Source organism: Ilyonectria robusta (assembly GCF_021365365.1).
Source record: "Ilyonectria robusta strain PMI_751 chromosome Unknown BGZ61scaffold_19, whole genome shotgun sequence".
Taxonomy (NCBI): domain Eukaryota; kingdom Fungi; phylum Ascomycota; class Sordariomycetes; order Hypocreales; family Nectriaceae; genus Ilyonectria; species Ilyonectria robusta.
The window spans coordinates 1-1,021,982 of record NW_025764453.1 but is presented as its reverse complement, the minus strand read 5'-3'; the positions used below and the strand labels follow the sequence as shown (position 1 = coordinate 1,021,982).

Sequence of the window (1,021,982 nt, the reverse complement as noted above, 5' to 3'; positions counted from 1 at the left end):
CGCGCTGGTGGCCAGCCCAAGTAGAAGAGCCAGCGACTGCTCTGGAACCTGCATCGTGGATCTGCCTTTGGTGAAAGGGCGGCCAAAAGCCCAAGTCGGCACCCATGCCTGAATCTCGTCACAACCAACTTCGAAAGGCGTCATCTCGAACCACTGGTACCAGGCATCGGGTGGCTCTACCTGAACACCCGCTGCCTGCTGGGGCTCTTCAAAGGGACGGTCTTTTCGCGCCCATGTTTCGCCTGGTCGCTCATGACGGATTGCTGTCATGATTGGCATCGGCTCTTGGCCCTCGTCAATGTGCTCACGCAAGCTAGACAACTTGTCCCAGGTGCGATGACCTTGGCCAAGAATTCTCTTGTACGGGCTGGGGATCGGGTGCTGCACCAGGTCACCCTGGAAGAATATCCAACCGGTGGTAAACACTGAATAGTAATCCATCATGGCAATGTCCAGGCCAGTCTCGCGCTTCTGAATTAGCGGACCTAGTGTGACTTTTGGTCCGCTGGGAGCACTCAGCATGACACGAATGGCCTCACCGGACAGCGGGTGATATGGTGAAAGCCTTGTCTTGCAATGATCGATGACTGCTTCCATGCTGCATTGTCCGAGCTTATAGTAAGCCGTGAGTGCCCAACACGAGCCAGAAACTCCGGCGACATATGATATGCAGTCCCAGAGGCCGCACGTCTTCATCTCTGCGCCATAGCCCAGGCAGCCGATCATGGCGCGGAAACCACCGCCGCTACCTCCGAACGCGATGGTAGGCACATCATCCGGGTGGACTTCGTCCGGGTTGAGATTGAGATATTTGACGAAGGCCGCCTTTGCCACGGCTTTCCGCTTCGTGATGAATGCCAGCTCCTCGGGGCTTAGATCTAATCCGCGACGCACCTTGGCGACCTCTTCGATCTCGGGATGAACCAGCGGATTCTTAGTCTCCAGTGTGACCAGCGCCTTGAGTGCAGACATGCCGTACATTATCTTGATGTCCTGGATAGCCTCCGGGAATGCAGCCTTGATGACGTTTTGCCAAAAGCTCTTTAGAGTCCTCATGAAGAAACCTCTCCTCTCGGGCTTGTCATGTTCGAGACCTGAAGGGTCCTTAACAAAGCTGCGTCCATGTTCATCTAAGGCTCCTCCCCTGAGGCCCCGAGGACCAGCAAGCCACTTTTGATCATGCTGTTGTTGCTCAAGTGTGTCTTGTCCCCCTCCCTGCAAATGAAGGGCCTCGACGTTCTCGGTGTCGTTCTCACTACTGGCTCGTTAACAAATGGCACATGTTGAGGGCGGGCGTGACTTACAGTGTTGTATGCATATTGAGAGTTTCTATTGACCTTTTCGCGGTGCAGTCTCATAAAAAAGGCCTCCGCCGCGTCGTGTCCTGAAGCCCATGGATTCGAAAAAAAGGAGGTGCACGATGAGCGAGCAATGGTTGGTATTGGGTGAGTAACATGTGCTCTGACGGCGACATCGAATTGGTGGAATCCGTCGACTGATAACTGTCGTTTTCTTATTCAGCATCGGCTTAGTTGCCGACGAAATGCATGCTGACACATACTACTAGCGATCTTGAAGGTAATTAGTGTGCCACCTCTCAAGAGCTCAGGGTTGTAACAGGAATCGCTTCAATAAGGTCTCACCTTAAAACCGAGACTTGAGCAAATATAAAGTATTTAAATGTTAATCACCAGGCTTGGAATCGTCGGAAACCGCATACTTGCCGCAAAAATTAACGTTGTTGAAAGCCACACCCCCGGATTAGGATACTAAGAGCTGGAGAATAGAATAATACATATATGGTCGACCATACTGCTACAATAACGAGTATGTTGATATCGGATAAGATAGGGTACATCCACTGCGCTAATGGCAGGGTAGACTAGAGAGTAAGTTGTTCTCTTGTCAAGCAGTGAGTGTCTAAGGAAGATTGTGGAGGTTAGAGGACTTGGCCGTATGTAGTGACAAGGTTTAGCCCTCACTCCCAATGACTTTATTTTGAGGTCCAATAAAGTGTAAAGACTATTCAATGTCCCTGTTGCTTCTTTTTATCTGTAGGGTTTGGTGCAAGGTACGAGGCGACGGGCCTCTTAGATATAAATAGAGTGATGGTGGTCACGATTTATGCTGCACTGGCCTTGCTGTTACTACGTAGCTCGAAGCAAATACGCCAGTAAAGGCGCCCAAAGTAACATCCAGGGATTCAAAGCATTCATTTCCGAGTCGCCCTCACTAATAAAACAAGATACTAAGAATCTACGAGTCACATGTTGAGTAAAATCGAGATATTGCAATACGACTAGCAACAGGTATTAGCCTCTCCTGAAATTCGCCCACTATTCTCTTGCGCCTTCTGTACTGGTTATTGTCTACCCCAGCGTCTGTAATTATGCAAGTTTACTACTATACCGTGGATACTAAAAATACGAAGTCGTACAGTTGCCACCTCGTATGCACAAGCCATGCTGGACGGGTTATCCTTGTCCGGCAGTAACATCCCAAGCTCCCGGAATGACATTGCCCCACCAGCACAGCTCGTATTCTACGTAGTAAGAGAAATGATCGTCGTTATGATGAAGTAATATATATAAAGGGCCGAGCCATCTTATCCAGACCCATCATGGACCTTTTGGAATTTATCTACCTGCAGTCTAGTCGTCCAGGAGTAAAGCCATCGACAAGTCACCATCAGGATGCCTCCAGTTACTCATTTGTTTTTCGCCGCTGTGTCCGCGTCGTGCTTCACTATAGCGGCGGCCGCTTCACTTGACTTGCCTATTATTGTGGACAACGGCTACGTGAGTAAAACACTGACGGAATGGAAGTGATTATGCTCAAATTGATTTGCCTGGTAGAAAACCGTCGAGTTCGCCATCGGCACGCCTTCCAAGACCTACCGCCTTCTTTTTGACACTGGAAGCGCGTCATCATGGGCAGTCGATGGCACTTGTACGGATACATGCCCCAATGGGAGCGGGTGCGTTCAGGTAATTGAACTTCACATTGCAACATGCCGCTGACAGCTCACTAGATACGATCGTGTTGGTTACAACATCAACGGTTCAACTACAGGTCACTACACTGGCGGCTATGCGGACATCCCCTATTTAGGAGGCAGAACTGCCGGCCCCGCAGTGTCTGAAGTGTGGAAGACCGACGGCCGGGTTTGGAACCAGACTTTTATTGCAGCCAACGAGAGCAACTGGGCGGCGCTGGCCGCCGACGGCTTCATGGGTCTCGCTTTTAGCTCCATCATCGATGGCGGCGCCAACACAGTGGTCGAGACGCTCATGGCAGAAGGCCATCTTGATGCGGCGAAGTTCGGTATTTACTACGGTACTGAGTTCAACGACACTAAAGGCCAGCCGGGCGATGGAGTATTGACCATTGGCGCATCTAAGGAGAGTGAGTACGTCGAGGGTGAGCTAGTCACGATCCCCATCACTCGTGTTGATGGAGGATATGATGTCTGGCGCAGCACGATACTAGCCGTTAATGGAACGAAGAGAGTCAACGGCATTGAGATTCAGACCAAGACGGACTTCGACATTGGCAACGTCGTTTTCGATACGGGCGCTGGGTCTATTACCCTACCCGACGAAGAAAACCTCAAGGTCTACGAGTCGATAGGCATGAACTACACAGCGATTCTGAACGGCGAGCATATACCCCTTTGCAGCGAGTTCAATTCGTCGTGGTCACTCTCGTTTAGCTTCGGTGACTACCGCGATCCCCAAGTGGTCACTCTAAGGGGAGACCAACTACGCCGTCCGGGATTTGCATACAGAGATGATGCATGCTGGCCGCCTTTCGACGGTGGCGCCTCACCCGGATTCACCCTGATTGGCACCCCTTTCCTGCGAAACTTTTATACGGTGTGGGATTACGGGGTGAGCCCAACAGAGACAGACATCTCGAAGTTTGACCCGCAGTTGTCTTTTGGAGAACTCAAGTTAAAAACAAACTGAAAGATATGTCGGAGTGTAGATAGTACATTAGCGAGCCTAAGCAGAGACTAGATGCCAGTTCTTTTACTAGAATATTGCTAGTAGATGTGTAGTAAAATAACTCAGACTGATATTAGATAGGTAGCATCTCATCTCGCCGCCTTCTCATCACTCCCTTAAAGAGATATTCTCCGAGTGTCGTCTGTAAAGCGTGACTGATTCTGGACAGGATAGTTAGGCCGTAAGTAGTCCTTGAATTAAACGATTCCTGCTTGGTAATAGGTGGGGACGAACGCTAAGAAGGGAAAGGTCCCTGGCCCGCTATCTGATTTCATGCAAGTTTGCTATTCTCACCACGGCGTTTCGAGGGGCCTTTTAGTTTCCGTTTGCCTAGGACATGCTCTCTATCCATTTATTTGCGCCCCACAACAGAGCAAACAACAGGGGCCTTGGAGTTCGGTATAACCCGAGGTCTCATTGCAATGAATGGTCAAAGTAAGAACTTGGTTATTGAAAGGATATATACCTATTTTCTTCTTAAACCAGAGCTGCTTCGCCTAATTTGTAGTTAAAAAAGCCACGACCACTCTTGATACCTAAATACCCCTTTGAGAGGTATTGCTCCAAGTACAGTCTTGGTTCATGCGGGATATCCCCACGAGCCGTGGCATAATGATTCTCAATGTCTAATACAACATCAAGACCTACAACGTCCATCAGCTCGAATGGGCCTTTGGGTGTCTTGAGCACTCCTTTGAAAATAGCGTCAATCTCTTCAGGAGATGCGGCTCCCTCGGCTGCAGCAAGCAGAGCCTCTCTTTTGATTGCTGCCCAGATCCTATACGAGCAAGGCCTGTTAGTCTAGTTTCTTAGGGCAGAGGCTTAGCAAGCTGTCACGAACCTATTATATATGTACCCCATGGATTGCGTCTTGACGTGAAAGGGAGAAAACCCGTGTGCTTCACACCGCCTCATCATTAATGCAACATAGGACGGCTCTGTCATCTCATGGCCCATGATTTCAATCTCTAGCGTACTTCTCATCAGGGGAAGGTCTCAACCATCAGACAGGGCGGGCATACCACAAGTTTCAGGAGGCCAGTCTAGATATTTCGCAGTTAGTCTCTAGAATACATCTCGGCTGGGCAGCGGTGGATTGATGACGTGGAGACTTACAAGAATGGGCACTGAGGATGCGTCGGTTGTTTTTCAAAGCTAACCCGTCCAATATTTCCGAGCAGGAGTAGCTGCTTGAGTTGGAGGCTATAATGGTATCATCTGCTGCAAGCGCATCGAGTTCGGAGATGATACGTCTCTTCAAGGGCAGCTGCTCGGGTACGCACTTTACGGCGCAACGTCAGTGATGATGCTAGAATTCATCCCGGCACTCTCATACCTCTATAACGAGCCATGCATTCTGAAGTGCTGCACCTAGAGTTTCGGGCGAGTGTGTCATAATTTGGCCCCACCTAACATCACCTTTTTGTGATGCCGCGGAGCGAAAGTCGTCGATAGCTTTGATGCTGGCTTGCAGCTGACTGGGTTGGGCATCAACCAAGTGAACATCGCTCCCCTGACTGGACCACTAGTTAGAGAAACGTTAGCATTGTCTATTGAGATCCCGTGTTCAACAAGAGGTTACGGGAGCACTATGAAAACCATACCATGAATGCCAAACGCCTGCCCTGGGTACCTGCTCCGATGAGGGCGACGGAAGTCTTTGTAGCGACTGAGAGGTTCATGTTGCGAACCGAGTGATAGTCGAAGATAGTGAGGTTTTTAAAGAATATCTTTGCGTTATTGACACAAGAATAAAATTATGCTCGAAGTAGAAAATGACATAGAACCATACATTGCGCATACTTGATCATAATATAGGGAGGTGAAACTCGGATCCGATTCTTTGTGTTCCACCAGACTCCACTTGAGTCGCTCGCGGTGCCACCAGGTAGCACTTAGTGAGTGTGGCAATTTCTCCACCAGGATTTGGACGCTATCGGATCCGATGGTCTTGTTTAAGCCTTGATCAGCAATCTCGCACTTGGCGTCGTCGGTGGCTGCAGCCGTCTTCCATTTCTTGATAAATTCTAGGGTAGAGCCGTGTATGACCAATACCTTCGTTTTCATCATGGAGGCTGAGACCTATGAGTAACAGAATCTCGTTCTTCATTTTGTGTTAATATTAAGAATGCTAGCCCTATCACGTTGACGGCCTGATATTTGTTTCGTCGGCTCTTTCTCTTTGAACTTCTTGCGGCACATCCTCATTCAGCTGCGCCATAATACCATACAACATTATGGTTCTGGCCCTCTCTAATTATCTCGTCTGGTATGGAGGTGGAAAATTTGGCTCTTGCCGCTTGAACAGACTTGGAGCTCTGCGGGAGGAGCCCAAGGGTGCGCTCTAAGGTCAAAAATAAGCTGTTATAAGATTCCTTAGCGATTTTCCCACTGGCCAGGTCCCTATCAATAGCCTTGCGCATCAGCTGCACCCCGGCAACAACATGGTGTGGATAAGGGTCAATGGATATGAGCGGGACGGTTAGGGCTACGTCGTTTGTTATCCCGACTCTAGAAGAAGAATTTCCGGAGTTGCAATGGGAAACCCGCCTCAAGACCATGGTGTTATGTAGGCCAAATGCCAAAGCATTCATGACTGTGTTCTCTGCCTCGGTACTGGCGTCCTTGAGGTCTACCAGCAAGTCGGGGCGATCTGTGACCTCGATGATATCGAGGAGCATTAGGATGCTGAGATGGTAGTGAAACATGAGGGAAACTGGCAGAAAATTAGCTTATGAGCCGATAAATAAACCGGAGAACACCACTTACACCAGCGGAGTTTGGTTCGTTGGCCGAGGAACTGGATCCGTTTGTGGCACTCCTCGAGATGTGGACGGAAAGTGATGTTGAATTGCTTGATGGAATCGATAACAGCTGTGAGTGCCTTCTGAACCTCGGCCTCATCATGGCCATCCCGGATAGCCTCTTTAAAGATGGCAGCCAGTTTCCAGCCCAGCAACTTCCACGAAGCAGCGGCAGCGATAATCTGGTTTGCCCTTTCGTCTGACATTTCGGAGCTCCCCTGGCGCCAATGCTTGGCAGCCTCGTCAAACATTTTAGAGCAGGTTCTGACCAGGCGCCAGTGCATTTCATACTCGAAGCCGAAAAGACCCGACGAGAGCAGCGGTCTGCAGTTGAGTGTCAAGGACGCTGATGTGTCGAATGTGAGAGCTGCCCAGTAGGCTATGCTTTCCGCATTGATGAAACCGGAAGGGTCGGCTGACTCCGGGGTGCTGTATATGGCCTGCGGTGGCTTTTGGGATGGAGATACTTTGGAGCCGCTGAATTGCAAATTCCGTTGCCTGGCCCGAAGTGTCTGGATTTGTTGTAGGGCCGCATGGACACAGGCTTGCCCCGAGATTCCATCGGCCTCTTCATCCTCGGAGATGCCGACGGGAATTGGAGTTAGGGCAAAGAGAAAGAGGGACAGCATCGATCGGTATGACGGCCGATTTATGATTCTGAGCATGTCCCTCCGAGCATCTCGCCAGAGGACCTGGACTGCACGGCAGTTGTCGAGGTCAAGAGAGAGGTCGTGGAAGGGAACCGGAGAGGAGGCGATGGGCAACCATCTCGCTGAAAAGGCAGTAATGGTATTGCGGAGAGACTGTTCGATAAGGCCATCTCTTTCACTTTCTTGTAGGCTGGTAGCATCTCGAGCTTGAGCTCGGTCTTGGCCACCAGTTGCGGCATCTGCCATACACCGGTCGAGGTGGCAGCACAGGTCGGATATACTCACATACTTTTCGACAAGACCATCTGGCTCGAATCTAGAGATGTCCATGATGAGCATTCAGCGCGCTGATTTGAGGCATATACAACGTTTAGGCGGTGCACATACAAGAAAGGGCAACTGTATCTCCCCATCCAGGAGCCGAAAACGGCCTCGAACCCTTCTCTATAGAGATCTTGAAGCCATTTTGAATCGAGGTCGCTTATGATATCCGATGTGAAATCTGCAAAGCTGGGATGAGGAAGCGGTGGAGCCTCGAATGGGAAAGACGTAGGCCGCGTAGATGGTACAGACTCGGCCAAGTTATGCCAGAGATCGGCGGGCGGGGGGCTATTGCTGGCGCTGTGTAGGTCTATGGCTGCTCTACGTCTCGTTGGCGTGTCTTCTGGAGCGATAATCAATGGAGCTGCTATTGAATCATTGGATGAATGAGATGCTCTCAATCGGCGGCGGCGGCCCCTTCGCTTTGGGGGAGATTCTGTATTCAAGGCGGCTGTTTTGGCACCCTGGATCCACTGTATCAAGCACCGGGAAGCAGCATCGGAGTCAGCCCAACGTGGTATCTATGGGCGATTGAGGGGTGGAATTATTAAACATACATTAAACGTACATGATCGGCTCCGGTTGAGGCAGCGAGTGCAGGGAGCAGATGGATCACCGACTGTGTTGCGGCGGCTGTGGGCATCGCAGGCAACGCGCGATCTGCGGCACTCGTCACAGCTGGAGAACTGGGTGCGGCGGGCTACGAGGGGCTCCGGCATGATGGTGGAAGAGGACCAATCGGCCAGACTGGCCAGATGCAATTGGAGTCAATGGATCGGATCCGGGCGACGTGGTGGTGGTGGTGGATATGTGGATGTTGTGGTTTTGCAGGAAATATGTTGGGATCCAGCTCGGAACCGTTTTTCCCTCTTCCCTTTCCCCTTTTGCATCTGCCAGTAGCTGAACAGACAGACAAACCCCGGAACTTGGAAGCTAAGGTGCGGGGTAATTAGGGATCCGGCGCCGATCATTATTGACCTGGGGTAGTACTGTAGATCCCCGGTGCGACTAGCTGGCGAGCATCATTCTGGCCTATTAATTACCATGTTGGTCTCCAGGTAGCGGGCGCTGGGGAGTCCCGTGTGGCAATCTCAGCCGGTTTGTTTCCGCCTTCATTTTCGAGTGTCGGAAACATGCCGCAGCTAAAATGGCAACACTACGAGGTTGCTCAATGTAACCAAGGTCCAGCAACCAATATCGGATCCGACACCACACACACACACACCCCCCTCTCTCTCTCTCTCTCTCCTGTCAGTGTCCAGTCTCGAGTTCCATTCAACAGCCCCGGCCAATCGCGCCTTTGCCCATCAGCAGGGTTCATCGGATCCGACAACTTCAGCCACACATTAACTCATGACGCAGTGTACAATCATCCTACACCACCTTCTTTACACACTAAACCAAACGCTTTTTTCTCAGCCACGCCGTCATTCTTTATTCCCATCAGCGCGCCATCTAGCTTCTCCACCGCTTCCACGCATCATTTGGGTCTCTAGATAGTTCCTGGAACGTCATTTTCGGATCCGTCAGCCGCCCCTGTCGAAATCTTGCCCCCCCCCCATGACAGACAGTTCCTTGTTCAAGATAAGCGCCCAAACAAAGTGCGGGGGAAAAGCCGCCATGTTACCGTTTCCCCAGATTTTCTCGCCCTCGAACTATGCTCCCACTCCAGCCTTTCCATGCTGATTTGCCCAGCTGCATCCTGGTGGACCCTCCGTTCCATCAAGCCTCTTGTATAGTACCATGGCGGCCGACGAAGCTTAGACCGAGGTGGACCTTTGGCCTTCACCCCGCCAAAAGACATGATGGGAAAGGCATATTTAAACCCCTGATCCTCCATGCATTTTGTTTACCAGAGACGAAGTGAACAAGCAAGCCTGAGGGTCCATTCTGATCTTTGCCTCCGTCTCGGCTTTTTTTTTTCTTCTCATCTCGCAGTCTCTTACAGGATTTGTCTTTCCCACCCTCTCCCTGAGAAATACAGCCCCATACATACTCGCCCCTCATTACGGCGTTTCAACATGTCGTCCTACGCACCTCCGGTCGAGAAGGCCGACGTGGTCGAGGCCGAAATGGGCCATGCCTCTGATCGAAGTGGAAAGACGTCAGGAACAACCCTGGAGTCTTTTGCCCACCTGGACGAGAAGAAGATTCTTCGCAAGGTTGGCTTCCATCCGCAATAGAGCTGGAGAAGACGAACATTTTGCTAATTTCTCCGTGTAGATGGACATTCGCTTGATCCCTATGCTTGCGCTCCTATACCTCCTCTCCTTCCTGGACCGTAAGTTGACCCAAGACATCCCCTTATGTCTGAAGAATTACTAACGCAGCTTTCTCAACCTAGGAGGCAACATCGGCAACGCAAAGATTGAAGGTCTCCAAGAAGATCTCAAGATGGAACCCGACCAGTACAACTGGTGCCTGACCGTTTTCTTCTTCACCTACGCAGCTTTCGAAGTTCCCTCCAACCTGCTTCTTAAGAGGCTCCGCCCTAGTGTCTGGCTTCCTACCATCATGGTCGCATGGGGCACGGTGATGACTCTGATGGGTATCGTACGAAGCTATCATGGCCTCCTCGTCGCCCGCATTTTTCTAGGCGTCACAGAAGCGGGTCTCTTCCCCGGAGTGGCGGTAAATTTCTCCTTCTATCCAAATTAGTAATTCCCCGTGCTGACCTTGACTCCCAGTACTACCTGACGATGTGGTACTGCCGTCATGAAATCCAATTCCGCCAGGCATTGTTCTTCTCAGCGGCTTCGATTGCCGGCGCTTTCAGCGGCCTCCTCGCTTTCGGAATCGCCAAGATGGACGGGGTGGGCGGACTTGAAGGCTGGCGCTGGATCTTTATTCTCGAAGGAATAGTTACCGTCTTGGTCGCCATTTTGGCTTTCTTCGTCCTATATGACTTTCCTGAGACGGCCAGCTTCCTCACCGATGATGAGAGGGCATTTGTTGTCTTTCGCCTCAAGTACCAGGGCCAAGCTCATGGCCCCGGCCGTGATCAAATCCAAGTTGCTGAAGCCGATGAGTTCAAGTGGGAGTATGTCTGGAGCGCATTCAAGGACTGGCAGATTTGGGTCAACATCTTCGTCTACTGGGGTGTAAGTCATACTTTCGTCCATTTTTCCTTCGCTTTTGTGAGGTCATTGGTAGATACTAACGAGGTATTTAGATTGTATGCCCTCTGTATGGCATCAGTCTATTCCTCCCGACGATCATTCGCAGTCTCGGACACACGTCTAGCACATCCCAGCTCATGACGGTTCCTATTTACATTACGGCTGCCATCCTCGCCGTTGTCGTTGCGTACATCTCGGATCGCGTCGGAAAGCGAAGTCCCTTCATTATTTCGTTCCTCTGCGTCATGATTGTTGGTTTCACAATGTGAGTCGTCTAATCCCTGTTTGGAAAAACACAAATGTTTTGAACAGAGCTCACCAGTCGTGTTCCATACAGGTGCATCACGTCCAGCAATCCCAAGGTGGTCTATGGTGGCGTCTTTATCGCAGCTTGTGCCATCTACCCAGCATTCCCTGGTGTCATCACATGGCTTGCCAACAACTTAGCAGGCAGCTATAAGCGAGGCACGGGTATGGCCCTGCAGATTGGAATGGGAAACTTGGGTGGTGTGAGTACCAATGATTCCTCGAGACCATATACCCTTCTAATAAATCTCGCAGGCTATGGCATCAAATTTTTATCGACAGGCCGATGGGCCTCGATTTATTCTTGGGCACGGGCTCGAACTCGGATTTATCTGCGCTGGTATCGTTGCCGCGCTCATCTTAGTCCTTGGGTACACTCAAATCAACAAGAAGCGAGAAATCAGGGCCGGCGAGGGTGAGGTCAGCCGATATACGGCCCAGGAGCTGTCTGCCAAGGGAGACAAGGCATTGACTTGGAGGTATATGCTGTGAGATGTGGAACAATTATCGTCCTGTGGAACAATGCCTGGGACAAAGTCTCAACTATGCAAATTCAAATTCCAAACAATTGAAATAAAGCCAAGGTTTCACTGAAAGATCCTCTGATGCACATGATGAAGTTTGATATCGCTTGGGCTGCCGGATGCCACATGGATGAACACGGCTGGCGGGAATGCTTAGTTGACATCCGAGGCCATGGGCTCTCCGCCGCGCATGAGGGCTATGATGGATGTCCTCTCTTCGTTGCATAGTCGATGGCCGTTGGTTTGATGGCCTTGAGCATGGGGGCATTGTTTATGTCGAAGAGGACTTGGTGGCAAGATACCAGCAAACGGACCATGTGCAACTCTTATTAGAGCTGGTCTAGCAACCCTTGCATCCTGGGTTGGAGTCATGGGCAACTTGGCTGCGTTTTTGTCCGCAGCGTGCGATACCCGAAGCCTTAATTTTATCTTGTGAGTCAGTGTTGTATGATTGTTGGCCCTAGGCAGCAATATCACCTCAGCGACACAACCACCAACAGCAAACGATCTATGTTGAATCCCATCTCGCTCAACAAAGCAATCTTTCGCAATAGCTTATGTCTGTTTAGTAACACATCATGTGGGTTTCGAGAAGATATACATTTATCCATAGCTGCGAATCTTGCATCGCCACACATGCGATGCTCAGATGTTGATATTTATGGTACAATCCCGATATAGCCCATCTCAACCCAGCAGGCTAGGCAAGGGGCAGTAGTCAGGAGACGGGCAAAACAGTTCCTAGATAATAATCCTGTGCAGTTTGTCATACTGGCCCACATGAGGACCTCCCTGCGTGTCGAATAACCCAGGACCTTGTGAATGACCCGGCAAACCTTGGACTGATTTCATTTACTCTTTACATATGTACCCAAACAACGATGCAACAGCCAGTCAGCAAGTCTCCACGCCTAGCAAATCGACGAGAGCGCATGCTTGATCTCAGAAAGCCGGGGCTCGTCTTGGAAAAAAAGGACGCCAAGGGATGAGCATGGTCTGTTCTCTCAGTTGTCCTTCACGTTTTTAGGCTCTGTCGCATCTTGATGTGCGGGGAGCCCAGGTGAGCTTATACTCGTCCGTTGGCAATGTTTACTTGATCTTTCAACACATCTGCGAGTGGGATCAAGTCACCTTGCTCAGCATCCTGCGCGGAGTCGTTCATAGCATCCTCCGGCAAACCGTCGCCGTCCTTCTCCATCATGGCAGCCAAGCGTGCGGCGCGACCTTCTTTCTTGCGTGGAACCGGAGCTGAATCGAGTTAGTGATGATATCCAGTAGGTTTGGGGAGACTAAGCATCGGAAACATACCTCGTCCGTTTTCTTGCACGTAGAATCGCCGCAGCAAAGCCACTGCCTCATCGCGACCCCAGCCGCCTTCGATCTCGTATCCAGCCTCAATATTTCCACCATCTCCGCCGCCAGGAGGAAACGATACTCCCAACGTGCCACTTCCATCAGGAAGTTGACTAGGCCTCGGGGTAGGGTGGGCGCTTGCGGTCTGCCCGTCATCCCTAACGGGCAAAGAGTTTGCATGGATGCTGAAGACACCGCCAGTCCCGCCGAATTTGTCATTTACGGCACCAAAATAGACTTTCTTGATACCAAGTTGTCGAAGGAGCGAAGCACACATAACGCAGGGTTCGACAGTGACGTAGAGGATGCTTTCTCGGATGATGGAACGATCAACTCGCGGGTCCGGATGCCACTTTTGGCCATATGGATAGAGGTGTCCCTTGCTACCATCTTCGTTGCCCTCATCCGGGGCCTGTGAATCGTTCGATGAGGCATCCGAAGTCTCGAGGGAAGTAGGGCTTTCCACTTTTGGTTTGAGACAAGTGGTCCTGGGGCCAGTCTTGCCGGGCAAGGAGAGAAGAGCTGAAATAGCCATGAACTCGGCATGGCGGGTTCCATTTCGAGTGACGTTGGTAGCATTCATGCCTCTAGCAATGACCTTTCCATTGTGTACAATGACACAACCGACTGGAGTCTCATTGGTTCTGAGTGCAAGGCGTGCCTGTTGAAGTCGTGGTTAGCGATGCCACGAGCAAAGGCGATGTTTTCACTTGATCGCACTCACCATATCGAGTGCCTCCTCGGTAAAGCGCATGTGCATAGCTCGTTCAGCTATCACGGAAGGGTTCAGGAGGCTCGGCGCTGGGGGCACGATGGTCTTCACCACTGGGACGGAATCACCTCCATCGAGACTCAAGCGGCCGAGCACATCGGTGAGCGTTTCTGGAGCCGGCGGGATATTCTCTTTGCCGACATGGTGTCCTTTGACCAGCTGCTGTGAATTGGGCGCCATGGGATCGGTTTTGGCCTCTATCTCGGCCTCACTCGTGGTGGTTGCGGATTTGGTGTCAAGCTCGGTTGATGTCTTCCTCACGCCGGAATATAAAGGAGTGGGGAAAGAGGTATTCTGCCGAGTGTCGGGTTTGTGCTTGTGCTCTTGATTGCTCTTGTCGGTATTGTTGGTGTTGTCGGTGTCGGTGTTGTTGGCGTTGTCATGCCCTTGTTTGGGGTCGTGGTGGTTTGTGTTTTGGCTAGCACTGAGGCTGGCAGTGCTGCCAGCTGCCGTATCGCTGTCACCAGCTGGCGGCGCATGGCCAAAGAGCCGGCGGAGGGCTCTTGATGTGGCCGAGCTTGCCTTCTTTAGGATTCCCATGACTGTGACTGGCCCGCGATTGCTCTTGCCCGCCTCAACTGCCAGCTGCAAACTGCGAACTGCGAACTGCCAACTGCCACCTGCCAACTGCCAACTACCAACCGCCTGCCACCAGGTGGGCTTCTGTCGCTTGACCCGGACCCCAAAGGCAGGTTGCTTTCTTGTACGTCACCTGATTTCCCTTGAGATAATAACGTGATGGCGTCTTTCTTCACTCCTTGCTCCCCGTACCTTGTTGTCCGCCTGCCTGCCCCTCCGGGTACTTGGTCACCGTGTCTCCCAGACCCTTTGGTCTCGTTGCAATCACTACAGCTAGGCCAATTAACTCAACTTAGTGAACGAACGCCCGTGTTTAATAAGTAAGACGTGGCTAGTGAGTCATCAAACGTCGCCGACATTCGCAGTCAAGACTTGGAGGATGGTCCTTCACACACGCACACGTGGATCGACGAACACTGGGCGTAGCCCGGCAAGAAGGGTTCCTATCCAACGCCTCCAATCAAACTTCCGTTCAGAGAAGAGCTGCCCGAATGCCTGGGGGATGTTGACTGATTGAGCCCAGCCAACAGTCTTGCGTCACAGGATGTGAGTGAGCAAACACAACAAAGTGCCCCGACTTGCTGGCTTCACTGAGGCGTACAAAAGAAACGCATCAAATAGCACGCCGGTATCTGAGCGTTATCGCGGGTCCAAATGTCTGGAATCGAGACAAGGGTTGCTGGCTTGATCAATGGCCCTCCAACACATTCACAGTCAAAAGATGACCCTTGTCCTACTGGAGGCGTAAAAGTTTGGTCGCCTACGATCCTGGAGCCATTTGCGCCAAGGCCCGTACCCCACTATTTGCCTTTATTGTCCCACTGCCAAAGTCACATGACGTCGCGAAAAGGGCACCCAAATGTCCTCCTTCACCAGTCTCGCAGAATCGCAGGGAATTCACTTGTCAGGAGTGGTGGTAAAAGTCTTCATGACAAGAATCACAGTGGGAATGATACATCCAGATGTAATAATTGTACACGGCCGTTAAAGGCCAGTCAATTGCTCTAAGATTCGATGCTTGCTCTATGGGTTCTACCCCTCCTGTCCAGACCGGCGTTGTTGACACGGTCTACCAAATGCTACTGTACACTACAAAACAAGAAAAGAGTCTTTGGTCTCGTCCCCGAGGACCATGGGGTATCTTGAGCCTCGTGCTCCTTATCCACCTCCGCTATCTGCTTGCGGCGCGATGAGATCTCCAGGTTCTACACCGCAATCAAGCATCCGCTTCGTGATACCACACGGCTGACTGACATCTTGCCGTTTGATGCTTGGCTCTGGAGAGCCTCGAGTCTGTCCCGAACGGTTGCAGCAAAGCCAGTGGCAATCCCACTGAGCTTTGTCTTTCCAGACAGAGAACTTGACGGTTGTCCATAGGAGTTCCTACGTGACGGGTGGGACTGATGGAACCAGCCAGCAATTGCGAAAAGCAAGAGCACGACTGACATCATTGTTGTCAGGTATTGCTCAGCCGATGACTTGGCTGAGCCAGATGCCAGGACCACTAGGGCACTGGTCATCAGCGGCATCAAGGAGATACCTCCACCGACCGCTGATGTGAAAGGTGCATAGTAAGTCTGGGCTTGTGCCTCAACACGAGGTACATCGACCGATGATAACGACTGAGCTTGGTCAGGCGACGCTTGCGACAACACGCCACTCACGCCTTGATCAACACGAGAAGTGTACGTCAGCGGTTGAGTGTTCGCCATGTCGGCGGTGTTGGTAGCTGCGATGCTGTGATGTTCAGACAGAGACTGTGCCGATACATCGGAGTTCGCATCCACGGTTGCATATGCGACTGTGCTACACTCGACTGATGAGTGCTGCAGGCCGGAGTTCGCAATGATTGCTGCACCTCCAACTGTACGACGACTAACTGGCGACTGTCGCGCGCCAGAGTTGGCAGTCATCGTTGCCGCTGCAATTATACCACGACTAATTGACGACGGCTCCATACCGGAGCTGACAGTGCCAGCGTTGACAGGGCGTGACTCAGTGAGTGATGAGCCACTTGTTGTTACCTGCAGGCCATCTGAAGACTCGGAGTCATTGGCAACAACTGTTCGGCCGATGGCCGACGTAGTGGCAGGAGCAACAGAAGCCAAGTTCGCAATCGCGGTTAGTTCAACCGTGGAGTGTATACCGGTGGTATCAACTGGGGATTCAGATCCACCACGAGTAACAGCTCGTAAGGAATGCGCGACATTGTTGGGTACAACCTGGCGGGGAGTCAGCAATGATTCCATCAAAACGAGGCCATGGAAGCATACGCGATCGACCAATGTGTTGAGGCCATCATGAGTCACAGTTGTCGCGGTTGTCGAATCATCAAGTCCGCTAGGTTGACGAAGGGCTGCCAATGTTGAGACCTTCCACAAAGTTAGTCGCCGCCAGATGATAAATGAGGATGCCAAACGTACGCGTTCAACGATTGATGCTGCTGAGTCAACGTCTGTGTTGCAGACAATCACCTTTTGCGAAGTTAGTCGGTGCTCAATCATCAAGACCGTCGAAAATGAACGTACGTTGTCTCCATCAGATTGACAAATGTCCAAGCTGTTGGTCGACATGGACGTCGGCTCCTCAATCCAGCTCATAGGGTAACTGAAGACATCATAGCTGAGGCTGGAGGACGACGGACTGTAGTCCTGCTGTGCATCAAGTCCAGGATCGCGATACGGGTCATGTCGGGTCCTCTCCTCATCACCAGATAGATAGGAGGATGCGGCATCCGAGACGTTGCCAATCAGACCACCATCACCGCCCGACCCTCCAGGGGATTGATCTGATTGGAGCAGGCTGGATTGGAGTGATTGTGACTGGCTGGCGACTTGTCTTGACATCTCTATCGGGACCATGTGATCATCTTCTGAGAAGCATGACTGAGGAGAGAAGAGGTTAAAGTCGACATAGTCGTGAATGGAGTCGGTCTGGTTGAATGGGAGTTGTGGCGATGGCATAGAAGCCTCGCCAGTAGACTGGTTGGAGTAACCCGACAGGTCTTGTTGCGAGTTGGGAGTGACTGGTTTGGTGGAGAATGCCGACAGAGAAGAGGAAGACTCGGGGGAGAGGTAGCCCTCAGGATCGTAGAAGAAGTCGTAGTCGGCCGAGAGTTCAGCAGTAGGATACTGGACAAACTCTTCCCAAGGCTCGAGCGCAGGTAACGCAGGAGTCAGCATCTCCAGGTCCACCTGAGCGAAAGACTGGTCAATTGCGAATGAAGAATCCGAGACAGAGAAGTCCGTTTGAGGAACTATTGCAGGAGCAGCAACCCGTGCTTCTTGTGCAACGGTCCTGACCTTCTTGGTGGCCCTTGCCGCGGGCTGAGACTGAGAAGCCTGAGACACGCCACGCTTCTTGTGGCTGGGGTCGCAGCGGATCTTCTTCCGTTTGCAGCTATCGCAAGCCTTGATAATGCGCATCAAGTGGGCGTGGTCACGCTGCTCCTTGGTTTTAGATCCTCGAGAAGCCGAGTTGGTGACGTCCAGACCATCTTTGGTCATGATCTTCATCCCGGGGATATGGGAGAAGTCGGCCTGATGACGCGAAGAACCAGACTTAGGGGATGTGCGGGCTTGTTGGGACGTAGGAGAACGCGATGAGGTGGAGGCCTGACTCCAATCCCACGTGGACATGACAGGGCTAACGGTAGCGGGAGACTCAACGGGGGTGGCCATGGAGTAGACAGCGTAGAACTTGAAGCTCTGGCCGGTCAGGTGAGAATACTCCAGGAAGTCGAGCGACACCGAGGCTCGCTTCTCCTGGGCCGAGGCGGGGCCGGGGATGTAAGTGTTGAGCAGCTCGTCCAACTCAGGGGTTCCGACGGCAGGCAAGAACTGGAGCTGGGCACCGAGAGCAGGCTGGTAGACAGAGAAGCCCTGGGGGAGAGTAGACGAGGTGGTTCGGGAAGACATGATTGGCAGTTGTTCCGGGATGCGGTTACGGTACGAGAGCGGGAGTCGGGAATCCAGGGTCAACCACAGCAAAGCGGAGCGCCGAACGTAGGGTGAGAGGATCTTCTTTCGAAGGGTCCTTTGCCGCTACTGAGAACTGAATCGGCTCCAAGGCTGCGACTTCCGGGAGGTCGCGGTGAGTTGGATTGGGGGTTTACTTCTTTATTGATTGCTCTGGGTTGCTTACTCCAACTAGCAGTGTAAGCAAGCGAGTGTGGGTGAGAGGCACGGCTGCGCCAGGATCTGGGTGGGTGTGGGCGCGGAACGCGGGCGGTCGAAGCGGAAGGTGGATGGGCCAGCTTCGGCGGACGCCTGCTGACTGTGGGACGCGGGGGAAGACGGGGGAAGAGAGGGGAGGAGAGGGGGAGGGGGAGTGGTGATCAAAAGACACACACTCGGGCACTGGCGATGGGGTTGTATATGGGGATGGCGTCAGGAATTGTATCGAAGGGGAGGAGAGGAGAGGAAATCGCCTAAGGCCGCTGGAGGGCTGGTGGATGGTATTTCACTTGAAGCCAACGGAGGCCTAGGAACATGGCGCAGCAGTCGACGAGATTGAGTCTTTCGGCGTGCTCGATCAGGAATAGCGTCACAAGGCAGCTCGGCCCACCTTGGCCAATAGCGACTGCATCCGCTCCTGGGATCTGCCTTATCCAGAGCTCCCATTGGCTGTCTCACTCCACCGCCTGCCCCGCCGGTGCTCTGACTTCGGCGAGGAAAATGCCTTGTGGTTGGCCAATCCGTCCCTCCTTTTCCTGCGACGATGACTCAACTTCCAAGTTCCACCCCCATACCGGCCGAACCATACCATTGTACCCCAGCTTTTGCCAGCATTGCGTGGTCGTTCGACCGGCCTTTTGTCCGCCGCAAGACGCAAGACGCGAGACCTGAAGGATGAGCACATTTCGTGTATGCACCATTACGGTACGCGTCTCGTAACTAACTTTACCGGCTTGGGAGTCCTTGTCCACACGTCCAAGGTTGTTCGATCCCAAGGTTCTCACTCACTCACTCTGTGCTCTCTGCTCTCTGCTCTCTGCTCTCAGCCAGTGGAGGGGAACGGGTGAACGACTCTTTTTCACCCATTTCAACTGCAAATCGTACAAAGACCAAAGATCGTGTAACCCTCCTCACAACGGATGTTCGGAGAAGATCATTCCGTTGTAACGTAGTACTCATCGCTGTCGAATAAGGTCAGATTGCGCCAGATACCGACACCACCATTCATGGACTCGGCTCAGCGCTCAGCGCGCACGTGCACGCAACTTGATGTTGAGCGGCCGTCACCACACAGCCAATCCACCGGGGGGAGCCGCCCTTCTTATAGCCCACCTTGAAGTCGCCCCAGCTGCCCAACTGATGTACACCCACACGCCAAGGCAACCAGCATCAGGTATTTTCAAGACGACCAACCGTCTAATATGTCTATTCTAGGCCAAGTCCTGTGTTCCTGTCTCCACATCGCTGCCCAGCATATACTCCGTTTCAACCTCTCCCAACTCCCAACACAAGATACTCCCTGAGCTGCATCTCCTCTGCAAATGGCAATAGACGTGGGGGCATCCAAATTCACTTCAGCCAGCAACCCACCACGAACATCCTCAGCCTTCTTCCAGTCTCCCTCCAGGTTCAGCACCCAGCCTTGTCCCCCCACAACTTCATCACCCCCAGGAGCCAAGACAACGCTACTCGATCGATCCTCGATCATTCTCCATAACCAGCCTGTCCATCACTAATCCCTGTCTTCAATAATATTCACAGCCCTGGGCCAGCAACGCGGGGCCGACACGCACAGCGTACCCATGTATCCATTGTTCCTGGCTTCCACTATCCACAGTTCCGCACTGTTGACAGTATTGGTAGTCATTACTCCCCCGCCCGCACAGTCTACACTTGTACCAAATTGGCTGGTCGGGCAGCTCAATGGGATGATGGACCGTTGAGAAGTGGTCGATTATTTCGTCTGGTGTTGCAAATCGCTCTAGACAAGTAGATGCGGAACCTCGTGAGGCCCAATCGTCTTTCGGGTGAAATTGGCATTGCCAGCAGCCGACATTGTTGCTGGCTGTGGCTGCTTGGTTCCCAATCGCAATCAGCAGCTCATTCCTCATCAGTTGAAACCTGCCCAAATGTTCATCTTCGGTCGTGGGAAAGCCCCAGCCAATATAGGACTCTGCAGACATGAACAGAGGGCTGGGAGGTGCCATAGGGGTGAGGGGGCTGACGGGGCTGATGGGGGATGATGGTGGGAGGGCCGCAAGGTCCATGCCCATTTGGAACTGCGGTATTAGTGCAAGTGGGCTGTGGTGTTGCTCCAGGCCCAAAAGATCATCTCCGAGAAGCAGAGGGCTGAGCTCGTCGACTTCATTTAAGTGTATTTCATCGCCATGCTTTGACGACTGATAGCACTCTTCAAACTCTGTAAGATCCCAATGCGTGCACTATTCGGGGTTTAGTTGAGCGCACTTGGCCAATGGATTGCTGAAATGACCTACCCCAACTTTCCTTGTTCGGCAGGATACACACGCTCCGAGCCTGCGAATGAAGGCCGTCTTCTCCCTCTTCGGTTTCGTAAGAGGGCCCCGGCGTCGAGGTTTCTTGTCCTGCTCTTCAAATTCCGAATCATCGGGTGCCGACGAAGCTGAATGAATAGATGAACTAGACCCGCCGCTTCGTTGTGATAGAGAGCGTCGCATGGACGGTACTTGCAGCATCGCCTCATCCTGGTTGAGCTGTAGGAAGCTCTCGAAGGTCTGGCATTCCACCGAATCTCGCCATCGGTCATACAGACGTTGCAGCTCTGGCGTTCTTTGGGGCCGAATGCGACCGTTGCCCCGATCGTACGGCAGGGCTTTCTGCGTCCCGTCTTGTACTAACATGGGCAGTTGGAATGAACAGCAACCAACAGTTTCGTTATTTTCGAACGTGTGATGCGCCGCGCGTCAAGTACTCAATATCTGCGCTAGTGCACGATCCAGAGATGTGTCGGTGTTGAAACAATATTCCTGAGGCAGATAGGAGGCGAGACTCCCGGATCTCACTTTGTAAGAGGACATGGAAGAAGAATTGGAAAATGGAAGCCCGGGGGGGCTTCGCAATAAGTTTTAGGCATCGAAGCCAGCCTGGCCCAATTCCAATTCGAGGCGTCGCTGGAGCGCGTGAGCATGCTTGGCTGCGTTTTGCTGTGCCTTAAGGCTGCCGGAGCCTCATCCTCAACAACGGCAGTGTCAGTCAATATGGCGGTTCGCGACCCATTTCTGTGATTTTTTATTACTCCAGCGGGGTCGAGCCTAAAACTCCGTGTACCGGTAACATGGACGCTGCTTTGGGGGCGGAGCTCGTCGCCTAAAAGCCCAATGCCGGACAAAAGCCCAAGTCAAAATATGGGCCAATACTGTCGAGATAAATTCGAGAATCTGTCAAAAGCTCAATTGCCAAAGCAAGGGATCACAGCCTGAATCACCGTCGAGACGCCTTGTCTGCCGGTCTGGTCATGCCAAGTAGGTCCTCAGCATGTCTGCTCCAAGCACCACCGTTCGCCTTGGAAAAGCCGGGTAGCCCCGATGACTTTGCAGAGGGCGGTGGTTTAGGGGCCCCAACACGGGTAGATAGAACGGGATCAAGTTGAATCATAGTTTGAGGCAAATGCCCAGCCGCATCCTCCCTTTTGGCTGCCTTTTTGCCTCGAGTTGCCGGATTGCTAAGTCGCGGTGTAGGTTTCGCTGTTGACTTGTCATCTGAGCTTGTTGACGCACACTGCGCCACTGCAGTGATACAGTCTAATTGGACTTGTGGTGGCTTTGGCGTCGCATCCAAGTGTGACTCGGATTCCGCCTCACTACCAATGTTTCCAACCGGCGAGCGCCCAACTTTGTTACTGGCTACCAGTGTCGGAGCCGCAACTCTGTGGGCTGTCATAGTGGGTCCATCGCTTGGGATCACGAAGCCGATAATTTCCCTACTCTTTACGCTTTTTCGAGCCATCTTCGTAATGCGAGGTCCGCTAGAGCTTGAATTGGTGACTCGAGAAGCTTGTATTCGGTCACTGGCGTTGCGCACCGGGGATAGTGCTATGGCCACCGGCTCTTCGTCACTTGTGCTATGTCGTGCAACTTCCTTTCGGGATCCGCGATCACGCAAATGGCGGGCTGTCTTGGTCAGTGACGAAGCTTGATCCCTAGCGGCATCATCCTGTTGTTGAGTTTCGCTAGTTTGAGGGGACTCGAGTTCGACCTCGGGGCTTGAATCCAGTATCACTTGAGGCGCACTATCATTCGGGGTGTCATCTTTGAGGCCGTGGGAGCCTACCTCGATGACGTTTGTGGCAGCCTCGTTTTGTCGCTTATTCGTCTCGATTGGTGCATTTTTCGATCGAGATTGGCCGGTTGTACAGGTAGGCTCTTCAACATTCCGCATCCCGTTGCCTTGTCCGACATGACCTGATTCTAGGCTGGAATGTGACTCAACACCCTTGTCGACAGTAGTTCCGAGGTGCTTCCCAGCTTTCTGGTCTCGACCATGCTTCTCGGATATCACAAGCAGTCCTCGACGTTGTCTTGATCTGATTCGAAGCTCGGTTCTTGGCTCGTTGATCGAGCGGACGGGGTCCTGCTCATTGGGCAGTGGTTTCGTAGCGTCTTTCAGCTTCTGAGCAGTACTTGGGTTCGATGATGTTGAGCCATTGCCTCGTTCGTCCCCGCTGACGATGGATTCATGGCGTCTCGTTTGTTCCTTGGTCGCGCGGAGAGGAGGTGGAGCGCCAGGGCGCATCTTGGGCTGAAATTTGGTCCCAGTACTCAGAGGGGCTAGTGTGCTCTGGGAAGCTGGAGTGATCGGAATAGAAGTTGGGTTTTCCGAAGTGTCCAAGTTGCTGTCATCTGAATGGAGGCAGTAGCTCGATTCCTTGGGTTTGACCGTCGAATCGCTCACATCTTTTGACCGCTTTTTGTTGGCTTCCGGAGAACGGCGTGGCTCGGCCATGGGGGATATAGGGGAGCTCTGTATCTCGACAGGTTGCTGAAGCGAGGGTTCTGGTTGACTGGAGATGGGAGTCTGTGGTTTTTGGTGGGGATTCCTCGCACTTAGCAATGGGGCCTTCGTTTTGGTATTGGTCTTGTCTCGTAGGACTTGGCTCTGTGCTGTAGGGCTGCTCGTCACGAAGGGCGAAAGAGTTAAAGCTGCTCCAAACAAGCTACGAGCATGGTAAGATTTGCTTGGGGGAGACCGTTCTTGTTTTCTTCTTTTCGGGGGTGGAGGTTCGTCAGATGGCTCCAGCTGCTCAGCCTTTTGGGCCAACTGACGTGCCTCATATGGGGAGTGAGGGGAAATGGCTGCCCTCCCTATCCTTGGGGACGCTCCAACGAGCGAGGCCAGTGGACGATGGCGAAGTTGAAAGTGGGAAGATTGGTCTTGCGCCGGTGTTGAAACTGCACTGGTACTAGACCTAGGGGTCCGAGAAATGGCATTGGCGCGGCGCTTTTCGACATCCCTAGCTCGTTTGTCGAGTAGCTCTGTCAAATCTTGTTCCCGCTGGCCAGTGCAGTCAGATACCTGGACAATGGCCGAGCCACGGTCCAGCTCAAATTCGTCCCCAGTCTCTAGATGAGCTTCTGCCTGCCAGTGGGCATCACCAATGAAGTGACCACGGTCGTCGGAGACCATGATGCGCTTGTTGAAGGTGTGGTACTTGAGAACGCCATCCTGCCATCGTTTCTGTTTTCGCTTCAGGTCGTGAGTGAATAGGCAAATGAAGTCGAGGACTGTCGCGGTCGCCGGCACTGTGGCGGTGCCATGTCTTGATGGGCCAGCCATTTCTGGGGCAGGGGCCTGGGGTAACTATTCTGCATTGCGGTGGCCGCCAGAGGCGGTTGACTTGTCAATCAACCACGGCGATTGCCAGACTGTTCAGACGTCACAAATGGGCGAAGATGCCTGCTGGTGCTGGTGGAGACGATGGCGCCGTGAGACGTGGGACAGAGCGCGTTGAGCTGAAGGTGGGATGAGACGACCGGCGTTGAGAACGAACGCGACGCCAAGTCACGTGAACTCTTTGCCCTTTAGGAGCTACGAGCTGCGTAGTCGAAAGAACTGCCTCCATTTGACTTGACGTGAGAGAAGGTAACTTATTTACTTTTGGCAAACTAACCATTTCCGATATAATACCGATAAATATATTATAATCGTTTCCTAAATGCTAACAATGTATAGTTCGAGGACCACCCGCGAGTCATTGTTTATAGCGTCGCATATAGTTAGCAACGCAACCATGCCTACGAGGGTGCTGAGAGCTTGTCACGGAAACTCGAGCTCCTTCAATCACACTTTCCCTTCTCCAACGTTTCACACAGCGACATATGTGGGAATACACTTACATCGTAGTCTTGTCCAAGTTTCCCAATGTTGCCGTTATTCGGCCACATCGCTACCTACCCTGTACCTAGCCGTCGTTCACGTTGTTGGAGTGGGGCTACCACAACTACCTGTTGTGCGTGGTGGTACGTAATCTAGGCCGAGTTTTGGACGTGGCTGCTTCATTAGCCCGCCAGGGTGGCACAGGGGTCTGTTTCGTATACCAGTCCTCATGGAAGCAACAATCTGTGCTTCTTCAAATTTGAACATTGGAAAACTGCGTAAGATGAACGGCGATGCCTCGGCGTCAACATCAGCCTGAGCCTTGGTAGGCCTGGAGAGCAACAGCCCAGTCAGCCTTATGGATGAAACCACCGGTGTCCCAAGTCGCACTGTTGGCCCTACCAACATATCTAGGCATCCATAGCCATGCCGACCAATTGTTGTCCATTACTGGCATGCAGCCCCCAATTGCTCGCTGTGTTTCGTTTCTGGCTTCCACCCCTCAAGGATTGGGAGGTGCGTATCCTCTGTACATCCTGCCAAGGCAACACCTGCAAGAGCCACCAACATCGGTTAGGATTGCCGGCCTGGATCAACTAGTTCGTTTGCCGAAGCACTTGCCCCTTTCCACTGAGTCCACCATTATACGAAGTACAGCAAATACGTACAGGTAAGCAAGGTAAGCAAGGTACGAAGGCAGGTACGAATGTACATGCTGCTGCGGATATGTACATACCTTCCTACGGAGTACATACAATGAAGTAATTCTCTCTGGCGTGAGTGGAGTCGGTGCTACCTCAGTAGACCTGGCTCATCCTCTCCCCTGCCCAAGCTACGGAGTACGCCTCTGTACATTTCGATCCATCCCATCGAGCTGGTCGTCACTTTGATCGCTCAATCTCACAATTCACCCAGTCGCATCATCGTGGCGTTGGCGCTGTCGTGTCGCTGGCCAAGCCACACAGTGCACGGCGACTACTAGGACCTGGTCTTGCGACGTTTCCTCTCACACAAGTGGACCCTTGAGCCGACCCAACGACCACCCAACACTCTCTCTTGATCAGCAGATCGTAGTCCTTCCATACGGACCATTCCGCCGGCTCTCCTCTAATCTCTCAGCCAGCCATGTCGAACTGGCGGAGTAAGACGACCGACTCAATGCAGTCGGTCCAGACCAGGTTCGGGAAGCTCGTTGGGAAGGCTCCTGCTGACGACCACAATGTCACGGGCCTGATCAAAGACTACGAGGCCGGCGACATTGCTATTTCCAAGGTGAGCTTCCTCGTCAGCTGACGAAGCCCGCCGTTGACACGAGCCCGCAGATCATCAATGACGCCAAGAGTCTTCAGACTGCCTGGCACGAGATGGCCTTCACCCAACTTGGCATCGCTGGCGCCTTCCATGACCTCTATGGTCCCATTGATGCTTCTATCGCTGCAGATGAAGAAGAAGAAGAGGAGCGGCGTGTCATTCACACCGCTACTCCTCGCGCAATGCTGGAGCGCACGGCCGGCATGAAGCAGGCTTACTCAGGTCTCCACGAGGAAATGAGAGACGAGATTACTGCCATGGAAACGCTGTTGCTCCGGCCCGCCACCGACGCAAAGGACATGATTCAGCCCATCAAAAAGACCATTAAGAAGCGGGAAAAGATGCGAGTCGACTTTGAGAACGCCCAGGCCAAAGCAACAAAGTTGCAAAGAAAGCCTGGAAAATCTGTCAAGGAGGAGACCCAGCTAGCGAAAGCGCAGGGAGAATTGTCGGTCCTGTCAGATGTTCGTGCAACCCCTCCAATGCCACTCATGCCACTGGCGCTTTGTGCCTTGGTTGCTTACATTTGTCGTCTACTTACATTCACGTCAGGCTTTCGAGACCGCAGATTCTCATCTGCGAGAGACTCTCCCTCCCTTGGTGTTGGCGGTCTCTAGCCTGATCCCACCCTTGCTCGCTAGTTTAATCTTGATCCAAAATCGTCTGCTGGGTCTCTGTTACACCGTCGTTCACGAGTACTGCCAGGAGCATGGGTTCCCATCCCCATCCCCCCCAATGGACAACGTGGTTGCGGATTGGGAGCACGCCTTTGCGCCCGTTGTGTCAGAAGTTGAATGCTTCTCTTCCGTTCGAAAGCACCTGGGGATGAACAGGAAGGCGGAGGCCGAGCGTCCAGACAGGGGCCGAACCGTGTCCTTCCAAAGGATGAAGGCTCCTCTAAGCCGGATTTCTTCAGCCTCATCTCAGCGCCAGCCATCTCCCGCCAGAAGTCCAGACCCCCCCAGTGAACCGTCACCTGCCGCACACAGAATCCCATCACAATCTACTACACCCAGTGGCTTGGGTGTCCCGACTGATTTTACAACAGCAACGGTCTTGCGTGGAAAGCCCAGCGCATCATCCCTCCACTCTCGTCAAGGCGACTACTTTGGGCAAGCCGCGATAGCTAAGAAAAAGCCCCCACCCCCACCACCGGGACCGAAGCCCAAGAAACTGGCCGAGTTTGTGGAAGCCTTGTACGACTTTCAAGGGCAAGGAGCGGATGATCTATCCTTCAGGGCAGGTGACAGGATTCGAATCATCCACAAAACAGACACTGACCAAGACTGGTGGCGAGGAGAGCTTGATGGGTTTCAGGGAAGCTTTCCAGCTAACTATTGCAAGTCGACGACCTCAAGCTAATTACCTGGGAGAGTAATTGCTCGTTCTTCGAAACGGGTGGGCATCACCTTTCTAGACGAGGTGGCAATTTCGGTTATTTAGATCAAAGGTGGCCAAGAGTCTAGACTCCAAATCAAGAATGCTTCCATAAATCTTCGCCTTCGTATCTAAGGGTATCTATCATGTCTTCAAAGTAGGTGTGATTGCGTCCGTGACACTACCGACGATATGCACACGAATGTTCTGAACCTGTCCAAGCCTGGAGACAATCATGCTGCCGCCCACAAGCCAAATCCAATCAACGCCGGAAATGAAACGCAAAAGTACATGCTCAAAGGTGGCCTCCGTGTGCATGGCCGCCTTGTTTCGAAAGCCATGTGCGGACTTTTTGTCAAGGTGTTAAGTGTGTTTAGACATGAGTAACAAATCATAAACCTCCTGTAGCACCACAATTTTCCTCTCGTGCACCCTCCACTCTCTTGATGCTCAGGTAACACCCACCTGACTCAAGGGTCATTGGTGTCACCGGTCCCGGACTACCTAGAGGGAGAAGCTTGGGCGACATGGGCTTGAGGGGAACCGGGGCAGTGAAGCGTGCCTCTCGAATGCGCATGCTGCCGAAGGACCTGCCGGTTCCCAGCTTTGCTTCAGAGCTGGTGGAGCTACCGATGAGTTCGTTGGCAGCCATGCTGGCCTGTGCAACCATGTCCCGCTGATACTGCTGTAATTTGCGTTGAATCTCTGATTCGGGGGTGGCGATGTGGGATCGGTCGGGTTGACGAAGAGTCCCGTCAGAGTCGGAGGTAGAGTTTGAGGCCAGAGAACCCGAGAATGATTGGCGCAAACTTGTCTGGCTGGCGTTTCGCTGTTCGTAGTTGGAGGGGTAGTACTTGCCCATCGGTAGGGGACTGTCGTGGAATCCAGCGGGGAGGTAGGAGGCGACGGGGGTGTTGGACTGTGCCATGGACAAACCCGGGGCGGGGTGTGACGTCGGGCGATCGGCGTACGCAGCCCTCGGGTCGGCGACAAGGCCCATGGACTGATGCCTGGCCATCCTGGCGTCGTGATGGGCTTGGAACGGATGAGGGCGGTGGACACGAGAGTTGGGGTCTTCGTGGAGGGGAAAGTAGCCTCTGTGGGATGGACTCCAGGTTAGTGGTTGTTACGGCGCGATGACAAGCACAAGACGCATGATCTTACCCGGGGAGATCTCCTCTTGCCGACAGGGGCTCTGGAGGAGTACGGGTGGGAGCGGCACTGAAGCGTCGGTGCTGAGGTAGCTCGATTGTTATGGGACGGCTGCCGTTATTGCTGTGGCTTCGTGGTGTACCGGGACGAGAGGATGCAGCAGAACCAGTGTCATAGTCGTCTACTAAGAGGTAACATGTCAGCCATTGGCATTGGCTAGAAGGAATAAGGCAAAGCGAGATTGGATGCTGAGAAGGCGAATGGGCAAGATAGAGGTGGGGAGTATGAGACTTATAAAGGAGAGGGAGAGCGACATGGGAGCGGCACTGGCGGCGTCACTAACGGCCGGGCCGGGGAGATGGGGCCGCTACCCCGCCATTGATGACACTGATGTGTGGGGAAAAACGATGGAATGATGGCCGCAGAGCCCGGACCAGGTGACGGGCAGACAGTTGGAGAGACGGGCCGCGGAGGGACACGGCGAGAAACGGATCGAAGGGAATGGGAATGGGAATGGGAATTGGGAGCCGCTAGAGGGACCATTGGAAGCATGGGAACCCACCCCGCACCCGCGGCATGCGCCGTAAGTGTGACGTGCTATTGGTTGTGGGAACCCACAGGCCTCGTCGACTTGTCGTGAGCTGCTTGGTGGCGGCTCCTAGCCTGCGTGCCCCTTGATCTGATGTGCAGCTCAGCGGCTGGAGGGGGTGGTGCGTGCTCCATGCTCCATGCTGTATGCTCCGTCTCAGTGAGTGGGTGGTGCGTGGATGTGCATGTGGATGTGGCGTTCCGGAGAAGGGGGATTGGGGAGTGCCATTGCATCTTGGGGTGGCATTTGTTGAAGTCGATGCGATGCTACTCGACCAGCGTCCCAACGAGGTTGTCACCGCCTTTGCTGTCGAGGCTTTGCTGTCGAGGCTTTGCTGTCGAGGACGTGGCGGCCATGTGAGTTGATGTTGATGGATCGCAGCATTCCTCAGGAGCAGAAGGAGAGGAGGGGTCACAGAACATGGCTGACAAGGACTAGGACAATGGAATGCTGTGCGCAGAAAGAAAAAAACTCTCTCACCTCGAATATGGGCGCCCGGAAACCCGGCGTCTTCTGAATCCCAGAACCCGTCCCGACCTGGGACTCGTCTGGTCGGCAGCGTCGGCGTGTTTCGTCCGGAGCTGGCCACGTCGGCAAAGTCCTCAGAGAGCGGGCTGTTGGTGGACATGTCGGAGGAGCTGGAGACGGTTCGGCCGGGCATAGAAGGTCGCAGCCGGGGCGAGAGGTACGGCGACTTGAGAGAGCGGGCGAAGTTGGCCATGGTGCCGTCGTAGTTATTGTTATCGTCTTTGGTGGAGCTGGAGACGAATTCTCGGAGGGGAGGTTGCGTGGCCCGTTTGGTCAGAACGTTTGGTGTTGCGTTATCAGGCGCCAGCGCCGTTGCATTAACAAAGATTGGACCGATGTAATCAGTCACAGCAGGGAGCGGAGAAGGAGGGTGAATCAGGCGTTTCGAAGCCTCCTGAACCTGGTTTGACTGATGCGGCTGCCTCGTGTTGCTGTTGGCAGCTCTGCGAGGGGAGAATGAGGATCGAAGGATGTAGCGGCGAGCAGCGGCGAGCTGTAAAACGGTCCAAGATCCGAGAGCAAAGGAGACGTCTAGAATCGTGGCTGAGGAGGGAGGGTGATTGCGTGTTCCTGTCCAAATGTGATGGAGGTGGGACGAGGTGGAATGGCAGATACGAGAAGAGAGGGAGGAGAGGTCGAAGAAGTCAAGGTATTCGTGAGTGTGAATGAAGTTCAGGAAGGACAAGGCTCAAGATCCAGGGATGTTGTCAAGAAGGGTTGAGAGGGGGACTAATCAGCCAGAGATGATCCGACCCGACGGATGTTTTGGATGACAACCTAAATCCTTGCCTCTCTGAAGAATTCCCCGGTCGTTCCATGGATAACCTAATAATTTAGTGGATGCAGCGGCCCCATGGAAGGGAACCAGGGCCCGCTGAAAGCTGAACTGTTATCCCAGCTTCGTCATGAGCCAAGGCACGCAGAGGTAGCCGCCCTCACAGCGCCCCCCCTGCAACAATGATCTGAGGCTCGCTCGCGCAGCCGTCGGTCAGTGGCCACTTCGTTGGGTTTCGTTGGGGATATCGCAACCATCCATCCATGCAGGCACATCATTGAAGTGGTGGGTCGTACGGCGCCTCGTCTTGTAAAACACGATACGACGTAAAATGGTGCAACGCAACCTCTTTAGTCTCCGAGTTTGTCTTCGTCCCTCTTGCGTTGTTCTTTCGGCGTAGCAAAATGATTGCCTGTCTTTCGTTGTCGATGCCTGTCAGACTGCTTACCAACGCAAATTGGCCCTCATAACCGGGCACGCATTCTTGCTCCGAGACTCCCACGCCTCTCCATCTTTACCAACGGCTGACCCATGGCTGATGGATTGATCCTCCCCGCTCTTGCTAGTCCCCAATGACGCCGCCGAGTGCCGGTCGAGTCTCCGGCTCCGCGCGAGTTTGCCTCATTGCGTGCCACGCACCAAGCTAGCACCTAACACTTCTCAGCCAAGGCAATGTACGGTGTATCAGCGGCAAACGCCAACTTGCTTCGCCGAGTGTAAAATTGGTGACAGTGATGGGTAGCAAGATCGCCCGTACCAACCCTGTCACCTCTCGTTGCACAGTCATCTCCCTGCTGCCTGTCTCGTCGATCCTCGACCGAACACCTCACCGGCCTTGACAAAGGCGAGGATCCCTACCATGCGTGACGGAACATACATAAAACCGCCCGCTGTCTCGTCTCTCTGACTGATGAGCGCTTTGCTGGCAAACCTGTGAATCTAATTTCTCTCGTCTCACAGACTTTTCCCGACCGTGCTGCGGCGAGAAGAGGGTCCACCGTCCACGATCGCCCTCTAAACAAACACCCATGTCCACGTCGTCTCGTAGCCTACTACGTAGTAACTCTCGTCTGGCCCTACGGGATCGGGTTCATGCCCCGCAGGTGAATCAGCACAGACCTCGAGGGCGTAACCGGATGAACTAGAAGCTCAGCTTGGGTCTTGGGCGTCAATTCTCGCTTCACGTCTGGAATGAACGTGGCGTCAAAGTCGAAAACCCACAGGGCATTAATTAGGGCCCTTCCGGCGACGTCATTGTTATGGCGCCAAACCCACATGGCCCACATAAGCGCCAGGGCCCTCTCTGGCTTTTGGGATAAGAGGCATTCTGAATTTCTGGATCCTTACCCAAAGACTTATCGTCATCGTCATCGTCAGGGTAGAAATGGACCCTGGTTTCGCGCTTGTTTCCCACCTCATTTTGCGGTAGGAGACCGTTAGTTTCTCCGTCTCATTCCCGCCGCTGATCGTCGGACCCTTTTGGTTTGGCGTTGACCGTTGTGGTCCCATACCGACGTCGATGTGCATCCGTCTCCCTCTCTAGCTTCACCCTTGCTCGTGATGTTGTCTCGGGCCCGGGAGCGCCCTAGGCGACTAATATTTCTTTCGTCTGTGGTTACGTTGTGTGGGTAGTCCGTCCGACAACCTCGGGCATCTTGACACCCAACCCTAGATGTAACGGATGAAAAGAGTCAGCTGGTGCAGTGCAATCAAGATCGACCACACCTCGCTCCTCATTCGTAAACTCCGAGATGCTACAGTCGCACAAGAGACCATCCACCCGGTCACAAAGCAAGACCTAAGTATCTGCAAATGACTAGATTAAGCAACTAAAATATGGGTATATGGGTGTGCTGGGTTGCTTGGTTGGCTAGCAAAGGGCTCGTTCATCCGCGCCCAGCATGGGAGAATATTAGGGTCCACGACGAATGGACAGGAGCAATTTGAACAAACAAAGCCAAAACAGTCTAAGCAAAAGAGTATGACCAAAAAAACAACCCGACCAGCGGGTTACCCCCTCGTTCCAGGACTGGTTACCTCCCTTGATATCATGCCTCATAGACGTACCCAGACCGATAGGCCTGGGAAGTCTTGCTCACCATGTGTGTCTTCCATGGCTGCCTTAGCAGCAGCCCCGACCCTCAATGAACACGCTGTTCTTGTCCTCTAGACGTGCGCGCGGCCGGTGAAGCGCGAGCGCGTGTCGCGGTGCTTCCACCAGTATCCAGCGGACGCCAATGCGGCGATCAGCCACAGGAGAGCGCTGGTCAGGTCAACCCACACTGCGTTCTTCATGCGCATGACGCCATGGTCACCCTCGGCATCCTCATTGATGTACATCTGCAGGGGTGTGTCAGTTGAGTCAGTGATCCATTCATCCCCGAGGTAGGTTTCCGTCTCGCGAGCATAGAAGTGCATACCTTGCCGAAAATGCCGAAAAGAGTGATCCAAAGGATGAAGAGAATCAGGTCCCAGATTACGGCCACTACCCCAGCCACTCGCAGGACGAAGGGGATGAAGTAGAGGACACAAGTGAAAGCCGACAGGCTACCTACGACTACGGCGTAGACCTATTGCACATCCAGTCGTCAGCACACGCACCACGCATTTTTATTCAGTTATTGTTTCGGCACTGACCCATTTCGAGTCGGCGTACTTGCCGTGCTGATGTGCTCGGTTTAGATCAACACCGTAGAGACCACATGTCGTGAGGGCAAGGGCGAAGCAGCACAGGTGCAAGGCGGAGAACAGCAGGTAGCTGACGGTGAAGCTAACGACTCCCATTGCTGCCAAATTTCGCCTCGGCGACGAGAGTGTATGCTACGCGAATGGGAAGAGTGGGTGTTGAGCGGGGAGGGAGGGTTCGTGTTGCGATGGTTATTGGCGGTGTGGTTGCGCTGCGCGGTTGGAGTATCTGACGAGTACGCAGGTTAGCAGGTAAGCTTGGCCGATGATACTCCGTTCTACTCTGCTCGGCACGGTTCCTGGTCAGAAGGCAACGGTGAAAAAATACCAATAAAGAATGGGCGGCAAGGAGGGCTCCCAGGCTGAGTTGAAAAGCCTCCCTCTTGAAGCGTAACAAAGCCCTCGGCGAGTCATCTCATATGACGACGATCCGCATCGTCAGACAAATACAAACACCGAGATGACTCGTTTACTCTCCCGAAATCGGACAAACCAGGCAGAAACGACCGGGTATGCTTACCTTGCAGATATTTGTGACTTGGCCTTCTTTTCCACCGACAAATATGTTGATGAGACTTGAGAGCGCGCGCGAGAGTTGAAATGGACCTGAATCTAGTGAGGTTCCTAGTGAAGTCATGACGTAGTGATTCAAGATTGGATGGCTTGAGCCTTGATCCCTGATTCCTCGATTCCCGAAAAAAGACCCACTGCAGAATGGTGGCGTGTGATTGGCCACAGGGGCAAACTGTGCAGCGCCCTGCTCACATGAACCGCGCTCCATGCCCCCTCAGTGAACCTTCTTTGCAGCAGAGGCCGTTGCCACTATGTCATTGGACATGCTCGGTGAGCGCAAGGTGAAGCAAAGGCATCATCGCGGCGTGAGCTAAGAAGTCGTTAGCTGAGGCTTAACTGTGGCTCATCTGGATCCGCAATGGCAGCCTGGCAGCCTGGCAGCCTCAGTGTGCCTCTTTTTCCCTCGTGTCTCACTCCGTGACTCGGTGGTTGATGGAGTCTTTTGCCTTCAGAACCGGCAACTTTGCAGCAGTCGGCCCGTGCGAGCCTCATCCCGGGCTCTGCCCCCCATTGCGTCTTACCGCGTCTTACAACGCCAGGCAGCTCCGGGTTCTGACCGCCCCAACTCACACCCAGGGACCGGCCAGGGAGTCTGAAACAATGGACCGGCCGTCCAAGATGGAGGGATTCCAGGTGGCGGAGTTCTGACTGTGAGGAAGCCTTGGTGGAAGTTGAAACTTCAGTCTGTTGTGCTCTCCTGGCCCCGCTGGCCGCCTTACAGCTAGCGAGCTGGGGCTTCGTCTGCTCCACACGCCACGCCCACCTGGCACTCCCGCTCAACACCTAACTTGGTGTTGGCATGAATGCCCGGTCTCTGAGAGGTCTGTCAATCGCCTTCAAGGTTATTTTCAAACTGCGCACGCCGAACGGGCACTGCCCATAGTCGTCCAAGGCGGAATGATAGTAGTTGAAAGGCCCAGAGGGCCGTGGTAGAGAGTCTTCCCGTAACCAACAATAAAAAGGCACTCCCTCTCTTCCCTTTGAAAGTGAAATATATCATTACAGTTGTCACCAACAGCCAAACCAAATAGCCCATCACCACATTCACATTCATACACTTCAAGAATCTCTCCATCATCATGGCCGGCTCGCACTCGTCAGTCTACCATCTTCCCCACTTGCCTAGTAACCACTGACCCGGAGCAGCCACAAGAACCACACCATCCGCCGCGAGGTGCAGCTTTTGAACTCACGAAGTGCCAAGTTATGGCAATGCGTAAGTGAAGCTAGCTCCTGGCTTTCCAAATGCCATCTTTTACTAACATGTCATAGTGCAACTGCCTCGATGGCTGGTTCTCTACCAAGTTGAACTCCGCGTGCCCCACCTGTCACAACTACCGCTGCGACCAATGCAAATACGCCGCTAGCTAGACGGCTCGCTCGGGGCCCTAGTACACCGGGGCCGTCAATACCATCAAGGAGAATGCAGGGGTTTCACTTCTCACCATTGTTTCTCTACATTGTATCTTCTTTCTCTCGTTTCCTTTGTTGAGTTTCATTTTCGCTTTGTCTCGAACAGCCAACTGGGTGCAGGAAGATGTGGCCGGTAGCTTTGTGCCAATACTGTTTTCTTCATCACGGTTTAGACATAGAATAGAACTCCCTACTGGAGGACACTTCACCAGACAGATTGCATAGATTTCCTTGCCTAGAATGATACATTATAAAATATGGTTGCTTTCATTTCAGTCTATATAGAGGTGACTAGAAAAAAGCGACCATCCTTGTTAGTTGGTCCATGTGCAGTGCACAACCAACTGGCTGACCACTGACATGTCAAGAATCCGGCTCGTCCGCACAATCCAGCCACCCAGCTCCCTCGATTGAATCCTGTCGCTGGCCGGACCATTTCCCTTCTCCGTGCCCGCCGTAAATCGACTAATCGGGGAATCTATATCACCCGGCCATAAAATGCTACGTCGCACACTCACCGAATGCGATCGTCTGCCGAGGTCCGGAGACGACATCCCCACTCTCCCCCTCCGAACAATGAATGGACAGATCCGAGAAAGGCGGAGGGATACTGATGCAGCACCATCAGCGAACACCACCTTTGCGAAGCTGAGACGGTCGCAAACTTTACCGGATTGTTCCCATTGTACGCGGCATATTTACGGCTCTCCAACTTGGTAGCAATGGCGGACCTCGGCCCCCCTTTCATCCACATTCCCGGCCTGCCCAACTTCCGCGATATCGGCAATACGCCCATCGCCGCCCGGCCCGGCCACTCCATCAAGCCCGGCGTCGTCTTCCGCGCCGCCGAACCCTCTCGCGTCACCGATGCCGGCGTCACCGCGCTGCAGGCCCTGCGCATCTCCCACGTCTATGACCTCCGCTCTGCCGTAGAGATTCAGCGCCACTCCGCCGGGGTCCGGGAGTGGGACGGCGCAAGCCGTGTTTTCGTCCCCGTCTTCCAGGACGAGGACTATGGCCCCGAGGCTATCGCCCTGCGTTTCGTACAGTACTCGCAGAAGGGCACCGATGGCTTTGTTGACACCTATCGGTCCATCTGGGAGGCCGGCACTGGACCCGTGGCTACCGTGCTCAACCACCTCGCAACGCCTGATGCCTCCCCGCTCCTCGTCCACTGCACCGCGGGCAAGGATCGAACAGGTGTCGTCTGCGCCATCATCCTGTCTCTGTGCGGAGTAGATGACGAGACCATCGCCCAGGAGTACAGCCTCACCGAGGTTGGACTGGCCGAGCGAAAGGAAGAAATCAAGGCCCATTTGATGAAGAACCCAGCCATGACGGACGACCCTGAAGGCGCGGACCGCATGCTTGGAGCCAGGTAGGCCGCCATCCCGCCCAAATCCCTTTGAGTAAGACCATTAACAACGAAATAGACCCGAGAACATGCTCGCCGCTCTCCAGGCAATGCGTCTCGAGCACGGCTCCCCAGAGCAATACGTTCTGACCAAGTGTGGCGTGTCACAGGATGCCATTGAGCAACTTCGTAAGAACTTGATTGTGGCCAACGCGACCAACTAGATTGATGCGGTAGAGTAGATGGTACATGTTTAGAATATTGCATCTCTTTCATACATGACTTTGGTATTGGTATTGTACAGTTGCGCCGCTGGTCGAGTGAAGCGATCCGGCTTCCCCCGACTCCCAACTCCCGCACTGGGAGACATGACATACATAATCATACATTTCAAGGAACCGAAGTGGGAATCTTGACCAATCCACGCTTGCGATCCTCAAACGGCGCACCATACCGCCAGCCAGTGCCATTCCTTGACCGTCCGTCCCGGCCCGCGTCATCGACATTGATCGCCTTGAACCGGAACTGAACTCGGGTCTGTCCCTTCTTGAACACTCTCCTTGTCTGCCTCCGCTCCCAAAGCCGTTGCTTTTCGAGCTTCTCGGCCACCGCTTCTTCTTCTTCCTGAGTAGCCTCTTTGAACTTCTGCAGGCTCTCCGCAGGGGAGCTGCCCTGGAGAATATCCCGCTCCATGGTGATGAGCTGCGGTTGGGGCGACCGCACATCAGCCGACAGCACCTTGTCGTGGAATGCAGTAGCAGCGTCTTCTCGTGTAAAATGTCGGGATTCCGACACTGGGACGAACAGTTGTTGCATCGTTAGGTTGTGTACCTGCACCTCGTTGACAGGCTCGTGAGGCTCATTCACCTCGCCCTCGCGGTAAGAAGTCTTGGGCAACATCTTCATCACGGCCTTGGCATAAGGGGTAGCGAGTTTCTTGCCCTATCCAGTTTGTCAGCGCTTGTTCAAGATACGAAAATCGAAGGTACGAGCGTGAAGTGGAGTGATTTGCAATCAGAATAAATAAACAAGGTTTTAACCATGTAGGTGTCTTCAAGACTAATCGAAATTTTTGAATAGTCTCATCATAGCAAGGGAATTGAATGTCAAGGTGCAATGGGGGATAATACTCACATCCATTACCCACTGCTTTTCCACCTCCTTCAACCGTACGACGGCCGCGACTCTTCTCACGTCGACACCCATCTCGGCCGAAACAGCCTTGATCGAGTCTCCGCGAACAGTCACCTTTTCCCAGATGAGGTCTCGTGTCGAATTGTCCAGGACAGGCTGGCTGCGGAACAACGGGTTGAGCGGAAAGGGCTGGTCTTGGAACGGACCCAAGTAGTTGGGAGAGTTGGGTGCCTCGGCCAGGCTGGAGCCGCTCTGAGACTTGAGCCACTCGTACATGCGCTGGCGGCTCTTGCTCATCTTTTCGCGGCATGGCGTTGTCGAAAACGCTTGGGCAAACGGTGCTGTCTTGGAGAGCGAGCTGGCGGCATCGAGGCCAGCCAGCGGCACCGACGGGACGCGCACTCGGGGGGGCATGATCAAAGCAGCTCCGGTCGAACCTTGTGCTGCATTACATGCAACCCAGGGCCAATTGAGCGGAATTGGCTTGGCTCAGCGCGACGTCGAGTCAAAATGTTGGGTGCTTGGTTGGAGATGAGCTGTTGCTTGTTCAAGTAGTCGCAATTTTTCAGCGGTGCACGGGAAAATTAATCACCCGGATCCCGACAAGCTTCTGGCCCCACAACTTGAGCTTCAGACAAGCCGATTTTTTAATATATTACACGACAGCTTCGTTCATGGAATGCTTGCAGCAAAATAAAGCAAAACGCGGCTGTGTATATGCCGGATATTTGGATAAAAATTCTCCTATGAGGCGATTATGTAAATGCTTGAGATAGATCATTCAACATGCCCAGGTGGTATTCTTCTGCACCGGCATCACTCCTCATCTTCCCAGCCGTCATCCACCGCATGTACCAGTTCTACATGTGAACCACATCATACATAAATCCTAAGCTTCATTACACCTGTAGATAGTACGTGTTCTTCGAACACCCAACCTGAACACCCAACCGATACTCCTCTGATAATTCATTAAAGTGTGAAGGGACGGGCTGATTGACCGAGGTTGTCATCCCAGACCCCAAGTGATGAACGCCAAATGAACGCTTCCAGCTCGAGGATTATAATGAATCTGAACCGGAATGGCATATGCATGGGATAGTCGGAACCCAGATTTGCCGTTGACGAACTGAGGAACTAGATGGTTCCTCAACAATGGTTGACGTGTTAGCTATTATGCCGCAACGGATAATGACTTGTTTTTCTTGGACTTGTTCTTAGCAGCAGCAGCAGCAGCAGCCTTAGCAGCCTTCTTGGCCGCCTCGTTTTCCTCTGCCTCCTGAGAAATAACCTTCCATTTCCGCCAGCCGTCGAAATCGATCAAAGCTTGCATGCAACCCCATTCCATGACTTTTCGCTCGAGCCAAACAAAGTTAACGGGCTAAGAATTTCGTTAGTCCCCTATCCATGCATCATCCGTTGTGGCAACAGGTTGATTCGGTACTTACCTTGGTTAAGAAGTCGTTGCAACCAGCGGCTAGAGCTTCATGTCTATCGCTTTGGAGGGAGCTGGCGGTCAGGGCCACGATAATAACTGGGCTCTTGAACAAGGAGGGGGTATCGAGCCGGTCCTGGTCCTTTAGTTCATCGGGGTTCTCCTCCTCGGGTAGGCCGCTGCTTGGCGTAGACGAGAAGACGCCGATAGAGTTGACCCTCTCCAATCTCCGAATCTCCCTCGTGGCGTCGAGACCATTCATAATTGGTAGCTGAATATCCATCAACACCAGGTGGAAGCCACCAGTCCTCCACTTCTTGACAGCGTCCCGCCCATTCATGGCACTCTGCCACCGCACCTTTAGCCTCTTCACGAAAGCTTCTAGGAGCTTCAAGTTGATTGGGTTATCTTCGACTATGAGGACGTTGATTGGGGGAACACCACCGTTAAGCATACCCGGTGGTAGGTTTGGATGCTCGGGGTTCCTCTTGACCTTCTTTATCCGACTAGCAGCGGGTCGAGGTGACGAGATTCTGGCCGGGGGTGTCGCAACTTGAGCAACCTGGGAGGATTCGGGTGCGGGAGGGGTCGGAAGAGTAGGAGGAGGAGGAGGAGGAGGCATCCCGGCTTCTGAGGAATTTGAGTGAGTTCGAACATGAGGTAGCCTAGGATTGAAGTGCTGCGTACCGTGGTTGGTGGCAGTGGCAACTGGGCCGTTGGCTAGAATCGTGGGCGACGACGTATGGGTTCGACCGAGCCGGGGGCGTTCAGGACGTTCACGGTAGGTGCGTGACGCCCTGCCACCAGGGGATGGGATGGGAGGGATTTGGCCTGTGCCGAGGACCGCGATGGAGTGCGGGGCTTGCGAATTACTATGTACCGGAACTGCGACTGGAAGATGTGGCGAAGCTCTGACTTCAACGGGAGGAAAGTAGCCCTCTCCAGCTTCAGATGGTCGCGGGTCATCGGCAGAGTAGACGTTGGCAGCGTGCCCAACCGGGCGGGGAGAGGCCTTGGGGGCTCGGCGGGGGGTATCAATGATGAGAGCCTCGTCGACGGTTTGGCCACCGGGGAAGTAGGCATCCAAGGTGCGACCCATGGGCTCCTCAGGGCCTAGGAGGCGGTCTTTGTGCTGGTCACGGGGGAAGATGCGGATGTTGAGGTCGGGGGAATCGAAAGTGCGGCCGAGGGAGTTGGCATACTTGCGTAGGATCATATCTCGAACATCGTCGACTAGGTCGTCCTCGTTGATGGTGACGAGGGTGGGGGAAGCATGTGGGCGCTTGACCCAGATCTTGCGGGTCACCATGTTGGCGTCGATGGGGAGTAGCAGCGTTGCTTCCGCGCCAGGTTCAGCTGGAAGCGGACTGTGGAGGAGAGTGTTGATCAGGGTCGATTGGCGGTTGGAAAGAAGACTTTGGCGGCGGGGCGGGCCGGACGGCCGTGGGGATGATGACGAGGAGGATGGAAGTGTTAACGTGGGCGCAAAGCCAGGGGATGAAGGAATCGTGACTGTCGTCGTCGCGATAGCAGCATGTGCTGGTGATGGGGTAGAGGGAGCGAAGCCGGGACTCAACGGGTCGTCATGGTCGCGCGCCTCCGTCTCAACATCCACGTCGGCGTCGGCGTCGGAGTGCGGCAGCGGGGACGACGAGGAGTCGGCAGAGCTGTCCTCGTGGATGCGACTGAGGTTCGAGTTTGATGGGCGTGTTCGCGGTCGCGTCGGCGTCGAGTTGGGGGATAGCTCGGGTGATTGAGTTGATGAAGGGCGAGAGTTGGGATGCAGATGAGGTTGAGCTTGTGGTGGGACATGCCAGGAACTGTGCAGATCGTTGCCCAGGTCGTCGTTAGGGGCAAAGCCACGGCGGCTCTGCCGGGGGGCAGGCGGTTTTAGCGGGCTCTTTGGGTCATCCGTCGCTGTATCAGGCGCTGTGAGAACATCCGGAGTGGGTGGGACTGCCTGGGTGGCAGTGGGAACGGCTGCGGATGAAACGGGTGTTGACTTGGGGGGCATTGCTTCTGATGTCGGCGATAGGGCTCGGATCGGCGCCGTCTCCTTCTTAGTGCCAACACCAGTCGTGTTGTCAACGCCTTCGTGGCGGTGTTGCCGACGCGTGCCAGGAGACGGAGGATCCGTGGATTCCTTGCTGACGTTTAGATCCGGCTGGTTGCTGTCGAAGCTTGAGCTTCCCGGTGTCGCCCGCGTCTGGCTGGCAGCTCTACGAGATGGCGAATGATCTCGATCTTTGTCGTCATGGCCTTGGTTGTGATTTTGGTCGCGTCCTCGATGCCAATCCCAGCGATGGCGGCTCCCAAGAGACGACGTATCTGCGACGCTCTGTATTGACGAAGCTAGGGATGCCGCTGCCGAGTGTCGCCGCTTCGAGAACTTTGCTCTCAGGCGCGAGGCCAGGTCGCTGGTGCCCATTAGGACGACATGGGGCCTGGACTCGGTCGAGCCCGACGATGAGCTGGCGATGGGGCTGATGGTCCTGTCAAGATCGGATGTCGAGCTTCAAGGAACCAAACCAGAGAGCTACGACGAGAGGGCAACAGCAGCTAGGACGCGGCGACAGCTGGCGGTGGGGAGGGGAGCTCTCCTCTCAACGATTGGCAGCTGAGACAGACGGATCTCCAGGATTTGGGATAGCTTAAGGAGGGAGGGATGGAGCTGACGCAGCGAAGCCGTTAGTGAACAGAGCGTGTATCGATGGCCACGATGGTGGACAAGGCGATGGAGGTACGGAAGAAAAGGTGAGAGGTGAGAGGTGCAAGATGCAAGATGCAAGACGGAGGATGATGGTAAGCTAGACCGAGATGCACCTACGGATACATACATCGTCAATGCTCTCTCCCCATTTCCCCATGCGGGCTGTCACCGTTGATGCGAGTCGAGCTGCAAGCTGCTTGGTCTTGTAATTTTACAGCCGAGGGAGCCCAGCGCGCCCAAAGATGCACCTGGGGCCGCTCTGAGCTCCCAGCTCCCAGCGAGATGCATGCACAGCTCATCGCGCCCATCCAACTTCTTTTAGGTGTCGCATCGACAGGGGTGACCCTAGACTACCTAGACTACCTAGACTACCCAGATGGGCCTACCGGGCCTAACGGACCTCGCAATTCAAGCCTCACCGAAGGGGGAAAAAAGAAAAGGTCATATCATCATTGCCGCCCTACGGACCATTCTGCCTCGTTCTAACAATCCATTCACGGGTCCCGGCCTTGATCGGTATGGAGTACGAGGGGCCAGGAACCCCAGAAACACCCGCCAAATATCCACACCGTGGACCGGCACATGATTATACTGCGGCATTCCGGATACCAAGCCCCCCCGTTCATGACTCCAGCCAGCCAGATGGGCTCCCTACCGCCTCTTTCTCCGCCCTCTTTTGACGTATCGCATTTGACGGCATTCGCCGTGTCCAACCCGCGTTCCTTATACAGGGCCCTGCACGATCAGGGAAATAGATTCTTATTGTGCCCATGTATATCCCTTTTCCCACCAACCTTCGCCGTACGTGCACGCATCCATGGCGCCCTATGGCCGATCCGTCGGTCTCCCGCACGTGCCCATATTCGAGCCAGCCCGGTTCGATGGTGCGTGGAATCTCATGCCATTCTCATTAGTTGGTCCGCTGCACCTCTGATTGCTCTCCTGATTTCTTCCTCGTTAATCATTGCTCAGCAAGCCTGTGGGGAAGATGGATGTGCCGGAACGGTGAGAACCATGCCAGGGAGAGACAAACCCGCCAAACATGGGACCAACCGAGAGTGGTCATCATCGACCACGTTTCCCTGTTCCTTCAACCCCCCCAGAACCACAGTAATTACAAGACATCGTTGCCGTGGATCTACAAATCCTGGTCATTGCCACAAGGTTACCACACTAGCTGAGTGCAAGCACATGTGTTTGCATCCCCCATCTGGCATCATCTCGGTTAAGTTGTTGGTAAGCCACCGATGTCTTGAGAGTCACATTGGACGAAATATGAAAGTAGTGTTGCAAATACACTCTGAAATGCCTTCTCTGTGTTTGTTCTCTCTCATACAACGCTTGTTCTCCGTCTTGCTCGTGTAAAGTACATCTCCTGTCAACAAAGTGTTGGTGTTCGATTTTTAACGACCAGCCATGTGATGAAGTATCTCAAGATTTTAGGGTAAAACTTGTTACAGAAAGTTCGTTTGACTGAACCGCGAAAGGTGGCCTACCTACATAGTAGGCAGCTCCTGGTAGAAGCTTCAGTCACATTCTCGAGGGGCCGTGCTGTAAATACCGTGTGCACTGTGCTGCCAAAGCATCGGTCAGCAAAGTTGGCGCCTTCGTCCGAAACTATTTGGAACGATGCAAACTCACAAAACTCTTCTCGCACAGGTGGAAAACGCGGCATATCATTAACACATAAGATATTTCGACATGTCGGAAATTCCCAGCCTACCCACCAATGAGCTTGAGCGGCCAATTCCAAGGGAACCCAATCCGCCAGGTCGAGCAGCTCGGATCCAGACCCAGAACCGTCGTCACGAATATCTCGCACGAAACATAACATACTTTGACAGCGTTGAACACGAGCTCGCTGGTAGGTTGAGATGGGCTATTCACCTCGTGACTGTATGCTCATTGACTTCTAGATCCTGTCTTGTACGAACGTCTTGTGAAGAGGTTTCAAACACCGGCAGAACGAGAAGCAGAAGGCAAAGCCAAGGGCTACGGTCGGACGTTGGAAGCGGCTTTGGAGCGAGGGGAATCCAAAGTCTCTGGTTTACCCACATCCAATGGAGCGAGTGAGCCGGGGGCCAACGGGACAAATACGACGGACGCCACCCTTGACAATTCCTGGACGCACCCGGCAACGAACAGAGAGCATGGCCAACAGCTCTGGCGCGACTTCCTCGAGAACCGGTTTGTCCATGGCCATGACGAAGAGTTTGACTACAGCATTGTTGACAACAATGATGAATTTGACTCTATGGTTAGGAAAGATGCCGAAGACGCCTGGTATGACGACGAGGAGCCTAGTTGGATCGAAGACGGTGCGGCATCCGATGTGGGAAACAATGCGGAAAAGAGGGACGGAGAGACTGGCGTTCAGGATTACTAAACATTTTCCATCAACATCTATTCTATCCTGCCTGGTTTGACTCTGAATCTCATGCAGGGCCTGGGCGTGAGTTGCACCTGGCTGCGCGATTGCGGCGCGGCCCGCCCCAGAATGCATCATGCGAATGAGTTTATTTTGCAGCAAACCATATCTTGAGAAGCTGGCGCCCTTATCTCACGAGTTTCCCGTCAATTCTTGATCTCGGCCTGGGTGGTTCTTGCGTTGGAATATTACGTCGAGTACTGTGGCTCATCGACGGCTGGGTCGGGCACCAACCCTGGTGGCTCTCCCGCTCATTGCCATCGGATCACTCAACCGGAGAGATCAGCCGCCATCCCGCAACATCAAGCCACCTGATGGGGCCCCAAGAAATGCTCCGGTGCAGATCCTACCCGGTCGGCTTTCCTACTGCGACATCGTCTCCTGCCCCAAATGGCCGGGGCAGCCGGGTAAATTGGTTGGTGCATTTCTGGATAAATTGGTTATTGAGCTCAATAATAGGCAAGACGTCGACTAGCATCTATATCATGACATCGCGGGGCTATAGTCGGCTCACGCATATATAAGTTTAGCCATCACCGCAGTTCTCAACTCTTGAGACCCAAGGCACTCGCTCGAGACATACCCGAATCTACTTTTCAAGATGGCCCCCCTCATCACTCATATTTACACTGCCGACCCCTCAGCGCATGTCTTTAACGGCAAGGTCTACGTCTATCCTTCCCATGACCGTGAGACAGATATCAAGTTCAACGACAATGGCGACCAGTATGACATGGCAGACTACCACGTATTCAGCACAGATAGCCTGAGCCCTCCTGGAGAGGTCACAGATCACGGCGTGGTGTTGAAGGCAGAAGACGTCCCATGGGTGTCCAAGCAACTTTGGGCGCCTGATGCCGCCGAGAAGGACGGCAAATACTATCTCTACTTTCCAGCCCGCGACAAGGAGGGCATCTTCCGTATCGGTGTCGCCGTGGGGGACAAGCCCGAGGGCCCGTTCACCCCGGATCCGGAACCGATCAAGGGCAGCTACAGCATCGACCCGGCCTGTTTCGTCGACGACGATGGCGAGGCGTACCTCTACTTTGGCGGCCTGTGGGGCGGCCAGCTCCAGTGCTACCAAAAGGGCAACGACGTCTTCGATCCATCGTGGCAGGGCGCCAAGGAAGTCAACGGCGAGGGTGTCAGTGCCCAGGGACCGCGGGTTGGCAGGCTCAGCGCCGATATGCACCAGTTTGCAGATGAGGTGCAGGAGCTCATCATTCTGGCCCCTGAGACTGGCAAGCCTATCCAAGGTGACGACCACGACCGACGCTTCTTTGAGGCTGCGTGGTTGCACAAGCGCGGAGACACCTACTACTTCTCGTACTCGACGGGGGATACGCACTTTTTGTGCTATGCCACCGGCACGAGTCCTCTTGGGCCGTTTGTCTATGGCGGCCGCATCTTGGAGCCCGTTCTTGGATGGACGACCCATCACTCTATTGTCGAGTTCCAGGGCAAGACATATCTTTTCTTCCACGACTGTGAGTTAAGCAAGGGTGTCGACCACCTTAGGTCGGTCAAGGCAAAGGAAATTTTCTATGATGATGACGGCAAGATCATCACCACGACGGCGGACTGAACTGCGTGTACGTGTAAAAGAACGAAATGTGAAATTAAATGAAAGTAGGTAGTCTATACCAATGTATCATGGTGTGGTATCAAGGTTTCCAATTTCCCAAACGCTTTTGTGATGCCTGTATATCCAACCCTTACTCTTTCTTCCCTCTATATCATTCTGTCGTAAAGGACAAAAGAAATCATTAGGTATAAAGTCATCAAAAATGTTAATCAACAACACCGAGGCGAAGCTTGTCCAAAGCCTCTTCGTACCTTGCGGGGCTGTGGTCCATCAACATACTCGTCCCAAATCTCAACTCCTTAAACCGTGCTTCCACGTCTTTGACATACTTCAACACAATTCTTTGCGCCGGCCGCCCAAGGTGGTCTTCTTCTAGAAGAAGGAATGCGTCCCGCCTCAGTACTCTCTGAGTCTCAACGGTAAAGACCTCCCCGGGTGGCATCAGTTTCTGGCTTGTCATAGTGGCTCTCAGATTTTGCAGTAATGGGAGTCCCCATTCTGATTTCTCTTCCCTACGGACAGCAGATGAGCTACCGTACCACTTTTGAGTTATTCCACTCTGCAGGGCTTGCCAGATCCGCTGACGAATCTCCCCCTTTGCCTGATGTTGATCGTCCTTGAATGCTAAAGCGACGGCTTGAGAATCGTGAAGGGTCCCCAATGACAAATAAGGAACCACATCATTTCCATGCACGATACTAGTGATGAGGCCCCGTGTGCGTTTACGGAGTGATGTCGACATTGTACCAGGTGGCCCGTAAGCATAGACGTGAATTGGACGCCTAGAAGGCAGACATAGATGGTCTGATCGAAGACTCTCTTGGGTTGGGGAATCATTTGATCCTCTGTGCGGCTCAGTGGCAGTGACAAACCCTGTGCCAGTCGGGTTTGGTTCCGACAGCATCACACCCAGGAGAGCCGTCACGGCACCCCCCAGTGAGTGACCGCACAAAACAAGTCCGTAGTCTGGAAACTCGAGCAATGCCTCCCTGATTGTCACCAAGACACGCCCGTCTCCGCCGTAAAGTAGCCTTCGGGCGGATGCATGGACGCCCTTGTGTACCTTGTATCCACGGCCACGCCAGGTCAGAACGTCGTAATCACATGTTAAGTCGGCCAAGACGTCTTCGAATCCCAGGGTCCCCCGGCAAGCCAGCACTACTGTCCTTGCATCATGGTCTAATGAGATATAGTGTACCAGCGGTACACCCGTCCCGGTTAAGCCACTTGAGTCAGCCCCCCCTTCAGGGTCAACAAATGAGGCAAGCAGGACGCTGTGCGTGTCAGATTCGGTGTGATGGACAAAGTGCCTCACATCGGCATGAATCCCGTCCCAGGCTCGCACGATAGGCATCTCCTTCGATATACCCATGACTTTGAGAAAATGCGATCCATAAGAAGCCGATGAGAACCGCATGTACCTCGTAATGTTGCGGAGTACATGAGCCCTAGGAAATATGCCGTCAACTTCGCCATCGCGTCGAAGGATGCTCAACGCATCAGCTGCAGTGTATGCGCTTTTTTGATGGTAAGACGCCAGCACAAGGGATGACTGTGAGTCATTGGATGCTAGGCTGTAGATGCTTGGAACGTTGGATATACCACGACGATGTCCCACAGCAGATTTCGGTCGGACGGGACTAACGGAGTTTCTGTCATTCCAAGACTTGGTCCAAGACGGATCTGTAGCAGCATCGGTCCTAGTGAGACTGGGAGAATTTGGCCGTGGCCCGAGAGTAGAGTGGATAGAGTAGGTATCGGTCTGAGAGACAATCGAGTCACGGCGGTACTCGTGGATGGAGACGTAACTTGCTCGAGAGGAGCTTCGTTGGATTAACTCTGGATTGTCAAAGTCATGATCGGCTGATGAAGTAGAGGGTGGGGCGTATGTCTCTTGGGTTGAAGCAGGCAGCTCGGGGTTGCTTGAGGAGATATATGGCGTCTTGTTTTCCCGTTCTTTCATTCTTGGCGGTTGTTTGCTATCCGCAGATGCGGTGTCTTTGTGCCACATGTTCGAGAAAGAATTACTGCCTTCTCGAAGTACTTGTTTTAGTGTCCCCCTTTTCTCCGGGTGTTTGCCAGTAATGGATGGGTCAGTCTTTCTCTTGGGCAGCACCTTTCGCATTCTAGCAGAGCTCTCGTGAGGAGTATCGGTTTTCGTTCGAGAAGCAACTGGGCTTGGGGGTACTCGGAGCCGTTTTTGGTTGGCCTCACGTTCTGGCTTCTGCTGGAGTGTTGGTACCGCTGGTGGTGAGGAAGGGTATGATATTTTTGGCTTCCTACTTGCTGCGACTTGGCCAGAGTTACTCGGAGGCTTTGAAGATTCCCGCATTGGAATTCGGTATTGCTGGCCGTTGTCATTCTTTGTAGCAATCGCACGATTGCCCGGTGGGGACTTAGGGCCAGTCTGCACTGCTTTCTTTGGTAATCTGGATGGCTCCTGAGCCGGTACGTTTCGAGTCGGCTTTTCAGTATTCGATAACTCAATGATTGGGGGCTTCAGTGATTCGTTACGATTCTGAAACGTGGTGGTCCCAACTTTAGACCTCTGAAGTTTGTACACAACTCGATAGGATGGTTCTCCTGAGTTGCTCAGTCGCCTTCCAGACCGGACACCTTGCGGAGACCGTGTGACCTTAGTTTCCACAACTTCTGCCCCTGGTAGAGTAGGGAGAGAAAGAGGCCGAGGACCATCGATATCGATCGTGATTGTCTGTGTGGTGGAGATGGAGTTTGAGATGGATATGGTAGTTTCCGAGGGCAGAGAATCGACAATCTGGTCTTTGAGCCTGCGTAAAGCAGCCTCTTCTTCATCGTCGGCTAGACTTTGGTGACTTTCCTGTGATAAGTCAAGGTGTTTGCCACCAGAGTTACCCATCTGGCGTTGTGGGATCTTGGATTGCGGGTTTGTGGAGACCTGAGGCTTCTGTTCCTGAACATCCACTCTCTCACCATCATTGAGAACCACAACATCCCATATGATCTCTTCGTACTCATGGCGACGGAGCTCTTCATCTGGGAGCTTCCAACACCATTGTTGCAGATAAGCCAAGGCACATAGACCAAGCGTGAGATCGACAACGCCAACGGGCTTGCCTTGAGCACCTGTGGCGGGGTCCCGGAACTCTCGGCGAATCAAGGTGACGATGCTAGCAATTGCTCGCGATGAATCGGTGGAGCCTAGGAGTTGATCAAGGGATGATAGAAGTAGCTGCGAGACCTCTGATGCCATGGAGATGGTTGTGTTCGTGATGTGGAAGCCAGCAGTTGTCCAGAAAACCACCTGGGTCATGGCATGATGGAGATGCTCGAGACTTCGTTCAATGACAGACTCGGCATCGACGGTGGCCAGGTCGCTTTGGGACCGAGATAGTGTTTCTCTACCAGCACGGCTCAGGACAGATTCAACCACGCTCCGAGCCAGCTCCAGGCTAGACAGAGTGGTGAATCTTGCAGCGCCAAGTCCATAAGAGCCAGCAGCGGAGCCAAGGCGTATGGCTAGGGAAGTAGAGCGCGTCGCGAGACTAACGGCTTGTGCCACAGGCGCCGGCAGAAGCGTGGGACTTGGATGGGGAGGCGTCGCATCGGAAGCGGGTGGGACATTACGATTATCCATAATCATGGTGTGGGCGGTAACATCGCCAGTATCGTCGATGGCCGTCTCGTGTGAGCTTCTGATGAGAAAGGGGAAAGGAGGTGCACAGGTTCCTGGAGAGGGCCACACTATGGACGGGAACAGGAACACGCCAATGACATGGCAGCACCTTGATAACGGAGTGGCAAAGGGTGGATGGCATGCGGTTGGGATTATGGAAAATGGTTGGGTCACCGTTGGCGCGAAGTGGGATGGTAAATCAAGGGTAGGTAGGCCGTGATGATGCACACCAAGTTGAAACATTTGCATGTGATTATGAGACTGAGGGAAGCCACGACACAATGCATTCATGCGTTACCGACTTACGTCCGCACCTCCGTACCTGCCGAGCAGTCACGACCCCCACCTACTTCCTCCCTCAGGCAGGTACCGTTCATTTCTCTGCCATCAAACTTCTCGTCGGACTTTGGCTTCTTTGATCCCTTTTTCAGAAGTGGCTCTGTGACAACTATTTACGATGGCCTCACCAGGGTCAAAGCCTCCTCGACTGCCGAATGCCGGATCTACCAATGCGGTCATCTCTTGTCCCTGAAAGGGCCATGAGATCATCATCCCGGGTTCGATGGTCATGCAAACCAGCCGGTCGTTGTCGGGCCTAAACCAAGAGAATCGGATCCAGAGACGATCGTCGGTCGGCATGTTGACACTGGCAGCGGGAAGAATATTCCACGACGGGTGCCATTGATGCCTTTTCCCAGCTGACACTAATAAGCCTTCCACATCGCCGGGTGCCTGAGCCTCACCGACCTACCCGTTGGTCAATTTAAGGGGGGCCAACGGGTACCAGCAGCCATGATCGGAGTGGCCTTGAGGCGCAGCATGATTGGGTGAGCGGGTTTCCCCTATCCTGTCGCTCTGGCCGCAGCACCGTGGGGTCATTTGGCAGTGAGCGCCCCGCCCGCTGAGACTACAGTACTGTACCGTCCACTGTTGCCCTGGAGTGAGCTCCCCGGCCTAATAATAGACCAATCCAGCAGATCCAGCTACGGGGCGATCTGACCGGAAGCGTCCTCGACTCCAGCCCCAAATCATCCTTATTCAACTTGCCTTCCTCGACATTGCGCGCTCCTCGTCCACGACAATTGAACTCCGAGTCCCCTCCTCACGCTCTGAAATCTCTGTCTCCTCGACTCCCACCTCACGAACGAATCCTCCCCCGAACGCGACCCCGCGACCCCGCCAAACCGACACCGCCATGGCTCAAGAAGGCATCTTCGCTTCCAGCCTCCTCTCCCCCGAGGTCTCTGCTGCCCTGCCTGAGGGTTACACCCTCCGCGCCCTGCGCAAGTCCGACTACGATAGCGGATTCCTCGATTGCCTACGTGTTCTCACTACTGTTGGCGACATCAGCAGGGCCGATTTTGAGCAGCAGTACGACCACATGGCCAGTGCCGCCAGCTACTACGTTATCATCATTGAGGACACCACCAAGACTGAGCGCCCCGTAGTTGGTACGGGTGCTTTAATTGTCGAGCGCAAGTTGTAAGTCGACTAGGGTCCCCTCGGAGTCTTGGAAATAATTCACGCTGACCAACCCTCCCTATACAGCATTCACAGTCTTGGCGCCGTCGGCCACATTGAGGATATCGCCGTCGCAAAGGACCAGCAGGGCAAGAAACTCGGCCTCCGAATCATCCAGGCCCTCGACTTTGTTGCCGAGCAGACTGGCTGTTACAAGAGCATTCTCGACTGCAGCGAGGCTAACGAAGGTTTTTACGTTAAGTGCGGCTTTCGACGAGCCGGTCTCCAGATGGCCCATTACTACGAGGAAACCAAGGGTAAATCCCACTAATTTCTTTCCACAAGCTGCCTTCTTGCATGCCATTGGCGGTCTTGATGGCCTCTGACATGATCCTCTCCTTTCTCTTTTGTCGACACCATCTCCGTGCATCGCACCGAGGCTGATGTGGGTTCGTATGGCGCAGGAAGCAAAATCTAGGCCTAGAAGGTTTACAAACCTGGTGACGGGAGAATATAGATCTTTTAAAGTCGTAATTCTTTGTGTTTTTACCATGTTCCCTCCTCGTCTCTTTCAAGCGGGGTCTCCGCTCCCTTTCCAGCCCTACCGACTGCCACCTGGTCAAGATGACGTGGGATTCTAGACACTCGGGAGATGGACTTCGTACTCGGATGTAGGCACAGAGACGGCGGACATATCAGACCCCGAGAAGGTGGTCGCCTTACCTGCAGTATGACAGCATTACACTCAGCCTCGAGGCGTTGGGCCGTGCAGCCAAACATCCTCGAAAGCGCCGCGCTCAGTCACATGAAGGCCGGATCTCATCCGCACTCATTCGGAGATGCTTCCACAGCGATAGCGAATGAGAGCCTCTGGTCGGAGTATATGTGCGACAACATGATGACGATCGTAAGCATGTGGCCTCGGCTTCCGAGTCATCATGGAGGAAGTTCAGCGACGTATAAGAATTCCCGACAGCCCATGGCCGTGAGATTTCACCCTCCGAATCCCGCATACGATCTGAAGGCGGAGACTTTCCTGATATTATCTCGACTAAGAGAGTTCGTCAAGTTCAATACTTTTGTACTTCAGTCAAGAAACAGGCAAACTCTTCCAAAATGTTTGACGAACTAAACGGTTCATTCGCTCGGGTGCGCATTGCCGCCTTGCAATCTACGTAAGCCAGATGCTTCCCTTCCTCTTCCCAGTCTGAATCACCCACAGCAGCTCACGCCGCCTTTTATGGACGTCTAGCATCCTCGCTCGAGCTTCTGAGTCGGATCGCCATGTGGTCCGGCATCAGCGCAACAAGGTCACAGTCGTCGCTGGCCCAAGGGGCATCCATCGCTTAGAGAAGAAGAGACTGGTTCGGGCGAGGCGTGAGTGATAACTCGTCTCCAGTCCTACAATTTCAGTTGCTTTATGGGGGTCCGTCGATGATTTAAGAAAGGCGAGGAAGCGAATCGCATACCAAATGGGGAAGCCGGCGCGGGTGTTTTCAATGACATTTTATTCTTTTTTCCGTCTATGATTATTATTCTTTCTGTCTGTTTTCTGCCATGATGCACGCAACACACAATCATCGTCCCATCCAGCCACCGTCGACAACCAAGATGTGACCACTCACGTAGCCACTGGCCTTGCTAGCGAGGTAGACGGCGGTACCCTTGAAGTCGTCTGGCGAGCCCCAGACCCCAGCAGGAATACGAGCGGTAATGCTGGCGAGGCGCTCGGGGTTAGCAAGCAGGGCCTCGTTCATATCTGTGGCGATGTAACCAGGGGCGATAGCGTTGACGGTAATGCCCTTAGCGGTCCATTCGTTGGCGAAGCTCTTGGTCAGCTGGCCAACGGCGCCCTTGGAGGCAGCGTAGGCAGGCACGGTGAAGCCGCCCTGGAAGGTCAGCAACGAGGCAAAGTTGATGATGCTGCCGCGACGGCCGGTGACGGGGGAGGGTTCGAGACCGAGCATGTGGGCGCCGACATCGCGGCAGAGGGTAAAGACGGCGTTCAGGTTAACTTGGATGACCTGCGATATCGGTGTTAGTGGGGGATTCAGAAGAGCCAGAAAAGTTGACTGACATCGTTGAAGTCCTGGTCGGGGAACTCCTCGCAGGGGTGTCGTCGCTGGATACCGGCGCAGTTGATGAGGATGCGAATCTTGTGGCCGTCGGCGAGGATCTTGGGGACGAGAGTGCCGACGGACGCGGGTGAGGAGAGGTCGGCGGTGTAAACCGAAGCCTTGCGGCCGAGCTTCTCAATGGCCTCCTTGGTGTCGGTAGCGGTGGTGTCTCGCTGAAGGAACAGAGTCAGTGTCAGGGATTGCTCTTGGTGGAAGCCAAAAGGACGCATCGTCAGTGAATGGCATGACGCACCTGGACCAAGATGATGTCGGCACCAGCTTCGGCGAGGCCAATGGCAACGGCCTGGCCAATGCCACGGGTGCCGCCGGTGATGACGGCCGTGTGGCCTTCGAGGGAGAAGAATGAAGAGGCCATCGGAAATGAATTGAGTCTGGTGGAGGGTTGGGTACGGAAGTGCAGTCCCGAATGTCAAGGAGATGCAGCTGGGAGCGTGAGTGCTTTTACTTCCCAGGCGGTGGTTTACAATTTCCAGAGCAGATAACGCGTAGCGAGGGGCAGCGGGCGGGCAGACGCGGGGGGAGTGGGCGTGCTGGGCGGGATGAGGGGGGCGATGATGAAGTGGGCGGCGGGGTGTAAGTCTATGTAAGTTGTAGTGACGCTTCACTTTTGCGGCTTCACAAGCGTCTGGCCTTCTTTCCATGCATCTGCCACTCGGCGTCGTTCGACCTTCATACGCCGAGCGTAGACTAATTACATCCCATGTCCCGCCTGACCTGAAGAATGTTCACCCAATGCCGACTGTGGGGATTACCGTCGCGCGGCGCACCACAGGTCGGATGGGCTTCGGAGACCATGCCGAGTTGGAGGCGGGCATGATGCCGTTTTACGTGGGAGCTGGGTCCCCGCTAGAGCAGCCAGCAGGACGGATCCAATGGAATGTACTGGTACATAGACCGCTGATTGCGATTCACGGGACACTCGCTATTTCGTTGAGTCTGCTACTTGATACATTCATTACGGTGTCGTCCAGCTTAGTGACGAGAAGACTCATCATGAGAAGTCTATAGCCGCCCATCTGCGGGGAACGGAAACACTTTCCCACTTGCGGCTCATCCCTTAGAAACTAGGTACCTCTCAGCCCCAAAGAAACGGGGAACATTGCCCATTTAACCCAATTCTTCAGAGCCCGCCTTCAGCAACAAGCCCCGTAGCCGTTTTCAATAGCCGATCTCAATAGCCGGCCTCAAAGGCCGATTCAAATCGCCACGCCCTATGACAAGCCGTCGCACTACTATGCTACCAGTACATGGCCCAACCCGCCATGAACAATATTATTTACTCTCGACGGGCGCTGTCGGGGAAAAAGAGAGGGTCCCGCCGCGGGGGAGGGGTAAATGTTCCTGGCATGTGTCTTCCTAGCTCCAGGGTAGCCTCACGCCAGCCAACCACGGCCCTGCCAAATCGTCATTCTGCCACCCCCCGTCGCCCTTCACGATGTACATGTACTGTACCTCCGAGCGCGCCCCAGAGCAACGCGGGCGAAGGATGGATTTTTTTTTTCTCCTTCTGCTTCGACTTGTCATGGGGCGAGGCGTCATGGGGCACATCGTGGGGCCGCGACTCGGCTCTCTCCCCGCGCAATGGGCCATCGACTGGTGTTTGTATTCGATATCGGAGCCGGGGTTAACTGCTTCATCCCACCTTCGGCGGTGTCCCCTCTCTCAATTCCGTCCCCCTTCTCGTCCAACAAATTCCGTTGATTTGCTTTTCTCTTGATCATCCCAGCCTTGTTCTCCTTTCTCATCCAAGGATTGGCACTCTACAACACGCATCAAGGTCCCCAATTGACCCGGTCTGCATCGTCCACTCACCATCACCATCCCCCAGACGCCCATTACCTCACCTCACCATAATGTCGACTCAGAGTGTCACAGCTTCCGTCCTGCACGGCGAGAAGGATCTCCGCCTGGTAAGCCTTACCTTCTTCACTTCTTACCTTCTCACCCTCTGTCTTCCGCCTCGACATTTCCGGTTCCATCGGCTAACAACTCTCACAGCAAGAGCGAGAGCTTCCCGCGCCCGCCAGCGATGAGGTCCAAGTCGCCGTCCAGTCCACCGGCCTCTGTGGCTCCGACCTGCACTACTTCAACCACTTCCGCAACGGCGACATCATCGTCCGCGAGCCCTTGACCCTGGGCCACGAGTCCAGTGGCACCGTCGTCGCAGTCGGTTCTGCCGTCACCGACTTCGTTGCTGGTGACCGCGTCGCCCTCGAGGTCGGCCTCTCCTGCGAGGACTGCGAGTACTGCGCTGAGGGCCGTTACAACATCTGCCGCGGCATGAAGTTCCGTAGCTCCGCCAAGGCAAACCCCCATGCCCAGGGAACGCTGCAAGAGAAGATCAACCACCCTGCCCGGTGGTGCCACAAGTGAGTCCTCGTCGCCCTCGCCTTGAGCGTACGTACAACAGAACATACTCACTTACACCTCCAAGGCTCCCCGATAACGTCTCCCTCGACCTGGGTGCCCTCGCCGAGCCTCTCTCCGTCGCCTGGCACGCCCGTGATCGTGCTGCCCTCCCCGCTGGCTCCACCGTACTGGTCCTCGGTGCTGGTGCCGTTGGCCTGCTCGCCGCCGCTGTCAGCAAGGCCGACGGTGCCAAGACGGTCATCATTGCCGATATTCTCAAGGACCGCATTGACTTTGCCGTGGCCAACGGCTTCGCCGACGCCAGTGTCTTGGTCCCCATGGAGCGCCCCCAGACCATCGAGGACAAGCTCGCCTACGCCCAGAAGGTGGCTGCCACCGTCCGCGAGACTGTGGTCCGAGGTGAAGCTGTCGGCGAAGTTACTGCCGTCTACGAGTGCACTGGTGTCGAGACATGTGTGCAAACCGCCATCTACGTAAGTTTGAATCTCAAAATGCTCGGTCATGAGACATCCTTTCCACAGAGATCTAACGCCGCGTACATAGGCCACCAAGCCTGGAGGCAAGGTTCTCATCATCGGCATGGGCACACCCGTCCTCACCCTCCCCATCTCCGCCGCCGCCCTGCGCGAGGTCGACCTCGTCGGCGTCTTCCGCTACGCAAACACATACCGCAAGGTCCTTGACCTGCTAGCCGATCGTCCCAAGGCCATGCCTGATCTGAGCACGCTAGTGACACAGCGCTTCAAGGGCATGGATCGCATCGAGGATGCCTTCAAGCTGGCCGGCAAGATCAAGGATGAACAGGGCAACCTGGTCATTAAGGTAGTCGTCGACATGTCGGGCAAGTCTCGAACTAGTGTATTGTAGATGTACCTGATGATGAGCATTTCTTTACGGCACTTTATTTAGAAAAATGGCACGGGTGGGCGGGTTTGTGAAATGAATGATGAGTCTAGGTAGTCTTGGGTAGCAACATGATTTTGGATTACAAGCTTCATTGTCCGTTCACTGCATTGCGTGCCCAACACGGGAGTCATACTCATTTCAACGATTTTGTCTGTAATTCACCAACAGCACTTTTTTTTTTTTTAAAGCTCTCCTTTCACATGACAGTGCACATCCCGCTCCGTTGTGATGTCATGAGAGATCTGTCGTTGCATTGAGCCAACCCATCATCTTCGACCCCCACGCGGAAAAAGTCGCGGAAAAGACCCCGAACGGAAAAGTAGTCCGAAAACGGAAATCCCCAAACAAGCAAGTCACCAATTGGGGGCTACAGCATTGCTGCGATTGAGATTGGGGTTCAATGTTTATTCATGTCTTGGCCCAACCAGAGGCTCTAATCTATTATAACATCTTATTCACTTTAATCTTTTTGTTCTTTCATCTCATTGTCTCATCCAATACCCGGGTGAGTGTCTATTGCTTGTCGGGGAAACCAAAGTTGATGCCGAAGGGAGGGTAGACGTATCGCTTAAGCTCGCCCTTGCTGGCGAGGTCATCGGAGTAGTCATTGAGGATCTTCATGTCATCGGCGTCCAGCACGACAATCTTCTTGTTGGCGGAGATGCGCTCGGGGGTAACGGACTTGGCCAGGACGGTGGCGCCTCGTGCAACTAGATGGGTTTGTCAGTATGCGTCAACGGATATTTTGGAGCGAGGAGTCTTACCGTGGTAGCTGAGGAGGACGGTGGAGGGAGAGACGCCCTTCTTCTCGGCAACCTTGACGACGGGCTCAGAGGACATCATGGGGCCACCAGTGCTACCCAGGGGGCTGTAGGCAACAATGTGGATACCCTTCTCCTTGCAGTAGTCGACAATCTCCTGCTGGGGCAGGCTGGGGTGGTTCTCAATCTGGTTGATGGCGGGAACGATGGTGGCGTGGGGCAGAAGCTCCTCGAGGTACTTGACGCTGTACTACAGAGGTGTGTTAGTTTGTGCCGTGATTTACTGGCTAGGGGGGCAGCTTACGTTGCAGACACCGACGGCCTTGGTCTTGCCGGTGGCGACAAGCTTCTCCATCTGCTTCCAGGTGTCGACGTGGTTGTGGGTGCGGATGATGTCTCGCGAGCCATCGGGGTTGGTGGGGAACTTGTCATGGTTACCTAGGCGAGGTTAGTTGATGGTTTGAAAACGAGAAATTGCGGTTTGTGAATCTTACCCTCGGGGTTGAGAAGGAGAGGCCAGTGCTAGAAACACATAGTTAGCACGCCGAGGTTCTCGGTTTTGTTGTAGCAGCAGCTGCAGGGGAACACTCACAACCAGGAAGAGGTCAACGTGGTCGAGACCAAGGCTCTTCAAGCTCTTGTCGAGGGCAAGCTCGCAGCGGGTGTTGTATGTAGCCCAGACCTTGGTCATGACAAAGACGTCCTCGCGCTTGACGCCGGAGTCGAAGGCGGCCTTGAGGCCCTCGCCAACCTCGTCCTCGTTTCCGTAGCAGTAGGCGCCATCAACGAGCGTGTAGCCGTCCTTGAGGGCGTATTCGACGGCAGTCTGGACCTTGCCGGGCTCGGCCTGCCAGGTGCCGAAGCCAACGGCGGGGATGTCCTGGCCGGTGTTGAGCTTGAAGGAGGTGGCGGCCATTGTGAGAGATTGGGAGGTTGAATTGAGAGGGTGGATGAGTGGGAGAGAGGGAGGGAGTAGATGGTCAGGTAGTTATTTACAGAGGGGAGAAGAGAGAGAGGGGGAGAGATCGGTGTCCATCGCGCGAGAGCGGGAGTCCAGGCCGTTATAACCACGGCAATCTTCCCACATCAACACCCGCCAGCACGGCCAACTGTTCTAAACAACAAGCGTCTCCGTCACTCGCCTCGTCTTTCCGTACATAGCCCGTCTCCCCCTCCCCCTCCCCCTCCCCCAATGTTTTCACTGCGAGCCGGCTCATGGTCGCTCATCGGCGGGGTCAAGGCCGAAACCCGCCAGATAAACCCCACTACACCCCTCCTTGTGCCTGATTTCGTCGCTGCCAAGGGGTCGCGCAGGGGAGCGGGGGAAGTTTCCAGGGTGCCAGGTTGGGGGGCGTGTGTGGGAGCGCAGCAATTGTACCGGTACCGTCTGCAGTGCCGTCAGTATCAACAGCGAGTTGCCGAAAAGACGGCGCGGGAGTGGACGCCTGTAGGGCGCAACGGGGCTCGTCCCGCCTGTTTCTCGGGGTGGGGTTGGTCCGAGAAGCTGCTCTTGTGTGGGCCTGGTCGGCGAGAACCCCGGTCAATAGTCTGCCCCCAATGTTCACCATGCCATGTACAGTACGAAGGGTGTACAGCCAATGGATGGCACACCACGGTGACAGACCACAGAGATCAGAGTGACACCGGTCGAGTCGACGGCTTGGCCTCTTTCCTTGGTCGTTGTTGGTCCTCTCTTCTCTTTGCCTTCTCTTTGGGATGAGCCCTCTCCATACCGTACGCCCAAAGCAACGCCTCTCGGAGTTGCAACCACGGACAATCTCACTTCAGTCAATTCACATACCTCACAGACGAACCCAGCCCCCGGATGAGTGCGTAAAGAAGTCGGTAAATATAATAGTATCCCCCGACGAGGGACATCTTCCCATCTACAAAGCATACTGCTTGCCATGTTCTCTACACATTTCCCCCCACGATCATGTCGTGTCGGACCCATTGCCAAGCCCGGATCGCATCAGACAGGGTCGGACCTGACCAAACCAAACCAAATCAACCCAACCCAACAAAGGCGCCCCCATGTCTCCTTCATTATCCTTTTCAAGGCCCTTCTATGTCGCATAGACTCTAAGGGAGGGGAACAAATGAAACTATACATACATGCAAAAGAAAGAAAGAGAAGAGCACTGTTAGTGATATCCATTACAACGAATAGTGCCATAAAACTCGCCCTTCCCCTCCCCACTTCCTCGACACTTCCTCTACTTATTTCCCTCGACTCGACTTGTCTTGTCTATAAGTTCATCAAGTCTACCCCGAGACCAAGACCCAGAGTCTGCGGTAACACGTCAGTATCAATCGGAATAATAAGAGGGAGCCAAGGCTTCGCGAGGGCCGCATAAGACGGACACCATAGCGAGGACCAGACCCAAGACGGGAAGACTCACAGGAAGAAAATCATCAGGACACCAAACATCTTGGCTATCAACCACCGGTTGCTTGAAACCCGAGACCAGTATTTGAGTAGTTCTCGTTGCGCGCCCTCAACGTTGTCCACCACGTCTTCCGTGTTGGCATCGATTCGCTGGATCATCTCGCTCTGTTCCGAAACCATCGTTGCCAGCTGGCCAAAGATACTGCCTAGCTCGCCGATCGTCTTCTCAATCGCCTCGATGGCCTCACCTCGTTGCTGGATGTAGGTGTTGTTCGGCTGCGCCTCCTCCATCATCATCAACTGCTGGTCGCCCACTGGGTTGAGCGACAGAGTGTCGGCCCCCGGGGCTGGAGAGTTACGAGCGGGGGTTCCGTAGAGTGGTGATGCGGACTGTTGGAGGGATGGTTGCGTGTGCTGGGATACGCTCGAGATGAAGTTCTCTGTCCTCGACCTCGATGCTTGAATGTTCTTCGTCCTCGCCTCCAAAACATCCTTGAAGTTGACTGATACATCTGTCAACTTGCCTTGCAGCAGATAGACGACGTTCTTGTTGTGTTCGCCCTCCTGGTCAGCCTTGGGGTGCTGTTGCCTGGATAGCGCCTGAAGGGCACCAATCTGATGGTTGATAGACGATAGATCTTGCTTGATGACAAAGGTGAGCTCGTTGATTTCGACCGGTCGATCATCGAAGAGGGTGCGTCGCTTTGCCACTACCCGCGGGGTTAGTCTCTTTCTCAAGGGAATCACAAGGCCGGACGTAGAGGCCGCGTCATGGGCCACTGAGAGGGTGCGAGAACTCACGTTGTGCTAACTTCTCCAGCTTTCCCATTGTTGCCGAGATGCCTCGTCCAATCTCGGCTGCCTGCCTGGCAAAGTCGGATCTCCTGGGTCGGCCATCGCCGTTGGCGGCTGACTTCTGGGCATCGGACAGGAGGGACCTTCGCTGCGAGCCAACTTTGGACGAGGCCTGGCGGCGCTGCGCCTGTACGAGCACCGATTTGAACTCGGAGGTCCGATCTTGGATGGATGCGACAGCCATAATGGTAACTGATTAGGGATTGCGTCGAGGACCGACTGCGGCCAGCGCGGCTTCGATTCTCGAGGGTGTAACGGTAGAGGAAAGGATGGCAGATGACAGATGACGGGTCTGCCAAGGCGCCTTGAGTTCGTGGTTATTGTCGGAGTCGGGATCGATTGTTCAACGTCGATACCTCGGTATGGATGTGCGCGAATGAAGTACGAATACGACGCGAGGCGCGATGGGTGCAATATCGAGGGGGCGCAGGGCGGACGTGGGTTCGGTGATGAGATTAAGACAGATTACTCAAAAGTGCGCAATGAGACACGAGGATGTAGATGCAGAAGAAAAAAAAGGGAAATGAGATGTCAGCGAGTCAAGGGTTGGGCGGGGGGAGGAAAAGCTTCGCAGCGTGGGAATGTCAGAGACAAATGAGGCTTGGCCACTGCGCCTGAAAGGGGATCTGGATGGCGGTTTGTCTCACAGTCCAGGGTAGCCTACCACTCCCGCCACGTTGGCCCGTTCGCACATCCGAGGTAATCCCGCTCCGTGGCTTGTCAGACCCGTATTTGATAACTTCTGTGGCCGTGCAAGGGCACCCGCCACAATAAGCATGTCCGAGTCAGCGCTGCAGCTGTGAAGTCCGGCATTAACAATGCAGGTACATCATCCGCATTATGCTACGTTACGCACACCGGGGAAGTCTTAATTAGTGACCCAGACGTAAAATGGGTTAGTCGAACATGGGACTTCGGGTGTGGCTTGGAATTAGGGGTTCAATCTCAGCAGCTATTCGATGTTGACATCAGATGAACATCACCGAGGTGGCTCAATTTCTTCTCACCGCATGATAGTAGAAGAGAACACTGACATTGCGACATGTTCATTAACCATGTCGTAGCTAACAAGTCGCAAGAAATTAGGTGACTTGTCTGCTCGACGTGGTGGCTTGTTGAGAGGCTGTCACTCAAACCCCCCCATCTTCTGTGGTCCTCGATTACTAGGGGTCAATTGCAAATCTGTAGGAGAGGTCCGACTTCAGACGCCTACCAAATAAGCATACTCATCCGTCTGTAATTGATACAGTGAAGCTCATATGCCAGCATAAAGCCCCATTTTTACTGCCATCCGGGTTTCTCCCTCAACATTATCTCCAGTGGACACAGGCAACACCAGCACCAGTTCGCTGGGACCCAAGAATTCGTAGCGCCAGAGTTTGGTGGAGAAAGGCAATTGGATGTGACCCGGGACGCTGCAGCAGAGTGGAGCCGAGGGTTTAGAGCAAGGTGACGGCATGGTATCATTCTCTTCCCTCCGTATCCGTGACTGGCGAAGCTGGGTTCCTATGTTTGGTGCCCACGTATCTGCCCGTACGCACCGCAGCAGGGGAGCAAGGATGGAGGCATGGCACGGTTTTCCCAATCATCGCATCACCCGACGTCACCGGCTCCAGGCGATTGCGTGTGTGAAGAGGCTGGGCAATGCTGCTGTGGGTGCTTTCCCCACGAAGAATGCTATTTCTGCCGTGGTGCGCGGTAGCGGTAGTGGGCGCTTGCATGCGTACGCAACGATGCGGGCTGTGCCGTATCCCTCCCGTTGCTGTGGATTGATTCCCCGCAGAACGAGGTTTGAGGAATGCGATTTTGCGACATGGCGAATGGTGAATGCTAAAACCCAGTACCAGCCCATCTCTGCAGCAGCCGCTGCCAGTCACGGCGCTTTGCGAGAGACAAGACGTTCTAGGTGTCGCTGCCTCTTGAGGGAGTCCATGAACACCTGCAGGGGACGCTTTGGTAGGCCCCCGTTGATCCTCGCCCCGTATCCGCAGCCCACTCACTACCTGGTACGTGCGACGTCGTATTCAAGCAAAGGGAGGGGGGGCACGAAAGCATAGTTTCTTGCGGTAGGCGCCTATCCCCCAACATCTTCATGAGCAAGGCCCATGATCGAGAATAGAAATGGAATCAGAAGGAATGGTCTCTTATGCCGCACGTAATGGCTAATTGAAGAGGTGGTCCTTGTACTACTAGTTGTGGCTGTGGTGGTGGCGGTCGTGACGTCGTCGAGTCGTCCGTGCCGCCCTTGGTGTCGCGTTGTGGTGGGTATCGGAGCACTAACATAGCACACGAGCCAGCTGATCTGGTCGTCCGGGAGGTGCTGTGTTGTTGCTAGTGCACCGCGGCCTCTGTAATGCGCTGGCTGGGCCCGCTGACAATTTCCATAGCACCCGTCCCATACCATCCATCCACGGGTTCCCGCAGCCCGCTATCCCTCGTCTCTCGTCCCCCTGGGCTGCCACATCAAACGTTTAGTTCCGCTAGCTACAGCGGAGGTGGTCGCCTCTCTTTCCACTGCAGCTTGTCGGCCCCTCGCTAGGCGGCTAGGCCCCGTCCTGCAACCAGCCCGCTGCCACCGCGCCGCCGCCGACGCCTCCCCCCCTCCCAAATTGTCCCATCATCTCCAACAAAAGTGCCTGACCGCACCATCAACATCATCACCGCCCTGGCCCTTCTCCCTCCTCATCCATCGCCCTGTCTCGTCCTCACGGCCGTATCTTGTTCCCGCGCGTCGCCGCACGCATCTTCTTCGTGTATCACCACTTTGCCGCGCTCTCGTTTGTATTGATCATCGTTCTTGTCCTCTTTCCCTTGTATCCATAGCTCCCTTGTCACGCACGCACCTCTCCCCCTCCGACTCTCCATCACCGTCAAGCCGAACGAGGCTATCGGATTTGACATCTGCGGACCGTCAACCCTCAGCGAACCATCACAATCGCCCTCGAACCCTCGATATACCTACCAAGCCTTTCTCTTGGAGAATAATGTTCCTGTAATTGAGCGAATAGTTCCGGACGCCATGGACGGGACCTACAACAATCCTTTTGCGCAAGGGCAGTCGCCCATGTAAGAACCCCCTCCTCGACACCCGCGATTTATCGCTCGCTCCTAACACGATACCTCCCTGCTAGGACACCGGACACTCCCACGGGCGGAAGCTATCAGGTTAACATCAACCGCAAGAAGACGAGGAAATGGGTTGAAGCGAAGGTTCAGAATTATGATGGTGACGATTGGGGCGACGATGATTTCGACGACGAGCCCGAGCCCGTTCCTCCTCCTGTCTCGCGTGTCACCAGTGGCCTTCGCCCTATCGGCCAGCGCCTCCCGTCCGAAACACATAGGCCTTCTCCGAGGTTGGCTGCCGTCGCCTCTAGCTCTCGAAGCTCCAGCGGCCCCCCTTCACTCCATCTCCATACCGAGCAGCCCTCCACGACCGAGGCTGAAAACACGGCGCCCCCAATTCATACTGTTCCAGCCCATGTTCAGGATTCGGCTCGAAATAGCCCCTCTCCTCTCTCCGGGCGAAATGCGTCACCAGCCCCCCTCCCATCTCAAGCGCCTTCCTCGGTGGCAGGTTTCCAAGTCGAAACTCGCTCTTCTACTCCTCATAGCGCCGCAAGCTCTACGCCTGCGCGACCCGACCCTCAAGCTCGACCCTCGGAGATGTACCGGCGCATGGAGGAGAACCGCAAGTCCTCAGGCTCGCCACAGTCGACCGCAGATAAGGCCGCTCCGCAGCCCAGTGAACGATCGACGCCGCCTTTGGATGAGTCCAATCGCCTGGTGACCAACGCACCAGCGCCACCTCCGGCGAACGAGAAAGGAGAACTGGTTGCCGATCCCTATCAGGATATAGATCGCGCACGATCAGTTAGCCCGAAGTTACCTGATGTTAACCGCATTTCCGTGTTTGGGTCCGATTTCTTTGTCACTCCGATGGAGGAGCCGCAAGATCCTATGAAGCAAGATCAACCCAAGGCTCCGGAACCACCGGCAACGGAAGCATTCTCCAGCAAGAGTGTTGCCGCTGAACAACCCGAGAACGCGACAACGCTGCCAGCTAATGCACCAAGCATTTTCCAAGACTCCGTGGAATCCCAGTCGCAACAGGGTGAACAGTCTTCTCTTTCCGCACGTTCCCTCGATGACAGCAAGCCTTCTGTCAACCTAGTAAGCCAGGCACCTATCCTGTCTCCTGTGCCGGATCCTCGATCCATCCCGCCTCTACGTACCCCAAGCCCTCATTCCAAGGGAATCGCTCCTCCGGAAATTCATAATGCGGCGACGCTTCAAGTGGCTGGTACTCCTCCCCCGTCGATGACCCCCGACATCACCCCCACAGAGCCTTTGCAGCCTCGTCGTCCGGACTATTCCCCCTCGGACTTCCAGCCTCCGCCGGTTCAACGAGAGCCTACCTTGAGCACCGCCACATCGTCACCTGTTAAGGAGAATGATATGTTGAGTGATGAAATCATGAGGACTCTCAGTCCTATCGCAACCGCTCCTACTCCAAGTCCCCTTGGAGAAAACGTCACTTCGCTCGCGCCTGGTAACAGGGGGGACACCCGTAACAGTAGCTATACCCTTAGTGATTACGACAGCTATTGGGACGATGCCACAGGGAAGCCAGGATCTGAGGAGAAGAAGGATGAGGAACCAGCTGCTGCAGCCGTACAATCGGGTGTGCCAGTGTCTCAAGCACCGATTCCACCGGCTGGCATTCCCTCATCTAACGTACCGGCTTTGGCTCCTTCGAGTGGACCGAATGAGGCACCCAGCCAAGCCCAGCCAGACCTCCGACGGCGGTTCTCTTGGGAAGCAGGATTTAATCCTGCACCGCTTGCACCACCAGCGGATGAACCCGCAAAGGAGGGTATTCCTGGCATTAACACTCCGTCATCGCTTGGGCAATCTGACATTCAGTCCTCGAAGGATGTCGTGTCCGATATTACCAGCCCATTGGTTGAGACTCCGAGGATCGTGATACCCCCTTCTTCTGGAGGAATCTCCCAACAGGTTTCGATGTCTAGCATGGCACCGCCTTCGCAGCTGCCGTCAATGCTCGAGCCTCCTTCTCCTGTTTCAACTCGGACAGATGAGAGCACCACGCATGCTCCCGAAAACCGGCGTCCGTCTCTTTTGGATGACAAGATGCTAACGGAGATTGCTTCACACCCTGTGTCGATGACTCCCCCTCCTCCTCCAGATGAGCGCCCAACAACGTCAACTTCTGCAGCTCCTTCTGGTCAGCTGCCACAGGTGATGGGAGTCAAGGAAATTATGGGACTGCCCACTCCAGCTCAGAGGATCGCCAAGTACGAAGAGTCGCGGATAGCCTTCGCTGTAGCCGAATCAGGCTTGGAGAATTGGCTTCTATCCATGAAGAACCAGCACCCGGAGTATGCTAATGCAACATCATCATTCAGCGGAGCAAGCCATCAAACTTTCAGTCAAGGAGCCCCTCCTACAAGTTCGAGCGGGCCCAATCCCACAACGCAGCAACCGTATTACCAACAATACCTGAACGCCAGCACGCCTACATCCAGCGCACCCAGCTCCAGTCGCTCGAGACTTGGCGGGTTGCCAATTTCGACACAAGCCGCCAGCAGCGCTTTTGGAAACTCTAGCAACCAGATTGGCACGAAGAGCAAGGAGTTTATGCACTCAGCCGGAAAGATTACCGGAAAGTTTAGCAAGGGATTATTGAGCAAGGGGAAGAGCAAATTGCGCGGAACCGGGGACAAGGTATTTCACTGACACTTCTTTTTCTAGGGCCCGACCGATGCAAACGGGCCTCTTCCTTTCACTTTGGGCGGGGTAATTGTTGGATTTAAATCTTTCTTCATCTTACGCTTCGACTCTTGTGTTTCACTCTTGGCATATGACGAGACGGGTGTACGAGATAGGAATGCTACGACGCTTTTTTCCCTTTTCACACATCATGCCGTTGCCCATCCATATCCATCTAATGAACGTGACGAGAAGAGGTTGTTAATGTTTCTGGTTGACAGGACGAACCCATCCCTCCCCGCGTGGTGCATCCCAAGGTCAAGAATGAGAGGCGTTCTTCATGGGGTTTGAGCATTGGTGCAAGATCCCGCGCAGGGCCCGCGGACAAAGAAAGGAGGACGGTTAGTGCGGCGGGCCTCCCGTACCAAGCTCCCCCATCGTCCCACTCGACTCGTATGCATCTTTTCCGCCCTGCGTCTCAAGTCAGCGAATCAGGTAGGCGGCATTTCTCGGTTGAGATCCAAGGTTCCAGGCCGATGTATGATGAGCAAGGACCGCCGGGCTCTAACAGTAAAGACCGCGAAGATGTGACCAAATGGGAGATTCCTTCGCCGATCAGCCATGACAGCACGCCCTGGAATCCCTTCAAAGACGCAGGCATGGCCACGGACTTGACCAGGGATGATGTGTCCGAGCACTCGGGTGTCCAATTGGACGCCCAAAGCCAGCCCTTGCCATCTAAACCCGTGGCGCAGGGCGAGTCTAAGGTTCAGGCTTCTGATGAGTGGGTGGTGGCATCCCCGCAAACTGCGGCCTCGATCCGCTTGGTGCCGGACAACCCGGCCGCGGCTGCTGCGGCTAAGGCGCTTCCCGAGGCGCGCCCCCAGACGCAGCCTCAGGCGCTACCCCAAGCGCTCCATGAGACACCGTATGCTAAGGAAACCCGAATTGCCGGTCCTCGCACCCAGCCTCCGCAGTCTGTGCCTCAGATGGAGGCAGAAACCCCTAAGCGTAACTCGTCCTTCATCGGGCTGCCCCCGATCAGGCGGGGCTCTACCTTTGGCTTGTCCTCCAAAGCCGCGCGTCCAGCCGCCGAGCGCTTTTCGCTTGACGATTCTGACGAGCATGACGTGACGCCAACCCGTTTCCCGGGGAATAGCACGGCCGACACTGGAGCGGTACTCCCCATAACAGAACCCGTCGGTACCCATTCTGCAACATCACGTCAACAAATCGCCCTACAGAGCCAGAAGGCGCCTGCAAGGATGTCGTTTGATCCCGATGAGCAGCCGCCTGTGGCTCCGCAAGAACAGTCGGATCCAGCCGCCCCAATGCATCCACACGCTCCCAGTCACTCGGAACAGCACCAGCAGAACCCGTCGTATGGCGCGTCACCTATGATACCACCCAATATGGTGGACAACCCAATCCAGAAGCTGCCCCCTTCAGGACCCTGGAAACTCGAGGAGAGTCACCTGCAGGCGCCTCTCCATCATGTCGCCAGAAATCGCGCAGGGACCGGCGACTCACAACAACGACCTTTTTTTGGTCACGACAAAGAGATGGGTATGGGCGTGCCTCTTCCCATGTCCCCAGTCTCCCCGACGTCGCAGTCGAAGTCAAGGCAGAGGCCGTCCGATGTACCGCCGTCGGCCGCGTGGCGACACCCGGAGCTGTTCAACCGCGGCGGCCCGCGGTCTCGAAGCAACTCGCAGACCAATCCACTTTCGGGCCCGCAATTCCCGGGCCGTCTCTCCCAAGAAATGGCCATCGCCCGCGCGGCAACGGGCGATCCAGAAATGAGTGGCCCGGCCATGAGCGGTCCCCCATTGAGCAACCCCCCAATGAACAATCCTCCAATGGGTGGTCCTCCAATGGGTGGTCCTCCTCCAATGGAGGCCAGCGGAGACGACCGGGGCCGCAGGAAGAGCTCCGGCATCTTCAAAGACTTCGGCAGCCGTTTCGCGCGGCCCTCATCGGAACGTCGAGGCTCGACCATTGAGCCTAGGGCGCAACAGCAGCCAACCGAGCATGTTGGCGACGACGCGTCTGTGTCCAGCACCGGCCTCGAGGAGTTGCAAGAACGAAAAAAGGCATCCAGGGGAAGTTTCCTGTTCAGTCTCCGAGGTCGTCCCTCGATGGACCATCCGTCGCAAAGCAGAGACATGGCCGCGTCTCCAGTCCCGAGTCAGGCTTCGCTTCCATCTCACCTCCACCCGGATCAGGTTAGACCGGATTCTCCTCAGTCCGAACGTAAGCCGTCTCGATTCGGTACTGGGCTGGGAGCTGTTGCCGGCGCGCAATTTAAGAGTAAACACGGTGGTCCTCCACGCTCGGCCACCTCCAGCATGGTGAACGAGCCTGGAAGCACCGCGAACAGCATGGCACCGCCGAAGAAGCGCTTCTCGGGAGCCCGGTCTGCCGTTGGGGGCATCTTCCATCGTTCTTCCAATGCGGACGTAGCCCAGAACCCAGCGACGTCTCACGCTGTGCGACCCTCCACGGGTACTGAGCCGCCTGGATCGCCTGGACCACATGGACCACCAGGTTCCATGGGTCCGCCACCACCCGTTGGATTCATACGGAGCAGTACCGCACCGCAAGATCCGCCGGTCATATCTGGAGGATCCGGAACACCGGTGCCCGACAGCCCCGAGCGTCGCAAAAGACGAGGTTCTGCTGCGGGTTTGATATCCGGAATATTGGGACATGGGAAGAATCGATCTCAGGATGGCGAGGTTGGTCCGCCCCCAGGACAATCTCCTCCGGAACAAGCACCTCCTCCAGTACAACCGCCTCAGTTACAACTACGACCGTCACAGAATCCTCTTGGACAAAATCCTCCAGGAAAGTCTCCGTTGGGGCGGTCTCCTCTTGGACAGCCTCCCCTAAGACAGCCCTCCCTTGCGCAGTCCCATCAAGGACAACCACCTCCAGGCCAACTTCAGGGACAGTTTTCCCAAGACAACCAGAGACAGACACCTGCAGAACAACTTTCTCCTGTGTCTCCTGGTCAGTCTCCCCCTGGTCAGTTTCCTCCTGGTCAGTTTCCTTCTGGTCAGTTTCCTCCTGGTCAATTTCCTTCTGGTCAGTTTCCTCCTGGTCAATTTCCTTCTGGTCAGTTTCCTCCTGGCCAATTCCTGGGCCAAACTCCTCAGGGCCAGGGACGTCCTCATCCAGGTCAATTTCCCCCAGGTCAATTTCCTCAGGGCAATCAAGGACAACCTCCTCCTGGCCAGTTCCCTCCTGACCAGATTCCCCCAGGCCAGTCTACTCGTGAGGGTCATGGGCAGCTCTCTCCGGCACAGTCTCCTATCCAGCAATTTCCTTCTGGTCAGTTCCCTCCGGCGCAATTTTCTCAGAGGAATCAGGGACAGCCTCATATAGGACAGAGTCCTCCGGCGCAATCTCCTCAAGCGCAATCTCCTCAAGCATGGCTGCCTCCAGTACGACTTTCTCCTGTGCAACTTTCTCCAGGGTACAAATCCCCAGCGCAATCATCCCCAGTACAATCACCCATCGAGCAGCATCGTCAGGCACAGCTGCCCCCGGTTCAGATTCCTCAAGGACGGGTTTCTCCTGGACACGTTCCCCAAACACAACTACCCCCGGCGCAATTTTCCCTTGGTCAGATTCCAACAGGACAGATTGCTCCGGGGCAATCGCCTGTTGGACAGCCTCCTCAAAGACGTCAATCTCAAGGACAACCTCCTCTCGGGCAGCCTCTTCAAGGACAGCATCCTCAAGGACAATTGCCGCCTATTCAGGCTCTCCAAGAGCAGGTTTCTCCTGGACACAGTCCCCAAAGTCAACTACCTCTTATGCAGCTTCCTCCAGGACAATCGTCTCCAGTGCCTCAATCTCCAACACAGCCACCAATGTTGCGACGGATGACGGGAACTTCTTCGCTAGACTCTCAGGCCCACGCATCGCCTGAACGACCTTCGTCGAGTGATGCCACCTTTGTGGAACCTGGCCGAGGTTTTGAAAGTGCTCAAATGAACCAGTCCCAGGCGTCTCTTCGTCAACCCAAGCCTTCGCCGCTGCCACAAGAGTCACGCATGACACCAAGGGAGCCCCATATAGTGCTAGGCCAACAGGAGTCATCAGAGCCATCAGTTAATATCGGACCGCCTCCGTCAGATGATGGCTTCAGGCTGCGATCTGGCTCTCGCGGGGTGTCTCCAGCGCCATCAGTCCCGATTTCTCATGCCTCCCGTCACCTTTCAAAGCAGTCTTTAGATACGGCAATGCAGGGAGGTGTCGCGGCCACAGAGCCACAACGACCTATGGGTTCGCCCAGTTTGTCGTGGACCGATGTCAGGAACGGCCATGCACACAAGGAGAGCAGCGTCCGAGACTCCCTGCCCCAGTCTCCAGTTTCCCAAGTGTCAAGAACGGGACCTCCATCCATCGCCTCTTCTAACATAGGCCAAAGCCCTCCCCTTACATCGGCAGCACCAACTTTTAGTACGCGGGAATCTCAACCCAGCACCCCTTCACTGCCCATGGCGTCTACCACGCCAACAATGCAGCAGCAAGAGCTCGGAACACGCATGGCACCGCCACAGCAGCAGGGCCCTCCTTCATTCCAGCAGCAGCAGCAGTATCAACAGCAACAGCAGTACCATCAGCAACAGATGCAATTGCAGCAGCAGCGAATGAACTCGCAACAAGGAGGTGTCCCGGTACAAGCTAGCCAACAAAACCCCAACTTACGGGGCCCTCCCAGCGCTCAGACTATGCCAAGTCCGTCATCGCAGGTTTCTGTGCCTATCACACGACCGTCAATGCAAATGCAGGGTCCTCTGGGACCTCAAGTCCCGCTGAAGGATAACATGACCCCCCCGCCGATGATGAATGTTCCGGTTCGTCAAGACAGTCCCGCATCTAAGTGGAAGGGCCTAAGAAGTCGAATGTCTGGCCAAATGGCACCCAAGCCACCTGCAACTCAAGGGAAACCGGAGACAGCAGAAAAGAGAACAAGCAAGCTCCTCGGTGCGTTCAAACGAAACTCCAAGACGCCTCAGCCGGGACAAGCTCCTCAGCCGGGACAAGTTCCTCCTCCGAGATTCATGCAGCTTCCCCAGGGACTTCCCCAGCAGGGAGTTACCCAACAAGGAATTCCTCCACAGGGTATTCACCCGCAGGGAATCCCTCCTCAACGCATGCAACAACAGATGCCCCCTAGACAACAACAGCCGCAGCCACAGCAGCCACAGCAATTCACGGGGCAGTCTCCCCATCCACAAAGCTATTCTCGTCGGCAGTCGTCGCAGTTTGGCAGTCCTCCGATGGGACAGCAACAGTTCCCGCCCGTGACGGCCGCCAGCCCGCCCATGGGACAGCAGCAGTTCTCGCCAATGGCAACTCCCAGTCCACCCATGAGACAGCAGCAGTTCCCACCAATGGCATCTGCTATGGGACAGCAGGCACACCCAGCGGCACCGTCCGCGGGCCATTCTATGGGGCCGCCTGGGACAGCACAGAGACAACCTGGACCTCCTGGCCAGCCAGTTATGAATCCTCGTCAAGCTCCTCCTCAGGCCTTCCAGGGGCCAGCCCGACCCCAGCCACAGCAACCAGCACCGAGGTCTAACGAGCTTCAATACGACCCAGTACCCATCCCGCGTGGATATACTGCTGTTCATGGCGAAGGAATGGTTGCCCCTTCGCCGTACAATGTGGGCCGGCATATGAACCCAGCACATTTTCCCCAAGCCCAGCAGGTTCATACCGCGCAGCAGGTCTATCCGCAGCAGCAGCCACCCCCTCCGATGACTTCCCCGCCGCTTTTACAGGGACAGCCTCCCGCCGAGCAGATGTCGGTGCCCCAGCCGGTGCCCCAGCCAATGTCCCAGCCAGCTCCCCAACCCATGTCCCAGCCTACCTCCCCTCTTGGTGATCACCGCGTCAGCGTTGACCCTAGGTCGCAGACACCTCAGGGAGGACAGCTTAGACATACACCAACAGCGCCTGTTGGAAACTCCTTTGATGCCACTCAGCAACCACGCCCAGATTTATCACGCTTGACAAGCGATGACAGTGATAGTAGCGGGAGCAGAAGCGGGAACAGAAGCGGGAGCGGGAGTGGGAGTGGAAGCGGGAGTGGAAGTGGGAGCGGAAGGAGCAGCGGAAGGAGCAGCGGAAGGAGCAACGCCAGCCCAAGAGTGGTTTCTTACTCGCCGCCGAATATGACTGCTACCAGTGTGAGAAGCAATGGAACGCCGCCAACTTATCAGGGGCAGCATCAACCGCAGTCGAGTGAGAATGGGTCAGTCAAACCTCAGAGCCCTGTCAATGCCGCCACCTCGCCTAATCTTGGCGTTGGAATTATGACGCCGGCGATGCAACAGGGACCACCTGAGGACGACAGAGCCCGTGATCTAAAAGGAGCCGAGGCGCGGACTATCTCGCTGAGCCCTCCGATAGGGACTGACGGCAAGGTTAGTCCGTCACACTCACACACATACTCAACATCCGGAGTGAGTGATGTGGCGAGTGTGGATATGAATACGACCAAGGACAAGACTGGAGCTAGCACTGAAGAGGTTGTTGGCGAATCGACACATGGGGTGAAGAAGGATATTAATGAAGGAAGCCACATCGGTTTCGAACGTGTAAAATCACAGAAGCCGGGCAACGGAGTACCTATGAGGAGCCGTACAGTAAATCGCAATGCGCCTGCGGAGCTGGATGACACAGAAGAGGCTCACAGACGAAAGGTGCGGCTGGATTCTCAAGAGGAGAAGATTCACTACAACCCCGACGAGGACTCGGACGGGGAGGTGCCGGCTCAGATGAGCGCGACAAGCTACCCAGGACAGGAATGGAATCCGTACGGGATGCCCGAGTACGGAGAGTGGAACGAATAAGGGGGACGATGGTTGACAAGATTGCTCAACTGCAATTTTTTTTTTCTTTATATAAGCCTTTGGCTTTTGTCTCGTTACGGGAAATTGGCGAAAGAGACGTTAAAACATTTCCTTTGCGTTAGATACCTTGACTGGTTTTCATTGTTGTATTCAGCCTAGCGTCAGAGACAAGGTTCTACCCCTTGCGAGAGAAAGAGATAGTGGATGGATGTAATATACACAGAGGTAGAGATGGCATTTTGGTGTCTCATATACTACAACTACATAGCCACGTGTGCATGCCACGTACTGTGTGTGTCTGTGTGTGTTTCATATTTTGTTTGAACTAAGCCGGTGCGCTCTTGGTTGACTGACGAGGTTGTATTCTCGATAGTGAGGTACGGAGGGCTCTTTCGAAAGTCATGTCCAAGCACTACCTGGTAACGCCACATCTATTGATTCATGTCGGTTACCTGAGATACATAAGGCTGTGACAGTCTCGTTAAGCTATCTGCTGCGGCCGCTGTAACTTCAGGGGTAGTAGGCACTTCTGACCAGGATCTAGCAGTCGCTGGTATGCTGTACCTGGGATCTTATAGGGGTTATAAAAATCAGTAAGTGCTTAGTGTACTTACCCTCGTAATGATTGGTTGACTCACTAGCGTTACTTTTCTTCTGGACAAGACTATTGAAAGGCCCTCTGTCAGGTATGTGATGTGTTGTTGATTGGGCTTGGGCCTTGAGACTGGCCTTGCTGACAGCCGGGGACATGGACGGGGGACATGATAGGCAGGGAGACAAAGTCCCTAGCGTCAGGTACCAGAGCTCGCTGCCACGTTGCCCGGATTGAAGCGTGGGAAGGCTGAGGACGGATTATTTGGGGGAGGTGCCGCAAGGTTCAGCCACCGGGACGCTATCGCAGCCAGGTTGGCTAATTGCGATGGAGGTGGAGGATGTGGTTGAGGTGGTTGAGGTGGTGCAGCACAGCACACTCAAGGCGCACTGTCACCATGATTTAATGAATGACTAGCGACAAGGTTGTGCCCGTCGCGGGAGCAGTGGTCCGTCCGGTGATGACGGCGCTTTCCCCTGCATAAGATTCCCAGGTTAAAAGTGAAGCTATTGGCAACATCCATCCATCGGCTTGGCTCTTCCATACTAGGTATGTAGTACACGGTACACAGCCATATTGCTCTGACTGAGAGATGCAGTGAAGGAGGCAGACAATTACGAGCAATTGAGTTTGCGCAGTGTCTTCCCGTCTTACATCCCGTCGTCGCCAGCATCTACCCTACACCATGGTGAAGTCATGCCGCATTTGGATTATCTCGTGGCCCGAGCTCGGCATGTCAAGATTTGTCCCGTCTGACTGAGTCTCGGCGTCATTGCACCGGATGGCTGATCTTGGCTTGGGAAGCGGGTACACCGACGGACCGTGGACGTTGCCGTCTCGGGCAGACCCTGGATCTGTGCGCAAAGCGTGCATCCGATTTATCGTGTACCTACCAAAGTGCAGCAGCTGCAGCTTATTGATACCCGAGGCGCCAGCCAAGGGAAAAGAAAGAAAGAGAGCAAGCGTTGGGGTGCGCGGGCGCGACACGACAGGACACGACAGGACACGACCATGGATGAGCGTCCATCCCCTTGCCTGTCATCTCATCTCATCTCTCTGGGTAATTTATCTCGGACACGCACCGTAGAAAAATTTCAAAAATCATTCAACTATCGACGGCTGAAGGAAAAAAAAAAGCCATCGCCACAGCTGGACAGGGACGTGGCCTCGACCGGGCCTGGAGCTTGACGGCTTGCCGATCGTTGACTCTGTCGGAGTCCGAGTTCTCACACATTCCGTGGCGAGAGCCAAGTCTCGAGCCCTTAAGCGGCAATCCATCCATCAGCCCCTGGTTAGTGCTAATCGTGTAGATGTCCCGTGCTTCAGGGATCTGGAGGGGCTTTAAGAGCTCTAAACGCTCTAGACTCGGGCTTGTCAGCTGGGAATGAAGTACACGTACACGGAGTACGGAGTGGCCAGCTGGGGGGCGCGCGCCAGTGATGGTCTCGGTCCCTGCCGTTCTGGCTCGTGTCGGCGAGATAGCGAGGGACTTAGGAGTAGGGAGAGACGGGAGGTACATTGTGGCAAGGTACCCGGCCGCAAATCCCAATGTAGCAAAGGCGAGCAGTGCCCCGTCCACTGTGTGCCATACCAATCAAGGACTAGCGCGTCAGGTAAGCGCCGGGGTCATGATGTGGTGGCGCCAGGAAGCGACTCGTGGCGGGGACTGGGATTGGGCTGGGTGACTTGGGCCTCGACTCGTTCCTGCCCCGGTGCCGTTTTGTTGGTCGCCGTTTTGGGGGGAGAGCGTGGAGCGATGGCCGTTTTCCTAGCGAGCACGAGGAAGGGGCGTGTTGCAGGATACGACGTTGGGTACTGTACAGCGCAGAGTGCACTCTACCTGTAGGTACCGTGAGCGTGCTGCCATGAGTCGAGCACGTACCTACCCGATACCTATGCAGGGAGGTACCTACTACGTAGCACCTCGTGGGTAGCAGGCGGCTCGCCCTCCTGCAGCTGCAGGTAACCGACTGGTGGCGATGAGGGCAGATGGATGGAGATGGGGAAGGAGCCGAAGAGCACAGCACAGCACAGCACATCCCGCAGCACATCCCGCGGCACACTGCAGTACCTACCTACTGCAGTACTGCACAACACACTGAGATCAAACAGGCTTTATTGGGCCGGCGCAGTGCCTTGCTTCTTGCTTCTTTCCTTCCCGTTCTCCTCGGTTTCCTCTTCTACTCTACTTAGGTACCTCTTTGGCTCTTCCCCTCAAAACCTAGAATTTTTCCATCCCCAATTCCATCTTCATTCCCATTCCGCCTCGTCCTTGCTGAGCGGTTCTCTTCTTCGCCACATCCCTCTTTCCCGGGTTTCAATTCTCTTGTCCTCTTGTTGTTCCAGCTCCCACTACATCATCGGCCGCTCTCCAACCTACCCCTGCAAGTTCAGATCTGGCCGTCGGCTCAGCAGCAGCGACACGAACAAGAGGCCTCGTACTACCTCGTTTTGCTCGCACCCAGCCACAGCGTTTCTCCGCTCAACCCCCGGTCTGCCCGTGGGTCGCCCGTCCTCGCGCAGTAGCCGCTCTCTACTGGTCTGGCTTGGTCTGCCAGGTTTGGTCCCCTTCGGTCGTTGGCTTCTCTTGGCTCTTGGCTCTTCGGTCCGTTGACCTCGACTCGTCACTCGTCACTTGTCGCTCACCACTCACCACTCACCATTCGTCATTCACCCCGTCGCCGGAGGATCCGCACCCGCTTCCCATCCATCTATCCACCTCTATCTCGCTATCCCGTCCCCCATTTCATCTTCCCATCCCCCTCCCCTACCACCGATTCCGACTTCCGATTTTCCGTGTGTCGGCTGCCAATTCAATCTGTCACGTCACGTCACGTCTCTCTGGGCCGAGAGCACAAGACGTTTACGACTGACATCCAGACCACGCGCCCGCCCCGATGGACTCGTATGTTTCTCGCCTCGTTCCTCTTGCTCCTGTCTCGGATTCCTTGACTCAGGACGCCACCCCCCTCCTCCAACATTCCTAACCGCCTCGGCTTTGCTGACAATCGCCCTCTTCCAAGCAATAGATTCATCGCCATGTCCGCCGCTGGCTGGTCACAGCCTCTTGGAGGCGCATCTTCAAAACCCAACCGCCGTTCTCTGGGTCACTTTCGCTCGCTCTCCTCCATCGCCGTCACCTCCAACCACAGACCCCGAGCTCCCTCTCTCGCCTCCAACCACGTCCTGTCAAAATCCTCCTCTTCCTCACACTTGGCTATCGTTTCTTCCGCTTCTCAATCCGATTTCGACGATGAGATGAGCACCTTGCCAGATCCTCGGAGTCGGGCTATGAGCCCGGCTGATGACGCCGGCGCCCCGAGCCCCAGTCGCCACCCCGATCTCAACGATGAGGTAGCCACCCTTAGCACCAAGCTCATCAATGCTATCAACCACCAGACGATCCTCGACGACTCCCTATCAACCGCTCGTCATGAGCTTGAAGCTGCCCGTGAGCAAATTCGCTCCCTCGAGGCCCAGAATGCCTCACAGCGCGATATGCTCGCCGGTGATGTCTGGATCCGAAAACATACCGTGGAGGCTGAGAAGAAGGTTCTGCACATGAGGATCTCTGAGGAGCGACAAAAACGTCTTGAGATGGAAAGGGAGAAGAAGAAGATCGAACAGGAATTGGAGAACCTGACTGCCGCCCTCTTCGAGGAGGCTAACAAGATGGTAATAGGCGCAAAAGAGGAGGCCAAGGCAGATCACGAAGTCTTGCAACGGAAAAACGATCAGCTCAAAGCTCAACTCGCCGACTCGGAGAGTCTTCTCAAGTCCCAACAGGAGCAACTCTTCGAGCTTAAACACGTCATGGAACATATGGCCGCCGAACAGGAAGATCAAACCAACGCCACTGCCCCCTCTTCACCCGGTATCGGCAAACTCGAATCCCGAGACGATGATCGACCCTCAACCGATGAGCCCGCGCCCTCACCCTGGGGTGCCTCTGTCGAGCCATCACCTCCGACTGCCTTCCCTCACCTCGTCCAACCAGTCCTGCGCACCGACCTCTCGTCCTACGATGACTTCACTAGCCTCGCCCGCCTGTCCCGCAACCGTGCCAGTAGCCGAGTTTCATCAGGCTCCATTAGCGCCCTCAATGCTCTGACGTCGCTGGGCCTCGGTGGATCGACCTCGAGTGCCCATCCCTCAAACGCTTCCACCACCTCTTTGAATACCTCCGCCCCGACAAGTGGTAGCGCTCCCCAATCACCCAACACCCCCGCTTCCACTATTAGCGCCAACTCGAACGCCTCGATGCCCCCTCTACCCAGTCTCAAGGACACGAGGTTCTACAAGCGTGTTCTTGCTGAGGATATCGAGCCTACTCTCCGCCTTGACATCGCCCCTGGCCTTTCATGGTTGGCTCGCCGAACCGTTGTCAACTCCATGATGGAAGGGTCGTTGGTCGTTGAGCCCGTCCCTGCTGGTACCACATCATTCCTTGCCTTGACAAAACCCCAGTTTTATCCGTGTTCTCTCTGCGGCGAATCTCGTTCCGACCCGATGTACCTACGCAACCACCGGTTCCGAACGAGCGAGGCTGATTCAGCTCAACGACACCCCCTCTGCAAGTATTGCCTCACTCGCGTCCGTTCCACTTGCGACTTTCTGGGCTTCTTGCGCATGGTTAAGGATGGTCACTGGCGGGCCGATGACGACGACCATGAAAAGGCTGCCTGGGAAGAGAGTGTCAGGTTGAGAGACCAAATGTTCTGGGCGAGGATTGGTGGTGGTGTTGTTCCCGCGACTCAGTTGGGGCTATCGGTGGAACTCGAAAAGAGCCCACGTAATAGCCACGAGGACCGTACCTCTTCCAATCCTGACTCGATGGACAAAACCATTCTTATCGTGAGGGAAACGTCTCCAGTGGACCTTGACAGAATAAGGGATATCCCCAAGAAGGTGCCTATCGAGGCACCGCGTACTCCCCCGAACCAGACCGAAGGAGCCAGAAGCGTTCGTAGCTCCGTTCGGTCTCTGGAGGTCAAGAGCACCGCCAGTTCCGAGGACACGAAGCGCTTGTCTCTTACGATTCCTTCTACGGAATCTTGAGCAATCACGCACCCTCCCGAGGCCCAGATCACTTGACCTCGCGTTTGTGGCGCATTGTATTAATTCTTTTTTTTGTATATTAGCTTTGGGTCTGCACAGGATTGCATGCATGGGTTTGGCTTTTGTTTGGACTGCCTACTTGGTCTCGGCCCCCCTTGGTCCAGAGGAGAAACAAGGGCGATTATTAGCGGGAGATTGGTGGGATTTCAACATACATCGGATGACAGTTATGGGCCTGGTTGGGAACAGGATGGATGATTTGAGACTATTGGTCGTTACACGGGCGTTTCTGGATCGCGCGCATCTTCATTGCTGGCGTATTACGGCTGGGTTGGGTCTTGCTCTGGGACCAGATGTCCCTTTTTGTCTTCATTGCTGAGCGTCACGATTGGATTACACATACAGTCACTAGATCCGCTGTCGTCATGACATGGACGGTGCCAATAGTCGTAGTAGTAATAGAAATGATACCAGAGTTATTTCTGCATTTTTCTTTGTTAATTTTGGTCGATCACTCAGCGTGTCAGTTGGTTCTGCAGTGACATTTGGTCCGGTATTTAGCTTCATCAAATTTCACTTTTGCGAGTTTGCTGTTGTGAACATGAAACATTTTTAATTAGATGGGAATAGTGCATCATACATTGAAGCCCACCGCAAAATGACATGACATGCCTCAACTAGGTCGGTACAAATGAGAATACGCCTTGGCCCGGCGATCTAGGTTCGGTATCAACTCGTCTCTCCCCCTTTTTTGGTCTTCTGGGTTTTCTTCACAGTGGTGTTTCTTATTCCCACAACCTCCCCAATAAAAAACCGCTGTTTGAAATATCTTTTCCCATCTCTCTCAATTCGTCATCAGATGATATGAGTACATGATGTTACACAGGTTGTAGCGGTGGCAGCGGGCCCGGGAAAAGGAGCCGCCTTTATCAGCCACGCTGACATAGAGACATCGTGAAGTCAACAAATGCCCAGTGGAGTTGGCATTTACAGCTCCTCGTGAGCGGGGGCCTCCTTCTCCTCGCCGGCAGGCTCAGACTTGGACTCCTCCGTCTCCTGGTTCTCGACGACAGGCACGGACTCTTCGGCGACGGGCTTGGACTCCTCAACCACAGGCTCAGCCTCTTCGACAATGGACTTAGCCTCCTCGACAATGGGCTTAGCCTCCTCGATGATAGACTTGGACTCCTCGACGATAGGCTTGGACTCCTCAACGACCTCGGCCTCCTTCTCGCTGTCTTGGCTGGCAGTGGCGTCCTTCTGTTCGCTGGCAGGCTTTGGCTTAGACTCTTCGGCCTCCTTCTCACCATCTTGGCTTGCCTGGTAGTTCTGAAGAGGAACGGCCTCCTCATCCTTACCCTTGACAGTCTCGCTGTTGACGCCCTCAACGTCGGGGTGAGGAGGGGCGACACCAACCAGATCCTCAGGCCAACCGCCCTCAGGGGCGTTGAGCTCGTTGCCAGCCTCATCGACAACACGGGTCTGAGTCTCGTACTTGGTTTTGAACTCAACCTTGCCCTCCAAGGCCTTGACCTGCTCAGGGTCCAAGAGATTGCCGTCCTGGTCTCGGTACTCGACCTTCTCTTCCTTGGCAATGACTCGGTGCTGCTCCATGGCAGGGGCTCCGGAGATGCCGGCCTCCTGTTGGGCCTTGACCTCGGGGGCCTTCTCAACAGGAGGGGCGGGCTGGTTAGGCTCGACCTTCTTCACCTCCGTGGTGGGCACCGCGCCGTCACTGACAGTGGGAACCTCAGTAAGAGTGTACTTGTCATACTGCATCAGGCATGTTAGCTTTAAGCTGCCCAAATAGTTGTCTGTGAGTGCATACACCAAACGACAGATACAAGCATGGCATGGAGGGAGGCCATGTCGAACATGTCGCTCAGTCACCCGCGGCGATGCGGGAGTTTTCTTTGTGGGATTTCCTCAGAATTACTTACGCTATCGAAGAAAGTGTTGCAGTCGAAGTCCCAGGTAGTGAAGAGCTTGACTCGCTTGCACTCGGCCTTGGTCCAGGGGCTGCCGTAGGCCAGGGGAGCGAACAGGGTGAAGACGGCCGTGGTGAGAACGAGGAAGGAGACGGCGGTGATCCTGTTGATGATGGGGTTCTCGCGGACGCCGATGCCGGGAACGCGAGCAGTGAGGTAGTCAAATACTTGGCACAGGGCGATGATGCCAAAGTAGAGAGCCGGGAAGTAGTGATGGAGGAAGAGTTGACGCTTCATCAGATAGAAGGGAAAGTAGTGCAGGGCCCAACCAAGAACATAGGTACCGATCTCGTAGTCGAAACGCTTGAAAGTGGTATGGCGGTAATCGTTGCAGTTACGCTGCCATCGCAGAACGGCAACACCCTTGAACAGCATCCAGAGAGCAACGGCCAAGGTGGTGGACCACCAGATGATAGGATTGCCAATGAGGTAGACCTGGGTGTGGTGCTTGCCCCAGAAGTTGATACCACGGCGAAGGATGGGCCAAGACTCAGGGCGCGAGTCCCAAGCGTGGGAGTCGGTTAGACCAGCGTTGGTGGCCCACATGACCTTGTTGAGCTCCCAGAACTTGCCAAAGAAGCCAGGCTTACGGTAGTTGACCTTCTCAACGCCGTCCACGAGCTGAGGGTGCTCGTTGAACTCGACATACCACAAGCTGTTGGGAAGGGTGCCACCACGAGCACAGGTGACCTCCTGCTGCTCGGAAGCCCAGTCAGGGAGCTTGACCTTGTGGGAGAAGAGGACACAGCCAGTCATGACGTGGACAAGGCGGAATTTGGTCTCAATGACGCGGACACGCTCCTTGGCGATGGCACCGTGAGATCGCTGCTTGACAATCTCCACGCGGAAGTAGTCGTTGGCATCACCCTCAAAACCCTCGTAGCCGTAGGCAGACACCTCGTTCTGCCAGTCAGCCTCGGTGATCGGGGGTCGGACATCGTGGGAGTGGAGGCGGCGGTTGGTAGGGCGATGGAAGAGGCGGAGGACGCTGCCATGCTTGATGTACTCGGGCTCGGGAAGGGCGTCCCAGGCCGTGGTGCCGTTGATGGGCTGGCCATCAATGCCAAGGGGTTGGGTCTGGTTCTCGAGCAGCCAGATGTTGTTGTCGTCCTTGTGAGGGTAGAGAGTGATCTGCTGCTGCTTGCTGCCCGTGGGGTACATGAGGGGGTGGGAGTGGAGGTAGCCACCTCGGGTGTTGACATGTCGAATGCTCACGCGGCTGCCCATGATGACATCGGCAGGGACATCCTGCATGCCCTTGCTGTTCAGAGTGGCCTGAAATTCGGAGCTCATGAAACCGTCACCGTCACCGGGGTTCTTGAGAATGGCGAAGTGGATGGCGAACATGGCCATGTAGAAGGTGACAGGGATGACAATGAGGGAGAAGATACGGGCCACGAAGTGCTTGGACCAAAGTCGCTTCGAGGAGTTAGCAGATCAGAAGTAGGACAAGGGGGATGGGATTACGAACCATGGAGACGTTCTTGCTGTCACCGAGGAGAACCCAGAGTTGAACTAGAGTGAGGGATCCAACCCAAGCAATGGTGAACAAGCCGACCCACTTGATGCTAGCAGTGATGCCGAGACCAAGACCAGTGAGTACGAGCCAGAACCACCAGCTTAGCGAGAAGGCCTTCTCAGGGCCTAGCTCGTGCTGGTTGGTGAAGCAGGAAAAGGCAAGAGCTGTGAAAGCAGTGGCGGCAACCAGAGGCGAATCGAGGAGGATCAGGCGGGCCTGGGTCAGAAGACCGTTCTCTGCAACGGGACGATGTCAGTAAGCGACCTCGAGGGGGTGCATTTAGGTCTCGGCGAGGGCGCGCGCGAGGACTAGGAGGAATCGCACCGAAGATAATGAGGCCAGCACCCAAGGTAGCTGTCATGGTACGGCAACCGACAGCCTTGAGGGTGAGGAACATGCAGGGGGCGAGCAAGACACCGCAGATGGCGGGGAACATGCGCATGGCGACGTAGGGGACACCGGGCTCGAGGTAGTCCTTGCCAATCTCCTTGAAGTCGAACTTGCCGTCGAAGCCGGCAATCCATCCGGTCAGAGCGATGAGCATCTTGGCCAGGGGCGGGTGGACGTCCATAAAGAACTTGCCCTTGATGTACTTGGAAGCGAAACCGCCGAAGCTGTTCGGGGAGACATCATGGTCAGCGGGAAAGTTCATCTCGCGGACAGGGCCGGGAAAGGGGATGCGCATGGGAGCATTGTGACTTACTGGACCTCATCGAAAACGACGCTGGTGGGCTGGAAGATCTTGAAGACACGGACAATCGTGGCAAGAATGGTAACGGAGAGGACCATCCAGTAGTCGGAGACGGGGAGCAAGAAGACATCGTTGTCCTCGACGCCCTCAGACTGGTACGAGGTGATCTTCTTCTTGCCTGACTTGGACTTGGACTTAGCAACAGGCTTAGCAACAGGCTCCGACTGCCGCTGGGGCTGCTGTGGCAGTTGCTGCACCGGCGGCGGCTGCAGTTGCTGTGCCTTGACAGGAGGCTGAGGACTTCTACCGCGTTGTCCCTTGGCCGGCGGTTGAGGACTCTTGCCTCGTTGTCCCTTGGCCGGCGGCTGGGGACTTTTGCCCCGCGTGGAACGAGCCATGGCAGACGAGGACAGCTAGGGAACTCGGCTCGGATGGGCTCGACTCGCAAGGAGTTGTAGAGGAACGAGGTCGTGTCTCGTAGTCGCAGGCGCCTGAGGTGCGGTGCGTGAAGCGATCGATCGATGGTTGGTGATGGGTGGGGGCAGTCAAAAGAGAGTAAAGGAAGAGATTAAAGAATCCTCATCAGTGGCTGATGCAGGAAAAAGGAAATAGAAGAGGACAAGAAGACAACAAACACCCGGCAAACGGTCAATCGCAGCAGGCCTTCCGGGATGGGTGGGAGAGGCGATGGCGAGAGGCGATCGAGGATGAAAAAGGAGGAGGGATAAGCAGAGTCCCGACTTGGACACGAAGAATCAGGGGATGCAACGCGCGTGCGACCGGCCGACTGGCGATGGGATCCTCTCAACCCACGCGTCCAAGTGCCAGAAATTGTAGCTACAGTGGCCTTTTCGGCTCGTTCCCAGAGTCCCCGCTAAGCCCACCCGGGGCTCGTCCCAGCTGTCCCAGCATATCCCAGCATGTCCCAGGCTCCCTTTCCCCCCAAACCCACCCCCGTCTGCCCTATAAAAAGCCCCGGGGGCCCGCTAATACTGGTCCTAGCCTTCCTGGAGCACTTACGGGCCACTGCGGCGGTCAAACCCCTGCAAAGGATCTGACGGCAACTTATCAAGGGACGCCTCGTTGAAACAAGGAGCTCAGAGACACCGTTTCTCCCTTTGTTTCTTTACGAGTTGCGTGCCTCCATTAACGGCCATCTCGTCCCACCGCCCCAGCTGAAAATGGAATCCCACGTATTTCAATTGCTGCGCGCTCTGGAAACGGCGTTGGTCGTACATGATACGTTGCAAGAGACCAGGGGGGACGCCACTGCAGGTACTTACATCCCTAGTGTTACTTCAGCCGCAACAGGGGTAACTGCGCTGTAAGGTGGCTTTTTTACAGGCAGCTCAACCGGCGCCGTCTGACATGTGGACTGCAGCACTTCCAAGCTGACCGACAGAAACGAAGCCCCTATTCCGTCAATTCTACTTCGTACGGCCTGCCAATGGTTTGGCCCCAAACATGAACATGCCCAGGGTGGAGTTGGACTTGATCCAGACGCGTCTCCTGGTAGACTTGCGACTTAATTATGAATAGACTAGAAGACTACTGAAGCACTATTGACTGCCCCCTGGAGCTATCCTAGAACCAGACATGAGCAGGATGCAGATATGGAGCTGGCTGTTAACGTTAGGTAAGCAGCCATGACCGCCGTTGGAACCTCCACAGCACAACATGGATTGCATCATACCTTAGAATTTACTCAAGGAAGCCAACCAAGGGCTGCGTACTCCGTACACTGTCCCGATCTCGTGTGTACCAATCAACACCGTGCAATGTCTCACTGTCAGTCCATTCACATGCCGTCCCAATTGCCCTCATCCTAGGTGGCTGGTGCTGGCTGAAGATGGCGGAGGATGGCGCTCTTCAGCTCTGACACCCTGTGCCGGATCAACTATTTATCCGACAAAGCTTCGCGTTAGCCATACGCATCTCGAAATTTCCTAGCTGGGTCCAAGGCACGTTTCGCCAAACCCTTCGCGACGACATCAGAAGAGACAGACGTGTCAACCATGGCAGCTGTCGCAACAAACGGCGATTCCACCGTCCTCGACGACATCAAGCCCCCGGCCGGCGTCGTCCTCCCCCCTCGCGAGATCCGCAATGTCCTCGAGAAGACGGCCGGCTACGTCGCGCGCAACGGTAGCGTCTTCGAGGATCGCATCCGCGACAAGGAGCGCCAGAACCCAAAGTTCAGCTTCCTTAACCCCACCGATGCCTATCACCCCTTCTATCAATGGCGCCTCAACGAGGTCAAGGCCGGTCGAGGGACTGCCATTGCGGCTGGTCGCGCTGAGGACGCGGGCTCCGCGCCCGAGAAGCCGCAGGGCCCGCCTAAGCCTCCGGACTTCCAGTTCTCTGCGCGCATGCCCAGGATCAACCAGAAGGATCTAGACGTCATTCGCCTAGCAGCGCTTTTTGTCGCCAAGAACGGCCGCCAGTTCATGACCCAGCTGGCCCAGCGCGAGGCTGGCAACCCTCAGTTCCAGTTCCTCATCCCCAACCACACCTTTCACAACTTCTTCCAGCACATCATCGACCAGTATACCACACTCTTGAGGGCGAGCGGACTTGGTGGCGAGGGTGGAAAGCTGCAGGAGGAGCGCATGAAGGGTCTAGAGACCAATATCGAAGACAAGTTCCTTGTCCTCAACCGCGCCAAGCAGCGAGCCGAGTATATCAAGTTCCAGGAGTCCGAGCGGCAGAAGAAGGAAGAGGAGGAAGAGAAGGAGAAGGCGGATTTCGCCCAGATCGACTGGGGAGATTTCGTCGTCGTGGAAACAATCACATTCAACGACGCAGACGAGCAGACCAACCTACCACCTCCGACCAACCTATCCGAGCTCCAGTACGCCTCCCTTGAAGAACGAAACAACGCCTCCATTAGCTCCAATCTGCGCATTGAAGAGGCCATGCCCGGCGAGGACACCGCCTACAACGCATCCCCTGCTGTCGCGCAACCCTATGCCCTCCCCGTCCACCCCGGATTCGCCCCTCAGCAGCCAGTCTACCAGCCCCAGATGCCTCCACCCTCACAACTCTACCCCTCAGGGCCGCAACAACCGCACCGATCTGCCCAAGAGGAGGAAGAGGAGCGCCGGATCCAGGAGCGCGCAGAGGCGCAGGCCAGGAAGCAGCAGGCACATACCGAGGCTCGTGGTGGTGGTGCTCCGATGAAGATCAAAGAGAACTACGTGCCGCGCGCAGCGCAGAAGGCTGCCAACAGGCAGGGTGCCCAGATGGCCTTGTGTCCCAACTGCAAACAGCAGATCCCCATGAACGAGCTCGAAGCCCACATGCGAAGTAAGTCCCGATATACCCTTCGTTAGAATGAACAGACGCTAATAATCCACTTAGTCGAGCTCCTGGACCCGAGCTGGAAGGAACAAAAGGCCAAGGCCGACTCTCGCTACTCCGCTTCGACTCTATCCCACGTCGATGTGGCCAACAACCTCAAGCGCCTCGCCAGCCAGCGAAGCGATGTCTTCGACCCCGTCACCGGACAGGCTCTTTCCGAGGATGAGCTTGCCCGTAGGAAGAAGGCCGCCATCCACAGTTTCGATGGCAACCCAGACGTCAAGGCACAGGCACAACTCGGTCATATGCAGAATGTCAACGTCGAGGAACAGATTCGCGCCATCCACCAGAAGTTTGCCGACAAGAAGTGAACCATCATCCGACCTGGCGACGGTGTCAATCCACCCAAATGACGGTCCAATGAGGGAAAGTCTAGTGCAAGAAACCCCCGATCCTTATCTGCGCTGGGACCTGCCACCACGGTGGCCTTCGGGGGATGAATGTCTCAAAGCCCCTTCTCAGCATCAAAAGCCCTGGGTACACGAGAGATTGTTTGGCGTTGGTAGTCATGGCCCAAGGTGAGGCACATCTGGCGTTTGAATTTCGTGATTTCGGGGACTCATATGTCTTGTTTCAGCTCCAATCCTCCCTGGAGAGGCCGACCTGCAAGCGATGGGAAGGAGAAGGGAATAGTTTGCCTTGCGTGGGGAGGTTGAGATCATCGCAGTATTGTCATCAAGACCGAGGAGGGGATACATATCGAGGCTGTGGACGCGATGTCTGCCGACGCCAATTCTGAGTAACCAGACACGCCCCTCGCCGGATGAGACGAGTAGAGTGTGAATCATGTACCAATGTACTGTACATTACCTATAATACATAGTTGCATACCCGCCCCCTCGCTCAGATAGATGCAGGACGCTTGTCGTCCAGGGAGTAGATCTGATAATCGCAACCGCGAGACGAAGACCAGAGTATGAACAGACATGGCTGAAATATTACATCCTCCGTTCCACCAGTGAGATAGCAATGGCAAGATACGCCAGCTCAGCTAGGCCTCGTTCCCGACACGAAGATGTCGTTAAAGCCAACGATAATCCAGCACCTGTGGATGAAAGACAATTGATATATATGTGGTGTGGGCAATACCAAGCACTCACCAGAAGCTATATCCCGGATGCGGATTCATTAAAAGAGGTCAATAAGGAAGGTCTTAGCCCAGTTCTTGATATCCCTACCCAAAAACGGCTGAACCCATTGGCCAACTTGGGAGCAAGTGCCAAGCCCACCTTCAATGTCCCCGCCTTCCTAAGCTCCTCGCAGAGAGACACAGCCCCCCACCAAAGCCGCCCGCCTCCGTCTGATCTGCTCTGTCATCGGCGAACCTCTCCATCTGATCCCGTCCTCGTTCGCTTTGCAGCCGCGACAAAACCCACCACCAACCACCACTCCCACCACCACCCAACACCGCGAATCCCCTCGCTCTCAACGCCATACCACCGGCGCAACCTGCTTTCTCCCCTCTGCCGGTGATCCCCGGCTATTGAACCCCCAAACACCGCCAAACTGGCGCCCGATCAGGATCCCGGCCACAGCGCCGGCACCGACCCCGAGTCGCCCAAGGGACTGCATCGCCCGATCCTCCAGTCCATGCCCGATACTCGCCAGCAGAGCTTCGACGAGATCTACGGCCCCCCCGAGAACTTTCTCGAGATTGAGGTGAGCTTCCCCGCCTACCGTGCTGCTCCCGTGTCCCCTCGGCTTCGCCCCCGCGACCTCGCGAAATAGTGTCGCAAGACCATCTCCAGATCGCGCCAAGTCGACAAGACCTCACCAACAGTTCACTAACCCACGTCGCCTGCGATCTAGGTTCGCAACCCCCGAACCCACGGCATGGGGCGCAACATGTACACCGACTACGAGATCATGTGTCGCACCAACATCCCCGCCTTCAAGCTGCGCCAGAGCAGCGTCCGCCGCCGCTACTCCGATTTTGAGTACTTTCGCGACATTCTCGAGCGCGAAAGCGCTCGCGTCACCATCCCGCCGCTCCCCGGCAAGGTCTTCACCAACCGCTTCAGTGACGACGTCATCGAGGGTCGCCGTGCGGGGCTCGAGAAGTTCCTCAAGATTGTCGTCGGCCACCCGCTGTTGCAGACCGGCAGCAAGGTCCTGGCTGCCTTTGTCCAGGGTAAGCGCCCCTCCCTGCTGATATCGCGCGAATTTGGCATGACGGCATCAATGTGACGCACTGGACGTGGATACGGACCGTAAACTCACTGACTGACCTTGACAGACCCCAACTGGGACCGTAATGCTTGGTGACCCCGTCGCCTTATATGGTCCTTGATCACCATATCCTCTTATTCCACTTCTGCTTCCTCTTCCGCCCCCCGAACTCCCCGGAAGCTCCGCAAGCGACAACAACCCACACGCCAACGAGATACCCCCCTTGAGTATCTCTCGCACCACTAGATGATCACCCTCCAAGAGAATGCCGCAGAGAGGGGGTGGACTCAAAGGTGGGCGACAAGGGGAGAGAGGACATGTTAAAAGGACCATTCTCCCCCTTAGTCTTTACCTCCAACCCGTATATAGCCTTCTGTCTGTCCCGCTTATCCCGCTCGTGGGAATACCAGGTCGGTCCTTTGCTTCAGTTTAGCCCTCGTTGGTCATCCACGATTCCCGTCTTCTTGTCTTTTTTCTTGGTTGTACCACATTTTGGCAGTACCACGGCTGCTGCTTCAATTTGGAGGGAGGGGGGGCGTTGGGATACCATTTTTTCCTGTATCTTGCTGCACTTCTCGTCAATCCTGACGAAACATTGCCATTCACTTGAAGAGAAAAAAGCAAGGCACCCCCGAACCAAAGCGGAATGTTTGCACGTGTTCATATCCAGCGTCAGATTGCTATCCCCTAAACAAAACGCCCAGCGGAAGTTGGAAATGTTATATGTCCTATGCGTACATCATGGTGGTGGTACATGGTAAATAAGCGTTGAATGTCCATGCGGAGCAGGGCATACGCAAAATTGCGCCCCTAATTGTACATGTAATGTGAGAGTGTGTTTTTTGGTCTCCTCGTCTACAAGGCTGCCCCGAGCCTGCCAGCCAAACGCCACAATATCGAGACGCCTAAAAATGCTTGTCCTTCCCCTTTCTGTGTCGTGATTTTTGGTGGCTCCGGTTCCTCTAGAACCGGGAAAGTACTAATATTATACATGGTGGTCGTGGCGCCATATCCAGAGATGAGGGGACCCAAGAGCGGAATGTCTTCTCTCCCCTTCCAGCTGCGGTGAATTTCGTTTTCCAGTGATGTTACAATGTGACGAGCCAAGAACAGAGGAGTCTGTGGTGGCTTATATTTTCGTCAAAAACCCTTCTTGTCGGTGTCGTCACTTCAGCCCTTTCGTCGTGTCTTGCCTCTAGGCAGGCGTGTGGAAGAGGCGAAGGATACCCTCGTACATGCCGAACATGATGGCTGCGCTGGGCACGGTGCGCATGAGATGGGGCGTCAAGCCGCCATAGAGACCCATCAGGCCCTCCTCGATCCAGACGAGCTTGAAGCACTGCATCAGGCCGGTGTACTTGGGGAGGCCGTTGTCCATGGGCGCCTGTCGTAGTCGTGTTCGCGCAACCTATTCATCGAGTCAGTATGTCTGCAATCGGCAGAAACGGGAGGGGATATCAAGAAAAGCGCACCTCGTGAGGATAGGCGATGACGGCAGCCACCAGCTTCGCACCGCCAGCAGCGCCGGCATTGCCCGTCCATTCCAGCGTCTTGTCCCACCATGTCTTGTCCCTCCCAGTGCGCACGATCTCAGCTTCCCGGCGGGCGAGGGCGACCTTCATCTGCTCGTACAGCATCCACTGCATGGTCGACTCGACGACACCGAGGTAGCTGGCGCTCATACCGCGGTAGAGGCTCCCGAGGCCCTCGTCCCGCAGGATCTGGCGCACGCAGTCGTAGCTGTTGCGGTACTGGCGCATTGTGGAACCCCCACTGCGCTCCGAGACGTTCTTGTCCAGCTGCAGGCGGGTTTTCACCATCCAGATGGGATTCGTAATGGTCGAGGTGACGACACCGGCGGCGACACCGGCCGTGAGGTGAACCCAAGGGGCCTCCTGGCCTTGGTTGCCATACTGGGAGATGAGGCGCTTGCCGTTGCCGTAGACGTAGAAATTGATGCTGCGGGCGGGGATGACGCCGACGAGATTGGGGCCGAGGCCCTTGAACAGGGCCCGCCACCCCTCAGTCTTGTATACGGAGCCGAGAATCTGGAGGGTGTCGTTGAGATGGTAGAGGGCGGCGCGGGCGGGATTGACGGAGCCAAGAGCTTGCATCTGGGCCTGGCGAGTGACGCGGATCTGGGCCTGGTAGAAGTCGGACTGCAGTCGTGTCTTGAGGACGTCGAGGGGAGCTGTGAGGGTTGCGGCCGTCATGCCACCGGCTCTAGAGATTGGGCATGTCTGTCAGCTTTCTGTCTCCAGTTGTACAGTTGCAGAGCGCAAAGAGTTGGACGTACGCGCCGGCTACCATGTGCACCCATGACTTAGCAAAAGGCAAAGCCTTGACATTGCCCTGCACAATGGTGTCGTCGGGAAGGACATCGCCGGTCTCTCTCGACTGTATGAGGGCGGCGTGATCTCGGGGAGTTTTGGTGTGGTGGAAGGCCCGCTCATCGTGGGCGGCGACCAAGGTCGTAGATTGGGGGATTGTCATTTGGGAAGCAGCCGTCATGGCTCTGTTTGGATCGGTTTCGTCTCAATTCGCTGTCGTCTCGAGTGTTGCAGTATTTGGAGGTGACTTTGCGCCCGGGACGGTCGGTGACAAGACGGAGACGCAGTGCGGGATTCGATTATTCAGGACAAAGGCAACCACTCTCTACTTTTGCTGGCCCATAGCATCAAAGGGTCGTTTGAATCGTCGTGAGGAGAGAGAGTGCGTGTGGTGATGAGAAAAGGAAAAAAAAATCAAGATGATTATTTCAGCACTCATGCAGGAGCAGAGCAGCTGGCATGGCCACTTTGGGCCGCCTCGAAGACTAGATCCAACTTTTTTTCTCTGCGGATTGCGACTGGACGACTCACGAGCCACACGCGCCGCCTCGTCCCGCGTGGCATGGGCCAGGCCATCCCGGGTGGGTCCGGGGCTCCGGGTCCGGCCAGGACAGAATTATTGCCCTTCATACTACGTATTCTCGCAATAAATTGGCACAGCTAAGCGCCGATGTAGATGACATGCTGATAGCTGAGCTTGCTGAAGTAGTGCAGTCTGATGGTCTATCACTTGTTGAAAAGCCGATATATAGAGATACAATAAAAGCTGATGCAGTAAGTTTAACAACTTCTTGAAGTCATGACATGCATTAGTTAAAGCTCCGCCGCTATTGCTCATCTTCGGTAGTTGATCGGTCGCGGATCATACTGTATGGGGGGCTGTCTAGATACTATTGAAGGTGTCAAACTTCCTGCGCCAGCCTTTGTAGAGTGTGCCAATTCATTGGGAGAATATGTAGTACGTGCTACACTACATGGCACCGGCATACACTGTACGGTACGTCATGCATGCACTTACCAAAGGGCCATAGTTGTAGGGGTCATGGACATGCAGGCAATCACGTCCAACTGAAACAACTTGACTTGATCATGGACAAACGTTTCTTCGTAGCTAGCTGTCTGTGCCTCCTTATCTAACAACATCCTCTCTTGAAGCACAGACACATGGCCTAGCTGGGTGACGCATTCAACGAGACATCGCTACTTCGAGGCGCATTAGTCGTTGTTGTGGTGCTCGCCGTTGCGACAACAGGCAGGCCGTGACCTGGCTGGGGCAATTCAGATGTCCGATCAGCGGCCTCCCCAACAGACGATCCCACGCCCAGACTCAGCCGATGTCTCTCGGCACTCAGGTCAAACCTGGTCATTGGTATAGAAGTAGGTGGCTCCAATGTTGTTAGGCGGCCCCCTTCTCGACTTGGTGGCTGCGAGCCACCGTCCTTTGCTATCGACCCGGCTGTGCCTGGTGTCACCTCGCCCGACATCTGACCCGCTTCCTGTCTGTCTCCGAGACGATCCGCCCGGACATCCCTCACCTCAGAGGCGTCGGATCCGCCATCTTCTTCCACGTCCACATATCCACAATCCTTCATGGTCATTTCATGCCTGAGTCGTTCCATCTCTTCCTCCGTGACCGTCTTCCAACTGCACTTGGCATGCTTCTTCGTGCATCCCACACATGCTGTCAAATGCTTGACACATTGCACTTTGAGTCGTCGACATCGGTCACATGGCGGATTGATTACCTCCCCCTTGCCTAGTTGGTCTGTCCTTTGCGTGATGACTGATCGAAAGACCTCCGCTCGACTGTCCACGACAGGTTGTCCCGTTGTCTCGGTAGTGTTTCCTGTCCCATTTCGGTCACTTGAGCTTGGAGGAGCATAAGCATGGGAAGTGTTGTGAGATGGCGACCGTGGACCGAAGTTGGCCAACGAACCTCCAACCGCAGAAGCTGCCCGGGACGGTGGTGGGGAGGCTGAAGCTGCGATAAACTGCTGGAGAAGATCTGCGTGGAGATCGTAGGCCAGGTTAAAGTTGGCGCCTCGGTGGCTGGGGTTTGCGGACGAGAATCTGGACGACGTTTGTTCTTGGGTGCTACGACATCGATGTATATCCTGTTTTCGGTGACCGAGCCTGTGATTTAGGATGCGTGCCCTTGCTGCCACTTCATCGGCCTTCTTGTAAAGAATTGATGTCCTCTGCTCGAGGATGTCTAGTGTCGCGAGCTCTGCCGCCTCATCTTCTTCGAGGGGCTGATCTAGCGGGAATCGGTCTAAGGCGCCAGACCAGACCAGGCGCCAGTCATCCTCTGTGATCTCGACCTGTACCCCATTGAGGACGAACTGACACCAGCGTGAGCCGTCGGGCTTGTGCGTCAGAGAAAACTCCTTGGGATTGGATCGGGCGTATGTGACAACATCGAGCCAGCTGATAGTGTTGGAGAAGTGCTGGAGAGGGGTGGTCTTGATGGGTCCGTCAAAGAACTTCTCAATCCCCCTGAGCAGGCGTGGGCCCGTCAGTTTGGCCCCGAGGCTTGCAGCGAGACTCTCATGCCGGTCTAAAACATCTATAATCGTCCATCAACTTCCGACAAGATGAGAACAGAGAATTATCGGGTCCCTACTTTCGTACTCGCCGATAAGGCCAATGATGTCAGCAAATGTGTCGCCATCGCCCTGGACAAGGCTCAGATGTGAGGAGTTCGACCTCGGTAGATAGTGAATGTAGCCAGGCACGCCTTGATGTCGAGTTAGCACATCCTCCCAGGTAGGTCATAAGCTTTGCCAATTCGCCAAGGGAGCAAGTCGAAAATGAAGCACGAGGAATGGGCGTCCTGGAGGCGCGACGCAACAGGTTGACCTCGGAGAGGATGGTGGACGATGAATCGTCAACAGATGGACTCCTCGCGCGCCGATGGGTGATACAGGCCGGTAGACAGATGCAGAGACAATGGGCAGGCACACAAATAGTTGATCAAGCGGACGAATCCTGCTTCATACTACAGATGGAGCATGTCTGACGGCGAGGCACGGGACACGAGATGACGGCGAAGCGCTGGCGCATGAAACTTACCTGGCTGGAGTGGATGCGGAGGACGGCCTGGATGGCCACCGGCGTCGTCGACGTCACGCTTTCGTTTTTGAGGCTCCGCGTCCACGACATGGGCCATGTTTGGCCTGGCTGGAGGGATCTCGTGTGTGCGTGCGTGGTGGTGAGGACGAGGTCACCTCAATCACAGTGGTCAAGAATGCGGGGCCTTCTGAGCCGGGCAAATGCCCAAGGGCCAAGGGGGAGGATGTCGCGGTAGACTTTCTTGGCAGAGGTATAAGGTTGTGCGGGTGTGAGTGGGTGTGAATGCTGCAACTAATAAGGCGAGGGAGGGCGAAAGTGAGTGAGAGATTTGCGAGACTAGGGGTATAAGAGAGAGCAGGCGAGTGGCGACAATTCGCGAGAGGGAAGTGGAGAGACCAAAGAGGAGAACAGGATGAGGATAATGGGATTGACAAGGAGAGAATGGGGAGATGGTGAGGGGTCCGAGGAAGAGGGAGGTAAAGGGGCCACAGCAATGGCTATTGGAGATGCATGGCGAAGTTGTAGAAGAGTCTTTTTTGTCTGAGTCTGGAGATGCGCGCTGACGACGAGGATGATGCAAGGGCGGTCCACAACCCAACGGTCGCGATTTAGTTGGCCCTCGGGAATAAATTGCACATCGACTCGAACTCAAACGTGGCTGTTACCGCAAGTGTAAGACGGCGTGGTGAGAAAGCAAGTTTTCAAAAGGGTGAAGGAAAAAGTCAATAAATAGGTAGATGGATGACAGGCAAGAGACAAGAAAGTGCCGAGCCGATGTGGGGGGAGAATCCAGGACGACAGGCAGGAACAACCTAAGGTACCTGTAGCCAAGATATGGAGTCCGGACAGTGGGCGAAAGGTACTTTGTATTTCGTACCGACGTTCGGGCCTGTTTGTTCTTAAACGAATGGACGGGGAAACGGATTGACGGCAGAGCTACGGAGGGCTCTTTCAAAAGTCTTATCCAGAAGAAAAAATAACGCTAGTAAGTCAACCAATCATTAGGTAAGATATGAGGGAAGAGAGTAGCTCCCGCTTGTCTTCGAGACCGCAATGTTCGCGACGGACGCACATTGAAGATCGCTCCCGTGAACGGCATCATCGTAAGTGGATGGAGAGTGGCGCGGGAGGGAGGCAGCCTGGCCCGCAACCGCGCAGTTTATTGCCTCTATTTTACGTACAAAGAGATGGACGCGGCAATATTCACTTGGAGGTGGAGCAACATGTGAAGCAGCTGTGTTGTCCACATGTCAATTAAGCAAGCATCTTGCCTTGGCTGGGTTCTTGTTCTTGTGTCACCCCAGAGGAGGCTGTGCTGCATCACCTTTACATGGCCGGCATCCGGTCCGGATGGAAGGATGGGCATGGGAAACGTGCGACGCTGGAATTTGCATGGACTGCGTCTAGACCAGGAAGGAATTCGACCAAACAAGCTTAGCTTGCCACTGCAAGAAGCTCGGGACTGCATTAACAGGATGCAGGAATCACCACTTCTCTCCGCTCAGCGGGAGTCGTCCGCCATGGTTGATGCCGCGCGCTTGGAGCTTGTTGGGTGCTGGTGGCTGTATACTTGTTGGAGGATTGCCGCCAGAATACTACCCTACCTCTCCAGATCCTGACACGAAAATCTACCCACGCGACCCTTTTAATCTGCAAACGAGGGATCGAAATATGTATTCTGAGTTGGAAATCTAGTGAGAATTTTCATCGAATAATCTTAGTCTTGTGAATATTATAGAATTACTTGATGGGCCGGTGCTGAGGCGTCGACCATTGCTTGCCACTCCTCCAAACTCGCCCAAACTCGCCCAAACAGGCATTTAGCCAAATACGCACCCTCGCCACTCCAAATTCCCACGCGCCACCCACCTAAACCCCTCCAAAACCGACACCCCCCACTAGCCACAACCTCGTTCCCTCCCACCAACCCCACTAAACCCGCCATCACCACCGAACGCTCAAACCCAAGCTCTCGCTCGTCTAAACTCGCGACAAAACCACAGCCGCAACACCCACCGTACACCACACATGCGCCATGTCCGATAGACCCAATCACCGAGGCGGCCGCGGAGGAGGCGGTGGCCATGGAGGAAACTTCCGCGGCGGTAGAGGCGGCGGTCGCGGTGGAGGAGGCGCCGGCGGAGGCAACCAGTCTGGCGAGCGCGAGCGGCCCAAGAAGGAGAATATTCTCGACCTGGCCAAGTACATGGACAAGCAGATCAACGTCAAGTTCAATGGCGGCCGTGAAGGTATGCGGAGCGCCATACCGCCCGAAACTATTCCATTGCTACAGATGCTGACAACTCCGTCTTCGCAGTCAAGGGCACGCTGAAAGGTTACGACGCCCTCATGAACCTCGTCCTCGATGATGTCCACGAAGTAGTCCGAGGTGAGTCGCACACCGCCCCTCTCCCGCATAGCTACACAAGTGCGCGCACATCTCGGGACCACATCCCACTAACAGGTGCGCTCTGGAATAGATGACGAAGGAAACGAATCCACCCGCTCCCTTGGCCTTGTCGTCGTCCGAGGCACCCTCCTTGTCCTTGTCAGCCCCGTCGACGGCAGCGAGGAGATTGCCAACCCTTTCGTCCAGGCCGATGACGATTGAAGAAGGACGTCATTTTGATTTCGTGGAAATCTGAGGAGGAGCATGGCAAATCCACCAACGAGTCGGCCGTTGCGGGAGCTGCGTGTGCGGCAGGCCGACCCTGGGCTATGTGCTATGCCCAGGCTTCTTCTCGTCAAGACCCCCATCTATTGTCGCGATATCGTCAGCTATATGTGGAATAAGAGGCCGTGTGGCCCTCTCCACTTCGTAACCGATCTTCTCCCCGCGGCTTCACTGACACATGGCACATTCCTAGGGCAGGTAGCCTGCCACATAACGTCACATAGAGTATTGTCCTGTCGACTGTTGAATCAAGGCAAATAACATAAAGCCAAAGTACTATCATCTCGCTGCTTCGCATCTCGCCCAGTCCTCGCCTAGACATAACTCTCGGACACATACGAGATCCCAAAGGACCAACATCAACGCTGGCCCAACGCCTGACCCTGTCTTCCCACCCCTGTGACAAGAAGCACGCAGAGACACCCTTCTGAGGGTTGGTTGCGCCGCCATCAGCCAGATAGAAAGACCCCATCAGATCCTAGATAATCAAAATCCGTGTCCTCTAGCCAAGTTGTCGACAATGCTGTCTTCAAGGAATCTACAGTGTCCTCATTCAGCGCCTCAAGTCCCCTTGCATAGCTCTGGGCGTCCGCCCGATTGTAGCCATCCAGCCCATTTCCTAAAAGCTCCTTCCAGACTTGTTGCCTTTGACGAGCTCGCCAAACGCGTTGCCCAGCTGCTTCTTTAGCTCCTTATAACTGACGAGGAAGCTAGTCTGTTCGTCTCGACTCGTCAAGCAAATTCTCTCGTCCGTCCCGGCATCCAGCTTGTTTAGACACCGTATCATGTGCCCCATGTCCAGACCCGGGTTTCCGTTGCTGTCCACTTGGTGGAAGACGTAGTCTCGGAATAGTTTGAGCATATATCGCTCGCCATTTTCTGACCATGCACGATCGCCATCGAATTCCTGCCGTTCGTTGACAGCACCTAGCTTCATCATTAATCTGGCGATTCTGCCATTCTCCAACTCGCGGTATAGGTCCGAATTCAGTTTGTCAGTGGCATGTAGGCTCTGGTCCATAGTGGCGACAATGCGCCCAGCGATCCCTCTGATGAACTCATCAATCCCCTTCTGCGCTGGTGGTGGTTGTGGCGTGAGGAGCCAAAGGATCGTATCCCTTAGCTCCACCGAGTAACTCCGACTCATCTGTTCCATCGATATCTTGATATTGGAGAGGTGGATCGGCAATGTGTTGGTGGTTAAACATAGTAGGAGTCGACCGAATTGTACGAAATCCTCTTGTTGCAGCTCTTGGATGGGCCGTCGTGAATCGAACTGCACTACGTCTAGAATCGAGCATGCGCTGAGTCGAATCCGGTTCTTATCCGTTAGGATGATCTTGCTCGCGTCGATACACCGTGCTGCCAGGTTGATAGAATGGATGGCCTTCAGTGCGTTGGCAATCTGGGTAATGTATCCCCATAGCACGGCCTCCGAAAGAGGTGTTTTTTGGTGATACCGGCTGCCATGGGCAGGGTTTGGCGGCAGATGGAGCTCAGCAAGCGTCTTGGATAGCGGGTGGTAGTCCTGGACGAAAATGAGAGAGCTGTCTCCGAAAGCCCGAGTGGTAAAGGCATCCAGGATCGTCACCACGCTCCCATTGTCGATGCGGCGCCATTCCTTGACCAATCTGATGGCGTGTTCATTGGTCAGGCGATATCCCTCAAGCCGTCGCAGGCAGTACAAATTCCCCGTCTTGGTCGATGTAGCCTTGTATACCCAACTAGGGTATCCAAAGACGTTGGCATTCTTCCTATGTGTCGTGTCCAATGCAACGAGGGAATGGTAATTGTCCAGCTGTGGTAGTTGGGAATTGGGCATGACTTGCAGTGATGCTTCTGCCTTCTTTTGATACTCTTCTCGGAGCTTCTCAGCCAAGAAGAAATCATGAGTCATGCGATGATACGGCATCAAGTCCTCTCGATAGGGTCCCACAGGGGCATATAGGTGATGTTGGAGAGGCTGGAGAGATGTGGGAAAGGCACCTTGCGCCTGGAAGTAATTGGATCCATGGCCACCCAGTCCGCCATGGTCATCGGCGTAAGGATTGAATTGAGGAGTGGAGAGGCCCTGGCTCACAGTGGACATGGAAAAGGGGTCGAAGGAGACAGCGCCATCTTGGGCGGAGCCGTTTGTCGTTGTCTGTATTCATTAGCAAGATGGTTTGAAGACGGGCGCGCCGTGGCATACCGAGGCATTGAGGTCAAAGGTAGGGGTGAATTCGCGGATGGCGGCAGGGTTAAAGGCAACAGTGTCGTTTTCTGGGGATATAGTTGGGGTTCCGGCTATTCATTCACGTCAGCCAAGAGCACAGAACACATACACTGACAAGACACATACTGCTCAAGCCGCGTGGAGTGAAAGCTGGGGCGCTAGCGGCCTGGGAAGAGAATGTGGGCTTCTTCCCTCCAGCTTGGATATTTGCGGGGGTAAATGAAGGTGATTCGACGTTCAATGCCTTCTTTGATCTAAATATGCCGGTCTTATTAGCCATGGCACATGCTGAGGGTGTGGTCATGTTTGCAGGGATACGCCTCCGATGCCGCTTCTCAACGGAAGAATTGCGACTTTGGTCTGCGGGGAGCAACACCACGTCCTGACTTTGGATGTGAGAGAAGAACTCATGAGTGCCTTGCGAATAGTTGACTTCCGACGAATCCGGGGGTTTTGCGCACTTGTTGAACGTGTCCACCTCGGCGCGGCGAGAGGTGGCGCATCCCTCTCAGGAGGGGGAAACGTCGGCCCATGCACAACCACGTCAGGCGACACCAAGCACCCCTCAAACTTGTCATGACGCTCTTGCAGGTGCCGGTATTTCCGCCCGATTTAAGGATCGAACCAAGTCGTTAAGAGCGGTCCTTTTCCAGGCGGAGACAAAGTTCTCACTGGGTGTGGAACTTGCTTGGGCAAGAACGGCGATGGTTGGTCGGGCCATTCGTGGAGGGGCCAAGTCGACGAAAGGATCTCTCCTCCGGACGATACCAGGTAGACACAGTTCCAGACAGACGAACAGAAAGAAGCATGACCTACATTTCTTGGTTGGAGTTTGTTTTGTTTTGATCATGGCTGAATGCGCAACCCTGATCTTCGTATCGGCAGTGGCCATAGATGAGGACGTTTCGGCAGAGAGTATCTTTGTTTTCTTGGGGCCGGAGTCAGCTCGACGGCAAGAGTTGTCCGAGGGCATGTATATATGCATATTGGTTCACGTACCGCGTCCCTTGGGCCTCGGAGACCCAATCTGGCGGCGAAGATCGGCCGGTGGATATCGCGACGTCGCCATGGTCAGTATGATATGTTGAGGATGTAGCCGCCCCCTTGGCCGAATTTACGACGTCTGCCATCATTGTTAGCGGGTCCGCGGGAGAACGAAGCCGGCAAGCGGCGCGCAGGTGAAGGAATCGAGGTGGACCGCGAGGGTTGGGAGCGGCGGGATGGGGGGAGCGGCACGTACTTGACTCTGGCAAGCATTTCCCATGGCTCAATTGATCGAGGCGACCGGCCGCCCATGGATTACGAAGAGAAGCGGGGGATATTAGTGGGCTGGTCGAAGCAGCCGGGGAGCGCGGAGGAGGGAGAGGCGGCGGCCGAGTCCAAAAGGCAAAAGCGAAGGCGGAGGCGAAGGCGTCGCCCTCAACAAGCGACCTAGTAGCCGGTGCGAGGATGTAGGTATGTAGGTATGTCGGTGGGGGAGGGAGTCGCGGAGGGTTGGGCGGGCGAGACTCAAAGTCGCGAGGGAAAACGGGGGGCCGCTGGGCGACCAAGAAACACTACGCGCCAAGTGTCTGCGCAGGTACCCCACCAACTGGTTTGTGCGGGAGGGTACCTGGGGGGTACTTGGTGGCCGTCTCTCCCCCCGCCAGCGTCCAATGACGCCAACAAGCGTTGCACCCATGCATTGAGGTCCCCTTCCCTTAATTGCATCACCCATTGTCTCATTGTCGCACGACTTGCAGGATCGGGCAAGCTTCTCTGAAGCAGGTTTTACCATCGCACCGCCTGGGAATTACAGGGCAACTGCCCGGACGACAGGGACCATGTTTCATTTATCCGACCTTCTTCCACCAGCGTGATTTGCGATGCCATGAGATTCGCCCCCGCGTTCCAACCCCCCACTCTCCCGTGTCTCGCTCACCTACACACATACACGAGCGGCAACCTGACCTGGATAGACGAATACTCCGGGGTTATCCACTAAGCAGAGTTCCTCTGACAAGCGCCGACAGCTCCTTGACACGCGCAGCGGTGATCCACCCAACGCCAATCGTCATTGTCACCGGACCTCCGAGGCAACCTTCCGCAGGAACCACGGCACTACTCACGGGTAGAGACAGATAGTTCAACTCAACTCAACGAGCACCCGCCCTGATTTTCTTGTCATACTTTGCACTCTCACATCACCTTGATCCACCCACCCGTTGGGCCCAAACGGACAGATAGTGCATATACTTTCTTCGGACGGCGCACAAGGTGCATGCCCCGGCTTTAAAGGTTGCACCATTCCCTCGCGAGACCAGACTTTGAATCATATCCTCCCAACTACCGCCTGGACGACTACACAACGCAAGCACCCGGCCGAAAACTATTCCGCGACCGCCACTTCCCGCCCTAAGACCCGGGGGCCGCAGGTTTCGAGTCCGGAATCATGGCCGAAGACGAGTTCGACTTGGGACAGCTGTCCACAAGCCAACAAGATGCTCTGAACCAATACACCCAAGTCACAAACCAGGAGCTCAACGAGGCTATCCCGTTGTTACGACGGTCAGAATGGAATGTTCAGGTATGGCTTGGATGTCCCCTTTCCTGACATTGGTGCCTTGCGCTTCCTGCTGGCGGCTGCTGACAATGACAATCCAGATCGCAATCGCCAAGTTCTTCGACGGCGAAGCTCCCGACCCGCTCGCCGAGTCACTTGCTACACAAGATATTCCTCGATCATCCGCACGACATGAAAACCTTCAAGAAAGCTTGTTATCTGCCGCCGCGCGACCGCACCGAGGATCGCAAAGACAACGCACCGACCCCGCCCCCAGAATCGTGCCCCAGAGCCCAGTGACGGGGCGATCGCCGTGGCTCATTGGACTTCTCCTCGCACCATTCGGATGGGGTTGGAAGGCGGCATCGACCCTGTTCCGCACGCTCATCTATGCACTGTCGTTTTTACCGGCATCAGTCCGTCCGCGCGCAGTCACCAGCCGAATCTCGACCGGCTTCAGGGGCACCAACGGCCGACGGCCACTTATGCCCCGAGACACAGCAGCAAGGTTTAAACGCGAATTCGAGGAAGAGTACGGAGAAAACGAACTACCATTCTTCGAGGGTGGGGTAGCGCAGGCGCATGACCTGGCCAAAAAGGAGCTCAAGTTCATGTTGGTCGTCCTCATGTCCCCCGAGCACGACGACACCGAGTCATTTGTCAAGGAAACCCTTCTTTCTAAGGAAGTGACAGACTTTATCAAGGACCCTACCAACAATATCGTGTTATGGGGCGGCAATGTGCTGGATTCAGAAGCCTATCAGGTTGCCACCGAATACAACTGCACCAAGTTTCCCTTTTCGGCCGTGGTATGCCTTACTCCAAAGGAGGGCAGCACCCGAATGGGAATTGTGAAGCGGCTCGTCGGACCTTTGCCCCCCGCCACTTACCTTTCGGAGATAAGAGCCGCCATTGAGAAGTACGGGTCTGACCTGGACGGAGTTCGGGCAGAACGAACGGTGCAAGAGGTCACGAGAAACCTTAGGACAGAGCAAGATTCGGCGTATGAGCGATCATTGGCCATTGACCGAGAACGTGCGCGCCAAAAGCGGGAGGCCGTGGCTGAGGCCGCGGCAGCGGAGAAGAGGGCCCTAGAAGAGGCCGAGGCGGCGGTGAGGTTGGAAGAGAAGCGACAGGAGTGGCGAGCATGGAGAGCCACGACGATCCTTCCTGAACCTACGGCTAGCGATAAGAGCGTCGTCCGGGTCGCGTTAAAGATGCCCGAGGAGTCCGGCATCGGCCGAATTGTCAGACGGTTCCCGCAGGATGCGCCCTTGGAGGAGCTCTACGCATTTGTGGAGTGCTATGAGATTCTGCAACAGGAGGGCGAAGATGTGAGCGGTGACAAGCCTGAGGACTACGATCATGAGTTCAAGTTCCGGATCGCATCGATCCTCCCGCGAATGGTTTACGAGCCCAGCGCGACAGTGACGATGGGACAAAAGATTGGCAGGTCTGGAAACCTGATTGTGGAGGACATCACCCCGGAATCGGAAGACGAAGACGACGATGATGACGAGGACGATGAGGCTGAGGATGAGGACTAAGGGACTAGCAGAAAAGTGATAGACTGGTGGTGTGACGCCCGTGTACGTTTGAAGATATTTTGCATAGCGGTCACTTCTTCACAATGTTTTGCTGTTGATCAATGATTGGTGGCTGAGGACTGGCAGGCAGCGCAGAGGTCTCACGAGGACTCTCTCGGCGGTTCTAGGGTCTTTCAACGGCTGAGCACGTTGGGCAGGGTGGTATCCATGCTAATGCGCGTGGCCAGCCCCGTATTGGTGTCGACGGATAGAAGTACCGAGACAGATTCTTGGCAATGAATGTGATGTGCTTTTTGGTATTTGTGGTTGCACATATTAGACAGGAGGGCCACTTTAATCTCATCATCTGCAGACACAGCACAGACAAAGGGCAGAGTGAGCCTGTTGCGATATATCGTGGTGGACGACACGGAAGTCGTGCAAATTGGCTCATGGGGATCCATGCATGGATGACTCGAGGGTCCTCATGCCTAGCTCAAAGACACGCGTTTCTCTCTCTTCTTTTCACGGCGGCCTCCAAAATGCAGGCTCCAATCGTCATGTGGCACGCCCACACGACAAACGTCACCCTCTTTCGTCCAAAGCTTTTGTCAGAGATACCAAGACTTGGGAGAGGGGTTGATTGCGTAGGGCTGTGAGGCTGTGCAACGGCACTATGTACATAGTACACTCTCCGTGAGGCGGGCCGCTCCTCTCATACAGCAGGTACAATACTAAAGTCCCTGGCCCTTGCAAATTGGTTGGGCGTCAGCATTTGGCAAGAGACAAACAAGCCGGCGTCTGCTGCAACTCGCATTGTACTGACATTTGATTGCATCTGATGCGCTTGCCTGCACCTGCCTGCATTGCACGCACCAGTCCGCCTGCCTCGAACACTTACCCCGGATCTTCCGCCTAATTTGCTTACATAGGGGTCTATCTCCTTTATTTTCCGCAACCCTTCTACCCTTTGTTGGCCGCCGACCGTTTCGATAGTATCGTCATCCCCTGTTACGCGCGCAGTACCCTGATTCGCTTGCAACCCGGTAGGCAACACGAGCTTCGGACTGAACTGACCTGGACGACGCCTTGGTGACGGTGACAGTGACGCACGGGGCTTGGTCCGAACGCGCATTCACGCCTCGCGCTCTGGCGACTCCTCCACCACTCCGCCTCCCGCGGAACGAAACTGTGACTACAGAGACGTAACTGTGGAGGAAGAAAAACCCACTGCCAGGGATTCAACAGTTGTTGGTCGAATCCTTCAGCTTTGCGCCCAGGTCTTGCACCGTTGCTCTGCTCCTACCCGACTCCTTCTCATCACCAGGGATCCGTAAGACCCTTGCCAACTGCTTATCCCAGACAACCGGCGCTCCAATCAGTCAACCGTCACCGCTGGAAAAGCATCTGGGCCGTCCCAACCAACAAAGCCTCCCAAAACCGAGGGAACGCTTCGGTTCACAAACACATCATCGCCATTTTCCTCCTCTCTTCACCTCGCCTCGCCTCTCGAGTCTCTCATCTCTCTTCCCATTGCCGAACCTCCGCGACCCTCTTCCGCCCTCCTTTCCCCCCACCCGACCATCCCGCGCCGAGCCTGCTGTAGGTGGCGCGAGTGCTGAAGCAGCAGCCATGAAGTCCATGAAGGGGCTCAGCGTGAATAAAGTCTTCGGCAGCATTAGGAAGAAGGCCAGCAATGTGTCAGCTCGTACGCGCGACCCCCAAACTCCCCACAACACCGACGCCTCTGTCGCCGTTGTCAACGGTCGAGACAGCCACTGACGACAGATGTTACAGGCAGTTCCGACGGTGTCAGCGGCACCACGCCCGCCTCGACCCCCGAAATCACGGCTCACAACAGTGTGGTATGTGTTCATCCGTTGCCTACGCCCGCCAACGTCGCCAGTGTCTTGGTTTCTTCCCGCCCGCCGCTAACATCAGCCTCAGAAAGCCTTTTGCGAGTCTGGAGGAAAAGCACAGGTGAGCAATCATCAACAACCTAGGCCGGTCAAGCCGCCGTCCCAACCCCGTCGGCGTATGCTAATCAGCGCGTACCTATTATAGAGCGATGAAGTCCTCTTCCTCCCCCCAATCGTCGATGCCGCCGAGTGTTCTCCGAGCGCCGCCGCCGAGTGCGCGCGCATCATCCGCAAGTACATGTCCCGAGACTACACCTCGCGGCCATCATGGCAGTACAACGCCATCATGCTCTTGCGCATATTGGCCGACAACCCGGGTGCAACCTTTACGAGAAACTTCGACCAAAAGTTCGTCGATACCACTCGCCAGCTTCTGAAGGGTGCGCGCGATCCCAGCGTGCGCCAGATCCTCATGGAGACGCTCGATGACATGGAGCACACAAAGATGGATGACGAGAACCTGGCCCTGATTATATCCATGTGGAAGAAAGAGAAGGAGAAGGCATACAAGGACCACCCGGTACGCCCACTTGCTCGTCGTAGTACCTTCGTCCAGACCATATCCCCGTTTACTAACACATACACTCCTCCTAGGTTCGAGGACAACCATCGATGCCCCAACCGCCTCCCCCTGGCCAAGCTCCGTATAACCCCCATTCACAAAACTACTTCGCTCGGAGCCACTCCAACAAGCGACTACCCGACCCCGTAGAACTGGCTAGCCGCCTCGAAGAGGCTCGCATATCAGCCAAACTTCTCGAGCAGGTGGTCATGAACACCCCTCCGACCGAGATGCTCGACAATGACTTGATCAAGGAGTTTGCCGATCGCTGCCAAAGCGCTTCCCGTAGCATCCAAGGGTACATGACGTCGGAGAACCCCACTCCAGACAACGAGACCATGGAGAGCCTCATCGACACAAACGAGCAGCTGCAGACGGCCCTCAACCAGCATAAGCGTGCTGTCCTCAACTCTCGCAAACACCTCGGCCTCGGTCAGCGCACCGAATCCAGCACGCCCGTGAGTATGCCCCAGTCCAACGGGTCTGGAGTCGAAAGGCGCGACGAGCATCGATCCTCGTCGGACTCTCGCAACCCTCCGTTGCCAGACCGTCTCAGCCCGACCGGTAACGGTAAGGGCAAAGAGACGGACGACTATGCCCCACCTCCCGGTCCGCCTCCGGGCGTAGGGTCCTCTAGTTCCGGCTTCAGGCCGCTCCCAGACCAGGCCTCTAGTGAACCCTTTGAGGACCCCTTCCGAGACCCTCAACCCGGCGGCTCGGCCACCCACGCGGGTCCCAGCTCCAACGGCGACTTCGACAACCGCCTGGCCTATGAGCCCTTCCACCCCGGCTTCGGTACGACCGAGAGCTACCTGAACCGTCAGGACAGTGCCGCTGGCAAGGTGGCCATGCACGGTGCCGCGACTTCCGAGACAGTTGACCCGCGGACGCGACGACTAGCTACCGACGAAGTGTCAGATGACGATGACCTCTATGATGCGCCATCTAGGACCAAAGAGGCCCCACACAAGTACTAGAGGATCGAGCAGTACGATAGGGAGTAGGATTGGCAGTCCAAGAGGCCAATCGAGTTGGTCGAATGAGCTAAAAGGCGTTTGACGTTGAAACGCATTGGGCACCAACTTGCTCTTGACTTAGCTTGGCGAAAAGGTGTTGAATACCTGTTGGGGAGAGGATTGGATAGTCTTTGGATGGAAAGCATCCCACAGAATAGCATAGGGCGGGTGGCTGGCATGGCGAAAGGACGGATCCCCATAGCGTTCTTCTTTCACATGTATTGTATTGCAACCGCGTTCTGGGAATGGAGAAGCAGATACCACCCTCTAGCTCCCCTAGCTCCCCTAGCATCTCAACCACTCGCAAGTGATACCGTAGCAAGCCCATGCACCAGATTGATTGGATTAGCCTCCTGCATCTGCGCCAGTAGCATGCAGTGCCCCTCGGCGTACAGGTACGACCTGGGGAAGGGCTCGCTGCCCATCTGCCCCAAAGTGGTAGCATGCTCCCCTGTCTCCCGATCCCTGGATGCATCCTCCGAGGATGTAGGCAGATAGGCACAGTGGTAATTGCGACGAATCAAGAACACGGCAGGGCGTCAGCAGTGGTACAATCGCACCTCGCCGAGACAGGGTGCAAAGCCCGGCGTTTCCAGTGCGATTTGTGATGGCCACAGGTGTGGCTCATGATCCGGCGGGCTGGGCTTGGGATTGATCGTCACCCACCAGCATCATGAGTAGGCACTCGATGGTAGTGGCTTGGCTCATGTACTGGTAACTATGTAGTACAAAAATTCACGAAGCAATGTCAAGGCCACAGAGAACTCAGGTTTCACGAGGAGCGGGAGATTGACCTATTTCTACGATTCTGTTTGTTTGTCTGAGCAGCACCAGATGTGTCAGCTTCTCAGACAAATCCCAACGGACCGAAACGAAACGAAACAAAGAAAAAGCAAGTAGTACGGGAGCTACTAGAATCAGTATGCAGCTCCGGGAAAAGGAACAAAAATGGGGACATTGACCGACGTGGTGCCAGAGTGTCGGGGTCGTCGGTTGTCGCTGCGACAAGGGCCCAGGGGCAGTTCAGAAATGAATGTGACTAACCGAGGATGAAGAGCACGTTTCGTAGTCGATAAACCTGGCCTTCGAGTGTGCAACTGGAAATTGCCCGTGATTAGCAAGGCCTTCAAGGGCATTTATACGAGTGCGCTCGAATCCTTCTGGTTTTCTTCCCGGCAACTTGATATGTATATAGCTAGCTGCATTACAAGGTCACATCCTGTGCATTCGTCCACAGACTGACGACACCAGAGAGGAAGGGTCCATTGAGCCGTGTGGATCCCAAGTTTGCGATGAGCACGGTATGTTCATGACGCTGTGTTGCATGGGCGAGTAGCACGAGAGCGGCGGGACCTGGAACAGATGAAGCTGGTAGCCTGTCGCCTGCCTGGGCGGGAGTACATCCAAGAGAGCGGAGGGCATCTAGAACCTTTTAGAGCTGTGGCTTTGTCTCCGCCATGAATCGAGGGATGCGAAGTAGCTTAGCAGCTAATGAGTAGTGATAGTAATCAGTAATCTATTGGTTACAAACACGTAGATCGATTAGGTAAAGCAGGAGTTGGATTAGCCTACGGACCGGTGAAGCCAATCTCAATACAAACCACACCGGGGAAGAATCTTGGCGGGTCGATGTGGACAGGTAAGGGCGAACCACGGCTAAGATTCATACAAGGTAGCAATTCTAGAGGGAGTGGCGCTTATGAGGACGGTGGTTCAGGTGTGATTTTGGTGTTAGTGATTAGTATGGTGTTGGCTGATGCGGTGGTGCGGTGGTGGTGAAGTTGGAGAGGCGCGTGTTAGTCGCTGGCGATGGGAGTTGGGGAGGCACCTTGCCGAAGACAGTATATCTTAATATCGGAGGTGATGTTAGCTTCGCTAGTTCCATGGCAAAGCGAGTCGCGATCCAGCGACTAGGCAGGTACCACATAGGTAGGCAAGGCAGGTGCCAACCCACTGACCTTCCAAAAGCAGGCTGCCAACATGAAGGAAGGTCAACGGTATGGTCCTGCACTTTCCCAACTCCACCGGGGACGGGGACTTGGAAACTCCGAGTGGTAAGTGGAAGTGGAAGTGGCGGTGGCGGCGTCAATTATCCAACCCAGCCCAACCCAGAGCTGGTCAGAATCGCGAAGCCAGTCCACAAGCTGGTCACAATTGCGAAGCCAGTCCACAATTGTGCAGCTTTACTTTCAACCGAACTCAGTCGAGACGCAGCCCAGAAATGATGACAGCATCATCAGCGACATAGGCAGAGCGACATGGGCAGAGCGACAGAGCAAAGGTCAACCAACCCCTCTGTCGGCAAACAGGGAAACGCAGTCATCTTTAAGAACATCGGTACCGAGCAAGCGAGCAAACTAACACATCCTAGTAGCCCCCAGCACGACGAAGCGACTGCGAATTGCACTGGCTCCCAGCAGGGCGGTCTGGCGAGTGCAGACGCGGGCAGAGTCGCCCCAAGTTCCAGACTCGTCCTCAACGCAGCGTCAATGGCATAAGCGACATGGATATGACATGCAAATGCATTAGGAAAGACATGGATGGACGGCGGGGATGCGGCAGGCACGCGGCGGACATGCGACGACGGGATGGGGACCTGCTTTGCATCAAGCCGCCCCAGTTTCGCGGCCCCGTCTCGTGCGTCTCGTTGCGTCTCGAGCGGGCGATTGGTTCCCGCTGCCACGCCATGAGCCAAGGGAGCCGAGGAGGGGCGACCGTTCCGCCGAACGTGGCTGGACCCAGTTGCCTATTTCGGGACATTCTTGCGAACATATCAGATTCGCGGTGGGAGATGAGGCATGCCTCATGTCGAGACTCGACGGACGCTTCAAGGTGTGACTGCTGTTGGTGACTTGGTGTGGGAGCCATGGCCATCTGCAGCGCGTACCACGACACCCGCCGCTGGCTGGCTCTCGCTCTGGTTCTGGTTCTGGTTGTGGTTTCTGGTTCGTACACGTTTTGCGTCGGTGGTATGCTTTTGGTGTATGTCTTGGCCGGCAACACGCACAGCAAGACGGATTCAAAACGCAGAAAGGCAGACGAGACGGTCGGACACGAGTACACAGACAAACGCATGGCACATTCCCTTTCGATTTGTGCGCTCCGTCGATCCGCGAGCAACCCGCTCAGTCTCACGCTCGCTCACATCGGATCAGACGCGAGAAATAATCCTCGTCTTGTTATTTCTTTTTCCTGCCCCCCGCCAATGGACCCGTCTTGGAAAGTGGGCACCCTGCATCTTCAACGACAGGCCAATCCATCGTCAATCCCATCGATGCATCCATCCCGTCGTCTCTCGTCATTGATATTGGTCTGAGGGTCCACCCTTTGAACAAGTCTCTCTCCTTGTTTTGCTTCCGTTCTTTTACACAGACACACACACATTTTCAAGGGGGTGTACTCTCTTGATGTCGTTTTACCCACCATGTCTCTGCCCCCGTCTCTCCATTCGTCCACACTCATGTCGTCTTCACCATCCTAACATGGCGGAGCTGAATCTTGTCCTGGCCTTTTCTTGCTTCCCACAAGCCAAACCCTGGCATTTTCATCATCCACAATCTGTCGCTCTACATTAGTTCCTCCACACATACGACGACAACACACGCCTGCCGCCCGATTTGCCTCTCTTAGGCGGCTCGTTTATCTCCACATGGCTTACAAAGTTGGCCCTCTCGCTCGGCCTGTCCCTTCTCCACCATTGCCGCACTCTATCCTCCCCCGTCCAGGCTCCTCATGACGGCCCAGACCCTGTCCATCCGCTAGCATTGCTCCCTCTCCCTGAGTCTCCTTGAGGTCGCTCTGTGGTCCGTTCGCGCTCTGGCTTGCGCACCATCTCCTGTCTCGTCCTCTAACACCTCTCTGCCAGCCGCCATGGCCATCCACCACGTCTCCGATCTGATGACAGCGGCTGAGCCTACTCAACCCCTGCTCCCTCCTCCATTCACATATGCAACCTGCTACGTAGCCGTGCCGTCAGGCTTGATAAAGACACATATATACCTGCTCGGCAGTCCCAGCCGCCTGCATGGCCCCAAGCAAGTGGCTCCCTCGCTGACCAAACGCCATTCTTCTCCATCTCCATCCCTGGCTAACGCCCCTGCTACCGTTCCGCCTCCTCGGATCTGCGTCCACCCTAGGGCCACCATTCCTCCCGCCTCCAATTCAACCGTCCGATGTCCTTTCGTTACTTTCACCCCAACCAGCCTAGTGTCATCTGTCAGAACCTGGCCAGACTTCCGGATTCTTCTCCCCGCAGACTTACACCCTCGCATACATACTCAGCCCACTACCACTCTCCTCTCTTACCGATTCAACAACTCGCATGGTCCCGTTTTATTCTCCCCTCATTATTCCTCGTCAACTATGCGGCCATCCATGGATCTCCTTCTCCCATCCCCCTCCATTTCCCTCTCCTCAGTTCTTTCCTCGGCTTCTCCCTCTCTCTACTCCTCACACCCTCTCGTCCCTTCTCGCCGCATGGCCTCCCCTCTGAAACCAACCCCTGTGTTGAACATATCATTTGAGCATCTCAGCTCGGAACTCTTGGCTCTCATATTCGAACAAGTGAGTTTCCATCTGCCCCCCATGTCACTCATGATCGTCTGCCCAAACACAGCACTAATCATGATTCCCCAGCTTCGAGATGTGGACTCGTCCTCGCTAGAGTCTGTGCGCCTAGCCTCAAGGAGGTTCGATGCCATAGCGACGCCAATTGCCTATAGGTTCTTGACCTTGAATGAGCGTCTTGTTGCACCCGATGCCGAGCAACGTTATCCCAACGCCTTTCGTCACATCTCCATTCACACAAACCATGTCGACGTGTCTAGTAATCTGGACCCAGAGGGTATTACCCGTATTATTCTTGGGATCCAGAGGCTTGCCTCAATAAGGTATACTGCATCACTCCGCCGTAATCAACACCTTACTAACATGCCGGGGCGGTAGATGGCGATACGTTATTGGGGCTTTCAACGCTGCTAGCATATGGTTACCTTCAGATGTCCTGAATTCTAGCCACAAGCGTTTTAGTAAGACCAAGCTTCATGTCGAAAACCTCCCGCTCTGTGAATTCGACAACCATCTCCGCGACTGTTACACCCAAGCCATCCCTCCGCACCTATTAACGTCACTCAAACTAACGAGTGCCTCACCAACCCTTTCCACTCGACTTGGACCCTTGAAGAGCCTTCTTCTAAAATCCCCCCAACTCCGGACTTTGCACTACGAGGACCGCGGCCAAGGTACCAGCTTCGAATTCCAGCCTGGCGAGCGATTGCCCCCCTTCGCCCAACTACTTTTACGGTCTTACGATTGGAACCACTCTCCCGAGGACGTCCGAAAGCATTGGGACTTTTCACACATTGAGTCTTTGGAGTTGGTATCGGTGCCCGTGTTCAACTTCCTATCGTCAATCTTTTTCGGGGATCTCTCGGGCCTCCATACATTACAAGTGGAGGACTACAGCCATCTACCTGATAGGAGACAGGAAGCGACTGGTGGTCTCTACTTGCTAATCAAGAACCATATCCGGGCACTCGAAGTTCTCGATATAACATGCCATACTGAAATATTTCCCTTGGATGCAATTCTAACCCATCGACGATCGCTTAAAGTTCTGCGATTCCGAGACCACGTCGGCTTCGTGGACGATGATGGGAAGTGTCCGACATTGTGGGATGGCCACGTCAGGCAGCTCTCTCAACATCTGGCATTGGTCCATACGCTGGAGTTAGATATGGACGTCGGCTTGTGTGACACGCCCGAGTTCCTCCGCGCCGTGTGTGCCTTTCCATCCCTACACACCGTGACTTTGCACGTACAAACCCTCGTCCACCCTTTCGACGAGACCCCCGCCGTCGAGGACCGCGATTTTAATGCAGCTATGCAAACATTCCGGTTTCTTGTCCAGGGCAAGCAGCAGGGTACCTCAACGTCGTGGAGGCGAATCACCATCAATGTCGGGGGCTGGAAGCGCGTCATGGTCCGGCGACTAGGTAGTGCGTGGCATCGGCAGAACGAGATGGGTATTTATGCGGAAAGATGTTTCGTCCTGGAGAGAGATGCTTGGGATCGGTTGGCAGTGCGAGAGGAGATGTGCCTGGAAAACTCGAGTCGGCGAGCCAGCCCGGCCCCTTAAGTCATGGCGAACCGAACTATTCAACTTGGCCATCCTTGGAAATAAATCTGTCGAAGCTGGATACGACTGGAAGCAGTCGGGCTTGATGTCAATTGGTGGAGGGATATCGATTGGCCTGATTCAAGCGATGGCTTGGGTATCCCAATACTTGGGTGTTTAATTTAATACACGGATGAACACGAATTTACGAAGACACGACCATAGACAATAGTCAACCTGAAGAGAAGAAAGGTTGCAAGATCACGGTTCATGTTATTTCCTTGAAAGACGACTTAGTGGATGTCATATTGCGTCTTGGTAGTATATTGGTCAAATGCGCCCTGGAAGTTGGTCTTCTACTTGGGTGCTTGCTTCTGGGCTTGCAGCATGCTTGGTCTTTTCGAGATCTGAGATTTGACAGTAGGGTCTACGGAGGTATATCCATAGGTGAAGAGAGGTGGCATGGTCGGGAGTAGGGAGGAGAGTATAAGTGATGATATGGGTACGGTATGACAGGGAGCCACACGACAGCTCGACCACCGGTTGCTGGGCTCACGCACAACGCCTGCGAAGAGTATATGTTGGTGATTTGATCCAGAGCCCAAATTCTAAGCTAAACCAAGAAGACGCGGTGCGGAAGACGACGTTCAGAAGCCAGCTCCATGCCGTCCATGACTCCATAGACCTAAATAACACGAGCCCTAACAGCGCTGATCCTCCAACATGATGCCAGTTGCCAACACGCCGTACGACTCTTCCCAATGGATCCTCCGTGACGAGAACAGCCTCCACGCCCCTTCTCTTGAGTATATACGTCGTATGGCCTCTCCCGAAGTGTCCCAGGCCATCCAACTGCCCCTCAAGCATACCGGGAGCACCTCGTCCACCATGGCCTTTGTTTGATTCTTCTGCCCCGCCTCCCGCGCTTCTCAGGCTCGAGTACAGCCCAGCTAGGCCGTCCTCGCAGGTTCGACGCGGCGACACGGCAGCCAGGCGGCGGCTCAGCGGCGTGGGCTCTCGCAGCGCCGTCTGGCCTACGGCAACATGGCCGACTGTTTGTTTTCGATCGGCGGCGGTTCCCACTTTGTCTCGCACGGTCGCGGCTCGCGCTGGCTTGCGACCCCTTGCAATCCGCTTAAAGAGGACTAATGCGGAGCAGCGGTGTCCGGGCCGGGATCCGGGATCGCTCCACACGACGGCGAGCGGGACGGAGGAGGATTTTATCACGGTGAGAGGTCATGGAGAGGTCATGGGGGAGTCATGGCGAGGAGAGGAGGGCGAGGATCCGCGGGCTGGATGGGCTCGAGCGGGAAGCTATTCGGACGCTCGGGAGGGGCGGGAGTGGCCATGGACTTGTTGGTTGTGTTGGTTCTCGAACTGGGCTGAGCTTTGGGTGGGTTGGTTTTAGATTGAGCAGGGGTGGCCTCGGTCCGTTAGGCCGTGGTTCGTGCTATTACGATGGATGTAACGTATAGATTCTGGCATCTAAATGATTGAGTAGGGCGTACGTTAAATGGCAGTCAGTGCATTTTGTTCGTTAGTCGTCGTGCCGTGCAAATTAGCACACCAAGTATCAATATCACGGTCCAACTATACTCCAGGGGCAATGCCTCAAGGGTCATCCCTCCACACGAACGACGAACCACAAACCACACAACGTAGCAGTCGCTGCCTCCTTCACGGGCCATCCCGCCGGTAAAGGCTCCCCCGTGAAACAATGTAACTCCAGGGCCCGGCGCGCCATGCCTGAAGCCGGAAGTTGGACGCGAGCGGTGACGCTGTCTCTACGACATGACGCTACGACATGACACCGAACCTGCCGCGATTTTTGCCCGAATCCAAGCTGCCGGTCGCGTGTTGAGTGTTCCAGAGCATCGATGAGCGGTGTCACATAAACACGCCCGTGTGTGTATGTTGAAGCCCTAGGGAATACCGCAATGGCATTGTCGACGTAACCCTACGAGGCAAACCCTGCTTTGTGTAAGCGGCCGGACCATGCCATGCAAACCATGGGTCCGTCCTGTACATATTCCGAGACTCGGCCAAGGTCGAGTGTATCCCTGCTACGATTGTGCATGTCGATGCTACCGTCTTTTCCAGGGCAAGGGTTGTTGATGCTCGCAGCACTTACTACGATTGCATCTTAATCGCTGGGCTCGACGCTACAGCTGGTACTGGAAGAACAGGGCTGTTGACTGTACACATCTGGTGTACGAGAAGCTATGAACAGATAGGGGTACGGCAACTTTGTCGTAACAGCATCAATTCAACGCTGTCGTAGACTGTATTGACACCCACGACATGGAAACCGGGCATAGCATCCCATAGTCCAGATGCGCAACCGCTTGGTTCCTCAACGGGCCTTCCTTCTGCCATTGTATTCCCTCTTTTTTGAATTTCATAATCGATAATTCAACCACATGCCCATTTATAGATTTCGAGGGATCGTTCGTTGGCAACGCTCTCGAAGAGGTTCCGCGTGTCTTTTAGTATCGAAACGTCGAGGAAGATTGGCACAAATAGTAGTATGTTTTGCCTCTTCCAATCGTAGAGGGATTCGAGGTTGGCGACGATAGAATGAAGAAGACTGTCGTCAAGTCCATCTACTGTTGCTTCCACTTCAACGGTTAATGGGAGCGGTGGGACGACAGAGTCTCCTATTGGTTTGGTAGCGAGGAGGAATCAGCGGACAGAATACCTGTACGGAGTGTCCGAGTGATCGAACTGAGTTCCAATCCCCTTTGGCATTGGGAGAGACAAACGGTGAGGTTCTCAAGGCCAGTCCACCATATCACAGCCTTCAAACCTTGGTCATCCAGAGTCGTCTGGTTACCAGGTTTTCAAAGAATCATTATCAATAGTCGATAACAAAAAGGGGACTCGGATCGAGCACAAGAGCCATGGTAGCAAAGCCTTTTTGCGCAGGTGTCGCCCGGATCTCTACCAAGGAAGGACAAACTCCCTCCGGCGCGTCAAGCGTGCTCCGATAACGTTAGGCTACGAATATCAGCAACGTAGGCGCACACTTACTCCTTACTCGTACACCACCACGACACACACACACACACACGCAAGATGGGTTCCATCGGAGAGCGTCCGAGACTCGTCATCACGGCCGGGACCGAAGACGGAACCAAGAAAAGAAAAGACATAATTCTAAGCCTCCTCTCGACCTCGCCACCGTCCCCTTCTCCCCTTCGGCCGGCCCACGCCCATTGTCTCCAGCCCGCCACAAGCCTCCGACCCGGCATCACGGGCAAAGCCAAAGCCAGTGGCGTCAAAGTATCCGTCCGAAACCGACCGCCTCCCCGTCCGAATACAAACTCTGCTCCAACGGGGCATTTGTCAGGGGGGGAGGCAAAAGGGGGGGTGTGCGTGTGTGGCCCGCGGGCAGATTCCTCAAGGGCAGATTCATCACGGGCAAAACCTGCGCACGCGTCCGGCTGGGAGATGGGTGAGGGATTCGCGTCTTCTCGTAAAGTCGCCGGAATGGGATGGATACCGGCGAGCCATCCATGCGTGCTGGGCTCGTGGAGACGGACCCGAGGCGCTGGCTGAGCCCCAAGCCTCGATATCACGGACTGGGCCGTAAGGGGGAAAGCCGCAGTGATCTGGAAGAAACGGCGTTGGCGAGACGTCAGGAGGACGCCGAGAGAGGAGGGTTCCTGCGTCAGTCCGACGAGCGTCGATCATGGCGCACAAGTTGGCCGGCTCGTTGCGTGGCCATCCCGTGATTCCCGCTCCCGGAAACAGCATGGGACAAGCCTCTTGTCTGCCTCCTCTTCGTTCTTCGCCCAGTCATCCTTCGTCTACTCCATGTTAAGCATCTCCTAGCTCCTGAGAGGCGGCTCAGCCGACCCGTACGCTCGTCATTGTCCCTGGTGACTCTCCGGCCTCGTCTCGTCCTGTCCACGGCCTCCCCGAGAAGCGCCCTCTATTCGCTCTACCTCGCCGACCTCCAAACTCTGCCCTCAGCGCCATCGATCCGCCCCCGATTCCGCCTGTCTGGCGCCCTTGGGCCTCGTCCTCCGCCCTCACCGTCCCGCGAGCGAAACCAAAACAAGCGAAACATCCACATTCCAGTCGCGAGAACGTTTGCGGTCGGGAACCACCTTCGGCCGGCACTGTCGCCCTCGGGAAAGGGAGTGCAAAGGTTACCCAGATGGGCGTGGGCGAATTTAGAAATTTTGTCCAGCTGGGATACACTGGGGACAGCAGACGGGCACGGCGTTTCTTGGTTGAAACCCTCTTCGTCAAGGTGTTCTGTTCCCACACGCCCTCAGCAAGTCCCGTGGGCTCCCGCGTTCTGGAGCGTCCCGGTACCACGGCAAGCGAACAAGCCATCGCTTGGAAGCCGTCCAGGGCGAGTGTAGATCTATCCCGTGGGCCTAGAGAAGCCTAATAGGGGGTGAGATTGGGAGGAAGCGGAACATGGCGAGCAGGTACAATGATGGATGCTGTGCTTCCTCATAGACTCCAGACCAGAGTTGGACCAAAGAGCAAAAGCGTCTACTCTAACGGCTGGTTTTGGCTGGGCAACTGACATGGCAAAAATGATACGGTTCCTGGTGTTGAGGGAATGGCGGCGGCCAAAACACCAAGCCGTCGGGTCACGACAACACGAGACACAGCCGAGTCGGGAATTCTCCCAATCTCTCCCATGCCACGTATGTCTCGCCCAAAGGCAAGACACACTTCTGAGATATCGGCCCGCAAACTCTTGAAATGCCTCCCCGTCACCGTCCCTCTTCCGCCCATCCCTTCCCCATACCCGCATTCCAGCGCTCCAGCGTCCCGGTAACCCATTGCAACTCCAGACTCGTCCCCTCTCCACCGCCACATGTTCTGTAGCCCGCCTCGTTCCTGACGGGGCCCGCGTCCTCCCTTGCTCCGTCCTGTATCGGACACTCTCTCTCCCGCGCGTGAGGCGGCGATCGGGAGACTTAATTGAACTTGCCTCTGGTTTCGGCCTCCCACGCCCACACCCCTTTTTTGGTATTGGGTGACTGTTCCTTTGCACGGCACGGGGGAATTGAGTCGGCTGGAGTCTAGAGACATTTCCTTTGGCTTTGTGAAGTTTGAAAAATCAAACAAGAGTCGAAAAGGAAACATCGAGTGCAAACCTCGTACGAGGTTAAACCATGGCCAACTGGGCCTACCGTCAAACTTCCTCACCAGCATCGCATCGTATTGCACGACATGACACTTGGGGTTTACTATCCACGAAGTGTGCGACACGACTAACCCTCTCTTGCACTCTCGCCCACACACTCCTCACACACGCATCCTCCTGTGTCAGTGTCATGCTCGCTCTCCATACCGCATGCAAAGTGGAATAAACACCCCCCCCCCATCACGACTCCGGGCCTATTCCTCGCAAAACCCTGGCAAGGCTATTGATCGATCCATTTAAGTCCGTTCCCACACAGAGGAGATAGGCAGCCGTACACACCCACCGTAGACACGCCCCCTATTGACCTTTTTTTCGTTGCTTCGTCTCTCTCTACCGCACGGTGAGTTCGGTCAAAACAAGCAGCGCGCAATCAGGGTACCGCACCCTTGAGGCTGCGTCGTCGGCGACGGCCAGACGACTGCTTGGCTTGGCTGATGATGGAGGTACACACTGTACTGAAGTCTTGGCTTTTTTTTACAAGTGTCTCCGCCTGGTGCGTGTCTCGACTGCATCCTCCGAAGGGAGGCCAATGGTCAGGATGTCCTGTACTCGTGGCAGACGCGCAGCTGTGTGGTTTGTGATTTGCGTGCTCTGGGTGTCGACGGTTGCAGCAATTGTCGATTGATCTTCAATGATATTGGCTAGCAGCAGAACAGCAGAACAGCAGAACAGCAGAATAGCTGTAGACGCCGGTATAATAAATCCATGTCCTTGTCTGCTCTCTTTGGCACTCCGGCTGTCTCTGCCTATTCCCTCTTTTCTCCACAAACAATCACACGTTGACCCCTCTCTCTCCGTCCATTCATCATCCATCCATCCACAATCCGTGGCCATACCGTCTTCGTACAATCCTACATATAAACCTAAAGACATACATACATACTACCGAGGACACTCGCCTAGGATTCGTCACCGCTTTCGCTTACACTGTACATACTGCAAAGTACCCTGTCGAGGTCTCCTCTTTTCCTGTCGTTGGTCCCGTCTTCTAAACTCCGTGATGCGTGATGCGTGATCTGTGGCTGGCTGGTTGGTGCTCTCACTCTGTCCCTTTCTCTGTCTCTCTCTCTCTCTCTCTCTCTGTCTGTCTGTCTGTCTGTCTCTTCTCTCCCTCTCGCGATGGCTACTCTCTCTGGCTACTCTGTCTTTCTCTCTCTTCTCCATATTATTATACACGCCCCCCCCTCCCCCCTCCCACCCATCCATCTTCCCCATCCATCCCAGACTGCATCTGCACAGCAACCCAATAAGCCTCGTCATACGCCCATTACAAAGTATTTACTACTTTTTCAAGTCCAAAAAAAAGCCAGCCCAGCGCCGCGCCATCTCATCCGCATTTTCATCCCCATCCCAAACCTTGCCGCCTCAACACGCCCCCTCCTTTCTCCTCTTCGTCTCCTCTTCTTCGTCTCCTCTCCGTCTCCTCTTCGTCTCCGCTTCGTCTCCCCTCATTCGCGCCGCCTCCGTCGCCGCCGCCGTCGCCGCCGCCCCGCCCGCGCACCGTCCAACAGACCGTCGGTCCTTGGTGTACCGGTTTTCCTAATCTTTTTTCTCACGCCTTTCTGGCGCCCTTTTTGTTGGAGTCCCCCGGGCGGGCGCCCGCTGCCGGCCGTGATCCGTCGTTCGCGTTAAAAGTTCGGCCAAGACGTACCGTCACTTCCCTTCCCTACCCTTCCCTTCCTTTGTACGCCATCGCGGACTCGGCCTCTTCTTACGCGAGGTCAGCCGGTGAGACGGGGGGGGGGGGGGGGGGGGGGTGAGGGGTGAAAGGCCCTTGGGTGGGATGGGATGGGATGGATGGTACGGCTAGGTAAGGTACACCAAATAATAATAATAAGAGGATCTCATTAATCAGCTAATTGGTAGTTGGGCTGTCCTGTGAGGTTTTTGCCCTAACAAGGCAGCCAGATGGGAGCAGCCAGCAGAGGAGAGAGGAGAGCCATCCATCCATCTTATTGACAAGCGTTTTCCCCTCTCTCGTAGGGCTACACCCCCGCCGGGATGTGAATACCGTAGTGTAATGCTCACGTAGTCATAAAAGCTGTTGAAGCATTGAGAGGGGCAAACATGGTCATCGTCATTTCGGGCGTTGGTGTTGGTGTTGGTGATTTGCATAATCAACCGTGGGCGTCAAAATCAACACTCTTGACCACATCTTCTTTCCTTCGTCGTCGTCGTCGTCGTCGTCGTCGTTGTCTGACCCCCTGATGAAGCCGCTGCTATTGTTACCTGATGCGGATGCCCCCAGCGCCAGTCCCAGCTCCGTATGGTGTGTGTAGTGAGTGTTGTGTAGCGTGTGTAGCGTGTGTAGCGTGTCTCTCGCGTCTAGCTCCTCCTCTCCGGGGACCAATTTCACTCCCTCGCGCGCCTAATCTACCGTTAATTAGTCGGCGAACAAGTACGCATGTGGCACGTAGCACGTTTACTACGTGCCGATGCCACCGCTACAACTGGCAGTGGCTGGAAGGCAATCTGCCAAAAAGTGTCAGGTCGTCCTAGCCTCACGGATGGATCACGGGATGGACCACATATGGGCGTACTACGTAGTAGTCGTCAAAAAAGAAGCCAGGTGTGCTTACTCGTCGCAGGGTGTAGAGTACCGTAGTGTAGTAGAGTGGAATACCCGCAAAGGGGGTGAGGGGCGTGCCGCATCTTGCGACAACTAATCTTTGCTATGTATTGCAAGTACTGTGCGTGTGTGAATATGAGTGTTGGGATGAGGAGGAAGTACTGTACTTCGTGCTTTTGCATGTCGGTGGTTCTCGCTGGCATGCCTTAGCTCTGTGTCGACATTGCTTTGTTTTATTCCGACTTTGGCTACTTGTTTGTTTGCTTGCTTGCTTGCTTTGCTTTGCTTTAACTTACTTTGATAGTCCTTGCTTCCGTCTTTGTTGCTCTCCGTTTCTGCCGCTGCCACTGCCCCCGCTCGTTGGTGCTGTTGTCTCTCCCCGTCTCGTATCATGGGCCATTGTCGTTCAGCTATCCACCAACTCGGGACGCCTCTAGACCCGCGATTCAGCCCCATCGGTCTAAGGCAGTCAGCCCATCGAATGCTACTACCGTACTCTGGGCAGAGTACGGGGTACTTACTTACGCACCAAGTAGTATATACCGAGTACCCATTGATTCTTCCATTGTGTTCATTCATCCGTTTGGTACTCGGTTCAATCGTTCAGCCAGCCTCCGTCAGCACGGATCCAAGCAACTAAGCCCAACAGCCAGCCAGCCATGCATCCATCCAGCCATCTAGCAATCAAGCCCAGCCTAACAGCCTAACAGCCCACTCACTCACTCCAATTACCCGTTTTCCACTCACACAGATACCATACATAGGTACGTACGTATACCTACACAACACAACACACGCACACAAACTACGCAGTACTCTCTCGGCTACTCGCCGCCGCCGCCGCCGCCTCCACCACCACCACCACCCAATATTCCCCATTCTCTCTCTCTCTCTCAGCCCAGTCCCACCACTCCCACTCCTCAATTCCCAATTCACAACACCCCAATTGTCAATTGTCCGTGTCCTCCCTCCCCCTCTCCCTTCTCCCTACTCCCTACTCCATACGTGCCCTGTGCGTCTGCGTCGGCGCTGCGTCATGTGCATCGACCGTCCTGCGGCCGTCCCCGTGCAGCATATCCACATCGCCCACGGAGAACGTCGCATCGACACCAAATCTACAACACCCCGGTCGCCCAGTTCTCCGCTTGACAGGGACCAGCCCCCGGGTCGATATCCCTCCCTTTTGCCCACGTCTCTCGCCTCCCTCGCCTCCTCCACTCACAATGCCCATCTCGCCGGACGCCAGAGAGGCCCCTGGCTCCGTCCAAGGGTCAAAGGTCCTCCCAGCGGCCCAGTTCGTAGCCCAGCAGTGGCCCAGTTCATAGCCCAGTGGCCCAGTGGCTGGCGCAATGGACGATACAATGATACATCCCATCATGATCCATGCCCGGCCTACCTGCCAGTCCCGCCATGTCGCCATGTGGATTCGCCCTCTTCCCTCCTAGTCCGCAGTAGTCCATAGTAGTCCCTCCTCTTTGTTCGTCTCCGTAGCCATTGCCGTAGCCTCCCCTCGCTCCCGAGCCTCTGCCCCCCCTCCCCCTTCTCCTCTCCATGATCCATGACCCCATCAAATGGCCCGCGTCCCTTGCTAGCCCTTACTCGCCCCGTCCCCCGTCCCCCGTTGCCCGCTGCAGCGTGGTGACGGGACGAGACGAGCCAGGCGAACAAGGCGGGCCAGACGAGGCAAACGAGACACCCGCCAGCTCCCCAGCTCTCTCTGCCCGACTCTCATCCCAGCTCCCAATCCCTTGTCTTGCTGCCGTGAGCTCTCTCTACTACGTACTCTCCCTGCCTCCCTCCCAATCCTGTCAGCCTCCGCCACTGGAAATTTTCAATTGGCCCTGTCCTCACTCGCCTTTTGTACAGAGACGCCGGGAGTCTTCGGGTGACACATGACACCCTTCTTGCGTGCGCCTCCACACCCACCTCCTCTAAATCCCTTGATCCCTGGATGCCTTGTTTTCCCTACTTCCCTGCCCACTATCAACAAAAGCACGTCCGTGTTTTCAGTGGTAGTGTTGGCTGTGCTTCCCAACCTCGACCCATTCATTCATTGGGTACAATTCACCAAAGTCAGACACCCAAGACTAGAATGAGGGTGGAAAAGAGTGGGAAAGAGTGGAAAATTATGCGCTTCAACAAATGCTCCAATTCGCTATTGAGGGCAATAGTGGGATATGGAAGTCGGGCGTGGAAACAATTGATTACAACGAACAAAAACAGCAAACGTCAAGCGTCAAACTGCCCCAGCCAGATCCCCTTTCTTTCCCTTTGCCTAAAGCCTTGCCTTCCATCCCGGCCCAGCCCAACCAAGTCCAACCCATGATCATCCCGTCCTTGCCGTTCCCTTCCCGCCCTGCTTCATCAACGTATGCCCACAGAGGGGCATCCTTTTCGTTTCGCTTGCGCGAATCGTCATCCTAGTAGACAAGACAAAAATCTTCGCGAGAAACCAAACGCACCACTCCAACCAGCCCATCCCCAAATCATAACTCTGTAGTAGTCGCAAATAAAACACAATGAACCAAACAAACCGAGGGCATTGAAAACGGGAAACAAAAAACCATTTGGTGCCGTGAGGCGTATCCGTCTTTCCTGGAAACAAAAGTGACCGACCGATTAGAAGAGTGCAACGGCCTGTAGCTGCTGCTTTTTTTCAGGCAAATTCTCAAAAGGAGAAAGCAGAAAAAGAAAAACGGGAACGAGGACAAGCCGCGACCAACACAAAATCAGACAACAGCAACCGAAAAAAAAAAAGACATGATACCTGAAGGATGTTTGTTGCCAAACTGCGTCTTTCTCTAGACCATGCCCTGCTGTCCTGTATCGCCCACGAGAGTCCCTCCTCCCATTTTTGTTTTGGTTGTACTCCAGCCGCTTCCTCCCTCTCTGTCGAGATATAAAAAAAGCATGAAAAGGAATCGAAAACTCGTCATCTCGTCGGTGGCCAGCCATCGGAATCCGAGAGGCCCATAAATTAAACCATAGAGCCTCGACTCGTCGCTTTAACCTGTCCGGCAGGGTCAATTCGTCCTCGGGTTTCGTTAACGGCTTGCGTCTCTTCGCCCGTTCTGATTGGGGCTGGGTCCTGGGCGATTCAGTCGGTCGATCATCGTCTTATCGATGTCGTTCTTCTCCACCAGGTTGCTGAGGCTCATAACCGACGAGTTCCCTTGCTGTGGCTGTTGGCTGGAGCTCTGCCCCTGTCGAGCCGGTGTCGACGCTCCGCTGGAGCCGTTTTGTGCCGTTGGGGAGCGACCACCCGGAGCAGAAGTCGCATAGCTTGCTCCTGGCGTCGACTGTGGCAGCGCGCTTCCGCCAGGGTTGCGTGGGCTCTGTCTCGCCCCTGCGTATGGCGGGTAACCGATTCCCCCAGGGCTGCTATGGTTTGAAAATTCAGCTGGAGACCTTCTCCGAGGGTCTTCCTCGACAGCAGCTCTCGGCGGGGGTAGCCTGTACCCTTCGTCCTGTTCCTCCGAAGTCCTGCGGCGGCGTCTTCCTGCGACTTGGCTACCATCGTCGGTCCTCCCATCTCCGTAGGATGAGAACGACTCGGTAGGCGACTGAACTGGCGGGTAATAGCCTGGCGGTGGTGCGCCAGGATGCTGCTGGTAAGGGCCCCCTGGATGAGGGGCTGGTACCGAACTTGGAGCCAGGGGTTGACCGTATGCACCGAAAAGCTGAGTGCCTGGCGGAACGCCGCCGGGGACAGCAGACACTGGGATGAATGCCGTGGAGCTTGAGGATGAGACAGGTTGGAAGATGCATTCCTGGTTCATCCGGGCACAGTTTTGGCACTTGCCTCCCGGAGCGCTCTGGTAGCCACTGCATCGAATCTATGACGGTTAGCAAATATGGAACAAACGGACCTACGGAGATCTTCACATACCTTTCGCTTCCGGCAATATCTGCAGGCAATGGACGTACGCTGCCTTGGAGCTGCCTGTGTTAACTGAGGAGCGGCACCGGGTCCCCCAGGAGGGTACTCGTAGACGCCGCTGGCGAGGTGGGCGCGGTAGTCACGGAAGCCGTTAGGAGGCGGGGGACCTTGAGGCGGCTGTCCCCGGTAGGCGTAGTAGGGATCCGATGAGTACGGCTCTTGACCATAGCCGCCAGGGCCAGGAGGCCGGCGGTCATCGTAGTAGCCACCCCGCTGATCCGGCGGTGGATAGGCAGGAGATCGGGGGTCAGACTGAGGCTGGAGCGGCGGAAGATACGGAGGCTGCTGCTGCTGGGGTGGAGGCGGGGCCTGGTGGCCTGGTGGCGGATAGCCGTTGACGGCATTTGGCGAAGCATACCGCGGGTCGGGAGGGTATCCACGTCCTGGGGCAGTAGGAGGCGGGCCATAACTGCGGGCGTCGTGAATGGAGGGGAGGGAGACAGAGGCGGCCATGCTTGCTTGATGGTCCTCAGAAGGCCTCTGAGAGTTGTCCTGGGGAGGTGGAGGGTAGTGCGACTGAGGTCGGGAATGGTTCTCCTCGGGGCGACTGTGCTGAGGATACTCCTTTCGATAGCTGTCGTCGGCCATGCTACGTTGATGCGCAAGGGGCCGCTGACGGGCAGATTCAGGTGAGCAGGTTAAATCCAGAAGCTCGTGATGCGAAGTGGGTGATGATGTTGATGGGAAGACTGCGAATGAGCATTTGGGGGTGGGGACGACCACGGTAAGAGTAGTAGCAGATGTCGTCGGCTGTCTTGTTGTGTCGTCGGAGTGGCCGAGGGTACCGAGTCAAGAATGGATGTCTCGGTGGGAGATGACTGCGGATTCCAGAAGTGCGGATTCCAGAAGACCAGAGGGGTAGACCCTGGTGTTTGGACCGATGGGCGGAAGTTGTGTCTCTGACGCAGGCGGGAGGAGTGCGACGGGACAAGCCGAATATATAGCGAGGGATGGGAGAGAGGGGACGATCTGATCCAGGGCGGGAGGGGCCAGGAACAGCCAACAAGCAGGCACGAACGTAGACACTCGAGGTGCAGCGCAGTGCAGTGCAATGCAGCGTGCAAGTGCAAGTGCAAGCGTAGTGTGTGTGCAAGTGCGTGTGCAAGTGCAAGTACAATGCGGTGCAGGTGGGATTGAGGTCTGGGTCTGGGTCTGGGTCTGCGTATTGGCCGTGGTCTTGGTCTGGGGATTAAAAGGGAGGGGTGGATTTGGGAACAGGTGGTGGAAGAAGAAACCTGGTTCCCAGATCCGGGGCGGAGAGGAGAGAAGTAGGAGAGAAGAGTGTAAGAGCCTGAGAGGTGCGCAGGACAGACAGACCCTGGTGGTTTATGGTTTCGAGCCCAGAGAGGTCCGTCGTGCACTTGGGTAGCCTCGAATGTCTCCAAAGGTGAGAGAGACCAGAGGACCAGAGGGTAAGTAAGTAGAGGTAGAAGGCGGAGAGTGTGTCGAGAGAGCGAGGGTCGAGAGGGCAAAGAGGGTTAAGAGAGGCGGAGGGGGGGTGTGCAAGGGAAGAGGGGATGTGCGAGGGAGGTGCAGAAAGGATGGAAGGTTAGAGTGGGCGAGTGGCGGGGACAGAGGCGGGAATGTAATGGGACGGATGGCCCGGTGTGTCGAGCCGTTCCCAGGGAGCCGGCCCAGCTAGCACCTAGCACCTAGCACGAGTACCAAAACCCGCCGAAAAAAAAAAGCGGCAACGGCCTAGAGGGGTAGGCAAGGCCAGGGCCAGGGCGTTTTGGCGTCAAGTCAAGGGCCAGAGACGGGACGGCACAGAAGCGAACGGGGCCTGGGGGGGGGTGTGAACGACCGCTGGGGTGCTGGGGGCGCCTGGTACCGTCGAGGGGAGGAGGCTTGGGGCCTTTGAGGACCTCGGTGGGAGGGGGTCTGTGGCTCTTTGGCTCTTTGGCTTCGTGGTTCTGTAGCTCTTTGAGGATGGACGATGGGATGGCGCTTGGGCTCGGGATTCTCGTGGAGAGCCGTGAAGGCGGCGACGACGGCGGCCGCGCAGGAGGCTGTCGCCCCTTCTTTTCGCCTGGACGATTCACCCGACCTGGCTGGTGGCTCTAGCACTCTGTGCTCCAGGCGCGCGCGCGTTGCCGTGTGCGCAGTCTCAACAAAGGCAGAGACGATAAACAAAACGAGGCGATGCAAGGCGACGGCGCAATGCTTGCCAAGCGAGGGAAACTGCCTGTACAAGAACCGTGTTAGACTTTTCTGCTAGCTGGAATGTCTGTCGACCACAACTCAACGAGAACGGCGCCTCCCTCGCGTCTGTCTGTCAGGGCTGTCTTCTTTCCCTCTTGTCTCGAACCGCCCATGGCCTGTCGCTATTAGCCGATCACTGATCGCTAGCTGGCGACTCGGTCCGGGGCTCAAAGGGCATGACGACGACATTGTTGGTTGTTGGTCGTTGGTTGTTGGTTCACTCATTCACATTCCCTCTCGCACAGGAAGCCGACACGCTTCGAGGTCTTGGAGCCGAGAAGCGACAGCAAGCCCGCCCTGTCGAGACAGGGTATGACAAACTCAGCAGGGTCGGCCGGACTGGTGGACAAATGGGTGGACAAACGGGTGGACAAACGGGTAGACAGACAGTCAGGTAGCCAGACAGAGAGACAAGCAGGCAGGTAGTCGGACAGGCAGACAGACAGACAGACGGACAGACGAACAAGTAGACGTAGAGACAGGACACAAAATCTGGCATATACAGCAACAGTTTTTTTTGGTTTTGGTGGGCATTGAAGGACAAAGTGCGGTAGGTTTGCCCACCGTCCACGGTCCCCCACCCACCGGCCGTTCGCCGTTCGCCGTTCGCCGTCGTCTTCAGCACGCGCTTGGCAAGGCCCAATCGTCGACATCTAGGCGTTGTTTGGGGCATCAAGAGGCATCAATAAAGAGCAAAACGTACCTGGGCAGCAGGAGGACTGGGTTGGCCTTCAGAGGGGAGGAGGGGAGGAAGAGAAGGAGAGAGAGAGAGAGAGAGAGAGAGAGAGGCAGGCGAAGGCAGCGGAACGTGAGAGGGGAGGGGTGTGTGTGAGAGAGTGTGAGTGCGGGCAGTAGTAAGTGTGTGACTGTTGTTGGTTGTGTCGAGGTTTGTCGTGCGTCGGTCCCAGTAGAATGGGAGAGGTATGCCAAGGTCAGGTCAGGTCAGGCCGGGGGTGCGCCAGGTGCTGGGCCAGGCTGTCGGTTGTGGGTTGAGGCAGATGTCGCGCCCAGCAGGATTGATGTGGCACCGGGGCGTAGCGGCGGCGCTGTAGCGGGTGTGGTTAATGTAAAGAGTACCTAGAAGAGTACCTGGAAGAGTACCCAGCAGAGTACCTAGCCCAAGTGCAGCTGCAGTCATGTACGAACCAGGCACTGGAGCGGGCGCCGGCGGTGGGCGGCGCCTTTGAGACGGTGGAGTCGAGTGTCGCTGGGGGACGCAAGACGGTACCTACCTACCGACCTACTGTACTGGATGATGCAGTACGGGACAGTACCTAGGTAGAGGACGGGACAGTACAGTACAGGACAGGTCCGAAGAAAAACCTGGGCGGCAAGGCTGCTGGGCCGTCGACAGGGATGGGAGAGGGGCAGATGGTGAGTGACGTAGGTGACGGAGGGAAAGGACGAGACAACAAGAGAGAGAGCCGAGAATGAGAGAAAGAGGGAACAGATACCGACACTGACCGACCGAGGCCAGCTGGAGATGGATGGACGTGCTTGGGATTGTGTCGGTGCGTCGAGGGTCGAGGGGGATAGCCCTCTAAAACACGCGCCGGGCCCGCTAAACGAGGGAGGGTGAGTGAAGTGAAGGCGATTGGAGGGGGTGTTCGACCGGGTACAGTGCGACCGCGTTGCCAAAGCGTGCGGTGCGTGTGCGGTGCGTGTGCGGTGCGTGTGCGGGTGAGCATGTGCTGAAAGCGTGAGGGATTGATGGGATGGAGGGAGGGGAGGGATGGGATGGGATGGATGGGATGGGATGGATGGGCGAATAGATGGATGAATGGAGGGGATGGATGGCAACAAGAAACGCAGCCGCCTGTCCACCAGCCGGGCTGGGGCTCATGCTCGAGGTATCGAGGTGTCGAGGTGTCCACACAGGCGCACAGGCAAAGATTCTCATGTTGGGTTAGAGTCGAGGCTGGGCGTGTCACGATGTTGGCACCCTTTGAAGGTCCGCAATATGAGGTAGCTCCGGCACGCGTCTTCTTGGAGCCAGAAGCCAGTAACCAGTAACAAAGCCATTGGTACCTCCCACGCAGGTAGCTGCCTCACTAAAAAGTGAAATTGATTGGGGACCGAGCGTGCATCCCGTCAAGGTGGTAATAGGGCAGCAGTCGGTACACGGTGGCCTCCTCGTCCTTCTTTTCCTTTGGTTTGCTTTAGAACCGCGGGGCAGCGCAGAGAGGTTGAAGCACATGCACACGCACACAGAAGCACAAGCAGAGGCAAAGGCAAAGGCAAAAAGGCAAATGGATGGATGGATGAGAATAAGCCATCGACTTGCAAGTGGGGATTTGCCAATCAGCACCTGGTCGGGCGCTGCTGGGGCGCTGCTGGGGCCATCATGCTGGGGCGCTCTTCTGCTGGGGTTCCTCACTGCTGGGGCCTCTTCAACTTGGTGCCAGTCCCGGTTGGCCGTCGTGGGTCTTGGGGTCTTGGGGACCTGGGTCTCCTCTTTCTGGGTCTCCAAGGGGTGGGTGGCCTGGAGGGCTCGCTCGGTCGACGCTGCGTGGTCTGGGGTCCCGCGCTTGTTCCCGACGGCGGGTTGCAGAGGCGGCCGCAGGATGCACGACCATTGTGTGGATGGGTGTGGGCGGGTGTGGGCGTGGGTGTGCCACGCTTGCAAGGGTGTCTCTTTGCGTGGGAGTGCCCGGGTGTGTGGGTGTGGCTCTGCGCCATCCCTGGGAGTGTCCCTATACACGCTCGTCACACAGTCTGCGTGTCTGGCGTCTGGGTTGGGTGTTGAAAGAGGCGGCGGCGAACCAGCTGGGCGTGCATCTCGCCGTGGACCGCTGGACCTACGGAGTCGGCGCGGTGGAGTTTTTGACAAGACGGAACCAGCTAGCGCATCGCTCGCCGGTCTGCGCTGCTGTCATTCATGCAGCTGGTTCTCGACCGCCCCCCGGCCGCTTCTCTGCCACCTTTTCGACACTCCTCCGCCTGGGTGGTCTTCGATCTTGGGTCTTGGATCTTGAGTCTTGAGTCTTGGATCTGGGAGTTGACCTGGTATGATTAGTCCAATGGCGGCGGATACTGGGTCCTTTGTGCTTTGTCGCTGAGATTACCGCAGCAGTCAATGCCAGTGTCCATGTCGGAGTCATGCCAGCCTGCCCTCGCGACTCCGTTCAATCCCAAATCCAAATAGGCATGCAGCACAATCCACGTCCTCTTATCTCATGTTTTCAACCCAGAGCTTCCTCTTCTGCGCAAGGGATTGCTGTCTGCAGTAGCGGTACCAGTTGCAGCTGCAGTTGGTTTCTCGACGTGTAAAACTCAGTTACACTGACCAAACAAGAAATGTGCTTCACGTCTCAATTCCAGGTTTTACATCCACCCCAGTCGAGTTGAGACAGCTTCCTGGTCCCGAGATCAATCCTAGGACATCCACACACGGTCTGGGTTTCTACCCAGTCCGTGGGCTGTCGCAATTGTTTGCTTTGGTGGGGGCTCGACCTGGTTGAGCAAAAAACAAACCAGGTGGATGGGGATGCTAGGTGGTGGCTGTACATTGACCGGGTTTTCAATTGTCAATGCTCTTATCCGGGGGAGAGGGGATAACAGTGTGTGTTATACATCGGTGAGCGGTTCAATTGCCTCTGGAACACACCGACATCAACACCGCCATTGACTAGATCCTGCATGCGCTAGAGCGCCAACAATCGACTTATTTTCAAGGCTCACCCATTCAGAGTGCCAAAAAAAAAAAAAAAAATTGCAATGATTCGATAGCAATCACAGTGATGTCGTTCAAAAGGGCTCGGTCGGCTCGAAATCCCCTCGATCGGGACACCGGGGCTTTAGAATGGTTCAATGGCCTTGGCCTGGCCGCTTGTACGGTGCTGGCAACCAGGAACGGACCGGTACATGAGCTGGGGCCCGTCTGTGACGCCTCTCTCCAGGAGGTGCCAGCATTGGAGGCGACCGGAGCCACTGCCGTCCTGCGACTGAGCCATGGGAGCCGCTAGAGTCCGCTACTGCTGCCCTTGCCAGCGGGTACGGTACCTCAGTAGTACCTTACGGCCGAGTGCTTGGGACTGACGGGAAATCGTTGGAGTTGCGGATTCTGCAGTTGAGTAAGCGGTGACGTGCAATGCCTTTCAGACTCAACGCTGGTACAAGTCGAGTACAGTACGTACCCCAAAGCACCCTAACGAGACGGGACCCCGCGACCAAGTGACGTGCCGCCCTCGTACAGTAGTGCGTGGCAGCAGCGCGCGCGCACGGCAGGAAGCAGGCATACAAGGCAACGCCGTACAGGATGTCCAAGAGTTTTGAGCCAAGGCACTGACGCAGTTGGTGAGGTCCGTGAGGCACAGCCGGGTCGGCATGTCGGGCAATCGAAGGATGAGGCATGCTCGGGCAGAGGCGGTAGGGGGCCGTTGCAAGTCGTCTGCTTGCTCACCGCCCGCGAAAGGGGGGAAAGGCATCACCGTTTACCAGGAGGATGGCCGGAATGGCTTGGGATAGGCTCGAAAGTGCGGGAGTACGCGTTGGTCGATGTTGGATGGGTATCGACTTGCTTCGTCCTGCCGCTGCGTTGTATCGGTTTCGTTGTGGGTGGTGAAGCTACACGCCTTTTCATCCCGTCCATCCATCTCCAAATCACACGTCTTCCTCTTTGTCGACATCATCATGCTCCTCTGTTTTGCGCTATCCCATGTCACCCATGCGCTGTTGCAGTTGCTCGCTCCCTCCCTCGCGGTGCACTCCCTCCGCCTATCACACGGCCTCCCCAATTCACTCCCAGCGGTCAAAGACCGAGGCTGTGGCCAGAAAGACACAGGGGAAGCATTGCCCCCGTACGAGTCATTGATCAAAGCCTCTCGGCCAAATCAATTCCAACTTGCCCGTTCGTAGTTGTTGCGAATGATGCCCACCGCCCACCTCTCTGATAACCTGGATGCACCCACACCCGCCAGTTCCGGCGCCACATCCCTCTTCAAGGCCCAGGACGCCCATTTGCGGAAGGCCATCTGCTTGCCAGTCATGTCTCGTTCCCATGGCTCGCCTCCGCTAGGATCATGCTGCGGATTTCGGGAATCTGACAGGTCAGCCGTCCCTCGTGGGTTGGTCACCGTCTGTGGGGCTTCCATCCGTGTTCTCCCCTTGCCTTACTTCCGTGCTCGGAATGGGGTGTCTTCTGCTTGGCCCTCTTTTGCCCCTACCCGCGCATCACTTGCATCCCGTGCAGTACCGTGCCAGCCAGTACCTCATTGATGAAATTTGTGTAGCATCATCGCCGTCGACCACTTTTACCCTTCGATCGCGGCTTGAAGGTTGCATGGAAAAGTGAAGCGCGAACCCCAACTTTGACCCTTCTGCCCCATCACATCTCAGTTATCCCCCTCCGCCTTCCACAGACCCAGTTGCAGCCCTTTGAGACAAGGATCATGGGCCACGACCCGAGCTTTCGGTGTACCGACCGGCCCTAGTCGATATTGCATTTTGTTGTCCCGGCGTTCTGTTTCATGTTGTCAGTCAGACTACATGAAAAGCGACATATGAGATACTCGAACGTAATGTTGAGAGGCCTTCTGCGAAGGCCCGCGCTAGTTCAGAGCGAACTTAATATTGAATTATAAATTTGTTTATCCATGGAGAAGTGAGTGGATCTGCAATATGTTCATCTTGGTATCGTCATTGCTAAAATCGACTCGTTGCATCGAAACCTCACGTTCTGTTCCTACCCTGCACCACCAGCTGGGCTGCGGTGGCAATATACCCAGTCTTCGTCTGCATGCCTAGGCCGATGATGATGCGGTAGATTGCAGAAACCCTGGCCGCTGCGGTCTGATGGCCAGTATTTTGTGAGTACAATGATCTGTCAACATAAATACTCTCCCCTGGTCAATGGGGGAGTGCCTGCACTTTTCCCTGTGAAGCGTAAGGCAGCACAAATGCGGCATGCAGGCTCAGGCAACAACATTCTTACTGACCTCATGTTGTGCCATGCAGGCTCGTCTGCATTAACAAGCTGCTTGATGCGAGCAACGTATGACTGGGCGAGCATGGCGTATCAAGTTGTCGTGAGGATGGTAATGAGGAATGAGATGACAGACCCCAGCTGGAATGAGCCCCCACAGGCCAGGCCCCCCATGGTGGCATCTCCCGTATGCATTGCGGTTCAACCCGCAACTCTCGAGATAGCGCCGGGTCTGATGGCCAAACTCGACTGTGAACCCCCGTCTGCCCCCGCCACCCACGAGGTACAGAGCATGAAGTACTGGCCCAGGTACCAGCCCACTCCGTCATTGCCACATTGAACCTCTTGCACCATGGGGTTGCTTGCACCTTCAGCTGGCGTCACCCTTGGGGCAAGGTCCAAATGAAAGAGCGCCCACACAAGCCATGAACCGTGTGTACTTCGGATTCAATTCCGTCATTCGCCCCCGATGCTTGGTTGGCCTAGGTTCGTAGGCTTGTGATGACCGGCCAGTCACCAGCTCCCTTGGCCACAGTACTTCGTACTCGTCCGGGTTAACCCAACAGAACGGGTGCGCCGCGCTTTAGATCGGGCTATTTTTTTCCCAGGCCCATCATCCATGGCACCCTCGTGGAGGTCGGTGCTTGGGGCGTCCGATGACTGATCTGCCCGCCCACCATCTTTTCACCCCTCTGGGACTGGCTGATTGAAGGTAAGTCCTCCAATCCCCATCACGATGCAACCCCTCCCCCATGACCGAGTTTCCTCACCAGAGAACGAGGGACAGTATAGAAGCACTTGATTGGCTTGTTGGTTCGTCCTCGTTTCTCTCAAGGTCTTGGGGACAGCCGGGGGGTCGGCGATTCCTCTTTCCCATCAGATCTCTTTGCGCGCTTGAATTGTGCCCCGCATGGAATGTCGGGCGCTATCGCGACGCAGCCCACCGTCACTGATCGATTCGAGACCGGGTGTGGGTGTCAGCATCAGGCTATTCTAGATGACCACGAAGCGGGATGGCGCTGCGTCGTCTTGACGAGAGCCTGGTGATCGACATGAGATGCGTCGATGTACCGGTATTGGATAGTGAGGCTGTAATCCGCAGCGAGCTGCGGGCCTCACACAGCCCTAATATTTCCTTCAAAGAACCACCGTCGTAGCATTTTACCCACACCGTCTTGACAGCCTCCGCGGCGGCGCCCACCATCGCGTCATCGTCACGAGATGACGATTGGCCGTCTTGGCCTGCATCCCGATCGCGGAGCTGACCGAGCTGCCAGTTAATGCTATAGGATTTAATACTGTGCTCGTCAGCAAACAGTGGACCAGTTGGTCACGTCCACTGCGGTGTCCGGGGTTGGCCGTGGTCAAATGGTCATGCACCAACCTAATGGATGCCGGATCGTTGTGCGTGCCGTAACCCGTTGTGTGTCATGAACCTTCATGTGGAGCGTAGCTCCCGATTCTCTGGGAAGCGAAAAAAAAACTTGGCCGCTACCACCACTGGGCCCTGGCCCAGCGACTATCGACTGCCAATCACCTGTCAGATGTGCTTCTCTCATCCCTAGTCAAGTCGGTGGTGCGGGAGGGGCTGCCTTTGGTGTGCTCGGCGGTGTTGAGCAATGAGAGATGGTTCCAGGGGGGGGTGTCTGAGACCTGGCGGAGCCCCAACGACCGCTAGCCAGCTGAAAGAGGTGGATGGTCACCGCTCATCTTCCACGAGACATGAGGAGAGGCAGTGCGCGGAGTTGGTCCAAAAAAAAAGGGAATGTGTTTGCTTCTTTACTTTCTTTTGTCACCGACCCACCATAGTGTGCTGTGAGATACCGGTACCCAGTACTCCGCGCAGTCGACGGATCTGATTGCGTCAGAACGGTCACCAACTTTGGTCCAGGCCCCAATGACTTGGCTAGACTCAACCGGGATGATCTTTGTGGGACAAGGGTGCGAGCACACCTGGACCACCCGCAATAAGGCTCCTCCCGTCCCTACCGCGTACTTCCACGGCGCATATCCGCGCCTCCATGCCGCCCTGGTGACCCATTTGAGCAGTGCCAACAGTCCATGCAGATGTAGACGCTTTTCTTGAATATGCAGCATCAAGCTGGCAAGCTTGTATCTATGTCCAATGGCGACAGCTTCATCAATGTGGTGCGGTGCTCTCCTTGGGGGCTGGAGACGCGACATCAGCATCCCTTCCTGTTGTCCACCTGCGAACTGCACATCGCGTGAATGGGAGCAGGCCCGAGTGCCGGTAGCCCTTTCCGTGCCTCCATATGCATGTGTGCATGTCGGCATCTTGACTGGTGGCCTTGGCTGCAATTGCAAACAACGAAGTGGGACAAGCCGAGTCCAATGCGACTGTGAAACATGATGCGTCGCCGTGATTCGTACCGGGTAAAGACTACTGCAATACCATCTTGTTGGGAGGCTGTGATTCTGTGTCTAGCCCGCTACAACTCAGGTGTGGACCTAGGCGGTTGATTGATTGAGAGGGATCGATGTTTGGTTCATTGACCTGCAGTGCGCCTGATTTCTGCGCCTTGACGAATTGGTGATGCATCCAAAGTAAGGCTCGCTTACGTCCAAGCCTCATCGAGGGGAAACCAAGAGCACACTGCATGGAAGAGCCGGGCCTGATCCTTGTTGGAGATTGAAAACCATGCACCCTTTCTGGCCAGACGTCGTTTTGGTGGCGGCCTGGGTCTGATGGGACCCGCCACTTTGAGATGCGCATCGGGCCGCAAGTGCTGATCCGTCCGAGCACTGGGGAAAGGGTTTAAACCGTTCGAACGGGATCCTTCGGGCGACCGCGTCATGCCCACTTCACGTGGGAGGGAGCCTGACTACTCAGGGTGTTGCTGAGTGATTGCATATTAGCTCTGGTTGGTTGCAGCCCTTCATCCACGTAGACAAGGATCAACAGCTGCACGCTATCGGCCCCCCATCCCCCCATGTCGTGGAGAAAGGAAGATACTCTGACCGGAGCTCGCATCTTGTGCTAAAGCCTTTATTCCGTCTCTGTGCGGCCTTTCCTGGGTTGCTTGCGGCCCCAGAGGGTTTGAGACGGTACAGCTCATCTGCAGTAACCTTGGTAAGGCTGGGCGGAGATTGGCTACAGGCGCGGCCCAGCTCTCAATGAGAAAGCCCCATGATCATTGTCCTGCAGCCTCATTTCTAGTCGGGGTAAAAGCCGCAGAAGCGGGATGTCACCCATAGAGGCTGCAGATCCGTACCGATATCAAAGGTACCTGAACCTGTCTCAGCGTTGTTGACCGGAGTTGGCCGCAGATTGTGGCTCACACTTGCAGCAAAGGATGCAGAAGCGGGCCGTTTAGTAGTGTCTCTCACCAGCTGGGCTGAGTGTTGCTTTTTGATCGTCTCTGAAGGTGGAGTCGGTCGGTAATTATATTTGCTTTTGTGTAAGCCGAGGCTCGTCGTGAACAATGTTATGTAGGCCCATGGAGAAGTGAGGAGTGATCCCCGACACTAGAGCGGGACGACTCCTCGATTACCGTAGCCGGACGTCGGCTTTGGAGACGATGGGTAAATATTGAAAACGACATGAGCGTGCATACGTTTAAGTGGAAATGCTAGTCATGAGATATGAGATATGAGAGACGAGAGACGAGAGAAGTGGCATTGGGCGGATGGAGATGCAAAACCGCGGGAGCGATCGTTTCACCCGACACGTCCAAAATCAATCCGGGAGCAAGAAACTCTTAGAAAGAGTATTAAAAAGCTTTGGATGCGTGAGGCAAAGTTGGATACCGAAAAGTTGCAGTAGCTCTGCTTGCAGTATCCGCACACGCACGCACACACAAGGGTGAGGGCCCAACTGCTGTCAAATAAAGTGGTTAATTACTGGGTCTAACAGGCTTGATGGCGGCGGCCAAGGGAACAGACCAACTTATCAGGGTGGACATAGCTGGTGGGGGAGAAAAGAGACGACGCCGCTTGTGTAGAGTATCGATATTGAACACCAGGGACCCCGGACGGCATCCTGGCATATTCGAGGTGGCAGTTGAGCTGGTGGCATACTCCCAACCGATGACCCGGTGGCCTGGGCGAACCAACAAATATTGAATAATGGTTTCAATAGATCTGGTCGATGCCTGATCTCGATCGCTGGGATCAGAGGCTACATGTCTCCAGTCCTCTACAGCTGAACGTCAGCGACCAGCGTGTCTTTGATCTATCAAGGGACCATTCTGCCGCAAACCGTCACCAGAAACACAGGAGAGATCCAGAAGGAAACCACGAGTGTAGACGAGTTGGTGCAATCCCCATGTTGAGACAGGCCAGTGGGTATCGGGGATGGTCATTTACCTTGGAACGCCACCCGGGCGGTCGAATTGGCATTCCAACAGCGGATTCACATGACCTTTGGCACCTGCAGGGGAAGGGCCGAGACGGCTCGGGAGACGGAGAACCTAGCAATGTGGACGAGACCGGGACCAAGGCGGGCCTGTTCAGGCGTGAGCCGTCGTTGTCGACGGCGAGGCGCGCGGCGGGACGAGTATTATTGGCATGGGTGTGACTGGGTGGTTGGAAGTAGGGCGGAGATTTCATCACCGTTTGGATGCTTGGATGGCAGGGAAGCTTCCTCTGTGCCTTCCAGATGGGAGACTAATGACGACGGATCGGTGGGGAGTTGGCAGGCACGGCACACCATACCGGCGCGATCAGTAGCGGTAATTGGTCTGGAGCCATGGAGGAGCTACGGAAGTGTTCCTGCCTGGCCAGTGGCGATCGGGGCGCGGCCGGGGTAGCCAGTGCGCATTGCACCTACCCGACCTTTGGAGACCGCTTTGATTTTCATCCCTCAAACTGCCACCTTGTCGCTTGCCCAAGCTATGCACTAGAATCGCTCCTGCACCAATGCACCTCTCCGCTGAGCCATGGACGCCTCAGGCCCACGCATCTGTCCTTTCCACCCTTCCACCACTACCTCCAGATACGAACAATCCACCCTAGACACCAACTCCGAAACGCACTCTGGTGGTGTCGCTGGTTGTTTAAACCCGGTTCCATCCCATCCTCGTCAATGGCGTTGGCTTCTTTGCCCTTTTTCCATCCTTCTTTTTTGCACTCCCCATGCAATTTAAAATCGGCCGACCATCAGCGATCGCCGGGGGCTAGTCCATACCCCCATGCTGCGGCTTGGAACGAGAGATTTGAAAACGGCCCGGCCCATGGAATTCCGCCCAATCCCTGCTAATTATGAGAGAGACACCACTAGCCACGACCCGCACCTCGTCCCCAGGGATTGCGGATGGAACCTGAGATTCCATCACTCGCCGCCCGAGACATTGCGCTCTGACACAGGGTTGGGTTTGGCGGGGGGTGGATCAAGAGGAACGGATAAACGAGCGGCCATTGCAAGCCTCCAGGTCCAACAGAATTAGAAACACGACCCAGGATGTGCTGTGTGGCAAAAGCAACGGGTGCTGTGTACGCCAAAGACACCCATGCTCTCTGGCGCAAGGAGGGAAGGTGGCTGCGGACGACGACCAACACATCCTTGGCGTCAGAAACGACAAACATGCCAGCAGCTAGCAGTCACTAACGGAGGCCCTGAGAAGATTGAAAGACATTCAACGCGCTGGCAGGGTTGCTTCCGACACGACCATCTCAACCAACATAGTTGGGCTCGGTGCTAGGCTTGGGCACATTTGCCAATCGACCGCCACATACGATATCGTGGGACAAGGCAGAGGGGCTCTGCAGACTGGGTACTGGGTACGCAGCCTCAGCTCACACCGACACTTTTTGCCTCCGCCAAGTTGGACGCTATGCCGACCCGAGACCTCGGGGCTGGCTCCAGAGTTGGCGCCATGCTGAACCAAACCGGCCACGCTTCATTGTGACAGTCTCGACCAGACGCCCTTGATTGGGCTGCCCCAGACAAGGCCCGGTCCGCCAATCGCACACGTCCGCTTTCGATCACGTGAACAGACTCTCATGCGGAAGATCCATGCAAGTCGGGTAGGCTGCATCTGTCCCGCGACGGGCCCGATTTTCTCGGGTGCCATGGGCTTTTGGACAGGCCGTCATCCCCAATGAGCCACGGGACGCCATCACGGACCTCCTGTACTTGGCGACTCCCAAGCCCAGCTCAGCCCTCTCGTACCGGGCCGGGGATCGATGGACACCGAGACAGTAACAAGAGAGGACAAGATAGCCCCCTGGGCCCGGTCTCAGTCGTCTCATTCCCGTTGTGATGTCGAGTATCGGAACAATATAGACTTGGAGTCTTCGGGAAAGGAAACATGAAAAGGGGCAATGCTTGCAGGACAAGAAACGCCCTGGCTTTGAAGGGGGCCTGCCACGTCGCAATTTCACGGGGTGGCGCGGCCGTCCCCTTCGCGCCATCCCCGGCTGCATGTCATCCTGGGCCGCAAACCATGTACGACCGGAGTGACTTCCCGGTACAGTGTGAGCAATCAAACGCGCACCCCATGTTTGCCGTCCGGACGAGCAACTCTCTCTGAGATCAGCCGCCCGCTTCATGTAGCTGACACCTCACATTGGCGGGGGTTGCAGAGCATCCGAACAGGCCTCCCCGCTTTCATGTTCAGCCTATGCCGGTGCGGCTCCCTGCGGCCCAACAACAAAGGGCAGCGTGGTCAGCAAAGCGTCGAGGAACCAATTGCTTCGATGGCCCCCAAAGCCCTTCAACCCAATTTCCAACGACTGCAGGGAGGGAGAGCAAAGGTTGGCACATCGAAGGGAGGACGACACTGATGCAATCTTAGTACCACGAGACCTAGTGTGCATGCACGGCGGCCTGCAGGCTGAGTAGTGCGGCGCGGTCCTGGCGTGTTGTCAATGTTGACGACTGGGGTCCCTGTAACAATTGGCACTCATTGTCACTCTGGGGCCGCGCGCGCGCGCGCAACCATGCCTACTACGTGGTAGGCTAGTGATCCCTCTTGCACTCGGCCTAGCGACCGCCACTCCGTGAGATGCTGGCTGAGCTCCGGCTGCACCATGTCGCCCTAGAGGCTCTCCTCCCATACTCCGCGTTGCGGGTCTCTGCCGAGGTGCAAGGGTTTCCGCAATAGCGACAAAATCCCACGCCGGCGCTCGGCCTGAGAACGGCATTTCTGGAGAGAATTCGGCGTCGCCACGGCCGTCCTCGGGCTGGTGATGGACCTCGTCCGGGGGAATCACTCTGCCGTCGTCTCCGGGCATGGTGGCGGAGGCTGGACGAAAGGATGGCATCGTCTTGCTACTGCACGAAGCAATCAGCGGTGAGCGGGGGCGACCATTTGCTCGTCTGCATCCCGCTTGTAGCCCTTCTCGCACACAGACATTGCCTTTTCCACTGGGTTGCGTCTCGGCCGCTGATATGCTCCCTTTGGGGTAGAAGACGCCCCTGCCGTTGTGCGACGGGGTCGCAAGAGTGCAACTCCCCCTTGGCCATGGGGACGCTGGGACACTGGGACATTGGGACGCTGGGACGCTGGGACGCTGGGACGCTGGAACGCTGGAACGCCAGGACGCTGCATACTTGGACACAGCCCAGCTTCAGCAAACACGATCCCAACCAATGTTTCTTTCAGCAATGAGCTCGGCATGGCCCTTGGGGGTTGGCGCAGAGAGTCCCGCTACGAGCTTGGGCATTCCCCTGCTTCGGGGGTACTTCTGGAGTGTTGGTGTGCAGGTTTTTTCCTTTGTGTTATTCCTCGCTCCCTTGCAGGCGAGGAGATCAGCACCGTGTGTGGGTGGTGATCCCCACCCTTCACTTCTGGCTTCGTGCATGTATGTCACAGACAGGATGGCATCTCGTACCACTGCCGTTGGGCGCTTGCATGGGCCACGGGCTCGGGCTCGGGCAGGGCCACTGGGCTGCCATGCACAACTCGCGGCTTGCGGACCGGTGCGCTCGTGCAGGCGCAGGATCACCCGTGATCGGCCCCTGTGCTCGGTTACGGTGACGGAGGTACGTGCGCATCAGGTCGACTCGCCCATGTCACCATGTCACCGAGCGCACACCTGAGGGCGTTGTGCGTATCGAAGCTGGCCACGTCTGCCCTCACGGCTGCAACCGCTTCCTGCAAAGCTGCTGCACCCATGCCCGTCAATCACTCTTTCAACTGCGATGCCACCGCCACGCGCAGCTGCCGGTGGGCGGTCTGCCCGTGCTGTGGTTGAGTGCTGTGGTTGACGTAGTATGTCTGTGTTGGATGTATGGAGTACATCTCGTGGTGTACAGCCTGTTCTTGGGGGTTCCCAGTGCCATGCGAGTCCAGACGCCTCTCGGCGTTTACACTTTGGGGCTTTGGTGCTGTTTTGTCATGTTTCCGATGCGTGCTTTCTCAACCGCGATGTTTCCGATCCTTGAAGTTTCCGATGTCCTATGTGTCCGATGGGCTATACCGACCAGACGACATCAGAAAGTCTCCGTCGCCATGTTTATAACAGGTCCGAGATCCTGTAGACGGACAAAACTTTCATCAGCCACATGGACTTGACTGGAATACTATTTGTTCTCATTGTAGTGCTGTGCAGCCAGATATTTCAGACCTTTCGACTATCTCGATTGCCCATCATGACGGACATCCTATCCAAGAATCAGGCGCATTTCAAGTGAGTCTCGATTGGCTGGCACGCCACATCTGCACCGCACGAGCTTGGCCATTCCGTTTTCAGTCACTGGGATGGTCTCTCCGTGGCGGTCGACGGGATCAGCAGGATCCGACACGTCACACCAGCCACGTCTCCCGCACTGCTTTCTGGGGTTACCGGACTGACATTGTGCAATCACAGTGAAATCGCCGGCAAGTACGACCAACAGAATGCCGCTGCGATTGTGCAGCTCGAGCGCCTTATTCAAGCCAAGTTGGACTTTATTGGTGTGAAGCAAGACTCCCGATTCCTTGATTATGCGTGTGGCACGGGGATGCTTTCGAGAGTCAGTCATCTGGGAACGAGCAAGTTTGATGAAAAGTGTAGATTGCTAATGTTTGGGTCTGTAGGTGCTGGCCAAGACTGTGTCGGAAAGCATTGGGATTGATATAACTGAGAACATGGTTCAGGCGTACAATGCCCGAGCACGGAGCGAGGTTAGACCTCCACACCTTCATTGGCGCCTCGATGCGTTTTGGTATGAACTACCAGGTGTCTAACATGCTCATCGTAGGGTATTTCTGCCGCTAGGTCGGCTTTCGTGGGCAATCTCGCCGACCCATCTGACGCTGCCCCCTTAGCTTTCTCCGACGCCAAGTTTTTCGATTTCGACATCGCAGGCGTAGGCCTAGGCTGGCATCACTTTGACGATTGCAATTTGGCTGCCAAGCGGTTGGTCAGCCGCCTGAAGTCGGGCGGTGTCCTTTTCATCGTCGACTTCTCCGCGCATGAGATGAATGCGGAATTTGCCTCGCACCATGGCGTCACACACCATGGGTTCACCAAGGATCAGATTAAGACCATGTTCGAGGAAGCAGGAGCTGGGGGTGAGTTTGCTTTCGAGGAGTTTGCGGAGCCGATAGATTTTAAGACCATCCATGGCGAAGGGGAAGGGCATGGCCACACTCACAGTCACGGTCATGACGACCAGCATGGTGGACAGGGGCAAAGTCATAGCCATGGCCAAGGAAATGCGCATAGCAAGAAGGTCTTCATAGCTAGGGGATCTAAACTCTAGCTTAATTACTTCATAGGAGGAGAGGTAGATCTTGGGACATCATCCAGGAGCAACCTCTCATTGAACAGCATATCCAAGCATAGACAAATTGACGTTGGCAGGAAACCACCGTTAAACTCAACCCCCCCTGGCGCTGTTGAATGTCCAGAGAAACATCTCCGGTGAGAGTATACGTAGTAGCTAGATTATGGTACTCGAGGATTGACAGCCAATCTCTGGGCTCTCGATTGCGTACCTATTGAAGGGTCGACGTAGATCAGGAAAAGGGATAATCCAACACAACATCGGGAGAGCCAATACATGGCAATGATCGAGCTCGTCAAAGACGCCCACTGCTAGTGAGTTGACACGTCAGAATTCGCGATCAACATCGCGTTACTGACCGCGTTGGCCGCTTCTTTGTTCGTCTGTCACATGTCAGGGCCGTGCGAGTATAGGGTAAGTTGCACGACCAACCAACAGCGAACGAGATTGCGACAAGCAGCAAATCATTCCGGTCGGTCGGGGTGGGAATGGCGTATCCTGACTTACTATTGAGATATATGGGAATTGTTGATTTGGTTGGACACGGGTCAAATGGCGACGTCAGTATCTCCTTCCCCTGGCCACATCCCCTGGCGGTAGCCTTCTGCGGGCGACAACAATATGAATCGTGGGGAATGAACTGGCGGTAACGAAGAGGAAAGATGCCACACTGTGTTCCATTCGTATCTCGCAAACTGGCGAATCAAGGGATGCACATAAATCGAGATAATATCAACCTCCCCGTGCCATTAGACGCCCGAGATGCAGCCGCACGGAGCAGGTCTCGCTACACCATTTGATTACTCCGAGGTTAGATGGCTCCTCGTCTCAAGCCCTCCAAGCCTTCTTTTCTTCTTTGAGAGCCACTAAGAAATCATTGAGTGTGGCCGGTGGACTGCAGGCTCGGTAGGCATCACTTGAACAAAGAAGGGTCTAAACTAAGACGACACGCAATGTCCACAACCATCCAACGTGCAAGACCACAGTCGGTACGCCCCGTGCCAGCCAAACTCTTAGAACTGCCTGGACTTCTACTATGCATAGGCTTAGTCAAAATCGACGACGAAAGCACCACCGAGAAGAAGAGCTGGCTCCTCGATGCTATGATGCTCGTAGCTGTATTGCGATTAGAACTAGCATCCGTAAAGTCAGTAACGAATGGTCTCACCTGAGAGTCCCCACACCACCAGCCTCCATCAAGAAAGTAGGGCCGTTTTGAAGGGCGTATCGCGCCCATCTCATGGCAAAAGCGCGGAGGATGTGACCGTGGGCGACAATGACAACGTCGCCGTTGGCGGCACCGTCGGCAGGCTTGCCAATGACGGGCTTGTGCCACTTGTCTCGGATCTCCTGGATCAGTCTGTCTAAGCGCTCGGTGACATCTTCGGGGCTCCTGAATTCAAGTTAGTTTGTAAACGCAAGGGGGATCGAGCATATTGAAACCCATTGGTGCCGGGTACACTCGTCGGTAGGAAGACTGACTCTCCTCCTGGGCAACCATCTCTCCAGATATCCCAAGTTCCCTCGTACCCTTGCTCAGCTCTTATCTTACGAATTTCGGGACTGGTGACACCTTCGTAGTCACCGTAGTCCCATTCCCGAATGTCTTCAGTGATCTCGATCTTGGCCTGGCAAGGTAGTCCGTCGCCTTCCGTCTCGCCGTGGGGCTTCCATGGGAGAGGATCTTCAAGACCGAGATTAAGCAACTCAAAGGTACGTTGGGCACGCTTGCGCGGGGAGACATAGCTGGTATGATGTTAGCTTTGGGTCACATAAGCTGTTGACACAGGGCGGGGGACGAGCGATATATGAGGATGGTGACCGAATGGATGAATGAGGATGGTGTGAAGCAATGGCAGCTAATTCCATATTCAAGAAAGGGCTTGTCGTTTTCAGTGCGCAATTCTCATTTGGAAATCCCAAAGGAGACATTATCTTCCCCATGCAAGCACAATGAAAGCAAACTCGACTCCATCGATCGACTTACATGTGTGCAATTTTCTTCGGTGCAATGAGTCGGTCGTTGCCGACAAGAGCCTTGCCGGTTGCCTTCACGCGCTTCTCTCCATTGGCAGTAAGGGGAATATCGGTGCGACCGGTGTGTCGACCGCTGAGAGACCACTCCGTCTCGCCGTGGCGGATGATGAAGACGCGAGGAGTCGACATGGCTGTGACGGGTGAGGAGGGTGAGATGATTATCGGTGGTCTGATTGACTCGGAGGGGCGAGAGATCAGGGAGCCGGTTGATATAAACCCCGCCTCGGAAGATCGGTGAGCCAATTAAGCAGGCGCCTATAAACGAGTTAGAAGCCGGTTTTAGATGAGATGAGATAAACCTGCGAGTGGCTGAGTCGAGCGAGGAGCAGCGTCTCTGGAGGAACAGGAGATGTTTGGAAATGGAAAGACGGGGATGGCATGGGATAATTCAATTCAATCAAACGACAAGAGATGTCACTCACCGTAGCCAAGAAATCGCAAGTATCACACAGAGGTCAACGTCAAAATTTCGGAGATGAAGCAGGTAGAGGGTGAGAGATTTACTTGTACGTCGAGCGAGCAATTAAGGACTATTATCTCGTGGTGTTGCGGAGACCACCATCTACGTACTTGGGAATGCCGCCTGTTCGAGCGGCAAAAGGCGCGAGAGCGGGGAAGGCGCTATCCACATGCCGAGTAATACTTAGAAAGCGCTCTGTAATGAATTCCGCTAAGGAGTACCTGCCTTAGTTATCACTGATGCACTGGCTCACTGGCTCACTGGCTCGCTGGTTCGCTTGCTCGCTGGCTCCGGCGTTCCTTCCACACTCTGTTGCTCAGGCCTGCCCCGCTCGCTCCCCGCCTCCGGCCTGACCGAGGGGCATACCTTCCTCCCTACTTACCTACCGGAATCATCTCACCTACATACACTTCAGACACTTGACTTGCTGAAAATAAAAGGAAATATGTGCAAGGATCCCAGGATAGATCACTGTGTTCAATGCAGGGCCGAGATATGTGTAATTGGAATTTAGTGCCCAGGTAGGTAGGTAGAAAATTAACATGGGACTCGATAGCGTTTAATGGCTGGCAACTGCAACACTTTGGAAGAGCTGCCCACCAGTTGTGACGTTGATAGAACTGGCCATCTACTTGAGCTTCTCTACCTAGCTCATGGTACATCACTAAAAGATCAACATCGACACACTCCCACAAAACAAATTGCATATGCCATCCCAATCGAAGCTCCCCCTCCTTCACATCTACCTCCTCTCCTGCCCCTCATTCTGGACAATGACGCAGTTTGGCCGCTGACTAATCCTACAAAATATGGCCGCTCCAGCAAACCCACCTCGCCGTTGGCGCCGGCCCGTAGCGCCAAACCCAGGATCCTCTTGTTCGACGAGGTCAAGTCCGATCTCGAAATTGACCTCCGACTCGCCTCCGACTCCGAATCCACCTGAGGTCCAGTCCCTACCCCGGTAACCGATATCCAAAGGGCCTCATCGGTTGCGCCCTCCCCTCGTCCTCGCCGGCCGTCGTTTCTCGACTCGACCTGAAGAACCCCCGGCCCCAGCTCCAGTACTGGCTCCGGCACCCCGGGTCATGACGCCCGAGGAGCGTCGCAAGCCCGAAACTCTAGCCCGGCGGGACTCCTAGCATATTAAGCACTGCACCGATACACACATACCTTACCGGTTCCGCCTGCCGCCACCGCAATGGCTCACCAGTGGACCAAGCAGCAAAAGATCCAGAGGGGCATCTGGGCCGTCGCCTTTTCCGCCTGCATCTTCGTTGGCACCATCACTGGCGCCCAGCTGAAGACAGACAAGGAAAAGGAAGAGGCAAGTTCATTTCTCATCCTGGTCTACATCTTTTAGCGTTATACATATGCTGACTTGCTCAACCTAGGCCATCACCCAGTTCCGCGCCACGACACCAGCCGATCAGATCGCCGCTCTCGAGGACCAGAAGCACGTATTGCTAGGACAAAGGGCTACATTACAACGGAAACTAGATGCTTTCCACGAGACTGTCAAGGAGCGAGAAAGAGAAAAGGCCAAGTGGGCGGAAAGAGCAGAAAGGGCAGAGAGGGCAGAAAGGAACAAGTGACAAGAGTGTAGGGGATATCTCCCGAAACACCACGTCCATTGCACACCTCCTACCGCCTCGAATACTGTTTCCAACTGGAAGACATTTATGTTATAATGGAGGCGAATGACACCGACGTCAGGATTGAGCGGACATGGGAATAATACCTCGAGAGACGGCGAAAAGGAACATCTGTATACCCAATAGACATGTATCATAGTGTAAGAAAAAGGCAAACAACCGTGTACCTGTATTCATCCATTCCGTCACTGCCTACGCCTGCTTTACAATGTGTAAAATCATTTCTTTACATCCATGTTCATCTAGAACCTGCCTGTCCAGACTATCACCAACGCCCAGAGGTCATTTTCGTTTCCGTTCCACCTGAAGAAACCCCATGCTTATATGAACGTCTATTCCATCGTTCCATCAGCGGTGGGGAGAGGGATGGCCTTGTACAGGAGGATCAGGGCCGAGTGTGACTCGCCACCGCCAGCCAGCGTCTGAATCTTGTCCGCCTCCACCTCCGTCACCTTGTCGTCGTTGAACCACCACCACTTGCCGTCCTCTTCGCCCTTCTTACCCGTCTTGGGGTCGACGGGCGCTGTCTTCTTGACGTACGAAGTGTAGTGGCCGCTGTCGGCGCTGGCGCCTTGGTGCGTCACCACGCCTCGGAGCTCGTAGAGACCCGACTGGTTGGCGCCGTCGTCGTCACGAAGCTCGGGGTTAATCAAAGCGTTGAGCTCCTTCTTGGCAACCAACAAGGCGGCATCCCGCTCAGCTTCGACCTCGGCGTCCGTCTTGTATGTCTCGCCCATGACTGTGTCACCATCTGCCGATGGTTCCGGCTTCTTCTCACCCTTTCTTTCGGCAACCTCTGTAGCCTTCTTCTCTGCGTCCTTCTTCTCTTTCTCGCTGGGGAGGCCGGCACCGCCGGCAACGTCGGCCATGGCTTGGTCGTGGGTCCGCTTCTGGCGCTTGCGGGCTCGCTCAATATCCTCCTCATCCTTGCGAATTTCCCGGACCTTGTCACGGACAGGGATGAGAGCCTTCTTCAAATCATCCGAGCAAAACTCAACGATGTCTAATTCCTGCGGGAAAGTCACCTTTCGCATGATCTTGGCCTTCTTCTGAGTCTCCCGCTTCCAGAAGAATCGAACAAATTGAACAGTCAGATACTTGGGCGCCCGCGAGATCTTGGAGGTCTTGGTGTAGACAGCGTTACGGCCGAGGACCTCCGAGTTCTTCTCAAGCTTCTCAGTCAAGCTGGCGAGGATACCGTCCCGCAGGTGGTTGGTTGAGCTCTCGATGTGACATTTGAGCTTCGTGGAGTTATCCTTAGTGGTGATGGCCTTTTCGCCGGCGTTGCGGGCCTCCTCCTCGTCGCACTCCATCACAGATGTGAACTCTCCCGTCATGTACTTGTCCACAAAAGAAACCTCGGGGCTATCTTCAGAACTCTTGACACGGAGCTTCTGGTTCAGCTGCTGGACAATCTGCGACCAAGCCTCTTCGGCATCCTGCTGGGCATAGCCGTGACCCGACTTGGACTTTTCGGCAAACTGGGGGAACACCACGCGCAGGGCGTTGAGGAAGTTCATGGGCGGGAAGGAGTCCTGAGTTTCGCCCATCTTCTTGTAGAGGGTGGAAAGCTGGCCAGCCAGGTCCATGGAAGAGCCGCTCATGAGGAGGCTGGCGGGTGCGGCATCGGGGCTGTACTTTTTCAAGGCGTCCTGGAGCTCGGGGATCAGCCGGAGGGTCTGGAGAGTCGAGTTGAGGTAGCAGGTGTTGCCCAGGTTGACGAGGCCAGCTGGGGTTGCGCCGACTTGCTGGGCTTGTTCGGCCTCGGTCATGTCTTCGACGAACTTGACCAAGTCTTTGGGGCGGACAAGATCACCGCCGCCGGATCCCGGAGTACCCATCATCATAATGGTCTGGCCAGCCTTGAGGCCGAGCTTGGTCATGTCGGCATCATCCTTGAGCTGGCCGCCCTTGATGAGGATCTTCTGTCGTTCAGGCTCGACATTGGTGAGGCTGAACATCTGGAGCTTAAAGTCCTCTCCGGTCGAGCTCGCGTCGATGTCGACATTGTACTTTTTGCCCTGGTGCTTGACGGTGACTGCGCGACGAAGGCGGTTAGAAATGCATGGCGGGTGGAGGGATGAATGGATGGATGGAGGGGTAACGGACCTGATAGGGACGCCATGGTTGCACGAGATGGTAGCTCTGAGAGCGCAAGGTCGAGAGCAAGCTGGAGGGAGAAAGGAAAGTAGCAGGGAAGAGGAAGACGGCGGAAGCTAAGCTTGCAGAGCCCCTTGCAGATTGATGCGATGCGATGTGGGCGTGGGATGGCGAGGATTTTGTTGGACAAGGAAACCAGCAAGCAAGCTATTGGGACAGCGTCATCATGCTGGTACCTGGCTGAGGCGAAGGGTCGTGGTGGGGAAAGCGGTGTAGAGGCCGCTAGGGACTCAAGTGGCATCGCTGAGAAGGCCTTAGGACGAGGTACCTCTTCCGGGCGCTTCCACTGTGACAGGTACCTGGGCCTGCCCGGAAGAGGTATCGGTACGAAGTACCTAAGTTGCATCCCCTGCTGGGCAACCACGGCTGTGGCTGAGCTGGGGAGCACCTTCACCGTACACTGCGCCAGCCCACGTGACGTGGCTTGATGCTTCCCCAGCGCGCACTCGTCATGGCCCCCCACATGACAGCTCCGACTATGTGCCTGATGTCTCTATCCCAGACCCCGCTGGGATATCACCAGCCTTCTTGACTCCAAGCATCGCCGCCGACAAACGCCCTGGGCTCAGCATAAGCAGGAGCCGCAGCCATGGTATGTACCGCTTGAATGTCTGCCCCCTCCCGACCCCAAACGCCCCCGCTAACTGTGGCCTCTCGTCGCCCAGTCTCAATCCCTACGGCCGTACCTGCAATGTGTACGGAGCAGCTTGACAGCTGCCCTCACCCTCTCCAACTTCGCCTCCCAGACCGCCGAACGACACAATGTTCCCGAGATTGAGGCCCAATCGTCGCCCGAGGTCCTCCTCACCCCGCTCACCATTGCGCGCAACGAAAACGAGCGGGTCCTGATCGAGCCAAGCATCAACTCGGTCCGCATTAGCATTAAGATCAAGCAGGCCGACGAGATTGAGCACATTCTGGTACACAAGTTCACTCGATTCTTGACGCAGCGCGCCGAGTCCTTCTTTATCCTGCGGAGGAAACCCATCAAGGTCCGTTCCATCCGGCGAAGCCCCTTGCTGACGTGCTGCCCCTGACTGACACCGCCGCGCTTTTAGGGATACGACATTACCTTCTTAATAACCAACTTCCACACTGAGGAAATGCTCAAGCACAAGCTTGTCGACTTTATCATCCAGTTTATGGAGGAGGTTGACAAGGAAATTTCCGAGATGAAGCTCTTCGTGAGTCCACCATTACCGCCCGACTTGAGACCCACTCTAACCATGACGTGTAGTTGAACGCAAGAGCTCGATTCGTGGCCGAGTCTTTCCTGACACCGGTAAGAAGAAATGGCACATAATTTTTGCGCTCGTGTGCTAACTACTCCTGAGTTTGACTAAAAGAACCACCTCACCAGGGTTGAGGTGCGGAGTTTCGACGAAGGGGCTCTGACTGTCGCGAAGGTTCTTGTGATCTGGGACGAGGTTATTGACCACAAAGCATCCATCCAAACAGGATTTAGACGAAGCAAAACCTCGACCTACCACGAGTGGACGTGTTGGGATGACGATATTTAGACACGAAGCTTTGCCGACTGTATCGAGCAGAAATACATACATCGATGTTGAAATGCATGCAGTCCTCCTGTTTGCAACCGCCGGGACATGTGGACTTATTAAACCCTCGCAGATTGTGACATGTGTCAAAGTGGAACGAATTGGCCTCCGGGCTTCATGTGGTGGCCACTTCTTTGGCGTCGGTGTTGCTGTGGTTGGGCCGAGCTGTATGAATAAAACTCATTTGAACTAGATGACGGAGGACATATGATGCCTGGGCTTGATTAGGTATCCAATCAAGCGCTGGAAAACCCGCCAAGTGATGCAACATGTGATGAGAACGCTCACGAGCTTCAACATGTGGCGCTTGGTTTGGTTCGTGAATCAACCTCGACTCACCTCCAACAACTTCAATAAGACTTGGCGCCAACATGCAAACCCAAAACAGTCTAGAGATTCCTAATGGTTCAGGCACACACCAGAAATGACGCCCTTTTGGTGGTGTCGCCGAGCGGTGTACGGAGAACTGTTGAATGATTCACGCGTCCTTGACCGGTGAAGTATTCACCTCGGCGCCTAACTCAGCTTCTTCTGGCCAGTTCGCCCCCTTTATGTAGTCACCTCCCTCTCCCACTGGCACCATTTCTGTCCTCATCTCTTGGAAGTGGATGCTCTGACACATTCGCTGTGCCGCTGACCTTCTGCCTTGTGACCTTTCTCTCTTGCACTATCCCACATTCTCCCTGTTTGCACTCTCCTCCCTTGACCTATCCTGACGCGTTCACTTCCCTCTGAGTCGACGACACTTTCCTCGTTGCGCCGCTTTATCTATTTTGACCATTCACCTGTCGGCTCCACTCTGGTCTTGTGAGTATCTCTTGCAGCTGGCAGCCAGGTGGCCAGGCCGCCACCAAAACCAAAGCAGGAGTATCTCTGCTTATTGCCCTACCTAGGTACCTAGGTAGGCAGGTGGAGAGCACAATACGGATTTCGGCCGCGCGGAGTGCCTTTTGTTTTTCTCCTTCCTTCACCCTCACTTCCACACCTCTCCCATTCTTGGTGACTCTCTCTCTTCTTGACCGGGTTGCGCACCAGAACGCCGCTTCACAACTCGATAACATCAGGAGAAGAGTGATCAATCTATTCCTCGCCTTTTTTTTTCGGCTGCTTTACTTGCAACAACCCACTGTTTTTGGGCACTTGTTCAAAACTGAACGGCAAAGTGACCCCGCCTTTTGTTTCCTCTCTGCCTATTCATCACCCCTGCCTACCTATTGTTCTCTTCTCGTTCACCACACTCGCACTCACCACCCTCAATACCGCAGCTCCTTAGCTCTCCGCTTTCGAGGCGTTGGAAAGAGGCTGTTGGAGTATAAGATCAACGAAGCTGGTGCCGATCACACAACTTTCTCCCTTCCCAACTCCTCACGTTCTTCACAAACATCGTCGAAGAACAAGGTGCACGATCAGCCTCGGGACGACGAGCAAACAAAGCTTGCAAGTGCAAAAACACCTCTACCTTTCACCGGGCGTCCTGAACCCGGTAGAGAAGTACTGTCCTATACTATCCTTGGTGGTAAGTTCTGTTGCGCGTGGTACCCCGACCGGCACCCGGTCGCAGGGCTTTCTTTCCTCCCGTTTTTATCGTTTGCCATCCACCCAAATTCTACCCAACGCTTGATCTTGGTCAATATGGGATAATAGCTGAACTGTGTTTTAGGATCAGTTCACGATGTCGTCTAACACGGGCTACTTTCGAGGTGCGTCCGGGCGGGCCGACACCTTTACCGGTAACGAAGATCCCTTTTACTCGGATAACGGCCAGGCTTCTCAAAGCTTTCATCCTGGAGTTATCACGTCCGGCAGTGCTACTTCCAACGGAGTTTTGCATACGAATAACCGGGATTTTGTACCTATGGCCCCTCGAACTGAGAATGGGTTATCTATCGCAACCTCTTTGAACCCGGCCACGGAGTCCTGGGTTCCCTCGGCTCATCAGGCCCTGACCAACGCTCTCCAGGTAAGTGTACAGAGCCTCTATCTAGCATTATTATAACTGATATTTTTGGTAGGCTAGCCAGTTCAGCCCTGCAAACGGGCAGAGGAATAGTGCAGCTATGCCCTTGGTCACCTTCAACTCCAACGTCCCCTCGGTCGAGTCGATCAACTTGGAAGCGGCGATGACTTTTAAATGGGCTACTCCTCCCCGATACTCCACCACGGCTGACAGAATTCCGACTACGGTCCCTTAGATGGGTGGCCAAGTCAATAACGTCCCCAACAACGCCAATGGGATTGGTCGGGCCTCCCACAGTCATCCGCACAGAGCCTATACTTCTACCAACGAGAGTATCGCGCAGTCTCAGACGGGCATTGGCTCTACTAACGGAGCCCCCAGTGTTACTCGTGGATCGATTGGTGCTTCTCAGGGATGGACTGGTCAAGCTCAGGGAGCCGTCCAGCCGTCCAGCCCTACTCCCGCGTTGATCGAAGCCCTTGCTCGCATGCCAATCCCAGAGCATTTCCCCCGTGACCCGATTGTTCCCCCAGCCCCTCCAAGTTCGCCAGTGGCCACTATTGTTCAGTCTAATTCGAGTCTGAACTCTGTGATTCACTCTGGCAACCACAGACAGGTTGGTTCCTACCAGGCCCAAGGTGGCCTTCCACAGAGTCATTCTTACCAGGCCATGTCGACCTATCAGCACTTGCTGAGCCCTGGCCCAACTCCTCAGCATCTCGGCGGAGCCTATGGTCACACCCTTTTTGCAAGCCCTGAAACATCTGGTCGACTCACCGAGCCACGCAACTATGCCCCCCGAACTTCGGGACAGCCTATTGTCAACGCGCCTCCCCCCAAGTTTGGTCTTGATCTGACACACAGTTCGCCTAGCAGCTCTGTTTATGACCCATTTACTTCGTCCCCAGCTAACAGGGCCATTGTTCCTTACTTCACTGGCGGTGGCATCCCATCCAGCATCTCGCAGGGAAGCGTGGTTCAAGGCCAAGCCCTTTCCATCGAGGCTCAGAGATCCAGTCAGCTCAACGAGCTCACTAACACTCCTTCTGGATATCCCTCCATCAATGTGGCCATGGACCCGGCGAACTTTCCATTCGTGGATGGGCCACGACAGGGGAAGTCACAGAACTTTGGAGTGGTGAAGCTCAAGAACGTGAGATTTCTCATTTCTCTCCCCGGCGTACATCCTAAACTCTGACTCGCATCTTAGATTCCGTTCGCTACCAAACGCTCCGAGATTGTGGCATTCCTCGGCCGCAACAGCAAGATCCTCAACGATTCTGAAGAGCCCATTCACATCATTATGGAGCGCGCCACGAGCAAGACGATGGATGCCTACGTTGAGTTTCACACCCTTGGTGACGCAATGAAAGCTGCCGAGAGACACCACCAGAATTCTTCTCACGGCCGAATCAGCCGTCTGGGAGACCGACCCGTTGATGTAGAGCTGTCCAGTCAGGCCAGTCTCATGAAGGACTTGTTCCCCATTGCTCGTGGCGTTTTCTGGAATGGGCCACAGCCCACATTCAAGCCCAAGAACAAGGCTGAGCCTTGGGATAACTTCAAGGGCTTCATCTCCACTGAAGAAATGACGATGCTTGTCAAGCATGTTGAAGTTCCCCACCGTGTTGGTACACCCAACCTTTTTGAGGTTCTACTAGCTAATATCCTACAGTCTCCTTTCTCCAAGGAGTGCCCTCAGCGCCCTTACGAATGCCTCATCAGCACTCTTCGAAAGTTTCCTTGGTACATGACCGATCACATCACGATCTACCAGCGCACGGCGATTTTTGATGCCACTTGTGAACTCGTTCGTCTTCTTCATCGCGCGGTTGAGAAGGAAGATGACATTGTCAACCTGAGCTCGCAGTTATTCAAGCGAGTCATAGCAGCTGCCATGTCCTGCAAGGGTTTCACCGTAGTCATGAAGGATGATATCGCTTGGATGGGTGGTTTGAAGGATGCCCATACTCGTTTCTATGGACAGCCCCGACTTGCCGATTCTTGGACTCACCAGTATGCTCTTGTCCCCAAGGCGGGTATTCCACTTGATGTCATTGAGGCAAGTACACCCAACGTTTTATTTTCAGTCACCGACAACTAACATCATCCTAGTGGTACATTGCCGTCATTCGTGAACAGACCCACCGCGACGTCTTCGCGCTTCCTTTGTCTGACAGAACTCTTCTCCATGAACAGGCCGAGCATACTGACATGTACTGGGGCTACTTTTGGGACGAAGTTGGCTACGTTCAGGGCCCCGAGTTCGACAACATGACTCTCGCCCAGTGCGCTCATGCCGAACTCTCGGCTGTCGAGCGAATTCTTTCCCGTGCTCTCCCACGCAACTAATTGACCAAAGCAAATGTTTTGGAGTGGGCTCATACACATGGGCGATTGGTATGACTTGGGCGGTAGTTTTTGCAACTGTTTTCGACCTTTTCTTCGATTTTCGATGGATCTTGTTCTTCGGGTTTTCCTTCTACACCACAGGCACATGTGCCAACCACCCACCCCAAGGACTAGGGCTTCGCGGGCAATCCATGGCGTTGTACTTTTTGGTCACTCGCTGACACCAGATGCACACACACGTGAGAGAAGGGATGGATTGTGGTGGATGCAAATGGGACTCTGGGATGGCTTGCTTCCGGAAATTGCTCTGTTTCGCTCGGTTTGTTTTGTTTTGATGATTTTTCCAGGGAAGTAGCTGCGGATTGATGACCTTGGGGATAACAACCTCCTGAAGCGAGATCCGACGGCTTAGCTTTCAACATTTGAGCATGAACTGCATGAACTACATGGCAACGGAATGACTGTTATTTGGAAGGGCATGTCTCTAATAATAAAACACTTTGCTTCACATGAAGATTCTTGGGATTTGTGAAGTGTCTTGGTAGTGATCATGATGAAGTTGGGATTGTCATAGCGCATTCAAGGGGATGGGCCCTGACGCGCCATCACGTGATAAATCAGTTTACCTATCTTTGGAAGGGATCCTCATCGACATGAAGATACCCACAGCAAGGGTCTCACATTGTAGGCCTTCGGATGGCGACGGCGTATCTCGCGTCGACTTGCCGAGTCGGGAGGCGGTGATGATAGAGTTGTAGCGTTGGCCGGCTACTGCACCGAGACGCTGAGACAACGAGCGGTCAGAACGTTCCTGCGTGCCAGGTTGACGGGCCAGGTCTAGATCACTGGCAGGCTGGCAGGCTAGCAGGGCAATTCCCCCTGGCATCAGATATGCAAGCATGTGGCGGCCTCGACCGCCGGTTTACAGGAGCAGGTCTGGAATTCGTTGAATCCATTGCCGATTCCGATCAATCGGGTTCATGCCGCACTGATGCGACGCATAACGGACCCGTAGACGCTGGGTTAATTACACGACAGCTGTGTGTCGGAACCGTACACATGGTATCATTGGTATGTACCTACGGTGCACTACTACTACTGTCTGTACCTGGCGACAATGCAGGGCGACAATGCAGGCCCCAGGGCGACGCTACCTATAAGCCGACGCATCGAACGCATTGCAGTGCCGTCCAACAAGGCCCAACGGGGGGGGCGGGGGCAGCAGGGGCCACGGGCTGCCCAGTGCGGGCGGGACGGCCTCGAGGCCCTGAAATGCACTGATGCATCCGCTGCAATAGTGGATGATAGTGGAGGGGGCCCGCCCGGGGAACTGTTCTGAGATTGCGGGCTGGCCTATCACAGCGCACACCCGTTGCCAAGCTCCAACCCACGCGTTGCCCGGCTTGGATCCGTGGATGCAAACAAAAGATTCCCCTGCCGTCGACTTGCAAGCAGCATCCACCCGACTCCTATCCCGCTTGCACTCAATTGCATTGCGACCAAACGCCCGACAGCCATCATCCCGGTCTTCGACTGTTTTACATTTCGATCTTCGTCTCGTCTCGAGTCAAACGCAAACGCGTTGGGAGAGTTTGAAAAAGTCAGTCTGCCGCGTCTTGTCTGCGACTACTTCAAGCTGCCTGCTTCCCCTTTCGAGCTCACAGCATCCCCCATCAGTCGATTTTCTGGTCTCTCGCCGTCATCGGAACCAGCCACCTACACCACTTCTTCATCATCATCGCCCTTCCAAATCTCATCCACTTAGTCCGTCATCATCACAATGGCCACTGAACAGGACAAGACCATTGCCGCTGTCCCTGCGGAGACTGCTGCACCTCCCGCGGAGACTCCTGCGGCCCCCGCGGTTGCCGCTGCCGAGACGCCGGTGGACAAGCCTGCGGAACAGAATTCCGAGAAACCTGAGGAGAAGGCTGAGGAGAAGCCCGCTGACCCTGCCCCGGCACCCCTTGAGAGTCCTGTGGCGAAGCTCAATGCTCGTCTCGCCGACATCACCGCCGCGGCTGGCCACAGTGAGATGTGGGGAGTCCAGCTGTCCGACATCGAGCATATCCCCACCATGGTCGTCCTGCAGAAGTTCCTGCGCGCCAACAACAACGATGTCGCCGCCGCCGAGAAGCAGCTCACGTCGGCTCTGGAGTGGCGCAAGAAGATGCAGCCTGGCTCTCTCGTGACCCAGTCCTTCGAGAAGAAGAAGTTCGAGGACCTTGGTTTCGTCACCATCCACAAGGCCGATGATGGTAAGGAGACCATCATCACCTGGAACATCTACGGTGCTGTCAAGGACAACAAGGCCACCTTTGGCAATGTTGAGGAGTGAGTTCCCTTGTTTATTTGACAAGTGAAGCCCAACTAACACCATCCCCAGGTTCATCAAGTGGCGCGCTGCCATTATGGAGCTGAGCGTCCAGAAGCTCAACCTGGCTGCTGTCACTGAGCCTATTCCTGAGGGCGGCGAGGACCCTTACCAGATGATCCAGGTTCACGACTACCTGAGCGTCAGCTTCTTCCGCATGGACCCAGCCGTCAAGGCCGCCAGCAAGGAGACCATTGCCGTCTTCTCCATGGCCTACCCGGAGCTGCTTGCCCACAAGTACTTTGTCAACGTCCCCGTCATCATGGGCTGGATGTTCGGCGCCATGAAGCTCTTCCTGGCCCCCGCCACCCTCCGCAAGTTCCACCCCATGAGCTCGGGTACCACGCTTGCCACCGAGCTCAAGAGCATCGTCTCCTCGCTGCCCAAGGAGTATGGTGGTCAGGGACCTAGCGTCAAGGAGGGCCTCACCATTGCCCTGGCTGACGTTGAGGAGAAGCCCGTCGAGGAGGCTGACGAGACCCCTGTGGAGGAGAGCAAGCCTGTTGAAGAGACGACGCTTGCCGACCGAACCAAGCCTGCAGAGGAGTCCAAGCCTGTCGAGGAGTCCAAGCCTGCCGAGGAGACTAAGCCCGCCGAAGAGGTGAAGCCTGCCGAGGAGGTGAAGCCCGCAACTGAGGAGGCCAAGACCGAGGTCAAGTCCACTTAAGCATGCAATTGAGGAGAGTTTGGGGATTGAGATGGGTAATTAGATGTGGACCAGATGGATGATACTCGATGCCTTAATCCGTCTGCGGCATGTTGGTGGAGAAGGCCGCAGGTAGTCCGGCCAGGGTGGTCTCGACTGGGTTTGCTAGTGGAACCATGACCTGACCTGGAGCCTGGAGGCGACGTACGAATCGGCAATGAGCGTGTGCGTGTGTGTTTACACTGCAAAAACAATACCCCCTTGATTTCGCGTGCGCGCCCGCCGAGAAACAGGGCAGTATGAATCCCCGCTGCGGACGCATTATTGTCCTAGTTAGGTAGATATGATGGAATAGATACTTTTTCTCGAGCGCCATGTTTCCGGCTCTTAATCAAAGACGGTGTGATGTGATGTTTGTGTGTCTTGAGCATGCAGTGATGACATTGAGCCCGCAAGCGAGTCACCTGGATAAATGCCTGGTTCCTCAGCAGCTGGGCGCTTCCCGTGGGCCGACCAAGGAGCAGTTTCATGCGAATCCTTCAGATCAGTACCGACCAGGCCAACAGTACACTACAAGTGTGACAATGCAAAGCGCTCAATAATCTCCATGCGGTGATGGAGCTATAATTGTATGACTATTCTCACTCTCTCGAGTTCACAGAACGAGTGAGTCGTGCCCGTTTTTGGCGGAGTGGCTGAGGTGAGATGGTCGATCAGATGCAAACTGGGTGATGACGGACATCACTTCCCACTGCCACCGTCTCATTTAGTTTGGGGAGATGCGACTTGACGCCCACATGGCGAGTGAGTCTTTTCCTACTCGCGGAGCCTAACGCCCGGCGGTTGCTGAGTGAGTGTCTTGAGTACCTTGGGAGTCTACCCGGTTGTCCGTCCTTCAACTTGGACAGATCCGAATAGACTCGCCCCTCATTCTATGTTACTTGGCAGATATCTACATGTGCGAACTTATACCGGCTATAGACGCCGTCTCAAATGCCACGGACGGCGGTGCTTATCGCTCAAGGCTGGAGAGCCAAGTGATGGGGGCTGCTCACTGCGGGCGATGAGACACGGCGCGGCTTGGGGTTGTAGATAGCCGGGGTGTGTTTATGTGGAGGTCGCGGGCGGTGGTCAGAGGTGGTCAAAAAGGAAGATGGGGGGCGGTTCTAGAACCGGGACAAAATGGCCCACGGATCGCCATGTAAACCTGCGGCACCGCGAGGCAAGGCGAATAACAGATAACAGGGACCGTGTGATTCTCCCTCGGATTACATGCGAGTTGGAGCGGCACGGCCTGGCTGGCACCTTTTGTCTAGGAGTGTTTGGCTCCCGAGGTCCTGAATCAGGAAGCGTTGCAGCGATTCCCGGGCCATGGGTGATTTAGATATGCCACGGCACACAGACAAGCAGGCGATGTGATGATGTGAATACGGGACCGTTGAGACGGCGGGCGCGCGAACGTCGAGGTGCGTGATAACGTGGTGTGAGAGTGTTTGTGCGTGTGTGTGTCTTGTCCATCCTGTTTAGGAGCGTACCGTACCAGAGGTTGTTCAGCCATGAAAACGAAAGGACCCAGCCTTTTCTCTTTTAAAAACCAACGGCGGCCCATCAATCCGCTGGCGCCGGCTACTTTTTCCTTTCTACACATACCCGCACTCCAAAGGGTACGCAACGCTGCCTCACCCGTGTGCTTTTGCGTGTGAGTGTGCTATTATTCCCTCTGCTACTGCACACACACACGCTCTTGGGCGCTCCACCAAAGCCCGGCGCCTTTGTCCAGCTCGCCCCCTTTGTTCCTCTTCCTTCAGTTTCTTTGTCTCCCGGATCATCATCCCCCGCGGCTGCTCGTGAGGCACGCGCCCTTTGTGCCGTTTCGCTGCTCTCACCGGGGCCTCGCGTGTCGCCCTGACCTATTAAGCTTGGGCAACACGGCCAACGATATACGGCAACTGCGTTGTGCAAAAACACAGAAAAACGAGCCTCTTCTGTTTTGTTCGACCACGAAACCCCCGTTTGCGTTATATGCGGAGTTTCCGGCTCTGTCTTATCCTATTTCCCCCCCCCCTTTTTTTTTTTTTACCCGCCGCGTTGTTGTTATTTCCAATAATTGCCGTGCTTTGAGGGCGCGCGCTCTGGGGAGAAAAGCACAGGACAGACACACCTGGACGAATCCTCCCGCTCTGCGCTGTGACCCCGGCTCTCTCTAAGGTACCTACCTAAGTCTCTACCTGGCTCACGCGGCGCGTTTGCTAGTCCACACCCACGCTCACGCTCACGCTACCTGCGCTCGCACCAACTCAACTCAACTCAACTCTCTCCCGTGCTATAATACCTCGACCACTCACGACCGCTGCTTTGGCTCTGACGCCGCTCTGGACGATCTCTCGTCTCTAATCTACGCGTCCACTTTTGCCTCGCTCTTTTTTGCTCGTCCCGGAAGGCCTTACACCCGCCATGGCTCTCGTCCTGTCCGCCGAGGGCAGCTTCGAGGTCGGCGTCACGGACGACTCGTCCAATCTCGCGTCCACCAGCTCGACGCCGCCCACCACCGTCGCCGACACGGCCAGCTTGCACTCCGACTCTCCCAAGCGCGATGTCGTCCACGTTGCTGTCGATGACGAGCCTGTGCCCGCTCCCGTCGAACCCGCGGCTTCTGAGCCTGATGCGCCCGCCGTCGCCAATGTCGCCGCCGTCGATCCGCCCTCGGCTGCCCGCCCTCGCCGCGCTCGCGTGAGCGCCCCCGTCTACAACATGGCTCAATTGAGCGGCACTGCCGGCCACGGTAAGCGCCGCGCCAAGGGCGACATTGTTGCCGACCGCAGACGGACTATTTCTGGCGATACCCTCGTTTCCCGCTCCGCCGGCGCGAGTCCCCGGGCCACAAGGACTGTACGCGATGGCATCGACGCGTTGGATCTTCAGTGGTCGCTGGGCCGCCTTGACTCGCCACGTACCCGCCGCCAGCGCCTCCAAGACTCTCCCGCCTCGAGGCGCTCATCGACGCGTCTTTCGGGCCCTGTCCCCGTCTCGGCTCTGACTAACAAGCTGTCCGCCCTCAGCAAACGAAGTCGCAAGGCCGTCGACAAGGGCATGTCCAACATGTCGCGTGAGCTTCGCCGTCTGCAGGACACCAAGGAGTTTGCCCACATTGACGACAAGCCCGTTGTCCACACCGTCTGGGCCAACGGCAAATTTATCGACCCCAATGCTCCCAAACCCCCTGCGCGAAGGAAGTCTCAGCCCGAGCCAGCCCCCGAGGAGCCCGAGGAGGCGGAGCCCGAGCCTGTCACCAACAAGAGGAAGCGCCGTGTGAAGAAGTACCTTGACAAGGGCCTCTATTCCGGCCAAGACGCTCCCATGGATATGGCGAAGGGCCTGACTATGGCCGAAAAGAAGAGTCTAGCCCAGCTCCCCGAGCTGATCCCCAGCGGCCGCGTCAACAAGACGATGCCTTCGCCCATCTTCACGGGTCTGCGCTTGCTTATTGCTGGACGTGACTTTAAGCTGCCCTACAATGTGTGCAACCCTCTCCCACCGGGCCAGCCTAAGCCCGATGAGTGGAAAAAGATGACCAAGAGTACGAGCCCTTGTTTCTACTATTTATCATTGACATCATTTGCTGACCTTGCTCAGATCGCTTCATTGGAGAGTCCAAGGACTACTGGCGAAAGTCGCCGCACTTCCACGATTATTCGTCCAAGTGCGTGTGCAAGCCTGAGGATGGATGTGGCGAGAGCTGCCAGAACCGGATTATGTTGTATGAGTGCGACGAGCTGAACTGCAACGTCGGCAAGCAATACTGCGCGAACCGCGCGTTTGCAACCCTGACCGCCCGCAGGGCCAAGGGCGGCAAGTATCGCGTTGGTGTCGAGGTCATCAAGACCTCAGACCGTGGATACGGAGTCCGCAGCAACCGCGGCTTCAAGCCAAACCAGATCATCATGGAGTATGCCGGCGAGATTATCACAGAGGATGAGTGCGAACGCCGCATGACTGAGGTCTACAAGGACAATGAGGTACGTCTCCTTTGTGCTGCTGTCACAGGTGCAGCCTCCTGAGCAGATCTGGAAATTTGCTGACTCAGCACCCAGTGTTACTATCTCATGAGCTTCGACCAGAACATGATTATCGACGCAACCACGGGCAGCATTGCCCGGTTCGTAAATCACAGCTGTAACCCTAACTGCAGAATGATTAAGTGGATCGTCTCGGGGCAACCTCGCATGGCCCTCTTCGCCGGCGACAAGCCCATCATGACGGGTGACGAGCTGACATACGACTACAACTTTGACCCGTTCTCGGCCAAGAACGTCCAAAAGTGCCTCTGCGAAGAGCCCAACTGCCGAGGCGTCCTGGGCCCCAAGCCCCGCGAGGTGAAGCCTCCCAAGGCGGATCTGAAGAACGCCGTCAAGGCCAAGGTCAAGGCCGGCAAGCGCAAGCTTAAGGAGCTGATCGGAGATGAGGCCGACGCAACCGGCACCAAGACCAAGAAGCGCAAGATCCAGCCCGCTACGGGCGTGAAGCGATCTTTGTCCAGTGCCAGTTCCAAGGTGGCAAAGTCGGCGGCCACAGCTCTCAAGAAGGGCATGTCGACCGTCACAACCAAGAAGACTGGCTCAGGGGCCAAGTCCCCCGCTAAGCGACGCGCCTCAACCGGCGGTCTGCTCAAGAAGGCGTCAACAGCGCAGCGCATTATTAAGACTTACGGCAAGTCGTCGTCCTCGCCTAAGCAGCGAAGCTCGTCCGGCGGCTCAAGCGTCACCCTTGTCGCCGCGATTACAAAGGGAGTCAAGGGCGCCAAGGCCTCCCCAGCTGCTAAGAAGGCTGCGATGAAGAAGACGACTCCTGTCAAGAAGTCACCCGCCGCGAAGAAGGCCTCAGTCACGAAGGTCGCCGAGACCATTGCTAAACTGGCGTCCCCCCGGAAGGGCGTGGAGATCTCGCGGGACGCCCAGATCCGCGTGGTTCAGCCGGAGTGAAGAGGAGGCATATGAAGAGCGAATTGTGTGTTAATGAGGACATGGAAGGGTCTGAACCGAAAGGGTTGAGTCGGAGGGGCCAGCTTGAAGGAGGCAATGGTTTTGATATTCGGATTTTGCAAGGGGGTTGGTTCAACACTATCTTTTTGCGTTTTCGACTTTTTTGCTTTTCATGTTTTCCAAGGCGTTAAGGCGAAAACCGGCTGGCATTGTACATTACAAAGGGTGGCTGGCAGGTTTGTTGAAGGCATCTGTTATTTTTTTTGTATTTCTGTTTCGCGTTAGCAAATATGATGAGCCGCGTCCTTTTGGTTAAACCCTGTGACTCTCATGCGATGCGGGCTATGCACCGTCATAATGACATAGCTGGCGAGTGGCTGTGATGATACCATGTTCTTGCCCTGAATCATCGTCTGGTTTCCTGGTTCATGGATTGGAGTTGAATTTTTCAAGTGTCGGTGAGGTGGTATTCTCGGTGTAAGAGGAGCCACCACACTAACTACGCCTCCACCACGAGACATTGAAACGTCATGACACACCCCTCCAGCATAGACTTCTGACTCTCCGCCATGTTACCAGGTACCTGGAGCCTGGCTACAAATGTCGTAATCTTGGACCGGCCTGGACTTCACCGCTTTCTCTGGGCTGGTGGCCCGCCTCATTAGCTCCGTTGCCTCGTTGGTCGCCTTGTGCAAAATGGCCGTTTTGGGCTTCTTATTTGTTCGTCCCCTCTCAGCCCGGGAAACAGCCTCGGCTATGACCGTGCCATCGCCAATCAATGCCATGGCGGGAATTGAAGTCTGCCCGATTCGGGACTGCCGCTTTCAACTCAGCGTGACTCGTGGTGGAGTGAACTGTGGTTGCCCGCCGTGGAGTGCCGAATCCTAATTATCACGAGCTTCTAGCTCAGTGTAACTAGCTCTGGCAGAAAACATATGGCACTAGGGTCAATGTCTAGAGTTGATCCTGGCGGTTTACACGGACAGACGCGGGCTTTGAGTTTTGAGGCGGTGCTTGGGAGCTGGACGAGCAATAGGAGGAGAAGTTGTGCGCGATCGAGAGACTTCCAGGGATTACAAATCATATTGGATTGGTATTGAAGGGAAAAGACAAAAACTACTTCGTAGTAAACATAGGGACTAGCTAAGTGGGAGTTGAGCAAGAGAGTGAGCCAAATGTCATTTGGTTGGCGAGGCTGTGGGCCGAGGTTGGCCCAGCGTTACAGACGGTCAGCTTCTGGGGGAGACAGCAACCAGCCGAAGCCGGAGACATGTGCTCGAGCTGACAGAATTACGCAAGTAGGTGCCTAGGAATTGAGGACCAGTCTTTTGACCCGGTGCGGGCTGAGCCTGAGGCGGAGCCGTCCCGACCGTCTGGTTCAGTGCAGTTACGGTGACGTATCGGGCGGCTTCGACATGGAATTTCCCACGCCGGTCGCTGGAGACTAAATGCTTACCGTGGAGTCATTTCAACGCTTGCGGTACCGTTTACCAGTCATTGCGGGAGAACGTGATGGTCTAAGTGCTGGTGAGTTTGAGCTGGTTTAGTCTATGGCTGAGCCACTTGCGCCGAGTAGGCAAACTACAAGGGAGCATGACACAGAGAGTTATAGACTAGACAAATTACACAAAAAAGGATCAACCACAGTTGAGAAGGGAGATGTAGATACCCACACCATAACCATCGCGTACGCCGGTGACGGCCGGGGATGTCTACTACCCGGCCCCGGACCTCGGACTGCCCTGATGTCACCGTGGAACAGGTGTGACCATTGCTTTCGCGACGGTTACACTCCTAAGGGGAATTCACCCCTTGTGGACATGTGTGATATCACCATCCCTTTCGTGCAAGGGAGCCAAATAGCACGAGGCGGAACGAGACGTCGGACAGTCTGGTCAATGCCGAAACGAGTAGTGTATTGAAACAAAGCAAGTCTATATGCGAAAAGAAGGACAAGGGGAAAAACTAAACTAAAGACAAATACTGAAGAAAAGAAAATATCTGGGCGTTGTTCTGGGCACCATCCCGACTAGCCTTTCCTGAGGATAATGAGACGAATCAAATCCCCCTGAAAGACAACCCCCGGAATTCCCAACGAAGCAGGGAAAAGAGTTGGACCCCAGCCACAAAACCAGAAACCCACAAAGTGAACTCCATCGCGAATCATGACTTGCGTCTTTAACTGTACAGCTTTCGAACTCTCCAGGTCGTCGTCGTCTCCGATTGCCGGATTTATGACCGCTCCCGGCTTGTCATCATCATCCGAGTTGCCTAGCAGGGGCATTTGAGAGACGGAGGATGATTGATGTTTGTGGCGGGAGTAGACGGGTCTCGAATAAGTCACTTATCCTCCCGAGCAACGATAAGGGTAACGGTGCAAATGCCGCACTTAGAGTGCTGGCAGTTATGGCACGACGGAGTGGTGCTCTCACACCACTCGTATGAACAATTGTGACATGTCCACATACGGGTGGTAGGGCGGCTCGAAGTATTGCGAGGCATCTTAGCGATCGAGAGGGGATTGTTGAGGTTAAAAGGAAGTCAGGGGACTTCTCTGCTGATCGAGATGAGTGCGTTGCTGCTGGAGTTGAGATGTCTGGAGAAGGCGATTTGCTTGGGGATAATGAAGCATCCAAGAGGGCAATTTGCTTGGGATTAGTGAAATATCCAAGAGGACGAAATGGCGAGGATTATATAGCTGGAGAGAATTACAATGGGCAACTGGAAATTCAGCTGTTTCGTCATTTACACAACCCCCGATGCCTCGCCTCAGACACACGATACGATACCATTGGCATTGGCTTGGGGGTGGAGAGCCTTCGCCGAAGGCATTTTGCAAACCTTTCAACCTGTGATTATCCCAATCTTGTCTTTTCCAACCGGGTCGTCTTCGCCGAGTGGTCTTTGCCGAGTGGAGCGTGTTGCTTCGGAGCAAAGGGAAGGCTCCTGTTCGTGGGCTTCGTTCGCACCGCCCGTTGCTCCATTGCTCGATTGGTTAGGAGCTGAGGAGTTGACCGAATGCCTTGGTTAGGGGATGGCAATGCCACAGAAGACTGGTCCACGGGACCAAATTCTTGTACCATTGGAACGACATCGCCTGGCAAGGGGACGAAGCGGAGGGAGGTCCGAGAGCGTCTGGGCTGTGCCACGTTGAATCTGAGGCGCTGGTGCCCGCAGTGATATAAACAAATAGGAGACATGCGGGCCTTTGTGGGTTTGCTTGATCAAGACTAATGTGTTGGTCGTGGTCTGTGATCTGGGGAATGTAAGGTCGGACAGCGACAGCACGTGTGAGCAAGTTCCATGCATAAGCCTGGACGCACACTCCGGACCAGGGCTGGAAGTTCCTGGAAGGTGGCCGTCGAAAAATAGTACACTTCTGCATTTCCGCATTGGTTAATTATTCCCGCCAGGCTGTAATCCCAGCGTACACAAAACCAGTCGCTTTCGAGACAGAACCGGCGTAATCGGGCACCATGCGCGTGTGACGGAGGCTCTGCTGAGCCGCAACGCAACAGCGCCCGCCCCACAAGCGTTTGTTTAGGGCGGTTTCCTCGGGTTGGAGCCTTGAAAAGATCTCGCCTAGGCATACTTCTTTCCTCAGAACACGTCCCCACGACCGGCGAGGGGCTTAGTTCGGCCGGGCGGACCGTCGTAGACCAGAGAGGCGGCATCTTTGGTGCGAACAAGCGGCGAGGGTGAACGAGGGAATCGGAGGGCGGCGGTGGCCGGGTTCTCAGGCTGTTGAGCACGGCTAAATGTAGAAGGGAAGTCAGTTGAAATAAACCATATTCGTCTCGTAGGGCTTGGGGCGATGAACTGCTATGACGCAGCATGGAGCGCGCAGACGGTAACGTGCAATGTTCCGTATGCATCTCATGTCGCCCTGAGAATGATGGTGGGAGGAGAAGAGCCAATGGCAGGCTGGACAGCCTGGGCCCTGACAGGCGCCACCACTCCCTCCACCCCGCGATCGAGATAAGAGTTGGCATCGGGATAAAGATGATTCCGGAGAAGAGGAAGAGAATAAGTAAGAAGAACGATGTTAACCATTTTAGAAAGATAGTCGGAGTTTGGGGTTTGGTGGGGCCGCTGAGTGACCTGGGAAGGAAGGGTCGCAGGGTCGAAGCTCGCAGGTACGAAGCGAAACCACTCACAGATGTATTCACGTAAGCCAGCGTCTGGATGCCCTTTCTGCACGCCATGAGTTGCACGACTCTGATTCATCCTTGAGAAAATAGAGTAACGCATATTTGATTATGTTGGAATTTTTACTTGCATTTCTCTCGTATTCCGAGACCCTGTCTTATGTGTAGGCATGTAATTCGTCTGTCGTCTTCGATCGGTCGCCCCTGGCCTTCAACTAGGGGTAGTGTCTGGAGGTGACAGGCCGGCCCTGTAGGGCGGATGACCTAATAACCTTGACAATAGACACCTAGCATGATGCGTACAAGCAAGATTCTCGTAGTATATGGTGAGTGTAAAGGTCGCATCGAAGTCGTCGTATTCTTAGAAGTGCAACGAGTATTTGAATCCCAGGCTGAGCTGTCAAGGACGCAGCAGACCCGACAGAGTCGAGAAGGGAAGAAATAAAAGGACAGACGCGTATCAAACCCGCCCGATGGGCCCTTGGCTCCTTATTTATGGAAGGAAGAGTATTGCGGCTCTAGGAAACGCGAAAAGTGCAAGCCACAGAGCCTGATCACCCATAGCGCGATGTGTACAAATTGAAGCTTGAATTGTAATCAGTAGTGCGCCCAGGACACCTGAGGCTCTGCCCACTGCGCTTGTTTTGCTGGGAGCTGGGCGAAGGATCCGTTGTGCGGCTGGGTCATCATGCTGGCATGCCTAACAATTCATCATGTGCGGAGCGTGGATTCACATCGGGCACTATTATAGCAAGATGCGACCCAGTACGCGCCCGCAGCACTTGGAACAACACAAGGCAGCCCAAGAGAGTAGATGATTAACTGCCTATTATATTTGTGTCAAGTAGGATACATGATGTCGGTGTTGACCCAACTTCCCCCACGAAAGGCGAGGCATCTTGGCGTGGGAGTGGTTGTCAGGCAGAAACCACTCATCTGTGAGGGGACACAGGCTCATCAGATGGAGAGTCTAGACTTCAAGAAGCTCAGGAGCCACGCCCAGGTTCTCCTTACCTCCAAAAGCTTGGACCCCCTGAACAGAAATCGGCGGAATTTGAGAAAAGAGCCAAGAGCATAGGTTGAAAGATTAGCAGACAAAGGAGAGGGCCCCTCCAGATATGCTCCTGAGCCACTCTCTGCTTACAGCGATGTGAGGCGATACTTGACAGGTCAAATGAACATGGAACGAGAGGGGGGGGGGGGGTGCGTAATGACAAGTCAGAACGGACAGAAAAGGGGGGGGGGAGGGAAAGGGATTTGCCCGTGCTGAAACCTCGATACAACGGTGGCCATGAAGAAGGATTGCGCATAAACGACCGCCAATTGGTGAGCTGCATCTGCTTAAAGCAATGTGGCCAGTCGAATCGACCATGATTGAAGATGGCTGAGCCCTCGTTGGTGGGTCGCTAGGAAGACGCGTCTTTGAAATGAGCAGGCGAGGAGTGTTCATATCCACTCTCAAAAGATGAAATATCTCCGAAGAAAGACCAAAATTCCATCGGGATAACACCAATAAGTCTGTAAGGACTTATTGGAATTACATCTGTTGTCTGCTGATGTTTCGATCGTGATGTGTTGTTCATGGTGTTGGTCGCAGCCCTGTGTAAGGTACGTGCCCAGTACTCCGTACTGTCCAGACCGCGCACTGTACTCGTAAGCACGGCAAGCCTGGGACCACCAGGCGCACGGACCTCCACTAACAGTTGCCATCCGTGGCCAACCAAGACAATGTCGATTCGTCCAGAACAACACCACCAGAGGTCGCATCATCGCCGCAACACTCCGTCCCGTCCGACCTCACCTCCCGCCCCATCGTCGACGGGGGCGCAATGCCGCCATGCCACGCCCGGTCACAAGCAACCGCGCCGAGACCCGGTGGACGGTGCGCATCATCCCCTTCTTCATAGCGGCTGCATTTGGATTCGCCACCTTCGTTGTCGTCCCGCATCTCTGTAGTATGTAACCTTGACCCTCTTGACGGCCCCGTCGGAGCCCGCTGACCAATATCCTGTGCGCAGTCAACTACTTGTATCGGCAGGAACATAAGACGGGTATCGCGATAACACTCATTGTGTTGTGGTTTGTCTTCTTCATCCTCACCATCGCGGCGTACCTCCGAACCTTCTTCACGGTCCAATTTAACCCGGGTCTCGTCCCACTCTCTGCCGAACGACAAGCGATCGAAAAGGGGCGCAAGAACAAACGATATCGAGGAGGAGACATCGAAACGCACCCATGGGTTCCGCCAGACTCAAACCCCGACAGCCCTGGGCTCGAGGCTTTCTATAGCAAGGATGTGTTCGTTTGCGAACTCGATGGCCGACCGAAATGGTGCTCCGACTGCCAAACATGGAAACCGGATCGTGCTCACCATTCAAGTGAGATTGATCGTTGCATCCGAAAGATGGATCATTTGTGCCCATGGGTTGGCGGTGTCGTATCCGAGACCTGTGAGTCGCCTGCTCTGGGCTTGGCTGATCTCAACGAATCGATGCTAACACCTGTCAGCGTTCAACTTCTTCGCGCAGTTTACCTTTTATTGTAGTATATGTTGTATCATATGCATTGCAACAGCTGCATATTCGTTGCGATTGCAGCAAAACGAAGATCGGCCCTTGGATGGTCGAATTGTCGCTGGCATTGCTCTCGGATCGTTGTTTGCGCTCTTCACGATTGCCATGACTCTCACCTCAGCTCGTTTCATCGCCACTAATATCACGAACATCGACATGCTGAAGAAGAGCCAGTCTTTCCGATTGGCCGTACGCGTGCCCCAGAACAGCCCGTCGACACAACGATACCAGACCATCACTTACCCGCTCGCAAGTCCTGCTTGGGGACAGAGTGGTGTCCCGATGAATCATATTCCTCGTATTTCGATGGGCACCATGAGCCCAGCGTCGCCTAGGGATGAGCAGGCTAAAAGGACGTTCGCCATCCTCGCGACAGAGCCCGGAGAGAACCCATGGGACACTGGAGTTTGGAAGAATTGCAAGTCCGTCATGGGCAATTCCATATTGGAGTGGCTACTCCCTATCTGGCATTCACCTTGTTGCAACCACGACAGCATGGAGAGCGACTATGAATTTGGGCCCGTTGTAGAGAAGTTGAAGAAACGCTATGGCATCCCCGATAGTGGAACCCCGGCGGCGGATGGAATTGAAATGCGCAGTGCTGGAGCATCGAGGCACTAGGCCCCGATATTGATACCCCCTTGAGTTGGCTGGTCCTGGCGTAAGGTAAACACGGAAGAAACATCGCGTGCATAGCGTATTGGATGTGCAATATATGGGTTGTTGAGCTTAATGGCGGGCTTGTAAATAGGAAAGCTTGTAATGTGTGGGATTGTGTGGACTGTAGAAGAGAATGCTAAGGCGCCTTGAATTTGTCATTATGGATTGGTGTAATATTATTCCTGGGACACGATGTGCAGACTCCGCGATGCAAGTGTGAAAAAGGAGCCATTGTATTGGTGAGGTTACTTGAGAATGAGGCCTGTTTGGATGAGTCCGACTTCGAGTCCTCGCAGTCTCAGCATTAGCGATCCATGTTGGTCTTTTGAGTGTCTTCGAACCTCGCGAGAATGGATGGTAGAGCCAGCCCCAAAGAGAGATGATCCGATCTACCGAGTTTCGCCACAGTGGTAAGCGTAGGATAGAGTGATTTGTTGGATTCGACTTGTTCAAAACGGCCCGGCGGAAGGCCCCGCAGAGGCCCGAGCCGGAGCACCTGGTGGAGAAGTCCGGAGCACAAACCTCAGCCGCACGTGATTGGTCCCATAGTTGATGATCCAGAAGGGGCACGGGAGTGGGGATAGCACGGTCTGTGGGAAAATAAACAAGGCCAAGGATGGAACGCGAACAAGAAATGAGAAAACGGGATGGAGTTTTGAAGTGAGCGCCCAAGGAGCCGGCTGCAGTCAAACACCAGCTGGGCCGAATGCATGAACCGTTTGCCCGAGACTCGCCATATTGCAATGAACTACCAGGGAATCCGAGCGTAAACCAATGCACCCTCAGCCTTCGGCCAAAAGCACTAGAGGCAGAGCGAATGGATCCCGCATCCTCTTAGCCGTCCCGTTTACACCACAAATTGAAGCCCGGTCAAATTTCCAGCGAGATTTACAAGCCCGGTGGGTCCTTCGTCGGTGGCGTTCCTTCCTGCAGGTGCAGTGCTAGTGGAGCCTCGGATCTTAGGCTTCTCTGTCCACCAGTAACAAATCGGGGCTCCTCTCACCTTCTCAGTCTTATCCTCCACAACAACCAACTCCATGCCGCGCAGAGTCACCTTCAAGAATCAATTCGATCAGATGGACCAGGTTCGCTTTCAGCTGAACTGAGTCAAGACTCGCCCCTGTTCTGTCTTACTGGCCTAGAAAATCGGCTGATCGGAGCTATCGGCTGCGACTCGCGACCAACCGAACTGTCCCGCGCGAATCACAATGCTTTTTGTTTGGCATCCCACGTCACCACCACCACCAAGATGCCATCTACGCCGCCCAACCGCCATGGTGCTTCCTCTCCGCTACATGGGGGCGGTCTTCGACGGTCTCAGTTTACGTACCGCCAACTCTCGCAGCTAGCCTCGTCTAGCACGTCGAATCCCCTGCGTGTAGTCGCGCACGTCGACTTGGATGGTTTCTACGCCCAGTGCGAGATGGTACGGCTCGGAGTTCCCAAGGACAAACCGCTTGCCGTTCAGCAATGGTGAGTTAATTGTGGATGTGAACGACGTCGTCAGTGGTGGCTCGGAGACTGGTCACATTTCTTGCAGCTCCGCCATGTGGTGTGGCGGGTTTTGTCTCCATCCGGTGCAGCCCCCGGTCATCCTTGCTTTAGTGGTCTGTGATGCAGCAAAATGTCTTCAATTTCTTGTCAGGTCTTCTTTTCTAGTTGTGTTATTGCCCCACCCATTACTATTCGCTTGTTCTTGCGTTGACAGCAGTCATCCACCTTTTCTCAACCTTTTAGTTTTGGAGGAGATTCTCTCCCATCATCTATTCTCATTATTTTCTTTCACCGCTTTTATTTCCTGTCGCCTCTAATCGGCTTTTTCGCTGGTGTTCTCCCCTCTGAGTTACCAAGTTTGCTTCAGTTAGCGCAAGACGTGGCTCATTACTGTCCTTACTGCTCAGCTTGCTAACATTCTACAAGGCAGGCCCTGATTGCCGTCAACTATCCCGCTCGCGAATGGGGCATTGGGCGCCATTGTACCATTACAGAGGCAACGAAATTATGCCCCGATCTCATTGCCCCTCATGTTGCAACATGGAGAGAAGGCGACGACAAGTGGGCCTACCGAGACGATGCCGATGCGAACATTTCCACCGACAAGGTTTCTCTTGACCCTTATCGGCTAGAATCACGAAAGATTTTGGCTTTGGTAAAGGATTCTCTGCCGGCCGACCTGCAGAGGGTGGAGAAAGCAGGAATAGACGAGGTCTTCCTGGAATTATCCAGCCAAGTTCACTCCATCCTACTTGAACGATATCCCGAACTGAAGAACCCGCCGCCGTATGATGACCCAACCGAGAGGCTTCCACTCCCGCCCGTCTCCGCACTGGATTGGCAGGCAGATGCTCTGATTGACTTAAATGAGGAGCAAGAGACCATCGACCCCGACTGGGATGATGTGGCCATACTCATTGGATCCGAGATCGTTCGCGACGTTCGAGCAAGGGTTTGGAAGGAGTTGGATTACACTTGCTCCGCAGGGATAGCAAGTAACAAGCTTCTGAGCAAGCTGGGCTCCGCATTCAAGAAGCCCAACCAGCAGACAGTTGTACGCAACCGAGCTGTGCACTCGTTCATGAGTGGATTCAAAATCACCAAACTACGGAACCTGGGCGGCAAGCTCGGCGATCAGGTAGTCACTACGTTTGAGACGCAGAATGTCAAGGACCTGCTTGAGGTTCCCTTGGACACGATAAAAGCGAAACTTGGCAATGACACTGGCCTGTGGGTCTACAATACCATCAGAGGTATCGACAATAGCGAAGTCAACTCTCGGACTCAAATCAAATCCATGTTGTCTGCAAAATCTTTCAGGCCCACGATCAGCACCCCAGACCAGGCCATCCGGTGGCTCAGAATCTTTGTAGCTGACATATATGCTCGATTGGTTGAGGAAGGCGTCCTGGAGAACAAGCGGCGGCCCCGAACCATCAATCTGCACCATCGCCATGGAGGCCAGACGCGATCCCGACAGGGACCTATCCCACAGGGAAAGTCTTTGGACGAGCAGACCCTTTTGGATCTTGCCAAGGACCTGCTCGCCCAAATCATAAGCGAAGGAAGAGTTTGGCCTTGTGCAAACCTCAGTCTCAGTGTCGGGGGTTTCGAGGATGGAGTCAAGGGAAACATGGGCATCGATGGGTTCCTTGTCAAAGGTGAGGAAGCCGAGGCTCTCCGGGCGACGACGGGGGGGAGCCGTCCAGCGTCTACTGAACCCGACCGACCAGTCAAGAAACGCCGAGTGGGGGACGGGGGAATACACCGGTTCTTTGCGAAAAAGAACTCCGCTGATGGAAGCCCGGTCGATGCAGCTGAGTCTAGTGCCGGCGGTGAGACTGACCTCCCCTCTCGTCCGCTCGGGATACCGAACTTGGGTCCAACCGTCGGTCAACCGAGTACGAGCGATTCTGCAACCGCCCAGACTGAGCACGGTCTGTACTCCGCAGACCTCCTTGCCTGTTCTCGCTGCAAGGCCGGCTTTATTGACCCAGACGCGCTGCAGAGCCATGAGGACTGGCATCTAGCCAAAGATATCCAAGACGCAGAACGTGTCAAGCCTGTATTCGCTGAACGGCCACCAACCCCACGCAACTCGTCGCATAAGGGGCAGGGTGCATCGTCGAAACGCGGCAGAGGCGGGAAGCTAGAGCAAGGACAAAGCCGTCTCCGGTTTGGATAATCCTATCTGAACCTAGCGATAGACCATGGCAGAGAGTTCGAACGAACATAACACAGATACGATCAGACCCATCATAAACCCCAGACCGGATGCGAGAGTTTCATTTCCTATCGGCTACAGAAGCAATCTGTCTCTTGAACTACTGGAGATGGCCCGGGGTAGGTCGAACCAATAACTGCAGCTACTTGGGAAGTGTACGTGGTCGCCATCGAGAAGAGTTGATTGCTTACGCCAAGTCAAGAGCCGAGAATGTACTCCAAAGTACACGTACCTAGGAGCTTCAGGTCACCTTGTGCAAAACCTCCTTTTGCCAGATGACGAGATGGGTTACGTGAAGCCATTCTCACTCGCACACGTGGTACGTACCAGACGACGGCCTTTGAAACGGTCTCTGGGAAAAGCCATGGGTGCCTGACGGATGCCAGAACCGGGGATTTGCGTCCGCGTGGCGACGCAGTTCATGTCGAACGTCTCCCAGGTGCCATGACAGAACATACTTCGTATGAGGCAATGCAACTAGACGTGCATCAGGGGACGACGCAGATTTGGATATGCTGGAGAGAATTGACTGGCTAGGTGTCCCATGACCGACGAAACGGGGGATGGGACCAGCGGCAAGGAGGTGAATGGAGCCAAGGCACTTCCTGAATCAGGCAGACGACCTGGTTGTCATCTGTTGCCATGCAGGATTCATTTTCGTGGTGCCTTTCACTTTCATCGACTTGCACAGCGGTGATTGGCTAGTTTCGTCTTGGGCATCGAACAGATGGAGCGCGACGGGTAGCGCTGCATTGGGCGGCAATTTGGTCTAGGCATTGCTACCCAACCCAACCACGAAAGTGCAGTCAACCAACCCAGACTGGTCGAACTCTATCAGTCGCTCGGTTGCAGCTGAGGTCATCCCGGAATTTAGCAGCACATGACAGAGCGGCATTGTTGGAACACGTCGCCTGTCAATTGTGGGTCCAATGGCTGGCAGCGCTTCCTTCGACGATACACGTTGGACGTGATGGAGAAGGATGCCCAACTCCCCACGACAGCAGCTGGGCATAAGATGGTGCAACCGGAAGGAAACACGGAAGCGGTGGCCGTATGAGAACAGGCGTCTAGCAGACAAGGATTGCGATGGAGTCGAGTATGGAGTGCGTCTATAGATGGCGAGGCTCGGACCCCCATCAACAGACGTGTCGCTTGGAGATGTGATTCGGTGTGAAGGCAAGTCAAGCTGGGAGTCTCGGATACCTGGGATTAGATATAAAGCGCCAACACGTGGTGGTTCCGGAGGGTTAGAGATCATTCTAGGCGCCACGATCTATTCCTTATTCCTCTCCCCCGAGTAGGTAAGGTACTCAAATTTGCCTACGCGAAATACGGTATCTTCGAGACTTCGACGCTTTCCCAGACACCGGCAACCTTTTGCCAAGCTCGGCATCACCTTTGCCTATCGTTCCAGGGACGAAGCTTGAAAGTATCGCCACCATTGCCAGCCATCTAGATTGTTGATCTGTCAAAATTCTCAGCGAGAGTGGCCCACGCACTCCGTACAATGCAACTACATCCCAGCCAGCGGTCGATCGTAACTTCAAGTGTGCTGGAGAAACAACGGCACACGTGTTGCCTAGCCTCTTGAAATCCAGAAAGAGGCGCGTACCCGCCATCATCATCCACCAGAAACAAGTAAGAAGCGAGGCCAAGTTTTGGGCATCGCCAGTACAGGGAACAGCCTTGTCGCGACGAGACAGCGCCAACTTAAGCCAGGTTTCTGAAGCTTTAGCCATCACATCCACAGTGGATGAGCAGGTTTGACCTAGCACAGACATTACAGTGATCTGAACTGCTCGGCGGTTCTGGTCCGGTGGTCTCGATCTCTAATAAACGCCCCGTTGAGCCGTTTGCGATCAACTATCTATACATTGTATCTCGTACTTATACCACTCATTTTGAGACCCAAGCAAGGGACCACGTCACAGCAGAATACCCCAATGAGACAGACTAGAGATAGTTGCATTTGCGTCCGTCACACCACCCGGCACAACCAACCGCACAGCGCAGCCAGCAGTTACCGGCAGAGCCCGGCAAAGCCCGTGAGAACCGGGCGCCTTGTACGAGACGTCTCTCGCTCCCCAGGCTGACCGGCCACCACCGTCATCATCATTGCCTTTCAGGGTCGCAACAGGCTGTGCAGTGACTTGCCAACTACGGCCGGACCAGCGCAGCCAAAGCCAACGCCACAAGCATTCGCAGCCGCAGCCGCAACCACGACGACGGCATCGGAAACGGAGGGCGATTCGGCAGCAGCGACGGCAGCAAAAGCAAGGTTTCGATTAGCAGAAGAAGCCGCGGAGGGGGCTTCGCTGCCCGTTCCAATCACGACGATCTGGTTGAAGGGCGGCGGGAGTGGTGAAGGCCCATCTCGTCTAGACGCAATCCCCGGCCACGTCAAAGCCCAACAAGCCCAAGCTAGAAGCAGCGAAACGGGCAGAAGAAGCCCAGCCCAAGTAGCAGCCCAAGCCTGTCAGAGTGCCGGGCGACCAAGCCCGCGACCCAGCCCACGACCAAGCCAACGACCCAGCCCAGGTCCAGGGCCCGCCACGTCCACGTCGGGGTTGTGCGGACCAGGATCTGAGGCCATCCGCATCGCAAGCCCAGTCCAACGGTCCACCATCATAGGTCGCCACGCGCAGGGTCAGGGTCAGGGCCTCCACCGGCGGGGGGACCACGGCCACCCCCCAACGCAGATCCCGCATGCGGTCGTTGGGCTCGGTCTAGGAGAGGGACAAGCTGCGGCACCAGCCCAGCCATCTTCATCAGCAGTGAACACATCATTGTGTCAGTCCGGCCAGTCCAGCCAGTCCGGCCGGTCCAGCCCAATCGTCACGGCCGTCCCTGTCGCCCGTTCCGCAGGCCGCGGTCACGCCCGCACCCAATCTTACGGCAACACAACTCAGGGTGAATCAGGACGACAGCAGCAGCAGACGCAGACGCAGGCTCAGACGCATACGCAGGCTCAGACGCAGGCTCAGACGCACGTCGAGCAGCACCAGCCGTTGTACCAGTACCAGGAAGGGAATCCGGAGTACCAGTTCCAGGTCGACTTCCAGCCGCAGCGGTTTTTCAGTCGTCCGACAGAAGCATCAGGACCAGTAGGACCAGCAGGAGGACCAGCAGCTACGACGATTACAGGACAGCAGCATCAACAGCAGGACCACCACCAACACCAGCACCAGCAATCACCGTTGTCCTCGCCACCTCCTCCACCTCCACCACAACCACCAAGACGACGCTCTCAGCCAACGGCGTGCCGCCGTCAGGCCCTGTCCCACTGTCGCTCCAGGCGTCTTGCCCCTCGTCAGCGCCTAGACCCACCCACCTCCCACCGCCGACAATCGCCTTTTCTTCCTCGACCTCCGCCTCTTCCTACTCCTCCCTCACTTGCTGCCTGCTCTTCTGACCTCTCCCTCTCTCTCCCACTCCCACCCTCACCCTCTCCGTCGCCCGCTCCTCTTTCTTCTCCCGTCCACTTTCAGACTCCTCCTCCCTCCTCCCATCGACACTCCCTCTCGTGTCCCTCTCCTCTCTCGGTCGCCGCTCTCCATCCTCCACGCTCCCCTCCTCAGACCATGTCGAGATCATCCCGAAACCCGCCCCCCACCGGCGCCGGCGCCACGCGACAGAACGAATACTTCGTGCCTCGCGATGGCATCGACCGCGAGGTCATCTCCGCCGACATCTGTCGCTACCTGGGCAACGATGCCTTGGTGCGTCCCGGCCACTACGAGGTAAGTTGCCCTCAACATGGACGGCTGGCCGCCTGGTGCTGTGGGCTTCGACTCACGCCGTCACTCATACCACCCCACCGTCCCACCTTGTCCACACCGGAATCAAATGGCTCACAGTTGCATTCAACAGAACCCGCAAACCGGCCAAGTTGTCCAAGGCTACTACATCACCGCCTACAGGAACCTAACAACAGTAAGCCCTCTTCTGCTCAGCCGCCCACGCACCATCTTTTTTTCACCCGTGCGTTTCGCACCATTGTCTCCGTACTAACAATGGCCCCACTTCGCAGGCCATGATTGAGGATCTCAAGGCAGACTCCGCACGATGGGACAGCGAGAGACGAGCGCAGACTTCGCGCAATACCACTGGAGGTATTCATGCCTCGAGAAATGCCAGTGGCGTTCCCGCGAGACACTCATCTAACTCACCTGTAGTACAATACCGCTACTCCGAGACGCACCAATCTCGTCAACACCACGGCCCTACCGAAGCTTCCTACCAGCAGGATCCCTATGCTCGTGACTCCGGCTTTGACGGCCCCAGATACCCAGGCACAGGCGCTCCCGGATACACTGGTGCCGCTGGCTCATCATACCAGCAACAGGCCTATGCCGCCACAAGTGGTGGTGCGTATGGGAGCTACCCGCAGCCCCAACAGTCTCCTCCCCCCACGGATCCCAGATACGGCTCTACTCCCCAGTCCGGCTCCGTGTTGAACCAGGCCTTCCAGGCAGCCCAGGACCCCTACACCGCCATGGGAACAAACTTGAACCGAAACCCCAGAGGATACGCCGCCAATGACCCGTATGCTAACCCGGCCGCTTCAGCCGCCCCGTCTCAGCAGGCCGCCTATGCCACCTCCGGCGCATCACAACCAGGATACCCGGCCACCACTTCTCCCTTCCAGTACTCTAGCCAGGTTCCTCCCCCAGCTGCTCAGTCCTATGCTACGATGCAGCCCCAGGACCCCTTCTACGGTCGCGGTGCGTATAATGCCGCCATATCGCCCACGTTGGGAACAGGATCTGATTCTTTAGCGTCTCCAGCAGGCCAGTCCACTCAACAACAGCAGGGTTATGCAACCCAGGCACAGCAGCAACAACAACAGCAGCAGCCACAGTATGATGAAACCCCCCGCACTCGCACTTCAGCGACACCATCAAATGCTCAAACAAATCCCAGTGGTACGAGTAGCCGCCGTAGTGAACGTGAGAGCGACAGGCATTCTTCCGACCGACACCACAGGGCCCCTCGTCGATAAGCGTCCTTGGAGAACCGAGACAGATCCCCCCCCTTTGAACTTGACGAGGCTACCCACCGCCCTCGCGAGTGTGTGATGATTTCTGCATAATGACCGGGTCAAATGGAGTACGGCTTTTTCCCTTGGATCGACGTCTTTCGTCCCGTCTTTTTTGTTCCACGGATAAGGTCCCAGGTTTTCTTTCTCTGGCTGGTGCCACCCAGAGTTGCAAGTTTGCATCTCGCAGGAGTTTCCCGCTGGAGGTATCCTCTTTTTGGTGTCCCGTCGTCATCCATTACTGGACCCTTGATACGAATAACCCGGATTTTCAACTGCTGCCAATTTTACTACGGATGATACCTGGAACCGGAGCTGGACCTTTGACGCATACCTTTTGAGGATTTTATTTTTTTAACGACCTTGCATTATGGATGGGCCCCCGCCCCCTGGATGAGGATCCTGTCGACTACCTTTATTTACCACGGATGAGATATGCTGCATACGTTTTACATTGGGTCAAGGCGCTGGGCGGGAAAAGAAGGGTGCGCCGACCGGTGCACCCGCGGTGGTTTTCGTTGTCATCAGATAAGACCTTGCTGTCCGGATCCGCCATCGGGGAGAGTTTGTTTTCGTATCCTGGATCTGGTGCTTTCTTCCTCCCCATGTTTGGCAAACGGGATTCGACGGTTCCGTCGTCGACATGTCTCATAATATATTGGCACGGCCGGCACCCGGACAGCAAGGTGAGTCCCAAGAGCTTGTATATATTAGCCAACTCTCTCAAAGGATCTTTCCCCGTTCCACTTTTCATCTCCCCTCATGGACTCTTCGCCGCGGACGTTGTTGAACTCTCTCACGGCAGAAATTGACTGAGCAGTATTCACTCATGGCAGCTAGGCGCGAACACATCTTCCACTACCCATGGCACTTGTTCTGGTCTGCTTTCGTGTTCCCTCTTGCGGACTCCCGGGCTTCCCTGCCGTCGTTAGGATTCAGACTCCCAACTCCCGAGGATTGAAATGTCCCTTCCGGGTACGACGTTAACTTGGGGTTCCCATCCAACCTTTGGATTGCCGTTGCTTCATGCAAACCACTGGTAAGAGGCTACCTGTCCTCGCAGCATTCAACTTTTGTTGAGCCGCAGCTTTGGAAATAAAATCATTGTCAACGAAAGGGTGCAGCACGGCTTGCCCCGGTAAGACCTCCTCAACACAGCTGGACGCTCTCTTCGCCTATATCCATGGGAACAATTGGTCTGCCTTCCTGGCCGTTCTTGGTGTTACCGGTGTCTGTCCAGTTTAGTTGTTTGTCGCCACCATTCGCCTCTGTCTTCCGCGGTTTTGGTTCTCGGCTACCCTTCCTGGAATGTCTGTTTTCGAGCATGATTTTCAACTACGGACACCCAAGGATTTGATTGGTTGAGATGAGCCCAAGGACTCTTCGCCTGGATTCCACTGCGATCCTGCCCAAAGGCCAACTCCTTTCCGTTGCCACATGTCTTGGTTGTTTCAGCACTCATGTCCCGGGACCTTATCTTGTTCCGACCACTACTCTGGGAGATTCCTATGTCGAGAGACTTTTTTGTATTGCGCATATCAATGATTGGATTTGAGTGGATAGATGTTTGGTTGGTTGGTTGGTTTGTTTGTTTGACTCCTCGGTCTGGATTTACGTGGGATTATTGCGGTTTGGATTTGTTATATCCCTCCGGCATGGAATGTTTGTGATTTTCGTGGAGGCATTTTCTTTCTCAGTACCATGGCAATTCATTGGATCATGTTATTAAAATACAAGCGATCTGGCACTGTTTAGTGCACCCCACAATCCGCCTTGCCTCTTTGTTGTTGTCCTCTCTTATGTCTAGCCAAGCCTAGTGCTACCGTTAATACTCTTAATCAGGTGTGATCATCGTTCCTGGACCGTTGCTGCTGGGTTTAACAGAGAGTTGGCGAGTAACTGCTGGCGGCCACGTCTTCGATACGGATGATGGCAGTGGAGTCGTTGATGAATGCAATGATGCGTATGATGGTGTCTCGGGCGGTGGTGAGAGTGGGAGTCGTCATGCAACGGCGGCGGCTTTAGGATGCCGTCACTAACCAATACGTGGACCAACTCGTGGAGCCAGACACGACTGCGCCTGAGATTTTCCTCCTCGCCTTCCTCTTCAGTGGGGCCCTTCTCCGGTGGCGGGTTCTCGCGGCAAGCTGCGCGGAGGCGATCAAAGTCCCCAGGGGCGACGGAGCCGAGGTGCTGAATGTTGAGGGCAGCCGCGAGAGGATCTGCAGTGTCTGCGACGTCCTCGACAAAGGTCATTGCCGGCTGCGAGGTGTCTGCGGTATGGATGACGTGAGCAAAGAAGCTACGAACAATGTCGGAGCTGGTCTGGATGAAGAGTTTGTGGTGGTTCTGAGGCGATTCGACACGAAAGACTTGGTGGCTGGCTGGTTCGGCATCGTGGGCGGAGAGGGAGGAGGGAGTGGTGCTAAATGTAGAGGATGATTGCATGGTCATTGAAGGGTTGAAACTGGTAGATATGTTTTTTTTTGTATGGGTAGACAACGCCTCCTATCTGTCATTCGAGCTCGGGTGGTGTTGGGCTTCATATATGGTGAACAGCGGCGGTGTTCCACCAAGACCACCGCGAGCTTCAGACGACCAAAGATCTCTGGCTATCCCCTCCTCGAATGACTGCATGACTGCGTGAACACCATGCCACACCTCTCACATTGGACAAGGGATGCCGTACACTTATGGTTTCGTCAATGTAGTTTCCCGGAGGCTTGATGTACGTAGCCGTAAGCTGTAGACATCCTTGTCAGCAGCACAGTTGAGGAACACCAGTACTCAAGAAGCATGATATGGGATGAAGGGGCGATGAGGTAGCTCTCACAAGAGTCATTTGAGTGCTAGTTGAGGCTTTCCTATCTTCGTGGGAGTGAGGGTAGGAAGAATGGATTGCTGATATCCTCATCGTTCTCGCGGTCCATTTTTCCGGACAGCCCTAAGAAACAGCCCCTTCGTTCCTAATACTGCGGCCTCTTCTTCAGAGTACTCTCTCGTCTTACCCAACCCTCTACCTCGGTTCATCCACCCCTTGATCCCCCAAGCCGGTGCCTTTCACCGAGACGCCACCGCTTCCGCACACGGTTACACGCAGACCGGTCAAGTAGAGCATGACCACGGCTAAAATGACTCTGTCGGAACGAAGAGAGGGATACGGACTAGTGCCAAAAGACGCAGAGAGATTATACACGTGCTGCGTTGCCGAAGCGCATCTGGCCCTCACGAGGGCCGCCCGTGTAACCTCCCATCGGGGGCAGACGAAGCCGGTCGCCTGAAATGGAGCGGGATGCTGCGTCCGCAAGGAGATGGGATGGGTAAATTCATTCGGTCTGTTGAGTCGTGCGGTCGGTGAGGAGCTGGTCAAGGGCTAGATGATGACTTTCACCCCAACATGGACAGGCAGTTGCTGTGATGGTAAGACACACTATCGATGTTGGACTTAACCAGGCTGTGGCTACCCGTTTTCCAGTTGCCTTGTCATTGGTAATCCCGAGATTAGAGAAATCATGCTTTTGGAATACAGTAACTGCCACCCTGAGCTTTACTAAGTCTCTGCCGATATTTTGACTTGAATCTTATCCTCCCGTTTAGCATCCACTCAGGTGATAAATCTCCTCGAATATCGACCCCCATATTACATGCGATGGAGGGAGCAATGCACAAGAGGAACCGAGAACAGGGTAATCAATGGGTCAAAGCCTCGTTAGGAACCAAGCCAGGTTTGTGACATATTCCGCATATCTCAGCCGAGCAAGTGAGGTAAACCCACGCTTGGGAGCATCTCGACCGCATGCAGACATCGCAACCCCATTCTTCTTGCATCGTGCCTCTGAATCTCTCCCAGGTATGATAGCATTCCATAAGAGGGTCGACAGAAGCGGCTTGGGTAGAGGGTGTGACTTCAGGAGAGGAGGCAGCCAGAGCCGGAGCTGTGACGGGAGCTTGAAACGGCAGAGGGACCTCAGCCGGAGCAGGGCGTCTTCTATGAATAAACGTCAGCAGCACAAACATGATGCAGGGGAGGTCTAACTCACGCAATCGTGTCACCCGAGCTGGTCGTGGCCGCATCCAAGGACAAAGAGCAAGGCACCGGGAGGAGGTGGTCAGAGGCACCACAAGAGGGACAAGTAAAATTTGAGCAGTCCGGATTCGCGCAGGTTCCATCAGGCATAGAGAAGAAGTGGCACGTCTGTTGACCGCTGCAAGGATGCTCCTCTCTCCATTCAACTGTGGTTGTCCCAATTCTGTCGGCACAAAGTTGTGTGTCGGCGGGAAGGTTTCTGTACGTCCATAACTGGTCGTCGCAGTCCTCATGGAAAGCGCGGAATGGCCTCACAAGGAGCATATGCTTATTTTTAATGACACAAGCGTGGCAAATATGATGTCCATGATGGCTTGGACACTGGGCTTGCTGACGCACGGAAACCGCCCTGCGTGAATAGGGCAGATGGGAAATCGGCGACCTAGCAGCTGGTGAGAATCAAGGTCAGCTCCTGACCAGCCTCAACGCTAGAAAGTAGACTGCATGCATCACTTACATACTTCACATCCTCCAGCTCTCGACGATCCTATTCGTCTAGGACAGGGGACTGGGACGAAGGTGAGAAAGCGGTCGAGTCTAGCGGTTCGTGGAGGTGAACGCACCTTATCGTCCAGCGCGATGGATATCGCCTTCCCGGCGTCTGCAACGTGCTCCATACCGAGGATAGCGGGAGTCCCAGAGCGGGGAGAGAGGGTGGTGTGTGTATGCGTAATAGACAAAAATGGTGGAGTGACAGGATGTTGAAAAGTGTCAGGGAGATAGAGATGGAGTGTGTGTGGCCGAGAGTGGAGTAAGGATGAGGATGAGAGTGAGTGAGCGTGAAAGTGAGAATGATGTAGGAGGATTAAAGGCGAATCAAAGTGAGGTGAAGGTTTTCAGGTACCGCCCTCGGAGCCACCTCAACAAGCGAAATAAGTACCGAGTTTCAGCTCGATGGATGATGAGAGAAGTTGTGCACACTGGGGGATTTGTGAAGAAGAAGAAGAAGACCTCATTGGGGAGGGGTGGGAGATTTTGGGGAAATTAACCCGTGATTAGATGCCAACTCATGGGCTTTTCGCTTGAGGTTTTTCTATTCGTCTACAATACTTCAGAAATTATTCTACAACCGCCGAAAGGACATCCGGTACTGGCCAAAGTATGTCGTGTTCTTGGAGTAGTTTGTTCGATGCTTCACACCTCGTTACTCCACGCCTCATTGCTTCAGGCGAGCCGCCGGGTTATTGGTTCAAGCAAGTTTAGCCGTGCGGATGAATTGTTGTAAAGTGACCCTACTATCGAACCGTCAAGTGCATGTGCAATTCTAACTCGCCATGTATGTGATAGTGTAGGCTCGCTGCCAATAAGAGTCTAAGGGGCTGCGGAAGGCAGACTGCATGCTCCGGGGCGGTACCAATAGGGCTGGCACGAAGAAAGCCGGGGACTTGTGGTGATCAGGGCATGATTTAGGCTCGACGATCTGTTTTGGAAGAGGTTGCATGTATCCCATCACCAAAACCCACGCAAGCAGACCGAGGCTACAATTCGGGTGCTCGAGTTGCCTTGGTGTGACCTCACGGCACACCAGACGTCGCAACGCATCCCAGGGGCACAGAACTTGATACCGAGTAATACGGTATACCCCACGGCTAGACAATTATTCCCCGGCCAGGTTGGTCCCTGGTCAGCCACGTGAGGCGAGGAGCTGCAGGCATGCTAGATTGTTAGATCGATCATGTACCCGACTGTGCTCTGGATCCCCTGGGGCTCAATCATTCACAGGACGGGGCTGCTGAGCTACGTCGGTTCTGCCGCGTTACGTCTGTGGAACTGCGTCCAGCGAGGACGTGGAGTCGAGACACAAGGCCTGGGGGGAGCATGGCGCCGTGTGAATCTGGGCATAGGCAACAGCAGCGTGAAAAAAGGGCAGAAAGGATCAGGGGGGCTAGGGTCTGAGACATTGTGATTCGAGACAAGAGAGCATAACTTATGGCTTTGGTGGTGTGTCCGTGGTTGATAATAGGTCCGGGGGATATGGCAATGGCTGCGGCTCTAGGCTGTACGGCAAATGACGGGATGGAATGTGCCTTTTTTTCGTGTCTGATAGCGCAGCCTCATGAGGTGTGCACAAATTACAATTGCAACGACGCAGCATGGCTTGCCAGCCACTGTGGTGAGGACGTGGGGGGTTGGACCCTTGGAGTGGTGGTGGTGATGATTCCAGGCCCGGCCAAGGCGGGTGGGTGGGTTGCTGGAGGTACGAGGCCGGCATTGTTTACTTTGTGATAGCTTTCAACCCTAGGAAGTGAAAGTATGAACTCGTGGATTAATCCATGGATTAATTCATGGATTAACTGGTGGGTTTCCCTCCGCCTCATGCAACTCTTACCTCTTGCTTTACTAAACAAAGCGGTTTTACCTCTGAAAACCCACCCCTGCCCATACGGTCTGGCCATGCACCCATAATCCATGCAACATGCATCATCGTCTCTCATGCTCGATTTTCCCGCCAGCCACTTGGAGCTAAGAAGTCAGGGTTATCCTTCAGGTGCTCCCCCTCCGTCTCCCCCTCCCCCTCCACGACCCAAGGCACCCAAGCCCTCGAGTGGCCAAGGCGGTGAGCGCGCATGGTGGAGACGCTTGGCCGCGGGACCCTGCGATATGCGATTTCACTGGGTTTCGCGGGCGGCACAATTTTTTTATTTTTTTTTCCCCCTCCGCCGCTGGACTTTTTTCTTGTCACTGCGTCTAGGATGGGTCCCATCCTCCCTTAGTTGCGACCTGACATGAGAGCGGATTCTCTTCCGGCTATTACCCGATCGTGCCGCCATTCGGGCAGGGTGGCAAACAGTTTCGTAGGGTTATTTTTTCGGTCGTGTGTGTGTGTGGGCCACGGGAGGTGAGTGACTGAGCGACGCTTTGAGGTGGGATTATTTCTGGGGAACCCAAGCCCAAGGGCCCCTCAAAGGGTCGGAGGTGTTCATGTTCCACGGGCTTGTTAGGGGCCCTACTATGTCATAGGGCGCCGCTCGGGTCCCCTAGAGGGCCCTGGAGAGATCGGCGGCGGCTGTCGCGAGCCACTGTACGAAGGCAGACGTGCGATGCTGTCGTGCTGTCGTACAATGTAGGGATGATGCTGCTAGACGACGCTGGGTCTGCCGTATCATCCATCCACCACGGCCATTGCAGGGAGATCTACAGTGTAAACGCTCGGCAACAATCAGATTGCTTTGTCCCCCATATGAGGGCCTCTGTTTCCTCAAAGCCAGACCAACGCCTTCCACCAGCAAAGGGGACACACAGACAGACAACAGAACAGTCCCTGCCGTCGAGTCCCAAACTGTGTTCCACAGTGCAGTGTGCAGTGCAGTGCAGCGCAGTGCAGTGTGTACCGCCCATCTGTCCCACACAAACCCGCCGCCAGCCCTATTCGGTCCCAATCACAATCGACATACTTAGCAAAATCCAATCCCCATCGACGTATTCCGTTTGCTGCTTGCAGGCTGCTGCTGCCCTTTGCTGGCCGGGGTCTTTGCCCAGATACTGCTAGTTAGGTAGTTACTTGCTGACTCTCAGTGGTGCTGCTGCTTGGGCGACGCCGGACAAACACTTGGACAGACACTTGGACCTCTGGCTCGCGCCCTAACAAGGCTCCTAGCACTATCGCACTAATAACACACTTGGCTGCACTTGGTACCGAACACTGACACCGGCCCTGCCCTGGCTTTGGCACTTGTTGGTGGTCCCTGCTGCGTCGAGTCTTCTGAGTCCCAGACCGAGTCGTTTGTTTGTGAGAGCGAGAGCGAGAGAGAGAGCTTGTGTGCTTGTGTGCTGCTCCTGCTAAGTTTACTTTGGTACTGCTACTGCAACCCGCCAACCCGCCAACCCGCCCGCTGCTGGATGCCCCGCCATCCGCATCCGCCGCCCGCTCCCAACCTGACTTGACAGATCCTGCCTCTCCCACCTCCCACCTTCGTCGTCGTCGCCCTCGACCTCGAATACACATCCGCCCCCCATATCGCCATGGATCCCGCCGCCGTGAGGTCCTTGCTAGCTGCCAGCTTGGATCCCGATGCCGACAACAGACGGCGCGCCGAGCTGCAGCTAAAACAGGTGCGTGTTGCCCTCCCGATGCCAACCCGATGCCATCCCGCCTGTCCATCCCGCCTCTCTATCCCGCCTCTCCCTCCCGTCGTCCGCTCCTCGTTCAGCCCGTCGAGCCTCCCGCCGTCTATCCTCTATCTCTATCGTCGTAGCCTCGACGGTATAGAGGCCGTGGCTTGTCGGTCTGCTCGTCGTTGCCTGCCCGTTGACCCTCCTCCCCGACTGTTTACCACCAACGTCAACTCCCCGCCCCTTGCGCCGCCTTCACGCTTCCCAGTCTCCAATACTGACAAAGCACTTGCTCTCGTCTAGATCGAGGAGCACCCCGGTTTTCTCGATTGTCTGCTCGACATCCTCCAGGCCGAGCAGGATGCCAGCGTCCGCCTCTCCAGTATGTCTCCATCCTCCCTCTTTCACCCCTCCAACGCGACCCCCGCTGCCGCCATCCCAGCCAGCGCCTCTAACCCTGCTTTCCTAGCCGTCATCTACGTAAAGAACCGTGTCAATCGCTCCTGGTACAACGCGGACTCGTACACGGCCGAGAACCCCACCACCCTCATCGCCGAAGACGAAAAGGCGCGCGTCCGAGACCGCCTCCTGCCCATCCTCGCCGCCTCCGAGGGCCTGGTCCGCCAGCAGCTCATCCCCGTCCTCCAGCGCATTCTTCAATATGACTTCCCCGCCCGATGGCCGCGGTTTATGGACTTCACCCTCGAGCTCCTCAACACAAACACCCCCAGCTCGGTCCTCGCCGGTCTGCAATGTCTGCTCGCCATCTGCCGCGCTTTCCGCTACAAGTCGAATGACAGCGATGACCGCGGACATTTCGACAACATTGTCGAGGCCAGCTTCCCCCGCCTGCTGGCCATCTGCAATGAGCTGGTGAACCAGGAGAGCGATGAGGCCGGTGAGATGCTGCACCTGGCCCTCAAGGCCTACAAGCACGCAACCTGGGTGCGATATCTCCATTCCCATCTTGTCCAAATCCGCTGGGTTTACTAATCGAACCTCGTACAGTTGGAGCTCGCTCCCTTCCTGCGACAGCACGACGTCACCATCGCCTGGTGCACCGTCTTCCTCCAGACCGTCTCCAAGACTTGCCCCGCCAATGCCATGCAGGGTGACAATTATGATCGCGAGAAGCACCACTGGTGGAAGGCCAAGAAGTGGGCTTACTTCAACCTGAACCGCCTCTTTATTCGGTACGATTGCGCTTGGTACATGTTCAAATGCCATCAACACAACTAACTCTGCTTTCTCCAGACACGGTAACCCCGCGAGCCCCGGCAAGGGCGACGAAGCCCTCCAATTTGCCAAGGACTTCACCTCCAAGATCGCTCCCGAGATTCTCAAGCACTACCTGCAAGAGATTGAGAAGTGGGTGGCCAAGACGTCCTGGCTCAGTCGCCCCTGCTTGTCTTATACCCTCGTCTTCCTCGACGAGTCGGTGCGGCCCAAGGAGATGTGGGTGCATCTGAAGCCGCATCTGACCAACCTGGTCACTCACTTCGTCTTCCCCGTCCTCTGCCTGACTGAGGAGGATATCGAGAAGTTCGAGGACGAGCCCGACGAGTACCTCCACCGAAAGCTTAACTACTTCGAGGAGGCATCCGCTCCTGACGTTGCCGCCACCAACTTCCTGGTCAACCTGACCAAGAACCGCCGCAAGGAGACCTTTGAGATTCTCACATTCGTCAACGCCGTTGTCAATGAATACGAGCAGGCCTCGGATGACAAGAAGAACCACATTGCCAAGGAGGGTGCTCTGAGAATGATCGCCACCCTTGCCCCCGTCATCCTCGGGAAGAAGAGCCCCATCGCCGACCAGGTCGAGTACTTCCTCGTCCGCTACGTCTTCCCCGACTTCACCAGCTCACAGGGCTATCTCCGAGCCCGTGCCTGCGACACTATTGAGAAGTTTGAGCAGCTCAACTTCCAGGACCAGAACAACCTCCTCACCATCTACCGTCACATCCTGGACTGTATGGCTGACCCGGCGCTCCCCGTCCGTGTCACCGCCGCCCTTGCTCTGCAGCCCCTCATTCGCCACGATGTCATTCGCACCAGCATGCAGCAGAACATCCCGACCATTATGCAGCAGCTGCTTAAGCTGGCGAACGAGGCCGATATCGATGCCCTGGCCAATGTTATGGAGGACTTTGTCGAGGTCTTTGCCACTGAATTGACCCCCTTCGCCGTGGCCCTGAGCGAGCAGCTTCGCGACACTTACATGCGAATTGTCCGTGAGCTTCTCGAGAAGGAGAGCAAGGTTGGCGATGATGGCGAAGTCTACAACGAGTACGACGATAAGAGCATCACCGCCCTTGGTGTTCTGCAGACCATCGGCACTCTGATTCTTACCCTCGAGAGCACCCCCGATGTCCTACTTCACATCGAGGCTGTTCTCATGCCCGTCATCAAGGTTACCCTAGAAAACAAGCTCTATGGTAAGTTTCGTTTCCTCTTTCGACTTTGAATGTGCTCACTAACTTTTATGCGCAGATCTCTACAACGAGGTTTTCGAGATTATCGATAGCTGCACTTTCGCTGCCAAGGCCATTTCCCCCACCATGTGGCAGGCCTTTGAGCTCATCCACACCACCTTCAAGGCCGGCGCCGAGTACTACCTGGAGGATATGCTTCCTGCACTTGATAACTTTGTCCAGTTTGGTGCTCCTCAGCTGGCCCAGAAGCCCGAGTACACCCAGGCTCTCTACTCGATGGTCGCTGATATGTTCACGGATAGCATCCAGGGAGGCGTCGAGAGGATATGTGCTTGCAAGCTGGCTGAGGCCATGATGCTCAGCCTGCGTGGCCAGATCGACAGCTGTGTCGAGGGCTTCATCAACATGGCCATGAACATTCTGGCCAGCCAGGACGTCAAGATCAAGAGCTACCGCATTCACTTGATGGAGATGGTCATTAACTCCATCCACTACAACCCCCTTCTCACCCTCCAGGTCCTTGAGACCAAGGGTTGGACCAACCGCTTCTTCAGCCTGTGGTTCGGCAGCATGACCTCCTTTACTCGCGTCCACGACAAGAAGCTCTGTATCGTGTCCATCTCTGCTCTGCTCAACCTCAACCACGAGCAGGTTCCCGCCAGTGTCTCGGTTGGTTGGCCGCGATTACTCCAAGGCATCACCGAGCTGTTCCGAACTCTCCCCAATGCCATGAAGAGTGAGTCTCTCATTCCCCTACTACGCAGCACATGCTAATGTTTTTAAGACCGCGAGGAGGCTCTCCGAGATGATTTCCACCTCGAGTCCACCTACGACTATGGTGAAGAGGACGAGTGGGATGACGATGAGGCCAACTGGAACGCAGAAGAGGAGTCTGCCGAGGGCGAGACCGGCGAGTCCAAGGACGAAAGCACCGCTTACCTGGAATTCCTGAATGAGGAGGTGAGCATCACTCAGCGCTTCACACTATCAGACCTTGTACTAACTTGAACTGTCTTCAGGCCCAGAAGTTCAGCCGTGCGATTGATGATGTTGAGGAAGATGATCTCGGCGAGGACAGCGTCCTCCTCGAGTCTCCCCTTGACAAGATTGAGCCTTATCAGCTCTTCCGCGCTACCCTGTTGAGTATGTTCATCCCAATTCTTATTAATATTTGAACCATTCTGACGCGGTTTTCCCACAGAAATGCAACAGGAGCAGCCCCAGTTCTATGCCACCCTGGCTGGTCACCTTTCTGCCGATGATCAGACTGTGATCCAGGGCGTCATGGTCAAGGCTGATGAGGTCGCTGCCCAGCAGGCTCAGGCCCTCGCTGCTCAGCAGGCTGGTCTTACTGGCGCCCCTGGTGCCGTTAATGGCGGTGCCAGTTAAGTTAGTTATCAGCGATCAACGACAGGAGAATGAGTGGCAGGATTCGTTTACCCCTTTTTATATCCCCTTCCTCTTTTCACATCAGGGCAGAGCCAAGATTCCCCGGGGACGAAGAGACGAGTGATGAGATGCCCGATCAAAAAGAAAGAACTTTTAGAACGTGCAAACAAATGATGACCCCATCTACTGGAGATCCCCCCGAGAACGTGCCGCGGGCGTGATATCGTCGGTTGGTAGTTGCTGTGTCGATGTCGTCACGCAAGCATGGCGGAAAAGAAGGGCTGGGAATGAGCGAGGGCCATCGTTCTAGGCAAACTTGATAAACGATGGCGAAAACTCTGGGTTGGATGTAAGATGAGGGTTGTTTGTGGCACGCTTTATGTTGGGGGTGTAGGGTGAGTGGGATGAAGGGAAAAGGGTTGGCAGTGGACATGTCGATGAGGAACAAAGTAGTCATTAAATATCAACAATACATATCGTCCAAATTCACAGAACAGTTTAAAGTATGGGTTTCCTGAACCATGTATCTTGACTTTGTCTGCTGGGCTTCGGTTTGTCTCTGATACTCCAAGAGATTATATAGGTGAGCAATGACCGTACAAATGCACACTATCGAAGTTAACAATTATCGCCAAAAGCAAGCAAGTAGATTTATTCTTGTGTTTCTATTCTCTAGTTTATTGCGTGTTTTATTACTTTTACATTTACCCCTTGCCATTTCATCGTCAACAAACCGTCCATATACATTCATTATCTGGAACCGGCTCGAACTTGTCAGTCACATCTCCAACTCTCTTCCGCCACGACACATCAGCCAGGGACAGCCTTGTTACGCTGGCGCCCTTGGTCAAATTTAGCGCGTCGACATCGTACCAGAAATTCATGGGACTCGTTGCGCTCTCGTAAAAGACAATCTTGTCTAGCGTGTCGGTGAACATGCGCCACAGCGTCGGCCACACCTCTGGGGCGCTGGCATCTTCATCTTCATCTTCATCTTCATTATCATCTTCTTCTAGGTCTTGGTCTTTTATGGGTGTGCTGACGGCACGGATCATTCCCGCGGTGTTGGATATGGCGATTTCGAGGTCGACGGCTGGGGGGATGATGCGGTTGTAGTGCGATAGACGGGCAAAGCGGTCTGTGACGGTAGGTTAGCAATGTATTTTGGCCCAGTTCCCAAGTAAGGGGAGACAAACCTGCGGGTGTGGAAGTGCCTGGGAGAGTGTAGTTGGAGAGAGGTTTCCAGTACGCGTCAATGGCAAGCTGCTGGGCGAAAGACGGCTCGTTGGTTACCACAGTGTAGTTGGGTGAGTGGTGGCACTTGAGCTTCCCCTCGACGAACTCCAGGATGAGATTGTCTCCCTTTGTATCCGAGATTGAGAGGTGCACACCGGCGGAGAATTCTCGCCTCAGAGAGGTTTCTACTACTTGAAACTTCTGCTCGCCACCCTCGCTGGGGCAGGAGTCCTTGGCGGCTTCGGCGACAGTGGCATACATGTCGAGGAAGTACTGCATCCACACGCCGACAAACATTCCCGGTACCCTCCCGATGCGCGCACCGTAGTCGATCTGGTCGAGGTACATGGCGCTCCCCGTGAGGCCCTCGGAGTTGACACCCTCGGTGTACACCTCGTCGAGCGCCACGGCCGTGACGGAGCCGTAGCGAGACCTCCACGTGAAGGGGTTGCCCGAGACGCCGCCGAAGCGCCGCAGGCCCGCGGGGAAGGCCCAGATGGTGGTGTTTGTGTCGACGACAAAGTCCAGGGACCGGCCGATGGTGATGCGGTTGCTCGCGCCGCCGGCCTTGTAGGCTACGCGCGAGCAGGCCATGGCGCTGGCGATGAGGCCGGCTGCGGCTGCGAGGGACGAGTTGTGCATGTTTCTAATAAGACAATTGGCACTGGGGAGAAGGAAGCGGTGCTAGTCACTGAGACATGTCGATCCGAGTACCTGGTGCTGGTATCATGGGATTGTCGCCATATATCCACATCCTGGACTTTGCGGTCGAGTCAAGGAAGCCAAAGAGCCAAGAACCTAAAGAGCCAAGAACCCAAAGAGTCAAGGAAACCCAGGCTTGCGTATTGGAAATTCCCATATCCGCAAACACGCAACGCCCGTTCATGGATCCATCTGACATCAGACCATTTCACGACGTGTAAGTTTCCCTCGCAACGAACAGACTGGCCTGGCCTCTCGTGGAGGAAAGCATGGCAACGCCGCCACACCACGCGACAATGACAGCAACGCAGCTTGGCTCATTCCAACGGGTTCTCGTCCACGTGGCGGCCGCCCTGGGAGCAGCGTTTTGCCATGCGGGGGCGTGGGACCAAATAGTTTGCGGTGCATTCCCCGACGTGAGGGTTGCAAGAGTCGACGGGCGGCCGCTTGGCAGGCTTGCTTTGGGAATTGGCGTAGAATGTGATTGTGGGTTCAGACGGTCCAGACTGTGGTGGAATCCAATTGTGCGTGAGGGAGGGTATTTGATGGGATTTAAGAACTGAGACCTGGTTCTATGCTGCCAGTTCCCATGCTCACTCAATAGTCGATATCCTAAGTCATAACTAGACTGAACTGGACTGGACTGTCTGCTTCCTTGTGACGTAATGTGAAGTATTATCCATGCCAGCTCAAGAGCGTGCTCCCCCGTTAGGATCCTCATTCAACCAAACTGTAACGATTCATACCGTTTGAAGCCATTTCCAGGATTGAGTTTCTTCGAACTATACTGGTGAATCCTGGCAGCCAAGACTAACTAGCTAATTCCCAAGTCCCCCGTCTTGGATATCAACGACTTGCTGCTAACTAACAAATTGCCTGCCGCCCCGTTGCCTGTGGAGTAGTACCAACCGGAGCCTCGGCCGTGTCCCCGGTGCCATCTAGACCCACCTCCACGGCGCCAGCCGCGTGATGCAACCCGCCACCGGAGGGATCACCCCGAATTCTGAGTGCGTTGGGCTTAGTCTGCCACGAGTTCGAACATCTGGAATGGTTGGGGATTAGGAGCGTTAGGGTAACTTGCTCGCACGCGGGCCCTTCCGTTAGCACAGGCGTTATCACAGTCCAGAACTAGAAGGAATCCAGTCGGGGGGAAGCTTCTGTTATGGCTTCTGGAAGCCTCTGTCGAAAGGATAACGATGGTTCCGTGTGGGCGGTCCAGCTGTGCCGCCGTTTTCTTCTTTCGCTTTCTTCTCCGAATTCCAAATGGAATTAGTTGGGTCCAGTTCGGCCTGGCCGCCATTGGCAAACGAATGGCGGCCATCCCACTCCATACCGAACTTACTCACGATTGAAACTACATGCGTGCGCCGTTATCCCAGTGGTAGTGCGCGTGTGTACCATCTTATCTAGAAAGCGTATCCATGAATGGACGCCCAAGAGGCTGGAAGTCCAGAACAGATGCTACGGTTCAGACGGTAGTCTATTCCATCAGGTTCCAAGGAACGGCACAGCGATGAGCCCATTACTGGCCTCTATGATGGAGAAGGACTCATGCGTATCGACAAGAGAACCCCTCCAGGTTGCAAGTGGAAAAATCCCCCTGTATCCGAGGCTTGGGCTTGTCAAGGATCAAATCTCTGGTCTCGTGGGGTCTGATTTACGAGGCGACGCCCACTTTCCCATCCGCAAGTGCAACGACCACAGGGATGATATGTCCCATCTCGGACAGCTGGACGTTAAAACAAGATCGCGGTAATCGAATTCATATCCAAAAGCTTGTCTACGTCCGGATGGATGAAATAAAAAAATAGTCGCCTGGACCTGCTGCAAAATTCGCCTTGGGCCGTGGGTTATTCTGGTCCCCTGCACCATGCTCCACCACTCAGCATCAGGCGGTTGCCACCTTGATTGTTCTAGACAATAATTGCCGCCGTAGCCTCTCACTCAAACCGGTCAGAATTGTACCTGAAAGAAAACAAAGCCTCCTGATTAAACCACCGTCGAGGAGAGGAGACGTGCTGTGAGAATATACCGTGAACCTTGACCCCAGCAACACAATATAATCCAGTGTGATCGTCACCGACCATCCTCTGTCACACGAACGCTACTCACTACTACTTCTCGAAAATATATTTCTTACATTCACGATGCATTGCCTGCTTGGGCTTGCCATGTCCCTCCTACTCTGCGCTAGTGTCCACGGCGAGACCCGCTTCCGTCCTCCTCCAGATCCCAGGCTGAACCGGGACAACCACGACCACTCAACATGCGAGATCGGCCAGGAGCTGGATATTCAGTGAGATATGTGCTTCGACGATGCCAAGATAGAGATGGAACAATATGATGTCGTCAATAATTTGCCAGAGGGAATGTCGACTGAGGTGGTTTGTAAGTTGAAGGAGGAAGTTGACGATTGAACGAGGGCTAACTGGCCTTAACATAGTTAGCACAAACTCGGCAAAACATACATGGAAAATTACTCTAGACCGTTTCTCTACGTATTTCGATAAGACAAGGAGTAATGTATACTACTTCGGACTTGAGGATGCCTCCGGAACAGCAGGGGGACTACCTTTCACTTCTTCAACATTACCGACCCGGCGAACTGGACAATGACAGCCACGGCACCAACGACAACCTCCACCGCTTCTAGAAGCAGGATCCAGACCAGCGCCACAGCGTCATAGACGACACAGGCTTCAGATGACGACGATGAGGATGAGGGGCTTTCTAAGGGGCCCTAGTTGGCGTGTCCGTCGGCGCCACGCTGGGTGGGCTGGCAGTGCTAGCAGGAGTGGGCTTCTTTCTCTGTCGGTATCTTCGTTCTAGCCGGGAACATCTATTGTCGCTAGAACGGCCGAAGTCCGAAACCGCACTGGGGAGCATGGCAACCACCCTTGTGACGCCACCTAACCCGCAGTACTATCAACCAGTGCCGCAACTACAATACCATCCTGAGCAGATACAGGAATTGCATCACCAGCTACTGTATGAGGCTCCTAAACATTGACCGAGTAAACACGACATTATGAAATTCATACATGGATGAGTTCATGCACTAGGATGCTCACGAATACCGGTCCTCATTAAGCTCGTTATTATAGGGGCGTTTGGCGACAATGATACTTTGGGTGATACTTTTATGTACGGGGCTCAAGAAATTATAGCCAGATAAACCGCAGTGGCTTTTTATTGCTTCAATCCGCTCTCCATACCTTTCAAAAACTCAAACATGGCCCACGCTCCAGGGTCTGGTAGTTCTTGTTCCTTGTCCTCTCCCACGTATGTTGCTCGTCCAAACCGCGGCTTTAGGAATCTCGTTGCCTCGGCCTTATCAGCAGCGATCTTTACGGCGCCTGAAAAGTCATTTGACTTGGCAAATGCGTCGGCGAACGGTAGGAGGACATCCATGACCGTCCGGTCACCCTCTCGGGCGGCAGTGTAGTGCTTGAGGGACTCGGCAGCCGCAGCCAGCGCGGTGGAGTAGAGCGCGGGGGAAAGGCCGTCGCGTGAGGAAGCTTTTTGAAGCTCGGAAGCAAAGGCACTGAGGAGGATGCCGAGGATGGCACCCAGGGTACCGCCCATATCGTCCACGGCCTGGAGGATGGCGAAGAGGGCAGTGAAGATGGATCCGTCAGCGGCGATGCTGGATGAACCATCGAGGAGCGCAATAATAGCCTCGCTGACTCCTTTGACGGCCTCACCACAATCACCATCACCCATAACCATGTCCCATTCTGTTAGCTTTGGCTCGGCAGCAATTGCAGCTTCGCATCCACGGCGGAGGACCGCGTTGAGGAGGGCAGAATCGACTAAGTCAACTGTGAGCGGGTTTCAATCCAGAATACTTGGAATAAATAATCACTCTTAATATCAGTCTTAGGAGAAATTGAAGGCTGTAGGTCTAGTTCTTTGGCGTTGACAGCAGATCGCTTTGACACGTCGATGGGCGAAGGGGGAGAGTTGGGCCATGCCGGAGCAGCCGTGGGCGCACCGAGTAGTTCGAGGAGTTCAGGAACCTCGACATTCACTTGGCGAGCGGCCTGGGTGACATTGCTCAGGGAGATAGAGAAACCAGGCCCGTTGAGAGAAGTCTCAAACGTGCCGCAGTAAATCTTGACGGGGCTGATTTTCCAACTCGATTCTAATGGCTTGTCAGCTCTGTCGCGGTGAGGTGTAGGGTAGCACCATACCCAGCTGGATGAGGACCTCATCGGTAAGGGCACCAAGCTCTAGGTTGGACAGTCCACCATAGTTATTGATGAGAAGAATGGTCTGGTCATCTTTGTTTTCGAATGAAACAAACGCTCGCTCTTTATCATTGGGATCACACAATCGTTTCAAGCAGTGGTCAATGAGAGACTCGACGGAGGGGAATGGTGAGATGTGCTCGGCGCCCTATTTGTGAGCCTTTGTTAGTTTGCGCAATTGAGAGTAGATCTTATGAAAAGGACTTACAGGCTCATTGTGAATACCAGCACCAACGACGCAAACGTCCTTCGCAATTGTTTCGTGGGCTTGCCGGCCTGGAACGTGGCAGTGGTCGAGAGCCGATCCGATGGTCACCAGGCTATCATTAACCGCTTTTCCGATATCAACGCAGCGCTCAAATGAGAGGTTGGCTTGCGCGGCAGCACCCACAGCCTTGAGAGCTTTTAACCATATTAGCCTAATACAGGGGACGAAAGCTGGCAGGTTTCCCCATACTAAGGACATGGCCCGCGAGGCCCCGGCGCCCCACGCGGATCCTGCTTCTGGGGATGGAGACATCGTCTGTTGCGGGCAAGACGACAACCTTGGGAGACAGGCCGGACGCCTTTGCGCGCTCAGCGGCGAGGCCAAAGTGAAGACGATCGCCCGTGTAGTTGGTGATCATCAGGATAGTGCCCTCGGAGGAGGGCGTGGCGGCCATTGCAGCGAGGACCTGCTTCGTGCTGGGGCTGGCAAAGATATCGCCGCAAGCAGCGCCCGACAGCATTCCATCGCCAACATAGCCGGCCCACGCGGGCTCGTGGCCAGATCCTCCGCCGCTGATGACTGCTACGCGGGCTGGGTCGTGCTGGTTGTTGTAGACGACTCGCTCGGAGTCGATCAGCGACAGCTGCGGTGTTCCGCGGACGAGAGCTCGCAGCGCCCGGGGGACGAGCTGGTTCGCAGCAGTTTCGGGGAAGTAGTGCTTGTCTGACATGATTACGACGGATTCAGGTCACAAAGAGGGCAGAATGGCATGGTCAATGGCAGCCTGGGTCAGGGACGATGTCCGCATTCTAATATGATGGACTTGCACGGGTCTCAATGTGCTCGCAGAGTCGCAGAGGGGCGTCGAGGCGAGGACGGCCACAATTCAGCCCCATTCTGCTTTCAGCTGCCGCTGCAGCTTCAATTGGGACCTGCTGCCGACAATGGAAGCTCCAGCGAAGTCTTGAGTTGGATCACAGAAGTCTGGTGTCGCGCGCGGCACGGGGACGTTTTCGATGGCGGTTAGTCGCCTTGTTACGAGGTGTGTGAAGAAAGGCCTCGACACGGGGCTACCGTGCTCTCGCCGTGTGTGGCTGCTCCTAACCGCACTACTAAACAACACCGCTAATATTTGCTGCGCGCAGCACTGTTACTAACCTGTGGGCGGGGATTCCAGTTGGCCAGTATGGAATGACAGTGCCAGTGTGGAATAACAGTGCACGTACAGCAAGCTATTGCGGAAGAGTAGAGACAATATTGAGTAAATTGAGCGATATCAACGATATTATGTTAGTGACGAGAGCTAATTAGAAAATTTGAAGCTTTTATCGAGAATTCTCTTGGAAATTGATTCCGTCGCGTGCCAGTTTGTTCGTGACCACAGAGTGAGTGCCATTTACCGAACGCGCACTGGGGAAGTGCTAGTGTTCCCGACACGCGGCGCTGTTCTCGAGGCGCTGGATTTCTCGCTTCTCACTCACGCTGCACTCCTCGAGTCCCCGTCTCGCCCAACACCACCAAGGGTTTCACTGCGGACGCCTGCAGCATCCCAGCAAGAGCGCCCTCGAACCGAATTTTGACGCTCCCCGTTTCGCGGCGTCGCCAGGAAAACACTGGAACAGACAGAACCGAGACATCACTGGATAATGTTGGCCCGGGACCATGCGAGCAGCGATCCCGATGCAAAGGCACCGGCGAGGAAGAAGGCGCGGAAGAGCCGAAGTCGCGGCTTGAGAACAAAGACGGGATGGTGAGCTGAACAGAGTCAATGCAGAATTTGCACGCGACAATTGCTGACTGACTTCCAGCTTGACATGCCGCCAGCGACACAAGAAGTGTGACGAACAAGGCACGGAGCCGTAGCGACTACAGCTGCAACCTCACTGAAGCAACGAACCATCCTGCTGACTGCTTATAACCAGTCCCCGTCTGTGGATCTTGTACCCTCGCAGGCAAGACATGCGTCTACGGCCCTGACCGGCCAAATCCCGAGGCATCCTTCGCAGTGCCCTCGACGACGGCAACCCTGAGTCAGCGTCCCCTGCCCGCTGTAACAGTCACCCCGGATGGACCCAACTTGCCACCTATTCCCGGGCCTCCACCGCCTCAGACCCAGAGTCCTTTGGTTGCTTTATCCTATCCGGCCCCACAGCCGACCCGAGTTCCCGGGAGTGGTGGGCCTTCACCCGCCGCGAATCCCGGGGCCATGAGCCACCTCCCGGAGTCGCCGTATCTCGGATACTCCCCGGATACCACCGAGCTACTCACAGCCGGCGGGGCATCCACCCGGTGGCTAGACCTCTTGGCCTCCGACGCTGCCCAGGCTGATGCCGGCTTCTCGCTGGCTCCGAGCCCCACGCAAGAGTCCACCGTCAAGCATCAGGCTGCCGTCAACAGCGGTGGTCTATACCAAAGGCTGTCGGACCTTGCCGCCACAGGTAGCGCGGAATACGGATGGCAGGAGTTTGAGGACATTGTGCTCTTAGATCACGAAGCTGTCTTGTTCCGCAAGTTTGTGGACCACGCAGCCCTATGGGTGAGTAGTCCTTTCCTCGTACACCACTGAGTTGTCCCTCAGTGACTAACTTCGTCATTGTGAAGCTCGATCTGCTGGACCCCGAAAGACATTTCTCAACGTACGCAACACAATTAGCAGTAAGTGATGCACCTCATTGGAACCAACTGCATTACTCCACCACGAGGCCTCAGACCTTACCCTTGCTGACATGAGGGATAGCTCCGTAACGTGGGCCTAATGAAGGCCATCCTGGCTCTTACTGCTCGCCACGACGCCATGAGCAAGAGAGCAACCGACGGGTCCCCAGGTGTGCTCGAATCAACTACGACTCATGCCCAAGCCATCCAGTACTACTACGAGACACTGCACTACGTTCAAACTGCTCTACACTCTCCTACCTATACTAAATCTGAAGAGATCCTGGCCACAGCCGTCATCATTTCCACGTATGAAATGCTGGACGAGTCCGCATCTGGATGGCAACGCCACCTGAAGGGTGTGTTTTGGATACAGCGAAGCCAAGACGTCAATGGCGAAACCGGAGGCCTTCGCCAGGCCGTATGGTGGGCATGGCTCCGGCAAGACATTTGGGCCGCGTTCCGCGAGAAGCGCAAATGCCACAGCTTCTGGGTTCCGACCAAGGACTACGGCAACATGACGCAGCATGAGCTTGCCGATCGAGCGGTGTACCTCCTCAGCAAAGCTGTCAATTACTCCGCTGCGGGGGCCACAAACCCCTTTGGAGACCCTGCCTCCTCCGACCCCGAGGTACTCCGCGCAAGAGCAGTGGCTGGCTCAGAGCTTCTTGGCATGCTGGAGGCGTGGAAACTGTACTTGGGCCAAGGGTTCCGCCCGCTCCCTTCCCCAAAGCGCGAGTTGGATGCGGAGAAGTGCCCTTTCCAAGCGATATGGATACACCCCCCGAGCTTCGCTGTTGCTACAATGGTGTACAACTTTGCAAAGATACTGATATCGCTACATCGGCCACCAGAGCCTGGATTTGGCCACTATCTCAAAACACAGGTCGGATTGACCCGTCAACTCCTGTCTTGCGAATTGGGCTAACTGAGAGATAGAGAACATTGTCAGATGCAGTAACAGCGATATGCGGCATTGCAATGGCGTTGCAGGACGAAGGATGCCAAATCATAGCGGCTCATTGTCTATATGGAGGTTCGTTCATAACGCCCTTGTATCTCTACTTTTGCAAAAGAACACCCCAGCTAACACTAAACCCAAAGCTGGACTTTGCGTACAAGAATCTTCACAAAGAAACGCTATAATAACCCTCGTCGATGCTTGCGAAGATCGTACTGGTTGGCCAATGTCCACTATTCGCAACGACCTATTGGCAGAGTGGCGCAGGGTGGACCAAGACGGCAATACTTGACCTCGAAAGTCTTGATGCGTCAATTGGAAACCTGCCCTAATGCAGCTGATTCTGATTCTGCCGCCGCAATTAATATTCCCATTCGTCGACAGCCCGCTTACGCGCAGACGCCGTTCATCTTGGTGTCGTAATCGGAGATGACTTGGACCTTTTCGGCTGAAGCGGAGGTCTGTCATAGCCAGGTCAGTGTCAACGATTAAAAGAATGTGAAGACAGTGTGAACCTCGTCAAACTCGTAAGCTAGCCACTCCTTGACCAAGCGCCTGGCCAACTCGATGCCAATAACACGCTGCCCAAGGCACAAGACCTGCGCATTGTTGCTCTTGATCGCACGCTCGACGCTGAAGCTATCATGGGCGGTCACGGCACGCACTCCGGGGACCTTGTTTGCGCTGATTGCGACGCCCAAGCCCGTACCACAGATGAGGATAGCGCGGTCGGCCTCTCCGCGAGCAACCAACTCGGCAGCGGCGATAGCATAGTGAGGGTAAGCCGTCTTGTCGGAAGAGGCTTTGGGGCCGACATCGATAGTAGACTCGACGCGAGGATCGGAGCTCAGGTCCTTGATGAGGGTGGCCTTGTAGTCGAAGCCAGCGTCATCGCCACCGAGAGCAATTCGAAGTCCCATCTTGTACGATGGTGTTGGGGGTATTTTTGCGAAGGAGGAAAAAGATGTGAGACGCAAGGGTTCGTTACAATGAGAAACAAAAGGTGGAATTGGCAAGATAGTCCTATTCTGCTGGCAACTCCACCGCGACCGGTTGTATAAGTGGCCCCATGGAGGTGCATCGCTGTGATGGCAGAGCCCGTCTCGGAACCACGTTCGCGCCACGAAACTGCGGATACGCAGCAAAGCAACAAGCTTGAACCAGCTCTCTCGGCAATTTTGCAGGACCCGTTACCCCAAGATACGAAGTCCGGGGTGCATCCGCGGCACGGTGTCAGGAGGTGGTGTGTGCCTCGAGACGAGGTTGGAGACCGGGGTCACATTCCAGTGCGGAGAAGATGCCTGTCAATTGGCCTCAAACCTCAAATGGCCACACGGGGGAAGTCGTAAATAAGCAGGCGATATGCATCGTGACGTTTTGCCAGGCGGAGCTCGGTATCCTCGATGCGAGACTCGGTCGACTGTTGCGAGAAATCATGCAATCAATTGAGCTGTTGCAACTGTTGTGCATTCTGCACGTGGATTGCAGGGTTTTTGGAGAGGGAAAAAGGGAGACGCTGACTGGGACTATTGCCTCATTCCCTAGCTAGTCGGTCGTCCTAGATCATCCCAGAGCCCGCTCAATGTGCAGTCGCACGATTCCGATTTCCCCCCAATCCCTCACCGTCAGACAGAGCTGCAACCATGAGCTGGAAAGAACAGAACAAGACGTATCAGATCCTCAAAGCCGCCGAGGAGGGCGGCTATGGTGTGATTGCGGCCATTGCGTGAGCTGACCTTGTCCTGAGACTCCTGAGACTCCTGAGCTTCCTTTGCTAATTGAGATTGTCTAAAGCTACAACATCGAGCATGTCATCGCCTTCGTCCGAGCCGCAGAGGCCAAGCGAGCTCCCTTCATCATCCAGGTGTTTCCCTGGGCCATCACCGCCACCGATGGGCTGCTCATCCACGTCGCCGCCCAGGCCGCCAAGAGCGCTTCGGTGCCCATCGCCATCCATCTCGACCACGCCCAAGACGAGAACATGATCCGAAAGGCCGCCGACGAGCTCCCGTTTGACTCCATCATGGTCGACATGTCGCACTATGAGATGGACGAGAACCTGGCCAAGACCAAGGAGCTGGTTGCTTACTGCCACGCGCGCGGCATCACCACCGAGGCTGAGCCTGGCCGCATCGAGGGCGGCGAGGACGGCATCGCTGATACTGCCGATCTCGAGGGTGCGCTGACGACCGAGGAGCAGGTCGAGGACTTCATTGCCACGGGCATCGACTTCCTGGCGCCTGCGTTCGGCAACGTCCACGGCGAGTACGGCAAGCGAGGCCCCGTGCTGGACTATGACCGACTGGAGATGATCAAGAACAAGGTGGACGGGCGGGTACGCATCGTGCTGCACGGCACCAACGGCTTTCCTAACGACATCATGCAGCGATGCATCGGCGGGCGCATCTCCAAGATCAACGTCAACAAGCTGGTGCTGGACGACTACCTGGTGTTCCTCAAGGACAAGGCGCCGGGCATGGCCGTGACGGGGGCGTTTGAGCAGGCCATTGAGGAGACCCGGAGGCTTGTGGAGTGGCAAATCGATGTTAGTGGTTCAGCCGGAAAAGCTTGAGGCAATGCAAATATATATTTACGACTGTCAATGCCAAGACAAAACATATACGTGATTGGAGTTGCGACTCTAACCATCGCGACTGCTACCTAACGATCACACCCGACACCTTGGGGACCGGGGATTATTCATAATCCTTGCAAAACTTACCCCATCCTTGACTCAGTATTTTGATTTCGGAGATTTTCTTGAAGCTTATGTAGACGTTTTGTTCAGTGTAACACTTACGGGAGGATGGAGTTTGAGGACATTGAAGAAATATCAGAACTTGTTCACGTTGGCGATCGCATGTGACTACTCGGACACCAAGCCCAGATCTTGATTTTCAAACAAGAGTATGCATGCATTTCAAGGTGGTCCAATTTCAATTGAATCTTGGGATGCCGGAAGACCATCTCCATTCGCAACCCAACTAAATTAAGAAGATCGCTTATTAAAAATCCACTGTGTCGTGCAAGAGCCGTGTTATGCTTGTCTCGCCTCTAGCTTGTACGTAACCTGCTAGACCCTCTCTCCCGGCCGGCAACAGGGCGGGCGATATTACGAAGCTGGCCGTCCTTCACGATGCTCTCCTATCACTTCGTCGAATGAAGACGGCGATGGCAAAAGTGTTTGAACTTTGGTTTATTTACCATTCATCTATAATACTGATGCAGAATGCTTCTTTGACACATATACAGTTTTCATTCGTCATAACCGGATTCCGTTTTATCATTTCCTCCTCCATTACCAAGCCCCGACAATACCAGCGATGGGGATATCAATACCAGTGGTGTAAGTGGCCGTGTCGCTCAACAGGTAGACGTAGGCGCCGCCGAGCTCCTGGGGAAGGGCCAGTCGAGGCATGCCGCCGTAGTACTTCATCTTGGTGTCCCAGTCGGGGCTGGTCTCGACGTAGTAGGTCAGGGCGGTCTTGACGAAGCCCGGGCTGATGCTGTTGACGCGGATGCCGTACTGAGCCCACTCCATGGCTAGGGTATGCGTCATGTTGCGTACGGCGCCCTTGGTGCCGCCGTAGGGCGCTGAAGGGGCAGCGCGGTTGGGGCGGTAGCTGGTCATGCTCGCGGTGAAGACGATGCTGCCCTTGGTCTTGGTCTTGATGAAGACGCGGGCCGCGGCGGTTGCGCAGTTCCACGCGCCGAAGACGTTGAGCCGGAAGAGCTTCTCGACCTGCTCCATGGTGAAGTCGAGCGCGGGCTGGTGCTTGGTGGCGCCGGCGTTGGCGATCATGCCGTCGAAGCGGCCCTTGGCGGCGAGGATCTGGTCGAGGGCATTCGCGACCGACTCTTCGTTGGTGACGTCGGCCTGGATGTACTCGAGCCGGCCGGGGAACTGCTTGAGGAGGCCGGCGAAGTCGTCACCGGGCGTCGAGATGTCGAGCGAGTAGACGGTGCCGGCGCCGTTGTGGAGGGCGACCTCAGCGAGGCCTAGACCGATGCCCTGGTTTGCGCCAGTGACTGTTTGTGAGACGCAATGATTAGTTTTATGCCATTGAAGTTCAATTGAGATCCCGCTATCAAGACTCACTCGCAATGACCTTGCCGCCCAGGGTGATTTGCCAGTTGTGGCCAGCCTGCGGCATGGTGCTGGGGTAGTTGTCGGCAGCGGGCTGACCGCTGGAGGCACCGTCATTGCTAGGCATATTGGGCGAGGTTTGGACGGCGTAGGATGAAGGGATGATGTGATTGAAGCTGGAGCGCGTTCAAACGACGGTGAGATGGACGGTATAAAATGGGAGCGAAGAAGTGGTAATGATGATGGGAAACCGAGGCCAGACAGCTCAACGTTTAATACTTCGCTCCTTGCCACCGCGTCGGCGACCCCCAGAGCTCTTAAACCATTTGCCGGGTCCAGCAATACGGTTCCGCCTGACATCGCGCCCCTCGTGGGACGAATTGTGCTCATGCGCGGCACCCGAGTCATGGAGGAGCAACATGCGGAAGAGTCGCAGTTCAGCTGCGGAGAGGAGGCGTTGAGTTGGAGGGAGTCCCCGTGCCGGGGGAGTTCCAAAGTAACCCCGAGCCGCTACTCTGTTCCCGTCTCGCGGCACAGCCACTCCGCAACTCAACCTCGTCGTCGGATTCTCCAATGCAACACGCCACGCAAATGCCGCTCCGGCCTGGGTTCGTCTAAGCCATTGCGTCTAGTGTCACCCTGTCACCCCATACCCCAGAAATTGGAGTCGTCGTGTGGAGATGCTCGCCCGGGATCCCCATGTACCCTGAGTCGTTCCCTGCAGCTAGTGTGACTCCAGCATTTGGCTTTTGCCTCCGTGTGCGTCCAATACAGCGCGTCCCATCGCCTAGTCCGGCTCAGCTGAGCGTCACCGTTTCTCTCCCCCAGGTTTCCGCGTCTCCAATTCGCAGTGTATCAATCGATTCTCGCTACACGGGCTGCTCCTTTCCCTCGGGACGACGTCTTGCTCCCAGTGCCCCGGGTGTCGTGGTCCCCAGCCCAGTGCCACTATAAGTATACCCCGTATCATCGGCATCTCGAAGACGGAAAATCCCAGTTGCCACCCCTTGCTCATCATTCCTCGCTCCGGGCGCAATCACTCTACATCTGGCTATATATCCTGACTGGGCCCTCCTCCCTACTTCGCAACTTGCCAGCTTCAACCCACGCATCAACCACAATGGCGACGTTTGCGGCAGAAAAGGACAACATGTCAGAGCACCGCGAGGAGCGTCTCTCCGATGCCGAAGCCCAGAAGCACAAGATGGCTGTTGATCCTGCCCTCGACGAGTACGTGCCGGGAACCGACGAGGAGAAGGCCCTGGTCCGCAAGATCGACCTGTTTCTGCTTCCCACCATCTGGCTCATGTATCTGCTCAGTTACATGGACCGCACAAAGTGAGATTCCCCGGTTGGCGTTGTGTATTTTTCAAACACTGACTGGCGATTCTCTGTAGCATCGGAAATGCCAAGATTGCTGGTATGGCCGACGACCTCGGCATGGACTCCAACATGTACTCCGTCACCCTCGTCGTCTTTTTCATCGGTTACGTGCTTTGCGAAGTTCCCTCCAAGTAAGAGAATCTCACTTGCTTGATACCGCCTTAAAAACCAGTACTAATGTCAACTCAAGCATGATTCTTGCTCGAACTCGACCCAGCAGATTCCTCCCCGCCATCATGTTCGTCTGGGGTCTAGTCACCGTTGGCATGGCCTGGGTTCCTTCATACCACGGTCTTATTGGTTTCCGTGTCGTTGTCGGTGTCCTCGAGGCTGGTTTCGCCCCCGGTGTCCTCCTTCTCCTCTCCTCGTGGTACAAGAAGTCTGAGCAGTCTAAGCGATTCGCCGTCTACATCTCTGCTGCTATCCTCTCCGGTGCCTTCGGCGGTCTCCTCGCCGGTGCTATCACTTCGGGTCTGGACGGTGTTCATGGCCTCGCCGGTTGGCGATGGCTCTTCATTGTCGAGGGTGCTGCCACCTCTGCCTGGTCTATTGTTGCTGCCTTCATCCTGTTGGATTTCCCTGCCAACAGCAAGCGCTTGACCGACGCCGAGCGCCGTCTCGCCATCCTCCGTCTCAAGAGCGAGGCCTTGATTATCCACAGTGAGGACCAGCCTGAGCTTGGCCATTTGGCAGCCCTTAAGGTTGCTCTTGGAAACTGGCGCACCTGGATGTTCGTCGTTGGCTACATGGTAAGACGAAATGGCATATATCCTATTTTTGATTAATTTGCTAACCTTGATTTCAATCAGGCCATCGTCGGTTCCTCCACTCTCTCCTACTTCTACCCGACCCTCGTCAACGGTCTCGGCTATGAAGCCCACATTGCCCAGTACATGACCATCCCCATCTACATCGTTGCATTCGTCTGCACTGCCGTCACTGGAATCCTCATGGATCGCTACCCTAGTAAGCGTGGCTATGTCCTCGGAGCCTGGATGTCCGTTGCCATGATCTGCGCCATCATCATTTGCGCAGTCTACAACTTCAAGGCCCGCTACGCCCTACTGATCATCATGGCCTCATCTTTGTGGGCTTCCAACGGTCTTGCCTTGTCTTACACCTCCTCGACCTTCTCCGAGGCGCCGGCTGAGGTCCGCGCCATTCTCCTGGCCTTTGTCAACGCCATGGGCAACCTGGCTCAGATCTACGGAGCCTACCTCTTCCCCAGCGACGACAAGCCCAAGTATCTCATGGGATTCGGCGTCATCAGCGGTCTTTGCTTCACTGGTGTTGCCGCCTACGTTGGTCTGGCGGTCCTACTCAAGAAGTGGCCCGTCAAAAAGTAAATTAGTTAGTAGAGTATATGAGTATACACCGGTTCCGGGCTTTTTCTGCATAGCTATCAGAAAGGTTTTGGTTTAATTGCAATCCTCCCACCCAATTCTCAACTTCCAATTTTCAATGATGAAAATGCCGTGACTGCAAGACCCCCCTATACACAATGGACCACCGGTCCCTGGTTTGTCGGCCATCCCCCCTCCAGCCTTAATTGGGATATTAAATCTTTGATACAGATTTCACAACAGCTTGGAGTTTTTGGATATGACACAACAAGCCTGCACCTATTGCTCTCTGAATTTGAAATATACATTGCTGAAATGAGGGTGTTGGGCTATCACCTACGGCGTGGTCGATAGCCACCACTTCCCTATTAGGTGAATCCTGATACCGACATGGCGTTAATACAAGTAGTTGCATACATTGGGGTCCTTCCCAATCCCTCAAGTTTCAGAGGGAGAACGTTGTGGTGGAACTGACGAGGGCTTGTGCCTAGTTCAAGTCTTGATCATCAAGCGGTCAACAATGTAGTTGTAATCGCTATATAGACGCCCAGTGTATCAACTCTCATTTTTCGAGAAGATCCATCTAGTTATCATCAGTTAGTAGTCTCTTAGTTATAGGAGAGAGTCGTCAATGACCTCAAGTCACGACGACCGGACTTTTACTGGGTCTATATTTGTCCACCAGCTGCAGAGTGGACAGTAATCAAGATTCGTATTTAGCCGAATATTATTTAACAATTGTAAGATGTTGCTGAGCTTTATCAATGTTGCCTTCATTTCCTACCCTTAAGTCGAATGAAGAAGAGAACCACCGGAGGCCAGAGTATAATGCCCCTAGTTTCATGGCCATGAATAACCGGATGAATTGGATGAGGAGAAAGTAACTCCTTTCACTTTGTAGAGGGAGTCTACTGACGGCTCAAATGGTATTGGATTCCTCCAAAAGGACACTATACTGCAAAGGTGGGAACACGAAGCTCAATGGCGAGTCTCGTCACATGGAGATAATGGCATCATCATAGCTTCTCGGGACCGAGTATTTCTTCATTCTCATTTTAATAATATAAAAGTTTGACATCGTCGCCTATTTTTAATTGATTCACCAGAAAACTTGAGCCCAGAACCGAGGCTATGAGTTTGATCAATGAGCTTAAACCCACAAAAGTTGATTTCAATCGAAAAGTCTTGAGGACCGACTCTGCATCTATTGATGTTTCTCTGCCGCTGCCTGAAGAGCCCGGTGCACGAGATCGTCCAGCTCCGCCTCATCCTCAATTCCCACACTGATGCGAACCAAATGCTCAACTACCCCGTATTGTGCTGCCCACTCAAGCTCCGAGAAGTGGGCAAATAGGGTGTAGGCGCAACATAAGGTGAAGTTTGTTCCCAGACTCGGCCCCTTTGCGACGTTCAAGGCATCGTGGAATGCAATTGCCGCCTCGGGCTGCTCGAATCTGATTGAGAGCAAGTAGCCGTATCCCTTGCCAGGTCTTCTGTACCGGTCGTAAATGTCCTGAGTTGGGTTTCCCTTGGGATAGAATACTTGCGAAACAGCAGGGTGTCGTCGGAGCATTTGAGCTACACGCTCTGCATTTCGGCTGGCGACAACGACCCGTTGCTCAAAGTCGGTGCTGTTCTTCTCCATAACCAACACATCCTCGGGGAAATATGTATCGACGTGTTGCTCAGCAAAGATGTGCCGTAATCGCTCGAATCTCTCCGATTGTGGGTTGAGCACCGCGCTTCCTCCCATGACGTTACAGCTCCCGCTGAACAGCTTTGTTAAGCTGGTGCACACCATGTCGCAAAATGAGAGAAGGTTGACGTTGACCGAGGTCGCAACAGTGTCATCCACAATAAACACGAAGTCGTGCTTCTTGGATAGCTTGTACAGCCGCTCAAGATCAACAGAGCCAAGGAGAGGGTTTCCGGGGAATTCTGTGTAGAGTGCATCAATTTGCCGGCCGCCGTCCAGATCGGCCTCGAGTTGATCTAGATCAGAAGGAGTGGCGTGGCCATAGAGCTTGCAATCGAAGCCGTACACTTTGCTGAGCGCTTTGAACGTGTCGACGTACAGAAATCTGGTCACAAGATGGTGAGCATCTCTAATACTGACTCGCATATTGCTGCTGCCTCATGGAAGACTTACCCAAAGATTGCGACCCGACAGGCCTTAGCCTCACCCCCGCGCATTTTGCTCAAGGCCGTCGCAGAGTGACTGATCGAAGACATGCCAGATGGATACAGATAGACAGCATCTGCGCCTACTTTGTTCACCTCTGTAGATATCAATCCACCGATTCTCTTCCGGAGGACATCGCTTGCATCCTCGGCTTCCCTTAGAGGGAGTTTTGGGGTCAGTCCGTTCGAATTTGCCGTACTTGCGTGTAAGAACGGGGCATTCCCTAACCAAAACTCAGCGCATCGACTGGAAATTCCGAATCCTGTGTGCTGCCAAAACGCCTTGGCTTCCACAGCCAGTTCTCCGGCGTAAACTACCGCGTAGATATCTTCATGAAGACGCGGGGAGCTCGTCGATTGTTTATTGTCGAGTATCTCCAGGGCCCCGGAGAATCTGACATGGAGGACAGTGATGGCGCCCTTTCTTTGGGCTTCCAAGTATCTCCGACAAGATTCAGCATGTCCTTTGCCAGCTGTAAGTAGAGCCAGCTGCCCCGGTGTAGATAGGAGCTTGGTTGACTCCTTGTCAGGCGCCTCGGATGCGGTCTTAGAGGCCGCCCACTGCACCAGACGCTCTGCCAGCTCGCGGACGATGAGAGGAACGAAGAATCTCGGGTAACCGGTTTTCATCAAAGACAATAATTCTGGATCTCGCTCGGCCCAATTCATTGTGTCTCGCCAAGTTGGAAGATACACGCTCACGGCCTTGATGGTAAGCATGGGCTGAAAGAGGAGCTCTGTAGTGCATGCTCACATGTTTGTCTCCGGGAGGGAGAGGACTCCCCAACTTCGCCAACAGCATTGGACTTGACAACAAAGGATTACAAGGTTAATGAAAGGGTTAGTCTATTGGTGGGGGGTTGCCCTGGAGCTCGTGTAAAATCGGATCACGAAGAGAGGTCCGGACAAGATGGCGAGACCTCCAAGCAGGTGTGAAGGATTGACGTGCGAAACACCCGAGGTACAGCTCTAATAATAAATAAATACATCACTCCCCAATGCCAAATTGCTCTCCATTGCTGCCCAGCCGATCCAACAATACCACGGCCCATCCCATGCCGCCCGCTATGACGTGTCAGATGTTTTCGCGCTCAGTGTAAGACACACAGCCAGCCACCAAAATCTGCTAGTCCATAGCGAATTGAGGGAACATGAGAATAAGAACTAGAGGCGCCTGGTCAGTTTTAGTGTCGCAGAGAGTTTGCCTTGGCTGGAACTTGTCCAAGCAGAAGCGGGCAAACCTACTAACTCCAGCCATCAGCAGCCCCATGACACCGGCTGAAGGCGGTGAGATTTACGAGCCAGCGGTCATCTTGTTGGGGTTTCAGTTCAAATACGGACATTTGAGTTTAGATGGCTTGGAAGAATTGAGAAGAACTGAAAAGACGAGGCAATTCCACTCATAGAAAGTACGTCGAGGACTCCCCGCCTTCAGTAACGATGTACACTAAATTGTTCCTGCATGGCCGGCAATGCGGAATGGAATCCTTCCGCTCTGCTTCCACCCAATTATCCAGTTAGCCCACCCGCTTCAATCTGCTCCAATCTGCTTCAATCCACGGCCTCAACGTGGGTGGCCTGGGCCGGGTCCAAAGAATTGCCCCGGAACTCAGTCCCCTGTTAGGTCACTCCAGACGCGCAACATTGAACGTGCGATCGCTGCACCAGAGCGGGTGATCGTCCGTACATCATTTGCCTGTTGATGTAGTTTTACTAAAAGAGAGTCGCAAGAGAAATGTGCCTTGTAGGAACGGTCATTGTTAATATACAAACCTTGGCGGCCAATTTTGAACCCTTCAAACTCGAAATATGGGGTAGATGATGGGAAGAGGGAATGCTCATGTGTATGCGAAATGGGGATGTAACTAAAAGGGACCGGAACTCATGGAATGCCCGTAATGATCTAACGACTTAACGACGAAAATATGTCTACTCTTTCGAAAAGCTAAGACTGGTAGAGAGACCCCATATGTCCCTGGGTGATATAGTGAGAGCAACAGAGAGCACCGTAAATGTATCGGGGAGCGTAACCAGTTGCGTATTCTTACGACTAGGGCGTTTACTCGTCAATCCAACGTTTACTCTCACTTGCCTGCAAGAGTAGAGTTTTTAAGGTAGATTCCTGACCGATCTACCCTGGTTTTGCATGGTGTCGTGTATCCATCTAGTCTAGGTCGAGTCACGCCAAGCTTCCATGGGACGCCATCGATTGACGCAATCGTGTAAAGGATGGCATTTTATCGCTCGTGTTTCACTCGCCGCAACCCAGTAAACTATTTCACCAGCTGAAAAGAAGCAATTCAAGCGGTGTGGAAGCTTGCCGTCCCGTGTGGCAAAGAATGCAGTAGCTTGCAGTAGTCCGCTGTGCATGGTCATCCCGCGATATGCAGGCCGCTTGATTGAGCTAAGGGACCCTCAATGCATATTTCCGGAGATTTCTGTGAAAAATTTCTTGTTTCGATTCCAAGGATCATCTTCCCCCCGTGAACTGCATGTTATTTTCCTCCCGTGGTCCCTGAAAATGTACCTTGAGGGTGATTGCAATACACCAATCCCCAAGATAATACTTCTCACTTTATTAAGGGGCGCAAGGTCACAGACTCATACTTTGTCGAGGTTCATATCACCAGAAATTAGATCTAACCAGGGAAACTCTTGGGTCTCAGGGTGACGAGCTTCAAGATTATCCATGATCACATCATCCCAGGCTGACAAAAAGAATCCGGTGTTCTCATTGTCGAACGAAAGATCCTGGCTGGTAGTGGGTGCGTCCTCGGTGAGTGCTTGTCCTGGCTCACGCATGTCAGATCCATCATGCCGGAAGTCAAGAAGCCGATCGATGTATTCTTTATTCGAGTTTCGTCGCTGCTGGGCAATTTGATCATGACAGTTCTGTATAACGGCAGTCATGTCTTTGAGAATGCCGTAGTATTGCTTGGCGTACGGACTGATGGCTGATTCCTCACGTAGAAACTCCATGGCTAGGTCGAATTCATTCTTTATTGTAAAGCTTGTCCGCGGTGCGATGAACATGGAAAAGCCAAGCACCAATGCAGCTGCGAAGACCCATGCCCTATCGTTGAGAAGAACATTGAGATGTCAGCTTACTAAACGGCCGCTGCTTTGGAGTAGTTCTAGGTACTTACTTGATGAAGCATGTATTGGATAGCAGAGCGCCAGTTTGGCTGGTATCATAAACCGCCTCAATCATGTACACAGCTGAGTCGACACAGACTCTAGACAGCTGGTCAAGACCTGTGGATTGTAGTTCGTCATTTGCTGACGACTTTCCTACCACCGGACCACCGCTCTGATTCCTCAGCTCAGAATTGGAGTTGGACACTAAGAATGGCCGCGAGACTAGCATGACGGCATAGTAATAAAAACACGCCACATTCATGCTTGCGATGGCAATCTCGCGGTCCGACTGCTCGGACAAAGGTTGAATGGGGATGTCGACTGTGCGGCGCAGTTCTGCCGGCAATGAGAGCCTCCAGTCCGTGAGGCGCTTTAGAAAATGATGAGCATTGAGAGTGCCAGCTGCCTTCTCAAGATACATCTTATTTAGTGTCTCCCCGATGATCTTTGCTGCTCTGAATGCTGCCTCGAAAGCGACGGAACATGTGTCAAGGGGGACGTCCAGCCTGGCCACAACCTCTTGATCGCTGGGTTCTGTAATGGCAACCGCCGGCGGTCTCCCAAGGATGGAGCAGACCATAAGATCCAGAACATAAATGCTCTTCCACAACGATAGCCTATAAGTTGTTTCAGTAAGTGATGACAGGGTGGTGGTTTAGAGGCTTAATACCGTCTCGAGGCTTCTCTATCTTCAGTGTCATAAGAGGACTGGTGGTGAAGCCCAAGCGAATGGGCCGCTCTAGCTGCCACACCAATGTACATATATGCTGCGTTTCTCCGGTAAGCAGCAAGCATGTAGAAGGACATCAAGAGCGACACAGTCGTGGAATTGATGCTGGGGACTAAGAGCAGATCTGGTATTGCTCTGTATGCAGCATGGAAGTACGCAGCGGCGTAGCGACTGTCTAGTTCATTGCGTGCTCCACATTGGGCGCCAATAGCAATAATAAGATAGATAGCGGGTGCGCGCTGGCGTAGCTCTGGGGAGCCTGGATTTGCTAGATATTGCACACTTTGAAGAACCTCAGCCTTGGTAAAAAGGTTGAGGATACCACTCGTCTAGGCCGTTGTCAGAGAGGCGGAAATGACGGGCAAGGCTTCATCGCAGATGTGGTAACCAAGGAACAGTATTGAGACAGGTTAGAATATATATACAGCACCAAAGTAATTATGAACATATTCGGTCAATTGTTGCATGTTTGTCAAATCCGTATGATTTTGGTTGGCACGCGGTGTCGACTCAGCTCCATACATAGTCTCGCTTCTGCCGTCTTGTTCACTTTGAGACGCGCCGGCGTGACGGGCGAAGGTGTTGCGCAGAAGCTGTAAAAACGAAAGAGAGGCTGATGGACCGATATACACTTGATTTCAATGTTAACAAGCAGTTCTCGTTTCGAGGACACCCAAACTAACACATTTCGCCTTGCTCCGATCTCAACATTCGGCTTGATGCAGGAGCATAGGCCACTTCCAATTGATCCAAGGCTGTACCGTCGTCGTCGTTGGCTCCCGAGCCAGGAAATAGAAGAGAGGAAGTGCTATTAAAGGGCGATTGCAAGGCATTGGCGTCGTCGTGGGGAGTATCTGACAGTGGCCTTCCCGGTGTGGACTCATGGCCATCATTTGAGCCCTTGAACCAGCATTGGCCAGGGCGGTTAAACGTGATGCATCTTCCACAAGGCTTCCGGGCATCACAGCGTCGCTTTGACGACTTACAGGGCTCACAGGCCTGGACAACCCGACGGCGGGCCTCAGGACGCACCTTCGGTCGGCCTATTGCCCTAGTGCAGATGACGAAGCCGTCGTGGAGGATCACTACTTGTTAATCAGAACAAGAATGTCTGTCTATTAGGAGGAATTCGGAGGCTTATCAGTGCTGGGACGCAAGTGGAGTCCCTAAATGCGGGGGTGATACGGCCTCTAGCGCATCGGCTACGGGCTATGGCACCCGACAAGTCGGATAGATCCAGTCCCTCGGAACACATCGTGTTCACAATGAAGCGCCGAGCAAATATCATAGAACGTAGTTCATCTCTCCAGACTTTAATCATACGATACACTATGCCACATATTGTTCTTTCTTTAATTCTTATGAAATCTACAACCTTTCTGTCTACTTTCCCACGAACAGTCTACCCTGGATCTAGACTCTAGTAAAGCTGCGGATGAAGGCCACTGCTGACATTTACTGAACGCCCCCATCATTTTCTTAGTCGTCTTCTTTTATCTCTTCTCCATCGTCTCCTTGAGCGGGCGAAACTCGCTGCTGGGGAGACTTGACCAGCAATGTGACAAAAGCAGCCACCAAGGCAAGTCCCCCGTTTACAAAAAAACACCAGGTTAGATCGTTCTGCAGCCGCGAGGGCCGAGAAAATGAAGCCGAAAATGGTCACTAAGAAACAAATGTTAATGAGACATTTGACAAACATCTGCGGAACATCTTACTTGTGTAGTACAGTGGCCAGCATCTCGACCATGGCGATTCCTGCCAATGCATCTGTTCGTTCTTCATGTTCACAAAGTGAAACCACAACACCTTTCGCGGCCGGGGCAGACCCTGAAGCCAAGGGCAGCAATGCAGCCGCTATATAGGTGAAACGGTCAGTGTTTGGCGCCGATTGGATACCAGTTAGGGGAAGGAACATGCCTATGTATAAGTGCCATCCTTTCTGGCAGTATGCTGAACCGGCTGTCAAGAATGCATCGGCGAAGAAACTCGCCGTCAGGAACCAGAGATCGAACTGAGTCTTTGCAGGCTTTTTCAGTGGAGAGTTTGCAGACTCTAGCAATGGTGTTGATTCATCTTCTTCGTTAGGTTTGACTATCGCACCATCACTTCGCTGTGCTCTTGGTTTTGGCGAAAACCAGCGTCGGCCAGCGTCAATAATGACGGGGAAGCCCAGAGTGAGGAAGATGCTTCGCACACCGAATGTTAGGGCCATCAAATAACCATTCTGTCACATATTTAGCCTTATTACTGATTGCAATTCGTATGAATGCCTACTTCCTGTGATGTAAATCCGAACATATTGGTGGAATACATTTGTAGCAAGATGGGTATAAACCCTGTGGCTAGCTAGAATGACATTGAGTTAGCTCGGTTGACCATAAAACAATCATGACTCTAACAATACTTACCACGCCGCAAAAAACACCCAAGACAAGAAGTGGACGTTGGTAAGTCTGAGTATCGGAGTTGCCAACGTTTGTTTTAAGCAAAGACCGAAAAGGTTTGGTGATCTTGGCGAGGATGCTCCCCGATTCCGCGCTCGATTCGTTGGTAATGAGTGGAAGCTTTGGCAGGGCAACGATGACGTATAGAATAGAGCCCAGCATCACGGCACAGGCACTTATAAAAGCTGCACCTATGCCTGAATAGTCACTGACAATGCCTCCAGCTTCACGAAGATCAGCATACGGCTCGAGTGACATGATTAGAATACAAAGGACCTACCAAGATATGCCACGGCAGTTCCGAACATGATGGCCCCATGAAGGCGGCCAAATGCCATTGTCTGTTGCGACGAGGAAACCACGCGCGACATAAAAGTCGTCAAGACCAAACTTCGGATACCCGTCGGCTCCTGGAACCATCACACCAGCTGCAGGACACTTACACATAGCCGGTTGAGCCTCCCACCACACCCAAGAGCTGTGAGGCCTGGACAAGCATTATGCCTGTGCCACCGCCGACTCTGACTGCACCTAGGGTCAATATTCACCGCGTATGGGATACAAGGGGTAGTAGAGATGAGATAATTACGAACCTCCGAACAACTGGCAACCAAGACGGATGGTGGGGCCTACCAATTGTTGAACCTAGACTGATTTGAGGCCGAATGTTTTCATGCTCCAATTGGCAAAGAGCAGGTTTAAAACGCCTACATAGATCAGCCGTGAACGAAGGGCAAAGGTGTTTTCAGCCTTACCATTAATTGTGACTGTAGCACCCAGGACAGACACGGCTTTGGCAGTCGAGGCTTCGATCTCACTAATATTGTACATGTCCCCTTCCCCGGTGTATGGCGGGTGATGGTGATAGTATTCATCGCAAATGATTAACCGGAATGAATAGATGATACTGTTCAATGTTATGCTCACTGTTCTCCTCCTCAAACCGCGGGAAGACTCACGGGACGCGGGTAAAGTTGATGCCAACTGATACCAAGAATGCACAGAAGGAAATAACGTAGGTTAGAGACTGTTCTGAGAGTTTGGAGGTAGGATTAGAGGCCATGATTGTGTTGTCGAGTCAAACAGACACGATGAGGCAGGGGATACTTGGGAAGGACGGTGGATGGCGATGAACAATGTACTTGGAATCTAGTGCATTTTGTTGAGTAGACTGGAAATACCACACTACTGGAAACCCGATCAGTCGTATTAAGCGGAATATGCACGATTCAGCTCGTGAAACGAGCGCAATGGATCAATGCCCCATATTGATAACCTGAAGGGCGCATGCGGATCGTGGAGTGCCGCATCCGCACCGAGCGGGAGCCGCACCACAGGTCTTCGGAGTATGCACTGCAGCATGTGGACTCTGCACCCTCGTCTGATGGGAGTTCCGCTGGATTGTGGCGCTTTTCTTACCAATATTAGCCCTGGAATCGGGGTAATTTCCATGAGTTGCGGTATTGACTCGTCTGTCTGTTGCTGGCCAGCCAGTTTTAGATTTCCCTCGTGGGTAAAACTATCGGCTGTTGGCTGCTTCTTTATTTAAGCAAATTGCGTGCCGTGTTTTGTCTTTTGCTGTTCGTTCATCCTTCTACCCAATCAACAAATCTACTGAACTGTTGTTCGTGTTCAAGTCAAATGCACCATCTTCAATCACTTACCATTTGGGCTTCCTGGCTCTCGGAGCGGTTGCAGATGAGCAATACAAATCTAGACCCGACTTGTCACCACCGCGTCTGAACATTACAATTCCAGCGACAGAAGATGTTGGGGCTGGATACATTTTTGTGTGTCCCTACAGTGGCTTCACCAAGGGAAACGGCTTTGACGGCCCCGAACAACCGGCCGGCTACATCTTCCGCAATGATGGCGACCTGGTATGGTCTAGCATGGGCTTCCTCACGGGTTGGGTTGGCAATATGCAGGTATCGACCTGGAAAGGACAGCCCGTCATCTCTGCCTTTCAGGGCAGTTTGGACAGTTTCCATGGCCACGGTTTCGGGCACCCAACTATTCTGAACCAAAACTACGAGAACATTCGCGATCTCCACGGTGGGAACCACAAGATCATCTCGATCCACGAGTTCAATATTCTGGATTCTGGATCCGCCCTGGTTGAGGTCTACCAACCCACTCAAATCGACCTGTCTCCGTACGGTGGTGTTCAGGGCGCAACCTGGATTGTGGATGCCATCTTCCAAGGTGAGAGCGGGCTCCAGCGGGTCGAAGGTTTGGATAACAGTTCGTGCTGATCAAGTCAACAGAAATCGACCTGGAGACGGGAAAACTACTGTTCGAATGGAGCAGTCTACAACACGTCTCGCCTTCTCGTAGGTTCTGCTCTTTTCGCGTTTCTTGATATAGCTAACACTCTTGGGCAGACAGCGCTGTTTCGTTAGCCCTAGGCCACGCTGGTGATGGCCAGAACTCCACCTCAGCCTGGGATTACTTTACTTTCACATCAACAGCGTGGACAAAGACAGCCAAGGGAACTACCTCATCTCTGCACACCACGCTTCTGCCCTGTACAAGGTCAACGGCAAGACAGGCCAGATCATGTCGAAGCTTGGGGGTCAGGATTCCAGCTTCACCTACCCTGAGGATCTGACTTTCGGATTCCAGCATGATGCAAGGTTTGCGAAGAAGTCATCGAGCGGCGGAGACGTCGAGTTTGTCTCGCTATTTGACAATGCAGCGCGAGCAAACGGCCATCGTGGCGGCGGAGTTGAGATTGTCCATTCCAAGTCACGGGCCAAGGTCATTCGCCTTGATACATCCAACTGGACCGCCTCGATCGAACTGTCGCTTGCATCACCAGACAAGCTTCTGGCTCCCTCTCAGGGGAATGTGCAGACTTTGCCCAATGACAATATCTTTGTTAACTGGGGTCAGGGTGGAGCGGTGACCGAGTATCGGGCAAGCGATGGAGAGGCCATCTTCCACGCGTATCTCGATTCTGGCGAGATCGGCGAAGGTGTTCAAAGCTATCGCGGCTTCCGCTTTCCATGGAACGGATTCCCGAAAGAAACCCCCTCAATTGTTTCCCTAGTGGACGCCAGTGGCCTGACTACAATTTACGTTTCGTGGAACGGAGACACTGAGACGACCAAATGGCAATTCTATGCCGTGCCGGCATCGTGTGTATCCCCTCTCAAGTGGTTCTGTAAGCCTCGCCTCTTAGGAGAAGCTAAGCGCGCTGGCTTCGAAACCTCCTTCACTGTAAAGGACCAATCGTTTTCATCAAGATCGCAGCCCCTGCTCATCTACGCCGAGGCGTTTGATGCTCGCGGTCACCATCTTGTTTCCACTGAGCGTGTCTTGGAGCAAGAACCAGGCAAAGCGAAAGATGTGGTCGTGCCAAATCTCGTCGCACAAAGTGAGCTGTAATAGCACACAGTTATATGGAATTGTTGGAATCTGTGTAAATATATACACGAGTTGTACCAATTGTTAAATATCTGAGCATTTCTGGCTTTGCTGTGGATTCGTGCGTTGTCAAAGTGGTTATAGCATGTCTGCTTTTCAAGCCGGTCGCAGGCGATTTCTTGGTGTCTCTAAATGACCTCGACGCTATAAAACCATCTCAATAAGATAAATCACAATCTTTTTTATCGTTTAGGTATTTTGGGTACATAAAATGAGAAATTTGTACATTAAAAGGTATTTATCTACATCTTTCTTTCTATTACGAAGGAGTAGTGCGACGAGAAGTCGAGAACGTCAGCAAATTGGTTACCGTTTGTCTGGCCATACAAGTAGCGTTACATCATTTATAAAATGAAAGGAAAACGGCCTTGATAATTGCAATTTTAACAATCTGAACCATTGAGGTCGCCAAATCTAGACCTAAATTGTTGCGATCCGGATAATTTCGTGATATGACTTCGCGAATGACGATTAGACGGCAACGCTTGACAGCATCGCAGACAGGCCATTATGCCTTCGCACCAGTGTTAATTCTATACCCTGAACTAGTTTTGATATGATAGCTGCAACCACAATCGAACCCTCTTTAATCGCTTACAGAGGCCATTTTCTTAGCTCGGTCTCCCCAAAAGCGGTTATCTGGGTGGCGGATCATGGGTCCTGAGACTAGGTCTGATGGCGTGCGGAAACTGCACCAGATAAGCGATACGCTGCGGATGGTGTACTACACAACTCGGGGAGAAAAGGGTGCGATCCGCATAATCATCCCCGTTCAGCAATGTGTAGATGACGCCTTCGACGATGCAATTCAAGATATCTATGGGATCAACCCCCATCATTCGATTTTTGATCAACCACACATCGGAGATCCACCGATCATAAATATACAGTATAGCTCACCAACTGCTAATCCGCAATGGCTCTTCGAGACATCGAACACGACGTCAAAGACCCAATTGACTCTGTCAACCCCTCCGATGGCGACATGGCTGTCGAAGGTATCAGTGTGGACTGGTCCGTCGCGGAGGAGAACAAAGCCAGACGAAAGTTTGTTGAAGAACTCTCAGTTTCAGCGTCGAAACATTATTTGTGTGCTTGACACTAACCGAAGTTTTCCTCAATAGGATCGACTTCATTCTGATGCCACTACTCATATTAGGTTTCTTTGCACTCCAACTCGACCGGGCCAACATTGGCAGCGCCTTGACTTCCAGCATCACTGAGGATCTGGGAATCACCACCAATGAAATCAACGTGGGAAACCAGCTTTTATCCCTCGACATCTTCGTCCTCGAAATTCCGTCTAATGTCCTACTCATGCGCGTGCGTCTCCCCTCCCAAGTCTACACCTATCAATCTCCCTCTGACGAGTATATCCAGGTTGGACCTCGTGTTTGGCTGTCTTGCCAAATTATCGCCTGGGGTCTGGTGGCTACTTTCCAAGCCTTCATCCGCAACTATCCCGCGTACCTGGCTACCAGACTGCTTCTTGGCTGTATGGAAGCTGGATTTATCCCGGGTATGACATGAACTTTGACCACTTGAAGCACCGCGTACGGAGTTCGACATGTTTTTAACCAATCCACGCAGGCTGCCTGTACTTAATGGGCTCATGGTATAAAGGGAACGAGAGCCGTGTAAGGGTTACCACGTTTTATCTGGGCCAGAACTTCGCGACGGCCACATCTTCACTGCTTGGGGCTGGTCTTCTTAAACTTGATGGTCATCTCGGGTTAGAAGGCTGGCGATGGATATTTCTCGGTTCGATACCCTGCCCTCTTATTGGTGATTTGTTTGATGTCAACTGTACTAATGTGAATAGTGGATGGCTTCATCACCATTGTGATCGGCATTGTTTTCATCCTATTTATCCCACCCTCCGTGGGCGACGGGAAACCACTCATCTGTTTCGGTCGATGGAGTTACTTTACCGAGAAAGAATCGCTAATCCTGGTGAATCGCGTCATTCTGGACGACCCGTCTAAAATGAACGAGAGCAAAGCTCGCCTTGGTGGACAAGACATCCTCGAATTCATGAAGAAGCCAAAGAAGTGGCTTCACGTCCTCATCACAATGAGCTCAGTCTGCGCCGTCCACAGTCTCAGCACCTACGGCCCACGGATGCTCAAATCTTCAGGTTTCAGCACTACTAATGCCAATGCCATGTACTCAGTCTCGGCCTATGGCGCCATGTTTTTTAACTTTACCCTCGCCTACCTTGCGTATGTTCTCTTTTGATCGGCTAAATTTGCCAAGTGACTTGTTAACAGTATGCAGTGATCGGGTTGGACACACAGGACCTTTCACACTGTTTGCGGCAACTTGGAATGTCATTGTGTATTCATGCATGGTAAACTTGGATCAATACTCGAAATGGTCCAGATATGCGGCTTTGGTATTGGCTGGCGTCCCATATTATGCTGTTCAGTAAGTGTGAGCCGGGAAGGGTTTGGTGGAGGCTCTTGGTGCCCTCCCTCTGTATCAACAGAGTCCAGAAAAGAGCAAAGCTAACGAAGATACAAGTGCGTTGAATGTGGGTTGGATGGCAAGCACATACACCAGCGTCCAAGACAGAAGCATTTTCTCAGCGTGAGTCTTTCTTCCAAGCCTGATTCTGGCACTGCCGGAATGGCCTAATATCTGGGCACTTCTTGTAACACAACTTCTAGTTTCATCATCATGGCGTCCAACCTTGCCGGTATACCTGCAGGGCAAATTTTCCGTGCTGATGATGCCCCATTTTATCGACGTGGTGCCACAATACCCTGCGCTCTCGCTGGCCTTTGTTGGGTTTTAGTTGCCATTCTGGGCTTGTGGAATCGTCACGGTCAGAAGAAGGCTAGAAATGCGTAGAGGTAGGAAATACCTATGGTTCATTGCAACGATGGTATTGCCCGAGGTACAGCATAGCGACGTTGGATGTGGATGGATTTCCAGTGAGCCATTGGCAATCAATAACCATTTCTAACAACCACAAAACACAATCATCGATCTAGCCCCATATGTCGTGCATTTATAGTCAGCCACGGTTACTGGTGCCTTGAGCCTTGTAGTGGAATTCATAAACAATCACCTGAGTGGCGGTTTCCTGGCTGCCTGTTGTCTGAGCCCTTTGTTAGCAAAAAGAGATCTACAAATCGTTCCAGTGTGGCTACGACATCTTGGAGGGAAGTAAGAAACTCAAGTCTCACAAGATTCTTTGCCATTACCACAATATCCATACTTATTGCTCACAGCCCGAACTGGGTTCTTCCGCAGATCCTGTTTCCAGGGAATGACGGACCACAAGGGTAGTCACGATACGGTCCGTTATTGCCTGGGTCGCATTGTCCGTTGTCTTGAGTGTCATGGCGCCCCGAGAGGCTTGACTAAAAGCGATCACTTGCCTTCTCCATGAAAAAGTAGTCACAATGCTCATTCAGGTTTATCATGGGGCTTCATAGACTATTTGTCGGGGGGACAAGAGCTTAAATAGGGTACAACGAGGGAGATAATTGATCACACGATCCTGCTAGTGCAGCCAAGGAGCAAAGATTTCTCTCGGGCATTCTCTGTGTTGCTTGGATCAAGGGCATGTAGCCCAGCACAGGAGATACTGGGACTCATGACGTAGCTGCAAATCATGAGCGGGATGACAACATCATTGAAATAAGCTACCCAATTATGAACCAAACGATACTATGTATGTAAATAACACATTATGGGTGACAAGAGATATAATATATATCGATGACCCTCCAATACCTTTGACAATGGCATGCAAATGTTCGACTATCTACAACAGAATGAGTCTCGCAAGAAATGGAGGATAGGAGTCACGTAGAACAAAAACCGCATATCGTCATCCATCACTACCTCGCCTGTCCTGCCATTTGTTATACGACCCTCAACTGAGCGGGTAATTTTTAGCGACTCAACAAAATGTTCTGACATCAAACTTCACAATCAATCTCAACCCCACTCTAGCCATTGTCACCACCAGCGTCTGGCATCCCACACAACCCTACTACCCAGCACGGAATTAGACAAAAAGAAAAAGAAGAGGCAAAAGAAAAACATACAACAGCGAGGATTCCCCGGTCGTCACCGACCCGAGTACTAATTCGCCGCTTCTCAGCTTGACTAAGGGAGAGCGGACGGGATCCCGTATTTTCTAAGAGCTATGGTCGTATGTACCTGGTTCTGCAACAATGCAGTAGATGTGGAATGCATCTCGAGTAGGATGAGAAGAGAGAGTTTCTGGAGATTGAGACTGTCGGAGTGTTGATGCAATAGCTTAGCCTGCCCCTTATTGTTATCTAGGGTAAAAAGTTTTATGGAAAGCTAGTGCGCACAAATCAGTTAGTCCTGTGGTTATGTTTCCCAGATCTGAATTCCACGGCTCATGGTTTCACTTCCCAGACAAAGTCATCCTCCCAAAATCAGTAATATTTGACAAAGCATTTCCCCAATAGTTCCATAGGTTGAGACTTGGGTGTGCACTTCAAATGCTCGCTGAACCGTCATCAGGTACCCATACGTCTATAATATTTTCCCAATTGGAGGTACAGAGAAACCAGGACATAATTGTCCAGTATACCTCGCGTTTTACCACTTTGCCTTCCTCAAGGCTCACAATGGGGGACTTACGGACCGAAAGAAGACCATTATCCACGTCGACATAGCCTTGCACCGCTCGCAGCTTTCTTCGACAACTGGAAATGAGCGTTACCTTGGAGATTGAGGAGTTAATTCGTGGCGATACATAAATGCAGGGGTCTGGCTTACAGGCGCAACCCGAAGATGATGATGGCGGAAGTGTTGAGAGGCACGTAGTAAGGCAATGAATGCACCACACCTCACTGAAACAAAGGGAGTCATCCTTACGGAATTGGCTATCGGCGAGGAAGCAAGTCAAATGCGGCCGGGTGGGTTGGGGTGTTAGGTATTAAATTGAAGGTTGAAGTAGGCTTTGGGGCGACAGCAGGAATCGACTTATTCTTGCTCTGACTCGAAGGTCAGGCCTTTCCTGGTATCACGGTGTGCATTCACTGTTCACCCAGGGCACTGGCAATCCATCTGCCACACTCTCCCCATTTTCGTTGCGTCTCTTAACAACTTGGTCTTACGCAACAGCACGTGGCTTCACAAGTATAGAGGGGACACAAAAACTGGACGAGATCGGGTATAATGCAAAAATTGGATGCTTAGTGTATGTGCGGCAATATTTTATCTACAGTCAATTCCCCGGCGATCACATTGGGGTCCGTTTTGGTTCCTTCACGACAGCTCGTACATGACATGGACTCATTCTATTCAGTACCACCCGCTTCGGTAAACTCAAGAGTAATCATCATCATCTCCCAGGTCTATTGCAATCGCTAAAGACAACCAATCCTCCGTCCCGGAGGCGGAGAGGGGCCTTGCCCAGGGAGCGCCTCGTTCCAGCTGCGGTGTCCGAACCGCGACGCGACCCTTGGCTATCGTCTCTCCGGGCCCAGCATGCACTCTTCCGGGAAGAGTGACGGTACGTTTGCTTCGCCATGTCGCTTTGCGCCGGACCGGAGTGTGGTATGTGCCGACCGATGCTCCTCCTCCTTAGACCTCCGTCGTTTTGCTCATCTGCTAGCGAATCCGCTGCGCCTTTCAATATTTGCTGTTTTATTCTCCAAAGAATTCCTCAACCTCAGTTCGCGAAGATTCTCAGCTTCTGGTCTACACCTCCCGTGGCGATGATGCACCGAATCTGCACCTCAGGGGCAGCCCTCTCGATACCATTCCGCTTTGTTGGGGTCCCAACTTCTCCATTCTCCGGCTCAACGGGACCGCTACTCTTGACAATACCGGGTGCCCATCTTAAGCAAGTGATGAACCGCTCATGGACGTCCGCAAGCACCTTGACACATTTGCCATCTTGGCTAAGATCCCAGCACCTCAACGTCTTGTCGTCTGACACCGAAAGGAGATACTTGCCACTGGGGTGAAATAGGATTGACCGCACCCAGTTGTCGTGGCCAATTAACGTTAGGAGACACGTTCCGCGAGCGTCCCAAATTCGTATCGTCTTATCTCGAGACCCCGAGGCTATGAATTCTGCCGTGCTGCTCGCAGGTGGAGGCTTCTTCATTCCGGCCAGCGGGGCCAAGTATTTGTATGTCGAGGGCGGAGCAATTGTGCAGCATTCGTTGACGTGCTCATGGCCGAACATGATCTGTTTGGCCTCCGGCTCTGGGATGGAGACGTCCCAGAGTCGAACAGACATGTCATCACCGGTAGAGACAAGATAGCGCCCATCAACAGATGGACACACATCTCGGACCCAGCCAGCATGGCCATTGATTGTCTTCACGCAGTACCCAGTGGTAACATCCCATATCCTGAGTGTCTTGTCTCGACTCGCGCTAACGAGCAAGGTTCCGGAAGACGGTGCGCCCGCAGCGCCCGAAGGAATGAAGCGAATAGCGCTGACGCTATGGTCGTGGCCTGGCAGAGTCCGGATGTTCTTGTAATCGTCGGCTGGATCCCACAGCTTGATGGTCAGATCTGAGCTGCAGGACGCCAGTAGATAACCGCCGCGGGGACCACCGTAGTCAACGTCCAGCACAGCCCTTGTATGGCCCTTGATCGTCCTTTCCAGCTCTCCCAATTCCCAGTCCCAGATTTTGATTGTGTAGTCGTCGGACCCAGAGGCGATCGAGGAGAAGATGGGATGGAATGCGACGCAGTTGATGGTCTCTCGGTGAGATTCCAGGACATGGCGGGGAGGGGCCTTGGGTAGCCAGGATGCGGGGTCGTTTCGTTTTGAGAGGGAGCTGGGCGTCGCGCTGTCGAGTTCGGTTTGCAAGGACTCGTTCCGGCTTTCGAGATCCATGATCTGTGGAGATTGTTAGATGTCGGTGTGCGAGAGCGGTGCGGGAGTGGTGTGGGAGCGGGGCAAGCGGAAACGACGAAGCGAAGCTGTCGCGAAACCCGCCAACGTGCCTTTTTCTGTAGCCGCACAATGCTCGTCCATTTCTTCTCTAGCAATGTCTCGTATTTCTTCGCGGTGGCTGCGTCGAAGACGTCCTCGCCGAGGTTGATCTCAGCCCGGAGTGCGGCGGCGGCATTGGGGAGGTTGTTGGCCAAGAGATATGCGATGATGGATTTGTGACTGCGGGCAGCATGTTAACATCTCTCCCTGGCATACGAAATCTTGCCCTCCAAGAGGGCCTGTACGCACAGCTCTTCCGCCTGCCTGGGTGACAGCATAGGCGCCATTGTTGCGACCGTTGGCGATTCGGCACCACACAAGCCGGTACTGGGTGTTCGCCAGACCGACCTTGCAGCGCCCTCCGCTTTTGAGATTCTCTGTCGTAAGGGTGGGGAGATCGGGTGGGATCGCAGGCAGGTGACAGGTCAGTACATGGTCGTAGCCTACATCCAGCTGGATCTTCGCTTTAGCAAGTCGGACGGTCGGGATAGAGAGCAACAAGGTGACGGTTGGGCTTCGCTGTCAAGCACCAGTAGCTCTTGTCGCAGCGCGCGTCAGAAGTGGGCTCGGGGCCGGCGGAATGTTTTCCCTTAGTGGGATGTAGCTTGGTTGAATTTATCAACATTCCATGCACCACGACAAGTAACAACGCATGGTTTGCATAACACGCCTTCGTTGGGGCAGGCACTGGAACAAGAAACGGAGGCATCAATTGTTGGATTTCAGTACGGTCAATGTTTTGTGGCATTTTTCTTTTGTATTTTTTGGTCCGCAAACACTCACGCATGAATGGCCCAAGACACTCGTGACACAAACCGGCTGGCCACAGCATGAAGGAGCTTACGGCAAACTGCTTGGGGTCAAATCACAATTGCAGATACCGGGTGCATGAGCCCATGTCGAATGGGTTGGGGTGCGCTACAAACGGTGGTCGGTGGAAACCACAAGTAGCCACCTTTGTCTTTCAACTTGCGGTCTGGGGGAGAGACAGGAAAGGGGATAGCGGCAAAACATGGCTTCGCTGCTGCGTTCCTGTTGGGTAAGGCCAAGGTTTATCTACGAAAGGAGGCAGATACAGAACATCCAGACCGCATTCTGTGCTTGACACTTAGGTAATGGATGGCTATCTTCCAGATAGACAGTGCCTTATGGAACTGGGGGAGCTAGCACTCGGTTTGTGGATCTGGGACTGGTATGAATCTCGCAAGACGGCCGGGCCCGCCTCGCTCTACAGCTAACTCCTGGAATCATGACTCCTCTGGCCACAGTGTAAGTCGTTGAAAAGGCCACTCAACGCACCCAACAGCCTCATGTGGATTTTGCATCACCGTTTATGACGAGTCTTTATCCACCAATGCAACCAATGCAGGGCGAATATCAGGGGTTCGGTTGGAGTCGCGGCCAATAGCAGCCCGCATCGCCGCCGCCTTGGGGCAATTGGAGAGCTCCATCGGCGTTCCCCGCCCCACGGCGGCTCCCGCATGTCACCCGGACATCTTTGGGCTTTGGCTTCAGTTCCCCTCAGCAGAGTCACTGGACCTTGTCTCAACTTCCTCCCTTCTCTCTCTCTTCCTTTCACTGCTCTCTCACAATATTTCCCCGGCTTAAACTTCAGAACCAAACCTTCAAGTCCCGTTCCCCTCTCCATCTACCGCCTAGCTGTGCTCCAAAACAAGTGCCATCATGACGACCCGTTATCGTGTCGAGTGTAAGCTGCCCTGCTGCCTCCCGAGCGCTAACATCTTTCTCTGCCAAAATGACTGACTCACAATGACCTCCAGATGCCCTCAAGACGCACCGTCGGGACCAATTTATCGGTAGGATGCCTTCCTCCCGCCATTCTGTCGATCGATCTCGCATCCCGGGCGCTCATCATGGCCTCTCTCCCTTGCCCCACTCCGTTATCAGCACTTCAACCTCACCTTCAGCTATCGCCCTCGTGACCACCACAGAATCGCTCCGCTGACATTGAAATGCAGAATGGGTCAAGGGTCTCTTGGCCGTACCTTTCGTCCTCTACTCCCAACCAACTGGTGTCTTTGGAGATGGACCCAGCGTCACCCAGATGGCCGAGGAGGCTCACCGCCGCTATGCCGAGATTATGCGTGATGTCGAGCTCATGATTGACGACCACAGTACGTGAACCTCCGGAACATGTTTTCACCCAGCAATTGACTAATTTATCTCTGCCTAGTCGCTCGCCAGAGCGGTGACAACAACTTGCCCTCTAAGCTGAGGATGCTGGTGCCTACCGCAGGCCCCTTCTTCACCAGACTCCCCCTCGAGGCCGCCTTCAAGTACCAGGACAGAAAACGATACATCTCGTCGAGGAGATTCGTTGCCCCGTCGTTTAACGATGTTCGACAAATTCTCAACTCGGCACAGACCATGGCCGTTACCAACGGAGCGCTGCAGCTAGCTACCTTTGATGGTGATGTGACGTTGTATGATGATGGAGAGAGTCTGCTCCCCACGAGCCCCGTTATCCCCCGCCTCCTTGGTAAGGCTTTCCGCATCCTTTCAAGAACGATACAAGCTAAGAACTCGTAGACCTCCTCCAAAAGAACATTAAAATTGGCATCGTCACAGCCGCCGGCTACACCACGGCTGACCGCTACTATGAGCGCCTCCACGGCCTGCTGGACGCCATCGCAGATTCCCCGGATCTGGACGCCATCCAGAAGCAAAACATTGTCATCATGGGCGGCGAGTCGAACTACCTGTTTGAGTTCTGTGCTTCGTCGCCTCACCGACTAGCGCCCGTCCCCCGCAACAACTGGTTGACACCGGAGATGGCGTCCTGGTCTGAGCAGGACATCGAGAATCTGCTCGACGTAGCCGAGTCCGCCCTTCGTGACTGCATCAAAACCATGAACCTCCCTGCCCTGATCGTTCGCAAGGACCGCGCCGTTGGCATTATCCCGAAGTCACCCGATGTGCGCATCGCCCGCGAGAGCCTCGAGGAGACTGTCCTCGTGGCCCAACGCATCTTGGAGCTGAGCCACCTAGGCTCCTCCCACGACCGCCCCGCCAGCAGGTCACCGCCTTCTGTACCGACCCGCTGCGTGCCGTTCTGCGCCTTCAATGGTGGCCGCGATGTCTTCGTCGACATTGGTGATAAAAGCTGGGGCGTGACAGTCTGTCAGCAGTGGTTCGGCAGCAAGAGCGGCAACGGCACGATCCGCGGCGAGAACACTTTACACGTGGGCGACCAGTTCCTTAGTGCCGGATCCAACGACTTCAAGGCGCGCAGCGTGGGGACGACGGCGTGGATTGCGAGCCCTGCCGAGACGGTTGACCTGTTGGATGAGCTGGCGGACTTGATGCAAAAGAGACTTTCTTGATTCAGCTGAGAGCGAAGTCAAAACTTGACATGGATACGGCAAGGAAGCAATGGACTATACACCACTATACGCCATGAATGATGGGGTCGTCATGGTGAAGACCTCAATCAACAACGAAACGACGGGGCGAGGACAACGATTACAAGCAAGCAGGCACGAGGGACAAATTGGCAGAAATTATTACCGGCAACCCGGTCGAGAGATTCAGAATGAGCTATACCCATTGCGCACGAGGATGACTGGAAGGAGGGCATCGGTTGCATACAGCATTTAGGTTTCGTTGCTATACGCGGTCGAGCAAAAGCAACGCCATCTCTACGAGGGGAGACTTTCGTCAATGTAACTGTACGTTTCGCCCAGGTAGTTTATTTGAGCTATATCCAATTTTGTTTGCTTCAATCGTATAGGTTTGTAAGTACTTTAACATTATCTGCTGCCAAGGTTCGAAAACGAGGGTTATTCGAGTGTCATGATCCAACAGCCAAATGTGGTCCCCATTAACTGGAGTCTTCACTGAAATATATAAAAGCATCCCCTCTGAAGTCTTCTACATTAGTATATTTCCTAGTATTGATGAGATGCAATATCCAATAATAGCAAAGTCAAACAATATGAGTGCTTTGAGCACGCCTTTTTGGAGTGCATCGTGAGCTCCCGCTTCGTACTCGCTTCATGGAAGCGTTCCAAATCGCAGTTTCAGGCTCGAAGGTACAAAGTATGCTTATGACACAGGTGGTTAGGATTACACTCGTTGTAATGGTTTGCAAGACGTGTAGTTCACGATTGTCTTCCCCCTGATCTGCCAGCTGCAACAACTCTACTACACAGGGTTCATCAGTTCTCACAAATACTCATGTTATAGCAGCCTCGACATATAGATCGATCTGTTACGCGGATATTATGGGTATTATGGGTCTAGAGCACCAACTGTCCCATGAAGTCAGGCATCTGAGAAAGATCCGAAACCGTCTCGTGCAAAGATTTTGCGTCCCCCGTCTTCATACGGATCGTTCCGATCGATGAGATGTCACCCCCCACACCAAGGCTTGCGTAATCCTTTCACAGCATATGCACCTCAGCGTTGCATCAGAACCGATCAATCAATTTTCTGCGCCACCCGACGCCCATGATGTATGTAAGACGGGTACCTCGCTTTCGATGCACCTGGTGGCAACAGGCGGCGGTGGCTGTGGTGAACATGGCAAAAAAGTCTCGCTGGCTAGGGCTTGCATTCCTTGGTAGTAACCACGAACTGAAAACACACGACTCACACACGTGAATGTCAATCAATCGCGGCGTGGCGAAACAACGGGTGGCTGAGCCGTCTCAAAGCCCGAACACACTCGACACTTGACACCAAGAGGGAACGAGACAGAGCCTCCCCTCACAACTCCAAGATTCCAAGCGCTAACTAACCGCTGGACCCAAGCCACAAGGAGCGTTGTCGCCCCGCAGGAGCTGGAGGCTTGTCCATGATTCCATCGAGTTGGGTGTGTCGTCAGTCTGCATCTAGCGGGCCGCTCGGGAGTCTGGATTTGCCACGCTTGCGGGTTATCGCCAGCACTGAACGGGGAGCAGCACCGAAGCTGGACGGTCCAGCGCATGACGGAGCTTCAGAAGCGACCCTGTTGCAGCGTAGAGAGCATGGAGGAGGATGAATGACCCATCACGTCTCTGGGGCTTCTGAGGTTTCTGGGGTTTCTGGGGTGCTCTGATACAGACACACGAGACGAGGCGAGGCGAAAAGCTGAACCGACCGATCCACTAGACGGGGCTTGTGGATGAACCAACGGGGCGGACACGATGGAACATGGAATGAGCCCTGGGCTGGATAATAGGGCCTAATAAGCATAGGGCATGGGCATAAGCATAAGGGCCACTTTACAAGGACTGGGCCGAGGATTCCCTTAATCTCAGCCCTGTAATGCCCTCCACTTCATGGTGAGAAATTGAGCGGAAGCTCAGCTCCCCACTGCCTAGGCCCAGGTGGGAATCAAAATGGCCCTTCCACCGCATGTGGTCCGGGATCTTAGGCGGACATCTTTTCTGGGAAAGCTTCGCGAGTCCGTCGCTAAGATGGGTAAATGTATGGGTGTCATGGGTGTCATGACATTTATTGCCAGTTTATTTGCGCCGTCTGGGCTGCTCTGGGGGGTTTCAACGCAAGCTGCATATATGCGGGAATAATGCTGAAGGAATGTCGGCATTCATGGACCCTTTAGCCCTTTTGCCCTTTGGTGTCCCCGTTCGTCTCACCCGGTTGAATCGGCATCATGCTTGCCACTCTTTCCGGGGTGTAGCTGGCGCTGACGCTGACGCCGGGCGAGTGTGTGCTGCTGTGACGCTCCGGTTCGAGGCTCCGCAGTCGTGCTCCGTCACGTTGGCCGTCTCGGAACTTTAGATGCCGACCGCTTCGACGCCAACGCCCGGGGACCGACGCCAATGCAAGCCCTCTTTTGGCCTAAGCCCATCTGTCGCATCGTGTTGTGGATTAGTTTTGTGTGTTATGAGTGGGTTGCTGTGCTTTGCCAAGTTTCAGCAAACCGGTTCTGTGTGAGCCAAGAAGCTGAGCTGGGCGGGCAGCGAACCGAGAACGGAATGAATTATTGATGAATGAATCATACATCATACATTCACAATGACCGACTGACTGCCTGCCTGAATGTCTGCATGGCTGAATACGATGGCTGAACGAATGCCTGTTTGTCTTGTAACCTAACTCACCCTAGCCGCCCATCGAGGCGCAGCGTCAAGGCTGAGCCCGGACCGACCTGTGAATGAACGACAGCCAGCCGCCGAGCAGGGTTTGTTGTAGGGTTGTAGGGTTGTAGGGAATACGTTGCACCACTGATGAGCAGCTGGATGGCCCCCCAAGCAGCAGGGAATCGAGGGAAACCAGGATCAAGGCATGAGAGAGAGAGCGAGAAAGACCTGGAGGATTGTGGATCATGGGGACCAGCGCCAGCGGGACTAGTACCCAGTACTTACACAGCCATGACGCTGCCAAGCTGCGTACCTGCTCGTCGCTGTACTAATTACTCTAGGCCACTGTAAGCCACTGTAAGCCACCTAATTGATCCCATTCTACCATTGGCTCACGCCCGATGGGCTGCTGCGGGCTTGCACTCCCCCCGTAACTATATTATTACCCAACGTCCTCCATGCCCCTGTCCCGACTCCCACCTGGCCCATCTCCATGTTTCCCGCTCTCGTCAACCTTCTCCCGCCGCATCTAGACGCTGGATCTTGCATTTTTGGGGCATAGGGCATAGGGCATAGGGCATAGGGTATCTATTCTTATTCTTATTTTTATTCTTTCTCTTGCATTCTTTGTTCCTCTGGTCTTTGTTTTCTTCGGCTTCTTCAACAAGGGGGTGGATATATCTTGGGTCTAGACCACGCCATCATAGACAACGACGACGAACCGAAACATTTTCCCTTCCCGAGACAAGACAATCCCGTCGTCACCTCTTCTCGACGAGTCGACAGCAAAACCACACCGAATCACACGATGCGCTCTCTCCCGCTCCTCTCCCTCGCCGCCACCTGCGTCTCGGCCGGCACCCTCGCCGTCGACTTCTCCAAGCACAAGCTCGACCTCCCCCTCACCATCACCAAGCGCGACAACACGCTGAACCTCGACGCCATCAACAACATCACCGGCGGAGGCTACTATGCCGAGTTCGACATCGGCACCCCCGGCCAGAAGATTGGCTTCCTGCTCGACACGGGCAGCAGCGACACCTGGGTCAACTCTGTCGACACGGATCTGTGCAACAGCATCTCGCTGCAGGCCACGAATGGCTTCTGCATGACCACTTGTAAGTTGAATTGGGACTGGGCGCATTGCCCCATGTGTCGGGGGGCTTCACAGTGAGTCTATGCGACGTTGATGCTAATACCCGCCTGCAGTCAACCCTAAAGATAGCGACACCTACAAGCTCGTCGACGCCGGCGGCTTCGACATCACCTACCTCGACACGCGCCGAATCCGCGGTGACTACTTCAATGACACCGTCACCATCGGCGGCAAGGCCGTCAAGAACCAGCAGCTCGGCCTCGCCACCAAGTCAGTGCGCCCCACGGGTATCATGGGCTTGGGCTTTGCTGCCAACGTCGCCGCCAACGTCGAGTACCCCACCATTCTCGACAACATGGTGTCTCAAGGCTACATCGACACAAACGCCTTTAGCTTGTACCTGGTACGTCTCCCTGTGTAGCGTCTGACTGCTTGCCATGTGCTCTCAATTTCCCACATTTGCACGGTTGACTGTCGTATCTTGTGCGAGAGAACTTCCACTGACCGATGTACTTGTAGAACGACCTCAGCGCAAGCTCCGGTACCGTCCTCTTCGGCGGCATCGACACCAAGAAGTTCGTCGGCGAGCTCACCACCCTTCCTCTCCAACCCGACTTCCAGTCCCTCGACACCAACGTCACCTCCTTCACCGTCAAGATGGACTCGTTCAAGGTCTCGGGCGCCAAGGATGCCAGCGTCGAGAGCTTCGAGGCCAAGGCCATCCTCGACTCGGGCTCCACCATTTGCCTCCTCCCGCAATCCCAGACCCAGGACCTCTGGAACGCCTTCGATATCCGCACCGTCCAGAGCATTAACGTCCCTTTTGTCGACTGCGCCTACGCCGGCTCCAAAGGTGACGGCATCTCCATCGACTTCACCTTCAGCGGCAAGACCATCAGCGTCCCCCTGAACGAGATGGTTGTCGACTCCTTCGCCGCCATCCAGGACCAGATCATGAGCGACCCCCAGCTCAGCCAGGTTTTCAGTGGCTGGGACAGCGCCTGCATGTTTGGCGTCGCCTCCGCGTCCGACTACGGTGTCGACAACTCCGACTTTGCCCTGCTCGGCGACACATTCCTGCGCTCCGCCTACGTCGTCTACGACCTCGTCAACAAGCAGATCGGCATCGCCGAGTCCAACACCAACACCAACGACAGTGACATTGTCGAGCTTAAGGCCGGAGACACCAACTTCCCCAACGTCACCGGCGTCGCTAGTAAGTCCACGGCTGACCCTACGAGCTCTGCGAGCTCGTCGAGCACCCGTCCCACCGTCACTGTTACGGCCCACCCTGACGATTCCGCAGGCAGCGGGAACGGAAACAACGACAGCGCCGCCGGCAACCTGGCCCCCGCCATGGTGGCCGCCCTCATGATGGTTGTCGGTGCCGTGGCCGTGATGCTATAATCGGGTGTGTACCGGCTTAAGCTCGATGCGCGCGTGTTTTCCCACGTCGGTGTACGTGGATTTGTGTATGTATATGACCATCCCGAGACGACGACGACAAGGAGATGCCGTCGCTGAAAACCTTTGTATATACGATACCCTCATCGGAAATAATTTCTCGTTTGACATAATCCCTCCGCCATATCGGCAATCGGGCACGTTGGATATATATGATGGATGTGCCACCTAAATTTAATTGTTACCTGCGAAACATTGTCTCAAGTTCTCTCCCTCTCAAGTCTTGCATGCTTCCTTGGTTCTCCTTCTATGAGTGTAACCCTTTCTATAAATGCCATCCGAGCCCCATGTAACATAAAAGTACAGGTAAAGATGAGCGCAACCAGCTGCTCACCTCTTAATCGACTAACCCGACAAACCACCTACCCCATCTTGCTGTACCGCTCTCTAGCTTTGTCTTGAACAGTATTCAAGTAGTCGGTATAGCTGTTCTTCGTCTTGCGCTCCGCGAGCTGCGCCGCATCTCCCAAGTTGCCGCCCTCGGCGCCCAGGCCGACACCCTCTTGGTAGGCATTCGTGGCGATGGCCTCGGTGCGACCGTCACCATTTGCGCCGAGACCAGCACCAGCGGACCACCCCATCTTGGCCAGCATGCCAGCTCCCTTGGACTGCGCTGGCTTCGCCGGCTGAGTGCTCTCTTCCTGCTTCGGGGGCTGTTTGGGCTTGTTCGTCTGCCCAGGTGTAGGCTTGGGCTTGGTGGGTTGGTTGTACACCTGCCGCCGTTCTTTGGCTCGATCTCGGTACTGCGAAGCAGTGGCTGCAGCCTCTGAGTTCTCCGGTGTCTGCTTCTGGAGTCTCTTGTCGCGAGCCGCCAGCCTAGGCAAGGCTGCCTTGACTTGCTCTTCGTTCTCAGTGGCATTTTTGTGGTTCCGCGACTTCTCGTGGATATTGACTTCGTCTACCGATTTGTATTTGCGCATGCAGATCAGACACATCAACCGGTCTCGGTCGACGTACGAGACTGTTGTGTTCGAGTCGGACTGTGCTTGCGACTTAGTGTCAGACCCAGCGGTTGGTTCGGGAGTCAAAGACTTTCTCGCGATGGTGTCTTGAGGGGCGCCCAACTTCGTGGCCCCAGAAAGCGATATCTTTATAGGGCCTTGAGGCTTAGCATCTGTTGCGGATCCGTTTCCTGAGAGTGATATTCGCACAGGTGCCCGGTCCTGGTCATCTCCGCCAGCATTCTGCGATCCACTGTCACTTGGACCACGGCCATCGCCTCGGAGCTCACCCCTCTTGCGTTGCCACATAGCCATCTGCCCAGCCATAGGCACGAGCTTCTTGGTTGCAGCTCCAGCAGGCGTTCCTTCAGCCTTCCGCTTCTTCGACTTTTTACCATCGCCAGTCTCATCAGTAGCTAATTTTGCGGCATCATCACCGCCGGGAGGGAGTGGTGTCACAATTTGTTGGCTGGGGTAGACGTGAAGATCCCGATATCGCACACGGAGGCTCGGGTTGAACAGGGGGTTGAAGGACATGCGTTCAATAGCGGGTGTCACCTCTCGCTCCTCCGGCACGAAAACACCCATGTGAATGGTAGAGACTGTGACTGGGCATGCCGCAACCATGAAGGATCGTGACTTTTGGAACTTGGCCACGGCAGCAGCAGCGTCCTCCAGAGTCCAAAACTCGACAAACCCATACTTGAAAGATTCGTCCGAGTTGGTGTCGCGCATTAAAAACACACGATGCAATGAGCCAGGTCGGGCGCCGTATCTCGATGTGTCGCCAGTGGGTGCGGTTGACTTGAGTTTTGGCGCTCCGTTGGAATTGTCCTTGACATTGTCTACTTTCTCCACCTCTAGGCGCTTGATGTCGTTTATAAACATGTCCTCGTTGACAAAGGGAGCCAGGGGGTAAACGACAAGAATCTGAGATGGCACGTTGGCAGCATCAGTCACGCCAGTAAGGTTTTGTTGCCAGTTTGGAACTTAGGCACCACGTCGTTAGCTAGGAATTGGTTGGTTGAGGAGAGGGACTCACCACCCTGAGGGCCACCACAAATCTTGCACTTGATCCTCGTCGAGTAGTTGGAGAAGTCGCACTGCAAACCGTCAGGGGAGTGATAGGTATGGGAGTCGCAGGTACTCACTGTCGGACAGATCCAGTTACTGCCACCGGCCGCTCGGGGGTCTACATCCTCTCGGCTCTCTCGGTTGCGGGCATAGTGTATGTATGCCTCAAACTTCCCGTCTGGCACGTCATCAGTGGAGTGCGCCAACTCAAGACAAAGCTTTGGATAATGCTCTTTCATGAAGATGACAGCGTGGTCGACTTCTTGAAACTGAACAAACGCCCGACAATGCCCTATCGTGTGTTAGACGTGCGTTAAGAGCCACTGGAGAATATCACTTACCTCTAGAAGAGGTGACTCGGACGTCAATGGACGGAAACTCGGCGGCGGCGGAGTGTCTTAGGAGGCTTTCGCGCAGCTGCAGGTTCTTCAATTAGTCATTGCGAACCATCAAAGCGGGCCGTACATCGAGCAGGTCGTGGCGACAGTGTTCGTGGTCCGAGGACAAGCTCCCTGAAGGGAGCGCAACGGCATAGAGGAGATGCGGGTGGACAACTGGCTCCAGGTCGATGACCAAAAGCTTCGTCATCGGTGTTGAAGCAATCGCTCAGATCAGCAGGGTACCAACCTCACTCGACGACACGTTGAATGGCAGGCCCTCGAGGATGACCGTATCGCTAGGCTTCCCAGCTTCCCGTGTCGGACTATGGGAGCCACTCCGGTTGTGGCGGCTGTCAGAACGCGATCGAGATTCTCTGTCATCACCGTCTCGATATCTTGAGCGTTCGCGCTGATAGCTCTCGTCACCATAGCGGTCGCGACCGTAATCACCCTCGCCTTGGTATCCCTCGTCGTACATGCCACCGTAGTCGTGCTCATCCTGGGCATAATGTCTCGAACCCCGCGAGGTGCCGCCCCTTTTCGAATATCTCTCGTCGCCTTGGTCACGGCGGCCGTCGTAGTCCCTCTCGTGGCGCATCTCGTCGCCCTGGTATCGCGAGTCTCTGCCCCTTGAGTCGTCGGGAAAGGCTTGGCGGGGCGGAGACCTAGATTGATCTCGACGTCCCGTGGGGAAGTTAGCCGTCAAGCTCAAATGATCCATGATGGTCCTTCTCGAGTATTCAGTGTCTTTCTGAGGCGCGGGCTGTGGCATTACCCTGCCGCGATCGGTAGGCGTCCTGTCGCTCTTGGAAGTTCTGGTCCTGGGGCCTCCGGTTGTAGTCCCTCCCGCGATCCGAGGATCGCGCACTGTATTCGTCGTGCATAACGGCGTCAGCTCGCACGATCTCGTAGAATGTGGCGATCGGTGATTCGTCGCTTGTCGCTCTATGTGATGTTTCGAAATGATGAGATGGGAGAATGGGGTTCGAGGTGGCATGTCGAGGACAAGAGACAAAGCAAGGCAGCTTGCGATCGGAGCTTAGTCATCCATCCACGTTCGTCATCGGCGCCCTGTGCATGAACCTTGCAAGGACCCAGCGCCATTTCGTGATACTGAACGGGATCTCAAGTTTCACTAAATTTACAAAGCGAGTACGGAAATAAATTCTGCCAAATTGTTCCCGATTCTCCGAAGTCGTAAGGACAGTCTTGACCGTAGTCAGAAACCGGGTTTAAAAGTCTAGTGTACGAAGTGTTGTATGTAAGTGGCTGGCCTCAAAACACCACAACCTAACTTCATTCGAATCACTGGGCTCTCGCTTCCTCTTAGAAAGCGCACCAAGACTGGAATCCAGATTGTCCCACGCACTTAAAATGGCTACATCTCATAAGCCCGAGAAGAGCACGGAGAAATGGGAAACGGCAGAGGACAGCTGCTATGTTGCCCTTACCCATGACTACCTCAACGTCCAAGACACCATGGACCGAGTCCGTGATCCTGGAGCCGGAGCCATCGTCATCTTCGCAGGTAGTTTATACAACTTGAGCGTTGTCCTCTCTTATCCTCCCGCTGACAGAGTCCGCCAGGCACCACGAGGGATTCCTTCGACGGCAAGCCCGTCAAAGAACTCCAGTACTCATCCTACCACCCCCGCGCGCTGCGGTCCATGCTCGCCATCGCCCAGACCATGCGCACCAAGCACGGCCTCAAGGGCATCGCCATGATCCACCGCCTGGGCACCGTGCCCATCGGCGAGGAGAGCATCCTGATCGCCGTGTCCTCGCCGCACCGCCAGGCGGCGTGGCGTGCGGGGGAGGAGGCGTTGGAGGAGTGCAAGGCCGGGGTCGAGGTGTGGAAGCGTGAGGAGTTTGAGGGCGAGGAGGGCGTGTGGAGGGCTAATCGTGATGGAGTTGCGGGACAGCGAGAAGAGGCGTGAAGTAGTGAGTGTGTGTTTGTTTGTGGCTTTGGTGTTGAAGGTGGAGAGCAAAGTAACATTGTTATGGAAATATATACACACAAAGAGAGATTCGCATCTTCTTGGACTTTTGAGAGTCTATCTCTAACTATCGACAAAGACCTGTAATTCACGCGACTGGCCATACATCTCCAGATGGCATGTCCCAGTCCAACTGTCCTCTCGTAGCGTTCTTCGCCACGGCGAGGCCGAGACTCTGTATCCTCTCGAGGGAATGCAGCGATCCCATCCTCCCTGCCTCAATACCCCGCATTCATTATCATTATCATGAGCAATTTTTTATTTATTTCTGGTAAACCGGCGGGGGTTCCTGCAGAAATTCGAACGGGCAACGCGGGGGATGCTTCCCGCCGCAGCATGTAGGGAACATCACTGCCACGCAAACGTCAGCTTCAGGCCTCACTGGGGTAGTCTGTCTAGTGTAGAACATACTTATGTGGCCATAGTAAGCCTCGGTAAATGTCACATCGGTGCCCAGTCCTTGGACCTCGACGTCCTCTGTAAACGCCGATGGGTACACGACGATACCGTACTCGGCGTGGAGAACCCGCCAGAACTCGAGCGGCAGTCTTGAAGGCTACAATCAGTCTCGTATCTTCGAGGCGTGGAGGTGACTGGGAAGAACTTACTTGTATTGGCCATGCTTGATACAGGCGTGCATGAATAGACAGACAGTCTCGAGGACCACACGGCCCTCGTTGACAGCGTTCTCGAGCTGGTCGCACTCGAGTTCGTAGACTCGTTTCAAGCGCTCCTGGGAGTAGTTCATGGCAATGGACCATCCCTTTGAGATCTTTTCTATATCCCTCTCGGGGAGCTCCGATAGAACCGACATTGTGGGATGCGTAGGATGTAAGAGACGCGCAGTATGAACGGGTATGAAGGCCAAAGATGCACCGATAAGTAGGGAGCAGATTGCAGTGCACGGCGCAGTGAACAATGACTGCAATAAAGTTGAGAGAATAACAAGAATGAGGGGAAAATCAACATCCCACCTCAGTCGAGGGCTCACTTGATTCAAGTATTCTGGTGCTCGCTGCGGCGCGGCGCGTGAGAGAGGCCATCAAGGTGCCTCCTAGCTCCCGGCTCCTCCACCCTTCAGTGATCCACGTCCCTGGCTGCAGCCGCGAGCTTGCCAATCACTATCACGTCATGGTCGCATTCTTTGGCAACCCGCATGCGGCTCTTGTCAGTGTGGAGCAGCTATTGCATCACGAGGGAACCTCTTTGGCCTGCATCCCACTACTCATGGCTCATCATGGCTCATCATGGCTCCTCCTCCTCTTACTCTGGCCCATTCGACCGTCCGGCCCCGCTTCCCAAAATAACATGATGTAAAACTCTCATCGGCATCCAGCCCATGAAGTCATGTAGTCGTGGTATAACAGAACAGATAAATAAGTAGTAGATGATTAGGTTGTATACACAGTCGTATGGCCCGGGCTTTCTCGCCCGTCCATGTATATAGTAGGTAGGTATATCATAGGTATCAGCAAAGCATATCGCTCATGGTATCTCGCTCCAGTCATCTCATACAAATACAAGCCTCGTCATCATAACGCCCCCCTATCCTTTTACAAAGCATAATTCTCCGTATGCAAGTAAATCTCCTCCAACTCATCGTCTCCCCAAATCTCCGCCTGCAGCTTGGCCACCGTGTTGGCAACGCCGACTCGCATCGCGGGCGGCCCGCACACATAGACCGCCGTGCGCCGGCCCAGAATGCCCCGTCCATCGGGTCCACCGGTCGCCCACTCCTTAAGCATGTAACCCAGGTCTGGTCGACCATACTCGACACTCCATCCGCCGTCGATCTGGTGCGGCACGGGGAAGGCGAAGCGCATCAGACTCTTTTGGAACTCGGTTGGTGTCTGGGGAAAGCCAAAATCGAAGCCCGATGGTGGGCCGAAAGTTGACGTCGGGCGAGGCTTGCCGCCTTCGGGGTCGGCCTGTCGTCGAAGGTGGGCAAGCTCCGGGGGGTTGACGGGGAAGTTCTCGCCGGTCGGGCTAGACTCAGCATGCGGCCTCCGCGGTGAGGGTGGTGCGTAATTGAAGTGAGGTTGGTTCTCCTTGTGCATGGACGGGAAGTGGAACTCTTGGTCCTGAGCATCCTCCATTGGCATCTTCTTGTCTTCCGGATAACCATGACCCTCAAGTCTCTTCAGCGACTCGTCGGTTGCTGAATACTGGTGGGATGGCGGAGGTCCAGAGGGCGGCGGAGGGAGATGGGGTTGGAGGTATTTTTGTTGCGGCAGGGCGGTAATGCGATCCTCATCTTCAGCGCGCAGCTCGCGTTCGCGGTCAGGATCGCCCTGGGCCTCTGCTTGGATGAGAGCAGAATTTCGCTTGGATGCAATGCCTGCCACAAAACCATCCAGCTTATCATGGAACGCGTGGGTCAGGGCTCGAGGGCCGTTGGGGCCATTGGGACCGTTGGGACCGTTCGGGTCACTAAATGGGCCTGTCATCTGCATTCCACGGTTCCTCACAGCTGAAGTAACGAAGAACTTGCAGGTGACACTCTCCGGCGGAGCAGCTTCTCGGCAAATTCGCAATTCCTCACGGAACCAATCCATAGCCTCTAGTCGCTTCAAGGCCCAAACGACAACTACCTTCTTGGTAATTGCCTTGCCGTCTCTCATCCTCTTGATAAGATCCAGAAGTTGGGACACCAGTGCAGTGACGCCGCTGCCTCCTGCAATTAGGATGCAGGTGTCGAAAGCGGCGAGATCACGTCGCATACCACCATATGGGCCGTCCAGGAACGCACGATAGGTGTGGAACGGTCCCTTCTCAATAGCGGTATCCAAGACCTTGCGCGTAAACCCACCATAGGGTCTGAACACAAGGGTGCAGTCCCGGTACTGCTCGCCATAGTCGGACGGGAAGTCGTCGCTGCAGAGCGACGAGATCGTAAAGGGGTGGTTCTCAAAAACAGAGATGCCTGGCATACGCAGGCAGACGTACTGTCCAGGCTTCCATCGCATCTGAGTCGGGATAGTAATTTTAATAGCATTCTCTGCCATCAAAGTAATGGCGGCCTCGTCGCCAACCATGAATGATAGGCGCCATGGTCTCACCCAGTTGAGCTTGAACAGTCTCATCATGTAGCAGAAGACCCAGATGGCCACAGTGGTCCAGAGATAGCTCCAAGACATGAGAAAGTTCTTGGTGTGCCAAAAAAGGAGTCCAACGTACACCATAGAGACGGGAATATGCAACCAAACGAAAGCTTCATATGCAATTCTCCTGATGAATGGTAGGGAGGCGACACAGAGCCACACCAGAGGGACCAGGCAGGCAATTCCAGTGCCATAGATGACACCACTGCCACCAGGAAAGAGGCGCTGGTAAATCTCCATGCCACCGTCATCCCAAACCGGCTGGATGTAAAATGGGATGGTGTGGACGAGGGAGAGGAACAGGCAGAGATAAGCTGCCCATCGGTGGAAGACGTTGAGTCGCTCAGGGCCAATGCCGATCAGCATGCTCAGCACGTTGGCCTTCATGCTAGTTGCGACAATCCACGGCGTCAGGGCGACGGCAATCATTCCGGATCTGATAGCCAGAGGTGGGGAACCATACTGGATGCTCTGCCAGTAAAGGGGCTGCTGGAGGAAGCAGTAAAGGGTGACAAAGGCGAGCGCAATGAAGACGCAGGTGAGAACTGCCAACGAGGAGAAGGTGAATCGGTGTTTACCCCAGATAAAATCCGGGATAGGACGGTAAAAGATCCATCGAAATAGGGCCAGGGTATCGTTGACGATGTTAACAGACGAAAAGTGCGCCTTGGGCCGGAAGTTCTTCCCATTTAGCATTTCGGGCTCGGGGAAGAACTGCTGGCCAGTTTGGGCAGTGTGGCCGGTCTGCCCGGTTGGAAGGGCAGACATGCCATATTCCTGCTCGAGGGCGTAGGCGTTTCGGTAGTGCTCCTCAACTTCTTGCTTGTAAATGGCCTGTCGAATCTTGTCTTGCCAGAAATGCCATATTCGCACGGCAATAACGGTGCCCATGAGAGCAAGCGCAAAGTACGACCATCCGCGGGCATACTTTCCGGATTTCTCCCAGGGATCGACTGTGTGCGCCTGGACCAGACCGGCGGGACTCGTGGGAGTTAGAGGAATACTGATGCGCTTGACGAGATCGTTGAAAGTCCTAGAGGCCTCAGAGACGGCACCTTGGAAGGCGGGTTGCAGACGAGAAGCCATTTCGACCAGCGATTGAGCTTCCGCACGGGGGGTTTAGAGAGTCGGCGGCGAAGCGCGGGGACGGCCCCGTTCAGTTCGACATGAATGAGGGATCGTATAAGTTTGCCGAGTTCGCGTATCAATTCTACTGTGTGGGGGCGGAAGGCGAAGGGTCGACAAGTTTAAAAAGACTCTTGTCAACTTTGCACGGCGATGGGGTAGAGATTGCGATGTGACGTAAGACAGCGAGGGACAAGCTGACGTGATCCAGGTGAAACCGAGGAATACCAGATTCCGCGATTAATGGGATAGCGCTTTGTTTATTCGGTATTAAACAAACCCAGGGTCGTGAACGAGGGAAAGGGTCTTGAGCGGAGGCGATGGGAATGGGGGCGGGAAACGATGATGGGGCGAGGAAGAGGTTAAAAGCAAGGTCACGGTGGGGTCATGGACGGGCAATGCGGCCGGATATATGACCTTGGACGATCAGATGCTGGCCCTTGAACGGAGCTAGCAATACACAAGGGTTCAATGGCGGGCGGCAGAAGCGAAGAAAGGGCGTCTAGCAGTTGTGATGGCGGCGACTGGCGCGAGGGTTTGGGGGCATATGGTGGAGAGGTGATATGCGAGATTGCCATGTGGACGAGGCCAGTGGAAGACGACTGTGCATGCGGCCGGACAATCACAGCAGGGGATAGCTTGAATGGAATGGGGCGCGATGGGCAGCTCCCCAGGGCCAGCGGCAGACGGAGCGTTGATATTGGCTGGACCTGAAGATGCGGTCTCTCCCCGCCTGTCGAGGGTGGACCGTCACACCAGCGGCCAGCCGGGAGTTGGGCGTGGTGGTGTGGGAAAAAATGGACTCGGCGGCGCTGGTTTCGGTGGGTGACATGCAGCATCAGTTAGCTCGCGCCAGACAAAGCCAGAACCTCGCACAGATGAGAGAGACAAAGAGACGGGCCGTGGCCGTTGCCGGCAGAGAGCTGGGGTGCCCGGGAGAGGTGGACTCTGGGGGCTGGGGGCCGAGCGGAGGAGGCGGGATCGACGGCGATGCTGACTGGGGTGGGAGGCTTATGTTGGTTCTGGTGTTGAAGAGGGAAGAGGCGGATTCACCACGAACGACGGAACAACATGGTGAAATCACCGACAGCAACAAAAGACTTTGATGCTTGAGTCGTCAACGGCACCCCTGGCGATCGATAGTTGCTTGGTTTGCCTTGGCTTGACTTGGCTCGACTTGGCTCGAACTGGCTCGAATTGGTTCTCGAGGACATGCCGGGCGTCCAAAAGTGACGACGACGACAGCGGCATGTTGACTCGAGCCCGCTCTGGGCCGCCGTTGGCTCGAGCAAAAGCCACGAGTGCAGATGAGTGCAGATGAGCGTCTGAGACGGCCGTGGGATTGGCCGCATGGTGCAGCAACCTGTCGACGGTGGGCCACACGAACACAAGGTTCCTGGCATGGCGGGCGATGGCGCCCATGCATGGCCCCACTCTTCTCCTCTCTTCGACGGATATCCCAGAATTCCTGACGGGTGATTGCTTTTTGGGGGCCGCCCGCTGGTGGCTTGTCTCTCGGGTGGTGGATCCGGTGAAGGGTCCGGGGCGTCGAGTGTGTGTGTCGCGGTGAGAAATGCTTGGCCGGCTGGTGTCCGGGACGGAGCATGTGCGGTGGAGCTGCGAGATGCTGTGATGGAATCTGGCGCTGTGATTCGTCCCGAGGCGCCGTGACAACCTTAGCCCAGGCCCTGCGGCGGGCGGCAACAGGGGCTCTGTGATTGGCCTCAAGCAGCTCGAGAATCTATCGCCTGCACCAGTTTGCACCGCTTCTTCGACGACCAATGTGCCTCGTGGGCGCTCTCTCCTCCCTCTTCAGCAAATGCTTATTACTGTGTGGTATGGCCACTGTGCCTGAAAGCGGTTGGTCTTAGCCGAGCGGTGGGCCACGGCGCCTCTTTCGGTGTGCGCCAGTCTGTTGATGCCGAATCTCATCGTTCGACGGCCATGGGAGGACATGCCATTTGTGTGATTCCTGTGGTTTGTCACCGTCCGCGTCTGCATCTGCGTCTCCTATGTACGCCTGCGCCCATGCTTGCGCTGCCCTTGTTAGTGACTTATGACGATGACGGTGGCTGCTGTACGGAGCCTGTGTGTCTCTCCCCGTCTCCAACTCGCAGCGTCACCAGTAATAGCCACCTACCTAAGCTGTCAGGACCTTGGTCTACCTTACACATCCGCCTTAGACATCATTATTTCGGGCGCCGGTTCCTGCTGCATCCCGCTCACCACATGCCCTCTCCGGCATCCGGCGCTACTTGCACTCTGCGCCCTGGTCCGAAGCTGGATGTGGCGGCTTTGTACTCTGTACGGCGTAGAACGACCAGGGTTCTCAGAGACAGAGGCCAGAAGGGGACCGGGAAGAGACCCAAGCTCCCAACGTTGTCGGTCTCTCCCGCGCGGCCGCGCCTCCCGAATTTGCTCTGGTGTTGGTGATGATCTGCGTCCTTGTTAAACTGTCATTGTTCAAGGCAACGCAACGTTGATGGGGACGGGCCAAGGCGGCCGCCAGGCCACCGCATCGCATGCAGACTGTGGGCGTTTGTGCCGCGCCATGGGTTTGCACAAAGCTTGCTCACTGCAGCACAATGTATGCACTCTGGCTCAATTCGTCCACGGGAGTTGAGCCTTTCCCGCCTGTCCCCCGCTTCCAACCAACGACATCGCGGCGTCCGTCTTCATCACATTGCATATTTGAATGTGCAGCCGTGATAAATCCACCAACTTGGGGTCCCAGAAGTCCTACCGCACTCTGGAGCTCAACGGCATCTGCACTGCAGGCATGCGCGTATCGCTGCCAAACCTGCCCACATGAAATGATGCGTGTCATTGACTAACATGATGCCAAACAACTCCTCGTGAGCCCGTGAGCCGTGGGCTCTCAGATGGCCCGATGACGAATGATCGGGATGCACGCAATATACAAGCCCTGCAACATGTCCAAATACAGAGTGCTTTGTTGGCTCTGCTCAGTAAACGGTAGGGATCTCATGTGAGGCCAACCACCGCCCGTCATCATCCTGGACACTCTCAGTGCCGGTCCACCCTTGTACATCCCCGAGTTTCTTGCACCAACAAGGTGGCAGGGAAGGCCTCCTCCATCCGTCACAAGGCAACATCAACGGCCGGCTCACGCCATTTTCCCGTTCCGATGGTACTTTTTTCCTTCCGAGGGCCAGATCTGAGAAGATCATCAGGTGAGGGCGTCAATGGACATCTCGTTTACGGGCGTCTATGAAGTCTGGACCGATCCTTGAACGACCCTTGAACCGCGGCTAGATTGGAGATGCGAAAGTTAGCCAGCGCTTCGGTGGCGTCCAGCTGCCAGTCTCACTTATCAGCCTCGTGCCCCGCAATGTCACCATTGGTTAGTTAGATTCATGCGCCCACCAATGGTAATTGTCAAGCCCCGCAAGGCTATGGCGCTCTACAACTTTTATCCAAACCAAAACTTGAGGCTGTCAGGTTCAGCTGCATCAAAGCGTCACTCTCCCCCCAGTACCCGAAAACACAGAGAAAAGCAAGCTCTTGCCAAATACTGCCAGAATGGCCCCCGCCGCGGGTCTCACCCGCGCAACCTTTGCCAAACTCTCCCCCCATCCCTACCTCCTCGCAAACCTCGAGCCCTCCTCCGACGATGTGCCTCCCGCCCGCAGCAACGGCCGGGCTCCGAACGAAGTCAGACCTCCCACAGTCAACTCCTCCAGCCTCTCACATGCCCATGGCAGTGCCGTAGTGCGAATGGGCGACACCACTGTCATCTGTGGTGTCCGTGGCGAAACCATTCTGACCTCCAACATCCCGAGCTACCGTGCTTCCAACACAGAGACGGAGCTGAGAGAATACGATCTCCTGGTGCCCAACATCGAACTCGCCACTGGCTGTGCTCCCCAATTCCTTCCAGGCGGCCCGCCCACAACGCTGGCCCAGACTCTCAGCACGAGAATATACTCCCTCCTCCACAGCTCAAAGGTCATCAACCCCGACAACCTGCGGATATGGCATACGGGTGCCGCCGAGGACATGACGGCTGATGAGGATCGCATGGAGGACGATGCGCCGGATGCGGTCGAGGGAGACAAGGTGGTGGCAGCATACTGGGTGCTCTACATCGACATTTTCTTCATCTCCTTTGACGGCAATCCCTTCGACGCCGCTTGGGCCGCCACCATGGCCGCCCTACGAGACACAAAGCTTCCACGAGCTTGGTACGATGCAGACAGGGAGATGATCATTTCCTCTCGAAAAGAATCCATCCCTCTCACCATCACCAACATTCCCATCGCTTGCACAGCCGTCGTCTTCACCGGCAAAGAGACGGACCGGCCCGCCACGGACGGCAAGTATTGGATGCTGGTCGACCCAGACCGACTCGAGGAGTCGCTGTGCGACGAGAGCGTGACGATTGTGGTCGACTGCAAGGATGGAGACACGAGAATTCTGTCCATCTCGAAGCACGGTGGGACAGTCCTGACGCCCGGGCTTCTGACGTCGAAGCAGTTTCTGAGCTGGGCGGGCAAGCGATGGGAGGACTTTAATTTGGCGATGGTTCAGCCGTAGATGAATGATACCCTTCATGACCAAGACGAAAAGAAATCAATTCAGTTCAATCCCGTTCACTCCAGTTCATTATCTGGGACAAAACACAGTGCAAGTACGTTCACGCTATTACTACGAGTATCTACGACGTGAGATGTGTCAAACCATTCGAACCACCCTATCAGACCAAAAGTTCCAGGGCAGTAGATACCGGTAGACAAGATTCGCTCTGCCGCTCAGAAAGTAAGTAGTAATGAAACTACTCACGCCACTAACAATGTTCCGTTAAGAATACGAAGACACGACATTTCGGGCTGGGCGGATAAGTAAGAAAGAAAAAGAGAAGAGAAAAAACTTGGCGAGCTCGCTGTGAAATGGAGCTGGCAGACGAGCACGGACCATCCCAGTCCGCTGCCCCACCCGAGGCTGCCAATTTCAAATCCTCACCTCAAGCATTTTTCTTCTTGCTCTTTTCTCCAACTTCCATCTCAACTTCCACTCTCCTCACCATGGAATCCCTCTCAGACACTCAGTGGGATGTAGTGATCAGCGGCACGGGGCTCCAGCAGTCCCTCCTCGCCCTGTAAGCTTTGGATTCCATCGTCGAGACGCCCTGCGATCAGGCTGACCCGGCCTTCGTTTCCAATGAAGAGCCCTCTCGCGTTCAGGCAAGAATATCCTCCACGTCGACCCCAACGACTACTACGGAGGCCCCGAGGCTGCCTTGAGTCTTCCGGAGGCTGATGAATGGGCGGAGAGGCACCGCGCGGACAGTCGAGAGGATGCACTGTTCTCTGGCGCCGAGGTGAAGCAGCAGGCAGATGAGCTGGCATCGCGGCGGGCATACACCTTGGCTCTGGCGCCGCAGCTAATACACTCGCGGTCGAAGCTTGTGTCGCAGCTGGTGGACTCGAAGGCGTTCCGCCACATCGAATTTCTCGCTGTCGGCTCCTTCTTCATCTACCAACCGCCCTCGGACTCCTCAGCTCCGTCGCTCAGTCGGATCCCCTCGACCCGAGAAGATGTTTTTTCCAATACTGCCATCCCCGTTCGGTCCAAGCGATCTTTGATGAAGTTCCTCAAGTTCGTTCTTGACTTCGACTCGGAGCCTCAAACTGATATGTGGCACCCACATGCCGACGAGCCGCTGGATAGCTTTTTAGCCTCCACGTTCAAGCTCGACACCGCGTTGCAGTCCTACATCATCACCCTCACCTTGAGTCATAACGGCAAGATCTCTGTCAAAGACGGTCTCACCACCATCCATCGACACTTGACGTCCATGGGAGCCTTTGGCCCTGGCTTCGCCGCTGTTTATCCTAAATGGGGTGGCCTCTCGGAGGTGGCTCAAGTGGGCTGTCGAGCTGCTGCGGTTGGCGGTGCGGTCTACATGCTAGGTACTGGTATCAAAGATGTGCGGAAAGCGCCCTCTCAGGATGACCAGACTGAAGCCAAGCTTGAGCTCGAGCTCACCAATGACATGGTGGTCAAGACCAAGCGACTCATCCAAGGCTCTGAACAGCCAACGACTGAGGGCTCACGCATTAGCAGGCTGACAGCAATCACAAAAAGTGACTTCTCGTCGCTCTTTGAGCTCCTCGCTGAGGGTGCTCCGGTTCCTGCTGTGGCCGTTGTTGCATTCCCTGTTGGCTCGGTATCTTCTGAAGACGGTAAACCCTCAGAGTACCCAGTCTACGCAATGGTGCATTCGAGCGATACTGGGGAATGCCCTTCTGGACAATGTGAGTACACTATTTTTATCTTTTCTTTTGCTTTGGTGTTAGGATGATTCCCATCAAATACTTATCTACATTGTCTGAATTTCAATGACGATCAATATCTAAAATCTGATCACACCACTCATCTCTTCTTGCTTTCTTGGAAACGGAATTTGAGACATTGTGCTAACCACAATTCATAGATGCCATCTACCTCACGACCGTTCATGATGCCTCGTCGAAATCCACCCTCCAGAAGGCTCTGTCATCCCTTGTTGCCACTGTACAAGGTGGTGATCAAGCATCTCAATCATCTCCGTGCATTTATCAATTGTTCTACAACCAGTGCAGAAGCGCGTCGTCTTTAGTTGTGGACGGCAACACTGCTACATTTCCCCTGCCACCGGTAGATCTCGCATTCAACGATTCGGTGCTGGATCCTGTCCAAGAAGCCTGGAAAATGGTTCTCGGCGGGTCCAACGAAGAGGATGTTGAGTACATGAAGTTTGAGGATCGCGAGGGTGGAGACGAGGATGATGCTTACGACTGATTTCACGAGCAAACCATAATGAACTTAATTGAAACATTCCCATTGAATATCGTGATCTCATTCCCATGTGTGGCGTTCCTTTCCGTGACAATCCCCATTTCCCATAAAACTTCGCAAAATCATGCCAATGCGATGTCCTCCATCTGACGGATAACCCCCATGTCCTTGCAACACCTTGCAATCCCAAACCTATCCCATCTTCCGTTCAAATGATGAAGGGGTAATCATTCCTAGAACGATGTCCCAGTTCGGGTATTGTTGAAACCAAAAACCACCAACGCCAGATTTTCCCGATAATCTCAGTATCCCCTTTAGATGAATTGTGCATTCCTTGTTGCTAACCCGAAGTGAAAATTAATCACCGCCCAAATAAAAAATCATGCACCGTAGAATGTCTGCGAAAATCAGAGAAGTCGCAAATGGTCAGCTGCACCTGTGGAGAATAATTAAGCCAACTCGTCCATCTCGTCGTCCTCCTGCTCGGGCTTGACGCCAATGAGGAGGGTGCCGAATGGCTGCTGGTCCGCAATGCCTTCCTGCTCGACGGCAATTACATTCTTGGTCGCAAGGGAGAGGACGTGCAAGAACGCCTGGGCCGCGATTCGCTTGGTGTGAACAGCAGGGTCGGCGAGCTTCTCGAAGTCGACCCAGCGACGGTCAGGATCGTCGCCAGGACGGGCATGGCCCTCGTATATAGCCTTGCTCTCAGCGTACCCAAAGAACTCCAGGCTCGAGGCGTCAAGGCCCTGGGTTGATCCTTGAGTGTCTGGGTTATCTACGCCACCTTGGGCGTCCAGACCTTCGTGCCCGAGGGAAGAGTCCTGAGAGTGAAGTTGGGGGAACTCATCAGAGCCGTGGGCTGGACCAGGCAGGTCGCTGTATCGCTCAATGGAACCGACAACACTGCCACGGGCGTGGAGTGGGCTTGGTGCTGGATGACCCTTCTGTGCGCTTCCGAAGCCGCGAATAGATGAACCTGGCACGGCAGACTGTGGACGGTTCCATGGTATCATTGAGGAAGAGTGATGGTCGTCGAGGGCTGGAGCGTCTCCCATCCCGATCTCAGGGACAGAGTCGTCGCCAAGAATGAGCGGATCAATATCATCAACTGGGCCTCGTCCAACCTCATTTTTCTCGTCAGTCTTCTGCTTCACACGTCTGTTCTCAACCTCTTCATCCTCAAATGCTTCAGAGGAGCTGCGAATTTGACCTCGCTCGTCATCCTGTTCCGGATGTCTACCCTGGAGCCGAGCCTTGAGTGCCGCGCCAGAGAAGTCCTGAGCGAGGGGATGAACGAAGCCTGGAACACCTTGAAGCATTCCAACATTGGAGATGCCATTGTCGAAAAGTAAGGCGATCGCATTCTTGTGTGCCTGTGCTTTGTTGGCAGGTCGAGGTTTCTTGCGACAGTTCTCCATATTCTCGAGATAGTTGGCTGACCAGTTGCGAAACTCCTCCCGAGAGACATGGTCGGTTCGATCGATCAGTTGAATGGTTTTTCGGAGACGTCCTTTACGGAGAGGTGCTGAGGCTTGCTTGCTGAAGCTTGATTCGGAACTCAGTGAGAGAGTGTTGGGCTTCTTGGCGAGTGGTCGCCTGGGAAAGGCTTCTGCGTCGGGCAGTTCATCCTCGCCCATGATGATCACGTTGTCACCTTCAAACAAATCAACCCCCTTTCCCTGTTGAACTCCAGTCATATGGGTATCCGAGGCAAAAAATTGTGCGTTGTGCGCCTCTGTTCCAGGAAGGAGTGGCAAATCAGGTTCAGGCCCGAGCATCTCAACCAAGTTGCCATCGGCGTCGAAATTGAGGCCAATACCGGCGATAGGATCGAGATCTTCTCCCCCAAATGGATTGAACTCAGGCATTGAATCTTGAGGGTTGAAGGGCTTTGTAAATGGAGAGTTTCGACCCAGGTCGGATGGAAGGCGGTAGCTGCCGCCGGAGTGAGATGACTGTGGGAGATCGAAGCCTAAGAATGGCCGGTTCCCACGCGATGAAATTGTTCCTTGACTCAAAGGAGTCATCTGTGAAACGGATTGTGTTGAATTCTGGCTGGAAAGAAGCACGAGCTCTTTGTTGCTGCTGAAGAGATCGAGCTTCGGGAAGATGCTCGCAAGGTCAAAGCTAGGATCATCCTGCAGAGTGATTTGATGGCGCCTTTATCTATTAGCAGGGGTTTAGGGTCAAAGATAAAAAGCATAAAGAAAACGCACTTTGCTTTGCCAGCCTTTGGGTCGAGTTCACTTGTTTGCATGACCCGAAAGAAAGTCAACATGTCGGACTGTGTCTTCTCGGCGTCTGAAAGAACATAGTGACACTGTTGCGCAAACACACGGGAGACGCCGTAGAGGAGATTTCCCTGAAGTCGAAGGGCCAAAGGAGCGCCGGGATGGATGATCTTTTCGCATGCCTTGGGGACGTTGACTTCCTGGATGGCCTTTCTGGTCACTCTGCGGTTGGTTGTCTTGCCCACGGTGGCCACGAGCCTGACAGGCTGTTAGAGAATCTTTTTGTGTAGACTTGAACTATCATGTATCACTCACCAGATGGTCGAAACTCCATACTGGCTGTTGCTGAGGACTAACGGGCGAGTTAGTGGGTTGAGGTGGTTCGGAGGGGGAACTCGGTCGGCTCACTCTCGTGGCTGTAGAACATGGTGCCGTACCGTCACAACCCGTGGTCAGAGTTGAAACCAAACCCTCCAGAAGATGATATTAAAGATGTATCAGTTGGCGACTGAAGGTTGAGCCTGCTTAGAGAAGTGTTGATGATGCCGCCGTAAGGATGAAGTGCGGATGGGAGGTGCTTCAGCGTGGTTCCTCCCGTGGACGATGCAGGATGAGGCGTGGAAAACGCGAGAAGGGAGCGCGCCACAGATAATCACGCGTTAGGGCACAAACGAGCGAGGCTCATTGGAGCTGGGGTTGACAGCTGTAAAGTGGCTGTGAGCAGCTGGCAACTGAAGACTCAGAGTGTCAGGGACCGCCAACAACTTGCATTCAGGGGGTTAACAAGGGACCTAGTCTACAGGTTGAAAAATGGCCCCCTCAAATTCATGCCACTCATATCAAAATAATTAAATTCCTTTACGTTTTATTTTATTTTTACTGATCCTCCGAGTGGAAGCATCGTGAGAGTCCTGGTGGTTTTGCGCACTCCCAAATCACAGCAAGCGCATTGGTCAGTCAAGCACCCAGACCCTGCAGCTTTGATTCGTCTCAGCCACAAAGACCTTCCAAATTTTGATTCACAACCTAATTATATAGCAAACACCTTACACCCTTCCCGCACAACCATATTCAAATCAACCACGATCTTCACAACACCAGAACCAGAAGTGTGTATAATGTGGAAATCAATTGCCTTCTTCATCAAGCAATCAGCGGTTCCGTGGTCTAGCTGGTTATGGCATCTCGTTAACACCGAGAAGGTCCCCGGTTCGAGCCCGGGCGGAATCACATTTTTGACCCTCGGGGCTTCTTAATTTTTCTTTGCATGTATCAGAAGAGCGGTTTCTTTTTGGTTTGGAGATTAGAGCCAGGGAGCACTGGTTTGGGTGTTAAGAGGAGAATGACCGAGGCATAATGCAACACATCACGGCACTCGAGGTTTTGTTCCTGAAGTATCAATATTCGCAATTTATTCTATTCTACTGCTTTTAAACGCCGTGAAATTTCCTCGAAGCGTCCTAGTTGATAGGACACTGGTTGAGCGTCGAGCTCGATGTTCACGCCTGTGCGTTGACAACTGTACTCCATCGCTCGCTGGATGGCATCCCTCCATTTCTTGTACATAGTACTAAATTGCCCATTCCTGGGCGGCCAGGTCTATTTGTGGGTTGTCCGGAGACCAGTTCCGCTGGCAAGGAGAGCGGCGCATATTCCCAAGCAGGCCACCGCAGTCGAGGCTCCAAAGGCATATCGAAGTCCATCGTAGTACACCAGGCGCGCCTTGAGCTGCACGTTAGGAGGTAGGTGACGGATGACATCCACTGAATGGCGAATCTCGTCAATAATCTAGAATAACACGGATCAGCACCTGAGTCCAGGCTCACTTCAAGCAATAGTTCGCATTCAAGAAGGAATAGGGGCGTACTCTCCATTTATCAGGTACCTCGCTCAGAGCGTCCGGCAAGCGGACGCTGAGCGTAGTTTGCACAATGGCGGAAGTGACTGAGACACCCCAGACGGTACCTAGTGAGCGAATGAGGTAGACAGTTGAGGCCGAGACCGCATGGTCTAGATAACGAAATCATTAGCTGGTCTGAGAGCCTCTGACACGGACAGAGGTTTTGAATATGACTTGCCAGCATGATCGAATGAAGCTAACGAGGTGAAAAGAATTCCTGGGTAGATGATACCCTGTCCCAGATTTGCAGGGAACACATAGACGAAATACTTCCAGGTTGAATCTTCAAACCCCAAAGATGTTACCAGGGCATTTCCAAAGGCCATGAGAATAGCCCCGGTGCGCACGAGGGCAATCAATTTACCCCAGCGAGACATGACAAGACCAGCAATAACGCCTCCAATCGGCGTCGCCAACGAGGGGATCGCGAGGCGAGCGCCAGCTGTCGTCGCTGAGTCTAGAAGAACGACTTGGAAGAACAATGGAAGCATGAATAGGTACTAGAAAATACAATCAGTCCCTCGCGACCCTCAGCAAGAAAGGAATATAAGCACTCACGCCGTAGGCTGCCATTCCAGCACAGATGTTTGTCACTTGCGTAGCGATAGGAAGTCTGCCATGAAGCAGGCGCAGAGGGATGATGGGAATCGCAGTCGTCTTGGACTCAACCAGCATGAACAGAGCAAATAGACCAACACTGCCGACTAGAGATCCAATGACCCACGGGCTTCCCCAGGGCAGCTCATTCCCTCCAAGACTGAGACCGACGAGCTGAACAGAGACGGCTAGAACGAGCACGACGGCGCCAACAAAGTCGACTCGCTTCCAAACAGCCCCGAGCCCGTTGTCGAGAGAGAGTCTGGCTGACTGATTTGATACAACGAGCGCACCAATGGCAAAGGCCATGATGGAGATGGGAACTTGGAGCAGAAAGCACCATCGCCATCCAATGCGGTCGGCAATGGTGCCTCCAAACGACGCCCCGGATACGGCCCCGAATCCGTAGATGCCGTTCTGCAGAGCTTGGTACATGCCGCGCTTGCGGAACGGGATCATGTCTGAGTTGACAATGGTTGCTGTGACTCAGTTAGTTTGACGATCCGCGAGGGAACAGAGGTTTGCCGCAACTGACCCATAGTCATCAAACCGCCTCCACCAAAGCCAGTCAAGGCTCGCATACAATTCAAAAAGACGACGTTGTTTGCAACACCGCACCCAAGACACCCGGCTGCAAAGGTGGTGGTCGAAATAAAAAAGCACAAGCGGCGCCCAAAGATATCCGACACCCGGCCGTACAGAGGCTGGAACGCCGTGCTGGTAACGAGATACGACGTGGTCAACCAAGATGCCGTGTTGGCCGCGCCGAACTCGGAGCTGATGACGGCATAGGTCGAGGCTGTGATGGTGCTGTCGAGTCCGTACAGGAAAACATTGGACATGATGGCTAGCTGGATCCAGACAAACCCGCGCGGAGCCTTCCACGAAACCTCATCAGGAGCACGGAGAAGCGGCTGATCCTCGCACGCTGGCTCCGGCGTGTCGAGTGTGTCGGTAGCTCCTTGGTAGTATTCGGGATCCAGGACCCTGGAATTCGAGATTGATGGAGGATCGCGCATGGTGAAGTGGTGAAAGGACGAAAGTGCGCCTGAAATTGATCTTATCGTCGAGCACGGAGCGGTGCGCCAGAAGTGAAGAAGTCGGTTGTCTGCAAGGGTTAAAGCGAGAGATGACCGGAGGGCATTTATCGGGCCGTCGGCACGGTACAGGGCAGAAACCCCGTGGAAGCCAGGAACAAGGAATCGGGTGGGAATCTCGGTGTGACTCTAATGTCGAAATAGCAGACTAGGATCACGTATTCCGGGTTTAAATGGGAATCTTGGTGGATCTCGATAGAGCAAGTCCCGGCACGTCAAGATCCACAACACGTGCGGGGAAGGGATTGGATCCCCGGATATATTGCAGCATAGTGAAAATGTTTGATGTGAAGGTGAAAGAAACATGTAGCTTAATTGGTCCTAAACGCGGGGATTAATGCCCGGCAGTTGTCATTGTTTAGTAGTTGGTGGCTGCAATAGACAACCGCCTGAAATATAGACACATACAATATCTAGACGGCAAATATGGAAACTTGATTTGTTCAGCATATGCATACGGCTTTTTGGTCTTTATGCGACCTCGCTGGACTCTATAAACGGATCCAAGATCCAGTGGAGCAGCCGAGTGCGGAGAGTAGAGACTCCCGGCTGGACATCTGCCGACACTTCGATTTGACTGCCCAACAATATCACAACGAATCAAAGCAACATTGTTTGATTTCCAATCAACATTCTAGTATTCTGGTCGTTGAATCATCTCCTGTGGTCCCCACTTCGACACGTCACAGAGTTGCAACGACATGTAGACTGACGATCTTCAGCATGACAACATCCATCACGCAATCCAACCGTCCAACTAAATACATCCTCGATGATATTCCCTCACTAGCCACATATTCCCCCGCCCTGGTACTCATTGATTGTCCAATGGATTCTTGAATCATACCGATGGCGTGCTCTCCTTTCCATCGACGTCAGCCTGCGATGTCGCAGCTCCATTATCCATATCAAGGCTGCAACTCGAGGTTCTTGTTTGCCAATCTCAACCACAGAAGAATCTTCCTCCATTACGCTTCTTTCATCTGTTCCAATTAATCATACTCCAGGTTATCAATTGTGGTGGAATCGCTAGGGCTTGTAGACTCACTCAAGGTGAATGTACCTAACTTTGTACAGGATGGAGATCAAGGCCGCTGACGCTGCTAGTACCGCTTGTACGCTTCCTATCCATCATGAAGTCGTTCATCCCGCACCTCGCAGCCGCGTCGTCGGTGCTCGTCCCGCTTGTGGCGGGTGACTGGCAGTACCGCTCTCGCCCCGATCTCGCGCCTCCTCGCCTCAACATCACCATCCCCGCAACGGATGGCGTTGAGCCGGGATACCTCTTCGTCGCCCCCTTTGCGGGCTTCCCAGACACGCCTACGGAGCAGCATGGGCCTCGCCAGGCTGCCCCGTACATTCTTAGAGACAATGGTGATTTGGTCTGGTCCGGCTATGGCATCTATAGCATTTGGTCCACCAACTTCCAAGCCGGGCGTTGGAAAGGCAAGGACATCCTCTTCAGTTTCGAAGGGGATCATAATGCTGGCTATGGTCATGGCCATGGACACATTACCATCATGGACCAGCATTACGAGACCATCCGCGAGCTTCGTGCCGGGAATCACAAATTGGTCGACAAGCATGAGTTTCACATTGTCAGTGAAGAGACTGGTCTTATTCAAGTCTACCAACCTGTGCCGCGCGACCTTACAGAATGGGGTGCCAGTGTCGACCAGCAGTGGATAGTGAATGCCATCATCCAAGGTCAGCCATTGAGTGCAGTCCGCCGCAGTTGTTGAAACAGAGCTGACGAGTATGGTCCAGAGCTTGATATTGAAACTGGGGAACTCCTCTTCGAGTGGGCAAGTTTAGATCATGTCCAGCCCGATGGTTAGTATTCCTGTACTCTTGCTTCAATATTTACATTCTAAACAAACCCCAGAGGCCATACTGCCCATCAACCCTGGCCAAGCTGGCTCTGGTTACAACAGCTCTGATGCATGGGACTACTTCCACATCAACAGCGTCGACAAGGACGCCAACGGCAACTACCTCATCTCCGCCCGCGACGCCTGCGCCGTCCACAAGATCAACGGCTCCGACGGCTCCATCATCTGGCGCCTCAACGGCAAGCGCTCCGACTTTGACATGGCCGATGGCACGCCGTTCTGCTTCCAGCACCACGCACGCTGGCTCGAGCAGTACGACGACGTCGAGGTCATCAGCCTCTACGACAATAGCGCGCACGGCACGGAGCACGGCGGCGGCTCGGAGGTGCACACAGCGCCCACGAGCAGCGGCAAGATCCTGCGGCTCAACACCACCTCGTGGACGGCCGAGTTGGTCGCTGCATATTTCCCTCCCGACGATCTTCTCTCCAAGTCCCAGGGCAGCACGCAGATCCTCCCGAACGGGAATGCGCTCGTCAACTGGGGATCCGAGGGCGCGCTGACCGAGTTCGCTGCGAACGGCACGCCCATCTTCCACGCATATGTCGACTCGGGCTACCTTGGCCTCGGAGCAGAGAACTACCGCGCCTTCAAGTACAACTGGACCGGCATCCCCAACGAAGCCCCAGCGATTGTTGCGCTCGAGGGCGCCAAGGGCACGACGGCCTACGTCTCCTGGAACGGCGACACCGAGACGGCGACCTGGCGCTTCTACGCCGTGACAGACGGCCACGGCTCGCGGGACTTCCTAGGCGAAGTCCGGCGCACCAGCTTCGAGACCAGCCTGCTCATTGCCGGCGCAAAGGTCACCAGCATCGCCGCCGAGGCCATCGACGCCCGCGGCCGGGTACTCGCTTCGACGGCGTCTGTTGGCGTCGAGGCGGAGGTTCTCCCGGCCTCTGCCAAGCTTGACGAGGGAGTTTCCGAGTCAAACGGAAACGAGGCGCAGAAGTCCCTCGACGAGAACAGCAACTGGTACAAGTACGCCGTTCTCAAGGTGATGCGGCTGCGAGGGGACCTGTAATCTCCGATTCCCAACCACTGTCGGAAGGGCACCTATCCGACAGGCGAAAGAAAAGGGAGACCATGTCGTGAAATGACGCACAACATTCATTTTTCGTCCCAATATCGCCTCTGTGGAACTGGAGCAAGGGGGGCGACACCAGTGCATATAGGAGGGGGGATGAGGTTGCTTTTTCACTGTTTCTCGAACGAACCGTTTCTACACTAAACACTCCTTACATTAGCCTTGGCCACACATGGCGGTTTTACCTTCTGTCACCCCTTTAGCTAGCTGTTTCAATACGACTCTGTGTCTTAAACCCTCCAGGGGGCTGGCTTCTTGGCGATGGTCGGCGAGGTTGCAGCCACAGGGGTCTAGTGAGGTTTCATCCTGTCGATCATGATCGCCAATTGTTCACTGCCGCACACATCCCGTGGTAGTACGGACGAAACTTTTAACGGACGTGAAACTATCACGACCAAGGAAAATTCAAACATTAGACGGCGCGAAGGATTCATTCACGATCATAGGCATTCAATATTCAGATCCTTGATGGCTTGCTTCATTAAGCTCTGTCTATAGAACACTAGCACACACATATACAACATCTCACCCACTGGAGATGTAACCCCCTCCTCTGTCGCAAATATTTACATGTCGAAAAAAGTTCCCCCAAAAAAGCCGACTATCGTTTGCTATGATGCAACGGTTACCACGTAAAGCTCTCCTCCACAAAGTCTACCACTGTGTTTCCTTGCACCGATCGGACCGCTCCTCGAACGTCATCTGCCAGGGCGCCAGGGCCACAGACAGTAACGCACATGGCACCCTTCTGCTCTTGCACTTCCTTCTGGAGAAGAAGCGGGACATTTGGCCGTCCAGGGAACATGCGCACCGTCGTGCTGGCACTAACAATGTCACGAGGGTTCTGGGGTCGAGTGATGAAGATCTGAATGCGAAGGACATCTTTGCGGTTCGGGATTCGAAGGATGGTGTCCATGTACGGTCGGACCCATTCGAGCGATTCATACTCGCGAATGATCCAGACGAGCGTGATTCGGCGAGTGGCAACAGTTCCTTCATTGTATCCCTCCAGGAGGTGGCGAATGTAGGAAATCTGATGTGTGATTCCAGTCGAACCGGCAAACAGGACAGTGTGACCATAGGAGTCAAGACTGTGGTGACCAGCGTACGGGCCTTCCATGGCGGCCTTCATACGCAGAGGCCGGCGGGAGTTGGACGCACGCTCGAACAGCTTGCGAGTCATGCCGGTTTGGGCGCCGATGAGGAAAGCAACTGACGTCTTCATTGTCGATTTGTCCATAGTGTGAAGGGGTTCCTTTTCGAGGACAGGTAAGGAGCTATCGGAGGTGTGGTTCACCCAGCAGATGGAGAAGGGATGGTTCTCCCACGCGTTGATACCCCAGAAGCGAAGGTATGCGTGCGTGCCGGGCTCGATGTCCACATATTTGGGGAGGTTGAGGGTGACGCGGGTGACCTCACCGGGCAAGGGCTCACAGATGGCTTCAGTGAAGCCATCGGAAGACCAGTTGGCGTAGAGGATTCGGAACATGCGAGCGAAACGGTCAGCGAACCAAAGGGCCATGATGGCCATGATCCAGGGGAGCTGAGGAAGACCACCAGCAAGCTCGGAGGATGCGCAGTGAACCCAGGTGGCGATGAAGGAGACAAACGCCAGCACGATATGGACGTTGAGGAAGGTCTCGTAGAATGCGTGTCGAAGGGGCGAGACGGAGAGCAGCATGAGAAGCACCATAGCGACAGTACCAACCATGCCAGATCCGATGAAGAGCTTCTGAACGATCTGATTGCCGACACCCTTCCAACCAATATCAGCCACACAAACGATGGCCCATGCGATGGTGTGGATTAGAGCCTCTAGGACCACAATACGGCCCATCCATCGGTGCAGGAGGTTGTAGGTGTCGAAGCTGATCTTCAGGAGGCCGATGAGAGGGTTGTTGCGTCCAGCGAAGATGATCAAGGGTACCATGTTCACCAGGGACAGAGTGCCCGAGCGACCTCGCAGCTCTGCACAAAACTCGTAGCGGTTCTTGTTTTGCCAGTTCAGGACGAACATATAGGCAAAGTTGCTGCCAAGGTAGATGAAGAGAATGATGGAGTGGAGGCGCGAAGGGAGAGTGCCGATGCTGATGGCCGAAGATAGGCGGAATTCTCGGTTGTGACGTTTGTTCCAGAGCGGCGCATAGATGAGGTGCTTCTTCATGCCCGGCATCCAGCTCCACTGCGCAATTCGCCAGTACCCTTGCTTCTCTCCGGCGACGGACATGGCAGACACTTGGCGAAGTCTTGCCCACATGATCTCGAAGATGCGTACCGCGAGAACAAACATGGCAGCGATGCCCAGGGTCCACCACAGAATATCCTTAAATAGCAGGTTCATGGGCTGGTTGACGCCATTGAGTGAGTCGTGGTAAGGGGCGATGGTAGAAGAGGCTTCGGTCTCTGCATGAGCGGCACTTGCGCGCTGGAAGAGTGTCGAGGTCGGAATGGCTGAGTCTGGGCCGGCGATCCGGCGCCGGAGGAAATCTTTGGCGGCGTCCATAGTTGATGTGTTAAAGTGGGAAAATGACGTGAGAGTTGGTGGTTAAGGAAGGGTGGCTTCTTTTGTATGCCAATCGTAAATTTGTTGTTGAAAAAGAGTGAATAGCCGCTGGCGACGAAGAATCGGGGGGCCTAAGACGTTGCGAAGCTTCGAACAAGAGACACCAAAGTGATGCGGTGGTGACGAGACGCGGTGTTCCTCTTGGTGTGTTGAGATTCTCAGAACATGGTTTCGTGATCGGCGGAAGGTGTTCGTAGATGGTCAAAGGTGAAAGAAAGTGCTGTTCAGAGATGAAGGTGTGTGAAGACAATGCTGTGAATCACAGACGGCCACCTATTGACAGTTGGGATAAGAAACGAGATTGCACCAGGCAGATCGACGAGTTGGTAATGGTAGTGCGGTTCGAATTCCAGATTCGCCTTGGTCCTCGTAGACACTGGGCTCGATACTAACGTTGGATACGGTGCAGATATCGCGAGTGACGCAGGCCTGTGCGTGTGAGACGAGGGTGAGGGTGAGGGTGAGAGTGAGGGGTGCCGAGAAGAGAAAGGCGCCTTGAACACAATGCACAAAGGGAGGGAGAATGGGTTTGTTTTGAATGAAATCAAAAGCGAGGCCGAGTGCAAGGACAAACACGAGGGTGTGGGCGTGTTCGGCAGCTGGCGACCAAGTGACGCAGGTGCAAACAGCTGGCAGGCGGGTGAGAGCGAACTGGAACGGGGCGATGCGGTCGATGGAGAGGCACACACGGCTGAGCAAGAAATCCAGGAATGTATAAACCGGGTAATGGTCTCAAGGTCGGACCAACCAGCCCCGGACTGAAATGTCTCGAAGAACGAGAAGAACGAAAAGAAGGGCAGAGCCACGCAAGACACGAGCACGAGGGAGAGAACCGGGCATGACGAGGTGCAACGGGGGGCGGGTGCGAGCGTCGTGATAATAAGTTCGGTGGAGAGCCAAGACGGCAAGCACTCAGCACTCAGCAGGCCAGCAGGCGGGCGGCCAGCGCAGGTACCTACAGCGGGCACAGCGGACCTGCATGCAGCCAAGTACCCTGGCCCAGCTGCTTATACCCCTGGTGACAACCACGACGGCGCTTCTTGGCGGGCCAGGACGGACCTGGGATCTTCGGGATCCTCCCATCACAAGCTCTGCAATGCCTTTACACGCATCTCGTGTAGAACGCTGGGAACGCTGGGAACACTGGGAACCCTAGACCCGCTAGGGGCTGACTCCCGGCGACTCTCCTCTGTAGTACGTCCTCTCGGCGCTGTGACTGGTCCCAACGCCCCAAGCGGGAGGGCGGGGGTGCTGGGTTCGCGTGGCGGTCCCAGGGGCCTCCTTTGGGAATGTCGTTTGGATCCATATCCATGAATCAATCATCCATGGCCCGCCGGGACCCTGGTTGGCTCTGCTACAGCGCCCACGCAACCACCGGAGCGCAATAGACTCGCCTGGTTGCAAACGCGGCGCAGCTGCACGGCAGCACAGCATTAACACGCAGCGAACCACAGCCCTCGAAGCGCTTGCATCTGTTCTTTGGCGGTGCGCCCGGTGCCCGAATGGCGCCGCCCTACCCGGCTTGCGCAGGGGGCCGCGGCGAAAGGCCTCCTGGCGGCTCAACCTATAGGACCAGAGATCTCGCTCTACGATCTCAGTATCGGCGCCGGGCGGAGCGGAACCGCCGCTCAGTGGCCACTCAGCGGCCGTCCTGCAGACGCACTTGGTCTGAAACCCGCCACCTCGCTGGTCCTGGCTCAGGGGGGCTGTGGCCCTGCAGGCTCTGCAGGCCCTGATTCTGTCACTGCCTTCAGGGGGGTCCAGGGGGTCGGTGACGAGCGACTGGTTGAGGTTGGCGAGCCCTACTGAGAAACGGTACCACCTACGCACCTATCCTCTCACTCGCAGTAGCTAGCACCTAAAGACGTAGCAAGTACACTGTTGGCCACCCGAGCGGGCCTGGGTGCTTCTGGGCCACTCGATGCCCCGCGACCCAGCCGCCAGCAGACGCGGACTCGGGCATCACGGCCTGGAGGCATCCAGCAGACCCAATTCGTGAGTGAGACTGTGCTCACCAGCGCCACATCATGACTCCGCTGTTTGTCTCGGCGGCGCGTCCTCTGTCACTGTTCAATGCCTTTGTGCCGTTATCCCGTGCCGCCAAAAATGCCTTCGAGCGCAAACAAAGAATGGCCTGACGCTGTCGTAAGACTGCTCAGAGTGCCGACACAAGGGGACGACGCCCAGTGATGGATGATTGATCAGACCCATGGATCACGGCTAATGGAGAAACATCAGTGGTCAATCGTTCATCCATCCTTGCTCAAATCCATCTGAACTATCTGCCATTGTTTGAATGTTCCAGACCTCCGTCGATCCCAGTCATCCCGTCGCGTATCAGTACCCTTGGGCTGGTTTCCTTCTTGCCAAGACACCAGAGAACAAAAGGACAAGACCAACCGCCAGCACCAGTACTGTAATAATTGGGGTTTGATATGTCATCTCCATCTCGGGGAGGGGTTGAGGCCTAGGAGGGCCCTGTAACAGCCCGTCATCACCCTCCAGGGGCTCCTGGCCCGCTCACCGATCGAATCTCGGCCTGTGGTTGATGGAATTGACTTGCACCTCAGTTAGACGCATTCCGGATTCCGGGCGGCGGATGGCCCCACCTCCACCGCCATACCGGAACACCACTGCTTCTGGCATGGGCCGATGCTTCGCGAAGCTCTGCATCCATTTCGAGAATTTTGCAGAAAAGCCAAGACCAATCTCGAATGACAAGACTTCTAGCACGTAGCAGATAAAATGAACAGGCGCTCGACATACTCGGCTGCCTACCGGGCCTCGACGCCTCAAAGAAGTTGCATATGCCAGGGCCCGTGAACGCCCGCTGACATGTTTCTGAAAGGGGAAACACCGTCGTCAGCCCTCGTGGCTGGATGGTCAAACATTGCGGTCGTGGATGGGGGTTGAGGGTGTGGTGGGCTTGGTTCTGTTTCGTCTTAACCATGCCCCGTTGCCCGTCGTCCTCTGTCACTGGCAGTCGGTTACGCCAATTAGGAACCAATAAACACGGGCTCACGAAGAGAAGACGAAGCCGTCCCTAGGTTTCCCGTCTCACCATTGATTGTTTCCCAAGATATCATCAGCACTTCGTCGTCCTCGGCCCATTTTGTACAGCTTCTCGTCGGGTCGAGTACCGGACCTGCCCGCCATCTGCTCACTTCCATCCACGGCTCATAATACGGGAGTTAAGAAGATTGTTTGTTTCGGATCTACGCGCGTAAAGCCTGCACGGACAGGCAGGATCTAAATTCCAGCAGATCACATCAGATGGCAAGCGAAAATGGTCTGATGACGGTGAGATAGCCTAGCGAGCTGTCAAGCCTCGGTCTGCCCAAGGTGAAGTTCGCAAGGTGAAGGGCGCCACAACCGAGCGCCACTCAGCCACATGTGGCGCTCACCTCGGCCAGACGGGCGCGCAATATTGTAACCTAAGGCAGCCACGGTCGCTGCTCCGTGATGCTCCCGAACAACGCCGGAAATTTCCAGACGGCTATCACGAGCCGCCATTGAACATCTGTTGAACAGCCATTGCGCCCGACACAATGGGTTCCGCCGAGTCGAAACCAGTCTCCGCACATGTGTGGAAGGCGTAGGTTACCCCCGCTCCCCAGAACCTCAATGCTAGCTCGAATGGACCACTGACGGGGTGTCAATAAACAGCTCAGCGCCGAATGGCCTCTCACAAGATCTCGTCGACTCACTCCAGTCGAGCCACGAGGTACCTTCAATCCCATCCTGCCGCATCTCGACGACCTATCCAAGCCATGAGGATTCAAAACTGACTCCCCGGAACCCCCCTAGACCGATGCCTCCCGCGCCAAGATAGTCGAGCACCAAATCCAGGCCCGCGTGGCCGAGGAGCTCAAGAAGCTGCAGCTGCAGGAGGCCGACGCCCTCAAGATCGCCCAGGAAAAGCTCGCCGCCGCCGAGTTCAAGGCCGACGATGGCCCGTCAAACCACACCGTCAGCAAGGAGATTGAGGAGATGCGCAAGAAGCTGGAGGCTCGCAAGCAGGTCCGCGCCCTGCCCGATACCGTCGAAAGCGCACGCAGCGAGGTCATCCGATGTCTGAGAGATAACGACCGACGACCGCTCGACTGCTGGCAAGAGGTGGAGAACTTCAAGGCCGAGGTCAAGAAGCTCGAGAAGGGCTGGGTGGAGAAGGTGCTGGCGTGATTATGAGGAGGTCCACGAGGGGGGAAAGTTGCCCACCCGGTTCGAGCGATTTGGATCTTATAGAGACGACGATGGTTTCGGTAGCGGGATGAGACCGACATTGCGTGTACATTACGGCATCGGCGGCGGTAAAAGCTGCATACAGAAAACATGTACGAAGGGACTCATAGACCCAGGGGCGGCCCTGGTTGCAATTCAGCATCTGACCCCCTAGCTTCACTTTGCGATCCCGTGTCCGTCTCTTTTCCAGCCTGTAGTTCAGCCTTCTTTCTCAATCCCTCGGCGCGTTTCCTCTCTCGCCTCGCCGCTGCATCTTCCCACTCGTTGCCCTCCGGGTTCCGCCTCGGGGCAGAGGCGCTGGTCACGGCATCACGGAACGCAACCTGGAACCGCTCGATGCGTTTCGTGTTCTCGGCGAAGCGCTCGTTGGCAATCCTGATGAGCATGGGGAGGTACTCGGGCGGGACGAGGCGCTGGCGGCGTCCGTCGACCTGTTGCCCGATGAGGGACTCAAAGGCAAGCCCCATGGAACGGATGGCCACCATGGGTGTGGCGGCGTCTTTGCCGTTGGGGAGCAGGTTGATGGCGCCAGACTCGCGGAAGCCAGCTTGGAGACCGCAGCGGAGAAGCAGTTGGGCGTGCTCCGGGGATGCGGTAAGGACATGCAGAATCTACGTGAAATTTCAGCATCATGTCGAGTCTCACATCACGAGAAACTTCATCAGTCTCCAGCTGAGCCGAGACGTTAGCTTGCTTACCATGGCCTCAAACTTGAAATGAATAAGTCTCCTCTCCTTGACCACATCTGCCACATCGTGAGCATCTTCCGACTCTCCCAGTCCCAAAACACCCGCCCAGTCCGCATCACCATCAGCGTCCGGTACTGGGTCATGAGAGACGAACAGCCACGTTCCTCCCGCACCCTTTCCACCCACGCCGGCTATTTGATCATCCTCGGCATCCGCATCAGCTACGCGCCGGCCCTCGAGAAAGACACTGACCCGTCCCGCGCAGCTGCTGGTCGTGACAAACCCGGCAGCCTGGTTGATCTCGTCGATGAGGTCGCGGATGCCCACGTCTACAGAGCCCTTGGGCGACGCATCAGCGTAGTCTGCGCTCGGGACTGCGAGCTGGTCGAGAATCCGCCTCTTCTTGTCGACGAATGCGGGCGCGGCGGCTGCGAGACCCTGCATCGTGAGGGATCCGGGATTGTTAGTGCGGTCACGAGGCTGAGATTTTGGTGCGCGGCGGTGGTCGTTGGAGGGGCGAGAGGAGGAGGGGCGGGCCAAGGGCTCCAGTTAGCCCAGTATCGTGAGCCAGTGGAGAATTTCTCGGAGTCGTGTTAGACACCCAACACACCTTATCAGCGCGGGGTAGCACTACGTACTCCAGCCGCGCACTTGCGGCTCCAACCTCGTGATTCCCCGGTAATCGAAATTCAACCTCCTCCGACCATTGCCAGCCAGACCAGATCACAGAGTCAAGCGCCCAAAGGAGTTGTTTACTGTTCATTGTTCTTGTGTATTCTCTATACTATGATGCAGCTGCTTTCTCGCTTTGCTAACCCGACTGCAATCCTGGCCAGCTGCGATTTACCCAACGCCAAACGATCAAATCTCGATGCTAAGGGGCCCCTTTTGGCCCGATCCGAACTGTCAACTCAACCAGTTTTATCCCAAAACGCCTGATACAATGCCGCATTCATCAAATCATCAAGACATCTGCTCTCCCGTGCAAGTGTACATTACAAGACAGTCTGGGCCTGAGCCTGGACCACCTTCTCAAGGGCGGCAGACAGTTGCTCCTCCTGCTGCTTGCGCTCCATCTCGGCGAGGAACTCAGAGTACCGCGACTTCTTGTTGTGGATTCCGCACTCGGTCTTGGCCTGGCCCTTCCATCGGCCGGCACGCTCATCCTCGCCATCGCCGACGGGGACGGTCGAGTGCCAGTCGCCAACGGACTTGTAGCCCTGGTCAAGCAGGGCGTTGTAAGGCACGTCGTTCTCCTTGATATAGTTGTTGACCTGGGCGAATGACCAAGCGGCCATGGGGTTGATCTTAAAAACACCCCGCTCATCATCGAGCTCGATGATGGGAATAGATCCACGGGCAGCGCCCTGAGATCGACGACGTCCGTTGAGCACGGCAGCGATCTTGAGCTCTTGGTAAGCCCGCTGGAGGGGCTCGACCTTGACAATCCAGTCGTACATCTCGGATGAGTGTGTGTACATCTCCTTGCCATAGGTCTCCTCAAACTGCTCAACACTGTCAATGCCATCGGGCTTGAAGATATGCACAGGCACGTTGGGGTATCGCTCCTTGACTCTATCGATGAGCTGATGGGTCTCATCGAAATGATACAAGGTATCCAGGAAGATGAGGTCGACGGTCGGGGAGTTGGGCTGCTCCGACTGGATCTTGGACAGCATGTCCATCGTGGCGAGGCCGGTCAGGCCGAAGGCGGTCGACTGGTACAGGTTGGGGAACATGACCTTGCAAAACCGGAGGATGTCCATGGGGTGCATAGGTTCCAACATGTCGTTGAGGTGGTTGATGTGGGCCTTGGTGAGGGATACCTGAGGGAGGATGGTCGATGACGAGGGCGAGGCGTACTCTGATGATTGGCCAGAGGCATATCCTGACTCGCACTCCATCTTGATGTCCGCGAAGGATGATTGGGAGGATGACTGAGTGATGGTGGCTGGCATTTTTGACGACTGTTGAAGGGTGGCCACTGGAGAGGTTTGTTGGGTGAGGCTTTTCGAGGGCTGAGACGGGTGAGGAGAGAGTCTCAGGAGAGGGGGTGAGTTATAACAGCCGGGGTCGAGGTGAGAGATGGTCTTTGTGCTTTCGATGACGCAAGCGGTTTGCTGACTTGATACAGAATACAGGACGAAGCACGACAGAGAGAAGGGGAATGGGCGATGATGTGATGACAACAACAGGCACAAGAGCAAGCGAGAGCAGTCGAAATCTTTAAGAGAGCCCCGTTGTGCTGGTGAAGGGGGTGCTTACATGTTAAGCCCGGGCGACCGCCCGCACCCCCCCGTTCCAGGCAGCCTTAGTAATTGGGAAAACACATGCATTGAGCCAACCGGACCCGAAAGCTACGACGGTCCGCCGGTGCCTATGATGCGCTGGGCAAGAGGAAGAGGGGAGAAGCAATTGCGCCATCGCCGCCATGAGAAGTGTCAGTCTCGGGTTGTGTCTGGGTGCGATCACATCATCGACGCTATCCCTTTCGCGATGGTGGGTGCTGCGGCTGATTGGCCTGCGCACCGGGCCTCAACTGGGCGGCTGGTCGCCGGGACATGGCTCGCCGCGCTGTCGGCAGCAACCGTACCACTACAAAGCCGCCGAGCCGGAGGTAGCGAGTACATTTCCTGCTTTCCTACAACCGGGCACCCCCGTTGCCTCTGTTTATTTGGCGGGGACTGAGCGGTGGGCTCTTTTTTTTTTTCCACGGCGGCGTCGGAAGGGTTTTCATGGGAGGGGAGTGGATGAGAGCTAACCTGGGATGGCTCAGGCCTGGATTAGAAATGGGGCATGGTATCGGGCGGCAATTGGAAATGAGATGATCTCATGGAGGAGGGATTGGCAGTGGTCTCGCTTGCAAGAGCCGTGTTGGTTGCCAGATGCTGTGAAAGGCGCATGAAGGCGTGAGCATGCATGGTGGATCGTGGACCCCCAAAGTCTCCTCTCTTTATGAAAGGCAAAGGGGCACGAGGACGACTTCCCCGCGAGCATGCCATCGCAGCCCTGCGTTGCGTCTTCCTCGGCGTCCAGGCTGCAGGTCTGTCTGCCGTAAGGTGGTGTCGCCAGAGAATAGCGCAGTGTCGCCACCGGCTGGGCTTTGTTGGGGGCCCTGTACGCCTGGTCTTGGCCTTGGATCGATGTTCCGTAGTGCTGCAGTTCTGGCCGTCTGCGCTGTCGCCATTCTGTCGCCACGGCTCCGATGGCACGCATATGCGTCCGGGTCTCGACCGTCCGGTAACTGGCAACGGGATGTGATACGTCTGAAGTCGAGGCGCCCATGAAGTCGCTCGCTCGGATACACCGTCCATCGGGCGGCAACCAGCTGGTGAAGTCATTGCGGCATCTCGCGCCTGGGCCGCCGACAGCCCGACCGAGATAGGGCGTCTGCCGATGTGCCGATGCAAGGCACGAGGGTGCATTGGAATCCCCCACTATCCCACCGAGTCCACCGCCGGTCGGACCGTATTTTGTGGGCGAAGCGAAAATGAGGGGATGGATAAACGTTCCTCCGATGCTCGCTGCCCTCTTATTGCTTCCACTCTGTCGCTTCTTTCTCGCCTCATGCCTCGCTCTTCGGATGTCCCGGCCGTCGGTGCCCGGCAGTCCGAGTAACCCTGTACGGAATCTGGATCTTGAAGCATCTTGAAGCATCTGCATCTGCCCGAGCAACTGCCTCAAATCCGTGCTTACCTTAGCACTGCCGGATTTGTCAACAGCGACATCCGCCTGCTTTCCAAGCGGCCTCGATGACGTCCTGATGTCATGAAACACATTTCAAACAAGACTTCACTGAATAATGCGAGACATTCCATCTTCTGACATGTCCAGGTTCGTGTCATCGACATGATTACCAACCCTCGTCCCTCGCAGCATTCCTTATCGACACTGCATGAGCGGACAGGCCAGGCATGCTAGACTCTGCATCCACCTGGTTAATTCTGTAAGCCTGAGCCTACACCGCAATGAGGTCTGAACTCTACATTCAGCACCCAGCATGGCCGTTCACATCATCATCGCGAATAGCCTCATGGAGCCTGCAGACTGCGAGTGTGCGTGACATGACCTCATTCAAAAACCGGATGGATTTGGCCAATCATGTTGCACCAAACAGACGACGCCGCACGAGCCACCGACATCGTCAACGGGTTTAGCGGGGCTGATTGAGGGAAACGTCCGGGACACAATCACTCCTCAACCCGATATTTTGAGATCGACACCGCGGCTCTCAGGTCTCTGTGGCTCCGTCAACCCGTAGTTTCGCGAATCTATCCGCTGCCGTCCCATCGCGCTGCCTGGATACGCAGAGCTCGCTATAGCTTTTTTCCCTGGGCGACCCGGTCAATCTTCCAACGCTCCCGCAAAGAGACAACAGAATTCCAAACCCCCGCTCTCGCCTCGCACAATGGACGAAGCCAACCCCGCCAAAACAAATGCTGCTCGCCCGCAACTGACGAGCTCCATGAGGAGCAGCTCCTACCTGAGCGACCACCAGCAGTATCGGCCTCCCAGGCAACCGGACCAGTTCCAGGGCATCGACACGGTAGTGGAGGATCTGGGCAATGCCAACATCTCCTCGGCCCGGCCCATCCTGCCGTTCAATGGCATCCCATCCGAGGAGAACCCCCCCACCGTCGTCGACAGCGGGCTGAGCCATGCTTACTCCCACCCCAACTGTGCGCCTCGCGCCGGCGACAAGTCGGATCGCCTCATCGCCACGCTGTTCTACAAGGGCAAGGGCGGAAGCAGCTCGCCCGTCAAGTCCAGCTTCACTGACAGCAACGAGGCGCTGCCCGCCAACCTCGCGCCCACCACCGACCCCAAGGAGTTCCCGCTCGAGCTGCCAACCCAGGAGTCCGAGCAGCTAGACCACATTTACGGCTCCTACATCTCATCGCTGTGCATCGCCTCCTTCCTCCATCTTATGTCCACATTTCCCCAGGAGCGAGATGCTGCCGAGCCGTACTCGTCACATCGATGCCTGGACAACCACGAGCACCCGCGCGTCGTCGAGTTGACCCTCTCCCCGGTCCCATCTCCTCAGTACCTCAGCTTAAATGATTTGCGGAAACACGAGATGATTTACCGCTTCGAGCAGGAGTGGAATGTCGACGTCGTTTTGCAGACGGATGCGGTTTGGAGGCGACACCCTCGCTTGGTCGTGTTCGATATGGATAGCACCCTGATCACCCAAGAGGTCATCGACCTTCTTGCCGAGACTCTCAAAGACCCCCCGAATCTGCATCAGCTTGTAGCGGATATCACCCATCGCGCCATGATGGGCGAGTTGGAATTCGAAGCGTCCTTCCGTGAGCGTGTTGCTCTCCTGAAGGGACTCCCTGCCACCATGTTCAAGGATCTTCAGTCCGTTCTTGATGTGACCAAGGGTGTCCCCCAACTGATCAAGGCTTTGAAGCGCCTGGGCGTCAAGACGGCTGTCCTCTCTGGAGGCTTCCAGCCCCTGACTGGTTGGCTTGCCGGCGAGCTGGGCATTGATTACGCGTACGCAAACCAAGTCGTCGTCGAAAACGACAAGCTCACGGGCGAGGTCGAGGGCCTCATTGTGGGCAAGGAGCGCAAGCGTGACTTGCTCTTGGAGATTGCCAAGAAAGAGGGCATTGACTTGTCGCAGGTCGTGGCCGTCGGCGACGGCGCCAACGATCTCCTGATGTTGGACAAAGCCGGACTAGGAGTTGCGTGGAACGCGAAGCCGCGGGTGCAGATGGAGGCGGACGCACGTTTGAACGGAGAGAGCTTGCTGGACCTACTGCATTTGTTTGGTTTCACGGGTGAAGAGATTGAGGCGTTGGCTGCATAGTGGCGTTGAACAAGAGAAGGACCGCAAGGGAAGAGTTTGAAGGTTTGAATGCTTAAAATACATGAGTCAAGCAAGGTGTTGGGCCATTACGATACCAGGCAACAGAAATACGAAATATGAAAATGATCGAGGACATGAACGTTTGGACTTGTCAAGTGTGATACTGATACATCTCTTCTTAAGTCATTGCCCTTTGAGTTAGTGGGTAAGCCTTCATAGCGGCGACATGGACATCGCCCGGTAGTCCGAGCTTTGGGACTACCAACCGAGGATACATGCAATCAACACAGCAATTGGCAACAATGAACTCGGGAATATAGACACAAAGCTAGAAAATCTTGTGGTGCGCCGTGGGTCAGGTCAAACATATGTAATCCAATGCTCGAGCCCAGTACGTCCATCATCTACACAGCGGGAACGAGGACCTAGTCTCTCCAGCTCCTCTCCTCTCAATTCACCAGTCACAGCTGCATGTTTGCGCATACAGTCTCGCCATCCGTCCAGTCTCGCGATTTAAGGGTAGCCCTCCTTGCCCCACTTGTTGTACTTCTCGTGGAGCTCGGCGGGGAGGGTAACGTTGGGGACAACGACGACGTTGAGGGCGCTGGGAGCATCCTTGGGCGCCTGGCTGGCATCACCACCGGGGTGGTACTTGTACTTGCCCAGAGTCTCGGACTCCCAGGGGTGACCGTCCTTGGCGATGTTGACGTGGGTCTCGGAGGTGGCGCCGGTGGGCGATCGGCCTGGTGGTTCGCAGCATGGTCAGCAATTTGCGTGGTGGTTTTCGAGGTCATCGTCAATGGGTCGTCATACCGAAGTAGAAGCCAGCGCCGCTGAGGGCAACAACCATGACACCGCCGAGAATCTGCAATTGAGCCATACACGTTAGCCATTGTTCTCCAAGATGGTACTCCGTCGTTCGATTGAAGCAGGCCACGCCGCGGGCGTTCTCGGGCGGGCCGAGGAATTATGACGCACCAGAGTCTCGGGGTTGCGCTTGGTCTCCTTCTTGAGCTCGGCCTTCTGGGCATCCTGAAGGCGGCGGGCGGTGGTGGAGAGAAAGCGGCGAGTGACTTGGGAGGCCATTGTGACGGGATTTGCGGTTCTGCGGGTGGGAATGCGAGAGTGCGGGAGGGTTTCGTGATGGTGAGGTTTGAAGCTGGAAGTTCTCGTATGATTTCGCCGGAGCATCAGCGACCCAGTTTGCAGAGCACGCGATTGGCCAATCCGATGGGAGCTTAATCACGTGGGATATCACGTTTTCGAAAGTCGGATGACGGTGACGTCTTGGGTGGCATGGACCAGGTGATGCATTAATCATCGGCGCCTGAGGATTCAGGCTTGACAAATTCCGGTGGCCTGGATCGCGCTGGTGCTTGGACCGCCGTCCTTGGTCCGTCCCGTCATGCAGAGCTGCAGAGCGGAGACTTGTCAATGCCATCTCGAGGAATGACCAGCCTCCTATGCAATGACGTCTACCTGTGTTCTTGTGTGCACCGCTATTCGCCAGGCACACGACGCCGTGCTGCAGACGATTCCGTGGCCGCGGGAGCGTGACGTTTCCCAGCATAGCCGTCGATCTGGAGTACATACACAGAGCAGATACCTGGAGACCCTCCAGATCCCTGGTTCCCTGGTACACCCGGCACATTGCACTGTAGCAGTGTGCACTGTCCGGGAGGAGTGCACCAGGAGAGAAGCGCATGCCATTGGCCTGTTAGCGCTAGGACACCCACCCTTTTGTGCAGTCAAAGCAGATTAGGTTGGTTTTTCGACGAGGTCTGGCCCCTGACATGGGCCCTCTTGGGCGGACGGGACGGGTCACTTCAGGCCTCTCGCACCAAAGAGGAGAGGGGACGCGGGTGTGCACGTTATCCCCGATGCAGTAGCCCAGCCTACTAAAGTTCGCAAAAAAAGGAACGAGCATCACATCGTCTCTTGTTCATCTCGAGTCGTCGTGTGTTCTCGCCGTCTCGTTTTCCCTTCGTCCCCCTCATTCCTTTCTTTGTATCCATATCGCTCAAACGAGCCCACTCTGACTCTGACACACTCCTTCCTCTCATTTTCTCCTTCCCTCCCTCCCGTCCCCGCCTCCGATTTCTAAGCCCTTACTTCGCCCACGGCCACTTCCACCTTCCCGTCCGTCCGCCCCTTAGACTTTGTCATCCTGCAGTGCAACACGAGCCCACTGCCGATCCTGCCGACCTCAAGGTTCATCGACGCGCCAACCTCTCTGACGAGCTCATTGCCCACGAAAACCGATCGAAGAGCGATAATCTCATGCGATTTTGAGAATCCATCGAACGCGTACTTGCTTCCCACGCTTCCGGCCGCGACAAGCCATCGCATCTCCGGGCGAACCACCTGCGACGACCACCACGACCACCAACCATCGCCATGGCTACGAAGAAGGAAGACGATGGCTTTCCGACGCCCCAAATCCCCCGTTCCGAGGTTCCCGGCCCTCCCAGCATAATTTCCTCTCGGATGACGGACATTGCCAGTGAAGATGGACACGAGATGGACACGAACCAGCACAGAATGAGTCTGCCAAAGAGCGTAGACGTGGGATCCCGACCTGGTACTGCTCGCACTGGAGCCTCTTCCAGGGGCGCATGGCAAGGTCAATCGCCGCGAAAGAACTACGTCGCTGGTGTCGCAGCCAAGCGTCGAAGTACTGCCAGCACTACCGCTGGATCTACCAGCCAGACCCCGAGTCTTTCCAACCGCAGCCATGTCCCTTCACTGACATCGCACGCCTTCTTCCGCCCTATGAGCTCCCAGAAGCTGCAGGCCCAGCGAGGTGGCCCACCGCGTCCGCCCACCATGAGCCAACAAACGACGACTTTCGACGACAATGCGACCGATCTGGGTGGTAGTGTGGCACGCCATAGCATCAACTCGAACCCGATTGCCCAGGTCCAGCGTACTCTGACAGACGAGGAGAACATGCGACCTCCGCCATCCAGAGGCACCGAGATGACCGAGCAAGAAACCTTGGACCGAATCACAGCAAATACGAGCCCGAGCCATGGTCACTATCCTGCGGGAAGTTTGACGGATAGCGTCCGTCCCCTGCAAGGCAAACTAGATCACAAACAAACCATGCAGCACCGGATCAACGTCGACAAGAGTTACAGAGATATGGGCAATCTACCTAGCCCTATGAAATCCCCCCGATCATTCCGATCTAGCTTCCTCATCCCGACCAAAGGCGACCCAGGACAAAGCCTCCCAAACCGAAGTACCGAGGGCGCCGAGAAGCTCCCATCGTCAGCGTCGTCACCGCAGCTTCGACCAATGGATTCGCAAGGAGAACGACCACAGAGGGCTCCCCAGCCGCAGACTCAACAACCCAATCTCGGCCGCGTGCACCAGTACTTTGATGGAAACACCATATTCTGCCTAGGTGGCCGATGGCAGAACACCAGACAACGGCCTATCAACGTTGCCACCGGCTTCGCCATTGTTATTCCCTGCGCCCTCTTCTTCGCCTTCGAGGCTCCATGGCTATGGAAGAATATTTCACCAGCAATTCCAGTCGTCTTTGCCTACCTCGCCTACATCTGCTTCTCCTCATTTATCCACGCCTCTGTTTCAGATCCAGGAGTGAGTATCACTCTGCAACCAAAATGCATTCCGCAACTGACATTCAATAGATTCTCCCGCGAAATCTTCACCGGTTCCCGCCCTTGGACGAGGAGGATGATCCCCTGCGGCCCGGCCCACCTACTACCGACTGGGCTCTAATCAAATCAGCCGAGTCCAACACGGCGGCCATGGAAGTCCCAGTTAAGCACTGCCGAACTTGCAACATCTGGCGGCCGCCGCGTGCTCACCACTGTCGCCTCTGTGACAACTGCATCGAGACCCACGACCACCACTGTGTGTGGCTCAACAACTGTGTCGGAAAACGAAACTACCGATATTTCTTTACCTTTGTTACCTCTGCCACGATTCTCGCTGCCTACCTCATCGGCACGAGTCTCCTCCAGATGCTCACTTACAAAAATCGCGAGGGCGTTTCATTCACCAAAACCATGCAGCATTTTCCTGTTCCCTTTGCGCTCATCATTCTCGGTTTCATCTTTTTCCTCTATCCTGCCGCGTTGATGGGATATCACATCTTCCTCACGGCCCGTGGCGAGACGACACGGGAGTACATGAACTCCCACAAGTTTATCAAGAAGGAGCGGTTCCGGGCGTTTACTCAGTCCAACATTGTCCGGAACTTCATCGTCGTGATGTGCCGTCCCCGGCAACCAACCTACTACCGGTTCAAGGGCCAATACCAAGACGGTGACCAGCGTCTGGGCATCCGGAGGGACAAGCGCCCTCGAACCGACTCTTTAGAGTTAGGCAGCGTGAAGCCGGCGGCGCCCAGTTTCCAAGGCCCGGTGTCATTGAGGTCCGAAACCCATGGGTAATTACGGCGCATGTAAACGGGACGCTCTTGTTTCTTTCCTTCTTATCTGTTCTTTTCTTGATAGGAAACGGCGTGACTTCTGGGAAGCATGGGCGATTTTTTCTACAACAGTAAGGGGAGAACCCCCTGTAATGTCTTTTTCTATTATACCCTTGACAGTTGACCTCATGTATTTTTTCTTGTATCATGTTTGATGGAATGCAGGCTTTGCCGGCAAAAAGGGCGTTGACGCCACAGGGTGGAGGGAGGGTGGGTGATATGGAGCTACCTAGGTATTGGCTTGGTATGCAGTACGTACTTAGATCGTAATCCAGACAAGCTGGGCTTCATTGTCCCACGTGCTGGTTCATTTATCGGAGTCGCATTGCAGTGAGAGCTTGATGTCTCGTGTGAGATCTCGTCATTGATGATGCAGGGTGGCTTGCATGGTGGGTTTGGGAGAGGATAAGCCAAAGCACGCATGTTCTTGGCACAACTCTCACTCAGCTTATCAGGCACATTACTTTTACAAGCTACTGTAAGACCAACGTGGAGAAGAGTAAATAGATAATAAGAAGAGGAACTCCCAAGAAAACGACAGAGGTGGCTTTACCACGGAGGAAAGATAGAATATCAACAGTACAATCAGATTCTTCCAGTTTTCACATGCGTCTCGGCGAGTGTAGGGTAAGCGGTGGGCTGCCAGTGATGATGGACAAAAAATGCACGTGGAAAGCGATTGGCCAGATCGATCTCGGTGGAGCGTGCCAGGGATCAAACGAGGGGCAAGCGGGGATGCCGGGCGATAAGGCATTGTTCGGCTGGGTTTAACAGGCTGATAAGAAAAAAATTTCAGGCGCTGCCACAATTGCTGACCATTTACTGAGGCAGTGGCGGCAGCCCAACCAAGCGAGTCCCTGTCTGCCACCTCCCACTCCCACTCGCATCTCCTATCTCACGGGCCTCGCTGGTTTTGCTTCCTCCCTCCAGCGTCCCAAGGCATATCCAGACTGATCGAGGCGCTCTCCCATCGACATCGCAATCGACGCTGAATACTGCCGCGATGCCTCACCCCGTCTCGCCGCCGTCGGAGCACCCGACGATGGTCTCCAAGGACGCCCCGCCCCCGCCATCGCAGGAGACGGTTGCCGACTTGCTCAACACCATCTTCACGGCCAAGACGTCTGCCGTCTCCATCGACGCCTGCTACGCGCTGTGCGAGCTCCTGCTGTCGTCGGTCGGCTTCGCGGGGCTCACCCAGTACGGCATCCTCGCCGAGGTCAAGAAGGCCGCTGGCGATAAGAAGTCCGGGCTCCGCCGCGAGTCCAGCCAGAACCTCCTCGGCGCCATCTTTGAGCGCTTTCTCCCTCGCCAGCCCGTCAGCGAGGTTGTTCTCCTGCTCGAGGATGGCGGCATGGTTGCCTGTGCCCTCGACGCCCTCGCCGATAAGGGCGCTGTGGTCCGCGATGCCGCCCAGTACGGCCTGGACGCCATCTTCACCAACCTCAGCTCCGAGGCTCTGGTCGTCGGCCTGCTGCCCGCTCTCACCACCTACCTGTCTAAGAGAACTGGCAAGTGGCAGGGCACCGTCGGAGCCTACAAGCTGATGCAGAAGATGGCCGACAAGGCCAAGCTCACCGCTGGAGGCACCAAGGAGGAGGCTATCGAGAAGGATGTGCTCCGCGAGGCCATGGGAGCCAGGCTTGCCGGCCTTATCCCCATCGTCGAGGGTGGCATGCACGACCTCAAGGCTGATGTCGAGAAGCAGGCCGTCCTGACCATGACTTCTCTCACTACCCTGCTCTCCAACGACGATGTCGCTCCCCGAATCCCTCTTCTCATCGACACCATGCAGCACCCCTCCACCCAGACCCTCCAGAAGGCCATCCACGCCCTTTCCATGACCACCTTTGTCGCCATCGTCACCTCGCCAGTCCTGGGTCTTCTGACTCCTTTCCTCGAGCGATCCCTCAACACCCCCAGCACAGCCCAGGAGGTCCTGCGCCAGACCGTTGTTATCGTCGAGAACTTAACCAAGCTCGTCCACGACCCCATCGAGGCTAGAACTTTCCTCCCCAAGTTGACTCCTGGTGTCAAGGGTGTCTGCGACCGCGCCTCTCTCCCCGAGGTCCGAGAGCTCGCTGAGCGTGCCTTGGCCACCATGGAAAAGGCTATGGGTAACGAGGAGGACATTATTGCCCGCACTTCTGGTGACGATGTCGCCAAGATCCTCGACGAGCAGATCAAGTTGAACAAGGGCCTTTCCGGACACCTTGAGTTCTACAAGGTCGTCCGCCCCTACATTTGCGACATGGTTGCCATCGATGTCAACTACCGCTTTGTTACCCGCATCGCGGCCCGTATCGCTCCCCATCTCAAGAGCCTGATGCAGGATCCCGAGGCTGCCCAAAAGGTTGCCGACGCCGTCCAGAAGCACTACGTTGAAGAGGACGAGAAGCGCTACGGCGTCCCTGAGAAGGAGGACGACGGCGAGGTCGAGATTGTTAACGCCGACTTCTCCCTGGCCTACGGTGGTATGCTGCTCCTCTCTCACACCAACCTGCGACTGCTCAAGGGTCACCGCTACGGTCTCTGCGGCCGCAACGGTGCCGGAAAGTCCACCCTCATGCGAAGCATTGCCAATGGAAAGCTTGAGGGCTTCCCTCCCCAGGATGTTCTGCGAACCTGCTTCGTTGAGCACAACCAGGGCGAGGATGCTGACATCAGCATTCTCGACTTTGTTGCCAAGGATCCTGAGATTGCTACTCAGGGCATGGAGCGCATCTCCGAGGTTCTGACCGAGTTCGGCTTCAGCGCTGGTCCCGAGGGTCGACAGGCCGAGAAGGTTGGCTCCCTCTCTGGTGGTTGGAAGATGAAGCTGGCTCTGGCCCGAGCCATGCTCCAGCGTGCCGACGTTCTCCTCCTGGACGAACCTACTAACCATCTCGATGTCGCCAACATCGCTTGGCTTGAGACCTACCTCAAGACGCACCCTGACATTACCAGTCTGATCGTCTCTCACGACTCTGGCTTCCTGGACAACGTCACCACTGACATCTACCACTACGAGCCTGGCAAGAAGCTGGCCTGCTTCAAGGGCAACCTGGCTGCCTTTGTCGAGATCCGTCCCGAGGCCAAGAGCTACTACACTCTGTCGGCCTCCAATGTTCAGTTCAAGTTCCCTCCTCCGGGTATCTTGACTGGTGTCAAGTCGTCGACTCGCGCCATCATCCGCATGACCAATGTCAACTTCAGCTACCCTGGTGCTCCCAAGCCATCCCTTTCGGATGTCTCTTGCCAGCTTACCCTGTCGTCCCGAGTTGCCATTATCGGCCCCAACGGTGCCGGCAAGTCGACTCTCATCAAGCTACTTACTGGCGAGACCATTCCCTCTACCGGAAAGGTTGAGAAGCACCCCAACCTCCGTATCGGCTACATCAAGCAGCACGCGCTGGAGCACGTTGAGATGCACTTGGAGAAGACTCCCAACCAGTACCTCCAGTGGCGATACGCCCACGGTGATGACCGAGAGGTCCACATGAAGCAGACCCGCATGGTTTCGGAGGCCGACAAGGCCCAGATGGACAAGTGGATTGACCTCAAGGATGGCCGATCTGCCCGACAGATCGAGGCGCTTGTTGGTCGACAGAAGTACAAGAAGACTTTCCAATACGAAGTGTAAGCCACCGTCATACCCCCAATCATAGAAGGCCTTGATGCTAACATAATGCAGTAAATGGCGCGCCCAGCTCCCCAAGTACAACAGCCAGATCTCCCGTGAGACTCTCCTCGAGCTCGGATTCGACAAGCTCGTTCAGGAGTTTGATGATCACGAGGCTTCGCGTGAGGGTCTGGGTTACCGTGAGCTCCAGCCCTCGGTCATCTCCAAGCACTTTGAGGATCTCGGTCTCGACCCCGAGATTGCCAACCACAACGAGATCGGCTCTCTCTCCGGTGGTCAGAAGGTCAAGGTCGTCATTGCCGGTGCCATGTGGAACAACCCCCATTTGCTGGTGCTTGACGAGCCTACTAACTTCTTGGATCGTGACTCTCTTGGTGGCCTCGCTGTCGCCATCCGCGAGTTCAAGGGCGGTGTCATCCTCATCTCCCATAACGAGGAGTTCGTCGGCGCCCTGTGCTCCGAGCAGTGGCTCGTCCGCGATGGCCGTGTCGCCCAGAAGGGCAATACTGCCATCAGCCTCGACCGCTTCGAGGACAGCCGCCCTGGCAGCGGTGCCACCAGCACCGCCGTCAGCAGCGTCGCCAACACTGCTGCCAACTCGGTCGTCAGCAGCGCTTACAACTCCGGCGTCGAGGACAACTCGGAGATGAAGTTCAAGGCCAAGAAGAAGCGCAAGATGACCAAGAAGGAGCTCAAGGAGCGCGAGGTCCGTCGCCGCCTTCGTCACATCGACTGGCTCAACAGCCCCAAGGGCACGCCCCATCCTCCGGATACCGATGACGAGGATAACTAAGGCGCACACCGATTTAAAAGCTAGTCCGATTTTTGTTTTCATTTTCTTTCATGCTTTGCGACTTTCTCGGTCTTGGTTTTCGGGTTCCGTTTCTGGTTCGAATTTGTATGTGACGGATGACTTGTCTTGATGCATCTGCACGGTTTTGTTGCATCATAGACTCGTACGCATCCTGTTGGATGTCTCAACGTGTCGGGGCTGATGCATCATGATCCTGAGACGCTGAGTTTGTTGATAGCATGCACGGTTGTGGATGCGCACGTAGAAGTAGATACACCAGACTACGGCATTTAGACTGCTCGGGCGGGCATAGAGGCGTTATTTGTTATATAGACAGGCTTGAATGAACATCATTCTTACTACATCTTGATCCTCATAGACTTGACATGGTAAATTGTCTCTCGCTCTCTTGTTTCATACATGCCCGTTGGCCTGTACGTCAAGTAAAACCGTTCGACATTGTATGAATTGGACATTGAATCTAATGTTTATAAGTATTATGTATGAGTCGAGTTTGTGACTACTTAATGAATCCTTTGTGGTATTCCACGACAATAATGACAGACATATGGAACCCTTCCGGCCTGTTTTGTGGTAACCTAAAACTCCCACTCCGTCTATAACCGAATGCTGTGTATATGCCCTGTCTACTAAAATGATATGGCAGATGAAACTAAAAAATAAGAGACCGCTGATTTGAATACAACTCATCTCCCTAAGAGGCAAAGGTCATGAGAGCAGGGTTGAGGGCCAAGGGGAGAAGGAAGTGGCTAGCGGAAACAACAGACATGGGTAGGATTGCGGCAAAGTCGGTGATCCGCCAGTCATACGGCACAAATGGTGCGATAGCCATTATGATGATGGCAACTATGAAAAGCAGAGACATAGTCATCGAAAACTTGAACTAGAGTAAACGAGTTAGTAAATATATTCTGGGAAACATGGATGATACTAGGGTAGAACTCACCTTCTTCAATACCTTGGGCACCTCGATAAAGAAATTGGAGAATTCAGCCTCCTTGGATGTAGCGCCCCAGGCCATGTCAATCTCAAACATGTGAGCTAAGAGGGCCTGGCTAATATGGAGCGACAAACCTCCGAAGAAGATAACCAACATAGCAGTCCACTTGAAGTTCTCGAACAGAGATCGAAAGAGGCCCCTCTCACCAGCCCGGGACCGCATCACAGCCAAGGCGATGTTTCCGAGTCCATTGAATACAATGATGATAGAAAGCCAAATCTTCCATGAGTTCAAGTAGTACTTGTCGAGGTAGCCATTGTACCAGCCCATCAAAAAGTAGTTGATAGTGGTTAAAATCCAGGCAGCACCAATGGCGTAGTAGGTACCGACGTAAGAGATGATGGTAATCTTGGAGGTGAGGCGAATGTTGGAGAAGAGGAAACGGCGGAAGAGGGGTGTAAAGGGGCCCCGCCAGAGCCAAGTGCGGATAGGGTTGAATAAAAGCTCGTTGCAACCATAGGCGTACTTCTCCCAGCGGGCCAACTCGTCATACACTGTTAGGGACACTCCTTCCTTGAAACCATCGCCGGCCCAGGCGGCCATGCGAATGATGTAACCATTGCACTGAAGACGAAGAGACATATCGAAATCCTCAGAGACGTGGCTCTCTGACCAGAACTTGTCATAGCCGTCTTCATCTTGGTAGGCAAGCTGCTGAATGGCAGACCAGCGAAGAATAGCGTTGTGGCCGACAAAAGGAGAAACATCGCCGTTGGAGACAGAGTAGCGAATGGCAGAGTAGACCATGTTGGTGAAGAAGCTGATGCCGTTCTCGAAGTAGGTCCACACGACTTGCATGACACTGGAAGAGAACTGCAGGATGCCGACCTCTGGGAATTGGTCCATTTCGGAGACAGCATCGAGGAGGCAGTCGGTGGGAACGCGGGTATCAGAGTCAACCAAGAGAATGTAGTCACCGACACGGATGTTGCCATCAGCCCAGGCACGGCCATCCTCCTCGAGGACTTCCTTGAGCGCTGTCTCATAGGCCAAGGCCTCATCACCCTGGCCCCAGTCTTCATTGCGATCGAGTAGCATCAGTTTGTCCTCGACGAAGCAGGATATCATGAGGCCGTAGTTCATGTTGGAAGCCTTCTTGAATTTTCCCTTGCGTAGGAAGCCGTCTTCGCCGTGCTTTGGACGCGCGACCCAACCAATACTGTTTTCGGCGTAGAAATTTATGCGGGCATCGCGTTCCTCTTCAGAGAGAAGTTGAAGACCGTCATCGTTAATAAACATGTTTACCGAACCACCCTGGAGTTCGTAGGTTGACATGGCCTGCCTGAGAGACTTGACAGTGGGCATGATGACACCGTTCAGACCCTCCCTGTACACAGGGCATTGGATGGTGACATGAGGCAAGGTTGAGCTCTGTAGTCTTGGAGGAGGTCGTGCCGAGAAAAACTTGGAGTTAGTGGTTAATTGGGAAATGGGCCCGAAGATCTGGGCTAGACAACCAATAATGACCTGGCCGAAGAAGAGGGTGAAGAAGATCTGGATGGGGGTAAGGCAAATAAGAGCGAGGCGATTGTAGTTACCGTCGACCGATGCCTCAATGGCCAGCTGCCTCCAACCAGCTCCGAGAGCGGCAGTGACGAGGATGACCGTGGCGGAGACTATGAGAGTGTTTTGAAGATGAACTGGGCGCTTTCCAGGCTTGATCTCGCCACTTTCCTCATCAATCTCGTATTGAACATCATCTTGACCTTCAGCACCGTCTTCCATATTGCCTGAGTTCCACACTAGATCCATGAGTTCATCCTCAATGATCCTGGCTCGAGATATTAGGTTGGTAGCTTCATCGTCCCACACAATGAGCAAACCAGCGTCAGCAATGAAGGCTGCACACTGGTGCTTGCGTGCTCGAGGAAGATCGGTGACACTGGGAAGAACTTGTACATGAAGGCCATTCTTCAGAGGAACATCAACGGTATCTGGAGACCACCGGAGAAAGGTCTTTATGACTCGAGAGTTGACAGTCATGGCACACTAGGAACTGGTAAGCTTGGGATTGATTTGAAGCTCGAGTGTGTGTCTAACCTGGACATCGAGAGCGGCGCAGGCGATGGCAAAAGGCGAGATGCCTAACTGTGGGGGGCAAGCCATGTACTGGCCTCGGGCTTTGCATAGGAGTACACCTTCCAGTTCACCAGTATCGTCGCCCACCCAAAGTTGGGCGCATTGCTGTTGGTAGAGATAGTTGACCATAACCTCATGTTTGAGTTCGTCGACCATCGTTGTGCTACCGTTGAACCACGTCATCACTGAATCGGGCCTAGGAACGAATCCAGGAGGGAATTCCGGTGAAGGAGCTTGAAGATCTGCGACATTGGCGGTGGGAGCGACTCTCTTTTCGTCATCTATCGGGGGCAGTGGCGGCGGCGGGAGCGACATGCGGGACACGCGCGACATGCGTGACAAACGTTTGCTTGCCCTCTTGGCCTCCTCAGCCTCCTGCTCGGCCGCAGTGGGAGCGATAATGTAGTTGCGGATACCCATTTTGAAGGCCGTGAAATACCAAGAAGGTAAGCTGAAGTGACAATTTTGCTTCCGGGGCGGACCAAGTCCAAATCCCTATCTCGACCGGGACGAGAAGTTCGTGTAAGAGCGGAACGAGCGCCTCGAATTCGAAGGTGGAAAACGTCGATAAGTGGTTTAAAGACAGTGAATTTGAGACGCTATCCGAGTCTCAGTATGGAACAACTTTTTGGCGCAAGAGAGAAGGTTGGCGCGGGTGGTGATGGGGTGGATTGGAGTAGAGGGGAGAGCAAAAGACGTTGTACAGATGTGAGTGAGTAATTGGTGCGAGGTGATGAGTATGTCAAAGTTGAAGATGCGACTAAGACTTACAAGGGATGACGAGTCTTGTGAGGAAAGACTGCCCCGTCGAGTTGAGACTTTGCGGCCTGGAGAGTAGGAGAGAAGAGGAGAGCGACGACCAGGTTAGGGAGAGATTAAGAAGTAATGTCAACGAGGGCGGGACGCCACCGCGGCGGACCGAACGAGTACGAGGACGGACAGGGTTACGGAAACCAGCGAGAGGCGGATCGCGAAATGCGTATTAAGCAATTATCGACGGATAGGCCTGGACCCAAGCCTGGCGTAGGTCCCTGATCAGCACCAAGCCGGACCAGCATGGGAATCGATGTGCAAAATCGAGCACAATAGAAAGGGAGGGTGTGAAAATAGACGGATTCGGCAACGCCCTTGGGGTCTCGGTATTTTGGTGTGGGCGAGTGCGGCGCCCGGAAGGATGCATGTGTTGGAGCCAGGACGCATTGAGGATCTGGAGGTGGAGAGGATAGCCAAAAGGAGGAGATGGACGGGTCCAGCCAGAGGTTGAGAATTATGGCGCCGGGGAAACTGTACGCCAGACAAGCCCGGGGCACTTAGAGAACAGAGCCAATCGATGGGAAGTAGAGGCGCTGTGGCGGCGTAGGATCATTTCCTCGCTCAAACGTGGTTGAGTCTGTCTTGATGGTTCTTGGGGGACCCTCGTGGCTGCTGTTTCTCCTTGCAGCCGATCGTTGGCTCTTGTGTGTCTCATCGTGGGGGAACCATGTTGGGACCATTGTACTGGGGACGTCGTACTGTGGCCATCGTACTGGGACCGGCCATAGGGAAGTATCGGGAAAAGGGGAGTGGGAGTGGGAGAGACAGAGGCGACGGGTGGCGCATGGTCCAATGCCCTGATAGTACAGTCGTGATTTCTGTTCCGGGCGGAGGGTGGAGGGCGGATGCCGATGGCTAGAATGGGCAAGATGCAAGTCTGAATGTGGCCTGTTTTTCGCGAGTTGAGACTAGAGCCTCTAGTTTCGACAATGGTGGTGAAGTGGATGCGTGAGGGAGGACTGGTGGTGGCTTCAAAAAAGAGTTGAACCGGGACCGAGCAAGCTGAGAGCCTCCGACTTGGACGGAATCGGGGCAAGTGCCATGGTCTGGACACCTCCTTCCTCCACTTTGACAATGTGGGTGGCGTTGAGTGTGGCCCATGCTTCCGGAAAAGATTGAAAGCGGGACGGAAGTCGCGATGCAGCAAGACGAACAATAAGGCACTGTTCAGCTTTTTTCTTATATTGTTGCTTATCACCTCCCTCTCTCTTGCGACGAGGCAAGCGTAAACACCAGCAAACACGAGATGCCTGCCACTCGTCGAGAACTTGGTGGAAACTGGTTGGTAAATGTCGAAGCTGTTGCTCAAACGAGACATGATTAACTTAATCCAGCCATCCTCCTCCTGCACCACTCGCGACGTCCAATTGCATCAAACCCCACAACCTCGTAAGATCGTAAACCGGCATAGACATGGGTGCTAAAAGTCGCCATCGAAAAGTCCCTTCTCATCTTTGTTGCCCCCATATCAACCTCAACCATCAGGAAGATGCTCTTTCTGGGTCCTCTCATTGTGCGCAGGAAGGTGGCGCATTCCTCGGCCGTCGGCTCCAGCCTCATCCTGGCTAAAGTTGAAACTTTCAAGCCGTCGTCTCCGTCGCCGGGCACCGTCCGACCTGGAAACTCCACTATAAAAGGTCCTCTGAAGAAGGTTTTCTCCTCAATACGGAAAAGCCCAAAACCCTCTTGGAGTGTGTTGGCCGACTGGTGTAAGTGGGCGAGTGGCTGTTGGATTGCTTAAAGCGGCTTGGAATCCAGACCCACACCACTATTCTCCGCTGTACAGGCTCTCCATGCGCTAGCATCGAGAATCTACACCTGTCCGCTGAAAGCAGAGAAACGACAGAACGTGTAAGGGATTAGCGCCTCAAAGTGCACCATCGGGAATCGCCAGCTGCCTCAGTTGGAAAGTCAGAAATGGCGGATCAATTTTCTTACCAATCTGGGTATAGTCTTACTCGTCCATCGGAGGAGATTCCTTTAGCCTTTCGATCCAAGGGTGACTAGGCTGGTCTCGCGACTCTCCGGGCCCACTCCATTTTGTAATCGACTCAGTTCCGGGCCTCCCGCAAACGTTCCAGTGCCCAGCTTCTACATAATCCCGACAGGTAAGACATGTCAGCAGGAGGAGGTCCGGGGACTTAGTATCTCACAGCCTGTTTTCTTAGCCCGGCGGCCTGACTTCGAGCGGCGCCGCAACGCTCGCGGCAAGGTTAGACGGACAATGTGAAGGTTGACTTTAAGTATGGCGACGTGGGCCGAGAGATCTAGATCAACTAAGCTCTATCTAGGATACCGAAATGATGGACCATTAATGAGCTTCTAATTTGGTATCCGACTGATCATAGAATTCTAGCTCCATCCAGGGGTCTTAACTCTCAGGCTGACCAAATGCATATCCGGCTAAACTCCTCGTGCTGTCCATGATACACTAATGACTGAATATAAGACAGTCTCATTCAGGGCAAGAAAATTAGGGAAGCGATTTGGCACACGGATGCCAGAAAATCATGCGCATCATTTGTTTCTGGAAGACAGAAAAATCAGCTCCTCTTTGGCATACGGCGGTATTGAACTTGCTCTGGATCTTCTATTGCTTGACTCATCGATCTTAATGGCTGCCAATGGACATTTTTTAGCCACTAGAGTTGTTTAATTCACCATAATTCTTCAGGGAATCACACTTCTTTTACTCAACGCTCATGCCCGTCTCACAGTACTTCCCTGTTTCACATTGAACACTTCCATTGTTCTAGCTTTCAACCACCGAATTGTACATAACTTCTAGCGTCTCACCTCGATTTTGGTATTTACGGAAACCGCCAAACGGTTGACTCGATAGTCATCTTCCCGGCGTTTCTGCCCATCGTCTAGATTCCCAATATCATGCTTGGGGCACTAGGTCATAAAGTTCAGACAAACGCTACATTAACAAGCGGGAAACGATAAACATTGCGGTGCCGTTTGGGTTCTCTACAAAGGACGACGCCACAGAGTTTCTCCCCGCTTCCGATGATCCCGGAGCGCGGCAGCTGTAGATCCCAGTCATCGGGCTTCGGCACGTCCGCCTCTAAGACGCGGGCGGTTGCGAAGGTAGAGAGCTATCATTTATTTATTTGTTCTTGATCCATATGAACTTCTTTGAAGCTACAAAGTGGCTAAGTGTTCTGGCAAAGGAAGCGTGTACACCAAACCGAGAGCGGTTCGAGGCAGCCGGATAAAACCATCGCCTTCAAGTAGCAGAAAAACAAAAACAAAAAAGAAGATACACATGTCTCTGTGCGGATCTGCCGGCTAGGCACTGACCACAGCTTTGGTTTATGTTTGCCAGTGCGACTCGCCTTGAGCCCTACATTAATTACACATACAATCAACTTAGACGACTTCCAGCACTACCTCTCACCGCCGCCGCTAATAATCTCGAAGAAATCCAAATTAGAGTCAGAAAAGCAGGGGGGGCAATTCACTGAATAATGGCCACCGTCACCAGCCTCCAGTCTTGCCTTGCTGTTGTGGATGTCTTCGATCGATCAGCCCTAGACTCAATCAACACAAGCTCCGCCTCGCCCCCGAGGTTAATGGGTCACCCATATATTCCCACTTTGATCTGGATCAGCACTTCGCCACCGGGCTAGACTTTCTCGCTGTTAGCTAGTAGCCAAGTCATGAGTGACTGCATAAGATCTTTAAAGACCCCCTAAACTGTGCTTTATCCCAGGTGGTGCTACAGACCCGCTGGGTCGAGCTTGTCGGTTTCAGTTGGACTCCATTGACTTTGCAGCAGCGAATTCATACAAGATCGCAATTTGGTGGAGTATGGCGTACGCGATTAAAATATTTGATTGAGAAGAAATGATGTAGCTGCCTATAGTGATAGACATCTCCGGTGAAATCGCTGACAATGAACCCTCGCGCAAAGGTTCCAGCATGAGTCCCTCTTGCCCATAGCTTCTAAATCCCCAAATATTTGCCCCCCTCTGTATTGTGTCTATAATTACTCTTTCAAAATGGTTTGTGCAACAATTAAAATCAACGATTGTAGACTTAGCTTTGAGCTCTCTACAATTCCTCGTCGCCGTCACACTGCTGCAGCATGACGACCCGAGAAACCTCGAGCGTCGGCGACTTCCATGTGGGGTACCACTGATCGCGGGCGTCCCAAAAGTCCTTCTTGGCAGTTGTCGAATTGTCTACCCACGGCTTTCCAGACTTCCCGTCCTCGAACCAGCCATTGGTACCGCCAACAGCAACATTTATGATCAAGTAAAAGGCCTGGTCAAACGGCGCATTCTTATGTCCCGTCTCAGTCCAGGGGTCGGCGAGGTCGTCGGAGAATCCACCGCGTTCCGCCATGGGCTTATTGAAGTTGGTGTATATGACATGGAGGAGACGGCTGTTGACGTAGGTGAAGAGATACTTCTGAGACCACTCTAGGCCAAACGTGTTGAAACCAGCGCTGTAGGTGGTGCGCAAGGCCTTGAGCTTGCCATTGGCCTTGGACCATGCGTCGTTGGCCGAGTTGGGACCCCAGTGCAAGGCAGAGGAGACGATGTTATTTCCTCCCTGGGCGTAGGTGTGGTTGTTTCCGCGAGACTCAGCTATGTCGATTTCTCCAGAACGGGGCCAGCTGCCGTAAAGACTGTCCACAGGCATCATCCAAATGGCGGGCCATAACCAATCTCCTTCTGGAAGTTTTGCAGTCACTTCGACACGTCCGTATGTGATGCTAGCACCCTTCTTGGTGTTTATACGGCCAGACTTGGCTGGGGGCACGACGCTCGAGTTTCCGGCAGTAGAGTTGGTTGCGGCCACACAGTTCTTCCAACTGTTGGAGGTGCAGGTGCCGTCCTTGAGCAAGTTCATGACGTTGTTCTTCTCCATCAAATTGGAATCCTGAAGTGTTGCCTTGATGACCAATCGACCGCCATCTATGTATACATTCTCATCGCCGCCAGTGGTTTCCTGGAATTCACCATTGCTAGAATTAAGCAGTCAGTAACATATATAATAGGCGTGACAGGTGTGTAAGCTTACCCGTAGCCACCGACTTCAACTTCCTTGGTCCAGACTTTGGGATCCAGGCCGGAGGCGAAGTTCTCATCCAGTACAGGGCAGTACCTGTGATGGGCGACGCTTCTCACTCCGTCCCAGATGAGGAATGCGGCGAGCCCGAGACCGACGGCCAGGCCCAGAATAGGCAGAATCGTTAACCATTTCTCCTTAGGGTCCTTTTTGTCCAGCCATGGCTTCTCAATATCGCCTGGTTGAACTCGCCTTGAGTGAAAGAACCGCGCCGCTCTGGTGTCTTGTCGAGCTCCAGGGGTGATCTCTGATGACCTGGTTGATCTGACGCCTGAGGTTGGCCGTGATGAAGCACCAACACTAAATCGATTTACGGCGAGCCTCTCCCCCCGGGAAGACCCCGCACCGTCAGGGAATGAAAGTATAGAGTCTCTCTCTGGCCTATCTGACCTCGCTGCCATCTCTAGCTGGGCTAGAGCCTCAGACACGGGCGACCGAGAACGAACAGGTGTGGTAGTGGGCGAGCAGTCGGAGCCGGAAGGGCGCCGGTCCTTTTCGGATGAAAATGAAGACAACCGTTTCTCCATGGCGAAGGTAGGTATCGCGAGGAGGGGAAATTCTCTGGGCGGGAGAGAACAAGATGGAAGAGGATCGGGAGTTGGGAGCAGCCGAGGTCTGGGTCGTATCCTTGGCCAGAGGGAGCGGACACGGCCAGCAAGTATTGGCTTGCGGTTGGCCTTGGATGGCTTTCTATACGCAGGTAGGTTGACTTCAATTCCAGTATATCAGGTATGGTACGGTGTGGAAAATGATGAAGCAAGTTGAATGAGGTATACCAATGATAAAGCTGGTCTGGAGTGGTGTAGGCCAACGTGGTGTGGGTGGCAAGGACAACAAGAGGACAAACAATGAGAGCAAGTTAGGTTCAAGAACACGAGGGTAGGGCAAAAGAAAGGAAATTCGGCTCGATTTAGTGTGTGTCGATATGAAGCCGGAACAGTTCATAGTCAACTGGTGTCGGTGGTACCGGCCGAGGACGGAAGTGTGGTGCTGGTACAGTGAGACAGCGGATGCATTTACACAGTGCACCATGTCAACCAGAGGGCCCAGCCAACACTGCTTGCGCGCTACGTTGGATCCTCAATAGCGGCCTCAGGGGCTGTAATTACCGTGCCCCGCTTGAACATGCACTGTAGCTACAAGCAGCCAACTTACACGCCCCGTCACTAATGATGCTGCAACCGATTTCTCCATTCCAGTCCATTCCAACAACGTCTTACATCCACGCTACACCCTCGGTCTATTGGAGTCTCGGTCCAGAACATTAGTTAGCGGACAGACTTTGCCTAGTCTCTTCTTCCCTGCTGCGGCCGCTGTCGAGTGTTCCAGCCCATTCCAAACCGCCTCGTCGCCCCCAGCTCGGCCAAGTGTTCCTTAACGTTCTTGTTGATCCAGCCAATCGATGGATCTCAGTGACCTGCCTTGTTTTGATCATTAATCACAAAATGAGGGAAGCCTGGGGAACTCAGCAAGGTTGAGAAGCCTAATCATCCTGGATTTCATCATCGTAATTCCTGGTGTCGACATATAGAGAGATAGTTTGCTCCGATTTGGGATATATAGGTACTTAGATCGCTAACAGTGGTGAAAGATCGACATAGCGTCTAGTCCCTCACATTACTGCTGCTCAAGTAATCCACCTGGCTCTCGATATTAGACGTACATGAGGTGTTCATGACAAAAGCGGCAACAGAAATGGCTGTGACTGGTCTCATGGAGGCCCAAGATACCCTCTCCGCGTATTTAATAATTTGCGGCGTCTTAGTCCCGCAGTTCCCAGTCGTTCTGCTTTTGGCATACACCTTGTGCTTCATATTTCGCATTACATCGACCCCTTGTTCTAAGCCCCTTACTCCGAGGCCAACCCTGCCGGTCAGGTACCTACTCACCATGAGATGAAACGGCTTCATGGCAATCGACAAGATCCCCATGATGCAAACCAAACTGTTTCTGGGCTTCTTGGAAGTCCCCGTCGTCGAGCAATGAAGCACGGTGCCCACAAAGAATGCGAGGCTCTGATATCGCGAGAGCGGCATTGAATAATGTACTCTCTACTATTCATTGCACCCCTTTGCGTTTTAGCATTTTCTGTGTGTCGGTAGAAGCAAGAACGTGCTGGAGTTGACGGTACTGCGTCACATCCGCGACCTGATTCGAGCCTAAGGGGATCGTCTTGGCCATGTGAGTGTGACTATCGCGTGGATGCCATTTGCATTCCTATGTCGCTATGCCATCTAATTTTCAAAACCTCCACGATATTCAGACCACAAGTTGTGGGCTGACGTCCCCCTTTCGACACCCACTCTGACATCGTCGCATCTGGAGGTAACTGTATTAATATTTCTGATGCAGATATCACGTATTATTTTAGAATGACCCACTCGCCAAAGACTAATCGTATTTCCGGACAGGATAGCGATGGTAGCGACCGCGGCATTGCAAAATGGACAGTATGGGCCACCCAGATCACATAGAGCCAGCAATCAAGATTGCTTCCCCTCCTCGAGGTGGGGTCTGGAGATATATATCGACTCAACTTTTTCGTCAAGACCCAGCAATAGGAAGCTCCACGCCCACTCACGAAATTTTACAGTGATGCCTCTAGTAGATATATTCAGCTCGTCTTTACCCTACGATATGTGATGCCATGAAATCGGGGTGGCGGATGGGGTTGACGGCAGCCATCCTCTGACTGCAGCATGACCACTGCGGTATATCTGGCACAGAATGTTCTAGAACCAGTACATCCAAACCACCAGGACTTTTACTTCCTAACGCCCGTCGTGAAGGGAAGGGACTAAAGAGGCTGGAAAACCAGCCCGAGTCACTAACACGAGAGACTTGTCGTCGACGAGCAGCTGCGTGCGGCTCGTGCTCGTTCCCCAATTCGGAGTCATCAACCCTGGTCACACACGATTAGCGATCCAGCTAGCAGGGTTCAGGGGTTTGCGCTTCACCCGATCTACAGATGCAGAGGCGGACGCCAGAGACAGTCGCAATGGGGAGATGGAGGCTTGGCGTTTGCCCTTCGATCTAGCCGGCAGCGCCGGGGCGATAAACGCGCTACTTTGGCTTCGCGGGCTCTAGTTGAGGCTTGGGCAGGAATCTACTGGTTCTTCGGACGGGCCGTCAATAGTTGGCTCGCCAGCCATCCTCCGGGTCACATCCGGGACTCCCGGGAGGCAAACTAAGCGTAGTTCGAGTTGTCAAGGCCGTAAGAGCTTCTCCTGACCTCCCACACCAGTACAATTATTAGCTTAACGAGTCACCAATACAGCTTCTTTATCGGCAGCTTGGTGAGTCTATCTTTCTATGTCCGCATCCGTGGGTTTAACAGCACCATCCATCCCTCCCTGAGCGCTACTCGGCACCGTTCAGTCACTAGCCTTCACTCGCCTCAAACGGTCGTGGCTTCTACATGCCTTTCACGTTTGGTACTATCCTCAATTATATCGTCACGCGGAAGTGGAAAGCAATGTATTCTCTCGCATAGGATGATAGTCGAGAGTACTTTTTAATTACGTTGATGATTGGAGCCCTCCAGCTGGATTTGGACGTTATCTAGTAATAAGAGAGCTTCAACCCTTGTTTCTCCTTCCTTTATATTGTGAACGTAGACATTTTTATGGATTCGAATTTTTGGCACCCGGCGTCCCTTCCTTTTCAAACAATTCTATTCTCTAAGACCCGCATCGGCCTGTATGTATGCTTCCTCGGTTGTGGCCAACGGCTAGGAAAACTAGGCCCTTGAAACTGTCTTGTCCAGTTACAAGACGCTCCTCATTCATACCCAGGCGAACTAGGATTCTCTCAGCACTCTCGTCTACGAAAAGCACTGCTAGTGGGGCCCTTTAGAATTACCCAATATCTTACATGAGTTGCCAAGCCCCGACGGTATCCGGATAGATCTCCTGATTTTTGTCTTCGAGTCGTCACAGTACCCCTTTCTCGTGACTTCACCAACTCTCAAGTTTCCCTGCAAGTTTGGACCATGAAACCATATTTCTATTTCATTCTAGTTCATTCACTCCAAATGCTTATGCCTTGGAGAAATTCTTCTGTTCACTTCACTAGATGATATCTAGGATCCTAAAAACAAGGAGGTCACCATCCTCCTGATCCATTATCACATCCTTCAGGGCACAGTGGACACGGCACTTTCTTCCGAGGTGGATTCCTTATTCGTAACCCTATCCAAAACGCATATCATGCTCGATGTCCAAGACCTCAATAATATCAGCGGCTTTGCTTCCCAGACAGGTTTTCGGATACGTAATTGGCAGCCTCGGGGGACTGCTCCGCCGACGAATTGGTCAAGGTCATGAGCTACCCCATCGTCCCTGGCTAAGTCTTGACCTTGTCAGCCTTCACCAACAACAGCTGGTGACACTCGGCCAGAACTCGGCCGGTCAGCAACGTCGGCTGCGGTCCACTTGGTCATCAACAGCAAGTTCACCAACTCAGTGATTCTGCACCAAAGCGGCATCCTCCTCGCCAACGGTATCATACACACCTTCCCAAACCGTCTCAAGCCGAATGACAGTCCGGGTATACGCAATGACTCTTTTGCAACCCAGCTTCCCGTCTTCCCCGCAAGCAAGGAGGAGCACTTCACCTCGGCAATTTCGGGCAACTCTGCCTGCCCGATCATGACTCGTCCTTCGGCGGCCACTCACTCGTCTCGAGGATGAGCGTGGCAATGGCCCCCAACATAACTACGGGGCGCTTTGGCTAGCTCAAGGCTGGGTATGTACGGATTATATATGGTGGGTCTCGGAGCCGACACGGCTTTGTTGTAAGCCGAGAGGCGCCAGCGGATATGTACTACATCAGCGAACCGATAGATGGCGATTCCCTGAAGAGTCATATTCTTGTGTCAAGACAAGTGTCCATTTGGTTGCAGCCCGTGCACCTGAAAACACCAGATGTCGTTCTGTTCGGAGATGGCGGGCGTTGTCTGTCTCGGAGCGTCGGCCCTCAAACGGAACGGGTCCGAGATTCTCTTCCGATAAGCGGCGTAAGTTGATGCCGCGCCGAGGCTGCCAGCGATGGCATGTCGGAAAACCAAAACCCAGTTCGGATGGAACCTGGCACGGGGCAAGTCTAGCCGGGGAATTACGGATTGCGGTTTAGGGATTAGGGATTACGAATTACGACTTACGGATCGCAGATTGCAGATTATCTACGGGCTGTGGTTTGTGGGAATTTGCATCACTGGCGTCAGCCAACAAAAACTAGAGATGCCGCGATTTAGTGGTGAGTGTCAAAGCGCTGAGGAGTGAGTGAGGGGCGTGGAGAAATGGTGGATGAGAGCTGAGAGATGAGAGATGAGAGCGGCCCTGTCACTAACTCACTAGCTCACTAGCTCACTAACTCACTAACGTACTAGCCGTCACTTACTGTCACTAGTCACTTACTATCACTACCTAGTCACTTACATACCGTCACTAGTCACTTACTGTCACTAGGCCTGCTAGCTAACCGCCGGATGAACCCCATCTTGGGTCTAGGGTAGGAATGGGATTAGTGAGGGGCCGAAGCTTGTGGAGTCACCAACGATGGGATGGAGGGGGGCCGAAGAGAGAGGCGCAGGGCATCTGGGCGTCTGGGCGTCTGGGCGTCTGGGCTGTGGTTTGTGGGGAAGCACAAGGCGAATCCGAGCTGCAAAAGGACCAGATACGCACGAGATATGTGCAAGATAGATCCCCTCGGGGTGGTGAGAGGGTGAGAGGAGTGGGTAGTGGGTATTGGGTAGTATGGGGTTATCAAGCAAGGGTTGATCTAGCAATTGCTGCGGCGCATCCGGGATGTCTTCTCTACAGTAGTGTTGTGGGACGACATCTGGAGATGGAGGCGCTGCGGAGACGCTGTGGAGACGCCCTTCAAGATGCTTGTGTGACGCTCTCGTCAGACGCCCGACACGCCAGAGACATACATGATCATGACATGGATGATGGACATGGCGTGGATATCGGGATGAAGCTCGGCTTGACCAGCTTCGTCTGCTTTCTGGTTATGATTACCCGGGAGTGTATCTTATCTGCTGGACAAGACAAGATCCATCCATCCATCCACCATCCCATCCATCCATTCATTCCTATATCCACCTCTAAATGAGGTCGAGGTGCGAGCCTCGTCCCCCTTCCTCCTTCCCAGAGCCCACCAAGCCCACCCCCCTTGACCCTTGAAGCATGAAGCCGTGGTCCACCACTCCGATATGAGGTGGATTAGTCGAATATCCCAGCCGAGGCCCCCGTAAGAAACGCACGTAACAATGAAGACACAAGAGATAGCCAACATCCAACAAACAACAATAACAAAATACAGCAAAAAAAGATAGACCCAACTCCGACGACAGCCTGCCCTGTCCCATGAGCCCCTCCTCCCCCTCCAAGATACTGCGTAGTACAGCACTTAACTGCCCTGTACCCCAGGCCCAACCCAGCTCATAAAACGCCCGATAATTGGCGCTACAGGGATGCAGCGACGTTCATGCGCCAAGCCTCTTCACTAGCTGCAGCCCATGGCCCGCGGTTGCAGTTGCAGGGCGTGGGCCGGCCCCCGTGGGTCGCTCTCGATGGATCCCGCCCCCACAAGTCCCATCAGCAATTCATCCGCAATCCCCCCAATCACGCAGATCTCGCAATCACGGCCTCGATCCGCGGTCGTATCCCACCCCTCCGTTGGAGGGGCCTGAGGGGGCTGAAGAGGGGAGGGGGGGCTCATCGTCGAACCCTGGCGTGATCGCCCCACGGGAAACAAGGTCATGTCATGGCCTTTGACATGGAAATGGAAATGGAGAATGGGACAAGCAACACTGCGACTCTGCGAGGTGTTGTCGTTGTTTGCCTTTCCACCCCTACCCCTCCCGTCCCCGTCCCCGTCCCCATCCCCCAGCCTCTTAGATCCTGCCCCCCTCCCAGCGACTCAAAGTCTCCGGGTGGGCGGAGTCAGGGGCGTAGTCTTGGGGAGGGTCCTGGTGGCAGGAATAGAGCCCTTGCCGGTCCGGGGAGCTCGAGGCTTGGTACACAAGGCGGCGGCCGATGAGGGTCGGCGCTCAACGGCCACGCAGAACCGTCGAGATGGCCGATGTGATGGCGATGGCGATGCAACGAGAAGGTGTGCGGAGGAGACGGCGGCGGGTTGGGTTGCGGAGGAGGCACGCGGGGTCCTCCTGGGGGCGTAGGCGGAGGGTCTGGATCTCGGGGCTCAAAAACAGACGGATATCGAGGGATGGGCATGGGCATGAGGGAGGGGAGGAGAGCTATCTCTGCAAGCATGGCGAGGTTGACGGAGAAGAAGAGGAGGAGGAGGAGGAGGAGGAGGAGGAGAAGAAGAAGGACAAAGAGCAGATGGGACAAGAAAGGCCAACAACGTCAGGGACGACAGAGTACATAGGGGGACGGAGAAGGAGGGGGAATCAATGCGCATCTAGAGGCTTACACCCGCGCATCATCCGCTGGACTCGAGAATGTGAGGATCCGGGGAGACACGCGCGCCTGCGGGCGCGTGAGGTTATATTCGTCTGCCACCCTCCGTCCCAGGCATCGCAGAGCAGATTCCGGATGCGACGCACTTCCCAATGAGGCTCACATCTCGTCCCTCCGCATCATGGCACGACTCGCAGCTCGACCAGGGATGCCCTCCTTGCCCTTCTCGAGCCCAGCCCGTCCAGCAATTATTCCCCGGCTACCCGTCCTTTCCTCAACGCGGTCAGCCGCGCATGGCTTATAGCCCACGGCCTCCACACACCCGCCCTGCTCGCTCGCTCGCCGTACCCGCCTGCCATACCCGCACCCCGGAACCACGGATCCACGGATGCTGCGCTGTATGGGGGATCCGATTTCTATACCCGAGGGCGTGGTTCAGGATATGCCAACGCCCCGGGGGGGCCCATCATGTGGCCCGGAGAGCCGGCGAGCATGCCAGGCAGAGACAGCGGGCAAGACACCATCTCAGTCGGATGCGCCGACCCGAGCAGCTGGGTGTGACGAGAGGCCCGAGTGCATAGTGGCTTGCGATCATGGTGCTTGAGGCTCACTGGCGTATCCATCCTCCCGGGAGACACCATCCCGCCGTCGGTTTTCAACTGGCCATGTATGTCTATCTGTGACTGAAGCGTGTGGGTGGCGCCTTGGGGCGTCTAGACCGTCCCGCGATGTGCGCCAGCGCAGATATGTGACGTGCGTCTATCCGCACATGCGCCAAGCGTCCTCACGGAGCTGAGGTCGCCCCGTGATGGTGTGGTTCACAGCCAAATAAAGCCCCCCCCCTCCCCCCAAGGCAGTGGGGCTGCCATGGTGGGCTGGGCACCAAGAAGAGCAGCGCTAGGATTCAGTATGAGAATAGACCCCAACCAGCTTCCGACTACGACGTCGAGAGACATCCGCTGCTTGGTTGGGAGATGAATAGAAACACATACTTAATCTTCCCGCCCAAATGCTGGTCCTCACGGCGACCGGACAGCCGAGCCCGCACGAACAATATACGCCACCTTCCTGCTTCGGTCGTACCATGCAGGACTCCTGAAGCGGTAGCACGGGGAAGCGGTTCGGAGAAGCCGAAAATAGACCGGCCCTGCCCGTCAGGCTTGTTCGACCTTTGAAGCTCCATGCAGAGCCCCCGTTGATGCAAATCCCTGGAGGGCTGGAGGAGGGGGAGCTCTGCCTGCAACGCCGGGGAGACAGGGCCACGGGTGCCTCTGCCATACCTGATCCCGGCGGCTGCCATTGGCTACCATGCAGATGGATCACATGCCATGGACGCTGCAGTAGCTTCTGTAGCTGATGCCCGCGACCATGGTTGGCAGAGGAGGTCGTTGCCCGAATCGTAATCGTCTGGGTGATACGTGGTGACGATGTCCTGCTGAAGCCGTCCTGGGAAGTGGCGACTCAAGCATGAGGCCGCGACAACCTCAGCGCATCCTGGCGGCCAGACGCCGTCAGACTCGTTCCCGTGCAATAGTCTATAAGCGCTCCTCCCATCGACCATTGACCATCGACCGCGAGTCTACCGCCGCCGGCCGCCACGGATGTGGAAGCAGCCGCTCGCCGTTGCTTGACCGAGCAGCCAAGGACCGGCGGGGTGATGACGAATCGTCACGGTATGAGTGGCACTCTGCTCGATGGGACTCTGCTCGATGGGACTCTGCTCGATGGCACGGCCCCGTCTCAAAAGGCCCCCCGGCTCAAAGTGGCATCCAAAACTATCGGCCGAGTTGTGGCCCTGGACCTTACCCACAGCACGGGCTCCGTCGCGGGTTCGCGGCTGGGTAGAGGTGACGATATCACTCAGCCCTATAAGCCCAGCCAACGCGGGTGAGCTGAGGTCATGCTGCTCTGCAGGTCGCACGTGGTGCTTGCGTCACGCCGCTTAGTCTTGTCATTGATGCAATATTATCCTTATTCAGGGCGTCGCCAGCCTCTCGCGAGCCGTTACGGCCAGGCGTGAGAGCAGCTTCAGTTCTAGGCCCGCCAAACGTACCACATCTCCACACCACTGTCCGGTGTGGAGAGCCAAATGACAAATAACAAATGAGATCTGGGAATCCTGGAAGGGCCGATACTTGTTCGCATGCTGAGGGCTAATGCGGCTGCGCGGCGCGGAGGAGATGTGACCATGCAGTGCAGAGTGCGGCAGTGGTGGGCTTGGTATCCGATGATCCACGCCAGATAAGATGAGAAACAAGCACTTGCAAGTCCAGGGGAGATATCCATAACGGCGGCTCAAAGTAAAATTCACGCAGACAAGGACATCATTTGATGGAAAGGGGAGGTGATGGGGCGTTAGAGCAACTGAACTGAACATAACAGGAAATAGGTCCGAGCTGAATTAGGAGGGACCAGGGTTCCGGGAACCATCTTGCGGAAAAGCCCCCCCTCGAGACTTGTGCATCATTCTCCATCTGGAAAAGTGTTAGCTAGTCGAGGATGAAGCGTGTCAGCAACCACAAACTTGTTGGTGAGCTAAAATAAATTTCCACAGGACCATCTTCCTTGTCTGGTCGTCCTTGTTTGGTTTGGTCTTCCTTGTTGAACGCCACCCGTAATCCCGTTTTTAAAATACACCTTGGCATAAATCTCTGACCAGTCTCTGACCGGTGCATCTCACCGGTGGCCTCGGCCCCGGCTACGAGATCGGCTTCTGTTTCCGTCGCTGCTGTAGCTGTTTCGGCTCGCACTGCGACGCCTCGTCTCGTGTTCGTCGTGTCGGCCGCCGCCCCGACGTCTTGGCGCCCCCGGCGACCTCGATCTCGACCTCGACCTCGACCGCGACGAGTAGGACCCGTTTGAGTGGCTGCGGTAGCGACTCCCACCCCCGCGCGACGCTGGCGGCCCGCCGGGTGATCTTGAGGGCGAGCGGGATCCCGGCCGGTAAACGTCCGACCTTGGGCCATACCTGTTCCCTGGCGACATACGACGACGGCCACCTCCGCCAGCTACATTCGCGGCGCCTCCAGTACCCGCTCCAAGAAGACCCCCACGTGGCCCCGCGAAGGGGATTCTGGGGTCGATATTGGCGCCACGTCTGGCGGTCGGGGGAGCAGGCGAGAGCTTGCGACGGGGCAACACGATGGAGACGTTGATAGTTGCGCCATCTACCTGCGCCTCGTGCATGTGCGCAATCGCCGCCTCCGCATCGGCCTCGTAGTCGAATAGGATATAAGCCGTGCCGCGGTTGGTTCCAACTGTGACCAATGACGATTAGTTGATGTTCAGGGACCAGGGCGTATGCGATCTGGCTGGGACCAACTCACAGTTTCGGTTGATAGGTAGATCCAGGTCCTTGACACGACCAAACTGGCCAAAAATCTCATACAGGTGTTGCTCGTTGATGTTCTTGGATAAGCGCTCCACCACAATCTGTCGCGACCCCGTCAGTTCACCGGATGTCCACGTTCCAAAGGGGAAGACCTCCTACCTTGGTGCTCTTCGTCTGTGGGGAGTCGCCGCGGTCTCTGCGGTCGCGATCACGGTCGCGGCCTCGGCTCCAGCTGCGAGTGCGGCTCCGGAAGCGGTCGTTGCGGCGGCCCGGTGTAGGCGATCGGGCAGGGGATCGTGAGTCGTCGTAGCGGCGGCGGCGATCGGGCGAACGCGAGGCGTCGGATCGTGGAGTCAGCGAGCGCGTGCGTGTGCGGGAGCGCGAGCGATTACGCCCTCGGGGAGGCGACGGCGATGCCATTGTAGTTGAGCGCGTTGGCGTGGGTGCGACGTGTCGTAGAGGTTGGAGAGAAAGCTGCTAGGCAAGGTAGGTAGGTGCCTGAGTGAGCCTTGACGGGTGGTCACGTGCAATTGTCGTTGGGGGTGAGGTCGCGTTTTGGTCCAGGGTAGCCTGGTTTGACTTCACGCGAATCTGAACCAACTTGGTCTGATGCTTGATGCAACTCTCAGTTCTCGGCCTATCCCGGCAACGTGCTTGACAGCGCCCTGCATGTACTCTATTTAGCCCTAAGACCCTGGAGACACACCCCCAAGGTTCCCCAAGACGCCAATGCATGTCCCCAAAAAGTGTCCGAGGCGGACAAGGTTGTTGTTCTAGTCGGTTGCCCCTTAAGGCAAAGTAGATCCCCCATGCCTCGAGGCAACCCAATGCCCCTGATGATCAAAGCCTGGCCTCCTCCCTGAGCCCTCCTCCCTGAGCCACGTTGGGAGCCTCATTCTCCATGGTCTGATTCCCTGACCATGGGAAAGATGACGACCAAGCCTGACCCGCTATCACGAAGCTCCGTTCCGTTCACGCCAGTCACCAGTGATTGTTTCACGCAGTCTTCCATTTCTGCTTACTCCCCACTCCACCCGTTTACTTGAGCACCGCCTCTGCTAGCTGTTTATCCTCGTGCTCCGGGCTGTGCTGAGAATGGTGGTTGGTGGTTGGGCACGTTGCTGGGCGCGAAGCCCTCCTCCGGCGCTGTACTCACAATCGTTAGGGCCGCCTTTCCGCACTATTTCCGCGTTTCCTCACACACGACTTACCCCCTTTGTCGGTGTCTGACATCTAAAAGTAGCGTCTCGTCTCGGGCTCCCGATCGCCTGGAACCGTCTGCTGGAGTTCCAGCGCCTGGTCTTGCTGCTGAGGCGGATCCTCCGTCCGCCCGGCCCCACCCTCTTCGGCTTGCCGCAACGCATTCTTGACTTTGGCACGCTGAGCACTGAGACGGCAGAAGAAGGTAAAGAGAACGATGATGACAAAGATGGTGACGCCGCCGGCGATGACCCCAATCTCGAGCCCCGTCATGTGATGAGTTCCCAGGCCGCCGTCCGACAGGGGTTCCTCAGCCGTGTTTTCGTCCGCCATGGTGGATTTCTGACACTGAGAGAGGACCGTGTGGGGAACTTGTGATCAAAGAAGACTCCGAGAAAGCGCAAAGTGCTGATAATGTCGAGAATGCTGACAAAAAGAAGAGAGAAAGCAAAGCAGCAAAGAGTGATGAAGCCAGAAAAGGTAAATACAGCAGCAAGCAAGGATTCCGGCACAATAGCTTTTGTCGCATTATTCTTCGCGCCTCTGCCTGTTGATGACTTATTGTTTGACGCTCAGCTACGTACCTCTATGAGTGACCAGAGGAGTGGCAGCTGTTTGGCAGCTGGCAGCCCCTGAACAACAGCCATTGTCACGGGATCGTTATTTGGCCTTGACTCACAAGAGACGGTTTCTTTTTTTTTTGACTACATATTATCCCACAACGACTACACGACCAAGGAAATACGGCTTTGGATCTGCGGGCCAAACGAAACTAAACGGTTTAGGGACTTCGTGAAACCAGGGGACCGATCCTCCGATCCTCCCTCTATTTACCCCCCCTTCCGACACGCCTTTCACTTCCTACTTCCTAACGCACCCACGCTTTAAGCCGCTCGCATCTTCACCCAACACCCCCCGACAATCTTCATCGTCGTACTCACCTCCTGCAACATCGGCCCATCGTCTATAGCCTCAACCTCGTCAAACGTTTGCAGTAGCCTCGTCACGAGATACGACATTTGGGTCAGCGCGAATTGCTGCCCAATACAAATTCGCGGCCCGCCGCTGAAGGGCAGATACTCCCACCTGAACGAAATCGATTCGTTAGCGACAAGAGAGGGACACAATAAAGGATGGTCATCGGGGAGGGAAAACGTACGTTGTTCGAAGCTTTTCCCAGCGTTCAGGTCGAAACTCATCCGCGTCGTCGCCGAAGATGTCTGTCCGTCGGTGCAGGCTGTACAACGACCACCGACATCCTGTGCCTTTGGGGATGAAAAGGGGCGACTTTCCATCTCGACCGCCTCCACGAGGTAGGATGGTATCAGCTGTGGCCGTTCGCATGTTTGTTGACACTGGCGCCCATAGCCTCAACGCTATTGACCCGATCAGCATCACATCGCCGACCTAGTTACCGGGGGCCGCATTCAAACCTTCTTTTAGAACCATGCTCAAGTACTTCAACTCCTTGAGCTCCTCCCAGCTCGGCCTCCTCCCCTCCAACCGTCCAACCTCCTCCCTCATCTTACTCAACACATCAGGCCTCCTTGCCAAGGTCCAGAACAGCGAACTCAGCGTGCTCGCGCTCGTGTCCCGCCCACCCAAGATCATCGCCAGAAGCTGGTCGCGGACGTACTCCTTCGATGCCCCCGTGGCAAGCATCTCGGTCATAAAAACATACGGCCGCTCCTTGGCCCGGTCCTCGCGCAGCGCCTCCTCGACGTACCGGTCGATAAAGCGTTGGCACGTCGCAACGCTCTGATCGAGCTTCTTGTCCGGTACCAGGAAGGCGATCCAGCCGAGCCGTGCGCGGTTAGCCGCAGAGAGGAGTGCATAGTCGAAGGATACGGTAAAGTCAAGGGCTTCTGGTGTTGGGTTTACCAGCGTTTCGGTGGAATATCCGAACCTGAAGCCCGTAGCCTATAAGTGATTGTCTTCGCCATTCACGAGTGACACTTACATGAAATCAGTCGCAACATCCATCGTAAACAGATAGAACAGCTCCTGCAGGTCCACCTTTCCCCCATCGCGGGGTATCCTGTCGAGGAAGTTATCCACATGCCGATCCGTGCACTCCATGTCGGCAATCTGGTTCCGCACAAAGCTTGGCCGAATCATGGCTCTCGCCTCATGCCACTCTCCGCCATTCACTGAGAAGATCCCCTTGGGCCCGACGGCGAGCTGGATGACTTTTTGCCTAACGCCGAGGATCTGCCAAGTATCGAACTGACCCGATAGCAGCGCCTTGACGTTGTCAGGCTCGTTGGTCATGATGATCCAGGCGCCAACGTTCTGCGCCCAGTACGTGCTCCCGACAGTACCGAAGAGTGAATCCCAGACCTGCAGGATTTTGTACGCCCGTACGGCCTTCAGCATGTCGGTGATCCAGTCAGTGCCGAGAATGGGGTCGCGATGAGGGTAGGTAGCTGCGGGCTGGGTGTTGTGAATGCGCATCTTGTAAAGCCAATAGTGCTTCGAGCGGAAGTAGAGAGCTACGGGTGTCATGGGGACAACAGCCCAGAGCGGGAGAGGCGAGGAGACATGGTCGCTGCTTGTAAGCCGTGACACCAAGTGTCCTCCAATAGCCAAGGCTATGGACGTCCCGGAGACGAGGGCAAGGAGGAGATAAGTGAACTCGTTGGCGATGTTGGACATATTTCATCAGCTTAATCGATGAGTTTAATTGAGGTCGATGTTGTCATGCCTGCGCTCGGGCATTGTCTACATTATATGTACTCCGTTACTCCCGGTTAACTCAAACCTTGACCACCTCATCGAAAAAGGCAAGGGCTTCTCCAACCCCCCCATTCTCCCATTCTCCCATTCCCCTATTCCAATTCCTCATCTGGTGACTGATTCTCACTGCGCTGGCTTCCCTGTTATACACTTATAGGTCATCCCCCCGCTATTGCTGCCCGCTTACGTCGCGTAGCGCCGTGTCACCCGTCGAATGAAACCTCGTGCCGGACCGCCTCGGTCTAGATCAATTCTTCCCATTCTTCCCCGCCATGGCGTTGGTGTCCCGTGGGCACCTGTAACGGAGTTTCCCACGTACACAAAGACTCTGGCATGTGAATATCGACATCCCCACACACCTATTTTGGACGTCAGAAACAGCTAGCGCTGTGTTACTATGACTGATGTGAGCAGCTGAAACAGTTTAGAATATGAACTAATATGGCCCCCTTCTCACGCATACTCATCAACTTCGGACTCGATGCTAGCAATATGCCGTCTCTCTTGGACGCATAGGTAAGAGCTAGGAACAGCGGAACAGTAACATGTCCAATGAGATTGATCAGGATGTAAGCCGTCTGTACCTTGACATCATAGTCTATAAAAGTCACATTCACACAAACCGAGAGGTGCGCACAGCAGACGAATAAATAAATGAAAAATAGAATCCATACTCGCGATCACGAACAAGTGGCTGCTACCGGACGCAATTTATATACAACAGTGAATCTGAACCCAGACCTGGGCGTGACTAAGCTTATAATAATCTCAATGAACTCCCATGGACAACCCCATTCTAATCCTTACTCTTGACGCCCTTTACATAGTAGGGATTCCCTCGGGCTCTACGTAGCCTAAAGTAAAGTTGATGAAGACAGGCCTGGGCGTGGCTAAGCTAAAAATAATCCCGATGAACCCCCGTGGATAACCCTATTCTAACCCTTACTCTTGACGCCCTTTCCATGGTAGGGTTTCCCTCGTACTCGGCGTACCCTAAGTGCGGCCCTGGGAGGCACTGAGGGTCTTGCTAGTGGACTGGGCAGCGCTGCGGAGGCGCGCCTCAAGGTCTGAATCACCAAGCATGGTTCGGCCGTGTGCGATGAAGTGCTCGTAGGCAGGGGCCAGGGCGTCGGAGCGGAGGTCGCAGCCGTAGTAGAACAGGACGCTGCCATTCTTATTGAGGCTTCCGTCAGCCTTCTCAAAGAACCATGTCAAATTCTCGTCCTCTTCGCTGACGGTCCAAACGAGGCTAGGGTGGTCCTTCTTGATGGCGTCGAAAACATTCTCGGCAATGTTGCTGAGCCAGCCAGACTTGGTGATATTTAGGGTAGTCAGAGTAGCTATTGGTCTCTCATCACCAGCAGGCAGGACGACGGCTAAGCACTGCATAGCGTCATCGTAGTAGGCATTGAAGGGGTTAGCCTTGAGAAAGTCGACGAAGCGGTCGATGGTAGCCTCGGCATCCATGCCCTCGCGGTCCCGGAGGAGGGTGGCCTTGAACTTCTCGAGGTCCTCAAATTCATCAATGGCAGACGCCTGCTGAACGGAGTCACCCCGTCGAATCAGGGTACCAGCACCAGAGTCGGTGAAGAGCTCCTTTTGCAAGTCACTGGGGTGGATGATAGCAACAGAGGAGGTACGGGGCAAAAACTCGAGGAGCTCCTTAATTTGACAGATCTTTAGTTTCGTTCCATAGCGACACCAGGGCTGACGTATTAAGTCATCGAACTCGGCATCGAGGTTGATGTGAGAGATGTGCTTGCCATCACCGTTGAACAGGCCTCCTTTTTCTGAGAGGTACACAACCTTGAGAGGCTGAAGGGCACGGGCGAGCTCGGCCGCGGCAACATCGGCATTAACGTTGAGAAGGTGGCCGTCCTTGGACTCAGCCATCGAGGTAAGAACCGGAATATAGCCGGCCTCAATGGAGTTCTCGATAGCCTCCTTGTTAACCTTGGTGATCTTTCCGACGTATTGCCACTTGTCCTTGTCGAGGTAGTCGGCCGTAAAGGCACCGCTGATGGATCGAGTGGCAACACCAAGCTCATCGAGGCGGTCGATCAGTCGGAGGTTCTCCTCAAGGAACAGCTTGCGGGCGATACCGAGGGTCTTGGCATCAGTTACACGGATGCCCTCTTCGAAATGAGGCTCGACGCCAGCCGACCTTCAGCTAGTGTTAGCGCTGGAACCATGTAGTCAACATCTAGGCGGTGGTGTGATTACGAACTCAAGAATGTGGTTGAGCTGGGGGCCTGCACCATGGACAATCACCGGGTAGAGGCCCAGTTCATTGAGGAAGAGCAAGCTGCGGCACAGCTCGTCAAGGTACTCAGTGAGGATGGCACCACCGACCTTGATGACGGCGAACTGCTTGGAGGAGACGGAGGTGAAGAGCTTGAGGTACTGCTGACCCTCGCGCTTGCTGCCGATGCTGCTGACAGCCTGGGCCACGATCTCGCGGGTCCTATCGCGAGCGGGGGGCATGGTGAGGGCGCGGGTGGTCGAGAGGGCTCGGTAGTCGTTGAGGCATTGGGTCTGGGCCGACAGAGCTCCAGCGCGGGCGACGGTGCGGGCGACGGTGCGGGGAGCAGCTCGGCGGGCACCAGCCCGAACGGCCACGGCGGTGGCGGACAGCATCTTCCTCGGAGGTTACGGGACCAATTGGCTCGGCGGCGGGCCGGTCTGGTGCGGTGAGAGGCGTCGATGCGGTGGGAGGGTTGATTGAAGGGAGGATGATGTGGGAGGCAGGTTGGCGAGAAATGGCGGGAAGGTCAAGCCTCAAGTAGAACTGTGGGGGAGGGGCAGAAAAAAAAACCGGGCACCCCCGAGACCGCTCTCAGGCTCAGCGGACTCACACTCTGCTAGATGGAGGTACCTTGAGGTCATAGGCGCGGCGGTACCTCGCATTTGCAGCCACGCCGGCGGGCCCAGCAGGTACCGAGGCCTGTGAGGGGACTGCAACGGCCGAAACGATGCCCTCCCGGTTGACTCATGGCGGGCTAATAAACCCGGCCCAGCATATTCCCCTGCTAGCAGTCTTCTTAGGAGCAGCTTGTTGAGGCTTCTACTCGTGCCAGAGGGGAAGCCAGTAAGTTACCTTGTGTCGCCCTATTTCCCACGGACAGGCACCTACGTGGTAGCATGGAACACGCACGCATGTCGCATCCTACCCACACCACATAGATTCCGGCAGGCCGACCAAAAAATTTGCACGCTTTTTTTTTCGATGCGGTGGAGGAGTCTCTGTTGTAGGGGGTGGAGAGCAGCAAACTCTTTGCACCGACATGGATGAATTTGCCAAAACTTTTTCAAGCCGTCCGTGGGGTTTTCTCATCCATCCATCGTCCTAGCCCTGTGCCCGCGGCTCACTAGAGCTGCGTGTAATTCCCAATTCATGATGCCCGGTTCCCGGAACGGCAACTGGATTTCCGTTTCCATGCCTGGGCTGAGACGGAGACCATGTACGGGCTCGGTAGTTGGTGTTTCGTCGCGAACCAACACGACCTCCTCTCGCTCTGTTTCCCGCCCGCCACTGGGGATCCCGTGAACCCATCACATCCGTCCGTCCACCCAGGATCCAAGACCCAAAGTGCCGGGAGTAGTCGGTTATCCCTCCCGAGCTAGGTGCAGATCGGATGAGGCATTATCAATCAACTGGCATTATCAATCTCTGGCACCCTGCAGCCAGTCCGGGGCTACTCAACGCCCGAGTCCACCTAGGAATGACGCCAGTGCAAGAGACCCATGGCCACGACAGGCCACGACGGGCCTTGACGGGGTCACGACGGGCCATGGCGTCTTCTCTTTCGCGTCCTCGAGAGCCGCGAATGCAGAGAAGTCCCACCTTGGCCACGCCTTCGTGGTGGGACGTGGGATTTAGCCGCACTTGCGATCGGTTCTCATGCCTCTTCCGGCCAATGTGTTGTCATGAGGAGCGGCATATATATGGTCTTGTATGTGTCTGGGTACCCAGCTAGCAGTTGCTTTATATTACTGAGCCAGATGCAAGACCCGTGACTGCAAAATGTTCCAGCCTCAAGTCCAACGACACACCAATCACCATGATAGTAAGGCACTGGTGGAACTGCTTTGCACACACGAGACAGACGAGTCAAACGAGGCAAGCAAGCCCCCACTCCACACTGTGTCACCGGTCTAAGGGAATCGCCAGTGAAAGGTATACATCTCAATTAATCGGGGAACGCCTAACCTCAATCATACATGAGGCCCGGTCTGCATCTCCGGGATCAACGCCGAGATGTGTTGTCGGCGCCTCGGCCCTGAGAGCTAAGTGGCCCGCATATCATGACCGGGCCCTACGTGAACAAATTCCACCGTGCTTAAAAACATATTCCCACTGCAATGATGGCCCGTTGCCCAAAGTTCCCATTTCCCATGGTCGTAGCTTTGCGATATTCGATGTCGTCAAGTCCCAGAATGATTCATGGGGACCGAGTTACCCAAGAACGGCGTGAGGAATCAGCGAGTAGCAACAACTATTGCCGATGGTCAGTATTTGCACAAGGGTTCTGAGGATATCAGATTAAGGCGAGGTAACTTACCGGCTGGAACGATAATGATGACGAGCAGAATGATGATGCCGACAATTAGGCACATTCGCATCTTCATATCCTTCCACCACATCTGCTTGCGGACTCTGTTGGCTCCGCGACGGAAGCCCTGTGCGGAGACGGCCAGGTTGTCCGTCTTGTCCTGGAGAGCATCGAGACGTTCGCCACGCTGAGAGACCTTGTTAATGTTATCGCGCATCACACCAACGGTGTCATCGATTTGCTACCAGCATAATGTCAGCACGTGTCACAGAAATCCCATCATGATGCGGTCAACGGGAATGCGAGTGGATTGTGAGGCGTTCAACGGGACAGTGAAAGAAGCGAGGCTGAGCGGAACGTCCACGAGAGAGCCTGGCACAGCAATCAAGCTGATCGTGCTGTATGATTGAGCACCTTGCGGATTGAGCTGTCGCAAAATGGTAGAGCATCGCATGCTCTGGGGAGCTCGGTCAAGGCGACAATGTGCATCGCATCGCTCAGGGAAAGCTGTCTGGGTCGATGCGAGGATGCCGCCGTTCCATCTCGTCCGCAGAAGTCGGTCGGGTGATGGCCAAGTGGCAATTGTGTCGTCATCGTCTCCCGGGTCTCGCAATCCACACAGATCTCCATCGCTCGCGCAGCACTGAAAACATCAAGATCATAACTTACAGCCTGCAGCGCCTGTGTCCTCGCGGTGCCTTGACCCTGCTGTTGCTGGCCCTGCTGGCCACTGGGAATGTAGGGGTCGTAGGGGGCTTCCTGCTCAGGCATTTTGGCGGTGGTTTGGGGTGATCGGGGGAGAAAGACGGCCGGCACGGCAAAAAGAGGTCGATGGGCGAACGATAGACGGCGCGCTGATTGTGTCGAGGTGGTTTGCGGAAGACAGAGGCTGGAAGTGCGAATACGGGTGATGAAGGTGGGAAGTTGATGTGAGACGTTGCGCTGGCCTAGGCGAAACAAGCAGGTCAAAGGGACGAAGGTGGGCTGGCAGTGAGGCGCTGCACGGGGTGACGAGGCACGGAGGCAGCGGGACGGGGGTCCTTGCTGACCATTTACCGGTACCTACAGAGCACTATAAGGCACGGGCTATTGTGCTACGGCAAAGCCTCCTGCTACGTATTTGGGTTTATTTTTGGCCTGATTCCAGGCTTTACTAGCACGCAGGCGCCTGGAGCTGAGCATGCGTCGAGTGGTAATTAGGTGCTATTGATGTGACACGGCCTACGCCTCAGGTGTTGTCGCTGCAATCTGCACAAGACTGCCTTCGAGGGGGTCCGGTAGTCTCTCGAATGCGAGGCTGGTGACGCTGTTCATGCCTCAGGTGATGCCTCAGGAATTGTTCGGCGCCTGGAAGGGCTGGTGGAATGGAATGCGCTGGGGGGCTAGCCTGGTTAGGTACGTAGCGACGGCTCCCCAGCCTCCGTCCACCAATCCGCCCGACCTAGCCCAGCCCAATTAGATGAGCCGGCAAGGTGGCTTGGCTCTCTTGGCAGGTGGGTGGCTGGCTGGCGAGATGATAGCACGTGACTAGCATTTCTAGCTGTCTCTTCTGTCCGCCTCTTCCGCCTGTCTGTCTATACCGGTTTTTGGTAGGTTGCCGTGGTCGCCGTGGTCGCCGTAGCGGATGGTAGCTCATGAGAATGTGGCGGGTGAGCACTGATCCTGGTCTACTCTCCACCTGGTCCTCTTTCGTCATCCTGCTCAGGAAATCCAGCGCAGACATGATCGCAGCATCCCCCAAGCTCGGAACCAGACGAAAAATGGAGATTTACATGTTATGATGACACGGCGGTAGGTTCGTCGTGGAAACTGGTGCCGCCCATGCCACCCCCACCATGGGTTCTAGCAACCTGTAGCACGCCCTGTACTGCTCCTCTGGCGTATCTGGCCTGTGGAGTGGGGGTTAGCACACAGGAGCAGAGCAGTCCGTCCTGTCGGAACTGACGTTTCGGTGGGTGTATGCGCCTCGCCGTGCCGACCGACACCGACAACGGACGGGAGGGGTTGATGGAGGGGTGGAATCGTGGGTTGGGGGGAGGCAGGAGCGATCGAACGAGGGGAAGGAGCCACGGACACGGACGTGGCGAGTCGGTCACCCATCCCAACCGAAACACTTTTGGGTCTGAAAGTTCCCAGTCTTTTTTTCCCTCTCCTCTTCTTTTCCTCCTCCATCCTCCTTCTTACATCTCCATCCATCGCCCATTGCTCCTCTCTCACCTTCGAGAGCTTCGCCGCAAAAACTACCACCATTCCTCCTACCGCAATCATGTCCACCTCTCTGGATCAGCTCAAGGCTACCGGCACCGTATGCAACCCCTCCATTTTGCCCCTCCATCACACAGAGCTACGCCGCGAGATATGCAATCCCAGAGCTTCAAACTCGACGCCCACCGAACGAGCATCACACCTGGTGCAGCTTCTCGGTGTAGCTGATTTCGCTGAGTCTGCTTTTGCCGTCTCCTCGCGCACGCTCACCCCAACAGCTCCGATCATGAGAACCACTTGCTGACTGCTAGCTTTCTTTGCGACTTGTAGGTCGTTGTGTCCGACTCTGGTAATTACCGCACCCCCCTCTCCATTTACCTCGCATTGCTAACCATCATTACACAGGTGACTTTACTTGTCAGTCTGCCCTTCCTCGGCCTCATTGGCGTCATCGTCTCGCGATATCCCGACAGCGCGCCACGAAGCCATTTTGCCTCATACCCCACCTCTCCCCCACCATAACGGCTGTTTTATGAGATGTTTGAATCGGAAGCTTACAATTTACCACAGCCATTGGCAAGTACAAGCCCCAGGATGCCACTACCAACCCCTCCCTCATCCTCGCTGCCTCCAAGAAGCCCGAGTACGCCGTCTTGATCGATGCCGCCGTCGCCGCTGGCAAGAAGGACGGCAGCACCATCGACGAGCAGGTTGACGCTGCTCTCGACCACCTCCTGGTCGAGTTCGGCCGCGAGATCCTCAAGATCATCCCCGGCAAGGTCTCCACTGAGGTCGATGCTCAGTTCTCCTTCGACACTGCTGCTTCCGTCAAGAAGGCTCTCCGCATTATCGAGGTAGGTTTTCTGCTTCCCACTTTTGCAATGCTCAGGCTTGTGAAACGCTCGTTCTGACACACCTCATAGCTCTACAAGGAGCAGGGTATCGAAAAGGACCGCATTCTCATCAAGGTTGCCTCCACCTGGGAGGGTATCAAGGCTGCTGAGATTCTCCAGCGCGACCACGGCATCAACACCAACCTGACCCTCATGTTCTCCCCCGTTCAGGCCATTGCTGCCGCTGAGGCCGGTGCCTACCTCATCTCCCCCTTCGTTGGCCGTATTCTTGATTGGTTCAAGGCCCACACCAAGCAGGAGTACGCCAAGGAGGCTGACCCCGGTGTTTCTTCCGTCAAGGCCATCTACAACTACTACAAGAAGTTCGGCTACAAGACCATCGTCATGGGTGCCTCTTTCCGCAACACTGGTGAGATCACCGAGCTTGCTGGCTGCGACTACCTGACTATCTCCGTAAGTCCCCAACTTGCCTGCACTGACGTGTGACTACCACCAATATGAATGTGTTACTGACCTTGTACAGCCCGGCTTGCTCGAGGACCTCCTCAACTCCACCGAGGCTGTCCCCAAGAAGCTCGACGCCGTCGCGGCCGCTTCTCTGGATCTTGAGAAGAAGACCTACATCAACTCCGAGGCTGCATTCCGATTCGACTTCAACGAGGACCAGATGGCCGTCGAGAAGCTCCGTGAGGGCATCAGCAAGTTCGCTGCCGACGCCGTTACCCTTAAGAACATTATCAAGGAGAAGCTTGCTTAATTTAATTCTCGCGGTTTAATGTCTTACGAATGGGTAATGAAGGAAAAATGAAGTAAAATATGGGCATCACTGATCTTGGAGTCCAATGTGAATTGAAAAGTTTCAAAACGTGACTGGGGTTACTTGGCTTGGGCGGGAAACTGTCAACCGGGTTTGTTCATTCATTGGATTGAGCTTAGATTGAGAAAGGGATACCAGAATTGAGTGCCTTGAATTAGGTGGATCTCGCCATAATCAGCGTGAAGTACCCAGGCCCCGACGGCATGGACGGGGTGGCAGGGAACACAGCATTGGCGTCCACGTAGTAGGGCCGCCTCGGGAGATTCTCCCAGGTTTCATGAATCCGGAACTGCCAGACCGGGCTGCTGCAATTCCTGGGTGGGGAGCTCCGTGGGACACATCTGATGCTTTGCCAGGCGCCGTCAGTTCATGGGTATCGCCATTTTGCGCCACCACGGCTGAGGGAGACCGGAAATGTCGGGGTTCTCTCCGCCGCGGCACCCGGAAAAGCGAGATTCCAGCATTGTTAGCCGCAAGTGAGGGGACTTGGGATACAACGGGGATGCGGCGGGCGGGCCAATTCAACGGTACCACCGGAGAAGGGCCTTTAGGACCACGTGCGGCGAAATGTGGCCGTCAAGGCTATGATGGATGGCTGTTGAGGTGAAGCAGGTTTGGAGAGGGTTACAAGCGCCCCCTCCACCAGAATCCCGGTTCGGAACGGATCTCCCGATTAAGTCATCCAGCATAAGTAAGGCACCTTTCACCACCTCATCCAACATAGCCAACTTGCCAACCCATTCATCATCATATCAGATCAGCCATCCGTCATCCTTCATCAGCAAAAATAATGGCACCAGCACCGTCTAGCGCTGGAGTAGTCAGCTGCCCCCTGTGTGATTTTCAAGCCCAGCCTCTGAATGCGTTTTGATTGGCTTCGTGGGTCTTCGTTGTCCCGTGCTGAGAATCTGGGACAGGAACGAGGGTATTATGCACCAGGGAGACCCAACGCGTGTATCAAATGAGTCGCCAATTCCTTGGTAAACTCAATGTCAACCATAAAGGGCCTGCGGATCAATCCAGGAAGCCTGGTTGAGCCATTAAGTTAACCGGGCGTCTTGGACCCCGAAATCAGGTGACAGCCGACTGGACCAGCCATGCGGTCATCCCCCCTCCCCGCGTCGGTGCACGCTGCGCCGTACTGTTGCACTCACATGCAGTGACGTACAGCGCCTGTACAAATAGAGCTGTCAGTAGTATGGATGTAGCAGGCACAGAACACGAGTACTATTCGTACTCCTTATCTGGTAGCGAGCGGTTTACGAGCAGAGCGATGGTGGTGGTGGTGAGGATCGCGGGAGTGATTGGATAGTGCCGAAAAGAAATGCACACGAAAACACTGAAATCATGTGCCTTTGCCACAGACTTTTGCTTCTCGTCACCGACTGGAACAGACATGGCGTATATGGTTTCTTTCGTGACCAGTTGCATCTCACAACTCAGGAACGAGCCTGTCGTGCCATGTCTCTCGAGAATCTAGTGCAGGGGCAAGGTTTGAGGCAGAGACACGCAGATGCCATAGATGCAATACAAATGCAGCTGGTACCTTTCGTGTTGCTTCCCTACACGAAGCATAGCCTCGTGAAATACGTGGCCATTACGATAAGGGCATGATTGATGATGGTGATGGGAATGCTGATGACGATCCCATCGTTTGTGGGCTCAAACGCAATAAAGTAGCCAGCCCGTTTGCCACAGGACCAACGTCCGTTACCCGTGTTCGGCGTGGATCCGGCGACTGAGGGGACACTGGGCCAAAACAGGCTAAACTCGGATTCCGCTCACAGCGAGTCGGCTCGACTGGGATGTTTGGGATGTCGCCTCGTGCCATGAACGATTTCGGACAACCTTGGCCGGGAGTCTGCTTGTCGCTGTTGGCCAAGTGCTGACTGTGATTTTATTGTGCCTGTCAGCGACTGCGATTATGCGCGGTCCGCCGATCCTGGTTTTGTTTCTTTTCTCTCCTTTTCTCGGGGAGCCATGTCTCTCGACGGGGAATGCCAGGATATTTCCCCATACCCAGAGACAAATGTTTAAAATATGTAGTTTGTGACTGGCATATGGTTCCTGGGTGCAGAGGACTAACAGGTGGATCGAAGGGCTCCACGTTCCACGCGACTCGGGAGTCAGCGCCGAGAATTAAAGACGAGCACAACGGACGGGGGCGGACGGGTGAAAGACAGACATAATTAAACGGTATCGTCGCTACGGAGGGCTCTTTCAAAAGTCTTGTCCAAGCGCTAGTAACATCATATCCATTTATCCCTGCCGGTTACCTGAGATACATAAAGCTGTCACAGTCTCGTTAAACAGCCGCTGTAACTTCAGGAGTAGTACGCTGCTGATCAGGATATAGCGGTTGCTGTATGCTGTAGCCTGCTATCCTTTAGGGCCTATAGAAATCAGAAAGTACTTCGTGCACTTATTATCTAACCTAATAAGTAGGACTTACTTCTTATAGACAAGACTTTTGAAAGGGCCCTCCGTACGTTACAGACGGGTTCAGCTGGGTGACGGAGACGGCAGAAGGCCCAAATTTCGCATGGATGTTTATGGCGGCCACTCAAGTCAGCCCATGTCATCCGGCATCGTCAGCTTGCTCCAGTAGATCCGCACGTCTAAACGGACTCGGGTCTTTGGCCCCGCCACCTTCCTGTGTCGGTCGTGTATGCTTCGCTCTCGTTTCCTCGCCTCGCCTGCTCCCTTGCAGCTTGCAGTCCTGTAACTTAGGCTATTAGCCCTGTCGTGTAGCTTCTGAGTCGGGCTTCGCGCTGGGGACATGGGGGAAGATCATGGCGGCTTAACTAGACCTAGTTAGCAGATGCCCACATTCGCCAGCGAGCTTGGCCCATTCTGGGGTCGCTGGGCAGCCCTGTGGCCCGTATCGGCGCTGGACCGTGGACCGGGCTGGAGAAGCTCGTATTTGGATTCAATCTCGCGGGCCAAGGCCGCCGGGGGCCTGGGGGGAATGATGGGAAGGTGAAGCTGGTGGCTGTCAAGCGCGTATGGGGAGCGGCCACGAAGGTCGTCTTTGGCGCTGTCGTCGGCTTCGCATGCCAGCCGTTGCGAGCAGCTCCACCAGCCTGCCATGTCAACCATGGTCGGCGTGATGAAGCTGCAATTCTGAGACGGTCTGCACGCATGTGGACTGCATTGCACGATGCTTCCGCAGTCGGCTGGTACCTTACTCAGGCACAGGCACAAGTGCCCATACGGACATGGCAAGATCAGCCGCAAAGTCCCAAAGTCTCCCTGCTTCCCCTCTCTGACGTTGGGTGGGCTCGTAAAACGGCCTTGATGGCCCAATAGCTTAATGGGATTGACCCGCTGCCGAGAGTCGTAGCGTTTTTTTCCTTTGGCCTGTCGTCTGGGGACGGTTTGTCTGACGACGTGAGATGGGACAGACGAGGCTCAACAACACGAACCATACCCGATTCCGCCCACACACACTCACAATCACACACCTCCCCATACTCTCGTTCTCTCATCTCTGTGCTCCCTCCCTCCCTTCGTATTCTCCATCGCTCCATCGTGAGATTGTGCCCTAATATCCTTCCGTCCGCCTCTCGGCGCCTGCCACCTCCTCTCCCTCCCTCTCCTTCGCGTCCACCACCTCCGCGGCTCCTCCTATCCGCCACTTCCGCTGTCGCTCGCTTACCTACTCTCCTCGCATCCTGTCACCTCCTATCGACTCCCGTTGCTCTCAGCCTCTCCTCCGCTCGTTTCTCCCCATGTCGCTCAATGCACCTCGCCGTCGCTGAGCTCATCGTCGCCCAGGCCTAACCATCGCCATGCTCCCGACGTGGGGATTGGAGCCAAGGCTCAGCTTTGGCGGGCTCGTTGCAACCCTGCTGCTCTCCCTCAGCAGCTTTGCCAATGCCTACGACTTGAATCCCAACTCGACCCGTTCGTCGCAGCTTTTCCCCGGCCTTGATGAGGATGCATGCTGATTACCTTCCCACGGGCCAGAGTCGGTCACGACAATTGCAAAGACCATGGTCACAGACCTCATGTCCTTCTACAAAGGCGACCAGCCCGGTCACACGCCTGGTCTGCTTCCTGACCCGTACTACTGTATGTCCTTTCTCGGCCCCTTTTTGGTGACTCGGTCACCCTCAGTTTCGTTGCTAATCCTTCTCGTAGGGTGGGAGGCCGGTGCCATGATGGGCACGCTCATTGGTACGTATACGCATTGCATTTGGTCGCCGACGCCGATATTAACCTGACATGTAGAATATTGGCACTACACCAAGGACGATGCATATGTCAACGCCACCAAACAAGCCCTGCTTTTCCAGGTTGGCGAATACGACGACTACATGCCCATTAACCAAACCAGAACCGAAGGAAACGATGACCAGGGCTTCTGGGGTCTCGCCGTCATGTCCGCCGCCGAATACAACTTCCCTCACCCTAAGGAAGACGAACCGCAATGGCTCGCCTTAGCACAGGCCGTTTTCAACACCCAGGCTGCCAGATGGGATAATGAACACTGTGGAGGAGGCCTTCGGTGGCAAATTTTCCAGTGGAACACTGGGTACAATTACAAGAACTCGATTTCCCAGGCGTGCTTCTTCGCCCTCGGCGCCCGGCTCGCCCTCTTCACTGGCAACAAGACCTATGCCGACTGGGCCGACAGGTCGTGGGACTGGATGGAAAAGGTCAAATTCATCAACAAGGACAAGAATTGGGCTGTTTACGACGGCGCACACATCGAAACCGGTTGCACTAACATTGTCCCCTACCAGTTTTCGTACAATGTCGGCGGCTTCATCCTCGGCGCGGCAGCCATGTACAACTACACCGAGAGCGCGGAATGGAAATATCGCCTCGACAGCTTGATTGAGGGTGTCAAAGTCTTCTTCACGGGTCCCGACAAGGACATCATGGCCGAGGTCGCCTGTGAGCCCGTCAAACTTTGCAATCTCGATCAGCAATCCTTCAAGGCCTATTTGAGTCGCTGGCTGGCTGTTACTACCCAGTGGGCCCCCCACACCGCCGATATTATCAGGCCACTATTGAGAACGTCTGCTGTCGCCGCTGCGAAACAGTGTGTTGGAGGTGACAACGGACACATGTGTGGTATGATTTGGACCAACGGCAAATACGATGGATCGACCGGTGTAGGACAGCAGATGGCCGCCTTGGAAATTACACTCTCCTGTATAGTTGGACAACGACCCGCCCCTTTGACAGCCGACACCGGAGGTACCAGTAAAGGTGACGCCGGCGCTGGTTCCGAGGATATTGGACGGACCGAGCCGAACCGGAATTGGAAGAAGATAACCGCGGGCGACAGAGCAGGGGCCGCCATCCTTACCGCGCTCGTCATCGGTTTGCTCCTCTTTGGCATTGGATGGCTAATGGTCGACGAGAGGTCGGAAAAGAGTGCGATGGAGCAATTTAACGGTTCCTACGTTTCGACGATGGCTACCATCGCAGCCTTTGCTGGGCCTGGGGCAGTCGCCGCAGCTCTGCATCGGAAGGACGCAGCAGTAGTCAGAGAGAAAGCTGTTGGATCCGACTCAACCAGCGAACGCAGTGGCGAGAAGGAAATTGCTGATCTCCCCCCTGTTGTGATTGGAAACGTGCGCAACCAGGAGCCGAGTCTACAGCATCGTCGGGTATCAAGCATGCCCATAGGATGGCCACATAACCCATCTATGAGAGGGAGTGTCATGTATGACCCTGATGGCATTTATCCTGCGTCTGGAACTCAGTCTAGAGTCGACCTCGCAAGCCTCTACAAAACGCCGAACTTCTCTCGACCGGATCTGATTTCAACGGAGAGACACAGCCAAATTTCCGAAAATACAAGCCAGATCGAGGAAACAAGGCGCTCTGGAGAGAACTTCCACGACTCTTCTGAAACAAGCGGATCGACTGGAGAAAAGAACCAAGTGGTAGACGGCACCAACAGTTCCACAGAACACGATTCATCTGAAGGAACAACCAGTCGTGATGTAGAGGAAAACGATCGACCGGCAGAAAATAGCGTCCCTTTGGAGGACAAGGGAAAGGGTCATGAAGCTCCTATCGAGGACATTCATCACAAAGAAGAATCCGACTCGCCGCCAAAGGAAAGCGAATCGTCAGGAGAAACACCTATTGTGACGAAATAATCAATTGCCCTATATGTATGGGATCTTATGAAGGTTGATGGGTATTAAATATTGCTTGGGACAACATGGCGTTGGACTGCAGCATTTCTGGGTGGCGTTTGACGGAGGCGGCGCAAATCGATTACAACAACCATTATTGGACCTCAACACGAACATCTTATCAAAGGATGAACACTGGCTAAAGCTTGACAGGCATTTGAAAGGACTAGAAAATGAACCACATACCTGTAATCCGATGGGCTTGTGTGCATGTTACCCCTCACTGGACTTGTGATTGTTCGTGAAGGGCTCGTAGGGCGTATTGGGCGCCTATTGTTTGGCCGAGGGCTTGGCTTCTGCCACTCTCCACATGGGACACTTGGCCCTATGGAATGTGTTGAAACTATGCTCCAGATATGGTATTGAACCCTTGCGTATGCATTTATCATACTAAGTTCGCGAATGTACTAGTCCTTTGTCTGGAAGTCCAGCCTATGACGTCAAATGTTTATCACAAAGCCCAGCTGCGTGGCGAGGCGAGTTAGGCATGATCGACCGTCAGATCCAGGCCCTCCACCTCAGACTAAGTTAACTCAATCAGGAATCTGATTCTCTTTTTAGTCGGGGCGGTTTCAACCACCAATCCCGCATGAGCGTTGTGGCCTCCTTTGGCTTGGGCTGCAGAAACCCGTCAGCGTGGCTTACGGTAGTGTGAAGTCTGAGGTGAGATGGATTCTGATTTGTTATCCCTTGGAGCTGGGGATATGGGGTGTGTCTCTGATGTGGCAGCTATGCGAGAGAAGCCGCCATGGAGCAGGTTAAAAGACGGTAAAGCCCCAGGTTTGGAACAGTGAGCAAGCAGCACAAAGCCCATCGGAACCAGAACTCCACCAGCACATACATACCAACCACACACCTAAACGACCATGATCGTGGACAAGTATACGACCCTGAGAAAGGCATTGGTCAAGGGACGCCTTCTCCTTCCTCATGATGAGGGTTACGAGGAGAGTCTGGAGCGATGGAGTCTCACTTGCGTGAAGCCAGCCGTGAGTCGTTCTGACAAGCACCTACACATTCCCGTATCGAGCTTCAGAAATTAGCGATTGACCTCAAGTCCAGGCAGCTGTAGCCCAGCCGGCAACCGCCGAAGAAGCCAGTGCGACTGTCAAGTTTGCAACCGCCAATGGCATCGCCTTCAATGTGAAGTGCGGCGGGCATAGCACCGCGCCAGTGTCGAGCGCGCCCTCCCCCGAAGGTATGGTCCTTGACCTGTCTCTGATGAGGGACGTCACCGTGGACCCTGACGCGCAGACCGTGTCTTTTGGAGGAGGCTGTCTCTGGAGAGAGGTTGACGAGGCGCTGTGGAAGCATGGTCTCGCGACTGTGGGCGGTACTGTATCGCACACCGGCGTTGGTGGACTCATCCTGCATGGCGGGTACGGGGCCCTGACGGGTCGTCGTGGGTTGGCGCTGGATATTTTGATCTCTTGTGAGGTAGTCCTAGCCGATGGAAGCATTGTAACGGCTTCCGAGACGGAGAATCCAGACCTGTTCTGGGGTCTGCGTGGCGCTGGCAGTAGTTTCGGCGTTGTCACCAAGTTTACCAGCAAGGCGTACCCTCAGGGCGACATCTGGGGCGGCATGTTCGTCCTCCCTTTGGACAACCTCCCTGCCGTTGTTGACTTCATCAATCACTGGGACGAGACCAACGATGGCTATCAATCCTTTGGAGCCTCCTTCACCCATACACCTCTGTTCCCAGGGGCAGACCCTGAAGCGCCGCGTCCTCCCGTGTTGATTCTAAACGTCATGCATACCGGTAGCGACGCGGAGACGGCAGGGCCAGAGTACTTTGCTCCGGTACTGAAGTTGGAAGCCTCGATGAAGCATGTCGGCCCCATGCCGTATCCCGAAATCAACAAAGGGGCCGACGAGATATTTTGTTCGGGCAAAAAATATCTATTTGGCGGATGCAACTTCACCATTCCGCTTGAGCTCTCCACAGCAGAGGCTTGCCGAGACCGATTTATCGGCTTCATCGAAGCCAACCCGGAAGCCAAGGGCAGTGTGTGCATGCTCGAGTGCTTCTCCAAACGCGTGAGCGGGCTGGTCCCGGCCGATGCCACGGCATTCAACAACCGAGGCAACTACTTCAACATTGGAACCTTGTGGACATGGAAACATGACTCCCTCGACCAGGCAATCCGCGACAATAATCGTGCGTTTCAGAAAGATATCCGCGAACTTGGGTACAACGACACGGACCTGAAGGACGGCGTGGGCCGGTATGTGAACTACGACGGCGATACGCTGACGGCTAAGACGGCCTTTGGGTCCAATGCCGAGCGACTGCGGGAGTTGAAGGAGAAGTATGATCCCAAGAATGTATTTGACAAGATGTGGAAACTTGGAGTTCAAACTGAAGGTCAATGATCTCAGGCTTTGGTTGGACGATATCAAAGTATACGCAGAGTTCAGTCAATATATTTGATCATCAAGTAATTGTCTGGAGTAGGATCCACGGAACGATACCTATTTGTCAGAATGCCTCCCCTCCTAAAACAAGCCCCTCAAGCAGAGCTGTTGTAAGTCGCATCCACTGCCTCCTTTTCCCTGACCAGAAATTCCTTGAATGTGCTCATCGGAATTCCCCACTCCTTGACCTCGTGCATGTTCACCAACCGGGACATGTCCCGCATGACAAGCTGCCCTCCGATGAAAATGTTAGTTGCCTTTTGCTCCTCAATCTCCGCATCGGTAAGATACACGGCCTTCAGGTCTCGCCCCGTTGCCTTCGAAAGCTCCTGCAGAAGCGCATCTATGCTCACAAGCTCATCCGCATAGCTGATTTGCTTGCTACTGAACCGCTCGGGCTCCAAAACTGCCGCGCAGGCGAAGAGCCCGATTGTCTTCGTGTCGACCATGGGTAGCACAGTCTCTCGTGTCATGGCTGTGGTCCAAACACCCTGATCGACAAGCCCAGGGTACATTCGCACCAACGGCTGCAGGAAGTTGGCCATGAAGTTTCCGGGGCGGAGAATCGTCCAGTGGTCGTAGCCTGCGCCTCGGACCTCCTGCTCAATGCTCTGCTTGGAGCGCAGGACTGTGGCGACGATGCCTTCCTGGTCCAGGAACTTTAACTTTTCGAGGTTGTCGGAGCTAAAGCTGCTCGAGTAGATGGCGTGCTTGACACCGGCAGCTTTGCCGGCTGCGAGTAGGTTCTTAGCCCAGACCATCTCGGTGGACAGATCTTTGAGGTTGGGCATCAGGTTGATGAAGATGGCATCACAGCCAGCGATAGCGGAGGCCATGGCTTCTTGGTTGTCGTAGTCCCCGTGCCATAGCTTGACACCGAGAGCCTCTATGGCCTTGGCTTTGTCGGAGGTTGGGTCTCGGGCTAGTGCGTGGACCTCGATGTCCTTTGCGCGAAGACAGCGGGTGAGGGAGCCGCCTTGGGTACCCGTGGCACCGCAAACGAAGACTTTAGAGGCAGACATGTTGAGAGTTGCCGTGGTAGATTTAACAATTAAGTGATTTTTGTGTGGTTGGATGCAGTTTTAAGGGCAATTTATGTGTAAGTGTAGGTGTAGGTGTAGATGAAGGTGTGTAGGGTGTGATTTGGTTGTATAGTTTTTGATACCTTTTGAGGGCTGACCATCATAGTTATTATATAGGCAAATTGATGGTAAAGTGATATTAGGCCTCATCGTATCATATCGTTACTGCCTCCCCGGTGAACAGAGAGTGGAAATCTGCGGACACACCTCCACATCTCCGCATGCCGGGGTCTCATCCTCCAGGTATGCGGCAGTCCGCCGGGCGGAACTCCGCCCAGGCCCCACAATTACCGTCCAGCTCCATTCTGGACGTCGTGACTGAACTTCACACATCCTCTTTTACCGCCCACTTCATCGGATTTCCGCCCTCGCATTACTTCTCTTACGAATACAGATCCATTCTATCATTTGAGGGCCATTGGGAACTCGTGTCCTCCATCCAGCATGTCACTCACTGCGCGGGAACGACGAAATCCTCCGCCGCGGCGGAAGTCCTGCGCCGCATGCATCAAGGCTAAGCGGCGCTGCGACATGGCCGTCCCAGCGTGTATGCGATGCTCTCAGCGACGCGTGCATTGTCAGTATCCAAACCGGGGCATCCAAAACCAGAATCCCGTGAGGTCCCAACCAGACCCGATGTCGGGTCTGTTGATCGGGGATGCGATGTGTCTATCGCCATCAACAGTGGGGCAGCTTGAGGGAAGCAACGGCGACTTCAACTCGGTTGCGGCAACTATCGATGCGGCGAACATCGATCCAAGCGTCAGAAACTTGGCGCCTTTTGAACTTCCGATCTATGATGACACCTTGGATCTATTGGATACCCTAGATATTTTACAACAACAACCATCAACGCTAGTTCCTCCATCAACAAGGGTGTTTGATGCGGTTCCAGAGACAATCGCGAATCGGTTGCAGTGGTCCATAGACGAGATCCGCAAGGCACCAAAGAGTATGGTTCTAGAAAACCAGACACCTTGGTGTCATCCAATGGTATACAAGGATGAGATGCCTCGGTCTATGCAAGGCAAGCACCTCATTCCTCGTCTAGACAACGTCAACTGACACTGTATTTAGATGCCCACGCCTGCTGTGCATTGTACCTAGCAAAGAACCGTGTGAATGCACCTATCATATTTCGCTCCATCGAATCCCGGGTCAGCGATCTCCTCCGTTCGCCGGCCCCGAACGCTCCCAAGGAGTGTCTTGCACACACCCAAGCCCTGCTACTCTACCAGATCATCCGTCTCTTAGACGGCGACATTGGTGCTCGGGTCTCCGCCGAGCGTGATCTCATAGCTATTGAGACCTCTGCTATTGCCCTGTTTGCATACGCCCAGTTCGACCTCGACCCAGCCGCAAAAGAGCTGCCGTTGTTTCCCATCACACCCACCAAGACGTTTTGGATCGAGTGGGTCCTACAAGAGTCGATACGCCGCACACTCCTCCTAACATTCTACTTCTTGCAAGCGTATCGAATCATGACGCTCCAAAAGGGGCTGCAGTGCGATGGAAAGTTGGGGCTCTGCCACTCATGGACGGTGTCGTCTTACTTGTGGCAGGCGCGGACGCCAATGGAATTTGCAGAGGCATGGACGAAGAAAAGGCATTTTGTAGTAACGAATGCTAGCTTTACTGAGTTGTTGCAGGAGGCGATGGCGGGTGATATAGATTCGTATGGGAAGATATTTATCACATCATTGATGGGGATTGATGAGGCGGAAGGATGGTTTGCAAGTCGAGGGGGCAGTCTTTGAAAGAGCTGTAAACGATGACTTTCATTAGGGGTATTTACCGATACGAACGCCAATTTGCATCTGCCCGAGTAGTTGAATGAGCAACACGATGGATATAAGATCGAATGCATTACTCGACGGCGTCATGCCCGCCAATTTTCTCAGGCAAGCCCGACGCCAGGCAAGATAGAGGAGCGTTTATTGTAACACGGCGGCATTGATTTGCGTACTTCAGAGTTCCCACTGAGAGCCCCCATTAGCCGGACAGAATGATTTGCATACTTAGCATGACTTGTGAGCTCCCTTCCCAATCAACACGCGGGTTTAGCTCAGTTGGGGTATGTTTACACATTAATCCCTCACTCAGGCAAATCACTAACCTTCACTGGCAGAGAGCGTCAGACTGAAGATCTGAAGGTCATGTGTTCGATCCACATAAACCGCAAGGACTTATTTTTTGCCGTTTTCCACTGCTTTTGCCTGATCTGAGGGACCACACCAGGGTGGCATGCTATGCAATGCAGACATGGGTTTGGTGCGGCCTACTTTTTTGGCGGAGCGCAGGGCAGATGTGGATATTCTCTGGTGGTGTGAGATTAACTTTAAACAAGGAAATACATCCGCTTGGTAACAAGACAATATTATTTATCTCAAACAAAGGGATTTGCGTGGATTCCGTTGATTAATGAGACTGAGGAGCTGGCATGAATCCCCACCAATGTAAATGTCGCCTGTCTCGTCGTGCCATTTTAGAAACATCGGCCGTGTGTCAGACGGCTTCACCGGAGCCCGGTGGATATTTACCCCGGTCTCGTCCTTGTCCGTCCTTGTCCGTATAAGCTTATCGAGTTCAATGTCACCATTGCATCCCCTTTCCAAGCAATCGCGACTTTTGATGCGTGCCATTCCATGTGTCTAAGAGGCTTGTGAGGGCTTTTGAAAATGTCTCTCAATCTTGACACGAATCCGCCCAACGGAGGCAGAGACAACGCCTCTCTCCTGTCCCCTATTGGATACGACGACGATGCAGCATCCCTCCATTCTCGAAGCGACCAAGACACCGATAGCGACGATGACCAGCTCATCTCTCGCGCAAGAAATAGCCGCGAACTCCGCGCCCACGATCGCATTGTATTGATGGAAGAGGAGGAGACGGACAAGCTGGTCACCGACACCCGCAAGAGGCAAGAACGAGAGCGTCGCGGATCTGGACTGGCCGTCCCCAACCCGCTGAAAATGTTTGGCCGGCGCCCTGGCTCTTCCCGGGGTCTAGATCCCAATAGCTCGACTGAAGACCTGGTATCCGAAAAGAGGATCGCCAGGCGCACGAGGAGACAGAAGAAGCGCGAGCGGTTGCTGGACGATGCGCAGCATGGCGAGGACGGAGAGCTGATGTACGAGATGGAGGAGGGAGGTATGAAGGAAGGCAGCTCGACCGGAGAAAGCAGCGAGAGGGACGACAGCGACGAGATGGATAGGCTACATCTCAACATGATGGCCGACGCAAAAGCCCAGCGAAGACGGAGTTGGCGTCGATGGGTGTTCATTCACAGCCTCATCGCCATCGGTTTCGCAATCCTGATCCTGATCGCCTGGAAGCTGTCGAACAACCGAAAGAGAGTACAGCCCAAGATGCAAGCGATGGTGAGCAATGGCACTGCGCTCTTTGCGCCCACCACCATCATCATCAGCCTGGACGGCTTCCGCGCCGACTTCCTCCAGCGCGGCCTCACCCCCAGACTAAACGCCTTTGTCAAAGAGGGCGTCTCGCCAAAGTGGATGCATCCATCATTCCCGTCAGTGACCTTTCCGAACCACTACACGCTCGCGACTGGACTGTATCCTGAGAGTCACGGCATCGTTGGAAACACCTTCTGGGACCCCGAGCTTGGAGCTGAGTTCTACTACACCGACCCTGCGCGAAGCCTCGACCCCAAGTGGTGGGGTGGAGTGCCTTTCTGGGTGACTGCTGAGGAGCAGGGAGTCCGGAGTGCCATTCACATGTGGCCTGGCAGCGAGGCGCATGTTTTGCATACGGAGCCGAGCATAATGGACAAGTTCAGCCGAGAGGACACTCTCGATGGCAAGGTTGCCAGAATCTTCGAATTCTTGGACATGCCAGGCCTGGAGGACAAGTCGGTCGACTTCAAGGATACACGCCCTCAGTTGATTGCGGCCTATGTCCCCCATGTTGATTCCGATGGACACAAATACGGCCCAAACAGCACCGAAATCCGCGAGACTATTACCAAGGTGGACACGATGATGGATCAGATCTTTATGGGCCTAGATGAGCGCAACTTGACCGATATTGTCAATGTCATCGTCGTCTCGGATCATGGCATGGCGACCACGGACATCACCAGGCTGATCCAGCTCGAGGATCTTATCGACACCAGCAAAATTGAGCACATTGATGGCTGGCCGCTGTACGGTCTCCGTCCCAAAAACCTCGAGGATTTGCAAGGTCTGTATGACGAGCTTGTAGAGCATTCAAAGTCAAATACCCACTTCGAAGTTTACCTTCGTGACGTCAACATGCCTGAGCGGTATCACTTCACCAAGGACAATCGTATCGCGCCTCTGTGGATTGTCCCTGAGACGGGATGGGCGATTGTCACCGAGGATGAGTTTAATGTCAAGGAAGGACTAGAGAAGGGACTGATCTACCATCCTGTTGGCCTGCATGGGTATGATCATGAGCACCCGTTGATGCGGGCCATCTTCATTGCTCGGGGCCCTGCGTTCCCCCACCCGGCAAACAGCCAGGTCGATGTCTTCCGTAAGTGCAAGCAACGCGGGGGTGCCGAGAACACGTTGACTAACATTGCACAGAAAATATAGAGGTATACAACCTGCTGTGCGACTCAATCGGCCTCGAGCCACACCCGAACAACGGAACCTTGCGGTTGCCGCTGAAGCCCATCGGACTCCACAACCCCGAGGAGTCGCCCGATGTACCGGCAGATCCCGCGGCTTCAAATAAACCAGAAGAGTCGAAGAAGCTGGAGCAACCAGCGGTCCATGAGGAGCCTACACAGCCGGCGCGGCCGACCTTGCCTGTTGCGCCCTCACAACCAGCTCGCCCGACGGCACCCGAGAAACCAACGGAGCCGGCAAAGCCTACCAAGGTGGCAGAGCCGACCAAACCAGCAGAGCCGACCAAACCGGCAGAGCCTACCAAGCCTGCCGCCAAACCGACATCTGGTAGTGATGATAAAGGTGACGGTGACGACGACGACGACGACGACAAGAACTGGTGGGATTGGCTGACCGACAAGGTGGACAAGGCATGGCACAAGATCACGGGATCAGGCTCTGATTGAGAGCGGACACGTGTCTACTTGTCGCCACCGAGCGTGTGCGACATGAGTTTTGTGTGTGTTTCTTTTCCTCGGCGTTCCGGCGGGTCATGGGTATATGGGCAGTGTTGAGCGGCGTTTGACTCCCTGTGCATAGAATGGTGGCTTCGAGCTTGTATCAAGAGACTCTAATATTGCACATTATTCCGTCCACCCGCAGAGTATCACGATTCTCGCTGCGGGGATAATCCATTTTAGTTTTGCACTTTCTCATGCACAAACCAATAATTCCATGTACATTTGTTGTGGCGGGTGGCCTCATTCAGAACTTGGAGGCGTTGACTGTTCCAGCTGATTCCAGAGGGCCGGGATGTGCGACATGATTCGTTGCCTCGTTTGAGAGGAGTTTGAGCCGTGGCGGGCGATAAGCACATTGTGCATCATGGAATAGGCTGCACTGTCATTAGCACGCAAGCCATTTTCTGGTTCGCCTCACAATCCACTGTTGGGCTTGTTTGCTCTTGCATGCGGGCATCCACCCGTGCAGAGGCGGGCTGATGGCATGTTGTCTGCACACCCTCTGAATGCTGTTGTTCGTTTGCGGAGTGTTTCCCGCTGTTTAGGTAGCTAAGCGCATGTCTACAGGTACCTGCCCGTTTGCTTGGGCCCTTGTTCAGGCCTTTATTTAGGCCCTCCCTCACCGGGCGAGGGCACTAAGGCCCCTAAGACATGGCCTATTCCTTTCCTAGTCGCGGCTGGGGCAAACAGCTGAAAATAACCCGCAGCACCTGCCATTATTACGGGTAGCGTTGCCTTACAGTGACCTTCCTGCCTCTCTAGCCCCGAAGCCCAAGGCTTTCTGCTCCTTCCACTCCCGTCGGCTCGGCATCTAAAACGTTAAGAAACTACAACGCGAACGCGTGACGCGGCTCTTTCTCTCCCACCACTACACTAACAGATTGCCTGAAACGGGAACTTCGGGATACCTCGTCCCCAAGCCTTCCCCAAGCCATCCCACCAAAGGCGCCCTCCCTCATTACAAAGTCACCCTGCAGCACGGGGCCGGTATCACCAACTCAACGCCCCCCATCCACTCATTTGGGCCCGTTCACTCTACCCCCGACCACGCGAGCGGCTCCCTGCCTGTTCGGCGTCCAGCACTGACCGCTGCCGCTGTGCCGCTATTCCTGGTGGGTGCCTGGTGTTCAAGATCAAGATCAAACCTCTTGGTACACTGCTCGCCTCGGCGCACCACCCGCACGCATCATGGACGTCGCCGCGTTGACGGAGGAACTGACCATCCAGAAAGTCATCCTCGACTCGCTGCAAAATGAGACATTCGAGGGCGTCGAGGAGGAGCGGTTCGAGATTCGCCAGGAGATTGATCGCCTAAAGAAGCTCCTGCGCTTCACCAAGCCGCGGGATCATGCTGACGGTAAGGCTGCCTGCTCCGCCTGCTTTGCTTGCTGCACCAGCTCGGATACATGTTGGTGGATGCGAATTGACCAAACTGATAGAGCCAACGCTCCCTCCCGCTCTGCCCACAAGGCCTCGCGCCAACCGGACGCCTGTTGGGCCATCTCCAGGTATGAGCCGTTTGTGTTTCATTTTGTTTCCTCGGTGGCTTGGTGGTTCTGCGCCTCACTCCTTTTTGTTTCCTTGCTTTCTTCTTTCTACCTGGATCTGCGTTTGTCGCACATGACCCTCTTCAACCCGCCTTTTTCAACCTGCCTCTGCCATCGCACATCTGTCTTTCGCTCGTGCTCCTAGGTCTTCGTTCGCCCTTGTACCAGTATCAAAAATACCTGTCCCCCCTCCTTCCTTCATCATCTTTATTCACACCCCGAACGTTTCGACCTGTTCCTCCCTTTGTCCCTGGCTCTCGCCTCATTCACATCGCATAAAAAACCCTCTCCCGATCATCCCTGATGTCTTTCTTCTACGATGATTATCTCATCCAACAAATGGCAGATTTCCCCGAGCTGCCGCTCTCTTACAACCACTTTCTCTCCACAACAGACGGCCTCTCGACTGACCTCATCCCACAAGTGTACGAACCCCCGGAGATGCCAGTAGCCATGTCAACGCCTGTCAAGAATAGCAGCGCATGGAACGACCTGGGGTCGCGTTCGGTGCCCAGTCGTAAGCGGGACTCTGAATCGGCTAGCCTCTTCGCACCCGTCGGACCTAACAAGTCTCGACGTACAACTCCCATCAGAGCTTCCGATCCCTTCTTTCATTCGTCATCTCTCAACGGTAACGGAAGCCACGTCGACGTCATCGACCTTACTGGGTACGTTTCTTCCATCCTTTACCGTAATTTCTGGCATAATTTTCTACGATGCCTGCCCTCGAGCGTACGCTAACACTAGATGACTAGGGACGATGATGATCTCAACTCTTATTTCGTTGCCCAGCAAATCAAAGCCGAGAAAACACGCAAGCAGGAGAGAGAAGACCACGAGTTGGCTCGCTTGCTTTCCAGCCAGGGATCTCCAGTCCCAGGCCCATCCACTTTACCAGCCGAAACCAATGCTTTCACTCGATTGATGGGCAGTCAGCCATCCGGCATCGTTGAAACAGACCTCACGGATGGAGATTCGGAGTCATCGTTCGGAGCTCCTTTCACAACTTCTGTACTCGGACAGTCTACAAACCAAATGCCAGGAGGATATGATCCAACCTGGGATGCGACCGTTCCTCTTCGCCAGGCCTCTCATATGCCCCCGGCAAACTCCATGGCTAGAGGCTATGGGCCCGTCGTGACAACTCCGCAGGCACCTACATTCGGCGCCTATGGGGCCGCTGGCAGTACGGTGCCTTACCCTACCTACCAATCGGGGATCCCGCCGCAGAATATGGGTCAGATCCCAAACCAACTCTCTGGCCCGACTCCTATCCCGGGCTACAAATTTGAGGGTCGACCTGGGCCGACGTTTGGGGGGTCTAGCAACGCATCATGGATTCCCGGCTCTCGTTCGACTCCTATTCTTCCGAGTCAGGGCATGTCAGGAGGTTTGGCTGATATTATCACTAAGACGAATATGTTCGACTACACAAATGGCATGGATGGGGCTGGCAATGCTCTGCCCGAACATTTGACCAACTTTATCCAGGATGCTTACCACGATCCTAGAATGACCGATCAAGACTTGGATAATCTCTTGCAGAACATCCGCCCGGATATGGACATCCCGGAGAGAAACCGAGATGGAACGCCGGCTGGACTAAAGAGGCCGCTGTACCCCCATCAAGAAGTAGCTCTCACCTGGATGAAGAAGATGGAAGAGGGAACGAACAAAGGTGGCATTCTTGCGGATGACATGGGTCTCGGGAAGACCATATCCACCCTTGCACTTCTCCTGTCCCGTCCAGCAACCAGCCGTCCAAAGGTGAGTTCATACCCTCTACCTCATGTTTTCTTGGCGCTAACCTTCACAGACAAACTTAATCGTGGGCCCGGTTGCTCTCATCCGGCAGTGGGAGGAAGAGCTCGCCACGAAGACAAAGCTCTCTCACAGACTATCGGTTTTCCTATACCATAATAAAAAGGCAACGACGGAAGACCTGCTCAAGTATGATGTCGTTTTGACAACGTACGGTACCATCGCTCAAGAGCTGAAACGCCTCGAGAAATATCTCGAGGACAACAAGGATCGCAACATCGACTTCAATGACAAGAGTTTTGCCGTCAAGTGCCCACTGCTTCATCCGAACAAGGCAAAGTTCTATCGTGTCATTCTCGACGAAGCGCAATGCATCAAGAACAAAGATACGAAGACTTCAAAGGCATGCACCAAGTTGAAGTCAACCTACCGATGGTGCTTGACCGGAACCCCAATGATGAATGGTGTCCTGGAACTCTACTCCTTGCTCAATTTTCTTCAGATCAAGCCGTATTCCGCATGGGAACAGTTTCGCCAGGTATGCTACAAGCGCCAATATTTTGCCCAGACTACTAATATTTTTCCAGTCATTCGGTGTTTTGTTTGGCCGAAATGGTGACCCGAAGAGCGTGGCCATGAACCGACTCAGAGCACTACTCAAAGCCATCATGCTTCGACGCAAGAAGAACTCGCAGCTCGATGGCAAGCCAATTCTCAAACTTCCCGAGAAGATTGAGCAGGTTGTTTACGCCGAGTTATCCCCTGAGGAACACGACTTTTACAGTCAGCTGGAGAAGAAGTCCCAAGTGCAGTTCAGCAAGTATCTTCGAGATGGGAGCATCGGCAAGAATTACTCCAGCATCCTGGTTCTTCTACTTCGACTACGCCAGGCATGCTGCCATCCACACCTCAACTTGGACGTCGATGATGTCAGCCCTGTTTCCGACGAAGAAAAGGTGGACTTGGTCAAGGCCCTGGATGTGGCAATCGTGGAGAGAATCAAGGGCATTGAGGCCTTCGAATGTCCCATCTGTTACGATGCGGTACAATGCCCCACATTCTTCGTCCCCTGTGGCCATGACAGTTGTAACGAGTGCCTCTGCCGTCTCACTGAAAACGCTACAGTGCTCAATTTGCAGGAAGGAAACGAGGGCGGCAAGGCTAAGTGTCCTGTCTGCCGTGGCACATTCGATCCTAGCAAATGTTTCAACTACGAAACCTTTCAGAAGATTCACATGCCGGAATGTGTTGAGAAGGCAGAGTCTGGTGGAGAGGCATCAGGTGACGATGATGATGAGGATGACGAGTCTGACTCTGATGATTTTATCTCTGATGATGAAGTCGATAAGCAGGGCAACCTCAAAGGCTTCATCGTAGCGGACGAAGACGACGATGACGAAAAGCCAGACAAGAAGGCGCTTGACAAGGGCAAGAAGAAAAAGAAGAACAAGGGAAAGAAGAAGGCATCAGACATCCGGCCTTCGATGCTCAAGACCCTTCGCAAGGAGGGCTACAAGAATCGAGATGCCTTCAAAAAGTACATGCGATACTTGCGTAAGACGTGGATGCCGGCCGCAAAGGTAACCGAATGCATGAAGCTCCTGACGACGATCGCCGAAACAGGGGAGAAAACGATCATCTTCTCCCAGTGGACCCTGTTGCTTGATCTCCTCGAGGTAGCAATGTGGCATGAGAAGATGGCAAAACCGGAAAGATATGACGGCAGCATGTCAGCCATGCATCGCAACATTGCGGCTCACAATTTCCGAGACCGCAAAGATGTCAAGGTGATGCTGGTTTCCCTTCGAGCGGGTAATGCGGGACTCAACTTGACAGCCGCGTCCCGAGTCATCATCATGGATCCTTTCTGGAACCCATACATTGAGATGCAGGCCGTTGATCGTGCCTATCGTATCGGGCAGCAGAAGGAGGTCAAGGTTTACCGTATCCTAACCAAGGACACGGTCGAGGATCGAATTGTCGCACTACAGGAGAAGAAGAAGTCGATTGTGGAGGCAGCCTTAGATGAGGCTGAGAGCGTCAAGATTGGACGCCTAAGCACGAACGAACTGAAGTTCCTTTTCAACGCGCGCGGTTAGACGAGATCCGATAATGGCGGCAGCTCTAGAGGCAGCATGGCCATTAATGAAACGGCATATGACAGTGATACAGGGATGTTTTGTTTGTTTGCTACCTTCCCAAGACCCGTGGCTTGCTGTGGAAGCAGGATTCGAGGGCAGGGGTGGGGCGGAGTTTATGGGGGATTCCATGATACCGAAAAAGAAGAGTCACACCTCGCGGTGCTGGGTTGACTGACGGACTGGTTGCTATGAAAGGAGATACATTGGTTTTGGTAATGAGATATGGGAATATTTCTCTCTCCCGCGGCGTCTCCGCGGAGGAGAAAAGATTTTGAGAGTAGAATGAGAAATGAGACAAATATTACAGAAGCAAAATGACGTGCAGTTTTAATGATAAATCATTCGCCTAGTCCTGTCCTAATCTTGATGTGAGTTCAACGACCAGAGCATAAACTCGAGAAACAACGGGGATGGTATGTTATTCAGACTCTGCCATTATTATTCAATACTTCGGATTCGGCCGTTCAGTACCATCCACATAACAAAATGAACGCGAAATATATTGCATCTTCCTTAATGTGAAAGTTGTAGCAGTTTCTTCAACTTTCTTAAACGTATTTTCATGATATAGTAAATATGACACACATCCTCAAAAACATTAGACTTAGCAGTCCGAGTTTGAGCAACTTGGCAGTTGTAGGTTGATGGGATGTGCTATATAACGAACGCTCATGCAAAAGTCATGCATCTTGAACGTGGATAGCCATCTTCATAGGGATGGCTAAAGGGGAATCACTTCCGGGTATATATTGCCTGCTATTTTTGCCACTCAACGCCGTAATTCGTCTCCTTGATGTAGAGATCCTCCACATTGTGATTCTAGTTTTCTTTCCTCAAGGGGGAGCAAAAAAGGAAATCAGTCGGTGTTTTTGCAATGATGCTCTCTCTCGAGTCCTCGGGCGTCCCACCCTCCACATCCAAAATCCAGTCACCAATACGGGTGCACGGCTTTAGGTGAATGGTTGCATCGAAATCAACTACGACGGCCGGCCTGTCTCTTTCCTAAGAGAGCGCCTGGTTGACGGCCAGGTCGACGATGTTTTCCACACTGGCGGGTTCGCTCGTCGTGGCAGGGTCGGCGGACCAGATCCATTTACTGCTAGAAGGCCGGCCGTCAACGAGGGAGGTACTTGTGACAAGAAGAGATGGTGCGGTGTTGACGTTGACGACCTCGAAACGAAGTTCGAAGTCCTCCCTTTCGACGTCAACGATGGAGGTGCCGCCGACGCTCTTGACCCATTCAGAGCCAGAGGCAGGGGCAGGAAGCTTGTCAAGGAAGTGCTCGGTCAGGACGCGCGCGATTGCGGTGCGGAGGTAGTCGGCGAGGGCCTTGAGGTCTTGATATCCGTCCTTGTAGGGTGGGCAGATGGACGCGAGGGGCGAGGCGGGCGGGAGGATGACGTAGAAGAAAGTGGCGGCAACGGGGAAGAGGAACGTGCGGCCTCGGATGGTGAAGGTGATATCCGGGAAGAGAGTGAGTTTGGTGTTGAAGTCGGTGGGTTGGAGCACGTTGCGGATGAGTGTCTGGGAGGACGAAGGCTGGTTAGGGCCACGCCCCGTGGTGTAGGTGTCGCTCTGGGATGGCGTGTGGAGGATGAAACGGGCGGGCATTCCGGCCTTTTGCAGAGACTGAACAAGAGCGCCGACGTGTTCGGTGCAAGCGTGGACGTTGCGAATATGCATCAGACGTGCGATGATGGGTCGCAGGAGAGCCGACGTCTGTTGGCCGCGGTTCCGGGTGATATGCGCAGGCATGGGTCGAGTCCTCATAAGTTCGTTGTGCCGGTGAGCATAGCTGAGAAGGATGTGCAGCGCGAGTGATATCGTCTCGGCCATGTTGTTGTCTGGTAACGCATCTGCAGACGGCTGTGAACCCAACGGCACCAACTCCACCGTCACCTTGGTCGTCGAGTCTAGGGCGCAGGTGAGGCTGGACCCGTTCGGTCGCACGTCGTATGCGGCGAGTGTCCGAGCCTCTCGCGTGAGCTCGTGCCACAGCTCTTGCGAGAAGATGGTGTTTCGGGCTTCAAGGACGCGCGCCTCGAGGGGAGCGTCGTCGGTGGTGTGTGCAGGCAGAGCAGAGCGGCCTGTGACCTGGCCGTCCTTTTCGTACGTTACTACGAGGCGCTCAGAGACTCCGCCTAGTCGGCCAAGGTCCAGCTGCACTGCGCCGTCGACACCTCGCCGCATGGGGGCGAGGCCGTTACTCCTGAACTCTGGGGCAGCTATCCACGGCTTGTCAGCATCGGCCTTGTAGAGGGCTGTCTATGGTCGTCACCTTCTGAGAAGCCAAATCGTACACCGAGGCTGTGTCGTTCCTGGGGGACCTTGGAGATGGACCACCCGCTCTTCTGGACCGCCACAATCTCCTCCCAGTACTTGCCCTCGGCGGCGATCTCGCGCTGGAGAAACGAGCTGGCGGCCTCGGCGGCGTCACGCGTCTTGTTGATCTCCATGAGGGTCCAGCCAATGGCCACCTCCTCCTGCTCCTTGACCTTGGCCGGGGTGATGTTGGAGTCGTCGAGCTTGTCGGCTCCCATGGTGCCAATTCCAACCATGTCACGCAGGTTCTGGGACAGCGTGACGCCTGCCTGCGTCGGGTTCTGCTTGGAGAGGAGGAGCGAGAGGAAGTCGAGGGTGAGCAGCGCCGTGTTCCCTGCGATGCTTGAATCTCAGTGTCAGCTTGAAATTGTCGACAGCGGGGTGCGCTCCAGAGTTCAAGCTCAAGCGCAGAGCAAGACATACTCGATATTCTTCAACACCTCCATCCGCGCCTCGTGGGGGTCCCTAGCCGCATCCTCGTCCTCTTCATCACCGCCCTCAGACATGTCGACGTCCTCGTCGGCCGCCTCGCCATTCGCATTGTTCGCCTCGCGCGTGCGGATCTCCTCGCGCAGCTTGTCCTCGGAAACGGCGCGGAAGCCGCCGGGCTGGGCGTTGACGCGGCCAATGAACTCGGCGAGGTTCTTGGGCTTGCGGTCGGCGACGGGGTGCGGCCGCAGGGAGAGCGGCGGGCCGTCGTCGCCGGGCGCCATGGTTTCGAGGGCGCTCTTCGAAGATACTTGAAGCTGCAGTGGGCTGCGAGGAGCGGAGTGGAAGTGAGTTGTCGCGTCGCGGGGTGATGTCTCGTTGTTGCGCCGTCTTGAAGCGTCCGTCGATGTAAGTTGGTTGGAGTTGAATTGAGGTTCAGCCTCGTCGGTGACCCTGTTGAAGTGGCGCGGGCGGGCAGCCAGTGGAGGGGCAAGTTTCGGTGTGGCGTTGCTCCACAAGGTGTGTGTCTGCCGATCTACAACTCAATTTGAACGTAAATCTCAGTGTGGGTGAGGACGGTGAATATTCTCGGAAAAAGCCTATCATGGATTTGCAGAAATAGAAATGTGTTTAAGTTAGGTCAGTAGCACTGGCTGTAAATTACGTGTTCGAGGCCCAGGCGCAAGCGTCCATCCCTGGTCTGGGCATGTTGAACAAAGAACGACCTTACACGGCACCCAGCTGGAGACCAGGTCAAGTATCAAGACGGCAGAGTAAGAATGGCTCGAATAAGAGTAGTTTGATCTAATTATAAAGGTTCTTCTTTATCTTCTCGCTATGCGCTGTTCTCCACAGAAGAAAAAAAATGCAATATGCTAATGGTACGGAAACAACTCCCTTTCGCCGTAATAATGATTTGATGTGTAGCCACTTCCACTTCAGCCTTCTTTGATAACAGGACTGGGACACGCACTGATAACTACGCTCGGAGCACGGCTGTGGCCGGGACGCTCTTCCCCCGCATCAACAACCGATCCCTCTGGCATCGTCGTCTCCCTCTTCAGCAGCCTCCACCGCCGCAGCTTCGACCGGGGGTTGTCACCCAGCATCGTCGGCATCAAGTCGTCCTCCAGGATGGGCACCTCAGAGAGCGGATCCAGCTGGTCGATGACATCGGCAATGTCCGGGGGCGGCGCCGCCCTGAACACGGCCTGGACGTCGCCGTACGGTGAGAAGCTCATGAACTGCCACTTGGACGGCTTCTTGGTCTTGGACGACTGCGCTGCGAAGCGACGACGCTCGAAGAAACTGATGAGCAACAGCGTGAAGAAGTTGAGCGTGCGGATCAGCGCCACGTTGATGATGTGGAACACGCGCGCCGACGCTACTAGCTTCAGTGGGAGGAGGATGACTAGGGCGACAATGTTGAAGGGTGGCGGGTAGGCGAAGATGGAGTCGCTCTTGACGCCCTCAAAGGTCAAAACAGCACGGCGGAACTGGATCTCGGCCGTTTCGTCGGCGATGATCTTGGAGAAGGTGTTTGTGAGCATGGCGATTAGGATGGTCAGGAACAGCGTGTTTCCCAGGAAGGCAAATGAGATCATAAGCGCCGGGCCGAGGATGGTGTGGAAGCGGACCGACTCCTCGATACCCTCGCCGTCCAGGCCGAACCAGATCCAGAGCATCCACTTGCCCACGACGACCCAGCTGAACTCCTCGCGGCCGTCGTTGCCCGCGGCCACGAGCCACTGCAGCGCGAGCAGGAAACCTGTGAAGCACCACGTTGCCAGGAACGTCAGCACAGTGAAGTCCCGCATCATGGCGTGCAGCGAAATGAAGACGATGTTGTTCGGTAGCAGGTTGAAGGCGACGCGGGTCAGCATAATCGGCGCCGCAATGCATAGAATGGGCAAACCCCATCCACTGTGCAGCTGGTCCAGCAGTAGGTCAGACAGGCGGGCGAGGAGGTAGGCGCCGAAGATGGACGTAAAGGTGATGTCGAGGAAGGCCCACAAGTTTTGGGCGTGGACTTCCCAGCCGTGCTCAATGATGGCCGCCACTTTCTCGAGGACCCAGCCGGCCGTGTAGATGATGAATGCGAATTCCCAGGGGTTGAACTCGGAGTGCCGGGAGACCATGGTCATGACGTAGAGGCCGAGAAGAATGGTAAACTGAAGCAGTTCGATGAGATTCCTCGTCCGGGGCACGATCAGCCGGTGATGGTTCAGGAGAGGAGCCTTGCGAGGGTCGTAGAGAGAAATGGGACGGCGCTTGTAGTGATCTGGGAGGATATCCATGAAGGACTGGGGCGTGTAGACGATCTCGCCGTCGTGGACCGCGTCGACGGCACGCTGGCATGCCGAGGAGCTGATGAAGGTCTTGCTCTCAGAGAGGATGGCAAGCTCCAGGGCAGTGACCTTCTTCTCGTTTCCGTTGTTCTCCTGGTCAGACCGTTGGGGCTTGCTCGTGCGACCCCGACCCCGACGCTGGACGGTCTCTGGGGCGCCCTGAAACGGATCGAACCCCTCGACGAGGATGTGAGCAAGCAGGAGAAGGCCCTTGGGCCCTGGGTTGTCCTCATGAAAGCGACGGAGGATCCGGCTTGCGAGCAGCTCACAGAGCGTCGCACGCGCAACGTTGACGCTCTGGTGCACCGTCTTTGACTGGTCTCGCAGGAAGGAGACGCGGTTGGCCATCAAGCAATAGACTGCGGTCCCATGTTAGATGAAGCTCGTGGGAAACATCACGAGTGGCAAACTCACCAACAGAGATATCATCGGGGTTGTAGAGCCTGTCAACCAATGGTCTCACCACAAGAGCGTTCATCTTGGGGTCCCTGAAATGCTCCAAGGTGTAAGGATCATCTGCAGGATTTCATTAGCGGCCATCGACTTTGACACGCAACACGAGGCTACAATTCTCCAGTCGCACGTACCGATACTCGCAAGCACTAGACGCCGGACTCTGCACTCAAGAGGTGTTAGCACGCTGGTTCCCTCGTCATCTCACGACTCAGCGGTAGTCACGCTGCCGCCAAGGTCTGGGGACGCGTCCAAGCTGCGTCGGAGGCGGGCAGAATTACCGGTGAATCGTCATATACACGGGAAGGACGTCGGGCACGAGATTGAGAGTCGACCTATTGCCATCGTCGAGACATCCCTTTGCCTCGGCGTCTTCAGGGCCGGAGAGGAAGGCCTCGTCCTCCTCATCGTCGACGGGCCGCAGCCAGTCGCCGGTGCGCTCAGAACTGGACCGTGTCATGGCGAATTTCAACAATTCTACAGCGAAGCCTCCAAGCCGAGTAGCGGGCCCTAATCAAGCCCTCTGACGATGAAAAGCGCCAGAATTCGATGGAGTTTACGATGCGGGAGAACAGGAAGATGAGACCCCGAATGAATAATTTGAAGCACGTTGGAACCCCTGAAGACGAGACCCCACGGTAGGTGGCCAATCGGCGACGCGCACTGCTTCATGGCCCGCCCCGCCAGTTCCGACAGATTGTCATTCTTGGTCTAGCGGCTGGAATTGCGATAGTGGGCTTCCAAGCATTTGGTACACACGGCCTCTGGCACGGTTTGATATCGTGGTTTTGAATATTGAGTGTTCCTCATTGACGTTGAGAGATGTCGGAGGGGGATCTGAGAACATCTTGTGAACCCAGGCGGCAATGCCAAGAGCCTGAAGTAGGCAGTGGCCAGCGCCTCGAAAAACCCACCGTCAGCACGCTGGATCGAGATTGGCCGCTCATGCCAAAGGTGTACGTATTCTGATCCAAGTAACAGAAGAGCAATAAAGAGTCATCTTATCACTAGAGTGGGTTGGCAACGCGCAGGCAACGCATGTACTGTGTACTGCCGGTAGTCAGTCCGGCCGTCCGGTGCCTTGAGCTTGCAAAGGATTCGGCACTCAGAAACCTTACCGCTAATAAATTCCTAGCGTTGGATCCTTACAAGGATTTGGCGAATGCTCCCATGGACAAGAACGGCCTGCCGCAGGTGCAAGACTGAAGACACCTTCCGCTGCTTGACGGCGATTGTTCTGGATTGTCCACAGCTTTGGTGCTACTTGGGGCGGGAGGCTTATACTTGAGGCCTACTCAAAGGATAACCGTCACCGGGTTCGTCGGCGACTATTGGTGCCTGAGAGGGTGACAACTTGGCGTCGTGGCACTCGTCGAGCTCGAGATAGAGCTGTCGTGTCAGGCCAAGTTTAATGATGGCTTACACTGCCACACAAGCCATCTCGTAGCTTGGTTCTAGCGCGTTACCGGAACCTACCGGGACAAGTAACAGCATGCTGATAACATGTACTCTACAGCGCAGTAATCCACGCTGCTAATTACCACAACATTGATCAGAGACGTGGACGACGTTGTGATGGAAGGGCCTAGACCTAACAGAGCGACAGCCCTATGGATCCGGAGTAGTATCCGCGGTGTCCAGTAGAGTAATTCCACAGACGGAAGCAGCGGCCACTTTGTGTTTTCTCGACCAAGGGAGAGGTGTCAGCATGACAGCCAACACACCCAAGTGGTATTTGAGCTAGGCTTGAGTCACTGAGGGCGGGTCATCCAATTCGACGGCACGTTGGCACTCTAGAGTGAGTACGTAACTGGGGGGGGATTGAAGAAGCATTTTGGCGCAGTGGAAGCTTCTCACCGGTATGGACCTAATTAGAATGCTGAGTAGGTAGCTGGGGAGTAGAGGCATGTACTGGGTAGTATCACAAGAGCCAGGTTGTCTCGAATCGTGCATGTGGCGTTAAACCCACTCATTGGCGGGCCTCCTATCCACGTTCGCGTCTGAACCATGTCGCCAAGTGAGGCTTGGTTGCTTGGGTCTTTGGTTTGGAGCATGGACGAGGGTGAGAGAAAGGGAACATGCTCGGCCACACGTGCTGCTTAGCAGATGCGATGTTGACGACACACGCGAGTGGGCCGATCCAGACCAGGATTCAGACGAGGCGATTGCACCGCATCGAGACAATCATGACGCCGCCGGGGTCCTCGCATCGGAGCGAAGCTGGGGGCGGATGCTCGATTTGGGAGGTTGTTTGCGCCTGCAGAGCCAGGACCAGCACAAGGTTGACGGCGGGTGTCCAAGCGGGCGGGGGATGTGCAAGCAATGCCGAAAATTAGCTGCTTCCGTGCTGATGCAGGCCCGAGACATTTAGCACCCTGTTGATGGGCCACCTGTTTGTTGATGGGTCGCCTGGTTCTGTGGGTGAGATGTGTCGCGGCTTGTCTTTGGACGTGCCAAGGGCCAAGGGCATCATCATCCTGGGGCAGTGCATTTAGAACCTCAAAGGACAGGCTCCCAGAGGACAGCCCCCCCAGAGGACAGCCCCCCAGAGAATAGCATTGTTGAGAAGGGGGCTTGGAGCAGCTGACGACCCGGTGACAACCCCAGGTCTTGGCTACGAATCGACGAATTACTGCGTCGAGATCCAGGAGATCAAGGGCTTGGCTCCGACGGCGTAGCAGGTTACCTACTACGTAGTAAGGTACTCTGCGATAGTGCGCGGTAGCAGGCCATGGATGATGGCGCGTCGCTTGGGGCCGTGACACAGACACATGTTGTTGGCAGTGACATGCAGGCATCGATCGCCTCGGCTGGATGGACGGGACAGCCGCGGAGCGAGGCGACAAGATTGCATCACATTGTGAGATGCTCACGGCTCGCTCACGGCTCGCTCAGAAGCGACCGGAGAGAAACCATCCAACGGCTGCACAGCAAAAGGGATGCGACCAGGGAGAGGCGGGCGCCGGTTGGGAACAAGCCTGTCGACCGATCGACCAGGCCCTCTCCTCCGTCTCCGTGCATCCGTCCCCGGTCTGAAGCTTGGAATAGACGGATGGAGGGGAGGCGGCGGCGGCACAGAAGGCCTCGGCGGCGCTGAAACCAGGAACCAAATCGTACGGTGACGGTGACGGTGACGGGCCCAGGAATTGACGCGTAGTAGAACCGAGTCGGAGGCAGAATCATAAGACGTGCGCTTGGAAATGGCTCCGAGTTCGCAGACTTGCTGCTTAGATCCGAGCAGCAAGGAAAAAGTGTTGGGGGAGAGATACACATACACGCTGATAGTACGGGACTTGCGGCACCGCTGACATGTCACCCTCCCACCATCTCCTCGACCTGGTATTGGACTGTCGCTTTCTGTTGGTGAAGTCAGGGGGCAATGGAGCTAAAAGTAAGTGTGGCGTCCGGTTAGGTATGGAGTACTTTGTATCTTCTGTCATGGGATTTTGTGGTTTTTTGATGGCTGATTCCCTTGGATGCCATTTTCCCGAGGCATCGTGACTTTCCTCTACGGCCTCGCCTCTCAAGCCCTCGACTCTGCTACCTCGCTCCGTACAACCCTACTTCGCGCATGCCGAGTTATCTCTCTTTTAGCTTGTGATTTCACCCACACTCTCGCCTGTGGCTGGTGTCCGCATCTCATCCTCGGCGTCGTGGTCAGCAAGGAGTCTCTGATGGGTCCTCGTGCAGTTAGTTGCATGTCAAACCCTCCTCCTACCAGACTACAGTATATGTAGTATGGGACTGGGGCAAAGTAACCCACAATGACGCGAGGTTCTCTCGGCCTTGGGAGCATCGCGCACCAGCCAGCATCTAACGGACCAACACCAGGGGACGTAAATGGCAAAGGCATTGGCGCTGGCAAGGATTGTGTGGATGGGTGCAACCCTGAAAAAGATCCATCCGCGACCCAATATGGAACCAGACGATGAAATAGATTGCATCAAACCAAACGCGCGAACTAGCTACTGCTACGTACGCTTGCCCACACCAACGAAAAGCCCAGCGGAGATTTCTATCAAGGGCGGCTGCATGACGATCGGCGGGCTGGCTTGTCGACACGGCCACGGCACCACGTACGCACATCACATCTCTCAAGACAAAAACTGGCTGCGAAGTCGCCTCAATTTGCAACCTCAAGTTGGGGTCTCCATCTGTGACGCAATTGAAAACACCTGCAGCGGGGCCAAGCTCCCCCTAGCTCCCCTGCCCGCCGGCTCAAGCAACAGTGGAGGTGCAGCTGGGGCCAGTGGATGCATTGGCGCATTGCGCATTGGCCGTGGCCTAGCCCAGGTGTCGCAGCTGCTAGAGCGTAGGTGCCTCTAGCGCATTGGAGGTGCTGCGTAGTGGGTGAGACCGGGACGTTTACTGTAGGTTCTGACGGCCTGATCTCCATGGCATCCGGCTCCACCAGCTGGCCGACGGCTGTCCACTGGAAGCGCCACGAGGTACCTCGTGTTCTTGGCCAGGTACCTCCCATGCCTTGGCAGGCCGCCCTGGCTCTGGGGGCGACTGGTGCTTCTGCACAGCACCAAGCAAGTTTAAGCACCGAGCTTAAGCCACCTCGCCAGCGCCACGAAACGACGCGTCGTGCCAGCTCAGATGTCGCGGACAACCACAGCCGTGGGCGGGACAACAGCGCAGCCCGTTGCACAAGATGCAGCATTCTCTTGCTTCCCTGCGTCTGGCAATTCCACAGCTCCTCAGCCCTTCTTGGCACGCAAAAGTCTCGGGCACACGCTGGCCTGGTCTCGTGCCGCTGGGGCCTTGCGAGCGGGCACCTGGGCCGCTGTGGCGTCGTCGCCTGGATCCGCTAAAAAGGTCCTGGCTGGGCCACACTCCACAACCCCCAGCAACCCCAGCAACAGGGCCGGCCCCAGGTGGAGATGCAGTACATGCGGTACTCGCGCAGGTAGCGGCCCGCGACTGACTTAGCAGGTACTCCGCGGCCGGTCAGGTTTTCGGAGGGAGGGAGCACCACCCTCAGCCGCTTGCTGTGGAGGGCGGGCCTACCCCAGGCCCCTGCGACCTAGGCCCTGTGGGCGACCATCTGCACTGTAGCATTCGCTGAGATGGGGGGCAGGGGGGTCTCTGACGGCTGGGGAGGATCAAAGATACCTCGCACCCTGCCTGAGGTACTTTGCCCAACCAACCTACCTACCTACAGCACCTTCCCCTGCTTTCCAGGTTGCTTTGCCAGTCTTACCTTCCCTGCCTGCGCAGAAGCCTTTTGCCGGTCTCGCCTCCTCGCTTGCCTTTGTCGTCGTGGTCTCCTCTTCCTAGTTTTATCTGCCTGCTCATCCACTCATCCTCCTCCTCCTCCTCTCCCTCCACAACACCAAAGATACCCCATTCCGCTTCTCATCATCTCCCTCCTCCCCAATTCACTTCTCCTGCGCCCATCCGACTCTCGGGCGCCCTCTTTTCCCCCTCCCCACTTCCGCAATACCCGGCTGCTCTGATCCGAGCATCCCGTCGCTGTCATCATGGACTACACAAAGGGCATCATGCCTTTGGGCCAGGTCCACAAGGCCCCATTCACCATCGAGTCTCCCGGCGCTGAGAAGATCGAAGGCGAGACCATCCCCCGTCGCCACCCCAAGGCCAAGGACGGCCTGCTCAGCAGCCCTGCCGAGGGCGTCCATACCGTCTACGACATCGTCAAGCGCAGCGCCCGACTTTACCCCCAACACACGGCTGTCGGTGCCCGTAAGCTCATCAAGCTACACAAGGAGACCAAGAAGGTCAAGAAGAACATCGATGGCGAGGTCCGGGAAATCGATAAGGAGTGGCAGTTCTTTGAGCTTTCCAAGTTCGAGTACTTGACCCACGGGGAGTATCTAGAGCGTGTTAATCAGATCGGCTCTGGTTTGCGCAACCTGGGGTTAACCAGCGCAGACAAGGTCCATCTCTTTGGAACCACGAGGTATGTTCTGAGAATGTCTTGGCCATAGTCTTTCTGGTCGTGGCCAGCTTGCCCCGAGCCGTAGCGCTAACTAGACTTTGCACAGCGTCGGCTGGATTTCCGTATCCCATGGATGCGCCTCGCAAGCCATTTCCATCGTAACCGCATATGATACTCTTGGCCCCAGCGGCGTCGAGCACTCTCTCGTCCAGACCAACTGCAGCGTCATGTACACCGATCCTCACCTACTCAAGACTGCTTCCGAACCCATCAAGAAGTCTAACGTCAAGACCGTCATCGTTAACGCGGCCTGCGTCTTCACCAAGGGCGGCGAGATTGAAGAGTTCAAGAACAGCAATCCTGATATCAAGGTTATTACCTATGAGGAGCTGCGCAAGCTCGGCGAGGAGACACCTGTGGAGCCCAACCCGCCCAATCCTTCCGACCTCTACTGTGTCATGTACACCTCTGGCTCTACTGGCCTGCCCAAGGGCGTGTGCATCTCCCACGAGGGTCTCGTTGCTGGAGGTACGTCGCCATTGTTACCCAATGCCTTCCAATCTGCTGCTTTCATTCATGTAGCCGAATTTTGAGCTAACCGCTGTCAAATAGTGACCGGTCTCTACACCTGCGTCGAAGAGTGTGTGAGTGACAAAGAGTGCATCTTGGCTTACCTGCCCCTGGCCCACATCTTCGAAATGGCCCTCGAGAATCTCGTCCTTTTCATCGGCGGAACCCTTGGATACGGCAACCCTCGAACACTGGCCGACAGCATGGTCAAGAATTGTTTCGGTGACATGCACGAGTTCCGGCCTACCGTCATGGTTGGTGTGCCTCAGATCTGGGAGACGGTGAAGAAGGGAGTCGTATCAAAGCTGGAGACTGCCAGCCCTGTCCTTCGAGGCTTGTTCTGGACCGCCTTCAACTTTAAGGGGTTCATGACCAGGAACAAGTTGCCAGGTGCGAACATCTTCGACAATATCGTCTTCAGCAAGGTCCGAGAACTTACAGGTGGCCGCCTCCGCTTTACCATGAACGGTGCTAGCGGCATCTCAGACGGCACCAAGAATTTCCTCTCGCTGGTCCTTGCTCCCATGCTGGCTGGATATGGTCTCACTGAGACTTGTGCCAACGGCTCTCTCGGTTGCCCCCTCGAGTATTCACCGAACGCCATCGGTCCTATCCCCTCTAGTTGCGAGGCTAAGCTGGTGTCGATTCCCGACCTCGGCTACTCAGCCGACTCGACCCCGCCTCAGGGCGAGATCTGGCTCAGGGGTCTTCCCATTATGACCAAGTACTGGGACAACCAGGAGGAGACGGAAAAGGCTCTTACCCCCGATGGCTGGTTCAAGACTGGCGACATTGGCGAGTTTGATGCCGACGGACATCTCCGAGTGTTTGATCGTGTGAAGAACCTGGTCAAGATGCAGGGTGGTGAGTATATTGCTCTCGAGAAGCTTGAGGCCGTCTACCGTGGCGCCCAGACCGTGGCCAACGTTATGGTCCACGCCGATCCAGAGTACTCTCGTCCCATTGCTATCATCATGCCCAACGAGAAGGTGCTTGTCGAGAAGGCTAAGGAGCTTGGTGTCCACGAGGATAACATCCACACTATGCACCACAACGCCAAGGTCCGAAGTTTCGTCCTGAAGGATCTCCAGACCGCAGCCAAGCGAGCCGGTCTCGTCAGCATGGAAACCGTGTCGGGTGTCGTCATCACGGATGAGGAGTGGATTCCCGATAGTGTAAGAATTCCTCGCCCAAGTTTTGCAGTACAAACCATGGCTAACAATGATTCCGCAGGGCCTTGTCACCGCCACGCAGAAGCTGAACCGAAAAGTAATCCGCGAGGCCTTCAAGAAGGACATCGACGAGTGCCTCAAGAGCACTGCCTAAGCGACGCCATACGTGACGTGGGTGATGTCGGAAGGGATAGGCGATCGGGACGCAGCGAGAACGGATGGACGGACGGATGGTCGGACGAGACGACGAGGGATACCAGGCGCGAGGGCTCTATGATTTGCGTGCGCCCAGCTTTTCATGTTGGCACTGATGGAGAGTGTGTTGGACTGTATGTACTGTAGCTTGTGCGGCGTTGGCTCCATGCTGTTTTATCGGATTTCATTTCAATGCCTTAAACCAGCCGCCGTCTCGGTTTTATGTGAATGGTTCCATATTTTAAGGACCCTGCTCGCTCTTGGCCCCCCGAATATCCCGGACAACGTGATCTGATGTGATTGCGCTCAGCTCCGTCTTGACATGTGAAAGCCCTCGACCAGGAACATGTCAAGCCTAATTCGTACGGTTGACAACGAAGCGCTGAGTGGGGCGACGAATGAACAGGGACGGCCAAGAGACGTGGATGGGTCTTATTTCTATCTTGCGGCCTCACTCGAACTCGTATCCACACATCCACGTATCCACGTCATGTGTCTCTTCAACACCTTTCAGCTTTGTGGTCTTTTTCTTATCGAGAATGGTCATGGTATGGTATGGTTCATGGTCGTGGTCATTATTTGACGGGGAAATCAGAGCATGCTGGTAAAACAGACTAGTAATCTCTCGCACACCGCCGGAAGAAGCAAAGCTCGATGAAAACGCCCACCCCCTGCACCGTGCCATGCTTGCTTGCCTGTTGCCTGCTTGCTAGATAGGGACAAAGAAGCACAAAGAAGAAAGGAACAAAAGCCAAGAGCTGGATAAATAAAGAAAAAAAGCAGTCAAAACGGATGATGCCGGTGTCGTAGGAAACACATGCATGTGGAAACAGCCGAATATGGGAGTTGATGAGTATTGGTTCTGCCTCGTCAGGGGTCAGGGGAGATGCGCATGACGGTATCCAACGAGGATGGGAGGAAATGAGCCTGATAGACGGGGGGCCTTGGAGGCTCTTCCGGATGTACCGAGGTTAATAATACGAGGGAGTCGTGGCAGTTGACAAGTCGACCGTAGGGGGTCCGGTCTCTCGGAGAGGCTAGGCGTGATAAGGCTAGGAGGAGACGCAAGGGACCGGGACGGGAGAGGCGTTCCGAATGTGCCAATACCTATCAGTCTCACCGCATGCCCTTGCGGCGGAAGAAGATGAGATAGGGGACTTTGTCACGGCGGGTCTTGAAGACGGCCTCCTGGACGTCGTCACGGTCGCCGCTGCCGATACGAACCTTGGTCACGCTCGAATCGTTGCAGTAGAACCAGGCGTAGGGGTCGTGCGAAGACGAATCCCGGACGTACGCCGTGTAGTGGCCGCTGTTGGTGGTGCTGCCCTCGTGGATGATGACGGCATACGTCTCGTAGCGGAACGGCGCCGCAAAGGCCGGGTCCGTGGGGCCCGTGGTCCCGTTGGTCGGGGTCTGGTCGGCAGACGTGAGGAAGTAGCGCGACATGTCAGTGTCGTTGAAATCCCATGTGATGGGCGCCGACGACTTGACTGACTTGCCATAGGCCGGCTGGTACTGGAAGCGACGGAGGCAGACGCAGAGGAGCGAGGGCATGCGGGCGAAGGAGAGGGACTGGAGGGCGCGGGTGGGACGACGGCATTTGTCGCAGGAGAAGTCGCTCAGATGGTTCCCGGCCGTGTGCTCTCCGAGAACCTCGTCGAGCGTCATGCTGAGGCCTCTATTCACGGTGACGGGGATCCATTCAAAGGGCGAAAAGGAGTACGTCTTGGTGTGGCACTCCTCGCACTTGACTGTCGACAGCTCGAGGCCGCGCCAGTACCGGTCGATGATGGACTGGTTGAGGCCGATGTGGTTGTGCCAGTACTCGCCCGCCGCCTGGAGCAGCGACTGGCGCTTGGTGTCGGGCTGTTCGACATGCCCCTTGCGGTCTCGCCGCGTGTTGGTCTCGTCATGGAGGTGAGTGAGAAGAAATGACATGAACTCCTGTGCGTCCTGCTGCTGATCTCCACCAAACGGCTCAAGGCCCTGGGCTTGTTTACAGAGGTGGCGCGAGTAATTCTGTTCGCTAGTTAGCCGAATTCTGGCATGTGTCTGAAAAGGGGCGCATAACTGACCATCAACGTCTGGGCTTTCATGACCTGGAACTTGCCAGAGCTCATCCAGTGAAACAGGTTGGTGATGATTCGAATCATCAGCTGAGGATGTTCAATCTTCTCGTCGTCCTTTTTCGGCGCCTTGTACTTAGATATCCAAGTCGAGTCCGCTAGCTCCCTTCCAAACTCAGGTGAGGCCAGGAGACACTGCAGGGTGCTGTTTGCGTAGCACCAGTTATTGGGGTTATTGAGTCCCGTGTAAAACTTAGTGTTGTCGACCGCTGGCGGTTGCTCTACGGCCTTCACGGGCGCACGGGTTACCTGCCGGTTTGTCGGCGTTCCGTTGGCTTTCCCGTAAAGCTCCCTCTCATCCGCACCCTCCGTCAGACCATTGTAGCTTGGCCGTGGCAGGGCCGGGGCGGGTCTAGTTGGAGGTGAAGGGAGGTCGGTATATAAATCGACTTTATGGGATAGCCCGTATGCTGGCCGGCCCTGCGACTGTTCCTGCGATGACATGGACTCTTGCTCCATAGCCACGGGCGGAAACCTCCTGAGAAACTCCTCCTGGGACCGGAGGAAGTTGGGCGAGGTTGCCGTCTCCATGTCCTCATTCTTCAAAGTCTCTTGCCAAGCCTTGACATCGTCTGGTTTCAAGGCTTTGACAACATACTTCGACTTTGTCCGCTCAATCGTACTGCTTCGGATTCGCTTGGTTGGTTTGGGTGTGATAGTTTGCGTACTTGACTGTAGTGATGCAGGGCCCATTAAATCCACCCAGGCATCAAGACCTCCTTTCAAAATCTTGGGGGGATTCTTGAGGTCTTTCGAATAGTTGTAATCTACCAACGCTCGTCGAAGTGAAACGAGAACCAGGTCGTCAGAACTACGGGGATTCTTGGGGACTTCTTCGGATTCCTGGTCGTAAAAGACAACTAGGTCATACTTGTCTCGCTGCTCAAATAGTGACTCTTCCTGGTTCGGGGACAACACCAGACTCTCGGATATCTGATCCGCGGAAAGATTCTCCCTAAGCAAGACGCTCGGCTCAATGCAGATGGTCGACGAAGACATGATGTGACCTTCATTGAAATCTTCTCGAAGCCGGGTGTCGATGACCAGAATGGAGCCTTTCGCCTTCATGGCCTGGTACAGCTGATCGGATGTTATTGAATCTCCTTCTGGTACTTTCATAGCATTCTCAGGTGGTGTAGGGGGTATTGATATGTTGGAATAGCTCTGGGCTGGCGCAAAGTAATCAGCCTGGGCCTGTGACTGTTGTGTAGGGGTGCCGGGAACAGAGGGGGTCGTAGTGCCGTTTCGATTATACACAGCACGAGTTGTGCCTGGAGGTCTCGGTGTTTCTCCTGAAATGCTTCCGCGGGGGCTGTAGATTGCATCCGGCATCTTGGGTAAACTCGGCATATTGGTATTGATATCAATCTTTGGTGGTCTCGGCGGTGGCGGTGGCATCTCTCGAGGGCCGGCAGGCTTGGGGGGGATGATTTGGTGTGTCTTGATGCGGGGATCCTGGCCTGGGGATGCTTGGGGGCTTGGAGACGCTTGAGGGCCTCTGAGATTGGCGAAGCGAGCGGCAAGCTCCTGGGCGGCAGAGACAGAAAGACTCAAACTCGAACGGGCTGAGCTGATTGCATTCCCGTGGAGAGCTTGGGGCTTCGGTTGGATACTTGGCCTGGCTCTTGCCGGAGACCCGTTCATGCTCGATCGCGGAGACGCAGCAGGTGATCGGTTCACCGAGGATAGTGATGAGCCGACATCTTGCGTCGCCTTGACGGGAGATCTGGACCGAGAGCCAACACCATTCTCCTGGGACGATCCGGGTTTGTGGCTGGTGGGCCGCACGCCGGTCCTCTTGTTGTCTGCGATAATGTCTTGCTTGATCCTCGCAAAGGTGGCATCTTGCTGGCTAATCTTCTTGAGCAGGGAACTGTGTGCTCGTGCCAGGTCATTGTGGTCGCCCTTGAGGGAGGCATAGTCTCGGTGATTACGGATTGTCTGGATCGCAATAACAGACGCTCGAATATAGTCTTTCAAGGCCAGCGCAGGCCTCTTGAAGTCGCGGCTCATCTCCGCCTGTCGCAGCGATGCCTCGGCCGATTCCAACAACCTGCGGATAGACTGGTTTATGTCGATGTCTCTGGGAGCCCCCAGGATATCATCAATGTGCGGGATCGGGGCCCCGCCGGGCCTGGAATCGCCTCCATTGCGGCCTGAGGGCGGCGGAGGATTGAAGGCGCCGCTGGTGGCCATGGGTCGGTTGCGGGTGTCGACCAGGCTGGTCGCTCGCGAATGGCCCAGGGACGTCATCACAATGTTGGATCGGGTGGAACGGTTATCGACGAATCATGTCGCTTCTGATAAAGGCGGTATTCGGAAATCGAGGTCGGGTCAGGTCGTGGGCGCGCGCAGGAACAAGGAGGAGTTGGAGGAGTCGAGCAAGTATCAGGAACAATGGAGGAGCATGAACGGGCTGGATAGCAGATATAGGGACACAAGGGATCAGCGCTCCGTCCACAGGGTAGTCGCTAGAACATGCAGCATTCTCTCAAAGGATTCTTTGACGAAACTCTCACAGGCCCCTTGCAGAAAATCACGATGCGGGCGCGAGTCGATGTTGGAAGTCGGAGACGCTTGGTGGTCATGCCGACGACAAAGGAACCAGCGGACATTGGCGGGCAGGTGAACGACAGCTCTCATGGCCATGTGGTTTCGCGGGGCGGTACATGGAGGTGTGGCGGGGGTACCTCGATCCCCTTTGTGGTGAGTAGGCATCCCAAGTACCTAGTCCTTGCACGCGGGTAGAGTTTCTCGTTTCCCCAGCTTAGCGGCCACGAGCCACGTACGCCACAACACCGTCGTCATCTGCTCGCCGCATGTTTCTGGAGGTTGCTTGCACTGGGAGTTAGCGGGTCGCCCGCCCACTGTGACGCAAGGCAGACACTATTGAGCTACACCCACTGGACGGGCAGCGTCAGTGGATCCCTCAGGCTCAAGGAGCCCCTGTCCGTTAGGCGCTACGGGGGACCTGGATTGCCCGGACAGCTGCCTCAGCAGGGCCCTTACCTAATATCGCTCTGCCAATAGCAGAGGCCACAGCGCTGGGGGCCTGGAGAGGCACCTACGACAGAGTAGCGTAGGCCAAACACATGGAAGCTAACCCATTTTCGTACCTCCTACGTCGTACCTCATCGCCGCCTCCGACTGACTGAGGCTGGGGCGACGACAGCCTGGAACACGCCTGGCGAACCTCGACTCGACATCCACCTTGACACCGTCAACACCATCCATCTCTTTGCTCTGCTGCTTAAGCCGCCGTCCGCGAGCCTCAATACTTCTCCCGGTTTACGCATCATCCGAGCGTCCAGACCCCCTCCCTTCGTTCCGCCACCCCAACCGCCGTCGCCGCCGTCGCCCCCAAGATGATGAGCTGGTGGTCGTCCTCGGCCAACACGGCCTTGGACGAGCAGATCGAGAAGGCCACGAGCAGTAGCCTGTATGCGCACCCCAAACCAGCCCGCGCTTTGTTGTTTCCCCCTCGCTGACTGACCTGATGCCCAGTGAGGATATTGCGCTGAACCTCGAAATCTCCGATGTCATCAGATCCAAGACGGTCGCGCCCAAGGAGGCCATGCGCTCTCTCAAACGGCGCATCGGCAACAAGAACCCCAACTCCCAGCTGAGCGCTCTGAGCGTACGGAATCCCATGGCTACTGTAGGATGTTCTGGGGCTGACCTGATCTAGCTTACCGATACCTGTGTTAAGAATGGCGGATCGCATTTCCTCGCCGAGATCGCCTCTCGCGAGTTCATGGACAATTTAGTGTCGCTTCTCCAGGCCGTTGGAAGCGCCGCCGTCAACGCTGAAGTTAAATCGAAGATTCTCGAGTTGATACAATCGTGGGCGGGAGCTACTGAAGGCCGATACGAACTTGGTTATATTGGTGAGGTGTACAAGACGTTGCAGCGAGAGGGACATCAATTCCCACCCAAGATTTCAGTATCGAGCAGCATGATTGATAGCAGTGCGGTAAGAGAGAACCAGCAGAACACGACATGATGGGTAGCTGACAATGCCGGATTCTAGCCCCCAGAGTGGTCGGACTCGGAAGTCTGTATGCGATGTCGAACCGCCTTTACGTTTACCAACCGAAAGCACCATTGCCGAAACTGTGGAAACTGCTTCGACCAGCAGTGCTCGACTAAGACTGTCGCTCTCCCGCATTTAGGAATCATGACCCCCGTTCGAGTCGACGATGGCTGCTATGCCAAACTCACGAGCAAGGGTTTCAAGGAGCCTAGCCCATCCCTCGATCGATCGCCGACGTACCCCCACAAAACTCGCAGCACCTCGGCCATGCAGCCACGGAACGCCCGTGTGGATGAAGGATTCGACGAGGATCTGAAGAAGGCTTTGGCAATGAGCTTGGAGGAAGTCAAGACTCACACGCGTGCGTATGCTGAGCCTGTTATAAGCGCCCCCAAGACCAATGGGGATGCCTCGGCCGCCAAGCAAGCCGAGGAGGAGGATGAGGACCTAAGGGCAGCAATTGCAGCATCCTTGGCCGATATGGAGGAGCAGAAACAAATGCACGCTGCGGTGCTCAAGGAGCACACGTCGAGTAGCGCCGGAGCCGGCACCACCGCTTTCGTCATGCCCAAGAACGACTATGAGTTGACACCTGTGGAGGCAGAAAACATCAACCTCTTCTCGACACTGGTTGACCGGCTGCAGACACAGCCGCCTGGTACCATCCTCCGGGAGCCCCAAATTCAGGAGCTCTATGACAGCATCGGATCACTACGTCCCAAGCTGGCACGGACCTACGGAGAATCTATGAGCAAGCATGGTATGGTTCATCCCCGCGTTGAATGTTTCGGCAGGACTAACTCATCTTCAGATACCCTCTTGGATCTTCATGCCAAGCTCTCAACCGTGGTCCGGTACTACGACCGCATGCTGGAGGAGAGACTATCCAAGGCCTATCACCAACAAAGCCTGGGTGGATACAACCTCCCTCCTCGCCAACAAGCTGGTCCCTACCCGTCCATGCCTTCGCACATGGCTAGCAACCCTGGGGTAGCGGAGAGCTTTTATACTGGCCAGCAACGAGCGAGCTACCATGCCCCTCCGCAGCACCCTTATCAGCAACAACCACCGCAGGCAACTCCCCAGCCTCAATATGCATCGTACGGCCCCGTCCCAACTCAACCCGGCCAATACGCACCACCCCAACAGCTGCCGCCACAGCAGATGCCGCCACAGCAACTGCAGCGGGCCGAGAGCTGGCGGGATAAGGCACCGTCAGCACCATCTGCGCCGCAGGACCCATACCAGCAGCAGCTTCCCCTCGATGCGACTCAGCCGGCCCAGACACCTCAGCAAGCTACTGCAACGCCATCTATCGACCCCAATGCTTCATATTACCTCCCACCGCAGCAGACTCCTCAAGCAGCTCCCCTTGGGCCGTCAGCCCCCGGGCCGGCCCCTGAAGCCGGACCATCTCCTTATCCGAATCTACAGCAACCCATGCAGTACCCGATAGGGTCAATGCCGGCCCCATCACTGCCAACGCCAATTCAGACTCCTGCTCAGCCGGTCCCGGCTGCTCAGCCTATTCAGCCATCTCAACCGCCTCCAACCGCGCAACTCGCCCAACCCCCTCAGCAACACCAGCAGACCCAGCCACCTCAGCCGTCGCAACCGGTTCAGCAAGCGCCCCCTCCGCAGCAACAACCGTACTGGCAACCATCAATGCCCCAGCAACACCAGGCACCCCCCGCCGCGCCGCAGAACTGGGCATACGCCGGCTATGGCCAAGATCCTTTTCCAGCAGTGCCAACTCACGAGCCTGGTCACCCGCAGCAGCAGCAGCAGCCTGTCAAGGAGGAAGCACTGATTGAGCTTTAATGGGTAAGCGGGGTAGAGCAAGGTACTGTCAGAAGGTGTTTGCTATTGCGTGTGTCGGAGACTGGGTTCCAGTGAACCAACGGCGTTGGGCGGGTATCCGTTTTATTCGGCGACAAGAATGTACTGCAGGGGCATCCGATAGGCTTGGACAACCCAGGCGATTACTACAATACCGCGATTTATGAAGAGCACTCAGTTGCCGGCTTGTGCCACTGGGACCCGTAGTTGATGTTGGCTTGCGTGTCATGTGTCCCACGTCCTGATCCTAAGCGCTTACAGATGCTAGAGGCCCTAGATGCCATCGATCTGAAGAAGTAAACTACCGGCAGGTGAAGTATCCTTACTCCCTGTCCCTATGGTTCCCGCAAGAAGCAAGCCGAGGCGCAAGGCAGCGGGGCTTTCACACCACCACCAACACACGGCCCTCCAACCAGGACGATGACTACAAATGACAGATGACAAGGTCGAGGATGAGAAATCCCGATGCTGTAGGGATAGTCGGTGATGATAAATCTGGTCAACTAGCCAGGGAAAAAAAGCTATTTGCCGCGCCATGTGGGCATTCCCGCCACCTCGGTCCCTCAATCGACGACCCAACAGGCGCGAGAACATGTCAAACAAAACCGACCGCGGTCCGCCCCCCGCCCCTCCGCAGGCCGGACCAATCGGCGGCGCGGGGCGGCCCACGCCCGTCATGGCCCTGCAGGGTAGCTCCGCAGCTGCGGCGCCGGAGCCGGACTTCGGTTGGCCGCCCGGCGGGCAGTGTGGGAGTCATTGTTGGCCAAGATGCGACGCGGTTTTGGAGACGAGAGTCGCTGGCTCGCGGGGGCCGCGGGAGCCCGTCGGATTGGATTGGACGCAGGAGAGGGGGTGCGTGTGATGGGATCGTCGATGCGGGCGCGCGCGGACACGAGGGCTGGAGCGCCGTCGTAGGGTCTTCCCTGGATGAGAGAACTGATAAGGCGTTTTTTTTTTCCTTTTCTTGTTCCTGTTTTCCTATCGTCGTGCTTCTTCCTGTGATCTTGTGATCCCGCTGACGATTGAGCTTGCCGGACTCCCGTTGGCTACCTCGTCTATATCCCTCACATCGTCATCATTCTCGAGTGTTACTCTCCCTCACTCTACTTATTAACACCCCGTCACCCACTCTCTCTCTCTCAACAACAGAAGAGAAACAACAACAACAACTACTACTCCACCATGGCCCCCACAATCCACCTCGTCCGCCACGCCCAGGGCTTCCACAACCTCTCCCGGGCCGCCGAGCAGATCCACGACCCGGATCTGACTCCCCTTGGCGAGCAGCAGTGCGCTGACTTGCGCGCCGCCTTCCCGCATCATGCCAAGGTGACCAAGCTGCTGGCCTCCCCCATGCGTCGTACTGTCTACACTTGCCTCAAGGCATTTGGCAACGACGCCCTGCTACCCATCACCGCGCTGCCCGAGTTCCAGGAGATCTCGCACACGCCTTGTGACATCGGCACGGCCGTCCCCAAGGTCTCGGCCGAGTTCGCCGGCAAGGCTGACTACTCCCACGTTGAGGAGACGTGGATTGAGAAGGGTGTTGACAGCCCGTATGAGCCCACGATGGAGAAGCTGGTGGCTCGCGCCAAGTTGGCCCGCCACACGTTGAGGGATGCTGCCGGCAACGGTGATGAGCACATCCTTGTCGTCACTCACGGCGGATTCTTGCATTTTTTAACCGAGGACTGGCAGGGTGTTGATCCTGACCATGGTATGTGACCACCCTCTACTTCCAACGGGAATAACAGAGAAGAGACCCGACGCCTCCAAGACGATAGTTGTCGCTAACTAGTACACAGCTACTGGCTGGCTGAACTGCGAGTACCGCTCATATCAGTTTGTCGACCCCACAGGCAAGGACGAGGACGCTGCCCTCCGTGAAACCAGCGAGAGCTGGTGCCGTCGACATGGCAACTCGATCCCGCTGACGGTGACGGAGCAACGTGAGTTGCGTCCGCTCATGATTGAGAAGATGGGTGACTACCTCCACTTGATCAATGTAAAGAACTAGATTTGGTAGACCGGTGTGACCTGTTAAGGCACAATAAGAGTGAGCGTTTGAGATTGGATGGATTTTAGGAATGGGTCTTGGATAAACTTGGATTGGGCCTCGAAATGGTCGAGGCAGGGAAAAATATTTGGAATGGGATTGGAAACCGAGCTACATACGATTGATATCGGCAGAAGCTGTAGAGAAGACAACGGTGTCGAGTTCCCCAGTCTCACTTGTGAGCAATAGAGAAGAAACGAAAATAGCACCTCCATGATACACACTTCATCACCCTTCATGCTGGGGGAATTCTCGCATCGTCGAGATCTGTCCTCCCAAGCACATCCATGACACTCCGAATCTCCTTCCAGGTCGTCGGCCGGATAGAAACCACCATGATTGACCAACCTGGATCTGATCGGGTGTCCAGTCGAAGTTTGCACTGACAAAAACACTTGGTACCTGCAACATTGGGCCATAAAAACTCACGGGTGGCGCAATCTAAGGGACCTCCGGCTTCCTAGCCAACAAGGATCCCATTTAGATACGGCGGTGACTCCTTGAACAGGCTTCGAAACTGAAAGTGCTGCTTGCGGTAAAAGTTCTCGCGGCTCGAGTACACTACTCGAGCAAATAGTTCAAAAATAGCGTCTGGTTGGTTTTTGAACATTTCCGCCTTGGCACTCAACATTTCGTGGATGTGGAAGAACGTTTTGTGCGGTTTGAGTAGCATCTCCGTGGCAAATGGGACAGGGGAGCTGGGCTTAATCGCAGCCGAAGACCGTCTCATGGGGGAAAGCGATGTAAGTTGTGTAGATTCACAGCCAATTGATTGTAGTGTTCGCGTGCCTTGTGAACTAGGGGTTGAATTGGCCTTGGGCAGCTGCGCACGCTCATGCACTTGGCCCCAGTCAACATCTTGCTCCAGTGGTGAATCATCCTTGACTAAAATCCCAAGGCCCACGCTACTGGATGGGGAAGAGTGCTGTAAATTTGAATCAAATTCATCGGCGGACCTGGAATCGCAATCATACGCTCGTACGACGCTTGATGGCGGTCTCTGCGTCTCTTTGCAGGATGCACCATTCAAAAGCTCGATCATGGTCTCCTCATCAAAGTCAGTCAAAGAGAACGTTTCTTCGGTGTCGTTTTGGTTGCCCAGGTTCCGAGGTGTAGTTGTTAAAAGACCCTCGCTTATTTTGTCCATAAATTGCTCCAGGTCCGAGTCGTCAAATAAGTCAGGGATACTAGAAGTTTGTGAAAGTCTGTTGGTATTCCCCCAGGGACTGCTGATGGATACGGCAGATGTAGCGTCACCGCACATGTGGGGAGTAGGACCATGTTCCTGGTAACTTTGATCCTCAACCAGCACATCGGAAATCCTAGGAAGACAAGACGAGGGGGTGGGGGTTCGTAGACAAAGCAGCGAGGCTGGCGGAGAAGCTGGTAGTGGCTGGTTTCCGGTACGCAGGCGCTTGTGTTTCGAGTTGTAAGGGCCATCATCCAGGCTGTTGAATGCATGCCGCTTGGTAGTGCGCGAGTCAGGTGGAGTAAATCCCGTTACCAAGTCTCGCTGTTGCGAGGGCCGTGTGAAGCAAACCGTTTGGGATTCAAGGCGGGTGGATTTGCAAGCGCTGATCAAGGCACGTTAGCCCGTTAAAAGCGCAACACCTTGACAATGTTCTGACAAGTCAAGTTCTGTGCTCACCTCGTGTCAGTGGTCTCGGGATTCCCGGCAAGTCGTCTCTGTAATGGTGGAGTCGGCATTGTAGTGGCTTGGATGCGTGTACGAAGTTGCCGTGGGGGTTGACTGCCTGCAAGTTCTTCTGTCACTTACAGTTGTCGAGAGCACATATGACAGTCCGGCTTTTCCAAGCGAAGAGGGCAATGGCTGAGGATCATTCGAATCAAGGAATGAGGAGACTCAGTGTTCGTGCTGGTGAAGCAAATTTTCTTGCCAGGGGGAAGTTGAAGAGTTGGCAGTGACGGACAGTGGCCATCCTGTCAGCAGGAAACACCTTGATTGCACCTTCCTTATGTCTCGCATGCCACATCGGGACCAGACTCGTGACCAGACTCGGCCACCCACATCAACCTCGGAGGCATCGAAAAAGAGGAATAAGTACGCCTAAATGCAGAGAAGCAAGGCAGACACTAATCCGACGGCTGATACTTTTGGGCTCCTATATTTCCAGAGTCGTGGATTCACACGCGTCGGGGAGAGCAAGCCTGACTCTTTAGATCCGTGCGCTCCTCCTCTCAGTACAAGGACGAGGATTGTGTTCTCGCGCCGCACCGGAAACGAGATAAGATGTGGTGAGATGAGACGAGATCCGGTGCCGCTGGGTGTCTTATGCCGAAGCAGGGCCAGGAAATCACCGGAAGCAATATCGGCTTTACGGACGATGACCGGCAGAAGCTCCCTGGCCTCCCCATCAATTTGCCGTCCCCCAATTGTGATAGAGCACAGCATTTCTCAGTATTTGGGGGTTAATTGGGGGCGGGCGAGTCCAACTTCCCCCATTGTCTCTGCAGCCCCACAGATTGTCCACCAACCAGGCCCCCAAATTGATGCCCCGCTGGGGATTTGCCATAGAAGTCCTTCCTCGTCTGGGGACGGCCGGGGCTCCGTAGTGTCGGGCTCCGCCGCGCCTGGGCCACCCCAGTTCCCCGTGTGACCTGCAAGTTGGGGTTGAGATCCACCATGGCAAAAGTCAACTCACCAATATCGAAAACTGCTCTTTGCGCGTGCGCGTGCGCGGCGATCGATCTTCTCCGGCAGCGGCAGTGGACGGCAATCTCCCCCCTCGTGGTACCTGCCCCCTCTCGTTCCCCTCTTGCCCTTTCCGGCCCCCGACGTCGCAAGCACATGTCAGCTGCCACGCTCCTGCCATTGGCGTTGCCACTGCCAATGTCATTGCTAATGCCAGTGCGCCGCACTCTCCCGCGAGTGCGGCTCGGAGTGTCTGGCCCGACCCTCCCCCACTCGCTCTCGGCCAGCCGTCTCCTTACTCATTTATCCCGTCCTCCCTCTCCTCGACCTTCTTGTCCTCTTTTTACTCCCTCCTTCATCTTCACTGCACGCTCGGCTTCTTCTCTGTCCAATATACCTAGAACCGCCCGTTTCCTGCACTTCCAGCGCCCCAGATTGTCACAGCGATCGACATCAGCCTCCACATCCACATCCCTATCCCTATCCTCCTGCTCCCCGCGAACCTTCCACTCCCCCACATTTCTACCTCCACGTTCCTGCTAGGAACGGCCCCCTTGCCACGACACTGTAAAACGTAGACGGTCATTTGCGACCGCGTCGTGCGCAAGGATGGAATTCACAACCGCCACTGCGTCGCCTCAGGCAGTGCCTTACAAGCATGATATCAAGGGACCGAGCAACTCGGACAATGCTCGAGAGGCTAAGCGGCCTCGTACCGCCGACGTCTTGCTAGAGGAGCAACTCCCCAACGGAATTACTGAGACAGACGAACAACTCTCTGACGGAATCGTTGAGACAGAGGAGCAACTCCCCGACGGAATTATTGAGACAGAGGAGGAAAAGCAGAAACATTGGTTTGTCGGCAGCATTGACCAAGGCACAACGTCAACCCGCTTCCTTATCTTCAACGGCCACGGTGAGCCCGTTGCCAGCCATCAGATTGAGTTTGAGAACAAGTACCCCCACTCTGGGTAAGTCTAATTTCCCTTTCTCTTGCAAAATTGTTCTAACGAACTTCGTAGGTGGCATGAACATGACCCTATCGAGCTCCTCGAGTCTGTTGAGGTTTGCATTGACAAAGCGGCCGAGAAGTTCGTGGCACAGGGCCACTCCCTGTCTGAGATTCGATCAATCGGCATCACCAACCAACGAGAGACTACTGTCCTTTGGGACAAGACCACCGGCGAACCCTTGTACAATGCTGTTGTTTGGCCTGATACCCGGACTACTTCGCTCGTCCGAGAGCTGAAGAGTCGGCCAGGGGCCGAGAAGCTTCAGGAGCTTTGCGGTCTCCCCCTATCCACCTATCCTTCCAGTGTCAAACTGCTCTGGGTTCTCCAGAATGTCGACTCTGTGCGTAAGGCGTATGAGGAAGGGCGCTTGTCATTCGGTACAGTCGACTCATGGCTCATCTATCGTCTCAACGGAGGCCATGATAGGGAGGGTGGTCCCATCTACGTCACCGATTCAACCAATGCTAGCCGGACTATGTTCATGAACCTCCATACCCTGGACTATGACGACTCTCTCCTCTCATTCTTTGAGATTGATCGTAACAAGCTTGGTCTGCCCAAGATTGTTCCATCATCCCACGCCACTGCCTTTGGCTCACTGGCTCGTGGATCCCTCAAGGGCACACCCATTGCCGGCTGCTTGGGTGACCAGTCCTCAGCCCTCGTGGGCCAGTGTGGTTTCAGTCCAGGCCAGGCCAAGAATACGTATGGCACAGGCTGTTTCCTCCTCTACAATGTAGGGCATGAACCTGTCATCTCCAAAATGGGCCTGCTTGCCACGGTTGCGTATGACTTTGGTCAGGGGCGGAAACCTGTTTACGCCCTTGAGGGTAGTATCGCTGTAGCTGGGTCCGGGGTGAAATTCCTCCAGAACAACCTCTCCATCATCAAGGCGTCCGCGGAGGTAGACGCTGTCGCCAAAACAGTCCCTGACAATGGTGGTGTTGTCTTCGTCACTGCCTTTAGCGGACTCTTCGCTCCGTACTGGATTGACGATGCCAAGGGCACCCTCTGTACGTTTGGTCTCCCTGTTCCCTGTTGATTATAGCTAACCTAAGGTCTTGTAGTTGGTATCACCCAGCACACAGAAAAGGGCCATGTTGTTCGAGCGACACTCGAGGCAACTTGCCACCAGACAGCAGCAATTCTAGACGCCATGGCCGCCGATTCTGGTCACGCTCTCGAGAAGTTGGCTGTAGATGGTGGAATGTCCAACTCGGACCTGTGTATGCAGACCCAGGCTGACCTTAGCGGTATTCCCGTCGATCGACCCGCGATGCGTGAGACAACGGCACTGGGCGCTGCTATTGCGGCTGGACTGGCTACTGGTGTCTGGAACGAACTCGATGAACTCCACCAAGTCAACAGCAAGGGCCGCAAAGTGTTCAGGCCTCAGCTTGAGGTTAGTCAGCGCAAGCGGATGCGCAAAAGATGGGAGCGGGCAGTAGAAATGAGCAGGGGATGGGTCCAGGACGACGAGGAGGATTAAGAGAGTGGGCAAAGGGGTTTGAGGGCGAGAGGGGGTAATGAAGCTGCCAGTTTGTGTATGATATGTCTAACTTAAAAAGGATCAAGGTAGCATAGCGAATGGTGAAGGGGCAATTATTTGGACAAGGAGAAGCAGTTGATTTAAGCGCCTGCGTCTCAGACTCGACCCTGAATTGAGGCCAGCCAACAGCCAACAGTCAATTGGATTAAACGCGTGGAAGTTTAGATGATGCATATCAAGTGACAGGGTCTATCGGTCTGTTATTAATGCCAGCATTGGGTGTTTTCTAGCATTAGCAACTACCGACAGGTTGGCGCTCAATCAGTCACATGCAGAGATAGGGTAGGACCCCGCATTGGTGCCAGGTAAGGAGGGGTTGTGGTTGTTGATGCCCCACACGTGCCTGTCCACAGATGCTTTATTTAGAGCGCCTCTGCTCTGGACCAGGATCGGCGAGCCTGTGCGCCCCGGCTGGGAAGCTAAAATCGGAGTATTCCCATGGTGAAGGTTTCTTGTATCGGTAAGACAAGGCTATCGAATGTTAGGGGATGGCAACAGACGCTTAGGAATCCACGTGATTCGGAACCAGCGAGAGGTAGCCCAGCCCATGCGAATACTGTCGTAAAGCTGCTTGTGTGAAGAAGGGGGGTCAGAAGTGGGTGGGCGAGATGACAGACAAGCTTCTGTTTGGTTCCCGCTTAGGGTGCGGCTGAGCATCCAAAAATTAACACCCCTGCCGCCAGGTTGGCCCCCCCAGCAACGCCGCGACCTAGGAGCCGTTGATGAGGCACTGCTTCTTGCTCAGCCTCATCGTGGGCAGCGCTTGGGTGGAGCGTTCGAGTTGCGGCCAGAGCGGGACGAGGGACAGCGATGGTGGAAAAGTGGTTTTTCTCGGTAGCTGGCTTTGGGGAGCGAGATGATGGGGAATGAGATTGTGGGTTTCGGGATGCAAATACGCGGAGCTGTACGAGGACGGTGTAGACGGTGTGGGCGGGTGGGATGGACTGGACGGATTGGATGGATTGAGACGGTATGGATGGGAAGATGCAGGAGGGTCTCGGTCGTGCCTCGTGGCATCCGCATCGTTGGGAAAAGGTTCAATAATTCGTAATAATCACGGCGCCTCATGGGCGGGATCGGCGCCGTGCATGAGAGGGCAACAGAGAGCCAAGTCACCCAAGTGAGGAATGGCCTAGTCTGGTCTCGGCTCGTCCAGGGCTTTGTGCTGTACGCCAGGACAGGATGAAAAGACCCAGCGTAGGACCGGGGATGCAGCAGGCCAAGGGACGGGAATGGGAATGGGAATGGGAATGGGGACAAAAGAGAAGCAAGTGGGACGTAGAGACGTAGAGTCGCCGTGATACATATTGACTTTGAGGCACAGCCAGAACATCGATGGCCAAGACATTCTCACAGGGAGCAGATACGAAGCAGAGGACGATACTGTACGTGCGGTAGGTAATTAACAGCCCAACGCAGCGGAAGCGGGCTCACCAGCCAACCACAGGGGCCTGAACCGTCCCCACAGGGCCACAGGCCACGGACCCAGGGGGAGCAAAGTCCTAGACAGAGTCCTGGATCTCCACGGCTCTGCTACGTAGTAGCTCTGGCTCTGGCTCTGGGCTCGTCCAGCATACTGCATTTGTCACCCGAGCTGGTCCTATTCCCGCCAAGGTTCGTGTTCCAGGGCGTCTCAGCCTCACTCGCATACGTCTGCTGGGCATGCTGGGCCTGCTGGGCCCCCACTCTCTCACCAAAAGCGAAAGCGAGCGTGTCGTCGCCGGGGAGAGTTGGTTTGGTTCGTGGGTGAATAGGCGTAGGACAGGCTCAGAAACAGGTACGAATGGGATCATCTGCTAGGCCTGGACCTGGACCTGGACCTTGGTGAGGGAGCCCAGTATCGCATCGAATCGCCGAATCGCATCCCCTGGGGATCCCCCTGTAGTATCCTGCTGTCAAACCCGTCGTCCCCGAACCGGCCCACGCCAACAAAGGGCCTGCGACAACGTCGCTTGGGTTGGGTGGCCGAGCTTGGTGGTTCGTCATCACCTTTGTCTGCGCCCATCAGTTCTCTTCCCCGCCGTCATCGTCACCGTTCCAAAAACCTCATCCTCTTTTTCCCCCCATTGTCCTCCCAGTAGAAGGGAATCCCGGCCCTAGCTTAGCTTCAACGTTCTTGTCTTTCCCCAGGCCACTCCAGATTGCCTCTATCTGCAACCTTCAATCGAACCCTTAACTTATCCCGGGTACCCGATCGCCAAAAGCGCACAAAGAAGGGTAGGTGAGGTTTCAACGTTTGAGTGTACGCGCACGCCCCCCACACCCACGCCCGCACCGGCATCCATGGCCCTATCCACCCACGCCCGTCTTCCATCAGAGGCCGGACCTGACAGCGGACAAGGCAGACTGGTGGCCGCTGTGTCCGTCCTTCCAGGGCATCTCAGAACTCGAAAGCGGCGTAGCGAGGGTTCTACAGAGGGCTTCACTAATTTGCACACTAGCCACAGTTCCCGGAAACAGGAACAAGAGACGGCGGGAATTGCCTCTCGTCAGCCCGATTGCGACCCCCGTCGACCAAATCAGAACCCCACCAAAGCAGACGGCGGGGCGACGGCCAATTGCACCACGCCGCAGCGCACCGTACCGTATCGTACCGTACCCGTACCGTACCGCACCAAAACTCTCAGCCCTCGTCGGCGGGACAGGTTCTCGACCGCAAGTCTTCCCGATAACCAGTCAATCAATACCTTAGCCAGCGGCAATTCACATCACGGTGAAGCAACAACGGTTCCAGAGCCGTGTCCATCTCCATCACGGCGAGGAAGTGCCCGGCCTCAATCCTGACAAGCTGCAACGGACCCCATCCCCGACACGACCTTGCCTCAGCCTTACACTGCCAGACAGACTCTAGCGCCGTCAGCTTGGTGTCCCTTTCGCGCAGCTTTTCCTGCTCCACCCCGCCTCTTCCCAAGTTCACAGCCCAGTCCCCTGGTCACCGAGTCCCCCGGCGGCGGGCCCAAGTCCCTATTCCCAACCTGCAGCGCCCCTCGTCAGCCACCACAGCCCAAACGCCCAAGCCTAAGGCGGAGGCACGAGAAGAGCGAGAGCGAGGCCCAGGGTGAGCCAGAGCCAGCGCCAGTGCCAGGTAGCTGACTGCTTCTTACCCATCGCCTAGACTACTTGTCGTCCCGTCACCAAACGCCTTGAAACGCCGCCGCCACCGCCGCCGCTCATAGGGAGATTGAGTTGAGACCGACAGAGCTCATCCATCCAGTCCAGCCAGTCGATCCACAGCAGCCCGGGATAGGTCGATACACGCACGCACTCACGCAAGCACCACGGAGAGGGCTCACCCACTCACTCACACGGCAAGCTCACACAACGAGAGCTCTGGTTCCCACGATCCCACGCTCCCGCAGTCCCATCATCCCCTCCCGTCTCGCCCAGCACGCGCCGAGCCCACGAGTTCCCGGTCGTCAGCCATACACATCCAGTCCCGCTCGCATCCTTCCAGCAACTCAACTCTTGCTTGGTCCCCCGCCAAAACACCACAAAGCAAGTCCAGCCAGCCCACCTGAAGCCTAGGCCAGCCCAAAGCAGCGCCAACAAGAAGCGCCAGCAGCACCGCCAGTCCAGCAGCAGCAGCCAGCCCTCCATAATAGCGCTACCAACACCAGTCACCCACCACAAAGCTCCTCGCCAAAACACATCGTGGCCAGCCCAAAGCCGCCGCCGCCGCCGCCGCCGCCCCCGGGATCCCAGGATACAGAGGCCCAGGCCCAAGCCCAAAGCCCAAAGCCCAAATCACACAGTCCACACCCCTCCCCTCGCGCTCTCAGCTCGTCATTCTCACTCCCCCCTCCCACCCCCGTGCGTGTGCTAATTTCTGACCCGAGCCCGAGCCTCTCTCCCCCTCCCCCTCCCTCCCACCCAATCCAGCCCCATTCCCCCCCAAGTCCTGACCGTCCTGCCCGTCCTGCCCCGTCCTGCCCCGTCCTGCGGCGCTCCCGTGCCTCTGAAACCTGTCCTACCCTTTTCCCCGTCGCCCTCCCCCGACTTTCTTCTTTCCATATGAGTTCTATGAACTCCCGCTTCAAGAGCTTTGGCTTCGGAAAACGCAAATCCGCCGCAAGCATCCAGACCCCCGAGGGTCTCACCCCGAGTCCGACCCCTCCTCCCGGCCAAATACCTCAGCAGCAACTACTTCACCAACAACGCTTCCCGTCTCAACAACAACCGCAGCAACCGCAGCAGCCTCACCACGCTCCCGCGCCCTCCATCGGTGCCTCCTCTTCGACTACCAGCCTCCCAATGAATCACCCGGGTTCTGGCAACCGCCCGCCCAGCTACTCGGCCAACTTCCCTCCCGGCCAGGCTCCCGTTGGCCGCACCAGCCCTCACGTCAACCAGAACCGCACCCCTCCCAGCCAGATGGTAGGAGGACCACCCCCGATCAACACCGGCGCCCCCGTCGGCTACCCTCCCAACATGAACCCCATGGGTCAGGGACCTCCCCCGATGGGCGGTCCCCCGGGCTTCGGCCAGCAGCAACAACAAGTCCAGGGCTATCCTCCCGCCGGAGGTCCCCCGCCGCCCCAGGGCCCTCCCCTCGGCCAGCAGTTCGGGCGGGGTAACCCGGCGGCTGAGGTCGAGGGCGCCAGCAGGAGTAAGGCACAGCTGATTGTCGGAATCGATTTCGTAAGCTTCCGGAAGAGTTCCTTGGATCATGGAGTGCAGTCGCTAACATTGGATGTCGTAGGGAACCACCTTTTCCGGTGTTGCTTTTGCCTTCGCGACCAACAACGAGGCCAAGGAAGATATCATCACCGAGTGGCCAGGAGCTGGCAACTTGACCAAGCAAAAGGTGCGTCACGGCAGCTATAGCAAATATAGGCTTCTGTAACCGTTGTTCAAAGCTAACCGCGGGTGCCCCAGATCCCGACCGTCCTCTACTACGACCAATATCAGAAGGTGGTAGGATGGGGTCCTGATATCGCCGATGCCCTGGCGCCCACCGGCTACCCCAAGCCTGGTGTGCAAAAGGTCGAGTGGTTCAAGCTGCAGCTGATGCTTAGCGGTAACACCTACATCGACCCCATCAACCTCCCTCCTCTGCCCCCAGGCAAGTCAGAGATTGACGTTGCCGCCGACTACCTCTTCAAGCTCCGCCAGGCTATGCGCACGGCGCTGCAGAAGACCCTTGGTGAGGTGTTCAACCGAGAAGAGCGCAACATCCGATACTACCTTACCGTGCCCGCCATCTGGAACGATGCCGGCAAGGCCGCCACTCGATCCGCAGCCATCCAGGCTGGTTTCCTCCGGGACGAGAACGACAACCGCCTAACCCTGGTCTCTGAACCCGAGGCCGCTGCCCTCTTCTGCTCAAAGACTGGTCTGCTGAACCTCAAGGTCCACGACGCCGTCCTGATTGTCGATTGCGGTGGTGGGACCGTCGATTTGATCGCCTACGAGGTCGAGGAGGAGAACCCCTTCACTGTCGCCGAGTGCACGGCTGGATCTGGTGACTCTTGCGGTTCTACCGCCCTGAACCGCAACTTCAGCAACATCCTGCGCACAAAGATCCGCAAGATGAAGCTCCCCGATGGCTCCAAGACGGCCGGCCGTGTCTACGCCAAGTGCATCATGGACTTTGAGAACCGAATCAAGGCCGACTTCCGGAATAACGGCCAGAAGTGGGCTGTCGATGTCGGTATCGAGGCTGAGTTCCCCGAGGCCGGTATCGAGGAGGGTTACATGACCTTCACCAACGAGGAGATTCTCCAGTGCTTCGAGCCCGTCGTCAACCGCATTCTGGAGCTTGTGCGAAACCAGATCATTGCCATCCAGGCCCAGAACCGCACCCTGCAGAACATTCTGGTCGTCGGTGGTTTCGGTGCCTCCGAGTACCTCTTCCAACAGATCAAGCTGCACGTCCCTCCCCAGTTCCAGTCCAAGGTCGTCCGACCCATGGACTCAGTCGCCGCCATTGTCAAGGGCGCCGTCACCGCCGGTATCACCGAGCGAATCATCACCCACCGTGTCGCCCGTCGCCACTACCTCATGGCCACTCTCCAGCCCTTCAAGGAGGGTTACCATCCCGAGGCGTACCGTGTGCCCTCTCTCGATGGCAAGGACCGATGCAAGTTCACCCGACAGATTTTTGTCCAGAAGGGCCAGAAGGTCAAGAGCGGCGAGCCTGTCAAGGTTTCCTTTTTCCGACAAGTCGCCCCCGGTGCCACTCTCATGTACGAGGATGTCCTGTACGCCTGCGACGACGATGTCTGCCCCGAGTATACTAAGGATCCCCGTAAGTTGCCCCGAAGCTTCACTTCCATTTTTCCAGATGCTAACATGTCCCAACAGGAATCAAGGAGGTCGTCACCCTCACCTCGGATCTGTCACGCAAGAACCTGGAGAAGGACTTCGAGCGCATGGATACCCCTCAAGGCACCTTCTACCGTGTCTACTTTGATATTTACCTGACTTTGGATGGTTCCGAATTCAGCGCCGAGTTAGTCTGCCAAGGCGAGGTTATGGGCCGTTGCCGAGCACGTTTCCGGTAGATGTGAGGCTGGGGAAGGAAGGAGAACGCAAGTGGACGATACATTTCGGGTTTCGCTGAGAAACCATATGATACCTCGGAAAAGACACAAACGAAGACGAGACGACAGGGCTGAGACGTCTCTTCCACGAGCGTCCCGAGTGCGATGACAGACCGCGAGCGAGGAACTCAGGCGAGGCGCACCGTCTTGGGGCAGATCCAAATGAGGCTGTGGCAACCATGTCGAGGAGCGGGGAGGATTTTTATTGTTGGATGATCTTGGCAAGAAGGGGTTAAATAGTTGGGCACGGTAGACAGACTTACACGAGCCTTGGAGTTTGACTTCTAAGTTCCAGATGGGGGAGGGAGTTGCAGCATGAACGATCATGATGATTGCCCGGTATATAGACAATTGAAGCTAGTTGAAGTCAGTCAACAAAACTAAAGCGTGCCTGGGAGTTTCCAACGTGCTGTAAAAATGATACCTAGGGTGTCTAAATTTGTTCTGCTGGGTTTGCAGTTGGCACATTGGCAGAACGGAAGGTAATGCTGCTTCCTATCTCATAATTTCCGTTCCAGCAGCTCTGTACAACACGATTCCACTTTCTCGTCACGCTAGCCCTCCAATCACCAATGAAACTAGTGTTAATAGATGGAAACCAACAGCTTCCTGCAATGTTTCCTTTCTTGAGCGTTATTTTTTGACACCAGCACAGGATATTTGGGTACACCAGTTTATAGTCTTGTTTCTCTGTTAAAGACGGCCCGGTCTGACTCAATCGAGCACAGACAGCTCATCGTGCAACCCAATTCCCATTTGCACGGACGATAAAGGAGCATGCGAGCGGGTCGGGCAAGTCGTTCTACGTTTGAGATAATCAAGTGTCTTTAGCAAGTTATATTGGGCTCGTTTAGGAGGAGAGTGAACTTCATTCCGTGCATAAGTCAGCGGGGATGTACCAGCTGGATGGTAGCAAACTCATCCATTACCTTTGTAAAGACATCAGTGGAACCCCCGTGCGCGAAAATACATACTGGCTCAAGATCCTGCGACACAAGGTCAAGTATGGACTCAACGTGAATACCGCCGACTAAAGGGGAATGTAAGTCGGAAGGCGACTTCATCGAGATTGAGTCCAGCGGAAAGCCTAGGTCCGTCTTGTTCATGTCGCTATCTTAATTCTGAATTCGGATTTTGAGTCCACACCGTTTTTCCGATCCAGTTACCGTTGAACAAGCCTGCAAGGTCTGGGTCGTCACATGCAAAGGAATAACCCTCGACTCCTGGTTTCACTGCTTCAGCCATATCTTCAAAGAAATATTTGTTTTAGCATTTCCTCTGACTTTTACATCTGATAGTATAGATGCTTTCGCTTGGGAAATCGTTGGTTAGAAAGTTCTCTGGCACCCAATAACGGTATGCTGATCCAACTTTGGTGTTTCCATTGGCCAAGCAAGGGAGCTCTCGGGATGAACTTTATCACTCCGCATCTGCGTCTAGAATTATGGTTAAAGGTATCTGATCATCATTACCTCACATTCGTCATATTTGACTTCTTGGAGAACTACCAAAATCTACCATTCGAAAGCCTACTACCCTTATCGCCCTTCCCAATGAATCGGTGCTGTGTTTGATGCCCAGGCTGATGAGTTTGTGGATCATTGCCTCTGAGAGGACTAAGTGATAAAGACATAGTTCTGCTGCACCAGTTATTTTCTTGGGCCAGTAATGGGGGTCCTACGGGAACCTGTGGCGTGTCATTCTATCTTCGTCCCTTTGTTATTTGCTGCTTCACAGGTCAGATCCCTTGCGCTGATGATGGGCGCGAGCTGCATTCAGAAACTAAAATCTTGAAGCCAAAGACGACAGCCTGGCTAGACTAGTAGTTTTGACGTATCCATACTCAGCCTTCTTCTACCTGTAGCAGGAAAGTCACGGAAGTTGTGTCGAGTTAATGAGAGTGGCCAAAAAATACCGTGAGCTCAAATTCTCTTGGGCGAAAAGTCCGCCTTTCAGTCCGCTTCCAGTGACAATGAGAGGATCTTCAGATATGTGACTGACTGGAGATTATCCAGCCACAAGGAGGTCTGGATATATGTTGTGGTTGTGACTTTGTTACAACCTGATTATGAAGGTTGCAGTCTATGCTCGGTGCCTCAAGCACACTTGACAACTACATTCAAGGGTCACTAACCCCATCCATTCATTACCAATCCATTCCTACAATGCCGCACATGAGTTTTCGCTTAGTTTTTAACAGAGTATTCTTATTTGCCCACATACACATTACTAATAGCAATAACCCCAAGACAGCAGCTGGGAGAGGGATGCACAATATCGGAATGGGTAAAGTCACCGGGGCTTTAGGGTAGTTCACTGGAAAGATATTTGCAAGGGTACCGGAATCGTGGAGTGGTTTATCTCGGGTACGAGAGCAAGGGACAGAGAGGAGGCAATGCAGAGACCTGGACATGCAAGTTCCTAGGCACTGAAACCGAGAGTCGAGATGAGACCCTGGGTATGCTGACATGTAACAAAGAGGCGAAGATATCCGAACTTCTAGAAGAGGAGTTCTGGACCCGCACCCAAAGCCGTGAGGTGATGCGGGGAACGTTATCGGAGTCGGTGTGCTACGCTGCGCATTAGCAAATATAGAGTGGAGCGCAGGATTAATAAGGTAGGAAAGTTGCTAGAGAGGGGGTGAAACGGAATATTTGGGACTGCACAGGGACGGGGAGGGAGTAATAATGTCCGATAGCGCCGGGATAATGGGATATGTACTCCGTAGTGAGAGGGAAAGATGGGCAAGTGCGCGTCGAGAGTGGAGATGACACGAGGTTTTGGGGAATGCGAAAACGAAAAACAATACTGGTAATTTAAAAACCGAAGGGTTTCACATTGCAAGATAACATGGGAAGATGAACATGGGGTATATGCACATGGGAGGTGGGAGGGTGACGATGAGACATACCCGAGGTAGTGGGTGTTTGTACTACAGGATGCGATGCCATGTTGGATAGAGGGCAACGGGCAAGGGGGCAGGACGATGAGGAGAATGCGTTTGATTTCCGGCGAGACTCGAGACTTGAGGCTTGAGACGTGAGACCCGGAGACCTGGAGACTTGGGCTTATTAGAAGCCAGGTGTTCTGTCTGGTGTCTAATTAGATGTGGTGATGTGATGGATGCGTTGGTCATGCCGGTGGAACTGCTGGTGGGCGTAGGGCTGGCGCGGGCTGCTGACATGCGTGCGTGTGTGCGTGTGTGCTTCGGCCTCTCCGCCGCCGGCTCGCTCACTGCAGTCAGATGAGCAAAGGTGAAAGCGAGGAGCAGTCAGGACATGTTTCGTAGAAACAACCCGAGACTAGACTGGAGCTGCAATTCAGTCATAGCTGTAGTAGTAGGAGGACGACGACAGAGAGACGAGCTCTGATGCTAGGACTTTGTAGGCTTTGCCGGTTCTAATTAAGCTATGAGGTCACAGTGGAGGACGCCTCCGTCGCCGGAAGGGAGCGGGCGGCGGGCGGCCAGGGGGCTTTCAGGGGGGAGCGGGGACCCATCGCACTTGTATTAACGTATTAATCCTGGCCCAGGCCATTTCTCCAGGGCCCTCTCCGGAGGCTCACGTCGTATCTCCAGAGGTCCCTGTGATTGGATCCGCCGTATGGAAGGGCCCAGCAAGGGTTCTGTCCGTCTTAGGGCTGGTGCTGTCAGTGGTGAGCTTAGGTGCACCTCCTCTTCCCTCTGGTGTGGGCTTTATTCTGGGCCCCGGTCGCGACAGTTGGGTTACAGCGAGGTCGGTACCTACAGTCACTAATGATGACATTGGACGGGATATTCCATGTGAGCAGAGGATTCGAGGATTCGAGGATTCGACGTCTTCAGCATGTCTACTCCGTACGCCGTACTATACAAACAACCTGCGGGCTGCCCGGATTGCGGGATTGCTTGAGGGCTGCTGCGACACACTGACGTACCGTTGCCTGACGGCGAGGCCGCCCAGGCTCTTGGCTTTCACGCGTATCGTAACCAACATACCTAGGTAAGGTATCCAACACGGGATGCCACCCCACCGCTCCGTGTTGCGCTTTTCTGCACCGCCCAGCAGAGGCCCGCCCGCCTAGTAGAGCTATAGGTTATAGTGGACGGGCAATGTTTGACGAGCGGAGCGCACAGCGTCACGACAAGCACGACAGGTGCAGGGTCCCCCAGCTCCGAGTTGTAGCAGCGGCACGTGTCGCCCCCTTGGAGCCCTTTTCCCCCAGGACGTCGTGTCGTCTCCCTCCGCCCAAGCCCCAGAGGCGTCCCGTCATCCATGTGGCTTGGGCTGGCGCTGTCCAGGACTGTACCCAGCAGTACATAACTTACCCCAGTAGCACAGTTAGCGGGCACGGTTTAGCCCCAGCAGCCCCAGCAGCCCAGTAGCAAAGCTAGAGAAGACACCCGCAATTGCCCACACAACTGGGCCGTTTCCAACACACCCACTTCCGCTTGCAATCCCCACCCTAATTAGCCCTGCCAGACAAGACAAGACCGTATTGCAGACAGCTGGACTGGTACAAACCAGACACGGGAACAGCCAGACAAGGCAGAGCCAGAGCCAGAGCCAGCGCCAAACGCAGACACCGACGCACCACGTACAGCATGGGAGCTTCGGAGCCTGATCTTCACTGACGTCTCTCGACTCTGACCTCTTCTCACCTCCTCTCACCTCCCCTCACCTCGCTCTTACGTCTGTCTGTCCCTCTTACCATCGCCTCCGCAGGGAACCAGGTCCAACTCCGCCACTCCCTCGTGTTGCCCGCCCCCATCATTGCTACATTTCTCTTCATCCCCTCCGCCTTCGTCCTCGGGGCCGCCAGTTCCCTCCTACAATCACGCATTCTACTGCTTCCGCCAGCCCTGTCTATCTGTCTGTCTGTCTGTCTGCGAGCTGTACTGTTCAGCTGTGAGAGAGAGGGGGCCCGCAATCGCCCACTCCCACACCCACGCCCACACCCACGCCCACGTCCACGCCGTCGCCCAAACAAATCCACGCCGTTCCTCGTCCATCCTTGCGACTCGGCCACGGTACCGTATCGAGTCCACACCACACACGAGATCCATTTCCCGCCAACCCCAAACGCCAAACCAGACCCCGACCGCCAACCCTCGTCGCCTCGACCCTCGTCCCTCGTCCCTCGTCCCCTCGACCCGCGCGCCACCCGCTGACCGACGACGGCCTCCTCTTTTTTTTTTCTCCCGCTTCGAAATCTTCATTCGAATGCCCCTCAATGCGATCCGCCTGCGCTGCCCTTCGCCTGCCATCTAAGCCGTGGTGAACGCCCGACCCGCCAGGCCGCAGCGGCTCTGACTTGTCTCCCGCGCAGCGCAACCCCCTCCATCTCCGCGCCATCCGCCATCGCTCTTCACAACCACTGCTGTCGCTACCGTCGCCATGTCTTTCCGCGGTGACGATCAACGACGGTACGGCCATGTGCCTCCCGTGCAGTACCCCATCGCCGGCCACAGCCGCGGCCAGGAGTACCAGGATTACCAGCAGCAGCAGCAGCATCAGCAGCAGCAGCTCGATCACCACCAGCAGCCCGCCTACGACCCCGGCCGACGTGCCAGCTTCACTGGCGGGGACGATGCCGCATACTACGAACAACCTCCGCCCGAGCGCGCTCCCGCCTTCAATGCCCCGCCCGCCGGCGAGGATGAGCTCTTCTTAGGGAACCCGGCCGGGTCGCATTCATCGGCCGGCCGACCCTCGTACGGCTCCGGCGCACTGTCGGGCTACCAGCATCAGTTCCAGGATCCCTCCCCTCCTACACCTTCCCACTCATACAACCCCCAGAGCTTCGCCCAGCCCTCAAGCAACTTCCAGCGCTCGCAATCCACGAATACCGTCCCCTACCACCACCAGCCTCCGACTCGCTTTGCCTCCTCTGCCAGCTCTTACAATCCCTCGCCCCAGGCTGCCTTCACCCCACAGGCTTACAATCCTGCCCTGTATGCGGGCACTGCCGCCGTTCCACAGCGACACCCGACACATCATGCAGGCTACAACAACTACGGCCAGGGCTACAACAACAGCGCCTCCTTGGTTTCAGCTTCGCAGAGCTCTGCCGCTTATGGCCAGTCCACCAACTCCACCTACTCGACGAGTACTTATGCGCAGTCCTCCGCCTCCCCCTCTCCGGCCATGTCTCACGGCTTCGAGCAGCCTCTCCATAGCCCACCCCTTCCCGTTTCCCAGTCGCAATCCATGGGGTACGATCAATCATACAGCCAGTATTCGACCACCGCATCGAATGGAGCCGGCTCGTCGGCGCCTTATCCCACCGAGCCCCAGATGCCTGTCGGCCCTTACTACGCTGCCAACGACCACAACTCGCTCTACAACAGGTCATCTCGCTCGAATTCGCAAACCTCTCCTATGACATCTCCTCGGCCACAGGGATCCCCGGGACTGCAGAGGCACCCGACCAACGCACCGCTGCCGAGCCGACCCGGGGTCAACTTGCCTGATGAGTCGCAGTGGAACTCGACTGGCCGCCGCACTCAAGATGACTACAACGACGAGCACGTCACCCAAGAAAGCATAATGCAGGATATTGAGGCGGAGCTGGGCGGTTCCAACCAACGATATCGTCAACTACCCGAGCCCACGTCCAACGGCCAATACGCCGACGATGACCTCCGACAATTACAGCGGTTCGATTCCGGCGCCACGACGATTGCCGCCCCCGCGAGCCGATCAACTTCGGGTCGAACCCGTACCAATTACGAATCGGACGACGACGACGACGACCCCGAGGGGACGGCCGGAGTCTTGGCAATGCAGCAGGCGGAGCTGGAGGACCGACGGTTCAGCAGCAATGCCTTTGGTTACACCGACATGCCAGTCGTCTCGAACCCACTGCCTCCCCCCCCCGAAGAACAGGCCCCCAGTAGCGACAGCGACGGCTTTGGCGGAATGGTGGACCTGGGAATGCTCAGTGGCGGATACGCTGGTAACCTGACATACGGAGACCAGGTCGGATCCCCTCCTGGCTCGTCTGGCCATGAGACTGCTCGCCCGCTGCCCACCCCTGGACAGTTCAACCCCGGCTACCAGCACACTGAGAGTGTTCAGGCCTTCAAGACTGTGGAGATGGATTATGGCGGAACAGGGGGGTTGCAGCCGCCCAATATCCACCGCCTAAGCTACGACGAGGGCGACGAGGGTGCATCGCTACACTCGCAACAAAGTGGCACCGAGTCTCCCAGCAAAGACGACTACGGAGACCTCTTCTACCATCCGGGACTCTCAAACCGACCTCTTCCAGCTCTCCCGCCGGCCCCTGGCTCCGATAGCAGCTCAATGCTCTCAGTCCAAACCAACACCCGTCCAGGATACCACTCGCACTCACGAAGTATGGATTCGCGACCTGGCCAACCCGATACCCCGGAGGCATATTACAGCTCCGCAGCTCCCTCCACCCTACAGCCCGAGCGATCGATATCCTTATCTGGACACTCCCACACTCCCGTTGTGCAAGCGCCCGCACGTTCGAGAACTGACGCTGCAGATGAGCGGAGGAGGATGGGTCGACAAAACCAGCATCTGTCAACCCAGGGCCCCTTGTCCGACTATGACACCGGTAGCAATGCCTCGATAGCAGCCTTTGATGGCATCACCCTGCCCAGTGGTCGGAAGAAGAAGTTCGTGCCCTCCAAGCTGAACGCGGCTGACTTCCGGAGGTGCGCCGAGCCATGGGCTCTCAGCGGCATCGAAGCCTGGGTTCGAGACATGGGAGAGGGTGAATTGGACCTCAAGACCAAGACCATCGAAGAGGCCCTCATCAACCTCTTCATTGGCAAGATTCCCATGATGAATGTGGCAGATGCTGAGGTCCTCAGTAACCGAGTCGTGTCTCTCATGCTCGAGCAGGGCGTTCTCATGCCTGAGGAAGAATGGGTTAAATTTGGAGATGGCCACATCTCCGGAGTGTTATGGCAACTGACCGGCTCAGGATGCTATGCGCCCAAACTACACGAGATCGAGATTTCTGGCCGATGCTACTCGTACCACTGTACCCGAACCGTCAAGAAGGTTGACCTTGAAGACCTGATGCCTCAGGATGCCAAGCCTGCAGATGAATGGCATGTCTTCTACAAGTTGAAGAAGGAAGACTGGGAGGCGAAGCCAAAGAAGGAAGTTGAGCGCCAGAACATTCTCCACGAGATCGTCACTGGTGAAGAGAACTACATCAAGCAGCTTGACATCTTTCGCAGGTACTACCGTGATCAGCTGCGGGTTATGCACCCGCCTGTTCTCAAGCCTGACAAGAGAGACAAGTTCCTGGAGGCCGTTTTTGGAAAGCTCGACACGGTTCAAGATATCAACAAGGACCATCTGCTAGCCCAACTGAAATATCGACAAGGAGAGCAGGGTCCTTGGATCACTGGATTCAGTGACGTGTTCCGAGAGTGGATTCGCAAGGCCAAGTCAATTTACATTGAGTATGCCGCCGCGTACCCACGCGCTGTGTACATGATCCGAAGAGAGGCAGAACGCAATATTCTTTTCAAGCGATTCTTGGAAGAGATGCAAAGGCACAAGGTCACCTCGAAGCAGGACTGGACCCATTACCTGATCACGCCCCTGCAGCGTCTCCAGCGTTATATCCTCCTCCTGGAGAGCGTCGAGCACAAAATGATTGGGGATAGCGAGGAGAAGGTCAACCTTGTCAAGGCCATTGGGGAAATTAAGATTGTTACGCTGGAATGTGATGCCAAGGTGGCAGAGATGAACAAGCGAGTCGAGATGATGGACCTGAACAGAATGCTCGTCTTGAGACCGGGCTTCCACTCGGTCCTGAACCTCGATCATCTGGGCCGAGAGCTGATTTTCCAGGGCGAACTCCAGAGAATGGGCTCCAAGGGTGTACGATGGGTCGATACGCATGCACTGCTCTTCGACCACTACTTCATCCTGGCCAAGGCTGTTATTCCCAAAGACGGCAAGGGCGAGAAGAAGTTTGATGTTTCCAAAGAGGTGTGTGCTCTGGTGTTTTACTAAACAACGTATACTGACTTGCTGTAGCCCATTCCTATGCCTCTGATGTTCCTGGAGAGCATGAATGACGAGGCAATCCAGAAACAGAAGGGTATCACTGCCCCTCTTGGCCGAGCCGCCACCGCCAACACATCAGGCACCCAACTTAACAAGGTGACGAGTAACAACGGTCGACCTGGCTTGGACCATGTTGCAACGAGTTCCTCCATGGGTTCATCACATCTCACGCCGACGAACACTAATGACGCCGAGGGCAAGATCTTGTATCCATTCAAGGTTAAACACCTTGGCCATGAGGTTTACACTCTCTACGCCTCATCGGCGAGGGATCGTGCCGACTGGTGCAACAAGATTATCGAGACCAAGACCAGGCACGCCAAGGCACTCTTCTCCCAGAATGCTGAGCCGTTCCGACTTCGCGTTCTCGCCGATGCCTCGTTCCATTACGATGTTGCGTCTATGTACGCGAGGTCGGCTGGTGTTCCCGTCAAGGGTACGCCGCTTGACCGAGCTATTGGGGAGCTCGAGGCCGTCCTTGGCCCAGCCCAGGGAGTTGCCCCGGTGTGCAGGGCTCAGGTGAACTGTGCCGCTGGCTTCACGGCCTTTGGCAAGTCTGTGATTGCTATCGGCACAGACTACGGCATCTACATCACCGATCCGGGAAATCCCCGAGGATGGCAAAGAGTACGCTCCTACTTCTTAATCCGTTGACCCCAGCTAACACACATTACTCCAGACCGTTCAAGCTAACAGAGTGACGCAAATTGCTGTGCTGGAAGAATTCTCGGTCTGCGTGGTCGTCGCTGACAAGGCTCTCGTCTCATATCCATTGGATGTGGTCGCGCCTGTGTCTGAGTTTGCTGCTCCTCTCAACGATAATCCCCGACGAGCACCTCAGAGACTTGCCAAGGACGTAACGTACTTTGCCACGGCTAAGATGAAGGATCGAATGTTGCTTTTCTACAAGCGCAAGGAGAACTTGCACACCTCGTTCAAGGTGCTCGAGCCGATCTTCCACAAGTCTAACGAGAAGAAGTCACGACTCTTTGGTGGACGACGGCCGGGTGGTGGCAACACAGAGACTTTCCGCGATTTTGACGAGTTCTTCTTCCCCACGGAGTGCTACTCGCTCAGCTTGTTCCAGACCTACATCGCTGTCTCAACAGCCAAGGGAATTGAGATGCTCACTCTGGATAAGAAGCAGCCGATGTCTATCCCGGACCTGAAGGCACCAGCAATCGCCAACATTGCCAGTCGCATTCGAGACCAGAGGCCTCTGGGAATGTTCAGGCTCAACGAAAACGAATTTATTTGCACCTACGAGGACTGCGCCGTGTATGTGGACAAGCACGGAGACGTCAGCCGCACACTCATCATGGAGTACACGGGCAAGCAGAAGAAGGCGCGGGGAGCGACCATGTACGGCCAATATCTGCTGCTCTTCAACGAGGACTATGTGGAGGTCCGAAACGCGGAGAATGGACGTTTGCGACAGATTGTCGCGGGCCGGGATGTACGCGTGCTCGACTACGGCGTCCGAGGTCCCACGGGTGGGAGCTCACTGAACCCACAGCAGCACAGCAACGGTTTCATACAGTCATCGAGCGGCAGTGAGGGTTCCAAGGGGACCGTCAAGATTGCCATGTGCCACCCGGAGATTCCAGGCCGACAGATCATCCTGGAGATGCTTCTGAACGACGGGCACACGGAGAAGTAGACGAGGAAGCACTGGTAATGAGACCAACGAATAAAACGTCAAGGTGCACGGGATGGTGACGAGACATGGCGTGCGGCTGGAAAGGGTAGTGATTGAACGGGATTACGTCTTTGGTGGGACTGACATGATGTTTTTTCTCTTTTTTTTCTTACGCTGTAAGAGCCTGGGAAAGGCTGCTTCAGCACTTGTATATTTGCCTTTGCATTCTTTCTCTTTCTCTTTCTCTTATTCCCATCCCTTAGATCAATGGGGAGCAAAGGAGGAAGGGGTTTCCCTCATCAAGTTGATATCCATGGCGATGTTGGGGAAAACGGACTCGAGGTTTGGATTGTAGCTAGGAGAAGACGGTTTTGTATGCGGCGTTTCGTGGTTGACGAAATGGGAGAGGAGCGGGTGTCATATGGATGGATGCATAATGAAATGATACACATGTGTGGGAGACACAAGCAGGGGAGATGAAGCCGTTTTGAGATGAAATGAAAGATGATCTTGATTACATATATACAAATACTTTCTGGAACTGTATAAGATAAGCTCCCAGTTGCGATGACGTCGATGGGTGTTTGCCGAGGTGGATGTATTTGTTGAGTCAGAGTCGAGCGGGAAGTTGGCATGTTGAGGACTTGGCGTGATACAGATAGACAAGCAAATACACACAAACATGATCACAAGGAAAAAGTCCCGGCTTGACGGACGAAACCAATATATTGTATAGCTCTACCCGTTAAACCTATCCTGTCCAGTTGCGCATAGTCGTCTAAAAAACCGAATAGAAAAGTAACACGCCCAGAGCTCACTCCCACGGATTGTTCCCATTGAGCCTGGGCAGTCCTTAGGCGCCCTGTGAGACGGCCACACATAGACACATGCTCTGCGTTACATGGAACCACTGCCGGAGACTATCAAAGAACAAGACCAAACATCGCACCCGGTTCCTGTGGTAGTTTGCATGGCCTTCAACCCAGCCGAGCAACTCGGCATGGAATGGGATCCAGAGGGGGGAAAGAGGCGTGTAAAGCCGCAAGTGTATCGAGTTTAGGCCTTGACCTCCTTGATGGTCTCCTTGACATCCTGCTTGATATCCGCGACAACACCGGCAGCGGTCTTCTTCTGCTTGGACTCGTAGGCGAGGATTCGGGAGATTTGGACCAGACCGACGATTCCGAGGAAGAAGTTGACGGTGGCGAGACTAACACGAGGACATTAGTGGACGCTCAACGAGATAACAAAAGAGGGCACGGGGACGCACAGGATGTTCTTGGGCTTGATGATGAGACACCAGCGGGTCCAGATAAAGCCGGTGCAGGTCAGGGCGAAGTTCTGGGTGAAGGAGAGGTTCTCGGCGGGCCGCGTGAAGTCGGAGATGCCGGCAATGACGAGAGCCCACTGTGAGATTTCAGGTTAGCACAAATATCCTGTTGTTCTGTTCGGTGCTCCGTGATATTCCAGTTTGGAGGGCCAGAGGGAGGATATAGATGGAATTGAAGCAAGTTTTGTGTGCGCGCGTGAGTTGGGACGGAGGACGACGAACCTTCATCACAGGAGCCCTGGAAACAGAATCCGTTAGCTAGCCGAACTCCAGACAAGGCAGAAGGCCGGGGGAGCTCACCAGAAGTGCACCGTCTTGAAGCCAATCTCGCTCTCCCACATGCGCTTGAACCAGCCCTCTTGCTGCTGCTGGGCGCCGTCGGAGCTCTGCCAGCGGCGGCCGCCCTGCTGGAAGCGCTGCGCGAAGCCCTGGCCCTGCGGGCGGAAGGCCTGGCGAGCCGGCGCGCCAAAGGCGGCCGGGCGGAATGCCGGCCGGGCGGCGCGGAGGACGGTGCTTGCGGCGGAGGAGGCCATTCCGGGATCGATGCGACTTCTCGCTCTGGGAGGATGTGGACAAATGTTAGCGGGCGTTGGCTTGCGACAAACGGGCAGGATCGGATTCCGGAATTGGACGGGGTGACGGGGAAAACAGCGGGTGCAAACGTACGTTCGGTCTAGGAGAGAATTGCAAAGGAGCAGGGCTTTGAGGACGCGAAGTTGTTCGTCTCGTCGTGAGTCGTCTTCGTCTCGGAGAAAGAAGTTGTGTTGGGGGGGAATCCCTCTCGGCAGGTCGGTGACTGAGGTCCGAAATGTGCAGGTACGGGTACCGGGGTACGTACCTTACAGCACTTGTTCAGCGGGCTTTGCAGCGCTGTGGCTCTAGCGTGAACCTGTAAAATACGTAAGAATGGGCAAAAGTTTTGGGGGAAGGAGCGGAAAGCGGAAGACGGGACGCCGGAGTTAAGCCGCCACGGGTGCTCAACACGTCCGAGTACGTACCCCACAAACCCGGCACCGGAGGATGAGTTGGGTAGTGTGCATAACTTGCATAACCGCAACTTTTATGCACGTGCGCCCGTCGATGCGCCGCCCGTCAGTTATTCCGATTAGAGCCTCACTCAATTGCGGGAAAGCTTGCCAACCACAAGCCCGCAATTAGCAACAAACGCTCCCTCGACCTATTCCGCTCTCCTTCGCTCCCCAACGCCCGCCGATCACACACGACGAGAAACACGCCCGCGCCCACCATGTCGAGCAAGTACGCCTTCAGCAAGGGCCTGCGCGAGGTCCGCTTCCTCTTCTGCCAGTCCTCGGAGCAGAGCGCGGCTGTTCGGTACGTTTGGAACCACCCCACGAACTCCCCATGACGACCGACGGACGAACGAACGGACCGATGATTGGGCTGCCAACCATGGCAATACACTCAATTGATTGCTGCAGAAGCCATTGGACCCCGAAGCACCACGCTGACAACCTCGTCTCTCCTCAGATCATTCATCACCAGGGCCTACCCAACCATGAAGCGCAACAACCCCAGCATTCCCATCCTCATCCGCGAGGCCGCTGGCACCCAGCCCAAGATCTACGCCCGATACGGTGCGTAATCCCTTCCTCCTCCTCTCCTTCCGCCCGCGGGAACCCCCATACCACCAAAGCTCCCAGCAGGCCCAATCAACTGACCCTCTCGTCATACAGAGCGCGGAACCGAAAAGTCCCACTCCCTCGAGGGCCTGACTGATAAGCAGATCGAGGATACCGTTACCGGCTTGGTCCAACAATGAGCGTGACATGGGGAAAGAGAAATTGGAATGGAATAGAGTTGCCGGATCGGTTTACGACGGCCATGTATATATGGGGTGAAAAATCAAGCATTGTACCACCACCAAGCATCACGACGCTTCCGTTTCGCTAGCCCAGCTTTACAGCACACAATGCGCCGAGTGAGAATACCAGGGGTATCAATTAGACTGGTCACCATCGATCCCACAGTTTTGGATGGATGCACCTAAGACCCTTTAACGCATGAGAGGCGCACATTTACTCAAAGTCTCGCATGATCCCAGCATCATCATCATCATCAGGTTTTGCAAGAACATCTTACAACAATCAAACACACGACTTTCGTCTTTCGCTACAGATCTATCACCCGCTGCCAACCAGCCTCATCCATCCCCACACCCTTTTTTGTTTTTGGTTTTGTCGTTCCTCCCGCGGATGTCCGACCACTCCCTCCCATCCAAATGTCAGCCACCCCAAACATCATGCCAAGCAAGAACCAATAGCAAACTGTGTTGTTCCATCACCAAGTGGTAGGCCCTGAAAAGAAGGAAGTGAAAAAAAAAGCCAGAAAGTGTCCCTTCCCTAACTTGAACAACCCAAGTGTCGAGTATTGTCAAGGCTCCCCTTATCATCGGCAGTCCTCCTATTAGTATCCCAAGCCAAATTCAAAACCAGTGCGTCATCTTTCATGCGATATCAACCCGTCGAGTATCCTACCTCTTCCATTGTTCAACGCTACTTGTTGACAGGCGAGCCCTGCCCACTGCCACCAGTCTTCTTCGCTCCCCACAACGACGGTGTACTCGATTTGGACGCAGCACGATCACGAGGTGGAGGCAAGGATGGCCAGTCTTCCTTGTCAAGACCAGCTTTCTTCGCCGTCAGAGCTCGATTTGGGGTGTGTGGCTCTGACGCCCCTTTCTCAGCTGGTGTGCCCTTTTCCTCAGTTGGCGCGACTCTGTTCTTGCCTTTGTCGCGCTTTTGGCTCTTAGACGGTTTCTTAGTCCCAGCGGGAGCGGAAGTTCCAGGTGCGAGTTCGTCAGCAAGAAGCTTCTCATCTTTTTCCTCTGTCGTCGCTAACTCCTGTGGGGGCGCCGTCTCGATCTCGTTGTTAGCCTTCTCAAGTCCAGAGGGCGATATCTCCTGAGCATTGTCAGAAGTCACGTTGGCGTCCGCATTGTTGGACTTCTCTTCGTTCGGAAGGCGGGATGGTGACTGGAAGTCCTTTGCCTTTGGGTTCAGTTGGCTTTGTACGGAGAGCACAACAGAGTTCCCTTGATCGGCGTCATCAGACACATTTGTTGTGGCATGATTCTGAGCCATGCTCGAGCATTCAAATGCGAAATCAGATGAAGGAGGTGCTACTTGTGTGTCAAGATGCTGCTCTGCAACAGAGGGCTCTGTCACCAGCGGCCGGGCCTTGCGCGGTTTCTTGATGCGGAGTGAGCCACCTGCACCCGCCCTGTATCCTAGTCGACCGCGTGTCTCTTCCATGGTGTGAGTAGAAGACCGGATAGATTGTGCCGGGTCTTCGTCGCCATCTTGCTTGTTGCGCTTCGGGGAAGTGGAGCGACATTGCTGAATGTTTTCTTCGCGAGGGCGCTTGGCGGGTGAAAGAGAGCCTCGTCGAGGAACTTGGGATGTCATGTTCTGCGGGGATGTCTCTTGGGAGACGGGACTAGCTGGGCGTCGTTGCTGAGGTGCACGTGTGCGTCCCTGGTGAGGCGATGTTTCCTTCGAAGGGCCAGCTTGCGGTGTAGCAGGGGCGCCGGGTGTCGTTGATGTTTGCTGTGATTTCTTCTTCTTGTTCTTACCCTTGTTCTTGTTCTTTCGTGGAGCTTCTCCGGCCTGGTTGCTGTTATTCCCACCTTGGTGAGCGAGGTGCAACTCAGAAGGCTTAGTAGTAACCAGAGGGAGATGGGGGGAGGTCGGTGTGCTAAGGGAAGAATCCGGGCCCGACCGGTCGCTCTGGCGAGAATTTCTTCCTGAAGCACCTCGTCTGTGCTTGGGGTGGTTCCCACTGGGACCCTTGGTTGGTTTGAAAGGAGGAGGCTTCATTGTTGTCTCTTCATATGGCTCTGGTGTATGGCCGGATGATTGAACCGGTGACGATCTTTCCGATACAGAAGTGCTATTCCCAACCTTGCTGTCCATTGAAATTTTTAGGGCACCACTTGCGGTTTCCGCTGTCTCATTTGCATTTGTTGAAACTGCCTTCGTCTTTCGAGGACCGATTGGCATAGAGATTCTAGCCCATGCTTTCTTCCGCTCTTTGATCTCCTCCTCAGTGAATATGCTTGGCACTCGAGAATGACCAGTTTGGCCCTGATCACAAGGTTCAGGAACTGGATCGGCTGCCAGAGTGGGAGATGCCTTCTCGGAGGTGTCATCTACTGGCTCAGCCTGGTCGTCATCACCCTTGCCAGTCTTCGTTGTGTCGTGGTCAACATGGCTTGTTTCTGCTTTATTGGGAGTGACTGAGGCGTCACTTGCGCTTGCCACAGGCTCGGCAGGCCTCACTCCAGCAGAGTCGCCGTCTTTGGCTTGCACGGTCTTGTTGTCATACTTCTTTCTGCCCTTGGACTCATTTGGAACCTCAGTAGCTGCGAGTTTGGGTTGAGGCGCCTCGATTCTCTTCGAGAGAGCAGCCCGAGGTGCAGAAGGAGTTTCACGGTATGAAGAGCCTCTTCGCCGTCCTTGTTGCTGTGCTTGATCGTAGTTGGACGAATGTTGCCCAGCGTAGGGCGTCTGGTTAGGAAAGAATTGCCTGGTGAAACCTGGATGAGCAATGTGTCCAGCAGAGAAGTAGGGCTGGGCTTGAAATCCCGCATGAACAATTTGAGTGTTGGGTAGGTGCATGGGTGCCCCATGGTGCTGCGTGAAATTTGCGACTTGGGGGATACCAGCAGTATTCGGATAGGCCAAGGGAAGCGGTTGGTTGGTCGCAATGGGAGACTCGAGAGGCGAAGATGGGTATGCAGATTGCTGAATCGCCAGTTCTCGGCCTCTGTTTGTAGGTATCACACCTTCCCGAGGTCGATTCATCCATTTCGATCGCATCGAGGGCGAGATAAGCACCGAGATTCCTCTCTCAGGCATGTCTGCACCGCCAGTTGCAAGGGCTTCAACGACGGATTGCTCATGCGAGAATCTATACGTTCCATCTTGTTAGTACCAATTATTGAGCCTTAAGCTGTTTGAAGAAACCTACCGGGCGAGGAAGTTCGTGGGATCCTTTGAGGCAAGAGGAAAAACATCGACAACAATACCGAAACGTTCACCCAGCCCAAACTTGATGCGGGTCTGAATGTCTAGAACCTGCGGATTCACGATGTTTCCTTGAACGGCGACATGAACAGTGCAGTTCCTCTGATTGCAATCCTCGCAGGTGCAGTGGACGTACTCCATGCTGCCGTGGGGCGATCTAGAGTTGCGACAGGTAGGAGGTTTGGCCTGGTGGCCAACACTTTGGCGACGCCATGTATTAACGGCGTATGGTGTCCCATCTCGTTTGTTGTGTGCGGGTCTTTGATCACCTTGACTGGGTTGAGTGTTGTGGATAGTCACGTTTCGTTGGTTATAACCGCCTCGGCGATTGCCCCTAACGCTGCGAGACCCATTTCGATGACTGACACTGCGGTTAGGGGTTGGTGGAACGGCATTGAAGTCCTCATTTCGAGAATAGCCATGGTTGTTGGGCCACCCTGGTCCATTTCGTTCCATTCGGTCAACTTGCGATGTAGCAGAGATACTTCCCGTCCTGCCCATGTGGAGAGGTTGTGATCGGGGTGGCACATGGGCGACCTGTGGTTGACAGTCTAGGTTAATAGTGTTCGGCTGGATAGTGGCAGGTTGGTTATATGCATTCTGAACCATGGACCCGACTAGATGGGGTGCGTAAGCCATGGGATGATCATTCACCGGCTGCGCTCGCACCTGTTCCTCTCCACCGATGTTTGTCGGGGCACTTGGTAGAGGCAATGGGGTTCTCTGGTTATGGGGCAAGGGCTGAGAAGCCATGGGGAACTGAAGTGGGGGCAGCTCGTGAGTTTCCTGGGTGTGATTCGGCACGTCTTGCTGATCATATCCCTTCTGCATCGTAGGTTCGGCAGATAGGCCTTGGGCCTCCTCCGGCGCCATGACCAGCTTCACCGGAGCTGATTCCTATGCAGCTGTTCGGTTAGGCGAGATGGGGAGAGAGAGTCCGGCGGGCACTCTGTTGAGAAGTTGAGAGTCATCACTTGTAGCTCTCGAGTTGATTGCGAGCTCCGAGTAACCCATGATGACTGACGGAGGAAGTGACTTTGTGATCATCATTTGGGAGCCTCCGTCAGGAGATCGTGGATTCTCCTGACTCCCCCTATTAATCTTGGTCGGTGTGAAAGGGCCATACTCTTCAGGTGCGTTGGTAAACCCAGGGCCGACATTGTTGTCTACCCCCAGAGGTGTACTCGCACGTGGCCCGCTCGATGGGGGCCGCGGTGGGAGAGAAAGATTCAACGCAGGAGGAGGCTGTTGCTTTTTCTTCTTACTCTTTTTCTCGGTGTTTCTTGGGACCGTGTTCTGGAGACCATTGGTATTGCCGGTGTGGCCAGAGATGTTGAGCGGCAGAGCTCTACTACTACCGTTTGCAATGACGAATCCAGTTGTGTTCGAGTTGGGAGCGGTTCCACGTGTGTTCAACTTCGGAGGAGCTCCAGCCGCTGCAACAGACTGCTGCAGGGCTCTGACAGCCTCTGTCGGGGCCCGAGCTTGCTGTGGGTGTGGCTGTCTCACAGGTTCCGGGTAGAGAAAGTAGTGGTTCCCATTCTGCACAAGGACAGGGGCGGGCGCATTTTTGGACACCGGGGAACAAGGGTGGGACTCGGCATGCGGAGGAGAAGGCAGGCCATTGTGTTGAAATATCTTTTCTCCAGCTATGGAAATGTTAGTTACTGAAACCAAACTCGTTGTGGTTCAAACATACCTAGCCAGTTCTCAAGGCTGTTATTCTGGCAAGATGACATGAGGTCGTTGGGCTTCTGCTGTTCAACACCGTTGTCGGGTGCAAGAAGCAAGGTTCTCCTGTGTTTGAGAGCACTCGAAATGACTGGGAGAGTGTCATCGTGAACATTCCCAAGGGACTTCCAATCTTCATCGGTCAAAAGAGGGATCACTTGAGATCCGTTCCACTGAGCAAGTTTGATCTTGTTTGCTTCTCTCGCGATCCACGCGTCAGCCCAGTAGCCAACGTGCAGGGCGGTTTCCTTGGCGATGTCTTTGAAAATTATTTTGTTCTCGTCGAAGAGGGTGTTTACCAAGTTCCAGAGATTCATGGCTCCGTAGTGGTAGAGATCCCAGGAATCGAAATATGTCCAGAGATCATCCCAACACTTCGGCTCGCGCATCCCCCTCATGTGTTCCCAGTAGATCGCGCGGATGGAGTTACACACCGACTGGATCTCATCTTTGTTCCAGAGGTGGATTCGACGCTGCGGCAGTAGGTGTTGCACGCTGCGGAACGGGTCCTTCCCATCGATGGTGGAAAAGATGGCACGAGCACCGGCCTTTGGGTTCGTGTAGAATCCGACAGGAAGGTAGTCTTCGAGGTATGTTTCCGCGACACCGCGGGGCCCAGGGGTTTGAAGCATCTTGTAGACCCACGGCAAGCCATTTGGGTAGAATTTGGTGAAGACAGCTTGTTGATTTGGCGGGCAGTCAGTTGCGAAAATCCTGGAGAAGGCAACCGAATGTACCACCGATGGCGGGCCCCCCATCTTAGGTAGGGGCGGAGCCATGGTGATCACTAGCCGCGGTCAGTATTTATTTTGGAGGAAGTGAAGCGCTTGTTTCTTCGAGAAATCTCGTGAGTCGCGTTGCGCTCAGAAGGGGGGCGAAGTCGAAGCACTTGCTAGGAACAATACGAAAGCCACCAGGACCGGGGGACTTCGAATAATCAAGAAAAAGCAAGCTTACCTTCGCAGGAGGTTATTTACCAGGGCGCGCGCTCAGTCGGTCTTTATCAAACAACAACAAGAGTTATGTGATCAGAGGTCGGTTGGGGAGGAGATGTGGTGATGAGGTGGAGGTTGGTGTCCAAGATCCTTGATACAAACAAGAATAAAGAAAGATGAAAACCTGAGAGAATATGTAGAAGAGCGAGAGGCAGTACCTTAGGTATTTAACGAATGGCGGCAGCCTGCAAGCACTGACAGCTGCGCACAAGTGGCTGCTGAACAGGCGTTGCCAGCTGGCCAGCTGGCAGAGGTGACTGAAATCCGTTGCCAGGCGCTTCCGAATGCGCTTCGCCCCGCGTTTGGCTGCCGGGGTACTCACAGAGATTAAGGATGATGCGATGTGAGGAGAGAAAAGGAGAAATCGGGTTGTCAAACGTCGGTGAATGCTGTGGCGAAGTCTGTTCCGTGAACAATGAGCGGAAAGAGCAATCGGTGTGGAGAGGGAAGGGTGCTTGCTGTTGTTTCCCGCCGCCTCCCGTCTTACTCCGTATGAATATGTTTGCGATGCTCTCCGCACACTTCACTTGGGCCTCTTAGCAGTGGGAATTCTCAAGCCACGGGAGTGACAAAATCTTACTACTGCTGCGCCTATCCTACCGACATGCAGTCGGTCACTGAATCTTAGGCTGCCATCACAGTATCGGGCTAGCTGATTCACAACACTGCAGCCTTCCGCCTTGCAACGGCCGTGCGATGGCCGTGCAAAGTTCCGACACAACAAACGGCAATAGCCCACAGGTATTCGTGCAAGCGCCAATTTCGGTGAAGGCGAGATTTTCGTTATACATAAACAGGGGATCTAATAGCTTTTTCGTACATTGAAACAAACAGGGCCCTTACTTCTCGGCATTCAGAAGCTTCAGGATCTCCGACTCGTTATCGCCAGCGATTGCCTTGCCATTGCTCCAATCCACAACCTAAAGTACCCGTTAGTATTATCGTCTACGCCAGATCCACGTAGGAGAAGTGAACGTACCACCGGTTGTATGAAGTTCCCATTGCTCTCCTTGAACTTCCTCAGGGCATCCTTCTCGTCCTTGGCGCCCTTGATGACGCTGGCAATGCCGCTGGGGCCGACGTAGCCAAGGATCGTCTTCACTTGGTCTTCTGTCGGGGGGTCCTCGGTGATGTTCAGGTCGAACTGCTCGCGGGCGGAGGTCGTTTTGGCGCCAGCTGTCGCCCTGGCAGAGGCCTTCTGAAGGACGCCGGCCACTCGCACCGAGGCAGGAGAGCTAGCCTTGTGAAATAGCGTGACAATATCGAGGGTTTTGCGCTGCCTGGGGCGTGAGCAATAGCGGGTTCAAAGCGCCAGCGGCGGGCTGGAGGTACTTACAAAGCCGAACATCTTGGGCGACTGGTGAAGAGCAAAGCTGTTTGTAAGGCAAACTTTGCGGGAAGGGCGATGTACTTAAGGTGGGAGAGATTGACGTCGGATGGCTCCAATTCGGGATAGCTTCGTGAACCTGCGTCACGCCGAGTGATGACTTAATGGCTCGGTATTCCGAGTGGTCCGTGCAGAGCCTGTCCACCCCACCACGACCGAACATCGTAAACTTCACTCACATCGGACGTTCGGTTAGGGTTGCGCAATGTTTACAGAGAAACCAATTGGATAACAACGTCAATAAATATTTTAGCAGCCTCAACTCCTTTCTGATGCTATTCTATATGCACGCGATGCTCCAATTGCATTCACCTTTTTGAGGTCAGGATCAGGCCAAGCCGGCCAAGCACAGCGGTCCCGTTCTATTTCTTAGGCGGGTACTTCTCCTTGATCTGTTCATCCGTGAACTTCCGCGTGAGCTTCTTCAATAGCTCAATTCTTCCCTCCATCGTGAGTTGGATTTGATCGCCCAAGGGGACCATGCACTTGGCCAGCGTCTCATAATCCTTGATCATGAGTCTGAATGTGACCATCAAGTAGTCGATGTTGTGGAACACCAGTGCGCACTCCTTAGCGTAGATGTGCTTCTGCTGCAGGAAAGACACCGGGTGATCTCGCCAATGTCTCAATGGGTTCAAGTGATGAGATGTGTGATAGCCGTCGTTGTAACAGAATCGGTTGCTCTGCATTTACCACGGTTAGTCTTTGTCTCAGCGAGGTCTTAACTTAAAATAACATACCGCGACATCAATAAGCGTAATGCTGGATCGGAAGTCCGAGTCCGGTTGCTCCACGTCAACAAAGGCGTGTTGACCCCAGTTTCCCACCATCAAGCCGAGGCGAAGCAGGAGAAGAGGCATCATGTATGCGAAGATGGTCGCTCGGCCATCAATTCGGCTTGCCACGTAGTAGAAGCCGTATGTCCCAAACTCGGAAGCTGCAGCCTGAGCAGCCATGACCTTTCGGTTCTTGCGCAAGAAGTACAAGGGAAGATCGGCCCAGACGAAGAAAAAGAAGCGACCGACATAGTGAGCGAAATCAATGATATCGTCACGCTGATATCTCATGGTCGATGATAAGTCGTCGGGTCCGTTGCCCTCAATGTGATGATGCTTGACATGGTGGTAGTAGTAGGTATTCCAGGTATGGCCCATCATAGGATCGAGGATGAATGGGAACACTTTGTCGATGAGAGAAAACCTCTTGTGCAGGATGCCTCTCATGTGAATGTGCTGATGCATCATCAACGTGTAAGTGCCCATGTAGTAGAACTGCATCACAACATGGAAAATGGCGTGGACGTATGTGAAGTTGTAGAAGAGGTACAGGATGCTGGGGATTGAGGTGGTGGCATAGAGGATGAGGTGCGTGAGCATCACCACGTCTGTCTCATGACGAACAGCCTTGCGAGCCCATGACACATAGGGCTGGAAGACATATTTCTCAATGGGCAACGGGAGCTTCAGTGAGCTCAAGTCATAGGAACAGAAGACGGTGGGCTCAAAATCGGCGTGGTCGGGATCGTTCTTGGCTTTGAGAGCATCCACACTATCGGTGTCGTCGTGCAGCTGAGGGCGCGCTCGGCTCAGCAGCGTAGCTGTGCCGCCGGCATTTGACAGGTTGACGGAGCCGTTCTCATTTCCAGCAGTATCCGTGCCGGTGCTGGTTCCGCTGGCCTCTTGAGACTTGGTGTACGCTCTCACGTCGTCGGCAAGACAATCCAGGACGACGCGGTCTGCCGGTGTGAGTCCCGCGTCGAATACGAGGTGGCTTTCCATGACGAGGGTGGCTGCAGGATGAGGTGAAGGAACCAGAAAAAGGAACCAGAACCTGCGTTGACGAGAGTACTTTCACAGTTTCTTGTACCAACTAACTAGGCCCCCCTATTATTCAAGACATTGGCAGAGATTGTCGGCTTCCTCCACCAAATCTAAATGCGGAAGCCTGGACAACCGCTAAAGTCGCAAACGCCCCACTGGCGGTGATATCCCAGCCTACCGGGGCTCCAAACAAGGGTCCCGAGCCAGAGGTGCAACGCATGCCTCCAGCACTGGCTGCGGAACGTCCCCCTGTAATAAGCCCGTCTTTACGGCAAATACGGAGAACGGACCCTTGAATTGGGCGAGCCTCGACCAACCGCCACGGTAATGACTTGTTTGCTGGCCACTCCCCATCGCGCTATTCTTTGATGCGTAATGCTGGGACAAAGGGGATAAGAACCCGAATCCGAGAACAACACTCGGGCGTGAGTCCACTACTAATTATGGAGTGTTCATCCCGGTTGTCAGGCATTGTCCAACGCTGGTCCCTCACTTCATGTGCATGGAAACGGTGAAGGCCGCGTCAGGTCCTGCCAAACACTTGCCGCTTGATGTGCAGCAGCTGCAGGGCCGCCTGGCCTGATTCACAACCCATTGATCAATCAGAGACGGCCCCTCTTTGCAAACTTGTAGCGGTGTCTCAATCGATGCAGCTTACGGGTTGGCCCCGGTGGTTGTGTTGCCATGCCCCGCCAAGGACTCAACGGTTTGTTTTCGTGTGGCCATGGTTTGCGGCGTGCAATTGGAATCGACAACGTGGTCAAGAACAGTTGAACGGACGGAACAATATTGTTTATAAGAACCATAACGAGCCAACATCTCCGACTGATGACCAGAAAACCGGCATATTTGTTGTTTAAAGTAATTACTTATCTTTCTTTTCATAACGTACAGTTCAACAAGCTCAACTCGACTTGAAGACATGGTAGCGGTCCTACCCTGTACTAGCCACAGCTTGGATGCAAGGGTCGAAAAGCCGCCGAGGTGGCTGGTCGTATTAATCCCGTCCATGCGGTGGCCCGATGCTCCAAGACTCAGGAATCAGCTCTGGACAAGCAATTAGTGGGCACGGGAGGCATGGGCGTGCGCGCGTCAAATTTCAATGAACATCACGTTGTCGAGTCAGACGGGACACAGTGGTTGAATGAGCATGGAATCGTATTGAATTAAATAGGGAGAGCAACAGGCTCCCGAATATATATACACAGCCTTCACCAGCGACTGATCCCACCCTGCGCGTGTCTGGTCTCCCGACGCCCGATCGCGATGTGTTGCACCATCGATGCGACGCGAAAGGAGCCAAGCCCACGTGTCGGAAGGATGTAGCAATTCTTTCCAACATCACTATCAATCAATGTCAGCTAACTGTGTCGCATGCGCAGAACTAGAAGACATCATGATAAAAGAAGGGAGCTCAGAATATGTAAGAAATTGAATATCAGGTAACCACCGGATATAGCCACTCCGGCGAAAGAGGACCATCCAGTGGAATCAATCGCAAATTACCTCATCATTGTGCTCGCAAACTGTGAAGAAAAGTGATGGCTTACCTTGATGTAGTCGGAATCGCAGAGAGCGGCTGGAAAAGCTTTTGCAGTTAAGCAAGAGATTGTGGCAGTTCAAAGTGAAGATGGCTCTAGAATTTTCTTTTGAAGCTCCAGCCGGCATGAGTGGTCCGTGCAGAGCTAGCGACGCCGAGAACTCGGAAGTCGGCAAAATGTAGTTCCGCGAATTTTAGTTAGGGCACGGGATGATTTTCTGTCCGCACACGCTGATAGCCGAGCCATCAAAAAAGTCTCTGGCGTTTGCAAGGTGTAGGCTCCAGTAACATCAACTAACCGGACAGCATATCGACACTTGGTATGAACCCCCGAATCTCTCGAACGCAGTTGCATTTGAACAATCATTGCACACGACTCTAGATCTCGCGACTGACCAGATCCTGTTAGATCACCGTCACAATGGGCGACGCAGTTATTGAGGGTTCCAACTGGCGCCTCGTTGAGGTTGGCCGTGTCGTCGTTATCAACGGCGACCACCCATTCTCCGGCCGCCTGGCCACGATTGTCGAGATCATCGACCACAAGCGAGTACGTTCCAGCATTCTTTCCAGTTTGGTGGGCGTAGTATGTTGACTCGATATCAGGTTCTCGTTGACGGTCCTTCCTCGAACCCCAAGCTCGCCGTCCCCCGCCAATCCGTTCCCCTCAGCAAGGTTCTCCTGTCCTCTCTCTCCGTCGAGGGCCTGAACCGTGGCTCCCGAACCGGTGCCGTCCGAAAGCTCTGGGAGGAGTCCGAGATCGACGCCAAGTGGGAGGAGACCAACTGGGCCAAGAAGCGCGACCAGATTGAGCGAAGGAAGGGTCTTACCGACTTCGACCGCTTCAAGGTTCTCCGACTCAAGAAGCAGCGACGATTCGAGGAGCGCAAGGCTCTTGCCAAGATCAAGGCCTCCGCATAAATGGGTTCTTAACGTTGGAGTCAAGGAGGTGCTTTGCAGGCCGGGAATAGATCGAGAGGCATGGAACAGGACAAGGAAATGCGTCACGGCGGCATAGAAGCTGCTGGATTCTCTTTTGCTCCAGTTCTGGAAGGCTGTATGTCACATTTCATCGCCCAGATGGACGGGGTCAATACGGGTTTCCTGAGATCAGGTTGAATTCAAAGCATGAGGAGCATCAAAAAACTATGGATCGTTGTGAAGTGTAGCCAAAATACAAACAAATACCCGCCGAAGCTATGAACTTGCTCTATCCAATCCCCGGCGCCCTGCATATGAGTTGCGTCGTTGATCCCCCAGACTCCGGATGTCCAGAAATCTTGATTACCTAATGGAGTTTAGTTTCCATCCCACCAAGCCCTAGAATTTCGCTGTGCGGTTAAGAATCACACAACGACGACGACGACGATTGATACCCGGCAGCAAACAGAGTACGTGGGACCAACAAAAATGTGAGTACGCAGCTGTCATTTTGACCCTCCAGCAATCCCGTGTTCATTTTTGGTGGTGGGGAAGCATTTCGGCCACAAAACCATCCCGACGAAACTGGCCCAGTCACTGACATTTGCGCCCACACCAGCAGCAAAAATGTCGAACCCCAGAGTTGAGGAGCTTCCCGACGAGGAGCCTAAGAAGGTTGTCGTCCATGACCACGAGGATGACAGCAGCGACGATTCCGAGGCCGAGGAGGTCGAGGGCAACCTCCCTGCCGGCTCTACTGCCGTGATCCATAACCGCAACGAGAAGAAGGCTCGCAAGGCCCTCGAGAAGCTGCACCTCACCCGTGTCCCTGGCATCACCCGTGTCACTCTCCGCCGCCCCAAGAACGTGAGTGAAGAGACCCCGCGGCTGCGGCCGTGGTTCTGAGAGAGGGGACGATGCTGAGCCGCGATTTGCAGATCCTCTTCGTCATCAACAACCCCGAGGTTTACAAGTCCCCCAACAGCAACACCTACATGTGAGTAGCGCCGACCCTAGCACCTCGCCTCCCTGTCTGACGTTGTACAGTGTGTTCGGTGAGGCCAAGATCGAGGACGTCAACGCTGCCGCTCAACAAGCCGCCGCTGCCCAGCTCGCCGCCTCCGGTGCCGAGGACCACTCTGGCCACAATCACGGCGAGCCCAGCAAGGCCGTCGAGTCCGGCGAGGCCAAGAAGGACGATGACGATGACGATGATGAGGACGAGGACGACGATGATGATGAGGAGGTCGATGCCGAGGGTCTGGAGGACAAGGATATTGAGCTGGTCATGACCCAAGCCAACGTCAGCCGCAATAAGGCCGTCAAAGCTCTGAAGGAGAACGATAACGACATCGTCAACTCCATCATGGCTTTGAGTATCTAGGCATGAACAAAGGGCTTGATGCGGCCTTCTACATGAGATTGTGCATGGAACACATTCTGGGCTCTGTATTAGTCCCCAGCGAACCGTAGCTGGTCCTCAAAAAGGAGTTGATGCCAATTAATGGAATCAATTGATGGGAAATAACTCCCTCTGTCCGTAAACCTTGGTCCCCCACCTTCAATCACGCTGAATCCCGTGTCTTGACGTGAACATCAATATCCCAGTAAAGGGCATAAATATCTCCCAGCTACTCTGCACATCTAATGAAAACGTATCCGCAATTATTCTGTATGTTTACGATTGCGTTGTTTCCATTCAGCTCCCCCGCTACCATCCTCTGCTTCAATTACCACATTGAGGGGTTCCGAGGGCGCCGTTAACCGGATCCCAGCACTGTCACGTGACCATCTAGCGCCCGGTTGTTTCCCTGGCGAACTTCGGCAAAATCATTCAACGTCCATCAAGATCAACCTCTCCGCTCCCTCCATACCGCAATCCTTCTTCACAATGGCGACTGTAAGTTCAATTCGTCAATTGGCGCGTGGCATTGATGGCAGATTCTCTCAATCGCTGCTCCGGCGCCAGACGCGCAACCGCACGACTCCCGAAGCCATGAGCTAATTTTCTCCCTCCCAACAGCGAAGCGCAGCTCTCAAGCTCGACTGGACCAAGGTCACCAGCTCGCTGGGCCTCCGTGGCCAGACCGTTGCCTCCCTCCAGGCCTTCAAGAAGCGCAACGAGGACGCCCGCCGCAAGCTCCAGGCCCTTTCCGAGCAGCCCACCACCGTCGACTTCTCCGCCTACCGATCCGTCCTCAAGAACCAGGCCGTCATCGAGGAGATCGAGAAGCGATTCACTGCCTTCAAGCCCGTCACCTACGATGTCTCCCGCCAGCTGAAGGCCATCGATGCCTTCGAGGCCGAGGCCGTCAAGAACGCCGAGGCCACCAAGCAGGCCGTCGACCTGGAGCTCAAGGACCTTGCCGCTACCCTGCAGAACATTGAGACCGCCCGACCCTTCGAGGACCTCACTGTCGTACGTCCTACCATGCGCCAATTATTTAACGCGATTCTCACTCTATTTAGGACGAGGTTGCCGCTGCCGAGAAGTCGATCGACGAGAAGACCGCTCAGCTCGTGTCCAAGGGCCGATGGATGGTGCCGGGTTACAAGGTACGTTGCACGACTCCCGCCAATGATGCCGATCCTAACACACACTGTAGGAGAAGTTCGGCGACCTGGCTATGCTCTAATCGATTGGCGACTTCCCTTTACCGGCTTCGCTCTGTGTACTCTAGCATTGTAGATACGAGAACCCGAGGCATAACCCAGGTTTTCCTCATACCCAATCATCATCTACGACTTTCCCTATGTGCTTAATGCTGCCTGGTGCATACGAGATGCCGAGCGTGTTCGAATTATGTGGTCTTGCAAGGAGAGAGAAGCAGGGAGATAAATGCCGAACGCATGGAATGTTGCAGATTGCCTCTTACTAGTGGCAATTGGCCCCAATTTTGCGACCAGAGTGCCTTCTTATCAATAGTCTTGTGTTTTTTTCCAACGCAGTTCTGCGATACCTGGTCTCGATTCATCGAAGGCCGAATTTGGCTGTCTACCTGATCATCGTGTTTGGCCATTTCGACACGTTTCAGGGCCGTAGCAGAGCTCGGGGCAGCGGAACATCCGCCTTACGACGACGACGAACTCCTCGAAATATTCGACATGATCGACACTATTCCCTGGGGCCTTTGGGCGACGATTGCATGGTTTGAGGGCTGCAACTATCATTGGAGATTCATCCGCTCGGCCGAGCTTGTCGATATCCCCGAACGCGATCATCGGGGGTTCCGTCGCCTCCTTTCCTCCGTGTCGGTATCCATAGTGCTTTTGCCATGATCTGTATTCGAAACAATATATTCTCCAGTAGGCTCATATGTAATATGGTAAGCTAGCATAGCATTAGTTGATTCATGAAGATTGATTGAGATTTTGACGACTCAACTACCCTACATTCCCAACACGGCCAAGCCCCCTCTACATATTGAAAGGTTTCGGATCCAGGTAATCAAATACGGTCCAGCCCAAAGGGCCATTTGTGAGAACCCTCGAATCAATTTGAAAAAAAAATCCTTCCCTCACTTATTACTTTCGGGCTTTCTTATACCTGATGATTTAGGAAATCCTAGCCTCATAAAGCATAGCTTTAGTCCATAAAAACATGGCCAACTTATCGAGTCGATACGATATGACGAATACTCCGATCACTAGAGCTAAGCCGGGTTCGTTCCATTCATTCACCGATCTCCCGACGGAGGTGAGAGGGTGATCACGTGTGGAGTTAGTTGTCTTCAGGCTGAAGTTCAATTTCCGCATGATCCCGGATAATTGTCACCTCACTTATAAACTCTAGTTGTCTTGAATTTGAAGTCAAAAAGGGTTCCAGTACCTTTGAAACGATACCTCGAAATTTTCCCCCATGGTGTTCCCTGACCCTGACCTCAAGGCTCTTGCCTTCGAAACGGCACCTCCGTTGGACCCCGCCTGGTTGGAGTGTGAGGAGGAGTTGAAGCGTCGTGGGCCACCCCGAGTGTTCAACTCGGTTCTCGAAAGACAGCCGATTTACGCACAGGAATGCCGTGATTCTCACGCCAAGATGATGGCTGCCGGAGCTCGTGATTACGAGCTGTCCCAAGGCGTGGTGAGGAAGGAGTTTACGATACCGTCTTCGGTTGATGGGTTCGCGATTCCTGTTCTCCAGCTGGATCTGTCCGACCATGAAAGTCAGGAGCCGGATGTGGTTATCATATACTATCATGGCGGCGGGCTACATGTGGGCGAGGCGGATAGCGAGGAATTTTCGTGTCGTCACCTTGTCAAGTCGGACGTGGGCCGAGTTCGCCTTTACTCTATTGGATATCGGCTCATGCCCTCATGGCCGGCGAGCACATGCCTATCTGATTCTTTGGATGGCTTCAATGCACTCCGGAGTGCGACAGCGCAGAACATTGTCGTGGGAAGCTCGAGCGGCGGGCAAATGGCAGCCGCGGTGTCACAAGTCGCACCGAAGGGCACACTCCATGGCGTTTTACTCCGATGCCCCGTCACGGCCGATGGACCGAGTGGCATGGAATACATCCCAGAGAGACTGAGGCCGTATCACACTAGTGTATCGCCATCCTTCGTTTCTTTCTTGATCGGATACTTGCAGAGAGACATCCCGAGGGACGGCCTCGAGAGGCTTCCCCTGGAGGCCACGCAGGAAGAATTACAGGACCTCCCGCGAACTTGGATTCAGATGGCAACCAACGACACGATATACTCGGATGGGCTTTGCTACGGGATGGCCTTGAGGGAGGCAGGGGTGGAGGTCAAAGTGGAATTAGAAAAGGGTTGGCCACACACGTTTTGGTTGAAGGCTCCTCAGTTGGCCCAGTCGCTGGAAGCGGAGAAGAAGATGGTTGATGGGCTGAAATGGGTATTGCAAAGGTGAAACTGAAAGATAGGAAACACCAAAGTTTCTTTGATTGATCTAGCTACCTCGCTGATTGTGTTCGCCTGCTGTCGTAGATGCACCATTCCAGATATGTGAGACTCTGAAGAGTCGACCTGACTACCCGCATACACCGTCCAAGCTGATCTCTATCTCCTAGTTGAGCTCTGGATTTACCATTCGTAGGCACCCGGAACGACTGGGCCATGAGAATGTCCCCGGCATACATGATCAACACCGTCCTCCGTGGAAGCAGGTCCTCTCCAAACACCGAACTGTCTCTTCCCAGATGGCTTTGCAGGTGGTGCCTTGGCAGCACCCCTACGAGAACGAAGTCGAGGCTCTGGGGTGACAGCAGAAACATCGTCGTCAGAGTAGTCGCATCGATCCCAATCAAATGGGCCAACGTCGGGGAGCTTGGATTGATCCTGTCTGCCCTTGGATCCAGACCCCTTCCCCTTCGGTACGGGTGTCTCTGGATCTTCGAACTTCCTCACAGGAGTTTCAACCCACTTGCCGGGCATCATGCTGCCGGACATGGGGTTACCCTCTCCCTTCTCCCACCACTTCGCGATCTTGGAACGAACCTGGCTGCCCGAGAAAGGGTCCCCATCTCTCTGACTCCAAGCGGCATAAGCGCCGGCGATTGTGGTTGGAAGATATGGGTTCTTGACCACATTGCCCCAGCAATCGTACTCCTGCTCGAGGGGCTTCGTTGGCTTCACATTGGCAGTTGGTGGTGTTTCTCGAGCAGAAGGGCGGTCTCTCTCAAAGGTGTCAAGGCGAGTCGAGGGAGCGGAACGACTGTCTGCCCCAGGACCCTTGCTCTTGGCTACCGAAGAGACGAGAGCATTGAACTCTATGATGAGTTTATCGAGTTTACCCTCAAAGGTCATAAGGTCCTTTTGGGAGACCTGATTCTTGAGAGGATCGACCGTGCTCTGGCTGAGGCGAGATCGAGGAGGTGTCGCTGCCTTGGGGACTTGGATGCCCATGGCCTCATGGAACATCTCCGTGTGCTCAATGCGCTTGATGGACTTGGGCGAGTACTGGGACCGACCGCTCTTAATTGGTTCGTTGGCGGCGGAAAGAACTTCGACTTGTTCATGGTGGTTCAGAGCGTTCCATTTGTGATGAGAGATGCGGCAAATGACGTCTCTGATGTTGAGACAGAACTGGTTGATCTTCTCTTGACTGAGGTTCTGCTCAGAAAAGACGTGAGATGGGATGTGAACGGCGATATAACCCTGGATACAGTTAGGACTATATTTGACCAAGCCAAGCCCAAACAAGTCTGGAGTTGGAATTGACCAGAGAAGGGAACGAGTACAAACCTCACCGCCAGGCGCAGCAACAACAAGGCGAGCTTGATCTTCGCCCCAGCCATTATCAATACCCATCTTAAAAGTCAGATGAACTGGATCCTCCGAACTAGGGGCAGATTCCTGGACGGCCCTCAAGACCAAGCCGACCCGGGAGTCGACGTCAGCCCAGCCCTCGAGAGCCTTGTAGAGGGCAGGATTGGCATTTGAAAGATTATCCCAATAGCCAAGCTCAGTTTCAGTCTGAGAGAGAGGCATTTTGAAGGTTGATGAGTCCCTTAGACTGGAAGGGAAAGAAGGAAGTTACCGCGTAGGGGATTCCGTAAAGTTGTCGCACAGGGACAGGTAGGAGGAGATAGGAGTCGAAAAACGACGATTTCCCCAGTGGCAGTGCTTGCGAGGAAGCTTTATAGCGATCAGAGTATAAGGACGAACACTTGTTGACAATCCAAGTGCGGTGGCAACAAAGAAGGAAGTAAAGGAGGAAGACGGGCGACGAGAGAGGCTTAATATAGTTACGGCCTCGAAGGTGAATCACAGCTTCAAGAGTCATCGTTCCTTAGGATTTGCCTCGCTTTAGGGTGATACAATGTCACGGACAAATGTTTTGTCATCTCGTTTCCTCGTCACAGACGGCCACATTGTTTCCTCATCACAGACGGATAGCTGATTGCAATTTGAACAGGTCACGGACAAATGTATTGTCACATTGTATCCTCATCACAGACGGATAGCGGATTGATCAATTCGACCATGCAAGTGTAGCGACGGCAAGGTAGGCAACGTGTCGCAAATAGTTGTGTTGTGTGCTGTATAAACAACGTGTATGCATACTCAAGCAAGAAGCAAATCGGTGCTTGGTGCCACTGGGCGGGTCTATCTGATGTTTGAAACCAGAGCAATCATGTTTGGAGACCGTCGCAGAAACTGGTGGTGACGGGGACCAGGTGGTGACTGGGACCAAACCGATGGACTGAAAGGAGAAACGGACTAATCTTGGTAATCAACAGACTTCCCCTTCAATAAAGCCCCCGAATCTAAGAAAGAACACCTGGGATAGCCTGCAAGTCCTTCAGGGACGAATACTATCTACTCATGCGGAAACAAAATCGGTCCTCAACTCCCGCGGTGATGCTCGTGTCTCATTGCCCCGAGTTCGTTGGACTTGGTTTCTTATTGCGGATTCTTCATTTCTTTATTGCTTAGCATACTTGGCGGTCCATTCCCTGGCAGTCGCAATCGCAGCTTGTTCGTCCTCCTTCCAGCTCTTGGCAACGTCGGCAGCGAGAGGGTCGTCGGGGTTCGGGGCACCGAGGAGGGCCTGGATGGAGAGGAGGATGGTTCGGATCTGGAGAGCGGGTGACCAGTTGTCTAGTATTGTTCATCAGCATCTCGCATTCCAACACTGAGTCATCGTTGTGTAACCCACTCTTCAGGACATCGAGGCAGATGCGGCCCAGCTTGTCGACGTTGGGATGGAAGATCTTGGTGAGGAAACGGATCTTGGGAGGAGTCATGGGGTAGTCGTCGGGGAGGAATAGCTCGAGCTTGAAGACACCGCCTAGGAAGATCAGTCACGAGCCGACAAAGGGCACTCGAGGTGTGGCTACGAACCCTCGTATGGCGACTGGGCGGGGCCATGGATCTCGACGTCGAAGTAGCGCAGGTTCTCCTCGTGGGGGATGGCGCTGATTCCGGGAACACTGCGGAACGAAGCCTGTCAGAGGAGTATCTTGGGTGCGAGGCTCTTGAAGATGACTTACGGCTCGGCCATGAGCCGCTCCGTCTCCTTTATGATGCGCTTTGGCAGAGCCATTTTGACGGCAAACAGGGAGCTGGGTATGATCGACGGATGGCAGCGGAAATGGCGAAGCTGTAGTCTATGCGACAAGATGCGAGGGCTCGTAGTTTACAGAGCGTCGAGTTGAAGCTGGAGAAGGCTGCTCTCCTACAACAAGGCGGGGCAATCTAGACAAGGGCACGCCGCAGAGGGGCAGAGTGCAGCTGGCTGTTTGTTGTGTTTGCGGCGGACGGCGAGCGGGAGCGATGGACGCAGTTTGTACGGGCTGGTACAAAGTCAAGCGAGGCAAGAAAGAGTCAAGTCAAGATGCAGAGAGACGAAGAGACGAAGAGACGGAGAGACGAAAGGGAAGAAGTTGGGCGGTGGGATGGTGGCAGAGGCGGAATTTCCATGTTTCGCCTCGTCACGGTATGCGCCCGATAAGGCCGCGGCAGGTTCCGTGGCCATGATGGCGGGGGAGGTACCGCCCACCCAAATTGGCAGGGGGTGTACTCTGCAGCCATCGCAGGGGCGGTACCTCGACGTCAGCCAGGCGTATCGGCTGACAACCCTGGCACCCGGATGGGAGATTGCAGCTTTAGCTCGAGCTCTCACATCGCGACTTCATCCATGATCCATTCAAGCACAGCCACCAGCATCTTTACTATTCGTACCGAGTACTGCACGGCCGATTGTCGCTGCACTGTCGGAACTGCCTGCAAGCTGCTCTGAGATGACGAGTTAGCTCCGAGTCCTCCCATGGCCGCGTGCCCTCCGCTCTAGCCCCTGAAAAATCTCATCCGCCATCGCATGAGCTTCGACATGACGATTGGCGAGCGTCGCGACAGCTCCTTGTCGCCGTCACCATGCCCTCCTATGACAACCTCTCCGAACTGCCCAGGAGGCTCAAGACCCTCAAGTCGGCTTTAGACAGTGAGAGCTTTGATGCTGATGGCACCATCCATGTTGATGGCATTGTCGGCTCAGCCACAATCGCCCCCTCTGGGCGAGATGTCGCCTTAGCCTCGTCAGTTACACAACCAGGTCTCCGCATCTGAGCCCTCTCTCTTACTGACCTGCCACAGACCCGATGGGCTTGCCATCATCGACTTGGACTCTCCGTACAGTACACCTCGGCGGCTGCGAAGTCATGGCATGCCCTGGCTCGTTGTCGATGTACAGTGGTCCCCTTTTGCTGCTCGAGACTATTGGATCGTGTCGACAGCCAACCATCGCGCTCTCGTTTGGAACTTGAACTCGAGAGAAGAGTCTAGTGCCGGTGCCATTGAACATTCCTTGCAAGGCCACAGCAGAGCCATAACCGACGTCAACTGGTCCGCCCACCATCCCGACTTCTTGGCTACCTGCTCTGTGGATGGCTATGTTCATTCGTGGGATCTTCGAAGACCTCGCCAGCCTGTTTTAACCTTCTGTGATTGGTCCTCCGGAGCTTCTCAAGTTAAGTATAACCGTCAAGCCTCTCACATCCTTGCCTCCGCTCATGACCAGTTCCTGCATATCTGGGATGAGCGGCGGACATCGGAGCCTCTTAAAACCATTAAAGCCCACGACTCCAAGATCTATGGCTTGGACTGGAATCGTACCCGGTCAACCGTGATTGCCTCATGTTCTATTGATAAAACCATCAAGTTTTGGGATTACAGTGATGACGGCGACCAACCGGAACATGTCATCCACACTGGATTCCCAGTGTGGAGAGCGCGACACACTCCCTTTGGAGAGGGCCTTCTTGCTATGCCCCAGAATGAACCAGGTGATCTTTATCTGTACGACGTGAGGAGACCCAATGGATCGTGCATTAGTGCCTCGACTGATCCGGTCGTTGTCTTCCCTGGCCATGGAGACCACAAGGCCAAGGAGTTTCTATGGAGAAGTCGCGGCGGCATCACAGACGCCGGGATCGATGAACGCGAATTCCAACTTGTATCCTGGGGCGCAGACAACGAACTGAGGCTGCAGGGCGCCGATGCTCATGTTCTCTCTGCTGTTGGCCATACTCGAGGCCAGCATGTGACGAACACGATGCCTCTGACTCGCAAGGGTGCTACGTACAAGACCTTCCGTACCGTGGATGACAACTCCAACCGTGAACGGAAAGCTGCGACAATGAGTGACCACCGCCCAGGCGCCCCGAGCAGCAATTATAAACAGAGCGCCCTCACCATTGGGATGCGCTCAGCCGCAAACTCCAGCCATCGTATGGGTGTCGCTTGGCGAGGCCCATCGATGAAGGCGAAGGTTGGCATGGGGGGAGCCACCGATCGAAACCAGTCGCAAATTGGTTGGATGAAGGGCATCACCATGACAAAGAGGAAGTCATCGGCAGATGCATCGAAGCGACACCCACCTAAAGATACCGGAATTTTTGGCCACGCATACCTCGATGATGAATGGGGCGAGCCTGACACCATCCAAGAAGAGCTTCTGCGCATCAGCACCCAGCTTCCCAAAGTCAAGTGGGAGAACATTGATATGGATAGTTTAACATTGAATGCTTCTCTCAATGGTCCGTGGGGCGCCAAAGGGGAGACCATCTTTATCAAGGTCAGAATCGACGTTCCCTCCAGTTACCCAAAGGGCAAGGCGCCGAAATTCCTCATTGAAAAGACATCTTTCATGCCGACAAGGGTGCACAAGAAAATCGAGCGAGAAATCCACCAACTCGCTGATCAATTTGTGCAGAGGAAGCAAAACTGTCTAGAGGTTGCCTTTACGTACCTATTGGGAGAGGTCGATCTTGAAACCAGTACAACCTTCTTCAAAAATGTTCGGGATCTCGATGACGAAATCGATGCCATGGCAGATGAAAGTTCAAGTGAATCGGACGAGGACATCCCAGCAGGTGGCTCGGCTTCGATGTCCCAAGAACTCATACCACACAACGACACAGAGACCGCCCTCGCGCCCCCCAACCGAACCATCATACCACCGCCACCTAGGACATGCGGTGCTCGATTTTCTCACAATGGCAGGCTCATCTGTTTCTTCCCTACGAAAGAAGAAAAGGCGAGAGCTTTGTTCTCGACAACCTTGGATGCATATAGGGAACGTCCCAAGGGAGAACCTTTCTTCGCAGGCTTTGGCAGGATTGCCCATGAACTTGGCCCCAGGCAAAGGTTTATGGTGGGCGATGACGGTTCAGGGTCGGATGGTGAGTCCAATTCGGACGGCTCTCGCTCGTCATCTTCCTCTTCAAGCGACTCAGAGTCAACATCGATGCACAAGATCAGCCTCTGGTACCATCCCAGTCGCCAATTCAGAAAAACGTGGAGCGAGGATCGTTCTATTCGATCAAGTGGTGGGGGAACCGGAGCCGGCACAGGTACGGGCACGGGTACCAGCCGTCGTCGACCTGGACGGCCGAGAAACCTGATATCGATCCATGATCTGCGGGCCCTCCTCCCGTCCAAGGAGGAGTTTGGCCAAGAGTATGCCATCTTTGGTGACGGTGCTGAGGTTTGTGAACACAACGCCAAGGTTGCCGAAAAATATGGTGCCAAGGACCTCGTTCATGTCTGGCGCTACTTGGGTCTTTTGCTCAAGAGGGGAATCCCGCTCGAGTTTCTTGCGCACAACCAGAGGCGCGAGTCTATCCTGATCATAGCCCACGATGTGGTAACCAAGTGCAGTGGAGATAGCTCTCTGTCTGATGTTGTTGAAACAGGTGGCGGCCTCTCAGGCAGAGTCAAATGGGGCGGACACCCTCTCGCCAAGGGATTCATTGTGGATTTGTTTGACTACTTTGAGAAAATTGCCGACATTCAGATGCTGGCTATGCTCTCGTGCATATTCGGCGACTCTTCTGCTGAGGATAGTGTTGCCTACTTCGAATCTCACCTAACACAGCCAGACACACCGCTCCCGTTTAAGGCGCCGTCGTTTTCCCTCGATTACTTCCCGACAGACACCTCAGTCTGGAACATTTACAGCCGAAGCTACACTAATTCCGCTACTACGACCCCTATGACTATGCATACGCCACACTATGCAGGATCTCAAGCTTCTGATGAAGGGCTATGGAACGGAGACCCGGCGTCCAATTCGTATTCTTGCGGAGAGACGCCGCCAAACAAGTTCAAGGGCTATCTCGGAGAGCTTGAGCCACCTCCCAGCGTGTCCACCTCACCCAATACACGCTTTGTCCGGGCAAATTCAGGCTTAGCATCGGCGTTTGCAGCAAACCTCCCTCGGTCCTTTACTACAGGGAGCTCATCATCGCCGCCGGGTCAGGGGAGGAAGAAACCAAGCCCTGCTGAGACTATACTGAGTAGTCTTGCACCGAGCATGGGAAATGTGGGGTGGAGTGTCTCGACGGCGATGGATTCCAGCGGTGGCAGAACGTCCCTGTCTGACGACGAATACCGTAGGGACGAATTTTTGCCTTTGGTTCCGATAAATGTTTCGGTTACGATGGAAGATCAAACCATCTTTGACGATGATGGGTGGCTGAACACGCCCCTCCTTGAGCCAAGTAGAGCCGACATCTATGCGAACTATCGGTACGCGTATGCCGAGATGCTACAGATGTGGAACCAGCCTCTAGCTCGATTGGAGATTATGAAGTTCAACGTTCTTAAGGAGGACACAACTGTCGGGCACATGGATGGCAGCTCCACGACGCTCCACGACGGGGCGAGTGGTAACGTGTCTGGCCATCACCCAAGCTCCTCCCCCATTGCGATGGGAAAACGGGATCAGCTCCAGGCCCTCTTGGCTTCAGGTCGTGGCATCGATGTCACAGGAGTCTGCCGGATCCACGAAACACAGCTCGAGCCGCTGCGTTATACATCTACAAACTCGACTGCTGGCGGAGCTGTGGGAACGTGCGACCGCTGTCACCGCCTGCAGAGCCAGCTTCGGTGCGTTTACTGTCTCGAGCCAGTCGATGCCCTGTTCCCTCCTTGTTTGGCATGCGGATGCGCTAGTCATGAGGCGTGCCTTGCAGAGTGGCACGCGGCTGGAGAAACCCAATGCCCTGCAGGTGACGAGTGTAACTGTGTTGAAGAGGCAGCGGACGGCCAGGTTGAATCATGGGCTGCTCTCCAGGGAGCCATGTTGAAGGGTCACAGACACCTTCCACTGTTGCCCGGACCAGCCCTGGGTAGTGACGATGAGTCAAAAGTGAGTGGCGGTTGGGAGAGAGTCGAACCAAACGTGCCAAGCAGGATGCAAGGGCTATCAGCTGCCAGCATCAGCTTGGGGAGTCGACTGAAGAAGTCGGCAGGAGACTGGTCGCGGGCTTCAAGTTTGCGAAAGCCCGAAAGGAGTCGATTTTGATTTGGCGACAATCTATGCTGTAATCTTAGTGACGGTGTGTTTTGATACAACAAGTGTCTGGTGCATAGGTTGTTGGGTATGGGACAAGGACACCTTTTTGAATACATGAATCTCCTATTTGGGATAGGGCTTGCAGTTCGTCACACGTTCGACTGTTCACACGTTCGACTGTTCACCTGTTCACCTGTTCACCTGTGTCTAAGCCGGAATGCCAATAGGAAGGGAGCGCCAACTCTCATGTCCGGCGACAAACAACAGGTGACTCACTCAATAGCAAATAAATAAGCCAGAGCCGCAGCGTGAATCACAGAATCACCAGCACCACCGGGTGTCTTGCGGTCTGTTGTGGTTGCCACCGCGGTCGTCCTACCTTGGGGGACACATCAGCGCCTCGTCACCTTGAAAATTCCACCTTTCTTCCTCAACATCGGCCCTCCTTCAATTGTTCATTTCTACAAACCCTCCGTCCTGGCATCCTCCGAATTATCCGAACCCTGTTGATGGAGATGCGGTCTTACGATGCCAACCTGGGTATTTCTGTCCCGATAAGTGGATGGTACCAGCCGATCATACTGGCTTTGGGCGCTCTCGGGGGTTTGGCGACCGTGGCAGATGTAGCGTGGAAATTGTACACCAAGTTCTGGAAAACCAGGATACCCAAGGACGAGGATGAAGCGCATGATACGGATATCGAGAAACTGATGCGAGAAATCACAACCCTGTCTTGCCAGTACGTTTCAGTGCTCCGGTTTTGAGGAATGTTTAAACTAATCAAGTGGAAGGTTGTATGAGAGAACCAAAGAAGCCGACGTTGCCCTCGAGGTGGAGTACCTGCTTGAGAATACCAAACTCAATAGGCAACGTCGCTCGCGACTTGAAGAGAAAATCACGCTGCTCGAAATTTGGCAGGAAGAAATCACCCGGCTTCAAACACGGCTCAACTACCACGAGCTAGATCTTCGAGATATAGTAGACCGTTGCAAGGCAGCCGTCGTGGACCTAAACAGAACGATTGAGGCCCATGGATCGAACAGACATGGACTGTACGGCAAGGCTTGAAGATGACAGTTTTGGCTGGCTTGATGGAGGTAATGGAATGACAAGATAGACGAGCGATCTACAATCAATGTTTATCCGGATTGAGTACAGTTTGTCCAGCAGCCAGCTTCTCGAGGTTCTTGAGCAGCAGGTCCGAGAGGTTATCCCAGTACTTGGCCGACTGCCAGGCAATATGCGGCGTGATGAAGATGTTGGGAGCCTTCCACAGCGGGTGGCCCTTGGGAAGCGGCTCCGGGTCCGTGACGTCGACGGCGGCGCCGCGGATGAGGCCCGACTCCAGCGCGTGGACGAGGGCTTCATTGTCGACGATGGCGCCGCGGGCAATGTTGGACAGGAACGTCTTGTTGCGGTTGCGGCTGAGGATCTGGAACTGCTCGGGGCCGAAGAGCCCGCGGGTGTCGTCGTTGAGCGGTAGAGACACGACGAGGAGATCTAGGTCCTGGCCGAGGAAGTCGTTGATGGCGTCCCGCGAGGCGCCCGAGAACCACTTGGCCGGGATCAAGCCGTCCGGGTCGCCGGTGCCGGGCACGCAGTAGGTGTCGTCACGCCGGGATTCGGGCGTGGACCGCTCGCGGCGAGTGTAGGCGTAGACTTCCATGCCGAGAGCCTGGCCGAGACGGGCACATTGTCTTCCGATGCCGCCGTAGCCCAGGATGCCCCTGAGTGAGAGATTGTGAGATAATGGATGAGAGGTGACATGTATATGGGAGCTTACATTCTGCGGCCGGTAGAGACGTTTACTTCCATCTCGAGCCGTGGTCGCCAGAGTTCTTGCTTTTGCTGCTCGGCGTAGACCTGGAAGTGGTGTTCGTGAGACAACCAAGTGCCGATTACCCACTCGGCGATCTGAGGTCTAATCGCAAGTTAATGAGTGGCCAATTGTAGTTTCCGAGACGTATAATATAACACATACGGTTGACAGCCGCTGGCGTTGCTAAAGATGACGTCGGGATCCAGATACTTGGGATGCTTCACCCAGGCGTCGGTGCCAGCCGAAGCGGTCTGGAAGAACCACACATTGGGGATATCTTCTGGCTTGGGCACGTGGTAGATGCACATCATGGTGACGCCGACCCATTGCTCGGCTGTGAGATTTGGCGGCAGAAGCTGGCCGTTCTCAACGGGCGTCTCAACCCATCGGACTTGGAGATGCGGGAACTTGACGCGCACGCCCTCGAGGAACTGCGGCGGCGCCTGGCTGGGCAGGTAGACGAGGAGCACGTCGCCCTTGAAAGCCATTGTTGAGTTGCGAGGCTGTTGATTTGTCTGCGAGATGGCTTCTCCTCCTTGATTCTGGAGTTGCGTTGTTGGTGCGTGAGTTGACAAGAGTTGACGTCGATTAAACGCAGCGGGTACGCCAGCTCGATGAAGTTGGTGGCGGAGACGGGCCGACGTAAAACTAGCTGCGCATCTACGGCTCCCAGCAATAGTTGTAGATGTCTTGATTCCACGCCCTACCAGGAACATGGCAAACGACAAGAAGATGAAGTCTTATACCTGAAAAAAGAGAGAGGGGAACTCTCGAATTAAAGCGTCAATTTGTCGGATCCGTTTCTCCCCCCGCACCGGCCGCTTGAACGAGACGATGGATCGTTGACGCGATCAAGTTAGTGGCAGCAGTGGGACAAGGGCCCACACAAGTTGTACACGATTACGCCCTATTGCGCCCTTTGCGGAGATAAGTGTCAACTTGAGTTTCGGGAACAAGGAACAAGGGACAAGGAGCAAGGGACAAGAAATCCTGTGATCCGCCAAGAGAAATTATAAGACCTATTGCGGCACGTTCGGTCAAGCTGTGAACACTCGGCTTTGTCTTCAACCGGCCTATCGCTTATTGCAGACACACACCAGGTTGTTCACATCGCGAGAAGAGCCATTGCCTTCAGAAGAAGAAGAAAGGAAGAAGAAGAAGAAGAAAAAAAAGGGAATTTGTTATTCATGCTATCTATGATCGTCTCAAAAAGATACAAGTTTCTCCTAGCTCGGTGGTTAGATCCCCAAAACACTATCTTCCTTCACAGGCTCTTAACAGCCAATCTATCTGACATCCCCGCCGCTACTAATCCCCGCGGCGTTTCAGGGTTCGTGCGAACTGTTGGTTATAGTTGAACGTGACCCGCGTCAGCTGCCACAGCGCCCGGATCTTCTGCGTTCTCCTGCCCTCTCCTGCCGAGTACTCCTTGACTCGCTCCCATCCATGATACGACTCGTCGGGCGCCGTCGACTTCTGGCCTGGCCGGATCACCCACACGCGAACCGCCACCTCTGGTAGCACGCCTTGGCTATCCACGCCCATCTCGAGGTGATCCTTCACGTCGTGATATGCCAGCGGAGTAAACTCGACTCGCTTGGTGTCCACAAAGAAGCGGAATCCGGCCCAATGACCTCCGACCGAGGTTGCATTCTTCGAATAGCCCATGAGGCCGATGCGATATATGAACCAGTCCAGCATATGAGAAGGCGAGTGTCCATGCTCTCTGGCGAACTCAGCTGCGAATTGGTCTCTCCGTATAATGGCGAGCCTGTTCGCATACCGGTTCATGTCACCGGGACCGTTCGTCGGCCACTTGACTCCCGTATCTCCTGGGATCCCGTTTTCCTGGAAGTGCTGTTCAGCCTCACCGAGGGCGGCCGGATCCTATCCGATCGCCAATCGGGCCGGGTACGGCGCACTGATTGGCTGGGGATCGTGCATTTGGCACCCGGGGATCCAGAGAATTGGGTATGCTTTCTCGCACAGCATCGTGTACTCATGGAGGTAGGGGTGATTATAGAGCTGGAACCACCCTATTTTACTCCTCATGCGAAAGCGCTCCCAGTGGAAGTTGTAGAGATGCGGCCATTTGAAAGTAGAAACCACTTTTCGAAGCGGCGATCGACGATGCGGGAAAGGGGGGAGCCTGAGGAAGGAGGTGAGAAGGGTGTCGTGAACAGGATCCATCCGAACCCAGCTGAGCAGCGAGTCCCGGAGCCAGAGAGGGTGAGTGGCTAGGGCTATAGCCCGAGCTTCACGGTTGACATGGCTAATGTCGCGGGCATCGCCTCTGAGAGGCTGCTTATTGCCTCCATCGCACATGAGCTGTATAGTCGTTGGTGGCATAGCTTCGAGCCAAATCTGATGGCGGATGTCATAAGGCAGGTCTCTAAATCTGAACCCGGACGAGCCTGCGTCGGGCGATGGGCCTGATTTGTCGTGCTGGTAATCCATTTCGGACGGGAGGTTGTCTTCCTGTATCGGAGATGGGCCTGGATTGTCGTACTGGTAATCCATCTCGGACGGGAGGTTGTCGTCCTGTGTCTGGGAAGGGCCTGGATTGTCGTACTGGTAATCCATTTCGGGTTGGGGGTTGTCTTCCTGCATCGGGGAGCGCGAGCCTCCAGCCCCAGGAGTGGGTTTGGTTATGCCGACTAGCCTTGCTTGTGTTGTTCTGAGTTGCAGATGTAAGTTGATGGTCGTTAGAGGAAGAAGTGAGTTCCAGGAAATCGGCTCCAGGGATAAGTCCCTCGATCCATCGAGTGTTCGGGTGATAACTAGAACACCTTCGGGAGTACAGAATACACTTTAAAAAGAAGAACAAGCGAGGAAGAAGTCAAAACGTCCCGAGCGCGTTCCGTCAATATGTTTGTTCAAGAATGTTGTAAACACCAGGCAGCAGAGCTGGGTCTGAGTAATCATGAACACTAGCCCATACCGGCGCATCCCTCAGTTCTCAGTCCTGATGCAAATAAGAGGTGAGTCTGGAAATGCTACTACGAGTTGGTCAGCATCATGTCAACAAGACCAGTGCCATCTCTGTCGTATAACTCATTCCCATTAATTCCTAATTCCTTAACTCTTAGTAAAAAGGGTCACGCCCATCAGGGGTACAAGCCCGGTTCTGTCCGAACCCGAGCCATTCGTTCCAGAAGGTCTATCCCTTGGTTCGTATAAATCTCAATAGCCGGAAGAGGGCAAACCTGCGTCTCGGCTCTAGAGTCCACACCTTTATAGATGGCAAATTCTCGGCTCTATGAGTTCGGTGTTCTCACTTCGACCTCGAAGCCAATCCAATTTATATAGGCTTTGGTTAAGTGGTCAACCCAGAAGGTTCTCCGTGAGACCCAAATATCCTCGCGGCCCGGTTTCGCATAAGGTTGTCGCAAATAACCAATCACCAGTGCCCTGATTTTTCGCAATGTATTCAGGGCAAGGTGTGGTCTTGGATAGAGCCAAAGCAACCAAATAGTAGCTTTTCCTAAGCGAGGTGTCTCCCTTCGAAAGTCTCGGGTGTCCTGTTGACGTTCAGCACGACCAACCGCCGTCCACTTCGCACTGTCGGTTCACTTTGTTCCCCTTCCATGGCGTCTGATCTCCCATCCAGACTCGCTCCATCCCTCCCACTGTAGGTCGAATGTTAGGATCCTTTCCACCAGCACCCATCGCATTCTGTTCTCGCATGTGCGGTTACCCTTAACCTTCTCCTCGTCGACGTGCCACGGAAGTATTCGCACCCACTCTTTGCCGTCCGTGGGCGCCTCGTACTTTCCATCGATAAAAGTGACCTTGGAAACCATTTTGCTGCGTTCCTTGTTGAGCTCGTGACAATCCATCTTCCCACAACGGCCCTCGTTCAAAACTCCCCTGGCTTCGGGGTCGTCCAGGTCCAGGGTGGACATCTCGATGATGTTCTCGTCGACCCAATACCTGAATTGCTTCGCGAGCTGCTTCAACCGCGCTTCGTATGGAGCAGCCATGTCGACGTGAATCATCCATGCTGGGTCAATTTCTCCGACCTTGACAATCCATAAATCTTCCAGGTTGGGAAACCAAAACCGGTCGAATTCGATCTTGCCAAAATCCCGTTGTCGATAACATGCGGAAAGGTAAACCGAATAATGATAGGGCCCATCTACCCGTCCGTCGTCAGGGAAGCAGTCCCAGTATGCCAGTCTCTTTATCCGGGGTGCTAGGCCCTCGAGGAATGGATCTGGGGCTTGGTCCGAAATCTTGTGGTCGCAGACGAGGATGTCTCTGTCAAAGTCGAAGTATGAGCCAAAGCCGATGGGCTCATACCCTTGCCGGGTCTCTGTTCGGGCCTCTATATTGAGTTGAGTGACGCTAGGCAAGGGGTAGGACCGGTGGTTCTGGACCAGGTCACCGAACAAGACGACCCGGGGTTCGACGGCGCGGGACCATATCTTGAGGCGTAATTCCGTGGGGAGGGAGCCGAAGCTGGCCATTGAAGAGGACCTGTCATCTTCCGGGCCCTCGGTGCCACATGGGAGGGTAGGGTGTATAGGAATCATGCTTCGAGGATGGAGTACAGATGTCAGACGGTGGAGGTAACGAGAGATACTCGAGACGTTTGTTATTGAGCAAAAAGTCCCGGGCAGCGGTTTTAATCACACCTCGGCCAGCAAATTATCGAGCAGGGGTTTTGACAAGGACGGAAATGGTGTCGTACATGTTGGGGGGACGGCCGTTTGCGGCATTCCCGGGGCGGGGAAAATAATGATCCCCTTGAAGCCATCGTGGGACGGTGATGTTGATACTGTGCCACAGCCACCCAAAACCGGGATGGCTCACCGACACCGCTTCTAGCGGTTCGATAGCGGCATCATGCATGGCCGGACTTGTTCCCTCGGTCAGACAACCAATCAGGATGCTCTCCAAGGGAGAGACTGGTGATGAGACCAGGGTGAGGCGCAGATGGTGCAAGACGTCCACTGGACGATCACACGTAGGTATCGGGTATTTCGCGCCTCTTAGCTTGTGTAAAAAGCAACGCCGGCTGACGCCACGACCCGTCCCTTCCAACAAACACCGGGATTTGGAGAGGCTATCAGGTCTCACTGTGAACGTGACGTATCTTGCCCTCGTGACGGTATCCAGTCAATTAAGAGCCGAGTTCGCCGCGATGTGAAACTCTGTCTCCGCTGGACGCTCACCGGTGCGGGATTGCAAAAGACCTCGTCTCAGACAATGGTCTGATGTGATAAAAATGTTGGCAGGCTATCCTAGACGGTGGCTGCATGGGGATACGCGCCTGGCGCCCCAGAGGAGCAAGCTCGGTGGGAGCAGGAGGCGACGTGCTGCCAGGACGGAGAAAGCCAGTATCAGGGCGGAGGTTGGCACGGAGTACTTGACGCAAGCAGACCGGGTGGCGCTGGAGAGCCGGGGTCCACGAGTGCTGGGGAATGGGGGAATGGGGGAATGGCGACTGGGGGATTCCTCACGCGGGAAGGGGTTCCTGTCCGGAATTCCTCACCATCATGTCTGGCTTGTTCCTACCGATGTTGATATCATGATCCGTCGTCAGCCATTTCGACGGTGATACCGAACCAAGGAGACGGGACGACGGGTCAATTGGACACCGCTGGTCCCTCCCTTCCCTTGGTATGTGCGAGGCTTGGGGCCCCTGTGCTCGGTCGGTGGCAATGTAGTGCTCACAAGACCTCTCTGTGGGACGGGTTGGGGTGCCTGTCTCACGTCGAAGTGAGGCGGAAGGGCTTCAAGGGATGCGGGTAGCCCCGCGAGTGGATCTCGTGAGGTTGAGGCGGGAGGGTATGCGATTGGTGCCGCCTGACCGGTTCCGGGACCATCCAAGTAGTTCAAGGACGAACTCCCTGTCCGAGAGGCGTGTGATTGGCAGGCAGATCTGGGATTTGACAGCCTTGGAATTTTTCGAGATCGGGCCAGGCTGAGAAGACGCGGTCAACGTGCGGGAAGTCCGGGACCGCAACAAGATCGCCGCCTCCATGGCCGACGGCTGGGATTGCGGAGGCGGGCTCAGAACTACAAGGCCTTGCCGACCCAGCACCCTCGTCTCCCGTGGTCATTGCCGGTCCCGGGACCAGGTATTTCAAATCTCGAGCTGTTAGGATCCGGGGGAAACAAGGTCGATTGGCTGCAAGGTCAAGGAGGCTGCACAGCTCTGGGCAGGGGTGTGGTGGTATCAGTGTGACAGGTTGACAAGACTGCATTCCTCGATGCTCTGGGCCTCGGATAAGAGGAGGCAGGTGATGGTGATGGCGGTGGCCCTTTCATTGCCAACCATTGCCAAGGCGGACTGGTCAAACAAAGGGGTTAATCACAAAAGTTCCCACGGGCGTGATGACTGGTTCCAGGCTGATGTGTCCTCGGTGTCACCGTATGTCTCCTTCTGCGTCTGTCTGTCACCGTCTCAGATAACCATCGGTAGGCGCAGGCTAGCCACGAGACCAAGCTGCACTGGAAGCCATTGAATGGTGCTTTCGAGGGCACAGACCCCCGAAGCTCAGCTGCTATGGTATGGCGGGCTGGTTGGCTGTGTGGCTGTATGGCGGTATTGATGTCTGACTGGTTGGTTGGCTGGTTGGCTGGTTGGTTGGCTGACTGGCTAGCTGAGAATGTGAAATGTTCCTGTCGTCATCTGGGATGCATGGTTTGCAGAGCCCAGGTCATTGGCGCGGGATGTGATGATATACGTTTAAGGCAAGGCTTCCAGAGCCCTGAGGCGAACCCGAGGCGAACCCATGAGCCACGAGGATGGAGACCGGGCCGGCGTGCCTGCCAGGGTGAGCAGCGGAGTGATCAGTCAAGGGGAGCGCAGGAAGCGCAGGGAGCGCCGGTAGCACATGCGTAGTAGTGGATCGTGGGGGATCGAGCCATGAAGCTTGGCTCGAGTGCTCGGCCGGTGACATTTGAGGTTGAGGATGGTTGAGGTTATGGCTGAGGCAAGGATTGAGGTTAGGGTTGGGATTAGGGTTGAGAGCGGCCGAAGACTGCGTTGAGAGAGGGAAGTAGCGGGTTAACTTAGCCGTCACCCAGCTGGAAGACGCCCAACCAGGATTCCACGCTGTAACTTAAGCCGCCTGCGCCCTTGTTATCTTTTCACCAGTCGTCTGCCCCGTCTAGAGGCGAGAGAATACAGCCAGAAAACAGGTTTCCATCCCTTCCCATCCCTTCCCGCACAGTCATGCAGCCACCCCTACTGCATGGCGTTCGGGAGCCAACGGGAGACGGCAACATGCTGCTGGTTCATGCGTGCGCGGGGGATACAGGACGACTATTCTTCCCGCCCGTTGACTAATAGATGTAGCCATCCTGACCCGCGCAATCCTCACACGAGTCGAGTATAGCGCCTGGACGCTGCGCTGCGAGCTGGGAGACTCTACGACGGGGCTGTTAATGGGCGGAACGCGCCTGAGCAGACGCGCCTAGGCGGCCTACAGGTAGCTAGTGCGATCCGCCGCCCCTCACAGGCGCTGCTTTGCCCTGTGGCAATCGCCACAGGCTGCCCACTAAATCTTCGGTGACCCACCCACTGCAGCTTGACAAACCATCCACGCAGCATCATCCCGAGTCGGCCTGTGTCTCTGCAGACTGCATCAACCAGCTCGACGCTTGTCTCGTCGCCCCCCGACCTCTCCCGCCCGATCGCCGCATCTCACCGCCGCCGCGAACGGCCTGTCGTAGGCCTCCAAGGCCAAAGGCTTGAGCATGCCCTCCCCCACCGACGACGAGACCTCGTTCCCCTCGCTCAATGGCTCCGCATCTCTCCACGCCTTCGGCCGCTCCCACCTCTCGCCCGACGATGCCTTCGTCTCGCCCCCGCGTCCCCTTCGGAGCGAGCGCAGCAGGAGTCGCAGGCGGAAGCGTCCGTGGAAGAAGCTGATGTGGGTGAAGCAGTCGTGTGCGTCTTGCCCATAACCTCCCACTCCTATCTTGGCTCAAGTGACTGACGCTTGTGGGATGCTTATAGACCCTGACAACTACACCGACCAAGCAACTTTTCTCGAAAACCTCCAACTCAACCCCCGACTAAAGCCATACGATTTCTGGCCCCTCGTTGCCGACTCGACGGTTATCCTGCAACATGTCTGCTCCGTCATCATCTTCATCGTTTGCTTCGTCGGCATCTTTCAGTTGCGCGTGTCACCCGTCTCAGTCACCAGCTGGAGCAGTGGTGCCACATTCGTGGGCTGGATTCTATGGGAGCGCTGGCTATCCGAGGCCGACGACCGCGACGAGCTAGGAGGCGTGGGTGGCACTGTGACGGGGAGATCAGGCAGCATGAGGCGACCAGGTCGTGCTGGCAGTATTAGGCGTCCTCCATTGCGGGTTGACTCTGCGCCATCGACTGTCCCTTCAGCTGCAAGTTCGACGACCAACCTGCATCTCGCGGTTCGGCGGCCTCAATCTGGGTCGACGACCTCTCTGGCTTCGCACAATGGCAGCGGCCTCTCGCATACGCCCCGAACGAGCCAAGAACACCTCCCCGAACTTCCGCCTCCTTTTCCAGTGGAAGAGAATCGCTCCCACCAGAGGTTGGAAACCATCAAGTCAGCGCTACTCATCTACTGCACCCTTCTCGGACTCAGCCCCATACTCAAGTCTCTGACGCTGTCCACCTCCAAGGACAGTATCTGGGCCATGTCCTTCTGGCTGCTTGCCATGAACATCTTCTTCTTTGACTACTCAGGAGGCGTGGGTGCCAAGTTTCCTGCTTCTCTATCGACCAATGCTGCGCTCATGGCTTCGACCGTGCTAGCCAGCCGGTTGCCCTCTACGAAGCATGTCTTTAGTCTGACCCTCTTCAGCATTGAGGTTTTTGGTCTGTTCCCAGTCTTTCGGCGCTACGTCCGGCACCGCAGCTGGAAATTCCATGTGCTGTTATCCGTCTTGCTGGTGCTGGGGGCCGGTCTCGGTGTCGGTTTGATCCTGGGCGACACCAAGGGAACAGGTGGATGGCCATGGAAGAGTGGCTTCGTGGGTATGGTCGTGGGAGTATTGATCGCCGTGCTGGCCACGGGAGGGTGCAGTTGGTGGCTCATTGGGCTGCAAAAGTACAAGAATGAGATACGAGGACCATGGGATCCAGCGAGGCCGATAATCATGAGCAGACCCCGCTGGGATGAGGATTCATAGACGTATAGATTACCCTAATGTCTAATTACGCTGCATGCGCTTCTGATGAATGAATTACATTGACCCCCGGTCTCATTGTTTGGTTGATCGTCTCGTATACTGAACCTCGACATGGGATATATCGGGGTCGTTAAAAAAAGGAAACCCGACAAAGGAGAGTCAGGATAGGATATGGGACCGAGACTTGGGACATGGAAAACGGACGAAGGACCGAACATCTTGTCCTAGACACTGGTACTCGAACTATATCTTGCTGATCGGATGCACTTAACCAACCCGAAGGGTTCAGCTGTGTGGAAGAATATGGATTGGATGACACGTCTGTCCATTGACGCGTCATCCTCCCCTGCGTGGCTTAGAAGGTAACACGCCTTTCTGTTCAGCCGACGAAGAAATACAAAGGACTCTCTCTCCAGAACGCTTTGAGAATTCCGCATGGACCTACTGTCTTTGATGCACTGCCACTTACTTGTCTTACCGAAGTGAACACCTCGGATGCCAGTTAACCTATGAACAGGCCATCATCGCTGCAGCGTACATCGCACGGCAGTTGGAACCCAGTCCAGTTCAATCCCGTCCCGCAAGTCCGTTTCATTGCTTTAAGCAGTTCGGGTCGTGATACCGACACAGGCCATCCCCTCCCCTCCACCCCTGTCCTTCTCTCAACCTTGCAAGAGCTTAATTGATGATTTTACGTACCGGTATCCCGCAGCTGCACTGACCTGAATGCGCCCGCCAACAAACGAAACGATCGGCGTAGGAAATTGTAAGGAAACGCGAGTGAACTATAACATGGGGTGTGTCTGAGACAATGAGCCGAGAGAACCGCGGGCTAAGACTGGGCAAACGGCCAAAACACCGGCAGATGATGGCAGAAGCATGGAGGCGGCGGCGTGTTTTGCTGGAAGGAATCGTGGGACATTGATTTTGTCCCAGTACGGCTGATGACTGACGACTGCTTCTTTTGGCGGTGCCTGCTGCTATGTGCATTGATCCAATCCCGTCCTGCACGGCTGCCGCTCGCGCTCGTATTAGAAGGGCTGCAGAGACATGCATGCATGTATGCGTGTCCGTGATACTGATCGGTAGTGCTCTCGTGGCCGGGGAACCCAAAAAGGTGACATTTCACTTTTCACTACGGAGTATGCACCAAGGCTTACGAATCCCAGGGTTGTCATCATGAGACGGGAAGTCGGTGCGAATGTCCAGCTCTGGGATGTACAAGGGGCCGAGCCGAACCAGAGACAGGTCTCTCTCTCTTTCTCTCTCTCTCTCTCTCTCTCTCTCTCTCTCTCTCTCGCAATGACTTGGAACCATCACCAGATTCCCAAATTAGCAACACCAGTTCGGCCCAGCAAATGTCTGGTTCTGCCCAGGGTCCATATGTATCAACGGGACATGTACCGGTACCACAGCCAGCGAACCTAAAACGGCCCTGCTTTTACCCAGTTTTTGCCTTGGGCGTGGTGGTGGTGATAGGATGAGCTGTAAGTAAGCAGGCATCCCATCCATGGCTCAATTTCATCTGGATTCAACCGGTACGGCCACAATTCCCCTCACCTTCTGACTGATCACTGCACCAATTATACATCGTGGATTTATGGGTATCCCCCTTCCGTCGCCCAGCTCTGTAGCTAGTCGACGCAAATAAGCCTCGGGCTACTGAAAGCTGGTCCGTTCAAGCCATCATCCTAGATTCCTAGCGAGATGAGGATGGAGGGTTGTCTGAGTTTGTCTTTCTTTCCCTCTCTCCGAGAAAAGACATGATTCAAGTCTTGTAATTTCATACCGCCGCAGTTGTCGACCGCTATTCACTGTGATTTATCGCCAGGTCTCTCGGTCCGTGGCGTGTTCTACCAACATCGGGTCCCCTGCTGCTGCTGCGAGTGGTCTCTGCACCTTTGCCCCATGATCACCGACCAGGGCATTCCCCCCAGCCAATCCAACCCGCATTCCCTGCCTGCTCTCTCTCTGGCGACGCCTTACAGCCCAGTAGAGTACGGTACATGATGGCCTATCCCGTTCCTGGAACGTGAGATGAGCTTGTCACCAAAAGGCCCCGAATAAAAACCTTGCCACGTCGTAAGGCTTGATTGATCCCTGGGGATGCTTCATCCCAGCGCGTCGTTGCTTTGCCGTTGTCGGGGCACCGCCAGCGCGTCGGCCACCAGCCCGGCCAGCCAGCCAGCTAATAAAGCCAGTCAAAGTCAATTCAGCTCAAAAGCCTCAACGGAAATCGGCACGGGCTTCGTAATAATCGTAAACTAGCCCTAGTCCAGGCCCAACATGACGAGAATGGCACGGCCGCGTTCAGCGAGCGAGTCAAGTTAGGCGAAACGTGAGCCATGGCTCGTTATTAGCAGCATGTACCACATACAAGTCAAGTGAACCCACACCACCACCACCAACTCAATCAACCACGCTACCCCAACCCGTCTCCGTACTATTTGCTCTCTTTGCACCATGACAGGGCGTAGCTTTCAGTGGCGTTGCACTGAGACGCCAAGGAGCAGGTCCGTCCAGGGCACAGGGGCCGCCATGTTCCAAGCTCCGACCAGCCGACATGGGAGCTTAGGAGCTCTTCCGGGATGGCTTCTGCCGCCGGCTGCTCGCTTCGTCGGGTCCAGAATGCCATGGCTTCTGGGGTAGCAAGGACCTGCCGCTGTCTGAATTGACGGCTTCCAGACGCAGTAGTCCCGCAGGCATCCGACATATATAAAAGCCTCTGGCCGACCTAGCTGGTTGGGCGTTCTCCCTCCAACACACCACCAGAACGTACATACTCCCATACATACGCCTACTCGCGCCTCAGCTACAATCGTTTAACCAGTCTCCCACTCGTCGACCAGTCCGTACACACATTCAAAATGAAGGCCGCTTTCTTCGCCCTCGCTGCTGCTGGCCTCGTTGCTGGCCAGAACCTCAGCGGCGTTCCCGAGTGTGCTGTAAGTGCTACCCCAACATAGCATCGCCCTAGCAACCTGCAAACACCTGGCTTCCGCTGTCAACCTCTACAACGCACACAACTGATCATGTCCTCTCTAGGTTAAATGCATCACCGACGGCATCAAGGAGACGAACTGCGATCCCACCGACTCCGGCTGCCTGTGCTCCGCCGAGACCCAATCCAAGCTCGCCGCGGCCGCCGGTCCATGCCTGCAAAAGGCCTGCTCGAGCAGCGACCTCCTCAAGGCCCTGGACGCTGCCGGTGCTCTCTGCGTCGCCTACTCTGCCACTGCTGGCAGCGGTACTGCGGTAGCTACCGCTAGCTCGACCGCTTCGGAGACCGGCACGACGACCAAGGAGACTACCAAGGAGACCACCGCCGCTGCCTTGACCTCCAGCTCCGCGCTGACTCCCACCAAGAACGCTACCAAGAGCAGCGAGGCCACCAAGACTGAGAGCGGTAGCTCCTCCGAGACCACCGGATCTGGCTCCAGCTCCGGCTCCGGATCTGGCGGCTCCTCCACCACCGGGTCGGCTTCCCCCAGCCAGACCAACGCTGCCGCCATTGCTGGCCCTGCCGTTGGCGCCCTGCTCGCCGTCTTCGCCGCCGCCCTTGCTCTGTAAGCACAGAGTTAAGGGTTGTACCCATATACGGGATAGGAGGAAACAGAGATGTGTTGGGAACTTGAACTTCTTGGACTTGGATGCGAATCCTGGACTAATGACGTGTTGTATGAGAACGTGCCACGGGATACGATACTTGTGAAGGCTGATTGAGACGGGGGATTTTGTCTCGTCAACTAGGACTTAATAACATGGCCAAAATTAATGATAGAAATGCATTTGCTTGAACATATCAAGCATCCATCGAATCCCATTACAAGCCTGGAGATGCTGTGATACCGACTGCAGCCATGTTTCCCTATTTATGTATAAATCTAACTATCGATCTGCCACCCTCTTTGTTAGGGTCTAGGCCTAGCAAGTCGCTTCGACCTTCTCCAACTCCACATCAACCAGCCATGGCAGCTGGACCGGCCGATATCGTATGTTCATGATGGCCGCATTCACGAACAACGTCTGCTCACCCGCCGCGAGACGATTCGGGCCTTCTGAAAGGTCTATATAAGCCCCGCGTTGCTGGCTCATCTCAATGAGGCCCTTCGTCTTTGCCTTCAGTGCCTCTTCATCCTGGGTGAATGGATCCGGCATTATATCCGCCATGGTCGTCTGATTTGAATGCTCGGAACTCACGACGGACTGGACCCGGGTAGGGCCGTCGTCGCCATCCTTCCACCGTATCAGTTGTGAGCCCCATGCCTCGTGGATGTGGCCGAAGCAGTGAATTTTGGGCTTGGCACGGTAAATGGCCTCGAGAAGGTCGGGACAGCCGGCCTTGGTGCCCGAGCCTGGCATGCCTGCAAGGTCGAGGATGCCACGCGGTGGACCGTGGGTCATGGCGACGTCCACGCCCGAGGGGATATCGAAGTCGTGCGAGTTCTGGTACTGGAATGCCCAACCCCCATAGATTGGCGTGTATGGGCTCGCGAAGACCTTTAGCAGGGCTCCATTGTCGAGAGCGAAATTGTGGACGCCCTCCATCAAGAACCGCACTCCATCGACTTCCGCAGCCTTGACAATCTCCTGGACCTGGTCTACCGTCTTCTTGGGGCCGTACCACTCGCGATACCAGTAGGGTTCATCGAGCGCCAAGTCATGATTCCCCGCAATGACCAGCTTGAGGGGCGCGTGGATTGCGCGCAGCATATCGAATGTGTTTTTGAACTCGGAGACCTTGGATTGCTTGGTCAGATCGCCGCAGTGGAGAACGACGTCTGCTTCGGGCAGCGGTTCTCGAAATCCGGTGTGCGCCCATCTGATGTCGCCCTGGCTGAGCTCATCTTCGGTTGTGGGATCGGAATCAAGCTTTGGTTTGGGCTTGAATCCGTGCGTGTCGGATATGATGAGGATGCGTGTCTTGATTTTTCGTGTTGAAGCGGGGTGTTCGGACATGGCTGGAATTGGTTCAAGTGAGATAGTTGTGAGAAGCAAGCCTGAAAAGCATCGACAGATTGTGTGCTCGACAGAGAAATAATTAGACAGAATGCCTGGCAGCTTTTCAAGATGTGTAGATGTTGGCTGCTCCACTGAGGCTCAGGTGAGGCAGAAGCGCAAGGGGAGCTAGGCAGGAGCCAGCAGCCTGGGGGTAAGCAGTGACTGGACATACAAGCCAAGGCACCCGTTGCGTAAAAAAGAAAGGAATTCCAGCTCATATCATACACGGCTTTGGTGCAGCAGGCAGAACAGCTGTGCAAGGCATTAAATCAGAGTTGTACTGTAGTGCCAAGTATTGTGGGTGCTCTGTTTATTAGGAGCCTCCGCTGGCAGGTCGTGAAGCTTGTAACAGCTCGGCTCTTTAACCACACGATATCCACTCAACCGATCCAAATGGATGGTGATGTTTTGCCGTAACCATCAAGAGCGAATATTATCATCGTGGATGATCTTTTCTCAAAAAGAACTTGCGCTCGACCGAATTTCGCACATGCTACATGAAGAGTTTGAGTGTTATTTGGCCAAACGTACGATCCTCCAGTCGAATTGACTCCGCGGGTGATCGGGAATCGTGATACTTCCCTGTCGAGTCAGTAAACACACACAGAGAAGGACGACTGGAATCTAAGACCGGCGTGAAACCCTGATGAATACGGCTTCTGCCACAACAGCTTGTCGCAACTAACGTAACCTGAGCCCGGAAACGGTAGGTATCAATGCAACAATTGAATGAGAATGAGCTGGCTTCTACGAATCCTCCTTTGAGTGTTCATTCTACGCTGGGCTCTTCAACTTCTCCTTTCCGAACTGTACCCATCCCAGGCCACAACATGCCGTTGTTCTATTAATGTTACTCGACATACAAATAGACCAATTCCACACGGTATCGGCGCCGGCCCGTAACACCCCACTTTCCCGGTCCCCTGGAGCGCCGAAGCCTCATACTACCCCAACATATCTAATCTGTATACGGGTAATAAGAGATCCGAAGGGAATTAATAATATCTATATTAGAGGCTTGGAATATAAAGGGCCGGTGCTTTAGCGCCAAGCCTTATTTAAATTCCTCAGCCTAAAGCTTATTACTAGTTATAGCTTTTTAATTTTCTTACTCTTATCTATAAGCTGGAGCCGGAGTAATATAAATAGAACCTGAAATTATATATTAAGGCTATTAGAGTTTTAAATTGAAACTAGAGTTATTATTTATTTAGATATTAATTGGGAAATTCTTAGGAAATATATTATTTTTAAAAGATAGAAATTCTTAGAAAATTCTTAGAAAATATTATAGGTAAACTTACTCTAGAATATTTATAAATTTCCAGATAGCTAAGTATAGATAATATATATACTATAAGTAATTTATATATACTACCTGGATATTAATAATAGTATTTAAAATTGGATAATTAAGCTTAAATATAATTTATTCTAACTTTCTATAGATACTAAATAGTTTAGTTAATTAGAAGTCTGTAGCTTTAAAGTTACTAGCCTCAGGCGAATGTCCGTCGGCCAGCTGCTATATTCTAGACGCTCCTGCCAGTTTTATCCCAGACTTAAATCACTACCAGCTCTGGTACTTTGCCCACAAAACCTGGCATATTTCCCCTCCTTTATCATAACCGAACACTGCGCCTCGAGGACGCGATTTCCTGTACCGACAACTGCCGTGTTACTCCTGTATGGGCTTTGTTCGTGCAGTTAGTTTTCTCAATTGTGGGCACGGCTCCGAGGTCGGTTGCCTTTGTCCGTCTGAATCATCGCTTGTTTTCTGTCACCCCATCCTCCTCCTCCTCCTCCTCCTCCTCCTCCTCCTCCTCCTCCTCCTCCTCTTTCGGATTCTTGTTGTGTGTCATGGATTCTTACGGTACGTTCTATACGCCTCCCGAACGTATGTGGGATTTTGTGGTATGGAGCTATGTATAGAAGGTTTCCCACATACAATAAACCACACAAGCAGTACCGTACACAACGTCCACGGAAATAGCAACTAATCCATATATCAATAGCCTCCTCCCGACCGCAACGCGCTGCTGCTGCCAAAGCCTCCGGCAAGATCACTTCCCAGTATAGCAACCCGTTTATTACCGAGTCGAAACCACCACCGTCGCCACCATCACCTCCATCATCAGTACCGCCACCACCACCCAAGCGTCCACGTCGAGCTCAACGCTCCCGTAAGAGCCAGCCTCGCGCCATTGACCATGATGATGAGCCCGTCCCAGAACTGGCACACGATGACAATGTGTTGGTTGCGTTGTCACCCTCTCAGCTCAACGCCCGCACAACTCGCCGTCCGCGTGGTACATTCCCAAGCTACCTTGGAAGTCAGCCTTCCACCACTAACCACGATCAACGCAGTTGCTCCTCTGAATGCTCGGCCCCCTCGCTTGCGAAAGAACATTCCTCCCGCCGACGCCGACGATGACGAGTTCGTTCCAGAACTGGCCGACGACGACCATGAGTTGATTGCATTACTGCCCTCTCAGACCAAGACCCGCATGCCCCTGCGCCCGGGAAAGCCAACCACTCCCCCTGTCGCTGCCCTACTCACGCCGTCCACCCAGTTTTCACGCAAACGCAAGTCTCTCACCGATGTGGATGATGGTGTCCCTTCTCTCCGGACCAAACTCAACGACAGATTTTTGAACCCCAGTTCGGGTGGAGAGCTCGGTCAATATACACTTGACAACGAAGGGCACTGGGAAAAGAGAGTGCGAGAGGCACTTCAGATCCGAAGGGAATTGATGATGTCTATGTTAGAAGCTTGGAATACAGAGGGCCGGTGCTTCGGCGCCGAGCCTTGTCCAAATTCCTCGGCCCGAAGCTTGTCGCCGGTTGTAGCTTTTCGGCTTTCTCAGCCTCACCGGCAAGCCGGGGCCGGAGCGACACGGGCAGAACTTGAAATCGTATATTGAGGTTGTTGGAGTTCCAAACTGGGTCCAGAGTTGTCGTTTGTTTGGATATTAAATGAAGCTATACTCTTCACACCTTCTGCCTGGCTGGCGAGCAGCACTGTACAGTTCTAATTGACCTCACGATTCATTTAAAAGAAAATTCCCAACATGACAGAGACGAATATTAAAACCATCATCGTTGGTGGAGGATTTGCTGGGCTATCAACTGCCATTGAGCTGTCCAGGAAGAATGTGAATGTTGAGATTTTTGAGAGGGTCCAGGATTTGTCGACCGCTGGTTCGTTTCCAGATATAATGCTTCCAATATCTACCCATGTTTATTTGACTAACCGAAACTATTAGGCGATGTGATTTTAATGAGCGCAAACTGTACGAGAGTCATGAGCCGGTGGGATGACGTTCTCGAACAGGCTGTGAAGATATCCGGGCAACCTGAGCGAATGACCATGTGCACCCAGGATGGCCGCAAGATCCTTGATCAGCCTCTCCCGGAATCCTTCGAGGGCGCGCCTAACATTTTTTCCAGTCGCGGCAGAATTCAGCAGCTTATGGTTGAGCATGCTAAGAAGCTTGGAATTCCGATCCACCTAGGACAGCGGGTCGGCGACTACTTTGAAGATGAGGATTCTGCCGGTATTGTGGCGAATGGTGTCCGTCACAGTGCTGACTATGTCATCTGCTGTGACGGAATTCATAGCAAAGGCAGAGTCTATGTTACTGGAAGCGATGGACGTCCTAAGAGCAGTGGTTTTGCCGTCTACCGATCCTGGTTCCCTTTGGAGCGCCTTGCGACCAATCCTCTTACTAAGAAGTTTGTGGATGCCGATTCCGATCATTTCCAAGTGTGGATTGGGGAGAATATCCACGCAATTCTCAACATTAATGCTTCCTTAAAAAGTGCCGTCTGCTTTTGCACTCACGAAGTACGATGCCATATTTCATCTAACCTGGCCACAGAGGCTAACTGGTCACAGGATACTTACACTCTGGAAGAGTCTTGGAGCTTTCCTGGAGAAAAGAGCGAGATGTTGAAGGTGATCGAGGATTGGGATGAGACATTGAAGGCTGTTGTTCAAGCAATCCCCCAAGAGGCTCTCATTGACTGGAAGCTTCTGTGGAGGGATCCTGTCAAGAGATGGATTAGCGATGGGGGCCGCATTGCTCTGGCGGGTGACTCTGCTCACCCTCACCTGGCCACCTCTGGCTCAGGCGCTGCCCAGGCCATCGAAGATGCTGCCACTATCGCCACTGTAATTTCGCGTGGCGGACGGGACAATATCCGAACTAGCCTCAAGATTTATGAGGCTTTGAGGTAGGACAGTTTTATCAAGCGCATACTAAGAGGTATACTAACAAAACAATAGATACAACCGTACGAGCTTGACCCAGCGTATGGGATGGGAGACCCGCCATAGATGGCACCAGACCGATTGGGAGGCTGTCAAAAAAAACCCGGAATTCTTGCGCATGCCCCAACCAGGCTGGCTCTATGGTCATGACGCCGAAAAGTATGCCGAGGAAAAATATGAAGAGGCAGCGTCTCATATTCTCAAGGGGACTCCATTTGTTTCGACTAACCTCCCCGAGGGATATGTGCATGAAGAATGGACAGTGGAGGAGATGATGGCGAAGGAGAATGAGTCTAATGCGTCGTTTTACAAGGTCGACAATAAGTAGAGAATCAAGTAGAATGGGGTGCATTCTGAATGGCTTTTGTCGAACAACTGCACCTCGATAGGTTTCTAGTTAGTGCCAAATTAGGGGTCGCATTTCTTCTGCCAGTACTCTGTCCTTTATTCGCACTTTATCTCTTGATGTAAGATGGCGAGTGATCCCTTCACTCCGTGCACTGCTCTGACAATTACCCCGGTAGAACTTCATTGCGAATTTTACATAACATGCCTAACCTGAATATCCTCAATGGAATCAAACTACAAGAAGGCAATGCATAGAAGCGGATGGCGACAGACTCACCTCAGTGGCGTATTTTATGTTATGTGACTGGATAATAATTGACGAGTTGTCTAACCGTACTTCTCCTCTGGTAGACAAAGTTGAATTGTTTGCTAACTTTAAGGTCCCGCCCCTTTCCCTTTAAACATAAGAAACTCCTGGATGCTGTGTGGCTCTGTCCACTCCCTATCCGTCTTCTTGAGCTCGGCCATTGCATCAATGCATTGGTCAACTGTGCGGACATTTCTAACGTCCTCCACGGTACCCAGGATAGTCCGCCCCATAGAGTAGGCCCCAGAGGTCCATATCTCGCCTGAAATCTTGTTCTTCTCGCTCGCCAGAGCCATGAGGACCGCCACGTTGGATTCTCCTGTATAAGTCGCCTTAAACCACTCCAATTGTGCCTTAGGAAGGTCCTTTGACACATCTGCGACCATGCGCGAGTAAGATGACGGTCCCACTGTGTTCACGAGGATGCCGTGCGAGATGCCTTCAACCGCGAGGGTCCGAGTTACCCCGAGCATTGCTCCCCGTGCCATCACGTAGGCGGAGCTGTTGGGCATGCCGAAAACTGAGTCTGAGGTGAAGTTCACAATACGTCCATATTTCTGTTTCTTCATGTGTGGCCAGGCGTAGTGGCAGAGAGCGTAAGCACCTAACGCGTTGACTTCGAAAATCTCCTTCACGCCGGATAGGCTTTGGTCCTCAACAGGGCCATACTGAATGATTCCCGCATTGTTGATTATGGCATCGATCTGGCCGAAACGAGCAATGGCATCTGCCACGATTTTGTGTGCTTCATTGGCTACATTGTGAGTATCTGCCACTGCCGAAAGCCCCTCGCTGGTTATCTGATCTACCAGCTTCGTGACCGGTGCCACTGAGGAGCCTTTGCCATCGGGGGAGCACCCAAGATCGTTGGCAATCACGTTGGCCCCGGCTCTAGCAAGGGCAATACATAAAGGCTCTCCGATGCTACCGGCGGCCCCGGTTACAATGACGGTGCGATTGGCGAAAGCGTTCTTGTCAGCTGGTTGCGACATACTTGAGTTTGTTTCTATGTGTTTGGTGATGGATGGAAAATATACTCCACCGAGAATTCTAAACAAATGATCCTTTAATGCTTTTCTCCCCCCGGCTTCCGAGTAAATGCTTTACCACAGCGGTCATCGGCTTCAATGGGCGAAGCGGGTTCCGAGTGAGAGCAGGGGTTCTACGAAACTAACTCTATGCGTTTACTGCCGGAAGTACCATAGAAATCTGAGTCCTAGAATAGATCAAAGGTAACAAGAGCCGATAGTACCACGCTATGATGAAAAGCGACCTGAGCACTCGCACTCTGGCCGGGTGGACTTGGTTTCCCGGGCCGAGGCTTTTGGGCGAATCGCTGGCCCCGGCCCGAAATTGCGAGTTCGCCGATACAGCTGCCGAGTCTAAATATTTTGGCCGAAGAACGATGTCTTGATCTTTCTCACACTTCGTAATTGGCTAGAAGATTAATGTGCAACAGAATTCCGCAATTTGTTGAAGATTCGGATATTTGGATGTGCAACTCGTTGCCTGGTTTCAATTGACGCAGCAACGTATCAACGATCAAAATATTAAATTAACAACTCATGGCGGGGTATACTAAGTGAATGTCTGATTAAGCTTATGGTTTTTTTGTTGCCAAAGATATCCCATGAAATGAAGATTCAATGGGATTAGTTATAGACCAAATTTAGTTGAATGATAGGGGTTTCGATTTCCTAGGCTTCTTATTCGCATTCATACTGAACTAATCGGCTATAGCATGCAATCCGTATGATTTCCAATTGCAAAAACTCGCTCGACCTCTCTTTAACCTAAATACAGTCTATAAATTGCAGTCAGATTATTGGCATGCTGCGGCCATGGGTGTTACTTTGTTGGGTGACGATGGCAATCATGCGTTTCATAAATGTTCGCTAAAATGCTTTTCGTAGAACTCCTCGGTGTAATTCTGATCCTTGTCCAGATAAGTGAGGCAATTTTCCCATTCATTGTCTAGCATTGCAGCTCTTTTCTCATCTCGGGCTGTAAAGTTACATCTGCAAAGGACTTGAGCACGACAAGCCTAACCGAAGATTAGAGGGGACTCACAGAAAAGAAACTGGAGAGACAATAAAGCCTGGAGTGACTGCATCTCGACCTATTGGGGCAGGTTGTCCATTTGTATCCAGTGGCTGACTGATTTTGAAAGTCCATAGCAGCCGAGCGATGGTAACGAAGACAGACCTTTCGGCGACGTGCATGCCAGGGCAAATGCGCCTACCAGAACCGAAAGTGAAATGATCTCGCTTTGAGGCATCTCCAAGTGCTGCAGACTCTCCTGTTGCCAGATTGTCGCCCTCGTAACGAGATGGGTCGAAGTCGCGCGGGTTCTTTGCTCTGTTTTCGTCGTTATTGATCCCCCAAACCTATTGTTTCATGGTCAGAACCGCCTTAGTGAATATTATAAACGCATGGAGCTCTTGACTCATAGTCTGGATGGTGTTTACATTTATCATAACCCCGGCATTGGCTGGTATGGTATAGCCATCGTACTGGTCAGTCTTCGATAGTCGATGTGGCATCCCTCCAAGGATTGTAGATGGCATCCCTGTTATATTTTAGTTAAACTGGCGATATAGAAACCGTTAGCGATTTGGAAGACAAACATCGCAGAGTCTCCTTCATGGTACAACGGATGTAGGGCAGGTTATCCCAATCACTCCACCCGGGCATGCGGTTCGATCCTACCACCGCGTCTATTTCTGCTTGAGCCTTGGCTTGTATCTCGGGGTGCAGCATCATGGCCTGAAACTCTAGTCAGCTACGATAGAAGGAGACAAGGAGCACCTTGCCTACCTTTATGAACCCAAGTGTGGTGTTGAGAGTGGTATCTCTGGGAATATGTTAGACGCGGGCTTGGTATTGGGGACATAAAGATCGTAGGTGCTTACGTAGCCCCAGCAAAGGCATGGCCGGCGTTAGCAGCCATTTGTCTATCACTTAAAAAGTCGCCAGATTTGGTTCCATTGTTAAGGATCATATCAGTGGTGAAGCCTGAGGAATGTTAGCAATTTCGCAACTAATTTCGGGGTTACTTTGGTACGTCGCAACTTACTTGCTCTCTGCGATCCATGCTCAATACTGCTCTTGGCTTCGTTGAGCAAGTCCATCCACAAATCTTCTTCGAGATTTTTCAGTCGCTCCATTTCTTTGCTAATTCCAGTGATCCACAAGGGCGCATTTCGAAAGAAACCTCGGAGCTCCGGCCACCAATCCATCAACTGAAGTCGCCCAGCGGCAACAGAATAGCCTTCAATCCACTATATGACGTTAAACCCGAAATTAAATGCACTTTGGAGTTTGGGGATCTCACCTCAAACATGCTCTTTACATGAGGATTGTCAACCGATGTTGTTCTCCAGCCATAGATAATTGTGGAGGCAAGACTAGTCGTAAACCGTTTTGTGTGATGTTCGTAGTCGAGAGGTGAATGCAAGATGTCGTGAAGAAGCTGCGTGACCTCGAATTGCTAATTTCAATATTAGTTAAGGAAGTGGCAACTGTGGTGAAGTGGCTATCTGTGTGCATTACCTGATACGGGACATATTTGTTGGCAACGTTCACGTTCAGCCTAAGATGGTACATTTTTCGCTGCCGTCGCCAAATCTCGTCATTACTATAATCAACATTAATAACTATTCATGTCAGATTCCGGGAAACGCTGGGTGTTATACTCTCTCATGAGAATGTTGAGGTCGTCACCAAACTCCCGGATGAAGACATCCATGCGGCCAGAATATATCGCACTCCGTTTGTCGATGAGATCGCGTACTATCTTGTCCGAGCTAACTACGACCATATCCTGGGTCCCAAGTTTAAGGGAGATAATGGGTCCATCTAAGACAGCGGTTGTTAGTATCAAATATCGAGAAAACATCAGGCAGATGAAAACATACACTGCTTTGTCCACTCTTGAAGTTTGAGATGTAAGTTCGTCATTGGCATTTGATGCAAATTTCCGATGATTGGCAAGGTTGGAGGACCTTTTTGCAGTAAGTATCCGACGCAGAAGAAATGCACCTCCAGGCTGCTTACCAGGAGGGTAACTTTTGGGCCTCATTCCATATCCACGGAAGTAGGCCACCGTCACCGCGCTAATCACAGCACCGAAAAGCAGGTAGATTGCAGAAAGAAACGCCATCCTAAGATAAATCATATGGCCTCTTTAGTGATGTAGATAGGCGAATGAAAGTGAGTTTACTGATATTTAAAATTGAACGACCCCTGACAGTCCTATGCCGGGTCTGGGACCTTCGGTAGTAATTGCCAGGCTTTGTTTCGGCCCGGTAGTTTGCCGCACCCGATTCTAGAGCCCGAGAGCAGCTCGGAACCGGATCTAAGCCATAGCACCAATAAAATTCTCACCTCGTTAATACTTTGGGTTATGTTCTCAAATATTTGAAGACTGTGTTCTCTTCCAGACCTTCTCCTTCTTCCAATCACTGCTTCTCAACCATTTACCATTTCAACACCAATCTAATTACAACCATGGCTCGAAGGCTCGTTCATCAAGAGGTCAAGACCTTAAATCATGGTGTGGACAAAGTGTGGTTCATAATATCCGACTTTTCGGGCGTTGCAACATGGGCACCTACTGTCTCGGAATGTACGGTGGAGGGAGAGGGCCTTGGAGCGGTTCGAACACTATCGGAGTCGGGCGTCAGCTTCCAAGAGAAGCTCGAGGTGTTAGATCAGACCTCTCACACTATTAGCTACCACATCATTGACCCGACGCCTTTTCCGATGACTGGCTTTTATGGAACCCTGCATCTGGAGCCAGAGGCCTCGGGAAAGACCATCTTAACCTGGACGGCAGAGGCCGAGTCTATCGATGATGAAGGCCTCAAGGTTGTCGCCCCGGTCATGAATGGATTCATCAACACGTCCATTGCCGGGCTTTGCGCAGCACTTGACAAGAAGACTGAGTAAAGAACTTCTTTTATTCAGCACGAAACAAGCAACGAGACGACCTTTTGGTGAGGAGCAGGCTGGCGAATCGACTATTTTGAGTCTTGCGGAGGCTCTGAGGTGAAGGAAATACCAAGTATGGTTTCCATAGTTTCTGCAAGGTGTTTGTTGGAGTACGCGCCAGGGTTGGTAGTAACCTAGATGTGCATAAATATGAGGATTTGAAAGACAAACAACCAAATAAATCAGAAGCAATTGGCCCAGAAGCTCAACTACTTATTGCACATCTCCAGTTGCTGACATGTGCTCCGCTCTGGGGATGACCGAAAGAAGGCCCCAACTCAAATCTGTCTCCAGTAGCCCCAAAAGGGGATCTTCGATATCAAATTCCATGACACCAGACTGGTTGACTATCTGGGAGTCACCTTGAAAATCGAGCCCAAGGTCCTGTGCATCATCTCTGGGCGATGTGAGATCGAACTCGAACCTCGCTTCCCTCAGTCCACTTTGAGGTTGGAGTGATGTTCCCCTAAACTCATTTTGGGGTTTAGAATTGGTGACAGTGGTAGAAACGGCGACTAGGCTATTAGATGGCGTCTTCGACGTCCGGGTCCTTGCTACTGCCTCTTGAGCGCACTGAGAAAGTTCACGCACAAAAGGAAACGACACAGAAGCTGCAGTCGCCAGTTCCATGCGGCCAAAGTAGCCAATTACAACATCAAGCAGGGACAGATCCGTCTGAACCGTCGGCCGCGTCGGAAACCGGAGAATATATATGAATATATTCACGACCGCGATGAATGGGTAATAGAATGATAACCTGTCGGCACAGAAGGGATACAGAGTTAATGACGGGAAACTTGAAAACAGCCCTTCACAGACAACGCAATGCTCCAGGAAGTCAACCAAAATTAGAGAAAATAAAAGCAAAAGGAAGTCTTACCACACAGGAGTAGAACAGTCAATTTCAATGAAATGTGTGAGTTTGATGATAGCTCGCGCTGCCTCGACGACCAAGGGTATGCTTTTCTGAACCTGACTCTCGTAGAGAGCATCATTGCCGACAGCCATCGTCTCAGCAAGCCACGGCAATGCAAATGGTGAATTCAACACGACTATGCTTCCATGAAGTGCACAGTGGATGTAAATGATCTGGTTGATATGGAGCTTCGACGTCGTAGTCGCTGCTCTCTTCAGATCCGACCCAGGGCGAAATGGAGTTGGAAGGGATTCGCGCCAACTCGCTAAACGATCATTCAGTTTGCGAAGCTTGTGGATGGAATCATCCAGTGGAATATTTTTACTCCGAAATATGGCGAGCCACTTTGTGATCTCGGATGATAGTCGCGCGTGTTCTACCACTTTTGATACCCACGCTCCTTCAATGCCGTTCTGATCCGAGAATTTCGGCGGGGCGCATGTTATGTCGTCGTCATCTATAGCCTTCAACACAAACAAATCAACTTGATGCCTTTTTCAATTGTAGTCTGGATTAGCACATACCGAAGGCCTCCCAGCGCGGAGAGAAATATGCTTGTCATAAGAATAAATTGTCCAAAAAAGCAGGCTCCGCCGCGAAATCTGTGACGAAGACAGCTTCCAATCTCTAGGGGGCTGTCGGTGGAGTCCTTGAGACTGGGCTAAGCGTGAAGCGCCTGTGCAAAGCATGTATTCCAAACAGGGACTCCCTAGTCCCTCTACGAACATTGCCTATCAGGGAAGAAGCTGTTAGAAATATTAATGCGAAACTCAAGGGTCAAGACTTGCCATTGCAATCAACGCCTGGACACCCATGATCGATACCTCAGCGAAAAGTAACTCCGTATAGACAGACATTGCATTTTCAAAGTAGGGCCAGCACTGTTCCTGGATGTGAGAGAAGGTGTGTTCTTGCGGGTCGTTATTGAGTAACTGACGCTTTCCGGCAGCGTAGATGATATGGCGCAACGCATACCAAGCTGGATCGTCATCTGATTTCTCACCTTGATTAAAAGTCTGTCGAAGACGTGATTCGAAAGAAGGGCGATTGATGACAGGAAACACCGACTCAGCCTGTTGGAAATACGCTAGAAGGTTCGCAGAGTCAGCCATGCCGTATGCTCCGGGTAGATGAAGGCTCAGATTACCTTCATAGTACCTCCATGCTGCTTCAAAGCTCGGTTCTGGCGCTCGCTCTCTGTCAAAGCGTTTATTCAACTTCAGTTGACTGGCAATTGTCGCTGCCATTGACTCGCTAAGGCGAGGGTAGCGTTGATTATGTGTTTGTTGAACAACCCATTCAATTGCAGCCGCTGAGCATATCGCTAGAATGGAGCTGGCACCTTTGAGGAATTAGCACCATTGACCCTATCTTCCATCGGCATGTATTTACCGTGGTACTCGCTTCCAGTCTGTATACAAGATTCGCGTCAGTAATCGTTTGAAAACGAGACAAGAGCTTGTATCCACTGACATTTGGCTCAATGATACTTCCTTCGAGGCTATTGCCACTACCTCCGCTCGAAGACCCTCCAAGTTCCGGAATGTGACGCAAAACCGGGTCAAGGTCCAAACTCGAGGCCAACTCTGAATACTCTGCCGTGCTGTTCGATGTATCGGGTGGCGAAACAACACCTGTCAAGTCAAACAACACGCCGTTGCCATTGTTTCTTCCTGGAGACGCCGCGGACCAATTTCTACGGCCATGAAGGGGTTGTGGAGCGCAGTGAGTCGGCGGAGGATGTGACAGAGCATGGTCATGGTGTTCTAACATAAATAGTTAATCAAGGCAGCAATCACTGAATCGCGACTGATTACCTCCTAGATTTTCCGGGCTTCTGAATGATGTTTGCGCATGGAAGTTGTGACCTGGGCTTCTAGCCACAGGTCTAAATTCGTCGCTAGGACCGTCTGGCGCGGGGTGCAGTCTCCCTGCGTCCAAACATGTCATCATGAGAGGCAGGAATGGTACCAGAGTATTACATACGTTTATCCCTTCGCCGGCTGGCTTTTCTTGGAAAGACACATCCTATTTCTCTGGCCTAGCGCAGATGTTAGGCGAGCTCAATACATCCACGGCCTCTAGGTTCCCGAAGGAAGGCGGAGATACCTACAGCACAATAGCTGCATGGTTGGGACCCATCACCTATGAAAATTATGATTCAGTCAATGAGTGTTGTATGAATAGAGGTACTATTTCTTCACTGTCATCTTACATTTGACCTTCTTCTCTCGACAATGGAGACATGCCACTGGGCGGCGCTTAGGTGGTCGGACCTGTCTCGGACTCGCCATTTCTTGTCAATTCTGGGGCGGGATTGTGGTATTATTATGTTGCGGTAATTAATGACGTAGATTCGAGACGGGCAGTGGAAAACAACTTGGACTTGGAGAAAATCCGGCGTGGTCGGAGAGAAACCAGTTGAAGTCCCGCGGATCCCGGAAAGCGCGCTTCCACGGAACTGAGAATCCCGACTGCCGGGTACTTGGATTATGCGGGGAAAGCGCCATCTGCGACTTACCTAAATTGGCAATCGTGGCATTGGATATTTAAGTAATGCTTGATCATGTTGTTTTTCCTTGCTACTTTAAGTAGGGCCATAGCACTCCGGGGACCGAAGCGGTGTTCTTAATGAAGTCCCCGCCGGAGACTTCTGGATCACGCAACACTTGTCGAACCAAATGTAACATCTTGGAACTCAATTAAGACTTGGGTAGGCATTTATTTGGTTGTATCCGGCCATGTCTGTCTCTTTTCTGAGCTCACAGTAGAAACAACCCCTCGGCAATGATTGGAATTTCACTACTTGGAGACAACTACAACCGATGAACATCAATCGACCACCCAGTGGCAGTTAAGTACTCAATAAGCCTTGCCATCCTTCTCGGCCTGGTCTCGATCCTTGCCAATATACAATGCCACACTGGCCTCCAGACCACAGCTGAAGTCGGCCTTTTGTGTTTTCATATCCACTGGGAATGAGACATGTTCATGGACAAAGCGCCAGCCCCCGTCCTTCTTCTGCAAGATGCCAGTAATGCGAAAGGTGAAATCAAAGTCGACACCATCGGTCGATTTTCCCCAGTACCGCTGGACCATACTGGACCAGCCCGATGTGGGCGATGTGGCATAAACCTCGAGGTCTTTGAATGCGATGTGAGCATTGGCAAAGTAAGGTCCAATTCGGTCGAAGTGCGCGCCGAAGCTACCACGCGTTACGACGCCCATCAAATCGTAGTACAAGACATCATCAAGATCGTAGAAGTTGTGCCCCTGGTCCGGATCAACCTTGAACTTGAAGTTGGCAAAGTAGGCCCAATCCTTGTAGTGTTGCAGGATCTCCTGCTCTTGCTCAGCAAAAGCCGGGTCGTGGTACTAGCGGCTCTGAGGTCAGTAGATGTGGCTCTATTGAGATAAAAGTGGCTGCTCACGCTGCTAGGGGTGTAACTAAGGTCGTTATGCAATGCCTCAACGGTGGTGAGATTGGTCTGCGCAAAGATGATCGTGCGTTAGAATCGCTATCAAATGCTACAGGGTACTGGACCAGGAACTGACCTCGTCTTTCCACTCTCCGACAGCCATATTTGCTTCCAAGTTCCCTTTTAACGCTGATAGTTCAGTGTTGATATTGATTTATTTGTTGTTATCACTGTCAAACTCTATCACGAGGAAGAGAGCTTCGTTAATGAATGGACTTTAAACTAGAGGCGGTAGGAGCTCGTAAATAATTCATCACTTCGAGCTATCTAGTCTATTCCGGCGTACTGCGCAGGGTCACACTCCGGAGCGAATACAGTTGAATAGCCCATTCTGCTGCGGTGAAAACGCCATGATAGGTTGTCGGACCGAACATGATGATCGGAACGAAGGGGTCATGATGCATGCCGAAATCTCCGGAGCCCGGGAGGAAATGCGGGGGTCCGGAGACATCGGTTCCCCGTCTCCGCGAGAAGACAGCCCTCGTATCTCGGAGCGTAGGCTAACGGTTCTACAGTAATCTACCAGGTTTCCCCAGGCAATTGAGATTTGATAACACGAATACGAATCCAAGTTGGGGCGGGTTGGGATATTCAGCAAGCTGGTATAGCCTGACACAACACTTCATTTATAATTAAATCGTCTGAGTAATATTATCTCCGATTATGACCCATGTTAATTCCCATTTACTACTTCCTCAGAATCTGCGGTACGCTTCTTCCGAGATTCAAGCAAATACAGGCTGGATAGGTCCTCTATGGATGCGATGAATCGCTGGGCCATTGCGTGTGCCCTCTCCCTCGTCTGCATAGCCGTGCCCGTAATCACCCAGAAGAAACCGTGAAGCATGTGCTTCGAATAGTCCTCCCACACTTCGTGTCGCTGGAATAAGGGGGCTCCGTTGACATGGAGCGCACATAAGTACGTGTCCAGCAACTCTCGCTCGTGGAGTCGACGATCCTCAGTGCTCAATGACCCGCCGATCCAGTAGGCGACGTCATGCATAGCTGAGCCAATGTATACCGTCTGATAGTCTAGGAGGACTGGGTCTTCATCCTTTTCAAAGTACGTGTTTCCAATGTGTGCATCGCCATGCAAGATGCATCTCAACCGCGTGTCATTCTTCTCCTCCTCCCACATTTGCTTGAAGGCTGCATGCACGCGGGCCCTGTCTCGCAGAAAATCGGGAACATCTGAAGGCGCTTGGCCAGTATTGAAGTGGGAGTCCCAGTATTCCGGTGCGAACATAACGGCGCCGACATCCTGCACTGGGTTATCGGCAAGCCATGGATGGTCCGCAGGATTCGCACCCCATGTTGCAGCATGTAAGGCGGCAAGCTGCTGCAAGACGCGGCCAACGATGGCCGGATTCCAAGGCTCTGTGCATTCGCCGAATTTGCATCCCTTTGCCGACAAGTCCTCCATAATGACGATCCCCTGACCTTGAGTGGGATTCGTTGCGCCGTACCACATGTGCGGAGTGCGTACATGTTCGCTGTTCCCGAACTCGGCAAAGAAGTAAGCCTCTCTCAAGTACGCCGAGGTCATTCCAAGGTCGAAGAGGCTCTGATCGAATCCACCCTTGATGCATATTGCTGTAGGGTGGCTGCTTGACTTGTCTTTGACCCGGGAGCCCACGGGATATACCAAATCCGCCAGCACCTTGGTTGCCGTTCCAGGAATTACATGACGAATATTGATACCCTCGACTTTTAGGCCAAATGATTCCGAGAGCCATTTGGGCGTGATTGACTCAGGACTTGTGGGTAGATCCTTAGTTGTATTGAGATCGTGACGGCTGCTGCGTTGTTGAAGATCGGAAGTCGTCATCATGGCCAATTAATAGATGTGATCAAATCATGTTTCGTATAATTCCTCACTCCATTGATCATTTGATCTGGACCGGAGATCCTAGGCTGCATTATGTACTACTTACCTTACTTCTTACTCCAACTTCCAAACGGAAGGGAGCAAATCAGCCAAGAGTTTCGGCCCGAAATATGCAGGGTCGATGCAATAAGGAGAGCCTTTGTTGCGGAAAAAAAAGCCCCGGCTTCAGCGCATCCCTCGGTATAGAGCCCGTCCTACCTAGGTTATGCGCCGGCCCCTCTCGCCGCAACATACACATTTTCCACCAAACACTTATTATATCACCAGGCAGAGAGGATACCATTTACTTCTGGGTTTCAGAATACTTGGAAAGTCTGATTTTCCTTGAGTGATATTTCTTGAATTAATTTGCCATGGATCCCCTCAACACTTCAGATCCTGACGAAGTCGCAAGTCTGGAAGTTATCCGGCTTTACGAAATAGTGTCTCTGTGCCTTTTCTTCGGTGGACTGGTTTACGTCTGGCGCTCAAGAAACCCCGTCTTCTATGGTGTCTATTTCGCTTCCTCAATCGGCGGGGGCGTAATGGAATGGATATTCGACAGCAAATATTACTTCAGGCTGACGACGGATGAGCGGTTCATCACTGCGTGGACCATTGCGGAAGAAAAGGCAGCACTGGCGATGATTCTATTCTACGCCTTTTTCTTCGGGATCCCGCTCGTCTTGCTCGACTTCTATCGCGCAATCCTGTATAGAAAGTTCGGATATTACACCACCTATTTCCTGGTGGTGATCCTTGGCACCATCGGCACCCCAATGTTCGAATGCACGAACACATCGGTGGCCCACATCTACAAGTACCACCAACGAGACGAATACTTGTTCTACGGCATGCCTTATTCAAATTTTTGGTTTGGGGCGCTGATGATGACCCTGCCTTTCTGGAGCTTAGAGCAAGCGCACATTCTGGTGAAGTTCATATCCCGCACAAGCCTGTCGAGATGGAGGCAGAAGATGCTGGCTTGCGAGGTTGGCTTTGCCAGCGTCATTTCGGCCTTTTTTGTCGCGGCAACAATTAATGGAGTGTGGTATTGCCTTGCCGGGGACGTTTGGACACCGACACCTAGACTGTTTTAAACGGACTGGATTCATATTGTGAGGGTTCTTATAAAGTCTGGTTGACTACAGGAGGTATAAAGGGTTGAAGGGGTGGTTCTCCGATGCCGTGTCATGACTCCGGAGTGGGCTTGTAACACCATCAAAAATAAATACGTGGAGGCCATTAGAGTTGAAAGAGGCTCCCTGCAATTAAATGTCCATCATATATTGCTAAAAGAATGCATTGTACAAGTGTAAGGTAGCCAGACAGTATTCCTACCATAGAAATGTTTATGCCTACAGGGTATTAAATGACGTAGAGTGGGTCTCGGCCCTGGAGGAGCTCTGCCTTTGTGCTTGGCCTCTGCGCGTCAACTACGAATACAGCGACAACGCCTGCTACTTTCGCTGCTCCACAAATTCATCAACACCGACACAAAGCCCATTCTCGAGCGCATCACCTCTCACAACCTCCTCCGCGATGGCAACCGAGGCTTCCCAGGACATTGTGATGGGCTCTCCGCCCCCGGCGCCCGCTGCGACAGACGCTGAGCCCAAGTATGGCGGCTTCTCGCGATTCGAGATCGAGCTCGAGGTTCGTTTGTCGTCCTCTCCTCCCCCTGCGACGATGATGATCCATCGATGAAGCAAACCCTCACTCACACGGTTCCCTTGCTGCGCACAGTTCGTCCAATCCCTCGCCAACCCTTACTACCTCAACCACCTCGCCTCCCAGAAGCTCCTCAGCCAGCCCGCGTTTGTCGCCTACCTCGCCTACCTCCAGTACTGGAACCAGCCGCCGTACCTCAAGTACCTGACGTACCCGGGCCCGACGCTGCGCCACCTCGAGCTGCTGCAGCAGGAGATGTTTCGCCAGCAGATCATGAGCCCAGATGTGGTGCAGCGGCTGGTGGAGGAGGGCATGAAGGCCTCGGTGGAGTGGCACCGGGAGTGATGGCCAAACCATCTTTCACCACGACACTATACGCGACGAGCTACGAACGAAATGGCCCGGGAGACTGGGACTTGAAGTACTACTACGACTTGGCCATGAACCATACCTTCCGAGCGGTATAGGGCAGACACTCAGCCGCATAGAGAAACGCAGAACAACATGGCCACACTGAGTCACCAAGAAACGACACCCTACGATACCGGGGACCGCAAGAGAAATTCCATGATATTCCGAAAACGCAAACCATCAACTCCATTCTCCTCGCACAAACAAGGCTCTCGGCTCGAGAGACGGCTCAAAACCCCACCAATCTTAGTTTTCTCTCCACCGGTTTCCACACGTCATGCACTTGTAGAAACTCGTCATGGGCTCGTCGGCACTGCGGATCTGCACCTGGAAGAAGGCAGCCTCGTCGCCGTCGCAGCCTTCGGCAGGGCACTGCACGCGGCCCTTTTGCGCGTTGTCCCAGGCGCCCGGCCCGCCAAAGACGTCCTCCTTCTCGACCCGCTCGTAGACGCGGCGCGAGAAGACGGGCTCGGTGATCTGGTGCTCGAAGGGGCAGGTGCGGCACTCGAGACGGTTGGTTCGCGTGTTGGTCAGGGACACGGTGAGGATGTTGGCGCAATGGGGGCAGACTGAAGGAGGTGAAGGGTCGCCGTGGTTAGCTTGGGAGGCTTGAGGGAGAGAGGCTTGCGGAGGGTTCCTTACAGAGCAACATGGCTGCGGTTGGTTGGCTCCGTGCGGGAGATGTAGGTACTCAATGTGCTCCGATATTCCGTCGTAGAAGAGCCCAAGCGCTGTTCTGTTTCAAATATGCAGGCGTGGATTCGGTTCGTTTCATGCACTCGTCGTTTGGTGATGGTTAAAGTGTTTCCGCCCGGCTGGTGGGAAAATTTCCGGCCTGGGCCTGGAACCAGCTGGAGCGCTCTCGGCATGGTGGGGTCCCGTGCATGATGCCTAAGAGCCTTTGAGCCTCTGAGCCTCGTGGTCGCTAGCGCCTTTCCCCGCCATTGGGTCAGCCTTCCAGCGCTGTGTCCACTGGGCGCCAGCCCCTTCGTCAGTGCAGAGTCGCAGAGAGCGCTAAGTGACCGCCAGGCGGGCGGCTGTTTGTTCACTGCCACCTCCTGGTGCAACTTTCTCCTACGACGACACACAAGAAGCGCCTCCGTATCTCGTCTCCTCTCTGTAATCCTCCATCCCAAACCCACAGAACCGCCCGCTCCGACTCCCCCGACTCCTCCGACTCCTCCGCCTCCGTCCCGCCGTCGACATCTCGTCCCAGCGCATAACCCAAACTACCCCGCTCCCCGCGAGATCGCCAAGAGCAGATCCTCTAAAGCAACATCTAGAACTTTGCCCAGTCAGACACCATCACGATGGCTGGTGACGAGGTGCACGATGTATGGAAGCCCCCTTCTGTCCGCCAGCTAAGAAGACGACGCTGAAACTCCAGTGCCATCGCAGGGCGCCTCGGTCAAGGAGCTCCTGATCGAGGCCTGTCGCCGCGACAACACCGAACTCCTCACCGAGTGCCTCAAGGACAAGTCCGATGCCGAAATCACAAAGCTGCTGAACCAAACGACCACCATCATGGGCAACCACCTCTATCACGAGGCCGCCTCCCGTGGAAACTGTGCGTCTCCTCCACTGCTCTGCCGTCCATGACTACCCAAAACCTCCGGCCAGACGGCGCAACGCACCCCAGACCTAACTAACCGCCCGCCTCCCAGACGACATCATCGATCTCCTCCTCGACCAACCCGACTTCGAATGCGACCCCGTCAACCGCCTCGAAGGCGACACCCCGCTGCACACCGCCGTCCGCTGGCTCAACTCGGAGCCTCCAGCCCAGCGATCCTTTGGCTTCGCCCTCATCGAGATGATGCTCGAGGCCGGTTCTAACCCTCGCGCTAAGAACAAGGCCCGCCTGACCGCCTTCCAGCTCGTTGACCCTCGCAACTCAGAGCTGCGTGACCTCATCCAGAAACACGAGTTCACCAACCAGAACGCCGGCGACTTTATTCCCGTCGAGCACACTGGGGTGGCTACTACTGGCCGTAATTCACACCCCGTTGCTGACGAAAGCGACGAGGATGCCGAGTTCAGCGGAAGCGATGATGATGAGCGTGCCGAGTGGGAGAGGAGGAGGAAGGAGAAGAAGAGATAGAGGTAGAGCACCCTACAGTTATGGATTGTGCTTATATGCGAGAATGGCCTTGAGACGAGGCCTCGTCACATCTAGCGCGGCGGCGGACCAAAATGGTTGGGTATGGATCATGACATATGAGCAATAGAGCTTGTACAAGGTAGACTTGAATAAGCATTTTCATTTAGGGTTATCAAAAGGGTATACGTGTGCTCGTGCAAGTCTTGGAGCAGGCTCGCTGCCCATCATCTCATCATGACGTGTTATTCTTCTTCTCCCACCGGCGTCGCAGATATGCAAGCTCGGAATGACACTGAGGAACAGGAAACCAGCCTGGACCCTTGAAAAAAGGAAACCCCAATCAAACCATGACTCCCTGCATAAACACGCATTACAGCAATAGCCACAATCCCACCACCAGAGCTGTCGATACCAACGTGGCCATCACTGGCCGAAGACCATTTGCGGCATCCCGTTCAGATTCGATATATGTGACGTTTTTCAACCGCTTGATGGCCAAGTCTGACAGTTTCCCTGAGCTGGCTATCTCGCTCATTTCGTCTCCCAACTGACGCAGAATGTTAGTTGAGCGTCCTTTGGGACACATGGTGATCTCCCAACCGCCTCCCATGGGGATGATGAAAGTCGACGATTGGTCGTCAAAGGCGAAGCTATATGCGTCAGGGCACATGGCCTTGGCAGCTTTGCTGTAATCTGATGGCTTGCAAACGTCGGGGTCATGGTACTTGCCCACGCAACAGTCCTTGTCGTTACCGGACGCGGCGCAGGCGCTCTTGCATGGCGCAAATTCGGGTCGCTGGATCTTGTCATCTGGGTAGGGGTAGATACCGTCCCCAGGCTTAGTGGGCGGAAAGGCAAGATACGGCCAGGGGCACCATCGCCGGGCCATGTCATTGTTAACCTTCGTTTCCAATGGGACGGGATAGGAAGAATTTGTGTAGTAGGTTCCCGTTTCGGCTTCAGCGTAAATCCACCCAGGAGTTGCGATGCACATGCAGTTGGTGAGGTTTGGGGGGATATACGATGTGTTTTTGGCAGGGATGTACTTTAAGCCGATGGGGAGATTGTATCCATCGACGAGAGAGATATCGTAGAATGTCTGCTTGTTATGAACTCCACCGGCCAGGTTGAATTCGGCGAGCGTTGCTGGAGTTGCGCCCTGTCATGAGTCAGATAACGTCAAGTTCATATCTGGGGCAATCCGACTTACACTGAACTCGCAGTCTAACTTCCCTAGACAGTCCCCTGTCTTGCAAGAGCACGAATCTCCCTTGACGGTGCAGTTCGTACGACCCCAGACGCGCCCCTGCCAATCCGGGCTGACCCAAACCCTCCTACTCTTCCCTTTGGAGAGCGCGAAGCCTCCCGTGCCTGGTCCTGTGCCGGCCTGTGTTGCGATTCCGGGCCATATGGTGGAGCCACAGTTGTTGGTGACAATCAGCGGTATCTTTCCATCCCAATTGTCTGAATCGCCCAGGTCCCTCTTAGGAACTCCAATTCGCGGCCCGTGATGTGCAGTATCCGCCCACAAGCTTCGAAGGGCGAGAGAATCGTCCGGAGACACTCCATGGACGAGAAATCCAAATGAGAGCATTGGGATTAGAAGGCGACATATCGAAGAGGCGCATCCAGCGCGTCTGCGATCTGACGAATGTCGCATCGCACGTCCCCAATATCCAATACTACTGGCGATGCTGCAGAAACCTCGAAAGTGACAGCGATATAAGTCCAGGATCCAAACGAAGAAGTTCAAGGGAAGTCCCAGATCCAAAGAGAAAAGTATTCAAGCACGTATTAGCTGGTGCCTTGCATGGCGTATGGTAAGGTGACAAGAAGGGAACAGGCCAATAGAGTAGGTAAATATAGGATGCAACGGTGCCCCAAAGGGTGGGCGCCCGGATTCAGGAACCACGCAGAGAGTGACGTAGATGGAAGGGAGCTAGGGTCTCGATGGCGGTGACTGGATGATTGTTGGTTTCGATGTCGATTTCTTGGTTATCCCTGTCAGGTGGTCTAGATGGGAAGCGATGGGGTGGGTAACGTTCCAGAACGGGAGGATAGGCGCAGGGCGTGTAAATATGCCAAGGGAGAAACGAAAGGCGGGCGACGAAAGAGGTGAAGATTGACAACGATCCAGGATAGTTGGTATTGATGATTGTCGTCGGTCGAAAATGGAGGAAAAGAGAGAAAGCCACGTGCGGGGAGGTGAGAATAAGAGAATGCCACGAAGCCTCGGAGGACCAGCTCCGAGAAGAAAGCACGAAAACACGCGAGTTGAAGTTTGGGGTTGAGGGAAGGAAGCAATCACCCTACCGGTCTTGCAAGTGTTCGCTGTCATTGCTGCTGTTGTTGTTTGGACATGGCAGGTTTGGGCGGTTATGACGTAGGGGGCAGGTGCGACAGGGGTGCGCACTTACACGCAGGCGCTTGTGGTCCATTGAGCCTCTACCGTCAGGGATTCACTGAGCCAAGACCGCGGTATCTGCATCTGCCAACGAGGAAGAAACCTGGCAGGGGCTAAGAATAAATGCCAACCTGAAACACCACAGGACATAAGCGAGAGACAAACGAGGAAAAGGAAGAGTGGTAATCACCCCAATGTCATAATGTCGCTAGCAAACAGTCTGAATTGCCTCATTCAAGGCTGAGGTCTGGCCAAGGGCTACTTATGACGGGTATATACTTTATATTTTAATATCCCAACACTATCATTCGCCTGAAGAGATTATGTCTTTATTTTAAATCTAAATGGTAGATATTAGGTTCAAGAAACTTCAATCTGCTTGGTGTTGTACGATCGGTGCGAGCAGCGCATCTCGCATCTTCTCCACTATCCTGGGCGGGCTAAATCCGCCCCAAGTTTCAAAGGTGGGGGCTTGGGAGTGACATCTCATCCACAATCGAAATCGAAGCTCGTGGCTTGTAGTGAACCTAGATCATCGCAATCTAGCCGCCATTAACTAGGCTACAACCTCGAAACCTTCACTGGAACCTACCTCAATTGCAGGCGTCATGTCCGAAACCCCAACCGACGATCGCAAGATCTGGCAACCCCTCCACCCCGCTATCCGCGATAAGCTCGACCCGCAATACGTCGACTACCACGACAAGTACTTGCAGTATATCGTCCCAGATGAGCTCAAAGCCTGGGACGGGTCCGTACGATCGGCCAAGGGAACACTCCCTCCCGGCGGAACTCAGCCGGTTCCCGTTGGCAGCATCGAGGACTTCGACGTCGGCCGCTTCCGCGTGAGAGTCTACACGCCCACTGGCGAGAGCGATGAGCGCGGCTGGCCCGCTTTGGTCTGGTTCCACGGCGGCGGATGGGCTGTTGGGGGTCTGAATAATGGCAGGGACCTCTGTTCATGGACCTGTGAAGGTATCTATCTATGGAATCTCTAACAAGATGGAGAAAGAAAGCACTAATCGAACTAGGTGCCCGCTGCGTGGTCATAAGCGTGGATTACGGTCTTGCCCCTGAGAATCCATTCCCAATCGCAGTTGAAGATTCAATTGATGCTGTTAGATGGGTGTTTTCTGCGCCTGATGAACTTGCGAAGATTGACACCAGCCGCATCTCCATCGGCGGCACATCTTCCGGAGGCAACTTGGCCGTTGTCGCCGCCCTCGCGGCATTGGACCCCGAGGTACCTCTCCCATCTGCGAAGCCATCTCTTCCATATACCATCACCCACCCTCCCGCCTCAGTTCTACTATTCATCCCGGTGATTGACAACACCGCCACCTCGGAGGATATCTGGAAGTCCAGCGCCGAGACAGCGCCTTGGCTCACCGACAAGCGATTGGAGTGGTATCGGAAGCTTTACTTCGCCCGAGACGAGGATCGCCAGAAGTGGGATGCGAGCCCCAACCACGCCCCCGAGTCCTTGCTGCGACGGCTTCCAAAGGTCTGGATAGCTGTCGCAGAGCTAGATCTCCTTGCTCCAGAAGCGCTAGCTTTCGGAGAGCAGCTAAGAGGCCTAGGCGTTGACGCTGAAACTGTGGTTGTGAAGGGTGGTACGCACTCGATTCTCTCTCTCCATGGACGAATAGATAAAGGTCGGAAGATGATCGAGGATGCTGTCAAACACCTCCAGAGTGTTTATGGGACATGACGATATAACGATACTAGATTAGATGCGGTTTATCAACCTGCAACACCTGGCTGGCCCCATCCGTCTAGAAGGTCGTAGTGAAAGTCTCCCTGCAAAAACGCGGCGAGCTCGGCGTTGAATAATTCGTTCGGCAAAGGGTTCATCTGCATGCTTCCGAATCGTGCGAGGTGACTATTCCCATGAGGCAAAACGTTGATCAGTTCTCCTAGCATGCCTTCGGGGACCGTTGGGCGCTGCTCCATTCCTCGCGGTGTTTGAAAAGCGTCTGGCATGTTGGCTTGGTCTACAAGTTGCACATTCGCCGGATTCAACACCCCGGCCCTGTTGTCCATGGATTGTGTCGGAGTGATTGCAACTCGGTCGTCTGCGGGACTCAGCCCCGTAAGAGGCGTTGCAATCTGCTGTAACCCCTTCTGCCACTTGGAACTTGTAGGCCAGGCGGCGTGTAATTCGCTCAGAACCTCGAGCGAGCGCTGTGCCATTCTCTCCGCCCTCTCCCCTAGCGGAGGGCAGAGCGCAGGGTAACGCCAGAGGAAGGACGATAGAGACCCACACATGTACACGCAGAAGACGAGGATCTGGGGAAAGCCCTCCTCCGAGGACTTCATGCTAAAGTACGCATCGATCTGTTCGTGCAGATCCCACAAATTGTGGAACAGTTCGTTGGAGGCCTGCGCCCAGAATCCCTTGGGAGCAGACCCGTAAGTTTCGCGGGGTGTCGAGGTTGGAGTGGGATGTGGAGTTGTGCTGTGCTCGTTTGCATTTGCCATCGTTGGTGTCGAGGGTTCAAGTGGCTGGTCGAGCGGTTCATTCGTAAGAATTGACAACATGTCGTGGAGATAGACTCGGCGGGTGACAATATTGCTGAGCCGGAGGACCATGGTCACAGATAGATATGCGAGATGAAGTGACTCTGACTTCCACCCCCTGAGGTTCCATACCGAGAAGGCATGTTTTTGCGGGAGGGTCTCTTCCCACTGCCGCAGTTCGATGATGGTCCGTTGGTACTCGCTTGTAGGATCCCACGGGGGTGCCCTGTTGACGGCATAGTCGTTCCTACATGCCCTCCTGGCCACTCTGCCCCAAAGGCCGTGGGCTTGGATGAGCGTGGCGAAGAGACACCGCCTTGGACTGAAGACCAACTGCGGGTTGGCCAACGCTGGCGGAGTGCCTGCTTCAGCAGCTCGCTCAGTCGGGATGGCACCAAAGGCAAAGTCCCCCTCGTCGCATGGCAGCAATGTCGTAATATCCTCGAGGGGAAACGGCGCTGGCGTCTTGTAGCCCGAGTGAAGATTCTCCTGGCTTTGGATCATCCAAAATACTCGACGGGCGCTCTCAGAGCGAACAACTTGATCCACAGGGCAGTTGTTTTCCAGGACGTACGACTCTTCGCAGTGCAGCTTGAGCAGCGCTGCCATCCGTACGGCGACTCCCATGTCCATGCTGGAACGATCTCTATCGCCATTGCCCCATTGTGAGATTGCGAGTAGGAAGAAAGCCTGGATGCGTTCGAGCGACGGATTATACATCTCCGCAGGGACCATGGACCTCGAGACTTCGAGGAAGTAGTCGGTGGCCTTTCGGGCATTGCCGTACCGAGCGACCAAGGATGGAGTGAAGCGCGCCGAGATGGAGAGGATGCAGGCCAGGAGGAACTTGCTGACAGACGACGGGTTGACGCGGAGGTTTTCGAGGAAGACGGCCTTGGGGATGAAGCCGAGCTGGAAGTAGGATGTGACAAAGATGCGACAGCCTTCGACGACCTCGTCTGAGGGCGGCAGCATCTTGTCCTGGTTGATTGACGGGGGATACCCCGGCGCTCGAGACGGACTGGCCCCTACCGTGTTTGGTGACAGTTGACCAGAGCTGCCCGGCGGGCTCGACCAGGCGCCGGCGCCCACACCTCCGCCGCCGGTGATGCTCCCGGGCTGGCCGCCGCCGCCACCGTACTCGGCGCCGGTCTGCACGGGATCCCCAACCGGGACGGGGCGACGGCGGAACTGGCGATCAACGTCCTTCTCGCCACGGCGCGGGAACGCACACTCGGCGGCGGCCTGGGGCCCAGCAAGGCGACAGCCCTCACACGGCGGCGCGTTCTGTTGGTGGATGCACTTGGAGCGCAGCCGGCGGCAGCGCCGGCAGGCTACGGTGCCGCGACGCTTGACGGGGCCGGGCCCGGGACCCGGATCACCGAGGAGGTCTTGGCCGTGGGGCCGGCTCGACGACACTGCCGCTGTGGGCTCCATTTTCTCGTTGCCGGGTCGTTGTACGCAGTAAGACACAAAGACACACACGAAGACGCCCGAGAGGTTGGATCTGGCAATCTGCCTTGCCTGAGGGGCGGCGGGGACGAGAAAGGGGCAGGCAAAAAGGGAGGGTTGGGTTGGGGAGATTGACTCCCAGAACTGGCCGGCTTGTTTTTCTGGCTAATAAGGCATCTCCATCTATCTTTGAACAGGGCGCCCATAGCCCATAGCCTAGAGCCCAGCGCCCGCTCACGCCCGCGCAAGCTTCAGTGTGCGATAATTATTGCGGAAGCCCGATCCGGCACACACCGCGACGCAGCGACGCAGCGATCGGCGACACCCTGGCAATCTCCTCCCAGCGGCGGAAAGTTCCAGCGGTTGATTGAGTTCGCGCTTGTTGCCTTTGCATGCGAACGGTCAAAGCCCAATTTTAGTGGTTTTAGTCGGCAAGGGAGCCTTGACGATATAAGCAACAATGCCAATTATAGATAGGATGGCTGATTTGCCGTATTACGACCTGCCTAATTACTCCAACAATTACTTGCCGAATGCATGATTCAACCCAATTTCCTGAACCTTCCAAACTCACCGCCTCGCTCAGTAACAAACAACCCGAGTATTGACATCAACTCCTGGTAATATCACCCACCAAAGGCTTCGCAGCCGTCTAACTTATTGATTTGCTCATCTTCCTCTGCCAATCAACCCCCCCGCGTTTCCAATTCCAATGACTTAACGTTACACTGCCGGATCCGTGCACCGAGCTGCTCACCGGCCACCGGAAACGGACATTTCATGTTTGTTAGTAGTGTCTCACTTCTCTAGGCTTGCATCCCCCAACAAGGGCAGTCCCGCTGCTTCCAAGTCCAGGTTCACTTCGTCAAGGTGATCGAGGAAAGGCGCTTTGGCATTGTCCCACTGCGTTGGTGAGCTGGGATGCAACGACTTTGCCCCCTCTCCCCGGAGCGCCCATTTCGTGACAAACATCGGTACGCTAATGTGGAACATGAACGCAATTGTATCCTCGCACACGCGCTCCGGCTTCAACTCGCGGCTTGTCGCGTCCTTCCATGTCTCGTAAGTTTCGCCATGGGGCATGTAACTTGCCTCGTAACTGAGGCCCCCCGGCTCTAGAACATGGCTGCTGCCGTTATACTTCCCGTAGATCAGGCCCATGATTTCTGTACTCATGTTTCGATGATAGTAAGGGGGCCGGAATGTGTCTTTCGTCGTAATCCATTTTGGAGTAAAGACAAGGAAGTCTGTCAGCGACACACCTGGTGTTTTAGACTTGGCTGTCAAAACACAGTAGATGGTCGGATCTGCTTGGTCCTTCTCTACATTGGCGAGATTAATAAATTTTTCAATTGCGTACTTGTAAGGCACCAAGTTCCCATGCCAGGCGACAACATCGAACGGCGTATAGTGCTGCGAGCATCGGTGGAGGCTTCCGGCTAGCTTGTAGATGATTTCCCAGGTCGACTTTTCGGTGTCGATATCGAAGCTCGCAACCGGCGACTCAAAATCCCGAGGCAGGGCCATGCCGTTGGAGCCAACCGGGCCAAGATCCGGAAGGTCGTAATGGGTGCCAAATATTTCTTGAATGTAACCTCGGACAGGCCCATCTGGAAGCAGTACGCGAAATCGCAAGCCCGCTTGGATAACAACGAGCTCTCCCGGGCGGACCATGAGCCACCCTAGCTCAGTTTGGATATTCAGCCGTCCATGCTGAGGCAAAATTAAAAAATCCCCATCGTTGTTGCAGAACGCACGTTTGGCCATCGAGATGTTCGCTGCGTAGACATGAATGGCGATGCCCTCGCGGAGGGTTGGGTCTCCTTGCCCTGCGACGGTTCTGATGCCCTGCACGAAATCGGTTCCGCTCTCAGGAACTGACTCGTCTGGCTCTGACAGTAGCGGGATCGGGTCCCAAGCCTCCTGCGCTGCAACAAACTCAACATTTTTGTTAGCTGCTGAGAAGCAGGCCTCAAGCTATATCTTGTTTATTAGTCGTGCAGCTGGCGAAATGGAAACATGGAAACTCACATGGGAATTCACGTCTGAAGCAGCCACCGCGCCATGTGCCACCGACGGTCGTATCCGGTACATCCACACATGTTGAATCTGCTGCCGTGGCGCGATAAAGGACGAGCCATTGAGTTGCTCAGAATACAGGTCGTACCGGACTTTTTGCGGCGCATTAATGCCCCGGGGTAGAACATTGGGCACGGCTTCAGAGGCGAATCTGTTACCGAAGCCCGGCTGGTAGGTATGTGGATCAATGGGGGTTGGCTCAGTCGTAAATGCTGACTTTGCCGTGGCACCCGTCATCTTAGCTCTTGCGAATGAGCTCGAAGTTGAGCAATGGAGTGGCCTCGGCAGAATAACTTGGAGCTCTATGACATGGTAGGTGAAGTAGATGTTACCCAAGATCGAGGGATGAGACTGGCTGTTGCAAGGAAGCAGTCGCGTCAGCTAATATTCCTTTATTCTCGTTGCTCCCCCGCGAATGATTCCACATCCCCATCGCTTGAATGGTCAGAATTCAAGACAATGACGCCCGACATGTTGAGACGGGCAATCGGGCAATTCGCTAGTTGGATGCTGGTTGGGCGGTGCAGGGTGATAGCCGTTGCCGGATTAGCGTCCGGCAATGCACCAGAAACTCACTTCTGTATTACATTCCACTAATGCACTACTTCAGACCTCGATGAAGGCAGTGTTGGACTAACGTGGCCTTAGAGTTTATTGTTGGGCGACGAAGTGGTGTGCTGGCGTGGTAGCTCTGGCAACCTTACTTCCGGATGCTGATGTGTAATCTGAGTGATGCTTTTGGTTGGAAAAGAATGACCTCCGTAAAAGAATGCTCACGCCGTGATCCGGATAAGCAGGGTTCATCTACCCATCTGGTGATACCCCAGCTCCTCTGAGGTGCTTCTGAGACCTGTCTTAGGCAAACCGGCAGCTATTCTATTTCGGAACCTCCTAGATGCATCATAGACACTGGGCCACCCAACCGAGCTCCTTCGCGGAATCTCTTCCCCCATCATCCTTTAAACCAAGATGGCACTTATCAAGATCCTACATACCCCTCAGGGACAAGCATTCGTCGCTCTCGCAGCTCTGGTTACTATCATCAAGTTCGCCTTGTCTCGCCGACGGACACGCTCTTCACCGCTTCCTCCTGGACCCCCCGGAGAGCCCATTCTAGGCCACCTGCGCATCATCCCGACCGACAATCCCGAAAATGCATACATGAAGTGGTCTCGAGAATATGCTTCAGATATCATTTCATTCAACGTGCTCGGGCAGCCCATCGTCGTGCTCAACTCTGTCCATGCGGCGATCGACCTCCTCGACAAGCGGGGAGCCAACTACTGTGACAGACCTCGATTTGTCCTCTTCGAGGTGATGGGGTGGCGCAAAACGCTCACGTTTCTTCGATGGGGCCCGGAATTTCGAAAACATCGCAGCATATTGCAGAGAGCCTTCCAGAGGACTAGCATTGTCCAGCACCGCCCCCTGCAAGAGCGGGAAATGACTGTGATGTTGAAGGGACTCCTCCAGAAACCGGAAGATTGGGAGACGATCATGAGAAGATTTGCTACGGCCGTGGTACTTGGCATTGGCTTCGGCATCAAGATCGACACAGATACTGACCCCTTCATTCAAGTAGCTGCCGATGCCAGCTACGCTCTCGGGCACGGGGGTGCTCCGGCTGGAACGCCGGTAGATTTCTTCCCATTTCTAAAGTCCCTTCCGCGATGGTTTCATGACCGCTCATTAAAGTTTGCAAGCGATTGGAGGTGGGCCATTCGAAACCTCCACGATAAGCCATATGAGGCCGTGATATCGTCGAACGAGAAAGGGCAATCCCTGATTCACACCCTGCTCAGTCAGAGGAATAAACAACTCGGAAATGGCCAAACGCCGGAGCTATCAGTCGAGGATATCAAAGGAGCAGCTGGTGCTGTCTATGCGGCAGGCCAGGATACGACCTGGAGCACGTTGATCGTGTTTGTGCTTAACATGATTCTCCATCCCGAGGTGCAAGAGAAGGGCCAAAAGGCTGTGGATGAGTTTGTGGGTCGAGACAGGCTGCCCACCTTTGAAGACCGGCCGCAACTCCGATACGTTGACTACATCGTCCAGGAGACGCTACGCTGGTGCCCGGTGTCACCAATTGGAGTCCCACATCGCTCGTTGCAAGACGATATATACGAGGGCTACTTGATTCCCGCGGGATCATTCGTCTACGCCAACGCCCGAGCAATGACACACGACGAGCGGACATATCAAAACCCCGACACATTCGATCCTGACCGTTACATTCCCGTAGAGGAAGGCGGACGAGGGGAACCATTTCCCAACGGGCAGTTTGGATTCGGACGAAGGGTATGCGTTGGCCAGCATCTGGCTGAGGCGAGCGTGTGGATCGTGGTTGTGGGGATGCTGAGCACATTGAAGATCCAGAAGGCATTGGATACAGAGGGAAGGGAGGTAACGCCTGTGGTGGAATTGACGAATGGGTTGACGAGTCATCCTACGAGATTTGCTTGTCGGATTGGACCAAGGGATGAGGAGGGAGTAGATGTTATTCTCAATACCCCATTATGATGGATGAGGATGCACATGTCATACGAGTGGCCGATCTTGTGCATCACTGAGATATGCTCCTCCCAGCTCAAATTTCGCGAAGGAAACGCGGGATTCTATGAGTGTCGTCTTTTTGACACATAAGATGGTGAGCTTGACGTCTAGGAAGAGCGTACCAACAACGCATTAACTAGACTCCAATTATACTTGACTCCTACAAGTATCATCCCAGTGAGAGTAGCGAGCTAAGAGCATCAATGGATTTTATCGATGAATCTAAAATCACATCATGGCAACGCGGCCTGGTATTACACTGTTGCAGTGTTGCAACATGGGCATCGGCAGTTGACCCCGCCCCCGCCATAGAGCTTTGTGCGATTTGGCATCGAGATCTAAGAATTCGCACCCGCGCGGGGTAGTTTACGAGCTACAAGCTAGTCAGTTACTCGGAGCAAACGGGAGGGAATAGCGAGAGAGAATGGCCTAATATTATTCAGCGCCATTTTAAGCGTGGTAAGGCACCAGTAACGAGTATCTCGAGATTCCGTCTCATTGGAGGATGTTCCGAGTTCATCACCGCGGAGACGCTCAGATAAAGAACGACTCCGAAGATCGGCTCGGACCCGGCGTCTGAGCCAAGCAAAAGCGGCGATGATGCAATCCATTTGTCAGCACCCACTTTTGGTCAGAATGACGGAAGTGGTCGAAGCGGGTCCAGATTGCTTGTAACCCCGCTAGCTGGGTTCCTTGTGAGAGCTGTAGACGGCCATCGAGATATTGGAAGGGGTGGGATACGGGCGTTCAACGGCCTGGGCCTGGTAACCTCGCCGGGACTTGCCTTTGTGCCAAGGGGGACCAACCAACCAAGGTTCGCAATGGGAGGGAAGCCCAATGAGACTGGTTGACAGAGGGGCAGCTGCGAGCGAGTGAGGGAAGGAGGGAGGAGCAGCAAGGAGGGGCAGTTTGGAAAAGCCGGAAAGCGCGAACAGCGAGACAGGAGAAGCTCCCTCCTCGCCTCGGGACTGGAGGATCTCCGAGCGCGAGGACTGGGGACCTCCGCTTCGGGCTTCTTGTCTCTCCTCCTTCGCTCTTCAAAACTCTGCCGTTCCTCCCCTCTCCACTTGCATCTCAATTCCGACAGCTTCACCTCACCAAACCGTACAACCCCAAAATCAGCCAAAATGGTCAAAGCAGGTACGCATCCCCACGTCCCCGTTTTCCCCCAGACCTGTCGAGGGATCTTCGCCTTCTTTATACATCCATGGCACATGCGGCTCGGGCTCGCGAGGAGGGGGTTCGAGCTGGTTTGAGCGGGTTTCTCCTCGTCCAACGGGATGGACGGACCGCATCGCGCCAGACCTTGATGGCCTCAGCCCTACGCCTGAGAGGGCCATGACATCTCGGAATGAGTCCCTTGATGGCCGTTACAGAGCAGGGTTCAGCTCTGTGGAGGAAATGCAGCTCGCCGTCTCGCCATCTTGCAGTACAGAACATTGGCTAACCCGCCTGGCTGCAGTTGCTGTCCTCCGTGGTGACGCCAAGGTCTCCGGAACCGTCATCTTCGAGCAGGAGTCCGAGTCCGCTCCCACCACCATCACCTACGACATCTCCGGCAACGACCCCAACGCCGAGCGCGGCTTCCACGTCCACACCTTCGGTGACAACACCAACGGCTGCACTTCTGCCGGCCCTCACTGTGAGTCCACTCCGCATGCCTCGGAACACCTTCCGGAAGAGAGTGCTTGTCAAACCTCGATCCCATCGACTGACCCAGGAATGTTTGTAGTCAACCCCTTCGGCAAGACCCACGGTGCTCCCACCGATGAGACCCGCCACGTCGGTGACCTCGGCAACATCAAGACCGATGGCGAGGGCGTTGCCAAGGGCTCCATCACTGACAGCCTTGTCAAGCTGATTGGCCCCCACTCCATCGTTGGCGTAAGGATATTGCTACTCTCTGAGAGCTTCTTGGGCTGACCACTTGTTACTAGCGAACCGTTGTTGTCCACGGTGGCACTGACGACCTCGGCAAGGGTGGCCACGAGCTGTCCCTCACCACCGGCAACGCTGGCTTGAGGCCCGCTTGCGGTATGTACATACCGTCTCTTCATTGCATTCATCATGATACTAATTATCCTCGCAGGTGTCATTGGCATCTCCAGCTAGATTGAAAGCTAGGTTGGCCTGTTCGATCAAAAAGCGAATGTTCGGGACTGCTCAATGCGGGTATAAAATGAGAACTCGCAATCGAAATAGCTGAATACAAAACCAAGCATGAATATCGAAGTAAAATGGCCCCATGTTGAAGGCGACTCTTGCATGGGCTGCCGTCCCTTGCCGTGACGATCCCATGTGGTGTGCCGCGTTCGTGTCTGTATTGACATCATGTAGCCACGTGGAGAGGAGGGGTAACGGGAGATCAGTCCATCCCACTTGTTGCTCACAACAACACAGCAAGGTCCAGTGCCCTAATGAGCCACACACCTAGCTCTATCCAAATGATGGGATCTGTTTTGCCAGTCGATTGATGAGATGTAGCCCAATGGATTCTGTCTGGTCCTGATTCAATGACATAGATCTTCTGAGCTCCAGCTTAGCTCAACTCAGCTCAGGTACCTCCAGCTCAGCTCAGCTCAGCTACAGCTCCAGTGGACTCCCTCTGTAGCCTGCCCCTCAACCCACTGTCCTCGCTGCCCCGCGTTCACGTTCGCGTGCTCTCCCTCTCGCTTAGGCGCACCCACCCGCCCAAAAGGTCCCTGAAGCTCCGTCCCCACATTTTGCCATCTAGCGGCCAATTCACCTTCGGGACACCTTTCCACAAAGCACACGATCTGGTCCTCAACTCCACAAGCTTGAAGCTCTCCCCTTTGCTTCATTTGCTCTCCTTCTCCTGAATCGTCCTTGTTTTGAGCTTCCCCAAGGTTCTCAACAAGGCCTCAAACCATCGCAGTTTTGCCCCTCCCTCACCCAGGTATGTCGATCCTTTTCTAAGCATCTCTCCCATGCTCGGCGCTTCTACACTGCGCTTCTACACTGCGTCCAAGCCCATCTGGCGGTGTCAGGCGACGCTAGTACTTGAGGTGCTGGATGGGGAGCTGCGGGCTGTAGTTCAGCCAGCAGTAACCCCGGGAAGAGTCCCATGATATGCGACGGCATTGCGAATCGAGTACAATGGCTTTGTCAGGCACATTGGCTTTGTTCTCAAGCAATTGGTGCTGGCCCAATTGCGCCATGTTCACTACCCACCGCCCCTCCGCCTCATGACTTACCAACTTCCATCACCATTGGCATGATTGTACTGACATTGGTCCCTCTACTAGATCTCTCCCGTCTCGTTCCTGTGTCGCCTCCATCATGTCTAAAACCTTCGTCGGCAATGTCAAGAGTGTTCTCAGTGGTGACACTCTGATATTGACCAGCCCCAACAACCCGACTGCCGAGCGAACCTTCTCCCTTGCCTATGTCACTGCGCCTCACCTGAAGCGCGAGGGCGACGAGCCCTTCGCCTTCCAGTCTCGCGAGTACCTGCGCAACCTGGTCGTCGGCAAGCCTGTTCAATGCACTGTTCTCTACACCATCCCCACCTCCGGACGAGAGTTTGGCAGCGCCAAGCTCAAGGATGGAACCGACTTGCCCGACGAGCTCGTCAAGGCTGGCTGGCTCAAGGTCCGCGAGGATGCTGGCCGGAAGGAGGAGTCTGAGGATATCCTCGCGAGGCTCGAGAACCTCCGTCAGCTCGAGGCCGCGGCCAAGGCTGACGACAAGGGTCTCTGGGTCGGTGTCGGTGGAATCATTGAGGTGCAGAATGACCTAGGTGGCCCCAATTTCATGAAGGAGTGGAAGGGAAAGACTGTTGACGGTATCGTTGAGCGAATCCTGAGCGGTGACCGACTCCTAGTGCGACTCTTGCTCTCAGACAAGAAGCACGTTCAGCCCATGACTCTGCTTGCTGGTATTCGAACACCCTCCACTGAGAGGACACTGCCTTCCTCTGGCGCCACCCAACCCGCAGAGGAATATGGAAACGAGGCTCGGGCATTCGTTGAGACGAGACTGCTCCAGCGCAAGGTCAAGGTTGAGATTGTCGGCGCCAGCCCCCAGGGCCAGCTTGTCGCAACTGTCCTTCACCCCCGCGGAAATATTGCCGAGTTCTTGTTGCAGGATGGCTTGGCGCGATGCAACGACTTCCACTCCACCATGCTAGGCGACAAGATGGCCGCCCTACGCGCTGCTGAGAAGCAGGCTCAGTCTAAGAAGCTGCGACTCCACAAGCACCACGTCGCTAAGGCCGATGGTGGTAACCAGGATATGGTTGTGTCTAAGATCCTTGGCGCCGACACTATCCTCGTCAAGACCAAGGCTGGAGCCGCGGACAAGCGAATCAGCTTCAGCAGTGTCCGAGGACCGCGTGCTGGCGAGCCCTCCGAGAGCCCCTTCCGAGACGAGGCCAAGGAGTTCCTCCGAAAGCAGTTGATTGGCAAGCAAGTTCGTATCAGCGTCGATGGAACCAAGCCTCCCACCGAGGGCTTCGAGGCCAGGGAGGTTGCTACCGTTACCGAGAAGGGCAAGAACATTGGTCTCCTTCTAATCGAGTCTGGATGGGCCTCTGTTATTCGACACCGAAAGGACGACACCGACCGAGCCCCCAACTATGATGAGATGCTGGCTGCTCAGGAGAAGGCCAAGGAAGAGGGCAAGGGAATGTGGTCTGGCAAGCCCTCGAAGGCGCGACAGTACCTGGACCTCTCTGAGAACACCCAGAAGGCCAAGATTATGTTGGCCACCCTCCAGCGACAGAAGAAGGTTCCCGCCATTGTCGACTTCTGCAAGGCTGGTTCTCGATTCACCATCCTGATCCCCCGCGAGAACGTCAAGCTTACCATGGTCCTGGGCGGAATCCGCGCACCCCGTGCTCCCCGAGCAGACGGTGAGGGCGGCGAGCCTTTTGGAAAGGAGGCTCTTGACCTCGCCAACCGCCGATGCAACCAGCGAGATTGCGAGGTGGACATTCACGACATGGACAAGGTCGGTGGCTTCATTGGTGATCTGTACATCAACCGAGAGAACTTCACCAAGGTGCTGGTAGAGGAGGGTCTCGCCACTGTTCACGCCTACTCTGCCGAGAAATCCGGTAACGCGGCTGAGTTGTTTGCCGCAGAGAAGCGAGCTAAGGAGGGCCGCAAGGGCCTGTTCCACGACTGGGACCCCTCTCAAGATGAGGAAGTTGAGGAGGAGCCTGTCGAGGCTGTTGAGGAGACGGAGCTTAACTTCGAGAAGAAGCCCACCGACTACCGGGACGTCGTCATCACCAACATTGACGGCAATGGCAAGATCAAGATCCAGGAGATTGGCAAGGGAACGGCAGCTCTGGAGGGTCTGATGAGCGACTTCCGCAAGTTCCACTTGGACTCCAAGAACAACAAGCCTCTCAAGGATAGCCCCAAGACGGGCGAGTATGTGTCCGCCAAGTTCTCTGCGGACGGCCAATGGTACCGAGCGCGTGTCCGTGCCAACGACCGCACTGCCAAGGTCGCCGAGGTCATGTACATTGACTACGGCAACAGCGAGAAGATTCCCTGGGCCAACCTGCGATCCCTGGACCAGCCTCAGTTCAGCCCCCAGAAGCTCAAGCCCCAGGCTGTCGATGCCTCCCTATCATTCGTACAGCTCCCCACTGGCGCCGACTACTTTGCTGATGCTATTGGCGTCATCGCTGAACTGACGGAGGGCAAGCAGCTGGTGGGCAGCTTCGACTTTGTCGACAACAAGGAGAATGTGAGCTACATTACGCTTTACGACCCCAAGGACAACAAGTTGCCCGGGCCCAACGACTCCATCAACAAGGAGGTGGTGGCCAGCGGATACGGCATGGTCCCCAAGAAGCTCAAGGCGTGGGAGCGCAGCAAGGCCTTTGAGACTTACTTGAAGCACCTTAAGGAGGTCGAGAGCCAGGCTAAGCAGGATCGTCTGGGCATGTGGGAGTATGGCGACATTACCGAGGACTAAACAGCATAGGTAAGGATGTGAGAATGACATGGGTCATGAGTTGAGTAGGTTATATATATTAACCAAAAAGAACGCACAATTTGGTTACGGCATATGGGGGGCACGGAAGAAAAGCGTCTTTATAGCAACAATCTGCGGTACATCAAATGAAATCTGCAATTTGGTCATATGAATGGAGCGTATAATTTGGACAGCGAGTGAGTGACATGGATAGCCTAGAAAAGGTTGAATGCCAAGGTGGACAAGTATTAAAGATCGGCATTCTAAAAAATAGTGTACCGACACTTAACTTCCTTTCTTGTCATGGCACGGAACACACCGCAACCCTCTATGATGCATTATTTCTCCGCCACGCGAAACCTGGAGCAGTTTAATTGGTGCTTCAGTTCGAGGTAGTTTAATACTAGATTCATTCAGGAGTGAAGCTGACATCGTCACATTATTTCCAGACCCAAGAACCGCCAGTTCCCAATATCAACCCTCGAGCATCATTGACGCCATTTGGGATATCGAATAGTGAATCTGTCCACGCGGATCAAATATGTGTATCCGTGACATCGCCATAATACCATACTATATCTCGATATTACGCAGCGCGGATAGGCAGCATTCTCGGGAACCAAAGTTTACCGAATGAAGCTATTCACGTCAGACGGGACACTAATTCAACCCTCGCTTTAGATTAAGATCGAGAATCAACAGCTATTATCCATCCGTCTATAATTCCCAGCGCCATTTACTCTATTGATCTCCTTCAAGTACATAATGTTGGTAGCACTTGCGGTGAGGACAAGGGGATCGGGTGCAATGAGCCTGGCGAGGAGCTTGGGGGGTGGCTTGATATCCGGTCGAGACAGCAATTCCTAAGAGAACTGTCCAATACTTAGGTCATATGGATCAAATGCACACATTTGTAATGTCACCATAAAATGTAGTAGAGCAAATATACTCGAGGTTCTCAGTAACTTAAGGGAATGCGTGACCCTTTATTTTTTTGGAACATGTCAATTATTGTGATTCAAGTGTTGTTGAAGATTGTAGAAAATTGCGACCCTACAATTGATGCATGATACAGGGTCGCTGCGTTGGAAGGCTACCAGGCTGTAGATTAGCGCGACGAAAGGGAATTAAGCTGCAAAAGAGACCAGAAGAAAGTCCATATTGAATCATTGTGACCTGCGATAAGCCATCTCGTCTGCACCATTTGAGTTGGTTATTCAATGCTTGTACAAGACGGAGCCAGCCCTTGTGTAAGGCAGACCATTATATTGATATAAGGTCAGATTATGCATCATGCAGAACTTAAAGTCAACATGCTCCATGAATTTCCCATTTTCATCAACCAAAACCCATAGTAAACCAAACGCCAGTATTTGCGCCCTTTGCCGCAGAAGGAAGACGATTGTCTCCCTTTCAACCAACTCTCCACCTCATTACGTCTTGACAAGTACACGTGATGCTGCTGTATCATCTATTCTAACATCATTGCCACCAATTGGTGTTAGTCCTCTTAGGCTCTTTGCAGTTGACCTGGACCGTAGTCTGGTTCCAGCCGCCCGATTCCGCTTCAATGATGAGTGCCGTCATGGCATTGCCCTTCACGCAGCCCGAGTCGAGTCCAAACGTGTACGAATCCTCGCGGAAGCCGCGCTTAGCGTCATGGCCGTAGATGATGGACCGGCGTTGAGAACTGGGGATTTTCTTCTGGACATGGTTCCAGATGTTGGCCCAGGGCTCACCAGAACGGCTATCAACAGGAATCCAGATGTCGTGGTCCGGTTGGGATAGCAAGTCCAACTCTAGAGAGGACTCGGGGGCCGCAGATCCTGATATTCCGATATGGGAGTCGGTATGGGATTCAATATGGGAGTCGGCACGAGAGTCAGCATGGGAGTCGGCAGGCGAGTCTGCATGGGAGTCGGCGTGAGCGTCAGTATGAGCGTCGGTGGCGGCAAGAGTTCCAGCTGTGCTCTGGGCCTTTATCGTGAAGGTAGAGGTCGAAGCAGAGGTCGACTTGGTGACCTTGGCTTTCGTAGCGGAGGGGGAGGACTGGGCTGCCTCGGCCGAGTTAGCAGCAGCAGCCAGGAAACCAGCTTCGGCGTTGCGGTCAAAGTCTGCAGAGTCCTTACTGCTCTTCTCCTCGCTGCGCTTGATGACACTCCGTTGCTGGAACTTCTTGCTGTCTTCCTCCTCCTGCTTCTTCTTCTTTTCTTCCTCCTCCTTCTTCTTCTTTTCTTCCTCCTCTTGCTTCTTCTTTTCTTCTTCCTTCTTCTTCTTCTCTTCCGCCTTCCGCCTCTTAGTCTCCTCCTCCTCGCGGAACTCTGCACGAGGGAAGCGCATGGATCTCATATTCATGACGGCCCAAGGATCTTGGTTTGGGAGGGGGACGCCAGGGACGAGACCGGCGTGCACAATGTACAGGGACATTGGCTCGATGGTCAGGATGACAGGGAGGTTCTTTAGCCATTGGATCTGCGTCTCGCTGAGGCTGCGTGCCGTCTGAAGATCCAGGGACTCGCCGCGTTGGGCGGCGGCGAAATCCGAGTCGAGGTATGCTTCGACGCCCTGTTGTTCGGTGAGACCTGCCCACGCCACCAGCACGCGGTCTTCGTGGTTGCCACGGACGGCGCTCGCCCCGAGTTCCATCAGGCGCTGGACGACTTCGGCGGATTTGGGACCCTTGTTGACTGTGTCGCCGACTGAGATGAGGTGGTCGCGGGTGGGGTCGAAGTTGGTCCGCTTTAAAAGCTCGTTGAGAGAGTCCAGCATGCCATGGATGTCGCCGACGACTATCAACCTCCGGCCGTTTTCTCTGGTCGGGATGAGCTCGTCGGGGAACTGAGCCATCAGGTTGATGCCATCATAGCCCGGGCGGGCGAAATTGCCGTAAGACATGGGAAGGTCGGCTTTGGAGAATTCGACGTGGATCTCAGGTTGCTTGGGGTGAACAGTAACGGGCTCAAAGGTCGGGGCCATGAGGCGGGAGATGCAAATGTACAGGCTCGAGACGAAGAAGATGGTCGAGGCGAAGACGAGGAAGCGCCGCTGGGCAGCGCCAATCATGAAAACCATGGTGCCGGCGTCACCGTCGAAAGGCGCGCGGCCTCTCCCAGATGTGGAGCGAGGCGGAAGAAGCGATGAGGTCAAGAGTGTGACCTGTGAAGATGTATTCGTTGCAGTGGCGTCGAGCGAGGGCGATTAAATAGATATAATATAATACGCGGAGACGCGGGACGGCACGGTGGGAGGTGGGAGGTGGGAGGTGATGCGTGAAGAGGCGATACGCGTGAAGAGGCAATACGCGGAGGACGAGAGATAGAGTCGATGCGGGTGTGTGGGGTTTGAAGGTTTAAAGGTTTAAAGGGAGACAGCCCGCCCAACGCAAAAGTCGACCCAGTAATTACAGCGAGAGGGAGGAGGTCACGGCGCACTGAAAAAGACACGGACCAGGCAGATGACGACGACCTGGAGAAGAACAGGGGGGGACTCGAGAGAGAGAGCACCTGAGAGGGCGCCAGCTTTGCGACTAAAATGCGGGTTGCCAAGAGTAAGACCGCCTAGAAGCACCGCACAGAGAGACCGCCGCGTACTCGACACCTACTTGGAGGTGGATGGCACGGGAGCAATTTCCAACTTCGGTCAGCCGTAGGGATTAGCTGTCCATCCGCCACTGGTGCCTCATTTTACAGCGTGTCAGCTGTACATCGCGGCGGCTAGTACGGAGTCTGGCTGCAGGGAATCAGGGGCTCTGGGGTAGTGCCATGGACACCTGAGATCTCGATGAGAAGTTGCGGGAAACTGGAGCAGGAAAATAGGTCGGGAACAAGACAAGTGTTCAATTCATCCCTGATCCCAAGTAACCAGCGGCATCAAATCAAACTGACAGTACATGGTGTACATCCAGACAGGGAGAGTGGGTGTCTCAATGCTTTGCACCATGGCGCTAGACTTTTGACTGGTTCATGGCATGTTAATGAATGCCCTTGTGTATGTAACCTTACTTTTAGGACTGCAATCAGGACGTCTTTAAATTGCGCCATTGAATCGTGATCGCGTGTCTCCTTATTTCGTGACCCTGATGATGTTACACATAAATAGCAGGCTAAGATACAAATGATACTCGTACACCTGTGAAGGAGGGAGGAGAAGGGGTGGTGGGATGCCGCAAATCTTGTCCCGCAGAGGACTAACCTCCCCGGCAATCTGCTGGGCCAAACTGTTTGCCTACAATTCACCCACATGCATAGGAGCCCCAGTATAGAGCCGCCGATGTCAATTGAAGCTCAAGCGTTCAATCTAGGCGTGTGCACGCCATTGTGCGTCATGGGACGACACTCCGAAACCGCGACATAAACGCCGGCCCAATGCTTTCATTTCTTCTGTTCCCGTTGTTGCTGCTCCCGCTGCAGTTGCTGCTGCTTCTCCAGCATGTACTTTTCGTTTTCGACATCCCGCCAATCCTCGGGAATGGGCTCGTTTCCGTCCGTCGTCCTGACGGAGCCCGCAAAGGCCGGCTTGCCCGCGTACAGCTGGTAGCCCTTGCCCTGCTCGGCCGCCTCCATGGTGCGGTATTGCACGGGCATGTTGCCGCGGAACCGCTTGCGCATGTCGACCATGCCGCGCTTGCAGTCGCCGAAGCCCTTCTTGAGCTGGCGGCACTTGAGGGGGAGGTTGTCGACGAGGGGTTCGCGGAGGCAGTCGCCGGCTTTGTTGCGGTCGACCATGACGCAGTCGGATTCCTGGAGGCACTGGGCGAGCGCATCGCCTGCGGGAGCGAGATGTGTTAGCTATGGCGGATTCTCATTGGGGAGCAGGCAATATTCAGGGACCGTACGCAGTTCTTTACACGAGCTGGGCATCTTGGGCGGGCCGGTTCGTCAGAGAGAGCTCAGCTCAGGTGATAAACCAAATCAAAAAGCTGGCGAGGCTTCAACATGGTGCTGATGCGGTCAGCGTGCGATTGGCTGGAGGGGCGACCCGCAATGTGGCGTTGGAGGGCGCGAGCCACACATGTCCAGCCCTCCTATAGTGGATATCGGTGGTGCCCGCTCTGACATAGTCCACGGTGCTCATAGCGTCCAACGCCACGGCCACACCTGCAGCAGTTGATCAACGGACTCCATTGCGCCACACATAAACGCGGGACAGATAACTGCAGCTGTGTAACTGGACTTCGTACCGTCTGCGTGAATGCTTCTGACAGTCCAAATGCGGCTGTTGGGAGGAATTCCAGGACCAATCCGTCAAAGTATCGCCCTTTGTGGAGCCGCCATTCGTCTCCGATCCTTCAAACACGTGTATCATCTGCCATCTGTCGTCGATTGTTGATTGTGCCATGCCGTGGTCCCATTCAATTGGGTCGAATCTCGCCTAACTTTTCTTTAACCTGCTGGGGACTGAGGTCATGACTATGCCCACGCAGCCCCCGAATCGATGGCATGTGACATCACCTCCCCCCATCTTCCCCCAACCATCCATCCATCCACGCCAAATCCCTGGACTGAATCCTGGAACTGGCATTCCTTCCAGCTTCATGCCTGGCCGCAGCGCCGTCTTGGCAGCTCCTCGAACATTGCTTGACCTGTCCCGAGATCTTGTCTAGGTCATATCGCCATGCCCGTCCCTTTTCTCGGGAGGCTGCGTCCGTGAGTTCGGCCCCCAGCCCGTCGCCGCTCCGTCGACTCTCCGCGCCATGTCGCACGCCGATTTATTTGCACCAGTTCGATCCAATCACTGACCCGCGATTGGCACAGCACCGAGTACCTTGCGCTCGTGGGATCTTTTGTTCTCGTTGGCCTCGAGGCCATCATTCGCGTCTTGACCTTGGCTCTGCGTAAGTGCGGCCGTGTCCCCATGAGGCGGTCTGCAATATGAACTGAGCTGACCTCGACACCCCTAGCACCGTTCCTCGTTTCGCTATTCTACCGAGCTTCGCGCCGAATTTTTAATAGATTTACGACACCTGCTCGGAAACGCGCTGAGAATCGGCACAAGTGTCAGTCTTCCGTCATGTCACTGCCGCGCATCTACTAACGTTCGATAATAGCAATATCGGACTCAGTACGAGATGCGGCCGACTTTGTTGAACTATGCCGGATATGGGGTTATGAAGCTGAAGAACACATTGCGCAAACAAAGGACGGATACCTCCTAGGTCTTCACCGACTCCAATGGAGAAAGGGGGAGGAGGGGCGAAAGGTGAATAGTGGACCGTCGAGCCTCAAGAAAAGGGTCGCGTATCTCCACCATGGTCTACTCATGAACTCGGAGGTCTGGGTGGCTCTCACCGATGCGCAGAGATGTCTACCCTTTGAGCTGGTAGAGAGAGGTTTCGACGTTTGGGTGGGTTTTCGTATTCCATCATTAGCGGCGCGCCTTACTGACTGTGTAGTTTGGCAACAACCGCGGAAACAAGTATTCGAAAAAGTCCATCAACTGCTCACCCACATCGGTCAAGTTCTGGGATTTCTCCATCGACGAGTTTGCCTTTCATGACATCCCTGACAGCATCGCCTATATTCTCGACACAACTCAGCAAGAGAGTTTGTCGTATATCGGCTTCTCTCAGGGCACGGCCCAGGCATTCGCCACCCTTGCCATTCACCCTAAGCTTAACAACCAGGTCAATGTCTTCATCGCTCTTGCCCCAGCCATGTCCCCAGCAGGCCTTTCAAATGGAATTGTCGATTCTCTGGTCAAGGCCTCCCCTCAGGTGCTGTTCCTGCTGTTCGGTCGACGGTCCATCCTGAGTTCGGCGACGATGTGGGAGACGCTCTTGTATCCTCCCATCTTCAGCCAGCTCATCGATATGGGTCTTTCTTTCTTGTTCAACTGGCAAACCAAAAACATCTCGGCAAGTCAGAAATTGGCGGCATACCCACATCTATACTCATTCACCAGCACCAAGAGTGTTGTCCACTGGTTCCAGATTATTCGGAATACGTGCTTTCAGATGTATGACGACGATGTCCACCAGCCGATGAGTGTCACTTCAACAAACAAATATTCCAAGGTGGCCAAATACCCGACACGAAACATCAAAACGCCCATCGTCTTGGTGTATGGCGGCAGTGACTCACTGGTAGATATCAAGGCTATGCTCAAAGAGTTGCCGCCGCAAACAGTGGCGACTGAAATCCCACACTACGAGCACCTTGATTTCCTATGGGCTAGGGATGTTGATGCGCAAGTCTTCCAGCACGTCTTTGACGCCCTCGACAGCTTCACCGATGCAGAGCACACCAAGGAGGAATACGACAGGTATTTTATCACTAGACAGGAGAGTCTCATAGGTTCCGGATATCCATACGGATCATCGCAACGAGGCAGTGAGAGCGAAGCATCAACGTTGGCCGCTAGTGAGGCTACCGGTGGTCCGCCTACTCCTCACCGAGCGCGGGAGTCGACGACGACCACCACAGCGATTGCATCAACAATGAACTCGACACGCATGAGGGTCAATTTTGTCACACCTGAAGACGAAGATGCCCGTCCTGTCACGCCGGACTTGGTTCGAATGGGACGAATATCAGAGAATGACTCGGCGGACGGGGGAACAGACAGCCGCGAATCTCCGGGTACGATGAAGACTCGAAACGGCCGACTACGTCGAGGAAGCGCTGGGAGCAACATCAGTGTTGATAGCATGCGAGAGGGGCGAGGCATTAGCATTGGTTCAAGCCGAGCTGTGGGCGGCGTAGTGATGAAGAGTGGTGTCGGCGGTGTGGCCAGTCCTGTGGTAAGCTCAGCAGACGAAATCAAGGCTGTTGCCCTCAAGAAAAAGAGGAAATAGACAGTTGGTTAGAAGGGAGCAGGCGAAGGAGTTGGAATGAAACTAGACAGGTGCATGAGGGTTCCGTGGCAACGCACATATCTTTGACGAATACGAATTTTCATCTGTACACCCCGTTGGTTTCTCTAATCGGGTCAACTTTGCACAAAACTGCGTGGATGATTGGCAATCCAATTCATGTAAGGCCCAGGAAGTGAAGCAAACTAAGGAGTCGGTATGTAAGGCTCTACTCTGTACAAACCCTAGATGAACGGCGCATCTGAAATGCTACGTCGAGCAGTCGTCATCGACTCGCAACACCTCGAGATGGCAACCAGTCGAGTTTCGCTGCAATCGCTGATGCCTGGGCTACATCGTATCCAGGCCGCGTGGCTCGCGGCTCCGCGTGTTGTGGCTTTTCAGCCGCAAAGCTCCAACGGCCCACCTCGACGAACGGTGTGCACCATGTTAAGCTCCCCGTAGATGTGAGCACAGCGGTCTTGAGATTTGCTGCAGAGGGCGGTGTGGTGTTGTGTCTGAGCTAACGATAGACTAGAGAGACGTCTCATGGCGTGGCGCCGGTCAAAAGACACACAGCCTGGGTGAAGGCTGCTTCTGCTTCGGGCGAATGGCGTGAGCCACGTCGTTGCAAGGCATACTAATGACATTCCTCAGTCTTGGTCGACCTACGCTGGATTTGTTCTGAGGACGAAGTTGTTGAATCGACTTCCCAGTGCTGGCAGTCGTTCAATATACCATTCAGCCAGTCTACATCCGGATATCCTTGATATTAATGCTCGGCTAACCTAACCCCCGTCTCATGGAGATGGGGCTCACGGCGGGTAATGACGGGATCTGCCCGGAAATGCAGCACCACCCCTACACAATCCTGCAACTCAATTGTACACAGCCCTATCTTAATCTGAACCCCGATCCAAAACATCGGCCTCAGCTCGGAGTACGGAGAACGGGCGACGGACTCATTGGCCACGGGGGTCGGGCGACGGAGCAACGTGATCCGATTCTCCCACGTTTTTTTTTTCCTTTCCTTTCTATTTCCGCTATTCCGCTCCCGTAGACTAAAGACGATCCAATGTTTATGTGCCTTGCTGGTTGCCTTGGCGCCGCACATTCTCACCCTTGAGTCATGCATGAGCTTACGCGGTGAGGTGAGGCCAGACAGAACGAGTGCCGGGTGACGATGGCGCCTCGTGTTGGGTCTTTCGTTTGTTCGTGTTTGTTCTTTCTTTTTTCCCCTTTCACCGTCGCTCAGTGATTGTTGTGTACATTGCTATTCCGCGTAATTGGCGCCATAAGTACACGAAGTTCCAAAAGGGGAAATAACCGGACAGGGGGTGGCCCACGTTGTTGTACGTGGTTTATTACTTGGTTGGGGAACTCGCTAATCAAATCTCATCTACCATTTGCAACCATACATATGTACTGTATACTGTAACTTCGATGAACAAAAAGAAGCTGCTTATGGGTTCGCGAACTGCCAGCCACGGGCAATGGCAGTGCTGACGCCCGGGCGAGTGACCACGAGGGTGTATTGCTCTAGGGACTCTGCGTCGATGCACATTAGCCCGATGCCGCATCGTATACTCCGTACGTATGAGACACATCGCGGGTCACATTTGCACAGCCCGAATCCTGCTGCACAAGGGGTATTCAGGCACGCCGTTGATGTCAACAAGGTGTACGTCATGGAAAGTAGTCTGTCGTTGTCATGATGCTAAGGTTAAGGAAGATGGGCTAGATTGCTTTGACCAGATTGAGCATCATTCATCTCTCATCTCACTCCCTCAATCCCTCGCACCATGAGCAAACCGCAAGCTTCTAAAACCGGGGGCCGTAATGTTTGATCCTCCCCATCATCGAGCCCATCCCTCCGCGTACTGCGCCCAATCTCGTCCCACAGCCCTTCGCGCGAATAACACCAGGAGCCGTTAGCGCCTGCAAGCTGACGGACCTTAGCTTCGCGTTGCTCGTTGCGGGTCTCATCAGCCCTCTCACGACAGCCCAGAGCCGGTCCCGCGTCACCCCGGTCCTAGACAATGGGACCGGAGACAAGGGGATAACTCGAATCCCCGACTCCGGCGCCGGGAAGAGGTGTTCGGGATCGGCAAGCTATTGGAGGATTGGATTCCGTGGCTTTTTTTCTCTTCAGTAGGGTCCCAGTTATCGACGTGGTTGTCGTATTTCGTACAGCCAAGGCAGGCGTTTTGTATTTTGCTTTGAGTATTCCCCTCCCCCGTCAGCCCCAGACATCTATCTGCCTTTCCCTTTGGCTAGATATTCGTATTAGTATTAATATTGGTCGTATTCTTCTACCTTCTTCCTATTCCTGGAGTGGTTCATCGAGACGCTCCTCAGTCCTGTGTTACCAAAACACCAAAAGTCCCCATCACAGCCGCGACCATGAGCATCCAGTACGACACCTGGGACGCCACCAACGCAACCTGGGTCGAGGACGGCGGCCCCGGCCTGTACTGCTTCCACCACCCCAAAGAATCCCGCTGTGACGATGTCGACAGCTACTATCAGTACCGCGTCGACATGGCGCCCAACGCTGCCTTCCTGGCCATCTTTGGCGCCTCCATGGTCGGCTACATCATCACCTGGATCATCACCCGCCGCGGCACGGCCTTCAACATCGCCCTGCTGCTCGGGCTGACCTGCGAGATTCTCGGATACGCTGGTCGTGTCATGAGTGCTAACAATCCGTGGGACGAGAATGGCTTCCTTATTCAGATTTGCTGTCTTACCATTGGGCCTGCCTTTATGGCCGCCGGCATCTATCTCTGTCTACGACGTATTGTCTCGGCATTTGGACCGGAGAACTCGAGACTTCCTCCAGAGTACTACACTAGAATTGTGAGTTCTATTCATCAACATAATATATTCCTCTCCGAAACCCCTATTAACATTCATCAACAGTTCATCCCCTGCGATGTCATCTCTCTCGTCCTCCAGGCACTCGGTGGCGCCATGGCCTCCGTCTCCTCCCACAACAACGAATCGGCCGACACCGGCTCCAACATCATGATCGCCGGCCTGGCCTTCCAGGTCATCACCATCTTCGGCTTCATCGTCGCCTCTGCCGACTTCGCCTTCCGTACCGTCCGCCGCTACCGCGCCATGGGCGACAACGCGCTCGACCAACGTCCCGAAGTCGCCCGCGTCCGCAACTCACGCCTTTTCAAGGCCTTCCTCGGTGCGCTCAGCCTCGCCACCATTTGCATTCTCTGGCGTAGTGCCTTCCGTGTCGCCGAGTTGTCCGACGGCTGGGAGGGTCCTATCATGGGCGACCAGGGCATGTTTATCGGCTTTGAGGGTGTCCTGATCGTCGTCGCCGTCTGGGCTCTCAACATTTTCCACCCGGCCTTTTGCATGAAGGAGCTTCTCGAGCTCGAGGACGGTGGTCTCAAGGGTCTATGGTGCTTCCGCGGCCGCAAGGAGAAGAAGTCCAAGAGCGAGGGCGAGACCGCCAGCGACAGCCAAAGCTAAACCTTGGGGTTTCAAGCCGTCAATGACGGATAAGACGATGCATTGATTTCATTACAAATACAGAAAGGTTGCATATTCTGGGAAACCAAACTCCCTGGATGGGAAAGACTACATAAATGGACGAGGGAACTCCATGGTTGGTACTATTATACTACGATATGCGAGAGAGATGTAGGCAATGGGAATAAATTGGGCGGCTATGCCGTAGGTTAATAGATCTAGAATTGGTGGGATCTCATTCTTGAACCGGATTTCCTTGATTCAGTCTCCCCCCAACGTCGAAATCTCAGATCCGACGGCAGCGCAGATTGTTGGTCTGGCATAATCCATGAATAAACAGAGTACGCCACCCATTGTGTGTATAAATTAGAACAATAAGCTTCACAGCCCATTACACTTTTGCACGAGGAACAAATTTACACCAATTGAATCCAGATCAAGTATATTCACACACCTATCTACCTCTTACATCAGCTTTGCGCTAGAACCGTCCGGTTCCTTGATGCGTAAAGAAGCAACTCCATCAACAAGTCAGTTGATTTCTTTTTCAAGCAGGAATGGCTCCTCTCTCCTTGCTCTCTCTTTTTTTTCCACTTATTTCCCACCATGCTCCGGCCATGAATCTGCCCTCCACCCACGCCAGGCTACTGCAAGAATGCAAAGAAAGGCCACCAGAAAAGATGACACAAGAGGGTATCGTATGCTGTAAAGGAACTCGCCAAAGGGGGCAGTAAATGCTAGATGAGAGATAAAATGAAGACGCTATGCTCACGAGCCGTGCAACAAACTAATGACCACCAGTCGACCGGGTATGTGCAACGGCCGTGGATGGTATGGATCATACGAGTTATGGACGGGCTGGGATTACGAAAAGGGGGAAAGGCTTCGGTCAAGAGACATGACATCTGCCTGACGGTCAGATGGAGACGCTGCCCAAGGGGAGGATCTTCGTCTTGTCGCCGTGGAATTGGGCTCGATACTCGATGATTCCCTCGCTGATGGCCTGGAAGTCCTTAATCTTCCGATTGCGGAATCCAGTGAGTAAATCTCGAAGCCCAGTAATGTACTTCTGCTTCTGCTCTCCTTCGTAGTTACCATAGGCGCCAAGTTGAAGCAGAATCTGGTCATCTATTGCCCATCGGCACGTTAGCGCTCACCTCAAAGGCGTAATGCCGTTGTCGTTCCTCCGGCTGTGAGCAAAGGTGCACATACCCGGCGCTTTCATGTTTTCAAAGTGCTGGAACTCGCACTGATTGCCTCTCGGGCAAACAGCTCCAGCAAGTTGATCTGGGCATACTTCCCTCTTGACATCGATCTTATTGCTGTAGGTTAACGAACGAAGCCCCCCAGCAATAGAATCTTTGAACTTGGGGTGAAATCGGTATGCGCGGAAGTATTGAAGAGGCGTTTCGTACGGGGCAAACGTGGACTTGGAGGCTCCAGAGTCCGAGACCTCTGTTGCCTGTTCAACCTGCTTCAATGTCAGGGTACGAGTCAACTCTTCGTTGTGGAGTAGGTCTACTTCTCTGCCAGACTCAGACACCGAGGCCGAGCCTCCATCAGCTGCTGAGATTGGTTGAGTAACAGGCGAGGTTGCGGAAACACCCTGTAAGTCAGTATCACTAGTCTCCAGAACGGCATCTTCACCTGGAGGGGGAGGACTCCAGGAGGCCGACTTTGCAGGGGACTGAGCGTTGGGGATCTCAACACCCGCCACGGTTGGCTCGTAGCCATCCAATGACCCTCCGTTATCCTCTTCGCTACTCGAATCGGCATCCTCTTCCATGGCAACGTCGGTCTCCGGGTCCGAGGATATCTCGCCTGATTGGGCATCTTCCCCAGCGGCCGAAGTGCCATCTACAGGGGCCAGGGCATCTTCTGGGGAGGCAGCGGTATAGTCAGCAACACTATCATGTCGCATGTAACCGGTCTCCTCGTCGATTCCTTGGCCGCCTGTGACGTCAACAACTTGATCATGGGTTCTTGCATCGGTCGACACATTGGGGTTCTCCCTGCTGGACGATCCATGGCTCTCCAACTTTTCGTTCGTTGGCAAAACGCGGTTGATCGTTTCTATGGAATGTTCGAGATGGGAGTCCGTGGACTGGGGCCCGATATGTGGCTCAGCTAGACCGGGGATTAGTCTCCTAAATGATTCAAATTCGCTCACAAATTCAAATCCAGGTTCTGGTCGAGTCGAGCGAGTTGGATACCAGGACTCACTTGACAAGTCCTCTAATTCAGAATCATCCTGTGATTCCGCATCTGGCTCTGACTCGATGACTTCTTCTCGCAGCCGCTCTTCTTCTTGCAAACTAGCTTGAATCTCTTTTTCGATTCTAGCGACTTCGGATTGCAAGTGTTTTAGCTGCCGGGTCTGTTCGCTTCGATAAGCTTCAAGAACTGGCAACCGTGCGCTGGCCGCACGAGAGCGCAGAGGAGATTTGGTCTGTCCTTTTTGCCCCCGTACTTTCCCCAACTTCCTTGATTGTTCTGGTGTTGGTTGAGAAGGCAATGGGGTTGACCGCCCGTCCTCTTCAGCGTCTGTCCCTGACGGTGTCATCACTCCAGGTGTCGGCAATGCGATATGTGTTGTATCCACACTTCCCTCCTTGGATTGGACCTGTGATTGAGGGACAGAAGGGGTCCCGTTGCTTGACAGCTTTGCCTTCTTACGGGCTTCGGCTTCCGCGATTTTGCGCTTCATGTCCTCAATTTTCTTGTTCATGCTCTCCAAATCATACATGCTGCTTCCACTACTACCCTGACCAGTCGGCGTGCTCACGGCTTTAGGGCTAGATAACTGCCGATGGGATAAGTTGTCTGAGAGCGCGGGATGGTCGCGAAATGATGCCGTTTTCTCAGTGGGGGTGGTGGGACGGTGAATTGAAGAAGGTCGCAGTTCAGGGGAGTCGATCTCCATTTCAGCATCATCTTCGTCATCGCTGACATCGATAAGAAATGGTCGCGACTCTCTGTTTTGGCCGAACGGACGTTTATGAGCGTTGGAGGCTGAGTTCTCGTTTAAATCAGCAGCGACAGGTCGTTTGCGTTGATTGACGACCGGAGATGCCTGGGGCGTAGATGATAAAAATAGTCCTGGAATCGAAGGAGCACCGTGGGACTCGGACCTTTCCAACGTTGCAGGAGGTTGATCGACCATGATAGCCGAGGCAGAAGGCCCAGGTACATTGTCCAAACCAGGTGCGCTTGATAGCGCTGGAGGTTTCACGACGTTGTTGTCAGTAGCGGGTGTGGCAGAGCCCTCGGTGTGAGCGGTTTTGTTCGCCCGAGACTTCTTTAGAGCTTCCATTTTTTGCTGGATTAATTTCGACTTCTCCGATTGCGTCTTATTCGGCAACATAGCACTGGGGGCCGTAGGTGGAACCCGTACAGTAGTGATTTCGGGGACAGCAACTCCGGGGACGGCGACTTCGGGAATGGCAACGGCGGACTTCGATCCCTTGGCCGCTAACAGCCGTGCAATTCGATCCTTCCGCTCCTCGGACTTGTCCTTTGGCTTTGTAGCCCTGTCCAAGTGCCCATTCGCATGATCGGATTCTTTTCCGTCATCTTGCACATGGGGAATTTCCTTCGGGGGCTCTTTACGCTGTATCGGTGGGGACGTGGTGGGAAGTTCTGCGATAGCTTTCGTTCTGGTTGAATCGAGACCCAATTCCGTAAAGAGGCCGTCGAGGAGTTGCCTGTCAATCCCTTCATCGAGGTAGTTCTGGTACCGAATATTCAGTGGCCAAAGACGGAGAATTGCGTCTTGAGCTCGTCTTTTGGCCTCGTCGATGGATCTGTTGGTTGATTCCTCCATCAAGCCGGGTTGCCGTTCGGTCTGGTCCACGTGCATGGATTTGGTTGACACGGAAATCTCGACTCTGTCCTCATTCATCTGACTTCGTGGGGTATCTGGACGAATGTCAGCGAAAATGACCCGAATCAGGAGAGCATAAGCTTCATCAGAACATACCAATACCATCTGATGGCGAGTTTGCTTGATCGTTAGAGTGAATCTCTCGTGGGGAAAGATACGGGGAATATGAACCAGATCGCTCTCGTGCTGATTGCTCTGGGTCCCAGTATCGTGCAGTCGAGGCTTCCTTCCCAACTGCACGATAAGTTTGTGGCTGTGAAGGAACCTCACCAGGGTGGCGCAGAGAAGAGGCAGTGGGCAGGAGAGGTAGGCCATTTGAAGGAGGGCGACCACTTGCCTGCTCTTCCACTTGGCCAGGTTCGTAAATATCTTCCAACTCTCCTTCACTCAATTCCCCTTCTTCCGCAGTATTGTCGGCGACTCGGTTAGCCGTCAGCCTTGTTTGGATTGCCGGCGGACTTCTCACGACGTGTTCGATGGTCGGGATGCGCTCGGTCGGTCCTGCTTGTGGTCGTTCCGCCTCAGGTTGTGGTGCTCCATTCGCCCAAGCTTGCTGCCAATTCACAGCATTGTTGGAAAAGTTTAAGCCCAAGCCTGGTATCGCCTGACGGTTATACTCATACGATTCCAGAGTAACCCTTCCATGTCCAGGGTGTTGGGTTTGGGCGGTTTCGCTCGACTGATATGGCGGTGCAGTATACGCAGGCGGCGGCGCGTGCGAATAGGCGTCCGGCGGTTGGTAACCCTGGGGAGGGCCAAAACCAGATCCATATTGACTCATTGCAAGGGCGGCAAGGCGCGTAGGCCACCTCACACCGTCTAGTATACACGTTCGACCGACGCGTGTGTCGACGTGCTCCTTACAACATCAAGCTTTGGAAAGCAAGCACTGTATTTCAGCAACCCGGGCAGCGGCTAGGTTGGGGGGGACGATTTGCTCAAAAAGGGTGAATATTCGTCACTGCGACGGGGTTCAAAATTATCGGCTGGGGCAAATTGATGATGTCGTGAAACGCAGGCTCGGGTTCGTACGAGGGTTCCGTGTACATATGCATCAATCAGCTGGAGGTCTGCTGCTAAATGAATCGCGACAGCGGCGTTATCGAGGCAAAATGGGGGATCCTCGTCGGATGCGATGAAGATGCCTGATGTGGTGAACTGTGCGATGGAAATTCGTCTGTTTCTGAAGAGCTGCGTCACCGCCGTCCATGCCATATGCGGGCTAGCGCAAAAAAGCTGCCTTATGTAACATCACGTGTGATGGTTTGTTTACTTTGGCGCTCGACGCCCCCAGCAACCGTGACAGCTGTATCCCTGTCCATGCCGCTACTGCCCGTCCTCGACCACCAGGCCGCATCCCATCTTCAGATTGCATTGCTTGACGACATTCCACATGAAGGTGTGATTGCGACCGGTGCGCGTGTGCATCTCATTGTTTTACCTTCTTCGGGACCATATCACATTATTTCTACCTCGCGCCCACATTGTTTACACGCGAGCGCATCACCACGTGGAGGGGAGCACACGTTTCTACGAACCAGGTGCTGTTGATGCATTTGGCCCGCGATGGCTTTCAACGCCAACATGACGCAACGCCGCAATAACCCCTTTGCGCGGACAACATCTGCCTCGCCGGCTTCGACTGCTTCTACCGCAACCGGACGACCGGTGTCCGCCATCTTCTCCACATCCATGGTCCCCGGATTGTCAACACCGCCTGCCCACAACCGCACACAATCGAATACATCTCTCCCCACGTCACACGGCCTCTCCAACGCCGGACCACGACAACACCGCAGCGAATCGAGGAATTCAACACCGACAGGCACATTCGCCCCCTCATTCATCAAGTCCGAGGAGATGAAACGGAATCATGACACCGTCAAGGGAATCGAGGGGGAAAACGACTTCTCAGGCAAACGATATGTGTGGGTTAAAGATCCGCAGAACGCCTTTGTACGAGGCTGGGTCGTCGAAGAGCTTGAAGACAATCAGCTACTCGTCCAGTGCGACGATGGAACAGTAAGCATGGCAGCGGATAATCTCGGGACGGGGACTAACACCACCACAGCAACGAGAAGTCGACGCCGACAGCGTCGACAAAGTCAACCCCACCAAGTTCGACAAGGTTAACGACATGGCCGAATTGACCCACTTGAACGAAGCCTCCGTCGTTCACAACCTACATATGAGATACCAGGCCGACTTAATCTACACCTATTCCGGTCTCTTCTTGGTCACAGTCAATCCGTACTGTCCGCTACCTATATACAACAATGACTACATCAATATGTACAAAGGCCGAAGCCGTGAGGATACCAAGCCTCACATTTTTGCCATGGCAGATGAAGCGTACCGAAATCTTGTCGACGAAGGAGAAAACCAGAGTATCCTTGTCACCGGTGAATCCGGTGCGGGAAAGACGGAAAACACCAAAAAGGTCATCCAGTACCTCGCGGCCGTCGCTCAATCCGAAGCCTTCACCAAGAACAAGACGCAGCATTCAAACCTATCCCAGCAAATTTTGCGCGCCAATCCGATTCTAGAAGCTTTCGGAAACGCTCAAACTGTCCGAAACAACAATTCCTCTCGTTTCGGCAAGTTCATTCGTATTGAGTTCAGTCGAACGGGTGCAATCTCTGGCGCTTTCATCGATTGGTATCTCCTGGAGAAGTCTAGGGTGGTGCGAATAAACCCCCACGAGCGAAACTACCACATCTTCTATCAACTGTTGAAGGGCGCAAGCTCTCGCTTGAAGAAGGAGTTCCTCCTCGATGGTTTGACTATTGAGGATTTCTCCTATACTCGAGACGGCCATAACACAATTGTCGGGATTTCAGATAACGAAGAATGGGAATCCCTCATGGAGGCATTCGGAGTCATGGGCTTCTCCGACAAAGACCAAGTAGCCATTCTTCGTACAATCGCAGCCGTTTTGCATCTTGGCAACATCAGCGTTGTTAAAGAGAGTCGAGCTGCCGATCAAGCTCGCCTTGCCGCTGACTCAAAGGAGCAGGCTGCCAAGGTTTGCAAACTGCTGGGAGTTCCTTTAGAGCCATTCCTCCAGGGCTTGCTTCATCCCAAGGTCAAAGCCGGTCGGGAATGGGTTGAGAAGGTCCAAACTCCGGAACAGGTCCGCCTCGGTCTGGATGCTCTTTCAAAGGGCATTTACGAGCGAGGCTTCGGTGACCTTGTCAATCGCATTAACCGACAACTTGATCGCACTGGAATGGGCCTAGACGATTCACACTTTATCGGAGTTCTTGATATCGCTGGTTTCGAGATTTTCGACACCAACAGCTTCGAGCAGCTATGTATCAACTACACGAACGAGAAGCTTCAACAGTTCTTCAACCATCACATGTTTGTCCTTGAGCAGGAGGAATATGCAAGGGAACAGATCGAGTGGAAGTTCATTGACTTCGGTCGTGACCTGCAGCCAACCATCGACCTCATTGAGCTGTCTAACCCCATCGGCATCTTCTCATGTCTCGATGAGGATTGCGTTATGCCCAAAGCCACGGACAAGTCCTTCACGGAGAAGTTGAATTCTCTGTGGGACAAGAAGTCAACCAAGTATCGGCCATCACGCCTTGGGCAAGGATTTATCCTAACTCACTATGCTGCCGAGGTTGAATACTCCACCGAAGGATGGCTGGAGAAGAACAAGGACCCGTTGAATGATAACATCACGCGACTTCTTGCTGCCTCGTCTGATAAGCACATTGCCGCCCTGTTCTCCGATTGTGCGGAGACAGATGATGACCTCAGTGGCGGAAGAAGTCGTGTCAAGAAGGGACTATTCCGGACAGTTGCTCAAAGACACAAGGAACAACTCCACAGCTTGATGACGCAGCTGCACTCTACTCATCCTCATTTCGTGCGATGCATTCTTCCAAATCACAAGAAGAAGCCCAAGCAATTCAATAATCTCCTTGTTCTCGACCAACTACGTTGCAATGGTGTTCTCGAAGGAATTCGCATCGCGCGAACTGGTTTCCCCAATCGGCTTTCCTTCACCGAGTTCCGACAACGATACGAAGTTCTGTGTCAAAACATGCCCAAGGGCTATGTTGAGGGACAAGCCGCGGCCACTATCATGCTCGAGAAATTGGGACTTGACAAGGCACTTTACCGTGTTGGTTTGACGAAGGTCTTCTTCAGAGCCGGCGTGCTTGCTGAGCTCGAAGAGCAGCGAGATGCTTTGATCACTGAGATCATGTCACGATTCCAATCTGTCGCCAGAGGTTTCATCAAACGACGGTCAGCGTACAAGAGGCTCTTCCGCACCGAGGCGACCAGGATCATCCAAAGGAATTTCAACGTCTACCTTGATCTCGCTGAAAACCCATGGTGGCAGCTTGTCATGAAAATGAAGCCTCTCTTGGGAGCAACTCGAACTGCCACCGAGGTCAAGAAGCGGGACGCCATGATCAAACAGCTAAACGACAAAATGCGCCTGGAGTCTGAAACCCGCCATAAACTTGAGGACGAGCGTCGCAACTGTCATGCCGAGATGGTGCGAATCCAACAGACACTCGAGAGTGAACGGGCCCTTGCTCTAGACAAAGAGGAGATTTTCAAACGCCTGCAACTTCGAGAAGCTGAACTTGAGGACAAACTAGCCGGTGCTATTGAGGACCAGGAGAGGTTAGAGGATGAGCTGGACGACTTGTTGGAAGCAAAGAACCGAGCGGAACGCGATGTCGAGACATACCGTTCGCAACTCGAACAGGCCGCGACGCTCATTTCAAAGCTGGAGGAAGAGAAGAGTCGGCTAGTAGCAAAGACGACAGAGTTGGAGGGTTCTATCAAAGAGATCTCCCGAAAACAATCAGAGAGGAGTGAGAAGGAGGCAGCTCTTGAGGACGAAGTTCGGGTGCTTCAGAGCCAACTCTCTCTGAAGGATAGGAAGGCCCGAGACTTGGAAAGCAAACTTCTCAAGATCGACCAGGATCTTGAAGTGAAACTCCATACAGCTCAGAAGGAGCTTCAATCCGTCAAACTCCGCGAATCAACGCTGTCTAGGGAGAATCGGGATATCCAACAACAGCTTACCCAGCTTTCGAAAACATCTACCGATTACGAAGATCTTGTCCGCCAGAAGGAGAGCGAGCTTGTTATGCTTCGGAGAGATAACAAGAAATTCGAGAACGAGCGCCAGGCTCTGGAGGACCAGAAGAAGTCTCTCACTGCTGAAAAGGAGAAGACTGCAGCCAAATTCCGTGAGATCCAAGCTGAGTTGGTGGCGATGAATTCGAGGCATTCCCAGCTAGAGAGGGAGGCAGAAGATGCAAAGAATCTGCTAGAGGCCCGTCTGTCTGAGGACGCCCAGGCCGACCAAAACCGCCAGGTGCTTGAATCTCAGATCAAAGATCTCAAGGACGAACTGTACAAGACCCAGATGGATCTCAGCAGAGAGCGTCAATCCCGCGATGATGTTCTACTTCTCGGCGAGCACAAGTACGAGTCTCTGAAAGAGGAATACGACCACCTCAATGAATCCAAAATCATCATCGAGAAGGAGCTCTATGCCCAGCAAGACACTCTGAGGCGGATGATGGAGACTCGGACAACTGCAGAGAAGGAGCGAGACGAGGCTCGAAATGAAATCCGAAGTCTTCGTGTTGCCAAGACCCAGGCTGAGGAAGCACGAGTGCAGGCCGAGAACGCCGGAGAACGCCAAGCAACCAAGGCCGCACGCGAGCGCGAGGACAGCCTTCGTAGAGATCTCGACGCAGCTCAAGAGCGACTTCAGTGGTTCGAAAGCGAGTGTGCCAACCTCAACCACCAGATTGAAGATCTCAACAAGATGATCTTGGAATCTGGTGAGTTTGGTCTCAAGAATGACCAGGCCAAGGAGAGGATGGAGCGCGAGCTCGGTACTGTCAAGAGTCGGCTGATGGCGTCTGAAAATGACAACCGGGCCTTGTTGAACAAACTCCAACAAAAGGGCCTTGAAATTGCCCGTTCAACATCCCGTGCGAGCGAAGCGTCTCGTGGTCAGGTCGTGTCTCTTCAACGGGAAAGGACGAGACTCGAGGAGCAAAACACTAAATTGCACAAGCAATTGGGTGATTCTCAGCTTTCCATTGCTTCTCTCGAGAAGAGAGCTGAGAAACTCCAACTCAACCTTGAGGACCTTAGCCATGAGGTAGCTCGCGAGGTCAAGTCCAGCAGGAACGCCGAGAAGGCCTCTTCCACTTTCACTGCTCAGCTCGCCGAGGCCAATCGAACCATTGAGTCGGAGAAGCAGCTTCGCACCCAGGCTCAGACGACTGCTCGCACTCTTCAATCTGCACTAGACTCTCGAGACCAAGAGATTCACGAGCTTCGGGCGCAGATGTTGAGCATTCTGAGGACTGTTGACCCAGAGGTTCCCATTCCTCCCCAGTCAGATGGAAACGACGAGCAGATTCTCATCAAGAACTTTGACCTCGTGAGGAAGGTTGAGGAGCTCCAGCAGAACCTTCGCGTGCAGACAGCTGCGAGGTCAAACGCAGAGAATCAGCTTTCCGATCTAAGAGCCTCGCGAAATGTCACACCCACTCGCCCTAAGCTGGAGGAAATCCACCTCAATGAGGCGCCTTTCCACGGATCCCCAACCCAAAGGCGGCCTGCCAAGGTCCATGCGCGAAACAACTCGATCACTTCCACCCCCACCCGCCGTTTCCAGGATGTCGACCATCTCCAAGATTCAACACGGTCAGACAGGACTGTTGATACCTTGAGCTTCAATAGTAAGATGGATCTGAAGGCTGAGGTTGAGGAGCTACAGAATCAGCTTCAGATCACTCAGATGCAAAACCGACATTTACAAAGCCAATTGGATCGAACCACGCCTGTCCCGGACATGTACGACGAGCAAAGCCCATCGATACGCCGTATGCAAAAGCTTGAGTTGGTGAACAGCCGTCTCCACGAGATGCTTGATGACTCTAGCAAAAAGGTGTCTGTTTTGGAGCGAGCCATTAGATCTGGCGAGCTCTCACTCCTGGATGTCCAGACCCGGTCGTATGAGGAGATCCTGGAAGTCTTGAACAGCCAGGAGGACTCTCGGCGGTCTCTGATTCACAGCCACAAGGACGCTGTGGCAGAGTTGACCGACGTCAAGGTTCACTTCGATCGACTACGGCACGACCGTGCCAAGGCGGAGGTTGAACTTCGAGACGCCAAGTCTGATCTTCACGAGATGACGCTTGCTCGAGAACATGAGGCCCAAAGCCGCAACCAACTCCTTCAAGAGTTCTCGGACCTCCAGATTCGACTCGATGCGGAGACTTCAAGACTAGTTGACGTTACCTCAAGCCTCGACATGTACAAGAGCCGCGCGGACGAATACTTCAGCAAGTTAGAGCAGGCTGAAATCGCAGTCCTTAAGGCCAACCGCGCCGAGCAGTTTGCCAAGTCACAAGCGAAGGAGGCTGATGATACCTACGCGGAAGTCATGTCAGAACGTCAGAAGATGGATGCCAACCTCGAGGATCTGCAGCGCCAGAACCAGCGACTGGAGGAGAAGGTCGAGGACATCTCGACTGACTTGGAAGCGGCAACTCAGGCTAAGAAGCGACTTCAGCATGAGCTGGAAGACTACCGCAACCAGCGTGCCATGGACATCGAGGACAAGGAGTCAAGCATGGAGCAGACTCGTAAGAAGTATCAGGCCGAGTTTGCCACTCTGACCAACGAGCTCGATCTCGCTCGCGAGGAAAAGCTATTCAAGCAGGCTGAGATCACCCGACTCCGAGAAGAACTTGACGAGCTGAGGTCGAAGTGGGACGATGAGGTTCTGAACAGTTCAACTTGGTCCAAGGAGAAGTCTCGCCTCGAGTCGACCCTGGCTGATGTTGCCTCGTCCCGCGATGAGGCCGTCAACGCCCATAACGATGCCCAGAGCAAGGTTGTATCACTCTTGTCGCAGGTCCGGACTCTCAGGTCTTCCGTCGACGAGATTGCCGCAGAGCGTGACCACTTGCTCCGGGAGAAGCGCAACGTTGAAGCGCGCCTCGAGGAAGCCAAGAGTGGACTTGAGGACCTCGTCAAGGGTGAAAGCCCATCCCTCCGCAACGCCGCCAACATGGACAGGGAGATTCTCGACCTCAAGTCCAACCTCGCCCAGCAGGAGGATATCGCTGCTGCTGCCGTGGAGAAGATGCGCCGGGCCGAGGCCCTTGTAACTGAGGTTCAGAAGGACGTTATGGTTGAGCGGGAGAGCACCGTTCAGTTGCAGCATCAAAAGGCTATACTTGAGAAGAACCTGAATGAGGCCCAGCTGAGGCTAGTTGACCTTGAGACCAAGGGATACTCGAGCGCAAGCCAGGACATCAAGTTCCTCCACAAACGCATTCAAGAGGTAAGCACTCAAACACAGTATTCATCATTTCCGAACTAGCACTAATATGTAACAGCTTGAGTCTCAACTCGAGGATCAAGAGAACGAGCGCAGCAAGTCCCAACGCTCAGTCCGAAACGTAGACCGAATCGTCAAAGATTTGCAGGGCCAGATTGATCGCAAGGACAAGCAGAACTCTCAGCTCTCGGAAGACGTCTCCCGGATGCGCGACAAGGTCGACAAACTCCTAAAGACGATTGAGGAGCTGCAGTCCTCTGAGTCCGCCAACCAGCTGACGGCCCGACGAGCTGAGCGCGAGCTGCGCGAAGAGAAGGAGAAGGCTCTCCGCCTGGGTCGAGAGCTGGAGGGCTGGAAGAACCTGCGGAACGAGAAGGGCTCAGGGAGTGCCATGGGAAGTGTCCGCAGCCGCATGGGCCCCTGGCGGGTTAGCGAGGGCGACGATGTGTCTGTTATCGATGTGCCCAGGAGGAAGAGCAGCCTTAGTCGGGTGCCCAGCCTTACCAAGGGATTTTTGTAAAGAGGACAAGGGGAATGGGTAGGATATATGATTGTGCATGGGGACGGGGCGTTGTCGCGTTGTCGCATTGTTCTGGGTTATGATGACGGAACGGAGGGATGAGTCGGGGCGCGAGGTATTATTGGGTGGACTGTAATTATATTTGGTTGCGTTGTGGAATATGGAATATGGGAATACGTAGCAATAATGAGGAATCGAGCTCCGAAACTCGACCCGTGGTGTGTTGAGTGTCCTGCCTGTCAAATAACGAGGCGTTGCTGTGCTCTAACTAGTGATGATGCAAACCAAAATATCTACCCCAAAGAGCCAAGGAACTTCAAAACTCCGCCGTGTGCCCAATAGCTGCGGCCGATACTCCTGACGAGCTCTAGTGATGGAGCATTGCACTCTAGTCTAATAACTATAATCGGTGGTCGGACAAGGTAAAAAGAAAAAAAGACATGTCAGGAAACCGGGCATGTTGTGATGGTGGTTGACGGAAAGGGTCGTGTCTGATAACCGCTAGGGCCCCGTCGAAGCTATCAAGGTATTTGATGAGGAAAAATCAGGCCATAATGCCCAGAAGATGGTGTTCTCGGTGAGACACGAAGCGACGATCCCCGATGACGGTCCTAAGCGCAAGGTCCCTAGTCTCAGTAGGGGCCCTCGCTTGGATCCGGCGCTTGCGAAGCGAAGGTGTCGAGTGGGTCAAAGGGATTGGTTGAAGCCATGGGAGCTGAAAACTGAAGGGCTTCGGGGGGTTGAAAACCGTAGAGCGACAAGTCTGGTGGCGCTTGTATCAAGGTTCGGTCGAAGGGAGGGTTGAAGGGCTGGTTGAAGGGTTCACCGAATGTCTGAACAGTAGGGAAGCCGCTAGTAGTAGACATCGTCATGGCGTCTCCGACTGATCCTTGGAAAGCGTCTGTCATCCGGACATGACCGCCTCCGGGTGAGTTCTGTTCCGCCGCGACCTGCTCGGCTAGAAGCTGTTGTCTCAGACGTTCCATCTCGGGCGGAATCTCGTCGCGGTCCTCCAACTGCATCCTCGTCCGCACATTCCCCGACACGTCGATGAAGTTGTCGTCTGCGGCCGTCGTCTCCCACAGCGACAACGTCATATCGTCCGGATCGCCGTACGGGCCTGGGAGGAGGGGATTCGTCCGGAGCTTGCAGCACGTGTGGCGCACGCGATCCGTAGCGTAGGCGCATCTCGTCCGGTCGTCGCGCAGGATGCAGTGTCCCTTGTGCTCAGCGCCGCGGGGGCATTCGTCCGTGTCTTCGTCCTGGACGTGGTAGTGCTCCATCCACTGGTAGCCGCCGATGTATGTGGCGACGAGATCCAGCTCGGGGTTGTTGAAGGCCGGACACGGGTTCATATTACAGCAGTTCTCCTGCTGCAGTGGAATAAGTCAGTACCTGTCTCCGGCCTGTAGAACGGCTTCTAAATACCTCTGACGGTCCCATCTTCCAGTGGAGGGCGAGATCCTCGCCTTCGCTGTCGCTGGACGAATCGAAGAGGTCCTCGGGGCCGTCGACAATCTCGTCGCCAAACAGCAGCCCCAGCCTTGCGAGCTTTTTTGTCAGTGCCTGCCAGTGGTTTCTAAATGCTTCCTGCTTTTGGACCTCGCATTCGATTTCGACAAAGGCCTTTATCTCTTTTAGGTCGTTCTTGTCCTTCCTGTTCAGCCAGACGTACGACACCTGGTCCGGCTTGTCAGCCGGCCACCGGAAGTAGATCTGGGTCTTGGCTTTGCGCTTGCCTATGAAGGTGTTGAGGATAGGGCCAACGGCCACGGCGTGTTGTTCTCCGGAGCCGTCCTTCTTGACGAGCTGGGGAACGAAGGAGATGTAGTCGAAGGGAACCTCGAATATGCTGAAGGATTCTAGGTCAACGACTGGGATCTTGTTTCCGTCCTTCTCGATGTTGTGTGTCGGGACCAGGCTGCGGTCGATCCACACCCTATCTCCCCGGCAGTACTCGTGGGTGACGGCCTTTTCGCCCTGCTTGGGGATAGTCCACGCGTGGCCATCGCGGACGAGAACGCCATGGGCGTCGTCCATTAGGGGTTCTGCAGAGGCCTGGCCATGTCTTCTGAAGAACCGCGAGGCCTGTTCTTGTATCCATACCTTGTTCTCGGCGTCCGAGTTCACCTGGCGAAGGACAAGGGTATCGTGCCGTTCGTCTTGGGACTCCTGGGGAGAATTGAGCAAGATGGTCCCGCCGCCGCTGCGCTCGGTGTATGTGTATCTCCAGACGCGGAGCTGGAAGTCGGGTTCTAACTCGGCCATTCCGCAGTAGATGGAGCACAACAAGCCAGTGTTGGCGCTGATTGTGAAGGGTAATCAGACGGCCAGAAGAATGGGAAAGATGCAAATACTATATCCATCGCTGAATGTCCTCGGTATTAATTATATGGATGGATGGGATTCACAGTCGTCCGTCCGAAATGCATCGGGCACACAGCTAACACGCAGCCCTGATGTGTCGGAAGACCGGGGTCGCCGTGCGCTTAGGGACCCAACAGATGGATACAACGACCGTAGCGCCATGACATGTCTCTATCGAGGCAGCTGGCCACGGCCAACTAACCAGGATTGTTTCACGCCTTGACCGAACCTGTCATTCCGTTGGGTTAGACGTCTTGCTGCCTTAAGTTAAGGCATGCGCGAGCATAATCGGAGCGGAGTTCCGAATCCAGCGGTTTTCCGGGTTCCCTTGTCGTCGATCTTGAAAACCAGAGGCTGACAGAGGCATCGCGAGTTGCAGTTAACAGCATATTTCAAAAAAAAAGCCGATGGGTAGCCGCAGGGCTTGGGCTAGACATCGCCCCAGCTGGAAACTCCAGTGAGAGAGGCCCTTGGACGCCCAGAAGAAGAAGACATGTCAAGTGGGCTGCTTTTTTTCTTTTTTTTTTTCTTTTTCTTTTTCTCATGGGCACCTTGCACTTTCTTTGGGACCCTGATCCTTTGGGACCTTGATCCTTTGAGACCCTGACCTCGAGATGGCCGCAACTCTGGATTGCTCTGTCACCTTGGCAGCTGACTGCAACCTTGCCCCCCTGATACTGATACTCGGCCTTTTTCACCAAAGGAGAGCACAATGACGACAATAGCACCGCCTCACATGCCGCAATATGTCCGTGTGCCATGATTAGAGTTGGAATTTCAGCTCGTCCCTGCGAAACGAGGCTGTCGGGGCGGGGTGATCGGCCCAAACTAAGCAATGATTTGAATGTGCAACAAGTCGACTGCGCACCATCCAGGCGCATGTGTTGTTGGCCCGCCATGGTTCGTAGCGGAGACAGCTCCGGCTCCCCGAACGGCTTGCTTGGGAAAAGAAAAGGGGAGGGGTGCCAACACAGGTCATAGACCGGATGCCATTTTTTGAGCCAAGTCCCGATGTCCAGGACCCTGGATTTCCCAGCCGACCGAGTTTGTCTGGAGTGCGAATATCGAAAGTGCCCATCGATACCGTGGCTTGAAGGCTGGGCTTGAAGGCTGAGGCCATGTAAGACCAGGTGGGGACGATTGTGATATCTTATTGATCCCATTTGTTTGCTATTGAATGTCATGTTCGAACCCATGCAGTGTGGTGAGTTTGCTCCGAATTTGCCCCTGGCCGTCACATCGTGCCCTACTGTACATATCCGAACTAAGACTTCGGAGATCGCTGTGGTGTGCGAGACTGTGTCATGTTCTCAATCCTTCTTGGCTCCCTCCTCCTCCTTCCCTGGTGGCGCCGGCTTTTCCATACCCATACGCGACATGAGGTCTTCCATCATATGCTTCATCTCGGATTCATCCTCAGGGTTCACGAACAAAGCCCCCGACCGTCGCGTGACGGCTCGGGTCCTGGTCTGGAGCTCCTCAATCGAACTCAGATCAAAGCTCCAGGCAATGCCCGCAATTAGCATGACCCCAAAGCTCATAACATTGAGCGTTGCCAGGCCCAATGCCTGAGCAGCAAGCGCTGACCGGTCTGCAGAGTCGAAGGCGACTGGGTCTCTGTTAGACGAGTAGAACTTGGGGATGGCATCTAGCCGCCTTCGCATCACCGAGCGTCGTGATATGGCTACTGATGCGGCCATGAATCCGGCCCCGGCAAATAGGAACCCGAACTGCTTGAGTGGGCGCCCCCATGATGATGTAGGCGGTGGTGTGTTTTGAGATGAAGCACTAGTGGTGTTGGTGGTGGTGTTGGTGGTTGTTTGAGGCGCTGGAGTACTGGCGGTTCCAGACATGGCGAAGGCGCCTGCCATTGATGGCCGGGGAGTCGAATTAGGAAAAGAGATGGTAATGCAAGGTTCCACAGTGGCTCCGGTGCGTTATCGATATGCTTTTTGTTGCCGTGCCGTTCCTGAGAGAGCCTTGGATGCTAGGAACTCAACACGCTCGCGAGCTCACTGCAAACACAAAATCAGAACCCCGTTTTATGCATATGTCATTAAATTGATAACTTCTATTCTGTTTACCCGCATGCATGTATAACTTCCTTGACGCCTCTTCTCTTCCCCCTGATCGCTGGGAGAACTACGTTACTCCACGGATCGCTGGTAATTCCCATGTTACATGCAAAAGCAAGACGGCCCAACCTCAAATTGGGCCGCGTTCCGCCGTATCTCTTCATCCTCTTGTAGTTTTCTCACCGATCCTTCAGGGCAACCTGGCCGGGGCCGTCAATGCAGTCATCGCTGCCTCACAGTTGAGGCCCTAACTGCTCACCGACTCATCGCCCGAAAGGTTGCGGGTTGTGGGCGTTGCAACGCCAAGGTGCTGCGGCCTGTTATTTCGGTTTAGATTGATGTACTCCCTCTCAGCTTCTGCAGAATTCTTATGTCAGTCATGCCATGCAACATGCGGAGAAAGGGGGCATTACTCTTGACGCGGTACTGGTTGGTCACAATGGGCGCCCCGCAAGCCATTGGGTTTCGCACAAAGCGAGGGATGCATGCAAGCTCTCCGTATGGAACCCCGCGCCTGGGCATCTTGCCTTGTGGCGGTGTAAGTCGTGCTCGACAGTGGTGTTTCAATTGCAATCGTTCGTATGTCTTCGCGTCATCGACTGAAAGGGTTCGGTCGAATGTCTCATGAACGATCTCGTCTTCGTACTCGGCGACAAAGTCATGCACTTCGTCCGGGTAGAGAAACTGGAACAGAGCCAGCGCGATAAACATGCAACACTGCACCGGCCTTTTCCTTCGCTCGACCAGGAGGCGGGCTTTGTCGTTGATCCGCTTCCTACGTTGATATTCCTGGAAGGCTGGGTCCGACGGGGGAGTTCCCGGCGGAGGCTTTGTTGGAAGAACCCATGTCTGGAGTTCTTTGGTGTGGGTGATTCTTTGGCTTGAGACGATGGCCTTTCGTGTATTCCTCAATATCTTGACGAGGGCCCCGCTTGATATTTCCACCCTGCCCCTCCTCGTCTTCATCTTTATGTCGGAGAAGATGATTGACGAGCCGGACATGACCCGAGCTGTCCTGGCAAAGAGCTTGTCGAGCTCAGGGTCCTCGACGTTGTAATATTGAACTCTCAGACACTCTGCCCAATCCCTACACAGCGATTCGAAACGTTGGATGGTGCGGGTCAGTCGAGGAGTGGACGTGATAGCTACCGTCGGCTTCGGTTTGTCCTGCTCGGGGGTCTCGCCCAAGGCTCTTGCGATGGCTGCCAGAGCAAAACTGACCAACATTGCGGAAAACGAGGCGAAGGTGATAATCGATATGTCGGAACTGAGTGAAGGAGACCGGTCGGAATCTACCCAGCAATTGGCCACCCCTGGATGGGGTTTATATGGGATTGTGGGCAACGGATATAACAGGCACGTTATGCTAATCCTGGGGCCTCGCATTCTCGGATGCATATCCTTCCCCAGGCGCGGGCGTCTGCAGAAGCAATTCTTTACCCGCCACTCCGCACAGCCCTCGAAAAATGAATTGCGCTGTCCAGCTCGGCAGCGTCGTACCGGGCCAAGGAAGGGAGGCAGGCCCAACCACAGCACGTTTTGGGCAAAGTCACTGTACACGGCGAGGAAATGGCTAAAGTTGCGTCTGTACGAAGCTGGAATGGGAAGAAGCCCTTGGTTTGAAACCCACGTCGACCTATGAAAGCCGGGGAGTTGACATCCAGTCGGGAGATTTGTCTTGGACGGGGTGGGTGTTATTGCCAGGCTGCGAATAACACTAGACGCTATAGTGACCCCTAGTGTTGATTTCGGAAAGCGCACAGAATCAAGGCATGGATATGGGGTCGACGCAGGCACAAGACGATTGATTGTTTGAGCTGACGAGGCAAAGATAGCTACTGCACATCTCCGTACTCGCCCAATAGCCGATGCAACCAAGACGCACATGTTGGCTGGGCAGATGCGCGCAGGCACACACTGACACACATAAACCTGCCTCCCTGCGCAAGAATGGCAGAATGTAGACCTACTTAACTACCTAGGTACCAGCTGCGGGCGTTTGTGTTTCCCCACAAAGCAACTCCCAGGTTCTCTCAATCTCTGGCAGGAAATGATGGCGCATCGGCATGACACAGTGACGTTAGCAGACACATCTCGATGCATGCGGCGGGGTTCTGCAAGTCCGCCTACAAGGATGCCGCCGCCATGTCTCTGACCTCTCTGCCGTTCTCCTTGTATTTCAACTGCAAGGACTCTCCCTCGCCAATGGCAATCGCATCGCTCCGAGCAAATCGCATGCTGCTCGCACACGCCGCCTCGTGCGCTCCAGGGACCTACCAGTATCGGGCTGGCACTGTCGATCACCGCTCCGCCCTGCCATTGGAGCACTGCTGCAACCTATTTAAGTAGGTCATCATCCATCGTGATCGCCAGCGCCACTCACACGCTGCGACCCGCCCTGCCACCTCGGCACCTGAGCTCGAACATCACCAACCCAGGTCCCTGGCTTCGGTTCAGCAGCAAGGCCGCCATCCGTACCTACGGATGTCCAAGCCGTCAGCCGTCAGCCGTCTTCTTCGCCACCTTCGGTGCATGGCCAGTGGCCGTCAGCATGGTGCAGACAAAGCCCAGGTTGCCCACCTGCAACCTACCCAACTCGGCTCTCAAAAGCAATTCTGCGCTTCACGACCTCTGTTGGTCCACTCCCGCCAAACCCAATGCTCTGTCTCGTGCATCTAGCGCCTGGGCCAGTCCCAGCGGGAGGAGGGGCCCGACGGGCGCCGGCGGCTCTCACACGATTCAGATACAGGGCCGCGTTCCGTTGATGTTGATGGCGTGCCCACTTGGCTGTGATCCGTGGTCCACTTGTGGCACTTGGTTGAACTACTATCATAGTACTATGCAATGGACCCATAGTACAGCCCATTGACGTGCGGGCCAACTACGGAACTCTTCCTAGTCGCCATTTCGCCTATCTTGGCGCTTGGGTCGTGGAGCGGCATAACCCTCACAGGCCTCCCTGCGCTTGGTTGTTTATTTGTGTACGTACCGGCAGACTGATGCAAGTCCAGATACTCCGTACCGGCACACACCTCGCGTCATTGCTTCTAAAATCAAAATCGCGGTCCGACACTCTCTCCAAGGCACCGCTTCCGAATCGGCGGCCCTCGATCCGATCCCATCGCATCGCCATGCCCAAACCCAAAGGATCCAAGTCCTCCAAGACCCCGGCGCCGACGCCGACGCCCCAACCGCCCCCATCTTGGCCGGCCTTCAAGCCTCCGTTGCCCGTCGTCAACCTGACACTCAACCCACACCCCTTGACCTCCAAGGTGGTGCTTGTCCCCTCCTTCTTTCCCCGCTCCCTCTGCCGAGACTATGTGAGCTTTCTCAAGACATTGCCGCTGCATACGACTCCCGGTCGCCCCAAGCGGGGGGAGGCCGTTCGAGTCAACGACCGGTTCCAAGTCGACAGCCCGGATTTTGCCATTCGCCTCTGGGAAGAGACAGGTCTCAAAGAGGCGCTGTTGGAGGGTGGAGATGCCCAGGGTCGCTGGTGAGTTTGCTTTGTTTTCCAGCTGGACAAGGCTCTGTCACACATTGTCCGTTGGACACCCTGCATCGGAAACACCCATTCACACGCGGTCCCAAAAGCAATATGGTTGCACTGCGTTGGTCTTTGCAGCCGAGATTGCAAACTGACTGATTTGCAGGGGCGGTGAACTCGTCGGGTTGAGCCCAAATATCCGGGTGTACCGCTATTCCCAGGGCCAGTACTTCGATTGCCATTGTACGTACACGTTCCGCGACCGTCTTGGCTACCTACGGGTATCTGTTGTTGGTTGATCCATAACACAACCCACGGCCCTCCCTCCCTCCCTCCAACGGTCTAACAAACACTCCACTCCAACTTCATTCTTCACCACTGCCCTGCCTCGCCTCGTCAACTAACAAACGATGTCTCACACCCTCGGGTGTGCTACCTCTCGTCAGTCTCGGTACTTGTCGCCCGCTCGAGTTTCTCATCGTTCCGGCCTGCCGCATCCGTTGCCCCGGCCTGTGATCCCAACCTGTCATGAACTAGTGTTCCTCTTGTTCGCTCAGCTCGATTATGCACTGACGGCGCCACTCTTGCACTCTCCTACCTGTCAACTGCCTGGCCCTGGTGTTGACATCACAGATCCACATCCTACTTGTAGCTGACTGCCGGTGGCTAAACCTAGATGACGATTCGAACAACCTGACGTTGCCGCTGGATCCCCCGGCCGCCGTCCGCACCACGTGGACGCTTCTCCTCTACCTGACCTCAGCCGCCGAAGGCTGCGTCGGAGGGGAGACGGTCTTCTACCCACGCGACCGCAAGTCTCCGCGAGAGGAAATTGCTGTGCCTCTGGAGACGGGGATGCTCCTCCTGCATAAGCACGGTGACGACTGCCTTCTCGTAAGCCCTACCTTTCCGGGGTGTTTTCTCTTTTCCCCTCAGAATCCAAGATCCGTTGGAGGCTTGAAGCGACTCTCGATGGCTGACGCCGCTAATCAATCTAGCACGAGGGTCGCGAGGTCACAGCGGGCGAAAAATGGGTCCTCCGAACAGATTTGTGTATTAGACGATGATTCGACCATCCCATTGTCAGGCATCTCATGGTTGGGTGCGCCAGAAGCCCTGCAGGATACTGCAAAATGCTTTCTTCTTATGCCCCTTCGGCCCGTTAGATGCTCTCTATTTCTCCGCTTTGTGAAACTCCCAAGAATCTCGAACGGCCCAAGGCCACCTCTAACAGCCATGGAGCCCTGTCTGAACCAACCTGCCCAATCGCTGCTCCCTGACCCCCAGTCTCCGAGTTCTGTCACTCCCCCCCGCAATCAACGAGGCGAGCGAGACGATCCATGGCGCTCTCCTCTTGCGCCGCATCACACCCTGTTTCCCTGGCGGCAGCATTGACCTCCCCGCCACTGCCATCGTCATTGCCACCATTGTGATTCAACCCCGGTTGCTGGCTTTGTCTCATTGAAGCCTTTCCTTCGTCCGTATCGAGAGAAGGAGACCTGAGGGATGCCGCTTCTGGGAGGTCAAAGAGCGTCAGCGGTTGACCACGTTCGATGACAATCCCGTCTGGCAAGTTGACGTGGTCTTTAGATCCAAGATCGGTCCGCGCCGCCTCTCCTGCGCCGGCCTTGTGATCAGCGCGGGCACTATCCGATTTCTTGTCCCCGAGTGGTTGCAAGGGCTGGTGTCTCGCCTGACCATCCGCCACTTGACTCGATTCCTTAGTGCTATCGCTTCCTACGAGCCGGATGAGGACCCAATGAAAGATCCAGGGGAAGCTGATTAGCGGCATCGCTTTCGATTCTAGTTCATCCGGCTGCAGGGCGTCGCTCATGTTGTCGATCGATTCTTGGTTGAGTTCGGATAGTGCAGCTTTAGTCTCCTCCTCGGTAACAATGTACATGGCCACAACAAAGCAGTCGATCAGCCCCGTATGCTTTCCGCCTGCAGCCCCGTAACACATATCACGGAACCGATGCTTTAACGCGTCATACTCTCGCCCTAGCTCTTCTTGGCGCTTGTAGTCGGATCCAATCGGACCCTTGGACATGGCAAACGCCGTCCAAAGCTCAAATTCGGTCTTGAGATCATGCTGGTTGAGAATCCGACGCACAGAGACATCGTATTGTGACTTGATTTGTCTAGCGGCCTCGAGCATGTCGCTTCCAGGTGTGAGTGTCTTGTGCTTGATGATCCGCTGGTCGAACGGGTTACCCCAGATGGGGTTGAACTGGATCGATTTGTTGATGACTTTGTCGTATATGACTCCGAGTGCCTTTCTTGAACGATACGAATTCTGCTTTTCCATGAAATGTGGCCATTGCTTGGTGTGTTGGTCTCGTCTCAAGATAGCCGGCTCCCCAGTCTTGGGGTAGTCGACTGCCTTGGAATGGAGATCTGCCAACTCGAGGCCTAATTCCGGGTGTTAGGATGATGCTGCAAGTGTGACAGAAGAACTTACATTTCTTTGACATTGGCCCATATTTGTCTGCGGTAGCTAGATGCGCAAACGCAATCAGCGGCAACACATCGTTCTTCATATACATGACGAAGAAGTTTCGGAGGTCATTGACATTGACATCTCGGTCCAACTGTTGAGGCTTGGGGCCTGCGTAGTCCATTGGTGGGTAGTTCCAAATCCGCGGCATAAGGCTAGACTCCCACATGACGAAGAAGTCATCGCCGTCAAGGTCGCCGCCAGACAGCATGTTGGGAACCGGACGATCTCCCGTGGCTGGGAAGACCACGACATCCTTGAGATGATGCAACTTCGGCTCGTCCACGGCCTCGACGATGCGGATGTCACCCGGGTGCAGTGACGGGTTGCGGCCAACAAGGCACACGCCCTTGATGACTCGCGTCTTGTTGTAGTCCTTGGAGTTGGTGATCTGGAGAAAGATCTGGGGTAGTTTATTTATGTCCTTGTCCTTGGAGCCCTCGGTGGCGGATGAATGTCCCCTGAGCGTTTTCGTCTCGTCCACACACCCGAGCACAAACGCGCTTTTCTCAACTTGGATCCTCGCCTTCTCTTTGAGCAACTTGAGGGACCACGATCGCCATAGGTTGAGGACGTTGACAACAAACGGCTCCTGGGTCTCGTTGGTCTTGAAGTCTGCTTCGATCATCTCGGCAATGGCAAGCGTTGTCTGGTTCTCGTCGACAAACTTCCTCAGCAGATCAATAGCTCTTTTATTGTCTTTCATAGCCAGCTCGTAGGTGTGTAGTTGATGGTCGAGCAAGTTCTTGAAGGCTGAGATAGGCACGCCGAGGCTCTCGAGAATGGTAATTGTCTGCCTGTTGAGAGTAGCGGTAGCAAACTTGGCGCAGCGAATAATCTCGAGCCCGTTGTATTCCGCCTTGAATTTCTCCTGTGATTCGCGCACGTGAACCTCTGTACCCTTTGCATCTGGCCACACGGTGAGAACGCCTTTGCAGCCGCCCATGCGGAACTGGAATGCCGACGGCTGGTCAAAGACGTCGAGGCCAACGTCCTCTATGACCATTTGAGCAATGAATGGAGAGATCTTGCCGACTCCATCGGTGAAGCAGTATCCGTTTCTCTCGATGTCTTCAATGGGTTGGATAGAAGGAACGGAGATGCCTCTGACCTCTCTGGTGGTCGACAAGCACTGGCCCAGTCGCGCAGAGTACTTGGCAATGATCTTGATGTGATCAAATTGGCCCATCCACTTGCGAATATCGTCACACGAGACGTGGTCTGTTGGGCAGAAGAAGTATGCGCCGCACTGTCTGAGCTGAGAACTGCCAAATGCAAGGAACTCGTACACTCGGTCACCAATCCGAATACCCTGGAAAAGCGTCCGCAACAGCCGTTTCCAAATATCCTCGTTCTGGTCCTTGTTAACCGTGATTCGGCCACTTTCTTGCTCGTCCATAAATTGGATTCTCAAGAAGCGATCGTGGATGTTGTTATATCTGCGCAAGACGCGGTTTGACATCTCCACAGTTGGCGTGTTGAAGCGGATCGTGGTTGGTGTGACTACGGCCTTTCTCATGAGAGCACAGTAGTGGGGGACTTTGACGCTGGGGAAATAAGCAAGCGCATCTGGATTCTTGAAAACACTCATCGGATCTTGGACCGATTCACCCTGGTCGGCCAAGTATTCGAGGATCAGCCTTGCCTTTGTAGCGTCCATGCCGGCCAACTCCTTCAGGAACTCAACCGTAATGCAATGCTCATTGAGGATTCCGCGTGAGATGCAAACCTCAAGCTGATAGCGAACTTCAAAGGGCACCTGCGTCGCAGGACCCGCCGACAGCCCGAGGAGATGCAGAGCATTTCCGTCCTCCACCATTGGAGGGTGCTCAAGATGGCTCCATAGCTCCGGCTTCTCGCCAGGGATCGCCTGGAAATCGCTGCTGGCCTGGCTGACGATGTTGAAATCTTCGAGGGCGCTCGTAAGCTGTCGGTTGACAATGGCGACTTCGTCCGATTTCCCGCCAAGAACAAACCGAACGGCAGTCCAGCGGCCAATGTCGATAAACCCCGGGTCATCGTAAGTTGTGTGCAAGGCAACGGAGTGTTTCAACGGGCTTCCAATTTGCTCAAGAATATCCGTTGCTCTACACCATGCCTCAGATGCCCCCCAACTCGGGACCGCGTCCGATAGCGTTGACCTAGGGTCTGGGTTTTTCCAGTAGTATTTCGGGGCACACTTCAAAGGCAGTATAAGGGCAATACCGGCGTCTTCGGAAGTTTGACGAACCTCTTTCAACGAGGTGAATTCGACGACAAACTTGTATTGCCGAGTTTGCCTGCTACCTCGATATTCAACCTCCATTGGGAAAAAAGCTGTCAGGCATTTACGCCTGAGGTCAAGTTCAATCTTGAGGCTTGTGTCGCCAATGGTGGCGGACAAGGACTTCATGATCTTCATGGTGTCAGGGCCGACTAGGCTTCCAAACTGAATAGCAAGGGGAAGAACAATGATCCTGACAGGATGCTGACGGTCTGGACAAACTGGACTCTGAATCCAACGGTCGGGGACAGCTCTCCACGGCATAACAGCGATGGCGAGACCGTTTGGGTAGCGACGACTGTCCGGATGGGCAACGCAGTAGGTGCGCTGTGTCCAAAAGTCTCGCTTCGGGGGCGGCTCGAACCTGATCTTGGCCGCCATCGTTCCCATCGCATGTCGATTCTCGAAGATGTCCATGTAGACGATTTCGCCCTCTTGGGAAAACCAATCCCAGAGATGTTTCGTGGTCACGCCAATGGGCAGGTTGTCCAAGCGGACGTTGAACTCTGGCCATGTCTGCCACTCTGTGGAAGGTTGTGCAGTAAAGGCATTGGGTGTCTGAGACTGCTCTTGGTTTGGTGTTGGCGGTGTGTTCTGTCTTCTCGTCGGACTTGTTCTATTGAATCTGCCGCCTCGGGGTCGTCCACGAGCATGGTGTTGAGGTGAGCGAGGAGACAGGCGAGGGGATGGTCGCGGGGAGTCCATCTTGAAGTCTAGCAGGCATTGGTTAGCTTAGGTTCTTCCAGGGCGAACAAGAGAAGACTTTACATAAGGTAGGCTCCTTATTCTGTCATGTTAAGATGAAGTAAGAATAAAGAGGGAAGGACGACGAAGGCGAAGGCGCAAGAGCGAGGTGATGTAGTTCGATCTTACCGCCCTTCCGAACAGTGATTCACGGATGTTATAGATAAGGCCCTCGACGCACGGAATCTCGTGTTAGATATTCAGGCATGCAAAGGGAGAGCCGAAGATTTTGGGAGAAATTTGCGAGAGGAAAGATTGTTGACGGCCAATGGAGTGGGTAAGGGACGCGGTCAACCCGTTGCAGGTATCCGATACAAGCAAGCGCTACTGAGTGTGTTTGTCCACAAACCCTCTCAATCTATATTTGCTATTTTCTCAATACCAATCAACGGTCCAGAGAAGAACAGACCGCCATTACGTGGTGGTTGTGAAGTGGAGCCTAGGGGATGTATTACCTTGGCCGCGGCGTTTGCTTGATTGCTCTCACTCTGCAGTGTTTGATTGACAAACTGTCTCAACCCACTTTTGAGTCATCTCCGTTACGCCCGAACATGTTCTCTCTCAATACGGCGGGTGCAGTTAGTTTCGGCCCAAACCGTCGTACCGGTGGATTGTGCGATGTAACTATGGCCATGTGGTTGTGCTTGAGTGGAACCTAGGAAAACAAGAGGGATGGTTGACAACGCCAGGTACAGGATCCCCGAGGATTCGGTTTTAGACAACCCTGTTTTCAAGTACGCGAGCATAGATAAACATACACTGTATCTCACCATACTAACCTTACCGTCACCTGTTTTGCGTTGCTTTGAGAGAATGTTGTGGTTCCTGGTGATGCCGCCTACCCTAGACCAGTGCCCAATACCGAGATGCCAATTTGCTACCATTCCTCCCCAATGACCATGACTGACTCCTACTACATTATGCAAAAGTGAATCTATCCACGATACTTCTAATTGCCCTCCCTCATTATGCCTTCGCCATTGACTACGCCCTGGACCAAACCGTCGCCCCTTTTTTCTTCAACACCACGATGCCCATCACCAACTCACTTGGAGAGTCTCCTCACCGGGGTCACGGCTGTGTCCGACCCCGGATACTGGACGCGCAGCCAGGGCACGTCGACAATCTTGCCCGGGTTCATGACCCAGCGCGGATCCAGCGAGCCCTTCAGCGAGCCCATGACGGCCAACGTCTCCGGGCCGACCTCCCACAGCAGGCTCTCCTTCTTGCCCCAGCCGATGCCGTGCTCGCCCGTGCAGGTGCCCTCCATGTCCAACGCGCGCTTCACCATGTTCTTGACGCACTTCTCGACCTTTTCGCGCTCGCCGGGGATCTCCCTGTTGTACATGATGCTCTCGTGGAAGTTGCCGTCGCCGATGTGGCCCAGGATGCTCGCGAACAGGCCCAGGTCGTCCATCTCCTTCTTGCTCACCTCGATGATGTCGGCAAGACGGCTGAAGGGAACCGCCACGTCGGTGCTCCCTGTTTTATATTAGCGCCAATCCAACCCATTCGACGCAGAATCACTTACAAGTCTCTTCGCCGTGTTTCCTCAGCGAGAGCATCGACCATAACGACTCCTTGCGAGCCGACCACAGCAGCGCCTGCTCGCGCTCGTCACGCGCAAACTCGAAGTTGCCGCCCTTGTTGGCGGCCGTGATCTTCTGCACGCGCGTGACGGCCTCGCGAACGCCTTCCTTGGTGCCCGAGAACTTAAAGAAGAGTGTCGGCGCCTCTTTCCAGACCCGCGGAGCCGTGGCGCCACCCAGGTTGACCACCTTCATCTGCACCTCATCCATGATCTCCATGGCCGCGATAGGCACGCCCGTCTGCATGACACCCGCGGCAGCCGCTGCGGCGTCGCGGATGGAAGGGAAAGTTACGACGGCGACAGAATACTGTTCCGGAACCACGGCTAGTTTAAGGGTAGCTGTTGAAGGTTAGTTCGGATGTCTGACGAACGAAATCCCCATCCCTTTATATCCCTGATTTCGCCTTCACATACCTTCTGTCACCAGGCCTAAGGTGCCCTCAGATCCAACAAACAACGAGTTGAGGTTGTATCCGGCCGACGACTTCCTGGGCCTCCTTCGCGTCTTGATGATGCGTCCGTCCGCAAGAACGACAGTCAAGTTGATGACCCAATCCTTCATCGTGCCATATCTCACAGCGTTGGTTCCAGAGCAGTTTGTTCCGATCATGCCTCCAATCTTGGCGCTTGGGCCTACAACCGTGTTAGTTACCTATTGACGCTGGGGAGGCTTCATCTATCAGACCTACCAGGGTCGATGGGGAAGAAGAGGCCGCTTTCCATCTTGGCCAACTTGACATTGAGGTCCTGCCACCCAATGCTGGGCTGCACGACAATGTCCATGTCCTCCTTGTTGAACTGGATTATCTCGTTCATGTAGGCAAAGTCGACACTAACTCCTCCATAAGGAGCAGAGAAGTTGCCTTCCAAGCTGGAACCGCCCGAATAGGGGATGATGGGCACGCGGTACTGGTGGCAGATGCGCGCAATGGTCGACACCTGCTCCGTATTTCGCGGGTATGCCACTGCCACGGGCAGCGTGTCCAGGTTGACCGAGGACCACTCCGAGAAGCCATGCGCGTGTAGGTCATCTGCGTCGGTGGAGATGATGTCCTCGATGCCAATCTCGGACTCAATCATCCGGATCGCCTTGAATAGTGTCAGACATGAGCTTTTCCCGCAGGCTCACCTCTTGTTGTATGTATGGGATGTGTTCGCAATAAGCTTACCTCTTCCATCTCAGGCAAAGTCGCGTAACGAGATGCAGATTTTCCACTAAAGAAAGCCTTTGCGTCGCCCTGGCCATTTATGCTGGCAAGACCCCAGCCAACGGTGCCAGCGCCGGCGGCCACAGCTAAGACCCTGAGGCCGGACCACCCCGAGGTTTTGTTGGAGTCGACGGGCCGGGACGCGGCGGGATCGGCGCCGGGGCGCCGGGATGTAGTCGCAAAACCATGCCGGACATTAGTCCTCCTAGAACCGCGGCCCAACAAGGCTCGGGCACAGCATCTGGACGACATGATTATGCACGACGAGTTGACTCTTGTGTTCAAATCGAGTTGAAATTGGGCTCCGATGGACGACGTTTGGTTGTGAGTCTTCGGCCCGCAATTGGCAATGGAGTGGGACCCGCAAAGAGATCAGATAACCGAACACACACGGGGCTTCTTGCACGAGGCCACGCCGGCGGTGCTTCGGCTCCGCTTTGAGGCTTTTGCAAACGTCGTCGACTTTTGCACCCCGCGCAGCCCCGTTCTGGAAATGGCGCCCAGAGAAAACTCGTGATCCGTGCTTCAAGTGCACCCGGTCACAAAGATTCGACGATACGATACGACGCAGCAGCAGTGACTTATTCCTGGGACGATGAAAACAGTCCACGCTGGAATACGAATCCCGTGTCGTTTAAAGGAAGGAAATTGAAACACCCTGGGGGGAATGCTAGAGAAATGCCGGAAAGATGACGATGACGGAGACACATGCACCTAATAAAGAAAAAGAAAAGCACCTCCGAGAGCCAAGGGGGAAACGCAGGACCCAGAAACAGAACTCGGAACGGGGTCACGATGGGGGTACATACATATAAGTAATTAATCGCCTACTACTTCCGTCCGCGTCCAGGCCAGACCAGCCCAGCCCAACCCAGCCAAGTCCCATTCCAAGTCCAGCAGTCCGTCGCACGCGGGTCTTTAGGTCTGGGGGTGGAGATGAGGGGGGCTTATTTTTTTTCATCCATCTACGAGAATTAGTCTGGCCGATGCAATGCAAACCGCCATTGTCGGAAAACCCATTCGCCCTTCGCGGAGGTAGATCAGAGAGCATGGGGCTTCCCGGTCATCCCCACGGATGTGGCATGCTCCCCCCCCGCTGGAGATCGAACACGACTGCAAGCAAGAAAGAAGAGGGAAAATTAGCCCCAAAAACAAACCCTCAGCTAATGAGGCTTTCGGCACAGCGGAGTCACAGGCAGCGAATGTGCGTGAGACGCTTTGCAACGCATCGTCCGCTTCTGGGTGCTCGCGTGCATCCATCCGCCTGGCTAACATGGCAACGCCGCCTCGGGCTCGACTCTCAAGGGTCCATGCCCGTGGAAATCGCGGGGGGCGCCGCGGCGGGAACCTATCACGAGGAATTCGGCGTGCGTGTGTGCATGTGCTCTTAGTCAAGAAAACCAGCAAAAGCAAGCCTCGGGGCGTAAGAATAAAACCATGGCCTTTTGTTTTTTTCTTGCTTTTGCCCCCCCTGCAGCTTGGTCCGCTTAACGCAGGAGGCGTGCTGTGAGAGGGGTAAATAGCTCCAAGTCGCCCCGGCCACCGGTTTCTGGCGGATTGGAAACTCGACGCCGAGTTGGAGGTGGGAAACTTGGAAACTTGGGGGCGGGTCGACTTGTTCACAAGCTTGTTTGGTGATCCCTGGCCGAGCTAGGCTCTACATAGTATTTTGAGCGTTTTGAGCCTCGATATCAATGTCCAGCCTGAGTCTCCGTGTCAGTGCCAGCATCACTATCACCAATTCTAATCTCGGACGTGGGGTTCAAACAACCAACACAACCGACTCCTCTCCTCTCCTCTCCTCTCCTCTCCTCTCCTCTCCTCTCCTCTCCTCTCCTCTCCTCTCCTCTCCTCTCCTCTCCTCTCCTCTCCTCTCCTCTCCTCTCCTCTCCTCTCCTCTCCTACGTACGTACAGTACGAAATACACGAAAACGCACTACGCTCCCTTCTTCCTTCTCCATTCTCCTCTGGTCATCTGGCGCTTTTCAGAATGACTAGGGACCCTGCCGCATCCCCCCATCAAATTATCCCGACGCCTCGTTTCCCCCAGATCCAATTCGTCTCTGCCGTCCGCCCAATTGGGAGCGCCGAGCAAGTCGTACGGGGAAGTGATGCACAACTTGCCACACCCATCCAAGCCACGGGTCAACTGACTTGCCCCTTCTCATCAACAAGTTGCAGACCAAGATTTTCGGGCCAATGCTCCGCGGTTTTGGAGACCGGTGACCAGGGCGTCCGTTGTCCCACTGCGGAGCCGGAAGGTATAGGCCGAGGCCAAGGTGGTCGTGGTCATACATAGAACATGCATCCACACGTCAAATCGCCTTGTCCCACCTCAAGACGGTGACATTTTGATCCCATCATTTGTCCTTGGATGCAGTCTAACAACTCCGTTAGTCCAGCCGTATCACCGAAGCCTCACAACACGTCGTAAACCACCAGTCATCTTTCGAAATTCCCTCACGCGGCCTGCCAATTCCGAAGCGTCTCCCTCGGCCGGCGCCCGGCCCTCTGCGCCCCTCTGACCATCCTTGATCCCGGGGCGCAAGACACCCAAACCACAACGTCCCAACACGGCCACATGCAGCCTTGGAGCTTTGGGGGGGGGGGTACTTAAAATTCAGACGCCCACCATCCCCCTCGTACGAAAGAGAGACATCGGTGGCCATGTAGGAACCAGGGGCTCTGACCGACCCTTCCAGGACCTGCGGGATTGATCACTGGCTGCTCCAGAACATCTCACCGACTGGCACACCGAGACCGTATTCTGCTGTCCGTCTGGTACCGAAGGTAAGATGCATACATATGCAGTCATCAGCAATACTCTCGGCCCTCCGTGCCCACCAACGCCGGCTTTGCCATCGTCTAGCATCGGGCTTCCAGATGCAAGCACCCCACCCTGCATGTCCACGTGCCTGTATGAGGTTGCATTCATTCTCGCCGTCAGAAACTCTCCTGGCCGAGTAAGTACTCGAGCCAACTAGAGAGAGAGACGTGGAGGCCGAAGTTGCGAACGAATCCAGCCCTCCTGTGCTTCGAAACTCGCACTCTTAGAAACGAGTGTCCAGCACCATCACCATCACCATCACCATCACCATCAACGCCAAATGCCAGCTTTACTCCCGCACATCCATCAGCCGACCTTTCAAACAAGCACCATTTACGTCCCATTTGCCTGTCCTCTCTGCCGCATTACAAATCTAGCTTAAGACTTACCCCCACGGAAACCCAACAGGCTGACCCCACTCTCACCCCAAGCGAACCGCAAGTATGAAGCCATGGATCCATCAGTTGACGTCGTCTTCCAAGTTCACACAGTCCACAAACGCCCGCTCAACTGTCTTTCAGTCTTCAACCCAACAAGGCCTCCACTATGGCGTGGGTATTTCCTATCTTAGCACTATTAAGCCCTCTCCGTATCAAATCACGCAATCTATTGGCGATCTGAGTGGGATAAACACGCTTCTCCACGGCTTCTCTGCAAGGTAGGCGACTACTAACCCCGTTCCGCTTGATATGCATGTCGAGCCTCAAGCCCGGGCCAGTCATCGTAGCTTGGCCATCGGAACAGGTAGAGTAGGCAAGGACAAGACACACAATAAATACACGAGACACTTACAGCATGTGGGGCCAAGAGAGATTTGAAGCTGGCCTGCATTCCTACAACCGCCGAGACTACGACACTGGTCAAACATGTCCAGGCTACAAGCATTGGCATCAACGTGGCGTATGTCGTTACAGAGTGTGAGAGAACAGGTTAACTCGGAATAGACGTTTGTGCTTGGCTCAAATTCATCTTTTATCGTTAGCCCCATGGGCTGGCTATCTCCAGGGTAGGCCTGTTTAAAGCCGTAAAAGCAAACGTCAAATCCGAGACTCCAGTCCACATGCCATTTTCCTTTCCTGCCGTATTTAGTGAGAGAGAGCACGGCGGCGGTCACGCTCCTCGGCAATAGTGAGCTTGACACCCTTGCCCTTGGGCAGGGAAACCCAGGGCTTGTCCTGGCCAATGACGAAAACGTTGCTCTCACGCGTGGCGAAGCTGTTGTCAATGGCATCCTTGATGTGGACGATGTTGAAGCCACCATCGTGACGCTCACGGTGGGTGATGACACCAACACGGCCCATGTTACGACCACCAGTGACCATGGCGACGGCGCCAGTGTCGAACTTGATGAAGTCGGTGATCTTGCCGCTGGCAAGGTCAATCTTGACAGTGTCGTTGACCTTGATGGAAGGGTCGGGGTAGCGGATGCTGCGAGGAAAATTTCGTCAGTACTGGGGTATAGAGGGAGAACATACAGCCGTCAAATAAAGCTCCAATATCGTCCGGTGTAAATCGAATCGACCAAAGCTTGATCCAACGGCTGAATGATGTCTGACAGAACTCACGTTCGTGCATCGTGCGTGACCAAGAATGGGATTCCACCGCGGCCAAGCTGAACGCGCTTGACCTTGCCCAGCTTGTACTCGGCCTCCTCGGCCTGGATTCGGTGGACGGTGAATCGGCCCTTGGTGTCGTAGACAAGGCGGAAGCTCTCGCCGGTCTTCTCGATGGTGATGACGTCCATGAAGCCGGTGGGGTAGGTCTGGTCGGTGCGGACCTTGCCATCGACCTTGATCAGGCGCTGCATGAGGATGGCGCGGGTCTCACGGTAGTTGAGAGCATACTTGAGGCGGTTTCGGAGGAAGACGACCAGAGGCATGCAATCACGGAGCTTGTGAGGACCGGCAGAGGGCTTGGGAGCGTAGGTGCCGGAGAGTTTGTCGAGCAGCCAGTGCGAAGGCGCGCTGAGGCGCTTCTGGTGCTTCTTGCTATGAGACGGTTAGAGATTGTATTTTCGACGCCAGGGCGGCGGAGGAGAGAAGATCGAGATCGAGATCATTGCGCAATCCGCAGATGGGTTGTACAGTGATTGCTGCCTCTCATGGTATGTTGGTACTCACATTCCGCGGGCCATGGTGTCGGATGGCTGTTTTGTCGGCGGTGATGAGGAAGATGGACGGACGATGGGCCTGCTAGACGAGGAACGAAGTGTGAAATGATGCACCACACTTTTTTTCGTGAGCGCTAGCGGGCGGGGGGTTTCGTGCCCTACACCTGGAGTGAAATGTTGTGGATCACGTGCCTGGTCATCTGACTGCTGTATGGGCCTGGCTCGAATAGGTACCCAATGCAGGACCCCAGCTTTTAGCCTGCGTTGAAGGCTGGCTGCATTTACAGCCACGAATTGGATGAGGCAAGTGAGAAGTACTTGATGTACGTATCATCTAACAGCTGCGCAATGATTACGCCTAATTCCGTTCATCATCATCGGGTGTTTATTGTGGTGTTCTTGACTGTGGGATTCTGTGGTACTCCACACTAAACTACCTCTCACCCATGACCCAGGCCCATTTCATCGTCTCATTGCCGCTCATGCATCTACAGTACCGAGTCCAATACCTTTTTTTTTGCCAGCGAGGCATCCGTGTTTCCTTCCAGTGATTACCGCCTATATATATTCTCAAACCCATTTCAATGACCGACGATCAGCGTGTGCTGTCCTGCTGTGATGTCCCAAATCTACGTGCGCCCAAACGTTGCTTGTACAAGTCGAAATCCCAACTCCTGTTCCAATTCCTGTCCCGAACGGAGCGCTCATAATCCACCCAGCAGCTAATCCCGTAATCGTTGTCAGTCTCTTATTTTACGGTATGTTTTGCCCTCTCTGTGGTTTTTCCAAGGCCTTCCCGGCGCGACTCTGAGAGTGTGGTGCCAGAGGACTCGACGCCCATCCGCGAGATTCCTTGGGAGATCTGGGCGTCATCAAGTAAGAGTCTCGATATGTCCATCTCCCCTCCCATAAATTGAGGAGTTGCCGACTCTCCAAATTCGAATCCTTGGCCGGAATGCGAGCTCTCAAGTGCGTCCACCCGTTGAAGGGGCCATCGAGGCAAGTCCTCCCTTGAAGCTGCGGGGTTCATTTGTAGCTCAAGAGTGGTGTTTGACGGCTGGAAAGAGTTGTTGATCGACATGTTGATCGACGGTTCCATGATGTCGTTACCGCGGCCAGCATCGTTAGCCTGAAAAGTGCCCTTTTCTATACGGTGATAGATGCTAGGGTACTTGTTGCGCACCCGGTCTCTCAGATCGGTTGGTTGTCTGGTGGCAAGATGGAAGCGTGGGTCGCGCTGGATCTTAGTCCATGCAGGTCCATGCTGGTTAAGACCCTCTAAAATCTCTCGGTCATCCTGTTCCGTGAAGGGGCGCCGCTCTCGTCGGTGGGATTTCTTAAACGGCCCATGTATGCCAAGTTCAACAAGATCCTCCATCTTTTTGCGATGCGCCCGGCTCTTCTTCTGTCTTGGGTTTGTCTCAGTGTCATTACCCGTTGATGGTTCCGTGTTCAATGAGGCCTCGCCATCTATCAGGATCTTTTCCAGATGTGTGTCGCCTTTGGTCTTTTGTCTCGAATCTCGCGATTTGCTTGACTGGGAGCCGAACGAGGCCTTGTTTCTGCGAAGCTCATCCGGACAACATGTCCTGAACCTATCCTTCAAATCCCCGGCTGTCCGGTCGTTGAACTTGAAATCAGCGTCTTCCAAAATGCTAGTCCATTTTCCAACTCCATGACGGTTGACGCCCAACAAGAGGTGATTGGTCTCCTCCTCGGACCACTTTCTCCTTGGTTTCGTGGCCCGCTTCCTCGCCTTGTTGTAATTATTAATTTTCTCGGCTTCCGGGGACGTTTGATTGAGTTCGTGCAGTAGCTTCATTTGATTTCCGTCCTTGCCATCGAAGGAGTCGGAGGATATGGGTGGGAACAAGGCGGCATGCGGTGGGGGCTCGTGTAGACCATTGATGATGGGTGGCATGACCGGGGCCGCCTGAGCAGCCTTTTGCTTTTTGAGAGGCTGTGGAAGTTGGACAAAATCATCTTTGACGTGCATGCCGCGGTGGCGTTTCTTGTTGGAGGCGTCGTCTAGAGCGTCCAGGTTGTCGTCTAGAATCTTGTTGAGCGAGTGGGATGATTCCGAAGCCTCAGTCTCTCCCAGCAGCAACCGCAGCGGGAAAGCCGCTGCCGTGCCCGCATGCTTCCCCTCTACGCGAGTGTTGTTCTTCCGGGGATCTAAAGAGCCGTCGTCGACGGTGAGATACAGCAGACCTGCCGGGTTGGACAGCGGTTGGCCATCGGCGCCGTGTCTGTCGGGTCTGTCGCCTCGGTGGCTTGTGTCCGGTTCGAGCGGGGGCAAGGGCCGGTCCGAGGACTTTGGGAGGGGCAGAGAGTGAAGCGGAGGGAGGTCGGTATGCGGAAGCTGGGGCGTCGTCGACTCGTTGAGCAGGTGAATCAAGCGTGGCTCGATCGTGGCCATCGTGGGCTCGCGGGATTGGGGTGGCGCATTGGGTATAAGTGGTTGAGCCAAGGCGCGGCGGGAAGGCGGGAAGTGCAGGAGAGACGCGGAAGGGGGGAGAAGAGGACAGGCGCGCAAACGCAGACGGGGCAGTTGGCGAGAGACAGCAGATCACAGAATCATCTCGGGCCCTGGGCAGCGATTAACAAAGAGGACTGGGTCGTTAACGCCGGTGGTCTCACCTGCTTGTCTCTGTTTGGCAGCACGTGAAATCGCCACATGGTGGGTGAAGCTTGCATCGGCCGCCCATCCGCGCCCATCCACAGCCCATCCGCTTTCCGTCCTGTTAGCGGAGCAGGGGATTTGCCTTGGTCGGCGCTAACGGCCAGATGCGGCCGAGGTGCCTTGTGCCTTGGCCCTTGTGTCCTGGGGCCAAGGAACCAAGGAACCAAAGAACCGTGACTGGATGTACCTCGCTGGCACTGGCTGCTGCCGGCACTTCCCGGTCCCACCGCGACCGAGCTTGCTTGTGAAGTTCTGCGTGCATTGCATTCATTTGTACCGAGCACGGAGCACGGAGCACGGAGCACGGAGTACGACCTTCTACACCGACAACTGCGGGCTACTGCTGGTGGAATTATTTCTAACCCGAGTTACGCAACTCGGCCAGACGCCCGCCCCGTCCATCTTCCGGGCCATTTATTCTCCACCGACATCATTGCACACTACTACGTACGTAGTGTGTCTCGGGGAAACATCTAATCCAATCTCAGGGTCCAATTAGCTTCCGCCCAGCCTTCTCCTCCTCCATCTTTGTCCTCTCTTGTCTTGTCTCGTCTCGTCTCGTCGCCGGGTTCGGTTGCTCGTGTCGTACTTTGCGTGCGTCGTCTCATCCCAATCATGGCATCCTCGCTCCCAACCATCCCGCGCGTGGTCTTTACCATTATCGAACCAATCTCCCTGTAAGCCACGGCACTCTTCCCCCTGTCTATTTCGCCCAGCAACCACTCACCCATCACACCTCAGGGTTGCCGGTTTCCTTGGTGCCATTGCAGACCCCGCTTGGTTCGTTGCCGAGCAAATACCACAGACAGAACCTGTCGTCATCACCGAGAACAGCGTAGTTCTGGCCTTGGAGCTGGGAAACCTGTACCTCTTGTTAGCCTTTATCGGCCTCGCAGTGCTAAACACAACATCCGAGATCAAGGTCGTTCGAGCCTACCTCGTTGCTCTTTGGCTTGGAGACATCGGCCACATCCTATTCAGCAGCTACGGACTTGGTAAGGATATGCTGTTGAATCCTGCAGAATGGAATGCCATGGCCTGGGGAAACGTCGCTATGACTGTAAGTATATCAAAGGCCCCTGCATGGTTTATCTCTAATTGCAACGCGTGCTACGACAGGTCTTCTTGTTGCTGATGCGATCGGCATACTTCTTGGGGCTTTTCGGTCCCGACCGGGTACCTGCAGCGGCTGCTGCAAAGAAGACGACATAAAACAGTCGGACCAGAAGCTCTTAGATCTGGTTTCAACACTATGCTGAAAGAACAAGTCTCATGGATGAATTCTCTAAATAGGAACCCTCAAAATATTACCTTAAGTAACCAACTCAACAAGCTCAAACGTGGAGATTTCGTCATGGCCATCTCGGCCGGAGACGACGAATGACAACCCTGTTAGTTGAACTAGTACCTGTAGGTACCCACCCGCAACACTAACCGTGCACGGGCCTTTTGTATCTGTAGGGTTAGGGTTAGGGTCACGGAATAACCTCCGGAACGCGACAACCCAAAACAAAGCAACACGTCAACAGAGATTCGCGGGGTTGCTCTTTGCCATCTTTGCTCATCGCCGATATCCATTGTAAATCGCTCTCCATATCGCCATGGACACGAGGAATCGAAGAAAACGCGCGGATCTTCCGGCTTCGGCTCCGGATCCACCAAGAACTCGAAGGGCGACTCGCACGCGCCAGACAGCAACCCCCAGCGCAACCAACCCGGAACCAGCTCAGGCCCAAGCCGCCCGCGGCCAGACATCTGTACCGACTCCTGAAGATTCAAAACCAAAGGGCCTTCTTTCAAATCCGGTCCCTCGGCGTGGCGCTCGTGTCGTTGGGCGTGCTGCCAGTGTCGCTAGCATTGTGACCAACCCCCACAGGGGCGTCGACGAGGAATCAGAGCTTGGAGAGAATGATCAGATCTCAGAGCTCGGTACTGAAGACCCAGTGGTAGCCGGTACCATTGAAGAGGAAGAGGAACAGGATGACATCGACCCTGAAGCAGAAGCGACCAGATATAAGATTATGGAGCAGCTCTTCCCCGATTTGATCAACACCACAGAAGAGTTAATGAAACGCTTTGAAAACGCAAATTACGACGATCCGGTCTTCCGTGGCCTGGTCGCTGTTAAGAGGAGCGCATTTGTCGGTGCCCGGCAGGTTTTTGAGGAAAAGAGAACGTCACCATTCATCGACTGGGCGCAAGCTCACGAAATATTCAAGAATGAGGACGTCATTGCGGCAGCGGCAACGGCCATGGTGCGCGCAAACATTGTCACAGCCCTTGACGAAGTCCTGAATCTGGAAGCAGGCCAACAATTGGATCCGTTTCCTCTGCTGAACAAACTCAACTCCTATTTCCCTTCTCTCTTCATCATTTCCAGAGAAATGTTCCAGCATACCCAGCTCACTCTCGACATCCGCACATGGTACTTGATCGAAGTTATCAACAGTCAAGTGGAAAAGCCGGATTTCTTTAAGATTATTGCCGACATCTTCTGTGAACCAGATGACAGCCAAACTTATCTCCAACGCTTTGTCCGTGGCCCCTTCAAGAGCCTTGGAGAAGACAGTGATGAGAATATTGAGGAGCTATGCTCCGACAGAATCACAAAGCTCATTCTTATCATTAAGAAGGACAAGAAAACGTACGGGGCCGGGCAGCTTAAGGAGCTGTTCCCCCTTGTGCGCTTGCTTGATGACCTGAAAACTTGGCTCATAGACATGTATGCCATGTTGGGGGAACAGTACAGCCAAAGTCAGCCAAAGCAAGAATCAGGGCGGGAAGAATTTGTCGATGCGGAGGAAGAAATTGCCGACAGTCAGACTGATGCCGCCTCAGAATCCCAGCCCATCGTTAGAGCAGCAGCGATCAGCCAGGCAGAGTTAGGGCAAGTCGCCTACTACATCCACTTTCATGACAATCACTAACACGCTCCGCAGGCCCAGTTTATTCGTTCCTGATGCCCCATTCAACTATTTAAATCGCCAAGAAAGAACAAATTCCATGGCACCTCCATCAAATCAACAGCAAGTTGCACCTCGGCCGGGAGCCCCCCGAGACTATCGTGAACATACCAACGCCGACCTGCTAGCCTCGCCGCTGCCCGCGTCTTCAGCTCTTGTTCTCGAGAGGGACCAGATAAAATCCTCTGGATCGGCATCCAGACGACCTAAAGCTCGCGACCCTTTTGTTTCTCAAAGTCAGGACGAAGATGAGGAGGAGGATGAGTTCGAAACAGACACTCGCCCGGTGGACAAGGGCAAACGAGCTGCCATCTCTGAGTCGATGCCACCACCAAAACGGCCCCGAGTCGCGCCAACTGAGCCTCCCCCGACTGCTTCAATCGCTTCCCACGTCCGATCCACCCTCCCAAGAGCCCCCCACTCATCTCAGGTCCCACAACCAACCCAAGCGGACCTAGAAACTCTCAAGAGAGCCAAGATTGAGGTCTCCCAAAGGGCCCGTTATCAACTCACCTCATCCGCGAAGCAACGCCACGTTTGGTCCCACCACGACTGCGCGCTCCTCATCCAACTCATCCGCGAGCGCCACGCTGCCTGGGCCACCATGGAGCACAACGACAACGACAAGTTCGAGCACCCGCGCAACCAGCAGGCGTATCGCGACAAGGCCCGCAACATGAAGGTCGACTACCTCATGACCGACGCCATCATGCCCCCGTGCTTCGATCTCGTCGCCCTGGGTAAGAAAGAGATCGACCGCCTCATCAGTCTCGGCAAGAACCCTTACCGCAAGGAATCCGATATTGACGCGGACGGTCAGGCCGTGAATACGGAATATATTGGTTCCCCCTGAGGGTCACGGAATTCTGGCGGATTAAGGACGCCCATCCTCTCCTCGGGGGGAGATACGGGGCTTTTCAGAATATGATAGGATGCGTGCTATGTAGTATATTTCTTGTATGAGCCATCTTGGGCTCATTGGTATCCATGTTTGTGACGAGAACAGGCGTCTTGGAACTTTGATGAATTAGGGCGGTAGATTGCTTTCACGGGGGACCGGAGGGAAGGATAAGACTCGAGACAGATGTTATATAGGGCACACGGTATTCCCATTTTATTGATCAATTTTGACCGTCGCCAGACACTTGGTTAAGACCAGCGCAATACACAACACACACCATCAAAAAGCCGCCAAGAGAACCGAGAAAGTATGTTTAAGAAAAGACGTTAAAAAATCGATTGGGACTTGATAAAAAAAGTCAAGAGAAAAAGAGACGTCGCCCGGACACTAATCTACAGCTGCACCAGCACATATCCTTATACATTCCCTGCATTCTTCTTTTGAAACCCTTGGTAGTTTTATCTTCCTACTTCTCCCCATTTCCGCCGCCTTCCACGTATTTGACCATGGTTGGATCTGTCGAGGTCGAGAGTCGGTCGTAACGATGACCCTCGGCCTGCAAGGAGCCAGTAACACCTGAATTCTCGCGCGGCGTGTATATGTGGGGAGAATGCACAGTAGTAGAAAAGGAGAGCGGACAATATTGTAAGGTGAATGAATAAAGAATCTTTCTTTTGGTTTTGAGGCCGCCGACACAAACGCCAATCCGTCGGGCCCAATGTCGGGGAAAGAGAAGAGGGTGTCGAAAAGGAATATTCGTGAGCCGAACCGAATGAAGCGATCCCCGACGAGGATGCAAACGTGCTATATCCGGTCCAAGTGGGATAGTCTCGGGACCCAGATGCTCGCGTGTCTCACTTATGGTCTCGGCTACGAGAAACACAAGTGGATCCTGCTGCACCTTTGGTCTTTCGCCGGAGCGTCCCGGATCCTCGTCGCGGGCATCAGAATTGGACTGTGACTAAAAAAAAGGGCAAAGACAAAGGGGTATGCTGCAGAGTTTCCGAAACTGTTGGACATGAAAGTTGGTTGAGAGTAAAGAAAATAAAACCGCGATTCGATGCTGCGGTTTCGCGTGTCGTAGAGGGTATCCGTTGAATTCAAGTGGGCGTGAGAGGGCTGGCTAGAAAAGCAAGCATGCTCAACACAAAGGAATATGTTTGCTACCCCTGCATGGGTGGCATCCTCCCTTCATTACATCCGCCTATCGGTGACGGAAAGGGATGTCCCTCTGCTTGAGTCTGCTTGTTCTCCATCCTTCATACCACTGTTCTCTGCTGGCCTCGCGCAATTCGGCGCGCCATTCGCTGAAAACAGCTTCCTTGAGACGCTGGAAGTCACAGTGCTCCTCATTGTATGGGTCAGCAAATCCCCAAGGGAACTGCCGGCCGACGACATCAGGCTCGTACAGGTCAGGGCTGATTATTGAGAGCGGCAAGAATGGCGTCTCTTCCTCCTTGGCCTCCTCCTGAGCCTTGTGTCGTCGGATGGAATTGGTCGACAGCCGCTTCGAATTGGGCGACGCCGCGGGGGATTCACGACTACCCTGGATGGGGAGGTCTTGGCCCTCTGGAGTTTCGGCGCCGGATCGGCTGTATTCAGGTTCGTCTTCATCCTGATCCTCATCGTCCTCTTCAGCGATTCTATCGCTGGAGTCGTCGTCGTCAAGACCCAGTGCCTCCAAGGGGTCCAGGCCGGACTTCTTGAGACTATCCCAGACGCTCTTCTTGAGGACATTCATGTGCTTCGTAGTGATGGTATCGGCCTTGGCGATGACGGGGATGACGGTGGTCTTGCCTTGGAGGGTACGCAGGACCTGCAGATCAAGGTCCTCATCGAGGCTACCCAGAACGCGAGCAACGACGTCGTCGTTGCGATGACCATTTTGACCATTGGCAACCTGTTTCCTAGCCGCCGCCACATTGCGGTCGAGACGAGCGGGATCGAGAACAAGGAAGGTAGCATGGATATGGGTGTCTTGTACGCCGGGAGATCGCACCACCTTCATCTCTTCAGCGAAAGTCTCTTCGAACTTGCTCTCCAAGAACGACGACATCTCCCTAAGCTGAAGGTCGACCACGTTCTTCTCCAGACCTTCCGAATCCCAGAGGGTCAGACCAACTCGCTCGCCATCGATCTCAGTCTCGAGGTAGTGGGGGATGAAGTTTCCAGAAGGAGCTCGTTCCGGGACGAAGTCGTCTTGGGGGTTCTTGGCACGCTTCTTGGCCGGGAGAGCGAGAGCAGTCTTGAGGAACTCAAGGAAAGATGTCTTGCCTGCATTGCGAGTGCCAATGATGAGGATGCTGTAAATGGGGAACAATTGATTAGCAATGTGAGACGAGCACGCGACGATATGCGCAGAATGATCAGAAGAGCGACAGTCGCGCTGGAAGACTCACTTCAACGGGGTGGGATCCTTTCTTCTGCGAACTCGGCGAGGGCTGTTGACAGTGCTGATGGCACTACTGGCATAACTGTAGCGCCCGCGGTGCGTCATGCTCTCGGTCCTCGCATAGGGATCGAAGCCGCCGTTGGGCAGGGGAGGGACTGGGACAGCGCCGTAGTTGCGCTGCTGTTCGATGGAAGGGCGGATTTTGCTGTAGTCGGCGGATCGGCGGACGCTGGCGGGCGATTCGGGGCGCAGGTCGGCACCAAAGGACTTGGACAACTTCTCGGTGTTGTTGGCGAACTCGGGCAACTTGGGAGGGACGCGAGAGGCGGCGGCCAGGCGCTGGCGCTCAAGTTCGGCCTCTCTAAGGGCCTGAGCCTTGCGGCCGCCCTTTCCCAAATCACCGCTCTTACTGCGTCGTAGCAACATTCCGAAGCTGGTGCGACGAGGCTGGGCGCTCATTCTTTGACAAAAGTGTCATGAAAGGAAAGAGTCGCAACGGGGGGGACGCCCAAGGGCATAAGCGGGCGGCGGGTGGATGGGTGGTAGATTGAGGAGAGGGTGGGGACGACCGACGGGGGGGTGTCGACAGATGGGGCAAGAACAAGTCGAGAACGAATGGAGAAGGACGAGCGAAGGCAACAAGCGCGGCGGAGCGCAAAAGATGGGCGAAGACGGGTCGATAAGTCAGTTGGGTGGTTTCACGGGCCAAGGACCATGAGGCGACGGGACAGCGATGGGGTGACAAGCGGCAGCAACAGCGGCAGCAACAGCGGCAGCAACAGCGGCAGCAACAGCAACAGCGACGAAGAGTGAGTGAGCAACACAAACTGCGGAAGTGCGGATCGTCTTGTGGCAAGAAGCTCAGATCAGCCACGGGTCTCGACACGACGATTCAGGAGCACTGGCGCCGCAGCCGGGTTGTGGAGAGGAGTGGCAGCGGTTAGTGAGCGCGGAAAGGGTGTTCGTGTGGTCGTGGTAGTGCTGAAGTGAGCGACGGAGCGTGTCGAAAGCGAGGTGGGGAGGCCCAGGAAAGAAAGGCCGGCCGACTGATGAAAGGGGCGTTGCAGTTGCGGCTCGGTGCGCTGAGTGGCTCAAGGAGGGAAGGATGGACGGCCTTGCTGTTAGGGCGACTCTGCTTGAGACGTCGACGTGTAGCCTGTGGGCGAGTCGAGACACCAGACGGAGACGAGATGGAAATTGATTGATGCGTGGGCGTCGGACCAAGGAAGAGCGGCCGCGTTTGCTGCGTGCAGGGGAAGCCAAGTACAGTGGGTTCGGGGGTTGATTGGCTGGATTTCGACGGACAGCTCAAATGAACTCGAAGTCGGGCGCCCAGCTTGAATCCTTGAATCCTTGAATCCTTGAATTGCAGATGCGAAATGCAAAGAGACGGGATGCGATACGGATTCAATGCAGGGACTTGGCCAGAAAGGGGAGGCGAGAACTCAAAATAAAGCCAAGGTTGGTTGGTGGTGAAAGAATGAATCCGTCAGGCGGTTTGGATAGTGAATCAAGGACACCAACGTCAAGCGTCAGGAACTTGGAGCTTGGGGAAGGGTGACGGGAACAGGTACCGTAACCAAGACGGGAACAGGAGAAGCGGACAGTCAATCAAGGGGGAGGAGGGCAGAGAGTGGTGGCCAGCCAGCAAAGGGTATTGGCGGAGGTGGTGGTGGTGGTAGGAAAAAGACGATGAAGGGGGGGGATGTAACGGCTCACAGAGGCAGTGTGGGAGAACGCGCAGGCACTAAATCAGAAGAGGGCGCGTGTGTGGCAACGAGGGCGAAAAGAGAGTGGGAGACCGGGAGACCGGGAGACCAAGAAACAGAGAGCAATGTGGACATGGGGTGAGAGGGACGAGAAAGCCCCCGAGCCAGCCAGGGGTCGACAATAGTTGATACAGGCTCTCATAATACTACGCGGTGCTACAGGTACAGTACAACACGACGTTGTTTTGGGCTTTTTTTTTTGTGCTGTGCTGGTGTTGGTTGGTGCTGGTGCGTGTTAGTGCCTTGTTTGACAAGGTCAAGTGCCTCGGTTTGGGCTGTAATTAACTGATAACCTAGGTAGGTACCTAAGGTAGTTGCGTAGCTGTAATAAAGTACCCCGAAGCCCACAAAGCATCGCTCATCTCTACCCGTCCTGTTACTTCGCCTATTCGCCTGTCCCGCCGGACGAAGCCCAGCGTGTACCAAACGCAGCCCAATGCAAATCCCGCGCAGCCAACGTGCAAGCGTCGCAATCCTCACGGCCTCCAGCTGGATAGGGCGCGCCCCAGGGGTGCGGGATCGGGTTCTACAGCGGCGGATGAGCAGACGAGAGCTCGATGAAAACGGGACCTGGGACTTGTTGCGATGCGCCATTGGACGGCGCCGGCCGCACTAACAGCGTCCCGCGCTAGGGGAGGGGAGGGGAGGGGGGCGTGGGAAACGGCCCCGTTCGGCGCAGGGTCCAAGTCACAAAGGTACGTACCGCCTAGTGCAACAGCCGTCTCCACCTCTGCATGCATGCACCACTCCACCAGCCAGACGGAATAAAGGGGCAAATGGGAGGGTAACTTTAAATGGCGACTTGGAAGCTGGATGTGCCATCTGCTCTTGCGCTCTTTGTTCCTCGCCATATACGCGCTGGGGAGGGCTATGCTGAGCGGTTAGTTGCATGGTTCAATTCACGACGATAAGAGCCGGTACTGTAACCTCCCGTCTCAATTTGTCGGAACGAGATTCGGAAACCGAGCCGTAACAACGTCTTGGGCAACTGGAGAGAAATCCAGCAGAAGTCGACTGAGACAAAACGCACTAGGCCGGGGTGCTCAGTCCCCAGCCAATTTGAGACCCTACTATGTACGACAAGAACTACCATTGTCCACCAGTCCGGCCACCACTGCTATATACGGAGGCTCTTGGCTTGGAGATGCCGTGGAATGGGGCTATCCTGTCATCAGTGAGTGAGTGCTACGTAGTAAGAGAGCGATCGACCTCCAGGCGATCCAAGTTTTCAGCCCTTCGGCTCCAGCTCTCGATGCTCTCCACCAAACTGGGACACGCTTCTGCAGGTACCGGTATTGCGAGCTCCACAGCATCCGCTCCAACTCCCACATCCCACAATGGGCAGCGCAACACATGGTTGCCCAATCCGCTAATCCGGAACCGGACGGTCAAGCCGTCAACGAACACCGATGGCTGAGGTCGTTTCTGGGAGTTGTTTCTCAGCAGGGCAGTTGCTCGAACTGCAGGGCTACTACGGAGTACGCACCTTAAGTTAGGAACGCCTCACTGCGTAGTACGTAGTACCATCCTCAGAGCACCATCACCACCAAGGTGTCATTCGTTTCCTGCAAGCACCCGAACGCCCGGCAGCCCAGCCTGGCAGGCAGGCCCTGAGAAACATGGCCCATCACGACCTGGCTCTCACTAATGCAGGCGATTTCTTGTTTCTTCTGCCGGCAGTGCAGGCTTCGGGGGATCCCAGGGCCTGGCTTATTCTTATTAGAGGCTGTCCAGGACTCCAGCGCGTCGACAGAGCCCTGGTGCGCTAGCTTCGCCCCTCGGACAATTTCGTCCCCTCCCCCTCCCGCCACCGCGCAGCCGGTGCAGCAGCATCACGCAGCAACACACAGCAATTGGGCTGGGCTGCACGGCTGTAGTTGGGTGCTCATGATGGATCAGGATGGATTCACAGCCTGGACCTGGTCGGATCAGCGCCAGCGCCAGCGCCAGCACCCTCCACGCCAACTCCGCGCATTGATATTGCCTTTGCATTGTTAGCGGCTTGTCACTGCAGCTGACTAGGTACCTATTTTCAACGGCTTCAGCGCTTCCAAGTCCTGGAACAAATTAACAATCGCTCCAACGTTCCCACTGTCTATCTCAGCCACCGCGACATGCATCTCATCCACTCACCACGTGTCTGGCTGTGCTGGATCTTGGATCGCGACATGTCTCGACAGGTCCACTACGTACATGCCACAACTTCGTCGCTAAGCTGTCTGGGCGAGCATCGCCAACTCATTGAACTCAACTCAACCTTGTCCCATGCGACATTACGAGTTCCTCCTATGGAATTCGGCCTGTCCACTAATTAGTCCAAGATACTGACTGCTCTGGCTCGGATGAAATTGAAATTGCAGGTTGGTTCCCCTGTTACCCGTTGACAATCATCCTCTTCCTCCGCCCTCCCCGGCCCCGGTTATAGCTCATCCCCGTTTCAACGGCCATCTCATCCGCGCGCGCTTGCAAATGACGCCGCTGGAGTGAAACGGTCGTCGGGGCCACGGGCGTGACGGCCCTTGACCCGCTTGACTGCCTTGACATGAAGCCTACATAGTAGCAATAACTCAACTTAATCAACCCCCCGCTTCCGCTTGGCGCTGTCTCTCTCGTCCCGCCCCTACGCGAAGCGCCTGGTTGGCTCTGCGGCTCATAACGGCACTGAGGCGAACCCTGCCGTGGCCACTGAGGCGGGATGTTGGATCTGGAGGTGAAACGAAACGACGACCAACCCACAAAGATCGGCATCATTCCCTCCTCCATTCATCGCATGAGGCGTGTCCATTGCCAAGTTGCCTACTTGATTTGTGCTTTTCCTGTTGCCATGCTTGCGTCATGATTTGGCCTCACAACCCCGTTTCGGCCGTATTCATACGAACTCCGGCCTACCCGCCCTTTCAGCGCGCTTCCATCTCGTGCAACTCTACTTGACACAATACATGCTCCGTCCCGTCTGTACAATGTACGCACCCCCTCGTGTTTCAGGGTGGTGCAGCATAAATTTGTCCTCCCTCGTGAAACCCACACGATCGCTGCCAGAAATAGAATCACGACGTGAAGACTAGGGTTCACTTCAGCTCCATCAAGCATGTGCCACGCAGTCCGTTTTAGATGTCTTGTCGCTCACAGTGGGAGCTTCGTCGTATCACGGTTACGCCATGAACATTGGTTGAGTGGTCATGATCAGTGTGGTGTTGTTTGCCATCGCTCATGCGGCTCTATCCCTCAGCTCCTGACGCCATTGCCAAACAAGGTCAGAATACCCAGCCCGTCGTCTATGTAACTTGTACAAGGCCCATTTTTCATGTAGTGGAGCGGTTGGATCTATATTATACACTCAAAGAGAATTCCCTTTGGACGGCTTCACTCAAAGCCAGAGAGTGGGATATCGTCTCATCCCTCAAACACCTCGTGCTGCAACTCAATGCCAAAGTCCTGCGCAACATCCTTCATGCGCTTCTCCATCTCGTCCTCCATGCCGCCGCCAACGCCCAGCCACTGCCGCAGCTTGAAGATGTAAAAGGCAATGTCCGTCACGGTCATGACCGCCTTGAACAGGACGTGGCGCCAGCGGTTCTGCAGTCGCAACCTCCACGGCACATTCGGGTCCTCAAATAGGCTGCGGCTCGCCCACTCGCCCATCTTCTTGATGCGGTTCACGGGCGACCCCAAGTACTGGTTGTTGCCCTGGACGATGCGCATGTTGCGCCCGATGAAGATGAGCTCCTTGGGCCACTTCTCCTCGTCCGTCAGGATCTCGCGGATCCCCTGCTTCATCCGCTGCTGCATCGCGTAGTGTCGCTCCGCCGGCGTCGCGCCCTCGAGCTCCTGCATGAACCTGTCCCGCGTCGACGAGTCGCCGCCCTCGTACGGGCGCATTAGGGTCGCGCTCGCGAACAGGTCCGCCGCCTTGATGCCCCACTCCTCCGTCACCCGTGTGATGGTCTTGTTGTCGAACGTCATGAGCGCCTTCCAGAACGTGCCGTACTCGTGACGGAACTTCTGCGACATGTACACGTACAGGCCGTGGTCGATGAGCACCAGCTCCGAGCGGCCGTTCGGTAACCGCCGGATGAAGATGTTGCCAGGGTGGGGGTCGCAGTGGACGACTCCCCACTTGAAGATCTGCGCCGAGAATAGATCGATCATGGTCGTCATGACTTCGTTGGTCGACAGGCCGAGGCCGCCGCGCCCGCGCCGACCCCGCCACTCCTGGCGCTCCGGCTTGAGCTTCTCTTGGTACGGTCTCGTCCGGAGCTCTCGTCGGGCCTTGGCCATGTCAATTGGGGGCAAGGGGCTTCCGGCACCGGGTGAGCCATTGCCGTGGCCGCCGAACCACCTACCGGTCATTGTCTTCTTATCCCAGAGTCGCACACCCTCGATCCACTCCGTCACCAAGACTCGTTTCGTAGTGAACTCGGGATACACGGTAGGTATGTAGACGCGTCCCTTGAGGCTCTTCTCGCCATTGACGAGGTCCCGCATCGTCTCCGAGTTCTTGGCCTCGTTGAGGAAGTCAGTCTCCAGCTCTAGACGCTCCGTGATGAAGGGTACTAGTGTGTACAGCGGTAGGTCGAACCATCTTGAGTAGATCCATGTCACTGTTCTGCCCCGTGTGTCAGTGTTGAAGGGTTATAGATACGGAGAGGTCCGACTCACTTGAACGCCCACAGATCCCACGAGATCTGCTTCTGAATCTCCCGCTTCTGGATCTTGACTGCCACCTCTCGACCGTCTGGTAACCTCGCCCAATGGACTTGTGCCACACTTGCACTCGCCCGAGCCTGCTTCTCCATCAATCCCATGCCCTCCTTGCCGGTGAAGCTGACACCAAACACCTCTTCGACCGTCTTACCACCAAAGTCCTCGCGGATTACGGCCTCGACGTCCTTCCAGTCGTCCTGCGGCGCATCATCGAACATGCGCCCAAACATCTTTTGGAACTCGGGTGGCAGCACAGCGCTTTGCATGGCAATGGCCTGTCCGATCTTGAGGTATAGGCCACCATTGGCCCGCAGCAGGTGGAACAGCCGCTCGGCATTGCGCATGTGGAGATCCTGGACGGAGCCTCCCGTGAGCGGCTCCGGTCTGAAGTTGAGCTTGTAGTCCAGGGCGACAAACAAGCCGGTGCCAAAGGTGCGCAGCGACCGCATGAAGCCGCCGGCGTAGACCTGCCTATCAGCAAGGTAGACGACGCCGCCCACCACGGAAATGGTTACCAGTCGCCGACCCCACCGCCGACCGCTCCGGTATTGCTTGGCTGCCTTCGGAGCACCGAGCTCGGCGGGCGACGGGGGCCGCATCGGTTTGTAGGGACCGCCGGACTGCATATGGCGGCGCGGGGAAGCGGATGGGAAGGCGGGTCGGAGACGGAGCGCCGGGCCACGGGTCGCCCTGGAGGCGCCCAGCAAGCCTTGACGCAACATGGCTGTCGTCGGTCAGGAGCAGGAGAGTCGCCGTCGATCGAGGGTCATGGGGGTGGTTCGCTGCGAGGGAATTCAATCAAGTCGAGAAAAATAAGGAATTGTATGAAGGGAGAGGAGTCCTGCAGCTGGTGGGATTTGAGAGGCAATGACGTCCGATAACGAAAAAAAAAGCCCGGAGCACCTTATCGCCGGGCTCGGTCGGAGAATTGACTGCGGCACGCGACCATTTCGGGCGGTGCTACGGACCAGAATCACGCCGATCCCCGACTCCGTAGGCGGAGATAACCAACTATCCGCGAGACCCGGAGTATGACTTTAAAGAGGGATTTGTGCCAATGTTGAAATAATTTGCGTGTTCGAAGCATTGTGCTTGGGAGTCATTGTACTCGGTGTTTGCTTATCCCTGTCTGATTGTGATGTAGTCTCTCATCGCCTCTTAATTCTCGTATCGAGTTTCGTCGTTGCGGAGTATGACATAAGAGACCGAAGAGTTGTAAGCAGTGCAGTCGTGGATGAGACACCGAAACCGTGGGTTTACCAATGCACAATATGTCGTCTAATACTGTACTATAACCTTGGAGGAGACCATCTAAACCAATGCATGCCCAGCTGTGATCATCCTTTGCGTCATCGTAGTGCTCCAGGGTAGGTCATGATAATTAGATGCACACACTTGTGCAAGACACGGATAGCAATGCGAATAGCCACTACCGTGATGTTTAATATGGATTCCCCGTCCAGACTTCGAATTCAATAGAGCCTTTTCGCGCGTACAGTGAAGGTGAAGGACAAGAAGTTGATCAATGTTCTTTTTAAACTGTTTGAGTAGGTATCTAGTTTCGCTTTCCCAGACCGCGCGAGCAAGCCAAATAGAGTTTGCTTTGCTCGGCTCGGTTATCTAGCAGGGGGCATTTTATAGACTAATTGATACAGGACTGACCGGCCCTCTCGAGAGCTCGCATCCGTCTAGGTTTAGCAGGTCATGTTAACCCTTGTAGGGTGAGGGGCCGACCATCAGCTCGGGCTTGACGAGGGTGTCAAACTCCTCCTCGGTCAGAGCGTCAAGCTCGAGGGCGCTCTCCTTGAGTGTCAGACCCTTCTTGTGAGCGTTCTTGGCGACCTTGCTAGCCATATCGTAGCCGATCTTGGGGTTGAGGCAGGTGACTAGCATGAGGCTAAAGAATCTTGTTAGCAAATGTGAACCTGTCATGATAAGTTTGTCTTAGGGCCAAGGGTACTTACGACTCCTTCATGATGCTGGCAATCTTATCCTCGTTCGCCTGGAGGCCGACAACCAGGTTCTTCTCAAATGAGGCCATGCCGTCAGTGAGCAGGCGGGAGCTGTGGAGAAGGTTGCGAATGACGAGGGGCTTGTAGACGTTAAGCTCGAACTGGCCATTCATGCCGCCAATAGTGGTGGCGACATTATTACCCATAACCTGGGCGCAGACCATAGTGAGGGCCTCACACTGGGTGGGGTTGACCTTGCCAGGCATAATACTGGAACCGGGCTCGTTCTCAGGTAGGCTGAGCTCACCGAGGCCGCAGCGGGGACCACTGCCAAGGTAGCGGATATCCTGAGCGATCTTGGAAAGAGAGGTAGCGAGGGTGTTAAGGGAGCCGTGGGCCTGGACGATGGCGTCGTGGGCGGCGAGCGCCTCGAACTTGTTGGGGGCAGTCTTGAACTCTGTGCCGGTCATCTTGGTGACCTCCTCGGCAATAGCCTCGGCGAAACCCTCGAAGGTGTTAATACCGGTACCGACAGCGGTGCCGCCCTGGGCGAGCAGGCGTAGGTCGGGCAGGGAGCTCTCAACGCGCTTGATGCTGAAGTCGAGCTGGGCGACGTAGCCGGAGAACTCCTGGGCGAGGGTGAGGGGGGTGGCGTCCTGGAGATGGGTGCGGCCGATCTTGATGATCTTCTTGGCCTCGAAGTCGTCGACCTTGGCCTGGAGGGCGGTGCGGAGCGAGCGCAGCGAGGGGAGGAGCTCGCCCTCGATGTCGAGGACGGCAGCGATGTGCATGACGGTGGGGAAGGTGTCGTTGGACGAGGCACTGCGGTTGACGTGGTCGTTGGGGTGGACGGGCTTCTTGGAGCCCATGGTGCCGCCGAGGATCTCAATGGCGCGGTTAGAGATAACCTCGTTGGCGTTCATGTTGGACTGGGTACCGGAGCCAGTCTGCCACACGACGAGGGGGAAGTGGTCGAGGAGCTTGCCGTCGGCGACCTCCTTGGCAGCCTCCTGGATAGCAGCGCCAATCTTGGGGTCTGCATTGGATTCGAGAGTCAGTTCTGATGTATTTCATTTTCGTAGACTTCTTGATTGCATCGTGAGGCAGTTGCGCTGGCTTCATGTTTGTGGACCGGGCCGGGCTGGAGCCACTCCCGGTCTGTCAACTCGCTGTTCGCAACTGCAACAGAGCAAGAGAAGTTCAAGGACGGCAACAAAGGGGGCGGGACGACCATGTACGTACCGAGGCCATATCGCATGTTCACCGTGGCGGCGGCGCCCTTGAGGATACCAAAAGCCTTGACGATGGGCGGGGGCATGCGGTCTTGCGGCTGGTTGATCTTGAAGTTCTCGAGGGACCGCTCGGTCTGGGCGCCCCAGTAGCGGTCGGCGGCGACCTGGACCTCGCCAAAGGCGTCGCTCTCGGTTCGTGTGGCGGACATTCTGGAGGAAGTGCTGTGGATGGCTCTGGCAAGTCGCAAGCCGCCGGAGGCTTGGAGTCGTAGCTGGAGCTGCTGCTGCGGGGAAGCCGCCTGGCATGTGAGGGCCGAAGCTCTGGTGGCCGCCCGAGGCAGCGCCGCCTTCACAAGGCCCGAGGTCGCAGCGCGTCCCGCGACGGATCGGAGCATGATGGGCTGAGTTGCGGGATTGTGGCTTCGCGCAAAAAAACACGGAGAGAAGGGCGAAATCGGAATGGACCGAAGGGGACGAGGACGAGGATTCCGGGGATGTCCAATTGGCTCAGTTAGTCGGGGACAGAGGTCGGCGGGAGGGAATCGAGGGAACAATCGGCCTGTTCCTTTTGCAGGGCCGTTGCGAATTATTTAAAACGGCGCAAAGCCCTCTCTACCGCTCTCCCGTCACCCTACCGGCCAGCCAGGGCAAAAAAAGACCCAGCGAGGTATCCGCGCCTTCCGGGTATTTTTCGGCTTCCCGACGGGGCAACGGAGCGGGTTCAACGTTGACATCGCCGGTAGTGGGCGTGTCTCCGATCCAACCCGACCGTCGAGGAACCTGAGCCACGGGAATCACGGTGAAGCCGATTAATGGAAGAGAGCATTGTTCTATGATGACAGGGTTTATTCCCTTCAACTCTACCGCCGCAACTCCAACTAGCTTTGCCACAAATTGAAACTTCAAATGCTGCCATCTCGACGGCTCTCGGATTCTCGTGCCCCGGCAATGCCTTCATCCGGGCGCCGAAGTCGGGACGGAACATGTTCCTCGGCGACTCCTTGGGAGTAGCTCACCCGACACCGACTACGGCATTTTGTGTCTGCAGAGCCGGCATTTTTAATACGACATGCAATGTTTATTTCGATAGCAACCATAATTATTACGACTGCAACTACGGACTGTGACGATAAGCCCCATCTCCTCGCACTGGGTGTGTTGACTGTGTGCAGTTAGGGTTTCACAGCCGTATTTGTTTGAGCCACACGAGGTTTTGGGGAGATTTTATGCGACAATATTGAAGAAAGCTTGAACCAAAAAGCTTCCGTGTTGACGCACATTAACATGCCCCACTAACTTTCAATCTGGCCTGCGCGGTTGGGTATGTAACTTGCCGAAATGCTGGAGCTGCAAGGTAGATATTATAGCATCGGATTCTACATTGGCAGAGTTAGGACCAGTAGCGTAATGAGGTGGTTATTAATTCTGGATCTGAATTAAAGTTGGCATTCATCGTCTATGTTAATCCAGACAACGAGGCGTACACCAGTCTGTATCTTGGTGGGTGGATTTTAGCTTGACCGTGATGGTGGGTATGCCGATATTTAATGTAACACCGGCACACGGTGACGTCTTATTAATATATTATCCAAAGTACCCCGTATCTATTCTTCTGCATACCGCGGGAAGTGGAAGTAATCACAAATGAACCAGTGTCGTGATGTGATTCCTTTGTGGTTCGTGGTTCGTCCAGTGGGGGTCACCTTTCACGCGAGTTTGCTGTGCTGCGCCGTACCAACCGGCAGCGCAGCGACATGATCCGACGCGTTAATATCGAGCCTGTCAAATACCAGGGGTTGGTTGCAGTGCTCATTTCCAGATAGAGGAGCGTCCATCCCATGATTAAATGCATGCACCCTAGTGGCCTATCTACTTAGCACTCGGTTCGTCTCGCTGTCAGGCGTCAAGACCGACAGACATGAAACTGAGGATCGCCACAGGGCACAGCCACGTTAGAAGCCCAAACGTGCTTTTTCTTGGATCTTCATGCAAGCCCAGGCCGGCAGATGCCTGTCTCAACCTGGCGGTAAATCGAGTCGCTAGCAAATGCGCGTGGTGCGTGGCATTGGCGGAGGACGCCCACCTAGGAACATCGGCCCGTCACAGATTGATGCACATCCCGGACTTGATCCTGGTAGGGTTCCTTGCTCCACCACCAGATTGGGTCGCTTGGGTTCGGCCGACAAGAGCGAAACCGAAGGCCGAAGAAGACTGGGAGGCAGTGAACCGTCCCGGAACGACTTGAGTATTGAGGAGCAGATGCACCATGATGTGGTCTGCAGATGCAGCTGCGGGTGCATAGGAAGTATATTTGTACTACGCCGTGGCATCGCCCGCCTTGGTTGTTGGTTGAGGTTAAACACGCCTCCACTAGAGACTTGGCTTGCGGGGAGACTCGCTCGCCTGAGCTCTAGGTGCCTCGACAATCGGGCGAGCCTCGTAAAATGCCGTAATTACGGAGTATGATGATGACGGTTTTAGACGAGGCCAGGCTGGGCTTGTGATAAAGTCGGGTCTGTTAGTCTGTTGGCCGCGTGCGCGTGCGCGTCTGTGTTGGCGGCCCAAAGCGACATCCAACTGGGAGAGCCAATTTCCGTTAGACTGAACATGATGGCGATTGGAGAGGAGAGCATCTGGCACGTCCCTGCGAGTATCTGAGGCCCCCGAGCTTTTGTTTTAAACCGAGCTATTTTTTTCGTACTGTATTCGGGGTGGTGTGTTCATTGGCTGTCTGTATTGTCTGTCGATGTCTCGGACAGACCAATAGTCGAGATGAAGACGACAGTGGATGGGTGCTGTCATTTGGATTTCCCACACGATGCTGGGTCGATGAGCTTCTGGTTGCGATCCCTGGACGGCTGCTGCAGAGTAGCAACGGGGGAATTAGACGAAAACGTTGCGACGTAAGTTAGCATGTAGACCAAGACGCAAGAGAACCTGTTCGTACGACGGATGACGCCCACGCCATGCGCGATTGGTGGTCGCCGAGAACTGCGAGCTCTGGGACCTGGCATTATCGTTTGCGGGCCCTGGTCTAGAGCTGGCGTTGGCCATCGTTCCGCTTTACCTTCCATAGCAGGCCAGTTCTCAGACAGGGACCAGCCCTGTAGAGACCCACATGGGCACTGGGGGACGTCACTGGCCCCTCGTCGCGGGCGTTGGATAAGGTGCCTGAATGGAGCTTCTGGCGTGAGATGCGTCCGTGGTGACCAGGAAGCGATAGGAGCGTTCTTGGTTGAGAAGGGAGGGAGGGATTTTGCTAAAGCGCACGCAGACGCAGACGCAGACGCATCCATCCCGTACATAGTACATAGTACACGACAGCACAGTCCACCGACAGAGTTCTCTGGCGGAGCTGTGTTGCGCAGCAGCCCATGGAACCCATGGAGCCCTGAGTTTGAAGAGGCGCCCATTCCCAGTCTCGAGGTGCCTGGTTCAGTGGAGACGACACCCGGCAGAGGTTGCTCAGGCGCTGTGTCGCCAGCGTTCCAGGCTGGACTGCGGGCATTCTCCGCTTCAGGGCGGGCCTGGTAGCCCTGTCCGGGGCCACAACAGCGGACAGTGGGCACCCAGTCACCCACGAATCCACGATTCCCACTTTCGTGCGCCCACACTCTTGTAGTGCCACCATCCGTCCCTGGCCTAGCAGCGCCCCCCAGCGCCCCCAGCACCCCCCAAAAAGCCAAGCTAAGCCACCAAAAGCCAAGTCGCAGGCGTTGCACGTATCCAAGTTCTCCCCCCGGGCCCCCATTGTCCCGCACATCCACCCTTCTGTGCTCCGTACCTACTCTGTGTCGACGCACTCTTCTCGGCCATCGTCATTCATTGCGCCCTGGGAGTGACGACGCAGGACCACGGCGACTTCGCAGACGACATCGACGACCGTCTCGACGACACCGCGCGCTGGCCCCGTTGCGAACTCTTCATCGCCCCGGTGCGATTGCTCGACTTAGTCGCCCGCGACTGCGACTTGCACTACGACGTCAACTGCGACATCCCGCCCGCTAGCCCACCACCAAATCACCACCATCGTCGAGGAAGAGGGAAGGCGTTACGCAGAGAGAAGGATCGATGGATCGATGGGTTGATGGATTAATTTACACCACTTGACGAGCTCTCTACGCCATCCATGTTAGCAACGACAACCGCTACTGCCTCAGACGACTCCTCATCAACCCTGATACATGAGATTTACAAGTGTCACTCCTTTGAACAACACGCCTGCTGAGACGAGCACTTCGCCGAGCCTACGACTCCCCGTCCCCGCGTCTTGACGACGTCGGCTGTCCATCTCACTGCTTACCCTTTGGAACCACCTGGTGCACCGCAGCAATGTTGCGGCCAGCGACGCCTCTGGCGCTGATGATGGGCATTGCCTTCGCGCTTCTCCTGCTCGCCGTGCTTTCAGTTCCCATCATAGAGGCCATCCCACTTGGTGACTTTAACGGCGTCACTTTTGGTGTTTTTGGATTCTGTCAATCAGGTAAAGGTTGTAGCAATGTTGGGATTGGTTACGATACTAGTACGTACTCCGCTCTGATAGGGATTGCTCGACGCCCAAAGACATTACTGACATTTGTATAGGCGATCTATTCGCCGATGCTTCGTCCTTTGACCTACCTTCTGGGGTTCGCACTACCCTATCAGCTATCTTGATTGTGCATCCAGTCGCGGCTCTACTGACCCTCGTCCTGTTTATCATGGCTATTGTCGGCCACATGCACGCGGCAGGACACTCTTCAAGATACTTGCTTGTCGTCTTCATCTTCATCTTCATCGACTTCCTGGTTTGTCTCTTGGCCTTTTTGATCGACGTTCTCTTGTTCGTCCCTCACTTGGCATGGGGCTCCTACATTGTCCTTGCTGCTACTATTCTCGTGGCTCTGAGTGGACTAATTACATGTGCCATGCGCCGTACCTTGATCGGCCGAAAAGACCGTCAGAAACGTATTGCTGAAAATGCCGAGATGAGTGGCGAGAACTACTACAACAGGACTGGCCAGACGAAACCGGCCGAAGAAGTTGCGAGAGAACCAACCGTTCCGTCTGTGAGCGGTGGCAACGGGACCACAGATAACCTCCCCGGTTTTGTAACCTACGACCAACAGGCCAAGAATGACCAAGTTAGTGACGAGAATATCCCCTTGACTCGTCGTACTACTTCCAACCGATCGCCCATCCCGGTAAACGACACCGGCAACGTCGGAGAGGTTGCTGCTTTCAACAACAGCCCGCAGAGGCAAGGGTCCCGGGACCAGTATGGAAATCCCATCAACGGACCCCAAGATGGATATGGGGTCCGAAGAGGCCCTTCGACTGAGCGTATGAGGGGTAGAGACATGGGCCCGCAAGGATCTTATCGTGGTGGACGAGGCGGCTATGGAAGAGACAACTACGGGCCTCCGCCGATGCGAGGGCGAGGATATGGATCTCAGAACCGAGGCGGATATGGACCTCGTGGAGGTCGTGGAGGATATGGACCGCCGCCAAGAGGAGCGTACGGCCCCCCAGGTGGGATGAGAGGTGGTCGTAGCCCACCTCCAGGATATAATATGCAGTACGACCGGAGACCATCTCCCGCCGAAGCATACGGGGCCTACGAGCCCTCAGAGCCGTCAAACGGATACAACTCGACTAACCCTTCCATGCCGAACGTCAACGCTGGATATAATGCTTACCCCGCCCCTTCCACCGTGTCGAGTCTACCTCGGGCTGAATCTCCGCCACCATTGCCCGGCAGCGAGCCTGCTACGTTCGGAGGGCAGGCGATTGAGATGGATGCAGCCCCGGCTGGCCAACGCGACAATAACTACATCCGCGAAAGTGATTCGGATGTGGCTGGCATGATTAATCTGCAGCAGGGCATGATGCCTCCTAACCGCCACGATACCTACATGACCGAAAGCAGCAGGTATAGCAACGACGAGTATGTCCCCTCGCCCTTAATTCGTGAGTACGATGTCTAACCCAAGCAGGCAATACGCGCCACCCCGAGCAGGATGGACTCAGAGTGGGAGGAGCTCGCCTCGAGCCCCATCCCCTTTGGCTCTAAACCGACCAGCCGAGCTCCCTGTAGGGCATACATCACCTCCTCCACCAGCCAATACTGGTGGCACTTACTACGAAGATGTCGACCCTCGGTTCGCCTCTAACACACCCCCTGGCTCCTCAGGCAACCTCAACGTGCCACCCCCAATCGAGCCCATCTACGAGGATGTTCACGTTAATCAGGGCGCTCGCAGCCCTGCTGAGTCGACGTTTACCTCCATTTCTCAACGTGGCGTAAACCCTCGTTGGAACCCGGGTCCGAACAATCCGCCGGTTCCGTATCAGCAAGGTCCCCCGGCTCGACGACCTGTGAACCAACAGCAACAACGGCAGGACATGATTTTGGATAACCCTGACTTTCAACTACCCGGAGCTCGCTCTAAGGGAGGTGGTATGGTCCCGGGTAGCGCATACCCTCCTGGTAGTATGTAAGGAGATACCTGCCATCCCTTGACCAGTCGTACATAATTTCTTTTGCCCGGTGGGCATTTCCGGCTCGATCCTTTGCCGGATATCCGGCTCAACCGCTCATGGTGTTCCCAACGTTTGAATATAATCTATCATTCGACGGCCCTTTCTTCCGGGGCAATTTCTTTTATACTACTATTCGACACGATCCCTCTACTACCTCTTGAACTTTAAAGGGAAACCCCTCTGGATTGTTGCTTACGCTGCCTTGGCTCCTACTTTGTCTGGGTAACTACACTTTTGACCTTGGCTACGAAGTTTCTCGAGCATATAAAATTCTTTCATGTCGCCTTTTCTTGATTTTCTTTCGGTGGTCTGGAACAGCCCGGGGACCTCACCTTTGTGAGGAATCACGACAACATGATGCTGACGGTGCTCGGTGACGCAAACATGAGCGTTCGGCACGTGGTTGTCAGAAGACGGATGGGCGGGATTGAACCCTGCCGCATCGGAGTAAGGGCTGGTTCCTGAAGAACGGGGGAGATGAGATACTGTAATTGGTATTATATTTAGTCTCTGCAAGGTGTTGGTGGAGGGCATGAGATGCGAGAATTGGAGAGTTGGTTTAGCTGAGAGGATGAGGCGGACGGAGGAGGTCAACGAGCAGGATAAACGAGGTAGTGATCAGTTAAAGATGGCTGATGAACGAGGCCTTTAGTCAGCTGATTTCCGTTTGTTTTGTGAGATGAACTCACATGTAGAGGTTTTGAAGGGGCGTTCACAAAACAGCGAGTGCTGAACACCTTGGCCAAAGCTGGCTGTGAGTGCCGCATCGGCTGCCAGCTGTCTGCCAGTTGACGAGACCACGTCGGCTCCCAGTCGTTCATTCACTTGCTTGCTTGCTCGAGCTTTCATATTTATTTGCACACAGCGACGAAATTAATAAACTCGACATTCTTTCCCAACGCACTGCAGGAGTCGCGATCTTTCCGTCTCTCGGTCCTTACATCGTGGGTTGTGATATCTCAAGTCCCCCCGACCTTGAGGACTTCCTTTCCCTCATTTATCCTTCATCCATCCTGATCTACCCTGTGATTCAGACCAAACTCACCAACATCTGAGCGGCGAAGTACAAAGGCGAGGGGCATACGGCGAACTTCAAAGCACCCACTTCCCTTGCGAGACCTCTGAGAGTTTTCGCACCATTTCAAACATCCACCTGGCATCTTTCGCGATCTATTTCCCCTGGCCTGGACCCTTCTGAAAGCCGAGTCTAATTTTACCTTTGCCATCTTTGAATTTTGGGCAGCAATTTTGGATTTTGGTAAGCCTCGCGCGCACCTTCCCGCAACCACGGCTACCTGCCGATTCAGCTTTCGGCTCTGTGCCTTCCTTCCCACCTGCTCCTTCCCTCTTGCACTTTTCCCTGTTCACTTTCCCTCCCGCTCCCAACAAACCCGCATGCTCGTTTTTGGGGAAGGCTACGGCTGCCTGGTCACAAACCATTCCCACGAACCTCACCTCACTCCCTTCTCACTTTCTACGTCTCTCCTCCCCGGCATTTCTCCACCTTCATCGTTCTCTCTTCAACACGACGCTCACTTGTCATTATAACCTTCGCCCTTCAAGAACACTCCGTTCTTCAGAAATGACGACGGATTGAACGGCTTGACGCTCCTTTCGCAGTCTTGGCTGTGCCCTCCTTTGCCTTGCCACCCCCTTCTCTCCTTGAATCACGTCGCCTTCCCACATCAACAGAAACAGCAGTGATGCACGCCGAGCTGCCTCGATGATTTCAAATTGAATCTAACCAGCGCCTTCCCCAGATATTCCACAGCACCTCCAAAGACATCTTTATCTTTGGCAAGCAGGATAATGCCAATCTGAAATCGACCATGGACACCGTGTCTACACTAAGCACCATCACTTCATCCACTGCCACGGCGCCCTCGTCGGCATCTCAGCAGCTTACTTACACCACCGCCGGCACACTTTACAACCCCAGCTCTTCCCAGCCTCTGCAGCCCCCTACTCGCAGAGGTCGCTCCCTCAAGTGGGCGGCCGGGGGCCCTCACGGTAACCTGGCGCTCCTGCCGAAGTCGTTCCTCGCAACGCTGCCGCTCAAGGCCGGTACCTGTCGTACTACCGCGGTTCATCAGTATACTCCTCTGCAGCAGAACTACGATCGTGCCAGCACTCCATTCAACGACCCCGATCACTTTAGCGCCAACATGTCGGCACAGGTCCCTCGTCTGCGCGCTGGTGACACCACATTCACCTCTTTTTTCTCTGAACTCGAGCGAGACAAATACACCGATGGGGATGCGAGCGAAGAGAGCGACGATGAAAGTGACCTGGGAATGGATCCATTGATGAACATGACGGTAAAGTCTCTTCACAACCTGGCTTCGTACCCAAATCCGAACCAGAAGAGGGCTCAGAAGGCCCTTCTTCGCGGAGCAAAGCCAACGCTGAACGGCTTGTCCGAAGTGATTCGCAATCATGCACCACCCTCTCCCCGGAACCGGTCTTTTCAACCTGAGATCCTGAAGAGGGTTTCCGTCTCGCCTACATCCTTGAGACCGGCTCAGTCGGATCCCATTGCCCTCCGAAAGGTTCAGGAAGAGTCTCACCTCAAGCCTGGCTTCAACCGGTCGACAACCTTTCAGCTTGAAAGCTCGCCGTTGAGCGAGATGACTAGCCATGGCAACACTACTCACCCGACATCTACCCCCACATCCACATCCACGTCGACTACCACATCGATGACTCTGGCGTCCGGGCCTGGTGTGCCCCAGCCTTTGACTGCTGGGCCTCCCGGCCAACGCCAGTATCGCCCATCGACATTTGAATCAACATTTAAGGCTCTGCAACCAAACGTCGCGTCGCGAAATGGCGGGAATGATGATGACGACGACGATGAAAACATGTCTGCCTTGACCCGGCACACCTTGGTGCAGGCTGGCATCGATGATTTGGAGTTTGTTTCGGATTCCGCTTCGTCGGTGTACAGAGCTGCTGGATCCTCGAGCCCCGAGGCTCGCCCAATGGCAGTCCTGAAGAAGATGATTTCGTCCACCGACGATGTGTTTGCGGGCACCAATGACCAGCATGCCATGATGGCTTCGTGGAACCAGGAGCATCGATATCACAAGGGAATGTTTCTACCCACCTGGACATGGCCATCCGAGTCCTTTCACACAAATTGGACTCCTCTTTCGGCCAGAATGGCAGGACCGTGGAAGCCTGGGACTGACCGCCTGACAGACGATGTGATTGCAGCTCGAAATGAAAAGATTAACCGGGACTGGCACGCCGGTGCTGATTTCTTGGGCAAGACCATGGAAGACGTTGTAGATGAGGCACGTCATCGAGGGGCAGGGAAGACATTTGGGGCTATTGGAGATGGTCGTCCTCTGAAGACCAAAGACAAGTACGGGCCAATCGATGTTACCGAAGCCAACCGAATGTCAGTGGCGGAACATGCCAAACCATTGTTGAACATGGCATTTGCATCGGTGCTCCGGCATGTGGAGGTGGATTCGTGTAAGAGCGGGTTGCTGCAGACGGAGAAGCGGGCAGAGACATCGGGTGAGCAGGCAGGTGGGCGAGCGAGTGGTCAGGCGGTCGGACAAGGCAACTGGGGTAGCCAGTCGTTGTTTGGAAAGAAGGTCGATGGTGGGCAGTAAGGGATACAAGAAATAGCAGTTCTGGGGATGTGTCTGGGTCTTGCATTTCTTTGATGCTTGGCTGGGGAGGGTTGGATGGTTTTTGGACGGAGTAATGGTATTACAAGGACGGCTTTTGAGGACGAGGGTTGCAGGGGTGTAATTTGATTGTTCGCTATTGATAGTAACTTAGGCTATTACGACAGGTGGACAGATAGCAGACCTCTTTGGAGGCATCAGGAATGGCATCAACGTTGGGAGCGAATTTGGACGGGGCTTGGACTTGTTGGCAACGACGGAATGAGAGGGTGATGTGGCGATGGCGTGGTTGGAGTAGTAGATCAGAAGTAAGGCAGCTCCAACAGCCACCAATGCAGACGCAGATGCGGTTATTGTCATGGGATTGGTATGAGGCCAACCTACTGTATTCGTGGGAATGTGATGGGTAGGAGATGATGATGATTTCATTGGATGGCGACAATGTCATTAATAGGGGGGGTTTTGGTGTCACGCGACAGGTTGCAGAGTCACAATGAGCACATGGAATTGTGTCTGACATTCTAGAGAGGAGCTAAAATGTTGGCGGCCCGTTTGTTAGCGCGAGGTAAAACAAGTTGATTCGCACAAGCCAAGAGGTTCATTACAGAACGGGACGATAAATCAATGAAGGACCAAGTTTAAGTGGATGTGGGTCGCGTGCTGAGCGTGTGAGCGTGTGAGCGTGTGAGCGTGTGAGCGTGTGAGCGTGTCACTTGTGCGCCATGTCCATGACGTCGAGGACAAGACCGGTTTTAATTATTACCCCTGCCCCTTATCTTATCGAGTTATCGGGGGGGTCCTGGTCTTGGTCCTGTGCGCACGCGCATTGCAGGTGTCAAATTTCCCGCCCGAGCAAAAAAAAGAGAACAGCACATCAAAGACGCGACATCACTCCGACCCGTGTGGAAGCAACGGTCTAACGGTCTACCCGGCTGCCCGCGAAATCACCTGCCGACCCACTTTTGCCTTGTTCGACTCTTGTGGCTTTGGCTTTGGCTTTGCCCGAGTTCGTATTGACTTTGTCTCCTTGCAACTGCTCGTGTCTTGTCTTACAAACGACGACATTTCGATTCCATAAACACACTCGGACGAGCCGGAACGATTTCACTGCTGCGCCGCTGCTGTCCTGCGGCTGTGTTTCTCTAGACGACAATTCCCTAGTGTGTGCTGCACGCCAGGCCCTGGAGTTGAGACAAAGCGGAGCTTGAAAAGCGAATCGAACGAGATCCTCCACCGCCAAAGACACCGTTCCAACAAGTCTGCACTCGGCCGACCGGTTCTCCGCTTCCTCCCGAAAACCTCACCGACCGACCGTTTCTCCCATACAAGAGTCAGGAAGACGCAAGACGCTGGACCGCGACAGATACAAGACACTACAGCCAAGATGGTCTACGTACGGCAACGCGAGCTCCCCGCGCTCAGGGAGTACAAGTACGCTGGCGTGGACAATTCGCTGCTGTCCAAGTACGTGCTGAAGCCGTTCTACACAAACGTCGTCATCAAATGCTTTCCTATGAGCATGGCGCCCAATCTCATCACCCTTACCGGATTCTCCTTTGTTGTCGCAAACTTCCTCACCATGCTGTGGTACAACCCCACGCTCGACCAGGATTGCCCCTCGTGGGTCTACTACAGCTGGGCCGTCGGCTTGTTTCTGTACCAGACTTTTGACGCCGTTGATGGAACGCAGGCGTAAGTACATGTCTTTCTTTGCCCCCTCACGCCTCTCTGCGCGTCTTGTTTTTGCATGTGGGAGTAGAGGGGATTTGGTCGAGGGGACTCGGTGGAGGGGACTCGGTGGAGGGTCCTGACTGCATAACCGAAACTGACATCATGGCACAACAGACGACGAACTAGACAGTCCGGCCCTCTCGGTGAGCTTTTCGATCACGGCGTCGACGCCCTCAACACCTCCCTCGAGGTCCTCATCTTCGCCGCCTCCCAGAACATGGGACAAAGCTGGTATACCGTCGCCACGCTGTTCGCATGTAAGTGCCTCTGAGTGAATTCCACCCTCACACCACGGTTTTGCTAACCCGCCACTCGTAGCCCTTGCTACCTTCTACGTTCAGACTTGGGAGACGTACCACACCAAGACGCTCACCCTCGGCGTCGTCAACGGCCCTGTTGAAGGCGTTATCATTATTGTTGGCGTCTACGCCCTCACCGGCTACCTGGGCGGCGCCCACTTCTGGCAGCAGAGCATGCTCCGCACTCTTGGTGTCCCTGAGACTCTTGGCCTCCCCCCCTTCGTCTACGAGCGCTCCTTTTCCGAGTGGTACCTTGTCCAGGGTCTCGTCGTGGTCGCCTTCAACGCCTTTGAGTCCTCCCGAAACGTCATCCGCGTCCGTCGTGCCCGTGGCGACCGCTCTCGTGGCGCCCTCCTCGGCCTCATCCCCTTTGTTTCTATCTGGTCCATGATCGTTGCCTACCTCTACCTGCAGCCCAAGATCCGCGAGTGCCATCTCATCCCCTTTGCCCTCTTCGCCGGCTTCGTCAACGCCTACAGCGTTGGTCAGATCATCACCGCTCACCTCGTCCACCTGCGCTTCCCCTACTGGAACGTCTTGGGCTTGCTCCTCGTCTTTGGGGTTGCCGACTCCGTTGGCCCCATCCTGCAGCGGCACTTTGCCTTTGGGTGGCCTAGCGCTCTTGGTGACAGTGTCTACCAAGTCGCCTTCATGTTTATGATGCTTGGTACCGCCATCGGTGTTTACGGCAGCTTCGTCGTTGATGTCATTGTCACCATCTGTGACTACCTTGACATCTGGTGCCTGACCATCAAGCACCCTTACGTCGAGGAGACTGTCCAGACCAACGGCAAGAAGACTCAGTAAACTTGCTACATGAACTAGCAAAATAGTCATGGACTTCGATCCATGAATGAGGTGGAAGGATCTATTTCGGCCATACTTGTAAAAGAAGCGGAGGATTAGAATTGCATCACCGCCTCCCGTCTTAACCCACGACGGATTTACTCAGACACACGACACACACGACGGGCGGATATCAATCGGCAGGACATGACAGAGAAGACACATTTCCGTCTTTTCAAACAGATAGAGCAAAGCAGGACCCCTTAATATAGAGGAACAGGCCTTGGGAGGAGTTTCATGCATGGTTGCGGCGGCGAGGGTGGCTTTTGGCGCGCCTCATCTACCAAGGCAAGATGAGGACGTGGAGGGAGCCTTGTATTGATATTTTCAGGGAGTTTTGGGTGTGGTTGAAAAAAATATGGGATGCAAATACGCACTTGGCGGTCTACCTTGGATGACGGGTTTCCTCGGCTTGCAGAGGGACGCGCATGTAAAATCTAATGAATGACTGGAGAGATGAGAAGATGGTGTTTGCGAATATGTACTCAATCACGAAGATAAAGAACATCTTTGGTTTTAATATCTCCCTGTTCAACGCATAACTATGGATTTTTCAACTATGGACTAATCAAAGCCCCAGATACAAGAGATTCTGAGACGAAAGCCAATTCATCCACCATCAACTAGTTATTATTTGGTGGATCAGGAGCAGGTTGCGAACACGTCTCACAATACCAGAAAGAGACCGCGTGAGTCCTTTTTTCGGAGGGGCTGACCTCACACTTTTGTCCACGGGCCTTCGCTCCCTCGCACAAGTCAGGGAATGTCCGCATACTGATGACCACGTTGCAAAAGCTGCAGAAATAAAAACAGGTGACTGTGGTGCACATTCTGCGTGTGTCCTTTCAGGACGACCTAAATCAAGGGATTAGCGAGACGGACTTGACTAGTGATGGCTTGCGTATATGTAGATATGTGTATAAATTCACACCCTCAGCGACGGCTATCTTCTAAACAAGAAACCCACCAACAGGAGATTCTGCGACGAATGTCGACTCATCTACTCCTTATGTCTGGCTTTTCACGGGAGGCCTCGTATTCAGCAATAATAGCCGCTCTACACGCCGGACAACACTCGAAAGGTTGCATGCGGACAACATCCTTTGGGGGGGCTTCCGCACACCCTTCTTCGAGACCCCTCGTTGGTGGGCACCGCTCAAGGTGTGTCCTGACCTTGATTATCCCGAGGCATCTGTCGCAGGTGTAACTGCAGGTGATGGTGTCGCACATTTTGCTTGTTTACCTTTGTGATGAGTTAGAGTAAGGCGTGGAAGTGGTTGAGATCAGCGAGATAGGGTAATGGCTTGGGTACTATGTTTTGCACTCTGCTTAGTCGAGAATTGGTTTGAACTGGCTGAGGAGAAGGAGGAGAAGGAGAAGGAGAAGGAGTTCACGTCTTTATTTATAGTGCCTATCTAACTGTGATTCGCAACATGACTCCCAAGAAGCTGTGATATCTACAGCCCATCCCAGTCAACAAATGTGCATGTAGGAGATGCTACCGCGCCATCTGCCTACTTTTTAGTCTTTGCAGCAGCCTCATTCCGCTCTCTTATGTAGCACCACGGACACTGCGATTTATTGACATCCTCGAATCGCATATCAGGAATCTTGGGGTCGCAAGGCTTCTTGGCGCTCGTTGCGTCAGCGCAAGGCTCGTCGAAGTACGAGGTGCGGACAATCTCGGTGCAATCTTCGCAGAGGCAATGTTTAGTAACCTTGTAGCACATTTTGCTTGTTTTACGACGTGGTAGATTGGAAGCGAAGAGTGGTGATGCTGGAGCGGTGGGGGCTGGCTGTTAGGGGACTTTGTTATATGAATGTTGAATTAGCTTGTTTGTTCAAGGGCAGGTTTAGATTGACAGAGAAGTGTGATTTTTGTCAAGATATAGAGATTCGCCAAATGTGATTCACACCCGGACCCTCGATAACCCGAGCTCCTTTGCAGTCCACCACGACATATCTTCTGATAGCCTGTCAACGACGATCCCAGATACCTCGGGACTCCCTCATTCCTTTGCTAGGCACCACGGACATTGGCCCTCCTCTGCCACTTTTTCTCTTGTAGCATTTTTCTTGGTGGTGCAGTATTCGTTAGACTTCTGCGCTTGCCCACATGCCTCCAAGAATTTCTCAGCACGAACGGGGGTGCCGCATTGAGGGCACTTGTATATTTGATCGACGGTGGTACACATTCTCTTTCTTAACTTGGTCTCGTCTCCACGATGTGGTGCTGGGATGCTGTCACGAGTGAGTTGAGATCTTGGACGGTCGACGGTTTTGGTTGGTTGACTTTGCCTGCCCGAGATGGGATTTAGATCCAGGGGTTGATTTCGTTTGGTTGATTTTGCGTTCTTTGACGGGGACTTTATAATGGCCGGAGATGAGGTTGTGTCTTGATTTATAGACGCTCGTGCAAAGATTATTCGCCAACCGAGTCTCAACAAGCTGTGATTCTCACCATGCATCAACGAAAAAAATACGTAAAGCTGTGATACCTCATCAGCTACCCCTGAGTCTCAGGTATAGGAGCGAGGCTACCACGTACTCAATCACCAAGATATCGAATGTCTCTGGTACAAACATGCCCATTTATTCAACAAAATTGTGGTTATTAACAGAATACATAGCTTGTCGCCTCTTAAGAACTGTCTGGTACCTCTCTCAACCCTGTCGGCTAGTTTCGTAGTTGTGATTCGCGAAGAGTCTACATACCACAACTTGGCCCTGCTGTGAAGCTGAAGCAGTGGAATTAATACGCGCTGCATGTCATGGCCTAGGTTTTCTTTCAGGTGAATCGGAGAAATGGACTACTTGGTGAACCTCATCTTGGCCCCTGTGATCTGTCATGCTTATCTACCACACACAATCTACTACACACACTCCCCCCGGAGAGCAGAGACCAGCTTGCAAGTGGATTTGGACCTGCGTCATGACGTGCAGCGCTATCCGAGTAGTCGGTAAGTTGCTCGGGAAGTGACCACTTAAAAAGAGCATCTCTCCTGGGACCTTGCATCCCACGCGAACCTGTTGTGGGGTTCAGACTCCTCCTATTGAATTGACCACTAGTCTCGAACCGTGAGTTGAGTAAGCCGAACACGAGGAAGGGAAATTATCACCCCGGCACCTTCATCTTGACGTTTTGGAATGGGAAGATGGTGGCCGAGACGATCGAGGAGGGGGCCTTGATTGCGTTGTGTCACCTTCGTTTGCCTGCTCAGCCAAATTCTGGAAAAGTGTAATGGGAGGTGGACATGGTCTCAAAGGTAACTATAGCACATACCTGATGTCTTAGCGAGATGGTTCAAGTGGGATTTTTGCTGGTTCATTGAAGGGTAGTAGACTTGAAAGTCTTCATAAATGATGACCGCCACGCAATCAAAACCTAAGCATATGTCGTCCCAAAAAGACGCCCCAATTTTGATTCCGCATAACGCCCCTGCGTACTGGAGCAAGACTAACAGCAGCTCTATCGTTCTCGAGCTAGATCCTCAAGCATTTTCCTCTCCCCTCGAAGCATCTCCTAATTGAGCTTGATCGCTTTCTAACTGGCATCTCTCACACCTAGTCCAAGGGCCTTTCTCCGTCTTGAAGCCGCGACCTTTGACCTGGCAATTCTCGTTGGCCTTGATCGCCTTCTTGCAGCGTTCCACGGTCATCACGAAGTCAACTTCCAAGATGCACTGGTCGCACTGGTAACTAAGCCTGATATCGCGACACATGTTGCGCTCATGTCTCCGTCAGACGTGAGATATTGGTTGTGCAGGAGGTTTGGAACAGTTGACGGTTTTGTTGGCGTTGCTGAGCTGTTGCTTATTGAAGATTGGACTTGGATTGACGGGAGAATGAGAGGTCTTGGGTTCATGTATGTATCTAGGTGTATCCATAGCCCGTTACATACAGTTCGCAGCAAACTGACAATCACTCGATAAACCGTGGGTTCCACAGCCCATCACGCACAACACACCAGAGTTGCGAAGCCTCATCACCTGTTGATACACGACCCGGGCAGGTTATCATTGCCTATGGATAAGAACGTTGCTAATAGCGGGCAGCCAATCTAGAGACAGAATGACCGAAACGAAGGATGAGAACAAAGGCAAATGCGCAACAGCTCTATTGCATCGAGCAATGTGTCTCCTGTATGGTGCTAAGTGTGTTCCCCTATTGTTTGCAAATACTGCATCGCTCGAGTCTATCGACGAGTTGCATGATGCTAGAAATCCCCCGAGTACACGGTCCGGGGGAGAATATCTGCATAGACAATGCAAACTGAATTCGATGAGTGAGGATAGCATGGCAGATTTCATTGCAAGGGTAGATATTGTAATGTCCCTGTGAAATTGTTCATGTAGACCTTTTGCTTGCGACTTGAAAGCTAATAGACAAGAAACCAATGCTAAAACAAATCCCCAGACCCATGTCCCATCGCACATATATTCGGAACAGAACTGAAGTCTATCTCAGATCCATCCTGGCGATACTGCCTCCACTATGAATGCCAATGCGGGGCACGAGACTTGATTTAACTATCTTTGTAGAAGAGCGTCTGTAACTCTGTGTCCAAAGCCTCTCTGGCCGAGATATGAATCGAGAGTCGTAGAGCTCGGGTTTTATACTCTCTTTGATTGTTTCCAAATATATTAATCAAACCCATAAACAGAGAACGCCACTCCATAACCCCGAAGGGCGGGGTATCCAATCCGGTCCCGTAGCCGTGATATACATCAATCATGATAGCACCATGTGCAACTGTGTTTCGTTTTCTTCCTTGTTCTTATCCCATTCAAAGCAGATCGTCAGTTCCACTGGCAACGCTCTGTTCGATGGCCGTGAGGATGGACCGCTCCGAGAAGACGGGTCCCTGACCGTCACAGCGGGCGAGGTGCTTGAGTCGTTCGCTGACATCGCCGACGTCGACGAGGCCCTTCTTAAAGAGCTCATGGGAGATGATGAAGTCCCAAGTGGCTCCGGCAGCCATAAGACGCTCGCCGTCGTCAGCGGTAACGATACGGTGGGACGGGGTCTTGTTGGTATGGTTCTGAAGAACGTTGGAATAGAATTCGGTGGGATTGAAACGCATAGGGCCTGTGGCTGGTTCAGAAGAGATTGAGTTCTTGTGGCTGCCACCCATGTGGGAGGTGGCCCGGAGGATCTCATTCTCAGTGGACATTTTCTGGAGGTCCCGCTTGAGGCGTTCGTTCTCGACCGAGGCCTGTTGCTGGGCAGCCTCTAGGCCGGCAAGCTTGGCCTCGAGGTCCTTAACATGCTTTTCTTTTCTCTCGCGGAAGGCTCGTTGACTGTGAGTGGAGTACGTTAGCTTGCGCTCGGATCTGCCTGGCTGAGACACGGTGGCGGTCGACGGACATCTACACTCTCCACGACAAGGGCCGTTATTGGGTAGATGTAGATGCCAGTCAACGGTCCACAGAGAGACAGGGAATTAACGTACGCAGCACGATTCTGGGCCTTTCTCCGGGACTGAGCAGGTGTCATGGCATCGTCTTCCTCGCTGGTCCCACGGGTCACGTTCATTTCGTCCGACACAGACTCGGCGCCCTGGCCGGACTTCATGCCGTTGGAGACGCTGCCATGTCGCTGCTGGTGCTGGCCAAAGACGTTGTGGCCTGGAGGAGTGGGAGGGCCGGGGAAGCCGCCGGTGGGTTGATGAGGGTTCGAGTTGAAGCCTTGCGAGTAGTCGAATGCGGGAAATTGGTCGTTTGAATTCTGAGGCAGCGACTCATAGTTTTCCTACAACGAAGAACGCAGGTGTCAGTAAAGAGGGGTCATCAGTTATTATAGAGCTGGGATGCAGAACGGGAGGCTGGAGACGGTCGGTCGTGGGTGATAGAGTAATGCTCAGGTAAGTAGCGCTAAGGCAAGGGCTGCACGCTGGGAGTGGGGGAATCTGGGATTTTGGCAGCAACTGACCGGCGGGGAAGTGTTAAAGTCGTCCGAAGCGGCCGAGTGCGAGTGAGAAGGCGTCAGAGGCGGGATGGGCATGAACTGGTGGTAGGGCTGAGCGCCAGGGAAGTTGTACTGGCCGCTGAAATCCATGGCGACGGCGGGAGGAGGGCGGAGGTGGCGGGCGGAGATGGGAATGGAGTTGGCGATGATTGTCGTGATAGGCGAGGCTGGATGAGCAGCGGTGGGCGCGCAATCGATGGCTGGCAGATGGAGGAGGCAAGAGCACTCAAGAAGACGACAGATGCGATGGAATCTGCGTCTCGACAGAGAGTGGGAGGGAGAGCCGGGTGGTGATGGTTCGCCGACGTCGCAAGTCAAGGTGAGCGAGCGAGATGGGCGGGGCGATGAGGATGCGGGAGAGCGAGCGAGCGAGCGAGGCAAGAGGCAACAAAGAGGTGGTGACGGGGAAAGAGCCCAAGGACACTCTTTGGCGGCCGAATAAGGTGCTGAGAGGCAGGTGCGTTGGGGGTACAAAGTCCCAGTCCAGCGTTCAGCAATGAGTAGGCGTGCAGCAGTGGCAGAGAGTCTGTGGCAGGAGAGACTGGAGCTTGAGAGGTGACGGAAGGACGCACGGGGCTAGTGGACGGGGGAGGGGAAAGCGCGGGCGGGCGTACGTGCGTGCGTGTTTGGTAGGGGTAAATGGGGGGGGGGGGGGGCTCTTTTGTTGGCTTGGGGTAAAGTAGTATTTCCCAGCGGCAGGGTCGGGATCAATCTGTTGCAGACAGAAGCAAAGAAGGCGGCAGGAAGGGGGCAATATATGAGCCGCCGCAACTCAAGCATCGTGACGCTACAGATGTTCTCCTTGCCCGTGAACTAGAGGTCATCCGGCAAAGGTCGAAGTGCGAAAAACGTGGGTCGTCCAGTTGGCACAATTGTGAGGAATGGATGGCCGCCCGCTCCAAAGGACCACACCCCCCAAGGAAACCAAGGAACCACGCCTCAACACGCCTCAAAACGCCTAAGAGACGCCCCAAAACAGACGCCCCAAAAGGTCCCAATCCTGGTGATGGGGATTTATTATTAGGGGATCAATGCCAAGGAATAGACAAGGGTCTAGGAGGGTCTAGAGGATCCGAGATCAAGGGCCACCGCCTGCCAAACCAAACCAATCCAGCAAATCAGCAAGACGCATGTGTGCCTTAGCCGAAGGCCGACTCAGTCAGTCAACGGGATGAGATGGGATGGCATGTACGGAGTACGAAGTACCTCTTACAAAGAACAAGGGACAACGGCAACACGGGACGCTTCCATTTCTTCCCTGGTTGTGCAATGCAGAGCGGTGCGGTGCGGTGCAAAGTGGGGGCTGCTACTTGGTGACTTGACTAGGGGATTCCTTGGCTGGGCTGAGGACGAAGGCGGTTGCTTGATTCATGCAACAGTCACCTGAAGAAGATTTGGAACAGACTCTAGGCCGGACACCAGACACCGAAGACATCGGGTCGGGTGCCGCGAGAGACACCACCAACCAGGCGGCCGGATACCAAACCGACACCAGAAGAGCAACATCGAACGCGCTACCAAATAGGGCCCAAGCCAGTTCAGACGCCAAAATATAACTACCAGGTAGGTATCAGACCGACCGACACCAGACACTATAGGCACCAGACCGACACACCACATACTAACAACCACGCGAGGCACTAAGCCTAGACCGAGGGCGTCATGATGATGATATGATGTTGCAGACCTACAAGATGCACTGCAAGATGAGTACGGGATAGCTGCACAGCTGCAGCGGCCCCCTCGTCAGCGGGCAACGAACCCATGGTCAAGATGCTGCTGCATCTGCATCTGCATTTGCATTTGCATTTTGCAAGGGCTTCATCCTCCCCCTGCCCTGACCTGCCCTGACTTGTCCTGACTTGCCCTGACTTGCCGTGCCCTGCCGTGCCCTGCCTCGCCCAGACTTTCGGCACAACAACCCGGAGTATTTGGCCAGATATCAATGGAGATTTCACAAATGGGAATTGACACGGAGATGCGGATGGGGGGGGAATGGGGTGGCTCACGGAGATATCGAAGGGCTGCATTGGCGCCACACTACCTTACCTCCAACGAATTAACTACCACCAAAGCAGGTCCAGACAGGGCTAAGCTCGGCCGAACCCTGGGAACTCTTGGACCCTTTTTTTCCTTCGTCCCGCACCGACTCTTCCGCGCCAACACATGGGCTGGAGTGACATTTGCCCAAAGGATTGGCATACATGTCAGATGGTCGCTGTGGCGGAGGCTCCGACCTGGAGGATAGGCAGAAACCTTAAACTTGATTCCCCAATGACAACTCTAGGACGAGTCGATTAGGCGAGGGCAACCCGAGCGGCTCAAAGGATCCGAGCACGCTTGCAACAATGACAAATCTCCCACTCGTCTAGGTAGATACATGGGATATGGGGTTGAAGAGGAGTAGCTTTGGGGTTTTACCGGCGAACTGGTAAGTAGGTAGCTGTTATTAGCGGGGGACAGCTGGGGACCAGGTAGGTAGTTACGTTGAACCGGTTTGGAGGGAGAAAGGGGAGAACTCAGAAGACGACCAAGAGTTGACGAGTTGCCGGCTCGAAGCCACCAGGGAAGGCTTTTGAGGCAGCCAATCACACGACGCGGAGGAGGCTCCGGAGGTCGAGGCCAGCCGCAACGCAAGTTTCTGACCTTTATTGGCGCGCGACTGTGGTGTGGGATAAACGAGGGTTGGAGACATGGAGACATGGAGACATGGAGACATGGAGATATGGAGACGGGCGGGTCAGGGCGGGTGAGGGCGGGCGAGGCGGGTTTCGCTAGCTGGGGCAATGGGACGGGCTGCAAGGACAATCATTGCGATCTAACCTTCTAACGGCCGGGCGCCCCGCGATCGGTCAACTTTTCTGGGTTCCGTGTCTCTGGGTCCAGGGCAGTTTTCTGGCTCCTGGGGCCTCATGCTGGCTCCTGGTGCTGCTCCTGGCTGCTCGTTACTGCTTCTGGCATCCACCTCCCTCTGCCAGACATGCACATAGGGTCTGCCTGCTCCGTACCGGGTCCGAGATTCGAGGAGCCAGGGGAGATACAGTAGGTCATGTAGAAGGGCGGATTTCTCCGTGCTGGGTACCTACCTAAGGTAGGTATACAGACACTCCTCCCATATTCCATACTCCATGCTCCATAGGTGCTCCATACTCCATGCTCCATGCTCCTCCTCCATCCACGGGCCAGTACGCAATATCTAGACGATTCCTACATGTCAAAAGGAGCTTTTGACCCGCCGTGCATCCCCCCCCCGGCCTATCTTGTTTGCACGGGAATTCCAAATTCCCAACCTGCTGGCTGAGGTTTCCCATTCCCGTCTTTTCCCCGGCCGTATCTCTGCAGCGCATCCATGTCGGCGATGACATTTGCCTTGATTCTTCCACCGGGGGGGCACCACCACGCACATGCACGCCAAGGGTGGGCCGTTGCGCCGTTGTAGGGCAGTAGATGGATCTGGTCGACCCTAGGCAATGGGAGCTCGGCATCATCCGCTTCTTCCCTGAGTGAGGCTTGCCGGATGTTTGTTTTGTCGGTTCTGTCTGCACCTTTTCCGCGCCTTGTGCCACCCGTTTCAAGCCTTCTGCATCCATCTTCCATCTCGGCAACTCGGCGGGCTTGCGTCGCCGCGTTCCCGCAGCCCTTGCCGTGCCGGGGGCCCTTTTGGAAGGCGTGGCTTGTCCCTCCCCAGGGCTCTCTTTGCTTCCACCGGGGATGCGACGCCAGGGCGCTCTCTCACTAATTGGGCGTTTGCGTCACGGGTTTAGGATGGACAGAAGGGAATAATGAATGTCGTCAACGGTCTCCCCCACAGATCGACTTTGCACCCCGGACAACTCTTGACAACTCTGGACAACTCAACTAGGTAATTTAGCCACCGAGTTCAACAGGCCCAGCCCTGGCTTGGCCTCCTGTCGTCGGCCCTCACATACTACCTAGATACTACCTACATACAGGTACCTACATACTACCCACATACATAATAGTCACTATGCAGCAGCACCTTATCGAGAGCTGGCAGCTTCATCGACCGCCTTTCAGCCCCCCCCCCCTGCTCCCATGTTAACTTCCTAAAACAACCTAAGCCAGGCTCAGGCTGCCCCTAAGGCCCTAGGCCCTAAGCCCGGGACCAGATGGCCCCTACGCGCGGGCTGCCCCAGCGCCTTTTGGCCCCCACCGCGCCGTCACGGAAGGCCCCCATTCTTCCCACCCGCGCTTCTGCTCGGTCGGCCGCCGGCTCAGCCCCAGACCCCAAAAACCTCCACCCGCCGGGCCTTGCCCCCCCGCCAGCGCCGCCCCCGTCAGGCAATCCTGCGGCCCTACCGCCCTATAACACGAAACTCGGTGGCTGCTACGCCCAACCGGGCCGGGGCCAAGTCCAAGCCGTGTCGTCACAGCGCATACTACGTAGTACGTTCCCTACCTAGATCCTAGATGCCTTACTGCGTGGTAACGGTAGGTAGCTGCCCTAGGAGTCTAAGACCCTGCGTCTCAACGTCCCCCCTACCTCTCTTAGGTGCCGTAGTCGCGCCGGCCGTGTGCTTGTTCTGTCCCCGCTTCCGCCAAAACCTTCCAGCAACGGCCGTCCACCGACTCACTCCTTCACAGGTTCACTCCTCCAGCCCAGATGCCAAGATCCCAGACCCAAGGGCCATAAGCACCTTGTCTCGTGTCGGCGCGCCATCTCCGGCCATCTCAGGCCATCTCCAGCACCGGCACCGAGCACATGCTTCAGCTCAGCGCCGCCGGGCACAAAAGACAAAAGCACCATCAGTCAGCCAGCACCCATCGCCAGGCACCATCTTGCCGCACGTATCCGGGGCTTACGATAGGCACAGATGGCGAAAACTCGGTGAAATGAGGCAGGACGCAATGCCTCATGACAAGGTCCTTTCGTCGTTCCCTCCATCTCTTCATCCCTCCATCCCTCCATCCCTCCATCCCTCCATCTCGCTCCTTGTTCTCCCGCGCCGAAGCCACCGCCCTCGCCACGATTCTCTTTCGTCGTCCCGGCCGTTGTCGGGTTGGCCCCGACACAAGCCGGCCGCCGTGTCTCCACCGGGCGTCCGGTACTCGTCTCCGGGGCTCGCTTTCATCCCACTCGACTGCCGATGGCTGACGCATGGGAGCTACGCTTCCTCTTACCGCCGTAGCAGGCATCGCTTCTCTGGCGTGCCAAGGATCGCTCTAATGGTTTTCAGGGTCCACGGGGCCTTTGAGTCCCGGTGGGACGCACAGCACAGCAGTGTACATAGCAAAGCAATGCCCACATTCGTCCATAACATCACCCCCCTGACCCTGACAGCGGCTCAGCGCCCGCCTGCCTGCGCCAACCTGCGCCAACCGAGAGCAACGACATTTGAACCATCATAGTACATGCACCCGTCGCCGGGGACATCTGGTCCCCGCCATGAATCACGTAGGCTTTGTTACTCGGTCCCATTGATTCTCTGTAGATCTTTCGTCTCTAATACTAGTCGTGTATAAGCTCAAAATCTTGTCCATCTCGGCGTCCCGGCGTCATATCATCCTAGCCTCTTAGCTTCTTGTCTTTTACATCCTCCACCACGGTCCAATAGTCCACAATCCACAGCTCATAGTCCACCCCATCTCTATCTCAAACCCACTAAGGCAGCAGCCTCTTGGGCGTACGAGGGTAATAGCTCGTTAGGTGAACGCTTGGCAGGTTCAGGTACCAAGCCACCACACGGTCGAGGCCAATACCACCACCACCGTGAGGTGGAACTCCAGCGCTGCGGAAAATGTCGACATACTCCTTGATGCCCTGGCTGGCTGGGTCAATTCCCTTGGTGCGGATCCGTGCCTCCAGCACCTCTGGCACGTGGATACGTTGACCGCCGGAAAGAATCTCTTGGCCTCGCATAAACATGTCATACGCGTTGGTAACCTTGGGGTTCTCAGGGTCCTCAAGAGCATAGAACGGCCGAGCGCCTTCCGGGAACTTGTCCAGCACGTAAAAGTCCGTCTTGTACTTTTCTCGGACCAGCGCGCCAAGCGCCTTCTCCTGGGGAGTTGACATGTCCTCATCGTCGGACACGTTACGGAACTCCTCGGGACCCTCAGCTCGGAGAAGAGCTTGACCCTCCGCAAAGGTCATGCGAACCTCTTTACCGGCCTCGGGAAGCAGGAAATCCTCTGAAGGATAGACGGTACGAATGAGGGCGATCTGCTCGGCGCAACGCTCCTGAAGGCCGCGGAAAATGAACAAAAGCACACCTTCCAGCATGTGAAGCACCTCATGGTAGTGGTCCTCAATCTCCATTTCCAGATCAAGACCGGTGAACTATGAAGGTTAGCAACTTGCCCTGCGTTGTCTTTCATGTCGAAATCATGGGTTAGACATACCTCAGTCATATGTCTGGGAGTGTTGGAGTTTTCAGCTCGGAACACGGGCCCGATGCAATAGACGCGCTTGCGACCACCAGCAATCTCAATCTGCTTATAGAACTGGGGCGACTGCGCTAGATACGCCTGCTTCTCAAAGTAAGGCATACTAAACACGTTGGAGCCACCCTCAGAGGCAGCTCCGATCAAGCACGGGGGCTCGAACTGGACGAAATCCTTGGCGTCGAGGTACTCGGAGAACAGCTTGCGGGTAGTCATGCGAACATCGGAAATAGCTTGCTGGACGGGGGCACGCTTGTGCATGACGGGGTTGTTGAGGTGGGTGGCCATGCTGGCCGACGGGATGTTGTCGAGCGAGAGGTTCTCGACACCTTCCTTGACTTCCTCGACAGGGTTGCCAGCGTCCTCGTCGTCGAAGTTGGCGACGGGCCTATTGGCAACGACGAGACCCATGCCCAAGACCTCGGGGCCCGGAGCAATGCAGTAGCACTTAGTGATGTGCAATTCGTAGTCAGACACGCGGACGCTCTTGACGGGCTCGAGGGGCTTTTCGATCTTGGCCTCAACCAGGACGTAGCTCTCGAGATTCAAAGCACCGATCCACTTGACCATCTGCTTGGAGACGGGCGTGCCCTCGGCGCTGGTAGCAACGACACCCTGGATAGCCCAGTTGCGCTCCTCACGCAGCTCAACGAAGGCCATCTTGGCGCCCTGCATACGGGCGTTTTGGATCCAGGCACGGACCTTGATCGTCTTGCCGAGGAGGTCATCGCCAATGTTCTTGAGCTGGATTCGCTCAGCCTCGACCTTGGTGGAGGGAGTGATGTTGCCGTAATTTTCCTTGGCCAGGTCTTCGGTGTTGCCAGCAGCGGCCTTTGCGGCAGCCTGCTTGGCCTGGTGCTCGGCGGCACGTTTGGCCTTCTCGGCCTCCTTCTTGGCCTTGGCCTCGGCCTTCTTGAGGGCCTTCTTGGAGGGACCGGCCTCGCCACCCTCGCCACCCTCGCCGGCCTCAGCGCCAGCAGTGGGGGCCGTCTCGGCCGGAGGAGGGTTGACCGGAGCCGCAGCGTCGGTGGGAGCGTCGGCCATGGTGAAAGTCGAGAATTGGGGACGTGTAGCGGGGTGTTTTGTCGTGGTCTCGAAGCCTGAGCAACGGTCGGCGGCGACGCGGGCGTTTATAAGTCGAGTCGAGATGAGTGGAATTAACGAAGAGCCAGAGAAGAACGAAACCGGAGGCTCATCAGGAGACGCGGCGTAGATGACTCTTGTCGGCGGGAGTGAGGTGACGCATAAATTTGTGTGAAGAGGTGGTTGCCCAAAAGATGGACCAGCCATATGGCGGGGTTGTGGCCGCACCTGCCCCACCAAAGCAGGCGATTTGCCCACGCTGACAGCGTCATGATGGGGTTACTGAGGTGGAAGGTACCTCGTTCAACGTGTCAAATCCCCGCAACGGCCAGGTACCCACGACCCAAGACACCCAGCCTCCATCACCTCACAGTCCCTGGGGAAGAACGCCTTGGTCTCTACGGAATTTGTCCCCGAGTCACCGCATCGGCCCGGACATCCAAGTCCAGAAAGTGATCGCATATCAAGTAAATCGTACACCATTAAGGTAGGAAGCTTCTCTCCGACGCGCTGCTCTAACATGTAACTCACTGATGAGGTACCTAACCTGAAAAAGTGCCCGTCCTTGTCCTGGACCAAAGTGCCCTCGGATAATGCAAAGTCCCCTAGCTCGCTCTCTCCTCGCCTCGCTTGCCGTGTCCCCTGAACGCCCGTACATCAAAACACGCCGATGATATGATATGCAACCTATACAGCGCACGAATTAGGTCCTTCCGATCTCGCTTCCCTGCACCTTGACTCATTACGCGGGCGCTGTTCATTCCCGATTTCCCCGTCTCGACGGTGTGCATATTAATCGGACACCGTTCTCCATCTATCCAGGTCAGAAGCCAAAAGTACTGCTCCAAGAGCCCTAACCAAGGTGCAATGGCTCCGACTTCTCGCAAGTAAAAAGGTTGATATGGTGGTCGCCCCGTGCAGCGCAACCTAAGATGGGTCGGTGTGGATGGAACGCTGTCGCCGAGATTGGCGAGCTTCTGCTCTGTTGAAGGAAGCTCGAGTACGGCTCGACGGAAGAAAGCTGATTTCCATCCAAATTGAAGACCTTGACCGTGTGGGCTGATGTTCCCCTGTACCGATTCGGTTAGTAATGATCCTCGCTTCTTCAGTTCCGAAACCCGGATGTACTTACACTGCGAATACCGGGAGGTGTTCATGCGTGCTGGCCGTGCGGAGCGTGTCCCGAGTTGTCTGGAACGAGTGCAAGGGTTTGTCCATTCGGATATCCCACACCTTGACCTTGCCATTACGGCTGGCGCTCAGTAGCTCTCGCTGACCACCACGCTGCATGTGCACACTCTTGATCCATTGCCTGTCTGACTCATCCTTCCACTTGCGCACCATCGACTCCTGCGGTCTGTTGCGAGTATCGAATACTCGCACGGCTCCGTCGCCGAAGCCGGCAACAAACATGTTACCCGTCATCTGATCCGACGTCAACGACGTGACACAGGACCCTGACCGTGCCGGAATGTCCATGATACAAGTCTCGTACGCTGCGTACCACACCCGAATCACTCGGACGTCTCCAGCAACAAGGACTCGGCCAGCCACTTGCTGCCAATCAAACACCATGCCCGAATTGACATTGCTTGGGATCATGTGTGTCAGGGCACGCCAGGACGAGGCGAGCTCTAACTCAGCATCGGAATCGTAGTTGCGATATACGCGGATCACTCCGTCTGAGGACCCAGTAAGGAGGAATGCTTGGTCGTCTTCGTTGATGAACTTCATGTCACTGATCCTTGATCCCTCGGGGTTTCCGTTGCTGAATCGGCTCAAGCGGCCCTGCTTTTTCCAATCCCATACGTACACCGTGTTTCCGTCGTCAGCCACGGCTAGATGATCTTCAAACTGATGAAATGTCATCTTGGCAGGCTGAGCGCCGTTGTTGACAATGCCTAGCTGGTTAGTCCACTTATGACTACCGGCTTGCTGCTTCATTGGCTGTGTTTCTCGTAGGATGTTCTCGTTCCGGGCTCTTCGCCAGAGACGCTCGTTGTACTCGGTGCTACCGGGCTCATCGGCCTCGCTCGGCTTCATTTGCGGCTCGCGAAAGTACTCAATGGACCATTCGAGGAACCTGCTCTTCAGAGGCAGGGTGGGGGATTTTGTCAGGTCACGTTGCTTGTAGGCTCCTGACATAGGCTCATGCGCAACGTGGTATTGCGAGAATGGCGTCGACTGGTCGTTCTGCTCAGGGGGAGCAGTCAGTTGGCCCGGTGTCAACTTCATAGAAGGTGACCTGGGAAGTGCCGGGGACGTTGGTGTCGTTGGCCTCGACTTGTCCTCAGCTCCAATGAAGGATTGGAACAAAAGGCTGGCAGTCCTGCGCAGCAACCCAGGGGATGGCAATGGCTGTGTATTGGGTGTGCCCATGAGGCTGTTGCGCTGACTAGCGCTAGGAGCATTCCTATTTGCCATCCGGCTCGCCCGCCTCTGAATCTCGCTCATCACCAATTGCGCTGGAGCTCCGGCGCTTGAGCTGAGGAGCGCGTTGTGCACATAATCAACAACGACAGTGGCCTCACGTTGCACCTCGGGGTGGGGATCCACGCTGAGGACAAGCGCCAGCTTCCACAATGCCATGTAAACAGTATTGTGGGACAGACCATGGGCAGTAGGCTTGATGCTGCCGTCCTTATTTCGGCTGTCCGGTCTCGCGTAGTGCAGTCCCATCTTGTGCTCTTGGCCGTCATCCCTAGGCGGGAAGAGGAGGTATTCCTTCTCCTCCACAAGTTGCTCGTAGGCTGCAACCATAAACTTGTTCTCGAAACGAACAGCAAAGTGCGACAAGAAGACGACGAACTCCTTTCGGACCATAGGGCTTCCATCGTTGCCCATGTCGAGGATTGCCCATGCAATTGACTCTTCGATGCGAGCAACCTCGTCTGTGAGATCAGGAATGCCGAGGAAAGTTGTCATGGCGTGAACCATGGCAGCTCGCACCTCGCAGCACGGGTCCTTGTTCAAGTAGGCAAGTTTCACGTATGCGTTCTCCCGGATCCCGCGCCACTTTGCCTCGGGCAGATCCTGCCACAGCTGGCTGATGCAGAGACATGCCCACTGTCGAAGAAGCGGGTTCTCTTCGTTCTGAAGGTGGGTCAGGCAGTATGACATGATGTCTGTCTGGTTACAAACCATCTGGCCATTCTTGTAGTCCTTGCATAGCATGGCGAGAATGAAGGCACACATGGCCTTGTGCTCATCGCTGTCGACGACGGGCAGTCCCTCAGAGGGCTTGAGGATTTGGGCAAAGTAGCTGTAGCCACTGTCCTTGATAAGATCCTGTTGGCAAGAAATGTCCACGGCGATGAGCCGGGCCCAGATGAAAACCATGACAGGTTTCAACTCTGCCGCTGCGGATTGGAGCAATTTCAAAACGTAGGGGAAGATACCGATGCTGAGAGCAAGTTGAACTGACCACGGGCCGAGATCCAGGAACCTGCCCAGAAGGATAAGCGCGCGTACTCGATGCTGTTGGCTGAGGAGTACTTGGAGCACGACGGGTAGCTGATCTGGGGATTTCTGGGCCATAGCGTCACCTCTGGTGAGATAGACATCGAAAGCCGTGAGCTGCTCAGTGAAGAAGGTCGAGTTCTGGTACTCGTAGTCGAGTCCTTCGTTCTCTTTCTTCTCCAGCATGGGCAACTGGGCCAAAGCCATATCGACAGCCAGATCCCAAGTCTCCCACAAAGGATGCTGGTGAGTATCGGGGAGCGCAGGGTACGACTGAGGATGGCAGCCATAGACAGTCATAACGCGCTGAGCAAGGAGAAAGTTTCGGAACAAGGCCGCCACCATGAGGTCTTGACGGAAGAACTTCCGGAAGAGATCCCGGGGCAGCGTCGTCCATGCGATACTGTCTGTGATGGCTGTAAAGATCCAATTTAGCTCACCCAGCGGCGTGCGTCTTTCCTGAAGGCGACCAGGTAGCTTTTTTGCCCGCTCCGGGCTGACGTTCGTCTTTAACGGATTTTGAAGGACGAAGAACCAAAGTGCCATCTCGATTGGGGTCGTGAGGCAAGCAGTAAAAAGGTCGGCGGGTAGGAGGGGATTAGTTGGGAGATTTTCCTTGACTGCACAAGCAGCTAAGTGGATGTACGGCCTGAAGTTCGTCTTCACGTAGTTGGGGTCGCGCTCCGCCGCTTCCTCCTCTTCCTCCTCGTGCTTCTCGACGAACCGATGATAGTTGTTGAGAATGTTACCCGCCTCCGAGCAGTCCCACACAAAGATCGTGGGAGCTTGTAGCCAATGTTGCAAGTCATACAGTGATACGGGGATATACTGCGTGTAGTTTTTGTTGAAAACCCAAATCTCTCCAGATGCGGTGGGCTTGGGGACTCCGTGACCGTTATAATGCAGCAGAACACGCTCGTCTTTGGCGTTTCGACGCAATGAAATACAGAACTTCTTGGTTTCCTCCACCGATGGGTCCAGGTATTGTTTATAGCGTGCTCTAATCGCCAGCGTTTCGTACTGGGCTTGGAGTGCTTTCCCAATGTTCTCAAGGGCTTTCTGAATGGGTGGTACGGTCGGGTCAGTCCATGCTTCAAGCTTGGCACCTGGGTTCGTCTTGAGTTGATCCGGCGGCTCGACGCCAATGTTTAAGCAGACCGCGAGGGCAGCAGACACAGTCTTGAGTCTGTCTCGCTGGCGCCAGTCTTGAAGCTCGTATTGAAGTGGTTTCGGTTTGCCAGTCGTCTCGTGTCGTTTATCTGTAAAATACATGTACCAATTCTGACAGAGAAGTTAGCTGTAATGATAATTTGAAGATTATTGAATCTAATGGCAAAGACCGAAGTGCGTCCGAAGAGTCGGGCTGAGGAGACACACGACTTAAGCGGGAGCGGAACATGACGTGAGGGCTGGTGACTACTGGACTTGCGAGAAACTCTAGGACCGAGGTGAAGAGGTTTGAGCGCGAAGTGTGCCAGAAAACCACATTCCCATCGTCATCGAGCCGCTGGAGACAGAGATGCATGTACCACATGAAGACGACACCGGCTGCTATGGACGGAGATAGAATAGAACTTGTAACTCACGTTTGCAAGCTGGGAAATGATATCCTCGGACTGATAGTGGTCCTCGAAGCCATGTCGAGCCCCCCATTCGGGAATGTCATCCTCTATCGGCTCCGGGTCCTCCAGAGCTCGATGCGCGTATTCACTCTTGGATCGGAGAAGCAGTGGCTTCATGGGTCGTTGTACTCGTTGCGGTTCCACATCATCTCTGGCATCTAGAATTAGGGCACCGTTCCGTCGTCCTGGCGCACTCGAAGGTCGTGGGTCATCATCACCGTTGACGCTCGCGTCGTGAGATGAACGCCCGTTGGTCATTGGTCGCGCTCTGGAGGCATCTCCATTAACCTCGACTGCGGGCGCGGAAGAGCCGTTGAGCTCCGATCTCAGCGCCATCGTGGTTCCGGTCGCAAGAAGGTCGTTCGCGGTCGTGTGGTGGTGGCGGTCGTGTGTCGGCGGCGGCCTGGAGCTGGCGGAGGAGTTGCGGTTGGGGAGCAGCGGAGGGGGTGACGTTTGTTGTGTCGACACGGCGGTCATGGTCTATGCGGGAGTTTAAGCCAGCATGGTGACAGGCGCACGTGTGCGAGGAGGCAACAAGAGAAGCGCCGAATTGCCTGGTGCGAGGAGCAACAGAAATAGGCGGTTTGGTTGATGAGTTTTGGTGCGAGGAGGAGTTGATGAAGAAGGCCGAGAGTTTGGCGCAGCGGGCGGATGACCAGGACCGACGCAGAAATTAGGAATAGGTACCTAGCTAGGGCCACTACTGGCAAGCACCTCAGTTAGGTGCTGGGGCGCTGGGTGCTTGTTGGGTGCTGGCCAGTGCTGTTTGCGCCATAGAGCCGTCTAAAATGCAAGGCTTGAACCGCGTTGGTTCCTAATTCTGCAGCCTTTCGGGTGGGATTCCTAATTCTGTACAGCTGACTTTTCACAGCCTCTGGCTCGGCGATTGGATCATCCCAGGGATTCATTCCCTGACCGACTCTTCATCGTTGGTGCTGGCACTTGGCCGCCACGTCCTATCAGCCTGCCTCTGTTTGCCTCGCGCTCCAGTGCCTTGCTGCTAGCCTGCAGCCGCAGCCACACGGCCGCCACATGCCTCAGCGCCAAGGAGAATCTTAAGCACTAAGCCAGATCTGGAACGAATGAGCCTGGCGCGTGACCATGCACGTGGTTTTGCTTTGTGCAGATGCATGCACCGTCTATCAATGAGGCTGGCCCAAGCTTCTGCATCGAGATTGGACAACTGCGAGGAACAGCATAAGATGAATATTTGTCATCAATGTAATGTGCTGTGCGAAGTACAAGCGACGGGAGCAGTTGCTCATGCTAGCGACCCGGAAACCGGACGGGCCGCATCGAAATCATTGGCCCAGTATGCATTTCCCCTTGGTCTAACTCCCGAGCCCCAAGACTCGGATCGGGATGCACTCGTAGATCAGCGACATCAGCAGGCTGCGGTATGCACACGAAGCATGCTGGCCGTCCCTGACGAAACATCTCATCACTTGGTTGTCGTCCGGATGACAGATGCCATGCCTTGCTTGCGGGCTGGTGCCAGGCTAAAGCCTGGGCGTCCAAGGCCATCATCCCGATTGGGGAGCATAACAGAGACTCATCCGGTGGCATTTCCACCCAATGACGAGGACATCCTGGGATATATCTTGAGTTATGTGAAAGGGGACCCCGGCCAGGGCACACAAACACAGAAACCGGGGCGGACAGCCGGCGGATTGCTGTATGTCCGTTTACTGACGGCAGCAACCGCACCCGAGGCAACCACTGAGAGGAGCGTTAAACGTCAGAAGATGCTGCTGACACGGATAGTGCTACCAAAGCGCGGTCCATCGCACTCTACTATGGCTGGTATAGCGGGAATCCTGTGGTTGTATCGGCTCGGGGCGCTCCTACTATTGAGATCATTGGTCGTGATGGATTTGTTGGACTGTCACGCCTAGCTCTCGGGACTGACAGGCGCCGTCGAAGGGTTCCTTGAGCCTGTAGGCTGTTGGTAGCACAGTATGAACGAGATTCGAAGCCTGGGCACACCCATCCCCTTTTCTCAGCAGAAAGAAGGTGCAAGCTGGAGTGTGGAGCGCAAAGAAGCATGCATGGTCTGTGCCCCCAACCCGCTCCAATTGGGGCGTCATTAGTGGGAAACATGAAACGAGTAAGGCCAAGGACACGAGTGCTGGGAAGAATGATTTTAATGTCCGGAAGGGCCATGGTCAACGACAGCCTGGTCTGAACCATCTGAACCGAGTACAGCATGGATCGTTGATTACGATGGCCATCCTGGATTCATGGGCCCTGGTCCCTGGGTGGCCGGTGAGTCCTGAGCTTTGAGAAATTGAGCGTGGCTCGCTGGCTCGTTGGCTCGCTGGCTCGTTGGCTCGCTGGCTGTGGTTTGCTTGCCGCTGGCTGCTGGGGGCCGGTACAAATGACGTGCAGACTGTCACAGCTCCGGCAAGGTGTTGGGAGCCATCCCTTTTGTGGCGCCACGGACCGCGAACACCAAGCCGCCGTGGCAAGTCGAGGCCAGCCGACAGGATTCCTCAACCAACACTGTGTGATATTCCTGGTTCCACTGCATCGCTTATTGACATGGTAACAAGATATCAGATTTCCTGCACCAGAGGATTGTTGAGGCGAGAGCGGGACGCCATATGAAATACGGACTACGCCGGCCTAAAATACGGCAAAGCAATACTCTAATCCCGGCTGGGGCACGATGTATCACCGGTACTCGATCCAACAACTCTGGGGACTCTTGGGTGCGAAGGTCTCCGGATGAAACGAAAACCGGTGGCCACGGTGAGCGGCAATAGTCCGAGGGTGGTGAAAAGTGGGTGGCATCTGGGGATTCTCGGCCGACTTGGAGGTTTTGCCTCCGTGAGACACATGCAAGGAAGGTCTGGAGAAGAACAAAGTCGGGGCCGCCGCCCTACATTACCTAGACAGAAACACGAAACCGCGCAACGAAGTACGAGCTCCATCGCCCGGCGTCTCGCTTTGTTTCCAGCCATGCCGGTAAGGCTACTACGTATGCACGAAGTGCGCCAGATGCAGTGAGGCTAGGGACAGTACTTGGGAGCATCGTGCCGTTCGGGAGAGGCAGTTGGGTACTTGTCCCATCAACGTCCAGCCCCTGGATTTCAAAAGGGGGATGGCGCTGTGCGGCCCCCTGCAGAGTACTCCAGCTCGACCTTGGGGACGGCCAGCCGAGCCACTGGCCCACGTGTACCTGGCCCGTACACCAGGGCCCCCCCACAAAGCCCACCGTCCACTGCAGAGCGGCACTGTACCGCTGGTCCTGTGCTGCTGCAACCCCTAAAAAAGATGTCTTGGCTAGGTTAGAATGGCCAGGTCAGGCCCGCGATTGGCCATGGGATGGCTCGACGGCGGGCCAGCAGCGAAGCAGTGCTGCAGTCGGGTGCCACTGTCCAGGAACAGGCCAGTGGAGGCGGAGGTTACAGGAGGCGGCCGTGACGGGGGCCAGCGGACAGACCAGGGCAGTAATTAGGTCAAGCAGGAACAGCAACGGCCAAGGACTTTCTCAACTTCCCGCCAGCATCACCATCACCGTCGCCATTCTCTCCCGTTTCCCATCATCACCACGCCCGACCACCGGCGCTTCCATCCTCCTGCGCCCCCGCCCGAGACTTTGCCCATCTGGCTCCCGACGCCCGCCTCGCCCAGCGACCGCTTGCTAGCCGCCAGCACGAATCAGGACCTGCGCTCCTCGAAGGCGTGCCGAAGCGCATCCGTCCACCCTCGTTTCCAACCCCCTCCCATCCTCCCCAAAAAATCGGGAGGTTGACCTCAAATTCCCCCGACGAGTCCGGCCCTCTGCGCCTCCGTCCGATGCTCGCCCAGCCATCTCGGTACTCAAGTCTGGCTTCCCTCGTACCTGCGTCTGCGGCTGGCATAGTCCCCACGATCGGGCTATCCCCAACGCTTGCCCTGGCCACACTCTCTCCCCCGTGACATTCTCAAACGCGCGACGACTCCTGAAGCCACGACCCATCGCCTATTGCTTCGCATCCACGCGACCTAGAGTGCTGTTTTCTTCAATCCCCCGCCGCCGAGCGGCTGCTTCTTCACCACCATGGCCTTCCTATTCAAGTCGAAAAAGCACCCTGAGCGGAACCTGGCCAGCCGCGACGCCAACTCCAACTCTGGCTCACAGGGCTCGATCCAGAGCGCCACCGCCCGCGTCGCCGAGAAGAACGCATTGCAACACCGCGCTACCCCGACTGGCAGCCTGAATTCGATCGATAACGATGGGAGCACCGGAAGCCCCGACCAAGGCCACACTCGCCGTGCCGGAAGCGCAGATCAGACAGCGCAACAGCCACAAAGTGATTTGCCGGTATGTCGCCCCTGCGATGTTGTAGCCAGAGTCTAGTGCTCTTAAAGCTATCATACCCGCTAACACGTCCTCGACAGTTTCGAAATGGCCCTCAGACGAACGGCTCCAACGCCTCGCTTTATCCTTGGTCTCAGCGACGGTTAACATATACTTCCAACCACCCCAGCCCTTTCCCCCGCTATGGCGCGGCTGTGAACTCCCTCTCCTCAAAAGAGGGCGATATATACTTGATGGGAGGATTAATCAATAGTTCGACCGTCAAGGGTGATTTGTGGATGATCGAGGCTGGCGGCAACATGGCTTGTTACCCTCTCGCTACGACCGCAGAGGGCCCTGGGCCGAGAGTCGGCCATTCTAGTTTGCTGGTCGGCAACGCGTTCATCGTCTACGGTGGTGACACTAAAATTGATGAGGCGGATGTCCTCGATGAGACGCTGTATTTGCTCAACACCTGTATGTCCCATGCGCTACTCCGAACTCACCGGATGCTAATCCAAGATAGCCACAAGACAATGGTCCCGAGCTCTGCCAGCCGGTCCTCGACCGTCCGGTCGCTATGGACACTCGTTAAATATCCTGGGCTCCAAGATTTTCATCTTTGGTGGTCAGGTCGAGGGCTTTTTCATGAACGACCTCTCCGCATTCGACCTCAACCAGCTACAAATGCCCAACAATCGCTGGGAGATTCTTGTCGCAGGCGATACTTCACCGAAGATCCCTGCGGCGCGTACTAACCATTCCATGATTACGTACAACGACAAGATGTACCTGTAAGTTTCATCCGCGGCTCGTGCACGCCCTCCGTCTCCGATGTCTCGCTGACAAAATGATGAGATTTGGTGGAACCAATGGCTTCCAGTGGTTCAACGATGTCTGGTGCTACGACCCGGCCTTGAACACGTGGACGCAACTAGACTGTATCGGTTACATACCCGCGCCTCGCGAAGGCCACGCCGCTGCTCTCGTAGACGACGTGATGTACGTTTTCGGAGGCCGAACAGAGGAGGGAACAGACCTAGGCGATCTCGCAGCATTCAGAATTTCCTCCCGACGATGGTATACCTTCCAGAACATGGGACCTTCTCCTTCGTCCCGGTCTGGGCACAGTATGACAACAGTGGGCAAGTCAATTGTTGTTATTGGTGGAGAACCAAGTACCGCATCTGCTTCTGTGAACGACTTGGGGATACTCTATGTTCTGGACACCTCCAAAATCCGCTACCCCAATGATGCACAACAAGGTGGCGCCCAAAGGGTAACCCAGGGGCAACGACGGCCAAGCGCAGGTGAAGCAGGAGGGCCCGTTGCCCGTCAACCTATGCGTGATGGCTCGAACGGGCCATCCGATGGAAGGAAGATGATCACCGGGGGTGCGTCAGCTCCTCCGAATGGACATAGGTCGCCTCCTCACGGTGTGGAGCACCCTGGCCCCTTGAGTAACGGCCCTCCCGGGAGTTCCAAGCTTCCAAGAGTTGCCACCACTTCTCCGCCCTCCGGGCCTCCTCCTCAGGGCCCTATGCCAGCCAGACCGACTGTCGACACATCTGCCATCGGAAGAGTCCGCGCGCAGTCGAATGACCCGGCCAGCATGTCAGCCTCCCCAAAGAACCAATCACCTGTTGCACGCGAAGTTGTTGCTCAACCCGAGGCCCCGGCCACGAACGGCAGAAGGACACCTACCCAACCGGTTTCAAGAACAGGATCCAAGCAAGACCAGCCAAACGGAGAGGTTGCCAAGAACAAGCCAGTTCGCCCAGTTCGGGCTCCAGGTTCTGTCGACAGCCCAGTGGAACCTACTCTCAAGCCTCCTGCTCCGCGTCCTGCCTCTCCGCCTCAGCCTACCCGACAACCTAGCAATCCCCTTTCCCGACGATCTTCAGCCCGAAACTCGCAAACAGTCGTTCTCCTTAAAGAGCTTGACTCCGCGCGCAACCGGAATGCTTGGTATGCCTCGGAGCTGGAACTTGCCCGGAAGTCTGGTTATGTTCCCAATGCTTCCTTCAGCCCTGTGCTTGATAACAAGGCTACTGAGACCTTTGATGATGAGGACCGACCACTTATCGAAGCATTGTTAGCGATGCGAACGGAGCTCGCTAACGTTCAGAGTGCCGTGGACAAGCAGGCAGTGCTCGCTGCTAGGCAGATTGCTGAGGCAGAGAAACAACGTGATGCAGCGATCCAAGAAGCCGTGTATGCAAAGGCTAAGCTGGCAGCCCACATGGGTGGGAGCGTCGCAAGCACGCCCCAGCTCGATAGTGAGCGCGATGAGTCCGACGCTAGGTCAGGTGAATTCAGTAGAAAGCTCGCTGCTGCCCTACACCTCCAGAAGGATCTCCAAATGCGGCTAGAAGCGACCAAGGCTGAGCTTGATGCTGAGAAGCGAGCACGTCATCTAGCGGATGATACGACAAATGCAGCTCAACGGCGGATGACAGACCTCGAAAGTTACAAGCAACAAACCTCGACGGACGTTGAACGCCTTAAGGCAGAACTACATATGGTCCAACAAGAAGCCCGCGAGCAGTCAATTTCATCTGCCGAGGCTGTTGCGGCTTTGGAGCTGCTGCGCATCGAAAAGAACGACTTGGATGGCAAGTATCATGAGGCTGTGGGGAGCTCGAAAGATCACCATGACACCTTTGAGTCCCTCCGTGCCGCCATGTTGTCATCAGAGGAGGCCAAGGCCCTTCTTGAGTCAAGACTCTCCGAAGAGCGTAACGTGAAAGAGAAGCTAGAGAGCCAGTTCAACAAACTCAAGTTTGAGCACGAGACTCGGACTGCCGAGCTCGTTGCTGCCACCCAACGGCTGCGAGATGCCGAAGAGCTTTCCGAGAAGCACGCAGCTGAAGCACGCACCCATCGTCAAGCCATCCTATCAGGCCTTGACAAACTTTCCGCACGGGATGTTTCTGACACAAGCAAGGCGGATTCTGGCCGCATCGCGGCTCTTCAGTCTCAGATCGCGACATCGAATACTTTGGTGAAGAAGTACCAGCAAGAGGCAGATGCTGCAGCTGATAAGCTTCGTGGTGCTGAGGAACGTATCGCTGGTCTTGAGCAGTACCAAGAACAGTCCAGCCGGGAAGGTGTCGGTATCCGAAGACAACTGCAGTCCACGTTGAGAGAGACCCAGAGCTTACAAGCCGCCAACTCGGACCTGAAGAACCAACTTGCCGCTCAGCAACTCGAGACCAATGCTATGACAGTGCAGCACAACGCGCTCAAAAACATTCTCAGCGAGAGAGGCATCAGCCCGACAGGCGCCATTCGTGCGCGCGGCCTCACGAGTCCTGGGACAAAATCGCCAGACCTGACCCGTGCTCGGGATCTTGAGGCGCAGCTTGCCAGTGCCAATGCCGCCCACGAAGAGACGAAACAAGTCTTTGCGATTCAAGTTCAGGAGTCCGAATCCGCGTATCGTGAGAAGCTCTCACAGCTCGAGAGCGATTATCAATCGGCCGTGCACTACGTCAAGGGAACTGAAAAGATGCTCAAGCAGCTGAAAGACCAGCTCTCTCGCTACAAGGCGGACAATGGGCGCCTAAAGTCGGAGGTTGAAGATCTGGAAGATCGTCTCCAAGCCGATGGTGAGAAATCTGCTGCCTCGGCAGACTGGGAGGCTGAGCGAACCGCCCTCCAGACGAAGATCAGCGCCTTGGAGGCTGACCTCCAGAAGTCAGCAGCTGATATGGAGAGGAACCTGCAAGGTCTGAAAGCAGAGCTTCAAGAGAACCAGAAGCAGCGTGACGATGCTCTGAAGAGCAATGCAAATGCTACGCAGGCACTCAATTCTCACCGCAAGGATCTTGAGCAATTGCAGTCAGAGAACTCGCTTCTCGAGCAGCGAGCTACCGATGCTGAGCAGAAGGTAGCTCTCCTTCTTGACCAGGTCGAGCACTCTGTTGATAATTACCGCCGTCGCAGCCGACAAGTCCCAAGTGTGAACTCTGAGACAGGCACCGGCGCCGTCGTCAACGGGCTTGGCTTGGGTCATGTTCGCGCTGAGAGCTCCGAAGGTGAGAGTGTCTATGGTGGTGCCGGCACCAATGGCCTGGAAGCTAGAAACAGTGCCGCCTTGGACAACCTCGCCGATGAGCTGGAGACTCTCAGGAGTCAGTGGGAGGCCACCAACAAGAACTATCGTCTAAGCACCAACTTCGATTTTGAGACCGCCACGAGCGTCAAGAAGGACGATGATCCCTCCGCCGGCATGGGCCTGAGCGAGAGCCTGGCTGACTGGCGCAAGAGACTCGACACGGAAGAACACCAGAGTGACGGAGAGAAGACTCGACGCGCTTAATCCAGCGCCGTTGCTACATATCGACACGCATTCACGACGCAATATACCCGCCGCCTCATCGAGTTTGCCCAGACGATGGGCCATTTCAACGTCTGTACACCCTGACCTTCGCAAAGGCGAATGGAGTTTCGGTCGTTCCAAGGTCACGCCCTGTTATTTTTGTGCACAGCCTTTTATACCTCTCTGTTTTCAAATCATCGACCCCTTTTCGCCATTTTCGTTCATATTGGCCAGCTCAACTTAAAAACCACAACCCCTTTTCCCACTCCCACTTGCTTGGCACGAGGAGGATGGTGATCCACATGTTTCTTCTGCTTCTTCTGCTTCCTCTTCTACTTCTTTCTTTCTTCGCCCTTGTCTTCAGAACATGTCATGTACTATATGGGGAGATTTTTCCACAAGCCCACCACGAAATAAGAAAAATGGGGAACCGGATGTGGTGCTTGATTTCTTTGATTCCCTTTGATTTCCCACTGGGAGCTGGGCTGGGAGACGAGCTCCAACGAGAGAGTTTTTCGCTTCGACGCGGGAGACGAATGGTTCGCGGGAGGGTCAATGATGAAATGAAGTGTTTCTCTGTTTGACTTGATAATTGATATTTACTATTTGGGCACCTTCCACTGCTTTTCCGTGTTCTGCCTGATGACGGTGATTGTGATAACTTTTATACCCGTGAAAGAAACCTGTTTTATGGCCCTTTGATATCAATGCGAGGACTATACCTCACGGGCGATGGTAATGGGCTCATAAGTCGTGGGCATAGATGATATAGTATGTCCTCCCCCAAATTTAACAGCTCAAACAGACCCGCCTTCGCCATTCACCATGTCAGTCTAAACCAACCCAAAATACGTTCCCAAGGCATGCACACGTAACGAAATATGCATATGCTTGCTGTCCCTTACGCCGCAGCAGTCATCAACCCCTTCTGAATCCTAAGGCACCGCTTGAAGTCGAGCTTGCGGCCCTCGCGGGGCATGTGTTCGCCGCTGGCAATGCAGAGGATGCGCATCTTGGGGTCGTATCGAAGCCCGGTGAGGAGCTTGGGGGTGATGAGGAAGTACTGGCTGGTGTGCTCGCGGCAGGCGATCTCGACCATGCGCTCGTGCACCATGCGTTCGTTGCGGGGGTCCATGCCCTGGTTAATCTCGTCGACGACGCGGAAGGGTGACTGGGCCATGGATTGTAGAGCCATGAGGTAGAAGATGGTGGAGACGGCGCGCTCGCCGCCAGATTGACGGTGGGCGGTGAGTTGCTGGAGTGTCTCATTCTCGCTGGTTACGGCCGTTAGTGATATACTCTTGCGGGATCGTGAGAAAGACGTACCGGAAGCGGACCATGACGTCCAGAGCCCAGGCGTCAAAGTCCTCGGCCTTGTGAACGCGAATCTCGCCGGCGCAGCTGATCTGCTCGAAGTTGTAGGCAAACGCATCGCTGATCTTAGCTACCAGCTCATCCAGCGTGGGCTCCCACTTGGCCATTAGCCCATCGATCTCGCGGGTAAGGGTCTCGAGCTTCTCGCTAGAGCCCTCCATCTTGCGGGCGAGCCTGGCAATTTCTCCCGCCCGTCGCTCGAACTCGCGGACGACGTTAGGGTTTGCTGCGTGAATAAGTTCCAGCTTGGCCTCTTCGCCACCAATTTCCAGCTGCATCTCCTCTGGGTTCTTTCCTTCACAAAGGCTAGAGAGGAGGTCTCTCTTCTCAGGTTCCTCAGCGAGGATGTCCTGGACGGCCTGCGAGAGAACTCGCCCTGCTTCTCTCGTCCGGGTAGCTTCATCTGTGGCCTGCTGCATAGCCTCCTTCTCAGCCTGGAGGCGTTCCATAATATGGGAGTTGCGATCTTTCAGGCCTTGGATATCAGAGGTCGCCTCGATCTTCCGCATCTCTGCGTCCAAGACGGCATGGTGTGCTGCTCGAATACGATCAACGGAATCCTTGAGGCGGAGGACAAGCTCAGCTCTGCGGAGAACCGCGGCATCCCATTCGTATCGCAGGTCAACCATGTTCTTGCGAGCATCACGCATGGCCTGCTCGTGGTTTGTCTTTGCGCGTTCCTCGGATTCTACAAACGTTAGTAGACTTCACCAATTGCTTGGAGAACATGCTCACCGATCTTCTCGGGCAGGGATTGCCATTTCTGGTACTCCTTCTGCAGAGTATTTTTCTCACGCCTTAAACGCTCCTGTGACATAGTTAGCAATGTCCCACAGCTACAGGATAGCTCAACTTACAATGATCTCGGCGGTGTCTGCCTTCTGATCCTCAATAGTCTTCGACTTGGCCTGGGCTTCTCGAAGTTCTTCCTTCAGAGTGTCTCTTTCGGCTCGGAGCTGGGTTACTTTCTTGTTCATGTCGTCCTTTTCCTGGTTATCAATTGGCTGGGAAGTCCAAAACCTGCCGGTTTGGATGTTCTTGGTAATTGTTGTCATCGCTTGGGGTCCGTACTCCTTACGGCGTCGCACTGAATACGACTGCCTCCCAGCGGCCCATTGGTTAACTTTGCCTCCCTTGACCAGCCGATCGTACTGGATATCGTTGTGGTCTGTGAGAGAAACGCCCGACTGATGGAGTCTCTTTTCCGCGCACAGCATTGCCAGGATAGGATCAGGGCCCTCCAGGAAATCAATGGCGAATCCGTCGAGTCCCAATTCCCTTGCCTCGTTTGCTTCCACGGGTGGCCGGAAGGCGCTCAATGGATGAGCGCAAGTTCGGACGACAACTGACAAACTCATCACACGGTAAAGTTGATCCGTCAACTTCTTGTAGTCACTCTTGGTTTGGGCAGTGAAGCAGGTAAAGTCGTCGACTTGAAGGAGAGCCTGAACCTGGTCGGAGTACCGTTCGTCCTTAATCGAACAACTAATCATTGGCGGACCAAAGACTTGCTTCTCAAATTGGTCCTGATTTTCTTGAACCCATTCCCATCCAGCAGCGATTTCGGGGAAGTTTTTCTTCATGAAATTAAGTTGCTGGCCTTGTTGAGTGTCGAAAGATAGAATGTCTGCTTCCACCTGTTTCATCTCTGTAGTAATTGCTCTGCCCTTGGTCTTGATAGCATCGCATTGGTTGGTTATTTCGCGTTGCTCTGTCTCCAGTTCACGCATCTTGTGCTCTTCTCCTCGCTGTGGGGGATCATGTCAGTCCAAAAGTCAACACGTTGTGTTCAACCAATACTTACAATATTGCGGTTGAATTCTCCAGGATTGAACTCTTCTGGCCGGTTCTTCAAATCGCCTTGTAGAGCGGTGAGTCGAGACCTCGACTGGGCGACCTCTTTCTTCTTCGCTTCGTGATCCTTCCTTTCGGCCTCGAGTTTGTTGTCAAATTCTTTGATATTTCCGGTTGCGACCGAGACATCACGGGCCCGTTTCTTTGCCGTTTCTTCGGCATCCTTCAGTGCTTGCCTTCTTCGAGGTATCACGGCCTCAATTTGTCGAGCATATTCCTGTTTATCGTTCACGGCCACCAGAGACGGGCCGCTTTCCTGCTCAAGACGCCTCAGGGACCTTTCGGCAATCTTTTTTCGTTCTTTAGCGCTAGAATGAAGGTCACGGGCCTCTTGGTACCTAGAAAGAACAAGGGCAGACTTGAGGTTTTTCACTTGCTCCAGGATCTCTTCGCGTTCTCGAATCCTATCCACGTCGGCCTGGAGACCCTGCTGTCGACTCTCGAGGTTCTTGAGTGTATCGGAATCGGTGTGAACAGCCTCAGACAAGCCCTTCTTATCTTTGTGAAGATCTTGCAGCTGCCTTTGCCACTCAAGCATCTCTTCTGGTGCGGCAGCGCGAAGAGTCTCGTGCAGGAGATCCACGGGCGTACAGGCAGCAAACTCTACAACCCTGTCTTGGGGCAAAAACTGGCAGAGATTGTCCACCTGGATCTTGAGCTTCCGCATCAACGACTGGATCGTCTTGTGGTTTGTTTCCTTGCCATTCAGCCACCACTTCTGCGAATTTTGCTCCCGTCGGATCTGAACTTTGACGACAAAGTTTCGTCGGTCCTTAGCACGCTTGTAAAGTTCGATCTCGATAGTCGCGGTGTCCTTTCCGTGCTTGACAAACTCCTTGACTGAGCCAGCCCGCCCAAGGTGCTTTGGACTGTAGCCCAGACCCAGACAGATTGCGCAAACCAACGAGCTCTTTCCAGTACCGTTTGGTCCAACAACCATGTTCAGATGTGGCCCAGGGAAGAACTCGGCCTTCTCGTAGGTGACGAAATTCTGGACGCTGACCCGGACAATAGCGCCGGGTTGGAAGCCGTCGGAGCTACTTCCACTGGCCACGCCATTCGTGTGCGTCGGGGGAGGCCCACGGTCGTCTGTCTCATCTTCGCTTTCGGCCTCGTCTAGCCTCGGCCGCTTCGGAGAGTCGGTTGCGTGCGATGGGTCGCCGTAGCGATTCTCGTCGTCGTCGTCTTGGCTCTCAGAGCGCCTGCGACGGCGCGACGAAGGGGGCGCCATGTCGCCTTGACGGACGGAGGATTGTTTTGCGTGTGCGTCGCTCGAATGTGCGCAGTGGGATGGTAGAGGTAACGTGCGATCCAAAGAGTGGCGATGACAGACCAGGTCAAAGGATTGAGTAGTCAAGATACGAAGACGCGTCCAACCGCGCCCGTTGCGTGCGCCTGGCAAATGTGGCGTCGGATTTAAAGTGGTGGGGTTGAGCGGCAGCACAGACCATAGCAACAGGGGGAGACCTTGTCAATTTGGGGGAGTAGCCTTGGCCAGGCAAGCCTTGGGGCGCTGATTGTGGAAGAATGCTGAAAAGAGAAAGCAGATGCGATTAAAAAGACATTTAGCCATTTTCTTTTATCACAATACTAATGGTTTTGGGCGGGTAGGTGCGCATTGCACCAGAGAACTTCGTGTAGGACTTGGCGCGTTGTCTTTCAGGCTCTCCCAATCAGCCTTATCCATCCCCTTATCAGTCCAGACGGCAAATCTTATCACTGAGTCCGGTAGAGTTGATGATTGAAGCCCCTGTGATCTCGAAAACATACTCTGATCCGCGCTGTTTGTTTTAATTGGCGGGCTGTGGTATTTTGTCTACAAAGACCGTCTTTGTCTCACCTGAGGGAGGTCGGTTAGGTTGGCAAGGCGTGCTGTGTAAGTGATGGGTGCTTAGTAATTGCGTTAGTGCAACAAGTTAACAACACCCCTTCCGAGGGGGCATTCAACTTCATCCCTTGGGATCCGAGACCTCGAAATTCTTCATTGTCCGCGGTTCTGGAGGACCCCAGGAATCTCCCCTTCCAGATTCATCGCGGATGGTGAGCTTTTGCTCGAGGTTTTGCGTGCCAAAAACATCATCTCCCCATTTTCTGCTGCAGACAACGATATCAAGAAGGTAACCCACAGCGTCACAAAGGCGGCTCCCAGCAAGGGCTATCAAAGCCCGGCGGTATCAGAAACAAGGCAATTTGTTCGTTAGCTGCAATCACATAGCTCATTAATTCACAATCCACTTTCCGTCACTTCATTTGTGTTAACACTTGATGCAGACAACTCCTCGGCGCACGAGATGGGGCGGCCAGAAGTGCAAGCAAGCTCAAGGCCAGGCCGGATGCTTAAAATCGGGGATATTATCGTGGCTGCCATTTAGAGGAGGTGAGACCACCTGCAACCTCTTTGGGACTCCGGAGATTGAGCGGATGGTGCCTTCTAGCCTTCTACAGCTCTTCTTATACGTCGCTGAACCTCGAATGGGTGGCTGGACGGCTGGACGGCGGCCAGCTTCCCTAACGGAATTGCGCGAGGCCCATACCTGAAGCTGGAATGCATTTCAGTGGCTAGAAGCAAGGATTTGCTGCCCAGTCGTGTGCCAGCTGTGGAGAATATTGGCGCAGCTGGCGGTTGGCAGCTGTCGACGGATGGCAAACACCGGATGCCGGATGCCAGCCAGATGCCAGTTCCCAACTCGTGCTCCAACGGTGGGTTCCTCCCTTCCCCAGCCGCGAAAAACACGTCTCCCACCGTAAACATTGCATTCCTCGTCCAAGGGCTCGCCCCGTTCTCCCCCTCGGCGCCCTTCTCGACTCTGCCAGCCCTTGTCACTCCTTTTTGCCTAGTGCCTTGTCTCTCTGGCCCTCTTTTCTATACTAGGTGCCGCCGCCCCCCTCCTCTTTCCCTCCCAGTGGCCTTCAGGTTTCCCCAGTCACTCTTTCTCTCCTTCTCTCTTTCCGTCTTTCCGTCTTTCCGCCCGTCTGTGGCCTCGTTTCAACTTCGCCTTTCCAGGTGCCTCTCTTTTCCGTTCTCCCACTGCTCCTACGAGCGTCCTTTCGTTCTTTTCCGCTTCAACCCATCACCGAACTGTCGTTTTCTCCGAGTATTATGTGCTGATTCACTGCAACTTCCTCGATCACCATGGCGGATTCGCGCGTTGCCACCTCCGCTCGCTCACCACTTTCTGAGGCCTCGAATCGAATCAACTCAACCTATCCTGTACAGGACAGCCAGCGGCCCAAGTCGCGATACGATCAATCTGTTGCTCAGAATGGCCACGATGTTTCTCGTCCGAACTATGCACACCCCGGTGGTCCCTCTGTTAGCCACGCTCCGGTGCCCAACCCCCGTTCAGGCGTCACTCAACCTCAGGGAGCTGGGGAGCTGAAACCGCCTCAAGAGACGGAAGATCCCAGCCGCCTCTCTCAGGCCTCTTACGACTCATCCGCCAGCAGCCGAAGCAAGAAGAACTACAAAACCCATATTGGCCCATGGCAACTTGGGAAAACACTCGGCAAAGGCTCATCGGCCCGAGTCCGTCTCTGCCGCCACAACATGACGAACCAGCTCGCAGCTGTCAAGATTGTTAACAGACGGATGGCCTATTTGGTGCAGGACAGCAGCTTGGCCGCCCTCAGCAAGTGGGACAACAGTCGTCCGAACCAGATCGATGGCGAGATGCGAGTTCCTATGGCCATCGAGCGCGAAGTGGCCATTCTCAAGCTCATCGAGCATCCAAATATCATGAAGCTCTATGATATATGGGAAAACCGCTCCGAAGTGTAGGTTCCCTCCATAAGCCACTAGATTAATTTGACATTGACATTTGCAGGTACCTCATCCTCGAGTACATCGACCAAGGAGATTTATTCACCTTCATCAACATGAGGGGTCGGCTGAGTGAGGAGGTTTCCATCTACTTCTTTCGTCAGATTATTAGCGCGATCGCATACTGTCACTCTTTCAACATCTGCCATCGCGACCTCAAACCAGAGAACATCTTGATCACGGCTGATCTCCAGATCAAGATTGCCGATTTTGGCATGGCTGCTCTTCATCAGACCGACACTCATCAACTCGCCACCGCTTGCGGAAGCCCCCACTACGCAGCACCAGAACTCCTCAAAAACAGGCAGTATCGTGGTGATAGGGCAGATATCTGGAGTTTAGGTGTCATTCTCTACGCCATGCTGTCTGCAACCCTACCATTTGACGACCCCGATCTACGCGTGATGATGTCGAGAACGAAGAGGGGACAGTATCAAATGCCCGATTTCCTGAGCCCTGAGGCTGAAGACCTCATTCGGCGTATGCTGCAAGTCAACCCTGACCAGCGTGCCACCCTCAAGGAGATTTGGCGACACCCAGTCGTTCAGAAGTACGCCTTTCAAGATAATCTCAACGACATGAATGCACAGCCTCCCGACACGCGAAAGGGTTTCCAATACACGCCTGTGCCCCCTCAAGACGTTGATCCACAACTCCTACGCCAGCTTCGCTCCATGTGGCACATGTTCAGTGAGAGTGACCTCCAACTCAAGCTGACATGCGATCAGTACGTGACTCCAACTTTTGCAGACTTTCACAACTAACATTCTCAGGGCAAACGACCAGAAGGCCTTTTACTGGTTGCTGTTCAACTATCGAGAGAAGCAGTTGGAAGACTTCAAGCCTGAATTGGTTCACTCCATGAGTGACTACCACCACTTGAAACCTGGTGCATGGAAAAAGCGCGTGGCGACCCGCGAGTTTTCTCAACCTCGTCTAAACGGTCACGGTCGTTCCATATCGCGGTTCACCGTCATCTCTAACGCTGCCGGGGCGGATCCAGATGCCACCTATCCACCGCAGCCTAGTAGTCAACAACCCGAGGATGGAGATGCTCAAAAGAGCTACCCCAGAACCAGTGCTCACCGTCACTACCAAACGGCCAGCGGTTCATACACCGTCCAAGCCTCGAGGATTAGAAATGGATCGGGCGCTCGCCGTGGTCGCATGACTGCCGCTCGAACTTCTACCACTGGGCGACTCCACTCATCCAGAGGTTCACTGTCTTCCATCCGCAGTAATCGACTGCCAACTCCGCATTCTCGCAGCCTACGCCACAAGCGAGGAGTTGATTTTTCGCACATTCGAAAACAATCCAGCTCCTTAGGGCATGTTCGCAGTGGTCCAGTCCGCTCATACGTGACTGAGCAAGGATCTACCTATCGAATTGACATGAATCGCTCTCCGACTCCTAAGGTGCCCACCATGCCGAGCGGCGTTCTCCCCAAGCCCGCGGTGCATAGCAACCCACTGAAACATCACCCGGTGTACATACAACCAGGGCCCAACGAGCAAGTACACAACAGACCAACACGAAAGCCAGTTCCCAACGGCGCGATGAACAACAGGCCAACACGAGAGCCAGTTCAGAGGCAAGTCGCAGACGGGAAACATGTTTCGGAGATCTTTGGGGAAGAACTGCGACACTTCAGCAGCAACATTGCCAAAGATTGTGATGATGCTTTCGGTAGCTCTTTGATCGATGATGATTCGATTGCTGGTTCTCTTACAGAAGTGGACAAGAGTCATCGGGAGGCAGCTTCATTCTCCTTAACCATCGATCCGGCGGATGGCCGTCCTGCTGAGGACCCAGCTCCCGACTCAGATACCACCACCCAAAGTCTGAACAGTCGACCACTGCCTCCGCTGCCTCCAGTTGAAGTGGATGACGGCCACTCCTTGGCGCCAACAAACGTTGATTCCCGACCAACCTCTCGAGACGACTACATTGGAGAGCTACGTGCAGACCAGGTCAAGACTGCCTTTCCAGTTGTGCTCACAAAGCATACGGATAGGCGTGTTGTCTCGGCCCCTGCCCAAACCAGAGGACAGAGGAAGCCTACAGGACTCCCTTCCATCAATGAAACCGGCATGTCCAATGATAAGACTCGAATCGTATCGGCACCTCCTCACACACCCACCAAGAGGGGGGCTGAGAGGGTCAATGGTTTGGAATACTTGAGCCAAGTTGAGAACAGTATTCGGGTTGTTGATTCCCCAAGTGGCCAGAGCCCAGTCAAGGTACCTAGGCCGCTAAATGTGAGAAAGAAGGCTGGAGAGGACGAGTCGGGGCGTACTCTGCACCCAAACAGTGCTTACAACTTGGAGCGGCCCAAAGAAGTAGCACCTGCGATTGCCAACATTTCCCACGAACCGCAAGGTCCCGCAAAGAAGAAGAAGTCGTCGTGGTTCAGACGATCGCACAAGCCTGAGTCAGAGGTCGGCAGAGATTCCACGGATTGGCAAGATTGCAGCTCAATTGCAGCATCGAGCGAGGGGAAGCACAGTGACTCTACCTCGATGGGAGTTGCGGCGAAGAGAAAGACTTTTAGCTTCCCATTCTGGAAGAGCAATAAGCCCAGAGATTCTGGCATGTCGCTTGGCAGTAAGTGCCGTCGAAAACATCTACAATTCGAGATGCTAACTGATGCAGAAGCAGGAGAGCCAGAAATGAAAGAGGCATCTTCAGAGGAGCATGTCGTAGGCAAACATGCTGCCCAGGGTAAGGTGGCTGGTATCAGGATGAGCGAGTCTGGGTCTGGCGGCGTTCGCAACATCGAAGTGAAGCAGAGCTGGCTTGCACGCCTCTTCCGAGTCAAGCCCGCGACGAGCCACGTCTGCATGGCCATCTCGCGGCGCCGGGCGCGTCAGGAGATAGCCATCCTCCTACGGGAGTGGCGCAAGTATGGCATTCGGGGTATTCAGGTTGACAAGCAGCGCAACATTGTCTTTGCACGGGTTGCTGCTAAGAACTGTAAGTTGAGTTGGTGCCTCGGGACCGTGAGCGCTTGCTAACCCAGGTCACACAGATCTTGAGCTCAAGGAAGTGTCGTTTGCTGCCGAGGTAATGACAGTGATTGAACATGGTAAGAAGCAACAGCTCAGCATTATTCGGTTCACGCAGGAGCGGGGAGCAGCCAGCAGCTTCCATAGAGTGGTGGATACGATCAAGTTGATGTTTGAGACGCGCGGCCTCGTGGTGGTGGATAAGAACAAGGAGAAGATGATGATGGATACGCTCAACTCGTGAGCGAACGACGTTGTTTGTTCAAGGGCGAGAAGCATCACCGAGCTCAAGTGCGGCGGTGGTGGACGTGCATCAAGACAGTATTAACGTTTAATGCTGTTTGGATGAGGGAAAGCTTACTGCATCGCTTAGATTTTCTGCACAGGGGTGTTGGACTGGAGTTGGATGTAAAACGATGACACGTTGCGATTCGTTTGGTTTGGCTTGGTTTCTTGCTTTCAGAGTTACAGTATCTTGTTGGACGGAGGGACGGTGCTTGAAGGGGACTACAAAGGCTACTCGGATGCATTCATTCATTCTCTTCTCTTGTTATTGATGGATTGGTTCATTCGTTAGCTGGCCTACCAGTCAGTCATCCATCAAGTCTATATCGCGCCACCATCAGATAATAGAGATAGATGGCTTGGTTTCAACAAGTTGCAGATGTGTGCTGCTTTTAATTCAAACCTAGAATCTACAGGGATGGCTTAGTGTGACGGGATAATTATGTGAGAGGTCGTGAGCTGTGCCGAGTCTTTAGGGTGTGGGTAGACATGAGGTGAGAAGGCGGACGTAACTGCAGCCTCGGCTTCTCGGTCGGTAGATCGGATAGACCGCACGGAGGAGTTACCAAGTAACTTAGATGGATGGGGCACCGCAACGCCGGCCGGCCCCCAAAACACTGGGCCAGAAGCTTGCCCCGTGCTGCAAGTCCATCTGCATGCTGCACTCGGCACATGCACGCTGATCTGAAGTAACCCCCATCACGGATATATACGGATATGTACGGTACCAGTTGGCATCGGAATGTATGATTGATGAGTGATGGCCTCTTGTCACTCTGTCACTACTAAATTGATCAGGTGATCTACCCGTAGACTGCAAGGGAGAGCGATGGAATGGGCAATGTCAGAGAGGAATCCGGCCCACATCCAAAACCCGCCAGGCCCAGATCACGGCCCGAGTTCAAACTTGCCCCCGCGGAGCCGCAGACTCAAGACAACGAGCAAGTATCAAGACCCGAGGAAGAGCGATGGTAGAATGGACCACCCTGGGGCACGTTTGTGACTGTGAATATGCCCGTGACTAGCTGCTCTATGTCGTAGAGCCGAGGCGCGCGGAAACACGAAGGACAGGCTATCTCGGTGTATTTCCGAAGTCTAGGTCGCGTCTCGTCGTTCGTCGTCGTCGAAACCACACGTAGTCACAGTCAGATCTTAGGCCCCCGGATTTTTACAGGCAAATTAGTTGGAGTTTGACTGGGATGTGTCTAGGACTGGGGATGGAGTGGTGGGGACTACGCCGGACATGCGACGCCCGCATCCGAAGCTCGGGGGTTCGTCGGGCAGCTTTTCCGCGGTACTTATTTTACTTCCGAAAAAGTACCCACAAGATTGGTGTGACACACGCCAAATAGCACGTACCTAGTCTCGGCCACCTTAGGTACCTAACTCATTGTTCGGTCCTTGGAAGCGATCCTCGCCGGCGGCCACGGCAGTTGCCCGCGTCTGGTGGCAACTCACAGCGCACCGTGAAGGACTAACTAAATTAATTTACCTGGATGTAAGTTAGTTACCTAGGCGAATGTCTCCAGAGCAGGCATGTCTCCTGCAGGGGCAGTCGGTATGTATGTATCGCCCGCAATGAATTGCTATTCTTGGAAACTGGTATAATGCAGTTGGACCCAAGAGACGTGGAAGCTATAAGGGGTTCCTACCATGCGCCTAGGTGATTGGGATGACAGACGTAGCAGCCTGCTGCACTGCAGTTTCCATCATCTGAAGAAGGGCAGAATTCTGACATTCCCGTTGAGCGGCAAAGTAGTGATAAAATTCAGGCGGCTCTGCGTCCCAGAACTAAAGAACTGGATGAGCAAGACGGGACTAGCCACCACACCAAGATACCACAGTATACTTACCACTTTCAAGACATAGGGACTATCCGCTCCGAACCACACCCTCCAGATGTATCCATCGAGTCCTCCATCAATACGAGAGGAGTAAGTCCAGTCAATGGTGGCCGGGTCAAAGGGGCATCGCCGAAGCTGCGGTGTCTCGAAATCCTCGGCAGAATAACCAGGAGGGGCGAGCATGCACGTATCGTCGCGGAATGGGACATTTGAAGCTTCCAACTGCGCTCTGCTGATGACGGGTTTAAGTTCCTGTGCCAGGCGAAGTCGTGATACTATGTCCGCCATGGTTGTGGGACGAAACAGTCTTGTTGCTCGAAATGCGAAGAGGTGGTCGGGGACTTTGTCACGTGTACTACTACAGCAAGTTCCATGACAGCCCGCGTCACCTACTCTTCTTCAACCAGGTCGTCACGACCGCAAGAGGGATACCGCAGCTGGGACTAGTCCCCAAAGGCATAGCTCAAATGTCACAATTGCGTTGGGCAAGATGAACATAATCGAGTACACTCGTATGCTACTAAAATACAACATAATTCTACTGGCTATTTTAATTATGGTTATTCGTCAATTGTGGTTCAATGTATTGTCAGGGTTCCTGCAGTGCTTAAATTTCATGTGAAGAAGAATACAGAAACAAATTAGAAATAAATACAATATCGCAAATGCTAAGATAAATTGTTCACAGCTTATCTCCCTTAAATGATTTATTTTATTCAGCGGAAATGATTAAACCAGAGAGGCGATTTCGCGGCTGAACCGTAGCATAACTTCACTGCCCTGTGCTCCCATCACATCTAAGGTGCCCTTAGCTTAATTTAGCGCCATGGCAACTAGCGCAGTCCAGCAAGCTCTAGACCACCCACCTCCTACAATCTCTCGACTCTTAATTCTTGACCTTTTTTTTCCGGGCGCTTGGTTCCATCCACCCGAGCGAGGCCGATGGCTGCCGACCGGGGCGCACGGACGATGGCCGTGGTTTGTGGGGATGAGTACGTACACGGGACATGGAGCATGTGCCTCTTGGTAGTAGTCTCTCGGTTGGTGACCGCTTGGAGCCAGAGGCAAACGGAGGTACACACGAAGACTGAAAGCATACCTAGGTAGTCTTAGCCGAGGCTCATTACATCATTGGTTCATTGGCCAGGTTGGCTAGGTTGGGTTGGCTGGCTCACCCTGCTGCCCCGCCATCTGCCAGCGTCATCATGAGCGCGTCGCCCGATTGCTGTGTCTCCCTATTGCTTTGTCGGTCCTCAATACTTTCATTCCCGTTCTCTTCTTGGATTCCGGATCAACATTTTGAATTTTCTGGTTATCCATCAAGGCCATTTAGAGCAAGAATCCACTGTAGCTAGAGTCCCCCCCTTGCGGATGCGCATGTGGGTGTAGATGTGGATGTCAATGGTGATTCCCTAGATCCGGGCGGCCGTAACGCGAAACAGTCCTCGGTCACAATCCGAAGCCCGCTGGTGCGCCTCCGTTGTAGCTCTCCTCGGGCCTCCGACGTTGGGACTCTGGCTGTCTACGGAGTAATGAGTTATTATATATAATGGCCTTTGGTTTTGTCCGACTTCAATTTCCATCTCATTTTTCTCACTCACACGTGGATTGCTCCAGTCTAGCTTGAAGCTTACCCCAATTTTCACATCTTCATCTTCGCCGAGCTACTATCACCACTTCCTCTGTCTTGCAACACCACCAAAGGCCAATTCCCACACAGTTAGCCAGTCTCGTCTTATTTCGGACAAACAGTCCGATCCTTGACCGGGGAACGCAGGAAAACCGAGTCTTACCTTTCTCGTCGGTATCACAGTGCCGGGTCGCAGCGTCGCATCTCCACCACCGACACGTGAAAGTCTACATATAAGCGTCCTCCCACTGACGTTCTCCGCTCCTCTCTCCCGTCTTGCCTCTCCCAACCTCCCTCAAGCTTCCCTCTCCTCCACACACAATCAATCACAATGGCTTCCACCGAATCCATCCTCCAAGGCGTCGCCGTCCTCGGCAACATCGACGACGCTCACCGCAAGATCCTCACCCCCGAAGCCCTCGCCTTCCTGGCCCTGCTGCACCGCTCCTTCAACGCCACCCGCAAGAATCTGCTCGAGCGCCGCAAGGCTCGCCAGACCGAACTCGACCGCGGCGTCCTGCCGGACTTCCTTCCCGAGACCAAGCACATCCGAGAGAATGCCACCTGGAGGGGCGCGCCACCGGCGCCCGGCCTGGTCGATCGCCGCGTTGAGATCACTGGCCCCACCGACCGCAAGATGGTCGTCAATGCCCTGAACGCCAATGTCTGGACTTACATGGCCGACTTTGAGGGTGAGTTTTTTCCTTGTTATGCACTGTCATTTCCTGTCCAAATCGCGGCAATTGCTGGTCCTCGGCCGCCGGCGCAATGCGTGTAAGTCGCGACAAAATAGTCGTGGTGGAGTTCGCGATAAGCGGTGGATTCTCCCCCGCCGGCCCGACAATGCAACACCACGATGCAAACCGAAATTTGGATGAATTGGCATCGTCAATTTCTAGCCTGTACTCAATTGTAATGGACATGACTAATATGGGTCCGCCCGCTCCCCAGACTCCAGCGCCCCCACCTGGGACAACATGATCAATGGCCAGGTCAACCTTTACGACGCCAACCGTCGCCAAGTCGACTTCAAGCAGGGCCCTAAGGAATACAAGCTGCGCACCGACCGCAAGCTTCCTACCCTCATTGTACGTCCTCGTGGCTGGCACCTTGAGGAGAAGCACCTCACCGTTGATGGCGAGCCCATCTCCGGCTCCCTCTTCGATTTCGGTCTCTACTTTTTCCACAATGCCTTTGAGACCCAGCGCCGCGGCTTCGGCCCTTACTTCTACCTCCCCAAGATGGAGAGCCACCTCGAGGCTCGCCTCTGGAACGATGCCTTCAACCTGGCCCAGGACTACATCGGCATGCCCCGCGGTACCATCCGAGGCACCGTCCTGATTGAGACCATCCTCGCCGCCTTTGAGATGGATGAGATCATCTACGAGCTCCGCGACCACAGCTCCGGTCTCAACTGCGGCCGCTGGGATTACATCTTCAGCGTTATCAAGAAGTTCCGCAACAACGCCAACTTTGTCCTTCCCGACCGCTCTGCCGTCACCATGACGGTTCCCTTCATGGACGCCTACGTCAAGCTGCTCATCCAGACCTGCCACAAGCGCGGTGTTCACGCCATGGGCGGTATGGCCGCTCAAATTCCCATCAAGAACGACCCCGTGGCCAACGACAAGGCCATGGAGGGCGTCCGCGCCGACAAGCTGCGCGAGGCCCGCGCTGGCCACGACGGCACCTGGGTTGCTCACCCTGCCCTCGCTGGCATTGCTACCGAGATCTTCAACAAGCACATGCCCACCCCCAACCAGCTCTTCGTGCGGAGGGAGGACGTCAGCATTGGCCAGAACGATCTGCTCAACATGAACGTTCCTGGTACCATCACTGAGGCGGGCATCAAGAAGAACCTCAATATCGGACTAGGATACATGGAAGCCTGGGTCCGAGGTGTCGGCTGTGTCCCCATTAACTTCCTCATGTAAGTCTTGTCAGGATGCATATTCGTCCGAGGCACATTGCTAACCCCCAAACTAGGGAAGATGCCGCCACCGCCGAGGTGTCCCGAAGTCAGCTCTGGCAATGGGTTAAGCATGGCGTCACCACTGCCGAGGGCAAGCGTGTCGACAAGGCTTACGCCCTGAAGCTCCTCAAGGAGTGCGCTGACCAACTCTCCGCCAAGGCTCCCAAGGGCAACAAGTTCCACCTCGCTGCCCAGTACTTCTCTGGGCAGGTTACCGGCGAGGACTACGCCGACTTCCTGACCTCGTAAGTCTTTACTCGTTTGAATTTTCAGGACGCAGCTTGCTAACTTAGATGCCAGGCTCCTGTACAATGAGATCACCGCCCAAGGTCCCCCCAGCCCTGCTTCTAAGCTGTAAGGCAGATGAATTGTTAAAATTGGAAGAATGAGAAAGTAAATATGCATTTTGACGCATGGATGTTTGGATGAGGGCTTGCTTGATATTCACGGCCGGGGTAATGATGACTTTTTGCTATATATCACCATAGTTGAACTGCGAAAAAATGGAGTCTTTTGTTTAACATTAACACATGGTCTGTCTCTGCCCGGAGATTATCGATTTCGGTGATGCCGCATAAAATTTTTGTCGATTAGGCTTGCGGTTTACCTAGGTTATCACCCTTTCTGTTAACCCCCAGCTAACAACTATATTTATACTGAGTATTGCAATCATGCTAGCAATTATATATCATCCTAACAAGTTTAGAAAGCTATTTATTTTCATTTATTCCCCAACAACTTTTTATTTTATTTTATCAAGTTTAATTTATTAATCCCCGCCATCCCCTATCTTGAAAGATCGAATGCAAGAATAGAGACGTGCGAACCTGGAGGAGGGTTTCGGTTTGCGGTTTGAAGAAAAATGCAAGTATAGGGTAGGTGATCGGGAAGTGGAGAAGTCAGATTGGGGAATGCGGCAGTCAATAATTAATCCTGGATTGGTGGTCAAGATTAAACTATAGATGTCAACCTAAAAGAATGGTGAAGTGATATCCCGTATACTTATATATCTACTCAGTATCTAAGTTAGGTATGTAGGGTATGATCCGGGTTCGGTTCGGAATGACGGCGGCCAGAGAGCCGATGACACCATCTGGACCCCTGCCACGGCCCCTCCTTCTTCCCTGAGCCGTTCCGTTCACACTGCCGATCAGCCGCTGCTTATCAAGATGGACGGCAGTCTTGGTGCTCATCATTGACAACGTGCATCGCCTCGTCGTTACCAATCAGCGTGCGCAACGGGTCTCGTCCACCAATGGAACATTGTCGCATTCTCGAACCCACTCGGTAGACTATGCGTCAGGACTTAACTGCGCATCTATACATTTTTTTAATTTATTTTAGTCGCGCGTCACTGGCGCACGTTGCCCCTCCCCCTCCCCCTCCTCTCGCGTTCCGACCATGATGGTGTCGATAGATGGACTTCGTCCTATGTCCAGCGGATTCCCGACCCAATACCACACTGCCCAAGACATGGCTTTCGTCGAGTGACGCACCAGCCTCGGAGTTGGTCTAGATAAACTTACGATTGCGGATGGTGTCGTCCCCACTTGCGCCTCGGAGGCTTGGAGACCCGCGAAGTGACTAACGCCCACTTCGGAATCTACTCATCTTCCTCCTCCTCCTCCTCCTCCTCCCCTTCCTCTTTCTTTTTATCCTCCCATACTCCTCCTCCTCCCTCCCCCATGGACCCTCTTGTCGCCGCTGAGCTGGCCAAGCTTGACGACGGCGTTGCTTTTCGCGCCAGGCCGAGCCATGTCCACCACACCTGGGCGCGCACCTTCTCCTCTCTCCCCGAGCTCTACATCCAGCCCGAGTCGCTCGCCGAAGTCGAAAAGGTCGTCAACCTCGCCCGCACATGCCGCCGACGCATCGTGACGGCCGGGTGCGGCCACTCGCCGTCCAACATCACCTGCACGTCGAGTTGGCTCGTCAACCTCGACAACTTCAATCGCATCCTATCTGTCGACAAGGAAACAGGAGTCGCCGTCATGCAGAGCGGCATCAGGTTGTACGCCCTGTGTGAGGAGCTCGAGAAATATGGTCTTGCCATGCCCAACCTGGGCAGCATCAACGAGCAGTCCATCACTGGTGCCATCTCTACGGGCACTCATGGGAGCAGTCTGCGACACGGGCTCATGTCCGAGGACGTACTCGCCTTGAAGATCACCCTCGCCGACGGCACCACAGTATCCTGCTCCCCCGACTCGAGACCTGAGCTTTTCCGCGCTGCGCTGTTGTCCCTCGGCGCACTTGGCATCATCACCGAGGTCACCTTCCGTGCCGTTCCCGCCTTCACCCTTAAATGGGAGCAGATCGTCGACACCGATTACAAGATGTTTGAGGCGTGGCCGCATGAGCTGTGGACGCAGAGCGAGTTTGTCAGGGTCTGGTGGTTCCCTTACACGAGGCGCGCAGTCGTTTGGCAGGCAGAGAAGACGACCGAGGAGGAGCGTGACCCGCCCGTCAGCTACTACGATGGCTCGCTGGGATACTACGTCTACCACAACCTGCTCTACCTGTCGCAATGGGCTCCTCGGATCCTGCCGTGGGTCGAGTGGTTCGTCTTCGGCATGCAGTACGGCTTCGCTGATGGATCCAGGACAAGCGCAATTCAGCCGAGTCGCAAAGCGCTCCTGATGAACTGCCTGTACTCGCAATTCGTCAACGAGTGGGCTATTCCTCTACACAAGGGACCCGAAGCCCTGCGCCGACTTAGCTCGTGGCTCAACCATCTGACTCCCGAGGACCCCGACTACGTGCCTCACAACATCCCCTTCTCCGCAGACGGCCTGTACGTTCACGCTCCCGTCGAAGTCCGCATCAGCGACACCACCCTTACCTCCAACGCTCGCCCGTTTCTCGACCCTACCGATGAAGACGGCCCGACGTTGTATCTCAACGCCACACTCTACCGCCCGTACTGGACCGACCCGCCCTGTCGCGAGCGTTACTATGAGGCGTTTGAGTGGCTCATGAAGGATCTTGGCGGACGGCCTCACTGGGCTAAGAACTTTGATACGTACCGCCCGGAGATTGAGGCTTTCTATGGCAAGAATCTGGAATCGTTCCGAGCGGTTCGAGACGGGGCGGACCCCAAGGGCATATTCGTTGGGCCGTGGCACCGGGACAGGATAATGGCGGAGGGACCGAAGCTTGAGCTCGAAGAGGTGGAAACATCACGGACAAAGAGTCGTACGAAGGGTGTAACGATGTTTGGAAGCATATGACGGCAAGCTAGACGATTTGAATAAATTCTCACGAGCGTATGTTGTTTTGACTTCCAAGCGGTTCCATATCTTAGATTATTATGCGGCAACAACTGGTCTATGTAGAGCTCAACCCGCACCAGCGGAGTTCCCAGCGCGTTTAAACGAAAGCCCGATGTCGAAGATTGCATGTTGTACAAGCCGTGAACACTCATCAGATATCTCTAAACTAAAATCCCCCTTGCAATGGAGCTACAAATCTCCAGTGAAACTATAAAAATCGGTTGGTGTAAATACAGCAAGTACAGCCAGAAAAGAGTGCGCAAGGTTATACTGTGAGGAAGCGAATGAAGATGTAACTCCCACGCGTACCAGTCAATGGCAAACGGCAAGGGAGATGGTGAATGGGTTTCGTTGTTTAGAATGATCGGAAGCCGCTCTTCTCGTCAATGTGGCGGTAGCGCTCGCGCTCCTTGCGCTCCTTGAGAAGGCAGGCGATGCAGAGGACAAAGATGGCGTCGATACCTGAACAGACCCTGAAGTTAGCTTTCGATTTCGAGAGATCTTGGGGGAGGCTGGATAAATGACGTACCGACAATGCCAAAGACGACGGTGAAGATGCTGTCAATGTGGATGTTGGCGTAGCTTGAGATTGCGGTTGCACAACCGCGCATGAGAGCAGCGGCTGCGGGACTGGGACAAGTGCTGTCGGTGACGAAGGCGGGAGAGGTGCTGTTGTTGTAACCACAGCATTCGAACTATTACCGAGTGTTAGTTTCTCTTGGGCCGTCTTGTATTATTTGATATCTGATATAAAAGCGTACCGAATTTTGAATGAGGCTTTGCACGGACGGATCTTGGGCAACGTAAACGGACACGAACTCCCCACGAATGCGCAGCGTCATGACCCAGAGGAAGACACCGACGCACATGGTGAAGATGGCGCAGAAGGTGACCATGTAGCCGCCGACCTTGAGGATGCCGCGGGCGGGCATGAAGAGGCCGGGGAGCGTGGCGACGAAGGTGAGGAGGATGAAGGCGGCGTTGACGATGCCGGCGGCCAGGGGGAAGCGCTGGTAGAGCAGGTTGCGGGTGGCCTCCTCTCCATCGGTGGGTATGTCGTTCATCTGGCTGCGGACGACGAGCGAGAAGACCAGCTCCATGATGCCCGCGGCGAGGAAGAGGCCATCGGCGGCCACGGTGGCGAGGAATACCTTGTTGTTGGCCATGGTGGGCGTATTAACGGCGGATTTCGGTTCGAGTTGAGGCGATGGGCTGCGGCTCGGTATCTAGGTCGTGGTGACGACTATTTGGTGTTGTATTCCGCTTGAGGATCGGTTGATATGGGATTCCGCGTTGGTTGCGTTGGACGACCGGCGTCGGGTTGATGGATAGTATTGAACTGGACTAGCCAGGCCTCGTCAAGAGGTGAAGAGAGGGAGCGATTTGGTGTCGACGACACTGAACTCTCAGTGTACCGAATGACACAAGGTGACTCCGAAGAAGACTTGGAGCGGTGGCGAAAGCGACGAAAAAGGACACAGGAAAAGAGAGACGGTCTTGGACACGGCGCCGAAGCGGATACGAAGATCCAGACAGAGATCGAGACACTAGAGAGGGAAAGACGACTCGCAACCGGACGAGAAGGACAGCAGAGAGAGAAGGATAGAACAGAAAGACAGTGACAGTCACGCACACGGCACAAGGAGACAGACGGAAACACAAAAAGAAACCTTCTCGATGCATGAAACTGACGCCAGACTCGACACTTGAGACTCTCCTCCCGCCGACAACACCTGATGTTCCCAACGGAGCCGTTTCAGGATATGGATCTTGACGCAGATATGCCGACGGGGCACGGGCCACGTCCGAGGCGGTGGCCAATGGGAGGCCGCCGTGGGTGGCGACCGCACCCGTTTGGGACGACAACCGCTGGAGCACGCTGGAGCCCGCTGGAGTTCTAGTGGGACGTGGCTCTTGAAAGGGGGCCCCCCAGCGCACTTGGCACTCCAGGAGTCTTGGGCCACAGGCCAATGGTGCGCCGGAGATGGTGTCGCAGAGCCGCCAGGGACCATCAGAGCCGCCGGGATCAGCTATCTCTGGGCCATCTCCATGTCCTTTTGCTGTGTTGTGCGATCCACTCGTGCGGTTCTGGCGTCCTTCTGTGGCGTGAGACCGTTTCCTGTCTGTCCCAGATTCCCTCGGACAAGATCTGGCACTGGAGTGTTTCTGCGTTCCCTCCCCTTCTGCACCACCTGTCCACCACTTGACGAGACACCGCTGACGAGGCACCACCGACGAGGGAGCACTACCGCTAGGGTTGCGACAGGACAGAGTCAGTCCGTCCGTCCCCCAGCACACAGGGACTCGGAGCCGAGGGACACAAGATATGGTTTTGACAGGTGCGGTGCGGTGAAACTAGACACGATATGGTATAGGGGTTTGGTAGGGGAGAGGGCCCTGTTGGGTCTGGGGGCCTTTTAGGGGAACATCGCTCGCCGTTGTGAAGGCGGTGGGCGCAGACCCTGGGATTATTGCCTGGGTTGGACAAGCTTAATCGACTTGGCTTTGTCGATTGCCATGGAGTTGGTGGCCTCTTTAAGTTAGAGGAGCGAGATGTAATCTTTTTGTCTCTGGCAGGCTCAATCAAGCATGTTTTGCGAATTGAATCGACCGACATCTCCACCGAGATGGAGTTTGCACAACTTGATCCATGTGGTTGAGATGACAACACAGCTCCTGGCAAAGCGATAGATCGGCCGGGTTGATCTCAGAACTTTCGACCTTGCATGCATCCTAGAGCTGAGAAAAGCATCCCTCAAAACCTTCGGCCAGGATGCGCTGCCGATGAGCATTGATTTACCGGAAGAACTGGCCGATCTCTTGCATCGGACCTGGGGCATTACAACCTGGGCATCGATCTCGGGCATCGCCTGAGATGGAAAATCTGGCCGCAACTTTAAACTGCCATGGTGCTATATCAGGCGAGGGCTTTCCTCGACGGCTATATCTGGAACTATGACGCATCCAAACGTTTGTTTGCATCGAAAGAATCAGGCCGGGCGGGAGCGTGGCCAATTCACAATGACACGTCGCAACCCTAGATCCATCTACCGGGAGCCCGAGGCTTGAGACTCGAGGCCAAGATCCGCAAACACCGGGCTGCATTAGCAATGACAAACAACACGGCAGTTGACTGCAACGTGGACCGTAACGGGAGGATGGCCGAGATTCTCACGGGAGGAGCCGCCCCATGAGAAGGCAAGCAAGATGGCAAGCAAGATGGTCATCTCCGCATCTCAGGGCTGCCATCGGGCTTCAGCCCTCAGGATCGGTGATTCATGCCGTGATCTTGCGGCTGGGCCTGCATGCAGCGAGCATGAGTGCGTCACGCCCGTTGAGACAAACATGACAGTAGGGCGCAATGATGCTTTCTGTTCTGTAAGGAGGTCGTGTCGGTGAGTAGTCTGAGGGAACTGATTGGGAGAGAAAGACGGCTTGCTGCTGATGTGCGTCCCTCTACTGCGTAATAAGCGACAAACTGGCAGCTCTGCCTAATGGCTTGCGTTTCCCGTGTTTGCTGCCTGCCTGCCCAGCTGTCCTGCTTTCCTACGGCTTCTCCTGCGGCTCCTCCCCTCCTGCCCACTCGGCCAACTGTGAGTGCAGGAGGGCACCTGATCGTATTTGCTTTGCCCGAGGCTCAGCCTTGATTGACCAGTTAACAGTCCGAGCGCAATCCCCACACGAGCTATGCACGTAACGAGGGGCTAGGGCCCACCGAATTCCCTGCGTATTGCATCGCTCAGGTTCACGGACCACCGCTACGGGCAACCACCACGGGCGCTGGCATGCACGCAACCGCCAAGCTGCGCTAGTCTCATTTGCGCTGTTTCCGAGCTGTTCCATGGCTTACCAGCCGATGGCCCTCCATCTCATTTCTCAATGGCAACGGACGGGACACGGGCAACACAACACGGCTGCCACCAGAAGTCCCCCCCCCCCTCCATTCCCCATTCACCCCATCTCACGCCACCAATACCACGCCTTCATCGACCTCTCGGTGGTCGCCCGTGAAAACCGTGGTTCTGCAGCCTTGATCCACGCCGACACTGTGACGCGCATTCGGACATCTACCTGTTTAGGCTAAGGTGTTCGCACCAGAATCCTCAGGGATCCCTGGCACCCTCCGGTCTTTGAGGCCCTGCGCCTTGGTCTTGGACTCCGGAGACTCGAGGCTATCGACTGCAGAATGGTGTCTCATCGGCCGTTTGCCCGCACTCTCCCCTGATCCACCGCTGTCGACCAGCGAAAACGATGCCGCCTTGGGTCTGGTTCAGTTTCCCCGCTTCGGCGCGTGCAAGCATTTCCGGGCCGACGAGCGCCAAGTTGCCATGTTGGAGTCGAGCACGGCCTGACAGTCCCATCTGAGGCATCTGCTCCCTCTTCATTCGCGAGTCCTGCCAGACGCCATCCCCCCTGCGGAATGAAGCCTTTCTCCTTCGGTCTATTCCTTCAGCCTCGACTGCAAGATGGAGTTGGACGACATCCAACTTCAGATCTGGGGGCCATGAAGCTGCGAAATCATATCCAGTGCCGCCGACCTTCTCTTGGTTTGCTTGAGCAAGTCGCTACCCGCCTCATGTGCCCTGCGGCACGCTCCGGAGCTTGACGCGATTCAACTTACGCCATTTGTTCATGTCAAGGTGCACTTGTTCCGCCCTAAAGTCGCCCCTTCATCACAAACAACGACCCTGGACCTTCCCGCCACCCTCCGACGGAGCCGAGGCCATCGAATCCGCCATCCACAGACGTGGTACATCAGGATCCCCGCCTCTTGGATTTGACTAGCTATCAGTGCAGCAGTCTCCACAGGGTTTGTCGACGTCTCCTCCGTTGGAGGATGGGATGACATGACGGTGTGCTTCCGGTTCGTAGCTCCATTGGCTTCGGCCCCACTATGCTGACCATGATTTCGCGCTTGAGCACGTCCATGGTGCTCGCCGCCTCCGTGTAATTGAAATCGCCGACTCCAGATTGACGGCGCGTTGACAACCTTCCGCCAATCAGGCTCGACCAGGCCTGCGGTATATTCAGCACCGCTCGGGGGAGCATGCCCTTTTGCCAGGGCCTCGATCAGTGTAACCCAAGTGGTCGGTTGGGGAACCGAGGGAACTAGGCCCGCCTACCCCCGATTTCCACTCCGTGGCTATAGTATTATTGCCATGGACATAGCCAGGGCCTTTTGCTCTTGGTCAGGCTCTCGTGCCCCTGCTCGCTGGCGGCCTCGTTTGTCCCCGCGAACGCGCCGCACTAGGGTCAACCACCACCATGATCTCTGCCGGGAGCTGGCATGCGCGACCAGCAAAATGTGATTTGAGGGCGGCGGGCGGCCGAGCGGGCATACAGGCAAACAGACTATCGAGTCAAAGTGAGCCACACCCGGCAGGATCCAACCAGGAGCAGCCCAATCTCCAAGTTCTCATACAAGCAGTATGTCGTACAAGCAGGGATGGCGGGCGCGCTTGTTGAATAGCAATCAGCCATTTTGCTGCGATTCGCCATGTTCTGCGCCCAGCAACGTCCCCCACTTGCCCAAGCAAATGATGCGACACGCGGGTCGAGGCCGTCAAAGAGGCCGAGCTGGTGCAGACACTGACTGGGGGTGAGCACACCATGTGCCAAACGCCATGGGGGCTTGAATTCTTCGTGTTCAGTTCATCCGGTCCCTGTCGCGATGGCTGGCGATGGTGAAGGATACTGTGCGACAGATCTGCGCTAGCTAAGATTTGATTGCTAACGGGCCTAGCAGGGGTGGGGAGGTTTAACAGTGAGCACACGGGGCCTGGGTTTGCCCTACGGCCCGAGCTCGGTGTGTAGACTTGGCCTAAATGCGTTGAGTTTGGTCCAGCTGGCACCGGACTTGGGTAGGTCGATACCAAGGGCTTTGACTGTGAGTGACAGACCCCTAAGGACGGACGAGTTTGACGAGACTTTGCCCATGGATATATTGGTCCAAGGATGGGAATTCAGTGGAAGGACGAGATAGGGTGCGAATGGTTCGTCACGCGGCGGTCTGCATGCGGCACAGAACGACCCACTGCGACAACGGCTCACGAAGAGCGCGGCAGACCAATCCAAGAGGCAGGCGGAACGGATGGCGGGATCACGCATCGAGCGAGGGCCCTGGAAGCTCAGTTGTGTGCCACTGGAGGTGGGCGGTGGGTGGAGGGGCAGACGGGAGGTGTTTGATGGCGGGTGTGGAGTGCTGCTGCTGTCTCTGATGGCCTGAGTCCTCCGTTGGTCGGCTCCGTGTGAGCGGACAGAGGCACAGGGCTCCGAGTGTCAAATGTCACAGGGTAGGGAATAGGAACCCTGCAAAGCTGTGCCCATCACAATCACCCCTGCCTCCTGGGCCCGGAGGAGCAGAGAGTGCATGGAGGCTGGGAGGTGGCACAAGAGCCAAAGATGCAGGGCGTTGGCAAGCCTGAGCGTATGGTATTTGTACAGGGCGTTGTACTAAGTACCTGAACTCCTTGTTCTTCGGGAGGGGACTGCGATATATCCTGCTGTTTGCGTGTGTGCAATGGAACAACAATGGAAGAGACTGGCGGATGAATGGGCATCGAGGACAGTCCGATAAGGCTGGTTGGTTGCAGGCAGTGTTACGCGGGTGCTGACAGAAAGAAGGAATGCAGCGGGCAAGGCACACGGCGAACGGGTCGAATTGACAAGGGAAACCAGGCAAGCCCTTGTTCCGTGGCCATGGCATGGGATGGTCCAGACAGGTTCTTTGTCTGCTGCCATGGGCCAGGTTGGTTTCCGGCTGGTGGCCTTGCGCTCTGCACTTCTGCTGCTGGGCTCGCTCAAATCTGCGCGCGGACGGAACAGGAAGAGGCAGCGGGTTGATTGACCAGCCCGTCCCCCGTCGCTCATCGAGACCCCCCGCTTTCGAGACCCTCTCCGGCCTGGTGGTTTGACCTCTTTCCTGGGTTATCTGTCCATGTCCACTGGAGAGCCCGTGTGCAACGGCTACTACCTCACTATGCTCTTTTCATCCAGCTGGACCTTGACTGTCTTTCCCGTTCCCGCTCCCGTTCCCCAAGGACTGGCTGGACCCTGACAGCTGTAAGGAATCGACGACCAACCGTGGGGACTCTATTCAACTCGAAAAGGCAAACACGAAAAGAAAGCAACCGGGGGAGCAACAGCCGTCAACGACACGCTAAGGCATCAATGGCGTGGGCGGAACAAAGTCATTGAGAGACAAGTCAAGACACCCGACGAGACCAGATCGGCTGGGCGAGACCAGCTTGTTTGTGGTGTGCGTTTGCATGTAAGAGCCAAACAAAGAGCATTCATTCCTTGCGCCCCGGTGCGCCCTGCCGCCAACCAGGCGCATGCCGTCTCTTTCGCTTGAATCAATTACTCCTCCAATCTGTTGCTTGCAGTGCTTCAGTTGACGAGCTGTGTGCGTATCAATTGCTACTATGTACGTACCAGCCTTTTCATGTACCATCCGTCAGTTTCTGCCCGGTCCAAACTGTCCAATTCCCGCTCCCGCTCCTCTTCTCTTCCACCACCACCGCGACCGCTACCAACACCGCTCCTGCAGTCACAACCCTCAGCTCCTTCCATCTCTTCTCTCACCACCCTCATCTCCCCTGGAATCTGCTCGATTTCCCTGTCTCGCTCGAGCCGGAAACATACCACGGCCTTCCCGTCCAGCTCGGCTCAAATTCACCACGCTATATTGCCTCCTTCGGCTGCCTAGGTACCCGGATCTTTGCAGATTCACACGCACTCACGCACCCCCTCAAGCGCCGACCCACCCACCACGCGCAATCCCGGTCGCACCAGCAATCGCGCAGTACGTACTGCTGACTCCCCAACTCAGCAACAGACAGGCGAGACACGCCGTGTGGTTGGGCAGCTCAGGACCTTGCATCCTTCCCATCCCATCCCACCCGCCGCCTCCTCCTGCAGCAACCAGGCCCCCCCGCCACCTTCCATCCCAGCAGGCTTAGCAATCCCCAGCAGCCTGCCTGCTCTCTCATCCCCCCCTCCCCGAGCAGGCTTAGGCTTTCCTCCACTCCCCGGAGCCTGCAGCAGAGCCAAGAAAAGAGGGTCCCCCCGCTCCACGTTCCCTCCTCCCTCCTTGTCGCTCGCCTTTGCGCCTTCCAAGCCCCGGTCAACCCCCCATCGCCCCCTCCCCCTGTGCGGTCAAGCGCCCCGGCAATTGCATGTGCATGCCACAGGTTCCCAGAGTCGCGCAACAGCAATAAGAGCGACCTGCTTAAGCCGAATCCCTCGCCTCGCCTGCCTTGCCTCGCCTTGCCTCGCTTCCTTCCGCCGCGCCACCCACGCCCGCACCCCGACCAGACTCGATCCAGCACAGCGCGCCCAACCAGGTTTCTGCGACAAGAAAGGCAGCGCACCGCAGCTCCCTCCCTCTCTCCGCTCCCACGCCAGATCCAGTATAGATCCATCGGCACCACGCTCAAAGCAGCATCTCCACCACCTTTTTTTTCGTCCTTTGGTCGCAGTAATACAAGACGTTCTCAATCCAAACCCGTTACGCCATGGCCGACATCACCGATCAACACGACCAGACCTCGCCTACCGAGCTTGACGACTCTCACGCCGTCGGCAATGGCAGCGCAGCCCAGGAATCCCGCGGCGTGAAGCGTCAGCGACAGGCCGCCGCCGACGATGAGGACGACGATGATGAGAAGGGCAGCCGCGAGCGTCGCAAGATTGAGATCAAGTTCATCAGCGACAAGTCTCGTCGACACATCACCTTTTCCAAGCGCAAGGCTGGTATCATGAAGAAGGTCCGTTCTCTTGTCCCGCGACTTCACCTTCAGATGTTCCCACCAAAACCCCATCACCACACGCCTCTCCCAGCGTCCTGCGTTTGCCACTCGCGCGCCTCACGAGCCTGCCCAGTGCGCGTGTCGCGTCAAACGCAGTAGCTCTCGATGCACCTTCATCCGATGAGAAATCCCTTTTCCCGAGTTCTATCGCTGACCATGCATCCCATTGACGCAGGCCTACGAACTGTCAGTCCTGACCGGCACCCAAGTACTCCTCTTGGTCGTGTCTGAGACCGGCTTGGTCTACACCTTCACCACGCCCAAGCTGCAGCCGCTTGTCACCAAGGCCGAGGGCAAGAACTTGATTCAGGTACGCAATGCTCCCTTTGAAAGCGGAATCGCATCCTCGGGTTTGCCGACACTGCTCGCATCCCCGCGCGCCCTAGGCGCACTTGCCAATAACATCCTAACGTGTCGTCTAGGCGTGCCTGAACGCTCCCGAGCCCACTCCCGGCAACGAAAACGGCATCGACGGCGGTGATCAGGTTGAATCTCCTGAGGAGCCTGCTAACCAGCACCTCCCCCCTCAAGGCGGCCGACCTGGCATGCCCCAGCAACCACACATGCCCGGCAACTACATGCCCAACATGCCCATGGACCCTCAGCAGGCCCTGGCATATCAGAGCTATGTGCAACAACGGAATCAGGGCTATGGGTCCGGCATGCCTCCGCAACCAGGCATGCCTCCCAGCAACCACCACCAATCGTGAAGACCACAAAGCCAAAGATGAACCTTTGGTCTCTGATACCCGGCGCTCAATGCTCTCCCGAGACGCCGCCTTCCGACCTTGCGCATCCCACTGGACATCAATATAATCTGCGAGGTCCCGGTGATATGGCGTTGATTTGGTGTTGATTTTGCCACCTGCATTTTCCCTTGAATTTCTTCCATTTTTTCCCGGTGCGACAATGGCTTCTAGGCCACACAAACAAGTCTGATCAGTCTCGCGATGGCTTTTAATATCGGCTCTTTGGTCAGCTTGTATCGTTCGGGGCGACGCCACATGTTGTCATTCGCCCCGATCCTTGCAGGACTGGCTTGGCCGCCCGTGTGCTGGGGGAGTGATGCGGATCCAACATTTCGGGACTCGGAGTGTGTTTGGGGCAAGCCTTGCGTGTCTTTCCTTTCTCGCATTCGAGGTCGTTCACAAAGTGTATTCTCTTTATGGGGCATTCGCGCAAGGTCGTTTCTGGGCCTGGACAGACGAGCCCTCGGGTGGGTGGGTGGCGTCAGAGGCGCGTCTGACTCGCGAATTTACCAAAGGGTTTATTGGTGGGATGGGAATGGAGGCAAACGAGAGCATGAATGTTTATGGATGGGAACTCGAAATGGACTTGACGAATCTATCATGGGCCAAAAGACGACGGACTATTTTCTTGAACCCCACAGGATCTGACACCGACCCTTCCCTCTCCTTGACCGCACCACGTTGTTGCATGCACTTTTCGCCATTGACGGCGTCGAGAACCATGAACAGCGCATATGGTTGAGTGTTTGCAAGCCGTTGAAGAAGGGACGAGGACGAGGCGGATGAGGACGAGGTGGAGGAGGCGAAATAGGTGGAGAAGGGCGGGATCGTGTATGATATAACAGCTTCTTCCATTTTATAGAAGAAATTTCCTTGATTCAAGAATTAATGTGAAATGGGGTATTATCCCTCAACTACGGTATGGAGCGCACTTGCAGTGTCTTTGGGTTATTTGCGTGGTGACAAGGATCCAAATCTACTCGAGGTGGAATTCCATGACTGGGCGGAATAGGTCAATAACGACCTTTACCGTCTGTAAGTTTAAAGACTTCCTAATGAGGCAATGAGCTTGGATTGTCAATGCATCGGGATCCTGGTCTTGGGGTGTCAGTTCAGTGCAGAAAAAGGAAAAGTCTAGGGGGGCTTTGCGATTTAGGGAGGGGATCGCGTGGGTGGCGGACTTCAAAGTCGATTTGCCGTTTTCGGGAGGCAGGGCGGGCGTGATTGGAAGAGATGATTAAGAGCTTTCCTTTTTTTGATATTAACGGGGGTGAGGGATTGGCATTCTTGTTTATTTTTGTTTTTATGGGTTTTGAGATGACGTGGATGGGTTCGTTGACGGAAGGGGTTTGGTTTGGAGCGATGTGTGGTTTTTTGGGCTGAATGCGGATAGAGGGACGGCTTTTCCTTGTTGGGTAGGTTGGTGGGGAGGGGTTATTGTTACGGGTTAGCAGAGGGTTGAGGTGAGGGGACATGAGGTGAGAATGAGGAAATTTGCTTATGGGAGATTCTATTTGCAGCAGGATTGCTTTTCGGGAGGGTGTGAGGGCGAGGGCGTGAGGACGGGAGGTGGTGTTGAAAGTTTGGGGATACAAGCCCGTTGTTATGGGTCGAGTTGAGACACTTGGCCTCTTGGGTATTCGCAATCGTTACAAGGATACGGGCGCATGCCCTTGACAAGGATACACAATTGAGAAAGTCATTGACTAACTGGAGTCATCTATCCATGCATTTTGGGGACTGCGGATGCGTGTTGAGCGATAGGTCTTTGAAGGTGTATCCTGCAAGGACCTGGCCGAGTATGCGTTTTTATGAATAAGAGGCGCGGTGCTTGGGATCGTTTACTAGCAATAACATCGTGACTGAATCTAACCAGGACCTTGGTCATGAATCGATCTCTCCTTGTCGTTTATGGGTTGTAGCCGAAGTGGTATGATGCATTGTCTTAACAGTGTCGTTGATCAAAGACATGGATCGACACCCTTGAGGACACCTAGTTGCGAGCCTCGCCATCCTCTCTACTATCTCCCAAGCGATAGATAGGTATCTGCCAATGCCCTATGGACTAGGAACCTATAGACTAGGAACCTATGGACTAGGAAGACCTTTACTGATTAAGGCAGCTCGGCTTCATGGCACGTCGAGCTGGCTGGTCGCTACGATAGGGAGGTTAGCGTCCGAAGCTAAGGCTGCACCAGGCGTTGGCGTGAGCAGGTTTGAGAAGGTTTTCGGTGCCTTGGTCCCGGGCCATGTACCTGTACTCGAGGTACTTACTTGCCAACCGGGACGACTGAGATGAACGGAAGAGAATAAGCACACCAGGCGAGTCCATGATTTGGATATGTTTAATTGAAAGTTCAATTGGTTGATTGATTGTTCTGCCGTATCGCATGACGCATTTGTCTCCCAGGCGACAAAGCCGTGTGTATCCGCCAAAATCTCATAAACGCCTAGAATGCCCGCTCGTTGACAGAGGCCCATTACGCCTGCGCAAAACCTCTTTGTATGTTGTAGATGATGCTGTTGAAAAAAAATCGAAAGGTTATGGCGAGTCGTGGCTCAGTCTCATCTAATGCTCTGTCACTTGCGTGTATCGACCGACTGCCAGGCTGCCGATGAAGACACCGGCCAGCACCGACATGAAGTAGCCCACGTTCATCGTCATGACGGCCAACATGCTGTGTCGCGAGTCAGTTGGGTCCTTTGCACCAGACGTCAAGGGTAGCTTACAGCAGATATCCGATTCCAGCAAGGATCGTATCGAGGAGCGCGCGAATGGGGTCGACGCTGAACCGCCACGGCCGCGACACGCCACGCTTGCGCTCGACGACCATGACGGTCTCCTCGGCGCCGTTGGCCGAGAGGGTCATCTGGCGAGCGTCTGGGTTGACGGAGATCTGCTCGGCGAGGGGGATCTTGCCGTTGACGGTGACGTAGCGGCGGGCAGCTTCGCGGTCGAGCCAGCGGGCCTCCTGGACGGCCTTGAAGGCGAGCACCAGGCGGCCGATGATGGTGAGGACGACGAGGAAGATGCAGGTGCCGGCGTAGGCGCCGGCGCTGGAGGGCGTCCACGAGGACGCGTACAGGGGCGTTTCCCGCTGAGTCTGGAAGATCATGGTCATCATGCTGGCGGTGGAGTGGGAGTCGGAGGACGAGTTGGACGAGCTGGAGTCGGAGTCCATGTCGGTCATGTCGTGGCGGGGGAAGAAGGTCATGTTGAGATGGCTCGGTCTCAAACCAAGTTGAAAGATGCTAATGGTCCCGGTGAGAGAAACGGGATTACTTGTCGATAATGAAGCTGTTGATGATGAAGAGCCGTTGGATCTAGGAAGTCTGTCTCCGTCTCTGTCTCTGGGGGAGCCTCGGGTATTTGACTCTCCGTCTGCACCGCATCTGCCAAACGTCTTTATTAGTAGCAGCTCGCCGATTCTCGGTCTAACACAGGGGAATATTTGCTGGCAACAGGCCCTTTTCTTGCGCAAATAACCTCGTTGCTTTGTCGCATTGCTGATGTGAAGCCGGGAGCGTCCCAGTCCGGCTTGGCCCCGCCGTTCCGCTGCTGGTACCGGTACATGGCCGAGGTACCTGCCATTTTGTGCATCCCACTGTATCTCTCTGCACCCAGTTCATTTCAACTCCCGCAACACACAACAACCTCCAAACAACAACAAAAAGGGAAAAGCCGCCCTCCAGGAATGAGTCGCACATCTGTCTCATCTCTCATCTAATCGCAACCGCGCCCTCAGCCATAAATCTCCAAACATGCTCGTAGCTTGGCGCTGACGACGCTTCCACAGCCCAGCTCCTGATTGATTGCATCGAGTGATGCTACGAGTGATGCTTCGAGTTTCACCACAAGCACTCTCGTCGCGCCATGACACGGCCCGGCATTGGCGCGAGCAAGCTTGAGCGGGCTTGAGCACGTTTTATCGGCCATGAAAGAAGCCGGCCGCTGAAGGAGCTGTCGAAACGACCTTATCCAGGAACTTTATCCTAATGTCAACCTAGCCACTCCATCAAAGGATCAGATCGCCACGTCGCAGAGAATAGCTTCTCAACCATAATTCCGGCTTGATGACCCAATTTCACTCCCGTGGCACACCAAAGGGATCTGCCACCGTCATGTGCGCTTTTCCATCGTCCTACATGGCACCGCGTAGCAGATTCGATGCTGCATTGTCATGTCATGCCTCTCCCAGACTCGACGCTCTGCACACCCCGAGTCTCACCGAAAACCAACTCGTGAATAGTGTCAACTGCCTTCCAACACATCCGAGGATATGAAGAAGTCCGAGTGGACCAATCGTATTTCATGCTGGCGCCGGACAAGCTCTCCTTGCTGATGCACAGCCAACGAGGAGTCTATATTGGCCGCCGGACCTTCCACCGCATTCAACTTCCACACTACGCCCGGTGCGGTTTACTCTAATTCGGGACCAATGTTACTATTCATCTCCAACGTGTAATGTTCTACATCCACGGCGGCCATGAACTAGGCTCGTGAGCCTTCCGTTCAACCACCCCGCTCGCTCATGGTCCCACAAGGATTCGCAGTTTGCTCTACCTGTCAGCAATAGCAACAGTGACAACTTAGTACCGAGACTTTCATACCTGTGGTTCACTAAATTCAAGCCTAAGGAGGCCGGGTGCATTTATATATGCTCGATGTAGTCGCTAGATGTGATACGGGGACGTCGCAAATTTGACTCTCAAAGGACATTTAGTTGGCAGAACAAGATACACCATCGCCTGCGAGAAGCAGCCAGCTTACAAACTTCAGCGCCATCTTTTTCCACCACGAATTGACAATAAGTAACACAACATGAACCTCTCTTCGATCATCGTCATCATCGTCGCCGGACGTCGCCCTGGCTGGCAGCCAAGCAATCAGCGAGCTCTGGCTCAGCTACTTCCCCTGCGTGCTAGCGGCGCTCAAGGATTAGCTGGGCAAGCTAAAGACACTCACAGACTACTTCGAGTAGGACCACACGCAGTGCGTGTGCATTCAAACCGACGCCATATCCACGATAACCTGGAGGCCAAGCGCACAGGTGCCAGCGGCCCTCGGCCCGTCCGCCGACGACTGCTACTTCTTGTTGGACCGCGAGGTGGGGACCCGTGGTTGGATGCTGATGTGAGCACGAAACCTGCATGTTCAGGTGAATCTCTTCTTCTCTCATGCGCTGCTGGGTTGAGTGCTGACATTGGATCAGCGCTGATCCCAACGGCGACCCTTGTTAAAAGCAACGAGCATGGTCTGCTCCTACCCCACACTCATCCTCTCACCCAGAGACTCGAACACGACTGCCGAGTTATTTGATTCAACTACAATGGGCGGGTTTGGCAACATTGATCGTTGGTAATGGACGTGATTATGAGGCTTGAGGATGGTAAGCAACTTGTTCATTCACGAAGACAGTCTCTGACCCGCTGTCTTGGTCCCAGCTTAGGAACATGACCAAGACTCGATGATAATGATAATTGTGATGATGAATTCATTAACGCCATACGAGCACAGGGTCCCGCCAATCCCGATGGTGATGTTAAGTTGCGGTATTGTGGTATAGGTTAGCTGTCAAGCACGAGTTGTGTTCGATAGATATGTTGAGCTGGAAGTTGTTTATTCCGCTAAACCGCGACGGACAGGGAATATGACGGAATGGAAGATATGTATCCAAAGGTGGGTGTCTTGTCCGATCCTCCAGCTATCAAGTAGTGAATGACGCCTCGCGATCAGAAACTATCATGTATCGCTCCAATGTGTCCCCGCTCTTGAACCACACCACCATACACACTTCCGGGCCTCCGATTAATGCACTTACCGACCTAGCAAACGCTATTCACAATAGAAATCCTTGTCTGGCGTGTCTATCACAGAACCCAGCGGAGAAAGTCTCCGCCACATGCATCGAACCACGAATCTGCCATTTACACAGGTTCCATTCTGTACCTACCAAGCCTATATGAACCACTGGAAGCTTATTTCCCGCGCCCAGTCACTAAATCCCTTGATATAATCTATTTGAACCAAGACGGATTACGTGTGTGTCGCCAAATATCTCGTCCAGCCATGTGTCCATTCCCTCAAGTTCCCTTAACTCTCATCATGCATCAGTAGATATCCCAATACCGCACTAAGGAAAGGTCAGATGCAAAATAAAAATCCTGAAATCCTATGTCCAATAAAGCACATGTACCGGTCATATACTAGACAAGCTAATGGACACACACTTAGCCGTATGCCGAGGTATCAACCGCCGGTGCAACGTGTCCTTCACAAAATCCCCCATAAATCTCTCTGCCTTCCGGCTTTGAGTTTTACCAGTAGGAGCATCTGAACCGGGAAAGCTCGCGGGGTTTCATGACCGCAGCCCAGAAGTCGACGTTCTTCTCGGCAAGCTCATCCCCATACCGCTCTCGTCCAATCGCGGCCATGACGCTCCTAAGATGACCCGGCGGCTGCCAATCTTTCACGTCCCAGAGCAACCTCCGCTGCCCTCCGTCCTCACGGTACGCAGGGTCAAGCTGGAACTGCTGTGGGAATACCTCACCCGGAGCAGCATACGAGACCCCCCAAGGCGAACGAGTCGGAACCTGCCGGTTTGCCCCAACCTCCAGCGAGATGTGAATCATGGTCATGAGGGAGGCAACTTTCAGGGACGGCATCTGGGAGCAGACTCGCCCGAAGGCTTCGATCAGGGGCACCAGCGACTCCTCGTCTGGCACCCATCGAAACAAACACATGGAGGCGCCTGACAGTCTCTGGTTCTCAGAGTCAGAATATCGCAGCGCTGCTGCAATGTCTTCTTCCTCGCTGTATCCGTATCCCGGGGGCATCAGGATAGTCGAGCGCGCAGCAAGCGGCGGGTCGATGTTATCGCCCGGCCTGCGCGCGCGAAAGTACCAACCTCCCGACGGCGTCGTCATGTTGAACTGGACATCGAGGCGCTGCAACCTCTGCCAGAACGGCTCAATGAGACAAGGCCCCGAACTAGGACTCGGCCAGAGGAGCGACTCGTCAAGACATCCTGTTACTGTGAGGCTTTTGAGGCTTCCGAGGTCAGCTGTGGCCTCGCGAATTGCGTGGCCAAGAGGATCAGAGGCCTCTTTGCCTACAGTAGTCAAATCAGCTGGAATCCAAGCGTGATTCCAGAGCAAGTCCTGGCTCATGCAGACGTGGAGCGTCTGCAGCGATGCCGCAACCGGCAACACGTCTCGGACAACCTCGGCTAACTGATGCCGACAGGAGCGGCGCATAGCCGGATAACGCTGCTCGGTATCGTCCATGAACCAATTCCCGCTGCGCAAATTTGGCAGCTTGGCCGCGATATCCACCGCCGTTCGATGGGCGAGCGTCCTTTTCATGACGGTCGTATTGAACCCGGCGATGGCTCGCACCACGGGCAGCTCGACCGGGTGAAGCAGCTGGATGTAAGAATACTTGAAACGACGGTCCTGCAAGTCACGACGACGGACTTCCTCTTCGTTTTCCAGCTCGGCCACATCCAGTCGCTCGATGCGACGGGGAGCACCGCGGCTGCCGTTGTGAAAGTCATCTGTGGGGGAGTAAACAGCCTCGATATCGAGCTGGATAGAGTACCCGGTCTCCAGGGCGTCTCTGCCTTCGTCCCAGGACCTGAGGATGCGAAATAGGCCGTTCACAGCGTCGGTAAAGGCCTTATTGTTGGCTTGCCGGTCCGCCTCTCGTTCAAACCGGCCGCGAGCCTCGGCGGGATATCCGGGGAGGACGATGACGAACCGGATGCCGCTGAGGAAGCGTCGGCGGCTGCCCGTGACGGTCTTTTCAAACCGGTCCAAGTCGGTGCTCCTCAGACGAAGCTTCCGAAACGTCTGCTTCTCGATTGCCTGCTGCCACGGACGTGAGATGGTGGCGAGGGCCGGCCGCTCGACGGTTAGAGGGGACGAGAGCACATATCTCGGGTTCTCTTCCTCGTCCGCAAAGCAAGTTCCGATTTCGTTGTAGATTTCCTGAGGGAGGCGATCCATGATTCAGGAATTGGCTCTCGAAGCTACACTGGCAACCCCGCTCGAGGGAACGAGGAAGCAACAGCCATGATGCATCCATCGGCTCATATAGATGGTTGTAAGAGGCCGACTGCTCGGCCCTTGCGGGGACCGAGCCACGTGACGGCGGAGGAGGAAATCCATGCTGCTCGCAATGCTTGCAGCTTCGGTTCGGAAAGAGGAGCAGCAGTTCGGTGAGGTAGACGGTCCGAGGTCGTCTTTTTACGGGTGGTGAAGCGCATTTGAGGCTCCAAGTGTTGTTGTTGCTGCTGCTGATACACCACTCGGACGTCCGAGCAGACGAAGGTTGCGGAATCGTTTCGGCCACGCGCCGCCTCCGACTTACAATCGCCCCAACTCCCAGCCCGGAGTACAGCACCAACAACCTCACATGTTGGGCCCTAACAGCACCGACTCCCTAAAACAGTCCGTCCTCTCTCGCCAAGCAACGAACTTAAGCATATTCTGTTCAGTCGGGTTAGTGCACGCAATTGCCGTCACGACCCGAGTGCCGTGGTGGACCGTGGGAATGGGCTCTCATGAGATGTCACCCATCCTGGTATGTGCCCCAGCCAAGCCCTCCGCAACCGGCGGGGAGGGTGAGCGGCCGTGGAATACGGAGTAAGTCAGGCGGAGATGGGCAATTTGCAAGGATCGTCTGCCATCATGGCAAATTCCGTAAGTCTGTCCCCAAAACTGGATTTCGTAGGGTCAACGGCAAGTCTTCCGGGATCTACCCCCAACGGCCGGCAGGCAGAGACTAGTTGAGGAGATGGGCAGGGATAGTGTGCCTTGATGCCATCCCGACGGCCTTAACTGTGGTCCGCACGACCCAAAGTAGACGTCATTTGAATGGCCATCTCAACAACAGGCATGCTGCTGCAATGCGCTGGGGCCCGTCAGCTCCAGCTCCTCGTCAGCCACCAAGCCCTATAACCAACTCCTGCACCAACCCGCACTCTCCAGACCCAATACCGGTAGTCAACAGCCGCGCCCCGAGGGGCTGGGCTCGACGGCATTAGCGTACCGACGGCCGAGCGAGGACTAGCCCACCCAGCTGAACGACGACAACGACACGGCGATGACGACCTGCGTGACCGGCTGCACAGGAGTCTCTCCCGGGAGACAGGCCTCCCAGCGCCGCGGAGGGGACGGTTGCGGCATGATCAACACCGGTGTGATAGATCTCCTTACCGGGACGAGCCTTGAATCTCCCGGCTGTTGATCCAGCCTTCCGAGCCAAGTCCAGAGACAAGCTGCAACAAACGCTCTCCCTAAGGACCACACGGACGGCTGAGACGCCAAACCTCCCGTTTTCGCCGGGGTTTACCATGGACCGTTTGCATATACTTCGCTTCGTATCCTTCTAGCCACCCGTCCTTCGAGTCCCTTGATTCAAGACGGCTGAACGCAGCCCAGGAGCTGACATGCCTCAACCCGCCCTCCTGCAGTGCTGCAATCCTTCAGCCCAACCCAATCTCGCTCGGCGCACACCAGAGCCCGCCCCTCCAATGATCCGCGTCTGAAAAGCAACGAGCTCAGCCGCTCCGCCACTCCGCCTATAACGGCTCGCTGGGAGGCCGCACTAAAGCTGCGAGCACAAGGAAGCAAATGCACGCACAGGCACAAGGCACACTGTACTTTGTACATGCCTGTTGGCGCGGCGCCCCTAGGGCTTAGGAGTGGTCCCGGCATTTGGGAGGCGGACGGCGTGGGCTTACTCTGTACATACGGCGTGGTACGTACCCCTCAGAGATTGCACGTACTTCGGTAGTGCGCTCCGGGCGCGTGTGGCGCCCGGGCTGTCACTCTACTCGGGTGAGCCTTTGCGTTGCTGGCGTCCAGGATAGACATCCCTGGGTACGGTGACCCTATGTCCGTGCCGTAAGGCTACATGATATGAGAAACTTCAAGCTCCCAATATCAAATGTTTCCCCTCCAGCCAAGACGGCCCGGTGTAAACACACAGGTGCCTCTCGAGCCAATTCGTCTCCAGACAATCTCCCAAGGCAGAGAGATCGAGACCGACGGGGGACAAGCAAGTGAAAGAGGAAGAAAAAAGTAATTCCACGATGGTCCCCAACTGAGACAGGGGATTAGACCATGCATAACCAATCAGAAACAGGTACCCTGGGCATTTCCTTAGACTCTGTGTGCATGTGTTCAAGCTCAGACATTAGGTCGGGCTGACGGTGTGACACGTTTGGTCCCAGCCCTTGAATCCTTGGCCGCTGTGCTCCCCATCCGAAATTTCGTATACTTCGTCGAGGAGTAGAGTTCAATTGAAGGTCGGCCTGGTAGTAGAAGGCTGGCACACACAACGTCTCAACAAAGCGCCTAGGCCCGGTAAGCCTTGTCGATGGGCTTGGGAGAGAGACGCCACCAGGGACGATCGGCGCAGGGATCCTGAGTGCAGATCATCCGCCATTCGAGGGCGTCGATGAGAGCATTTCTCCACCGTGCCAACAGGCCTCATGCTGGCCGGATGTGTGCCCCGTTCTGCAAACCTGATCAAGGGAGTTGCTAGTGAGCCACACAGAGCGGCCGACATCACCTGGCAAAATCAATAAATCCAAACCTCGTTAGGTCCCCGAGAGCTTGTCTCTCCTGGTAGACATCGCCGTCCCTTCGCGGAGGCCCTCCAGCAGGGGTTTGCAGAAGGCGCTGTTAGCGCTCAGCTGTTCTCAAGTCTCAGCAGCCAAGACGCTGCTCCACGTGCTGAACGGTTTCCCCATCCACACTTCGAGAGGTTAGTGAATGAGGCATCACATTTGCCCATGCAGGTCCATCTGCTCTTGCGATGCTAAACGCTTGGGTGGGTAATCTAGCCCCAGTGCCTCTGTGGTGGGAGAAGAAGCAAAAAATGACGAGGCGACTGCAGTTCCCGGCAGTCCACATGTCGTGGTGGAAGTACCGCGCACAGCATTGTAGCCCAATTCAGTCGACTGGTGTGTCGTACATGGGGAACTTGAGAGAGACAGTTGGAGAAACAACACAGCCACCCGCACTGGTCGGTCCCGAGGCTTTGGGTTGCATACATGTCCCTCGTACGGACCTGGCAACTGACCCCCGATGGAATCTCTCTTTGTCTGCGTCCTGTCCCTAGTCGTGTGACGCTTTCACAACAGCTCCGTGTATTGCGATGGCTCCAGGCTCAGCGCGTACGTGCATCGGTGACAGCCCCGTCCCGGTTGCCTGCGCGAGCCGAGGCGGCCGCGGAGACGAATGACCTCAATCGCTATTTCCACTGTGCACCGTTGGAAAGCAGTAATAACGGATGAGGCCTGATTCAGGCCCGGTCTCTTCAAGTTGCCCTTGAGCCGAAGGTCTCCTCCCACACCAACACCTGTGCATGTCGTTAGAGCTTGGCATCAAACACGACTTTGTTCTCTCACCTGCTCGCCAAATCTCGCGTATAGCCTAAGACGGAATCTGGGTGGCACGACTCTCCGGGGGGCCTTGACCCCGGGTAGCCTTGACCCCGGGTAGCCTTGACTGCACTCATGACCGGCCAATTGAGGATTTTCATGATCAAACATCGATAGCCTCGGATGAGGAGGAATCTGCATCCATGCGACGTGGGGCGTTGGATCTGGCACGTCCCGTACTACCGGGATGCAAGAGCAATCCGCCTGCGACGGCCGACCAGGATAGCCTTGGTCGAATGGTCTCGATCTTTGGTCAAGGCCCACGGTGCTCCGCCTTATGGCACGATCCCCGCTCCCTCAATGCTTAGACTCATGTGCTAACGAATGGAGTTTGCATAGGCGTGACGTTTTTTCCCGTTAGCCTTATCGCCTACTGCTCTTCTCTGGGGGGATGGCCCCACCCACGGAGACGCCATCAATCTGGTGGGCCACCAAGTTAGTTTGGCACACGGATGGCTTGCGGTTAGCTTGGAGAGGCCCCTGGCTTTGGGGATCTTGCTCTGGCACATGGCACAGTGTTTCGTCTGGACAGGACAAGATCGCCACAGTTGATTGACTGGATGAGGCCGATTCCCTCCTGCGCGTTGAGGGCAGATTGCACGAAGGGTGCAACCCAGAGCAACCCATGACCCGGCCTTGGTTTACGCGACATCCTGGCGACTCTTGCAATGACAGAAGGAGCTCCGTGCAGAGGCATCTCACGGACGATGGGGTGTTGATTGAGCCTAGGGGCCAGTCGCAGCAACTGTTCCATCGGTCCACAATGGGAGTGGTGTGTCGTTGTCCAGAGTTAAGTCACCGGAGACATTAGCTGTCCCACCTCACCGTCCGTCAACTGGGGTCTCGGAGACGATGAAGCTGGCCTGTCGTCCAGGTCGACCAGGGGGGGGCGCGAGGGTCAATTCCGTTGGTCCTCCGATCGAAGTTGATTGGCGATGAGGCTGTGAGAGGTTACTACGTGCGAAGTACTTTGGTATATTCGTACCTCAGGATTGAGCATTAGCTGAGTGGTAACATCCAATTGCTGGTCCCGGAAAAGTGAAGGGGCGACTAAGCGTTCGCCCATTCCGAAAACGTCGGTGAACGACCGAGCGAAGTAGAGATTCGTTGAGACCGGACGTCGATGATGTTTGGAGAAACCCTGAAGCCCAAGCAGCAAGCTATCGATTTCGGTTGTCTCCCACGGTCAAGCATCCAGCCCGGCTAACCGGGCTTGCCTATGGCGTCCCGACCCCAGAAAGGGGTTCCCGAGGACATCTTGGCTTTGACTGTGGCGGCAGCATTCCGCAGCCTCTTGACAGGGGCTGGTCGAGATCCATGCACCATCTGGGTGTCCGTGTGGAGTGCGGATGGATTGCTGTGTGCACCACAGTGTGGGTTTAGTACAGCGCACGAGCTAAGCACCTTAGTCAGCCTGTGCTCCTTGTGACAGCTGGACAAGCCACTCTTGGTGGATGGGAAGTGCCATCATCGTGAATAAATGTCAACACAGCGAATTAGCACCTTCCTAAAAATGGACTCGTTGGGGAGTTTGGCTGCCTTCTATTGGAACAAGGTGCAAACCCTAGCGGCACATTTATTAACTGATCTGTGGCAGGGCACACCTTCGACCCTCGTGATGCCTAGTGCGTCTAGGCTGTCTTACTGCGGACCTTAGTAGACGGCTCATTGCGCGAGCTTTCACATCTTCAAACGATGACTTCATGTGCGGAGAAGAGCGAGCGCAAGCATGTGACAGTAAACAAACTTGGAATCAACCTGCAAGTCGGCCGACTGGATCGAAACTATCCACAAAATGGGGCCCGAGATCTTCATCAAGCAGAGCGAGGGGCCCCTACATGGTCGTTTGGCAGATGCCGCTGCCGCGCATCTCTACATGGTTGACCAAGCCTGGGTCTGGTGTTTGGCATGGGCCCAAATCGCTGGGCTCCCTCCATACAGGATCCATTATACCAATATTACATTGCCAGGTGGTCGCCCTTGCATGCTCCGTAGTGCTACGTCGAGAGCGCTGGCGGGGCGATGTGCTCCGCAGAACGATGCCTTTGTTCTGGCCCTTCTTCAAGCCATGGCCCCTCCCATCAACGATTTGACCAGGGAACATCAAAACGGTCTTGCTTGAAAGGTTCTTAGTTCTCCGGTAGAATAATCAGAGACATTTCAATGTGGATACCTGCTGGCTCATGTCTAATGAACGCCCGCGATAGGGACGACTAGGGATGATTGACGCCTTTGTGTGGGCAACGATTTCCAACAATGCCAACGTTGTCGCCATGGAGCGGTGGCATGCAGCCCACCATCAGAAGGCGCACCACCCTCGAGCCCATTTGCAAGCCCGGTACCATGGGAAGGGAACCCGGTGGCACAATCCTCCAAAGCGACTGAATGCATGGCGTTGAACAAGGTTGATGACGCAGACGGGTCAGAGAGACATGAATGGGAGGGCCCGCGTGCACACGGCCAGCCAAATGGATGCCACAATGGTTGCCACAATGGCTGTCATCTCGTCCCAAGCTTCGATTGGTGGCTGGGGCGATGTACCCATTGCGGCCCCGATTCAGCGACAATAGCGATGGCCTCATACTAAGCCCAACACCTCTTTTCTGAATGGCAACTCCGAGCCTACAGAACCAACAAGCCTGGGCCCTTGACAAGCCATGGCGGCAATGGTCTATTCAATCTTTCATTCCGGACAATGAATCGACGTTGATCGACGAACGTGGCTGATGGATCCAGCCCGAGCCCCATACCATACCGCAATGGGGCGACCGAGAACCGACTCCCAGTCGCGATACCCCAATGCCTCTCCCGCACGGGCTAGGCGGAAAGGAGATTAAGGTCGAGACAAGACTGCTAGCCTTGCCCGCATCTGGGAATCTTAGACGAGCTTGGCCATGTGACGAGGTCTCACTCCAGTCGCTGCTGGAATTGGAACGGGGAGGGTTGGTGAGTAAGCACCCTTCCCAGCACCACATCCTGGAGGTTCATATCATGAATCCGCGCTTCAATAATCGAAGAATCGACTACGTAATCGGCCAGCTCGCGAGAGATAGAGAGATTACAGGTTCCAATTTTAGGCATAGTGACAGCTCGACACAAATTGTCTCTCCTGTTGACCTTAGTCCTAGTTCCTGCTCGGGACGTGCCCCCGTGCCGTGTAACCGCATCCTATTGCTCTCGGTGGCTCAGTTCCCATTGTCATTCTGACGCCTCGGCGATGGCGCTTGGCCTTTCGGGACATGACGACGAGCGAGCGGATGGGTGCATCGGACGCACAATGATCTGTGGGACAGCCTGTGCGATGGATCGTGGATGGCCACTTGCAGGCCACGGGATCCAATAGCTCAGATCCCCAGACCCAATGGACCGTACGGACTGCATAGTGGTATATTGATGGACCGGCGACAGCTGCTCGCGCTCTCGGTGGCGTCGTTGCGCACAGAGGCCGGAGGAGGAGGCGTCACAGCACGGATGCAGAGACGACGCTGAGCCATTTCCACCTGTCACCCCCTGGTCCATGCACCTCAGCTGAGTCTGGGCCTAAGCTACGGCGATGCAAGTGCAGTGTCGACGCATTGGCACTAACCAATGCGAACCCAAAGACGGCGATGGCAACAAGGGGGAAGGGGGGAGAGGAAGGTTTGGCTTCAATGAGCCTGGCGGGGACCAAGTCGTCACGCCCCCGGCCGGCCACCAGAGATGCCACTGCCAATGTATGGCAGCCTGCTGAGCGCGGACGACGACGCTGTACCTCAGCCGTACACGCTGAGTATTGGATGCAGCACTGTTGTTGTTGGTGGGAGACTCGACGTTGGGACGAGATTGGCTGGCGCACAACAAGGTTGGGGGTCATGCTCGCACGCACCAGCTGGCCCATGCAAGCTTTCAGGTGAGAGTACCCAACTGGGTACGAAGCTGGTACGTACGACGTTTCTCGTCGTCGTGGACCCCGACCCGCCGTGTGCTGCGGCGTGTGTTTGACCCTCGGCACCTCGGAGCATCATGGCAAAACATCAAATCTGGCTGTTGAACTGGCAGTTGGCCAAGACGGCCAGGTCTTCAACCCCAAGCCGCAATCTGGGGGCTACCCCCCCTAGTGGTGTAGTTAAAAACGCCCTCCCGATGCCTGGGCAATCTGTAGTAAAGGATAGTGAAGGATCATCCTGTTCGTCGTCGACGGACCGTTACAGAGGGCTGGATGGCTGGCTGGTTGGCTGCTGGGCTTGCGGGCTGCTTGCCGGGGCGCGCCGACTACGCAACAGGCCGGGGGGTGGAAGGGGCGCGGATGCCACGTCCGGCGTGCCGTGTGTTGGATCTGGTGCTAGCTCGCGGGTGTGTGTGGTGTGAATTGTGAAAGTGCGCTTTCTAATACGTACTTGCCCTCCCTAGTAATTAGTCTACATGTTGCGACGAATGTGTCTTCAATGGTGGTCGATGGTATTTGCAGAAACCAGGCCCGGCTTTGGTCAAGCTGCTCGGTGATCGCCTCGCCCGCGCTAACTCGGTTGCGTAGGTAGGTGCAGCAAGTACCTGCTTTGGATCTACCAACTAGGTACCTAGCGCTTCTTGTTGAGGGAATCCGGATCACGGCTCCCCCCGGACGCCAACAAAGGCAGATAGAGAAGAGGAAAGTCACGTAAAAGTAAAGGATATGTGACCACTGAGCACGGCCGGCAGTTCAAAGGCAACAAACTAAGAGGCCAGCTAGCGCCGTAGCTAATGCAATGGCAGACAGCTTTGGGCCTCGCAACCAACCTCTGACACCGGTCCAAGATCCCTAGCATCAACGGCGGTGCCAAGACCAGGATGAATGACATGGGCAACACATCCATGCCGTACTTGTGGCCACTGCGAGTACGTATTGTCCATGGCGCGGGATATGCGGGCTTCGGGGACCTGAGTCAAAATGTCCAATATCCACCACTAGAGCTAGTAATATCAATGGGTTCACCAAGAGAGAATACGTATTGTTTGTTGCACAGACCCGCCCATCCCGGGACCCGATCGGTACTGGGGTACGGATGTTAATTGAAGGTGTGCTTCGTACTGAGCGCAATCGCAAAGCACGGCAATTGAGAGTAAATTAAGAACGAAAATATGAATTTTGTTCACGAAAAAGAGAGCAGACGAGGGAACACCTGGCGCAGGCGTGCACACACACTCTGGGAAATCTAGGTGGTGCGTGTGTGAGCGTGTGGTGCAGGTGCCAGGGGGTGGTTTTCCATGAGCAGATCATTCCGGGCCGAGTTTATTGGAGCAACGGGGAAGCTGAAGGTGGGCTATGCCAGATCGAGGAGCGTCTGTGCAAGCACCGGAGAGTTATGCTATGGGCTGGTTCTTGGGATTGGCTCTCACTGGATGCAGCCGCATCGCACACCCCCTTGTGCATTGAAGGCGAGAGCTAGAGTGACAGCACTGGACATCTAGGACGGAGTACGAAAAGGATGAACGAATCGTACCTCACTCTGCCGGACGCGCCGACGGGGAGTCCTGCGTACGTATCCATACATAGTACGTACGTGCTTCTTCTCATCGACCGGACTGGACCTGGTGAGGAGACCGTAGACGGGTTACCGGCGGGCGCGCAAGCTGTGCTATGCTGATTCCATCCCACGTCCATTCCAACGAGCTGGTTCCCCCACTGAGGGGGCAAACTTTGGTGGGCTTATGACCCAGTTGGACCTCCGTCGTCTTGCCCGCTTGGGGCGGCGGGGCGGCGAGGCGGCGACAATAGCAGAGGGTTGCAAGGGGGGCGGGCGCCAGGGTGGGTGGTTGTCACGCCAGAGAGAACCGCCTCTTTTTGCGACGGCGGACGTGCGACCTGCGTCAAGGACGGGAGTCGAGCGCCTCATTTTCGATGTGTTCCCAAGAGCTGGGTCGGCATGGCTGAGCCTATCCGTCGATGGCGGCGGAATGGCTCAACAGAGAAGCAGCCAAGGGCAAAAAGTGTGCCCCCCCGGTCCCCTAGCTGTGGTCCGTGGTTTCTGTGGAGGGGGCGTGCGCCTCACAGTTGTTCGACGCTGGAGGATGCAGGATGGATCATGGAGGATGGAGGATGGACGTGGATATAGGAGCAGGGGGACCGGGACCGGGACTGCGACTGCGACTGGGACAACTGGGACGACCGGGGGACGTGGTTGGTGATCAGGACGGCGGGCAGGGGCAGCGGCGGAGGCGAGAGAGACAAGATAATTAGGACACGCAGGATCATGGATGCGAGTCGCAGCAGCATGATGCTGTGCGGTGTCATGGTCAACGAAGTCTTGACGTTCTGGGAACTAGGCCCGTCCGGGATCCAGGCAGACTGAGAAACCAGGACTGCGAGACAGACCAGTGGAGGAGACATGCAGCACGGCAACGCCTGATCCACGATCTGTGATCGCCCTCTGATTCTCTGATCCCGATCGCCAGTTGGGCGGGTCCTCGGAGAATGCGTGCCTCAACAACCAGGGCCGCAAGGGAAAGACTGAAAACTCAGACTCAATTCGCGAAATCCAACCCCAAATCGTGACGCGCCCGCTCTGACATCTGGGGAATGCTCAAGGGGCCCCATCGCTCCCACCCCTGGCACCCTACAGGCACCCACGTCCCTGTGGTTGCGTTGCAGCGCACCACCACAGCGCAGCCCGCAGCTGGGCCTGGGAGCTCAGCGCTCCAGGGGGGGGGGGCTGCTAGGTAGGCGCACCGTAGCATCATGGCACAGGACAAATCGATATTTTCAGGGCCCTCCTCGATTGAGCAAGCAAATTCTTCACCCCAGTCTCCAGTTATGAATTTTCCTTCCTCCTTCTTTTTCTCTTGCTACCTTTCGCCCCTCGTCACTGGCTAGCTCAACACCCCCCTTCGCGTCCCCTGCCCTGGCTCGTCTCAATCTTGTTTGCTCGTATCTCACCTTTTCATCGGGCTCGGCAACATCCAGAAAATCTGACCCAACTTCCCGATGCAGCCCCCTTCCCACTTCCCACGAGTACAGAGAGCATGGGTCCCTTGACGGCCGAGCACGGGCGGGCTTTTGAGCATGAGACAGAGAAGAAGAAAAATTAGCCCAAATATTGGCTCCTGGTCTGAGAGAAACCTATAGCCTGGCGTTGTATTACACATGTTGGTGATCGCTAATTCATTCCCACGGGCGATCCCACGTACATGGGGGGCAGTGAACCGGGAAAGGGCCAGTCCGGAGAGTGATAATTAAACGAATCCCTAAAAAAAGACTCAAGCATCCAGGGCCTCGGGTCTTGTGGAGGAGTAGGATTAAGGCACGGGCGGTATTTGGAATGGCCTCGACCTGTTCTCGACCTTTTCGTCTTGTCGCATCCCACGTCATGCCAAGTCTGTCTCTGCTGGAGGCATCTGGCTGTCTTGTGTTAGGTCTGATGAGTTTGCATTTGCATCTCGTGTTGGCCAAAGGAGGCTGCGAACAACTCCAGCAGATCACCAGTCAGGTCTCCGCGTGAGTCCAGCTGTGCTTATTTTAGGACTTCAATCTGAGGGTCATGTCGGACGAGAAGGCCCCAAGCTGTCATGTCTGTCATCCAGCTGAACCTGCTGAGTGAGGCTCGGTTCGTTGTCTGTCTCTCTGCTCCTGGTCGTCCTCCTTCTCGTCCTCTGTCCAATATGACACACCCTCGCCCCCGTCTTACCCTTCTTACCCAGTCGGCACTTCGGTTTCAGCGGCGTGCCCTAGTTATCTCGCCCACCCCCGGCTTGCCCGTTGTGCGTCTGTCGTGCGTCTCGCCCTGTCCATTGGACCGTCATTCTCTGTTGCAAGACAAGACAAGGTCCCCTATAATCCCACGTCAACGACAAAAACGCACATAGCACGGCCGTCAGGCGTGCTCCAGGATGCCACAGCCGGTTTGACTCTATGAGGCCTGGGCCTGGGTGACCCTGTCGTCTCCGAGTTTGGTTGTCTGCTGCCATGGGACTGTGCGAGCATATCGATCCGTCTGAGACGGGTCCATCTCTGGAACCGGCGACGAGAATTCCCCAGCTCGGATACCGGAAGCAAAAAAAGACGGGGTCTAGTCATAATTGGCAAGCTTATGCCCATGGCGTTTTCCCCAGGTCCTGGCGTGCGTATGGACGAATATGACTTTGAGTCGTTTTAGGGGGGCACGCAACACACACTCAGCTCCCGCTTGCGCTTGCGCTTCAGACACCTCCATCATCATCATCGCTACCACCACCACCATTGCAGTTCTTGTCGTCCAACTCGCGGGCGCCTTCTGACGCCGCCGCCCCCCGTTGCACGGTTGCACGCCGCCTCCAGGGGAGAGGAGAAACATAGTCCAGCCGGTTCGCGCCACGGGGTAGACAGACAGGCGGACAGCCTCATCCAGCAAGCCCAAGCAAGCCCACTGAGCTGGTGGCTGGGATACATGCTGTTCGACTCAGACTGCTTTTGCTTCTTCATACGTAGAGCGCACGTTCAAAGGCAGGCCTGGCGCCCCCCCCCCCCCAGCCTGTCAGCCCGCCAGCCCAGGCCTGTTGATGACCCATGACACACACCATACCGGCTCTGGCACCACCGCCACAGACACCGACGCAGACGCAGACTCAAAGGCATCGGCCACTGAGGTGATCCAGTTGGACCCAGACCAGATCCAGACCCAAGGGACGACGAGAAAAAAGAAACGAGGCGTGGGAGTGATTTGCGTGCCGTAGGCCGTAGGGCGTCTTGGGGCGTCCTGGGCATCCAACCTCCCACACGCCCCGTTCCCGATCTGGGCCAGCCACGCAGCAGCAGCGCAGGGACTGAGGAGATGGATGATGGATGGGGATGGGGATAGGGATGAGGCTTGTTGCTCCCGCGTGCCCCAGTCAAATTGGACAGGGAAAAGGATGAGCGCGCGAGATGGGCGACGGCGACTGAGACCGTCCAGATCCTTGTTGTCGTCCACATCCGGTCGATGGTGCGCACGCACGCACACTACACAGGCTCGCTCTCATTCATGTCAGTTGCTATTGTACTCAGTCGCTCTCAGTCACTTGCGGCGTGTGGCATCTGCAGCTGGAATCCTAAGGTCCATTACTTTGCGGCAACATTTCTGGTGGGTTACGTCTGCTTCGTCGTCTTCAGTCAGGGCCTCGTCGCTGTTCCCGTTTAACCCTCGTGTTGCTCTCCCCTTTGCTATTCTTGTTGTCTCTTGGAGCTGTACTGCATAGAGACACGCCCCTCCGGAGCTGAATCCACGTCCCGTCACTTTGCGCTCGCTCGCCCATCCGTCCATCCATCCATCCATCCCATCCATTCACCCATTCATTTATTGTGCGTAGTGCGTAGTGCGTAGTGCAAGCAGCCAGTGGCCTTGTCACCCATCCATCCATCCCCCCCTTCTTCATCGCCTCTCCGGGTCCAGCTCCGGGCGCTGGAGGGTGGGAGTGGAGAGGAAATAGTCGCGGTGGCTGCTGCTGGGTGCTGCATTTGCTTCCGCTGGGCTCGCCGCTTGTCTCCGTCTCTCCACACACATAACGCATTCATACAGTCACTCACGCACACTCACGCACACTCACACACCCTCTCTCTCTGTGCGTGTGTGTCTCTCGACTTGAATGCTTGCCGCCTCTGGTCTCTCACTGGCGTCCTTTCCCTTGTGCTTTGTGCCATTTGTGCCATGACCTGGAGCTTTCCAGGCCTGGTCCAGCTGCTGGGTCCCGATCCTTCAGCCCTCCCGAGCTAGTCGCTATTGCGTCTGGCGTCTGGTCTAGAGATCCCGTCTCAGCAGACCCACGACGTCGGCGCTAACTCAAAAAGACGCCAAGAGGGAGCTACCCCCCGGGCGTCGGCTGGTGGGTGTGGGCCTCCCAGGTGCCAACAGGGGGGGAGGCGTGCGTGATTTGGAGACAGTGGGGTGGGCGCCGCAGCTGGACTAGGGCTAGCAGCAGTGGGAGTGCAGCGAGCAGTGGGAGTGCGCTGCGAGCGTAGTGGGAGTGTAGTGAAGGAGAGCCCTGGACGAAAGCCCTGGAGAGCCCCGAAAGATATACATATTGCGCCAAAAACGCCAAAGGGCGCCACCTGGGACAGAAACCTTATTGAGTCTCTGGCTCTCCATTGACGACACCCCAAAACCACAGAAGCCCCCATTCAATCCCCATTCATCCCGCGACCCAAGAGCATCTTGACTCTCAACCTTTGCCTCTCGACCCTCGTCTCCTCTCCTCCTCTCTACATCCCTTTATCCCTCCCCGAGACCTTCTTTTGAGTTTGAGCTTGCCCCTTCCAGACCCTGGGGACCCTGGAGACGAACGCTGCATAACCTTGCAGACGATCCAGCATCGACGACAGCCCCCCCCCCTCGCGTGTATAATAGAAGAAGCTTTGCGGTCCCCAGCCCGGGTGTGGTTGATCTCAACCCCTCTCGACGACCTCAGCACTCCCCAGGAACGCCTTTCCCGGAAGCCATTACAGCCATTACAGCCATCACATCACAGCCATATACGCCTGGCACACGGGGCCACCACCACCTCCACCACCGCCGCCGCCAGCTTTCGCCTCACAACTCCCACCTTGAGGAACGCCTTGGACCTCGTCCATACTACCAATCACGCCGTGCTTTTGCACCTCTGAACGTCACGGCCGTGTAGGAACACGAAGCCCCTGAGCTTCCTGCTCCAGAAGCCTCGCCGGGCGTCATTCCCTTCAGTCTCGCCTCACCACGAGCTCAGGCAGGCAGCACCTTTCACCATCAAAACCTCAGTCCTTCCCTCGCGCCCACATCTCGACGACAAGCCAACCCGCAGTTGTTGCAACAAGCAACAGGACCACCCGCAGCGGTTGTCGCAAGTAACACCATCATCACCACAGCATCCCGGTGCGCATAGCCATGGAGGCGGCCACCAGTTTCTCGTCGCGTCGCCCTGCGGCAGGCGCTTTGCCTGCATTCTCTCTGCCTCCTCCCACCGCAGATGTTCCAAGTATGGCAAAATACCCCTTGTACCCTCCCCTCCCGGCCGGCTCCCACGAGCACTACCACAACTCACTCGAATCCGCTCCGGCTGGGTATCCCTATCCGCCATCATATCTTCCCCTCCCCGGCCCCCTCCCCGATCGTCGCCGTTCCTCTTCCCCCAGTGTTCTGACCCCTTCGCCAGGAGCCAGCGACGGTCTGAGCCCAAGCCTCTCCAGCGTCAACACGGGCAGCTCCCAGGGCTCTCAGGCACCCGCCGGCATGCACTACTCGTACGGCCATGGATCGTGGCCCACGCCCAACAACTCTTCGTATACCGTCAGCTCTGCCGCTCCTCCGCAACCCGCCATGGGCCACCAGCACTTTGGCGGTCGCCCCTCGATGTACAGCCAGCAGCCCTCGACTATGCAATTCAACCATCCCCGAACCTCCCAGTCGCCGCACCACGGAGGTGAGGGCCTCCCTCCCCCTCCCTACGGCGAGGTCCAGCACCCCTTTCAGACATCCCTCTCCAGCGGAGGCAACGGCGGGCAGACGACTCCTGGCCACCAAGCACCCCAGAGTGCAATCCTGAGCTCCCAGAACCCAGTTTCGACGCAGCCTCCCACTACTTCCAGTGCGCCGGCTCACGTTGACTCTTATACGCACACGCGACCTCCCAGCAACTCCAATTACTACACAACCTCCTCCACGCCTCAGCAGTCCAACTTTACTTCTTATGCCCCTCAGCCCTCGCCAACCCAGCACTCGCCTTCGAGTGCTGGCCCCGTTCCGAGAGGTCTAGGCTCGATCTCGGGTCCACAACAGGGAGGACCGTCCATGGCCCCCCCTGCTCCGTATAGACCATACCCTCCTTACCAGTCCCTACCGACCATGGGCGGGTCCGTCATGTCGAATATTCACCAGCCCGGAGGTCAGATGTCGATGATTCCCGGCATGGGCGTTCCCCAATACGGCCACCCGATGATGTACGGGCACGGACAACCCGCCCCTCAGTCTGAACGACCTTTCAAGTGCGATCAGTGTGTGCAGTCCTTTAGCAGAAATCACGACTTGAAACGACATAAGCGAATTCACTTGGCTGTCAAGCCATTCCCTTGCACCTTCTGCAGCAAGAGTTTCTCACGAAAGGACGCCCTGAAGGTAGGAACACCCTCATATCCATTGATTACTGATGCCATTAAGGCGAGAGGGGCAACCCGATCATGTCTTGATGTCACTCTATTATGGGTTACATACTGACTCTTTTCACAGAGACATCGACTCGTCAAGGGTTGCGAAGGCAAGACCGGCGACGGCATCAACAGCACTGAAGGCAACGGAGCAGATCGAAGTGTGGATGGCGACGACAGCACAGATGCGAAGAAAGAGTCGTGAACGCACATTGGGGACGAGGGGTGACGACGACTACCCGGCTTTCGAACAAGACCCGCTCATTTTGGGGTGTGAAGGCAAACGAGGGATTATTTCCATTGTGAGAGCAAGCAGCGAGCTGAGGCCGCGGCTGCGAACGAGGAACAGCGATACCTGATGCGAGACATATCACCACCCACCACATCCATTGCAAGCAACAACGACTACGATGTGTAAAAAGGCGCAAGGGCGCAATTAGGAAAGGGGAGACTGGATTATTGGCGTCAAGGGAGCTCGTTGGACATGAAGCAGTGGAAGCCCAACGGTGGGCTGAAGCTCTTTTTTGTTTTTATTTCGTGAATCTATTATATCACACGGACCGGGACAAATCAAAGGGGCAGGATTCGGCAAAGTGGATCTGCGAGGTATGGAATCGGAAGCGCATTTGGACAAGAGGAAACTGGTTTCGTTACCAAGGACACAGAAAGGGCTTCGGACAAACGAGGCAAACGGACTGGACAGGACGGGACAGGATAAGGGTGGGACGGAACGATAGGCGACGACCAGGCTGGAAACTAGGATGGCTCCAACAGAGAGGATTGTGGGATTAATTGTGGATTTCATTTTTCGGCATGGCTAGACGGGCATTGGGGACTATCCAAACCAGGTTTTATATTGGGATTGTTTTCTTGGTCACCACGTCCCCTTCAACGATGTATTCTTTATCGGTAGCCATTATCAGGGGGCGCAACAAAGTGAGGGAAACGTCTGGACACAACGAGATACGAGGGTCACGGTGACTGTGCTACCAATGGACAAGGCGAACTCGTGGCCATGAGGCGCTCGGCTCGGCTCAAACTGCCAAAGCATCGCGTGAGTCGCGAGGGCGCGCGAAGTGGGCTGGGACTTTGGCGGGCACGCCCTTGGACAGGCCATGATGCATGGGATGGGGATGGGGATAAGCACGAGCCAGTTGCAGAGATGGACGCGGGAAGTCTACGAGAGGGATCTGGCATGGGAAAAGCGAGCTACTCCGTACGTAGCTAATTGATGAGAGGGTCGCCTTGGATCCTATTGGAGGCAATCCGCGTGAAGCATCCAATCGGTCAAAGTCTCCTGATAGCCCCTAGATTTTGATTTCCACGAGACACAACGACATGACATGGCACAGACGGGTGATCTACAGTGCTATGGACGGTAATTAGCACAGACAACAAAGGATAGCGTTCGCGCATCGGCATGTGGAGACGCAAGGGAAGCCGAGATAATGGCTAGAGAGAAAGGAGGCTAAAGCTAGAGGCTAGAGGATAGAGGCTAGAGGAGCAACAGAGCTAGAGAGGATGCGTTTTTGACGTGGGGGGGAGAGTGGCCGGCCCGGATTGGGCATGTTCGGGCCGAGAATGGACGAGGGCGAGATCGGGAGAGCCTCAGCGATGAAGGACGAGACAGCCGCCGTGAGCAAGACAGAGATAGTGAGATCAGATCCCTGGACTCCATACGGGGGACTGGTTGGTATCAGGGGAAGGCTCCTCCTGGGAGAAAAGGACTACCGGCAGAGACTCTGCAGTGGAAGAGGATGGGTAGGCAAGGGGGGTGTGCAGTTGCAGCGGTGGTATTGAATTGCTGTTCCATCCAGTTCATTGACGTGGTTCATTCGAATATTGGCGCGAGAGCCGACCCACGACGGATTCTGCCTCGGCCCCCACCCTGGTTATTCATTGGGTGACGCTTACTTATTGCTCGTTTTGTTATGGACAAGGAGACGTGCATAGTATATTGCATTTTAACCTCATCGCCCGAGCCTGTGTGAGGCGGGCGGCCGGGTTTATTCCCCATAGGTGGCACGGCAGTTGGAGTTTGACTGGGGGGGTCGCATCGCCAGGTGGGCTGAGCTGGGGACAGGGGGGAACCTAGTGACGATCCAGCTGGGCGTTGTGGGGACCTCTGAGAAGGGCAAATAAAAGACGACTCAGATTTAGGTGGGCTTTGAATCGAGATTGGTTTTTTTTATGGGGTCGAATTAATGAATGGGCGCTGGCTTTGGGGGGGCGTGCGAGGCAATGGGCGCGTCTGTCTGCAGGAGGAAAACTAGAGGGGGGAGTAATTTACGTCGACTCCATAATTAGTCCCTGAATGGATGAGCAAGTGGGAATGAAAATGCAAATGGGGAATGGATATGGGTATGGATGGAGACGGCGCGCAGCATGCGGGGGATACGTCGCATGCGATGGGGCATAAGGCGCGTAGATATGAATCAATAATTGCTTGGCTACGCGTCCACGGTGAGACCTGTTCCAACTCACGTCGTACAGGCGCTTCACGAGGGGGACAAAGGGATGTGAAATTGTGAATTCATCTGACGCACACACACACACCACAAGCGGATTCGCCGTGGCCTTGGCTTTCGCCTTCGCCGTCGCCGTCGCCATCCTTGATAAAGCCATCACTGCATTCCGTCCTTGCATCTGTATGGAGCAGAGGTCCCCGAGGTCCCCGATACGAGAGCCTATCTATCTCTGGCCCTACCGGGTTTTGTCGGCTCTGGGTGATAGTTTCCGCAATCCGTCGTCGCGCGGGAGCCCCCTCCGAAGCGTGAAGAAGCTCCTCAGTTGCGGTGGTATCACGATCATGGCGGGCCTGTGCTGTAGCGCCGGTGTGCTAGCTCCAGATGGCCGCTACACACCGGGAGGCAATAGCGAGGTGATCCAAGGGGATCCAAGGGGATCTTGGCCGTACTCGGAAGGCTGAGACGAGTGCAAGCGAGCCATGGATCGAGGGGCTGAGAACAAGGACATGGGTGGCCCTGGGGCTGTGATGGCGGCTACGTATTAGCGCCTGGTCTATCGTGGTCTGAAGACGTTCTAGATGGTGAGCACATCAGGCCAGATGCGCGAGCTACGATGGCATACTATGTAGTAGTCCAGCGGCGCAAGGAAGCCTTAAACCGATACGCCATGTGGTGGTGGTGATGTGGCGACGGGGGAGATCAGAATCATGACAATCTCAACGTAGCCAACGAAGTTTATGAAGGCGCACGTCTGTGTGTCCCCCCCCCCCCCCTGCCTGGTCTCTCCTAGGGATGAATGAGGGGAGTGTGCGCTGGAGGGCCCGCCACGCTGAAGGAAAAAATGTCCGAAGAATCGATAGTTGATGCGGGAATCTGTATCTGTAGGTGGACATGATACGACCACGGACAACATGACGGGTGCCTGACGATTCAAGGGCGTTCCGACGGTCTGGATCGTGGACAGGGGCTTCGGGATGGCGTTGAGGGCGGCGAGTCGTCCGCATGGTTTGAGATGCTCCTAGAGAGCGGAAGAAGGTGCCGAACAACGCGAGGCTTTTTTTTTCTTCTGCACGTTCGTGATGATGTATGCCCGTCCGCATGGCATGGCGAGGGAGAAGCAAAAGGATGGGGGGGGGGCCTCGTCTCCACGTGGTGATCCACGATGCGCCATGAAGGTGTACTTGCCCGGGGGACTGGTTAGACTATGACCATGGTGCTGTTGGCTTGATGTGTTTGTTAACAGCTTACATCTATCTATGTACACGCAGCGAGACACGCCAGACACACCCAACTCCAGAACTGGCGAGGATGAAGCAGAGGGTGACATTGAAAGTTGCTTTTTTTCCCACGCTGTTTCCTCTTTCCTCCTCCTCTCTTGCTTCTGGCTTATCGTCAACAGCCGAAGTGACATCCATGAACTCACCTCAACTTGAATTAGTGCGACTCCAGAGTCCAGCTCATCTCTATGCCAGACATTAACAGCATTCGAATTCCACATTCCACTTCCTCCCCCTCGTCTCCTTCCTCGTCCTTCCATCTCCTGCTAACCTCCTCGTGATGGGTGCCACACCCATCCCTGATGCCCTCCCCCCCATTCACCATCCACGCCCCTCTAACCTCTACTGCTCACCCGATGCCCCAGCCGTACTGCTTCTGGGCAGCAAGGCGTGCGACCCTCCTCGTCCTCGTCCTCGTCTTCCCCCCATCAGTCCTATCCGATTGGGCCACGAATCCCCTTTCTCCTTGCCCCCCTTTCAAAGACATGAGGGGTGGGTTCGCTTGATGACATTGCATCTGTGATTCGTGTTATCACGGATACCGACGCTTGCTTTGTTTCACTTGCTGGCGGTTGTGAATGGCCCGAATGTGGGTTTGGGCTTGGGGCTGAGGATTTTCCCCTTCAGCCTGCCTGCCGCTTACTGCTTCTTGCATTTTCGCTGGTTGCGCGAGGCTGAGCGGATGATTGGGCTGAAGCGCGAAGTAATCAAGGCGACAGAAATAGCGGCTGAGCTGAGCTGAAGGCAAGTCCTGACGAGCTAAATAAATATCATGCAGGTCAAGACGCAGCTTTGCTTACCTCGTTCCCGTATTCAGCATGTGTTTGATATGCATGTCTCTTCACGCATGCAACTCTAGCCTCCACCATCCCACATATGTACTTCGGTGTCTGTGACCACCATGCTTTGTATTGATCGAAAATTCCATCATCGCCACCGTCTCGAATCTTTCGTCGCCTCAAGTCTCTCCGGCACTTGCCGTGCCAGCCGTGCTTCCTGTCTGGATGAACACGGGTACACGCAGCTGTCGGAATGGTACATTGCCCTTCCCTTCCCGCCTGACACACGGGTGCGACCACGAATGCGAACCGTCCCGTTGTCGTCATCGCCCCGCGTCGAGTTGCCGGTGGAAGGGTGATTCCGATAATTGAGAGACGAACCATTGGGGGCCGAGTCTTGACGGCGGGTAGTTGTGCAACGTGAAGAAACGGCACGGGACAGCCATGGGCAGGATGGGGTGGGGTGTAGATATCATGAATAGCAAATATCGAATGCCAAGGAGGACATGATTGTCCGTTAAAGACATGATCTTAATCGAGCACGAGAATGTGTTGTCCCAGAGAGCGTCCCTCAAATAGTGAGTTGCAGGTGTGGTTGTGGATGTCTCAACCCCAGAACGCCAGACCAGGCTGTGGCGTTGGGTAGCCCTGCAAGCCAACACAACCAACCAACAACTCTCTGAAACCGTACAAAGATGCTAGAAACGCGCAGTAATTCGTCTTTTATCGTCGCTTTCATTTAAAATTTCCATTTTGAAGGAAAGGGAATTGCAAAATTTTCAAAGGCGTCTGAATCGATTTTGCACTTATTATCCCGACCGCTTGCTACCAGACGAAGTTCTGGCCTTGCTCTGATACAGGCAGACACTTTGACAACCGCGATAACAGCCAATGCACTCTGACTCAATAATTGAGCTTAGAGGCAACAACGGCATGGGCTTGATTCATGTATGCGACGATCGAAGATTGAAAATCTGATGATGGGCTGGGGAACAAGACGCTCAGTTCAAGCGACTTATTATGATACATGGGGACCTTCAATCAAGCATTTACATGGGCATCCATACGTGCCATAGCCGAGGGATTCCGTCCTATATTATCCCGCCGAGTACTCGTCAAGGGTTAATGCCGCAGTCAGATAAACCCATATTGCCACACCCTTGGACCGTTCGTTGTCAGAGTGTTTGGTTGTCGCTTTTCTGAAGTACAAAGTCTAAAGGTGATGGGTGTGATTCGCGGGACACCATGTGACAATTAAGAGACGGACGGATAACTCAGCAATTATACCTCTGTCAAAGTCCTCATGACGTAACTCCTGTTAAGCAGTCTTGAAATTACGTAGGCTCTTGAAGCGTTTGCAATCGATGGGCTACGCAATTCTCCAAAGCTCTGAGTTCAGCATGGCTGCCTACCCTATATTATGACAATGGAACACAATATCGGGTCGCTTGCACTATACAATGATTATTCTTCTGTCCTTGAACGCCATCACATTAGTCGGTACTGTTACCAATACGTGAGAAGAAACTCCATAGAGGTAACTGTCTCGCCAAATCACCATTAACTCGGACCAAGGCCTCTCCAGTGCATCTGCCATGCTAGACAAGGACTGGCTACTAGACTGACGTAACGGAGGGTATCATGGCTGCATGGTGTCGCTACCATCACCCCAATGCGGCCAACAATGGTGATTGAATAACCTTCAGTGCGGGGCGCAAATGCGTTATATAAGGAGACTCCAGGTGAGAGTACATTAATGCATGTATTTCACCGTTTATGGGCAAGTCCGTCTTATCTACCTTCGGCGTCTACGGCGTGTAAATGACATCTACTCATGAATCGGCGTGGGTCTACCCCGCACCGCAATCCGCGGAAGTGCGAATATCGTGGGGCCTCATTACGATGGCACGATATAAAAGGGCTCGAGACGGCTTTATCGATTTCTTATCAATGTTCTTGACTATTTCATGTTGAAATCCTAAATGTCAATTCACTCGAGCTTTTATTTTACATGATGCGGTCCGAAACCGCCCCCGCCACCGTTCTCTTTACCAATGGCCGCATTCTATCGAAGGCCGATGTTGGCCTGAACGCCCAGCCTACGTTCGCGGAAAGCATGCTTGTAAAGGATGGCATAATTTCTGATATCGGCTCTGCTGTTAATCTCACAGCGAAATATCAGCACGACAATGGCATCTCAGTCCGAGACCTGGAAGGGAAGACGGTCCTCCCGGGATTTATTGATGGCCACATGCATCTGCTTCTTCTAGGGCAGTCCCTGCGAAAGGTCGTGTTGGACGAATGCAAGTCACTGGAAGAAATTCGAGACACGCTCCGGTCGTATGCCAAAGAAAACCCTCAGTTACCAAGAATCCTCGCCAGGGGTTGGATGCTGGACTTGACGCCAGATGGTGTCAATACAGCGATGCTGGACGACATCGATCCTCGCCCTATTTTCATTGATAGCATGGACTTGCATTCAGTCTGGTGCAACTCACCAGCGTTAGATGCGCTTGGAGTTGCCGACATGCCAGACCCGATGGGGGGGACAATAGGGCGCGATGAGAATGGTAAACCGACTGGCCTTCTCAGTGAGGGCGCTGCAGTGGGCATTGCCTGGCCATACCTTAGCCAAGCGATGACGAAGACTGAGAAGATGGAGACTATTATGTCTGCTTTAAAGATTTACACCGCCTCTGGATATACTGGGCTTATAGAGATGGCAATGGATGAGGTGGTTTGGGATGCTCTTCTTACTCTCCGCGCTGAGCAACCAGAGCTCGCTATGAGAATAACTGCTTACTGGCTCATCTTACCAGACTCTGAAGCTGCCTGCCGGAAGCAGGTAGAGCGAGTTGTCGAACTAAAGGAGAAGTACAACAGGGCCAACTCACCAGACCTGTGTATCACGGGCATCAAGCTTATTTGCGATGGGACCATTGACGCCTGCACGGCACATGTCTCGAAGCCGTACTCCAACGGGCTATCGCCAGATCCTCTCTGGACCAAGGATGGACTGGAGGCGGTTGTCAAGCAAGCCGTGGCTTCAGGACTGCAAATCGCTTTCCATGCTATCGGAGACGGTGCCATCCGAATGGCGGTGGACGCAATTGAGGCACATGCCGCTCCCAACAGCCGACATCGCATCGAACACTTGGAATTCTCAGCCCCAGAGGAGGCCAAGAGACTGGGTGAGCTCGGCATCACGGCGTCGATTCAACCAGTGCACTGCGACCCGGTTCTCCTCCGCGACTGGCCTCGCCTCATCGGTTCACACCGTTGCGAGCGAGCATTTGCGTACCGCGAATTCGCAGACAACGGCGCACTCCTCGCCATCGGGAGCGACAGCCCCACGGCACCTTATAACCCGCTGCACAACCTCTACACAGCAACAACGCGACGCTCAGCAAGGGAACCCGAGTCCACGAACACGGTGAACGAGCACTTTCGTCTAGGAGTTTGCGAGGCCATCTCAGCAGCTACACTTGGTGCGGCGAAGAGCGTATTTGCCGAGGATCGAGTGGGCAGCTTAGACGTGGGCAAAGCGGCGGACTTTGTGGTGGTCGGCATGGAGTGGGACGCCAAAAGCTTGCTCAAAGCGGAGGTTAAAGAGACTTGGTTTGACGGGAAGGGAGTCTGGAGCATATAGAACAGCTAAAGTGAAGTATCAAATGAAAGTCACCTTGAAATCCAAGCATTCTTCTCTCATTGGTGCAGGGTAGGAAATCGCATTGCCCAACGTTCCTCGTCTGATGTTTATGCTATGGCCTGAGGACTTAGACCTAAAGAATAACACTAAGCGGGATAAATACCTAAAGGGTTAACTTATTCTTTAGGTGCCTGGTAGGTAGGTACCGAGGTACGCGCTTTATTGTTTCCGAAGACCTCCTGCCTAAGAATCCCGAAATTGAAGAAGCAAAAGCAACTCCGCACATGTCAGCATTTCGAGCGGCTCGGGACTCCTGCCTTGTGTATCAACTGGAAGGAAGGAGCAACTTCCTTCTGCAATGCCGACATAGGGTCCGGGGTTGCTACTGTTCTCTCCTTTCCTCTTCTCCTCTCCTCTACAACCACCACTCGGCCTGTTTGGTACGCACACTCCGCTCCTTTCTACCATTTCCCATCACCTATCACATCAAATTACTGACTGCGCCAGCACCAGCAACAACAGTAAGAGCCCCCATTTGCACCTTTTGCGGATCTTGCCTAATGTGCGACCATCAGCGCCCGCCGACATGTCAACACCACCAACAACGACGACAGCAACAACAACGGCAACAACAGCAACAGCAACAGCAACAGCAGTAGTGTAAGTCATTCTCTACAGTTTTCTCAGAAATTAAAATAACGAGTAAGCCAATAAAAGAATGCCCGCCCAACGTGTTGTCTTGTGGAAGGTGAGTTCTCTTCTCTTTTTCTTCTCAAGCATTACCAAAACTAGAATTTGAGAATTTGAGAAGCTAATAGCACTCAGGCAATTCCACCCCAGTGGCGTCCGGATGCCGGAGGGTGAGCTGTCTGCCCACCCCCTGCGAGAGACTGGGCCATAATCCCAGACGGCCTGCCGGCCCTCTTCCGCGCCCGGCTGCGCCCGGCATCTGTGCCGGTCCCTCTCCTGGGCCCGACGGGCGGCGGCCCGCCAAATCAGGCTCCGTGCCCTCCGCCACAGTCGCAGGGTTGCGGCGGCCGACGAGGACGAGGAAGACGAGGAAGACGAGGAAGACGACAACGGCCACGGCCCCGGGCCCGGACCCGTCCAACCCGAATATCGGGACATCGTTGACGAGATGCGGCGGGCCGGCGACGCTCTTGCCAACGCTCCGACCCCCCTCTGGCTCGCTCTGCAGGCGGCTTTCCGCTAGATTGGGCTCCGTGTCCTCCGCCGCGTCCGCCGAGGACGACGGCGACGACAACGACGAAGACGACGGCCCCGTCCCCCAATTACCATCTTTTGTAAGTCCTGCTATGTTTTAGGATATAATTAAAGCTGACGGTGTGTGTCCAGGAAATCCCCCCATTACGGCGGGTGGTCTTGTCTGTTTTGAGGGTATTTGGGCTTCTTACAAGCTCGGCTAGGCACAGACTTGGAATGATACCGTATCAGAGTTGCGATCTGCATTGAATAAAGAATCATGTACAAGCTGTGCGAGTCGAAAGGTCAAAGTGAAGCAAGTTGAAGGACCATAATTTTGGCCCAGATTCTACCATGGAGGTCTGGAGTTTCCCACCAATGACCCACCCTGACCTACTCAAGCATGATGCAGTTCGCTCATGGGGTTGAAATCCACAGGAGCCAGCAGATGAGCGCCGGCGGCCAAAGAAATGCCCAGACTTTTAGACTTTTAACTCAGCAATGCAGCATGCTGACGCGCCGGCCCAATCCGGAATGCCCGCAAATGCCAAGCGCCGTGGAGATATGAGGATCAAAGAATGAGGTGAAGGGAAAATCTAAACAATTGCTCTGACGTTATCAGCCCAGCTGGCCTATGGATGCCAATGTTCCCACGGATGGGGTTTATCGACGCCAACTCTTCCTGCTCTCAGGTCAAAGCAGGAAACGTAAAGATAAGGATGCGTCGATGCCAAGCGCCAAGCGCTGAGTGCCAAGCGCCAAGAGCGATATTCGGGGAAGGATTGCTTGTGTTATTATATATCGGTGTTTGTAACACGCAGCAAACCCGCCAGTGACTGATCTGCAACCGAGCCCTTGATCAACATCTTTCATTCGTCCGCCTTCTCATAAGATGGTGTCTTTATCTAAAACTATTTGGTTAGTGAATGTAAGTATTCTCTTCTCTTCTGCCGCTAGCCTATGCAGCGGTTCTCACCAGGGCAATATTTTGCTCTGGCTAGCTTCAGATGTTTCTCTATAGATTCGCGAGTCCGAGAATCGACAGGGCTGACACCTCCGGTGAGCACCCACCACTCGGCGGTCTTGGTGGTTATTTGACCCCGGCGGCGATGCCTTCACTATCTCCGTCTACCGCCGCTAGCTTCTCGTCAAGCGGCAGCCCTTGTGGGGGGTTCCTGCACCCGAGGCTTGGCCCCGGTATCAAGCTTCTTGAGGGCCCAAGCGCATTACTCCGATCTCAACGTCACCCCAATCTCCCCTTTCTCCTAGCGTTAAGGGTAGAAGCAAGATTCTGGGGCTCTAGCTTGGATTTCCTTCTCCGGCCAGATCCCAGTACCCCCGCCGGCGCCCCAGACACCGGCCCGGCGGGGCCATAATGAAGCCATCTGAGAACCCATGGCACTGCATATTGGTAAACTTCTCTTCTTATCGGACAGAAGTCATGTTCCTACTACTGTCGGCGAATCAGAGGTTGGAGATGCTAAAAATCTTCTACTTGCCAAGACGTCCTTCTGCGGCAGGTTTGGATGCTGCTGTCATATCAAGATATTGTATATATATGACCGGTATTCCAGGACTCCGGATGATCATCTGCACCACCGACAGAACCTAGTCTCCTCGATAAATTTGACTGCCAACTTCAAACAGGTCCAGCAATCTTCATCATGGCAGGCTCAGGGACCCCGGCTCTAAGCCAGGGAGTAGGCTATGGCATCGTCTTGGGTGTTGGCATTGCCTTTGCAATCTTCATGGTTAGTTCTTCCACTCCCAAAAAGAATTCTCATTAAACGACGAACTAACATGAATCGTAGATCTCTCTCACGCATATCCTCAAGCGCTTCAATGGCGAGGTTCAAACTTCCGAAATGTTCACCACGGCTGGCCGCTCTGTGAAGTCGGGCCTCGTCGCAGCCGCCGTCGTCTCCTCCTGGACCTGGGCAGCCACTCTCCTCCAGAGTTCTGGCGTTTGTTACCGATACGGCGTTTCTGGCCCATTCTGGTATGCCTCTGGTGCGACTGTGCAAATCTTGCTGTTTGCTACACTCGCTATCATGCTCAAGAAGCGCGCCCCTAATGCCCACACCTTCCTAGAGGTCATCAAGGCTCGCTATGGAAGCGGGGCTCACTTCACATTCATCGTCTTTGGCCTTGTTACCAATGTGCTCGTGTCTCTGATGCTCATTTCTGGTGGCGCTGCCACCATCAATGCGCTGACCGGCATGCACACCATCGCGGCCATCTTCCTACTTCCCGTAGGAGTTGTGGCCTATACCTTTATTGGCGGATTGAAAGCCACATTTATTACGGACTTTATCCATGGAGCCGTGGTCCTCATTATCATCATTATATTTGCGCTGACGGCCTACGCGACCTCAGATGTCCTCGGCAGCCCCGGTGCTGTATATGACCTCCTGGTCGAGGCCAGTAAAGCGCACCCCGTTGAGGGAAATGAAGAAGGTAGCTATCTGACAATGCGCTCCCAAGGCGGCGTGATCTTCTTCATCATCAACATTGTCGGCAACTTTGGTACTGTCTTCCTCGACAACGGCTACTACAACAAGGCCATTGCCGCTCACCCAGTCCATGCTCTTCCGGGATACATTATGGGAGGACTTGCATGGTTCGCCATTCCCTGGCTGACGGCTACCGCTCTTGGTCTTTCTGCCTTGGCCCTCGAGTCGAACCCTCGGTTCCCCACGTATCCTGACCGCATGACTGAGGCCGATATCTCCGCTGGCCTCGTCTTGCCATATGCGTCGGTGGCCCTTCTTGGAAAGGGAGGTGCTATTGCCACCCTACTCGTGGTCTTCCTGGCCGTGACGTCGTCCTTCAACTCAGAGTTGGTTGCGACATCCTCTATCTTTACTTACGACATCTACCGCACCTACTTCCGACCTAACGCCAGCGGTAAGAGCCTCATTTGGATGTCTCATGCCTGCATGGTCGTATACGCCCTCGTTATTTGCTGCATCTCTGTTGGCCTATGGCACAACGGCATTTCTATGGGCTACCTCTACCTCCTTATGGGTGTCCTCATCTCTGCGGCTGTGCTCCCGGCCACTCTGACACTCATTTGGAATGGCCAGAACCGATGGGCTGCAACTATTTCGCCCATTCTAGGCACATCTTGCGCCATCATTGCCTGGCTGGTGACGGCGAGCAAGTCGTGTGGCAAGCTCGATGTGGTCTGTACCGGGTCCAATAACCCCATGTTGGCTGGCAACATCACTGCTTTGCTATCTCCTGTCGTTTTTATTCCTGTCCTTTGTCTCATATTTGGGGTTGACAAGTATGACTGGCAATCAATGATGGATATCCGCCAGGCAGATGACCACGAAATGGTTAAGGAAGCCGGTGTGGATGAGGAAGCTCAGCACCGGGTTGAGGCGCCCCAGCAAGTCGACTTTGAAGAAGAGCAAATAAAGCTTGCTCGGGCATTCAAGATTGCCAGTAGCATTACCATTGTTATGTATGTATTCCCCCATCACTTGCTCCTCTTGTTACTGACTCGATTTAATATAGGACTGTGTCCCTCTTGGTGCTGTGGCCGATGCCCATGTTCGCCTCACGGTACATCTTCTCTAAGTCCTTCTTCACGGGTTGGGTTTCGGTGGGTATGATCTGGATTTTCTGTTCCTTCCTCGCTGTTGGCATCTACCCTCTTTGGGAGAGCCGTGCCACTATCGCGCGTGTTTGTACCTCGATGGTCAAGGGCAAACGGCCAAATGCTATAATGCAAGGTGAGCCAGCTCTGACGGATGGACCTAGTGGAACGGTGACGCCGGAGAAGAAGGGACTTAGGGCCAGTGTGGAATAGGATGATAAACCCTCTTCAGTTCATGTATCAGGGACTAGGTTCCAGCGACTCGGATTTAAAATGTCAGGGCATAGACTCCGCTGGACTCTCCCTAGGCCGTTAGAGAGTCGATGTGGAGTTAATAAATGGAGTGGTTTTGGACAATTCTCTCTCTCGCATCTTCGTTTGGGATGGCATCAATGATGTTATTACGTTTAGGTCAACACAAATAGCACCTCGAGCATCCGAGTACCTTTAAGCTGATTTCCAGCACATGGGAGCAAAAGGAACTGGGATATGAGTTCCATTCCCGTAACAGGAGTCTCACCCCCTCATTACTCCACGATATATCGTGAGCAGGCGCAAAAAGGAAAGACACCAAGCTGAACTGCCCCGTACTGGAATCGAACCAGTGATCTTGTCATTACTAGTGACACGCTATACCACTTAGCCAACGGGGCTTGTCATTGCTTGATGAAAGACGGTGAAGAAATGAGGGCTATACGATCATGACACTTGGCGTCTCCATTTGTGGGGGTTTGGCCGTTTGCCAACCGAGAACTGTGGGCCCTATGGAGAGCTCGCAGTCCACTAAATTGTGAATACCCAGCTAATAATGCCCCGCGTTATTAGCGGTCCAGCACGCACACTGCATTATATGTGGCAATGGTTCTGGTGAACGTCCAGGGTTTAATTAAAAGGAGGCTAATTTGTCGATTCAGCTGCTACTTAGAGTGGTAACACACCTTATTGGAGGGAGTATGGTTTTCCTTTGAAGTCGCTAGCAATAGTCTTGACAATATGATGGGCCTAGTCCGCATTGCCAATAAAACATGATAAAATTTCCCTTCATCAAGGTGAAGCATTGCCACGACCTCTTCCACACCAAGTCGCACTAATATGACATGCCTTATTTTAAGCTACTGCTCTTTGCCAAACGGGAGTCTTGTGTTTTCTAGCTGTTGGCTCACGAGTAGCCTTGGTTAGTAGCCAATGTGTTGATTATGAGCTCTAGGGTGGGATATCAGCGAAGAGGCTGGGAGTTTGCTGCAGATCAAAGGGCAACTGGCGTTGTCTTGAAGAAACACCGCACATCTAGCAATTGTGCCATGTTGACCGCATGAGTCTGAGGCCTCTTGAGAGTAAGCTTGGCGAGAGGAGGAGGAGCAGGTTTTTTACTGTAGTTATTTATTGTATCTTCCAAAACTCCTGGCCCAGAGACCCTTGGACCCTCCCAAACCTGTTCTGTTTCCCATTTCCCGAAATTTACTTTCCTGTTTGTTACTGTTCCATGCTGGAAGCTCCCAAAAGCTAGTTGGAACCCACCAGCTAGCAGATACGCTATATTTATCACCTGGCTGCATAACAGAAGTGAACCTTTCACATAATACAATGATGTCACAACACCTTACAGTCGACCGCTATTCGTACCGTACGGTGATCGCATCATGCGTCACCCCTACACCAGTGTGTTAGATGGGTCAGATGAGAATGTAATATTTGCTTACCTCCAAGTTTCAGTGTGTATGTGATGTTGGCTGATCCATATCTGGCCTCGATAGCTCCGCTCAAACAGTAATATCGATGCCAGCCCATTCGCCTCTTCTTCGCCTTTTGCTTCACTGACTTCGGTATCTTACTCAAGTTGAGTGAGAGCGTCCCCACGTAAAGTGTGGTGGAATTGAGATGAACTGGCGCCTTTTCATCGTCGTCGTTGCTGTAGATGTCGATCTCGGTCTGAGGCGAATGGCCGAGCATCACGGGGACGTCACACTGGTACTCGATGCTCGACGGCTTTCCCTCTAGATATGACTCGCCCTGTTTTGCGTGAGCGATTGGCCGAGTGCATATGTAGGGCACTTACCTTTCGGATAAACCAACACATCTCGGTTACCACCATCTCTTGTTCCTTCTCGGACCAGAACCTGCGCCTCTGTTAGCTCGGACGGATCGGGGGAATCACTGCAACTTACGCCTCCTTAGGACTGTGTCTCATCATGTCATATTTGGCCAACAAGCACGTTCCATACGATTTCCTTGCAATGCGAGACGCGACCTCAACTTGGGTCAAGGCGGGCTGGTACTGACCCAGGCCATAAATGGCGGCACCTTTTACCACAGCGGTCCAGCCATTCTCTGGTTGAAGGACTTCCGTACTGGAGCTGATGGCCTCGCGTACTTGGGACTTGAGGTATCGGCTTTGCCCAAAGCCGCCGACGAGAATCACAGCCGAGACCTTGTCACCAGCCATCGATATTTGCTCCTTGATGAGACAAACCACATCCTTCATGATGGGCTCGAAGATTTTGGTCTTCATGTCTTCCTGTGACATGGTGTATCGGTTGCGTCTCAACCCAAGGCTTGGGTCGACTTTGATGCTGAGAGGCTCGCCTTTGGGATTGAAGGTCTTCTTGAACTATATCACGATAAGCTGACGTTCCGCGGCCAAGGTTGCATATTTGCGTACCGCCTCAAAGTCGTTCAGAGCAGTCACGAGTCTGGTGTCAGTCCAGTACTTGTCCCCGTGGGCTTGTTTTAGGTGCCGTCGAAATCGCATGTTCAGCATGGACGAGCCGCATTTCCCGCCTGTGCCTTCTGTCACCTCTTTCACTTCTAGCTTGCCGACTTGTGACACTTCATAGGATATTAGGTCGACGGTTCCACCGCCCGCGTCGCACACGACGAATTTGCGACCGACTTTTAGAGTGCCAGGACTGAGGTTCTTCAGCGTGTACAGAGCTGCTGCTTCCTGCAGATTGGTTAATAAAATGGCATTCTGGGAGTCGTTTCTCGACATACCGGTTCTGTTATGAGCTGTATCCTTTGGTTCCCGCAGAACCCAGCCATTGCGGCAGCCCTCTCGGTTGCTTGCTTAGCAGCATGCGACCAAATTGCGGGAACCGTCACGACGAAGTCCATGGGGGTCGATCGCACTATGCTTGGCGACAGCCTCTTCTCGAGGACACTGATGAAATGCGTGTGAAGACATGTTAGGTAAATCTTGGTCAAGTCTACGGCCGACTCGCCGTCCCTCGTCGTGGTGTCTGCGTCGTCCAGTTTTCTACACAGGTTTTATGATTAGATTGAGGCGGCCTAACACACTAGACTGGCACACCGACAGTTTGAAGAATCTACTTCTCTTTGCAGATTCCGGGATCTGGAAGCCCCACTGCCACCCTGAAGCGACTTTGCGAAGCTCGGTGGGAACCTTGGGACTGCTCTTGAAAGAGCCGACGCCAGGCCAATTCGACAGGACGTGTTGAATCTCGGGCTGTACGGCCTTAGCACCGGCCTTCTGCGAAAGGCAATGGCATCACTTACCCGGGTGGTGTCTGCCCAGGCGACGCCTGAGTAGGTGGTCCCGAAATCAATGGAAACGACAATTCTCCGCTCAATCATGGCCACGGCTGAAATGGTTGACTGTTGCGGTGTGGCTGTCTCATCACCGAGGTATATCAATGTGGTGGTGTACCGCGAAGTCAAGTATGGCAGCCCGATGCTGACACGAGGTGTCACAGATGTCACGGATTACACAGGCCTCAGACGTCTGAACTGCCGGTTTAGCAATCAGCAAGAGAAGATCTAGCGATAATGCCTCTCTGTCTACTCCTCGGCTGGGACGGCGGAGAGCATTAACCCCCGGATTATTTGTCATCAGTACCCGATGGCCTGGTCTCGGAGGCATCAGGCTGGGCCACGACTCCATAGCCCAAGGCGAGCACCGCCGAGTGCCTGAAGCACTGGACGAGACGGTGACCAGCTCATCGGTCTTCTGACTGTGTGGATTGTCGTCGTATCTGGAGCACCCTGCATTTGGCCCTGCATGCAGACGGGCACTAATATGCGAAGCCACTCGAGAGGCGGCAGTGGAGCAGGGATGGATCATGGATGTGACGAGACCGACATTTCGGCATTCGCATGGCTGGGGAGGGATTGGGAAGGATTGGGTTGCCGTGAACTGGCGCCTAATGCTAACGCACTCGCGTCCAACCGGATCACGAGGCTGGAGGTTTGGGCCTGTATCGGGCGACCACGACTCCTGGGAGATAGGCCAATACAGCCAAGCCTCACACCGCGGCAGGCTCAGGACGGAGTGTGGATTCCCTCGGATGCCATGTTGACGACTCGTTGGACTCGTTGGTCTCGTTGGACTCGTTGGATTCGCTCAACTCGTTGGATTCGCGCCCACCCCCGACATCGCGATTGAGACCGACATCACACGACCCAGACGCACGCAACAGGACGGGTTAGACCATCATCATGGACCCAGCGGCCGAATCCTCACCCCACGGCCATGATGCCATGAAAATCAAGAAGCTCTCCTCCGAAAACGCCCACCTCGAGACCAAGCTCGCCAACGAAATGAACCTGCGCCGCTTCACCGAGACCGTCCTGGACTCGCGCCAGGAGGAGCTCGAGTCGCAGGAATCCCTCCTCAAGACCCAGCTCGCCGACGCGCAGCGCCAGCTCGCCGAAGCCCGCAGCCAGACCAAGGCCAAGTCCAAGCAGTTGCAAGACGCCAGGGACCAGATCTTCCGCCTCCAGCCGCCGCGGAACGACATCACCGAGGCAGAGGCGCGCGAGGCCTACAAGAGCCTGTGCGGCAACGTCCAGCGATGGGCCGAGAATCGCCTCAAGGGCGCCTTGGAGGATTTGGATCTCGGCCGCTTGAAGACGCGCCCGCCGCCTCCGCAGGCTGCGCGGTTCGTGGGTCTCATCCGGGAACCGTCTCGGCGGTGCCTCAGCGTCGACCAATCCGATGAGTATCACGTCGTGGGAGTCATCATGAACTACCTCTGGCTCGTGTTGTTTTCCAAGTCTTTTTATTGCCCGCTGGACGATTCCAACGCCGATGGCACTGTAAGGTGGATTGATGAGCTCGAGAGCACAATGTCCCGGCTACCAAGAGGTACGGCTTTCTTTTCGATTCGTTGGCCAGACATATCTTGGCAGACTAACTGATCTTTCTAGACGTTGCTCACTGCCGCGAATGGAGGAGTGAAACGCTCACTGCATTGACAAACCAACCTGCTTTCAAAACCCGGCGAGCGCGGCACCTGAATCTAGTTACCGATGACTTGGCATCCCTTCTATCAGTCTTTACTCCCAGGCTCTCTCCTACAGAGCTCCATGCCTCTGTCCGCCACAACATCATCGACCCTGCAGCGGACCTTGTCCACCGGCTCCACCTTGCCTCCAACTTCTTCTCGTTAAAATGGCCTGCTCGCACAGCGTCGTCGAGACTGGAGGTTTACGAATGCCTCAACCTCGCGAGCGGGGGTTTGATCCTCGACCTTGCGGGCACCAACAAAGATTCCTCATCGCGCGCCGATGTTTCCTATCTTTTTGATGTCTGCCCCGGCCTCTTTGTCGAACGGGTCGAGGGCGGCAAGAAGCTCGCCCTCAAGGCCGTCTCAAAACCAACCGTCCTCGTCAACAAAGGCGACGGAGCACTCCCCCAGAAACCAACACTGGTCAAGTGGCTGTGCGACAGCGCAGGATCCGGACCAATTTCTGGAAGAGGGCCAGCGAGAACAGCAGGCCCGAAGAGTAAGCCCGGATATCCCGGTTACCAGTCCAAGCTCTGATCTTGTGCCTAGGGTCCCATGGATCCGGACTGTCGACATCCGGAAGAGCCAGATGAATTTACGATCTTGTGGAGTTGTACTGTTTGAATGAAGGGAGTTATACGTCAGCAAAGGCCAGCAACAAGGAACCACCAATAGACACGGGGACACACCAGTATGATTTAGATTTCGGGGTTCGCGCGATTACTACGGCGTTGGGGATGTTGGGGATAGCTATCCAGATAGTCGACATCTTGTTTTTATCTTAATCGGGCCAGAACATAACGGTCATCGACCACAATCACGGGAATGCTTTGCATGCGACGAGTCGGCCGCGGTGGCAACGGAGGCGGGCATCCAACCTCTGACTGAGCCCGCCTCCTCTCGTTAGGAACAGCGAGCCGGTGGCCAGGAGGCATGCGTTGCGGAGACGGGTTGGCCGGCCGAGGGACGGCCTGAGTTCTCCGGGCTGGCGATGGCGTGCCGGTCCTGTGAGCCGGCGCCGGAGTCCTCCCGGTTGGATTCGGTGTCGTGGACCGTTGGGGAGGTGCTTGGGACTTCCGAGATGGAGATGGATCACCAGACCTCTGAGGAGCTCCGCGCTTGACCCCCTGAGTAGGTTGGTTTCCTTTCTCATTCATTGGACTCGCGTCTCTTCTGGAAGGACCTGATCCTCTCGTTTCGCCTGATCCCCCTGTTTTTCCTGTCCCTCCTCCTGTTCCACCACCACCACCACCTCCTCCTCCTCCCCCTCCTGTTCCACCTGCTCCCCCACCTGTTCCTCCTCCTCCTCCTCCTCCCGTATTTGCTGATCTATTTGCTCTGGCTTGAGGTTTCCTCTGGTTTGGCGGAATGAAAGGTCGGATGCAATTGCTGACGTAGTCGTCCCCAACGCCAAGCGCTTTGGCATCGTTGACGCCAAAGTTAATGCGCTTGATATACTCATCCTTGGGCTTGCTGTCCACGACATAGTTGAGGCTGATATAGACCAGCACGTTCTGCTCCCAGTGTTGCGGGTGCTCGGACTCCTTTTGGCCGTCGTTTTGTGCCAGCAGACGGACCTTTGCAGGGCCGCCCTTGTCGACTATCCAAGCTGTGGGTCGGCGATACAGGGGAGAATGGGCTCGGTTGAGGAGAACCGTCATGTATCGCTTGGTGTATGCGTTTTTGGAGACGCCCTCGTTGATGTCCAGCCGGGCCTCGTCTTCCTCGTCAATCTCGTAGACAAGCCCGTCGACCCAGTGGCCTTCGGCCTCGACGACATTGGCATAGCCGCGCTCGTTGATCTGCCAGCGATAGTGCGAGAGTCTCGCACAGCCGATGAACTTGCTTCCGGGACAGCGCCGCTTCATCTGGCGGAGATGAAGATTGCTTCCGTAGGCGAAATAGTATTTGGTAGGCCGGGAGTCGGCGGCCGGGGTTCCGATCGCCTCGGAGGCCATCTTGAACAGCCCTCGGAGGCACGAACCTCCGGACATCCGGTTGTTGGGGGTTGAACTCAAGGACTGAAACACTCAAATGAGCGATAAATGGTGTGTGTGTGTGTGTAAGCTAAAAAGGAAGTAATTGTGAGTGGATTTAGCGTGCGCCATGAAAGAGAAAAAGTCCTCTCCTCATGAGTTTCATTGCGCTGGATGAGGCCGCCTCTGAGTAATCGAGCATTGACTGAATGTTGACGTCGATGAGGCGGAAGTGGATGCGGCCCCCTGCATGCATGGCTTGGGCAGCAAACGAGCCCCTTGACAACGCCTGCACGCCGCCAGACGCGGCCAATTGGTGTCCACCACGTCTGGAACAAGCGGTCGGGCTGCCAAAGAGTCATCTGCCAGCGTAAAAAAAAAAAACCCCGAGGCGTTACACCGACGCCTGAGCGAGCTTCACGCGTTGGGCGGCCATGTACCTGGCGTGGGCCCCGTCTCCACCAGCCCGGGGATCGCCTCCGGGGCCGCAGAATCGAGACCACGGCGGCCCGCATGGATACTATGTAATGGCAAGTATCTCGCCTCAAATGCCTGCGAGGGCCGGCTTGTCTCTGGCTCAGACACGTTGGGACTTACAGGTCATGAGGACAGCTGACTCTCCTTGAACCGCAACGAATCGAAACTCGCAGGGCAAGCAGGGCAAGCAAAGTCAGCATACGACATGATACGTCTCTCCGAGGTGAAGCCCTTTACTTATTACAGTAGAGCTCACATGAGTGCTTCTCAAGACACCCACCATTGCATTTACTCCTTTCCCTCTGCCTCTTCCTCCTCTTCCAGCCTCGTGGACAGAGACCCCCCGCAGACGCCATGGTTAGACACTACAACTTCGGCGTGGAGATCGAGGCGGTTGCGAGACCGTATGGTGGCGGTGAGAGCTTCACCAACGCTGATTGGTATCGCCAGCTTGCCGAGAAGCTAAGGAACCGTGGCATTGACGCGGTGCACGACGACAATTCTCGGTACAGCAAGCACCCCGAGTACTACGGCGGAAAGTGGTTCGTCACTCGGGATGGGTCGCTGAAGCGGCCTCGTCCTTTTGGTATGTCTTGAGTTCTGCAATAGTCTACTTGCATCTGCATCCACCGCTTCGCTTCACTGGGCCCTTGACTGCGCCATTGGAATGCAGCAACAAGGTCATGTACTAACTCATCATTGCAGTCTGCATGGAAGTCGTCTCTCCCCGTCTCGACACCACCCAGCACGTCAGCCGCATCCTCGGCGACTTCTGGGAGGCCATGCGCGTGCATTTCAACCCGCAAAAGGACACCTCATGCGGCGGCCACGTCCACGTCACTCCCGTGAGCCTCAACAACAAGTTCTCGCTGCGCACGCTGAAGAAGATCGCCTTCGCCACCATCGTGTACGAGGAGTTCATCGCCACCGTGCTGCCGCCCGTCCGCCGCGAGAACCAGTACTGCAAGATGAACAGCAAGAGCGAGGAGTCTGGGCTGCACAGCTCGCTCGCCTGGGGGAAGAGCACCGCCGCCTTGGCCCAGGTGGCGGCCGAGATCCTGTCCAAGCCGAACGAGATGGAGCTGTACTTTTACATGCAGGGGAACCGCTACGTGCTGTGGAACTTCCAGAACATCTTCCCGAATCCCAAGACCGGGAGGTGTACGGGCACCGTTGAGTTCCGTGGAGGCAATCAGTTCCTCAACACCAAGGGGACGCTGGCGTGGGTGGCCTTTGTGCTGGGGTTCATCACCCTTGCGACGCAGGAGGTAAGCCGTGATATACATGCCTGACCCCTTAAACAGCCATGCTAACATTCACGCAGGACCTGATTAACAAGCCTCCAGCTTACGTTCCCAAGACCGATCCCAAATACGAGCCACGCCTCGAGAGCTGGTGGAAGCGAGTCCGCAAGGCGGCCAAGAAGTCCAAGATTGGCCGCTACCTGCCGGAGGAATACCAGAAAATGCAAACGAGGTAGTGGACAGGGTTCACTATGGCGTTTTATTATTATTTCCATGATTGCATTTGTTCGGGGTTAGATCATGGAGGGCATTACCGGGCGTTTATTCTCAACACGGGACAGTGGAATACAGGAAAGACACGCAATCTAGATAGCGTGGAGACTACACAACAGCAGGGAGACCTTGGCTCCCAAGTAGAGCATCATTGTTGTCTTGAGACACCAGTCACATTCACTTCGATACATATTATTTACATGCATTCCCATTTCTTCCGACGAGACAGTGCTCAAACATTCTATGACTCCTCTTGGGCCTCGCCCTCTTCAAACAAAACGAGAATGGTTCCGGCTTTGCAAATGTCCTAAACCCCAGTCAGAATAACCACTTCGGGAAATTTTGTGAGTTTGGTACTTACTCCTTCTTTGTGTGCTAGCTTCTTGATTACGCCGTCCTGCGGCGATCGGATGACCGTCTCCATTTTCATCGACTCAATACTAGGCCTCATTAGCACATATACCCTTGCATCTGGGTATTGAAACTTACACAACAAGAGGTGCTCCCTTTTGCACGGTTTGTCCCTCCACCACCTCGTTCCTGAGGATCTTGCACGGCATCGGCGCCGCGACGGAGGCGGATATCTCCTTCAATCCTAGCGCCTTCTCGTACCACGTGGGTGGTAGAAGAGCGAGATCCGTCTTGATACCATGCTGAAAGATGGTGATTTTTGTGTCATTGTCTGTGGGCTGTGGTACAACAGAGGACTCGATCCGCTCCAGTGGGAAGTAGGACTCCAGCTTCATGACTTCGCCAGCAGCCTCTGGCTGACAAGCGATGTTATTGAAGACTTCTGGGATCTCATCGCCCTTGCGAGACACCACAACGGTGTACAGATTGTGTCCTGTCTGCGTGACGCTGGCCTCTACAATCTCACCATCTTTCTCGCTATAGCCATCCAGCACCTTGAAGGCGAGCTTTCGCTCACCGATGGCATTGGCCTCGCCGAAGCCCAATGTCTGACCGTGAGGCGGCGAGTTTTGGATCTCAAAGCTGACCATCCCGAGCGCGGCCTGGGCAAAAACCTCGTTTCGGATATGCCTGGGCTTGAATAACTCATCTCTCCACTTGTCAATGAAGCCGGTTTCTACATCACCAGCGATGAAGGCATCGCTCTGGCAGAGGCGCTTGAGGAACTCCACGTTGGTGCTGACACCCACAATCTCGTATTTTCGTAAAACGCTCTCCATCTTGGCAATGGCCCGTTCTCGGGTCTCGCCTCGCACGATGAGCTTGGCGATCATGCCGTCGTATGCCTCAGAGATGGTGGCCCCTGACCGGAAGCCCCAGTCTAGACGGACATCCTCGCTAATAAGGTCAGGAGGCAGGTATGCGTGAACAAGCTTGCCCGAGTCTGGGAGAAAGCCCTTTTCGGGGTTCTCGGCGTAGATTCGCGCCTCGACAGCGGCTCCCCTCTGGTTCATCTGTATTTCGACCTCCTCTTGTGTCAGAGGCAACTTCTCACCAGCAGCGACTCGGAACTGCCACTCGACAAGATCCAGGCCGGTGACCATCTCCGTGACGGGATGCTCAACTTGCAGTCGAGTGTTCATCTCCATAAAGTAAAACTTGTTGGTATCCTTGTCGAGAATGAACTCTACAGTGCCGGCGCCGACGTAGCCAACAGCTGAAGCAGCTTTCCTGGCCTTGTCCCAGAGGTCTTGCCGAGTAGCTTCATCCAGATCAGGAGCTGGTGACTCCTCCAAGATCTTCTGGTGTCTTCGTTGGATACTGCAGTCTCGCTCGCCCAAGGCGACAGTATTTCCCCACTTATCGGCAAAGACCTGTACCTCGACGTGTCTGGGACGGATGATGTACTTCTCCACGAGCATGACTTCTCCGCCTTCGCCAAAGGAAGCCTTCGCCTCAGCTCTGGCACTCTTGAGCTGCATCAGAAACTCGTCCTCAGTTAAGACGATACGCATACCCTTGCCGCCGCCACCTCTCACACTCTTGAGGAGAACGGGGAAGGTGACGTTCTTTGCATGCGCCAGCAACTCTTGCTCCCCTTGCTCGGTGCCGTGATACCCCGGAACACAGGGAACATTGGCAGCCGTCATGATCTCCTTGCTCCTCGCCTTGTGGCCCATGTCGGCCATGGCTGTGGCGGGCGGGCCAACAAAGACAATACCCTCCTCCTCGCAGCGCTCGGCAAACTTGAAGTTCTCGGACAGGAAGCCGTAGCCGGGGTGTAGCGCCTGGATGCCATTCTGCTTAGCCAGGGCTATGATCTTCTCGCCATCGAGGTAGGCGTTTGCGGGGCCGAGGGCCAGCGATTGGAAGCCGGACGAGGCATGCCAGCTGCCGGCGTCAACATCTGTGTAGACGGTTGTGGCGCGGATGCCGAGACGCTCGGCTGTGCGATTGATCCGGATCGCAATCTCACCGCGATTGGCGATGAGGACAGAGCTTATGGGGGTCTGCTTAGGAGCAGCAGAGGAGGGAGAGGCAGCGTGGGTAGCGGCAGTGGTAGAGAGAAGCCGAGGGAGCGGCTTCAAGGGAAGTCGACGGTTTGCGCGGAGGGAACGCATGGCAGGCGGATGGAGAGAGGGCGGCCAATGCATAGAGTATAGCTTTAGAGCAGCCTCAAGAGCTCGGGTGAGAGAGAGCAGCGAGCGAGCGGGTGAGGCATCAAATAGAAGAAGAAAAGACTTTCTCTCTCGTCGCAATCGTTATGCCGCGTGCTTCCTATGCCGTCCCGTCGGTTGATCCAAGCCGTCCAAGGGCGAGCGTGACCGCGGGGAACCGAGTGTAGCCGGGTCCGGGCGACTCTTCCCCAGATCTTAGAGGAAGAGCCCCGCTACGTCACTGCCCATGACAGTGGATCAGCCCGCTGAGGTCCGCCAGAACTCCAGCGCTATCATCCGCTGTGGTCCCCACTGTTCGGCGCGCTCCAGCTCTCGGTTCAGGTGACTAAGCCGCTGGGGGCGACCTCAACGGAGCCCCGCCACTGCTGCAAGCTCAGCAACTTATGTCATCATCATCCCACGAGTCCCGCGCACGACACCTATCGCGAGAACTTATCTCAGCAAACAGCTCTCACATCGCACTTGCACGACACGACATCTCGCCATGGAGCAACAAATACCACTAAACTCCGAGGCCTCCGAGGGTGACACCCACAAGCAGACAACCACCACCCTGCCCCCGGACGTCGTTCAATGCCTCGAAAATGCCCGTTTCGTACGTCGCCGACCCCTCCCCCGCACTCTCCCACCGACCGCCCGAAACAGCAGATCGAAGCAAGACAAGAAGACTTGGCGATATGGAATTTGGAAAGAAGAAAAATGATTCGCTAACTCGATTGCTTGGTTCATCACTATAGCTTCATCTTGCGACTTGCACCGATAACGTGCCCCATGTCTCACTCATGAACTACACCTACCTCCCCTCGTCGCCGTACTCCTCGGCCCCCGTCATCGTCATGACTACCAACCCGGCCTCTCGCAAGATGACAAACCTTGTCACTAACCCCAACGTCTCCCTCCTCGTCCACGACTGTGAGCCTCCTCTCCTTCTGCGAACCCAAGGTTCAGCCATCACACGCATAGCGCAGGTAGCTAATCTTCAACGGAACCACAGGGGTCTCCCACCGCCCACCGACCCAAGGCCGCCGACCCTCTGGCGGCTCTCCCGGACCCGAGCACCGCTCCAGCTTGGCCTCGATGCTCATCAACCTCAACACGTCGGCACTGTCTAGCATCAGCGCGACCATTGGCGGCGCCGCACGTCTCGTCCCCAGTGGCTCCGAGGAGGAGAAGTACTACCGCGACCAGCACCTCGAGAACAACACCTTTGACGATTCCAACGCCCAGCCGTTTACCCGCGACACTGGCCCTGTTGAGGATGGCGGTCGCGAGTGCTTCATCGCTGGCGAGGAGGTCAGAGTTGTGCTTGTAGATATCAAGGACGTGAGAATCAGCGACTGGAAAGGCACTGTGAGAGATTGGGCTCTAGTGCCGGAGAGTGAGAACCTTGTTAATGGATCTCGGTAGTGCCGGGACGGATCCAAAGCACCTTATTTCAGCTCAGTGAATAATAAATAGTATGATTATTTAATCCAAGTAGGGACTAGAGGCAGAACATGTCATGGATTTCCATCCTGAAGGAGTAGCAGAGCCGTTATTTGCTCGATATCTTCCTAACTGTCTAAAATACAAACAAGGGCAGCCAGTCTAACGCTCAAACTCCCGCTTTGTCCGTAGAGTTCCAAAGACCCAAAGCCCTCTAATAATCCCCGTGTATTCAAAAGTGAGTCCGACAGAGCTGTGCTGAACAGCTCGAGGTGGCTCCGGCCCCACTATTTGACCCCACCGATATCCGAAGAACCTCTAACCAACCAACGCCTAAAGAGACAGCCTCAAAGGGACCGTCGAAATAGCAAAAGCCTCGGGGGTTGATCTTCCGACATGCGCGGAGACACATTGGTTCGCGCATGATATTTTGGAGCTCCCCAAAGCCCGATTTTATTACCTGGCCCACTCGACGACCTCGAGGGCCATCATCACAAGGACAAGAGTAGAGGGAAGAATCCTGCAACATGGGTTAGCGAATTCGGCATACATGACACCGAGAAAGGGGTTTCGTGACTTACCAAATGACATAACTCTGGAATAGAATTCTGCCCATGGTCTTCTCGAAAATGCTGTTGATCTGGCAGATCTGCGCCAGCTGAAGAGCGCTGGGCGCGCCAGTGAGCAAGAAACAGACAATGACAAAGATAGGATCGTCAAGGATGCTGATTGGCAGGTACTTTGCAATCAAAGCAAGAATTGGAGCCATGACGACGGTTGGTAGCACCATCCGGCAGAGCAGCGAAGCAACAAGAAGTTTGTTACCGACACGTTCTTCCTCGGGATCATAGGCTTCGTCATGGCCCGTGGTGTTGCGTGCTAGGTTGGCACCCAAAACTACCAGAATCAGTGGCACAGCGACGTTACCGCTGGAACGGATGGCACTGGTCACACTGTTCTGAACAAACGACCCCTCCTCGAAGAAGAGCCTTTGCAGGGTAGGGATGGACGCAACCAAGATGGCGCACAGCATAGCCCACAGCGGGGGGTTCATGAACTCCCAGATGAAGCTGTTGAACTTGGCTCCAACTGTCTTCATGAAACCGAAGAAAGCGAGGACGGGACCTGGCAGGTTTTCATACCGACGGCTGAGCGCTTCCGAAACAGTACACTTCCATAGCCCGAACTTAGCCTTGACCAGGGAAAAGAACCCCTTGGACTCATCGTCATCGTCCACGGATCGAATCCGAGGGAAAGTAAGCAAGTCGTCGTCGCGTTCGCTATCATTGACGGGAGTGACACTTCCAGCAGTCGCACGCTTCTTCAACTGGGTTTTCTTAAGGTCATCGTTAGAACCGGCCAGGGAGACTCTTGAGGCGCTCGCAATAGGAGTGCGACCAGCGGGGTCATAGCTTTGCGAGTCCATGCTGCAGGTGTCGTCGTCGTCGAGACCGCTGATGAGAGGCTGCGTCTCCTCCTCATTGCCATCGGCATTGCGGCGCTGACCCTCTTCAGCAATCTCCTGCTGGTACTCAGGGTAGCTCTCCTTGGGGGCCAGCAACACGTGGTATCCCCAGCTCCAGCGAACGAGTTGACCAAGCTGCTGAAAGATGAGCAGGTACAGAATACCTCGAGCACCGACTTCATCGTCGTTGTCTCCCGGAATTCTGTCCCAATGCAGACCCTTGATGGTCTGAGACAGCGAGAGGACCAGAGACATGGGAAGCGAGTTGGAGTTGCCGAAAACACCCATGGCAGTCACAAAGTTGGCGGCTCGTCTGTTGAAGCCGAAAAGTTTGCCAACGACGACCGAGACAGCCCAGGATACGAGAGTTTGGATGACGAAAATGGCGGGGATGATGGCCAGGTCGGAAAGCTTCTCAGCATTGAGCTGAGAGGCTAGTTTCGTGAAGACTGGAAACAAGACAGTTAGAGGTGTCTGAACAAGTGGTTAGGGAGAAGAACTTACTCAGGCATGGCGTAAAGAGCATCACATTCAAGTTCGCCAAAAACTTCTGCTTATCGGCATCGAAGTGGCCGAGCCTTGAGATGATGTAGCCCGGAAGACTGACGCAGACGACCTCCAGAACGGCCTCGAAGACGAGGAGACATAGATGCGGCAGCGACGGGTGAGTTTCGGGAGTGTTGAGAGCCTGGAAAGGCAATTCGTATGAATTCTGAGCGACTTGCGTCATCTGCATCAGTCGGTACGACGCCGGCGCTGGAAAGGAGCTCGTCGAATCCATCAAGATACTATGATGTGATGTGATGTTGTTGTAGAAGAGGTTCGGGGGAAACGCTTTATCGGAGGGCGAAGGTGGCTGATAAGGCACCGACGGGCGGAAAACGGGAACGCGCAGCGTGCAGCGTGCAGGCGCTGGTGGCAAAGGTGGATCGGGTGCGATAAGCTTATCTGCTGGCAGAACAAGCAGCGCTTGGCGGGAGATGACTGTCCGAGAAAGGGGAGCAGCACCTCTATCGCGCGACAATGGATGGTGAGTGGGAGGAAGAGCGCGACGAAGTGCGAAAATGGGCAGATGAAGATTAAAAATGGCAGAGCCACCCAACAGCCATCAGTGTGGGTTCTCGATGGGGCGAGGGCGGCGGTGCCGGAGTGGCATCTTGGAGGTACTTGTAGGCAGGGCTGCTAGGCGAGAGGTCACTACGTGGGTAGCACCAGTAGCACCAAGTAGTCTAAGGGATCGTGGAAATAAAACGCACGCTCCTCCTAATCAAGAAACGAGGCGCAATGCGATGCCTGCTTGCGACAGCGTTTGTTACTGGATGGTTACCCCCAATGTCACGGAGCTACAGCGTGTCGTCCACCGCGAGACAGCCTGGTGGTTCCACCGGCCATTGTAAGGCCATGCGGGATAGCCTGCTACCGAAGCTGCCAGAGGATCCCAAGTGGAGGTGCCGGTGGGTGGTTTCCACGGGCGCCTGTGAAACCGGTCTTGGCACCGCTAGCAGACTTTGACCATGTAGTCAGGAGGTCGTCCAGATGAGGATTCGCCGCGCCGCCCTGGGGAAAAGGTACTTGGCTGGTACCAATTGCCATCTCACTTGCTGCGCGATGACACGTCGACGCGCGCCAAGCCATTTAATCAATCGGGTGCTCTCCCTGAAGCTCGCCGTCGTCGTCCAGGTACGTTGCGATGAGGCAGAGGTTGGCTGGTTGGCTGGCAGCAGAGGCAGTTATGCGAGATGGTTAAACTCTCCCGTCATCAAAGGGTGTGCGCGTCCCTCCTACGTGGACTGACATGTTCGGAAATGCGCCTAGCAATGTGTGCCTAGAAATGGTCTAGATTCGTCAGTGTCCCTGCCTTGCGCGACCAGCGACTCGCCGTGCTGCGCCGAGCAAATAAAGGTGACAACGACACCGATACGTACTAGGCAACGCGATCGAATTCTCAACAGGGATTGCGCCAACCACTTGGGATGGGGGCGCCACCGGGTCAGACCGATCCTGGATGGAAACGGGGGTGGCGCCCGCCAGGATTGTCGTCATGGACGGCTCGAGGCACGTTGTCCGGCTCTCAACGCTAAGAGGTCGGCGCGTGCCTCGCCTCCAACGCAACCAACCATCCAACAGGTGCGGGCAATTGCATCACGATGAGGATAGCGTACGATGCTCCGAATCTTGATGGAGAGGTCCACGGTGTGAATGGGGAGTATTCGAGGGCGAGAGAACTGTCACGAGACCTTTTTCTGTATGTAGTCGGCACTGTGAGTCGCTTCATGGTGAAAAAGGCTCTTGATATTTGTTATCTCTAAACCATGAATCAGTTGTCACGACCGTCGATAGCCTCGACTAGTTTCGACCAAGTTCGTTAGTCCGGGTGGCGATAATGGGGGTTTTCAATCACGGCGCAAATTAGGCGTGCCACCTCAAAGTCTCAGACCACTTCATCGCACAAACTGGGCAGCAGCCAGAAACTACATTTTGATGATAAGCATCCATGTCGAGCTGTAAGTTAGTCGTTCTCGGTTTCGTTTCTTCTGGGTTGTGGCGCCAGCTGAAGCTGGTGGTCGAGAACGGCGCAGCGACACTTACCCAGCCACGTCGGTAGAGTGTGCCAGGCATATCTCTTGATAAGGCGCGCTTAACATCCGGTTTTTGACGACATATCTTGCTGTTTTACGCAATGGCTTTACGAGTAATGAGCAACGAGGGACATGCAGTCACTGTACCTGCCATGTTCTCGACATGCGAAAATCTTTGCCCTGTGCTACATCTGAAACTGCATAGCGTTTACTTACCAGACGCATCAGCACCCAAGCGGGTGATATTCTCCACCTCCAAGTGTGACGGGAAGCGATGATCCCCCGCAGTCGGTTGGATGTTTAGGACAATGCGCCGAGCGGCGATTTGCCATGTCACACTCTCACACAAATCGTGAAACAGAGGATGCTGGAGGCCGCTGCAGGTTTCAACTTTCAACGCCGGACGTGCACTCCTTGTGTAACGGCGAAACCTGTTACGCTCGGTAAGCAAAACTTGTTTGAGCAGATTAGACACTTCTCAGTATTAAAATAGTTCATAGGCGTTGACTTTGGTATGTCCGATAGAAAGGACCGATGATGTTTTCAGGGTAGAATCAGGATCAAATGGGAATCTGTGCGATGACACAAACTCCTCCATCGTCAGCATCATCCTTGACCGGGGGACGATGACATTCAGGTTTCAACATCTTGAAAGCAGTCTCTGAGAACGCTCAAGCCACGCATGCGCCACCTATTAGTCTAAGGATCAGATATCCGGGGAAGAGCTCCGATACAAATCCTGTTGGTTCGTTTGGTGTCGCATTGGGCTATGCCGTCCGTGTCTTGTTTTTTTTTTAACCCGCGATGCAATGGCGTTTGATGGCAATCCTTGCCTAATCCATGCCAAACGCCAAATGTCAACGTCACTATCCAGAGAAAACCAGAGATGTGGGCGGAGCGGGTGGACGACATGGCAGCAGTGGGGCATGCTAATTTACCACTTAACGCCCAAGCCAAGGCCCAAGACCCATTGTCAAGCCACACATGACATACTGGGTCTATGACAACGTCATCGCGGGCTACTTTCAATCCATGTGAAGTCGCAAACGAGCCTGCTAGCTCGGCCAGCAAAGCAAGAGTTTTTGGACTCCAGTCGTATACAGCGGATGTCTAGAGCGAGGGTCCTCTGAGTCACGGAACAAACGAGAATCAAGGTGGCTGTCCTTGCCCACGAGCAATGGATGGCGACGCGTCTTGTGGCTCGTTACATCGCCACATCTGGCTGCATGCGACAAAGCTTAGGGGTGACTTCTCCCAGACGTATGACTCTATCGAAGGCTAGTTACTGCTGTGCACAGAACGAACTACGCACTAGTATTTACACTGGAAACCTACCTTGAAGAATTATCCTGGTCCGGCGCCTCGGGAGTCGTTCTGCAGCCCAGCGGCCTGTTGCTACCAGAGCGTCCCCTGTACAGTTCAGTGCTCGTGCTGTCGGCGTCCCCTGTAGCCTCCACTATAAAGCTCCCCATAGCCAGTAGCGGGCTCCCGCGGGTGCTACGGTGCCGCCGGAACCGTGGCAGTGCAGCGCCGAGCAGCCTACGGAGGAGAGCCCCCGGAGTGCCAGCCCAACAGGGGACCTCACCAACTTCTTTGCCGGCCTGGCCCTGCCGACGGCGCCTGTGTGTGTGTCGTGCCTTGTTTGTGCCTTGATTTTGGTTTGGCTTGCCAGCTGCCATGAGCTGCTGAGTCGACAAACCGTCAACCTCCGCCATTATACTCTGGCACACCTAAACCAGTGCCGCCTCTCAACCTCATCCACATCCGAGCTTCACCAAAGCTGCCCTGCGCGCCCTCTCCTCGACTGTCGCCTGCGTCGACGCCGTCTGCAGCTGTATCCAACTCATTGGCCCCTCCTCTCGCTCGCTCGCCCGCCCGGGCTGCCCGCCGCGACCCCGCACCCGCATCCAGCTCGCTGCCACTCACCACCCTCGCTACCTACTACGGACGTACGTCGCCTGGCCGCAGCGCCGCATCGCAGCACAGCATCGCAGCACCGTACCACCGCAGAGGCGCACATCGCATCGATACCCAGGTCAATTGCCTCGTGCGGCTTTCTGCAGCTCGTCCTGGGACCCCTGAGGTACGAATCAACGGTGTCGCCTGCATCAACTGCATCAAGCACATCAAGCACATCAAGCACCCACGCCGATGAGAATTGCTCCGTCCAGTACCTAACCATCCTGTCCTAGTTACACCTCGACCGCACAACTAAAGTACAGGACACTCCCCCGCCGAATACGCCGCCTGAGTCCCGCGAGCCAAACTCGACGTCTCCTTCGCGCCCTCTCCCTCCTCTTGCGACCGTTCTTGGATGGCCATGTGGTTGAGCTTCACTTCGCAACCTCGGTAGGAAGAAAAAGCCCACACCCAAGTCCACTCAACACGTATCCTCGCCGTTTCAGGCCATCCGCCCGATATCAGAGTATCAGAACAGCGATCCGTGGCCTTCATTCCCCAACGGCCCTGGTCGCCGGCCACAGTCTAGACCGCCCGCTGCGAGAGTCCATTTTAGCTCCAAAAATCGCACCATCCCCTTCATCGCTCTTCTGGTGCGCATCGAATCGATCGCGGCCCGTCTACCGATCGACATCCCGGGTTGACCTTGTTCCCTCCCTCTCCTGATTTTACACACATCCACCTCGCCGAGTCTGCCATATTTCATGGTCTTTGCTTCTCCGAAAACTCTACCCACCCCGCAGTCGCTTTCGACCTTCCATCCGACCCTCCCCTCGCCATGAGCTCCGACAACGTTCCGGCCACGCCGGACGAGGCGTCCGAACACCGGGATTTGTCCACGCCTGCGTCTCCAGGCTCTGACGGATCGTCCGAACCTAGCACGCCGCTCGAAGCCCCGGACAGCCCTGACAACTTTCCCAAGCGAGTCCCCTCGTTGCGATCCGTTTCCGATCCCCGCAACATGAACCCCAACTCTACCGCCCTTGGGCTGCTGGGTATGGCCAGAAACCCTGTGCAACACTCGTCTAGCTTCGCGGGCAGTGCCGGCGCCACCATGGATAACAGCATTATGGCCAAGGCACGAGCACTGCACCAGCAGCGACTACAGAAGGGCATGTCTCCCGTGAGCCCTCCCTCGCCCGGGGGACAGTCCCCGGCAGGAGGCATGGCTAACGGCTTCCCGCCGAATGTGCGCATCCCCCAAAATATGCAACGGCCCAACCCCATGCACCCGAAATCCGCCCCCGCGGTACCAAAGTCGTCACTGAGTGAGAGGAGGGCGAAGATGGGCGGCATGGGCGGTATGGGCGGCATGGGTGGGATGGGCATGAAGCTGTCAGATATGGGAGGCAGCACCCCTTCTCCTACCGGAATGCGACGACCAGGCGGTCTCAAGCTCTCAGACATGGGAGGAGACAAGCCCGAACAGAAAAATCCAAACGGATCCGGCCATGGTTCGAAGATGGATGACTTCAAAAAGTACATTGACACGGACAAGGGCTGGGTCACATTCGACGGCGCGGCCACCATTACCAGGACAGGAGTCAACTTCGCCAACGGCCAGACGTTCAGCATCTCCCTCGACGAAGTGGAAGTGCTATGCGAGCTAGGAAAGGGCAACTATGGAACAGTCTACAAAGTCAAGCACGCAAAGCGGAGAGCCCCCCGGTTTGGTCAAGGCCTGGGGGGAAAGCCCATGCCGATCCAGCAAAGCCGATCCGATCCCTCTCCAGTTAGGCCTACGGAGGACTCGACGGAGAGCTCGACCGGAAATGAGGACGGCACTTCGGGTGTAATCATGGCCATGAAGGAGATGCGCTTGGAGCTTGACGATGCCAAGTTCACAACCATTCTCAAGGAGCTAGTCATCTTGCACGAGTGTGTATCACCCTATATCATCGACTTCTATGGTGCCTTTTTCCAGGAAGGCGCCGTCTACATCTGCATCGAACACATGGACGGCGGTTCTATCGACAAGCTATACAGTGGCGGCATCCCGGAAAATGTGTTGCGAAAGATTACATACTCGACAGTCATGGGGCTCAAGTCACTCAAGGAGGAGCATAGCATTATCCACCGCGATGTCAAGCCAACAAACATTCTGATCAACACCCGCGGCCAGATCAAGATCTGTGACTTTGGTGTCAGCGGCAACCTCGTTGCCAGCAAAGCCAGGACAAACATTGGATGCCAGAGCTACATGGCACCTGAGAGAATCTCGGGTGGTGGATTCGCACCAGCCGGCAACAGTGATGGGTCGTACAGCGTTCAAAGCGACGTATGGAGCCTGGGGCTTACAATTATCGAATGTGCTAAGGGCGCATACCCCTATCCTCCCGAGGTGTCCTCCACCATCTTCAGTCAATTGAGCGTACGTCTGAACCCTATTCTCATATGCGATTCGTGGTGATAGCTAACTCTGTGGTACAGGCAATTGTCGAAGGAGACGCACCCTCCATGCCCGACAAAGGCTACTCAGATGCCTCCAAAGACTTCGTCAAGGCGTGCCTGCACAAAATCCCCATGAAGCGACCAACATACGCCATGCTCCTGAAGCACCCCTGGCTTATCGAGTTCACCAAGCCTCAGACCATCACCGAGGAGGTCGAAGAGGGCGAGGAAGCCGAAAAGGTCGCTGAGGCTGTCGGCAAGATGGATCTGGGCTCAACCACTGAGGATCCCGAGGTGGCTGAGTGGGTCAATGCTGTGCTGAAGCGCAAGGAAGACGGCCTTGATAAGAGCGGCCCATCCCAGCCAGCATTGCACGCCGCACCGCTCGATAGCGTCAGCCCCATCGGGAGCCCGCTCGTCGGGGCGGGGCCGATAACATTTTAAGGACGTCCGGCAAAAGAGCAAACATCTCACTGTCATGCGAGTTCTGCATCTCTACCACGCTTCCCCCTCTCACTTGCGCTCTCCCCTGATGCAGATAACATTACACGACCGGATAGGAATGCCCTTGGACAAAGCCAACAGAGCGGGCATCTAGTTGGCATAAAAAGATCGATATTTTCTCTACTCCTCACCAGCATCGCACAGCATTGGATAGTAACGATTGGCGGCTTCTTTGTTTCAGCTCCCCCCCCCATCCATCATCAATCACATCAAGCGTCAAGGTTGGATCATCTTGCCGGTATTCCACCTTGTCCCCCACCTACACGTTTTCTTTTTGTTGGGTATTCATCCTCGTGTTCTTCCCTTTTTTTTCTTGCACAAATGGCCCCTGTACACGCATTGGGACGGCTCTTTTAGACGGGAACTCCTCCAGGTGAACAAACAAGATGGGAGAATGTTTTTTTTTTACTTATGCTTTACGGAATTGGAAACTGGGATGGGAATGGAGGGGGAATCGTCACTTTTTTGAGTATTTTCGGAGTATGTACATATGATGATGATGGGAAAGAGGCGAAGAGAGGCTTTGAGGGCAACTTCGGCTTCCGTTTTGGTACTGCATTGGATGAGGCATGCGTGAGTTTGTTGTGCGGGTAGAAGAGGAGGTGGAGTGTTTTGATCACGGTGTTTCACATAGGTACCTATCATACTTAAAGTGAAGATTCCTTGATCAGTAGCGCAGAAAAAGAAGCCAATTCCATGGACACAAATTACGGTGCACGAAATCACGATTTATCAATCTCCTTCGATCATGACAAGCAACATGTCTCACTTAACACACGACCACGATAACGAGAAGGTTTATTAAAATCATACAATTCGTAATTTAGACTATTAGGCAGTAGGTGACTCTAACCAGAGACACGGGCCGCGACGGCACGGATCCCACCTGCTCCGACAGCATAGCATGTACAAAGTCAGAATTAGGGGTGACGGGTGGATAACCGCTTTCATCTTCTTCCACCTCCAGGACCGTTTACCACTGCTGCGGATGTGCTGATGGTGGCATTGCTGTCGTGGTCGCTCTGGCTCGTTGACTCCAGGCTCCGGCCATCAAGAGACCTTTCCTCACTAGAAGCATCTCGCAATTCAATTGCGCTATTCTCGATTACGCTGCTCTCCGCATCCTCGTTATCGTCAGCGGCACCATCCACGACAGGCACCCGTGGTGGTGCCTGCGTACACCGTGGGCTGGCAGACTCAGTGGCCAAGGACGATGTCCCACGCTAGGAGTAATCGTCTTTGACCCGGCGGCCATCGTAGGTGTGGCTGCGAACACTACGGCTGCGACGGCCCCACGAACGACCACCAGAAGAAGACTGTTTGTCACCACCACGCAGACCAACGCAGAAAAGCATCGTAGCGAGGAAGAGAGCTGCCCATGAGCCCCAGGCAAAGCCGAAGGCGTAGGCGCCGACCTTGGCAGAGCGGTTGTCCGAGTGGAAGGCGTTGCGAGCAAGGACGAATGTGGCACTAGAAAAGTTAGTGATGGTACCAGTGGCATTGGGGGTGTGACATACGTCATCAGAGACATTGCCAGCGAGGAGAAGAAAAGAGCGACGAAGGAGACGAGGCCAGAGATGGCAGCGCCCAGGCGGCCACAACAGGCAAGGAAGCCGGAGAAGAAGGCCAAGACCTCAAAGAAGAGGGTGATGAGAATAAAGACCCAGGAGAACCGCCACATGTAGAAGAACTTGGACGACGTGGTGTGGCCGCCATGGCTGCCGACAAGCTCCGAAGGCGCATTTTCGGGGCGCGAGTCCCAGGCACGACCAAAGGCAGGTGCAGGATGGGCGCTGCCACAGTCCTTGTTGTTGGGTCCGCAGAAGTAGAAATATGTCCACTGAGTGGTGGCGCGCGCACCAGAGATGCCCTGGGTATCGGCGCGCAGGAAGTAGGTCTTTCTGAGGGGCGCCGTGTCGGAGACGCCGGGAAGAATGATGAAGAATAGGAGGACGATGGAGGCAGCTGTTAGGATGAGGCCAGCCAGGCCGAGAGGGGCGTCTAATGAGGTTGTATGTCAGCAACGGTGACGATGCCAGCGGATTATATTGGGCGGTGATGCGATGGTGTTATGATTAGTTGGGAACCTACTCTTTGCCATGACAGTGCTGGATCTTGATTGATGATGGATGGTTATATCATTCAATCAACAGTCAATCCACCGCCGACGAGTTGCTTTGGCGACTCTCGACTTGTCCTGTCGGTTTGCTCGTAGTCCGTGGTTAGATGGAGGAAGCAAGCGAGCGAGCGAGTCGCGGTTGAGCAGTCGATGGATGGGTACCCCAGCCAAGTATTTATGTCACTCGACGGCGTGTTCCCTTGTCGTCACGCCAGGATGAGCTCGGGCTGAGAAACCCGCCTTTTGTATGCTCGGCCCAGTGTTCCAGGGAAGAAAGAGGATGGTGAATGTGGCGAAGAGGAGAGGGGCTTGGAGTGACGAGCGGAGGAGGAACGGGCGATTCCTTGCTTTTTAGCCTTTTGGCGGAAGCCCGTTTATATGGGATGCGCCGTGGGCTCTGGTGGGTTCACGTAGTACCTACGTATTCGTAGCACGCAGGAGCTCACCTGCCGACCTGCCGCTAGTGCAGGTTTTAGGTGCCTGGGCCACACTTGGAGGTCCTAGTCAGCGGGGCAGGAGCGAGAAGCCGCGAGTGTCTCAGCCAGGTGCGATCGGGTTGGGCAAGACCTGGGCGAGGCTTGGGGTGGAAAGTGGGGCCCTCGGGTGATGTGAGCTGTGTGTCTCTCACTGATCTTAGTCGGAGGCGCGTGCTGCGAATGTGAGGAGGTGGACGGCCGAAGAAGAGGAAAATTTTGAAACAAGCAGGGGTGATGAGAACCGGTTCGTAAACTTGGCCGGGCCTGTGTCAGATGCATCGAAAAGGGTCTGATCGTGGGCTTCTGCCGGCAAATGCTGCAACCTCATGGGGAGGATTATTGGAATATTGTCCTGGTGGTGGCCGACAGTATTACGTATGCACTGTACGTCCTACAGGATGCAGAGTGCAGCACGTACGTCCTACCACTCCGTGACAGCTGAAAGAACACCCGAGCGTGCTGCAATGGAGGCTCCATCGACACAGTCCCCCAGTGAACAACAGCCAGGTGAGATGTGAGTGGGGAGACAACATCCGGTGTAGGAATGAATGCTGGGTGATGACGACACGGACCCCGACGGAGCTGGCCTAGCCCGCAAACCATGAAATAAACACCGAAGATCATGACAATGTTCCGCCGTTCATCGCTCAGGAGTGTGCCGCAATGAGGATTAGCGCCGAAGCCTTTTGGATCCATGACACCCATGGCTTGGTTTATTGGGTGCTGATGTCATGCCATGGACCTCCGTTGTACAAGCAAGCCGCGACGCTCTTGGGGCTCAGGCCCTGCCTGGGGTTTGCGTTGTCCAGATGTCTGGCAAGATCGTGGCTCGGTACAGTACATAGCATTTTTCGTATATCGAATTCGTCTGTTTTTCCATTCCCAGCCGGAGAAAAGGGCGGTTGCTCAGTTCAACGCCATGGAGATTCCCTGTTTCTGCTACAATGTCTCTCCTGACGGGCCCTCGCCATATGTTTCGAAGCCAAGCTTCCACTGAAACCAGCATCTCTCCCTCTCCTTCTCCCTAGCTGAAATGCAATTGATTAAATGCTCCACGATCTAATATCGGAACTTTCTCCAGATGGCCCAGCCCATATCGCACCACCCACTTCGGTCGTCAGCGTCCTCGTTTGACAGCTGCAGCCCCACGATCCACAGTGCACGATCGCGATGCGAGAGCCCACCAGACCGTCGCTGCGCCACTCTCAAACTGCGTAATTGTTGTACAGCACGTAAAGTATCGCCGACTACACCAGAGTCTGGGCAGATGAAGCGTCAAACGAATGAATGATGCAGTCCAACGGTAGCGTTGTCCATCATCATCCGCTGCTGGCCCGCCATCGAACTCTTCTGGGCTCGGCGCTTCTCCCCCCGGTGCCCGACGTCACCACTCCCACTAAGCCGTGAATCTTCCCGGCACCGCAAATCCGCCCCATAGGATCCACGCTTGACCAAGTGACCAAGTTACCTCACCTCACGCGCCTGTCGATCCTTGCCGTTCTGCCGCGACCGTCCTTTTCTGGGCCGATCCAGCGTCTGGCCTTTTCTCTGAACCTTGTCTACGTTACTCCGTTGACGCAATTCTTACACCCCTCAGAGCCAATTGACGATGCCGCCACGATTACGGCCCCCGCGCCGGCTCTGCTCCGTCCCGCCCCCTCCCGCAGCCGTCCTCCCTCCGGCGTCACGGTCCGGGGCTCCAGTCCGAAACGGGGCACATCTTCGGGGGAGCTGCGACAACGCCCTCCGATGGTCCAGCTCATTCACGCCGCGTCGTGAGCCGCTGCCTCCGCTCACGCTGCTCGCCCACCAGCACCTGACCAGCACTGGCCACGGCGCCTTCGTCCCGTACGATGTCGCCCAAGCCGCCCAGGAGGACCTCCGGGCTCGCCTCCTCGCCTGGAAGAGCCTCCCCGATGATGATCGCCCTGAACCCCCGCGGCCTCACCTCCTCACCTTTGAAGCCACCCCGACCATAACCCTCGGCCGTCGCCAGTCCGCCCTCACACCCGTTCAGGCCTCCCGACTCCAGGCGCCACTGCGCGTTGCCCTCCCCTACCGATCTACCCCCGTCCCAGAAGCATCTTTTACCCCAGATGTACGTCAGACGGCCCGCGGGGGTTTAACGACATACCATGGGCCTGGACAGCTTGTCTTCTGGCCAGTCCTCGACATGCACTCGCCGCTATACGCCCGCTATTCCGTGCTCTCCTACGCAGCTCATCTCGAAGCCACCACCCGCCGCCTGCTCGCTGGCCTTTTCGGTCTGGAGTCGTACACCACCCGTGACGAGCCGGGCGTCTGGGTGCCCACGTCCGCGGGCCAGCCGGAGCGTAAAATCGCCGCCTTGGGCGTGCATCACCGGCGGCACGTCACCTCACTAGGCATCGCCCTGAATATCGACATCCCCATAGCGGGGCCTGAAGATGTGAACCCTTGGGCGCGCTTCGTACCCTGCGGGCTCGATGGCAAACTCGTAACGTCTGTAGCGGCGGAGCTGCGGGGGCGGGATGATGGGGAGCATAGCGTCGGCGAGCTTGTGGGATGGGATATGGCTAGTTTGGCGGCGCAGTGGGCGAGATTGTTTGAGGAGGGGTTGAGAGATGAAACAAAGAGGGTGGTAGATGGCGAGGCGATGCGAGCTTTCGCTAAGTGAAAGAGCATGTTGTCCAATGATGAAGCTCATGGCCGATCTGCAACCCTATACCTTCAACCTCTGTTGTTTTAGATACCCCGTCTCTTCAATTACTCTAGACATTGAGTAGATAGTTTCCTGAGATGATAACTCGTGTAATTCTCCCTCCATTCCCTCTTAAGGAATCATGCCAGGGCTGTACTTGGTCAGCTAAGGACACTACTCCTAACATTCATGTGCAATATACTATTGTGAAGGAAATTTCTCTCAAGATAACATTGCATGTTAAAGAACCTCAAACTGGCTTGACAACGGTCGAGTCGAAGCTTAGATCTTCGCTAATGTTACAAGTGCGATCCAGACATTCATGTGACCTTCAATTTGACCACGCTGGAACCATGGTTCATGGTAGAGTGGTTCCTATACGTTGCAGTCTTGTGCCTTTTGGCCAATGTTGGGGTGCCCTTGTTCGGTGTCTGTGCCCGGGCTCGCCGTCTGGTTAAATGGACGACTATGCAGTCCCTGTCTGAGCCCTCTCTCCTGAGGGTTCATGTGAATGTTTCTACTGGCTGGATAGGGGAACATCTCCCGCCAGTTAGACCCAGACACAGCGTATTCGTTTTATCGAAGACCTAAGGGAAGTTCAAGTACTGGTCAAGGCGGACGAACAAAGAGTCGCCGTGCCCACCCACGGGACGATTCGTAGAATTTGAGTAGCTAAGGTCACCTTGTAGAAAGACCAAATAAACACCCCACATCATATAATTCAATAAAGCGTTCACAAAAAGACCTATAAGTCACCCGTACAAGTATTATTGTGGCATCAACGCATGAGAACTTCAATAATGAAACCAAGCTCAGATATCAATCCTCGCATCATACATTGTGACCCAAATCGTACTCTCAAATACCCTCCTCCCCGCTCCTAACGTCGGCGTTTCGGGCGCCGGCCACGGCGAGCTCTCACAGGACCTTGAGTAGGATGCTTCCTCACAACATTCTTCCTCACAACGCCACCCACGGCAAGGTCGATGACGTCAACGGGCAACTCTGCGATCCGCCATTCAACGTATCCCTGATTATGTTCTCTTGCCACGTATTCCCAATCCTTCTTGCAAGCCTCGTCTAATCTGAAAGGATGGCTGCACTTGACGCTGATCCGAACGCCTTCGTTCACCACTTCATAGCAAAAAATTGCTCCTCTGTAGTTATCCAGACTGTAAATGATGAGGAATCTAATGCTGAGCATGCGTAGAGCTTCGTGGGCCGCACTCCTAATGAGCATATTCGTTGTGTTGGGTAGTTCGTCTAGGATATCTTGAATGGACCACAAAATCAATCTTTCAAGAGAACCCCATTGCAAGACATTTGCCGAAAAGAACCCCTGCGCATCGATGCTATAAGGGACGTAAAAGTGTTCTAGCTGCTGAGAGAATTGGGCCAGCCTCTGCCCAAGCGGTGTAAGAAACGGGCTTTGTGAAATAGACCGATTTCTTTCGCCGGGTATGTGGTGAAGGCGGACTGTCTTTAGCGACGAGGGCCAGCTATCCAGCGCCTTTACCCAGTTCTGGGCTGTGACCCGACTGGTTTTCTGCTCATAGCTAACCCGCATGTGCAGGTCAAATTCTTTAATCGAGGGAAACGACTGTAGAAGCATTGCAACTGCCCTGGGCTCGAAGTTGCGAGTTGCTCCTGCTCCGATGGAGAACCTGGATATGACTGCAACCCTTGGCAGTGTTGAAGAATCGAAATCAAGGGAGAAATGAAAATTATGCGCGGCAGCATATATACACCGTGCCCACGTGTACGACGTAATTGAAGCAGGTTTTGGTAACGCCCACCCTGAAGCCACTTTTTCCAAGATCGCTCTCAGCATCTTTTTTGAATAGCTTGGGGAATATGTCGTAATCTCGAGAGAGATGCCGCCGCAAGTTTCGTTTCGGTCCCAAAGGCTCAGGTGACTGAGAAAGGCCCAAAGCGTTTTGGTGAACCTGATGTTGTCCTTCATCTGCTCACGTTCTAGTACAGGCAGCAGAGGGGATGCGTCAATTCCATTGTTGGCGATTGCCAACAAATTCTCTGTCGCGATATTCTTTGTAGGGGGGGCTTGGTGTTTGGCGAACTCGAGCTTTAACTTGATATACTGCACATATTTGCGACGCCGGGTTCGAAAGAGCTTCTGAAACATCTTGATTTCGGATGTCTTGACGTATATCTCTTGGAATGTAAGCTCTTCGAATACAGGTCTCCAAGACTTGCACACTGTTGAATAGCTAACTAGGGATGCTCTGTCGTCGTATTCGGCCTGAGCAAGATGTCTCAAGATGATGAGTTGGATCTCTGGAGGCAAATGGCCCCAGACATATCGGGCCATTTTGATCGGTGCAAGAAGGTGTTTGTCTCAGCAATGCCCTGTGCCATATTTCTTCTGTTAAATGTGTTTTTTTCAAGGCGTGTCGACGTTGAGTGGGTTTGGGTTGGACTGGTAAAATTATTTGGTACGAATGAAAGGAAACAAGTAAAAGTTTGTCATGGACAACCGGGTTCGCGAGCCGAAGAAACCGGGCCAAAAAAAAAAAGCAGGGAAAGCAATCTGGATGCGCGTCAAACTTTGTTTTCGACTTTGGCTCTGCTGTCTCTCCTGATCGAGGCCCTGGAGTGACCCCAGAGAGGTCATGGCCCAGGTATTCGGTAGCCATTTCAAGCCCCTTTAATGGTATAAAACGTGAGGGCATTCATCGCTCCAGGTATTGGCAGGCACGTACACTGTTTCTTTTCAAATCAACTAAGATGACGCCGCCCACTGCTGGAGATATCAAGTACCCAGTTCAACAAGCCCAATGTAATTGCTGCGAATTTTATCCTTCAACGAGAAGCAGTGAAGGTCGTGTATCCCAGTTCTCTAACTCTCCAGGGACAGCCTTCCGCCAAGTCAAAGTAACGCAGTGACTGTGCGGTCCATAAAAAGACAATCCGACGTAACATCCCAGACTGTGCGGTCCATAAAAAGACAATCCGACGTAACATCCCAGACTAATCCACCGCCCGTTAAGAGACCATACTTAACGCAGACAGACGCACAAACCGGTGAGCACTCTGTCATATCTGCAAAGATAGGTTAAACGTGCTGACGTATCAAGTATAGGACCCCCGAGGCATAGTGCGAGGTTTCACGTACGACAACTCTCCACAGATGAATACACAACATTCTGGCGTTGGCTAGGAGGAGACATCGCGGGCCGCCAAGGTAGGACGAACGTTAGCTCCGCGCAAGTCAACTACTAATGGCTCATGTAGACTGGACGGCAGCCAAAGCCTCTCGAACGTCCGTCAACCTCGCTCTCCGAGCCCAAGGTCGAGTGGTCCTAACTGCCCCTTTCCGTTTATCAAGGCGACGATGGCTACCAAGTCATCGACCAGGAGTCCGCTCATCAGACCACACCATCCAAGCCCGAGCATGGCAAGACGTCGTCCTTGCGGTCCTTGCATTTGACTGCGTCCTTAGTGTCGTTGGCTGTGAACATTGTAAGCGGCAGCGGCCACAAAACGCAAGGGCCGCATCCCGCTCACGCAGCTTCTGAGTCGACAAAGCCACGCCAAAGGTCTTCGCCCAGTTTATCCTCAAGTTCAAGACACGGCCTAAAGATGAAACTTATGTGCCTATTAAAGGGGATATGGTTGGTGGACAAGCAACATGAGATATATGCCCTTAATAACTGACGAGCGGTAGGTAGGTGCCTAGAACAAGTAGGTACCTACCTAAGAAAGTGGGACGTTGCACCGTGAATAGTTGTTGCAGTGAGGAGTGAATCTCGACAGACTAGCCCTATATAATGCACCACCTCCTCACGATTCCACCACATTCCCACCACGTACATCCCTACAATTTGCAACAGTCTAGTATCCGTTCGTGAAGTCGCCACCCAATTGGATTCCCACCTCAAGCGTCCGAGGTAGTCATGAATGCCGCTTCAGGCACCACCGCTGTCGGTAGCGATTCCTGGATCGGAGCCGACGCCACCCAGTCAGACGATGCATTCCATCAACGAGCTGCATGGTTTGTTGCTGTGGTCAAATGGGATGCTCTCCTCTCCCTTTCGTCACATATTCGCAGTGGAATTCCATGCAAAGTCAGCCATGAATTCTCCGTCGGTCACTTCAACATGGTACGGCGCATCGTCTTCGACGACCAAGTCAGCTGGGCCGTCAGGCTCAGAATGCCACCCATCGCCGACGTGCCTGCTGACAGAGAGGCTGCGAGCGTTGCGAGAATCATGCAAGTGGAGGTAGCGGGCATGAAGTTTCTCAAGTAAGTGTCATGTCGGTCTCATGACTCTCGCTTGTCCAGGATCTAAATTCATGTCAGGGCCAAGACCGACATTCCCGTACCCGAGGTTCACTCCTACAACACCGAGCAGGACAATATTGTGGGCGCTCCATATATTTTGATGGATTACATACACGGCAACGTGGCGTCCGAGATGCGGCTGGCAAAAGACTGTGCCCTCGGCCTCTACGGCACTCCGGAACAAGACCGGAGCTTCAGGCGGGAAATGGCCATGATCCAAGCCGTCCTCGCGACCTTCACGTTCGACCAAATCGGAAGCCTGTACCAAGGCCCCGCCACGGAGGAATTCTTCGTTGGCCCGGATATCGAGACGGATAAGGGCCCTTGGTCAAACTCGTCGGATTACTATGCCGACGTGGCCCAACACTCGCTTCAAGTATGCGTCAACAACGCAGCGCCGGAAGTCCTGACTAGTGCGTCCTTCACGCTCCCAGTCATCTTCACCGACTTGATGGAGTTCTGCGGCGGCAGCGACGGCAATTCCAGTAACGGTCCTGCCGCCCCTTTCTGTCTCACAAACAGAGACCTTGGCCCTCACAACCTTCTTGTTGATGAAGAGTTTCATATCGTTGGGGTCATCGACTTGGACGGCATCATGGCTGCCCCGTACGAGGTTGCGGCTCAGTTTCCTTTGTTTGCGGGACTGGACCCAGAGCCGCCTGGCCATTTTGAAACCAAGCCGATGGCCCTTGAACGCATCAAGAGGACGGAACCCTTGATCAGGGAGTACAACGGCATGGTCAAGGAAATCGAGGAAGGCGCCAACTCACCAGGGCAAAAAATCTGGAATATCATGCTCTCGAATGGTGCTCGAGTTGTTCAGGGCCTGAGCCAATACAAAGGGCATCAGAAGTTTGTCAATGACAAATGGATGGATGCATATGCTCGGCTTCTTACTGAGCATTTCAATTCCACTGCTCGCACCTCTTCCGCAAACTAAGAACAGGGGTTAGGGAGTGAGCTAGATGTATTTTTAGATTAAAAATAGCTAGAAAGGTTTCTACACAGCAAGTCCAGTCGAATGAGATGCGGTAGGAATACCTAGATAAGTTAAGCTTAACGAATGGGCGCAGGCCGACAGTGCGGGAGCTAGTACGCAGCTAGAAATTAGCGGAACGCAAGACAGGGGCGAGGCATGCCCGACACCCCGGTTTTGCGGCTCATCGATGATCTACGATCTACATCCTACTATATCCACCATGCTCCGCAGTTATTGAGATATCTCCACCAACACCCACGCAGCAGCTCGCTCACATGCGGCCTCGATAGACAACGGGGCGGACGCAAGTAGACGGCTGGGGAATGGCCAAATCCCTAATTTCTGTAGCTTTGCACACCACCTTTTTCGCCCCGCAATCCGGATCTTCATTCCATCACACTAAATTTGCCGTGTAAGTCAGGGAGTCACGAATAATGAGCGAATTCAACAGTTATCTACACGGCCCATTAGCCCTCAAGCCCGGCCATATCTAAATCATTCAAAAAATACATCTCCGTAGGGAGTTTCCTTGAAAAGCTCGTAAGTTCAGGCTCAGCCAGCCCGTTATTCCAGCGGCTGTGCGGCCCCGGTTGCCAACCTGGGATGGCTTCTCCTACGGCTGAAAACGGCCGCGCCGTTGACGGCAGGCTCTAGGTAAACACGATCAAAAAGCTGTCACTGCAACTACTCGAAAAGCGGGAATTGTACGCTAGTAGAACTCAACTGGATATTTACCCAGATATACTCCACCTACTATCATTTCAGTACCGGCCTTTCATTCTAGTAACTACCTGTCATTCGCCTTTCACATGCCAGCGAATCTTGATCCCGCTCAGCCTGTGCCCGAGTCATTCTCCAGGGCCGGCATGGTTTTCGACTGGTACCGCAACTTGCCATCGAGACGTATTGATCTGTTTGATGACTACGCAGGCGACGTGTTATTCCTAGTCGAATTTGACTCGCTACTTCCTCACTGCTTCCTCCGAAGGTTTCTTGACGTCTCAGATGCTTGCTTTGTTATGATTCATGATGGCGCCGTGGTAGGGCAGCTTCAGTTCAGAGGTACAAATATTTCGCAGCTAGAGACAGAGTTGGATAACATCCTCGACATTTTTCGCAAACTGAAGAGCATACGGGAGCCAACACCGAAGCACCAACTCGCACGGCCACAAGCAGGTTTCGGCTCCGGGTTATGATTGCCTGGTTCATCACGAACCAATACAATGATGCCCTTATAAACGGGGTGCAATTACTTGACAGCAAGGTATATTATCCGGGACTCATTCCTTCCACTTATTGTTAAATTATCTTTTTCCAGATATTGACTAATATTTTCGAACATGCCGAGCTCAAGGAGCTGCCCGAAGCCACATTCTAACCCTCCCAGGCTGCGAAGTTGCCGCACCTGTCGTTTGCCCGTTTCAAAGCCGTTGAGGGGCTCAACGAGTTTTCTGTGGCTGATCTGGTTACGCTCCTGGCTCTCCAGAGCTGGTTGACAACTAGCCAGATCACCAAGGACAATGCTGCCCTGGTGCTGCTTCACACTGCAGCGTTGTCTGTTCTTCAACTTGAGCACCGCTACTTACCTATGTTCAGCAGTCCAGACGGCTATAAGCATACTATTTCTCCATTCGCGCAGTCGGCGCTTTCGGTTCTTTCTAGCTCGGCATGTATCAACCCACTTAAAGCCTCAGATGTCTCATGCAACCTCGTTGATCTCGTAGATGGGGGCTTACTCGCTATAATCATGGCCGACCACGACTTTCGATCAACTCTTCTAATTGAAGATAAAATAAGGATGGAGTTTGCCTCCCTTGTGCCACGCTTACCCGTATCTGCGGTGTTTCGATAAGCATCAAGGTTGAGTCACTCGTTCCTACCAAGCGCGAGATACCTGCATTAGCGACCCCGTCTAATGATGGCGCATCCTCGCCTTCCAGAACGCAGTATTCGAAAAAAACTTCTTGATCCCATCCGTCTCACAACTGATGATGAGCCCGGCGCCCTGAATCCCGGTCAAGTCCAAATCTACAAAGAGCTCTCATACTGGCGCAGTCATGCAAAGGTCCCGGTCGGTCAAGGACTACCTGTCTGAGTCGAGCGAGAGGCGAAGAAACATGCCCTCACTCAAAATCAAAATCTCCAGAAGGAAATTCAAGTGTATGCTGCCAGTCTAACTAATGCCTGCGGTAAGATCCTGGGGCCCCAGATCACTGTTTCTGGCTCCTTCAGCCAAAATCTGAAGCCGGGCGCTCTCAAGCCAGCCAGCCAAATAACGAAATCCTGCCGATGAGTCTTCAAAATGAAGCAAAAGACCAGGCAATAAAAGGGGCGGCAAGCTCGCCGAAGGCTATTGCTATGAAGCCAAAGAGCGACATCAAGGCTAATTTTTGGAGAGCCAAGTGCGAAAAGTTTCTGAATGAAGGCGACCTGATTGCTCGTCACAACCTCGGCTTCCAATATTTCCAGAGTTTGGATAAGATTGATGAGCTAGGCCCCGAGGTTCAGCTCTTTATCATTGGCTGCCTTTTCCGTATCATTGTCAACGGAAAGACGCCCTCGATCAAATAAGCACTGTCGCTCTGACATAACTCTGTTTATGGCTTGTCCATCACGGCTTCAGGTATAACTTCGAAAGTTGCAATAGCGCTCGAAGGAATCGTCAAGACACTTGGCTTCCCTGGAATCGACGTCACGGCGAATGCGCCATCTCGACCACTGGCCTTTTCCTGCCTTAACCCAAAGACTCTTTGAAACCAGCAAATTCTCCTTCCCGGTGACCCGATTAAGTTCCAACTTGAGCATTGCGGTCCGTACCTCGACCGAGTCATTGACTCGGCGCCAGACTCACGCGTCCGTTTTAAGCCCATGGCTGGTAGCGAAGCGTTCTCGATGCCATTGACAAGAACCAAAGTCTGTTTGTAACAGCACCAACTTCTGCTGGGAAAACATTCATTTCATTTTCCACCATGGAAAAGGTCCTGCAGACTGATGATGATAGCGTGCTCGTATACATCGCACCGACCACGGCCCTTGTCAACCAGATTGCAGCCGAGACTCACGGCCGCTTCTCCAAGAACTATACGCATGCAGGGCGCTCAGTCTGGGCTGTTCACATGCGAGACTCACGCATCAACAATCCTACTGGTTGTCAAATACTCGTCACGGTCCCACGTATGCTCCAGAACATGCTGCTTACACCGTTGCATGCGGAAAAGAAGAATTCATGGTCCACGCGTATCAAGCGCATCATTTTCGATGAGATCCATTGCATTAGCCAGGCCAAGGACGGCATAGTCTGGGAACAGCTTCTCCTGCAAGCGCCATGCCCTATCATTGCTCTCTCTGCTACAGTCGGGAATCCCCGTCAGTTAAGTAATTGGCTTTCGTCGACCGAAAGAGCCAACGCCAGCGACCTTGTTACGGTTCAGCATCATTATCGATACTCAAACCTGCGAAATTTCATCTATGTGCCGCCAAAGATGTTTTGCTTCTCTGGACTACCTGCTCTTCCTGGCATTTATATACCTGGCCTTGATGGATCAAATGCCTTCGCCTTTGTGCATCCCGTTGCTAGCGTGGTCAACAAAGAGAAAGGACTTCTAAGTGACTTTAGTCTCGAGGCTCGCGACTGTCTGCATCTCTGGCGTGTTATGTCTCAGCACGCTACGGAGAAGCATGGCCTTTCTCATGCACTACATCCAGAAAAAGTACTCCCCCAGTTAGTCAAGAAGATAGATATCATCACCTGGGAGGCCGATCTCAAGGCGATGCTCCGCCAGTGGATGCTCGATGATAGTTCACCGTTTGATCTAGTTCGCCAAGATCTCGGCAGCAGTCTCCAGCATCTGGTAGCTCGTGATATTATGAGCACCAAGCAAGGCTGTGGCGGAGACTGTGGCCACCGTCAAGTCGACGCTGACGACATTGTTTCTATGGTACTGCCCGTTCTAGTTGACCTGCATACAGAGGGAGCCTTGCCCTGTATCGTTTTCAACTACGACCGCATCATGTGCGAGACGCTAGCTCATTGCATGATCGACGAGCTTGGTAACGAAGAAGCAGCATGGAAGGCGTCCAAGTTGTCCTGGCAAAAGAAGCTGGCTGATTACAATCAGTATATGGTAGAGCTGGAGATTGCCCGCTCTCGCGCCGCCAGGGCCCCGCGGAAGAAGCCCAGAAGGAAGAAAAGCGCGGTGAAGATGATGACGACGACGAAAAACTCTCGCGAGCCGAACGTGCCCGTGAACTTGCCGACGCCGACGTCAGTGTGTGGGCTGGGTTCAACCCGGATGCACCTATTGATGGCTTCCATTTCGCGGACATCACCAAGCTGGCCATGTCAGAGTTGGTCGAATTCCAGTCAGAGCTGAGCAGCTTCAAAGTGCCGGAGTGGCTTGTTTGTGGACTGGAGCGTGGAGTTGGTGTACACCACTCGGGCATGAATCCCAATTATCTCCAGATTGTTGAAGTGCTTTTCCGGAAAGGTTTCCTACGAGTGGTTTTGACGACAGGTACGCTTGCGCTTGGTATCAACATGCCTTGCAAAACAGTTGTATTTGCAGGTGACTCGATTTCCCTAACGGCGCTCAACTTTCGCCAGGCTGCTGGGCATGCCGGTCGTCGTGGCTTCGACGTGCTAGGAAACGTCGTCTTTGTTGGAATTCCAACGGCAAAGGTTTTTCGGTTACTGAGCTCCCGCTTACCGGACCTTACTACGCAGTATCCTATTAACACGTCTTTCATCCTTCAACTGGCGGCACTTCTCCATGGCTCCAATAACTCGTCATTCGCCCTTCAGACGATCAACTCCATCTTCTCACGGCCGCATCTGCATCTCGGTTTGCCCGAGTCCGGGATAACAGTAAGACACCACCTGCGCTTCTCCATCGAATACCTTCGCCGACAGTTGTTGCTTGACATGGACGGTGCTCCTGTTAATTTTGCAAACTGTATCTCGCCTTTGCACTACACGGGAAATTCTGTCTGGGCATTCCACGCGTTATTGAGCAAGGGTTACTTCCACATGTTGTGCAAGGACATCGATATCAATCCGGAGCGTGTCCTTGCAACGCTGATGCTTGTCCTATCGCACATTTTCGAGCGTCAATTGTGCAAGCATTCGGATATCGAGTTCGTTGACGACGGCATCAAGCGCTCTTCATCCATCGTCTTTCTCCCAGCGTTGCCTAGAGCCGCAAAGGACGCGCTTAAAGCTCATGATGCCGAGACTCTATCTATTTTCAAGGTGTATGCCAAATCATACATCGATCAGTATCTGCACCATGTAGACGACAAGCTTCCGCTCACGCGACATCGGATTGGGTCTGAGGTAACATTAGACATACGCAGCGGCGCCTGCCACCCACCACCGGTCGTCCGCTCTCCATTCGTGGCGCTCTCTGGCCATGGTGACGAATTTTCCACTATTTCCGAGCTATGCAACACCATCCGCTCCGGAGTATTCCTCGAAGAGGCAATAGTGCCGCACCTGCGAATCTATTTCGAGGAATCGGATCCACCCCTTAACGCATACCTGCTTGATTTCTTCAAACATGGTGATATCAGGACGATTGAGCACGTGAATAAGGTCCAAGAATCACAGGTTTGGTCACGTCTAAAAGGTATGTCAGGCTTGTGCCGAGTTTGGGATACTTTGAAACGCTACTAACATCCATCAAGAGTTTGCCACCATCCTACACACAATTGTTGCCTGTCTTGCCGACTTGACGAGGTCTAGGCCCCCGTCTAATACGGACGGTGTGGATATACAAAACGAGAGAGATTATCTCAGGGTGCGGCAAAATGGCAAAATGTTTGCGAAACAGGAAGAGGCTGATAACAGCGGCTCTACTGGAGAGACAAGCGTCGATGGCACCGCCAACGCTGAGAATCACAGTCTCAACGAGGATAGTGAAGAGGACTGCCATCATGGTGGAATAGGCGAAAAGGCCTACTCAAAGTGCTGCGAGCTTTTGCCGAGCTGCACGGTGAGTTTGAAGCGAAGCTGAACAAGATTGCTGTCTAGGTGTTGGAAGTCGATCTAAGCTACAGGTAGACTATTGATGAACTCGGCGCAGATGGGGCGAACCTCTTACGTAGCAAATGGATAGAAAAAACTGCCGAATACGAGGTTTATTGCATGGAATTGATACAGGGGTGACGCAGATTTTGGCCATCAAGCAGGCCGCCGGTTCATATTGTTGGCGGTTAGCCAACGGTGGCCGGAAACGCAGAACATGGCGGCCAATCTGTAACCACTAGAAATAAATACGTTGCCACTCCAGAGCACAAGGCATGAAGTAGACGAGACCAATATCGGCTGCGTGTGCTGCAGCTTTCCCACGGCCCTTGAGTTAGATAGAATCGTCATTCGAATAATCATCTCCTCTTTCTCTCCCGCCTTCTTCCACTCCAGGAGAAATCGGAGTCCAAAAGGGCTCCGCCCAGGATGGTTAATCGATAAACCGACTACTATCTCTGCCCTGTCGACGAGTATTGGCGGTCACCTGATGAGATGCCAGAGGGTAAGTATGCAGTCCCAGCGAACGCGTCCTCGGTGCCGGGCGATACCCGAAAGACCTTCGTTCTGGTAACCCTACTGCCACGGGTCCCAGCAGTTCAACATCCAAGATCAACATCTGTCCGAATTTGACTTGCGCAGGAATTTTTGATCAAATGTCGGACAAAGGCATGTGAATTGCTTGTTGCGATATTCCGAGCCCTTCATGACTCGGAGAGGGTCGTAAGGTGTACACCAGCGAGTGCGTGGTAAGACAAACAGGAACGATCAATCTTGATCCGGAGCGTGCGGGTCACCCGCCGGCCCACCTACCACCCTAACCTAACATGTATAACATGGGACTCCGTTACTTTTCTATTTAATGCCTGTATTGCTGTTATGATCTCTTAGACGCTCCACAGCACAGATAGAGGAAATCAAGCACACTTACAACCTCCAAACTAGTCCATTTCATGGTGATGAGACTGGGATGCTGTCGCATTTTCTTTTGCGAAACCAGGGAGAATACCTGATTGCCTTTGCTGGTGCCGCAGTACCTAGTCTTTTAAGCTCACTTGGACCCTGCGGTGTTCTGAAGGAAGTTCACTCTTGTCGGTGCCGCGGTGCCACAAACCATATCGACGCTGCAACACCCGAAAAGAAAACCCTTCCTCTGTGCTGAGGTACAGAAGAACAAAAACGGATCTTGGCCCTTGCCTTATTCCATCTTCCTACCCTGTGCTTAGGGATCTAGGAACAAAGTGGGCCATCTAACATACCGTTGTTTGGATAGGTGGTAACATAAGTACCTCTAAACTTGTGTAAAATAAAACCTCATGTATATCTACTTTATAAAGCTATAATAAAGATTATAAGCTTAGGAATTATGCTGAGAGAGTTCTGTATAGGAGATTGTTTACCTTATCTAAAGTATTGAGTTATCTTACTACGAGGAAAGTAGGAACGGAAGATGGGAATGGGAGGTAGGAATGGAGGGTGGAAACAGATCGAGCAAGCTTCAACATATCGAAGCAGCTATCTTGTGTTGATTTAAAACAATGTGAGATCTTAGATAGCAGCAGGGTTTTAGGCGAGTTCAAGTCACAGAGTAAGTAAGAAGCAAGAGTCCTAAAACGACGAACAAAATACGATATATACATCTATTATATATGTCGTAAAATTTACTTACTTCACATTAATCAATATGAACTCGATGCCCGGTCGGAAGATGAGCCATAGTTGTCTCGCGTCGTCCTCTATGTGTTGCATATTCAACGACTCCGCCTTGCCGCCGCCATGACTCTCCCGGCCCCGCCCCCATTCCCGGTCCCGTCAGGGGGTGCACTCCAGGGGATCGTCAATGAAACGGCGGCTGGGCTCGAGGACGCCGACGCCGATGACGAAAGCGATGAAGACGATGACGGCAACTTGGCCGCTGGTCGGCCCCAGGCCGGTGGTGGCGGGAACCCGATCATTATCTCTGTAGCTTTATGATAAGTCTAATGTTTTATTTATAGTCAATTATTTTATGAAAAGTCTTATGTTTTATGGTCAATTGTTTTATAATAAAGTAGTAAGTTAAGGTTTATAACGAAGCTTTAAGTGTCACAAAAAAGACGGACGTCCCTTGTGGGAATGCATACCCCATTGATGCCACGTCACATGACTTCGCGTCTTGCCCCGCGCCATCACTGTCGCGTCTGCAGATCCGTCCTTCTGAACCGCCGTAAGTCTACAGCAAGACGTCATGATGCTATATGTACGATGGCCGACAATCCACCTCCATCGACCTTAGCGGCCCAGCTCGTGGAAAACATTTCTGCCTCAACCAAATCCTCGAAATCAGACGAGAACAGTGAACTTAAGGGCCTCTTTGCGATCATCCAGCGGGTCAAGAACGACCCAACGCTTCTGAAATCCGTAAACGAGCGAGTCGAGCACAACCACCTGCTCATCTACGTATACACCCAAGTCGTCCTCGACGGGATCAAATTCGACGATCCATTCCTCGATCGCGCCCACGTACGGGCAGAGGCGCTCAAGACTATTAATTTTCTGCGGATCACAGTCAAGGAGACACCAACAGTGCTTGCCTACAAGCCAGATGGAGAAGCCTTCTTGTATCGAGGGTCAGAGCCCCTGTGGGTATGGCTGTTTCCACAGCTCTTCAGGCTGCTGGGACATCCTCAGTCCATCGGCCTCGTTGAGAGCATCGAAAGTCTCGTGCAGTATTTCCTCCTAGTTGTTGCACAAACACCGGCCCTGTGGGATTCAGCTCCAGAGATGGTCCTCTATCTGCGGGCGATGTTGTCTAGTGAGTATCACATTGTCACAGTGAAAACAGCGCCTAACCCTAAATACTCAGGCCTCCTTAGTTATCTTCAGGATCCCTCGACCGTCCCTTGTCAAGAAGATTCCCCAACGACTCTTGACCTACCTCCGACATTCACTCTCGACTATATCCTCCAGCACCGATCGCATTCCGGCCGGCTGATGTACCACGTCGACCGAACCTCACAAGCCATCCAGCAAGTCACCAGTTTGAGAGATATTTTATTCTATCCATTGATCTCTGGAGATTATGCATTCCACAACATTGTCTCATTCACGGAATGTGGGATATGGCTCTTAGATGCTCTAATTGATGTGCGGACTATTCGGAAGCGCTGGAACAAAGTCATTCCCAACTCGTCCCTTCGTACCATTGAGACGATTCTGAGCGTTGTACAAGCCTTTTCGGAAAAGCCGACCACTTCCTCTGCTTTTAAAAGAAAAGCAATTACACTGCTCATACTGCTATGCAGCGAGATGATATCGAACCCTGAAGAATCCCCTGCGGAAGATACCGCCGAGCCCGAGGCCCAACGCACATATTGCGTCGCATTGACAACGATTGCAAAGGCATCGATTCAGGACAGATCCCTCAGCCGACTTGCAGCATCCAAGTTGGTTGATGAGCCTCTGTTATTATGCCCAACCTTGTCAGAGGACTCTGACCTTTGGGTGGGTTATTTTCGCCATAGCTTTGACTGTATGCTAACTGCTGTACAGAGAACGATTCATACGCTCAGACAAGTTACCACCGTGCCTCTTCCAAATTCACTCGACCCAAGTACACATCCATCAAATTTCCAAGACGACCACATTCGGAAAGCCATTCAGGAGTTGTCCTTGACATATGAGGACCAGGAGGGAAGTCCCGATGACCGTGTAAAAAGGCGGAAGATTATAAAGGCATCTCCGCATGCACACGATTCTCTGATTCATTTGATACACGAGGCCCTGAACATCACAATCGACCCAAGCCAAGCCACCGGGATTTCCGAGCCTGAGTTTTTGTAGGTTTCCATGACCGTTATATGTACCACCTACTGACAGGAGTATAGGAATGCATTCCAGAGGGTTGATGAATCTCGCCAGTGCCTCGCCATCGAGCTTCTATCCCAAACCTGCTGCTTGCGAAATGACAAACTTGGGGAACCAGTGAAAGATTTTAGCTGTTCTATCTGTGATACAGTGGCCACCCGAGGCCAGCCATCGAGTGTCACAACGAACGGCTCCAAAGCTGAGATCCAGAAGATCTTTGAGAAACTTGTTCGTTTGCCGTGCCTCGCAGAGTCTCGACGCCCAAGGGTGGCAGCAATGTTGGCCTTGAGGAGGTTCATTCTGCATGGCGATGATCAAACAGGGTTGCTTGATTTAGAAACGTCTAGCTTGGGGCAGTGGTGTCTTCAGTCTTTGAACAGTTCTGTCAGAGAACTTCGAATCGCAGCTGGAAGAGCACTAGCGACTTTCTCACTGGACAGATCAATCCCTACTCCAGATCAGGATGTGGTTTGCCGAAATAGAAAAAATTCGATCACGTTTTTGAGATCAATTTCGGAGAAGAACCAGGCCAACATGGTTGAGACTTGCATAATGGCTTGGGGGCAGCTGGGCAGGGTCGTCTCCGAGGATGAGCTCAATCTAGTCCTTATCAAACTCCTAGAATACCTCGGAAGCAACAACAACATTGTATCCGCCTTCGCCTTCAACGAGCTTTCCAATCTTTCCGAAGCAAGAAACACCACTGCGCGCCGCCTCTTCGAGCCCTTTTGGCCAAGCCTTGCATACATGGCCACGAAAGACATGGTTCACCGTCCTCAGATGAGTCGGGCCATCGCCGAACTGCTACAAATATCCGTCAACGACCTCCTCTTGCTTGTCCAGACACATGCATTACCTTGGCTCGTGCTTGACAAGCAGAAGGATGTCATCCAGAAGATCACGGATGCGCGAAAGGAGAACGAAATTTGGCAGCCGCTCATGGACAGTTCAAACCTCGCTGCTACCCTTGCCTTGCTACTAGTCCAGGATACAGAGGACATTGAAGGATTTGCAAAGTCTCGTCTCGATGAAATCTCGCCCCATTTTCACTCTCTTGGACTCCTTGGACTCCTTCAGGCGGAACCAGTGCTCATCGCCATGGATTTGTTAAAGGCATCTGGTGAGGCAGATGAGTCTCGAAAGCCAGCAGTTAGTAGCCCATTCGCCCACGTACGCGGATTCTAACACACCTGCAGATCCGCAAAGCTCTTAGCACCATGGCGACGATGATCTTGATCGCGAATAAGGAAGCGAGACAGAAAAAAGGAAATCCAACTGGTCGTTTTCTTCAGTCCCACCTTCTTGGGCTCATGGCTCGCCTCACAGACGTCATCAATGATTCGCTTTCCACCCATCCTCCTGCACAGGAACAACGGCGATGCATTCGGGCGATGGAGGAAATGATTAGGGTTTGCCGAGATTATGCGAGAATCGCGCGGCCCCAGGTAAGCTGCCGTCTCTCATCAGTTCCTGTGACATGTGCTAAGTTGAACCAGATGTCCGCATGCCTTCTATCTGCCTTGTCACACGATGCATTACGAGAAGTGAGCTTCTCGTGCTGGGCAGCTATGCTAACCCATCTTGAGGAGGAGGACGTTGAAGCACTCCTTGAAACCACTTTCTTTATCGTGGACCGCTATTGGTCCTCGTTGAACTCAGAAACTTTGACAACAGTAAAACGTATGCTGGCCTTTGTCCTCGAGCATTACGAGGGTGTTGTTGCAAACCATATCAGCAAGTTGCCCTCGCTCAGTCATATTGCAGGGTTGAAGGATGTTGAGTCAAGATTGAGGATGTTACGACCAACTTTGGCCGTGGAAGAAGCCCTAGAGGTCTTTTCCGAAAGAATTGGACACGAAAACTCTGGCGTTGTTCTCCAAGCCTTGACTGAGCTGGTCCCCTACCTCCGGACTAACCAAAACGCATTGCACAACTCCGCAGTTAGTCAACAACCAGACACTACCATCGCTACCCTCATGAGAGCATTGCTCGACTGCGCGTGCAAATACAATGGTGTACAAGCGGAAATTGCTCGGCTATGCACAGAGTCCATGGGCTTAATTGGATGTCTAGATTCGAACAAGGTCGAGGCCGTGAGAGAACAGCGATCCATTATTGTGCTGAACAACTTTGAGGGAGGTGAGGAGACAACGGATTTTGCCTTCTTCCTTCTACAAGAGGTTCTAGTGCCTTCATTCTTGTCCGCTACCGACGTCAAGCTCCAGGGTTTTCTGTCGTTTGCAATGCAAGAGCTTCTGGATAAGTGCGACATCAAGGCCGCGTGCGCCATGCAGGGCACTGGTATGCTCGGTGGCAACGACATCTACCGAAAATGGATCACTATTCCGGAAGCTACTCGCGAAGTGATAGCACCCTTCCTTACATCGAGGTACATGGTGGCACCCATGCTTCCAGTCAAGGTGGAATACCCCATCTTCCGTCCGGGACGGATTTATGGGAACTGGTTGAGAATGCTCGTGGTAGATCTTTTGCGAAAGGGGCAGAACCCGCATGGCGACATGCTCTTTGAGCCCCTTACTCGAGTTATCCGAGTCAAAGATCTCTCTGCCGCAGAATTCCTTCTCCCTTACCTAATGCTGCACATCCTTCTAGGTGCCAGAAGCAGCGAGCAAGAAAGGAAAGACATCATTGGCGAGATGCTTTGTATTCTCCAACATCAACCAGCCGAAAATGCAACCTATATGGAAAGGGAAGAAATGAAGCTCTTTTGCCACGTAAGTTGTATGTGCTAGCGCGTACCCCACATTCTAATCTTCTTTAGGCTATCTTTCGTGTGGTCGACTACGCAATGAGATGGATTCAAGCCAAGAGATCCGCTGGCCGACTTAGTGAGTCTGACAAGGAAAAGTTGGCATGTGTTCAGAAGGCTCTAGACACAATACCGGCTGAGTTGATATCTCAAAGAGCCATTGACTGCAACGAGTATGCCCGGGCTCTATTTCATCTCGAGCAACATGCTCAGAAAATGGAACAACGGAAGCGAGGCCCTGACGATCGTACTCGTCTCCTCGAGAGACTCCAAGACATATACGCAAACATTGATGAGCCCGATGGGTTGGACGGAATATCCTCTCATCTGCATGTTCTGGACATCAATCAGCAAATCCTCGGTCACCGAAAAGCTGGTCGCTGGACGGCAGTACAGAGTTGGTACGAAATGAAGCTCACGGAGAATCCCGACAATGTGGACGTTCAGGTCGATCTGCTACACTGTCTGAAACAGGCAGGTCAACATGGTAAATTACGCATCCTCATTCGAAACGTTTGAAGCTCACACTTTAGCAGACGTACTCCTTAACCATGTCGAGGGCATGCACACAGATCCTTCCACAGACAATAAGATCATGCCATTCGCTGTGGAAGCCGCATGGGTAACTGGGAGATGGCCCAGTCTCATCAAGTTCACAAATCGGTTCCACGGCGACGTCATCCAAGACTTTAACGTATCTCTAGCGACCATTTTCGACAAGTTGCACAAGAACCGCGCTTCCGACGAGCACCTCAAAACAATACGAGACATGAGAGACAAGATTTCGTCTGCTATGAATACTTCAGCAACTGCCTCACTCCAGGCTTGTCATGATCATTTGCTCAAGTGTCATGTTCTCACTGATCTGGAAATCATCCTTGCAGCCAAGACTGGAGATGAAGCATCGCATCGCAAAACAATGGCACTCTTGGACAGACGGCTTGAAGTCATCGGGGCTTACGTCAATGATAAGCAATACCTTCTGGGTATCCGTAGAGCTGCTATGGAACTTGCCCGGTAAGTCGAGCTCCAACCAAAATACAGGGTTGAACTATTATGCTAACTAAGATAGACCAACGTTTTCAGATGTTGACATCTCAGGACTCTGGTTGACGAGTGCGCGACTCGCAAGAAAGTCCAATTCCCTCCACCAGTCTTTCAACGCGGTGCTACACGCCTCGCAGCTGGGTGACGATGCCGCCACTATTGAGAACGCGAAACTACTGTGGAAAGATGATCAGCACCGCAAGGCTATCCAGATGCTCCAGGGTGCTATCCAGGGGAACAAGTTCATGACCCAGACTGGTGCATCAACTAGCACAAACTCCACAAAGTTGAACTCACATCAAAAGCTCTTGACGGCCAGAGCGCAACTCCTCCTAGCTAAGTGGCTCGACAACGCAGGGCAAACGCACGCTGGAGCATTACGAGAAAAGTATCAGCAGCCGCCAAAGACGTTCTCAAACTGGGAGAAGGGGCACTATTACCTCGGCCGTCACTACAAGAAGATTCTGGAATCGGAGAAGCCGCTCAAGGTCGACGATCAAAGCGACAATTACGTTACTGGCGAGATTGCCAGGCTGGTCATTGAGAACTACGTGCGGTCATTAAACTCTGGGACCAAGTATCTGTACCAGACTCTGCCAAGAATCCTCACACTATGGCTAGACCTGGGAGCACAAGTGGACAAGGCCCCCGAGGGCAAGGTGTCCCTGTCTCGCGAGCTTCACCGGCGGCGTGTCGAGCAGTTGAACCTTCTGCATTCGTTCCTGGACAAGTATATTCACCGTCTACCTGCGTACATCTTTTACACAGCCTTGCCACAGATTGTGGCACGTATTGCCCATCAGAACACTAATGTTTTTGACCGGCTTACACACATCATCGTCAAAGTTGTGGAGGCCCATCCTCGCCAGGCTCTATGGAGTCTCATTGGTATTATGACAACAAAGCAGGTGTCGGAGCGAAAGGCACGAGGCACCCAGATCCTCCAAACATTAAGGAACGTATCTCGGAAAGTGGAAGGGTCGTCCTTCGACATGAAGTATCTCCTGCGAATGGGAGAGAAGCTAGCTGAACAGTTGCTTCTCGCTTGCACCAACGGGGACTTCCATGGTAACAAGACAGTACATGCCAGTCTGACTAGAGATCTGCGCTTCAACCATAAGAGCACGCCATGTCCTTTGGTGGTACCCGTGGAAGGATCCTTGACGGCGACACTTCCGGCGGTGTCAGAGTATGTCAAGAAACACAAGGCCTTCTCGAGAGATGTAGTTACTATTGACTGCTTCCTGGATGACGTTTTGGTGTTGAGTTCACTAGCAAAACCAAGGCGCCTTACTGCACGGGGCACCGATGGTAAAAGCTACATGCTCTTGATCAAGCCAAAGGATGATCTCAGGACTGACCAACGTCTAATGGAGTTCAACGGCCTGATCAACCGATCGTTGAAGCGGGACGCAGGATCGAGTCAGAGGCAGCTGTACATTCGGACATACGCTGTAACGCCGCTCAATGAAGAATGCGGTATCATCGAGTGGATTCCGGGGATCAAGACAATGCGAGATATTCTCATCAACCTCTATGCCTCACGCAAGGTGTACCCAGACTACACAGCACTCAAACAGCTCATGGATGAGGCATGCATGTCGGAAGCCAAGAACCGCATATTCACAGACGAAGTCCTGGGGAGATTCCCCCCGATGCTCCATCTCTGGTTCACGCAACAGTTCCCCAACCCGTCAACATGGTTTGACGCGCGTCTAAGATATACACGCTCATGCGCCGTCATGTCCATGGTGGGCACGATGCTGGGCCTGGGTGACCGGCACGGTGAGAACGTGAACTTGGAGGAGGGCAATGGCGGAGTCTTTCACGTCGATTTCAATTGTCTTTTCGACAAGGGACTAACGTTTGCGAAGCCGGAGCGTGTGCCGTTCCGTCTTACACACAACATGGTGGCAGCGATGGGCATCTACGGCTACGAGGGACCGTTCCGCAAGTCATGCGAGCTCACGCTGACGATTCTGCGTCAACAGGAGGAGACACTGATGACGATCTTGGAGGCATTCATCTACGACCCAACTCTGGATCTGCAAAAGGAGAAACGCGCGCACCGCAGAGGAGACGTGGGGGTCAAACTACAGCCGCAGAGCGTGGTGGACAGCATCAGGCGAAAGGTGAAGGGCTTGCTGGCGAACGAGAGCATTCCGCTGGGCGTTGAGGGACAGGTGGAGGAGCTGATCAAGCAGGCGGTTGACCCGAGGAACTTGGCCGCCATGTACATTGGATGGTGTCCGTTCTTGTGAGGCAGCCTTTGTTCTACATGTGGGATCAAGTGTGACAAAGGATCGGATCATGCGCGGGAAGGAAAAGAAAATACCAGGCTGGCTGGCTATGAGGTTTCAGGAGCCAAACGGGGATAAATAATTTTAAATTAAGAGCCGGAGTTCAAAAGGATCCATCAGTTTCTACATGCACAGTGTCCTTTTTTCTTTTTTCTTTTAATTGCTGGTAATGAGAATTTAAATTGAAAAGACGGATGGCTGCGTTGTCCCCGTCGACACGGTGAATGACGGGAGGGAGTGGTCACTGGTGTTTGGCTACAGCACCTGCCTAGCGGGCGCTGCCAGGACGCGTCGGCGCGCGGACCAGCTCCTTCCCATTCGTACAAAGAGAAGGAGGGATGTTGGCTCTTCCCACTTCCCACCCTCCCCATCACATCTCACCTTACCTCACTTCCCATTTTCTACCTTGGATTCCGTCTCTTCATATCACCGAGGAACCAACATTTCAGGCCATCTTTGGTCGTATTTTTCGCTGATTCCGATCAAGGCCGCTCGTTTTTTAGGGCGACTGCCACTGCCACATCTGAAGCAACCCGACCAGGGCCCAGCGGCAGAAACCAGGGCAAAACAGGAGCTACCTGCGTCGCGCTCTCGCAGCCGAGATTTCAGATTCTTTTCCCTCATCACATTTTTCAAACCCTTCCAGTACAGCAACATTCGCCGTCAAGATGCCGCAGTATCGTATCGGTAAGTCGCCATAACGGCATTTAATTCCTCCGGTTGTCTCTTTCGCGACGTCGGCCTGGAAGCGCCCTCGTGGGAATGGCAACGGTCGCTAACGACCCACTCAGAGGTCTCGCCCAACAACCGCGCCGGTTGCAAGGACACTGAATGCAAGAAGCGCGGCGACAAGTGCCTCAAGGGAACCCTCCGCTTCGGCACCTGGGTTGAGATTCAGGACCATGGTAGCTGGAGCTGGAAGCACTGGTGAGAGCCTGCCCCATTCTGCCCGATCCCAAGTAAGGCACCAAACCGCTAACCTCCTCTGCGTCCGAAAGGGGCTGCGTCTCTGGCCAGCAGTTATCCAATATGAGGGAGACCTGCGACCAAGGTGACAACACCTATGACTGCTCGGGCATCGACGGATTTGACGAAATGGAGTAGGTTGCCCAAATCACCATCAACAATGAGAGACGCAACTGACATCATCAAGGGACCATCCTGATCTGCAGGAAAAGGTTCAGCGCGCTCTGACCCAGGGCTTCATTGATGCCGCCGATTTCAACGGTGTAAGTTATTCACCTGCGAACCCACTTAGATCACTCACTCATAGAGGCAGGACCCTGAGAAGAACCGTCTTGGTGAGAAGGGCATCCATCTCACCGCCGCCCAGAAGAAGAAGCAGGCGAAGGAGGCCGCTGAAGCAGCTGTAAGTCATAGTGCTACCCTCCTACCTACGAACCCTCCTACCTAAGAACCCTCCTACCTGAGACCTCTGCTGACCCTTCAGGCCGCCGAAAATGGTGAATCCCCTCCTAAGAAGGCCAAGCGTGGCCGGAAGAAGGCTGTGGATGACGATGAGGAGGAGCCTCAGCCTAAGAAGGCCAAGAAGGTTCAGCCCACCAAGGAGGCCGAGGCTGACGCAGAGGAGGAGAAGCCTACTCCTGCCAAGCCTGCCCGTGGTCGCAGGACATCCGCCAACGCCGCCAAGAACGGCGATCAGGACCCGACTCCAGCTAAGGCTACAGTTAAGGCTCCGGTGAAGAAAGGACGCAAGGCAGCTGCCAAACCCAAGGATGAGGCTGAAGAAGAGGAGGCTGCTCCTGCTCCCGCCCCTGCTCCTACCAACGCTGATGAGACCGAGGATGAGGCTCTTGCTCCAGTCAAGGCCCCAGCTAAGCGAGCCCGCAAGGCCGCTGCCAAGCCCAAGGACGAGACTGAGGATGATGAACCGGCTTCAGCTCCTCCCTCTGCTCCTGCCTCTGCTAAGAAGGGACGCAAGGCTGCTGCCAATGCCAAGGACGAGACTGAGGATGAGAAGCCCACCCCCGCTAAGAAGGGACGCAAGGCTGTTACCAAGAAAGTCCAAGACGAGGCAGATGATGAAGAACCAGCTTCGGCTCCGGCCCCTGCTCCAGCTCTGGCTAAGAGAGGACGCAAGGCTGCTGCCAAACCCAAGGAGGATGCCGAGGATGAGGCGCCAGCTCCAGTTAAGAGAGGACGCCGGGTCTCGGTCAAGAAGGCCCCAACCCCTGAGCCGGAAGAGGAAGTGGCTTCTGAGGAAGAAAAGCCCGCACCAAAGCCCAAGGCTCGCCGGGGACGTCCCCGTAAGAGCACCTAAGCCCATCTCGCCAGAACATGGCCGTGGAATAGGCAGCAGTTTTCCGCCTTTGCGATCTTTCAGGTTTCACATTTTGCGTTTACTCTTTGTTACCGAAGGTATTCACTGGAAACAGTTATGGGATGTATGATATGATTGTGGTTTTAAAAACAGTTTGCCACGATTTGTGGGGAGGACTGAGCTATTGACGAGGACTGAGGGGCTTTGTTTCTTAGGACAAGTGGGAGAACATAGCAGTGATGTGATATTTCCCTTCGGACGCTCACTGTTCGATGATGACGGATCTGGTTGTCTAAATCACCCTGCTCGCTATAGCTTTACCAGAGTAGTCACTGAGAAAGATTGTTGTTGAGCTTCTAGAGACATTTGATGCATCGTGACTGCGTGCACCCGTCGGTGAACTACGAGGTCCCCTGTATAGTTCATGTGACATTAGGCCGTAACGAACCAATTGATAGACACCTTGGAGGAATTTGTCTGAGTTTATGATGACATTTCGACACAAGTAATTTAGCCCGTAGTCGCTCACTGGCGTGTATTGCTTGTATAGAAATGGTGGCTTTTATCCAAGCCTCCTGTTGCTAGATCCATGACGATCATGTGGGGAATGTCGACCAGTTCGAGGAAGTAGAACAGGCCCAGCACCACTAGAGGTGCTTCAGAATGGTACTGTTTCCAGTGTACAACGTGTGCAAGAATATGGCCAGTGGGTTGGTTCTAAGCGACAACCGCGCCCTGCTCGAACTACATGTAGTGACCTCCCTCACGCCCCTGGACATGAGTGCGCAGTCGCCCGTAAGAGATATGAAGAACGCCCTGTTTCTTTGGTCGTCAAAGTAAGGGATAGAGCGCCAGCTTGATTAAGTCACATCCATTACCCATCCCAGGCAGAATAACATGTTAGCCGGTCTGGCTTGGGGACTTCCCACGACTTACACCAGAGGACTAATACTCACAGGGACTTCAGTAGGGGTGGCTAGTCAAAAACAGGACGCTGAACAGTGAACCGGTGTAATAGAAAATTTAGTGCCCAGCAAAGACGACACCTCACACTCTTGGTGCCCTTGCTAACACGCATCCAAGGACCCTTGGAGATCATCCTCCAGACCAACGGTAGTCGTTGCAGCTAGTTTCGCTTCGATTTTTTTAGGAGCCAAAATCACCGGTTCGGAGACCAACACTACCCACTTTCGTGCTCCGTTTGGCCCCAGGTCAGCATTTGGTCTACTGTTCCGAACCTGGATTGTATCTTTAATTGCACCATTTAACATTCCTGAAATTCTAGCCAAGCAGTCTTGGATATCGCCCCGCGCTTAGACACGGTTGCCTACTTAGACGTCCAAACCCAGTCACTGTCGAGGCTCACCACAGTAGATCACTGAGATGTATCAACGGCCTGGACACGCTCGAAGGTAAGCGTCCGGTGCCGAAGCACCTTCTGAAATGCGATACTTCCCTAATGGCACCAGAGCAGATATGTGTCCCACCAAGTGTGGATCTCAGTAGATAGCTGCTGACCGTGGATCTCTAGCCAGAAACTGGCTCAGTTCAATAGTGCGATATCCCAGACGAAAGACTTAAGGAGCATGATAATGGATGACATAGTTTTCGATAGCCGGATTTTCGAAGAAGCAACTCAGCCTACCTCAGCCGACGTCGTCGGTACGAATTTTGTACAATACAATATCTTTTACGAGAACGGGCCATGTCCAGGCTCCACGGTGACTTTTAGTGTATTTATTGGGTTAAAATTAGTCAACAGTGAAGGCTTTGAGCCTAAAAATATCCTCCTTGACTGTACATAGACGTCTAGTACATTGGTCTATCCGAGGCTTCTGTGAAACAATTGTACACATGTACGAATAGGGCTACGTTCCCGGTATTAGAGAAACAGCCAATGCGGCATCGTGATGAGCCGGGTCAGGGGGAGTTTAACATTGCAACCACCAAATTGTACCTCGCTATAGGTAAATCTTGTTTTCCAACTTCAAATATTATCACCGACATAAGGGTTGAAAGGCTTGATAATATATAATTTTATATGCAGCTCTTTGCTCGAATATAACTTCAATTGAGCTTGAGGTAATTTGAACAGACTCCGGCATTTCAAGACTAGTATCTATACCGATTCTATCCAAGAAAGACAATCTCAACTTTATAGCTTTCCCAGCCTTCTCACGCGTAGCACTACACAACACCACCCTGTCACGTTTTATCGGTATGTCTTCAAAAAAGGTATCACATCTTACGCGCCCAAGCCAACCCCGTTCGCAGTCGTTCCCATTTGCCAGTATAAAAACGGGTGCCGGTTTAGTTTAAAATTTATCAGTTGCAAATTTAGAAGTCTAGAATTGTTGAAATTAATAACTGCGCATGAGACTTGCTTTAACCTTGATCACCACAGCTTCGACTCTACACAATGCAGTCATTCCTTTCAAGTCAATGCCGTGCTGAATGACATCCACTCGAATGCAGCGCGCCTCTATTCCCCATGACCTTGTTGCATTTGGCTTTTGTTTCCTATCCTCCCTCTAAAATCACAGCTCTTTCAAGCGCTACTAAGACATTGATAACACTCAGAGAGAGTGCCAGTCTAGCACGATACCTCTCCATGAACAAACTGGCCATGTACCATCAATCCAAAAGGCCACACATCTCTACCGATATGCGTCAAGGTGGCCAGTCTGTGGTTGCAATAAGGGCTGCTGCCTATATGCGGTCTGTTAGTCAGTTTCCTCTCGTCTTCGGGCTTGAAACTAGGCACAACGACAAAGAACGGCAGTGCAGCATTGACATTGTTTCCCCTTCTCTCTTTTCGAACAAGTACTAACCCCCAGTCCCTCCCATACATATTATCATCCTCTGAGTCACCCCATCTGAGTCATCTCACCAGAATCACTGACCGAGTCGCCTCACACGCGCAAGAGACTCTGCCACAACCAGCCCCACTCATTAATCAATTGCCGTATCTGGTAACTGCACGGGCCTCCCGCGCCGCTATTCGCCCCACTAAAATACCGGCGACCAAAAAAAGAAAAAAGGTCCCACAGCCACACAAAAAAAACACAAGGAAAATAATACGAGCGAAAATGACTCAACGCACCCTCCATAAGCTGCAATATCGCACTACCTTCCAACAATCACAGAGCGGATCTTCTGATCCATTCACCGGTCTGGTGGTCTAGCGGTATGATTCTCGCTTAGGGAAAACCCTACAGCTTAGCTTGCGAGAGGTCCCGGGTTCAATCCCCGGCCAGACCCTTCCTTTTTGCCTTTTCTTACACTTGTTGTACCCTCGAGATTTCAGGAAGTCAGCTTCTTTCTTTTGTACTGGTGTACTTACTTTACTTACTCTCTACCTTACCGGTCGTCAAATTCTATCGTCCTGGTTTGATCAGTCCTGTCTGTTGTGGTCAAGTGGCTTTGAGGAGCGTCGAGGAGTAAGTGTCTTCGAAACTCAGTGGTATTGCTCACACATCATAGTGGGTGAATGAGTAAGAGAAACTTTTTATTGTGCTGAAATATCATTGTCCATTTTTAACCTCCTTCTCCCTTCGTATATTCGGCTCACTCTCTAAATCTGACCCTTCGAACTCCCGAGCGAGAACGCCCGTTGGCCGAATGCCTCAAACCTCTCCTCCGAGTATCCACGTGCCTCCCCTCCCTGCTCTCTGATCTTCTATATCCCCAATGCCTTCCAGCATTGTCTCTATACCGCCTTTCATCCCTGTGCCCACATTCCATCGTATTCATACCGCCTCTAGTTTCATCAGTACTCCAGTGCTCGTATTCATGTTCTCTGTGGCACGTCCTGCTCCTCTCGGGACAGTCAAAGTCTGGCAGCCAGTCCTCGATGGGATGGCACCTGTCACTGTGCGATTCCCGTGCGTTGGGACATGAGTAATTCGTATCATCCAACCTAGGGCATCTCCCCGTTCGCTTCCATATTTTGCTTCGCCTGTTCGCTGTGTCGTGCTCGTATATTGCGCCGTCGTGGCAGTTGCTTGGTCCGCCATTCGGGCTTACCCTGCGTCGTTCACAAGAGCGGTTGAGGCCGCAACCAGACTATTCAAAATATGAGCAGGCATTGAGAAACTCGGGGCAGTAATTTCGTACCTGTTCCAATTCGTGTGGGTTCATCACACAGCGCTCACAGCTACCGTGTTCGTCCGTCGTCTCCCATTCTTCCCAAGAATCTTGAATGCAACACCATTCACAACTCTCACACTTATATTCGCATCCGGAACAGCTGCCCTCACAATAGCCAGGCCACGAGGCGTCCAACGACCTGGATGACGAGTAATATGTGACAGGAACCTGTGCAGCTCCACAATGTTGTCTTTGTGAAGCTTCCCCGTCGTCGATGCAGATGCCGCAGTCATCTACTTCCGCGTTGTAGTTTACCATGGCTGACGATATTGGTGATTTGTTTTTGTTTATGGTAGTAGAACATTGCTCCAAGTACCATTCCTAAAAGACACGGGAGAGGATTCAAATTAACCACATTCTCATCTAAACCCTGCTATGTTTGCGTCGCAAAAGTAAACCACGACACCACAAGCCGTAGGTACATAGTAGCACGAAGGCATTTCCTGAGTCACGGCCTCAAATCTATTTGGAGAGTGCGTAGTTTGTGTATTTTATGGTCGTACAATTCATCAACCCCTGAATGTATAATATGTCACACATTATTTCCTCGGTCCTGGATCCAGTAAATTCGGTGGTTCTCCTCTGAGTCGTCCTTCTTGCTCTTCATCATGCGCCGTGCCATGTCGTGCTACGCTGTGCTTCAGCCAAAGAAACTTGTTTGACCACCCAAATCAATTGAACGCCAATGAAGTGCGCCTCGGTCGAGCCCACAAGGGTATGCTGTGTTCCCCGGTCCTCTTTCTCCTTCCTCCGAGCTGTAGGCTCGGCCGACGGTGCTTTTGATGTGAGGTTTTTTTGTCTTCGTCCGATGGGTCTCCGCCCTCGCATAACATCACCACCCCCTCTTCTGTCCCACTTTCAAGACTCTTCACCTCCACTCCTCTCACGTGCTGCTCGCAGCAGCCTCTGCCTCGCGTTGATTCCTCCTGGCCTCGGCCATCTCCTCCATACCCTCCAGGCTTCCCCTGCGCCCCCAGTTCCGGGGCTGCCTCTTGAGGAAGGCGCCCACGGACCCGAGGTAGCCCTCGTGTCGCAGGAAATAGGCCTGCTTTTCGCCTTGACTCCAGAACTTGATGGCGTAACTCAGTGTGTTGATGGTTTGGCGGTGGCCACGGATGAAGGAGCCACCAAAGTAGATATTGGATAGGTTGTGAATCTGCGACTGTAAGTAGGCAATCTGACCGATGTTGTTGGAGATGGCGTAAAGGAGAGAGCGGGAGACGTCGGCGCCGGAAAATGACGCCTCAGAGTCGTGAGGAACGGGGGAGTCCTCAGCCGCGGACTCGGCCTCTCGCTTCATGCGGAAGACCTTGCCGAACGATGAGGCAATGGTGGTGCTCTTGAGGCCGATTTTGCCATAGTCGGTGCCGTAGATGTCGCCAACCAGCATGTCGACCTTGGCGTTGTCTCCGTGGCCTGCCAGGTCAAGCATCTCGTCAAAGGTGCGCGCGCCAGTCAACATGGACAAGAGACCCCATAGGGTGCCACCACCCAGCGAGGTACCGCCAACTCGCTGATAGGAGCGCGGACCTGTGACCTTTAGGAAGGACACGCCAGAGCCGATGTTGACCAGCAGGTAAGGGTAGATGTTGTCGCGTGGAACAACGAATTGCATTGGGTCCGCCTCGGAGTAGGTGAAGACTTCGCGGGGGATCTCGGTGATGAAGAAGTCGAGGCCTAGAGGTTCGCCTGGTTAGCTTCATGCAAGACAGACCCAAAGCGACAAGAGGGCATGTCAATTACCAATGATGAGGCACTCCATCTCATCCTCCCTCAGCACGTCGACGCCCAGCGCCTCGCGGATCTTGTCGTAGAACTTGTAGGCACCGCCGCCGGTGGCCATGACGCACAACTCGCCGGGCTGCGAGCCGTTGAGAGCCAGTTGGTTGTCGCGCAGGTGTCGCATGTACTCTACACAGTCGTCGATTCGGTCCGTCTCGAAGTTCTGGAAGTTGAGCCGGCCGCCCGGGTCGGTCGAATCGACCTCGCGCGAGAAGTAGACGAGCTTCGCCAGCGAGCCGCCAATCTGTTTTGCGCGCAATTGCGCCCGTTAGCCAACGTGATTCATCCAACTGGTCATGTCTGGCGTTGTCTTGGGGGGATTGGTGGTTCCACGGCCACTATCCCCGCTCTCCAACACCAGGGCCTCACGCCACCGTCCGCAATGGCAAATACATACATCAATCGCAATATGGCTCACGACGGCCGTGTGGTTCGGCAGGCGAATATCGCTCGTCTCTGGATGCGACGGACTGACACGCCCGTTCGCATGCGCCGCACCACCCCCCGTTGCCGGCGTCGACGTGTCCGGGTCGACGATGAAGGCGCCCTGGACATTGATCTTGACGCTGCCGGGGCGGTTGATGGTGCTGTCAATCTCCTCGGTCGACGTCATTGTGCGGAGGCGTCGCTTCAGCGGTGACGGCTGCTGCGCGGGCGACGTTGCTGTTGCTGATGCCGGCGCAACGTCGTGTGAATGCGCCTGCGGCGGTGGATCCTGCGCAACCTTCGTCGCCCGTAGTACGGCGTCTTCGTGTTCGGAGGCGGGCGACATGGCTTTGTTTGCGGCGGCGGGAACTGTTGAGATGTTGGCGAGAGAGGCCGGGAAGGCGGACGGGATGGGCGGGAGTAATGATGCTTAGGGCCGGGCTACGGCAGCAAGCCGAGGACCAAGGCAAAGGGGGGAAAGCCGGTGAACAGTAGAGATTAAGAGATGATTATGCGGAGAGTACCTAGACAAAAGGGGAGAAGGAGAGGGAGAGGGAGGAGACGTCAATATTCCAAGAAGAGCGTTGGAGCAGCCGGCTTGTGGAGGGGCACGCCGACTCCATACTCCATACTCCATACAGTAGTAGTCACATTGGGGTTCGGCTTTATCGATAAGAGCAGTTTCCACCTTTGTCCAGTTGAAGCCGGTGGGCCGAGGCTCCGAAGGGGGTTCGGTCGGTAGTCATTTGTGCCATGGTTCATCTGGTTGGGGATAATGGATATTGGTACACGGCTTGACGGCTTGACGGCTTGACGGCTTAACGGCCTCGTGACGACCGCCTCCGCTTCTCCGGCTCACCCGAAAGATAGATCGTCGAGGGGCCGTAAATGGAACCAATCCAGAGAGCTCCAACGCACACCGCAGCGTACGCGATGGCTACCTCACCTTATCCCTTTGACAGTCCTAAGGCAACACATACGCTAGTGGCAGGGGTGCGGGCCAACGAGAGTAATACAAATGAACGGTACTTCGGCCCCCACCTATTTTAGGTGGTGATAGAAGTCCCAGCAATTCCCCGATCTACATAGAGCTACATCACATTGCTTACACCGATACCGTGATTTCCGCACATTCGGGCGGCTGTTGCCGCTGACTGCTTGCAACGGCTGCCGCGACCGACCCTCGCCTAGCCGTACGTTCTTACAAGCCCGGCATGCCGACGGATTCTTATTTCGGACCTAATTGTGCTGTGATACAGGCGTAAATTCGTCTCCCGTTCGAAACCGCTGTTGCGCCTGACTTTGGGTTGCGTACGCTGCAATAAGGTTATTAACAAGGCGTTGCCGCCAACTCTTCTGCGATAACTCCGGCTTCCACTGTGGCAGCCCTTTTAGCTGTAAAAGGAAGCTGTTGATGAGGGCTATTTCTAATAGAAAGTCCCAAGCAAGGGCCTTCCAGCCGCCCCTACGCACACGGCGGTTAGGGCCCTAATAAGACCATAGCTGGTCACCGCAGTCTACTGCGTTCATCTCAAGATTGTAAGCAGCTGCGATAGACGGGATAGAAATCAGCTTGACGTGGTCATTACCAAAGAAATGCTGTATCGGCCGTGACTGCATTTGGTCCCCTGTCGGTCTCTTCCTCTTACAGTCGCTTCTTTCGTTGCCCGTAAACGCGGTTGATAAGAATAGCACGAGGGCGTTGTCTTTCCACACGATCTGATTGACCTAGCGGCAGATAAATTAGTAAGGGAAATACAGCAGAATTCCGTCCTTATGACTGACCTGATTATCTACCGTAGGGACAGCCTTGAGGGCGTTGAATTCGAGGCTGCCGGCGGCAGTGTTATCGGAAGCTTTGAGCTTAACGAGGGATGTGTGAAGACCACAGTTACAGCGGGCTGTGCCTGTGGCCCCGTGACCTAGCTGACGAAGCCGGCGAAAGAGATTACCGGAAGAGAATAGGTTATCAAGAAAGACGTGATATGTGGAAGCCGGCAGCAGATTTACTAGGGCAACAACCACGGCTTGGGTCGGGTTCAGATAGATCATCCTCTCTCGTATCCGCTGCCGGCTCTCCCGTAGCTGTGACCCTTGCCGGAGCCGTCGAGCCGGCCGGATCCCTACGGGCCCGAACTTCCGGCCCGGCCTATGCCAAATCCACCGTAAGAAATAGCCCTGTTGGGCCACAGCCCAGACTTTGAAGCCCGTTGGTATCGGCTTATTAGGGACGGTTGTTGTATCAAGGGACCGGCCAAGGAAGCGGACCATACACTCATCTACAGCGATAGATATACCCGGAATAAGGAAGATAGTAGACGCATGCTGTATATGGTCAGACCAGGCGTTAACCCGGCTGTAGGTCCGGCCTAGGAAGCTGACATCAGGGCCCTGATCAACAGTCATAAAGTCAAAGAGACGGATATGCCGTGATAGTAAATAGAACCGATAATAAGGCATCCATCGGGTTACTGGATGGGAGGGGATGTTTTCCTGCGGCTTAGAAACCTTCCAATAGTCCTCAATCCGTGGCTCTATATGAATTTGCATATAAATTAGGATCGCGATCCATGTATAGATTTCAGCAACAGAGGTCGGCTTCCAAGTCAACAGCCGAGCTTGTGGCCGCAGCCGGCGGCTTCCAGCTTCATGCTGCCGCAACAGGTAACTAACCCAGCTATTGGTAAAGCTGACCCATCTTTCCACTAGGGAAATAGGTAGGAATTCCTGGAATAGCAGCAGCGGCTGCTGGGGCAGGGTCATTATCGCAGAGGCCCGGCTTGGAAGGTCCATCGGCTCGAAGTTGTAACCGCGATCCGGGACCGGATTTTCAATTGGCCGGCACGTATTATCAGCCGGCTGCTCGCGGCGGCTGCTGTTATCAACGCGAATGAAGCTATTGTCATCGTATGCGTTGACTGCTTGGCTAGGGGGGAGTTGGGAATCCATAAGGATACAGAGAATGAGATGTATGAGGAATTAGGTGGGGTTGATTCTGACCGCACTCTTCGTCACTCTAGGTACCTCGGCTAAAGCTAGGGTGATGTGGGGCGCCAAGCCAAAGTGTTGCCTTAGGACTGTTAAAGGGATACCTGACCGCTGATCGACCATGTATGTACCGGTACCGATGACCCGGATGTAATGGTGGGGTTGAGTTGAGTTGCGCCTTGACCAGAACGGGAACCTCACCAAATCCATTGCGCACGCCAAGCTAATCACCACGAACACACGCGACCACGTGTGGTTTCTCAGGTATCCCAAGCAGATTATCAAATACGACCCAAATAGTTACCATATTCCTACAGATAGATACGTTCAGCTGCACAAGGAAATCAATCGCACACGGCTCGAGATCATCATACCGTCTCTGTTAACCATCCTCCCAAGACGCCCCAAAGACACAGCCCCCCCTGGCATCTCTCCAACCGAAAAAAAACTCCATCCTCAACATTGCCAAAACCACGGCCACAATAGGGTATTAGAAAATCCGACGAACCAAGAAACAAGGCAAGGAAAATGAATAAAGAGTGTAAGCCACCAGAAGATAAGGTACCCGAAAGGTTTTTTTTTTTTTGGTGTGTTGGGAGATGACATCAGTCGTCATGTCTCCTCAGATTTAGAAGTAGTTGCCACTAGGGACGGCAACCAAGATGCCTGTGATGGCACCGCCTAGGAGAATCGCCGCCAGCATAGCCTGGATGAAGATGGTGTCCTGAATCTGTCGCAACGCAGGCTCCTGGATCCAAACCTCACGGTCAAAGACCTTTCGCACGATGTTGCGCTTCTCGTACTTGACGATCCACGGCTCATCCTCATAGCTGTTGGACGAAGAGAACGAGTCGAAGCTGCGCTTTTCCAGGGAGTTGAGCCTCTCGCTATCAACGAACAGCTCCCACGGCCGAATGTGGCGGTGGTGCATGCCGTGCAGCACAACACACATGCCTTTGTAGGCCGCGACGAGTGTGCTAATGCCCAGGACGAGGGCAATGGCTGACAGGGCACGGTAGCCACGTCCGGCCTTGCTGAGGCAAAGAATAACGCCCAGCATCAAGCCGGCGATAATAAGACCGACACCCAGAGCGCGAGCGAAGAAGACACGAGCAGGGTTGCCGTTGCAGATAGACCACCTGACGAAGTTGGGGTGGGCCTGGTGGCGCAAGCTCGAGTCGATGGTCTTGAAGATGCCTCGGAATGCACTGGGATGGGTAGTGTGAGACAGGGCCAGCATGGCCGCCTTCTGCTCAGTCGCAGATAGGTTCAGCTGTCTCGGGGCATCGTCCATGATGTAGTTCACAATGACACGGTTAATCTCTTCGCGGAAAGGCTGGATTGTGACTGCCAAGTTGATTAGCGTCTGGTCTCCTGGGCAGCAGTATCTGCGGACGTCTTAGACTTACATGGCTGACGAACGCCAGCGGACTGGAAAGCCTCCGAGGCCTGTGTCTGATAGCTGGAGGCGTTGGTCGAAGGAGCAGCATTGGAGGCTGTGTACATGGTAGGGGATTCACCCTGGCTGCTTTGAGGGGGCGTGTGGAATGGGTTGGCATTGTCAACAACATTCTCACCACCCTGCTTCTCGAAGTCGGTTCCCTTGAACATCTCGGTTCCCTTCGACTCCTTCCGAACCTTGTCAACGTTTTCTTTTCGGATCTTGGCGACGGCTTCCTCGTGCATGGCCTGGGTCCACTCGGGGGCGAGCTTGACATCGGCCGTGTCGGCTTCGTTGAAGCGCTTCTCGTAGTCCCTGTACCAGAGGTAGAACTGCAGGTTCTCGGCGGCGTGCTCCACATAGATGAGGTAGGTCATGAAGTCACGGACAGTCATGGGCTGAAGGTATCACAGTTAGTATCAAAGTAGACGGGTGGATAGCGGAGACTGAAACTGACAGGACAGGTGCCGCCGTTGATGATCTTGTCGAAAGCCAACGAGTCTGGGATACCAGTCGACTGGCCGGACTGGCCAGACTTGACGGATCCATCACTCTTCTCGTTGTCAGAGCAGGAAGAGTCTCCGCCCGACGAGCTGTTCCAGGAGTCCCGGTCCACATGCTTGGGACGGGTGTAGGTAAGAGGCAAGAGGCCCATGTTGAGTACGTGAAGAGAAATAAAAGAGTGACGGGGATTGATTCGAGTTCGGTATGCCAAGGGTGAAACTTGAGCGAGATGGAGAACTAGACAAACTTGGCAGAGAAGAGACGGGTCAAGGAGACGGGAAGCAGTATGGATTTAAATAACTAGTTGGACGGAGAACAAGAAAAGTCTCGGCCACCGGGGTGGGTTGTGGCACCCTCCACGACGCAGGTAGGGGTGTTTGCAAACCAGATGTCCCATACCCGGCTGCCACTCATCACCTGCGGACGGCCTGCCATCCTCCAGTGCCGTCCGCAGGTGAGGGTGCCACTAGGGACAGACGGCCCCAGATGCAAGGGGAAAAAAGAAGAAGGAAACCCTTAGGGAGGGTGGATCATGGGAAATCCATCTTGCCCGTCGACTATCTTAGCAGGGAACCTTAGTGGTGAGTAGCGTCATGTCCAGGCTGCGATGGCAGCGGCGAAGGCGGCCAGAGTTTTCTGAGGAACGCGGGAAGAGAGGATCCATGGCAGAGACGACAGCCCCATGGGGTCATGACGCTGGATCACCATCGTCGCCGAAGCCAGGGAAAGCCAAGAGAAGCCAAAGGGGGCGAGTGTATCCAGAGCTGAGCACCCACTGCATGCCTCCCTCCGCAGGCATGTTCCCTTTGAGGGATGCCGTTCGCCATCTGCCCGTCTCCCCGTCCGCCCATCCGCCCGTCTGCACCATGACTTGGCCCGTCGTATTATGCACGGTGACAGGGGCTCAAAAGCAAACTGCACCAGGCGGGCAATCAAGGAGCTTTGTTCAAGCTAAACCTGGCCCTGCCCGATCGTTGGTCTGGGGCAGTCAAATCCGGCCGATCGGGCGCGACGGGATCGCCAGCCAGTGACGGCCTCGACTAAGATCAGGAAAAGTGGCGACCCGGGCTTTTCTTTCGCTTAGATCCTAGTGGCCGCCTGTGCTTCATCCGAATGCCTTCCGGTGACTGGTCACAGGAGGGGGCCGCGACTGGGTGTGCAAGAGACGGACGGATGGTGGGCGGCGCGAAGTCTGTCGCTGGCGTGGCTTTTGCGCAACCACTCAACGACGCAAATTGGTAGGCCAGCCCAGACCAGTCCAGCCCATTAAGCCCAGTTGAGCTCCCAGCTTGCAAAATGAAATGATGGCGTTCAGCTGACACCCTCATCTCAATGCCAGACGGCTCCCTTGCGGCACGGAGAGCGAAAACCAAACCCAGCCTCTGCCGTGGGTGGAGTTTAGCTTCAGGATGAGAGACTGACTGCTCCCTAGATACGGAGTAGATGCCACAAACAATGCGAAGGCGGCGTGGGACCGGGCTCGTGTACGATGTCTCCAATTCCCATGCTGTCAACCGTCGAGACCTCGAGTCCTCGAGTCCTCGGTGTCTGAGCACAATGGATGTCAGACCCCTGCTAGTTAAGTTACGACATCACCGCCGTGTGCGTACATAGTGCGCTCTGTTGTGCTGTGCGAGTGTGTGCTAGCAATGCATGTCTGGCATTCAGGTGACGGCTAACCCAATGGCTGTGTGACCAGAGTGCATCAAGCTCAACCCCAAAGTCGGGACGCGTTACGGAATTACGACATCCGGCACCAGTAGGAGGTTCCAAATAAGGCTGGGCGTCGTTGAACAACAGACGAAATACGACATTCCCTGTTCCTTGCACCCTGCTGCATCCCGTCTTCAGCAGCGCGCGCAGCGTTGCACATGAATCTGCAGTCCACGTCGATCTGTACTACTTCCCATGGCATCGGACCAGGTGATCGCCGTGATCGTCAGAGTTCGCAACGTGCAACGCCTTCGTAGGCCCGAGAGCATGCCCAAGGCGGTTGCCGGCGTGGTGTCTTTGCCTCGTGGGACGGTTTGAGACGCCGATCATTTTCAATCAGGGCAGACATGGCGGGTTACTCTTGTCTAGCATGCTCACGCGGCACATACCGAATTAGTAGACCCGTCTCAGTCTCAGACTAAGAAACCCCTTATGCACAGGCATGAATTGACGTGAAGTTGACGTGTGTACAAGACACGCCTAACGCCAGCCCCAACGCAGCAAAGACGGCAGAAGTCCCAGCGCCGCCGAGGTCAACTTAAAAGTGCCGGTTTGCCAATAACACCGATTAGCTCGGCAACGATGGCCCAATCAGCTGGACCAGGGTTCTCACCGATCGACACCCACATCTCTCATTTGGAGGCCTGCATCGAGACTCGATCACCCCCACTGCGTCAGCCCGCCAGGAGGGTCCTCGTCTCCCCCACACCACAAAATGTGACAATGCCGCCAATGACAAATGTCTCGGAATGCAATTTGCTTTTAGACCGGTTTGATGCACAAGGGCCTGTTGGTGATGGCTGTGTCCTTGTCTTGGAGGGTGGCAGCCCGGGCTTAGTGTGGAGGGAATGGAGACGATGGGCGATGGGAGATAGACGAACTAGACCATCCAAGGGAGGGCTCGTGGGAAAAACACCGTTCCTGGACTTGTGGCGGGCTGGAGGAAGCCCTAAGAACGGAGTGGCATTTCTGATTGCTCACCGAGCCCTATTAGTGCGCTGCACTCTCCTTGTTTCCGGCATCTGCCCTGCAATGATGACGAGGAGTTGCTTTTGTGGAGGAGTGCCACGACGACGAGCTGAGAGGTGGGCTACACCGAGATTTGCCCAGGTCTTGGCAGCGAGGATGGTGTTTGGGTCCAAATGCATACAAACAATGAAATGGCATGGGCAATTTCGACTCGGCAGAAAAGGGTATTTTTCGGATCGATGCAACGTTGGACTGGTTCACCTGTTTCTAGTCCCTGAAGCGGCTGCACTCTCGGATCCAAGCGCACTTGAGGTCTCACCTGGTAGCAGGCTTCTGTGCTCAGAAGTGCACTAGAACCGATGAGATACATAGAACGGAACCTTTGACCTTTCTGAGGAAGTGGGAGACGTCCCAGTGAGCACAAAACACACGAATTCTGCTAGTGACGCTACTTAAAAAGCAACGCCGTCACCCTTTCAACTTATCTCGGGCGTGTTGGCACAGATTGGGGATGGATCAGGCACACGGGTCAGGCACGCTTCTACCATGCCCAATCACAGCCGGGACAGCCTCGTTCCCTGCTCCTGGCAGCAATCCCTCCCAAAAGGGAGATGCGCATGAGCTCCCCCTGTTGCGGTCCAAATGCCGGTGGCCAGGTTGCTGTTGCGGTCAGTGCCACCCAAGTACCGCTGACAAGTCCCGACGGCATGGTGGTGCAGCTGCGCACACGGACTCAAGTCAGAGCAGCTCGGAACCGGCCGCAGACTCACACTGAAAAGGACCGGCCCTCAACGACATCGAGTTCGGGGGACCGTCGGGTTTTTTATCTGTTGTCTCCAAGTGCTCTCTTATCAGTTTGACCCCTCATCCCCCACTCCGGATTCCCCACTTCATGCCCTCTCACAACTTGCGTGGCCCTGATATGGCCACGACGTACTCGGCGGTGACGCAGACTGGATCTACCAATGCGGTGTTTTTCCCAATGGAGAAATTCCTCTTGATAGGATTGATTTGTTAGATTCGGCACGGAGAATCACAGAACCAAGTGGTTCGACTCTCACATGCCTGCTGTAGTGATTGTGCACTGTAAGTCGATCAGTACCTGCCAAGAAACTCTATGCTTCGCCGCACTTAGACAATTCGTTCGTGTTCCGTAGTCGGCGGGCATTTCCTGGGCTGGGCCATGCGAACAATTGGAATCTCAAAGTACAGAGATAACAATTTTTTGGGTATAGCATGCCCTCCCGAGAGGGACGGCAGATGTTTACTGGATACCTCATCGGAACCGACCCGATATCCCATTCCATGCCGTTCCATGCCACGCAAAAAAATTGACATCCTCCGCCACTTGCCGCGCACCCCAACCCCAACAACCAGGCGGATCATGGACTTCCGTGACAGCTGATCTGACTCTCGGCGCGTCTAACTGCGTCCGCACGGTACGGCAACGGTGGTCAGCCGGCGATAATCTAATCAGATGCTGCAAAGATGACAAATACCTCCTAAATCGGGCCTGGCACGGCGCCTCCCCCTCCTCGGCGCCGACTCTGCGCCCGAGCCTCCTCCGTGAGCAACCGACCGCCGAAGGCCGTGAATGTCCCATTTGGAGAACAAGGTGCGAAGCTGCACGAGGAGCCGCCCGCTTCAACCCACCGCCGGCGCGCTCCCCACCCACGAAACAGGCAGCCCAGCCGTCCAACGTGCACGCCTTCTCGCATGCACTAAGTAGGTACAACGCGAATATTCCCCCTGGTTCGGATCTGTCAGCAGTCGCCGGTCCCCTTCCGGCGCCACCTGCCCTTTTGCAACTGTCCCCTCCGAGCCTCGCAGCCGGTGCCCGCGCCGCCTATCAAGGGCTATCAAGGTCTATCAAGGTGCCCGCTCTCCTCCAGCACGAGCAAAAATAACCCGTCCCGGTTCCACTTGGGCCGAGTCGCCTCTCGTTTCGCGCTCCGGCCAACACCCCACCATCCACCATCCACCATCCTGGACTGACCTCATCAGCTCCCCTTCTTGCGCCAATGCGGCCAATTGTTCCATGGACTTCTCTCCGCCGTCTCCGATTGCTCTCCGACGGGGCTCGCCAACGGCCAGGGCAGGTGCCAGGGGAGGGGCGGTTGTGGCGGGCACAATTATAAAGAAATCAGTAACGCGCATTGATCTGCCCCTCGTTCCCGCCTACCTACCTCAAGCATATCGAATCTTTTCTCCGTCACCGACTTCAACAGCTCCATTCCACAACACCCTCCCAAAACACCACCACAAACCACATCCAAGATGACTCTCACTGGTACTCTCAAGGCTGGCGACGACTTCCCCGAGGGCGTCTTCTTCAGCTACATCCCTCCCACCCCCGAGATCTCTCAGTTCTCTCAGTGCGGCACCCCCATTGCCTTTGCTGCCAGCAACGGTACGTGAATCCCCTCTACACTGCCTCTCCTGCTCTCCTGCAGACCAACCCGCCTCGAATGGCATCTCCGATCAAACGAACAACTGCTAACATGTCCTGCTCCCATTGAACAGAGTTCAAGACCAAGAAGGTCGTTCTCGTCTCCATCCCCGGTGCTTTCACCCCCACCTGCTCTGGCTCCCACATCCCCTCCTACACCGAGCACATCGACAAGCTCAAGGCCAAGGGTGTTGACCTGGTTATCGTCGTTGCTTTCAACGACGCTTTCGTCATGTCCGGCTGGGCCAAGGCCAACGGTGTCACCGATGACTCCATCGTGAGTGCCCTCCCCACCTTATCTACTCGCCCACCGTATAAAACAGGGCCATATTGCGAACTGCACTAACGTGGGACAACAGCTCTTCATGTCCGACAAGGATGCCAAGTTCTCCCGCAGCATCGGCTGGAACTTCGAGGAGCGAACTGGCCGCTTCGCCATCATCATCGACAACGGCAAGGTCACCTACGCCTCCGTTGACGAGCACCCCCAGAGCATCGAGACCTCCGGCGCCCTGGGTGTCCTGGCTCAGCTGTAAATGCAGCACAAGTCTCAAAATAAATTAGACTTAGACGAATGATAGATGATAGAACTTGATGAAATGAAGAACAACTCCCTCGAAGGAGCATTGCATACGCATTTTGTCTTCATTCCCCCACATGCATGTGTTTATGCTAGGCGTTGGCTTGTTGATGCGTGCATGATGATAATACGAACATACCCTGATATCAAGTTTTGACGTTGAGAGCACAATACCTAACCCGCCACTAAGTGATAGCTACGCCAGTACACCAGTACACCGGAACGAGCACACGGGACGTGTCTTTCGTCACTGCACGTAAGAAGAGATTCATCTTGACCATTGCACCGATATGGCATTTGCTCAACTATCAATGCACCCTATGGCATCCCATGCACCCGAGATTGTAGAAGAACCGGCCGGAGAAAGACACAAGAACCACGGACTCCACTCTCCCATTTTCCCCTCAGGTCCCATCTTAACGGCTCGTGGGCTTAACCTTGGGGGCGGCACCCTTGGCACCCTGCTTGCTGACTTGTCGGCCCTGGCCCTTGGCGGAGGAAGCGGCGAGCTTGGCCTTCTCGGCCTTCTTGGCGGCAGCGGCGGCCTGCTTCTGGTCCTTGCTGTCCTTGATGGCAGCAGCGCGGGCAGCGGAGCGAGCCTCGGGGCGGATGTTGCGCTTCTCCTTGATCACATCGAGAGAGGCACCGACAATGCCTCGCTGGGCCTTGACGGTTCGGCGGGTTCGCTTCTTGGCAACCTCCTGTTCGCTTGTCAGTCCTGCTCCTTTGCGATAATCAGGTTACCGGCTCGGGGCCCGGCGCAGGGCCCTCGGAGCGCGGCATTGTGTGGTTGATTCGTACCTCAGAGATACCCTTGCGGTGCTGGCGGCGGTAGAGGACGGTCCAAGAGATGCGACGGGGGTTCTTTCGTTGCAGGAAGAGCGACTCCGACTTGCCGTTCTGGAATCGGAAGATCTTGCTGTCGCCACGGACGTAGAGCTTACCCTACAATTACATGACCCGTTAGCCTCCGTCGTGATAATATTCAACCAAACCCCAATGTCCATCTGCGACCGACGTCGCCGCGCCACAACTTCGCTGTTCGACCGGATCGCAGGACATGGGAAGAGGAATAGAGCGCACCTTGCCAGGGTAAATTCTCGCGCCGGAGAAGGAGTCTTCGTAGGTTCGCATCTTGTCGCTGGGGTGCTGTTAAGGCGACAAGCTGTTGTGTGGTGGACCGTGGATTGGCGATGGCAAAAGATGAGGGTCGTGATACGGTCAATTTCTCGAATTGCAGCTGTGTGCCACTGACTAATCGGCTAGGGCAGGCGATGCGCTAAAAGTCCACCGGGTCAAATCACGTGGGTTCTCACTTGACGCCCTGACTCTGTCCACCACCACTTCGGAGAATTGTCGGCTCCTCTCGCTTCCCGTCCATCTGAGGCTCGCTCGCCCACTTACAAGGAGCTCTGCATTATGCATGGTGCGTTGGGTCGATATCTTGATTATCCCCGACTGGCTGGTTCGAGTGCCCATAATTGCCGTCGACAAATCACTCACTTGGAGGGGTTGTGAAGCATGACTAGATGACTTCCCGTCCAAACCTCATCGCCCGAGCGGTCTTACAACAGTTCCAAAACCTCCCATCGAAAAGGAAACCGAGGGTTCGCACTAATGGCCTCCACGACTGGGTGCCCTTGAGCGGCATTGTTGCGGAAAAGAATGGGACACTGACCTGTTTGGCTTTGGCGTAAGCTATCTATAATTCTTCATACTGTAAATCTCATTCTAAAAACGCATAGAACCGGGATGAAATGTCTGCCGGAGTCCAAAATATCAGAATCAAATGGTATAGGGATACATGATTGGCATGCTGAAATCCTGGCCATTCGCACCTTCAATCGGTTCCTGCTGGACGAGTGCGGCAGCCTCCTTAGGGATGGGGTAGAGTCCGATATCGTGCGAAGGACAGAAATAGTCCCATCTAGTCAAAATGGCGTGCATGTAAAGCCGTTCGAAATCAGAGACGATGTGAAGCTTCACATGTACTGTTCTGAAGCCCCATGTAGGTGTATAGAATGCGGACAGGGATTCCAAATCACAACTAACAAGGTTCAGGTGGTGATGCCAGTATGGAGCTCACAATGGCTCTCCAGGAAGACGACTCTCCATGGGAAGCCCCAGTGTCTGGCACACCAGACCCCGAATCAGACCCCGAATCGACGCCCAAAGCCTCACTTTTAGGGCGAGGACACTTCTCCAAACTCGGCATTGTCCGCCGGAAACCCGGCCGACCAGATGCACCGGTCACAGTTTCCAAGTCTTGCTCCGACAAGATCGCCCTCAAGCAATGCACCTCACTCCTATCGTCGCTAACATCCCTCTTCATTGATCCCGCAAATGCATACATCCACAGTCTCATTCTGCCCGAATCGCAGTACTGGCCGACCGCGTGTCGCCGTGCCTTCTCGGCAGAGGGCCGAATGAAGCCCATGGTGGGACGGCGATGGCCCGGGGGATACTCCTTCAAAGAATTCGTTACCGAAACCACAGACTTGGAGTTCGAGTACTCAAAAAGAGCAATACAGGCCCGCTCGGAGAAGGTTGCTACAAGTAATCTGGCCGCAGCGTGGTCACAATCGGGCGTTGAGGAGTCCATCATAGGCGGCGTCGTTCAAGGCAAAAAGGCATTCAACCCACAGGGGGCGAGTCGAATGTCGAGGAGAGGCATGTGGGAAGCGGCAAGAGACCTTGCCGACAGCCTCGGTCAGCAAGACCCTGGCACGGCTGAGTATCTTAGGTCCGGTACTTATCGGGATATCAAAAAGGGCCCGTTGCTGGAGGATAGAAGACGAGTCAAGGACGACGTTCGACAGACGGCGTTGACTGGGTGGGTCAGAAATGATGGAGGCTCAGACTTTAGGATAGAAGAGCGTGACAATCATTGACATCATTAGAGATTGGTATTTCTCTCGATGTAAGTCGTATTTTTGTACAGATCAATCAACCGCAGCCAGCCCGAATAAAGTCGCTGTTTCACCACGAAATTATCGCCGGCCGTGACCATTTGTGTACCAATCCCAGTTCACCATTGGAAACCTTGGGAATCATGAGAACGACCTTCCTCTCAGATTCCGGGGAATAACTCCGCCTATAGGAACTAGACAGCCTCTTGGAGCCGAACAAGACCTACGTTTTCACCGCCCTGCCGCCCTGGATGGTGCAGAGCACATTTACTCGACCTTGCTCTCGAAGTTCTCGCCCTCAACAAGATCGGGGATGTCATCCTCATCCTCGCCCTTCTCCTTCTGCATGTTCTGGTAGCTCTCGGCGAGCTTGCGGAGCGAGGCCAGGGAGTCGGGACCAAGCTGGTTAAGGATACCGGGGACGAGCTCGGTGAGCTCCTTGTCCTCGCCGTTCCCGTAGATGGCGAAGGTGTTGGAGGGGACAGCAGCGTGAACTGTGGTGGGGGAGGACAAGTTAGCATGGGAAAACACCAAGAACCCCTCATCGCGGCACACGACGGTAGATGACTAACCCTTGGGGGCAGCGAAGTGGATAACGTTGCCGTCCGACTTGAACATGTTGACCTCCTCAATGGCCTGGATGGGCTGGGTGTTCAGCTTCTTCAGGGTCTGCTGGAGCTTCTTGTCGTCGGCGCCGGAGCGGGCAGGAGCACGCTTGACCTTGCGGCGGGGGGTACCCTTTCCACTGTATTGGGACTCTGGTTAGCTGCGGTGATCGGAGGTCGCGGCACTTGGCTTCGCAATAAGAGGTGGACATACCCTATATCTCCCAGTTAGTAACAGGACGGCCTTGCGCAAGGTTGAAAATCCGTAGAAAAATTGACGTACCAATTCGGGCTCCCGAGCTAACGAGGCCGAGCTTCTTGAGGCGCTCCTGAACGTCCGACATGATGTGCTGTAGGGTTGAGGGTTCGGGTGCGGGGAATCCGAGACTCGTTGAAACTGCGAAAGTGCTCGTTAGCTGGCGCGGATTCGGACGGGGAAAATCGAGGGCGCGAGGTTGACGGGCTGGAGGAAGCGCGTGGGCGCAGGGTGGGCGACGTACCGGTGATGTAGGCGTGGATAGTGAGCTGTTGTCGCCGTCGGCTTCGGGCAGTGGTGATGGATTGGAGTAGATTTTGTGCGTGCCAAGAGTTTTCGCCTGTGGAACTACCATTTCGCCGAGGGGGCAGCGGGCGCCACCACCCTTGCGCCATGGGTGGTTCCAGCGTCGTGGGGTAGAGACGCACCGACCAGAGCCGGCAGATCCCCACGCTATGCCGCCACTCTGCGACGGGCAATAGCATTGCTCTCTCTTGAGTCGTGCGCAGGCGGACCCTGGGGAAATTACATCATGTTCGTGGCTTTATAGATTCATCCTCCTCGATACAGGGCTCCCTTCAGTCGTCGCAAGCACCTCCCGAATGCAGTTGGCCGGCGAGCCCTAATGCACTCCGCATACACCTCGCCATGTTTTACCCTTCGACACTACAGCCCTCTCAAGCGTCACAGTGAACTGCCTGAGCCAAACTCTGGGCATGATCTCGCTCCTATAGTTCATGTTGATTCGAGTCGAGAGACGTTCATTAAATACCTTGCAATTGCCTCCGAATAACTCCAAATGCATGTCCTGCCCTCTCAAGACATAATCCTCCCCTATGCCACCGTGGTATTTGTACATGCTGCACTCCCGACAGCAGAGCCCGAATACTCTTACAAGCATCTCAAATGCGCGTATACAATAAGGGTCCTCATTTGGCTTCCAGGCCAGCCTCACGTCGCATCTCCTCTCGTCGAGCGTTCGTCTCCTTCTTCGATGCTTTGACAGCCGCGAGCTCGGCCTTCCGCCTTCGCTCCTCTTCTTCCTTAACAACAATCCAGACTATGGGGCGTTAGCATTTGCGTCTCTTGCTGGAGTCCGGGTTACGCACTCGGCTTGTCCGACTTGGAGTATTCTTTCAATTTCATCACGAAATCGTCAAACTCCTGCTGCTTCTCCTCCACGTTCTCCAAGCTCTTCTTTCGGAGCTCCGGATTGTACTTCGATCGCAATTCCTCCTCAGTTGGGGTCAGCCACATGGTGAATGCCGGTCCGCCGACTGCGACAGCAGCGCCACTGCATTCAGAAGTCAGCCTCCCAATTCCCATTGAGTCCGGTATGGCAGTTACTCACCCGAGGAGGCACTTAGTCCACAGCCACCAATTCGTGGGCTTCTTTGCTGCCATATTCGTGGATTGGAAACCTTGTGGAATTCCGTATTGATGAGATCCCCGGGGCAGAACTCGTTTGTTGGCTCTCCACGATCTCTTCCAATGACGATTTTCGCGATTCGATATCCGTCATGGATTGGGCAGAATTTCATTGGTGGCTAATGCAAATTAGGAAGGCGGTGACGGCAGTAAGCTTATTCCGGGCCCCGGACCGCTGCGAGCCATGGAGGGCGCGTCCGCTGTAAGTCACTTCCATGACGGTCACCCTAGAGCACATGAGGGTCTTGAACAAACGGCACATTCACACGACGTTTTGTGTGATTTAACCCGATGGACATGGCAGCATTGTAAATTATCATTTGGGCTTCATGAAATTGAGTTACATCACTGAGATGCCCCATGAGCTCGTGCTCTCAGATAAGTCTTAAGAACATAATCAGCCAACAGTTCTCTGGACCATCACCTATGCCGTTGCGAACTTCAAGTAAAATCCAACTGGCTCCCCCCTCCCCTCCCCTCCCCCAAAAGAATAATTCTAGCGACAGTGTTATTATGGTGTCGACGAGATTATTTTAAAAATCCGAACACATCCCCTTCAAATATACTCTAAATGAGTGATGGTCTCTACCGACTCATCATGAACGTATTGCCTAGCGAGGCTCTGTCTGCATTTCTTTCGAAGGATGCCCACCAAGATTCTAAAAAATAAAAAATTTACGCGGGGAGTCAAGTAAGCGCAATGAGTTATAATCTTACATCTCAATAAGCTCACCCATGGTAAGAAAACATCCCTAGCCCAGCCCCATGTGACGAACGGTTAGTTCTGACAACCTATGCTTGACATTCACCAATATTTTATTCTGTCTAAACCCGTCTTTGCCCTCCTCTGATATCAAATACACGCACATTAATTTTTAATAGTACCATAATTTGGTTGGATCAGGTCTTGATATTACCATGGATTTGTTATTTGGAGGTTCGCTCAAAACAATTGAACGCGAATTAATAAATCGGGGTTCACCAGAAGGTGAGGAGAAGTAATTATGCGATCAAGGAAAACAAAGTCACAGAGCCAGTTCCTACCATGTAGGATCGAGATTGAGTAGTGTATGCGGCATTGCATGTAATTCTAAACACGCAACGAAGTCAATCAAATCACTTCTATAGTGCATACCAGCATCAGTAAAACCGGCAATTGAGCTAGCCCCAGTTGTGATGCAAGTCGAAGGCGATAGACTTCCCGAATGATTAACGAGCGAGGCATTTGGGTTGAAAGTGCACTCCCAAGATACAGAGGAAGGATATGCACCTATTCACGAACTTGACAAAGTAATCATGACGAGGCTTTCCAATATGCGACGCAAGAAATCCACTCGGTTGGATGCAGTGGAATCCTTTCGGGCGCCCGCACTGGTAGAGCGCTAAACCAATCGCACATTGGCAGACTGGACAGCGCAACACTGCGGTTGAATCATAGAATATTGCGAATATTGGCAAGGAATGGTGAACTTGACCAATCGTCCGGAAATTCCCATATCGTTGATGTCAGCCGCAATAGCGTACTTCGCCTGTCTCTATTCGAAACAGCTGCTACGTCGTAGAAAGCCGCGAAAATGTGGGTTGGCGCAGCGACTATGAGTTGGCGTTCAAAGCAACGCAGGCCATTTAATCTTAAAGGTACGATGTGACCTCGAACCAATGAATGGACGCCTTAATGCAGTGGTAGCCATTCCTCACACAATTCAGCTGCAGGTACGAAGTACTCGTGCAGCGCAATGCAACTTTGGTCTGACATGCACACTCACAAACGGCGGCTGTAACGTGCCGTGCCCAGACCAGACGACTCATCAAACACACTCAAGCGCCGAAGGATGGCAGCACAGCTTGGCGTCAGCCCCATTTCAATGGACTGGACATGACAGCATTGAATGTTGGGTCGGGCCTTCTTGAGCTTGCTGTGGCAAAACGCTCATCTTCCCAAATCAGCCGCTGCACAGCCTCTGACTGGTCGATACGATCGACGCTTGAGGCCAGCAACTTGGCCCGTTCGGCGTATGGCGTCTCAGAAGGCCATCATCCATGTCCAGCGAGATGATTTTCCTCGGTCAGGCGTAAGGTCTGCTGAGCCCGCACAGGCGGCGATTGATGTCATTGCCCCATCAATGATAAACCCCAACCTGTCATTTTCTTTACTTTCTTTGGGGACTTTTCTTTGGGGTTGTTACATCCCCGGTCAGGTGCGGGTGCTGAGGCCTCCTCGGCCTCAGCCTCAACAGCATGGCAGGCCAATAGAGGCCAGTTCACCAGGGTTGCATTATCAGTGTCTCTGGCAAAGCATCCAATAAATGCGAGTTGGCGTGTCTGAAAGTTTTCTTCCTTGAGTAGTTCGCGCCAGGGACGGCCGAAGAACCCGTCCCCCGTCGATCCGTAGTTCTTGGCTGTACCCACGAGATGATCTTGTGGCATGAAGAAAGCGAGGCAAGGCCCTTGTTAAGGGTTGATTCAGGGACGGAGAGCGTACGTATCGCTCGTCTCGTCCGTCTCGTCCCCCCCGCGCCCAATGAACGGCAGGATCTTGGGCTGGCCGCTGTTTCGTTTCGACACTGGGTGCGGCTCCCCCTTGGATCCCTTCAGTGAGAACTTGGGGAGGCCCGTGTTTCGCATTTTCATCCCTGAGCGTCGACGGTAGGAGAAGACGAGACGACAACGAGGCGAGTGGCCAATCAAGCCCACCAATCTAGGTCGAGGGCCATTGTGATACACGGCAATGCTTTGTCTGGCACAGCCGGCTCCAACATGCTCCAGCGCATGGCCTGCGCATGCGCATTGATGTTGGGGGGGGGGGGGGCAAAACAAAACCAAACAGCTGTCCGGCAGAATGCCATCCCGATGCATCCTGATGCATCCTGGAGGTATAGCAATGCGCTGTCACGGCTCTCTGCGGGTACCTACCTCCGTACCAAAAATATAGAGTAAGGTAAGCTCGCAGCCGCTGGGATGGTGTGGCGGGCGAGAGCCAGCAGCGTACCGGCGTATTGTGTCGCGTCTACCCCCTGCAACAGTCTCCATGACAGTCGCTTCCTTGGTGGGTTATTAACGTCTTAACGGCGAAGACCCGCCCAGTCGAGCCATGGTCTTTTGCATATTGGCGTCTAGGGATGGGGCCAAGCCGGCAGCGGCGTAACGCCCTGCGATTGGGGCCGCTGGAATGGGGCCAGGGACGACCAGCGTTGACCTGCACCGACAGGCATCAGCTGCGCTTTTGGTGGCTTTTTAAGGATGCGAGACCGAGGCACATGGTGTCGTAGGTGTTGTGTTCATGCCGCCGAAGGGACAGAGAGGGCAGTCCAGTAGTGGCGCCTCCAGTTAGATTATGCCATTTCACATGCTTCTTCATACAGTTATTTTTTGCCCTTAGGGATCCAGTAGCTATTCCAGTGTGGCTGTACTGGTAGCCTGACTCAGTGCTGCCCTCTCAATGTCGTGACCGCGGGGGATGGATGGACGGATCATGGAAGCCCTGATCAAGATCACAAGGCCGCAGAGTGGAGGGGTGAGGCGGCCCCCTGGTGGTCGAGCCACCCCAGAACCTGCAGGGCTCTGCGGCTCGCTAAGGTAGGTACTTCCAGGGCTCTCCAAGCCTCCCTAGGGCCTGGGCTTCTAATGACTTCTGGGGGCTGGCCTTGGAGGTTTAGTGCGTTAGCTTAAGGCAAGACACCATCAAAGACCGCATTTCTACAGTGGGCCGGGCTACCTGACCGGCACTGGGACATTGCTGGACGGGGCAGGTACCTGGCCTAAAGAAGCCCGCCCCTCACTGGAACCCCTCTGCTGTAGGCCCCTACAGCACGCCACACATCGTCGATGCCCACTAGCCGGGCGGGGGAGGGCAGACTCACACACTGGGGGGACCTACACCGGGGGACCTTGACTCGATCCAATTCCATCCTTTCTTCGCCTCGGAGCTCGGAGACGCCCAACATAAAGGGAATTCCCCTCCGCATCTCCCTTTCAACCTGGCTGGAACCGGTCCCGCGCAGTGTCCAGTGTCTACCTAGCGTGTCCCTCGCAGTGTTCAGTGTCCCTCGTCACTGTCCCCCTCGTCCAGCGCATAGCGTTGGCCCACCACCGACCGAGCCACCGAGCGACCCGATTTGAGCTCTCCCTGTTGCTCGTGCTGTTAATTTGATCCTATTGTTCTTCTTCATTTCTTTTATTGCCACGTCCGCCGCCCTTTATACATACCTCTTCCCTGTGCGACCGCGTGCTCCTCACCTACCAGCCACTGACTGGTTTGCTCGTCGCTGTCGCCTTGTCACCAGCCATCGCGTTGTCGCAAACCCTCACCGCGCTGGCCACGCAACTCGTAAATCGCAAGGGGGCACGCCCCCAACTTTGACTTCTCGGTTCCTACTCTTCCGTTGCCTGGCGATCTTCGACTGCCGACCGCTTCACTCTCTTGCAGTAACAACACTCCGACCGCGACCCGCCGATCATTCCGCTTCCGAAACGTTGTGGCCCTGACTGCAGCAGAGCTGCGGCAATGCGACTGTAGCGCAGCTAGCCCTACCCGCAGTTTGCGCCTACCAACATCCCTCCCCCCGCGGGACCTGGCTCCAGGACCGCCCATCCCCCTAGGTTTCCGCGTCGACGCCCAAACTATTTGACGACGAGCGGCCGAAAGCCAAAATCAACCTTTGACTGCGCTCTGCGATCTTGTTGGAGTCGCAGTCATGGCAACCTACGACGGAGGCTATGGTGGCCAGCAGCGCCAGTATGGTGGCCCATCACCCCAGAGATCTGCCCCACGACAGTATGGCAACGCAGCGCCGCCACAGCAGTACGACGACTATCAGAACGGAAATGGCTATGATAATTACAACGGAGGCTACGGTCAGGATTACGGAGGGCAAGGACAATACCAGGACCCCAACTATGCGCGAGGCCCTCCTCCACCCCAAGATCCATACGCACAAGGCCCAGGGCCCGGTGGACGGCCGATGCCCGGAGGGCGTGGAGGACCGATTCATCGTCCACAGACGGCCGATCCGCACCGGGCCCGCGCTCCTCCGCCTCGAAGTCACACTCCGGGTGCCCAAGGACCTGTGAGAGGCATGTCTAACAGTGGCCAAGGTCGAGGTGGGATGCGCCCCGGCCCGTATGGAGCGCATTCGGACCCAACAGGTGAGTATCTGACTGGCCCCTCTACTTTGGATTTCGTTATTCACAGCGACTTATAGGCCGCCAACCACCGATGAACAACACTCCAATTAGCCCTCGAGGTGGTGGGTTTGGCGGGAACTATCCGCCGTTCCCGGGACAAATCAGACAGTCAGACGAACAAATGGCTGATCAGATGGCTAATATGGACCTGAATCAGAAACCGATGCCGCCAGGAAGAACCAATTCCGACAGCCAGCGGACCGCGATGAATGGAGGACGAGGGCCTCCAAGAGGTTACCCTGCTCAGGGCAATCCTGATCAGAGACGTGGACCCCCTCCCGGACAAGACCCAGGCTACGGGGCTCCGGGTGGTTATGGAGACTACGACGATGGATATAGCCCCGGTGGGCAAGGACCTCCAAGAAACGGGTTCGGACCACCTGGACGAAGTATGACGATGCCCGTGGAAGACAACAGCTCAAGAAGCCAAATGCAGCCGCTGCAACGGACGGGTACGATGCCAGTCAATGGGCCCCCTGCTGGTCGGGGCATGCCTCCTCAACGACCTTCAACGGCTGGTGGACATCGACCTCCCCCACAGCGCATGTACCCAACTGAGCCTCAGGGACCTCCGGCAAGCCAGTACATTGGCGAGTATGACGAAGCGCACGGAGGATACCGAAAGCCGCCGGCAGCCTCTTATAATGATGTTTATGACCCCTATTTCAATAATCAGCAAAACAACAACCCAGCCTACGGCTCGAATCGACAACAGGAGCGAACCAGTCTTCCAGATTTCGACGCGATACCATCCCAAGGGGCACGAGGATCCTTCGAGCAGACGATGCGTCCCAGTCATGAGCACCAACAACAAGTGGGAGCCCACCAAACGGCGCAACTCTACCACGCCAAATCACAGCCTGATCTCCAACCGCAAGCAGCTGTCTTTGAGATGGTCGGCGACGCGCCGTCCGTCCCCCCTCTTCCCCCCATGAATGCTATGAATGCCTATCAGCAAGGTTACGACCAGGGCTATCCTGGACCTGGAATGCAGGATCAATTGCCTCCAAGTGGCCCGAGTGCGCCTCCTGGAGGTCGACCTGGCGGGTTACCGAACAACCCAGCACCAATGAGGCCAGGTCTGCAGCAAAACCGGAATCCAGATATCCTACCCTCGCACCCGACGCCGGTGCGGCCGGGCCTGATGGCCAACTCGATTGTTAATCTAAATGAAAAGCCGCCCCCAGTCCGAAATTATGGCGGCGTCTCGGCACCGAATCCGCAGGCACAGCAGCCACCACCTCAGCAGCAGCACTCTCAACGCCAACAGCCACCGCCCCAGCAGCAGCAGCCGTCCCGTCAGGCGAGTGTCTCCAAGGAGCCTGTCAAGGCGGAAGCTCCGGTAACACCGCAAGAGCTGGAGCATCTGAGAATGGTTATCAAGTCCAACCCTGCGGATCAGGAATCTGCCTTGAGGCTGGCCAAGAAGCTTATTGAAGCCACCGACGTCCTCGTCCCCAGGCTTGAGCCTAAGCAGCGGCCGAGGGCGCGTGAGCGATACTTGATAGACTGCCAGAAAATCCTGAAGAAGCTCTCCAACGCACAGAACCAGGATGCCATGTTCCTGATGGCCGACAGCGTCGGTAGGGGTCTCTTCGGGCATGAGCCTGACTTCAAGGAGGCCTTTACCATGTATCAGTCGGCGGCCAAGCTTGGACATGCCGCGGCAGCATACAGAACGGCTGTTTGCTGCGAGATTGGTCATGAGGAAGGAGGTGGTACTCGTAGAGACCCATTGAAAGCGATCCAGTGGTATAAGCGAGCGGCAACATTGGGAGACCCTCCTGCGATGTACAAAGTGGGTATGATCTTGCTCAAGGGACTGCTTGGTCAACCTAAGAATCCTCGCGAGGCGGTGGGTTGGCTGAAGCGGGCATCGGAACGGGCTAACTCGGAGAACCCGCACGCACTGCACGAATTGGGTTTGTTGTACGAGTCTGCGCAGCCCAACGACGTGATTATCCGAGATGAGGCGTACGCCTACGACCTGTTCATGCAGGCTGCGGATCTGGGTTACAAGTTCTCGCAGTACCGGTTAGGATGCTCTTTCGAGTATGGCTTGCTGGGTTGCCCGATCGATCCTCGGCAGTCCATCATGTGGTACTCGCGAGCGGCGACACAGGAGGAGCACCAGGCCGAGCTGGCACTGAGTGGATGGTATCTGACAGGTAGCGAGGGCGTCCTGGGTCAGAGCGACACGGAAGCGTACCTGTGGGCTCGTAAAGCAGCCGTTGCAGGTCTCGCAAAGGCCGAGTATGCAATGGGTTACTTCACCGAGGTGGGCATCGGTGTTCCGGCGAACTTGGAGGACGCGAAGCGCTGGTACTGGCGAGCTGCCGGTAAGTAAAATGCTTTGGACGTGCAACTTGTGGACAATATGAAAATGCTAATACTCTTTCTTAGCCCAAGACTTCCCCAAGGCTCGTGAGCGACTGGAAGATCTGAAGCGCGCTGGCAAGGGTGGCCAGCGCCAGCGGGAACGCATCTCGAGAAGCAAGATCGAGAGACAGCAGGAAGGCGATTGCACCATCATGTGAATTCACTCACGATACCCAGATGAGAGACGCAGATTGCGCCAATGACAGGGACGGCGGATGAATGATGACGAGGGGCACCAAGGTTGAAGCCACGGATGACGACGAGAGCCATGGCAACCATGGAGGCAGGAACCCCAGAGGACACCCTGTGTTTGACTGTTGGGATAATAAAAGATATGGGACAAGAGCATAGGATGAGGGCGTTGGATGTGGTGTACTTTGACTGGGTTATGCCTCCCTCTTCATGTGCCGAGGGTGGTCCTGTTGGTTGAGGTTGGTTGGTGTTTGACTGGTTTGGGGTGGTGTGACCTGGGCGGGGAGTTGATGTTGATTGTAGTCTCAATAAATGCAGGTTTACAGATTGAGAGGTCGTGTTCGGCATGTGTGACATGCTAGTGGAGGAGAGTGGGATCACGGCACACGGAGTTTTCCTTGGTTGGAAAAGGGAGCACAGTCGACCAAGTGGGATGGTGGAGCTGGCGGTGATACGGCAATGCATTTATTGGTAGGTGGCCATCAAAAGCCGAGACGCGATGATATTGGAGAGTGATGTGATGGGCGCGGTTCTTATCATGCCACATAATGTCGTGTTGTTGTGCAGCCTCTGCTTACAAGTGTCAAGCCGGATGACGTATGACGGCAGACCGTGCATGTCGCAACGTCATTTTTGTATATCTGTTGGCGGCTCTCCGGATGCCCATGTTTTACAGAGATATGTACACGACTGCGTACCTGGAAGAGGTACATTGGCTTGAAAAGATGGAGCAACGCTTGCTGTTTTGATACCACCAAGTATTATTTTCCAAACAAGCCTCCAAACACAGAGGAAGCACCGCCGCTGCCCCCGCCTCGTCCGCCATGCCTCCTCGCCTCATTGCGGATCCACTCGATGAGGAACTCACGATCGGCCATCTTCCTCGCGTCGGCCATCTTGGTCGCCGACTGCACCTCGCCGGCATCGAAGCTTAGTAGGGTGGGGATGCTGGTGATCATGTAGTCGAGGGCGAGGTTGGGGCTGCCGGACATGATGTCTGGGGAGTCGAACTCGACCGTGGCAAAGGCGACGCCGCCCTCGTCCTCACCCACGCCAGCCTCGATGAGGGAGCGAAGCATCGGGGAGACAACACGACATGTGGAGCACCAGGAGGCAGTCCAGAAGGTGAGGAGCGGAGTGCGGGCGGAGGAGGACAGGGAGAGGTAGGTGGTGAAGGAGTCGGGGTTGCGGATACTGGAAGGTGGATGGTTCAGCAAGGAGGCGGGGAGTGGGGGTAATGTATACCGGTACATGGATTCGATGCGGCATGGGGCGAGATTGAGATATAGCGCTAGAGATAGAGATGGTGGCAGATGGTGGACGATTGTGCGGGCATGGGCAGGTGATAGATAAAGTGGTGGAGACTTACGGCGCGTATATCTGGTTCTTTGCCTGACGCGGCTCTGACGTCGAGAGAAAGGCTCGAGCTACAGCACCACGAGGCTGGGCCAGGGCTTCGACCGGGCTGCGAATTGGCTTGCTGAGCAGCGGCCGCAGCCCGGTTCGGAACCCTGGAGGGAGATGCATTGCTTGCGAGTGCGTTGTCGCGGAGATTAGAGCTGCTCACGGCCGAGGGGACGAGGTTGGAGAAAATACAAGGTGGCCAGGATGCCTCCCATCAGACTCACTCACTGGCCGATCAACTTGGCTGATGTAATTGCGCCTGGAACCTACAGGCCACAGCACCTCCGCACAAGGCCACGAAGACGGGTCCAGGGGTCTCGGCACGTCATGGTGCTTCTGTAGCGCAGCGGCTGCAGTGGGGGAGTCCCTCGCCAGGCTGCCTGCGGCTCTGGGCGCGCTCTGGGCGGCGCGGTGCAGCGCCTTACAGTGCTGACGGGTGCTGCACGGGACCCTCTACGGGTGGCAGCCATGATGGATCATGTGGGCATGTGGCCGCTGAGACCCTGTTCGCCCGACACCGCCACCGCGGCCGTCCGGCATCTCGAGTCAGAGTCATCGGCACCATCCCATCGTAGTGTTGCGGGCTTACTGTGTAGCAATTTGTGATCGTCGTGGGACGGTGAAGCGCATGCTTTGGCGGCGGGGGCGGGGGGCGGGGGGCGGCAATGGCTACGGCTACGACCACGGCTACGGCCCGGTGTTTGGAAGATAGATCAGCCTTACCTTTGATTCCTTTTTATATCCTGCCGCCCGGTCTCAATTCCCAATTACAGTTTCCGTATCATCTTCTTCAGACAAATTAATCTCCCCGGGGCTCTCTACTCCGTCCGTACCTACTCCATACCTATCTACTCCGTACCTTCAGGCAGGTACCAACACGGGGGTCACTTCCCGCATCTCCCGGCCGCTCCGTCCCAGCGCGCCACTTGCCCCGGCGCCTGCCCGGTGTGTGCTCGTGCCTCGTGCATCCCTCCCATCGCCATCATCGTCTCCCATCCACAACAACACGTCGAACCTACATCAACGCACCTACGGACAGAGACACACGCGCAACATCTCACGCACACACACACACTCTCTCGGCTTCGGCTGCCAGAGGCTGTCACCTGGCATTCCCCAATTCCACAATTGCACCGAGACTCGAAAGCCCAGACTATTCTATCCTGTTGTCTTTCCCTCCCTCACGGCACTTTAATCCCCGTTGAGCTTTCAAGCATCATCCTCATCATCACAACAAGTCTCCCGCCTAGAACCGTTCCGCGTTTCCAATCTTCCAATCTTTCACATAAGAAACAGACCCCTCCCTTGTCTCCTTGATAAACCCTCAACAATTACCGCCCGCAGATCCACCAATCGTCAACTGTAACCCCCAGGGTTCTCTTGGCGCATTCCTCCTCCACCGTAGGTGGATCCATCCGCCACCTAATCTTGTTGATAGAGATTATTTGTTCCTGACAACTCGCTGCGCCTCCTCGTTTGTGGTGGAATCTCATTCTGAGATGGTGGAAGGCGAACACATCGCCCCTTAACCAGCGCCAAACATGTCCACAGAAAATGAAAATTTGCCTCCGCAATCCCGATGGCGTCGCTTCTTTGGTGATAACTCTACGGGCAATAGCTCCTCCGACGATGTGTCCGGGCCGTCGAAATGGAGCATGGGAGTGTTGAACGATAAAGAGACCATTGAGGTTCCTGGTTGGTTTCACCCGTGAATCTCCAAGACAGCCGGGAAACTAACGCTGAAAATAGGATCCGTCTTGCTACTCGCTCAACATCGCAACGAGCCTCTTGGCCTACGCAGTGTTCATGCCAGGACCTCTCATTCCTCCATCCCTACCGGCTTCCCGGTTGAGATGCCCAGGCCCTCCACTTCATCTACTCCTGCCAATCCAGTCCCCGTGGATGGCGCTGAGACCAAAAAGATGACCGGCGACGGTGCCATCATCTTGGAGCCCCAACCCGAAGAGTCAGACAATGATCCCCTCAACTGGCCCGGCTGGCGACGTGACCTTGCCTTGCTATCTCTCGGCTTCTATTGCATGGTTGGCGGTGGAATGACTCCCATCATCGCCGCTGGCTTCACCGATGTCGCGGAGACGTACCACATCGAGGTTGAGAGTGTTTCCCTAACCACCGGACTCTACATGATGGGTCTCGGTGTTGGTTCCGTAGTCGTTTCACCCACTGCGATTCTCTACGGAAAACGTCCGGTCTATCTCGCCAGTGCCATTGTCTTCATTGGCATGTCGCTCTGGGCAGCCTGGTCTCCGTCGTTCACTTCTCTTCTGGTCGCCAGAGTATTCCAGGGCATGGCCGTCAGCCCAGTCGAGTGTCTGCCGTCTGCCACCATCGCCGAGATCTTTTTCTTGCATGAGCGAGCATTTCGCATTGGTATCTACACGTTATTGCTCCTCGGAGGCAAGAATCTAATCCCACTGGTTAGCGCGGCTATTATTGGTCGTTTTGGGTGGCGATGGGTTTTCTGGTAACTACCCTCCACGCAGGGTTTCAATGGATCACAATCTAACTTGAGCAGGATTGTGGCTATGGTTGTGGGGGTTTGCTTCGTCCTTCTCTTTCTGTTCGTCCCTGAGACTTTCTGGGACAGAACCCCACACGCCAAGGCAAGGCGTCCATCCAAGAGGCCAAGCTTTCTCCGCCGACATTCATCTGGTCATACGGGGGTAATGAGTCCTCAAGAACACCCGGCAGATACTGATCCTATGACTCCGGGCACTGCACGGAAGCACAAAGATGTTCATGTTGGGTTCGCTCCTGAGGCTACTCCCAACTCAAACCCCTCTGGCGCATCAGGAATCAAGGGAGACAACCCTGAGGCTCGTGTCACCAAAGACACTGGCGAGACTGGAGAGACACGGCCTTCTTCCAATCATAGCCTTGCGGTGGTACCTCCGGCACATGTTGTTAGCGTCTCAAACTCTTCCCGCTTCAATAGTACGAGTGGAAGTGAGGCCAACATCGGTTATTTCACCACCGGGCCCAATTTGGACAATGAAAAGATCCCTGCTTCCAAACTCAAGGGCCCCCCCACAGTCAAAGCCTACACGCATAATCTTCGACTTCAACCGGCCCAGTCGTTCACTCAGCAGCTCAGGCCTTGGAACGGTCGTCTTAACAGTGACAGCTGGTTCAAGGTCATGATGCGGCCGTTTATTCTGTTCGCATATCCTGCAGTCTTGTGGTCTTCTGGTGTGTATGCCTGCTCGGTAGGATGGCTGATTGTCGTCTCCGAGTCGATGGCCATGATCTACCGTAACAAGGAATCTTACAACTTTGACGCCCTGCAAACTGGCTTGGTATACATCTCTCCCTTCCTCGGTGGAATCCTCGGTACCGGCGTGGCAGGAAAGATCAGCGACATTATCGTCAAGTCCATGGCACGGCGCAACGGCGGCCTGTACGAGCCTGAGTTCCGGCTCGTCATGGCGATTCCCATTCTCATCACCACATGCATTGGGCTTATGGGCTTTGGCTGGTCGGCCGACGAAAAGGACCACTGGATTGTTCCCACGGTCTTCTTTGGCGTCATCTCGTTTGGATGTTCGCTCGGCTCAACAACAGCCATCACATTTTGCGTGGACAGCTACCGCCAGTATGCTGGAGAGGCGCTGGTGACGCTCAACTTCTCCAAGAATATCCTTCATGGACTTGTATTCAGCCTCTTCGTGACGCATTGGCTGAATGCAGATGGTCCAAAGCAAGTGTACATTTGGATTGGCATCATCCAGTTGATCCTGATGTTGTTCACAATCCCTATGTACATCTACGGTAAGCGGGCTCGCATGTGGACGGTACGCATGAACTTGCTGGAGAAGTTCTAAGGCATTGTCAAGGTTATGACACCGGCGTTTGTTTTTGGGTCGCACACTTTTATGAGAATGGTTTTCTTATACTGAGGAATTCTGAACGCATTCGTGGCTGAACGGTTCTTGCATCAGGGCAAAGCAATCAGCAATCACTTCGCATAAGAGGGGCAATAGGTCATAGGAGTTCGGAGTCAAGCATTAGAGCAGGTTCCCTCCAGATAGGCATCAACTCTACACAGAGCGATACCTTTAAGGAATCGTATCTTGTCAACCCTACCAATTATTACCTTGTCTTGATTCGTGATGTGTGGCATGGTTCTCGTTTGTCTGATGTCGTCACAGTGCGGAAGACCTTCAATCCTCACAGTCCCCACCCCCACCACGACACCTTTCCACCCACGTCGCATCCTGCCCGAGCACAGTACAACGACAGGTCAAAATACTCGATAGCAACCTTCACCATACACAATGGCGTCCTCATCCCGGATTCCACACCTGCTGGAGCCGTACCTGGCCCTTCCATCTGAGGGGTCTCTCGTCCTCCTCACGAGTGTCCTGGGTGCCAGTGCCAACTGGCTCGTCCTCAGGCATTTGTACTCGTACCTGCGCGGGGCGTCGGGCGAGGATAGAGATACTGGCGTTGTGCTTGTAAGTTTTCTACGGGATGGGGCTTTTTGGAGGGACGGCGCGGCCAAGATGGTAAGTTACCCTGTTCAGGTTTGCGCATGTTATTATAGGCGGGAAAATATGTGAGGAAACTTGACGTTGATCAACTTGTCGCAGGGCCTCGACTTAGATGCCCTCAGCAGAGCGGGCCGAGTCATCTTCGTAGATGGCTTGACGGGCCTGGTCACGGGGGATGCGTCACCAGCGCCATCAAGCGCTGTTCGCAAGGAGAGAGTTCTCCGAAGCAGCAAAGTGGTCGATATCAAGAAGGAGCTCGAGGCTGCCGTGGCAGACTTGCGGACCACGCGCAAGGTTCTCGTCGTTGACCAGCTCGATGCCCTCCTCGCCATCACCGACGAGACTACCACCAGTCTCACACTACAGAATCTCTTGCTGTCCCTACGCAGCGTGAGTCATCGCCAGCTCTCCTATGCTTCGCAGCAGTCGGGCTCCAAAGCTAACACGGTCACCTCCCACCACAGATCGTCCACAGCGCCCTCGCTACCATGTCCGCCGACACTCCGCTCGTCGCCGCGCAAGCCACGACGCTGGAGCGCGAGCACGCAAGCCTGGTGCTCTCGACAGCGCATGCGGCCGACTCGGTGCTGGCGCTGCGCATGCTCGACACGGGCACCGCGCGCGACGTCAGCGGAGTGGTGCGCCTGACGGGGCCGGCGGTTGACGGCGGCGAGCCGGCCGAGTTTCTCTACCACGTTGCCGCGGATAGCGGCGTGAGGGTTTTCGAGAGGGGGGCTTGAGGAGTTGGGAGAGGATTGGCTGTATGATCATCGGCGCTTGAATATATGTGCTTGTGGGGACGATAAAAGACGGGTGTTGTGGCATGGGTTGGGCTGGGATAGAATTGGGTTTGCGACCTCGATACGGTCTTGGGACAGAATCAAACGGTTCAATGCAATTGATATCATAAACACCGTTCGACCTTGGTTGAAGACTCCCACAGGCAATCACCAGCCAATGTGGTCATCCTCGCACCAACTCATCACCCCTCTCACAGCAAGCCCCGCAGGCACGTTCATGCAGAATCAAGATGCCATTTCAGAACCTCGTAACCGAATCCCTATGGAATCTCAGAAAAGCAAAGGGTCCTTTTTTTCCTTGCTCAAACATGTAAAACACCATGCCCATGCTCCAGCCGCCCCTTCCGGTCCATCATCCACGCGAACCCCCCACAGACAAACCGCCCGTCCCAGTTCACCACAAAAATACCACCCAACCCATATTTCCGACTTTATCGAAATCCCTTTTCATTCACTTTCGGCATTGTTGATGTGTTCCGAGGGGTGTGTGCGCGCGCGCGATGTTCCGTTCACAGGGTGGGAGGGAGAGGGCAAGGGCGATTGAAAGGGGGGGCAAACAGGGTTCCGGTGCCCCGTTTACGAGGACTCGGACTTGCTGGTGGTGCCCCGCGCGTTCTTGGGCTGGCCGGTCTGGAAGCCGTTCTTGAATCGCCGGGAGACGCCCTTGAGGTAGCGGGTGCGGCCGGTGCCGACAGTCTTTCTTCGCTTCGCCTTCTCGGACCAGTTGTCTGCGGAGGGGTCAGTATGTTGTGTCGGTGGGCCAGGGCCATCGGATCGGACGTCGTCTGGCCGTTGTCTGGGAGGGAACGAAAGGGGGGAAACATACACTTGCGGATCTTGGCAGAAGGGTAGCCGCAAGACGAGCACTCATGCTTCTGGACGTGAAGCGAGCGACGACCTAGAAAGAAGATATCCCGTCAGCCGTCCATTCATCTCTCTTCCCAAAATCTGGTCTCTCAGAAAAATTTCCTCGCCTCTCGCGTCGTCGTTCTGCGTATTGTTCGATTGAATTCCTCCGCGGGCGAGTCGAGGAAAATATAGCTGAGAGACCTTGGGGGGTTTCAGGGCACAAGTAACTAACCGCATCGTCGGCACAAGGTGTGCGTCTTGTTGTGACGCTTACCGAAGCTGGAGGTACCCTTCGCTGTTGGCAGAAGATTAGCAGCTGCGTGATTCCCCTCGGGGATCTCGAATTCGAGGGCGGCGACATACTCATCTTGGCTGTGGTGTTTGGGCGGTTAGTTGGATGGCGATCGAGAAATTCTCAATTTGGAGGGCTTTTTTGGTGGAGTGTCGAATTGCACTCTCTAGCCCTAATCTTTGCTTGAACCCGGACTCGGTGTGTGGATGTTCCGCTTAGGTCACGTGCCCACGATGTGGATGGAAATTACACGTGACTCGGGGCATGTCTAACCCGCAGCGTCCAAGCTTCAGACCTAGCGCGGTCGCAGGGTCCTTGCCTAGATCGAGCGAAGGATCGTGTATGAGATCCATAGTCCAGTAAATAAAGATAGCACAGTGAAAATGAGCAATTCGATGGGAGTTGCAATATTGCAGCATACCAATATGGCATTGGTCCATTCAAGCATTCTCCCTACGTTATAAATTTTCTACACGGTATCGCTATCAAGATATTCCATCTTTCACAACCACTAGTTTCAGCCATCTCTCTCACCTCACCTGGGACATGTGAATAGAGTCCAGAAACATGAATCATTATTGAGGTATCTCGAATTACCAAACCAGCCAAAATTACAACCTGTCCCATGACGCCACGACCGGTTCATATAAATATGTACAGAGAGACCCGCTTTCCAAAACATAATCCGCAACTTCTTTAGCTCCGCCGCATATAACCTCATCCCAAATAACACAACTCCGAAGCATTCTAGCTCAAGGCCATTCTGTAGGTCCAATAGTCTGTCCTTCTGGAACCTTGAGCTTGACCGCCTTTCCTAGCAGGTCAAGTGTGTCCAAGGCGCCTCTGTTGCCCCACCAGTTGGGGTCTGCAGCACTTGTCATATACAGAGTGAAGAAGATGACAATGGTTGACAAAATCAGGCCGCAGTCTAACGCGGCCGAGGTGATGTAGTTGTACTGTAGCCACCATCCAGTGTAACGTCGCTTAATGTAGTAATTAAAGACGGTGCCAACTGTAGCCCAGCAGAGATAGATGTAGACGCTGGCTGGAGGCAGCATGTTGGAGCCACCGTAGATGAGAGGAGTGCACACATAGCGCCAGATAGAGCGGGGCCACTTGCGGGCGAGGAGCCAGGTGATGATGGGAGTAACGGCACCAACAAGCCAGAACCACTGGAGCGAGGAGTAGATGGCGCTGCCACTGAAGATTCGGGCGGGACCGATGGCTCCCCAAATGACTGAAGCCGTGTAGAAAACTCGGGGGCCGGGGCAAGTGTAATTGTTCTCCTGGTCAAGCGAGCACACATCGGGGATGTGACCAAGGGCCCAGTTCATAACACAGATCTGAACGATGGCAGACCATATGGAGGCAGTCAGCTGAGAGAAGAACATGACTCGCGGCGGGACCTTCATGTAATGGCCGAGCTTGAGGTCCTGGGCAAAGTAGAGGGCCTGGGTCATGCAGATATAACCGTAGTTCTTGAACAACATCATAGCCACGGGGCGTCCTGGGACCATGTATCCAATGATGAATTCTGTAAGGACGTTGAGGCCGAGCTGGATATTGGTGATGGCCTGAACGAGACCGATCGGGATAAGCCAGAAAATGGGGATCAACATGCAGACGGCGAAGGCCCAGGCAGGTAATCCGGTAGGATAGCCTGCAACAACGCCAAACGAAATAGCCATCATGGAGATAAAAAGAGCTTGTGCTCATGTTAGCAGAGAACTTTTTGGACCCTCGTGGCATAAAATATTGTCAAAACATACCCGCGTACCACCAATCCTCCACATCACGGTATTTCTTCATCAAGCGCATATGAACATCGTCTTCCTGGTGGCGAGCGAGCTTAAACTGCTTCCAGATTTCCTGGCCGTGGTAGAGGGCAACGTGAACGACGACAGCAGTGACAGCGGCAAAGGAGAGGCCATAGGCCATGGCAAATTGTGTCGGGAGGAACAAGGGCGAGTATTCCTTATACGCCGTCTCGTTAAAATGGAAGTTTTCGTCCAGGATTCGAGCAACGTTGTAGATGTTGCCGGTGTTGTCATAGGACTCGGACGACTGGACGGGGAAGTAGTCGGCATACCAAGTGCCAGAAAAGTGAATGCCCATGGAAACGCAGACGAAGAAGATGACGATTCCAGCGAGAACGTTGGCGGTAGCATAGAAGGGAGGGATCAAAGGCGACGCCAGGTATCCGCTGTACACGGTCCAATCGAATGAAGTGGGCATCAGGCCGTAGCCAGTGAGACCACCAAAAATCTTGTTAACAGTGATGCTCTTGGGGGCAATCCAGCAAACCCAGGTGAAGTAGGATAGACCCTTGAAGATCCAGCCGGGGAACCAGTACCACACGAAGGCGGCGCATCCAACAATCAGGAACCACTTGTACCGACCAACTTTCCAGCCGTTGGTCTTGGAGGGGTCCGAGACTGAGTGATCGTGGAGGGTATAGAACAGAGCGCAGTTGACGAGGTCAGAAGGCCAAATCATAGCAGCAGGCCACACCAAGAAGCGACGGGCCATGCCTGCCAGGCCGTAGCCGGTGCAGAGGGTGGTAATACCGAATAGAAGCTGGAAAACCCAACCAAAGTGCTGGCCGTAAAAGAGCTGTTGGGCGAGCAAGACATCAGTGGCATAGAGAACACCACCACCATAGGCAGCCTGGGATTGAGTTAGCGATTGACAGGGGGATTGGGGTAGGGATGGTGGGACGGAGATAATGCAGGAGGGATATTGGAGTGGAGATAATCAAGTAGAGATAAGGTAGATGGAGAAGGGGACCGGGAGTTGCTCACGTTTGACATGGCCACAATTACGACATGCTCCTTGTAGTTGAACTTGCCGGGCTTGAGGTTAAACTTGAGGCCGAACAAATTCCACTCGCGGTCGGGCATGATCAAATCCCAGCCTAGGCCGAGAGGGTAGGCAACGAGCTGGACGACGTAGGTGGTGATGGTGATGCTAGGGTTGCGCAATGAGAAGATCATATTGACACCGGAGCCAATGGTGCACAGGACCATGCCGATAACCCAGGCGCGAATCGTGTTGGCCGGGAGGTCGACATCGAAGTTGCGGACAACGGCTCGAACCTGTTCAGAAAAGGAATCAATCAATCCGTCCATCCATATAATGCAACACAAAATTGATGCCATCTGCGAAGTGGCATATTCGATGTTGGGATCGCGAAATGCGAGGTAGACTCGCTCCGCAGACGGCACACGACGTGGGCGAGCGGGCGCATACCTCGGGATACGGGCTGTTGTCCTCCATGAGCGCGTGCTCAATCTCAATGCCCTTCTCGGCATTTCCGGTAGCGATGGCGGCGTCAACATCGGTGAGGTCGTCGATGGGCAGGTTGGGATCGAGCTTGTGGGCCTTTTCGAATTGCTTGAGGTGCTCGAGGGTGTCGACGCCCGAGGAAGCGGCGGCGGCGGCCTCGAGAGGGCCGGGCATCGGGGTGATGTCCACGGCCTCGTGGCGCTTGCGGAAGATGGACGGCACCATGGTGGTTAGACGCCCGTGGTTTTAACGCCCGTGGCCTGGGAGCGACGTGGGAACAGCAACCGTGGGAGGAGTTGCGATGCGATGGCAAGGAGGGAGCGAGGCGAAGCAGAGGCAAAAGAGAAGACCCAGCGAAACGGGCAGCAGCCAGGCGGGCGTGGTTATACCACTACCACCACGGGCGTACAACCACCACCTCAGACGTGACCGGGCTGACCCCAGCGTTTATCGAGGGCATGAGCACGGGCGAGGAGAGGGTTGCCCCCGCGAAGGCGCCAAGGCGATGGAGATTGACACCGGGCGCTAGACGCTCGCAGACATGGTGGGACACGCTTCAGAACGCCCAGGCGTAATCAAAGTCAGGTGCGACTAGGCACCGACCCTTGATCCCGGCTCACCATTCTCCACCTTTCTTCCTTCACCATCACTTCCATTGCAAAAAGAATCATCACCACAACGTTACACTCTTGCATTTCCATCAATTAAAGCTGATCTCCATCATTCTACCATTGCACTAAATTATGTCGGAACTTATAAGATTCGGTTCTGAAGACGAACAGTACACTGGGTACGTTTCTTGCTCAAAATTTACTGTGTAAAATTAACACTCATAGACAAGCACAAGCAACCCATATGCTGAAGTACTTCCAGCGCTTTCTTAGAGAGACCGGCCCTCTGGAGTTTCAGACCAGAACATGGGTCGGACCGTGTTCAAGATTGTTTTACGGCTTTAGTATTATACTTTTATTCACAAGTATCTACTCAACATTCACCACTCAAAACTTCGCACCATCAAGCACTTTCAAAGTCCTAGGAGGATACCTGGGAGCACTCTTCCTCATGCGGCGTGCGGGTAGGCTTTGGCGGGCGAATCGCCTTATTCACGAAACCGAGAGAGAAATTCAGCTGAATGAAGTGGGGTTTCAGAAGCATGAACTTGAGAAGCTGGCCAAGGAAATCAACGACATATTCTACAACGTCTTTTTCCTTGAGATGGAGTAGAGAGTGGTGAGTGAGGGTGGTGCAGGGAGCTGCTATCACGGAACGGCACCATCGGTCCATCCACACCTTCCTCGTTGGGCATAGTCGCTACCGGGGGCCACGCCTGAACAGGGGCCGCTGGAAAAGCAACTCGGAAGTCAGCGAGACGGACGCTGTGGCTGTGGCTTTTTGGCTGGGCGACTGGGTCCCAGATTCGGACCTTTTGTCGACGACTCCTCCCCAAGATCCATAATGGGGGAGCATCATCCGGTCTTCAGTGCGACATACCTAAGGTAGTACGGAGTACAGACTCATCAGAGACTACTACTAAGTTAGTAGTATGCACATATGGCATGTATGTAGTACGCAAGAAACCTCTGCGCTCGCTCCTCTACTAGCATTGCGTGGCCTCTTTCCGCATCCCAGCCCAAACCACCATCGCAAAGAACCCGTCTCAACATCATCAGATGCTTCCCCATCCACCACAATCAATTCCGCCATGGAATTTTGGGCTTGGCTGCCCGTCGCAGTGCCCGCACGCCATTCCATCCACCTTGGCACAGCCAATGAGCTGCCGCCCAGATGGCCTTCAGACTTCGCCTTATCTTCCATGCCACCTAGGGTTAGCCTCGGACCACGAGATGGAATTTCAGCCGGGTCCTGATTTAGGTCGCGGGGGTGTCAATTCCCCAGGGACCTCTCCAGTGATATGCTTGCTGTATCTTATTCTGGCCTCTAGCCGATTATGCCATCCATCCCTCCCCAGACTCCGGGAGCAAGGTAATTCTACGACTGCAGGGACTTACGATTGACTATCATGATAGCAGGTAGTATGCGGACTTCACCATCACTCCCCCTCAAGCCCACCTCTTCGGCAGTTGATTCCAGAAAACGTGGCACCGTATTTAAGTTCTTATGGTCCTCGCAGGATTCAGTTGGGCTCAAACCTCGAGCGTAGGACGCCTTGACGCTCTGTCGCGGAGCCCTTCTACACCACGGCGTAGAAGGCTTGGCACGATCTAATCTTCTGCATCTTCGCTTCTTCACCTCTTCTTCAATTCCCACTCCCTCTCTTCAACCGTATAGCAGCCCTGTCCCGTCCCGTTTCCATTATTCAAGGTGAACTGATGCCCAGAATCACTCCGCCGACCTGCACACCCGCCAAAACACCACCTATAACTTGGGTACGTGGGTCCCTGCGCGACTCGAGCAAAAGGCCCTGTCCCCATCCGTCGCTCGGCGAACTTTTGTTTTGCACGGCACTGCCCGGTCACTCCGACCCTCCAACCCTCCGATCCCCCATATCCATCGCACGAAACACGGGCTGCTCTCGGCCGAAGCCAAGCGAGTCACCGCCTGGAATCGCCCCCGAGAAGCATGATTCACCCGTGGCGCATCATCGGCTGGCAGCCAGTGGCGTTGCGCGACGACCCGTGTGCGTCTCCGACGACGGGGAACTTTTGTTGTGAGACGGCCCCTTTGCCAACCAGGTGTCGTCCGTTCTGTACGTAACATGACCGGCAATCCACCGGAGCCTCATCTTTTCTGCAAGGGCTTTTTGATTTCTTCACATTCCAACGTATACATGAACGTAGTCGGTGCAGTCGCGATCCAATCGTGATGCTTCGTTTGGCTCGTGCCATCAGAAGATTGCCCAATACGTAGAGGCGGTTGCAGCGATCATCACTTTTAGGGCATATCAAATTTCCAATTCGGCCGATACTCATCGTATTAATCCCGGGAACCTTGTATCAACTTCATGTTTCCACAATATCACTGACAGTGGTATCCCACTCGGTCGCCTGTGGGGCTTCACATGAAGATCCGTGTAGACAACAACGCAGAGTTCTAGTCACTAATATCTCTTCTACTAATCAGCAGATGCACAAACAGGCCCGGGATTTTATATCACCCCTTGTCCGGGTGTCGTTTCCTCCAGTTATCTGGATTTGTATTCCTACAATCTCATGATTCTAGACATACAACTGCCACAGGTCGAGCATTCATCCACTCAGCTTCCGTACATTCTTCTTCATACCTCGCCATATTCCACAAGTCCATATAGAAACTGCAAATGCAATTTTTCGCCAGGTACTCTCACATTGACCTAAAGTCTTCCACCTTCCCTAACGAATCGTCCCAGACGGTTGGCCTTCCGCTTGTGACCCTGTTCCACTCGGGCGTCGCAATGACTGAGCGTGCATACGCTCGCACTTCCTCGGGTAACAAATCACTCCGATCCACGTCCATTAACCGCGCTGCCAAGGCCGCTACGTGTGCGTCCAAAATGGTAGGCTGATCCCCGAATATCCACGTCTTTCCCTGGTTGTGTTCCTTGAACACCTCGACCAGGTCATGCATGAATTCAAGCGCCCCTTCTTCTGCCTCGGCGACGTTTTCCGGATCCAGAGAACTGCTGTGAGTGAATTCATGGCTCATGCTTCGTTAGCTGTGGCATGGAACGTTTGTGAAGTCTCTTACAAGATACTGTTGATTTCAAGGGCCCGTCGGTACTTTGGAGACAGGCCATTTTTCTCGAGCAATGCTGCCGCTTCGTTAGGGAAGCCATATTGCTGGTTCTCTTCTGATAACACCAGCGAGATGGCTTGGAGGGAATAAATTTTGTCCATAAGGTATGAGATGACTTCCTCATGCTCTTCCGGCACCAATTCCGGCTGTTCTTTGCAGAGCCATAGTGCAACAGATTGACCGTCGTCCAGGGAAGCTGGTAAATGAGGCGAAGTCAGTACAGGGACCTTGGGACGAGTTAGCTCTATATTTTGTCTGGACAACTGAATCTGGGAAGGGGAATGGACCTGACCTGGCCCTTGGTATTCACCAGTGTCAGATACGGTTCGGAGAGGTGGTCTCCCCGGTGCAAGTTGACCAGCCTAACCTTCAGCTTCGGCGCCGTGTTAGGGTTAAGTGACTCCCCAAGCACGAAGCCGAACCGCACCATGAGCGAGTACAGAGAGAAGGGGAAGTAGTGGAGCGTGTATACGGGTTGATCCACCATTGCGACAGTATTTTCCGGAGTGCAGATTCTAAGCAACACGCTGAGCAGACGAGGAAGCTTGAGGACAATCGACAATCGTCAGATAATGAAGCAGTGCCGCAGTTACGTATGCAAAGAATTGATGACGCTCGCATGCTGCAACTGGACGTCCAAAAGTGGAGCTGTTAGCTGCGACGCGGTTTCATCCCAGAGTCGAGCGAGGCCAACCAAGACCTTCATTCGGGTTCCGAGATTCCCACAACCCGCGCTGTGCAGATGAAAATAGAAATCAAATTGACGATCCGCAAGATACGTTTCAATTACCCCAGACAATCTCACATGCCTTTCCATTCCCCATTGCACCCGAGAAATCCAGCATTCCCAAAGCCATTCCAAGCCTGTTAAAGAGCAAGATCTGGATCTAACCTTACCTCACAAGGTATGACACGTCATCGATCATTTACCCACACACTAGTCCACCAAGAGCAAGCGACGCTGTCAATCACTCAACGAAAACAAGTTCTACCCCTAGGTCGTTCCGAGTGCTATAATATGCCGTAACCAGACTCTCTTTGATCTCTCCTTGGGCTCATTCGCCGTCAATTGTCTGACATTCAATTGCTCTCCCCTGAACAAATTCTTTCATATGAACCTTTCCCACTCTTGTCATCTATGAAATCTCTATCTTCAGTCTCCTCACCTCCAGATTTAGGTTGGACTTTCCTCTGTTTAATTATGGTCCAGTTCGTCATTGTTTCTTCCTTTGCAGTCCAAAACTGTTTGTGTGGCGTCCACGTAAGTGTCATGCCCGTCGTTGGTTTGTTCTTGCGCGAATCTGTGTACAATTGCGAAAAGATTTGAGTATTTGGAGGTTCTAAAATGGATTTGGATACAAACTATTGTGTCTCAGATTTACAGACGAGGTCTTTGAGCCCACGAGTCACACGGGTTGACGACTCGTGATCATCTATCAATGCACTGTCAGCCTCGAGTAAGTACGCACGGCATGCGGTTTGCTATGCAGTTCTTCCGAATCTATAAAATACTATGATTGTATCAAATATGTCATGTAGTGAGTATTATGCCGCGAAGTGAGTGTTGTGGACTGATCAGCGAAACGTGACGGTATTGGCCAAAATAAACGCAGAGAGGCGTGTCAGTAATACCGCGGGTACTATATTGAAAATGAATTCAATTGACCCAAATTACTAGACAATTCTCAATTGTCATGTAGGCTAATTCAGCTGTCAAGCGTGTCGAACAACTGACAAGAATAAGGACTGATATACGGTCGACCACCGAAACAACTGTCTTCTGGTTTTTGACAGAGACATACGTCTTCGATATTAAACTTAAATAAACGTCTACCTACTTTTTACATTGCTTTATGTCGACTATTGCTGGTTCTAAGGGGAAGTCTCATTCTTGAAAGACGAGAAGTAAGTATCTAGTTGAGGTCTACCGGACCTCGCGCCACAAGATCGACGAAAGTCTTGCTTTTCGCTTTGTTCGCGTTGTTTCAAGCAACCTAGGCTCATCAATCGATTTATGTCTACCCCATTCAGTTCTCCCGATGGAGATGTCTAATCCGGGGAGTCCCTCCAGCATCACTGCGAGACGGGACCCAGACACGGCACCTCGCGTTCAATGGAGTATTATCAAATATCGCAGTGAGCAGACACGACCAGAAAGAAAATACCGCTGGCGGTGTCTGTTTGGTATATTTGGTGGAACTTTCAGGTCATACAGTGCTTTCTGTGACAACAAGAACCTCGACCGTTCCTCGGTTTAGACAACATGCTCGAAGGACTGAACAACGATGCGTTCAGCTAGCTGTATCTTATGAATGCCTAGCTTACCAAGTACCTGCTAAACGGTTACCCGTCATATAAGACAAGTGCTCAGAGCATCTATAGTTAAGAGACTCTTACTTTCTTCATCTATTCTGACCCCCATGTCTGCTTAGCATTCGCATCAACGTTCAATTTTCTTCGAAGAGCAGATATATCTTCAATGTTCCTATGGCAGACTCTCCGTTTAGTGCTCTATGTGCCGTTCTGAAAGAAACTCTGGTCACGCCTTTAACACAACTACAACTCAAGACGGACGCGGCATGGACGACCAGGTATTCGCCAACTACAGCTCACATGGGTGAATGAGATGGTTTCTGACCCCAATTATGTACTTGTCAACCATACCGATATTCGATCTAGTGTATATTGCCGTAGTCTTTCGTATACCCGGGAGGTTGGTGATAACAACCGGTGCCGGTTGCCAAGTTCGGTCCAGGGCTCGGAAGCAACTGTCACTACTTTCATCTTTGCTTCCCTTCCGAGGTCTACGGCGCATTTGACCGAGACATGGCTAGCGGCTGGTCGCTTAATGCCGTCCTGAAGCCTCCTTGGCGAACGCCATCGGGCATCCACCTCGCCACCGATCTGACTCCGAAACCTCAAAAAGCAACAACACCACCGCATAGCCACTGAAATCTCGACTCATGAAACAAGCCCAAAGCAAAAAATATGATTTCGCAGAAGAGACCATCGTCTCTTCAATATGCACCTCTAGGTTCCCGCCTACCCGGCAGGCATGGCCCCACGCCGAGACCCAGTATTGACTCTCCTACCACTCCCAAACCAGGGTTCCTACGAGGCGACATGGCATGATCCCCTGCACTGCGCGATTCGGTTTTCTTTTGCCTTATGTTCAGCCACATTGGCCGGGGCACCTGGTCGTCAATGGTTGCGTGGCAGCCGCTTGAGTATTTGAGGCTAGAACATGGCGTCTGGTGGAATACAGGTGGCGAGTAGCGTTCCTCAGGTGGCATGGCCAAGCCCAAGGGCCCTCTTTTATCAAGTGTGACGAGTTCATGGTGCTTCTCGTGGGCAAGGGTTGTTTTCAATGCAGGAAAGGTGTCGGTGTGGCTGCTGGGATCGACAGGGGCGGTGACCGCTTCGCGGTTCAGATACGCGTAGCGATAAAAACAAGAGGGGACAAGCACCAATAAATGTAGCAGGGTAAGAATAGCCGGACGTCAAGTCTGTTGTTGCTATCATGGGAGACTTGGTGAGTGGCTGTTAAGTATTTATCTGGGAGATGCAACCCCATGTACAAGAAATAGTATAGGGATATTAAACTGTGCAACAGACAAAATCAACTAAGGGTATTTCGACTATTCCACGGTTCTAGTTAAAACTTGATATTGCCTTCATCGTACAAACGCAAACGCATGAATGAGTATGGGTGAGTATTGACTATGGACATGGAATATTGGAACATGAGGCTCTTGGAATGCAATGATATGCAACTGCAACAAATGAGCATATGTCCGATGGCCCATTTGCCCATCGGCAACGAGTCTTCATACACACCGTATCATAAATACATAGGAAGAACAACATGATATGTTATTATCGAACTTGGACCAGCGAAAAGAATAAAGACCTACCCTGTACCACAATGGCACTCTCAAGAGGTTGGGATATGCAACATTTGAAACTTTCACACTCCAAAGGAGCAACGAATATTGAAAGGACGAGTGAGGCCCGGAATTGTAGTTGATCTACGCCTACCCTATCCCAGTTGTTCATACGTCGGCATTGACGATGATCATGATATTCAGGCCGGGGTCGACGGGCATCACAGGGCGGAAGCTGCGCGGGTATGAGAATCCTGGACCTGCCAAGGCAGCAATGGTATAAAAAAACCATGGCAGACCCGCCAATAGTTTGTGTCGATCATCTTCTGATGTCAAATTTAGCACTTGGTAATTTAGTTTTTGCTACGGGCGTACTGGGTGGCGACTTCTGATCAGGTTGCATATGTGAGTGCAACGTCGACCAGGGTCAATGACCAGCCAGGGGAGATGGAATAGCAGTTGGCCCATTCAGCCTTGCAGCCCTTCAACGAAGACATTGAGATTGGGGCACGAAGAGTCAATGAAAAGAGCCTCGGGCGAAAGTGTCAACAGATGCTTTGGGTTGGGCACAGGCACGGAGATAGAGGCCCTTGGGCTCCAATGAGAGCAGCCCATGGCCGGAGATGAAAGAAGTTAGCTGCGCACAAGGACTGTGAAAGATGGTGTGCGAGTCCCCCACGCCCCTACGGTATCTGCAATGTGCCCCATACAGCATACTTTCACCGGAAGCACAGGGTAGGGAGCCCTGTAGCACGCGGTTGGAACGGATAGACCAGCGGACTGGAGGCAATACGACGTATTGGCGATGACTTTGAAGTTCCAGAACCCACAAGTAACAAACAAACGGTTCCCTCCGCTTCCGCTTCCTCCTCCGCCACAATGTGGGATGTTCGCTGCGGAGATCCTCTGAGGTCTGGAATTGAGTAGCATCCTTGCTACGGTAGGATCTACGATGCGCGCAACCCTCTGGGTCAGGCAGGACGATGACTCCAGCGGCAGATGGAGCACGGAGACGGGGATTGGGACGGGGCCGAACGGTCCGCAGGAGGGAGAATGTCACTGGGTGTGGTATTTGTCCGAGACTGGGGGAGAGCACAGAGCGGAGCTTGGCATGCCATCCATGGTTGCGAACGATAGCGAACGACTGGACGACCGGGGGTGCTTTCATTTCTTTGGACGCAGATGATGCAGGTCTGGCCAAGGAAGAACCTGGAGGCTGCAGCAAGCCCAAAGCTGCCAGCACACACTCGGGCGAGCAGCGATTCGACCATGGCTAATTAGTTTCATCCGATGTGTCCGGAGGAGTTGTGTGAGTTGTGTGATGTGTGCAAGGCGCGAGGTCACAGCTGCAGCAGCTTCTAGGCGAACTTCTAGCGCCGCGACTTCAGCTGGCATGGCATTGCTGGTCGATTGAAGCCCAGACTGCCACGGGCGTAGAGGGGTGAGGCCAAGCGCGCCGACGAATCAAGCGCGGCGTAGAGAGCCAAGGAAGCTTAGAACGGTAAACCCCGGGATCCTGGAGTAGGCAGGCCCCTTTTGGCTGCAGCCAACCGCGCATCCGTAGGTACGAAGCCCTGTACGAAGCCTGTTGGATGAAAAATGGATAAAAAATGGTGGCTCGTTGGCCCATGTCGTTTTTCTTGTCAGGCCAGAAAGCCTTTTTCTACATTACGTCATCGGCAGGATTGTGCCAATCGAGATTATTGCTAGCCGGCGATGCCGGGAGCGCATGGGGCCAGGGGCCGGACAGATTTAGACCATTTCAAGTGGAGGCACGCGCGCGCCCACGAGATTGAGACCGAACAAGAAACGAACATGGGTGATTGATGGTCTCAATCACGGTCGCAGTGGTTGTTGGAGCTGCAGTTGGAGTTGCAGCTGGAGTTGCAGTTGCAGTTGTAGTTGCAATCTTGGACCTGCGTATGCGGGCGCATTATTCAACACAGCGTCGAAGTAGAAAACATGCCCCAACAACTGAAACCCCGTTGTTAGCAAGACACTGCGGGCGCAGCAAGGAAAGGGGTTAGAAGTCATGATCAGCACATTCGTCGGCAACGATGGTTTTTCTTCTTCTTCCGTACTACGGAGTACTGCATAGCAAGTAGTGGCGGTCCGTGGCTGCGGGACGGTAATGGGGCGTTAAACCGGTCGGTTTCTCCTTGCAAGTCCGCCCCGTTCAACCGACCGTTTGGTTAGTTGGCCTTGGCCCCCGAATAAAACAGCTACTACTGACGCTCCAACATGTCACCAGCCAACCGAGAAGGCTAAGAGGCTAAGATTTTCAAGTGGGAGGAAGCCAAGTGCATAACTTTAATGTCAAAGGGGGATCATCAGTGGACTCGGAGGTGCGTTGGGTGGAGACCAACATTGACCAACACTGACCAACGTTGACCAGGCTGATGACAACGGCATCAATGGCTCCATTATGGATCAGAGCCTTCAAACCCTAGGGCCCTCCTCCATCCAGCCGGCCCTACAACGGAGTCCACGGCACGTGAGACACAATCGCCGGTACCGTGTACATGCTGTTTGGACCGTCCAGGTGGAGAGCAAGCAAGAAACGCCCACGGCTGAACCACTTTTCGGTGAGAATGACGAGGGGTGGAGTGAGCCGCGAGTGTCGACGCGCACCATGACACGTACCCAGAGACCTGGACAATCGGAGACGATGACACGGTTACACGGAGGCGCGCCGCGTGGTGACTGGAGGCGAGCACTAGAGCAAGGCCGGCGGGACGTGGCCCAAGCCGCGAGATGCTATGTATGCGGAGTGAGTGCCTTTGCGCAACGCCAGCGTCCAGTGGTTTGTCGTCCGCTTCCATCCCCGGAGTCTCCGCCTCACCCGAGGTGTGGATGGGCAGGAATGCACCAAGTAGACGAAGGTGGGGAGATGATCCGAATATAGCACCTGGGCGGAAATAGGGGATTCTGGGCAGAGGCTGAAGAAAGACAGTGCTCAGATGATGGCACTTTTCCATGTCTCGTTAAAGCGGTAGGCGCGTCATGACATCGCAATGACAGAGACCGCCGGCCTGGTTGAGGAATGTCAATTGAGACAACCTGCCACCGCTGTCGGACCCCCAATGTGGCACAAGCCACGAGGTGCCACTTACACACATGCAATCAATATACTGCGTACAAAGGACCGTCATCGAAGCCCTCACATGCCAGATGGTGGTGAACGAAGACCACCTTCTCCCCGACCCCCGGCCTCCGGGCTTCCCGCTCCCCGAGTCTCAACACCATGGCACACACCGGCTCGTGTTGGATGCCATTGCTGAGGATGGCTTCAAGCGGACTGGACTGGCGGCTTCAGCCCACCGGCTGTTCGGTACCTGGCCAAATCCCGGTCGTCTCCCTCTCTCACTTTTGCTTTACGAGGAAGTGACCTCCTCCCGCGTTCACTATCCAATTGTCATACGCGTCCCATTGAGGCGCAGGCCCATGGCAGGGCGCCGACTGCAGTCTTTTCCGGAAGCTCCCTCCCGGTAGCGGGCCCACGCTTCGCTGGGAGATCCATCGGGCCCATCCACTCATGTCGTCGCCCTTGTTCGATGTCAGGAGCCATCTCCTCACTGCTTTGTTGACTGCGTACGAAAAGAGTGGGCTTTGGCTGCCCGATGCAAGGTCCTAGCACCGAGTTGCTGCACGTCGTGCACGTCGTGGGGCATTAGGGAAAGGTATCACGGCAGAGCACGGCAGAGCACGGCATAGCACAACATGCCAAACTGGTACTTTACACGAGGAACTGGCAGCCCGAGTACATGGTTAGGAAGCTTGGACTGGTTGCAGGGTTACATCTGGTGGTGGGATATTTCCTTGGAAAGCTTGAGCAGGCTGATCTCTGAATACGACCCTTTAATCACTGGGGTTGGGGCTAGAGGGTCGCAATGTTGGGAGAGAACCGGATTGCGCGGGCGAGGAGGCTTCTCGTCGATAATGGACTAGGCCAATCCGCACCGGGAGACTTGCCTGATGGACGGCGATGCAGGCCAGGAACCCTGTGTCGATTCTGTCATCATCGTGATACGCATGCCAGCGAATAATCCCACGGACAACGTATCCATCCTTAGTGTTCTTGGTGCCTGGATCCTGCCCAGCCCTCCGTCTGAGTGCCTGGGATCCATTAGCTATAGCCGCACTACGACTTACGTAGTCGTAGTACGCCGGCCAGCGGCAGCCATGTGGCATAGCCATAGCCATAGCGATGGACAGACGGGGGATATGTAGGGATAAGGATGGGAAGGGAAGGGATGGGACGGCGGATACGTAGGGATAAACCTCCGTAGAGGGGGGGAGAGTGGTGGTGAATGTGGATGAGGATGGGGATGGCCTGGATACTGGATGCTCTCGGGCCCTCGCTCCTTGCTGTGCTGCTGGCTTTTCTCTTACTCGTATCTCTCCCGTATCTCTTCTCATCCTCCTTTCCCTCTCTCCTTGCTGTTGTTGCTGCTACTGTGGGTGCATCGAGAATCGACGGACGTGACTCTCTTACAGACCCTGCTGCGGCTGCTTCATTGTCGTGTCGCTCGCTCTCCTCCTCATCTTGCTGCAATCCGCCGAGACGTACGTATCACGATCCCGTGCCCGACTCGAGGACAAGAACGCCACTCCAAGAAAGACCGCCAAGGGACGAACAAGACGATTTTCACACGAGACGAACAAACGACGAAAACAAAACAAAACCGAAACGGAAACCAAGGCGAGGAAACTGCAGCGCCCCACGCACTCAACGCTCCTTCGGCTATATTGAATCCTCTCGCGCGCCCACTGCCACTTTGACGCCCTTGACGGCCACGCCCTAATCATTCCCTTACATCGGGAGCTTCCAAAATCAATTAATCAGTCACCACCAATTCCAGGGTCGACCGCGCCCCCTCGACGAACGGAGAAGAAAGGAAGGGCCCACACGCCTCACCAAGTAGGAGCGCTTCACAAATTCTCGTCGCCACGCGGGTCCTCTTTTCTGCCCCCTTCCCTTTGCTCGCTTGCTTGCTCTCAGAGACATTCAGGGACATTCAAGGACCGTTCGCTCGCTGCCTTGCCACTGCGGGCTTCCACTCGTTTACTTGATTGGGGGTTTTCAAGCAATTGCGACCCGAGCCAAGGATTCGCAATTCATTCACAATTCACACACGGTCGGTTGCTCAGCATCGCGCTGCACCACTTCCACTTCCGCTCCGCATCGCACCCGCACACTCTCCTCGTGGCATCACGCACACGCACTCGTTCCGCTTGCTCCGCGTTAGCTCCAGCTCCAGCTCGTCCAGGGCCCCAGCGGACAAGAGCCCACATACGCTGACGCCGACGCCGACGCCTACGCCTACGCCTGCACTGCAGCGCCCGCGCCCAGGCCCACGCCGTCCACGCCCAGGCCCATCCCAGGCCAAGCCCGCTCAGTTTGTTCCGCACCCGCCGGCCAGTTCCAGGGCCAACTCCAGCGCCCAGTTCCCAGTTCCCAGTTCCCAGTTCCAGCTCAAACCCACCGCAGTCCTGTCAACCAACCCCAGACAATCTCCCGCCAGCCCACTGCCTTCTCAGCTCTCGTCCCACCCGTCACCACCGCAGCCGAATTCTTGACCACGCTCGTTTCGTTTTGGGCTACCTCTTGCTCATCACACTTTGGACTGCCGGCCTACCACCGTCGATATCGCGCCGTCCACAGCTCGCTGCCCGCAACCCCCCGGCACGCCATCCTACCGCCACGATCCTGGCCTGTCCCTCGTTGAGCCCACCATCGCCTGTCATCTGGCTGCCGTCTGTCGTCCGTTGCTCTTCATCGACACGCCCTCGCCCTCGCTTCCAACCCCCGCCAAGGGCCTACCTCCCGGCTCGATACGTGCACGACTGATTCCTCTTCGAGCTCAGCCACCGCTGCTCCGTTCAAGTCATCTCCTCCACGGCTCGCAATAATCGATATACCGCCTCCGCTTGGCTTGTCCTTGTCGATCCCAGCCATCCCTAGGGAGGCACCCCCTTCCTCCAGGTCCTCGTTGCGTGTGGCACCCACCAAGCCCCGAGGCTACGGGTCCATCGCGAGAGGCCCATCCGCTACACCCTCAAACTTGGTCTAGCCCACTATTCCACATCGGGGCCCCGACAGAAACCATGGCGCCTGTAACGACTAGGCTCAAGATTCTATCAGGTCCGTTGTCCCTCTTCTTCCTGCAATTCTCCCTTCATACCTTAGCCTGCCTCTCAGCGCCCCAATTGTCCTCTGGCGCGTCATTACAAACCATCTCGTCCCCCATCACACTTCCCCTCCTGTTATCTTCAATAATCCTCTTCTACGGTCGCTTTCCATCACCACGACGTCACCGCGGACCGTTGCTAATGCAGCGTCCCACTCCCGCTGGCCAATATGGACGACAGTGAGCTAATGAGAATCTGTTCAGTGGGCGGCAATCCCGTATCGGCTTTCCTGTCTTGGCGACTCCAGGCCACCAACGCCTGCGATGTTACTCTTGTTTGGAAGTCGGGCTTCGAACATGTATCCCAATATGGAATCTCGTTCAAGTAGGTTAACCTACTCCATATCCGCCAAATCCCGTCCTGACCGGCTGCGCTTAGGTCCTCTATTTTTGGCAATGAACGATTCAAGCCGCGACATGGTACGTCTTACTACTATCCGTTCTCCAATGACAGCTCGCTGACTTGTTGTTCATTACAGTTGTCCGAAATCCAGAAGATGCCGCGAACGCTCGAGACGGTCCTTTCGATTATGTCGTCCTCTGTGTAAAAGCCCTCCCCGATGTCTACGACCTCGCCGCTGTTATCGACTCGGTTGTCACACCTCATCACACATGTATTCTTATCAACACAACAAACACGCTCGGCGTCGAGGCCGCTATCGAAGAGCGGTTCCCTACCAACATTGTCCTTTCCCTCGTTTCCGGCGCCGAAGTTGTGCAGCTCGGCCAAAGCGAGTTTGAGCACAAGGGCTCAACCGAAATATGGGTTGGCCCCGCCAACAAGAACGCCAACATTCCCGCGAGCATTCAGGATGATATGGCACAGGCTTTGGCAGTGACTCTCAGCTCCGGACAGGTAGACTGTAAAGTATCACCGAACATCCGACAGCACCAATATGAGAGAGTGATTGGGTATGTTGCAAGACGTCTCTCACAAAGGCTTAGCTAATTGATCGATACAGTCCCATCGCTTTCCACCCAGCTAGTGTTATCTTTGAGACGCCGAACCATGCTGCTCTTCTTGAGAAGGTTGGAGTCAAGGACCTTGTTTCTGATGTCGTTGACGAGCTAATTGGCTTGGCTAATGCTAATGGCTGCAAATTTGATGCCGACTTCAAGCAGAAGACCATCAATGACATGTCAAAAGTCACTACTGAGAGTATTATGTGGCAAGACTATACCGCTAGGAGACCCATGGAGGTTGAGACGTACCTGGGCTCGCCCATCAAGTTGGCTCGCGACTCCAAAGTTGCCATCCCTCGAATTGAGACACTCTACGCAATCCTTCACAACCTGAACAGTGTCAACCGGAACAGGCCCAAGTCGGGTGATCATCCCGCCGTTCTCCCGCCTGCTTCACCGACTGCCACATCGCCCTTACCACCTCGGATGCCATCCCAGAACAGTCATCGTCCCATGATGAACGGCAATGGAATGCCTCCTCGTGGACCCAGGCCCAGGAACTCATCAAACCTGAGCCAAGCAGGCATGCGCCGCGGGCCACCTCCGATGAATGGCGGTCCACCCCCGAACGGCTATGGTCGAATTCCTCCTGCGATGAACGGGGGAGGCTCCAGACAGCCTTCAAGGCGAGGGTCGATGGAGGAGAACAGTCTCGAAGAGTTTTCGCACCTTGTGCTATACGATGATATCCCGGAAGGCTCGGAAGCGTCTGGTCCCGCCGTTGATCAGTCAGACATCGCCCTTCGTGAGCGAGAGATGCAGCTCCGGCAACGCGAATTGGCCCTTCGGGAGCAGGAGATGCGGATGCGCCGTGGGCCACCACCACCTGGTCCTGGTGGGCCTGGTGGGCCTCCCCGCCGTGGTCCTCACCCCATGAGAAACAGCAAGCAGGTCTTTGACGACGACGATGATGATGATGATGAATACTTCGACCCCACAGCCAACCCCGCGCCTCCTATGATCGACCCGGACAACTTCGACATGATGAGCATGACCTCGAGGAAGAACCGAAAGGTCCCTGGACCGTCCCAAGCGCAGATCCGCCGTAACCCAGACGATATGCCCCCGCCGACTCGCGGCAGCAGATTCCGGCCGAACTTTGGTGCTCGCAACCGTTCGAGTCAGATGAGCCATGCACCTACCACTACCGCTGATATTCTCGAGGACCCTCTCATGGGCTATTCCTCGAACCGATACGGAACTGTGGACAGAGGGACGATGAACGCTGGCTCCCGCGCCAACTCACTAACAGCATCGAGGATGGAAGATTTCCAGTATGGCCCCGGCCCCGGTGGTCCCCCAGGAATGAACGGTGCCTATCCTCGAAGGACTAGTCAATCTCCGGGCAACCCATATAGCCCTTCAATGCGAGGCGGTCGCCGCCCCTCTCCTCCTAACGGATACGGACCACCCGGACCCGGCATGAACGGACGTCCATCGCCCCCCGACGGTGTTCGCCAACCGGTTCCCCGATACCCCCCGGGTCAGGGAAACCAGGTGGCGCCACAGCAGGTTGAGCAACATATCGGGGTGAGCACCCTTCCTCAAACTAAGCCTAGAAACGATCGAAGTCTGACGGGCAGTGCGAGCGCTAGCGCGGACAGTGGTGAATTCGACTCGGATCCGTCACATATCAGTCAGGGCAGCCTACGACAGCGCCTGCCCATAGGAGTGCGGTAAGCAAGGCCTACTAGCTCGACAACCCATGGCCTTGCCCATGAAACGTGGAAGGGACCTTACGCGTCCATACCAACAAAATCGAACAAGTAGAACGTTTACGATCAGATAGCGTCCAGGGTCCACCATATACACAGGACGAGGCGCATTGTGCGTTCTACTATTGTTTCGATCCCTTACGGCCCAAATTACCTACCCAAGGGCTACAGTCACACGACATACATCCAACGAGGACCACACTTTCATTTTTGTCCTTTTTTATTTTATTTTTATACTCCCCAGCTCCATCAGCACACGAGACGACACGACATTGGGTCAGGGTCACTTTGGACTATTCTTGGAAGATAACGTCTTCATAATTCCTACGGACTCGGCACAGTCCCGTACATAATCATTGGAACGACCAAGCCGAAGTAACCTATTCTGGTAATATTGCATTGGGACCGGGATGCTTGTTGCGCTATTCAGCATATAATCGATTATCGGGCTGTCACGAGCTTCGGGCCGGCGTCTCCTGCCTTTCTTCAGCGTAATGCATGGCTTCCGACTGGCTTGCCCAACGGTTCTGGGCTCTGGACATGCAACAGCGTTCTTGATGGGATGGCTTAGGGATGGACGACGAGAAGCTTGGCGACACAAAGGTGGGGATGAATTGGGAAGATATCATGGCGTGCATAAAAACGGCCCTGTTTTGACCCTTGGTTGTTGAGTTCTCTCCCGCCGCTTCTTGTCGGCGCCCCGTGAGGTTCCCGGAGGTGTATAGTAAAGGGGAGAGCTATGACAGGCATTGTTTTTATGGGGGCACACACAGCAAATTAGACTTACGGATGGTTGTTTTCTTTCTCTGGTTACTACTCTGTTTTTTTTTTCTTGCGACTTGTTTTGGAGGGCGACTGGAAATCCCGAGAACATGGAGGTGGAGATAGTGATGGGAAGCGACACACATAGACAGCATGAAGCTACCTTTGAAAAAAGAGGAGGGGAAAAGCCCGGTTTGATTCCAGATTGCAGATCCACAGATGAAAAGAGCGACAAGTTTTCTGGGAGAGGGTGAAGACGGCTGGTCCTACGGGAAGATGCCAAATGCCCCATGATTGAGTGAGTGAGGGCACTGGCCTGAACGTTAATACCGGGATGATAAAAGCGAAGGCTGAGAAGATTGGGTAGCCGGCCAGCTAAGATTCCTTTATGGTGTCAGATTGATGTGGAAACGGCAAACTATGATCATAGTGTATAGTAGTAGTATAATAAAATGCCCTTGAACGTAATTATGAGGACGTGGATAGAACGGCTATATGAAAGCCATCTTTTGTTTGCGTGTTTGTTGATGTTCTCCGACCCGACCAAAGTCAGAGGCAGCGCGCACGGGCCATTTTCACTCGACCACTGTCCGTCATGCACAAGACGCGACGCGCAGCCCAATCGACGAACTCATAAATGCTGATTTCTGTGACCGCGATACACAACCAGACGGGATTTGGATCTCTATGTTTTTAGCTCCCTTCTCGTCGGCAGGTTCTCGCTATTCCAGGCCCCAGATATCTAGGATTACAACACGGCCCGCCACTACCCCGCCCTCACTTGGCTGAACAACATCCTGTGCCCAAGGTGTTTACGCTCTTCGACATAAAGTGTGACTACGCTGAGGATTGAGGATTGGGCTTTCAGGTTGTGGGAAGAGCGCAAGTGATAAACGAGACAGCGGCAAAATGTCAACCCGCAACATCGGCGGCTCGCAGGTGCGACAGAGTATGGCTACGAGCGGCAACGCCGTGAAATCGAGGCAGCTAGTACGTCTTTCTTAAACGTCGATGTTCTCAAGTAAACGGGCAGACGTAAGGGTCCCGTAGGATACATCTAACATACACTAGTCTCAGCTCAACTCACAGCTCGCCCAGCTATCCGCCAACCTCTCCGACACTGAGCACCTACTTCGCATGACAAGCGTGCAAGCAGAGGCGATGCGGGGTCTAGGGAGCTGGCATGGAGGATTGTGAGTACCAGCCCTGTCAGCCCCATCACCCTTACATATCGAGGAGTCCGGAATCAGCGTTATAGCTGAGCTTTGCTGACCAAGTCCCAAGGTTCATGGCAGCGAGTAAGGTGCTTGGAGAGGAGAGTGTCAAGGAAGCGGGACAGTCAGGGAAGTAGACGGCATTACGGGTGTCAAGGATTGCTGTGAAGAATATCTGATGATGGCAGAGTGGGTTTCACGAGGGGAAGTGTTCTTATGGCAGGGTATTCGTTTGTACATATGTATTTGATGAGCTATGAAGAACCGTCGGTCGTTGCCCGCGGGTTCATGATACAAATATTCCGTTGGACATGTCCTCTAATTTCTGCCAACGGTGGTCGTAGCTGACACGTCTTGCCGCTATCAACATGGATGGGCTCGTTGATCAACCACTGCTTAGAGACAGATGTCGGGCTCCGGCCTGGTGGTGAATCGACCCACCCAAACGCACCCTTGAAATGAAGTTTCTCTTCCAACCCGGCAAAGAGACTGCATTTCATGACCTGACGTGCTCTTACGTAGAATATTTCTTGGCCCTTCAGAGAGAGGGCCCCAGGTTGGATACGTCGAAGCTGCGGTTTATTTCAAGGCAGCTTGATCGACGTAGTTGGATTCCCAGGCTGTGAGGACCTGTCAATGCCAATCATCATCCAGGTATTAAACTGACATCAGCACCAGGATTTGAAGCCAAAAAAATCTTAGTTTAAGAGCTTTAGCGATTGCTGTTGGGCAATGGGAGTAAGAGACGCAAGGGAATCCCTACTCCTGTGATTGACACTCGTCCAGTCAGACACCCTTCGTCCTCTCAGTAGATGGGGGTCGTTTTCGACGAAGATGAAATATGTTGAGATGCATCTTTACCATGCATATCATGTTGTCGGAGATACTTCTTGGACTTCGCCATCTTCAGGTGAGTCCTTTGCCGGCTCTGCCTGATTTAGGTTCCTCAGGGCACGCCTCTTCTGCTTAGGAGCACTGACTGGATATCTCTTGACATGACTGCACGTCTTGCACCGAATCGTGAGAACGTCCGCCCACGGTTTCCTACCGCCTTTGCTGGCGTTCTCCACAGTGGAGGTGCAGGTCCTGCCTTCGACCAGGACGGTGTCGCAAAATTTGCAGATGGTTTGCTTCAGGGCCGGTGTTTGGCGAATTTGCGCCTTCAAGGTCACAGCCCGCATGCTGGAGATCATTTGGCGGGATAGGTTGTGCAACGAACTCTGCCCATTGGCTCTTGGTGTCGAAGCACTGTGCTCTTGGCTAGCGGATGATGATTTTGTTGCAGCATCGTGAGGGTGATGAGGATGCTGACTGGCGAGGTATGATGCGGCTTGGTAAAGGTATGAGGCTCGGTTGTAAATGTGTCGATTCTGGACCCCTTGCGGGCCCTTTACTTTCGCCATTGGTCTGCGATCCTCTGCGTCGTTGTGTTGGTAATTGTTTTGTCACAGATGTGAGCGTTGTCAAGACTCATCTCGAAGGTTCGTATGGCTCCGTGCCCTATTTTCTTTTTGGCACTGTCCGACGGCGCGCTGCCTAAAGCACGTCACGTGCATGAGCGCGCGGGCACGGGCCTATTTGGCCTGAGGGCGCAGCGCGGCTCTTCCTTGTGCCTGCTGGCATCTCCCTCCTCAGCCTCAACAAAGCTCTTTCAAGTCCGCCTTTGAACCAGCAAACTTGGGTTCTCACTCCGCCGTCCTCTCTCACTCTCTCAATCCTACGCCCACCTCCTCCTCCTCACGCCGCAGAACGCTTGCGCGACGTGATCCACTCAGAAACGCGCCAGTCCACCCTGTCGCATCCCTTCGTCAGCGCAAAGCCCCGTTGACCGACGGCCATCGCGACAGCTCCGCATTTCCATCTCTAACCACCTCTCAACCATCGCCAAAATGTCCCACGAGGAGGATCTCATCGACTACTCCGACGAGGAGATCGGTACCAACGAGGTTCCCGCCCCTTCCAACGGCAAGAAGGGCGAGCTCGCCGCTGGCAACAATGTCGACAAGAAGGGCAGCTATGTCGGTATTCACTCAACTGGTTTCCGTGACTTCCTTCTGAAGCCCGAGCTGCTTCGCGCTATTGGTGACTGCGGTTTCGAACATCCATCGGAGGGTCAGTCCTGAAATTCTAATACCCTAAGTCATCAAATCCCCTCCCTTGAAGCTTCAAGCGTCCGTCCATCTCGCAAGCAAGAAAGAAAAATGGCCATTTCCCCCACAAAGTCGTCGTCGTCGCCATCCTTGCCGAGCGCGGTTCAGCATGGACCTGAGAAAAGGTCCCAGCATCCGCACCGGGCAAGAACAGACCATCGGTGAAAGGTGGTCTGCGGCATTCTACAACTCGCAAGTCAAGATATCACGCAGAAGCGGATATGACCAGAGCGGTTGACACGGACGGATTGGAACAACATTGGTGGAAGCTGTCGAGATTGCGAGGGCATGTGTTCTGCACAAGATGCCGTCTTGTTTACGGCCTTGATTGGCAGATGCAATCCTTCACTCCGAGACATTAGTCTTGGCCTGTTCCGCTTCTTATTGCGGATCACTCCTCCTTGGAGAATGCAAAATATCCCCAATGGCTAAGCTGCGACGATGGACGGACTCTTGACATAACACCCGTCATTCGTTGCTTCTTGGAAACAAACTCTAACATCGGTTCGATCGACAGTCCAACAAACCTGTATCCCTCAGGCTCTTCTCGGTGGTGACATTATTTGCCAGGCCAAGTCTGGTCTCGGAAAGACTGCCGTCTTCGTTCTCGCCACTCTTCAGCAGGTTGAGCCTGTCAATGGAGAGGTCTCCGTTGTGGTCATGTGCCACACTCGTGAGCTGGCCTACCAGATTCGCGACGAGTACAACCGCTTCAGCAAGTACATGCCCGACATCAAGACCGGCGTCTTCTACGGTGGTACCCCCATCAAGCAGGATATCGAGACTCTCAAGAACAAGGAGACCTGCCCTCACATCATTGTCGGCACTCCCGGCCGTCTCAAGGCCCTCGTCCGCGACAAGGCTCTCCGCCTCGGAAGCGTCCGCATCTTCGTTCTCGATGAGTGCGACAAGATGCTCGACCAGCCCGGTTCGTTTAAACTATCCCATTAAGCGGCCCTCCACAGGCACTGACCAGAAGCAGACATGCGTACCGATGTCCAGGATGTGTTCCGTGCCACTCCTCAGCAGAAGCAGGTGATGATGTTCTCGGCCACTCTGTCCGAGGAGGTCAAGCCCATTTGCAAGAAGTTCATGCAGAACCCTACTGAACACTACGTCGATGAGGATACCAAGCTCACCCTGCACGGTCTCCAGCAGTACTACATCAAGCTGGAGGAGAGGGAGAAGAACCGCAAGCTCAATGAGCTTCTTGATGACCTCCAGTTCAACCAGGTCATCATCTTCGTCCGAAGCACTGTCCGTGCTACTGAGCTCGACAAGCTCCTCCGAGAGTGCAACTTCCCCTCAATTGCTGTCCACTCTGGAGTCAGCCAGGAAGAGCGGTATGTCCCAAAGCGTGCCCCTCAAATGATCAAAGTCTAATGTGTCTCAGTATCCGTCGCTACAAGGAGTTCAAGGAGTTCAAGAAGCGTATCTGTGTTGCCACCGACGTGTTCGGCCGAGGTATCGATATCGAGCGTATCAACCTGGCTATCAACTACGATCTGTCCAACGATGCCAGCTCCTATCTGCACCGAGTCGGTCGTGCCGGTCGTTTCGGTACCAAGGGTCTGGCCATCTCCTTTATCAGCACCGATCAGGACCAGGAGGTCCTCAAGGAGATTGAGAAGCGATTCGAGGTCGCCCTTCCGTATGTTCCGCTCCGAATCCGACCTGCCTTAGCCATAACTAACAATATGTGTTCAGTGAATTCCCCAAGGAGGGTGTTGACGCCAGCACGTACATGGCGTCCTAGAGGACCAGTTGGTGTTTTGGTGTAGTTTTGCAACGACATGAGTCAATCTCTTTCGCTACCAGGCGCTCGAGAGGTTAGGGATCTGGAAGAATGGTATCAAGACATCGAGGGGGCGAAAGGGAAAAGTTGCGAAATGTCCAACTTGATTGCTTGTATTGAGTAGTTCGTTATCTGAAGTGATTCTGTGGAAACCTGCCGAGCGTATCTCCCTTTGTGCCACCTTTGAAGATGTCATCCATGACGATATTCCGCCTAACACAGCAATGGTGATAAGTCCCCTCTCTGCCTCGTTCTTTGACATCCGGAGTCGGCGTAGGTCCGTTAGACCCGTGACTGCTGCGGCTGTCTCATCCAGCGGCTTGGTTCGGCTCAATCGATATCATCACCAGACCAGTCACGCCGTCATCAAGAGGGAAAAATTTTCTTCTCGTCATTTCCCCTAGCCACCATCATAGGCTCCTATTCCGGTGGTGTCACCTCGGTCCAGCAAGTCTCCGGTTGGAAAATGGCTCACACGCCGTGGTGGCGACTGGGGTCGTGTGCTGTGTGACATGTCTTTCTTATTGTTGAGCTTTGTCTTTTAGGGGGCGATGTTTTAGGTGAGGGAAGAGGAATGGAAGGAGAGTCATGGGGCGAGGATACGGGCCGAGGTGAGTCAAACGATAAGTACTCCATCTGTGTGGATTCCATGTGGTAACATGACAAGCCCTGCTCTCGTTGTTCGTGTTGGGAGTCTCGTATATGCCATACGGCTACAGGAGGATACTACAGCATAAGATGATATCTCTTACTTCGGAATGCTTTTCTATAGTCGTGAGAAATTACAATCTGTATAATTTAACACAACTCTATAACTTTTATCGAAGTTCTGTGTGGTAGATGGCGCCTTGATGCCGTCACACGTCATATTGGGAATACGAGTTTCATCCCTGAGCTTCGAAGTAGCGTTAAGACCAGTCCCTATCAAACTCAAGGGCAATCTTACCATCATATCACAGGGTAAATTATATTGAGCATTACTATTCGCACACACTCAAAATGCTACTTGCACACTCAAGGATATCAACCAATTTTACCGGGAAGTCTTAACAATATACCTATTCGTAAGAAAACCTAAGAAATTAAATAAGCTTTATTCTTAGTATTTATTCTCTAAGGTCTGCAGTTTAAATTTTATCTTTTAATTTATTTTAAAGTGGAAACTGGAAATTCTTCAGAATAAGATACCTTAAGGCGGGCGTACAGTCCGGGTATATTCCCTTATACTAAGATTAGGTGTAAAATTGTGTACCTGTGTGCGATTAGTATTTTGAACGGGTGCGAATAGCAATACTCATTATATTTGGAGGCTTACTGACATGTGCTGATCCGGGAAGAAATAGTGCCTGATTCAAGGGCCGAATGTTGGGTCTAATGGGAGGAAATCCCATGCAAATAAATAATGGCTGGATGGAACACTCCCACCGTTAGTTCGGAGGAGCTCATCTAGGCATTCCATGTGTTGTCTCGCTTGCCCATAATATTCTACTTGCTCCTGTGAAGCGTATTTGAATAACCGACGCCGTGGCACCATGTAGTGTTCCTATAATGCGTATGTTGTGTCAACCCTATCTCTGAGCTCCGTAGGTTTGCGTAAAACCAATGCGATACCTTATCTTCCCCCGGAGCTAGGTAGCAGGAGTTCGTGTCTTAATTATGCCCCACATCCGCGTCGTAATTAATGTCATGTCGTGCCTTGTCAACGTCCTTGTCGGAGGCAGACTGATGGGGGCGATATTCCACCACACTAGATCAGCCAATCACTTAACATAGATTAAAAAGCAGTGCATTCGTGACACAGACGCCGAACCTCTCATTGACTAATGAGGCAATAAATTCGCGTTACGTGATGAGTAACGTGTTGGTATTGTTGTCAAGGAGGGCTATAAGGCTGCTCCTGCGTCTTCTGGCGGCTTGTTTCACTCCTCGCTACGGAGTGAGGGACTCGACAGGAGAAACACAAGAGATGGGAATCGTGGCGGTCTGGCATTCCCCTTGAAGCGATTGTCCATGATGCAAGAAATCGCTGTTGTCGTTACGGGGTATCAAGCGGGCAAAGTGATAGGTGGGAAGACACAGGATGCCAGGACCTTAGTGCCCAGCAGATATCATCCTTGCGTTACATGAAGACGTGTTCTCTGTGGAGAAGCATCTTGATGTGACTAAGGTTGCTACGAATAGAACCATTCTTTGGCAAGGCTGGTGGTTTCCTTCATCTCCCAACGGACAGGTATCTGACGCCGGGTCACAGGGCACATTATCCACATGACGTCCGTGAGTGACCTGTACCACTTCAGTCGGGGTATTAGTGTTGTTGGGATATATGTCTCTCTCCTGCGAGCGCGCGTGGGTGTCTGAAGCTAGCGGTTGGTGTTGGGCTGATAAAGACCTCACCGACTATCCTGCTATGCAAGGAATTGTCTAGAAGCGAATCAACAGCTGGAGAGCCAATAGAAAGCGTACCCATGTCATGAATTTACGGTATCGGGGGTTTTCTAGGCTAGGGCCTGACAGCGAGCAACCCCTCTTCCACGTTGCCTGAACGAATGCATGGCAATCGACGAGTGACGTCGGTCGTCGAGCTGGCCCACAAGATACATGCACAACACGCAAGGTACACACCGACAAAGTGCAACACGCATAGTCTCGGGCGCACATACGTTTACTTGGGCACACGCAGAAACAGAAAAGAGGGATCTGCGAGGGAAATCCAGTTGTCAACCTCGGCAAATGTGCCACCAGAGGGAATGGGGCGAATGCATCCCAGTTGCGATCGGCAAGGAGGCGGTGTTACCGCGTGGGCTTCCGGAGAGGGGGGGAGGCTTGGAGGCGACATGTTCGTGTTGACCACGGCGGGGCAGGGATCACCAGTTGTGTTTCTGGGCTTCTCCTTGTGTTGGTAGTGATCCCAGATCTCCAAGTTACTTGGTTGTAATATGATTCCGGATGCTCGAACGAAGCTCGGTTGTGTAATACGGGTGGCAATATCTAAACGCCGCGCTGGCTTGACTTGCATTGCGGCAATACTCCTCCCACCACACTCGACGAGAGGAGGAGAGATCTTCGGCGGGGGCGGACGAAACTGGGATCGATCCCTACAGTAGAGAATTCTCGAAATATGCCTGATTCGACCATGGCAGTTGGCAAAATGCCAGCAAGGCGAAGGCGGCCTTGAGGCTGAGGCCCGCAACAACGATGACGCCAACCTCACTCGCCCGATGAATGCATGAGGCCAGGTAGCATGGAATCCTTCTTTTCACTTCCATGGCACTCGCCGTAGGCATCACCACCCAAAAGAAGCAAGAAAAACGCTTCCCGAATAAGCTGGCCGGTTGGTGCTGACTTGGGTTGCGTTTTGGATTTGGCCAACTTCAGCTCCTGCCTGTCCCGCAGCCACAAAGCCACACACACTCAACTCACTCTCACATCCCGGTCGAGCATTTCAGCCAGCCCCTCGTCAACCTACCCTGGACCCACGTTAGGCAACCACGTTTTCTTCCCCTCCTCCTACCGCATTCAGCTCGTCAATCTTACGGTGAAGCCCGGCCAACACTCAAACTCTCCGCACAAACAGGAACATGCACAACACGCGCGACGAGGAAAGCCCACAGCCTCTGGATCCTGCCATCCCTGTCTCCTGCCATCTAAGATAAGACCGGGATGCGCTTTACACGCTGTCGATGCACCGTTGGTTCCAGCCGAAGTTGGCTGGCTTAACTGCCTGGCCGTGGAACCAGGGGTGACCACCTATCGCAGACCGGAGGATTCGGGCACATCAAACGACTGCCTTCCTCTCTCCCGGGCGCCTCTATGCCATCGCCACGGCGACAACCCGAAAACGAATCCCCCGGACGAGCCGGGCTCGGTCTCGGTATAAGCACAGGTATAAGCACAGGCAAGCCAGGGAACCGCTGAGCGCTCGGTGAGTCAGCGACACACGAGGACGAACCGCGCGGCAGTGAGAACAGCCTTGTTAGTGTAAGTGGATGTAAGTGGAGCGACCCCGGCGTCTCGACCACGAGAATCCTCGCACGGCTCATCAGGTAAGGCGATAATGCCCCGTCCGGAGGAGCTGGGGAGGAATTGCTTTGGTCATGCGTCTCCCAAGTCCCCGTCACGCTGACTATGGTCTTGTGTCCGTCGTAGAACTACCTCCCCGAAAGCGGTGGCTTCTTTCGAAGGCCCAGGGAGGTCCCCCGTATCCCGTCATGTGTTCCATGTATCGTGGCTGCTGAACTTCTCCATCTCGCGGTTTTAGACATGGTGCGTCATCGCACCCAGCCTTCACCGTTCCAGTCTTCACAGCTAAAGTCTTGCGGCGGTGCAACCCGAACGAATACCAGGCCTCGCGCCGGTTTCGCTGAGAGGCGGAGAACAAAGCATCGGCGCCAATTTTGCCTAGGGCTGATAGAACAAGATGGAATCAATCAATTAACAGTCCAGGGTAAGGCTGATGGTGTTTGACTCATTCTGACGAGAGAGTCCGGGAGGTGCCCGAAGTAGCAAGCCGCTGTTGGCCAATCGATGGGCCGAGGATCGCGCAACAGGGGAGGAGCAAAGCCAAGCACTCTCAAGGTTGGCTCCAGGGTCTCCACTTGCTGGGGGATTTGGCTGTCGGCCTCACTCTGCTTCCGTTCATTCATGATATTGCACAGACATGGCTGATGAATCGCCGTCGATCATGAAAGGAGATGAGCAAGGTCCCCATCATCGTAACCAGGCCCAGTGCATCCGGTCATGGCGGAGGATTGTCTCCAGATGCCGGGAGCAGGCGACATGGCCAGACAGATTGGATGCTTACACCGGCCCGGATCCAATCAGCACACCGCAGCATGCCATGAGAGCGGGGAAGACTCATGTTGCTTCGTGGGCGGCATCTGTTGCAGGTTCTAGACGATGCTGGCGTGCAAGGATCGAAAGGTGCCGTGGGATGGCATTGTACCTTCGTACACGTTGACTGAGACGGAGAAGCTCCCCGGCATGCGGTGGCGGCTCTCCCGTTGTTTGGTGGAGGCCCATCTCGGGTTTTTGGTTTTGGTTTTGGTGCTTTGCACTTCGTACAACCTCAACCTCTACACCGGTGGCGACGAGTTCTGCACACAGTCGCACAAAGGCCAGGAGATGGATTAAGTGGAACCCCGAACAATCATCGCGTCTGCTCTGGCTCAGTGAACCAGTTCTCTCGGAATTGTTAAGAGTCCGGGTACCCGGTGGGGTCCTTTCTCCGCCCCCAATCGGCAGGCGAATCGACGGATGGAGCGGTGCCCAGAAGCGCTGAGGTAATGATTTGTATAAAAGTATCCAGCTATGCACAATGGGCGCTTTGTTAGTATTAGCCAGTGTCCAGCGGAGGTGCTGTGCGGCGGGCGGTAGAGACCGGTACATGCAGTTCGCGACGAAGCTATCACGGTAACGCGAAGGAGATTGGGGTCTCGTTAAGGGGTTGGTAGTGCAGCCACCAGTAGTCGCACGGACCAGGAAACGAGCTGTGCGAGGGATGGGAGAGTGGAAGGGCCAAGATGAGTGAAATGCAAGCCAACTAGGCAAAGGCAATCATCCATCTCTCCTTGAACGCGCAGTTCACACGGGATGACGGACATGATTCATTGGGGGCAGGATAGATTAGACAGTCACCATCAAACGTTTGCATGTGTCCGCGCAAGATGGGGAAATAGGGAAATAGGGATCCATCCTGTAATTAGGCACACCGCCGCCAGCCACTTCATCTTCAGAGGAGGGTAGGACGGCATTTCTGGATCAAGTAAATGGAAGCCAGGCAGAATCTCCAGATGGATGGATGTGCGTTATGGCTTCGGCGTACACGGGGATAGATTGGCAACCTCAAGAAGCATCCCAGATAGCCGATGCCCCTCTCCATGACGACTGCAAGTCGTGGATGCAGGGACTACAAGGCAGTGAAGGCCCCATGTGTTCATTTTTAGATGCCAATAGCTCGAAGAGAATGGCTGTGCGTGCTGTGCCTAGAATGCATGTGCAGGTCTCGATGGGAGGGTTACTGACACTGCCTTGAGTGAACAGCCTCGCCTCCGCAAGAGCCAGCCAGCTACGCTAGGTGCCATCGGCAGAAGGACGCGGCCTTCAATACCGGAGTGTCGGTGCTCCGGGGCAGTGAAACCAAAAATGGACGAGATGGACACCTTTGTTAAGCAGCATTGCGTGTCGCCTGCACGGACTGCTCCGACGAAGCAGTCAAGTCGTGTAGTGTATGGACAGTGCCGGCAACTTGCGTGAGGTCATAGACAGACCCACGGCTGCTCCGTGGCCTTGGATTAACAATCGGATGGGGAGAATGGCGAGACTCTTCGGGATTTTGCGAGGGCGAGCTGCACTACCCGCTAGGGAATCAAGGAGCCACCCCGGGCACGGCAAACCCAGAGGAAGGGGGCCGAATCTTTGACGATCGGGTGCTCCAAGTGGTGTGCTTTTTGCGTCTTGTCCCGAACGGCGGCGAGCTGTGGCAAGATTTGACACTCAAGTTTTCATGTCCGTTCGATTAGGGCGATGGAGTGTCGGGTACGGAGTACATGCGAAGCCATAGTGTCTTTAGGCATTATCGTTAGGGATTTAGTGTACCGAGCACTTCGGTCATAGAGGCGGCGCATCTGGATTGAGACGAGACAAGCCAGAGCTATCCATCCATCCATCCATCCCGTCTACCCCGGTAACATCGGAGCAAAAACATTGGGGCAATTCCAGACAGCTCGTGTCTGCGAAAAATGTGCGTATGTTGGTGTGTATCATCTCGGGCATGCCATGCCATGGTATGCTGGGGCCATGGTGAACCAGTTCTTGTCTCGTGTCTCCTGGGATCTGGGATCCTAGGAGGCTGAGGGATGGGGTCAGCAGGTGCCGAAGTTCTTCAAGATGCCCCTCCATAAGCTGAGTGACGATTTTAGGCACATGTGAGGGGATGAGGGGATGAGGGGAACGAGGGTTTCTGGTCATGGCAAAATCGTCATAGCATGGCCACGTTCAAAGGCGGTGGCGGAGACGGAGACGGAGATGGTGGAGGTGGAGCAGGCGAGGTGGAGGGACAGAGTATCAGGAAGAGTCATCGTACATCATCAGCCAGCCCAGTGAGTTCGTTGCACCAGTGGGCGGGCCCAAAAAAGCCAAGCTTGGTGTCTGTTCTTGGTTGGGCTGGTCGGCAGGGAAAGATGCTTTCCCCGTCCAGTACAGAGTACCGTAATCGTACCTAAAGGTAGGGCCACTTGGACGCTAGGGCGAGGGAGAAGCCGGGAGATGCAGAGGAGACGCAGAGGAGACGCAGAGGGACATCTCTGTGACAGTCAGTTGGGAGGAGCTGCAGAGCTACCATACATGCCTAGTACAGAGCGCGAAAGACAGAGAAGGGTTGGGAGGGGGACCGGGGGGGTCGGGACGGCAGGGATGCGCGACGCACGAACTGACTGGCGTGCGTGGGTGCGTGCGTGAAGGGCAAGTAGAGTGAGTCGTCCGAAGCAGTTCTGTAGGTTGAGTTGGTGGAGATGCGTGTGTGTGCGCGCGAGAGAGGTGAGGTGTCCCCGTCCCTTCCATTTCTCCTGCAGCAGCGCAATACCTACCTACCTTAGGGAAGGCAGCAAGCAAGCACCTGCCTCATCGATGGCCCCCACGATGTCCTGTGGTCCTGCGAGTCCCTGGAGAATGTACAAGAGAGTCGAGATGCCGCCCCCAAGAGCCCTAAGCTCCAGCCCGCACATGCTTGACATCGACTTGCTCGACCTGTCAACGGCATGCTCGTTGCCCGAACCGGTACAGAGGTACGGCTCGCTGCTCTTTGCGCATAGTGCTACGCGGGCTGGTTCGTTCACTGCGGCGCCTGGGGGTGCGAAAGAGGGGCGGGCCACCACAGCGACCAAAGACTGGAGACGGAAACACTGGGGGAGGGTCCGCGACGGACGTTGACTGGCTGGAAGCGCTCATACCAACCACACTTGAACCGACGCGGGTACTCATCGGCCTTTGACAAGGCCTGGGAAAGCCTGAGAAGGACTGGGAACGCGACGAGAAAGCCTGGCAAAGGGGCAGCGCTCCGTCCAGTGAGGGACAGGCTCGGGAGTCAAGGGGGGTGGGAGAGTGGAGGGAGGGGGGGCAACGCGCGCTGGTGTCTCCAGCGGCCAATGGGAGGGCGTCAAAATGCAGACACGCCGCAGGCGTCGAAGGGTGCTGGGCCTGGGGCTTGCTGGGGGCTGTCGGGAGTGCTGGAGAGAGGGGCTTGCTGGGGCTTGCTGGGGGGGGAGGGAATTCAGTGGGCTCAGCGGCGCTTCAGCGGGCCTCAGTGGCCCAGCGTGCTTGCGTGCGTGTGGCTCGTCGCTGGCCCGTCATGGCCCAAGATGGCTCGTCCTGGTTCGTCCAGGTCGCTTTCCTGGCTCGTCCGGGCTTGGTCGTCGTCTTCGCCGGATCCTCCTCGTCCCCTTCAAAACTATGCCATGGCCCGCCCTACCTGGCTCCCGCCTTTCTCCCCATCGAACTGCATCGCCGTCGCCATGATGTTCGAATCCGCCCTTTAAATCCGTCCCCAGCGACTCTCCGAAGTCTGCTCTGGATCGTGTATTCTCTCCACTCCACGGCTCTTGTTTTCTTGGTCCCATCTCCTCTCCGGTCTCCCGCCCCCGTTTCTCTGGTCCCCCCGTCCACCCGTCTCCTGATTCCCGGAGTCGCAGCGGCATTCACTTGCACCTTGCGACTTTTTGTGAGTGAGTGTGAACAACTTCTCTCGCACTCTCCGCCCACTCTCGAGTCCACCCACTACCACCCACCACCCGCCGCCCACCTCCGTCTCGGCCACGACCACTCTCCAGCACAGCCCGGTCCAGCCCAGCCCCAGCCCAAGGCTACCTCTCTCGTCACCTTATCCTTACTTGGCCTAACCCAGCCAGCACCGCAATCAGTCATCCGCCCATCCAGGCACAGCAGCACAGGCCCAGGCCGCCTAGCACCCAGCAGATTTAGCAGACCCAGCAGACCCAGCAGTGCCCGACTCACTTGATCTGTGACTCTCACGGTCTCTTCGTCGTCCTCGCTAACCCTCTGTCCTCTCCGGACTCGCTGTCCTCCGGCTCTCACTGGTGTTACTCACCTCACCGTTCCCTCTCCCATCTACCTCTCCATTTGCAGCAATACCCCTTTGTTCATCTCGCCTTCACGCCCTCACGCCCTCACGTTCTCTATTTTTTTGCCTCTTTCCTTTGACTCTTTGTCCTCTTTTTCACCCTTCTCATTCCCTCTAGGCTCCTGCCCCTCTTCGCCACACCCGCTGTGACGAGGGTCTTGGTCATTTCCCCCCGGCCTAGGCTCCCACTGCGCGCACGCTCTCTCCGAGATCGCCAGCTGCTGCCACCTGCCACCTGCCACTCACCCCCCCGCGGTCATTGCTCGGTTTCGCCACCGTGCAAAAGAGTCACAACCCACCACCTAGGCTGTCACCACCACTGACGCCTCGAGCCTCGCCCCTTAGGCCACGTCCTAAAGAGTCACCCGCTTGGCCCTTTAATAAATACTCACCACCCTCGGCACCTTCCTTTCAGCCACACCAAGACTCTTGCCGCATTGTACCTGCATATCAATTAACGGCTTGATCATCTTCAAACACCTGCCTTCCTCGACCCTTCCTCGACCCTTCCTCGACCCGCTCCGATGGTAGCCTTGTTCTAGGCCGACCACCGTTCACAGCACTCTTCTGAGCTTTAAAGCTTTGCCGAAATGCCTGTTGCACTCAACTACCTTTTCTCAGTCGCCGTCTCCGCTTCGTCTCCCGGTCTCATCGTTCGTGTAATCAAGTCGCATCTCGACTCTCTCGTCTAGACGCATCTTCATTACATCAACGGAATCGCTTCTCAGCATCTAATTCTTTTAGCTGCTCGGAAGCTTGCTACTCGACTCGGACTTCGCGAAACTGCTCACCGGCAATAACCACGATTTGATTGGTTTGACCTAGCCTCTGACGGCGACTGGACATCCTGGCTTGAAACGCGTTCAAGCCGATTTATTATAATACTACCCTCCAAGATGAAGTGCGACGCGCAACTTTCGCCCGCCTCCATCCCCCCCACCTACTATGCACCCTACAACTCATCGCTAGCCGCTTCGGCCTCCACCTCGACCTCCTCGGTCTGGTCCGACACGGCCTCTCAATCCTCCGACGACACTTCTGTTTCCGCCCACTCTTCCGACTCCGATTCCTGTGAATCTTACTGCTTCTCAAAGCAGGCGAGCTCTACCGACAATGCCCTCAAGTTCCGCCGCCACGCTCAGAAGGCGCAGGTCGAGGCTGTCCCCGCAGAGCTGCGTCAAAACCCGCGACGAACCTCAACTGGCCCTCACGCCCGGGCTGCATGCCCTCCCACCCTGGTCCGACAGTCCGATCGCAAGGTCAACTTCGTTGATAGCCTTGTTGGTACGTTTGAATTCGACTTCGCACCGTGCTCCCCGACTTAACCATCTCCTTTTAGATTCGTCGACCCAGATTGTGGAAGCCATCTGGCCCCTCTCTTCGGTTGTTTGCCGAAGCGAGTTAGGAAGCAAGGCCGTCTTGCCGCTGCGTACCTTTATCCAAGAGACGCTGCGTCGCTCGCGCACTAGCTACTCGACCCTCCAGGTCGCTCTGTATTACTTGATTCTCATCAAGCCCCATGTTCCCACGCATAACTTTACTACTGAGCAGCCCGACGATCGCCATGCTGATCGCGCTCTTCAGTGCGGCCGTCGCATGTTCCTCGCGGCCCTGATCCTGGCTTCCAAGTATCTCCAGGACCGAAACTACTCTGCTCGCGCTTGGAGCAAGATCTCTGGACTCAACACCCAGGAAATCAACCAGAACGAGATTGCCTTCTTGCTTGCTGTCAACTGGAAGCTTCATATTGCCGACGAGGTCTTCCAGCGATGGACTGACATCGTCCTAAAGTATACGCCTCCTCCGAGCCCCCCTTCCCCCGGCGGTATCTCCCAGACTGTGGCCCAACAGGTTGCGGACTGGAAACAAATTATCCTGGGCCTCAACACCGAGCTGACGAACCTCACGGACCTCATCCCTGCTACCCATCTTAGCTCCCGTGCCAGTGATCTGTGTGCGCTGTCGCCTCGCAGCATCCTCAACCTTCCCCAGGAATCCCGATCCGGACCTGGATATGACTCGGCCGAGCTCCCCACCACCGCTATGGAATCTGCTACCTCTGGTGTCTACACTCCTGGGCGGCTAGTTTCTGCCATGAGCATGCTGCCAACGCCCCGGCTCACTCCCCAAACCAGTGGGTTCTGCACTCCTGCCGTGAGTGCCGCCTCCCAAATTCTGGTTAAGAACTCAGCCATGGGCCTGGCTTTGGCTCAAGCCACCAACGCCAATGCTTCGCACTACCTGGATCGCCTTCCGGTGTCCATCACCTCGTCGCCGCAGAGCTACTGCCCTGTCCGTCGATCCTCTCTCGCCAACTCAGTCTCGACTGCGTCCTCTCCCGAATCGATGATTTCGGACTCATCGCGCTCCTCGCGCTCTTCCTCTATCTCATCTGCTTCGTCTCTCTCTAGCGCGACCCTCAGCCACAAGCTGGGCATGCCGTCGCGATTCCGAGGTGCGAAGCTGTGTAACGAGAGATTGAGCCAGAAGCCGACGATCCCTTCGGTTCCCGAGGATTACGACGAGCACTGTTTTACGTCCTCTCCTGAGTCTTACACCGGCCCGGTCGGTAAGCTCGGGGACTTGTCTTTGGAGACTCCATTGGCAAGGCGCGAGCAGGAACTTGACGACGTGTCTCGTGACCCTGCGTCGGATGCTGCCCGAGCTCTTCAGGAGCTGCAGAACTACCGTGCATCCGCCGAGGTTCCTGTAAAGACGGGTATCAAGCGAAGCCGCACCGCTTCCATGGACAACTCCCTCCAAGAGAATGTTCGTGAGATGCTCAGTGGCCGTTACTATAGCTCAGAGCGCTCCACTTGGCCCGTTTCTTTGGTCCGCTCGCGAGGTGTTGCCTCTGATCCGAATCTCCAAGTCCCTGTCCGACCCAGTTTCCCTGGAACCGGAAAGCGTGTTTGCTGCTCTGCCGAGGCAGCTCAAGGCTACGAAGTTTCGTCTGTCCACCCTGCCATTGGTATTCGGGGACCAGGAATGTGGGAAGGCATCCTGAACTGAATCCCACCACATCCACCAATATGTTGGTCATGATAAGCGTCAACCAACAAGATACCCGTCAACCACCAAAACTACAACCCCCTGACTACAATGTGAACAATAATGTCGAAACTATTTCCTTTGTCAAGAATCATCGATATCTAGGAGGCCGGAAAGAAAGGAGTCTTTTGCCAACGGGGCTTTGATACCACCGCCCTGGCGAGTCCCATCTCTGTTCGTAGAACATTAAGATGGCGTCCAGGGTCTGTGCCGAAAAGCGTGTTCGTGTTGCATGCATTATCCAGGATCGGGCATTTGGAAGGATGGGGGAGACGGCGGACAAAGTCACTTTCGGAGAAGACGGAAGGGAGGTGATGAACGTGGATCTTGTACGACTAAGACATCGTTTGCGTTTTTTGTTTTTATGTTTTCTTGCTTTATACGGCGTCGATTTGCAGTCCTCACCTCCAGGATTCGAGATGAGTCTGGGAGTGATGGTAACTGGCAACGAGCTGAATGGGGGAGGATACGGTAGGAGATCGGGAGGAGTAATTGGTTTGATTCGCCATCGAAACCGAGCAGACGTGGACGACGACTACCGAAGAGCAACATCCTCGGCGTCGAATCATGGATGCGCATGGCATTTTCGGTTTCTCGCATCAACAGGAGTTCAAGTTGCCTTTCTACAACCAGACAACCAACAAAAACCACATCATGTCTAAGACAAGACAGCCAAGGGCTTGAATCCACTCGACCTCGTCAAAGGCAGACTTTGGAACCTCCGAATAGCAAGACAAGACTACAAGTTTCGGAAGCGGACTTGGGAGCCCAAGAATGATCTGAATTGAGGAGAGCGATAACGCTATGGCGAAATCTAATAGCTAGCTTGAAACAGTCCTCGCGATAGTGGACTCGTGGCGGATTCATCTTCCTTGGAACGAACCCTCGGAAGAGGAAAGTACGCGCGAGAAAAGCAAGACAAGCACGAAATCAAAAGCATTATGCTGGAAGCACTCACTTACACTGTTCAGTATTTCCTCAATACGTTACCTATTCGTGATTATTTGTGACTCGTCGGAGTCGAAACAAGACCTACAGGCGGCGTGTCTAAACTGCCTCGACCCTTGCGAGCCTGCCATGGCGCAAACGAGATCGGGCATAAACCTCCACCCGCAAACCCGGGTTGCTACGGTTTGAAGTTAACTGTCGTCCGAAAATCCCGCCGGGTTGGTGCATATCGATCACGCCAAAGCGGAATCGATGCGTGCTTGCAAGGCCGGGACCACTCGGGATGCCTGGCGTTTGAAGACGGTTCCAAGCCGGCCAACCCCGGCCAAAACACTGGCCGTTAGTGGTGGTGGTGTTGATTTTCTGGCTGTGCACGCGGTGTGTGAGTCATTCTTGGCGTTCTCTCACGTTCTTTTTTTTGGGCCGCGCCGCTTGAGGCCGGGAGCTTGCCGGATTGGGCAACCGGTGGCAAGGGATGGTGTGTGTGGGTGTTGACGATGTTAAGCTGACTGACAGGCGAGTTTCTTCCGACAACGCCGTCTGCTTTTGCGACTGGCCGAGCTAGTTGGCGCCGGAAGAGAGCAACAATTGCTGAGCGGCTGATGTTACGGTTGGCCGGGTAAGTACCAGGGGATGGATGGGTGGGGAGGAGTAAGTCGAGGGCGTGAATCCGCGTGAATGAGAAGGGGAGTACATGACGAGGTAAGTGAGAGTTGATCATTATGTGCGTGAAAAAATGCCTGCGTGCCCTTACCCTCGGACTCTATGCTCCGTCCTCGCTTATGCTACGTCGTTGACGGCTTGAGCAATGATGCTATTCCCACCTGCGGTCGTGCTTCGGCACTTACACTAAACTTCCATATAATTTCTACCCCAAGGTAGGACAAATGGCAAATACAACAGTACAATTAATTAATTCATTAAACATGTTCCCTCTCGCCATACAAGTGAGATGCTTAGCCCTGGTACCTCATGGACCACCGGGAGGGGATACAGAGAGGTGTGTATCCCCACATCGACGGCAGGCAGGTTGTAGGCAGGGAGTGAGCCAGAATGAGTCGGAGTGAGTCGAAAGCTCGGCCAGCGGGAATTCGGTATGGCTCGTGCCAGGATGTTAGTATAGCGTAGATGCCTCGGGTGGTATCCTTAGGCAAGAGGAGGAGCGTCGGAATCAGGTTATGGCATGCCTGGAGGATGAGAGTCTCACCACCGTGAGAGTCTGGACAACGGACCAGGGAGGCTGGAGTTGCGTCCAGGTGGCCGGGTTAGTCACATCGGCATCGGCGAGCTGGATATGGCAAGTGGGAGACATGACGCCAGAGTTCGGTTATGTTATGTTGGAGATACGGATCTGGTAGCAGCTTTCCGGGTCTGCCATTGTGCATCGTCGTTGCGGCCCGGTGCTTGCAGTGTCGCGTAACACGAGCATCCCGTAAGACAGTTCTGGCTTCTTCGGTGCATTGCGTGTTACCGGACTGGAGATGCCGAGTTAGGTCGAGTTGGGCTTCGTGGCTGTCACACTGGGCCAGGTGTGCTGGCGGATGACTCCGGAGATGCATGTGTACCATGCAGTCTCCTTTGTGCAATGTTGCACCGCTGGATGTCGTGCATACTCGTCGGAGTACATGGTACAGACGCATGGAATTTGCTTCTGTCGCTTGTCGGCAATGGCTGCTCGTGTGACTTGCGCATTGAGGCCCGGCTCCCCTGACCACCGCGTTCAACCACACGTGGCACGGGGAAATTCGCCTGAGTAGCGAAAGCTTTCCCATTCAACAACTCACTAATCCTTCCCATACGACGGAAACGTGAGGAAGCTGCTCAGCGTTGTCCCGACCTCGCGCAGGATGGTCCTCCCCGCAGGCGTGTCGCCCCCCCATTCGATGCGTTGACGTATCTTCCGCAACTCCTGCCTCACGACATCCCCGGGAAGCCCCCAGTAAACCCAGGCGCGGATCAGGCAATTGCAGACCAGCACGTTGGGCTCAGGGGTGTCAATGACGGCGTTGCGGAGGAAGTCGATTCGGACCTCCCAGGGCGGCGACGGCGCGTGACCCTCTCCACCGAGATTGAGAGCTCCGCCGCGTGTGAACCACAGGAGACGGCGCTGCTTCTCATCGTCCCAGGGGCCAGTGATGAGATTGGTAGGGACGCGGGTGAGTGGGTGAATGTCCCGGAAGCCCCAAGGCTCGATGCTTGCCTCAAAAGGCTGCCATGACAGGGCCTTCTGGTAGTCGGCCTCGAAGCAACGGCGGGCGTCAAAATGGCCATAGCCACCGTCGAAGTCATGACTGTCGTCGTGGTGATGCGTGGGCAGCCCGTCATCGTCGCGGTCCCAGTCGATGCTGTGTTGGTACCACCGGTCCTTGGCATAGGTATCTGCCCAGGTCTGCTGTGCCTGGAGGATGAAGTCGATATTTACCCAAGGAAGCTCCAAGACGGCCGACTGTTCGGATGTCAGTACATGACAATGTTTCACTGAAAAGGGGTCATGTTGAGGTAGGTAAGAAGACGAACCTGCAGAACCGGATCTCCGTCGCAGATCCTTAACTCAGGATTCTTGATCTCTGGTCCAAAGAAGACATCACTCCGGACCGGGATACCAAACCACTGGTTCCAAGTATCGTGGAAAGCCCAGATAAAGAGACGGAGGAGGGTGGCACGGCCGGAGAGCTTGGCTCCGATGTGAGGTGCAGCACGCGGCAGCGCCAAGTTGGTGCTGTAGAGGAGGATTTTCTCGAGGATCTCGGCGGGGAGAGCATCAAGCGATGCGCGGTAGCGGGATGACCGGTCAGCGAGGACGGTAGAAATCGAGCGCTTCATCTTCTTGGCCCTTGCAGTAAGATGCGGGTTGAGGCTGTCGCTGAGGGCCGACGGTGGGTTGCTGGTGGATGAGGCTTTGGTCTTGCGTTTGCCTCGGATGCGGATGGGAGTAAGGGTCATAACGATTAGGAGGTCCAAGAAGAGAAGGGACGAGTAAAGAGAAACGAAGGAGAAGCGGTCGATGGCGTGGAAGGTGGGTTTGTTCTGGCTAGTTATCAGGAGTTTCCGGACGAAGAGAAGCAGCAGAAGGAGAGCAAGAAGTAACAGTAGGGCGATGGTAGGATAGCAGTAGACGGAAATGGCCGAGGAGAGTGGCACAATCACCCCAAGCCAAGTTGGACCCCCTCTTGGTCGTGAGCGTGTTGTTATGTTTGACTCTTGGAGGATGTTGCGGTTGGGATTCCGGAGTATCGTCTCCTCTGGCGGAGTTGCGGGTTAAAAGTTGGCTCCTAACTTAAAGATGACCGGGATAAACCGTCGGCCGCCCCACTCAGAATCTTGCGAGAGGCTGTAAGCCTCCGATGAATTAGAGGCCCCGAGATACATCAATATGCCCTAGTTGAACATGAAATATTACTATGCATTTGTGTATTATCAATAACTAACAAGTTGAGTCTCGATTGATGATGCAGAGGTTGTCTCATGGAATGGCCCGTGCGCATTCCCTGTCTCTCAGCGAATTTTCGGCCAAGAACGGGCACTAGTAGCTCCGACAGCCAACCAAACCCATGCCATGGCGTGCAAACCTCCAGAATCTCGAACCCCGACGATATCGATACCTCCGCCAAAGCTTCATTTTACGGCCGCATTCCATGTCGACGACCTTCCCGCACTCCACGTGACGCGCGGGATCCCCAGTGATGCACTCCGCTCTGCGGTCTCCGGTTCCCTCGCGCAGCCTCCTCCGATTCCTGCGCTCACAGTCCAAGAGAGCCTTCGTCAGCTGCAGCCATGGTGCTACCTCGGACGCGATAGCCGTCCCGGCGCTCTGTCGAAAAATGCGAGGGTCGAACCCGCCGGCGAAGAAGCTGTCGAAATCCATTGCCACGACCTGCGGCCGCCGAACTGCGACCCTCGAGGCCTCCTTTCTCAACCTGGAGCCGCTGCTGCGACAACTGCGAACAAGAGACCAGGTTGGGGCTTTCAAGTGCTCCTTCAGCACAACCCCGGGCGCGCGGAAGTGGTTCAAGTGGGACGATACCGACGAAGGGGCGCCAACATGGCAAGAACGGCTTTGGGGGAGCTCGGCAAGGAAGGGTGCGAAGCCTTTGAAGCCCGACGATCTCCCCAGCCACGACGAATTTGGCGGCGGCTCGACCATGTTCAGCAGCCGTCGGTCATTGGCGGCCAAGGCTGCGTCCGAGCCGCGGCTACGATGTACTGAAGTCGACGAGCACGGAAAGGTAATCTTGGTGGACGGCGAGTTCAAGAAGACGGAGCTCATTGCCAAGGTATGTGGCCATTCTCTTCAACTCAATGCCTCGAACTTGGGCGCCGACTGAAATGGTTCGATAGTACGGTCTGTTACCTCGAGACTTGCGGAAAATTGACTCGTCAAACCTCCCTCACATTCTTGTCCGTCCTTCGGCGATTCTCTTGAACCTGCTCCATCTCAAGGTCCTCATCAAACATGACCGTGTACTCCTCTTTGATGTCTATGGGTCCAAGACGTCCTACCCCCAGTCTGCTTTCATGTATGACCTGCAAGGCAAACTCCAACAGAAGAACACGCCAAACTCCCAAAACACCGGATCACTCCCATACGAATTTCGCGCCCTCGAAGCTGTGTTGACCTCGGTGACGTCGGAGCTCGAAGCCGACTTCGAGGCGGTTCGTGAGCCTGTGATGCATATTCTCAGCGAGCTGGAAGACGACATCGATCGGCAGAAGTTGCGCATGCTACTTATTCTATCGAAGAGGGTGAGCACCTTTGAGCAGAAGGTCAAGCTGGTGCGAGACGCCATTGAGGAACTGCTCGAGGCAGACGATGATCTGGCGGCCATGTACCTGACGGAGAAGGCGCACGATCTATACAGAGGGATGGACGACCATACCGAGGTGGAGATGCTGCTCGAGTCGTACCACAAACTTACCGACGAAATTGTCCAAGAGGCAGGAAACCTGGTGTCCGGGATCCGCAACACCGAAGACATGTAAGAAGCTCTCCCCTGCGCTGCATCCCCGTCCACACTACTGACAAAGTGCAGCGCGCGCGCCATCCTGGATGCAAACCGCAACGCCCTCATGCTTCTGGACCTGAAATTCAGTGTTGGAACACTGGGACTCGCTATGGGCACATTCATCGCAGGCCTTTACGGGATGAACCTGGAGAACTTTATCGAAGAAACCAACTGGGGCTTCGGTGGTGTCACCGGCGCCTCCATTGTCTTCTCACTTTTCGTGTGCTGGTACGGCCTCACTAAGCTGAGGCGGGTGCAGCGTATCAAGATGATGAGCGACGAGAGGCCTCATCTTCCGCGCGGGCAGCCGTACGGACCGGACGACCGAACGGCACTTGGGCTGCTCGACTCTAGGAACCGCGAGATGCTCCGGCGCGTCAACATGCAGAAGGTGACCAAGAGGCGATGGTTGTAGGAGTGGCGGATGCATTGTGTACGATTGTACGTTTTTGTGACATATAGACAGGCGTTACTGGGTCATGTAGAGACCGGAATCGCCATGTGCAGTATCGCTGATACAGATACTCATCTCAATGAGGTTGGAGTTGACGGAATATACCCCCACTGTAATGAACTATAGACACACCAGATCCTTTGCAAAGGCACCCTGGCCACGTTGAATGTTACCCTGCGTGAACGACCTTTGACGAAAAAGTCTGGTTGAGCGAGAATTGAGAAACCCTTTTCGACTGTCGTTACCATGCTGGGATTTACGATCGTCGTGGTGACATCGACGACTGACTCCTGCCACAACGCCGTGACGTCATGACTCCAGCCTCGTAGCTGTACTCCCATGCAATGCAGTCGAGCCCAAGGCGGTAACGACAAGACAGGGCCCTATCAGCATGATGCACGAAGCCACTGGCTAGCCCACTGGTTAGCACACAGAAAGAATGCCATTCAGCGGCAAAAATCGGTAATTAGAGGTTACAGCGGGTACTGTCAGTCGCAAGTGGGATAGCGGATGCGCAACGGCCTTGATTTCAGCGCGGGCGCGACAAGCCACCCGCGAGCCGCACACGTCATGGATATGAGTTTTCGGCCACGCGCAAAACGCGCCGGAGCCAAACACAGCGTCCGGAACACTGGGTTCCTGGCCGGAGCGAATGCACCGAGGGCGGCTAGTGTTTGTGCAGGGGTGTTGCGTTGTTGGGCTGCTCCTTCGGGAACCGCATCGAGATGACACAGGGGGCGCCCTGACGTCAGGTGGAAGCGTTGGGTTCGTGGGCGAATTCATGACGGCGTGGATGAACGGGCGTGAGTGGCTGGTAGGGTTGGCGTTGTGCAAGAGCGGTTCGTGTATATAAAGCCAAGGGAACTAACGTGATTGTTGAGGGAAGTAGAACCATCATCAACCAAAGCGACGAGACTAGACTTCAAAGCCTTTTTCTTTGACCAAATCTACACCACACCACACCACAACCACATACCCAACCTCCAAAACACTGCAATCATGGGTGGAGTCGTCTCTTGTGTAAGCCATTCCCCTAGACCGCCTCCTACCTCCACGAAAACTAACCCGCCACTATAGATCAAGGCCGCGCTGCGCACTATCGGCGACGCCATCATGGCTGTCATTAGCGGCATCGGCGGCATTCTCCAGGCCATCATCAGCGCCATTGTCCGCTTCTGCGGTATCATCGTGCGCTTCCTCACCTGCGGCTACTGCGGCAGCAAGCGACATGGAGGAGGCACGAGAACGTCGAGAAGAAGCCGAGTATAAAGCGGCTCCCTGCTTCAACTCTGGTTGTCGAAGGGGACAGGAGGAGGCGTGTTGAAATGTCACGAGATGGACGACTTTGCTGTTTTCTTTGCTTCCTATGCGCCTAGTGGGATACCCAATTCTTATCACCGGCCGCAAGAATACCCCTTATACCATGCTAGTTTCTCAATAGCAACAAATGAATGCTTCATTGTTCACGTCTGGGTATCATTGTCATTTCCTATCTGCCGTGTCCGTAACCCTAGTCTTCTTCTTCCATGATATTCCGGTTAAAGAAACCGTAAATTGTCCGTCCTGCTGTCTTGCCCACCAGCGGCTCCAACTCCTTCTCCTCCATGTTGGCCACCTCTCGGAGGTTCTCTGTCTCAAACGCTAGGGTCTTGATATTCTGTGGCGTCACACCTGGTACGATTGCTAACATGTCCTGGGGCTCTTGGTTGAACGTCTGTTCTCCTGCCTTGGTGTCCTTGTCGAGGCCTGCCTTTACCGCCGCGATCGGGTCTGGTTCCTCCTCTTGCGTCTTGAGCGACTCAAAAATCTCGGCGGTCTGGTACGGGGACGACGACCAGATAATGCGCAGTTTTGGAAAGGCTAGCGTCAGCAGGACGATTTTAGACTGCAGATCCGAGGAGACATTAGTCGGCGCTACGCTGTTAAAGCTGCCCGACAGATCGGCGAACGGCTCAAGTGTAAACGACTTGTTCTGGTCGAACTCAATAAGAAGCATCGGGTTCTTGTAGTGCAGAAACATAGTCTCCGCTTGATTGTAGAGGCGCCCATCCTTGAAAGACGAGATCAAATCACTGATGGATTTTCGCTCCACGCAGATGTTGGGAGATAGAATGTAATCGCCCACCGTGAGCATGCACGGCACGATGACCATAGACCGTCCGTGTAGGAGTGACGGTAACGATGATCGAAACTCTCGTACATCGACCACGACGCGCGGTGGTTGTGCTGTTGCGGCCAACCTGCCGCCGCCAGCGATGCGAGTGTTGACGGTCCGGAGGAATGCCTCCTCAGGATCTTCGGTGCCGTGAGAATCAGTCGTCATCACCAGCGACATACTAGCCCTCTCTTTGATGAGCTTCGTAAAGGCATCCTTCTCTCGTCTGACTGTCGACAAGTACTTTTGTTCCTCAACCGACCCGCCGTAGTACATGAAATAGACCCTGACGTTTCTGTCGTTGTGTGACGACCGGTACACCTCGACACGGCGGATGAAAGCCGCGTCTGGTTCATACATGATAATGTATCGCGGCTTAACCTCCTCCAAAACATGCTCATCCTGGTCGCCGTCATAGGCGTGGATGACAACGAGGTCTTGCATCTCATACATCTTGAAGTAATCTTCCATGTTGTCTAGAGGATCCGCGATGACGTCTTCCTTCTGTTGAGCCTCCTCTTCAGTGATTTGAACCTCAGCCATGAGATCGGCAACCTCACCAGGCTTCTCAATGTACTGCATAATGCTGCCGTTTTCTGCACGGCCTACAGCTGGGCCCATGTTGCCCCCGCCTCGGACTCGTCTTCTCTTGTTTGCTGGTGCCCTGCCGCCTCTGTGACCCCCTTGGCCGGGTCGTGTGTCTGTCGCACCGTTGATGGCCTTTTGATTCTCGGCAAAGAGGGTAGAACTGACTTGGGCGAACTGCTTCTTCCACCTAAGATAATTTCGCAGTCTCCGCCGCATCATGAACGCCGCGGATGGCTTATGGGCGTCTTCTTCGTCTTCATCATCCTTCTTGTCCGTTTTGGGCTTGATATGCATCAACTGCAAATAATCCCGAAGCTGCCTGCATGTATCAGTGCTGGAGCACATGATAAGAATAGTGCCATTGGAGTCGTCTTTCGTGGGAGGTTCAAAATAAAGGTCTCGGTCGATCTCTTCGAGGACCTCCGCCATCAGAGCCCACTTGGGGAGTTCTTCGAGGACCGGTCGAAGAGAATCGATGTTTCCCTCATGCGTCGCTGCTGCCTTGGTGTTTGCCGAATATACTCTTCTTCGAGCAGTGTCAAAGATGACTTGTGTCGCATCTAGGAACAGCCATGGGGATTGGGTCTGGCGGGTTGACCCTGGAGGAGGAGAGTGCGCCGCATGGATGGTATCCAGATGCTGAAGGAATGAAACCGCATCGTAGGTTAAAATTGAGTTTAGTAGAGTCCTCAAAACTGTTAGGTCGTTGACGATCTGCTTCGTCTTCCAACTGACGCGATGCCAGTTCGGATCCAACTGCCGTCGAACCATGACGTCGAAGTTCTTGAGCAGGGCGCTATCGAGGTTCCAGTCGTCCATTTCCAGGCCACTGTTACCCTTCTTCAGTTCGTGAATACTGACTTCAACACACTCCATAATGGCGTTCTGGATTTCCTTCATGGAGTCCGTCATCGGGACCTCGAGTTCAATGACCTCGGCCTTCTTCTTCCCCTCGAGAGATTGTGCGACCGTGACGTGAAACCTGGGCCAGAGCGACGCTTTGCGTAGAAAAAGGTTTCTCATCATGGTCGCTAGAGGCGAGAAACCCGTAGTAAACGGGTCGGGGTTGTCCGAGAAGGCCTTGAGAAAACCGACCTTGTTCTTTTGTCGGTAGACTCGTAAAATGAAGGCCTCGAGGGAGGTAGCGATGGTGCGATCGGCGTGGAGCAGTACCAAGCCAGTGATGGTGTCGGGATCCAACAACCCGGTCAAGAGGTCAACAACTAGGATACGCGAGGTGATACTGAAAATACCACCTCCTTTGTACATCTTCTCCCTGGCACCGACACTCTGGAAGTCAGTGTTGACGACCGTTAGCCCACGCGCCTTGGGCGACATGCTGATGGCGGCATGCTCAGCCAGTGCCTCGCCAATCCAGCCATTCTCTCGGTCGTCGGCCCCGACTATGACAATGAGGTTGTTACCCGCCGCATCGTAGGAGTGGAGGAGGTTGGTAACGAGACGCATCAGCCCGAGGCCGCGGGCGAGCACGACGACTTCATCTTCGGCACGGAGCTCTTGGAACAGGGCCTGCTGATACTCCTACGAGATGGTCAGCTAGCGCAGCGGGGTTGCGTTGTTGGGCGGACATACGAGCGGCAGTGAAAGCTTCACTGGTTGGGGAGCATTACTTGTCGACATGCGGGGCCCCGGAGTGCTGGTGCTGGCGGAGGAGGAGGTGGAGGTTAGATATGAATGTCTGGTCGTGAAGCTGTCCCGAGCATGGGAATTGGCATTCCATCATGGCACCCACTACAGCTGTAGCGGGGTCCATGCTGGCAGGGGATCTTCAGTGACTCGGTGCCGCCGGGGCCGCTAAGTTATAGCGGGTCGAGCGCCTGGGGGGAGACTACAAGAACTTAGACAGACATAAATGAATTAAACATTACGTAGAGCTGGATTATCAAAAGAGTAGCCTCGTAGAAAATATAGGGTAGTTTCTAGTACGTAAGTATCATATTTACGAGAATGCTAGTCGGGGTGGATTGTGTTGTAATTCATGAGAATGGATCAATGTGTGAATCCAGGTCACCTATCTCACTATCTCTATACACCTAAAAGACGTAGATAGGACGAGGATGGCAAGACGCTGGAGAAATATCCAATATGAAACGTGATATTGATAGACATAGGTCATTCCAAGAGATGAGATCTCTAGAGTCTCAGGGGCCCATGGAAGCCTAAAACCTGAAGTAATGGTGTGTCCGGCTGGCTCCGGCACAGCGTGCGAAGTGACGCTCCGCTGAAAGTCGCAACGTCATTTAGAGGTGGTACAGGTGCGTCGTCAACGCATCGTCAACGCATCTCGCATGCACCATTGGCTGCCTCTAATCGGAAGGCCAATTGAATTGGTGGTCGGGTTTCACTCTGTGACACCTGCGAAGATTCCGGAAAGCTTACGCCACGTAGTCTCGGACCGTCTGATTCACTCGGGCGCCACAGGGACGCGCGATCCTCAGGTTACCTCTCGGCCCAGTGAGGGGGATGTCGACGTCATCGTCTTGGTTGGCATGATGGAGCAAACGCCTACAAAAGGTGGTGGACAGCCATCCCAAAGAACAATCTTCTTTTAATCATATCAAACTCCACGCAATTCGACCACAACAGATTCACATCTAAATCCACCCACAAACAAATCAATCAAGATGACCAAGGACCAGAAGAACGAGGTAAGCGTTGGCCACACTCCCAGACACTGTGGTGACCGACGGCTGACCATGCTCAACCAGGGTGAGAAGGAGTTCAGCATCCAGCCCATCAAGGAGTCCGTTGACCCCAAGTTCGGAGCCTTTGGCGCTCACCCCGGCCCGGCCGTTCCCAAGGAAATGCCCCAAGAGGAGGGAACCAAGGAAGAGCGAAAAGCCAAGATGGAGGCTATGAACAAGAAGTAAGAAGTGAGGTTGGGCCTCGCTTGCTTCTGTCACCACCCACTAGGCACCTAATATTAGGTGTCGGGCTTGACGAATGTATGACCAGGGACGTACTACGGATAACATGTCTAAATGAAAGTGTATTAGAGATATGAATGGGAATGATGAACCTCGAATAAAATTGCCCTGTGCACATGTACGATTTATGTGATGCATCCGGATAGACGGGCGACAGGGCCCTTCGTATTGTCGTATTGTGAGTCGCCATGACGATTGGAGCCCAGTCAGCGCTGACGTGAATAATACGCCCAAGGCTCCACTCGCATGGAGCGTTGGCCATGATCCCCGTCGCCGTACCCGAGAGCGAGTGTGGTGGAAATTTCTAGAAGGAGGTTGATGGCTTTGTCGGCCATATGGGATCGGTTTGAGCGAGTCGACTCTGCTGGGAATGGAATGAATGACAGCCATTTTCGTCTGCTCTTTTGGTGGATGCCTATTTAGACGCGCGTTGATATCCCGGCCTTACGCAAGGCATCCCATCTGTTCTCGCCCCACGATCTTGGCGTCGACTGCAGTGTGGCTGTGCTGCACCACCGCTTGTGGCTGGTGCACCGCCGAAGACTCCATCACCTTGCTAGCTCCCCCGAGCGCGCGGGCCAGCCTGGTTACCTGACTCTCCCACAGCGGATTTGACATGCGACGGCAATCCGTGCTGGCCCACGCCATTTGAGACCGTCCATCTCCACTCCCGGAAGCTCGGGTTGTCCATTCTCCTTGTCGACAAGAGTCTCGGGCCTCAACGACCTCGCCGCCCTCGCCGCCCTCCCCCCCGAAACCCGGCTGCCTCACGCGAGCGCCGACCGACCGTCAACCCACCGCCAACCGACCCTGCGACAACAGCGAAAGAGGAGACACGGATAAGCGCCGCTCCATGCCCTCATCCTGGGCTGCACACGACGACTCTCGACACATTCGTTCCTATTTTACTGACCGGGGACTGGCTCACCGTCCCCGCGACACCTCTCTCAAACCCTTTGCCCTTGCCCCGACTTCATCATGCCGTCGATTCTGAACGAAGACGACAAGGACACCGTCAAGCGGTTCGTCCCCAAGCAGTCCAACAAGATCCAGGCCGTCGCCGTCGCTAGACTCTACGTTGCCTACCCCAATCGCTTGAAATGGACATATACCGGCTTGCAAGGAGCCATCGTGCTCGCCAACGACCTGGTCGGACACACCTACTGGATCAAGATGGTGGATATCTCGGTATGTCGACTGCCCCGAGTGACGCCCCTAACATACCCAACCTTGTTTCTAACAACGAGCAGCCTTCCAATCGCGGAGTCATCTGGGATCAGGAGATCTTTGATACGTGGTCCTACAACCAGGACCGGACCTTCTTCCATACGTTCGAGCTTGAGGAATGCCTCGCTGCGCTGAGCTTCATCGACGAAAAGGAGGCCAAACAATTCAAAAAGAAGATGGACGAGCGAGAGAAGAACGCAACCCGGTCTACCCGATCAACGCCCTTCGGCGGAGGTGCTCAACCGACCCATAAGCATGGCCTGCTGGGAGGGCTCTTTGGCCACCGACACTCGTCTGCGCCGTCACAGGCGCCCCAAGAGCCTCACCGAGTAAACTCCAACTCCAACTCCATTCAACACCACGTCGTCAATTCTTCCTTAAGCCTCAATGGCGGCAAGCCCCCCTCGGAGTTCGCCATGCTGGATGCTTTTGACCCCAAGTGGCGCGAGAACTTCGGCCAAGACCTCCAGGACAAGGGTTTGACAGACGACTTTATCAAGGAGAACCAGGAATTCATTGTCGATTTCTTAAGGGACGAACAGCAGAAGGTGAACCAACCGCCTGCATCGCCACCACCACCGCCTGCAGCCCCAACGAACGGTAGAGATCAACGCACAGGGCGAGCTCCTCCTCCCCCGCCTCTGCCGCCGCCTGGAGGTCCCTCGCGAGGCCATGCGGACGCTCCTCCTCCTCCCCCGGCCCCAAGAAGAGGCGGACCTCCCCCTCCACCAGCACCGCGACGCGGCGGGAAGGCCGATACTCCCCCTGAGCAAGCGCCCACTCCCGCACCGCTCCCTCCTCGACCCAGGTTCAACGCTCCCCCTCCTCTGGCCGATGCTGGCAAGTTCGCCCACGTAGAGCCCCCGAGGCCGGTATCTGCGGCTCCCGTTGCCACACCCGGACCGCCGCCGCCGCCCCGACCGAGCAAGGTCCCGGTCGAAAACGACTCGGGCCACAAGCACGGTGTCCCTCCACCCTTCGCCGGCTCACGGCTCCCTCCCCCTACTCCTAGCCGTGGACCAGTCCCTCCTCCGCCCCCGCCGCGCTCAAACGACGCTCATGTTGCACCCGCGGCTGTCCCTCCGCCACTTCCCCCGAAGGTGCCGGCCTCCGGAGCTCCACCCCTCCCGCCCCCGAGCTCCCGTCCGGTGCCACCTCCTCCGGCAGTCAGCCAACCTCCCATGCTGCCGCCTCTACCCCCTACGTCTTCTCTTCCTCCACCTCCCCCACCACTGCCTCCGACTGGCGGCGCTCCTCCGCCTCCTCCTCTGCCGCCCACCTCAGGCGCTCCACCACTTCCTCCTCTGCCGCCCACCTCGGGCGCTCCACCGCCTCCTCCTCTGCCGCCAACCTCGGGCGCTCCGCCGCCTCCTCCACCTCCGCCGATGCCTCCAACTTCAGGCGCTCCTCCGCCGCCTCCACCACCTCCTCCACCACCAACCTCCGGAGGCGGTCCCCCTGGTGCTCCTCCACCACCGCCCATGCCCAACCGCGACTCTGGATACTCCTCTGGTGTTCCTGCCATGCCCGCCGCGGACGGTACACGATCAGCGGTGCTTGGAGACATCCAGAAGGCTGGCGGTATTGCTTCACTCAAGAAGGTCGATAGGACTAAGATCCGAGACAGAAGCGGAGCTCAGGTGGGTGGAAGCGGCGATGCTGCTGGCGGCGGCGGCGGCGGCGGCGCTGCTCCTGGTGGTGGTGGCGGCATGGCTGATGCCCTGGCTGCCGCCCTTCAGAAGCGCAAGGAGAAGGTCAGCAAGAGTGGTAAGTGTCAACACCCCCTATACATTTTAGCGCCAATATGCTAACCGCAACGTAGACGATGAGGACAACAACGATGACTGGTAAACGGGTTTCCACAGCACCCAAAGAGAAGGACACGGAGAGCATGGCAAAAAAGGGTTTTCACTCGTCTGTCAGGAGGCCCATAGCGTGTGGATGGAGAGCGCACGCTTGGCGCCGTCGATTTCCAATTCTACGCCACTGAGACGAAACAGTGACATTATCATTAGGGGGAATGGTTTACAGTTGGTGTTTTCTACGTGGGCATCCGACATGGGTCTGGCACGGAAAGGAGCTCAAACTCTGGGAGACAAGCCCGCATGGCGTTGGGAGCTGCTGTGTTATGTGTGCAAGTCGAGATGGGTTGAGTAGATGGGGAAAACAACCTTTTTTGTTGTCTCCATGTCAAGGGTTTTTGTGGTAGAAATATGAAAAAATCATTTGGAATTTTTTGAGTCTCTGTCTAACCGGTGCTTTTTGGGCGAGAGGATCTTCATGATATTCGTGGAGTACGAGCAACGCAAAGTAGACAAAGAAGACGTGAAAAGTAAACTAGATGACAGGCCGTGACGTCCCTCCCACCACGGCCGTCCAACTCCACAGCAACTACTGTCGTGGGACCCACGGCACGGCAACGAGTGCGACCGAGCCACGGGTTTGAGAGAGAAGACAGTATCAACAACGCCGGTCGGGGGACGAACAAGTCCTGACCGGGACGTCGGGGGCTCAGTGGAGGGCGAAAAAGGATGGATATTGGGGGCGGCTTAAATGTCGTCAATGTCGACCTCCTTCTTGCCACCCTCCTCATCGGAGTCTTCATCGGAGTCGGCGTCGCCGAACTCGAAGTAGGCCTCGCCGTCCTCGCCCTGGCCGAAAGAGTCGGTCTCGTTGATCTTGGCGTGCTCGGGGAGCTCGCCGTAGGACTTGAGGGTTCGGGCCTCGTCGGCAGTGTACTTGAGGATGACGTCGCCCTTGTTGTCCTGGAAGTCTCGAAGGGACAGGAGGATGATGTCGCCCTGGTTGATCCAGACCTTCTTGCGCATCTTGCCACGGATCTGGGGGAGCGTTAGCTGGCTGAACATGACCTTGGGTCGGTTGGGCTAGGGGGAGAAGGCCTCAACGCGAGGGGCTCTTCTTTTGTTTCACGTACGTTGGCGAGACGCTTGCTGCCGTCAAAGCACAGAGCCTCGAGACGACCGTTGCCCAGCATCTTGATGACCTGGGCGTACTCCTGGCCGTCCTCCTTGAAGGTCAACTCACGACGCTGATCATCGTTCTCCTTGGTACCACGTCTGCGGTTCTTGCCACCCTGTGAGAGATGAGGTGTTAGTAAAGCGAGTATCGCGGTGGGTTGGGCTGCGACGCAAAGGCGCTGTGATGATGGTGGGGGCGGGGCAGTTTCGGTTGGAGACGCGCGCGACAGAGGAGTTTGTGCGCGGACGAGAGCGAGACAGAGCGAAGGGGGAGGGCATGAAGGGGACGGGGAGTGCATCGTACCTTTCCCTTGTTCTTAGGCATATTTGCGAGTGTATTCGGGGTCGGGTTTGGTGGAGGTGATGGTGTGTTGTTGTGGTTGGTGAGATTGTGGATTTTTCCCTCGCGGCGACTGGGTCTTGGTGGATGGAGGGGCCCGGGACCATTTTATTTCGGCCGTACGGTTGGGTGCGCGGCATGAGTCAAAATTGGTGGCACAGACAGACAGGAGGCCTGATTCTGCAGTTACTGCGATACCTGAGCAGACAGATACTTTGGCGGGACACACGGTCCTCTGCTAGGTACTCTACTAACTAAGTTCTCGCACATGCCATGATGCACTGCCACAAGTGGCGTGCCGCACCAGCCCCAATTAAGCTGTTAGTTTTCTTGCGACTGACCTCACTGCAGTGGATAGGTAGGTAAGTCTTCTAGATCCATCCAATCCGATAATCCAACTAAAACGAGTCGACATTGAATATCAGCCGCGTCCCGACCAGACACGCGATCGCACCCACCAATCCCGGATTACCCCAGCGCACGCAATCCCGGCGCAGCGACTGCCTTCCCCGGCGCCCCCGAGCTCAAGATGAGCCAGAGCCAATCCGCCTTCTAACCAACATGGCGATAGCTCCAGCTCTCCTGTGCCCTCGGCTCCTGTCGTGGTCCTTGGCCTCCCTTCGCCGCGCCTACTCGACGACGCCCACGGCGAATGCGACAAATCAAAATACGAACAACCCTCGGCGCGACTCCAAGGGCCAGAATGGTCCCAGGCCTTCACAAAACCAGGCGCGGGACAGGCCACCGAACAACAAAAAGCCACGGGATACCTCTGCGGCCCTCCCGATGGCAAGGAAACCATTCGAGAGGAACCGAAAGTCCGACAACATGATCAAGGGGCAGAGCCAGGCTAGCAAAATGTGGGTGCCGTCGGGGGCCAAGAGGTTTATACGGAACGGCAGGCTGCAGACGACACCCGATGTGTGGGAGTTCCTCCAAAGCACCGGCATCGAGATCGACAACTCCAAGGCCAACTTTTTATCCCTGGCGCCCGAAAACCGGCACATTACGGATACCTTTTCTTGCAAGCTCATGTTTAGCAAGTATCACATCATCCATCCTCACCACCTCATTTATCTACAGCCGCGGGGGCACCCGTTTATCGAGGGCATCAAATCAAAGTACCGAGAAAAGAAGGAAAATCAGCCACTATGGCTGTACTTTATCCCCCGCAACAAGGACACGGGCTTGGTGCGTTCCCTGGGGCACCGGCGGTTGGCGAGGGAGTTTTGGACTGCGCTGGAGGAGTTACAGGACCCCAATATGAAGGTTACAGGCACTGTTTTGGTGACCACGTACGATGGTAAAAAGGCGGCGTCGTCTCCTGCGGTGCAGTTTGGAAAGGCTCTTGCCGATGCAGTGGTGAGGCAGTATAGGAGGAGCGTCGATGGCGAGCGTCGAGGCGGTAGAGCAGAAGGAACCAGAGAGGGGACCAGGCCACAAGGCCAGTGATGAACAAGCGGGCAGAAGAAACCTATGATATGATGTCGTGTATATTAGTTGATACCTACCTCCTCAATGTATTGTCCATTGCCGAGCTCTGATGGTGTGTTCTGGTTGTCACTTGGTATCTGTTTCAAGTAGTGTTGGACATGGATGAATCTTGGAAGGGCGTGAGATCCAAGATCTTGATGGTAATTTATTTGCCCGACTTATTTCTTGTTCAAACAGATATTGACACCTGGCTACCTAGATAGGGGTATCGGCGGCTAGATGTTTGAAGCAGGGGTCGTGCTGGGCTGACGTAGATCCCCCAGTCTACCCCGAGCGTCAAAGAGAGCCGCCTTGCAGAAAGTACTGCTCGAATCCTCGTCAATTGTTATGGATAGACACGGGAGGGAAGAGGCAAAACCATGGCTGGAAACCTGGAACTAAGAATCGCGGCTGAACTCAACGACTAACACGCCGTTTCAAAGGAGAGTCGAAACTCGCGGGGCGGTGCACGGGCCAAGCGTCAGCCTCCCAACTGGAGAGGACAGCCCGCACTGGACCACCCGCTCACTGGACCATCCACTAGAACTATCCACTGGGCGCAAATGCACCACCACCGCCACACGTCAAGCTGGAACTAACCTCCAAGACAGCTTGTCCAATTCGCAGCTTTCCTGCAAGACATCACCATCACCACCACATCTCACCCCTTTTTCTCCTCCCCCAACCGCCGGCGCACCCACGACACAAGACGCAACGACGACAACGGGTACTAGAGCGCTCGCCTGTTTGCCGTCGCAACCGTGTCTGTGTCTCTCCTCCTCCCCTTCTTTCCATCTCTGCCCCCGTGACCAGCTCTATCTCTCATCCCACCATCATCACTGCCACATCCGCTCGCCATGCTGGTTTCCCTCACCGTCGGTAAGGTCGACGCCGGCGTCACCGTCCTGCTGACGCCCGATAAACGCCTGGTACGGCTTGTTCTACGTCAATGCTCTGCCTCCTGTTCCGCGCTGACACCTACGGCTAGATCGAGTTCCCATCCATTCTGCTGCCTCCCAACATCTCCTCAGGCAGCATCGTCGACATTGCCGTGTCCCAGAACGCAACCAAAGAGGCCGCTGCCGACCGTTCGTTCCGCTCCCTCCAAGATCACATCTACGGCTCCTTTGGCTCCGCCGAGCCCGACACTCCTGCGCTGCGCTGCCGCAATGCCACCCAGACCTCCGTAGTCCTCGAGTGGGATCCCATCCAGCTTGCCACCGCCGACCTCATCTCCCTGAGCCTCTACCGCAATGGCCAGAAGGCCGGAAACATCCCCCGTCCCTTGCAGATGCACAGCACCAAGATTAGTGGCCTTGCCGTCGACACCGAATACACCTTCCACCTGGTCCTACGCACCACCGCCGGCACCTTCATTAGCGAGCGCGTCCCCGTGCGGACGCACAAGATGACCGACCTGAGTGGCATCACCATCACTACTGGCATTCTGCCCGGCGCAATCAAGGAGAGCCTGACCCAGACGGTTGAGCGCATGGGCGCCAAGCTTGTGGATGGTGTCCGTATCGACACGACGCACTTTGTAACCACCGAAGGTCGCGGCCAACAATGGGAAAAGGCGGTTGAGAGCAACATTCCCGTCGTTCGCCCTGAGTGGGTTGATGCCTGCGAGAAGACTGGCCGTATTTTGGGTGTGACTAAGTTTTACCTCGACGCCATGAAACCCGGCCCCCCCAGTGAAGGACAGACGCCTACACCGCCGCCCGCGGAGAAGGATAAGGAGCTACCCCCTGCACCGACTCCAAACGGCGGCAAGGCAGAAGAGAAGGGCGACAACAAGGACGCACAGAACGGGGACACAACGGAGGACTCTACAGATGATGATGACGAGGAGCCTGAGCAGAAGGCCAAGGCCACGCCAAAGGAGGAGCAAAAGGTACGATTTGAGGATAAGCAAGAGCAAAAGGTGGCGCTACGCCCCGGCGGCGCAGCGAGTAATGGCAACCAACCGAGCGCGGACAGGCCAGAAGATGATGACGAGGAGGATGCGAACGCGAAGCCCACGGGCACGCCCGATGGTTCATCGTTCCAGGAGGTGGAGCTATAGACGACCATAAAAGACTCTGGAATCACTTTGGATTGCAGTGAGTGTTCCTGTTGACGGATTCCCTCGGATGGCGTGTGGTACGGCTTGGTTTCTCTTTTTCATTTTCTGTATGACTACGTTGGCTGGTTAGTGGGAGGAACATCAGCAGCGACGACCCAGATAACTCGTTTAATCTACACCAACTTTCCCAATTTCCACAATTTCCCATCTCCTCTCTCCTCCTCTCTGTGTCCTTCACATCCTGTCTTCATTTACCGCATACTATGGCTCCCTGTCACAGTGAGACTCACTTCCCCTTAGTGTTTTCTTTTTTTGACAGATAAGGGTGCCTTAGTACTCCCATACCTAGACAGTGGACTAGAAGCTCAACAGTAAAAAAAAAATACTAACAACAGTATCAACAATATAGACCATATAGGTGTATAGACCATATAGGTGCCCAATCCATTCAAAAGTCAACAGCCAACTCAAACAGACTAAGGTTTCTAATCCAACTGGTTACCTTTCCCCTTAGTGTAGGTAGTCGCAGGTGGGTGGGGCAGACTAGTTCACACTGACGAAGCTCACTGGAACAAAGAAGCAGAACAAAGAAGCAGAACCAAACAGCAGGCTGGATGGATATTAATATCAATAAGTGCTTCTGTTTACAGGCACCGACCGGACCAGCTATTGTTCCAGCCGCTGAGAAGGATACGCAAGACATTCATTGTCAGGGGTGTAGATGCCTAGCTTTGACATCATCCAACTTACTAGGTCCGATATCAGCAAGCAGCCATAAGCAAAGCTCTAGCTCTAGGCCAGCGGGTCATATTTGCTTCCAGCAGCCCTGCCTTAAAGCCGCTGCGCGGCTTTCTTCGCCAAGGCTCAGAAGGGCAGGGCTGCTGTTGGAGGCAAATAGGACCCTTACATACCTCTTATTCAATATATCTTTTTAAGGTCAGGATCTAAGGTCGGTTTATGGAAGGAGTCGCATTTTTCCCCCTGCCCGAGGGGGGCCTTGCCGTAGCCAGTTGCCGGTTGAGTTTGTGTGGCGCGAAGGCGGTGTTGCTTGAGATTGTAGTGGCTGAACCTTATTGGCCTAACCTTATTGGCCTCTCATTAAAGAAGAAGCTGCTATCACTCCGTTCTTGCACCATTCTGTGAGCTTTGCTTAACAACTAAGTCATAACCTCCCTGTCCCCCATCATGAACGGCAGAGTTTCCAAGACGCGTGTCTCCAGAACCAGTACGAAGATGGAGTTCTCGCTGGGCAACTTACGGGAAGCTTTCCAGGGCGGAGGTATGTTGATGCTTCTTTTTGTTGGACCGCGATGACCAAATGCTAACGAGGAGGTTAGAGGACAAAGAGCAAGCGACCCAAGTCGCAACATCGCAACTCGAGAGACAGCCCCTTGGTGCTGCGCTCGTTTGGACGCATAAACCTACCGAAGCCAATGACCGTGTGTCTGCGTGGCTTGAGTCCAGCGGAACGGACCATAGGAAGCGCCGCTGGTCGGATAGCAGAGTGTACCGATCCAACGACGAGCCGCCATCGAACATTTCAACGAAATCAGCACTGGAGATTGATGTTGCATGGGACAGAGAAGGGTTTGCCGAGCCGATTGCACCTACATCTGAGCCCAGTTTGCTCTCGGAAGTCGACACGATGCCGTCTACTACAGTTGCATCGAATAATTCCAGTACAAAACACAGCAGTTACCGAGTCAAGAACTTGCGGTCGAACAAAATCACACTCCGCCATCCTTTGGATCAATTGCCGGAAAATGTACAAAAGATTGTCCATGATATTAGCACGGACGGCGAGTGGGAAGGCCCATCGATCGATGACCTTAAATCCGATTACGAGTTCCATCATCTCCAATCTGGCCGGGCCGAATCAAAAGTAACATCATACTGGAGGCGGATGGTATTTCTTGAGCCCGGATCACGGGAGAAGATTGAGTCTTGTTCTAACATACCGATGAAAACTCATTGTGTTCCTTGCATCGGAGAGCATCGCATATCCACCCCGGTCCCCGATATCCTCTATGGGTACAGCTACCTCAACGCATTTCCCGATGAGCAAATGGACCAGTTCGTCGGTATGGGGTCCGAGATGGTGGTGAATAGTTCGAACTTGGCCTATCCATTCTTCCTCGTCGAGGCCAAAGGGGATAATTCCAGCGGAGACGCCTTGTGGTGCGCAGTGAATCAATGCCTGGGCGGGTCTGCATCCTGCGTGAAGGTGGCGGAGAGCCTGAACCGCCGGCTTCGAGAGCACAATATTGATCAGATTGAGACGGTCACCTTCAGCGTGGCGATCAACGCGACCGAGGCGCGGCTCTTTGTATGCTGGGAGCATGATCATGACAGCTATTACATGCGCTCGATCGGTGGCTTCTTACTCTACGACCCCGAGCACTTTCTGAGCTTCCGCAACCGCGTCCTCAATATCCTGAGATGGGGCGAGGGCAAGCGGCTGGAAGGGATTCAACATTCCCTTGAGCAACTCCTGGAGGCGGAGAGGGAGGAAGGGTCTTGAGCTGTTGAGCACGCGAGCGAGGGGATGAGGCTGTGCGTCTTCTGGAGGCGCAAGGAGTGAAAGCCGGCATATAGTCACAATCGTGGAGTGGGATAGAGGCGAACGGTGCTGTTTATCTGGTTCCTGTGTTCTAGTGGGTTCTGGGCTGTTTAGTTAGGTTGCTGTGCGTGCTTGTATCATGTATCAACAGAGGTAGTTATTCAGACATGCGGAGTGCTCCCCCCGGACGGGGATACAGACAAGTTTTGTTCCAAACCCAAGTGATTCAGTTGATCAGTAATACTGCCCACGACGCCAAAAGCAAGCAGTAAGTTTACCTTCCTGTTGTTCCGCTTTTCCCATCCGCATCAACACCAGAGTCATGACGTCGCCCTGGATCCTCATCAGCCCGTCCACGCGGGGCATCGGCTACGCTCTGGTCCGCCATCTCCTCCGCACAACTACGCTCCCGATTCTTGCTACCGCCCGCACTCACCATGACCCGGCGGCGGTGAAAACATCGCTCCTCGACGGCCTGTCTCCCAGAGCCGCCCATGGCGATGGCCTCGCGTCGCGGCTCTCGGTCGTCCACGCTGACGTCACCGACGAGGCATCGCTCGAGGCCGCCGCCGCCAGAGCCGCAGCGCTGTTCCCTCGGTCGACGCATCACTTGCGCCTCGCGTGCGCCATGCCGGGCGTCCTCCACGCGGAAAAGAGCCTGCGTCAAGTCGACGCCGCCGCCAGCCTCGAGAGCTTCCAGGTCAACAGCCTCGGGCCGCTGCTGCTCATGAAGCACTTTGCGCACTTCCTCCCGGCTCGAGGCACCATGCTCCTCTCCAGCCCGCCCACCGACGCTGTCCGGCTGCCCGAGCACGCAACGTGGCTCAGCATGGCGGCGCGTGTCGGCTCGACGACAGACAATCGGCTGGGCGGGTGGTTCTCGTACCGCGCGAGCAAGGCCGCCGTCATCAGCCTGGCCAAGAGCCTGGACGTGTCCCTCCAGGCGCGGAGCGGCGACCAGGCCCTGTCGGTGAGCTATCACCCGGGCACGGTGCGGACCGACTTCAGCCGCGAGTTCTGGGGCAGCGTGGGCGAGGCGAAGTTGCTGAGTCCCGAGTATGCGGCCGAGAGGCTGGTAGACGTGGTGGCTGGCTTGGAGGTTGGACAGAGAGGGCGGTGTTGGGATTGGAAGGGGGACGAGGTTCCCCCATGAGAGAGGTCTTGAATCCCAGGAACAGCTTCGCAACAAACGAAACCAGTATCGGCTAGGTTGGATGTTAGACAGAGGGGGAGGTGTCAAGATTCGAAAGGAGACGAGGTTCCCCTGAAGGACAATACACCCCAGAAACAACTTCACAACAAACCAACCCAGTCTTGATAGATATACAATGCATTTGATAATTAAAAAATATTTTCTAATGTCATCATATAAGGGCGTTAGTAGGAAATGTGTCAGGTGCATAGACTACAAGAAGTTGGCTTCAAAATCAAACAGCGCTCGCTCATCGGGTCGAAACACTTCTTCCCCAATCCCACAATGTGTTGCCGCATCAATGTACACCAATGTACATTTCTCCCATATGGAGTATCCGAAAATAAGACAAAAGAAAACAGCCTCCAAAACCTTTAAAATCCACGGAACATGAGCTCATCATCTTCGGCAAAAGCCATCGTCCTTGCCTCGAAGCTTAGTCGTGACCTGCCGGCCAGCTCCCGCATCAGCGGCTCGATCGTGTCGAAGCCGCTCATGTCGTCGCTGTTGTTTCCGGCCTCCAGTTCCTCCTTTGTCCGTACAAGATGTTCTAAGAATTCCCGTTCCGAGACTCCGGGTCGGGGCATCATCCGGCTCCTGCGGTTCCCGGCGCCTCCGAAAGAAGCCCTTCCTCGCGGAGGGCTGAGAGATGCCACCAAGTCTTCATCGGAAACCCACCCCTGAGCACGATCGCTATCACCCTGTTGGTGGGCGAGTGTGCGGTTGAGGTTCTCCAATACGGGGACTAGTGCTCGGAGCCACACATCACCGTTGCGCTCGAGGCGACGTAGTCGGCGTTCCATCTCTCGGATGCGGTACTCGCGGTAGACGTCATAGCGACGGCTCATATCCTTGTCCGTCGGTGTCGGCGTCGCGGCACTCTTAGGCTCGTCAATATCCTCCATCGACATGACAAGTGGCCTCGGTAGTTGGCGAGATCCAATCCTCGAGTCTCGATTTTTGCGTTCCTGCTCCCGAGTGGCATTCCACTCACGGCGTCGGGAGAGAGAGGTCCGGTCGGTAGACCCATCCTTTGCAGGGTGGTCGATAGGGCTCTGTGGTTTGGAAGTTCGGTCGATAGAGCCGTGCTTGGACAATCGGTCGATAGAGCCGTGCTTGGACATTCGGTCAACGGAGCTCTGCTTAGAAGTTCGGTCTACAGAACCAGAACTTTGCTTGGAAGTGCGGTCCACAGAGCTCTGCATGGACATTCGCTCGCCGGGTCCTTTCGGCGACCCCTTGACGGACTGAGGTGGGGTCGGGTTGCTGGCATTATTGAAAGAGACCCCCGGAGAAGCAATGGGTGGTTTCCCCGAAATGGAAGGGACTCTCGGTATGGGTTTGGGCCGGAACTGAGGCTTGGTCTTGGGCGGCTTGGGAAAGCCGCCATGGAGAGGTGGGGATTGAAGAGGGGGCTCGATCTCAGGAGGGCCGCCTTGTATTACCATGGTTGACTGAGCCGGCGATGACTGAGTTGGCGACGTTGGAGGTACTGCTGACTGGGGTGGCGATGGCTGGACATCGGAGACGACCATAATAGCACAGAGCGATGGACGGTTCGCTGACTTTAGTGGCAACGGCGGAGGCTTTTCTCTTTTCGGTGACATCGAGACCTCCTCAGTAGGGTCGGTAGATACCTTTTCTTTGTTCTCGTGCTCGTCGTCCTGCTGGCTCTGCTGACTATGTTGGCTGTGCAGGCTCATTTGACTCATCTGACTTTGCAGACTGTCTCGGTTTCGTGTAGTACGTAGCGCCTCCATGTCTCTGCGCTTCTTGTCACGTACCTTGTCACGGCGGGTTTGACTTCGTGTCGAATGAATGGAGGCTGTTGGCGAGATGTGACCATCTGACGCGAGGGGACTCCGTGTTATCACTGTGACAGACTGGTCTTCTTTCTTGCTGGACACAAGAACAGGCGACTCCCCGAGAGGCAAAGAGGTTGCCTTGACCCGTTTAGCATCAGCGACAACAGGTTCGTTGTCACTTGATGTCAAGATGCTCTTGGACAAAGATTCCCGATAGGACCCATCTTTGGAGTTGTCGCGAGCATGAGCAGAGGTAACCTGCAAGGTGTTCGGCATGGTGGTTGGCTCAGACATCATGGCATCGATTGATGGAGTTGGCGGGAACACAAAACGACTTGCTGGGAGGCTGGAACCTCGTATAGGAAGGCCGTCTGCTCGAGTTGATGTGTTTGAACTTGCTCCTGGCTGCCCGTAATTTTGATGTTGAAGTTGTCGAGATGCATCGTTCGCTCGTCTGAATTGGTCTTGGCTCTGTGTCCTTGGTGGACTAGACGAAACCCCAAAGTACTCCGACACCTTGCCGTGACTGACGTTGTTGGTGCTGGAGGCCCCAGAACTTGAATGGAAATTGCCTACAGACGGACCACGAGGTACCTCGGAAACAGGAGACGGTCGGGTCTGGAAAATTCGAGGTATCGCGGGGCTGGAAGGAGCCGATATCTCCTGATCCTCTGCAACAGTGCGGAGAACTGTTACGACACCCTTCTCGTTCAATATAGCCCGCGTGGGGCCATATCGAGCGGGAGGGGGTCTGAGATTCCGATTCTGGTAGACGGGATACTGAGTGCGGGGACTTCGCCCGAACGGCGACGCATCGAGAGGGATTGAGATGGCGATGTGTCGGTGGCCCTCAGTGGTGATGCCAGAGACGGCCGAGTCCGGGAGGGTGATCGGATCAGGCAACTTGGACTTGGACTTCCGCTTGGCGAGTTTCCGTATCTTGGCCCATTTTCCTTTGCTGTCGTTGCTTTCATCCGGTATAGACATGAAGTTGTCAGACGGGGGCGCATGGTTCCTGAGGAAGTCAATCAACTCAGCGATCCCACTGCTGCTCCGCTTGAAGTTGCCGTCCGCGTCAATCAGCGTGCTGTTCTGAAACTCGAACTCGGGCTCCATGCGGCCAACGAGATTGGAGTGCGACTTTGCCCTGGGGCGGTGGCCCGGCACGTTGTTCTGCTGGCCGGAAATGCTGGACTCTTGTTGATGATGAAATAGGGAATAGGCCGAGGATGCAGCCCTGGGACGTACGACACCATTGCCGGGAGTGACAGAAACCTCGCGGTCAACGGCGCTGGATTGCGCCATGTCGGGTTCTAATACCAGCGCCCAGGACCTATTTGCCCGCCCACCACCAATGCAAACTTGGGTGATGATGCCCTGAGATCCATGAAACCTGTCTCAGTTAGTACTTGGCCACCTCGAGGGCCATGCTTGTTGTCGCGGTTTTGTCTGACCTTGTGCTTGGATCGCCCGAATGTCGGGCCTGTTGTCTTATACGTCGGTATTTGCGCCCTCCTGCTTGGTCGACCTGGTGTGAGGAGGAGAGGCAGGGCGGGTACTTGCACAGGTAGACGGCGTTATTGCCCACGCCTAATGTCACCGAACGAAGTTGTACCCGGCCCGAAAGTCCAAAAGGTTGGGAGAGGAGGCGGGAAAGGGCGAGAGGGAACAGATGCAAGAGACAAGGACACGAGAGAAACCCACGGGCGCCGCCTCATTACGCCCACCTTCTCCCGCACCTCCCTCGACCAGCAGCTCGCCAGTCTTAAGTCGAGAGGTCTGAGGCATGCCGTCACTAAGAGGCCCGTACCCTTGGCGCCACAAGCCCGAGTGCCGCCAGCTGGACCGGCTTGCTATTAGCTTGAGGCCCGTTGATGGGGCCGGTGGAAAGCCAATTGCATCCCCGGAGCTAGGAAGGACTTTCACTGATTAACACCCGAGTGCGAATAAGATAGCTTCTGGCCCTTGAAGGGTATCTAGCAGCCAGCCGGGCGATGAGATAGCCTCCCTGTGTGGTTTCGTCGCGATAATGTGACTTCGCCGTCGTGACCCTGCTACGACCTGTTGCGAACATGTCGCAAACAATCATATCATGACCGTAAGTCAGCGCCTGGAGCGCGGGGATCGACATTTCCTGCCCCCCTGTTCTGGCCGACGAACTCTCTGGGCTGGCGATCCCATTTCCCTCTGTGATTGCATGGGTCCCCGTTGCTTTTTCTGCATGGAGCTAAGACGGCAGGGTGTCCAGCTCGAGCTCCAAAAGAAACGAGCACAAAAGCAATGCGGCGTGAAGCTCGGTAGTTGATTGCTTGGTCAAGAGGGATGCGACGAGGGCTGGTCCTGCATCGCTTGCTGGCGGTTGGTGGTTGGTAGTTGGTGGTTGGTAGTTGGTTGTTGGCTGGTGCTTCTAGACCAGAGCAAACATCAGACCAGCCAGAGACGAGAGATGCCACCACTCCCTCCAAGCAAGCACTGGCGGACCCGAGTCTAGTAAGTCTCTGGCCCGGGCCTTGGTGTGCGGGTGATGGTGCGCCGAGCGGTTTGTGCTTGCCCAAATCTCAAATCTCCCATCCGATGCGATGGTTCGTGATGGTCCCAGCCACCAGAGTTGGACCGACGACATCCCACGCCAATTCGGCCGTTTCAATCTTCAACGGGATGCCATACTTTGGTGGCAAAAGGGAACTAATAACGGCCATCGTCTGGGCACAGCCGCTCAGCCAGAGAGCAGATGCCTTCGGCCTCCGAACTCAGAACGCCTTATTAGAGCAGAAGGCCGCTAACAGAGCATAATCCCCTACCCCCCCCGTTTGCCCTGGCTGCTAGCCCCGTTGTTCGTTTCCCTCCAAGGCACGCGGCGGAAAATTCGACGGTGAGGTGGCTTCCGGGCGCCACGCGTTGATCTGGTGCGCAGGTGTTGAGTTGTTTAGTGAGCGGTCACATCGTACAAACGGGCCCGGCTGGCGACGCACCAGCATAGCGCTCCCCATTTTCCGGCGTTCGATTCGTTCCTGACTCTTGTTACCCCTAGACCCAGCTTGGCTCAACAGCTAGGCCTGGGCCGCCGTGGGCTCATGTTGGCCCATACGAGCAGCACGCGTGTAGGGGGTCGACTGTGCGCTGTGTGATAGCTGCGGGAGCAAGGGGACCCGGGAGATCACTGAATTAGAGGCCCATGTCGACGCAGCAGCCAGTCTCGTCGTCTTGCGAACGTGGACCCGTTACTCTGGCTTCCCCGTGTCTTCCCTGCTTGCAGCTTGCAGCTCGCAGCTCGCCTCTGCCCGTCCCCTGTCCCCGCGTGTCCCTGCGTTATCGCGATGCAGCGGAAATGTCCCGACAATGCTGATCCTCACCAACTTCGACTCATGCGATCATGGCCATGGGAAACCACAGCATTCCGTGTCTGCAATTTTTCAACTGGTTCGACATCGACACGCACAGACAAGGTCCCGACAGGAACGGGATCCTAATGGAGTTCTGTCCGGGTCATCACGTGATTTGCACAATCTATCACCAACATCGCATCGTGCCTCTGCGTGCGGCGGTCCTGTCCAAGGCGCGTCTGTTAGGTATAACCCCGTTGTACTCGGTACATATTTCATACATATCACACAGGTTGAGGGTTACTGGGACGCAGTTCCTATCCTCGTCGTCCCCGCCGGTGGTTTGCCCACGCGCAATTACCACTTCAGTCGCAAGACTACGCCCTTACACCCCAAACTGTCTGTCGTCTTTCTTCGACGCGCGCCCTCATACGAGGTGCCACCAGCCAATGCAGTGTTCCCGTTTCAAACAAGTAGCCAACCAACATCTCGTAGTCACCGCCAAGAGAATAAACTCCGGATGTTGGTGCTTCCTGGCCGATTTCGCCCAAATGTTCCTCCCAATGTAGATCCTCATGTTACCATGAGCTGGTCCTCCAACGCCTGAAAATGCTCTAATCGCGGATATCCTTGATGATGCTTATAATACAATGCTTCCAACATGTTATGCGGGACTACCGTCCCTTGGGGATTACCGTCTCCTGGGGACTATCGCCTCTTGGGGACAAACAAACTCGGCTTTCCCTTCTTCTTTCGAGGGTTTGGTGGAGGCAGGCTCTTAGGCGGTGGCTGGAGCTATACATTAGCAAATGTCCGGCAAGTGGGTCTCCCTTTACATACTCTACTATTCCCTGTCTCATTTGGCTGGTTGGACATTGATCCACTCGATGTCTTCGTCGGATTCATCGGCCCAGTTGGTATCGGCGGTGGTCGCTCTGGAGGAACCATCCCCAGCACAGACATGGCTGACGGGTCTGTTGGAAGCTTGGGTGGCCGGTTTGGTCTCTGGCCAAACTTGCCCATCAGCCCTCCTCGGCCTCTGTCGCTCGCATTCTGTTGGTGTGTTAGATATGTTTGGCTGGACTTTGTGTTCTGTGGGTGGTGTGGGTGTTACTTGACATACTCTCTTTGACACCGGTTGGTTGGAATCGGATCCGTCCAAGGCTCTTTTCTTGGCTTCCGATCCCGGTGGTTTGCTCGTAGATGTGTGGATGACTGGTGGCCCACCAGACCTTGGCACGACTTCACTCCTTCCAAGCCCGCCTAGACCAGGGATCTGAGCCGGTGCGGTAGAACCAGGAGGCTTTCCAGCTATGACATTGGGCGATGCTGAGCGAGAGGAACTGGGTTTAGGTGGTGGCGCAGTTATCGCTGGGGCGTCTCGCATGGTGACTTCTCGATCTTGTGCCTGTGGCGCTGGCGCAGGAAGCAGGTAGGCGCCTGGCTTGGCTTGTTCGAGAGGCTTTCGGAGCATCGACAGGATGTCGCCCTTGGTGTATCGATCTCGGGCTTGGGCATCGTGGATGAGCTTGCGCCAGAATTCGCCCTGGACAAGAGCTCTCGAATCTCCAAGGATCCAAAGCGACGATTTGGCTCGTGTCAGACCGACGTTCATTCGACGAATGTCAGTCATGAAACCAATACCCCCCGTCGGGCTGGCTCGGACACATGAGAATATGATAATCTCACATTCTCGACCCTGGAAGGCATCCGTCGTGTTGAACTCGATGATGTTCGTGATGCCTTCGCCGTATCGGGCCGTGAATCGGTTCCGGAGCTCAAATAGCTGGGCTTTGTATGGAGTAATGATGCCAATCTTTCCAGTCAAGTCGTTGTCTCCATGCTCCTTACTGAAACGGTCATAAATCTGCATGGCAACCTCCAACTCTCTCGTGTTGACCAGGGACCGGCCCCTGTTACCACGCTCCTGGACACCCTGAACGTCAAAGAAGCGGTACGGTCCGAGCAGGAGATTCTTGTGCCAAGGTTGCTGGCGGAGTTCCTGCATATTTTGACCATCTTGAAGTTGTCCTTCGTAGAACTCTCTGCTTGGGAACATACTGATTTCAGGATGCATGCGATACTGCATATCTAGAAGATGGATAGACTTCGGATGGTTTTGCTGCATTCGCACGAACAGACTTTGATCGTAGCCGAATCTCGCGGCCGACTGCGAAAGGACTGTAGGCGGCAGCTGTTTAGGGTCACCGACCAGGATACACTTGCAGCATCCGTACTTCAGGGGGATCAAGGCGCTGAGTTCAACACACTGAGCAGCTTCGTCAATGATGACCGTCTCAAACTCGACGTCGAGGTTTCGGAACATTTCATGGCCGCTACCGCTCAGGGTGGCACAGAGAACTTGGGACGAGTTGAGGATCTCCTGCTGAACCTGGCGACGGCGCATCTCCATTTCTCGTGCAACCGAGTTGCCGCTGTCCTTTTGCGCATCGATCTGTTTTCCAATCTGCATTTGTCGTCTCTTCAGCTCTTCAAACTGCCGCGAGAGGGTGTTGTAGAGTGCTCGGTCATCAAGGCCACGCGTCTCTTCCAGTCGAGGCCGCAGCTGTGAAAGCTCCTCCTTGATCTTGCCGGCATCTTCATGTAGCTTCTCGCGATCGGCCCTGGCCTTTTCTTTCGTCGTGTCCCCCTCGAGACGTGCCTTCACAAGTTCATCCAGAGTAACATCCCTGACAGCAGCGTTGATGGCGTCGCTCCTACCCAATCGAAGGACATTGATGTTTCGGGTCTTGCCATTGATCGTCTTGATCCCGGATTTGAGTCGTAGGACCAGTTCGTCCACAGCGGCGTTACTGGGAGCACAAACAAGAAGCTTCTTCGGTCGAGGTTGGTTGGTGGGGTTAGGAGCACCATTTGGTCGCAGAGGGACACCAACAGGAACGCCGGCATTGCCCATTTGACTGAGCTGTTCAGACAGAAGAGTCCCGACCATGGCAATGATCGTCTTCGTCTTTCCAGTTCCTGGGGGTCTATGGTTGATTAGCTTGGACAGCTCAATGGGAAAACAAGAAACTTACCCCTGAATTAAAGTGAACCCATCATTGTCATGCGCGCCCAAAACAGCCATGGCCTGACCACGGTTGAGGGAGAAGTTTTCCATGTAGTTGGTGATCTTTTCATCTCCATACCGAATGATTGGCGATGGCTCAGCCTTGAGAATCTCATCCATGAGGTCGTAGTATTGTAGACTCTCCAGCGCAGCGTATTCTCTCTCTATGGTAGTCATGTTGGTAATCTTGACCCCATGGACGCTTACTCCGGGAGTCAAGGCCTGCGCCAATGGGTTGTTTCGAGATGCCACGCGATAAGTGATCTCAATAAGCTCCTTCTTGTACGTGATACGATGAACTCTGGCCAGGCAGTGTCGGGCGGTCTTCTCGGTAAGAGGACTCTCAGCTTCAGAGACGAGGAGGATGTCACCTTCCGCCACACGTCGGTCTTTATTCTGAACCACAGGCATTGTGAACGTCACTTCTAAGTAACTGTCGACACTTGCACGACTGGCAATCTTCATGCCGAATGGTTGAGATGTTACCTCGTCCTTTGAGGTGACAAATGAACGCCAGGCTTCAGAGGCTAGCAAGGGGAAGAAAGTTTCCTGGTAGGAGTTGGGGTTGAGATACTTCGTCGCGACTTCAGACGCTGCTGGGCCACTCGGAGGATCGTTTCCTTCATGGAAGATGTCCCATGCCAAGATAGTATTGTGCAATCGGTCCATAGGAGGGATCAACCTGGCTCTCATCTCCTTCACGGAACGCTGCTGTCGTACCTTCTTGACAGGCTTTCGGAGCTGGTCGCGCAAGGCTTGGCGCCTGCGCCTCTCAGCTTCGTCAAGAGTTTTCAGGCCTCCAGTGCTAAGTGCAGCGAGCTCATTATCGGAATCGGAGTCATCGTCATCGTCCTCTTCTGAATCCTCATCGGAACTATTGACCATAATGTCGCTGCGGTGATCCTTTCCAGTGAGGCTAAGTCCAAGGAGACCGGACCCTTCGCCGGGAACGATCTCTCCTCTCAGCTGTTTGGCACGAGCGATGGTTTCGGCATCACGCTTGGCCTTCTCGGCCTTCTCTCGCTGTCTGCTCTCCTTGAGGGAAGAAATTGCCCTCTGATCGGGAAGCTTGGACTTGGCCTTGGCTTTAGCTTGCCGAGCCTCGATCTGCTTAAGAATTGGGTTTTCAAGGGACTTGCTCATATCGAGGACATCATCACGATTAGACCGAGATAACTTGGAACTGCCCGCCGAAGTCGAAGTTCCCGACTTTGACCAAGCATCGAGCCTACTCTGCTTCTTAACCTTGGCCTTGGTCTTTTGCGCAGCAAGGTCGGCGGTTTGTGAGGCGATGCCCAATTGATAGATTTGGACCTCGTCGTCGGTCTGGCCCAGTGCTTGGAGAAGCTCTGCTCGTTGCTGGTCTGTCAAATTTGTCGACCGAACGTACTTCCCAGGAACGGCGGTTGGAAGACATGCATCCGTGATAAGTTTCCGAGACGCTGCATGGATCTCATGTCCGTTCTCTCGGAGACGTGTGAGAATCTTGCACAAGACACGTACGGTGACATCAACAAGCCATCTATCCTTGAGCCGGATCATGTTCTCCATACCCCCAAAATGTTGCTTCGCGGGGATGAGGATCTGAGACATGGTATCTTTCTCGCTCTTGCCAAGGGACTTAGAAATGGCTGAGGCAATCAAACCATCCTCTGCAACAAGGGCTTCCGCAAGTTCCATGATCTCGCGGCAGAATTCCTGCATGGTGCTATTCTGGATATATCGAGACCAGTTTTCGATGTTCTTACAAGCCGTAGAGACAAATCGCCACTGTTCGCTCCACCACCGCAAGACCTTGGCTGCGGACATAGAGTCTAGGGTCTTGACTCGCAGGACTCCAGAGAGAGGATCAGCCAGTCCACGGAGAACGTCTCGGCTCATATTGAGAATAGGCCTGATGGGACCCCATGGGTTGGGAGGCTTCAGAATGCGCTCCAGGGACCATACAATTGAAGAGAGCGTTTGGTCCGGATGGAGTTGAGACATTTGTTCAAACGCGCCGCTTCGGGACAACTCCCCAGTCCAGCTCTTGAGCAACTCAGATGCAGCTTCTGCGAGATCTGACTCTCCGTGGACAGAAAGACCAATAGTGTCTTGGAAAGCTAACCGGTCATCAAAAAGAGTATTGAGATCCGTCGCATCCAATTCGGATATTCTGCCCAGTGTGTTGCCAAGGACATTTATTGTCCCCTCGAGAGCCCCGTTGAAGAGTTTGCTAGACTCGGACAACTGGCCGCTCTTGAGAGGTCTGATTTGCTCAATGCCGATCAGAGGCTCAAGAGACAGTAGGATGTCTCTTGCCAAATCGACCTGCTCGGACGAGACATCAAACATTTCCACGACGCCCTGCCAAAATATCTTGGAGTTTCGGACAATCGTGGACTGAAGCTGTTTTCCCTCGAGGAGAGAGTCGAATTCTTCAGCGAAGATCTTCATATCTAGCTTCATAGCCGCCTGTAGGACCTTCTTGGCCGCTGTCGCAACCTGGAATGTCTGCCAACCCTCACGATTACCAGTGGGAGGGCGCAGGTTCCTGAGAATCAGGTCTTTGTATTTCATGACCAGATTGAAAGCAGCGCTGGCGTAGAGGTGAGTAGTACCAACGCCAATCTTGGTATTTGGGTCCAGAAATGTCGTCATGGTAAAATGCAGGGCGTCAAAGCCAGCACGGATACAAGCTGCTTGGCCAGGTTCACCAATGCTCGCATCTTTAGCAAGAGCTTCGAAGAGGGTATGCATCAGCACCTCGCAGGCATCGTATCTGCGATCACGGCCCAGCGACTGTAGCCACGGATCGACCCATGAGGTGGGGAACGGCACAAGTGAAGTCCCAGCCTCAAACCCAGTCCAGCAATCCTCGAGTGATTGGCGAAGCAAGCTTTTGTATACTGGACTGCCAAAGAGCAGATCAGCAATAACATTGGGTCGGGCATCGCCAATCACATCCCAGAATGCTTTGGGGGCTTTCTTGAGGAAGCCTGTGAGAACGCGGATTGTAACAACCAGAACCCCCTCCGAATGACAGAATTGGATGTGACGGAAGAGCAAGTCGTAAATGTTGGGGCAACCTGACCTCACCTCAAGGCTCCGGAGGCGATGAAGGATGATGTCCGCGTTCAGTGTCCTTAGGATCTCTTCAAATCCGAGCCAGAACCTCTCAATCTCGAGGTAGATCTCGCTTGTCGGTTGCGATATATCCTTTCTGTTGACGTCATCCATGGCACTGACCAGGCCGCCGCTCACAGCCCAGTCAAACTGCTCTTGTGACATGGCGCTCGTGTCGAGATTCTTCCAGTTCTCCATAGCCCATTTGCGGCGATCCTCATTCTTCTGATCAAAGAGGAAATACGTCATTCCTGGCAGAGGGTCCTTGGTCCCCAGCTTAAGAACGGTCTTGCCCTGCAGCCGACGGAAGACGTACTGAAATGTGGCACGTTGGTCGGGATCCGCCATGTACGCGATGCAACACAATGCCTCGTACACAGTGATGTGAACTTCGGATATACGGTCTCCGAACTGCGACTTCTTGAACACGGTACCCGTGGACTCGATCTTCTCGATGAAATCCTTGGCCCACTTCAAGTTATGATCAATCCGTTTAACATCCAAACGGTCAAGCAGTTCCTGGATCTGGAAAACAGCTTCCTCATTCCAGCGCCTACGAGTGTTAGTTGAAATCAAAGTCGCCCCATTTAGGTAATGGAATACTCACTCAGCAAATTTCTGGAGATTAGCCTTGCGCTTCATGTGCCAGTTCAGTACACAGTCAGAGCAGAACTGGAGGCCCTGTTCGAGCCGCGCTGTAAAGTCCTCCAGCCATTTCCCAGCAACTTTCTTATCAAAGCCAAAGATGAGACTATTCCAATATGTGACTTCGATCCGCCCCTTTCCCTGCTCTATGCGCTTCTTCTTCTCTTCCAATGAGATCTTGGAATCTGGATCGTCCAGGTTCTTGTAGTTCTCGTCGTCATCGTCGCCAGTTCGAGGACACAGCAGGTGGTATTCCGTCGGGATCTTCTGGAGTTCCTCATACCACTTTGCCAACTCCTCATTAATGTCAGACATGGTATAGACGATGCGTCGGGGCACGCATTCTTCGGTGATCGGGCCAAATCGGGTGTCGACGTAAGATGCGGCAACTTCGAATCAAGATCCAGAATCAACGGCAAGGGGCGAAACGACGTAGATCGACGGCGAAATGGGCGCGTGAGGCGTCTATATATCGTAGGAAATGCAGCAAACGCAGCGACGGTGGAGATGCAAGAAGTCGAACAAAGTCGTTGAAAGAGCGTTGGATGCACTTCGTTGGTGCTTGCGTTGCTAGGTGACGGGTGCGCTGGGCCGTGGGGATGCTTTGTCTAGTCGGCTGCAGGATAGCGACTCGGGTGGAATGGAGCAATCTAGAGGACGCCGGTTAGCTTGAAGCCTACGGGAATGCCCCAGAGGTGGTGGGATCCTACCGACGCCCGTGGTTTCCAACGAGGCTGCGAGCCTGCAATGTGCCGTAGCGCTCGGTTTGAAAATGTCAAGGTGAAGCTTTCTGAGCTGGGCCTCTGACACGCGTGGAGTAACTCAGTAGCCCGCGTCTTGCAGGGGTTTTAATCGAAAAGTGGTCCGTGCGCTGGCCGGGCGACAGTGGGGGAGCTTCAGGGTATCGCCTCGCCTGCTCGGGTACTTTCAGTCCCGGGATGGTGAAATGCTGCGGGTTGCGTATGTGTGGGGTTTTGATTTACGAGTTCAAATGATCAAAAGCGAATGTTTGTGTGCAGGCTTATGTTTAGGTCTTCGATTGACATCGAGAACAAAAATTAGGTGGAAAAGGTGCAAGAGGAGAGTGCGGACCAACCGAGAGAGAGAGAGTGCGAAGGCAGCAGTCAAAAGAATCCTTTACACCGGCACCTTAGCGATCAGGGTGCAGAATCTATGCCGTTAACCTCCGAAGGACAACCAGGTCCAACCTTGGCGGCCTCATATGGATTACATATACACAATATTTAGACATAAAAATTAGAGCGCCCTATATGTACTTGTTACTCTTACACTGATCAACTGCTAGAGTCGTCTTCGTCCTTGATCTTCCTCCGTTTCGCTGTCTTGGGCTTCCCTCCCATCTTCTTCTTCCCAGCCCGATCAACAAACTCCTCAATAGGACATGTAGCTTGGTTCCACTCTTCAGTCCCTTCTGTTGTGTTCGCCCGACACCTCACACAGCTTCGTCCATGTTGAACAAACAACTTGTGAAGCCCGTACTTCAGGTCGTTGGGTACTCGCACCTCCAAGTGACTAAATGTCTGGTCTCTCGTGGCCTTCGGCGGCATCCACTTCAACCAACCTGCGAGACGATAGACATGTGTGTCGACCGCGAAACTGGGCTGTTGGAGGCAGAACAGGATGACGCATGACGCCGTCTTGACTCCAATTCCAGGGAACTTGACCAGTGCTTGCATCGCTTCGTCCGGGTGCATCCCATGGATATGGTCCAATGAGAGAACTCCTTGCTCGGCTTTCAAGATCTCAAGATCTTTCTGCCCCTGAGTCTTGTCCTTGGCTCCAATCACATCTGCCGTTTTCCCCGTCTTTTTCTCCGCCACGAAGGCATCCCGCCGCGCCATGTTCTCCTGGTAGACAGTTTCAAGAATGGCCTTGATGTCTCGACCCTTGGTTTGTGCTAGCCCGCCGTGCTTGATGGACGCAATGATGCTTTCTACCGGGGCTGTCCGGACCTTGTCCCAGTTGACGCTACCCTCTCCAATCCCGTCTTTGACGACCCCAAATTTGGTGACCAACCCTTTGAAAGCGGCATTCGAATTGGCCGCGGACGTATGAGCGCTTAGCCGAGTGCGAATCATGGCATCCAGAACAGCCGGAACTTCTCCGCAGCCAGAAACCTCCAATGATGGGGCAGGTATCTTGTCAGGCGCTTTAGCGTCTCCGTGAAGCTTTGCTAACTGACTGAAGACTTCTTGGCAATCTGCTATTGAAGGAGCTGTCCATTCTGGGAAAGGAGTAATGCCGGGAGTAAGTCCATAGGGGTTGTCTTTAGTCTTTTTTGATGTTGTCCGTGGTCTCTTCTCGACAGCAAAGTCAACATTATCGTCCTCAACCTCTTTTTTCGACGCCCACTTCTTTGCGACTCCCTTGGTGGATGACCGTGTTGGCGCCTTCAACTTGGAGGACTCATCCTCTGACTCCAGATAGGATAATTGAACGGCTGATCGTCTTGGGCGTAGAGTTCGTCGTATTACAGCCCCGGAGGCTGAAGCCATAGCAGTTTCTTGGGTATTCAACTCTTGCTTCAGCTTGGAGGGAGGCTCTCCAACCTTAACCCCATCAGCTTCCTTCTCCTCGGATTTCACAGCGCGGAGGTCTTGTGCCAGTGCTGACCCGGATTTGGATTTGGAGGTTCGAACACGGCCTAAGTTGTGTGGCAGCTCCTCCCACCCGTCCTCTTCCGGCTGGCTGACTACATCAACCTGCCTCTTTTTGGTTGGAGGTCTGGTAGAAGTACTCTCGGCCGGGCGCTTACGCAGGGATCGCGCCGTCATAGTTGTAAATGAATTACCAATCGGTTGTTTTCAAGTAATCACCCTCAAGGAAACCACCGCTGTCGATCTGTGGCCTGTGGGACTTGATGAGGCCAGAGGCAAGTCGTGGCAGTCTTGATGCAGCTCTGCGTAGCCCGGTTTGGTCACAGTATGGGAGTCTTAGAGCCTTCGATGGGGTGTAGCAACGATGTATAGTTTCGCATTCAAAATTCCTGGCCTTTTACTGGGCAATGAAAGTGGGCTCTCGATTAATGACTGCAACGATTTCAAAAAGGGGGCTTGCTTGTCGTCCTTAGTGCTACCGGCTAAAGCTCGGTGTGGACTTCGTTTGGAAGGGTTACGACAGGTTACAGACCAAGGAATCATCGCCCACTCAATTCACATATATCTGCTCATGAACTGATCTGGCCTAGGATTTGACATATTCCAAAATGCAGAGGCGAAATCACCGCAGTAGTGCTCCTATGTGGTGGCTTTTAGGCTTCTAGTCTAACAGCGTTGAAAATGACCGAGTCGTTGGTACCCTAGAGCGAGGCCGAGAGCAAGCAAGTCAACAACGACCTCTTCTTTTTTTGGGGCGGTTTAAAAAAAAAACCCATGTTTGAATGAATCTAACGAGCACGTGTAGAGACTGCGAAAGTTCAATTTAGAGTAGGGGGGAGAAAACACATCTCTCTGCTCAAAGTGGGATATTGCCAAACCCCCCTGTCACTAACTTCTCAGGTGAGCAAACACTGACTTCGAAATCGCCACAACGTTCAAAAAGAACGAATGATTCACTGCTTTTTGTTATCCGAGTTAAAAGTTTAGGCATCTATTTGCTCTTATCTCGAGAATTTCTAAACCTGAAACTCTCAGCTCTCTCTCACCTCCAAAAAGTCGCCGTGCAATCTCCACTGCCGCTTACTTGGCAGATCATGACCTCAACATACTCGGTACATCATTGTTGACCAAACAGTCCAAAAGGGCATAGCCGTTTGATTTCGTTTTTTTTGTCTCTTTTCACCTGTGTATTCCCGGTAAGTCTATTGGCTCCCTGAAGTGCGGGTTTGCTGCCCGACCGCAGACCTCAAGCTAATACCCTTTCTTCAAGACAAGCACTGCCTGGAAGTGTCTCCCTCTTGCATTAACACTGCGCCTGTCAGGCATCCAAGTCTCCTTGACGACCAAAATGCGACACCACTACTCCGGTTTCGATCCGGACGATGTTCAGTTTCTCACCGAACGACAAACAACGATTTGGCCAAGGCACGGATCGACAAGTACCCTGAGCGGTAGCCCTCCGCCCGTCTTTGAGGACATTGCAGATGAGATAATCGACCTCACCAATGACCTGGACACGGTTGGTCATGGTTTGCTCCGAGAAGGCGAGTTCGCATTGGAAACACTGCGAGTATCCGACTCAGTCATCAAACCAGGAATGTTCTTGGAGGTTTGCAAATTTCTGGTTGGCGAGTATGATGCCAATTTCATTCTGGTTCGGACCATCGCGCGGTGCAAAAATACCGGGAAGGTCAACATTCGAGGAGTCCCATTTGCAAGAACACGGTCAGTCTTGGACAAGCTTCCGAAGAAATCCAATGAGGTCTGCATGATTCTCTACTTTGATGGAGATTCGACAAGACTCCAGGAACTTGTGGATGTTTGCCCTTCGGCAGTGGTCAAACCACATACTCTGATTCTAACGAATGCCTTGTATCCGGACTTCAACTCGTCCGTCTTTCGGCCCAACAAGCCCGATCAACCCATGGGCCAAAGTCAACACGAGCATCTCACCTGTCGCTAGAAGCTGGAGGTTTGCTTCATTAGGCAGGGAAGAAATAAGAAAAAGACTGAGGAGTCCCTTGTCCGAGTTCATTCGGATGACGTACTGGATACACAGTACCGGGTCTCGGAAGATGCTTTGAGCAACCAGTGGCGAGGCAGTCGGGTGAAGGGCGGATCCTGGATACCTTACCAACGTACCGGGGCAGATTTCATTGACTTGGAAGAGGCGACAGCGACGGATCCTCGAGGCCATAGACTTTGCGGCCAGAAATACACGGTATTTGATGCCTGCTCGGGCGCAGGCGGAGTATCGCGAGGAGCCCAAATGGCGGGATTCAAGATCCAGTACGCCGTGGACAAGGCGGAGGAAGTCTGGGACACTTACGAAACAAACTTCCCTGATACGCAACTCTTTCCAATGTCACTGGACGAGTTCCTCTCCGACCCTCGGAGCGGGCATTTACGAGTCGATGTTCTCCATTTCTCGCCGCCCTGCCAGTACTTCTCACCTGCCCACACTTGGGCAGCCGCACACGATGACGAGAACATTTTTGCCTTGTTCAGCTGCAACCAGTTGCTCAAGAAGACTCGGCCGCGTATCATCACGGTCGAGCAGACGTTTGGCCTCACGCATGACCGCCATTCAACCTACTTTCGAGCTTTTCTTGCCGACTTCACGCAGTTTGGATATTCTGTGCGATGGAAGGTTGTGCGCCTTTGCACTTGGGGAGCTGCCCAAGACCGAAAGCGCTTGATCATCATCGCTGCTGCACCAGGCGAGAGACTTCCCACATTCCCGGCGGCGACACATTCTCAGGATGGTGAAGGCGGCCTTCTGCCTTTCAACTCCATCCAGAGAGCACTGGACGGGATCCAGCCAGGTGATGACCTCCACGATCTAGACAATGTCAAATCCTACCAGCCTCGGCGGCCATCGCTTGACCCCAACCGCCTGGCCGGGACTATCACGACAGGTGGCAGTGACGTCTACTTTCCAGATGGCACCAGGGAATTGACGCTACGAGAAATCGCCAGCCTCCAAGGGTTTCCCAAGAACCACACTTTCCTTGGCACCAAGACCTCCATCAAAAGGCAGATTGGAAACGCGTTCCCCCCCAATACAGTTCGCGTGCTGTACCGACACATCGAGGAGTGGCTACTGAAGGATGATGGCGTGCAGCCGTACCAACCAAGTGAGGATCTCATCCTCCTCGACGACGAATCAGACACATCCATGAACATCAGCGACGATTCTGAAGACGAGCAAGCGTCGCCGGAGATGGATGAAGGCTTCATGGAAGTTGTCGGTGGCAGCGAGAATCGTCCAGTGCAGGTCGACGACGACGGTGATTGCATGGTCATTGACATGACTTGAACACGAAGCCCCGCGTGAGCTGGGATACGATTCGGGGAACCACTTGCTCTTGGATGTTCTACTCGTACTTCTTTGCATACACATGTTTGGGAACTAATAATACCACCTCTGAGAGGGAATGGGTGTTGAATGTCAAAAGGATCTGGGGTGGAAATGCGGGAGTAAGGGGGATGGATCAATCAAGACATTGACGATCATGAATACGTAACATAGAAAGTTGTCACAATATGAACTCGCTTTGAACAACATTTCTCTGCAAAGTGTTCTTGTGATCCACCTCTTGTCGTAGGTAGCCTAAGGACCTAAGATGAACAGCAACTTTGAGCACGCCGAAACTTGTGCGTGCGAGGCGCCGAATGTGAACACCACGCGACAGTGAATCATGGCTGTTTAGCTTATTAGAGCTCTCCATTTGCGCTGACCTTCACTTCCAACTCACTTTACCTCCAGGCCACCTGCAGTCAATGTGGCAGGTGTTTACGGCTGGCAGGCAAGTGGTAACCAAGTGCCCCGAACCAGGTGCAAACGTCTTCCTTCCCGCTGCCTGAGGAGGGATTTTCATCTCCCACCCCTCTCCTCCACCTCCTTTTCTTCTGGCTTGTGCCTCTCACTCTTTGTCTGAAGACATAATCAACCATTTTCTGTCTTACAGGAGAGCAGACATCCGTGCTGTTGTTTAGAGCACCTACCACAATCCTTTCAACCGACTCGCTTTGCCCAGCCTCTACGGTCAGCTTGCGCACTGCTATCTTCTCAGCGTCACGAAAATCGAAATCAAAGGCTCTGCGAGACCAAGACCGAGCCCATCGACTTGGCTCTCTTCTCCGAGATGGCCATGGCCACCCTCCCCGCCCAGTGGCGGCCAGAAAAGGTAAGCTCCAACCCTCGAACCCGCAAGTCGACTACGTGCTGACGCTTTTGCTTTGTTCAGCCATCTGCCGTTCTCCACACATTCCCAGTTCAAGATGTGTACGTCTGGCGACATGAACAAGGAACCCTGATCGAGATGCAAAATGAGGAGGAGATTCTGAAGCGGTTCAACGAGTCGGGAACTCAGTTCAAGGCTTGGCCGATTGCTCCCATTCCAGGGCTCACCACCTCCTTCACCAAGTCCTGGCTGTTTCTCGTCAAAATCCCAAACATTACGGACGACGTGGTGTTCCCGTCTTTGGCCGACCAGTTCAGCATCAGCTTGGAGAGCCGGGTCGAGAGACCCGAGGGCACCTTCTCCTTGGTGCATCTACATGCGACCCGCATCCCTAACCCGTACGAGGATGTGGAAAACCTTTTGTGTCCATTCGTCTCAAGATGCGCTACTTTCAAAGTGGAAGTGCCACGTTCCTGGCAGAATGATGATGGAATCAATGTCGAGCTGGACTTGATGTCAGAATTTCAAACCGCCTCGAGCCTCGACGACTTTGAGAACATCAGGTTGGACGAGGGAAAATGCCAAATGATTACGATTGTGTGGGATACATTTTCGATGACTTACGAGGCTGAATTGGCAGCCCTTCGACGCTTTGTGGAAGACACACGCCTTGAGGAACGCGAACTCAGCTTCAAGGCCAGGGACGTTTTTCGAATGATTCAGAATTTCCAGGACAGCTGGAAGCTATTCTACAATCTCCACGATGAGTTCCCTCATCTGAAAGACCCAACCAACCCCCGACATCGCATCCCGAAGCTGCTTTTGGAAAAGTTCCAGTCTTTCAATGCCGACCATCGCGCGGCTTATGATGCTCTGACAGCGATCCCTAATGGGCTCTTTTTTGTCAACGGCTGCCCAGGAGCAGGAAAGACGGAATGGAACATGGTTGTATCGGCGCTAATCCAATCGAAGCGCCGTCCAGGATCTAAGAAAAGGCACAGTCCCATCCTTTTTGTGGTTGATCTCAACAAGACAGTTGACGATGCTGCGGATCGGTATTTCACCCTTTGCAAAGCCGCAGGCCTAAAACTACGGATTGTGCGAATGCACGGTTGGCCCTACGAGATGAGAAACAGCAACAAGCTGAATGGATCTTCATTGACACAGAAAGAAGGAGATTCTCGAGGCGAGCTGGATTTTACGAAGAAGTTCTTGACAACAGCCAGTGTCGCAAAGCACACCGGGGTGGGCAGAAGCCCCAACAAGGCACCCACGCTGGACGAAGCTGCGTGGGATTACTACGACAAGCACAAAGATGACTGTTTCACTCCGCTCATGCGAATTCTGGCTAGCATGGAGGCAGGCGAGGTTCTCACCACGGGTGACTGGAAAACTTTGAGGAGCCAAGTATCGCTCCTGTACCGCGCAGTGCTGGCACAGACAGACTTCATTGCTACAACGCCAGTGGCGGCTTATGGAAATTTCTCAAAGCTTTTTCGCCCCGAGGTGATCTTTTTCGACGAGGCTCCCCATGCTCGGGAGTTGACGACCCTGATCCCGCTGGCCTTCTTTGAGCCGATCGCTTGGATTCTTACGGGTGACGTGAAGCAAACGCGTCCATTTGTCAAGGGAGGCGATAAACGAGACACGATGAAGCTAGGATTGAAGTTCAATCCATATGCCGAGCAACTTCGTGTGAGTTTGATGGCAAGAGCCGAGATGGTGGGCGCCATTAACAGCAAACTCCTTGTCAACAAGCGGGCACATGGGAACCTACACCGGCTCCCGTCCAGAATGTTTTACCAAAGCAAAATGATATCAGGGTATGAGAGTATTGAGCGCTACCCTCCGACCGTCATTCATTTGACGCGATATCTGCAGCAACTTGGGGGTCTTCCGGAGATGCGGGAGAACCGAGTTGTGATCCGCCTCAAGGACAGCCAGGAGGAGAAGCAGAAAAATAGCTTCTGGAACCCCGCTCACCACAACTGGGTTATCAATCAGGTGCAGAAGCTTCTCGGAGATCCTCAATTTCGGAGCATCACCGACATGAACGCTCCGGGCAGCGTGATGATCCAGACGCCGTATGCTACAGCAGTGCGGGTGTATTTATCCGAAGTCAAACAATGGCCTCAAGAGTGGCAAGACCGGGTCGAGGTGTTGACAGTGGACAAAGCCCAAGGAAACCAAGCAGATGTGGTGTTTCTGGACATGGTAAGAACAACGAAAGCTGGCTTCATGAACGAGCCACATCGGCTCAACGTTGCCATCACGCGCGCACGACAGGCCGAGATCATTTTAATGCACTACCAAATGACCTGGCGAACCAGTCGCGGAAGACCTGTCAGAGCGGAATACACCTCACAGATTTGGGATGATGCGGCGGCAGACCGCCGTGTGTTTGTACTATGAGATCATGCACGAGTCAAAGGGCTTTGTACAAGCAAATGACTGTGAAGGGCTGAGTAGGCTGTACCGGTGAAAGATTTTGGTTTGGACAAGATATTCAGGTGGAGAGATTGGGAAATGAAGTCAGGAGAACAAGTAGAAGTCATGTATTTCGGGTCCCGGTAGAAATGCAGCAGTTTGGCCAACAGAATCAGTGTCGCCGCTATCTTCAATCTTGACCCTGTGCCAGTGAGAAGTCAAGAGCAGAAGTTGGAGCAAAGTTGGGTGTAAAATGGCACCAGTCGGCAGTGACCTAATTTACACCTTTTAGTGTACCTAAATTAGGCATTGTCGGAACTTTTGCACGCCCACTGTAGGTGCGGGGAGGCGTCAACTGGGCTCTGCTGTTAGTGGCCAAAGGGCAGTACAACAGGGGACAAGCCGGCAGAGTGAGTGAGTAGGAGGCGGCAGCATGAGACCCTGACTCTATGGACGATGGTGTCTTGACCTGACTAGGATTACTCCGTACAGAGATAAGCATTTCTTTAAGTGTAGCAGGGGAAACAAGACAGGCAAGCGGGGGCCAAAAAACATGGCACACCAAAAGGCCTTGTCACTACCACAATAGCGACATTCACACCTTATGCAGCATGGATTTCTTCACAGACAGCTGCATAAAGAATTAAAAAAGCGTAGATATGCTACACTATTTACTCACTTCTTCTGATATGATTTATTTGCTCTTTTTAAAAGAAGGTGTCGCCTGTTGAGTGTGAAGCCGAGCTTTGGTGTGCCATGTTTTTTGTCCCCCGCTTGACAGGCGAGGCCCAATGCTGCAACCTGCAGGTGATGCCGCGAGATGTTTCGTTAACGTTCTTGTTACTCTGATTCCATTGCCCTTGTCGTTCTGGATCTTTTGCCTGGGGACAATGATCGACGATGACGTCGGAAGCGGGGTTCAATGCACCAGACGCCCGCCAAAGGCATGAATCTCCGCCAAGCGCTACTACAGGTATTGCAAAGATATAAATAAGGACAAAATCGAGGTTTCGAGGGATTCTGCAAGACAGAAGTTCCTCATTGCGCCTCGCACCGGTTCATGAATCACAAAGGCAAGCGAGGACTTGTCGCAGCTGTTCGACAGGAAACAATTTCATATTAATTATGTGATGTGTGCACGAAACCCTTCGGGCAAGGCCCCACTTGTGTGCGAATAGCAATCGAGTTGTGTGGCACTATCACGCCTATCAAGGTACGTACCCGCCTTGAGTTGGGGAAGTTTCCATTCGTTGGGGTGACTCACAAATGGAGATTTTCCTTCTCCCCTCCCTCAATCTCTGTCAACCTTTCAAACACACACACCTAGCGAACACGTCCGGATCAATTGACCTCTGCAACCATGACAAAGGGCCGCGTCTGTCTGTCAGTGCTTCCCTGACCTCTCAATTGCTCTCTATCGAGAATGTTCACTGACATGACCTTTCCTCTAGCGCCTACTCTGGTGGCCTTGACACCTCCACCGTTAGCCTCACCACTCAATTCCACTTTGGGCTTCCCCGTTTTGCATGCTGACTTTGTCCGTCTCGATAGATCTTGGTCTGGCTTATTCGACAAGGCTACCAAGTTGTGTGCTACCTTGGAGATGTCGGCCAGGAGGAGGACTTCGCCGCCGTTGAGGCCAAGGCCCTGAAGGTCAGACTTCAACACTACTCTCCCTTGCCAATGGATATGTACTCACTCTCTTCTCCAGCTGGGTGCCGAGACCTTCGTCTGCGAGAACCTCCAGCGTGAGCTTGTTGACGAGGTTGTCAGCCGTGCCATCATGTGCAACGCCATCTTTGAGGATCAGTATTTGCTTGGCACGGCATTGGCCCGTCCTGTTATTGCCCGCAGCATGGTTCGAGTTGCCGAGAAGCACAACTGCACTTACTTGTCCCACGGCGCAACGGGCAAAGGCGTATGACTTCCCCCCTCCTAGTCCCGGATTCACTACTAACTTTCTCGCAGAACGAGTGAGCACTCCATGTTGAAAAATTGATGAATTCCCCAACTAACAGCCAGCTTAGCCAGGTTCGATTCGAGGTTGGTCATAATCCATGTTTTTATGCATCTCCAACTAGGCTAACTCCCCCTAGCTCGCCTTTACCGCACTGAACCCCTCGATTCAAATTTTGGCCCCGTGGAGAATTCCCGAGTTCATTAAGCAGTTCCAGTCAGTACGCCCCTGCTTATTTCCGTTGAATTCGTGTTGGACTGACTCCCGCTCTTAAAGAGGCCGCAACGACCTTCTCGCGTATGCCGCTGAGAACAACATCCCCGTTTCATCGACCCCGCGTTCTCCGTGGTCGATGGATGACAACCTTGTGCATTGCTCCTACGAGGCTGGTATTCTTGTGCGTTGACTAGCATCTTTTTCACCCCAATAATCTACACTTGCTAACACCTTGAAAGGAGGATCCCGATGTCACACCACCTGCGAACCTTTGGACCAGGACAAAGTAATTTTCTGCTTCGATGTCTAGCAGTCTTCTAAACTGACACCACCTAGGGATCCCAAGGACGCTCCCGACCAGTCCACCGAGTTTTCCGTCCATTTCGAGAAGGGGTATGTTGCGGTGTCTTATCAATTTAGAGAATTCTACTGACGATAACTCAGTCTCATCTCTAAAGTCGTTCTCGGCGATAAGGAGGTCACGGATTCCGTTGAGGCCTTCAAGCTACTCAACAAGGCAAGTTTCATCGTGAACATACCAGTTGACATGGAATGGTCACCTAACTCGCGTCTAGATTGGCTATGAAAATGGCGTTGGACGAGCTGACATTGTCGAGAACCGTAAGCACCTTTTGGGCGATACACTATACCATTTGCTAACAACGTGTGTCAAGGCTTTATTGGTCTCAAGAGCCGAGGTAATTTCATCACTTGGACTGTCAAGCATCATTTACTAATTCTATATCACAGGCTGCTATGAGTATGTGATGTCTTGAACATGAAACTTGCTTTCCTTTATTGCGTGACCGTGGTAGCTGACGCCGACTTTCATATTATAGCACCCCAGGATTGACCAGTATGTCAAAACCCGAGTACCCGAAAACATGGGCATGGAAGCAATACTGACTGTGTATAGTCGCCCGTCTGGCCCATCTGTCCCTTGAGGGCTTGGTCATGGATGGCCGCGTCCGTGAACTCAGAGATCAGTTTGTCAGCCTGACCTGGTCTCGACTTTTGTACAATGGAATGTACTTTAGTCCTGAGCGCGAGTTTGTATGTATATCAACTTCAATCTAGAGTCGGCGAGCTAACGAATTACCAGATCGATAACTCTGTCGTCTTCTGCCAGCACAATGTTACTGGTATCGTCAGGCTGTCCGCTTACAAGGGTAACACCTATGTTCTCGGCCGATCTAGCAATGCTTCCAACCTGTACTCCGAGCAGGATGCTTCCATGGACTCACTCGAAGGGTTCTCTCCCATGGATACTACTGGTTTCATTGCCATCCAGGCCATCCGCCTCAAGAAGTATGGCGAACAGAAGATCAAGGATGGTCAGCCCCTCACCAAGCCCTAGGCAGCATGCAGATGGGCTTCGCATACCCGCGGCCGGCAACTTGGTTCCACGCATCGGGGAAGGCATGAGGGAAGGCATGCCAGCACAGGCTCGACGCGCCCTAGAAGCTAGGAACACGTTCCGCGGCGTGCCCCAATCATATTTGTTTTTACAGACTTCGAAGGCTTCTCATAGTCAACTAAACCGTCTTCTTCCTCCGTGCGAGTCGATTCTTGAAATGACACTCATAATGCCATTATCTGTTGAACACTACTCTCTACCTTCCTTCGTCTAACTACCATCCCACACAAACACTTCACCCACCGGGCGCACGACAATGCCGAAACATATATGGTTCTTCCGATTCTAAAAGTTCGTCTTCAACTTTTGCCCTTCAGCAAAGATTCTATCTTTCAAAGCCCTTGTAATGAGATAAGCGGCCCAAACTTGCCAAGTCCTCGAAACGAATCACAACGGCAATAGCCTCCGACTCGGACCCCAGTTCTGGACCCCCGCATTTCTTGGCATGCCTCGCTCGGTCTTGGTCAAGGGAGGCTAGTGATCTCCACGTCTTTGGCCCGGAGCACCCAATGTGTTCGGCCTAGATTAAATCTCTGATAGGTCTTTGACCGCAGGAGACCATCAGTTAATAAGGCCTCTCGCAAGATGCATTGCACCAATCTTTGCCTCTGTCGGCAAATCTCCAGTCATAATAAAATTTAGGATGCATGCGAAGCGGGGTTTCAAAGTCGCAAGATCTGTAACTCCCCAGGATGCGTCGAGAGAGAGCTAACGAATAGTGTTCCTAATAATGCAGCTTCGTTATACTAAGTGAATATGCTTCCGAAAAGTCATTGAGTTAGGTACCCTTCGATGATGATCCCGCACATGCACCAAGACTCGTAGACCAGACACTTGGTGCTGACCCCTAGCGAATGGTGTAACGGCTCGAAGATCAACGTGCAGCGGCACCCTGATTTAACTATAATATCAAGTGATATTACTTAATGATTTTTATCCTTTCCAACTTCAGTAGTTATTTCGTGGAGAGCTGAACTTGATCCGTGTTTCCTTTGTTCTGCCCTCTAGTTTGTCCTCGGGGAAATTGATCAGCGGGGCGGAACCTGTCAGGCCCATGTTAAGGTTTGAAAAAGGGACTTTGGTGGCTGCGAGGTTGGAGAAAGTGGCGCTAGCTTTATGTGCGACGAGGAAGGGCTCCTATGAAGAGCTGTCTGAGAGCGAGCTGGTGTACAGGGAACGGAGTAAGGGACGGAACAAAGGACGATAGTGGCAAAAAGCCATATCTGAGATGTACACAGGAGAAGCGGCAGTTGGCAGATGCTGATACCAAGAGAGTCTGACATGCTGCTCTGCAACGCGGACTGGGTAGTAGATGTGTCAAGCTGGTGGAGGGAGGTGTGCCCAGGCCCTCCCGCAAATCCTGATCTCGCACCATTGCTGCAGTTGGCTGCAGTGGCGACTGTCCCATGTCAGCCCTATGAGGTGATGGATTTATGTCCGGAAGAACGAAATAAACGATGAGATGCTTCTTTATAGGATACTTGATAAGTAGATACGTTATCTCCTTCATCATTGGGAAAATTGGCAGTATCATGGCTCTTCAGAGCGACGAGCATCATGGCATCCAGCTCAACGTTGTGCTAGCATGCGACCGACACCCCAACCGACACCCCAACCGACATGACACCGACACGCGGTATGGGAAGAACTCAGCCACAGCGATTCACAAAGGCCCCCCGCATATCGACGCTGACTTGGCTTGGCTTCCGATAGCTTCTCATAGGGCTGGCGAATGGAGAAACCCAGCTTCGGGGACAAGATGGATGGTACAGCACCATGTCAGATAAGCGGCATGGCACCTCTCTCTCTGGATGGTCGGCTGGCAGCGGGTGACGGCGAATTCGCGTCTTTTTCATCTTGAGGGCTGCTGGTATTGGTATCCGCAGACCGGTGAGACTTTTCAACTGTGCTACTATGGCTGTATGTCACCCCACCGCCAAATTGTGATTGCTTTTGGCGATGAGACACACAAGGCTGGGCGTCAAGCAACTCATCTGGCGACATTGTGACTTGGGTAGCTCGTCTCATCGGCGGCCACGAAGGAGCGGCGTGGACCACCTGGTCTCAGGTGGCATCAAGCGAAGCACCAGCAGCCCCGGGTAGCTATTGCTGTAAGACGTAAGCTTGCGATCAGCTCTCCCCTTACCGAGACCAACCAAACAATTGACTATACGACGAAATTACGTGCTGTTGCAAAGTACGAGCCGGCCAGTCTGGTCTGGCCCAGGCGGTCCACAGCAAGAAAGTCGAGGGCTGGGACGCATGCTATTTGCTCTGCCTGCACTGAAACACGGTTCCCACGACGTTTCTTCACATGTTGTCGCCGTGTTCTGGCCCCCAGCCAGCCCCCTCGAGCCGCCAGGGATCCCAGAGATCCTTGATGGATTCGGCGTTAGAGCGAGGGATGCTGAAAATGGGAGGTGGGCGTGCGGAAATGTGGACGGGAAACGGGTCATGGCGCCCAAGTTATGCAGAGTGTGGCTTAGACCGGTGCGGGCTTGCTGGCTTTCGGCTACCCGCCGCTCGGCAAGCGGGGCCAGCAGACTGTGGTGTCCAATCAAACGACGGGTGACAGTCGAGCAATTCTGGGCCTTACGTACCCCTCGCTTTCGGATGTGGTGGTGGGTGCTGGCTAGTAATTTAGTGCACGCGGTGCTATCTCGCCCGCTGTGATCCTTCGCTGCTGAGGCTGAAGCCGGTTGCAATTAAAGAATCGGCTGGGGCCACTGGCTGGGGGGACTGGCCTGGCTGGAACATGGATTTGGATGGACCATTTGGATGGACCTACATGGGCATGAGGCAACAGACCCTGGGCCGTCGTACGTATACGTGCGTGCCCTGTCCCGGAGAAGTAACAGTAGGTGAGGTGCCCTAAAATTGCCTACGCTATGGAGTACGGAGTACCTACAGCCTCTGGCTCCACGCAACTATAGGTACGGGGGTACACACTACAGCAGGTACCTCTCCCCCAAAACCCACCTATCTACAGCACAAGTGCGCTGCTGCGCTGCACCGTCTGCTCGTATTGGCCCGCACCGCCGCACTCGCTGCCGCCCAGTCGCCTTTCGCTACCACCTACTGTCAGCCCGACAGCCCCGGGTTTCTCTCTTAGTCGTCGTCCCATGGTCACTTCGCACTTCGCTCTCAGCTCACGCATCCTTCGCCATGATGCGATGAGAGCCTGAGTGAAATCCCCGAGTTTACTTCCATCCCCTTGGCCCATATTTGCGAGCGAACCCGCGTTTCGTCGCCCTCGCTCGCCAGCGACCAGGCTCCCCTTCCCGACGAGCCTCTGAGCCCCGTCTCCCGTCGACGGCGGCCTCCCAAGTTCGAGCGCGCCGCGACCACCGCCCCGCTCAGCCTACAACACGATCGAAGTCCCGACAATTCGCCCGCGACCACCAGCTGCTTCCAGGACTGCTGCTGCAGGCCACGCCCGTCCCGCCTGAGCACGCGCGCTTCTTTTCCGGCCCTGGTGCCATCGACCCGATGGAATCTTTGCGGCGGTTGAGTGAGAGGAGGAGCGACGTCATGGCCGCCATTGCACCGAGGGGAGTCTTGGCCAAGCGCCATCTCGACAATGGAGCCATTGCCGGCGTCGTCGTCGGCGTCTGCGTGGCCGTCGCGCTCGTCCTCGTCTGCCTCTATCCCGTCGTCATCCGCCGAATCATCCGCCGCCGACGAGAACGACGAAAGCAACTTGTTACTCCCGACGCCGAGACTGGCGAGGTTCCCGTTCCAACCGGTTCCGCTGGCACTGATGGCCCTCAACGCCGATTGTCCTCGCAGGACTCGTATAAGCCCGGGGAAGAACTTTCACGAGGTGATGTTGGAGGAGGTTCCGACAAGGACGGCTGGACTCCCGGCGATGGCGTCGCCCGCTCCGGCAGCCAGGACCATCAGACTCGCTCCGTTCAAATCGACACTGCCGTTCCGATAACCCGAGCCGCGCCCCCTATCCGCAGTGAATCCCAAGGAACCGCTCTCACCGGATTCGAAGAAGAATTCATGCCGCAATCGATAGGCGATGCTCACAACGGAGTTCTCAATGGTACCAGCGCCGACTACTACAGCCCAGCAGTCCCGTCCGAGGCCTTCGGTATGGTCATGGAGGAAGAGCCCCAACCCCAGCCCCAGCCCGATCCCAAGCGCTCTCTCTCTCGTGGAAGCTCTCTGCGATACAATCTCAAGCAAATGTTCAGCCGCAAGAGTACCCGAGATCACTCCATGCACTCGCCAACATCTCCGACTTTCGGTGACAGTTTCGACATCACTTCCCGTGGTGCCCCCCTTGGACATGACGCCCGCCTAGGACCTGAAAGCCCCCCCCTCGAGCGCATTACTACGGCCGAAGTGACGAGTGAGTCGCCCACGGAGATGTACCCTCCAGCAAGTGATATGCTGCCTCCGCCTCACCGCGCCCTTGGATCGCCCATCAATCTGCCGGCCAAATCCTCAGACTTGCCTGAGGGTACTATTCAGACTCCTCCGGATTCGCCACCGTTTGAAGCCAAGTTCAGAGCCTCTGCTTCCCCGCCCACCAACCCTGCTCCTGGAACAGTCAACCCTATGGACATTATGCCAGCCACTACAGAGTCCGAGATGTGGCATCGTACAGAGCATCAGCTTTACATGACTTACAACCCACCTTCTTCGCCTAGCGCTCTGCCCTCATCCGATCAATCTCCACCAGAAGTACCAACTGACTCTCCCTCACCCCTCACTCTACCTCCGAACTTCCCTCTGGCGACCCCTATTATTCAATCTCCCACTCCTACTCAGCGAGAAATGTCCTTTAAGCGAGATCCTGCGGAAGATCAAGACGTCTTCATGGTGGATATCCCGACGCACATTCATCTGACTCCCGCGCCAGACCATGATAGACACTCCAGCTATCCCTCTGACGCATCAACTCCCCTTCCCGGCCCTGCATCCACGAATCCTTCAACTCTCAACACACCCGCCACGCAACTCGACACCCCTTCTCCAAACTCCGAGGTCAACTCCTCCGACTACCATCACAGTGTATCCCCGAATAATGGCAACCTCAACCTCTCTCCGAAGGCTGGCACCTATCCATGTGACGAGCCTAATTGTAACCAGGTCTTCGATCAACCCCATAAGCTGAAGTAAGTCTTGACTTTGTAATTGCTGCAAAACAGTGGATGTTGACATGCACCAGGCATCATCAGCGATACCACACTAAGGAGCACAAATGCACATACCCCAACTGTGGAAAGGGATTCGGAACCAAGACCCATCTTCAGCGACATATTAATGACAGGCACGAGAAGAAGAAGAAGTTCCATTGCGCCGTCCAGGGATGCGACTACTCCAGACAAGGAGGCAAGGGGTTCCCCCGCAAGGACAACTGGAAACGCCACATGACCAAGATTCACAACATGGATCAGAAATATCTCCCCGAACCCGTCGAGGCTGATTCGGAGATGGGTGGCGTATGAAGAAGAACATAAGAGAAGGAATTAACAACATCTTCACCGGGTTGGACCCTGGTACCCTTGAACGGCCCCGAGACTTGGACGATACGCTGTCCATGACTCAACCGTGATTGGGAATTGTTTTAACTAGACAGCTCTGGGAACAGCGATATGCATCAAGAGCGAGCATGGAGAAGTCGGCGTTGGATTATAACTGTTAAGAATTATTTGGTGGAGGTTTTGAACTGCTCCGGACAGAGCGCACTTTACCTGGGACAAGACATGTGGTCCTGGTCCCACAACCGTTACCGGAACCACTCTGAACATTTCCTTGGAGCGATTCATTCCACTCTCTTTTGAGCAATATCTCTAAGGCAAAGGCGGGAATAGCAGGGGTAAAAAAGTCCACGAACGGACGTGGAGGAACTATCAGGCGTTTGGACCCTGGGAGACAGTTCGTCTATTGAGATGGACTCGGCGTATTCAAATATGGGTATCTTTGTATGGTCGTGTATAACTGAGCGATCAATGAATGCAGAACAAAAACGTGCGAATCCGGCACCATGTTCCCTTTATCCTACGCATTGATGTGTCCGTTTTTTCTTCTTCTTTCCCTCTCGTCTAGCTCAGTTCCTTGATGACTTTCCTCACAAACTTCTTCTGTGCCTCGACGTCTAACCTCTTTTCATCTGTTTCCTGTACCGCCCGCCCTACAGCAATGACTGTCTTGACGCTCTCGCTATCCACCCAGAACTTGCCATTCCTTCCGGTGGCGGTCTCAAACTGCAAGCCGGCGGTGCCCAGCTCCTCAAGCACCACAACCTTGCCTTCCAGGACGCTCTTGGGCATCATAAGGCGGCGCGCCATGCCGAGGGAGATGTTGAAGAGCATGCCGCCCGTAAGCGGGCCCAGGCCCTCTGACTTGCCGGTTGAGGAAGACACGCACTCGAGCTCCGCATCCATGTGCTTGTTGGCGAGGGCGACGCGCGCGTATACGAGGGCGCCGGGAGCCAGGACCGGGCGGGTCTTCTTGGTGGCGCCCTCGAAGGAGAGCTGCGGGAGGAGGGCGGGTGTAGTGTAGTCGGAGAGGTTCACATAGTAGACCTCGGCGGCGGAGCGGTTGACGGTGCCAATGACGAGTTCGCCGGCTCGGGGTTGATACTGGATGTTTGGGATCAGTCAATCAGATTCTCTCAATCGGTGCGATCTCGGCGAGATGTCGAGATGTAGTGGGCGACTGGGCTTACCCGTCCTCCAGCGTTCTCGACGCGAATGAGGTTCTTTTGGCGGTCGGTGATGAGCTGGCCGGCGAGGGTAGGCAGGATGTCGTTTGGCGGCACATGGCGCAAGCCGGGCCCGAGGCGGAGAGCTTTCTTGGGGTGGGAGGGGATGAGGGACGGGTCGATCTGGTCGCCGGGGAGGACGAAGACGGCTTCGGAGGCCATGGTGGGTGGCGGGATGGTGGTGACTGTGGCAAGTTGTTGTGGGAGTGTGTTGGTGTTGAGCCTCGTTCAATGCGACAGCCTCTCGAGACTTCTCTGAACTGCTCTTCGGCGCGTCAGCCTTGTGGAAAATCCATTGGATGGTGGGGCAGCTTGCGAGACAGTAGGCGGTACGTACCTTATCCGCCCAAAAAAATGTGGGCGATTAGCGATTACCAGTTTTTCCCAAATTTTTGGGTCTCTGGCGAAAAAGAAACCCCCACTACTGCCACTACCACCAGGTCCTCCTCCTCCAAATCTTGCATCTTCCCCTCCGGAACTTCGCCCTCCCCTCTCGTCCTCCCACGCCCGCCAACGAGACAACCTGGGATCCGCTGCTCCCTTGCCTCGCCTCTCCCCTTCGAAGGAATACATCGCACACAATCGGCGCCATGAGTGACAACACCAAGGCGGGCCCCGAGCCGAGCGAGCGAGTCGCCATCGGCATCACCTTTGGCAACTCCAACAGCTCCATCGCCTACACTGTCGACGACAAGGCTGAGGTCATTGCCAACGAGGACGGTGGTAAGTCCTGAATTTCTGCAGTTTTCTCTCTCTTGTTGCGGCTGTCGGCCGCCCTGTGCCTTGCGCCCAAGCGGACATCCCAGTATCCCAATATCCCAATATCAACAGTACGCCGCACATATACTTACTTCCTCACCACATAGACCGTCAGATCCCCACCGTCATCTCATACGTCGACGGCGATGAGTACTACGGAGGCCAGGCCAAGGCCTTCCTCGTCCGCAACCCTGACAACACCATCGCCTCCTTCCGCGATTTCCTCGGTCAAGAGTACGCTACATCCAGTCCCTCTACCCCAGTTCCTCTACCCCACCAATAATCATCCATACTAATTGACGCCGCGCAGTTTCAAGGCCATCGACCCTACCCACTGCCACGCCTCTGCCCACCCCCAGGAGGCTGACGGCGCTGTTAACTTCTCCGTCAAGGACAAGGGCGGCGAGGAGGCCGCTTCCTCCGTCTCCGTTGCCGAGGCCGCCACCCGATACCTGCGCCGCCTCGTCGGTTCCGCTTCCGACTACCTGGGCAAGAAGGTCACCTCTGCTGTCATCACCGTTCCTACCAACTTCTCTGAGAAGCAGCGCGAGGCTCTGATCAAGGCCGCCAGCGATGCCGACCTCGAGGTCCTCCAGATCGTCTCCGATCCTGTTGCCGCAGTCCTGGCCTACGATGCCCGCCCGGAGGCCATCATTGAGGACAAGATGATTGTCGTCGCCGACCTGGGTGGCACCCGCTCCGACGTCGCTGTTGTGGCTTCCCGCGGCGGCATGTACACCATCCTTGCTACCGCTCACGACTACGAGTTCGCCGGTGTCCACCTCGACCAGGCCCTGATGGAGCACTTCGCCAAGGAGTTCCAGAAGAAGCACAGCGTTGACCCCCGCGAAAACGCCCGTAGCTTGGCCAAGCTCCGCCTCGAGTCCGAGTCTACCAAGAGGGCCCTCAGCCTGGGTGCCAACGCCCAGTTCAGTGTTGAGAGTCTGGCGGACGGCTTCGATTTCTCCATGACGATCAACAGGATACGATACGAGATGATTGGCCGCAAGGTGTTTGAGGGTTTCAACCGACTGGTTGAGGGTGTTGTCAAGAAGGCCGGCCTCGACGTCCTTGACATTGACGAGGTCATCATGTGCGGTGGTACTTCTCACACTCCCCGCATCGCCAACAACTTCCGTAGTATCTTCCCCGAGTCCACTGAGATCCTGGCCCCTGCCACCAGCGCTACTGCCATCAACCCCTCTGAGCTCCAGGCTCGTGGTGCCGCCCTCCAGGCGTCCCTGATCCAGGAATACGAGGCTACCGACATTGAGCAGTCCACTCACCCTGCGGTCACCACCGTCAAGCACATTTCCAACGCCATTGGTGTCATCACCCTTGGCACTGACGGCGAGGAGACCTTCGCTCCCGTTATGCCCACCGAGACCGCTGTTCCCGCCCGCCGCACCGTCCGCATTTCCGCCCCTAAGGAGGGCGGTGACGTCCTCATCAAGGTTGTTGAGGGTGGTACCCACATCAAGGTGACCAAGGCCGAGCCCAAGGAGAAGGAGGATTCGGATGAGGACTCCGAGTTCGACTCGGATGACGAGGAGGAGGATAAGCGCGAGAAGATCTGGAAGGTTGGCAGCCTCCTCGCCGAGGCCGCCATCAAGGGCGTCAAGGCCGGTGGCAAGGTCGAGGTAACGATTAATGTTCTGGCTGACCTGAGCGTCACTGTCACGGCCCGGGAAGTCGGCGGCAAGGGTGGTGTGCGAGGAACCCTCAACGGCCAGTAAATGGAGAAGCATATGCTCCTTGAGTCCAACAGGAAAAGTAGGAAAGGGAGGCTTCGCGTCGTTGATATAGAGGGCGGGGGTATAAAAAGCATGGGTCTTTTAGTAGAATCTAGAGGCATGATAGAGGGTGTTCCGAACTCGAAGGAACGCCCGGGATGAATTGAAATGATACAATTGCAACATGAAAGAATAACGAGGTGAACCCACCTTCGCCATAAACGCTACAGGACTAGCCATGCTATGTACAAGATGAAGATCTAAACCCCACACTGTGCCCTCATCCAAAGCATTACAACACGTCCTCTTCATTTCTCTCGCCCTGAAACAAGCCCGTACCTACATATCCAAACCGACCGAGCCAGGGAGCCGCCACGCAACGAGATCGTTTCGAATGTCGAACTCGGGAACCTCTCGTGAGCGTTTGAGACCGGTATCATGGAGGGCATCGCTATCGAGCGTCATCGATGATGTCAGGCTGGCGAGGCTGCGGGAGTGGTCGAGCTCGTGGATGCGGACGTTTTTGCGCCCGGGGTGGTGGCCGTGGGGGGTGACGGTGACGGTGGACACGCTCTTATCGCTGGAGTTGCTCGGGGTGCGGCGGTGGGAGCGCGCGGGGGCGGATGGCTGCGGCGGGTGGGCATTGTTAGGGGTGTGGTTTGGCTGGAGATTGTTCTGGTTGTGGTGGAGTATGCCGATGCGGCGAACATCACGCGGTCGGAGGGTGCCGTCCCGGAAGTCGGAATCGTCGGCATCTTCGTCCTCCTCGTCAGTGTCCGGGGACCCAGAGTCGAGCTTGGTCTTCCAGCCGTTGCCTCCGTTGAATATGTCCTCGATGCACTCGTCAGCCGGGAGCTCGTGGGTCTGACGGCTCCAGGAGGCGGCGAGGGTGCGACGGTAGAGGTCCTGAAGCTCAGCAGCATCGCGAGGCTTGGAGATGCTGGGGACGGCTACGAGGTGTCAGTCAAATATGAAAAGGGAACGTGGGAAATGGGGCTTGGAACGTACGGCCGACTTCATCCTCAATCGACTCGCCCATGATACCTCCGATGCCACCAAAGACGGGGGCCGTCTTTAGAGGTGGGGCAATGTAGCTGCGCTCGCCATCGACTTGGATCATGAGGATACCAATCTTGAGAGTGCTGTTGACCTTGCTGTCTTGCATGAGATACCTCCTTACAATGCCATCTTCGACAACATCCAAGTCACGTCCACTACCGGCAGGGCTTACGCCCACGCTGTTGCTCCGCTTGCGCCCTGGTGAGGTGACATCTTTGGTAAAGGCCTCGCTCTCCTCGATGTACTCGCTGAGGTTGAGGCGAACAAAGCCAAGGGTCATCTTCTCGGTCCCGGCAAACTCCTGGACAACTTCGAGCTCAATGGGGCACTCGGCCAAGTTGTTGTTGCGATCAACGGATATACGGATAGATGCCATGAGTGTACAGAAGCTGTAGTCGACGCGGTGGTTGGCGATGGGACACTTGCCGGTGCGGCCGCGGTGCTCCGCGTGCATAGAGTGTGTGAGGTGCCATTTGACAAAGGAGTGGCCAGTGACGAGGGGAACGTTGTTGAGGTCATAGATCTAGTGCCCGTCAGATAAAACCTCTCATTTGGAAACAATGCTTGGATGAGTGAGTGGGCGGGTTGAGTGAGCTGCGCGTACCTTGAGATGAAGCTCGAATTTAGGCTGGTGATGTGATGTTAGCATGTGACAGCATCTCAGGATGGGATACCTAGGAACTCACCTTGCGAGCTTTGCCAACTTGTGGTTTTAGAAAGTCCATGTTAGCGAGCTGTAATTGTATGCTTCGTGGAGGTGACGACGGGTCTTGCGGATCTTGTTTTGTTTATCCAACGAACAAAGTCGAGCTCACTTGAGTCTCGAAGATGCTTGCTCTCTCAACACTCCTTCTGAGTCGACCCGAGACCAGAATTTCATCTCGTGTCTTCCGCCGAAAGACTGAACGACCTGAGAGCTCCCGAAACGGAGAGGCGGTGATAGAGGATAACGTTACAGATTGCCAGTTGAGGCTGAGAAACGGGAAATGACTCGCGTCATCGATGATGGTTGGTGGGGATGGCTTACTCAATGAGGACATGCTGCTGTGCCGGGCTGGACCGGGCCAGCGGCGCCAGTCCTAATGGAGGCCACCGGCGGCGCGCCGAAAGATGCGGCTCCCTATCGCTCCGCAGAGGCCGGAAGGCACGTGGAGCCGTGGGAAGGCGGCTGGCTCGGGGGATTGACGTCGAGCGGCGCAGCGGGATAGCTCGAGATGGTGTGGTGGTTTGGTGTTCGGTGTGATTTCCGTTGAGAGAAGAGAACTCAAGGGCGGCCAGCGAGTGGAGATGGGTTCTGAATCAGTCGGAATATCGTATATGGTGTAGTCTTCTGTGCAGTGATAACTTTTCGGCTTGTCAGTTGGAATATGCGTGTTTGGGAGTGAGTTGAGGAATCATGTTGGAGCAACTTGGAGTATCAGTACTTTCAATGCGAATCCCTAGGTCCCTATTGCAAGGGTGGACAATGGAAGGGACGGGCCTAATGGATGGGGCTCCCTCCTGCAAAGTCCCCTGTCGTAGCGGCTCAAAGCCCCCTGGAATTGCGGACCTCACTGGCCATCAGTGGGACGACACCGAGGCTTGTTTCCTCCGGGGCCGGATCATCACGCATCCGACCCCGCGGTCTTCTCTTCTTCTCTCCTTCTCTTCTAGGTGGAGCTCCGTCCGGTCTCCTCCTTCATACCCACCTCCGCCCCGGGGCAACTATGCTCACCAAGACACCAACCCAACCTCCCGGGGCTCCCAGAGATGGCGGTGGGCCGGATATCCCCGTGCGTAATCTGTCTCATTACGTTGGGTCTATTGTTAAATGCGCTTGAGAGAATTGGGTTGAATCTATAACCTGTCACATCTCTCCTCAGCTCTGGTCTTTTCACCTTTCCTAATGGATATTGGCGTCGCCATCAAACACATGCAAGGAGGTCCGCTCCAAGACAAGGGCTTCTCGCGTTGGTCCTAAATCCCGGTCACCAAAGCGACTATTGATGCCCAGGCCAGGTCCAACACCTGAGATGGAGGCGTAGGGCAAGCCCCATGCCCTGCCCTCGACAGCCACCCTATTACTATCTGGTCGGTGATCGATCATGTCTCGTCCTTCTGCCAGCCTGTGCCACGAATCACATTGCACTAGCGCAATCTGCCCAGCTCCGTGGGATAAGCGGATGTCGCCATGTCCATCCTCTCGACGCTCACTTTTCAGTCCCATGTCCGACGGTCCGAGACTTCAAATGCAGTTAACGTCCCCATCAACAGAGACCAGGTTGTAAGGCCATAAACTTCGGAAGCAAGCGACCCATCCAACAACATGAAGCCCAAGGAAGAAGGGAGCAACCCAATCCGATACGTAATGGAGGGATCGGCGTCCAACGAGTTCATCCAACTGAGACACATTCCAGGTCTGAACTTCAGCCTCGCTGCGACTCTATGTAACCCACACACCCACCCCGAAAGTTACTGATATGTGAAGTGCCGACTGCAACATGTACGAGGGCGACTTGTTGGATGGTTCTATCGGGCATGTTGCTTACCCTCCTCTTCACGGCACTTCGTCGAGATGTGACATCGTCCTGCACAAAGCCGCTGCCGCTCAACAAATCTACGGCGCACTTCCAAGGTCAAAGATAGAGGTTTCACTGGTCTTTTGCTTTTTTAGACGCCGTCAAGCCACTTATGCGGGTAAGGAGCTCACCCGCATTGACCCAGGACAGACTGCGTCCTCCGCCACTGTCACTCATAATCCCGCATGCCTTAGGGCTGTATTCCATCATAATTGGGCCGATGGTGCAGCTGAAAGAAGCAATATTAAGCCAAAGGTGCATTGCACCAGTGACATTCCATGCCTACGCTTCACACTACCCAGCCGCCACCCCTTCACCGCGTCCTCCATCCTCCACCGACGTGTCAGGTGGAGAGACATTCTGAGAACTGGGAAAGGAGGGACAAACCGTGATCGCGGTAAGAGGGCGGCGGCCCCGGGTTGACATGTCAAACCCAGTGGCGGAACTTCTTACGCTTCTTTCTCTTACACCACTTTTGATCAGCCGCTAGCTATCCTCTGGCTCCATCGCTATGTGTGATTACTTCTACGTACGGCTAAAATCCCCAGGCATCGGTGGTCCCGACGATCCGCCTCGCTAACTATGTCCGCAACAGGTTGAGTTCCAGTGCGGGCATCATGCCTGGCTCGTACGCAAATGGTGTGGTCTGTACGAGAAGAGGCAGAGGCCTTGCAGCCCGAGCGTCGTCGATCCTCCTGAGTTCTGGTAGGCCTCAGTCCACGAGCCACGACTGCAGCATCACAAACATTGGCTAATGGAGAGTGTCGTCGGTGCAGGAACCACAGAATGTGCTCGAAATGCAAACCGCCCGGTGCTTTAACGTTGTTAGTGCGTCAGCGTTTCCTGGCCGTGGCCTAAACGAGAGACGATTGGAATTGAGGTTGGGCAGAAATGGGGTTTTGGTTCCTTAACAAGAGGGGCTGTGAGGTCCTTCCTCGCACCCTCGCCGCTCAGTATGGAGGAGTTTTGGATACACTTGATGGAAGCAAGTTTGCTGGTTGGGATCAGGAGTCAGTTTTATGTTTGGGCTTCACTTTGCTGGATAGACGGTTTAGACACGGCGCTTGGGAACGGCCGTGGGTAGGCCATGAACACCATTTCTGGATTCCTTTTATGACCAAGGATCCGCTTGGCACCTATATCATAGATTTTTAGATTGAAACTTCTGTATCGAGGATGAATATTGCCGCCATTTGTTTGTGATCAGGCCTGCATATTCATTCATTTCTACAACGTTGCCCCGCTTCCGGCTGTCAGGTAGCGCCTTCAGGAGAAGATTCAGATTCATAGCAACGGGTTTTTACTCTGTACAAATCCATCTCAGCCATGAAGATTCGTCTTCTTTTCGACCCAGTTCACAGGGGCTACTTAGTAAGGCCAACGATACATAGGCGGGCTGTGCTGGTGCCTATACGACACGGTGCATTGTCGGTAGGACCACTGCCACTCCAACCTTCCGAAACAACGCAGTTGAAGGTATTGACACGACCTCCCTGAAGGAACAAGAGAAACCTCGGCCACGTTTGGGAGCCTCCCATCCTTCAGCTCGAAACCTAGCCACAGAGACCCAGAGGGAATAATTTTGATTGGCGCCGCCAGGCAATCCAGGCGGACCTCTCCGATGCTCTCTCGATGGCCGTCCGAATAAAGGAGCAGCATGCCAACAGATGTTTCTAAGCCCCTCGGCTTACATGGCATTACCGCGCATAAGCCTTCGAGGTCCGCCGAGTTGAAAAAGAAGTCTTCAAAATAATTCACCCCAAAATGCGCGATCAACGGCTTCGGTTCGAAAAAATGCCTTCCTGTACAGTCGGGCTCCGGGGTCTCGAAGGCGAACGTTTCGATAGATGTACAGGAGTCTTCGAAATATATTTGGCTCGGCTGTTGGGTCGGCGTATCGACCAGACACCAGATATTTGGGAATTGATTATCGAAATCGCGAGCACCGATAATGAATATGCGCCCTTTGCTGGTTTTGATCTAATCCAAACGTTACGAAAGTCCATTCGAAGAGTAGGTCCACTTACCCCCAATGACATCTTCCACTTTTGAAGTCGCCAAATTTCTGTGATTGTTTCATTCTCGCCCATAGGCATGTAATTCCAGCTAGCACCCTCCGAATGTGCAGCTTTGTAGAACCCCATGTCCTCGCCGCTTTTGTGGACGTGGAAGGTGACAAGTCCACCGTTAGAACATGCTGAGTAGCCGGTGGTAGATGGGTCGTTGCATGTGAAGAATGTCATCCGCGGTGGATATTTGAAGAGGAATTGGGAAAATCGAAAGAGCTGGCGAGTAGGAGTCGGCCATCCAATCGAGTCGTAGATGAAATCAGGTAAGCAGGGTGTTGCATCCAGATGATGCAGTTTTATGCCCTATTCCCGAATAAGTTGGATATAGATGAAGGCAGAAAGACAACTCACATCAGCCTTTGCAGATATTCTGCCGTACGGGTGAGGTCGTATTGTTCTCCACCATGTACCAGGAACTGGTTTCACTGTTGGTGGCTCTGAAGAGACACTAAAGATCAATTGAGTGACCCCCATATGATCTTCGGCCACGTGTAAGGTATCGACTGGCTTGCTTGGGTCATATATCTTTTTGGCCCCGTTATGGCGGCTGTTCCTCAATGACGAGAGGTACCTTTTGCCCTCAAAGTCGACAAACCCACACCATATCGGCTTTGACAAGGTCACGCAAGCGTCATCTAGGCATGATTTCCACAGAGAGATGGCCTTTAGTGCGAGGTATTCGCTCAAGAGATCCTCAGCTACATATCTCCATACCTCAGGGGGAAAGGCAGCAAAATGGGGGATATTCTGATGCGAGCTCTTCAATAACTGATTCGTAAGGTTGTGTCGAGCCCAGTCGGATCGTCGTCTCTTCTCGTTCGTAGACGGCTCGGTACTGTATTGGAGCGCCTTCACCAAGTCCTGGGCCAAGCGAAAGTTGGTCAAGCGGAGGCATCCCGCATGGAACTGGACGTATCGCACTCTGGGTTCATACCTGGTGAGGTTCCCACCACATGTGGATTTGACAAAGGTGTAGGGATCATCCACGAAAGTGACTGGCGATTTGGATTAATGAGCTTCGGCCACATTCTCAACGCATCCTAGCCATGGACACCTCAATGACTTACCCTGCTCAACTTTCTCGGAGACGCCAAAATTAAGCATGCAAAGGCCGCACCGGCCCTCGATAAAAAGTTCGAGGGACATGGATTTACTGGAGCGGCCCGAGATGGCGATTCATAGGCGTAACTTAAGTAGGTGGCATAAAAGCGGGCTGGAGTTGGAAGGAATACCATGATCCATGAGGGAGGGAGCAACGCCCTTATGAATCAGCGAAGAAAGTTTATTCCAACACCAATTACACAGTTTATAGGTGCATGTTAACTTAGATTTACCTTTTATTAGGTTGGTCGTTGGGGACAAACTCCCTCCCCATGAGTCCAACTTGAGGTGGGCTGGCTTATCGATAAAGCTTTATTTTGTTGCGATTTTGTCACAGCGCTCTCCGAGGCGTTGACTCCCTCCTCCCACCACCTCCTCCTACAACCTCCACGCCACAAATACAACTGTTGGACTGCGTCGACTCCAATCCCGCGATGGCTTCGAGCTCTGCATCTGCAGACGCCGGGCGGGGAGCCAAGCGGAAGCCCGGCGCTCCAGCGAACAATGCCCGCACCAATGCCGCCAACACCCAGAGCCGCTCCAAACTCGTCCACATCGCCCGCGCGATTCCCACACAGCCTGCCGATGCCGCACTCAAAGATGGCGAGCTAGACCTCCAAGCCTTCTTGGCTGCACACGAGTTCGAGATCCGCTCACTCGAGCAGAGCATGGCCACCTCCAAGGCCGTGAGCAGCAGCCGCGCCTTCCAGAAGGTGCCCCGCGGTCTGCGCCGTCGCACTGCGAGCCACAACCCCAAGCGCGTGCCCCGTCGACTAAGAGCACGCGCGCGAAGAGAGATGGCGGAAGACAATACGCCAATGGTGGACGCGAGGAAAAAGAAACGGAACCCCAGGACGACAAGAGGCCGGATACGAGTCGAAACCGCCAAGCGGTTGGGCGTATTGGCAGCAAGAAAACGCAGGGCGAGGGAGATGAAGCCTCAAGAAATGGAGGTGGATGGAAAGGATACAAAGGCCCTGGCCGTGACGGGACGAAAGCCGAGACCCAAGATCCGAAGAAACCAACTCAACGAGCCGCCCACCCCGAAAGCCAGGTTTCGAAAGCGACAACTCAACAAGACGTGGCTGCCAACCCATCCATGGCACGCCAAGCGATCACGGATGACAGGTCCCCTCGATCCCCTCTGGCGTTTCGCCATACCATTGACACCCAACGAGAAGCTCTATCGACCGACTCATCGAGCCCAAGGCGACAGGGGCACACTCGTGTGGGACACGTCCTACATGAGCACCATTGGCCTGTACGGAAGCCATACCGGAATAGAGACCGTCCTCAAGAAGATTGGGGTATCGCAAGACTCTTGCTGGAATGCAAAGGGTCGGAAATGGAGGATAGGAACCAGGTCATGGACAGGTCTCGTGAGTCGGCACATGGATGGAGAACAACGACTTATCGGTCCATCTACCATTCAGTGGAATCCCCAGCAATCTGCCGGAAACGCAACCGAGGATCCCAAAAAAGCACAGCGGCAAGTTTTCTTGCGAGTTCATCCGGCGGCCTTCCTCGAGCTCTTCAATGAGTTGCTTAGGTTATCGAAGATTGAGAGCCCACAACTCTATATCGAGGACCTCCGCTTCGAGATTGGCAGCATAGAACTCACTGGTCCGGCCTCCACCGAGGCTCTTTTGGCCGTCTTGAACCCTTACCCGGAAAAGGACAAAACTAAGAGTCAACATGCCGAACTATTCCGGTCCCTAGCAGGACTGACAAACCCAGCTTCACTTCCTGCGGGGGCTATCCTCAGTTTCTCAGTGCAGGACCCTCGACTACGGTACCCACCGAGACAGGTTGTGGCCTCTGATGAGCCAGAGACACAATTGGAGCTTCTAGAAAAAATCGCTACCTGGCCATCAGAAGACAATCTCGAGCCGTTTCCCATATTCAGTCGAGATGCACGACACACAGCATCATGTCTCCCGTCTCAAAAGTCTATCAACAGGCGGAAAGCAGACAAAACTGAGAACGCTCCTGGAGTTCCCCTAAAGCCCACTGCGGCGGATCATCCAATCCCCATCACTCTCATTGCTTCGCGCACTAGTTCAAGTACACAGGCTCAAGGAACATGGACTCTCCTTGCGCCATGGAAGTGCATCCTACCCATTTGGTACAGCATTGTCCACGTCCCTCTTTCGTCAGGGGGAAATCCCAGATTCGCGGGTCTGAACCAAACCCGCCAGGTGGCTTTTGAGCGTGGCCTGCCCTGGTTCCCTGGTGACTTCTTGGGGACGGATGCCGGGGCGCAGTGGGAACTTGACGAGAGACAGAAACGCCAGAAGTTGTGGGATAGGCGCCCAAAGAGCAAACGGGTCGAATGGACATCACTCGATCTGGGAGCCGGAAGGAAGGGCGAGGTAGGCAGTGGCATTGCGAGCGACTTTGAGTTCTTGTTTGAGCTCGCCAATTCAGTCCCAGCAACACAGCCAGAGTCAACAGAGGGAGACGCCGAAGCAATGGATATCGATGAAATCGATGCACAGGAGCCACCATCCCTCCAACGCCTCAACCAAATTTCCAAAGACTTGTTCAATAAATTCATCACATCAGCCACTCCGCCATCTCCACCACCTACAAACGCCATCGTCACTGTCCGAATCTCCGTCCTTGGTCGCGGCGTCGTCACTTCCTGCGCCCGCATCTACCGCCTGCCCTCATCTCCTACCGCTGTCCCGCCGTCCTCCGAGGCAGAAGTCCCAGCAACTATCCCGCCTGAAGCCTCACCAAAATCATCGTCTCTGCCACATGATCTCCGCGCGCAGTGGCTCGCGCGCGTTTCCCCATCCACCTCTGGGAAGGACAGGTCCTCTCGGACACACAAAGCCCGCGACCTAGAGTCCTTGAAGCGCCAGCTTGCCCTAGAGCTCATCGCAAAGCCCAGCCCTTACCCTCCGCTGCCAGCCAACCAATATGACGTTGGCGGTCATCCTCTTGTTCCTGACACAGAAGACCTCATCGGCTTTGTGACTACGGGTTCATTCTGCCTCAGTGAAGGCCGTGGCGTTGCTATCGGCTCAATCGCCCTCGAAAAGATCATCGCCGACGTGAGGAAAGACCCGAAGGAAGGTCGGTTCTGCGTCGTGCGCAATGCAGGAGAGAATGTGGGCTGGATCGCAAAGTGGGAAGTTGTATAAGTTTAGACGGCAGTTCAAACCGCAACGCCACGACATGATTAGACATACACGGCAGTATGCCGAGCGAGTGGATGATGGAAACTTGCACCACTTGTACCATGTATGATAACGCTGTGGACCTCAATGTGCATAATCGAGGTTAGGTTATCGTCACGATGGCGGGGGTCGTGAGAGGAGGTGAAAGGCGTCGTTGACATGCCAAGATTTAGACAAGGCTATATAAAGCCCCGCGAAGCACTACTGATCGTGGATGAACAATCCGATGAATTGATATCTTCATCCCTTTCGTATCATTATATCCTATCCTTCGGACTTGATCAAGATAAAAACACTACCAGGTTCAACGATAACATGTCTTCTGACACCCCAGAGTCCATCACTGGCGGGTGCCTCTGCGGTGCCATCCGTTACACCATCACATTCCCTCCAGACCACCCCTTCAAAGACCAAGTAAGGCTTTCTTTCATCTCAAGAATACACACACTAACACCATCTTCAATCTCTAGACTACCACCTGCCAATGCTTCCAATGCCGCAAAAACACAGGCTCCCTCTTTGCGCGCTTCCACGTCGTGCCCCTCTCAGCGCTCAAGTACTCGTCGCAAGACACGCTCAAGACGTACAGCGCCTCGCCGCAGCGCAAGCGCGGCTTCTGTAGCGAGTGCGGCGGCTTCATATTCTGGCACGACGAGACCACGCAGCGCATCGGGATGACGGTCGGGACGTTTGACAGGGAGGTGCTGGCGCGCTGGGGGAATTTGCTAACTGATACCAAGACGCATATCTGGTGCGCCGATGAGATTCCTGGGGTAACGGATCATTTGAAAGGGGAGAAGTGGAAGTTGAACAGTGTGGGGGAAGGGGCAGAGAGGGCGAATTAAAGCCTCTCGAATCTCGGCTCGATTTGTATGTCATCTTTGTATATTCATAGTTCCTGTTTTTTGGCGGAATTGTGCCATTGTAGTAGCGAGCTGGTATCGAGAACCGGTAATCTTCCTCCAACGCCAAATTGTCCAAACTCGATACGACGAGATCATGACTTGTGCCCCTATGAACGCCATATGCTAAAAAAAAAAATCCAATCGAAGAAACGGTAACAAGCAACTGAAATGCGACCGCTGGTCTAATCCTCCTCACTGATCTCGCTTTCGTCCCCATCGGGACTACCCTCATTGCTGTTCTCCAAGTCCTCAAACGCAATCTCCATCTCCTTCTCAAGATCATCCTCAAGATCCGCGCCACCGTCGTCAGCATCAGCATCAACATCCATAGGGTCGGGCGCCGACTGGTGGACTTGGTGGTTGACGGGACTGGGCAGCTTAAAGTCCATATCAGGATCGTCATCATCCTCACCGTCGGCGTCATCGCCCTCGGACTCGCGCTGGTTCATAAAGTCGTCGAAACGACGGACCGACGGGAAGGCCGGGGAGAAGTTGGTCTGGCGGTTCGACCTGGGGTCGGCACCGGGGTACTCGACTAGCAGACCACCATCGTCGTCCTCATCCTCATCCTCGTCCTCGTCCTCCGAGCGTCGCTTGGGCTGTGGCTCGGGCTGAGGCTTGGCAGGTTCAGGGACGGGTAGCGAGAGGGCGATGGACTTGGGAGGTTGCTTCTTCTCGGGCTTGCGCTTGACCTCCTTCTTCTGGACGGTGGGTTTGGCGCGAGACTTGGGGGTGGGCTTTTGGGGAGCGGGCTTTTCGGAGGCGCTGGCAGGCTTGCTGGGAGGCTTGCTGGCCTTGGGGGGAGGCCGCGACGCGTCGTCGATCTGAGGGTATTGGCGGCGGAGGCTCTCGGGGTCGGAGTTGTCCGGGAGGCGGGTCACGTTCATGTTGAAGGTGGAATCGATCTTGTCCAGAATGAACGCCTCTCGTTCAGGGTCGAAGTAGAGGACATATTGGCTATCGGCTGTGTTTCTCGGGCCGCTGAAGGCGTATTTGTTGTCGTCGTCGGTGTATGTGAGGTCGTAAGAGGTTGTCTTGCCGGGAACGGATGGCTTTAGGCGGGCCGAACTCGGGGCGGAGGACGAGGAGAGGGCGGGCTTATGGTTGTCTGCGAGAGAGGAGAGTGAGCATCAATTGCCGATAAGGGTTTAAAGGGCATGAGCGAGGAGGCGTACATCGAATACCGGTAAAGATCTCGTTAGCATCTTTGCCTAGCAGGATACCTTCGCCGAGGATAACGGGGTATTTGCCCGTCTTGGTCGGGTCAATCAGGCCGGCCAATGCCATGGTGGCGACGAGGAGGGAGCGGCGGGAGACGGGTGGGAATCGTTTGGGCGGTTGGCGGAGCAGGAGAGGAGAGACAAGAGGTTCCCTTCAAGTCCCAGAAGCCCAGACGTCGGGACAGTTATAGATGGATGCGATGATGATGAGGACGGAGATAATGGATGATGATGGGCGCAGCGGAACGACGGAACAAAGGCGCTGGGCGACTCGGCGCAGGGGGCGTAGCGTGGCGGGGGCCGCTGAGGTCCGGGCGGTGGACGCGGAACTCCAGGTACTGCTCCAGGTACTGATGCGAGCGCTAACCTTGTAACGGCGGCGCTAAAGCCCGCTGGAGAGGGGCTGGAAGTTAATGCCCAGATGTGACGGGGGAACCTTGGTGGGAAGCGTGTTGAGGCTGTCTGTGTTTGGGTTTGGGCTTGGTCTTTGACGTTGGTGGCTGTAAAATGAATGAAGAGAATAAAAGAAAGTTTCAAGGCTGTTGGTCAAGTCCCGTTCTGCTTATTTCTTTGTGAGGCAAATGCCATGCCATGCCAATCAGCAGCGAGGCGTGCGCCCAGTGGCCTTGCATGGCGTGGTGTGGTGGGTGTCAGGTTGAGCGGAAAATGAACAAAGAGTGACGAGAGGTAAATGTGAGTTCGGCCCAACTCTCACTTTCGTTTCAGTGTATCCTCGAGGCTTAAGTTGACTTATTCCTTTGTGATTCAACAAAAGAAGCTGGTCCTGGAGTAATTCACAGGCCTCTCCTCGTCCAAAGCGCCGGCTCTGTTGCACCGCCACCAAAGATGTAAGTCGGCGACAGAATGCCACTCATCATATCACTCGGCGGCAACCAACAATCATCAGGTGCCTCGACAGCCCCATCTGTAGAAATGGGTCATGTGCCATGTGTTGGGCGCGGTGCTTTACACGGGTTGGCCGAGACCATTCGCTCAGCCACAAACCGCCTCGTCCCATTAGGATTTGATCGATCTGGTTACACAGAGCGTTAACAACTCTATTCACGATCAAGTACCTACGCCTGTGGGCGCGATAGACGCCGTCCCAACAACCCAACATCATCCCAGCGGCCATGCAGGATGATGTCCGTCCCAAAGAGGGCCTTTAGAGCCATGTACGAAAGTTGATATCGAACGTGGTCCATCCTCAGCCAGGGATCAGCGACTGGCGATGTACGGCTCGTGGAGGACTGTTTGTCATCGACGCAGTACGCATTCCCCAGTCACCCATACTTCCCAGAGAATCTTGTACTCGACAAATCCTTCTCGAAACACAATCACTGTGAGGGGACAACTACCTGGATAGTGGACCCAGAGGGAGGGTCACCTTCCGTCCTTTCAGGAGGATGAGGTCACATTTTGCACGGCGTTAGTCCACCCAGTGTCCGTCGTATTGACTTCCGATCCACGGCGATCGGCAAAGACCTCACCGGGTTTCTTCAGCACAAAGCAAAGCAACCATATTCCCATTTTCATGCTGGCTTGGTCGTACATCCTTTCCTCGCGGTGGGCCGAGCTTATTCCTGGGACGTGTGTACCCGAGTACGACAGTCCTCAAAAAAGGCCAATATCCATGAATGGATCTTCCACATCAGAAATGGTCAGTCCCCCGTGGTGGTAGATGTCGGTGATGTTTAATATGGTGCTAATCGGTGGCGGGCTGCTGTTCTATCAATAAATAGTAGTAAGAACAACAATTCGCAACGCCACGGGTGGCCTTCTTCACTCCCCTTAGTCCACAACACCCAAGTCAGACCGCAACTTCGTCCTTTCAGCAAAGCCGAACATGTCTAGTGACGCGACTGAGCGTTCGCCGACTTCATTTAACAATGCCCTCCGCTATTTGTCAGAATATTGCAGCCTCCATGGTGTTGAGGAGCAGAGCCATGCAGCACTGCTCATCCCAACAGCAAACTCTGAACAAAAAATCATTGGCTTGGCTGTTCCTCAGCTGCCCCAACAATCACCTACCCAGGATGAAAGGACCCCGGAACCAATCGGGGGGCTCCCCCAGCTAGACCGGCTCTGAACGTTGAGTTGCAATGCAATCGGAATGAAGGCACTTCTCGAAGTACTTCTTCGAGCCTGGTGTCACGAGCAACATCTGCGGCGCTTGGTTGCAAGGCCCATTCGCGGTTTTGGACGACATTGAGAATCCACATATCCTACTCGGGTCATTGATAACCCGGAATCTAGACCTCGACAATCTAGACTCAGATGATGACGGCGGCCCCATTGATGGAGATGTCCGGTCCACAGCCGGCGGGGATCTTCGTGGATGGCTGAGAAAGATCTCAACTCAACGGTCACTTTCCACGCTATCACAATGTTGAGGTACTTCCTATTTCTCAATTAGGCTGGTACGGCTTTGGTCCATTATGTCAACGGGATCTATTACTGACGCTTCAAGTAGGCCTTTGCGCATCAAACCCTGGCAGGATATACTTCTAAAGTGTCTCGATATCCCCCTCGGCCAAATTGATAAATCGGAGGCCAGCGAGCGGACCGCTACCTTCATTAACATGACAGGGAAGTATTATGATACATTGGAATGATCGATATTCTTTCCATAGTTGAGCTGGGTTCGTCCAGAGTAATGAAATGAAAGATCTAGAACAGCTGTGTATTCTACCCCAACTAACAGCATCGGGGCCAGGTCTTTCTGCGCCCGCGAGTATTACTTCAAGCGGCAGAAACAGTTACCAATTTTTTTTCTTTTAGCAACACGGCACGTATCATTATGAACTAACATATGCGCGGTTCCCTAATTTTATTTATGCACTTAGTCTTTCTAGGCATCTACTAATAATTCAAGTCTTAGATTGACGCCAACTCCAGGGTAGGTCGCCTCCCACCAACCACGAGTATCACGGACTCTAGACGTACAATATCATATCTCAGAGCTAGTACAATCACTAGACACATAAAATAGTTCTCTCGGACATTATCGCCATTTAAATCGCTTATTCTAATGACCTTACCTTTCAAAGTTCACCTCTCCGCCCGACAACTGGAACTCGACTCACTTTGTATTCTCGGAGGTTCCAACTCTGGCTGGTTCGCTATGGGCCCCTCTTGGCTTCCTCGCAGGTCCCAGGCCAGTGTATATCTCATTTCGTGGAATAATTCAGGACATAACTATAGACGCAACCCCATGAGGCTGCTAGTGCACCAGCATTAACCAGGAGGAGGACGATTTGAAGATCGATCTAAATTATGCAGCCTCTTCCTTTTCTCGACAAATGTGTTGCTAAGAGTTCATGAAAATCATATTTACGACGCAGGGTCTGCTCATTTCTACATTGAGGAAGCGGTATTAAAAGCCGTCCCGTGACTCTTCAAACTACAAGTAAGAGGAGAACACAAACTAACTAGATATGGGCGAAGACCCCCAGGCTGACTTGTATAGGAGACTTCACAACCCTTGTGAAAGTCGCAAGTGTCCTCAGTAGAGATTACCACAAGCGGACTTTGGAATTTGCTCTCTCCAGATTCTGGCGTCAGATACAAGAACTGGTCACTGAACTAGAAGTTATAGGGGAGAGATCTATCTAGCTGACGTGCCTCCTTCACGACTAGTGGGGAGCTGTTTGTAGCTTACACTTCACAACACCAACGTCGATCCGACATAAGCGTCGTGCGGGACAAGATCCCAGTAAGGCAAGCTCCGATACAGACGAAACTTTATTGCCTTGGAAGGATCTCGACAAACCGTCCACATGATATTTTAGGCTGGAATAGAGACCGCTGGGATTCGGCATCTCCGCGACCCCACTGACGTAGACAGCGTCACACAATGATTCAGCTGGCTGACGTGGGCTGCAATGTGCTCGTTGTGATTATGTCAAGAACGCATTCCTGCTACCCATGCCGTTTATCAGAATCTCGCTTCAGCCATTTTAGAGGAAATACAGTTTCGGGCTACCACAAGCGAGGATGTCACTTGAGCAGGTGGAGCCGCGGCGATCTACGGAGCTCTTTGAGTGTGTTCTGTTGGCTGAGAGCCTGGGGGCGGAATTACACGTCATGGTGCGGTACCGCTTACAAACAGACCAAAGCCGGCAAGTTAGATATCCGAGATCGCGTTGGTGACGATCCTAGATGGTCTCGTCTCCCTACTTTAGCCTTACGTTGCACGGTGTGATAGATTGACGATGGTCTAAATGCCAAGCAGTTTAAACCACAAGGGTTTCCTTGTGTGGTTTCTCACCATCGTTGAAGTTAGCACGCTTAAAATTCGTACATGAATCGGAGATGGAACCCTAGGCAATGAACCCCAAATTCCGAAGATGGTTCTTCTCAAACACAGGCGTGTGTGGGGGTGGGCAGAAGAAACAGAGACATTCCCTGCCTTCTCACTCGGCGCACCAACTGACATCTGTGAAAGGCGTTGAGCCAGCGTCTTGGTTAACTGCTGGTATTAAAATTCTATCAAAGCATGTTTATTTAAAATTTGATACGATAGCATGCACAATTCTACAATGTATTTATGGCATCATGAGTGTCTCTCTGGTCACGCATCGGCTCACCACGTCATTCGCATCTGGATTTGAACAAAAGACCCGACAACTTGGATGTGGTGCCGATCAAAATCCGCCCTCGGCCTTATGCACACGCACAATAGGCAATCCAAGCCACCCTATCTTCCAACTCTATTTCACAGGAGAAAACAATTCAACGACAACGGAGAGGGCTAAAGCAGCCAAAAAAGAAAAAAGAAAAACACGCTGATATCGATCGGAATGTCGATTTTGCGAGGGCGCGGGGGCGCGGGGGGGAGGAAACGCTCCGTGCTCGGTCCGCCATGTCACGGATCCGAGCGTTGATCAACGAGCGGGGGACGGGACGAGGGAGACAAACCAAGGTGAACGGGGAAAGATGAGGAGTCTTGTTGCCTCGCCGGCGGCTGGAGGGATTTGCGTATCTGATACACGCTGTGACATGGCCGGAAATGCCCATTGGCCTCGCCGTCTCCGTCAACCCGCAATGTCTTACCATGGGAGAGGCCGTTGGGATCATCGACTTGGCGCCGCAACGGGGTGCGTTGGTAAAATGACGGTGCGGAAAACACGTAACCAACGCTGTGAGGGGCTTTGGGACATACACAGTCTGTATCCGTAAGGCTGTAGCCCGGAATTGCTTGTTGGCCCTAGGGAAAAGGTGGTGATGCAGCCATTGCGGCGATATGTGGAAGCCGTGTAAGCGAAATGTCACCCCCCCGGCCCAGACCGTGAGTACTCGACCGAGTGGTCTGAGTCGTCAATGGCGCAGGGCTAGCATCTTAGCTCCCGGATATGGCGGGAGAACATGTCTGCCAGTGATCCAATGGAACCACAAGGAGAGCGCCTCATGGTTGAGATGGCGTCTACTGTAGATGGGGATGGATGGTGGCGGCCAGTGGGCGTGCCGCTAGGAGACCGGCAGTTGTCACTCTGGGCCTCGTGTTGGTTCTTTGGGGCGAAAGGCTGCGCGTGGAGAGCTGAAAAGAAGGCGGAGGAGATAAACAACCTGAGCTAACAGGCTGGGTGAGATTGGGTAAAGTTTCTCTCTTCTTTGCTCTGTTGGACATTGTAAGTACCGGTACAGAACGCCAGCATCGACGTGTGCTGTGTGTAACGTGTACGAGCGTTCTTGGCTTGTTGGGTCAAATCCCGAGTCCCTTGTCTTCCGCTTCAGGCTCCTGGAGTGAGACCTAACTTACTACGTAGTAGCTGAACCCCGTCACCCTCCCTCACGTTTCCCTGGGCTGCTGCGGCCCAGTGCCCACTGCCCTGCGTGGTGCCCTGCGCAGGATTGCGTTGTCATTCTTGCTGCGTAGCTGCATATCATTTGCATACGTCGGTAACATCAACACCCCATGGACGGGGATTGACAGTGGGCGTTGGGGAAAGAGGGAGATGAATGAACACCCCGTAGATGCTCAACTCTCCAAACTCGTCGAGTTTAATGAGAGGGTTGACATGGTATTTCAGAGTACCACCATGTGACGTGCTCTCGAATCATGGAAGCTCTGCCGAAGTAACATCTCATGGGGGCGGATCCTGGCTGTGATACATCACAATTGGCACTTATCGTCGGTTCGCGGGTGTAAGCGACCCGATCGCATCGACCGCCTCCTATCGTGCGCCTACCGCTTCCCAACGCCTCCCAGGTTTCCCTTGGCTTGGCCGGGGGAATCATGAACCCATTGTGACAGAAATAAACAGCACCCGATGCTCTCAATCCCCACATGCCCGACGCCCTCGGGAATCTGAGTTATGATAGACCTCGTCCAAACGCCCGCCCGAGTCTTTCTCGTCGGCCAGCGACCGCGACGGACCCGGCCGCGAACACCCCCCCAACTGGGTAATCGGCGGGTCCTCGCTCGCCAAGACAAGGAGGCTGCCGGCCAGTACGTAGTGCAGAGAGGACTCAACCGTGCTTGAGATATGCACTGGCCTGTAAGCAGCTCACCCGCAGCACGTACTGGGCCCGTTTTAAAGGGTCCAAGTGGGATACAAAAGCAAAAAACCGGCAGGACGGTACAACAGAGGGAACGCATTGTGCATAGCGCAAGGCGAATAACGCCTAGCGGAGTCGCGGGTCGCCGATGGAAGGGATCATCGCATGTTCATCTCGTTCGGTAGCGGGCTTCGAGCTAGACTGGCGATGGCGCTGGCTGTCGCTGGAGCAGTAACCGGAGCTCGCTTCTCTTCCTTTTCAATGAGAAATGGCAACAGCGGTTCCAAGACCCTCATTCCGTGTAGGATTGACGGCCCACAGGAGGGCCGTGTTGGGTGGGACTGGCGGGTGCCGTTACGCGAAAGGGCATGTTCGTCTCGTCCGAGTATCGCATCTCGAGTCCATTTTTCTCCGTGATTTTCTCTTTGATTTCGTTCCCACGGTTGAAGAGGCGAATCTTTGTCGTTGGTCCGGGAATACGGATACCGTGTGGCTTGCTTACCTACCTAGGTAGCCGCTGTAAGTTAAGTGGTGGGTCACTCGGGAGGAAGAGGACGAGGCGGATAAGTCGTACGACGGCCAAAGGAGATGATCGGTTCGAGTTATTCAGGTACGGCCCCCAACAAACAAAGGCCGAGGCTGGGGGAGCCAAGCCATTTCTCAGCTCTGCGCCAAGTTGCGCAATTCTCCTGTGGAGGGGAGGGGAAGCTCATGTACAGTACACCCGGAGCCGGGAACTGTGACGGGACAATCTGGAACTGGATCACAAACGACGGCGATGGTGGCTCAACAAGGTTAGACATCGTTGGCGGCGTTGGCGGCGTTGGCAGCGGGCGCGGGATGTGATAGGAGGCCCCATGAGAAGATCGACATGAACACGGGCGCATTTGGGATGGCGCTTAGATCGACCGTCTCTCTTCAAGACGACGCACCGAGATTTGTGTGATGTGCACTGTCAGAATGCGCCGCTGTGAATGGACGAGGCGAAGTCGATGTTGAAATCGGCGTCAGGGGAACCGACGCTATCACCTGCCACAACCGGGGATTTGTTTACTTGTCAGCTCCCGTGCCTTGCAGGTGTGTTAATGGCACCGTGATGTTGTCATCAAGATATGGCACTTGGGCTAGCCCCCCTGAAAAGCAACACATCGAATGAGCCCATTGATGATGAGCGCATTGAGTGTTGGGCATGGCTTTGCGAATACTAAGAAGAAGAAAAAAGCAACTACAACGGGGAAGGGAGAGTGGAAAAAAGGAAAACGACAGCAGCCCACAACCATCAGAGGAAAAAAGAAAGGAAAATCAACCACCCTTACCGTCCGCTCGAATCACAATGGAGCACCCCCCCTCCGGTCCTTATTGATGGACTCCCGAGATTCTCCAATGGGTCATCTCGGCAGTCTCCTCTCTGTGGCCCTGCGTCCATCCGTGCAGCGCTGCATGCATCCGTTGGGAATCGCACCATGGAGAGGAATGGATCGAGAATTTCAGCGAGTCAAGGCATGGACGAGAACACGCGGTTGCCCTGGGCTTCGTGCTCCATACCTCCCCAGGCATGCAGGAACAAATGAATTGCTTCGTGCGTGAGATCTGGCCGAGGTTCGCGGCCCTGCTCACCTGAGCCAGGAACTGCAGCAATATCAGGCCGGGGTTATAGAGGGTTCCTTGGTTCCTTGGTGACGACCGCAGCCCCGGAAGCGGCCACGGGCGCTATCTGCAGGAGAGCTTACTCCGTAGATTATGTGCAGTACTCGGGTATGTACGATGTAGAGTACTATGGATGTGTACTTCGTACCTAGAGTAGCATCGCCGAATGTTGGCGGAGTCAGCTGCCACACTCACCGTTCCTGTGAGGAATACGAAGAAGGAAGGTTGAGAGCTTCCAGAGCCTGAAGCCCCAGCGGGGACCCTGCTCTCCTCCACTGCCTTGACGATGAACCTGGAGGCTGACCTAGTAGAAAACGTGGAGTCTCTCCCGCCTCCCTTGAGCCGCTACGTATGCTGCTAACTGACTAATACCTGGTGCTGTTTTCTACTAGCAAGCCTTGATCAGCCCGTCCGTCCCCTTACCGTACCCTTAACTTAACCCCTTGTACAACGCCCTTGTCGAGGGCCCTGGTAAAGTGCCGACCCACCCCGGCGGGCGTGAGCTGATTGATTGATTGCTTCTGCTGAGCCTTCCCTGCGTCTGCTGCGATGCCGATTGTCAGGCTAGGGCCCGTAGTTGGCAGCCCGTAGCGCCCGATGGCAACTAGTTTCCCAGGCTCCTGGTCTGATGGGCAGAGGATTAAAAAAAAAAAAAAGAAGCATAGAGGGCTAACAATGCGCTGGGCTGTAGCATGATCCCACCTGACGCCGGAGAGTGCTGCAATGATGCCCTGCGCGGCCGTTGTAGGTCCGCTTGATGCCCACAGCACGGGCGGCCGAGGTACTCCGTGCATACCTGGCCGCATGCTGGCTGTAGCGTGTCTGGTGCGGCGGGCGACGGTGTCAGGGTGGTACTCTGCAGGTAATCTCTCCTGTGTAAGGCGCGAAAGGTGTTCAAGACGCAGGGCGCATCAGGGCGCTCATCTATCCATCAGGGCCATAAGTTAGGGGACGAGGGGCTCTCTGTCCATCCCTCCATTCGTCCATCCCACTCCAATCCATCCAATCCATCCCAAATCCATAATATTATCAAGGAATCCGACATCCCAACCCGGTCCGTCTCGAGTCCTGCCCTGCGGCCTCGCCATCCCGGTTTACCAACGACCAGTTTCGACTCCATTTCGGTTTCCTGCCCTGGCTCCTGTTGCGTTGCGTTTGGTCCTGGCTCACTTTCGCGCTCACGGCTCACGGCTCACGGCTCACGGCTCACGGCTCACGGTTCAGGGCACGCAGATAGACGCACATCACCCACGCATCACGCATCACGCATCACGGCTGACTTTGGATCCATTTCTTTCCTCACTTTACCGCTTCCGCTTCTGCTTCTGGCCTTGTTCCTCCTTCGTCCTCATCCTCACTCCTCCTCTCCCTCTATCCCTCCCTCCCTCACAACCACTCCCTCACAACCAACTCACCTTCTCCCCCAAGATCGATCGGCCGTTTCCGTCTCCGTCTTCGTCCCCGTCCCCGTTCATCTGCTCGGTTCTCTCTCTCTCTCGCAGTGTCTCGCTTCGCCCTTTAAGACCTGACCGAGGTCTCAGACGCATTCCCTCTTTCCTCCGTCCCAAAGAGGAACAAACCGCCAACCGGCCGAATCGTCCCGTCTCAACTCGCTGAAAGCGCCCAGACTTTTTATCACCCCACGCTTCCCGACTCGGACTCGGCTTCTGGACAAGCGACAGGCGGCTCACCCAGCGGCGCCATTGGACTCGCCCGTGGACTCGCCCGTGGACTCGCCCGTGGACTCACCCATCACCTTCTGACCTTCTGACCTTCTGCAAACAACAATCCCCACCGGCCACGGCCTCATTTCCGCTCGAGGATGCTTTGAGAAGGAATTGCGCCCCCCTCTCGACCTCGCCATCCCCGCCCTTCTTCCTTCTTCTCCGCCTCGCTGCCATGGCTGCTGCGGCTTCCACCTTGGTTCAACAGAGCCCTGCCATCGCCATCGGCATGTCCTTCGACAGCTCCAACACTACCAGCGACGGCGTCAGCGCCAGCGCCAACGCCACCGTTCCCGAGCTTCGCGATCCCGACTACGTCACCGCCGTGCTGCAACTGCCTGCGGGCCGCACCGAGTGTCAGGTTGACGACGACCTGGTAGCAAAGGCCAATGCGCTGGGCATCTCCACCGAGGCGGCCACCGAGAAGCGCATTACTTCGAGCGTCGAGTCTGCGTCCACCGTGTACAATGCACGCACTTTTTCTATGCTTTCGGGTGGATCCACGAGCACAGCACTCACCGCACACTCATCGTTGTTCGCACCCACGACACCCGATCTCGGAATCGCCAGCGCCCGAGAATCCAAGGACCTCAACTTCGCCCAGTACGACCGCTATCTGTCAATACTGGACCCTCACCAAAACCCCAGCAGGTGTCTCAAGGAGCCAGCCCAGGCCGATGCTACTGCCCAGAGCGTTTTCAGCGGCAAGACCAGGAGGAGCCTCTTCAGCGTCAAGTCGGGCCTCAAGAACCGGATACGATGGCGGAAGAAGGCGCCCCAATCCCTCGAAGTAATGATGTGTGTTAATTCCCGATCCCTGCCGTGCGCTACGATGCAAGGTAATTGTCCGTATTGACTCGATACCCCAGGACCTGCTTTCGCTGTCGCTCCGACTTCAAGACCTCGACTTCACTTCACAACATTCCCTGCGGCCACACTTATTGCGCCGATTGCCTGGAAACCATTGTTACCCAAGCGATAGCTGAAGAGTCCAGCATGCCACCTCGATGCTGCGAACAGCCACTGCCAGGGACGATTATCAAAGATCTGCTGAGCCGTGACGCCCAACAACAATTCCTCAAGGCCATTGTCCAGTACGGCACACCTTGGCAAGCCAGGATATTCTGCCCCAACGCCTCGTGCGGAGAGTTTATCCCGCCGCACCACAAATTGGACCACAAACATCCGTTCAATGTAACGTGCCGCAAGTGCAACACCCGGGTATGCCTCACGTGCAAACGCAAGGCCCACCCGACCGGTAAAAACTGCCCAGAAGACTGGGAACTGGACCACATGATCAAACTGGACGGGAAGGATGGGGCAAGGAGATGCTACAAGTGCCAGAACTTGGTCGAGATGGTCGATGGGAGCACCCAGATGAAGTGTCGTTGCGATGCCGAATTCTGCTCTATCTGCGGTGGCGTTTGGGATGCCAAGACTGGATGCCCCAATTCTTGCGATTTCGAAGAAGAGCTGGAACGACGAAGAAAGGAGGAAGAGGTTCAACTGGCCCAGTACGAAGAAGAGAAGGCGGCACAGGAGGCGGCCGCGGCAACGGCGTCTGCCGAGCGTCTCGAAGCCGAGGAACGAACGAAGTCTCGAGACGAATTCCGAAGCCTGGGAGAATCACAGACCCAAGAAATGCGACGGTTCCAGGAGTTTGCAGCGAAGACCAAGGAGGCCATACATACCCGCCACGCTCAAGAGAAAGTGACATTGGCGGCAAAGCAAGCCGAGCAGGAGGAGAAGATGAAGGAGCGGCATGTCAGGACGGTTGCTCATCTCGAAGACCGACAGGTGGCGGCCGAGATGGACCTACGGACTACGCTGGAACAGAGCGAAAGGAGTGTCAAAATCCGTCTGAAGCACATGGAGGCCTATTGTGATGGCCTGGGCCGCAGCAATGGGCAAGGCCCTGGCAGTGCGCTGCCACCACGTGTAGTGACGGAGCGTGACCTTCGCGAGTTGGGCCAGCAATACAACCTCCGAGACGGCATGGATCGACTTCACCAGGCCAAGATCAACGTGATGCGCGATCGGCAGGCGAAACGAATGGAGGAACTAGCCGATCGACAGGATTCAGAATTGGAGAAGCTCACGGACAAGGGCCATCAAGACCAAGAAGACTGGACATTGCAAGCCGCACAGGATGACGAGACTCATGCGACCATGTTCGCGTCGCGCAAGGCGAAACTCATCCGCCGATGGGAACTGAGCATCGAAATCCTCCGGAAGGAGCTCGAAACACAGGACGGCCTCAAATATGCGCCTATCCCCACGCCGGTATGGCCCGACGACAACGACAGCAACGCATCAACCGCCGAGCAGATTCAGGCGTGAAATGCAAGTTCAAGGGTGTGAAGAAAAACATAGCCGGGTCGTATACCTTGGCGACATACTAATACGTTTGGGCATGTTACGGCCGTACGGTGGCCTTGTTATTGGGTATCATTTGGGTTCCCAGGATCTATGGTCCGTCTGAAGCGGCATAATTCGTTACGACTATCCTCGATTTTCCTTTTTAAATCGTTTTGCATCATGATACCTGGCGGGTCAGCCATGGGCGGCCGGCAATTTTTGGCATTGTATTCCATCTCCTTTGTTTTATGTTTTCAGAAGCACGACTATCATCAGCCTCATCGGCATGATTGCATCATCTTTTCTGCGTCTTTATTTAACCCTTGTGGAACTCTGGGGGAGAGGGGGAGATATCCATGACGACTGGCTCGTCTAATCGATGAGCTGGTTGGATATGGAACGGATGGCGGCAAGGGTTTCTCTTTACACCACCTTCTTACTACATATTATTACCTTAGATGAGCTGCTAGTCGTTTGACGACACGGGAGCGGTTTCTTGTACATACCCCGCAGATATTCGTACTGCGTCATGATAGATTGAAGATTCAGATCAAATGAATATGTTGAGATGTGAACCTTGGCTCATATACTGGTGTGTCTTGTGACAATGATATCCACGAGGTGTACGGCTAGGCAGAGTTATGGCAGTTGCGTTCATCACAGTAGCCAGCTTCTGATGCCAAACCAAGAGGGATAGTCCTGGTGCGTCAACATCATTGATATGGTAGCTGTATGGCACCTCCAACCTCACACTCTGTGAGAGCTACCAATGCTGACCGACCCAAGCAATCCAAGACGAGTCTATACCTGAGACGATGGGCGTGTACATTACTTGTCGACACGTAGTTACCGGCTGGCCTGTTTCCAGACTGTAGGATGCCGACCCATCTGCGGGACGCGAGTGGGCACCACACAAAATCTCCGAACAGATCATCGACCTTTCCCGTTGTCTATTTGTCCGCAGAGGGCTCTCACGAGATAGTGCGGTCTGGGGAGGTGGAGAGACGTGCAGCAGGTGAGGTGAAGCTGAAGAGCGGAGCCAGTTGTGAAACAGTCCGTTAGCATGAGAGGATGCAGACTCCATTGCTGCGCTTATACGACCAGATATCTCCGCTCCTATGGATGTAGGGATGGAGATAATCCGCATGCTGGAAGAGTTGTTCGGAGTTTGTCTCCGGGCTGAGGCTGTAGGTTGTCAAGTTGGAGAGATGCAAGGACCGGTGTGGATGGAAACTCATCGATGGGGTTCTCAACTTTGTGTAGGTAGTTTAGTTGATTGGGATATCAACGACGTACCCCTACGTTCATGAGATGGAGTTTGATGATGATTCCATGTGGTTCTCTCTTCTTCCCTATTCCCACTCCCCGCCTGCCCTTGTGTCTGGGTGTGATTGCCTGTCTTTACCCGGGTCTGGACCGCCGGAGTGGTTTGACTGAATCGGTAATTGTTTTCTTTTGCGTGTTTAGGCTGCGGCAGCGGACAGCAAACGCGGGCATGACGCACAGCAAGATGAACAGGCCTTCCCGGTAAGGATTTAGGAAACCATGCACCCGTCGCCTCACAAACGCGGGAACAGGAAAGTAACACTGGCATTGGAGCACGCGCACTCGAGGAGTCGCACATGGACACAAATCCGCGGCAACCTGCAGGATAGCTGGCACGGCAGACGCCACTGGAGATAGCACCGTCGTTCTCATCATCAGGCTCAGAAGTACGCCAGCCACTTAGCTGTGCGTAACTCGGGGGATACAAACGACGCTGTGCGACTTTTGTGCGCTGTGACAGGTAGAGTTGCGCACGGCATCTTGTACAACCCGCAACGTCTCACCGGACTAGGCTCTCTGTACAACGCATCACGGCAAACAAGGCCCCGGTCGACGTGCGTGGTTTCGGACAGGAGTCGGCTTGCATTTGCCCAGCAGGATGGATACGACGTAGGTCAAGAAAAAAAGAGGGGAAAAAAGGGAGAAAACAACAGAAAACAACAACAGCGACAACAATAACAAGGCGAGAAAAGGCAAATAGCTCCAAGCTTCAGCAAGTAACATCCGATCCCGAGCCCCTGGTTCCGCCGTACTCATGGATGGCCGGTCGTTGGCTGAACAGGGCTATTTTTAGCCCCCCGCTGTCCGTGGTCCTCTCTCCGTGGTCTTCTCCCCGTGGCCCTAATTATGTGTGTGGTCTTGCGTTGAAAATGGCCCGAGCCGACCCTCAACGCAGACACGAGGGTTCGGGCCAAGTAACTATTAATGACAATTAACCCCCTTTTGTCTTTTGTCCCCCCCGGGCGGCCTCTCGTACTGAGCCGTGCAAGGTTGGCGGGGTGTCGTAGAAATTGAGACGGTTTTCGTATCCGCAGATGAAGGTTTGCTCGGGACGTACGGGTCACTACCGGTGCCGTCCACACGCCGAGCGAGCGTGGCTAATGCAGCCACATCCACCATGTCAGTTGACTACAACTACAAGATGCCATCTCTTTGACTGCTGAAATGCTTGCGGGGCAGCCTTGGGGATTGTGTCATTGCAATCTAAGCCCAGATGCTCCTGCGCCAGGAACGATATAATCATGTCGGAAAACTCTTGCGGTAGGATGTTGACGAGACCCCGCGACTGGGGATGTAACGCGACCAATCCCTAGTTTGATACAAACAAACAAAGGTCTCCTGGTTGGTTGTCTGGGATCTCGAGGAGAAAGAGATGGCCTACTTCTCTTTCGAGTCCTAGCTTTGGTACACGGTCGCTCAAGCATCACCCCAAGATCGCCAAGCGGCATGATCTGAGCCTTACAAGATTTCTGGCTAAATTGACCCGAGTAGCAAACTCGTCACAGGTCCGTGTACAGCGAAATGTCAATGCCAACTAGTACCAAGGCGGGCATTTGCTGTACTGGATTTGGCGTTTCGCATCGGGCCGGACCTCCAACTACCTACGGGCCGACGAGTTGAATTGTTCGGTCTAGACCGTGATATTGCTGCTTGACTCGGGATGCACGAATTACGGATTACACGGGCGAGCGTGGCTGACGCAGCCACATCTAAAACAGCAAAGGTGAGGCAGCACGGGGAGCACAGAAGCGGGATAGTAGCCAGTGGTGCCATGCCGCTCGCCAAGGTGACAGACGTGGGACCAGTGAGATGCTGGGACATGCCTCCATGATGGGACATGCCCTCCGTTGCATCTATTCGCACGGGATATTCTCCCACTCCGATGCTGCGGCATGCTGCAGAAACGTCGCAACGCAGTCTGTCGGCCCCCTTTGATCAAAACCTGCATTCTCTAGTTTCTGTTTGCTCTGCTCTCCTCCGTCCCCTGTCTGCGGTAGTTGTTTGCTTTCGCTCTCCGCGTCCGTCCCCCGTCTGCCGTCGGATCCTCGGATGCTACGCTTGCCGTTGATGGCTCCCGCGACAGGCACGGTTTTCAGCGTCAGATACGATACTGGGCCGACCGGCTTAAAAGCAAAGCACCGCTGAAGGAACGCCCGCCAAGAAAGTATGCTGTCGCTTTGACTCCCCGTCGGCCGTACGCTGGGGGTCGTAGGACCGAGAGGCCGGCGGGCGGGTGCCGGCGTCATCGGGAGGTGGCAGCCAGTGGTGGCAGCTACTTAGTGGTGGCCGCGCCTAAAAAGTGCCCGAACGGGCCCTAGGCTCAGGCACGGCAACCTGCTGTGGATGTCTCGGCCCAGGGGGTCCAGGGGCCTGCGGGGGAGCGTTCTACGGCCACTGAGCGCCCACCACTCCCGCCACCACCCGCGGGATGGGTACCAGAACCCTCTAAAACGGGTTACTCTAGGCTTGGGCTCGGTGCCGTGCGTGGTGCCGTGCGTGCTGGAGGTAGGTAGCTGCCCGGGGGTTGGGCAATTAATTGGATCGCTGTACCTAGGTAAGGTAGGTATCAACTGTAAGGTACCTACCTACCTGCCAAATGTAAGGTACCTGCCAACTGTACCTAACTTGGTTGGCGGGGGCTCGTTCGTCATCCCTCGCCCCCAGCCGCCGCTCAGCCACATCAGCCCAATTTCTTTCCCTCCTCTCCACTCCACCACTCCACCCTCCACCCACCAGATCCCATCAAGTTCCCCATCCTTTTTGGGCGTTTGTCTGTCTGGCTGTCTTGTTCGGTTGCTGGCTTGTCTTTCGACTTTTTGCTTCCCTCCAAACAACAACGAAGCGTAATAGACCAAGCCCAGCCGTCGTTAAATACTGCGCCGTCCTCTCACTACCTGCTGCCCGACTGCGTCCGATATACCTCGCCGCCGCCGTCGTCACCGTCACCACCGTCGTCGCTCGACTGTCCATCGTCGCACCATCCCACCAAGCTATCGTCGTCGTCGTCACGCCCGTCGCTGTCATCGCTGTCGCATACGGCGATCCAGCCCACCGGTGCCCCCTGCAACCCCGTCGTCCTCGGGAATGTGAGCGACCACGCCGACAAGCCCCACGCCCATACCGTCTTGTCTCGACACAAAGCTCCGAGACAAAGCTCTCGCCGAGCCCTCCCCTCGCTCCCATGGCTACCATGGCTTCTGAATTCCACTCTGGCTCTGAGGCCTTTCCTCCCCAACACCAACGCGACCCATCCGCCACCATGTCCCTGGGCAACACTCCCACAAGCCCCCAGGCGCCGCCCTCCGACCATGGTGGTGCTGCCGTCGACGGCACCTCCAACGGCAAGCAGAGCACCGATGATCACGACTTGCCGCCCCCTCCGAACCCGGCCGGTGCGAGCCCCGAGCAGCTCAAGCAGGTCTCCGACGTCCTGTCCTCCGAGGTACGCCTGAATCACCAACATGCACGATTGATGCTGGAACACGGCGCTGATGGAATCTTTAGATCGGAATTGCAACTCTGCTAAACCGCCTCAAGCAGAGCATAGCTTCTGCAAAGGTAAGACGAGCTTCCCAATGACCCGGCTCCTCCCTCTGCGGGCCCACCGCTGGCACCTATACTCACCTCATGTTCTCTAGGAATTCGGCCTGTTCCTCAAGAAGCGATCTGCCCTCGAAGAAGACCATGCCCAGGGTCTCAAGAAGCTCAGTCGATCCACACAGGATAGCATGCGCCGCCCCGACCACCGCCAGGGTACCTTTGGTGCCGCCTACGACGAGATGATGCACACCCACGATCGCATGGCGGAGAATGGCATGTCATTTGCCTCCTCCCTCCACCAGATGCACGACGAGATCATCGAGCTAGCCGCCAACGCCGAGCGCAACCGCAAAACTTGGAAGACCAACGGCCTGTCGGCTGAGCAGAAGGTCGCCGACATGGAACAGGCCATGCGCAAGAGTAAGGCCAAGTACGACACCCTCTCCGACGACTATGAGAGAGTCAAGATGGGGGAGGCACGGCAGAGCGGCAAGATGTTTGGTGCCCTCAAGGGCCACAAGTCTGCTGCCCAGCACGAGGAGGAACTGCTCAAGAAGGTCCAGGCCGCCGACCAGACCTACCACGGACACGTTCAAGCATTGCAGGCCGAGAAGGCTACGCTGTTGTCCACCACGCGACCCGAGGCCGTCAGGACCCTTCAGGATCTCATCCGAGAGATTGACTTGGGAGTATCGCTTCAGATGCAAAAACTTGGTATGTTAATGACTCCTCTGACCTCATTGCGAAGTGCGGGCTAACATGACGCCCAGCTTCCTACAACGAGAAGCTGTTGTTGAGCAACGGCTTGAACGTCAGCCCCATCCAGGGCCCAGGGGGCGAGGGCAGCCAACGTAGCTTGAGACAGGCTGTCTCGTCCATCGATAACGACAAGGACCTGAACAACTATGTCACTGCGCAGTACAGAAATCTACCCGCCAGCAGCGGAGAGATCAAGTACGAGCGTAATGCAGTGAGTCTGTCCGCGTCCCCTTCCCATGGGACGTCCATCTCACCATCCTCATAGGTCCTCGGCCCACAATCCTCCAGCCACGGTGCGACAAGCGGTCCTCTTCCACAACTTCCTCTTGCACAGAATCCCCCCTCAGGAAGCTTCGCCCCGCTAGGCCCTGGCTCAAGGTCAAGTACCCTCGGCCTGGGACCTCTCACCGGCGGATCTCAAACGCCTACTGCCTTGGACCCTCCGTTTCCTCCTGGCGGCCCCTCCGACGAACCCCGTCCCTTCTCGCAGTCCCATAGTAGGAGCTTCAGCCAAGGGACTGCGCCCACTCCACAAGCCGCACATCCTCCGCAGGTCTCTGGTAGAACCACTGGACAGCAGCGATATGGCAACGGAGGAGGTGGATCATTCGGCTCATCGGGACCGCCCCAGCTCGGCGCCCTGCCCTTCCAGCCATCCTCCGGGCCATCGCCTCCTCCACCTTCGGGCGCTTATCAGGCTCCCCAAGAGCTTTCCGGTAGCAGCCCTGCCACACAGGGGCCAACCAGCAGCGCCCGCTCGCCGCCTCCCTACGGGGCTCCTAGCCAACCTCCGGCTGGAGCATCAGCGCCAACCAAGCCCGTGTTTGGCCTTTCATTGAGTCGCCTTTATGAGCGTGACGGCCTAGCAGTGCCCATGGTTCTCTACCAGTGTATCCAGGCAGCTGATCTGTACGGTCTGGCCCTCGAGGGCATCTACCGACAGTCTGGCTCGATGAACCACATCCAGAGGCTCAAGAACATGTTCGATACAGGTATGTTTCCCACTGACCTTCAAGCTGAATCCGCGTCGTCTGACTAGCCCGCAGACTCCTCCAATCCGGCTCTCGACTTCAGGAACCCTGAAAACTTCTATCACGATGTCAACAGCGTCACCGGCCTGCTGAAGTTGTTCTTGCGTGACCTCCCCGACCCGCTCCTGACTCACGAGCACCACGACAGCTTCATTGCTGCAGCCAGTTAGTGCTCCCAATCCTCAAAACCGATATTCACATGAGCGCTCAAGCTAACTTCGACAAACAGAGCATGACGATGAGGTGGTCCGCCGGGATTCCCTGCACGCCATCATCAACAGCCTCCCCGACCCCAACTACGCCACCCTCCGCGCCCTCACCCTCCATCTCTACCGCGTCATGGACAACTCTCACACCAACCGTATGAACTCGCACAACCTTGCCGTCATCTTCGGTCCCACTCTCATGGGCACCGACCCCAGCACTGCAATCGCGGATGCCGGGTGGCAGATCAAGGTCATCGACACCATCCTGCAGAATACGTACCAGATCTTCGATGAGGATTAAATCCCCGATGCTCGGTAGCGTGGACAGTTGCGATTAGGGGCTTTTTTGAGGAGGAGGGACCGGAAAGATTGATTTTGAACCTGGCATGGCGTCTTACATGTTTCTGCGTGCGTGTTTATGGGTTTCTGTTTTTGATGGTTTTTAATGTAAGACTACTGAGGAGGCTATGTTGTCGCATATTATCACATGTTTATGTCGGGTCTTGCATTTTCCGTGTGTGCTGTTTTCTGTTTTCTCGCATTCCCCTTTATCCCTCCCCCAATCTCTCTGCCCGGGCTCTCTTTTTCCGTCAGGGAACTGAACAGTCACTGCTACTACGTGGTCACATTTAATACCATTGCGTGAGTTTGTCATTTGTCTCCCGGTGAAGAACATGGGAGCTGGAGCGGGCTGTGCTGCTTTAACTTTGCCCCACGAGGTTAGGGAGATGACGGACGAGGGACGTGATATGAATAGGTTATCTACATGCATGGATGGGGCGGATGGGCTGTGTCGTTTCTGCTCTGGTCTCTCTGGCAGCTAGCTGGCAGCTATGCTAATTGGTAGTGATAAGGTTCTGAAGAAAGGCGACCCAATATCTCGTATCTTTGTGGCTGGCTATGTGTTGCATCAACTCGTGGCTCGGCGTATTCTCGAAACGATAAAGTGACGTGAGCTGACATGATGAAACGATGTCGAATTGCGACTAGGGAGATGGGCGGTGTTGGGACATTGCGTCGTAAGCTTGTATGAGCCTCAATAATGCTGTTCTCAACTTCACAAGGCGGTGCGGCTGGGCAACCCGATACGGCCCAAGCAAGTCTCATTGAGCATCTATCTATCCATGGACAAGTTTGGTACAAAGAAACCCATGAGCCCCAATATACGCGGAACCCACCTCAAGTAAGAATTCCCGATTCCGTGCTCCTCATTCAATGCGCATGATTTCCCATCATCCCATTGATCCATTCCTTCGTACATATGTGTGTAATGCTATTTCTCTGGATCTTGGTCCCCCCGCCACCTCATCGCCTCCCAAATGCAGCGCCATGCAAATGCACAACAAACAAACGGGTATAAAAGCCCTGCTCCACAGCAAATGAGAACACTACCCCCTTAACCGTATCCTGGCCGCCGCCGCCCTAGAGTACATCGTCTCACACCGTCTTTGTTCTGTGCCACTCCAGTTCGCTGGGGCGTTGCTGGGTTTGTGGGTTGTGGGTTTGTTTGTCGTTATGTTCGTTGAAGGGGTATAAAATAACCCGCGTATGGTATGGAAACAGAAAACAAACCAGCAGACTCGCAAAGAACCATGTGAGACAAGATGAAGAATATGATGACCCAAAGAAAATGGAAGTAACGATGTAGTTTGTGATGTGGTGTTTCAAGGTTGATCTCAGACCCCCTGAAAACCAACCTGATTTGTATGGTACGTAGGTAAGTAATAATAATAGACAGGACCTCGAGTTTTACTGAATCTTGATTGCTTCGAATAAACCAAGGCTCAGGCTCGTGTCGTTCTCGCCAACATTGGGTGTTGGCTCGCTGAGCAACTCCCACCGTCGGAGAACAAATGGACTGAGGCGCTCCTGGACGGCCGGCCCTATGCCGTACATGGCCCCCATGCCACGGGCGGCAGCACTCTGGGCCGTCGCGGGCTTCTCGCGATGGGTAAGCATCAAGCTTTCTGCAGGACCCGGGTGTGGTGCGCTGAAGAGATAGTAGAGGCGCGGGTCAGACGACGTGTTGAGACTGGTCGTAGCGCCGGGAGTGAGCAGGATGGACTTGGCACACTGGGCGCGCAAGTCTTCTGGGAGAGTGTCCACGAGTAGCATCGCCATATCTTGCACCTGCTGGGGTAGTGAGCCGGTGATGGCAGGTGGGAGAGTCTCCAGCTCAAGCATAAGACCGCAAAGGACGAGGACGATGCGGGCTCGTGTGTCATGAACAGCCGGGATAGGTGGTTTGGTGGCCGATGCGCTAGGAAGAGGTGCCGACGGCGGCTCCGAGGACAAGCTGTGCAGCGTGACAAAACGAAGCATTGCGGGCAGCCAGTGCCGGAGAGCTGCTGTGTGGATTTCGGGTCTTTCCTGCGCTCCGCCTGCGATAACCTCCCAAAGATCTGTGAGCTTCTCTACCATGGCAATAGTCAGCTGCGCCATCTTGGGGGGCGGCTGTCCTGAGATGATAGCTTCCACAACCTCCAAGAGATTCTCAGCCATGTGGATCGATTGGTTCGATGCCAGTTCGGTGGTGTTGGTGGTCTTCGTTGAGGGAATGAGGTCCAGGAAGCCAGCCTGCGCTTGGCTCTTGAGGTGCTGAGTGATGTCGTCGCTCAGACAAGGTAGGAGACTCGTCCACATGATGTTGCCAGCCTCGATCGCGCGATCCATGGCCTTGGCAAATAGATCGAAGCGGGCTCCATGCCCGTCGCCCTCGCCAGGGTTCTGTTGGGACATGGACAAGTCGAGATTCAGCTTGAGCTGGCAAAATGGCAGGGTCAGCTCGTTGGCCAGTTGAAGGATCTGGTCGAAGGACATCTGGGACTCTCCAGAGTCTCCAGGGACCAGGAGGTTAGTGGTCACTTTCTGGACCAGGTCGCCAGCTTCGGGGAGGGACTTGAGACTCAGTGCGTAGGACACCGCGGTAGAATCCACCAAGACGAGCAGACGAAGGGTTTCAAGGAGGTTTTCCTGGCACTGGGTGTCGTCGAGAGGCAGATCAATCCCGTTGCTGTAGTTTCTCAGGCCAGAGTACTCCAACAAAGCATTCTTGACGAGATTCATCAGACCCTTGGATTGCTCTGACTTGGCACAACGTTGCTCCGTGCGGAACTGGTAGCTTTCTTCAGGGAAGAGACCCGTGGCAGCAGGCAACGGTGTGATGATGAGCTGCAACAGTTCCTGAAGATAGGTTGCCGATCCGTGCTGTTTTGCTGCAGCTTCGGATAGTGGAGTTGACGATGGAGCACTTGCAGTGCTGAGGATAATAGGCATGGCCAGACATCCGGTGCTGATAAGGAGAGGGAATAGATCCGAGAGCGGAGGCCGTTCTGGGAGCGAGCGAACATGGCTCGTCCAGTCGGTCATGAGCTTATCAAAATGCTGAGTATCGAACACCCGAGTCCTCGCCAGTAGTGTCGCAAACACCCGGCGCGTGTCATCCTTCTTCGCCCAACCTCGCTCTAGCCGTGGAATGATGGTTCGGAATAGTCGGTTCATAGTTGGAGGATCCAGCCGAGTCCCGCTTGACAGGAGCTTTTCGATCTCCTCGGCAACCTCCCCTTCTGCACTTTGCGCCGGCATAGTCATGATATCCGAGACAGGCGAGCATGCATCGATGGCGTTGTTCCGATCGCTTTGGAGCAACTCATGGCGGAGCTGTTTTGCAATCGCTTCGTGGCCCGCCATGCGTCGGGCTAGGCTGGATAGTGCTGCGAGTAGGGGTCGGGGTACAATTCCTTGCTCCTCGTTGATCGACTTCAGGCGTTCGATAAGGCTGTTAAACAAATTTCCCGCGCTGCCGATAGCTAAGAAGATTTGAAGGTTAGAGTTGATGGTATCGGCGCACGAGGCCAGGATCTCCGCATCTCCCGATTTTGTGCAGGCCTTCAATATCTCTGAGAGCATCGGGAAGTCCTCCACAGTCTCCATGACTTCACGAACAGAAGTGAACATGGCCACAGACATGGAAGGCTGTCCCTTTCTAGAAAACTGGCTCGTTACGATGTCGCGGAGTTGGGCACCAACGCAGCTCCTGAGAGCTCTGCTGCTGTTCCGTATCCTGCGCAGTAGCTTCGGAAGAGACAGTGGCTTTTTCTCAGATAACGGGTCGCCTGGAGGTAGAGGTAGTCCGAGGGTGTGTTTAAGGCACTTGACGGCGTTGAAAATGTTCTGCTCTTCATCAGCGACCGAGTAATTTCCAGCTCTTCGTAGGAGATTTCCTCTCTCGGCCCGTCGCTTCTCAGAAAGAGCATGCAGGGGCAACTCGACAAGTAATCTAGTTGAACAGGGGCCTTCGTCTGGGTCGATGTCGGCGTCGTCGTGGTAGCCGCCGCGAGCGATCACCCACTGGATATACTGAGGGACGGAGAAGTGACCGGTTCGCACAAGTTCCGTCACCAAGAGGTACACAAGCTCCTTGCGGGTTTTGTCGTGGGTGGCAATGCCGTCCAGAATCTCAAGAATAGCCGTCGTGGGGTTGACTCGGAAGGTGCTCCATGCTCGAATCAGGTTTGCTGCGACGTAGACCTTGGCCAAGCCTGGGCGATGGAACGAAGTAGCCCATTCGACAAGCGTCTTGATAATCAAGGGTTTGCTGTCGCTCGTTGACCAACATTGCGCGGCCAGCTCTCGATCGATGGGTTCCTTCAGGGCGGCGTCTAGAAGTTTGACCAGTTGGTTTCGTCCAGCGGGTAAGGAAGTCGAGCTCGAGACCAGGAGTCGCGAATTTCGTATTTGAATCGAATTGATCATGTTTTGCATCGTCTCGTCGTCGGAAGCCAAGGAGGCCAGGAGGGTATCTCGGTACTTGGGCCAAGTGTTGGGGTAAATGAAACTCTCCGGGTTAGTCTTAAGCAGCGAGCCAAGGAGGGTTGTGAGCCTGCTCGATAGCTGGACCAAAATGTCTCGATCGGGGTCGTTGTGGATCTAATTATAGTTAGCTACCAGAATCCTAACAAGAAGTAGGAAAGGACCTACGACATGGAGGTGGCTGAGCAACGCGAATACAAGGCGGCGGCCGTATTTGCGTGATCGCATCAAGTCCTTCCAATATATCTGAGCAATCAGAATCCACATGGGCATCTTAGACTGGGGGCTGTTCTCGATCCCAGAGACAACCCAGTCAAGATAGTGGTCTCGGTCCAATAGTTGCTCGGAATAAAGGTTCGTGGCGAGGCGGATACTGTGGGTTTGTTAGAAGTCGGATGTGTGACGGAGTAAAAGTCAAACTCACGCGTAAGTTACTCTGGCCTTCCACTCACTCTCACCAAAGCCCGAGACGACCGCATCGACAAACTGCTCGACGAAGACAGTCCAATCCCTAGCCCATTTCAGTTCGCCGCCCATGACAAAGGCACCGTTGACTCCCTTCCTCTTGAATGCCCGGATCTCGTTGGCGCCAACGCACTTGGCCAGCCATACAGCTCTCTCGGTCGGGACGTCCTTGTTCAAGCACTGGTCGAGGAGGGTTCTGCCGCGAATTCCGTGAGGGATTGTGCGGCTGAGGCGGCGCAAGGAGATGGCAGGGTTCGCCAAATCCTTGAGCCACACCTCTCGCTTTGTGTCAGTGAGCGTGACACGAGGCGGTGGTTTGAAGGTAGACGGTGCATTGATCTGACCGCGGTGTCTCCGCTGGTTCAATACACCCATGAAAATGGTAGAAAGGGCGTTGAGGCCGCTCTTCTGCTTGAGAGCCGGAAAGATGGCTAACTTTGCAGAGGATGTTTCGGGAACATTGAGGTTGACCTTATCCCAAGTACCCTTAGTGATGGCTTCGCCGTTCCATTCATCTTCATGATGAGCGCCGTGCCAGGGAAAGAAGTCGGCATATCCCGAGCTCAGCCCCTTGCTGAAGGGATCGACCGGAGTTCGGTTGGGAGCATCGTGTCTAGTGGGCACGAATCGAGGGGCAAGAGGGGGGATCTCGACCGTGTAGGGCTTCGGACGCGCATCCTTCTTCGGGGGCGCGGGTGCGGGTGTAGTTATTCGGGGGGCGGATACCGGCTGCGATCCTCGTGGACGACGTCGGGGCATCGGTAGGGGCATGTTATCGATGTCCTGATGGGAAGCCTTGGATACGGCCGGGCTTAGGGTGCCGGTCTCGAAAGGGTCGGAGATGGGTAACATGCGCGATGGGGTGAGGCTCTGGGGTGAGCCGGTGACGGAAATGTGACCCGAGAATTCGTTGGAGAGCTCGAGCTTGAGGCGGGAGCCGCCCCTCCTCGGGGTAGAGGTATATCGATTTGACGCGACATCGGTGGACTCGCCGGTGAGGTCTATGAAGGAGGAGTCTTTTCGGACGGGGGACGCGGGTAAGAACTGTGGCTGCTGTTGTTGCGATAGAGAGCGCGGATGAGGAGGACGCTGCTGGCCGGGCAGCGACGATGAGCTCACGGTCCGCTGAGGCGGGCGCGGCTGGACGCCCATGGGGGTCCTCGAGGTCATTGCTGGGACGGAGGCGGATGCGCCATGCCGAAAGATCTATGTGGTGAATGCGATGGGATGCGGTGGTAAATGGAGGATGACTCGGTCGTGATCGGGTCGCGGTGCCGTGCGACCGTCGGCCGGGAGGAGAAAGTGGACCGCGAGCGACAGTTGAGGGAGGATATCGATTCACCACGATGGGGGCGAGTTGCGCGTGTGTTCCGTCGTCTGTCGGCGTCGTTTGTCGTCGAGGGCGTTGCCGTCGGGCATTAGGCGTTCGGGTCAGCCGCACCGGTCCGAGGCGAGTGAGACGAGGCGACGAGAGTATGTAATCGCTGGTGAAGCCCCAAGTGGGTCGTTGTTTGGTCGTCGGTATTGGCGGTCCAAGTTGTCGCCTGAGATGGCCGTCAGGGCACAATGGGAAATGGGAGCGGCGGTTGAGCTGACGAGGGAATGAAAGAGTCAGATTGAGTGAAATACAGCAGGAAGGTACCAAGGAGGCACGCGGCGCCGACGGCAGAGACGATGAGATGCGGATGCGGATGTGGATGTGGCCGGGGATGGGGGGATGGGTACGGGGGGGATGTCGGCCAGGGCGAGGCACAAGACAGGCCTCAGGCGAGACACAACCAAGGACCAGAGTGAGTACACGACGGCGAGGACGACGGGCTACTTACTCGCTCGCTTCACTGGGGAAGAGACGGAATGGGGGGCGTGTGTGGCTGCGAAGAAGAGGGAGCAAGGCAAGGTACGGCCGTCCAGACGCTTGACGCAGGTAGGTCGTCGGCGAGTGGCAGGCTAGCGATCGATCTGCGGGTACTCCGTGCTCCGTCTCGATACGCATGTACAGTAGGTATGTGTGCGAGGATGTGGTGGGCGCCTGTGTATTCTTCCCGTTCGATGCTAGGGTAACATAGTCAGAGAGAAATGATTGGGATTTGGATTGGGATTGGGATTCCAGCCAGGATGATTGGGGGGGAGGCAACAGTAGCGTGTCGAGATGGAGTGTTTGTAGGGAGAGGCCAGGCGGGACAAGCAGGGGGCAGGCACTGGGACCGCGGGAACGGACGGCCTCGGCCACTGCCACGGGTTCAGACAGTGCGCTTGCACAAATTGATAAAGTGAAGTGAATGGGGGTATGAATCATGAATGGGTAACTACTACTACGTACCTAATAGGGACTGAGTGGCTCCAATGAGAGAGAAGAGACATGGTGTCTGAAGTGGCAAGGGATAACTACTAGGGCCACGCCACACGGCCTATCTCCAAACCCCGCTTGCTGATGAGTGGTGATGAGCGCTCTGTATTACGGTATTACCCAACTTGCCCGATGGCAGCACACCCCAGATCTCAAACGGGTATTACGTTGGAATGTGCAGATTATCTTGCGCCTTGTGGTCGGTCGCAGACGTCCACTATTGACTTTGACCGAGGAGGAAGTCCTCCGAGCCGGGTGGCTTTCGTTCAGCCAGCAACGCAACCCTTTTTATCTCCGCAGCACCCCGGGCGCCCGCTCTGCACTGCACTGCGCCTCTGAATCACATATGGCCAAGAGAAGCCCATGGGCAAATCTCTGCTGACGCCTCAAGTACATAGTCGTCAAACCGAGGGTGGCGATGGCTGGTGCTGACTGACATTAGCACTGCTGGCTGAGATGCTCGTCTTCTTGTTCGGGCTTCTCTGCGAATGCATACAAACAAACATTCACACATCCAACTACACCCGGCAGCCTGGCAGTGTCGGACAAATACACCTGCAGGATGCCATCCCAACAAACGCCCGGCCACTGACGATCGGGATGCTCGGTGGCCAAAACCTTCACAAACAATGCCCCCGATCAGCAGCCCGATGCCGCAACCCTTCTTCTGTATTCTGTGTATTCCGGGGGAGAGGGCGTGCGCCACTCACGAGCACGACCCCGGCACCGCCTGGGCAGCACTTAGCGGGCAACCTATTATCAACGCCAACCCACCCGGTAACGCTGCTCATTGGATTCCTCCGGGGGGGGGGGGGCGACTTGGGGGTTGGCTCGCGACAGCCGCGCTTCGCTTGTTTTGTTGCGGTGCGTTGCGGTGTGCGGAGAAGCGAGACGGGGTCGTCGAATTGTCGGCCCACGTCCGAACAGGCCGATGCAGAATGAGCCAATGAGCCAATGACCCGGATAAAATGCCAGACATGCTGCACGGCCAAGCCAAGCCATCCCATGCTATCTTCAACTCTACACACTACAGAACATTTCTGCAATCGCGCGCATGCGCCACGCGTAGGTAGCCTCATTTCTGTCTGGGTACGGAGTGCTCCGTAGCCGAATATCGGAATCCCTTCCGTCGGCTGGTCGCTCCGGGCGGGAGCCGACCAAACCCCCCTTTCAGCCCCGAGCAACCGCCCGGATTCACCTTCCTTTCTGGCCTCCGCAAATTGCCCAAGCTGTCGGCTTCACGGCTTCACGGGAACAAGATCCCTGAGGCTTCGCACTACTGCGTACCCACCGAGTATAATAGCACAGATACAGTAATTCGAGTGTAATGACGAGCTAGTGAGATCACTCTTTCCGGCAGACCGTCCTTCTACGCACGTCTTCCGTAATTCCGATAGTCATCGTTTGTCACCCCACAAGGATCAATCAAACTGTGCACTTACACTAAAGCATAACCTACGTACCTTGTGATATAAGCCAAAAAATATAAATAAAGATATAAATACTAATGAACCCTTATGTTTAAGGATTAGGCTTAGTCCACTATGTTGACTGCCACAATCAAAAGTTATTGACCTGAGACTCATTTTATGATCATTGTGGGTATGTATGTAGCTCCATTGATTTACCGTCCAATTGCGGAATGCATCAAGGCGGCTGGACCACAAAACCAGTACCATCTGGGTTGTTGGCGCGCCGGTGAGATGGATTGCCTTCTTTACAGCAAGCATTGATGCCTTCCTGTCTGTCGGTGAGGAAAGGGGCTTAAATCTGGCAGGGGCCTCTTAGAAGTTGGGTTCGCCTATCCATGATACCAGAGCAGACCAGGAGCACAAGATCGTAGCCCTCCCTGTTAATGGCTAAATCCCGGCGAATGAACAAATCCGGCCTCACTCCATGATTCATCGTCAAGTTCAAAACCGCTGCAGTGTCATCCCATATCTCTGTCCGACATTCGGTGTTTGCATAAATGTCTCCCTCATCTATCTCTGTCAAGCCCAGTGTGCCTATCCGCTGTGCCTATCCGTCTCACGTTAGCTCTTCAGGCAGAGTATGCCGGATCAACCCGCCGACCGTACAACCGCGTCACAACTGAGCAGTTGGGGCGCCACTCAGGCGGCGTCTCACAACTCCCAGCTTGAGCTTGCTGCAGGTGACCGGCGACCACACCACGCGTGCCAAGCCCAACATGCCCCGGCACTAATTACGTCGCATTTCGTACACCCGTATCCCCGTCACTGTGTGTCACAAGCCTCGCTCGTGGCCTGACCAACGGACATGGCCAATGCGTGAAACAGGGACGTCAAGTACTACTCAATCACTCACTCGGCTATCTGCAGGCCATCTCAAACAAAGAGGTCCGTGAATAAGGTGCATGCGTAGTAGAATAGAGGCGCAAACGCAAAAGAGCAGGCCTTGCCCAGAGGGCTCTTCATTGCTCCGTCAACTGGCCGCCCGTAACTACAATAGACCGACCCAGTGCAAACATCAAGTGCCGTAGATCCAATTTGATAAGGGCAAATCAGCTCATCAAAAACAGAAAAACATGCGTGCCACACCATTGCCCAATCCAGCGGAAGATGGTAAAGTCATGCCATCAGAGGTCCCCCGCCTGATTAACCGTCCACTCGCTCCAGCCCTTCTCCTCACCGGGCAGCTTAATCGCCTCCCAATCGCTCCTCGTCACAGACTTCCATTCCTCGATTGGAATCCAGCCAATGTATGCCCTGTCCCCAAAGCCGCCTACGAAGTAGACCTTGGTCACAACCAGTCGTGACCACTGGCTCTGGTGGATGGCGTTGCCCGGGAGCCAGTACTTGGCATCGGGGTGCTTGAAGGTGAAGCAGGCGGCAAGCTTCACGGCCGAGACGGGGTCGGGAGTGATGTCCTCGAGATAACCGATGAGCGAGAAGCGCGGAAGGTTGGCTGCCGAGTATGGCACCGTGTCGGGCGTGTTCGATTGCGGAGTGTTATACTCGGAACTCGAGAGGAACGGAATGTAGGCCGACAGGCGTGAGAGGAAAGCCATGCGCCTCGACGGAGGGTAGGGAGGAACCCAGTTCATGGACACCGTAAGGTTGGACCCGGCGCGGGCATTCTTAAATGTCGTGGCGATCTTGATCTCGAGGATCGTAGGGTCGCCCTCCTCCTCGCAGTCGGCGACGTAGTCCATCATGCCAATGGGGAGACCCTCGAGTCCCAACTCGGCCTCGTTGACCTTGCCATTGGAGTGCTTGTCCGGGAAGATGGTCGACATCGTAGCGAGCTTGGTGAGGGCGAGAACACGACGGGCGATGACAGCAGATTCGAAGGTAGTCGGGATCCTGTGTTCCTGGGTCTCAGGCTCCTTGGCAGAGCTGTCAGCGGGGCTGAAGGCGTGCGCGGTCGCAACCAGGCCGGCGACGGCGTAGGTAAACTTCATGGTGAAATCTTTGGTTCGTGGCGCGTAGAGTTAAGGTTGATGCGACCAGGCTCAGGGTGTCGTCGAGACAGAGACAAGCGGGATCAAGTTCGTCATGGGCGGGGGGAAACTGGAGGGAAAAGAAGAAGAGGGACGGACGAGGGGAGACAGTAAAGTATGGCGACAAAGCTTGGCGACATGGCCTAAAACGTTCAGGCTAGGCGGAGGTGGCCGCGCTAGCTGGTGACCCTGATCCCATGATGATGTTACGGTCGGAGTATCACCGCCGAGGCTAGATTGATAAGATTAGATCCCGGTCTCGCCGGCCGAAACCGGTTATGGCCGTTGCACCGTTGACTGGCTGTCGGGACGTCTTAGGACGACTTGGGACGACCTGCCCCCCCAGATGGCATGATGTGATCGAGGCATTTAAATCATCGCGTTCGTACAAGATAATTCACTCACGCTTGCGTGTGGATATGAAGAGGTTACGAGCATCTTGGCGAAATGCGCCGCAGGGTTTGGTGGATGTGATTCCATCGTCGGCCGAAGCTTCACAGGGCCACTTTTCATGCCATGCAAGGACCTTTCTTTTGACGGACCAGACTAACCGTACGCAGTACCTTCGTCAATCGCATCAATACCGTACTTCAGTCAGTCAGTCACACGCCAAGACACAGTGCAGCTCTAACCAGGAATTGTGGCTACCAAGGACAAACTATTTACTTGGCGAGCCATTTTGTCGAGGGACGCCAAGGGTCTATATCGCTGGTAACGGTTGGTCGGCGGTGAATTGGGACAGCACAGCCCCGTCACATACCAGGCCGTCAACTGATTTACCGGATATTGGGGACAAAGTCACATTGCTGGACGGTGGCCAATCCGCGGTGGCCACTCCCCTGTCGTCAGTGAGACGCTCCGGAATGGAGGTGAGAGTGGTGGGGGTCACGTATAAGTAGTAGTAGAGTGTCTATTCACACGCACACCCATTCATGTTTGCACTCATTGCCATGACATGTAGTTAGGTACACCGTTTACTTGCCCCCTCTGATTTTGAGGGAAGAGTATTGGCCATAAGTATGACAATTCAGTACAACAAAGAATAGGTATGGGACGTATTAGTAGACATAAGGTTTGTTATTAAAATGCAAGGCTAATTATTTCTTTGCTCCTTGTTCTTTCCGGAAACGATGTTGAATTGCTTCGCAATAGGACGCATCATCTGCGTGTGAATAAGAGTGAATATGCGTGCAAATAGCCATAACTTTAAGTATGTAGAAGTCAAGCTCTGACTCGGTCTCCTAAGACGGCGAAAGACTTTTATTCGAACATTTATTTTCCCTGACAGAGCTTGCCGCAATTGTGATGTACCCCTCGTACCATCACGATTCAGCGCGCTCCGTCGTGGTTGTCACCGCCAGGAGGAGGCTTGGAACAGCTTCCGAGGGTCCCAATGATGTCACCATTGCCTGAGCAACTCTATTGCTTGAGAACATTAAGAGCATGGCCGTGGCCCTCGAGTGCCTGAACTGACTTGAATATATTGTGAGGGGGATCCAGTGTCAGCCGCGAGGTCGTTCATGCCATACGTTATTGCTTGCGTGGTGACAGCCCAGCTGCCCGAGTCCTCCGAGATGGTGCAGATGCTTAGGAATTCCAGCCCGCAAAGCTACAGCACGTAATTGGTACTCGGGCATACACCACTTTGAGCTTCCGTTAGCTAATGTCGGAGTCGAGTATTAACAGGGCCTGGTCGCTCTCGGTTAGCTTGTTTGGAAAATCGCTACGCCAAACGCATTCACGAAGTCCATGCTCGGGTACCTTCCTACGCATACCGTAATTCCTGTCGGATGCTGCAGCTCTTGGCCTCAACAGAACATCTGTCAGACCAAGTATGAGAACCCTCGGGAGTTTCCTGTTCACTGCCGCCTCACACAGTTAGGTGTGACGCACTGAATTGGCGACAACGATCACCCTTTCAGCAGTTTCAGTGACGGCTTTGGTCCCCTCAGCATGCTCGCCGACCACAAGTCACACCATATCCCTACCGTGTTTGACCTGGAGTTCACCAACACAATGTCTGCTCAGTATTTGCATGTCGGGTCATGGCTCGCTGGTGGTGTCGTCGCACTGCTAGCTCGAGTGCGATGAGCGCCGCGCCGAGGAGCTACTTGAAGATTAGATGGATCCTCTCATTCACGAAATCGAGTAGTACAAAATTATGTCGCAGCTACTCAATGAAGGGCAGCCTCCCTTTTGCTTAGCCACTAACTCGTGACTTCGCGGTCTCTTCTGGTCAAATTATGTGAACACCGATGGAAGTGGACTTCAGTGGATTATTGCGCAGAGAATGCGAAATCGGACCCCTGGGATGACGAAAAGCCAGACAGTACTCATCCTTAGATTTGAGCCATTCGATCATCTCACCAGCTCTCGTGGCCTAATGGTTAGGGCATCCGATTTCTACTCGGAGGATTGGGGGTTCAAGTCCCTCCGAGAGTTCACTTCTATTTTTTTGGGCTATTTCAACTCTAATGAAACCCTCCCCTGGTTGTAAGTAAATAAGGCCTCGGGTGGGATCAATATGGACGGACAACGTGGGGATGGGTGGTTGTCTGCAAAAGAATGCAGCATGCAAGTGATTTGCCAAGGTTTCTTACGCCTTTCCTAACCAGGCTAGTCACATGGCTTCTGTTTTGTCGCTTTGGGGACCCAGCGGCGGGTTGCCAACAACTGCTTGCGACACTTTGTACTGTACTGTCGAGAAAACGGTGGGCTGTTCAACGGGTGCTTTCGGATAGCAACTACTCCGCATTGAGCATGGGCTATATTGAAATTACATGTGTGGAAGTCCCAGTCTTGATGGTCCAAATATACCAAGCTCTTATGTAGAATAAACAGCCCTTGTATATTGTCAAACCGTCCGGATCCTTGGAATCGTGCCTTGAACATGAATTAAACCGCCCTTGTGACGTTGGCTGGAATGAGAGGAAATAAATCATGGTTCCGAATCTCGCTCCAGAGTCTAGGGTGAGGTGAGGTGAGACTCGACCGGCAGATTTCCGGGTAAATCACCCCCACCATTGTTAGAGACGTCGATTGTTGCTGCTGCAACCATGTTGATTCTGCACCCCGCCCACCAATGACATTCCTCATTCGATCCAGGTACCAAAGCAACGAGGGGAGCGCAGCGCCGCACTTGTACCTGCACCTGCTGCATCCGCCACCACAGCTTGGATCTCCATTCATCTTCTCCCCCATCGCCTCGCAGGCCTCGTCGAGGACGAAAGATCCTTTTGTCACGTCTCTCCTTATATTCTCTTCGTCTTCCGCCGCTGTCTGTTGATCTGCTGATCGTCGACCGCGGGCCTCGTTATCTGACCGCCCGCTGCCCAATCCACCAAGATAAACATCCGAGATTCCGAGTTACTTCATCCCCTCATCATCATCACCATCCCCATCACCATCACTTTCCCTTCGCCGCCGCTCGTCCCACTTCTCCGACTCGACGACGTGCAACTTAAACAATGGCGAGCTTCATGTCCAACTTCTTCCCTGGCGGGAAGGACAAGAGCGCTGCTGAGGCGATTCCCATCCCCCGCCCTGGGACGCCCACCAAGGCTGACAACTTCGTCAACCCCACCAGCACTCCCCAGGGAAGCCCCAGCAAGAAGACAATCCCCCCTGGGGCCCACGACCTTCCCAACGCCTTTGACCAGGCCATGTCTCTCAACACCCCCAGCATCGAGGCCCCCGTCAAGCTGGGCCGTCCCCACAGCCTCGTCGCCCCGCTCTCCCCTGGCAAGAGCAACGCCCAGCCCCTGGATGAATCAAGCGTCAATGTCGACGATAGCGTCATTCACAAGACCAAGTCCAGCAGCCCTTTGAAGAAGCAGGGCCAGGAGAACACCCCACCCGCAGGCCGTATGCCTGCCCCAGAGTCACCTCATCAACATAGCCATGCTGCCCTCTCCCGCCAACAGCTCTATGAGCACAAAGATCGACCAACGACTCCCGCCGCCAAGAGGTTTAACACTTCTCGAGGCCTGACCGCCGAGGAGCGCGAGATCCTCCAGAAACCTAACGTTCGCCGCATGGTCAACGTTACACAGCTCTGTACGTTTTGAAACACAGACTCCAAAGTCAGATTAGCTCTCTAACATCTCATAGACTTCCTGGATTACTACTTCGATCTTCTCACATACGTTGGCTCCCGACAGAATCGACTAGCCGCCTTCAAGTCCGAGTACCCTGACCCCCCCGAGACCGATGAGCAGACTCACAACCAAATGTGGTCCAAGTACACTGGCCGAGAGCGCGCCAACCTTCGGAAGCGACGAGTCCGGCTCCGCCAGGGCGACTTCCAGATCTTGACCCAGGTCGGACAAGGTGGCTACGGCCAGGTCTTTCTCGCTCAGAAGAAGGACACACGTGAAGTATGTGCACTCAAGGTCATGAGCAAGAAGCTGCTCTTCAAACTGGACGAGGTTCGACACGTCCTGACCGAGCGAGACATTCTTACGACCGCCCAGAGCGAGTGGCTTGTTCGGTTGCTCTACTCTTTCCAGGATGAGAAGAGCATTTATCTTGCGATGGAGTATGTGCCAGGTGGTGACTTCCGCACCCTGCTTAACAATACCGGTGTGCTGTCCAACCGCCATGCTCGTTTCTACATCGCCGAAATGTTCTGTGCAGTCGATGCTCTGCACCAGTTGGGTTACATCCACCGCGATCTCAAGCCTGAAAATTTCCTCGTCGATTCTACAGGTCACGTCAAGCTAACGGATTTTGGTCTGGCTGCTGGTATGCTGGCTCCCTCAAGAATCGAATCCATGCGCGTCAAATTGGAGAAGGCCTCCGAGACGGCTGTCCCATTCGGCAAGCCTATCGATCAGCGAACTGTCGCTGAGCGACGAGAGAGTTACCGAACTATGCGTGACCAGGACGTCAACTATGCGAAGTCGATTGTGGGCTCTCCTGACTACATGGCCCCCGAGGTCCTTAGAGGGGAGGAATACGACTTTACTGTTGATTACTGGAGCTTGGGATGCATGTTGTTCGAGGCTCTCACCGGCTTCCCTCCATTTGCGGGCGCCACCCCCGATGAGACATGGCGCAATCTGAAGCACTGGAAGGAGGTGTTGAAGAGACCCGTATGGGAAGATCCCAACTACTTCCTGAGCAATCGAACCTGGAACTTCATCTGCACGTAAGTATAGTCTCATATTCCATTGTGGACGCAGTCGTTTCGTTTACTGACCCATGACAGATGCATCAACTCCAAAACGCGACGATTCTCCAACATTAAGGATATCTATGACCATCACTACTTCGCCGAAGTCGATTGGGAGACTCTTCGCCAGACCCGAGCGCCCTTTGTCCCCGAGCTGGACTCAGAGACGGACGCTGGGTACTTTGACGATTTCAGCAACGAAGCTGACATGGCCAAGTACAAGGAGGTCCACGACAAGCAGCAGGCCCTCGAGACTATGGCCGACCGTGATGACCCGATGAGCAAGAGTCTCTTCGTTGGTTTCACCTTCCGGCATCGCAAGCCAGCCACCGAGGATGGCGGCAGCCCACGGAAGCGCATCCCCACAGATGACACGTTTGGGACAATGCTCTAGAGCGAGCAGTCAAGTCCCAGGAAACTGGACTGGCGGGGATTTGTGAGCCGCGGAAGGGCTCTATTCTAACTACGAGAAGATGATGAATGGGGTGTATTGCGGGATGGATGATGACGATGGATGGCATGCAGGTTGACCGGCCCTTTCTTTTCTTTTTCCCCCACTATTTGTTTCACGGCGTTTCTGTATCATCATCATGTGACGTTTTCCCGCCGCATGTCTCATCACCACTTTTGCTTTGTTTTAGCTGGACGAATGGAGTTCAACGGGACCGGGAATGGTTGGGTCCCGGAGGGAAGGGAGTCTGCGCGTGCATGAGTTGACGCGGCCAGGCTTCGGGTATAATGGCCAAAGAGGATATGTATTTGGGCTGTCCGAATCCGCTGTTCGAGGGGTAAACAAAAGAGATAGGTAGAAATACTATCATGATAAGGTTTTCCGAAAGGATTCTCTCCAAAATATTCGTATGCACCTATGATGCCCGATATCGCTGTAAGGTGAGTCTCGCGATAAGAATCTCACGATATGACAGCACAATTGCAACGAACGCATCCGTGGCAAAGGGAGAGTAGTATTATTATTTACCATAACCCAAATGCCAAGACATGAAGAGCAAGTCCGAGATAGGACAGGAGGTCACGTCCGCTCTGCCCACATTTCTACGCTTGCTGTGTTTAGCGTGATGGCGGTGTCGCCAACTTCAGCTGTAGACGTCAACTCAATTCCTCCGTTACTTCGGTTGGAAAACCATTAGGTCACGGGGCATTCTTTTCAATAGGAGCTATCAAATCAATGGGCTATATTTGGACCGTCTTCTCTCATCGCTGGCCAATTTCATAACAATGGAGGGAACATATCAAGCCAATGACCGAAATATCATGGGATAAATGTTATAAGTGCACTTGAGCATTTTATGGTTGTGCGGACAATAACACTCAAAGAAAAAAGGTATCTCTTAAGGCATCTCTATTAAAAGGACGATCCCAGCCCGCTGCTGTCGCATCCATTGCAAAAAAGCCAACCATTCGCCATCACTTCGCTCTGCAACCTCATCTTCATAATCGAGCCAGCCAGCAAGAACAGAAACCAAGACCCAAGATGCACAACAGTGAAGCAGAAACCACTCCTCACTCCTCTCGCCAATCTAGCTGATTCTCTTCTCCACCTCCATATGCAATCATTCGTGGGATATCGTCCAAGCCAAAAAGCAGAAAAAAGACATAACCACCCCCAAAGCCACACCCTGCAATAAAAGACCAGCGAGAGCCAAATAAAAATCCTTGATATCAGTACGGGTTGTATCATAGACCGAACCTCCAGGATCCATCCATCGGCGAACGTGAAAAGTGTATCGACGTCTCGAATGCGCGCGGGGGTGTGTGTAATCTATCGTAAAAAATAAGGGTATTTGCACCCGCCCTGAGTATGCGCGTCAAAAGCAACCGAGTCGTCGACGATCCCCTGTCCACTCTCTATAGTAATTCCAAAAACAAGAATAATCCCAAATGTGTTCCTGCTAGTAACATCTCATGTCCCATGCGCCATATTGGTCGTGCATTCCCAACAAGTCATTGTGGTTGAACCGTGACAAATCCCGCGTGTCATATTGTTCATACTCGACTCGTCAGTGTGGGAATCGTCGTCATCCCAGGATATGCTCGTCGCTTTTGGCACTCCAAGACATGAATGTGTGATGTGACAGGCCTCAGAGATCCGTAAATCGAGAGAAACAGTCTGCCATATATTGCCATATATCCCGTGTGAGGTATCAAGTTCTCGCGTGAGAACAACGTAAATAAAACATCCCCGCGTTCTCCTAAAACGCCATCCCAAAATATTGGTTAGATTCGTCATGTCGTGACTGTGTTGGTGTCGGAAAAGAAAGGCAAGCCTTCGCCAGGAAATCCAGCCCTGACATGACCCATAAGGAATCCGGAATGCTGAAACTTCCAACACATATTAACCTCCCCCAGTGTGGGGGTGATATAGAGTACCGCCTGTGGTCGCATCACAGACTCATCGTCAGCCATTCCCATTCTTGGGGCCCAGCTGAGCCGCCCACTCCGTTCAACATGTTGGTCTGGCTGCCAGACATGCTGATCATGCCTGTTCCCATAGGAGTACGCTGGTTCATGCCAAAACCGCTCGACGACATGCCACCGGGCAATCCAGAGAGGCCAGCGGAGGAACCCATTGGCCGGGCCGCTTCGTTAGATCCCGTAGATTCAGGACTGTCAATGTCCATGCTGATCGGGGCATCGGCAGTGATGCTCTTGCTATGCCGACGCTGTCGTTTTGAGGACACGGTGGCTGGCCTTGAACTAGAAGATGCTCCCGGCCCGGGGCTCGTCTTTGGGGGAGCGGCAGCAATCGGCACCACACCCTTACCTCCCACTGCACCGGCAGAGGAGCCAGAGCCTCCAAAATGGCTGTTTGGAGTGCTTCCGGCGGTATTGCCTCCTGATGTAGGGCCACTGGAAGGACTATCGACGTCCTTAATGCTTGAAGCCCGGTTGGAGGCAGGCGGAGTTGTGACCTTGGGGGGCTGGCTAATGCTGTTGGTTTTACTGGTATTGGCAGTTGTCGACATCGAAAGCGAAGAGTTTTTGCGTGAGGCAGCGGCGCTCGCGTTCTTCTTGGACCTGGTGCTTGTTCCTCCCACAGGCAAGTTGGATCCAGAGCCCCGGTTTCTCTTCTTGATGACGTCTGTCTTCAAACTCAACGGTCGAACGACGCCGTGCAACTTCAAGAACAAGCCACATGCGTTGCACAACGGCTGACCCTCAGGGTTCCGTCTCCAAAGAGGAGTCGTCTGAGTGAAACAGTTCGTACACGTGGTAGGAGTGTTCCCGTCAGTGGCATTCCCCGCGGCTGCTTGCAGGTTGGTTGTGGAGCCATGTTTGGAGCCTGGGGGAGACGACGGTCGACTGGGTGCCACGGAGGAGAATCCAGACATGGTTCCGTTTCCATCACCCACCGGTGACATTGGCATGGATTGAGCAAGTTGCTCAAATCCATTCTGCTTACCTGTGAGGTGGGACGGAGTGGAGGCGTTTCTCGTAAGCTTAGATCCTCTCCTCTGGTTGCCAGGCCGGAATGATTGAGACTGCGACCTCGCCAGTCCATTTGAATCCCACTCTCCATTGGCATCGACGTAGTCAGTGGTGGTTCCTCCAATCATGACTTGCTTTCTGGTCGGTCCGCCTGGGAAGCGAGCGGCTTGTGTACTGAACTGCCCTGGTAGTGACGCATCCCAGCCCAGAGCTCCGGACTCATCGAGGGACGACGAGAGATCCTTGTGCATGGCCATGTTCCGATCAGCAAAAGCGTTATTTTCCTCGTCATCGGAGTCGCCACCGAAGGAAAACATGTTGTCCTGCTGCATTTGCATGTCGGGAGAGGTGACTTGCTGGTCGTGCTGGAATACTTGAGATGGGTCGATATGTGCAAATGAGCCGGGCGCATTGCTGTAGGCTGAGATGGTTTCGGAGCCCGTCCCTGGGGCGGAGAACATGGGGTTACCGTTGGTGTTGCTGCCGTTCGCACCATTGTACATGAACTGCTGGCCCATCATGTTGCCCATGCTCTGAGGCCCAGGCTGGAAGCCCTGGGGCCGTTGCGATCGCGCATCCTGCGATCCAAAGTAGAATCCCTCCTGCTCCGGTAGAGGGTGGGGGGTGGTGGCGGTTGACGGATAGGCGGATCCTGGGGGTGAGTACAGATCGACGTTGTTGAGGGATGAGGATTGGACGGATGAGTTATGGTACATGTTGGAGAAGGGGCCGTTGGGTATCATGGGAGAGGTAGATGGAGAGAAAGAGAAGTTCTGGTGGAAAGGACCTGCAGAGTTGACGATGGGGTCATTCTCCATGAAGGTGTCGAGGGCAAAGGGAACACCGCCCATCTGGGTAGGCGGCTGTGCCATGTTGGTGGGATGGGAGTTGTCCAAGGAGTAGTCATGGAGTTCAGAGTCAAGTTCAATGTCGTTCTGAGCCGCTGTGCTGCTATTGACGGCAGGAACATGAGGGGAAAAGTTAGCTGGGCGCTTTCGAGTCTGTTAATCTCGGAGTCAGTAATCATCTTCATTCGCATGCCGAAGCCGGCGGATTGACGGGGTGGGCGGAGGGGAACTGGAAAATCCAGCCAACCAAACCGGGCCCGAAAGCCGGCCGGTGAGAGCATCACTTACCCGGCGGTCGTCAATGCTCGTCTTGCGAAGATGGCGATTGACATAGTCAAACTCATTACCCTGAGCATGATGGTGATGCGCTGGAACGGGGACGGACTGAGGGACGAAGTGGTGCGACAACTCCTTGCGGGATTTGATAGGAATGGCCATGGAATGAGCCGACTTGTCGTCGGGCCTCTCGGGCGCCTGCGGTGAAGGGAAGTTGATGGGCGTCGCAGCGCTGTCGGAAAAGATGAAGTCGTCGAGATTCATGGCGTCCGACTGGGACATGTTGTTCTCCGACGACTTTCGCAACTGGGCGATGCCGCTGGGGGCGTTGTGCATCATGGAGCGGCCGAGCCTGGGAGGCCCATGTCAGCACGTCATGGTTGATGGATTTGCACGCGAGCGACTAGAGACGAGAGCACGAATAACATGTGAGGATAAGAAGCTGGGGGACTGTACCTATTGTTGGCTTCGTTGTTTCTCTTCTTTCGTTCTTCCTCCTCCTCGAGCTGCTTCTGCTGCTTCTGCTTGCGCATGTTGAGGGCCATCATGCGCCAAGTCAGATTCTCCATGCGATGCTGGTTCGGCAGCTGCAACTTGGTTTTGGTGAAGAATTTCCAGACCTGGGTGGCTAGAGGATCGTCCTGCTGCATCTTGTCGATGCTCTGGTCGGCATGGGCGCTATCGTCCTCGAGCGAAGGGAACAGAGGGGAGCCGAGAAGGCTGTCGTTGGCGGCCGAGTATGTTTTGGAGGTGTCGGCATTGAAGTCATTGAAGATATCGCGGGCGCTGGGTGCGCCCGCGTGGGTGCGCTGAACGGAATGCGTGTGGCCGTTGGGGTTCCCGTTCCCGGCGAGCCATGCGTCTGGCCTTCGCGGGAAGCGGAAATCGTGCTCTGTTATTGTTGGGTTCATGGCAGTCATGTCTAGAGGACTCGAGATGGTGATGGGAGTCGCTATGGTGGCAGAGGGCATGATGTGGAGGGAGCGAGAGAGAGGGAGAGGGTGAGTGAGAGGCTGACCCGACGCTGGAGAAGGAAATGTCCCCCCACGCTTGGGCGAGGCGGGCTTTCGGTTGGAGGGTTGGAGGGCCGGTGTGTGGGAGGTGACTCTGCGTCTGCGCTGCGTCTGCGTGCTGCGTGCCCCCCGTAGCGGCGGCGATGCGCTGCTACTTGGCTGCTGCGGGTGCTGTGGGTGCTGTGCTCTAGTGGGGCTGTCCACTGAAGCCGCTGGGCTCGGGTACCTTGCTAGGTTTCAGAGAGGTTGGCCGATCCGGGCGGTCCAGAAAGGCTAGAAGGGCTGGGCTGTCAAGGTGCGAGTGCGACAGGAGGCGGCGACGAAAGAGGATGTCGTTGGTTTTTGGATGCTGTGCGACCCCAAAAAGTGACGGTGTATTGGTCTCGAGGGAATAGCAACGGCGAGGAAAGAAACCAAGGAACATGCCGGGGGGGATTTGAGGTGGAGGGTTGAAGTGGAGGGTTGGAGGGTTGGAGGGTTGGAGGGGAACGAGGCGGAGGGGAACGGGGGAAGTAGGTACGTAGGTAGTAGCGGAGGACTGGAGAATGGAGACTGAAGACTGGATGGAGACTGGATGGAGACTAGAGACTGGAGGACAAGCCGAGGACGAGGATGAGGACTCGTTTGCGATGGGAGGGGGGGGGGGGGCCCGTTGGGTTTTGTTAGTGCTCCGCGTCGTCGCTCACTCAACAGGGCACCACTCAAGGCACTCAAGTCACTCCAAGGCCAATCCTTCGGTGCTGGAGACGCAAGACTACGGGGGCTTTGAACTGTCACTGGCCACCGCCGCCGTGGCCGGCGCTGGACCATGACAACTTTGGAACCCGGGCCCGCGTTAGATCCGGCAAAGACTCGTGCGAAAGCATCCCGATGCAGCAGCGGCATCCACAACGCCACTGGGGGAATGGAGTGAGTGAGGTGAGACCGTGAGGAGTAGGTAGTAACTGGGAGTACATAGTAGCTACGAGCGAGACCAGCAAGTGGGTAATAATGCCATGTAAGGCAGGGAAGCCTGGGATGTGACGGACGGCATGGAGAAGAAAGAGAGGGGACCGGACGCGATACACGACCGTCCACGCACCCCAGAAGGCTCCGGCCTGAAGATCCCATCCATCCCCATCACACCCGCCGTCGTTGAGGTTACCTGAGTTGTGTGTGTACCTAGGGAGTTACTGGGTTGACCAGGTTGCTTGCCTTGCCTTGCCTTTCCTTGCAACGCCGCAGCAGCAGCAATAGCTCCCACCCACCCCATGTCGCATCCGCTTCTGCGTCTGCTTCGATTTCCACTTCGACTTCGACGGACGGAGGTTAGCATGTCGTACGCAGTACCAAGTACAGAGTACATGCACCCAGATGACGGCCGCGCCACAGGCATGGTAGCTTACCAGGTCCGGCTGTGAGTGGAGGCCATAGTGGGACAGTGGGGGGCTGCCCGTCATGACAGGGGCCGACCGTGGTACCTCCGCACATTCAACTCCAGCGAAGAGGTACTGGGGGGCCACTCTCCCACCTCTCCCACTCCCCCCACCGGGCATTTGCAGGCCATAGGGAACTGTACACGGTGGGAGCTGGAGGGGATGGACTCCCACCTCCCGCTGTCTCCCAGCAGCCTTCCAGCGCCCTGGCACCCCCCCGGAGCCACTTGCCAGCGCCCTCCGCCGGCTGCCGAGCACACCAAGTTTCTTTAGCTGGCAGCTGGCACTCGGTCCCTGCCCACTAAGGTGCCGGTTCTGACATTGCTCAGCATTCCCTCACGGCGCGCCAGCCCACGGGCCAAAGGGGAGCGACGCATAGAAAATTACCGACTCGCCTACGGCGGTAACCCCAATGCGCAACACCACACAACCACACAACCACACACGGCCCAGGCCCAGGGCATCGCCGTCATCATCCCGCGCTCGCCCATCCACCCCAGCAACACATTGCAGGCAGACCGAGGGGGCGACCGTTACACAAACTACAGGGCCCCCGACCGACCATCCGCACCCACGCACCAAGCACATACAGGAGTAGTAGCTGCTGCCGCAACAAAGTCGCTCCATGCTCGATGGGCTGACGAAAGCCAATGACATGACTGGCCGTCTCCCCTTCGGTCCTCGGGCAAAGACCGTCGACGATGGCGTCGCGGACCCACGCGCCGAACTCAGGGCGTCGGCCACCGCAGCGCAGCGCAGCGATATAGGACTCGAGGAGTCTGGGTCTGGCCTGTTCGCTGTCTGTCGGGGGGGCGCTACGCCCTGGTCTCCGAGTCCATGGGTCAAGGGGCCGAGGGTTGTCGGCCTGTCGCCTGTCGCGAGTCGCATGGAGCCGTGCTCGCAGGCGTCCCCGACTCGACTCCAGGTATGACGACGAGCGACCGCGGCCGTGGATCACGGACCATGGCACTCCGGCCACGGACCAAGTGACGATGCGCGCGCCAACGCTGTGCAGGTGGATCGACCGTGTGGCAGTGGAGTCGTGGACCTGTGGACCTATGGACCTAAACACTCCATCCTACATCCGCAAACCTGCCTACGGATACCCAGCGGGCCAGACGTGCGTTAGTTACCACCCATGGCCTGGAAGCCTTCCCTCCCTGCTACTGGTGGCCGTCTCGGCCGGGCCAGACTCCTCGCTGCTAATACGGAGGAGTATAGGCACTAGTTGCTCTGAAATAGGTCTTCGTGCTATTACCAGAACGCCCCCTCGACTCGTGTGGCTTGACTCATACACCTCCCGCTCGCCGAACCCAGCACTGTCTCGGACCCCCAACGCTGCTGATGGAGCGCCCGTTCGGGTTGTCGCGTGGGAACGCCTGGCCCAACATGCCCCGAGCTTCCATGAACCACCGATCACAACTCACCTTCATCTTTTCCGAAGTTGGGTGGCCTGGCGGTGGGGGTCCGCCCTCCTGCATCGCGGGACCTCGCCGTTCAGCAGCTAAGTACGGAGTCCCATGTACTATGTATGTTGCTGTTGTTGTCGGAGACAATTTGCCTCAGTGCAGGTGCAGCTTCCCCCCTCGCGGAAACAGAAACGGAAATGGGGATGGGGGTTCAATCTCCAAGACGCCTCGGAGGATGCTGCATCTAGGGAACCCTCTGCCCGGCTGGCCCCACGGCCATGGGCTGGAGAGCTAGGGTCGCCCTGGTTTGTCCCAGGATAAGCTGGATGGCGGGGCCATCTGGCCGAACGCCACATGCATCCCACGCGGCACGGCTTCCGGGTACATAGTGCAGAGTCCTGCTGGACTGGGAGAATCGGCCCTCCTCAGACTAAATCCTCTGTCCGAAGCCGGTTCCTCTCGAGATGGAGATGCAGTTGGGCCTCACTGATCAACACCCTCACCCCGCTTTCTCGCCCCGTCCCGCACCACTCATCATCAATGTGCTCTCAGTAACCCACGAGAAAAGAATACCCTTTCCTCGGTTGCGTTGGTGCGGTAGACCTCTGCTTAGATGTGCAGGGACTTGCGCAGCAAAGCCTGCCGTTCGAATAGGAATAGTTGCTTCTTCATGGCTGCAAGCCACCGACGAGATCAAGCTGCAGGCCGTCTAGCTGCCAAGTCGCCGGTACTGCTGCGGTACTTACAGACAGAGCATGGAGGATGCGGCTGCGGCTGCGGCTCCGTCCTGAGTTTAGCCTTAAAGCCAGTCTGCTTGATTTGGTCTCTCTGTTGCCTTGGAGGCGCGCACATACGAGACCGAAAACAAGAGAGCATTTGTCCATCGCATGACCATGCATCTTCATTCGCGGCCCATCTCTGTCCATATTCTCGAGTTGCAGGCGAGCACCCCGAGGCTCTCTTCACCAAATCCTACACCCTGAGAACACGTCTGGGCTGCAACCATTCACGCCGCTGAAAAGAGCTGCCAGTTTCATGTCGGCGACGCCAACCACTTCCAAGGCCAGGACTCGTGGCTGGGCCATTCTGAAGCGAGACGGTTGCCTTCATTCAAGCTTGAACCCTTAGCTCAAGTTGGAGGCTGACGAGGCTGCCCAGCCCAGCCTGAGCTTGTGTGGGTGGCAAGCCCACCAATCTGCGGCCTGGATTGCCCTCTGTCGCAACTCCCCACCGTTCCGGGGGAGTCTGAAGGACAGCTCTTCCTTGCCCGTCCGCGTACAGAAGTTGATTGAGGGGTGGGACTACGGGAGGGGTCATGCGACACCTGTGGCGACGTTGGCGACTGGGTAGGCTCAGCGTGATGGACCAAATTCTCATGGTCAAAGAGGCCATCCTCCTTCCAGCGCCAATATTCGAATACGCCAAGCTCAGCACCTCGGCAGGCGGAATTTCCATTAGAAGAATCAAATGTTCACACATGCAGCAGTAGACGCAAACTGGCAAAAAGATCCCCTGGCTACAGATGCTTATTTTAGTGGCATATGTACGCCCAGCCAGATGCTCCAGTGACAGCACCAGTGGTCACGGTCCATGATGCGTACTGGGTACAGACTCAGTGGGGCCCTGACGCCGCCTCGCAAGCACTCGCATGGAACGCCGTGTCGGACCCCCACTTGAACCCACGAGTCGACAGGGGAGGGGGCGGGCTGGCGCTCGTGAAGGGCCTTGTTGAGCCTTTGGGCGTGCTTGAGGCCCTGGAGAGTCTCCCCATGGTGCTCCCTCCCTCTCACATGCTGGCGCCAGATGCTCGATGAAGGTGGGTGGAGATGGTGGCCAGAGCGGTTGCCGAGACCTGGTGCGAGAGCTAGTTCCCTATGGCAGAGCTGGTCCCGGGTACATGCTACGGAGTACGGACGGGGGTATTATGGTGCGGTGCTGGAAGCTTGGTACGCCGTGGTGGTGGTGTTTGTGATGGTGATGGTGTTAGTGTTGGTGTTGGGTGGTGTCCTCGACCACGCCTATTTCTCCCGACATGTTCCATCCCAGCCCGACGCCCAGGGGAGCTAGCAACTCCTAGCCTTCTAGCCTTCCGAGGGCCACGCACTGTATTTGCGGCAGTCAGCGTCCAGTAACCGGCATTCATCCCACTCTGGCTGCAAGACGGAAATGCCCATCCTCTACTTCCACGAGTCATTCCGGCGACCTCTTCCCTGTCCCGACATGTCGGCCTCTGGCGGCCGTTTGGTGTTTGGTGGCGATCCCAGCCGTACATAGCAGCACGGCTTCAGGGTTCAGCTCCGGAGAAATGGCGGTTATGGGGACATGGCCCGGAGCCATGGAGACACACTTTCAGCGGCCATGCCAAACTCAAGGCTCCCCAGCCGGCGGTACGACAGCTGTCCCTGATTCTGCAGGGTCTGCTCAGTCCATCCAGCTTGCTTCATCGGGTGAGCTGAGCTGTGAATATTGCCGTCGCAACGCGTGCGGGCTGCGAATACAGGGAGGCACTGGCAGATTTGTCCTGGTCCTGGGATGCCAAGAAGGGTATCCCGCTCATAGCACGGTACTGCGCCGGCCCCCCAGCGCGCCAACGGGAGAGACCTGAGGCAGCGCAATGCCGATGAGCAGCCTGGCCCTCAGCTGATGCCGATGAGCATGACATTTGTTGATTACTTGCGAGTGGGTTTTCTGACTCTCATCTCAAGTTGCGCCCGCAAACTGATTCAAGGGCCCGTGCTAGGCACTCTGAGCAAGGCCAGCGGCCTAGCCTTGAAGTCTACTCTCGGAGACGCCATGCCACTACGAGGAATGCCATGGCTCCGGGAAAACATAGATCCCACACAACCTAACCAACCTGGGGAGCCCGAAACGGGAGCGATCGATGCTCAGTCGGGTTTCAGACGATGACCAGGCTCCGCCAATGCGAGTTGACGAGAGTACGAAGTACCAGAGTACATACACGGCTATACAGTGGCATAAGCTGCTGACAAGGAACACATCTTACCCCATACTCTCGCTCGAATCATCTTGTCAATGGTCTGATTCGAAGACGATCTGGCCAACCTGGTTCGCATCTCGAGGGCCCCATGTTGATGGACCAGGCTCCGCAAGGATGTGATCAACGGTCAAGACCATCAGCGCCCAGATCGAAGGCCATCAACAAAACTTGTCTGTGCTGCCATGAGGTCTTACACGCAACCCTAATTACTGAACCCTATTTATTACTGCTAATTGATGAGCGTCAAGCTAACGCCAACCGTCCAAAGTCGGAAGTCTGTCAGCAACGGTCTAAAAACAGCAAGTGTACACTCCTCTGCAAAGTACGGACCGGAATCAACGCCTGCCCCTTGTGAATGCGCGAAAGGATCTCCCGGTTGAGCCGGGGCGTCTACATATTCCTCAGCACTGTATGTGTGTGCAGTATGCGACGATGCCACTCTCTGGATGCTCTGGCATCCACCCGGATTTGAAATCCCGGTGGAATAAAGTCCGATACTGGGAGGATCGAACTGCATGACGGGGACCCCACAGAGGACCAATGTGTGTGCACATTGAACGATGTGCTGGGGTGGTTACTCCGTACATCACTGCGGGCATCGGCCGGGAGTCCAGCACGGCGAATCGCCTCCCAGCGCTTCTGGGAACCGTAAGTATGTACATACTCCCACACAGCCATTAACTGGATCGCTACTTGCTCGGACCGACATGGGGGGTAATTCTGTCCGGGGTGGGTGATGCGAAGAGCTGCAGTCCATGGGCTAGAGCGAATAGCGCGCTGGGACTCTGAGGTACTGGCCCACCAAAGCGGTGTGGACACAGAGATACAGACAGATATTAATATGTCATGTCCAGAGTCACCCTACGAACGTTGCGATGCGATGGGACAGATCAGATCTCGCGACGAGTGGCCAGCGCCAGCGGCCGCGTTGGGCCCGCAGCGTGCTTGGAATATATCTCTCAACCAACGCGGCTGGGGCATCAGGCTGTCGTGCTTGACGGGACTGCTTGTCCAGGTCCCCGGTCCGATGCCCGTCGCCCGTTTTGACCAGTCCGTCCGGTCGCCTGGCGAGATCCCGATTTCTCTAGTCTCGGTCAATTAGACACGAGGCACATGGCTTGGGGCTGAGGAACTGGGACTGCGCAAGGCTAGCCCAAACGAACTAGAGGTAGCTCCGTTTCGATGGTCGATAATCGCCTCCAACGGCGGCAGCCATTTTCTTACATGGCAAATGTGGTCAACGACGGTGAAGACGTCTGGCCTGGATGGAGGCTGGCGCTGTTGGCTGTCGCGATCCAACGCGGACGAGCCTGCAGAAACGAGAGAAATGATTCAATCCTGGGCGTGGGGGGTCTTCTGGGGTCTGGCTGCGGAAGAGGGATCCGGTGCAGGCTGTCGACATGCCCTTCGGTCCAGCTGCCCTGGGCGCCAGGATGTGATCGACGAGCAAGGGTAGAGAAAGTCGACTGAGTTCATGGGCGACATGGGCCATCTAGATTCGCTGAACCTTCGAAGGCTGCAGTACAGAGCCTTGGGGTTGGCAATGTGCATTATTGGATCAAAGGGCCAAGTCGGATCCCGAGTCCCCTTGATCCGAATGGCTGCCGAGATGGACAGTCCGTCGAGGAGGGCTGACGAGGCTGGGATCCAGTCGAGAGGCGATGGCTTGTTGGCTTGGGCCGTCGCCCGGGAATGGGATCGTGGGTCGTAAGGCGTCCCAAAACCTCCCAGATCTAGCTGAGCAGCTGCGGCTGAGCGGATGGGAGGGCTTTATACACCTCCTCGCAGACGGTAATTCCTTATCATTCTGCGCATTGCCCTGTCCGAGACAAGCCCTTCTTGCATGTCTAATGAGGCAGCTGCCCGCCCTTGCCGTCCGTCAAGGGATGGAGATTAGATAGATAGCGGGCGTCTCCCAATCATCACTGAGCCCTCGCAATACCGCACGCTCCTTTATCAGTTGCGTAGCGACTTATTGCACCATCTGGCAATGCATTGCAAGGAAAAAGCATATCTATGAAAACTCTGTACCTCAGCTTATCTGCAAGAGTGGCGGGCGAAGCCCGTGACCCTGCCACCATAAATCTGCCTCTATTCCCCCCTCCCGATCACTCGTGATTCCCTGTGATGTCCGCTATCTTGTGCGGTGAGCTGCTTCTTTGCGCGCTCTTGCTCAAAGAATTCCCGAGTCGGAATGCACCTCTTGGTCTGGTCTGGAAGAGTACACAGCATCTCCTTCATCCTCCCATCGCCGGCGCCCTTTGATGCCGACGGTCAACGCACCGGCTTTGTCCCTCCTGCTCGACGTCATTGAGCGAAATACGAACCGTCGATACGGACCGAGCGGAATACGGTGTTGGAGGGGACTGAGATGGATTTTCTTTGGCAGCACGTACGCACGGGGGATATCCAAAGGGTGCATCATGGGGCATCCCTGGGAGAGTCTTCAACAAAGGCACCGTGTTGCTGGACAAAAGTCCTTTGTCGACGTAGCCGAATCGATGCTATTCTTGCCCGACCGCCGCTTCCATCGCAGTGTACCGAACCGTGTTCGTGATACTTAATGTTCCATCGAGGCGTCTTTGCCATGGCGCCCGATGCCAGGCTCCCCGATGTCCACGACAACTCGCGAACATGCCGACCGACCGATCGACCGCCGCGTGGCCGCCACGCGCCTCGATGTACATCCTTGCCTGTCTCTTGACACTAAAGACCTTCGGCCCAACCGATGCGATGCCAATTTACACGAACGACGATGTGTGGGAGGAAACGAAAACCAACTCGTCGACCTTGGGTATCCGAGGACACCACTTCTTGGGCAAGCCGTCGGGCAGAATAACCATCTCTCACAATGCTCGTGCTCATGAACATCCTAAGAAACATAACGCAACAGGAGCTATCGTGGGCGGCACTATCGGCGTTGGTATTGTGCTTGGCCTCACGGTCTTCGTGTGCTTCAAGATTTATAGAGAGTATGTCATCTATCGACGACACGAAAACCAAGCGAACGATACCTCCCCAAACTCACGACATACTAAGGGCTCCGGGACCGCACTTCTTAGGAGAATAGGTGCTTCGTTTAAGCACGCTTGGTCTTCTGCGGCCGACGACTCTGCGTCCATTGCCTCGTTCGGAAACCTATCAACCGCCGCCCAAGTTGGCACGACAGCACCAACCCCAGGCCCGGCGATTCCTCCTAAGGCTGCTGACTTACTTAGTATTAGACAGAATGCCTGGAACTTCCAAGTACCGGCAACACCTCCCCCGTTGACCGCAACTGTCCCAACATCGATGCCGCCGTTACCGCAGCAGCAACCGTTTCGGCCACTCCCACTCCGCTCACCATGGTCACGTCGTAGCTCCACCTCCACGTTGAGCACCCTGGGCAGAGAGCTCCTCGAAGACACAAAACATACGCCCTCGCCGAACAAATACTCGACGCCCGCTCGCCTTCCAGGATGGCCGTCACGTCCGCCTCGAACGCCGCCGCCTCGTCCTCCTCCAGCGCCCCCCTCGAGCACTGACGAGACCTTGGTTGATCGAGGATGTAGCCCACGGTACTTTGTGCCAACGTTTAGCCCTGGGGGGCAGTTGCAGACCCCGTCATCTCCAGCGGATACGTTCCGGATGGAGAATATGCGCCGGGAGAGGTGGGAGGCGAGGCGGTTTAGTATGGGAAGCAATGTGATTTGATTTTCGGCGACGGCGAAGGGAACGGATGCTAAGCGTTCTTTAGCGCATTCATGTTCTAGGGTCTTATAAAGGTCTTTCTATCATTTACAGTTTGAATATTCTATTCAAAGGTCACTGGCATCCTCTCTTGTCGTTCTGCATGTCTCGAAACCACCACCATACGCTTATCCAGCCATTTATGATGTGTTGACGCTGCAAGTGTCAGCCACCTTTATCAAGATGTAGACAAGTACTGTGAACTTGAAGCCACCCTAAAACCTCCGGTCTAAGTAAACCACCCTGATTTGCTGGACATGTTCCTGAGGCTTGCGAGATCACGCTTCCCAGGAGAGCGATGTTACATTACGCAATGCGGTATCACCCCACCTCAAGTTCTCGGTCTGGCTGCACATCACATGTGTTTTTGACGAGTCCGATAATGGTTCTTCAGTTTGGAGCGAAGGAACGGTGACCGAGCCGGATTGCCGCCCTGCATATGCGAGGCCCTCGTTCACAACAACCGGCCTTCGGACGGCCACGTCAAGCACTTACAATTGTATAGCTGTTATCAGCCGATACTAGCCGTAATAGAAGCGATGACAGTAGACCAGGACTTATCTCGACCAATTCTTACACAACCCTCAGAGCCGACATGAAGCGGGCCAGGATGTTGAAAGGCATCCACAACCGTACATTATTCACTAGATATGCGAAAACCGCTTCATCTATCTCATTTCCACCCTCCCCAAAGTATATCGAGCAATTAGCGAGTTTCAGATTGGCGAAACGAACGCGCTTCCAGCCCCTTGTAGCTGTGGATCCAAATGTGCGTGTTGTGGCCGGTATACCAGTACTCCATGTCTGAGATGAAGGTTCACGACGCCATTGTCGAACCGTACCAGGGAACAAACCAATACGCCGCCGAATATTGAGCCTGCCGGTTTCAGGTTCGCAAATGAAACCGTGAATTAGATTCTCTATAAATTACGCAAGAATTACAACTAAAACTACCATATCATACCAGTTTCCAAGACCATTCTGTGTGACGCTTTGTGCCGTTTTATTACGTTCGTTACTAATGGTGGCGAGCAAGTATCAGGGCCTGTGAAAGTATAACACCGCAACTACTATCGTTCCGGTACCAACTCTAGCGATCTCTTGAATGATCACTGACACCGGATGAGCTACCATCTTCCGCGAACCCCGGCGAGCCTAGCGACCTGGGAGATTGGGAAGCGGCTATAGGTGACTTGGCATATGTAGCGATCCAAGTAGGGACATCGAAGCGGAGAGCATCCATTAACAATGAGACGGAACATCAGCGGAGTTAGGCGTTTAAGAAATCCACCTGAGGTCCGCAAATGTGGCAAGGGGATGGAGGAGGTCTATCATTCACATGTACAAGCTTGGTACCAACCACCATCTTGAAGAGTGTCGATGCTAGCCTTGGTCAGTTGTCAGTTTTGCCTTGCTCCCACTTTGGGTGTGACAGTCGCACAGAGAGGCGTCAGCCATCCTGGACAGTGGAGCTTGTGGGTTTGAAATGTTCAACAGGCCTTGGTTGATCATACACCCCCTTGGCTTGACTTCCCAGCACGAAGCGAGTCATCCAAGGCTATTGAGGGGATGACTGAGCCAGGTGATTGGTTCCGAGAGAGGCGGAGATCGATGGGGGCGAACGAACGAGACCAATTTACCAGCTCAAAGTGGGCTGCGGTCTTCGGCCCGTTCGTTACAACCCTGCCCCGATCTATTGACTTTGTTATCGTCTCGTATCATGTTATCTCACTCCAGATATCGCTACCAAAAACACGTCGGGGACAAGGGTGTTGTTGGTCTAGCTTGGAACAGGGGGGAATAAAACGCCGCATCGGTTGTACAAGCTACGCCGTTCGTGATCGCAATTCTTGATTTCACTTACACTGATACTGAGATGATCAAGTTGACGCCATGATGAGTCAGTGCCATGTTCACCTTCGCCTGTATTATGAAACTGGATATTGTGCCTAGCTACCCGGTGATGTGTCAGTAACACCCTCACCCCTCGCAAGCTGACGGTGAATATCGGGGATTCCATCATTCCCTGAAGGGTTTGATGGAATTGGAGTAAAGCTTTCCTTGCATATCCTGTCCCAGTGGGCAACCAAAGTTCTGCCCAGAAATCCACGATTGGGGCATTCAGAATCGTTGGGGAACTGTTCTAACCCACTCTTAGGCCACAACAGTCTGGATATTGGGGAGGTTGACATCCATCACGGCATTGGTAGACATCATATCCATGTGACATAATACAATGGTACCTTTGTTCTGGGGGGCCATGAGCTCTGGGATCTAGAGCTGATGTATTTAAAGACAGGGATGGTCTACTCCGTACCAAGACCGGTAATTTGCCCACGAGGAGGTACATGGGATATTGATGATTGTGATTGTAGAGACCAAGATATCCCGAACCAACTGTCTTACACTGCCACAAACCGTGAATATATGTTTCTTGGCGGTACTTGTTGCCACTACCTTTGCTTGTTGCTATTGCACTTCACAACAGCTTCTACAATCGATTTTCCTAAGACTACAATACTACTTAGGCGCAGTACACAGATGTTAGGGTCTATTAGTAATTATATCTTCCTGTATCTTGTCCTAAAGCCTAAGGTACAAAAGCTGTTATGGCGATATCACAAATGTGTGGAGTCTTCAGAGTTGCCTGTGGCGATATATGTCGTCAACTTCATGACATCTTTAGGTTTTCCTTCTCGACGTACCCCATGGTCTGGTACCATCGGGCCAGATCGGCTCCATGATACAGCGCCTAAAACCAAGGCTTTGCCATCGCTACAATCGCGGGTCGTCCGTGGGATCGAGTTCATCTAGGCATTACACTCAGGGGATCATTTATAGTATTAGGGCTATCGATTGGATTGGACTCAAGGGACCATCCCGCTCTCCTCTCTCCATCGGAGTCGACTTTCCTGCTGTACCAGAGAGGTTATCTAGATTGAACTGCTAAGCGACGTCCTTGGCCGTTCACATAGGCTGGTTGTTTACAGCGTCCCTAGAGGTTGTCTCTTTGTCACCCTTGTGGACATCCTCATCCTCATCGTCGTCCTGCTCATCGTCGTCGCCTTCACCATTCCCATCGTCGTCGTCCTCTTCACCTTCATCACATCGGGTCCAGGCTCGCCTAAGGCAGACTGGTCATCTGATCGAGCTAGAATGGCTCCCTCTCCATCAGCCACCTAGGAATCATCCCCATTGCCTTTATTCTCTCTTGGCGGATTGGAATCCGGTATGTTCTGTGTAGCTGAACTTTGCTGTATAATAAAATCATTCGATGATCATGTATTACTCACAGGCACTTACACTTGTTCCAGGGTCGTTGAGGCTAGCTTGCGATTCCATCTCTGCACCAGCGAGGTACCTCTTCTTCGTCATGCGTGAGTTGGCCAAAGCGGCTCCATCAGTTCACGATGAGAAACCGAGTTCTTTTATCTACTTTGGATTTGGAGGAGACATGGTAAATCGAGATGTGAGACGAGAGTGCGAGGGTGATGTTGGGCCCGAGCGATCCGTGAACGTCGACTGCTGAGAGGTGCTGAGCGTAGTATCCTTGGAAATCCGATTGTCAATGAGCACCACGTCAAATCTCCCCGCGCTTACAAGCTGTGGTGACGAGACTTCTGGTACATACGACCATAGCTCTTAGAAAATACGGGATCCCGTCCGCTCTCCCTTAGTCAAGCTGAGAAGCGGTGAATTAGTACTCGGGTCGGTGACGACCGGGGAATCCTCACTGTTGTATGTTTTTTTTTGCCATTTTTTGGATCATTTGTTGGCGTTGAAAGTGGTGGTCGTTGGAAAAGCAGGCATCGTGTAGAGAGCTTCGGTGAGGAATGTGGCTCGAGATACGAACTTGGGCAAACTAAAAACGCCACGGGCTGCAGGTATTTAGTGCGAAGGTGAAGCTGTTAGGTGAGGACTTGGTGTTTCTAAAATGCCATGTCAATTTCTAGGGCAAATAGCTTAGTTAGGTGTGCCTGCATTTTGTGTTTGTACTTGCAGTGCCTGAATGCAGCGTGCGCGATTCAAAGAGCATTCTCTGTTGTGTAAATCATCATCCTCCCTTTCAGACTTCCCATACTTCCTCTTTTAATATGCATTTATTGCGTGCTCCCGCCATGCCGTATGATTCATTCCTCGTCTCTCTTTGAGATCTCCGGAACACCACCAACTAACCGCACAATTCTCTGGGAATGCTGCGAGAAACCACCCCCTGCCTGCTACTCGGGCAACTTCCTCAAGCCTTCCCCGGCTAAGCTCCCAAAAGTTGACGCTTGCGTCTCGCTCGCCCACTCCTCGCTTGCCCTTCTTCTTATCAAATCTTCCCTCGTACACTTTCAGACCCAAAGTGCCACCCGTGTGTAGCCTTACCACAATCCTAAGTATTTTCAAGACATGGCCTACAACTAGAAGTTGTAGGCTTATTAGATGAGCCAGGAGGGACGACAGGAGAAGAAGATCATTCGGTTTCGCAAAGACAGGTCGGGCGAAACCAAGGTGTCTCCCAATAATCACAGTCAAGCAGGAACGGAAGGGGGCGCTCCGGAGTGTGACATCACCAATGTGTACATCGGAGACCTGGTTGTGGTGTTTTTGGCGATCTTCTATCCGAAGAATTCACACCCATGACCGAGACCAAGCCCACGGGGAAGAAGCCGGTATTCGACTCGACAAAACACGCAACCTTGCCTCCATTTGCAGATGCACGTGTTCTTGTTCGCCGACTCTCAGCCGAGGACGCGAACCTCATTATCCACATGAAGATCATGGGTATTGCAGACTTTTGTTGCTTCCAGCGAGAATGGAAGAGCAGGTTGTTTACTATCACGAGTGGGCTACGGAGGATCGGTTCCACAGGTAACAAGCGAAAGACTGGTTGGTAAAAAAATTCCACGGCCCTCTGCAAGCAATACATCACAGACCGCGAGACTTCTCTTACGAGGAGAAGACCCCAAATCGCAAGGGAAAGATCATGGGTGTTGTCAACACGGCCCCACGGCATTATGTATTACACGGCTCGATGGCCAACAATGATTTATCCGATAGGAGCGACACCAGTGAGCCAGCAAATACCTATAATGTGAGGGCTCAGTGACGATTTAAATATAATTAACCCTTACTAGGCCCTTTAGCCGGCTTTTCCAAGTCGGATTGACGCTGATGCCGCATGCAGATCTCTTCATAGAGCTGAAGCAAGGTCTTCGCGAAGTGGCACTTTCTGATATCACGATTATTAAGGTCATTCTTCCTGAGAAAGGGCTGGAGCAAGATGACACTACCCGAACGGCATCGGCTAGGTGAGTCGATAGTAGGTTCACCCCTCATCGCTGCCAACTTGGACATTCCCCGGCTTGGTCATGCTCTTGCTCGAGACCATACGTAACGCTGAAGCATTGCAATTGAAGGGATCAAACCAGCGATATCAACAATTCGCGCTCGATTTGGCCAGGGCGGGGATATGAGAGAGGACACTGACGACATCAAGGACCTGCTCAAGGAAATGCCAGAAGGTGCTGGATGGATGGAGTATTTACCGTGATGGTCTCCAGCACATCGCTCATTTCTTCTGTGCAAGATCCCATACCGACCTGAACGATGTCTTCAAGCCACTTGAGGTTGAGGCCAAGGAACTTACGAAGATCATCAAGGCTCCCAAAGCACGGAATTCTGCGGATGGCCTTGATATGGGGCATGACTTGGGGTAAGTTTTCGGGATTGGGAGCGGCTGATGGTTTATGGCTAAGCAATGCCGACTAGGAGCTTCGACGGACGGTAATGATAGCTAGCTTTCAAACGGGAGGATGAACTCAAATCCCAAACCCACTACTCCTATTTTATCAGGGTGGAATTTAGGGTTGGTGCCATGTCAACAGCCGGTGGAGTAGTAGATATTTTGAGAGTTGGTGCCTGACAGATAGTCAAGAAACAGTCGAGGATGCCGGGACAAAGGTTTGGGTACCGTGGAGGAAACGGTTCAGTTTATATCGAGGAGAAAGCACTTGAGTCGAATGATTTGTAGATGCAAATCACAAGGTTCCATGTCCTCTCAAATTCGAGAAAAGTGTTTGAATGCCAATTGCGCTTAGTATTAGATCACTATCATACGCAAAGCAAATTATCCAGGTTGCTGTGGGCATTTAGTTCTTCTTCTTACCAATTAAGCTGCTTTCTTATCCCTTTTATTTTCTCCCATCGTGGGGAGCGGGTAGGCTACAGGTACTGGGGTCCCATAATACGTAGTGAAACAGTCTCTTTGGCTTTGCAACCATTTCAGCGCATGGCGATCGGTGTCGAAGGTACGCTTAGAAGTGAATGAGGTGGATCCAAAACTGTAGCCGTACTATTTTCAAGCTGAGTTCAGTCATATTTGAATACATGCAAACGGAGACTAAGACGTGAAAATGTAAATAATCGATTTGAAATACTGGCATCTCGGAAGGGATCTCAAGAACAGCACTTCAATGTCTTCAAACAAAACATTTCCAGAATGTTGCTGCTACAGGGTAACTTTATGTGTTGTTCATCTGGCGACCAGCTTAGTCAGCACACAGATTTGAGGCTCCGAGCTTGGTGGAAGCTTTGGCCGGCCCCACGATCTGCCATTGACAGAAGGAACTGCATTCTCTCCTATCGAACACTTCACCAGCCTTCAACCACGTCACTCCCTTCAGAAATCGATTCACCGGTTTAAAAATATACCCCGACTGTCCATAAGCCACTGTGCGAAGGAGAAGCGCCACCCGGAGCACCGACAAAGATGCCAAAGGAACGGAATTACAACCCCGTTCAAGCCCAGCGCAAAGCTGACAAGGCTAAAGCAATCAAAAAGGGTGCGTTGACTTCTTCAAAACCAATCCTGGCGACTCTAACACGCGAATTTAGGCAAAGCGGAAGTACAGGGACGTCGAAATGAGCAGCTGGCGCGAAAGAACCCCGAGCGACTACAGAAGCAAATCGACGACCTCAAAAAGATCACAACGAGCGGTGGCAAACTCACGCGCCACGAGGAGCAGACACTAGAAGGCCTAGAAAAGGAACTACGGGCTGTGAAGAAGGCGAGAGACACACTGGGCGATAAGGCGCCGTCATTTGGTCGAGGATGGAACCGAGACGACTCTAGGTCTGGTGTGCTAGGAAAGAGGAGGAGAGGCTCCAACGAGGCAACTGCCAGCGACGACGATGTTCCCGAGGATGTCAAGAATATCCCAATGCCTCGAGACACGCCACCTCCAATCCCGAAAGAGGTGCTGGACAAGTGGTACTCGGAGCGACGCGCACGGAGGAACGCAGAGATTGCAGCAAAGCAGGAGGAGGAGGGCAACATACCAAAGAGAGAAGAAGCGCCAGTTATCGAAGCCAAGACGGTCTACGAGGCAAAGCCGGTGGTGCGAGATCTCAGGAAAGAAGCCGTGTCGGCGTTTGTGCCGACAGCGGTCAAGCTGAAGATGGACAAGGGCAAGGGCGAGGGCGGGCTGATGGAGCCGGAGGAGGCAGACAGGTTGGAGAAAGAAGGCTACCTGAAGACGGGCGACACGAGCGGTCAGGCACCAGCGGCGACAACGGCAACGACGACAGCCCAAGGACGCCCTTTCCGGAATGTGATAATGGAGGATGTGGATGACGAGGAGGGTTGAGATGAATAATTGAGGTTAGTCAAAGACGTCAATCTCCAATGCAATTTGCAATTGATGTGGATGGACTGCATATCATGCATAGGCGACAGCAGGCGACAGCAGGCGCAGGTCGATGTCCGACGTCTCAGCCGATGCGGCGTCTGCAGATGAGCCAACACGGTGATTGCAGCGTGCGGCGTGCATACATACGGTCAAAGAATTGCATATCATGTGGGCCATGTGACTCTTTTGCCGGCGTCGACTGGTGGAACCCGGGGAAGGGATCCATTAAAGAAGGGGATTTTGCGTCATGGGTGTGGGCTGAGGGATGGAGAAGGAGACTCCGAGACGGTTTGCCATGCAGCGAATAAGAAGCCGGTTGGTGCAGGCAAAGATCACTTCGAACAAGAGAGCTGCTTAGAGTCAAGCTCATGTCAACCAAGCAACCAAGCAACCAAGAGAGTCCCTTGATGCTCACACCTAACCGTCGCCTTGCATCGAATACGAAAAGCCAACCAGGATCGAACTCCGGCGATGTCGCCAACCCTCGCCAACCCTCGCCATAACATTACCCTTCTCAGCTCAGCGCATCTCACTAGCTCGCAAACTCCATACCGCAAGTATCCGCGAACAGGTGGAGCCAGGCGCGAGGAAACGCGAGGGCCGAGCAAAACAGCAAATCAAGAGTTTTCATTACCTTACGCTTCAATCCCTTAGTAATAGCTGGACCCGTCAGATGCGCCCTCCGAAAACGGGGCCCTTGTTGGCCTGGGACGGCGCCGAACCCCGACCACACTATATCAGAGCCGATCCCTGGGGAACGCCCCCCTCCGACACTGGGGTAAAAAATTCCGAGTCTTCAGTATGGGCACCTGTTGAAAAGTCGACCAAAGACCAGAGTTGCGAGAAGAAACGAGTCAAGACAGAACGCAACTGCACGAAACAGATATGGATTGCCACCAAGTCACCTCTCGCGCCCTTCACGATGGCGCCGAATCCTTCAGCGATGTCGAAAACGCCGCCGAGATCACTCCGGAGGTTCGCCCCGGCCAAACCGGCCTTGACCTTGAGAAGCGCGCAACTGTAATCTCGTCGGCATCTTACGAAGAAACCTATCCCGAAGGCGGCTTTCAAGCGTGGTCTGTGGTCGCGGGTTCGTGGTTCGCCCTCTTCGCTTCGCTGGGACTAATGAACACTCTTGGTACCTTCCAGGCCTATGTTCTTGACAATCAACTCAAGGGCTATAGCGAAGGCACGGTTGGATGGGTCTTCTCCATCTACACCTTCCTTGCTTTCTTCTGCGGCGTCTACATCGGGCCAGTCTTCGACAAGTATGGCCCCAAGTGGCTCGTCATTGCTGGCTCTGCCTTCACTGTCAGTGGCATGATCTTTATGAGTTTCTGCACCCGTAAGTCTACTTTACATATCCCAACAAGGATGTCCTCGCCGCGCGTGCTAATCGTTTACAGAACTGTGGCACTTCATCATTGCCTTTGGACTCCTCTGCGGTTTTGGCTCCTCGCTCCTCTTTACCCCCTCGATTGCTGCAGTCGGCCACTTCTTCAAAGCGCGCCGCGGCCTGGCCACAGGTATCGCATCAACCGCCGGCGGCCTGGGCGGCATCATCTACCCCCTAATGCTGAGCTCGTTGATTGGAAAGATCGGGTATGCGTGGGCAACCCGCGTCATCGCTCTCATTTGCTTGTTGTGCAGCTTGATCGGCATCTGCCTCATCCGATCCCGCCTCCCTCCAGCCAAGAATGCCACCGCCCACCCGGACTTTCGGATCTTCAGGAGCCTCCCGTTCCTCTTCACAACCATTGGCATCTTCCTGCTCGAGTTTTCCCTCTTCATCCCGCTTGGCTACATCTCGACGTATGCGCTCCACCAGGGCTTTGGAAAGGATTTCTCTTACAACCTCTTGCCTATCTTGAACGCTGGGTCAATTGTCGGACGAGTCCTCCCTGGTTACTATGCCGACGTCATCGGCCCATACAACGTCAGTATTCTTGCCGTCCTCCTCTCCATCATGGCGACGCTGTGCATTTGGCTGCCCCTGGGTCACACCACAGGTGGTGTCCTCTTCTTCGCCGTGCTTTTCGGATTCTCGAGCGGGACAAGCATTGCCATTGCCCCTGTATGCATTGGAAGGCTCTGCAAGACGCAAGAGTATGGACGTTACTATGCGACTACATACACTGTGGTGTCCTTTGCCTGCTTGATTGGCATACCCGTCGGTGGCAGCGTGGTACAGGTCAACGGCGGATCGTACTGGGGGCTCATTGTCATGACCGGCACGGTGTATGTGGGCTCTATCGTCGCATTTTGCGCGGCCAAGGTGAGCATGTTGGGATGGAAGAGCTGGGCGGCAGCTCTCTAGATTCTCAACCTCGAGCGCGGCTCAACATAAAAAGATTGTCAACATGAGTAAAAAGGAAAACGATACCACGGTAGGAGTTTGGGATTTACTGATAAAATTGGAAAAGAATAAAAGGAACCGGAAAACGGGCAAATGCATGGGTCAGGCGTCTCTGGATAGCATTGGCATTGTGAGTTACCTGGAGTTTAGCCTGCGGACCGATTTTGTGCGATTCTGTGGGTAATGCCTTTATGTAGTGTCTATCCATAGGTCTATCTACTTCAAATAACTCTCAAAGATATCTCCCACTGTCGTGCGATGCGAGATCTCCGCGTGACCGGCCCCTCATGCTGCGTTGTGGATAGATTTCGGGAATTAATTCTGTCCAATCGTCGAGTGCCTCGGCTTTCATTGCGACGGTGTTGGGTCCATCATGCTTCTAGATCCCGCTGCTCCACATATCTGCATCTAACACGAGAGTAGGAGAGCCAAGATAAAGCTCAAGACGCTGCTGGCATACTTGCTCTCTCAGAGGGCCTCTTTCAAAGCGACTCTTTCAAAGCGACTCTTTCAAAGCAACTCTTTCAAATACCCTCAAGATGCAGCAAACACCCGGAAAAGACGACTATGGATACGACCTGGGGACATACCATCGCCAAGTCACGGCGGCCACCGACGACAGTCAAACATGGTTCGACCGCGGCCTCGTCTGGGCGTATGCCTTCAATCACGAAGAGTCGGTCGTCTGCTTCGAGCGCGCCATCGAATCCGACGCCAGCTGCGCCATGGCATACTGGGGACTGGCGTATTCCGTCGGCCCCAACTACAACAAGCAATGGAGTTTCTTTGACGACACAGACCTGGCAATCGCAGTCGGTCGGGGCTACAAGGCAGCTCAACTCGCCCTCGCCAACATGGCCCACGTCACGCCCGTCGAGCAGGCGTTGATCAAGGCCCTCCAGTTTCGGTACCCCCAAGAGCAGCCGGCTCCGAATTGCGGCGCCTGGAACCAAGGCTTCGCCGACGCCATGGGAACGGTCTACGCGGCGTTCGTGGACGACTTGGACGTCATCACCATCTACGTCGACGCCCTCATGAACTTGACGCCATGGCAGCTGTGGGATCTGCGAACCGGAGAGCCCACCGAAGGAGCGCGAACGCTGGAGATTAAGGCAATCGTCGATCGTGCCCTCACCTTGCAGGGCGCTCTTCAGCATCCCGGGCTGTTGCACATGTACATCCATCTGATGGAGATGTCGCCTTCTCCGGAGTCTGCCCTCCCTGTGGCTAACCATCTCCGTGGACTTGTTCCAGACGGAGGCCATTTGCACCACATGCCGAGCCACCTCGACGTGCTTTGCGGGCGATACCAGGAGGCTATCGAGTCCAATGCCCAAGCAAGCGTTGCCGATGAGAAGTTCCTGTCCAGGGCAGGGCCTCTGAACTTCTACACCCTCTATCGGTCGCACGACTATCACTTCAGCGTCTACGCTGCCATGTTTGCCGGCAAATACAAGGTGGCCATCGACACCGTAGCGAAAGTGGAGGCCTCCATCCCCAAGAGTCTTTTGCAGGTGGAATCGCCCCCCATGGCGGACTGGCTCGAGGCGTTCCTCACGCTTCGCGCACACGTGGCGATTCGATTCGGCCGCTGGGAGGACATAATTGACCTTGAACTTCCAGAGGATCAGAACCTCTACTCGACGACCACGGCGATCCTGCACTACGCAAAGGGGGTTGCATTTGCTGCGACGGGAAGAGTCCAGGAGGCAGATGATCAGCGGGCTCTGTTCAAACAAGCCGTGACACGAGTGCAGGCGTCGCGTACTCTCTTCAACAACACGTGTCGAGATATTCTCGGCGTGGCAGAGGCGATGCTAGACGGTGAAATCGAATACCGACGGGGCAACTTCGACGTGGCGTATGAGCACTTGCGCCAGGCGATGCACCGCGAGGACAATCTCCCCTACGACGAGCCATGGGGGTGGATGCAACCCACGCGACACGCCTACGGTGCGCTCTCGCTGGAGCAGGGCCATGTCGAGCAAGCGCTCGAGGCGTACATGGCCGACTTGGGCATGGATGACACTCTCTCCCGCGCCTTGCAGCATAAAAACAACGTCTGGGCGTTGCATGGAGTCCACGAGTGTCTGCGGAAGCTGGGCCGCACCGACGCCGCAAAGGAGGCTGAGGGCGCGTTGGCGAAAGCAGTCACCATGGCGGATGTTCCTATTACTGCGTCTTGCTTCTGTCGACTGGAGACGGAAGATGTCGGCCAAGAGTCGACTCACTGTCGAAGTGGTTGCAAGGAGTAGAGTAGTGTTTGTTGTGAACTTGGCTATACCCCCAACACCAGTCTGACACGAGCCCGTCTTTGGATATGTACATTCATAGCAGGTGTAAATAATAACATCTATACTGTTTTGGTAACGGCTCATCTTGTATCTGCTCCAAACATACAGAATCCGCCTCCACTGTCATGTGTGCTCCCCTGTTATTAATGCGCACATTCCGCCAAGATGCTCAGTCCCGCTTCAACCCCTTGATATGCTGCTCGTGCAACTCCTTCACGGCGGGAATAATCAGACCCTCGATCTCGACGCCGGGATCCTCGTGCGGGAGCTCCTCGGCCTGCAGCGGGCGCAGCTCTGCCTCGCCCCAACCGCCCTCGCGAGGCACGCGCACCCACTGGTCGTCGCGGCCGGGGCTCACGAAGACGACCTCCCACTTGCGCGTCGACAGCAGGTTGCCGATGACCAGGTGGTGCTGGTAGCGGTCCAGGCTGTACCGCGCCTTGTGCACCAGGATGGTCGGGTCCGTCTCCAGCTTGAACGACACGATCATGCCCTCGGGCGCCCACCCGTCGACCAGGTTCTTGAGGAACTTGGGCACCGGGTCCAGGTCGACGATGAGGCGCTTGGAGCGCGGCACGGCGGGCGACGAGTCGAAGTTGTCAAACGTCTCCTCGTCCTCCTGCTTGCGGGCGTCGACGGCGTTGGTCGACTGGATCTTGTGCTCGGCCATGCGGTCCGGCGGCACGAAGAAGTCGGACACGGCGGCGGCGAGGTAGAGCAAGCCGGCGGGACCTAGGGGGCGCATGAGGCGCGCAATGCCGCGCAGCTCGTGCAGGTAGTCGACGATGGTGACAAAGGGCAGCATGAGCAGCATGTTGTTGTCGCGCGCCTGGCGGTACTTGCGCAGCACGCCGCGCATCTTGTCCTCGTCCTCCGGGCGCACGGCGATGCGGCCATCACCGGGCGTCTCGGTCAGGAAGTCCAGGAAGCAGTCCGTGGCGTGCGAGTAGTGGCGCGAGTACGGCAGCAGGCTGAACTGGCGGTGCAGGAAGATGACGGCATAGCCGGCCTCGAGGAAGTACTCGGCGCTGGTGGCACCGCGCGTGCCGGCGCTGAAGTTGTCGATGTAGCGCACCGTCTGGCGCTCCAGGGGAACCGTGGTGCCGCCGGAGGTGATGAGCACGACACGCCGGCCGCCGGCGCTGTGGGCGGCGATGAAGCCCCGTGCGAGGGCCGTGTGCGCCTCCAGGTTGCGCGGGGCCGGGTTTTCGGCAAAGTAGACATCCTCGGCGGCGAGGGCCTCGGCAGTGGATGATGCGGGCGCGGCCATGGTGGGGGGAGAGGAGGAGGAGGTGGTGGAGGACGGTGGTGAAGAGGCGGAGAGTGAGGCTCCGGAGCACAAGTCGGAGCACAAGTCGGAGCCGGACGTGCAGCCGGAGTCTGATGCGGAGTACCCGGAGCTGTCTGACCCGGAGGACCGGCGAGCCAAGTTGAATGAGAGGGAGAGCGAGGACTGTGGCGCCGAGTCTTGCTCCGCGACGGTCTGAGGCGATTGCGATGAGGGAAAAGAGGAAAACGGAGACGGCTGAGCCATTTTGTTAGCTGGGGAGCGCATTTCCGTCACCTTGTCCGCGCAACAACGCCCCATCACCCTGTGCTCACAATTACGAAGCAGTATCCATCCCGGGTGGTGGTCTCCATGTAATTAATAAGAATGAAAAGGGAAAGAAAAAAAAAAGTCCCTCGCTTGAGGGATCCTGCTCGGACATGTGTGGGCTTCTCCGACTATCCGAGGGATCGTCTCCCGCGTCCGGATCGCCGGAGGATTCCATTTGAGGGGGTTGAGGGTAAAGAGATGCCGAGTTGGTAGCCCGCGATCGCAAGCTTAGTCCTCGGGCCACGGCTGTTTTTGGGGGGGGGGGGGGGGGGGGGGAGCACAGGGCGATAACGATGCCCCGCTGGAGGCTGGTGGGATGCGGTGTTTGGGGAGGAAGGGGGCGTGACTTACTCTGAACTTGAGGCGAACTGAATTCAAGACGATGGATTTTTCTTTCTGCTCGTCACGAGTGAAGCCCCGGATTTGTTCAACTCACGGCCATGATCTGATCGTGGTGGTGTCCGGGGCAAACGCGGGGCGCTGAGCGATGCGGCCCGGCGTCTGGTCCGTGCGGTGCCGTCCGGGACGCCGTGAGTCGATTGTCCTGTCCGACGGCCAGATCTATTAGTGGGAATTGGGTTACGGCATTGGTCAAGTAGTTATCGGCCCCCAGGGAATTCTTAGGACTTAAAGTTGGGGAATTGCATGGAGAGTTCATCTCCCACGATGAGCTCACATTGTCTACTCGTAAGCGCAAAGGGGCTCAGGTATCAGCACAATCGAGGGAAAATCGAGTTGTCAGATAAATACTGAAATACGGAAACAATCAACGATCCACCCAACCTAGTATAGTTGTAAGAGAGCATTCATTCTATTATTAGTTGGATTCAGACGCCCAAACCCAGCCCCCAGAGCCCTCATCCCAGTATCTATAATCCTGCTGTCCCTCGTCCCAAAGCCACTGAGGACCCGACGATCCTGCCAACCCGTGTACGCCGTCCGTGGAATACGGACTGGCTTCTATCCGATCAAACCAGTAATCCCTGGTACCGACCGGCACGAGGCCCTTCTTTTCCAGGTTTCTCAGAACCTCAACTGTCCACTCCTGGCACCTCTGCGCGGGGACCTTCTTCGCGGCAGCTTTTACCTTGTTTTGATCCTGCTCGCTGATTTCGCCAACGTAGCAGTGGTCCGACACGCCAAAGGTCTTGAACCGTTTGTTGTTCTGGATTAAAAGCTCGTACTCAGTGCCCTTGCTTGGGCCGCCGGTGACGTGGTACCATGTGCACTTTGTGGAATCAGGGGCGCGGAGCATGATCATCCAATGCACGGGGTCACTGCCTCGGCGGTGGCCAAACGCAATATATATTTCGAGCCTACCCATTATAGTGAGACGTCCTAAGTGGAGTATAAAAGTAAAAAGGGTAGCCAGTATGGCATGCACTACGGCAGGCTGATATGCCCAGAGTAAGCAACGGCGATCGACTGGAGCGTTGAGTTATCTTTCCTCCTCATCTTGCACGCAACCGACTTGTTCTCTTATAATCAGTTTACAGGTTATTCTATGGCTATAGCCATGGGCCGTGCCGTCTTGCATGTTCGCCGTGATAAAGCGCGCTGTTCGGGAAAGGGAAATCGTGTCAAGTCATGGTAACTATCCTCATATTCTCGACAAACAAACAGGGAAACAAACGAACGAACAAACGAACGAACAAACAAGCCGTTTGACAATGGCAATCATGCTTTAAGCGAATTTATATTCATTGTTTGAACGATTCATCATACACAAAGGGCCGGTGTCTGAATGGGTGGTTGTCCTTTGTGCCCTATATTGGAGTTGGTATATCACTTGCCGACCTCGCGTCTCACAAAACTTCTCTTCCCCTCCTCCAACCTTCTCTGACCATCATCCTTTCATCCAAAATGTCGCATTCCAAAACGTCAACACCGCCACGTTCGGCTGGCGACCCCATCTTTGTAGTCGAGCCCCAGGCACCTCACACCCATACTCTCATTCTCCTCCACGGGCTCGGCTCCAATGGCGAGAAGTTCGGAACAGAGCTTTTGGACACTGGAGTTACTTCATCGGGCTGTAGGCTGACGGAGCTTCTGCCCGGGGCTCGCTTTGTCTTCCCTACATCCAAACGTCGCCGCTCCAGCGCTTTTCGTCGCTCGATGCTTACGCAGTGGTTCGACATCGCCCGCCTTCCAGATCCGTCTTATCGCAAGGAGATCCAGCTGGACGGCCTTGCTGAATCGGCTGTGGAAATTTTGGCCATCTTGGAAGATGAGCTCAAACGTGTTCCGGCTCAAAACATCATCCTCGGAGGACTGAGCCAGGGTTGCTCCATGTCACTCGCAGTCCTTCTCTCCTTGGAATACCCACTCGGCGGTTACATTGGCATGAGTGGCTATCTTACTTATCAATCGGATCTTGAGATTGCCGTCGCAGAAGATGATTTCATTGACGACCCTTTCTCAAATGATGACGATCCTGCCCAACAAGACCCAAGTGTCAAAGCACAAACTTTCGAGAGAGATCTGCAGTCCTTGAGCTACCTAGAACAGCCAACGAAAGAAAGAACCTCGTGTCGTACTCCCGTTTTTCTCGGACACGGGAGCATTGATGAAAAGGTTCCTTGCGCCCTGGGGGAAGCTGCGGCACAGGTCATGCGGGATTCGGGATATCAAGTAGATTGGAAATGTTACGAGAACCAGGGCCATTGGTACAAGATACCCGACGAAATTGATGACATCGTGAACTTCATTGTGTCACGGGTTGGGTGGGAAGTAGGCGCAATTAAACAATCTAATTAGATCCATTCTCCTAGTAATCTAGGCAGAGGCGGTGGTCTAAAATTGAACCCATTTACTTCCAAAGCATACTTTAACTATACAAACCTTTGATCCTTAGTGAATAACCTCTCGAGAATTCCAGAAGACAGCTAGTTCTTGGTGATAGGGCTTGAGGATTTGATCCACCGCTCGACTCCGACTCCATGCATCTTCCCAGCCAGAGGCCCCCACCGCCTTGCAGTACTCCCAGTATTCGGGGTAGTAACCAGAGAGCTCCCAGTCAAGGATAGCAACGACCTTGGAGCCTTGGACTAGAATGTTCCGCGGGTCCAAGTCGTTGTGCGTCAGAACAATTTCGTGGCCCTTCAGGACGTTCGTCCAGACATCGCATTTCCAGTCAACAAAGGTGTATGGCCGATCCTTCTTCATCGCCGCCACGATTCCCTGGTTGAACTCCTCTTCGGATTGATAGGGTCCGTATCCTTCCGGCTCTTCGCAGAAATACTGGTCGTTGCACGCCGTGCCGTCGATGCTCCCAATGAAGGTGCCCTTGAAGCTGCGGAGCTGCGCCATGTAACCGCGGAGCTGCGAAATGACCGACTCCCGTTCGGCTTCCGTGTATCGCGGCCAGGCCTTGTCGAGGTTCTCGCCCTCCACAAAGTCCATGAGGATGACGACATGCCCTGAGGCTTCATCTCGGTATGCGCTGTGGACCTCTGGGACGGGGATGGAGGTGTTGGCATGGACGAATTTCATTACCTCGGCTTCTGCCATGCGGACGATGTCTCCGGTTTTCATGATCGTCTTGGAATCGATCTTGAATACCGGGGACCACGTAGATAATCTGGTGGCTTTGGAGAGCTGTTCCTTCGAGACTGTTCGAGCCATGGTTGTTTATCAGAGCGGAAATATAGGAGGGTGATGACGGCAGAAGGGATATGAAGCACTACAGACTGATAGTTAGGGTGGGAGATGCGGCGAGGTTCTCTGACCTCACCTCGGGGAGACTTCTTGAGCCCTTTTAAGGTCATAGATGAGTCAAAGCTGAGAATAAGAGCTGTGCGTTCATGCCGACGACTTTCATTGTCCTGAGTTCATCCAACAACAATACCTAAGCCACGGTGGGTCTATTCTAGACTCCCTTGCATCTTCAGGAAAGCCACAGAACAAAATTCATTGTCTTCGAAACCACATGTACATATATCTTAGAGTATTACTATTGGCACAGTACCATATTGGCATTGGCACAGTATGCATGCGTTATTTGACCCCGATTTTTTGGCTCGGTATTTTGGATCTTCTCTCTGTTACACTAAATTTACGTATAAGTCAGGAAACGTAACGAATAATAAGTAAATTAACAGGTGTCTATATAAGATAACAACCCGTAAGCCCAGCTGCAGCTAAATTATTTTAAAAAAATATATCTCTGTAGTCTCTCCTCTGAAAATTCGTAACTTTAGGCCTAGCCCGGCGATTATTCCGGTGGCTGTAAGGGCCCCAGTTGTGTAGCCGGGATGACTTCCTCTGCCCCTGCCTCTAGTTCCCCGGCCCCTACTACTTGTAGGAGCTTGTGATAGCTGCTACCTGCAGGCTGCGGCGGCTGCCGGAAAAGTAGGTTACGTGACGCATACTGCCCCAATAGCAATACTCATCTTATATTTTATGTCTGGATTCTGTATGTCAAAGAGTAGAATTAAATGTCCATACAGCTCATGAGGTTAGATACGTTGTTAAATAACTGCTACCATTCTACATAGTATTTTAAAGGTTAAGGTGGAGTTTGTAATAAATGATTTCTTATTCTTAGGATGTCTTCATCTCACCCGGATTCTATTTATTTCTTGGGATATGGATGGGGTATGGGTGTAGTATGCTCCCCATACTGATTATACATAAATACAGTTACATGGCGGATGGTATTCTTATTCTTATTCTTATTCCTCCTCTTTCAATACCACTCATTTCCCGGCCGTCAACCTCCAGGCCCGTAGGGGTAAGCTCTGCAGGTGGAGCACCTTGGGCTTGATGTACCACAAGAAGGTCACTACACCAAATGCCACACACAGCAAATTTACAGAGTAGTATCCGTCATGAATCATCTCACACGTGCCTCCTCCGCTCTCGCACCTCTCCTTCTCAACCTGCAGTGCGCATGAGAAGGCCTCGGTCACAAGCGGGCCCTTGAGACCCTTGGCATCAGACTTGCCGGGGTTGCACGTCGCCACCGTAAAGGTATCGACAAGCTGCAAAACAAAGTATCGTGGGAACGTGCCGCCAAGGTTGCAAACCCTGTAATATGTTAGTAAATATGTCGCTGCAACAATAAATGGATGTACTTACGTCGCCAAGAGTGTCATGTAGGTACCGCCAATGACGGGGTCGGACACTCGGGCGTGGAAGGCGGAGACGGCCACGAACATGATGGTGTTTGTAAATGTCGAAAAGAGATGTTCAGCGATGACGACCAACAGATACCAAGGCGTCACGCCCTCCGAGGGGAAGATGGCCACGACAAACTGAGCGGAGAGGGCAGCGATGAGACGGCCCATAAAGCCCCAGCACCAGAGGCGCATGGGCGTATACTTTTGCGACCACATACCAGCATAGTAGCCCAGGCCAATTTCGAAGGGAAAGTCGATGAGAACAGTCAGGGCCATGTTGTCCTTGCCGAAGCCTTTATCCAGGAGCTTCAGGTTGGTGACACCGTCGTTGGCCTGGAAGCCAATCTTGGCGATGAGGTGCACAATGATGATGGTCTGGACATTCTTGAGCTTGAGGATGCCCCACATGATCCTGTACACGTCCCAGACGCCGTCCTCGTTGTGCGACTTCTCTTCCCGCTTCAGAAGGCCGAGGCCAATGGTAACAATGATGTAGGCCCAGCCCCAGAACTTGAGATATCCACCCAGAGAGAGGAGACCCTCGTCGGAAGGCACGGCTCGGAACCACTTGTTGGCAAAGTCGGCGGCGTTGAAGGCGAGGAAAACGGTGTACGACATGAAATGGCCAGCTGTAAGGCCCACGGTCTGCGCGGTCGACGCATACGACACATTGCCAGGCGTCAGCAGCGTCAGCGCCCATCCGTCCACGGCGATGTCCTGGGTGGCGCACATGAGGACCAGGAAGAACCACCACAGCATGAAGGAAAAGGCCGTCATGCCGCCAGGTTTGCCGGCCGTAGCCAACATGCCCTCAACATGCGACCCCAAATACAGCATGCCGAAGCCCGAACAGAACTGGATGGGCACGATCCAGGTCTTGCGGCGTCCAATCTTGGGGCTCCACACGGCGTCGACAAAGGGGCTCCAGAAGAGTTTCAGAGAGTAGGGATACGAGGCCAAGCTGAAGATGCCAATCTCGCTGTAAGACATGTGGTTCTTGAGGAGGAAGGGCACGGAGCCGGTGGCCAGGCCCATTGGGATGCCCTGAAGGAAGTATAACAAGACCAGCAGCAGGAAGTTGCGCTGGTCCTGGAGAGGGAGGTCGAAGAAGCCGTGGTTGTTGAGGGCCGGGGTCTTGGGGACGGGGTCGTCGAGGGAGAAGGACTCGCTGGCCATGAAGCTGTCGGCGACGTTGTCGGAGTTGGGGGCCTTGCGGCGCATCTCGACTCCGTTGCTCATGGTGGCGTGGCCGTTGCCGTTGGCGGCGGCATTCGCGTCGTCTGTTTTGAGCGTGAGGGGAGGTCGGCGGGGTGTTTTTTGAGGTTTTCGGGCTCTGGCGGTCATAGGTGGCGGGAGGGAGGGAGGGATCGCGAGGAGCGAGCGAGCGACGCGGGTGCAAAAGAAACGAGAGGCGGCGGCGGCGGTTGGCTGAGAGAGTGCGCTGAGAGCTGAGAGCTGAGAGCTGAGAGGCTGAAGTACGGGACTACAGAGTACGGGAGTACCTGTGGAGGGAAGGGCCCTGAGAGAAAGGGAGCTGCTGCAGGGTGGGTTCGGCAGAGTCAAGGATGGAAGCGCGCGAGTGTGACGGGGGCGTATTCGGTGTCTCGGTGGCGTCAGGCGTAGTCAAAGAGTACTACGTAGTAGGGTGTGTTTGAAGTTGGAGGTTTGATACGAAGAAGCAAAAGTAAAGGGGCGACGTCGAGGTCTAGAGGCAAGAAGTTGGATAAATGGTTGAGAGAGTGTGGGAGAATGAGAGAACAAGTAGACAGTAGAAAAAAGACGTCAATCCATCAAGGCCCCGATATGGAAAAGATGACAAAGTCCAGGCAGCGAAGGGGAGCGGGTCGCGGTTTCAAGAGGTAGGTAGAGAAAAAATACTAAGAGAGACCAGCCAGAAAAGAGAAAAGAAGCCTACGCCCTGCTACGTATCCGTACAAAGTAGGTACAGTGGTTAGTGGTTAGTGGTTAGTCCGGATGACCTGGCGTTGCGCATCTGCATCTGGATTGGCGTCCAAGCTACCGCATCCGCTACGCTACGGAATACCGTGGCCTCAACGGAAGTCGGGCGCCGACGGATTGGATAGATTTGGATGGATGGATGGATGGATGGATGGATGGGGGATGGTTTGGTTTGTCAGGGAATGGAGGATGGATAACAACAGATACGATTCGATGGATGCGCTGGCCGCATTAATAATGATTGATTATATGTGTGGATGGCATCAGATGTGGCCACGCTGCTTCTTCCGTCCGCCGTTTACATGCTCTGTAGTGGCAAAGCGGAACGCTCACATGCGCGTCACCCTTCGACAATGAGTCAATGGATAATACCTGATTACCCACGGAGTAGACCATGACGCCGATGCCTCAGAAATCAAGTCCCCGAGTCTCTATCTTCTGCGACGCGACGCCCGACTTATTAGCGACTTCTCTCCCCCTGTCGCACTGAGAATCACTGAGAATCACACCCTTTTTTTACCTTATCCAGACACCCACCTCCACAAAAATTATCCGGCGCGCGTCAGGTTTCAGGGGCCGCCACTCCAACCCGCATTACTAATCCCATGTCCAAACGTCACTGGACTCACGCGACTAGCCGCTCTGAGGTTGTGGCACCGCCATCTCCAACTCATGTGCAGTGTTATTCAGCCTTCAGGTTCTTCCACGAGCAGTCATGATGTCGAGGAGTGAACAAAACAATGAGATTCCGTCCTTAAAAAAATCATGTCCTCCATCCTCTATCCTCTATCCTTTCCTTGCTACCTCGCCCAATCAACCGGGTTTCCCCCAACAAAGACTGATCTGCCCTCAACTGTCCCCCCAAAAGGAAAGCATACACATAACAAACACCATCAACAACCATTCACGCATTTCGACGACGAGTCCGACTCTTCCGGGCGCCATCACTCTGCTCGCTTGAACTCGGGCTGAGTTTCCGCTTAGATCCAGACGTCGGGTTCGGACCTTGCCCATGACCATGACCATGACCATCCAGAGAGGTGTGCTCATCGCTGTTGACAGAGTCCGAGTCGTCGACGTTTGCATCGCCCAACTCTTCCGGTGCCGTTCCTCTCCGGCCTCCGCTTGAGACGCTCTGGAGTTTGCTATCTTGACAAAGTTGTCTCGATGTTTCTTTGCCATATCCCTCGCGTTCCTGAATGCAATAACGCCTTTGACATACATCTCATAACTCAGATGCATTGGAATCACATCCAATAAGGTCATGTGATACTCCGGGCCCGAGGAGTCCGGAGTCGGCGCCGTTATATGATGAGCATACACTTCAAGTACGCAGTCGAAGTACGCCGCGCTGTATGTGTAGGCGTTGCCGTCGTATGTCGGCTCCGCTTCCCCGTAATTTTGCAGGCTGTGCATAGCCCGAGCTCCCATGGCTCCATCGAGGCACACTTGTCTCCGGGCCACCTTCCAGGTCCCGTCTTCGCCCTTGACTTGGAGGAAGAAATTTGGTGCTGCTGGCGCCTTCGAGCGGACTCTGGAAGGCATGATCATCGAATTGAGATCAATCTGAACTTGCGGGTGAATCTCTTGCCTTAGAACCCCGTCATAGGAGTCAGGTTTCGGTGCAACCGTCTTCTCATAGGTCAGGGACTTGAGGTTGGTGAATTCGATATTTGTCCAATGTGGGATCTTTGACTTGCCCTCAATCCCTGGAATCACCTGCGTCATGACGTCTGATTCCAGCGAGAGGCCCATGTTCGTATCCTTAAAGTCCTGGAATTCGGATTCGGAGCATTGTGGTTCCAGAACAGAGGCTCTGGAGGCCGAGAGGTTATGACGAACTTGGTCCAGATTGCCGGGCGCTGGACTCCGACGTCCTGTCGGACTCTTATACCCCGCAGGATATACCGCATGGTGGATTAGATGGTATTGGAAATTATCGTCGTACGCAGATGTTATCTTGGTCTTAGAGATCCTCAACTGCGTATGCCGGGACATGCGAAGCCGAGACTCCATCTCTTGCGCAATTCCTTTCGGTTCAGGGAACTAGGCATACACAAATTAGATGACAGCTATAAGAAGAAGGGGTGAGTCTTACACCTCGTAGATGGCTTAGTTCTGGACCACCATGCCTTGAAAATCGTGCAAGATCTGAAGGTCGTACGTCTGGATGTGTAAACTGAAGGGCAGAATAACTTTTTTGTCGGCGATCTAACTCTCGTATTGCGCGCTGTGTAAGAAAGATTTTAGATGCGCGATCCCAGAATTCCGGAGAGAAGTTGTTTTTAGGAATGGACTGGGCCCTTTCTGAAAGAGGACTGCTTTGCCGGAGTTGGCTGGGCTGACTCGGGAGGTTTTCCATGAGTATGAGCGAACGAGTTTCTAGAATTGCTAGTCGCAGGTGGCAGGTTGTGGGTGGCCTGTCTCGGTCAGTTGCTATTCGCAGTAGCGTTAGGCAGGCGGCTTTCATGTAGCTGATGGCCGCTCAAATAAAATGTCAATTTATGTCAATTTCTAACAATAATGCCGCGTAATCGGTGCGCCCTGTTTGAGACTGTAGTGGTTTAATATACCCGTTAGGGCTGGATGATTGTGACGTTCAAGATGTGGAGGGGATGCAAACAAGCCCGAACTTTGTCCCGACCTGAATCGTGGAGTTCTTTGTCCTGGATGAAGCGAGCCAAGGGATCAGTGATCGCTGTTCCGAATACCGTACCTCTTTGTCAAAGTTCCTAGTGTAATGTAGCTTAACATGGGGAGGGGGATGCAAACAATCCCAGAGCTTGTCCTGACCCGAATCATGGAGTTGTTTGTCTTGGATGAAGGGACCGATGATCACTACTCCGATACACCACACCGTCTTTGTTGAGGTTCTTAGTCCAATGTAGTATTGAGCTACATCGCTCATTGATTGTAAACACTTTGAGTGCAAGTTGGTCTGCGCACCTGTCTTTGATATAGCAGAGGAAAGCGGAAGGGTATGGAGCCTGTGTTCTGTATTCCGGAGCAGTTGTTCTTTACAAAGAACTGCGCGCAGCCGATTGATGTTATGTTCCAGTCGGTATGTTGTGTTAGTTGGAGACGCAAAGCACACTCAAGAAACAGGGGAGGTTATCGCCAACAGCAAGGTAAGGATGGACAAATGAAGTGAACTTGCGTCGGAAGATAGAATGGACATATACTCATCTATGGCACTTAACATGGTGCTTCTTCACAAGTATTGCGACAGCTGGGACAGGGAAACAAGGCAAGGCAACCGGTGAGCTTGAGTTTAAGGAAGCGTAATAGCGCGCCTTGCCAAATCATTAGACAGATCTCTACTCCACGAATGACCTTAGCTAGATAGAAGGCCTAACTGTTCTAAAACTCCGTGGTATCAACTAGCACCATCACAATGTGTATCTATCAACCCAATCCCCTCTAAGAATCATCCATTCCTCCCTTGCTACCCTCTCAAGTAATGGTTCCACTGCGGACGCCGGCCCACAACTCAGCAACCCTGGCGCTCAACGATTTCGCTTCTTCGATGCACGATCCGCCTTTGAGGCCGGAGTGCGCTTCCGCTTGCATGGCCTCGCCGTGCCAAGGCTTTCTTTGGCAGTAACCTGCTCTGCATTTGATGCTCTGGAGTTCGCCATATTTATGAAGCGGTTTCGGTACCTTTTTGCTAAATGCCTGAGATTTGTGAATGCAGTGATGCCTTGGATATACATCTCAAGATTTTCGCGTATCACAAACACCTTCAACAAGGTCATGTGATACTTGGGCTTTCCGTCAATCTTCGTTGGCGGTGTTGCATGATGGGCGTACAGCTGAAGTAAACCGTCTCCAGCTAGGTAAGTAGCGCTGAATGCGTATGCGTTATTGTCGTATATTAGTTCAGCCTCTCCGTAACTCTGTAGGGCTTGCATAGCGCGGCACCCGTTTGCACCGCTAATGCATGCCTGTCTCTTGCTCACAACGGAATTCCCCTTCGGAGACTTGGCCTCAAGGAAGAAATTCGTTGCGACTGGAATCTTCTCGTCGTGTGTTGGTATGATTACCGTGCTGAGATCGTTTTGCACTTTCTCGTGGATTGCTCTTATTCGAGCTCCGTCAAAGTAGTCTGGTTGCAATCTGGCAGTCACCTGATTCGTCATCGAGATAAGATTCGTAAAGCGGGCATCTTGGCAATTAAAGAAGTTCGCGTTGCCCTCAATGATCGGGATCACACGGGTCATGACCGTCTTCTCCGTTGCGGCCTCATTCTGTCGTTTGAATTTCGAGAATACTGACTTCTGAGTTCGCGACGAGATAGAGGCTCTAGGAGCGACGATAATTTGCCGGATTTCGTCCAGATTTGTAGGCTCTGAGATCGGAGCGTCATCTCCAGGATAGTCATCTCCAGGATAGTCATCTCCAGGATAGTCATCTTCAGAATAGTCATCTTCAGAATCGTCCTCTTCAGAATAGTCATCTTTAGAATCGTCCTCTTCAGAATAGTCATCTTCAGAATCGTCCTCTTCATGAGAACCTCCCTCCATGTATATTCCATGATCGCGGAGATGCCTTTCGAAGCAAGCGTCGTATGCGGATGAAGTCTTGAGTGGGGGGTCTTCTCCTGCTAATTTGAACTTTTCAAGTTTGGAAAGAGGATAGTGTGAACACATATCCTCAGTGATGGGCTTCGGTTCGGGATACTAGACAGACAGGCACAAATTAGAAGATAAATTATAGAAAAAGTAAGAAAGTCTTACCCCTTGTAGATGCTTAAGGTCTGGGCCACCGTGTCTTGCGAATCGAACAAGGTCGATAGGATACACCTCAGGAGGCGTGAACAGCAGATGAGGATGAGTATTTTGTCGTCGGTCGATCTCTCGCAGTGCTCGCGGTGTGAGAAAAACTTTTGATAGGTCATCCCAGAATCCTGGGGGGAAGTTACGTCTATCAGCGGACTTTGCGAGAGGACTCTCTTGCGTGACCTGTTGGGTTTGAGTCTGCGGTCCTTTTATGGGCGCCATCGAGAGTGAGTTGCGGGATTGGAAACGAAGCAATCCTAGGTTCCAGGCTCCAGGCGATTGTCGGTTGCAGGCAGTAACGCTGGACACTTGAAAGGAACTGCGACTATCAGCAATGAAGCTGGGATCTTGTCCAGGCTGGAGACTATCGTTTGACTCAACTCAGTGGATATTTATATCAGGGATCGCTGTGGTCTTGATGATGCGCAACAGGTTGTCTCTACAAAGATGCAAGCCGCTTGACAGGGCATGCCTGGTTTCTTTCGGTATTTCTTGCATGTCATTGAATCGCAGTTTGCTCCCTTTGTTACTGAACAGGCTAGATTTACGTTTGTCTGTTTGTCTGTACACATACCAGTGAACTGGGACTACCAAACTGTGGCAAACAAGGAGGACAAAGGCGGAAGAATCTAGAGCTATTGTTCCGTATCGGTCTCTTTTGACAAACAGTATCGCGCAGCCCATTAATAAAATGACCCTTTTAGTTCTTGGTTGCCATTCCATTCTCACCTTTACCACTGTCGCACGACAACCTCCAAACCACCAAGCTGCCATAGAAACCACATCCATCATGAAGGTAACAGTCGCACGCATTTCAGACACAATGATCCGGTTCTCACTTACAATCTGTTCCAGGATATCATCATTAATAAGAAATACCGGGTGGACCGGAAAATCGGCCAGGGAGGCTTTGGCCTCGTGTACATCGGTGGGTTGTCAGATCTTGTCTTTCCCAATCGATGCTAACTCCCGTAGGGACCGATATCGAATCGAATGAGATAGTCGCCATGAAGCTCATGCGTTGTAAAGACGGTCCTGACATGTCAAGGCATGAAGTGGACGTGCTCAGGGCTCTGTCCGGCGGCATTGGAATGCCGCGATTCATGTGGTTTGGAGTCGACTGCGACTACTATGTGTTGATATGTGATCTTCTTGGCCCATCGCTAGGAGATTTACTCAACTATTGTGGCGGACGGTTTTCTCTCAAGACCACCCTCCTCATCGCCGACCAAGCCATTTCTCGACTCCAGTATATCCACCAGAAAGGCTATATCCATCGCGATATAAAGCCAGAAAACTTTACGATGGGGGCTGGCAAGCAAGGAAATGTACTTCATACTATCGACTTCGGCATGGCGATGGAGGTCTTCGACAAAGATGAGGATAAGAGATTTAAAGGTTGCCCCTTTGGTGGCACCGCTCGATTCGCCAGTCTCAACAATCACAAGGGGCTTGGTAGGTACTCTGTGAATCACAATGCCCACTTCTTGCTAACACGGGACAGAACAGTGTCGGGGTGACGACTTAGAGTCCCTGGGATATATGCTGCTGTTTTTTCAGGGTGGCTCGCTACCGTGGATAGGTCTAAAGGCGGCGACCCAAGAGGAAAAGGACAAGATGATTATGGAGAAGAAGATGAACATACCAGTTGAGACACTATGCCAGGGACTCCCTCGCGAATTCGAAACCTTTATCAACTATACTCGATCGCTGGGGTTCAAGGACAAACCCGACTACGCATACCTCCGTCACCTTTTTCGTCGCCTATACAACTCGCAGGGATTTCAGTACGACAAGGTGTTCGACTGGACTGAAAAGCTCTTCCACGAGACGTACGGTGAAGTGGTCCCTAAGTAGGATGGTAGCATGCAAAGTGAGGCGTGGGTCTTTGGTCCACCGTGGTGGAAAGCCTTGGCTTGACAGTAGAGGTAGTTGGGTGGACATGAGTCACATCACCTTGCAGTCGTCGAGGGAACAAGCTTGCTCGAAGTGTATTTAGTTGTTTTTTAGATTGCCATTCAATTCGATGTTTTGGTGAGATTTTGAACAAGGAATTGTTCCTCTGCCTGCCCCCCAATGTCTTGTCGCCTGCCACAAGCCACAAATGGTCACCAGCCACTGCTCCAAGCCACTGGGACCAGCCGCTTATCTTATCAGCCCTCCTCATGTATATGCATCCCTCTGAATGACGCGCCAACTCGCATCGTATCGCGTTGGTCAACAAAAGAAACAAGATCCAAGATCGCCAACAGTGCAATTGCCACGACCACGTCTAATCCCAAAATCGCCATGTCTTCGCGAAGTACCCCCTCCGAAAGCGACCTCCTGGATGAGGAGATTGCCTCACTAAAAGCCCAAGGTAAGCTCTGTCGCAGCCAAATATTCCCATCCTCCAATGTCAACAACACCCAACTAACAAAAACATGCAGCTGCCGCCCTGCGCAAGAACCTCAAGATCGAAACCTCTACCATTCTTTCCGCCGCTTCGACTCATACCATTCTCCAGCCATCTGCCGTCACCCACAACCTCAGACGACCGAACCCTTCCCGCAAAAAGCTCCTCGCCGAGTCCGACAAGCAGCGCGCCTACATCCAGCAATGTCTCCATCGCATCTGCAGCTCCGTCACCTCCTTCAAGGTCCATGACCCCGACCCTCATGCCGTTGACGGTGGCCACATCCTCGGCCTGCGATTCGAAATCATGTCCAGAGGCCAGTTTCTGCGGCCCTACTACGTCATGCTCAACCGCCCCTACTCCGGTTCCAAACACCTTCGCATCCACCGCCATACACTCCCCCCGGCCATCCCCATCGCTGGCCTTGCCGCACGTCACTTACCAGCTCGAAGGCCCGGGAGTGATGAGCCTCCGCAACACGACTTGGACCGATTTGTGAGGGCGTTGAGGAGGGAGATTGTGCGCTATCACAACCGACTAGGTGTCTCTGCCGACCTTCGGCGCGGACTGGGACTCCACGATCAAACTGCCGAGAACTTGACGGCAAACGATATTGTGGATGTCGGCATCGCAGATATCGAGGCCAAACAGATTCGATTCACTTGGGCGGATGAGAGAAGTGGGAGAGTTGTCATGGACGACGACGGGAAGGTGTTGAAGCTCATGGTCTTTGGGAAACAGGGCCGCGATTGGGAAACTACCAAGGAATTATACGGCAACTACGATCGCATCGAAGATGTGGCGAAAAGGCTTCAGGAGTATGCTCAAGGATGATTTAGATCCAGGGCCAAAAACTCACGTCATCCCATTGTGATACCGAACAAAGCTGTCAGAAGTATCAGGCAATTCCCGCTTTGATTCACGGGCAGCCCTGGTCCACTCTTATGTCACTTGGCTCAGTGAGGACAAATCAATGGCGACATCCAACCATTCCAGAGTCGAGCAGCAGAAAGCTCAATCGATATGTCTGGCGGGTAAGTCTCTCGTCTCGTCATAAACAAGCCAATCTCATGCTCACAATTATCTGTAGCTTCGAGGTATATTTAGTCACATCGGCTAGCGCCAGGAACAATCATTAGGGGTGCCTTGCTATTAAGCACGAAAGAATATGTATCAAGAATATAGGTACACCACCAATCATCTCCGTAAATCGAAGATCCACAAATAGCACCCATACAAGAAAGAGAAGTCTCTAGCTCTCAGAACACCAATCCTCTCAATCCAGAACCGCATTACATCGTAAATACGTAATCCATCTTGAGAAGCTGAAAAGAATGTGAGAAATATGAGATTTAGACGAGGGCAGCAGCAACGGCCGCAATGGCGGCGAAGAGACCGCCAGCGTTGCGGACAGCACCACCAACAACGACGGGCATCGTGGGAGTCGGGGTGGGCATACCCTCAGTGGGCATCTCGGGGACAACGGGGATGATGGTAGTGGGAACATCGGTAGGATAAGGAGGGCAGCCGGGGCCGGGGCAGACCATAGAAGAAGTGCCGACGGCAGGAGGAGCGTAGCCGGGGACGGACTTGGAAGGGCAACCAGGGCCCGGGCAGACCATCGGATGAGTTCCGGCAGCAGGGGGAACGTAGCCGGGAGTCATGACAGCGGGGGTGGTGTACTCGGGCACGTTGGGGATCCAACTGGTGGAGCTGCGGGCAGGGACTGGGTAGGTCTCCTCGCCAGGCGGGCGCGAGGTGGTCTCGGGCTTCATGTACGGGTGGGTGACGCTGGAGACCTTGTACACCTTGGTGGTGGGAGGAGGGTACATCTCGGTGGTCTCGCCAGGGGGGCATGACGTGGAGGTCTCCTCGGGCTTCTCATAGGACATGGTGATGGAGGGGACCTCATACTCGGCCTCGGTGGTAGGAACCTCTTCGTACATAGGCTTGGTGGTCGGGACCTCCTCGTACATAGGCTTAGTAGTTGGGACCTCGTACATGTCCTTGGTGGTGGGAGCCTCGTAGACCTCCTTGACGGGGACGGGGCAGATGGTAGTGGTGGCAGGGACCTCGACCGTAGTGACATAGGTGTGATGGCTGGGGCAGTCGGTGACATAGGCCGGGCAGTCGGTCACGGTATGGATCTTGGTGGCATGGACAGTCTTGGTGGTCCAGGCGTACTGCTCCTGCTCGGGGTACTTGGTGCCTGGGTGGACATAATGCCAGTGCTCATCAGAGTCGTTGTCACAGTCGTCAATGTCGACGCCGTGGTGAGGAGGGTGCCAGACGTTGATGCAGTCCGCACGGGGCTCGCCCGTGGGGCCGACGGACTCATCGGGCAGAGAGAGGCCACCGGGCAGGCTGATGTCAATACCGAGAGACAGCAGGCTGGTGGCATCGGCGACAGCCGCGAGGAGGGGGGCGAAGGCGATGGTGTTGTACTTCATTGTTGCGATGTTGGGATTGCTTGAAATAGCGAATAAATGACTGGTTTGTGAATGAAGGGCTGGTCAAACGAGTGACTTGAAAGCTGGAAGAGGGATCGATGAACTGAGAGTGATGAAGAGAATGTGATTGCTGAGGAGGGATCTGATGGCTCCTTTTATCATCATTCAACTGCTGCCAATGCCATCGTATTCTGCCAACCTTTGAGTCTGTGTTGTTATTACGCCGAGTCCCAGAGTCTCAAGGGAGGCAAAAACCGCCGATCATCAAGGCGTCCCATGGCCAAAAGGACAACAGAATCAAGAGAGATGAAGGCCTCGTAGGCGCCAAGTTGTCATGTCTCGCGGCGGAGATTGAACCTCTGTCCCTTTCGAGAGTCCACGAGCCCTTGCATCTCGAGAGTAGCCAACGCCCGTCATGCATTTCATACTCGTAATCTTCCCAGAGCCGCCGTCTCAATCATGCATATAGAACATGACTGATCTTCTGTGACAAGTCCTCATCCGGTCTTGTCAGGTGCCCTCTAACGGGAGAGGCTGCGAAACATCGTTCAGCAAGATCGCCGCGTACCTGCACTAGCACGGCATAGACACTAAGAACCAAACCATCACCTGAGCCCTTCGGAGTTAGTTTCATGCAGGGCGTTTGGCCGGTTGGAACACAAAGCTCCGAGATTGGATGTGCCCCCTTGCAGTAGGGTCCAAAATGTTTCTGAAGTTGCTTTTTCAACCACGGCTCAACCCCACAACTCCGTATCAAGCCAGCGCTTCACAACTCGTCACTCCCAATCAGGGGCGGATAGTCCTTCGGAAGAGACTTTCGGGTCACAGAGATGAAGTTGTCTTGGAGCGGATCTCGCGAGCGGATATTTTGCCATGGGGTTTGTTCCGCCTCCCCGATACTCACGACACGTCTGCAGGGTATGGAAAGATCACACAGAGAGCTATAAATGGCATCATTTGAAACATAACAACCTCATTTTGTCAAAACCGTATTCCAATTCGGATGTGTAAATCGCCGAGGGTGTGAGTGGCATTGAGCGAATTGCTGCTGGGCCAATGCACGCCATCTAGAACAACTCCAATGCACCAATACCGACTCGTCATAAGTACCCTCTTTTCCTTGCGGGTCTTCCTGGTTCTCAGATTGAGAACGAGGCTGTAGGTGTCTGGCCTTGTTTGTTTGAGGATCGTTTCCAATCGCTCCCTACTCCCAACCCCGCTAAGAGATACCGTGCGGGATTGGACGCAGTTACCTTCCGGCGGCCAGGTGGCAAAAGCCGGCTACCTAGCATCAGCGGGTGTCCCATCTCGTCCTCTATGTTGGCGGCTCGGGAGTGTTTCTCTCCATCTCGCTTTCAGGGGTGAAGTACCTGATAGAAACCCGATGGAGCTTCTCCCTTGTGTCTTCGGACCGGTTGTGGAAGCTGGATGGGTGTGGCCAGCTCTGGCTCCGGCCCGGCTCACTCTTCGCCTTCGAACTGTCGGATGTAACATTTTCTTCTGAAACTTGAGGCTTGAGAGGATCTCCTTCACCAATCTAGCGGTTTCCGTGCTGCCGGAACTGCCGACGAGGCAATCGGTTCGTCCATGACCGAATCAAGGCGCTGTCCGGTCTCATCGTCCAAGATCGTTCGGTCAATCTTCCACAGGGAAAGCTGTTCGTCCACAATCGCCGTCCACTTCCGTATCAAGGGGTGCGCCTCGGCTACGTCGGTGAAGACGACCTCGTCCTCACCTTGGGCTGGCTGGACCTCGTACTTCCAGTTGCCATCCTCGGCCCAGTAGTCTGGTTTGAAGATGGTCCCGATACTCAGCTCCTTCCGCGCCTCGCTCAACAACCCTCCCACCCGCACTGCATCCGGGTCATCGCGGCCGCGCATAGCACCAGCGATGCCCTCTAGCAAGCCCAGCAGCTGGCCGGCCCTCAGGCCAACGCTGGCACCCAGGCTAAAACCCTCGTCAAAGCCCGCCTGTATGCTGCTCTCTTTGGCGACGCTGACGCCCTCACGGTACCCAGCGGTAGAGTGCTCGGTCTCTAATCGGCGCATGTCAGACGGGTGAACAGCGCTAGAAGGCGCGTCATGATGCTCTGCGGTGGGCGACGAGGGTCCAGAGCCGAAAACATCGTCTAGGGCGTCGTTGGCAGCCTGTGCGTCCATTTCCACTTCCACTTGGTAAGCGCCTTCACCCTGGGCAATGTAGGTTTCGTCGGCCATGTGCTCAATCGGCTGGAAATGCATTTTGTGTGAGGAGATGCCAAAGGTCTAAGTGGTAAATTTTCTCTTGTCGATGACGATGTCTTTGGTTGAGACAATTGCATTTGTGCGAAGGCAACTTGCTTACCAATTGTTTGCTCCATATTGGCACTGTACTGTTGGTGTCTCCTCACTCAAATTTGATCAAATGCACTGTTCTCTCTACAGTGTACGAAACTGTCCTCCACATCGCGTACCCTAGACCATCACAACTCGTGCAAGTCACTTGGACTCCCATTAGCAAATTCTGTAGATGCCTCATAGAATATCTCGCCTTGTTTTGATGTTGGGTTTTTAGGAGGTAGGGCGCTTTCTTTTGCGAGGGAGAGCTGCCTATGTTGTCTTAACACTGATAAATATTGATTTTCTGGAGACTCCAGGTCAGATGCGTCTCGTACAAATTGACAACTGGCAATTTACTGCTCCATACCTAATGACGGTGCCTTACAATCAGGGCAAGTGCTAATCTTAGCGGCAAGAGTTACTACGAGGCATCCCTGAATTTTTCTTTTCTTACACGTATGAAGAAAACAAGCCCAACGCTCCAACTTGGGCCTCAGCTTTACATGGCTGCAGTGTCAGATTCCTGCATGGCATGGATTTGCCTGCTAGTTGCGGGTCCATCCCGTCACAGTTTTTACCGAGTGCCGGCACATGCTAGTATACCCTGTCACCTCTTCTTCCAGAAGTTCCAGCTTGTGTACCGCGACCTGCCCTAGCTTGGCTTTGATAGAGAATACGGAGCAATCCTATCGTCGTTCGCTACGTGTAACAAAGCACCCAGTGGGCCTGCGTCACTAGCCTCAACCACACCGGCGGTGAGCGTTGTATCAGACCGCCACAGTAGACCTGGTAAAAACCTGACTCATGCAACTTAGTGTAATAGACGCCTGCTTATTGAAATCTGCTGGGTATGCCCCTTTTGCAATATGATTGGCTTTTGGACTGTCAAACCAAAGTGTAGTCAGACGTACTAGCAACAGCTTAATGTGAATTATCGAAGTTAATTGTTGCTCCTAAACTCCATATAGTCCCGACGGACGGTGAGGTTGAATCCGGATGGCTGTAATTGTGCGGCAACTGGCTGACTGGACTTTAACCACTCTTTTCCAGCTGAGGATTGACGCCCGCTGAGTGACATGGAAGAAATGTCACCCGCTTGCCGACATAGAACGGGCTAGAGAACGGCAACGACATTGTAGAGAGTGGGGATTATGCAGAGCAACATGTCAAATCGGCTTGTTCCCTGGTTACACACACACCACGAGGCGGTCTAGACTGGCATACCCGACAAATTTTTGATTGTCGGGTCGCCAAGAGTGTTCAGAGTCGCCAATCCATCCAGAATGAAGGATTCCAATGGTAGGGATATCCCCAACCGTCGATCGCCAATGTCCTTGGCGGTCCCTACATAGACAAGAAGCGCTTGCATTTGACATGTTCCCCTGCTTTTGTACGCGTGGTCTTCAGCCACTAAAATACAAAGTAAGGCGGATGGTTTCCACTGTTGTTAGTCTGTTTGTCGTGTAGACATACGAATAATCTCCGACTTGACGAGTCTATGCGTCTATGCGCTGTGTTCAGGCGCGGAACCTTCTAAATTCCGTGTAAGAACCTTCCTGGCTAAGGCTGAATCTCTCGGATCCAACGGAGCGGCGCGGGTCTATGACATTAAGATTTGGCCCCTGCTGATGGGTCTATTCATCTCTCATCAATAGTGCGGTCACGATCACGGTCACTTGAGATCAACATGCTGTCTTTGTGAGAATGGTCTTCCTTTGACCCGCCCGTCACTTACCATGTCATCAGCCCTTGCCAGATGTTAGCCGCCTTGATGGATCTTGGCCGAGGTCGTTATCAAACGTCCAATTCTCACAAGCCGCTAATAAGGATTAGCACGGGCAAGGCCACACGACCCGGCCCCCCGGCGACGGGCTCCTCCGCTAGGCCCGTCCCATCCCCGCCACTGGTCTCGGCACCGGAGCCACGGTTCTGTTCCCGCCCCACGACACGGGGAACTTGACCCCTGCGGCCGGGGGATTGGGCGGCGAGGCGAGCGACACAGGCAGAGGCCAGAGGCGAGATGGAGCGAGCGCGGTGGCCTCTGCGCGGTGGCACATGGACAACTCGTCCCACAAGCGCATCGTGGAAGCGGAATTGTATGGCGTCCGGCACTTGCACGGACGGGCTTGTCTCGTCAGCTGCCGCGCCCCGGGAAAAGAACAACGTGCCGTGTACTGTTGGAGACGCACCCTGGACAGCCTCCGTGGCGGGACAGGGGTTTGCGGAGGCAAGACGGCTCGTAACGTGCTCCGCGGTTGATTTGACATTTCGGCTGTAGGTGGGCTCAAGGGGCTTCCCTCAGGGCTCAGTCGGGCCAAGGACCGCCCCCATGGAACAGGCTCCGATTGGCCTCTGGCTGGTGACAGGACTCCTTCAAACACTTCAAACAAGCTCGCCTTGAAATAGGTGGCTCGTATCGACGGCATCGTGCTGGGCCCATGTCCATGTGGCTTTCGACGTGCGTGCAGCGTGCCTTTGGCCGACGGGCGCGTGGCTGAAGATGCATGGTCCATCCCTTGATGATCCCTTGATGGAGCAAAAATTCTCCTTTGGGCGCGTCCCCAACATCTTGCATGGGCTGCAACAGAAAGCCACAGTCACGACCCCTTCCCCTTTCCCCGTCTCACCGGCTCTTAGCCTCTGACACAGTGGTACAGCGGTGTCCCGACAGGTCCCCGGCAGCAAAAGAAAAGCCAAGATTGGTTTTCGATTTCGATGTCCATTTTTCTTCTGGTCGCCCGCCCAACGAGACGCCGCGGCAAGGGCTCGGCCGTCCCCACCCATCCACTCGCGGATATCAATCATCAATCACCCAGACCCAGACATCCATCGACCGGCATCCGCAAGATCGGCAGAGCACGGGGCCCGCGGCGCAGGTGAAAGTATCAGAGTTAGCGTGCGGCGAGTGGTGGAAGCGGACGACGTCGTTCCCACCAGTTGGCTCTGACAGACCTGGGACGGCGGACTAGAGATGGGCATTCCCCTGGGAGGCCCTGGAGGGGGGGGGGGGAGGACCCAAGCCCAAGGGCTGAATAACGTGGTCTGGGAAATGAGACGTTGGACGGCCGTGGGCTGGTGCGGAAGACGGCCCTTTCTGAGAGAGCTGGCGGATCCGAAAAGGCGGAAGGAGAAATAGAGCTATAGCAGCCGGAGCGGAGCGTATTCGTACATGGCAGATGCGTCTCCAAGGTAGTTCTTCACCATCCGTCCGTCAGATCGTCCAGGGATGCGGCTCTGGTCAGCCAGTCCCGCGTGCCGTGTGGGCAACGTCACCAACGGGCTGGGGCGCCGTCGTGTGTGACGGCCCCGTGCAGCCGACTACGAAGGTTAGTTACAGGGCAATAAATAAAATGTGTTGCCAGTGCTGCCAGCGGTGGTATGACATGGGATGACGAGCGCTTGCGGATGCCATGTCGGTGGCTTGGTTGCTTGGATGCTTGGTTGCTTTTGATCGCCCTTCAATCATCTCTGGCGCGGCTCGTTTTGCTTTGGCCTCCCTGTGCTCGTCCATTCTAGGCCATTCTTGTCTCTGCCCATGACCGAGCGCGGGTTGACTCGTCACAAGAAATCCGTCCACTCACACCGAGATATGTCACCGCCGCCAGTTCGGGCTCACCGTTCCAGGTCCCAACGCGACGCCACCCCATCCTCGCGCAGCTCTTACGCAGGGCGTCTCTTCTAGAATCGAGCTTGGAAAGGGATCCCCTGGCGACCAGCGCAGTCCCAGCGCCAGCCGATCCTTGGGACCCCCACATCCAGCGAATCCCTGGAATCCGTGGAATAACTGGAATCTCTTCTCCCCCCGGCTAACACGCCCCCTGATCAATGATGCCCCGGCCCGTCACCCACTCGTCACCGGCCCTCCATGGCCACTCCAGCTCGCTCACCTTGGCCCAGAATCACATTCAAACCGCTGCTGGCCGTCGCCTTTGACATTTGCCGCGCCGTTGGGGAATCGGCTACCGCCGCTCGCTCCCGTCTGTCCACACAAGTCAGGCGGCGACGATGAACACAAGTGCCATGCAACCACGGCTCCTCAACATCCCAGGTTGAGATCCCGTCCAGCTCACCATCCGACAACAAAGCTAACAGAAACTCGCCCACCCCTGCCGATCCTAGTACAGTAAAAAACAAGTACAGGGGGGCTTGGATACCATACCTAGGTCAGATATCAGGGGTGGGCGCTGACCGCCATAGACCGCAACATCAGTAGGTTAGTAGCTAAAAAGCCACGCGAACGTGCGTGCGGGCAGCCTTAAATTATTTCACGGGGCACCTCCCAAAAATTTAAGACAGCAACTCTGTCTTCGCTTTTCGTCTTCACAAAAAAAAACCCCTAGGTTACCGAAAATTTGCTGTCCCTGTCTCTGGCATTCAGTCGCTCTTTATCTTTGCTGCTTCGCCCTCTTCACATCCTGCCGCCATCCTCGATCCATACCTCGGACACTTCTGACACCTCCGTCACCTCCCTGATCAACGAAGCCCTCGCGCTGCCCACCACCGACCACACAGAAGCATGGCCCGCGGACCTTACGACACCACTGGCGTGATAAAGCCCAATGCACCCAAACCGCCCAAGCCTGGAAAGAAGATTACCTGTCGGCCATAGAGCTTGCTTCTTCGAATTTCCTGCTCCGCGATACGTTCACGAGCTGTGTTGAACAGGTGTGTACCCCGGCCCGTTCCTGCAACAGTACCCTTGAGCGTGGGCTGACTTTCCAAGTTTCACACAGCAATCACTCGGATGCACAGCACACCGACCGAGCAATGATCTCGACCGCCGAATAAAAATGAAAGGGGTTACCGAGGTGTTGGGGAGTTTTGCTTTTTGGCCTCGGCCTGGCTGGATGGGAAAAAATAGACGGGGCCCTCAATCTTTGGAGATATTCACTTGAATACCACGGGAGGGCAAGCGCTCACGCGCATAGAATCGACCATACACATGAGCCCCTTCCGGACTTGGGAGGATAATAATCACTGAAAAGACATGCTTTCCGAGATCATTTCATGAAATTCAGGCGGTGCCCGTTGCCAAGACCTATGGTCTTGTCGAGTAGGGCCATTCGATCGTGACGTGTTTGTAGATCGATTCCCAACGTAACGGCCCGAAACGGGGCCCATATCGAGACCGAGAGACGTTGGGCTCGCAGACGAACACGCGAGGTGCGTTGTACATTAGCGGTTTGCAGCGTGAACCAGTCTTCTGGGTTGGTGGGGACCTGATGTGGGACCAGCTGGAGAACTGGGATAGAGACGAAGGCTAGCGACGCAGGAGCGCCAGACTGTCCTCCCGAGCTTTCTACTCCAGACTGCGCTTCGCGATCGATGCGGCCGAGTTGTGGGGCGTATCCGTCAAGTTCTCGTGGAGCGTGGAGGCTAATGAAAAATCCGGGGCATGAGGCTAGCTGCGTCATTGAGCTGGGCGTGGATTCCAGTGAGATAGCAGTCCTGGGGTAGTGCACAAGCCAGCTGAAGGACATGAAGGACAAGTGGAACGATAATGACGATTCGGATGACGGTGATCGACAAAAGGAAAATGAAGATGAAGATCAAGTGTGGGTAAAGGGAGAGAAAAGGAAGAGAGTTCAGCTTGAGGGGCGGAAGGAGCCTGCTCTTTCAGCATTGGGTGCTTGGGATGGTGCGGGGAGTCGCAAGGCTGTCGATCAATTCCCGGAGACAGAGGCATTCAATACCACAAGTATGTCAATTAACTTAAATTGGAAGAGTTCGGGATCATCGTGCCGGATTCCGATAATCAGATGTTCACTTGATAACAGCCTTGGTGATCGGGAGGCGGGAACCTTTGATGGCAACGGCTAACGACCCGAGACGGCTAGTAACGTGACGCGGATGATGTGGGGTTGAAGGAGCTGAAACGACGGGAGAATGGAGGAAGCTTCCAAAGGAGGATTGAAGATAGCTGATCTTCCGTCAGGAAAAGAGATGATGGAGGGCAGCGGGACGAGCTCTGGATTTGAGAAGCTTTATATTTACGGGACCTACCCCAGATTTGGGAGTGGGGGTGGGGAAGACTGCATCGTGGGCGCGCCGACCCGTTGGCCAGTTTGGGATTCCGGACCCTCTCCAGCCTTGCGCCATCTTTTGCGGTGGATAAGGACGATGAGAGAAAATGGCTCATGATGGTCCACGGACAGATTTGGAGGTCCCGTCTTATCGATATCTGCCGTGCGTGGTTGAACGAAGCACGTCCCATGTGTCGGGGCGGTCGAGATGCCAAGACGAGAGCGATGGCGGCTATCGACCACCGCCCTCTTATGTGCAAGGTTGAGGTCGGGGTAAAGTAGACGGCAACCTGCTACCGTCCCGTGACGACTCGGCCATGTACGTACTTTTCATACCTCACTGAGCATTGCAATGTATACGCGGGTTATCATGTACAGAAATAGCTCTCTCCAACATCGAGAGCTGCCCACACGGTGCAGTGGCGTGGTGTGGTGACCTGTTTGGCTGACTAGAGCACGATAAGGACCATCACACGACAACACCTCACCGACGGTCCACGTCGTCCATAGAGGAGAAGCAATCATTATGGTGACTCGCTACCACCAAGCAGAAATAGTCTATTTTACGAGTCTTTGTTGTGAAGGACTGGGAATCTCCGGTTCCCGTAGCAGCGTTGCCCGTGTGCGGTGTGCGCCTCAGCGAATGGCTCCAGCAATGGGCTGATGTGCTTGGGTGAGTCGTATCACTGCGGTTCGCATCCAATCCCTCCCCACGCGCCCGCCCGTGCTCAAACAGGCAGGGCGGCTGGGAGGCATCATGGGCAGGTCGCAGGATGTGGTCCCTATTTGCAGCGTAGCCTCAGCTGCACAGACACGCAGAGAGAAGATATCCCGGATGCACGCGCGGGATGCCGGCCGCGATTGACACCCTGGTGACGCCGGAACCTTGACGCCTGGCGCCTGGTAAAGATAGAGGTAGCAATTGGGTGAAACCGGTGTGTTTGAGATGCTAGGAGGTGTTAAGGCTGATATTGATAGGGGCCATTATAATGGCATGGCTTTGGGCACCTCCCCTCATACTCTAGACACTGCTCTCGTTGTTTCTTGCGGCTTGAAAATGTCATGTGTAAGTGAGCCTTCCCCTCCTCTCCCTCCCCCCTTCCGGGGAACCATTAGCACCACCCGGACCGCTGAGCGGTACAAGAGCGCGGGCGAAGTTTGCGTGCATTACAGGTACCCGAGGGATCCTAGGCTCCTTTTGACCAAGTTGGGGTCTAAATAAAGCATAGCGCCCAGTGCAAACACGACTCCACCCACAGCTTTGGTTGCCGGTGAGGGCTGCTGGGATGCCCAGAGCTGTCAGCACACCACGGCAAACCTGTGGCCCATCCGCACCCACGAGGCAGCTGTCGCATCACTGCCCGTTCAAGCGACCAGATTCCGGTTTGGGCGGCTCAGGGCCGATGTCGTGCCCCTGTTTGGCTGCGTGCCTGTGTGCCTGTTTGGCTGCGTACCTGCGTACCTGGCAGTTTCGCGGCATGGGTGTTCTTACCGCCTCCGCTACACGAAAAATCCACTCTCGCAAAGGGCCGTTTTGCCTCTTCTCTCCGCAAACCGCCAGCCTCTTCCAGCAAGTGCTGCAACCCACGGCCCACCAACCTCGTCCGCTCCCCGACTCTTCCAGTCGACCAGTCCCTAATCAAGCGAACCACGTCTCTAGCCCCCGCCGCCCAGCCTCAGACAAGTTAGCGACCCAATGGTCTCGCCCACCATGGACCGGCCCCGGCTCCGGATGGCCTACCCATTGGCTCGACGGCTCCTCCACGACGATATCGACTAGGCCGGACTCCGCTACTGCGGCGCCGAGGCGTCTTCACCCAACGAACAGCGCAGCACTTGCGGTGACAGCTGGCCGCCCTTTGCTCCCTGGTCTCAAATCATCGTACACCGCCAGAGCAAGTCTCCACGCGGCCCGCATCCGCTGCGTCCGCCGTCTCGTTCTGGCCCATGAGCGACTTCGACTCCAAGCTGGAGGGGCGCGCAATGCGTGGCCTAGACGCACTACAAAACCGGCGCTGCCTGCGCATCTCCCTCCAACTCACGAGGCTTGCTCTCTGGAGTCTGCTGGTCGTGTCCCAATCAAAGTCATAGGCCTGCACCGGGCGAGCTGATGGCCCCTCCGGCACCTCCTCACCTTTCTTGCTCTCCACCTCTTTAATGACAACGCCGCCCTGCAAGGGCCAGTTGCTCATGATCGGTTACTAACACCGTCATGGCTTTCCTGGAAACCATCGCTGCCCTCTCGTGGCAGCAGACCGCATGTCTGCTTGCAGTCATCTGGGTCCTCTACGTCGTCCAGCTGGTCATCACCCGGCTATGGCTCAGCCCGCTGGCCCATATCCCCGGCCCCAAGCTGGCGGCCCTAACTCAATACTATGAGTTCTACTACGACATTGTCCTGGGGGGACAATACACCTTCAAGATCCTCGACATGCACGAACGATATGGCCCCATCGTTCGCATCAACCCCTGGGAGGTCCATGTAGGAGACCCCGAGTTCTTCTCGGAGCTCTACGCTGGACCTGGCCGTCGCCGAGACAAGTGGAGTTTCTACACTCAGCAGGTAAGCCAGACGTCAAAACTCCAATGGATCAGAACCGTGGCTAACAAACAATCAGTTCGGTGCTCCTCGTAAGCAACCTTCCTCTCAGGACATTTTTTCAGCTGGGACTGACAATGTAACAGAGAGCGCTCTTGCGACCGTCGACCACAACCTCCACAAGTTGCGGCGAAGCGCGCTGAACCCTTTCTTCTCAACTCAAAGTGTGCGCAAATTGCAGCCAGTGATTGAGGAGCGAGGGGATGCTCTTTTGGACTCATTTCGGAACTACGCTCGTGTGTCAAACGGCCAGCCTCTGGACGTCATGTACCCTTTTTCGGCCTACACTAACGGTACGGAGTATTGCATCACTCGGTCAATGCAAATACTAACATGACTTGCAGATGTAATCAACGAGTATGCTTTTGCTCGAAGCGATCACTTGGGTACGTTGACACTCTAGCCCGCTCGAAAACGGCCATACTAACAAATCGCAGTCGAGGAGTCGGACTTTGGCGCCGAGGTTACCAATAACCTTCTCATTGGCACACACATGGGCCCGTGGGTCAAGCACGTCAACTGGGTGCTCACACTCGTCAATGCTCTGCCCGAGTCTATCTCGAGTCGATGCGTACCTGGTAAGATACTCGGAGCTACACAAATTCAAGCGAACCGTGCTGACCAAACATAGGATGGGGTGGATTCTTGAAGATGAAGAACGACATCCTCGATCAAATTCACAGCATCGAAACCCAGCAAACCACAGACAAATGGACGCTCGACGGGAGCCACCCTACCATCTTCCATGAGCTGCTCTCATCGAAGACACTCCCCGCCCGGGAGAAGACGCCGTCACGCCTCGCACAGGAGGGTCAGATTCTCGTTCAAGGAGGAACCCTGACCACCTCCTGGGCCATGTCACTGGCGACGTTCCACCTCTTGAACCGCCCATCTACTCTGCGCAAGCTCCGCGATGAACTCTTTGAAGCCATTCCCGACCCTACTGAGGTTGTGCCTTTGGCGAAGCTAGAGAACCTCCCGTACCTTCGCGGGGTTGTTAAGGAAGCCCTGCGCCTTGGCATCGGGACTAGCAGTCGATTGGCTCGTGTTGCACCAGACGAGACTCTCGTCTATTACGACCGAGACAACGACAAGGAGTGGCATCTTCCTCCAGGCTCCGTCGTGGGCATGAGCCCCTACCAGACCGTCATGGACGACTCCATCTTCTACGACGCCAAGGGATTCCACCCCGAACGTTGGGTCGAGGATGGCGAGCACCTGGAGAAATATCTTACAATCTTCTGTGCTGGCACTCGGGTCTGCCTGGGCATGGCTCTCGCGCATGCTGAAATTTATTTGATGCTGGCCAAGCTGTTTCGACAGTGGGGAAGTGGCGGCGTCGTTTTCGGCAGCGACGAAGGAGACGTAAGAGACGGAGACGTTGGATATCTCAGCATTTACGAAACACGGGTTCGGGATTGCGAAATGGCGGCGGATTACTTTATCCCCATCCCCTACAAGGTTGGTTCCTTTCGGTTGAGTCTAATACCCACACACGATGCTAACAGTCTACAGGGATCCGAGGGTCTCCGCTTCGTCTTTGAGGCTTACTGAACAACAACGACAAAGGTCATAAATATTCAATGACTGGTAGGTTCCATGTGACTTTACTTTGCATTCTGTTAGCGATGGAACGATTGTACGACATGGGCGGATTTTCAAGCTCACATGATGAACGAGAATTTGATGAGTTGACGCTGTATGCCTCAGATGGCAACGATTTGCGTGTTCAGTCTTGTTTTGTTATCATTTACTTTGTCCCAGTCTCTTCTCTGGAGAGGCTTCTTTCGATTTCTTGTTTTTGCATTTTTGCATTTTTTCGATTTATTGACTCGCTGGAGTTTGTTCTGCTGGGCATCAGCACGCCGCTTCGTGTTCAGGGGGATGAGGTTTTTGTGGATGGAGGCGGGAACCACACCGAATCTCCCATCGCCGCCGACGATGGCGCACGGGCAGCTTTCCTTTGTCGGATTCTTGACGAAATACCCGTCGGATCTATTGATGATCATGACATATTCCATACCTACCGATGGTCTGGGTCCATTGCCAGCTGATGGCACGAAACGAACGAACCACACGAAAACAAAAATTTCTCAAGAAACAAACAAACAACCAAACCAACAAACTAAACCAAACCAAACATACTCTAAATACAAAATAAACTTTACTCTTGAAGTGAACCAAGCTCGTCCAATCTCCCCTCCCTTTCTCTCAGTGCCGCTTTTCCACTTTCCACACGTTCCTCTCCAGTAAGCAGTCTCACTCTCACATAAGAATATCACCTCAGACTATCACATAAGAATATGACGCCAATGTGCCCCTAGCTACGGATACGCCCAGATCCGATTGATGATTTAGGAAGCTCCCCCAGGCCAATCCCGCCCGATCCAAGTGGCTCGGCACAGCACGGCAGCCCGGCAGTGGAGCCTTCCGACTTCCCCCAGCGCCGAGGCCTACTAAATTTACGTAGTACTACGGAGTAGAGCCAAAAACCCCTAAAATACAGGGACAGGGGCGCCCCGAAACGTCCGCCCGCGGCATCCATCAGCGGCATCCACCACTGAAGGGCAGCGGCTCCATTTCTTCGTCCAACCAGCGTCGCCTCAAATCAGGACAGGAGGGCCATCTGACGATCGCGTTCCACCACTTCTACGACGTTTCGTGTCTTCTTCCTTCTCAGTTCCGTCTCTGTTTCCGCAATCTCTTCTACCGCGCCGTTCGCTCGTTTCCCATGCTCTATTCTTGACCTTGTAGCGCTCCATTCGTCTGTCCTGCTCTCTTCGGCGCATTCACCGTCCACGATGACGTCCGTCGAACCGGCTGCGAGGAAGAAGGTCCTCCGTGTCATCACCATCTCCCTCCTCCTCGACCTGGTAAGACACTCAATCAACCGCCCATTCTCGAGCCCGCGCGTCTTCTAACCGACCTCCAATCTAGATCTCCTTCACCTTCATCCTCCCGCTGTTCCCGAAGCTCCTCGAGTTCTACCGCGACCACGAAGGCCCAGAGCTCGACGCCGATGGCCCCGCGACGCTCCTCCAGTCGGTCCTCAGCGGCCTCCACCGATACAAGGCTGCCTTTTCCCGTCCGATTGATTCGCGACATGACATTGTGCTGCTGGGCGGCGCTCTAGGCTCCATCTTCTCGTAGGTTCATCCCTGCGTCCACGCTCCCACGTGCGACTTGCTAACGGCGGCATCCGCGGATAGACTCCTCCAGGCCGTTGCCTCCCCCCTCATCGGCGCCTTCTCCGACCGCTACGGCCGACGCAAGGCTCTCCTGGCTTCCATGTGCGGCAACATCCTCTCGGTGCTGCTATGGGTCGCCGCCGTCGACTTCCGAACCTTCATTGCCAGCCGCGTTGTCGGCGGCCTCTCGGAGGGCAACGTCCAGCTCGCAACGGCTATGGCAAGTGACATCTCGGACGAGTCCAACCGCGGCGCGACCATGGCCATGATTGGCGCGTGCTTCTCGATTGCCTTCACTTTCGGACCTGGCCTGGGCGCATGGCTTAGCACCATCTCGACCGTGGCTGCCAACCCCTTTGCGACGGCGGCTGGATTCAGCCTGGCGCTGATTGTGGTCGAGACCGTCTACCTATACTTCTGTCTCCCCGAGACATTGCCCTCTATGACGGGCAAGGAGCAAAAGGGGAAGAATCCCAAGAAGGTGGCACCCAAGAAGATCGAGCGAACCAACTCTCACTTCCTTCTCAATGCGGTCCACTTTGTCTTCTTGCTCTTCTTCTCCGGCATGGAGAGCTCGCTATCGTTTATGACGTACGAGCTATTCTCTTTCACCTCAGCGAAGAACGGAAGATTGCTCGGCTACGTCGGCCTCGTGGCATCTATCCTCCAGGGTGGTGTCACACGCCGTCTCCCGCCGCTCTTGTCCGTTCGCATTGGTGTACTCGCTTGTCTTACATCCTTCGTCCTCCTCAGCCAGGTGTCAAGCGTCGGCGGTCTGTACCTGGCGGCGACGTGCCTCGCAATGACTTCGGCCACCGTCGTCACCGGTCTGAATGCGCTGAGCAGCTTCGAGGCCCACGAGGATGAGCGCGGCAACAAACTCGGCATGCTGCGAAGCTGGGGCCAACTTGGCCGCGGGCTGGGACCCATTCTGTTCACCAGCGTATACTGGTGGGCGGGTCGCGAGGTAGCATACGGCATGGGAGCGACCGGTATTGCGGTCGTGGCTACGACTGTATTCCTTGGACTGAAGACGCCTAAGGCCATGCTCGCCGCAAAGGCTAAGAAGGCTGTTGAATGATGTGTTGATATGTACTTTGTAACTACTTTTAAGGATATTGATTATGGGCGGAACTGTACATTACGAATTTGTATGTATACGGATGGCGATCATGTAGAGTAAGAGCGGCTTTCTGAGAAACTAAGCAGTCTTGCCGGGTATGAATGTTGGAGATTGGATAGAGGCGACCAATGTTGATACAATAATGCAAACAAATGAGATGAAATACTCACTGAGAGCAATTTGGTGAATGCCAGCATAGGCCGTCCTAGCCCTCATGGCTTGTTGGGAAAGCCGCGCCCCGTAACTGGTTCGTCGCATCGTATTGTGATGCCTCACGCCAAAACACCACATATGTGGTTGAGCACCGCACTCTACGATTAAAAAGGGAATAGAACGAAATCCACCCCTAATTGAGACCGGAGGCTTGCGTTTTTCGAGAGACCCAGAGTTGCAAAAAACAAAGAAGCAAAAAGAAAAATCACCCGCACCCGGATTTGCACCGGGATCCTTGGCTAGTTCCTATACTGTTATAGGAATCCAACGAGTTAACTATTACTCTATACGGGCCATACCGCTCGACCAGACGGGAGTCTGCTCGATTGTTGAAGATGCCGTTGCTAATTGTGTCCTTTAAGCCTAGGCGCGGTTGGGTTGGCGGTTTGACGGTTGGCGGGAAGTGTTTGCCAGCTGGCGCGCGGGTGACTGCAGGCAGCTATGGGGCTCTCGGCGGGACGGTAACAAGAGACGAGATTGGAGCCTATCGGGGTCGACAAGGGAGGAAACGGCGAAAGGTCGGAGGATTTCGTGTGATTCATTATCGGTTGGTTTCCGGTCGGTGCTGTTTCTGTTCATACTGTTGGTTCGTCTGTAGACCACCCGGGGGAAGTCATCGTGTTGCACAATCCCGCCACCGCGACACTGTACTACAGAGACGTCTGGAAAATCGGGGTTCTTTCGAGTTGATGCTGAGATCACCGTCCAACTTTCGAATTGCTTCGGAATATCCGTAAGAGGATGTAAGGATTTAAGTAGTGGGGGGGGCCTTGGTTTTATACCTCCTCGGCGAGGTATGGGTTCTGGGAACTCTGCTGGGGCTAGGGAGACGGGGCATACCCAATTGAATTAGACATGCACGGGACAGTATAATGGGACCATATTACACACATATACCGCATTTAGATGGAGCGCAGGGGATTAGGCCGTTACATAGGACTTGAATGAGATCACAGTCGGCCGAGTTACCCTGGATCAAGAGATTTGTCTTTTTTCTCGGTAGAATTTCAGTCATGCTTACTCACGGTCAATAGAATGAGCTGGATAACTTCTACGTAGTACAGTTGCAGGATGAGTTTTCTGGGCGATTACGGTGGAACGTTGTGTGGTCGTTGTGGTCGTTGTGGTCGTTGTGGTCGTAATCCATCGGTGGCTGCTTCACGGGATGGGGCCATGGGGGCGGTAAGCGATGGATGCGGCATGGAGAGCAGAGAACAAGAGGGAAAAAGTAACAAAAGAAATCCACTCATGGAACCACAGTGGACAAACCTCTGTCCATTCCCACCTCTGCCAGAATAGCCGCCCAGTGAATGTGGTCCTGGTTGAAACATCCAAGGGTGGAAGGGAGAGCGGCCTGATGGTGGTCTAGGTCGCAGTGAGCCGCGTTTCGCAGAGCGGTGGGCAAGCAACAAGTGGGATGGGGCATCTTTTTGGCAATTTGATGGGCTGTCAGTGGTCCGGCGCAAACCAAACGATGTCCAGCGGTTCTGCAAGTCGGCCTGGATGTTGGAGCAACCTGCTCTGATGGGAATGGGTCGGGCACGGCTTGCCGCGCAGGGGAGGTGAGGTGCATGAGAAAGCTTGCGCGGATCCACCGTGGCTGGAATGGCTGGAAATTTTTCTCTCTCTGCCCCTCCTCAGCAACCCTGGCGTTTGCTTTGTTTGGCCCAGAAATGTCCATTCTCGTTGTGGTTGTCCGGGGGGTGGTTTTGCTAGCAGCTCCAGTAGCTTGGCTGGTGGAGCTCTGGCACTGCAGCAACAGCAGAGAGGGGGAGGGGGAGGGGCAGGTTTTTTTTTTGGTCGCGAAAACGAGTCGGGGATGAGACGAGACAAGACACGCAACGAAGACAGTGACACGCACGTACGACATGGCGATACGGCAAGTGTTGCCAACGGGGGCGGAGTGAGATATCTCATGGGTAAAGGGTTCTGGATGCTTCATTTGTGTTTTTGCCTCGGTAGAATGAGATCTCGATTGGTCTTTAATGCGACTCGGAGCTGCAATGCAATCCAACAACCCCTCCGATAAGCCCTGGTGGAGGGGCGGCGCTGCGTTGCATGCCTGTAAGTTGGGCCTGTCTGTGTCTGGCATTGTGTTTTTTTTTCTGTGGCGAGCAGAAACACGGTGGCAACCGCTAGTGGTGGGGCATGACGTCCCTCCCACAAGGGTGCCCGCGCGAAGATGCACGACGAGCGAAGGAGGGGCAGCATCGCGTCCAGCGCCGAGAAAGCTCCCCTCCCCCGCCCGCTCGAGAGACGAAAACAACAAACGGACGGAGCAAATTTTTGTGTGTGTGCGCGGGAGCTGCTCGCCACTGAGCTCGGCCAGCTACCTAGGTAGGTAGTCTGACGGCAAACAGTGAATCATGCCCGAGGTGTCATGCTATGCTGCCTGATGCCCGTTTGACACACGCCGAGCAAACCCGAGCTCTCTGGTCCCTCCCTCATAGCTCCGTGACTCACGCCGCCTCTTCTTTGTCCCGTTCACACGCACTGTTGCGTTGGGCTGACAAGAGGTGAGGGGCGAAGCAGGTTGGGCAGAAGGTCCCACGGGCGGACAAGCAGGGGGGAGCAAGCATCGAAATCCACTCTGCCACCGAAAGCAACCACCACTACCACACACCACCAGGCCCTTTGTTGAATTTTAGGCCGTGGTGAAATTTTTTCTTTCCCTCGAGCGTGGCCGTCGTGGGCGTGCAAAGTCCCCGCAGGTATCTGCTAGCAGATGCCATGTACCTCGCCGGTCCTGCCAGCCCTCCACCTGTTTGGAGGGCGAGATGTCGCTGCGTAGGTGTCTTTTCTGACGGCCGCGAACACAGCCGGAGAGAGAGAGAGGATGGGATATGGCCAGCGTAGATAGAGCGGTTTCAGCGCAACAGTAATTCAATACGGATATCTTCACGCTTCACGCTGAGCAGTGATTCATACCCTAGAATGCGCCGCCGCTTGTGCTCGCTTGCAGTTTGTGAAGCGCGCACGAAACAGTCCCCCGCTGTTGCTGTGGCAAAGCGTGGCCGCGAGACATCCCACCTGGAGAGACATTGCGCGTAGACGGCCATCGACGACGACGGGCATGAGCCAGCTCGAGCTTCATCCACAGCAGCGCAATATCGCGATGCCATCTAGCTACACGCTCCCTCTATCCCCGTGTCCCTCGTAGACTTGCGCCTGATGCCCCGTGAGATGCGCTCCATGGCACGGCGCCCACTGCCAAAGGCCTCGTACCATTCCTCTGGCCGATCATGCCCCGCCTCGATCAAGACGATGGACTGGACCCCTCTGGTACCACCCGGCAAGCGGCCTCTGCCCCGCTCTGATTGGGCCCAGGCCGTCGAAAACTGCCAGTGCGAGGGCCGAAAAAAACCTCAGTCCTGTTAGGGCTTGCCAGTCTGTGCCAGCTGGTTGCCCCGCGCGCGCAGCTGCCTCTTCCCCCCACCCCTCCCCCTCCACCCGCCCGCCGGTCGCCTTTTAAATCTTCTCCTCCCACCACCGGGTTTGAAATTTTTCTTCTCTTCTGCTCTTCGTCTCGCATACCCGGTTCAAGCATCCGATCTGCGATTTTGTATGTGCCCTCCACCTCAAGGCGCCTTGCTTCCTCGCTCGGCCTCTTGCTTCTTCATCACCCTTCACCTGCTAACACGTCGGCTGCAGCACGAATTTAAACAAACCGAATTCAGACACAAAACCGCCAAAATGGGTAAGGAGGACAAGACTCACCTCAACGTCGTGGTCATCGTAAGTTCACCCCGCATGGATATCTCATCGCGACTGTTCACTGACCTGATTCTCTAGGGGTTCGTACCACTTCTCTCCAAGACTGAGTTCTCACCAAGCAGCTTGCTGACACCCTCGACAGCCACGTCGACTCTGGCAAGTCGACCACTGTAAGTTTTCCCGCCGTCTTATCTCGGTCGTCCTACCCCGCCATAACCATCGCGGGGTGTCTTATCGCAGCTTGCTAACACTCATCGACAGACCGGTCACTTGATCTACCAGTGCGGTGGTATCGACAAGCGAACCATCGAGAAGTTCGAGAAGGTTGGTCCTCTTTTCCCGATTCTGCCCTCAACGACCGTCGATTTCAACGTCGCTGCGTCTGCCCACGAAGCACAACCCCTCACCCTTCGATCAAAAATTTTCACCCACCCTCCATTGTTTTTTTGGTGGGGGCGAATTTTACCCCGCCGCACACTGGTGGTTGAAATTTACCCCGCCCCACCACAGCATCATTAAATCATCATCGCGGGACTCTTCACACGCTGTGCACAGAATACTGACAGTGCCCTCTTACAGGAAGCTGCCGAGCTCGGCAAGGGTTCCTTCAAGTATGCCTGGGTTCTTGACAAGCTCAAGGCCGAGCGTGAGCGTGGTATCACCATCGACATTGCCCTGTGGAAGTTCGAGACTCCCCGCTACTTTGTCACCGTCATTGGTAAGCTGTCACTGGCTCTGAGTTTCTTCACTTGGCATACTCTAACTCTCACTCAACAGATGCCCCCGGTCACCGTGACTTCATCAAGAACATGATTACTGGTACTTCCCAGGCCGATTGCGCTATTCTCATCATTGCCGCCGGTACTGGTGAGTTCGAGGCTGGTATCTCCAAGGATGGCCAGACCCGTGAGCACGCTCTTCTCGCCTACACCCTGGGTGTCAAGAACCTCATCGTCGCCATCAACAAGATGGACACCACCAAGTGGTCCGAGTCCCGATTCCAGGAGATCATCAAGGAGACCTCCAACTTCATCAAGAAGGTCGGCTACAACCCCAAGGCTGTCGCTTTCGTCCCCATCTCCGGCTTCAACGGTGACAACATGCTTACCCAGTCCACCAACTGCCCCTGGTACAAGGGATGGGAGCGTGAGACCAAGGCTGGCAAGTACTCTGGCAAGACCCTCCTCGAGGCCATTGACTCCATCGAGCCCCCCAAGCGTCCCCTTGACAAGCCCCTCCGTCTTCCCCTCCAGGATGTCTACAAGATCGGTGGTATTGGAACGGTGCCCGTCGGCCGTATCGAGACTGGTGTTATCAAGCCCGGTATGGTCGTTACCTTCGCTCCTTCCAACGTCACCACTGAAGTCAAGTCCGTCGAGATGCACCACGAGCAGCTCTCCGAGGGTCTCCCCGGTGACAACGTCGGCTTCAACGTGAAGAACGTCTCCGTCAAGGAGATCCGACGTGGAAACGTCGCTGGTGACTCCAAGAACGACCCCCCTATGGGTGCCGCTTCCTTCACCGCCCAGGTCATTGTCCTCAACCACCCTGGCCAGGTCGGTGCCGGTTACGCTCCCGTTCTCGATTGCCACACTGCCCACATTGCCTGCAAGTTCGCCGAGATCCAGGAGAAGATTGACCGACGTACCGGAAAGTCCACTGAGACCGCCCCCAAGTTCATCAAGTCTGGTGACTCCGCCATCGTCAAGATGGTTCCCTCCAAGCCCATGTGTGTTGAGGCTTTCACCGACTACCCTCCTCTGGGCCGATTCGCCGTCCGTGACATGCGTCAGACCGTCGCTGTCGGTGTCATCAAGGCCGTCGAGAAGGCTGCTGCCGGCTCTGGCAAGGTACGTTCTCATTACCTATTCACTTGTTGCCTTCCAATCACTAACTTTGTCTTCACTAGGTCACCAAGTCCGCTGCCAAGGCTACCAAGAAGTAAACAGCTTTCTTCTGAAGCAACTTCCTCGCCCGGGATCTCAGCACTACGATCTCGTGCTCATGGGTTGATGTACTCACTTCTACGACGATACGATCTTCCTTGCTTTGCATGAGCACTCGGCTTTGTCTTGGGGCGCATATTGAGAGGCTGGGATCAGGCATACTGCGTCGGAACTTCTCATGTTGTGCTAAACAACCAAAAATAAAATAGAGTCCAGAAGTGATTTATGCAAAATTTCTTGTCTCCCATGAATGTGATGTGATGTGTGATGATTGTGATGCTTGTTGTCGCTCCCTCCCTGCCGATGGACGCTCGATAGCTGGTTGACCCGACGGTTGGCCTGCACGACTCACCCGTCCGTACTTTGTCCTGCCCGTTGCTTGACCCTCTTGTAAGAGGATTGCGTGAGAGGTGCCCCACGTCTGCCCATTGACAATGCTTTGCGCCCGAAATGGTATTGCGTTCAATACATGCCGTCTTGAGATTTCGTGTTCTTACATCAACTATAACTACACTTTTAGTTTACATAATTATTCGTCTATTCCCAGTGCCGTTTTTTTTTACATGCCTTCGTCTATTTGTTCTTTTTGTCGGCTGTGTCGTCAACGTTCATCCCCGCTTGTGACTCCGTAGTTTTGGTCGTCGGCTGCTCGACGGACGAATCCTCAGCGTCCTCCTTCGGGTAAGTCGACTCGTTCCGCGCTCCAGTTGGTTGCATTTGAGCGTTGTCTTGGTGAGAGGGTGGTGTTGTAGTCGCTTTGTGGGAGGTCCCCTTGGAGGACTGGGCCGTCTCGTCTGCTTCGGACTTGAGCTCCTCCCACTCTTCCACGGCCCGCGCCATGGTCTCAGAGGATGCCTCTGCCGCCTTTTGCTGAGTGGACTGCTTATCCAACCCGAACATCTTGACCAACTCGGCCTCAATCTCCGCGGTCGACAGTTCGTTGTCCTCGATCTCATCATCGTTGAAGTCGTCGTCCTCCCACGCATCATCAAAGGTGAACCGGTCGGTGTCAGCTTCGTTGGAGTCCTGTCTGACGAAGTCGGCCTTGCTTGCCGCATTGCCGACAGACAGGCTGCTATCCTTCGCTTGTGATGAGGGGCTCCTTTTCGGCCTTGTCGAGATCCGGAATGGGTCACCCTCGTCCAAGTTCTCATTCGCCGTGGTGCGATTGCTCTTCTTGCCCTTTCGGCGCTTCGTAGGTGCCTTGAACTGATCGAGCTGGTCTCCGGCCCTGCTTGAAAACTGCCTGAAGAAGGCTCTTTCGTCTACCACAGGCGCCACGGGAGCCTTGGGCTTTGATGCCTCCCGTTTGATAGGGTCCTCGGTAGTCTTCTCGGTAGGCTTTTCAACAGGCTTCTTAGCGAGCTTTCGCGGAGTTTCCACAGCAGACTCCTCCACAGGCTTCTCCGCAGGTTCGTCAACGAGGGCTTCAACAGACTTATCGGCAAGCTTTGCCAGAGGTTCCTTAGCAGACCCCTCAACGGGCTCCTCCGCTGGCTTCTCCGCAAGCTTCTCTTGAGGATCCTCAGACTCCTTAGTAGGCTTCTCAACTGATACCTCAGCAGGCTCCTCGGCGGACTTGTCAGCAGGTTTCGCATCAAGCTTGAGGTCTTTAGACTTCTTGGCCTTCTTCGCAGCCAACTTCGAAGCGGCCCATTCCTCCTTGAGCTTCTTTTCCTTGGCAGCCTTATCCGCCTTGTCCGCCTTCCGCTGAGCCAACTCCCTCTTCTCCTCCTCGGGGTCAAATTCCGACACGACGAAATCCTCACCAAGTTCCTCGGCGGGGAGATCGTAACTGAAGTCTTCAAATTGCTGCGCCTTGACCGACTTGTGGCCCTCAACCCATGAGAAGAACTTTCCTGTAGCTACACCTTCGACTACCCGGAGGAAGCTCTCACGCTGTTCGCCTTGAAAGGCACTTGCAGGGGCTCCTGGGCGGCCCGCTTGGAGAGCGAGCTCCTGACGCCTGCCGCCATGCTGACCAGCCTCGATAAGGGAGTAACGTAGAGTGTGACCGTTCAAGGGAATCTCGATATTCTGGTGAATTTCGATACCGCGGAAGGCATAGAGCACATCGGCTGAGATCTGTGACTTCTTACCACCCTTCGACCGAGTGCTCAGCCACTGCTCAGGAATAGAGAGAGTCACCTCCTTGGGAGTCTGGAGGCGACCGTCGCGGAGATTGAAGTCGGCAATTTCGAGAAAGCTTTGAAGCTGTGGCTGATCGATGTCAAGGGGGAGATGGCGCTCATTGACGAGACGCACGTCAACGCTCTGGGCAGGAAGCATGACGTCGTCGACGTGCCAAGGGACAGCACACTGGAGAGTCGCGTCTTCGGGGATTTTGAAATCCACAATGTCGGTTTCTGGCGTGATTGGGATATGCAGACGAACGGGGGGTCCCTTGCTCTCGGGGCTCGTCAAGCGGTCGACACTAGGTGAGAATTTGAGGATAATGGCTGTCGATTGGCTTAGAGGTTCGTCGTCGTCGGGCTTGAGGGCAGAAAATGATGCTGGGTGAGGAGTGACGGGCGACAAGAGGCGGCGCTTCCGAGAGAGCTTGGTCGTCGACTGGTGTGCCTCAGAGTGGAGGAGATGGCCAAATGTCGCAGTGGTGAAATTGCTGCTGAGTCTGCCAGCGTACTCTGGGAGTGATACCGACTTGGCTAGGTCCAGGGGCCATTCAGGAGCATCATTAGTGATGCCCATAGGTGCCACATATCGTAGCCACTTGCGAAGTTTATCCCTCCATGCCATGCTCCTTCGCTCTCGGTTGAAGCCCACGAAGATGCCACCAGTGCCACTGGTAGGTTCCAATGAAGGAATACACTCAACCGTTTCGACGAGGCCGCGACTTGGGAGGGTGGTTAGTAGCCGAAGAACGGTATCCGCCTTGCCTTCGTTTTGAGCGTGAGGTGCGGTGATGGGGTCCTTTTGCTCGGAGAACCACGAGACTTGAAGGTGCTTCATTGTTATCAGCACGAGATAACATGGTATTGAGAGTTAGATGACATACCGCATCCTTGCCTTGCTTGTGAAGTTTGAGGGAGGTAGATGTGATGCGGGCAAGTTCTTCTAGTTCTGTGGACGACGGGATATGCTTGGTGAGCTGGCCAATGGGTAGCATGCGATGTTGGACGTTTTTTAGATGCTGATCAAGCCGTTCTAGGATGGCATAGGTTGGGGCCTTCCGGGCTGTGATGTTGAGGCGGCACTCGGTGGATGTTGTCGAGAGCTTCTCGTTGTTGGACTCGTCGAGAAAGTCATTCCTGGCTCCCTTCAAAAAGGGTCTCATACCGACTTTGACAAATTATCAGTTGACGCTCGTGTGATTTTAGACGTTACTTACGGGCAAGAAACTTGAAGTAGTGAGGGTCAACCCAGATGAAGGCTTGGCCCAACGCATCTACATGTTCTTGAATGCCAATCTTCCACTTCTGGACAATGAGTTTCTGAACAAAAGAGTATTTGAACGCCAGTTTCTCGGCGACTGGTAGGGATTTGAATGGGGTCCAGGGCATCTGCTTCATGATCCAGGGATAATTGCCCAGCGGTGTATCCTCGAGTCCCGCCTCCATTTCGTAATCACGCATGTATTCTCTGAGCTGGTCGACCGTAAAGCCGTTGAATAGAGCCCTGGACAGTTTCTCAAAGTCTCTCATTCGCAGAGCTCTGCTGTCGGGCCGCAGCTCATTGATGTTGGCCCAAATGTGGTGTCTAGAATTAGCATCGTCGCCACCATTCGTCGGGTCGAATCGTTTCCAATCAACATCCGAGGTAGGAAGCAGAGGCTTCTCCAAAATCTCCCTGGCAGCCCTTCTCTCAATGCGCATCTTGTTCGGGTTCTTGATGATGATGGCGTCGGCGGGGACACCGAGCGCTGATACGCCGAGGGGTTGGTTGTGGAGGAGGTTGTGGCGTAGCTTGTTGTTGGATTGAGAGCCTGGCGGATCGAAGTCGGGAATAACTGGGAGTTCGAACATGGAATCGGATGAGGAGTCGGAACGGGGCTTCGATCGAGGTTTGGTAGAAGATGCAGATGGTTGCTCGGAGGGGGGGTCGGTGAATGTATTGCGGTCTCTTCTGGGGTTCGAGGATGGATTTCTGGCCTGACTGCTTGTAGTTGGAGCTCCGGCAACATCGGAAAGGAATTTGTCGATCTCGGCGGCGATAGAGCTGTCGGCGTTGTGTAATGCGGGCGAATCCCACTCGGCATCGTCTTCGTCGACATCTTTTGGCGGTTCTGGGGTTTCCTCCGCCTTGTCAATCGACCTCTTCGCATTCCCACCAAATAGCTTATCAGATATCAGGGCCTCAATCTCGGCGTTGAACTGAGGGGGGGGATCCGAGTCGGAGGCAAAGCGCCGCCGTTGAAGCAAGCCATCTTGACGGGGAAGCGCGCGGAAGCCCAGCACCGCGCTGCGTTGTGTAAGGCCGACCCGACAGGCTTGGCAGATGCGCGATGCACGCGCTGCCCTTGAGATCATGGGTAGTACAAGAGTTGAAAAATCGCGGACATTAATAAGGTGCAATGCGACACCGTAGCGAGCTCAATAAGAAGTGTCGATGATGTATGGAGGATGCTAGGAAATTTTGACCGATAAGCGATAAGTGATAATTGATAAGCGATAAGGTTAATTGTCAACGCGTCTCGAATCCGATCGCGTCTAAGCCCCCTCCAGCTTGTCTTTGTCCTTACAACCCAGTCCGTCTTTGTTCTCAATTTCCATTGTCGCAATTGCACCGCGTTTTGTCCAAATAAAGTCTAAAATATTGTTGCCGTTAAAATGCCTCCGTCGCAAAGAAGGCGCCGTCCCGTACGTGATTCACGATTCGACAAGGCGCAAAAGCTGACGAAAGTGGCAGGTCGAGGACGACGAATCCGAAGAAGACGCCCGCCCTCCACAGCGTCGCCATCGTGTAGATTCGGACGCAGAGCCTGAAGAAGAAGCAAGTGACGACGATACGGATATGGACGCCCACCCTGGTCAAAGTGCCGACGACCAACTGGCCAAGAAATTGATCCGATATGCGATTTCTTGCGAGTACTCGAGAACAGTAATACGGCGAGATGGAATTAAAGAGCGAGGTGAGCGCAAACAGGACTCGGCTACTGAGGTTCCATCTAATACCTCGCGCAGTTCTTGGAAATCAAGGGCGAGCATTTAAGCGCATCTTCGCGGTGGCGCAAATACAGCTAAAGGAAGTCTGGGGTATGGAACTTCGGGAACTGCCGGTCAGGGAGAAAATGACCTTGCAAGAGAAACGCCAAGGTGAGCATCAGTCTCCTACAGCTTCCGGCTCTTGGCTAACGTTGATCTATAGCGATGAAGAGCAATTCACAACCGAAGATAGGATCAGGCGCCTACATCCTCTCCTCAACATTGCCAAGCGCCTACCGAACAGCAACTATTCTGACCCCTTCCAAAACCCCGAGCTCAGACGACGAGGCAACCTACACAGCCTTCTACACCATGGTCATATCTATGATTTGGCTCAACAGCGGCGAGCTGAGCGACCAGAAGCTGAAGCGATACCTCACACGACTGAACGCGGACCAGAACGTCTCAATGGATAAGACGGATATTGTTCTCAAGAAAATGGAGAGACAAGGCTACGTGATCAAGAAGATAGACAGGCCACCTGTGGGCCAGGATGGCGACCAAACAGTCAGCTGGCATGTTGGACCCCGTGCCAAAGAAGAGGTCGGCTTGGATGGTGTTATGGGCATGGTTCGGGAAGTGTATGGAGAGTGGAATCCCGATCTCGAGAGTAAGCTTCGCTCTAGCTTGAACATCAAGGAGCGGACGGCCGATGGGGATGAGGAAGTCGCGGAAGGGGACGTGAGTCGAAGGCAGACGATGGATGTCGAGGAATGACAACGAGTAATACCTATGATACCCAAAAACGTATTCAAAAGGTCCGCAACACCAGGACAGCAGCACAACAATGTTAAGCAAGCATCTTATTTGGTACCGTATTTGTTCCCTTCCGCAGGGGTATCTTTCCTAGAACGCCAAATGTAGACCAAACTCATACCAGACTCCGGGACTTGCAACGCAGGTCTAATCATGTCCTAAATCTCCGTCGTCGCCTATGTTTCACGAGGAGGCGGGGCTCCGCAAGGCTGTATCATTTTCTGCAAACCCAGTTGTCAGCAGAAGTTTCGATTTCCGGCGCATGGTCGCAAGACGTACCCGAATCATCTGCGCCCGGACCTTGATAACGGGCTCGTTTTCCGCCAGCGCAATGTACGAGACCAGCGGTCGGTGGCCGGCGATCGAGGAGTAGGTGTCGCGCTGGATGTTGGTGCGCCATTCCCAGCTGGTGGTGTCTGGATGGCCAGTACCGACGTACTTGGCCTGGAGGCGCTCGAGTTCTTGCTGGTTGCGGAGCTTGTCGGCCTGGGAGGGGGTTAGCGACTGGAGAAGCAGCACTATGGGGCTAAGGGGATGCTACCATTGTAATTGAATATGTGACGGAATATGAATTCGAGGCGGTGGTGTAGTTGAGGAGAGTAAATCTGTTTTCGGTAGAGCTTGGAGCATCGCGATGCTTGGCCGGAGTATTTGCGGGCGCGACGTCGCTAGAACTCCGGCTAAATCCATTGTCACAGTGATGTCAGGTCGGCAACGCTCTCTCACCTCCCTTGACGAGACTCAAGATCATGTAAGATGCCACAACAAACGCGACTAATTCTGATAAATAAGCATATTTCAATTGGGGGCTTAATTCACTGGGCATCGTCACTATATCACCAGTCCGTCTTGGGATCGCGAACAACTTGCCTGTCTCACTCAGCTTGTCCAGGGGCGAACCAGTCGACGTTTGAGAGGATCGCATCCGAAGCATCAACCCGAATTGTGGCGTGAAAAGGATTCCTCGCTTGGGCGAGCCCACAATTCAGTCCGAGTTCTCCAGGATGACCCCATCCGCCAAATATGCTCTGCCAGAGCACTGGACGGAGCTCAGTGCCGCAAGGGAACACAGACAACAGTGTACCGACCAAGTGAACACCGTGAGGAGGGAGTGTGCTGCCGGGTGCGGGAAGAAGGATGTCGTGGAATGCCCAGATTGCTTCTCAAAGACGTTGGACTTGATGCGGGCACGTTACTGCGATGCCGAAGACCGGGAGTGGTTCTCACAACGGAGGGCCTTTCTCAACGAGTTGGACATGCTGTTCGCCGACGCCAAGGACCACAAGGTCGACGTGAAATTCATCGAGGATCAGATTGAATCGGAGAAGGAGGCGTGGTACCGATGGGTCCTGCGGATGTACCCAGAGTTCCTCACGGCTGGCGACAGTGGCGTGGACCGGGACGAGTTGAGGGGGATGCTGGACGACCCGGACCGGTCACGACAAGAACTCATCGAGAGGGTCTGGGAAGGCGTTGGAAAACCAGCCAGGTGGTCTTCCGACGTAGACACGCTCGTGGACAAGATGACAGGCGCCAAAAGCGACGCGTCCGAGCTGAAGAAGCTGTACATCACATACCTCTTCAAAGACCGGTCAACGGGCAAGGTGCTGCAGCACGCGCAAAAGTACCTCGACGCATACGAAGCTAGCGACGCGATGCCGCTCGAGGAGGTCATCGACCGCATCGCCCAGGACCATCGGGCCAGCATGAACACGCAACCGCAACGCGACAGCCACAAGGCGCGCCTCGACGAGCTGCGCAGAGCCAAGACGGCGTTTGAGCAGAACAGACTCCAGGCTAAGCGTCTGGGAGCTCAAGTGCCTGCGGTCGCCGAGGAGCTGTACCACCTCCCGCCGTGTGCCGTGTGCGAAAGAAAGGTCGACCCCAAGGATGTGTTTTCATGCTCGCTCTGCCAGGTCATGACGCAGATTGGTGGCAAGAAGAAGCTGACGGTGTACTGCTCGACCGAGTGCTACCGCAAGGGACAGGTATGGCCCGTGAATTGATGGGTGTGTTGACGCGGATATTGACAGCAAGCAGGACGACCACGTGGAGAAGGATCACGACTGCGAGGCTGGCGACAACTGCGTGCAGAACCTGGACGAGGACGTCGAAATGGACGACGGGACTCAACAAAGCGTAGTCTGCAACGACTGCATCACGGCGAAGCAGTCGACCATCTACTGCTCCTCACGATGCGCGATGCAGAATCTGTCACGGCACAGGGAAGCCAAGCACGGGGTCAAGACGGCGACGGACGAGATCAGATCGCTCGTGTCACCGCTGTGGGAGCTGGTGGAGAAGACGATCAAGGAAGGCAACTCTGGGTTGAAGTTTTCGGTTGCCGATTGAGGCATGTTGGAGGGAGCGTGTGTAGGCTGGGGTTGTTTGTATTAATAGGTCGAAAAGGAATACCCGGAAATGATAGAGATGCTCCATGGTGAGACTCTTGTGGGAAACTGCTGATGAGACGCCTGATCTAACTTCTGATCGCTACGGAGCGGTGCAGTGATACAACTCCATCTAAATGCCCAAACACTCAAAGTGACCACCAGTCTCGGGCAATGTCAGGGTCTATAGCATGTGCCCGGAAGACCATTGAGCAAGACCCTCTGCTAAGAACTGTATAGATGGCCAGCGTCTTGTTACCAATAAGCCACTAGATTTTAAGAACCACTCACATGCCTGAGCTTCAGAGGCATCATCGCGCTTGGTTGATCGCGAGGGCTGAAGAGGTTGATTTAGGCATCGGGCGTCAATTGCTGGTAACGGGGGTTCAGGTAGACTTTTCGTCTTTTGCTCGGTCCAGCCGCCTTGGTTTATGCTGTGATTTAGCATCAAGTGCAACACCAAGCATCGTCTAGCCCGTGAACTAAATGATATTAGAGCCCATCGCCAGTAGAAGAGTCAAGGTAAGGTAGGACAAAGTACCGCGATTTATCTTTATTATTTGTGAAAATATAGTATTTCATTCTTAAATGATTTTTCCTTTTTTTTTATTTACGTATTTTATGTTTTTATTAAATTTTTAAGAATTATTTATTCTTATTTCCTCAAGAATATCTTAGTATGAAGCAGCAGAAGATACTAGTCCAAGCATGTACGTGCAACCTTTCTGCGCCGAATTGTACCCTAGCATAATGTTGGACGTGGGCGTAATCGCAGGGGCAGCAACCGACGCGATCTAGCTCAAAGCTTTGCGAAGAACTCGAGTAATCCACGCCTTGAACTCGCCCTCAATCCAAACTACGATTACAGAGAGGGCAGCTTGGAGTTGATACATCCCGTAAATTGTGCTGCTGTTGCCGATTCGAAAGTCTCGATCGAGAATATGCTGGATGAGACTTAGCTTAACACCGAGAGAAGGGCTCACGAGAAAGGCTCAGGAGAAACTCACAATTTCAGTCTGCGCATCTACCGCAAACATGAGAATCCAAGTTCCGTTTACAACCTGGATGATAGGAACAGTGATGATTCGCTCCTCATCGCCACCACGTCTCATGATGCTCCGAATACTTTCATGCCATGCTGCTATCCAAACGCCTAGCTGGACTTTTGCTGCTTCAATATTGCCGGCGGACGTTTTTGTTTCAATAAATACTGGCGCTGGCCGAGTTTTGAGGGGGTAGTATGCTGTTTGGTTGACGGTCGCTGTGGGCGAGGAATTTGTGAATGTTTTAATGAGGGCCTCGAGATCCTCGTCGGGAGTAAGGATTAGCGCAAAGTCTAGGCTGATGTTATCGGCTCGACTCTGACGGAGGAGAATGAAGTGAGTTCGGAGAGGAGAGGATAATGGACTATGGTGTTCCAGGCAGCCTCGGAGCGATGCAGGTCGAATGACTCGTTGGAGAGCTTGACTAGCTCCAGCATACGACGATGTTTATCAGCAACAGAGCGGTCAGAGGGCTGGGTACTTGTCCTAGTACTCTGAGTATCGGCCGTTTTGTCCGCCTGCTGCCACATGTATGGACGAATATTCCTGGAATTCATGCTTGGGTCATCAGCAAGGGTGGGTGGTAGGATCCCCTCGCTGTGCTCTGCCATAACGAGAGCATCGTAAAGATCCTGGACATTAGATGGAAGCGCGGTTTCCATGTCCGTCTCCATTTTAAAATGCACTGGCCGATCAAGGGTTAACAAGTCAGCCATCTTCCTGTACTGCTTCGACGGACTCGACACGGAATATCTGGTGGATCTGCACTTGGCTTTGTTTAGCGATGCGTCGTCAATGTCTGGAAGGGGATCGTGGGGCGGGCTGGAGATGACAATGGTCTGGATCCACGCGTGAATCGCATCAGGGTGCATTCCGAAGGAATTGGAGGCTGATTGCTGTGGCCGTGATAGACCATTGACTATTGTTGTGGTTGCTCCGACAACTTACTACCCTCAGCGGAGTGGAGTGGCGGCGGCCGGCTGCCTGTGACGTGTGACGGGGTTAAGTTCCGAAGCGCGCCGGCGATATGGAGCCCGCACCGGGACGTCTTTGGCCCGGATGGAGCCCCATGGAACGTCCCGCCGTGCTTTGTAAACCTCCGCCGCCGACCCGGTCACGATGCGCAATCTTGGGCTCTGCGCAGGCTTCAGACGACCACAAAGGAAGGGGATTTCTGCAGAGTAGATCTTGAGACCCTAGACCCCTGAACCCTGGCCCCTCAGACCCTGGCAGCGTTTGTTCTCCGCCGCCTCGTGCAGCTTGTGAGGGCTGTTTAGCATCACCAACCCACCCCAAACCTCGGCCGTTGCGCGCGCACCCGCCATGGACGTGGACCACGTCTCCCCTCCCCGCGAACCCAGCGGCAGCAGCAGCGGCGCGCGCAAGAGGATCTCGACGGCGTGCGAGGCGTGCCGGGCGACCAAGATCAAGTGCGAGCCCAGCGAGCAGCCGGGCGTCTGTCGCAAGTACGAGCAGCTCGCGTGCCCGTTTTGTCGAGACTGACTGACGGCCTGGGTTTTAGGTGTCTCGACTCCAAGAAGGAATGTATCTCGCGGACGGGCCCGCGCACGCGCCGGAGGAGGAAATTGTACGCCCAAGTGGCTTCTCGCACCGCGTAAGAGGGACTATCCTGCTGACCGGGGACGTATATACCAGTGTCGTCGATGGGCCGCATCAGCAACACCAGCCTCCGCCGGCACCGGGCCCATCCAAGACCTTTACCATCGACTTTGACGTGCCGACGCCGCACGACGTCGACGAGAACTTCGACGCGCTGCGGGACAGCCACGAGCACATCATCGACGCCATGTTCCCGCCGGCGCCCGAGTCCGAGTCGTTCGCCTCGTCGCCCGCGCGCATCAACGGCTTCCCGACTCCGCCGTCCACCCAGAGCCACTCCATCCAGTCGCTGCACGCAAAGCCGCAGTTCAACGTCGACTCGGCCACGTCTCTGCTGGCGTCGTTCCGCGGGATGCTGCCTCACTTCCCGTGCATCGTGCTCAAGCCCGACGAGACCGTCGCCAGCCTCGCTGCCACGCGGCCCTTTGTTCTGTTGGCCATCCTCGCTTCGGCGTCGGGGTCACGCACCTTGCAGGGACACACGCTCTATGATGAAGAGTTTCGCAAGGTGCTGGGTCTCAAATTCGTGGCCGGTGGAGAGCGAAGCCTAGAGTTGCTGCAGGGCATGCTCATCTACTGCGCCTGGTATGCAGGCGTCGTTCTAATCTTGCTGCGACAAGCGTGCTGATAACGTTAGGTATCCCTTTCACCTCCGGCCCAAAAACAAGCAGGCCTTCCAGTATGTCCGCATGGCAGGAGACCTCACCCGCGATCTCGAGCTGGACCAGGAGATGCCGGATCCCAGCAGCCCCAACGCACCGAGCGACCAAATTGACAAGATCCGCACCTATCTGGCCTGGTACTACGCCGTCTCACAGTAGGTTATCCCCAAGCCGTCCCGGATTGTGTTACTTATTCTGATTTCAGCTTTATGACCGCGTGGAAGAAGATGGATGACCTCGTCGCGCCGTATACCGGCTGGACGGCCGCGTGTTGCGACATGTTGCATCGTTGCGCCGAGGTCGACGGCGACTATGCCTTGACATACCTGGTGCGACTGGCTAGTTATACCAACGCAGCGAACCAGGCGATCCACGAGAACAATGGGACGAGTCAGCAGCAGAGCGAGCTGGTTCTCCTCGGCCTGGAGTTGCAGGATCGCGAGCTTCGACAAAACATGCTGCCCCATCTTGCTAGCTCTGGTACGAGTAATTGGCCTAAACTATTGATACACAAGCTAATGGCTCGTAGCGGCAGTGAAAATATCACAACAATTCTTTAACGTCTATCTCAACGGCGGCTCTCTCATACGGATCGGCCGCTCCAAGACGGCGCCCCCAGGCTTCGTCTATCCCACGACGCCCAAACTCCGCCTATGCGTCGAGGACCTCAAAGAACTTTTCCAACACATCGCCAGCCTCGCCCCGTCGACCTTCCTCTCCTTCACCATCGTCGAATGGAGCAAGGTGGTCCTCTCCGTCATCCTCGGCGTCCGGCTGTCCTTCGCGGTGCCCGAGCTTCCGGACTGGGACGACGCCTGGGCGCGCAGCGAGCTCTGCTTCGACAAGTTCCTGGAGCACATGTGCGACGGGGTAGATTTGACTTCTGTCAACACGCGGGTGGACGTGCTGTCGGCCAGCCGCGTGGTGCTGCGCGTGGTCAAGGCCAAGTACGACCGCCGGCTCGAGCTGCAAGCCAAGGCCGCCGACAGGAGCACGCACGGCTGCCCGATGTTCGACAACACCATGGAGCCCTTCATCTCAGCGTGGGGGGATAACTTTGACCTTGGCGCCTCGATGCCGTCGTCGGCCCCGTCAGTCGAGGGCCAGCAGGCGGTGTTCCATGACTTGTGGGCGACGATGACGATGGGATGGGCGAAGGATAAACCGCAAGACGGTCATGAGATGTAGGTGGAACTAACTATATGTGTACGTATATTTCCCGTTTGCGTAGGGGCTTAGACGCGGCTCCGTTATCAGCTGTATTGGATGAAGCCACAACATGTAAGCCACCGGGAGAGACGAAGCGGGGACGAATCATCTTTTGTCTACATGGCGTATAAGCGGAGGGCTTATGATCCGAAGATTGGTAAAAAAGCAAAACAAAACGACAGGCGATTTGTTTCTTCTGTAAGCCTCAATGAGACGACTGAATCTATTCGATAAAGCAGCGAGAACCAGCAGTGAGGACCAGCAGCGAGTGTCTACTCCAAAATAGACCATCTTCTCTAACCACTCCCGTACATTGAGAAACAAACGTGACCCCGTCTCAAGTCTCAATCTCCACCGGGCCTCGCGTGGCTCATCAAGAACCATCACGAGGCTCACTAACCCATCAAGCCCTGTCCTTGGCACCTCAAGCTCAAGTAACCCCTTCTGGGCGTTCTGCTACTGCACGTACCTGGCGCACTGCCGAGCCTAGACGGCCGTGAAATCATATCTTCGTCACAGCTCTCCATCTTCAACCTCCCCCTCCCGGAGCACGCCCCCTATTGGATCTCGCCTCGGCGTGCAAGGCGACAGCTTCTCTCTTGTCGCCTGCTAGTTCGACTCATCGCCACCGCTGCTGCACCCGCTCCTCCACTTAGACGCAGCCAACTTCACCGGCCGGTGGCATCATCATGGCCTCACGCGCGCGCGGATGGACACGATGATATCTTGCTCGTTGGCTGATCCATCTACGTCTACGTCTCATCCCTTGATCCTCTAGCCCCCAACCAACACTCGCTCCCCGCGCCGCGCCATCCATCCATTATGAGCCTCCTCTTTGCTTCTCCTTGAACCTCAACCCCAGGGAGTGGCTCTCGACGGCCAAACCGCTACCTATGCAGCTCCACCTTGGCTGGGCACAAAGCCCATCACCAATCGCCACCCATGGTTCTTTGCCCTGCTGCAGCAGTCTCGACCTGGAAATCGGGGGACCTGGGAGAGGGAGGGTATAGCCGCCGCCGTGTTAAGCCCCGCCTTCCACACCAGCTTTCCGCTTTCGCTTTCCGCTTTCAACGCTGGCGCTATCTTTCTTCCTCTCATAGTCTCATATTCTCCAGCTTCCCCATTATTCCCATATTCCCAGCTTCCCACATGATGCATGCAGTCCACAATCTCCCATGCTACCCACTAGCCACACCCACACACAACTCACACACACTCACACACACAGATACGCCCACACCAAACACCAAAACACCACTTCAGCTGCCATCTCTCATCCCTTCGCGGCTAAATACGTCGTACCAGAGACGTACCCATCCACCCTCAGTCACCTTGCCTAACCCTCCCCTGCCTACCGGTCTGGGGGGACCGGCCCGTGGGTATCCCGTCCCGTCACCATCCACCCAACTTTTAAACAACATGTCACCACATGTAAATCCACAGCGCGTGATAACGTCCTTTGCCAAGTCCCAGAGGAAACACCTGCGCCGTCCCGGTGTGCGTCGTCATTTTGAACCCGATGGCCGTGTAACCACCAATGCGCTCTAACTGTTAGATAGCTAGCCATGCCGAGCATGACTTGCATTAGTCGGTACCCTCGTGAATTTTCACATGCTTCGATCCATGTGAGCATCTTTCAAGATGCTGCCGGCTTTCAAACACGTTACATTGAAACGGAAGCTCCCATGCGGCATATGCGTCTTGATGCATCTAAAGCTACCATGCGCTACAACAATGAAAACAAGGACACGGCGATACACGGTAGACACACATTGACTTCCTTTAACGACAGAGGGAACCTGTAGCCGCTGGCGAAACGTATGCTTAGAAAAATTCCTCGTGCGATGCAACATCAAAAGTCCATACAAACATCGCAAAACAGCACTGCGATAAGAGAAGAGTAGTAGAAAACGCCATGCCCAATACCATTTCCAAAGTTGCGACCCCTTCAAGTCGCTGTTGAACAAGAAACCCAGGTACAACCCAGTCAGACCCATCCTATTCCCTCCGTAAGCACCAATTGAACCAACAAGTACCCAAACCAATGGTTGAACGTGGCCTATACACCCATAGGCCGCGAGTGTCCAACATACCCAGAACCAGGCTATCAACGTCTCCCAGAGTGTGATGCGATGCCGGGTGTGGTGGCTGGTTAGATGCGAAAAACCAGACAATGCAGACGCTATTTGCTCCTATGCCAGGGGGTATTTGTTGGCATGCGTTCGTTAACCCGTGTCCTCGTGTGTATCCATTCCGATGCTCCTTCCGTCGAATGCGATGCGGTGCGGAACGGCCGCCCCTGTTTCTTCCTATGCTCCAACCCGCCCTAAAAGTATCCTTGTCGTCCTAGAGAACTCCCAGCTTGACACAAATGCTAGGTCCATATAATCGTCGCCAAAAAGTGACTGTTCCAACCTTGTCCCCGTTCTCGGTGCTGTTCTTCGCGCCAAAGTCATCCTCATTTTCTCTCCCGCTACCGTTTTTTTTGTAAAAGTTTTCCGTCTTTGCTTTTCATCCGTCTTTTTCCAATGCGGGTGTAGTACGATTACCGAAAAGTAAGTGGTTAGATAGGAAGACGAACAAGAACTTCGCCTACCTATCAGCGATGTGGATTGCCCAGGATTTCTTTCGTGACCTTGGACGCCAGGGCCTCCAGTTCGTGGTTCGACCGAATTCCTTGCAGATGCTGAGTGATTGATCCCAAAACTCCTGCTCAAAAGATCCGGTTAAAGTGTCCAACCCCTGTAGCCATCATGATGTGAACAATGGTATGAGAGTGATTGTATGACGCCCGAGCCAAATGCCAACCATCCGGACCAACCGCGCGCCATGCTCGATGCGAAAAAAAAAAAAAAGCTAACCAAGGAGAAAAAAAAAGGAAACCCAATCAATCCAAAACAAACAAAAGATCAATATTCCAATGACCTAGTCGAGCCATCCGGGATCTGACTGAGACAGACTCCTGACCTCGCAGAGGTCCCAAATTCTCAGGCCTTGTCCTAAAACGTAGAGGGGAATCATCCAGGTATAAAGTCCAACTTGAAACCGAAAAGAAAACACTAAAGGATCTAGCTGTTGCTCAACATAAGATGTGTGATTCATTGGCGTGGCCAAGCACCACACGTGAAAAAGAGAAAGAAAATCGTTGAAATTCGAAATGGGTAGGGGCTCCATGATGGATGTTTCCCGCAACGAACCATTCAACTACTTACCTCCCCATCATATGTGGAGGAAGAAAGCTTGCTGGTGCGTTATTGAGAACTCCATTTGGGGGTGCCGCCATCTGGCCGCCATACACAGGCCCGCCCCAGCCGTTGGCCGCGGCCCCTGGGAAGGTGGCAACGGCGTAATGATGGCCATGCCCAGCATTCAAGGGCGATGGCCCATGGTAGTTTCCACGGCCAGATCCGAGACCAGGAGGGGCTGAGAGTCCAGGAGGAGGGCCATTGGCCGTTGCGAATCCGTTGGCTGCGGCAGCCATTATGCCATTCATGCCTGCGAGGGTGGCAGAGTTGCTTTGTCCAGGAGCCTGCCCGGATCTGACTCCTAGAGGGTTCTTGGAGAAACTTAGTCGAATGCCGCCTTTCACGCTATTGTGCAAGAGCTGCCCATAAAGCTCATGTAGCGCCTTAGTCGCAAATGACACATCCTCAAACTCAACAAAACACATGGGCCCATTCTGCTTGGTACGGAAGCAGAGACGCTTGTAGCCTCGCTGTTTGGAAAACATGGCTTTGAGCTCCTCCTCTGAAGTGTCGATCGGGAGATTGCCCACGTAGAGCGTATTGCAGGGCGGGTTCTGGTCGGCGGGGTTGACGGGCGGGAAATTGTGTCGTTGGTAGGGCTGGCTGCTCATCGGGTAAGCAACACCAGGGCTTGATCCATTCATTGGGGACATGGGGCCGGGGTGCGCCGACATGGCGGTGATATATGGCGGCAGCGATGAAGACCCTGGTTGCGGTTGGCTGTTGGTGTTCAGGCTTAGACCAGCCATTCTACTGATGGGAATCTGGGGCGCGGTTGCTCGTCTCTGGCTTGTTGCCCCGTGTTCGGCGTAGGCAACCGGGTCTTTCAAAAGATCGCTAGTCTCGTCGTCGTCGGTAGAATCGTTGGCAATGAGCGACTTTCCGGATATCCTCTGGGGCTCAGAGAGATAATTGCCGATGGGTGACTGCGGAGAGAAGAGGTTCTGATAATGGGCACTCATGTCAGGGTTCGGCAGCTCGTGGCCGGGATATGATCCATTTGCTGGGGGGGACATGTTCTCAAGCGATTGAAAGGCAGCATTGAACCGGGAGGCCTGTCGAGACCCAGGCCCAGAAGAAGCGGTTGATGAGGCGGAACTGGACGGGTTGGCCGACACGGAGTCGGTGGGATAACGACGTGCTGAGACGGGACTGCTGGAGAGAATCTCGACAATCATTTCGGCATCGTTTGAGATGTTGGAGCGGCCGTCGAGCATGTTCTTAGCTTCGCGCGCACCTCCCATGGTTCGGAATCTCAAGACTGCTGATCGGAAGCCCGCATCCTCAGACTGATCGACGGGCAACAGCTCAACGTCGGCTAGTTCCTGGGACCAGACAACCATGAGTCGCAGAGACTCCTCCGAGGTGTTCAAGGGTAGGCGACGGATCAAGACGCGAACCATGGGCGAGGGAGAGTGGGAGAAGGGGGTGCCGACGGGCTTTGCGGCTTCGCGATCGAACAGCATGCTTGGAGGGTAGAGAGCTGGAGCGGGCATGACAGATCGGAGGGCGTGCGTAGGGGGTAGGAAACCCGGCGTGGCCATGGCACCGAAGGCGGTGGCGGTGGCAGCGGTGGCGGGCGAGGTTGTTACGGTGGACGTCGTAGTGGTAGCCGGGCCGTCGTGGTGGTTGAGGTCGGGTAAGGGATTGCGCGGTTGGAATGTTGAGCAGTGAGGAACGCGACTGTCGATGCGCCTGCTGGCGGTGCACTCTGGCTGGCGGTCGTTACCCAGTGATGGGGTGCATGCGCTGGAACGAGACCTAATTCGCTGGATCAAGAAGATCTGGGGCCGAATGCGACGATCGTGAAGATCTGAGGACTGGGGGTTTGGTCGCAATTGCGAGTGTCGCGATCAGTGCCAAGGTCGCTGTCGCAAAGTCGCAGGGTCGCAGAGGGGGTTGCTAGGGAGAAATGCGACAGGGCGAACTAAAGTACCGGAGTGAGTGAGCGACGAGGAACGTGATCCGAACGCGGCGAGATTCGGAGTCGGACGGGTGTACGACGGCGGGATATGACAAGGTGAGGCAGCGTCAGTCGGTATCCAAGGCGAGCAAGCGCGAAGAGTTGAGGTGCAACGGCCGATCAAGAGAATTGAGGGTAGAAATACTGCGGCAGACAGGCAGGACGACGCTTGCTTGAGGGCGATGATGGAGAGGCGATGGGAAAGAAGTAGCGCGGGATGAGGGCGTGGGAAGCGTGGCAGAGTGGGCGTGGCAGAGTGCAGAGGGTGTGAGTGTGCTTGTGCGTGAGCGCGACAGAGTCGCAGCGGGCGGGTGTGGTGCGAGGTGAAGTGTCCCGGCGTAGGGAGATGGGGTGCAGGAAGGGGGGCGCCGTAGTTAATGTACGGCGCGCAGCACACCAGCGCCAGCCAAGGCGAAACCGCGGCGGTAGTTGAGCGGTAGCGGTAGCGGAACGGACTACAGCGGTAGTGGTCGCAGTGGTCGCAGCGGTCGCAGGGCGGGCGCGAGCGCACGGTGAGGTTGAGCGAGGTGCCACCACGCCGAGGTCAGGTATGGGCAAGCGGCGCGGGCGGCGGGCGGAGGGGGACACGCGGGACACGGGATGGCCCAAGACCAACGCAGCGAGACGAGGGGGCGAGCGAGTCAGAGAGGAAGGAGGAGCGACGGAGGTGGGCAGCCGGACAGGGGAGGGGAGAGAGGTAAGGCAGAGGTAGAAGTAGGTAGAGGAAGCGAAGGGAGAAGGGCGAGCCGCGAGCAAGCGTGTTGGTTGGGTGGATGGCTGATTGTTGTATGGCTTTCTGGTTGTCTGGCTGTCCGGCCGGGCTTGTTTGCTGGACTGATCGAGGAGGTGGATGGGTGGACGGTTCGGAATGAATGAGATGGGTGGAGGGAGCGAGGGAGGGATGGATGGACGGGAAGGAGGGACAAGAGAACAGAACGATGATCGCGAGTGACAGCTAGGGACAACGTCTCTGACAGCACCGGCGAGGGTGCGGTATGCGGTATGCGGTACCGTCGGTACCTCAGCCTGGTTTGCTTTCCTACTTGCTTTCTGGTTGCTTGGTCCAGGCGCAGGCGCAGACGCAGACGCAGAGGGTTAAGAGTCTGAGATTGGGCGTGGACGAGCGCCGCGGGAGTGAGGACTCCGTCCGTCAAGCATGGGCACCCCCTGGAGCCCGGAGCCTTGGAGGATAGATTGATGGCAGCTGGGGCAGCTGGGAGCTGTCGTGCGTGGTGTGCCCCCCCCCGTTTCTGGGTCGCTGGGTCACTTGCTTGGATCCCCTGGCCTGCGCTGGCCTGGCTGGGGGCCGCTTGGATCGATGCTGGATCGCTGGGACGCCGGGTCCGCTGGGGATTCACCCGTACTCGGTCCACCACACATGCTCCGGCTAGCAGCTAAGAGCCGGGGGATGAGGGTCCGCCCCATGGAAGCTTGGACTGGATTGGGTTGGGTTGGGACTGGGATGGCCTGTGCTGGCCTGTGCTGGCCGTGCCCAAGTGATGGAGGGATGATGATGTTGATGATGCTTGATGCTGTTGCTGATGCTGATGATGATGACAGGTACCAAAAGTCACCTGGCGCAACTCAACAAAGCCCACTTAATAACCGCGCCAAGTGCGATGGCCGCCTGGACTCAACAGCAACCGATGGTGTCCGTGCTGGATGCGACGTGCTTTCTTGAATTCAAGCGCGTCGGGTGCATGTCGATTGCGCAAGACGATGCCGACATCGATTCTGACAATACCAAGTCCTGGTTCGAGCGCTGTTGATTCGCGAAGCTTCTATTGATGTCATCTCCATGTTGGTCTTGATTTATGAAGAGTGAGCAAACTTGTGGAGTCGAAAAATGAGGTAACCTCCTGGAGCGGGTGGGTGTGGTCGGTTGTGGTGCAAATGGGGGAGCAACGAGCAAACGCTGGGGCGAATGCAAACCCAGGGTATTACGCAACCCGCGACAGCGGAAGCGCATGCGACGAGATGGTGTCGATGGGACACAAAGCACAGATGGTGGATGGCATCCCCTCCACACTTCCCAAGACCCGCGACCCGAATGACGTTGGGTTGGGTTGGGGAACATTGGACCAGGGTTCCCCTGGTGAACGGGAGGGACTATCCAGAAAGTCTCACCTTGGCACACCATGCGTTGGTTTTGTTTCCGAGCCTGCGACTGGGCGGTACAGTATTGCACACCTCTGCGAGAGACCAACGAAACAGCCTGAGGCGATGGCCAACGAGAGCAAGCGGAGGGCAGCGGAAGTGTATACGAAGGTGGAAGGGGAAGAGAAGGTGGAAGTGGAGTGGGAGGGGGTGGGAGGGGGTGGGCACAAATTGGCGCGAGATCGTTTTGGCTCCAGTGCTATCGTACCAATCGGAGGGCGATCGCATAGGGTGGTGCAAAGTTAAAAGAAGGCGAAGGAGAGCCGTCCGTCATCTGGTGATGGACTTGAACGAGCCCACGCTCCATCCGGTGGAGACTAAAGGTCGATATAAACGCTAACAATTGCGCATTTTTGCGAAAGAAGCAATTCCCGACCGAGGAGAGCCAATGAGGCGGGGCAGGCCGAGGCGAGGGCAGTCAAGACGGATTTGGGGTCGGTGGGTGGACTGCTGCAGCAGGTGGAGGTGCAGTGTTTGCATTGCCTGTGAGCTTGAGTGACTCCGTCTGCGTCGTCTCTCAGTCGTTGGTTTGGTAGTTGAACAATGACGGTTGGGGAGTGTGGTGTGGTGGGGGGATGAAGTGGGGAGTCTGGGTGGCATTGGTGACTCCCCTGGAGCCGGGCGCCTCCCGCACACGCAACCCAGCTGCAGAATACAGAGCTGCAGAGCTGCAGAGCTGCAAATCTCCCTTGCACGTACCTACCTCCGAATGCCGCCCTGCTGTGTACCACGGCCTACTGCACCGCGCCGCGCTGCGCCTCCAGGGCCTTCGGGAAGCAGTGGGAAGTTGCATGGGCAAGGACCGCGGTGCGAGCGCGATGCGTGAGGCGCTTGTGTGCGAGTGGGAGTGCGTGTGTCGTGTGGATGCCAGCATGCTTCCAAGGTTGGTTTGGAGGTGCCGCTGCAGAAGAGGTCAGACATGTGCCGGCCACTGCTCCTTCCTACTGCTCCCTCCCACTGATCCTTCCCACTGATCCTTCCCACTGATCCTTCCCACACACTTTATGCAACTTCATACTTCGCCCTCAACTGGATCTTGAACATGCATTCTTCACCTGCATTCACGCATTTGCACTTCCGCACCCACTATCTACGTACATACGGAGCAACTTGGCAGGTTGAAAGACTTTCCGCCCACATCCACCAAGAGGCATTGGCCCACAGAGACGAGCGACGGAGCGAGCGCCATGGTATGACGAAGCATGCGCCCGCAGCCTCCAGCGACCCAGTTGCTATCGCACCTCTCCTACGACGGATACCATCTGCGCCAAAGCTTCTCGGTCTGTCTAACTCTTAGTTACTGAACCATGCTGGCGAGGGGCTGTGGCAGAAGCAGGCACAGACACTGAGCCACCACACCTTGGTCTAATTGTGAGCAGCGCGGCAGCAGCCCTGTATTGCCAGCCGAGGGCCCAGAATCGCGGTGACCACCACACTTCTTACTGCAGTCACCACAAAGCCAGCCAAACCCCCGCGCTGGTCCTGAAAGCTTTGATGGGATCATGGGGGGCGTGTTGTCTCCGACAGAGCCACGTCTGCCCCCTGTCGATATGTCCGTCCCCGGCCGCCGATGTCAAGTGTCCCGAGTAGCCACACACACAGACTTGGCTAGTTTTGATGCAGGGCAGGGCACAACAGGGACAAACACGGCGATGCCTAGGCATGGCCGGCTGCAGTACGGGGTGGAGGGCACCAAAAAGAGGGGGCGGTCGACCGGTGAGCAAGCCATGCAGCACTGGCGGCAGGGGTGGAGAAAACGTGCTCCTTACAAAGACACACGACTGTTCCCGAGCCCCGACGGGTACGTGCCCTGTCAATCAATCCGGCCTGCAGGCTTGTACCTTTATTTGCTCTTCTGGATAGAGTGTTCTTGCATCGTGCCTTCTGGTCAGGGTGCCATGTGGATGGGAGGAAGGGTGGCAGTGAGTGGTATGCTCCACATGTATGGTCTTTCTGAAGCCGTGGCGGATAGCTATTGTCATGCCGGTGCTGCTTCTGCTGGCTGATGGTGGCTGTCTGGGTGAAGGTGTCAGCTCACGCTTGGCCTTTAGCTCGTCCAGAGCAGCACTGGAGGTGAGTGAGAGCTGCCATGGCGACGAGGAGTTACTCGGCCGAGAGTGGTTCTCTCTCAAACCCCCCGTTGGATTTTGATTTCCGTCGCTTTCCTTTAACTGGTGAATGGCACGAGGGGATGGCGCTTCTAAAAACAATCAACTACAGACAGAGATAAGACGACACAAGACAAGACGAGACGAGACACCACACGGCTTCGGCATCTGGGCCATCCATCACGCTCTCTCCACCACCACCCCACCACGGCAGCCACAAACACCCCTACCCATGTCATCAAGCCCGGAGGTGGCTCTTCCTTAAGCGGTACTTGATACATGCAAGAGGCCCAGCACAAGGCCCAAAGCACCGCCTGGGCTGCCTCTAGACCGGGTCACTGGCTCAATAACGGGCGGCCTGCAGCAGCTGGCCCACCGCCGCTGACAGATAGACGGAGACGCGTACGCGCTAACGGATGTCCTCACTGCGACAGCAACCGCATCTGTCTCTTTGCACCTCCATACTCCATAGAGACCAGAGGATCAAGATCCAATTCGATTCGGCAAAGCAATTCTCCGACGAGGGGGCTCGGAGGCCAGGGCTTGCGTGATTAGCCTCGGCAGCAGGCTCTTCTGGGCTCTTTTGTTGGGTCAATTGATTAGGTTGATTGATTGCCGCGGCTGCTGGCGTCTCATTCTAATTTCTGCCTGCAAGTTGACGTTGACCTGAATATAGCTTGGGTGTTTCGAGTTTCAGTGTTCCATCAGTAGTCGAGTTACACAAAGCCCAGGAAGCGTGTCTATGCAAGTCGGCCGACTACATTCCCGAACTTCGCGGCTACGAAAATCGAGCCTACTCTCTCGCCTTGGCCCCGGCAAGATGTCGAATAATTGGGTACCCGAACGGCGGATAACTCCCCGGCAGGTTGCTTGGAACCCAAGTCTTGGCCCATGCCCCCCTTGGCCTTGCATGGCAGGGCATAGGTTCTCGGGAAGCAGCCTGACCCGGTCTCACAAGCCCATGTCCCCTTGTTCAAGCCGCTCTCGGCTGTTCGTTCTCGCACATGAAAATATTGTGTGTTCCCGTCGCTCCCGTGCTCTGCAACCGATGCGACGTTTCTCCAACCTAAACAGAACCGAAGCACCGGCTGAACTCTTTTTTGAAGATTATTACTATTCGCACCCATACATCATGCTATTCGCACACAGGTACAAGCCTCTTCAGCTAAACGTCAGGCACAACAATGTACCTAGGATGCGCAGTCAAAAGGTACATTCTCAGGCAACTGTGATAATAAATCCAACTTGACAAATACCAAAGACTTGGGGTTGTAAGAACGTTGTTTTCTAAACCGGTGTATTAGGTGCATTGTTGATCATTATTTTTAGGATCTGAGCATGTACTTGCGTGTCGAAAATCGCTGCATGTGTCCGAACGGCAATGCTCTTTTTTAAACCTCAAACGACGTCCGTGAACACACCGATGCCGTACATCGCGCCCTGAAGGTCGGTCTAATTAGAATGCGCCGGAATGATTTCCGCTGCCCGAAGCCAGTCTGCCCTGACCCGGCGGGACGTGCGTACAAGGTGCGACACGGGGAGAGATCCGTCAGTCAATCCATTTCTCCCCAAACGTCACTCTTTTTCTTAAATTGACCAGCAGGCCAGGCATTCCAAGCCAGTAATTGGCACCAACACACTTTCCTGTGGCTCGTATCGCCTCAGGTGCGCCGCGCGTTTTCTTCAGCGTTAGGTTTCAGCCCATTTTATACTCCGAGTAACCGTGGCGTGTTACGTGGTTGAAGGCGTGACTAGTGATATTTTTGCTTCACTTGTTCTCACCGAAACTTACGCAGTCGGCAAGAGAGGGCAAAGACATCAAATTTGTTCGTCGGCGGCTCGGCTCGAGAGCCTCCCACGTTTGGACCCCATCCCACATCCCACATTCCTCCCACGCCCACATTCCACGTCTCACGTCTCAGGGATGATGTGATGTGAGACAAGGGTAGAGTAACCGCTAGGATGTCTGTCGTCTTCTGCCCCGACAGCCTCCAATGACGAATTTCTTTTTTCGTCGGCTGCTTCATGCACATTGGCCAGTTGTGCCATGTCCGCCCAGGTCATTTTCCCCCATGAACCAGTGCTTTTTGTACCACCTTGGCCAGCCCCTAACTCTGCTGGTCACTTGAGGAGCGTTCCGCACATACTACGTAGTAGAGATAGGTGCAGGAACTTTTACGCCCTGGGTACCCTGTCTTTGCCTCATCTTTGGCGTTGGGCCGTCGATACTCGGCCCCCATTGGATCTCCATTATCCCAATCCCTTCAGTCGGCACAGCGTTCCGTCCCCTGCGGCCATTAGCCCATTGGTCCGCGGGACAAGATGCGTGACGATATCATTTGACTTGTCTGCTGTCCCGTCACCTATGGGGATGCGGTGCACTGGAACAGGCAAGCGCCGGTTTCGTTTCTTTTGAGAGCGCCCACATGCATTGCAGCCGTCGTCGACGCCGGAGGAGACGGGATGGGTGGATAGAAGGTGAGCAATGATATGGCATGAGCCGCCAACCACCTTCGATGGCATATCGCTACAATCTCGTCGCCCATTGTAAGTACTTTGCTAGCTGTGCTCCATTGCCGCTGCTACCACCGCTACGTATTATCAAACCACGCCTCAAGGCGCCACAGGACTCATGCCCCGAGCTTGTCTAACCATGTGCTTCTTGGCCGGTCCTTGGCCAGAGCACCATCATATCTCAGCCAGGCACCATCGCGCATCGACACGATCTCCCAACATAGTACCTTCATGGTAACTTGTCCGGGCCGGAAGTGAGTAACAGGCGGCGTTGCAACGACAACGAACTGCACATCCCCTGTGCAGGCCCTCCAGCTTGAATGAGCACGCACGTGATTTTGGCGACTACAACCGCGTCTCTACGTCGCAACACCACCACTTCACTTTACGTTCTGCGCAATCTCTTCAACATTCCCCATTCTTATTAGGTTTGCATTCTGCACCACATGAATCCCACCCTGCTCACGGACATTTTCTGTTATCAAGACCAGCAAAACCCGGCCACAGAGGCCTCGGTCGATCCCCCTCCTTCCCCTCCTCCGCCTCCACCCTCCGAGCGCTGGCCTCCACCCCTCCGTTGGCATCATGATATGCTCAGCCAGTATGCGCAGAGTACAAAGTACATCCGCCTTTGTGGCTTCTCGCCTGGCGTCGCCCCCGCTGGTTCCAATCGGCTTATCAGTCTCTTCGGCCTAGGCGTCGACACGGCTTCCTCACTTGTTCCCATCTGGCCAGGGATCAATCACCCCCCTCCCACCCATTCCCCTGGCCACGCGCCAATGAGGTGGGCTTAACGAGCGACCCAGCCCAAGGCGTCTGTAAGCTCTGGGGGTGGTCCACCGTCCATGGCAAACGGGCCCCGGCATCCCAGCCTGTTGGCCGCCGGGAATAGCCTATCCCCTACTTGGCTTCGTTGGCACTTGGCTCTCCTGGGACCAGGGCCCGAGCAGAAGCTTGGTGTCGGGGAGTAAGCAGATCCAGATGATCCAATACCAGCTCGTTATTCACCCACCACCTCCCCCGAGCTCTTCACCCAGCACGCTTCCTAGCACGCTCCCTGAGAACGCCAGCGTTCGGCGGCAAATGATGTGCCATTGCTATACCCTATTCCAGCGCAAGCGTGTGGCAGACACGTTGATACTCGCAGCTCTCGGGAGCCGTTGATAGACGCTCGCAGACTGCCGGTCCGCCGCCCATCAACAGCCACTCCGCCCCGGTCCGCCGTTCTAGACACAGCGCTCGACGCCTCACAGATTCTCATGTGACGTATCCCACCTCACCTCCTCGAGCCTGAGGCCTGAGATTGCTATCTGTCGGGGAAATGGGAAAGGTGATCGCCCAGCGTGATCGCGTGCGCTGAGACGATGGCGTTTTAGACGCGGGGACAGGCGGTCCTCCACAGGTGTCTCGGAGCTTTGCGACATGATACATGAAAGGTCCTAAGAGCCGTTAGTCCTAATATGTTACCCGACATTTGGCTTCCCGAGCCGCAAAGTACTGACAATGCAACACCTGATTCGCTCCCCACAACCTCAGTCAGCTTCTCTCCCGCTACGACATGCACTGAACTCAGCCCTCGCACATTTGGCTACCTCCCCACGGTCTCGAGACAAGACCGAGGGAGGATACAACGCCACAAAAGTCGGATTGTTCCAGTTCCACAGACCGCGCGCTTATGGCAAGCGTCTGCTGACACCATTGAGCGGATTTGTGTCATTATTGTCTGAACATCATCATCCGACTCGCTGCTGTGAAACTGCCCGTGAATGACGAGGCGAAGCTCATCTGATGACTCCCATCGTCGGGCCGTTCCTCGGAGCAAACTGAGACCTCGCTTTGTTGACAATTTTCCCGCCCGGGCGCCCATCAGCAGACCGTCTAGCGCATTCCTTCTGCAGGATATTTCGACCCATTGGCTTGGGCGCAATGGGCGTGGAAAGGTGGCTGAGAGGTGCCTGGATCAAACAATGACGACAATGGCACCCTCTTGACGACTTCCCGAGATTGGAAACTCCACCAATGATGATATTCATCCCCTGGGGTTCTCGATTGAAAGAAGCCAAGAAGCGAAGGGCAGATCGTCGGTCGCCTGACACTGGAAGCAGGCTTCTCAAAACCTGGCTGGCCAGTCAGTATCGCGACCTGATCATGAGTTCCGGCCATACCGGATTCGTCAAAAGAGTTTTTGTGAATGATAGATCACATTAGAAACATGTCACACAAAGAGGCAAGAAAGGGGTCATGCCGACGGCTCAGGCCCACGGATGACCCAAAAAGAATTGAGACCTAGTGGTCTAGAAGTTAAAGCTTCGACAATTGCCGAGTTGCTGTGTTGATTCGCTTCAGACGGTTGCCCTTTTTTGCCTAGGTCAAGATGTTAAACTGCGACGGTATGGAGGGGTTTGACTTTCGGAATCGTGAAATTTTCAACCCTGGCGAAAACCATGTTGACCCGAAACCTAATCATTAAGTGCTTACCATAAGCCGTTGATTCCCGGGAATCGGATTTGTTCTCCTTTTGCCTAATTAGTGGTAAGAGATGACAGGCAGGGGAGGGAGTAAGCATAGTGTGAAGAGCTAGATGGCGGTGAGATTGAAGGTAGGGAAGGTAACGGCATTTCATTCGCGCTTCGGGTTGATGCCAGCAAACAGTACACAATGGAACTGGCGTGTGCCTCGTAAGTGTTTGCTTTCAGATCCTGCTTGGATGGAGACAAGACGATCAAAGACCGCACAGTTTAGGGATTCCCAGTCGAAACACGGGCGAATTTAGCTCTCAAGTTTTCACATTCTCTCCCCCGCCTCCTCTTTCTGCGCTCAAAAATGAATGCTGGGCCTGGTTGCTGGCATGCCAATAAATACAGCGGCAACCAGTTCGGACCCTGACGGGGATTGGTACACTCTATTCGTCTATGCCGTCCGGCCTCACTCCATCTGCCCAGATCGTACCGACGAATTTTGGACTACAGTTGACTGTCAAATATCGGCCATTGGCTCAGGTATGATTGGATACGATGGCTTCTAGCGAATGCCAAAAGAGGTGCTGGACATGGATTTTCCCAATAATACGCAGTGGAGTTGTAGCATGCTCCTGATCGAGGATCCTCCACAGAGTGTGTATGTCTGGTTCTTGTATCAGCTGCTTTATAAACGACACTATATATAGCGATGAGGCAGAACAACAAAAGTCGACAGTTCTCAATGATAGTCCTAATACATCGTCTCACGAGATTGATGATGCGTCTCTTGGCTGTCTAAGCTTGGCGTATACGTGCTATATAACTTACGTGCTGCGTCCTCCTCGTTATCTGTCGTGATCACGGCTGTTCAGTTCTCGACCAAGTAGTTCGGACCATCCTCCATCGTACTGTCCTACATCTCACCCTGGCACTATTTCTCTTCGCCAAGGGACCTGCAAGCCCAGCCTGAGTCTTTCTATCTCCACCAGTGCGTCAACACCGACGAGGTTTTGACATAGCCGACCTTGCTGACTTCTTCGGGAACGAAGACACTGACGCAAGTGCGGAGCTCCCGACAAGAGCTACGGAAGCAATTGTGGATCTTTGTAGGTACATCGATATCGCCGTCGGCACGCAGTCTAAGATTGAAGGCAAAGCTGTAGTCATCCGCATCGCAAGGTTTGTGTTGTATCCACATCAACCAGGGGCTCAACAACGCAATGTATTTCACGAAGGGGGTAAGAGTGGATGGGGACCATCAACTATTGTGCTATGGACGCTGAAGGATTCCTTTGGTGATGAATTAGAGAACGACTTGAATCTTGGAATCCGACAGTGCCGGCGAAAACTTGGGCGACGTCGTCTGACAATTAGGTCGGACCTAGTAGACTCTCGTTCGAGTGGTGGCCTGTCTGATATTACACATGTAGGGTGCTAGCAGATTTTAGGAGGAGTTCAGCTCAGGACACGAGTCCAAATTGACAGTCTCCATTGCGAGCATGGATGATCGGAGTTCAGGGTGAAGCTTATATGGATAATACAAGGTCGAGTTTCGTCTCGAAAAACAAAGTTGGGGCTTGGTAATTAACCCTATGTTGCTAGCTTTTATTCACGACTTGTCTAATAACGGCAGAATGATGTCCGAGAATGACCAGGTCTTCCAGTCTCCGCCAACGAAATGAAAGGAGAAGCCTGACCGGAACAGCAAGGGGATACAGCCCCTGTTCGAGGTTCCTCTGCCAGGGCGGAATGAGGATGATGTTAACTGCGAGCTTTAGTTGCCTCCGAGACGGGAAGCGAGCTGGAGTACGAAAATTCGATAATTCTTAAAAATTAGTCTAGGAGTTTGGTCGAAGAGATGAACAATACTTCTGTTGAATACTATATAGAGTGGGCGTGCAGGCTCTTGTTCTTTGATGTCTGCTGTGTATCACTCTGTTCAGTTTTCCGCCATGCATTTCCAATTATTGCTTATTGCGGTGTCCCTGCTTCTCGCTCAGGCGTCATTTTCTACCGCCGGGCCATGAAAGCCCGCTCACAGCCAATCTGACTCGACTAGTTTGTCAACGTCGGATATTAGCTTAACACTTCCACGACCTCAACTAATGCAACCAGCTGTTCACGGCCACAGACTCCATGACAACTTCGACAACGACCACCGCAGCCACATAAAATCGGTAGTTTCCAAAAGGAGTCTCGCTATGTAAGCGACACGCGTCTTTGCCGAGCCAACAAAGGAGTGCTGCATTTATAGCTAGCGAGTGGCATCTTGTGTGTAATGGTCTAATACATGGACTACACCTTCAACCGCGTCTTCGACCATACCTTCAATCACACCTTCGATGACAAACTCCACCTCGACTTCGGCCACGACTACCACAGCAGCTATGGAGACCAGGCGTTTGGGTGCAAGATGGCTCGTCCCCATGGGTGGCATTCACTGTGACGCCGGAAATTCGAGACTACAACACGCTCTTGGAGTTTCCCCTTCTCCACTGGCGGGGGAGAGATAGGTTAAATATCCGATCCAGCAATCTTGGCAGATTGACTCAGCTCGTGTTCTCTACATATAATGTATCCTGGGCGTTGTTTATTGACTCAGACTGTCCTAGATCCTTACTTATACCGTGATTACAGTGTGCTAAAAACTGCCCCGAGAGTGGGGGCGGATCGTCGTCTAACAGCTCAAGCTTAGGTGGACCCAAGTGGGGGTCAGAAGACGCTCAACAGGGCCGTCGATCTCCGTTATATTTTAAGCGGGACGTGCCGGTCGCCTCGTCGTGTGAGTGAAAATGCCATCGAGTATATGCGAAAATCAAGAAAAGCCACGAGAGGAATTGCAATGTCATCGCCAGCTTGACACCCGTGCTAGTGCTATCCACTCCATCAAGCTATTGATCTGTGATCCTCACTAGTGTAAAACTAAGCCTGAACGGTGAAAGCCCCACCGATATATTGGACAGCTTCGTCGTCAGCGCACAGCTCGCCCTTCAGCTGCTGGAGCGTCGAAAACCTCGACTTTGCAACGTCTTTGCTCGTATACCAGCAGCCCATTCGCCTCTCATCACCGCGAAGCAAAGCTCCAGCTTAAGCTCCCGCCACGATGAGTGCCATCCAGAAGATGATCCGCCAGTCACCGCCCGTGGACGTCACCAAGCCCTACGACCCGTCCACGGTCAACGACAAGACGGTCGTCATCACCGGCGGCGCCAAGGGCCTCGGCGCCCACATGGTGCGTCGCTGGGCATCGCTGGGCGCTCACGTCGTCATTGGCGATCTGGCGGATGCCGAGGGCGAGGAGCTGGTGGCCTCGCTGCGGGCCAGCTATCCCAAGGCGACGTTCGCCTACCAACACTGCGACGTGACGGACTGGGACTCGCAGGTCAGCCTGTTCGAGACGGCCGTCCGCGTGAGCCCCAGCGGTGCCATTGACATTGTCGTGCCCAACGCGGGCATCATCCAGCCGGCCCAGTCCAAGATCTTCGAGAACCCGGTGCTCGTCAACGGCAAGCTCCCCAAGCCCAGCACGGCGACCCTCGACGTTAACATCACGGGGGCCACCTTCACGACGCACCTGGCGCTGTACTATCTCCCGCTCAACCCCCGGCCAGACCGCTGCCTCTTGCTCATCGGCTCCGTGGCGTCCATCATGCCCCTGCCGGGCCAGACGCACTACGCCATGAGCAAGCACGCCGTGCTGGGCCTCTTCCGCTCGCTCCGCGCCACGTCGTACCTCAGGGGCATCCGCGTCAACATGGTCGCGCCCTTCTACACGGCCCAGACCCACATGATGCCGCCCGTCACCGAGGCCATCTTCCTGTCCGGCAGCGCGGGCGCCGCCACCGTCGCCGACGTGGTGGACGCCGCGACCCGGCTGGTCGCCGACGAGGCCGTCGCAGGCCGGTCCCTCGTCATCGGCCCGCGCATGAAGACGCGCGGCGTGGACGGGCTGGAGCAGGAGGACATGGCCGTTGCGGACGGCGAGGGCGACGGCCAGGGACGGGGCATCTGGGAGTGCTACGCCGACGACTACGAGCACGTGGACTCGTTTGTGAAGCGCTATCTTTACCTGTTGAATACCGTGGGCAATGTGAGGGGTTGGCTGGGCATGCTGGGAGATATCTGGGGCATCTTCCGGAGAAAGTGAGTGTAACCTCACCCGATGTGTGCCACGCGAGTTGGCCTCCAAGACGCACCGCCACGGCGAATGAGCAAAGATGACTCGTCATCCAAAAGCTGAGACCAGAGGTCGGGATTGGAAACCGAAAATGTTGCAATATATGTCGCCATAAGAAATAGACCCTGGAAACATATTCTACAGGATCAACCAACAACCAAAAAACCTACTAAGCGACCAGCTATAAAAGAGACTCGTTAAGTTACAAGGTTGCAGAACCCAGACTTACACTTCCCTTGTTTGAAGCACATATGTGGACCCGCGCCGTGCCGCTCCGCCGAGAGCAAAGTTCGACTCGCGGACCCTACCAACGAGCGATTGAAACTTCGTATTCGTCCGCCGGCACAGGGAGTGCGTGGAGTAATACCTGGTGAATAACCGTAGTTCGGAGGATTTGGGTCTCCAGGATGCATCTGGTTGGTCATGACTAGCCACCAACATGGTGGCGTGATCTTCCTTCCATGCAGTTGAATCACACATATCTGCAACACATATAGGTTGTATGGTGTTAGTGCAATCACACGGTCACGGCTGGGTTACAGGGTTGATCGTGATCGGTGTTTGATTCTCAGACTCGTCCAGTCTAGTCCTCTAGCTTCGATTCAATCGTCGTCATCCAGTAAACCATTTCCTCAGCGGGCCCAAAGTCGACCGGGGGTAATACCCAAACATCCAATATCCAGAAAAACAATGATATCCTGACCCATGTCCCTGAGTCTTCTTCCCAACGCCATCGACGCCATTCTTTTTGTGCCTATACAAGTAGGGGGTTGTGGCCCGTTTTCTTCATCTGGCCAAATTCCGAGTCGGGGCTCGTTGCTCCAGAGCTCCCCCAATCAATAAGACCACGACTTGCTTGTGGGGATACAAACTAAAACCGTTGAATCCGATAGCTCTCTATTCGCTTGTGTTGCGCTTCCCCGTTCGACCAAACTTGACGTGTCGATTGTCTGCTGGTACAGTCGTGTTTTCGTGATTCTCGGACCGCGAGGCCCTTTCGTGTTGCTAAAAGTCATTCGTCTTTGTTGGTGCAAGTGATTTTTGTCGCCAAGGCCCGTACAGTCATAACTAGAAAAAGAAATAAAAAGTCAAAAACACCTTGATGCTCGCATGCCATCCCTTGGTCGTTGTTCAAACATCATTCGTCACGTTCACAGAATCGCGCATCGGGGTGAGTCCTTTCTTCGGCGACGACGGCGCTTCTTCTGCGAACCTCCCACGTCGTACTTGTACCCGTCGTCTCCATCTCCTTGGGCTTGTTGCTCGTCGTCCCTTCGCAGCATCTGCCGACAGAGATCAATGAAGACCTCGTCGACGTTTGCTGCGGTTGTTTGTCAGTTCCCAATGCGGCGATATGATGGGGCGGGCCAATTTGAAGCCGGGCCAAGTTGTGGGAACTCACTCCTCGTTCGGGCACTAGCCTCGTAGTATGGCGCCCCCCATCGCTGCGAGATGGAGAAGCCCTTGGCTCGGGGCACAGCACGGTTTTCCTCTAGATCGGCCTTGTTGCCTACAATGACAATTGGGATGTTCTCGTCGTCTTTGATGCGGATAATCTCCTCTCGCAGACCGGCCAGTTCGCTCAATGAGGAGGACGAGGTGATGCTGAAGACGAGGAGAAACCCTTGGCCGGTCTTCATGTATAGGTCTCTCATGGCGACTGGTCCATCGTCAGTACGAGGGTGCGAGACTAGTTGTTGGGCCACGAAAGACCTACCGAATTGTTCGGTCCCCGCGGTGTCGAGGCTGGAAGCTGAGTCAGTCTCGGCGGCCATGGAAGCGAGCTAGCGGGAGAACCAAGGATGAAGACTCACATTTCGAGAACGACTTGGCGCCCCTGCGAGAGCGAGTCAGTCAGGAGGTTATGTGGCGCGGCACCAGCAGTCTGGCACGAGTGCGGCACTACTTACATCAACCTGGAGTTGGGTGCGATAAGAGTCCTCGATGGTGGGATCATAGCTCTCGATCCACTCGTTGTGCACGAACTGGGCTGTCGGCCATGTGAGCTTCTGCAGGAAGATGGAGAACCGGCGCTTGTGAGGTTGTGTGGTTGTGGAGAAGAGGACAACTTACCAGTCAAGCAACTCTTACCCACGCCACCTGAAATGTGGAGAGCGAGTCAGCCAAGTGCAAATAAAGATGAGAATAAGGGAGACAGAGTTGGGTTGGGCATGGACGGACCTGCGCCAAGAACTACCACGTGTAGCTCACGACTGTGGACGGAAAGAGTTAGCAAAATGTTTTTTGGGATGAGGGTGGAAGAGCAAGAATGGCCAATGTCATACCTGGGCTGATAGGCATAGTGCCGGGGCATGATGACGGCTACTGTGACGATGTGACGGTGTGAGGGAAGAAAGGAACCGAACGAGGCGATGATACTGTGGCGCCGTTGGGAGCGTCCGTATGCCTCGTGGTGGGGAAAGTAGATTCCGTAGAGTGAGTAGTCGATGCTTCCAGAGCGCGATCAGAAGCGAAAAAGGAAGATTCCTGGGCAAGGATGAGCTGGACAATGGGCGACGATGGTCAATGGGCAGAAGCGTGGAGAAGAAATTGACAAAAAGTTGACAAGAAGCCGGGAAGAGGTCTCGGAACGGGCGGTCGACGCAGTGATGAGGCAATAGGCGGCGGCCGAATTGGTGCAATGGGACGGGTCGTCTGGCGGAGTGATATCTGAGGATGAGGCGGACGCGGATGCACTGTCGCAGGATCACGGCGTAAGACAAAAGGACTGTCGATCGGAGGTCCGGGGGGGGACGCGGCTATGTCGTCGGCGGGCCGGGGCTTGTGTCACAACAAAGGCGAGATCGACACGGAGAGGAAACAGATGAGGGCCAAAGTCCAGGGGTGATGCCAGCCAGGGAGGAGAGGAGAGGACGAGGGTGAGATGTGAGCGGAGAGATGAGAGATGCAAGAATGAGAGATGCAAGAATGAGAAGAGGTGCGGCGATTAAGTGAGGCGAGGCAATGCGAGGCAAGGCGAGGCAAGGCGAACAGTGAGGCACTAGGGAGTCGGGCTTAGAATGCCTGGATTGGGATCCTGGATTTGAGTTCCAGCGTCTTCCTCGGACCGGGAAGTGGGAAGCGCGCGTGGCGGCTAGCCTAGTATTGTCGTAATGAAGCGGGGGGGGGAAGAAGAGGCGTAGAGGAGCAGAGAAACAAGCGATGAATGCAGATGCGGTGCGGACGGAAGTGGATGTGAATGAAGATGGGATGAAAGCCCGTGGAACCGTGGGGACCGTAGGACGGTAAAGCCAGTGCCGGACAGGGTCAATCGTTGGGCGGGCGCCGCCACGGCTTGATCTGGAGCGAGAGTTTTGGGGCAAAAGAGGGCAAAAGAGGGCAATGACCGACCAACTAAGGTAGGCAGGGCAAGCTGGCAGGCTGTGGCAAGCTAGAATGAGGAGACGGGAGTGGAGGGGAGACAGATAAGTTGGGCACTACGTAGTAGTAGGCAGGAGAAAAGGCCTCCGTAGTGCAGAGTCGTCGTCAAGGTGGAGGGAGGGATGGTCGATGGTGGTCGATGGTGGCTTTCTTAGCGGGTGGGAACTGCGACGAGGGACCGTGGACAGTGGGTGGACAGTGACCCGACAGCGGATGGTTGACCTAAAGTTGCAAGGAGGGGCCCTAAAGGGATGTCGATCGAGAGCTTGCTAGGTGTTGGAGATGGTGTTCTAGAACTCCGCGACCAGAGAGTCTGGAGGCCGGGTTGGACGGCGCTGAGGCTAAAGTGGGCTGAGGGACGGGGGAGCCAGACTAGCCGGACAGCGAGCTTTCTGGGTAGGGCGACGATTTGCAGATATCGGAGAATTCGATGCACTAAGTACTCGCGGCGGGAAAACGAGAGACCTGGCAATGGTAACGAGGGGGGAAAACTGGAGAGTCTTTTGGGGGGAAGAAGAAGGTGGGCAAGGCACTCTATAACATCCACGCAGCAGGGGGGTGAGGGGAGAGAGCGGAGGCGCCAAGACGATGGGAGGGGGGCCGTGAGAGACTCGAGAGGGACCGTGAGAGACTCGGAAGGGGGCCGTGAGAGACTCGGAAGGGGACCGTGACGGAGACGGAGGCTGAGACGGTTGGGAGACGAGAGACGAGAGACTAGAGGCGAGAGACTAGAGGCGAGAGACGAGAGACAAGAGAGCGCAGTGGTGACAACAAAGGCCCGAGAGGCGCGAGGAGAGGCGTGAGGCAAGAAGGGAAAAGCAAAACCCAGCCCGGCGGGGGTTGCCTGTAATAAGGAAAGGAAAGGAAAGGTGGACGACTGGACGACGGCGTGAAGAACGGGGGAGAACGGGGGAGAGACAAGACGGCAGACGGGGCACGGGAGACGGGAGAGAAAAAAGGAAGTGGAGAGAGGAGGGGTGTGTGTTTACGGAGCGCCGAGTAAGAGCACAGCAACTGTCGAAGATCGAGCCAACAAACGAGAGAGGATCCGATCCTGTGAGCAAGACGAGGTCCGGAGCACGCCAAAGAAGAAAGATGTGGAAAATACACAGAGCAGAGAGAGAGGGCGAGAGGGCGAGCAACGAACGAGAAACGGCCGGGATGGATTGGGCGAGGAGCGGAGGGGCGGGCGGAGGGGGAACGAGACAAGGGGACGAAGAGCAACGGCGCACCAAAGCCGCAGCAGGGCAGCAAATACGCAAGCAAGAAAGGCAATCGCATTCACGGGCCCAGAAGGAAAGCAAACGAAGAAAGAAAAAAAAGAGGATCCTCTCCCGGGATACGGAGTACGGGGGGGCTTTGAAGGGGAGCTGCTAGGGCTGGTTTTGGTTGCGGATTGGTCTAGGCTTGTCGCCATTTAGTGAGAGGCCCTAGGGGGGTTCCATCGGAGGCCATCGTATCCCAGGGCGTGGGTGACTGAACTGACGGACTGATACATTTGCTTGTTGCTGACCTGCTTCTGCTTGCGACAGTCTAGCATCCCGAAGCTCAAGGGGTGCTCGGTGTACACGGGCCGTATCCGTACGCGGATACGTCTTATTTATTTATTTTTCTTTCTTTTTTCCCCTTGTCTTTCCTTCTTCCTTGCCTCAGTGGTTTGTTTTCCTGTCGGCCAACGAGCCCGACCGGCTGTTGGACGGCGGTGCCAGGGTTATTGCATGCAACGGCCGGCCGAGCGCGAGGGTGAACAAGTTTTCGGTGCTGGAGGCGGAAGCGAGCAAGTCGAGGCCCAGCTCCAGCTCAGCTCAGCCCAGCCCAGTCCAGCCCCAGCCCAGTTTCCCGGGCGAGGGAGCGGACTAATAGTAGCTCTCCATCCAAGCGTATGCTGTGTGTGTGTGTGTAAGGCGGCTTCTAGCAACTCTCCGTTCCGGCCATTGTTCCCAGGGTCCTAGATGCCCAGGGCATGGCATGGCATGGCAGGCAACCGCTGGTCCTTGCCGGTGCGGTGGAGTGTCAATGTCAGGTACCAACTTGGCCAGCATGGACATGCATCTGTGTGCTGCGCTGTGCTGCACCGCTTTGCACGCTACTGGCTACTGATGCTGATACCGCTGATGTCCCACTGTGAACCTTCAGACCCGTCTCCGATGGACCACTGGCCGTGGGCCACTGGCCTTGGCCCATACAAGAACCTAGACAGACAGACCTAGACATTAGCCCATCCAGAACAACGCCGCCCAGTCACATCCCAAAGCCCAGATTCTCCTTGACCGGCGGAACACGGCATGGGCAAAGCAACGGAGTCGGACAATTTACTCCCTCGGCCCAATCCCAATCGCCCGCGGACACCCGCCCTCCCTCCTCAAAGGCCCTTCTCCTCTTTCGCATTTCCCGCTCCCAAGGCCACGGTACAGCGTGGGCTGCAATTGGTCCCTGCCCGGCTCGCCCGCCGCTCGAGTGCCACAGGGGACGCCGGACGACAGGCCGGACGACAGCTGACATGGAGGCCCAGCAATGGAGGCCCGGACACGCGGATTGGGAGGGATCCCCCTGGCAGACGGGCTTCCAGGTGGTACTGCTATATTGGGCATGTGCGTACGTACAGGGACCCAGAGCCGGCCAGTGAACGCCGTCCCAGCGGACAGCACCCCCGGGGAGGACAGGGAGCCTGTAGGGGACGGGGTCCGGCGGGATACTGCCCCGGAGGCTTCGTAGCGTGGCAGCCAGCAGCTGGAGTCCGAGTCCCCAGGCGTCCGGTTGTCCCGCTATCCCGCTGGAATATACATGGCCGGACTGGAGCCGCGCATTGGGCCTTTTTTCTCTTATTCTCTGTCTCTGTTCTTTCGTCTTGCAGCCGGGTTTTTCTTTTGGCGAAACCACAGCTCTGGTCAGACAGGAAACCACGTATCCAGGGCACCACGAGGGGTGGCAGAGGCAAGGGACAAGGGCCCGGGATCGAGGAATATTTGGGATCGGAGGCACCCAGAAAAAAAGACAGCCGGGATCGGGGGATGTGAGCGACAGGGGGTTCACATGGCGAGGATGGGAGCTTTGGGAGCTTTTGGGAAAGCTTAGGGGGGGGGGGGGGAGGTGAGGGGAGCTTAGGTGAACCGATCAACCGAATCAATCCACGAATCCTCGAGCTGCGTTCTGTACTCGGTCCGTCGGGAGGTAACACGTCGCCTCGCCCGTACCAACACCGCACCGCACCGCACCGCACCGCACCGCACCGCAGTGTCGCAGGTCTCGCACTGCCCCCCCCCCCTTCGGTCGGACCCTACTCTATAACTTAACATAATAGTCTATATTCCAGCCTGGCCAGGCGAGACTTGATCTTCTCGAGATGTTGCACTGCGGGCGTGAATAATAAGACAGCGCCTATGCTTAACGCCGCGAATAGGACCGTGCCCGCTCGAGCGCGGGGACGGAGACGGTCGCCGTCGCCGTGGATCGGATGGTGTATCAACGGATGTCGACGGGCAAATGGGGGGCGTAGTGACGGTCTTCTCGAGACAGAAACAAAGCAAATAAAAGAAAAGAAGAAACAATCATCATCATCATCCTCCACACCTTGCATTGGACCATGGTCTTCAGCCCCCCCGTCTCCTCTCCTGCATTGACTCTGCCCGCTCCGTTGAGGCCGACTGCGCTGCGCATCTTGGCCTCGTTGCAGCTGTAAGGTCCACGACAGCTGCTGGCACGTGCAGCCCGTAGCGGTAAAAAAAAAATGGCCACGATGGGATCGTAGAGGGAGGGGGAGAAGAAATCTCATCTCATCTCATCTCATCTTACATGTCCGAGGGTCTAGGGCGTGGCCTCATTCTCCTCCAAGGCCGCAATGGCTGCATGACATTGGGGGCTTGCGACTCGAAACTGAAGAGGGCTAGCTAGATAAGAAGTCGGAGAAAGAAACAAACAACGGTGAGCAGAGCGCATCAAAAAAGCAAAAAAAGGCAAAAGCAAAACACACATCTACCGAGCATAATGGACAACGCAGGGCGTGCAAGCCGGCATTTGCTTCTTCCCCAACCTTTCCCCTCCCTCCAACCGCCACAGGATTACCGCTACAGCCACTGCAGCTGAACTGCGTACAGAGGCCAACGCATGGTCCGATTCTCCTCACTTCTCATGTTTCCCCGTGCGTTGCGTTGCGTTGCGTTGCGTGTTCCATCAGTAGCGTTTCACTTTCCTTTTCTTTTCTTTTCTTTTCTTTTCTTTTCTTTTCTTTTCTTTTCTTTTTATTCCATGTCTCTCCTCTCGTCCTTCGTATTCGCACCCTCCCTCCTCTTCGCAATAGAGGCAAGGAGAAAGTAGGAAACCCCTTCGCCTGAAGCTCCCCCGCCGCCGGAGAAGGCGATGCAGCTGCCACTCTTCATCCCAAACAGCCGACGATGCAGCCGGTCTACTTTTTGCTCGGCACTCCTGCTGGGAATATCCTTGCGGGGGCCACATCCGCCCGCGCTGCTGTACCTGCAGCAACGCATGCCATCTGCGGTGCACTGATGAGCTGGTGCTGCACAGTAGAAAAGACTGCAACGGCGTCCGAGGTGCATTGCATCCAGGGCGTCGAGGCTCTCGCGGCGGAGCCTCACAGCCCACAGCAGGTGTTTGACAACATGCCCGGCCTAATTGCCACACTCTAGCTGCAGGCTTCGCTGGACGGCCGGCGCAGTGTCGTCACCCGCAGGCGCCCCTTGGTGAATTGTAAGTCAGGATGCGTCAACTGATGGGCTGTTGGCCGGCGTTAGACCAGGAGCATGATAGTGGTACAGCATGCAACTGTAGCGCGCGGCGGGCAAGGCTCCCGATTGGACACCCACAGCTTCGGATTCGGATCTGAGGCCCTATGCCTCCCTGAGTCCCTCGTGTTCTGTTGTGTGTTTTGCGTTTTGTAGTGTATGCTGTGAGACCTCAGACCTTGCCCCCTAGTCTCGACTCTCCAAAAAAACAATGACATCCATGACGTTGGAATTGGAACCGTCCTTTTCCTCTTTGAGCCGCCGGAACGAAGCGCAACGCAACACACGCCCGCGCAGCAGCGACACGTCAACCCAATGGCTGAAACGGGCATCTTCCGTGCTTGCAGCCACCAACTGACATGGGACGAAATCAAGGTTGTGTCGGTCCGAGAGAAGCTGTCACCCGGTGGCAAAGCTGTCACTGAACGGTCGGTGAATATCAGCGAATGCGAAGACACATGTCATTCATTGCCCCCGCTTGCTATGCAGGGCAGCGCAATTGCAGTAGACTCGGTAGAGTCAATTTACCCCTCGCCTCAACGTTGTAGCGGTACTGTCCTTGCAGCAGCCGCACGTCGAGAATGGCCTCTCCCCCACGTCCCATTTCGCCTCTCGCGTATCGAGTACTCCGTACATAGGCAAAGGCAAAATACACACAAAGAGATTCTCGGCGTTTCCCACTTGCGGCTGAGACCATGTCTTCGTTCTCGACTCGCCAATCCAACCCCGTCTGCACCCTCAGAGCATCCACTCCACACAGTCCAGACCGCGATCCCCATTCTCCATCAAGGGCCCAGAACACCAGGTGAGGCCACCACCAACCGTCAGATGACCGCCGTGCTTCCGATAGGCAACCGCACGAAACTGTAAGTAGCCGGGTTGCATGGCTTTACAGAAAAGGACAAGTCATCTTGTCTCGTCTCGCCCGACCGTTACTCGACGGAACGCCGTCTCACCCCATCACCGCGAGAAGGACAACCAGGGACACTGGAGGGATAGCCTCCTCCCCGCAGCGGCGAGAATGACAACCACGCACACTGGAGGGATAGCCTCCTGCGCCCCGCGAGCTTGATAGATCCGCAGAACGTGTGATGCTGCCGTGCCGTCCCGGATCCTCTCCCGCGTCCCGCAAGCGCAAGGAGCGGGCCCATCCTCACCCTATCGACCACCATCCAGAGTTTCGAGCTTTTGGTCACAGCGCCGCCCCCGGTGTGAGGACTACATCCCAGGGAGAACTACATCCCAGGGCAAAAACAGGTCAAAGCGAGACCATCACCCATCACCCGACGCTCCCTCGACCGGAACCGGCAAGGCCTTGCCTCCGTGCACAAGGGAGCGAGAGGCTGCGGTGCATGATATTCCCCGAGGCGTCGAGTAAACTATCCGACGTCTGACCTCGAGACATCAGGCTATTGAAAACTTGGCCGAGTTGGATGGAACTCGCGCTGTTGAGGGTGTAGTGGAGTGCAGTAAGTACAGCCAGTGACGACAGAGATGCAGTGTCTGACTTGCCCTTGGTCCCAACCTCCGCTGATCCCATCCATTCACAACAAAACTTCACCCTGCCGGCAAACGCCCATCAAACTCTTGGCAGCGATCCGCCCAAACAGATCCAATCCCACTCTGTGATGTCAGCGCCGGGGCTGGAAGCATCCCCGCCAAGGGAATGCCCCCAGACGAATGATCCCGACGCACCGGGTCAAGGTGTTTTCTTGGCATCCGGGGGGACAGCCTCAGCTCGCCAGGTGACGGCCTAGTGCGAGCCTCTTGGACCGCAAACTGCAATTGCGATGAGCTCATCATGCGCGAGTGAGTGAATTCTCGAGTTTGTTTGTTTATGCGGCATCGCATCGAGGCGTTATCCTTCACAGGGTGAGACTTTTGTTGTTGATGATACGTAGGTGGCGTGAGCCGCGATGCGCCACTTACAATCTGTCATGGACTCTCAAGCAAGACTTCCTGACAAAGTGTCCATCGTGTCTCGGGGGGGCTCCCCGAATGTGTGTTATCTCATAGAGTAGAGCAATGACGGAATTGTCATTGAGGCCCGCGAGTTTCAGACAAAGGAAGTAATGGCGAATGGAATGTCCAACAATGGTCATCGTTAATCACAGTGGACTGTCCGTGCTGCCCGTGCGGTCTGTGCCATCACCCAGAGATGGATCCAAAGTCATAATCTAGTTGTGTCATTATCGGTAGTTTTAATTATTCTGGTCGCGTCTCGCTAGTTGGGAGTCTGATGCCAATGCCAGATCCATGCCGCTTGTAGTAAAAGAAAAGAAAGAGACCCAACAGAAAAGGAGCGTGCTCCGCCATCTATCTCTCCAAACGCCATGCCATGTCCATTCTTTGAAACCCGTGACGCTGAAAAACCGGGCAAAAAAAAGAAATCATACGAATCCGCTGTCAACACATTGAGGGATGCCCGAGCTGAGACCGGGCTGGCAGAACAGCCGCACCGTGGCCGACACCACGTCTCGTCTTCCAGGCCATGATCCTCCCAGACATCCATCCTCGCGGAAGGCTCCGTTAGTCCTGGATGTTATCAGGGCCGCCATGGTCATTACCGCCCTTAAACTGGACCTTGAGCACGCCCAGCGCCACGCCCACGATCAGAGCAACCATGAACAAGATGACTGCGCACAGCGCCACCACGCAGATCTTCGCCTTGCGCTTCTTGCGGCGCCGGGCCTCGGCTATGGGACCAAGCTTATTCGACCCGTTCTCTAAACTGGACCCGGCGGTGCTGTAGGGGTTTGGCGACGGCGGGTGCGGGGACTGGGCCGAGGAGAGCGACGGCGGGTAATGGGTTGATGCCGGCGGTGTGGGCTGGACATGCAAGTCGGCGGGCCGTGAGGGCGAGTGCGATGACGATGTGTTGTCGAGCGGCGAGTATGAGGACGGCGGTTGCGTCGGGTCGTAGGGCGGAGGCGGGCCGGTCGGTATGGGGACGCCTTGGGGACCGGAGACGCCCCATGGTGAGGGCGCTATTCGACTGCTGCGAGGGGAGGATTGGTGTGAGAATCCGGCGAGGTGCGACTGCTGCGAGGGTGAGTATGAGTGGTGTTGTTGAAGCTGCGGATGCGACGACACGGGCGATATGCCCATCCCCATCACGGGCGACGAGCTGACGCCCTGGGCCGGTTTATCAGAGCCGCCATGGCTGGGCTGGTACGCCGAGTCCGGGTACGCGGCGTTGGGGATGGACTGCGACGGGTGGCTGCCGTAGTTGGGATCGTGAGGGTCCATGGCGGAAGGTTGAGCGGAATGTCGATATCCGACAAACGTTGGTGGTGAGAATGGCGGGGATCGGGGACTCCCAGGTTCCCCTTGGAGCGAGCGGGCCGTCGTCAACGGTCCAGCTCAAACGGCAGCAACAAGTCCACGTTCGCAAGGGGGAGAAGAGAATAAAAAGAGAGTCGCAGAACCCAATCGTGACGGGGGGTGGAGGGAGAAGCGGTACGAGAAAAGGCGCGAGTGAGATTGAGTGAGGCTGAGTCGTAAAACCCGGCTGAAGATGGCGGAACTATCTGTGCCGCCCTTTTGCCTCTTTCCACTTCTGGCCGGGCGATCTGACGCCCTTTAGCACTTTTGGCGGCCGTCGTCTCTCGATTCTATGGGCGCTGGTTACACGTCGGCTTGGAGTGTTTGCCTCTTGTGCGTGTTGTTCGCGTGTAACGCAGCAGAAGGGCGAAAATGGACCGAGAAGGGGAACGACAACCGAGAAAAGGTACGGGCTTGAGGATGGCGGGAACTAGAACCTTGAACCAACGTTCCAAGCCGGAGAGAGGGGAGAAGAGAGAAGGGACGGGAAGAGGAAGAGGGCTGAAGTGGGCTAGAGGTTGCGAGCCTATGTACAAGCCCATGTACAAGCCCATGTACAAGCCCAACCTAATACTGCACACTACTGCGCTGCTTCAAGGATGCCAGCCCGCAATAAGGCAGAAGCCTTTGCCGGGACCCGTGGGCACAGCCTCCGCCGGCGAAAGGGACCCTGGGCGATCCCTACGTAGATAGTCAAGTGACGGAGCATGCGTGTGCCGACGCCGGCAGTTTGACAAGAGCCAATCTAATTGTCGGTGATAGATAGAATACAGATGAGCTTGACGCACGGGGAGTGGACGGAACTTGCACGACGTCGTGGCAAGCTGGGCAACTGGGAAAGGGGACTTTGGCGAGCAGCCAAAGATAGCGACCGCAGCCGGGATGAGCGATGGGGGATGAAACACAGCCTCAAACTATGCGACTTAGTCTGGATTGTGGCGCCAAGGCCCCTGGCAGGGGTGGTATTTTCAACATGGTCTAGACCGGCCGGGCTTGATTCTTACTTGGTTGTGGTGAAGGCCAACGGCCAAGAGGATCCAGACGGAAAAAGGATCATGGGATGGAGATTTGAGATTGGCATCCTGGCATGGCGTCTGGAGCTTAAACTTGGCTGGCCGCCTGCCCGACCGTCGCCTTGATTTCGGATAGGGATATTAGCGTCCATCTTATATTGTTGTCTTCTGTTCTGTTCTACCATGCCATGCGGGTGCTATGTGCAGAGGAATATGCTGGCAGTCGTGTCAAATCTCATCAATACCCCAACCCAATAAAGGCAGCCAACTGTTACACAAGCACTTAACATCTCAGATGACAAACCAGAGGGAGAAGATAGGATCGTCATGACCCAACCAACTCCCATCTCACATCAAACTCAACAACACCACCGCCATAACATATTCCCACAATTTACGCCCGACTTCTTCCATCCCGCGTGGTCCCTCCAAAACTCAAACGAGATGAGATCCTTGACCGCTCGTCTCTTCTCTTCTTCCCTCACTCCATCTCGTCCACCTCCAAAACTGGCCCGTGATGCCTCCATCATCTGCACGCACCTTTGCTCGGGCCTTGTTTAATTGCTGCTGGCCCATATGTTATTAGGTGACATCGCTCTAATTCGAGACAATGAATGCTTCGTCCCACTCCGCTCCGTCATGAAATCTGAAATCCTTCGATTCCATCTTTACGAGCCGAAAAATAACCCAAAACAAGGCCATGTTCACTTAAAGAAGTATCCCGTGTGTTTTTGCTGTTTGGCGTTTCTTCCAATAATCAAAATCAAAAAGTGAGTCGCTACTCTACATGCAAACATGTCGCTGTTGCTCCTCTCCTTTCATCCCTGCAGCGCTCCACCTCTTCGACCCTTGGTACTCGCTCTCCTGACCTGACCCAACGAATGACCCAATACCCGACATTTTCTCCTCTTGCGCAAATCAATATTAGTACAAAATTCCCAAGCACCGTGTATTACCAACCCAAGTGTCGCTGATCCATTCTGCAAAGCGCCCGTGTATTGAACTCGCCCCCATCGCACCCAGCATTAATCACCTGGTTCGTCAACTAGTAAGGCGGTCTCATCACGTTGCCCAAGCTTCCCTCGCCCGATCGGCTATCGATACCTCGGAGGAGATCCTGAAGGTCCATACCCTTTCCGCTATCCTGTTGGGACGGAACGGATCGTGGAAGAGTACTGTCTCCGCCTCGGCTGCGGAGACTGCGCCGTCCGGACTTGATGGCCTGGTCCTGGAAGGACACTTCCGCCATGTGGATTGGGCTCTTCTTACCGCCCAATAGGCCAACGTTTGGCAGTGGTGGGACCGGGGGTACCGCTCCATCATCGTCTTCGAGTTCGTCGTGCAGGTCCGGTGGTCCCTCGAGGGGAGGGTGTGCGCTCAGGGGCCCTCGGCGTCCCACCGAGTTAGACCGCTTGGGACCACTGGTTGGACTGATCGCCTGCTCGGCCTGTGCAGGTGGGTTAAAGCTGATCTCTGAAGGACTGTAGTCGTAGCTGACCATGCTTTCCCCGCTGTCGTCGTCCGCACCGGCAAGGCCAGCAGTCTTGGGAGGAGGGTTCCCCGACAAGACTTGCTTCAACTGGTCCACCGATGCAACGGCTCCGCGGCTAGACGTCGACAGAGATGGGGAAATGGCACTTCGCATGCTGCCCTTCCTTGGCTTGGCGGTTCCTTCTCGGTCCTGGTTCTGGGACGGCATCAGGTTGAACTGACTTCCGTACGGAGAAATCAGGCCGTTGCCGTTGCCATTCACACCGGTTGTGTTGACCGTGAGGTGGGCCCGGTTCGTAAGCGACGTTCCAGTCTTGGAACCCGACAATGATTCCGATTTGCCAGCCGACGCCAGCATGGCGACGGCCGCATCTCTGGACCAGTCTGTCAGCATTTGCTCGCGGAAAACAGGCGGCAACTCCGATTCGGGATCGGGCGTAGAAGCTGTGTTTATGGTTGATCCCAGGATCGGGCCCGAGAACCCGCGGTTAGGAGACATGGGACTGCCGGGAGGTGTCCGGAAACTATCCTGATAGCACGCGGCGATAGACTCAACCAGAGAGCTCCTGTCATCGAACGGTAGCAGCTCTTCTCTTTCCAGGGCGGTGACGTCCCAGTGAGGCTGTGATCGCACCTCACCCGGGTTTCCGACGAGATCGGTGGCAGGTGGGGGAATATTGATTCCTTCGACCCAGAATCCCTTGCTTCGGCGTCGCACCACTTCATTCTGGATGGCCCTGCCCACGACAGACGCCTCAAAGTCGAACTTCTCCGTCAGTGCCCAGAAGTACCCATGGCACAGGGCGGCCACTCGCACTTTGTGGATGGGTGTGTCGATATCCTGGATCTCCTCCTGGAGTCGATAGATCATTGGCACACCGTGCCTGATGGAGTTCACTCCAAGCTTAAAGACGAGCTTGGTGAGAAGGATGTGGAGCATGACCAGGTCGTTTTCGTACTCGACAAACTGTAGCGCGTTATCATATATAACCAGATGCAGCAGTGGCAGGAACTGCGACGGTGCTGTTCTCGAACTTCGGTCCCGGTTGGAGGCGCTGGAGACTACACGGCGGGCAGTGGAGCTCGTCAGGTCCCGGCTAACCTTGACGGAGGAGCGAGGGCGTGGTAGGGTTTCGTCTTTCGCCTTTTCATCAGCAATAGTCGTCTCACGGTCCAGCCATGTCACCAGGGCATCCATGTACGCTTTCCTGACATATCCATCAGGATCGCGCAGAAGCCAATGGGTACCTTCCCAAACATGCAGAGGAACCGGGTTTCGGGAGAGGGCCCGGTTGCCAGTGAGCTTCTTCTGGGGGTTGGCAACCAAGAGAATAGCCTTTACAACTTTAAGCGCCGAAGCTCTCCCAGCATTAAGGGAAAAGTAATGGTCAAGCTGTGATTGGCTCTCTGCCAATTCGACTGTTGAGGCGGCAGGGCCGTCGTTGGTTGGTGCTGTCTTCTCTCCGGGGGACGAGTTTGTGCTTGAGGATCGGCTCGGTTTCAGGCGGATTATGACGGCGACAATCATGTCGGAAATCTGGTCTGCATAATAGACGTGGGTGGCGAGGTCCCCGATGCATAATTCGAGTCGCCCCAGGAGATGCTTGCTGTGCAGGTGCATGCCCTGCTCACCGTCGGTGGCGCTCGTTCCGTCGTCGCTTTGGGTAGTCGGGCTCCGTAGCTTGAATAGCTTTCGCATCTGCTTAATCAGTCCGAGGAGGACATCCATGACACTAAGTCCAATCAGATTCACATCGGATCGCAGCAGAGAGCTCATCATGGTCGTGAGAGCCACCTGCTGATCTATGGTCTCGTCCTGAATCGGGATTCGGAGGAGAGTGTCCAAGGCAGCGACTAGGATAACGTAGCGGTCTTGCACAGGAGCCCATCGCGAAATGATGTTGTAGATGGAGATGGCCCAGCCACTGTCGCGCTCTCGGTCATCGTGGAGAGTGACGACAGAATCGCCCTGGCTCACACGCTCGAGGATGAATCTCAACAGCGAGAGGGTGGCGCCGTGAATCTGGGAGCGGTTTGGAACCACGAAAATGCTCTTGAGGCACTCCATAGCCAGGACCCCAATGTCCTCCTCCGCAAGCTTGTCGACATCAAGGGCAGTTCCAGTCATGGCAAGGGGGTTCGTATCCCCAGCGGTGTCAACCGTGGCAACACTAGTCCTTCTCTTGATCAGCTTCTCAGGCTCACTTTTCTCTACTCCCTCGACCCGCTGTTGCAACACATCCAGGAAATCATCGTTGTCGGACCACAGGTTTTCAAGAATTCGGGGGACAATGACATCCATCTGGCGGCCTGTAATTGACGAGAGTGCGTCGGCGGCAGAGATGCTGCGAATTGCCTCGAGGCCGGCATTCCTCCAGCGCATCTGAACGGGATTGCTGACGGCAGCTTTTCCTGGGGTGTGAAGGGGCGAGGCGAGCTGGGTGTAGAGCCGAACAATGTCTTCGTACTGGCGGAGGTAATTTTGATCGGCGGAGAGTTGGGTGCCATCGTGGTATTCGCAAAAGGCCTCGAAGGTGGGCAGGGACGACTCGATCATGGTAATATCTTCGGAGCGGAGGACGGTATCAAGGACCTTGAGGACGTAGGGAGCGATGAGGACGACATCTTTGTGGAGTTTTTCGATGAGTGCAGCGAGGATCTGTAAGGTCACCTGAACATTTCTGTGGTGGCAGGTGGTCAGTATTTTCTGGTGCACAAGCGAGGGCGCAAGCAGGGGAAAGGTAAGAAGGCGATAGAGTCAAGGAACGCGAGGAGAGCGAGTCGCGAGTTGTGTCGGGTTGTTGGGAATTACGCAGTCGGCGGAGCGAAGGCCGAACGAGGGAGGAATAGGATACATCGGATGCGTCGGTACCCGAATGATGCGCGCAAGACACGTACCCAAAGCGCAGGCGCCAGACATCACTGGCCGTCTTCTTCTCGAGAAAAGCGCCAATCTTCTGGATCTTGGAGCGGCGACTGGTGGCATAGTACAGCAGGTAGCTGAGCTCGCTGCTGTTCGGCTTGATGTCGACGGCGCCCTTGGTGGTCCGGGGATAGCACTTGAGGACCAGGACCTGGTGCTTGGGGCGACACTTTTGCTGGATGGCGTTCATCGCGCTCGGCTCAGCTCACGCCAGCCCGATTGCCGTGCTGTGCGTGCGTTGGCTTGGGTGTCGTCGACGAGGGACTCGAGGCGGAGAGGGAGAGAGGCGGAGAGGGAGAGGGAGAGAGGACGTCGGGGCCGCGGTCTAGATCTGGAGGGGAGGAAACGGAGAGCAATGCGGCGAAGGAGGTTGGCGTTGATGTAAGCCTGCGAGTGGATGGGGGATGCGTTGGATGAGGTGGGTGCTGCTGCTGCAGGAGCCAGGAGCAGGGAGCTGGGACTCGACTACAGTGGCCAGCAGTGGGTACTGCACGCTAAAAAGAAGGCACTAGAGACGGGAGGTACCTCGCAGGTACGTACTCGATACCACTGACGAAGCCCCGGAATGCGAGAGCGAAATACAGGTAGGGAGAGGCACCACACCGGCGCAGTCCCGAGAGATGACGATGGTTGGATGGTTATTGAGCACCAGACCACTCTACTGAGCTGGCTCTGTCTGGACTTGGCCTTCTGAGTTGCCGATCATGGTGGTGGTGACGCTTCGCCCATTTCTCCGCCCCTTTCGGACGTCTCAAGGTCCATCCATACCTGGCTTAAGTATGAGGTAGGTACCAGTTGTCTGCTAATTACCACGCGCTCCCGTACCTGGCAGAGAGGCTTGCGCTCAGGGGTACCTGGAGCCCACGTACTATCCATCCACGCTGACCCGACGAGATGCTCTCTCTGACTTCTTATTCCCTTTTGCTGCACAATTGGCAAAAGGCACAGGCACCCGAAGCACATGTACGTCACGCAGTGTGTGTGATACACTGATACGGAGGTCATCCGCAACCCGCGTCCCGCCGCCTCCTTGCGCATCCCGTCTCGTCTCGGTGCCAGCCGGGAACGGTAAAAGTCAACCTCATCTCCGTCCAGCCTAAAATGTGACACCCATTTGTTTGCCTCTAGCTCGTGCGGATTAAACCAGGCATGCGCAGGACGTGTTGCAGACGTGTCAATCCCCGTTGCAATGCCATCAATGGCTTGCTTCCCCCGTTTCTCGCCCAAGCGAAAGACCCCTTTTATCCTGCCGCCAGGGCGTCTCCTCCGCCAGCCAGAAAATCTTTCCCGCAGCCACTTGTTCCTGGGATATGCGTGGCGTGGCTTTCGCAGCCCAGGCCTTGCCCGACTTTGCTTGGCGCCTCATGCAATTGTCTCACCTTACAGAAAGGTACGCATATTCAGTGTCGCAGTGAAACATTCTTGTTGGCGCAAGCAAGCCAACGACGAACGGGACCAAAAAAGAATAAGAAAAAGGGGGACATTCCCATTGCATCCTCGCCGACAGACTCTCAGATGATGATGACCCGCCATGGATGACCTTATGTCAAAACAACCCGCATTGAAGCCTTCATCTACTCAGCATGATCCTCACCGTAATTCAGCAAAGCGCTCACAATGTGCTTAAGCATCGCAACCTAGTCCGGATACAGCCACAAGACGTGCCGCACGCACACATGGTCCGTCACTCACAGTGCATCCGTTGACTCCGTTCCAGACCACGCGCCACGCACATCATGTCACTCCCTTGTCAGCGCCAAGTACAGGGTAGGTAGCATCCCGAAGATGGACTCCAATGATCGACCAAAGACGTCATGATGAACTGGCTCAATTATCAGTGGCCATCTGTATCGACGTCAAATCAAGAGCACCTTCCATGAACATAATTGCTATTTGTCTCCTCATGTCTTTACACCTAGTCCCAACCATTTACAAACAAACCCACTGTGCCCACCAAAGTGCCTCACATAACACGATTGACCTGCCCATCATCGCATCCCACCCAATCCATTCATTCCACCTCTCCATGCGCATATGCAACTTCTCACCGCATACCGCCGGCTCGTCACTTTTTCCCCAACAACTCCACGTCACCTCCTCGCGGCGCCAATCCTCGGCCGCTTCCGCGCCAGTTGTGGCCCCACGCCGGCGCAATTACAACGATATCCTCCGTCCGGCTCCATCCGGTACCAGCATCGACTTGAGGCAGCGTGATGGCTCCGTTCGCTTACCCTAGAGACGCCGCGATGAGGATTCAAGGCGCCCTGTTCCTCTATCATGGCCTAACTCGAAGCGCCCGCCCTCGGATTCGGTAATCTCCCGATCCCGAACTTCCGGGCCTACGCAGTACATGGATCAACTTCTCTGCCTCTCACGTTGTATGGCGGGGTAAAGACAGTGCCAAAATTCACATGTCTCTTATTCATATTGAAAAGACCTATGCGCGTTTTGCATTCTAGTTGACAAGTTCAGCTCGCGCTTTATCTCCGTACGAGGAACCGCCCACACCAAGTGCTTCCGGATTTCATTCCGGCTCGTACCTAGACGACTTTAAGGTAGATCTTTAACCTTTTCTGACGTGTGGCTTAGCTGGACCTCGGTATTCTCGCAAAGCTCATGCTACACGGCACAAGTGTTTCATGGCAGCTATGACTGGTTCGTGATGGTTTTCCATACCTAGGTAGGTACTGTGACCTCAATTATCCGTTCTGAGACGTGCAGACTGCTGCCCCAACCGTTGCACCTCAATCCCCATCGTTTCGAACTCAGTGTCTCACGTGGTGCAACCATCCCAACGGGGAAACCTTCGTTGGAAAGTTTGATACAGAATGGAATGACCTAGTCATCCTCCAAAGTAGTTAGACCTAATTACGACTGAAAATAAGGACATAGCAGCGTGGGGATGTAGGAGCAGGAGAGGTGCGATCTGCCAATCGGGTAGCACACTGGAAACTTTCATTAAGCATCAACTGACCCAGCTATGATAGAGGACGCGACCAAACATTCTACTCTGTGGCCGCCTCTTCCAATCCTCGTAGAATCTCACCAACAGCCTCCTCCACATCGTAGTGATACATCCAGCTCCCTTTCTTGCCCGTCGTCCGCTTGATTCGCTGCGCAATCTCCTCGTCCACCGGAAGCCCCTCGGCCGCCACCTCCGCTCCAATGCCGGCGTACCAATCGAGCACCGCGTACAAGTCTCCATAATGCGGCGACCGGATCCGATCATACAGCTCCAGCGCAGCCGGCAAGCCCCGGCCGCCCTTCCATGCCCACTCAATGCTCTTCGAGAGCGCATACACATCTTCCAGTGCGAAGCCGGCTCCGGCGCCGAATGCGCCGGAGAGCGGATGTGATGCATCGCCGATGAGGGCCACGGATCCCAGGGCAATTAGACTGTCTAGTCGCGGGCCCGAGAAAAGGGCAAATTCTTCAGTGGTCCCTTGGGCGGCTGCGAGGGCGACGACTTTGCGAACAGGCTCGCAGAATCCTTCATACTCTGGGACGAGGGTGTTGAAGTCAAATGACCGTCCCCAGCTAACGTGCTCCTGGCCTTCGGATGGTCGGCTGATGCGCGCCGTGACCTCAAAGTCGTCGCCACCAAGAGGGCTAGTGAAGACGTACCGACCCCCCAAATTTTGCCAAAACGTTGAGGCTTGGGGGATACCCTCAATGGCTTCGGCGGTGGGCCTGTGAATGATGGTGCGATATGCAGATTGCCCGTTGTACTTGATTTTGTGCTCCGGGAAGGTGAAGGACCGGACGAACTGCTCGTTGTTAGAATGGCTCTGATAAACATAGGTAGCTTGATTTCTCACAGATCTGATACCGTCTGCTCCAACCAGAAGATCGACCTCATCTGTGTAACCATCGTCGAATGTAATCTCAACCTTGCCGCTCGATAGCTTTTCCACCCTCACAAGCTTCTTAGAGACCTGAACCCTTGACTTGTCAACCTCCTTGAGAAGAGCTGCCTGCAGTAAGGCCCGTCTGAGACGGCAGCTGACATGTTTCGGATTCACATTGGAGGGATAGCGGTTCTGCTCCAGAATTTCCCCAGTCCTTCCGTTCCTATACTTTCTCAGTCTCTTATATTATCATGAGCGACTTAGATGGACCTACCGTTGCTGTCCACCGAGCCCATCAGGCGATCTGAAAAAGTCCTCCGGTTTGATGTTTTTGGCCGCGCCGTTCCATTCAAGCATCCTCCACGTGTGCTGCTGTAGGCTAATGCCGCCACCGGTTTCGCTGATTTCGGATTTCTTCTCGTACAGGGTCCAGTCCACAAACTGGAGTTTCGAAAGTGCAATTGCTGCCCCGAGGCCTCCTGGCCCACCGCCAATGGTGGCAACCTTCAATGGGGCAATGCCATTGGAATATTCCTTGACTGCCATGGTGCCGAGGGGTGTATGTACTACTAATTTGGTGTACGAATTGACTGGGTCGATGTAGTAGAAGTCTCGCTGGTCATGAAATGAGCTGGCCGAAAATTTAAATGGGAATACAGCTTGGCATGGTTTTCAGAGATAAGAGGCCCGTCGTGGTTTATATATCGAATTGAGGCATTGCCCCATGACAATGGTTGGCGCACCATGGGGCCATCCCACTGCATCCCACTCTATTGCGCCATCACTTGAGCGCATTGCCAATTATGGACAACGGGCAATAAAGGAATCAGCCCCGGCACACAGCTCATGGGAGGCTTCTAATCAGTGGGTCATGCTGAATAATTATATATGAATGCGGTAAAGTGCTCACATTGAAGACGTTTTGAGGTGGGCTAATTCGTGATGTCTGGGAATATTCCTACGCCTGCTTCGGAACTGGCCGCGCGTTCTGCGACTACCTTCATTATCGCACGATTTTGGGACTAAACTTCCATTCTTCAAACGGCACGATTAAGAACTGAGCCGCACCATCCGGAATGATCTGTGGTTCCGAACTTGCAACCGATGGTGGGCCCATTTCAATATTTAGATGGATGTCGCAATCAACCACCTTGATTTGTTCTTCGTTGACGGTTGATTTCGGACATCGTACTACTTACTAGAGTACTCGGGAATTATTTGAGCTTCTCAGTTCCGTACGTTGGATTCATAGTGATGATTTGAGAGCTACCTGGAAACGTGCGCTACACTGTGCCTTTCCTCGTGATGCTATCACTACACGATGAAGCGCGTATTAATTAAACTACAACATACCTGTGAGTGCTGGAAGGTAATGGCACTTGTGATTTGGTTGACCAAACTCAGGAGTTGGAGATGCTTTGAAGAGAGTGGGCAGACTGGAGTACAATGCTGAGACTTGAGAGTATGGGATACCAAAATGGGTCCAGTCCAAGTCTCATATTCGCATATCATATTTCGAAGTGTTTATTTACAAGGTTTTGATTGTGTCTTCGTATAATCCCGTGGAAAACTACCTTGTCAATCAGACTTCCCTTTAGTTGTCCAGGTGAATGCTGGGTTACCTGAGGCAGCACCTCTACGCCTGCACCTCGAGTGACGGCCAGCAGCAAGTTAGGTCTGGAATAAAGAGCATTGATATTCGCACAAACCTCAATCTCTATCTCGATTATAGCGTAAGACGGACCCTGATGCAATTGGAGATTGAAGAAGGGGTATTGAGTAATTCCGTAGGTCGTCGTAGAGATTGCAGGGCCGCCCAAGTCGAAGGAGGTGAGGAACCATGAGGTAATGTCACCAGAAAAAAAAAGACTGGAGCAACGGCTACAGCAACGCTGCCGTTATAGCTGCAGTAGCAGTTAGAGTGTAGCTGTTGTAATGATAGTTAGGTTAAGACTTTTTACTATATGAATAGCTTATAAATTTACTTGTTATTTACTTTTCTCTTTAGTCCGTTATATTAATATAAGGTATCAATAAATTTATATTATTCTAGTTGTATAATTATAGATTTTGCGTCGCGCAAATAGCAATATTCGGCATAAATGACCGAATTCTGAATAAGATGACACAGGCTCGTTTTATCTTCGTCTCTTTAATATGCGCTATTTAATCATAATACTCCATACTCACCTACGGATGAAGAGTGCCTGCAGCGTAACTTACGATCTCCACAGCACGCGTACCAAATTAGGCACATCACCTATCGGCTGCTATCTAAGCTTAGCTAACCGCAGCTCCTTATCAACATCTCTTGCATTGCTGCAGTTACCCCTCACCCTCTCATGCCTCTCATGCTTCACCATCGCCAAGTCTCAATTCCCAAATCACCAATATGTCTCCTCCGGCCTTGAGCATTAGCCCTCCGCTCCTCAACTCGGCCACCCCCTGGGCTACAGGTCTTGAGAATCTCCGCGCCATCCTCTTATCGCCCTCCACAGGCGCTGTGACAACCCGCACCTCTCTCATTCATGGCTTCGATCACCAGCACGGAGACCATCAATACCTCTTCTTCAATCCGGGGTCCAACGTACCAGACAAGGGCACATCTTCAACACCAGAAACCCCCGCTGGCCACAAAGAGAGTTCTACCGCCAGTCTCAACAATTTAGGCTACAGCCCAATCACACTAGATGGGTACTTGGAATTCCTCAAACAGCTGGCTCGTGAGGAACCCAATATGCGAAAGACGATTGTTATTAGCGTTACCGGCTCGCCCCAAGACATTCATACCTGCTATGAACGCATCAAGGCCGCAGCTCAGGACCTCCACTTCCCACTCGCCATGGAAATAAATCTTAGCTGTCCGAACATTCGCGGCGCGCCGCCACCGGCGTATGATGGGGATGCCCTCGCCAAGTACCTCGTTGGGTTACCTGATGCGCCTGCTTTGCCAATCGGTGTCAAGACACCCCCATACACACACCACGGGCAATTTTCAACCCTCATTTCTGCTTTACAACCCGTCGCCTCGTCTCTTAGTTTCATAACCGCTACTAATACGCTTGGATCGTGTCTGATTCTCGAGGACGAGAGTACAGATATGTTAAAACCTCAGCTACCTAATTCCGGCGTGGGCGGTATGGCTGGCCCACCGCTTCATCCCATTGCGCTGGGCAATGTGGCTACATTAAGGCAACTCTTGGATGCGGTACCGGATCTCAAACATGTGCAGATCATTGGTGTAGGAGGCGTGGCAGACGGCGCAGGTTACCGAAGGATGAGGGCTGTGGGTGCATATGCAGTGGCAATAGGCACAGCACTCGGGAAACAGGGGCCGGGCGTATTCGAAAGGGTCGAGGCAGATCTCGATGGGGTGTGGTAACAATAGCCGATAGCAATATCCAAATAGGCTTATGAATGAGTGGAATATCGCTGTTAAAGCCAGGAAGTTTATGGTATACATGATCCAAGGGATATTATCACAAATAAGACATACGTAAATTACACTACGTCGGATTGTTCCCTCCATGCCATAGCCGTCAATGCGATCACCTTGCTGTCGCAGCCTAAACAGGCTACCCCTGCGTCGAACACCCGCACACATCAAACCGGGTCCAACCACAGAGCAGCGCACTCACTGCCTCTCTTCACATTTGTTCACGTCACCTCACGCCAACTCAAAGGGGCATGTCACATACAACACAGGCTTCAGTTGATCTACGCATTAGTGGAGTTGAACGATCCACCTTTTTGCCCTACCCGATGCGATAAAGATTCCCCGATCCAGACTTTCTGAATCACGCTTGAATTTTTGTGAATCATTGTTGTCCATAAATTCTGAAGATCCTGCAAAGTACTAAAAGGTGGGCTCATCCGAGGGCAATCGAGACTGTTAAAACTTTTGAATTTGCAATCTATAACTTGAAACAAAAACATATAGGCGAGTAAATAACAAAGAAAACCTACACATAAACTCATTAGGTCAACGATGACAAGCAGCATGACAAAATATCGACCCGATTTCCTACCACACACCGTCGCCTGAAGTAGACGTCTACTTGCTTTGGCGGTTGTCTTCGTTTTTCGCAGGGCGATAGTTCACCCCATTAACCTGACACACCCTGCCTTTGATACTGGCGGCATCAGGGCTCTCGGCGCTCACTCCACAATTAATCCAGGAAGCACTGTAATCGGGAACCACAACCGGTTCCCCGTCCTCTGCGATCTCAATTTCAATGCCATTGACCTGAGTGCCGCTCCCATATTTCTGACAGTCGTTATAGCTGGAAACGCCGGGAATGGAAACTGTCTCTGCCTTTGGATGCTTGAAAGACCCATTGAATGCAATGCCGTTGATTTGATCAGCGCCTGCTGTTGCCTTGCAACCTGTATACTGTCTATGACTGGATCCGATTTGTGCTCCATGAACGAATTGCTGAGCCGTCTGATTGTTGGAAAGTGAACTCAACAGTGTTCTGAGTAGAACCTCCGAGACTTCGATCTGACCAGATGTCTGTTGGTTGAAGGATTGAGCATGTGGAACGAGTGCACTGGTCGTGCTTGGGAGAAAGGAAGAGTTGTCTTTTTCTCTTGCTGTAGTGTCCATATCCTGATTGGAGGATGCCACAGGGAGGTTGGAAGACATGTTGGCGATGACCTTGATGTCGCCTTGAATTTGATATAGAGCTCTGGACTGGATATCTTCAATGAGCAACGAGAGGTTTGTTTTGTGACGTTCAAGGGAGGAGAAAGCGTCGAGTAGATCTCTTTCTTTATGGAGGAGACCCAAGGTGCGAAGCAAGCGACCTTGTCGAAGCAAATGACTGAGAGAATTGTCGTCGATGATGGCTAATAGAGTCTGGGTGTGACTCTCGACCTCAGGTGTTTGAAGTAGAGGATTTGTCGAGATGGACTCAGAAACGCTGCGAAGCTCGTTGAGTTGCTGATGATATCTTTTGAGCGTCGACGAACCCCCTTTTATCTTTTTCATGAGGTCCAGCAACGACACGCACATGACGGCCAGCTGGGTCGCCGATGCGGCGACACCGACAATCTCTGCCATGACAACTTCAGGCCTGAAAACAAGGCAACATGGCTGAGTTTGGGTGTGAAGGAATTTTGGTGGGAGCTTCCGAAAGGCGGTGAAGATACCAGACCGGTGAAGGTATTGACGGTCCCAAGACTGCTTCACTTGTTGAAACTGGGTATATTGTGTGGTGGGTGGCATGCAAGCACTGTAGTGGTTGCATTAACGTGGCATCCAAGGACCGGTATGATTTATGAAAGCGGCCGCTTTACAGGCCGGGAAGGATCGTGAGGATGAAGAGTTAGGCTTAGGATTGGGCGGAAAAAATTCATGAGGCTGTGAGTTGGGACTGAAGAGCCTCATCTGCGGTGAAACATGTGCCCGCTGCAGGAAGGAGGCGGAGCAACGTTGTACAGTAAATGAAAGAGAGAGAGCAACGCGTGTAAGTGCAAAGTATTGATTAGAAGCCCGTAAGGCGACCAAGAGGCATCGGATGGGGGAGAGCTGAGCCCAAGGTGCATTGGGAGTGAGCGCATCAAGTCCGGGAACAGCGGAACTGAAAGGGGCAGACGTCCGGGCTAAGAACTGGCCTTCTAAGATAACTGGAATTGAGCGTGAGGTTAATGTGTGGAAATCACTGGCTCTACACTTCGTCGTGTTTGACATATGACTTCCTTGGTAGAAAATCATATGTGTTCGAGCTGGACTGAGATCTCATCAAATGACGCTCTGCCTAGCGGGTTCAGCCATTGCAAAGCAGACACTGGCAGCCATGGGTCATCTAATCCACTGGAGCATGTTGGCTCAGACAGTGGATTGAAATCGGGCAGAAAAGCGAGACGACCAACATGGACAGAAGCGGGCGCCGAGTCTCGGCCTGCGCCATTTGGGGGCGGGAAGAGAAATCTGTTGAGGCTCAATTGTTCACGACACAATGGGGAACTCCGGAGTAAGTTGGCAGTGATTCGAAAGAAAAGGAATGATTCTGAGGGAAGAAAAGCAACAATCACGAGGCCCTCCACTGTCTTGGTGTGGCACGGTGGCACGCGGTTGGGGGCCCCTCGCATTGCGGATGGCACCACGTACGCACACCATCTGCATGTCTTCCATGCAGGCGACCAGATGGGCGGATGGCTGTGCGCATCTTCTCGTGTGAGATTTGTGCCCAACTTCATCACCTGCATGTGCCTCTGGGGAAAAGCCGAATCACCGGTGTTGTTTGCTTCGCTCCAGCGCCATCTAATCTTGGCTTGTTGTCCCGTGTGGGAGGGACGGGGAGACAAGTTGGGGGTACTCTGAACCGGACCTCGACCAGTTCGAAATACCACGTTCCCGTTGCTCTTGCGCTGCCAGTTATCACCGCGATGTCAAGAGACGATGACGTAGAAAAATAAAGTTGCTAGATATGTCCCGTCGGCAGGGAAACGAAAAGATGATGCTGTGCATTACAGCCTTGTCTCCCGTCCTGCACCCATGTCAGTCATGGAACCCCTGTACAAAGTCGGCGGCTAGGATAGCCCTGATGTCAGGCGCACACCCACAGCTTGAACGGCACCCACACACATACGTCAAATTTGCTGTACGGACGGACGAGGTGACCCGTCCCATTCGTGTCTCCCGAAGCCAGTGTGACGCACCGAGAGGGGGTCCACCTACGACGGAATCACGGCAGCCAACTAAGACGAGCGACACACGACTGAGCCCGCATTTTACTGATAATGGGGAGCGCCACGGCCGAACACGATCCCAATACCGGGAGAGCAGCGTACGTGGGGACTGGCCATGTTTCCCACGGGGGCCCCCAGGTCAATGGAGTTTGGAGGTCCAGCTCGGACAAAATCATCACTGTCCGAGACCAGATTACGACCAACATCTTCTATATATTCTCCCTGGCGGAGCACCTCAAGACCCTGAGCGGAGTCCCTGAACCGAGCGCCGCAGGGGGCAAGGACGGGGAGGGCCACATTTCGCCATCGCCAGACTCGTCGAATTGGTGGATTGTGGCTAAGATCATCCTCGTCATTGTCCTGGTGTGCCTAGTCACTGTCGCTGTGTGGTCGGCTTGGACAGTCTGTGAGACGATGAAGGCGGTGTTGTAAGTCGACTACATGAACCCTCAGCTCACCGGTTGCTCTGGCAGAGCTCCACCAGAAGCAAGGTGCTAACATCGGGGCTCCTGCAGGCTGGGGATATCTTGGACAGGTCAGCTAACCCTGTGTTGGCCCGGTCTCAGAGTGATCATCTCGGCGACCTACTTGAGTGGGTGAGATCCAAGCCGGTGGCTTACCGCCTCTTCTTTGGCACAGCCCGCCTGGGTGCTCCGTGGGGGTGTCACATTGGTGGTGCGGAAAACGGGTGACTTTTCTTTCTCATTCTCACGGCTTGTGCCGTATTCTATAATGCTGCGGTTTGTTCTTGAAAAGTTTTATGATTTCGTTGGTCAGGATTGGAAAAGCGAGCTCGGAACCGGGCAAGTATGTTATTCAGGGTCCTGTCTCTTCTTCTGGGATGCCGAGCAGATGCAGTGGACGCTCCGTGTTGGATCATCCCACTCTGTCTTAGGGGGTGGCTGAGTGGGATTGGTCGCTGTTTGAGACACCCAACACGCATTATTAATTGATTGATGGATTGTTTTCTTGGTATATTGGCAATAAGCCGTATTGAATAAATGTTCCCAGCACCTAATATAACATGATCAAACAAAAAAGGGTATCTTGTAATATACGGTTGGTAGCGTCTCTGGACGCATTGCAGCAGGCATCATAATACCATTAACCAGAGCCCCCTGTGCCACTGAACGACACCCCACGGAGCCCCCATCGCCCCCAACTTCGTCTTTACGTTCACTCAATCGACAGCGTGCTCCATTTAGAGAGCAACAGACCCATTTCAATCCCTGGCCCACCACATTCGCCGTCCTCCACCGACAAAACCCTCCTCACAGCCTCGACCGGAGGAAGCGCAATCGCAAGCGGTATGTCTTTCAACTCCTCCTTCCCAGTCATGAGATTTTCAAAATGCGGGGCGGATTCGGGCGGCACGCCGATCTTCAATGCCCACGCGAGCGCCTTGATCCCCAGCAGAGTGAACCGAGACATGGGGAAGTCCCTTACGCTCCACCGCAGGATTAGTGTTGCCTTGAAGAAGATTGCATGGGATTTGGGATCGTCCAGGTGCGGAACAATGGCTAAGACTGCGTTGAACAGCCCGCTCAGCGTCATGCACGAGTAGTCCTGCATAGGAAAGGCCCGTATGTGTTCCGTAATGATCCTCGTGTCAATGTCGGCGTATTTGATGCACAGATCTCGCACATTGAAGTCGTTGTCGAAAATTATGTCCGGCGGCAGGGGTCGCAAGATTCCCGTCAAAACCTCGTCGAAGTACACCCTGGGAAGAACGTTAGAGTAGTCAGACAGGGAGAGGTTGAACCAACCTCAAGTAGCACGTCTGCGGAGTTGGATTTGATTCATATTTCATGTATGCTGGGAGATACTTTCTCCACTCGAGCACTTCTTTATACAGACTGCGTCTCTCGCGGAGGTCCTCCTCACTGCCAATATCTGCCTCGGCATTCCTCTGCATAGCTCGGTATAGAAATAGAGACAGATCACACTGGGCGTTGAGGGTTCTAGGAACAAATGGCGGTGGGCTGCTTCCTTTGGTGTAAGGAGCACCAAACATGTCGACATTTCCTGGCTGAGTGGATAATGGTTGCGGGTTCGTCTCAAAACACCGAGGAATCGTTGGGGGGACGAGTAGGGACGAATCTAAATACATATACGAGACAACACTGTATCAAAGAATACCGGTTTCTTAGGATAGTTCTGATAAAGATACAGTGGCAGCTTTACATACCTTTCGAAGCAAAACAATCCCCAGAGGGCTCTCGATATGATCTGTCTCTGCCGTGACTTTGCTGGATCGTCTTTTATACTGTTAAAAACCCTGTCAAGGTGTAATCGAAAGAGCATTTCGTAGGCGGCATAGCGATACATCTGGACAAAATGTTAGAGAGTTCGAAGAAAATCAAGTTATGAAAATGAACGGATAATTTGTCCGTGGCAGCAATAGAACTTGTGTTGACTTAGATTATCTGGCAAGAGGACCACTTACCATACCGGCTCTGTCACTTCCAGTTTGACCCGCCAACAAGAAGAGTAGAGCAAGGCCCTGGACGGTGGGGAGTGAGGCACGACCATTCTCACGGTCTAGCATTTTCTTGGCTTCGTCGACGAACTTGGAGCCTATGTCCCTTCCATCTATAGAACTGATGCTCTTTGCTCGGCTAGATGTGAACTAACATTTGAATTAGAATGGTTGTTTGAATTGATGCGAGGGCAACAAGGAACACGTACACATCGAGTGGCGCAGATGGCATTGACTAGAAACGGTGAACAGTATTTGGCCTTTTCTGGGTCATCAGTTCTCATATCTTCCAGGAAGGAATAAGGGTCAATGAAAGGGCAGAGGAAGGCATGGTCCCAAGCGAAGAAGGATGTGATCAGCTCAGAAACTATGCCGTCTCCCGCGACAATGGTCCACGGGCGAGCGTGCACTCTGATCCGACTCTCGCTCAACGCCTTGAGGTCTAAACTGTCGACTCGGGGATTATAACGAGCGAAACTAGGCCCAGCGCTTGGACCGGAATTAGCAAGGTGCCTAGCGAAATCGAGGACCTCGATCGGGTCCGCAGCAGTACGGATTTGGACCAGCGCTTGTCGTGCTTTTGCGTCAGGCAGGTTCTTGATAAGAAGATACAGCTCCCGCCACTGCTCGTTCTCGCCCTGGAGGGCTTCCAGACTCCTCTTCAACGGAGCGGTGCGAACCAGGTCTCGGTCAGAGTGGGGATAGGAGCAGGCCTTGGCTCTGGTTATACAGGTGGAGCATGAAGGGCGTTTGCCATCGCACCGCTCCTTTCGCTTTCGACAACAGTTGCAGGCGACCGAGACGGCTTTGCGTCTCGGGACCAGCGAGGTCTTGGAGGGAGGTCCCGGTCTCTGAATGGCGGCGTCTGGAGACCTGGTGGTAATGGTCTGCGATCGAGCAACGGGCCGCATTGACGGGAGGCGTTGGCTCATCTGGACGCAGGGATGAGGCAATTTGGCGAGAGTTTAAGGGGGAAGCGAGGCTGAGATCAAGATCAAGGGCTCCTCGCGTTGGTGAGTCGAACCCGAGACTATCGACGGGGTGCGTTCGTAAGTTAAGCGGTCGCGCGTTCTATCAACACGGGGGATTGTGAGGAATCGAGAATCCAATGAGAGTCTCCGGGGCCTCCTCCGCTGAAATAATTACGGGCGTGCGACACGTCACGTTGGCTTGGAGCTTGGTGGGAATGGGGAACGAGCTAAGTAGCCCCTTGTCGCAAAGGAGCGAGCTACCGAGCTACCGAGCTGGTCTCTGGGCGACTAACGGTACGTAGTAAGTACTGCGTTGTACTACGTACCTTGGGGAGTAGTGTCGCATGCTCAAGCGAGGTAAAATTGTTTATTAATTAGCCCGCATTGGGAGGACGAGGAAATGTGACAGATGGCCATCCTGGATGCTTTTTGTCTACCTAAACCTTTCCCAGCATTCCAGACCCACTACGGTGTAATGTGAGTCCGCACTCTCCTCGTGTGGCATGCATGGAGCATAAGTAAACGAAACAAACCTGGAGAAAAGAATCCGTGTGAAAAGGCACCATCCGAGACATTACTGCCTCATTGTCTACCGGAAGCAACACCCGTTCCGGCGTGAGGCCCGTGTTTCACTGCTCCGCGGAACCGCGAGATTTGGCCACCACCTGACCCAATCAACCTGTGATGGTTGCTTTTCTTCCTCTGCAGGGAGTCCCCAACGAGCTGGAGAACTAAGACCTGACGAATGAGCGATCGATGCTTGGCCAAGCCTTGCCAGAAATGCTTCTGCCAAAGACTACATGCGCCCTGCATATGCACAATTACAGCCCTCAAGCCACCGGTGACGATTAACATCGCTGATCGCAGCCCGCTGCCCGCTGCCGGGACGAGTACCCGGCGATTAGCTGCTCGATCTCCAGCCCGCATGCACAGCCTGTAGATCGCCCCTATTCGAGAGACATTGTAGCTAACTGAATCCGTAGAAACATGCATGATATTTTCCCCAAGTAGGCTACGATTATTAGTGGGTAGAGGGTAGTTGATACACACTAAATTAGTGATATGGATGTTGCCGAGCTGAAGTTCTGAAAGCAAGAAGATTTACGATGCTGGTGATTAAATGACTTCAAGCAAAGCCCGTCCAGAGTCAATAAACTTCTTTCTTGCTTTTTTTAATATTTTTTTTTGTGTGCGATGAACTTTGCCTGGTGATGGCGACGACCTGACTAAATTTGATTCAGCTCACTCAAAAGGGTCCGCTCCAAACCTGTCGATTGTACCGTGTCTCGCAATATTGGGAGGGCCGTTTCGACGGTCCAAGGGTGTTCAAGACACTCCTGAATCGTAACCCGCCGTTCCATGTCGACGACCAACATGCTGTCGATGAGATCCAACGCCGGGTCCGCGACTGAATCCCAGTACGGTGACGGATAGTCGAACCGCGCCATCTTAATTTGCTGGGAAAGGGAATAAGGAAAATCCCAGGAAAAGAGCTCGTCCGAGAATGGTGGAAAACCACACAAGCAAATGTACAAGACAATGCCGCAAGACCATATGTCCACCGGGAACCCGTATCGTCTGTGGGGCCTTCTTCCAGTATTTCGGGAGCCACATTAGGGATATTCATTAATTGTTGCGAGCCGCAAATGCATGGATACGCACAGCTTGGTGTACCGCAGAGAGTGGTTGTCAATTCCCAGACTCCTGGTGCGGTATTGATATTTTTCGCCAGTCCAAAGTCTGCGAGCTTCACTGTCATATCCTTTGTGCCGGAGAGTAAAATGTTCTCGGGCTTGATATCTCGATGCATCCACCCATTACCGTGCTGTGCAAAATCAGCTCCTGGACATCAAAATGCTGCTGAGAATTCGGGGACTGACCAAGATTTCTATTACAGAAAACAGCTGCAAGAACAGTTTCCGGGCCTCCTCTTCCGTGAGCTTTTGTTTCGTGACGATGTAGTTGAAGAGTTCCCCCTCCGGTGCAATTTCCATGACCACGTAGATCTTGTTATCTGAGTACTCCGCAAATAGGTCAACGAGTGGTAGGATATTCGGGTGCGACTTCTTCCGAAGCTCCTCCATCGCTGTGACCTCGCGACGCATGCTCAAGGTTTTGAGCGACTTTTCCCACCCGTCGATACGGAATGCTTTGACAGCGTACTTGACGTTGGTGACTCGGTTGACGCACATAAAGACCTCCGCGTAGTGGCCCTTGCCGAGCTTCTCGAGCGCGGAGTATCTCCTCGAAACCCAATACTGTAGTCGAAGCCTTCCATGACATCTGAGAAATCACTATCATCAATACCAGCCGTGGAAGAGTGTGTCCCAGGCTGCCGTCTCAAGGCGTTTGCTGCCGCCACTTGAGCCTCAGACAGTCCACCCATCAGCATCGAAGCTTGTCGTTCAAGGGGTCTCTGAGTAACAGACTTATAATCTGGGGCGAGTTGAGTGAGGCGCCTGATAAGCTGATGAAGTCCTTTTTGGGAAGCCACGACGGAAGCACGGTGTCCAGCCAACCCGCGGGGAAGAATTGCTCCGCTATCCGCGAGAAAAGTGGCGATGGCTTCTTGGCCGTTGCGTGTTGCGATGCTCAACGCGGAATCACCCCATACAGTTTCAGCTGTCAAGTCTGCCCCTGCTTGAACCAGCACCCGGACAACTTCGATGTTGCCACTCGAAACAGCAGACATGAGTGCGGTCCAGTCGCTTGACGCTCTCATGTTAACATATGCGGATCCGTCTAGCAAGACTCTGACGACGCTTCCTTTCCCGCCCTTTGCTGCTCGCTGTACCGCGGTTTGCTGCATATAATCATGCTCATTTACAGACGCACCTAGTTCGAGAAGTGTCCGGACGTTCTCTGTATGCCCAAAAGACGCGGAACGAATCAGCGCAGTCTCTCTATCGCTTCCACTGCCTTCTGTGCTGTGGCCATCTGATACCATTTGGCGAATAATCTTCGGGAGATTAAACGCAGAGGCAAGAACTAGGGCGGGTACATCCCTGGGATATTCTTGACTCCAGTCGCCGTAACCAGCATTGTCAATATTCCAAGCTTGATTCGCAACTTGAAGCGCGACTGGGTTGGTGAAGAAAGCCTAGATACTTGGCCAAATCGAGTCCGTGTCAAATTGATCGACTTCTGATCCCCAATGCTTTGCAGCATAGTCTAAGAAAGGGTATTGATCAAGGCGTTGGGACATGGCCTTATCGTCTGTACATACGCCGCTTGAGAAATTTGGCAATGTCAAGTATCTCAAACTGACGTTTGCGAGGCTCATTTTCGCGTCTAGCAGGTCCTTACTATGACACCTCTCGAAGTACTGCTGAGCGGTGTAATGAACTGGGCGGACAGTTTGAGATTCCGCGTCAGCGATGATAAGACCACTGCAAACACTTGTGAGGATTTCTGCGTCGGGTAGATCGTCTTCATCAAGGGCGGATCCCTCAGACAACTCCCGTCTGGCGTGCATATGCTGGAGCTCCAACAATGTCAGTGTTCTCTGGGCGCAAATGACCCAGAATAACACCGACTCAGCCACTTCGACAGAATCGGGAGCCTGACTATACACCCTTTGAAGTGCATCCGAGTAAGTGGCGTCTAATGTCGGAGGAAGAGTCTTGAGGGAGGATCGGGCTTCTTTGCGGTTGAACTTTCGAGATAGAGACTCGACGTGTAACTTTGCTAGCAAAAACCTGCCACAAGTATCAGAAAACCCTTTTGATGCTTAGGAGCGTGCATCTTACATCCCCTGGGATTCTTCAATGATAGCCCCGATTATGTCTTCTTTCAAGCTTGGATCAACTCGTACGTGCCTTGATGGCCTGTGTTGCTGTGATATGTGCGAATCGAGAAACATTCTGATGTCTCCTTTCTGTGCAGAAATCTCAAGTCTCTCAGAGTCCTTGAAATAGCCGTCAAAAGTGCTGGAAAATCGAGAGGTGCATAGTAGTTTGACTTGCGAGCCCAACGAGGAAACGACGGAGACAAATCGGATAGCGTCCTCTTCAGACTCGGCACACTCGTCTAAGGCGTCAACGATGACGTAAAATATCTTGAAGTTTGAGATCAACTTGCGCAGTGTACCATTGATCTGGGTTAATGTTGGGCGTGTACCGTACTTCTGATGCGAGCGATAAAGAAGTGCCACCTTCGATGGTAAGGTAGCGCTCGAAGAATGTTGAAGAAATTGCTGAAGCAGACTTGACAAGAGTGTGACAGAGGTCTGCTCCTTTCGTTGGTTATAGTCGCAGTAGACATATGTGCAAAGTTTCTGAGGCGAACTGTCGTCGCGTTCAAGATGATCGACTATCAAGGATCTAAAATGCAGAATATGTTAGCTCAAGTTGGAAATACCCAGCTAAAGGAGATGAAGAGTTGAAATATAGTAGAGGATCTAGGACGAACATACACGAGCCTCGTCTTTCCCGCTCCAGTTGAAGAATTGTATTAGCTCATCATCACCATATTCGATGGGGAACATACGTATGCCTGGGCACCAGAGAACATTGATGCCGCCCTTGACCCAGTTGCGAAACGTCTCATGCTGGAGAAGCCAGGCGCCCGTTCCTGGCTGGACACTTTCTAAAACCCCGAGATGTCTTGCGCGGAAAGAAATTGGGCTGATCCAGAGAATGACCTTTTGAACTTCGGCCTCTTGAGACCTAACCTCAGAGCTTTGCACCTTGTTGCCGATGTCATCAAGCTTGAGATTTGCGAACTTTGCAAGGTCGCTGTAGCCAGGTCAGCACAAACCATATTAATGCTCCTCGGATGGATGAGCTGGGTGAAGAATCCGTACATGAGATCATTTTGCAAGACCAAGTTCAAGAAGCTTTTTAGTCGCTCTAAAGAGGAGAGTAGCTCTGAAATGTCCTTTTTATCAAAGGGCCACGTAAAGGGCTGCGAATACCGGCGGAGTCTATCTTGCGGAGCGAGTTTTGCGATGATTTCTTCCAGGATTCGTCTGAAGAGATTGAGGGGACCTTCTGAACTGGCCAACGACTGGATCGAAGAGGGTTTTAGTGAATTTACAGCATGAGTTGTGTCGTCGTTGTCTTCGAGGCGATCTTTTAGTCAGATCTCGACAACATAATGTGTGAATGAATCGCTGACCTGGGCGGCTCAGGTCAGCCAGGCTCCGTATGACCTGGATGCCTAAGCCTGCATAAGAAATCCTGGATGGCCCATTTTCGGCTATTCGCATATTAATAAGTGTTGATTACGAAGAGAATGGCCCCAAGCCCTTGATCCCTGCATGCATACTTCGGTTTATTAAGGCGGGCTATTGGGTACTCGAAAATGATCTATCTTGTCAAGTTGGCGATTAATAAAATTGACGAGTCAAAATATATTCATTGTGTTTAATAGTTGTTGAGTACAATCATGAAATGGCTCGTAATGTCAAAAAAATCGTATTATTTAGGACTTAAATCTGTGGCGAATGTGACACTAATACCTTGCTGCTCAACCTCGATCTATTGCACTTCAACTCCAAAATCTAGACCCTCGATGTAAAACTCCACAATTGCTATGATATCTCCCTAGATCTAGATAAATGCGCCTAGATACGGACGCCCAGTACCTCTAAAAGCCTATGGATGTGTGAGAGGGCGTTACTAGCATGGACAGTCGGAGTACAGAATTTCAGTCTCGTCGTGTTCGTGTGCGGATGGATTTCCATGCCAAAGGCTCAGTAATCTCCAGGCATTTTCGCACGCGCCGCAACAACTGAGAATTGCCCGCCCGCACCCGCAGATACCAAGTGCTTGCCGTGGAGTTCATCCCCTATCATGAGCTGTGGAACGTCGGCATCATCCTCGTTGCCATTTCCCAGCTGACCGCCGTTGCCGAATCCTGTACCATAGCCGTTGCCGCTCTTGGTGATGTAGATGGTATGGCCAGTGCTACAGGCAACATGCGCAACGGGTCCAATACCGGGGACGGCGGTAGGACGAAGACAAATGCGAGGCTCACCACGCTCATCGCAAAGGACGTGCGAAGAGTCCTGAATCTGCTCCTGCGTGAACCGGATGCCCAGTTGCCCGCCCCTGATGCTCCCCCACATCAAACATTCCCCATCCTCTGTAACAGCAGCCGAGTGATGCGTCCCGCCATCCAGAACATGCACGCCTCTACCTGACAGTCCTGGGATCTTCATTGGGTGCGGCAGAAACGCCTCATAGCCACCTGCGGATGTAACATCGCCAGCTTGGCCCAATCCGTTGAGGCCCCAAGCCCAGACATTGTCTTTTTGGTCGACGGCAAAGGAATGATATGCTCCAGAAGCAATGTACTTGGCTTTGTTCCGGAAAATCTCCACGCGCCGAGGTGTCAGTCCGTCTTGATAGCGTCCAACAAGACGCTTCCCAAGCTGGTTTTGATGACCCGAGCCCCAGGCCCAAATGGTACCGGCTGCATCTAGGGCCAGTGCATGGTTGGCTCCGCAGGCGATCTGGGTGATGTTGCTGAGCCCAAGAATGAGTCGCGGAGTGTTCTGGATCGTGATGAGTTTGCCGAACTGATCGTAGCCAAATCGCTTCTTCCCTCCGGGATCCTGGAACAAGTTAGATGTCAAATTTGTAGAAAGCGAGTAGAAGAAATACCAAAAAAGTGCCCCATCCATAGACCAACCCGGTATCGGTAAGAGCAAGACTGCAGCTGTCACTAGCAGCGACTTGTATTATTCTTGCGCCCGGTGGAAAATGAAGGGGCGACACCTCGCACGGAGTCGACTCGTGGCGATTAGCCGTCTCATCGCCATCCCACGAAGTGTCTCTGCCTAGAGCTCCATGATCGTTGACGCCCCATGTGACGACTTTGTTATCGACGGTGACGGCGACCGTGTGCATACCACCGACGGCGTACTTGGAAATGTGGAAGGCGGATTGTTCATTGGGGTCAAGATAAGGATTGAGGCGAGGGAGCATGCACTCCTTCTCATCGGGCCCAAGCCCAAGCTCCGAAAAATCGACGGTGCCGAGCATAAGAATGGAAAACTTTGGCTGTGACTGATCGACGATGGGAGACGGCGCTGAAATGGCAGACACTCTGGGCGCAGCCGCCCTCTTGGGCTTTGCTTTCGCTACCGCATGGGTTGTCTGGGTCTTTTGTTTCTTGGTGGCCTGATGCTTCTCGTTTCCTGGGTCCTTTCTCTTCCTAATTGCAACTGGCCAGAAGTTAGCTTGGAATATGCGACAAAAGGTGCAACAGAATGCGCGTGCTGGAACATACCTGAGAAGACTGTCGCTGGAGTCTGTGTCTTGGTGTTTGTCGCTGGGCCCCCGGGGCCGTTACTCGATCCAGCGGTCCTGCGTCTCGCAGAGCGCGTCGTTGGGGCCATGGCGAGCGGACAGCAATGGCTCAATTCCAAGACTTGTCGAATGAAAGGAAAAATTTCCAAGGATGAGAAATTTCTCAGGGAATTGGGCATGGAAGACGTGGCTCAATATATAAACCGACAGTCTTTGTTCTCGGACCGTCTTATTCTCACGTGGTGCGTGCTGCCTAACAAATGCGCCTGTTTGCCTTGGGTGTGGTCGAATGCGCAGCAAGCAACGGTGACAAACCATCTTCTGCCTGTATTAAACAAAGGAAGTTGCCTATCGTAACAAAGAGAGGTGAGTCTACTGTAATTCGGAATGCCCCAATGGAAGAGCAATGCCTGGGAAGGCGCTAATTAAATGAGGATGTTTACGAAAATGTACAAACATGACTCACGGGGGCTGACGTACAAGCATGTGCTCGCTAAGAGACGCCTAGAGGGTTCAAATAAACCAAGGGTTTGCTAACAGAGGATAATTTAAATAAACACACTTTGAACCAAAATAACCGAGCAGATTTTAAGCAGCCTTGACATCAAACCCCTCATTTTCGCGGTCATCGGTCGCCCCGGTCTCTGAAACTGGCTGCTGGGCCTCTTCGGTTTCTCCCTTCTGGTCCTCGTTTTTGGTCTCCTTTTTCGCAAACATCTTGACACTCGGCATTGAGACCTGGGCCAGCGATGATACTGAGGCGGGGACACTAGGCATGTTTGGCATGTTTGGCATGCTGGGCATGGTTGGCATGGTTGGCATCCCGCTGGGCATTGTCGGCATCTGTGGCATCTGCGGCATCTTATTAGGCAGCCAGCCCTTCACACCCGACAGCCCTGTTCCAGCCTGTTGTGCCACCTGGAACAGATGGTTCAAGTAGTTTCTCTTTTCCGGATCATTGGTGGTGTCGGTGCTGGCGTCCCCGACGAGCTCCCCTTCGTCGCTAGGTAGAGGGACGAGCGATGCGGCGGCGGCGATATCGATAGGGGACTCGTCTGGGTGATTGTCAATCTGTTTCTCATCTTCCACAGTCTGTTCGGCCTTTTCGAGTTTCTCGGGGGGCGTGTCCAGAATATCCGTCACCGTCGCACCCTCGCTTGCTTCATCCACAGGTGTCTCTTGAAACTTGGGGTCATCGAAAATTGGTTCTTCGCTCAGAAACCAGCCTTTGACAAGGACAGCCGACTCTTCGGTCATATCTTTGTATCCTGCGTGTTTCTCGGGCCTAAACATGCTCAAGTGCGCCTGGACCTCATCGTCGATCTTATCCTTGGGCAAGACGCGCCGGGAAAATAGGTCGTAGGCGGGATGGCTCTCCTCTGGGACTGCACAGAAAGTTCTCTCCGGCACGAAGTAACCGCCGCTCCAATAGCCATTCTCCCCAAGCGAGCAATAGAAGTCGTGGATCCCAATACCCCTCAAAGCACCCATGCGCTCGATGCGACGGTTCAATTCCTTCTGTTTAAGCAAGGCACCGACAAACGTAAAGTGGTCCGAAAGCCAGGCGAATGACTTCCCGACATTTCCGCGATTGATGTACGCGAGGCCTTGACCTATCGCGTCAATGCTTTGTCGATATCCCTCGACAACGGATTCTTTGTTGATGCCCTTCACGCTTCTCACGCCTTTCATAATTGCCTCTCGGTGCGTGTAGGCAGCCACACCACCAGCGGCAATGGCACCGACCGTGCCAGTTTTGACAGCGACCAGCTGCCACGCCTTCCATTGGGGACTCCCAGAGGTAGCCGCAGCGGCAGTTGCTGTTCTTCGAGCACCAAGTCGAGCTAGACTTGCGGGTGCAGCGGCCGACAATGCGGTCATGACATTGAAGACACTGCTGACTTTGGAGTAGTTCGAGAAGGCTCCGTACACAAACATGGAGCGTGCAAGTCCGTTGTATGGAGTATCGAAGGTCAAGATTCCTTGGATCGGAGGGAAAATGGGGCTGTCGCTATCGGAATTGGTTACTCGGTTATTGAGTGCCAAGAAGAGCGTATCTGATGCGACGAAACCTCTGGTAGCCTCACCGTTAGCCTAGGATAGACACCGAGAGGCAGGGAACTTACCCCATGGAATGGGCGACAAGGACTACTCCTACATCTCTATCGCTGGGAGGCCAAGGGTTTTCTGAATGTGCCTTTCTAATATCTATGACGCGTTCCTTCAGCCTGTAATCCATTAGCACTGTCCGTCTCCATGTCATGCGGGAGATGATACCATTCTAGAAAGGCTTCACTGGCTTCTGAAAGTTCGCCTTTCGTCTCATATTTCGGATAGACGACAGACTCGACACGATTACTTGGGAGATGCTGGGCGACGGCTTTCTGGAGATCCTAGGAATGCATCAGAATGATTCGGGTTGCGTTTGGCTGGAGGCAGGATTTACAGAAGGGAAATCTTGAAAGGTATTGTCGGTTCCCTGCAGTGTTCATCAATCAGCATCATAATTCCCGAAGAGTCGTGCACGACATACCTTGAACCCATGGATAAAACATAGCAATAATGTTCGTGGCATTTTGGTCGATCTTCATTCGGGGGTTGATGATGGGACTTGATGTGTCGCGGAATGCTTGACGTGTTCTAGTCAAAGTTCTAATGCTGGGCAGATCGGTTTAAAAGCATTCTCAACAGGACATTCATGATCTAGTGCGAAGTGACGTTTTTTGCGCCCCAAGACGGCCGTATTCCAAGTTTTTCGGTCACACATTGTGGTATGAGCATGTGGCGATGATGTCGTGAGCCAATAACGGCCGGGCAGTTATTATGGATAACGTCATACAAATCAGTTCCGGTGCAAGGTCAGCAGTCGTCACCCATCACGTGGAAAATAGTAAGGTCTTGAACCCCTCCTTGTGTTTTATCATTTAGTCTTAGTTTATCCTTAGGGTAAACGGATGTAGGTCTAAGTAAAGATGCCTGGTGTCGTTATCCCCGGGCTGGGGTGCTTGTCTGAATCTTGTTGGCTGAATGTGGTTTCGCCGCGACCATAATGGCATGGCTGAATGGCCTCTGATTGGAACATGTGCAGACTGGAGATTGGTCGTCATACAAGGCATAATTGGAGGCTGAATGTCTGGCGAGGCTGTGGCCAAGCTGGCGGCTGATTTTAACCCCGCCTCGAGCTGACACCTTGCACACGGCCGTCTTCTCTCCTTAACCGAATCGAACCGGACGATCCTTCGAAGTGAATAACCTCTATCCTGGAGTCTGGGTCTTATCTCGCAAAGGCCCATCAAGTGCGACATGGCGGAGGCCTTGGGAGCTGTCGCGAGCTCTATCGCACTCGCCGAAGTCGCGCTCAAGACATTGAGCTTTTTGAGAGAAATTAAGGGAGTCCAGGATGCTTTCGAGGACTTGAGGCAGCAAGTAAGTCGTGTGATGATATGGTGCGAATCTAAAGATGGAGGACAAGTGCTAACCGGCGCCTAGATCACTATACTCGGTGATCTGGTCAGATGTGCTCAGACGATTCCCGGCTTGATTCCTCTCGAGCATTCAGCACAGCCCTCGTCCAGAGACTCACAAATATTCCGAACAGCTAAGCAGCTCAAAGAGGTCGTCGATGAACTTGATAAAATTGCTGTTAGTTGTACACGAACCACCTTCAACAAGACATCCATGGTGAACAAGCTACAATGGATTCGCTCTGCCCGAGAAATTGAACACTTGTGCGAAAAGGTCCGGGACGCAAAGTCGAATCTACATTTGGCTATTCAACTCCACCAGGGTGCTATTCAATTCCATCAAGGCGCTATGTTGACACAGTAAGTAATAGAGGAAAGACGAAATCTGTTCCCCTGGCGTTTTGCACTGCCTTAAAGGGATGAGTTACAGCTTATGATGATGCTAGATTCCGCACCGAGATTCTCATGGAACTTGAGTCATTTAAGCGATTTCAACTCAGTCTTTTGCGTCCAAAGGGTTCACCCGAGATTCAAGAGTTGGCCATGAATCCAGTGTCAATAACGGCGAGCCAAATCCATGACAAGAAGACTGGTGGAGTTGAGGGGATTGAAGACGACGTTGAAGATATGCCAGTCACGAATCTAGGCTTGCGTCACTCAACCTCGAGTTCTGGCAACGGGGTTTTTGCGACCTCAGTGGGAGATTCGAGGCATTTGCAACTTCGAACCCTCGTGCCCCTACGACGATCGCAACGCCTAAAAGGCAGCCGGTGTCAATGCCGCTCTAGCCAGCAACAATACCAGTCGGCAAATTGGTTTCAACCCCTGTTGGGTTCTTACTTTTTTCGATACCACACAATTGACAGCCAAGAACGATTCCCACGCAAGCGAGCATGCAATTGCAGGGAAGGAGCCTATCTTACCATGGAATACCGGTTACCGCAATGGCTTTTGGCCAAGATGGTGTTGTTCAAAGGCTCATACAGCCAATCGATGAGTTTGAGCTGCGAAATACGCCCTACCCGCATCTTGCCTTCTTTTCATTATGTATGGGCTCATGCATCACAACCAGTCCATGTTTTCCAAGCTGCCATTGAGCATGGAAATGTCTACTTCCCAGATGACCAAAATGAAGATGGTCAAGGGCTACTTGAGGTGAGATAAGCCAGGCAGCGTGCGAGAATTTGCTAAGTTATTGACAAAACAGTTTCTGATTGGTGTGGGCTCTTTTAAGACGGTAGAAATGTTATGGAATGAGTGGAAGAACATGTTGCCAAATGAAGGTATATCCAGGTATGTGCTATATCTCTCCCAGTGTGACTTCTGTTGCCTTCTGATATATTACTTGAGCCATGGAAATAACTGCTAGCTAGGAGAGTGGTATACCGCGTTAATCTTGTACTCAAGAGGTGGGATGGCCTCACCGACCAAGAAGTCAATATACTCCAGCAAGTGAAGGCATGGGTATATGATGGAGCGGAACCGACAACAGAAGTTCACGAAGCAGTCATGGAAGGTCGTGGCTTGGTGGACGCCATCCAAAGAGACAGGTGGGCCGTCGATGTACTTGGCGATACAGGACTCACACCACTGCACCTTGCTGCCAATTTAAACAGGATTGAAGCAGTCGAATAGCTGATAGCTGAAAATGCTGATATTGATGCCAAAGACTGGCAAGGATTTTCACCACTGATACACGCTGTCCTGTCAGGGGACCTGGAGTGCATGAAGCTCCTCCTTGAAGCTAAGTGTAAGCTGTGGCAAAGAACCAATAATGGCGACATGGCGTTGCACAGAGCCGCCGCTAGAGGACACCCCAAGGCAGTTGGGCTACTACTGGCAGCAGGCGCATCAGCATCAGCTCGAGGTGCGTTGAATGGGACAGCTGTGCACTCACTGGCACTCTCCTCAAGAGACCTCGAAACGACGAGAGAGATCCTGAACCTACTATCGATAACCAAAGATTTCGATCTCGAAGCTCGAATTAATGGAGGAGCAGCACCAACGATGTATGCGATGCTTTGTGATAACCTCCCAGTCTTGCGCTGCCTCGTTGAGATTGGAGGTTCGCTTCATTCAGTCGACGATTCGTGGAACATGCTCCACACCGCCGCGATGTATTGCAATTCAGAGATCCTGGATTATCTAATTAAACTAGAGCTCATAGGCATCAACACTAAGCTGCGTGACAAGGATGGTGATACCCCCTGGGATTCCTTCTGCTACGTTCTTAACATCCCTGAATGGGAACTCGGCCGCTTTCGACGACCAACCTCTGAGGAGCAGCAAAGTTTTGTCCGACTCTACAGGGGTATTCGAGATAGAAACTTGCAGCACGATATCCAAATCTTGGTCCGCCTTCACGCAGCATTATTGAAGGAAGATGGAGAGGCTGCGTGCGCCGACCTGGCCCTCTTGATCAAGGAAAAAAAGGAGATGAAGATGGATGATTTAGTGGGGTATTATCGCGGAATCCGACGACAAATTCAAGAAGGCATGTGGGAATCGCCAATCGCGGCTGTCGAGGATGACCTGGAAGATTTGAAGGCGGAACTAGAATCTTCACCATGGGACAAGAAGTCCAAGTATGATTTGATTTAAGGCGGTTAGTCTGGATAAGTGGTAGCGGAGATTCCGAGTCCTTGGCTATAGCTCGAAGAGAAGGAGACCTTCCCCGCTGAAGCAACTCCACATATGAATGACGCTTGTTATCCACTTCCAACTCCAATGCTGTGACGCCCCAGTGATCTTTGGCGTCGACCTCAGCCCCATTCTCTGGTAAGAAGGTTGCTAGGGTTGTACCGTTACATCGACATCAGCACCGTCGTCAACTACGATCACGACGATGTCGGGTCTCGGAATGCCTGGACGTGAGTTTGAGTGTACTTGAGTGATTGGCTCAATGTGAAAATACTCGTTCAACGCGATTGCACCATCACGATAAAATTTAACCCGCAGAGGATGCATGCCTAGCAGACGTAGTTTGGGAAAAAGCAGGAGCTACCATATACATCAACTTGTTCCATTTGGACATATCTGGTACATGTCCCACAATGACTCAAGATAGGCGTGAAAGCTTGGATGACAGCCAGCTTCAACTCAGGTATAGGTGGAATGTTGCCTTCCCACATTTCCAATCTGCTGAGATAGAAATGCGAGTCTTCGAGGAAGCCGGTGATCTTGTCGCAGTCGGCGGAGGCGTGGTTCGAGACCTGGTAGGAGCCAGAAACTGCTTGGATGAGGCTATGAGACAAACACTGATGAGGTACTGGACTGCTACAAACGTAGCTTCGCTCGGGGGATATCTAATGGTTATCAACTATAAGTTTCTTAGTTCGACACTACGAATCACCCCCTCGGTCACCTGGGCCACTATGTTGCTCGCAGATTGGATGGGCAACAAAAACCAGCTAACAAGCGTCCCGAACTTGTCTAACTCAGTGCCATCGTGATGGTGCGTGCTGACCTCCGCTTGTGTATCGCGGATCTTGTCCAGAATGTGCTCCACAGTGTTCGCGTGCGCCAGCTGTTGAATCTGACACCCTGCGGTTGCTCATTGCTGTCAATAGCCGATTTACGTATCAGGCCTATGTCAGAGAGCGCTACAGTTGCCGCCATAGCGTCGAATAGAGGATCTGTGTCATAGGAATTCATGTGTGTGGGCCTCGGCCGTCGAGGCCCTTGGCTGGCTATGAGGCTATGCTTCCGGTCATCTCGGACACATTCCTATAACTTACGCATTCCTATACGCATTCCCAAGGGCTCTATGCTCTATACCTATTTCTCCCTAGCAAGTACAGTACGTAGAAGTATATAAGTCTAGCTAGGTCCGGAAAATCAATTGCCTTCCACCATGCAAAATTCACTCTCATTCATGTATACGTGCTGTTCAAGGTGCCGCATTATTCATCAGCCCCTTCAGGCCCTTTACTATGTTATGGCACCTTGCAAAGAGGATATGAAAAAGTGAATTGTGTGAAGCAAGGAACATGAGACCTCGGACTAAGCTAGCTTTATGTACTGTTATGTATTGTACTTGCTACGGCGAAATAGGTGTAGGTTGTAGAGCCCTTGGGAATGTGTCAAGAATATGTGTGTATAGGCCTCGCATGACGAGGCCCTCGGCCATCAGGTCATACTTTAGGTCGTCCCGGACACATTCTTCAACGCATTTCTAAGGACTCTACAGTCTACACCTATTTCGCCTAGTAAGTACTGTACGTAGAAGTACACCTAGCTGCATCTGGGGTCCTCAGAGTATCTGCTACACATAATTTACTCATTCATTCATATTACCTTGCAAGGTGCCGCAACAGAATGAGAGGACTGCGTATATGTATGCGTCTCAGGTGGCCGAGAGGATAATCTTGAAGCTGAGTGCTTCAACGTCGAATGCCCACACAGACAGATTCCACCGACAGACTTCCATCGGAAACTGCACTAGCAGTCGCCACAACACCACGCGCAAGAAGATCAGCAGTTCAATTTCACCCGGAAGAGTCCTGCGGAACGATCATCGAAGAAGATAGCGATCCTGGAACGACAAGAACCTTGCAACCAATCGGTAGACCCAAGGGGATCTGAGAACCCTAGGCCCCAGAGGTTGGGTTGGCCGACAAGCATATGAGAAATCTACCTTGATAAGTTCCGAGCAAGGAGGATATCTTCACTCTTGCCTAGTTAAACATTTCAACAGCCGATCTTCACGGACGTGGCAGAGCTTCGGAGGATGATAGTGACAAGGTCCGGTGCGGGTAGCCCGGTGGGGGAGTGCGCGGGGGGCGATAATTGTACCGCCTGTATGGGAAAATTTGAGGAAAATTGCATGTTGGGCAAGAATTCCGAGCAAAGATTGATAACATCTAGGGATTGGCAAACAATTCCTGGTATGATCTTGGGCTCTGGCAATGACGGGTGCGGCCACAATTGATGAGTCTTACATGTGTAAGTGCCTTGCTATGCACCTGAGCGTACATGTGCTCGGAACTAGATCCTTTGCGGGTCTCACAGTATACTCATCTATATCTTTAAATGATGCTTTCAATTGCCTTTTCCCATATTTTTGGACTTTGCGAGAGAAAAGGAATACAGAATGCGTTCGGGCAGGCATGTGTTTGGCATGACTGAAAACCTACCTATCTGTACAGTTCTAAGCCCCCACCCTGGGCTAAGAAGACTTGACCAAAATTGCGCGGTACTGTGTGGGGCGCTTGGTGCCTGAGGTATAAACGTGAGCTTGTCTATCAAGCTTTTGGGCAAAGATTTTATGCGGGAGCAGGGAAAGAAAGTAACCGCAATTGTTCGGAACGCGTTGACCTCGCAATGTCAAACCCACAGAATGCCGCACCTCCGGATTCCTTAATCAATCTAGACAAGGGGAAGGAGCACTGGGAAGGCATTGCTTCTGATATTGATGGTATGCTGGGCGGGATCCCCGCCCTGATGCCGTCCGTGTCCCGAGTCGATCTACAGGGTTCCCGAACATTTCTAGCGAGACTGGGCATCGGTATTAAGAGTGGCCGGAAGATTGTTCCCAGGGCACTTGAAGGAGGAGCCGGGTGCGTTAATTTTGATCAACTTCTGAATCAAGAGTAATCAGGGACTGGGTAACGACTAACAGGTGATTTCGCATTGGCAAAATAGGATCGGCAGAGTCACCGAAGGGCTTCTTCTTCAAGTGGCCGAACAAGTAGATGTCATTGAACCTGTAGCCAAATTTACTACAACTCTGGAGGGTAAGCCTGGCGTGGGAAACATTTTCAATGTCGGTTTAGAGGGGTGGCAACCCGCGAATGGAGTGGTATACGACCTGATCTGGATTCAATGGTGCGTCGGATATGTTGCCGATAAGTCATTGGTGCAGTTTCTGGAGCGATGCAAGAGCGTGTTGAACCCAGATGGTGGATTTATTGTGGTTAAGGAAAACATAAGCACATCCGGTGTTGACACATTCGACGATGTCGACCATAGCGTCACAAGGTATGCTTGTTTTCCTGCAATGGAGTAAAGATGCGAGATGACCAGTGGACCTAATAAATTTCTAGGGAGGATACGAAATTCCAGGCTCTTTTCAAGGAGGTTGGTCTGCGAATTATTAGGACAGATATGCAGCGTGGCTTTCCTGTGGTTGGGAATCGGCAACTATTACCGTTGAAGATGTATGCATTAAAGCCAGAGCCGGCCACAACAACATAGTACAGTTTCACATTCTCTCATTCAGAACGAGTGGTATTTGGAGAGATTGCATGTCTCCATCCTCTTGAGCTTTTCACGAGATAAAGGTGTCGTTCAGAGCTTGGCTGGCTGGGCAAGCGACGGTAAAGTCCTACCATCCACAGATGGGATCTTGTCTTTCATAATAGGCCCTATAGTCGCTCGTTCAATATATCATGCATAGAATATTAAGTGGTAAGGCTTAAATACTGGAGCGTCACTCCGCAAGGTGGGCGCTGTCCTTCACGGTGCTGGTGACTGCAAAGCAGCAGAGAGCGCGCTGAAATAAGCAATCGATATTTTTGACAAGACATTCAGTACCGACAGGAAGAAGACGCGACCATAATTTACTTATTCGTAGTCACGGCAAACTTAGGTGAAGAGCTGAAGGCGGCTGGACTACTGACCGAGATATCGTAGTACCAAGCGATGATCACCGGGAGAGAACAGAAGTCAGAGTATGGAAAGGACCGCGATATGTTTAAAAACTAGTTGTCTATGTTTAGAAGTAGCGGTGTTCTCATTGAGGGAAATATTAAAGAGGACTAGAACGATTACCATTGTGTTCCCTTCCCTGTATCCTGCGTACTCTCTCTGCCTAGTCAATGTTGAACCGGTCCAACTTTTGCAAACCCATGTTCTGGAATGCGACTTCCTCCAGCAGAAAAACTGGGGGCTCAAGAAGTGACTCATCATACATCCAGCCCAGGTGATTTATCTTCACATCGCCTGCATGTCCATCCACTGACTGGAACTCGATCTTGTACGAGCACAGCGGGCGGGTCTGGAACCTGCCTTGTCGCGCCGTCTCGTTGTGGGACAAGTTCCACACGAAGATGTCGCGATGATAATGTCTAAGTCTGTATGTCTCATTTTCCAAACCTTGAAAGCACATGTACAGCTCTCCGTCTTCTTGTACAGCAATGTCGATGTAGAATGTGTTTGCCTTGTTTCGGTACCTGCCAACATAGGCGGTCAACTTCTGCGGCTTGGTGCCCGGCTCGCGTTCTTGTTGCAGCTGCTTCTCGATGGCATCAGTAAGGCCTGCGCCAGTCGCGGCAGCAGTCTTGGCGAATTTCTCGAAGTCGATCAAGTCTCCCCCGTGTCCGAAGATTGTCTGCACTACGAGCTGCGGGATCCAATCGCAAGGATCGCACAATGCCGTCGAGTTTTGCAACGCAAACACCGCTGTCTCAGTCTCCGGAAGTAGATACACCGATGATGTAAACCCTTGCATGCTTCCGCCATGGTATACGACCAGCCGAGAGGCCGCGTTCTCGCCGATGGTCGGCATGGCCGGGACGAGATCCTTGTTGTAGTTGAACACCCCAAGTGTGCATGGGAGCTCAGCTCGGCCCCAGCCTAAAGCATAAGACTGCTATCTCAGCGAAACTATAGTGAGCTGGTTGTGCGGCTGGAGAGTGCGGAGTAGTTGCTTGAAGGGCGACCCATGTGTTTCTGTAGTTTTGTTCCGAAACTGGTCGTTGGCGGCGTGCATGAAGCTGGTGTAGAACTTGGCAAGATCATTTGTGCAGCTACGAACGGAGCCAGCAGCTGCCATGAAGGTTTTGTCTGAGATCGTAGGGACAGGAACTTCGACAGGAGACCCATCGTCCAATGTGAAGTAGGCCTTGGCGGCGTTAGACCTGGTTGAAGCGTCATCTTCTAGAGAAGTACGGGTCATGCCGAGAGGCCCGAATAGCTTCTCCTTGAAGTTCGTACCGACGCTCTTTCCCGTCAGCTTCTCGATGGCTCGACCAAGCATGTCATATCCGAAGTTGTTGTACAGGTAGTCGGCTCGGAAGTCCCTGACCAGAGGTTGCGAAGTCCACGTATCGATGCCCTGGGTTTTCGAGATAAGGACGTTGCCGGCTCTCTGCAGCCACAGAGCGTCGCTGCGGGCGATGCCAGCTCGATGGGAAAGGAGGTCGATTATTGTGATATGGGACCCTCTACCTTCTAGGGCACCTTTGAGTTCTGGAAGGATGCAACAGATGGGAGTGTCCCAGTCCAGCAGACGTTCTTCGACAAGGATTCCAATCAATGCGGCAACCATGGCCTTGGTCAATGAGGCGACGAAGTAAATGGTCTCTCCGTCGGGCGGCTCGTTGGCTTGGACATCTCGATGTCCGAAATGGTTCGAGTAGATGACTTCTCCGTGATGGATAGCGACAAGCGACAAACCGGGTGTGCCGCCGATTCGGCAGATGTTTGAGAATTGCGACTCGAGGGCCTCGACCCTGGCTCGGACAGCACTGATTGCCTCGTTCGACGACATGGTAGTGCAATTGACGATACAATTTTAAAAGGACGGAAGACTGGAGAGCAAGCCTGGGGAGGTGCTGAAAATTAGACAGAAGGTAAAGTGCATGTTGGGAGGAAGCGGGGGTTGGTCCTTAATTACAGGGCGCAGAATGTAATGCACTTGCTGGGATGGCGACAATTAAGTAAATTTCGAATGAGTAACAAAGAAGAGGCGTATTTTGAGTATATGATACATAGAAATAGTATCTAGTTAGAATATCTGGATTTATTTTATTTTATCTAGGTATCCATGCTACCTTGATTAGGCTTGTTTCCGATTATCACACCCTATTCTAATCTACACACCTCGAGTACATGGACACCGTGTCAACGTAAGTAAGCTTTATTTATGCTGCTACGAATTAATTATTCATACTTCATTCTTCCCACTCCTTTCCAAACAAGGCCTAGATAATGAACATCCGTTCAATTGTTAATCACTCTTCTCGTGCATGTGCGCAATGAAGGCTGCAGGGGCTCGGTTGCTATGTACCGAAAGCTGTATTTCTTACTCCGATCGGCGTCGATTTCCGTTCGATACCGCCGTACCAGCTTCTGTGCACCTTAAAAAGGAACATCTTTATCGCGAAGTACTTTTAGAACCCCAGAAAGTCTCACGAATTAACCCAGCCGTACGGCCATCGTCACAAGACTCGAGCGGCTCTAAGAACTTGCGCTTGTAGGAGGAATCACAATCAGTTCATGGATCCATATTTCCAGGCGCGAACATGTGGGCCACCCTGGCATCTAGGTAGCTCTTAACGCGGAGCTCGAAAGGCGACATTTACTCTTGCATCGACGACAGCGAGTTTGGTCGGCATTATCCTTTATCTTTTTGCTAATCTTGAATTTTGAAGATTTATGGTACATGGCTAGATTTCGCGACGAAGTATCGACTGTTGTCCTTCCAGATGGAGACGGCCATTTCTAAAGAAGCTATCATGATTGTCGACAAAATGTATCGTGAGCTCATTGAGTTATTCCGGATGATGCATTACTTGATCTAGCTTTGATCATGTTCAAGTCCTGAATGGAAGCCTGGCTAGTATACATGTCGTTTGCCCATGGCTGGTGTGTGTAGACGCACAGGCGCGAAGCTGCAATCGAGCGGAGCGGGGGAATTTGGAATTGAGGACGCTCACGGATATTTCGAGGCGGCGCTGATAGGTGGGATGCAATGTGACAGGGAGAGAGGGGCTTGCAGCATGACCTGGTCTGACATAAAGCCGAGAGGAAAATGCCGAGCATGACCAATATAGCCCAACAAGCCAACAATCACATCTTGGAAGGGTGGCCACGGAAGGAGATATACTTGTAACACTCTCGAAGTGGTAGAATTCACTCTGCCCTCGTCAGTTCACCACCCCCTGGACGAAGGATCTTGAATGTTCGGACTTGGAGACTATGCTTTATGCTTTGTTGCTTCCTGTAGGCCCAATGCCAGTAAATTCAGCCCATTTCTTTACAAACGGCCGTTGAAGTGACCGTATGCTACTCCCCGAATTATGTGGGAGCGTGGCGCACTCTTATTGGCAAGCCATGATTCCGTAGTTCAATATCAGGACCATCGCACTGATGGTGAAAATGCAAGGGAACTGGATCAGGCGACGAATGAGCTTGCATAGAAGGCGGCTCGGACTAGCAAGTGTTCCGACCTGCATGTAGCACAAGCTAGCATCAGGCTGTGAAATAAACAACTCATCCTTCTTGATGGATCGGCTAGGTTGGTATGCTACCCGGTGATGTGACCTTCTGCATGGTTCACAATGTGATCTGACATACATAGTGGCCATGTTTCAACGCTCATGCAGAGACCACCGAAGGGCATTGGCCAACAGGCAGTGTCACGAGCCGGGCGGGCCACAACTTCCTAGCATCTAGCCTTGGGACCTGGGGAGTATCAAGGGTTCAATACGCTTCATTTAGCTATTTTGAGATATGCGGGTAAGCGAGAGCAATTTGCCTGCACCTGGTCTGAGTTCAATCCATCCATTCATAAGTTTTCAGGATCTCCTATTTTCTCCCGTACCTAGGATAACGATGTGGGCTACAGTTGCATCGCAAATCTAGGTTTGTGGTGTAAAACCGCGCTCTGTGTCTGTGAACTTTGCGCGAAGATTCCACGTTTCCCATGGGGTATATAATGCACCTTGCTGTGCGGTGATGGGTGGAGAGGAGGTTTGACACATTGTGACCGGTGACCAGCCCCTGGTCGACCGGTGAATAACGCCAAGGGCGAATTATAAAGTAAACCAGTGAGTAATACCTAGAGTATATAGCCAGTGAGTGAGGGGTCAGCGCCTCAGGCAGCCCCCGGCAGGCGCCCCCCCCCGGGCCGGGGAAAATGCGATGCCTTCCATGAACCAACCTTGAATCCTGACCTTGACCTAGCAGACCCCATCCCTCACCTCCAGGCCCTCGATCCGGCAAACCTTCAAGACGTCAATCAGGAGATCTTCAGAACCCTAGGCAAGCAGACCTTCAAGCTCCTGACTGACCTAGCAGGTGGGCTCTTAATCCGGCAGACTGTCGAGCGACTGACTGACTGACTGACTGACTGATCTAGCAGACGGACTCTTTCTCAGACGGACCTTCAAGCAAGCCTCTAGGTAAGCAGACCTCTGAGACTTCCGCCTGACTGACTGACTGACTGGGATTGACTGATCCGGCAGGCTGTCAAGCTCTTGATTCAACAGATCCTCGGCCCCTCCCTGGGCAAGCAGACCGTCGAGCCCCCAGACAAGCAGACCTCCGAGCCCTCTTCCTGAGTGACCGACTGACTGATCGACGGACCGACCTGCGGACTTCCAGGCCTTTAATCTAATAGACCCCCGAGTCTCTTGGTAAGCCGAGCCCCGAGCCGTCTGTCTGTCTGACTGACTGACTGACTGACCGACCGACCGACCGATCCAGCGCACCTCCGGACCCTCGATCTGACAGACCACTAGTCCCCTAGGCAAGCCGAGCCCCGATCCCTCTGCCTGCCTGCCTGACTGAAAAGACGCGTGCCGCAGGCAGCCCCTGGCAGGGCCGCCGGAGGCAAAGGAACGGGTATTAAGCAGAGCTCTAGCAAGGGTCCTATTTGCCTCCAGAAACCTTGCCCTGAAGCCGCTGCGCGGCTTTCTTCGCCAAGGCTCAGATGGGTAGGGCTGCTGGAGGCAAATAGGACCCTTGCTAGAGCTACAGCTTTGCTTACCCCTACCCCTATGGCAGCTTGTTAACATCAGATCTAGTTAATACTATTTTCGGGGTGTTTTTTACTGTCAAGCCTCTAGTATCCCCTCTGGATATGTGTGTACGGGCACGCTATCCTCTTAATACCCCCTGCGCTTCCCGACTGTCACAGCACGCCGCCGCGCAAGGTCCTTTTCCAGATCGACCAGCCGAGCCCAAAGCGGCGGCGCATCAAGCACCTGTTTTGTTTTGACTTGATTCTAGCAAATCCATCACCTTGAAGAAGCAGAGACTATTGCCCAAGTGTCAGGCAGGGAGTTGTACGAACCCGAGGCCATTCGGTCTACGACAAAAGAGGGCGTGGCCAAAACTGCAAATGTTTCTCTCTCACTCTCCTATCAGGGCTCCATCTTCCAACCATCGGAACAAGTCCCGACCCCCAGCAAACTGACCATCTTTTAGAGTATCCCACGCAAGACATAACATCAAACATGGAACTCGCCTGGGACATACCCCTTGCACACCTCACGCAACCTCGCATCCACATCAGCCTGCATGGCCTCTGCCATCTCTCCCTCCTTCATACAAGCCTTCTGATTCTGCGCCCGCTGCGCATACTCGAGCCTCTTCTCGACACCATCCAGTTCGGCGAGCCCGGATGGGCCGTATATCTCCACATTATACCGCCCGCGCTCCTTGTGCGAGAGAAGCACCAGTGATGCGGCGTTGACCACGGCCATGCGCCGATTGAACTCGCCGTCGTCTTCCGGGTCTCGCTCGACCGTCTTGCCAATTTGCATTGGATATGAGTCCATGATGTTTTTTGCTGTGTCACTGATGGTAACCCCGATGATGTCGTACGCCGAACGATGGCGCCCGTACACCGAGTGAATATCATATTGTAAGGCGCACAGCCGGCCTTTGAGGGTTAGTGAGAAGATGGAGGAGAGAGGAATAAAGGTGGCCAATGTACCTTTTGTCTCGTCTTTGGGGACGGCAACGACGGCGAAGAAGGCGCCGCATAGGATAAAGGAGAGCATGGCGACGAGGATGATAGTGTACTTGATGGTGCCTGTTCCGGCGCTGTCCTCACCCTGAGTCTCGATGACATTGTCGAGACGAGTCTTGACTGTGTTGTCGACATCCGACTCGTCGTCCGCATCGGCTGCGTCCTTGTTACTCATCCTGACAGTCTTGCGCTTGACCGGGTTGTTGGCCTGAGCTTTGGCCGTCTTGCCGCGCGGAGCTTTGGCCGTGTTTTTGACATTATTTCTGGGGGGTTTGGCCGCATTCTTGGCTGCATTCTTGGCCATTGCTCTGGTTATCCTCTGGTCTTCCATATGATGTTTAAAGAACGGGGTTTCGTCAACAGACAGAACTTGCTGACAGACAGAACTTGCTGATAGACAGAAGTAGGCTTTTGCTCACAGAAAGGAGATGGGATGAAATGATGAGGAGAGAGACAGCACACAAAACAAACAAAACACGTATTCCGTTTTCATTTCTACCTGCTTGGGTACGGATACCTACCTCACCTCTCCAGCCCAGGCAACGCAACGACTGGCTTCTTCCCGTCTACCCACATATGTGGCGCTGGTCCAAGCTGATGTTTCCTATTGATGACGCCCGGTCTGGACGCTGGCGGCTTTTTTTCCTTTGTGCTCCCAAGCCAACACGGACAAGCCGGGTAAAACACGAACAGTACGTCCCTCTTTCGTTGACGTGGTGAAAATTGCATAACAATACATGTACAGGACAAAGAAGACCGTGTGTACCCTTTTTCGATTCCCAAGGTGTTCTTGATCCCCCTCGCGACTGATATTTTTCCATCTCAACTCCGACTTTGGGCTTCGACTCGTGTCTTTCTCGTCGTCTCGTCGTCTCGTCGTCATACAGTCTTTTTATCGATTCCAACTCCAATTCCAAGCTTGTCGTCTCGTTCAAGCATGTCAGGATCTCGTTTCGACGATAATGGCAGTTCACCGCCCCCATCGACGGCTTCACCGTCGCCACCACCAGCGTCACCGCCGCGTCGTCCTCGCCCTCAGTCAGCTCCCTCGACAACAAGAATAATAACAGAAACAAGCTTCATGTCCACCATCACTTCTACCTCCGAATGCCCCCCCTACACCCGCCTCCGCCGCAGCACCGGGCCCGGACCCGACTACGCCCGCCTCAGCCTCGGCGTACAAATAGGCCCCGGCGCCGACGTCCAGCCTGTCGACATGTACTTCCACCGCAGCTGGGAGGCCGCGCGGGGGGGAAGGGTGCTGCACTTCCGCGACGACGTGGTGAGGCTGCCGCGCTCGTTTGAACGGCATGCTGATCCGTGGGTGAGGCTCGAGGCGCCAGTGAGGTTGTTTAACAATGGGGAAGATTCAAGTGGTGATGATGATGAGGAGGACTATATTTACGAGTCGAGCGATGGCTATGACGACGACGATGATGATGCTAGTCAGTCTAGCTCTTCCCAAGACGACAACAACGACAACAACACGACAACATCCAACCCAGCTTTGACTACGCCTCATCCTCAACCCTCAGCTCGCCACATCATCATCAACACCATCACCGGCAGACTCCTCATCGCTCTCCTCGCCACCGCCTTCTTCAGCCCCTGGTTCCTCCTCCCCCCCGTCGTCCCCCTGCCCATCCACTACCCGATAGCCGACGCCAATGCGGCCATCTACTCGCTATCAGACGACGTCGACACTGTCGACTGGTCCCTGGGTCAACATGTCGTATGCTACCGAACGGACCGCTGGAGCCCCATGTGCGCCGACGACACGCCCGATGCGGGCCAGCCCTGGGACCGCGAGCTCTGGGGCGACGAGGTCGATGGCGGTGATGGCAGCGGCAAGTCTCTTCCTCGCGGCGCGGAAAAGACCGACGTGTGCGCCATGGTCGAGGCGTGTAGGGTGTTGAATGCCGGCTTAAAAGAAACAAAGAAATCGCTGAAGGATCTTGAGTTCCTCAGCGCGAAGGGCGAGATAAAGGACCTGGTCAGCACCCTCATCACATCACTCTCACTCATAGCCAAAGGCAAGGACGAGGATGAAGAAAAGGACAAGGTAAAAGCCAAAGAGGCAATGGAAAAAGACATCATCACCCTCTACCTTGACTCCCTCAACCAGTTCTACGTAAGCTACGAGGACTACGAGGTCCAAGTACCAGACCACACAGACGAGTACGGATATGCAGACCGGTCCAGCCACCACAAGCGCCGCAACCCGCTCGCGTGGAAGACAAAGAAGGGTTGGAGGCAACTGAAGCACACCGTCGCCGAAAGAATGGCACACTCATTGATCATACTCGACGGCCTCATCGCCTCAATTAAGCTTCTCCAGCATCCCGCGGCCATCTTGGCGAACAACGTATACCGGTTCCAGTGCGCCGAGGGCGAGCAAGCATCCATCGCCGGTTGCTTCGACCCCGTCAATCACCTGCCCGAGGCGACGCAGACGCGCACGCGCATAGCGAGCCTTCGGGAGGCCCTCGAAGAGTACCGGGATCGCATTGATGCGGCCATGCGTCAGATGCGTGCCTTGCAGGCCGGCTTGACGCTGGTGGCTGGTCTCCGAGACGTCCACGGCGTTTACCACGGCGCTAATAGCAGCGGCATCAGCAGTGGCGTGCCGAACGAGTTGGATATCTGGACCTTGCTGTCTATCTGGACAGGCAACCAAGAGACTGGCACTGATGATCCATCAGCCGACCAGCAGCGGTGGAAGCGGAGGATACATGCGCTAGCCATGACGACATGGACGAGGTTGCTCCCACAGAGCATGAGGCCCAACACGCACTTTCGTCTTCCGTCTATCAGGGCGCAGCAGCTCCTTTTCAACGACTCTACGCAGGCCGTGGCTAGGGCCGGGGGGTGGACGTTGGTAGATCCCCACAAGGGGTGTGAATGGTGTTGATGTTGGATGTTATGCTTATTGTGGATGGGTACATGTGAATTATGGATGGAATAGTGACGTGCCTAGTATGGATAGAATGGTAAAATGCGTCTACCTAGTATGAATGAGACAGCAATGCGAGTCTAGTATGAATGAAATACTGACATGTGTCTCATGAAGGGAACATACCTACGCATGACCCCATTTACTGTAACACTCTCATTCACTCCCCTGCCTCCCCCCCCAACAAAACTATCATCTGCGACACCATCAATTCCTTAAACTTGGCCTCGTTATTCACCCCCGCCATCATGGCCTCCCTCTCACCGGCCAGGTTCTTCTGCATTTTCTGGATATGTCTCCGCTCAACCCACAGCCCGCGGACCTCTCCGCTGAGCCGTTTTAGCGCCGCGCTGATCGCCCTGGACGACATTTGCAGACTCGCCGACAAAGCATACCACCGCTTCGTGTCCCGCTCCGAAAGCGCGCCCTCCCACGAGATGACCTCTATGGTAGCGTTGATTCTCAGCCCCACGTCCTTGAAGTTGTCCATGTCTTGCTTGAAGCTGTAGCTCGTAGCGTTGAGGCTGTGCAGTCGCTCCGAGTAGCAGCCGCCCAGGTGCGTGCTGAGTTGCACCAGGGCGTCCATATCGTGGCTCCAACCGAAGAGGTTCGGGATCCACTGGAGGGGACCTAGTATGGACTGCTGCTGTGGCGTGTATTGCTGCAGCGTCATATTGTGTGAGAAGAGCCGCCAGTAGAAAGATTCCGCATTATTGCCCTCGTCGCGATAATGGAAACGGTACTCCCGCAAGGCCGAGGCCAAGTCAGCCGAGCCGCGGGCCATGATCCGCTTGGCCTTGGTGAAGTTATTGGCCATGGGCGTGGCGATGGTGGCGACTTCGAGCGTGTTCAGCAGACCCGTAGCTTCGCGCAGCACATGGCCCTGCATCGACAGCTGCTCCAGCACGCGGCCGTGAGAAGGCCGCTCGAAGACGAGCGGGGGAGTGCCGTAGCCGGAGCCGTTTGGACCGTCGAAAGTCGGCCACATTGTCACCAACAAGACGATGAAAATCGGCGCGGCGACTTTGGGCGACGGCACCGAGGGCTTCTTGAAAAGCTTGAGTAGATCGACGATGGCGGCTACGATGTCGCGCAGGATTTCCCCTTGGCCAAGGATGAACCCCCAGTCTAGCGCTAGCAAGATGGCGGCCATGAAGTATCCGAACGCGTACAATTGCGTCGCCCAGGCGTTGACGACGGTTGCGATTGACCGAAATATCGTTTGGTCGTGGATTTCGGCCTGCTGCTGCTCATCATGACGGTGGTGTTGACCATCATGGCGACCGCCACGCCGACCGCCACGCCGACCGCCACGCCGACCCACACGCCGACCGACACGCCGACCATGACGAGCACCACGGGTGTTGGTACCTCCCACGGGATAGTCCCGGTGTTTTCTCCGAGCTCGCCGGTCTACCTCATGCCGTGAAAGGTCCGGGAATATACCAAGAGGCGACATCTCGGAGTCACGACTTGTACCAGACGCAACGCTGCTTCTAGTAGGGCTTCCGTCGGCGGTCTCGCCTTGGCTGCGTCCGTCCGTGTTGTTGTACTGGTTCAAGGGCGCTGTGTGCTGGGCGCGTCCGATCGGCTCGGACTCGTTTCCTTCGGCATCGGGGTCCTTCGCTTGACTTGGTGTTTGGACGAGCTTCTCCATCTCCAACGCTGGTCTCACGTCCAACGACTCCTTCGGGGTACCTGGATGGCATCACTCATCAGCTTCTGATACTCTTCGTGCTCCCACACAAGCCATGTCACCTGGGTACTCACTTGCCGGGACTGGCGTTTCACCTCGACGCGAGCTCCCCTCTGAAGACATGGCCACAGAAGCGTCCCGTCGTTCGAACAATCCAGTCACCGAACTCGATCGGCGTATGTCAAGCACGTTGGTGCGCGCGACGGTGATCAGAGACTGGCTATTGCTGCCCGAGCTGGCTATGGCCGCGCCGTTGTCTTTGATGATGTTCGAGAATCTGGCTCGTATCTTCGTAGAATACGAAGAAGTTGATGGTAACGTTGACGTCAAGGTTAAGATCGAGAACAAGGTTGAGAATGAGGTTGAGGTTGAGGTTGAAGTCGGGAGTTGTCAAGTGGCTGGGAGACACACACGTTGCAAGCTCAAGGTACGCAACGCAACAAAAAGTGCAATGTTTCCATCAGAACAATGAAAGACAAACTGCAGAAAACTAGGTTTCCAACAAAGTAGTTGCACGCAAACACATGTATTATATTGGCTGACCTTCTGTTCCCGTCTGTCCGTTTCCGCCTGAAATGAGCTGCAGTAAAACATAGCTATAACAATTCGGGTATGTGGCGATTTAACTCCTGCAAGTGCCTTTTTCTCTATTTCGCATATATGAGTATAAGAAAGTGACACCTAGATATTACGATATCTGAGCTCAGATTTCTGCTGAGTTACTATAATAAAGAGGTTAAAGGGGTAGGCTTATCTCTCCCTCTGTCATGGGCTCGAGCCTACAGCTCGAGCCCTGGAAGGATATCACGGGCACAGTAGGGCACGGACATCGGGTACAGACCGGGCATGGAGCGGGTGTGCACCGGATACAGTTTCTTTCCTCTTTAGCTTTATTAATACTACGAAGTAATACCAACGCCCATTCACAGCCGCCCTGGTGTCACGGCCTGGGTCGACTACCCTGCGGCCTACGCCAAGGATCCACTGTTTCGGAGCGGAACAACGGACCACCGGGAATCACCGTGGTACCCACCCCGATTATCAGTGATCCCCGGTGGCCGCGAGTTGTTGGATAGCTTGAATGACCAATTGATGACCTTGAACGCGTATGTGTATTGTATGTGTAGCTGTTACGTATGTATCCCGCCCCTTATGGTTAGGGGGAACTAGTTTTCTCTTGCTTTCTAGTACGGGCTAGCCGGCCGGGGGCTCGGCGAGCCCTGCTCGAATAGGTTTCTTATTTCTTATATAATATCCTGGAGCTCTGATATTTTATACTTTTAATTTAATATACCTTTTTAGCTTACAGGTATTACTTTTAAGCTAATTTTCCTAATTATTAAAATCTTTTATTTTTTAAAAAAAAAATTATTTTAAATAAATTTTATTAATAAATTAATAAATTTTAACTATTAAATAAATATCTTAAAATATTTTTATAAAAAACTTTTTATAAGATTATTAATTAGTAATTTAACTAATAATATATAAATAATATTAATTTAATTTTATATAATTTTTTAATATAATTAGTAATTATATATATTAATATATTAAAGTTTTATTTAGGTTTTTTTTTTTAGCTTTACTTAATCCTATTAAATAGATTAAAGCTATATAGTAATCTCAAATAATAAAGATAAATAATAAATACTATATCTAGTATTAAAAGAAATAATAGCTAAATAATAAGATTATTACCTACTAGTCTCTATTTAAAGTTTTTATTTAACCCCTCTAACTTTAATTTTATTATTTATAGTTAATAACCTTACTATTTATAGTTAATAAGCTTAAAATAGTAATCTTATTCTAAGTAATAAAATATAAAAAAGACTAATATCTCTTATTATTAAGAAATTAACTTCCCTTTTAATACTTATTTTATCTTAATAAATTTTATCTAAATAACTTATTACTATATTAATTACTATTAATTACAAGGCTCTTATTATATATATCTCTATATATTAGAAATATAAATCTAGATTTTAATATAATATAGAATTCTATTGGAATTTTTAAGATAAAAGAAAAAGATATAAGCTAAATAACTATTTAAAATTCCTTAGAAAAAGAAACCTTTTAAATCTCTTATTATACTACTTAAAATACCTAAATAAAAATTAAAGAATTATATTAGCTATTTTTAGATATAGTTTATTTCTTAATAATAAAAATAATATAATAAAGTTAATAAAAAGGTATAAAGTAACTAAGCAAGAATAAGATAGTAGTTAATTAAGATAGAAATTAAAGCTTATCTTACTTTAGTTTCTAATTAGTAAGCTGAGATTATATAGATATTATAGTAAAATTCTAAGAGCTAGCTCCAAGCTTATTAAGTAGGCTATATAATTAAGTTTTATAAAAGCTATATATCTAAGTTAGTATTTTAATATACTAAGGCAAAATAAGCTAACCCCTTTTTATACTAAATATAAATATATAATAGATATTACTATAAGGCTTAGTATTCTTATTATAATTATCCCCCCTCTATAAGTTACTATCTCTAGTAATAGATATTATAAATCTGAAAAATTTACCGACCCTATACTATATAATAGGGGAAATTATTATTATTATTATTATCCTACTTAGCATACTAGATTTATTTATTTACTTTTAGATCTATAACTTTAGCTTAAATCTCTTTAACTTTTCTTCTATATATATCTTATTTTCCTCTATATTCCATTTTATTAATTATTACGCCCCTATTGCTCCTTCTATATCTTTTTATTTTTAGTAGTTTCTTTTTTTTATATTTTATTTTATTGCTAATTCTTACTAATTCCCTTTATTTTCTTTTTATTTTTACTAATTATACTATCTAAAAAGTAGAAATAAGCCTAGTAGGATACTAAGAAGATAGCTTAATTTTTCTATATTATCTGCCTCTTTACTAATAAAAATTAATATATATATTATTTCTATTTAGCTATTAAGATTAATCTTAATTACCTTAAGCTAGTAAGAGAGTAACTTTCTTTATTAATATAATATTAATTAGATATATTTTTTTAATATTAAGTTAGTTTAATATAAGTAGTATAATAAGTATAATAACTTTTATATTTTATAAGTATTTCTATTAGTAATAAGTATTTTCTCTTAGAGTATAAATATTAATTAATATTATTTAGCTTATTTATTAGTCTTAAAAGTAAGATTTATAAATTAGCTATTCTTCTAGCTTTTACTTATAATTTAATTTATATAGATACTAATAATAAGAATAATAACTTAAAATTTAAGGAGGGTAATAAATTTTGCTTATTT

General features: G+C 54.4%; 358 protein-coding genes and 5 non-coding genes across 363 annotated transcripts; 184 read left to right on the top strand and 179 right to left on the bottom strand.

Moving 5' to 3' along the window:
• Positions 1 to 48: 48 nt before the first annotated feature.
• BGZ61DRAFT_536181 (acyl transferase/acyl hydrolase/lysophospholipase) lies at positions 49 to 1,318 on the bottom strand (the record flags this gene model as incomplete). Its single annotated transcript, XM_046254359.1, has 2 exons — positions 49 to 1,255; positions 1,305 to 1,318. Coding segments are annotated over 2 exons (1,221 nt in total), but the record flags the coding sequence as incomplete, so codon positions are not given.
• A 1,316-nt stretch (positions 1,319 to 2,634) lies between these two features.
• Positions 2,635 to 4,090, top strand: BGZ61DRAFT_397067 (aspartic peptidase domain-containing protein). Its single transcript, XM_046242971.1, has 3 exons — positions 2,635 to 2,798; positions 2,856 to 2,977; positions 3,032 to 4,090. The coding sequence occupies exons 1-3, from the start codon at positions 2,694 to 2,696 to the stop codon at positions 3,966 to 3,968; spliced, it is 1,164 nt and encodes a 387-aa protein (XP_046100562.1). The 5' UTR covers positions 2,635 to 2,693; the 3' UTR covers positions 3,969 to 4,090.
• A 394-nt stretch (positions 4,091 to 4,484) lies between these two features.
• On the bottom strand, positions 4,485 to 8,045 carry BGZ61DRAFT_360149 (uncharacterized protein; the record flags this gene model as incomplete). The annotated part of the gene is made up of 9 exons (XM_046241140.1): positions 4,485 to 4,785; positions 4,849 to 4,975; positions 5,030 to 5,050; positions 5,124 to 5,262; positions 5,344 to 5,532; positions 5,612 to 5,737; positions 6,314 to 6,723; positions 6,777 to 7,770; positions 7,845 to 8,045. Coding segments are annotated over 9 exons (2,508 nt in total), but the record flags the coding sequence as incomplete, so codon positions are not given.
• A 1,660-nt stretch (positions 8,046 to 9,705) lies between these two features.
• Positions 9,706 to 12,013, top strand: BGZ61DRAFT_426893 (major facilitator superfamily domain-containing protein). Its single transcript, XM_046243685.1, has 7 exons — positions 9,706 to 9,944; positions 10,006 to 10,063; positions 10,127 to 10,413; positions 10,470 to 10,883; positions 10,955 to 11,166; positions 11,239 to 11,410; positions 11,463 to 12,013. The coding sequence occupies exons 1-7, from the start codon at positions 9,804 to 9,806 to the stop codon at positions 11,697 to 11,699; spliced, it is 1,521 nt and encodes a 506-aa protein (XP_046100560.1). The 5' UTR covers positions 9,706 to 9,803; the 3' UTR covers positions 11,700 to 12,013.
• A 784-nt stretch (positions 12,014 to 12,797) lies between these two features.
• Positions 12,798 to 14,036, bottom strand: BGZ61DRAFT_360691 (cytidine deaminase-like protein; the record flags this gene model as incomplete). The annotated part of the gene is made up of 3 exons (XM_046241201.1): positions 12,798 to 12,979; positions 13,040 to 13,745; positions 13,809 to 14,036. The coding sequence occupies 3 exons, from the start codon at positions 14,034 to 14,036 to the stop codon at positions 12,798 to 12,800; spliced, it is 1,116 nt and encodes a 371-aa protein (XP_046100559.1).
• A 1,157-nt stretch (positions 14,037 to 15,193) lies between these two features.
• On the top strand, positions 15,194 to 15,451 carry BGZ61DRAFT_457902 (uncharacterized protein). Its single transcript, XM_046246693.1, has one exon. The coding sequence runs from the start codon at positions 15,270 to 15,272 to the stop codon at positions 15,441 to 15,443; it is 174 nt and encodes a 57-aa protein (XP_046100558.1). The 5' UTR covers positions 15,194 to 15,269; the 3' UTR covers positions 15,444 to 15,451.
• Positions 15,452 to 19,741: 4,290 nt separating this feature from the next.
• Positions 19,742 to 21,560, bottom strand: BGZ61DRAFT_77064 (uncharacterized protein). Its single transcript, XM_046257082.1, has 2 exons — positions 20,887 to 21,560; positions 19,742 to 20,832 (listed from the first exon to the last, which is right to left on the bottom strand). Exons 1-2 carry the CDS (start codon positions 21,268 to 21,270, stop codon positions 20,137 to 20,139), a joined length of 1,080 nt encoding a protein of 359 aa, XP_046100557.1. The 5' UTR covers positions 21,271 to 21,560; the 3' UTR covers positions 19,742 to 20,136.
• Positions 21,561 to 21,850: 290 nt separating this feature from the next.
• BGZ61DRAFT_481844 (uncharacterized protein) lies at positions 21,851 to 24,202 on the bottom strand (the record flags this gene model as incomplete). The annotated part of the gene is made up of 1 exon (XM_046249343.1): positions 21,851 to 24,202. One exon carries the CDS (start codon positions 24,200 to 24,202, stop codon positions 21,851 to 21,853), a length of 2,352 nt encoding a protein of 783 aa, XP_046100556.1.
• A 1,698-nt stretch (positions 24,203 to 25,900) lies between these two features.
• On the top strand, positions 25,901 to 27,415 carry BGZ61DRAFT_360644 (uncharacterized protein; the record flags this gene model as incomplete). The annotated part of the gene is made up of 3 exons (XM_046241194.1): positions 25,901 to 26,014; positions 26,065 to 26,517; positions 26,606 to 27,415. The coding sequence occupies 3 exons, from the start codon at positions 25,901 to 25,903 to the stop codon at positions 27,413 to 27,415; spliced, it is 1,377 nt and encodes a 458-aa protein (XP_046100555.1).
• A 203-nt stretch (positions 27,416 to 27,618) lies between these two features.
• BGZ61DRAFT_76979 (uncharacterized protein) lies at positions 27,619 to 29,285 on the bottom strand. Its single transcript, XM_046257079.1, has 3 exons — positions 28,897 to 29,285; positions 28,595 to 28,763; positions 27,619 to 28,527 (listed from the first exon to the last, which is right to left on the bottom strand). The coding sequence occupies exons 1-3, from the start codon at positions 29,132 to 29,134 to the stop codon at positions 27,822 to 27,824; spliced, it is 1,113 nt and encodes a 370-aa protein (XP_046100554.1). The 5' UTR covers positions 29,135 to 29,285; the 3' UTR covers positions 27,619 to 27,821.
• On the bottom strand, positions 29,286 to 30,023 carry BGZ61DRAFT_76978 (uncharacterized protein). The gene is made up of 2 exons (XM_046257078.1): positions 29,652 to 30,023; positions 29,286 to 29,505 (listed from the first exon to the last, which is right to left on the bottom strand). The coding sequence occupies exons 1-2, from the start codon at positions 29,890 to 29,892 to the stop codon at positions 29,438 to 29,440; spliced, it is 309 nt and encodes a 102-aa protein (XP_046100553.1). The 5' UTR covers positions 29,893 to 30,023; the 3' UTR covers positions 29,286 to 29,437.
• A 2,617-nt stretch (positions 30,024 to 32,640) lies between these two features.
• BGZ61DRAFT_496881 (uncharacterized protein) lies at positions 32,641 to 33,258 on the bottom strand (the record flags this gene model as incomplete). Its single annotated transcript, XM_046251068.1, has 3 exons — positions 32,641 to 32,814; positions 32,895 to 33,044; positions 33,112 to 33,258. 3 exons carry the CDS (start codon positions 33,256 to 33,258, stop codon positions 32,641 to 32,643), a joined length of 471 nt encoding a protein of 156 aa, XP_046100552.1.
• A 1,478-nt stretch (positions 33,259 to 34,736) lies between these two features.
• On the top strand, positions 34,737 to 35,378 carry BGZ61DRAFT_591220 (uncharacterized protein). The gene is made up of 3 exons (XM_046256675.1): positions 34,737 to 34,828; positions 34,879 to 34,948; positions 35,005 to 35,378. The coding sequence occupies exons 1-3, from the start codon at positions 34,812 to 34,814 to the stop codon at positions 35,101 to 35,103; spliced, it is 186 nt and encodes a 61-aa protein (XP_046100551.1). The 5' UTR covers positions 34,737 to 34,811; the 3' UTR covers positions 35,104 to 35,378.
• Positions 35,379 to 35,867: 489 nt separating this feature from the next.
• Positions 35,868 to 36,723, top strand: BGZ61DRAFT_536170 (protein-tyrosine phosphatase-like protein; the record flags this gene model as incomplete). Its single annotated transcript, XM_046254358.1, has 2 exons — positions 35,868 to 36,523; positions 36,579 to 36,723. 2 exons carry the CDS (start codon positions 35,868 to 35,870, stop codon positions 36,721 to 36,723), a joined length of 801 nt encoding a protein of 266 aa, XP_046100550.1.
• A 166-nt stretch (positions 36,724 to 36,889) lies between these two features.
• BGZ61DRAFT_536169 (eukaryotic mitochondrial regulator protein-domain-containing protein) lies at positions 36,890 to 38,047 on the bottom strand (the record flags this gene model as incomplete). Its single annotated transcript, XM_046254357.1, has 2 exons — positions 36,890 to 37,441; positions 37,634 to 38,047. 2 exons carry the CDS (start codon positions 38,045 to 38,047, stop codon positions 36,890 to 36,892), a joined length of 966 nt encoding a protein of 321 aa, XP_046100549.1.
• A 760-nt stretch (positions 38,048 to 38,807) lies between these two features.
• On the bottom strand, positions 38,808 to 41,496 carry BGZ61DRAFT_360583 (uncharacterized protein; the record flags this gene model as incomplete). Its single annotated transcript, XM_046241185.1, has 2 exons — positions 38,808 to 39,014; positions 39,082 to 41,496. The coding sequence occupies 2 exons, from the start codon at positions 41,494 to 41,496 to the stop codon at positions 38,808 to 38,810; spliced, it is 2,622 nt and encodes an 873-aa protein (XP_046100548.1).
• Positions 41,497 to 43,276: 1,780 nt separating this feature from the next.
• On the top strand, positions 43,277 to 44,486 carry BGZ61DRAFT_76829 (coiled-coil domain-containing protein-domain-containing protein). Its single transcript, XM_046257077.1, has 3 exons — positions 43,277 to 43,366; positions 43,438 to 43,642; positions 43,695 to 44,486. Exons 2-3 carry the CDS (start codon positions 43,480 to 43,482, stop codon positions 44,162 to 44,164), a joined length of 633 nt encoding a protein of 210 aa, XP_046100547.1. The 5' UTR covers positions 43,277 to 43,366; positions 43,438 to 43,479; the 3' UTR covers positions 44,165 to 44,486.
• A 321-nt stretch (positions 44,487 to 44,807) lies between these two features.
• BGZ61DRAFT_481835 (family 43 glycoside hydrolase) lies at positions 44,808 to 45,791 on the top strand (the record flags this gene model as incomplete). The annotated part of the gene is made up of 1 exon (XM_046249342.1): positions 44,808 to 45,791. One exon carries the CDS (start codon positions 44,808 to 44,810, stop codon positions 45,789 to 45,791), a length of 984 nt encoding a protein of 327 aa, XP_046100546.1.
• Positions 45,792 to 45,818: 27 nt separating this feature from the next.
• On the bottom strand, positions 45,819 to 49,659 carry BGZ61DRAFT_457875 (uncharacterized protein). Its single transcript, XM_046246692.1, has one exon. It carries the CDS (start codon positions 49,411 to 49,413, stop codon positions 45,997 to 45,999), a length of 3,417 nt encoding a protein of 1,138 aa, XP_046100545.1. The 5' UTR covers positions 49,414 to 49,659; the 3' UTR covers positions 45,819 to 45,996.
• A 982-nt stretch (positions 49,660 to 50,641) lies between these two features.
• On the top strand, positions 50,642 to 51,238 carry BGZ61DRAFT_360050 (acyl-CoA N-acyltransferase; the record flags this gene model as incomplete). The annotated part of the gene is made up of 2 exons (XM_046241134.1): positions 50,642 to 50,928; positions 50,995 to 51,238. 2 exons carry the CDS (start codon positions 50,642 to 50,644, stop codon positions 51,236 to 51,238), a joined length of 531 nt encoding a protein of 176 aa, XP_046100544.1.
• Positions 51,239 to 51,399: 161 nt separating this feature from the next.
• On the top strand, positions 51,400 to 52,300 carry BGZ61DRAFT_76786 (uncharacterized protein). The gene is made up of 2 exons (XM_046257076.1): positions 51,400 to 52,082; positions 52,160 to 52,300. The coding sequence occupies exon 1, from the start codon at positions 51,560 to 51,562 to the stop codon at positions 52,037 to 52,039; it is 480 nt and encodes a 159-aa protein (XP_046100543.1). The 5' UTR covers positions 51,400 to 51,559; the 3' UTR covers positions 52,040 to 52,082; positions 52,160 to 52,300.
• A 184-nt stretch (positions 52,301 to 52,484) lies between these two features.
• BGZ61DRAFT_360518 (uncharacterized protein) lies at positions 52,485 to 53,400 on the bottom strand (the record flags this gene model as incomplete). Its single annotated transcript, XM_046241179.1, has 3 exons — positions 52,485 to 52,931; positions 52,985 to 53,197; positions 53,278 to 53,400. The coding sequence occupies 3 exons, from the start codon at positions 53,398 to 53,400 to the stop codon at positions 52,485 to 52,487; spliced, it is 783 nt and encodes a 260-aa protein (XP_046100542.1).
• Positions 53,401 to 54,469: 1,069 nt separating this feature from the next.
• BGZ61DRAFT_397025 (chaperonin 10-like protein) lies at positions 54,470 to 56,406 on the top strand. The gene is made up of 4 exons (XM_046242970.1): positions 54,470 to 54,955; positions 55,044 to 55,414; positions 55,480 to 55,888; positions 55,959 to 56,406. The coding sequence occupies exons 1-4, from the start codon at positions 54,899 to 54,901 to the stop codon at positions 56,280 to 56,282; spliced, it is 1,161 nt and encodes a 386-aa protein (XP_046100541.1). The 5' UTR covers positions 54,470 to 54,898; the 3' UTR covers positions 56,283 to 56,406.
• A 395-nt stretch (positions 56,407 to 56,801) lies between these two features.
• Positions 56,802 to 58,107, bottom strand: BGZ61DRAFT_76722 (NADP-dependent oxidoreductase domain-containing protein). The gene is made up of 5 exons (XM_046257075.1): positions 57,675 to 58,107; positions 57,577 to 57,604; positions 57,387 to 57,520; positions 57,086 to 57,332; positions 56,802 to 57,031 (listed from the first exon to the last, which is right to left on the bottom strand). The coding sequence occupies exons 1-5, from the start codon at positions 57,996 to 57,998 to the stop codon at positions 56,835 to 56,837; spliced, it is 930 nt and encodes a 309-aa protein (XP_046100540.1). The 5' UTR covers positions 57,999 to 58,107; the 3' UTR covers positions 56,802 to 56,834.
• A 1,373-nt stretch (positions 58,108 to 59,480) lies between these two features.
• BGZ61DRAFT_481829 (t-SNARE) lies at positions 59,481 to 60,510 on the bottom strand (the record flags this gene model as incomplete). Its single annotated transcript, XM_046249341.1, has 2 exons — positions 59,481 to 60,181; positions 60,273 to 60,510. The coding sequence occupies 2 exons, from the start codon at positions 60,508 to 60,510 to the stop codon at positions 59,481 to 59,483; spliced, it is 939 nt and encodes a 312-aa protein (XP_046100539.1).
• Positions 60,511 to 62,919: 2,409 nt separating this feature from the next.
• On the top strand, positions 62,920 to 73,205 carry BGZ61DRAFT_76714 (uncharacterized protein). The gene is made up of 4 exons (XM_046257074.1): positions 62,920 to 63,392; positions 63,458 to 66,074; positions 66,341 to 69,086; positions 69,324 to 73,205. The coding sequence occupies exons 1-4, from the start codon at positions 63,346 to 63,348 to the stop codon at positions 72,932 to 72,934; spliced, it is 9,021 nt and encodes a 3,006-aa protein (XP_046100538.1). The 5' UTR covers positions 62,920 to 63,345; the 3' UTR covers positions 72,935 to 73,205.
• A 3,203-nt stretch (positions 73,206 to 76,408) lies between these two features.
• On the top strand, positions 76,409 to 79,060 carry BGZ61DRAFT_457858 (uncharacterized protein). The gene has a single exon (XM_046246691.1). It carries the CDS (start codon positions 76,566 to 76,568, stop codon positions 78,582 to 78,584), a length of 2,019 nt encoding a protein of 672 aa, XP_046100537.1. The 5' UTR covers positions 76,409 to 76,565; the 3' UTR covers positions 78,585 to 79,060.
• Positions 79,061 to 79,180: 120 nt separating this feature from the next.
• Positions 79,181 to 83,596, bottom strand: BGZ61DRAFT_457857 (family 39 glycosyltransferase). Its single transcript, XM_046246690.1, has 5 exons — positions 82,795 to 83,596; positions 82,416 to 82,705; positions 82,044 to 82,327; positions 80,525 to 81,991; positions 79,181 to 80,357 (listed from the first exon to the last, which is right to left on the bottom strand). Exons 1-5 carry the CDS (start codon positions 83,178 to 83,180, stop codon positions 79,572 to 79,574), a joined length of 3,213 nt encoding a protein of 1,070 aa, XP_046100536.1. The 5' UTR covers positions 83,181 to 83,596; the 3' UTR covers positions 79,181 to 79,571.
• A 1,201-nt stretch (positions 83,597 to 84,797) lies between these two features.
• Positions 84,798 to 86,453, top strand: BGZ61DRAFT_360521 (Pre-mRNA splicing factor PRP21 like protein-domain-containing protein; the record flags this gene model as incomplete). The annotated part of the gene is made up of 2 exons (XM_046241180.1): positions 84,798 to 86,088; positions 86,143 to 86,453. 2 exons carry the CDS (start codon positions 84,798 to 84,800, stop codon positions 86,451 to 86,453), a joined length of 1,602 nt encoding a protein of 533 aa, XP_046100535.1.
• Positions 86,454 to 87,732: 1,279 nt separating this feature from the next.
• On the top strand, positions 87,733 to 88,407 carry BGZ61DRAFT_536153 (Phox homologous domain-containing protein; the record flags this gene model as incomplete). The annotated part of the gene is made up of 3 exons (XM_046254356.1): positions 87,733 to 87,801; positions 87,952 to 88,273; positions 88,379 to 88,407. 3 exons carry the CDS (start codon positions 87,733 to 87,735, stop codon positions 88,405 to 88,407), a joined length of 420 nt encoding a protein of 139 aa, XP_046100534.1.
• Positions 88,408 to 89,506: 1,099 nt separating this feature from the next.
• BGZ61DRAFT_360489 (mitochondrial carrier domain-containing protein) lies at positions 89,507 to 90,804 on the bottom strand (the record flags this gene model as incomplete). The annotated part of the gene is made up of 3 exons (XM_046241176.1): positions 89,507 to 89,719; positions 89,784 to 90,534; positions 90,608 to 90,804. 3 exons carry the CDS (start codon positions 90,802 to 90,804, stop codon positions 89,507 to 89,509), a joined length of 1,161 nt encoding a protein of 386 aa, XP_046100533.1.
• A 711-nt stretch (positions 90,805 to 91,515) lies between these two features.
• BGZ61DRAFT_552648 (uncharacterized protein) lies at positions 91,516 to 93,810 on the bottom strand (the record flags this gene model as incomplete). Its single annotated transcript, XM_046255535.1, has 4 exons — positions 91,516 to 92,322; positions 92,398 to 93,207; positions 93,265 to 93,378; positions 93,714 to 93,810. 4 exons carry the CDS (start codon positions 93,808 to 93,810, stop codon positions 91,811 to 91,813), a joined length of 1,533 nt encoding a protein of 510 aa, XP_046100532.1. The 3' UTR covers positions 91,516 to 91,810.
• Positions 93,811 to 95,510: 1,700 nt separating this feature from the next.
• BGZ61DRAFT_457845 (uncharacterized protein) lies at positions 95,511 to 96,659 on the top strand. Its single transcript, XM_046246689.1, has 3 exons — positions 95,511 to 95,962; positions 96,031 to 96,102; positions 96,194 to 96,659. Exons 1-3 carry the CDS (start codon positions 95,749 to 95,751, stop codon positions 96,322 to 96,324), a joined length of 417 nt encoding a protein of 138 aa, XP_046100531.1. The 5' UTR covers positions 95,511 to 95,748; the 3' UTR covers positions 96,325 to 96,659.
• BGZ61DRAFT_457843 (PAB-dependent poly(A)-specific ribonuclease subunit PAN3) lies at positions 96,660 to 100,135 on the bottom strand. The gene is made up of 6 exons (XM_046246688.1): positions 99,843 to 100,135; positions 99,602 to 99,725; positions 99,419 to 99,530; positions 98,729 to 98,856; positions 98,579 to 98,673; positions 96,660 to 98,530 (listed from the first exon to the last, which is right to left on the bottom strand). The coding sequence occupies exons 2-6, from the start codon at positions 99,669 to 99,671 to the stop codon at positions 97,007 to 97,009; spliced, it is 1,929 nt and encodes a 642-aa protein (XP_046100530.1). The 5' UTR covers positions 99,672 to 99,725; positions 99,843 to 100,135; the 3' UTR covers positions 96,660 to 97,006.
• An 898-nt stretch (positions 100,136 to 101,033) lies between these two features.
• BGZ61DRAFT_536148 (uncharacterized protein) lies at positions 101,034 to 102,691 on the top strand (the record flags this gene model as incomplete). The annotated part of the gene is made up of 2 exons (XM_046254355.1): positions 101,034 to 101,168; positions 101,246 to 102,691. 2 exons carry the CDS (start codon positions 101,034 to 101,036, stop codon positions 102,689 to 102,691), a joined length of 1,581 nt encoding a protein of 526 aa, XP_046100529.1.
• A 1,363-nt stretch (positions 102,692 to 104,054) lies between these two features.
• Positions 104,055 to 106,162, top strand: BGZ61DRAFT_76459 (uncharacterized protein). Its single transcript, XM_046257070.1, has 5 exons — positions 104,055 to 104,378; positions 104,468 to 104,535; positions 104,618 to 104,650; positions 104,735 to 105,109; positions 105,184 to 106,162. Exons 1-5 carry the CDS (start codon positions 104,303 to 104,305, stop codon positions 106,126 to 106,128), a joined length of 1,497 nt encoding a protein of 498 aa, XP_046100528.1. The 5' UTR covers positions 104,055 to 104,302; the 3' UTR covers positions 106,129 to 106,162.
• Positions 106,163 to 108,532: 2,370 nt separating this feature from the next.
• Positions 108,533 to 109,324, bottom strand: BGZ61DRAFT_76434 (uncharacterized protein). The gene has a single exon (XM_046257069.1). The coding sequence runs from the start codon at positions 109,240 to 109,242 to the stop codon at positions 108,643 to 108,645; it is 600 nt and encodes a 199-aa protein (XP_046100527.1). The 5' UTR covers positions 109,243 to 109,324; the 3' UTR covers positions 108,533 to 108,642.
• A 1,319-nt stretch (positions 109,325 to 110,643) lies between these two features.
• On the top strand, positions 110,644 to 112,303 carry BGZ61DRAFT_360262 (uncharacterized protein; the record flags this gene model as incomplete). Its single annotated transcript, XM_046241160.1, has 3 exons — positions 110,644 to 110,730; positions 110,803 to 111,056; positions 111,112 to 112,303. The coding sequence occupies 3 exons, from the start codon at positions 110,644 to 110,646 to the stop codon at positions 112,301 to 112,303; spliced, it is 1,533 nt and encodes a 510-aa protein (XP_046100526.1).
• A 309-nt stretch (positions 112,304 to 112,612) lies between these two features.
• BGZ61DRAFT_481812 (uncharacterized protein) lies at positions 112,613 to 113,522 on the bottom strand (the record flags this gene model as incomplete). The annotated part of the gene is made up of 3 exons (XM_046249340.1): positions 112,613 to 112,689; positions 112,843 to 113,427; positions 113,477 to 113,522. 3 exons carry the CDS (start codon positions 113,520 to 113,522, stop codon positions 112,613 to 112,615), a joined length of 708 nt encoding a protein of 235 aa, XP_046100525.1.
• Positions 113,523 to 115,330: 1,808 nt separating this feature from the next.
• BGZ61DRAFT_457833 (uncharacterized protein) lies at positions 115,331 to 115,885 on the top strand. The gene has a single exon (XM_046246687.1). It carries the CDS (start codon positions 115,358 to 115,360, stop codon positions 115,838 to 115,840), a length of 483 nt encoding a protein of 160 aa, XP_046100524.1. The 5' UTR covers positions 115,331 to 115,357; the 3' UTR covers positions 115,841 to 115,885.
• A 100-nt stretch (positions 115,886 to 115,985) lies between these two features.
• On the bottom strand, positions 115,986 to 116,708 carry BGZ61DRAFT_76395 (uncharacterized protein). The gene has a single exon (XM_046257067.1). It carries the CDS (start codon positions 116,624 to 116,626, stop codon positions 116,132 to 116,134), a length of 495 nt encoding a protein of 164 aa, XP_046100523.1. The 5' UTR covers positions 116,627 to 116,708; the 3' UTR covers positions 115,986 to 116,131.
• BGZ61DRAFT_76401 (uncharacterized protein) lies at positions 116,709 to 117,696 on the bottom strand. Its single transcript, XM_046257068.1, has one exon. It carries the CDS (start codon positions 117,461 to 117,463, stop codon positions 116,792 to 116,794), a length of 672 nt encoding a protein of 223 aa, XP_046100522.1. The 5' UTR covers positions 117,464 to 117,696; the 3' UTR covers positions 116,709 to 116,791.
• Positions 117,697 to 118,457: 761 nt separating this feature from the next.
• Positions 118,458 to 119,194, top strand: BGZ61DRAFT_457829 (uncharacterized protein). Its single transcript, XM_046246686.1, has one exon. The coding sequence runs from the start codon at positions 118,575 to 118,577 to the stop codon at positions 119,085 to 119,087; it is 513 nt and encodes a 170-aa protein (XP_046100521.1). The 5' UTR covers positions 118,458 to 118,574; the 3' UTR covers positions 119,088 to 119,194.
• Positions 119,195 to 119,532: 338 nt separating this feature from the next.
• On the bottom strand, positions 119,533 to 120,424 carry BGZ61DRAFT_520729 (uncharacterized protein; the record flags this gene model as incomplete). The annotated part of the gene is made up of 3 exons (XM_046252461.1): positions 119,533 to 119,823; positions 119,996 to 120,122; positions 120,321 to 120,424. 3 exons carry the CDS (start codon positions 120,422 to 120,424, stop codon positions 119,533 to 119,535), a joined length of 522 nt encoding a protein of 173 aa, XP_046100520.1.
• Positions 120,425 to 121,018: 594 nt separating this feature from the next.
• BGZ61DRAFT_481809 (uncharacterized protein) lies at positions 121,019 to 121,444 on the bottom strand (the record flags this gene model as incomplete). Its single annotated transcript, XM_046249339.1, has 1 exon — positions 121,019 to 121,444. The coding sequence occupies one exon, from the start codon at positions 121,442 to 121,444 to the stop codon at positions 121,019 to 121,021; it is 426 nt and encodes a 141-aa protein (XP_046100519.1).
• Positions 121,445 to 123,068: 1,624 nt separating this feature from the next.
• BGZ61DRAFT_536144 (uncharacterized protein) lies at positions 123,069 to 124,552 on the bottom strand (the record flags this gene model as incomplete). Its single annotated transcript, XM_046254354.1, has 2 exons — positions 123,069 to 123,860; positions 123,914 to 124,552. 2 exons carry the CDS (start codon positions 124,550 to 124,552, stop codon positions 123,069 to 123,071), a joined length of 1,431 nt encoding a protein of 476 aa, XP_046100518.1.
• A 2,378-nt stretch (positions 124,553 to 126,930) lies between these two features.
• BGZ61DRAFT_457825 (uncharacterized protein) lies at positions 126,931 to 127,868 on the bottom strand. The gene is given in 2 exon segments (XM_046246685.1): positions 126,931 to 127,835; positions 127,847 to 127,868. The coding sequence occupies 2 exon segments, from the start codon at positions 127,852 to 127,854 to the stop codon at positions 127,301 to 127,303; spliced, it is 543 nt and encodes a 180-aa protein (XP_046100517.1). The 5' UTR covers positions 127,855 to 127,868; the 3' UTR covers positions 126,931 to 127,300.
• A 642-nt stretch (positions 127,869 to 128,510) lies between these two features.
• On the top strand, positions 128,511 to 129,372 carry BGZ61DRAFT_552642 (uncharacterized protein; the record flags this gene model as incomplete). Its single annotated transcript, XM_046255534.1, has 2 exons — positions 128,511 to 128,824; positions 128,881 to 129,372. 2 exons carry the CDS (start codon positions 128,511 to 128,513, stop codon positions 129,146 to 129,148), a joined length of 582 nt encoding a protein of 193 aa, XP_046100516.1. The 3' UTR covers positions 129,149 to 129,372.
• Positions 129,373 to 133,758: 4,386 nt separating this feature from the next.
• On the bottom strand, positions 133,759 to 134,524 carry BGZ61DRAFT_76330 (uncharacterized protein). The gene has a single exon (XM_046257066.1). The coding sequence runs from the start codon at positions 134,382 to 134,384 to the stop codon at positions 133,869 to 133,871; it is 516 nt and encodes a 171-aa protein (XP_046100515.1). The 5' UTR covers positions 134,385 to 134,524; the 3' UTR covers positions 133,759 to 133,868.
• A 2,199-nt stretch (positions 134,525 to 136,723) lies between these two features.
• Positions 136,724 to 138,239, top strand: BGZ61DRAFT_457815 (uncharacterized protein). Its single transcript, XM_046246684.1, has one exon. The coding sequence runs from the start codon at positions 136,798 to 136,800 to the stop codon at positions 137,305 to 137,307; it is 510 nt and encodes a 169-aa protein (XP_046100514.1). The 5' UTR covers positions 136,724 to 136,797; the 3' UTR covers positions 137,308 to 138,239.
• A 429-nt stretch (positions 138,240 to 138,668) lies between these two features.
• BGZ61DRAFT_520725 (uncharacterized protein) lies at positions 138,669 to 139,399 on the bottom strand (the record flags this gene model as incomplete). The annotated part of the gene is made up of 3 exons (XM_046252460.1): positions 138,998 to 139,399; positions 138,848 to 138,936; positions 138,669 to 138,782 (listed from the first exon to the last, which is right to left on the bottom strand). Exons 1-3 carry the CDS (start codon positions 139,311 to 139,313, stop codon positions 138,669 to 138,671), a joined length of 519 nt encoding a protein of 172 aa, XP_046100513.1. The 5' UTR covers positions 139,314 to 139,399.
• A 28-nt stretch (positions 139,400 to 139,427) lies between these two features.
• BGZ61DRAFT_76312 (uncharacterized protein) lies at positions 139,428 to 140,324 on the top strand. Its single transcript, XM_046257065.1, has one exon. It carries the CDS (start codon positions 139,642 to 139,644, stop codon positions 140,089 to 140,091), a length of 450 nt encoding a protein of 149 aa, XP_046100512.1. The 5' UTR covers positions 139,428 to 139,641; the 3' UTR covers positions 140,092 to 140,324.
• On the top strand, positions 140,186 to 140,749 carry BGZ61DRAFT_76308 (uncharacterized protein). The gene has a single exon (XM_046257064.1). It carries the CDS (start codon positions 140,279 to 140,281, stop codon positions 140,564 to 140,566), a length of 288 nt encoding a protein of 95 aa, XP_046100511.1. The 5' UTR covers positions 140,186 to 140,278; the 3' UTR covers positions 140,567 to 140,749.
• Positions 140,644 to 141,738, top strand: BGZ61DRAFT_360162 (S-adenosyl-L-methionine-dependent methyltransferase; the record flags this gene model as incomplete). Its single annotated transcript, XM_046241143.1, has 4 exons — positions 140,644 to 140,681; positions 140,862 to 141,006; positions 141,071 to 141,157; positions 141,235 to 141,738. The coding sequence occupies 4 exons, from the start codon at positions 140,644 to 140,646 to the stop codon at positions 141,736 to 141,738; spliced, it is 774 nt and encodes a 257-aa protein (XP_046100510.1).
• An 872-nt stretch (positions 141,739 to 142,610) lies between these two features.
• Positions 142,611 to 144,017, bottom strand: BGZ61DRAFT_76268 (histidine phosphatase superfamily). Its single transcript, XM_046257063.1, has 4 exons — positions 143,750 to 144,017; positions 143,245 to 143,508; positions 142,931 to 143,155; positions 142,611 to 142,878 (listed from the first exon to the last, which is right to left on the bottom strand). The coding sequence occupies exons 1-4, from the start codon at positions 143,926 to 143,928 to the stop codon at positions 142,809 to 142,811; spliced, it is 738 nt and encodes a 245-aa protein (XP_046100509.1). The 5' UTR covers positions 143,929 to 144,017; the 3' UTR covers positions 142,611 to 142,808.
• A 1,440-nt stretch (positions 144,018 to 145,457) lies between these two features.
• On the top strand, positions 145,458 to 145,851 carry BGZ61DRAFT_481803 (uncharacterized protein; the record flags this gene model as incomplete). The annotated part of the gene is made up of 2 exons (XM_046249338.1): positions 145,458 to 145,604; positions 145,651 to 145,851. The coding sequence occupies 2 exons, from the start codon at positions 145,458 to 145,460 to the stop codon at positions 145,849 to 145,851; spliced, it is 348 nt and encodes a 115-aa protein (XP_046100508.1).
• Positions 145,852 to 146,076: 225 nt separating this feature from the next.
• BGZ61DRAFT_426810 (ubiquitin carboxyl-terminal hydrolase 14) lies at positions 146,077 to 148,285 on the bottom strand. Its single transcript, XM_046243684.1, has 2 exons — positions 148,021 to 148,285; positions 146,077 to 147,949 (listed from the first exon to the last, which is right to left on the bottom strand). The coding sequence occupies exons 1-2, from the start codon at positions 148,034 to 148,036 to the stop codon at positions 146,244 to 146,246; spliced, it is 1,722 nt and encodes a 573-aa protein (XP_046100507.1). The 5' UTR covers positions 148,037 to 148,285; the 3' UTR covers positions 146,077 to 146,243.
• Positions 148,286 to 148,553: 268 nt separating this feature from the next.
• On the top strand, positions 148,554 to 149,890 carry BGZ61DRAFT_396974 (uncharacterized protein). The gene is made up of 5 exons (XM_046242969.1): positions 148,554 to 148,663; positions 148,737 to 149,063; positions 149,130 to 149,255; positions 149,309 to 149,353; positions 149,406 to 149,890. Exons 1-5 carry the CDS (start codon positions 148,661 to 148,663, stop codon positions 149,412 to 149,414), a joined length of 510 nt encoding a protein of 169 aa, XP_046100506.1. The 5' UTR covers positions 148,554 to 148,660; the 3' UTR covers positions 149,415 to 149,890.
• Positions 149,891 to 152,257: 2,367 nt separating this feature from the next.
• Positions 152,258 to 153,939, top strand: BGZ61DRAFT_496855 (uncharacterized protein; the record flags this gene model as incomplete). The annotated part of the gene is made up of 4 exons (XM_046251067.1): positions 152,258 to 152,740; positions 152,798 to 153,214; positions 153,263 to 153,649; positions 153,703 to 153,939. The coding sequence occupies 4 exons, from the start codon at positions 152,258 to 152,260 to the stop codon at positions 153,937 to 153,939; spliced, it is 1,524 nt and encodes a 507-aa protein (XP_046100505.1).
• A 1,423-nt stretch (positions 153,940 to 155,362) lies between these two features.
• BGZ61DRAFT_396968 (CRAL-TRIO domain-containing protein) lies at positions 155,363 to 157,329 on the top strand. The gene is made up of 2 exons (XM_046242968.1): positions 155,363 to 156,273; positions 156,326 to 157,329. The coding sequence occupies exons 1-2, from the start codon at positions 155,720 to 155,722 to the stop codon at positions 156,978 to 156,980; spliced, it is 1,209 nt and encodes a 402-aa protein (XP_046100504.1). The 5' UTR covers positions 155,363 to 155,719; the 3' UTR covers positions 156,981 to 157,329.
• Positions 157,330 to 159,413: 2,084 nt separating this feature from the next.
• BGZ61DRAFT_536135 (uncharacterized protein) lies at positions 159,414 to 161,938 on the top strand (the record flags this gene model as incomplete). The annotated part of the gene is made up of 3 exons (XM_046254353.1): positions 159,414 to 160,536; positions 160,593 to 160,975; positions 161,051 to 161,938. The coding sequence occupies 3 exons, from the start codon at positions 159,414 to 159,416 to the stop codon at positions 161,936 to 161,938; spliced, it is 2,394 nt and encodes a 797-aa protein (XP_046100503.1).
• Positions 161,939 to 165,056: 3,118 nt separating this feature from the next.
• BGZ61DRAFT_76180 (uncharacterized protein) lies at positions 165,057 to 166,039 on the bottom strand. The gene has a single exon (XM_046257062.1). The coding sequence runs from the start codon at positions 165,928 to 165,930 to the stop codon at positions 165,169 to 165,171; it is 762 nt and encodes a 253-aa protein (XP_046100502.1). The 5' UTR covers positions 165,931 to 166,039; the 3' UTR covers positions 165,057 to 165,168.
• Positions 166,040 to 167,835: 1,796 nt separating this feature from the next.
• Positions 167,836 to 169,506, top strand: BGZ61DRAFT_396963 (DHHC palmitoyltransferase-domain-containing protein). Its single transcript, XM_046242967.1, has 3 exons — positions 167,836 to 168,041; positions 168,105 to 168,536; positions 168,595 to 169,506. Exons 1-3 carry the CDS (start codon positions 167,924 to 167,926, stop codon positions 169,278 to 169,280), a joined length of 1,236 nt encoding a protein of 411 aa, XP_046100501.1. The 5' UTR covers positions 167,836 to 167,923; the 3' UTR covers positions 169,281 to 169,506.
• Positions 169,507 to 170,568: 1,062 nt separating this feature from the next.
• Positions 170,569 to 172,998, top strand: BGZ61DRAFT_360208 (uncharacterized protein; the record flags this gene model as incomplete). The annotated part of the gene is made up of 3 exons (XM_046241150.1): positions 170,569 to 170,792; positions 171,240 to 172,705; positions 172,766 to 172,998. 3 exons carry the CDS (start codon positions 170,569 to 170,571, stop codon positions 172,996 to 172,998), a joined length of 1,923 nt encoding a protein of 640 aa, XP_046100500.1.
• Positions 172,999 to 173,806: 808 nt separating this feature from the next.
• BGZ61DRAFT_481795 (uncharacterized protein) lies at positions 173,807 to 174,818 on the bottom strand (the record flags this gene model as incomplete). Its single annotated transcript, XM_046249337.1, has 2 exons — positions 173,807 to 174,240; positions 174,434 to 174,818. 2 exons carry the CDS (start codon positions 174,816 to 174,818, stop codon positions 173,807 to 173,809), a joined length of 819 nt encoding a protein of 272 aa, XP_046100499.1.
• Positions 174,819 to 176,581: 1,763 nt separating this feature from the next.
• On the top strand, positions 176,582 to 178,244 carry BGZ61DRAFT_76069 (uncharacterized protein). Its single transcript, XM_046257061.1, has 4 exons — positions 176,582 to 176,777; positions 176,908 to 176,970; positions 177,068 to 177,761; positions 177,825 to 178,244. The coding sequence occupies exons 1-4, from the start codon at positions 176,619 to 176,621 to the stop codon at positions 178,037 to 178,039; spliced, it is 1,131 nt and encodes a 376-aa protein (XP_046100498.1). The 5' UTR covers positions 176,582 to 176,618; the 3' UTR covers positions 178,040 to 178,244.
• Positions 178,245 to 179,212, top strand: BGZ61DRAFT_76021 (uncharacterized protein). Its single transcript, XM_046257060.1, has 3 exons — positions 178,245 to 178,761; positions 178,912 to 179,114; positions 179,163 to 179,212. Exons 1-2 carry the CDS (start codon positions 178,450 to 178,452, stop codon positions 179,005 to 179,007), a joined length of 408 nt encoding a protein of 135 aa, XP_046100497.1. The 5' UTR covers positions 178,245 to 178,449; the 3' UTR covers positions 179,008 to 179,114; positions 179,163 to 179,212.
• Positions 179,213 to 179,841: 629 nt separating this feature from the next.
• BGZ61DRAFT_457780 (uncharacterized protein) lies at positions 179,842 to 180,870 on the bottom strand. The gene has a single exon (XM_046246683.1). The coding sequence runs from the start codon at positions 180,527 to 180,529 to the stop codon at positions 179,924 to 179,926; it is 606 nt and encodes a 201-aa protein (XP_046100496.1). The 5' UTR covers positions 180,530 to 180,870; the 3' UTR covers positions 179,842 to 179,923.
• A 5,021-nt stretch (positions 180,871 to 185,891) lies between these two features.
• On the top strand, positions 185,892 to 190,107 carry BGZ61DRAFT_76003 (armadillo-type protein). Its single transcript, XM_046257059.1, has 9 exons — positions 185,892 to 186,215; positions 186,519 to 186,597; positions 186,685 to 187,160; positions 187,224 to 187,408; positions 187,470 to 188,653; positions 188,709 to 189,386; positions 189,435 to 189,610; positions 189,670 to 189,793; positions 189,852 to 190,107. The coding sequence occupies exons 1-9, from the start codon at positions 186,126 to 186,128 to the stop codon at positions 190,037 to 190,039; spliced, it is 3,180 nt and encodes a 1,059-aa protein (XP_046100495.1). The 5' UTR covers positions 185,892 to 186,125; the 3' UTR covers positions 190,040 to 190,107.
• Positions 190,108 to 190,764: 657 nt separating this feature from the next.
• BGZ61DRAFT_536129 (nucleophile aminohydrolase) lies at positions 190,765 to 191,917 on the bottom strand (the record flags this gene model as incomplete). The annotated part of the gene is made up of 2 exons (XM_046254352.1): positions 190,765 to 191,177; positions 191,236 to 191,917. The coding sequence occupies 2 exons, from the start codon at positions 191,915 to 191,917 to the stop codon at positions 190,765 to 190,767; spliced, it is 1,095 nt and encodes a 364-aa protein (XP_046100494.1).
• Positions 191,918 to 195,166: 3,249 nt separating this feature from the next.
• Positions 195,167 to 197,165, bottom strand: BGZ61DRAFT_481790 (Dak1 domain-containing protein; the record flags this gene model as incomplete). The annotated part of the gene is made up of 5 exons (XM_046249336.1): positions 195,167 to 195,798; positions 195,843 to 196,121; positions 196,171 to 196,375; positions 196,436 to 196,629; positions 196,685 to 197,165. 5 exons carry the CDS (start codon positions 197,163 to 197,165, stop codon positions 195,167 to 195,169), a joined length of 1,791 nt encoding a protein of 596 aa, XP_046100493.1.
• Positions 197,166 to 197,698: 533 nt separating this feature from the next.
• BGZ61DRAFT_75970 (uncharacterized protein) lies at positions 197,699 to 200,488 on the top strand. The gene is made up of 7 exons (XM_046257058.1): positions 197,699 to 198,185; positions 198,244 to 198,284; positions 198,358 to 198,971; positions 199,037 to 199,090; positions 199,173 to 199,976; positions 200,030 to 200,126; positions 200,195 to 200,488. Exons 1-7 carry the CDS (start codon positions 198,082 to 198,084, stop codon positions 200,341 to 200,343), a joined length of 1,863 nt encoding a protein of 620 aa, XP_046100492.1. The 5' UTR covers positions 197,699 to 198,081; the 3' UTR covers positions 200,344 to 200,488.
• On the bottom strand, positions 200,339 to 201,159 carry BGZ61DRAFT_75967 (ribose 5-phosphate isomerase). Its single transcript, XM_046257057.1, has 2 exons — positions 200,567 to 201,159; positions 200,339 to 200,512 (listed from the first exon to the last, which is right to left on the bottom strand). The coding sequence occupies exons 1-2, from the start codon at positions 200,969 to 200,971 to the stop codon at positions 200,441 to 200,443; spliced, it is 477 nt and encodes a 158-aa protein (XP_046100491.1). The 5' UTR covers positions 200,972 to 201,159; the 3' UTR covers positions 200,339 to 200,440.
• Positions 201,160 to 201,694: 535 nt separating this feature from the next.
• On the top strand, positions 201,695 to 202,623 carry BGZ61DRAFT_360654 (ketose-bisphosphate aldolase; the record flags this gene model as incomplete). The annotated part of the gene is made up of 2 exons (XM_046241196.1): positions 201,695 to 201,777; positions 201,846 to 202,623. The coding sequence occupies 2 exons, from the start codon at positions 201,695 to 201,697 to the stop codon at positions 202,621 to 202,623; spliced, it is 861 nt and encodes a 286-aa protein (XP_046100490.1).
• Positions 202,624 to 203,282: 659 nt separating this feature from the next.
• On the bottom strand, positions 203,283 to 204,662 carry BGZ61DRAFT_591174 (uncharacterized protein). Its single transcript, XM_046256674.1, has 2 exons — positions 204,151 to 204,662; positions 203,283 to 204,080 (listed from the first exon to the last, which is right to left on the bottom strand). The coding sequence occupies exons 1-2, from the start codon at positions 204,263 to 204,265 to the stop codon at positions 203,350 to 203,352; spliced, it is 846 nt and encodes a 281-aa protein (XP_046100489.1). The 5' UTR covers positions 204,266 to 204,662; the 3' UTR covers positions 203,283 to 203,349.
• A 680-nt stretch (positions 204,663 to 205,342) lies between these two features.
• BGZ61DRAFT_360217 (major facilitator superfamily domain-containing protein) lies at positions 205,343 to 206,867 on the top strand (the record flags this gene model as incomplete). Its single annotated transcript, XM_046241153.1, has 4 exons — positions 205,343 to 205,476; positions 205,536 to 205,652; positions 205,712 to 206,270; positions 206,331 to 206,867. 4 exons carry the CDS (start codon positions 205,343 to 205,345, stop codon positions 206,865 to 206,867), a joined length of 1,347 nt encoding a protein of 448 aa, XP_046100488.1.
• A 1,201-nt stretch (positions 206,868 to 208,068) lies between these two features.
• On the bottom strand, positions 208,069 to 209,847 carry BGZ61DRAFT_496842 (pyridoxal phosphate-dependent transferase; the record flags this gene model as incomplete). The annotated part of the gene is made up of 3 exons (XM_046251066.1): positions 208,069 to 208,945; positions 209,014 to 209,750; positions 209,800 to 209,847. The coding sequence occupies 3 exons, from the start codon at positions 209,845 to 209,847 to the stop codon at positions 208,069 to 208,071; spliced, it is 1,662 nt and encodes a 553-aa protein (XP_046100487.1).
• A 1,799-nt stretch (positions 209,848 to 211,646) lies between these two features.
• BGZ61DRAFT_481783 (fungal-specific transcription factor domain-containing protein) lies at positions 211,647 to 213,437 on the bottom strand (the record flags this gene model as incomplete). Its single annotated transcript, XM_046249335.1, has 4 exons — positions 211,647 to 212,118; positions 212,192 to 212,800; positions 212,854 to 213,242; positions 213,339 to 213,437. 4 exons carry the CDS (start codon positions 213,435 to 213,437, stop codon positions 211,647 to 211,649), a joined length of 1,569 nt encoding a protein of 522 aa, XP_046100486.1.
• A 1,187-nt stretch (positions 213,438 to 214,624) lies between these two features.
• Positions 214,625 to 216,420, bottom strand: BGZ61DRAFT_481782 (uncharacterized protein; the record flags this gene model as incomplete). Its single annotated transcript, XM_046249334.1, has 8 exons — positions 214,625 to 215,137; positions 215,188 to 215,259; positions 215,322 to 215,581; positions 215,638 to 215,767; positions 215,801 to 215,888; positions 215,951 to 216,002; positions 216,113 to 216,264; positions 216,317 to 216,420. The coding sequence occupies 8 exons, from the start codon at positions 216,418 to 216,420 to the stop codon at positions 214,625 to 214,627; spliced, it is 1,371 nt and encodes a 456-aa protein (XP_046100485.1).
• A 195-nt stretch (positions 216,421 to 216,615) lies between these two features.
• On the top strand, positions 216,616 to 218,747 carry BGZ61DRAFT_481781 (ASST-domain-containing protein; the record flags this gene model as incomplete). Its single annotated transcript, XM_046249333.1, has 4 exons — positions 216,616 to 216,798; positions 216,995 to 217,562; positions 217,625 to 217,690; positions 217,786 to 218,747. 4 exons carry the CDS (start codon positions 216,616 to 216,618, stop codon positions 218,745 to 218,747), a joined length of 1,779 nt encoding a protein of 592 aa, XP_046100484.1.
• Positions 218,748 to 219,702: 955 nt separating this feature from the next.
• BGZ61DRAFT_496841 (vitamin H transporter) lies at positions 219,703 to 221,639 on the top strand (the record flags this gene model as incomplete). The annotated part of the gene is made up of 8 exons (XM_046251065.1): positions 219,703 to 219,833; positions 219,911 to 220,109; positions 220,167 to 220,305; positions 220,377 to 220,547; positions 220,609 to 221,008; positions 221,064 to 221,213; positions 221,310 to 221,375; positions 221,456 to 221,639. The coding sequence occupies 8 exons, from the start codon at positions 219,703 to 219,705 to the stop codon at positions 221,637 to 221,639; spliced, it is 1,440 nt and encodes a 479-aa protein (XP_046100483.1).
• A 2,812-nt stretch (positions 221,640 to 224,451) lies between these two features.
• Positions 224,452 to 226,022, bottom strand: BGZ61DRAFT_360337 (nuclear distribution protein PAC1; the record flags this gene model as incomplete). Its single annotated transcript, XM_046241167.1, has 3 exons — positions 224,452 to 225,639; positions 225,735 to 225,915; positions 225,985 to 226,022. The coding sequence occupies 3 exons, from the start codon at positions 226,020 to 226,022 to the stop codon at positions 224,452 to 224,454; spliced, it is 1,407 nt and encodes a 468-aa protein (XP_046100482.1).
• Positions 226,023 to 227,719: 1,697 nt separating this feature from the next.
• Positions 227,720 to 229,079, top strand: BGZ61DRAFT_360270 (IMP-specific 5-nucleotidase; the record flags this gene model as incomplete). Its single annotated transcript, XM_046241163.1, has 3 exons — positions 227,720 to 227,870; positions 227,930 to 228,235; positions 228,286 to 229,079. Coding segments are annotated over 3 exons (1,251 nt in total), but the record flags the coding sequence as incomplete, so codon positions are not given.
• A 3,108-nt stretch (positions 229,080 to 232,187) lies between these two features.
• BGZ61DRAFT_457751 (aspartic peptidase domain-containing protein) lies at positions 232,188 to 234,528 on the top strand. The gene is made up of 4 exons (XM_046246682.1): positions 232,188 to 232,900; positions 232,992 to 233,281; positions 233,398 to 234,094; positions 234,185 to 234,528. The coding sequence occupies exons 1-4, from the start codon at positions 232,591 to 232,593 to the stop codon at positions 234,283 to 234,285; spliced, it is 1,398 nt and encodes a 465-aa protein (XP_046100480.1). The 5' UTR covers positions 232,188 to 232,590; the 3' UTR covers positions 234,286 to 234,528.
• BGZ61DRAFT_457748 (uncharacterized protein) lies at positions 234,529 to 237,724 on the bottom strand. The gene is made up of 5 exons (XM_046246681.1): positions 236,985 to 237,724; positions 236,699 to 236,774; positions 236,435 to 236,649; positions 236,326 to 236,386; positions 234,529 to 236,272 (listed from the first exon to the last, which is right to left on the bottom strand). Exons 1-5 carry the CDS (start codon positions 237,507 to 237,509, stop codon positions 234,705 to 234,707), a joined length of 2,445 nt encoding a protein of 814 aa, XP_046100479.1. The 5' UTR covers positions 237,510 to 237,724; the 3' UTR covers positions 234,529 to 234,704.
• Positions 237,725 to 238,374: 650 nt separating this feature from the next.
• Positions 238,375 to 242,921, bottom strand: BGZ61DRAFT_496835 (ferric reductase like transmembrane component-domain-containing protein; the record flags this gene model as incomplete). Its single annotated transcript, XM_046251064.1, has 5 exons — positions 238,375 to 238,700; positions 239,146 to 239,282; positions 239,343 to 239,530; position 240,002; positions 240,292 to 242,921. 5 exons carry the CDS (start codon positions 242,919 to 242,921, stop codon positions 238,375 to 238,377), a joined length of 3,282 nt encoding a protein of 1,093 aa, XP_046100478.1.
• A 1,874-nt stretch (positions 242,922 to 244,795) lies between these two features.
• Positions 244,796 to 245,463, top strand: BGZ61DRAFT_75805 (uncharacterized protein). The gene has a single exon (XM_046257056.1). The coding sequence runs from the start codon at positions 244,905 to 244,907 to the stop codon at positions 245,391 to 245,393; it is 489 nt and encodes a 162-aa protein (XP_046100477.1). The 5' UTR covers positions 244,796 to 244,904; the 3' UTR covers positions 245,394 to 245,463.
• Positions 245,464 to 246,503: 1,040 nt separating this feature from the next.
• BGZ61DRAFT_360261 (ribosomal protein S5 domain 2-type protein) lies at positions 246,504 to 247,517 on the top strand (the record flags this gene model as incomplete). The annotated part of the gene is made up of 1 exon (XM_046241159.1): positions 246,504 to 247,517. The coding sequence occupies one exon, from the start codon at positions 246,504 to 246,506 to the stop codon at positions 247,515 to 247,517; it is 1,014 nt and encodes a 337-aa protein (XP_046100476.1).
• A 446-nt stretch (positions 247,518 to 247,963) lies between these two features.
• BGZ61DRAFT_508417 (GDP dissociation inhibitor) lies at positions 247,964 to 249,809 on the top strand. The gene is made up of 3 exons (XM_046251955.1): positions 247,964 to 248,079; positions 248,148 to 249,238; positions 249,418 to 249,809. Exons 1-3 carry the CDS (start codon positions 248,006 to 248,008, stop codon positions 249,762 to 249,764), a joined length of 1,512 nt encoding a protein of 503 aa, XP_046100475.1. The 5' UTR covers positions 247,964 to 248,005; the 3' UTR covers positions 249,765 to 249,809.
• On the bottom strand, positions 249,792 to 252,422 carry BGZ61DRAFT_396907 (Rec8 like protein-domain-containing protein; the record flags this gene model as incomplete). The annotated part of the gene is made up of 4 exons (XM_046242966.1): positions 249,792 to 251,924; positions 251,981 to 252,253; positions 252,311 to 252,347; positions 252,404 to 252,422. 4 exons carry the CDS (start codon positions 252,420 to 252,422, stop codon positions 250,211 to 250,213), a joined length of 2,043 nt encoding a protein of 680 aa, XP_046100474.1. The 3' UTR covers positions 249,792 to 250,210.
• A 729-nt stretch (positions 252,423 to 253,151) lies between these two features.
• On the top strand, positions 253,152 to 253,225 carry BGZ61DRAFT_t166. The gene has a single exon. It is a non-coding gene; the product is annotated as a tRNA-Val (tRNA).
• A 178-nt stretch (positions 253,226 to 253,403) lies between these two features.
• On the bottom strand, positions 253,404 to 255,713 carry BGZ61DRAFT_457736 (major facilitator superfamily-domain-containing protein). Its single transcript, XM_046246680.1, has 5 exons — positions 255,028 to 255,713; positions 254,454 to 254,971; positions 254,074 to 254,395; positions 253,863 to 254,005; positions 253,404 to 253,783 (listed from the first exon to the last, which is right to left on the bottom strand). Exons 1-5 carry the CDS (start codon positions 255,509 to 255,511, stop codon positions 253,595 to 253,597), a joined length of 1,656 nt encoding a protein of 551 aa, XP_046100473.1. The 5' UTR covers positions 255,512 to 255,713; the 3' UTR covers positions 253,404 to 253,594.
• A 954-nt stretch (positions 255,714 to 256,667) lies between these two features.
• Positions 256,668 to 258,505, top strand: BGZ61DRAFT_536106 (ASST-domain-containing protein; the record flags this gene model as incomplete). The annotated part of the gene is made up of 4 exons (XM_046254351.1): positions 256,668 to 256,695; positions 256,751 to 257,296; positions 257,357 to 257,422; positions 257,475 to 258,505. The coding sequence occupies 4 exons, from the start codon at positions 256,668 to 256,670 to the stop codon at positions 258,503 to 258,505; spliced, it is 1,671 nt and encodes a 556-aa protein (XP_046100472.1).
• A 624-nt stretch (positions 258,506 to 259,129) lies between these two features.
• On the bottom strand, positions 259,130 to 261,213 carry BGZ61DRAFT_75744 (ferric reductase like transmembrane component-domain-containing protein). The gene has a single exon (XM_046257055.1). It carries the CDS (start codon positions 261,069 to 261,071, stop codon positions 259,194 to 259,196), a length of 1,878 nt encoding a protein of 625 aa, XP_046100471.1. The 5' UTR covers positions 261,072 to 261,213; the 3' UTR covers positions 259,130 to 259,193.
• Positions 261,214 to 261,635: 422 nt separating this feature from the next.
• On the top strand, positions 261,636 to 262,940 carry BGZ61DRAFT_481766 (uncharacterized protein; the record flags this gene model as incomplete). Its single annotated transcript, XM_046249332.1, has 3 exons — positions 261,636 to 261,854; positions 261,906 to 262,325; positions 262,662 to 262,940. 3 exons carry the CDS (start codon positions 261,636 to 261,638, stop codon positions 262,938 to 262,940), a joined length of 918 nt encoding a protein of 305 aa, XP_046100470.1.
• A 1,739-nt stretch (positions 262,941 to 264,679) lies between these two features.
• Positions 264,680 to 265,313, top strand: BGZ61DRAFT_536104 (uncharacterized protein; the record flags this gene model as incomplete). The annotated part of the gene is made up of 3 exons (XM_046254350.1): positions 264,680 to 264,726; positions 264,798 to 264,855; positions 264,939 to 265,313. The coding sequence occupies 3 exons, from the start codon at positions 264,680 to 264,682 to the stop codon at positions 265,311 to 265,313; spliced, it is 480 nt and encodes a 159-aa protein (XP_046100469.1).
• A 164-nt stretch (positions 265,314 to 265,477) lies between these two features.
• Positions 265,478 to 268,020, bottom strand: BGZ61DRAFT_360686 (methyltransferase TYW3-domain-containing protein; the record flags this gene model as incomplete). Its single annotated transcript, XM_046241200.1, has 3 exons — positions 265,478 to 265,984; positions 266,072 to 266,500; positions 267,067 to 268,020. 3 exons carry the CDS (start codon positions 268,018 to 268,020, stop codon positions 265,478 to 265,480), a joined length of 1,890 nt encoding a protein of 629 aa, XP_046100468.1.
• Positions 268,021 to 268,834: 814 nt separating this feature from the next.
• BGZ61DRAFT_481764 (uncharacterized protein) lies at positions 268,835 to 269,913 on the bottom strand (the record flags this gene model as incomplete). Its single annotated transcript, XM_046249331.1, has 2 exons — positions 268,835 to 269,693; positions 269,759 to 269,913. 2 exons carry the CDS (start codon positions 269,911 to 269,913, stop codon positions 268,835 to 268,837), a joined length of 1,014 nt encoding a protein of 337 aa, XP_046100467.1.
• A 185-nt stretch (positions 269,914 to 270,098) lies between these two features.
• On the top strand, positions 270,099 to 272,119 carry BGZ61DRAFT_75646 (phosphoserine phosphatase). The gene has a single exon (XM_046257054.1). The coding sequence runs from the start codon at positions 270,471 to 270,473 to the stop codon at positions 271,881 to 271,883; it is 1,413 nt and encodes a 470-aa protein (XP_046100466.1). The 5' UTR covers positions 270,099 to 270,470; the 3' UTR covers positions 271,884 to 272,119.
• A 277-nt stretch (positions 272,120 to 272,396) lies between these two features.
• On the bottom strand, positions 272,397 to 272,969 carry BGZ61DRAFT_536100 (uncharacterized protein; the record flags this gene model as incomplete). The annotated part of the gene is made up of 3 exons (XM_046254349.1): positions 272,397 to 272,626; positions 272,697 to 272,748; positions 272,862 to 272,969. The coding sequence occupies 3 exons, from the start codon at positions 272,967 to 272,969 to the stop codon at positions 272,397 to 272,399; spliced, it is 390 nt and encodes a 129-aa protein (XP_046100465.1).
• Positions 272,970 to 274,280: 1,311 nt separating this feature from the next.
• Positions 274,281 to 276,310, top strand: BGZ61DRAFT_360157 (DHHC palmitoyltransferase-domain-containing protein; the record flags this gene model as incomplete). The annotated part of the gene is made up of 2 exons (XM_046241142.1): positions 274,281 to 275,492; positions 275,543 to 276,310. The coding sequence occupies 2 exons, from the start codon at positions 274,281 to 274,283 to the stop codon at positions 276,308 to 276,310; spliced, it is 1,980 nt and encodes a 659-aa protein (XP_046100464.1).
• Positions 276,311 to 277,151: 841 nt separating this feature from the next.
• BGZ61DRAFT_75576 (P-loop containing nucleoside triphosphate hydrolase protein) lies at positions 277,152 to 280,970 on the top strand. Its single transcript, XM_046257053.1, has 2 exons — positions 277,152 to 279,966; positions 280,022 to 280,970. Exons 1-2 carry the CDS (start codon positions 277,352 to 277,354, stop codon positions 280,761 to 280,763), a joined length of 3,357 nt encoding a protein of 1,118 aa, XP_046100463.1. The 5' UTR covers positions 277,152 to 277,351; the 3' UTR covers positions 280,764 to 280,970.
• A 508-nt stretch (positions 280,971 to 281,478) lies between these two features.
• Positions 281,479 to 284,178, bottom strand: BGZ61DRAFT_360176 (glycosyl transferase family group 2-domain-containing protein; the record flags this gene model as incomplete). The annotated part of the gene is made up of 3 exons (XM_046241145.1): positions 281,479 to 281,667; positions 281,731 to 283,773; positions 283,825 to 284,178. The coding sequence occupies 3 exons, from the start codon at positions 284,176 to 284,178 to the stop codon at positions 281,479 to 281,481; spliced, it is 2,586 nt and encodes an 861-aa protein (XP_046100462.1).
• A 4,321-nt stretch (positions 284,179 to 288,499) lies between these two features.
• On the bottom strand, positions 288,500 to 290,663 carry BGZ61DRAFT_591150 (glucan 1,3-beta-glucosidase). The gene is made up of 2 exons (XM_046256673.1): positions 289,711 to 290,663; positions 288,500 to 289,654 (listed from the first exon to the last, which is right to left on the bottom strand). The coding sequence occupies exons 1-2, from the start codon at positions 290,283 to 290,285 to the stop codon at positions 288,736 to 288,738; spliced, it is 1,494 nt and encodes a 497-aa protein (XP_046100461.1). The 5' UTR covers positions 290,286 to 290,663; the 3' UTR covers positions 288,500 to 288,735.
• Positions 290,664 to 296,840: 6,177 nt separating this feature from the next.
• BGZ61DRAFT_481756 (uncharacterized protein) lies at positions 296,841 to 297,769 on the top strand (the record flags this gene model as incomplete). Its single annotated transcript, XM_046249330.1, has 2 exons — positions 296,841 to 297,267; positions 297,303 to 297,769. The coding sequence occupies 2 exons, from the start codon at positions 296,841 to 296,843 to the stop codon at positions 297,767 to 297,769; spliced, it is 894 nt and encodes a 297-aa protein (XP_046100460.1).
• A 1,945-nt stretch (positions 297,770 to 299,714) lies between these two features.
• BGZ61DRAFT_75518 (uncharacterized protein) lies at positions 299,715 to 301,104 on the bottom strand. The gene is made up of 3 exons (XM_046257052.1): positions 300,679 to 301,104; positions 300,515 to 300,620; positions 299,715 to 300,445 (listed from the first exon to the last, which is right to left on the bottom strand). The coding sequence occupies exons 1-3, from the start codon at positions 300,937 to 300,939 to the stop codon at positions 299,865 to 299,867; spliced, it is 948 nt and encodes a 315-aa protein (XP_046100459.1). The 5' UTR covers positions 300,940 to 301,104; the 3' UTR covers positions 299,715 to 299,864.
• A 648-nt stretch (positions 301,105 to 301,752) lies between these two features.
• BGZ61DRAFT_536094 (uncharacterized protein) lies at positions 301,753 to 302,052 on the bottom strand (the record flags this gene model as incomplete). The annotated part of the gene is made up of 1 exon (XM_046254348.1): positions 301,753 to 302,052. One exon carries the CDS (start codon positions 302,050 to 302,052, stop codon positions 301,753 to 301,755), a length of 300 nt encoding a protein of 99 aa, XP_046100458.1.
• Positions 302,053 to 302,436: 384 nt separating this feature from the next.
• BGZ61DRAFT_457697 (cytochrome P450) lies at positions 302,437 to 304,440 on the bottom strand. The gene is made up of 4 exons (XM_046246679.1): positions 303,680 to 304,440; positions 303,153 to 303,625; positions 302,879 to 303,095; positions 302,437 to 302,805 (listed from the first exon to the last, which is right to left on the bottom strand). The coding sequence occupies exons 1-4, from the start codon at positions 304,372 to 304,374 to the stop codon at positions 302,604 to 302,606; spliced, it is 1,587 nt and encodes a 528-aa protein (XP_046100457.1). The 5' UTR covers positions 304,375 to 304,440; the 3' UTR covers positions 302,437 to 302,603.
• A 654-nt stretch (positions 304,441 to 305,094) lies between these two features.
• Positions 305,095 to 307,204, bottom strand: BGZ61DRAFT_457691 (Aspartate/glutamate/uridylate kinase). The gene is made up of 2 exons (XM_046246678.1): positions 306,683 to 307,204; positions 305,095 to 306,619 (listed from the first exon to the last, which is right to left on the bottom strand). The coding sequence occupies exons 1-2, from the start codon at positions 307,090 to 307,092 to the stop codon at positions 305,449 to 305,451; spliced, it is 1,581 nt and encodes a 526-aa protein (XP_046100456.1). The 5' UTR covers positions 307,093 to 307,204; the 3' UTR covers positions 305,095 to 305,448.
• A 1,730-nt stretch (positions 307,205 to 308,934) lies between these two features.
• On the bottom strand, positions 308,935 to 309,779 carry BGZ61DRAFT_481752 (synaptobrevin family protein; the record flags this gene model as incomplete). Its single annotated transcript, XM_046249329.1, has 3 exons — positions 308,935 to 308,951; positions 309,018 to 309,249; positions 309,678 to 309,779. 3 exons carry the CDS (start codon positions 309,777 to 309,779, stop codon positions 308,935 to 308,937), a joined length of 351 nt encoding a protein of 116 aa, XP_046100455.1.
• A 1,495-nt stretch (positions 309,780 to 311,274) lies between these two features.
• On the top strand, positions 311,275 to 313,491 carry BGZ61DRAFT_481751 (uncharacterized protein; the record flags this gene model as incomplete). The annotated part of the gene is made up of 7 exons (XM_046249328.1): positions 311,275 to 311,313; positions 311,544 to 311,562; positions 311,619 to 311,630; positions 311,784 to 312,067; positions 312,137 to 312,520; positions 312,591 to 312,753; positions 313,043 to 313,491. The coding sequence occupies 7 exons, from the start codon at positions 311,275 to 311,277 to the stop codon at positions 313,489 to 313,491; spliced, it is 1,350 nt and encodes a 449-aa protein (XP_046100454.1).
• Positions 313,492 to 316,821: 3,330 nt separating this feature from the next.
• On the top strand, positions 316,822 to 319,131 carry BGZ61DRAFT_75347 (glycosyl hydrolase family 76-domain-containing protein). The gene is made up of 3 exons (XM_046257051.1): positions 316,822 to 316,958; positions 317,028 to 317,063; positions 317,118 to 319,131. The coding sequence occupies exons 1-3, from the start codon at positions 316,880 to 316,882 to the stop codon at positions 319,004 to 319,006; spliced, it is 2,004 nt and encodes a 667-aa protein (XP_046100453.1). The 5' UTR covers positions 316,822 to 316,879; the 3' UTR covers positions 319,007 to 319,131.
• Positions 319,132 to 319,615: 484 nt separating this feature from the next.
• Positions 319,616 to 321,511, top strand: BGZ61DRAFT_457683 (uncharacterized protein). Its single transcript, XM_046246677.1, has 2 exons — positions 319,616 to 320,034; positions 320,108 to 321,511. The coding sequence occupies exons 1-2, from the start codon at positions 319,912 to 319,914 to the stop codon at positions 321,419 to 321,421; spliced, it is 1,437 nt and encodes a 478-aa protein (XP_046100452.1). The 5' UTR covers positions 319,616 to 319,911; the 3' UTR covers positions 321,422 to 321,511.
• BGZ61DRAFT_426696 (uncharacterized protein) lies at positions 321,493 to 322,485 on the bottom strand (the record flags this gene model as incomplete). Its single annotated transcript, XM_046243683.1, has 1 exon — positions 321,493 to 322,485. One exon carries the CDS (start codon positions 322,483 to 322,485, stop codon positions 321,559 to 321,561), a length of 927 nt encoding a protein of 308 aa, XP_046100451.1. The 3' UTR covers positions 321,493 to 321,558.
• Positions 322,486 to 322,886: 401 nt separating this feature from the next.
• BGZ61DRAFT_75308 (uncharacterized protein) lies at positions 322,887 to 324,510 on the top strand. Its single transcript, XM_046257050.1, has 2 exons — positions 322,887 to 323,572; positions 323,623 to 324,510. The coding sequence occupies exons 1-2, from the start codon at positions 322,990 to 322,992 to the stop codon at positions 324,300 to 324,302; spliced, it is 1,263 nt and encodes a 420-aa protein (XP_046100450.1). The 5' UTR covers positions 322,887 to 322,989; the 3' UTR covers positions 324,303 to 324,510.
• Positions 324,511 to 325,223: 713 nt separating this feature from the next.
• On the top strand, positions 325,224 to 327,607 carry BGZ61DRAFT_360152 (alkaline-phosphatase-like protein; the record flags this gene model as incomplete). The annotated part of the gene is made up of 2 exons (XM_046241141.1): positions 325,224 to 327,063; positions 327,117 to 327,607. 2 exons carry the CDS (start codon positions 325,224 to 325,226, stop codon positions 327,605 to 327,607), a joined length of 2,331 nt encoding a protein of 776 aa, XP_046100449.1.
• An 837-nt stretch (positions 327,608 to 328,444) lies between these two features.
• On the top strand, positions 328,445 to 333,456 carry BGZ61DRAFT_457678 (SNF2 family N-terminal domain-containing protein). Its single transcript, XM_046246676.1, has 6 exons — positions 328,445 to 329,018; positions 329,101 to 329,169; positions 329,633 to 329,876; positions 329,964 to 330,975; positions 331,025 to 331,507; positions 331,557 to 333,456. The coding sequence occupies exons 1-6, from the start codon at positions 328,850 to 328,852 to the stop codon at positions 333,066 to 333,068; spliced, it is 3,489 nt and encodes a 1,162-aa protein (XP_046100448.1). The 5' UTR covers positions 328,445 to 328,849; the 3' UTR covers positions 333,069 to 333,456.
• Positions 333,457 to 334,112: 656 nt separating this feature from the next.
• Positions 334,113 to 336,145, bottom strand: BGZ61DRAFT_360389 (subunit 17 of mediator complex-domain-containing protein; the record flags this gene model as incomplete). The annotated part of the gene is made up of 3 exons (XM_046241170.1): positions 334,113 to 335,335; positions 335,389 to 335,774; positions 335,856 to 336,145. 3 exons carry the CDS (start codon positions 336,143 to 336,145, stop codon positions 334,113 to 334,115), a joined length of 1,899 nt encoding a protein of 632 aa, XP_046100447.1.
• Positions 336,146 to 336,641: 496 nt separating this feature from the next.
• On the bottom strand, positions 336,642 to 339,243 carry BGZ61DRAFT_457673 (uncharacterized protein). Its single transcript, XM_046246675.1, has 4 exons — positions 338,944 to 339,243; positions 338,797 to 338,825; positions 338,624 to 338,725; positions 336,642 to 338,568 (listed from the first exon to the last, which is right to left on the bottom strand). Exons 1-4 carry the CDS (start codon positions 339,120 to 339,122, stop codon positions 336,800 to 336,802), a joined length of 2,079 nt encoding a protein of 692 aa, XP_046100446.1. The 5' UTR covers positions 339,123 to 339,243; the 3' UTR covers positions 336,642 to 336,799.
• Positions 339,244 to 344,148: 4,905 nt separating this feature from the next.
• Positions 344,149 to 346,463, top strand: BGZ61DRAFT_360089 (uncharacterized protein; the record flags this gene model as incomplete). The annotated part of the gene is made up of 4 exons (XM_046241135.1): positions 344,149 to 344,588; positions 344,674 to 345,095; positions 345,180 to 346,312; positions 346,371 to 346,463. 4 exons carry the CDS (start codon positions 344,149 to 344,151, stop codon positions 346,461 to 346,463), a joined length of 2,088 nt encoding a protein of 695 aa, XP_046100445.1.
• Positions 346,464 to 347,620: 1,157 nt separating this feature from the next.
• On the bottom strand, positions 347,621 to 350,883 carry BGZ61DRAFT_481742 (uncharacterized protein; the record flags this gene model as incomplete). The annotated part of the gene is made up of 2 exons (XM_046249327.1): positions 347,621 to 348,523; positions 348,580 to 350,883. The coding sequence occupies 2 exons, from the start codon at positions 350,881 to 350,883 to the stop codon at positions 347,621 to 347,623; spliced, it is 3,207 nt and encodes a 1,068-aa protein (XP_046100444.1).
• Positions 350,884 to 351,995: 1,112 nt separating this feature from the next.
• On the top strand, positions 351,996 to 354,484 carry BGZ61DRAFT_536079 (uncharacterized protein; the record flags this gene model as incomplete). Its single annotated transcript, XM_046254347.1, has 5 exons — positions 351,996 to 352,069; positions 352,135 to 352,267; positions 352,319 to 352,603; positions 352,661 to 353,423; positions 353,475 to 354,484. The coding sequence occupies 5 exons, from the start codon at positions 351,996 to 351,998 to the stop codon at positions 354,482 to 354,484; spliced, it is 2,265 nt and encodes a 754-aa protein (XP_046100443.1).
• Positions 354,485 to 354,835: 351 nt separating this feature from the next.
• On the top strand, positions 354,836 to 355,598 carry BGZ61DRAFT_75203 (uncharacterized protein). Its single transcript, XM_046257049.1, has one exon. It carries the CDS (start codon positions 354,940 to 354,942, stop codon positions 355,510 to 355,512), a length of 573 nt encoding a protein of 190 aa, XP_046100442.1. The 5' UTR covers positions 354,836 to 354,939; the 3' UTR covers positions 355,513 to 355,598.
• An 86-nt stretch (positions 355,599 to 355,684) lies between these two features.
• On the top strand, positions 355,685 to 356,519 carry BGZ61DRAFT_360298 (histidine phosphatase superfamily; the record flags this gene model as incomplete). The annotated part of the gene is made up of 2 exons (XM_046241164.1): positions 355,685 to 356,219; positions 356,308 to 356,519. 2 exons carry the CDS (start codon positions 355,685 to 355,687, stop codon positions 356,517 to 356,519), a joined length of 747 nt encoding a protein of 248 aa, XP_046100441.1.
• A 499-nt stretch (positions 356,520 to 357,018) lies between these two features.
• Positions 357,019 to 358,397, bottom strand: BGZ61DRAFT_591132 (uncharacterized protein; the record flags this gene model as incomplete). The annotated part of the gene is made up of 2 exons (XM_046256672.1): positions 358,207 to 358,397; positions 357,019 to 358,132 (listed from the first exon to the last, which is right to left on the bottom strand). The coding sequence occupies exons 1-2, from the start codon at positions 358,263 to 358,265 to the stop codon at positions 357,019 to 357,021; spliced, it is 1,173 nt and encodes a 390-aa protein (XP_046100440.1). The 5' UTR covers positions 358,266 to 358,397.
• A 1,423-nt stretch (positions 358,398 to 359,820) lies between these two features.
• BGZ61DRAFT_496803 (uncharacterized protein) lies at positions 359,821 to 361,713 on the top strand (the record flags this gene model as incomplete). The annotated part of the gene is made up of 3 exons (XM_046251063.1): positions 359,821 to 360,182; positions 360,234 to 361,237; positions 361,292 to 361,713. The coding sequence occupies 3 exons, from the start codon at positions 359,821 to 359,823 to the stop codon at positions 361,711 to 361,713; spliced, it is 1,788 nt and encodes a 595-aa protein (XP_046100439.1).
• Positions 361,714 to 365,641: 3,928 nt separating this feature from the next.
• BGZ61DRAFT_457656 (uncharacterized protein) lies at positions 365,642 to 368,685 on the top strand. The gene is made up of 4 exons (XM_046246674.1): positions 365,642 to 366,411; positions 366,473 to 366,577; positions 366,649 to 368,020; positions 368,077 to 368,685. The coding sequence occupies exons 1-4, from the start codon at positions 365,785 to 365,787 to the stop codon at positions 368,274 to 368,276; spliced, it is 2,304 nt and encodes a 767-aa protein (XP_046100438.1). The 5' UTR covers positions 365,642 to 365,784; the 3' UTR covers positions 368,277 to 368,685.
• Positions 368,686 to 372,291: 3,606 nt separating this feature from the next.
• Positions 372,292 to 372,899, bottom strand: BGZ61DRAFT_481737 (uncharacterized protein; the record flags this gene model as incomplete). Its single annotated transcript, XM_046249326.1, has 2 exons — positions 372,292 to 372,596; positions 372,818 to 372,899. The coding sequence occupies 2 exons, from the start codon at positions 372,897 to 372,899 to the stop codon at positions 372,292 to 372,294; spliced, it is 387 nt and encodes a 128-aa protein (XP_046100437.1).
• Positions 372,900 to 373,413: 514 nt separating this feature from the next.
• On the top strand, positions 373,414 to 379,155 carry BGZ61DRAFT_75147 (CNH domain-containing protein). Its single transcript, XM_046257048.1, has 3 exons — positions 373,414 to 377,278; positions 377,327 to 377,983; positions 378,036 to 379,155. Exons 1-3 carry the CDS (start codon positions 373,691 to 373,693, stop codon positions 379,014 to 379,016), a joined length of 5,226 nt encoding a protein of 1,741 aa, XP_046100436.1. The 5' UTR covers positions 373,414 to 373,690; the 3' UTR covers positions 379,017 to 379,155.
• A 547-nt stretch (positions 379,156 to 379,702) lies between these two features.
• On the bottom strand, positions 379,703 to 381,242 carry BGZ61DRAFT_457652 (uncharacterized protein). The gene is made up of 6 exons (XM_046246673.1): positions 381,164 to 381,242; positions 380,992 to 381,103; positions 380,626 to 380,883; positions 380,548 to 380,563; positions 380,266 to 380,402; positions 379,703 to 380,205 (listed from the first exon to the last, which is right to left on the bottom strand). The coding sequence occupies exons 3-6, from the start codon at positions 380,856 to 380,858 to the stop codon at positions 380,052 to 380,054; spliced, it is 540 nt and encodes a 179-aa protein (XP_046100435.1). The 5' UTR covers positions 380,859 to 380,883; positions 380,992 to 381,103; positions 381,164 to 381,242; the 3' UTR covers positions 379,703 to 380,051.
• A 174-nt stretch (positions 381,243 to 381,416) lies between these two features.
• On the top strand, positions 381,417 to 382,437 carry BGZ61DRAFT_457647 (thioredoxin-like protein). The gene is made up of 3 exons (XM_046246672.1): positions 381,417 to 381,657; positions 381,814 to 381,920; positions 382,020 to 382,437. Exons 1-3 carry the CDS (start codon positions 381,572 to 381,574, stop codon positions 382,103 to 382,105), a joined length of 279 nt encoding a protein of 92 aa, XP_046100434.1. The 5' UTR covers positions 381,417 to 381,571; the 3' UTR covers positions 382,106 to 382,437.
• Positions 382,205 to 382,738, top strand: BGZ61DRAFT_75076 (uncharacterized protein). The gene has a single exon (XM_046257047.1). It carries the CDS (start codon positions 382,347 to 382,349, stop codon positions 382,635 to 382,637), a length of 291 nt encoding a protein of 96 aa, XP_046100433.1. The 5' UTR covers positions 382,205 to 382,346; the 3' UTR covers positions 382,638 to 382,738.
• BGZ61DRAFT_591126 (uncharacterized protein) lies at positions 382,438 to 386,628 on the bottom strand. Its single transcript, XM_046256671.1, has 2 exons — positions 385,315 to 386,628; positions 382,438 to 385,254 (listed from the first exon to the last, which is right to left on the bottom strand). Exons 1-2 carry the CDS (start codon positions 386,241 to 386,243, stop codon positions 382,839 to 382,841), a joined length of 3,345 nt encoding a protein of 1,114 aa, XP_046100432.1. The 5' UTR covers positions 386,244 to 386,628; the 3' UTR covers positions 382,438 to 382,838.
• A 92-nt stretch (positions 386,629 to 386,720) lies between these two features.
• Positions 386,721 to 387,850, bottom strand: BGZ61DRAFT_289701 (uncharacterized protein; the record flags this gene model as incomplete). Its single annotated transcript, XM_046238559.1, has 2 exons — positions 386,721 to 387,019; positions 387,070 to 387,850. Coding segments are annotated over 2 exons (1,080 nt in total), but the record flags the coding sequence as incomplete, so codon positions are not given.
• Positions 387,851 to 388,656: 806 nt separating this feature from the next.
• Positions 388,657 to 389,533, bottom strand: BGZ61DRAFT_426663 (thioredoxin-like protein). Its single transcript, XM_046243682.1, has 3 exons — positions 389,433 to 389,533; positions 389,076 to 389,372; positions 388,657 to 389,016 (listed from the first exon to the last, which is right to left on the bottom strand). Exons 1-3 carry the CDS (start codon positions 389,442 to 389,444, stop codon positions 388,936 to 388,938), a joined length of 390 nt encoding a protein of 129 aa, XP_046100430.1. The 5' UTR covers positions 389,445 to 389,533; the 3' UTR covers positions 388,657 to 388,935.
• A 176-nt stretch (positions 389,534 to 389,709) lies between these two features.
• Positions 389,710 to 391,362, bottom strand: BGZ61DRAFT_508385 (uncharacterized protein). Its single transcript, XM_046251954.1, has 2 exons — positions 390,224 to 391,362; positions 389,710 to 390,166 (listed from the first exon to the last, which is right to left on the bottom strand). The coding sequence occupies exons 1-2, from the start codon at positions 391,259 to 391,261 to the stop codon at positions 389,846 to 389,848; spliced, it is 1,359 nt and encodes a 452-aa protein (XP_046100429.1). The 5' UTR covers positions 391,262 to 391,362; the 3' UTR covers positions 389,710 to 389,845.
• Positions 391,363 to 392,699: 1,337 nt separating this feature from the next.
• Positions 392,700 to 393,764, top strand: BGZ61DRAFT_496798 (ribosomal protein L14-domain-containing protein; the record flags this gene model as incomplete). The annotated part of the gene is made up of 3 exons (XM_046251062.1): positions 392,700 to 392,726; positions 393,253 to 393,393; positions 393,450 to 393,764. The coding sequence occupies 3 exons, from the start codon at positions 392,700 to 392,702 to the stop codon at positions 393,762 to 393,764; spliced, it is 483 nt and encodes a 160-aa protein (XP_046100428.1).
• A 627-nt stretch (positions 393,765 to 394,391) lies between these two features.
• On the top strand, positions 394,392 to 396,400 carry BGZ61DRAFT_496797 (uncharacterized protein; the record flags this gene model as incomplete). The annotated part of the gene is made up of 7 exons (XM_046251061.1): positions 394,392 to 394,631; positions 394,703 to 394,761; positions 394,812 to 395,140; positions 395,468 to 395,664; positions 395,788 to 396,183; positions 396,234 to 396,320; positions 396,371 to 396,400. The coding sequence occupies 7 exons, from the start codon at positions 394,392 to 394,394 to the stop codon at positions 396,398 to 396,400; spliced, it is 1,338 nt and encodes a 445-aa protein (XP_046100427.1).
• Positions 396,401 to 397,623: 1,223 nt separating this feature from the next.
• BGZ61DRAFT_360425 (Alpha/Beta hydrolase protein) lies at positions 397,624 to 398,637 on the top strand (the record flags this gene model as incomplete). Its single annotated transcript, XM_046241172.1, has 1 exon — positions 397,624 to 398,637. One exon carries the CDS (start codon positions 397,624 to 397,626, stop codon positions 398,635 to 398,637), a length of 1,014 nt encoding a protein of 337 aa, XP_046100426.1.
• A 173-nt stretch (positions 398,638 to 398,810) lies between these two features.
• On the bottom strand, positions 398,811 to 400,217 carry BGZ61DRAFT_481727 (uncharacterized protein; the record flags this gene model as incomplete). The annotated part of the gene is made up of 2 exons (XM_046249325.1): positions 398,811 to 399,884; positions 399,972 to 400,217. 2 exons carry the CDS (start codon positions 400,215 to 400,217, stop codon positions 398,811 to 398,813), a joined length of 1,320 nt encoding a protein of 439 aa, XP_046100425.1.
• Positions 400,218 to 401,154: 937 nt separating this feature from the next.
• BGZ61DRAFT_360321 (ubiquitin-conjugating enzyme/RWD-like protein) lies at positions 401,155 to 401,775 on the bottom strand (the record flags this gene model as incomplete). Its single annotated transcript, XM_046241166.1, has 4 exons — positions 401,155 to 401,330; positions 401,389 to 401,520; positions 401,574 to 401,662; positions 401,723 to 401,775. 4 exons carry the CDS (start codon positions 401,773 to 401,775, stop codon positions 401,155 to 401,157), a joined length of 450 nt encoding a protein of 149 aa, XP_046100424.1.
• An 830-nt stretch (positions 401,776 to 402,605) lies between these two features.
• On the top strand, positions 402,606 to 407,037 carry BGZ61DRAFT_536061 (uncharacterized protein; the record flags this gene model as incomplete). The annotated part of the gene is made up of 2 exons (XM_046254346.1): positions 402,606 to 402,766; positions 402,825 to 407,037. 2 exons carry the CDS (start codon positions 402,606 to 402,608, stop codon positions 407,035 to 407,037), a joined length of 4,374 nt encoding a protein of 1,457 aa, XP_046100423.1.
• Positions 407,038 to 407,287: 250 nt separating this feature from the next.
• On the top strand, positions 407,288 to 408,128 carry BGZ61DRAFT_74865 (uncharacterized protein). Its single transcript, XM_046257046.1, has 2 exons — positions 407,288 to 407,767; positions 407,820 to 408,128. Exons 1-2 carry the CDS (start codon positions 407,538 to 407,540, stop codon positions 408,094 to 408,096), a joined length of 507 nt encoding a protein of 168 aa, XP_046100422.1. The 5' UTR covers positions 407,288 to 407,537; the 3' UTR covers positions 408,097 to 408,128.
• A 32-nt stretch (positions 408,129 to 408,160) lies between these two features.
• On the bottom strand, positions 408,161 to 409,335 carry BGZ61DRAFT_481724 (D-3-phosphoglycerate dehydrogenase; the record flags this gene model as incomplete). Its single annotated transcript, XM_046249324.1, has 3 exons — positions 408,161 to 408,755; positions 408,812 to 408,949; positions 409,010 to 409,335. 3 exons carry the CDS (start codon positions 409,333 to 409,335, stop codon positions 408,161 to 408,163), a joined length of 1,059 nt encoding a protein of 352 aa, XP_046100421.1.
• Positions 409,336 to 410,007: 672 nt separating this feature from the next.
• On the bottom strand, positions 410,008 to 411,430 carry BGZ61DRAFT_552546 (uncharacterized protein; the record flags this gene model as incomplete). Its single annotated transcript, XM_046255533.1, has 2 exons — positions 410,008 to 410,679; positions 410,770 to 411,430. The coding sequence occupies 2 exons, from the start codon at positions 411,428 to 411,430 to the stop codon at positions 410,156 to 410,158; spliced, it is 1,185 nt and encodes a 394-aa protein (XP_046100420.1). The 3' UTR covers positions 410,008 to 410,155.
• Positions 411,431 to 412,416: 986 nt separating this feature from the next.
• On the bottom strand, positions 412,417 to 413,316 carry BGZ61DRAFT_496792 (uncharacterized protein; the record flags this gene model as incomplete). Its single annotated transcript, XM_046251060.1, has 1 exon — positions 412,417 to 413,316. The coding sequence occupies one exon, from the start codon at positions 413,314 to 413,316 to the stop codon at positions 412,417 to 412,419; it is 900 nt and encodes a 299-aa protein (XP_046100419.1).
• A 1,894-nt stretch (positions 413,317 to 415,210) lies between these two features.
• Positions 415,211 to 415,857, top strand: BGZ61DRAFT_74829 (uncharacterized protein). The gene has a single exon (XM_046257045.1). It carries the CDS (start codon positions 415,362 to 415,364, stop codon positions 415,698 to 415,700), a length of 339 nt encoding a protein of 112 aa, XP_046100418.1. The 5' UTR covers positions 415,211 to 415,361; the 3' UTR covers positions 415,701 to 415,857.
• Positions 415,858 to 416,557: 700 nt separating this feature from the next.
• Positions 416,558 to 417,985, top strand: BGZ61DRAFT_360251 (phosphatidylinositol N-acetylglucosaminyltransferase subunit C; the record flags this gene model as incomplete). The annotated part of the gene is made up of 2 exons (XM_046241156.1): positions 416,558 to 416,750; positions 416,820 to 417,985. The coding sequence occupies 2 exons, from the start codon at positions 416,558 to 416,560 to the stop codon at positions 417,983 to 417,985; spliced, it is 1,359 nt and encodes a 452-aa protein (XP_046100417.1).
• Positions 417,986 to 420,852: 2,867 nt separating this feature from the next.
• Positions 420,853 to 421,742, top strand: BGZ61DRAFT_481720 (uncharacterized protein; the record flags this gene model as incomplete). Its single annotated transcript, XM_046249323.1, has 3 exons — positions 420,853 to 420,930; positions 421,031 to 421,551; positions 421,700 to 421,742. The coding sequence occupies 3 exons, from the start codon at positions 420,853 to 420,855 to the stop codon at positions 421,740 to 421,742; spliced, it is 642 nt and encodes a 213-aa protein (XP_046100416.1).
• Positions 421,743 to 421,785: 43 nt separating this feature from the next.
• Positions 421,786 to 423,411, bottom strand: BGZ61DRAFT_457615 (Metallo-dependent phosphatase-like protein). The gene has a single exon (XM_046246671.1). It carries the CDS (start codon positions 422,942 to 422,944, stop codon positions 421,910 to 421,912), a length of 1,035 nt encoding a protein of 344 aa, XP_046100415.1. The 5' UTR covers positions 422,945 to 423,411; the 3' UTR covers positions 421,786 to 421,909.
• A 1,800-nt stretch (positions 423,412 to 425,211) lies between these two features.
• On the top strand, positions 425,212 to 426,027 carry BGZ61DRAFT_74784 (uncharacterized protein). Its single transcript, XM_046257044.1, has 2 exons — positions 425,212 to 425,295; positions 425,354 to 426,027. The coding sequence occupies exon 2, from the start codon at positions 425,494 to 425,496 to the stop codon at positions 425,908 to 425,910; it is 417 nt and encodes a 138-aa protein (XP_046100414.1). The 5' UTR covers positions 425,212 to 425,295; positions 425,354 to 425,493; the 3' UTR covers positions 425,911 to 426,027.
• A 30-nt stretch (positions 426,028 to 426,057) lies between these two features.
• On the top strand, positions 426,058 to 427,691 carry BGZ61DRAFT_552542 (uncharacterized protein; the record flags this gene model as incomplete). Its single annotated transcript, XM_046255532.1, has 4 exons — positions 426,058 to 426,187; positions 426,253 to 426,833; positions 426,885 to 427,222; positions 427,275 to 427,691. 4 exons carry the CDS (start codon positions 426,058 to 426,060, stop codon positions 427,585 to 427,587), a joined length of 1,362 nt encoding a protein of 453 aa, XP_046100413.1. The 3' UTR covers positions 427,588 to 427,691.
• A 291-nt stretch (positions 427,692 to 427,982) lies between these two features.
• Positions 427,983 to 428,906, bottom strand: BGZ61DRAFT_536052 (uncharacterized protein; the record flags this gene model as incomplete). Its single annotated transcript, XM_046254345.1, has 1 exon — positions 427,983 to 428,906. One exon carries the CDS (start codon positions 428,904 to 428,906, stop codon positions 427,983 to 427,985), a length of 924 nt encoding a protein of 307 aa, XP_046100412.1.
• Positions 428,907 to 429,796: 890 nt separating this feature from the next.
• Positions 429,797 to 432,076, bottom strand: BGZ61DRAFT_360121 (cytochrome P450; the record flags this gene model as incomplete). The annotated part of the gene is made up of 12 exons (XM_046241138.1): positions 429,797 to 429,932; positions 429,985 to 430,301; positions 430,383 to 430,483; positions 430,542 to 430,680; positions 430,732 to 430,768; positions 430,827 to 430,929; positions 430,979 to 431,156; positions 431,249 to 431,404; positions 431,467 to 431,551; positions 431,610 to 431,772; positions 431,832 to 431,918; positions 431,971 to 432,076. The coding sequence occupies 12 exons, from the start codon at positions 432,074 to 432,076 to the stop codon at positions 429,797 to 429,799; spliced, it is 1,608 nt and encodes a 535-aa protein (XP_046100411.1).
• Positions 432,077 to 432,423: 347 nt separating this feature from the next.
• Positions 432,424 to 432,864, top strand: BGZ61DRAFT_536050 (uncharacterized protein; the record flags this gene model as incomplete). The annotated part of the gene is made up of 1 exon (XM_046254344.1): positions 432,424 to 432,864. The coding sequence occupies one exon, from the start codon at positions 432,424 to 432,426 to the stop codon at positions 432,862 to 432,864; it is 441 nt and encodes a 146-aa protein (XP_046100410.1).
• Positions 432,865 to 434,592: 1,728 nt separating this feature from the next.
• Positions 434,593 to 435,772, bottom strand: BGZ61DRAFT_481714 (uncharacterized protein; the record flags this gene model as incomplete). The annotated part of the gene is made up of 5 exons (XM_046249322.1): positions 434,593 to 434,909; positions 434,970 to 435,164; positions 435,215 to 435,233; positions 435,296 to 435,588; positions 435,640 to 435,772. The coding sequence occupies 5 exons, from the start codon at positions 435,770 to 435,772 to the stop codon at positions 434,593 to 434,595; spliced, it is 957 nt and encodes a 318-aa protein (XP_046100409.1).
• A 912-nt stretch (positions 435,773 to 436,684) lies between these two features.
• BGZ61DRAFT_481713 (uncharacterized protein) lies at positions 436,685 to 437,404 on the bottom strand (the record flags this gene model as incomplete). Its single annotated transcript, XM_046249321.1, has 2 exons — positions 436,685 to 437,197; positions 437,378 to 437,404. 2 exons carry the CDS (start codon positions 437,402 to 437,404, stop codon positions 436,685 to 436,687), a joined length of 540 nt encoding a protein of 179 aa, XP_046100408.1.
• Positions 437,405 to 437,974: 570 nt separating this feature from the next.
• Positions 437,975 to 439,129, bottom strand: BGZ61DRAFT_481712 (kinase-like domain-containing protein; the record flags this gene model as incomplete). Its single annotated transcript, XM_046249320.1, has 1 exon — positions 437,975 to 439,129. The coding sequence occupies one exon, from the start codon at positions 439,127 to 439,129 to the stop codon at positions 437,975 to 437,977; it is 1,155 nt and encodes a 384-aa protein (XP_046100407.1).
• Positions 439,130 to 439,542: 413 nt separating this feature from the next.
• On the top strand, positions 439,543 to 440,268 carry BGZ61DRAFT_536046 (uncharacterized protein; the record flags this gene model as incomplete). Its single annotated transcript, XM_046254343.1, has 1 exon — positions 439,543 to 440,268. The coding sequence occupies one exon, from the start codon at positions 439,543 to 439,545 to the stop codon at positions 440,266 to 440,268; it is 726 nt and encodes a 241-aa protein (XP_046100406.1).
• Positions 440,269 to 440,710: 442 nt separating this feature from the next.
• BGZ61DRAFT_360264 (SOH1-domain-containing protein) lies at positions 440,711 to 441,184 on the top strand (the record flags this gene model as incomplete). Its single annotated transcript, XM_046241161.1, has 2 exons — positions 440,711 to 440,824; positions 440,915 to 441,184. 2 exons carry the CDS (start codon positions 440,711 to 440,713, stop codon positions 441,182 to 441,184), a joined length of 384 nt encoding a protein of 127 aa, XP_046100405.1.
• A 312-nt stretch (positions 441,185 to 441,496) lies between these two features.
• On the bottom strand, positions 441,497 to 441,902 carry BGZ61DRAFT_496786 (putative DNA-directed RNA polymerase III subunit C11; the record flags this gene model as incomplete). The annotated part of the gene is made up of 2 exons (XM_046251059.1): positions 441,497 to 441,819; positions 441,893 to 441,902. The coding sequence occupies 2 exons, from the start codon at positions 441,900 to 441,902 to the stop codon at positions 441,497 to 441,499; spliced, it is 333 nt and encodes a 110-aa protein (XP_046100404.1).
• A 270-nt stretch (positions 441,903 to 442,172) lies between these two features.
• Positions 442,173 to 443,543, top strand: BGZ61DRAFT_457605 (uncharacterized protein). Its single transcript, XM_046246670.1, has 3 exons — positions 442,173 to 442,584; positions 442,649 to 442,817; positions 442,915 to 443,543. The coding sequence occupies exons 1-3, from the start codon at positions 442,561 to 442,563 to the stop codon at positions 443,349 to 443,351; spliced, it is 630 nt and encodes a 209-aa protein (XP_046100403.1). The 5' UTR covers positions 442,173 to 442,560; the 3' UTR covers positions 443,352 to 443,543.
• A 178-nt stretch (positions 443,544 to 443,721) lies between these two features.
• On the bottom strand, positions 443,722 to 445,011 carry BGZ61DRAFT_360212 (thaumatin family-domain-containing protein; the record flags this gene model as incomplete). The annotated part of the gene is made up of 2 exons (XM_046241152.1): positions 443,722 to 444,510; positions 444,562 to 445,011. 2 exons carry the CDS (start codon positions 445,009 to 445,011, stop codon positions 443,722 to 443,724), a joined length of 1,239 nt encoding a protein of 412 aa, XP_046100402.1.
• Positions 445,012 to 446,363: 1,352 nt separating this feature from the next.
• BGZ61DRAFT_536041 (Alpha/Beta hydrolase protein) lies at positions 446,364 to 447,466 on the top strand (the record flags this gene model as incomplete). Its single annotated transcript, XM_046254342.1, has 2 exons — positions 446,364 to 446,730; positions 446,787 to 447,466. 2 exons carry the CDS (start codon positions 446,364 to 446,366, stop codon positions 447,464 to 447,466), a joined length of 1,047 nt encoding a protein of 348 aa, XP_046100401.1.
• A 383-nt stretch (positions 447,467 to 447,849) lies between these two features.
• BGZ61DRAFT_396784 (uncharacterized protein) lies at positions 447,850 to 449,408 on the bottom strand (the record flags this gene model as incomplete). The annotated part of the gene is made up of 2 exons (XM_046242965.1): positions 448,292 to 449,408; positions 447,850 to 448,213 (listed from the first exon to the last, which is right to left on the bottom strand). Coding segments are annotated over exons 1-2 (1,323 nt in total), but the record flags the coding sequence as incomplete, so codon positions are not given.
• A 1,117-nt stretch (positions 449,409 to 450,525) lies between these two features.
• BGZ61DRAFT_536039 (putative homogentisate 1,2-dioxygenase) lies at positions 450,526 to 452,043 on the bottom strand (the record flags this gene model as incomplete). The annotated part of the gene is made up of 2 exons (XM_046254341.1): positions 450,526 to 451,704; positions 451,759 to 452,043. 2 exons carry the CDS (start codon positions 452,041 to 452,043, stop codon positions 450,526 to 450,528), a joined length of 1,464 nt encoding a protein of 487 aa, XP_046100399.1.
• A 732-nt stretch (positions 452,044 to 452,775) lies between these two features.
• Positions 452,776 to 454,329, top strand: BGZ61DRAFT_536038 (cytochrome P450; the record flags this gene model as incomplete). The annotated part of the gene is made up of 1 exon (XM_046254340.1): positions 452,776 to 454,329. The coding sequence occupies one exon, from the start codon at positions 452,776 to 452,778 to the stop codon at positions 454,327 to 454,329; it is 1,554 nt and encodes a 517-aa protein (XP_046100398.1).
• A 1,160-nt stretch (positions 454,330 to 455,489) lies between these two features.
• On the top strand, positions 455,490 to 456,474 carry BGZ61DRAFT_496780 (superoxide dismutase; the record flags this gene model as incomplete). Its single annotated transcript, XM_046251058.1, has 5 exons — positions 455,490 to 455,502; positions 455,825 to 456,004; positions 456,095 to 456,246; positions 456,300 to 456,396; positions 456,452 to 456,474. 5 exons carry the CDS (start codon positions 455,490 to 455,492, stop codon positions 456,472 to 456,474), a joined length of 465 nt encoding a protein of 154 aa, XP_046100397.1.
• A 1,188-nt stretch (positions 456,475 to 457,662) lies between these two features.
• BGZ61DRAFT_536036 (uncharacterized protein) lies at positions 457,663 to 460,314 on the top strand (the record flags this gene model as incomplete). The annotated part of the gene is made up of 1 exon (XM_046254339.1): positions 457,663 to 460,314. One exon carries the CDS (start codon positions 457,663 to 457,665, stop codon positions 460,312 to 460,314), a length of 2,652 nt encoding a protein of 883 aa, XP_046100396.1.
• A 1,005-nt stretch (positions 460,315 to 461,319) lies between these two features.
• Positions 461,320 to 463,653, bottom strand: BGZ61DRAFT_457587 (Metallo-dependent phosphatase-like protein). The gene is made up of 2 exons (XM_046246669.1): positions 462,577 to 463,653; positions 461,320 to 462,552 (listed from the first exon to the last, which is right to left on the bottom strand). The coding sequence occupies exons 1-2, from the start codon at positions 463,384 to 463,386 to the stop codon at positions 461,797 to 461,799; spliced, it is 1,566 nt and encodes a 521-aa protein (XP_046100395.1). The 5' UTR covers positions 463,387 to 463,653; the 3' UTR covers positions 461,320 to 461,796.
• Positions 463,654 to 464,684: 1,031 nt separating this feature from the next.
• On the bottom strand, positions 464,685 to 465,173 carry BGZ61DRAFT_360206 (cytochrome c oxidase assembly protein PET191-domain-containing protein; the record flags this gene model as incomplete). Its single annotated transcript, XM_046241149.1, has 2 exons — positions 464,685 to 465,079; positions 465,149 to 465,173. 2 exons carry the CDS (start codon positions 465,171 to 465,173, stop codon positions 464,685 to 464,687), a joined length of 420 nt encoding a protein of 139 aa, XP_046100394.1.
• A 754-nt stretch (positions 465,174 to 465,927) lies between these two features.
• On the top strand, positions 465,928 to 468,106 carry BGZ61DRAFT_536033 (Alpha/Beta hydrolase protein; the record flags this gene model as incomplete). Its single annotated transcript, XM_046254338.1, has 5 exons — positions 465,928 to 465,959; positions 466,068 to 466,147; positions 466,214 to 466,309; positions 466,361 to 466,656; positions 466,706 to 468,106. The coding sequence occupies 5 exons, from the start codon at positions 465,928 to 465,930 to the stop codon at positions 468,104 to 468,106; spliced, it is 1,905 nt and encodes a 634-aa protein (XP_046100393.1).
• Positions 468,107 to 468,300: 194 nt separating this feature from the next.
• Positions 468,301 to 468,789, bottom strand: BGZ61DRAFT_457584 (uncharacterized protein). The gene has a single exon (XM_046246668.1). It carries the CDS (start codon positions 468,751 to 468,753, stop codon positions 468,505 to 468,507), a length of 249 nt encoding a protein of 82 aa, XP_046100392.1. The 5' UTR covers positions 468,754 to 468,789; the 3' UTR covers positions 468,301 to 468,504.
• A 450-nt stretch (positions 468,790 to 469,239) lies between these two features.
• BGZ61DRAFT_457583 (uncharacterized protein) lies at positions 469,240 to 469,857 on the bottom strand. The gene has a single exon (XM_046246667.1). The coding sequence runs from the start codon at positions 469,791 to 469,793 to the stop codon at positions 469,566 to 469,568; it is 228 nt and encodes a 75-aa protein (XP_046100391.1). The 5' UTR covers positions 469,794 to 469,857; the 3' UTR covers positions 469,240 to 469,565.
• A 649-nt stretch (positions 469,858 to 470,506) lies between these two features.
• BGZ61DRAFT_360541 (RTA1 like protein-domain-containing protein) lies at positions 470,507 to 471,595 on the top strand (the record flags this gene model as incomplete). Its single annotated transcript, XM_046241182.1, has 2 exons — positions 470,507 to 470,962; positions 471,026 to 471,595. The coding sequence occupies 2 exons, from the start codon at positions 470,507 to 470,509 to the stop codon at positions 471,593 to 471,595; spliced, it is 1,026 nt and encodes a 341-aa protein (XP_046100390.1).
• A 425-nt stretch (positions 471,596 to 472,020) lies between these two features.
• Positions 472,021 to 476,643, bottom strand: BGZ61DRAFT_457579 (uncharacterized protein). Its single transcript, XM_046246666.1, has 4 exons — positions 475,575 to 476,643; positions 473,819 to 475,513; positions 472,808 to 473,722; positions 472,021 to 472,723 (listed from the first exon to the last, which is right to left on the bottom strand). The coding sequence occupies exons 1-4, from the start codon at positions 476,257 to 476,259 to the stop codon at positions 472,512 to 472,514; spliced, it is 3,507 nt and encodes a 1,168-aa protein (XP_046100389.1). The 5' UTR covers positions 476,260 to 476,643; the 3' UTR covers positions 472,021 to 472,511.
• Positions 476,644 to 485,313: 8,670 nt separating this feature from the next.
• On the bottom strand, positions 485,314 to 486,616 carry BGZ61DRAFT_288534 (uncharacterized protein; the record flags this gene model as incomplete). Its single annotated transcript, XM_046238544.1, has 2 exons — positions 485,314 to 485,718; positions 485,777 to 486,616. Coding segments are annotated over 2 exons (1,245 nt in total), but the record flags the coding sequence as incomplete, so codon positions are not given.
• Positions 486,617 to 488,025: 1,409 nt separating this feature from the next.
• On the bottom strand, positions 488,026 to 488,568 carry BGZ61DRAFT_536028 (uncharacterized protein; the record flags this gene model as incomplete). Its single annotated transcript, XM_046254337.1, has 1 exon — positions 488,026 to 488,568. One exon carries the CDS (start codon positions 488,566 to 488,568, stop codon positions 488,026 to 488,028), a length of 543 nt encoding a protein of 180 aa, XP_046100387.1.
• A 192-nt stretch (positions 488,569 to 488,760) lies between these two features.
• On the bottom strand, positions 488,761 to 490,361 carry BGZ61DRAFT_457570 (uncharacterized protein). The gene has a single exon (XM_046246665.1). It carries the CDS (start codon positions 490,186 to 490,188, stop codon positions 489,121 to 489,123), a length of 1,068 nt encoding a protein of 355 aa, XP_046100386.1. The 5' UTR covers positions 490,189 to 490,361; the 3' UTR covers positions 488,761 to 489,120.
• A 1,560-nt stretch (positions 490,362 to 491,921) lies between these two features.
• On the top strand, positions 491,922 to 493,344 carry BGZ61DRAFT_360453 (uncharacterized protein; the record flags this gene model as incomplete). Its single annotated transcript, XM_046241173.1, has 4 exons — positions 491,922 to 492,286; positions 492,444 to 492,520; positions 492,954 to 493,171; positions 493,276 to 493,344. The coding sequence occupies 4 exons, from the start codon at positions 491,922 to 491,924 to the stop codon at positions 493,342 to 493,344; spliced, it is 729 nt and encodes a 242-aa protein (XP_046100385.1).
• Positions 493,345 to 493,577: 233 nt separating this feature from the next.
• On the bottom strand, positions 493,578 to 497,742 carry BGZ61DRAFT_520628 (RNA dependent RNA polymerase-domain-containing protein; the record flags this gene model as incomplete). Its single annotated transcript, XM_046252459.1, has 2 exons — positions 493,578 to 494,689; positions 494,739 to 497,742. 2 exons carry the CDS (start codon positions 497,740 to 497,742, stop codon positions 493,578 to 493,580), a joined length of 4,116 nt encoding a protein of 1,371 aa, XP_046100384.1.
• A 598-nt stretch (positions 497,743 to 498,340) lies between these two features.
• Positions 498,341 to 501,330, bottom strand: BGZ61DRAFT_457557 (FAD-linked oxidase-like protein). The gene is made up of 5 exons (XM_046246664.1): positions 500,542 to 501,330; positions 500,062 to 500,461; positions 499,787 to 500,005; positions 499,313 to 499,711; positions 498,341 to 499,263 (listed from the first exon to the last, which is right to left on the bottom strand). Exons 1-5 carry the CDS (start codon positions 500,830 to 500,832, stop codon positions 498,827 to 498,829), a joined length of 1,746 nt encoding a protein of 581 aa, XP_046100383.1. The 5' UTR covers positions 500,833 to 501,330; the 3' UTR covers positions 498,341 to 498,826.
• A 3,162-nt stretch (positions 501,331 to 504,492) lies between these two features.
• BGZ61DRAFT_536023 (ribosomal family S4e-domain-containing protein) lies at positions 504,493 to 505,541 on the bottom strand (the record flags this gene model as incomplete). The annotated part of the gene is made up of 3 exons (XM_046254336.1): positions 504,493 to 504,835; positions 504,973 to 505,395; positions 505,528 to 505,541. The coding sequence occupies 3 exons, from the start codon at positions 505,539 to 505,541 to the stop codon at positions 504,493 to 504,495; spliced, it is 780 nt and encodes a 259-aa protein (XP_046100382.1).
• A 724-nt stretch (positions 505,542 to 506,265) lies between these two features.
• On the bottom strand, positions 506,266 to 507,936 carry BGZ61DRAFT_360141 (uncharacterized protein; the record flags this gene model as incomplete). Its single annotated transcript, XM_046241139.1, has 1 exon — positions 506,266 to 507,936. One exon carries the CDS (start codon positions 507,934 to 507,936, stop codon positions 506,266 to 506,268), a length of 1,671 nt encoding a protein of 556 aa, XP_046100381.1.
• Positions 507,937 to 508,487: 551 nt separating this feature from the next.
• On the top strand, positions 508,488 to 509,710 carry BGZ61DRAFT_457551 (uncharacterized protein). The gene is made up of 3 exons (XM_046246663.1): positions 508,488 to 508,877; positions 508,942 to 509,260; positions 509,320 to 509,710. Exons 1-3 carry the CDS (start codon positions 508,816 to 508,818, stop codon positions 509,410 to 509,412), a joined length of 474 nt encoding a protein of 157 aa, XP_046100380.1. The 5' UTR covers positions 508,488 to 508,815; the 3' UTR covers positions 509,413 to 509,710.
• A 91-nt stretch (positions 509,711 to 509,801) lies between these two features.
• BGZ61DRAFT_536020 (uncharacterized protein) lies at positions 509,802 to 512,016 on the top strand (the record flags this gene model as incomplete). Its single annotated transcript, XM_046254335.1, has 2 exons — positions 509,802 to 511,081; positions 511,140 to 512,016. 2 exons carry the CDS (start codon positions 509,802 to 509,804, stop codon positions 512,014 to 512,016), a joined length of 2,157 nt encoding a protein of 718 aa, XP_046100379.1.
• Positions 512,017 to 513,268: 1,252 nt separating this feature from the next.
• On the bottom strand, positions 513,269 to 514,915 carry BGZ61DRAFT_360102 (uncharacterized protein; the record flags this gene model as incomplete). Its single annotated transcript, XM_046241136.1, has 2 exons — positions 513,269 to 514,367; positions 514,464 to 514,915. The coding sequence occupies 2 exons, from the start codon at positions 514,913 to 514,915 to the stop codon at positions 513,269 to 513,271; spliced, it is 1,551 nt and encodes a 516-aa protein (XP_046100378.1).
• A 951-nt stretch (positions 514,916 to 515,866) lies between these two features.
• BGZ61DRAFT_552473 (uncharacterized protein) lies at positions 515,867 to 516,786 on the top strand (the record flags this gene model as incomplete). Its single annotated transcript, XM_046255531.1, has 3 exons — positions 515,867 to 515,917; positions 515,972 to 516,303; positions 516,540 to 516,786. The coding sequence occupies 3 exons, from the start codon at positions 515,867 to 515,869 to the stop codon at positions 516,784 to 516,786; spliced, it is 630 nt and encodes a 209-aa protein (XP_046100377.1).
• A 1,147-nt stretch (positions 516,787 to 517,933) lies between these two features.
• Positions 517,934 to 518,249, bottom strand: BGZ61DRAFT_457547 (uncharacterized protein). The gene has a single exon (XM_046246662.1). The coding sequence runs from the start codon at positions 518,215 to 518,217 to the stop codon at positions 517,945 to 517,947; it is 273 nt and encodes a 90-aa protein (XP_046100376.1). The 5' UTR covers positions 518,218 to 518,249; the 3' UTR covers positions 517,934 to 517,944.
• Positions 518,250 to 519,618: 1,369 nt separating this feature from the next.
• BGZ61DRAFT_360600 (ABC1 family-domain-containing protein) lies at positions 519,619 to 521,651 on the bottom strand (the record flags this gene model as incomplete). Its single annotated transcript, XM_046241190.1, has 2 exons — positions 519,619 to 520,831; positions 520,885 to 521,651. The coding sequence occupies 2 exons, from the start codon at positions 521,649 to 521,651 to the stop codon at positions 519,619 to 519,621; spliced, it is 1,980 nt and encodes a 659-aa protein (XP_046100375.1).
• Positions 521,652 to 522,449: 798 nt separating this feature from the next.
• Positions 522,450 to 524,732, bottom strand: BGZ61DRAFT_426560 (L-Aspartase-like protein). The gene is made up of 3 exons (XM_046243681.1): positions 524,124 to 524,732; positions 522,894 to 523,917; positions 522,450 to 522,826 (listed from the first exon to the last, which is right to left on the bottom strand). The coding sequence occupies exons 1-3, from the start codon at positions 524,506 to 524,508 to the stop codon at positions 522,637 to 522,639; spliced, it is 1,599 nt and encodes a 532-aa protein (XP_046100374.1). The 5' UTR covers positions 524,509 to 524,732; the 3' UTR covers positions 522,450 to 522,636.
• Positions 524,733 to 528,445: 3,713 nt separating this feature from the next.
• On the top strand, positions 528,446 to 530,593 carry BGZ61DRAFT_496765 (SUR7/PalI family-domain-containing protein; the record flags this gene model as incomplete). The annotated part of the gene is made up of 3 exons (XM_046251057.1): positions 528,446 to 528,635; positions 528,698 to 530,039; positions 530,089 to 530,593. 3 exons carry the CDS (start codon positions 528,446 to 528,448, stop codon positions 530,591 to 530,593), a joined length of 2,037 nt encoding a protein of 678 aa, XP_046100373.1.
• Positions 530,594 to 532,285: 1,692 nt separating this feature from the next.
• Positions 532,286 to 534,259, top strand: BGZ61DRAFT_457537 (uncharacterized protein; the record flags this gene model as incomplete). Its single annotated transcript, XM_046246661.1, has 1 exon — positions 532,286 to 534,259. Exon 1 carries the CDS (start codon positions 532,465 to 532,467, stop codon positions 534,256 to 534,258), a length of 1,794 nt encoding a protein of 597 aa, XP_046100372.1. The 5' UTR covers positions 532,286 to 532,464.
• Positions 534,260 to 535,660: 1,401 nt separating this feature from the next.
• Positions 535,661 to 537,113, top strand: BGZ61DRAFT_360223 (CDP-alcohol phosphatidyltransferase-domain-containing protein; the record flags this gene model as incomplete). Its single annotated transcript, XM_046241154.1, has 3 exons — positions 535,661 to 535,968; positions 536,122 to 536,264; positions 536,326 to 537,113. The coding sequence occupies 3 exons, from the start codon at positions 535,661 to 535,663 to the stop codon at positions 537,111 to 537,113; spliced, it is 1,239 nt and encodes a 412-aa protein (XP_046100371.1).
• A 3,941-nt stretch (positions 537,114 to 541,054) lies between these two features.
• On the bottom strand, positions 541,055 to 541,763 carry BGZ61DRAFT_74182 (uncharacterized protein). Its single transcript, XM_046257042.1, has one exon. It carries the CDS (start codon positions 541,586 to 541,588, stop codon positions 541,169 to 541,171), a length of 420 nt encoding a protein of 139 aa, XP_046100370.1. The 5' UTR covers positions 541,589 to 541,763; the 3' UTR covers positions 541,055 to 541,168.
• Positions 541,764 to 543,321, bottom strand: BGZ61DRAFT_74181 (uncharacterized protein). The gene is made up of 3 exons (XM_046257041.1): positions 543,084 to 543,321; positions 542,605 to 542,903; positions 541,764 to 542,452 (listed from the first exon to the last, which is right to left on the bottom strand). Exons 1-3 carry the CDS (start codon positions 543,207 to 543,209, stop codon positions 541,939 to 541,941), a joined length of 939 nt encoding a protein of 312 aa, XP_046100369.1. The 5' UTR covers positions 543,210 to 543,321; the 3' UTR covers positions 541,764 to 541,938.
• Positions 543,322 to 545,937: 2,616 nt separating this feature from the next.
• On the bottom strand, positions 545,938 to 547,097 carry BGZ61DRAFT_481675 (uncharacterized protein; the record flags this gene model as incomplete). The annotated part of the gene is made up of 3 exons (XM_046249319.1): positions 545,938 to 546,201; positions 546,245 to 546,854; positions 547,081 to 547,097. 3 exons carry the CDS (start codon positions 547,095 to 547,097, stop codon positions 545,938 to 545,940), a joined length of 891 nt encoding a protein of 296 aa, XP_046100368.1.
• A 246-nt stretch (positions 547,098 to 547,343) lies between these two features.
• On the top strand, positions 547,344 to 548,609 carry BGZ61DRAFT_457526 (uncharacterized protein; the record flags this gene model as incomplete). The annotated part of the gene is made up of 1 exon (XM_046246660.1): positions 547,344 to 548,609. A coding segment is annotated over exon 1 (719 nt), but the record flags the coding sequence as incomplete, so codon positions are not given.
• A 133-nt stretch (positions 548,610 to 548,742) lies between these two features.
• On the bottom strand, positions 548,743 to 550,568 carry BGZ61DRAFT_360652 (uncharacterized protein; the record flags this gene model as incomplete). The annotated part of the gene is made up of 2 exons (XM_046241195.1): positions 548,743 to 549,420; positions 549,483 to 550,568. The coding sequence occupies 2 exons, from the start codon at positions 550,566 to 550,568 to the stop codon at positions 548,743 to 548,745; spliced, it is 1,764 nt and encodes a 587-aa protein (XP_046100366.1).
• Positions 550,569 to 551,267: 699 nt separating this feature from the next.
• BGZ61DRAFT_74146 (raptor N-terminal caspase like domain-containing protein) lies at positions 551,268 to 555,495 on the bottom strand. The gene is made up of 3 exons (XM_046257040.1): positions 551,740 to 555,495; positions 551,354 to 551,677; positions 551,268 to 551,294 (listed from the first exon to the last, which is right to left on the bottom strand). The coding sequence occupies exons 1-2, from the start codon at positions 555,336 to 555,338 to the stop codon at positions 551,461 to 551,463; spliced, it is 3,816 nt and encodes a 1,271-aa protein (XP_046100365.1). The 5' UTR covers positions 555,339 to 555,495; the 3' UTR covers positions 551,268 to 551,294; positions 551,354 to 551,460.
• A 1-nt stretch (position 555,496) lies between these two features.
• On the bottom strand, positions 555,497 to 556,298 carry BGZ61DRAFT_74145 (uncharacterized protein). The gene has a single exon (XM_046257039.1). The coding sequence runs from the start codon at positions 556,163 to 556,165 to the stop codon at positions 555,563 to 555,565; it is 603 nt and encodes a 200-aa protein (XP_046100364.1). The 5' UTR covers positions 556,166 to 556,298; the 3' UTR covers positions 555,497 to 555,562.
• Positions 556,299 to 558,003: 1,705 nt separating this feature from the next.
• BGZ61DRAFT_457520 (uncharacterized protein) lies at positions 558,004 to 558,648 on the top strand. The gene is made up of 2 exons (XM_046246659.1): positions 558,004 to 558,192; positions 558,248 to 558,648. The coding sequence occupies exons 1-2, from the start codon at positions 558,066 to 558,068 to the stop codon at positions 558,451 to 558,453; spliced, it is 333 nt and encodes a 110-aa protein (XP_046100363.1). The 5' UTR covers positions 558,004 to 558,065; the 3' UTR covers positions 558,454 to 558,648.
• Positions 558,649 to 565,039: 6,391 nt separating this feature from the next.
• Positions 565,040 to 568,890, bottom strand: BGZ61DRAFT_74109 (P-loop containing nucleoside triphosphate hydrolase protein). The gene is made up of 5 exons (XM_046257038.1): positions 567,476 to 568,890; positions 566,529 to 567,419; positions 566,407 to 566,479; positions 565,624 to 566,359; positions 565,040 to 565,571 (listed from the first exon to the last, which is right to left on the bottom strand). Exons 1-5 carry the CDS (start codon positions 568,754 to 568,756, stop codon positions 565,199 to 565,201), a joined length of 3,354 nt encoding a protein of 1,117 aa, XP_046100362.1. The 5' UTR covers positions 568,757 to 568,890; the 3' UTR covers positions 565,040 to 565,198.
• A 1,399-nt stretch (positions 568,891 to 570,289) lies between these two features.
• BGZ61DRAFT_591071 (uncharacterized protein) lies at positions 570,290 to 575,049 on the top strand. Its single transcript, XM_046256670.1, has 5 exons — positions 570,290 to 571,299; positions 571,350 to 572,072; positions 572,119 to 573,950; positions 573,999 to 574,319; positions 574,375 to 575,049. Exons 1-5 carry the CDS (start codon positions 570,659 to 570,661, stop codon positions 574,593 to 574,595), a joined length of 3,738 nt encoding a protein of 1,245 aa, XP_046100361.1. The 5' UTR covers positions 570,290 to 570,658; the 3' UTR covers positions 574,596 to 575,049.
• Positions 575,050 to 576,217: 1,168 nt separating this feature from the next.
• On the bottom strand, positions 576,218 to 576,754 carry BGZ61DRAFT_74068 (uncharacterized protein). Its single transcript, XM_046257037.1, has 2 exons — positions 576,490 to 576,754; positions 576,218 to 576,427 (listed from the first exon to the last, which is right to left on the bottom strand). Exons 1-2 carry the CDS (start codon positions 576,661 to 576,663, stop codon positions 576,296 to 576,298), a joined length of 306 nt encoding a protein of 101 aa, XP_046100360.1. The 5' UTR covers positions 576,664 to 576,754; the 3' UTR covers positions 576,218 to 576,295.
• A 1,687-nt stretch (positions 576,755 to 578,441) lies between these two features.
• BGZ61DRAFT_360253 (malate synthase) lies at positions 578,442 to 580,440 on the top strand (the record flags this gene model as incomplete). Its single annotated transcript, XM_046241157.1, has 4 exons — positions 578,442 to 578,802; positions 579,062 to 580,040; positions 580,097 to 580,327; positions 580,383 to 580,440. The coding sequence occupies 4 exons, from the start codon at positions 578,442 to 578,444 to the stop codon at positions 580,438 to 580,440; spliced, it is 1,629 nt and encodes a 542-aa protein (XP_046100359.1).
• Positions 580,441 to 581,767: 1,327 nt separating this feature from the next.
• On the top strand, positions 581,768 to 583,312 carry BGZ61DRAFT_360692 (D-arabinono-1,4-lactone oxidase-domain-containing protein; the record flags this gene model as incomplete). Its single annotated transcript, XM_046241202.1, has 1 exon — positions 581,768 to 583,312. One exon carries the CDS (start codon positions 581,768 to 581,770, stop codon positions 583,310 to 583,312), a length of 1,545 nt encoding a protein of 514 aa, XP_046100358.1.
• A 397-nt stretch (positions 583,313 to 583,709) lies between these two features.
• BGZ61DRAFT_360612 (uncharacterized protein) lies at positions 583,710 to 584,520 on the bottom strand (the record flags this gene model as incomplete). Its single annotated transcript, XM_046241192.1, has 3 exons — positions 583,710 to 583,816; positions 583,884 to 584,049; positions 584,116 to 584,520. 3 exons carry the CDS (start codon positions 584,518 to 584,520, stop codon positions 583,710 to 583,712), a joined length of 678 nt encoding a protein of 225 aa, XP_046100357.1.
• A 965-nt stretch (positions 584,521 to 585,485) lies between these two features.
• Positions 585,486 to 586,060, bottom strand: BGZ61DRAFT_73983 (uncharacterized protein). Its single transcript, XM_046257035.1, has one exon. The coding sequence runs from the start codon at positions 585,969 to 585,971 to the stop codon at positions 585,606 to 585,608; it is 366 nt and encodes a 121-aa protein (XP_046100356.1). The 5' UTR covers positions 585,972 to 586,060; the 3' UTR covers positions 585,486 to 585,605.
• A 5,810-nt stretch (positions 586,061 to 591,870) lies between these two features.
• BGZ61DRAFT_360627 (MADS box protein) lies at positions 591,871 to 592,874 on the top strand (the record flags this gene model as incomplete). The annotated part of the gene is made up of 3 exons (XM_046241193.1): positions 591,871 to 592,122; positions 592,340 to 592,474; positions 592,587 to 592,874. 3 exons carry the CDS (start codon positions 591,871 to 591,873, stop codon positions 592,872 to 592,874), a joined length of 675 nt encoding a protein of 224 aa, XP_046100355.1.
• Positions 592,875 to 592,994: 120 nt separating this feature from the next.
• Positions 592,995 to 593,843, top strand: BGZ61DRAFT_73941 (uncharacterized protein). The gene has a single exon (XM_046257034.1). The coding sequence runs from the start codon at positions 593,115 to 593,117 to the stop codon at positions 593,559 to 593,561; it is 447 nt and encodes a 148-aa protein (XP_046100354.1). The 5' UTR covers positions 592,995 to 593,114; the 3' UTR covers positions 593,562 to 593,843.
• A 105-nt stretch (positions 593,844 to 593,948) lies between these two features.
• BGZ61DRAFT_457505 (uncharacterized protein) lies at positions 593,949 to 594,673 on the bottom strand. Its single transcript, XM_046246657.1, has one exon. It carries the CDS (start codon positions 594,386 to 594,388, stop codon positions 594,026 to 594,028), a length of 363 nt encoding a protein of 120 aa, XP_046100353.1. The 5' UTR covers positions 594,389 to 594,673; the 3' UTR covers positions 593,949 to 594,025.
• Positions 594,674 to 595,256: 583 nt separating this feature from the next.
• BGZ61DRAFT_457503 (Ctr copper transporter family-domain-containing protein) lies at positions 595,257 to 596,436 on the bottom strand. Its single transcript, XM_046246656.1, has 2 exons — positions 595,644 to 596,436; positions 595,257 to 595,591 (listed from the first exon to the last, which is right to left on the bottom strand). Exons 1-2 carry the CDS (start codon positions 596,126 to 596,128, stop codon positions 595,483 to 595,485), a joined length of 594 nt encoding a protein of 197 aa, XP_046100352.1. The 5' UTR covers positions 596,129 to 596,436; the 3' UTR covers positions 595,257 to 595,482.
• Positions 596,278 to 596,809, bottom strand: BGZ61DRAFT_73934 (uncharacterized protein). Its single transcript, XM_046257033.1, has one exon. The coding sequence runs from the start codon at positions 596,628 to 596,630 to the stop codon at positions 596,349 to 596,351; it is 282 nt and encodes a 93-aa protein (XP_046100351.1). The 5' UTR covers positions 596,631 to 596,809; the 3' UTR covers positions 596,278 to 596,348.
• A 2,422-nt stretch (positions 596,810 to 599,231) lies between these two features.
• Positions 599,232 to 600,920, bottom strand: BGZ61DRAFT_481664 (uncharacterized protein; the record flags this gene model as incomplete). The annotated part of the gene is made up of 1 exon (XM_046249318.1): positions 599,232 to 600,920. One exon carries the CDS (start codon positions 600,918 to 600,920, stop codon positions 599,232 to 599,234), a length of 1,689 nt encoding a protein of 562 aa, XP_046100350.1.
• Positions 600,921 to 607,820: 6,900 nt separating this feature from the next.
• Positions 607,821 to 608,979, top strand: BGZ61DRAFT_520603 (uncharacterized protein). Its single transcript, XM_046252458.1, has 3 exons — positions 607,821 to 608,284; positions 608,405 to 608,698; positions 608,763 to 608,979. The coding sequence occupies exons 1-3, from the start codon at positions 608,066 to 608,068 to the stop codon at positions 608,877 to 608,879; spliced, it is 630 nt and encodes a 209-aa protein (XP_046100349.1). The 5' UTR covers positions 607,821 to 608,065; the 3' UTR covers positions 608,880 to 608,979.
• Positions 608,980 to 612,387: 3,408 nt separating this feature from the next.
• On the bottom strand, positions 612,388 to 613,608 carry BGZ61DRAFT_481660 (uncharacterized protein; the record flags this gene model as incomplete). The annotated part of the gene is made up of 3 exons (XM_046249317.1): positions 612,388 to 612,747; positions 612,880 to 613,308; positions 613,399 to 613,608. 3 exons carry the CDS (start codon positions 613,606 to 613,608, stop codon positions 612,388 to 612,390), a joined length of 999 nt encoding a protein of 332 aa, XP_046100348.1.
• A 1,212-nt stretch (positions 613,609 to 614,820) lies between these two features.
• Positions 614,821 to 617,034, top strand: BGZ61DRAFT_73864 (uncharacterized protein). The gene is made up of 2 exons (XM_046257031.1): positions 614,821 to 616,416; positions 616,528 to 617,034. Exons 1-2 carry the CDS (start codon positions 615,190 to 615,192, stop codon positions 616,648 to 616,650), a joined length of 1,350 nt encoding a protein of 449 aa, XP_046100347.1. The 5' UTR covers positions 614,821 to 615,189; the 3' UTR covers positions 616,651 to 617,034.
• On the bottom strand, positions 616,767 to 617,334 carry BGZ61DRAFT_73870 (uncharacterized protein). The gene has a single exon (XM_046257032.1). It carries the CDS (start codon positions 617,248 to 617,250, stop codon positions 616,882 to 616,884), a length of 369 nt encoding a protein of 122 aa, XP_046100346.1. The 5' UTR covers positions 617,251 to 617,334; the 3' UTR covers positions 616,767 to 616,881.
• Positions 617,335 to 620,501: 3,167 nt separating this feature from the next.
• Positions 620,502 to 621,353, bottom strand: BGZ61DRAFT_520600 (uncharacterized protein; the record flags this gene model as incomplete). Its single annotated transcript, XM_046252457.1, has 2 exons — positions 620,502 to 620,949; positions 620,991 to 621,353. The coding sequence occupies 2 exons, from the start codon at positions 621,351 to 621,353 to the stop codon at positions 620,830 to 620,832; spliced, it is 483 nt and encodes a 160-aa protein (XP_046100345.1). The 3' UTR covers positions 620,502 to 620,829.
• A 1,523-nt stretch (positions 621,354 to 622,876) lies between these two features.
• On the top strand, positions 622,877 to 624,663 carry BGZ61DRAFT_457484 (amidohydrolase 3). Its single transcript, XM_046246655.1, has one exon. It carries the CDS (start codon positions 622,981 to 622,983, stop codon positions 624,616 to 624,618), a length of 1,638 nt encoding a protein of 545 aa, XP_046100344.1. The 5' UTR covers positions 622,877 to 622,980; the 3' UTR covers positions 624,619 to 624,663.
• A 541-nt stretch (positions 624,664 to 625,204) lies between these two features.
• On the top strand, positions 625,205 to 625,943 carry BGZ61DRAFT_481656 (uncharacterized protein; the record flags this gene model as incomplete). Its single annotated transcript, XM_046249316.1, has 3 exons — positions 625,205 to 625,278; positions 625,336 to 625,366; positions 625,437 to 625,943. The coding sequence occupies 3 exons, from the start codon at positions 625,205 to 625,207 to the stop codon at positions 625,941 to 625,943; spliced, it is 612 nt and encodes a 203-aa protein (XP_046100343.1).
• Positions 625,944 to 627,485: 1,542 nt separating this feature from the next.
• BGZ61DRAFT_496747 (Sodium:solute symporter family-domain-containing protein) lies at positions 627,486 to 629,638 on the top strand (the record flags this gene model as incomplete). Its single annotated transcript, XM_046251056.1, has 3 exons — positions 627,486 to 627,572; positions 627,633 to 629,290; positions 629,344 to 629,638. The coding sequence occupies 3 exons, from the start codon at positions 627,486 to 627,488 to the stop codon at positions 629,636 to 629,638; spliced, it is 2,040 nt and encodes a 679-aa protein (XP_046100342.1).
• A 368-nt stretch (positions 629,639 to 630,006) lies between these two features.
• On the bottom strand, positions 630,007 to 630,078 carry BGZ61DRAFT_t165. Its single transcript has one exon. It is a non-coding gene; the product is annotated as a tRNA-Thr (tRNA).
• Positions 630,079 to 631,038: 960 nt separating this feature from the next.
• Positions 631,039 to 633,016, bottom strand: BGZ61DRAFT_496746 (uncharacterized protein; the record flags this gene model as incomplete). Its single annotated transcript, XM_046251055.1, has 8 exons — positions 631,039 to 631,076; positions 631,126 to 631,435; positions 631,482 to 631,542; positions 631,591 to 632,033; positions 632,085 to 632,366; positions 632,417 to 632,678; positions 632,737 to 632,888; positions 632,939 to 633,016. The coding sequence occupies 8 exons, from the start codon at positions 633,014 to 633,016 to the stop codon at positions 631,039 to 631,041; spliced, it is 1,626 nt and encodes a 541-aa protein (XP_046100341.1).
• A 903-nt stretch (positions 633,017 to 633,919) lies between these two features.
• On the top strand, positions 633,920 to 635,205 carry BGZ61DRAFT_360657 (uncharacterized protein; the record flags this gene model as incomplete). Its single annotated transcript, XM_046241197.1, has 2 exons — positions 633,920 to 634,526; positions 634,589 to 635,205. The coding sequence occupies 2 exons, from the start codon at positions 633,920 to 633,922 to the stop codon at positions 635,203 to 635,205; spliced, it is 1,224 nt and encodes a 407-aa protein (XP_046100340.1).
• An 812-nt stretch (positions 635,206 to 636,017) lies between these two features.
• Positions 636,018 to 636,626, bottom strand: BGZ61DRAFT_360677 (Butirosin biosynthesis, BtrG-like protein; the record flags this gene model as incomplete). Its single annotated transcript, XM_046241199.1, has 1 exon — positions 636,018 to 636,626. A coding segment is annotated over one exon (609 nt), but the record flags the coding sequence as incomplete, so codon positions are not given.
• A 519-nt stretch (positions 636,627 to 637,145) lies between these two features.
• On the top strand, positions 637,146 to 638,843 carry BGZ61DRAFT_457478 (putative amidoligase). Its single transcript, XM_046246654.1, has 3 exons — positions 637,146 to 637,707; positions 637,827 to 638,389; positions 638,446 to 638,843. The coding sequence occupies exons 1-3, from the start codon at positions 637,476 to 637,478 to the stop codon at positions 638,599 to 638,601; spliced, it is 951 nt and encodes a 316-aa protein (XP_046100338.1). The 5' UTR covers positions 637,146 to 637,475; the 3' UTR covers positions 638,602 to 638,843.
• Positions 638,844 to 638,879: 36 nt separating this feature from the next.
• Positions 638,880 to 641,169, bottom strand: BGZ61DRAFT_360400 (carbamoyl-phosphate synthase L chain, ATP binding domain-containing protein; the record flags this gene model as incomplete). The annotated part of the gene is made up of 3 exons (XM_046241171.1): positions 638,880 to 638,945; positions 639,000 to 639,078; positions 639,128 to 641,169. 3 exons carry the CDS (start codon positions 641,167 to 641,169, stop codon positions 638,880 to 638,882), a joined length of 2,187 nt encoding a protein of 728 aa, XP_046100337.1.
• A 541-nt stretch (positions 641,170 to 641,710) lies between these two features.
• BGZ61DRAFT_360209 (uncharacterized protein) lies at positions 641,711 to 642,633 on the top strand (the record flags this gene model as incomplete). The annotated part of the gene is made up of 3 exons (XM_046241151.1): positions 641,711 to 641,821; positions 641,964 to 642,138; positions 642,221 to 642,633. The coding sequence occupies 3 exons, from the start codon at positions 641,711 to 641,713 to the stop codon at positions 642,631 to 642,633; spliced, it is 699 nt and encodes a 232-aa protein (XP_046100336.1).
• Positions 642,634 to 643,107: 474 nt separating this feature from the next.
• BGZ61DRAFT_360585 (auxin efflux carrier) lies at positions 643,108 to 644,897 on the bottom strand (the record flags this gene model as incomplete). The annotated part of the gene is made up of 3 exons (XM_046241186.1): positions 643,108 to 643,171; positions 643,233 to 644,565; positions 644,621 to 644,897. The coding sequence occupies 3 exons, from the start codon at positions 644,895 to 644,897 to the stop codon at positions 643,108 to 643,110; spliced, it is 1,674 nt and encodes a 557-aa protein (XP_046100335.1).
• Positions 644,898 to 649,432: 4,535 nt separating this feature from the next.
• BGZ61DRAFT_496739 (kinase-like domain-containing protein) lies at positions 649,433 to 651,489 on the top strand (the record flags this gene model as incomplete). Its single annotated transcript, XM_046251054.1, has 2 exons — positions 649,433 to 651,025; positions 651,085 to 651,489. The coding sequence occupies 2 exons, from the start codon at positions 649,433 to 649,435 to the stop codon at positions 651,487 to 651,489; spliced, it is 1,998 nt and encodes a 665-aa protein (XP_046100334.1).
• Positions 651,490 to 652,318: 829 nt separating this feature from the next.
• Positions 652,319 to 654,128, bottom strand: BGZ61DRAFT_73713 (SUR7/PalI family-domain-containing protein). The gene is made up of 3 exons (XM_046257030.1): positions 653,641 to 654,128; positions 653,067 to 653,550; positions 652,319 to 653,019 (listed from the first exon to the last, which is right to left on the bottom strand). Exons 1-3 carry the CDS (start codon positions 653,648 to 653,650, stop codon positions 652,773 to 652,775), a joined length of 741 nt encoding a protein of 246 aa, XP_046100333.1. The 5' UTR covers positions 653,651 to 654,128; the 3' UTR covers positions 652,319 to 652,772.
• Positions 654,129 to 655,627: 1,499 nt separating this feature from the next.
• BGZ61DRAFT_520588 (uncharacterized protein) lies at positions 655,628 to 657,018 on the top strand. The gene has a single exon (XM_046252456.1). The coding sequence runs from the start codon at positions 655,754 to 655,756 to the stop codon at positions 656,798 to 656,800; it is 1,047 nt and encodes a 348-aa protein (XP_046100332.1). The 5' UTR covers positions 655,628 to 655,753; the 3' UTR covers positions 656,801 to 657,018.
• A 686-nt stretch (positions 657,019 to 657,704) lies between these two features.
• Positions 657,705 to 659,153, bottom strand: BGZ61DRAFT_535986 (uncharacterized protein; the record flags this gene model as incomplete). The annotated part of the gene is made up of 1 exon (XM_046254334.1): positions 657,705 to 659,153. The coding sequence occupies one exon, from the start codon at positions 659,151 to 659,153 to the stop codon at positions 657,705 to 657,707; it is 1,449 nt and encodes a 482-aa protein (XP_046100331.1).
• A 416-nt stretch (positions 659,154 to 659,569) lies between these two features.
• BGZ61DRAFT_552415 (uncharacterized protein) lies at positions 659,570 to 660,360 on the top strand (the record flags this gene model as incomplete). The annotated part of the gene is made up of 4 exons (XM_046255530.1): positions 659,570 to 659,716; positions 659,770 to 659,866; positions 659,925 to 660,026; positions 660,077 to 660,360. The coding sequence occupies 4 exons, from the start codon at positions 659,570 to 659,572 to the stop codon at positions 660,358 to 660,360; spliced, it is 630 nt and encodes a 209-aa protein (XP_046100330.1).
• Positions 660,361 to 660,738: 378 nt separating this feature from the next.
• BGZ61DRAFT_481641 (uncharacterized protein) lies at positions 660,739 to 662,067 on the top strand (the record flags this gene model as incomplete). The annotated part of the gene is made up of 2 exons (XM_046249315.1): positions 660,739 to 661,088; positions 661,146 to 662,067. The coding sequence occupies 2 exons, from the start codon at positions 660,739 to 660,741 to the stop codon at positions 662,065 to 662,067; spliced, it is 1,272 nt and encodes a 423-aa protein (XP_046100329.1).
• Positions 662,068 to 662,429: 362 nt separating this feature from the next.
• BGZ61DRAFT_481640 (uncharacterized protein) lies at positions 662,430 to 663,302 on the top strand (the record flags this gene model as incomplete). Its single annotated transcript, XM_046249314.1, has 2 exons — positions 662,430 to 662,518; positions 662,846 to 663,302. The coding sequence occupies 2 exons, from the start codon at positions 662,430 to 662,432 to the stop codon at positions 663,300 to 663,302; spliced, it is 546 nt and encodes a 181-aa protein (XP_046100328.1).
• Positions 663,303 to 665,075: 1,773 nt separating this feature from the next.
• Positions 665,076 to 668,190, top strand: BGZ61DRAFT_591050 (uncharacterized protein; the record flags this gene model as incomplete). Its single annotated transcript, XM_046256669.1, has 3 exons — positions 665,076 to 666,156; positions 666,225 to 667,730; positions 667,789 to 668,190. 3 exons carry the CDS (start codon positions 665,076 to 665,078, stop codon positions 668,115 to 668,117), a joined length of 2,916 nt encoding a protein of 971 aa, XP_046100327.1. The 3' UTR covers positions 668,118 to 668,190.
• A 2,155-nt stretch (positions 668,191 to 670,345) lies between these two features.
• Positions 670,346 to 678,249, top strand: BGZ61DRAFT_520585 (uncharacterized protein). Its single transcript, XM_046252455.1, has 9 exons — positions 670,346 to 670,922; positions 670,974 to 671,611; positions 671,660 to 671,946; positions 671,995 to 673,123; positions 673,171 to 673,419; positions 673,471 to 674,709; positions 674,757 to 675,231; positions 675,281 to 675,761; positions 675,817 to 678,249. Exons 1-9 carry the CDS (start codon positions 670,373 to 670,375, stop codon positions 678,050 to 678,052), a joined length of 7,284 nt encoding a protein of 2,427 aa, XP_046100326.1. The 5' UTR covers positions 670,346 to 670,372; the 3' UTR covers positions 678,053 to 678,249.
• A 213-nt stretch (positions 678,250 to 678,462) lies between these two features.
• On the top strand, positions 678,463 to 680,733 carry BGZ61DRAFT_396651 (uncharacterized protein). The gene is made up of 6 exons (XM_046242962.1): positions 678,463 to 678,778; positions 678,883 to 679,018; positions 679,090 to 679,191; positions 679,245 to 679,320; positions 679,371 to 679,460; positions 679,542 to 680,733. The coding sequence occupies exons 1-6, from the start codon at positions 678,760 to 678,762 to the stop codon at positions 680,370 to 680,372; spliced, it is 1,254 nt and encodes a 417-aa protein (XP_046100325.1). The 5' UTR covers positions 678,463 to 678,759; the 3' UTR covers positions 680,373 to 680,733.
• Positions 680,734 to 683,542: 2,809 nt separating this feature from the next.
• BGZ61DRAFT_t167 lies at positions 683,543 to 683,633 on the top strand. The gene has a single exon. It is a non-coding gene; the product is annotated as a tRNA-Pro (tRNA).
• A 306-nt stretch (positions 683,634 to 683,939) lies between these two features.
• BGZ61DRAFT_552406 (uncharacterized protein) lies at positions 683,940 to 684,754 on the bottom strand (the record flags this gene model as incomplete). The annotated part of the gene is made up of 2 exons (XM_046255529.1): positions 683,940 to 684,437; positions 684,527 to 684,754. 2 exons carry the CDS (start codon positions 684,752 to 684,754, stop codon positions 683,940 to 683,942), a joined length of 726 nt encoding a protein of 241 aa, XP_046100324.1.
• Positions 684,755 to 685,091: 337 nt separating this feature from the next.
• BGZ61DRAFT_73664 (pantothenate kinase) lies at positions 685,092 to 687,184 on the bottom strand. The gene is made up of 3 exons (XM_046257028.1): positions 686,701 to 687,184; positions 686,265 to 686,547; positions 685,092 to 686,198 (listed from the first exon to the last, which is right to left on the bottom strand). Exons 1-3 carry the CDS (start codon positions 687,073 to 687,075, stop codon positions 685,405 to 685,407), a joined length of 1,452 nt encoding a protein of 483 aa, XP_046100323.1. The 5' UTR covers positions 687,076 to 687,184; the 3' UTR covers positions 685,092 to 685,404.
• A 3,161-nt stretch (positions 687,185 to 690,345) lies between these two features.
• BGZ61DRAFT_481634 (uncharacterized protein) lies at positions 690,346 to 691,813 on the bottom strand (the record flags this gene model as incomplete). Its single annotated transcript, XM_046249313.1, has 3 exons — positions 690,346 to 691,064; positions 691,127 to 691,556; positions 691,616 to 691,813. 3 exons carry the CDS (start codon positions 691,811 to 691,813, stop codon positions 690,346 to 690,348), a joined length of 1,347 nt encoding a protein of 448 aa, XP_046100322.1.
• A 1,954-nt stretch (positions 691,814 to 693,767) lies between these two features.
• On the top strand, positions 693,768 to 695,086 carry BGZ61DRAFT_73641 (uncharacterized protein). Its single transcript, XM_046257027.1, has one exon. It carries the CDS (start codon positions 693,958 to 693,960, stop codon positions 694,696 to 694,698), a length of 741 nt encoding a protein of 246 aa, XP_046100321.1. The 5' UTR covers positions 693,768 to 693,957; the 3' UTR covers positions 694,699 to 695,086.
• A 1,535-nt stretch (positions 695,087 to 696,621) lies between these two features.
• On the top strand, positions 696,622 to 697,329 carry BGZ61DRAFT_360169 (Redoxin; the record flags this gene model as incomplete). Its single annotated transcript, XM_046241144.1, has 3 exons — positions 696,622 to 696,754; positions 696,868 to 697,070; positions 697,153 to 697,329. The coding sequence occupies 3 exons, from the start codon at positions 696,622 to 696,624 to the stop codon at positions 697,327 to 697,329; spliced, it is 513 nt and encodes a 170-aa protein (XP_046100320.1).
• Positions 697,330 to 697,429: 100 nt separating this feature from the next.
• Positions 697,430 to 698,604, bottom strand: BGZ61DRAFT_457455 (ribosomal protein L24e-domain-containing protein). Its single transcript, XM_046246653.1, has 3 exons — positions 698,457 to 698,604; positions 698,175 to 698,318; positions 697,430 to 698,074 (listed from the first exon to the last, which is right to left on the bottom strand). The coding sequence occupies exons 1-3, from the start codon at positions 698,505 to 698,507 to the stop codon at positions 697,790 to 697,792; spliced, it is 480 nt and encodes a 159-aa protein (XP_046100319.1). The 5' UTR covers positions 698,508 to 698,604; the 3' UTR covers positions 697,430 to 697,789.
• Positions 698,605 to 698,902: 298 nt separating this feature from the next.
• Positions 698,903 to 700,264, top strand: BGZ61DRAFT_360504 (adenosine deaminase/editase; the record flags this gene model as incomplete). Its single annotated transcript, XM_046241178.1, has 3 exons — positions 698,903 to 699,066; positions 699,119 to 699,387; positions 699,429 to 700,264. 3 exons carry the CDS (start codon positions 698,903 to 698,905, stop codon positions 700,262 to 700,264), a joined length of 1,269 nt encoding a protein of 422 aa, XP_046100318.1.
• Positions 700,265 to 700,549: 285 nt separating this feature from the next.
• BGZ61DRAFT_360494 (NAC domain-containing protein) lies at positions 700,550 to 701,231 on the bottom strand (the record flags this gene model as incomplete). Its single annotated transcript, XM_046241177.1, has 3 exons — positions 700,550 to 700,776; positions 700,855 to 701,038; positions 701,193 to 701,231. The coding sequence occupies 3 exons, from the start codon at positions 701,229 to 701,231 to the stop codon at positions 700,550 to 700,552; spliced, it is 450 nt and encodes a 149-aa protein (XP_046100317.1).
• Positions 701,232 to 702,072: 841 nt separating this feature from the next.
• Positions 702,073 to 702,547, bottom strand: BGZ61DRAFT_360384 (uncharacterized protein; the record flags this gene model as incomplete). Its single annotated transcript, XM_046241169.1, has 3 exons — positions 702,073 to 702,203; positions 702,253 to 702,437; positions 702,495 to 702,547. The coding sequence occupies 3 exons, from the start codon at positions 702,545 to 702,547 to the stop codon at positions 702,073 to 702,075; spliced, it is 369 nt and encodes a 122-aa protein (XP_046100316.1).
• Positions 702,548 to 707,265: 4,718 nt separating this feature from the next.
• BGZ61DRAFT_496726 (uncharacterized protein) lies at positions 707,266 to 710,292 on the top strand (the record flags this gene model as incomplete). Its single annotated transcript, XM_046251053.1, has 3 exons — positions 707,266 to 707,716; positions 707,773 to 710,094; positions 710,159 to 710,292. 3 exons carry the CDS (start codon positions 707,266 to 707,268, stop codon positions 710,290 to 710,292), a joined length of 2,907 nt encoding a protein of 968 aa, XP_046100315.1.
• On the bottom strand, positions 710,194 to 710,939 carry BGZ61DRAFT_73410 (uncharacterized protein). The gene has a single exon (XM_046257025.1). The coding sequence runs from the start codon at positions 710,789 to 710,791 to the stop codon at positions 710,285 to 710,287; it is 507 nt and encodes a 168-aa protein (XP_046100314.1). The 5' UTR covers positions 710,792 to 710,939; the 3' UTR covers positions 710,194 to 710,284.
• Positions 710,940 to 711,087: 148 nt separating this feature from the next.
• BGZ61DRAFT_307161 (uncharacterized protein) lies at positions 711,088 to 711,757 on the bottom strand (the record flags this gene model as incomplete). The annotated part of the gene is made up of 2 exons (XM_046238753.1): positions 711,088 to 711,520; positions 711,696 to 711,757. Coding segments are annotated over 2 exons (495 nt in total), but the record flags the coding sequence as incomplete, so codon positions are not given.
• A 1,514-nt stretch (positions 711,758 to 713,271) lies between these two features.
• Positions 713,272 to 715,572, top strand: BGZ61DRAFT_360579 (major facilitator superfamily domain-containing protein; the record flags this gene model as incomplete). Its single annotated transcript, XM_046241184.1, has 3 exons — positions 713,272 to 713,425; positions 713,480 to 714,215; positions 714,267 to 715,572. 3 exons carry the CDS (start codon positions 713,272 to 713,274, stop codon positions 715,570 to 715,572), a joined length of 2,196 nt encoding a protein of 731 aa, XP_046100312.1.
• A 453-nt stretch (positions 715,573 to 716,025) lies between these two features.
• BGZ61DRAFT_496723 (uncharacterized protein) lies at positions 716,026 to 716,981 on the top strand (the record flags this gene model as incomplete). The annotated part of the gene is made up of 3 exons (XM_046251052.1): positions 716,026 to 716,256; positions 716,341 to 716,631; positions 716,706 to 716,981. 3 exons carry the CDS (start codon positions 716,026 to 716,028, stop codon positions 716,979 to 716,981), a joined length of 798 nt encoding a protein of 265 aa, XP_046100311.1.
• A 620-nt stretch (positions 716,982 to 717,601) lies between these two features.
• On the bottom strand, positions 717,602 to 718,356 carry BGZ61DRAFT_73240 (60S ribosomal protein L37). Its single transcript, XM_046257024.1, has 4 exons — positions 718,254 to 718,356; positions 718,123 to 718,185; positions 717,868 to 717,939; positions 717,602 to 717,769 (listed from the first exon to the last, which is right to left on the bottom strand). Exons 1-4 carry the CDS (start codon positions 718,255 to 718,257, stop codon positions 717,618 to 717,620), a joined length of 291 nt encoding a protein of 96 aa, XP_046100310.1. The 5' UTR covers positions 718,258 to 718,356; the 3' UTR covers positions 717,602 to 717,617.
• A 253-nt stretch (positions 718,357 to 718,609) lies between these two features.
• On the bottom strand, positions 718,610 to 721,907 carry BGZ61DRAFT_457434 (OPT oligopeptide transporter protein-domain-containing protein). Its single transcript, XM_046246652.1, has 4 exons — positions 721,432 to 721,907; positions 720,984 to 721,277; positions 719,952 to 720,849; positions 718,610 to 719,887 (listed from the first exon to the last, which is right to left on the bottom strand). The coding sequence occupies exons 1-4, from the start codon at positions 721,690 to 721,692 to the stop codon at positions 718,935 to 718,937; spliced, it is 2,406 nt and encodes an 801-aa protein (XP_046100309.1). The 5' UTR covers positions 721,693 to 721,907; the 3' UTR covers positions 718,610 to 718,934.
• Positions 721,908 to 722,107: 200 nt separating this feature from the next.
• BGZ61DRAFT_457432 (uncharacterized protein) lies at positions 722,108 to 723,087 on the top strand. Its single transcript, XM_046246651.1, has 2 exons — positions 722,108 to 722,257; positions 722,304 to 723,087. The coding sequence occupies exons 1-2, from the start codon at positions 722,211 to 722,213 to the stop codon at positions 722,689 to 722,691; spliced, it is 435 nt and encodes a 144-aa protein (XP_046100308.1). The 5' UTR covers positions 722,108 to 722,210; the 3' UTR covers positions 722,692 to 723,087.
• Positions 723,088 to 724,767: 1,680 nt separating this feature from the next.
• On the bottom strand, positions 724,768 to 725,686 carry BGZ61DRAFT_360226 (uncharacterized protein; the record flags this gene model as incomplete). Its single annotated transcript, XM_046241155.1, has 3 exons — positions 724,768 to 725,104; positions 725,152 to 725,426; positions 725,492 to 725,686. The coding sequence occupies 3 exons, from the start codon at positions 725,684 to 725,686 to the stop codon at positions 724,768 to 724,770; spliced, it is 807 nt and encodes a 268-aa protein (XP_046100307.1).
• Positions 725,687 to 731,508: 5,822 nt separating this feature from the next.
• BGZ61DRAFT_481620 (uncharacterized protein) lies at positions 731,509 to 732,090 on the top strand (the record flags this gene model as incomplete). Its single annotated transcript, XM_046249312.1, has 2 exons — positions 731,509 to 731,853; positions 731,989 to 732,090. The coding sequence occupies 2 exons, from the start codon at positions 731,509 to 731,511 to the stop codon at positions 732,088 to 732,090; spliced, it is 447 nt and encodes a 148-aa protein (XP_046100306.1).
• Positions 732,091 to 733,411: 1,321 nt separating this feature from the next.
• BGZ61DRAFT_481619 (uncharacterized protein) lies at positions 733,412 to 733,888 on the top strand (the record flags this gene model as incomplete). The annotated part of the gene is made up of 1 exon (XM_046249311.1): positions 733,412 to 733,888. One exon carries the CDS (start codon positions 733,412 to 733,414, stop codon positions 733,886 to 733,888), a length of 477 nt encoding a protein of 158 aa, XP_046100305.1.
• A 1,556-nt stretch (positions 733,889 to 735,444) lies between these two features.
• BGZ61DRAFT_535965 (ketopantoate reductase PanE/ApbA-domain-containing protein) lies at positions 735,445 to 737,917 on the top strand (the record flags this gene model as incomplete). The annotated part of the gene is made up of 4 exons (XM_046254333.1): positions 735,445 to 735,599; positions 735,654 to 735,694; positions 735,754 to 736,186; positions 736,237 to 737,917. 4 exons carry the CDS (start codon positions 735,445 to 735,447, stop codon positions 737,915 to 737,917), a joined length of 2,310 nt encoding a protein of 769 aa, XP_046100304.1.
• A 1,357-nt stretch (positions 737,918 to 739,274) lies between these two features.
• Positions 739,275 to 740,231, top strand: BGZ61DRAFT_457411 (DASH complex subunit Hsk3 like-domain-containing protein). Its single transcript, XM_046246650.1, has 3 exons — positions 739,275 to 739,704; positions 739,786 to 739,907; positions 739,999 to 740,231. The coding sequence occupies exons 1-3, from the start codon at positions 739,624 to 739,626 to the stop codon at positions 740,063 to 740,065; spliced, it is 270 nt and encodes an 89-aa protein (XP_046100303.1). The 5' UTR covers positions 739,275 to 739,623; the 3' UTR covers positions 740,066 to 740,231.
• Positions 740,232 to 740,797: 566 nt separating this feature from the next.
• Positions 740,798 to 741,767, bottom strand: BGZ61DRAFT_496719 (RNAse P Rpr2/Rpp21/SNM1 subunit domain-containing protein; the record flags this gene model as incomplete). Its single annotated transcript, XM_046251051.1, has 2 exons — positions 740,798 to 741,321; positions 741,758 to 741,767. 2 exons carry the CDS (start codon positions 741,765 to 741,767, stop codon positions 740,798 to 740,800), a joined length of 534 nt encoding a protein of 177 aa, XP_046100302.1.
• Positions 741,768 to 742,631: 864 nt separating this feature from the next.
• BGZ61DRAFT_457407 (ATP-dependent RNA helicase) lies at positions 742,632 to 744,027 on the top strand. The gene is made up of 4 exons (XM_046246649.1): positions 742,632 to 743,006; positions 743,061 to 743,421; positions 743,472 to 743,729; positions 743,786 to 744,027. The coding sequence occupies exons 1-4, from the start codon at positions 742,739 to 742,741 to the stop codon at positions 743,832 to 743,834; spliced, it is 936 nt and encodes a 311-aa protein (XP_046100301.1). The 5' UTR covers positions 742,632 to 742,738; the 3' UTR covers positions 743,835 to 744,027.
• Positions 744,028 to 746,535: 2,508 nt separating this feature from the next.
• Positions 746,536 to 746,889, bottom strand: BGZ61DRAFT_535962 (uncharacterized protein; the record flags this gene model as incomplete). Its single annotated transcript, XM_046254332.1, has 1 exon — positions 746,536 to 746,889. The coding sequence occupies one exon, from the start codon at positions 746,887 to 746,889 to the stop codon at positions 746,536 to 746,538; it is 354 nt and encodes a 117-aa protein (XP_046100300.1).
• Positions 746,890 to 748,622: 1,733 nt separating this feature from the next.
• On the bottom strand, positions 748,623 to 749,679 carry BGZ61DRAFT_73159 (uncharacterized protein). Its single transcript, XM_046257023.1, has one exon. The coding sequence runs from the start codon at positions 749,256 to 749,258 to the stop codon at positions 748,728 to 748,730; it is 531 nt and encodes a 176-aa protein (XP_046100299.1). The 5' UTR covers positions 749,259 to 749,679; the 3' UTR covers positions 748,623 to 748,727.
• A 4,223-nt stretch (positions 749,680 to 753,902) lies between these two features.
• Positions 753,903 to 756,018, top strand: BGZ61DRAFT_360675 (uncharacterized protein; the record flags this gene model as incomplete). Its single annotated transcript, XM_046241198.1, has 2 exons — positions 753,903 to 754,290; positions 754,346 to 756,018. 2 exons carry the CDS (start codon positions 753,903 to 753,905, stop codon positions 756,016 to 756,018), a joined length of 2,061 nt encoding a protein of 686 aa, XP_046100298.1.
• A 115-nt stretch (positions 756,019 to 756,133) lies between these two features.
• Positions 756,134 to 757,032, top strand: BGZ61DRAFT_72860 (uncharacterized protein). The gene has a single exon (XM_046257022.1). It carries the CDS (start codon positions 756,249 to 756,251, stop codon positions 756,717 to 756,719), a length of 471 nt encoding a protein of 156 aa, XP_046100297.1. The 5' UTR covers positions 756,134 to 756,248; the 3' UTR covers positions 756,720 to 757,032.
• Positions 757,033 to 758,788: 1,756 nt separating this feature from the next.
• BGZ61DRAFT_360604 (uncharacterized protein) lies at positions 758,789 to 759,948 on the bottom strand (the record flags this gene model as incomplete). The annotated part of the gene is made up of 2 exons (XM_046241191.1): positions 758,789 to 759,451; positions 759,523 to 759,948. The coding sequence occupies 2 exons, from the start codon at positions 759,946 to 759,948 to the stop codon at positions 758,789 to 758,791; spliced, it is 1,089 nt and encodes a 362-aa protein (XP_046100296.1).
• Positions 759,949 to 760,688: 740 nt separating this feature from the next.
• BGZ61DRAFT_360538 (uncharacterized protein) lies at positions 760,689 to 762,423 on the top strand (the record flags this gene model as incomplete). The annotated part of the gene is made up of 3 exons (XM_046241181.1): positions 760,689 to 761,279; positions 761,344 to 761,981; positions 762,036 to 762,423. The coding sequence occupies 3 exons, from the start codon at positions 760,689 to 760,691 to the stop codon at positions 762,421 to 762,423; spliced, it is 1,617 nt and encodes a 538-aa protein (XP_046100295.1).
• Positions 762,424 to 762,991: 568 nt separating this feature from the next.
• Positions 762,992 to 763,916, top strand: BGZ61DRAFT_591029 (uncharacterized protein). Its single transcript, XM_046256668.1, has 2 exons — positions 762,992 to 763,482; positions 763,540 to 763,916. The coding sequence occupies exons 1-2, from the start codon at positions 763,462 to 763,464 to the stop codon at positions 763,729 to 763,731; spliced, it is 213 nt and encodes a 70-aa protein (XP_046100294.1). The 5' UTR covers positions 762,992 to 763,461; the 3' UTR covers positions 763,732 to 763,916.
• BGZ61DRAFT_396595 (DNA repair endonuclease XPF) lies at positions 763,917 to 766,917 on the bottom strand. Its single transcript, XM_046242961.1, has 2 exons — positions 766,799 to 766,917; positions 763,917 to 766,747 (listed from the first exon to the last, which is right to left on the bottom strand). Exons 1-2 carry the CDS (start codon positions 766,844 to 766,846, stop codon positions 763,973 to 763,975), a joined length of 2,823 nt encoding a protein of 940 aa, XP_046100293.1. The 5' UTR covers positions 766,847 to 766,917; the 3' UTR covers positions 763,917 to 763,972.
• Positions 766,918 to 767,732: 815 nt separating this feature from the next.
• On the top strand, positions 767,733 to 768,332 carry BGZ61DRAFT_457388 (uncharacterized protein). Its single transcript, XM_046246648.1, has one exon. The coding sequence runs from the start codon at positions 767,851 to 767,853 to the stop codon at positions 768,094 to 768,096; it is 246 nt and encodes an 81-aa protein (XP_046100292.1). The 5' UTR covers positions 767,733 to 767,850; the 3' UTR covers positions 768,097 to 768,332.
• A 799-nt stretch (positions 768,333 to 769,131) lies between these two features.
• Positions 769,132 to 771,231, top strand: BGZ61DRAFT_535955 (uncharacterized protein; the record flags this gene model as incomplete). The annotated part of the gene is made up of 3 exons (XM_046254331.1): positions 769,132 to 769,341; positions 769,404 to 771,147; positions 771,203 to 771,231. The coding sequence occupies 3 exons, from the start codon at positions 769,132 to 769,134 to the stop codon at positions 771,229 to 771,231; spliced, it is 1,983 nt and encodes a 660-aa protein (XP_046100291.1).
• A 363-nt stretch (positions 771,232 to 771,594) lies between these two features.
• BGZ61DRAFT_457384 (uncharacterized protein) lies at positions 771,595 to 772,684 on the bottom strand. Its single transcript, XM_046246647.1, has 2 exons — positions 772,316 to 772,684; positions 771,595 to 772,220 (listed from the first exon to the last, which is right to left on the bottom strand). Exons 1-2 carry the CDS (start codon positions 772,655 to 772,657, stop codon positions 771,930 to 771,932), a joined length of 633 nt encoding a protein of 210 aa, XP_046100290.1. The 5' UTR covers positions 772,658 to 772,684; the 3' UTR covers positions 771,595 to 771,929.
• Positions 772,685 to 773,062: 378 nt separating this feature from the next.
• On the top strand, positions 773,063 to 774,294 carry BGZ61DRAFT_457380 (uncharacterized protein). Its single transcript, XM_046246646.1, has one exon. The coding sequence runs from the start codon at positions 773,260 to 773,262 to the stop codon at positions 774,148 to 774,150; it is 891 nt and encodes a 296-aa protein (XP_046100289.1). The 5' UTR covers positions 773,063 to 773,259; the 3' UTR covers positions 774,151 to 774,294.
• A 437-nt stretch (positions 774,295 to 774,731) lies between these two features.
• On the top strand, positions 774,732 to 776,676 carry BGZ61DRAFT_457379 (uncharacterized protein). Its single transcript, XM_046246645.1, has 2 exons — positions 774,732 to 775,100; positions 775,160 to 776,676. Exons 1-2 carry the CDS (start codon positions 775,029 to 775,031, stop codon positions 776,234 to 776,236), a joined length of 1,149 nt encoding a protein of 382 aa, XP_046100288.1. The 5' UTR covers positions 774,732 to 775,028; the 3' UTR covers positions 776,237 to 776,676.
• A 699-nt stretch (positions 776,677 to 777,375) lies between these two features.
• BGZ61DRAFT_396582 (uncharacterized protein) lies at positions 777,376 to 779,165 on the top strand. Its single transcript, XM_046242960.1, has 2 exons — positions 777,376 to 777,515; positions 777,574 to 779,165. Exons 1-2 carry the CDS (start codon positions 777,422 to 777,424, stop codon positions 778,755 to 778,757), a joined length of 1,278 nt encoding a protein of 425 aa, XP_046100287.1. The 5' UTR covers positions 777,376 to 777,421; the 3' UTR covers positions 778,758 to 779,165.
• A 258-nt stretch (positions 779,166 to 779,423) lies between these two features.
• BGZ61DRAFT_457376 (uncharacterized protein) lies at positions 779,424 to 780,124 on the top strand (the record flags this gene model as incomplete). The annotated part of the gene is made up of 1 exon (XM_046246644.1): positions 779,424 to 780,124. A coding segment is annotated over one exon (526 nt), but the record flags the coding sequence as incomplete, so codon positions are not given.
• A 238-nt stretch (positions 780,125 to 780,362) lies between these two features.
• On the bottom strand, positions 780,363 to 783,098 carry BGZ61DRAFT_360474 (uncharacterized protein; the record flags this gene model as incomplete). Its single annotated transcript, XM_046241174.1, has 3 exons — positions 780,363 to 781,043; positions 781,233 to 781,361; positions 781,434 to 783,098. 3 exons carry the CDS (start codon positions 783,096 to 783,098, stop codon positions 780,363 to 780,365), a joined length of 2,475 nt encoding a protein of 824 aa, XP_046100285.1.
• Positions 783,099 to 784,862: 1,764 nt separating this feature from the next.
• Positions 784,863 to 785,817, top strand: BGZ61DRAFT_72630 (uncharacterized protein). Its single transcript, XM_046257020.1, has one exon. The coding sequence runs from the start codon at positions 785,133 to 785,135 to the stop codon at positions 785,721 to 785,723; it is 591 nt and encodes a 196-aa protein (XP_046100284.1). The 5' UTR covers positions 784,863 to 785,132; the 3' UTR covers positions 785,724 to 785,817.
• BGZ61DRAFT_72629 (SEN1 N terminal-domain-containing protein) lies at positions 785,818 to 792,397 on the bottom strand. Its single transcript, XM_046257019.1, has 4 exons — positions 791,899 to 792,397; positions 788,155 to 791,844; positions 786,240 to 788,106; positions 785,818 to 786,169 (listed from the first exon to the last, which is right to left on the bottom strand). Exons 1-4 carry the CDS (start codon positions 792,249 to 792,251, stop codon positions 785,912 to 785,914), a joined length of 6,168 nt encoding a protein of 2,055 aa, XP_046100283.1. The 5' UTR covers positions 792,252 to 792,397; the 3' UTR covers positions 785,818 to 785,911.
• Positions 792,398 to 793,113: 716 nt separating this feature from the next.
• Positions 793,114 to 794,980, bottom strand: BGZ61DRAFT_457368 (DNA glycosylase). Its single transcript, XM_046246643.1, has one exon. The coding sequence runs from the start codon at positions 794,729 to 794,731 to the stop codon at positions 793,232 to 793,234; it is 1,500 nt and encodes a 499-aa protein (XP_046100282.1). The 5' UTR covers positions 794,732 to 794,980; the 3' UTR covers positions 793,114 to 793,231.
• Positions 794,981 to 795,693: 713 nt separating this feature from the next.
• On the top strand, positions 795,694 to 797,873 carry BGZ61DRAFT_426403 (S-adenosyl-L-methionine-dependent methyltransferase; the record flags this gene model as incomplete). The annotated part of the gene is made up of 3 exons (XM_046243680.1): positions 795,694 to 795,750; positions 795,825 to 796,391; positions 796,527 to 797,873. Exons 2-3 carry the CDS (start codon positions 795,903 to 795,905, stop codon positions 797,871 to 797,873), a joined length of 1,836 nt encoding a protein of 611 aa, XP_046100281.1. The 5' UTR covers positions 795,694 to 795,750; positions 795,825 to 795,902.
• Positions 797,874 to 798,702: 829 nt separating this feature from the next.
• BGZ61DRAFT_535944 (P-loop containing nucleoside triphosphate hydrolase protein) lies at positions 798,703 to 801,153 on the top strand (the record flags this gene model as incomplete). The annotated part of the gene is made up of 2 exons (XM_046254330.1): positions 798,703 to 798,744; positions 798,805 to 801,153. The coding sequence occupies 2 exons, from the start codon at positions 798,703 to 798,705 to the stop codon at positions 801,151 to 801,153; spliced, it is 2,391 nt and encodes a 796-aa protein (XP_046100280.1).
• Positions 801,154 to 802,528: 1,375 nt separating this feature from the next.
• BGZ61DRAFT_360594 (argininosuccinate synthase) lies at positions 802,529 to 804,698 on the top strand (the record flags this gene model as incomplete). Its single annotated transcript, XM_046241189.1, has 16 exons — positions 802,529 to 802,551; positions 802,620 to 802,650; positions 802,720 to 802,821; positions 802,880 to 803,086; positions 803,191 to 803,211; positions 803,265 to 803,341; positions 803,402 to 803,522; positions 803,581 to 803,627; positions 803,678 to 803,734; positions 803,786 to 803,870; positions 803,917 to 803,962; positions 804,016 to 804,039; positions 804,092 to 804,101; positions 804,181 to 804,197; positions 804,258 to 804,394; positions 804,444 to 804,698. 16 exons carry the CDS (start codon positions 802,529 to 802,531, stop codon positions 804,696 to 804,698), a joined length of 1,260 nt encoding a protein of 419 aa, XP_046100279.1.
• Positions 804,699 to 808,247: 3,549 nt separating this feature from the next.
• BGZ61DRAFT_360592 (uncharacterized protein) lies at positions 808,248 to 810,220 on the top strand (the record flags this gene model as incomplete). The annotated part of the gene is made up of 2 exons (XM_046241187.1): positions 808,248 to 809,887; positions 809,941 to 810,220. 2 exons carry the CDS (start codon positions 808,248 to 808,250, stop codon positions 810,218 to 810,220), a joined length of 1,920 nt encoding a protein of 639 aa, XP_046100278.1.
• Positions 810,221 to 810,817: 597 nt separating this feature from the next.
• Positions 810,818 to 811,641, bottom strand: BGZ61DRAFT_496701 (uncharacterized protein; the record flags this gene model as incomplete). Its single annotated transcript, XM_046251050.1, has 2 exons — positions 810,818 to 811,357; positions 811,444 to 811,641. 2 exons carry the CDS (start codon positions 811,639 to 811,641, stop codon positions 810,818 to 810,820), a joined length of 738 nt encoding a protein of 245 aa, XP_046100277.1.
• A 256-nt stretch (positions 811,642 to 811,897) lies between these two features.
• BGZ61DRAFT_591012 (heat shock 70 kd protein cognate 1) lies at positions 811,898 to 814,146 on the top strand. Its single transcript, XM_046256667.1, has 3 exons — positions 811,898 to 812,202; positions 812,346 to 812,472; positions 812,549 to 814,146. The coding sequence occupies exons 1-3, from the start codon at positions 812,070 to 812,072 to the stop codon at positions 813,972 to 813,974; spliced, it is 1,686 nt and encodes a 561-aa protein (XP_046100276.1). The 5' UTR covers positions 811,898 to 812,069; the 3' UTR covers positions 813,975 to 814,146.
• BGZ61DRAFT_457352 (N-terminal C2 in EEIG1 and EHBP1 proteins-domain-containing protein) lies at positions 814,147 to 816,047 on the bottom strand. Its single transcript, XM_046246642.1, has 4 exons — positions 815,717 to 816,047; positions 815,635 to 815,658; positions 814,980 to 815,553; positions 814,147 to 814,921 (listed from the first exon to the last, which is right to left on the bottom strand). Exons 1-4 carry the CDS (start codon positions 815,753 to 815,755, stop codon positions 814,311 to 814,313), a joined length of 1,248 nt encoding a protein of 415 aa, XP_046100275.1. The 5' UTR covers positions 815,756 to 816,047; the 3' UTR covers positions 814,147 to 814,310.
• A 1,326-nt stretch (positions 816,048 to 817,373) lies between these two features.
• Positions 817,374 to 818,358, top strand: BGZ61DRAFT_72297 (uncharacterized protein). Its single transcript, XM_046257018.1, has one exon. It carries the CDS (start codon positions 817,511 to 817,513, stop codon positions 818,009 to 818,011), a length of 501 nt encoding a protein of 166 aa, XP_046100274.1. The 5' UTR covers positions 817,374 to 817,510; the 3' UTR covers positions 818,012 to 818,358.
• A 363-nt stretch (positions 818,359 to 818,721) lies between these two features.
• BGZ61DRAFT_457342 (uncharacterized protein) lies at positions 818,722 to 820,929 on the bottom strand. The gene is made up of 4 exons (XM_046246641.1): positions 820,725 to 820,929; positions 820,009 to 820,652; positions 819,616 to 819,960; positions 818,722 to 819,568 (listed from the first exon to the last, which is right to left on the bottom strand). The coding sequence occupies exons 1-4, from the start codon at positions 820,801 to 820,803 to the stop codon at positions 818,957 to 818,959; spliced, it is 1,680 nt and encodes a 559-aa protein (XP_046100273.1). The 5' UTR covers positions 820,804 to 820,929; the 3' UTR covers positions 818,722 to 818,956.
• A 263-nt stretch (positions 820,930 to 821,192) lies between these two features.
• On the top strand, positions 821,193 to 823,907 carry BGZ61DRAFT_481592 (ribonucleases P/MRP protein subunit POP1-domain-containing protein; the record flags this gene model as incomplete). The annotated part of the gene is made up of 1 exon (XM_046249310.1): positions 821,193 to 823,907. One exon carries the CDS (start codon positions 821,193 to 821,195, stop codon positions 823,905 to 823,907), a length of 2,715 nt encoding a protein of 904 aa, XP_046100272.1.
• Positions 823,908 to 824,258: 351 nt separating this feature from the next.
• Positions 824,259 to 824,788, top strand: BGZ61DRAFT_535936 (Mss4-like protein; the record flags this gene model as incomplete). Its single annotated transcript, XM_046254329.1, has 2 exons — positions 824,259 to 824,357; positions 824,414 to 824,788. The coding sequence occupies 2 exons, from the start codon at positions 824,259 to 824,261 to the stop codon at positions 824,786 to 824,788; spliced, it is 474 nt and encodes a 157-aa protein (XP_046100271.1).
• Positions 824,789 to 825,030: 242 nt separating this feature from the next.
• On the bottom strand, positions 825,031 to 826,135 carry BGZ61DRAFT_535935 (RNA polymerase II transcription elongation factor-domain-containing protein; the record flags this gene model as incomplete). Its single annotated transcript, XM_046254328.1, has 2 exons — positions 825,031 to 825,956; positions 826,024 to 826,135. The coding sequence occupies 2 exons, from the start codon at positions 826,133 to 826,135 to the stop codon at positions 825,031 to 825,033; spliced, it is 1,038 nt and encodes a 345-aa protein (XP_046100270.1).
• A 5,300-nt stretch (positions 826,136 to 831,435) lies between these two features.
• Positions 831,436 to 832,115, top strand: BGZ61DRAFT_481590 (uncharacterized protein; the record flags this gene model as incomplete). Its single annotated transcript, XM_046249309.1, has 3 exons — positions 831,436 to 831,571; positions 831,649 to 831,698; positions 831,840 to 832,115. 3 exons carry the CDS (start codon positions 831,436 to 831,438, stop codon positions 832,113 to 832,115), a joined length of 462 nt encoding a protein of 153 aa, XP_046100269.1.
• A 4,054-nt stretch (positions 832,116 to 836,169) lies between these two features.
• BGZ61DRAFT_496696 (uncharacterized protein) lies at positions 836,170 to 838,280 on the top strand (the record flags this gene model as incomplete). Its single annotated transcript, XM_046251049.1, has 2 exons — positions 836,170 to 836,738; positions 836,810 to 838,280. 2 exons carry the CDS (start codon positions 836,170 to 836,172, stop codon positions 838,278 to 838,280), a joined length of 2,040 nt encoding a protein of 679 aa, XP_046100268.1.
• Positions 838,281 to 842,814: 4,534 nt separating this feature from the next.
• Positions 842,815 to 845,461, top strand: BGZ61DRAFT_496695 (uncharacterized protein; the record flags this gene model as incomplete). Its single annotated transcript, XM_046251048.1, has 7 exons — positions 842,815 to 843,066; positions 843,129 to 843,182; positions 843,263 to 843,878; positions 843,935 to 844,134; positions 844,189 to 844,915; positions 844,970 to 845,119; positions 845,184 to 845,461. 7 exons carry the CDS (start codon positions 842,815 to 842,817, stop codon positions 845,459 to 845,461), a joined length of 2,277 nt encoding a protein of 758 aa, XP_046100267.1.
• A 1,448-nt stretch (positions 845,462 to 846,909) lies between these two features.
• Positions 846,910 to 851,607, bottom strand: BGZ61DRAFT_360299 (uncharacterized protein; the record flags this gene model as incomplete). The annotated part of the gene is made up of 3 exons (XM_046241165.1): positions 846,910 to 850,089; positions 850,141 to 850,345; positions 850,397 to 851,607. The coding sequence occupies 3 exons, from the start codon at positions 851,605 to 851,607 to the stop codon at positions 846,910 to 846,912; spliced, it is 4,596 nt and encodes a 1,531-aa protein (XP_046100266.1).
• A 3,773-nt stretch (positions 851,608 to 855,380) lies between these two features.
• On the bottom strand, positions 855,381 to 856,205 carry BGZ61DRAFT_360182 (FMN-binding split barrel-related protein; the record flags this gene model as incomplete). The annotated part of the gene is made up of 1 exon (XM_046241147.1): positions 855,381 to 856,205. The coding sequence occupies one exon, from the start codon at positions 856,203 to 856,205 to the stop codon at positions 855,381 to 855,383; it is 825 nt and encodes a 274-aa protein (XP_046100265.1).
• Positions 856,206 to 858,572: 2,367 nt separating this feature from the next.
• BGZ61DRAFT_457328 (uncharacterized protein) lies at positions 858,573 to 859,118 on the top strand. Its single transcript, XM_046246640.1, has one exon. It carries the CDS (start codon positions 858,810 to 858,812, stop codon positions 859,074 to 859,076), a length of 267 nt encoding a protein of 88 aa, XP_046100264.1. The 5' UTR covers positions 858,573 to 858,809; the 3' UTR covers positions 859,077 to 859,118.
• BGZ61DRAFT_t168 lies at positions 858,614 to 858,686 on the top strand. The gene has a single exon. It is a non-coding gene; the product is annotated as a tRNA-Arg (tRNA).
• Positions 859,119 to 859,364: 246 nt separating the features above from the next.
• On the top strand, positions 859,365 to 862,252 carry BGZ61DRAFT_426370 (kinase-like domain-containing protein). The gene is made up of 3 exons (XM_046243679.1): positions 859,365 to 860,300; positions 860,355 to 861,393; positions 861,454 to 862,252. Exons 1-3 carry the CDS (start codon positions 859,712 to 859,714, stop codon positions 861,809 to 861,811), a joined length of 1,986 nt encoding a protein of 661 aa, XP_046100263.1. The 5' UTR covers positions 859,365 to 859,711; the 3' UTR covers positions 861,812 to 862,252.
• Positions 862,253 to 862,715: 463 nt separating this feature from the next.
• BGZ61DRAFT_72120 (uncharacterized protein) lies at positions 862,716 to 863,228 on the bottom strand. Its single transcript, XM_046257017.1, has one exon. The coding sequence runs from the start codon at positions 863,114 to 863,116 to the stop codon at positions 862,781 to 862,783; it is 336 nt and encodes a 111-aa protein (XP_046100262.1). The 5' UTR covers positions 863,117 to 863,228; the 3' UTR covers positions 862,716 to 862,780.
• A 591-nt stretch (positions 863,229 to 863,819) lies between these two features.
• On the bottom strand, positions 863,820 to 866,959 carry BGZ61DRAFT_535929 (uncharacterized protein; the record flags this gene model as incomplete). Its single annotated transcript, XM_046254327.1, has 3 exons — positions 863,820 to 865,865; positions 866,001 to 866,340; positions 866,445 to 866,959. The coding sequence occupies 3 exons, from the start codon at positions 866,957 to 866,959 to the stop codon at positions 863,820 to 863,822; spliced, it is 2,901 nt and encodes a 966-aa protein (XP_046100261.1).
• Positions 866,960 to 869,122: 2,163 nt separating this feature from the next.
• BGZ61DRAFT_457324 (uncharacterized protein) lies at positions 869,123 to 870,206 on the top strand. Its single transcript, XM_046246639.1, has one exon. The coding sequence runs from the start codon at positions 869,409 to 869,411 to the stop codon at positions 869,922 to 869,924; it is 516 nt and encodes a 171-aa protein (XP_046100260.1). The 5' UTR covers positions 869,123 to 869,408; the 3' UTR covers positions 869,925 to 870,206.
• A 5,251-nt stretch (positions 870,207 to 875,457) lies between these two features.
• Positions 875,458 to 876,516, top strand: BGZ61DRAFT_481582 (uncharacterized protein; the record flags this gene model as incomplete). The annotated part of the gene is made up of 1 exon (XM_046249307.1): positions 875,458 to 876,516. One exon carries the CDS (start codon positions 875,458 to 875,460, stop codon positions 876,514 to 876,516), a length of 1,059 nt encoding a protein of 352 aa, XP_046100259.1.
• A 4,661-nt stretch (positions 876,517 to 881,177) lies between these two features.
• BGZ61DRAFT_590999 (uncharacterized protein) lies at positions 881,178 to 882,417 on the top strand (the record flags this gene model as incomplete). Its single annotated transcript, XM_046256666.1, has 4 exons — positions 881,178 to 881,431; positions 881,676 to 881,849; positions 882,038 to 882,253; positions 882,310 to 882,417. The coding sequence occupies 4 exons, from the start codon at positions 881,178 to 881,180 to the stop codon at positions 882,326 to 882,328; spliced, it is 663 nt and encodes a 220-aa protein (XP_046100258.1). The 3' UTR covers positions 882,329 to 882,417.
• Positions 882,418 to 883,309: 892 nt separating this feature from the next.
• On the top strand, positions 883,310 to 884,186 carry BGZ61DRAFT_496690 (WW domain binding protein 11-domain-containing protein; the record flags this gene model as incomplete). The annotated part of the gene is made up of 2 exons (XM_046251047.1): positions 883,310 to 883,382; positions 883,435 to 884,186. 2 exons carry the CDS (start codon positions 883,310 to 883,312, stop codon positions 884,184 to 884,186), a joined length of 825 nt encoding a protein of 274 aa, XP_046100257.1.
• A 927-nt stretch (positions 884,187 to 885,113) lies between these two features.
• Positions 885,114 to 886,545, top strand: BGZ61DRAFT_481580 (major facilitator superfamily domain-containing protein; the record flags this gene model as incomplete). The annotated part of the gene is made up of 2 exons (XM_046249306.1): positions 885,114 to 885,573; positions 885,635 to 886,545. The coding sequence occupies 2 exons, from the start codon at positions 885,114 to 885,116 to the stop codon at positions 886,543 to 886,545; spliced, it is 1,371 nt and encodes a 456-aa protein (XP_046100256.1).
• Positions 886,546 to 887,123: 578 nt separating this feature from the next.
• Positions 887,124 to 888,839, top strand: BGZ61DRAFT_481579 (uncharacterized protein; the record flags this gene model as incomplete). Its single annotated transcript, XM_046249305.1, has 1 exon — positions 887,124 to 888,839. One exon carries the CDS (start codon positions 887,124 to 887,126, stop codon positions 888,837 to 888,839), a length of 1,716 nt encoding a protein of 571 aa, XP_046100255.1.
• Positions 888,840 to 889,047: 208 nt separating this feature from the next.
• Positions 889,048 to 890,148, bottom strand: BGZ61DRAFT_360480 (DNA/pantothenate metabolism flavoprotein; the record flags this gene model as incomplete). Its single annotated transcript, XM_046241175.1, has 1 exon — positions 889,048 to 890,148. One exon carries the CDS (start codon positions 890,146 to 890,148, stop codon positions 889,048 to 889,050), a length of 1,101 nt encoding a protein of 366 aa, XP_046100254.1.
• Positions 890,149 to 891,292: 1,144 nt separating this feature from the next.
• Positions 891,293 to 891,730, bottom strand: BGZ61DRAFT_481577 (uncharacterized protein; the record flags this gene model as incomplete). Its single annotated transcript, XM_046249304.1, has 1 exon — positions 891,293 to 891,730. One exon carries the CDS (start codon positions 891,728 to 891,730, stop codon positions 891,293 to 891,295), a length of 438 nt encoding a protein of 145 aa, XP_046100253.1.
• Positions 891,731 to 892,338: 608 nt separating this feature from the next.
• BGZ61DRAFT_360254 (acyl-protein thioesterase) lies at positions 892,339 to 893,232 on the top strand (the record flags this gene model as incomplete). Its single annotated transcript, XM_046241158.1, has 1 exon — positions 892,339 to 893,232. The coding sequence occupies one exon, from the start codon at positions 892,339 to 892,341 to the stop codon at positions 893,230 to 893,232; it is 894 nt and encodes a 297-aa protein (XP_046100252.1).
• On the bottom strand, positions 893,218 to 894,229 carry BGZ61DRAFT_457309 (kinase-like domain-containing protein). Its single transcript, XM_046246638.1, has one exon. The coding sequence runs from the start codon at positions 894,097 to 894,099 to the stop codon at positions 893,326 to 893,328; it is 774 nt and encodes a 257-aa protein (XP_046100251.1). The 5' UTR covers positions 894,100 to 894,229; the 3' UTR covers positions 893,218 to 893,325.
• Positions 894,230 to 895,172: 943 nt separating this feature from the next.
• Positions 895,173 to 896,939, bottom strand: BGZ61DRAFT_360192 (acetyl-coenzyme A transporter 1-domain-containing protein; the record flags this gene model as incomplete). Its single annotated transcript, XM_046241148.1, has 2 exons — positions 895,173 to 895,503; positions 895,555 to 896,939. The coding sequence occupies 2 exons, from the start codon at positions 896,937 to 896,939 to the stop codon at positions 895,173 to 895,175; spliced, it is 1,716 nt and encodes a 571-aa protein (XP_046100250.1).
• A 1,194-nt stretch (positions 896,940 to 898,133) lies between these two features.
• Positions 898,134 to 899,697, bottom strand: BGZ61DRAFT_457307 (uncharacterized protein). Its single transcript, XM_046246637.1, has one exon. The coding sequence runs from the start codon at positions 899,568 to 899,570 to the stop codon at positions 898,404 to 898,406; it is 1,167 nt and encodes a 388-aa protein (XP_046100249.1). The 5' UTR covers positions 899,571 to 899,697; the 3' UTR covers positions 898,134 to 898,403.
• Positions 899,698 to 901,165: 1,468 nt separating this feature from the next.
• Positions 901,166 to 902,494, bottom strand: BGZ61DRAFT_315176 (uncharacterized protein; the record flags this gene model as incomplete). Its single annotated transcript, XM_046238860.1, has 3 exons — positions 901,166 to 901,935; positions 902,068 to 902,233; positions 902,291 to 902,494. Coding segments are annotated over 3 exons (1,140 nt in total), but the record flags the coding sequence as incomplete, so codon positions are not given.
• A 529-nt stretch (positions 902,495 to 903,023) lies between these two features.
• BGZ61DRAFT_520530 (casein kinase I isoform delta) lies at positions 903,024 to 904,347 on the top strand (the record flags this gene model as incomplete). Its single annotated transcript, XM_046252454.1, has 4 exons — positions 903,024 to 903,128; positions 903,188 to 903,260; positions 903,308 to 903,787; positions 903,837 to 904,347. 4 exons carry the CDS (start codon positions 903,024 to 903,026, stop codon positions 904,187 to 904,189), a joined length of 1,011 nt encoding a protein of 336 aa, XP_046100247.1. The 3' UTR covers positions 904,190 to 904,347.
• Positions 904,348 to 904,621: 274 nt separating this feature from the next.
• BGZ61DRAFT_360565 (Cenp-O kinetochore centromere component-domain-containing protein) lies at positions 904,622 to 905,561 on the top strand (the record flags this gene model as incomplete). The annotated part of the gene is made up of 2 exons (XM_046241183.1): positions 904,622 to 904,691; positions 904,762 to 905,561. 2 exons carry the CDS (start codon positions 904,622 to 904,624, stop codon positions 905,559 to 905,561), a joined length of 870 nt encoding a protein of 289 aa, XP_046100246.1.
• A 205-nt stretch (positions 905,562 to 905,766) lies between these two features.
• BGZ61DRAFT_71972 (uncharacterized protein) lies at positions 905,767 to 907,296 on the bottom strand. The gene has a single exon (XM_046257016.1). It carries the CDS (start codon positions 907,175 to 907,177, stop codon positions 906,080 to 906,082), a length of 1,098 nt encoding a protein of 365 aa, XP_046100245.1. The 5' UTR covers positions 907,178 to 907,296; the 3' UTR covers positions 905,767 to 906,079.
• A 1,299-nt stretch (positions 907,297 to 908,595) lies between these two features.
• BGZ61DRAFT_71949 (uncharacterized protein) lies at positions 908,596 to 909,875 on the bottom strand. Its single transcript, XM_046257015.1, has 2 exons — positions 909,863 to 909,875; positions 908,596 to 909,799 (listed from the first exon to the last, which is right to left on the bottom strand). The coding sequence occupies exon 2, from the start codon at positions 909,415 to 909,417 to the stop codon at positions 908,707 to 908,709; it is 711 nt and encodes a 236-aa protein (XP_046100244.1). The 5' UTR covers positions 909,418 to 909,799; positions 909,863 to 909,875; the 3' UTR covers positions 908,596 to 908,706.
• A 446-nt stretch (positions 909,876 to 910,321) lies between these two features.
• BGZ61DRAFT_457301 (uncharacterized protein) lies at positions 910,322 to 911,587 on the top strand. The gene has a single exon (XM_046246636.1). It carries the CDS (start codon positions 911,252 to 911,254, stop codon positions 911,453 to 911,455), a length of 204 nt encoding a protein of 67 aa, XP_046100243.1. The 5' UTR covers positions 910,322 to 911,251; the 3' UTR covers positions 911,456 to 911,587.
• Positions 911,588 to 913,360: 1,773 nt separating this feature from the next.
• On the top strand, positions 913,361 to 913,948 carry BGZ61DRAFT_481567 (uncharacterized protein; the record flags this gene model as incomplete). Its single annotated transcript, XM_046249303.1, has 3 exons — positions 913,361 to 913,486; positions 913,659 to 913,734; positions 913,836 to 913,948. The coding sequence occupies 3 exons, from the start codon at positions 913,361 to 913,363 to the stop codon at positions 913,946 to 913,948; spliced, it is 315 nt and encodes a 104-aa protein (XP_046100242.1).
• A 547-nt stretch (positions 913,949 to 914,495) lies between these two features.
• Positions 914,496 to 914,975, bottom strand: BGZ61DRAFT_481566 (uncharacterized protein; the record flags this gene model as incomplete). The annotated part of the gene is made up of 1 exon (XM_046249302.1): positions 914,496 to 914,975. The coding sequence occupies one exon, from the start codon at positions 914,973 to 914,975 to the stop codon at positions 914,496 to 914,498; it is 480 nt and encodes a 159-aa protein (XP_046100241.1).
• A 2,755-nt stretch (positions 914,976 to 917,730) lies between these two features.
• On the top strand, positions 917,731 to 919,671 carry BGZ61DRAFT_496679 (cytochrome P450; the record flags this gene model as incomplete). Its single annotated transcript, XM_046251046.1, has 6 exons — positions 917,731 to 918,081; positions 918,137 to 918,410; positions 918,462 to 918,503; positions 918,555 to 918,695; positions 918,749 to 919,578; positions 919,633 to 919,671. 6 exons carry the CDS (start codon positions 917,731 to 917,733, stop codon positions 919,669 to 919,671), a joined length of 1,677 nt encoding a protein of 558 aa, XP_046100240.1.
• Positions 919,672 to 920,660: 989 nt separating this feature from the next.
• Positions 920,661 to 922,386, top strand: BGZ61DRAFT_508273 (major facilitator superfamily domain-containing protein; the record flags this gene model as incomplete). Its single annotated transcript, XM_046251953.1, has 3 exons — positions 920,661 to 920,990; positions 921,055 to 921,263; positions 921,327 to 922,386. Exons 1-3 carry the CDS (start codon positions 920,919 to 920,921, stop codon positions 922,384 to 922,386), a joined length of 1,341 nt encoding a protein of 446 aa, XP_046100239.1. The 5' UTR covers positions 920,661 to 920,918.
• Positions 922,387 to 922,847: 461 nt separating this feature from the next.
• Positions 922,848 to 922,935, bottom strand: BGZ61DRAFT_t164. Its single transcript has one exon. It is a non-coding gene; the product is annotated as a tRNA-Arg (tRNA).
• Positions 922,936 to 923,745: 810 nt separating this feature from the next.
• BGZ61DRAFT_457291 (uncharacterized protein) lies at positions 923,746 to 924,682 on the bottom strand. The gene has a single exon (XM_046246635.1). The coding sequence runs from the start codon at positions 924,581 to 924,583 to the stop codon at positions 923,888 to 923,890; it is 696 nt and encodes a 231-aa protein (XP_046100238.1). The 5' UTR covers positions 924,584 to 924,682; the 3' UTR covers positions 923,746 to 923,887.
• Positions 924,683 to 926,141: 1,459 nt separating this feature from the next.
• Positions 926,142 to 928,534, top strand: BGZ61DRAFT_457288 (P-loop containing nucleoside triphosphate hydrolase protein). The gene is made up of 7 exons (XM_046246634.1): positions 926,142 to 926,203; positions 926,293 to 926,376; positions 926,496 to 926,525; positions 926,617 to 926,679; positions 926,935 to 927,073; positions 927,133 to 928,205; positions 928,265 to 928,534. Exons 2-7 carry the CDS (start codon positions 926,335 to 926,337, stop codon positions 928,298 to 928,300), a joined length of 1,383 nt encoding a protein of 460 aa, XP_046100237.1. The 5' UTR covers positions 926,142 to 926,203; positions 926,293 to 926,334; the 3' UTR covers positions 928,301 to 928,534.
• On the bottom strand, positions 928,467 to 932,848 carry BGZ61DRAFT_426317 (mitochondrial inner-membrane-bound regulator-domain-containing protein). The gene is made up of 3 exons (XM_046243678.1): positions 931,651 to 932,848; positions 931,318 to 931,601; positions 928,467 to 931,265 (listed from the first exon to the last, which is right to left on the bottom strand). The coding sequence occupies exons 1-3, from the start codon at positions 932,786 to 932,788 to the stop codon at positions 928,875 to 928,877; spliced, it is 3,813 nt and encodes a 1,270-aa protein (XP_046100236.1). The 5' UTR covers positions 932,789 to 932,848; the 3' UTR covers positions 928,467 to 928,874.
• Positions 932,849 to 932,996: 148 nt separating this feature from the next.
• On the top strand, positions 932,997 to 934,319 carry BGZ61DRAFT_71354 (MAGE family-domain-containing protein). Its single transcript, XM_046257014.1, has 4 exons — positions 932,997 to 933,118; positions 933,168 to 933,390; positions 933,443 to 933,574; positions 933,627 to 934,319. The coding sequence occupies exons 1-4, from the start codon at positions 933,089 to 933,091 to the stop codon at positions 934,178 to 934,180; spliced, it is 939 nt and encodes a 312-aa protein (XP_046100235.1). The 5' UTR covers positions 932,997 to 933,088; the 3' UTR covers positions 934,181 to 934,319.
• A 76-nt stretch (positions 934,320 to 934,395) lies between these two features.
• Positions 934,396 to 934,909, bottom strand: BGZ61DRAFT_535907 (splicing factor 3B subunit 10-domain-containing protein; the record flags this gene model as incomplete). The annotated part of the gene is made up of 4 exons (XM_046254326.1): positions 934,396 to 934,440; positions 934,499 to 934,705; positions 934,761 to 934,824; positions 934,884 to 934,909. The coding sequence occupies 4 exons, from the start codon at positions 934,907 to 934,909 to the stop codon at positions 934,396 to 934,398; spliced, it is 342 nt and encodes a 113-aa protein (XP_046100234.1).
• Positions 934,910 to 935,223: 314 nt separating this feature from the next.
• Positions 935,224 to 936,571, top strand: BGZ61DRAFT_360179 (uncharacterized protein; the record flags this gene model as incomplete). The annotated part of the gene is made up of 2 exons (XM_046241146.1): positions 935,224 to 936,207; positions 936,260 to 936,571. The coding sequence occupies 2 exons, from the start codon at positions 935,224 to 935,226 to the stop codon at positions 936,569 to 936,571; spliced, it is 1,296 nt and encodes a 431-aa protein (XP_046100233.1).
• A 621-nt stretch (positions 936,572 to 937,192) lies between these two features.
• On the bottom strand, positions 937,193 to 938,326 carry BGZ61DRAFT_590981 (uncharacterized protein; the record flags this gene model as incomplete). The annotated part of the gene is made up of 3 exons (XM_046256665.1): positions 937,193 to 937,553; positions 937,617 to 937,916; positions 937,976 to 938,326. The coding sequence occupies 3 exons, from the start codon at positions 938,324 to 938,326 to the stop codon at positions 937,404 to 937,406; spliced, it is 801 nt and encodes a 266-aa protein (XP_046100232.1). The 3' UTR covers positions 937,193 to 937,403.
• A 649-nt stretch (positions 938,327 to 938,975) lies between these two features.
• On the top strand, positions 938,976 to 941,122 carry BGZ61DRAFT_535904 (uncharacterized protein; the record flags this gene model as incomplete). Its single annotated transcript, XM_046254325.1, has 6 exons — positions 938,976 to 939,118; positions 939,175 to 939,240; positions 939,309 to 939,857; positions 939,910 to 940,089; positions 940,140 to 940,414; positions 940,464 to 941,122. 6 exons carry the CDS (start codon positions 938,976 to 938,978, stop codon positions 941,120 to 941,122), a joined length of 1,872 nt encoding a protein of 623 aa, XP_046100231.1.
• Positions 941,123 to 944,351: 3,229 nt separating this feature from the next.
• BGZ61DRAFT_481557 (uncharacterized protein) lies at positions 944,352 to 947,776 on the bottom strand (the record flags this gene model as incomplete). Its single annotated transcript, XM_046249301.1, has 3 exons — positions 944,352 to 946,201; positions 946,507 to 947,408; positions 947,619 to 947,776. 3 exons carry the CDS (start codon positions 947,774 to 947,776, stop codon positions 944,352 to 944,354), a joined length of 2,910 nt encoding a protein of 969 aa, XP_046100230.1.
• A 468-nt stretch (positions 947,777 to 948,244) lies between these two features.
• Positions 948,245 to 948,754, top strand: BGZ61DRAFT_481556 (uncharacterized protein; the record flags this gene model as incomplete). Its single annotated transcript, XM_046249300.1, has 1 exon — positions 948,245 to 948,754. One exon carries the CDS (start codon positions 948,245 to 948,247, stop codon positions 948,752 to 948,754), a length of 510 nt encoding a protein of 169 aa, XP_046100229.1.
• A 2,511-nt stretch (positions 948,755 to 951,265) lies between these two features.
• BGZ61DRAFT_71285 (uncharacterized protein) lies at positions 951,266 to 952,337 on the top strand. The gene is made up of 2 exons (XM_046257013.1): positions 951,266 to 951,826; positions 951,946 to 952,337. The coding sequence occupies exons 1-2, from the start codon at positions 951,359 to 951,361 to the stop codon at positions 952,009 to 952,011; spliced, it is 534 nt and encodes a 177-aa protein (XP_046100228.1). The 5' UTR covers positions 951,266 to 951,358; the 3' UTR covers positions 952,012 to 952,337.
• A 2,154-nt stretch (positions 952,338 to 954,491) lies between these two features.
• On the top strand, positions 954,492 to 954,933 carry BGZ61DRAFT_71245 (uncharacterized protein). The gene has a single exon (XM_046257012.1). It carries the CDS (start codon positions 954,591 to 954,593, stop codon positions 954,855 to 954,857), a length of 267 nt encoding a protein of 88 aa, XP_046100227.1. The 5' UTR covers positions 954,492 to 954,590; the 3' UTR covers positions 954,858 to 954,933.
• A 3,603-nt stretch (positions 954,934 to 958,536) lies between these two features.
• Positions 958,537 to 959,864, top strand: BGZ61DRAFT_71202 (uncharacterized protein). Its single transcript, XM_046257011.1, has one exon. It carries the CDS (start codon positions 958,693 to 958,695, stop codon positions 959,734 to 959,736), a length of 1,044 nt encoding a protein of 347 aa, XP_046100226.1. The 5' UTR covers positions 958,537 to 958,692; the 3' UTR covers positions 959,737 to 959,864.
• A 1,053-nt stretch (positions 959,865 to 960,917) lies between these two features.
• BGZ61DRAFT_360104 (ras family-domain-containing protein) lies at positions 960,918 to 962,080 on the bottom strand (the record flags this gene model as incomplete). The annotated part of the gene is made up of 8 exons (XM_046241137.1): positions 960,918 to 961,087; positions 961,169 to 961,426; positions 961,484 to 961,512; positions 961,581 to 961,603; positions 961,677 to 961,756; positions 961,840 to 961,866; positions 961,948 to 961,979; positions 962,052 to 962,080. 8 exons carry the CDS (start codon positions 962,078 to 962,080, stop codon positions 960,918 to 960,920), a joined length of 648 nt encoding a protein of 215 aa, XP_046100225.1.
• A 3,186-nt stretch (positions 962,081 to 965,266) lies between these two features.
• Positions 965,267 to 966,220, top strand: BGZ61DRAFT_71101 (uncharacterized protein). Its single transcript, XM_046257010.1, has one exon. It carries the CDS (start codon positions 965,433 to 965,435, stop codon positions 966,162 to 966,164), a length of 732 nt encoding a protein of 243 aa, XP_046100224.1. The 5' UTR covers positions 965,267 to 965,432; the 3' UTR covers positions 966,165 to 966,220.
• A 124-nt stretch (positions 966,221 to 966,344) lies between these two features.
• On the bottom strand, positions 966,345 to 967,284 carry BGZ61DRAFT_457256 (uncharacterized protein). The gene has a single exon (XM_046246633.1). The coding sequence runs from the start codon at positions 966,917 to 966,919 to the stop codon at positions 966,437 to 966,439; it is 483 nt and encodes a 160-aa protein (XP_046100223.1). The 5' UTR covers positions 966,920 to 967,284; the 3' UTR covers positions 966,345 to 966,436.
• A 3,075-nt stretch (positions 967,285 to 970,359) lies between these two features.
• On the bottom strand, positions 970,360 to 971,317 carry BGZ61DRAFT_71052 (uncharacterized protein). Its single transcript, XM_046257009.1, has one exon. It carries the CDS (start codon positions 971,133 to 971,135, stop codon positions 970,416 to 970,418), a length of 720 nt encoding a protein of 239 aa, XP_046100222.1. The 5' UTR covers positions 971,136 to 971,317; the 3' UTR covers positions 970,360 to 970,415.
• Positions 971,318 to 973,268: 1,951 nt separating this feature from the next.
• Positions 973,269 to 976,827, bottom strand: BGZ61DRAFT_360593 (uncharacterized protein; the record flags this gene model as incomplete). Its single annotated transcript, XM_046241188.1, has 2 exons — positions 973,269 to 976,395; positions 976,613 to 976,827. 2 exons carry the CDS (start codon positions 976,825 to 976,827, stop codon positions 973,269 to 973,271), a joined length of 3,342 nt encoding a protein of 1,113 aa, XP_046100221.1.
• A 2,730-nt stretch (positions 976,828 to 979,557) lies between these two features.
• Positions 979,558 to 981,139, bottom strand: BGZ61DRAFT_508264 (uncharacterized protein). Its single transcript, XM_046251952.1, has 3 exons — positions 980,760 to 981,139; positions 980,456 to 980,708; positions 979,558 to 980,404 (listed from the first exon to the last, which is right to left on the bottom strand). Exons 1-3 carry the CDS (start codon positions 981,029 to 981,031, stop codon positions 979,643 to 979,645), a joined length of 1,287 nt encoding a protein of 428 aa, XP_046100220.1. The 5' UTR covers positions 981,032 to 981,139; the 3' UTR covers positions 979,558 to 979,642.
• Positions 981,140 to 982,815: 1,676 nt separating this feature from the next.
• Positions 982,816 to 984,013, top strand: BGZ61DRAFT_457245 (uncharacterized protein). Its single transcript, XM_046246632.1, has one exon. It carries the CDS (start codon positions 982,878 to 982,880, stop codon positions 983,865 to 983,867), a length of 990 nt encoding a protein of 329 aa, XP_046100219.1. The 5' UTR covers positions 982,816 to 982,877; the 3' UTR covers positions 983,868 to 984,013.
• A 526-nt stretch (positions 984,014 to 984,539) lies between these two features.
• On the bottom strand, positions 984,540 to 985,547 carry BGZ61DRAFT_535896 (uncharacterized protein; the record flags this gene model as incomplete). Its single annotated transcript, XM_046254324.1, has 1 exon — positions 984,540 to 985,547. One exon carries the CDS (start codon positions 985,545 to 985,547, stop codon positions 984,540 to 984,542), a length of 1,008 nt encoding a protein of 335 aa, XP_046100218.1.
• Positions 985,548 to 987,022: 1,475 nt separating this feature from the next.
• Positions 987,023 to 988,157, top strand: BGZ61DRAFT_590971 (uncharacterized protein). Its single transcript, XM_046256664.1, has 2 exons — positions 987,023 to 987,606; positions 987,694 to 988,157. The coding sequence occupies exons 1-2, from the start codon at positions 987,230 to 987,232 to the stop codon at positions 987,776 to 987,778; spliced, it is 462 nt and encodes a 153-aa protein (XP_046100217.1). The 5' UTR covers positions 987,023 to 987,229; the 3' UTR covers positions 987,779 to 988,157.
• An 8-nt stretch (positions 988,158 to 988,165) lies between these two features.
• On the bottom strand, positions 988,166 to 990,779 carry BGZ61DRAFT_457241 (putative C6 transcription factor). Its single transcript, XM_046246631.1, has 5 exons — positions 989,867 to 990,779; positions 989,625 to 989,807; positions 989,367 to 989,506; positions 988,945 to 989,301; positions 988,166 to 988,898 (listed from the first exon to the last, which is right to left on the bottom strand). The coding sequence occupies exons 1-5, from the start codon at positions 990,587 to 990,589 to the stop codon at positions 988,355 to 988,357; spliced, it is 1,947 nt and encodes a 648-aa protein (XP_046100216.1). The 5' UTR covers positions 990,590 to 990,779; the 3' UTR covers positions 988,166 to 988,354.
• Positions 990,780 to 991,783: 1,004 nt separating this feature from the next.
• Positions 991,784 to 995,837, bottom strand: BGZ61DRAFT_508261 (uncharacterized protein; the record flags this gene model as incomplete). Its single annotated transcript, XM_046251951.1, has 10 exons — positions 991,784 to 992,206; positions 992,287 to 992,453; positions 992,509 to 992,899; positions 993,004 to 993,728; positions 993,771 to 994,326; positions 994,378 to 994,950; positions 995,043 to 995,061; positions 995,117 to 995,364; positions 995,433 to 995,700; positions 995,747 to 995,837. The coding sequence occupies 10 exons, from the start codon at positions 995,835 to 995,837 to the stop codon at positions 991,855 to 991,857; spliced, it is 3,390 nt and encodes a 1,129-aa protein (XP_046100215.1). The 3' UTR covers positions 991,784 to 991,854.
• Positions 995,838 to 996,323: 486 nt separating this feature from the next.
• Positions 996,324 to 997,973, bottom strand: BGZ61DRAFT_481543 (regulator of chromosome condensation 1/beta-lactamase-inhibitor protein II; the record flags this gene model as incomplete). Its single annotated transcript, XM_046249299.1, has 3 exons — positions 996,324 to 997,187; positions 997,237 to 997,799; positions 997,865 to 997,973. The coding sequence occupies 3 exons, from the start codon at positions 997,971 to 997,973 to the stop codon at positions 996,324 to 996,326; spliced, it is 1,536 nt and encodes a 511-aa protein (XP_046100214.1).
• Positions 997,974 to 998,421: 448 nt separating this feature from the next.
• BGZ61DRAFT_590969 (uncharacterized protein) lies at positions 998,422 to 1,000,459 on the bottom strand (the record flags this gene model as incomplete). Its single annotated transcript, XM_046256663.1, has 5 exons — positions 998,422 to 999,958; positions 1,000,011 to 1,000,112; positions 1,000,162 to 1,000,277; positions 1,000,331 to 1,000,363; positions 1,000,418 to 1,000,459. 5 exons carry the CDS (start codon positions 1,000,457 to 1,000,459, stop codon positions 998,473 to 998,475), a joined length of 1,779 nt encoding a protein of 592 aa, XP_046100213.1. The 3' UTR covers positions 998,422 to 998,472.
• A 416-nt stretch (positions 1,000,460 to 1,000,875) lies between these two features.
• Positions 1,000,876 to 1,003,949, top strand: BGZ61DRAFT_552235 (uncharacterized protein; the record flags this gene model as incomplete). The annotated part of the gene is made up of 7 exons (XM_046255528.1): positions 1,000,876 to 1,001,310; positions 1,001,374 to 1,001,708; positions 1,001,795 to 1,002,503; positions 1,002,556 to 1,002,631; positions 1,002,718 to 1,002,911; positions 1,002,984 to 1,003,098; positions 1,003,195 to 1,003,949. The coding sequence occupies exons 1-7, from the start codon at positions 1,001,188 to 1,001,190 to the stop codon at positions 1,003,947 to 1,003,949; spliced, it is 2,307 nt and encodes a 768-aa protein (XP_046100212.1). The 5' UTR covers positions 1,000,876 to 1,001,187.
• A 368-nt stretch (positions 1,003,950 to 1,004,317) lies between these two features.
• On the bottom strand, positions 1,004,318 to 1,005,002 carry BGZ61DRAFT_481540 (uncharacterized protein; the record flags this gene model as incomplete). The annotated part of the gene is made up of 2 exons (XM_046249298.1): positions 1,004,318 to 1,004,621; positions 1,004,815 to 1,005,002. The coding sequence occupies 2 exons, from the start codon at positions 1,005,000 to 1,005,002 to the stop codon at positions 1,004,318 to 1,004,320; spliced, it is 492 nt and encodes a 163-aa protein (XP_046100211.1).
• Positions 1,005,003 to 1,006,628: 1,626 nt separating this feature from the next.
• On the top strand, positions 1,006,629 to 1,007,755 carry BGZ61DRAFT_457227 (alpha-N-methyltransferase NTM1). The gene is made up of 3 exons (XM_046246630.1): positions 1,006,629 to 1,006,906; positions 1,006,992 to 1,007,327; positions 1,007,393 to 1,007,755. Exons 1-3 carry the CDS (start codon positions 1,006,671 to 1,006,673, stop codon positions 1,007,541 to 1,007,543), a joined length of 723 nt encoding a protein of 240 aa, XP_046100210.1. The 5' UTR covers positions 1,006,629 to 1,006,670; the 3' UTR covers positions 1,007,544 to 1,007,755.
• A 404-nt stretch (positions 1,007,756 to 1,008,159) lies between these two features.
• BGZ61DRAFT_496661 (beta-lactamase/transpeptidase-like protein) lies at positions 1,008,160 to 1,010,686 on the bottom strand (the record flags this gene model as incomplete). The annotated part of the gene is made up of 3 exons (XM_046251045.1): positions 1,008,160 to 1,008,906; positions 1,008,955 to 1,009,794; positions 1,010,654 to 1,010,686. The coding sequence occupies 3 exons, from the start codon at positions 1,010,684 to 1,010,686 to the stop codon at positions 1,008,160 to 1,008,162; spliced, it is 1,620 nt and encodes a 539-aa protein (XP_046100209.1).
• Positions 1,010,687 to 1,013,524: 2,838 nt separating this feature from the next.
• On the bottom strand, positions 1,013,525 to 1,014,352 carry BGZ61DRAFT_552233 (uncharacterized protein; the record flags this gene model as incomplete). Its single annotated transcript, XM_046255527.1, has 2 exons — positions 1,013,525 to 1,013,958; positions 1,014,013 to 1,014,352. The coding sequence occupies 2 exons, from the start codon at positions 1,014,350 to 1,014,352 to the stop codon at positions 1,013,525 to 1,013,527; spliced, it is 774 nt and encodes a 257-aa protein (XP_046100208.1).
• A 633-nt stretch (positions 1,014,353 to 1,014,985) lies between these two features.
• On the top strand, positions 1,014,986 to 1,017,017 carry BGZ61DRAFT_520503 (uncharacterized protein; the record flags this gene model as incomplete). The annotated part of the gene is made up of 1 exon (XM_046252453.1): positions 1,014,986 to 1,017,017. The coding sequence occupies one exon, from the start codon at positions 1,014,986 to 1,014,988 to the stop codon at positions 1,016,957 to 1,016,959; it is 1,974 nt and encodes a 657-aa protein (XP_046100207.1). The 3' UTR covers positions 1,016,960 to 1,017,017.
• A 2-nt stretch (positions 1,017,018 to 1,017,019) lies between these two features.
• Positions 1,017,020 to 1,018,257, bottom strand: BGZ61DRAFT_457225 (uncharacterized protein). Its single transcript, XM_046246629.1, has one exon. It carries the CDS (start codon positions 1,018,152 to 1,018,154, stop codon positions 1,017,162 to 1,017,164), a length of 993 nt encoding a protein of 330 aa, XP_046100206.1. The 5' UTR covers positions 1,018,155 to 1,018,257; the 3' UTR covers positions 1,017,020 to 1,017,161.
• Between the last annotated feature and the right edge of the window lie 3,725 nt (positions 1,018,258 to 1,021,982).

What these genes read in the sequence shown, in the direction of transcription:
- BGZ61DRAFT_397067 (XM_046242971.1), top strand. Translation starts at nt 2,694, where the DNA reads ATGCCTCCAGTTACTCATTTGTTTTTCGCCGCTGTGTCCGCGTCGTGC. An exon ending in TTATTGTGGACAACGGCTAC is followed by an intron (nt 2,799 to 2,855) that starts GTGAGTAAAACA and finishes TTTGCCTGGTAG; the next exon opens with AAAACCGTCGAGTTCGCCAT. An exon ending in ACATGCCCCAATGGGAGCGG is followed by an intron (nt 2,978 to 3,031) that starts GTGCGTTCAGGT and finishes ACAGCTCACTAG; the next exon opens with ATACGATCGTGTTGGTTACA.
- BGZ61DRAFT_426893 (XM_046243685.1), top strand. Translation starts at nt 9,804, where the DNA reads ATGTCGTCCTACGCACCTCCGGTCGAGAAGGCCGACGTGGTCGAGGCC. An exon ending in AGAAGAAGATTCTTCGCAAG is followed by an intron (nt 9,945 to 10,005) that starts GTTGGCTTCCAT and finishes TTCTCCGTGTAG; the next exon opens with ATGGACATTCGCTTGATCCC. An exon ending in GTCTCTTCCCCGGAGTGGCG is followed by an intron (nt 10,414 to 10,469) that starts GTAAATTTCTCC and finishes CTTGACTCCCAG; the next exon opens with TACTACCTGACGATGTGGTA.
- BGZ61DRAFT_457902 (XM_046246693.1), top strand. Translation starts at nt 15,270, where the DNA reads ATGACGTCGCGAAAAGGGCACCCAAATGTCCTCCTTCACCAGTCTCGC.
- BGZ61DRAFT_77064 (XM_046257082.1), bottom strand. Translation starts at nt 21,270, where the DNA reads ATGTTAGTACAAGACGGGACGCAGAAAGCCCTGCCGTACGATCGGGGC. An exon ending in GCCGAACAAGGAAAGTTGGG is followed by an intron (nt 20,833 to 20,886) that starts GTAGGTCATTTC and finishes AACCCCGAATAG; the next exon opens with TGCACGCATTGGGATCTTAC.
- BGZ61DRAFT_76979 (XM_046257079.1), bottom strand. Translation starts at nt 29,134, where the DNA reads ATGCTTCCAATGGTCCCTCTAGCGGCTCCCAATTCCCATTCCCATTCC. An exon ending in GCCGCCAGTGCCGCTCCCAT is followed by an intron (nt 28,764 to 28,896) that starts GTCGCTCTCCCT and finishes ACCTCTTAGTAG; the next exon opens with ACGACTATGACACTGGTTCT. An exon ending in GCAAGAGGAGATCTCCCCGG is followed by an intron (nt 28,528 to 28,594) that starts GTAAGATCATGC and finishes TCCATCCCACAG; the next exon opens with AGGCTACTTTCCCCTCCACG.
- BGZ61DRAFT_76978 (XM_046257078.1), bottom strand. Translation starts at nt 29,892, where the DNA reads ATGGCCAACTTCGCCCGCTCTCTCAAGTCGCCGTACCTCTCGCCCCGG. An exon ending in TCCGGGCGCCCATATTCGAG is followed by an intron (nt 29,506 to 29,651) that starts GTGAGAGAGTTT and finishes CGTCCTCGACAG; the next exon opens with CAAAGCCTCGACAGCAAAGC.
- BGZ61DRAFT_591220 (XM_046256675.1), top strand. An exon ending in GTGCCAAGTTATGGCAATGC is followed by an intron (nt 34,949 to 35,004) that starts GTAAGTGAAGCT and finishes AACATGTCATAG; the next exon opens with TGCAACTGCCTCGATGGCTG.
- BGZ61DRAFT_76829 (XM_046257077.1), top strand. Translation starts at nt 43,480, where the DNA reads ATGTCGGAAATTCCCAGCCTACCCACCAATGAGCTTGAGCGGCCAATT. An exon ending in CGTTGAACACGAGCTCGCTG is followed by an intron (nt 43,643 to 43,694) that starts GTAGGTTGAGAT and finishes ATTGACTTCTAG; the next exon opens with ATCCTGTCTTGTACGAACGT.
- BGZ61DRAFT_457875 (XM_046246692.1), bottom strand. Translation starts at nt 49,413, where the DNA reads ATGATTATGGATAATCGTAATGTCCCACCCGCTTCCGATGCGACGCCT.
- BGZ61DRAFT_76786 (XM_046257076.1), top strand. Translation starts at nt 51,560, where the DNA reads ATGGACTTCGTACTCGGATGTAGGCACAGAGACGGCGGACATATCAGA.
- BGZ61DRAFT_397025 (XM_046242970.1), top strand. Translation starts at nt 54,899, where the DNA reads ATGTCGACTCAGAGTGTCACAGCTTCCGTCCTGCACGGCGAGAAGGAT. An exon ending in GCGAGAAGGATCTCCGCCTG is followed by an intron (nt 54,956 to 55,043) that starts GTAAGCCTTACC and finishes CAACTCTCACAG; the next exon opens with CAAGAGCGAGAGCTTCCCGC. An exon ending in CCTGCCCGGTGGTGCCACAA is followed by an intron (nt 55,415 to 55,479) that starts GTGAGTCCTCGT and finishes TACACCTCCAAG; the next exon opens with GCTCCCCGATAACGTCTCCC.
- BGZ61DRAFT_76722 (XM_046257075.1), bottom strand. Translation starts at nt 57,998, where the DNA reads ATGGCCGCCACCTCCTTCAAGCTCAACACCGGCCAGGACATCCCCGCC. An exon ending in ACGTTGACCTCTTCCTGGTT is followed by an intron (nt 57,605 to 57,674) that starts GTGAGTGTTCCC and finishes ATGTGTTTCTAG; the next exon opens with CACTGGCCTCTCCTTCTCAA. An exon ending in TCTCCTTCTCAACCCCGAGG is followed by an intron (nt 57,521 to 57,576) that starts GTAAGATTCACA and finishes AACCTCGCCTAG; the next exon opens with GTAACCATGACAAGTTCCCC.
- BGZ61DRAFT_76714 (XM_046257074.1), top strand. Translation starts at nt 63,346, where the DNA reads ATGGACGGGACCTACAACAATCCTTTTGCGCAAGGGCAGTCGCCCAT. An exon ending in TGCGCGGAACCGGGGACAAG is followed by an intron (nt 66,075 to 66,340) that starts GTATTTCACTGA and finishes TCTGGTTGACAG; the next exon opens with GACGAACCCATCCCTCCCCG. An exon ending in TCCTGGTCAGTCTCCCCCTG is followed by an intron (nt 69,087 to 69,323) that starts GTCAGTTTCCTC and finishes AGATTCCCCCAG; the next exon opens with GCCAGTCTACTCGTGAGGGT.
- BGZ61DRAFT_457858 (XM_046246691.1), top strand. Translation starts at nt 76,566, where the DNA reads ATGTCCGCCGCTGGCTGGTCACAGCCTCTTGGAGGCGCATCTTCAAAA.
- BGZ61DRAFT_457857 (XM_046246690.1), bottom strand. Translation starts at nt 83,180, where the DNA reads ATGGCTCGTTCCACGCGGGGCAAAAGTCCCCAGCCGCCGGCCAAGGGA. An exon ending in GTCGTTTTCGATGAGGTCCA is followed by an intron (nt 82,706 to 82,794) that starts GTAAGTCACAAT and finishes CTCCCCGAACAG; the next exon opens with CTTCGGCGGTTTCGCTTCCA. An exon ending in ACAGCAAGAACGTCTCCATG is followed by an intron (nt 81,992 to 82,043) that starts GTTCGTAATCCC and finishes AACTCCTCGAAG; the next exon opens with CGACTTTGGTCCAAGCACTT.
- BGZ61DRAFT_457845 (XM_046246689.1), top strand. Translation starts at nt 95,749, where the DNA reads ATGTCCGATAGACCCAATCACCGAGGCGGCCGCGGAGGAGGCGGTGGC. An exon ending in GTTCAATGGCGGCCGTGAAG is followed by an intron (nt 95,963 to 96,030) that starts GTATGCGGAGCG and finishes CCGTCTTCGCAG; the next exon opens with TCAAGGGCACGCTGAAAGGT. An exon ending in TGTCCACGAAGTAGTCCGAG is followed by an intron (nt 96,103 to 96,193) that starts GTGAGTCGCACA and finishes GCTCTGGAATAG; the next exon opens with ATGACGAAGGAAACGAATCC.
- BGZ61DRAFT_457843 (XM_046246688.1), bottom strand. Translation starts at nt 99,671, where the DNA reads ATGGCGACGTCGCGATATCCACCGGCCGATCTTCGCCGCCAGATTGGG. An exon ending in TCCGAGGCCCAAGGGACGCG is followed by an intron (nt 99,531 to 99,601) that starts GTACGTGAACCA and finishes TCCGGCCCCAAG; the next exon opens with AAAACAAAGATACTCTCTGC. An exon ending in CCTTTGACCTCAATGCCTCG is followed by an intron (nt 98,531 to 98,578) that starts GTATGCCACGGC and finishes TAATGAATACAG; the next exon opens with ACAACGACAAACGGCTCCGC.
- BGZ61DRAFT_76459 (XM_046257070.1), top strand. Translation starts at nt 104,303, where the DNA reads ATGAAGTCCATGAAGGGGCTCAGCGTGAATAAAGTCTTCGGCAGCATT. An exon ending in AGTCTGGAGGAAAAGCACAG is followed by an intron (nt 104,651 to 104,734) that starts GTGAGCAATCAT and finishes TACCTATTATAG; the next exon opens with AGCGATGAAGTCCTCTTCCT. An exon ending in AGGCATACAAGGACCACCCG is followed by an intron (nt 105,110 to 105,183) that starts GTACGCCCACTT and finishes CACTCCTCCTAG; the next exon opens with GTTCGAGGACAACCATCGAT.
- BGZ61DRAFT_76434 (XM_046257069.1), bottom strand. Translation starts at nt 109,242, where the DNA reads ATGCGTTTGTCTGTGTACTCGTGTCCGACCGTCTCGTCTGCCTTTCTG.
- BGZ61DRAFT_457833 (XM_046246687.1), top strand. Translation starts at nt 115,358, where the DNA reads ATGGGTTCCATCGGAGAGCGTCCGAGACTCGTCATCACGGCCGGGACC.
- BGZ61DRAFT_76395 (XM_046257067.1), bottom strand. Translation starts at nt 116,626, where the DNA reads ATGGCTTGTTCGCTTGCCGTGGTACCGGGACGCTCCAGAACGCGGGAG.
- BGZ61DRAFT_76401 (XM_046257068.1), bottom strand. Translation starts at nt 117,463, where the DNA reads ATGCTGGTGAGGAAGTTTGACGGTAGGCCCAGTTGGCCATGGTTTAAC.
- BGZ61DRAFT_457829 (XM_046246686.1), top strand. Translation starts at nt 118,575, where the DNA reads ATGGCTACTCTCTCTGGCTACTCTGTCTTTCTCTCTCTTCTCCATATT.
- BGZ61DRAFT_76330 (XM_046257066.1), bottom strand. Translation starts at nt 134,384, where the DNA reads ATGCCGACATGCACACATGCATATGGAGGCACGGAAAGGGCTACCGGC.
- BGZ61DRAFT_457815 (XM_046246684.1), top strand. Translation starts at nt 136,798, where the DNA reads ATGGAGGAGCTACGGAAGTGTTCCTGCCTGGCCAGTGGCGATCGGGGC.
- BGZ61DRAFT_76312 (XM_046257065.1), top strand. Translation starts at nt 139,642, where the DNA reads ATGTTTCTTTCAGCAATGAGCTCGGCATGGCCCTTGGGGGTTGGCGCA.
- BGZ61DRAFT_76308 (XM_046257064.1), top strand. Translation starts at nt 140,279, where the DNA reads ATGTATGGAGTACATCTCGTGGTGTACAGCCTGTTCTTGGGGGTTCCC.
- BGZ61DRAFT_76268 (XM_046257063.1), bottom strand. Translation starts at nt 143,928, where the DNA reads ATGTCGACTCCTCGCGTCTTCATCATCCGCCACGGCGAGACGGAGTGG. An exon ending in CCGAAGAAAATTGCACACAT is followed by an intron (nt 143,509 to 143,749) that starts GTAAGTCGATCG and finishes ACATCATACCAG; the next exon opens with CTATGTCTCCCCGCGCAAGC. An exon ending in GGTGGTGTGGGGACTCTCAG is followed by an intron (nt 142,879 to 142,930) that starts GTGAGACCATTC and finishes ATCGCAATACAG; the next exon opens with CTACGAGCATCATAGCATCG.
- BGZ61DRAFT_396974 (XM_046242969.1), top strand. An exon ending in TGCGGAGGAAACCCATCAAG is followed by an intron (nt 149,064 to 149,129) that starts GTCCGTTCCATC and finishes CCGCGCTTTTAG; the next exon opens with GGATACGACATTACCTTCTT. An exon ending in TTTCCGAGATGAAGCTCTTC is followed by an intron (nt 149,256 to 149,308) that starts GTGAGTCCACCA and finishes CATGACGTGTAG; the next exon opens with TTGAACGCAAGAGCTCGATT.
- BGZ61DRAFT_396968 (XM_046242968.1), top strand. Translation starts at nt 155,720, where the DNA reads ATGGCCACTGAACAGGACAAGACCATTGCCGCTGTCCCTGCGGAGACT. An exon ending in ACCTTTGGCAATGTTGAGGA is followed by an intron (nt 156,274 to 156,325) that starts GTGAGTTCCCTT and finishes CACCATCCCCAG; the next exon opens with GTTCATCAAGTGGCGCGCTG.
- BGZ61DRAFT_76180 (XM_046257062.1), bottom strand. Translation starts at nt 165,930, where the DNA reads ATGCCAACTCTTATCTCGATCGCGGGGTGGAGGGAGTGGTGGCGCCTG.
- BGZ61DRAFT_396963 (XM_046242967.1), top strand. Translation starts at nt 167,924, where the DNA reads ATGCCACGCCCGGTCACAAGCAACCGCGCCGAGACCCGGTGGACGGTG. An exon ending in TGTCGTCCCGCATCTCTGTA is followed by an intron (nt 168,042 to 168,104) that starts GTATGTAACCTT and finishes TCCTGTGCGCAG; the next exon opens with TCAACTACTTGTATCGGCAG. An exon ending in CGGTGTCGTATCCGAGACCT is followed by an intron (nt 168,537 to 168,594) that starts GTGAGTCGCCTG and finishes AACACCTGTCAG; the next exon opens with CGTTCAACTTCTTCGCGCAG.
- BGZ61DRAFT_76069 (XM_046257061.1), top strand. Translation starts at nt 176,619, where the DNA reads ATGTCGAGATCATCCCGAAACCCGCCCCCCACCGGCGCCGGCGCCACG. An exon ending in TGCGTCCCGGCCACTACGAG is followed by an intron (nt 176,778 to 176,907) that starts GTAAGTTGCCCT and finishes TGCATTCAACAG; the next exon opens with AACCCGCAAACCGGCCAAGT. An exon ending in GGACCCCTTCTACGGTCGCG is followed by an intron (nt 177,762 to 177,824) that starts GTGCGTATAATG and finishes TAGCGTCTCCAG; the next exon opens with CAGGCCAGTCCACTCAACAA.
- BGZ61DRAFT_76021 (XM_046257060.1), top strand. Translation starts at nt 178,450, where the DNA reads ATGGGCCCCCGCCCCCTGGATGAGGATCCTGTCGACTACCTTTATTTA. An exon ending in GCCGGCACCCGGACAGCAAG is followed by an intron (nt 178,762 to 178,911) that starts GTGAGTCCCAAG and finishes CACTCATGGCAG; the next exon opens with CTAGGCGCGAACACATCTTC.
- BGZ61DRAFT_457780 (XM_046246683.1), bottom strand. Translation starts at nt 180,529, where the DNA reads ATGACCATGCAATCATCCTCTACATTTAGCACCACTCCCTCCTCCCTC.
- BGZ61DRAFT_76003 (XM_046257059.1), top strand. Translation starts at nt 186,126, where the DNA reads ATGGATCCCGCCGCCGTGAGGTCCTTGCTAGCTGCCAGCTTGGATCCC. An exon ending in CCGAGCTGCAGCTAAAACAG is followed by an intron (nt 186,216 to 186,518) that starts GTGCGTGTTGCC and finishes GCTCTCGTCTAG; the next exon opens with ATCGAGGAGCACCCCGGTTT. An exon ending in CTTCCGCGCTACCCTGTTGA is followed by an intron (nt 189,794 to 189,851) that starts GTATGTTCATCC and finishes GTTTTCCCACAG; the next exon opens with AAATGCAACAGGAGCAGCCC.
- BGZ61DRAFT_75970 (XM_046257058.1), top strand. Translation starts at nt 198,082, where the DNA reads ATGTTGGCCCGGGACCATGCGAGCAGCGATCCCGATGCAAAGGCACCG. An exon ending in TTGAGAACAAAGACGGGATG is followed by an intron (nt 198,186 to 198,243) that starts GTGAGCTGAACA and finishes ACTGACTTCCAG; the next exon opens with CTTGACATGCCGCCAGCGAC. An exon ending in TGGACCACGCAGCCCTATGG is followed by an intron (nt 198,972 to 199,036) that starts GTGAGTAGTCCT and finishes GTCATTGTGAAG; the next exon opens with CTCGATCTGCTGGACCCCGA.
- BGZ61DRAFT_75967 (XM_046257057.1), bottom strand. Translation starts at nt 200,971, where the DNA reads ATGGGACTTCGAATTGCTCTCGGTGGCGATGACGCTGGCTTCGACTAC. An exon ending in TAGCTTACGAGTTTGACGAG is followed by an intron (nt 200,513 to 200,566) that starts GTTCACACTGTC and finishes TGGCTATGACAG; the next exon opens with ACCTCCGCTTCAGCCGAAAA.
- BGZ61DRAFT_591174 (XM_046256674.1), bottom strand. Translation starts at nt 204,265, where the DNA reads ATGCCTAGCAATGACGGTGCCTCCAGCGGTCAGCCCGCTGCCGACAAC. An exon ending in GGGCGGCAAGGTCATTGCGA is followed by an intron (nt 204,081 to 204,150) that starts GTGAGTCTTGAT and finishes TCTCACAAACAG; the next exon opens with TCACTGGCGCAAACCAGGGC.
- BGZ61DRAFT_457751 (XM_046246682.1), top strand. Translation starts at nt 232,591, where the DNA reads ATGCGCTCTCTCCCGCTCCTCTCCCTCGCCGCCACCTGCGTCTCGGCC. An exon ending in ACGCCTTTAGCTTGTACCTG is followed by an intron (nt 233,282 to 233,397) that starts GTACGTCTCCCT and finishes ATGTACTTGTAG; the next exon opens with AACGACCTCAGCGCAAGCTC. An exon ending in CAACGTCACCGGCGTCGCTA is followed by an intron (nt 234,095 to 234,184) that starts GTAAGTCCACGG and finishes ACGATTCCGCAG; the next exon opens with GCAGCGGGAACGGAAACAAC.
- BGZ61DRAFT_457748 (XM_046246681.1), bottom strand. Translation starts at nt 237,509, where the DNA reads ATGCCACAGCCCGCGCCTCAGAAAGACACTGAATACTCGAGAAGGACC. An exon ending in TCAACGTGTCGTCGAGTGAG is followed by an intron (nt 236,775 to 236,984) that starts GTTGGTACCCTG and finishes AAGAACCTGCAG; the next exon opens with CTGCGCGAAAGCCTCCTAAG. An exon ending in CCGAGTCACCTCTTCTAGAG is followed by an intron (nt 236,650 to 236,698) that starts GTAAGTGATATT and finishes AACACACGATAG; the next exon opens with GGCATTGTCGGGCGTTTGTT.
- BGZ61DRAFT_75805 (XM_046257056.1), top strand. Translation starts at nt 244,905, where the DNA reads ATGGGAGGACATGCCATTTGTGTGATTCCTGTGGTTTGTCACCGTCCG.
- BGZ61DRAFT_508417 (XM_046251955.1), top strand. Translation starts at nt 248,006, where the DNA reads ATGGAATCCCTCTCAGACACTCAGTGGGATGTAGTGATCAGCGGCACG. An exon ending in CAGCAGTCCCTCCTCGCCCT is followed by an intron (nt 248,080 to 248,147) that starts GTAAGCTTTGGA and finishes TTTCCAATGAAG; the next exon opens with AGCCCTCTCGCGTTCAGGCA. An exon ending in GGAATGCCCTTCTGGACAAT is followed by an intron (nt 249,239 to 249,417) that starts GTGAGTACACTA and finishes CACAATTCATAG; the next exon opens with ATGCCATCTACCTCACGACC.
- BGZ61DRAFT_457736 (XM_046246680.1), bottom strand. Translation starts at nt 255,511, where the DNA reads ATGCGCGATCCTCCATCAATCTCGAATTCCAGGGTCCTGGATCCCGAA. An exon ending in CTGGAATGGCAGCCTACGGC is followed by an intron (nt 254,396 to 254,453) that starts GTGAGTGCTTAT and finishes TGTATTTTCTAG; the next exon opens with TACCTATTCATGCTTCCATT. An exon ending in AGCTTCATTCGATCATGCTG is followed by an intron (nt 254,006 to 254,073) that starts GCAAGTCATATT and finishes TTCGTTATCTAG; the next exon opens with ACCATGCGGTCTCGGCCTCA.
- BGZ61DRAFT_75744 (XM_046257055.1), bottom strand. Translation starts at nt 261,071, where the DNA reads ATGGACGCCGCCAAAGATTTCCTCCGGCGCCGGATCGCCGGCCCAGAC.
- BGZ61DRAFT_75646 (XM_046257054.1), top strand. Translation starts at nt 270,471, where the DNA reads ATGGACGAAGCCAACCCCGCCAAAACAAATGCTGCTCGCCCGCAACTG.
- BGZ61DRAFT_75576 (XM_046257053.1), top strand. Translation starts at nt 277,352, where the DNA reads ATGCCTCACCCCGTCTCGCCGCCGTCGGAGCACCCGACGATGGTCTCC. An exon ending in AAGACTTTCCAATACGAAGT is followed by an intron (nt 279,967 to 280,021) that starts GTAAGCCACCGT and finishes AACATAATGCAG; the next exon opens with TAAATGGCGCGCCCAGCTCC.
- BGZ61DRAFT_591150 (XM_046256673.1), bottom strand. Translation starts at nt 290,285, where the DNA reads ATGGAGAAACGGTTGTCTTCATTTTCATCCGAAAAGGACCGGCGCCCT. An exon ending in GTTGAAGTCGGTGGCTACGG is followed by an intron (nt 289,655 to 289,710) that starts GTAAGCTTACAC and finishes GCTTAATTCTAG; the next exon opens with CAATGGTGAATTCCAGGAAA.
- BGZ61DRAFT_75518 (XM_046257052.1), bottom strand. Translation starts at nt 300,939, where the DNA reads ATGGCATCGCCGTCGCCTCCCCGAGGGCGTAATCGCTCGCGCTCCCGC. An exon ending in CACAGACGAAGAGCACCAAG is followed by an intron (nt 300,621 to 300,678) that starts GTAGGAGGTCTT and finishes GGGTCGCGACAG; the next exon opens with ATTGTGGTGGAGCGCTTATC. An exon ending in TCTACCTATCAACCGAAACT is followed by an intron (nt 300,446 to 300,514) that starts GTGAGTTGGTCC and finishes CATTGGTCACAG; the next exon opens with TTGGAACCAACCGCGGCACG.
- BGZ61DRAFT_457697 (XM_046246679.1), bottom strand. Translation starts at nt 304,374, where the DNA reads ATGTCCAACATCGCCAACGAGTTCACTTATCTCCTCCTTGCCCTCGTC. An exon ending in GATGTTGCGACTGATTTCAT is followed by an intron (nt 303,626 to 303,679) that starts GTAAGTGTCACT and finishes TACGGGCTTCAG; the next exon opens with GTTCGGATATTCCACCGAAA. An exon ending in GAGCATGGTTCTAAAAGAAG is followed by an intron (nt 303,096 to 303,152) that starts GTTTGAATGCGG and finishes TCGGGTCAATAG; the next exon opens with CGTTGAGGCTATGGGCGCCA.
- BGZ61DRAFT_457691 (XM_046246678.1), bottom strand. Translation starts at nt 307,092, where the DNA reads ATGCTGTCCGCCACCGCCGTGGCCGTTCGGGCTGGTGCCCGCCGAGCT. An exon ending in CAGCTCAACCACATTCTTGA is followed by an intron (nt 306,620 to 306,682) that starts GTTCGTAATCAC and finishes CACTAGCTGAAG; the next exon opens with GTCGGCTGGCGTCGAGCCTC.
- BGZ61DRAFT_75347 (XM_046257051.1), top strand. Translation starts at nt 316,880, where the DNA reads ATGGTCACAGACCTCATGTCCTTCTACAAAGGCGACCAGCCCGGTCAC. An exon ending in GCTTCCTGACCCGTACTACT is followed by an intron (nt 316,959 to 317,027) that starts GTATGTCCTTTC and finishes TCCTTCTCGTAG; the next exon opens with GGTGGGAGGCCGGTGCCATG. An exon ending in CATGATGGGCACGCTCATTG is followed by an intron (nt 317,064 to 317,117) that starts GTACGTATACGC and finishes CCTGACATGTAG; the next exon opens with AATATTGGCACTACACCAAG.
- BGZ61DRAFT_457683 (XM_046246677.1), top strand. Translation starts at nt 319,912, where the DNA reads ATGATCGTGGACAAGTATACGACCCTGAGAAAGGCATTGGTCAAGGGA. An exon ending in TCACTTGCGTGAAGCCAGCC is followed by an intron (nt 320,035 to 320,107) that starts GTGAGTCGTTCT and finishes CCTCAAGTCCAG; the next exon opens with GCAGCTGTAGCCCAGCCGGC.
- BGZ61DRAFT_75308 (XM_046257050.1), top strand. Translation starts at nt 322,990, where the DNA reads ATGTCACTCACTGCGCGGGAACGACGAAATCCTCCGCCGCGGCGGAAG. An exon ending in GATGCCTCGGTCTATGCAAG is followed by an intron (nt 323,573 to 323,622) that starts GCAAGCACCTCA and finishes CACTGTATTTAG; the next exon opens with ATGCCCACGCCTGCTGTGCA.
- BGZ61DRAFT_457678 (XM_046246676.1), top strand. Translation starts at nt 328,850, where the DNA reads ATGGACGTCGCCGCGTTGACGGAGGAACTGACCATCCAGAAAGTCATC. An exon ending in GCCTGTTGGGCCATCTCCAG is followed by an intron (nt 329,170 to 329,632) that starts GTATGAGCCGTT and finishes TCATCCCACAAG; the next exon opens with TGTACGAACCCCCGGAGATG. An exon ending in GACGTCATCGACCTTACTGG is followed by an intron (nt 329,877 to 329,963) that starts GTACGTTTCTTC and finishes CTAGATGACTAG; the next exon opens with GGACGATGATGATCTCAACT.
- BGZ61DRAFT_457673 (XM_046246675.1), bottom strand. Translation starts at nt 339,122, where the DNA reads ATGACACGGTCCAGTTCTGAGCGCACCGGCGACTGGCTGCGGCCCGTC. An exon ending in TCTAGTGCTTGCGAGTATCG is followed by an intron (nt 338,726 to 338,796) that starts GTACGTGCGACT and finishes GAAATCCTGCAG; the next exon opens with ATGATCCTTACACCTTGGAG. An exon ending in CCCCGATGATATCTCTGTTG is followed by an intron (nt 338,569 to 338,623) that starts GTGAGTTTGCCA and finishes ATGGGACCGCAG; the next exon opens with TCTATTGCTTGATGGCCAAC.
- BGZ61DRAFT_75203 (XM_046257049.1), top strand. Translation starts at nt 354,940, where the DNA reads ATGACAAGGTCGAGGATGAGAAATCCCGATGCTGTAGGGATAGTCGGT.
- BGZ61DRAFT_457656 (XM_046246674.1), top strand. Translation starts at nt 365,785, where the DNA reads ATGAGTTCTATGAACTCCCGCTTCAAGAGCTTTGGCTTCGGAAAACGC. An exon ending in TGATTGTCGGAATCGATTTC is followed by an intron (nt 366,412 to 366,472) that starts GTAAGCTTCCGG and finishes TGGATGTCGTAG; the next exon opens with GGAACCACCTTTTCCGGTGT. An exon ending in GCAACTTGACCAAGCAAAAG is followed by an intron (nt 366,578 to 366,648) that starts GTGCGTCACGGC and finishes CGGGTGCCCCAG; the next exon opens with ATCCCGACCGTCCTCTACTA.
- BGZ61DRAFT_75147 (XM_046257048.1), top strand. Translation starts at nt 373,691, where the DNA reads ATGTCTTTCCGCGGTGACGATCAACGACGGTACGGCCATGTGCCTCCC. An exon ending in AGTTTGATGTTTCCAAAGAG is followed by an intron (nt 377,279 to 377,326) that starts GTGTGTGCTCTG and finishes GACTTGCTGTAG; the next exon opens with CCCATTCCTATGCCTCTGAT. An exon ending in ATCCCCGAGGATGGCAAAGA is followed by an intron (nt 377,984 to 378,035) that starts GTACGCTCCTAC and finishes ACATTACTCCAG; the next exon opens with ACCGTTCAAGCTAACAGAGT.
- BGZ61DRAFT_457652 (XM_046246673.1), bottom strand. Translation starts at nt 380,858, where the DNA reads ATGGCCTCCTCCGCCGCAAGCACCGTCCTCCGCGCCGCCCGGCCGGCA. An exon ending in ATCAAGCCCAAGAACATCCT is followed by an intron (nt 380,206 to 380,265) that starts GTGCGTCCCCGT and finishes TCCTCGTGTTAG; the next exon opens with TCTCGCCACCGTCAACTTCT.
- BGZ61DRAFT_457647 (XM_046246672.1), top strand. Translation starts at nt 381,572, where the DNA reads ATGTCGAGCAAGTACGCCTTCAGCAAGGGCCTGCGCGAGGTCCGCTTC. An exon ending in GAGCAGAGCGCGGCTGTTCG is followed by an intron (nt 381,658 to 381,813) that starts GTACGTTTGGAA and finishes GTCTCTCCTCAG; the next exon opens with ATCATTCATCACCAGGGCCT. An exon ending in CAAGATCTACGCCCGATACG is followed by an intron (nt 381,921 to 382,019) that starts GTGCGTAATCCC and finishes CTCGTCATACAG; the next exon opens with AGCGCGGAACCGAAAAGTCC.
- BGZ61DRAFT_75076 (XM_046257047.1), top strand. Translation starts at nt 382,347, where the DNA reads ATGAGAGGCGCACATTTACTCAAAGTCTCGCATGATCCCAGCATCATC.
- BGZ61DRAFT_591126 (XM_046256671.1), bottom strand. Translation starts at nt 386,243, where the DNA reads ATGGCGCCGGAGGAGGCCCAAGGCCTATCTGCCGAACCTACGATGCAG. An exon ending in CCCACGAACTTCCTCGCCCG is followed by an intron (nt 385,255 to 385,314) that starts GTAGGTTTCTTC and finishes TGGAACGTATAG; the next exon opens with ATTCTCGCATGAGCAATCCG.
- BGZ61DRAFT_426663 (XM_046243682.1), bottom strand. An exon ending in GGAACTTCATACAACCGGTG is followed by an intron (nt 389,017 to 389,075) that starts GTACGTTCACTT and finishes CGGGTACTTTAG; the next exon opens with GTTGTGGATTGGAGCAATGG.
- BGZ61DRAFT_508385 (XM_046251954.1), bottom strand. Translation starts at nt 391,261, where the DNA reads ATGGAAAGCCACCTCGTATTCGACGCGGGACTCACACCGGCAGACCGC. An exon ending in TTACGCTTATTGATGTCGCG is followed by an intron (nt 390,167 to 390,223) that starts GTATGTTATTTT and finishes TGGTAAATGCAG; the next exon opens with AGCAACCGATTCTGTTACAA.
- BGZ61DRAFT_74865 (XM_046257046.1), top strand. Translation starts at nt 407,538, where the DNA reads ATGGAGATGCGGTCTTACGATGCCAACCTGGGTATTTCTGTCCCGATA. An exon ending in ATCACAACCCTGTCTTGCCA is followed by an intron (nt 407,768 to 407,819) that starts GTACGTTTCAGT and finishes ATCAAGTGGAAG; the next exon opens with GTTGTATGAGAGAACCAAAG.
- BGZ61DRAFT_74829 (XM_046257045.1), top strand. Translation starts at nt 415,362, where the DNA reads ATGGTATGGCGGGCTGGTTGGCTGTGTGGCTGTATGGCGGTATTGATG.
- BGZ61DRAFT_457615 (XM_046246671.1), bottom strand. Translation starts at nt 422,944, where the DNA reads ATGTCCGAACACCCCGCTTCAACACGAAAAATCAAGACACGCATCCTC.
- BGZ61DRAFT_74784 (XM_046257044.1), top strand. Translation starts at nt 425,494, where the DNA reads ATGCCCCTGCGCCCGGGAAAGCCAACCACTCCCCCTGTCGCTGCCCTA.
- BGZ61DRAFT_457605 (XM_046246670.1), top strand. Translation starts at nt 442,561, where the DNA reads ATGGCTGGTGACGAGGTGCACGAT. An exon ending in CTGGTGACGAGGTGCACGAT is followed by an intron (nt 442,585 to 442,648) that starts GTATGGAAGCCC and finishes GTGCCATCGCAG; the next exon opens with GGCGCCTCGGTCAAGGAGCT. An exon ending in GGCCGCCTCCCGTGGAAACT is followed by an intron (nt 442,818 to 442,914) that starts GTGCGTCTCCTC and finishes CCCGCCTCCCAG; the next exon opens with ACGACATCATCGATCTCCTC.
- BGZ61DRAFT_457587 (XM_046246669.1), bottom strand. Translation starts at nt 463,386, where the DNA reads ATGGTTTTCATGATTGGCGCTGCCCAGCGGCGCTTCCTCGTCTTCGCC. An exon ending in AAGAGAAGAAGAAGAAGGAA is followed by an intron (nt 462,553 to 462,576) that starts GAAGAAAAGAAG and finishes AAGCAAGAGGAG; the next exon opens with GAAGAAAAGAAGAAGAAGGA.
- BGZ61DRAFT_457584 (XM_046246668.1), bottom strand. Translation starts at nt 468,753, where the DNA reads ATGTCATTAGTATGCCTTGCAACGACGTGGCTCACGCCATTCGCCCGA.
- BGZ61DRAFT_457583 (XM_046246667.1), bottom strand. Translation starts at nt 469,793, where the DNA reads ATGACGTACACCTTGTTGACATCAACGGCGTGCCTGAATACCCCTTGT.
- BGZ61DRAFT_457579 (XM_046246666.1), bottom strand. Translation starts at nt 476,259, where the DNA reads ATGAGTCAATATGGATCTGGTTTTGGCCCTCCCCAGGGTTACCAACCG. An exon ending in CTCGCCATCAGATGGTATTG is followed by an intron (nt 475,514 to 475,574) that starts GTATGTTCTGAT and finishes ACATTCGTCCAG; the next exon opens with ATACCCCACGAAGTCAGATG. An exon ending in TGAAAACATGAAAGCGCCGG is followed by an intron (nt 472,724 to 472,807) that starts GTATGTGCACCT and finishes GATGGGCAATAG; the next exon opens with ATGACCAGATTCTGCTTCAA.
- BGZ61DRAFT_457570 (XM_046246665.1), bottom strand. Translation starts at nt 490,188, where the DNA reads ATGCATCCGAGAATGCGAGGCCCCAGGATTAGCATAACGTGCCTGTTA.
- BGZ61DRAFT_457557 (XM_046246664.1), bottom strand. Translation starts at nt 500,832, where the DNA reads ATGTCGTCCAGATGCTGTGCCCGAGCCTTGTTGGGCCGCGGTTCTAGG. An exon ending in CTTTGCCTGAGATGGAAGAG is followed by an intron (nt 500,462 to 500,541) that starts GTAAGCTTATTG and finishes ACACTATTCAAG; the next exon opens with GCGATCCGGATGATTGAGTC. An exon ending in CTTAGGCCTGGTGACAGAAG is followed by an intron (nt 499,712 to 499,786) that starts GTATGTGAAGGC and finishes AACCTTCAACAG; the next exon opens with CTACCCTTAAACTAGCCGTG.
- BGZ61DRAFT_457551 (XM_046246663.1), top strand. Translation starts at nt 508,816, where the DNA reads ATGGCATCCTCGCTCCCAACCATCCCGCGCGTGGTCTTTACCATTATC. An exon ending in ATTATCGAACCAATCTCCCT is followed by an intron (nt 508,878 to 508,941) that starts GTAAGCCACGGC and finishes ATCACACCTCAG; the next exon opens with GGTTGCCGGTTTCCTTGGTG. An exon ending in GGGGAAACGTCGCTATGACT is followed by an intron (nt 509,261 to 509,319) that starts GTAAGTATATCA and finishes GTGCTACGACAG; the next exon opens with GTCTTCTTGTTGCTGATGCG.
- BGZ61DRAFT_457547 (XM_046246662.1), bottom strand. Translation starts at nt 518,217, where the DNA reads ATGCAAAGGCAATATCAATGCGCGGAGTTGGCGTGGAGGGTGCTGGCG.
- BGZ61DRAFT_426560 (XM_046243681.1), bottom strand. Translation starts at nt 524,508, where the DNA reads ATGCTCCGATCCGTCGCGGGACGCGCTGCGACCTCGGGCCTTGTGAAG. An exon ending in GAACATGCGATATGGCCTCG is followed by an intron (nt 523,918 to 524,123) that starts GTACGTACATGG and finishes AATCCAATGCAG; the next exon opens with ACCCCAAGATTGGCGCTGCT. An exon ending in GCCAGCATCATGAAGGAGTC is followed by an intron (nt 522,827 to 522,893) that starts GTAAGTACCCTT and finishes AAGATTCTTTAG; the next exon opens with CCTCATGCTAGTCACCTGCC.
- BGZ61DRAFT_74182 (XM_046257042.1), bottom strand. Translation starts at nt 541,588, where the DNA reads ATGTGCGATGGGACATGGGTCTGGGGATTTGTTTTAGCATTGGTTTCT.
- BGZ61DRAFT_74181 (XM_046257041.1), bottom strand. Translation starts at nt 543,209, where the DNA reads ATGGATTTCAGCGGCCAGTACAACTTCCCTGGCGCTCAGCCCTACCAC. An exon ending in ACTTTAACACTTCCCCGCCG is followed by an intron (nt 542,904 to 543,083) that starts GTCAGTTGCTGC and finishes TCTTCGTTGTAG; the next exon opens with GAAAACTATGAGTCGCTGCC. An exon ending in AAGGCCCAGAATCGTGCTGC is followed by an intron (nt 542,453 to 542,604) that starts GTACGTTAATTC and finishes CTCCACTCACAG; the next exon opens with TCAACGAGCCTTCCGCGAGA.
- BGZ61DRAFT_74146 (XM_046257040.1), bottom strand. Translation starts at nt 555,338, where the DNA reads ATGTATTTTACAGATAAACGACACGAGACGACTGGCAAACCGAAACCA. An exon ending in CACCTCCCGGTATTCGCAGT is followed by an intron (nt 551,678 to 551,739) that starts GTAAGTACATCC and finishes GAATCGGTACAG; the next exon opens with GGGAACATCAGCCCACACGG.
- BGZ61DRAFT_74145 (XM_046257039.1), bottom strand. Translation starts at nt 556,165, where the DNA reads ATGACCGCCGTGTCGACACAACAAACGTCACCCCCTCCGCTGCTCCCC.
- BGZ61DRAFT_457520 (XM_046246659.1), top strand. Translation starts at nt 558,066, where the DNA reads ATGACGTGCAGACTGTCACAGCTCCGGCAAGGTGTTGGGAGCCATCCC. An exon ending in AGGATTCCTCAACCAACACT is followed by an intron (nt 558,193 to 558,247) that starts GTGTGATATTCC and finishes ACAAGATATCAG; the next exon opens with ATTTCCTGCACCAGAGGATT.
- BGZ61DRAFT_74109 (XM_046257038.1), bottom strand. Translation starts at nt 568,756, where the DNA reads ATGGCGCCCCCTTCGTCGCGCCGTCGCAGGCGCTCTGAGAGCCAAGAC. An exon ending in GAGAATTCAACCGCAATATT is followed by an intron (nt 567,420 to 567,475) that starts GTAAGTATTGGT and finishes GATCCCCCACAG; the next exon opens with CGAGGAGAAGAGCACAAGAT. An exon ending in CAGACACCGCCGAGATCATT is followed by an intron (nt 566,480 to 566,528) that starts GTAAGTTGAGCT and finishes ACTATGTCACAG; the next exon opens with GAGCGTTTAAGGCGTGAGAA.
- BGZ61DRAFT_591071 (XM_046256670.1), top strand. Translation starts at nt 570,659, where the DNA reads ATGGCGGATTCGCGCGTTGCCACCTCCGCTCGCTCACCACTTTCTGAG. An exon ending in TTCTGGCATGTCGCTTGGCA is followed by an intron (nt 573,951 to 573,998) that starts GTAAGTGCCGTC and finishes TAACTGATGCAG; the next exon opens with AAGCAGGAGAGCCAGAAATG. An exon ending in ACGGGTTGCTGCTAAGAACT is followed by an intron (nt 574,320 to 574,374) that starts GTAAGTTGAGTT and finishes CAGGTCACACAG; the next exon opens with ATCTTGAGCTCAAGGAAGTG.
- BGZ61DRAFT_74068 (XM_046257037.1), bottom strand. Translation starts at nt 576,663, where the DNA reads ATGCTCGCCCCTCCTGGTTATTCTGCCGAGGATTTCGAGACACCGCAG. An exon ending in GTCCCTATGTCTTGAAAGTG is followed by an intron (nt 576,428 to 576,489) that starts GTAAGTATACTG and finishes CCAGTTCTTTAG; the next exon opens with TTCTGGGACGCAGAGCCGCC.
- BGZ61DRAFT_73983 (XM_046257035.1), bottom strand. Translation starts at nt 585,971, where the DNA reads ATGTCGGTCGATTCAATTCGCAAAACATGCTTGATTGAGCCTGCCAGA.
- BGZ61DRAFT_73941 (XM_046257034.1), top strand. Translation starts at nt 593,115, where the DNA reads ATGGCTTTTAATATCGGCTCTTTGGTCAGCTTGTATCGTTCGGGGCGA.
- BGZ61DRAFT_457505 (XM_046246657.1), bottom strand. Translation starts at nt 594,388, where the DNA reads ATGTCCCCTCACCTCAACCCTCTGCTAACCCGTAACAATAACCCCTCC.
- BGZ61DRAFT_457503 (XM_046246656.1), bottom strand. Translation starts at nt 596,128, where the DNA reads ATGACCTTCTTCCCCCGCCACGACATGACCGACATGGACTCCGACTCC. An exon ending in GCTGGAATCGGATATCTGCT is followed by an intron (nt 595,592 to 595,643) that starts GTAAGCTACCCT and finishes CTCGCGACACAG; the next exon opens with CATGTTGGCCGTCATGACGA.
- BGZ61DRAFT_73934 (XM_046257033.1), bottom strand. Translation starts at nt 596,630, where the DNA reads ATGAGACAGATGTGCGACTCATTCCTGGAGGGCGGCTTTTCCCTTTTT.
- BGZ61DRAFT_520603 (XM_046252458.1), top strand. Translation starts at nt 608,066, where the DNA reads ATGCCACTGCCAATGTATGGCAGCCTGCTGAGCGCGGACGACGACGCT. An exon ending in CCCAACTGGGTACGAAGCTG is followed by an intron (nt 608,285 to 608,404) that starts GTACGTACGACG and finishes TTGAACTGGCAG; the next exon opens with TTGGCCAAGACGGCCAGGTC. An exon ending in GATCTGGTGCTAGCTCGCGG is followed by an intron (nt 608,699 to 608,762) that starts GTGTGTGTGGTG and finishes CCTAGTAATTAG; the next exon opens with TCTACATGTTGCGACGAATG.
- BGZ61DRAFT_73864 (XM_046257031.1), top strand. Translation starts at nt 615,190, where the DNA reads ATGGAGGCGGCCACCAGTTTCTCGTCGCGTCGCCCTGCGGCAGGCGCT. An exon ending in CACGAAAGGACGCCCTGAAG is followed by an intron (nt 616,417 to 616,527) that starts GTAGGAACACCC and finishes CTCTTTTCACAG; the next exon opens with AGACATCGACTCGTCAAGGG.
- BGZ61DRAFT_73870 (XM_046257032.1), bottom strand. Translation starts at nt 617,250, where the DNA reads ATGAAATCCACAATTAATCCCACAATCCTCTCTGTTGGAGCCATCCTA.
- BGZ61DRAFT_457484 (XM_046246655.1), top strand. Translation starts at nt 622,981, where the DNA reads ATGATGCGGTCCGAAACCGCCCCCGCCACCGTTCTCTTTACCAATGGC.
- BGZ61DRAFT_457478 (XM_046246654.1), top strand. Translation starts at nt 637,476, where the DNA reads ATGGTTAGACACTACAACTTCGGCGTGGAGATCGAGGCGGTTGCGAGA. An exon ending in GAAGCGGCCTCGTCCTTTTG is followed by an intron (nt 637,708 to 637,826) that starts GTATGTCTTGAG and finishes TCATCATTGCAG; the next exon opens with TCTGCATGGAAGTCGTCTCT. An exon ending in TCACCCTTGCGACGCAGGAG is followed by an intron (nt 638,390 to 638,445) that starts GTAAGCCGTGAT and finishes ACATTCACGCAG; the next exon opens with GACCTGATTAACAAGCCTCC.
- BGZ61DRAFT_73713 (XM_046257030.1), bottom strand. An exon ending in CTGGCAATGTCTCTGATGAC is followed by an intron (nt 653,020 to 653,066) that starts GTATGTCACACC and finishes TAACTTTTCTAG; the next exon opens with TGCCACATTCGTCCTTGCTC.
- BGZ61DRAFT_520588 (XM_046252456.1), top strand. Translation starts at nt 655,754, where the DNA reads ATGCCGCCACGATTACGGCCCCCGCGCCGGCTCTGCTCCGTCCCGCCC.
- BGZ61DRAFT_520585 (XM_046252455.1), top strand. Translation starts at nt 670,373, where the DNA reads ATGGCCGACAATCCACCTCCATCGACCTTAGCGGCCCAGCTCGTGGAA. An exon ending in TCTGCGGGCGATGTTGTCTA is followed by an intron (nt 670,923 to 670,973) that starts GTGAGTATCACA and finishes CTAAATACTCAG; the next exon opens with GCCTCCTTAGTTATCTTCAG. An exon ending in GCTGCTATGGAACTTGCCCG is followed by an intron (nt 675,762 to 675,816) that starts GTAAGTCGAGCT and finishes TAACTAAGATAG; the next exon opens with ACCAACGTTTTCAGATGTTG.
- BGZ61DRAFT_396651 (XM_046242962.1), top strand. An exon ending in GACGGATTTGACGAAATGGA is followed by an intron (nt 679,192 to 679,244) that starts GTAGGTTGCCCA and finishes GACATCATCAAG; the next exon opens with GGACCATCCTGATCTGCAGG. An exon ending in AGGAGGCCGCTGAAGCAGCT is followed by an intron (nt 679,461 to 679,541) that starts GTAAGTCATAGT and finishes CTGACCCTTCAG; the next exon opens with GCCGCCGAAAATGGTGAATC.
- BGZ61DRAFT_73664 (XM_046257028.1), bottom strand. Translation starts at nt 687,075, where the DNA reads ATGTCGCCCGCCTCCGAACACGAAGACGCCGTACTACGGGCGACGAAG. An exon ending in TGAGCCATATTGCGATTGAT is followed by an intron (nt 686,548 to 686,700) that starts GTATGTATTTGC and finishes CGCGCAAAACAG; the next exon opens with ATTGGCGGCTCGCTGGCGAA. An exon ending in GATGGAGTGCCTCATCATTG is followed by an intron (nt 686,199 to 686,264) that starts GTAATTGACATG and finishes GCGAACCTCTAG; the next exon opens with GCCTCGACTTCTTCATCACC.
- BGZ61DRAFT_73641 (XM_046257027.1), top strand. Translation starts at nt 693,958, where the DNA reads ATGGCCCAATCAGCTGGACCAGGGTTCTCACCGATCGACACCCACATC.
- BGZ61DRAFT_457455 (XM_046246653.1), bottom strand. Translation starts at nt 698,507, where the DNA reads ATGCGAACCTACGAAGACTCCTTCTCCGGCGCGAGAATTTACCCTGGC. An exon ending in CGAGAATTTACCCTGGCAAG is followed by an intron (nt 698,319 to 698,456) that starts GTGCGCTCTATT and finishes ATGTAATTGTAG; the next exon opens with GGTAAGCTCTACGTCCGTGG. An exon ending in ACCGCAAGGGTATCTCTGAG is followed by an intron (nt 698,075 to 698,174) that starts GTACGAATCAAC and finishes ACAAGCGAACAG; the next exon opens with GAGGTTGCCAAGAAGCGAAC.
- BGZ61DRAFT_73410 (XM_046257025.1), bottom strand. Translation starts at nt 710,791, where the DNA reads ATGCATTGCCGTATCACCGCCAGCTCCACCATCCCACTTGGTCGACTG.
- BGZ61DRAFT_73240 (XM_046257024.1), bottom strand. An exon ending in CACCTTGTGCCGACGATGCG is followed by an intron (nt 717,940 to 718,122) that starts GTTAGTTACTTG and finishes TCTTCTTTCTAG; the next exon opens with GTCGTCGCTCGCTTCACGTC. An exon ending in TTCTGCCAAGATCCGCAAGT is followed by an intron (nt 717,770 to 717,867) that starts GTATGTTTCCCC and finishes ACCCCTCCGCAG; the next exon opens with ACAACTGGTCCGAGAAGGCG.
- BGZ61DRAFT_457434 (XM_046246652.1), bottom strand. Translation starts at nt 721,692, where the DNA reads ATGGTGCCGTCCATCTTCCGCAAGCGCCACGAGGCCGTGGACATCACC. An exon ending in ACAACAGCCCGTATCCCGAG is followed by an intron (nt 721,278 to 721,431) that starts GTATGCGCCCGC and finishes TTTTCTGAACAG; the next exon opens with GTTCGAGCCGTTGTCCGCAA. An exon ending in GGAGGATTGGTGGTACGCGG is followed by an intron (nt 719,888 to 719,951) that starts GTATGTTTTGAC and finishes CATGAGCACAAG; the next exon opens with CTCTTTTTATCTCCATGATG.
- BGZ61DRAFT_457432 (XM_046246651.1), top strand. Translation starts at nt 722,211, where the DNA reads ATGTCGGAACTTATAAGATTCGGTTCTGAAGACGAACAGTACACTGG. An exon ending in GAAGACGAACAGTACACTGG is followed by an intron (nt 722,258 to 722,303) that starts GTACGTTTCTTG and finishes TAACACTCATAG; the next exon opens with ACAAGCACAAGCAACCCATA.
- BGZ61DRAFT_457411 (XM_046246650.1), top strand. Translation starts at nt 739,624, where the DNA reads ATGTCAACCCGCAACATCGGCGGCTCGCAGGTGCGACAGAGTATGGCT. An exon ending in CCGTGAAATCGAGGCAGCTA is followed by an intron (nt 739,705 to 739,785) that starts GTACGTCTTTCT and finishes AACATACACTAG; the next exon opens with TCTCAGCTCAACTCACAGCT. An exon ending in GGGAGCTGGCATGGAGGATT is followed by an intron (nt 739,908 to 739,998) that starts GTGAGTACCAGC and finishes CCAAGTCCCAAG; the next exon opens with GTTCATGGCAGCGAGTAAGG.
- BGZ61DRAFT_457407 (XM_046246649.1), top strand. Translation starts at nt 742,739, where the DNA reads ATGTGCCACACTCGTGAGCTGGCCTACCAGATTCGCGACGAGTACAAC. An exon ending in GGAGTCAGCCAGGAAGAGCG is followed by an intron (nt 743,422 to 743,471) that starts GTATGTCCCAAA and finishes AATGTGTCTCAG; the next exon opens with TATCCGTCGCTACAAGGAGT. An exon ending in CGATTCGAGGTCGCCCTTCC is followed by an intron (nt 743,730 to 743,785) that starts GTATGTTCCGCT and finishes ATATGTGTTCAG; the next exon opens with TGAATTCCCCAAGGAGGGTG.
- BGZ61DRAFT_73159 (XM_046257023.1), bottom strand. Translation starts at nt 749,258, where the DNA reads ATGTACCGGTCTCTACCGCCCGCCGCACAGCACCTCCGCTGGACACTG.
- BGZ61DRAFT_72860 (XM_046257022.1), top strand. Translation starts at nt 756,249, where the DNA reads ATGGCGTCCAGGGTCTGTGCCGAAAAGCGTGTTCGTGTTGCATGCATT.
- BGZ61DRAFT_591029 (XM_046256668.1), top strand. Translation starts at nt 763,462, where the DNA reads ATGGGTGGAGTCGTCTCTTGT. An exon ending in TGGGTGGAGTCGTCTCTTGT is followed by an intron (nt 763,483 to 763,539) that starts GTAAGCCATTCC and finishes CCGCCACTATAG; the next exon opens with ATCAAGGCCGCGCTGCGCAC.
- BGZ61DRAFT_396595 (XM_046242961.1), bottom strand. Translation starts at nt 766,846, where the DNA reads ATGTCGACAAGTAATGCTCCCCAACCAGTGAAGCTTTCACTGCCGCTC. An exon ending in TGAAGCTTTCACTGCCGCTC is followed by an intron (nt 766,748 to 766,798) that starts GTATGTCCGCCC and finishes ACCATCTCGTAG; the next exon opens with GAGTATCAGCAGGCCCTGTT.
- BGZ61DRAFT_457388 (XM_046246648.1), top strand. Translation starts at nt 767,851, where the DNA reads ATGACCAAGGACCAGAAGAACGAGGTAAGCGTTGGCCACACTCCCAGA.
- BGZ61DRAFT_457384 (XM_046246647.1), bottom strand. Translation starts at nt 772,657, where the DNA reads ATGCACTCCCCGTCCCCTTCATGCCCTCCCCCTTCGCTCTGTCTCGCT. An exon ending in GCAGCAAGCGTCTCGCCAAC is followed by an intron (nt 772,221 to 772,315) that starts GTACGTGAAACA and finishes ACGCTCCCCCAG; the next exon opens with ATCCGTGGCAAGATGCGCAA.
- BGZ61DRAFT_457380 (XM_046246646.1), top strand. Translation starts at nt 773,260, where the DNA reads ATGGCGATAGCTCCAGCTCTCCTGTGCCCTCGGCTCCTGTCGTGGTCC.
- BGZ61DRAFT_457379 (XM_046246645.1), top strand. Translation starts at nt 775,029, where the DNA reads ATGCTGGTTTCCCTCACCGTCGGTAAGGTCGACGCCGGCGTCACCGTC. An exon ending in TGACGCCCGATAAACGCCTG is followed by an intron (nt 775,101 to 775,159) that starts GTACGGCTTGTT and finishes ACCTACGGCTAG; the next exon opens with ATCGAGTTCCCATCCATTCT.
- BGZ61DRAFT_396582 (XM_046242960.1), top strand. Translation starts at nt 777,422, where the DNA reads ATGAACGGCAGAGTTTCCAAGACGCGTGTCTCCAGAACCAGTACGAAG. An exon ending in GGAAGCTTTCCAGGGCGGAG is followed by an intron (nt 777,516 to 777,573) that starts GTATGTTGATGC and finishes CGAGGAGGTTAG; the next exon opens with AGGACAAAGAGCAAGCGACC.
- BGZ61DRAFT_72630 (XM_046257020.1), top strand. Translation starts at nt 785,133, where the DNA reads ATGCTGATCCTCACCAACTTCGACTCATGCGATCATGGCCATGGGAAA.
- BGZ61DRAFT_72629 (XM_046257019.1), bottom strand. Translation starts at nt 792,251, where the DNA reads ATGTCTGACATTAATGAGGAGTTGGCAAAGTGGTATGAGGAACTCCAG. An exon ending in GGGTTCACTTTAATTCAGGG is followed by an intron (nt 788,107 to 788,154) that starts GTAAGTTTCTTG and finishes AATCAACCATAG; the next exon opens with ACCCCCAGGAACTGGAAAGA. An exon ending in ACCAACCGGTGTCAAAGAGA is followed by an intron (nt 786,170 to 786,239) that starts GTATGTCAAGTA and finishes ACACACCAACAG; the next exon opens with AATGCGAGCGACAGAGGCCG.
- BGZ61DRAFT_457368 (XM_046246643.1), bottom strand. Translation starts at nt 794,731, where the DNA reads ATGACGGCGCGATCCCTGCGTAAGCGCCCGGCCGAGAGTACTTCTACC.
- BGZ61DRAFT_591012 (XM_046256667.1), top strand. Translation starts at nt 812,070, where the DNA reads ATGAGTGACAACACCAAGGCGGGCCCCGAGCCGAGCGAGCGAGTCGCC. An exon ending in CATTGCCAACGAGGACGGTG is followed by an intron (nt 812,203 to 812,345) that starts GTAAGTCCTGAA and finishes CTCACCACATAG; the next exon opens with ACCGTCAGATCCCCACCGTC. An exon ending in CGCGATTTCCTCGGTCAAGA is followed by an intron (nt 812,473 to 812,548) that starts GTACGCTACATC and finishes GACGCCGCGCAG; the next exon opens with TTTCAAGGCCATCGACCCTA.
- BGZ61DRAFT_457352 (XM_046246642.1), bottom strand. Translation starts at nt 815,755, where the DNA reads ATGGACTTTCTAAAACCACAAGTTGGCAAAGCTCGCAAG. An exon ending in AAGTTGGCAAAGCTCGCAAG is followed by an intron (nt 815,659 to 815,716) that starts GTGAGTTCCTAG and finishes TCACATCACCAG; the next exon opens with CCTAAATTCGAGCTTCATCT. An exon ending in GATTGAGGATGAAGTCGGCC is followed by an intron (nt 814,922 to 814,979) that starts GTACGTTCCAAG and finishes GACACCTCGTAG; the next exon opens with CCGTCCCCAGCATCTCCAAG.
- BGZ61DRAFT_72297 (XM_046257018.1), top strand. Translation starts at nt 817,511, where the DNA reads ATGTACGAGGGCGACTTGTTGGATGGTTCTATCGGGCATGTTGCTTAC.
- BGZ61DRAFT_457342 (XM_046246641.1), bottom strand. Translation starts at nt 820,803, where the DNA reads ATGTCCCTCGAACTTTTTATCGAGGGCCGGTGCGGCCTTTGCATGCTT. An exon ending in CTCCGAGAAAGTTGAGCAGG is followed by an intron (nt 820,653 to 820,724) that starts GTAAGTCATTGA and finishes CCAAATCGCCAG; the next exon opens with TCACTTTCGTGGATGATCCC. An exon ending in GAATATCTGCAAAGGCTGAT is followed by an intron (nt 819,961 to 820,008) that starts GTGAGTTGTCTT and finishes ATTCGGGAATAG; the next exon opens with GGCATAAAACTGCATCATCT.
- BGZ61DRAFT_457328 (XM_046246640.1), top strand. Translation starts at nt 858,810, where the DNA reads ATGCAGCATGCAAGTGATTTGCCAAGGTTTCTTACGCCTTTCCTAACC.
- BGZ61DRAFT_426370 (XM_046243679.1), top strand. Translation starts at nt 859,712, where the DNA reads ATGGCGAGCTTCATGTCCAACTTCTTCCCTGGCGGGAAGGACAAGAGC. An exon ending in GGTCAACGTTACACAGCTCT is followed by an intron (nt 860,301 to 860,354) that starts GTACGTTTTGAA and finishes AACATCTCATAG; the next exon opens with ACTTCCTGGATTACTACTTC. An exon ending in ACCTGGAACTTCATCTGCAC is followed by an intron (nt 861,394 to 861,453) that starts GTAAGTATAGTC and finishes GACCCATGACAG; the next exon opens with ATGCATCAACTCCAAAACGC.
- BGZ61DRAFT_72120 (XM_046257017.1), bottom strand. Translation starts at nt 863,116, where the DNA reads ATGATACAACCCGTACTGATATCAAGGATTTTTATTTGGCTCTCGCTG.
- BGZ61DRAFT_457324 (XM_046246639.1), top strand. Translation starts at nt 869,409, where the DNA reads ATGCGCGCGCCAACGCTGTGCAGGTGGATCGACCGTGTGGCAGTGGAG.
- BGZ61DRAFT_457309 (XM_046246638.1), bottom strand. Translation starts at nt 894,099, where the DNA reads ATGGCTCGAACAGTCTCGAAGGAACAGCTCTCCAAAGCCACCAGATTA.
- BGZ61DRAFT_457307 (XM_046246637.1), bottom strand. Translation starts at nt 899,570, where the DNA reads ATGGAGTCTCGGCTTCGCATGTCCCGGCATACGCAGTTGAGGATCTCT.
- BGZ61DRAFT_71972 (XM_046257016.1), bottom strand. Translation starts at nt 907,177, where the DNA reads ATGAAGTACAACACCATCGCCTTCGCCCCCCTCCTCGCGGCTGTCGCC.
- BGZ61DRAFT_71949 (XM_046257015.1), bottom strand. Translation starts at nt 909,417, where the DNA reads ATGCATTTCCAGCCGATTGAGCACATGGCCGACGAAACCTACATTGCC.
- BGZ61DRAFT_457301 (XM_046246636.1), top strand. Translation starts at nt 911,252, where the DNA reads ATGTTAGCCGCCTTGATGGATCTTGGCCGAGGTCGTTATCAAACGTCC.
- BGZ61DRAFT_457291 (XM_046246635.1), bottom strand. Translation starts at nt 924,583, where the DNA reads ATGAAGCATCCAGAACCCTTTACCCATGAGATATCTCACTCCGCCCCC.
- BGZ61DRAFT_457288 (XM_046246634.1), top strand. Translation starts at nt 926,335, where the DNA reads ATGGGTAAGGAGGACAAGACTCACCTCAACGTCGTGGTCATC. An exon ending in ACTCTGGCAAGTCGACCACT is followed by an intron (nt 926,526 to 926,616) that starts GTAAGTTTTCCC and finishes ACTCATCGACAG; the next exon opens with ACCGGTCACTTGATCTACCA. An exon ending in CTGCTGCCGGCTCTGGCAAG is followed by an intron (nt 928,206 to 928,264) that starts GTACGTTCTCAT and finishes TGTCTTCACTAG; the next exon opens with GTCACCAAGTCCGCTGCCAA.
- BGZ61DRAFT_426317 (XM_046243678.1), bottom strand. Translation starts at nt 932,788, where the DNA reads ATGATCTCAAGGGCAGCGCGTGCATCGCGCATCTGCCAAGCCTGTCGG. An exon ending in CTACTTCAAGTTTCTTGCCC is followed by an intron (nt 931,602 to 931,650) that starts GTAAGTAACGTC and finishes AATTTGTCAAAG; the next exon opens with TCGGTATGAGACCCTTTTTG. An exon ending in ACAAGCAAGGCAAGGATGCG is followed by an intron (nt 931,266 to 931,317) that starts GTATGTCATCTA and finishes ATAACAATGAAG; the next exon opens with CACCTTCAAGTCTCGTGGTT.
- BGZ61DRAFT_71354 (XM_046257014.1), top strand. Translation starts at nt 933,089, where the DNA reads ATGCCTCCGTCGCAAAGAAGGCGCCGTCCC. An exon ending in CGCAAAGAAGGCGCCGTCCC is followed by an intron (nt 933,119 to 933,167) that starts GTACGTGATTCA and finishes CGAAAGTGGCAG; the next exon opens with GTCGAGGACGACGAATCCGA. An exon ending in CTTGCAAGAGAAACGCCAAG is followed by an intron (nt 933,575 to 933,626) that starts GTGAGCATCAGT and finishes GTTGATCTATAG; the next exon opens with CGATGAAGAGCAATTCACAA.
- BGZ61DRAFT_71285 (XM_046257013.1), top strand. Translation starts at nt 951,359, where the DNA reads ATGCAAGTCGGCCGACTACATTCCCGAACTTCGCGGCTACGAAAATCG. An exon ending in CTAGGATGCGCAGTCAAAAG is followed by an intron (nt 951,827 to 951,945) that starts GTACATTCTCAG and finishes CATTATTTTTAG; the next exon opens with GATCTGAGCATGTACTTGCG.
- BGZ61DRAFT_71245 (XM_046257012.1), top strand. Translation starts at nt 954,591, where the DNA reads ATGTTACCCGACATTTGGCTTCCCGAGCCGCAAAGTACTGACAATGCA.
- BGZ61DRAFT_71202 (XM_046257011.1), top strand. Translation starts at nt 958,693, where the DNA reads ATGAGTGCCATCCAGAAGATGATCCGCCAGTCACCGCCCGTGGACGTC.
- BGZ61DRAFT_71101 (XM_046257010.1), top strand. Translation starts at nt 965,433, where the DNA reads ATGGGCAAAGCAACGGAGTCGGACAATTTACTCCCTCGGCCCAATCCC.
- BGZ61DRAFT_457256 (XM_046246633.1), bottom strand. Translation starts at nt 966,919, where the DNA reads ATGAGATTTCTTCTCCCCCTCCCTCTACGATCCCATCGTGGCCATTTT.
- BGZ61DRAFT_71052 (XM_046257009.1), bottom strand. Translation starts at nt 971,135, where the DNA reads ATGGACCCTCACGATCCCAACTACGGCAGCCACCCGTCGCAGTCCATC.
- BGZ61DRAFT_508264 (XM_046251952.1), bottom strand. Translation starts at nt 981,031, where the DNA reads ATGGCAGTCAAGGAATATTCCAATGGCATTGCCCCATTGAAGGTTGCC. An exon ending in GGGCTCGGTGGACAGCAACG is followed by an intron (nt 980,709 to 980,759) that starts GTAGGTCCATCT and finishes GAGAAAGTATAG; the next exon opens with GAACGGAAGGACTGGGGAAA. An exon ending in GAGCAGACGGTATCAGATCT is followed by an intron (nt 980,405 to 980,455) that starts GTGAGAAATCAA and finishes AACAACGAGCAG; the next exon opens with TTCGTCCGGTCCTTCACCTT.
- BGZ61DRAFT_457245 (XM_046246632.1), top strand. Translation starts at nt 982,878, where the DNA reads ATGTCTCCTCCGGCCTTGAGCATTAGCCCTCCGCTCCTCAACTCGGCC.
- BGZ61DRAFT_590971 (XM_046256664.1), top strand. Translation starts at nt 987,230, where the DNA reads ATGGGGAGCGCCACGGCCGAACACGATCCCAATACCGGGAGAGCAGCG. An exon ending in GAGACGATGAAGGCGGTGTT is followed by an intron (nt 987,607 to 987,693) that starts GTAAGTCGACTA and finishes GGGCTCCTGCAG; the next exon opens with GCTGGGGATATCTTGGACAG.
- BGZ61DRAFT_457241 (XM_046246631.1), bottom strand. Translation starts at nt 990,589, where the DNA reads ATGAGCCAACGCCTCCCGTCAATGCGGCCCGTTGCTCGATCGCAGACC. An exon ending in CCATCTGCGCCACTCGATGT is followed by an intron (nt 989,808 to 989,866) that starts GTACGTGTTCCT and finishes TTCAAATGTTAG; the next exon opens with TTCACATCTAGCCGAGCAAA. An exon ending in GAAGTGACAGAGCCGGTATG is followed by an intron (nt 989,507 to 989,624) that starts GTAAGTGGTCCT and finishes CATTTTGTCCAG; the next exon opens with ATGTATCGCTATGCCGCCTA.
- BGZ61DRAFT_457227 (XM_046246630.1), top strand. Translation starts at nt 1,006,671, where the DNA reads ATGTCAAACCCACAGAATGCCGCACCTCCGGATTCCTTAATCAATCTA. An exon ending in GCACTTGAAGGAGGAGCCGG is followed by an intron (nt 1,006,907 to 1,006,991) that starts GTGCGTTAATTT and finishes TTGGCAAAATAG; the next exon opens with GATCGGCAGAGTCACCGAAG. An exon ending in GTCGACCATAGCGTCACAAG is followed by an intron (nt 1,007,328 to 1,007,392) that starts GTATGCTTGTTT and finishes ATAAATTTCTAG; the next exon opens with GGAGGATACGAAATTCCAGG.
- BGZ61DRAFT_457225 (XM_046246629.1), bottom strand. Translation starts at nt 1,018,154, where the DNA reads ATGGCCGCCATCTTGCTAGCGCTAGACTGGGGGTTCATCCTTGGCCAA.